The following is a 1,153,433-nucleotide window of genomic DNA, read 5'->3' on the forward strand; positions in this document are numbered from 1 at the left end:
GGCCCCTTTGTTTTTGCCAATTTCTCACGTTTGGAATGGCTGTATTTACCCAATGCCTGTACCCCCATTGTATCTAGGAAGTAACTAACTTGCTTTTGATTTTACAGGCTCATACATGAAAGGGACTTGCCTTCTCTCAGATGAGACTTTGGACTGTGGACTTCTGAGTTAATGTCAAAATGAGTTGAGACTTTGGGGACTGTTGGGAAGGCATGATTGGTTTTCAAATGTGAAGATATGAGATTTGGGAGGGGCTGGGGCAGAACAATATGGTTTGGCTCTATGTCCCTATCCAAATCTCATCTTGTAGCTCCCATAATTCCCATGTGTTGTGAGAAGGACTTGGCAGGAGATGATTGAATCATGGGGACGGATGTTTCCCATCCTGTTCTCATGATAGTGAATAGGTCTCATGAGATCTGATGGTTTTAAAAATGGAAGTTTCTCTGCATTTTTGCCTGCTGCCATGCATGTAAGATGTGACTTGCTCCTCCTTGCCTTTCATCTTCTGCCATGATTGTGAGGCCTCCCCAGCCACAAGTCCAATAAGTCTCTTCCTTTTGTAAATTGCCCAGTTTCGGGTATGTCTTTATAGCAGCATGAAAACGATCTAATACAGGCGGTATAATTACTACTTCTGAGAGATACTTCTTCAATTGGCAAAACACTTAGGCTTGCTTCAGTTATCAGAGATATCAGAGCTTGGATAATCACTTAACCATGGTGTCACTCTGTATTTCCTATCTTGGTGAATCATCTGGTCACCTTCGACAGAAACCTGAGACTCCTTTTTGAGCTATCTATCTCTTTAGAGTCACACATCCAATCTATGTTTATTCTACCTCTTTGATATATTTTGAATTTTTTCTAAGGACCTATAATTTGTAATTTCAATCTTTTCTATATTCTCATTTCTACTATCTTAGTTTTGGTTTTAATTACCTGGATCATTTAAGTGTTCTATCTAGTCCACCTGCCACCATCAGCCTCTCTTCCCCAAAATGGTCCTAAATATTCTAACAAAAGGATGTTTCTAAAATGCAAATATTAGGTCATTAGAAAATTTATCAGCCAAGCGCAGTGGCTCACACCTGTAATCCCAGCACTTTGGGAGGCCAAGGAGGGTGGATCACTTGAAGTCAGGAGTTCGAGACCAGCCTGGCCAACATGATGAAACCCTGTCTCTACTAAAAATACAAAAAAATTAGCTGGGTGTGGTGGTGGGCACCTGTAATCCCAGCTACTCCGGAGGCCGAGGCACAAGAATCGCTTGAACCTGGGAGGCAGAGGTTGCAGTGAGCTGAGATTGCACCACCGCACTACAGCCTGGGTGACAGACCGAGACTCTGTCTCAAAAAAAAAAAAAAAAATTATAAGTGATGCTCCACAACCTTTACAATAAAGCTCATACTCCCTAACATGGGTTACAAGGAACTGGTCTTTACTTACCTCTCCAACTTTATCTCTAGCCACTTTCCCTTCATAACCCCAACCAGTTTGGTCTACTTACAGTTTCTTCACCTTGAAGGTGTCTAACTCCATTAACTCCGTGCCTTTGCACATGCCATTGTTTCCCATACCAGGAATGCTTTTCGTGAACTCTGTCCTACCAAATATCAGTTTAGTTTAGTTTTGTTTTGTTTTTTCTGAGACATGGTCTCACCCTATCACTCAGGCTGGAGTGCAATGGTGCAATCACAGCTAACCGCAGCCCTGACCTCCCAGGTTTAGGTGAACCTCCCGCTTCAGCCCAAGAGTAGCTGGGACTACAGAAGCATGCCACCATGCCTGGCTAATTTTTTGTATTTTTAGTAGAGATGGGGTTTTGCCATGTTACTCAGGCTGATCTTGAATTCCTGGGTTCAAGTGATCTGCCCGCCTCAAACTCACAAAGTGTTGGCGTGAGCCACCATGCCCAGTCCCCAGTATTCTTCTTTATTATTTAGAATTGTGTTTAATGACACATAATAGGCACAATAGAAAAGTGAAGACAGTAGCTAAAACACAAGTCCAAAGGAAGTAGAAGTTGCATGATATAATCAGGGTCTGAGACTCCGACTATCTTTTTTATTTTACCATTATTATATATATAATGAGGCTTCAAGATGATGGTTTCATATCTGCATTCCAACAACAAAGAAAGAGAAGAGCAAAGAACCTGTCAGTTGAGCTTATTTTTATCAGGAAAAAAAAAATGACTTTCGGCCGGGTGCGGTGGCTCACGCTTGTAATCCCAGCACTTTGGGAGGCCGAGGTGGGCGGATCATGAGGTCAGGAGATGGAGACCATCCTGGCTAACACGGTGATACTCCATCTCTACTGAAAACACAAAAAACTAGCCGGGCGTGGTGGCAGGCGCCTGAAGTGCCAGCTACACGGGAGGCTGAGGCAGAATGGCGTGAACCCGGGAGGCGGAGCTTGCAGTGAGCCAAGATGGCGCCACTGCACTCCAGCCTGGGCGACAGAGCGAGACTCCGCCTCAAAAAAACAAAAACAAACAAACAAACAAAAAACCAAAACAAAACAAAAAATGACTTTCAACGAAACCCCATTCAGTAGATTTTTTCTTATATGGTCACTAGGCCTAGAATGCTGTATAAAGGGGTAAGCAGATTTTACAAAAAAAAATCAGAATTCTGTTTGTATGTAAGAAGGGAAGAATAGATATTGTCTGCCACATCCTTTTACCTGGTTACCTCTTACAAGATTCAGATCAAGCTTCACCTTCTCTTGGAAGTTTTTCATGACACCACAAGTCCAGGTTCGGGGTCACCCTCTATTTTCCCAGATTAATGCATGGAAAACAGAAGGCACTCAATACATTTGGTTGCCCGGATGAGAATGAAAATCCCCTCTATTCTTTGTGCTTTTAGCACACTATTCTGGAATCACCAGTTTAGATACTGACTCCTTCATGAACCTGTAAGTTTTCTAAGGCCAAAGCTGTACTTTATTTACCTCAGTATTCCACAGTATCTTAAATATAGTAATCATTTAGTAAATATTTGTTGAATGAATATGTGACTGAACACGTTTTAAAATGAGATTTTATAAGCAAGTGAAAATATTTAGAGACACAAAGATTAAATTCATGCTGTGTTGGGGAATAGTAGCAGAGATCTATCTAAATAGAGGTAGCACAGGAATACATTAATCTTAGTGTTTAGCTTATAACCCTAAGAGCTAAAGAATCCCAATAGCTAAAGCCATTGAACTTCTGCTTATGGGTTAAACTCCATCCCCCAATTTTCTGAAACCATAATCTCAAAGATCAGTACTACTGCCTTTATTTTAGGTTTCATTCTGACCTCTTGCCATTGCAGAACTTTCTCCTCAGTTCAGCTAAAAACTGGGTTCTTGTCACACAACCAGGAAAGATTAGGCTCGTGGACACATAGAAGGGTGGCAAAAACAGAGGGATTCCTGTTAACAGGCCCCATCTCACCGATTGAATCCCAGGTTACCACCCAGGAGCAGGAGAAGCCAGGCTCCTCCCACTTGCAAATAGCAAGAACTTCCCAAAGCCCCACCACATCCTCCCAGTGCGCAGGCCAGATGGAGGTTCTCCGGGGAGCCCTGTTTACTTGGCTGTCTCATTGACTTATTATAACCCATCTTAGCTTCATGCCTAACTTGGAATCGATGTTTAAAATTTCTCTTCCTTTATGATTTGTGTCTGTCTGCTTTTAACCTTATTCGCATGACTTGTTCCTTGCCATCTCATGTAATACCTCTTTTATACCAAACATTGGCTCTGCTGGACTTAACATAGCATCTGGGCTCTGTTTAACTATCTGTACCTCCTTCTAATGCTTGCTATTGGGATGTCTAGACTGCCTGACTCCCTGCTGCCTGCAAGACTGCCTGTAAGACTGTTTAGGCCGGGCGCGGTGGCTCAAGCCTGTAATCCCAGCACTTTGGGAGGCCGAGACGGGCGGATCACGAGGTTAGGAGATCGAGACCATCCTGGCGAACACGGTGAAACCCCGTCTGTACTAAAAAAAATACAAAAAACTAGCCGGGCGTGGTGGCGGCGCCTGTAGTCCCAGCTACTCGGGAGGCTGAGTCAGGAGAATGGCGGGAACCCGGGGGGCGGAGCTTGCAGTGAGCTGAGATCCGGCCACTGCACTCCAGCCCGGGCGACAGAGCCAGACTCCGTCTCAAAAAAAAAAAAAAAAAAAAAAAAAAAAAGACTGTTTAGATTTTCAGCTCAAACTTTTCCCTCTTTGGCCCATTCTATCAGTGAGAACAAAGCCTGGTTCTGACACGTGTGGGTGGGGCTGGGTTTACCTAAGGAGCACTTTTTCAGAGAATAGTTGGTGTGTCAAAGAGGGAAGCAGACATTTGATAAGAATTGTGGGGAATATTCAGATCGTTGAATGAAACCAAATTCTTATTAAATATATGATTAAGTGTCTGGACTAATTTGCATAATGCTTTCTGTTTCTTAAAGATCTTAGGAAGCCAACAACTCTATTTTTCTTTTTCATACAAATGGTGGCTACTATTAACCTTTCTATTACTGACTTATGATTGTAGCTGCAGAAAAGTGTAAATTTAGTATTTTTTACAACACTCAGTATTGCCTTATTTTCTCTGGTGGCAGTTAATTAAGTGGAAGTGTCAGTAAGAAGACAGCTTAAGGATACATAATATAAATAGCTAGAGTTGGGATAGATGTGCAAAAGTATACCATCCCTTATCCCATGCTGTTCTGTGTCTTAGAACTACAACTAAGTGCAAGTGGAGTGGACATGTGCAATTCTTCCATTCTTATCTCATTAGTCTCATCTAAGTTAAATCTTTATTGAGAGCCTGCTAGGTGCACAATCCTGTGCTAGATGGAGGATATAAAAAATGAGACTGGGAGGCCGAAGTGGGTGGATCACCTGAGATCAGGAGATTGAGACCAGCCTGGCCAACATAGCAAAACCCCATCTCTACTAAAAATACAAAAATAACCTGGGCATGGTGGCATGCGCAGATAATCCCAGCTACTCAGAAGACTGAGGCAGGAGAATCACTTGAACCCAGGGGGCAGAGTTTGCAGTGAGCCCAGATTGTGCCACTTCACTCCAGCCTGGGCGAAAGAGTGAAATTCTGACTCAAAAAAAAAAAGAAAGAAAGAAAGAAAGAAAATGAGACAAGGTACCTGCCCTCAGGAAGTTTACCATCTAATTGACTGGAAGAGGAGACAGTACTCTCAGTCATAATTGACAGTCAAATGTTTCAATAACAACAGAAAACCACCGTATATGTAAAATCTCAAATTCTGTTTAAGTGCCAGTAGGAACTATGCTCTCTGGTGCCCCCATTAATAGAAAAGCAAACCAGCCCTACCTTCCATGGCTTTTCACAGTTGAAGAAATGTTACCATAAAATAATGAGATGGTTTCACAAAGTACACACCATGAAAAATACAAACATTTCCTCCATTTTTCAAATATCACTGAAAAAATATTTTTTCCTCACTTTTAAAAAAGTCTAATTGCCTTTTCAAATAGTGTCTACTTTGTGTACCTTGTTCTTGAATTTCAAATGCATTCCTAACATAATTTAACAATGAATAATAATTCAAGAGTCAATTCTGATACTGTTATAGAGGAAACTGCTTAAACTCTAAGACAAATAAACAACAAAAGGTGTTTGAGAAGTCAAAAAAAAAGTTCTTATATTTCAGATCTTTCCTATTCTTCTCATCTATATTCTCCAGCTGAAAAAGATCTTGTTCCTGCCAGTTGGTGGCCTGACCTTAGACCAGGTTTAATTAATTAGCAATCTTCTCCAGCTGTCATCTGGCCTTATTTGCCTAGACCCTAACCACAGCTCAGTACATTACTGAAGCTGAGATTCAAACCGTGAACTTTTTGGTCCACGGAGCCAGAGTGACTCAACAGCCAATCAGATCTACCTCCTCTTTCCACTGTGCCGCAAACCTCTTCACCCCTGACAATGGAGGCCAAGTTTAACTACCCACATGTAGATCAGTGTTTGTCAAAGTATGGATTCCAGACAAGTGTCCTGCACATAACTGTGGTGTTTGTAAGAATGCAGATTCCAGAGCACTGTTCTAAGAGATTCTAATAGAGTAGATATGGGATGAGACCTGAGGATATGCATTTTCAAAGGTTACACTTGGTGATTTTCCTTGAGACTCATTGATTGATGGTGCAAACACAATTAGGGAATGAGACCTAAGGCCTATAGGACCCAACTTAATGTCCTAAAAGGTCAAGATGGAAATAGTTCAATTTCCTGGTAACACTGTGAGTAGAATCACTTAGGAAGCTTGTTAAATATACATATTCCTGGGTCCTAACCCCAAACTAAAGGAATCATAATCATAAGGAGGGCCTGAGCATCTGTATGTTTAAAAGACTCTCCTAGGTCATTCTGATAAGTTTTAACAGTTGAGATCCTTTGTACCAGATCAATTACTTCAAGGTATCCAGCAACTGGCAGAGTAAAAGAGATAACTTGCTGAAGACCCAGGAACCTATTCCCCATTCTTGGAGTGTACCTGTTTTAAATGACAAAGATACATACATTTTCGCAGTGCTTAAGGGATACCTTACATTGAATGTGGTTGGAGTAAACACCCTGCAGGCTTTGGAGATGGAGAGAAGCAGAAGATACTAAGGTGGGAAGTAGGTGATAACAGGTCCTGAGATAGCCAAATGTTTATGGCCTCACTCCCTCTATATTTATAGCAACCTGCCCCACCCCGCCAATCCCCCCACCGCATCTTGAAGGGCTGAAGGTGGTTAAAGAGTCCCTCAAGGGCTGTCTCTGTGGCTCACACCTGTAATCTCAGCAATTTGGGAGGCTGAGGCGGGCAGATCACATGAGGCCAGCAGTTCAAGACCAGCCTGGCAAACATGGTGAAACACCGTCTCTACTAAAAATACAAAAAGTAGCCGGGTGTGGTGGTGCACGCCTGTAATCCCAGCGACTTGGGAGACTGAGGCAGGAGAATTGCTTGAACTGGGAGGTGGAGGTTGCAGTGAGCCGAGATCACGCCACTGCACTCCAGCCTGGGTGACACAGCGAGACTCCATCTCAAAAAAAAAGAATCCTTCAAGAAGAAGCAAGTACCCACGTAGAGACAGTAGGGTTTTGTCTTAGCCTTTTTCACTAGTCCTATTAGTTCTGTACAGATCAGCAGAATATCACTTCCCTAGCTCCAGGAGCAAAGTAGGACAGCCTAGATAGATACATAGTCACATAGTCACATTGCTGCATAGGTTCTCACGCTATCTGCTATTACTCTGTGCTCATTAGTCGGAGTAACGCATCTAAGCAGGCGGGTACCATGCTCTCCTGGAAATAGAGAACACCTTTCATACCATCCTACTGTCTACAGTCTATGACTATCTATTAATTCCCTCTCTCTTTTCCCTCTGGGTGCGGAAGGGTGCCTTAGCCATAGAGGTGACAATCAAGTAGAAGAGTGAAACTAATTTGAATCTACTACTGAGAGTCATGATATCTTAACACACGGTTTCAGAGTGTAACAAAAAAAGACCTCATGGCTAAAGGAAAGTCTATGAGAACTCTTCCCAAAGAGCCTGTTTCAGTCATTCTCCTGGAACACATCATAATCCACCTCTAGGCTTTATATTAATAGCACCAAACTCTCTCCAAATGTCCACATCCACAATCCAGCCACCTCCTGGACATAATCTAAATGATTCACTTGCATCTCTAACACTACATATCAAAAACTAAACCTATCTCCTCCAAACTAATTTCTGTTAATGACATTACCATCTTCCCAATTACTCAGGCTAGAAACCTATAGGCTATCTTCAATTCCTTCCTTGACCTCATCCTCTACCTCCAATTAAGACTTTAAACCACTACTGGGTGGGCGCAGTGGCTCACACCTGTAATTCCAGCACTTTGGGAAGCCAAGGCAGGTGGATCACCTGAGGTAAGGAGTTCAAGACCAGCCTGGCCAACATGACAAAACCCCATCTGTACTAAAGATAAGAAAAATAGCCAGGTGTGGTGGCAAGTGCCTGTAATCCCAACTACTTGGGAGGTAGAAGTGGGAGAATCACTTGAACCCAGGAGGCAGAGGCTGCAGTGAGCCGAGATCATGCCACTGCACTCCGGCCTAGGCAACAGAGTGAGACTCCATCTCAAAATAAAACAAAAACAACAACAACAAAAAAACACTTTAAACCATTACTGATCCAACCAAATATTGACTAAGACACTAGGGAAAATAAAGAATGGGTAGGAGGAATGATCAGAAGACATTTGATAGGATTTACCTTCCAGAACATACAATAGCAACAGTCTCCTTAATGTCTCCACTTATACCCTCCAGGCCTCCTCCTCCTAATTCTTCCATAGGCTTGTTACTCCCCTGTCCAAAACCTTTGTTTTCTCCTCAATCTTACCTTCAGCTCCTCTTCTTGCACACAAAATTACTTTATAGTTTTCCTCAGTTTCCCTACTTATAAACTAAACTTTAGCCAAATTATACCATTCCTTCTTTCCTGAACATGCCCCTTGTTTTCCTTTCTCAAAGTTTTTACTAATGCTCTTCCTATTGTTTGAAAATTCCTTCTCCCTCCATCTGTTAAATCTGTACTCATCCCTCTGGGTTCAGCACCAATGCTGTAACACCTCCTTCATCCTTCAACTGAATGTATTCTTTCCTTCTCAGGACTAAAAAGGGCCTCACATTTCAAAGCTGCTTATTGCATTCTGCCTTATCACACTTTTACTTCCCCCACCTAGAGGATGGAAGGCTTATATTTCCACATGATACCTAGCAGTGCCTTTCCTATAGCAATTACTTTAAAATTGTGTGGAATGAATGAATTTCCCCTTTCCTCAATTGCTAGGGAAATTCCCTACGTGAAACCTACTTGTATTAGTAACAAGAGAAGTTTTCATCCCAGCACATACCTTGGTTTCTTTCTCTGTGCCCGTGCCTATCTCTATGCCTATGTAAATCCTTATGTCTCGCTCTCTCTATGCCTCTGTTTTCTCCATCATTGTCTTTGTCTTCTCGCCTCCTTCCCTCCTCTATCTCACATCGTCAATCTGTCTTTTAGTGTCTTTTTCAGTCTTTTCCTTGTTGCTATAGGTATGTCTTTAACTTTATCCCTGCTTTCTCTTCTCCTGTCTGTCCATTTCTGTTTCTTGTTTCTCTGACACCTACCCCTTCTAACCTGGAGGTCAGACTCTGAAGCTCTTTCCAAGCCCTGCTTAAACTGAAACTGATAGGAGAGTGTGCTTGGGTCTTTTCAAGTTGGAACTCAAAGAGAAGGCTTGAAAATCAACATTCCGGCCGGGCGCGGTGGCTCAAGCCTGTAATCCCAGCACTTTGGGAGGCCGAGACGGGCGGATCACGAGGTCAGGAGATCGAGACCATCCTGGCTAACACGGTGAAACCCCGTCTCTACTAAAAAATACAAAAAAGTAGCCGGGTGAGGTGGTGGGCGCCTGTAGTCCCAGCTACTCGGGAGGCTGAGGCAGGAGAATGGCGTAAACCTGGGAGGCGGAGCTTGCAGTGAGCTGAGATCCGGCCACTGCACCCCAGCCTGGGCGGCAGAGCAAGACTCCGTCTCAAAAAAAAAAAAAAAAAAAAAGAAAATCAACATTCCAGGGACAGGGGACGTCCAGTGCCTATGTTAAAGGGTATGAATTGGAATGTTCAGACACTCCGAATGCTTAATTTACATGATAAGGCATAAAGATATAAAAGGTGACCCACAGCAGCTAATCAAAATAACAATGCTAATTTCTCTAACTCTGGCTTCAAAGACAAGGACGTGTTAGAGAGCAAACAAAAAGTTCTTGGAAATCATTGACCACTTTGGCACCTTGCCCAGGAGACTGTAAGGACTCATATATAAGTATAAATGAATTGAAACTAAACACAATAATAATGCCAACAATTTTTTCAGTGCTCACCGTGAGACAAATGTCTTACATATATTAACTTATTTAATTCCAATGCAACATTTTGAGGGGAGGAAAACTGAGGTTGAGGGTGGCTAATTAATCCCATGGTCAGCCATCTCCAAGAAGGGGAGCTAGGATTTGAATTCAGTTGTAGTCTGATTCCAAACCCTGGGCTCCTAATCACTCCAGCATTTCTCAAACTTGTCAGCTCTTAGGGATCCCTTGAATGCTCATTAAACCTTCAGATTCCTGAGCCCTATCCTAAACCTACAAAATCCCAAGGGAAAGATCTGGGAGTCCAGTGTTGAACAAATGACCCAAGTGATTCTATTTGTCAGAACTGTTTGAGAACCAGTGCACTGAATAGCTTCCTTAACCACGATGTAAAGGAGGGGAGAGTTAGATTTTCCTGGTAGTTACTAGCATTACTTGACCCAACTTCTTCCATTCAGTCCTTTGCTAGCCTCTCCTTTCCAGAGAATCAAAATCAGCCTTAGATTCTTTGTTTAATCTATTGTTTAAATGTACAATGGGAACATTTGAATTTTGAACTGAATTTCAACCAGGTCAGCAAAGAGATAGCACTTTATTGGTGGAATGGAAGTGAATAGAAGAGTATTCTGTGTTCATGTGGGGACTAGGGGGATGAAGGGGTTGGTATTTTTCTGATACTCTTAGAAATCATACCATGTAGACGATTATTTCATCCTTTTAAAGCTCAGCCTTTATTATAAAAAGAATTTTTCTTTTAATGAATAGATCTGGTACTAATAATGGTAAACACCAAGAAAACATACATGCTGAAAATACAAAATGACAATGACTTACATGCAAAATATTGACTGTCAGACCCTATGCTAAGTGGTTTCCATGAATCTTCTCCTTGAATACCACAACATACTTGTGAAGTAGTTACTTTAATGATCTGTATTTTACAAATGATGAGACTGAGGTTCAGAGAAATTCCTTGTCCAAGATCTAAGAGTCTGACCCAGGTTTGTTTGACGTATTAAGAGAGAAACTTGAAGTAAATTAAATTTAACAGAGTTTAATTGAGCAATAATGATTCATGAATCAGGTAGTCACTCTCCTGCCACTTGCCCCCTTCCCTGCAACCGGAATAGGTTCAGAGAGACTCTAATGCACTGCCACATGGTTGGGGGTAATTTATGGACAAAAAAAGTAAAGTGATGTACAGAAAATGAAAGTGAGATACAAAAACAGCCGTATTGGTTAGAATGTCTTGTTTGCACTGCACACAGTTTGAACAGTTGGCCACCTTTGACTGGCTGAACTTTGGAGATTGGTACAAGAGTAGGTTACACATCCAGTTAGGTTACAGTTCACTATGTATGGAGAAACCTTTAGGCTGAACTTAAAAGGAGGAAGCTTTAGGCTAAACTTAATTTAACAGACTGCAGTTCGTGCCCTTAACATTTTTCTGCACACCCTCCACTTCAAATAGGTCAAAATCACTGAATGGGTACATTCAGTGATTATAGATTCCTAATGAGATATGAAAGGATGTTTTGGGATATTGAGGGTGTTTTGAAAAGTATTTTGAGGTTAATTACTTTGAACGGAAGCACAGGGTTCTCCCACAAAGATTTATTTTAGCATCACTTCTAAAGAGATGCTGATATGATCCACTATAGCGTTTCTTGTGTTCTTATCTTCTTTGGTTTATTAGCAACCAATTTCTTTAGTAAGTGAGAGTATCATTTGGATCACCTATTTTGAATTCACAATGAATTCAGAACCCTTTTCTGATTCCTCAGAACCTAAAATCTCCCAAATTTATAGATGTTATGATATATATATATGTATGTGTGTATATATATATGTATGTGTGTATATATATATATAGGGGTGTGTGTGTATATATATATGTATATATATATTCCTTTAATCAAAGATTCACCCAAAGTAGTGTGATGAAACAAGAGGAATATGAAGACATTCTTTTCCTTTCTTGAATTTTCTCATTTCTGAACTTTTTCTCCCTATTATGCAAAGAGAGATCACAGTGATGTGGAATATGATAAAAATGCCTCTCACCTAGAAGTACAAGGTATTTGTTTTGGTTTTGTTTCTTTGTTTGAGACAGGGTTTCACTCTGTTGCCCAAGTTGAACTGGAGTGACACCATCACTGTTCACTACAGCCTTGGCCTCCTGGGCTCAGGGGATCATCCTGCCTTAGCCTCCTGAGCAGCTAGAAAAACAGACATACTCCACCACACCAAGCTAATTTTCTTTTTATTTTTTGTAGATAGGGGGTTTTGCCACATTGCCAGACAGGTCTCAAAATCATGGGCTTAAGGAATCCTCCCACCTCTGATTCCCAAAGTATTGGGATTATAGGCGTGAGCCACTAGACCCAGCCAAAGGTTTTATATATATATATATATATATATATATATATATATATATATATATATATATAAAATATTACAGGCGTGAGCCACCAGACCCAGCCCAAGGCTATATATACATATATTGAGCCCAGGATACATATATATATAGAGTATGTAAACAATGCTTTTCAGCTCAAAAAGCTCTACCAAAATTATATATTCTTAAATAAAAGCCTAAGAGCTTTCAGATGTCTGACTACTTATAATTTCCAAATTTAGAATTCCTTTCCTCTACCCAAATTGTACAAATAAAGATAAATCAGAATTTTGAAAAAACTTCAGCTGTCAAAAAACAAGTGATTATCAAAATTGCTATACTACTGCATTAATCATTAATCGATTTTTACAACTTAGTGACTTCACAAGGGAAAGAGAACATTTTTTAACACATGTCTGATGTTGACTAATCAATCCTCCTTCTGCAAAATTGCTTTTAAAAAATCAACATACGAATTTAATCATTATAAATGCAATCAGTAAAGAATGGCTGCCCCTCTTTCCCACGTTTTTATTCCCAGGATACAATCACTTTCAAATATTTTGGGTTTTAGTTCTTCTATTAACTCACATGTTAAGCTAATATCACTTTTTCTATAACAAAACCCATATACCTATCATCCAACTACACAAATTATGAACATGTTGCCAATCATGCTTCATCTAGACATACCACTTTCCCATTTTTTCCTGAAGCTCCTTTATGTTTCTGGTTTTTTCTCCCTACTAACCAGTCTTTGGAGCAGGGGCCAAGTATAACTTCTAGCTGTACTGTCCAGCCCCTTTTTCCTTGCTCACTGTCTAGAAACTCTATCTTCCTCTGATGTTTGCAGAGGAAACAATTTTGATTGCTGAGAACATAGTAGAGAAAGTAGAGTCTGTAACATGAAGCCACGTTTTTTTCATAAACAGCATAGATTAGTTTTATGTTTTTGGTACAATTGACATACAATGAACTGCACACATTTATAGTGTACATTTTGAAAATTTTAAAATAAATATACACCTGTGAAACCACCACCACAATTGAAGTAATGAATACATTCATTACCGCAAAATGTTTTCTCATTGTTATCCTACCTCTCCCCATACCCTGTCCCCAATCTGGAAACCACTGATCTTCTTTCTGACACTATAGATTAATTTGCATTTTCTACAGTTTTAAATAAATGGAATCAGGCAATAAGCACTCTTTCAGTCTGGATTCTTTCACTCATAACTATTTTGAGATTCATTCATATTGTTGCGTGGATCCATAGTTCTTTCATTTTGGTTTCTGAGTAGCTGTCAGATATACAACAATGTGTTTATCCATTCAATTCTTTATGTATATTTGAGTTGTTTTCAGTTTTTGGCTCTTGCAAATAAATCTGTTTGGACATTCATATACAAGTTTTTGTATGAATACCTGCTTTCTTTTCTCTTGGGTAAACACATAGAGATGGAATGGCTGGATTGTATCGTAGGTGTATGCATAACTTTTAAAGAAACTACCAAACTGTTTTTCTGACGTGGTTGTACCTTTTTTTCTCCTTTTTTTTTTTATTTTTTGAGACAGAGTTTCGTTCTTGTTGCCCAGGTTGGAGTGCAATGGCGTGATCTTGGCTCGGGCACGGCAACCTCTGCCTCCCAGGTTCAGGCGATTCTTCTCCCTCAGCCTCCCGAGTAGCTGGGATTCCAGGCATGCACCACCACGCCCAGCTAATTTTTGTATTTTTAGTAGAGACAAGGTTTCTCCATGTTGGTCAGGCTGGTTTCAAACTCCCGACCTCAGGTGATCCGCCCACCTGAGCCTCCCAAGGTTGTACCATTTTATGTTAATGTCAGCCATGCATGAGAGTTTCAATTTCTCCACACATTGCCACACTTGCTATGATCAATCTTTTCAGTTTTAGTTATCCTAACGGGCATGTAATAGTATCTCATTGTAGTTATTTTTTTATTGCCCAGATGACTAATTTTATTAAGCAGCTTTTCATGTGCTTATTAGTCATCCTTTTATCTTCTTCCGTAAAGTATTTATTTAAATACTTTTTCTATTGTCTCAGTGGTCTTAAGACCACCCTCAAGTTCGATAACTCACTAGAAGGACTCACAAATCTCAATAGCAGGTTTTATTCATGACTAACATTTGTTAAAGAAAAAGTATACAGTGCAAGGACAATAGTAACAAAATATCTGTCGGGTGGAGTCCAGAGTGGTCAGGCACAGGTTACCAACACTTTCTCACATGGGGTCTCAGAGGTCACACTTTATCTCTGCTGTGAACTGTAGGGGACAAACCTATGTGAAGACTCTATACGAGGAAGGCCATTTAAATCTCAGGATCCAAAGTTTCTATGGAAGGGTGGATACACTGCACATTCTGCTCTGCAGCCAGCTGTGGCAGTCAAAACTCAAGACCCCAGTATGAAATCAGGTTCACATCATCAATCTTGATTTAGTGCAAAGCAAGGTGGTATAATATAGTACATTGCTCTAGGTGCATACAATAAAATCCTCAATAGTTAACATGACGAATCAGCCAAATACCACATTCCCAGAGGATGTCTAGTGATCAATAACAGCTCCAAGTTCTCTTGGAGGTGTGTGAGAAGTGAGCAATGAGACCTACTGGGTCTTGTTAACTCTTTTCTCACACCCATTTTATTATTGGACTGAGTGTTTACTTATTATTGAGTTAGGAGTTCTTTATATATTCTGGATACAATCCTTAAGGATGGTATGATTTCCAAGGATATTCTCCAGTCTTTGGTTTATCCTTTTATATTCTTAAGTGTCTTTTGAATAACAGAAGTGTAAAAAATTCCGATGAAGTTCAATTTATCATTTTTTTCTTTTATGCATTGTGCTTTTGGTAATCATATCTAATAATTTTTCATCAAATTCTTTTAGTTTTTTTTTTTCTTCTTTGAGGCAGAGTCTCACTCTGTTGCCCAGGCTGGAGTGCAGTGGTACAATCTCAGCTCACTGCAACCTCGGCCACCCGGGTTCAAGTGATTCTCCTGCCTCAGCCTCCCGAGTAGCTGGGATTACAGGCATGCACCACCATGCCTGACTAATTTTTGTATTTTTAGTAGAGACGGGGTTTCAATATGTTGGCCAAGCTGGTCTCGAACTCTTGACCTCCAGTGATCCACCCACCTCGGCCTCCCAAAGTGCTGGGATTACAGGCATGAGCCACCGCACCCGGCCATAGTTTTAGGTTTTTACATTTAGGTCTGTGATACTTTACAAGTGAAATTTTGTATATGGTTTGACTTGGAGTATTTTAAAGCAAATCTCTGGCACCATATCTTTTCACTGAAATCTTCAGTATATGTCTCGAGCACTTGAGAAGTATTTTGAAAACATCATTCTAATAGCTTTTTCATAATTATTTACTAGCATTCAGTACCCAACCTGTGTTCGAATTTCCCCAACTGCTCACAAATTATCTTTTCTTTCTTTGAATTAGGATGCAAACAAAATCCCTATATTGCATTCTGTTTGTTTCTTAAACCTCTAATCTATAACAGTGCCCTTCCCCCATATTCCCATGTCATTTAAAAAAATTAACTAGGTCATTTGTGCCATGAAAGCTCCCACATTCTAGATTTGGCTAATTTTATCTTTGTGGTGTTTTCAACATGTTTCTCTACTCTGAATTTTCAGTAATGCTTTTTTTTTTTTTAATTTATTGATTTTGGATATTATATATTTACCCTGTGCTGTGAAAGATGAGGATTTGGCTAACAGACTACTGTTTACTTCCCTCTCAATAATTATCCCTCCAATATCTTCAGAAGTTGAATAAAAATAAAAGTAAAAATAAAATAAAAATAAAATAGAATAAAAATAAAAAAGATTTTTGAAGACTCAATATGTATACAAGCAAGATCTCACTTCATGTCGTTGATTGATAGGTTCTTGGAACTTTTGACTCTAAGGGAGATGACATGCAACAAAACCAATTTTACCATAAGATAACTTACATAAACAAGAGTTAACTTCCTATATCATATTTCTGGTCACAAAAACAGCATCAGGATTTCAAAAAGAGAGGGCAAGATGGCAGATCAGATGCAGACAAATGGAATAGCTCTCACAGAGGGACTGGGACAGCTGGCAACAGCTCTTCAGAGAAAACACACCTAGAGTGGATGGAGGGAAGACACAGAAGCTGGGCTCAAGCAGGAAAAAGCTGGGACTCATTTTTGAACCACAACAGCTCCTGGAAACAGGTGGGTTGAACTGGCAAGGAGCAACCGACTCCTTCCATGGGCCTCTGGAACCCCCGCAGGAGGGAACCCCTCGACCACGGCAGACACTTGAGGTGGCAGGGAATGCTGCTTAGAGAAGTGGTGGGCCAGCAAGCCAGCTAATGTGGAGCCCAGAGGATTTGGTGCGGGAGTGTCTACAGTGGAGCACGGCCAAGGACGGCCATCTCCCTAGGTTTAACTTGCTCCCATAAGAGACTTTAGCTCCAGGGGAATGGCCTGACCTGATCTCCGCAGGGCAGTCTTGCACAACAGATAGGCCTGGTCTGATCTGAGTACCCTTTGGTCTGCTGGCCTCTACTGGGGCCCCATCCTGGCACACCTGCTTGCTGGGCAGTCTCGGGTGCCCTGGGGGCTCACAACATAGCTTCTGCGCTGCGGGAGGACGTGTCTGACTGGTAGAGAGCTCCAGCGAGGTGGCCCCTATAGCCAAACACCAGACCACACACTCCCTCCCCATAGTGCAGCTTTCCCCGGGCCCACAGCAACTCCCCACACCACTTTGCTTGCTGCACGGTCAGGTTTTGCTTTACTTGCCCCAGCAGCACGCGGGAGTGCATTCCGCCCCCTCACTCCCCGCCACTGACTGCCATTGCAGATCGACCCTTGACAGGCACGGAGCCAACAAGCCCTGCACCGGCCAGCGCCTCACCCTTGCACTAACACTGTGCAGAGAACAGTGGATCTTCCCGCACCCTGAGCGATCACTCCTGCTTGCTGGGCACAGAGAAGGTACCCAGACCTGTACTTGGGGGCCAGTACTCTGCCCCCAAGCCAACACCACCTCCAATGTAACCCCACATACAGTCTCCCGAAGGGCCTCACCCCAATCCCTCACCAGTTGTGTTGCCACCGCCACTGTGGTGAATGCCTGCAGGGAGGCAGACACCCCTATATCTAGTAGCACCCAGCTGCAGTTGCCGCACCTCAGCCCCACCCAGTGCAGTGGACTCCAAACCTCAAAGAGCCAGAGAACAAAGTCAGAGCCCAGTACAGGTCCTCCAGAATTAGAGCCCACAGTCCAGGAGTTGGGAGCTAAGCATTGGCCTCATAAAATCTCCCAGAAACGAAGTCAGTCTGCTGAATCCACCTTATGCCTCAATCAAACCCACAAGGTCATCACATAGGATAAAAGAAAAAAAACAAATCCATTTGAAGGTCAGCAACTTCAAAGATTGAAGGTAGATAAGCCCACAACAATGAGAAAGAACCAGCGCAAGAACACTGAAAACTCAGAAAGCCAGAGTACCTTCTTTCCTCCAAATGACTGCATCTCCTCTCCAGCAAGGGTTCTGAACTGGGCTGAGACAGCTGAAATGAAAGAAATACGATATGGATATGGATATGAAATGATATGGATATGGATATGAAATGATCACTGAGCTCAGAATATGGATATGAAATCATCATTGAGCTACAGGAGTGCATTAAAACCCAATGCAAGGAAGCTAAGAATCATGATAAAACAATGCAGGAGCTGACAGACAAAATAGTCAGTATAGAAATAAAACAAAACAAAACAAAACAAAACAAAAAAACTGACCTGATAGATCTGAAAAACATACTACAAGAATTTCATAATGCATCACAAGTATTAACAGAAGAATAGACCAGCAGAGCAAAGAATCTTAGAGCCTGAAGACTGACTTTCTGAAATAAGACAGGCAGAATCTGACTGATGGTGTTCCTGAAAGAGATGGGGAGAATGGAACCAATTTGGAAAACATATTTCAAGATATTATCCATGAGAACGTCCCCAACCTGACTAGAGAGGCCAACATTAAAATTCTGAAAATGCAGAGAACCCTAGTAAGATAACTTCACAAGAAGATCATCCCTAAGACACATAATCATCAGATTCTCCAAGGTTAAAATGACAAAAAAAAAAAAAAAAAAATGTTAAAGGCAGCTAGAGAGAAAGGTCAGGCCACTTACAAAGGGAAGCCCATCAGATTAACAACGGACCTCTCAGCTGAAACCCTACAATACTGAAGAGGTTGGGAGCCAATATTCAACATTCTTAAAGAAATTCCAACCAAGAATTTCATGTGCAGCCAAAGTAAGCTTCATAAGCAAAGGAGAAATAAAATCCTTTTCAGAGAAGCAAATGCTGAATTTGTTTCCATCAGACAAGTTTTACAAGAGTTTTTGAAGGAAGTACAAAATATGGAAAGGAAAGACCATTACCAGCCAATACAAAAACACACTGAAGTACACAGACCAGTGACACCATAAAGCAACCACATAAACAAGTCTGCAAAATACCCAGATAACATCATGATGACAGATTCAATTCACACATATCAATACTAACCTTAAATGTAAATGGGCTAAATGCCCCAATTAAAACACACAGAGTGGCAAGGTGGATAAAGAACCAAGACCCATTGGCGTGCGGTCTTCAAAACACCTATCTCACATGCAATGAGACACATAGGCTCAAAATAAAGGGATGGAGAAAAATCGACCAAGCAAATGGAAAAAAGAAAAAAGCAGGGGTTGCAATCCTAGTTTCTGACAAAACAGACTTTAATCCAAGGAAGATTTAAAAAGACAAAGAAGGTTATTACATAATGGTAAAGGGTTCAATTCCACATGAAGATCTAACTATCCTAAATATATATGCACCCAACACAGGAGCAGCCACATTCATAAAGCAAGTTCTTAGAAACCTTCAAAGAGACTTAGATTCCCACACAATCATAGTGGGAGATTCTAATACCCCACTGACAATATTAGACAGATCAGCAAGACAGAAAATTAACTAAGATATTCAGGATCTGAAATCAGCACAAGAGCAAATTCACCTGATAGATATCTACGGAACTCTCTATCCAAAAACAACAGAATATACATTCTTCTCATTGCCACATGGCACATACACTAACATTGATCACATAATTGGAAGTAAAACACTCCTCAGCAAATGCAAAAGAATTGAAATCATAACAAACAATCTCTTGGACCACAGCACATTTAAATTAGAAATCAAGACAAAGAAATCCACTCAAAACCATATAATTACATGGAAATTGAGTAACTTGCTCCTGAATGACTTTTGGGTAAATAATGAAATTAAGGCAGAAATCAAAAAGTTCTTTGAAACTAATGAGAACAAAGATACAATGTACCAGAATCTGTGGGACACAGCTAAGACAGTGTTAAGAGGGAAATTTATATCACTATAGGCCTACATCTAAAAGTGAGAAAGATCAATTAACAACCTGACATCACAACTAAAAGAACTAGAGAACCAAGAGCAAACAAATCACAAAGCTAGCAGAAGACAAGAAATAACCCAAATCAGAGCTGAATTGAAGGAGACTGAGACAAGAAAAACCATTCGAAAGACCAACAAATTCAGGATCTGGCTTTTTGAAAAATTTAATGAAACAGATAGACCACTAGCCAGACTAATAAAGAAGAAAAGAAGGAAGATTAAAATAAATACAATCAGAAACAAGGGGATATTACCACTGATCCCACATAAATACAAACAAACGTCAGATAATATTATGAACACCTCTATGCACATAAACTAGAAAATCTAAAAGAAATGAATAAATTCCTGAACACATACACCCTCCTAAGACTGAACCAGGAAGAAATCGAATCCCTGAACCGACCTGTAATGAGTTCTGTAATTGAGGCAGTAATAAATAGCCTACCAACCAAACAAAGCCCAGGACCAGAAGGATTCACAGCTGAAGTCTACCAGATGTACAAAGAATAGCTGGTACCATTCCCATTGAAACTATTCCAAAAATTGAGAAGGAGGGACTTCTCCTTAACTCATTCTATGAAGCCAGCATCATCCTGATACCAAAATCTGGTGAAGATACAGGAAAAAAAAAAAAGAGAGAGAGCGAAAACTTTAGGCCAATATCCATGATGAACATCGATGCAAAAAATCCTTAGCAAAATATTGGCAAGCCAAATCCCATAGCATATCAAAAAGTTTATCTACCATGATCAAGTGGGCTTTATCACTGGGATGGCTGGTTCAACATATGCAAATTAATATATGTGATTCACATGAACAGAAATGAAGTCAAAAACCACATGATTATCTCAATAGATTCAAAAAAGGCTTTTAATAAAATTCAACATCCCTTTATGTTAAAAAGTCTCAATGCACTAGGCATTGAAGGAACACACCTCAAAATAATAAGAGCCACACATGACAAACCCACAACCAACATCGTACTGAATGGACAAAAGCTGAAAGCATTTTATTGACAACTGGCACAAGACAAGGATGCCCTCTCTCACTGCTCCTATTTAACATAGTATGAAAGTCCTGGCCAGGGCAATCAGGCAAGAGAAAGAAATAAAGGGCATCCAAATAGGAAGAGAGAAAGTCAAACTATCCCCATTTGTAGATAACACGATCCTATATCTAGAAAACCCCATAGTAACAACCCAAATGCTTCTTAAGCTGATAAGCAACTTCAGCAAAATCTCAGGATACAAAAATCAATGTGCAAAAATCGCTAGCGTTCTTATACATCAACAATAGTCAAGCTGAGCACCAAATCAAGAATGTAATATCATTCACAATTGCCACAAAAATAAAATATTTAGGAATACAGCTAACTAGGGAGGTGAAAGATCTCTACAAGGAGAACTACAAACCCTAGAAACCACTGCTCAAAGAAACCAGAGAGGACACAAGCAAATGGAAAAGCATTCCATGCTCGTGAATAGGAAGAATCAATATCGTTAAAATGGCCCTACTGCCCAAAGCAATTTATAGATTCAGTGCTATTCCTATTAAACTACCATTGAAATTCTTCATAGAACTCAAAAATTATATTTTAAAATTCATATGGGGCTGGGTGCAGTGGCTCACACCTGTAATTCCAGCACTTTGGGAGGCCAAGGCAAGCGGATCACCTGAAGTTAGGACTTTGAGACCAGCCTGGCCAACATAGTGAGACCCTGTCTCTACTAAAAATATAAAAATTAGCTGGGCATGGTAGCATGTGCCTGTAATCCCAGCTACTCAGGAAACTGAGGCAGGAGAATCACTTGAACCGGGGAGGCGGAGGCTGCAGTGATGCAAGATCACGGGTCTGTCTCAAAAAAATAAATAAAATAAAATAAAATAAAATAAAATTCATAAGGAACCCAAAAAGAATCCAAATAGCCAAGGCAATCCTAAGCAAAAAGAGCAAAGCTGGAAGCATCATGCTACCTGACTTCAAACTATACAACAGGGCTACGGTAACCAAAACAGCATGGTACCAGTATAAAAACAGACACATAAACCAATGGAAGAGAATAGAGAACCCAGAAATAAGGCCATAGAACTACAGCTATCTGATCTTTGACAAACTTGGCAAAACCAAGTAATGGGGAAAGAATTCCTTATTCAATAAATGGTGCTGAGAGAACTGGCTAGCCATATGCAAAAGATTGAAACTGGACTCCTTCCTTAAACCACACACAAAAGTTAACTCAAGATGGATTAAAGACTTAAATGTAAAACCCAAAACTGTGAAAGCCCTGGAAAACAACCTAGGCAATACCATTAAAGACATGGGTACGGGCAAAGATTTCATGACAAAGACACCAAAAGCAATTGCAACAAAAGCAAAAATTGACAAATGGAATCTAATTAAACTAAAAAGCTTCTGCATAGCAAAAGAAACTATCAAAAGAGTAAAGAGACAAACTACAGAATGGGAGAAAATTTTTGCAAACTATGCAACTGACAAAGGTTTAATATCCAGCACCCATAAGGAACTTAAACAAATTTACAAGAAAAAACAAGCCCATTAAAAAGTGGGCAAAGGACATGAATAGACACTTTTTTTTTTTTTTTTGGAGACAAGTCTTGTTCCGTTGCCCAGGCTGGAGTGCAGTGGCGCAATCTCGGCTCATTGCAACCTCTGCCTCCTGGGTTCAAGCGATTCTTTTGCCGCAGCCTCCTTAGTAGTTGGGATTACAGGTGTGCACCACCATGCCTGGCTAATGTTTGTATTTTTAGTAGATATGAGGTTTCACTGTGTTGGTCAGGCCAGTTTCGAACTTCTGACCTCGTGATCTGCCCATCTTGGCCTCCCAAAGTGCTGGGATTACGGGCATGAAACACCATGCCCGGCCGAATAGACACTTTTCAAAAGAAGACATACATGCAGCCAACAATCATATGAAAAATGCTCAATATAACTCATCATTAGAGAAAGGCAAATCAAAACCACAATGTGATACCATGTCACACCAGCCAGAATGACTATTATTAAAAAGTCAAAAAAAAAACCCAAAATACTGGTGAGGTTGTGGACAAAAAAAGAATGCTTATACACTGTTAGTGGGAGTGTAAATTAATTCAACTATTGTGGAAGACAGTGTGGCAAAGGACCTAAGGACAGAAATACCATCTGACCCAGCAATCCCGTTACTGGGTATATATCCAAAGGCATATAAATCATTCTATTATAAAAACACATGCACATGTATTTTCACTGCAGCACTATTCAAAATAGCAAAGACATGGAATCAACCCAAATGCTCATCAATGATAGGCTGCATAAAGAAAATGTGGTACATATATGCCATGTAATACTATGCAGCCATAAACAAGAATGAGACCATGTCCTTGGCAGGAACATAAATGGAGCTGGAGGCCATTATCCTTAGCAAACTAACACAAGAACAGAAAACCAAATACCACATGTTCTCACTTATAAGCGGGAGCTAAATGATGAGAGCTTATGGACACATAGAGGGGAACAAAACACACTGGGGTCTATCAAAGGGTAGGTGGTGAAAGGAGGGAGAGGAGCAGGAAAAATAACTTACAGGTACTAGGCTTAATATCTGGGTGATGAAATAATCTGTACAACAAACCCCATGACACAAGTTGACCTGTGTAACAAACCTGCACCTGTACCCCTGAACTTAAAATAGAAGTTTAAAAAATTACCAAACTTCTAAATAAAGACCCAAAATAATTCTTATATTAAACATTGAAATAAATGTGAGCTATACACACATTTAAAAAAGAATAATGAAAACAAGATAATTAACCAATTTTTGTTGAACCAATGAGTGACAATGGTTGTAGTAGTGGGTTAATCAAGGAATAATGATTACAAAGCAAAATTTGGGGTGCACATCTGTAGTCCCAGTTATTTGGAAAGCTGAGGTGGGAGAATCAGTTTAGCCTGGGAGGTCAAGGCTGCAGTGAGCTGTGATTGCACCACTGCACTCCAGCCTGTGCTACAGAGTAAGACTCTGTCTCAAAAAAAAAAAAAAAAAAAAAAAAGGCAAAAATTGTCAGAAGCACCTGCTACTAACACACAGTTCAAAACAAAGAATAACAAATACAGTAGGCTCACTGAGCACTTTCATACTGCATCACTTATTGTTGTGTATTTGTATGATTATATTGTATGACTTATACATTTTTATTTTACAATCATTTGTATTCATTAATTCATTTTGCAACCCGCTTATTTCAATGTTTCTGGTGGCCAGAGCTTCTCCCAGCAGCTCAGGGCGCAAAGCGGGAAGTGGACCCAGATAGGTCACCATCCCATTGCAGGGCACACTTACACACACATCTCCACTCACTCACACTGGTACAATTGAGACACACCACCTAATCTAACATGCATATCTTTGCGATGTATCAGGAAACCAGAATACCCAGAGAAAGCCCACACAGGCACGGGGAGAACATGCAAAGCCCACACAGACAGTGGCCTCAGCAGAGAAGCGATTTCTTTTTTCTCATCAATGTTATAACAAGACGACACTGAGGCCGGGCGTGGTGACTCACGCCTGTAATCCCAGCACTTTCGGAGGCCGAGGCAGGCGGATCACAGGGTCAGGAGTTCGAGACCAGCCTGACCAACATGGTGAAACCCCGTCTCTACTAAAAATACAAAAATTAGCTGGGCGTGGTGGTGCACGCCTATAATCCCAGCTACTCAGGAGGCTGAGGCCGGAGAATGGCTTGCACCTGGGAGGTGGAGATTGCAGTGAGACGAGATCATGCCACTGCACTCCAGCCTGGGCAACAGAGTGAGACTCTGTCAAAAAAAAAAAAAAAAAAAAGAGAGAGAGACATTGAATAAAATGACCTTACTGAAGGACTTGCTATAATTAATTTGCCTTTTATCCAGTAATATCATTATTTAGTCTTGGCTGTACCATAAACTACCATATACAATAAACTACCTTTTATCCAAGGCAATAGCAGGGGGAAGAGTAGAGACTAGAGATTTTAGAAATATCTCAGAAGAATAACTGACAGCATTAAATAAATGAAGGAAGAGAGGACTGTAGAATGACTGCTTTGTTTCTGACTTCAACAACAGTACCTAGTAGTACCATTTACCTAGATAGAGAATAGAAGAGGAGCAGATTTGGGGTAAGGGTGGGGAGCACAGGAAGTAAATAAGTTCAGTTTTGGACATCGACACATGGAATACCTATAAACAATCAAGTGGAAATGTCCAGTAGACCACTGGAAGTATGAATCTGGAGTTCAGGAAAACTATGTGGTCTAGAGGTATAGATTTGATAATCATCAGTTGTATGTGTTTTAGTTGAAGTCACGGGCATGGATGATATTGCACAGGGAATGTGGAGAGAACGAAGAAAGAGGAAGACAAACAACAAAACCTTGAGGAAGACTATGATTTAAGGAGACAGAAACAATCAATTATTATAGTGTATGAGAAGTACTGGGATAAATACATGCATGCAGTACCCTAGTAACTCTAAATGAAATTGATCAATTTGGTGAGGAGAAGTTATCACAAAAAGTTTCACTTTGAGTCAGCTGTGGTAGCTTATGCCTGTAATCCCAGCAATTTGGGAGGCCTAGGCAGAAGGATTGCTTGAGCCCAGGAGTGCAGACCAGCCTGGGCAACATAACAAGACTTTGTCTCCTAAAAAAAAAAACAGGGTGTGTGTGTGTGTGTGTGTGTGTATATATATATATATATACCCACAGAAGTATATACTTTTTTTTTTTTTTGAGACAGAGTCTCACTCTGTCGTCTAGACTGGAGTGCAATGGCGCAGTCTAGGCTCACTGCAACCTCCGCCTCCTGGGTTCAAGTGATTCTCCTGCCTCAGCCTCCCAAGTAGCTGGGACTACAGGCATGTGCCACCACGCCTGGATAATTTTTATATTTTTAGTAGAGACAAGGTTTCACCATGTTGACCAGGCTTGTCTCGAACTTCTGACCTCAAGCGATCTGCCCATCTCAGCCTCCCAAAGTGCTGGGATTACAGGTGTGAGACACCGCGCCCGGCCTTGGTATGTATATTTAAGGATGTATAAGAGTGTGGCCAATGGGACGAGGAGCAGAAAAAAACACAAACTTACCTGTTTCACAAGGAAAACAGAGGACTTCAAATGAGAACTCTCTCAACCATCTCCCACCCCATACACTCAAATCCAGAACAGTGTTCCTTCAAGTGTGGTCCACAATTTACTTCCATGAGAATCACATAGGGGCTTTACCAAAGTGAATATCATGTACTAAATGTTGTACAAACTAATTTACAGTGTGACCATGGAATGTGCAGCCAAAGTGGAGCAGAGATAAAAGGCTTTGGAGTTGATGAGGTCAACGAATTGTGACCTTCAAGTTGCCAGTTTTAGCAAGAAGACATAGTGGGAAAACTGGGGGAACAAGAAGGTTTTGCAAGAGGATAATTGATTAAATCTTTTATCCCTCATTAAAAAGGAAAAATGAACCAGATAAGACTAAAAGTGGAGTAGTTTTCTCCTGAGCTAGTCCCAAGTCAACCAGACAGCACAAACCGTCACCTTGATGAGAAAGAAAGAAACAATTTGATTGACTGCATGTGGTTATTAAAAAAACACCAAAAACAACAATGCACCCATGAATTACCCTGATTTTGTTGTCACTTTTCAGCTGGTTATCTGGAACTTTACACTCAGCCCTTCCTAATGAACTGATGGTACCTAAAGTCACTGAATGTTTATAGTCTTTTATTTGATCAATAATTAATTGATAAACATTGTCCATGTTTCCCACAATTTTTACCCTAAAAAGAGGAAATCTCGAGTCCATATACTGTCTACTCTTAAGTCAGAAAACGTTTCTATGTCCTCATAAAAAAGATAACTATAAGTTTGGAAATACATCATTTGAAGTACATCCCAAACTAGATTTCTCTTGGGAATTAACTCACCATGTCTTTATGGAATCCCAGGCCTGTACTCTCAAACCAAATTTGATAGCTTATGAATATTCTGCTATGGCTAGAAATGTTCTTCTTCTGATAAATCTGCTAATGTGTTTCATTATTTGTTAAAGGAGCTATTTACATGACTCTCTAGAGTTGGATATATCTTATTAGGAATAAGCTATTGGACTTCAAAAGACGGTAACATATTACTTTGTTTTCAGAAAAACTGTTGATATTTCTAGTCATTCCTTGTAACTTTTCCAGGAAAAAAAAAAAAAAGAAACATAAAAAACAACTGCCGGGCGCTGTGGCTCACGCCTGTAATCCCAGCACTTTGGGAGGCCGAGGCGGGCAGATCACGAGGTCAGGAGATCGAGACCATCCTGGCTAACAACAGTGAAACCCCGTCTCCACTAAAATTACAAAAAAAATTAGCCGGGCGTGATGGTGGGCGCCTGTAGTGCCAGCTACTCGGGAGGCTGAGGCAAGAGAATGGCATGAACCCGGGAGGTGGAGCTTGCAGTGAGCCGAGATCGGGCCACTGCACTTCGGTCTGGGCGACAGAGCGAGACTCCATCTTGGAAAAAAAACCAAAAACCAAAAACCAAAAAAAACACAATTGCCTCCTTTGAAAAGAATATGATACCAGGCCCTTCTTGTGATAAAATTAAGTGAATTCTGATAACAAAATTAAATATGAAGAATAATAAGATTTCTTAAAAGAACTAGCTCTTCTTTTTGTGTATTCATTAATTCTGTTGATCATTCATAGTTTTTTGTTTGTTTGTTTGAGACGGAAAGTCACTGTCGCCTGGGCTGGAATGCAGTGGTGCGATCTCGGCTCACTGCAACCTCTGCCTCCCAGGTTCAAGCAATTCTTCCTGCCTCAGCCTCCTGAGTAGCTGGGATTACAAGCACCCGCCACCACACCTGGTTAATTTTTTATATTTTTAGTAGAGACAGGGTTTCACTGTGTTGGCCAGGCTGGTCTCGAACACCTGACCTCTTGATCTGCCCACTTTGGCCTGCCAAAGTGCTGGGATTACAGATGTGAGCCACCACACCTGGCCTCACCATTCATAGTTTTTAAAGATAAGGTTCCTGTCCCACATATTGTGCTAGTAAATTAATAATGCTGAAGAAGCAAATGATAGTCCCTAGTTAAAGAGAAATTAGAAGATGCTTTAGAAAGTATTAGAGGTGGCTGGAAGCGATGGCTCATGCCTGTAATCCTAGCACTTTGGGAGGCCAAGGCGGGCAGATCACGAGGTTAGGAGTTCGAGAACAGCCTAGCCAACATAGTGAAATCCCGTCTCTACTAAAAACACAAAAATTAGCTGGGTGTGGTTGCATGTGCCTATAGTCCCAGATACTCGGGAGGCTGAGGCAGGAGAATCACTTGAACCCAGGAGGCGGAGGTTGCAGTGAGCCTAGACCACACCATTGCACTCCAACCTGGTGACAGAGCGAGACTCCATCTCAAAAAAACAATAAAAATAAAATTAAAAAAAAGTATTAGAGATATGATGGGGAAATAAACTGTCATTTTTACTGTGATTCTACTCAGGAGCTGAGGGATTGTGCTGTTAAAAGGGGTGTGGGGGCAGTGTGGTGGCTCATACCTATAATCCTAGCACTTTGGGAGGCTGAGGCAGGAGGATCACTTGAGGCTAACCCAACCCTGGCAACATAGTGAGACTCCCATCTCTCTAGAAAATTTTTAAAAATTAGCTGGACGTGGTGGTGTGCACCTATAACCCCAACTACTCGGGAGGTTGAGGTGGGCTGGAGCCTGGAAGATCAAGGCCATAGTGTGCTATGATGGCACCACTGTACTCCTGCCGGGGAGACAGAGTGAGACTCTATGAATAAGGAACTGTCAGTATGTGCACAAATTTGCGTTAAGGCAAGACACTAAAGAAAAGAAATACAGGCCGGGCGCGGTGGCTCAAGCCTGTAATCCCAGCACTTTGGGAGGCCGAGACGGGCGGATCACGAGGTCGGGAGATCGAGACCATCCTGGCTAACACGGTGAAACCCCGTCTCTACTAAAAAAAATACAAAAAACTAGCCGGGCGAGGTGGCGGGCGCCTGTAGTCCCAGCTACTCGGGAGGCCGAGGCAGGAGAATGGCGGGAACCCGGGAGGCGGAGCTTGCAGTGAGCTGAGATCCGGCCACTGCACTCCAGCCTGGGAGACAGAGCGAGACTCCGTCTCAAAAAAAAAAAAAAAAAAAAAAAGAAAAGAAATACTGGGTCACTATAGTGTTATATTTTCTGTACAGGGGAAGAGACTCTAATATAGTATACATAAATATTCCCATAGGCGCATGATAATTTTTTCAATCCTATACTTACCAAAACAATCTTTTAGTGATTTTATTAGTTTGCTAGCTATTGTATTAGTTGCTGAGACTATCATAACAAAGTACCACAAACTGTGTGGCTGAAGCAACATAAATTAATTTTCTCACAATTCTAGAGGCTAGAAGTCAGTCTGAAGTCCAGGCATCAGCAGGGTTGGTTTATTCTGAGGCCCATCTCCATGGCTTGCAGATGGCTCTCTCCTTCCTGTATCTTCACGTGGTTTTTCCTCTGTGTGTCTGTGTTCTAACTGCCTCTTATAAGAACACCAGTCGTATTGGATTAGGGCCCACTCTAATGACCTCATTTTAATTTAATTACCTCTTTACCTTATCTCCAAATACAGTCATATTCTGAGATGTGGGGGTTAGGACTTCAACATATACATTTTAAGGGGGCACAATTCAGCTCAAAACAGTGATTATGTCAGGTTTCCAAATACATGAATACAAAGAACATTTCCCGTAAGTATATATCATCTAGCATACATTTGTATTACTCCATTCTCACACTGTTATAAAGAACTATCTGAGACTGGGTAGTTCATGAAGAAAAGAGGTTTAATTGGCTCACAGTTCTGCAGGCTGTACTGGAAGCATGGCTGGGGAGGCCTCAGGGAACTTGCAATCATGGTAGAAGGGCAAAGGGGAAGCAAGCATGTCTTAATATGGTTGCAGGAGAGAGAGTGCCACACACTTTTAAAGTACAAGATCTCGTGATAACTCACTCACGAGTACAGCAAGGGGGAAATTCATCTCCATGATCCAATCACCTCTCATCAGGCCCCTTCCCCAACATTGGGAATTATAATTCAGCATGAGATTTGGGTGGGAACACAGAGCCAAACCATATCAACATTTAAAAATCTTTTTTTTTGGCAAAATCTGATTGAGTTACCTTTCTAAATGTCTTATCTACCTGGAGAATCAACATCTATTTGCTTAATATCTACCCTGTTCCAGGTACTGGTATAGGTGTTCAGGCTGGAAAGACAAAGAAATACATTTCCTGCCCTTGAGAAGTTTGCACTCTAGAGGAGGAGAAATACTATAAACAACAAATACACTAAAATGTGCTAAGTATTATTAAAGAGGAAATGCAATGTCGAAGGAACAAATTCAGCTAGACCCATGGTGACACAACCAAGGTAATAAAGGAATATATTCGGTCCCAGAATATTGCTTAATTAACACTACTGCATAAAGTATTAGAGCTTATTATTTTTAAGACTTAATGTACTCATTTGTTTAGTTTTTTGCCTGAAGTCTTAAAACTCAGTTGATGTAGATATCTTTAAAAGACCCACCTGCCTGACTGGATACTTAGGCACCAGCTACAGCCTGCACAAACATTTTATAAAATGTTTATATTTGTCAAAAAATTCAGTAGAAATATGTGAATTTTGTCATTAAAAAATGGTCATGACCTTGCAGACTGTTATTCAAATTAAAAATCAGCCTTGATAGGATACTATAAACTAAGTAATCATTAACAACAATGCTATATAGAAGAACTCAGAAATCTAAGAGTAATTCAAAAACAACCATATAGAATTGTTTGCAAAGTTCTAGAATAATCCCTAATAATACATAAGAACCAGAGTAAAAAAGTGGTGAGATAACCCAATTCATAATGAAGTACTGTATCACTTAGATAGCAGATATCTATCTTATAAAAGTTATTCTGAAATTATGATACACTTCAAGAAGCATCCAGTCCATTCTAAATTATTTTTCATAATACCACCATTTTTCCTGATAACCAAGAATAAATTGATCACCAATCCCTACACACACCACTGACTCTTCATTTTAGATCTCTTTTCTTTAGTCTTTCAAAGATACTATTAGAAACAGAAAGTCAGCAAATACCCCAGGAAAAAGTCAGAGACTCCTCTTTGGAGTTGTATATTCAAAATGGTACTCTAATATGTGTATAACGAATAAAGAGAAATATGGCATGACAAATGCTTACAAAATCTGTTTCGTAAAGTAACCAGCTTTTGCTTCCTATAGATTTCTTCTTCCTCAGTTTTCATGGAATTAAATACACAACTGTGATTTAGCTTTAAATTTTTTAAATGAGAAATTTGAACTAAATTATTTTTATGGTCCTTGTCAGGAACTTTGAAGGGTCTGAGATTTTATACTATGTACAATAAGTTAGTCAGCCAAAAAGATGCTAGCAGAATACACAGGACTCCAAGGTCAGAGACAAAGAATAGTTTACTAACACCAGCAATGGCAGTAGCCAGAGTGTCAGCATTTGTACCGGTTCCCTGAGTTCCACTTCCCACAGTGTAATGCAAAGAAGGGCAGAAGATACCTGCATTTGTAGTAAGATACATTATAATAGAGGAATCCTGATTATGATTTATAATAGGCAGTAAGCTCTGAAAGGAAACTATCTCTGTTTCTCATGCCTGCTCACAATATATTCTTTAAAAATTGAGATATAATTCACATATCATAACACTTTCAAAGTGTGCTATTCAGTAGTTTTGAGTGTATTCACAAAGTTGTGCAACCATCACCACTCCTTAATGCTATAATTCCAGAGCATTTTCTATTACCTGAGAAAAAACCTCATACCCATGGTAGTTATTTCCTATTCCCCATTCTCTAACTCCCTAGGAATCACTAATCAATTTTTGTCTCTGTGGATGTGCTTGTTCTGGACATTTCATGTAAATGAAATCATAGAATATGTGGCTTTTTGTGACTGGATTCTTTCGCTTAGCATAATATTTTCAAGGTTCATCAGATATTTATTGCCTGGATCCCTCTGTGCCTTGACCCACCTGCCTGACTGGATACTTAGGCACCAGCTACAGCCTGCACAACAGCGGAGCCTGCTAAGCCTTTCTACCTGAATGATCACCTCCTTGCTCTTCCACCACCACCTCAAGCCAAACTATATAGATGAGTTGGTTCCCAGGTCCTTATTTATTTATTTATTTATTTATTTATTTTTGAGACTGAGTCTCGCTCTGTTGCCTAGGCTGGAGTGCAATGGCATGATCTTGGCTCACTGCAACCTCCGCCTCCTGGGTTCAAGCGATTCTCCTGCCTCAGCCTCCCGAGTAGCTGGAATTACAGGCACCCACCACCATGCCCAGCTAATTTTTGTATTTTTAGTAGAGACAGGATTTTGCCATATTGGCCAGGTTGGTCTTGAACTCCTGACCTCAAATGATCTGCCTGCCTCAACCTCTCAAAGTGCTGGGATTACAGGCGTGAGCCACCATGCCCAACACCAGGTCCTTGATCTTAAATACCTGGATCTCTACCAATCCTAGATAGTTTCCTGTCACAGACTTTGCGCTGCTGATAACCATAAATTCTATTGGCAAGTATATTCAAATTACGACAAAGTCTAGTTTACAACCATCAAAACCATCTTAGTCAGATTTAAATGTATCTACTTTCTTATAGATCCACTGATTTATGTTAGTATTAGAAATTCCATGCCCATTTGAGGGCTGTGAATGTGAAATAAGGTGGTTGCATAGACCACGCTCCCTTGCTGAAATGTCAAAGGCCTGGCTTATTTTGAATGTCTTGTTTTTTTCAAGCACCCGCTCAAATAATTTTGGAATATCAATACCAATATATATATACCTTCCCCTTGACCTCATTCCTACCCTTGGAGCAGCTTGTTCTTCTCTCTGGTAGTGTCAGGAGTGTCAGAGCTTCCCTAAACCGTCAGAAGCTACTGATTCACATCCTTTTACTTATCTGCCACTGTTGTGCTTTGTTCTACTCTTGATGGCTCCTGCTGGTTTGGATTAAATCCATCTCTTACACCATCCACCCCTGACTCTGTTTCTACCTTTGACTCAACATTTGGTCTCTCATTCCACTCCATTTATTGCTGCATTTAAAATGTGCAGCTTAGCCATTTTAAAACATCCGCATGGAAGAATTGTTCTTGAGAAAGCAGTCAGAACAATACTATTTGGTAAACTACTCCTTCAGTATTCCCCTCCTTAATTCAATTGTATCTCCGTTGCTGGTACCCTGTTTTTCTCTTCTTATCCTATAACCCTCCTGCTAAGGACATGTTTTCTTTTATTGCAGTCATTTTCAAGTTTTAGTGGGCATCAGAATCACCTGGTGGGCTTGTTAAGACACAGATTGCTGGATTTCACCACAGAGTTTTTTGATATAGTAGATCTGGGTTGGTGCTCAAGAATTTTTATTTCTATCAGGTTTTCAGGTAATGCTGATGTTGTTGGTCTGGGGACCATAGTTAGAGAACCACTGTTCTAGTTCAACACTGTTCATATTGACAACCTGTTTATTTCCATGGCTTATCCTCTAGACCCTTTCCTGTGAATTGCCTTGATGTATAGAACTAGCTAATGTAGCTAAGAATTCTCACCTCTGATGGCCACATCGTGAACCCTCTGGATATGCCATTATCACCCAGAGGCAAGTCTCTAAATTAGAATCAATGATCATGGTTAACTCTAAAGTGAGAAATTTAATGTGCTGCTAGTTTATGTTCACGCTGCTGATAAAGACATACCCAAGACTGGGTAACTTACAAAAGAAAGAGGTTTAATGGACTTACAGTTCCAAGTGGCTAGGGAGACCTCACAATTATGGCAGAAGGTGAAAGGCATGTCTCACATGGCGGCAGAGAAGAGAAGAGAGCTTGTGCAGGGAAACTCCCCTTTTTAAAACCGTCAGATCTCATGAGACTTATTCGCTATCATGAGAACAGCACAGGAAAGACCTGCCCCTATGATTCAATTACCTCCCATCAGGTCCCTCCCATAACACATGGGAATTCAAGATGAAATTTGGGTGGGGACACAGCTAAACAATATCAGCTGCCTAGAGATAAGAAGCTCAGAATCAAGATGTAGGATTTGTACTCTAAAGCTCTTGAAACATATTTCCAAAGTACAGCTCACTGCCCAAATAAAGCTAGTTCTGCTTTCTAGAAGTAACAGATAGGAAAAATAAATTTAGAAAGTGAAATGCAATCTACTCCCAAATAACCAAAATAAATGTAGTCTCTCATATTCATATTCTCTCTCTAGGTCATTATTAAAATAGACATGTTTGTATATGTACATATTAATGTGATAAATTAAGGGTTATCTTCATGTGTATCTATCTGTGTGCTTTGTATATGACCTTTCATATATAAGCATATATCTAGGAAATTCTTAACTTACTGTAATTTGTATATTATAAGCCTCCAGCCCTTAAAGCAGACTTTCAGCACACAAATACAATTATGGCAGCCAGTCTGCTTTCTGATATATTGCAATTACTGCTTTCCTTGGCTCCTGGCTTCGATTTGGCTCCTTGGACTAGCCTCTACCCTATATAGTTCCTCTACCCTGTGTCTGGTCAGAGGCCAACACCAGCAGAAACTTTCATGGAAACAGAGGGGTAGGATTAGAACTACTATATCTTGAAGAAAGGGGAGAATAATGAACTAAGCTGAGTAAATGTGAGAGAGAGTAGGGAAGAGCAAAGGGGGAGGGGTATAAGAGAGAAAGAAACCGGCCGGGCGCGGTGGCTCAAGCCTGTAATCCCAGCACTTTGGGAGGCCGAGATGGGCGGATCACGAGGTCAGGAGATCGAGACCATCCTGGCTAACCCGGTGAAACCCCGTCTCTACTAAAAATACAAGAAAATTAGCCGGGTGAGGTGGCGGGCGCCTGTAGTCCCAGCTACTTGGGAGGCTGAGGCAGGAGAATGGCGTGAAACCGGCGGGGCGGAGCTTGCAGTGAGCCGAGATGGAGCGCCACTGCACTCCAGCCTGGGGCACAGCAAGACTCCGTCTCAAAAAAAAAAAAAAAAGAGAGAAAGAAACCACCAGACACACGTGAATGTCAACAGTGGGTACCCTCTGAAGTTTTATTTTATTTATTTATTTATTTATTTGAGACGGAGTCTCGCTCTGTCGCCCAGGTTGGAGTGCTGTGGCCGATCTCAGGTCACTGCAAGCTCCGCCTCCCGGGTTTACGCCATTCTCCTGCCTCAGCCTCCCGAGTAGCTGGGACTACAGGCGCCCGCCACCTCGCCTGGCTAGTTTTTTGTATTTTTTAGTAGAGACGGGGTTTCACCATGTTAGCCAGGATGGTCTCGATCTCCTGACCTCGTGATCCGCCCGTCTCAGCCTCCCAAAGTGCTGGGATTACAGGCTTGAGCCACCGCGCCCGGCCCTGAAGTTTTATTTAGCTGATGAACTGTCTCTGAAAGGAATTTCAAAAGTGGAGTTCTGAGGAATGTTAGCTTGATTTTAATGTGGGTATGGTCTTCTAGGCGCACATTGTTTCCAAGAAGATATCTGCTCTTCAGTTTCCTGATTTCCATCTTTAATGTCACCAAAGATCTCATTCTTTGTGACTTTTCTGGCTACCATGTCTTTAAAGTTAATCCATGACTTTTGTGTTCTTGCACATGGATCCCATCCAATATCCAAAATGTTTCTCCTTCTAGATTATGTATCTGCCTTATATATCATGGTATCACCACTCTCCCTGTCACTCAGTACTGAAATCTCAGAATATACCATGTGTAATAAACTCCGGTAGGCTCTTTCCTTGGATGGTTTATTTTCCTTGCCCACACTTAAAATGAGTTCCCACAGACTTCTTTCTTTGATTCCCATAAACTCTACACTCTCCTTTGATGATCTCATCTACTCTCACATCTTCAACTAATACTCTTATGTATTAGGTTGGTGCAAAAGTAATTGCAGTTTTTGCCATAATGGTGGTGATGGTGTGAAGCAACAACGCGGTGAGGGATTAAGCATTTTTCTATGGATTTGGAATCAAACTCACCCCTGTGTGCCTTTGAATGGGGCCACTATTTTAATCAAAGTTTGGAGACATTTTGATGGCGTGAAGCAAAAACATAGTGAGGGATTAATGGAGGAAAATTTTGATGCAGGCCAGGCCCAGGTGGGAGGATCAATTGAGCCCAGGAGTTTGAGACCAGCCTGAGCAACAAAGCAAGACCCCATCTCTACAAAAAAAAATTTTTGCCATAATGGCAAAAACCGCAATTGCTTTTGCACGAAGCTAATAATTCTTCATCTCTGTCTCCAAACTTTCTCAGTAATGCCAGACCTAATTTCTAAGAACATCTACATTTGTGTATCTTGCAGGCACCTGAAGTGTTGCTTCATCTCTTTCTCTCTCTCTCTCTATCTCATCACATTTTTATAAATATATTTCTTTTCCTAGATTCCCAATCTGAATGTAATATTACCACTCCTCCTACTCAGTGTTTAAATCTCAGAATCCTCTTCCACTCTTCTCATTCTCCCATTGCCTATATTAGGTCCCCAGATCCTGACAACTTTACCTGTAAAATCTCTTCCCATCTTTCCATTCTCTCTTCTACTGCCCCAGATCCTAGTCTCATTATTGTATGTCTATCATTGAAATATCTAACTACCTATGGTCCTTTAAACCAGACCAATATACATATGCATCTCATATCCACCAACATAAAGTCTGGATGCCTCTAGGCTGTTTACCATTCATTCTCTTTCCTTCCTTAAGACACCTTCTCGCTTTGATCCTGGCTCCAATTTGTCAACTTTTGGGTCCACAAGCCAAGTCTAATAGAGACTTTAATCTTTTGCACTCTGTTTATTTTTGTTTTCATTTTTTGACTCTTGGTTATTCTTAGCAGATTTTGTCTCAGCTCACCCTTCCAAGTCCTCCCTCTCTGGACTTCCCTGGATGTCTACCCTAGGTCAGGTTCCTGTAACTAGCACCCAGGCTGAACGAACACATATTCTCCAATAGGAGAACGGCTTTTGAAAGGGCTGTCCTAATTTATCTCCCCACCTCCAGTTTCTCAACTTACAAACCATTCTACATACCAATGCCAGAGCATTTTCCCTAAAACATAGGTCTGATCATGTGTTTATCCTTTTCATTTTTGTCTGGTGACTCTCCACAGTCTATAGAATAAATTTGGATTTCATTATGGCATTCAAAATATTTCTGATGTGATGCCACTCTGCTTTTTCAGCTTTATCTCCCACTATACAATCACAGCCTCTACTCTTCAGCTCCATTTAGACCACTAATCAAATTCAGCCCACATTTTCCTTTCTCTGTACTGTTGGGTTATACTGTCCCATCTACCTCAATGCCCTTTTCTCTCACTTCCAACATTTGGGATCCTACTTACAATTAAAGGCTCAGATTTTCTATGAAATCTTCCCTGTTTTCTTTCTCCTATATGTTTCTGTAATTCTTTTGCAGTTAGTTGCATACTTGTCAGTTGCCTTGACTAGATACTAAGCCTGCTGAGACCATGAATAGTATATCATTCATTTATCTTTACTTAGCACAATGCCCTGGACATAGTTACTGCTAAATATTTGTTAATATTATTTAATTAAAATTAGATATATAAGTTCTAACATGCTAGATAAAATCTAATCTGCTTTATTATCCTACATCATAGTCATCAAAAAGAGCTTAGAATAGAAAAAAATCAATCTCCTAGTAGTTCTATATTATTGTAGGGCCACATAAAGGGCTGTGCCTATGATAGAAAAGCATTATTCTATGCATTTGGAATCAAGCTCATCCTTGTGTGCCTTTGGATTTGGCCACCATTTTAATCAAAGTTTGGAGACATTTTGATGGTGTGAACCAACAACATGGTGAGGGATTAAAGGAGGCAAATTTTGATGCAGGCCAGGCCCAGGTGGGAAGATCAATTGAGCCCAGGAGTTTGAAACCAGCCTGGGCAACAAAGCAAGACCCCATCTCTACAAAAAAAATTAAAAATTAGCTGGGTGTGGTGGTGGATGTCTGTAGTCCCAGCTACTCAGGAGGCTGAAGCAGGAGGATGCTTGAGCCTGAGAGTTTGAGGCTACAATGAGCTATGATCACGCTTCTGCACTCCAGCCTGGGTGACAGAGTGAGACCCTCTCTCAAAAAAAGAAAAAAAAAAAAAAGAATTAAAATCTTGATGCAAATCAGAGTTGGTTCATAGCGCTTAGAGGCAGGTCTGCCCTTCTATCAGGTGGGAGGTGAAGCTGCTAATGTTGATGATATGGCTACTCAAGTTAGCCTGTTTTGAAGGCAGCAGAAGGCCAATGTTACACAGTTATTTGAAAAAATAATAAATAAAATGAAAGCAGCAACAAAATATATATTCTGGCATCTGTTTTTCAGGAAATCATCTAGTGACTGAAGTCTTTCTCAAACATTTTCTTAAAAATTCATGTGCAAACTTCTTCAGAGAAGGCCTTCCCAATGAATCTGATGTCAACGTAGGTGTACATTTTAGCTTCTAATATGTTAGAATAGAAGACTTAAGAAATAAGTAAGTTAAGACCTATGTATTCCCTGGTACTATACCGGGTAAAATATAATTTAATATAATTGGTTTCTGAGTTGTTCTGTTTAATCAACTCCTAGGAGCTGTTCTGGTACATAATGTATACCTGACTAAATATGGTATTTGTAGTCATTTCTATAAAATGTCAGACATCAGGCCGTGGATCAGAAGGAACTTCCTCTATTATATAATTGTATGGGAAACCAAACCCCCAAATCTCTGACCTTTGCCAGGAGACAGGGGGCAAGATTACGTGTGTTCACGTGAGAATATAAAAACTCTTTGGAATTGTAAATAGGCACATTTTGGTCACTGTGTGCATAGCAGGGGAGTGGCTTAAACAACTGATTTGTATCTGTGTCCAAGAAACAAATAGATAATAATGAGCAAACCAACATTGATGTAGGCTGGATGAATCTTAAAAACATTATTCTCGGCCAGGAGCAGGGGCTCACGCCTGTAATCCCAGCACTTTGGGAGGCTGAGGTGGGCGGATCACCTGAGGTCAGGAGTTCGAGACTAGCCTGACCCACACGGAGAAACCTTATCTCTACTAAAAATACAAAATTAGCCGGGCTTGGTGGCGCATGCCTATAATCCCAGCTACTTGGGAAGGCTGAGGCAGGAGAATCGCTTGGGAGGTGGAGGTTGCGGTGAGCCGAGATCATGCCATTGCTCTCCAGCCTGGGCAACAAGAGCAAAACTCCGTCTCAAAACAAACAAACAAACAAACAAAGAAAACATTATTATCCATGAAATAAGCCAATTCCAAAAGACTACACATTGTATGATTCCATGTACATGAGACGTCCAGAACAGGCAAATCTACAGACATAGATTAGCGGTTGCCTTGGGCAGTGCATGTGTTGGGGGGGTGGTTTGGGATGACTGAGGGAGGAGTGACAGCTAAGGGGTAAATGGGGTTGTGATGGTCATACAACTCTGTGAATATACTAAAAACCATTGAATTATACACTTTAAAATGGTAGATTTTATTATATATGAATTATATCTCAATAAAGCTGTTAAAATTGATGTGGGAGAATATATAAAACATAAATAAGGCTGTTTTTAGGCTTACCTGATTAGTGGTGCCCAGATAAATAAGATGAAAACATGTTATTTACAGATGTCAAACATGTGTTTCTCAATTTTCATGTAATTAATAATATTTTGAAAAGGTCATAAAAAACACAGATGACAAAATAAGAGACACTAGATTTTCATAGCATAATTTTAGTCTTGCTTTTGAACTCTATGAGAACTCTATTCTCTGAGTACTCATTACTATACCTATGTCTTAGTAACTTACAGGCTGGATAATTACCATTCATGATCCGTTCAGCCATTCTTGAAAATCACTTTGGGGCCTTAATGAATTAAGAAAGAAAAGTCTGTTGTTCTTTGTGAGAAGCAGATTTTCCAGATAACATTCAAAGAGTTGGTTTTCAGCATACTATATAAAACTATAGGAGGCATAAGTTTGAGGATGCTCAAAGTCTCTTTTAGGCTTGACACTTTCCCCAAAAGGAGAAACTGGCACTGGTGTCTCTCGGACAGGTTTTCTGGGGCTGTGCTTTAGCTGCCTGGCTTCTTGCCCCGAGCCCTGTAATCATCATACCTGAGCCCAGTAACCTTTACCTCCAGGTCAGTGACCATTACTGGTTATTATCATTTACAGGTTTTTTCTTGTTGTCTTCTTTTCCTCCACTGGAACCAATCCTGCTCCTATTCAGAGAGGATTTAAGGAGCAGTATTTCAGTAGTTTGGTGGCTTGGCATCAAGCGGACCTATCCCTGATGGTCCTATTTTGCTCTCACAGACCAGTTGAAGTAACTGAATATCTTGGGTACCAGTGTTATTTGTCTGTGTCTGTCTCTCTTTCACAGATTTCACCCGATGTGCTGGTTCCTTTAGGACCAGTGCTCTGCCTTGTTTGGCACTGTTTTGACAGACCTCTTAAGGGATTAATCATTTGTTTTTGAATCCCAATCCCCATGACTGGATTGCTGCTCCATACTCTTTGAATCAACCTCTGACTATTGGTTGCCACCAGATTTTCTGGATTCTGTTTTGTCAGCCTGCCAGGACATCCATTGCTGGACTTTCAGGGTCCGGCAGTTTGCCTGCTTATTTCCTACTGTTACATCCCCACCCGCCTACTCCATGCTTTACCAGCTTGACCAGACCCTTCTTGCTGGTTACTAGAGGAACATTCTTAGCTTTCCTGTCCTGCCCTAATTAGGTTTTTTTTTGTAGTTTCTAGGTACCAGGCTCCTTGATCTGGCTTTGCCAGTCAATAACAGGCACCTGCTGACATAATATCTCCTCGTTTACCACTAGTCTTTTATTTCCTTGGGCCAACATTTTGGTAATTCTTGTTTACTCTCTCTTTTCCTTTGTTTCCTGTATATAATCTGTAAGGAGGAACAGTTTATTCCTTTTAAACAGCTCTTGGATTCAGCTGTTTCTGTTCATTTCCTCTGGGGCCACTCCAGTTCCAGTCCTCACAGCTTTATCTAGTTTAAGCTGGGATTCAGTAGTGGTGCCTCAAAGGGTTGCCTCAGAGGATGAGAGGGAAGCCAAGCGGACGTGAGCAGGTCTCCACTCTCGCACTGATTTCAAACAGGTCATCTACATTTGTATCTGTTGGGGTTCTATGAAGAGTTTTATTTAGAAAGAAATCCTGTACTCGGCCAGGTGCCGTGGCTCACGCCTGTAATCCCAGCACTCTGGGAGGCTGAGGTGGGCAAGTCACCTGAGGTCAGGCCTGGCCAACATGGTGAAACCCCGTCCCTACTAAACATACAAAAATTAGCCAAGCGTGGTGGCACATGCCTGTAATCCCAGCTACTCAGGAGGCTGAGGCAGGAGAATCACTTGAACCCAGGAGGGGGAGGTTGCAGTGAGCTGAGACTGCAACACTGGACTGCAGCCTGGGCGACACAGCAAGACTCCGTCTCAAATAAAAAAAAAAAAAAAATCCTGTACTAAACGAAAAATAAGTTTGAAAATCAGTGTTCAAAGTTATTCTGCATATTATTGCCAAACCAGCTCCCTAAAACATCGTTTGTTTTATAACTTCCCTGCTAAAGATCTGTATCAGTCACTATGTCTTGCATTCAAATGTGTTTACAAACTGGGAACACACTATGGGGATACGCATGTTTCCTACAATTATTCAACATCTATGTTCTCACCATTCTAGTCAAGTGCCACTGGCCTCTCAACATCATTGGTCAGTATTGTTTCCAGACCATTCCATACGTTGTCTTTTCCTTATTTCCTTTCTTTGCTTTGTCTATTCAAGTCTGATTTCTGCTTCATAGCTCAGCAGCTCAAGTCTTACCTCCTCCTTGCAAACTTTATCTATTCTAGGCCCCACAGATCTCACTCCTTCATATTATATTGAATTTAGAGTCAGTATCTCCAAGTTAGGCAGCTAATTTTCTCTTACTGTTTCATACCTTAGCTCTCTTGCTTATTTTCTCAAGATTTTAGGCCTAATGATGGCAGGGATTTTACATTTTACAGTCTGTTTCATTACAAGTGTTTGTGTACCACAAATAGCATATTAGCAATTGGCAAACAGAACAATGTCAAAATGATGTGGCAGTCCAGTTGATACATGTGTGAATTTTTTTTTTTTTTTTTTTTGAGACAGGGTCTCGCTCTGTCACCCAGGCTGGAGTGCAGTGGTGTGATCATAGCTCACTGCAGCCTCAATCTTCCAGGCTCAAGCCATCTTCCCACCTCAGCCTCCTGAGTAGCTGGGACTACAGGTGTGCACCACTAGGCCTGGCTAATTTTTTAATTTTTATTTTTAGTAGAGACGAGGTCTCACTATGTTGCCCAGGCTGGTTTCGAACTTGAGCTCAAGTGATCCTCCTCTCTTGGCTTCCCAAAGTGTTGGGATTACAGGCATGAGCCACTGTGCCGAGCCAGCACTTTGTTTTGAAGTGATCAGAAGCAAACTTCCTCACAAATAAGAAGTCTTAGCAATATATGAAGACCTTTATGAAAAAGTGAAGAATCCTGCACAAAGGTCTGCCTTCAGTATAAGTAGTGACTGGTTTAGTGTCTACAACCTCTAAGTTTTTAACAACATTAAAAACTATCTGGTGAAGCCGTGAGTCCCGTGCTAATGAAGCTGTGATGACCTTTCACCATGTGTTTTTAAAAAGCTGACTACTCCTCAATTAGATTTTTAATTCTGATGAAAATGGCATCTATTAAAAGTGAATGCCCTTGAGGATCCACAACAGGAAGGAGGAAGCATAAAAGCTACCAAGCATTGATGACTGTGATGCTGGGGCAAAGGCCAGTGGAGATTTATCTGTGTGTTTTTATTAGGATGGTTGTTTTCATTAGTGCTCTGACTATAAAGTTGCATTGGATTTAAGTGGTCTTCCCTAACCATATTTTCCCCGTAAGCCCTGCTATCTTAGGTGTGCAATTCTGCAAAACAGGAGATTCTTCGGTAAAGATAATATGACGTTATAGCAGAATGTCTGGCATTTTTTTTTTTTTTTTTTTAAATCTGCAGGATATCTAGTTTGGTGTTAACGAGGTAGTATATACTTGGTAAATACCTGCTTATTCTTAGGAATACTTTAATGCATAAACATTTTGCTGCGACCTTGGAGGTGGTTCTTACTTTTTTCAAATCCATGTTTCATCTATGAACGATGCAGACTGTCTAGATGAGAACACACCGCAGAAGGGAGACATAGAAACTCAGAGGGGTACTATCAGCATGGTCAGAAATCCTCAGGGGTAATAGATGACTCTAAGGTCAGTTTGAAGACACAGCCCAGTAGCCTTTTGTTGGTCTCCCCCAGGGCTGGCTTTTAAATGCTGATTCGGTGCCACATTCATGAGAATCCAGAGGGAGAGACCACAAGGTCAGTGGTTCTAACATATATTTAATTTTTGATATCCCAATTGATGATGGTAGCCTCCTTCCTTCTTCAGCATCAGAGATGTTCCATCCACCAACCTATTTGTGTGACCCAGGACGGTAAAAATAAAGGATTATAGATGCAGAGAGATCAGCTGTAGGGCCACAATTGGTGAGGTGCTTGGTTCATAATCAGTGGACAAAGCATCCTTACTGAGAGCAGTGGCTCCTTTCCTGTGTCAGTTTCTGCCAGGCCAATGACCCTGAAGCCTGAAGGAAAAGTTTTTGCTTGTTTTAAACCACTGTTTGCATTAACTGGAGCAAATGCTGAAAAAAACATCAAGAATTAAAACGGGCCAAAATAACCACAAGAAAGTCAAATGTAAGCCATATCAGGGACAAACTTTTTCATTTTTTGCAGAAAAGATTATGGATCTTTTACATGTACTTCTAACTGGATATGAAATGTAGATTAACCTGGCCTGAGGATGATGAAACCTAACCTTACATTCAAAATAATATCAATACATTTTCAAGTCTATTTGTACATTCTAAACAGAAGTAATTCATATTACAATGGCCTCCCTATTCTGCTCTTCCACTTTTTAGTTTTTATTTTTATGGAGACAGAGTCTCGCTCTGTCACCCAGGCTGGAGCGCAGTGGCATGATCTTGGCTCACTGCAACCTCCGCCTTCCGGGTTCAAGCCATTCTCCTGCCTTAGCCTCCTGAGTAGGGGGGATTACAGGCACCTCCCACCATGCCCTGCTAATTTTTGTATTTTTAGTAGATACTGGGTTTCTCCATGTTGGCCAGGCTGATCTCAAACTCCTGACCTCAGGTGATCCTCCCACCTCAGCTTCCCAAAGTGCTGGGATTACAGGCGTAAACCGCCATGCCTGACCCCCTTCCACTTTTTAAACAACAGTAATGAAACTTATTAAGTAGGGGACTTCAATCTGGAAACTCCTCATCTGTTCTGCTTCTTCTCCTGCCAACAGTCTCCCCAGCTCCCCACCAATTTCTTAACCACAGGGCTTCTGCACATGCTATTGTCATTTCCTTTGCCTGAATGCCCTTCACTGTCCTTATTTGCCTTGTAATTGCTTAATACATTTTTAATATCTTTCCCAAGGCTGGGCGCAGTGGCTCATGCCTGTAATCCCAGCACTTTGGGAGGCCGAGGCGGGTGGATCACCTGAGGTCACGAGTTCGAGACCAGCCTGACCAACATGGAGAAACCCAATCTCTACTAAAAATATAAAATTAGCCAGGAGTGGTGGCACATACCTGTAATCCCAGCTACTTGGGAGGCTGAGGCAGGGGAATTGCTTGCCCCTGGGAGGCGGAGGTTGCTGTCAGCTGAGATCATGCCATTGCACTCTAGCCTGGGCAATAAGAGTGAAACTCCGTCATATATATTTATCTTTCCCAATAGCGTAAAAACTCCCTAAGAGCAAATCATGTCTGTCTTGTTCACCATTGTACTCATGATGCCTTGCACATTACCTAACACTTAGTAGGCTGCCAACAAATGTTAACTTGAATCAGACCCTTAAGACTCAGTTCAAACATCATCTTCTTTGGGAAGGTGTCCCTGAGCCTCTGACACTCCGATAGTTACCTCTTTCATGTGCTTCAAAGGCTTCCTGTTCACATCTGTTGTAGTGCAGTGCAGTTCTTTAATGGTCTGTCTCTCCCAGTAGGCTCTGAAAGTTCTAAAAGGCAGAAACTGTGTCATCTTCATTCTTCTTACTCATGACACTCTGTATCTCCTAGTATACTCTAAGGAGTTGAAGAAATATCTACTGGGCAGATTACTGAACGCTGTTTGCGCTTGGAGGGCCCTCAGCTATGGACCACACCTATGGCTCAAACAGGAATTATATGCAAGCATTGGCTAAACAGGTCACGTCTTTCTGAAGCATCCACTTTGACTCAATGTTTCAGGAGACATTTATATAAATTGTGTTTGTATGTGTGTGTATGTAGTGAGTTGAATTCAAAATATACACTAAATTTTAAGTAAAACGGAAACTTGAACAAAGCAAATTTACCATGTGGCTCCTTAACCACCCTGTTTGGGAGCATGTATTCCCTCTTCTCTGCTGTCCTTTGGTAGCTTGCCACCTTAGGAGTAGAGAAGTCACACCTCCATGGTTAAAAAGAAAGTTGGCCGGGCGAGGTTGCTCACATCTGTAATCCCAGCTCTTTGGGAGGCTGAGGCAGGCGGATCACCTGAGTTCAGGAGTTTGAGACCAGCCTGACCAACATGGAGAAACTCCGTCTCCACTAAAAATGCAGAATTAGCTGGGCATGGTGGCGGGTGCCTGTAATCCCAGCTACTTGGGAGGCTGAGGCAGGAGAATCGCTTGAAGCCGGGAGGCGGAGGTTGCGGTGAGCCAAGATTGCGCTGAGCCAAGATTGCGCCATTGCACTCAAGCCTGGGCAACAAGAGGGAAATTCTGTCTCAAAATTAAAAAAAAAAAAAAAAAAAAAAAAGAAAGTTAATGACAATGACAAAGCTGGAATTAAAGCTGTTTTCAGATATCTGGTGTTCTTTTCATTCTACTGCCCAAGTTAGCTGTCTCTTCGCACCTGTAGCATGGTCAAATGCATCCTAATGCACTCTCAATAAATATGTTCAGATACAAATTCCATTCCGCATATTAAATTTAGGCTGAAGGGGAGAAGGTCAAAAGGAGTCATAGTCTGGAGATATCTTCAGTAATAGATGTATGGCATGTTTATAGATTTCATATTTAAATGTACTTTATAGGTAGCTTTCCTAGCATATGTGCTCCTATTCTATGATGGTGGTTAATTCAAATCTTACCCACCCCCTCTAATGCTCTCAGTGTGTACCTTTACTTTTAAAGGGTATCATTTAAAGATGATGGAAGAAATACAGTGTGGGTACTGTATTTTGTCCTGAGGACAAAATGCTAGGTATGACACAAGGACTTAAGACTATCGTCCCAATAGTGCCCTGCTACTGCTGCTGCTGCTGCTGCTGCACAAAAACACCTAGCATTTGTCTAGGGATTTTCATTTACAACCAAGCTTTGACACACATGATCTTATTCACTCCCCACAACAACTCTAAACTAGTTCAGGAAACTGAAAACAGCACTCAATTCAATTGCTAGCTGTATATAAGTGTTTTGGTTAAAGAGCCTAACAATCCCCTAGGGATTAAGTGGTGTGCGCCTGCTGCTTCAACAACCCTGCAGCATGGGAATAAAGGAACAACTGTATTTCTTCGGTCACAACGTAATCACGGCAACAGAAAGCACCCACTCTTCCCACTCTGACCCACACAGTCTGTCGAGGCAATTAATCAGTACTCCCGGTGGTTTTCCTATAGGATGCCAGTTCCCTTGCCAATCAAGTCTTTCCACAGAGTGTAGCAGGACCACACCCCCGAGAGGCCTCAGGGAGGGAAGGTGCTCTGGCCCACAGAAGTGAAAGCTGATACTCTGGTTGACCCTCCAGTGAAACTTACAGGCGGATCCTCCCGGGCCTCAGTTTCCCCATCTCTAAAATGGGCTACCCTTCCTTTCTCTTGACTAGTTCCCGCCCTGTTCTCGCTGGGCCACTAGGAAGTGAAATCAGTGCCTAACCGCAGCTGAAAGTCCTCTGTTAGGCTCCAGTCGTCGCGCCGGGCATGCTCAGTAGCTGGGGCCGGCTCCGCTCCGGGAGTAGGAAGCAGCTTTGCGGGCCCGGGCGGCCGATGCGGGCACTTTGAAGAATCACGTGTGTTGAGGCCCTCTTAAAGAGATAGGCACCTACTTTTCCCTCCACCCTAAACACCGCCCTGAGGGCGGCGGCGACCGTGGTAATTGCAACTGCTCAGGGGCAGGGCTTGCCCCAGCGCCGAGTAGTGGCAACGGCGTGGTTGCGTCGGGGGTGCCTGGGAGCTTGGAGTCCCGGGGGCCTGAAATCGGCAGCTTCCCGGGCAGACACTCTCTCCCTCAGGAAGAGGTGCCGCCGAGTCAGCGCGGGGCAGTGTGAGCGCCCCGAGGTGCTTTCTCAGTTGAGGAGAGGTGGGGTTACAGGGCACAGGTGACAGGGCCGGAGAAAGATGGAGCAGCCCGGGGCGGCGGCGTCGGGAGCGGGAGGCGGCAGCGAGGAACCCGGTGGGGGCCGGAGCAACAAGCGGAGCGCGGGGAACCGGGCCGCCAATGAAGAGGAAACGAAAAACAAACCCAAATTGGTGAGTGCTCCCGCAGCCCCCGCCGGCCTTAGGGACAGGGAGAGCCCCGGGATCCTCCTGCCATTGAACACGGGGGCACCCGGGGCCCCCTCCCAAGGATGACCGCGATCTCGCTGTGCAACTCGGGGAGCCGCTAAAGGAGTGGCCACGCCGAGGCGCGGAGACGGCGTGGGGGCGGAAGAGCACCCCTTCTCTACTTAACCCCTTTCTCACTGTAGTCAGCCCGGGAGGCGGTGCGGGAAGGAGAAAGGCCCAGCCCCAACTTGGGGACACCCCGAGTACTGGGTAGGGCTGTTGTTTGTCTAACTTGTGGGCGCAAGCCTTTGCGCGATTCCATTCTCCTCCCACCTCTTGTCAGTTGCTGTTTTGCCTCCTAACGCGTAGGGTCTGGGGCAGGGGAACCTCCCTCCTTTTTATTCCAAGTCCTTGGGAGCCCACCTACAGCTATGCAAATCAAGAAGAGCACTATTTATGCTCCCAGTCTTTCTACTTTACCAGAAATCTCAGGAAGAGGCGCCTACGTGCCTTTTTCCTCCTCCTCGCCTCTCTCCATGTGCTCTCCCAAGAAACGTTTCTTTGGAAGGGTGGGGGCGCGTGGGAGTTGAAGGCTGAGTGAGGTACCACCAACTGTCGAGTGTGTGTAATAGGCATAGTCGTACAGTACTTCCACTTAGTTGATTAAGAACGCTCAAAAGCAGTAGGCACAAACTGTGCAAATCTCACTGTGCTGATAGTGTGAACCGGTGGTAGCAGTCCATTTCCTGCCACTGAATGTGCAGAGGAATGAAATCGATGAGGCCTGGTATTGCATTGGGAAATACTGGAGTTTCCTCAACTCCTCAGAAAGGTTCCGCTTTTTGTAAACTTTCTAATTTGGGTGGTGTGAGGGGAAAGGGTTTTCCTGTACAAATTCAGCAGATACTCCTTATAGCTGTATTCTTAGTCCAGATCTGAAGCACAAGCCACATGTTGAATGTATAGATTTCAGCTTTAACTACCAACTTGATTGTAATAGACAAGGAGAGGGTGACATATAAATAAAGCCGTTTCTTGTGGCATCTGGCCATTTGGTTTGGATCCAGTACAAAACTGTGGCTTAATCAGTGATTAAAAATTTAAGTAAAAAGTTAACTGATACTTTCCACAAATGGTTTGGTACATCTAGCAAGAATCTGCACTTTTAAAACAAGTATGCTTTCGAGAAAAGAAAAAAAAAACAAAACACTTATCTCTGTTAGTAGTAACACCTTGATTGTATTCTTCTCTTCCCTTTAGCCATTTGTCCTGTTTCATCTTTTATGTTTTACTTGCTTTGACAAGGTAACTAGATAGTTATGAGATTGTATCATTTTCAGTTCCTAGCTAACTTCACTGTTCCGTGTTGAACATAGCTTGATACGGTAGAACAGGTATTTGAATCCAAGAGTTTGTTAATATTGACACGAATTTTCTTTTTTTGCTCAAACGTAACTTTTGAGCCTTATGTGATTTTACAAGCAGATGTGTCAGAGTTAACAAAAACAAATTTAGGAAGACATTGTGGCACATTTTAAGGCAAGCAAGTTGACCAAACAGTAAGATTTAGTAAACTTTTCAGGAAAGAATTCATCTGGGACTCTTAGAAGTTTGCTAGTAAGATAAAACTTTACTTAGATGAAATTTTATTATTTTGAGTATTATGTTAATAATCTCTGAACTAGTCCTTAATTTGCGTGTGTATATGAGTGTAAAGGAGTTGTGGTGTGGGATTATAAAAGAGAGCCATATGGTGATAGAAATTATTTGTGTAGGTGATCTTGGGGGATAGAGGTTCTTAAACTCCTGAAATTGTATGAAAATATTTGAGTGTATATGGGTACATTTATTTTTCTGGGCCCCATAGCTTTCATCAGTTTTTCAAAGGTATCCATTACCTATGGAAGAGTAAGAACTATAGCATTACAAAAGATAGAAAGTAAAGGACAGTTGATTCCACTGTGTGGTCAAGGGAAATGGCATTGACCACATAGGTGATTGATATTGAAACAGATTCTTGTGGTGGTAAAAAAGAAGTTAACTACTCAATGTCTACATAGCTTAGATTAAAATTTCCACTACAGAGGAAAATTAATTCAGTCGCTCTAGTATAATGGATTCCTAAGGTATAAGGCTTATGTAGTCTGGTTGTTTTCATTTAGCTCCTCAGAAATCTGGAGAAACGGAAATGGAACGCATATTTTCTTTTCTTCTTCTTTTTTTTTTTTTTTTTGAGACGAAGTCTCGCTCTGTCGACATGGCTGGAGTCCGGTGGCGCGATCTTGGCTCACTGCAACTTCTGCCTCCCAGGTTCAAGCGATTCTCCTGCCTCAGCCCCCTAAGTAGCTGGGATTACAGGCACGTGCCACCCCACCCGGCTAATTTTTGTATTTTTAGTAGAGATGGGATTTCACCATGTTGGTCAGGCTGCAAAGCATATTTTCTATGGAGAGGAACTGCTTTCATTTATATCCTCAACTTTTTAATGAGTATTAGTGAGAACTTTTGCAGAGTGGCATTTCAACATTATAATGATTTCTATTTAAGATTACTTAAATAAAAATTTAATGAAATTCACTTCAGTTTTCTTCATATAAGCATCCTCATAATGACCCTTTCATTTTGATTCTTTTAAAATAAGGCATTCCTGTCTTGGACTCATCACATTTTGAATAATGCATTAGTAGTAGAGTTTTGGATTTTATGTAACTATTTTGGTTAGGCCCAGATTGCAACATGTCATCAAACAGCATGAATCTTAGATTAATTTGTAATTTGATGTCAACCATGGAATGCATTTTGTTAAATTGAGTAGAAGAGAAAGCTCTGTAAGTGTTATGAAGGAACTACATCTTGAATCCCACTTATTTAAGGCAGTGACTTAACCATTAAGAGAGGCCAATATTGATGCATAACACTGCACCCCCCATACCACACGGTAGCGTAGAGTGACCTAACAGTATTTGATGTTTTTGCATTTTTGACTTTGTATTTCTGCGTAACTTCTGAAGCCTTTGGTTCTTCAAACAGTAAAGTCAAATTTGTTAATTTTTCTGGTTATTATGTAACTTCCTGAGTATTTGGTTCTTTGTTTACAACTGGATAAATTATGTTTTTATTTATTTATTTATTTATTTTGAGATGGAGTCTCGCTCTGTTGCCCAGGCTGGAGGTGGTGTGATCTCAGCTCACTGCCGCCTCTGCCTCCTGGGTGCAAGCGATTCTCTTGCCTCAGCCTCCCGAGCAGCTGGGATTACAGGTGTGCACCACCACACCCAGCTAATCTTTTTTGTATGTTTGTAGAGATGGGGTTTCACCATATTTCCCAGGCTGGTCTCGAATTCCTGACCTCAAGTGATCCGCCCACCTCCACATCCCAAAGTGCTAGGATTACAGGCGTGAGCCACTGCACCCAGTCTTGATTTTTAATGATAAGGGAGGAGCAACAATGATTTCATTTATGCAATACAGGTTTACTGAGTACCTACTGTGTGCTAGGCATAATTCTAAGGGTTGGTGATACAAAGATACTTGTAGTCTACTGAGATAGACAGGGAAGTTAATTAATGCTTAAAATGCGATGTGAGCCAGACGTGGTAGCTTGTGCCTATAATCCCAGCTACACAGGCTGCTAAGGCAAGAGGATTGCTTGAGCTCAGGAGTTTGAAGCTGCAATGAGCTCTGACTATACCACTGTATTACAGCCTTGGTGACAGAGAACCCATCTCTTTAAAGAAAAAAAAAAAACAGTGTGATAAGTTGCTATAGGAATATGCATGGTGGGGTGTGGTCATGGAGAGGCATCTACGTAGAATTGCATGCTTGAGTAAGAAAAGGCTTATCGTAGTAGGTGACATTTGCAGCAAGGCTGAAGAAAATAGGTGAGGCGAAGGCATTCTAGGTTGAAAAAATGACATTATACAAAGGTAAACAGATAAGGGTGCATATCCAATGAAGTTCATTTAGATGAATGTGACTGAAACAAAGGGTACACATTGTGGACTTGCTAGAAAAGAGACAGGGTCTGGATCATGATGGATCTTGTATGCCATGTTAGAGTTTCAACTTCTTTCTGAAAGTAGGGGTAGCTCATTGAAGAGATTAAGGCGGAGAATGACCTGATCAGATTTGCGTTTCGGGAAAAAAATGTAGTACTTTGGAGAATTTCTCGGAAAGGCATGCTAGAATGGAGGCAGGAATACCATTTAGAAGGAGCAGAGTGGCATAAAAGAGTGTTTGATGTGCAGAGACCTGGATTCCAGTTGCAGCTCATCCATTCATCCATTCACCAGCTCATCCATTTACTAGGCGTTTTTTCTCTGCACCTCAGTTTCCTTCTGCCACCTCCATTGCCTCTCCTTAGTACCACCCACCCTGAGCATCCCCACCAAATCTGAAATGTCCACCCCTTTCTCTTTTATAACTTTTACCCCCTTTCACAGCCCAGCTCAAGTCTCAATATTCTCTCACTCTTCCATTAAACCTTCACCGATTACTTCAGTTTAGTGAGGGCTTTCCTTCTTGTGGACTCATAACTGTCATGAGTCTGAATGTTACATGCCGATCTTGTCTCTGCAAAGATTTTAAACTGCCTCTGGGAACGGGTCCCATTTTATGTCTATTCTTGAAAACCTGGCAGGCTGGTGCTTGGGTGCAAAACTACTCAGTACATAATTATTAGCTGGGGATTTTTTTCCCCTATGTATCAGATGTTTTGAGAGTGCAAACTGGTGAAAAGAGGCTCTTTAAAAAAATGTTTATTTGTATGTGTGTGTGTGTGTTTTTTTTTTTTTTTTTTTGGTATATGTACTCCTTCAAATGAACCTATGAACCTATCAATACATTCCTCTTTGTCTTTTCTCCAATTTTGAAACTCAGTAAACTTCTTCAGGGCTGGGAGAACTCTTCTACCTTCCCGCTTGTTTGAATTCTTGTGATGTCAGAGCCTAAACTTCCAAGCACAGAAACAGTACCAACAATGAGGAGCCAAGTAACATTTTACTGTTATTAGCAGGAGACTTCAGATTATTGGCAAAAGAATATGGAACGGACAACCAAAAGACCTGGGTTCCAGTGTACCATCTATCTTTTATTTGCCTGTGATTTGTGATGAGCCATTTAGCACCAGAAGTTTGAGCTCTTTGATTAATGTCTGCCAGTTGGAGATAATGCTGCCTGCCTGATTTTCTTCACAAGGTGTTTTAGATAAAATACAGTAATGAGTGAGAAAGCATTAGGAAATTCTATGTTGTTATACAAATATAGAGCATTTTTATTAACCCCTTATATTACTTGAATCAAATATGATTATGGTTGGATGGTTTAATGTCTTTGTTGCATTTTGACAGTGCTAACGTTATGATTGTATAAAGTACCATGATATGGTTATATGTTGAAAGATTCCTTATTCTCTCCCCAATACCATTTGTCTCTTTGGAGGAATATACATTCTGTCCTTTTACTAAGATTTCATTCTGTTGAATGAATATAAGATGTGAGTCTAATTACTAAGATTTCATTCTGTTGAATGAATATAAGATGTGAGTCTAATTTTTTTCCACGATAGTTTTTTGAAGAACCAGTCTACCCTTTTCTTTCACTGTGTCACTTTGAGGCTTTAAAATTTTTTAAATCAAAACTTCCATTTGATATCTGTGACATTATGGCTTGTCAGGCAGCTTACTGCCTTTGTACAAATAAGGAAACTGAGTCACTGAAGTGTTAAGGGGACTGATTTAGAGATAAGTTTAAAAGCTACCTCCATTGTAGAAATTATCCAGAGCACTGAGTCATTGTGCTTCAGGGACTCTGAAGGTGAAAAAGTTATTCAATTTTTCTTTTTTTGTTCCTTTTTGTAACAATTATAATTGTAATCCACCTAGATATTATTAAGCTCTGGCAGTAGCAACATGTTACTGAAGTGAAATCATATTCTTTTCCAACCTGCTCTCAAAGAACACTGTAAATAACAGCATACGTAATATAGGCTAATTTATATAAATCAGCACACCTGGTTCAATGTTACCAGGTGCCACTAGCACCACAGGGGTTATTATTGAAGACCCAACTCCAGTCTACCATGCAGAAGAGACCAGCTCCTTTTCCTGGATTTGGGGTGTTTGATACATTTTTTTCCCCTCAAGACAGGAAAAACTATGATGTCCAGGTGACTTAAAATATAGTTCTAAACTTGATATCCAAGTGGGCATGTTGTGAAGATACCCATTGTGGGATACAGCTCAAAACTGATGCATTTAAAGAAAGATTAAGATATATTTTCACATAGCTATTTATTGTGAATGTCAGTAATGGAAAGCAATGAACTCATACTGATTTAAAACTTATTTTCCTGATCAGGCTGAATCTGTTTCCAAATAATATACTCTGGCTGTAGCTTAAACAAACAACTGAATTCTGTTATTTAACTGGCTTTGTGTGAGGTTACCTGGCAGGGAAAGGTATTGGTCCCTTTCTCGTGAAAGAATGTAGAAAACAAAATTCTTACTTATCACCATTTACACAGGCTTTGGTTTACTGAAGATTTTACTGTATTGCTTTAAGGAGAGTAAGCTACCTTGCTACAAATACATACCAGCATATTGGCCACCAGCTGTATACAGTGTGGCCTATGAATGAGTGAGAAGCTTCTAGGTTCTCACTCATTAGGAAGGAATTATTCCAAAATGGCTGTTGACTCAATCACCTGGCAGTTCTGGCACTCACCCAAGGGAGAAGAGATTTTGGGTACAATCCTTTTTAAAAAATCTATTTAACAACAAATAATCTATTTGTTGTTCTGTGATATCATAGACATCCAGGCTTTAAAAAGAAAGATCTGCTCAAAATTAAGAGGAATTTTAACCAACCGTTAATTTGTTGGTGTGTTATTAAGCTAAAAGTAAAAGAGATAAACGTTTAAACTTCATAATATAAGCTAGTTAATAAGACTTTTTTTTTTTTTTTTACAAAACTTAAACAAATTTTCAAACGTGCTAAAAAGTAGAATAGTACAATGAACCGCCACCATCTATCCATTGCCCAGATATAAGTTATCTACATTTTGCAACATTTGCTTGATCCATCCTTTATTTTTCCCTTGCTAAAGTATTTTAGTGCAAATCTCAGATATCTTGTCATTTTACTCCTACATACTGTCACATCTTTAAAAATTGAAATTAACATATTCCTTGGTATCATCTAGCATTCATTCCATAATCAAATATTAATGATTGCCTAAAAAGATTAGATTTCTGATCAGATGTGTACCTAATTAATGTACATGTCACTGAACTCCTTAAACAAATACAGCTTTAAATTACTGGTAAAATCTTATTCAGATTTACTCCACATAAAGTGCTATCATAAAGCATCAGCCCAAATTAAGTTCACTTCTGTCTTTAATTCTGTAGAAGTATCTGGAAAGGTTGACTATACGAGGGTGGGTAGACTCCTTGGAACAGCTATTATGTACCATCAAAAATAGAACAAATTAGTTTTGGCTTTACTCGCTGGTTGGGCAATCACTAATTCTTCATTTTGCAATTTGTGAAGTGGGGTGGTGCTTATGTGTAAGAATTTTCCTTTCAGGGAAATGCTGTAGATAGTTAGGCAAAGGAAAATTATTCTTCATTTCTCTAGATAAAGGGTTCATATGACTCTTTGACACACACACCCCATCACAACAACTAAGTTTATGTTACTGGCTCTAGTTTTATTTCAGAACAAATGCCAGTTTGGTCTATCTTTGTTTTCAGCCCCTTTGATATAGTCTAGTTTGCTAAATTTGGATAATTGGGTGAGTAAACCTTTACAAAGAAGTTATCCTTATTGAGATGTTTGTGGGCTTACAGAAAACCAGACTACACTAATGAGGTGATGGAGCTGGGGATGGGTGGAGTGGGTAAATATGAGAAATCAACTTGGGCAAATGTCCTAGACTCCACACAGATTTACTAAAGAAATTGTGTAACTACTACTTTCCAGACAGCAGTTTAGTGCTGTTATTGTGCTGAGAGGCAATAGGCAAATAATTTCACTAACTATAGACTCAAGTAGATTTAGGCTAGTTATCCTAGCCTGCAACTTCTAGACTGACCGTTTACCAACCCAGTCAGTTGGGAAGTTTTCCTCAAAACAGACAGATGAGTGATAATTGTTAGAGCCAGACAACTGGCAATTTCTTCTTTTGTTTGGCCCAGGGGAGGGAGGAAAACTATGGAGGTGGTGTTTTTTGCGCTCTGAAAAGCCATCACTGATAAAGTCTTAAATGCTTAGTAGTCTATTGTGCTGGCTGAAACTGTTTACAAAGATTCTATATGTAGATAGTAAGACCTTGTATAGGCTCTACACTTGCATTGTGAGCTTTAATAATGTATACGTATAACAGAGACCAGGTCAGTACATATGGGTGGGCCCTGATCAAGGGTGTGAGACCACAGAGGCCACACCACTTACCAAATCATGTGCCAGTTCCAAGACTATGTCTTCCTGGGGCCACATTTTCTGATTCACACAGAGGCGCCATATGGGCTAGCTACTACATTTAAAACCAGATGGATTTTAGTCTCATATCTGATAAGAAATTCAGCAAGGAGCCCGGGCATGGTGGCTCACACCTGTAGTCCCAGGACTTTGGTAGGCTGAGGCGGGTGGATCACCTGAGGTCAGAAGTTTGAGACCAGCCGGGCCAACATGGTGAAACACCATCTCTACTAAAAATACAAAAATTAGCCATGCATGGTGGGAGGCGCCTGTAATCCCAGCTACTTGGGAGGCTGAGGCAAAAGAATCGCTTGAACCCAGAAGGCAGAGGTTGCAGTGAGCCAAGATTGCACCATTGCACTCTAGCATGAGCAACAAGAGCGAAACTTCATTTTGAGTAGGGATTTCTTATTTGTCATTGGTTCTGAGAAAAGAATGTAAGATGTATATCTATGTAATATCCTATACCTGATTACTTTTGCTTTTGAATTATTGAAATCTTCAAATGTAGATGGCTGTGCCCCTGAGGGCCTAGGTTGTAGTTCAATATGTTCATTATCTTCCCCGACTTAAGGCTCCTCCCTTTCTGCACTCCTTTTAGCAATTTTCTTGACATAATTGTTTCACAGAGTTTCATATGGTTACACGTTATCTAGGCTGCATTTTTTCTTTTTTTTCCTTTTTTTTTTTTTTAGATGGAGTCTCACTCTGTCACCCATACTGGAGTGCAGTGGCCCGATCTCTGCTCACTGCAACCTCCGCCTCCCGGGTTCAAGCGATTCTCCTGCCTCAGCCTCCCAAGTACCTGGAATTACAGGCATGCACCACCACGCCCAGCTAATTTTTGTATTTTTAGTAGAGATGGGATTTCACAGTGTTTCCCAGGCTAGTCTCAAACTCCTGACCTCAAGTGATCCGCCCTCCTGGGCCTTCCAAAGTGCTGGGATTACAGGCATGAACTAGCGTGCCCAGCTGCATTGTTTTCTGAAGTTTGTACCATACTTATTTCCACTTTCATTGCTCATGATACAGGGCAAGAACATATAGGAAGTTAAGATGGGTTAAAACAAATTTGGCAGAGGCATTTCCTCTAATAATATGCTCTGCAGTCTAGTACCTCATATTACAAAATCAACGTTTTTCAGAAGAATCAATGTGTACATAAAATATTTGTGAGTGAAAATAAATTTCTTAGGGTGCCCTCAGCTTGTTTTTCATTGACATTGCATTAATTTACATTCTCCACCTCCCCACCCCGACTTTGGTTGACTAGCTAATGGTCTTTTTTTTTGTTTTTTTTGTTTTTTTTTTGAGACAGAGTCTCGCTCTGTTGCCCAGGCTGAAGCACAGTGGCGTGATCTCGGCTCACTGTGACCTCCGCTTCTTGGGTTCAAAAGAGTCTCCTGCCTCAGCCTCCTGTGTAGCTGGGATCACAGGTGTGCGTCATCCCACCTGGCTAATTGTTTTTGTAATTTTAGTAGAGATGGGGTTTTGCCATTTTGGCCAGGCTGGTCCTGAACTCCTGGCCTCAAGTGATATGCCTGCCTCGGCCTCCCAAAGTGCTGGAGTTACAGGTATGAGCCACAACGCCTGGCGCTAATGGTCTTTAAACAAGCTATTACAGGGAAGAATAAGTTTATGATTCAAAAATGGCCTGGATTTTGTCCATGCTGGCAGTTCAGATTTTCACGTGTTTGTTTTACGAAAGTAGGGCTTCCCTGTATTCTCTTATCTCAAATTCTTAGGCTTCTTCATTACAACCTATACTTGCTTCATCAAACTGCATTCAGATGGTCTTGTAAGTTCCCATGAGAGCCAAATCCTACATTTTTAAATAAGCTGAGTCGGTCTGGGACAAAATACTAGATTTTAAATGGCCATTATCTCTGTGTAAAATGGAACTGGGGTATTAGTTACACTTTACAGTAGGAACTGTGTAGGGCTCTGGGCCCAATTTTTCACATTCTTCCTGTGGGTTCTGTTATAGCTAATTGTAGATCAAGGTATGTTACAAGTCCCTACTTTCAACCTCCTCTCTCCTCCTTAAATAATGTTACTACTTGCATGTTTATAACTCTGAAGGACATCTTATTTCTTGTTGTTTTTACTGATTTCTGTGACTGTTATCAGTGGTGTATCCTATTGTCTGACCACGGAGATAACAGGCAGAAGGATGGCCGTTGGATGTTAAATCAATTACTGAATGCGACAGAGATTTATTTTAAAGCATTTCCTATCCTCACTCATCACCATGTAGTTATGAACTAGTCGAAACTTCATTTTGATCTTAGTATCACCACTTCATGTTTTTCAAGATGCCTACACTGTATTTTATGGAATCTAAAAGTTTTTAATATGCTATATAGAGTTGAAATAAGCTAAATAGGATATTTAACTGATCCTGGTAAGTGTTTTTTAGGAGTTTGTTTCTGGTTATTTAAAAAGGTTGGGCTGGGTGCAGTGGCTGATGCCTGTAATCCTAGCACTTTGGGAAAGGCAGGAGGATTGCTTGAGCCCAGGAGGTTGAGGCTGCAGTGAGTTGTGATCATACCACTGCATTCCAGCCTGGGTGACAGTGAGACCCTGACTCTAAAAGAAAATAAAAATTTAGCCGGGCACGGTGGCTCAAGCCTGTAATCCCAGCACTTTGGGAGGCTGAGACGGGCGGATCACAAGGTCAGGAGATCGAGACCATCCTGGCTAACACGGTGAAACCCCGTCTCTACTAAAAAATACAAAAAACTAGCCGGGCGAGGTGGCGGGCGCCTGTGGTCCCAGCTACTCCGGAGGCTGAGGCAAGAGAATGGCGTAAACCCGGGAGGCGGAGCTTGCAGTGAGCTGAGATCCGGCCACTGCACTCCAGCCTGGGCGACAGAGCCAGACTCAGTCTCAAAAAAAAAAAAAAAAAAAAGAAAATAAAAATTTTAAAAAAAAGGTCATATGGAGATAAACCGACTACTTTTTAAAAATGTGACTCTGGACAAGTCATTTATTTTTCTTCTGTCTGGGTGTCAGTTTATTCTGTACAATAAGGGAATCGAAATAGATGATCTACAAAGTTCCATTTAGCTCTGGCATACTGGGAGTCAAAGTTTATTGAAAGCTGTAATACATCTACCCTAACATAAATACAAGACCTCTGGATTCCAGTTAGACAAAAAGTTGGAATTATGAAAGATGATTGTTTAAGGCTGAATGCTAAAGAGTGAATATCCCAGTTAACTTTATTGTCCTGTTTCTGGAGTCTGGGTTAGCCTACTCTAGTGAAGGCCATGCCAACATTCTTTTATGAATTGTACGGAAGGTAATGGTCTGAGCCCTAGGGAGTGCTGGCTTCCTCTGCGTCATCCTGATTCTTGGGTGGTTGCTTTGGTTCAGTGACCAAGTACAGTATGCAAGCCTTCCCAGAGGTGATTCTCAGTAGTACACAATAGCATAGGTACCAGTTTTTGTTCAAAGTGCTTTGCATGTATTTGTTAAGAACTGTGCAAGGTCTGGGATTTTCCCCTACTTACCTACCTGTTACTGTTTCATGGATGATTGCAGAAGACCCGACGGACAAAAGACAGTTTAATATTCATTGCAAAAGCAGTAGCCAGAATGTCAGCATGACATGCTGGTTCACTATGACCATAAGGCCCATCATAGGTAGACCAGCATGATGGCCACAAATGGAGTCAGTCGCATTGCAGGAGAGGAACGATGAGCTTGGGGGTTTGCCAATTTTGTAGCATTAAGAAGTCAGCTTGGTCATTGGGGTGGGGAGATACCACCTCGTCCTCAAGGTTGTTTGCTGCAAACACAGCCATGGGAAATGGCCACAGTGAAATACTGTCAGTGCCTTTTAGTCTTGCCATAGCCAGCAAGAATGGGCAGGTGATGCTCAGGGATTGATGGCAGATTGTCTCCTTGATCAGTTTTAACTCACTTCATCCTCACAGCAATCATTTTATAGGTGAAGAAAACAACTCTAAGCAGACGAGTAACTGGCCCGAGAATATGCAAAGGTGAATTTAGAATAGAAGACCAATGTGGGGCCAGGTGTGGTGGCTCACACCTGTAATCCCAGCACTTTGGGAGGCCGAGGCGGGTGGATCACCAGAGGTCAGGAGTTCAAGACCAGCCTGGCCAACATGGTGGAACCCTGTCTCTACTGAAAATACAAAAATTAGCCAGGCATGGTGGTGGGCACCTGTAATCCCAGCTACTCGGGAGACTGAGGCAGGAGAATTCCTTGATCCTGGGAGGCAGAGGTTGCAGTGAGCTGAGATCCGCTACTGCACTTCAGCCTGGGCAACAGAGTAAGACTCTGTCTCAAAAAAATAAAATAAAATATTAAAAAAAAATCGAATTCAAGACCAATATGACTATAAAATGTATGTTTTACACCACAATTTTCTATACTGCCTGAGAACGTCAAGGTAGCTGTAAATTGAACTGAAGACCTAGTGGTTCTCTAGACTGGTGATGGTGGGACCTAGCCTAGATTTGCACTCTGCTTACGTGTAATTTAGAAGACAGAGTTCAGGAGCCATTCATTTTAGTGCCATTGTCAAAAAAAAAAAAAAAAATTCTTTGAATCACTGCCATGAAGTAATGGGTCAGAAATGTGACCACTAAGAAAAAGCCACCAGGACAAAAGTGATATGGCTGTGGATTTTAAGGCTACTTGAACACAGTTCTTAAAAATACCAGCCTGTGATAGCCCACCACTGGGAAAAAAAAAAAAAAATACCTGTCTGACAGTCTGGCCTTTATTAACTAATTGCATGGCCAGCAAAAGGCCTGTGTACTTTAGTACTATTGCACATTGCGTATGATTTTCTTGTTGTTTGTATGTCAGCCTTGCAGAGACTAGCTTCTGAAGAGGTTACATTGCAGGTCATAATGCCGAGTTCATCTTTTAGTTTCTCTCTCTCCTCTATTGCCCACTTCCTTTCTGTTTGTGATCTTTCGCATGAAGTGAAGTGCTTTGGAAAAATTAATGCCATCTCCTGTTACACAAGTACGCGATATGCATTGTTTCTTGTTTAGGGGAGTGCCAAGAACCACCTACCCTCTCCTGCTGCTTCCTGCTTGTGCTTCGCCTAAAGATTGGCTGCTATAAAAGTGTGGTATATTCAGCCAAGTGCTATCTTTTTAATTAGTTTGCAGAAAGTGTTGTGACAAACTATTTTTGTGTTGACGTGTGACGAGTAATAGAGCCCTAAACTACGGGAGTTAAGTGCCAAACAATATGGAAGTGTATAATGTAGTTTGAGTTCTAGTCCCCTTAGTTTGATCCATCGTTGTTCCCCAAAGAAAAAGCCCTTAATTTTTAAAAATGTGACAGGTAAACTAGATTACGAATATACCAGTATGTGTCTGGAGCCTGAAATTGTGGCCTGTTTCTTATAATTACTAATCTTAAACTCTTTTTTTTTTTTTTAAAGAGATGAGGTCTTGCTCTGTTGCCCAGACTGGAATGCAGTGGCATGAGCATAGCTCACTGCAAACTCAAACTCCTGGGTTCAGGTGATCATCCTCCCTTAGTATCCCAAGTAGCTGGTACTACAGGCATTTGCCACCATGCCCCACTAATTTTTTTTTTTTTTTTTTTTTTGGTAGAGACAGCATTTTGCTGTGTTGCCCAGGCTGGTCTGGAACTCCTAGCCTCAAGTGATCCTCCTGTCTCAACTCAGCCTCTCACTTGGATTATAGGAATGAGCCACTGTACCTGGCTTGATTACCAATGTTAATGAGCTAATATTTCTACATTGGTTCTGTTCATACAACTGTGTACAATACAGCATGAAACTAGAAAGTGAAGGATATCTTAAGCTCTCACAATGATAGAGACATAACTGGGAAAGCTGATAATTAAGCAGACTAAGAATCTTAGTAAATTTCTGTCTTTCAAATACCTCTTACCAATTTTTACGAATTCATATTTTCTCTAAATATAGTCCTGGTTGTTGATGTTCTTTTGTTTTTCACTCCATCTGACCCAAAGGGCTTTGTGTTATGGATAAATATGTAAGAAAGGATATAGCATTCCCGTGTCCCAAAAAGCATGTTGTTCTTTTTCTTTAGACCGGTGATTTTCAGTGGGGACTAATTTTACCTTCCAGGGAACGTTTGGTAATGTCTGGAGACATTTTTGGTTCTCACAACTAGGGGAGGGTGCTACACTGGCATCTAGTGAATAGAGGCCCGGGTTGCTGTTCTCTATCCTACAATCATAGGACATTCTCTCCAGCACAAAGAATTATTCAGTGTAAAATGTCAAGGTTAAGAGACTCCGCTTTAGACCCTATAACACTTTGTATATTTAGTGTGAAAAACTTTTTGTATATTTAGTGTGAAAAATGTCTGTGCCTCCTCAGCCGTTCTTTACTTTCCATTCTCTCCTTTCCTCTCTATTCAGACAGAGTCAGCTAATCCCTATCTTCACGGAAGCATGGTTTGTTTCATTGACTCCCGCCAATTTTATTTGCATTTTCTTCTTTTCTACTACCGGAAATCTGGTGGATGGCACTGTTGTCAACTTTTTAGTTGTCAACTATACCTTTTATCACTTACTTCATTTGTAACATCTAAGGAAAATATTCATTTTCCTCCTAGTGAGTTTAAAAGGCTATTTTTCCATCTGTGGATTCTTTGATACTTCAACAACTTTTGAGGCTGGTGACTTTTAACTCATCATCTATATAAATTTTATTTATTTATATATTATTTTGAGACAAGGTCTCCCTCTGTTACCCAGGCTAGAGTGCAGTGGCACAATCACGGCTCACTGCAGCCTCGACCTCCCAGGCTTAAGCGATCCTCCCACCTCAGCCTCCTGAGTAGCTGGGACTACAGGGGCATGCCATCATGCTCAGCTAATTTTTGTATTTTTCGTGGAGATGGAGTTTCGCCATGTTACCCAGGCTGCTCTCTAACCCCTGGGTTCAAGTGATCCGCCTGTCTCAGCCTCCCAAAGTGATTACAAGCCTGAGCCATGCACCTGGCCTGGATTTCAGATTCTATGGTACAGTCTTCTCTGACAGCTTCTGCCTCTTGATTTGCTGACTGCTAAAGTGCCAGCTTTCTTTGCCTTCCATCTCAAAACTTCTCACTGTTATCTGTTCTTCTCCACATACAATTGCAGGCAATCATATGCCTCTTCAAATACCACCTGGATGGAAATGCAGATGCAGATGATGCCAAACTTTTCTATCTACTCTGACATCTAAGTTTGATACTTTGTCATCGGTTGCTGAGAGGCATCTCCTGACTGTGTTGCAGTTCTACTAAAAACTGCATAACACCTGAAATACTTTATGGTGGTGTTTTTAATATTTTTCCTCTTTACAGGAAAAATAAAAATTAACTTGATGCTCTCAAAACACATACAAACACATACACAGACACACATGGACACACACACACTATTTATCAGGTTTACCTTTTCAAGCTAAGGTTTACTTGCTTCACTTATCACCAGACTGTATTACTCTATTGTCACTGACTGACCTTTATGATTTCTGGTCCAGTTGAATGAAGGTTAACTTCCCTATTTGACCAGTGAAAGTCAGTGACTACTTCTCATTCAACTCATCAGGTCCCACTGTATTTTTATTTTTAGGGCTACTATTAAGTGCCAAATTGTATCTTCTTCCTTTTTTAATTTGCCCCCCTTTTAAAAGTTGAAACTGTTAGGTGTATTGTCTCATATGCCTGAAATAACCTCCTCTTTTTTCTGTTCTCAGTGAATCCTAAGTACTTTCTTTCTAGTTCTTTATATAACTCTTAAACCCTTTATTGCCTGCTTGAAGGTGACATGATCATTTCATTCCCCTTCAGTTTCCCATAGAGAGCCAGTTCATTCTGCAGCATGCATGGCCATATTAACAGTTGTCCTTATTATAAATGTATGTTATAGTGTGCCTTCCAGACACATCAAATCCTTGTTATGCATGGGGCATCATGCTGAGGGTATAAACATAACTATATGCAGGTCTTACTCTTGAGGAGCTCATGGCCTAATGAGAAAATGACAGATATGTATAAAGTAGTAAATTCTATAATAAATAGGCATGAGGAGAACGCTCTTGGGAATGCTGCATACTGTGCGTGGTAGGGAGAAGAAAGACTTCACAGAGGTAACATTTGATTTGGGTCTTAGGAATGAAGAATAGCTTTGTAAGATTAGCAGGCAATTTTTTTTTTTTTTTTTAAGACTAGTCAAGTGCAGTAGTGAGAAGAGGGGAAAGAATAGAACAAGGAGTTGGATCTGTAACTGACTGTGAACAATCATTTGAGATAACTCACTACCTTCAGACCAGCCAAGGCAAGCCATTCTTAATAGTGGGATTATCATGTATGCAAGTTTAGAGTTATGTAAAGGCACATATTTGTTTTAAGTGTCATTGATTTTAAAATATTAAGATCTTAGAAGGTTGTGACTGAACTTGTTTTATGACTGAATGTAGGTGATCATAGGAAATATTTTTCACCAACTCGGAAGTGGGATAGAGAGGGAACTAATGTTTAGTGAGCACCTACAGTATTTCAGGTGTTGTTCTAGGAGCTTTACATCACCATGTTAATTTTTTATTATAAACATGTATGGTAGGTGTAGTTGTTTCTCACATTTAACAAATATGGAAAATGAGTCTCAGAGAGGTTAACTGATTCTGATTCCAAAATACATGGTATTTTATGATAGTATTCTGTCTTCTTAGAAGTAACAGGCTATATTTAAAATCTAGAAATGTGCTATAATTTTCTATTTTTTACATAAATATGTTTTACTTTTCTCCTATCACAGATTCTATTAGGAGTCTAATAAATGCCTCTTAACACATTTCCTTTTTGTTGGATTACATTAGTTGAGAAATAATAGAGCTTGAGAAATTGGCTGGGAATTGTCCACAAACATCTAATTTGTAGCTATATATGGTTTTATTACTGATGATTTGGGCAAGCTACTCAGTTGGTAATATTCTAGCTCTGAAATTCTTCATGTTCAATACTTAATCCAATTTAATAAGTGTTTTGGAGAAGCTCACTTCAGTGCTGTGCTAAGCATTATCAGGGTTAAAATAAAGAACTCCTACCCACTAGAAACATAGAGTTGGAGAATCTGATGTATACAAACCTGTGCTGCTGGGTGAAATGTGATAAGTGCTACTGTAGAAGGAAAAGGTGCTATGGGAGCACAAATGGTGTTAATTCCAAATGAAGTATTAGGGATGACTTCATGGAAAGATAGGCAGTAGAAGAGAGTCTTAAAGTGCAGGGATTTTTTTTTAAAACAGTTATTGTGATAGCATGGAGAAAGGGCATTCTCTGTAGTGAGACAAATATGGGTATCTCAGTCAGCACAGGCTACTATAGCAAAGTCCCATAGACTAGGTGGCATATGAACGACAGAAATTTATTACACACAGTTGTGGAGACTGGAAGTCCAAGATTAGGGTACCAGCTTGATGGAGTTCTGGTAAGGGCCCTCTTCTGGGTTGCAAACTGCTGACTTCTTATGGTATCCTCACATGGTGGAGAATGGAGAGTGAAAGCAAGCTCTCTTGTGACTTTTACAGTCTCTAATCACATTCATGAAGGCTCTACCTTCATGACCTCATCTAATCCTTATTACCTCCCAGAGACCCCACGTCCTACTACCATTACATGGGGTGGGGGTAGAGTTTCAAGGTATACATTTTAGGGGTACACAGACATTCAGTCCATAACAACGCATAACTGCAAGGGGGCTAGGAAGTTAGGGCATGTTTGAGGAAAAATATGAGTTAGCCTAGTGAGGCCCAGATGTATGTGTGAGAGTGGTGGAGGTCAGTCTGGATGGAGAGACTGCAGCTTGATTACATAAGCATTCGGCGCTCACCATAAACAATTTGGAATTCATTGTATTTGAGCAGGACAGTGGTGTGATCAGAGCTTATAATCATATCTTACTTTAGACATTTTACAGTTGGAAATATCATGAAGTCTAAAATCTTATGTCCAAACTTTCTGGTAATTGGCCTGTTTATAGTGTAAATATAAAGATATTTATTAATTCTGATACCTTTTAGCATGCTTTAATTCGACAGCTTTGAACTTGCAAAATTAAACATGTACTGTAAATAGTGTGCACTTTGGTAACTTACTGTTTTACAGCAACTTAATTGGCCCTTGCTCCCAGCCTACTATTCTGTAGATCTGTGCCTCTAAGTCTAAAGATCTTGTTGTTGTTGTTTTTTTCCTCCACAAATAGATCCTACTCTAAAGGTCAGGTAGCTTAGATTACAAGGCTGCTGCTGTCAAACTGAATGTGTCGTGTCTAGGCTGAATGACAGTCTCATAGTCCCTGAATATTCCAAGAGAAGCTGTAAGATTTATAACATACGAAACTAGGTAAAGTTATCCTCACTAGATAAAGTTGTCCTCAATCAAGTGTTGTCATGAATTTTTTTTCCATTTGCATATATCAATCCCCTACGACAAAATGAGAAGAGATACATTGCTTACAACTGTGGCAAAGTAGTCTTAGGGCTATGATTTGAACTCAAGTCCCCTACTTAAGATAATTCACTTAAATAAGTGGGATTTTTTATTAAGAGATTCCCTCCCTCTTTTCTTTTCTTTTCTTTTCTTTTCTTTTCTTTTCTTTTCTTTTCTTTTCTTTTCTTCTGTTTTCTTGTTTTGAGACAGGGTCTCGCTCTGTCATCAGGCTGGAATGCAATGTTGTGATCATGGCTTACTGCTGCCTTGAACTGTTGGGCTCCAGGGGTCCTCCCACCTTAGCCTCCTGAGCAGCTAGGACTACAGGCATGTGCCACCATGCCTGGCTTTTTTTATGCAGTGGTTTGTAGCTATAGAAACAGGATGTTATTTGACAAGGTATAGGCTGAGAAAATTTTCAGGTTCCTTGTGGGGTTACAAAATTATTTTAAAAAGATATAGGTCTTTAGGACATGAATCATCTTTTGGTAGACTACTTTCTCATGAGGGATTTGTGATCCTGGCAAAATCCCTTTTGACCCTTTGAAACATGAAAAGCATTAATTACAAATGAAGAAGACAGGAACTTCCTGAGTTATAAATACCTGGCCATATGAAAGGCCCTTGGGCAGGGCCTCCCCTGGTATGTTGAGCCAAAATATTGCCTGGCCTTTTTCTCCCCGTTCCCGCTGATGTTGCCTTGGTAATTTGAGACCCAATCACATCAGAGTACTCTTTGTTTGTTTCGTTCTCAGTGACCCTCATAAATGTGATGGTGGTGGGAACAGTGTACTTCTGAAGCATCTCTCTTACTTGCCCTACCATATGATTTTTTTTTGCCAAAAAGATTGGGACTGATAGGAGCTTTTCCTCTGCTACTGGTCTCTCCTCCCTTTTTGCTTAGTCGTGTGGAGCACATTTTCCCATGAACATGATTCCTTTATTTGATATGTATTGTAGTATAGTTCAGTTTCCTAATATGTTTAGTGCTAAAATATATAGGTCGTGAAATATAGGTACTTGTTATCAAGGAATTTATAATATTATAAGGAAAACAGCTGTATATTACCTCAGTATTTGGTAAGTTCCATATGAATGGTTCAGATTTAGGGACAGGAAAGATTAATAATTTGGATTAAAATAGACTAGGAACTGAGTCACTTCTCTTCCTCCCCCCTCCACATACTTACTCCAAGGGAAAAATGCATTCAGAATTAAAACAGTTTTTTTTTTTTTTTTTTGATAGAGTCTTGCTCTGTTGCCCAGGCTGCAGTGCAGTGGTGCAATCTTGGTTAACTACAACCTCCGTCTCCCAGGTTCAAGCAATTCTCCTGCCTCAGCCTCTTGAGTAGCTGGGATTACAGGCACATGCCACCACGCCCAGCTAATTTTTGTATTTTCAGTTAAGACAGGGTTTCACCACGTTGGTCAGGCTGGTCTTGAACTGACCTTGTGATCTGCCTGCCTCGGCCTCCTGAAGTGTTGGGATTACAGGCGTGAGCCACTGCATCCGGCCAAAACCGAGTTTTGAGGTTGCAGTGAGCTATGATCATGCCACTGCACTCCAGCCTGGGCTACATAGTGGGACCTCAACTCTAAAAAATAAAAATTAAAAGAAGAAAGAAGTTTGTGGCATAGATATTTCCTGTTTTAAGAAAATATAGCAGCAGGAAGTTTGAATTAAGGAAGCAGACGATTAATGGGCAATGATTGCTTTTACAAGAGTCAATACAGGGTTACTGCAGCCAACTCCTTTCTTCTTTTAAAATATGCCAAAAATAAATAGTACTTTTAAGATAATTTTTTAAAATAAAATGTTTATAGTTTTTTTAGAAGACCACCTTATATTTTAATGCTAATTATAACCATCTCCACACTATTGATCTGAAATGTGCAGTACATGGAAAAACATGATTTCGTAAACTGTAATTCTCACTGGTTTCATATATTACTGAAACTATGTTTATTGGATTAGTATTATAGTATTGTTCAGAGTTGAAATAAAGATGATACTAAGTTGTACTTCCCTGGGACAGTGTAAAAATGAGAACATTTAAAGTATTTTCAATGCATTAGAAACATAGTTTCCATTTTCCCAAGCTTCTCATTCCCCTTAATCCTGTAGATTCCCTTTCTCACAGATTAAAGTAGCATTAGAATCACTTGCCTCAAGGCCACTGGGAAAGCTTGCAAAAAATGTAGATATAGGAGTCTCAGTGGACCTATAGAATCAGAATCGTTTGAGCGCAGGCCCTGGGAATCTGCATTAATAAGCAGCCTGCGTGATTTTGTACTCTAATGTTGGAGAACCACTAAACTTGTGCGTGGTTTGCAAAATGGCAGCCCTGCAAGTCATACCTGGCCTGTAGATTTGTTTTGTTTGGCTTTCAGTATTAGCAATGTGGTTTTTAAAACTTGGTTTGCCAACTCTTAAGAATTGGGAGTTTGTGCACATAAATCTAAATTCCTGGCTTCTCTTGAAACATCAGAGTAATTTTTACAGTACTAAGCTCATGTTCTCACATGGCTGGCAGCAATCCACTGTGTCTGAATACGATCTGTCTCATTTGAATAGGCCATGTGCTCTTGGATTTGCCACAGACCACTCTCCTGCATTTCACCTGGGGTCAAGTATTAATTGACATTTATTTTTCTATAGGTGGCCTGCATCACTCAATTATATCCCCTGCTTAGAATCCATATACATTTCAGTTTTTGACTCTGGATCTAGAGGTTAAGAACTACACAGAAACTATGGGAAAGAGGTGAGACTGGAAGCTGGGAGACCAGAGAGATTATAATAGTAGAGATAAGAAATGAACCATGGAACAAAGGCAGTGGTACTAGGGATGGAGAAGAAGAGGAAGATTAGGATTTAGAAGCTACTAATTGAGTTGGGTTGGGGATCTGGATGGGAGAAGGAAGAACAGGTATGGTGGAGTTGGGAGAGATGAAAGTAGGTGGGAAGATGAATCTGTTTCTGGATACAGTCACTTTCGGTGATCATGAGACATCATTGCGAGGTACTGAGGTATAGCTTGCTATGGAGCAGAGACTCTACAGTGTTGGAGAGGATGACTCCTGGATGGAGCATATGATGGACTCCTGGGTATATGTGTAGATTGAGAAAGCATATTCAAAAGCCTACCGTCTTTTCCTAATGCAAGCTGAAAAAAAGTAGAGATCTATATGTACCCTATAAACATGTATGAATATTACATATCAATGAATGTAGAGATCTGCAAAATTGTGGCTAGCATAAATAGCATATCCTCAACTTTAACTAGAGCAGAGACACACACAGAATCTTTGGGTGAAGGTACATCCAAATCTCAGGAGGATAGGAGATTCTTATCCAAATGGTCAAAGATTATTAAAGGTTGACACATTGCGGGTGGGCACAGTGACTCAAGCCTGTAACCCTAGCACTTTGGGAGGCTGAGGCAGGCAGATCACTTGAGGTCAGGGGTTTGAGACCAGCCTGGCCAACATGGTGAAACTCTGTCTCTACTTTTTGAATGACTGATTGATTGATTGATTTAGAGACAGAGTCTCGCTCAGTTGCCCAGGCTGGAGTGCAGTGGCGTGATCTTGGCTCACTGCAAACTCTGCCTCCGGGGCTCAAGCGATTCTCATGCCTCAGCCTCCTGAGTAGCTGGGATTACAGGTGTCCGCCACCATGGCCAGCTAATGTTTTTGTATTTTTAGTAGAGACGAGGTTTCACCATGTTGGCCAGGCTGGTCTTGAACTCCTGGTCTCAGGTGATCTGCCCGCCTCGGCCTCCCAAAGTGCTGGGATTACAGGCACAAGCCACCGTGCCCGGCCTTAGTAATTTTAATTTTTAGTACAAAAATTAACCTGGTATGGTGGCATGCACCTGTAATCCCAGCTACTCCAGAGGCCGAGGCAGGAGAATCACTTGAACCTGGGAGGTGGAGGTTGCAGTGAGCCGAGATGACGCCATTGCACTCCAGCCTGGGAGACAGAGTGAGACTCTCTCTCAAAAAAATAAATAAATAAAAGAATACATATGTACTCGTCTCAAAAAAAAACAAAACAAAAAAAAAACAAAACACGGTTGGCACATTGCTGTAGGGTATCACCAAGACACAAGGATTTAATGATAACCGCTTCTTTCTTGCAAGTGGTAATTTTGGTTTCTTTCTCTCTTTATCTCTTCTGCATTTTAAATTTTGCTCTGTGAGTATTCTTTAGTTCTGTGGATACTAGGAGCATGCTGTATTCTAAAAAGTGTTTGCAAGGCATTTTTCTTTTTTTATATCTCCAAGAAAGTGTTTCTTTGGGAACATGTTATGAATGGAGGTTAGGTTCCCAGGGTAGCTCATCTTTTTCAAATCCCACTTAATCTACATTGCAGATGAGCTGTTCTATTAATAGCATGTGTCTGAGCTCTGGGAGCAGACATGTGCCATGTGGTATAGAAACACTGAAGAAAGTTTCTTCCTCTTTTCTGACCATAGGCTAAATTTGGAAACTGGTAAATTTTATCTTTGGGATGCTCCAAATCCCTTTCTGTACCTCTTTTCCATATAATTGTACCTCTCCACTCAGGTGACACCCATCCTCCTGTGACTCTTCTCCATCCCCCAGATTTTTTTTTTTTTTTTTTGAGACGTAGCCTGCTCTGTTGCCAGGCTGGAGTGCAGTGGCACGATCTTGGCTCACTGCAACCTCCACCTCCCAGGTTCAAGCAATTCTTCTGCCTCAGCCTCCTGAGTAGCAGGGATTACAGGTGCCTGCCACCAAGCCCGGCTAATTTTTGTATTTTTAGTAGAGATAGGGTTTCACCATCTTGGCCAGACTGGTCTTGAATTCCTGACCTCGTGATCCACCTGCCTCAGTCTCCCAAACTGCTGGGATTAGAGGCATGAGCCACCGTGCCCGTCCCCCACCCCCCTGAGAGATCTTTCCTATTCCTCAGTGTACCTACCTCTTCCCAAACTTTTGATTTCTGTCATATCTCTGCTGAGTATTAGAATGAACTAAGTTATACAGTTACTTTTGAATGTACTTTATTGTGATTTAAAAAGTGATTATTAACATCAATTAATTGCTTGGTAAAATATCTGTCAAGTAGCACAATAAAGTGAATAAAGCCTGGCAGTGCAGTAGAATATTCTAGGTAATCACATAGGCAATCCTGCTCTAAGGTTCTCCCCTAGGGATAGTTGTTTCTACTTTTCAAGTCTTGCCTTCATTCACATATAAACCTATCTTTCAGAACTTCTCTTTTTTCATGACTGCCTCTATGAGAGCAGCAGAGAGGCTTCTGGAGTTGAGGGTAGGCAAATAGGGCAAGAACAGTGGCTGAATGGGGTGGGACTTCATGAGTCTGGGACTGCCCATATGGCCTTTTGAATGAAGGGAATATTCCATAATGGCTTATTTTAAGCAGTAATTAACAAATGAAAAAAATTTCATATTTCTTCCCATAAATGGTAACACGTAATTTGTAAGCTTAGACAATTTGATCACTGAAGCAAATGATGAATATCATTAAAAGCATTGGTTTCTAATAATTTATAAAGTACTTCATTTTTGTTTGTTAATTTGCTTACCAAATCTGCCTATCAGCCACTTGCATTTGTTCCCAAACCTATATATGCCAGTGGTAATTGCTATTGTAACTATATTATTTAATTAAACATGCAATTTGATGAAATGTGTGAGGCAAAAGAAATCTTTCTATGAAAATTGAGAAGTCTTTTGCATAAACTGATAAAGGCGCTAAAAGGATTGCTACTGAATTAAGCATAGGTGAAGTAACTGAAAGACTAGGGAAAAAATAACAAGTCTGAAAGGATTCATATGGCTTTGCAGGTGTCTCTAATTTCTGTCTTCTAAAGAAAATGAAACTACATATAGTAAAGAATGCATTAAGGGTATGGTTTATGAAAGGAAGATGCTCTGATGTAGCTCTACATCAAAATATTGATAAATGTGTATTTTGATGTCATAAGTTACAATACAATGTTGAAGATAATTTTTACTTTTAATGATTCCCCCATTTAACCAACTTTAAAAAAATTAACCACATACTGGACCTTATCATGTCTGTATAATACTTTACAGTAAAAGCTCGTTTTCTGAGCTATGAAATGACGTTTTAGTTAACATTTCCCTTCTTTGCCATTTCTAGGCGTAGTGAATACCTTCGAATCAAAGTTTGTTGAATGATCATGGTAGTCAAACAGATTTTATTCTAATTATTTAGAATTTACTAATCAAAAATTGTTACTTTGTTATAACATTCTATGACAGATGAAGGCGTTTATTGAATATGGTATTTTTAGTAGGGAATGATTTCAGTATATAGTGACTGAGTCCTTGCAATTAAAGATTTTTTTCAAGTACAGTACTTATCCAGGGACATACTTTCTGGAACATTTGAAGTTCCTCTTAGATAATCTTCAGGAAGTCTATATATTTGTACCTTGACATTATCTTAGTACTCCTCCTGTTTTTAGTAGGATTTTTGTTGGGGAGATTGCTAAGTATTATTTACAAGTGGAATCGGATAAGGGGATTCTAAAACCTTTCTCCTACCACAATAGTTCTTTTCAAATGCAGATAAACTGTCGTTCAGTGAGACTACCTAGGCCCAGCCTTCAGGGTAGGATGAATAAAGCAATATATTTGCTGGATTGACTTTTTGTCCATGCTGTATTGAAAAAATAATGTACTTAACCACTGACCATTTATGTCTTTTTAATGATTGTATGTATAGTAGTCAAATGGTTAGAATTTATATGCAGAAGGATATACCATATCACAATTTTCATTGTAAATTGCTGCTTTGCTCTCCTGTCTGCCACATTCTTTCTGGTGATTCTATGTTTGTGTTAATTGTTTTCATGGATAATAAAGAAATTTACATTTTTCTCTTTTTACTTTGTGTAGATTAATGCTCTAGATTTGAATGCCTAATGCTAGTCAATCTTTGGATCACATATGTAGTACTCCTCCATAATAGCACCCCCCTCCACTCTCACCATAGAATGAGGAGGAAAATTTTTTAAAAAATATTTTATTTTTATTTCATTAGTTTTGGGGGAACAAGGGGTTTTTGGTTACATGGATAAGTTCTTTAGTGGTAATTTCTGAGATTTTGGTGCACTCGTCACCCAAGCAGTTTACACTGTACCCAATGTGTAGTCTTTTATCCCTCACCCTTCCTTCTTAAAGTTCATTGCATCATTCTTATACCTTTGCATCCTCATAGCTTAGTCCCCACTTATGAGTGAGAACATAGGATGTTTGGTTTTACATTGCTGAGTTACTTCACTTAGAATAATCGTCTCTAACACTCCACCCAGGTTGCTGCAAATGCCATTATTTCATTCCTTTTTATGGCTAAGTAGTATTCCATGTTGTATACATAACACATTTTCTTTATCCACTTGCTGACTGATGGGCATTTAGGCTGGTTTCATATTTTTGCAGTTGCTAATTGTGCTGCTATAAACATGCATGTGCAAGTGTCCTTTTCTTTCTTTTTTTTTTTTGAGACGGAGTCTTGCTCTGTCACCCAGGCTGGAGTGCAGTGGCCAGATCTCGGCTCACTGCAAGCTCCGCCTCCCGGGTTCATGCCATTCTCCTGCCTCAGCCTCCCGAGTAGCTGGGACTACAGGCGCCCGCCACCTCACCCGGCTAGTTTTATGTATTTTTTAGTAAAGACGGGGTTTCACCGTGTTAGCCAGGATGGTCTCGATCTCCTGACCTCGTGATCTGCCCATCTTGGCCTCCCAAAGTGCTGGGATTACAGGCTTGAGCCACCATGCCCGGCCTGCAAGTGTTCTTTTCATATAATGACTTCTTTTCCTTTGGGTAGTGGGATTGCTGGATTAAATGGTAGATCTACTTTTAGTTCTTTAAGGAATCTCCATACTGTTTTCCATAGTGGTTGTACTAGTTTACATTCCCACCAGCAGTATGTAAAAGTGTTCCCTTTTCAGCACATCCATGCCAACATCTATTATTTTTTGATTTTTTGATTATGGCCATTCTTGCAGGAGTAAGGTGATATCTCATTGTGGGTTTAATTTGCACTTCCTTGATAATTAGTGATGTTGAGCATTTTTTCATGTTTGTTGGCCATTTGTATATCTTCTTTTGAGAATTGTCTATTTATGTCCTTTGCCCACTTTTTGATGGGATTATTTGTTTTTTTCTTGCTGATTTGAGTTCCTTGTAGATGCTGGATGTCCTTTGTCAGATGCATGGGAGGAAAATTAACAACTGGTTAGAATAATAGTTTTAGAATTTGTGTATATAGATTGCTGGTACAAAATGATTGAATGCCTTTGTGTTATCCTGGCTGTATAGTGAATCAAATGGGTAAACTATTAGAGATAGTATATGAGGTAAAGACAACTTTTTTTTTAAAAAAAGAAAGTTGCCTTTACTTTTTTTCATTTTCGGAAATAACTTGCTTTTTCTTTTAGCTCTACTGTTGCTGTGTTTATCTAGATTAGTTTTTAGATGTAACAGTCTATTCAAATGTCATAATATTTGTTAGAATTTTCTGTTCTGGCACATAATCAGGGTGGACTTTCTATAGACAACAGGTCTGTGGTAAAAGTAAATTAAAAAACCTCTGAACTTCTAAATGGGTGATATCCTTGACAAACTAAAGTAATCACATGGCTAGATATTGAATTTTTAGAATATTGAACTGTACTAAATAAGCAGATTTATTACAAAGAGGTTGTAAAGGTAGAGTTAGGTTCTAATCTTAACTCCTCTGTGGCTTTGGCTACATCACTACGCTGGCTCTTCGTGTTTCTATCTGTCATCATCATATATTGTTCTCTCCAACTGTGTTGCATTTGACTTCATCATGCCTACCAACCATGTCCCTAATGTTATTTTTCAGATGTTTTATTCTCTGAAAAACATTGTTGCTCCTTCTTTTGTGGATTTTTAATATAATTTTTTTCATCTTTTTTTTTTTTCTAGAGCTCTACCAGCTTGGTTTTTACTTCCCCTTTTATAATTTTTCTTAAAAAGATCTTTATTTTTATCCGAGTACCATATGTACATAATTAAAGTTAGGAGTACAGAGGGCTTGTCATAAAAAGTAACAACTGATGCCCCACCCTTTCCTATTCCTAATGTTGCTCACGCGGTGGCAACCCTGTTAACTCTTTTAATTGTTTTGTCTGGTAGTTTTCTCCTTATCCCTAAATAATATGCTTATAATGTCATGTATTACCTTACCTATTTTACATATTATCTATTGCCTGCCTGCTATGATAGAAGAGGATTAATCTCACATCAATCTTCATCACCCTGTCCTTATCATCACAATACAGTTATGATTTTTAGTTTCTGTCATCTAAAGTAAACCTTCTTTGTATAATCTATGAAGAATAATACCTGTAGTCCATCTTGGTGTGTTTGTTGCAAATTTTATGTATAGATCCTCTGGTCACTTTCTGATCATTGATTTGAAAAATTAAGTTCTATTTATTTTTTTCCACGCTGGCAAAAGTTCCCAGGGAGCTTAAAGTTTTGTAAACATTTTAACTATCCGTCTTGATACTCTCTGCTTTTGAATTTACCAAGCAGAGGAAGAGAGCAGGAGTCTCAATTTTTAGTGGTTCCCCATTTTCTTATGCTATTCAATCCCACTCATGATTTGTCTTGGATTTGGTCTGGCTATTACTGTGAAGAGTGGTATGGTGTATGTGCACAGATGCGCACATTCACACTTATGCACACAAGGCACATACTAGTACATATTTCCAAACTCGTGCATGTAAAAGAGATGATAAAGGGGACCTTGTGTAACTTCGTTCCTAATTTTATAAAAATTTCCTTTATCTTGAGAATGTCTTCCTGAGGTTTTGCAATCAGTGATCTTTGTAGCAATGTCAACCTAACCTCCTGCCTCTAGGATTGTGTGTGTGTTAGTGTGTTTTATTTTTTTTACGATGAACTCTATTTTTTACAGCAGTTTTAGGTGCACATCAAAATCAAGCAGAAAGCAGAGTTCTCATATACCCTCTACTCCCACACACCCACAGGTTACCTGCTATTGACATCCTACACCACAGTGATACATTTGTTGCAATCCAGGAACTTATATTGACGTATCATTCACCCAGAGTCCATAGTTCAGGTTCACTCTTGGTGTGCCTTGTGTGGTTTTAGTCGAATATATATAATGACATGGATTCACTGTTATAGTAGAACATACAGAGTAGTTCCACTGCCATAAAAATCCTCTCTTCACCACCTGTTTATTCTTCTCTCCCTTTAACTCCTGGCAACCGCTGATCTTTGTACTGTCTCTATAGTTTTGCCTTTTTCAGAATGACATATAGTTGGAATGATAGAGTATGTAGCCTTTTCAGACTGGCTTCTTTCACTTAGTAATATGCATCTAAGGTTCCACCATGTTTTTTCATGGCTGGATAGCTCATTTCTTTTTAGCACTGTATGATATTCCATTGTCTGAATGTACCACTGTTTATCCGTTCACCTATTGAAGGACATTTTGGTTGTTTCTAAATTACAGCAATTATGAATAAAGCTGCTATAAACATCCAAGTGCAGGTTTTTGTGTCGACATAAGTTTTTACTCATTTGGGTAAGTGAATGCTATTGCTGGATCCTTTGGTAAGAGTATGTTTAGTTTTCTAAGACACTGCCAAACTGTGTTCCAAAGTGGATATATCAAGGATTTTGCATAGGTTGTTCCTACAGCCTCCACTTTTTTTTTCTAATTAGCCTATACTCTTCCTTAAGACCTCTTGGCTCAGCAATCTCTCATTACTCATTGATTTAGTAACTTCCTCCCATTATATGCGTTCATGGCACATGTATTGCTCGTTTATAGCACTTATCATAAGTCTGTGTGTGTGATATTTTTGTTGTTGTTGTTGAGATGGAGTTTCACTCATCGCCCAGGCTGGAGTGCAGTGGTGCGACCTCGGCTCACCGTAACCTCCACCTCCTGGGTTCAAGCCATTCTTCTGCCTCAGCCTCCCGAGTAGCTGGGATTACAGGCATGCGCCACCACACCCAGCTAATTTTGTATTTTTGGGAGAGACTGGGTTTCTCCATGTTGGTCAGGCTGGTCTCGAACTCCCGACCTCAGGTCATCCGCCCGCCTCTGCCTCCCAAAGTGCTGGCATTACAGGCATGAGCCATCGCGCCTGGCCTGTGTGTAATATTTTAACATCTAGCTTCCTTATTAGTTTGTAACTCTATGAAAGCATGGATCATGTTTCATTTTTTGCTCAACATTTTACCTCTAGTACCCAGCACAGTGTCTGGCATTTTATCAAGTATTTATTAAATATATGTTAAATAAGTGAATGAATGAGTGAATAAATAAATCAATAAATTGTATCAATGCTCTTTTTTTTCCATAGTGATTGATAACTATGTTTTCAATGCTTTGGCAAGTTTATTTTGCTTGGAGAATTTTACCTATAAGATAGCAGAAAAGCTAGACAAAATAATTTGAAACTTTGTATCAGAAGAGACTAGACACAAAAGTTTTTCAAACCCCATTTTTTGTATATATGTGTCTGTGTGTGTACATATGATTGTGTATGTTTAAGTATTAAAGATAGTGTGTTTTCAAGTGAATTAATTTGTGATAGCTATTAACCTAGCAAGGAAAATATTAGGTAACTCTTTTTAAAAATTGTTGTTATTAAGCAAGGGACATTTCTTGACTTTCTTAAATGCCATGAATGGTTAAATAGTGAATTAGAGAGTTCTGTGTCTTTTAAAAAATTACTACACTAAAACTTTGCTTGCATTCTTATAGGATAAATGTGTATGATTTAAATCTTAGTGAAGACTTGCATGTAGCTTGTTTCTGATAATTATTTGATTACTCTTCAGTCCAAATAAAAAAAAATCTAGGTAGCAAGGCATTTATTCACATCATTCATTTTTGTGCAACAAAATAGTCTTGCAGTTGACAGTGAACTTTAGAATGCAGGTTTTCAACTCAGGGCAATAATTATTAACAATACGAATATTCACCTTATGAATATTGACTATATGAATATGCAAGCTATTAATGGAGTCAAATGTCTTTAAAAGTCACACTCCAGGGAAACTTGTTGCAATTCTTCACTCTTTATGGCTGGATTATATATGCTTTCCCATGGCAGTATTGATTACACAGTGAAGATTTATTCTCTGTCACCACTGGAGTTACATAGTCCTAGCGAAGAGGAAGTGGGGCACATGCAAGATGTAATGTGGTGCTTTGCCTCATCTTTATTTCTATTTTAAGCTTCAATGACCTAGACTAGAGTATTTTACAAGAAATTTTATGTGTGATTAAGAATGAGTCTTTTTATGTTTGATTAATGATGAGAAACTATAGGGTTTGAGGGAGTGACTGCTACCCAGTATGTACTTAAACATAGCCAAAAGTAGCAGTCTTATCATAGAAATATTTTTATGGACATAATAGCATGCGAATAAGATGCATTTGTTGTCTTCTTTGCTTTTGGCTTAATCTTTTTTTTTTTTTCTTCTTGTCTTGCAGTATCCCTCCAAAACAAAAAGCATAACCTAACACTTTTATTGTACTTTGAGTACCTCTCCTCTGAACCAGGTCAACCATACAACTGTTTCAGTCATCTGGTTAGGATAGAAAACTTATTTTGCCTTAGTGTTAACACATCTCAGATTACAATGGATAAACTGAGCCTTTAATATAATAAGTGCGCAACATTTTGCAGATACGTTTAATCATTGTCCCTTCAATATAGTCACTCTGAAAGAGAGGGATTTTGTTTTAATTTTGTTTTGATGCTGCTACCGTTTTAAAAAATGCCTTTAGGATTGTTTGGGAACTGTATTCAGAATTAATTTTGTAAGAAACATGAGAAAGCTATTCTTATGGTCACATTACTTTTGAGTCTAGCATATACTTGAGAGCCTGCAATAGTAATCAGAGTTTATTGTTTTTGAAAAGGAGCAAGTGATTTGAGTATGTACATTCTAGTGTATTAAAGAATAAATTCAATCCTTATATTATCTTCATACCTTATAATGGAAATAAGTTAGTTACTGACGTATAGTCTCTTATGTATTGTTTATTTAGGCAGCTTTATTGTTTAAATATAATTGACATACAATAAGCTGCACATACTTAATGTTTACAGTTTGCTAAAGCTTTGCATATGTGAAAACCATCCTCACAATCAAGACAGTGAACATATTCATCACCCTCAAAGGGGTTATATACCTCTTGGTTACCTCCCATCCCTCTCTTCCATCCCCAAACTGAGAATCCGTTTGCACATTCATCAGTTTTCTGGAAGAGTTGCTGTAGAATTGATGTTTACTAGAGCACCCCAGTAAAGCCATAGTGTTGGGTCTTCTCTCATTGTTTATCAGTTTTATGGATCTTCAAAGAAGCAACTTTTGGTTTTTTCTATATTTTGATATTTCATGATTTAAATTTTGACCCATTATTTCTCTTAACTTGCTTACTTTGAGTTTCATTTGCTTTTCTTTTTCTATTTCCCTAAGGTGACAGCGAAGGTCATTGATTTGAGAACTTAAGTTTATATTTTATAATATAGGCATTCATTGTTAGAAATTTCCCCTCTAATTATTGCTTTTTGGTGTCCCACAAATCCTTCTATTTTGTGATTTTAATTTTACTTAGTTTAAATATTTTCTAATTTCTCTTTTGATTTCTTCTTCGACCCATCATTTACTAGAAGTATTGTTTATTTTCCAATTATTTGGGGATTTTGTAGAAATCTTTTGGTTTTGATTTCTAAAGACTGCTGTGGTCAGAAAATATACTTTGTATGACTTGAATACTTTTACATTTATTGAGACTTTGTTTTGTGATAAATGTTCCATGTGCACTTGACAAAAAAAATATGTAGTCTTCTGTTGTTGGGTCTAGTCTTGTTCAGGTCCTCCATATCCCTGCTGATTTTCTGTCTGCTTGTTCTATCAATTATTGAGAGAAGAGCATTGAAGTCTGACTGTTACTGTGGATTTGTCTGTTTCTCCTTGTAGTTTTCTGTTTCTGCTTCGTGTATTTTGAAGCTCTGTTATTACAGGCATAACTGTTGAGGATTGTATATCCTCCTGATAATTGACCCCTTTATCATTATGAAATGACCCTTTTTATACCAGGTGATTTTTTTTTTTTTTTTTTTTTTGCTGTGAAATTCACTTTGCCTGATATTAATATAGCCACTCTAACCTTCTTTTGACTAGTGTTAACATGGTTTATCTTTTATCCTTTCATATAACGTGTCTTTCCCCCACCCCCTCTGGCTGCTTTTAATATTTTTTCTTTATCACACTGGCTTTCGGTAACTTAAGATGTGCCTTGGTATACTTTTCTTCGTATTTCTTGTGCTGGGGTTCTTTGGGCTCTTGGGAATCACTGGTTTATATGTTTTTTAATTTTTAATTTTTGTGGGTACATAGTAGATATATATATAGATAGATAGATAGATATGGTCACATGAGATATTTTGATACAGGGATACAATGTATAATAATCACATTGGGGGAAGTGGGCTAACCATCACCTCAAGCATTTATCCTTTGGTACAAACAATCCAATTATCCTCTCTTACTTTTTAAAAAATATACAATAAACTATTGTTGACTGTAGTCACTTGATGGTGCTATCAAATACTAGATCTTGATTATTCAATCTAACTTTATTTTTGTACCAATTAGCCATCCCCACACCTCACTCTCCAACTTCCCAACCTCTGGTAAACATCATTCTACTGTCTATCTCCATGAGTTCAATTGTTTTAATTTTTTTAGATCCCACAAATAAGTGAGAACGTGCAATGTTTGCCTTTCTGTGCCTGGCTTTTTTTCACTTAATGTGTCCTTCATTTCCATCTGTGCTGTTATAAATGACAAGCTCTTGTTCTTTTTTATGGCTGGATAGTACTCCATTGTATATATGTACCACATTTTCTTTTTTTTTCTTTTTTTTTTTTTTTGATGGAGTCTCACTCTGTTGCCTAAGCTGGAGTGCAGTGGCATGATCTTAGCAGACTGCAACCTCTGCCTCCCACGTTCAAGCTATTCTCCTGTCTCAGTTTCCCAAGTAGCTGGGACTACAGGCGCGTGCCACCGTACCCAGCTAATTTTTGTATTTTTGGTAGAGATAGGGTTTCACCATGTTGGCCAGGCTGGTCTCGAACCTCTGACCTCAGGTAATCCACCTGCCTCGGCCTCCCAAAATGTTGGGATTACAGCCGTGAGCCACTATGCCCGGCCACCACATTTTCTTTATCCATTCATCTGTTGATGGATACTTAGCTTGCTTCCAAATCTTGGCTGTTGTGAATAGTGTCACAATAAACATGAGAGAGCAGCTATCTCTTTAATATACTGATTTTCTTTCTTTTGGGTATATACTCAGCTGTGGCATTGCTGGATCATATGGTACTTCTATTTTTAGTTTCTTGAGAAACTGCTAAATTGTTCTCTATAGTGGTTGTACTAATTTACAGTCCCACCAACAGTGTACGAGGAATCCCTCTTTTCCACATCCTTGCCAGCATTTGTTATTCACTATCTTTTGGCTAAAAGCAATTTTAACTGAGGGTAACATGATATCTTTGTAATTTTGATTTGCATTTCCCTGATCAATGATGTTAAGTACCTTTTCATATACCTGTTTGCCATTTGTATGTCTTCTTTTGAGAAACATCTATTCAGATCTTTTGTCCATTTTAAAATTGGATTATTAGATTTTTTTCTCTATATAGAGTTGTTTGAGCTACTTATATATTCTGGTTATTAATCCCTTGTCAGATGGGTAGTTTGCAAATATTTCTCCTGTTCTGTGGGTTGTCTCTTCACTTTGTTGATTGTTTCCTTTGCTGTGCAGAAGATTTTTAAATTTGATGTGATCTCATATGACCATTTTTGGTTTGGTTGCCTGTGCTTGTGGAATATTATGCAAGTAATCTTTGCCCAGTCTGATGTCCTAGAGACCTTCCCCAATGTTTTCTTGTAATAGTTTCGTAATTTGAGTTCTTAGATTTAAGTCTTTAATCCACTTTGATTTCATTTTTGTATATGGAGAGACACAGAGGTCTAGTTTCTTTCTTCTGCATATGGAGATCCAGTTTTCCCATTACGTTTATTGAAGAAACTGTCCTTTACCCGATGTATGTTCTTGGCACCTTTTTTGAAAATGAGTTCACTGTAGATTTATGGATTTATTTCTGTGTTCTCTATTCCGTTCCATTGGTCTCAGTGTCTGTTTTTATGCCAGTACCATGCTGTTTTGGTTACTATAGCTCTATAGTATAATTTGAAGTCAGGTAATCTGATTCTTTTGGTTTTGTTCTTTTTTCTCAGCATAACTTTGGCTATTCTGTATCTTTTGTGTTTCTGTATAACAGTTACCATTAAAAAAAAATTTCTGTGAAGAATGTCATTGGTATTTTGATAGGGATGCATCAAAAACAAAAAAGTAAAAAATGAAAACACAAAAACCAACTTGACATGGTTAATTAAAGTGATTGGGATTTTTACAGTTCTCATTTACTTTTCTACCCTTCTACCTGAGCATTTGGTTAATCGTGGCTGAACGTTAACCAACCCCTTCCAGCTTTCTTGCTTAGACTCCAGGTATAACCTCTTGGATTCAGGTCAAAATTGGTTACTGAATAATTATCTTAACCTCAATCTGACAGTCTCCTTTTACTTTGCTTAATAGTTATCTGGCAATTATTTTCTTTACTGAACTTCATTCGTCCTTAAAAACTGTGTACATATAGCTTCTTTCAGTTTCCAAACATTTTTCCTTCTAATTATTGTTTCTCTGGTCATGTGATGTCTTTTCCTTGCCTATTGTTTATTACAAAAATCTCTCCAGCCTTGGTCAAAATTCCATCCTCCTGGGTTCACATACCACAGGCTCCAGCTCAAGCACATATTGTATTTTTATTAAAAATATAGCACAGATACAGAATTTTGGTACTAACAAGAACCGTACAGTTTATTACTTATACTTGAAGAGATTGAGAGCATACTTCTCAATCTCTCTTCAGTAAGCAGCATCTAGGTTTTGCCTTGTCACATGATGCTTAAGGTATTTTCACCCTTGATTATTGGAAAAATTTAGCTAAACCTTATTAGAATACTTCAAATACATAATATAGTTTGGGGATTATTTTATTAGCATAACTTTGTATGTTCTTTAAGCTAGAGCATTCTCATTGGTCATGTTGGCAGGGAGAAGAGAAGCCAGAAGAAAATTCAAGTCACTCTTCAGTAAGAACAAATATTAATATTTGTGCTGGATGGTCACATCAACATGGATTTTGGCAGAAAACGTCCCATCAACTTGATGGATTTTACTTGTGATAAATATACTTCCAGAGAGCTTGCAACAAACCACTCAGTTATAAATGGATATTTCTGAAGTAATCCTTTCCGATTTGTTTTCAATTCTAATCCCTCCCCAATAAAACTGTACCCTAGAATGATCTAATTAAAACATATGAGATGTAGAGACTAGGTATCTTTTTAGTAACATATTATACATGTGACCTCATTCTATACTGGTTTTCCTTGTCCTGATTCCATTCAGTAGGACTGTTAGACCTATGGTTCTACCTTCTTACTGGAACTGGAGGGAAACTTCTGTTTGACAAAGCTAGGTCAAAGAAAATGAATTTTTTTGTTGTTGGCTGTCTCCAGAGTTTATCTTGAAATCATCAAGTACCTGAGGGATTAAGTTAATACACTCATTTTGCATGTTGCTGGAACTAAAATTAGGTAGAAGAAAGCAGAAACTAGGAATTTTTTATGTTTGTTTAAAGATTTATTATATATTATGGGTGTACCTAATCTTCTTGTCATGTAATTTAAATAAATAGGATAAATATTTTTAATGTAAATCCAAACTGAAAATTCACTTCGCAGAGATCATTAGCATTTATTTCATGTCATTTTCCTTCCATAGTTTTAAAATGCAAATACCGTGGGAAAATCTTCTGGTATATGCTCATGAGAGTGCATTTGTTGCTTACTATTTCCTATTTTACAGTTGGCTAGTCAAGTGCTGACTAATGAACACAAAGTCTGTGTTTGCAAATAAATTTAACAGCTTTTATACCCAAGCTAAGTTTATGTAAAGTGATCTAGGAGACACATGACCTTTGTGCTCCATAGCCTTTGCTCAAATTCTGAAAGTAAACTATGTAAATGATCTAAGATGTCAGGTCAAACAGCTTCAACGGTTTTCAACCAAGGGACCTATTGAATATGTTGAGGTGCTTCCATCTCTACTATGATGGATCATACATCATACCATAGTACCGTGTTTGCTGTTTACCTTGTGAAGGTGTATTTGCTGCTGGAACCATGATGCTGCATACAGGACAGAGAACATTATATCATACGGTTCTGTTTTTACCTCAGTATGCCTTGGTTTCCTAATCAGAAAAATGGGAATAATAATAATAGCTACATTACAGGTTTGTTTTAGGAATTAATTAAATCAAAGAACTAAAAACAATGCCTGGCACACAGAAGGTGCTCAGTGAATTTCATAAATAGTAGTACTAATAGTAGTGATGCTCGGTCGAGCTTTTCTTTTTTCTTTTTAATATACAAATTATAAATTAACATAGTTTCCTGTTAGGTATTCATGTCTACAATACGGCATTTAAAGAGACTCTCGGCCGGGTGCAGTGGCTCATGCCTGTAATCTCAGCACACCAGCCTGGCCAACATGGTGAAACCCCATCTCTACTAAAAATACAAAAAATTAGCTGGGCGTGGTGGTGGACACCTGTGATCTCAGCTACTTGGGAGGCCGAGGCAGGAGAATTGCTTGAACCTGGGAGGTGGAGGTTGCAGTGAGTCGAGATTATACCACTGCAATCCAGCCTGGGCAACAGAGCGAGACTCCGTCTCAGAAAAAAAAAAAAAAAAGTGAGAGAGGGACTCTCATTCATTCATTCGTTCCCTCCTTCTCTCTTCCCATGTCCCTGTTTCCTTCCCTTCCTCTACTGTATTTCCTTGACTTGTTGTTACGTAGCTGCAGCAGTGTATGCAAACCAGGCAGGCTCTAATGGCTAAAAATTGGTTTGTTTGGGCTACATTTAAAATAATTGGATATGTAGCAATTTGAGGTGGGCTTTGAGCTAATGGGTCTTATCCTGCTGTGAAGAAGTAAACAACATAAGGCCAATATACAGAGGCCATCTTTAACCCATTTATGTAATATATACAAAACTATAGAAGACCCACTTCCTGCCTTAGGAAATTCATACATTCTAGTGAGAAATTATCACACTATGATAAGTTTTATAATCAAGGTTCGAACTCAAACCTTGGGAGTAATAAAAAAATTCCACTTTTGTGGTGTTTCCAGGTTTTTTCAAGCATATTGTAGCTCAGGAAGCACTCTATATTGTTGGCTACTGGTGACTGACATTGCATCATAACTTTTAAGTTTTAAAACTGTGTCGCCCTTTCAATATCTGTGAGTTACGTGTTCATATTCAGTTATGTTTGTAGCTTTGAGTCTACATATAGTCTCATTTCTGCATTTCATGTGAAAGAAAATGCCAGTCTTAGCACATTCTCTTATGCTATTAATGGAGAGGGGGAGAAGTCATTCTAGTGCCTTCCTAAAAAAAGTGATTGCTATTTAAAGCTCAAGTAGGCGGGTGCTTGTGTATAGTTTATGAAATTTGAGATACTCATAGCTCAGTGAATACCTGAAAATGAAGAGATCTTTTAACCTGGTGGGTCAAGTTTGACTTAAGTTCTTGAACAAATTCACTGTAAGAACTCTAGAGGCAGTGTTTATGAAGGAGTTTAGATGCCAGGGCAATTTTTTTAATAGAAGGAATAAAATTGCCCCTTGTTTCCCAATTAAGACACCTAAGAAGCTTGATATGGAATGATGTCTTCTGTGGTTACTCTCTGAAGTCTTATGTTGAAATAAGTGGCTGTCTCTCTTCTGTCCCTTTATGTACCATCACTAGTATAGCCAGTCCTGCCTGTAGAAAGGAAAAACCAAGTTTTTTAACCCCGTGTTAGAATGTGTATTTTCTACAGAAACTGTTTCAAAGGAGAATGGAGTTGGAATACTACTTAACTACCAGTGTGACTCTGAAGGTGTATTATAGATTTTTATAGGATTTTAATAAGGTTTTTAAAAGCTGATTTGCGAATTCAACCATCATTGAGAACTTTGTTTCTGTAAGAAAATGTAGTGACAGAACTAACTCCATATGTTTCATCAGGGCTATAAAGGGCCCACGTATGTAGAAAACTTCAGTAGTATTGATTACGGCTACTAAATAGGTCATTTTGTTGAAAATAAGTTTAACATTATTAGCAAATAGAATGGTAATTGAAGAGAAGTTAATTTAGGAATTTTATTAAAAAACTTGGCTATGATTATGGTACTGACACAGTTATGTGGGGCCAGAACTTATGGTAACCCTGTAAGAGTAATTCTATAATTTTTTTTTTTTTTGAGATGGAGTCTCATTCTGTCGCCCAGCCTGGAGTGCAGTGGCGCGATCTCGGCGCACTGCAACCACTTCCTCCTGGGTTTAAGTGATTCTCCTGCCTCGGCTTCCTGAGTAGCTTGGATTATAGGCGCCTGCCACCACGCATGGCTATTTTCTTTTTTGTATTTTTGGTAGAGACAGAGTTTCACTGTGTTGGTCAGGCTGGTCTTGAACTCCTGACCTCAAGTGATCTGCCCACCTCGGCCTCCCAAAGTGCTGGGATTACAGGTGTGAACCACCACACCTGGCTAATTCTATAAATTTTTAAGTGTATCTATATTTGTTTTTCAATGATCTACTGACTATAAATCATTCTGTCAGCTTCATAGTAACATTTTTTTTTTTTTTTTTTTTTTTTTTTGAGATGGAGTCTCGCTCTGTCGCCCAGGCTGGAGTGCAGTGGCCGAATCTCAGCTCACTGCAAGCTCCGCCTCCTGGGTTCACGCCATTCTCCTGCCTCAGCCTCCCAAGTAGCTGGGACTACAGGCGCCTGCCACCTCGCCTGGCTAATTTTTTGTATTTTTTAGTAGAGACAGGGTTTCACCGTGTTAGCCAGCATGGTCTCGATCTCCTGACCTCGTGATCCGCCCGTCTCGGCCTCCCAAAGTGCTGGGATTACAGGCTTGAGCCACCGTGCCCAGCCCATAGTAACATTTAAGTTCAACCTACCCAGTCCCTAATTGGGCAAACTGTTATAAAACCAAATTATGCAGCAGTGAGGAAAATGGAAACTTGAATGAATGCTATTAAAAGAAGTTTAGACTGTCTCAAATTTATCCTCATAATTCAGACTTTCTCTGTTTTCAAAGACCTCTCATACACATTGAGTGTTATTGGTAGATTTGACATGGCAGGAGTCTTATGTGCAGAGATATAATATGTATCTGTCATTGGTTTTCAGGAGCCCCTATGAAAGGGCTTCATTTTGCTGGTTTGAAGCCTTTGTTGGCATCAACAAAGTCAAAGAGTTGTAGGCAAGGTTAACAGCCACTTCATATTTAACGGGTTTATGTAAACCGTGATCTGTATATTGATTATGTAAAATACATCACTATTGTCTTAACATCTAGATGAAAAGGAAAAAAAATGTTTTCTACATCAAAATCTTTAGACTTATAAATCTCTGTGATTCATGATATTAATTAAAAGAGAAAAGAAAAATCTGAAGAATTTGCTTTGACCTGTATGTGTATAAGGGTCATTATAAGGGTTAGTGCTTGGGTTGCTTGTGAGTTTTCAGGCAAAGGGACATACAGCTCATCTTTTCTATATTGCAACTGATCAGTGATGAATACTTAGGCTTCAGGGGCTAAGTATAGTTGCTGATTTATTTGCAACTCTTACTCCACTTCAATTATTTAAATACATTGGAGAGTCCATTGTGAAAAACACAGAGTAGAAGAAATTTGAGATCCATCAGCATAAACAGATACAAGTGTTGCTTTGCCCAAAATCATAAAAAGGTAAAAAAAATTAAAACTACCTGTTAATTCATTATGATATTATTTGTAAAACACAGTGACATAAATGATATTTTCCTGCAATGTGTTATTTATTATTTTGACAATTTCTGTCACTATCTTGAGAAAGAATCTCTTATCCAAATTAAAACTAAGTAAAAAACTATTTAAGGAACATTACGAGACAAAAAGTTTTCTCAGAGTTACCACTACTCAGCATAGAATTTGAAGCCCATTGGGGGGGAAAAATGAAGTTTATAAAATTGAATAATTTATAATACTAAATTTTTCCAAAAACACTTTTTAAATTTTCTGAAAATTATTTTTATTCACCATATAATCACATTCTGCTTAAGCTTTTCCACTTTAAATATTTGATATAATATTCAGTGATTTGTAAAGTTCTTCCTGTGTGAGTAAATGAGCTGTTTTTGTTTTCCATGTGGAGAAGTTTGTCTACTTTCACTCTGGAAATGATTTTTTTATGGGTTACACCTTTGGATACATGTGTTCCAAGAGCTAAACAACTGCTATACAAGTGAACTTTGAGACATGACACATTCCTGAATTGGGGATTGTTTGCAAATTCAAGACTATCAGTTAAAAGTACTAATAGTGAAGTTAACTTAAATCACTCTATGACTTTTATGTGTTTTTTCCTACAAAAAATATGTTCTAATAATACCTTGTTCACAACTCAGGTATAATTTTCAGTTTTCGGCAATTTATACTCTTGAATTTTTAAAGCAGTGAATCATTTTGTTTTGTCAGATTAATTTTGCAGCTACATCAGAAACCTAAATGATGTGGTTATTTGTAAACGCTACTTGAAGTAGATAGATGGCAAGTCATTGTGAGGTGAAGTATCTCCAGAGGGATAATCATAGCCATTTAGAGGTTCTTTTTGCGTTATAAAGATAGTAATCATAACAACAGATATTTAAATTACTCTATTTAATACAAACAGCAATCATATGTCTGGCTACATTGCTTCAATAACAAGCGTAATTTTAAACAAAATTATATATACTAACTGCCTTATCTATTTCTATTGCTCCCATCCTAGACTGTTTTTATCATCTTGCAACTGGATCACATTCTCTCTCTGTCGCTCTCTTCCTCTGTCTCTGTCCTCCCCCAGCCCCAATTCTGTCAATCATCACAGGTTTGAGTACTTACTGTGTGCTAGAAATCGTGCAAAAACCTGAGGACACAGTGGGAATCGAGAAAAACCTGGTCCTTACTACACTGAGTTTATGGTATTGCACAGAAGACTGATATTGATAGGTAATTGGGATTTGATAATTGGAATGTGTTGCAGAAGGGGAAGTTCAGGAACCATGGGAGACTAAAACAGGATCAACTGTATCCTTAGCTGAGAGCAGAACAGTTGAGTAGAAGATGGCCAGATGATTAAGAAAGAGGTGAGGTGGGATGGAGGGAGTGCTCTAAGCAGAACAAAGAGCACATGGAAAGGCCCAGACTGAAAAAGAGCTGGAGTTCTAACCAGTATTATTATACTGATAAAGACTGTTGCACACAGATTTCAGAATACAGATAGAGGTTCTAGAGCGCGTGTTCTAGTCAGACCTAAATGCTAATCTGGACTGTGTAATTTATTATCTTTGTGATTTAGGCAGATGACTTAATGACTATAAACCTTGATTTCCTGAGGAGCAAAACAGGACAGTACCTTCTTGTACATAGGATTATTGTGAGGATTTAAATGAGGTAATGCATCTAAAGCTCTTAGCATAGTGCCTATAAATGCTCAGTAAATGGTAACTATTGGTTAGTTAGAATAGACCCAACTTGCTGTTCTCTGCAAGCCGCCCTTTTAGCCTTTGATTCCTTCTTCAGTTTATTCTAAATATTACAGGTTCACAACCCTTTTCTGAAATTCTAAAATATGAATGCTCTGAAAACAGACTGTTATCATTTGGCCACAAACCCCAATCTTCTTAAGATTGTATAGGTACTCTTTATCCTGCTTTGTGGAATATCCATGTTTTCCTTTTAAACTTGAATGCATTTGAGTTAATGTGTTACCCCAGATCCTGCTTAGTGTGTTTTGTAAGATATGATACACCTAGCATATTCCTTTTTAAAACATGAAACATGCTGAGTTCCCAGACGTGTTTGGCTTGAAAGGTTTCAAATAAAAGATTGTACACGTGTGCCACCCAAAGTCAGCTTTCTAAAATACCATTTTCTCCAGGCAGGAGAATGGTGTCTTCAAATCAGTAAATCATAAGAACCCCTAGTGGTTTTCCAGTTTAGTCTAGACTATTCCTTGTGGTTTTCAAGACTGCCTCTAATCCACCCTACATATTCAAAATTTAATCCCCTTTTACTTGAACCATTTGTTTCATATGTCTGTTCTCCTCAACTTCCCTGAAGTAAAATGTTAATGCTGCTCCTTTTGTCTGACTTCCCTCTTTCTCTCTTTGTGGCTCTTCAGATCCTCCCCAGCAATTAGGCCACAATTCTTTGTAGTTTCTCAATGAAGCTACATTTATCTATTTCTTCTCTGGATTCTTATTGTACTTAAATGAATTTATTTACCAACATTCGAGCAGATATTATGTGCCAGCTACTGTTCTAAGTGTCAGAGATCTGAAAGTGAATAAGACCGTTAAGGTCTTTACTGTTATGGAATATATTTTCTAGAGAGTAGAAGACAACCTATAATCCCAGCACTTTGGGAGGCTGAGGTGGATGGATCATGAGGTCAGGAGTTTGAGACTAGCCTGGCCAAGATGGTGAAACCCCATCTCTACTAAAAATACAAAAATTAGTCGGGCATGATGGCAGGTGCCAGTATCCCAGCTACTTGGGAGGCTGAGGCAGGGAATTGCTTGAACCTGGGAGGTGGAGGTTGCAGTGAGCTGAGATCGCGCCACTGCACTCCAGCCTGGGCGACAGAGGGAGACTCCGTCTCAAAAGAAAAAAAAAAAAACAAAAATAAAACAAGAGCACAAAGAAGTAAATAAGTGAACAATATCATTTCAGATAACAGTTAATGCTGTCAAGATAAGACAGGAGAGCTCACGCCTGTAATCCCAGCACTTTGAGGCAGGTGGATCATGAGGTCAGGAGATCGAGACCATCCTGGTTAACACGTGAAACCCCGTCTCTACTAAAAATGCAAAAATTAGCCAGGCGTGGTGGCGGGCGCCTGTAGTCCCAGCTACTAGGGAGGCTGAGGCAGGAGAATGGTGTGAACCCGGGAGGCGGAGAATGCAGTGAGCCGAGATTGCGCCACTGCACTCCAGCCTGGGTGACAGAGCGAGACTCCGTCTCAAAAAAAAAAAAAAAAAAAAAAAAAAAAGACAGGAGGATTGTGCCTTGGAAGAAAGTAAACTACATACCTGAGAAACTCATAGTTTAGCATTTAGTTATTTTTGTTTTTGTATGGTTAGTTTTTTTTTTTGTTTGTTTGTTTGACAGAGTCCCACTCTGTCACCCAGGCTGGAGTGCAGTGGCATGATCTCAGCTCACTGCAACCTCTGCCTCCTGGGTTCAAGCGATTCTCCTGCCTCAGCCTCCCAAGTAGCTGGGATTACAGGCGCCCACCACTACACCCGGCTAATTTTTGTATTTTTAGTAGAGAGGGGGGGTTTCACCATGTTGGTCAGGCTGGTCTCGAACTCCTGACCTCAGGTGATCCACCCGCCTTGGCCTCCCAAAGTGCTGGTAGTACAGGTGTGCGCCACTACACCCAGCCTATATGGTTAGTTTTTACTCCCTGGTTAGACTGTAAATGTCTTAAGGGAAGAATCCTTAAACTTCTCTGTGCCATAAAGTGTTGGGTATAAAATGGGTGCTTGATTAAGGTTTGGTTGAGAAATTTGTCGTTTTTTCACAGAGAAGGTGAAAATCTGTTTATTAATTATAGAGCACTACTTGGCTAAATCATTGATCTAAGAGTATCTGTTATGTACAAAGTACTGTGTTGGGTTTTGAAATTTTTGTATTTGGCTAAAGCTAGCTTTTTCATTTCTGTTGCTTTTTATTCATAGACTAAGAAAGAAGAACTTGCATGTCTATACAACTTTTTTTCCCTTTTGAAATGGTTTAATATTGTGAACCCCCAAATTTTGAGACAGGTCTCAGTTTAGAAAGTTTATTTTCCCAAAGTTGACAATGCGCTTGTGAGACAGCCTCAGAAAGTCCTGTTGATGTGTGCCCAAGGTGGTCGGTGCACAGCTTGCTTTTATACATTTTAGGGAGACATGAGACATCAGTCAATACATAAGAAGTACATTAGTTCCATCCAGAAATGCGGAGATAACACAAAGTAAGGCCCCCCTACTGGGGGCTTCCAGGTCACAGGTAGGTAAGAGTCAGATGGTTGCATTCTTTTGAGTTTCTGATAAGTCTTTTCAAAAGAAGCAATCAGAATATGCATCTGTCTCTGTGAGCAGAGGGATGACTTTGAATAGAATGAGAGGCAGTTCCCAGCTTGAAGAGGCCCAAGATATTTTCCTTTCACAGTATAAAGCAAACAAACATTCTTTCTAGACCTGCAGAGGATACTACTACTCTAAAAGCTGGATTATTCCTGCAATTGTTTCTGCTTAATTCAGGCACTAAGTGACTTCCACCAATTCATTAGTGTGAACATTCTTAAAGACCTGAGTGGCAGACGTATTTCCTGAACCATTTACCCTTAGTCCCAAAGCTGATCAGGTTTGTCACAGAGAGACTACTGGATTCCCATGTCATAGTCACCCCTCCTGGCAGTTCAAGATTCAGCTTTACGGCAAGACAATTCATTTAAGATTGAGCATAACTTGTTATGACAGATTTGTCAAAATTATCCAGTGAAGTAACATAGGCCTTTGCATTGTGAAGAAAACTGAAACCCTATACTGTGATGTCATATTTGTTTTCTTCTAGATAAATATTTTGTTCTTTATAAATTGAAAGAGCATCTTGAGAAGAGAATCTCAAAAGGATTTTTTTCTTGTCATAAAAATGGTGGAATGAATTTTGATTTGCAATGGCAAAGAACTCTGGTGGGTTAAAATTTGAGACTTTTGAATGACAGTACTTCTGAGATGGTGTGCTTATGGTCACAAAAATATAAAAATATTGCTCTACTAAAATGATGAAATGGACAGTTCAAGATGTTAACAATGGCAGAGTAAGGTGCAGAACTGGAACTTCATATCTGTAACTTCATCTTCTCAACTGCTAGGCTTTTGAGCTTCGAGGGCAGGGCCATATCTCTCTAAATCCCCAGTGCCTGGCATACCACCACTTGATCTAGCATCTATTCTTAAGTGCTAATGGTGATAGAGGACTACAGTGCCTAAGATGAAGTGTAGGTATCTGAAAATGACTCTTACTTTTAGAAAGGAGATGAAAGAATGTTTGGGAGTAATTTTAAGTACACACAGTAAATAGTTCAGTGATTGCAAAAGCGAAAATTTGTTTTCTAAAAGGTCATCTTAGACTCAAACCTGTACATTGAGCTTAGTTCTAAAAATAAAATTAGACGTTGCTTTCTTGGTGAAATTAAACACAATTGAGAGGTACTTAACTAACACAAAATATCTTTATAATAAAGCATTTGAATGCCTGAACAGAATGTTCAGCTTGGTTACCAGGTGATTGGCCTTGAGTTGTTTGGATTGGTCTTCCTGGCTTTTAAAGTTCAGGAGTGAGTATAGGGTCTGAAAAGTTGGAAGGCAGGCCTTTGAATAGTAACTACTTCCCTCTGTGACTGCTGCTTATCTGAATAGGGATTGGGCAGGGATATCAGAGAAATCAAACCCTGAATCATTGGTTGATAGTGATTACCTTTCTTAAGGTCCTTTCTGACTTGGAAAACATATGGAGATTATAACAGAGTATTACCATATCAGAGCTCTCAGAAGATTTATATTGTGTTGGTCTTTCATTCTTCTGATCTTCAACTAGAGTGTAACCTCCTTAAAGGAAGAGAGCATGCTTACCTTGTTTACCACTGTATTCCCAGTGCCCAGTACTCAACAGTTTCACTTGTGTCACTCGTGTCCGTGTGAAAAGACCACCAAACAGACTTTGTGTGAGCAACAAGGCTGTTTATTTCACCTGGGTGCAGGTGGACTGAGTCCGAAAAGAGAGTCAGTGAAGGGAGATAGGGGTGGGGTCATTTTACAGGATTTGGGTAGGTAAAGGAAAATTACAGTCAAAGGGGGTTCTCTGACAGGTAGGAGAGGAGGTCACAAGGTGCTCAGTGGGGGAGCTTAATGAGCCAGGATGAGCCAGGAGAAGGAATTTCACAAGGTAATGTCATCAGTTAAGGCAAGGACCGGTCATTTTCACTTTTTTTGTGGTGGAATGTCATCAGTTAAGGCAGGAACAGGCCATTTTCACTTGTTTTGTGATTCTTCAGTTACTTCAGGCCATCTGGGTGTATACGTGCAGGTCACAGGGGATGCAATGGCTTAGCTTGGGCCCAGAGGCCTGACAAACAGGTACATAGTAGATGATTAAATATTTGTTCAGCTGAAGTGAAGGTTGTTTTTTGTGTCCTATTGTACCTGCCATTCGTGGAACTCAAGAAACTTAAGGAAGGTAAAGAGTTGACCCTTCATCTCTATTGTAATGGCCAACTTAATGCATTTTATTTAAAAGAGAAGAAAATAGTCAAATAGTGCGAATACGTTTTTGAGTTGATGGTGAGACTTTTGAATTATATGCAATTTAGTTGTCCAATTTCACGATGTTTATAAAACATTGTATTACCATGTAACATTAGCCATAAGAGAGTTGAATCTTTACATCTTGCTGTTTTTGTTAATTTCTGCCTGATTGAGAAAATTAAAACTTAATTTTCTTACAATAATGACTCTTGCATTGCAATCACAACTTCAGCATTAGAGTTTATGAGTAAGTCAGCCATTTCTCTTAGTCTTAAGGGGTTGAGACTCTGGAGTGATACTTTTATACGTATACAATATTCATATAATACTGTGCTAAGTTATATTTAATATAGCTGATCATAAATGAAGTTTAATAAACTCTGATTGCTTGACTAATGCACAGTCTTATTGCTTTTCCAGAGTTGATTTTAATGAAAATATATGGTCACTATACTTATTGGTACAATATGCCCTCCTTGTAATGAGCATGATCATTAGATTTGCATAATAAAAACTTATGAAAATGACTTTAATAAGTGCTTTTAATTCAGGGGTATGACTCTAATAAAGATTTTTGGGGGGGTCATTTTTGTTTCTGAATTTTTTAACTCCATAGTAGCTCTGTAGTGTTTGTACAAAGGAGTGAAAAATCCATGTTTACTTGCATGTGGTGTGAGAGAGATGCACCCATCCACATAAATGAATTTTGAGAGCTTGTTCTGGAAGAGCATCATTATAAATGAAAAAAAGTTTTTTGGTGTTTCTGTTGTTATTCTCAAGTCCTTTTATACCTTTCTTTTTTGACTAATATAGAAAGATAATTGTGTGGCAGACGGCCGGGCGTGGTGGCTCACGCCTGTAATCCCAGCACTTTGGGAGGCCGAGGCGGGCGGATCATGAGGTCAGTAGATTGAGACCATCCTGACTAACACGGTGAAACCCCGTCTCTACTAAAAATACAAAAAATTAGCCGGGCGAGGTGGCGGGCGCCTGTAGTCCCAGCTACTCGGGAGACTGAGGCAGAAGAATCACTTGAACCCGGGAGGCAGAGCTTGCAGTGAGCCGAAATTGCGCCACTGCACTGCAGCCTGGGCGGCAGAGCAAGACCATCTCAAAAAAAAACTGTGAGGCAGAAATGCTTTAATTTTGTTTGCAGATCATTTAATCGTAACTTATACAATGATTTTGATACATGTTTAGTGTACAATGACTAAAAATTACCCGTTCTGAAATTCAGCCTCTTCATATCTGCTTAAAATTTTTCCTTTTTGATAGACCATATTTGTTCTTTTTTCTTAACAGTTATAACGAAGAGCTTTAAATAGTATTATTATATTTATGAAAGCAGATTTTTACATGAGGGAAATCTGAGAAAATATTCGTATTAAATGTATGTGGTTATACAGGATATCCACTCTGGTTGAATGAAATTTACAAATCAAGAAATCAGGAGCGGGGTGTTTTTCTTTATGTTTCTCTATCACAAGTAGTTAGGATAATTTTTTACATAAGTATAATTTCCTATGTGCCTTGGGGTACTCTATCATTCTTGTTGCCTGTTAGGAAAAAAAAAAAAATTCTTTAAGAATAAAACAAAGCATACTCCTTCTCCAGTATTATTTTTGACCAGGGGTCCACATTTGGTTTATTAACAACTAAACTTTCAATTCAAGGGAAGCTTTAGAATTAGAAATGGTATATAGCAAAATGGGCATTCCCAATCAAAGGGAACAGTAGGGGCACAAACAGGACATCATGGGAGTATGCATTGGGAAGAGGATTTTAATTTTTGTTTTCTGTAGAATAGGGGTCATAAGGGAAGAAGTAGAAGGTAGCCTAGGGCTGAAACATACAGGCCTTTGAATTCCATATTAAGGATATTCATCTTTATAGGTCATCGGGAGGCATTGAGTATTTATGAACAGGAGGGAGTATGATAGTCATTCATACTCTTTATTGAGCCTCAATGTGCCAAACACTGCTTTAGGCATTAGGGTTACATCCCTAAACCAGATGGGCAAAAATCCCTGTCCTTGTGGAGCTTATATTTTTTGTTGGAAAAGCAGACCAAGATAATGATAATGAAGTAAATAATTATAGACTATGTTAGAATGTGCTAAATCTCGTTCAGGAGTGCCAGGAATGTGTGGAGGGAGGCAGATGTTTCCATTTGAAATAGGATGGCCTGGGTAGGCCTCACTGAGCAAAACCTTGAAAGCAGGATGAGGGAGTAATCCATATGGACCATGGAAAAAGAGCATTCCAGGCAGAGAGAAGAGCCAGTGCATGTGGCTTATTGCCTCATTGGGGAGCTGTGAGGTGGTCAGTGTGACTGGAGCTGGGGGAATGAAGGGAGGGTAGTAGGAGATGAGGTCAGAGGGATATGGAGAGTGTACAAATCAGTAGGGCCTTGTAGGTCATTGTAATGACTTTGACTTGCACTAGGAGGGAAAATATAGCCCTTGGAAAGTGTTGAGCCAAGGAGTGACATGATGTAACTTCAGTTTTCACAGTATCACTTTGTCAGCTGTGTTCAAAATTAACTGCAGGAGAGCAAAGGTGGAAGCAAGGAGATAGATTAGGAAGTCACTACAGAAATTTAGTTAAGAGCTGATGGTGGCTTGAACCACATCTTTGCAGACTGCAGAATGATTATCATGGGACTGGATAGCTGCTTGGCTATTGGAAATGAAGGAGAGGAAGAAGAACATGATGTGGAAATCTTAAACCTAGACAAGTGGAATGCAGGTGGAGCCACTAACAAACGTTACCCTCTTGTTTGTAAAATGAGAGACTTTGACTAGATAATCTCAAATTCCATCTAACTCGAATAGTTTCTACCTCTATACTCTGTGGTTTACTATAGACAAAAAGTATGTTAATTCCAAAGAAGAGTACTGAGGGGAAGAGAAGACTTCAGTCTCATCCCATAGGACCAAGTGAAAATATTGCTAGCAATGCTTTTTTTCTTGTGTCTGTCTCCCATGATTAAACTGTCAACATGTATTCAATTGAGATACAGATTTGAAACATTTTAGACATATGTGTACCTTAACTTAGATAATTTGACTAAAGCAAAAAGTATTTTCCCTTCATTTACATTCTTGCTTTGGAGATATAGATGGGTTTCCAGCCTGGAGTTTATAACCCCAAAAGATGGGAAGAGAAGGAAAGCAGTAGTTGCATGAAGAACTGTATCATCTGTCTCAAAAACCCAGGTGGACAAGCACACATAGGGATGGTAGCGGGGTTAGTTGAGGTACTTTTGATACTTTATCATTTTCTCTCTGATTTGGTATTGCAGGAAATCATGAAATTGGCCATTGTGTTTAAAACAGTTATCTACAACCCACTAGAAAAATTAAGGAGAAAATACCTGGTAAGAGAGTTGCAGGGTGAATTTATCCTTCTTAAAGTGGTTTCAGTTCTGATATAAATAATTCCCACTTTTTTGGCCGGGCGTGGTGGCTCAAGCCTGTAATCCTAGCACTTTGGGAGGCTGAGACGGGCGGATCACGAGGTCAGGAGATCGAGACCATCCTGGCTAACACGGTGAAACTCCGTCTCTACTAAAAAATACAAAAAAACTAGCCGGGCGAGGTGGCGGGCGCCTGTAGTCCCAGCTACTCCAGAGGCTGAGGCAGGACAATGGCCTAAACCCAGGAGGCGGAGCTTACAGTGAGCTGAATTCCGGCCACTGCACTCCAGCCTGGGCGACAGAGTGAGACTCCGTCTCAAAAAAAAAAAAAAAAAAAAAAAAAAAATTCCTACTTTTTTCCTAGGCAGTAAAGATTGATTGGGGTTTGTGTCAGCAGGATGTGATGAAGACATGGTATAGAGATTAGAAGTTTAGATCCCTGAGGGAATCAGTGGATTAAAAGTAGAAAAAAAAAAAAGAGTTATACATAGAATACTATATTTGCCCCAGCTGATGTGGGGAGGATGGTCTTTAACAGCATTGGGTTAGTGGTATTTGAAGACAATTTTCTGAGATCCAAGCAATTTTCATTTACTTAAAACTCATAATGGAATCCTCCCCACAGTGAGAAGACCCTATGTTTTTTAGCGTGCATGACCAAGTTGATACACATTATTCAGCTTCTGTTGTAAGAAGTAAATGTATAGGATCTGGCAGAACATTAAATTCAATTTCTAACAGACAATTAAAAAAAATCTGGTTCTTTCGTAATCACACCCCAATTGGCACCTCAACATATTTATAATAAAAACTATATTTCATGCTCATCATACATTATTGTAAGGTCTTGAACTATTCCGTGAATCCTGGAAGATAACTACATTGTTAGGTATTGCTTTAGTATTGCTGTACTCAAATTCCTCAAATAACGTTGCTCATATATATTCAATTTTATGTTCAAATAAGTTCAATTTTATTTAGAATATTTTGAAAATATTTCTAATTTATTTATAAGGATAGTTTTTAAAAAATAAGTTCAATTTTATTTAGCATATTTATAAAAGTGTCCTTTAAATATCCATCAGGAGTAACGCAGTTCTTAGGAAAAGCTGTTTCATTATATTTCATTCTTGTTAAATGTGACATTTTTCCTATTGTACATGTTGTTGTTTTTTAAATTTAGGTATCTTAACTTGAGGATTCATTTCCAAACTTCTATATAACATGCAAGGGCTTATGATTTTGTGGTATCTTTTCTCACATTTCAGCACTGTGGTAGTGATGTCTGATCTGGATCTGATTTGGGACCTTGGGAGCCATATTTGAAAACAAATATATACACCTTTGCCAAACCTTCATTTTTAATCATTAAAAAGTTTTTTTCTTTAAAGAATATGTTGTTTATATGTTTGAACTTTCTGATTCTTTTTGACTGTTTACAGTTAATAAAAATGAAAATTATTAAATTATTTTATTGTTTGATTTATGAATTTCTCTTATCTGATTGGTTTTTTTGTTTGTTTCTTTTTGGTTTTAATAGAACATTCAAATAAAAACTTTGGCAGATGATGTGGTAAGGTGGTCTTAGCATGTTATTACATTACTTATGCATGTTGCCTTTTTATTAAAATGGGTGGACATAAAAGCATTGATATATGTAAGATATGAAATGTCTGGATATTTATAAAGTATAGTAGAATGGAGTAATTGTCAATTCAGTGACTTCCTTTTCGAATATTAACATAAACAATTATATGAGATCCCAACAGAATTTTCATATCATCATCCTGATATTTACCTTAACCAAAAGTTTTCTAAAATCTCCATGTGAATCTAAACTCTGGAAAACACAGATGCTTCCTTTTTTGATGGCCAAATAAATTGTGAATATATTAAACATTAATATTGGAGGACATTAATTTCCATTAGAAAGGAAATTAAGTTCACTATGTTGGTCAGGTGTGTGCTACTAAATTTAAAAACCAATATTTTAAAGCTGAATTTGTCATAGTATATCTTGTTAAAAGTTATGGGCTCAAAACTGTAAAAAATGGTATTTTAAGCATTGACAATTTTTTTTCCTATGTGAAATTACCTATTTACAAATAATGTAAAGTAGTGATAGTGCTCAAAGGAGATGAAGGTATGTGGCTTAACTACATTGTCTTTTTTTTTTTTTTTTTTGAGACGGAGTCTTGCCCCGTCACCCAGGCTGGAGTGCAGTGGCTCGATCTCGGCTCACTGCAACCTCCACCTCCCTGGTTCAAGCAATTCCCTTGCCTCACCCTCCCAAGTAACTGGGATTACAGGTACCCGCCACCAAGCCCGGCAAATTTTGTATTTTTAGTAGAGACAGGGTTTCACCATCTTAGCCAGACTGGTCTCAAACTCCTGACCTCATGATCCACCCACCTCAGCTTCCCAAAGTGCTGGGATTACAGGCGTGAGCCACTGCGCCTGGCCAACTACATTTTCTTACCAAGGTATAATCAAAAGCTGAAATCAAAAGCTAATTTTCTAGAAAAAGTGAAAGACACAGTGGAAGATCAAATATATATGTTATTAATGCTACTCAGTAAAAAGGCTAGTACTGGAAAAGTAAATATTAAGTGATATGAAGGGAAAGAGAAGAGATATGTTGATTTAATGGTCAGTTGCATATTTAGATGCTTTCATGTCCACCATATTTTTAGTGAAATTTGACTATTGAATATATCTTCAGCTTATTTTGGATTACTTAACTTTTTTCTTGAGTTGTTTGAAGATATACTATATAACTAAACCAACAATTTCCCTCAAAAAGTTAAAAGAAAATGTGAAAATGTAGTTCAAGATGAATTAGAAGAAATGAATCTTAAGTTAATGTGAAGACTGGGATAGGAACCAGGGACTGGTGGATTTAGGAAAGTCACCTTCTCTGGGAAATGAGGGGATTGGTTTAGATTATTTTTCAAGTTTCTTCTCAGCTCTAAAATACTATGATTTATATAATCTCTTTGTCAGCAACCATATACTCAAATTACTTTTGTAATCCTAAATAAGCTGCTTAAAACTGCTTACATTTCTTTCAAAGTATACTTTTTGGTTTTAAAAAAGTGTTCTTTGAATTAATAAAATAAAAGGTATGCTCATTAATGAGTTCACATAATTTTACATAAGCTATGGTAATAACTTCTGTGATGCTCTTTGTATTGTTGAAGTAATTATATAAGGATTCTGGTAACATGGTGGTGAAGATACACTGTCCTGATATTTAACATGTCTGCTTGTTTAATGTGAACTTGATGGTGTGCATGTGCTTCCTAACAGAAACCATAATAAAACTGAGTTGCATTCAGTTTTATGCACATTACTAACTTTTGATGTCCCATGTTTTGTGGTTTAAAAGAATATCCTAATTACATGCAACTGAAGTCATTAACTCACTTTATGTGAAATAGCAAGCTAATTAATTAGATATTTTACATGGAATCAATGGTTTGAAGTCAATATTCCATAAAATAGCAAGTTTTTCATAATATTTGTAGGAATAAGAAATTTCTGTTTATAATATTTCCAGTAAATGGAAAAGGTGATGTTTTTATCTGTTTTACTTCCTCATTGGTCCAACATTTTAGGGAAGAAAACACTGGGGGAAAATAATAATAGTAACAACAATAATAAATAGCAGTTAAGTGCAATAAACATATTAACTTATTTAAATTTCACAATAACCCTACTGTGTAAGTAATATCATTATCCCTATTTCAGAGTTGAGGAAACAGAGAGACCAAGTAACTTTCACAGGGTTACTCAGCCAGTAAATGGCAGAGCTTGGACTGAAACCCAGGTAATCTGTCTTGAGTCCATGCTCTTAACCATTCTACTGCTACACTGACAGATTATTCATATGTACTTGTCACAATTTTTGCAGCTTTGAAGGAGAAAAACATTACCATAATTTTCTCTTAGAATTGGATATCAGTAGCTCTTTTTAGTTTCTTTCTCTTTTTTCATAGTTGTAAATTTGCCACCAAAGACACATTCTCCCTGAAACAACAAACAGGACTTTGATCCGAGACTTTTTTTTTTTTTTTTTCACTTATTTGCTGTGCAAAACAGAAATGACAAGGGACTAAGTTTTACTTTTGAAGAATACTTTTCACCCCCAGAGTTCTGAGGCTGAAGAGCTACTTCAGGGTTTCAAAATAGTACAATCTCTAACTGGAGCTTGCTGCTTATAATAGTATTTTGTCAAAAGACCATAATGATATGTATTATACTAAGTACCGTTTTGATGTTTCAATTCTTCATGTTAGTAGTTCTTGATCTTTTTCTCAGGGCTTTTTATTTATTTATTTTTGTTTGCAGCGTGACCGAATTACAAGTTTTAGAAAATCTACTGTCAAAAAAGAAAAACCTCTTATTCAACATCCTATTGATTCTCAAGTCGCGATGAGTGAGTTTCCCGCAGCTCAGCCATTATATGATGAACGATCTTTGAATTTGTCAGAAAAGGAAGTATTGGATCTCTTTGAAAAAATGATGGTAAGTTATACCCCTAATTTTGATGTAATTTTAAAATGTGTGTGCCCGGAATAGCACTGAGTTTTAAGGAGGTGTGTTTGTATGGACAGTGTTTATATCACATAAAGAAGGGACCAGAAACTTGATATGACAAAACTATTAGCAAAAGTATCCTTTTTATTTTTCTTTTCTCATGGCAAAAATGTCCTTACCTGTCTATCTCTTCCACTGTGAGCTCCTACAAGTAGAGGCAGTTTTATTTATCTTTGTTTTCTACTGTTTAGTAGTCTCTAGGACATCGAGTCAGTTTTTCAACTAACTGATTCGTGTGTCTGTTTCTACAAAGCAAAAGAGGCCTATGTCCTCTGCTGAAAACAGCACAAGGTCTCTTGTTGGGTGTATGAAATAGACTTGAGAGGGTAGAGAGTAACAATAGAAGAGACAAAGAAATTAATTCATCCAAGTTTGTTCTGTTAGCAACATTCACACAACCTACGTTTTCTAGCATGTTTCCTATGTTTTATAGCTTGTGGCCTAAATAATTTCCTGTATTAGATAAGGAATACAATATTTTGAGTATTCAGAAGTTTATGGCAGGAGAGGGGAGAAATGAGGAATTAAACCATATTACGTTGGTTAATTTGACCAGAGAAGAACTAGAGATCTGGATTGGTGATTCATTCATTCAAAATTATATCCCACATGTTACTGTACATTTTTTGTGGTTGTCTATTTATCTGTACTTAAGAGTCCACAGGAGTTTCAAAGGTCACCTTACACCAAAATAAAAGGTTAAGAATCAATGAAATCTAGACCCTACTGTGCCCACTACGGAACATCTTACCATCACCTCTCCTGCTACCCTCATGATTTATCTCCCACACCTAGAAGAGTTAGTAGGCCTTTAATAAATATTTGTTGGTAGTTGTTGAATGAATCCAAACAAAATTTCCCTTTATCTTTAAAAATTTCCTTGACTATTCCTTCCATCTAGCCACAACTGGCATTTTGGGTATTCCCCTGAAACAAGTCCTGACACTTTTACCCTTTTTCACTCTTCTTCCTGCTTCTGTGGTGTACCCTTTTTCCTGGTGCTCCTTTCATGCTCTCTTCTTTAAACCATCTTTCAACAAACAACCTTTTCTCTTTTGAAGTCTGTTACTGCTGACCTTTCTTGATGATAGCACCTGGCTATACTTTTGTCCTTTACCCTTGCTACTTATTTTGGTGATTTCAACTATTATGCTAATAGCCCCTTCAATACGTTTTTTGCTCTTAGTTCCTTGTTTTTTAAACTCTGACTTTTGCATTTATATATTTAGCTAATTATAGGTATGACTATACCTTGGACTGTGTCATCCTTTAGAATAATTCCACCTCTAAGCTCTTTAACTCTGAAGTTTTCCTTAGAAGCTAAACAATTTACACTACCTTTCCAAGACCCTTAATTTTACAGAGCATGTATTGTGTAGTGGTTAAAAACCTGGACTTTGGGGTCATTCAGAATGTTTGTAGCATTCCTTTCCTTTATCAAATAAGCTCTGTTGTGTCTTTAATTGCTAGTATTTTCTGATTACCTAGATACCCCTCAGTTTATCACCCTAGTGTCCTTAATCACTGAAAACAATGAAACATTCCTTGATACTATTAACACTTTTTATCTTTTCAAATCTTTCTTCTCTATAGGTAAAAATTATACTCATTGCTTTAAGCTGCTGACAATTTGGTTACTACCTTTTGCAGTATTGAAATAGTTCTCCGAGTTCATCAGTGGCATTGCCGTATTCAGTTTTTTTACAATCAACATTACAGGGCCGTCTTCCCTTCATTGATTATCTCATTCACTTCTAATTTCTTGCCAAATCCCATTGGTTTCACTTTTGTAATAACTGTTACATTTGTGTCCTCAGGTGTCCTCCAGCTGTTCTTGCCCTACTTTAGATGATAACCCTCTCTAGTTTTTTCTTGTGGCTACTAAAATAGCTTCCTAACTGGTGTTCCTCCCATTCTCCAGGTTTTGCCTATTCCAATCCAGTACTACCCTATGATTTGGACACAGAGTTCTTTTCTGAAGCCCCAGGTGGGCCTTTATGTTTTCAGAGAATCAGTTTATATGTCCCTACTCCGTTCCCTCAACTACGCTCCTAGATGCCTTTCACACCTTTGCTTTGCTGCTCCAACCTCAGAGCTCTTCCCCATCTTTATTCTCTGCTGATGACCTTGCTGCTTAATTTACTGAGTAAACTGAAGCATTCAGAAGAGAACTTCCACAGGTTCCCACCACTACATTTACCTTTTAGTATCTGCATTCATGTATCTGTCTTGCTACCTATCACCACAGATGAAATTTTCAGGTCTGCATTCTTCTACTTGTGTATAAATTTTCATTCCTTTCACCTACTCACAGATATTGCTCCAATAATTTTTTCTTCTCTCTCTACCATTCTGAGCAGCATATAAACATGCGGTCCCATTTTAAAAAAACTTTCTTTTGATCCTTTCTCTATTGTTAGCTATCACTCCACTTATTTACTCTCCTTTGAAGCAAAGCACCTCACAATAATTTTATTTATATGCACTGCTTCCAGTTTTAATCCTCTCACTTTCTCTTCTAAACTCACTCCAACCAGGTTTCCATCCCACCATTCTGTCAAAACTGCTCTTATCAATGTCACCAGATATCTTCATGCTGTCAAATCCCGTGGTCAATTCTCAGTTCTCATCTTAATTTTTTTTTTTTGAGACAGGATCTCACTTGTTCACCCAGGCTGGAGTGCAGCAGTGGCATGATCCTGGCTCACTGCAGCCTCAATCTCCTGGGCTCGGGTGATCCTCCCACCTTAGCCTCCCCAGTAACTGGGACTACAGGCATGCATTGCACCACCATACCCAGCTAATCGTTTTGTATTTTTTGGTAGAGACAGGGTCTTGCTACATTGTTCAGGCTGGTCTTGAACTTCTGAGCTCATGTGATCTGCCTGCCTTGGCCTCCCAAAGTACTGGGATTACAAGTGTGAGCCACCATGCCTAGCCTCTCATCATAATTGACCTGTCGGCAGCATTCTATGCAGTTGATTATTTTCTCCAATCTGAAACACTTTTTTTTTTGTCTCCTCAACATTCATCTTGTTTTCCTCCTACCTCTCAGGCCACTCCTTTTCAGTCTTCTTTGCTCATTCCTCTTTATGTCCTGAACCTCTAAATCAAATCACACAAGCATGTGAGGTAAGGCACATATTAATTAGCTAGATTTAGTCATTCCACAATGAGTATATACTTCAAAACATCGTGCTGTACATGCTAAATACATACAATTTTATCTGTCAGTCAAAAATCTTATTTATAAATGGACATACATTATTTTTAAGTAACAGTATAATATAATAGGATATCAGAGAAATATGGTTTGATTAAAAGTAACAACCAAAAGTTAAACTGAAAACTTTAAAGATTATATCTCTACTTTGAGAGAAGTCTACTTATACTCTAAATATTATGTATTTTCTATATTATCTTAGTTTGACTGTAATAACCTTACAGTGAACAAATTATTTTATGAATAACTATAGTTTTCATCTACTGTATACTTATGCCTAAGGCATGAAACTAAAACATTTAAATGTATTGTTTCAGTTGATCCTTAGGACAGTACCACAAAGTAGGGAAGATTGTTCTATCCCATTTTCAGATAAGGAAAGTGAAGCTTAGAGAGAGGTAAGAAAATCGATTCATTAACTTGACTAAGCTAGTAAGTAGCTGAGCTGAAACTTAAATTTAGGTACATAAAAATATAAAACATTGACATTTTTGTAACATCTACCTTTAATAATGCTTCATTTAGGCTAAATATAAAATTAGTACATTTTCCTTGCACACATATTGAGGAGAAGTAGAAGGCAAATCAGAGGTACATTAGAGTGGTAGGTAAAGCCAGCCTGGGATGGATTATTTCCTACTGATAATGGAACATTGTCTGTAATTGCTTTTTACAGAGCATCAGTTGAGAAGAATGAGTCCAAAAATCTAGCAATGGAAAACAGTTAAAAATGTCATTATCACAGTTGATTGGGAGAAAGCACTTAAGTCATTCTGTTTCTAAAACACAGAAGTAGACTTCCAGATTCAAAATTTCTCCTTTTTTATTTCACTCCTGTTGGTGTCTTTCCTTGTACAAATAATGTAAAAGGTGTTCTTGTCGTATTTGGTGTCTCTTATGACAATCTTCCTTCTCCTGGGTCTTTTGATGGTACCTTTATTGTGCTGTTTCTCTTGATTGGCTTTTCTAGACTTTAGAGAACTATGAAGGTTTAGAATACCTATTTTCAATACTATATATGTATTTTAGGATAACATACCTTGAGGTGTAAAAGGTTTTTTGGTTTTTTTTTGAGACAGAGTTTTGCTTTTGTTGGCCAGGCTGGAGTGCAATGGCGCGATCTCGGTTCACTGCAACCTCCGCCTCCTGAGTTCAAGCGATTCTCCTGCCTCAGCCTTGCAAGTAGCTGGGATTACAGACAGGCACCACCATGCCTGGCTAATTTTGGATTTTTAGTAGAGACGGGATTTCTCCATGTTGGTCAGGCTGATCTTGAACTCCCGACCTCAAGTGATCTGCCTGCCTCGGACTCCCAAAGTGCTGGGATTACAGGCTTGAGCCACCGTGCCCGGCCAAAACGTTTTAAATAATTGCAGCAAATAGCACAACATTATACATAGTAATAATATATGAGATGCTTGACAAGAAATAAATTACCTTATAATTTACTATTTAGAATTTCTGGGTAATGATGTATTGGTGAAACTTTTGGTTAAAAACTTAACAAAAGACAATATTCAAATATAATCCTTTCTTACTCTGAAAATTGAAACTCTTGTCATGCCTGAGGATCATATCTATCAACAGCAGTTCTCATTGGATGGGCTTCTAGATATAGATAATTGAACTAAATCTAAAATTACTGCAGGACATGTTTTTTTTTTTTTTTTAAAAAAGGTAGCTCTTTTTACTTAATTACTAATGGATCATTTCACGAATCACTTGATTCTTCCTAGCTAAGAAGACTTTTGAAATAATTTCAGTTAACTGAGTAGTCTGGTTTTACTAGTGTATTAGTAGACTACTAATATCTCATTGACTCTGGCATCTATTCTGTGCATTGGTGCATCACTTTTTGTATTGTGCTTATTCAATGATGCAATTTTTTTTTTTTTTTTTTTTTTTTTTTTTTGAGACGGAGTCTTGCTCTGTCTCCCAGGCTGGAGTGCAGTGGCCGGATCTTGGCTCACTACAACCTCCGCCTCCCGGGTTCAAGCGATTCTTCTGCCTCAGCCTCCTGAGTAGCTGGGACTACAGGCGTCCGCCACCACCCCCGGCTAATTTTTGTATTTTTAGGAGAGACGGGGTTTCACCATATTGGCCAGGCTGGTCTCGAACTCCTGACCTTGTGATCCGCCCGCCTTGGCCTCCCAAAGTGCTGGGATTACAGGCTTGAGCCACTGCACCCGGCCTCAATGATGCAATTTTAAAGGGACTTTCTAAGTAATGGTATCAATGGCTATTGCTGGCAAGTTTAAAGTTCCAAATCTGAAATAAGTATTTATTTGTTTTTTTGTTTATTTAGAGACTGGGCCTTGCTCTGTTACCCAGGTTGGATCAGGGGTCACAGCAGCCTCAAACTCCTCAGCTCATGCCCTCCTCCCACCTCAGCCTCCCAAGTATCTGGGACTACAGGCATGTGCCAAATAAACGCGATTTTTTGTTTATTTTTTGTGGAGATGAGGTTTTGCCATGTTGCCCAAGCTGGTCTCGAACTCCTAGGCTCAAGAAATCCTCCTGACTTGGCCTCCAAAGTGCTGGGATTATAGGCATGAGCCATGGCATCTGGCCTTGAAATTTTTTGATGATTGTTTATTTTATAGAGCTCTTTATTAAGAGAGTGTCTTTCATAGTTTATAAAACTGAATTTTGTATTTAGAGTATGGTTACTAACTGCTAATTGAAAATTGAGAAGTGGTTCTTTTACTAAAATTTTCAAGAATTAAAACGACTGCTTTTATAAAATTGTTAAAATTACCTGCATGGGGTAAATCACACTTGCTCTTTAAGATTCTTGTCTCCAGGCTGGGCACGGTGGCTCACCTGTAATCCCAGCACTCTGGGAGGTCGAGACGGGCGGATCACAAGGTCAGGAGATCAAGACCATCCTGGCTAACACGGTGAAACCCCGTCTCTACTAAAAAATACAAAAAACTAGCCGGGCGAGGTGGCAGGCGTCTGTAGTCCCGTCTCTACTAAAAAATACAAAAAACTAGCCTGGCGAGGTGGCAGGCGTCTGTAGTCCCAGCTACTCAGGAGACTGAGGCAGGAGAATGGCGTAAACCCAGGAGACGGAGCTTGCAGTGAGCTGAGATCCGGCCCTGCACTCCAGCCTGGGCGACAGAGTGAGACTCCGTCTCAAAAAAAAAAGATTCTTGTCCCCTCCCCTACCCAGAGTCATGTTTTCGATCTTCCACAAGTGGGTAAAGGTAGTAGGATGAAAACAACACTCCTTCCATGTTATTATTATTGGTAACTTTTTTTTCTTTTTCTTTTTTTCTTCTTTTGAGATGGAGTCTTGCTGAGTCCCTTAGGCTGTAGTGCAGTGGTGCGATCATGGCTCACTGCGGCCTTGACCTTCTGGGATCACACAATCCTCCCACCTCAGCGTCCTGAGTAGCTGAGACTGTATGCATGTGCCACTATGCCTGGCTAATTGTTTTATTGTTTTGTAGAGATGTGGGTCTTGCTATTTTGCCCAGGCTGATCTCAAACTCCTGGACTCAAGCAGTCCTCCTGACTTGGCCTCCCAGAGTGCTGGGGGTTACACTATATTGGTTGCCTATATTTGGTGACTTTTAAAGATGACTGAACTAAAGCGGTTCATATTCATAACTCTTCTCATATTGATCAGAAGCATTTTGTATTGCCTCTAATTAGGATTGGATGAAATATCTCCTCAATTCTACTTTAAATGTAAGGAAATTAATAATGCCGTAATTGAATAACTCTTCAACATTTTAAGTTGTCATAACCTTTGAGCTTACTGAGAATAACTGAGCTGGTTTTTGTACATTGAGTATACAGCTTAGGGACTGTTAAATGCTTAATAGTGTTTTCATCCAGACTGAATTATGCAATTAGAGTTCTTTTTGGGGAGAGGGGTGTTGGGAGAGGGGAGATTTTCATTTTAAGATTAAAAACGTAAACCCATAGAAATTCCCTGGGGAGTTCAAGTTGGAATTTGATTTCTATTAGCAGCACAAGGAACTCTCAAGTGGAGGTTCAGGTTACATTGGCAACCTATAGATACATCAGTAAGGACTGTGTTCTAATATAGGTAATTAAATAGTTTGTCTCATGCAAAAGATGAGGCTAGTGATGATTTATGATTAACCTCTAGCCATATTTAATTTCAACCTAATTTATTAAAGGTAATGTTTAATATATGATTATACATGCAAATTTGATGTTTTACACTCTTTTCTATTGAGTAATTTATATTAATAGACTTTGCATTTTTGTCATAATTTAATGATAAGTAGTTATATGCAATAAATACTAAATTATTCCATCTGCTAGAACTCTCATAAGTAATCCCAAAGCTTTTAATTTTTATTCTCTCACTTTTCCCTTTCATTAATTTAGAGAGAATAGTTGTGTTTGAACACCAGGTGTTGTACATTAACCCAAGCATCCTTGTTCTCCATTGACTGCTATTATGGGTTTCTTTCTCACCCAACCCTAGTCTTTTAGAAGTTAGTTAGCTTGGATGAATCTTTTCGTGCCCTCAGAATAAGTAATTTTAATTAATAGTTAAGGTAGCACAAAATAAGTTATTGGTAAACTAGGTCTTAAAATCTATAAGAAGACATGGAAATAGTTGTCAGAAATTACTAGATTCTCAGAAATTGTCTAGACAGCATAATATCCATAGGTTATATTTACATTTTCAATATCCTTACTCCATATCATTAGACTGAGATAATGCCAGAGGCATTTCTAGACAACATGTTTTATTTTCTTATAAAACTCCCATGAAGAGCTTATAAAAGAGGAGCAAAACTTACCCAGTAAACAGATTTAAAGGTAACTAAATCTGGGTCAATTTTTAATTTTATTGCTAAGCATGATTTTTTAAAAACTTGGCTCTGTTCTTGGTTTGTACAGAGAAATGCTTTCAAAAATATTTCTTCTGTTTCGAAGGAGTCTACTAGTATTTATTTGCATGAGTGTATTTAAGCAACTGTTTGTTGATATGTGCAATGTGCCAGGTAGGATGCTACGTGTTGGAAGTGTAAAAGAATGCGGCACCTCCCTTACCCTCAGAGAGTTCAGCGTTTACTCAGGGAGAAAAGTAAGTAAATGATTTCCATAGCACTAGGATAGCTGTGAATAGGCTACTGTGGGAACTTAGCCCTGTGCAGGGGCTCGGGATGGAAGCAGAGAACACCACCTAAATACACTGAAACCCAGTGTTACTTCTCTATTATCCGTCTTTATTTTTTGGCGTAAATGTTCTCAAAATTAGAACAGTTTCATCAAAGTCCCATGCCTTCCATACGCCCAATACTGTTTTAAGGTCTGAGAAGAGAGCAGTGAACAACCTAAAGAAAATCCCTACCATCAAGGAGCTTATGTTCTGGCAAGGGTGATATATTGGAACATAAGGCGGAGTTATAAAAGAAAACACAAATTTCTGTGTCATGGTGAAGTTTATTTGACAACTCTTTACTGAATGCCAGATACTTTGTTAGGTACAGCAGACATAAAGATGTCAAAGGTACTATCCCTGCCACAAGGTTTTTATTTTGTATAGCCTGCTAAGAATGGTTTTATATTTTTAAATTGTCACCCAAAAAAGACTGTTTCAGGGCACGTGAAAGTTATATGAATTTCAGTGTCCACAAATAAAGTTTTATTGAATGTATCCACGCCCATTTGTTTATCTATTGTCTATAGCTTCTTTGTGCTATAGTAGAGTTGAGTAGTTGAGACAAAGACTATATGGTCTGCAAAACCTAAAATATTTACTGTCTGGAAATTTACAGAGAAAGTTTGCCAACCTCTGGACTAGTCCAAGAGTCTCTAAACCTTTTATTTCCACCTCAGGAAAAAAAAAAAAACATATATATATATATATATATGTGTGTGTGTGTGTGTGTGTGTGTGTGTATATATATGTTTGAGTAAGTAGCCCTAATATATTTTAAACATTATATACATGCCTGTATGTACTAATATTAATATGTACATTATAAAATATACACAGTAAAAACAAGAAAAACATGAACAATATTTTAAAATGATTTAAAATGAATTTATTTCTTAATCATACAAAAGTCTTTGCTGTCATGATTAATAACTTTTTAGTGAGAACTGTGTCACTATGTCCTTTTTTATGTCTTGCTTAAAAATAGGCGGTAATTAGAAAGTTTAGCTCCAAGTTCATTTTATTTTGATATTTGGTTTAATTTCTCTCGTAATTGAAACATAAATCTGACAAAGATTTGTAGGTTCAAATGGAACAAGTACACCATTAGCAACTTACTAAATTGTAGATTAACTTTTATCAGACCAATCCATGAATCAAGCAAAGATTTCCTGCTGAACTATGACTAGTAAATTCCTGTCTTACTTGACGACAACCAGTTATTCTTGCAACTAATCTGGAGTATTGTATTTTTACATTTCTAAATAAATGGGTTCAAAATGGACTTTAATAAATGGGTCTTCAACAAATACCACTGGGAAGATGAGCTCTTTCCATTTTTTCTTCTACATTAGTAATGTGTAAACCCTCATCCTCATGTTTGTGTGTGTACTCATGCCTGTTCCAGACAGTACATCTAACACCAGGAAGAAAGAGGAAGTAATTCAAGCAAGGGTGAAGGGGACTGACTTGGAAGTTGGGTCTGTTGGGACAGACTTGGAAGTTGGGTCTGTCTTTGTGGCTTTTCCAGTAAAGTAGGTTTGAAAAGGAGTTACTTTCTTACTAATTGTTAAAATGTCAAGGAATTTCTTTTCTTTTCATAAATGAAAAATGCCAAACTCATGCTAAATTTCAAGTTTGTTTTTGTTTTTGTATTTTTTTTTTTTGAGACGGAGACTCACTCTGTCACCTAGGCTGGAGTGCAGCTGCGCGATCTCTGCTCACTGCAACCTTTGCCTCCTGGGTTCAAGAGATTCTCTTGCCTCAGCCTCCTGAGTAGCTGGGATTACAGGTGCCCACCACCACGCCTGGCTAATTTTTGTATTTTTAGTAGAGATGGGGTTTTGCCATGTTGGCCAGGCTGGTCTCGAACTCCTGATCTCAGGTGATCCGCCTGTCTTAGCTTCTCGAAGTGCTGGGATTACAGGCATGGCACTGTGCCTGGCTAATTTTGACAGTTTTAAAATACTTTATCTTGAAATAACCAGAAATATCTCTGGTTTTCATGTTAACTTCCTATTTCATTTCAAAATATTGTAAATATTTTATTGTATTTGAAATATCTTGCTTTTATTTAAAGAAGAACAATCTTCTTGACTCTATGTAGTACTCTGTGTACTTCAGTTTCAACTTCTTGCAATGGCCTTGAATTTTACGTGTGGGTTTGCCTGACTCAGGACTCCTTCCCTTATAGTTTTTCCACAAAACCTCTTTTTATTAAATAAATCATTTATTTTGGTTATATGTTTTGTCTGTTAAATTGTTCTATTGGTGACTCAAATAAGAGTAGTTTATATATGTCATTATAGAAACAATCTAGCAAATACTATAAGGTGAGATGTTTTTAAAAAGGCTATATTTTTATCCAACTATATAGTAAACCTCCTACACTAATTGTTTAAATACTTGCTTTAGCAAATTTTCAGTAATGATCTATATGTGTCTTCTGATACGTCAGTATTTGCTGACAAAGAAATGTACTTCAGCTTTTTGCCATGTTGTTTTGCATGGATTCTTTCAGCTGCTTTTACCAAGTGTTTCTCTAATGCCATGGTACCTTTTGTCAGTTGTTATTAAAGAAAGAAAATTCAAAATAAGCTTCTCAACACATATCATTAAGTTTACAAAGTATTGCTAAGGTACTGGATTTGAGTATAACATGATTCTGATTATTGTGGAGAAAATTGACTAATGAGTGAGAATTGAAGAATGAATGAATGAGAATACAAATGAATGAATAGGCAGCTGGTTCAACTTTTGACCTTCTCATTTGATCCTATTCTTATATGGCTTCTCAGTAATAACTTTAAGAATATAATGTTTGCTGAAGTGTAGGAATTTGTCCATAATGGGAAATTGTATCACAGCATGTGAGAAGCTTAAAAAATGGTTTAATATTTACAAATGTGGCTTTAAAAACATTATAAGTGGTCCATTCTTTAGACTTCAAACAGTGTTTTTTAAAACCACAAAATACTACATTCTTTCTCATGTATTATAGATATATCAAATGTTAAACATGCTAAAAGCTTGCTTTTGTTTTGAATACCATAGGAAATCAGTATGTTTAGAAATAGTTTCATATTCAATTATGCTGTTTAGAGTTAATATTGAGTTATGAATATTGCTCTATTTAGCTTTATTATTGTATTATAGATCTGGAGTTAATGATTTGGAAGTGTTAGCTGCCTAATTAGTAATATGTATCTTATTTCTATAAGAATAAAATGAGTCATTATGGTCTCTTAACATGAATGATACTCATTTCCAATCAACCTATGCAGCAAATTTATAAGTATAAAAACCTGTTGTTGATTCTAAAGCAAGTTAATATATTTAAAGAAAAGGTCTTAAATATCACATTGGTTCAACAAATATTTATTAAACGTTTACTGCGTTCCAGGAATTACGCTTTTTGCTAGGAGTACAAAGATAAGTAAGTTCCTATTCTCAGCTTCGAGTTTAGAGGAGATAGATTTATCACATAATTTCAATGTAAGTGACACATAAGGAATTAATATGGAAGAATAGGATAAGGGTAGTTATTTTCAAATCAGGTGCTTTAGGAGAAATCTTCCTGAAAAATTAGTGGTTGAGCATAGTCTTGAAGTATAATACTTAACCAGATGTGAATTTGGAGGGGGCAAGGATCGCATTAACAGATGGAGAGGATGGTAAAGATGACCACATTTCAGTCAGGGAGAACAACATCATGAACGAAATAATGAGTGTGTAACAACACAGTTTATGTAGCAAAACTACAAACAACCTAGCATTATTAAAACATAAGGGGTAAGATGAAAAGTGGTTAAAAGCCTGAGGTTGGGAGGTGATAACGCTAATAGCTAGCATTCTTTGAAAGCTAGTTAATATACACCAGGCTTGTCATGCACGATCACACTCAGTACTGACAACATTCCTCTGAGGTGTATAATCTTACATTGCTCTTATTGTCCTGCCTGCCTCCCTACAAAATAATTCTGTGATGGCATGATATCAGCAGTGTGTGCCATTAAAAACTGAATGGGTACATAGTAATGTAGAAATGTCACTGGAAGCACAGAAACTCTCTACCTAGAGACTGCCAAAGGTGACACTACCACACTCTTAGGCCCGGCTGTGAAGTATACAAATACAGACACTTAATCTTGTCAGCGTTCCAGAGTTGATTCTACTTGGAGGATGCAGATTGATAATAACCACATTTACAGGAGAATGAAATTTAACCAGAATTTTTTTAGGCAATAGAGACATAGCCCAGCATATGTGAGCAGAACATAGGGATTTTGATGAAAACAAAAACAATATGAGTCAGCAGAATGATGTACTTAGCCAGTAAGGTAATAAAATCAGAGGGTGAATTAATAGAGGTGTAAGTATTTCAAGGTGAGGGAGGTGGACGTTCTTTCCTTCCTTGCATTTGTTAAACCACAGAGTACTTAAGAGAGAGATGTGGACACCAACCCATGTTACATGAAGATAAGTTGAGTACTTTAGCCTGGAAGAAGGAATGTGGTCTTCAAATAACATTTATGTGGCTCTTGAATTAATTTCCTTCTGTCCAATCTGACATTTCTTCTTAGTTCGACTCTTATCTCTAGTCACTTAAATTACTTCATCCCAAATTATTGAACATAAGAAAAATCCACTCTGGCAGGTTTAAATAGAACATAATTTTAGGGGATATTAGGTAGTTCTTGAATTAAGAGAGTTGCAGAAACAGGCTCCAGATAACATTATAGGAATAACTTCCAGAACCACACAACTGAAATACAGTTCCGATTAAGGAGCTCTTATCCCAGAACCATTTGATCAAAATGTCTTAAAGAAAAAGACACAGTTAATGCCATCAGTTCTGTAACAACATCACCTCTGTTGCCAACTGCATCAGCAAAATGGATGGCCTATTTGTGGCCTGCTTCCTCACATAGTTCACTTCTAAATCTACACCTCCTATACATGCATTTTATGGGTGGAGACGAAGCCACATGCCTGCACTCTAGTTAAAAGGGAGACTGACAAATGTAGTTTTTATAGATTATACCTTTGTCAGGTGGGACTGACAATGTGAGGATGTATTAAATTGTAGAGGGCATGTTCAAGTGATGTTGGGCAGCAAAACATGATACATGACCACTAGAGTTTCCTGACTGGTCTCCCTCCTTCCAGTCAGAATTTTTTCATCCTTTGAGACTCACAACCTGGTAAAGACATCTCTGACCTTTCCATCTGCCCTCTGTGTTTTCAAAGAATCCGATACATGCCTCAGTTAGAATTACTTGTTACTACTAGACCATAAATCATTTATTCAACAAACATATATAGCATTTACTGTCAGGTATTGTTCTAAGTGCTTTATAAATAATCTTTAATTTGAGTGTAAAAACAGTCTACCAGATTAGATAGCCTAGCATAGTTTCTGGTGTGTAGTATGTGTTCAGTAAATAAGTGATTCAAAATTTTAAAAGTAGAGAAGAAAAAAGGTCATGCCACCCATCTTAACACACATTATTTTGTTGTACATATTTCATGTCCAGTCATCGAAGGAAAAATCTGGCAAAAATTAAATTACCCTAAGATGAATGGGGCTGCCTGAGGAGGTAGGGAGTTCCCTGTCAGTTGAAATAGATACATACGCTGGGCATGGTGACTCACGCTTGTTATCCCAGCACTTTGGGAGGCCAAGGCGGATGGATCACTTGAGGCCAGGAGTTTGAGACCACCCTGGCCAACATGGCAAAACCCCGTCTCTAAAAATACAAAAAAATTAGCTGGGTGTGGTGGTGCATGCCTGTAATCCCAGCTACTTGTGAGGCTGAGGCAGGAGAATCACTTGAGCTTGGGAAGCGGAGGTTGCAGTGAGCCAAGATCAGGCCACTGCACTCCAGCCTGGGCAACAGAGCAAGTCTCCACCTCAAAAAAAAAAAAAAAAAAAAAAAAAAAGAGGAAATAGATACAAATCGTAGATGAGCGTCTGCGGACCACATTGTCAGTGCTATCCAACCTAGTTTCGATGATTCTACTTTGATTCAACAATGCCAGAGCCTATGAGAGAGAGAGAGGAAAAAGATGTCTTCTGCCTTCTAGTAAGTCATTAACAAATAAAATATCCAAATGAGAAATAACATTAGATAGAAAAGTGGGGATAGAGACAGTGATCCAGGTAATTGGGAAGAGAGGTGATGTATATATATATATATACACACAAAATTTATAAGTATTGACTATGAATGAATCATCATAGGAGTTGCTTCAGTGGTTGCAAATATAGATTTTTGCTGTCAACAGTTACTATTCAATAGATAGATGCAGTTTGTCTATTTTTGAGGATTGTCTTCCACATTCTCACATATGCATCTTTAAAAATAACTTTGATGCCGGGCGCAGTGGCTCACGCCTGTAATCCCAGCACTTTGGGGGGCCGAGGTGGGCGGATCATGAGGTCAGGAGATCGAGACCATCCTGGCTAACACGGAGAAACCCTGCCTCTACTAAAAATATGAAAAATTAACCGGGCATGGTGGCAGGTGCCTGTAGTCCCAGCTACTCGGGAGGCTGAGGCAGGAGAATAGCATGAACCCGCGGGGCAGAGCTTGCGGTGAGTGGAGATCGCGCCACTGCACTCCAGCCTAGGCGACAGAGCGAGACTCCGTCTCAAAAAAAATAATAATAATAAAAAGTAACTGATACTGTTCTTTGCCAATTAGTTTACTTTATTAAAAAAATAGAATGCTCAGAATTTCTGTAAGGGTAAAGGGATAAAAATACAGATTTCTTTTCCTTAAAAAATGTAGATATGATTCACATACTATAAAATTCACCCTTTTACAATGTGCTTCTTTATTCTCTCTCTCTCTCTCTCTCTCTCTCTTTCTCTTTCTTTCGAGACAGGGTCTTGCTCTGATTTCCAGGCTGGAGTGCAAGTGGCAGGAACACAGCTCACTGCAACCTCCACCTCCTGGCCTCAAGCGACCCTCCTGCCTCAGTCTACCAAGTAGCTGGGACTGCAGGCGCACACCACCATGTTCAGCTAAGTTTTAAAAAGTTTTTGTAGAAGCGAGGTCTTGCCATGTTGCCCAGGCTGGTCTCAAACTCCTGGGCTCAAGTGATCTTCCTTCTTGGGCCTCCCAAAGTGCTAGGATTATAAGCGTGAGTCACTGTGTATGGCCAAATTCATAGTTTTTTTTTTTTTGTATATTCAAAGAGTGTGAAACTATCACAACAACTTTTAGAACAGTTGTTTCACCCCATAAGGAAATACCATACCCATAATCAGTCATAATCCAAACTCCGTCCTCTTCTCCCCTGGCCCTGGCAACATCTAATTTATTTTTCGTCCCTATAAATTTGCCTATTTTGGACATTTAATATGAACAGAATCATAGAATATGTGGTCTTTTATAATGCTTATTTCACTTAGCATAATGTGATTTCAAGATTCATCCAGATTACAGCATGTATCAGCACTTCATTCCTTTTTAGAGCTGAGTAATATTTCATTGTATGATATGCCACATTTTGTTTATCCATTCATCCATTGATGGATGTTTGGATTGTTTCTACTCCTTGGCTATTATCAATAATGATGCTATGAACATTCGTGTGCAAGTTTTTGTATAGACATATGTTTTCATTTTGCTTAGGTATGTAAACTGGGTCATATGGTAGATAAATCTGTTTAACTTTTGGAGGAACTGCCAGACTGTTTTCCAAAGTGGTTGTATCATTTCTCTTTCCCACCAGCAATGTGTGAAGGTTCCACTTTCTTCAATTCATTGCCAACATTTATTATTTTCCTCTTTTTTTCTAGCTATCCTAGTAAAAGTGAAGTAGTATCTCATTGTGGTTTTGATTCACATTTCCCTACTGACTAATGATGTTGAATATCTTTTCCTGTGCTTATTGGCCATTTGTATATCTTCTTTTTTTCTTCTTCTTCTTCTTCTTTTTTTTTTTTTTGCCAGGCTGGAGTGCAGTGGTGCCATCTTGGCTCACTGCAAGCTCCACCTCTTGGGTTCATGCCATTCTCCTGTCTCAGCCTCCGGAGTAGCTGGGACTACAGGTGTTCGCCACCACACCTGGCTAATTTTTTGTATTTTTAGTAGAGATGGAGTTTCACCATGTTAGCCAGGATGGTCTTGATCTCCTGACCTCGTGATCCACCTGCCTTAGCCTCCCATAGTGTTGGGATTACAGGCGTGAGCCACTGCGCCCGGCCTGTATATCTTCTTTAGAGAAATGTCTATTCAAGTGTTTTGCTCATTTGTTGTTGGACTTTTGTCTTTTTATTATTGAGTTGTAAACGTTCTTTGTATATCTGGGTACACATCTATATCAGACATATGATTTGTAAACATTTTCACCCATTCTGTAGGTTGACTTTTCATTTGGTGTTGCATTTTGAAGCACAATCATTTCCAACTTGGTTTTGTGACCCTGTCAAGCGTGTGTTCATATGTCACAAGGATTACTATGAATTTCAAAATGAACAAAAACAATGTGTCTAGTCAAAGTGTTATAAATGTATATATCACAAAATAAAGGTAGATTTCCAATTGAATTAAAGTTTATTGAACCTCAAAACAATGTGTTCTTGTAACTGAATACTTTTCCCTCTAATGAGTGACATTTATTACCGCAATACAGCAGTTTCTGCTTTTTTTCTTTTCCAAATTCAACAACTTCTTGTGAACTTTCTTCAGTGACATATTATAGATATATAGACCCTGCCAATTTGCAAATTATATTTGCTTTCTCAGATAATAGCGATCCTAAGGGAGCATATGCCAAACAGCATTTTGTGTGTGTGTTTGCTATCAAGATAAATAAAGAGCTTTGTTAGCATAGATATTGTGTATATCTATGTTATAAACTGCCAGTTTATTCTGTGGAATGGTTTTAAAAATACTTTCTTCTTTCTGCTCAGTAGTTGGCTAGGTAGAGATGTGAACCATAAATACATGGTACAATTTACACAACACTGTGGTATCTAGAGTGAAAAATAATAGTGGAGTATCCCAGAAAGGGATTTTTGACATTAGTCACCACATGAATTAGTATTTTAAGACACAGAAATTATTAATGTTTATTAATCACTTTTGAAGCTCTTAAGTGGAAATTTATCAATGCTCACAGTAAATGTTATTTCTTACAGGAGGACATGAACCTTAATGAAGAAAAAAAAGCTCCTTTACGAAACAAAGATTTTACCACCAAACGTGAGATGGTTGTCCAGTATATTTCTGCCACTGCCAAATCTGTAAGTAGGGAGATTTTTCTAGCACCAACAGAATGAGCAATGAGCTTAGCATCATTCTGCTTAAAAATAAACAAACCTCAGCTCTTCACATTACCTCATTGTACTCCATAGACTGTTCAGAAAACAATTTATATATGTATTACACATTTAGTATTAAATATATATTTTTAAACTATTCATCATTAGAAATGAGACACTTCCATTATTATAAGCTAGACAAAGGATATAAAGCTCTGAGGTAATCCAATCCAGTCCTGAGCTTTTGTGTACATACTGAAAATTGACTGCATTTTGCAGATATTCTGCTCCAAATGTGGTTAGATGAAAATTTCGGATTTTGAAGAAGGCACAACTTAGCATAGTCACAGCTTCAGTTGACATTAAAGCTGCATGTCTGGTGTCTACTTGCATGAAACTTAGAGCAGTACTTTTTAATTAACAGTTAGCTTTTTTCTTAATTTTATATGATGCAAACTATGTAAGCTGCCTCATAATTGCTATTGTATAGCTTCATTTAAAGTAAAGGATGTCACCTAATAGGAGCTTTAATCAAATCTGTTTGTGAGTCCCAAGACTTGAAAGTAAAGTTCATTGAAAGGACTTGTTATTAATAGGAAACTTTGGTTTTAGTGGAGTATTTTGCTCTGTTCACTTCCTAATGCACATCCAAATATAGTCTTAAGCTTTGATTTTTTTTTTTTTTTGGGTAAAAAAAAGTTGTATTTTTGAAATAGTAAAATGCATCTTTTACATTTCTGTAAAGAAAAAGCTTTTAATACCTAGAGTTCATAAAACCACTGTATGTGTGTGTATGTGATATTTTGTGTGTATACATATATGTGTACACACACGTACACATTTAGTTCATGCGTTTTAAATTTCATAAGTTGACTATTGCAGAAAACAGGTCTTCATTGAAAAAATATATTCTTTTTTTTTGAGACGGAGTCTCGCTCTGTCCCCCAGGCTGGAGTGCAGTGGCGCGATCTCGGCTCACTGCAAGCTCCGCCTCCTGGGTTCACGCCATTCTCCTGCCTCAGCCTCCTGAGTAGCTGGGACTACAGGCGCCCGCCACCGCGCCCGGCTAATTTTTTGTATTTTTAGTAGAGACGGGGTTTCACTGTGGTCTCGATCTCCTGACCTTGTGATCCGCCCGCCTCGGCCTCCCAAAGTGCTGGGATTACAGGCTTGAGCCACCGCGCCCGGCTGAAAAAATATATTCTAAAGTTATTTGGCTATCCTATTAATGCTATTTCAGTACAGCAATTCCAGTGGCAATTACTAATGCATTTTGCCGTGAATTCTACGATTGTATTGATTCTATATTGTACTTTAAGCAAGCTACATCTGAATGCTGAACTATTTAAACATAACACATTGCAGCTCCACCATAGCAGAGCAACAGCATGTTTTTTAATTTGCTTCTGGTATCCAAGGGCAGAAATATGTTTCAAGTGATAAGTGAAATTTGCCATGAGCGTCGTTTTCAATAGAATTAGGTGATGCATAGGGTTTTACTTTGAAATTCTGATGAATCTCTTCTCATTTTTGCACTCAAGTTATTGTTCACGGTAAAATGCTTTAGGAAATGCAGGATGTACATTCAGTGTTATTTTTCAAATACCTAAAGGCTGATACACTAGTAAATCTATATGTCTGAATCTGAGTGCAAAGTACAGATAATAATATATGAATAATCATGTGGTGGTTTTAATGATAAGATTTTGTTAGAGTCTGTGACTCATTTGTTGTTGTTTGTGTAAGTGGGACTGAATATAATGATTATATGAAACTCTTATTCCTTGACCTTTTGATTATTACTTGATTTCTGTGCAGAACTTGTTTTCATTTATTCTCATATTATTTCCTCTTCAAGTGACCAAAGAAATGCACACTTCAAGTTATATACTCATTTTTCAGATTAAAATGCAAAAAATTGGATAAATATTAGATGAGCTCATTTGAATTGCATTATTCAAAAGATGGAAATTCAGTGTTTCTCAAAAGACATGAAAATTCTATGTTTAAGGCATTAGCCTCAAAATCAGAACTACTTAATGGCCTTTATTTGTTTCATTCAGTGTACATATGAGTACCTGAAATATGCACAGGACTTTGATAAGATTTCTAGGAGTATACATTTTTTTGCTAATATTTTTCATGGCCCAGATATTATGATGGAAGAAAGCCTGTTGACAAGCATGTTTTGGAGCTTTCTCACCTTGGAAAGACATTAATTAGTACTGTGTTTTCTATCATTAAAACCACAAAAATTATTTATGTAATTTCCTTTTGAAGGTGAGAGCGTTGGCCTTCAGTGACAAACAATAATCTTTTGACCTTTTCATTATCACAACACTAAAGTTTACGTTTAGAGTAGACATGATAGTTACCACTACTTTATGAAAATGCTTTCTTAGTCACAGCTTTCATTTTGAGGTAACAAAGTTAAGAGCTAGAGTCCCTGATGGAAAAATGTTTTATAGTCACATGTAAAACATGTGAGAATTGTAGTTAAATTTTAACATAAATTGTACATTTTTCCCTTTTAACACCTGCATTAGTCATTTTGTATGGAATCTAAAACCAAATTTTAGATAGAAATATCTATCATGCTCCTGGGTTCCTGAGTAAGGACATAAAAGTAAAATGAAGCTATACACCAATATGTCGTCAAGACTTGTTTCTAAAGCAAACAAGAGTCTTTTGTAGTGTAATTAACTTCGCTAAAATTAGCATGGAAAAGGAGACTCTAAAGGAAACCATAAGATAATAATAAAAACTATTGCTTAGTTTTTTCTTCTTAAAGTCCCATAATAGAGAATGTTAAATTGTGTGAATGTTAAAGGAAAAAATTTGAGTAACTCTGTCCATGATGAATGACCTTTAAATAGAGGGATGGAGAAGAACCTCCTTTCTGCATTTTAGTGTCCATTGTTCATTGTAGGAAGCATAGTTATGGACCTGACCTAGGGTAATAGGTACATGTAGATAATTTGACCACAAATAACCTGGAAGAGTCTATATTTTCAAAACACCAGCATATGTTTTCAAAAAATGGAAAACCAAGCTTTGTTAATATTGCAAAAGTTGTCCTACTGATTGGTAATCCTGAAACAATATGTTGGTAATTTAGAAGGGATCTCACAGGCACTTCACAGCACATATAGACGTTTATGAGGAAAAGTTATCCACCGAAGTCCCAACATTAGTTTGTCAAATGCCAGTGTGTCATTCCTAGAATATCAAGAGACTAGTTTATTTTGAATTTAAATCGTAATCTTTGAAATTTTAAAATATGTAAAGTTATATTTTTTGAGACATGTGAACCATTGAGAGGCAACATTTTTTTTTTTAATCTCAGTAGGAAATAATTTAAAATAGTGATGCCAGCTACACCTGCAGATTTGTTAGACTGACCTGTATAATGAGTAGTTAAAAGTTGCAGTATACTTATATGTCTATGTGTATACATGTATTATGGTTTTGCTTTTGTCATTATCAGATACTCTTTCAGGTCTTTTCCAGGTATGGTCTGGATATGATCAAACAGTTGAACCCAGACATGGCCAAAATATTTTCTCTTAGCTTCTGTTGGGTACTAAATCTTATCTATTGCTGTTTATGCTTTAGCTAAATGAAGTTATTTTGCAGCGAAAATGAATCATTAAATGGGCCATATTCTGGTTGTTTCACTGAGTATAGACCTGCTTTAATTGTTAACGCAGGCTCACAATCTTTTTTTAGTCTCATGTCTGTGCTAAATAAACAAGGGACAAATACGACCTCTGTCTTTTTGGTGGGAGGAAATAATTTAGGTCAATAGCATATCTTTTAATTCAGAAGACTGTTAATGGCACCAAAGAGGCTTTTATTCAACTAAATAATCACTGCTTGTAAATAGTCTACTGAATGAATATTTAAGAAAGCTGCTTCTCTATTCTGAGATTCATGGATTCTTCTGAAATAATTTTCTTGGAAACTGTCATTATCTTTTTGTATTTTATGATATCCTGTTCAGCATAGGATTCTTACTGGGGTTTTAATTAAATTTGATTTTTATTTCTAAAGCACTAGCTGAAAAATAGAACACATTTTGATAATAACTGCTATCGGATTAATGGTTTTGTATTGTGGCTTAGCTGTTTTTTGGACACTGCTTGATATTCAAGTGGGAATCTGATAACAGTGATTTGATTTATATTTGGATTTTTGCATAAAATTATGTTTAGGACTATGAGTTTACTTCCTGCTTTCTTAAACACAATTCTGCCTCTCAGAAATTCTTTTATCACTTATCCATTAGGAAAGCTCAATTAGAGCTGCAGTTTTTGAACTATTTCCTCCTTCTGAACATGTGCATGTTTAGATGTAAAATGCTTCTTTGTCTTCACGTTATGTAGAAAATTCTGATCTTATAATAGAAATGCTAGAATTACCCAGAAAACTAGAATAATAAGCAATGTTTTTTATAATTTTCAAGTATAATACAGTATTATACACCTTGAATTCATAACAATAAAAAATACTTGTTTTCAACCTAAAGTTTACGTCTGAACTTAATGCATGACTTTAAATGTAACATTTATATTCTAAAATACTTTAATAGTATACCTGCCATAAGAAGTTGTACTATTTCAACCTTGATAGTATACCTGCCATAAGAAGGAAAGAAAAGAAAAGGCAACATTGGAAAAAAAAAAACAAAACAATTTTCTATTGATAATTTTTTCAGGGGCTATGAGCTGGTAAAAAAATCTGATGCCTGATTACACTTAACCTTGCATAACTTGATGTTTAGATTATACTATATGAGAAGCCCATTATATAGTACATTTAAAAAATCCTCAAATAGTAATTATCACTTATTTGAGAATCCTTATTCTGTAGACTTTACACAGTTTTGAAACATAGTAGAAATTAATATTGATATATCTATTTTAGCCTGTATATCTGAAGTATCAAAAATATAAATAGGGTTAGCTATTTACTAATTTACTAAACACTTAACCTCTGTGAAAAGCTTCTGACTACTAATATTGTTGCTGTTTGTTTTTTTTTACACCATAACCACTCTTCGTTGACCACTGCATGCAGATAGTTGGAAGTAAAGTGACGGTGAGTACAAAAGATGTGTTTTACCCTGAGATACAAATCTGTGGTTTTGTAAATTGTGATTTTTGCTTGTAGTATTTTATATGTTTGGTTCTTTTGGTATATATTTTGCCAAAGCAGTGAGATGAATATTATGATCAGGTGATTAAAATTTAGCCTGGGCAAGTATTTTTTTTGTGGTTTTGGGAGATGTTTTAGAACTAGAATATGCTTGTATATTTTATCTTAGAAGTTTTCACCTTTTTTTTTTTTTTTTTGAAGTATGCCTGTGTCAGTCTTTATGATTCTGATGAAATTGTATGTTTTACCTCAATTTTATCAGGAGGAGAATCCTAAAATGTTGGTTTATGCTAACAGGAATTCTTTTTAAAATATGTCACTTTGATTTCAGTATCACTGAGCACATAGAGTCGGGAGGCCTGGATGCTTGTCTTTGTTGGATGCTACTAATCAGCTTTGCTACTTTGGGCAAGTCATGTAATTTCTCTGGGGCTCAATTATTAAATGGATAAATTGAAATGATTAGCTCAAATTATCTTTTAAGGTTCTTTCCGTGGCTGTCATTTAAAGGTTTTATATTCAAGGCACTATATTTCAGTGCTATAATTACATGATACACTATTACATAACACGCCCAAAGTGGCCCGTATTGTGATTGAGAGCTGTTTGTAATTACCTTATCTTCATGACTAAGCACTCTCTAGATAACAAGGTGGTAGGAAACATTATCTTTAACATCACTGAGTACTGAGGTATCTAGAATAGTGAAGTATTTGTTTTGCTTTTAAAAATTGATTCCTTCTTTTCATTATCTTACTTTTTTTTAAATTCACAAGACATCTAGGGGGAAAAGCCATCATCCTTTCAGGATAATTTCAAAAATCGAATATTTATTTAGTGCTCATTGTATGCCAAGAATTATTCTAGGTGCACTGATGACTGGAAAATAAGAATGAGATAGGACCTAGTTGATATGTGTTGAAATAATCAAACCTTAAATTGTGCATGCTGACTATAAATGTAATAGGAATTCATAAGTAGGAGAGAGAAGTAAGGTTGGAGTAATTAGAGAAAAATCTGTGTAAATTTCTGCACTTAAATTGGGCTTTCAGGGAATAGTTAGTTATGCTGCCTGGGGTTTGGCTAGGGAGGAGAGACTATGGAGAAGCTCTGAGATTCTGGAAGTAATATTAAATGCAAAGGCCTGGAAAGAGAACCAAACCATGTGTGTGGAGGCAGAGAAGAGGGAAGTGAGAGATGAGGTTGACTTTTTTGAAACAAAGAATGTATATTGGAAAGAGTAAAAAATCAAGTTGAAAGAGGGTCTTGAAGTCCAGGCAGCAAATTATAAATTAGTTTGAGCAAGGAGGTAACATGATGGAAGCAGTGTTTAAGAAAAATAAATTCGATAGGTGCATAGGCTGGATTAGGCTAATGGTTCTCAAACTGGAAAGTACATAAAAATGCAAATTTTGTCCTGCTCCAAGAAGACTGTGATTCAGGTGGCCTGGGATATGGCCAAGAAATTTGCATTTTTATCTAGCACCTCCAGAGATTCTGTTAAGGTAGTCTGAGAAGTATACTTCACACTTTAAGAAGTACTGGATTCTGATAGAGAGACTTATTCGGGAAGCTACCTAGGAGATTTTTGAGGGAGTCAGTGAGAACTTGTATTAAACTGGAGGCTAGGTGGGGTTAAATAACGAGTTTGGGGAGATAACGAGATTTTTAGCTTATTTTAATATGGGCTGGAAGCAGCTTGTATTTCTAGTCTTGGTACCAGCTCTCTCCCCTCATCACCCACACTGTTAACTTCCTTAGTTCAGACTGTCATCATTTAACACCCATGTGATTGCTGTAGCCTACCAAGCAGTCTCCTTGTCTTCAGTCTCTCACCCATGCATGTTCTACACTGTTACAGAGATCTTGCTCCAGCAGTACCCTCTTATCTGCAGTTTCATTTTCTGTTTCAGTTACCTGAGGTGCAGCACAATAATACATTTTGAGAGAGACCATGTTCACATAATTTTTTTTTTTTTTTGAGAAAGGGTCTCACTCTGTTGCCCAGGCTAGAGTGCAGTGGCACGATCTTGGCTCACTGCATTCTTGATCTCCCGTGCTCAAGTGATCCTCCCACCTTAGCCTCCAGAATAGCTGGCACTACTGGTGTGCTCCACCATGCCCAGCGAATTTTTGTATTTTTTTTGTAGAGTTGGGGTTTTGCCATGTTGCCCAGGCTGGTCTCGAAGTCCTGAGCTCAAGCGATCCACCTGCCTTTGCCTCTTAAAGTGCTGCGATTATAGGCGTGAGCCACCACGTCCAGCCCACGTAATTCATTATAGTATATTGTTATAATTGTTCTATTTTATTAGCTATTGTTAATTTCTTACTGTGCCTAATTTATAAATTAAATGTTATAGGTTTATATGCATAGGACAAAACATACTACATATAGAGTTTCAAAACTATCCACAGTTTTAGGCATCTACTGGGTGTCTTGGAGCATACCTCCTGTGGATAAAGACGGACTACTGTATTTCGCTCCTCAAAACCTTCAAATGGCTCCCTGTTGTCCTTTGTGATCTCATCCCTGCCTGCTTCTCTAATTTCATCTCCAGCGTCATTCTTACTGGTGCCTGCCTTCTATCTGTATAGGAACACTTGGCAATTCCTTCATACCTTATTCTTTCATACCTTTAAATCAAACATGTTGTATTTTTTTGAGCTGGAATGCCGTTTTCTTCTTTAGTGTGTCCACCAAGCTCCTAAATATCCATCAAGATTAAGTTCCTGTCAATCTTAGACAAAGCTGTTCTAGATAACTCCTTCCTTCCCATAGCACCATGTTTATAGCTCAATTGTTATATTTAACATATTTTATTATAATAAATCATTTATATGTTCTTTTTCCACAATGAACATAGCTTCTGCGTTCAAGAAACTAGGTCTAATGGGGAAGACAGACAGGTAAACAGAATAAAGATAGGACATGAAGATGCAATATAGTAAAGGTTGCACAATGGCAGACCAGCAGGCTATATGTGGTGTGTATATATATATATATGTATATACACATATGTATATGTTTCCCAGAGTGTTTTGAAAAACAGTATAATGAGTTACGTGTTTTGATCCATAGTGTAAACTATTTCATACCCATTGTCTTATCTGGGACCGCCTCACATTTGAGTTTGCAAATCCTGCTATAAAGGGAAGAAACTATAGGAATTAGCTTCTAGAGGAAATGATTAGGGGTTTGTTCTAGAGTTTAGATGGGACGGTTGTCTTAAGGAAGAAAAATTTTTTGTTTTATTTTGTTTTCTGCAACTAAAGGGAATAAGAAAACAATATGTAAGATCACTGGTGAAAATCAGGTACAAAAGGGCTTTTGCATCACGATCTCATTAATCTTCAACAGATGGAGAGATTTATTCGTTGATACAAAGGGCAGGGAGGAAATTTATAGAGGTGTTTCAAAAAGAAATTCTAGAATAATCACTTTAAGTATTGCAGTTGCCCAGAGATTACACACATTGGTCCAAAAATGAGTGATATGAAAGCCAGATTGAAATCCGACAGATGGAATATGTAGTGAACTAGGAGGTCAGCATAGGCCTGTTTTGCCTTTGTCTATCCAATGTTGATTAGAAGCAGAAATGGAGGCATTGAAGGCCCTTCTGGTCTTGAGCTACCATCAGTCTTTACTTTTCACTATTCTATATGAATTGTACTTTAAAAGTCAAACTGGGAAACTGCCTGTTACCTGAACAAAACCACCCCCTTAGCCTCAGGCAGTATTGCTTCTGACTTTGCTCAAGGGATCTTTTTGGTATGGAATGTTTTCTTTCCTTTGTCAACATTCTAGCTGTCCTCCACAGCTATTCCATGAAGCCTATCTTGATCTTGATCCGCCCTCCCATTTCCACATAAAGTAATATATCTGAACTCCTATAGCACTTTATTTTTAACTCTTAGGGAGTCACTCTTAACTTTATCTTATGGTTCCTATTTCTTCATATATTCCTTAAGGGCTTTTAGAATACTCCTATTTTACTTTATGCCTGTAGTAATTTATATCCTTGAATAATACTCTCTCACATACTATGAGTCTTTGTATATCCACAATACAGACTCTATGAAGGAAGGCAAATTTTGGTAGCAATCATGGGTTCAGAGGCAAATGGACCTGGTTTCAGATTCTGTCCCTGCTGTATACTAGATGTGTGACCTTGGATAATTTACTTCTCTGAATCTCAGTCTTTTCATTGATAAAATGAAGAGAATAATACTAAATTTGTGATATTTTTGAAGTATATTGTTTATGTTTAATATATTTAACATGTAAAGAATCTTGCAAATAGTAGGTCTGAATTACATTTTTGTTAAATGTCTTGAATTCTACAAAATGCTTGATATGAAAGACATAAAACATAAACACTACATGGTAAGATGAGATAAGACTATGAGCTGCCTTTTTTGTTGTTGTTAAATGTTCAAGATGTTTGCTATTTGAAGATTTAAAGGGAAAAATGGGATTTATTCTGGGTCAAGAATGGTGGGAAGGATTCAGCTAGATGCTGGAAGGAGAATGTTTTGCCTGTTTATTGGAAGCTATTTGTTATGTGATGTGGATTATTGCTGGGCTTTGAGGAAAAAAGTAAAATCATATATGATCTCAAGTTAATATTGACAAGATTATTTTAAAAATTTAATAAAATAGTTGAGGATTTGGTATAGATACTGTCTGATGGGAAATGCTAAAATATCTTTCTGTAGATCTCTAGAAATAGCAAAGAATTTGGAGTAGGGTAGAGATAGAACTGAATTACTTTTTTCAATGGCTTCTAGTTCTAAATAAGTGTTGCAGAATTTTGTGAAGCAAAATAAATTGTTTTTATTATTTAGTAACAATGCATGAAACAGATTTAGAAAACAGCTAATATGACTGATTTGATTTCATTGCAAGCCAGGAATAATTTATCCACAGGTAGAAAAATAAGCATTCTTCTGTGACAAAAAGTAAGAATTGATATGATTACATATGATAGTTGGAAAATAGCAAGCATTGTAATGACCAGACCTTATAATGTTAAATAAGAGGTAATTTAATAAGTTGGCAGCAGCAACGGCTTTTGGGGAAAGCATTTGTCTCAGCCTCAGAAGAGCCTGAGTGTGAATCCTGATTCACTACCCATTCATTCCCTGTGACCTTGTAAACCCCTCTGGACTCAGTTTCATTCCTTTCTTGAACACAAAGTTACTGGGTACTTACTAGTGCCAGGAATTATTCTAGGTGCTAGAATGATGAACTATACAGATAATGTCTTCATGGAACTTACATTCAAGATGGGGAAATAGGCCGGGCGCGGTGGCTCAAGCCTGCAATCCCAGCACTTTGGGAGGCCGAGACAGGCAGATCGCAAGGTCAGGAGATCGAGACCATCCTGGCTAATACGGTGAAACCCCGTCTCTACTAAAAAATACAAAAAACTAGCCAGGCGCGGTGACAGGCGCCTGTAGTCCCAGCTACTCCGGAGGCTGAGGCGGGAGAATGGCGTAAACCCGGGAGGCGGAGCTTGCAGTGAGCCGAGATCGGGCCACTGCACTCCAGCCTGGGCGACAGAGCCAGACTCCGTCTCAAAAAAAAAAAAAAAAAAAAAAAAAAAAGATGGGGAAACAGACAATATGACACATATCAAATATAATGACAGGTAAGCGCTATTAAGAAAAAAAAAAAGACGAGAAAGCAGAGAGTGATCAGGCTGTGGTATTTTAGATAGGTGAGCTCTTTGGGCAAATGACATTTGAACGGAGACCTGAATGAAAATGAGAAGAGCCATGCAAATATCTAGGGAAGAGAGAACGTCAAATACGAAGCCCTTGAGGCAGGAGTGTGCTTGGAGTATCTGAAGGAATAGCAGAGGCCACTGTGTGTGGAGTGGGGTGAACAAGGGAAAGTATGGGGGTGTTTAATTCCAAGAGTTAGGGTGACTAAAAACATATGTTAAGCATAGTTAGTGGGTTGTTAATTCGGAAAGGTAGGTTCAGGTCATTTTAGGAGAGATATGTTGAGGAATTGTCACTTTAATAGCCAGCCAAGAGCTCTGGAAGGGTTTGAGCCGTGAAACAACAAAATCCAAGGTGTATTTGGGGAAGATAAATGTAGCAGTGAAAATTGGAGAGGTTAGATATAAGGGCGTGGAGATCAAGCTGGGGGTTGTTGCTCTAGTTTAGTAATAAGGATGCTGAACTGGAATGTGGTTAGTAGGAACTAAATGGAGGGTTTAGATGAGAGAGACTGTGGAAGTAAAATATCCCAGCCTGAGCAAATGATTTTAAAAGGGCAGAAGAGATGTATGAATCAATAATGACTGAAATTTCAAGCATGGGTGACCAAAATGACTTGAGCATTCATAGAGTAGTCAGGAACAAGACCAAGTTTGGAGTAAAAGAAGATTGAGTTCAGTTAGATATGTTAATCAGGGAGAAATTACTAGAATCACAATAGCAGGAGTAAAGGTATCACCATGCAAGAACATTTATTTAGCTCTTACAGCATTAGCAGTGTAATTTTATAATTTGGTTCTCTGTTTCAAACTACTGCTTTTACCATTTTAAATGTACTCTCTGTATATTGCTGCTGAGACTATGTTGCTGATCATTCTGATAACATTTACCTGCTTAAAAGCTGAAGCCTGAATATCTTTACTAGCTATTGAAGGCCAAGTATACTTGTAGATGATTCAGTGGACCAAGATAGAGAAAAATGAATCATTTTGGTGGCCTGTAGTATCATTTACCAGATAAACCATCTGACATAAAATTAAGAGGTCATATTTGTACCTTTTGCAATGTTCCTAATAATCTCAGTCAAAAAAAAACAAGCCCATGACAGTGAAGGTCAGATACAAATGCATGCTTCTTTGCCCTAATGGAGCATGGGAATCATGAGCACTAATTTAATGACTATTGTAAGAGTTTTCTCAAAACAGAGCCAAATGAACACCCACCCCCAACCCCGCCCTCTCCCAGGCTGATGATGAAATTAATACTGAGAATAAGTTTCTGTTAAAAATATAAACATGGCTGGGAGAGGTGGCTCACGCTTGTAACCCCAGCACTTTGGGAGGCCGAGGTGGGCGGATCACTTGAGGTCAGGAATTCAAGACCAGCCTGGCCAACATGGTGAAACATCATCTCTACTAAAAATACAAAAATTAGCTGGGTCTGGTGGCAGGCCCCTGTAATAAGGGAGACTGAGGCAGGAGAATTGCTTGAACCCGGGAGGCAGAGGTTGCAGTGAGCCGAGATCGCGCCACTGCACCCCAGCCTGGGCGACAGAGTGCGACTCTGTCTCAAAAAAAAAAAGTATAAACATATGATCAGGCTTAAAATAATAAATTTAAAATGTTATCGATGTATTACTTACTATAAGCTACCTAATAATAGTAATATACCTAAAATACCATAAAGTGTGGCAGCATGCTTTGTGGGCTGTTAAGCTGCTACTACATTAATAAATTGAAGTTTTATTAGTTTATTTATAGAATAGTATCTTAATAATTACTTCATGTAGTATTACACTTGTGTCAGGCCAATTATTTGAATATGTTCTGTGAAAAAAGATTAAATCTTACTTTTCCTTTTCTCTCCTTTTTATAATTGTGTAGTCCAGAAGGGGGAGACAAAACATTGATTATTGGAGGTTGTAGTAGCTGCTTCGTGATGATAAAACGTTGCGTTCTTGTATTCCAATTTGATTTTTTAAAATGGATTTAGAAATCGTAGGATAGTTGCTACTGTAAAATATTTAGTTTTATGGTGGTGATAATTTTGTTAAAAATCTAAATTCAATCAGAGTAAAAATAATGCCATTATTTTAAACTAGTATATATAAAGTAGAAAAACTCATTTGGTAATCAGATGAAAATAAGACCTGAAACTATTTAATGATGGCATATTATAAGTGACCTTTTAAAAATAGCACAAACACTATTAAAGTACCAATTTCAGTCTTTTCTAATTTCACATTCATTATGCCCAATGAGTAGCTACTTTTCCATTTCCTAATGTTTTAACACTGCAAGCTAACTTCTATATTATACTTGTTTTGGATAGGAGTATCTGTATATGTTTTGAAAGGTTTTGTTATTTAAATTTCCATTCATTTTCGGAACGCTATCTTAACAGTTCCTTCCCTTCCAGTGCATTCCCATAAATTGCATTATTTCATCATGCCAGATTAAATTCATTGTTTAATGAATGCTGAAGCATAGATTATGAAATATTAACAAGTCATCTTACCTTGGGCATTTGGAAATGTCTAACAGACAGCATGAATATTAGTATTATGTTTAGACATATATTTTGAAAATTGATTATATCAATATTTATGAATATGGGTCATTATATTTTATAATATATCCTGATATTAGAAGTTAAAAGATGTATATTTCATGTATGATTTTGCATCACAAATTCATTAGCTGTGCATTTTGATTGTGATCATGTTGGATATTTCTATTTAGGATATTTCTCTATGTATATAATCAGGTAAAAGAATCGATTTAAAATCTGATGCTTGATGTAAGACATTTAAGACTAGTATAGCCATTATTTTTTACACTGGATTGGTTTATTTTACTAACAATGGCAAAAATTTTGATCATTTATATAGAATGAGGTAATTACATGATATCTTTTTTTGTGTGTTTTTGTTGTTAAGTAATATAGTTTCTACAATATGTATCCTTTAAAAGCTCTGTATAGAATTTGCTGTTGCCATTATAAAACTTAAAGTGGCATAACACAGGGATTTTTTTTTATGAGGCAGTGCTTCCTCTATCCAGATAGCCTTGTCAGCAGGGGAAAAAGAGGAAATAATCAGATTATGATCAATGTTTAGAAGTTACTTTAGGCTAGATGCAGTTGGCTCATGCCTGTAATCCCAGCACTTTAGGAGGGTGAGATGGGAGGATCGCTTGAGCCCAGGAGTTCAAGATCAGCCTGGGCAACATGGCAAGACCCTGTTTCTACAAAAAAATAATTAGCTGGGTGTGGTGACACACTCCTGTAGTCCAATCTCCTAGGGAGGTTGAGGTAGGAGGATCTCTTGAGCCTGGAAGTCAAGGCTGCAGTGAGCTGAGATGGTGCCACTGCCCTCAAGCCTGGGTGACACAGTTGAGATCCTGTCTCAAAAAAAAAAAAAAAAAATTAGCTTAACTACTGTATATAAAATGTTGGCCCTTTTCTCATATATTTGATTCCATTTTTCATTTTAGTTAATCAAGTTTCTTTTGTCTGCTTATCTGTTTGAAAAGGACTGTTTGGTTGAACCAACATTAGTTCCTTTGAATAAGTAGAATAGGATAATCTTAAAAAGGCCACCTTAGATTTATGAAGTGTTTCAGAGTGTTTAAAGCCCTTCATGTGTTTCCTCATTTAAGCTACGTGTTATATGTATTTCTGTAGGTTCGTGCTTCAGTTTTTCAAAAGACATTGCCTCCATCCCCAGATTCTTGGAGGCTAACTAGAGTCTGGCCTTGTCCCATGGAGATGTTTTTGACTGATAGCTATATGGATAGTCTTTTGAGTAGTATATACTGACCAAGGTATTTCCTGTCACTGGTCCACTGATATTCATAACATTTAAAAATGATAAATGATATTCATAACTTGTATTAGCGTCTAGTTTATATGCTTGTTTGAAATGCTTTGTGGGTCTGCATCGCTAAATAATGGTGATGTGACCAGTGACATTTAGAGTAATTTTTTTTACTGTGGTCACCATAATTTGGATACCATGATTACTACATTAATTGCATGTGCTTTTATAGTTGCAGCCATAATTACCTATTAAAACAATATAGAAAAAAATGAACTGTAACAGCATCAAAGATATTAAAAGCATTTGGGTTCAGTTTTTATGCTGATCTGTTTGTAAATTTTTAGTAACCTGTCATGGTTCTTTTCTTTAATGAACTTGTGATCTAAGGAGAAAATAACTGCTTGTGCAATGTAACTCTTGTGCTTGGAGAACATAACTGCTTTGTATATTTCTAGTAAATCATTTATTTTTATTGATGATTATGATGCTTTTTTGGCGGAGTGCTTATGCACTCAAAGAGCTCTTATACGAAGTGTGATTGGTGTCTGTCTGTATCCAAGATATAATATGTAATCTATGTGTTTCTATGTTTCTCTATATCTATTTATCCATCTTTCTGTCTATCCTCCCAAAGTTAAATGAGCTTAAATAAGTTCTCTCTGTGTTAGAAAGCAGAGAAGTATTACTAGAGAACTGAGGCTCTTTCCCAAAATTATTTCAGATTTTCTTATTGTGTGGAGTGGTTTTGCTTGGAATGAGAAAAGCTATGTGTTACCGACTGAATTGTGTCCCCCCATCCTCCCCAAATTCATATGTTGAAGCCCTAACATCTCAGCATGTGACTGTGTGAGATAGGGCTTTTAAAGTGTTCAGTTAAAAAAAAAAAAAAAAAAAGGAGGCCTTTTGTGTGAGCTCTAATCCAGTCTGACTGGTGTCCTGGTAAGAGGACATTTGGACACACAGAGAGATGCCAGGGTTGTGTGCAGGCACAGAGGAAGGGCCATTTGAAGACAGAGATAAAAGATGACCATCTGCAAGCCAAGGAGGGAGGCCTCAGAAGAAACCAAACTTGCTGACACTTTGGTCTTGGACTTTTAATGTCAAGAATGGGGAGAGGGGCTGGGCATGGTGGCTTACGCCTATAATCACCAACACTTTGGGAGGCCGAGGCCGGCAGATCACTTGAGGTCAGGAGTTTGAGACCAGCCTGGGTAACATGGCGAAACCCCATCTCTACTAAAAATATAAAAATTAGCTGGGGCGTGGTGGCGCATGCCTATAGTTCCAGCTACTCAGGAGGCTGAGGCACGAGAATCATTTGAACTGAGGCAGAGGTTGCAGTGAGCTGAGATCATGCCTGTGCACTCCAACCTGGGCAACAGAGTGAGACTCTGTCTCAAAAAATAAACAAAACAAAACAAAAAGCTAAATAAATAAATAAAAATAATGGGGAGAAAACAAATTTCTGTTGTTTGTGTTCCAGTCTGGTATTTTATTATGGCAGCCCTAGCAAACTAATACAGTATATAACAGTCATTCTGTTGTATTTAACACTGAATAATAGTGAACTTTTAGAGAACACTAAGTGCCAAGAACTGTGCTAGGCAAGCTTCGTGTAAAACCTAATTTGATCCTCATAAGAATTATCACCCCCAGTTTATAGATGAGGAAAGTGTGGCTTAGAAAAGTAAGTACATTGTTTGGAGTTACATAGTAAGTAAGTGGGAGAGCTGGGATTTGAATCCAGTCAGACTGACTTCAGAGCTTGGCCTCTTAACCAATAACTAAGTAAGATTTGGTGGATTTCAGGCAGTTGTGGATAATAATTGACACCACAGGTGTTCATCCTCTCTAACATTGTTAATATTTAGTCTTTCACCATGTGTTAATAGGCAATTCTTATTTTCTGCCAACTGGACAATGCCTACAGTCATACCTACAACACAGAGAGAACCCTGCCCATGGAAAAGCTGCTACATTACAGAGAATTAAAGACCTCTGTGCACGTGTTGCTCAATGGGCCAAAAATGACTCTGCCGACATGGTCTTTGTGGCTTTCATAGCAGATGTTCATGAACTGCTAACATCAATGCAGATAAACCATATACTCGGCGATTTAAATGTGAGGAAAAAGATACATAAATTAGAAAGAATCCCATTTTATCAATGGCCTATAATTCTAAGCCATTTTCCCTGTGTCTGAAATAGATTAACCATTGTGCCTTTTCAAGTTTTTTTTCCATCTGTGTGTTCACCTTTCTTATGCACGCTTGCCTTTTATAATTAATTTCAATTAAACATTAGTTTTGTTTAAATAATACTGTGTAATTAAAATGCTTATATGCTCTCAGAGGGCAAGGACCATGTCTTAATACACCTTAGACATTTTTAAATACACTAGGTTATAACAGCAATAAAATAATTAAACATCCTTTTGTTCAATCTCTACATATTCACAATTCCTCTGACACTGAACTGTGTATAAATTGAAATCAGAAAGCTGCTAGTTATTTTATAATGCTTCTCAAAACAGAAGTCCTCTTCCATTGAAAATGCAGTCTAGCATCTTAAAATCTTTTTTTTATTTCTTCAAGAATAAAACTAAATTTCTTCTATTGCAATTTAGGTCCCTCGCCTCTTGGTAAGTTTTCTATTTCTGCTGAGGACCGTTGTTCATCATCACCCATGCAATCTCTCTTAGAGTACTCATAGGTTTAAGTGTCCCTCAGCTGCTGCTTCTCCTACTTCCTTTAATTTTTCCATATAATACTGCCTTCTTTTTAATTGGTTTTAGAATGTCTACAGTTTGGGGCCTCAGAAGTGGAATTGGTACTTGATAATACACCCAATCTAAATGCTCATTCTTATTTTACTCAACATGTGTGTCTGTGTGTGTGTGTGTGTGTGTGTGTGCGTGCAAGCGTGCGCGTGCGTAGTTCCTCGGTTTTGGTGGTGCCTCTTCTATGGATGGTGATGTTATTTTTTGTTATACAGATGTGACTAAAATTGAGAGTTTTTCTCCCCGTTCTCTTCGCATTATCTAAGAAACTCCAAAGATAGCTCTTCATCATACCAACTAGAAACATCTTGAGTGTTCACCTGGAGTTTTTCTCCAGTTGTTTTCGCTTATAGCTTTGATGTGTGAAGTGAATCATACCGATTGGGAAACCACCACACGAAATGGATGCTTAGAGCATACATTAAAACACAGTGAAAATCATAATATTTGGGGTTCGAAGACCTGAGGTTTAGGTCATGACTCTCTTTCTTAATGGCTAAGTGATTTGGGGTAAAACACACTCAACCGTTCTGGAGCCTAAGTCTCTTTATCTGTACTTACTCTGTCATCCTAATAGAGTTATGAAATACTTTGTAAACTGTAAAACACAGTATACATTTAAATCATTATAATAATCAGTTAAGGAAATGATTCTCATGGTAATTCCTAATGTATTTATTTTTGAAGAATGTGTTGAACCACAACTACTGCCACCTTTTAGTGACACATACATCAATGCATTCGTTCCTTTATTACTCAGTGTTAGTTCAGAAGCCAGTTATAGTTATAACCTTTGTAAAAGCTGATGTCTTCTAAGATAGCCCCTAGGCTATAGAATACATGTAAAGTTACCCTTTTTATGAAAAGTCACAAGCAACTGTGAACATTATCCCTAATCTTCCATCTAAATATGAAAATATTTGCATTTTAAGCTGCATAACCCTGGTATCCTTTTCTTCTTTTCTTTTCTTTCTTTTTTTTTTTTTTTTTGAGACAGAGTCTCACTCTGTCACCCAGCCTAGAGTGCAGTGGCACGATCCCTGCTTACTGCAACCTCTGCCTCCTGGGTTCAAGTGATTCTCTTGTGTCAGCCTCCTGAGTAGCTGGGATTACAGGTGTGCACCACCACACCTGGCTAATTTTTGTATTTTTAGTAGAGATGGGGTTTCACCATATCAGCCAGGCTGGTCTTGAACTCCTGACCTCAAGTGATCTGCCTGCCTTGGCCTCCGAACGTGCTGGGATTACAGGTGTGAGCCACCATGCCTGGCCACTTTTCTTATTTCATTTGAACTCTTTTCTCCAGGTATATTATATTTACTGCATAAATATTATATTATCAAATATTACATATTATAAATATTATATATAGTGTATAAATTTGGAGTTTAGTAACTTTCTAAACTAAGGTCACATGAACTCAGAAATGGCAAAGTAGTACTTTGAGATTTGCGGTGGTAAAGAATTTGACTTTTTTCCTCAAGTTTACTGAATATTTCAATACAAAACCCCATATTTTCTTAAAAGATATGATGTAAACCAAGTATGTGATTTAAAGCAAATCTTTTTTCAAGTTTGCTATTCTCGTTATAAGAATAGTTCAATATGGCCCGGTGCGGTGGCTCACGGCTGTAATCCCGGCACTTTGGGAGGCTGAGGCGGGCGGATCACGAGGTCAGGAGATCGAGACCATCCTGGCTAACATGATGAAACCCCGTCTCTACTAAAAATACAAAAAAATTAGCTGGGCGTGGTGGCGGGCGCCTGTAGTCCCAGCTACCCCGGAGGCTGAGGCAGGAGAATGGCGTGAACCCGGGAGGCGGAGCTTGCAGTGAGCCCAGATCGCGCCACTGCACTCCAGCCTGGGCGACAGAACAAGACTCCGTCAAAAAAAAAAAAAAAAAGTTCAATACGTTTTAGAAAATTTCAGAATGCAGTTAAGGAGAGGGAATTAAAAAAATTGCTTATGAACTTTGCATAAACTATTGTTAGTAATTTGGTGCATTTATATTTAATCGTTTGTCAGCTGTGTCGTTAAACTTTTAGAATTCTTTCTACCACTTTTTGTAGCTACACTTCCCCTTCAGAAATGAATTCCTATTTTATGATAAGGTACACTGATACAGATAATTTTGGTAGATGATAGCTTCTAATAGCAAAGTAGTATTTTAATAAATCCTGGCATCCTCACTTCATTTAATTATAGTCTGGTTGACTATATTCAGTATCTAGAAGCATTTTATACTATATTCTATATTTATACTATATTCAGTATCTAGACGCTTTTTATACTATATTTTATATTTATACTATATTCAGTATCTAGAAGCATTTTATACTATATTCTATATTTATACTATATTCAGTATCTAGAAGCATTTTATACTATATTCTATATTTATACTATATTCAGTATCTAGAAGCTTTTTATGCCTTGAATAGTTGTGGCATAATTTTATCTTTAGTAATGTTTGAGTGTGTCAGTAGTCATAGGCCATTTTTATGTGTTTTGCTGGATAGTTTAAAAACCTAATGAACAATGTTTATGATTTATCCCTTTATTGGATTAAAATTATACACAATTTGCTATCAAGATGTAAAACAACAGAATCTCAGTTTTCTCAGATTAGTAACTATAATGATACATTTTTCTTATTATTTTTTTTTTTTTGAGACGGAGTCTCGCTCTGTCGCCCAGGCTGGAGTGCAGTGGCCGGATCTCAGCTCACTGCAAGCTCCGCCTCCCAGGTTCATGCCATTCTCCTGCCTCAGCCTCCCGAGTAGCTGGGACTACAGGCGCCCGCCACCGCGCCCAGCTAGTTTTTTGTATTTTTTTAGTAGAGACGGGGTTTCACCGTGTTAGCCAGGATGGTCTCGATCTCCTGACCTCGTGATCCACCCGTCTCGGCCTCCCAAAGTGCTGAGATGTGAGTAATTTGGAAAAAATCTAGAGGTGTACAGTGTATAAGTAGTACCAGAAATGTATCAATAAGTTTCAGGAAATCTTGTAAACCTCTATTTTCATTATTTTGCCGGGGAGAGGAGGGGTTCTATTGAATTACCATTGCAAATGAAGCAAGATCTTCATTTGGTAAATTTACTTGTATTAAACAGATGACTGGGCTGAAATAACTGCTAAAACAATTTCATGCTTTTGTTTTTAATGTAGTCCAATTATAAAATGTCACGTCAGATTGTGTGTGAGTACACAAGTGCATAATTTTGATTTTATTTCTGAGTTATCACATTTTAGGAAGTTGATTAAAATCAACAGGAATTTTTTTCTAAGCTTTTTATATATAACAAATTAACCATTTGAAATGAGTTAAAACAAGATTGATATTTTGGCAATAATACCTTTATTAAATTGATCAATTCTTCTACAGTTACCCATTTTGTCCTTTTATTTTCAAATATGTAACTCACTGTCACGTTTTATTTGCTCTAATTTCTTATTTTAGAAATTTCAAGCCTACAGAATCATTTTAAGAATATTACAATGAATAGCCATAGACCTTTCACCCATATTTTAAAATTGTTAACATTATGTTATATTTGCTTTATCATTCTCTTTTAAAATTTTTTTCCTTTTTTGCCTTTTTTGAGTCTTAGTTGCCTATTTGTAATACTTCACTCCTAAATACTCAAGCATTTCTCTGTTACGAACAGGGACTTTCTCCTATATAAGCATAGTTTAATTATTATTATTATTATTTTTTTATTTTTTTTGAGACGGAGTCTCGCTGTGTGGCCCAGGCTGGAGTGCAGTGGCCGGATCTCAGCTCACTGCAAGCTCTGCCTCCCGGGTTTTTACGCCATTCTCCTGCCTCAGCCTCCCGAGTAGCCGGGACTACAGGCGCCCGCCACCTCGCCCGGCTAGTTTTTTGTATTTTTTAGTAGAGACGGGGTTTCACCGTGTTAGCCAGGATGGTCTCGAACTCCTGACCTCATGATCCGCCCGTCTCGGCCTCCCAAAGTGCTGGGATTACAGGCTTGAGCCACCGCGCCCGGCCTAGTTTAATTATTAAATCAGGGAATTCATCACTATTATAATGCTGTTGCCTAATATAGAGCCCATATTCACATTTCTCCAACTATCCCAATAATGCCCTTTATAACTTCTTTTTTTCTAGAATCCAATCCTGGATTGTGCATTACATTTATTTGTCATATCTTCCTAATCTTCTGTAGTCCTAGATTTAAAAAACATTTCATTTCATTAACATTTTCAAGAGACCAAGCCACTTATTTTGCAAAATGTTTCTCACTGGATTGGTTTCATTGTTTCCCTATGATTAGATTCAGGGTAAACATTGTGGGCAAGGATGCTACACAGGTGATGTTCTTCCTCAGTACATCACATCAGGAGGCACATGGATATCAGTTTGCTCCATTATTGAAGATGTTACATGTGATCATTTGGTTGGAGAGGTATCTTCCGTATTTGTCTTTGTAATTAATAAGTGATATGTGAAATAATACCTTGAGATCATGTAAATAACCTGTTCCTCTGAAACATTTCGCTTGGTTTTAAAATCTGTTGATGAGATTCTTGCCTGAATCAGTTATAACTAGGATTGCTACAAAATAGTGATTTTTCTAATTCATTGTTACTTCTGTATTTATCATCTGGCATTCTTCTGTAAAGTAGAACTTTCCCTTACCTCTTTTCCCTTCTTTGACTTTTTAAAAGAGATATCAGCATGGACTCACAGATTCTTTATTTAAATTCAATTCACTGCCCTACCTTATTGATAGAAACTCTATAAAATCCATTCAATTGCTTACTGAAAATAACACATAAAATAAAGAAATCAAACAATTAACATCTGTTGGTTTTTACTTTATGAGGTAACTATACTCATACTAATTCATTAAGTCTCATCTAGAAGCAGTTCTGCTTTTCCCCCTAGGAGAAAACATTAGACAGGTGCAGTGGAATTTGAAGTAATGAAATGTCTGATGTGATACATTTATTGACTGCATTTGTTATATTTAGGCCTTACTTATATTCATTGCTGCATAATCCTTCTGAATATCTTAAACATTAAAATCTACTTTTCTGTCTTATCAGATACAAATCTTATTTCAGATTGATATTTGAATTAGAATGCCTTTAGCCATCTTCATTTTCAGGCTTCCATTGTTTAAAAAGTCATGATGGGTTATCCTTAACTGTTATCAAGCATGAATCTATAAATACCTACAAATGTGTTTTCTAAAAAAAAGAAATATGGTGTTTACATATAGAAATGTATGTTGCCATAGTGTTCAATAATTCAGAGCAATGCTTGAATTGTAAAAAGCTGTTCACCTTAGGCTTTTGTAGAGGTGCTTCATAAGTTCTACATTTTTTTCCAATTCTGTTTTAGAACTCTATTTATTTTAAAAATTTACAAAAATAGCACTCATGTTCAAAGACCTCAAAATTAGTAACTTGTAAGACCAGATGAATTCATTTTCATGTACAACACAGAATGTAGTTTCTCTTTGCATCTTTAATGGTGAGGTATTCTAAGACTGCAAGAGATGCTATTTTAACTGTTAAGATTTGTAGATACTTATTTGTGAAAATGTGGATTTTCTTTCTATGATACAACTAAAACAAAATGTGTAAATCATCTGGCTGTTTTAATAGGACTGTAGCTCTTCTATAAAATGCCTGATGTTAGATGTTAATGTTTATTCAAATAGTCTTGTTGTTCTTTTCGATTGACTTATAAAATCAATCCGCACTAATGGAACACTACTTTAATATGCTTGAAAAAATGTTTAGTCTTGGGGAAAAAAGCTTTAAAACTACGGATCTTACAGAAAATGTCCACTTCAATATGTAAATTTAGTATACCCATTATTTAAAGTGTGTGTGTGTATGTGTGTGTGGCACTTTTAAATGCATTTGTATTTCCTATTATGGGACATTGAGTCAGGGTTTTTTTATTTTATTTTTTGTTTTTCATTTTTGTTTTTGAAACGGAGTCTCGCTCTGTCGCCCAGGCTGGAGTGCAGTGGTGCGATCTCAGCTCATTGCAACCTCCGCCTTCTGGGTTCAAGCAATTCTCCTGCCTCAGCCTCCCAGGTAGCTGGGATTACAGGCACATGCCACCACTGCTGTTTAAGTTTTTGTCTTTTTAGTAGAGACGGGGTTTCACCATGTTAGCCAGGATAGTCTCAATCTCTTGACCTTGTGATCTGCCTGCCTCAGCCTCCCAAAGTGCTGGGATTACAGGCATGAGCCAGTGCACCCTGTCGAGTCAGGATTTTAAAACTAGCTCTCCCTGATCTTTTTTTTTTTTTTAAGACTGAGTCTTGCTCTGCGCCCCCAGGCTGGAGTGCAGTGGCTCGATCTCGCTCATTGCAACCTCCGCCTCCTAGGATCAAGCAATTCTCCTGCCTCAGTGTCTGGAGTAGCTAGGATTATAGGTGCCCACCACCACACCCGACTAATTTTTGTGTTTTTAGTAGAGATGGGGTTTTGCCACGTTGGCCAGGCTGGTCTCAAGCTCCTGACGTCAGGTGATCTGCCTGCCTCTGGCCTCCCAAAGTGCTGGGATTACAGGTGTGAGCCACCGTGTCAGGCCTCTGATCTTTATAAAAATAAGATAAATGGTGAAAATTGGGAATTCTTACTGTTCCTACGTAAAAACAAGAATAATTTTAGTGGTCTGAATTAAGGGCTCATGAGAAGCAGCAGGTATACTAAGCTGTAAATCTATAGATTGTGGACAAGTGGTCAAGCAGCCTTTAGGAAGGCAACAATATCATGACATTACTGTATTTCTGAGCTGATGTTAGAGTTTGTATTGTCAATAAGATCATGGTAAAGTTTAACCAAAAGTTTTGTAGCCTTTCATATGTTTCCTCCATTCTGATGGAATATTACCCTTCCAACATAGACATTTCCCTTTTAGTAAAGGATTATCCTTATTACCTCCACCACATTCACTATCCATTTTACATCCATATCTTGATTTCTACCCTTCTAATTAGTCTACTTTGAGTAATTAGGATAAAGCATTTCTGAAATTTCATCATATAAGCATTAATTACTGTCTTTTAGGTCTAAAATAATTTTTTGCTCACATTTTCTAATTGCAAAAATTATTCCTTGGATCAACATTCATACTAGTTTCCTAGAAACATTATATCACATAAATAAAAAGAAAAAGTTAATATATACATATATAAGTATTTTATGGATGAAGGTAAAACATGAGATAATTTCCTTATGTATGGAACAACTAATATTAAATTAATTCTTTAAGGTTTTATTTATAGCTCTCTTATGCAAGGAGAATAGCTTAAGCAAAATAGTACACCAGATAACTGTTATGTGGTAATAGTGAGAGAGATTGAATTAACACTAAAATGTGTTAAAACACATATATTTATAAAATAGACTTAATACTGTTGAAAGAAGTGGAGAAATGATCATATAGTGACTTTAAAAGTATACAAGTTCCCCTCATTTCAAAGATGTGAATCTTTTGTGACTTTTATACTGGTACTTCATACTATATAAATGTCACTGTTTATTCTAAATATTTTATTTTATTTCATTGTAGAGACAATGTCTCACTATGTCACTCAGGCTGGAGTGCAATGGCACAGTCTTGGCTCACTGCAACCTCTACCTCCTGGGCTCCAGCTGCCCTCTCATCTCCCGAATAGCTGGGACTACAGGTGCATGCCACCACACCCGGCCAATTGTTTTGTACTTTTTGTAGAGACGGGGTTTCGCCATGTTGCCCAGGCTGATCTCATACCCCTGGGCTCAAGCGATCTGCCCACCTCCGCCTCCCAAAGTGCTGGGATTACAGACATGAGCCGCTACTCCTGACCAATATTTCTTGTTTATTTATTTATTGAAAAAATTTACTGAGTGCTTACAGAATGTGCCGGGTACTTTTCTAGGTACTGGGGTGGGGGCAGGGAGAAAAAGACCCCTGGGGTTTATGATCTACTTGGGTTAGTGTTAGAGTAGGCCATTGATAAATGTATTTGTTTTGTAAGGGGATGGGGGAAGCCACATTTTGTAGTTTTCAATATAGCTTTATAAACTGAGCATTTGCTTTGATAAAATTGCAATTCTGTTAATGTCTCTTAAACTATTTTGTTTCTCCACAAGGGATTATTCAGTATTAATCATTCAATGTGTACAATCAGTGAAATCTTAGTAGGCCGAGGATAACTCTTGTGATACTCATAAAACAACCAGAACAGGTACCACTTTACAAATAAAGGACGGTGTGGGGATCTACTGTGGTGGTGAATATCTGATTTGTGACTAAAATGTGGAGAGGGAGGGGGAGAAAAAAGGGAGAACATGAGGACCAGCCAGAGTTAAAGAAGACTCTGGAATTACATTTTTAATCATTAAGTCATTGGTTTAACGACAAGAGAAAAAGGCATGTTCTGGCTGGTAACTGACTTCAGAAGTCCAGGGCTTCTTGGACAGAAGATACAAAGGAAAAAACTAAGAGACCAAGAAGGAAGAGAGTGAACATTATTGTTCATAGTGTCAACATCAATGGCTTGTAGATATTAAAGCCATCAGTGGCAAATGCAAACTAGAGATGGTGGTAACAATTTTCTGTTGGACTTTAGGGGTAGCAACCAAGGTAGTTGGTTGGAGATAAATATTATGAAGACATATGTAGAAGAGCTCTTTATTTCAGCAGGTCAAGGAGCAACCAGGCCCAAAGGGCAAGGTCACAAGGCATTGCTTCTGTGAGTTTTCATCATGCAGATGAGTGATGTCACCAGTTTGAGAAGCCTACTCCCCCTCCTCCCAGCCTTGATTCTGAGGACAGATACTTGTAACTTGAAAACGTTCCCTCCCTTCCTCCTTTGGGAATCACTCCTCTATTCTGTGGGTTTTGTGACTGTATAAAAAAATCTGCTGGTATCTTAAAATAACTGCTAAGGATATTGTGTGAATGTAGAACCTGTAACACATGCTGGTCAGTCATTTGGCCCTAGTTACCATCCATCTGCATCTGAATAGCCCAGGCATATCTATAGCAGATTGTAACATGTTCAGATCACTGGGAAGTATAATAGTACATTGTAGACAGAAAGAGACATATTTTAACCTAAAATCTTAAAATAGATGCATTAGAATGGATACTCTGATCTCCCCAGAATATTTTATTTTCCTAAAATGTCTCATTCTTTTCTGATTTTTAGGTAGGGAGGTATTTTGCTTTATCAATCTGCTTTCCAGCTGTTTGGGATTTAATATTCCACATAGATGCATGTATTTTCTTTGTAAATAATGACAAAGATTACATAATTACAGACATAAAATTTATCTCATCTTGCTAAAAATAATACAGTAACAGGATTAGTATGTGTATCATCTGTATGAATAAGCCATTTACTTTTATTAAAATACTAAGATCCATATTATGAGTACCCTTATGTGTTCATTGTCTACTTGTTTGAATCAAGAAACATTCTGGCCTTTGATTTCTTGTAGTTACAGATGTATGGAGTTGGTAATGTTGATTGAAATATAATACAGTCCCTTTAGCTTTGGTACTTTAGGAAGAGGTTTCTCTGTCCACTAAATCATTTCTCAAACCCATGTAAAAACAGTAGTGTAAATATAAGCATACACAATTAGATGAGTGAAGTAAAACTCATTTGTGTGACTATCATGGCTTTAAAAAAGTGTGCAGTTTGAAAAAAAATGAAGGTGATTATATAGCAAAACAAACATCTGTCTCTTTCCTACTATCCCTGCACTATGTATAGGACTTGCCTAATTAGAAAGAGGAAGACATGATGGAATATGGTCCAAAAGTTTGAAGAACAGTGAGGGACATCAGGGCCTGGATGATAAAGCTGGACTTCTGTGGATTCTGTCTTAACTGTCTAGATATTGAATTATTGTGTAGTAAATCATCAATGCAGAGTGGAAACCTTCGAAATGTTGGCTGGACCTTGACTACAGTTGGAGAATAGCAATTTCTGTAAGCTTGACTGAATCATAGTCAGATCATCTCAGAAAAGATGAGCAGCAGTGGTTAAGAAGGCAATCTCTGGAATCTGTCTGCCCGGGTTTGAATCCTGGCCGGCTGTCTAATCTTGATTTTCTCATTTGTAAAATGAGATGACAAAAATAGTATTTATTTCCAAGGTATGTTGTGAGGATTAAATGTCAGCCATTGCTATTGTTGTTGTTAGGAGGGGAGTGAAATGGATTTTGGTTTTGGACACAAAAAATGGATTTGGTTTGTAGAAGTAATCAAATATAAGCAGAAATATCTGCTAAGCTATTGGAGAGACTGAATAGATATTAGGTGAAAGGGAAGAGTAAGAGTTGTTATTTTGTGAGTCCTTGATTTTGTTTTGCTTCTATCACAGAATACCTGAGACTGGGTAACGTATAAAGAACAGAAATGTATTTGCTGACAGTTATGGAGGCTAGGAAGTCCAAGATGAAGGTGATGGAATTTCCTGAGGGCTCTCTTGCTGCATTCTCTGGAGGGGAAGAATGCCATGTCCTCACATGGTGAAAGGCGAAAGGGTAAAGAGACAAAAGGTGGCCAAACTTGCCTTTTTTTTTTTTTCTTGGAGACGGAGTTTCGCTTTTGTTGCCCAGGCACGATCTCGGCTCACTGCAACCTCTGCCTTGCCTCCTGGGTTCAAGCGATTCTCCTGCCTCAGCCTCCTAAGTAGCTGGGATTACAGGTGCCTGCCACCATGCCCAGCTAGTTTTTTTGTATTTTTAGTAGAGATGGGGTTTCATCATGTTTCCCGGGCTGGTATCGAACTCCTGACCTCAGGTGATCCACCCGCCTTGGCTTCCCAAAGTGCTGGGATTACAGGCATAAGTCACCACTCCCGGCCCCAAATTTGCCCTTTTATAATGGGATTAGCCTATCCATGACGGCATAGCCCTATCACCTCCCAAAGTTCCTACCTCCTAATACTGCCACAATGGGAACCAAATTTCAACATGAGCTTTGGAGGGGACTAACATTCAAACTGTAGCAGTCCTCATGTAGGAGCCACAACCCAAACCTTGGAAAATTTTGAGCTCCCTGGAGCAAATGGAAGAGCAGAGGAGAATGTCCTTGAGGACTACAGGAACAAGTAGATGAGTAGGGTCAAGTAGAAACTTTCACAAGGTTAAGGACACCTGTGTATGTTTGAAATAGAGTTGGAGAAACCAAGGGAGGTAATCCAAAATGTGATTATACCCACAGGCCCTTTTCCACAGAAAGGTGCTAAAAGTCCCCTGTCGCCATCAGTGAAACTTTACACTATTATGTAGTATTAAATTTATTTAGTGCAGTAGTAGTCAAGAATTTGGCAGCTGAAATGAGCTAAATGCCCCCTTGATAACCTGTGAAGATGTTACTATCCTACTGTAAGTGCTCATCTGATTACCAGGGAGTAATGAAGGTACTGTGGAGAAAGGGGCTTCAGGTAATTAGAACTTGGAATTAGCCGTGTCTGTTGTGAATAAGTGGGATTGTAAGCACATTTTACAACAGTATAAAAACTGGTAACAAATATAATTTAGTTATTCTAAATGTAATTCTTACTACAGGGGAGATAACAGATGTATTTAGATCAGCTTCTGTTTGTGTAAAGAAAAATGTAAGCTATTGATTCCAATTTGATGAGCACTCACAATGGTTATAGCTGTGTTATCTGCATAGCTGTGTAACAGAGGAAACAAATACATAGAGAAGATAAATGAGAGAACCCCAAACTGAAACACCTCTCACTGGGCTTTACTTTCACTGCTGATGACACTAATCCTTTTACTTTACTCCAGCAATAATTTAATGTTTTGTTTTGCACACTAGACTCCTTATAGTATTAGGAAGAATTCAAAAGGTAAAGGAGAACCCTTGTCAATACTATATATGTAATTGCTAGTAAATTTTCTTTTAATATTGCCTGTGCCAAATTTTAGAAAATGTAATAATCGAAGCTAGTATGCAAGCAGTAGCTTCTGTAATAAAATAATTTTATATTATGTACCGTGATATAAACCTTATTGCTTGCTTTGATTTATATGCAAATATTTCTTTTTCTTATAGTTTATACCGCTTTCAGCTGCTATCTTAGTTTTTGTGCTCTAGACAATCTCCATTTTTTCCATGATTACCACAATAAAATAGGCAAGCAGGAAAAATTATGGCTACTTCCTGTCTTATTTTGTGTATTTGTTTCAGTAGCAGTACCAATCTTTTAGGCAACCAGTGTTGTCGATGTCATGAATTTACAGTAAACCTGTGGAATTTACATATATAAAACATAGATGTCATGCTGGTGAATTCAACTTACAAGCCATGGAATAGAACTCTTGCAGCGAGGCTATTAGTTTCAGGTAATTTAAATCTCAGTGGGAACCAAGAAATGGATTTTGAACTAATATATTTTTGAAGTCTTCAAAGATAGGAGATTGTAATATTCTGAGTAAAGAAAAAATCATGGGTGATTTTTTTAAGGTAAAGAGGTTTAAATTTAATGAAGTGATTAAAAGTAATTTCAAGATTTATTTTCCCTCTATAAACATCGCTTTTGTTGATTTAAAGGAAATTGGTTAAAAAAATTAGGCTTCTTTTCAATATAATGCCAAATAGAACTAAACATATCTTTCAATGTTGAGAACTTTTCCTAATGGGAGGAATGAATGTAAAATGACATATTTCTGAGGACCTACACAGAGCCTCATATAATTTATTCAACAATCCCATCGTTGATTAGGATGGTAGACATTACTCTTTTTTTTTTTTTTTTTTGAGACAGAATCTCACTCTGTCCCTCACGCTGGAGTACAGTGGCGTGATCTTGGCTCACTGCAACCTCTGCCTCCCAGGTTCAAACGATTCTCATGCCTCAGTCTCCTGAATAGCTGGGATTACAGGTGCCTGCCACCATGCCTGGCTAATTTTTCTTTCTTTCTTGTTTTAGTAGAGACGGGTTTCTCCATGTTGGCCAGGCTGGTCTCGAACTCCTGACCTCAGGTGATCTGCCCACTTTGGCCTCCCAAAATGTTGGGATTACAGGCGTGAGCCACCATGCCCGGCCCTAGACATTATTTTTAAAGGATATTTTACACTAGTTTTTCTTTTCTTTTTTTTTTTGAGACAGAGTCTTGCTTTGTCACCCAGGCTGGAGTACAGTGGCTCAGCTCACTGCAACCTCCGCCTCCCAGGTTCAAGCAATTCTCCCACCTCAGCATCCCAAGTAGCTGGGATTACACGTACATGCCACCATGCCCAGCTAATTTTTGTATTTTTTTTAGTAGAGATGGGGTTTCACCATGTTGGCCAGGCTGGTCTTGAACTCCTGACCTTGTGATCCACCCACCTCAGCCTCCCAAAGTGCTGGGATTACAGGCGTGAGCCACCGCGCCCAGCCGTACACTAGTTTTTCATCAGGAAAAGTATATCTTGATAAAATGTTTTCTAATTTTAGAATTTAAAGGAAAATGTATAACTATGTTAAAGTATAGGTAGTAGTAATAAACTTATAGCTAATTTTAAGACTCTGCCACTCAGGCGTTATAATTATTAGCTCCCTGTCACACATTTGTTTTCTAACATTAATGATATGTAATGGCAAAGATCTTCAGTTACATGTTCCTCATTTGCATTGTCATATCACCTAGTGCAAACTTCTCACACCTGTAACCTGGAATGATAATAATTTGTTTACTTCTTTTTCTCTTGTAGGACACTGTGGGATATTTGAAGGTTAGAGCTTGGTTTCTATTTCTATGCCAGAAAAATCTTACATAGTGTTTGATACTTAGTTGTTAGCCAATACAATCTAGGAAGGCTCCTACAAGAAACATTTAAAGGGTCTGGCAAGACCTAGGGCCCACCGCCTCCCACCCCCCGACCCTCCAAAATGTTTTGAGGAAAATTAACACCCCCATTATTATTAGGGAAGCATGTAAATTGTATAAGTCAAATTATAAGTCAGAGAAAATTGAAATGTCCAGGTAGAATAGTTAGCATCTTTTTGTTTCTGTTATTTCGGGGACTGTCATTTTCAAGGGGATAATTTGTTACTGTGTGCATGTTCTATTAGTACTGTATGCCCCTTTATACAAAGACTGTGTTTAATTTTTATATTCCCATTATGTCTGTTACCTAACATTGCCAAGAATACAATAGAGGCTCATTAAAATTTTGAATGCATGATCAGTGTATGTTGTTGCCAGCACACCCTCCCAACTCTCCCATTAGATGACAAGCAGTTTGAGGGTAGCACCCAAGTATATGTCATTTTTAAATTCTTCTCTCTTTCACACTCAACACAGTGCCACAGGTATAGTAGGCATGTGTGTTGAAGGTTTCTTTTCTTTTCTTTTTGTTTTTTGGAGACAAAATTTCACTCTTGTTGCCCAGGCTGGAGTGCAATGGCATAATCTCGGCTCACTGCAACCTCCTCCCCCCACCCAGGTTCAAGTGATTCTCCTGCCTCAGCCTCCTTAGTAACTGGGATTACAGGTATGAGCCACCACGCCCGGCTAATTTTGTATTTTTAATAGAGACGGGGGTTTCTCCATGTTGGTCATGGCTGGTCTCGAACTCCCGACCTCAGGTGATCCGCCCACCTCGGCCTCCCAAAGTGCTGGGATTACAGGCATGAACCACCACGCCCGGCCTGAAGGTTTTTAAGAGCATCCCCACTTTGGGAGATTTGTTAGAAGGAAGCACAGGACTTAGAATATCATTTTACTAATGGCGAAGATTTATTACAGTGACATAGTAGAGATGCACAGCCAGATCATAGGGGAAAAGATGCAGGTGGAGTTTGGAGGAATCTGTTGGTGGGCTGCCTTATGCTGTGTCCCTCCCATGAGGGGTCACATAGAATACTCTTTTCCTTCAGCAGTGAAAATGCAGCAATATATGTGTGATGCACCTGCCTAGGGAAGCCCATTAGAGAGTCAGTGCCCCAGGTTTTTACTGGGGGCTGGTTATGTAGGCACACTCTGTTTAGCATGTACCAAGATTTTAGACTCCCCAAAGTAAAGCAGATATTTAGTGTAGACTGCATTGTTTGTACAAACAGGCCAGAGTAAACCATCCTTATCAGCTAAGGAGCAGTGGGGACACTCCCCAAAATCCAAGTTCCAAGATACCAGCCAAGGGCCAACTTTGCATGCAAGACTTTCTATAAAGAGCAGTAGTAGGCTTACTATGTCCACTTTTCTTCATAGCATGGCTTTGTATGAATACTGCTTTAGGTGGGAGAAGGAAACTGTATGGCATTTCTTTCAGTACTTCAAACGAGTCTTATGCTCAATTTGTTAGGGAGGTTAAGGTTTCTTTTCTTTGTTAGAGGCACTTCTAATGTCTTGGGTGTTTTAAGTGCCTGTTTGTCGACTTGCATCGTTGCTGAATTCCTTTTTTGAACTTTGTGAATGTACCAAACATACCTGATCCCCACTCCCCCAACCAGAGCTTGAAATCTTGCTGAAAGTACAGGTGCTTAAACTCCACGTCCTCTTGCAAATACAGTTATCTGGCCATATTCTCTGTTGATTCTTGGTTTCGGGTAGTTGTTTGAGTTCCATATAATATTATGTTGGCTTTTACTCAGATTGTGCAATTTTCTTTATTTTGGTTGGTGGGCTGGGGTATTCATAGTGCAGGACCTAAGAAAGCAGTAAAGCAAAGAAAAAAGTGAGAATTCCAGAAAATCTGGGTATATTATTATAGTATCACATGTCCTAAAATGTTCAAAATTTAGTTTCTGAGCTGTTTAGATGAATCCCTGATAGCATCTCCATGGTGATTGTTAGAAAATCGTCTTTGATTACTACTTTACGTGGTTTTCTGTAATAACACGTTTTCTGATTGTAAAGGTTTCTGTCAATTGGTCATTACCTTGTTGCTTTTGGAAGAACAATTATGGCTGTTTTATATTCAACAGAGGCCCCCTTATCAGAAACAGTATTGTCTTCATTTTGCAAATAATTGCAGTATTGTCTTCATTTTTGCAAATGAAGGGGGAAAAAGACTCCTATGTATCTTAGAGAATTGTGGGTGCCAACTCAGGTTCTCACCCAGTTAATCTTACGTTTTGAAAATTAAAAAAAAGTGAAAGGTGCTATTGATAGTGAGATGTGACAGCTAACAGGAGAAGGAGGAACAATAAAAATATAGTAGTCTTCAGTTATTTCACAGAGAGAAGAACAGGCCCAGGCTCTTCAGTCGTTTTGGAGGGCATTGCTGTATGATTGCACAGAATAGAAATTGATCTTGATGAGGCATTATCAAGAGGAGATTCAACGTACTCTTCATCAGTGCTGTCTGTGTGTAATATTTTCAAAGTTTTCATCAAGAATGGTTAGCTTTCTCTCCCCTTTTAGTTGTTATACTTAAAGAGATGTCTTTGACATACACAGCACACATTCATGGATCACTGATTATACCTGATAAAGCACTCATTGTATTCTGCTCTCTTTATGAAAACTCATGGAAAAAATAGGTATCTGGAACTTACTTAGCACTTAGTATAATTAACAATGTTATGGGTACAACAACAGAAGAACTACACCAAATGAAAGAGGAAGGTTCCAGAAATATTTAGTAAAGTTTGGAACATGTTTTTCATGCTTGCCATTTCCTCACATTAATATTTTTGAGATTAACTTCCAAAGAAAATAATTGGTCACCAAATATATTGTTTTAAAAAATGTTTCATGTTTTTGCTGAGGCAAAGAAGTCTTAACACTTTGTGGAGAAAGGGAAGGCAATTAATCATTGAAATAAGATAAAAGATACTTCCAGCCACTTGGGAGGCTGAGGCATGAGGATCGCTTGAGCCCAGGAATTGGAGGCTGCAGGGAGCTATGATCATGCCACTGTCCCCCAGCTTGGGTGACAGTGAGACTCTTTTTTTTTTTTTGAGACTCCTTAAAAAAAAAAAAAGGATTGAAGATGCTTGAACCTTGGTGCCATCCACGGTGAGGAAAAAACCCCTATTTTTCAGATTTCTGCAATGCAGTTCTTTGGCTAGCTGGCAGTTGTACTTGATTAAGTAGGAGAGGGATGATGCTGGTTTTATTACATAATGGTTTATTTCTGTCCTAGCATGTTTGGTAGGCAAGCCTCCAATGACATTTACTGACCACTTACTGTGCTTGCCAGGCAATGTGATAAATGTTTTTTTTATGGATGACCTCATTTAATTCTCACTGTAATTCTTTGGGGAGATCATTATTATCTCCAGTTTAGGAGGCAGCTGAAATTCAGAGAAGTTAACTAACTTACCCAGGGTTAGTTGTGCCTGATGCTCAACCCTAATGTCTTAATTGCTATACTGTGCTGCTTCCTACCCAAATGTGCTCTTTGGGTTTCATGATATGGTGTTTAGTAGGTTTGCCCCAGTCTCTACAGGCAAACAGGGAAGATTGTAGACCTAAGAATATACAAGAAATGCTAAGTGGCTCCTTATTCTTCTGAGAGTTTCTAGTAGGGGAATCTACCTATAATAAATGAAATACAGACCTATCATTCCTTACTTTGATGCTCAGAACTGTGAAACAGAAGGTTGTTTCATGATATTTACAGATCTCTATATGGTTTTGTACAGTTATACTTCCTGGATTGTTTTGATAGTTTCTTACAAGCAATCCTTGATTGCTCCTTTTATAGACAGTTTATGTAACCTCCTGAACAAGAGTGCATGGCCACCATAATGCTGGAGCCCTCTTTTGTTGCTTTTAGTGTCCTAGTGCTACCAAAGCTGTAATGGTGGTCCTCTCCTTCTGACAAACAACTCCATTTTCAGGGTTTCCTCTTGTCTCCATCCTTCCCTGCCAGCAGTTGCAAGGGGATTCAGAGCTTAGTACTTTTATTATTATGGGAGTATTTTTCAGGATAGCTTTAGTGCTTAAGCATTTTATTTAAACTTACTTTTCTTGTGAAATATGTCCCAGAGGGTTTTATTTTTTTTGCCAACTGATTTACAAACAGACTTTAGAATACAACCCACTTATAAATTGGGACTGCTTGTATAAAACATAGAGGTTTGGGATACTTTTTCTATCAGATTAGGTTGAATATTTTTACTAATTTGAATCCTGTGATAAATATGACATTGTGTATGCTGCAGTTAGTTTAACACTTCGGTTGCTATAAAAGCATAATTTCAATAGTATGTAAATTGAATGTAACTTTGGAGACTTAGAGTTGGTTTGTTCATTTTGATGTTAATTTATTTAAATTTTAGATATTTTAAAATAAGTTTATTTGTGTAGGCCTGGTAATGTATTTTATTCTAATGTCATTATGTTTTGAAATTAAAGTTACTTTAAAATAGGCTCCAAGGAGCTGTTAGTTAAATTATTAGTAATGCATTTGGATGCTCTGAAAAAAGTATACCTGTGAAGGAATAAACATAATGGGATGGCAGTAGAATCCCTTTATAATGCTGCTGTTACATGAACACTACCTGTTATGAGGACTGATTTTGCTATATCATTTTATTATATAGAGTAATAATTTTAAGAGCAATAAGTTTTTTGTTTTTTTTATTTTTTGAGACAGGGTCTCACTCTGTCGCCCAGGCTAGAGTGCAGTGGCGTGACCTCAGCTACTGTATCCTCTGTCTCCCAGGTTCAAGCGATTCTCCTGCCTCAGCCTCCTGAGTAGTTGGGATTATAGGCATGCGCCACCACACCTGGCTAATTTTTGTATTTTTGATAGAGACTGGGTTTCGCCATGTTGGCCAGCGTGGTCTCGAACTCCTGACCACAAGTGATCTGCCCGCCTCGGTCTCCCACAGTGCTGGGATTACAGGCGCTAGCCACCGTGCCCGGCCCCCTTCCACTTTTTAAACAACAGAAATGAAACTTATTAAGTAGGGGCCTTCGATCTGGAGGCTGGGAAGCTCAAAGTCAAGGTGCTAGCATATTCCTTTTTTGGTGAGGGCCCTTTTCCTGGCTTTCAGACTGTTCCCTTCTCCCTGTATCCTCACATGTCAGGGAGAGGAAGCTTTGGTGTTTCTTCCTCTTTGTATAAGGGTGCTAATCCTATCTAGGGGTTCCAGCCTCATGACCTCATCTAAACCTAATTACTTCCCAAAGATCCCACCTCCTAATACAATCACATTGCAGGTTGGACTTCAACATTTATTTTGCAGGGGACATAAACGTAGTCCATAACTGGTGTTTTCATAAAAAGACCATATATCAAACAGTAGTGTGGTGCACAGTAAATAAGTGCTGTGGGCATTCAGACTAGAGAAAAACTGTTGAGGTGAGACAGCTAGTAAGGTAGAAAGACAGACAATGTGTTCTTCATTTATGTATCCGGCTTAATCTGTTCAGGCTGCTATAACAAAATACCATACATGGATTAGCTTATACACAACAGAAATTTATTGCTCAAAGTTCTGGAGGCCGGGAAGTCCAAGATCAGGATACTAACAGAATTGATGTATGGTGAGGACTTACTCTATGCTTCATAGATGGCACCATCTTGCAGTCTTCTTACCTGACAGAAGGGTCAAACAGGTTCCTTTGGGCCTCATTATATGGCACTAATTCCATTCATGAAGGTTCCATCCTCATGAAATAGTTGCCTCCCCGGCGGCCCTAATTCTTAATACTATTACATTGGGATTAGGTTTCAAAATAAATTTTGGGGAGACATAAACATTCAGACCATAGTAGTAGTATTAGTTCTGAGTACAAAGTAGGCATTCAAGAAAGATATGCTAAGTGGAAGAATGAAAAATTATGGAAATAGATATTTTGAGTTGGCAGGCATCTTAGAGATCAGGTAGTCCAAGTTGCCCAGACCAGTTCAACTCCACTAGGAGTATTAAAATAACACAAAGCCATTTTATACTCACTAAATTGCCAAAAAAAAAAAAAAAAAAAAAAGTCTGATAATACCAGCTCTCATTTTCTGCTCATGAGACTGTAAATAGGTAAAATCATGTTGGATAGCAAATTGTCATCATTAACTGAAGTTAAAGATAACTATATCCTGTGATATAACAAATCTCATTTAATATACAGACTCTAGAGAAAGTCTCACCTATGTGATTGATTGTATTAGTTTTCTGGGGCTGCCATAACAAACTAAGGTAAACTTGGTTGCTTAAAAGCATAGAAATTCATTATCTCATAGTCCTGGAACCCAGAAATCTGAAATTACGATATTGGCTTCCCTCCCTGTAATGGCTCTAGGAAAGAATTCTTCCTTACCTCTTTTAGCTTTGGGTGGATCCAGAGATTCCCTGGCTTCTGGCTGCATAACTCCAATCTTTTCTTCCAACTTCCTGTCGTCTTATGCTTTTCCTAGTATAACTCTTCTCTGTGTGTCTTTTATAAGTTTACTTGTCATTGAATTTAGAGCCCATTCAGATAATCTAGGATTGATCTCATTTTGAGATCCTTAATTATATTTGCAAAGATCCTTTTTCCAAGTAAGGTCACATTCACAGGTTCCATGAGTTTGAATATGGACATATTTTTTTGGTGGCCACCATTCAACCCACTATCTCAGCAAATATTGAAAACAGTGGTCTGTACCAAAGCTGACTCTGACCTCACTGTCATTCGTTCTGGTCTTCTAGTTCCTTGTAGGTCACAGGTTATCTCACTGCAGCTTCAGTAATCAAAAATTTGAGGGAAAGTGATAGTAGCTTTGTTTCATTACTTATATATTTCTTGAGACTAGTTTTATGGTCTGGCATATAGTCTATTCTGGTTAATGCTCCAGGTTAATGTTCCAGTTATGCTTGAAAAAAAAAAGGTATAGTCTATATTTGGTAAAGCATTTCATAAACATCGTTTAGATCAAGTCAGTTGGTAGTGATGTTCAAGCCTCCTATTTTTTAAAAATTACTTTCTGTCTACTTATTCTACCAATTATTGAAGAGGCACAGTGAAATCCCCAATTATAATTATGGATTTATCTATTTTTAGTGCTATCAGTAAATTTGCTTCTTGATTTTGAAACACCATTATTATATACACATGGAAGGTTATGTGTTCTTTATTAAATGATCATTACATAATCATAGATTATACTTCTTTATCTTTGGTCATATTCGTTGTCCTGACTCTATTGTGTAATTATTTACCTACTCTAGGTTTTTTATTATTACGGTTTGTGTGATATATCATTTTGTATCCTTTTACATTTAACCCATTTTTATTTTTATATTAAAGTGAGTCAGGTAGACAGTATATATTTGGGTAATGTTTTAATGCTTTGTGAAAATGTCTGCCTTTTAATTGATATGGTTAATCCATTTACATTTCATACACTGGGCCCTTTGTATCTGCAGTTTTCACCTCTGGAGACTCAACCAACAGAGAAATAGTGGATGCAGAACTTGTGGATATGGAGGGCTGACCGTGAGGGATTTGAGCATGTGTGGATTTTGGTATCCAACAGGGATCCTGGAACAAAAGCCCCCATGGATACCTAGGGATGACCGTACAATTATTAATATTTCTGTATTTATTTCCAATTTCCTTTTTTTTTTATTGCTTTTTGGGTTTTTTTGTTTTTGTTTTTTGAGATGGGGTCTCACTGTATCACCCAGGCTGGAGTGCAGTGGTGTGATCTCGGTTCACTGCATCCTCTGTCTCCCGGGTTCAAGCGATTCCCCTGCCTCAGCCTCCTGAGTAGCTGGGATTACAAGTGCATGCCACCGCACCTGGCTAATTTTTGTATTTTTAGTAGAGACAGGGTTTCACCATGTTGGCCAGGATGGTCTCGACCTCCTGACCTCAGGTGACCCGCCTGCCTGGGCCTCCCAAAGTGCTGGGATTACAGGCATGAGCCAACACGCTGGCCTCTTACTTGTTTTCTGTCCTGTCTGTCCTTTGTTCCTTTAACTCTTTTTCTGCCACCATTTGGATTGTGTATCATTTTAACTATTCCACTTGATCTCATGTGTTGGCATGTTAGATATGGCTCTTTGTTTAGTTTTCAGTGGTTACTATAGAATTTATATTATGCATCTTTAGCTTATGACAGTCTAGCTTTATTTAATATTATATACTTTTTTCTATAAGCACCTTGCAGTAGCATACTTATGTTTGCACCCCCATCTTTTTTATTCTTCTTAGACATTTGACTTCTATGTATGTTATAGGTCTGACCATACATTGTACTAATTTTTTCTTTACATAATTTATTATTTTGGGGAAAAAGAGACTATAAACACTCTCTTATATATTATCACACTCTATTTCACACACATTTCTGGCACTCTTCATTCCTTTATGTAGATCTCAGTTTCTATCTGATATTAATTTTCTTTAGCCTGAAGAATTTTCTTTAAGTATTTCTTATAGGGCAGGTTTTCTTTCATTGGATTTTGCACTGTATATTTTCAAATTATGTTTATCTATAAATGTATTTATTTCACCTTCATTTTGGAAGGACATTTTCACAGGATGAAGAATTCTAAGATGACAGATTTCTTTTTTTTTTTTTTTTTTGGTTTGTTTTTTTTTTTCAGAACTTTAAAGATTTCATCCATTGTTTTCTGAGTTGCATTTTTTTTTTTTTCATTTATAAAAGAAAAGACATTTGGGCCAGTTGCAGTGGCTCACGCCTGTAATCCCAGCCCTTTGGGAAGCCGAGGCAGGTGGATCACCAGAGGTCAGGAGTTTGAGACCAGCCTGACTAATGTGGTGAAACCCCATCTCAACTAAAAATACAAAAATTAGCAAGGCATGGTAGCACATGCCTGTAATCCCAGCTACTAGGGAGGCTGAGGCAGGAGAATTGCTTGAACCCGTGAGCCAGAGGTTGCAGTGAGCAGAGATCACGCCACTGCATTCCAGCCTGGGCGACAAAGCAAGACTCTGTCTCAAAAAAAAAAAAAAAAAAAAAAAGGTTTAATTGGCTCTGCAGGCTGTATAAGAAGCGTAGAGACTTCTGCTTCTGTGGGGGTCCCAGGAAACTTTCAATCATGGCAGAAGGCAAAGGGGAAGCAGGCACCTCTCACATGGAAGGAGCAGGAGCGAGAGACAGAGGGGGGAGGCGCCACGCACTTAAAAACATTTACAACAGTCTTTTTTCCTTTTCTTCAGTTTTTAAGTTAAAGGGTAGATGTGCAGGATGTGCAGGTTTGTTACATAGGTAAATGTGGAGTTGCATTGTTTTTGATAAGAAGTCAGCAATCATTTTAAACTCTGTTCCCCTCTATGTAACATGTCTGTCTTTCTGACTGCTATTAATATTGTTTTCTTTATCATTAAGTTTTGAAAAAGTGATTATGATGTACTTTGGAGGTGTTTTTAATTTTTACAATGTTTATAGTCAGCTCAGCTCTGTGTGTCTGCATCTGTGGCGTATTGGTTCAGGACCCCCTGCAAATACCAAATTCTGCAGATACTCAAGTCTCTTACATAAAATGGTGTGGTACCGTTGGCCCTCCGTATCTGCAGGTTTTGATCTGTAGCTGGTTGAATCTGTGGATGTGAAACCTGTAGATATAGGGAGCTGACTGTATGTCATTTGGGATTCTTTCAGTTCTTAAATTTGTTGGTTAATAGTTTTCATCAAATCTGGAAAATTATGGGCCATTATTTCTTCAACTATTTGTTTTGATTTATCCCTTCAACATTTTAGAAATTTTTTCTGTAGTAGATCACTTTATATTGTCCATGTGTCACTGAGGCTCTGATAGTTTTTTAGCCTTTCTTTCCTCTCTGTACTTCACATTGGTAGTTCTTTTTGCCATTATCGTAATTTCACTCATCTTTTCTATTGAAGTGTCTAATCTGCTGCTAAGCCCATACAGTGAAAATTTCATTTCAGCTATGGTATTTTTTTCAGCTCTCGAGTCTCATTTGATTCTTTTTTTGTTGTAGTTTCATTTCTCTTATTATGTTCATGTTTTTCTTTATAGCTTGTATATATACTAATATCTGTTTTAAAGTGCTTACCTGCTATTCCTATCATCTCTGTCATGTCTAGATTTATTTCCAGTAAGCAATCTTTTCCTGTTTCTTCAATTACATAGTAATGTTTTGATAGGATGCTAGATATTAGAATGCGACATTGTTGAATATTGGAATTTGGTTGTTCTTAAAAGAGCGTTAGGCTTTGTTCTAGCAGATAGTTAACTTACATGCAAATCAGCTTGATCATATTAAGACTTGTTTTTAAACTTTGCATGAATCTAAAGTAGCATTTACTCTGGATATGGTTTAGTCCTACTTCTAACATGTGTCCTTTTTCTGATTTCCAAATGCTCAGTGAGGTCTCTCCCCTCTGACTGATGAGAACTCAAATGTCTCTCGGTCCTGTGTGATCTTCAGTAGGTATTTATTCTTCTCCGGTAGTTCTTCTGATAGTTGTTCTGTGCCCATTCTCGTGGAGTCTCCTGTACACTTGTACAGATTGATATTCAGCCAGACTCAAGTAGACTCCACTGCAGATATCTGGAACTATTTTTTTTTTTCTATGGGGATTCTTCTTTTCTGGTAATGTGCCCTATAAATCCAAGCTGCCACTGCCTTCCTGATCTCCCATCTGTCTTTTTTCAGCTCTGTAAGCCTGCAGTAGTCCGCATGGTTTGTCCCCTCCCTGCACTGTAATATGTACTTCCACACATAAAGGCTGGGTGGCTGTAGGGCTCACTTAATTTGTCTCCTTTCTCTCAGGGGTCACAGCCCTTTGCAGCCTGTTGCCCAGTGTCCAAAAACAGTTGTTTCATATATTTTGTCTGATTTTCTAGTTGTTTACAGATGGAGGTCTAGTCTAGTACCAGTTACTTCTTTGTGGCCAGAAGCAGAAATCTCTAAATGTAGCTTTTATAGATGAATAAGGTGTGTTTGGTTGTCTTTCTTTAGTTAAAAGGTCCTTGAATTTGTATTCATTTTTTTCTTGGGCACTACATTTTAAAAGTAACCTTTCTTGGCTGGGTGCAGTGGCTCACGTCTGTAATCCCAGCACTTTGGGAGGCTGAGGCAGGTGGATCACGAGGTCAGAAGTTCGAGACCAGCCTGGCCAACATGGTGAAACCCTGTCTCTATTAAAAATACAAAAAGTAGCTGGACATGGTAGCGCATGCCTGTAGACCCAGCTACTCAGGAGGCCGAGGCAGGAGAATCACTTGAACCCACGAGGCGGAGGTTGCAGTGAGCTGAGATCGTGCCATTGCACTCCAGCCTGGGCGACAGAGTGAGACTCCATCTCAAAAATACACTACACTACACTGCACTACACTATACTACACTACACTACACTACACTACAATACACCTTTCTTAATTCTAGAACAAAAATTATGCATGTATTATTATATATAAGATTATATATAAAATATATAAATTACCATGGGTTAATCCTATAAGTTTAATCAGTCATGTAGTGTTCCTTGTCGTTTTTACAAAATAATTCTTATATGTGTGAGAGACATTTACATGCTGAATTTGTAGGTAGTCTGTTTCAAGTAAAAGAAAACCATTACAATTGTGACCTAGTTTTTTCCATTTGATTTTATTCACTAATAGCCATGTGTTTTGATAGTATATAAAGCAACATTTTATTAGTTTCTCAAATCCCTTGCTATGCTCTTTTGCAGAATGAAATTTTTCACTATTTATGTCATACTGGAGAATATAGAATGTGAAAATATAATTGTCCACTTCTCTTAACTGCAATTATAGTTTGAATAGTCTCACAAGATACATTTCTTTTTCCCCAGACGTAAGTGAAGCCTCTTTTGAGTTCAGAGCTAAAATTAAGGACTATTTTAGATTGAGTCCCCAGGACACTCAGTTTTTCCTTCTAGGTAGCACTATCTCATTTTTACATTTCCTGTGTTGTCTCTGTAGATGGTTAGAAAAGCATACTTCATCAGAACGATGGGTTACTGCCAGCACCCCTCTGTGAGATGGTTATTAAAAGCATGTCCTTTCCTCTCCAATTCAGAGTGCAAGGTTTTCACTGATGTTATATACTTGAGCTCTTCTGACACAAGGGAGAGGATAGCTGAAACAGCTCTCAAAGCTGGGTTTATAGCCTTTCCTATCATTTGGCATTTCACTGAACTAGGTGAGGTGGTTCTTAATCTTTCTCTACCTCTCTGTCATTAACATGGTTGATCGTCAGTGAGAGCTGCAGTCAAACAAAAATGGAAACTTTGTAATTTATGTATAGCTTTAAAAAGGCAAAGAAATGAAGGATTATTGCAGTTGGTGCAATCCCCGATACAATTAATATCAAATGCATATAAATCCTATTAGAGATCTGTCATGGGTGAAAAAGGAATATGAAAAATGCGTGACCTATCTTTATTAGATTCAGTTAGAGAGAGACCATACAGAGCTTTACGAACTGCATATTAATCATAACCAGTCTTCTGAGATAAACCTATTTCTTGTAACTTATCAAAGCCGTACAGAAGATTAGTCATTCCCTTTGGTAAAGGAATGTTTTACATATTGTTCTGAGTTTTGAACATCACAGCTTTAAAAGCTGATTAACAGATATTTTAATACTAAAATATATCTCATTGAATTATATAGCTTAGGCAGCTATTATCCTGTAATGCTACCTCAATAGGGAGATGGGCTCTTTGTCAAAACCTCTACATCATTGTTTTGTTGCATATTGAGCAAGACACTCTAGGGAGTTGTATTAGAGACCAGACAAAAGAACTTTGCTACAGCAAGCAATCATTAAATCATGCAGAAATATTTCTTTCTTAAATCTTTACTTTAAGCAACAATTGGTAGATGCCAGCACCATTTTTTAAATGTCACTTTCAATTCCTGAAGTCTTTTATCTCTTTGAGAAGGAGGGGAATTAGCTTAAGGGGACGGTTAAGACCATCATGTTAATACATGGTATTGCTAAAGATAGGGGATGTATTAACAGCTCTAACCTGACAAAGATAATTAAGATTGTATTTTTAAAATGTGAGAGAAGGTTTCATAAGATTATGAAACTTTTAGATAAAACATAAAGACTAACAGGTATAAAATGGATTTTGTATTACTGTCTCACAAAACTTAGAGATGTTGAGTGATATAAGCATTTAGTTTCTGACCACCTGTTATCACTTCAGTGCCCAGAATTTATGTCATGTCGATAAAAATACAGAACCATCTCATGATAATTTCTATACTTCATAATATATACCATTTTAAATCTTTGTTTTTATATTTCTAAAATAATAATCTTGTTTAAAAAGCTAAAAAATACTGAAGTATATGCATTAGAAATAAAATCTTCCCACCCTACACAGTAGAGGTACTACTATTAATAATTTGGTATATAATCCTTCTAAATACATTAAAAATACATTTATTGAAGGGATACACATGCAGAAAAGTACACAAACCGTAATATTACAGCTCATTGAGTTATCTCAAAGTGAATACACACATATAACCAATACCCAGTTCAAGACATAGAACAGTACTGTCTCTTCCCAATTCCTACTGTCCTTATCTTCCGTAAAGACTTCCAGTAATTTGACTTAGAATAGTACAGTTTATTACTGCCTGTTTTTGTAGCTCTATATAAATTAAATCACAGAGTATCTACTTCTTCATATCTGACTTCTGTCACTCAACCCCATGTTTGTGAGAATCATTCACAGGCCTGAGTATAACTATAGTTTTACATTTTGTTCTTCTGTAGCTGGGGTTGGGCACCTTATTCTGTAAAGGGTCAGATGTAAATATTTTAGGCTTTGTGGGTCATATGGTCCCTGACACAGCTTTCGTAAAACAAAAGCAGCCATAGATGGTATGCAAATGAACATGATTGTGCTCCATTAAAACTTTGTTTGCAAAAATAGGCTTCAGGCTAGATTTGGCCTATGGACTGTAGTTTGCCATACATACAATAAATAAATGGAATACTCTAGTATACTGTAGTATTTCATTGTATGAATATATCACAATTAGCTGAGCCATTCAAATATTAGCAGACATTTATGTTTTTGGTATGAATGCCTTTGTAATGTGGTTTTGTATACATATGCATGCATTTCTGTTTGGTATATGGAATTGCCTCATCATAGGGTATATATAGGTTAAACTTAAGTAGTAATGCCAAATGGTTTTCCAAGGTGGTTGTATTAGTCAGGGTTCTCCAGAGGGACAGAACTAATAGGATAGGTGTATACATGAAGGGGAGTTTATTAAGGAGTATCGACTCACATGATCACAAGGTGAAGTCCCACAATAGGCCATCTGCAAGCTGAGGAGCAAGGACCAGTGGGAGTCCCAAAACCTTTAAAGTCGGGAAGCTGACAGTGCGGCCTTCAGTCTATGGCTGAAGGCCTGAGAGCCACTGGCAAATCGCTGGTGTTAGTCCAAGAGTCCAAAAGCTGAAGAACTTGGAGTCTTACGTTCCAGGGCAGGGAGCATCCAGCGCAGGAGACAGATGAAGGCTGGACAACTCAGCCAGTCTACTCATTCCACATTCCTCTGCCTGCGTTGATCCTAGCCACACTGGCAGCTGATTAGATGGTGCCCACCCAGATCGAGGGTAGGTCTGCCTCTCCCAGTCCACTGACTCAAATGTTCATCTCCTTTGGCACAACCCTCACAGACACACCCAGGAACGGTGCTTTGCATCCTTCAATCCAATCAAGCTGACACTCAATATTAATCATCATAGTGGTAGATGAATTTACACCCCTACCAGTAGTTCTACTCATCATCACTTGTTATTGTCAATCTTTTTAAAAGATGTTTTCTTTACTAACTTAGATTATACATAATACACGATATTTTTATTTTTAAAATTAAAGAATGAGAGATCCTATATATCAATTTATGTTGCCTGCTCACAAAAATCCATATGTTAGCCCCTAATTTAACCAATATGTTAAATCTTAACTAGCCTTTAATCTTAAAATGATAAGGAATCTCCACAGCATATATTATGTAATTTATATACTGAACTGATTTTCATTCTCAACAGTTGCCTAGTAGTAACATTAGTGTAACTTTGCAGAACAAAGGAAGAATACTTAAGCCCTAGATAACATAATTTCTGCACACATACTCTATTAATAGCACTTTCCAAAATTATGTGACCTTTTTTCTTAGAATTCAAATCCAAAGTCCTGTTTTCAAATGTCATCTTCAAACTTGTTTTGGCATTTGATAACACCTACTACCCATTCTTTCATAAAATTCCTGTACTGGCCGGTTGCAGCGGCTCACGCCTATAATCCCAGCAATTTGAGAGGCCGAGGTGGGCAGATCACAAGGTCAGGAGTTCGATACTAGCGTGACCAACATGGTGAAACCCCCGTCTCTACTAAAAATACAAATTTAGCTGGACGTGTTGGCACGCGCCTGTAATCCCAGCTACTCAGGAGACTGAGGCAGGAGAATCGCTTGAACCCTGGAGGCGGAGGTTGCAGTGAGCCAAGGTTGCACCACTGCTCTCCAGCCTAGGTGACAGAGCGAGACTACGTCTCAAGAAAAAAAAAAAAAGATGTCCTGTGCTTTCTACTTATCTGTACCTTGCTTCTCTGTTGTCTGTGTCCTAGTATCTCATCTCCCTGACTCCAATAATTTTGTCTATTTCCTGAGTTTTTGTTCAAGGCTGTTTGTTCTTCTCCTATTAAAATTTGCCTGGCATCTTGAGTTCATATTATCAGCCTTATTTGGATGCTCCTAAATTTACATCTTCAATCCAGACTTCTCACTTGCCTAATGGCCTTATATATTCAGATACCTAGAAGGGATCACCTTTTATCTCATTTTCTCAAATTTAAATATCCAAAGTGAAACTCATAATGTTGATATTCATTTTCTTTTTTCTTTTTTTTTTTTTTTTTTTTGAGACGGAGTCTCGCTCTGTCGCCCAGGCTGGAGTGCAGTGGCACGATCTCGGCTCACTGCAAGCTCCGCCTCCCGGGTTCACGCCATTCTCCTGCCTCAGCCTCCCGAGTAGCTGGGACTACAGGCGCCCACAACCGCGCCCGGCTAATTTTTTGTATTTTTAGTAGAGACGGGGTTTCACCGTGGTCTCGATCTCCTGACCTTGTGATCCGCCCGCCTCGGCCTCCCAAAGTGCTGGGATTACAGGCGTGAGCCACCGCGCCCAGCCGATATTCATTTTCTCTCTCTGCCTCTGCCATACTCTCTACCACCCTAAAGTCCCAACATTCCCCATTCTCCATTTAGCAAGTAGAGATAGTAGAAAGAAGTGTTTTATTAATTTCTCTGGTTGGTTAAATGAAAGATAAGGGAAGGAATGACACATTTTATATAATGCTTATTAGGAAAGAAATGTGCTGTATTCCAAGTAATATGAAATATTATTAATTTTAATATTCATTCACCAAACACCAATCATTTCACAGTGATAATTTGGGATAGCTAGGCAAGTTAATTTTGGAAAATAGTGCAAAAGTAGAGCAAGATCATTCTAATTGAACGATGATAATAGTTCAGTTCTTTTAGTGTTCCAAAAATAAAGTAATAAATATATGCCAAAATTTAAAAATAATTTATTCAGCATAAATAAATGATAACTATCATCTTGAAAAAGTAATTGCTCTGGGTAGTAACAAAAAGCATGTCTTTCCAGTGAGGCACTAATGTCCTCTGAATCTAAATGGAGTTATTTTCAAACTTTTGAGAAAAGCATATAATTTATCAGAGTGTCATTTTTAAATGTGGAAGCCCTTAATCTCATAGGGAATGAGGAGAGCCACTGAAATTCTTTAATATTCTCTGACATACTAACAAAAAGTAGGGTAACACTGAGGTGAGTTCCCTGATGATAACCTTGGCAACTTACTAGAGTTTAATGTAGGCAAAATAATGAGAATGCCTAGATGTTCCAGGCATTATTCCAGCAGATTATCAGTACGTTCTAGTAGGACAGATAAAAAATGTATGTATTCATACATACATCCATATCTATACACACATATATTTATACACACACACACACACACATATATACACACATACATATATAATCATAGGTGTAAGTGCTATCCTGAAAAGAAATAGAGCAGAGTAAGGAGTACCATGGGGCGGGTATGCAATTTTAAGTAGGATGATCAGGGTGGGCCTTGTAGAGAATGTGATATTTGAGCAAAGATGGGAATAAGGCAAGGTAGTGAGCCAAGAAGATATCTGGTATGGTTATATTTAGTAGGTGTTTTGTTTTTACTTGTTTCTCACTTTACTCCTGAAATGATTCGGTGCCTACATTATTCAGTTGGTCAAAACCAAATAAAAATTTGATGCATTAACATTTTATTCCTTTGGTAATATAGGGGGACCATGCTAAGGAAAACTTAGTCCACTCTGGGGAAGTGCTACATCAAACTTTTTGTTTGACTGTCAGAGCTATCACTGGGGTACCTACCATGCTGCCATGGGGTGGAGTATTTCACTGTAATGTCTCTATACCTTATGAAATTGACTTAGATTGAAAATATCCCACCACTTTAGCCCCTGAGCCTGATTCTTTTTAAGTGCAGATTTTCTAATCTAAAAATCAAATAAGAGAGAACGTGAGAATGTTCACTGGAAAATCCTAGGTAATGTATAGCTGTGTATCAGTGACTCTTTGGAAACATTTCTTCTGATGTTATTATCTATTGAGTGGAATAATGCTGATTATTTCTCGTTAGGTAAAGGGGAAGGCAGATAAGACCTTAGGGTAGCCCACAAATCACATAGTATAGGAAATTACCTTTTCCAATTATGTAGAAGCTGCCCTTGTTGCTGACTTTCCCCATTATTCACCATCACTGTAATTGGGAAAACCAGAAAGCTTGGCAAGAGAAATTTGAATAGCGAGCTCTTAGTTTGTTATGTTGCTGCTATCACTGGTATAAATACAGGTGTAGTTTTATAGGATGTTTAGTGATTATTCTGTACAGAAACCTAATAGTCGTGTCACAGATTTCTACCTCAGTATTCAGAATCCTATAATCTGTTTTGGGAATTTTCTTTTTACTTATATGTAATTTTACAGATAAATCCTCAGTTTTCTAGTATAGCATTTTACCACTGATGCTGAAATTAGAACATTGAGGGCTTGTAATTTGAAAATGTAAAGATTAGAAATTATATTTCATAGTCAGGCATGGTGGCTCATGCCTGTAATCTCGGCACTTTGGGAGGCTGAGGTGGGCGGATCACCTGAGGTCGGGAGTTTGAGACCAGCCTGACCAACATGGAGAAACCCCATGTCTACTAAAAATACAAAATTTGCAGGGAGTGGTGGCGCATGCCTGTATCCCAGCTACTCGGAAGGCTGAGGCAGGAGAATCACTTGAACCCAGCAGGTGGAGGTTGCAGTGACCTGAGATCGTGCCATTGCACTCCAGCCTGGGCAACAATAGTGAAACTCCATCTCAAAAAAGAAAAAAAAAATTATATTTCGTTTGTCCTGTCTATATATGATCCAATGTACTTTTGATTTCCGGCTCCTGGTTTCTGTTAAACTGGACATGTCACTTTAACATTTGCTCATTCTTTATTTGGTTAGCCAAGTATATACATTTTTATTCTTGCAACAAGGAAGGATAGGCATAGATGTTCTGGACTTAGTGTTGGAGAATCCAGGTTAATAATCTGACTAGGCTGGTGGACAAATTTAAGTAAGGCAAGGAACATAGTTAACTGTCATAGGTCTGATACATTTCAGTGTTAAAGAGGAATCACTAATAGTCTATTATTCAAAGATAAACTGAGGTACATGAAAATGTTAAAGAGTTTATTTTAGCAAGTAAACTGTTGAATCCGGCAATCCCAGATGACAAGTGGCTCAGGAGCTCCACCCAAGAAACGTGAGGTGGAGACTTTTGTCAGGTGAATACAGAAGCAAGGCAAAGAAAATAGTTTGATTGGCTAACGTGGAGCGGTAGCCTTATTTGGATCATTCAAGTGAAAAGTCCCTAGTTAGAGATTAGTTTCGAATTGATTACACTTAATTTTCATTTTCCTAAAATGTGATTGTTTACACTGAGTTGGGTTTCAGTTTGCTTATATAGGGTCCCAAGATGCTAGAGTCCCCTTAGTCTTATGGCCTCCTGATTAATTCACTTTAACACTAGGAAACTGGGAAACAATCTGAGACTCAAGAAAGAGGGTCTGAACTGAGAAGAAAATCCTAAACAGAGGTCAGAGACACTAGGCAAAGGAAAAAGTGTGCCACAAATTCACTAAACTTGGCGTGGAGCTAAAGCCTTTACAATTATGGGCTTTCCTACTGATAAGAGTAGATCACTGCAGGAAGGACACTCAGAGGACACCTGGTCTATGAGGCTATTGGGGAGGATGGAACTCCCATATCTACTGTCTACCACAAGTGAGATTTGGTATTGTAGAAATAGGAAAAAAAAAAAAAAAAAGACTCTTTGTGATCCTTAAAAAAAGATTTGAGCCCTGTTTGAGGTTGATCTTTTATATGAATTAAAAGTAATTATATCTCAAAGAATCAGTGTAAAATGTATGTATTGTTTGGTTTCATGACTCTTTGTATTACCACTCTAGTTCCTAGGTACTTTAATTCAGTTGCCATCCTTCCCACTCTCTCAGCTCCATAATTGTGCTGATTTAACAAATACTCACTAAATAGACAAAACCCCACCTACCATTAATTATGAGCTGAAATGAGGCATAAATGTGGAATAAATAAAGAATATAATGATAAAATTTACAAAATGCTATTAAATGCACCAATACCTATTATATATCACTCTAAAATTTAATTGTTGTATTAAAGTTATAGTGACAAAAGGTTTTTTACTAAGCAGAAGTAAAATTTTTGTGCATTCTGTCTCTATCCCACCTCATATTTTGAATATATCTGCAAAGCTGGTTTAAATCTTGCTTATAAATTTATGTTAAAAAATGTATGCACATCACATAAACATGGTAATGCCTAATTGTCCATTAAAGAAGACATTTCACATTTTCAACATGAATGCTTTTCTATTCTAAACATTTTTATTAAGCCATTTATTCAACCAGAGGCCTGCACAGTAAGCAACAGTGTAGTTGTTTTTCAACTAGTACTCTGTCAGGAACTTAGGAAGAAATACATTTGAAATACCACATTGAGGAAAAAAAGTCTTTAACAGAAATCTAAAAACAATCATTGGTATTGGACTGTAAAATTAGTTTAGAGTTGGATGTTATGACTTTTTAAGGATAGTACCTACAAGTTCTCTTACTATTTTTACCATTTTCTTTTACATTTTCTTCTATTGATGGTTGTTTTAAATGACACGATGCCAGAGATTGTATTTGTATCCTTTTTCTCCACTCGGAAATGCTTTTTGTACTGCCTTGAATAGTACCATGTATTTATGTATTTTAAAGGTGTTTTAAGACATGCTTGGTAAAGATGTTATTAATTGCTTATGCATATTTCACTGATTGCCACATACAATAAAATGGTAAATTTCTAAACTTTTTAAACACCCAGCCACAAATATTGTTTCCTTGATATTCCATGACAACCTTGCATAGTGCTCTATTCAGTATTTAATATAAACAAGATATCTCTCTCTCCACCCACTTTTCCTCTCTGTCTTCTTTCCATTGCAACTTTTCTGGAAACTTCTTCCTAATCCACTAGTAGCTGGAAGAGAATTTCTCTTACTCCAAAAAAGCAATCTCCCTATTTCAAAGTACAAATAAATCAATATGTTTGCACATCCCAGCTTCATTTTGTATGGCTGTGTTAAAAAAAAAAAGTGTTTAAAATAAAACAACACATAACCTGAGAACTACCCTCTTAAGAATTTTTTAAGCGAATAGTACAATATTGTTAACTACAGGTGTAATGTTATATAACAAATCTCCAGAACATTTTCATCTTGCATGACTGAAACTTTATGCCCATTGAACAACAACTCTTTTTTTTCTTTCTTTCTTTCTTTTTTAAATTATACTTTAAATTCTAGGGTACATGTGCACAACGTGCAGGTTTGTTACATAGGTATACATATGCCATGTTGGTTTGCTGCACCCATTAACTCATCATTTACATTAGGTATTTCTCCTTGCCCACACCCCACGACAGGCCTCTGTGTGTGATGTGCCCCACCCTGTGTCCAAGTGTTCTCGTTGTTCAATTTCCACCTATGAGTGGGAACACGTGGTGTTTGGTTTTCTGTCCTTGTGATAGTTTGCTCAGAATGATGGTTTCCAGCTTCATCCATGTCCCTATAAAGGACATGAACTCATCCTTTTTTATGGCTGCATAGTATTCCATGGTGTATATATGCCACATTTTCTTAATCCAGTCTATCGTTGATGGGCATTTGGGTTGGTTCTAAGTCTTTGCTATTGTGAATAGTGCCACAGTAAACATTCGTGTGCATGTGTCTTTATAGTAGCATCATTTATAATCCTTTGGGTATATACCCAGTAATGGGATCACTGGGTCAAATGGTATTTCTAGTTCTAGATCCTTGAGGAATCACTACACTGTCTTCTACAATGGTTGAAGTGATTTACACTCCCACCAACAGTGTAAAAGCGTTCCTATTTCTCCACATCCTCTCCAGCATCTGTTGTTTCCTGACTTTTTAATGATTGCCATTCTAACTGGTGTGAGATGGTATCTCATTGTGATTTTAATTTGCATTTCTCTGATGACCAGTGATGATGAGCATTTTTTCATGTGTCTGTTGGCTGCATAAATGTCTTATTTTGAGAAATGTCTGTTCATATCCTTTGCCCACTTTTTGATGGAGTTCTTTGTTTTTTTTTTTTTTGTACATTTGTTTAAGTTCTTTGTAGACTATGGATATTAGCCCTTTGTCAGATGGATAGATTACAAAAATTTTCTCCCATCCTGTAGGTTGCCTGTTCACTCTGATTGTAGTTTCTTTTGCCCTGCAGAAGCTCTTTAGTTTAATTATATCCTATTTGTCTATTTTGACTTTTGTTGCCATTGCTTTTGGTGTTTTAGTCATGAAGTCTTTGCCCATGCCTATGTCCTGAATGATATTGCGTAGGTTTTCTTCTAGGGTTTTTATGGTTTTAGGTCTAACATTTAAGTCTTTAATCCATCTTGAATTAATTTTGTGTAAGGTGTAAGGAAGGGATCCAGTTTCAGCTTTCTACATATGGCTAGCCAGTTTTCTGAGCACCATTTGTTAAATAGGGAATCTTTTCCCCATTTCTTGTTTTTGTCATGTTTGTCAAAGATCACATGGTTGCAGATGTGTGGTGTTATTTCTGAGGCCTCTGCTCTGTTCCATTGGTCTGTCTCTCTGTTTTGGTACCAGTACCATGCTGTTTTGGTTATTGTAGCCTTGTCGTATAGTTTGAAGTCAGGTAGTGTGATGCCTCCAGCTTTGTTCTTTTTGCTTAGGATTGTCTTGGCAATCCCGGCTCTTTTTTGGTTCCATATGAATCTTAAAGTAGTTTTTTCCAATTCTGTGAAGAAAGTCAATGGTAGCTTGATGGGGATGGCATTGAATCTATAAATTACCTTGGGCAGTATGGCCATTTTCACAATATTGATTCTTCCTATCTATGAGCATGGGATGTTCTTCCATTTGTTTATGTCCTCTTTTATTTTGTTGAGCAGTGGTTTGTAGTTCTCCTTGAAGAGGTCCTTCACATCCCTTGTAAGTTGGATTCCTAGGTATTTTATTCTCTTTGAGGCAATTGTGAATGGGAGTTCACTCATGATTTGGCTTTCTGTTTGTCTGTTATTGGTGTATAGAAATGCTTGTAATTTTTGCACATTAATTTTGTTTCCTGAGACTTTGCTGAAGTTGCTTATGAACTTAAGGAGATTTTGGGCTGAGACAATGGGTTTTTCTAAATATACAATCATGTCATCCGCAAACAGGGACAATTTGACTTCCTCTTTTCCTAATTGAATACCCTTTATTTCTTTCACTTGTCTGATTGCCCTGGCCAGAACTTCCAACACTATGTTAAATAGGAGTGGTGAGAGAGGGCATCCCTGTCTTGTGCCAGTTTTCAAAGGGAATGCTTCCGGTTTTTGCCCATTCAGTATGATATTGGCTGTGGGTTGTCATAAATAGCTCTTATTATTTTGAAATACGTTTCATCAATACGTAGTTTATTGAGAGTTTTTAGCATGAAGGGCTGTTGAATTTTGTCAAAGGCCTTTTCTGCGTCTATTGAGATAATCATGTGGTTTTTGTTGTTGGTTCTGTTTATGTGATGGATTATGTTTATTCGTTTGCGTATGTTGAACCAGCCTTGCATCCCAGGGATGAAGCCAACTTGATCGTGGTAGATAAACTTTTTGATGTGCTGCTGGATTCAGTTTGCCAGTATTTTAATGAGGATTTTTGCATCGATGTTCATCAGGGATATTGGTGTAAAATTCTCTTTTCTTGTTTTATCTCTGCCAGGCTTTGGTATCATGATGCTCCTGGCCTCATAAAGTGAGTTAGGGAGGATTCCCTCTTTTTCTATTGATTGGAATAGTTTCAGAAGGAATGGTACCATCTCCTCTTTGTACCTCTGGTAGAATTCAGCTGTGAATCTGTCTGGTCCTGGACTTTATTTTTTTGTTGATAGGCTACTAATTACTGCCTCAATTTCAGAGCCTGTTATCAGTCTATTCAGAGATTCAACTTCTTCCTGGTTTAGTCTTGGGAGGGTGTATGTGTCCAGGAATTTATCCATTTCTTCTAGATTTTCTAGTTTATTTGCGTAGAGGTGTTTATAGTATTCTCTGATGGTAGTTTGTATTTCTGTGGGATCGGTGGTGATATCCCCTTTATCATTTTTTATTGCATCTATTTGATTATTCTCTCTTCTTCTTTATTAGTCTTGCTAGCAGTCTATCAGTTTTGTTGATCTTTTCAAAAAACCAGCTCCTGGATTCATTGATTTTTTTGAAGGGTTTTTTTGTGTCTCTATCTCCTTCAGTTCTGCTCTGATCTTAGTAATTTCTTGCCTTCTGCTAGCTTTTGAGTTTGTTTACTCTTGCTTTTCTAGTTCTTTTAATTGTGATGTTAGAGTGTCAGTTTTAGATCTTTCTTAGTTTCTCTTGTGGGCATTTAGTGCTATAAATTTCCCTCTACAAGGCCCGGTGCGGTGGCTCACGCCTGTAATCCCAGCACTTTGGGAGGCCGAGGCGGGTGGATCCTAGGTCGGGAGATCGAGACCATCCTGGCTAACGTGGTGAAACCCTGTCTCTAGTAAAAATACAACAAATTAGCTGGGCTTGGTGGCGGGATCCTGTAGTCCCAGCTACTCAGGAGACTGAGGCAGGAGAATGGCATGAACCTGGGAGGTGGAGCTTGCAGTAAGCCGAGATTGCGCCACTGCACTCCAGCCTGGGCAACAGAGCAAGACTCCGTTTCAAAAAACAAAAAAATAAAAAAATAAAAGACAGGCAATAACAAACGCTGGTGATGATGTAGAGAAAATGTTGGTGGGAATGTGAATCAATACAACCACTATGGAAAACAGTTTGGATGTTCCTTCAAAAACTGAAAGTTGCGCTACCATATGATCCAGCAATCCCACTGCTGGGTATATACCCAAAAGAAAGGAAATCAGTATATTGAAGGGATATCTGCACTCCTATGTTTGTTGCAGCACTGTTTACAATAGTGAAGATTTGGAAGGAACCTAAGTGTCCATCAACAGATACATGGATAAAGAAAATGTGGTACATAAATACAATGGAGTACTATTCAGCCATAAAAAGAATGAAATCCTGTCATTTGCAACAACATGGCTAGAACTGGAGGACATTATGTTAAGTGAAAAAAGCCAGGCACAGATAGACAAACTTCCCATGTTCTAACTTATTTGTGGGAGCTAAAAAATCAAAGCATTTGGATTCAAGGAGATAGAGAATAGAATGATGATTATCAGAGGCTGGGTAGCGTAGTGATGGGGAAGTGGAGATGGTTAATGTGTACAAAAAAACCGGGTGGCTAGCATAACCGGGTGGCTATAGTCAAAAATAATTTAATTGTACATTTTAAAATAACAAAACTAACTAATTGTATATAATTGGATTGTTTGTAACACAAAAGATAAATGCTTGAGGGGATAGATAATCCATTTACCATGATGTGATTATTATGCACTGCATGCTGTATCACTGTATCTCATGTACCTCATAAATATATAACCTACTGTGTACCCACAAAAATTAAAAATTAAAAAATAGACACACTTCCAGAATCAAAAAAAGAAAGAAAAAGATGGCTCAATTATTGTGAGTTTCCAAATAATCAGATAAATATGCCATATTTAAATGCAAACAACATCATATTAACTTTTTATATATTGGGGGCTATCTTTTTTCCGGCTGCTATAACAAAGTTATGTTAATATGTCACCCACCATAGACTGGGTGGCATATTAACAAAAGAAATTTGTTTCTTGCAATTCTGGAGGCCGGATGTCTGAGATCAGAGTGCCAACGTGATTGGGTTCTGGTGAGGGTCCTCTTCTGGGTTGCAGACTGCTGACTTCTCTTTATATCTTCACATGACAGAAGGAGGGCGAGAGAACTCTCTGGGGTCCCTAATAGGGGCACTAATTCTATTCATGAGGTCTCCACCCTTGTGACCTTGTGACCTTATTACCTCTCAAAGGTCTGCCCCCAATCACATTGAGGGTTAGGATTTCATCATAAGGATTTGGGGGCACACAGACATTTAGCATTTTTGTAACAAAGGAAAACTGCATACTGTGTTCCCCTCTTGGAAATTAGTGAAGTGTGTTAGCTATTGAGACTTCTAAGAAGTCTTTGATTTAGCTTTCTTTAAACCCCGCATTTCTTAAATCTATAGGTTGATAGAAAAGTAATTGTGGTTTTTGCCATTAATGGCAAAACCATTACCCAAGAACCTCTTTTGGGGTCAGGGGAATAGTATCCACTTGTCTTCTGAGGCAAGGTACTACTTTTCTACTGCCTACAGTTAGGTTTGTGCTGAATGGTATATTTAAGTATAAAGTATCCCCAGGTCACATATGGCTATTTAAATTTAATTAAAATTGAATGAAATCATTCAGATCATCAGTCACATTAGCCACATTTGAAGTGCTCAGTAGCTGCAGGTGGCTAGTGACTATTGTTATTGGACATATCCATAAGAAAGATACCTATTGGGATCCGTTTTGTCACCTGACATCCCTACCCCCAAAGAATTTACTGATTTGTTATTTCTTTTTGTGATTTTACATTAACTGCATAATGTTACAAAACTAGCCTTAAAAAAAATCTGTTGCTACTTTCAATATAACAGTATTGTATAGCAATGGTCCCCAAACTTTTTGGCACCAGTGGCCGATTTTGTGGAAGACAGTTTTACCACGGGACGGGTGGGGTGCGGGGATATAGGGATGGTTACAGGATGTAACTGTTCCACTTCAGATCATCAGGCATTAGTTAGATTCTCATAAGGAGTACACAACCTAGATACTTCGCATGTGCAGTTCACAGTAGGGTTCATGCTCCTATGAGAATCTAATGCTGATCTGACAGGAGGTGGAGCTCAGGGAGTAATGCTCATTGGTGCACTGCTCACCTCCTGCTGGGAGGTATGGTTCCTAACAGGCCACGGGTAGTGGTCTGTTGCCCAAGGGTTGGGGACCCTTGTTGTAGAGGACAGTGTGTACTGTTGTTGTGTTTTTTGTATGAAAACTCCTATGAGCCCTTTTATTTGGTTCTAAAAGCTACAAAAACCTTTGCTTCCTTGAAAAGTAACTGATTATATTTTTATTTCCTTTGATTTGGGCACCAGAAAACATAGTTAAATCTTTGTCCTAACATTCTTTTTAATCTCATTCTATTGTGATTTATATTTTTTCTATTCCTGTTTTCTATGGATATTTGTTTTCATAGTTTTGCAAAATACTTCAAATTCCATAAGAGCAAATCAGGTATAACTGAACATTAGCGATTATAGTATTTTTTCACAATTCATCATAAGTGGTCAACATTCTTAGTTGTCCATTTTTGCAGGGCATTTGATATTTGAGCCATTTTTCCATTACAAGCCTTTCTAGTATCAATGGTTAAGTTTTCTCTATTGTCTGTAAGCTGTTGCTTGCTCCGGTATCTTATAATCAATAGTACATGATATAGAATTCCTGAGAAGTAGGAATAGAAAATCTATTTGTAGTCTGTATTTCTCCATAAGGCTTTGAAGTAGACTAGACTAGGCAGCTTTGTTTCTATTTCAGTATTTGGAACTTATTGTATATTCATTCATTTACTCTTTCATTTATTCATTCATTCAATAAATATTTGTTGAATGCCTGTTACACTGAGTACTCTTCTGGGTGCTGGAGATGTAGCAACAAGACAAGAAGACAAAAATATTCCCTCTCTCAAGGAACTGACATTTTACTGAGATTAAGCTCAAATTCCAATTCATTAAACTCTTAATTTTTGAGATCATTAAAAGAAAAGATTGTTTCTTATTGGCCCCTGCTCTCCATGTGCACCAAAAGTTGTTTCGTTTCCATGGCCTTATTTGCTGTGGCAGTAAGAGAGATAAATGGGCCAAATCCAACTGGGAGGCAGGAGGAAGAACTCTTGTCTAACTTTCATTGTATTCAAGAATTCACGAATATGAGTCAGAAAAAGCTGATAACAAATAGAGTTTGTCGATCCTAGGCTGAGCACAGGGGCTCACACCTGTAATCTCAGCAGTTTGGGAGGCCGAGGCGGGTAGATCACTTGAGGCCAGGAGTTCGAGACCAGCCTGGCCAACGTGGCGAAATCCCATCTCTACTAAAAATACAGAAATTATTCGGGCATGGTGGTGCACGCCTGTAGTCCCAGCTACTTGGGAGGGCTGAGTTGGGGGGATTGCTTGAGCTTGGGAGGCAGAGGTTCTAGTGAGCTGAGATTGTGCCACTGCACTCCAGCCTGGGTGACAGAGTGAGACTCTGTCTCAAAAAGAAAAAAGAAAAAAAGAAATACAGTTTGTTAATCCTAAAATATTTTGAGAGCAGATTTATGGTCAAAATAAGACATAGTCTCTGAGACCTACTCTGTTCTTAGAAGTAATCGGGAACATTTATAGTTGATTGGTTTTCAAAACAAAAATGCAAAGCAGTTAAATATATATTTGCTAAACTTATTGAACACTTAGTATATGACAGTGTTCTGAATGCTGAAGATAGATCAGTGAACAAAACAACAAAACTCCCTGCCTTAGAGCTTGCAGTAAAGAGTAGAAACCATGAGAGCAAGTAATTGACGAAGGAAACAAGACAGTGAGTGCTGTGGAGAGAAAGTGCTATAGAAAGAATTAAAATGGAAAGATGTGTTAGTGATAGACTAACCCCTTTATAATGATACTTACAAAAGGCTTTCCTGATACAGTGGTTTGTAACCTGAAACCTGAATGATATGAAGAAACCAGCCACAAGAAGATCAGGAGGAAAACCTTTCTAGGCTGAGGGAACAGTTAAACTAAAAGCCTTAATATTGGAAAGAACTTGGTTTGGTGGCAAAACAATAAGAAAGCCAGTTTGGGTAGGAAGTAGTATGAGGACCAAGTGATAGGAGAATCGATCACAGAGTGATGGGGAGGCCAGATCAAGTAGAGCTGTTTACATATGTTAACTGAGCTAAAACTACTATTTGTCTTTAAAGTAAAATGCTTTCTGAGTAACCAACCCTGAGTACTTTCCAGCTGCTCATAAGTCAAAAGTCAATCACAATAGTTTAGGCTTCACTTAAACACAGGCAATCTGATGTTCCAGTCTTTCATTTCATTTCATTGTTTTGTATTCTCCTTCACTCTTTTTTTCTCCTGGTGAAGCAGCAGAACCCATTGACTTTTTGCTTTACTTTGGATTTCAGTCTCTCACTTCCACAGTGAGTGCTGTGGAGCGAAAGTGCTATAGAAAGAATTAAAGTGGAAAGATGTGATAGTGATAGAATAACTCCTTTATAGTGATACTTAGTCCCAGCTACAGAAGGAGCTGTGACAGAGCTTCAGCCAAGGGGTTGGGAAGCAGGAGTCCGGAGCTTTCTAATTTGCTAGATGGATATGCAATCAGTGATGATCACACCCACATCTCACTGGTGATTGATTGAATCAGCCATTTAACATTTTTGAAGTTATTTAAAGAGTTGGAAAGAAAGTGAAATCTCTAAAGAATATATTAATATTTATAATTTTGATAGTGAATTTTTTTGTTCTTTTAAGTTACTTTATGGCTGAAATGCAGCTTTTCAGTCTTAAATCTCATATCAGTTACCTTCCCATAATTTTAAGACCGCAGTATTTATTTGGTTCTATTATATAACTTTTACGGCCTTTGAAAGTAAGAGAGTGAATGTAACTGATAGTTTTCTGTCACTTATACTGGTACTGGGTCTGACTTTTAGCTCTTTTAAAAGTTATTTTCACTTTGGAAACACTTTAAAGATGCATTGAACTCTTTTTCTACAGCTCTATAATCCATTTTTATATACAAGACATATAGTAGCACAAGGCTCCCACATACAAAGCTCACAACAGGCAAAATTCCATATGTCTGCTTTAGATTTTCATGTTGAATACATTGTTGTGGCTGCTTCTAAAACATTAAAGACATACCTGCTAGGTTGTGGATTTTTTTTTGTCTTGACTTTTTGAAAGTTTCTGCACTATTTTTTCTTAGATTACATATAGAATATAAAGTGCAGTTAAGTCCTATGAAAGATGAGAATATTATAGACCTTCTGGCCACAAGAAACCATCAAATGTACATTAAACTCTACTTCTCTGTATTATCAATTTCTCTCAATAATATGAAAATAATTATTATGGCATGATATATTAAAACAAAGGAATAGTGGATTTAGTTCCCTGAATACTATATTCCTTTCTTCCCTCCCATCCTAGTACCCACTGACTTGCTGTTGGGTTGTGCATGAAATTAAAAAGAAAACTTGAATACATTGTGCCCTGGAATTGTTTGAATGAAAGTGATTGTGTTAATTCAAAGGTTTGGATGCCTTTAAGCATATGTTGTAAAATTTTTAATCGGAGAGATAGGTGAGTTTAAAAAATTAGAGACATTTCAAATCAGTAAGTGTTACTAGAACAGTAGACAAAGTATTTTGGGGGAAAGATCATTTGATTCCCTATATCACACCATTTACCAGAATAAGCTTCAGAACAATGAGTTATAAATATAAAACCATACACAAACTAGGCCTGAATATAGGTAATATTTACTTGAAATAAGAGCAGCTTTGTGACAATATAAACAAAAGTAGAAGATAAAAAATATATTTTTGACTGTAACAAATGAAGAACTTTTATAAATCAAGAACATAGTATATGTTGTTAAAGGGCAAATGCCGATTTTAAACAATTTTTGACAACTTGGATAATGGATTAATACCTTTATGAGTATTCTTATATAGCGACATGAAAATGTATATCCTAATAGAAATATGAACAAAGGTATTGAACATAGTATTCATAAAGTATAAATTACATATATAATGTGCATGGTGTATATGGTATGTATGAATGGGCTTGTATGAATGTGCATGGCTGTGCATATATTCAGCCTAATTAGCAATAGGAGAAATGACTAAAGAATAGTGCAGTTTAATAGACAAAAAGGATTTAAAATAATGATCTGATATGTGAGGGTGCAGAGAAGCATGCACTCTCATTTCATGATGGTTGATTTGTAGAATAGTACAACCTTTCTGGAGGGCAATTTAGCAGAATGAAACACAAACAGTGAAAATATTTATATTCACGCCTAGCAATTCCATTTCTAGAAAATTGTCCTAATGAAGCAGATGTATAAAAAATATATCTGTAGTGTTCACTTCAGAATTACTTCTAGTTGTGAAAAATTAGAAAGAGCATAAATGCCCAATAATAAAGGATTTTTAAAATAACTGTATGATAATTAAAATAATCTATATAATTATATGAGAGATGTTCATGATATAGTAAATGATAAAGCAGAATGTAAAATATATGTACAGCCAATAGTATGACTCCAGTTTTCTTTAAGAATATATTGCACATGGGAAACATGATTAGACCAAGTGATACAATTTATTAACAGTACAGTACGTCTCTCTACGTGAGAAATTATAGTGATTTTTTTATTTTCTTCTCTTGCATTAACTCTGTTTTCCAAATTTTTAACAATGAACTTGTATTAGTTGTGAAATGAGGCAAAAGGAAAAAATGATAAAGGAGAAAGGGTTCAATTATATTATCTTTATTCCCTCAGCATTGACAGTGTAGCAATTAATGATAGAATTAATAAGCTCTATTTTTGCCTTATTTACCAACTTTGTGTTTAGCAACAGGAACTATTTGTATTCCATTATGTTTATAAAAGATGGAAATATATTTTCTGTTTTTTCTTGGTGGAAGGGGGCAAAGTAAGCCACAGTGCCTCTTTTACTTAGCATTTCTTTTAGATATTCAAAAAGACAAGCATGTTATATACTCTTGATTTGATTAAAGGAAAACATATATAAAGAAATATATATACTGAAATATAAAGGTATATAAATAAAGAAATATATATATATAAAGAAAGATGTATAAAGAAAGAAAATAGATATATAAATATCTTCACCTTTCCCTCAACACTCTGATCATTCTAGTCACATCTGGTCTTAAACTTTAGACAGGACATCATATTAGTAATTTATTTTCACCACATCTGTAGGGGTCTTTTATTTGTGGATTCTACAGTGATAATTAATTTAATGAGAGTTAACATTTAGAAATAGATTTGTAGCCAGGTTTTGTGCTCTTTTAATAGGCTGGGAAGCTAAAAATAACGCCTTGTAAGGGAAAAAATTGCAAACAGATGAAATGTAACTGAGCACCAGACATTCAGAGTTGAAGAGCACACATGGGGGAAATTGTATGTCCTTAAATTATCAACGTATTGGAAATGAAATGCTTTGGTACAGATGTGAAGAGTAAAACAAAAACAAGTCTGTTAGTTGGTTACATCTTCCCATCTGCTTTTTGTATTACAAGTAGGAGTCCCACTGTCCAAGCTCCTCATGACACTAAGCTCTAATAAATAAATAAATAAATAAATGCTTTACAATATCAGCTTTAGATAATATATTCAGAAAGAGATGATAACATCATGTTGTATACTTGTAAGGGACAAATATGCTAGTTCAATTTACCTACAGATGTTCATTGGGATGCTTTCCCTCAAAGTGTTTTTGATTTTCTCAAAAGACCAATCTCATGAGCTCTTTAAGAAAATGTCAGTTGTTTTGCATATGTAAACAATCAGGTCTATGAACCATATGATTTTATCCCCTAATTATTTATGTAAGGGTTTAAAGTGAGCACACATCACATATCACAGACCTATCCTGCAAATTAGCAAATGCATACTAACAAAGACAGTTGCTCTGCTTAGGTATATCTCTTTTTTTTAAAATTTATTTATTATTATTATACTTTAAGTTGTAGGGTACATGTGCATAACGTGCAGGTTTGTTACATATGTATACTTGTGCCTTGTTGGTGTGCTGCACCCATCAACTCGTCATTTACATCAGGTATAACTCCCAATGCAATCCCTCCCCCCTCCCCCCTCCCCATGATAGGCCCCGGTGTGTGATGTTCCCCTTCCCGAGTCCAAGTGATCTCATTGTTCAGTTCCCACCTATGAGTGAGAACATGCGGTGTTTGGTTTTCTGTTCTTGTGATAGTTTGCTAAGAATGATGGTTTCCAGCTGCATCCATGTCCCTACAAAGGACACAAAGTCATCCTTTTTGATGGCTGCATAGTATTCCATGGTGTATATGTGCCACATTTTCTTAATCCAATCTGTCACTGATGGACATTTGGGTTGATTCCAAGTCTTTGCTATTGTGAATAGTGCCGCAATAAACATACGTGTGCATGTGTCTTTATAGCAGCATAATTTATAATCCTTTGGGTATATACCCAGTAATGGGATGGCTGGGTCATATGGTACATCTAGTTCTAGATCCTTGAGGAATCGCCATACTGTTTTCCATAATGGTTGAACTAGTTTACAATCCCACCAACAGTGTAAAAGTGTTCCTATTTCTCCACCTTCTCTCCAGCATCTGTTGTTTCCTGACTTTTTAATGATCGCCATTCTAACTGGTGTGAGATGGTATCTCATTGTGGTTTTGATTTGCATTTCTCTGATGGCCAGTGATGATGAGCATTTTTTCATGTGTCTGTTGGCTATATGAATGTCTTCTTTTGAGAAATGTCTGTTCATATCCTTTGCCCACTTTTTGATGGGGTTGTTTGTTTTTTTCTTGTAAATTTGTTTGAGTTCTTTGTAGGTTCTGGATATTAGCCCTTTGTCAGATGAGTAGATTGCAAAAATTTTCTCCCATTCTGTAGGTTGCCTGTTCACTCTGATGGTAGTTATGCAGAAAAGGCTTTTGACAAAATTCAACAGCCCTTCATGCTAAAAACGCTCAATAAATTCGGTATTGATGGAACGTACCTCAAAATAATAAGAGCTATCTATGACAAACCCACAGCCAATATCATACTGAATGGGCAAAAACTGGAAAAATTCCCTTTGAAAACTGGCACAAGACAGGGATGCCCTCTCTCACCACTCCTATTCAACATAGTGTTGGAAGTTCTGGCTAGGGCAATGAGGCAAGAGAAAGAAATCAAGGGTATTCAGTTAGGAAAAGAAGAAGTCAAATTGTCCCTGTTTGCAGATGACATGATTGTATATTTAGAAAACCCCATTGTCTCAGCCCAAAATCTCCTTAAGCTGATAAGCAACTTCAGCAAAGTCTCAGGATACAAAATTAATGTGCAAAAATCACAAGCATTCTTATACACCAGTAACAGACAAACAGAGAGCCAAATCAGGAATGAACTTCCATTCACAATTGCTTCAAAGAGAATCAAATACCTAGGAATCCAACTTACAAGGGATGTAAAGGACCTCTTCAAGGAGAACTACAAACCACTGCTCAGTGAAATAAAAGAGGACACAAACAAATGGAAGAACATACCATGCTCATGGATAGGAAGAATCAATATCGTGAAAATGGCCATACTGCCCAAGGTAATTTATAGATTCAATGCCATCCCCATCAAGCTACCAACGAGTTTCTTCACAGAATTGGAAAAAACTGCTTTAAAGTTCATATGGAACCAAAAAAGAGCCCGCATCTCCAAGACAATCCTAAGTCAAAAGAACAAAGCTGGAGACATCACGCTACCTGACTTCAAACTATACTACAAGGCTACAGTAACCAAAACAGCATGGTACTGGTACCAAAACAGAGATATAGACCAATGGAACAGAACAGAGTCCTCAGAAATAATACCACACATCTACAGCCATCTGATCTTTGACAAACCTGAGAGAAACAAGAAATGGGGAAAGGATTCCCTATTTAATAAATGGTGCTGGGAAAATTGGCTAGCCGTAAGTAGAAAGCTGAAACTGGATCCTTTCCTTACTCCTTATACGAAAATTAATTCAAGATGGATTAGAGACTTAAATGTTAGACCTAATACCATAAAAATCCTAGAGGAAAACCTAGGTAGTACCATTCAGGACATAGGCATGGGCAAAGACTTCATGTCTAAAACACCAAAAGCAACAGCAGCAAAAGCCAAAATTGACAAATGGGATCTAATTAAACCAAAGAGCTTCTGCACAGCAAAAGGTATATCTCTTAAGGTGAGACATTTAATCCCTTGGTAAGTGGTTGTTTATATGTAACTAAAATAAGCTTTTCCCTCCTTCACCGGTATTAATGGTTTTCTTTCTATCTTTCTTTTTTTTTTTCTTTTTTGAGACAGAGTCTCACTCTGTCCCCAAGGCTGGAGTACATTGGCATGATCTCGGCTCTTTGCAACCTCTGTCTCCCAAGTTCAAGTAATTCTCCTGCCTCAGCTTCCCGAGTAGCTGGGATTACAGGTGCGTGCCACCACGCCCCGCTAATTTTTGTATTTTCTTTTTTTTTTTTTTTTTTTTTTTTTTTGAGACGGAGTCTCGCTCTGCCACCCAGGCTGGAGTGCAGTGGCTGGATCTCAGCTCACTGCAAGCTCCGCCTCCCGGGTTCACGCCATTCTCCTGCCTCAGCCTCCCGAGTAGCTGGGACTACAGGCGCCCGCCACCTCGCCCGGCTAGTTTTTTGTAGTTTTTAGTAGAGACAGGGTTCACAGTGTCAGCCAGGATGGTCTCGATCTCCTGACCTCGTGATCCACCCGTCTCGGCCTCCCAAAGTGCTGGGATTACAGGCTTGAGCCACCGCGCCCGGCCTGTATTTTCTTTTTAGTAGAGACAGGGTTTCGCTATGTTGGCCAGGCTGATCTCGAGCTGCTGACCTCAAGTGATCCACCCGCCTCGACATCCCAAAGTGCTGTGATTACAGGCATGAACCACCATGCCCGGCTGTATTAATGTTTTTCTAATACTTTCTTAATCAGATAAAAATTTCAATTTGAAAAACTTGAAATATTGATGTAAATTATTTGATTACTACATGAATTTTCTTTATTTTTTTACTATTTTGCTAAAGAATATGGTTAGTTATAAGTTGATACTATGTATATCTTCACAGAGATTTTTAAGTAGGTTTTTTTTATTGGCCCTGTTTATATGGGTAGGAAATTATGCTAAATCACAAAACTGGAAACAAGAGCTATTTCTTGCTGTGTAAGTCAGTTTATCAAAAATCTAGATAGTTGTAATAATCTTTTTTTGCTTGTTACATGAGAACATTCTGTGTTCTCTATCCCTTAATAGTGATTATTTTAAGTTATACTTGAATGTTCCACTGGCATTTTATACTTATTATATCTAATATGGACTTTGTAAGTTTTCCTTATTACCTACTCTAGTCACTCCTCATCTGCCTTATCTCTGTAGTCCTTGTTGCTGTTAACATCATCATTCATTCAGTTGAACAAATCTGGGTTACCTGTCCCTCATTCCTTCACTCTCTTCTCCAGGGTCAACCACTCCTCATTATCGATCAGTTCCTGAGTAGTTTCCTGAATCTTCACCTTCATCTTCTCTACATCCTATCTCTGAACACATCCTCCAGAATGCCTTCAGAATTACCTTTATAAAGCTTAGTCTCCTCCCTACCACTTTTAAAAAATGCAATTCTTTTAATTTTATCCAGTGTTCAAATAAAACACTCCTAGAAAGAGTATTGCTTCATGAAGTCCTTTTTCTTATATCACTATTTGGCTCATGTTCATTGCATTTTTGTAATCCAAGTCCCCCTAACACAAAATGAGTTTAAAATATGGTGGCTTTGGCCGGGCACAGTGCCTCATGCCTGTAATCCCAGCACTTTGGGAGGCCGAGGTGGGTGGATCACTTGAGGACAGGAATTTGAGACCAGCTTGGCCAAAATGGTGAAACCCCATTTCTACTAAAAATACAAAAATTAGCCAGGTGTGGTGGTGCATACCTATAATCCCAGCTAATTGGGAAGCTGAGGCAGGAGAATCGCTTGAACCCAGGAGGTGGAGGTTGTAGTGATCCGAGATGGTGCCACTGCACTCTAGCCTGGGCAACAGAGCAAGGCTCTGTCTTAAAAAAAAAAAAAAAAAAGTTGGTTTTAATGGTTAAAGCCATTAAAAAACCCTTAATGTTGTAAAACCAATAATAATTACAATTAGGACAACACAGAAAGATTCACTTTACTATCAGTTACCAACATGTGAATTGCCACCCTTTTACATTATCTGTGAGAGTCAAGCTGTATAACACCATGTAAGTTGAATATGTTGTGTACACTTTGCCTTGGGGAGGAGCTCTAGGCTGATCTATCTAAATGGTGAGGAACACACCTGATTTGTAAAGTCAGAGAAGGCTAGAGCTGGAATTGATCATTTAGTCCAAAACCCTCTTTAAAAATTTTTTAAAAATGTATTTTATTTTTATTTTTTAGAGATGGTGTCTTGCTATGTTGCCCAGGCTGGACTTGAACCCCTGGGCTCAAGTGGTCCTCGCATCTCGGCCTCCCAAGTAGCTAGGACTATAGGCTATGCCATTGCACCTGGCTCAATGCTCTTTTTTTTAAAGAGGGCAAGGGCAGTGTCTTACCCAAGGTAATATGTCTAGTTCTAGAACTATATTACTAGTTATAGATTACTTAAACGTACTATGTGAAAGTTAATGTTTAAATTATTTGGTTGAAATTATTAAACATTTGAAATACAGTTATTTTTAATGAAGTGACAAATAGGTATTAAGTTTAAAATATTTTTTAAAACACATTCTTGTACTTGAACATATTCTCTTGATTAAATATTGGTATAAAGCAGGAAATGATCTATTAAAACAAAACATTCTTAGAAAACTTGGTAACAATTATTCCATATCAATAGTTGAGCCTAGATTAGATCATAGGTTTAAAGCATACTTCTGATATTCTACGTCTTATCTGTTATCTAACACTTTGAAATGATCTGGATGTCTTATTGTAAAACATGGGGAAGATATTAGCTAAAGATTTAAAGAGAAAAAGCAAACCAAGGGCTGGAAAATGATTCTCTGAGTAGCAAATTGGCAGAGTTAAGGAGTTTATTGCAAAGAAAAAATTATTATGTCTGTTATATATCTATTAAACCGTAGTCCAGGTGAAGAGAGCATGTTAGATTAAAAATAGGATTAGCACCCCAAAAGACCTGGAAGGCTACTTTTCAAGTGATACCAAAACCAATTGTGTTACAGGGACAAACCTTACTTAGACCAATAAATTATGATGCCTTTCAAACTTTTTGGTCTTAGGGGCCGTTTACAGTCTTAAAATTTTTGAGGACCCTGAAGAACTTTTTTGTGTGGTTCATATCTATTGTTATTTTCCAATTTGATTTAAAACTTAGAAAATTTTAAAAGATAAGAACACACAGGGTGCACAGTCCATTTGCCGTCAGAGTGATGATGCCATTCCAGGTCATGCAGCCTCTGGAAAATGCCTGTGTACACTTGTGAGAACACAGGAGTGAAATAGACAAATAACTTTTTTTTTTTTTTTTTTGGAGTTTCACTCTGCTGCCCAGGCTGGAGTGCAGTGGTGCCATCTCGGCTCACAGCTGGGAATACAGGTGCCCACCACCTTGCCTGGCTAATTTTTTGCGTTTTTAATAGAGACAAGGTTTCACCATGTTGATCAGGCTGGTATCAAACTCCTGACCTCGGGTGATCCACCCACCTTGGCCTCCTAAAGTGCTGGGATTACAGGCATGAGCCACCATGCCCAGCCTCAAGTAACTTTTAGTCTTGTTACAACAATAGTTTTGAATTTACATACACCTCTGACAGGGTCCCAGGGATACCCTGGAATCCTTTGACCACCTTTTGAGAGCTGCTGCTCTTCTCATGGAGGTCAGTGTACATGCACCCAGTAAGGATAGGAGTGAAGCCTGGGACAGGGATGAGAATGGGCCTGTATTACTAGAATTTTGTCATTTTCTCATCTCCTCTTCTCTTAGTGGATCAGCTCATTCTCTCCTATTGGAGAGAGGCTTCTTGATTTGGCCAAAGTCTTGCTTATCAGCAGCAATGAGAGCAAACAAACTGGCCGGACAACAATTTCTGTGTTTCAATGCTGGTGCCTAGTGTGATGTTATTTGTCACATTTACATGTGGAAGATGTCTTGGCCGAATAACTTTGGGAAATTTTGCACGCTCTACACCTGCCCCTTCCCTTTGAAGAATTACAGTGCACATCAACATATTAAATTATCTGAAATGTCCTATGGTAGAAAAATTAATTACCTTTATTGAACCCACTGTTTCCAAATCTTAGGTAATTTCAGGGCATTTATCATCATCCATGAGATACTAGTGTCTCACAAGAGTTTAGAAAAGTTTAGAAGTTACTTGGATGTTGTAAAGTTTTTATTTCATCTTTACATTGTAGAATTTTCTACCCCCTTTCAATACCAGGGAAATTGATGTGGTTTCTGTGAATAAGTAAGCAAGCCATATACATTTATACAAATATGCATCATTTGGTGGAAAGGCAGCATATTGTTGCCAGGGAAAATTGTGTCTAAATGATATGTTTAGTTTTTTTTTTTTTTTTGGAATATAAATGGATAGATAAATGAAATTATTCCATTTACGCTTTTAAAACGCCACAGACAGAAGAAAAAAAAAAAACCCATATTATCTCAATATGTATTGTCAAAAAGTCCTTGATAAAATTTAGCATGCTTTCCGATTATAAAAGTTAATATAATACGATAAGTACTTATTTCCTTAACTGGCTCTTTCTTGTTATTCAGGTCTTAGCTTAAGCATCACTTTGTCAAAGAAACCTTTCCTAACTTCCCGCATAAAGTAGCTCCCACTCCCTATTATATTAGTCTGATAAAACTGTATATTGCAAACCAAATGGCGCTGTTCTGTTTAGTGCTAAAACACTTGAAGAATTCCCATGTGAGGAGCAAGACTAGGATGTTCACAATCACTAGTATTTTTTAGCCTTTTTCCCCCTTTTTTTTAGAGAGGAAGGGGGAGCGTGTATCTGCCAATGCAATTAAATAAGAGAGAGAAGGAAATAAAAAGATTTAGAAAGAAATATGTATTTTTTCACATTATGTGACTATCTGATAAAATATATAAAAATAGCATTTATATATATATACACATACACACACATATATATGTGTGTATATATACACATATATATATAAAACAAGTTAAATGATTGTATGTGTGTTTTGTTTGTTTGTTTGTTTTGAGATGGAGTCTAGCTCTGTCGCCCAGACTAGATTACAATGGCACTCTCTTGGCTCACTGCAACCTTCACCTCCTGGGTTCAAGTGAATCTCCTGTCTCAGCCTCTTGAGTAACTGGGATTACAGGCGCCTGCCAAGACACCCACCTAATTTTTTGTATTTTTGGTAAAGACATGCTTTCACCATGTTGGCCAGGCGGGTCTCGATCTCCTGACCTCAGGCCATCCGCCTGCCTTGGCCTCTCAAATTGCTGGGATTACAGGTGGGAACCACGGCGCCAGGCCTAAGTGATTGTTAATGGAATAAAAAGTCCTATTTAGTATAGTAATAAAGAGTCAATGAAATACCAATATAATTTTAACAGAATTTTTTTTTTTTTTTTTTTTAGAAATTGACAACATGATGTGTATTTTTATCTGGAAATAAACATCTGGGAATAGCCAGGAAAAAACTGAAGTGGAAGTGCCCTGAAGGGGAACTAGTTCTACCAAATATATATAAAAAAGGGTTAAAGTTATAGGATTAAAATAGTTTATTGTTGTTCATAACAAGAGAGTCAAATAGTAGACCATAATATATGCAGGAATTTACTGTATGATAGATGAGGCATTTGAACCCAGTAAAGATCAGTTATTCAATCCAAAATTTAATTTGATAAAAGGATCATGAAGTTAAATATTATATTACAGGCTAAAAATATATTTGCAACACATATGACAAAGGGCTCATGATCTTAATATACAAAGATTTTTTACAAAATAAGTATGAGCACATTAAAACCCCAATTTAAAAAGTGGTAGAGCCCCTCAAAAGGTAGTTCATAGCTACAGAAATACAGATAAGCATTAAATACATGAGAAAGGATTTAACTTCAAACAGAATTAAATAATTGGAGATGAAATCGGCAATGACATAACATTGGGAAAAAAAGTAACAAATTAACAAAGTTTAAAAATGTTTGATGATGGTATAAGAGAGAATATGGAAAGCAAGCCCTTCCTTCTGTTGACACAGTTTTTTTCTTTTGTCATCTTTTTGGAGGGACATTTCGTGATATCTACCAAAATTGGGCCCAGCAGTTCCAGTTCCTGGCACATATTCTACACTTTGTCCTATATAAATACACGAAGGTACATGTAAAAGAATATCAGATGAAATATTGCCCGTCAGTGAAAGATTGGTAAAATCTGCTGTTACTGTTCCCCTGGCTTAGTGTGCTCCAACAACAGTAGCTGTCTGTCTGTTTCTGGGACATACCCGGTCTTTTCCACTTTAAGGCATTTGCACTAGCTATTCTTTCCTCTTGGAATGCCTTTTCCCTAGTTTTTTTTACATGACTGTTTTTTTTCTTGTCATTCAGGTCTCAGCTTAAGTATCATTTCCTCAAAGAAGCCTTTCCTAACTTCCCACCACAAAGTAGCTCCCACTTCCCATCATATTACTCTGTTTTATCGTCATCATAGTAGCTATTACTATTTAATATTGTCTTCTATGTTTACATATCATCTGTTTCTCTAGAATATGGAAAGGCAGAATAACTTGGTAATTAAAAGCATTGGCTCTGTAGCCATAGCTGGGTTCAAATTTTGGCTCTGCCATTTATAGTTTGCTGGCACTTGGGGACAATTCTAACTTAATCCCTAGTGCTTTCACTTTTTAAAAATGTATGTAACTGTGATTAAGAATAGAACCTACCTGGGCCGGGCGCGGTGGCTCAAGCCTGTAATCCCAGCACTTTGGGAAGCCGAGACTGGAGGATCACGAGGTCAGGAGATTGAGACCATCCTGGCTAACAGGGTGAAACCCCATCTCTACTAAAAGATACAAAAATATAGCCGGGCGAGGTGGCGAGTGCCTGTAGTCCCAGCTACTCCGGAGGCTGAGGCAGGAGAACGGGGTAAACCCGGGAGGCGGAGCTTGCAGTGAGCTGAGATCCGGCCACTGCACTCCAGCCTGGGCGACAGAGCGAGACTCTGTCTCAAAAAAAAGAAAAAAAAAAAGAAAAAAAGAATAGAACCTACCTCACAGGTTTGTGATAATTAAATGAACTTAACATTTAAAACACAGCACTATTGAGGACATGATAGACACTCATAAAATACTTGTAGATCAAATGAATTAAATTATCATTTATTCATCTAAAAGAATATTATGAAACCGTCTCAGTGAATGAGGTAGATCTGTATGTACTGATATGAATTTTCTTCAAAATGTAGTATGAGTGAGAATAGACTGTGAAGGTAACCTCAAAATCTGGGTCTTTAAACAACAAAGACTCATGTTACATATCTATTATGTGTCAGTGAGGGTCTCTGTCTCATGATGTTCTCACTAGTGTCCTGGGCTCCACCATATGGCGAAAGGAAGTAGAATATGCAGAGTGGCATCTTAGATGCTTCCATCTAGAAGCACTACCCTCCACTTATCACATTGCATTGGCCAAAATAAGTCACATAGCCACACCTAACTTCAAGGAGTAGGAAAGTACAGTCCTACTGTGACCTTCTAAGGAGGAGAACCAGAAATGTTGATGAACAGCAATTATTAATGAGAATGTAATAATTGAGAAAAAAGGTACAAAAGAGTAGGTATAAATAGAGTCTATTTTTCAAAGATGTGTGTGTACTTGGATTTATATTATAAAAATGTATGGAACAATCTGCAAAACTAATAGTCATCTGCTCTGGGAAATGGGATGTTTACTTTTTACATTATACCTTTTGTACTGTTTGATTTATTTTTCAATGTGGACATATATTACTTCCATAAGTAAAAAAAAAAATTGTCTTCCAACTGCCCCTCACATATACTTTGACAAAGTGCTATTGCAAATACTATTACAACTCAGTAAATATGGGATGGCTTATATTGAGAGAAGGAAACTGATTCACAATGAGAGAAAAGGGGCAGAAATAGATAGGTTATTTTCTGGGTATAGAGAAGTACAGAGGGGCTCCTAAAAGACCAGTGGCAATACTAAAGTTCTTCATAAACCATCTAGTAGAGAGGATTGTATGGTAAAAATTTACAAGCTTTCTAGTAACAAAGTTTCCTGGGTAGTTAAGTGCCAGACAGTAGGGGCAGACCCCAAAAAGATTTTTATGGCCGGGCATGGTGGCTCACACCTGTAATCCCAGCACTTTGGGAGGCCGAGGCGGGTGGATCACAAGGTCAGGAGATCGAGACCATCCTGGCCAACATGGTGAAAGCCCGTCTCTACTAAAAATACAAAAAAATTAGCTAGGTGTGAAAATACAAAAATTAGCTGGGTGTGGTGGCTCGTGCCTGTAATCCCAGCTACTCCAGAACCTGAGGCAGGAGAACTGCTTGGACCAGGGAGTTGGAGGTTGCAGTGAGCCGAGATGGCGCCACTGCGCTCCAGCCTGGTGACAGAGTGAGACTCCATCTCAAAAAAAAAAAAAAAAGAAAAGACAAAGATTTTTATATCATTTTGCTTTTGGATAGAAACAACATGTTAAGGATAATATATTTCTGAATAAATATCAGTGATAAATTTGAAGATTCTGAACTATTGCAGAAGGCTGGGAAAGTTCCCTGAAAGACTCCATTCTTCCATGATTTCGTAAAAGTTGCTGTTGGCAATGATTCCAGGGCTTTTCCCAACTTGGAAATTCTTAGTTTTCAAAGTACTTTAAAAGTAAGATATAAAATTATTTTAAGGGAAAAGGATAAGATAATGTTTTGTCCAACTCTGCTTGCCAAATTATTTTTAGATATATATGAACATTTGTGTATGGTTTGCGAACAATGGAGGAAGTATTGATTTTAGATAAAAATCAATTCTATTTTAGATTTTTGTTATTTGTAGTGACACCAGTGTGTGTGTGACACCGACACACACATACATACATACAACACATATATATACGTACATGCAGCATATATATATATGTACACCTAATTAGTTCCCTTGTTTTTACTTTTTTTAAATTCCTTGGAAATGCCTACATTTTTCAGGGGAGGCACAATATGGAAGTACTGTATGGAGGCACAGATTTAGCTCTAAAGTATGTAGAATGGTAAATTGAAAGGATTTTGGAATTAAACATTTATGGAATCATCTCCAGAGTGTTATAAGAGATTTGTATACAGAAAATTCTGTGAGAGAATTTGAAGCAAAATTTTCTATTATCCCTAATTGCTCTTTGTAATATATTTTAAATATTGATATTAAACATTTATTTTAATTAATGTGTATTTAAAACTATAGTTAAGGTAGGAAATTATGATTTAGTGTATTTTAAATATGTATTTTTATTCCTTTCCTCAGCCTTCTGTTAAAATGAGTTGCATAATGCTTACATTTTACATAGGAATGCAGACTCCTATTTTAAGTCTGGTCAAAAATTTTAAAGGATTAAATTCAGGTATTTAAAAAAATCATTATGTCATTATATAAAGACAAATCTAGAAAAATCAGATTCACAGGCCTTTTACTTACTCAGTCTCATGACTTTTCACAGGGGTCTATTCTATTCTATTCTATTCTATTCTATTCTATTCTATTTTTTGGGACTGAGTCTTGCTCTGTCATCCAGGCTGGAGTGCAGTGGCTCAGTCTCGGCTCACGGCAACCTCTGCCTCCCGGGTTCAAGTGATTTTCCTGCCTCAGCCTCCTGAGTAGCTGGGACTACAGGTGTACACCACCATGTCCGGCTAATTTTTGTATTTTTAGTAGAGACAATGTTTCACCATGTTGTCCACTAGTCTCGAACTCTTAATCTCAAGTGTATCTCAATCGTATCTCAGTTGTATCTCAATTAATCTCAATTGTATCATTGTAAGTAAAAGGGGGACTTGGATTTTGGTTATAAAAATGTTTATGCTACTTTCAGGAATTATATAGCTAGTTACACTCTCCCAAAGTGCTGGGATTACAGATGTGAGCCACCACTACGCCTGGTCAGGGGTTTATTAGCATATATACATATACCATGAGAACACTGTATTTTGTAATTCACATTCCTGCATGATCATATTTAAGACAACAGGATTTGTTCAACATTCCTAGACACCTAGTATGTCAAGGAATGTTTCTACATAAGTATTATTTATTGAAATAAGCTGCATTTAGACCGTGCTACTCACCATATAAAGGTTGACTATGCCTAATCCAAACATCTGAAATCTGCAGTACTCGAAATCTAAAATGAAATACTCATTAGAATATTTCTGATTTGAGAATTTTGGGTTAGTGATGCTCAACTGGTAGGTATAAAGCAAATATTCCAAAATCCAAAAAAAATCTGACATCTGAATCAGTTCTGGTCCCAAGCATTTCTGATGGGGATACCCAGACTGGACTCTTGGGTGGTAATCTGCAGCAACTAGTGAGGTAGTATTCCTGTCAAACAAATTGAGATACATTTTGAAGTATTTGGAAATAGGTGTCATATTCTCCCTTTCCTGAAATTTCTAGTAACTATAAACTTTTCACTTCAATAGTTACTCATGCATAATCAGTGAGTTTAAGAAAATTCCAGATATTATAATTAGATACTAACACAATATGGTGAAAAATAGGAATTAATGTACAAACTTGCAGATTCTTTAAATATTTAATACAGATGGAAGCCCTTGTTTAAATTTTAATAGTGTGATACATTAGGAGAAAAGGACATATTTGGTACATCTGTATCATATATAGTGTCAGATTTTACAGGATAACTTGTAAGGAAGGGATTTATGAGAAAAATGTTAGCAGGGCCAAACAATGTAGATAAATACATGTTGGCAAACGTGCTTAGGAGTATTTTGTAAGGAAGGAGTTATAAACATTGCCTTTACCTTGTGATCATATTTGCAACAAAATGATTCTTAATGGAAACTAAAATTTGAAATGTTGAGTCATGAGTGGTCAATTTTCATTGCATACTCTGTTATAACGCATGCTGGAAAGAAACAAAAACAAGCCTACTAGTTGGTCAACAGTTATTTATTGAGTTTTTGTTATTTACTCAACACTACAATTAAGTGTGGAGAATACAGAAAGTATAACATATCTTTATTTCAGTTAAAATTTTACTGTTTGACCTGCTGAGAGAGGTTAATTGGATAGTCAAATTGGACTTTAAAGGATCTTCCTGGGAGAAGACCAACAAAAATAGAATTTTAAAAAGTGGCAGTGAAGAAACTGGCCCAATCCAACACGGGGCGTGTCCTTAGGAAATAAGGGAGTAACAACAAAAACAACAGCAATAACAATGGTGCTTCACATTAATTGAATACTTATTACCTGCTGAACACGGTTTGAAGTGCCTTTAGTTCATGAACTAATTTAATTCTCACAATGCTTCCTTCCAAATAGAGGAAAAAGAGATTTCTCCCCGCTTCCATGGCCACCTGGGCTGACCCCAACAGGGCATTAAAAGCACCTAAACATTCTTGGGTTGGATGGAAAATCCTTGTTTGGGGTTTTTAAGACCTTTCCAAAAGAGGAGTCAGGGGCATTTTGTAATCAGCTTTTACCTTTCCCTGCCCTATCAGACCTAATGCCAAATTGGAAGGAGGAACTTTCTATATTTTATACATTGTAAACATTTATTGTCTTGGAAATATATTCTTATAAGATTTTGTTTTAGATTTTGTGTTTAAAGGATTTTAAAAATTGAGTAGAGATTTGCTTTTATCACAAAGAATGCTATATATGTACAAATGCAGTTATCTGTTTAACTACAAAAAATGAGTTCTCTGTGTTGTACATGGGAGGGTAATGTCCAAGTATCACACTTGACCACCAGCCTAGTTTTAATCTTTTTCTTTTCTGTTTTTTGAGGCAGAGTCTCACTCCAGTTGCCCAGGCTGGAGTGCAGTGATGTGATCATGGCTCACTGCAGCCTCAACTTCCCGGGCTCAGGTGATTCTCCCATCTCAGCCACCCGAGTAGCTCAAACTATAGGTGCACGCCACCACAGGCAGCTAATTTTTTGTATTTTTAGTAGAGACGGGGTTTCCCCATGTTGCCCAGGCTGTTCTCAAACTAGTGGGCTCAAGTGATCTGCCTGCCTCTGGCCTCTGTCACTGTGCCCGGCCAAGCATGGAATTTTTTTTTTTCTTCATACTTTCCCTAGGTTTTTGGAGAACAGGTGGTGTTTGGTTACATGAGTAAGTTCTTTAGTGGTGACTTTTAGTCATTTATCCCTCATCCCCCTCCCACTGTTTCCCCTAAGTCTCTTAACCACAGAGGTGTTAAGGGCCTTGAAGGCTAGGCAGGAATTCATGGCCGAGTCTTTGCCTTATAGGATTATATAATCTAATGATTTAGAGAACTTTTGTTATCTAGAGTTTAAGGTACTCATAAAATGCTGTTTGGTTATGGAATGCATTTTCTCTTGATAAATGACTGTACTCAAAGGCATATTGATTTCAATATAATTATATAGCTAGTTATACTCTATTTTATTATCAAAACAGTCTTGGATTTTGCATAATTTAATGAATATAATTAATGACTAACTATTCTTCCTTCCTCTGATAGGCTAAGTAATCAGGCTGACCTAGACCAATTCATTATACTCGTTACAGAATAGAAAAAAAAAAAAAGCTGCAAAATAGTATTTTGCATGATGACTCTATTTTTCTCAGTTTCCAATCTTAGTGACTTGACTAATTTCATTTTAAAGCAGTACAGGTATATATTCAATACAAGGAATAGAGACATTCGAGCCAAAATAGTGGTGAAATAAAATTCATGTGTAAAATATCCCTTTCCTTGCATGCTTCAAAGTAAAGTGGTGTCACTGGAAAGATATGCACGGGTATTTTAGATACTAGTTTTTAAAAATCATTTAATTATTAGGTAAGGGTGTTTTATTTTGTGAAACATGGATGAAAATCTGAAATATAAGTCATATTAGGTAATGACCAGTTCCCAAAGGAACCTTATAAATAGCTTCATGGATGAATGGGTTTACATCTAATCAGATATAAACTTGCTAATAAGCAGCTTTCTCTCTCTTTCTCTGCCTCCCTCCCTCCCTCCCTTCTCTCTCTCTCTCTCTCTGCCTCTCTCTCTCTCTGTCTGTGTGTGTGTGTGTGTGTGTGTGTGTGTGTGTGTGTGTGTGTGGTACTAGTAGTAGTAGAGAGCATAGCCAAGGAAGTAACTACAAGTTGAGATAGTGAAACCTTTTGTTTGATCAAAAAAAGCAACTCTTTGGGCAATTCAACTCCACCGGGGCAGGAATTATGTTTTCTTTATTTCTCCCTCTGTGCCTAGAATTAGTAGATATTTAAAAGTTTTGATTGTATCATTGTAAGTAAAAGGGAGACTTGGATTTTGGTTATAAAAACGTTTATGCTACTTTCAGGAATGGATATATTGTATCATAATGCAAGGATTCTTTTTTTTTTTTTTTTTTTTTTTGAGACGGAGTCTCGCTGTGTCGCCCAGGCTGGAGTGCAGTGGCCGGATCTCGGCTCACTGCAAGCTCCACCTTCCAGGTTTACACCATTCTCCTGCCTCGGCCTCCCAAGTAGCTGGGACTACAGGCGCCCGCCACCACGCCCGGCTAGTTTTTTGTATTTTTAGTAGAGACAGGGTTTCACCGTGTTAGCCAGGATGGTCTTGATCTCCTGACCTCGTGATCCGCCTGCCTCGGCCTCCCAAAATGCTGGGATTACAGGCTTGAGCCACCGCGCCTGGCCGGCGATAGTTCTTAATTGAAATGGAGGCCTTTTTGAACCATTGTGGGCATATCAGAACTATTTCACTGTATTTAGATTGTTCATGTGTGGCTTTTGGAACTTATTTCCCATCGTGGAAATACGGTGTATTCATCTGTTGATCCCCTATCTATTAGGTACCATGCCACTACTCTTCCAGATGTCATCTTATGTTTTAATCTCCATTTTTCAAATTGGGAGATTGTGACTCAGAATTTAAGAATGCAGCCCAGTAAGTTGCTTGGTAGTTAGCTCTCGGGCTTGCATTTGAACTCGGGTGGTGTTTCTCTTGAATACCCTTGATGGTTGTAAATCTTTATCTTCTAAGAATGGAAATAATCTTTGAAAATAGCCAAAATTTTCTGCCTTAAATTTGATGAATAAGATGAGTGACTAAATTGATCAAATTCTGGCCTTAAAATACAAAGCAATGAGACGTGTTTTATTGTTTGGGTGGTAAACTGTACCTGAAGATAATTTCTTCAGAATCAAAGCAAGGATGTTCAGCAATGTTTTCAGCAGTGGCAGCAGAACTATAGTAAGCATGTGGCCCCTGAGATAACTGTGATAGTCAGTACACATTAGGAAGGTTAACTTCTGTTTGTTATAAAACAAAACAGAATAGTTATTTTATAGTAACATTTTCATGATGCCAAAGTAAATCACTTTCATGTCATTATCTAATTGTATACATTGTTTTAAGAAATGTAAAGAAATACTGCATTAGTACAAAATTACACCATTTATGTTAGTGTGGAGCGTTTGATCATTTTACTTCTAAGGGAAAATTACAAAACTGTTTAGCTCACCTCAGTTTCTATAATGCAGCCTCTAAAGTCTCATTTCTTTAACAGGGCCTTGTGGGTGTTCTAAAGGAATGATTGAAATGAAAAGAAATGAGAGAGTCAAACAGTGTACCGTAATAGATGAAATGGAAAGTAATTATGTTAATGTTGACTCATTATGAAGCTCTAACCATTTTTACCTGCTCATTTCTGTGTGGAAACCTGTGCAGCGGAGATGCTGAATAAGAAATTCTTGTACAAATGAGCCTAGAGGCATGTTTCTAGTATAGGAGCTAGGTCTATGCAGAATTATAATGAATTTCCCTAAGTTATTATTTAAATATACTATCAGAATAGGTGATTCTCCTGCCAGAAAATTTGGATTCTAATGTTTATCATCAAATTTTTAGATGTATATTTGAATCTTCATTGCTGCATGTAATTCTCATTTGTTAATTAGAAAGAAAAACCCTAAATTCCACAATACATCTATATCATATATAGTGTCAGATTTTACAGGATAACTTGTAAGGAAGGGATTTATGAGAAAAAAATGTTAGCGGGGCCAAACAATGTAAATAAATACATGTAAGTGCTTAAGAACATGACATTTGGAGTCAGATGCGCTAGATTGAAGCCAAGTCTGTCTGACTCCAAAACTGAAGCTTTTATTCATGGTCAGAAAATTTTTAAAGTGTCGCTCTCCTAAATGCCTATACCATTCCCCCCATTGCGCTTCAATGTTTCTCTTTGCCAGTATTCTGTTTCTAAAGCATGCATTTTTCAGTCATAATGTATAATAAAGCTTAATGGTCTTGCCTCCTATAACTAAAATGTCCTGCCAGTATTCTAGAAATAAAATATTATAGAGAATCTCTCTGATTATGTTAAATTGCTAACTATGGCTTAATTACTTCTTAGAAAAGTGGTACATTGTCATTTTTAATTTACAGACACTTAATTTTTTCCTATGCTAATAAGTGACTTCTAAAACAATTAAATCCCTAAAACAATTAAATACCTAATTTTTGTTAAATTATATTCGACATTAATTTAAGAGTTTAATTAAAGCTAAAGAACATTTTATCTCGGGCGTGAACTTTGTCCCCTTACTGTCAGATGTGAATGCTTTTAAGTAATAAACTTAAATTTCATGTTCTTAAAATTAATGTTGGTGCTTATAATGTTATTTTGTATTTGGTGGTATTTTATGGCAGTCTTTTATGTTTGAAATTTCAATTTTTGTATTTTTCCTACAAAGATGCAAGAACTAGTTATACTTTACTTTTAACAGTGAAGTCTTGATAGCATAGAATTATTACACCATAAGGAATGTAAAAATTTCATCTAGAGTAGAGCTGTCTAGAAGAAATATAATGTGAACCACATATGTAATTTAAAATTTTCTGGAAGCCACATTTAAAAAGTAAAAAGAAACAGGTGAAATTCATTTTAATAATTTATTTTATGTAATCCAATATATTTAGTACATTATCATTTCAATGTGTGATCAATATAAAATTAATGAGATATATCTTTTTATTAACTCTTCAAAATATGATGTGTATTTTACATTTATAGCACATTTTAATTCCAACTAGCCACATTTCAAGTGATTGGTTGCTACATGTGACTAATGACTTCCATATTGGACAGTGCAGATCTAGAGTCTCGATTTATTTCCTATCCTTGTATCCCTGATGATATGGTACACTGTAAATAGTGCTATTGGCTTATCAAGTGGTACATACCTCCCTGGCAAGGGATTATTGGAAAATCCAGGTGAGAGGAGCTGTCTTTTGTAGTTTTGGAGAGTAAATGCATTCAATATGATCCTGATCAGCCCACAACCTGGGGTAGGGGAGCTTATCTACTCCGCTGAGAATCACTGATCTTACTCGATCTCTTTATATTCTCCAAGAGGAAATGAGGCCCACCTTCATTCCAGGGTCCATGTTCTGCAATAAGCTTGGCCCTCTTATATTTCTTTCTCTCTCGAAGTAGCCTTTTCCTGTGTTGTTTGTTCATTTTGGGATGTTAATCAGTTTCCCTTATCTTCTAGTTTTGGATATCTAATGGAAGGTTATCACGTATCATGAATGATAGTTCTGTTGATGCTATTTCTCTTATTAAATGTTCATTGCCATTATCTTCTTTAAATCTCTACCATTTAAGTCACACTCTGTTGTAGACCCAACTAATCAGAACCAATTGCCTTGCATTTTGAATATGAATTGCCCATGTATTCTCTGGACTGAAAAACATCCGCCCTCCCCTCTACTGATTAGTAATGTGGTTTTTGTTCCTTTTCAACATACGTTCTAAACATTTATAGAGTCCTCTTTACTTTCATGCTTATATTATCTTCTTATTAAATAAAGTAATGCCAAGCCCATCATGTGAGTGTTTATTAGGAATTGAGACATTTAGAATTGGGAAAACAGAGAAAGAACTCAGAAGTCAAAGGAAACTGGCTCACTCTGTTCAATTTGTTCACATTTCAACCTCTTAAGTAATGAAATATCTTTTGAAATAATTGCCTTCTCCTCTCCATTCCCTTCCCAATTCCATATTTTTAGGCCACGACTTTTATAAGAGCCTCTCAGATTGCACTCCTTATCTGTTGAAAGTGCATCCAGAGTTGTCATTCTAAAAATAAATCTAATCATGTGTTCCTTTTTGTCTAGCAGTCATCCAGCATGGCAAGATCCCCAGGGTTCTTAGCTTGGTTCCAAAACCTACCTTTCTACTAGCACTACCTGTCATTTCCTTTTGTTCTGCTACCCATTCCCCACTAACCAGAACACCCAGCACTTTAGCCTGATTGTTATTCATAATTTCCCAGTGCACTGTAAACTTTCTGTCACGCGCGCGTCCCTGTGAAGAGACCACCAAACAGGCTTTGTGTGAGCAATGAAGCTTTTTAATCACCTGGGTGCAGGTGGGCTGAGTCCAAAAAGAGAGTCAGCAAAGGGAGTTAGGGGTGGGGCAGTTTTATAGGATTTGGGTAGGTAGTGGAAAATTACAGTCAAAGGGGGTTGTTCCCTTGTGGGCAGAGGTGGGGGTCACAAGGTGCTCACTGGGTGAGCTTCTGAGCCAGGATGAGCCAGGAGAAAGAATTTCACAAGGTAATGTCACCAGTTAAGGCAGGAACCGGATATTTTCACTTTTGTGATTCTTCAGTTACTTCAGGCCATCTGGATGTATACGTGTAGGCTTGGGCTCAGAGGCCTGACACTTTCCTACCTCTGTTCATGATGTTCCTCCTTCACAGAATGCCCTCCTGCCCCAAGCTACAGTAAAGTTCCAGTGTCATTTCTGTTGGTGTAATGTCCCTCCATAAAGAGTACCTAGAGTTACTCTTTTATTCTCCTAACACGTTTTCACTTACTCTCCTAACACATTTTCTTTTACAGGTTTCTTGTTTTTCACTTTGTGCAGTAACTTCATGTCTCTTGCTTGTTTGATAGTAAACTCCTTGAGCTGGAAATAAACGTAACTGGCATTTGTTGAACATGTAGGTGCTAGACATCATGCTAGATATGTTTCCTTTATATTTGCAACTCCAGCATCAGAATAGTTTATAGTAGATGTGCAGTAAATATCTGTGGAGTTATATGTTTGCATTTTTTAATATCCGTTGGAATTCCTTTAGGAATCCTAACAGCATTTCCATATGAGGAGGAAAATGCCATGCATAAAATACCTACTGGGTGCTTTACATATATTATTTCATTTAGTATTGTCAATAACACTGCAGTTGGAGTATCCCCATTTTAGAGATGATTAAATGAAACTAAGTAAAGTGATCTAATTACCCAAATCTCTCACCTAGTAAATGGCAGAACTATGATCTGAATCCAGGTATCACTGAAGAACGTCTCCTTAGATTTGAAAGTACCGATGTAGAGTAAAGAAATATACTTTGGTGGGAGTCGGAGGTAACAGTCTTTGCTAACCAGATCAATTGATTCATGCATAATGGGTTTTAAGGTGCAGGCATTTCCATCTGATAGCCTTTACTTCCTTTTCCCAAGGTGCACTAGTTTAATCATGTTACTTAATGTTTCCATTCGCCTGGGTTGGTGAATAAAATTTTGGGAAGGTTATTGGTAACATACTGATAGTTTGGATGTGTGTCCTTGCTCAAATCTCATGTTGAAATGTAATTCTTAGTGTTGGAGGTGGGGCCTGGTGGGATGTGATTGGATCGTGGGAGCATTTTTCTCACGAATATTTTATCCCCCCCCCCCCCCGTACTGTCCTTGAGATACTGAGTTCTGTGAGAGCTGGATGTTTAAACGTGTGTGTGTAGCACTCTCCCTGCCTCACTCGTTCTCCCTGTGACATGCAAGCTCCTGGTTCGCCTTCCACCATGATTGTAAGCTTCCAGAGGCCTCCTAGAAGTAGATGCCAGAGCTTTGCTTCCTGTACAGCCCGCAGAACTGTGAGCCAATTAAACATCTTTTCTTATAAATTACCCAGTTTCAGCTATTTCTTTATAGCAATGCAAGACTGACCTAATACATGGACATATGTGAAATTTGAGTTAGTAAGACATGACTGTGGAAGGGAAAGCTCTTAGTTAGTAAAAAGTCTGAATTATAGCACCTTTTCTTGAAAGTAGAGTGGTTGGGAGTAGGCCAGCATCATTGCTAGCATAGGACTATTGTAGGAAAATCCGGGTTCTTGTCACATGACCAGGAAAGGTTAGGCTCACAGACACTTGGAAGCGGGAGACAAATGGAATTTATTGGGCGAAAAAGGAAAAAGAAAAAAACTTTGGCTGGGCATGGTGGCTCACGCCTGTAATCCCAGCACTTTGGGAGGCCAACGTGGGTGGATCACGAGGTCAGGAGATCGAGACCATCCTGGATAACACGGTGAAACCCCATCTCTACTAAAAATACAAAAAATTAGCCGGGCGAGGTGGCGGGCGCCTGTAGTCCCAGCTACTCGGGAGACTGAGGCAGGAGAATAGCGTGAACCCGGGAGGTGGAGCTTGCAGTGAGCCGAGATCGCGCCACTGCACTCCAGTCTGGGAGATACAGCGAGACTCCGTCTCAAAAAAAAAAACAACAAAAAACAAAAAACAACTTTAAGCAGAGCAAGAAGGAAGCCTGTTAGCTACTCCCACCCCACCACATAGGAATTCAAGAGGCCCAGCTCTTCCCCTCTGCAAAAGGCAGGAACTTCCTTGGCTCAACCCTGCTCTCCCAGTATGTATGCTGGTCAAATATTATCTGCAGACTCTCCCCCTTATCTGCCTCCTGCATCTATCAGGACCTTAGGAAATCTGTTTTACTGAAAGTATGAAAGCTTTTAGTAATTAGCATGTCAATTATTTGTCCATAAGAAGGGGCTTCACAAGTACTTGAGGGCATTTGAAAAGGAGTAGAAAACTAGCATAAATTGAGTATTATAATTTATAAAACTCTCACCCTATGTGCTAGGTTACCAGAGATTTGTAAATAGAGGCTCTAAGAGGTTAAATCATTTGCTTAAATTACAAAGTAAATAAGTGGCAGAATAGCATCCAAATATACATTTTTCTGACTTCCCCAGTGCACATACTCTTTCAGATATGCTAACATTTAATTTCAATATTTTCTCTGTAATATTTGTTACTCCATTAATTTCATTAACAAACATATTTCATAAGTAGTACAAAGATGAATTTCAAAATAGCTCTAGTAATAGGCACCAAAAATCCACATTCATAATTCTTCACTATACATGCTAAATGAAAACATATTCTAACCATTAAAACCACCATCTATCAATTTTTTCTTTTTAGTTATGCATAAGCTTTACATAGGTAAAGTGGCTTATTTTTGCATTAAACAAACATGCTTAAAAGCAAAATTTAAAGGTAATAGTCACTGTTGTACCTTTAAAGTGAAATTAATATTCTTTGCTAAGTCATTAGTTTACTTTTCCTTTATTTTTAGATCAAGTTTTTAATTCAGCTTCAGCCAAAAGGAGATAATATAAAAATAAATTCCATTTAAAAAATGGAAATAGTACAATTTTCATTGATTTATACACAGATTCTGAGGATCTAAATGCTTAATTGTTTTAATCAGTCCAATTTCCAAACCCATCACAGTATATGGTGATACTTCCGTTTCATATATTTTTGTGGATAACAGTAAACCTGAATGAGTCTAGAAAATTTATATTGACACACAGAGTTTTCAGGGATATTTAGCATATTGCAGAGGAAGTGCTATTTCACATCAATACACTAAACTTCTCTGAACCCCCACCATTCGTTGAAAACACTGAACACCTCATTCATTACACAAGCTAGAGCTCTTAAGAGCTAGAAAGCTTTAACATTCTCCTTATAATTCAGTTATGGTTATGAAATATGAAAAATAATATTTTAAGATTTATTTTAAAACACTTTGGTGAGGAAAATACATTTCTTCTTAGCCTATCATTAATCTGGCTTTACATATGGGCTGGTCCCACTTATCCTGGAGGCAGTTAATCATTAAACATTTTTAGTGGCAAAAACCTCTCCTTATAAAAAGATTTTGTCTTCCTGTCATAAATTTCTCATTTTTCTTCCTGGATTTTTAAGCTAGAAAATGCTGTAAATATTTTAAGGTTGCACTGCAATTTTTCTGCCATATTGAAATGATAGCTTTCTAACATCATTTTTCCTTCTTTATAAGTGGCATATTGTTTACTAGTTCATGACGTACATCTTCAGAGATACTTAGGTACTCAACTCTATGCAAATATACACTGATTACCTTTGCCATAGACACTAGATGACTACTTGATTAAAATAACATTAAGACGACAAGCCAAAACCAAGACTAACTGCTAGTGAAAAGAAGCAGCTATCAGTTAATTGAAGGACATCTGTATCTTTATTTCCCTTTAAGTATTTAGAAAGTCTTATTGATGAGGTACCGTTTCCATGTTCACAAGACAGGGATCTGTTCACCTTTTCATGAATGAGACAATTCATAATTTTTCCTTGTTTCTGTCTCTGTTAATCCTAACACACAGTTACTTTACGCAGGGAAGCAGGAAAATGCATTTACAATTATTATTTGGGGTTAATTTCAATTATTGGCATTCTTGACAAAGATATGAATATGGCAAGAATATTTTTATATTTTATGTTTAATCTTTGTAATTTAATCTTTCTAATCATTTGATATAAAGCATAAATGAAAGCAAAAACACCATTTGTAGTTGAGTGTGAAAAGTCCCAGCAGTGGTAGGAAGAAAAACATGATTTATATAAAGCAATACATTTTTTTTTTACACTAGTCTTACTCTGTTACGCAGGCTGGAAGTGCAGTGGCATGATCTTGGCTCACTGCAACCTCTGACTCCTGGGTTCAAGCGATTCACCTGCCTCAACTTCCTGAGTAGCTGGGATTACAGGCACATGCCCCCATGCCTGGTTAATTTTTGTAATTTTTTTTCCTTTTTAGCAGAGACGGGGTTTTACCATATTGGTCAGGCTGGTCTCGAACTCCTGACCTCAGGTGATCTACCCCTCTCAGTCTCCCAACCAAAGTGTTGGGATTACAGGCGTGAGTGGCTGCACCCGGCCAAGCAATACATTTCTTTGTGTCTCTGCATTAGCGTTATACTTTTTTTTAAATATATATATATTGAGAGGGAGTTTTGCTCTTGTTGCCCAGGCTTGAATGCAGTGGTGCGATCTTGGCTCACTGCAGCCTCCGCCTCCCGGGTTCAAGCAATTCTCCTGCCTCAGCCTCCGGAGTAACTGGGATTACAGGCATGCACCACTACACCTGGCTAATTTTGTATTTTTAGTAGAGACGAGGTTTCACCATGTTAGCCAGGCTGGTCTCGAACTCCAGACCTCAGGAGATCAGCCCCCGCCCTTGGCCTCCCAAAGTGCTGGGATTACAGGCGTAAGCCACTGCTCCTGGCCTAGTATTACACTTTAAATACTTTTATTTGAATATCTGTAATTATGAAACCTGCAATATTAAACATAGTTAAACTTTCAACTAAAGCAAATGTATAAATATATCCAGTTCTATTCATATTCACTTAGTCCACTTTCTCATTTCACACATTTAACAAAGCAAGCAACAATAAAATATGCATATCTTGAGTATTATAATTTGCATTTGAAACTGCAGAGTCTTCTGGCTGAATGAATCAATAATGCAAATATCTTTCTAATTAGATATTTAGTGTTTTTTAGTTGAATTTTGTAAAATCTAAAGTTTTATGTAAAAGATACTTTTTGTTTTGTTTTGTTTTGTTTTTTTTTAAATCTTACAGATCTTTTGGTCCTGTGTTTCAAAGTACATTGTGAATTTTGACTGAAATCACAATTGCCTTTGGTATACCAAAATTCAGTTCTGCATAGTACCTGTTTTAGTGTTACAGTCATTGTAACTGCTGGAATATTCAGGTCTAGTGGAATCAGCAATTATGTAAGCCTTTCTTGATAGAGGATTTCTTGGCTTGGATACATCCCTTATATGTACATTGCCCCTTATTGCCTTATTGTCATTCTAATTACTACCACTCCTTTGTCCCCATTCCCACCCCATGGCCTTCATTCTTTGTTGCTGTGTTTGTGAGTAGAAAGACAAACTATAAGGAAAACTTGTATGTGAGTTGTGTGGGGGTGGGCGAGTTACAGTTATTTCTAATATCTAAAGAGTTGTGTAGAAGAATTAGATTTGCTTCATGAAGGCACAAAAGGAATAAGTAGAACGAAGGAATAAGTTGCTGTGATAAAGGCATGAAGTAATTGATAACCCAAGATGCCTCGATTTGGACCTGCTGCCTTAAGAGATACTGAGTGGAATGTAAAGGCAGTGACATGCAGTGGAAGGAATCTGTTAGCTTGGAACCAGGCAGACCTGTATTTCAATTCTGGGTCTACTGGTTAAATAATAGTTGTGTGGCCATGAGCAGGTCACTAAGTGACAGAACCTTGGTTTCTTTATTTCTAAACTGGGAGATGATGCTTACCTTGCAGGTTGTTGTAAAAAGTAAGACATGATGTGAGTAAAGCCCCTTGGCACAGTGCCTGTCATGTAATAGGTCTCTCTGTTATTATTGTTTTATTCATTTTTTGAGTGGTCAAAGGTCACTCTTAAAAAAAACAAAAACTCTTACTTTAGGTTTAGTGGTCCATGTGCAAGTTTGTTATATAGGTAAATTGCATGTTGAGGGATCTGGTATACAGATTATTTTGCCACCCAGGTAATAAGCAGAGTACCTGATAGGTAGTTTTTTGATCCTTACCCTCCTCCTACCTGCCACCCTCAAGTAGGCCCCCTTGTCTGTTGTTCCCTTCCTTGTGTCAAAGGCCACTCTTTAGAAATGATGTTGAAAGATTGTACAAGATAGTAAACTAAGATAATTTGTATTATCCCATTTACCTTGTTGATATGATTCTATATTACTTTTAAAGATATATGGTTGACAGGTAATGAGCATTATCCCCTTCTCTTGTTATTGGTATACTAACTAGGTTAGTAATTCATTTTTATTTTTATCTTTAAAAAGTATTTTTTTTTTTTTTTTTTTTACAGACAAGGTATTGCTCTGTCGCCCAGGTCAGAGTGCAGTGGTGCAATCATAGCCCACTACAGCCTCTACCTCCTGGGCTTCAGGGATCCTGCCATCTCAGCCTCCTGAATAGCTGGGAGGATAGGTGCGCAACACCACAACCAGGCAAAAAAAATTTTTTTTGTAGAGTTGGGGTCTCACTCTGTTGCCCAGGCTGATCTCGCACTCCTGGCTTCAAGCAATCCTCCCGCCGTGGCCTCCCAAAGTGCTGGGATTATAGGCATGAGCTATTGTACCTGGCCAAGGTTAGTAATTCATGGAGAGAAAATAGGATTGATGCTTTGCTTTCCAGACTTTCACAGGTTTTTTAAGTGAAAATGCAAGTTGACATATGGGAATTTTTAAATTATGATTTTATTATTGATTGCTATGACAACCAGTACTCTTTTGTTTCTTTCTTCCCTTACTAATTTAAGCTATTTGACCTGGAACTATATAGTTCATGTAGATCTTGTGGGCATTTTCCAAGTCGTTATTTCCACAATGCCTATTAATATGTGTCTTCTGTAGCAAGCAATGGCACTTTCTTTTTGTTGAATAAATGGATACAGGGGTTGAGCTGTTCATAATTTGATGCATTTTCAGGCTGTTGTAAGTGAATTGACCATTTGCTCAAAATCAGTGAACATTAAGCTATTAAAGTAATTTTCATGTCTGCATTGCTGATAATTTTTTTGGGAAAAAGTATGAAATTGAGGAGGATCATGATAAAATGCATTTACCTTTATTCTGCCTTTTTGAAGAGAATCTTAAAGGGCACAAGCCTCTTGGCAGAGATATTCTTAAGTGATAAATGATAATGACAAGAGTGGTGATTTTTTTTCCATCACAGTTTTGGGGATCAAGGTGAGTCAGAGAGAATGATATTCTAAACTTTAGCTTCTTCATTAAATGCCAACAAAACTGTCATTTGCTGATTTTTGGCCATCAGAAATATTATCTAGATCATATTATCTATTTATGACTATAACTTTGGGATAATGGGTTTCTGATTTTAAGTAATGTACATCTCAGCCCTTTTATTTTTTTAACATGGCTTTGATTCTTTGAAGCTGGTATGTGAAGCACAAGCTTTATGTATGTATGTATGTATTTATTTAGAGGCAGAGTCTCGCTCTGTTGCCTAGGCTGGAGTGTAATGGCGCGATCTGGGCTCACTGCAACCTCTGCCTCCCGGGTTCAAGCAATTCTCCTGTCTCAGCCTCCTGAGTAGCTGGGATTACAGGCATGTGCCACCACACCTGGATAACTTTTGTATTTTTAGTAGAGACGGGGTTTCACCACGTTGGCCAGGCTGGTCTTGAACTCCTGATCTCAGGTGATCCACCTGGCTTGGCTCCCCAAAGTGCTGGGATTACAGGCGTGGGGCACCGTCCCTGGCCGAGCATTATTTTCAAAGTGCGCTCAACTGGAGGTACTTCTTTCCCCTAGGATGCCCACTATTTGTGTAGGGCCAATACTTAATGATTGTTTTTTCATGATTGCTATTAAAGATATTTTTGTTATCCACCCTAATGCTTCAAAGAATCAGCAAGCATGTGGAAACGTATAAAACGACTCCTGTCATTTGTCAGGAGTAGGATATACTGATAAAATCCTTTCTCATGAATGATGAAGTTGCCAGAAATTTGGAATACTTTTGGACTGACAACAATTACATGATAAAATACTGTGAAAACTATTTGTTAATAAATAATGAACCAATACTCCTTCTGTTCACTCAGAGCAAACATAATACAGTGGTTCAGAAGAATGTAGTAATCTTCATATTGCTTAATAGTTCAGTAAACTTTTAATGCCTCTGAAAATGCAGAATAGTTCCTTAAGAAAGCATGGTAGGATAATCAGAAAAGACTTTTTTTTTTTTATTTGACACCAAATGGACTCATATATGACATCTTTTCATTTTTTCCACTTTCCTTCTTCTAGTAAAAAGCCTAGAAATAATTATTCCTAGAGACCGTGTGATATTTCCACCTTTGGTATCTAGCCTGCAATTATTTCAACAAAGTCCTCTTGGTACAGTAAATAGTAAACCCCACTGGACCAAATCCTTATAATATAGTATTGGCTGCCAGAATATAACACACGTGGTATGTTTACATTAAATTGATCTCATATCTTAAAAAGCATTTGTCTTTGGTATAGATACAATCTAGAGATAGATTAACTGGCTAGATGATAATGATAATAATAATAACTAATATTTACTGAGCACTTACTATGTGCCAAACATTGTTCTAAGTGTCTTATGTGTCTTAATTCACTTGTTATAACATCCCAAATGAAGTATGTAGTGTTTTTATTCCACTTTATGGAGACCTAAACCGAGGCACAGGGATTTAAGTAACTTTCCCAAGATTACACAGCTAGTTAAGTGGATCTAATCCAGGTAATTTGACTCAAGGGTCCATTTTCATAACCATTATGTGATACTACTTCATGGCCATTATGTGAGACTTTAAGCGATGCTACAGTGCTTTCTGCTTTTTCACTACTTGACTATTTCCTGTTCATAGCCCTTTGTTCACAGGGAAAACATAAGAAGGGAAAAACTAGAAGCTCCTTGACTTTCACCTGTTTATTCCAGATTTTTATCCCATGGTGTCTCCCACTGTCTAAACTGAGATCAATAAGAACTATTATTATGCCATATGTTTCTAATCATAGCCATTACTTCATTCTCTGAGGCATACAACACATAAAATTATTGTCAAACAGACTGATTTTATATGCTTACAAATGCTCGTTTATATAGCCATTGAAATATAAACTTCAGTAAAGAGAGTAATGTTTGGTTTGCATGATGTCTGAATTCTAAGATTTGGTAATGGAGTAAAGATTTTGCCCAGATCTTATCTTTTTTCCCCCATTCTACAGTGAGGTACAATGATAACTGTTATCATAATGATGACCCTGGGAGAGCATTAACATCTTTTGTTCCCTAGAATGTACTTATGGAAGCAGGAATGTGGATGGTTATGTTTATGTTTATGTTTGATTTTGTTTTGTTTTTGAGACAGAGTCTTGCCCTGTCACCCAGGCTGGAGTACAGTGGTACCCTCTGGGCACACTGCAACCTCTGCCTCCTGGGTTTAAGCAATCCTCACACCTCAGCTTCTGGAGTAGCTGGGACTACAGGTGCATGCCACCATGCCAGGCTAATTTTTTGTATTTTTGGTAGAGACGGGGTTTCGTCACGTTGCCCAAAGTGCTCTTGAACTCCTGAGCTCAAGTGAGTTGCTGGCCTTGGCCTCCCAAAGTGCTGGGATTACAGGCGTGAGCCATCTTGCCTGGTCGGTTGCTTATGTTTTAGATGTACAGTTGTCCTTAGGTATCTGTGGGGAATTGGTTCCAGAACCGCCCCCCCTCAAATCCCTTATATAACATGGTATAGTATTTGCATATTACCTGTGCACATCTTCTAGTATACTTTGAATTATTTCTAGATTACTTATAATACCAAATACAATGTAAGTGCTATGTGAATAGCAGCTATACTGTATTGTCTAGGGAATAATGACAAGGAAAAGAGTCTGTATATGCTCGGTACAGACAATCATCCATTTTTTAAAAATATTTTTAATCTGCAGCTGGCTGAATCCATGGATGAGGAACCCAGAAACACAGAGGGCTGACTATATTTTCACTGACACAAGATTAAACAATAATAGCAATAACTAAAAAAGGTAGTTTAGTCACAAAAGTTTAAAGTGAAAATTAAATTAACTACAACATACTGTAATTCATGCCAAACAGTTGTTCCTCCTAATCAATATTTGGATTTTGAAAGAGAAGTAATTGTATATATATTGTAAGAATTCCACTGTAGATGAGTCACAGAGCAGATTGATGATCATATTTTTTTGCTATGATAGTAAAAACTTTTTTATTCAGATTTGTATTTAGTACAAAATGACTTCAAAATGTATATTACCTCTCTGGAAAAGCTCTTATGTTAGACTGTCAGCTATCTAGTCCATTTTATATTTTAAACCTGAAAAATGTTTAAAATGTTAATTTATTTCAATTAAAATTGAACAGGTTGAAATAAAATGGACATCACATTTCTCTTTTGATTCACTCCAATTCAGAAAAACAACTTTTGAAATCTTACAATGCAGTAGGCACTGAACGTTTCAAAGACTGTTAGGAAATGGTTCCTGGGTTTTCAAGCTTTTTCAAGTGGCCAGTTGGTCACATTTATCAAATGTTCTAAAACTATGTTTTTAGACATATTCTTTAATATATTCATGTAAACTTTATGGAATTATGTTGAACACAATCCTTTTTGTAGGTGTTCACAGTTTCTATGAGGTTTTACTTGACTGGTTTTCATGTTGTCTTCATAATAGTATTTTAATGAATATTTATTTCTACCCAGCTCCTTACTATTACAGCTGGACGGAGCTGTGCTACAAAGAGAGCACTCTCTGTTGAGAGAAACTTGGAAAGTTGAGTTAACATGTTGGCCTGGGTTGCTAATCCCATAGAACAGGAAGTCTTAGGGCTAGAGTGAGGGAGGAGGTTGGGTGGAAGGGGTATAGTCTGAAGTCTCCAAAGCTTAGAGCTCTGACACCCTACAGTTTTATTTTGCCCTTCCAATCCATCCATTGTGACTCTTTTGACATTCTTAAAATAATTGAGAAAAAATTTCTGATACAGCTTGTAAATTCTGCTATTTGATCCTTTAGTAAATTGACTATTTGGCAAATAGGCTTTTCTGCGACTACATCAAGAGTCCTTGCTGTCAAAGAGATTCCTTAGCAAATGGAAGAGATGAATAATACCTTTACCAAGTTACAAGTAAAAAGGTGCCCTTAATTAAGTCTGATTTTCAAAATAACTCATTGAAGAGTACAGGGATTATTATCCCTAATTAATATCTGTATTTAATACTGGAAGATTCAGAGAGGCTAAGTGAGTTGCCCTCAGTGAAAAGATAATGAAAATGGAGGAATCAAGTTTTGACTCAGGCATTCTGGCTATAAGACCAGTAAGTGTATTTCTATTATACCATTCTGAAGATACTCACTTTGTATAAATAATTTCATTTTTCACATTTTAAGGGCTAGAGAGATGGGGACAGGAGATGAAGGAGTACTGAAGTTTGCTCACTTGATGGCATGTTTATGTATACTTTTCTTATGCTTAGTAAATCAATTTCACAATAAATTATTTTAAGAAATTTTAAGCCTGTTGTTTCAGATATGAATTAACTACATACTATTAGTTTAGAAATTATTATTAGAGCAGTTGTTATTTTTGTGTATGACAGCGTTAGAAAATAATGAAGTTCAATATTTTGATTTTTGTAACTCACAGCCCTGTTCTGGGTCTCCTTTTCAAGTTTCAAACTTAGCAGGACCAGAGAATTTCTTGTTTTAGACTGCTAATTATCTTAAGACAAAAAGGGATCACCCTAGGTTCTGTTGGTTCTCACATTACAGAGAAATTCCCATTTTCCATTAATGTATTCAAATACATTCACTTTAAAGATACCTATACTATACTGCTAAAGAGATTACCCTCTATGTCTATGTCTCTATTTTAGGACTTCAGCTTTCAGAAACAGCTGTAAAACTTTCTTAAGCGTTATAAATATAATATTTCTCAACTCATCTTAAAACACTTACTATTTACTATTTCTCTTATTAGGTATGGCTTCTGAAATGGTTTAATTGCACTTCAAAACTATAGCATTTTATTGATTGTATTTTTTGAAAGCTGCTTTATGTTCTGTAGTGTTTAATGGAGGATAAGTTACTAGTCACATATGATACTGTGCATATACTAGATTTTAATGTTTAGTGCTTACTCTTGACAACTACGTAAAGAAGATCTATATACTAGTTCTGGATTTATTTTTGAAATTGAAAGTTGTACTTTTGAAATTATTATGAGTAGCTTCAGTTTGTATCACAGTATACCACCACCAATACGTTACTGGTGTCATCTTACGTGATGTATGAAAATTTGAGGTACTAGAGTATAGTAAAATTCTGTTTACCCCTATGTTTTTATTCATTTAAATCCAAATCTAAGTCTTTCTACTGGTACTAAATATTTTACATCACAACAGAAAATTTTGATAACATTGTAAAAAAATATATAAAGAAACTAACAAAATTACAAATGACCTCATTCATCTTTTAAGCAGTTAAAGGCTGTGGAATAAAGTGTGCAAAATAATGATATGCAAGATGAAGACCACCTAAACCTTATTTGCCTTTCCTAGCCTAGCTTGTTCTATTATGGGTTTTATATAAACATACTTTGAAATGAAATCCATCAGTTGAAAAACAAAAATAAAATTCTTAACCAAGTGGCAGGCATATACAATAGTCCCCCCTTATCCACAGGGAATATGTTTGAAGACCCTCCAGTGTATGTCTGAAACCATGGATAGTACCTAACCCTTTATATACTCTCTCTCTCTCTCTGTGTGTGTGTATGTGTATGTGTATGTGTGTGTGTGTGTTAACCTATATATATAAATATACATATAACCTATATATATATATAACCAAAACTCTCTCTCTCTCTCTCTCTCTCTCTCTCTCTCTATATATATATATATATCCATTTGGTAACCAAGACAGCTACCAAATGACTAATGGACAAGTAGCCTATACAGTGTGGATACATTGGACAAAGAGAGGATTTGTATGCTAGGTAAAAGAGTGTGGGACAGTGCAAGATTTTGTCATGCTACTCTGAATGGTGCACAATTTAAAACACATGAGTTTTTTATTTCTGCAGTTTTCCATTTAATATTTTTGGACCATGGTTGATTGCAGGTAACTAAAATTGTGGAAGGGTAAACAAAACTATGGATAAGTGGGGGGCTACTGTAACATAATCTTTGGTTTTTAGGTATATCTCAGATGTATCTGAAATAAACATTGAGATACTGAATGAATATTTTCTAGCAGCCATCTTTGCTTTAAATTTAAGCATCCTTCTTAACTCTAAAATTATGAATCTAATTTATGTTACATTTTGTATTGCTAATTTCTTAATTTTTTATTTTATATTTTATGTTCAGTCCATCTTTCCGTTGCTTGGAATATTTTTCTGAGGTAATTAGAAATTTATATCTTCTCCTTAGATTTTTTTTCTGAAGTCTTGTTACAGTGTGATGGTTTTTCTTCATTTAATTAATTAGAGAAACTACAGTGTAACTAAATTCATGATTGAACATATTTTATACAAATTACAATTGAGAGCTGAGGGACTATCGTCAGCATTAAAAACTCAAAGATTCCTAACCTTAATGTAACGCCCTTCAAATTAGGATTGGGTTTATTTAGCATATAAGAGCAAGGGCTATGTAGTTTTCTGATTTCTAAATAAATACAATACATACTAAAAAAAAAAGTTTTGTTGCATATTCATTTATTTATATATATTATTACAATTTTATTGAATTTTGTACGAACAGATGCAGCAATAAATAACTATGGCTTAGTCTATATCCTCATGAAGATGAGGAGATAGATATAAAACCAATATTCATTTTAATCATCCTAAGTGCTTAAAGAAAATGTCCAGGAGATTAGAGGGAACTAGTTTGGGAGGACAGGAAAGACTTCCCTGAGGAAGTGATATTTAGGCTGAATCTTTAAAGATGAATAAGGATTAGATAAGCAAAGAGAATAGGAAAATATTTTTAATATGGACAAATTAGAGCTTAATATTTTAAAAATATATAAACAATCTGAGATTGGATATTCCGAGCTAACAATTCAAGTTATTTAAACATTGTGAGCTTTATAACAGCATGGAAATAACAATATGTGGCAGTTTGAGAACCTTGCTGAAAAATAACCTTTTTATTTTAAATGAAGCTGTGTGTCACACATTGGTTCAAACTGTCTGTAAATGGAATATTGAGAAGGAATATGGCAGCCAGCAAATGTCAATTGCTACTTTGATTAAGAACAGAATGTTGAAAAACAAATACCTAACAAAAACTGATCAATTAAAGTGTGTGTGTGTGTGGAGTAGAGGGAGGAATAGCTCAAAACATGAAAGATGTTTATAAGGAGCCACTATGATATCTAATTCTACATGCCATTTAATAAGCAGACTGGCCATGACTGGGTACCATATCTGTTGACCCCAATAACTCATTATTCAACTGTTTACTAGAAAATTTTTATCCAACAGCAAATTTCAATGTGCCTATTCTAGGTAACTCTATGCTGGGGCCCTCTGGGTGATAAAAGGTGTTTTATTAGCTGCTTCCAGACACCCCAGTTCTCACAAGGTTAAATAAGTCGTATGCTTGCTAAATGAGTTAGCAGAAGATTTAAAAATAGAATTCAAGGTTTTTTTTTTTTTTTTTTTTCCTTGTGCTTTCTTATGGTGGTTACACTATCTTTAAAGTTTGTGTTGGTTTTTCAGTGGCACAAGTGTAGATTAGTTGCATTTGTATACTTCCAAAGAGTTGAATATTTATTTGTCCTAATACATATATTAAAAAAAACTTATTCAGAGATAGAGAAGGGTAAACACAATAAGCTTACTGATCACTCAAAACTACCTGTACCTACTCATTTTCTCTTTCAGCAAGTGTTTATTGAGTATCTGTGGTATATAGTGTCGAAGGGTTATCCTTAGGAAACCAAAAAAAAAAAAAAACACACACACACAAAAAAAACCATGGTCTTGGCTGGGCGTGGTGGCTCACGCCTATAATCCCAGCACTTGGGGAGGCCAAGGTGGGTGGATCACTTGAGGTCAGGAGTTCAAAGCAGCCTGGCCAACATGGTGAAACCCTGTTGCTACTAAAAATACAAAAAAATTAGCTGGACGTGGTGGCTGGTACCTGTAATCCCAGCTACTCGGGAGGCTGAGGCAAGAGAATCACTTGAACCCAAGAGTCGGAGGTTACAGTGAGCCGAGATCGATCCACTGCACTCTAGGCTGGGAGACAGAGTGAGACTGCATCTTTTTAAAAAAAAAAAAAAAAAAAAAAAAAGGGGTCTTTGTATTTGAGGAGTTTTTGATGTTACTAGTGAAATGAAAGGTCTGCATATTCTCACAAGACATGAAGCTGAAAACGTAAAATATCCTTCTGAATTCAGGGTTGTTTTGTTTTAAATTAGGGAGATATGGAAATACCTGCTATAGTATTTCATTTCTGCTGTGTTCTATGTGAATATAATGTGAATACTCACTGAATGTATATGCTATATCGCTGGTTGAAACTTCTGCAAGTTTATTTTCACCATTTGAAGATGTATATTATTTCCATTTTTACAGGAAAGGGAGTAAATACACTCAGGACTAATAGTTGCTTATTTACAAAAATGTTCAGAAATTACAAGTCATTACTTTAATAAAAAGTTTATCATAGTAGTGAGTGTTTCAAAATATTATTTCTAGAGATATTGTTTATTTTCAGAGAAACAATCTGTTGAAATGTAGATTTCTAAATTATTTTCTGCATTTGATATCAAGTGTCCATAGAAAAACGCAGTATCCTTTAGGAGTACCAAGCTAACTAATAAGTGTGTTTCACATACATTTTGAAAATTATGTTGCTTTTATTATAAGTTGGAATTTTCTTCCCTTTGGAATAACACGAGTTTTCTTTGAAAAGGCTGTTACATGAAAGAGAAAAAAACACTGATCCAGGAGTAGCCCAAACACCTGGATTCTGATGCTTTCAGCGATATAGCTGCATGAATTTCAACAGCACAGTCACCTAGCTTGAATCTTGTTTTCTTTGTTGTTATCTGCCCTGCATATCACACATGGTTGTTACGAGGATCAAATGGCATAATATATGTGCAAATGCTTATAAGTTATAACTTGTCGTATAACGTAAGGTACACCTATTTTATGAAAGCTAAGCTGTATGTATTATCCAATAGAGGAAGTCAACCATTTCCATGTTATAAAATCCAGATCTAAATTTCTCCTCCTCTTAAAATAATTTATTCTTATATCAAAGCAAATGTTTGGAGTAAAGTATATGTGTGTGAGAATTCTTTTTTATTGATAGGACCATGATAAAATATTTGATGAATACATGGATATTTAATAATATATTACATATATTGACAAAACTCATTTGATTCCCTTGAAGTACACATTTTTAATTTTGTATTCCAGGGTACTAGGTAAAATCATTCATGGTGGTCATTGGTTGTTTATGCTAGATATTGGACTATTTCAGCCTTGATGTCTACTGTGAGCACTGATGTAGTGGCCAGTGGTGACAATAGAGTAAATTGACATCCATGAGTCAGAATTTTAGAACTTGGTTGAACCTTCCATGTGGCATGGCCATAGATGAAATGAAGGCTCAAACAGATGTGTGAAATGGCATTTTATCTGGCCTCTTGACAATATCCAAGGAGTCTGCTCCAGTCATGAGAATGCAGCGACATGTTCTTCCGGGCAGACCTTTGGCAGAATTGTGGTTCCAGGAGATCAGTCTGGTTTGGAGCAAAAATTCTTGCCAAGCTTTGGGATTCACCATGCAGGATGCTGTATTCAATTCCTAGAGGGAAAGGTTAGCATAATGCCAAGTTAGCTAGTGTTCGAGTCAAGTTCCTGGCCCAGCAAGGGATGTTTACCCTTAGTACGTGGGACTCAAGACTTAGGACAGGAAAGATAAATCTAGATATGACTTACAGTCAATACTGTGGATCCTAAATATTTTGAGTTCCCTTGTCATAACTGAGCCTGCAGACAGTAGTTGTCATTGCCTGGAAGCAGCCACTTACAAGGCTGGAGGAACATACTAAGAAACATGCAGCTGAAATGTGACAGATATGTCCACTTCTCTCTGCTTCTTTTAACTGATGTGGGAATTTGATTGATACAACCAAGAAAAACTTGCTATTTTTGATACCTCTAAAGATAATCCCTGTATTAGAAATTAAGAAGCCTGGAGTCACATGTATGTGTGTCTCATGTTCCAACTGAAGGTTTGAATTTTGAAAGACTTTAGGAGGAAGATAAAGAAGTCAGTGGTTGACTATCTACCTAAATTTATTAAAATTTTAAATTAAATATTTAGTGATGTGTTATCAATACCATTTCCTTATAACAATAATAACCAGTTTGAGAACTTGATGAAAAAGGTCACATTCATAATAGTAAAAAAGTATAAGCTCATTTTAGTAAGCTTAATAGAAGCATATATAACCCACATAAATCTACAGCACTTTGAGAGCTATAGAAAGAGACTAGAATAAATATGAAGACAGTACAATTCTAGATGGATAAAAGCCATAAATATATAAAATTTCTCTTTTAAATTTATACATTTAACATAATTATAAATTAAAACAGGAATTTTAGTTGACTTTATTGAATTTAGCAAGATTATTATACAGATGGAAGAGGAAACTGGCAAGAATGTAAAATGCCATTTTGAGAACCATGGGCAATATTTTGGTGATGGGGGACTAATCCTATAATAAGATAAAGCATTCACATTTTTAAAAAAGAGAGATATAATAGCACACACATTCATGTAAATAAGTGGGAATAAAAAGAAAGTTCAATAATAGATTATATTTTTGGATATGTATATTATAAATATAAACTGTGTTCTGTAAGGATAGAAAATAATGGGGAGAAAATACACATTCCAATATCATTCATTAAATAATCTGCCTGTAAATCTGGGTAAAAATTGATCCATAATTCATATTGTATACTAAAATCATAGACAGATTAAAAGTAAACATTGAAGTGAAAATGTTGTAAGCTTTGAATTAATTGAAGTTACAAAAGGACAGATTTACAAGTTTGAATAAATAAAAGCTAAACTGTATAGAATGCTGTAAAATATAAAACACTCAGAAAAATACCTGCAAGTTTATTACTCAAGGGATTAATATTGTTAGTATCTGTGCACTGCAGAGAATGTGATGGAAACATGTAGGTTTGGATAGATAAATGTGCAAAAAAATAGACAATACACGTAAGTGGAAGTAAAATTATCAAAATGGGAAAAACTTTAACATACCAATTGAGAAATGCAAAATTTGAAAATGAGGTATCATTTTCCATCTTTTCAACTGGAAATCTAAAAATGACATTGCGTAATACCATGAAATTTGTACGTCACTGTATTATGCTGGTAGCATTAAATCTGTTTGAAAAGAATTTGACAGAATATACCAATCTTTGTATCTATTGACCCCTGTGATTTAGTATTTTGGACAATTTATCCTAAGGAAATTATCCAAAAGAAGAAAAAAGTGTTTATTTGCAGGATTGTTTATACTAATGGAAAATTGGGGTGTGCAGAACCCTTACTTCCAAGAGGGCAATGCTTAATTCTGAGCAATACACTCAGGAGTATTATCAGGTAGGCACTAGAATGACTTAGGTATGCTGTGTAGAAAATGAAAACATTCTTCTGATACAGTGGTTAAAAGAAATTACACGTCATATGATGTATGCTTTCAGTTATGTACAATGTAATTATGTAATCATATGTTAGATGACAGTGTGAAAACTAAGCTTCTAGTCTGGTGGGATTTTTAATGACTTATAAAAAATTCTCCCCGGACTTTATGGGGTAAAAGGAAAATGAGAATGGCAGAGATTTTTAAGGTTTTAATGTTATGAATGCTAAAGTATTCTGCTAAGTAAAAATGATAATAGTTTTTATTGATCATGTTCTTTGGACCAGGAACCCCTTTAAGTGTTCTGCATTTATTCTTTCATTCTGAAATGCTTGAAAACTGAAAAGGAGGTTTAGGCAGGATATACTTGTCTCCATATGATAGAAGGGCTGTGATAGGATGGGACAATTTGAATAGTCCTTTTTCATTCCATTGGAGGTTAAAAAACATCTGTTATCAATAATGTAAAAATTATAAGGAAACAGATCTTAATGCTAACAAAACGAAACAGCAACATACGCGTCCCTTTCTTTGCTTTCTCCTCCTCAGGAAATTGACATTGCCATACTTCCAGATGTCTAAACTAGAAACTTGTGTTTCATACTTGATTCCTTCCACTTCTTCATTCTCTACTTCCAATCTGTGACCACATTCTATCTATTCTAACTGCTAAAATATTTCTGAAACTCATCTGCTCCTTCCCATTACCCCTGTCACCTTTCCAGTATAGGCCACCATCCTCTTCACCTTGATTACAATAGAAGTCTCCTAACTGGTCTCTTTCCTTCCATCCTTACCCCCTTTCTTCTATTCGCTACACAAATCTAAACATGTCACTCACCAGCTTACAAAAATCTTCAGTGATTTCACTTTGCTAGATTAAGTCCAAACCCTTTAATGGGGCTTTCAAGGTCTTCATGACTTATATTTACTTCACCAGCATCTGCTCCCCAGCAAATAAATTCATTCTCCCTTTCTGCTCCTTGCCCCTTTCCCCACCCCATCTCTCTCAGTCACACACATGCAAATGTACACACAAATACACATACACCCCTACAGCCATACTGAACTTCTTCCATTTCTATGAGTCTGTTTTATTCTCTCTCGTCACTGAATCTTCCAAGGTGCTATGCCCTCCACCTGGAGCACTCTCCGTTACTTGTCTAACCTCGCCTGAGCTTTCTCTTATGGTCTCTAGTTCTTGCTTGTCCTTCAGTTTTCATATTAGACATTCCTTCTCCTATGAAGGCTTTTTAGACATCTGGGTTGCATCCTCCTATGTGCTACCCTAATACCCCATTCCATACCCTTTATACTCAAACATTACTGAAAAGTAAGGGCCACCTGAGTAGCATTGTACCTTTGGTTTACTACCATATCCGTAGAGTTAGCAGAGTGTCTGGCCCATAGTAGATGCGTGGTAAGTATTCATTGAATGAATTTGTATGGTTTGGGCTTGTGTTGTCAACTCCTTAAGGTTTAGATTTTTAACTTCAAATTTGAGCACTGTCTTCTTGGTCAGTATATTATTAACAACAAGCACAATGCCAAACACGGTACATTTTCAGTAATGACTGGAAATGAATGAGTAACTCAGTAAGTATTTGAACGAATGATCATTGTAATGGTGACACCTCACTGAGGTTAATGAGCATTCCCCCTTTCTTTAAGTTCCTTGAAGGGAACTTCATTTGTCTCTGTTTTACCTAACATAGTGTCTTATATGTAGTAGACACTCATTGGATAATTGCCGTGAATTCCCAAGACTGAGCACTATGTACAGAGTTCCAACTAGTGCTATTGTAAATTAGGTCATCTTGACCATATCTGGAATTCGAACTTTAGCTGGATTTCTCTGTAAATTTATGTATGTGTGCCTGTATGCATGGTCTTGTCAACATATATTTTTTAAAGAAGTAGACTGGTTTTGTATTCATGTATACAGTGACCATTAAAACAATGCCATCACACTACAACCAGTCAGAGTTCTCTTCTTATTGTTGGTTGCTCATTTGTTTTACTGTGGTTGTTTTTGCCTTGGACTTTCAAAGAATCGTGGACTGTAAACTTTTAAGGCAAGGTTTAAGTCTTGTCCTAATCATTCACTGTGTAGTCAACAAGAAGGTGTTAGGACTTGAGAAATAAATTACCTGAAGGAAATATATATGAGAAACGCTTTATGGGGAAATTTTTTTCTCTTTCCTGCTTGAGTGTAGAACTTCGGGTGTTGTGTAATACATATTCTTTCACCTCCACTTCCCTTTGTAAATGTGCTTTACTCATAAATGTCTGTCTATAAAGATGTGTCCTGGGTCTTTAACAAAGGAGGTGGTACATACTTGAATAACCATCCTCTAAGTGATTGAGGTTGAAAAAGTACAAATCTTTCTTGGTTGAAGTAGGAGAGGCTGTACCTGCTTTGTTATGAGTGCTTTCTTTGTGTTCTCATTATTCCTTTTTTTTTTTTTGGTTCTACATTTTTTTCCTGTACTATTTTGTACAGCTCCTTTCTTATTATTTTTTTCTTTCACCTCTCAACTCTTTTATTATCACTCTTTTTTCATTTATTGAAACCATATATCCATGTTTTTTGAGTAAATTTGACCATAACAATTGGTACAGCTTTCTTTTTAAAATAATATTTAATGTATTTCAATTATAAAAGTAAAATCTTTAATTTAGAAAATCTGAAAACAAAGGAAATTTTAAAGAGGAGAGTATGTATCTAAAATCCTGTTACTTAGGTATAATTATCATTAACATTGCCATAAATTACTATTTAGATGACAGAGACATTTTAACCTAATTGAAATCATTCTGTACCTAGAGTTTTATATCTCATTTTAAATAATATTGAGTCAAAGATATATTTCTACATCATTAAAATACTTTAATAGGCCAGGCACAGTGGCTCATGCCTGTAATCTCAGCAATTTTGGAGGCCAAGGCGGGCAGACCACTTGAGCCCAGGAGTTCGAGATCAGCCTGGGCAACATGGGGAAAGCCTGTGTCTACTAAAAATATAAAAAATTAGCCGAGCATGATAGCATGCACCTATAATTTTACCTATTCAGGATGGGGAGGTGGGAGGATCGCTTCACCCCCGGAGGTCAGTGCTGCAGTGATATGTGATCATGCCATTGCACTCCAGCCTGGGAGACAGAGTGAGACCCTGTCTCAAAACAATTTTTAATGGCTGCATTAAATAGCTAATCAAAGTTTACCTCTTTATTTCCCTATATTTGCACTGTTCAATGTATTTACAAGTTTCTCTGTTATAAAAATGATGTCATGAATAACTTAGAACATGAAGTTCTAGCTACAGTTCAGATTGTTTCCTGTGAAAGATTCCTAGAAGTAGCATTATTAGGTCAAAAATAAGTCATACTTTTTGAGGCACTTAGTTTTGTTTTGTTTTTTTTTTTTTTCACATGACTTTCCAGAAATGTTATGCCAAATCTGCCCGTTGCTATCAGCATTGTAAAAGAATATCCATCTTACCACATGGGTAGGGCTTTTTAGTTTCTTTAACAGTATTGTACTTTCTTTAACAGAATATTAACAGAATACTGTTAAAAATGGATAAAAAATGGATATTGTGTGTACGGTTATCAAATTAATTAAACAAAGAATATTATTTGGCATACATATTTGAATCTTGTTCTGAAGGCAGTGGGTACATGATGTGTTTTCTTACACTTGGAATCTCTTGTGTGTGTGTGCTGGGTTGTTGTTCTCTGAAATTGCATTACTGTGTTAAATCCCCAAACTAAAGCAGTGAATTTTTGTGTAAGTTCTGTATCTTTGTGGCCTTGACAACTGAGCCAGTCCTTTGGAGAATAAGCAATCCTGGACTGCATTTTAGGACAGTGAGAACTGCCGAAGTCATGAGAGAGAAAGACGAATGGATAGGACACTGAACTAGAAATCAGATGCCCTAGGCTTTATTCCCACATCCATTTGTCATTGTGTATCATGGCCAAATTTGATTAAAGAACTTTCCCAATCTGTAAAATGGGGATAATATGTCTCACCTTACGGGGATGCTAAAGGGATTACTGAAATATTTTTTTCTAATGCATTTTGTGTTCTTCCAAAAGAGCTCTAATATTCAGAACCAAATACTAAAATCTACCTAAAATCTGAATGGTAGAAATTAACTATTATACTTTGAAGCGTTTTAAACCCCAGTTTATTAAGAACCTAACACCTGGCCGGGCGCAGTGGCTCAATGTAATCCCAGCACTTTGGGAGGCCGAGACGGGCTGATAACGAGGTCAGGAGATCGAGACCATCCTGGCGAACACGGTGAAACCCCGTCTCTACTAAAAAATACAAAAAACTAGCCAGGCGTGGTGGCGGGTGCCTGTAGTCCCAGCTACTCGGGAGGCTGAGGCAGGAGAATGGCGTAAACCCGGGAGGCGGAGCTTGCAGTGAGCTGAGATCCGGCCACAGCACTCCAGCCTGGGCGACAGAGCGACACTCTGTCTCAAAAAAAAAAAAAAAAAACACCAACCTAACACCTTAGTGAAGAGGGACAGATAGTCAACAGAAGAATAAACAAAGAAAATACCAAATAGGAATGAGCCTCCAAAAGACTAAAACATTCAGTGTTCTTTTTTGTTAAGATGACATTTTAACCCATTTATGCCAGAGGCTGCAGACTTTTTATGTGAAAAATCACACCTTGGCGATGACCCTGAGCAGTAGGATATAATAACTCCCACAAGCTTATTGTTCCAATAATGGAACAGTAGGTATAAGTGAGTTAGTTGTGTGCTACATCATATTTGTTGGCCAGAGAAGGCCTGTGTGAGGAGGGGATATTTGAATGATGGGAAGGAGACAACCATGCTCATATTCGGGAAAGGGGCCCCCTAAGCAAAAAGAAGAACACATGCAAAGGTCCTAATGTGAGAATGGGTTTTGAGTGTTTGAGTGCCAGATAAGAGGCCAGTTTGGAAGTTAGTAATTTGGGGCAGGGGAGGGAATCAGATGAAGTTGTAGAAAAATTACCCAGGGCCTTGCAGGCCCCTGGAAGGAGTTCAAATAGTCCATAGTTTGGATCTCTCATACTTACTAGCTTTGTGACCTCAGATAAAGTTTTTGAAATTTTGTGAATTTTTGTTCCCATTTATAAAATGAGTGTAATTGTTGCTTTCCAAGGTTGTTTCTATGGATTAGGATAATAAATTTAGTGAGTAGTACAGTGAATGGCACATAGTACACTCAAGAATTGGATATTGCTGATGATGATGTTTGGACAGGCAATAAATGTCCATTGTGTACCTAACTATGTGTCAGGCATAGGGCCAGACGCTTTACATTTATTTATATTTAAATCCTCAAAACAATTCTATAAGATATATTGAAACTGGGAAAAATTGTTACTTGTACAATTGAACAGTGGTCTTAAGTAGCAGACTACTGGATTCAAATCAAATTTTCATGACTCCAAAATTAGTTACCCCTCACTCCTGTATCATATCAAGGGAGTAAATCAATTGTAATCTGTTGGTTGCTTTTGTATGTAAATACAGTTTGTAACTAGACATGCTTTTAGAGATGAGGCCAGTCTCTGGCCTTATATGAAGAGCTCTTGCCAGGCAGGAGCTTTGTGAATGTTCATATTCCTCTCAATGCTTAGGATCATGCCTCGTTCCTCTTAGAATTTCTTATTATATTCCTTGACTAAGTGGATCTGCATAACAATATTAATACTTGCCTGCAACATGCCCCAATTTTTCTAATAGCCTAAGGAATATTCAGGTTTTTGTTTTTTCAAGATTTCTTATTTTTCCCAGAGACATACTTCATATAGCAATCTTTTCTTTTGAGAGTGTTTTGCCCTTAATTGTACTAGTTGGAAGTGTCAGAATAGTGCCTTAACCTATTGAACTCTAGATGGCTGACTTTTCTTTGTTATTTTATCTTGTCTTGTTTAAAGGAATATGGAATTGGCAGCAGAGCCCACTAACTGATGTCAGATTTGGTTAGCATAAATTGTATATTTAACATCAAGTAAACATGCAGTTAAAAAAATCTTATGAGTTGTACTTTTTATTCTTTGCTATACAAAATCTTCACTGAATATATTTAATAAGTTGAAAGGCTCATTCATTTTGTGAGAAAGTCTATGAGATTACTGATTATATTACTTATGGAAAATATTTAGTATCTATATCCTACTTTGGAATGTAGAAGAAAGAAATGAAGCCTTTTGGAGACATGTGTGTGCATGTCTGTTGAATTGTTAGATTATATTAATTTTTTCTCTGAGAAGTAAATGACATGCTAGAATAGTAAATTGTATAATGTGAACCATGAAAAAAATATTGTTTCTAAAATAATTGTTTTGAGGAAACAGAAATGTGTGTTTCCTTATATTCAAATTCACAACTTAGGTCCTTAGAGGTAAGAATGCTACCAGCAGAAACAGATGGTTGGTAATCTGTAAAAGTAATGCCATCATATTGGGTAATGCTATACTGCTGTTTCTATTGGCATAACCTCTAACTATGACATGATATATAGCACTTATGGGCCAGAACATTGTTTGTACTTTTATAAAAACCCTACAAAGTCTATATGCTCAAGTACTAGCTCAGTTTCCTTATCAGGTTGGGTTTTTTGTTTTGTTTTGTTTAGACAGTCTTGCTCTGTCACCCAGGCTGGAGCGCAGTGGCATGATCTCGGCTCACTGCAACCTCTGCCTCCTGGGTTCAAGCGATTCTCCTGCCTCAACCTCCCAAGTAGCTGGGTTTATAGGCACGCGCCACCACACCCAACTTATTTTTTGTATTTTTAGTAGAGATGGGGTTTTACCATGTTGGCCAGGCTGGTCTCGAACTCCTGACCTCAAGTGATCTACCCACCTCGGCCTCCCAAAGTGTTGAGATTACAGGCGTGAGCCACTGCACCTGGCCAGGTTGTTCTTTCAAGTTAGGATAGGACACTTTGGGGTAAGCAGTATTTCATGATTCACTGTATACCATTTTAGAACTAAAATTGGTTCATGCAGCAAAAATGAATTATTTATCACAAAAGGCTTGAATAACCTATACATCCATCACTGCTATAGAAAATAAACACATATGTTTGAATTTGTTAGGCAAAATTAGTTTATTGAAATCCCCCCAATCAACTTTCATATATTTTTTGAATTTACATATGCTAATATAAGCAAGTCATTTCTCTTTTAAATATTAACCAGAAGAGTATCCCACTAAGATACTATTTGATTTCAAAGATGTCAGTGTTAACTTTAAATATTTTCATTATACTGTTTAACTACATAGCAACATAAGGTACACACTATAGCAGTATCTCTTATACAACTTATGAAATATGTCATGTTAAATACAAAACCCATAAAATTTAAATTAACATTATTTTAAGTAATAAATCATTTGCTGACTCTAAATTACCAATTACAATGTGAATATATTACAGTGTGGGCACTTTTGGGTTCTCAGTGCCTACCGTGCCATAGGATAACCCAATTATGCCACTAGTGTTCTCTGATCTGTGGTTAAATTTTGATTGGTATAGCATGCTGCGATGTCATTTGGTCTTTATTTTGGTACCTATGTGTTTTCACACTAAGGCCATCTCATTAGCCAGCGATAATGAAAGTTGTACTTCCTGGTAACAGTGTGCATATATGGATGCTGAGATTAGTTGGCAGGACTTGGTTATAAGGTAGTTATCTAGATGATCCAGCTTATGCTTAGCTTTATCATATTAAGAAATGAAACTGCAGAATTTTAACATTACCTTACCAGACTCAGGGATGATTAAGACTATGTTCAAGAATCCCAGTTTGAGTAACATTGCTGTGAGCTCCGGGTATCTTGATCTAGCAAATCCTCAAACATAGCATGTTGTATTATGACTCAATATTTTTTGTAATTTCTGACTGAAATAGCCTTATCTACCTTTGGTGAACAGTTTTTACAGCTGGGCAGACCTTCTTCCCCCACATAGAGTCAAGTCCTTTGACCTTCAAACTCCCGTACCACCCCCTATCTATTTTGAGGGCACTTATCACATTGACAGTGGTCTGCATGTTGTTGCTTACCACACCTGAATAAGCTCTGCTGGGATGGTGAGGATATATCATTGCTTATCTGTGTACTCTCAGTGCTTGGAACCTCATGGGAAGTCAATTCATGTTGACTGGTAATATTCTATTACAAAAAGTATACCATATACACAATAAGAGATAGATGCCTTGTGTCTCTGTAGTCTATTTTGTGAAAAGAAACTGAGAATCTATATAATCAATGTGTGTGCAGAGAATATAGTGTCCAATTAAAATTTTTTACTTTAAAGAAGAAAAGCTTTTGCTTTAGTATGCATATAGTGGCATATTCCAAATCATAGATTCAACAGGGCAGGACCTTTGGGATCATCTAGCTCAGTGGGTTTAAAACCTTATTTTATTTAACATCAGAGCAGCTTATTCATAAAAAATCATATGTGGGATATGAATAAATTAGAAGATAAATGTGTAAATGCCCTCATTATTGGGGGAGCAGAGACTTGGGAAGTCTTCCCAGGAGCCTTCCTTTTTGCATATTCCCTCATCCTCCAAGGCAACCCTGAAAACACCTCAAGGAACTCCATGGACCCCCAGAATAATTTGAAAATAATAGTCTTCTCAGGCTGGGTGCAGTGGCTCATGCCTGTAATCCCAGCACTTTGGGAGGCCGAGGTGGGTGGATCACAAGGTCAGGAGTTCGAGACCAGCCTGGCCAACATGGTGAAACCCCGTCTCCACTAAAAATACAAAAATTAGCTGGACGTGGTGGCGCACATCTGTAGTCCCAGCTGCTCAGGAGGCTGAGGCAGGAGAATCACTTGAACCCAGGAGGTGGAGGTTGCAGTGAGCCAAGATTCCGCCACTGTACTCCATCTCAAAAAAAAAAAAAAAAAGAAAAGAAAATAATAGTCTTCTCCTACCTAAGGTAAGAATCCTTTTCCAGCATCTCAGACCTAGTGGCAGGTCTTTGCTTGAATAATTTTGGTGAACAGAAACTAATAACTTTGTAACATGAGCAGTTAACTAGGCAATGAAAGTGCTCACTAATTAATGATAAAATAATATATAATGGCACCAAACATTAATTAAGTGCTTATTATATACCAGACCTTATGTTTGACCAGGATCCTTATTCACCCTTATGACAAGCCTGAGGAGGGTAGATGCTTTATTGTTCCCATTTTGCCGATAAGGAACCTCAGGCCCAGGAAGTCAAGTAATCACTTGACTAAATTCATACAGCTATTAAGGTAAGGAATATTTTGGAAACTTTTGCCTGCTTTTCCCTTTTTGTTATAATCCTCCTTTGGGAACAAATTATGCCCCTTTGAAGATGGTTTCATACTGTCCTCAGAGAGCGACTCTATAGCTTGGGTTCTAGCCTTGCTTCTGACAGATATAGTCTCAGACGAGACATGACTGCTCCGTGACTCAATTTTCACAGCTGAAGAAAAAATGATTTTAGTAATATCTTCCCTGTTGTTAGATTCAGATGAAATACTATGCAGGAAAAGTTGTGAAAGCTGTTTTTGCTATACAAGTGTAAGGTATCCTTGATCTCTAAATCTATCAACACCATTCAGTGCTGGAAGCACACATCCATTTATTAACATGTCAATTAGTTACATTTCTTTTTATTTTTCCTTGTGTTCCTATCCTTTGGCCATTTTACTATTGGTGCACTACCTCCCATCAGCAGGTAGACAAGGAACTGATAAAATTCAGTGTGTTCATTTTGTCTGATAACACTTACTAAAATGTTTAGAAGGCTAGTGTTTTGAAAATAATAGGGTAATTTTTTGTTTTGTGAAAGGAATATTTCTTTATTTCATTTACAATTTATAGCTTCATTACCTACTTAAAATGCAGTTTATATCTAGGCTGTAGGAAACATTTATAATCTGCAAAAGTATTATTAAACTTGCTTTGTTATACTGTCTAAAGTTACTCTTGGAATTGGATTTACAAAATGGTAAAGCAGAGAGGGAAACCATTTTATTTAAATACCTTCATAATCTTTGCCCCAACACAACAAATGTTGGTAAGTCTTAGTGTTGTTCCTATCTTTAAACAGTACAATGAAGAGATTGCCTATGTGATATGTATTGGTTATCCTGTTGGACATTATCATTGATCAAATCCTGCCCATTTTTTAAAGTCATTATTTATATACATGAACTTTCTCTATTTAAAATGGTAGTATACTTTTTCTTCTTTCCTAGGACAGTGGGTGGAGTAAAGGCAGTGTAATTCCAAAATAGAGGTAACAGGCTACTAGAAGGGTTCTTACTTGTTTTGTGCCATGGGCCCCTCTGAATGTCAGTGAATTTATGGGAACCTTTTTAGAATCATATTTTTAGATGTAAAACACAAAGGACATAGGATTATAAAGGAAACCAATCATACTAAAATATACTTATAAAATTGTTTTTAGAAATTATGACACATTCCAGAGACATAAACACATATGTTCACACAAAAACCTGTGCATTGGATGTTCATAGTTTTATTCATAGTAGATAAAAATTGGAAACAGCCTAAATGTTCTTTAATGGGTGAGTGGTTAAATAAACTGTATTATCCATACTATGGGATACTATATGGCAATAAACAGGTACAAACTATTGATATACACAATAACTTGTGTGCCTTTCCAGGGCATTATGGTGAATGGAAGAAGCTCATGTGCCAAAAGGTTACATATAGTATGATTTCATATAAATGACATTCCTTTTCTTTATGGGTACATAGTAGGTGTATATACTTAAGGGGTACATGAGATGTTTTGATACAGGCATACAATGCATAATAATCACATCAGGGTAAATGGAGTGTCCATCACCTCAAGCATTTATCATTTATTTCTATTATAAACATTCCAACAAATTGTTTTTGTTATCTTTAATTGTACAGTAAATTATTGTTGACTATAGTCACCCTATTGTGCTGTCAAATGCTAGATGTTACTCATTCTGTTAAACTATACTTTTGTACCCATTAACTATCCCCACTTCCCCTCCCGGCCCACTTCCCAGCCTCTGGCAACTATCAATCTACTCTCTTATCTCCATGAGTTCAATTGTTTTAAATTTTTGCTCCCACAAATGAGAACATGAGATGTTTGTCTTTCTTTGCCTGGCTTATTTCACTTAACCTAATGTCCTTCAGTTCCATCCACGTTGTTGCAAATGATGGGATCTCATTCTTTTTTTCTGGCTGAATAGTATGCCATTGTGTATATGTGCCACATTTTCTTTTCCTTTTCTTTTTTTTTTTGAGACGGAGTCTTGCTCTGTCACCCAGGCTGGAGTGCAGTGGGGTGATCTTGGCTCTGCAACCTCCACCTCCCCTGTTCAAGCAATTACCATCCCAGCCTCCCAAGTATCTGGGATTACAGGTGTATGCCACCACGTCTGGCTAATCTTTTTGTATTTTTAATAGAGACAAGGTTTCACCACATTGGCCAGACTGGTCTCGAACTCCTGACCTCAGGCAATTCACCCGCCTCGGCCTCCCAAAGTGCTGGGATTACAGGTGTGAACCACCGTGCCCGGCCCCTGTGCCACGTTTTCTTTATCCATTTGTCTGTAGATGGACACTTAGGTTGTTTCCAAATCTTGGCTATTGTGAATAGTGCTGCAATAAATATGGGAGTGCAGATAGCTCTTCAATATACTGATTCTTTCTTTTTGGCATATACCCAGCAGTGGGAATGCTGGACCAAATGGTAGCTCAATTGTTAGTTTTTTGAGGAACCTCCATACTGTTTTCAATAGTGGTTGTACTAATTTACATTCCCACCAACGGTGTATGAGGGTTCCCTTTTCTCCACATCCTCATTAGCATTTGTCATTGCCTTTCTTTTGGATGGATACAAGCCATTTTAACTGGGGTGAGATGATATCTCATTGTAGTTTTGATTTGCTTTTCTCCAACAATGAATGATATTGAGCACCTTTTCATATACCTGTTTGTCTTTTGTATGTCTTCTTTTGAGACATATCTATTGAGATCTTTTGCCCATTTAAAAAAATCATATTATTAGATCTTTCCTATTGAGTTGCTTGAGCTTCGTAAATATTTTGGTTATTAATCTCTTGTCAGATGTATGTATAGTTTGCAGATATGTTTTCCTATTCTGTTGTCTCTTTGTTGATCGTTTGCTTTGCAGAAGCTTTTCAACTTGATGTGATTCCATTTATAAATGATACTTTTGAAAAAAATGATAGAAATGGGGAATAGGTTAGTGGTTGCTGGGGTGGAGGGCTGTGGGAGGGAGATGGATGTGGTTATTGAAAGCCCTACTTGGGGGATCCTTGTGGTGATGGAACTGTTCCATATCTTGGTTGTGGTGTTTGTATACCTGAATCTACACATGACAACACTGCATAGAAGTGCATATATATATATACACACACACACATATATAAAATACACACATAAATAAGTACAAATAAAACTAGGGAAATTTAAATAAGATAGATGGGTTTTATCAATGTCAGTATCCCAGTCATGATATCGTAATATAGATTACCAAGATGTTACCATTGGGGAAAAGGGATCTCTCTGCATTATTTCTTAGAACTGCATGCATATTTCAAATATCTGAAAATAGTTTGATTAAAAAATTGAGACACAGTAATTGTACTTCTTTACAATATTTATTAAATAACAAGATAAAGTGGCAGGTTGTATGACTCAAGTAATTTTGAAGAATTGATAAGCATAAATGATAGTTAAGGTATTTTCACAAATGTAGTATGTATGGTACAACAGGAAAGTATATGTGACTTGGTGACCAAGTTGCAGGGGCTGCTAATACCACTGTAATCTGTTTCCTATATTCATAGTTGAAAGAAGTAGTAGATTTAAGTAAGAGGTTACTGAAAATATTTTTTCCTTTCCAAATTCACATACCCCCTAAATTTAGACCCCAGGATAAGAACCCCTGACTTTATATCTTTTTACATTTGATTATCTGATATATCTCAAAGGCCTCTGTCAAATAAAAGAGAAACCTAATGTGTATTTGTTTTGCCTCAAGTACCATGGATAATGATAGGGGCTCATAGAAAATACTAGTAGACACACTTCACGGTTTTAAAGATTTACTTGCTATTATTCACCCGTATGCCTACTGTTCACCATAATTGCTTAACACTAGTTTTAAAAGAGAAGTATGTGTGGATTTTAAGTATAGAATAGACTATACATTATTGATATGAAAAAGAAATATGTCAAATTGATTGCTTATTATCCAGATTGACTAATATTGATTATCATTAAATATTTTAGTTTGCTTTCACTAGGAAATCAGTTAATGATAGTTTAGCCTTCAGTTGTCCATATCTCTGAGAGTATCTAGGTCAAATGAGGCTGTTGTTTTAAAAGAAACGAAGGTTAGTGTTTTGGGATTAATATTCTACTTTAAAATATCACCTTTTTGTTTCATTTAATGTTAAAATCTAAACTTTTTGAATATTTAACTGAGTAATTATTTGAAATTATTATGAAGTATTTTCCTCTATACTCTATTGGTTAAATATGTCTTTCATAACATAAGAGGTAACAATATGGACACAGAATTTAAAACTATGTTTAGAGTTTGTGTACTTGACATTTCTAATACAGGCTGAGCATCTCTAATCCAAAATCCAAAATGCTCCAAAATCCAAAACTTTTTGAGAACCAACATGATGCCACAAATGGAATATTCCACACCCGACCTCATGTGTTGAGCTGCAGCTAAAATGTAGCCAAAACTTTGTTTCATACACAAAATTATTAAAATCATTGTATGAAATTATCTTCAGGCTATTTGTATAATGTGCATATACAACAAAAATAAATATCGTGTTTCAACTTGAGTCCTGTCTGCAAAATATCTCATTATGTATTTGCAAAGATTACAAAATTGGAGAAAACCAGAATTCTGAAACACTTCTGGTCCCAACCATTTGAATCAGAGATACACAATCTGTAATACAAGTGCTCAGAAAATGATCTAAATATTTGTTCTGTGACGGTCTAAGAGTCTGTAATTTGGGGGTGAAATGCTTAATTGATATTTAATATACAAAAGCTTCAGTAAGGGAACAATAAATGATTTCATCATAGAAAACCTTATACTTTTCTTTCATGAAACATTTTAGCTGATCATATTTTAATAAACTTATTCAAATTCTTTTGGGAAAAATGGCACATATAATCTGAAGAATTATGATGCTTATACATTGCTGTAGAAAAGCTTTTATCACCTCTGCCCTATAATTTGGGATATATTCTCTCATTTTGCCTATTATTTTCATCCTCTGAAAATGCCTTAGTTAGAAACAGTGTTTCCTGCAATGGGAAATGACACAATATGAAGTTAATCTCATGACAGTAATTTTCTGTGTAGTTTTTTTTCTTGTAGACTTCAATTGGTAATATGTAGTATCTTTTACCCTACATTTTTTTGTGCCATTAAAAAATATTTTTCAGTGCAAATTGCATTTTAAATTATTTTAAGTTTTATTATATAAATTGATTTTAATATATTTTTATATTTTTGATACATAAATTACATAACTCTATTACTCTGCCAGTAAGAGATGGCTTTCTTACAAAAATGGAGAGAAGCCATCTAAAGGTTCTGCAATATATAGCATTCTCTATTCCACCAAATATACAGCTATGAGAATAAATAAATAGATTCACTTGGATATGGCACGTATTTTGTGTCTCCCTTTCCTCCTTGAACTCAAGGAACTGATGATGATGAAAATGGCATTTTGATTTCTTATGTTTGAAAGCTGTAGGAGCCTCCAAGAACAACAGTGTGAACCTCTGTAGATATAATCCCAAATATGTTAATCTATAGCATTATATTTTCAGAGAACACAATGATAGATAAGAAACTCATTTGATTAAAATAGCCAAAGAAATGGACTTCATTAGGATTTATAAATCGTGGTCAATAATACTAACAAAATTACTGTTTTCATGAAAATATTGTCCATCCTATTTGAAAATGACATCCCTGATAGTAATTGCTATCTGTGTGCATGCTGTAGCTGAAAAGACTTGTGTACAATCAATAGTTCTGTCTAGTGTCTGCAGCAAGATACCTTTACAGCTAAGAACCATAAAGCCTTTTCTCAAATTGTAAGTAAATCTGTTTTTACATTTAAAAATGACAGACCATACTCAGACTAAGTCCATCTAAACTCAGAAGTGGTTATCTCCACTGCAAACTAAAAGTGTTCTTTCTTAGAATATTGCTTCTCTGCTGTTGATTTTACCATTTCATATCAGAGCAAGGGGAATCTGTGACTATTAAACTGACTCAAACTACCTTTTGATTATTTGTTTACTGTCTTAAAATAATACAAGCACAGTCACATTGACTAGTATCTCCATCCTAATGATTTTCAAATTAAGGAATGGCTTCAAATTAGGAAAGCTCTTTGTTCACCTAGGTTTGGAATAGCATGATGTACGCTAATTGCTAACTTTGTCTGCATTATTTTTTAAAGATCAAATGGGCACAGTGGTAATTTTCATTAATCTCATACAGAGCAGCTAATTAAAATTTCCATTATTACCCATCCATTATCTAGTTGTTTCCTTTGTTCAGTATCAGAACAGGATGTTAATAAGCCATTCTTGTATTACAGCCCTATTAAGTATTATGAGAACTAATGTATTGCACTATTTTGTTTTTAGGTGATTTTTAAAATATTATCTTGCACCATATTGATTATGCTGAAGGTACTTTGACACCTTGACATTCTGTAATAGAGATTTCAGAATTAAATATTTGTTGCTTTAACATTTTATTCAAAATTGAGAAAAAGTAGTATATAGTAGAGAAAGGAGCTATCCAAGGACCAGAATATTTGTTTTAGTCTCATACTCTTAATAATTATGTGAACTTAGGCAATTACTTGGATTCCTCATTTTTGTAATGAGGGTATCAGAAGAACTGATTTTTAAGGGCCAGTCCAGCCTTAGCTTGCTATCATATTTTTATAACTTTCAAATATGAACTTATGTTAAAATCTCAAAGTCTTTCTAAGCTTGGTAAAAGGCGTCTGTTCTATAAAGTTGTATATTCTCTGTCATGCTCCAGTAGATTGTTTGCTTCCATTCTTTATAACCAGAGAGGATCCTAAATTATATAATTTAAGCTTGTTTCTAAGACTTGGGTGGGAGTGAGCCACAAAGTGATGAGCTGGCTCACTTGTCTATAAGGAGTACCTCGGCCATGACCATATGTTCCAATTAGACTAATCCTGTAGGGAATCAATTAGAAAAAGGGAACCAACATTTTCTGAGTAGATTGTTCTGTGTCCATGAGATGCCCAATATGAAATACCTCTGAGCTGTCCTCAGCATGCAATAGTGTCTCAGTTTACCTGTTCTATATTCAGCATCTTTGAATATATTATAACTGAAAGTCTCAGAACTATAATATTCTGAAGCAAAACTAAGCTTAGAATCTTCAACAAGTTGAAACTCATCACTCATCCACCCTTTTGTTTATTCTCCATCCATCCATCCATCCATCCATCCATCCATCCATCCATCCATCCAGGAAATATGTATTGAGTGCTTACTTAAACACTGTCTTAAGATCTGAGGATACAGTGGTGAACAAGGCAGGCAAGAATCCTGTCTTATAAGAGCTTGTGTTTTAGTGCGGAAGACAGTAAACAACTGAATTACAAAAATAAATTTTCATAGAGATAAGATCGTAAATGATATTTAAAATGGTGTTGCGATGATAATTAGAATGTGAGGTGGGGAGAAGACTATGGGGCTGAGATTAAAACGATGGGAGCCAGCAATAGAGAGGTTGGGGTAAGGGTTTTCAAGGCAGAGAAAACTGCAAAATACAAAGGTCACTCAACAGGGTTAAATTCCATATACAATCCCCTAGGGGAGGATTAGTGGTGCCTTTTTATATATTAATTTAAAAATAACTTTGAGGATTATATGAAAGTGGTGTGTGACTACAGACTTGAAAACTTTAATTCCTTTTACTAGTAGTTTTCAGACTGGCATATGTAGTAAATAGATCCCTTGTTACTGATGAACTTTGTATTGCTCTAGAAAGTGAGTTGGCCGAGCAAAAATAAAACTATAATTTTGAATTTGCAAAATTATGCTTTAAATATTTACTTGCTGTTATTCCTTGTGGAATAATAGATGCATAAGGAAGTTACAGGAATATGGACATGATCTCTCAGTGATGGTTTTACTTACTGTGCCATTTAGGTGATGATGATTCATCCAGTATACTTTTTTATTTGTGGAGGAGACGGAGTCTTGCTTTGTGGCTCAGGCTGGAGTGCTGTGGCGGGGTCTCAGCTCACTGCAACGTCCGCCTCCTGGGTTCAAGCTATTCTCGTGTCTTAGCCTCCCAAGTTGCTGGGATTACAGGCATGTGCCTCCACGCCTGGCTAATTTTTGTATTTTTAATAGAGACAGAGTTTCACCACGTTGGCCAGGCTGATTTCGAACCCCTGACCTCAAGTGTTCCACCCGCCTCAGCCTCCCAAAGTGCTGGGATTCCAGGTGTGAGCCACCGTCCCTGGCCCATCCAATATATTTTTAACATCTGCTGTATCTCATAACGAAGCAAGAAATACCAAGTCAGTGTCCATTATACAAAATATAGGAGCTAAAAGTGTGAAATTTTATTCCTTGTTCTGCAGTTATTATGGAGAAGTTCAATAATAACACGCTTTTATTGAGGCTCACTAAATTCATGACCTGTGTTAGTTATGTGGCATAGATGGAGTTCCCAATGTAGAAGTGAGACAGACACAAATAATGACCTCTACCACAATATTTTAAGTGCTATAATAATGATAATAGTGCCACAGCTCTAAGGGAATAGAGTTCCCCTATATGTTATAAGCCTTTATCAGACTTAAAAAATTTAGCATTTAATGGGATTTTTAAAATTCAGAAATTAAGAATGATTAACACTTTCTACATTGAGGAGGTATTCTCAATCAAAACCCAAATAGTGTGAAACCATAGGGAACTCATTTCTCATTATTAACACTGTTTTTTTTATTTTAAATGTCGTATCCTCTAATGATAATACCTCTACCCAATAGGCAAAAATTCCTTTCCTTATAATCTCCTTATAATATTATATTTCTTATGATGATATATCATATCCTAATGATGTTATTTTATGGTAAGTATCCTTAGATGTTTAGCAGAAACTGAGTGTAATTTGTATGAACCTGTAAAACGGAACTCAAGCTTGGAGTCTTAATTCAGGGATATACATTTACAGTATAGGAAAGGGGCAATTATGATTAGGTAGGTCTAGAATGTGAAACTATGAGGTATTAGTATAGTGAATGTGTTGACAATGTTTTCCTTCCAGCCTTTTCCCTGAACTACTTATATAGTTATAGCAAGATGATGAAGTTAAGGAGCAGTGATGAGATGAGTTCTAGAAATAACTCCGTCTATATTGAAAATTAACTTAAAAACCAGTTACTATCAGATAAATGTATTTAATGACTTTTTATGATTAATCTACAACCTGAGAGTAACAGAAAGGAATAATTGGGAACTGGTGAATGCTTTCAACTGATTTGATTAATTAACATGCTAATTGGAGACTATATTGTTTTACATTTTAATAACTGTTTTCACTTATTTTTTTAGAAAGGCTGATAACTCTGATATCTTTCAGTAGATGTGGGTTATGTATAATGGTATATATTAAATTTTATTTGCTGGATTTTGTGGAATCGAATATACATATCTTAACTAGGAAAATTAATAAGATGATTTTTGAATGCTTATCCTCTGGATTAAGGAGGACAAGCTAATATTAATTCTAATGCCTGAATTGTAAATTTAAGCACCCCTGTCAATGACACTTTGTGTAATTCAAGTTCATATTCTATTCAGGTCATGAGCACCAGCACTGTAATTTTTTTTTTAAATGAGGTCGAGGAAAATGTTGAGATATATACAACACAATTTTAACACATCAGTTCTGTGATCAAGAATTTTTAAGCGTGTAGCACTCTGCACACATTTTTATATAACAAAATAAATATTCTGTGCATTATTTTACTTAAAAATTTTTTAAAAAACCTTGTCTAAAATGGTATCTTTGTTTATTTTTTAGGGTGGGCTGAAAAACAGCAAACATGAATGCACCCTGTCTTCACAAGAATATGTTCATGAATTACGATCGGGTATATCAGATGAGAAACTTCTTAATTGCCTAGAATCCCTCAGGGTTTCTTTAACCAGCAATCCAGTCAGGTAAGTCGTTATTATCATTTTGGTATGATTCATACAATTTGTAGTGTATGTAATTGTTTGGGAATATAATAAGTTTTGTTATTTAAACCTCAGGATTTTCTGACTAAAAGTCTGATGTTAATAAAGCAGCAGCATCTGATTGTGAAGTTGTAAACTTTTAAAAATATATTTAGTTGGATCTCCAGTAATGTACAATTTTAGGAATACAAATATTAACATAGATCCAGAAGTTAAATGTCCACATTTACATGGAAATCTATTTGTGGGCTCAGATAATTATTATATATTTATTTATTAAGCAAATTAAGCATATTTGCTCCATGATTTTATTCTTTTTGTGTGTGTGTGTGTGTGTGTGTGTGCGAGACGGAGTCTCGCTCTGTCGCTCAGGCTGGAGTGCAGTGGCACGATCTCGGCTCACTGCAACCTTCGCCTCCCAGGTTCAAGCAATTCTTCTACCTCAGTCTCCTGAGTAGCTGGGACTACAGGCGCGCACCACCATGCCCGGCTGATTTTTGTATGTTTAGTAGGGAAGGGGTTTCACCATAGTGGCCAGGCTGGTCTCGAACTCCTGATCTCGTGATCCACTTGCCTCGGTCTCCCAAAGTGCTGGGATTACAGGCGTGAGCCACCGTGCCTGGTCAATTTTATTCTTTTAAAACTTGAAAGGTATATATAACTTCATGTTCTTCTATAAGTTTTAGATATACTCCACATATTTCTGTAATTTTGAGATAGCAAAAAGTGAATTATTTTAACCAGTAAAAGAAATGAGAGCATTAATAAACTCCTCAAAACTCTACTAATTTAAGCTATTAACTAACTACAAAGGATTGTTAGGAGGTTACTTGCCAATGGTGGGTTCCAGTAACTGTGGTTCCTTTATTAAGCCTTTAAATCAATAACACCCAAAATAAAATATTTTATAAAGAAAAACAAAATTTCAATAAAATATCAAAACATTCTTGGCCGGGCATGGTGGCTTACACCTGTAATCCCTGCACTTCAGGAGGCTGAGGCAAGTGTATTGCTTGAGTCCAGGAGTTTGAGACCAGCCTGGCCAACATGGTGAAACCCCGTCTCTACTAAAAATACAAAAAAGTCAGCTAGATGTGGTGGTGTGTGCCTGTGGTCCCAGGTATTCAGGAGGCTGAGGTGGAAGGATCACCTGAGCCCGGGAGGTGGAGGTTGCAGTGAGCCCAGATCCCGCCACTGCACTCCAACCTGGGAGACAGAGCCAGACCCTGTCTCAAAAAAAAAAAAAAAAAAAAAAAAAAAAAAAAATCTGGGATCTATTTGTATAACTGCTAGAAGTTCAGAATTTACTCCGTAAGAGTATATAAAAAACTTACTGTGATTTTATCCATGTTTTTCCTAATATGTAATAGGCGTAAATCTTGTACTTTTCTGTCCTTTCCACAGAGCCTTGAAAATAATTTAGAGCTCAGTCATTCAGTTTGGATTTATGTATAAATTGAAATATATTAATTACTTATTTATAGTGCACTTGGCAAAAAATACCTGGAAAATTACAATTTTAAAACAACAAAAAATTTTAAAAAGCCAGTGTTAAGATGTGACTTATCTTAGAGTATGATAATCATTGAAAGACGATTGTCTTGCTATTTCTTAAAAAATACTCCTAGGTTTTTTTTTTTTTTTTTTTTTTTTTTTTTTTTGAGATGGAGTTTTGCTCTTGTCACCCAGGCTGGAGTGCAGTGGCGCTGTTTCGGTTCACTGCAACCTCTGCCTCCTGGGTTCAAGTGATTCTCCTGCCTCAGCTTCTCCAGTAGCTGAGATTACAAGTGTGCACCACCTCGCCTGCCTAATTTTTGTATTTTTAGTACAGACGGGGTTTCACCACGTTGACAGCCTGGTCTTGAACTCCTGACCTCAAGTACTCCATCTGCCTCGGCCTCCCAAAGTTCTGGGATTACAGGCGTGAGCCACTGCACCCGGCCCAATGCTCCTGGTTTTAACGGTTTGAATGAACGGGGGACGTGAATTCTTGAGAACAGTAATCACGGTGGTACATTTTTCCCCCTGCACATAACGTACAGCACTCTACCGTTTTGCCAAGCACTTCATGCTCCTAAAATTTCTGTTGCATTGTTGTTTGAATGAATGAATAAATGAGTCTTTTAAAAGTAATTGTAGAAGTTGTAGCATTAAGAAATGAAGAGGGGGACTAGTAAAAATGCATTTTTATAGAGATGTTGGGAAAGGCTTGCTTGAAATTACACGTGGGACTTTTACTAGACAGGCGCTTTGACCAGCTAAGCAACAGGGCTCCCCTCGTGTGGGGCTTTTAGAATGTAGCAACCACTGACACACAGGGAAGGATTATGCCGTCAGGTGAGAAGGTGGCCGACCCTGACTGGCTGGAAGCAGACGCATTCTGGTAGCTGATTGGTCCACAGGTAGCGTGAAGCTTGTCACGTCCTCAGGCTCCCAGCATTCAATCGTAGCCTTTCAGACAGCTTGAAGCCTTCTGTGGAGAGCTCAAAGCCTTCTGTGGAGAACTCAAAGCTGTCCGTGGAGCCCCAGACGAGCCAAAGCCCACCTTCTCCTCGGCCTGAACTGTCTTGAAGATGAGTAACAGTGGGTTTGGGAGCTATGGCAGCATTTCTGCTGCTGATGGAGGGAGTGGAGGCAGTGACCAACTGTGTGAGAGAGATGCAGCTCCTGCTATTAAGACCCAAAGACCTAAGGTCCGAATTCAGGACGTTGTACCGTGTAATGTGAACCAGCTTCTCAGCTCTACTGTGTTTGACACTGTGTTCAAGGTTAGGGGAATTATAGTTTCCCAGGTCTCCATCGTGGGGGTAATCAGAGGGGCAGAGAAGGCTTCAAATCACATTTGTTACAAAATTGATGATATGACTGCGAAACCAATCGAGGCCCGACAGTGGTTTGGTAGAGAAAAAGTCAAGCAAGTGACTCCACTGTCAGTCGGAGCATATGTCAAAGTGTTTGGTATCCTCAAATGTCCCACGGGAACAAAGACCCTTGAGGTATTGAAAATTCATGTCCTAGAGGACATGAACGAGTTCACTGTGCATATTCTGGAAACGGTCAATGCACACATGATGCTGGATAAAGCCCGTCGTGATACCACTGTAGAAAGTGTGCCTGTGTTTCCATCGGAAGTGGATGATGCTGGGGATAACGATGAGAGTCACCGCAGTTTCATCCGGGACGAAGTGCTGCGTTTGATTCATGAGTGTCCTCAACAGGAAGGGAAGAGCATCTATGAGCTCCAGGCTCAGCTCTGCGACCTTAGCCTCAAGGCCATCAAGGAAGCGATTGAATATCTGACGGTCGAGGGCCACATCTATCCCACTGTGGATCAGGAGCATTTTAAGTCTGCTGATTGAGGCAGGGAAAACATCCTTTCCTTTTCCAAAGATCCCTGCATCCATCTGAGAGTAATTTTGACCTGATGACTTTTTAGGAAGTAGGACTAAAAAAAAAAAATCTCAAGTGGCATTCTTTGTCAACTCGCTGCTTTTCTAACTGCTTTGAACTCTTCAGATTTTCTATATTTGAAGCTCAGAGAGAGATGGTGATGGATAAATTGACAACTCTGTAGGATTTACTAGCAAGCTAATGGAAACATGATGACTTGAGGGGAAGAAAAACTACAGAAAATGTAGAAATGTATTATTTAATTGTGTTGGAGCTTCTTTTCCCAAAAAAAAACCAAACAACAACAACAACAACAAAAAGTCTTGCTTGTTTTTATGTTAGAGTTATTTCCATGTTTGGATTTAGCGTATAATGATATTATCTCTTGTTCAATATAGTATTTAGTACTTCATTAATTCAAATGAGCTGAAGATATTAATTTGTGAATTCTAATGCTCAGTTCAAACATTTATGTGTGATTTGCTCTCATTACTATCAATTTATGTTTTCTTAAAATAAGATTATACTATGTTTAAATAAATCATTTTTGCCAGGTTATCTTTGAATTTTTTTTTTAATGTGGTGAAGTTTAATGATTATTTCATACATGACGTGGTATTTGGATGAAATTACAATTTATTGCACTTGCATGGTAAATGGATGCCAGAGTTTCTGTAAGTTTGATGTGCTGGTGTATTATTTATTTTACTAAATGCTCTGTTTTATGTATAACAAGGTAATTTTTAGGAGGTTAGGGAAGCAAGTCATGGGAATATGAAACTTCCTGAGTTTAACACAAATTTATTCAAATGTTTTATTAAAATAGTTTTATAAAATCTTAACTTTCCTGTGTGATTTTTTTTCTAAGTACATTTGAAAAAGCATTTTTGTTTTATATCCTTAAGGATTAATAGTTTTAATTATCCAGATTTTTTTCTTTTCTATATATAATACCAAGAACATATGCTATAGCCTAGTTCTAACAATACATTTTAGTGTAGATTATATAAATTATATGAGACTTTTAAATAATTGACCATTAACGAAAGCCCTCACTTACCTATGCACTAAAGATGGTATCTTTCAAGGTGTTAAATATTTTACATTAGAGGAAAGAAAAAATATATACTTTTGAATGAATATGTATTGTATTTTATATAATATATGTATATTCATATATAATATATATTCACATAGAAGAGAAGAACATTATTTGTCTAATTGAATCATGAAAACTGAAAAAAAAAAAATAACTCTTAAATGGAGCATTGCCAGTAATCCGTACTTTCAGGAAAACTTTCAGAAAATGGCCTCTGTCAGTGGCCATTAGAAAAACTTACCACCAATTCTTGCTTAAGTTTTGTGATGCATGTTTTTCTTCCCCTTGAAAGTAATCATAAATGACACTCTTGAAAAACACAAATGAATAACATACTATAAACCCGTTACTTAAATTATCAGACATTTTGAAAATTCTGGTCTTCATAAACCTAAAATATTCGGAACCACTTTTTGTTGAAAAAGGTTACCTGTCCTAGGGAAAATCATATTGGGGGAGAGGCAACAAGGGGCATATATAATACTTAGAATTGTGGAACTGAAAGAAATAGTCTAGCAGATACAGTATTCTTTTGTGATATCACTTACCCAAATTCAGAAACCATGACATTAAAATCTGATATTTATGAGTATAATTATAGGTCGCTCCCATAATTGCTTGAGCTGACTCAGCTGGCCAGTGGATGGGTAGCCACTTTTTTTTCCTACTCTAGGAGCATGCCTCCAGAAGGAGGGGGAAAAAAACTCTTTTTTTTTGTTTTGTTTAGGAGGCCAAACTGCTTTTGTCCCTGCAAACTGATACATTGAGATATGTACACCTGAATTTAAGGCAGAAGACCAGCCTCTCCCCCATCCTCTGAGGGGCAATGTCCTCTATCTGTGTTCCTTGGGGTTGTTTTAGGCTTTTAAAATTACTACTCCCAACCCTTATTCTTCTGAGTGGAATCATGTGCTTTAGTGGATTCTGCTGCAGGTAAGAGATAGCAGTGGAAAAATAGTAAGTAGGTCTAGATATAATGTCAGTGGAAATGAAAACATTTTTAGGCAGAAAACAATCACTGGATTGTTTTATACAAGCATATTTAGTCCATGTTAAAGGGTGCAGATTTTTAAAGTTCATTTTCAACACGCACCTGGCATGCATACTTTCTCAATTTTGTTTAGATTGGGAATGACTTGGCTAATATCCCCTTTCTCCAAGTTCCTGCCCTGATTGTTAGCCACACCTTTTGAGGCTAAGATACAAATCCTGGGGACATACTATTGACTATTTTGGGCAGGGACATTTAAGCCTGAGGAACCTGAAAAACGTAATTGATGATTATAATCCACCCGAGGTTTTTTCCTATGGCTCACAGGCTTATGAAATATATGTATTTATATTGAGGTTGATTCTGAATTAACTATGAATAAATATATTTGAAAGTGTTTTCAAGGCCAATATAATAATCTTACTATGGTCATAATTATTAGTGATCATTTTGTTACTTTTACCTACTAAATTTAGTAACATTTGGAGTAGAGGCTGAAAAGCATAGATTCTTATATTTTTTCAATTTCTGTTTACTTTTGATAACAGCAATTTAAAAAAGGTAACTAGCAAGAATTATATTTGTTCATGAAACCTTTAGTGAGTTCCTACTATATGCATTTAAGTGTTAACTTTAATTTTGATGAGTTTAAATTTAATTGATTTCTGAAATGCTTATTAAAGATAGTAATAGTTAACATTTTAACATTTATTTAATATTTATTATCTCCCAAGTACTGTTCTAAGAGTGGGAGTTGTGTGTATGTGTGTGTGTGTATGTGTGTGTATGTGTGTGTATGTGTATGTATGATTCCGGTGATGCCTAGATTTACATTTTCAGCACAGACCTCTTTTTTTTTTTTTTTTTTTTTTGAGATGGAGTTTTGCTCTTGTTGCCCAGGCTGGAGTGCAATGGCACAATCTCAGCTCACTGCAAACTCTGCCTCCCAGGTCCAAACGATTCTCCTGCCTCAGCCTCCAGAGTAGCTGGGACTACAGGCGCCTGCCACCATACCTGGCTAATTTTTGTATTTTTAGTAGGGCGGGGTTTGCCATATTGGCCGGGCTGGTCTCAAACTCCTGACCTCATGATCCGCCTGCCTCGGCCTCCCAGAGTGCTGGGATTACAGGTGTGAGCCACCCACCCGGCCAGACCTCTCTCTTGAAATTGAGACTCCATTTCCAAATGTCTTATTGGATGATGTATAGGCATTTTTAATACATTAAAAAATAATGAAAAATTATGTGTGTGTGATATGTGTTTTTTATATATATGTGTGTGTGTATATATGTGTGTGTATATGTATATGTATATATATGGCATTTACTATGTTGTAAGACCTTTAAATATACATATACAATCAGGATAACATTATTAGTATTGTTCCTATTTTGTAGGCAAACTTTAGGCTCAGAGAGGTTAAGTAATTTGCTCCATATTAAAGTTGCGTGACCAGCAAGTGTCAGTGTTAAGATTTAAGCCCAGGCTTTGTATCTATAGAGCCTAGGCCCTTAACAACTAGTTTGTACAGCGTCACAATAAGGAAAGTCTATTAAAATAGTATTCTTTCATTGTTGTTAGTATTCTTTCACTGTCGTCACATACTAAATATTTTGACTTTCTTTCCTTAAAATTTGTCTCATTTAAATGAAAAAAACTGAAAACTTTCAGCAAATGTATAGAAGATAATATAAAAACACCTTTGTACTCACCTATCAGCTTAAGAGACAAAACGTTATTTTTTGCTGTCGTAGAGAACTTAGTTGAATAACTTGGGTGATTTTTTTATGATACTGTAATACCATTTGGGACTATATTTTCATTGATTTAAAAGATCATCTGAAATGCTACATTTTCTCTAAATCTATGCTTGTAGTTTTTGCAATATAATATCTTAAGAATATATATCAGTGTATTGAGAAGCTTATTTTTTTTTCTGATCACATAGCTGTGTGTAAATTGGGACTTCTTTGCCCTATCTATTGTGGATCATACTTCTAGTAATTCTAACACTATCTCTGTGATATTTATTCCAATTTGCCATCATGTGATAAATTACAAAAACAATTTTTTAACATTAAGAGTTAATTTCCTCCCGGGCGTGGTGACTCACGCCTGTAATCCCAGCACTTTGGGAGGCTGAGGCAGGCGGATCACGAGGTCAGGAGATCGAGACCATCCTGGCTAACACGGTGAAACCCCATCTCTACTAAAAGTACAAAAAATTAGCTGGGTGTGGTGGCTCGTGCCTGTAGTCCCAGCTACTCGGGAGGCTGAGGCAGGAGAATGGCATGAACCCAAGAGGCAGAGCTGGCAGTGAGCCGAGATTGTGCCACTGTACTCCAGCCTGGGCAACAGTACAAGACTCCGTCTCAAAAAAAAAAAGTTAATTTCCTTTGGTAATACCTTAAATTGGAGGAGTTTAATAAATAGCACTTAATATTTTATGTGGTTTGTTTTTATGTATCACATGGATAATCCTACAAAGGAATAACAAAACTAAATTCCCCTTGTCCATATGGGGCTTATACATATGTAGCTTACATTCTAGTACAGGAATTCAGACAGTTTTTTTAAAGGTGTATATCAAATGTCAGGTTGTGATATGAACTGAGGAAGAGATGTTGCTATTTTATATTAGATGATCAGTGAAAGCCTCCCTCACTCTGATGACATTTGCACAGAGGTCTAAAGGAAGTGTGGCAGTGAGCTATGTTCACCGGAGGAGGAATGTTGTTAGAAACAGAAAACAGCAACAGCAAATACCAAAGATGGGAGCATGCTTGGCATGTTCTAGGAATGTCAAGGAGGCTAGCATGCTGGAAGCAGATAATGTAGAGCCTTATTGACCATTCAGAAGACTTCAGCTTTTACTTTGAGTGAGCTGGGACACTGTTAGAGAACTTTGAGGAATGGAATGGCATGAGATGACCTACATTTTTAAAGGATAGCCCTGGATGGAAGCAGGGAGAACATGTTGTACGTTACTCAGGCAGAAGGTGCCACTGACTGCAGAGGTTTCTAGTTGGCGAAGTGACACCCCAGGATCCTGTGACAATATGATAAATCATTCTAGTTCTTGATCACTCCTCTGTGGTGACCTTGGTCCAGTCAATGGTCCTCAGTTTCTTCATATGTAAATGGGATTGGAGCCTTGCAACTCTAAGCCTCTACGTTCTATATTCTCTTTTGCTTAGTTTTAATCCTCTTACCTTTGCTATTGGAACTAGATTAGTGTTTAGGTATTGTTTTGAAGAGTGAGAAGTATGTTCTTCTATAAGGCTAGAGGATTTCCTAATGTTCCATTATTTTTTTGTATTTATAAATGTATTTAACCACCCCCAGACAGATATTTATAATTTCCTTTAAATACGGATGAAAGCGTTCCTAAAACTCTGTTGCATAACTGTTTTTGAAACCTGGTGTTCATTAGAACCCACGACGTTGTCCTCTCGTGGGTAATTCTCCTCCCTACCACAGTTTTAATTGGTTTATTTTTGTTCAGCCCCTCGTAAAATTCTAAAAATATGTATAAATAAGTGCACACACACACACATACACACATACATATATATACTAACAGTTTTACCAAACATCCTCAAAGCAGTCATTTTGGAATATTAAGTGGAGTCATGAATTTCAAATTCACATGGTATTTAATCACTCAGGTGATAAAGGCTCTAAGAAAGTCATTTTGGTATATTATTTTCTGCTAAAGCAAATACTTAAAAATCCCTTTTATAAGCCATCATTAACTGGTCCTATCTCAAATCACTCTGTTACTCTACATTTCCCTCAACATTTATTTTTTACTGTATATATTTACCAGTACCTGTTTATATTCTGTAATAGTTTCGTGTATGCATGTCTGTTTTTCTCATTCAGATTTTAGTCTCCTCTGGGGAAGGGACCCTCTTACCCTCTTATTTGTCTCATGGTGGCTGGTGCTGTGTAATTTATATATACTAATGTGTGATTTGATGTGGTTATTGACCCACCATCAATAACAACCTCTGCTTTTCCAGCAGTGAGAATGAATTTGCATTAATCTGGCACTATTTTGTGGCCATGCATTTTTAGCTGTAATCAGAAAAAGAATGAAGCTAACTTCTTCCACATAAGAATGAAACCTTGATTTGAATCATATTCACAATCCACAGACAGCATGGCATGCTTTACGCAATAGCCTTGTTACAATTGCACGGTGTATTAATGAAATTGAATGTTTACAACTCTATTTAACACTCTAAAAATCCATGTGCTTTGACTGTAAAGTAAATCCCAATCTGCCATCACAAATTGCATTAGACTTTGCACATACCATGGTCTATGTGTGATTTAGAATGAGGACTCCGTTATTTAGATATTTTTGTTCATACCTCTTTACTAAAGTTTATGAAAGGAAGCAGTGCCTGCTGAGAAATGGCCAATGAGTTTGGACAATTTTATTCCAAGCCAATTCATTGCAAGATGTATAGATATTTGGCAATACATTTTATGAAGATCCAAAGAAATATGTAGCAATAGATCATTGTCACTAAGGTTTCTCAGCACATGACAAAAACAGCAAATACTACTTTGAAGAATAGTATCACAGAATTGTGATTGCCTAGAATTCTTTTTAGAGTTGTTACTGAAATTGCCTCACAGCTTTAGGGATATTTTACCCCACTAGGAAATTGTTTTTCTGTTTGGTTGGGATCCACTTATCTGCCAAACTCATGGCGTAGTGTTTGTGTTCACATCCTATGATGGTAGCTTCCTCGGCCAATATTTCCAAGCCAGTGAAAACATAAAATATATTTTCGAGTTGATACATGTGCAGTTATTTGCATTACCTCTGGAATATTTGTTTTTATTGGATGCTATCTTCCTTTTAGATTTAAACATATTTTTCTAGTGTATTAACAAATGTGCATTTTAACATAATTATCATAATGAAAATAGATGGATCTTGACAGCAATACAAATTAGGACTAGAAAGCACTTTCTGAATTATAGGTCTTAATAACTATTTAAACAACCTGTATTAAACTTATTAAAAGCTTGGCAAAGCAGCCAACAGTACTTAGAAAGTTAATATAAAGGTAGGTATAGATCAATACTCTTAGAACATTTTGCAGAGGACTAACTATGAAAGATGGAATAATAAGGACACTTTTTACAATGTGGAAATGTGAACACGGCTTAAAATTGTGAGCACATCTCATAAAGCAGCATTATGTGCGGTATTACTAAAGCAGGTTTTTCAATATTGGTATTTTGAATTTCTTTGCTTTAACTTTCAAATCCATAAATCATTTTAGAATAGCACTAGTATATTTATACACAGAATAGAAAATAGTAAACTCATTGCAGTTGTCAATTTATATGCCTTTTGTTAAAAATCTTGGTCAACAATTCAAATTTGTATCAAGTATATTCAAGCTCATTTGACTAAGTTGATACCATACATATTAAGTGACCTGGAATTTTTAATTATACACTATTAACTTCAAAACATAATTCTGACTTCGGCACATGCAATGATATTACCTCTTAATAGAAACAAAGTAGATTTATGTGTCATATATTATTTTAAAAAATAATTAGGCACAGCAGATACTGACCTAAGTTTTTGAAGTATTATTAGGAGAAAATGTTACAGGCATTAGGATAAATAGTGGTTCTTGTGTTGGATTTATTTTATTACTATGTAAGCTCCACCAAGGCAATACATTTTCTTATTTAAATGATGTGTTTTAAACTAGAAAGCCAATTTTATATAATAATCATCTAAAATAATTAGAAACATGTAACTGGTCATATAAAGGTATATATAATCTAGCAGCAGAATCTAGGCACACTGATTGTATGGATTTCTGAGTAGAAGGCTAACTTCCCTCTTAAAACACTTATATGCATTTTCTATTTATTCAAAATTAGTCTTGGGAAGAAAATGCTTATAAATATGTCATTTGAAATATATTTATTTCGAGTTATATGAACTAATTTAACTAAAGGTCTTGGGCACATACTAGAGTTTTAATACTTCTCTCATTATTTGGAGAATATTGCAAAAGCAGTTGCAGCTTAAAATAAAAGAAGCAGATATTCTACTTCCGTAAGACAAGGGTAAAAATGCCAAGCTCCAATTAAATGAGGAAAGAAGGTGGAACTTTTCCAAAAACCTAGGACAATGTCAGGTAATGATTTGAGTATAACATAGATCCAAGTTTCTTTGTATGGAGTGGAGAGGGGTAGGGGGGTGTTCATCAGGTAAACAGCTCTGTCTCTCAATAAAAGTCTCTCAATAAAAAGTATTGGGAGACATAGCTGTTACCTGATAAATGACACTGCATCTCTTTTTTGTTGTTGTTTGTTTGTTTTTCAGGAGGGTCGTTCTTCCTGATTCTGAACTCATTTTATTTTGTGGTTCTTTAAATGAGAGCTATCGGACAATAACAGTAGAATGAGTCCTCGATAGTTTTCCATAAAGTACAGAGGATTTCTATGAATGTCCATTTCCTGCATTTAGCCAAAAAGTGAAAAAATCAAAGTTATGATATTTCTACAATGACCCAGGAATAATGGTACTGGAATGCAGCTTTCTAGTAATCTAACCTGCTACCAAGGTATACTTGAGAAATGTGCCTGAGGCTCTCCCCTTGGACTATCTATCATCTCAGCTGGACTTTTGATAGAAGTTGGATAGCTGACAACTCACAATTAAGATGCCAGCTAGCACCTGGAGTGCAAGTAGTCTGTATAGTTGATTGAAAGAAGATCCATGTGCACTAGATAACAGTATTTGCTCTATGACCCCAGCTGTTCGACTGGTGGTAGATAATGGACAACTAATTTGGGGAGATTTCCCACCTGGTCAGCAAAGCTGTAAGTGTATAGCCTCTCACACTAGGCAGTTTAAACCTAGAATCTTCTGTTAAGGTGGAATCCATGAAGGCAGAATATAGGAGATAACATAATGTTATTGTATTTCTAAAAACTAAAACATCTTCAAATGAGACAATTTTGGTGGCCTCTCATATGAATATGAATTTCAAGCCTTCATACACCTGAAATGAACCTACTCCTGTTTGTTAGGTCAGTTCTTCAGCACCCAGTGTTATTTAACATATGCAGATTTACTCTAATTCTATTTTGGAGGATGTTGCCTGAGTACTGAGTACTGCCATAGTTTTTTTTTTTTTTTCTTTTATGTGGTACCATAGTTCCCTTGTTACCAGCTTCCAGAAGAATTTCCTGGAGATTATATCTTAAATTGTTACATTCAACATTTATTCATCAAAAACTATTGAAGATTGGAATGTTGTAGTTAAACAGATTTTTAAAAATTGAGTTATAAATTTCCATATGTGAATTAATATCTGTCAAAGAATATCTTGAAGTGGATCCAGCACTAAAACTATATTAAGTATTAATGAATTTTTCTTCGACATAGAGAATGCTTAAGAATTTTATAGTGCCTTTGAGGTTCGCATTATGAGCATTTATTAAAATGGCCTAATACTTTAAGTGTAAGTGGTGTGGGACATTAAGCTGGGGTGTTCTCTGACCTTGTCATATACGTCGTATCTTCAAAAACTTTTTTGTGAGTTTATTTGCCTATCATTGCTTTCTCCTGGGAATAGAATGCAGGATGTGCTGTGGTTATGGTTTAGTATGTGGGTTTAGCATTAATTTTGGTTTCTGCTACTATTTTTGTGTTGTTTACAAATTATAATGATTTACCTGTTGAAATCCTGTGTCTTAATTTGCTGATGACCATAGTTTGATTCAAGTATTCACCTTACTGCATTTCACAACTCTTTTCAATGTGCTTAGAAAGTTGGAATAATAAAAGTTAAGAATACATTGCTATAGAGGAGTTCATTTGAGGAGCAGGAAAAAATTACATATATAGATTAGTTTTTCTTTCTTTCTTTTTTTGTTTGTTTGTTTGTTTTGAGATGGAGTCTGGCTCTGTTGCCCAGGCTGGAGTGTAGTGGCGCGATATTGGGTCACTGTAACCTCCACCTCCTGGGTTCAAGCCATTCTCCTGCCTCAGCCTTCCGAGTAGATGGGATTACTGGCGTGCACCACCACACTTGGCTAATTTTTTGTATTTTTCATAGAGATAGGGTTTCCCCGTGTTGGCCAGGCCAGAATTTTGAGTTGTTCTCAAACTCCCAACCTCAGGTGATCCACCTGCCTCGGCCTCCCAAAGTACTGGGACTACAGGCGTGAGCCACTATGTCTGGCCCAGATTGGTTTTTAAAATATGTGACTGGAAAGTTATGAATCATATTGATATGAAGGATATTAGATACATGTGAATTATCAAATAGCACTGTGAAGATATAAGCATTGTGCTGGACACATACTGCAGAGGTCTATATAAGCATGATGTTGGGCTTATTAATCTGTCAACTCACAGCTGATTTGGGATCACATAATAATGTTCCACTATTCAAAAAAATAGTCCTTAGTATATTCTTTGTCTTAGAAAGCTCATCCATGCATTCAAGATCTTGGCTCTGATCCTTGTGTGTATGATTTGGCATCTTTGATACTCCTCATATGTCACATTTGCTCATTTTTTCATTTGTGATACCTAAATAGCTTTTACATTTGCATTGCCAATACTCTAGTCTCAGGCCTCACTCCATTTGGAGACAAAAACTGATAGAGGAAGTGATTGGTCTGCTAAAACATAGTTACTGGGTTTATTGAAAGTTCAGTATAACCAAAGTGAATAAGGTAAAGTGCAAAGGGATAATGAAGTCAAGGAAGTTAGTAGGAAGCAACCCCAAAATGGCTGACCAATGTCTTTCATGTTGAGTATGGAAGCAAGTAAGGGTTACCAAGGACTGTTATTCCCAAATGAAAGGCGAATGACTTCATTTTTTTCAAACTGTTTCCTAATATTTATACAGTATTTTGTGAGACCAAATATCAACTAATAGTTACTACATATTTTGAAGTGGGTGTTTACAGGTATATCATTGACATGTCTACAGCCAATAGTCATAAATTGTAATATGATAGGGCTCAATATTTTATCCATTGGTACATGAAAAACAGAAAGAAAATATATATTTTTGGACATTTCTGATGTTTTTATTATTTAAAGTATCCCATGCCTTGATGATGCAACCCAAAATTAATAATTAAAAAGATGAAAACCACCTCATTGGTATTGTTTTTACTTCTACATATAAGCATGGGTGATATTTTTAAATATATTTTAACTTTTATCCAATATTTGTTCGTGAAAGGAAAATAACTAAAATCTTGTAACCTCTAACTAATGATTTTTATGTTGTTGACAATATAGTTTAATGAGAGGTATATAAGAATTGAGAAGTGCTGGATTCTGTTGTTTTCCTATTAGGAAGCTCTATGTTCTAAGACAAGTCACTAACCTTCTTTGGTTTCTTCATCTACAAAATGGAGTAACTTATTTTATTTCACAACCAGAAAAGCTACCCTTATTGGTGTGCGTTCTTTCATGGAGGTTTGTTTGTAAATGAAGGAAAATCCATGTTGTTAATTAAAATTGTTTGTTTGTTTTGGCTTTTAACTAATAAGGCCAAAGTTATTTCAGCAATTAAGACATGCTTTCTTTAAAAAGCATTTATATGTTTGGAAAGACTTAGCAAGTATAAATGAATATCTTTTAGGTGTAGCTATATTTCTAGAGTTTTCTGAAAATAGGTACAAGCCAGGTTGATGATAACAGAAGGCCGATATTTCTTAGGGACTTTATACTGCATTTATTCTACAAATGTTTTGTTTGTATGTCATGTATGTATTTGTTATTATTGTGTTGTTATTGCTTTAGATGGTTTATATCACTATGATATAAGAAAAATAATAGTGGATTTGGCTTATTTTGTCTTGGATAAAAGCCTTAACAAGTTGTTTAGTGGGGGATTATTAAGGATTTTGAATATTTGTTGTATTTATGTTGGTCAAAGGATACAAACAGAAGGTGTAAGTTCAAGAGATTTATTGTACATCATGGCAACTATAGTTAAGAACAATATATTGCATACTTGAAAATTGCTAAGAGAAGAAATTTTAAAAAGATTATTTTTAAAATTTCAATAGCTTTGGGGGCACAGGTGGCTTTTGGTTACATGGATGAGTTCTATAGTGTTGAATTCTGAGATTTTAGTGCACATATCACCCAAGCAGTGTACATTGTACCCAATATGTAGTCTTTTATCTCTTACCCACCTCTCACCCCCCCCCCCCATCTACTTTGAGTAATGATGGTATTTTGATGGAAATTGCAATGAATTTATGGATTGCATTTGGCAGCATGGTCATTTTCACAATATTGGTTCTACCCGTCCACGAGCATGGGATGTGTTTCCATGTGTTTGTGTCATCTATGATTTCTTTCAGCAGTGTTTTGTAGTTTTCCTTATAGAGATCTTTTACCTCCTTGGGCAAGTATATTCCTAAGCGTTTTTTTGTTTGTTTGTTTGTTTTTGTTCTGCAGCTGTTGTAAAGAGGGTCGAGTTCTTCATTTGACTCTCCGCTTGGTGCCACTGATTTGTGTACATTGATTTTGTAACCTGAGACTTTACTGAATTCATTTATCAGGAGCCTTTTGGATGAGTCTTTAGGGTTTTCTTGGTATACAGTCGTATCATCAGCAAACAGTGACAATTTGATTTCCTCTTTTCCAATTTAGATGCTCTTTATTTCTTTCTCTTGCCTAATTGCTCTGGCTGGGGCTTCCAGTACTATGTTAAATAGAAATGGTGAAGTGGGAATCCTTGTCTTGTTCCAGTTATCAGGGGGAATGCTTTCAACTTTTACCCATTCAGTATGATGTTGGCTTTGGGTTGGTCTTATATGGCTTTTATTACTTTGAGGGAAGTCCCTTCTGTGCCTAGTTTCTTGAGGATTTTTATCATAAAGAGATGGTGAATTTTATCAAATGCTCTTTCTGCATCTATTGAGATGATCATATGGTTTTTGTTTTTAATTCTGTTTATGTGATTTGTCACATCTATTGACTTGCTTATGCTAATCTATTCTTGCTAAACTATTCATCCCTGGGATGAAACCCACTTGATCATGATATGTTATGTTTTTGATATGCCGTTGCATTCAGTTAGCTAGTATTTTGTTGGGGATTTTTGCATCAGTGTTCACCAGGGATATTGGTCTGCAGTTTTCTTTTTTGTTATGTCCTTTCCTAGTTTTGGTATTAGGGTGATACTGGCTTCATAGAAACATTCAGAGAGGATTCCCTCTTTCTCTTTTGGAATAGTTTCAGTAGGATTGGTAAAAAATGTTTCTTTGAATGTCGGATAGAATTCAGTTGTGAGTCCATCTGGTCCAGGACTTTTTCTTGTTGACAATTTTTTTTTGTTACTGATTCTATTTCCTTGCTTGTTATTGGTCTGTTCAGAGTTTGTGTTTCTTCCTGATTAAATCTAGGAGGGCTGTATGTTTCCAGGAATTTATCCATTTCCTCTAGATTTTCTAGTTTATGTGTGTAAAGGTCTTCGTAGTAGTCTTGAATGATCTTTTGTATTTCTGTGGTATCAGTTATAATGTCTCCAGTTTCATTTCTAATTGAGGTTATTTGGATCTTCTCTCTTCTTTCCTTCATTAATCTCGCTAATGGTCTGTCAATTTCATCTTTTCAAAGAACCAGCTTTTTGTTTCATTTATCTTTTGTATTTTTGTTGTTGTTTGAATTTCATTTAGTTCTGCTCTGATCTTTGCTATTTCTTTTCTTCTAGCTTTGGGTTTTGTCTGTTCTTTTTTTTTTTTTTTTTTTGGAGACAAGTTCACCCAGGCTGGAGTACAGTGGTTCAATTTCGGCTCAGTGCTGCAACTTCCACCTCCCAGGTTCCAGCGATTCTTGTGCCTCAGCCTCCCAAGTAGCTGGAACTACAGGCATGCACTGCCATGCCCAACTAATTTTTGTATTTTTAGTAGAGACAGGGTTTCGCCATGTTGGCCAGGCTGGTCTTGAACTCCTGGCCTCAAGTGATCTGCCTGCCTTGGCCGCTGGTTCTGGGATTACAGGTGTGAGCTACTGCGCCCGGCCTTCATTTGTTCTTGTTTCTCTAGTTACTTGAGGTGTGCCATTAGGTTGTCAATTTGTGCTTTTTCAGACTTTTTGATATAGACATTTAGCACTGTAAACTTTCCTCTTAGCACTGCTTTTGCCGTATAACAGAGGTTTTGATAACGTGTCACTAGTACCATTCTTTTCAAATAAGTTTTAAATTTCCATCTTGGTTACATTGTTAACCCAAAAATCATTCAAGACCAGACAAATTTCCATGTATTTGCATAGTTTTGAGGGTTCCTTTTGCAGTTGATTTCCAGTTTTATTCCACTGTGTTCTGAGAAGATGTTTGATCTGATTTTGAGTTTCTAAAATTTGTTGAAACTTGTTTTGTGGCCTATCAGATGATCTATCTTGGAGAATATTCCATGTGCTGATGTGAAGAGTGTATATTATGCAGTTGTTTGGAAGAATGTTCTGTAGATTTCTGTTAAGTCCATTTGTTCTAGGATATAGTTTATGTCTACTGTTTCTTTGTTGACTTTCTGTCTTGATGGTCTGTCTAGTGCCGTCGGTGGAATATTGAAGTCTCCCACTCACTATGTTGCTGTCTATTTCATTTCTTAGGTCTAGTAGTAATTGTTTCATAAATCTGGGAGCTCCAGTGTTAGGTGCATATAAAAGCAGGATTGTAGTATCTTCTTGTTGGTCCTGAGAGAGGAGATTTTTAAGTGTTCTCATAACAAATAAAATCAAGTATGTGAGGTAATTCCTATGTTAATTACTTTGATTTACCCATTTCACAGTGTATGCATGTGTCAAAACATCATATTGTACAGTATAAATGTATACAGTTTTTATTTGTCAATAAAAATAAATATAAATTCAAAAAAAACCATATTTCACCATGGTTAAGAATGTATGTATGTGCACACTGAAGAACATATAATCTCCACAGTATCTTTCTCAGTGTTAGGAGGAATGGGTTTTAAAATATTATATAAAAACAAACAAGAAAAGACTAAAGCAATACCTATTACAGATAACATTCTGAGGAAAAAGAACATTTGGACTTGCTAAAATGTTTTTGACATGTACAATGAGGACCCAAGAAAATGATTTTCTTTTTAGGTTTGGTTTCAATTATCTGGTGCTAAAAATATCTGTGAACATTAAATTTCTTTGATCTTTGTCTACGTAGCTATCACACTCTGTAATGAGTCTTTAATTATATGTTTTTGGCACTGCACCTGGTAGGTGAGAAGGACTGTTGCATTTCTGTTGTTCACTCATCAAATAGCAATTACCCTTCAACTCTCCTTACCCCTGTTCCTGTGAAAAAAAAAAATTCACTTAATTTCTCTGCTGCCCACCAGAATCAGATAGTATAACATACAAATTGGTTTAGGAAAAAATACTATGTGCGGGTGGTATATGCTAATGCCTCTATGTTTCTTCGATACATTCAAATAACTTCTTTATTCATGACATAAACTTGGTGTCAGTTCTGTTTCATTTGCAGGGCTTATAGATTAGGAATGTGATTTTTTGAAATAAGTTTATTTTAACAAAATTCCACTAAACTAAATGAAATTGGACATCCTGTGGTGTGCGTGATAGAATTTTAACTGTATTACTTATCTTAGGAAAATAAACCAATACATTTTTCTTGTGGAAGTTAACATTTTATTATAAGTTTGACTGGTTATGTTACTAAGAAGGCATCTTTAGTAAGTGTCGTAACATAATTATATCTACTATTTCAAACATCTAAAGAAGATATAAAATGTGAGTAGCTTTTACTTGAATATTTGGAATACTCTTTCCTTTTGCTTCCCCTGTTGATTGTAGATTGAAGAGTCTATTTTCATTGTCATTCAAATTTTTTGGTAATTTTTCCCCATCATTACTTTGGAGCAAGACCTTCTCTTATACTTTTCTAACAATAATGTTTAAAGGAAGGTGGGGAGGAAAACATTATTGATTGTTAGCCTGTTAGGCATTCAGATAGATTTGGGCATTAGCCATTTTTTAGACTGTCTCCAAAGTAACTTAGACAGCTTACGAAATTGATTTTAATGAATAAAGAACTTTTATCCTATTAGAGAGTGTGTTTGCTTAAACTATTGCCCTCAAGAGATGTTTATATGTAACTAGAGCATTTAAAATTATTTTGTAAATATGTAAGAGGAATTTGTCTTTGTGTATATAAACAGCTAGAAAGAATGCACATTTCCTACTTTGTAAGGAACTCCTAAAAATGGATGAGTGGCATGAAACAGAGTAGGATTTTTGCAGTAAGACTGATAGAGAGAATAAACGCAGCCAGAGAGAAAGATGGAATGTCTTCATTGGCATTTCTAAGGAAATTGTAATCTATCACAACATTGAAGTCAAAACCACTCAGAGGTAGAGCTGGTAAACTGATGCATTCAAGCTTTCTATGAGTCACATGAAATAAATGATCAGTGACTGTCAGGCTTCAAAGGTTTATGCACAAATGTCTGAAAATGGCAGTGTTACATCAAATAGATATTTTATAATTGGTCAGAGGTATCTCATGGATACCTCTGATGATGAATAGTTTTCAAGGACATTCAAATGCCCAAAGTTATTGTCTTTGCTTTCATGTGGAGAAACCTGAGTGAAGATATATGTTTTTATGGATCTAAGACCAAGTCAGTTGTAGTGTATACAAATTCGTATATATATCTGTTTATATATATTTTAGTGGGTATTTATATTGACAGTGGAACTATCTATGATGTTTATTTAGCCGAACAAATTTTCCTTTAAAGATGCGGAAAATACTAAGATTTTCTTGGTTACTGTTTATGCAGATTTGATCCATGGACTGAATGCATGATACTGTTTATGTTGGGCTACATACTGGTTTTAATCACATGGAACTCTTTCTTTCCATAAGTGTATACAACTAAGATTTGGTTTTAGTTGCATTAAAAAACATTACAGTAGCAATATTGGTGTTAAAGTGAGATGTTTTCCTGTAAAAGAAAAAAAAAAAACCCAACACTCAAGATAATATTTAAAGTCTCCTCAACCCTTTGAATTAGTTGTTTCACATGTTATAATTTTACCAACTTTCTGAATTCCCCCAAGAAACTCTGAACTATCATTCATTTTATTTGATGTTCCAGTGATTCAGGTTGTAGTTTGAGATTACACATGGGAATAGAACACCATTAGAGGGAAATAAAATCCTTTGTACAGAACACATAACCCTCTATACTAGCCTTTAGCACTGCACAAACAGTGATAAAGGGATGACATGACTAATATTGGACTCCTTCACATGAGACCAATTGCCTTTACAGCTTATGGGATTCAGTATAGAAGTTTCTAATTTTAGCTTTAACCCTTTTGAACAATAGATGTTAATTTGGATAATCTAATCATTGATGGGCATGCAGTCACTATTTTCTATTATGTCTTCATTGTATATAGCATACTGAACTCATCTGTTCATTACATCTTTGGTTTTACTTTATATTTAAGTGAAATGTAACTAAATAATTCAGAGTCTGAATCTCTAATTTATGGGAGAAAAGTTGAGGTTTTGGGAAACTGTGAAATGTCCTTTATAAGAATCTGTGAGAATTCTTTACAAGAATCTTATTCTCTCCTTCAATAGGTACATTTATAGAAAATTTTTCTCATTTTGCTTTGCCCTGAAGAGCTAGAGAGGGGAGAATACTGCTTTCTCTTAGTTAGGGTTAATTGAATCTTCTGATACCTTCATTAAATGTAAGATTTTCTTTCCTTCGATCATGCTGATCAGTGTAAGTGGGTCCTTTAAAAATAATGGCCTTAGAAGTTCTAAAGGCTTGAGATAGGTTTCTGTTTTAAAACTTCAATATATTTTTGATATAATTCTGTCAGCATTATACATGAACTAAAAATTCTCTCTCCCTCACCATTGTAATTTCCATATCTATTCTGATGTGAATTGGCCATACTAAATACAATTAGAATTAAGTATACACAAAATTGAATAGTGACCGGTTAAAACACATGAGGTAATATGAGTACCAAATATTTAAATTTTAAAGTCTTAAAAAAATTTTTCTTTAGAGACGAGGTCCCACTATGTTGCCCCATCTGGCCTCAAACTCTTGGGCTCAAATGATCCCCCCGTTTCAGCCTCCTGAATAGCTGAGATGATAGGCATGACACTATGCCGCAGTCTTATTTTTAAACAAGTCAATAGAGTAAGTTTAGTATAATTTTAGTCATCTGCATGTTTTATAAAAATTAATGTAATTTTCATTAAGTGATTAAAAGTTGTGTTAATAGTGTGGAAAAGGATTCTTTAATTAATGCCTAAAATTCATACTGCATTTTAGACTAGAAGATTCAAACAACATTTGGAGTTTTGGTTTTTAACCTTTTCCAAAAATTTCTTGATGGCTTTATTGTGATGTTTTATATACATTATTTCATTTAATAGTCACAAAGACTTCATGGGGTATAGGTAGTATTCTCATCCCTATTTTGAAAATAAAAAAACAAGCTTAGAAAATTTATGTATATTATCAAAAGTAGCACAGCTAGAATTTGTAGAGATGAGATTAGAACCTAGATCTGTTTTCCTCTAAAGCTTATGCATTTAGCCATGCAGCTATATGGCCCCACAGAATAATCCATTGATGGATGATGGAATGTTTTCTTGATTTTTGGGTGAACTTGGAAAAAAGTCTTTAATTTTTAGCTTCTTGAGCAGCGTAACAGAGGTTAGCCTCCCTGATAGATACAGCCAAACTTTTTTTACGTAGGGTTGGAAAATGCTCTCTCACTGTGATTCAGACCTCTTGTTCCCAGTATAAGCTTCCTGGCTTCCTTTTCAGTATTCAGATATAATCTTGGCTGCTGGCTCACTCAAACATTAATCTTCCTGACTGGTCTATTGTTTTTGTTTGGATGGTTCATTTGTTCCACTTGGTCTCCTGACATGTGACCACAAATGTCAACTTGGATGTGTAGCATGTTAAGACAGTTCTTTAACTTAGGTAACTTGATAACCCAAAATCACCAATATGTTAATACCTTAAAAAGTGAGATCGTGGACTTATATAGCCCATCAAAAAAGAAATAGTGTAAGCTACATTTTGGACCTATTCTTTCTGATAAACTACCTTACCTAAATCTCGACTGAAAATTTTAGTTGAAGTCTCCAGGTATCTTTCCTTAACAGTATTTTTTAGATTTCTTATGATACTCAGGACTTTAAAAAACAATAAAAACATGTATTGAAATGTACTTATCCTATCTAAATAAATGAACTAAGCTGTTAAATAATGAAACATATGTTTGTCTGTCTAGGCATAGATATGTAGGTATAAACTCTTCTGTAACACCACTAATTCTTCTTAAGCAAGGTATTGGAGCTATTAGCTAGATGTTGTAGAAAATTGTGTACTGGTCCTGTTTTAGTAATTTCTAGGGACGTGGTTGAAATAAGCATGTACTTAGGAGTCAGATATGGATTTGAGGCCTAGAACTGCTACTTACTTGTTGAGTGATGTTTGGGAAGTTACTTAACTACTTTGCATCTCAGTTTCTTTACCTGGAAACAATTTTCAGAATGGCTAAACTTAAAAAGACTGACAAGGATTTGGGGCAATTAGAACTGTGATATTTTGCTGAAGGAGTGCCAAATGAAATAGCCACTTTGGAAAGTAGTTTTTAAACAGTTAAACATATACTTACCATAAGACCCAGCTATTCCACTCCTAGGTATTTTTTAACAGAAATGAATGCATGCTTACACAGATACTTACATGTCAATGTTTATATCAGCTCTATTCATAATCATCAAAACCTGGAGACAACTGAAATGCTCATCAACTAATTAATAGATAAATTGTGGCATATTCATACAGTAACAAGGAATGGAATACTAATACATGCAACGAAATGGTTGAATATCATAATATTTATGCTAAGTAAAAGAAGCCAAACACAAAATTTGAAAACTGTACAATTCCGTTTGTAATGATGTTCTGGCAAGCACAAAACTGTAGGGACCCAAATCAGATAAGCAGTTGCCAGGATTCTGAGAGTAGGGAAAAGGGATTGACTGCAAAGGGGAATGAGGGAATATTTTAGGGTGATGGAAACGTTTTATATCTTATTTGTATTGGTGGTTACATGACTATACATTTGTTAAAATGATAAATTTTACTATCTGTAAATCATACCTCAGTAAAATGGAAAGAAAAAATAACTCATGTTTGGGTTGGTTATGAAAATTATAAAGAGTCATTTTCCTCCCCTGTTTTTCCTTCTGTTTGGTTCTTCATTATTCTCTGCCTCTTCTGTGTCCCTCATAAATGTAAGGTCCATGAGAAATATCAGTTTCTTATTTTGGGCTGAGATAGTGCAGAAAATTTTATGTCTTTGTCTGTAATCTCTGAGTAAGATTTTAAATCAGGTCATCAACTGTAGTCTTATCATTCTAGATGTTCCAGTTAGTACTAAATAACTCAGAGTTGGAATTTGCATACTCCATGAAATATACCAAATATATCTGTTTCAACTGGATTCTTGATCTGTGTCCTGTGGCACTGGGAGGGCACAGTATGGTTGGGTGGGCATATAAAGCAGCCTTGAGTTCTGAGCCTGAGTCTTGCCTGAGAAAGGCTTCCCCTACTTCTCAGCAATCCATTGTTCCATGCCAGTGGTTCTCAAATTTGAGCAAGCATCAGTTTCGCGAGGAGAATTAGTGAAAACATACATTTCTGTCTTCCTCCCAGCTACTGATTCAGTAGGTCTGAGGTAAGGCACAAGCATTTTCGTTTCTAACAAGTTCCCAGATGATGTCAATGCTGCCGATTTGGAGTGCACACTTTGAGAACCCTTCATTTATGCTTACTTCTAGTGTTTCAGTGTCAGAATTTCAGCCCACATGCTCACATACAGGAGCCAACATTTTGTTTTTAAACTGCCTCCTCATTTCATGGCCACTTTTGTATTGGCTGAAATCAGTATACTCTATTGTATATAAGAAAAGAAAGAAAGAAAGAAAGAAAGAAAGAAAGAAAGAGAGAAAGAGAGAAAGAGAGAAAGAGAGAAAGAAGAGAAGAGAAGAGAAGAGAGAAAGAAAGAGAGAAAGAGAGAAAGAGAGAAAGAGAGAAAGAGAGAAAGAGAGAGAAAGAGAAGCAGTAAAACAGTAAGTGCTTGGCTGGAGTTCACAGTGTTTGATGCCTGAAAGGCAGAGAAATGGTGGTGCTGGCAAGAGAAAAAGGAAACAAAGTTATGTCTAGCCACATCCCTTTCCTTTTAACCTCTTGAGTATCGTCATCATATAAATTATTTTACCCCTTAGCAACGGGCTCATTTCAGGCTCCCATTCCCTCTACTTTAAAAGTTTTAAAGACTCTTACTAGGCCTCCTCTGCCCCTTGGCCTAAAATATTCTCATTTAAGACTTTTCCCTGTCTAGTTTGCAATAATAGGCCCTGCCTCCTCACACTTAAGTTGTATGATTGTATCTTATTTTTTTTTTTTTAAGAAAATAGTAATTTTCCCTGAATAAAACCAAAGTACCATAAACTGCACCATTTGAAACAGGGGATGTGTGGGTGACTGATTTCAACTGAACAAATATGAATCATGTTCTTGTGAATCATGCTTCCCTAGACCAAGAAAGAAATAACCCTAATAATTTTAATAGCAGTAGGCATAAAGAGAATATGAGTAAAATTCAGAATTTTTAAAACAATTTGTGGTAAATTTAAAGAAATCATAGATTATTTCATCTTCCCAAATGCCAAAGCGGATATTGAGGACTATATAAAAATTTGTTCAGAATTCCTATTATGTAAAGGTTATTGTAGGGTACAGTGTGCTGTAATGATATCTTCTGATTTTTCTCTGTGATAAATTAAATAGAATATATTATACTTAAAGCTGATGTCCCTTTATCCCTCTACCACCACCTCACTGATTATCGAGCCTTTAGAGAAAATAGCTCATTGCACGAGATGATTACATGCCTCAATTGAACAGTAGCTTGTTGCCAATTATCATTACAATGCCATATTGATTTTTTCTTGTTTCCATTATGGAAATTAAAGCAGAATTTGTTTAAAATGAGCTTCTATGTATATTGTGGATGGCGATTGGTTCTGAATATGAGCTATTTTAAAAGTATATTTTCTTCAGTGATGTCTCTCATATCCCCTTAAAAATTTCAGTCTCTGCTTTGTTGGTAAGATTTACCTTAGGTAGCTATGAAATGGATAAAGACTGGAATGGAATGGTTTAAATATATACAGCATAGATGTTATTATTTCACAGAAGTCTATATATTGATTTATGTTTATGATGTTCTTGGGTAGTATGAGATTGCTTATTCTATTAACCATACAAGCCAGTAAATTTAATTAAATTTAAATTAGCAAATATTTATTTAGTGTTGACTTTATTTAATATAAATATTTAGTGGCTATATATGAACTACCTTGCTAAACACTATGAAAGATAGAAATAGTAATGAAATGATATAACTCTCTTTAGAGAATTTACATGCCAAAGGGGCAGGTAAGACATATGGCAAGAATCATTATGATTATGTCAAGCAGTAAGAGATAAATATTACATGGAGATTTTAAGGAAAAAGAACTCATTTGATTGGAGGAATTATGGGGGAAAACATTAATGACTTAAAACAGCCAGTTTTAGTTTTAAATAGTTGGGAGAGATGGAGTTAAGGTTACCTTCTGGGAAGAAAGAATAAATGAGCTAACATGAGGAAGGTGCAAGGTGGGCTCCAGCAATAATAATTTATCTCATTTTATTGGCACATGTGCTTAAAAGCCTGAGGCTGGAAAGGTGGATTGAGGCTACATCAAAATGTTGAGCCAAAGGATTTAAAATGTATTAGGTAGTCCGGGGGAAATTTTTGGACAGAAAACTTTGGTTAAGGGCAATTTAATCTGTCATTTTATAAAATGATTCAAAGAAAAGAATGAAGTTGGGGAATCACCAGTTGGGAGTCTCCAGGCTTATTAAAGGAAAGATAACTAGGGCTAACCTGGAATGTTAGCACAGGCATTGGGAAGGAAGAAAGGAGCCATTTGGACGAGCCATTCTAGAACTAGAAGTAGAATATTTGTGACTGGATGCCAGAAAGTCAAACCAAGCTCTACATTAGCAGTGTTTCAGCCTTCTGCCATACAGGAGACTTTATGTCCAGCCAATCTCCTAAACTTACTTACTCAGCTCCTGCCACATGGGTCTCCTCACAGTTCCTGGAACATTCTAAACACAGTAGCTAATGCCTCACGACCCAATTTGCCCTTAATCCTTCTACTTGGAAAGTCCTCACATTCTTCAGGGTTCTACTGAAATACCTAACCTTATCAAAGAATCTTTCCTGATCACACAATGAAAAATAGCAACCTGCCACTCCTTTCATTCTATTTTCCAAGGTTTATTTTTCTTCATTGCATCAAAGCAATTTTTACATTTAGTATATAGTTATTTGTTCACTGTCTCCCTAGCTCTAGACAGTAAAGTCCGTGAGGCTAGTTGCCTAATTTTGTTGCCTGTTACGTATCTCTCTCACCTAGAACATGCTTGGAACTTTGTAGACACTCAACAAATATTTGTTGAATGAATAAATAGAATAAATGCAAAGGTGAAAGAAATGGGGCATCAAATAATTATGCCAGTATTTCAAGTCTGAAGAATTTAAAGGGTAGTGATGTTATTAATACAGTATCAAAGAGTGGAAGATAAGTTGACTTCGGGGTATGGAGACAGGGGAAGATGAATTCAGCTTGTAAATTCATGCTTAAGTATGTCATGCTGGTGAAACAACCAAGGCAGTGCTGTGTAATGGGCAGTCTAAAATGTGGAGAAGTCTAGGATTGAGGTAAAGATCACTGAGTCATCCTCATAGAGTCAATACTTGAAGCAGTGGGAATTGAAAAAATAAAGACAGGCAATATTGAGACAGAATAATGAGATTTGAAAACTGAAATTTTATTTTGGATATTTAATGTTTTAAAATTACTAACTTACTTATACATCTAATTTTTTGTTTATTTCTTAGCTGGGTTAACAACTTTGGCCATGAAGGTCTTGGACTCTTATTAGATGAGCTGGAAAAGCTTCTGGACAAAAAACAGTAAGAATAAACATTAAAAATAAAATCACCAAAGGGGAAATGTTTCAGCACAACATAATATACATTTTTCTTTTATTTAGGCAAGAAAATATTGACAAGAAGAATCAGTATAAACTTATTCAATGCCTCAAAGCATTTATGAATAATAAGGTAAGTAGTATTTATTTCTGCCCCTGTCACAAAAGGTGAGAACTTGCCCAACACTATGAAAGTACGAAATGAACAAATTTTTTTTAATTATTTTTTTAAGTTCCAGGATACATGTACATAGGTGAACATGTGCCATGGTGGTTTGATGCACAAATCGACCCATCACCTAAATAATAAGCCTGACATGCATTAACTCTTTTCCCTAATCCTCTTCCCCACCCTGTACCTATTTTTTACTTTTGTTTCTGCTGTATTAATTAATTATAGGCTAGTTATTACAGGCTTATAAATAATAAGTATTTATAAAGTTTTACAGTGAGGTTAAATATGCATTTGAAACCATATATAAAAGATAAATTTGATGTTTAATTTTCCAAAATGTTAGCTATTGTTAGTTTTCTGTCAATTTTTTTTTTAAATTTCTATGCTGATATTTCAGTTTAACCAAAGAAGTTCTCTACAGCAACCAGAGGATTTCAGGGATGATATAACTTCTATAGATCTAAGTCTGTTCAAAAATGGAGCCCTATTCTATTGTTTCTTCTGTTCAAATATATTGCTTTCACATAGGGAAGATAGATAAAACAGTACTTTCCATTGTCAATGCTGCTAATTTCCTCAGGAGGGTGAGCTAGTCAATGAAACAGAAAAAAAAAATGATTGGAAAAAGTGTATTTGACTCTTGTCTATAGTTTAGAAATGCTGTGTCTGATTCTTATTCTGTTTATTCCTCCAATAATTTCTTTCATGTGAACAGAGGTCTTTTTGATTTTATAGTACTAAATGTTCAGAAAACATGGGGGAAAAAAAAAAGAAATGAACAAAATAGTGAATGCTTGTTCACTTTACAAAAGGGGCCTTATGATGCAAATCCTCATAATATTTAAGTAATACTTAAATGAAAGTTATACTTTGCTTCACAAAATATTTATTGTTGGGTTTTTGAAATCATGCAAATGAATTAGTGTTGTTCCCAATTTAGGTGATAATGCTTTTTCTTTAATGGTAGTAGGAAAATTTAAATGTGGTTTGTTGAATATGTTTCCATACAGAGAATTTCTGTTCTATTGAAAAGGAAAATTATAAGGATGGGTTGACTTGTTTGCTAAGAACATTGTAAGATTGAGATTTCTCTCTTTTTTTTTTTTATGTTTTATTAATGTCAGCAAGTTTACATACATATAAAACATCTCTGAAAAATTGCAGGGCTTTTTATGAATATGTATAATACTAGTTGCATTATAAGGGACCCTATGAATTTTAGACAATGGTTTTTTTTTTCTAAAAATAGGCTTTACTCAGGTTATGAAGTTACAATATTTTTTCTATAAACTATTTGTTTTACTGTCTTAGAAATGACCTCTTCATACCTATAGATAAAATACTACTGACTAATTCACTTAATTACCTAATTCCCTTTACATAGTATTTTAATAATCTCAAAATAGATAATAGAAATAATTATAACAATAAGTATAAGTTTGCCAAATGTAAAATATGGCTATTAATAACCAATGCAATAAGATTATGTGTTAATCTATAAACAGTCTCAAGCATATGGAAATATATATAAGTATTTATATATTAAACATACATGTATCAGCAAAGAATGTTACTATATCAGCATATGCAATGAATGCTTGCTAGTGGACATGAGACTCCTGAATATAATATGCTATTTGTACTGTTTCTGGAAGTTTCTTACAGAAACATTCCCATCACTACTAGTACAGATTTTCTCAAAATCTGGGCTGTTAGTCCTTGGCTACAAAGTTAAATAGAATCTGATGCCTAACAAGGAAGTAATGAGCATTGCTTCTTCACAGCTCAAGATGGATCTCTTTCTTTAATCGAGGGAAACAATGACATAATGGAAAGATAACACAGTTCTAGAATTCGGGAGATATAGTTCATGCTTTGCTCCCAATAAGTTGTGTGGCCTTTGGAAAATTACTTGACCTCTCTGAGTATCAGTCCCCTCATCTGTAAATTTAGCTATAGGACCCTTTGTTCTAAGTTCTTACTGACTCATGTTGTCAATTTTCATGGCTGTTTAGGATGCTAAGTAATTTTAATCAGGACACTCACTAGAGAGAGTTATAATAGTAAGATTCTTATAGAGCCTTTTTTTTAACAGGACATACTTTGATTTGTCAACAGTTTCTTAAGAGTTTGGCAGTTTCGAAAAGCATTATGATTTGACTTAGATTATTCAAAATTGATGTTTTTAGTTAGGCCACATTAATGTCTTGCACATAGGTGCTCAGAGCATGGATTAATGGATCTTTTGAATTACAGACATGTGAAACAATAGACATAAAATATGCATTCAGAATAGAAAATATACAGTGATCTTTTCACTTCATGTTGGAATAAATTGTCCAGATCAAGGAATTAAACTTTTATCCAAAATGACTTACACATCAAATTTTTTGGCCCCATGGAGTTTACCTACTTCAAAAACTCCTTTATTTTATCCAATACCTGTAAAAATAGGATCATAAAAAGCAACCCATTGTTTCTTAACTTCCAGTACTATAATATTGCTCTGATGTTTGGATTCATGATTTTCCAGATATATTTTTCATGTCTTCTTTTTTATATTTGATGTGTCTCTACATATCAAAAACTACTTTTAAACATTAAGTAAAAATTTTAAAACCTAATGATTTCACTCAGTCTCAATGACTCATAAAGCTATTAAGTTTGGTAATTGCATGGTCATTGTCTCTCAGTTTTGCAAATGTGTTTTTCACTAATATTCATTACTTTTAATCATCTACTGGCCACCTTTATGCATACTTATCTATTTTGTTTTTGTTGCTTCTTTCCAGACTTGTTTCTTGCATTTTCTTTTTGTTTTTTTTGGTCTTATCTCCATATATTTTCCTATTTATTATGACCTGTGATAAACTCACATTTAAGAGCTTTAGCTATGTTCCCCATCTGCCACTCTGAGTTCTTTTAGAAGTTAAATTAGGGCTGATGGAACTATTCATATGGCTGGTAATTAACTAAAGTATAGCTGAAATGGAAATTTTGCTCCGATGAAATATCCAATTTCACCATTAGACTGTAAAATGAAGCAAAAATATTTTATAAGAAATCTGAAAAATACTTTGTGGGACAAAGATAAAATAATATATTGCCTTCTTAATGTAATGAAAACTCAAGTTTTAGACTTTAATTAAAATTTCTTATTTATTAAATTCATGCATGCACACACATACACACAGATACTCATGCTTAGAAAATAAATGAAAATGGTGTTTTCTCTCCTTAGTTGACTTGTGACACTTAATAAAACCCAGGTGCCATTTCCTTAGGTTCACAGCGTTTGTAGTGCAGCACAGCTGTGTGAATCAGGGAAGATAAGAGAGAGAAGGCATGGGAATATCCATACTGAGGTTTATACTGGCATATAGTATTCAAAAGAGCCTTTTTTTAAAAAAAATTCTCTTTTTCTTCGCCTTAATTTTTCATACAAACATATTGGACAATTTAACCACGAATTCCAGACATCTCCAGGGAGACCCAATGACATAAGTAGAATTACTCTAGAAAATCATATCAGTATGTGCTTTATATGTTATTCTTTGTTGAAGAAATACTGATTGTTCCCATATTTTTCCAAATTTATGGAATTTTTAGGGCAGGCTAATGGAGATCATATCTGATCAAGGAGCAACAACTCCAAGATGCAGTCATTTCATATAAAAAACAAAGACAGATAACTGCATTTGAAGAATATTCATATAATTAGGTAGAACCTCATTGTGGGGGTATGGGTTTTTGGAAGATCGTTGTACGTTGCCTTTTTAAATTAAAGATATATTCCATAGACATTCTGAATGAAGGTTTTTTGTTTTTTTTTTTAAGTTTGGATTACAAAGGATTCTAGGAGATGAAAGAAGTCTTTTACTATTGGCAAGAGCAATTGACCCCAAACAACCCAACATGATGACTGAAATAGTAAAAATACTTTCTGCTATTTGCATTGTCGGAGAAGAGAACATGTAAGTATTGCTATATTATTATATTTGCTGCATGGAAAATGACACTTAGGAAATTAATAAGTCCTACTTTTGTTCTGTTTCTTTGGACAACTTTCATGAAAACAGTATTTTAGATAATTTTTGATTGAAATTTTTATCTTGCCTGTTTATATTTTGGCTTTTTTGTTGATATTATGGAAACTAAGTTTAAACAGATAGAATCCTAGTGGGAAATTCTTGAAAGTTGGATTCAAAGTGATTGAGCAGAATTTTGTTTTGCTGGAGGTACAGCAATCGTTAGACAGTGGACAAAAGTCAGAGAGTTATTTTGGCAAATACACACACATACATACACAAACACTGTGCTGCATATCACACAATATGAATAGATGCCTTTATTTTGCATTATCTTATAATAGTATTTTACTTTATATGCCATGGTAAATGAAAATTATTTGTAGAGTGAAATAACCCCACCTGTTAGAAAAAAACGGTTGTTGATAATTATTCAAAGTGTGTATATGCCACCAAATGCAGCAAGTTGTTGCTGAACGTGCATTTGATCACATCTTATGGAAATAATACTGAATCAGAAGCAAACTTTCAGATTTGATGACATTAATAAGTCTAGTTTATAAGAAACCCTTGTGATAAAGAATCAAATATCTGCTAAGGACCCAAACCAAAATATTTCCTTGGAACACTTTGCGTGATAGTAATAATGTCAATTTGAGTCAGAACAGGACTATGCAAAGATTTAAGGATGTTGCAATATGTTGACTTTCTCTTAACTGTTAGAATAAAATGAGATATTGTTTAGTGTTAGCTACTGTCCTCAGAAACCAAAAGACAAACACTAAACAAATATATTACCATATTTAGTCTCACCTCAATGATAACAAACTGAGAATGAGATAACATATGTAAAAGCAAGGATCCTTAGATTTTATTTTTTAAAAAGTCAGTTTATACATGTGTAACAAATATTTTTTATCACTTAGATTTTCAATATTAATAAAATACAATATAGTCCAGTATAACTGTTATGATTTAATTATAATTTCAGATATAATTTGATAAGAGTAGTATGCTATATAGAGGTTGATTTATTTTAGGCATTGTATGGAGATACTTACCAATACTTTTGGTCAGGTTAATAAGTTTCTTGTGCTAGATAATTATACATTCTTCTTTAATTACTTGGGCTTTCCTTTTTAGAGTCTTTTTTCTTTTTCCATAGTTAAAAAATGTTGATTTAAAAAAATTCTTTAAAAAATGATCGCTCTTTCCAGATCTTTATTATAAAATTACAATCTGTTTATGCTCCAATAAACTGTTAACAATTATAGGTGCCATATTATGTTTAAGTGAAATTAATGTTAACACATGAAATATCAAAACCTGAAACTTTAAATTTTAATGTTTATCACTTAAGTATTCTTTTTTTAATGTCACCCAGGAAAGTTAGTTTTTAAAATCGAATTTTCCTTTTGATACCCTAAAATTATTTAGAGCTATCAATATTTGACTTAAAGAAATATGCGTACAGGAACACAATTCCTATATTGTAATGGTCTTTCAGTTAGACTGGAGGAATCAGTTCAAGAAATCTATTTTATGTGATAGTGACTGTAGTTAATAACAGTGTGTTATATACTTGAAATTTCCTAAGAGCGTAAACTTTAATTGTTCGTACCACAAAAACATGTAAGTATGTGAGGCAATACATGTTAATTAGCTTGATTTAGCCATTCCAGTATGTGTGCATATTTGAAAAGATACAATTTCCATCAAAAAAGCAAATGATAATTTGAAAAAATTCTAATGGTACATATAAACATCAAATACCAGAAAGAAAACAGGGAATACTGAAAGGACTTATGCTCATAGTGTATGTATAAGAAGTATTTCCCATTTCTGTTTCTTCTTTTTTCTCTACAGTCTAGATAAACTTTTAGGGGCTATAACAACAGCAGCAGAAAGAAATAACAGGGAACGATTTTCACCAATTGTGGAAGGTTTAGAAAATCAGGAAGCCTTGCAATTACAGGTGAGTTAGTTTTGTCTTAAATTGCTTCTAGAGTTATTTTTAAAGTACTCATTTTGTATGACGTCAACTCCATTTTAGCTGGCATTTAAGTAGTACGGAATGTAAAACTAAAATTTTTCTGTTGCTAGTTTGTGAGAATTACAATTTGTTTAAAATTAGGAAAAATACTTTTGAATTATTATAAATGTGGCAGTTATGGCTGTCATTGATATTTAGACAAGAATTTAGTAATAAACCAGGGAAATTGAAGCTTTAGCAATAATCAAGGCAAAAGGGCAAGCTGTTCAGCCAATGCTATTATCCTAACAAGTTTTAGTGAAGTTGGTGGGCTTGTAGAAATTTAAGACAATTAAACACATCTCTCTTTGTGCCATTCAGACAACATTCAAAGGTGTGACTCACCGGAATAGAAGCGTATGAACTGCAATTCTTAGATTAGCGTTCATTTGATAGCCCTGTGTAGACAACTTACTAAATGCCTTCTTTAGAAAATGACAAAACTCACTATCTTTACTTAGATGGTTTCAGGAAATGATCCATTTTATGAATAACTCTGTTCTTGAGGGATGAGAATGCATATTTATTGGTTGTATTTATGATGTGAGGTCCTGCAGTAAACATTTTAATTTGTATATATTATTTGATTTAATTCTCACAACAACCTAGATATGTAGGTATTACTATAGTATCTTTGTTTTGCTTATGGGACGAATAAGATTAAATAACTGGTCTAACGTGACAACAGTTTTTAAGTGTCACAGTCGGAATTTGATTCCAGGTTTTTGGTCTCTGCTAATCTCTCTTTTAGACAATGTATACCATTTAATGTACCATGGAAAACTCTGAATTTTTTTTTTTTTAGTTCTCATATTGTTGTTCAACAAAGAGAAGGTAGTTTCCACATTTAATTTTGTCAAGCTACTCAGCATCGAATGTTTAACTCTTAAAATTTCTTGCTTGATGTGAAACAAACACAATTAATTTTCTCCTTTTTTATGTATTATGAAGTATTTGTATTTTTGTTTGCCAGAGTTTGAAACGGCATCAGATAGATGAATTGGCTTGTCTAAAAGAATCTGTGATGTTACAAAATTGTAATACCTCTCCAAATATTGAAGGATCTTTGTTAATCATGACTTCTACTCCAACTATATTGAACATTTTGGATCAACTTTTATGGTGCACTTTTATGTCAAATGTATTATTTATTTATTTATTAAGATGGAGTCTCGCTCTGTTGCTCAGGCTGGAGTGCAATGGCGCGATCTCGGCTCACGGCAACCTCTGCCTCCCAAAGTGATTCTCCCTTCCTCAGCCTCCCAAGTAGCTGGGATTACAGGCACACCCCACCACGCCCAGCTAATTTTTTAATTTTTAGTAGAGACGGGGTTTCGCTATGTTGGCCAGGCTAGTCTTGAACTCCTGACCTCAGGTGATCTGCCCACCTTGGCCTCCCAAAGTGCTGAGATTATATTACATATTTCAAAGATTAGGATATTTTTTCCAGTGTTTTTTAAAATAATACATTGTTTCTTATAAAATTTAATCTTGATAAAATTTTATACCTCTACTGAAAGGTTGAAGACTGCCTTTTTTAGATGACTTTGAAAGTTTTGTTCATGTTCCTATGGTTGAGCTTACCTAACTAAATTTCATTGGTTTTCAGCTATATGTGTATGTTTGTACTTCTCTCTGAAAGTTTGTTGAGTAGGAATGAACTCTTTTATTTATATTCAAAGTTTTCATTACATGGGCCAAATACATTGATATATTTTTAAAATCTTCTTTAAATAAATTTTTAGCTACAACTCTGTGAGTTATGTATTATTACCTCTGGTTTACTGATCAGGGAATTGAATTGCTAAAAGGCACTCCAAAATCACCCAGCTGTTAAGGGATAGAGCTGTAATTTGAACCTGTGCCTTTGTGATGCCAGAATTTGAATACTGCATTGCCTATACTTTGAAGGGATACCTCTGCCAATGAGTAGTTCACCCCAAACAATGAGATGGGAAAGACATTTGCTAGCCTTCAGAAAGCTGGACAGAATGGAATGATAAAGTGACAAGTTGTTAACAAGTAACATATGGAAGAATCATAGACGTCTTGTTAAGTATTCAAGAATTTGTTGAATACTGATTATAGATGCAAAGATATGCAAACCACAATTTAAAATTTCACATTTTAATGAGCTACAAAAATTAGTAATTTGTTATATACAGAGACTAGTACTCTCACAAGAATTGTGAAGTAAGTTTGTTTATTTAGACTAATGTGAATGAAAAGATGTCCTCTAAAAGTTCAAAAATATATTCAGAATACAGAAACAAAAACCCAAAAGTTTAAATCTGTTGCTTAAAAAATATAATTAGTGTTGTATTTTAACAGAATTACTTTTCTATTTCTGTAGTATCCTGAGACTTCCCAAAATGTTATTACAGTCTCGGGAAGTAATTTTGTTAAAATACAGGACTAATTATTTTTTTAAATAACAACTATATACATTTTCCCCCCTTTTGGGGGTTTTAAAAAAGGTTATTAACTTCTCACAGATTTTTTTCCTGGCTTACCTTTAAAGTGAAATTTTGTACCTGTGATAGTATTTTCATTATCTTCAGGAGTTCAAGAAATAGGTGGAAGATAAATAGCATATCTTCGTACACTCTCTCTTCATTGACTTTCCTTCAGCTTAGTAGCATTTTCCGGTCTCTTCTGAAAAGCACAGATTATACACCAGCAACTTCTTTTGATCTGACTTTTCTAACTAGCCTCTTGTCTCTCCTTTGCATTTTAAAGTCCATGCCTCTAAAAGAATAATCCATATTTGTTTTCTATGTTTTCTAAATTACCTTTTACAACTCAACTTTATTACAGTTCTCAAAAAGATTTACAGTGTGCATCTAATTTCAAAATCCAATGGCTTCTTTCCAATCCTGATCACTTGGCATTATTGATCACCTTCCTCCTTGAAAATGTTACTTCCCTTGGCTTTCTAGGCACCATTCTCTCCTTTGTTCTCTACCTTCATTTTTTTTTTTTCTGTGTTTCTAATGTATTTCTCCTCCTCTTACTTCCTAGGTATTTTGTTCCCTAAGTTCTATCCTTGGTCCTCTTTTAGTATCATTTTATGTACATTCATATGCACATACACATATCTATATGTATGTATATGTATATACATACAGACACATACTTTTTAAAACAATTTTGTCCGTGAATGTTCTCAATTGCTTCTCTAGTTTTACAGTCCAACTGTGGTAGTGATTCTCCAGATTTATACATCCAGCTCAGTAGTATCATAAAATTGAGAAATTAAAAATAACATTTATAACCCATATGCCGGACAGTGTTTAAAATACTTTGATATGTTATCTCATTTAAACCTCGCAGCAATTGTATGAGAGAGATAGAAGTATTATCCCCATTTTATAGATAATTAAACCGAGGCTTATAGAGGTTAAATAACTTTCCTAGGGTCACAGTGTGAATAGAAGGGAAAACACAGATTACACACCAGGGAGTCTGGCTATAGATAACGTGCTTTAACTACTAAGCTGTAACTCCTTTTATATTAAAACTTAGCTTATTATCTCTTTCTGTTAACCTGATTTTTCCTAAGTCTCCTCTTCTTCCTGTGTTTCCTATTTTGGGTTATAGAGGTATCATCTACCCAATCTTTACGTTTCCTCAATACTTCTTTCTTTTTTATCCCTTGCATTCAGTCATCAAGTCTTATTACAAAGTAGAGTATTGACTGTGAATCTAACCCACTCTACTTCCACTGCCTTTATCTTCTCCCACCAATATTATTTCCACAATTTCCTAATTAGTACCCCATATTGACATGTTCTTTCTCTCCAGACAAATGCCCTACACTGTTGTCAGTTATCCTTAAAAAATAAGTCTAATTCTAATATATTATCATTCTTAAAATCTATGCTCATGACCCGTTGCTAACTTTTTCATTGTGGCCCTAATTTGATATTCTGGCCTTTTAGCCTGTCATTCTCCCGAATGTACCATATGTTTGCGCCATACTACATTTGGTGTTTCCCAGGTACGCTGTAGACTTTTAAATGCCCTCAAACCTTTTATCATGCAGAACACTTTGCCTGAAATAACTGACTTTCCCCACCTGTATCTGTTTCTTCTATGTCTTGCATAAGTCTGGGAAGGCTTCAGTAATGAGGTGATATTTTAACTAGGCCTTGAAGGACAAGTAAGCATTTTTCATAAATTATCTTTGCTGATAGAGAAGCAGTACTACGGTAGGATGAGAGGTGAAAAGGGCTTCCAGGAGGTAAAATAGAGGCCAGAATCATCTGGCAGTCACTTCATAAAAAACAGTGAGGTAATACCAGCATCTAGTTCAAACTGCTTTCTAGATAGCCAGGTAGGAAACCTAAGGTGTACTGAGCATTAATAACAGTTTATTGAAAGGGAGAGGAGTATAGTTAACATACAGTGATGTACTATCAAAACAGCCCCAGTCTTCACAGACTGCTGTTAGTTTGAAAGGTGCCATGTTTCTACAGTATTTCAGTATATACAAAGAAGTGTAGTAGCATAATTTAATACATTTAAAAACTGTTTTCTAACATGCTGAAAATAATAATGAACTTTGCACATGTTGTAATTAGATATGGTACACAAAAACAGAGCTGTAAATATGCCCTTTCCTGATGTGTGATAGCTTCACTTATCCATTCCTCACCTATTTAATAGATTTGTCCTTTGGAATATAACTGAGAACTAAAAAATGAAACAAAAATAAAATAAAACAATCTGAGCAGTCTACAAATGTCACCAAATCTATCAAGTAAACCTCATGGTGAGAACGACTTTTTGGCTTTTAATCAGAGCCTATTTATTCTCTTTTCATATGTTATCTTAATGAACCCAATTATCTGTTTACATCCACAGCAGACTAGAAGTGCAGGTTGGAAGGTTGGGAGAGGGTTTATTCCAGAATCATACACCGGAATCATCAAGAAGTGACAACTGACAAGCTGACAACAGGAGAGGGGTAGATAGAAATGTAAGAAAAGACAGAAACTGGAATGCAAATGATAACAATAGACTTCACAGAGCGTGGAGGCTAGTAGCCCTGCACACTTCAGTACCTCCCGAAATACTGAGTTACACCATACCTCACTAACTCACATATTTAGTGATGACCCTGACTCAACAGGAAATTGTTAAATTATATCTAGTTTATTTTGTATAAGAATGTGAGAATTATATAATTCATTTCAGAGAGTGTCCCATATGAAACAAGATGTTGATGCTTAAATAGATAAACAGATACATGGACCTATTCTATGTGGCTTGATTCTTTCCACAGTGGTTCTTGAGTGTTGAGATTTTACTGTAAGCATACTTGTAAATTAGCCACTAGTGTACTCAGACCATCACATATGAGGGAGTAGCTTTGGACAAAGTATTAATCATTTGTCAGTGAAAGTGCATTTATAAGAAAACAAGGCATCAAGGCTTATGAATATGGAGAAAATTTGTGGAAATTAGCATTTTATAAAGCGTTGAATGAATGCTTGATATTACTTAGGAAACTTGTTCTATTTATTGACAGTTTTATATTATTGTCATTGAGAAAATAGATTACTATAATGGTAGGTTGTTTAGAGATATTTGTACAATGTAGTCATTTTTGGTATTGACACAAAACTAACTTCTGACTTAAACAAGGATGGCTTTATTTTAAATCTGTTTCAACACTGAATAATTGTCAAACCTATCATTTTCAGTAATAGAGGGTTGCCAGTGACCTCCATGATATAAAAAGCAACTGGCCGCTTTTGAAGTCATTATATTAGCTTCCTCAGCACTATTTGGCACTATTGATCACTCCTTTATCAAAGCTTCCTCCTCCCTTGACTTCCATGATACTAAACTGTATTAGTCCATTCTCACATTGCTATAAAGAACTACCTAAGACTGGATAATTTATAAAGAAAAGAGGTTTAATTGACTCACAGTTCCACAGGCTGTACAGGAAGCATGGCTTGGGAGGCCTCAGGAAACTTACAATTATGGCGGGAGGCGAAGGGGAAGCAGGCATACCTTGCTTCCTTGAGCAGGAGGAAGAGACAGAAGGGGAAGATGCTGCACACTTGTAAACAACCAGATCTTATGAGAACTCACTCAGTATCACAAGACCAGCAAGGGGGAAGACCGCCCCCATAATCCAGTCACCTCCCATTAGGCCCCTCCTCCAACACTGGGGATTACAGTTTGACATGAGATTTGGGTGGGGATACAAATCCAAACCATATCATAAGCCCTCCTTGTTTTTCTTTTACCTTTATGTTTCATTTAAATTCTCTTATTTCTATGCTTGGCCCTTAAATTTGCAGATTCCTAGAGCTTGATCCTCAGTCCTTTGGTACTTTGCTTTTCTCATATTGATAATCCTTGGGCAATCGCATCTATCCTCAGAGCTTCAATTAACTAGCACTCATATGTGATGTCTTTATCTGATCTCTTCTCTTCCTCCCAACTCACAGACCCCCTATGTTCAGCTGCTTCCTGACTAGATTTCAAATTCAATGTTGTCCTTAAATATACTTATCTTCCTTTTAAAAAAAATCCTTTTCCCTACTCTAAACCTCTCTCCAGCCTTGACCTGCATTTCTCTTGTGTTCCCAATCCTGGTTGACCTTAATATTTACCCACCAGTTAGCATATAGCAGAAACATACTAGTCATCTTGGAATCTACCCTTACTCCATCTTCCATTCCATTAGTCACCAGATCCTATCAATTCTATATCCTTAATGTTATAGTTCCCTTCCTCGATATGGTATCCTTCTCTCTGCACCCTCACTTTGCCATTTTAAAATTTCAGAGTATTGTTACATCTCACTATTTTATCCTTTCCCTATATTCTATTCTTCATTATGGCCCCGTTTAAATTATCTTCCACAATGTTGTCTTTCTGAAATGCTTTTCTCAGAAATGCACTTCAGAATGCTTAAAGTCCAACATTGGCTTCCCATAGTTCACCGCTTAAAGTCCAACAATGCCTTACCACAGTCTCTAGAATTACAGTCTAGTCCTATCCCAAACAAAATACTTCATCTGGTTGTTGCTTTCTCTTTCGCCTCATATTCCACCACGCTTCTACATATGTTTTTAGTCTAGTTATATTGTACTTTGTTTCCTATAGATTTTATGCTGTTTTATTCCTCTACCTTTATACCTTTGTACATGACTTCCATTGGCTTGGAAAGTACTCCATTTCTCAATTAACTTGCTCTGTACATTCACATCTTTCTTCTCTCATACTTTGACTTAAATCATCTTTGTTCCTAACTCCTGTTGGGCTAGGATAAAGAAAGACCTTGTTAATGTCAAAAGAGTACTTAATAAGGTCAAGTGTGGAACAGTGTCAATAAAATTTTAAAAGTACAATTTGTCACAGATAATGGCAATATGGATAATCTGTCTGAGAATGCCCTAGACTTGGCAATTATTGTACCCCATAGCTCTATGAATTTTGATTAAATAGATAGATGTTTGTATAGTTTTCAAAGCCTGTAAGTTAAAATCAATAAAAGGTTCTAGCATTTTCCCAGTACTTTTATGAAGATATTTGTGTTCAAATATTTCCCTTTCTCTGTCACTTAGGTTAAAAAAACAAACTTAAATTTATTTTTGTAATGCTATATCTTATGCCAATACAATTGGAAATATTTAAATGTCATTCACTTACTATATTTTAATTATTTTATTTGGGACAGTTAAGTGTTACAAATAAACCCTAGGCATGTATAGATGAGCTTTGCCTTTTGAAAGTTTATCATCTGTTTTGTAACATTTCACCCTTTATACCATTCCACCCCAGAACGAAGACAACAGCATCTGGTGACTAAAAAATGTAGATGATTATTGTAGAAATATAATATACTGTTATAGTAAAGGAAGGATCTTAATGTGGTAGAAAACGGATAATGATTCAGTGTAGTGTATAATTATACATGACACAAATGATTGGGTACTTTATCACATGCACAGAACTGGTAGTTTTTAACTATGTATGCTTATGTATTCATTCAATAGGATATATATGCATCTTATGTTGAAATCTTATGACATCACTGAATGAAAATGCCAATATAGAAATTGATTGTATTTACTAATTAAGCATCAGAATTGTGGCCCTAGCATATGTATTAATAATGGAGGAAATTCACTGATTTTCTGTGACTTTAAAATTTTGATTCTCATGGAAGCTGTATTTGTAACAATAGATATGGCAGACCATTTTGAAACATAGCCATTATAAAGACACTAAGCGACAGAGCAACTCTGGATAATGGACTTTGTGATATTCAATTCAAGGGCATTTGTTTTCTTTCTAAGATAAGGGGAAATTATATTAAACAAGATTTGTGTGATACAATATGGTAGAAAAAAGTCCAAGGCTAAAGGTCAAGAGACCTGAGTTCTAGTTGTATCATTGGGGCTTATTAGTTATGTGATCTTGGGCAAATCATCCAATCTTTCTAGGTTTTCAGTTTCTTTATTTTTAAATAACATATTGGACCAGAGTATTTTATGTTCTGTCTAGCTTTAAAATCTCATGATTATTTTCTGTCTCTGGAGTTGAATTTTTTTTTTTTTTTTTTTTGGAAAGCAGATTGATTTTGCATTGTTAGAGGACAATAGAGTACACTCATCTCTTAAAGATTTATATACTTGGAAGTTGAGCATATGAATTTTGAAATTTTCATTATTCAGCAATGAGTTTTGTAGTTCTTTGAAGTGAAGGTTTCAGAGATTAGGCCAAATCTCTTTTTTTCTTTAAAATCTCCAGTGTAGTGCTATTCAATCAAACTTTCTCCCATGTTCTATATCCTTGCTGTCCAATGTGGTAGCTACTAGCCACATGTGGCTGTTGAGCACTGGGACAATGGCTAGTGAAATTGAGCAACTGAATTTTAAATTTTATTTAATTGTAATTAAATTAAACTGTGACAAGTGGCTCCCATATTGGATAGCACAGTACTGTAGAGTGTGTGTGTGTGTGTACGCATGTGTTCACATGCATATACATGCTGAGTATGGAGTGGGTTGGCAGGAAGTAAAGGAGAGGAGTGGTAGACCATTATTTTGAATGATGGGATGCCATTTATACTTTACTGCTCAGGATGTATATGAAGTGGAATTTAACCCTCTCCAAGAACCATTTTCTACTTTTGCTTTTTTTTTTTTTTTGCATTACATTATATATTATGATAGCCACTATGTATACTAGATAACCTATTGTTTATATTATTGTATGTTTTTCTGATTAACCTATAGTTTTAAAGCTACATATCCCCAGTATATTAAGCATGTTGTACCAATTACATTTTATCATCTTACCCATCCTTAAAATCTTTTGTTGTGAGAATCTATGAATGGAGTTTATGAGACCTTTGGAATGTGCTGGAAATTATATTTGTAGTAAAGTGATATCATTTATAATCATGAGTTTCCTCCTTGTTGTGTGGCCTTATATAAGTTATTCTATCTGCTTTGAGCCTCAGCTTCATCATCTGTAAAATAAGAATAACAGTAATGCTAACCTTGTGTGGTTTTTATGAAGATGAGATTAGATGGTGAATTATGTAAAGGACCTAATACATTGTGTGATAACTAATAATAATAATGATGATGATGATAGTTTGAGATTTTATATTTAGCTATGAATTCAGGATACACACAATGGGGTTGTCATGTTTATAATTAAGTAGTAATATATTCTGGCCTTTAAGCTAATTTAAATTTAATTTTGTATTTGTAAATAGTGACAATTATTTCAGTTTTGGATTTGAGATAATGTTCCCATTCTCTGAAAAGGGCAGCATTTGTGTAACGGCATAAAGGAATAGCAAAAATTTAGATGACTTTTTTGTTTTCCACATTCATATTACAATATACATATTTCTGTAAAAGAGTATTACTTTATCAGCTTATGTTGGAAAATGACATGATAGCATGTCTATTCATCTTATGTTATTTGTAATTAATTAAATATCTATTAGAATATGATATATAATAAATGGTACATTGTTAAGCCAGTACCTTTACCCTTTTAAAACTGACTTCACATTATGTCCTAATTATTATATACTATAGTCAATGGATGGAACGTCTTTGTTTTCATATTAAACTATAGGTTCAAATTTTATATATAAAGTGAGTATTTAATATCATTGAAACATATTATTAAAGTTATATTGATACATTCATTAATTTTATTGACTTTTATTATCTTTATTGTCTCGATCTAAATACTTTTATTTGTATAAATATACAATTGCAGGACTCATTAACTTGCTTCTTACAGAAATGTTCTCTTTACTTGTAGGGTATTAATACAAGCCATTAAGCTAGAATTTCTTCTGGCAAAAACAATCCTAACAGATGGCAACTTTTCTCTCTATTAATTTTGGATTGGACATGTACTTTGGCTTGTTTGGTCGTGTCATAGTTGTAACATAACAAGAGTCATTCAAGCAAATACAATGACAATATAACCGTGGACATGTACAGTATGCAAATATATAGCCTAGCCTATCAAAACTATATAAAGATTTACATGATTTCCTATTGTAAATAGGAAGGTTAAGTGATCTATTAAAGCATAAGCTTCATTATAACTTATCTGGTATGTCTTTAAAGTTAATGCCAAATCTATGGCAAATATTTAGTCAGTTTTCTAAGTGTTTTATCTTGATATTTGAACGTTCATAGAAATTAGAATATATTGTTGTATCATTCAGATATCTGATCATGTTAGAAACAGCCTTAATCAACCCTTTTGAACCATGTAACTTTTGATTTTTGAATGTAGATCTGGGGCAGATGGGCTAATCTCCCAAAAAGCAACTTAAATATATAAGATATAGATTCAAGAGTAAAGCATACCTTTTAATCTCTTCTCCCTATTTTGGAAAAAATAACTCTATCATAATAGATCTGTAGATGTCAAGTCAAAATACATTTGAAATATTTGTCTTTTCATAATATATTTTTCCCATGCTAACTATTAATTTATTTATGTGTGCTTCTATATATAGTATAGAAGTATCCTTATATAATCTGTTTTTTCCAAGGATTCCCCTTGTAGTTTGCCCTTTGAGCACTCTTCTACTCATTGCATTCTTTAAAAATAAAAAATAATACATTTAAATGACATCTTTTCAGTTAAACAATTAGCCAGTTACCTTAGATTTGAGCAGCATTTTCCAAAAATGCTACTTAGGAATAATTTATGGAATACCTGGCACTTAGCATTTTGTTGATTCCCTTCTAGATTAAAATTACCAGCAAATAAATTCCTTTTTATAATAGGGAATCTCAAAATCAGAAGGTAAGAAAAGCAAAACTCATTTTTCAGTATCAATATATTTAATCAAATACTTTACTTGAAAACAAGCTCTTACATATGCTTTATTATGAAGTGTGCATTAGTATTAGTGTCCCAGTGCCTTCTAGTTGATCTTAATTCACTTCTGTTATTTTTTTCATACCTAGTAAGTTAATCCATCTTAATTACATATTTTAATACTTTATATATTTTGTACAAATCATCCCATTAAGAGGATGGAGAGAATGTAAATCAATGTAATAATTTATCTAAGTTATCACTGTTCCCTGTTTAATATTAGGGTACTTTTATAACTTTAATTTATTTTAGAAGTGTTTATAACCCTGTAGAATTGAGGCCAAGTGTACTGTGAGGACAGCTGGACATGAAAGATACATTTTGTGATCTTTTCAAAGGGCTCTATCTGCCCGCTTTAGCAATTTGGGTTTTTCAGAGGGAGTTTAATATTTCTTCGTATTCTTTTTAAAAGCACAACATACTTGGTCATGACATCTTTGTTAGAATTGTTTTGGACATTAGATAATTTGTCATTAATTTTGTTGTTTATAATTAAAGTCATAATCATACTTCTAGAAATATTTGCTTTTCTTATTTTATCGTTATGTGTGTATGCCTTTAGTGAATATATTATCTTAATGCATTATTTCATTAATTTATTTAATGTGTTTTTTAAAACAAAATTTGCTTTCTAATTGCAGGTGGCCTGCATGCAGTTTATAAATGCCCTTGTCACTTCTCCTTATGAGCTTGATTTTCGAATACATTTAAGGAATGAATTTCTCCGTTCAGGACTAAAAACAATGTTACCAGTAAGTTGAATGTATACGTTTATTATGCTGATGAATTTTAATATTTTTTTCACTTCCACAAAAGTACTTGAAGCAGAGTAAATAAATGTGCTTTGCTATTTTGTTTTGTAAAGCATTAGACATTTTGTAAGCTTTTTTGTATTCCAGTAATAGCGTTCTCTACATACAAATGACGATTCCGAATTCAGCTAATAATGTGCCCAGAAGCGATGTGTTTTTGTTTTTTGTTGTTTTCCTCAAGTCAAGAGGGAACTTCTTTTCTTTGAATTTTGAATATTGAAAACATGAGACTTTTTTTTTTTTTTTTGCAGTTTCAATTTTCATTTAAAATTTTCTGCTTTCCTCTTTGATAACTTAGATTGATTTCATTGGTATTCAGGATAAGCATGCATAGAGTTTTGATTAGTATATGCCAGACACATTGCTTAAGAATGTTCCTCTTGTTACAAGGCTATAGGAACTTTTCCAATCAAAAACAATTTTGTTTCTTAAATTGAATGTGAATATTTGCTGTAATTATGACAGTGTTAAAAACATTTTTGAAACGACTTTATATGCTGAATCTTAAATGAGCACACTTATTTTTATAAATACAAATACAACTACTGTGGTTTTATATTTTATTAAGTATATTAACTGAAGAGTGACTATTGAAGACTATGGCATTGTTCAAGACAAGTAAAATTACGCTAGTGTCTTTAAGCTACTCAAAATATACCTGAGAGACAAGAAGTAAAAGTAAGGAAGTGGGGAAAAAGCACTGAGGAGAGAAAAACAACAACAACAACAAATGTCATTGAATGTGCGTGTGTGTGCCCATGTGTATGACCTAGTTTACCAGAAATACCCAAATTAGGGACATTTCCTGGTGAGGAATCAGTATGTAGCATAAATTTGTAACATATGGTGGGTTACTTTTAACTGAAAGTAGTTGAAACCCATCATAATAAGTGGTGTGGTTGGACCTGTTAAACCCATTTTAATAAAATGTATGATAGGGTCCACCTGGTTTTGGAAATTTCTATGTCAATCCCACCTGAAGTGGTTCTTTCATTCTTGGCACCTAAAACCAAGGCATTGGATGCAGAGAATCAAAGCAACATTTTAAGTGACCCATCTAGAGATTCAGTGTGCAGTTAACTTAGGCACATTCACCAATTACAGTTAGTGTGACATATGATTATTCTTGTTTTTTTTTTTTTTTTCACTAATTTTCTTTTCATCCAAAGCCTGTAGCCTTAGGTAGCTAAAGATAATCTTATAGTTTTGATGGTAGTTTGCTTTTGAATTTCCTTCTTGTCTGTTTCTATGCTTGTTTTTACTGGGCTGGTTCTCTCTTTATAGTAGCATCTTTGAAGACTTGCTGGCTGCAAGGGCTCTGTAGCATCCTCTACTCATTTACTAATATGCCATGTTTTCTGCCATAGTTGTTGCTCTTACTTTTCTGTCTTTCATTCCCCTCTATTTATAATTGAACATTCACTTTCTGCTTTATACTACTGAATGGCTAGTCAAGAGAATTGTGACTCTCATTTTAATTTATTTTAGTCCTCATTTTTCAGAAACGGTATGGTATTGTAGCTCTTGTCCTTAACCTTTTGCACTTTTGTCTGGGTACATTAATCTCTGCTGGGCTCAGTGGCCTCATGTTATTCATTTGGTTACACAGACAGCTGAGATTATGTGTCAGTGTTTCTAAGCTACACTTTTCCATTGGCCATATAGCCCTATATAAAACTTTTTGTGGTACTGTGTGCTTCTTAATTTATATGTTCTTTTTTTAAATTAAAAATATTTTTAATTATGGATACAAAATAGTTGTACATATTTTTGTGGTAAAATTTATATTCGGCCTACCAAAGTGCTGGAATTACAGATGTGAGCCACTGTGCCTGGCCTAAGTTTTATATTTTTTTATAGAGACAGGGTTTCGCCGTGTTGGCCAGGTTGGTCTTCATCTCCTGGCCTCAAATGATCCACCCCAGCCTCCCAAAGTGCTGGGATCACATATACAAGAGTAGAATCAGTATTCGGGCAGATAGACCTTGAGAAGATTAGAGATCATTTATTTAGAACTGTAGATTTCACTGCTGTTGTTTTAGTTTATCACAACTTGGGAGCAGGACAGAGTGGTCATGGGTTAACATATACTACATACCCCACATGTCGACTACTATCTAATTAACCTGCTAATGAACTAAATATTTAAATTTAAACCACTGGAATTTATAGTAACATTACATATCCTTTATATATGCAGTGAAGCTTAATAATATGGTCATAGATGAGCCTTTAAAATCCTTACATTTTTTTCTATTTATTCTTTTTTTATATCCAGTTCTAACAAGAATTCCCTAATGTTCTAGAATACAGTATATTCAAAGCAGCAAATTAGATGTGACTAGGGCTAATTATTAATTTTTGGTATATGGATGAAAAATTATATGTATCTAGAATCATTATGAGTTGGGAAAAACTGGTTCTTAGTATTTCAGTAATCGTTGAGATCAACATTGTAGTAGAGTGAAACTTTTTTCATAATAATTATCAGAATCTTCAAGACAACGAATTTTTAAATTATATTCTTTAAAAATTTATTTTCAAGGTTCTTGTCATCCCTATAGTTAAATTTTGATGTTGAAAAATAGTTTATATTTCATTTACATGGAAATTTCATGTCTGATAAATTTGCTTTAGTAATTTAGAATAAATGAGTTGTTACAAACTCTACAGTGAGTTTTAAAAGAGGATTTTTTCTGTACTTAATTTACATTGATTTCTTCTGAAATTTTCCCCATTTGCCTTTTATTTAAATAAATTAAGAAAATATTAGTTAAATCAGATACGTGAAGGAAAAACATAGTAAGAAATGGTGTTGGTAGGCAGTAGGCATACTTTTATCTCTTTAAAAGTCTGAGAAACTCTTTCCTGTTTTGAAGACTCAATTTTGGTTGGTTGTTAATCAGTAGTGTACTGGCAATGGACTTTGATTTCCTTTGAAGTATACTATGTTATAGAAAATTACATATGTCGGGAATTCTGCAAAAAATAATTTTAGATCTATACAGCATGTCTTTTTAAAAAATAACAAGCATAGAGTGTTTCACATAATTAATAACAATGTATTTCAGTAACTTTTTGGTAGTTCACATTTTAAAACATAAAACTTCCGTGATAGATTTCCATTTACTTTTATAGGAGACACATCTTATTATTTATTATTTGTACTATGTAAAAATTTTAATTCAGTAAATGTTTATTTTATCAAGAATTTATGAATATTTCAAGGCTTGACATTTGGCTGAAAGGAAGTTTCATAAATATAAGCATATATATGTGTATGTGTATATGCATATATATATTTACAGTAACTTCTCATTTAATGTCATTGATAGAATCTTGCGAACTGCACCTGGAAGCAAAACTGTATACAGTAGGTCCTTGAATAATGTCCTTTCATTATAACGTTGATGAGAAAAGAAAATTGGTTTTGCTATACATTTTTTGCTTCAAGTTGCAGTTTCCAAGAACTACTGAGGACATTAAATGAGGACTGACTCTGATAGACCTGGAGCGTTATTAATAAAGAATATTTATAAAATACTGCAGTTACACATGTCTAAATTTTATATTGTGCAATATGTGCTCATATACTATATATAGTATAAATAATGTCTGGATCTAATAAAGAACTAAATTGCACATTTAACCAGTTATTTTCACTGAAAATATTTTAATTATGCTGACTGATTTTCATGTTTTGTAACGTTCTATGCTAAATGACAGTACTTAAATTTTTCTGTTTTTCTGACATATTTGAAAGTGTTTAAGTTTTACGATTAATTTCTGAGAGAGAATATATGGTGACAAGAATAAGACATACTGTAAAATGTGTGACAGGTTGTTTCTGCAGTGACCAGTGTATTGGGTTTGTCTGGCTTATGTAATTTTCTAAATAGCGTTCAGAAATCACCTGATAATATGACCCAGCAACGTTAGATAATTTTGCATTCTAATAAGTTTCTTCATTCCATTTCAAACTGGAAAACTAGAGCTAAAGCAAGTTATTACTAAAAAGGAAACCAAACATAAATATATTTACTTATGTTTGATATGAAATTATGTAGAAACAATTATTTTCATATGCTCTGCAGGTAAATTTTCAATAAATCATTAGGTATGTGAGTGTTAGAAAAAAAAGCATCTAGAAATTGCTGAAATTTGTTTGGCTTCAGTAATAGCCATTACATATCTATAATAGTTCTATTGAATAAAGATAGAAACAAGAAATGTATCCCATTTTGTTTTATCGACCTAATTTGAAGTACACCATGCTTGCATTTCCTTTTAGAGTTCAAGCTCAGCTCTGAACATCCTAGTCCCACTTTCGGTATCACCCTTGAGCATCCACAGTTGTGATTATCGATTTGGGTTTTGAAAGCTGCAACTTAATGGACACATATTAAAAGATATTCCAGGTGATATATATTGAGCCCAACAATCTCTAGTGTGGCATGCTTCTAAATTTTTTATACTATTATTATGAAAATTATCAGAGGTTTGTAATGCATGTGCTTATAATGTATTACAAAAACATAACTTTTATGCCCAAGTTGGTATTTTGTGATTAGGCTAAGCAAAAATATAAGGTGGGGGAGGAGGTTAGATGTACAGCTTAATAAAAAGTCCAAACGCCTTTTTGCTTTAAAATCACAAAATATCTTTTAAAATAAATGTGTTTATACATCTTTTCACGCCATACTTGGGACTGTTGTGCTTGAATATATCCTTGCATTTGTTCTTCGTTAATACAATTGATCTGTATTTGCATTTTTTGCCAGAGGCATATGTGAATGTTCTGACTGCATGAGTTCTTTTGCAATCTTTGATTAGTGTGTTTAGTCAAAACGACAGCATTTAATTTGGGTTGTTGGCAGTTAGTTTTTTTCTGTTGTAGAACTGATCGCTAATTTTTTAATGTGAGTAATCAAAATGTAGGGCATGGAAAAAAATTAAGTGAATGCAATGAGGTCCTTTTATTTTGAAATAGAAAAATTCAGCTACATTTACTTTCAGAAAACCAAGTGCCCGCGTCAATATTTGAAATTGCTTCTGTGTTTATAAATGAATAATTGTGTTCTGCCCTTTATTACCTAAATATGCTGTTGTCAAACTGTTATTCATGTGTTAAGTTTTATGTTTATATATTAGGATCTAAAAGAAAAAGAGAATGATGAGCTTGATATTCAGTTGAAAGTATTTGATGAAAACAAAGAAGATGACCTAACTGAATTATCACACCGTCTCAATGACATTCGAGCAGAAATGGAATATCCTTTGACAAACCACAAAACAATTTTGTGTGCATTGTGAGAAAGGGATTTGTGGGCAATTTTGTGGACCATTATTAGAGTTATTGTCTGTCAGCCCAATTTATATCCATTTATTTATATTAGAACCTTACTATAATGCTGTCCTTGAGATTCATGTTGAGGAATTGTCAGGCTGTCTTGATGATTTACACAGAGTGTATTGAAATCTGCACAATGGCTCACAGTATTATAGGTATACTCTGCTCAGTGGTCTTGAATAAAGAATAGCATAAGGTAATATATCTTACATGTACGGATTTTTTGGGGGAAAAGTTCACTGCATTCGTATGTGACTATAGGTGAAATACTTACTCAGTTTATTAAATCAAGCTTCAGTGACTTAGAGATACAAGGCAATTCAAATAAATATCTTATTTTGTATTCAAATATTTGTGTTTCTTAACAATAACAAAAATGTTTAGATGCAGTAGTATCTGAATATAGCAAAGCTATGTGGTAGAAGCATCTGAGTCAAATACAACTAGCGTATAACCTTCCGACGGCAACAATTTTATATGAAATTATTTTAGATCTAAGAGATGGTTGTCATAGCATTGCTGGCCATTTGTTTCACACCTGTTATGTTTCTTACTTAATGGATTCTGGTGAAGTTGGGAAACATGTCAGAACCAAAGTGACCTTTGAGTTGGATTTTTTCTCAGTAATGTTTTCTTCCCTTTTCTGCTCCTCGCCCCCACTCCCCAAAGCTGGAAGTAATATTCCCCTCCTTGAAATACCCAAAGTACCTTGTTTGTTCTATTTTATTTATGTACACTTCTGTGCCCCTGTGAGATTGAGGGCAGAAATGTTATGTTTAATCTTTTTTCCTTCAATGCACCTATGAAAGTCTTACACATAGGTATTGGATAAGTGTGTGTGCAATGAATAACAATGTTATTATTATAAGGAATAATTTCTAGTAATTTTTATTCATCATTAGAGATGCCAGTCTACTGTGGCTTCTATAATATTAAATGTTTTTCATATCAATTAATATCTTGCTTTACATAGATTTCTCTTATAATCAAACTTCACCATAAAGCTATTTTTGGATCCATTGTGTAGCCATTTAAGGACCTCATGAGACTTTAGCACAACACTCTTATGTAGGGTCTAAGAAGTAAGCCATCGTATGCTTAATTCTACCTTGGAGAAAATGTTGACATTTGAGGTTATTTTAGGATATTAAATTACATCTTGTCTTTTATCTTTATTTTACCTTGGTTTTCCAGGTCCTCACTTTTATTACAAAAATGGATCCATTTGTGGAAATCTGATTTCTAGTTTACTAGAAGCATCTAAATTTCTGCCACTCTTTATATCTTGTCTCTACTTTTCATTTTTTATCAAATAATGAAATACAAATGAATGCAAACAATAATAATTGCAGATTTAGTAAGTATTTCATCTGGATAAAATAAAACTGATTTTGTGACCTTTTAGCAGTTTACAGCAGCTCATTTGCCTTCTATCTTATGTGGCAGTGAAAATAGAGTAGTAGTGATTTGCATAAATAATATAGGTCCTCTATCACAACTACAGGAAGATCAAAAGGAGACCATTTTCACTGATGGCATTGCTGTTCCAATGGTACCAGCTATAATCTGGACTTTAAAATATGTATAACGGATCAATTAAGATTTTGGCAGTCAGATGGTCTCGGACATGCTCTTGAGGTCTGTCTCTCTAGTTAAAAGATCAAAATGATTCCATAGAATCATTACTTTATGCAGATGTTTAAGTACTGGATCATAGAGTTGAAGGTTTAGAAATAGTAATGGAAGCAAGATTATAAGTCGATGTTTTACAAAGTTAAACTCCTTTGTTATGAATGAGACTCCCATCAAGAATCTTTAATATTTTTCCTTTACTTTCTACTGATATGAATGAAGTCTACCATCTTCTGTATAATATGCTGAAGGACACTGCTGCTGAAAATTACTTCTTATCCATTCTACAACATTTTTTGCTCATCAGAAATGATTATTATATCAGGTAAGAGGCAGTTCTGAGAGTACTATATTTATAATTTGAATTGGGTATTAAAGGAAAATGAACAATGTAGTGGGGCCTATGCAATATATGCATATATATACACAGAGGGTATAACAGTTTGATTCCTTTAGGTAACATTTTCTAAAAGGCGTTCATTTTTTAAAATTTGGCCAGAAGAGAGCAATGCACTTTTAAAAATGGGTACTCCAGTGATAGGACTTTGGTAGGAATGAACCCAACAGACTGCACTGGCCCTGCAATGAATTTTCTTTTCTAGATAGTGATATCACAGAAAAAGCACTGAAGATTCTGGGGTAGAACTTTAAAGGTTTTATCTTGTGCATATTAAGTAAGATTTTACTGTTATTTCTCTTTTTACAGTATTTATCTACTAATAAATGTGATCTTAACATCTAAGAAAATAATAGTGCTAATATTTCAATTTTATGTCTAGTAATATCATCCTTCAAAATAAATGAGTATGATAATAACCACTAAAGTTAAAAGTTTTATAATCTAGTTAAATGGGAATATATCGGAAAACCAGAAAGTTATGAAAAGGCTTCTGAGTGACTGAAATTATCCACAGGCTGGTGACCATGATATTATATTTAACTGTTAAAGAGACTGTTAGTTGTTCTTCATACTCTAATTTGTGTGAAATTCTGACAACCTGGGTTCTTTGATTTCTTAAAACCTGCTTGATTAAAGGGAAAAGGAAAGCTACCATGAGGTCAGCACAGTCTCAACAAAAATTATAGCTGTAAAGCAGCATAGAAAACTATTATAGTTTAGACCAGTACAATAATTTGATGGACATTGTGACATGACAGAGACATAAAAAATGTTTAAAGTAGTAAATTTTGTGCTGTTTTTTAAACAGCAAGGCTGCTAATACGTTAAAAATTATTGTATTTTTAATTAAGTTCTAACAAATTTAAAAGGGGTACTGTGCCCACAGGTACTCAGTTAGCTGGGGAACATCATTTATGTGAAAGTATCCATTTCTCAGCAACTAAGTAAGAAGTTATTCTTATATGGCATGTTTTTCATCCTAAGAACATCCATGTGAGGCAGAAGTGTGACAAGCATTTTATTCCACTTAGGGATGATTAACCTGGCTTGAAAGGGAACAGCTGTGTTTTCCTTATTTATTGACTAGACTGAGGTTGTAATCCAGTATTATTTACTCTAGACCTGATGATGACTTGAAAAAACCCAGATGTGTAATATGTATTACTATTTATTCTTATTCTTGGGACCAGACCCATTACTAAAGATGTGGAAGAGCAATTAGAGTCTATTTGGCTTCATTTACAAACTTTTAGTAGGTTGGCTAGTTATCAGCACACTATATTTAGGGAAGTTTATATTGTAATTTGTCTATAGTCATACTTCTTACTACTGATTTTTCTCTGTTAAATTTATTATCCTCTGACAAATACTAAATCTTACCCAAATTTTAATGCAAAAGTGCCTTTTAAAAAATTTTGCAGTATGTGAATGGTCATTTTTAAGGCCAGAATTACCTTGATAGATTACAGAATTAGGATATATTTTAAAACCTTTGACACTTTTAACAAATTGAAGCAATAGCCATGCATATTAAGTGTGTATGCTTTTATAAAATGGGTCTTTTAAAATGTGTTGCATAAATAGATCCTTGGATAGTCTTGTAATATAAGTGGCTCTGTCCAGTTTTGTAAGCCTTTATAGCTATCTTGACTAAAAGTGCTGTAGTAAATTCAACACATTGCTTGCCACGTAATGAGAAGAAACTCATCCCTTATTGAAATTGAGAACCTGTGGATGCGTAGAACCATTTTTGTATCCATTAATGTAGGACTAACAGCTCATTTGTTTTTATTAACTTTAGAAAAAATAGCATAAGTAAATAGAAAAGGTTGATAAGTATCTTTGAACACAAGCTTGAATCCCTGCAAACTAGATTATGAAGTCACTAGATGTAGTTGATTACATCACAATGGGTTTGGTACTGTAACAGCCAGACCATCCCTAAGCTTAGGCATACCTGTCCTAAGGAAGTGTAGTGGCTGCAGGATTTTTAAAACAACTCCAGAAAAAGACCTAGTTCTTCTAATACGTTGAATGTCTTCTAAAGAAAATTGATTTGCATGGATAGAAAGGCATTCATGAATGCTTTCTCTCTTTTTCAGACCACAATATTATAAAATAATTGAGGAATGCGTTTCACAGATAGTGCTACACTGCAGTGGTATGGATCCAGACTTCAAGTACAGGCAACGATTAGACATTGATTTCACTCACCTGATAGGTACGTATCATAATCCTCATTGTCCTCTGATTGCGTTTTATGCCTTCTGTATTATAAGCACTTTTTAAGTGAAGAAGTTCAGTAAGAAGTTTCAGTTCTTACTGAACTTCTATTCATATCTGGTAAATCATTGTGTCTGTGGGCACTCAATTGCTATAATTGTTAATTTTAATGATCATGAGAGTTCTGCCTGTGTGATTAGAAATATTAACCTATTTAGGGGGCCGGACACGGTGGCTCATGCCTGTAATCCCAGCACTTTGGGAGGCCGAGGTGGGCGGATCACGAGGTTAAGAGATTGAGACCATCCTGGCTAACACGGTGAAACACCGTCTCTACAAAAACACACAAAAAAATTAGCCAGGCCTGGTGGTGGGCGCCTGTAGTCCCAGCTACTCGGAGGCGGAGGCAGGAGAATGGCGTGAACCCGGAAGGCGGAGCTTGCGTGAGCCGAGATCGTGCCTCTGCACTCCAGCCTGGGTGACAGAGCAAGACTCTGTCTCAAAAAAAAAAAAAAAAAAAGAAAGAAAGAAATATTAACGTATTTAATAAGTTCCAACACTCCTGGAGGTAGTTTAAGCTTAGTGTCCCACAAGAACCCATTATATTATTATAGATGAATGCATTACTATTTAGAAACACGACTCTGAAATCTTTTCATTTTATACTGGTACTTTAGTGGTCTTGTAGAAATACAGTGGGGTCTCATTATAGTTATGTTATTAATGCTCAAGTTTTAGAAAAGAAATACAGGCTCATTTCAATAACTTGAGACCTTCTAAGGCTCTCAAATGGATCAATTTATATTTTCATAGACCTTAGAGTTAGAAAGAATTTGAGGTGATCATATTCATCTCCTTAGATTGCTCCTTATATCATCCTAGACTGGTAGTTAGCGATACTTTTCAGAACAACCTCTGAAGGATGATCTGAACCTTCCCTTGTGAAGTGTGCTATGCTATCTAGCCTTATAGCTAAGCAGTCTTATTTATACTTAATTGGAATCACTGTCGTTAAGGTTCAAGCATGAACTTATTTGTCTTATTTTTAAAGAAAGAAAACAAAAGCTATTGTATGCCAATTATATATTATTTTTTATTCCATAGCACAAGGCAGATATACAGTAACATTCAAAGATGGATAACTTATTATTTATGTATTAATTCTGTTTTAAATGTAATACATACTTATCAGGCAATCTAGAGACTTATGTAAGTGACAAACCACCAATCACATTCGTGATCGCTCCCTTTTCAGCTTGGTACATTTCCTTATATCTCTTTCTTTATGACCTATCTATCTCTCTGAATGCTGATTTTTCTTGGAGTGTTATATTATGAGAATTTTTCCATGTTAACCTTCAAAATGTGACTTTTGATGTCTGTGTAATACTCCATTTTGAGAAATACCATAACCATTGCAACCAGTCCTTTCTTTTTGTGCATTCACAATTGTTTTTAGATTTTCGCAGTTATAAATGAATGTGCTGTCAACATTCTTGTATATAAATGTTTGTCTTTTTCTCATTATTTCCTTAGGATTGATTTCCATAAGTGAGAGTATGAACCTTCAAAGGCCAAATGCTTTTCAGAAAGCTTGTGCTAATTTACCCAGCAGTGAATGTGAATTCTAGCCTCATTGCATATTTTTCAATGAGTTTGAAAAACAAGTTTATTTTGCATTTTGTTGAAGGAGTCATAAAGGACTATTTTCAAATATGTATATTAGCTTATAATCCATTATAGACCATAGTTAGGACACACACGCTACTGTTGATTTTGATCTTATTAATCTTAAACATGGAGTTGTTGTCACCTCTCACACAATAAACTATAGTTTTTTGAAGTATTTTATAGTTGAAAAATAATTGAATACCTGTAAAAATAATAATTTAGTCAAGTAGTAGTCAGTATTCAACAGACGTTTGTTTTGTGTACTGTGTACCAGGTACTATGATTCTTTATTATTAATCAAAAGTGTTGGGTGAGGAGAGATGAAGGGATCAGGTGAGAGAGGATAGTCGGCATCATAAACCCATTGTGATGTTATCCACCTGTCATCTCTGTGATTGTGAACAAATCATTTAACTTCTCTAGGTTTTAGTTTCCTCAACTTTAAAATTGAGTAAGTCACATATATGAGTGGCTCTTAATATTTTATGGTCAAAATCCTTTGTGAGAAGTTGACAAATGCTTGGAACTTTGATTAGAACACACATAAGTTCATATACACAAAAATTAGGTGCTTCAAGAACTTCTAGGAAATCCATGGATCTGTATTTTAAGATGACTCGGACCTGAAGAGATTAGAGTCTCTTGTAATGTCACAATTCTTTAAGTCTGATATCTTTCATAAATCAAATCATATCAGATCTCTGCCTAAAACTCTCTGATGCCTTTCCATTGAAATTTAAATTCAAAATCATTACCAACCGTGACTAGCACAGCTTAGATATGGCTGTTCTTTGACTTCATCATTTCCTACTTTCCTCCTCAGTTGCTTTAAACAAACAAACCAGCTTTATTGAGGTACATTTGATGTAAGAAAAACTACCCATATTTAAGGTATAGAATTTGATAAATTTTGCTATTAATATAGACACTTAAAACCATCATCAATGTCAAGATAATAATTCTGTTACACCCTAAAGTTTCTGCATTGTCCTTTTAGTTCTTTCTTTCCATGTCTACCACATCTTCCCATCCTGGGATATTACTGATCTCTCTCTTACTAGTTACATTTTATAGTCTCTCTTATTAGTTGCACTTTTAAAAATTTTATAAAAATAGAAACATACAGCATATACACTTTTTGCCTGTCTTCTTGCCTTCAGCATAATTATTTTGAGATTCATTCATGTTGTTGTATTGCCTGTATCAATAGTTCATTCCTTTATATTGCTGAGTGGTATTCCAGTATATGGATATACCACAGTTTGTTTATGTATACCCTTGTTGATGGCCATTTAGGTTCTTTCCAGTTTGGGATTACTATAAATAAAACTGCTGTGAATATTCACATACAATTCTGGGTACTGGTATATATTTTTATTTCTTTTTGATAAATAAATGTAGAATGGCTACAGAATAGAGTTTATATGTACGTAAAATAATGAGAGATACAATATTGCCCAAAAGTTTTTCTTCAGTTATTTATATTCTGAAGTGTTTGATTTGACCTGAGAAGTCTGAAGTCTGTTTCCTTATGTACATGATACATTTTGCCCCAGATCAGAAGTAAAAATCTTTTCAAGAAGAAGCCTGAATTATCGAATATTATTCTGTCTCTCTCTAGCTTTTTTGTGAGACAGTTTTGAATCTTGCTAAGACTATTCATATCTTATTAACATTATTAAGGTTAAACATGGAGTCTTTGCCACCTCTCCACCCATAATAAACTATGGGGTTTTGAAGTGTTTTATAGTTGAAAAATAATCGAATACCCATAAAAATAATTTAATGAGATATGTTTATGGATGCTTAGTTTTGTGCCTCCACAGTACTATCATTGAATTCAGTTAGTATGCTAAAGAAAGAATATATGATATTTATGTTTTGTGTGTAGTATAGGTCAATTTCCATTTAGTAACAATTGACGTAAAAATGATAGTCTGCGTTGCAGAGTTATAGGCTAGAAGACATCTTTTGTCTAGTGATCTCATGCCATAATTTTGAATCACTTTTGGTTGATCTTAATAGATTCTTGTGTGAACAAGGCGAAAGTTGAAGAAAGTGAACAAAGAGCTGCAGAGTTTTCAAAGAAGGTAAGCTTATAAAGTATTAGCCATAATCGTTAAGTTAATAATTTAATCACAGTAATACTCTACTTTCTTTATTAATGTGAGGCCTTCTAAATGTTTCATTTATGTAGTACTTTATATTTTTGGATTCAAACATAGCCATGGAATATTGATTTATCTCCTTATAAGGTAAGGTTACTATTGTTCTCTCCTCATCATGTTTAATCCATTATGGAAGAAAAACACTAGCCACATTATACTAAAGTGATACATGAAATCAAATTACATTGCTGAAAGGGTATAGTTGGAAGCAATCAACCAAAATAAATTCTCCCATTGCTTTCCTGCAGCTGTCACTTGCAGTAGGTAGCTCTTTGGAGAACTGTGAGATGTTTAGCTAGTCTTTTCTGTTGTGGTCTTTTATGTCAGTGCTATTGATAGCAATAACATGTTGCAGTATTTTCTCTCTTTCTCACTCTCTTTCTCTCTCTGTTTAGACTTAGCTTCTTTGAATTTTGTAATTATCGTTTTGTAAGTGATGCTGCTACTTCATGTAGGCCTGGTGGAATTTGAGGATCCCTTTCTGTGTTAATGTCTTAAATGCCTTTGAGTAAATGCCAGCTTTATGAATATCTGAATGGTATTCAGATCTAAGCTTGTCTTTTCCTTGTTTCATGGAAGCATAGCTATAATTTTATTAGCTTATACCACAAGTTTCTCTTTTTCTGTTCTAGAGCCTATTAAGCATTAGCATAGTATTTCTCTCCTGTTGGGTGCAGGCAGAAGGATTGAAGCACACGTCTAAAAGCTCTCCAGTTTTCAGCCTTCTGACAGCAAGATAATGTGCTTACATACTGCTGTCTCTTCAAAGTTATGACTTACCTTGGAGATTAGATAATCACTTTTGCTATCACTTTAGAAATTATAGAGTATTACTGAAGAAGTTACTTCAGGGCATCTGAAGAAATGTCTTTGCTCTTTCAGTTACTAGAATAGATTTTAAGAGCTTGAGCATAAAATGTTTGTGTGGAGCTGTCATTTTTATTGGTGAAAGAAAATGCATGCTTTTTGATTAATAGACCTTTATATTTCTAATGTTCTTGTTTTAAGCAGCACATTTAAAATTCCCTTTGAAAACCTTAGAATCTCCTTAAGTTTTGGCTGGCACTGTGATTACATACTACAAGACTGGAGCAAATTGTGACTATCTGTATGGTAAAGTTTTTTTGTGAGCATATGTATTATGGAAAAAGGAGTCCTGAAGTAATAGAAAAGAAATTGCAGTGTTTGATGCTTTAGTTTCATCACCAACATTTAGAATGAAAACCTGTATGGTCTCCCAGTGGTTAGTTACATGCATCCCCTTGTTCTGGGTCATTTTAAGAGTCAGTATAAAGTCATTTTTTCACAAGTGCTAGAATGAGAGGCAGTAGTTGTGAGGTCTGATCTCAGCTTTTCCACTAATTAGCTGTGACTTTGGGTAAGCCACTTACTCTCTTTAGATCTTAGTTTCTTCATCATTAAAAGGAAAGAATAAAATTAGTGGACTTGTAAGAAGACCTCTTCCAGCTCACATATTTCAGGCTTCTGTGATCCCCATTTGCTGTGTTTGCAGATTAAGGTAATTTTAAATTAAAAGCAGAAACACTGTGTGCCTCTCCTCCAACATACTAATAAACCATTTATAGAGGAAAAAATGTGTATAGTGTGCTCATGTAGGTGCCATGATTTAGAAGCACATAGGAGAAGCTAACTTTAGGAGTGGGGATGGGAGTACAGATTGAGATAAATCTTAACACGGATAGTAGTAAAGGCAAACAAGCTCACATTGGAGGACATCCATCTTCTTAATGAGGTAGGAAAACAAGGTCATTGACTGAAGGATATATGGATCCTTCCCTCCAAGGATCTGGGGTAGGTTTGAAATTTAAAGAAATTAGAGAATATTTGGACCAGGATCTGTGGGACAATTTCCAGGGATTCAAGGAGAGATGAATAAAAGCATTTCAGGTTCGACCCAAAGAGTATTATTATCCAGTTTGCTCACCTACTCTTCAGACTTAGATCAGAATGGCATTTTATAATTTCCAAAGGTCAAAGCTACTATGAGGATGAATATTTGTTAACACTAAACATACTTTTGTATTGTTCCACAAACTCTAAGATGGTTTTGGGCAGTAAGATGTATCACTTTTAGAAACAGAAATAACATTGTTAGAATAATGTATAGACTTCTAAATTGACTTGAAACAACATCGACAATAAAGGGCAAATAAAATGTTCTATAGCCAGACCCAGGCAGTAGTCACCGGAAATATGCAGGCAGGTTTGTGCCTGCTTAGAGCCCTGTCTGAGGTAAGGCTAAGGCAGGATACAGTGAATAAATATTAACCATTCAGAGTCTTTTTGGCTTAGCACCCCTTATTTTAACCTCTAGTTTTTCCTCTCATAACATGCTATACAAATGTTTTGGTTAACCATCTGAATGAGACTGCTATTAGGGCATTCTACTGTCAGAGTTTGTGAAGTACTGCTTTATGGATTCTAGACAACTAAGATTGCAATAGAAATAATTCCAATTTGTATTAATATACATACATTTGAGCATTCTAAAAGCGCAATTTATTTTCAAGATTAAATATAGTTAAGGAATTGAAACTGCTTGATGGTTTATTTTTAGATGTCATTTTCTAATTCAGTAAACTTAGAAGTATGGGATGAGGCCACACATGGTGACTCACGCCTGTAATCCCAGCACTTTGGGAGGCCAAGGCGGGTGGATCTCCAGAGGTCAGGAGTTCAAGGGCAGCCTGGCCAACATGGCGAAACCCCATCTCTACTAAAAATACAAAAATTAGCCAGGTGTGGTGGTGCACACCTGTAATCCTAGCTACTTGGGAGGCTGAGGCAGGAGAATTGCTTGAACCCAGGAGGTGGAGGTTGCAGTGAGCTGAGATCATGTCACTGCACTCCAGCCTGGGTGACAAGAGTGAAACTCTGTCTCAAAAAAAAAAAAAAGTATGGGATAAAATATTATTAAAATTATTAATTCTAAAATTGAATTTTCAATAACAGAACAATAAAAATGTCCATTATGTGGAAAGAGAGACTTTTCAGTCTACCTTTTCGTCTTTGTATTTTTTTTCAGAAGTGAAAATGTGTTTTCTTACCTTGGGTAGGGGGCATATTTCTTCTTTACTACCGCCACAAGCAATACCCTACCTCCACTTGGATACTTAATTGTTATGAAAATAATTACAAGCTGTGATTTTCTGAGTGATCTGGGAATTCAACTAAGTAAATCTTATTTAATACATAATGTTCTTTAAAGCTTTCTCAAAACTATATTATTAACTGTACATTGATGGTGGTGATCATTGCAGTTCGATGAAGAATTCACAGCTCGACAGGAAGCTCAAGCAGAGCTTCAAAAAAAAGATGAGAAAATCAAAGAACTTGAAGCAGAAATCCAGCAACTTCGAACCCAGGTAATGAAAGAAGATATAGACTTTGTGTCATGTCACAGCGAGTTTGATGGTAGAAAATTGTCTTGTTAGATAGAAGGAAAAATGTGACCAGAAGCAGACTTTTTGGCAGTTTTACATTTTCATTGAAGTAACTCTACAGATTTTATATTCCAGGACAATAAATCATTTTAATGCTTGGAAAAAAAATAAAGCATTAGTTGCTCAAGTGGCCCGGAATATTTTTAACAGAATATATTACAGAAGCAAAAGTGTTTTTGAGATGAAATTTTCATGATGATTTGAAAAATTGGGTACATACTATTTTCTTTCAAAAAGAATGTAGAAATAGTCATTAATTGTAATTATGCCAAAAGCTTCTCTTGTTCTTTTTTTTTTTTTTTGAGACGAAGTCTCGCTCTGTCTCCCAGGCTGGAGTGCAGTGGCCGGATCTCAGCTCACTGCAAGCTCCGCCTCCCGGGTTTACGCCATTCTCCTGCCTCAGCCTCCCGAGTAGCTGGGACTACAGGCGCCCGCCACCTCGCCCGGCTAGTTTTTTGTATTTTTAGTAGAGATGGGGTTTCACCGTGTTAGCCAGGATGGTCTCGATCTCCTGACCTTGTGATCCGCCCATCTCGGCCTCCCAAAGTGCTGGGATTACAGGCTTGAGCCACCGCGCCCGGCCAAAAGCTTCTCTTGAGATCTCTTTGAATCCCAAGTAAATTTCCACCTACATTCCCTATGGTGGAAAGCTCCCATATATACTTAAAATTTCAATTAGGGTGTCTAAACTTTCAAACTGATTGTGTATTCTCCTCAATTTACTTTATGTCTTAAATGAATATTAAGAAATTGAAGATGGGCCGGGCTCGGTGGCTCACGCCTGTAATCCCAGCACTTTGGGAAGCTGAGGCGGGCAGATCACGAGGTCAGGAGATCAAGACCATCCTGACTAACACTGTGAAACCCCGTCTCTACTAAAAATACAAAAAAAACCCCCCCAAAAATTAGCCAAACATGGTGGTGGGCTCCTGTAGTCCCAGCTGCTGGGGAGGCTGAGGCAGGAGAATGGTGAGAACTCAGGAGGCGGAGCTTGCAGTGAGCTGAGATCATGCCACTGCACTCCAGCCTGGGTGACAGAGTGAGACTCTGTCTCAAAAAAAAAAAAAAACAAACAAAAAAACAAAGAAATTGAAGATGATGTCTTAACATAGTGGGTACTCAGTAGATATTTGTTGATTGACTAGGTCTGTTTCCACTAATCTAGTGAAAGGTTACTTCAAAAGTCACCAACAAACTCCAAAATACCCAATCCACGGGCCTTTTCCTTCCCTTAGCCTGTATTACTTGTCTCTAATATTTGATCATTTCTTTTCAATAAATTAATCTCTTTCTCTGTCTCTTTCCCTCCCTTTTTCTTGGACTTCTTTTTCTACATGTTTGAGAACTTAGTTTCTCCTTATTTTTTCATCCTCATATGGTGACCTTCCACAATATTCTGTCCTCTGCTCTTTTCTGTGATTTTTTTTTTTTTTTGCTGTACTATTCCATTCAGTATTATACATTCACATATCCCCTTTTAGTAGGTGTCAAGTCTCTGGAGTTTGTCTTCTAATTCCAGCTCTTGATTAGCTGGCCCCATAGGATGGTCCTGTTGCATGTCGAAATCAGACCCAGTTTTGTGGTTTTCTCTCTTTCCTCAAACCAGTTTGTTGTCCATTCCTATTTAAATTTTACTACCAATTTTAAAGATGGTGAAGCTGGAGTTTTCTTTCCCTTTTCCTTGCCCCACCCACTGACAAATTAAGCTAGTCACTGTTTTATGTCTGTTCTTTCTTCAACTCCACTCATACTACACCTCTTTGCATCAAAACCCAGAAACCTCCAGGTTCACTCTCTTATGATGTCTTGTCTGGACTATTACAATTGTTGCCTAACTTTTCTCCCTCCTCAAATTCATCCTTTATGTCAGTGGCAAATTAATCTTCCTGAAACAATTCCCTGATTATTGTCACTCCAGGCTTTAATATGTTCACTTGTTGCCTATTGCAGTCAGGATTAAATAAAATCTCCTTACCAGGAATGTTAAAGACGCTCTGGCATGGGTTTTTCCTCCCTTATCTCCCCTTTGCAGCCTGGGCTCTGACTGCTCCCCTAACTACGGCCTCCGTTGCAGCTAAGTCACCTTTCCTCCCTTCACATTTGGAAATCACTGTCTCCATACTTAACCCTTCTGCCAGCATTTCCCAGAGATTAGTTACAGAAATGACGATAGGTTGTTCATGACGAAAGCATTCCATAGTCCTATAAATTGAGTACACATGTTCTCATCTTGGAGATTCATAATACTCATTAGCATATTAAAAGTTCCAGATACTTTACATTGAAGAAACCTGCCTACCTCTTTTTCATATTGATTTCCCATACTCATTTGACCATGGCACCTTTTATCTTAGAGCACCCTTCAACATCTCCAGGAAATAGTGTTTTCATAGAGCTTAGTAGAGAAATGTTGGCATATATTATTCTCTGTCAGAAATTCCCTCCTTTGCTCATCTGTGTATGTGAAACATATCCTTTAAGGAGAAGCTCATTAAGACATTGTTTGGAAAGCTTCACCAAAAACTCCATTAGCCAATTTCTCTGAACTTTCATATCACTTTTCTAGACCACTCATGGGATACTTGTGTGCCTGCTCTATTCTGCTAGAGCATAGACACCTTGAGGACAGTGTATTTCTTATTGAAGGCCCCACTGTACCTTTCACAGGCCTTTACCACACAGTGAGTAGTTACTTACTTATGGTTAAATTAACTGTAAAAAGTGCAGAATCACGAAGCACTCTCAACTCCTGGCCTCAAGCATTCCTCCTACCTTAGCCTCCTGAGGAGTAGCTGGGATTATAGGTGCAGGCCCAGGGCTGTATACTTTCTAGTGTGCCCAAAATAATGTCAAATACTAAATTATTCATTTACCATATTCAATTTACAATACGATGTGGTAGCCTAATTTAATTATTCAATTCCTAATTGTTTATGGGAGGCAAAGGAAAGGCTGATATAATTTGATTTTTAAAGGCTGGTAGCATTTAATGTCAATATTTGAGATTCCTTATTAAATTTGTAAAATATATATTTAACTTGAGTAAAATTTTATTTAAATAGTAGCATTTTGTGGTTGTATAAAATTCCAAGAATAAATATGATCTAATAGAGGTGAAAAATTGAATGATGTTTACAAATGTGTATTACTTTGAATTATGTTGCCTATTAATTAAAAAATGGGACACACATTTTGCCTTTCAAAGTATGAAAAACATCCTTTCATACACAAAATTTGTAGGATAAATTACTAATTTTCTGAACCTTTAATTTTGCCACAATTACTTTTGTCTCAGTTAAGACTATAAAATCAGACTGTTTTCTATAGTTTTGCTACTTTAAAAGTAAAATTAAAATAATTTTACGTATTTTAATCTTGTCTTTCTTTCTAACCTCAGAGAGAATTGCATTCCAGGAAAGGATGGTCATTTGCTAAGCATAGAAACACTTTAGTTGTATGTATGTATATACATACATTAACATTCATCTATGTGAACAAACTAGTGTGAGTGAATATTATGGGTAACCTTCCCATGATCTTGTCTACCTATGAGTGTTAGCTTTAATATTTTTGTAAATAGGTTAGTCCTTTCAACTGGTTGCTCCAAAAATTTGCTTCAATTTGCTTTCTAAATATATGTATGGCCATGTACGGTGGCTCATGCCTGTAATCCCAGCACTTTGGGAGGCGAGGTGGGCAGATCATGAGGTCAGGAGTTCTAGACCAGCCTGACCAACATGGTGAATCCCCACCTCTACTAAAAATACAAAAATTAGCCGGGCGTGGTGGCGGGTGCCTGTAATCCCAGCTACTCGGGAGGCTGAGGCAGGAGAATAGCTTGAAACCGGAAAGCGGAGGTTGCAGTGAGCTGAGATTGCACCACTGCACTCCAGCCTGGGCAACAAGAGCAAAACTCTGTCTCAAAAATAAAATAAAGTAAAATAAATAAATAAAGATATTTATAAATTTAGTTAGAACAACTAAATAATCCAAGTAGAAAATTTATATTAATAAAGGTGAGAGGACTAGGCACAGTGCCTGTTGCCTTTAATACCAGCACTTCAGGAGACCAAGATGGGAGGATTCCTTGAGTCCAGAAATTTGAGACTGGCCTGGGTCACATAGCGAGACCCCATCTTTAAAAAAAAAGAAAAAAAATTAGCCTGGGTTAGTGGTGCATGCCTGTAGTCCCAGTTAGTCAGGAGGCTGAGTTGAGAGGATCACTTGAGTCCTGGAGTTCAAGACTGCAATGCACTATGATTTTGCCGCTGCACTCCAGCCTGGGCAACAGAGCAAGACTGTCTCTGAATGAATGAATGAAAGAATGAGGACAAAAAGGACACTATCCCAAGAAATTTAATTAACTTTTTTTGTTGTTCACTGAAAATTTGTTTATTAAGTTGTTAATGTTTTACAGAGTTAGTTCAATATTTTATGGAACTTAAAATCCTGAATTTCCCCTCAATAATACAGATGTCTGTAATACAGACATTTATACAAACTACTACAATTACTGATACCTAATATAATTAGACTTCTATAACTTCCATTTGTCAGGTAAATAAAACACCTCTCAAAGTTACCACAACTTTAGGAGTTCACAAATTCCTATTTCTGCAGTTTTTCATTAGTACATTTTAAACTTTCTTAAAAGAGGAAACCAAAACCTCCAAATCAGAAACCTTAATATGAACCAACATTGAGAAATAGAGTAATGTAAGAAGCTCTTTTATTCATCACAGGGAAAAGAAATACAGGATATATTAAAAGCTTTAATATGAACCAACATTGAGAAACAGAGTAATGTAAGAAGCTCTTTTATTCATCACAAGGAACAAAACTACAGAATATATTTACTAATTCATTTTCCACTAAAGAGAATACACTTTGTATTTAGAGAAATAAATGCTTATTTACTGGGAGTTGCTTTTGGAGAATGATCCATAGTTGCACTATCAGTGGTCAGATATTGATACCAGGGTCCATCTCTTCTCTTCTAGATTAATCTTCGTACTTCCAGCTCCTTTATCTGCAGTTCAGCCTTTTCAGTTTCAGTCTGAAGGATAGCCATTGTTCTTTTGTAATTATTTTCAGGATCATCATAGAAAATATGGACAATCCATCTCAATATAGGATGCTTATAATATTCCCATTGTTCTGGGATATAGCCTTCTGGAATTTCTACTAGTTCAGTTTCACCAATGAATACATTCACTAGAGTTTCGCCAATTGCCACTGGAATCCCTGTAAACAAAATGTAGAATTTCAATAAATTCAAAAAAGAAGGTTTCATGATAAAGTATTTTCTCATGGTCTCCACTGTGTTAAACAGGAGTGACAGCTTTAACAGAGCCATGGGTGAGGAAGCCGCTGAATCCCAGTGGAGTGTCAAGGCACTGGCCAGAGAGCTGCCACTTCAGTGACTAAGGCCTGTTGCAAAAAACTCATGGCTGCCATGACTGCCTTAATTAGTTTTAAATGTTTCATTCAGTTAATTTAATGTCATATCTTGATTAAAACAGATGTATGTTCATTGGTAGTGGTTTCATAAGAATGTTTATAATGAACAGCTCTACTTTTTCATATATATTTATTTAGCAAAGTGAACCATTGTGATCAGTAATGGTTTAAGGAATGGATATAGATTAATCATCTCTAAAAAGAACGTGATATGGCATGCAATGTTCCCTTTCATCTGTTATGCATTGTCATTAGAGAATGAGCTTGAAGTTACTTTGTGATAGAAATGTTATATCCTCCTCATAATCCTATCTATTTGAATTAATTGTACTCATTGTAAATGGCACCCATTCATGAAGAGACAGTCTTTTATATTGGAATGAGGATGGTATTGGATGTGAGAAGAACCACATTGAAATTCTAATCACGTTCAGACTCTGAAACTTTTGGTTAGTCATTTAACTTTTTTTGCACTAACAGTTTCCTCATCTTTAAGCAGTGAAATAAAGGTGAGATAATAATGCTTTATCTGTATTAAAGGGTTATAATAAGGATCAAAAGAAATAATAAATGTAAAAATGTTGATAAGCATATATTACTATGGAAATGGATGCTATTGAGTATTTATTATTGGTGTTAGAAGCCAGCTAAGTTACTAGAGCCATGAAACAGACTCTTTGTATAAAGCTAATTAGCCCCCAATGAAATTGAATCTCTAACCTTGTATTTATTATCCCATATTCAAACCCAACTAATCTAACTGGCCCAAGCCATATACTGTACTTCTTTTTTGCATATATTTATAAAGAAAGTTAATTTTTCATTATTTTAGAGGAGTATTTCAGAAAATCTTGGAGGATACTGTATTAGTCCTTTCTCACACTGCTATGAAGAAATACCTGAGACTGGGCAATTTATAAAGGGAAGAGGTTTAATTAACTCACAGTTCTGCAGAGCTGGGGAGGCCTCAGGAAACTTACAATCATGGTGGAAGGAGAAGCAAACACATCTTTCTTCACATGGCAGCAGCAAGGAGAAGTGCCAAGCAAAAAGGGAAAAGCCTCTTAAAAAACCATTGGATCTCATGATAACTCAAGAATTATCAATTATTCGTTATTCAGTTATCTCCCCTGATCCTGCCCTTGACACATGGGGATTATTACAATTCAAGATGAGATTTAGATGGGGATGCAGAGCTAAACCATATCATTCCGCCCCTAGCCGCTCCCAAATCTCATGTCCTCACATTTCAAAACACAATCATGCCCTTCCAACAATCCCCCAAAGTCTTAACTCATTCCAACATTAACCCGAAAGTCCAAGTCCAAAGTCTTATCTGAGACAAGTTATGTTCCTTCCACCTATGAACCTGTAAAATCAAAAGGTAGTCACTTCCTAGATATAATGGGGATACAGGCATTGGGTAAATACACCCATTTCAAATGGGAAAAATTGGCCAAAACAAAGGGGCTACAGACCCCATGCAAGTCTGAAATCCAGTAGGGCAGTCATTAAACCTCAGAGTTCCAAAGTGATCTCCTTTGACTCCATGTCTCATATCCAAGACGTGCTGATGCAAGAGGTGGGTTTCCACAAACTTGGGCAGATTTGCCCCTGTGGCTTTGCAGGGTGCAGCCCCCCTCCTGGTTGCTTTCACAAGGTGGTGTTGAGTGTCTGTGGCTTTTCCAGGCACATGGTACAAACCATCAGTAGATCTGCCATTCTGGGGTCTGGAGGATGGTGGCCCTCTTCTCACAGCTCCACTAGGCAATGCCCCAGTGGGGACTCTGTGTGAGGGCTCCAACCCCACATTTCCCTTCTGTACTGCCCTAGCAGAGATTCTCCATAAGGGCTCCGCCCCTGCAGCAAACTTCTGCCTGGACATCCAGGCGTTTTCATACATCCTCTAAAATCCAGGCAGAGGTTCCTAAACCTCAGTTCTTCACTTCTGTGTACCTGCAAGCTGAACACCACGTGGAAGTTGCCAAAGCTTGGGGCTTACACCCTCCAAAGCTATGTCTCGAAATCTACCATGACTCCTTTTATCCATGGCTGAGGTGGCTGGGATGCAGGGCATCAAAGAGACTGCACACAGTAGGAGGGCCCTGAACCTGGCACAGGAAACAGTTTTTCTCTCCTAGGCCTCCAGGCCTGTGATGGGAGGGACTGCCATGAAAGTCTCTGACATGCCCAGGAAACATTTTCCTCATTGTCTTGGTGATTAGCATTTGGCTGTTCATCACCTATGCAAATTTCTGCAGAGGGCTTGAGTTTCTCCCCAGAAACTACTGCATTGTCAGTCTTCAAATGTTTTTAAACTTTTATGCTCTGCTTCCTCTTGAACGCTTTGCCACTTACAAATTTTTTCTGCCAGATACCCTAAATCATCTCTCTCAAGTTCACAGTTCCACAGATCTTTAGGGCAGGGACAGAATGCCACCAGTCTCTTTGCATTGCAAGAGTGACCTTTATTCCAGTTCCCAACAAGTTTTACATCTCCATCTGAGACCACCTCAGCCTGGACTTTATTGTTCATATCACTGTCAGCATTTTGGTTAAAGCCATTCAACAAGTCTGTAGGAAGTTCCAAACTTTCCCACATTTTCCTATCTACTTCTGAGTCCTCCAAACTATTCCAGCCTCTGCCTGTTACCCAGTTCTAAAGTTGCTTCCACATTTTTGGGTGTCTTTACAGAAGCACCCCACTATCCAGTGCCAATTTACTGTATTAGTCTATTCTCACACAGCTATAAAGAAATACCTGAGACTGGGTAATTTATTTATTTATTTATTTATTTATTTATTTATTTATTTTATTATTTCTTTGAGACGGAGTCTGCCTCTGTCACCAAGGCTGGAGTGCAGTGGTGCAAGCTCAGCTCACTGTAACCTCTGCCTCCTGGGTTAAAGCGATTCTCCTGCCTCAGCCTCCTGAGTAGCTGGGATTACAGGCATGCGTCACCATGCCAGGCTAATTTTTGTATTTTTGGTAGAGACGGGGTTTCACCATGTTGGCCAGGCTGGTCTTCAACTCCTGACCTCCGCTAATTCGCCTGCCTCAGCCTCCCAAAGTGTTAGGATTACAGGCGTGAGCCACCACACCTGGCCAAGACTGGGTAATTTATAAAGGAAAGAGGTTTAATTTACTCAGTTCTGCAGGGCTGGGGAGGCCTCAGGAAACTTCCAGTCATGGCCAAAGGGGAAGCAAAACACATCCTTCTTCACGTCACAGTAGCAAGGAGAAGTGCCAAGCAAACAGGGAAAATCCTCTTATAAAACCATCAGGTCTTGTGAGAGCTCGCTCATGATCACGATTTGGGTGGGAACACAGAGCCAAACCATATCAGATACCAACTTTCCTAGCATTTGTATGGTAACAGAAGTAGTCACTGTCCAGAATTTATAATGCTTATTAAAAGTCTACACAAGTCTTTTTCATATACTGTTAAACCCTTAGATCTTGCTAAATATTTAGATATTTTAGTAATATCTAAAAAAGTGTATATAATCTTAAAACATAAGATAAACTACAAATATCTATTGATATATATTTCTTCAATTTTTCAATTATATTTATAAGCATTTAAACTTTGATTATTTATATTTCAGGCACAAGTACTCTCAAGTTCATCAGGAATTCCAGGTCCTCCTCCAGCACCTCCATTGCCAGGTGTAGGGCCGCCTCCACCACCACCAGCACCACCTCTACCTGGAGGAGCTATTCTTCCTCCTCCACCACCGCCTTTACCTGGAATGATAGGGATACCACCACCACCACCACCACCACTTTTATTTGGGGGACCTCCTCCACCACCACCCCTTGGAGGAGTTCCTCCTCCCCCAGGAATATCACTTAATCTACCTTATGGAATGAAGCAGAAAAAAATTTATAAACCTGAAGTGTCCATGAAGAGAATCAATTGGTCAAAGGTAATACTAAAACTAGAGTTTTTTTACTTTATCTAGCTTTTGTTGATCATTGCTATGTGTATGTATTGTTTAATGTTTGAGAGTATGACTGCTGACTCTTTCCGTTCCTTTGTGAGTTCATCATTTTATGTCCATCTTTCAATTTAGGCTCCAGATAATTGGAAACTCTCCAGATAGTTTGACATTGTGAAGTAGGCAAAAGGAAAATCTAAGTGATGTAGAGAATAATATTTGAAATATACCACCAAATGAAAAGCAATTTTGATTCTTTTAACATAGCTTTTCTTTAAAAAAATTTTTATTGATGTGTAATATTTGTACATATTTATGGGGTACATGTGATTTTTGCTACATTCATAGAATGTGTAATGATCAAGTCAGGGTATTTAGGATATCCATCACCTTTAACATTTGTCATTTGTTTTTGTTGAGAACATTCAGATCTTCTCTTCTAGTTATTTTGAAATGTACAACATATTGTTAAATATGGTCACTTTACTGTGCTATCAAATGCTAGAAATTATTCCTTTTATCTAACTATATGTTTGAACCCGTTAACCTATCTCTCTTCACCCTCCCACCTCCCACACCCTTCCCAGCCTCTGGTAACTATCATTCTGTTCTCTACTTTCATGATACTCACTTTTTAAGCTCCCATGTATGAGTGAGAATATATGATATTTGTTTTTCTGTGTCCAGCTTTTTTCACTTAACATAGTGATCTGCAATTCCATATATATTGCTGCAAATGACAGGATTTCAGTCTTTTTTTATAGTTGAATGGTATTCCATTATGTTTCAATACTATATTTTATTTATCCATTCATCTGTTGATGGTCACTTAGCTTGATTTCATATCTTGATTTCATATCTTTTCCATTCTGCCTAGTGCTGCAATAAACATGAGGATGCAGGTATCTCTTTGATATACTGATTTCCTTTCCTTTGTATAAATACTTAGTAATCGGATTACAGCATTATTGTGTGGTAATCCTGTTATTTAGGAGCATTATTGTATGGTAATCCTATTATTTACATTTTTGAGAAATCTTTATTTTGTTTTCCATAATGGCTGTACTAGTTACATTCCTAACAACAGTATATGAAAGTTCTCTTTTTTCCACATCTTCTCCAGCATTTTGTTTGTCTTTTTGATAATAGCTATTCTAATAGGCATAAGATGCCAGTAAGATATCTCACTGTGGTCTTGATTTGTATTTTTGTGGTGATTAGTGACGTTGAGCACATTTTCATGTATCTTGGCCATTTGTATATCTTCTTTTGAGAAATGTCTACTCAAATTATTTGTCTACTCTTTAATGTGATTATTTGTTTTGTTGCTGTTGTTTGGGTTTCCTGTATTTTTTGGATGTTAGTCCAGTGTTGGATAAATAGTTGGCAGATATTTTCTCCCATTCAACAGATTGTCTCTGTTAATTGTTCCCTTTTCTATTCGGAAGCATTTTAGTTTAATATAATCTCACCCATTTTTGTTTTTGTTTCCTGTGCTTTTCAGGTCTTAGCCACACAATCTTTGCCTATATTAGTGTCCTGGAGCATTTCTCTTATGTTTTCTTCTAGTAGTTTTATAGTCTCAGGTCTTATGCTTAAATCTTTAATCAAATTTGAGTCCATTTTTGTATGTTGTGGGAGATATGGGTCAGGTTTAATTCTTTTGCAAATGGATATCCAGTTTTCCTATCATCATTTATTGAAGAGGGTGTCCTTTTCCCATTGCATGTTCTTGGCACATTTGTGCCAAATCTCTTAGCTGTAAATATATGGATTTACTTCTGGGTTCTCTATTCTATTCCACTGGTGTATATATCTCTTTTTACATTAGTACCATGCCGTTTTGACTACTATAGCCTTGTAGTATATTTTGAAGTCAACGTCCTGCTTTGATCTTTTTGCTCAGGATTGCTCTGGCTATTCAGGCTCTTGCGTGGTTCCATATGAATTTTAGGATTATTTTTCCTATTTTTTGTGAAAAAATGTTAATGGTATTTTGATAGGGATTGCACTGAATCTGTAGATTGCTTTGAGTTGTGTGGTCGTTTTAACAGTGTAAATTCCTTTATGAGCATTGTATCTCTTTCCATTTGTTTTTGTCCTCTTTAATTTCTTTCATTAGTGTATTGTAATTTTTCTTATAAAGGTCTTTTACTTCTTTGGTTAAATTTATTCCTAAGTTTTTTATTTTTTGTAGCTATTGTAAATGGGATTGCCTTTTTATTTTTTTTCCAGCAAGTTTATTATTCAGCTATAGAAACATTAATAAATTTTGTGTGTTGATTTTGTATCCTCCAACTTACTGAATTTATTAATTATATGAGTTTTTGTGGGGTGTTTAGGTATGTCCAAATGTCAACTCATGTTGTCTGCAAAGAGGGACAATTTGATGTTCTCTTTTCCAATTTGGATGTCCTTTATTTCTTTGCTTGACTGATTGCTCTGGGTAGGCCTTCCAGTACTATGTTGAATAGAAATGGTGAAAGTTAAAAAGTCAGGAAACAACAGGTGCTGGAGAGGATGTGGAGAAATAGGAACACTTTTACACTGTTGGTGGGATTGTAAACTAGTTCAACCATTATGGAAAACAGTATGGCGATTCCTCAAGGATCTAGAACTTGATGTACCATATGACCCAGCCATCCCATTACTGGGTATATACCCAAAGGATTATAAATTATGCTGCTATAAAGACACATGCACACGTATGTTTATTGCAGCACTATTCACAATAGCAAAGACTTGGAATCAACCCAAATGTCCATCAGTGACAGATTGGATTAAGAAAATGTGGCACATATACACCATGGAATACTATGCAGCCATCAGAAAGGATGAGTTTGTGTCCTTTGTAGGGACATGGATGCAGCTGGAAACCATCATTCTTAGCAAACTATCACAAGAACAGAAAACCAAACACCGCATGTTCTCACTCATAGGTGGGAACTGAACAATGAGATCACTTGGACTCGGGAAGGGGAACATCACACACCGGGGCCTATCATGGGGAGGGGGGAGGGGGGAGGGATTGCGTTGGGAGTTATACCTGATGTAAATGACGAGTTGATGGGTGCAGCACACCAACATGGCACAAGTATACATATGTAACAAACCTGCACGTTATGCACATGTACCCTACAACTTAAAGTATAATAATAATAAAAAAAAAAAAAAAAAAAAAGAAATGGTGAAAGTGAGCATCCTAGTCTTGTTCTAGTTCTTAGAGGAAAGGCTTTCATGTTCTTTCCATTCAGTATGATGTTAGCAATGGGTTTGTCATATATGGCATTTATTATGTGGAGGTATGTTTCCTCTCTGCCTAATTGTTGAGAGTTTTTATTGTGAAGGGATGTTACATTTTATCAAATGCTTTTTCTGCATCTGTTGAGATAATTATATAGTTTTCATCTTTCATTCTTTCGTTGTGATGTATCACGTTTATTGATTGGCATGTGTTAAACCATCCTGGCATTCATGGGGTATATCCCATTGATTATGATGTATTATCTTTTGGATATGCTGTTGGATTCAGTTTCCTAGTATTTTGCTGAGGATGTTTATGCCTGTGTTCATCAGGGATGTTCTTAATTGTTGTGTCCTTGTTTGGTTTTGGTATTGGGGTAATGCTGGCCTTGTAGGATGAGTTAGGAAGATTTTCCTGCTCTTTAGTTTTTTGGAATAGTTTGACAAGAATTGATGTTAGTTCTTTTTTACGAGTTTGGAAGAATTCGTCAGTAATGTCATTAGTCCTGGGGCTTTTCTTTATTGGGGGGACTTTCTTGGTAGATTGTATGTGTCCAGTAATTTATCCATTTCCTTTGGCTTTTCAGCTTGTTAGTGTATGGTTGTCCATAATAGTCTCTGATGATCTTTTGTATTTCTGTGCTATCAATTGTAAGGTTTCCTCTTCCATTTCTGATTTTGTTTATGTGGTTTATTTAGGTCTTTCCTTTTTTTTTTTTTTTTTTTCTTGGATAATCTAGCTAGTGGTTTATCAATTTTATCTTTTCAAAAAACCTAAGTTTTTGTTTTGTTGCTCTTTTGTGTTGTATTTTTAATCTCTGGCTCAGTTTTGCTCTGAACTTTATTATTTTTTTTCTTCTACTGATTTGGGGTGTGGTTTGTTCTTGCTTTTTTAGTTCCTTCAGGTGCAAAATTAAACTGTTTATTTGACATCTTTCCATTTTTTCGAAGTAGGTGTTTATTGCTATAAGCATCCCTCTTAGCATTGTTTTTACTATATTCCACAGGTTTTGATATATTGTTTTTTAATTTTCACTTATGTTAATACATTTTTAAATGTTTTTCTTTATTTTTTAATTGCCCCAGTGGTCATTCAGGAGCATGTTCTTTAAGTCTGTGTACTTGTATAGTTTCTGAAATCTCTCTCATTATTGATGTCTAATTTTATTCCATTGTGGTCTGAGAAGATACTCGATATGATTTTGATTTTTAAAAATTTGTTGAGACTTGTTTTTTATAGTAACATATGATCTGTCCTTGAGAATGTTTCTTATGCTGATAGGAAGAATGTTTATTCTGCAGCTGTTGGATAAAATGTTCTGTAAATGTCTTTTAGGCCTGTTTGTTCTAAAGTGCAGTTTAAATCCAATGTTTATTTGTTGATTTTCTGCCTAGATGATCTGTCTAATGCTGGGAGTAGGGTGTTGAAGTCCCCAACTATTACTATATTAGAGTCTATCTTTCCCTTTAGATCTAATAGTATTTTCTTTGTATATCTGGGTGCTCCAGTGTTGGGTATGTATATATTTTGACATGTTACATCCTCTTGCTAAATTGATGCGTATATCTATCTATCTATATATATATATATAGACCTACTTTGTCTCTTTTTACTATTTTTGACTTAACATCTGTTTGATCTGATATATGTATATTTACTCCTCACTTTTGGCTACCATTTGCAATTTAATATCTTCTATTTTATTATTTTCAGTCTATGTGTGTCTTGCAGGTGAAATGTGTTTCTTGTTGGAAGCATATAGTTGGGTCATGTTTTTTAATACATTCAGCCAGTCTATATCTTCTAAGTGGGCAATTTAACTGGTTTACATTCAAGTTTATTATTGATAGGTGAAGACTTATTCCTGTCATTTTGTTAATTGTTTTCTGTTCGTTTTGTGTATCCTTTGTTTTTTCTTTCTTTGTTATTGTTTATCCATGTGGTTTGTTAGTTTTCTGTAGTGTTAACATTTGAGTCCTTTCTCTTTCTCATTTGTCTATCTGCTCTACATGTGAGTTTCATAGTTTTATACTACATGTGAATTTTATACTTTCATGTGCTACATATATTCTCTTTCAGATATGTACGACTTCCTTAAGCATTTCTTGCAGGGCTTGTCTGGTGGTGATGAATTCCCTCAGTTTTTGCGTGTTTGGGAAAGACATTATGTATTTCTCCTTCATTTTTGATGGATAGATTTGTTGGGTATATACAACTGGCTTCCAGTGTGTGTGTTTTTTTTTTTTTTTTTTTTTCCTTTTGGCACTTTAAATATAGTATCCCATTCTCTCTTGGCCTGTAGCCTCTCCAATATGCTGCACCACGTGTTCCTGGGATGTAGGACACCTTGTGGGCTAGAATGCTGGGACCTGGTCTCATTGCTAGATCTAGCCAGTATCACATCACTGCAGTCATCTGGGTGGATGTGGGAGATTTCAGTGGGCTCCAAGGATGTGGAGATAGAGAATCTTTCAGCCCCAGGGCAGGATGTAGTCTGATGGGGTTTGGACTCTCAATCTGTTGCCATACTGCAGCTGCTTCGGTCTTGGTGGCATGTGTGGGATCCAGTGTGAATGCCCACTCTAGAGCAATGCCTTTGCACAGACTGCCGGTAACTTTGTTTACTAAAGACTAGTTTCAGGGCCTGTGGAGGCTGAGTGGCTCTCCTATGGCTAGAATCTTCAGAGTTCACAGTGGGAATCTGGACCACTGGGGATATGTTATTTACCCTTTTCCCACATTGGGATGCTTCTCTGGGTGGCCAGCTGATCACAGCCAGGCTTGCTGCCTGGATTCCTTCTCCTTCCATGCCTCAGGTGTTTTCTGTAACTTCCCTGCCAAATTCCAATGTTTTTACATGTTGTGATTATCTACTCTCTTTTTTGGCTTTTTATGGAGGATATGAGTGCCACCTGCCTCCTGTGAGCTGAAGCCTCTTCCCCATTTTTCTTAAATAAAATGCTTTTTATTATTGAGCCTTTTTATCTTACTTGTTTTTCTTAGTGAATGACTTTTTTTTTTAAGTTTTACACTTTCAGATAGTGTGGAATAAGTGACAATATTCAATATTGACATACCTTAATTTTTTAATATGATGTATGAAAATACTTTCTTATGAATGTTGTTAGACTTTATTATTATTAGCAAATAATATGTTTTAAAAGGTTATTATGTAGATTGACACAGTCCTCATTCACTGGGAACTAATCTAATGAAAATCCATTTACCCAGACAACCATTTGGGGAAATGTGTCATCCAAGAACATATTTACAGTATTAGACAGCATCTATGTAGTAAGTTGGTTTAAACAGAATGATGGTTAAATCATTTTTCAGTCTTATGCATATATTTATGCTTTGCTCATAAGAGTAAACTTGGAGTAAATGGTTTTAGAATGTAGTTTTTCTTTTAAAAAGATTAGGTACAATTCATCAAAATACAAGATTTCAAAGCTGTTGCCTCGCTATCTGCCAGTGTTAATGTAGTGATAAGCTTCCTAATTTAACAATTTAGTATGCAGTGTAATGGTAGTTACACATCACGAAGCTTCATGGTGTATTGGAAGATAAAGTTTTAATCTTGGGTAGTAGTTAAGACCACGGTCCTCTGGAGCACTTATCTGGGTTTAAAATCCCAGCTCTGCCATTTACTAATTTGGGCAGCCACTTAAACTTTCTTGGGCTCTGTTTCCTCATCTTTTAATGTGGAGATAATAACAGAACAGGTCAAAAAATTATTACGAGGATTAAATTAGTTAATATATGCAAATAACTTAAGACAGTACCTGACACAATGTAGGAGGTGTGTGTCAGCTATCATTATGGTTGCTAACTTAAACCTAATGAGTGAACAAAGGGAATTCACTTTTCTAAGTCTGAGTTTCCCTGTTTTAAAAAACCCAGGAACAAGAAGATTTTATGTGAGTTGGGGTTAGGATTTCCTAAATTATTTTTAAGACTCCTTCCAGGAGAATAATTTTTAAGCTGCAATTTGCTATGTGGCCTATTTCTATTGTTTGCCATTTTTTCACACAATTCTGAATTTCCCAATGAATATTTACTTTATAAGTATTATTTAGATACATCCTGAAATTGACTTAGAGGATAGAGGAATAAAGGAACTGTCATTCAACCTTGCTGAAAGTTAGTTCCTTGAAAATTTAAATATGAAATTATAATTTAGAATCTTTTCTTTGTTATTTTTGTTTCAGATTGAACCCACAGAATTATCTGAGAACTGTTTCTGGTTAAAAGTTAAAGAAGACAAGTTTGAGAATCCAGATCTCTTTGCCAAACTGGCATTGAATTTTGCTACTCAGATGAAAGGTACATTTTTAAAAATAAAATATAAGTTCCTGATTCAAGTATAATTTAATTCAGTGCTTTGCTAAAAATTTCTAGTAGTGGGTATATGTCTACTTTTCCCACATCAGACAGGGTGAAACATAAATAGATTGACATTTAACCATATTTTACCTAGTAATTAAAGAAGGAAATTTCTTTTACCTTTGAATTTTATTATACATAAATGTTACTATTATTCTGAAAATACAGGTTTTATTTTTATTGTTAAATATGTGTGTTGCACTGCTCCATTATGAAATTGTCATTTTTATTGAGAAGCAGGGGAGGTGAATCTGTTGATTCATCAAGTAAGAGAAAATAATGTGAGAGAACACTAAAGTCTCAGAATTTTTCATGAAATTGAAATAAGATTGGTCCCATAGTCTTAAATAGTCTTTCCTGTCATGCTTGTATTACTTATCAATTTGGATTCCTAGGAAATGTTATAGTTTTTGCTATAATTAGATATTTTGTATTAATATCAAAATCCAGTGCCTTATAAGTATTGTTTACTGATTTGATAATAGAGTGCTTTGTTTATGATTAGATCCTTTATTTATTCACTTGTGAATTTCACACATGATTTTGTTACTATACAGGTAGCTTCTCAATCTCATAATAGATAATTATGGTTCATTAATTTTTGGTATTTTATTTCAACATGATTATTTCACTAATTGTTGCAGAAGTGATAGTTTAGTTAAGGATATTACTTTTTGTCTGAATGAGTTCTTGCAATTGAAAAATGGAAGCAATCCATACTCTCATGCCCCTGGAATTAGCACCTTTATCATTCATTTGTCTGATTTGTCACATTATGCCTTAGAATATGAGAATATAAATTTTGGAATATTGAGAGAGAGGTGTGAAAGTTTTGTTTTAGATTATGTACACTGGAGGTTGTTGTGCTGTATTCGTTGTTCTTTGTAAATTGAAGTTCATATGCACACACAAATCTGGGGTGATTAGACTATTCTGAAGAATTTTGACATTTAAAAAAAGTTACTACAATTAGGCCTACCTTTCTTTTTTCTTGTTTGGTATTGTAGACCTCACATTTAAAGAATTCTTCAATGATTCAAGTGATTACCATTTATTATAATCACTTTTTAAAGTTAAAAAATTGCTTGTAGCAAAGTGTTCATGCTTATGGCAAATTATTCATATAGTAAAATAAGGTAGTTTAACAAATGTAAATCTCCCTTCAATCTCAGACTTACAGCATTTCGCCCAGATAAAATCATTAATTCTAATTTTTCACGTTTTCTTAATTCTAATTTTTCACGTTTTCTCCTAGAAATAGTCTATGCCTCTCAACACATATGTGCATTTATGATTTTTCGTTTTTTATTCCTTGCTGTTTTCACCAACTGTGCCTGAAGATTATTCTGTAGGTGCTTGTGTTTATCTACTGTGTTCTTTTTACATACTGCATAGAATGTTGTGTATGGGCCTATCTTAATTTAATTAATCCCATATTAATGGCTATTTAGATTAGTTCTAGTCTTTTGCTTGTTTAAGAATTGCTGTGGTGAACATGACTCTATATATGCTGTGTTTCACAAATTCTACAAGTAAAATTCCTGGATAAAATGCTGTGTACATTTACAAATTTTAACGATAGTATGAAATTGCATTCTGATGAATTTGTATCAATTTATAGTGTCACAAAGAATATATATGAATATCTGTTTTCCCAAAATCTTTGCCCACCTCAGAGGTGAAAATGGTAAATCATTGTTGTTATAATTTTTGTTTTTTGAATACAGAGTGAGATTGAGCACATTTTCTTATATTCACAGGCAATTTTATTTTACTTTCCTTTTTAAAAATAATTTTAACTCTTATTTTATATTCAGGGGGTACATGTGCAGGATTGTTACATGGGTATGTTACATGATTCTGAGGTTTGGGATGCAAATGATCCCATCATCCAGGTAACGATGAGCATAGTACCTGACCATTAGTTACCCTCTTCCCTCCCTCTGTTCTCTATTAGCCCCTAGTGACTATTCCCATCTTTGTGTCCAAGAATATCCAGTCTTTAGCTCCCACTTATAAGTGAGAATATGCAATATTTAATTTTCTGTTCCTGCATTAATTTGCTTAGGATAATGGCCTCCAGCTGCATCCATGTTACTGCAAAGGGTATGATTGATTGATTGATTGATTGACTGATTGATTTGAGACAGAGTTTCGGTCTTGTTGCCCAGGCTGGAGTGCAATGATGCAATCTTGGCTCACTGCACTGTCTGCCTCTCGAGTTCAAGCAGTTCTCCTGCCTCAGCCTCCCGAGTATCTGGGATTACAGGCGCCCACCACGCCTAGCTAATTTTTGTATTTTTAGTAGAGATGGGGTTTCGCCATGTTGGCCAGGCTAGTCTCAAACTCCTGGCCTCAGGTAATCCACCCACCTCGGCCCCCCAAAGTGCTAGGATTACAGGCGTGAGCCACCGTGCCCGGCCAGGATATGATTTTTTAAAATTATGGTTGCATAGTATTCCATGGTGTATATGTACCACATTTTCTTTATCCAATCCACTGTTGGTGGGCACCTAGATTGATTCCATGTCTTCGCTATTGTAAACAGTGCTGTGATGCACATAAAAGTGCATATGTCTTTTGGGGGAAATGATTTCTTTTCTTTTGGATTTAAACCTAGTAATGTGATTGCTGAGTAGAATGGTAGTTCTGTTTTAAGTTATTTGAGAATTCTCCGAACTGCTTTCTATAGTGGCTGAACTAATTTACATTCTTACCAACAGTGTATAAGTGTTCTGTTTTCTCCACAGCCTTGCCAGCATCTCTTTGGGTTTTTTTTTTTTTTTGGCTTTTTAGTAATAGTCATGCTGATTCATGTGAGATGGTATCTTACTGTGGTTTCGTTAGTGTTATGAGCATTTTTTCATATGTTTGTCAGCCTCTTGTATGTCTTTTTATTTTTATTTTTATTTTTTTGAGACAGAGTTTCACTCTTGTTGCCCTGGCTGGAGTGTGATGGTGCGATCTCAACCCACTGCAATCTCTGCCTTCTGGGTTCAAGTGATTCTCCTGCCTCAGACTCTCCAGTAGCTGGGATTACAGGTGCCCGCGACCATGCCCAGCTAATTTTTGTATTTTTAGTAGAGACGAGATTTCACTATGTTGGACAGGCTGGTCTTGACCTCAGGTGATCCGCCTGCCTCAGCCTTCCAAAGTGCTGGGATTACAGGTGTGAGCCACCATGCCTGGCCCATATGTCTTCTTTTGAGAAGTGTATGTTCATGTTCTTTGCCCACTTTTTAATGGGGTTATTTGTTTTTTGGTTGTTGATTTCTTTAAGTTCCTTATAGATTCTGGGTATTAGATCTTTGTCAGATGCATAGTTTGTGAATATTTTCTTCCATTGCGCAGGTTGTCTATTTATTCCATTGATAGTTTCTTTTGCTGTGCAGAAGCTCGTTAGTTAAGTTAAGTCCCACTCATCAATTTTTGTTACAGTTGCTTTTGAAAACGTAGTCATGAGTTATTTCCCGAGGCAGATGTCCAGAATGGTGTTTTAGGTTTTCTTATAGGATTTTCATAGTTTGAGGTCTTATATTTAATTCTTTAATCCATTCTGACTTACTTTTTGTGTACGGTGAAAGACAGGGTTTCAGTTTTGTTCTTCTGCATATGGCTAGCCAGTTATCACAGCAGCATTTATTGAATAGGTAGTCCTTTCTCCATTGCTTATTTTTGTTTGACTTTGTCAAAATTCAGATGGCTGTAGGTGTGCAGCTTTATTTCTTGGTTCTCTTAGTCTGTTCTGTTGGTCTATGTGTCTATTTTTGTACCAGTACCATGCTGTTTTGGTTACTGTAGCCTAGTAATATAGTTTGAAGTCTGGTAATATGATGCCTCTGGCTTTGTGCTTTTTGCTTAGGATTGCTCTGGCTATTTGGGCTCTTTTCTGATTCCATGTGAATTTTAGAATAGTTTTTTCTAAGCCTGTGAAAAAGGACGTTGGTAGTTTGGTAGGAATATTATTGAATCTGTAAATTGCTTTGGGCAGTATGGCTATTATAATGATATTGACTCATCCAATTTATGAGCATGAGATGTTCTTCCATTTGTTTGTGTCACTCATTATTTCTTTTAGCCATGTTTTGTGGCTCTCCTTGTAGAGATCTTTCACCTTCTTGGTTAGATGTGTATACCTAGGTATTTCATTTTTTGTGCCTATTGTAAATGATGCTGTGTTCTTGTTTTGGCTCTCAGCTTGAGAGTCATTTGAGTTTGTATTTTGAAACTTTACTGAAATTGTTTGTGTTCCAGGAACCTTTTGGCAGTCTTTAGTGTTTTCTAGGTATAGGATCATATCGTCTGTGAGGAGAGATACTTTGACATCTTTTTCTATTCGGATATCTTTTATTTCTTTCTCTTGACTGATTGCTCTTCCAAGGACTTCCAGTACTACGTTTAATAGGAACGATGAGAGTGGGCATCCTTGTCTTATTCCAGTTCTCAAGGGAAGTGCTTCCAGCTTTCCTCCATTCAGTATGATGTTGGCCGTGGGCTTGTCATAGATAGCTCTTATTATTTTGAGGTATGCCTAGTTTCTTGTGGATTTTTATCATGAAGGGATGCTGGATCTTATTGATGGCTTTTTCCATGTCTATTGAGATTATCATATGGTTTTTGTTTTTAGTTCTGTTTATATGATGAATCACACTTATTTATCAACGTTGACAAACATTGAATCCCAGAAATAAAGCCTACTTGATCTTGCCAAAGTAACTTTCTGATGTGCTTGATTTGGTTTGCTGGTATTTTGTTGGGAATTTTTGTGTCTATGTTCATTAGAGATATTGGCCTATAGTTTTCACGTTCTGTTGTTTCTTTGCCAGGTTTTGCTATCAGGGTGATGCTGGCTTCATAGAGTTATGGAGGAGTCCCTCCTCTTCAGTGTTTTGAAACAGTTTCAGTAGAATTGGTACCAGCTCTTCTTTTTATGTCTGGCAGACTTCAGCTGTGAAACTGTCTGTTCTGGGTTTTTTTGTTTGTTTGTTTTTGTTTGTTTGTTTGTTTTTTGTCGTTAAGTTTTTTTTGTTGTTGTTGTTTGTTTTTTTATTTACTGATTTAATTTTGGAACTCAATATTTGTCTGTTCCGGGTTTCAGTTTCTTCCCGATTCAATCTTGGGAGGTTGTGTGTTTCTAGGAAACTTATATATCTCCTCTATATTTTGTAGTTGGTTTGCACAGAAGTATACATAACAGTCTCTGAGGATCTTTTGTTTTTCTGCAGGATCATTTGTAATGTCACCTTTGTTGTTTTTTATTGTGCTTATTTGGATGGCCTCTTTTTTTCTTTTTTAATGTAGGTAGTAGTCCATTTATCTTGTTTATGCATTCATATAATCAACTTTTGGTTTAGTTAATTCTTTGTGTGGATTTTTGGGTATCAATGTCATTCAGTTCTTCTCTGGTTTTATTCATTTCCTGTGCTAGCTTTTGCAATGATTTGCTCTTGTTTTTCTGCTTCCTCTAGGTGTGAAGCTAGATCTTTAATTTGAGATTTTTCTAACTTTTTCAGGTAGGCCTTTAGTGCTATTAACTTCCCTTTTAATACTGCTTTTGCTGCATCCCCAAGATTTTGGTATGTCGTGTCTCTTTTCATTTATTCCAAAAAAATTTTGATTTCTGTAAAGCATAAAATTTCTTTTTCTGTAAACTTCTCCCTCCATTTCTTTGAAAATTTTCTATTGAGCATTTACTCTTTAGATTTTGGACTTATTTGAATTGAATGCTACAAGAATCATAGATTTTATATAATTTTAGAGTTAGTCTGGATCTTAGAAGTTATTAAGCACAGACTCTTTATTTTGCCAATGAAGAACCTGAAGTAAGAGACAGTGAGGTAAGTGTAAAACCCATTAAAGATAGCGTGGTATAGTACGAAAAGCCAGAGGAAATAAATTCGCACATACTTGCATTCCAGCTGTGATACTTGTAACCTCGGAGACTGAATTTTCTCATGCATAAAATGAATAGACTAATGTTTACCTGGTAGTATTGTGAGAATTAAACAAGGTTATATATTTAAAGCACTCGGCACATTGGTATCCCTTTCATTTAACCTGATGCTGTGTGTGTGTGTGTGTGTGTGTGTGTGTGTCTTAGTTATTGATGCTTCAGTACAACTGTTAATTCAGCAAAATTTACTGCTCTTCTTTTCAGCACTTGGTAGAGCTAATCAGTCAGAATTGAAGCAATTCTTACTGCAGCTGCCAAAACCTAATCAAACCAAATCAAAACCAAACAAAATTCATATAAAACCTTTCATGTATGTATTGCTGAGAAAGCTTTATTTTCATTCCTCTTAACTTTGATTCTTTGATTTTTCTATTTCACACTACTACGACTTCCCTAATTGTGGATATTTAAGTAGAAATTTGGAAAGGATCACCTTTCAGTACCATGACTTTTACTAAAATTTACTTCTGAAAAGACATATACAGGATCAATTATGCATCATAGCCTATTTCAGACATACACACCATAGGTAAAATAAATTTTAATGTTACTAAACTGCCATTCTTTTGTAACCCGCAGTAACTATTGATTGATGTTACTGTAATCGCTGAAGTTCCTTGTCATTCGCAGTGCCTTGATTCATAATGTGGTCAATAGGTGGCAGGTTTAGTAAGAAATCAGCAGGAGGGTCTGCTTTCATCAAACTTAAACTTCATCGCCCTGGTTTTCTTATCTCTAGGGCACCTTTTTCCCCCATTTTGCTGTTCATTGCAGCTCACTCAGCTGCATTCTGGAAGGAGCATCATTCCTGTTTTTGCTAATACCTATTTCCAAACCTCTTAGACCAGTGTTCTAAAACCTCTGACTCTTTTTCACTACTGCAAGAACATAGGAGAGCTCATGCCTCTGTCCTCGCTAAGTGTACTGTAAAGCACTACAAGTCTATTTTTCAGGAAGTTGTTTAAGAGCTAAATAGGAGCTTTAAAATACACTAGTTCTGATATCTATAATATTTAAATGTTCAAATATTTAATACATGAAGGTAGCATAAAATTATACTTCCTATTTAAATTACTGTTAGAGTTTTAGATAAAACTATTTTATTGTGTTATTTAAAAACAGATCATTTCTGTTTTAGGAAAGAATGGATCTCTCATTTCATTTAGGTTAAGTTTGTATGGTACCTATTGTGTGCGAGGTTCTATACTAAATGGGAGGGAAAGAAATGAATAAGATCTTGTCCAGGTACCAGGGAACTCACAACCTACTGAGAGAGGTAGGAGGATGCCCAGTATATTTAGTCAAGTTGTAGTAATGTTAGAGTAAATATTTTTTTAAAGCCATTGAGGTACAAAAACAAATAATTAATTTTGAGTAGGGTCAATGGAGATCCTAGAGGTAGTATAATTAGAGTTGGGGCTTGAAATTTTAATAGAATTTCTGTAGGGGAAGAAGGAAGGAAAGATGGCATTCTAGCTAGAGAATACCATTAGTAAAATGTTAAAAGAAAAACTGGAGACAAATCAAATTTAACAGAATTCATTTGAGCAAGGAATCATTCATTAATTGGTCAGCATTCAGAACCAGCAGGGTTTCAGTGTGAGCCTCAACCTTTTATAGTATGAACACGGGAACAAAGTAGAAAAATCGTCTAATTGTCTACAGATAGTCATTTATCTCATTTGGGTGTGGTGTGATGAGGCATTTGCCTTGTTTGGGAATAGGCTCATCAGTTGGCTGCCTACAATTGGCTGAAGTTTGGCTGTGATTGGCTGAAGCTTAGCTGTTTAAAATACACAGTTGGCGTTTCATCTCTGCGTAGGCCTCTGCATCCGTGGATTCAACCAACCATGGACAGAAAATATTTGAAAAAAAAAAATAATAATATACTGGGCATGGTGACTCATGCCTATAATCTCAGCACTTTGGGAGGCCAAGGTGGGAGGATCATTTGGACTCAGGACTTTGAGACCAGCCTGGGCAACGTCGTGAGACCCCATCTCTGCAGAAAGTAAAAAAATTAACTGGGTGTGGTGATAATGCACCTGGAGTCCCAGTTACTTGGGAGGCTGAAGTGGGAGGGTCACTTGAACCTGGGAAGCTGAGGCTGCAGTGAGCCATGATTGTGCTCCTGCACTCCAGCCAGGATGACAGGGTCTCAAAAGAAAGAAATGTAAAAAATACAGTATAACAACTATTTACATAGTATTTACATTAATGGCAGAAACTGCAATTATTTTTGCATCAACATAATATTTAGGTATTATAACGAATCTAGAGATGATTTAAAGTATATGGGAGGATGTGCATAGCTTCTATATGAATATTATGCCATTTTATATCAGGTATTTGAATATTTTCTTTTTTTTTGTTTTTGTTTTTGAGACGGAGTTTCGCTCTTGTTGCCCAGGCTGGAGGGCAATGGCATGATCTCAGCTCACCGCAACCTCCACCTCCTTGGTTCAAGTGATTCTCCTGCCTCAGCCTCCTGAGTAGCTGGGATTACAGGCATGCGCCACCACGCCCGGCTAATTTTGTATTTTTGGTAGAGACAGGGTTTCTCCACATTGGTCAGGCTGGTCTTGAACTCCCGACCTTAGGTGATCCGCCCACCTCATCCTCCCAAAGTGCTGGGATTACAGGCATGATCCACTGCACCTGACCAAATATTTGTATATTTTGGTATCTGCAAGTACTCCTGGAACCAATCCGCGGTTGATACTAAGGGATGACTGTACTCCGTCTTTAGGTTTCCATTTGTTAAGTTGGAACTTAAAGTTTGGAGACAGGCTTGGGCCAATGATCTACTGTTCATTTAATTTATTAATAAGGAGGAGTGAAAGGCATACTGCATTGAAGGCACAGGCAGTCAGCCTTGGGTCAGGACTCTGGAATGAAGAGACTTTGTGGCATAGGTGGTAAGGAAACTTCACACTGAAGAATTTGGGTTTTATTCTTTAAGCATTAGTGGTTTAGTAATTTGGTGATTAGCCCTTGAATAGACCTTTGGGGACAGATAGGTGATGGGAATATATAGATAGGTAATAGATCATTGATTGTGAGTAAGTATCAGTAGACTAGGTAAGATATGATGATATCCTGACTAGTATGAATTCCTAATCTGCATCTCTAAGGTCTATTCTAGTTCCCAAATCTTGTACCTTCATGCTTATGACATTTACGTTCTACTCACAAGCCATAATAATGTCATATTACAAAATATATTTCAAAATACTCTCTGAATTCATGAAATATATATGTTAGAAACAGCTGGAGAATATCCTGTTAGTAGCTTTGAATATGTATCATATATGTAAGTGTTGGAATTTGTATATATGTTCTAGTTTTGTTTATTATTCGATTTGATGATATTTGGGGGCATATAACCATCAAGGCTAGAATGGTAGTGTCATTCTCCTTTAAAAACTATAGTAATTATAGACAATAATGATATTATATAAGATTTAAAGTAATGATGGTTCATATTAACTAAATTTGAAATAATAATAAAATATGTAGCTTATAACTGCTAATTCTAATTAGAATTTCTAGGGTTCTCTAGAGGCTTCAGGAAGAACAAAGATAGTGTGGGTAGAAGTTGTAGGCAATTTCTTTGCTTTTAATGTTGCTTGGAGGAAATACAAGAAATAAACATAAGAGCTTAATAAAATTTAGCTTCTTTAATAATATATTTCTGTAGTGCAATTTAGCTTTAATAATAACAGAAAATAGAGGTGTTATAAATATTTGAAATACATATAAATGTCATTTTGCAGTGCTTGAAATATTGGACATAGCTTCAACCTTATGGTGTAACTGAGTTTAAAGATGTGTGTATGTAAAAGCACTTTTTCTTTAGGATCATATTTTAATGTGTGTTTCTTAGTCTTAGAGTCAACTGGCTGCTTCTGAAGATACCCACCCTTGCTTGGTTGCTCAGTACAGTCTTCTCTGTTTAGTGAACTAATGAAAAGACAAAAGAGTGGTAAAGTGTAATTCATCTTTGTCTTCATAATATAGAAATTTTTGCAATTGACTTGAAATTAATGAGATGTCAGTCTCAGAGTGCACAGCCCTTATAAGGTGGTGCTAACGTGTCCAGAGAGAGTTCATGTCCTAACAAATAATTTGTCATCTTAATGACACAACATGCATCCTTCTGTAGTATAAGCTTTAATGTATACGGTAACAAACCAGGAAGACTTAATTCTTTCAGGCAGCAAACTAAAAGCCATACTTAAGTGTCTCAGTGTGTTTGGGCTGCTATCACAAAATACCATAAATTGGGTAGCTTATAAACAACAGAAGTTTATTTCTCACACTTCTGGAGACTAAGAATCCAATATCAAAATACTGGTATATTTGGTGTCTTGTGAGGGCCTACTTTCTGGATTATGGAGGGTAGCTTCTTTCTGTAACTTCACCTGTTGGAAGTGGTGAGCTCTGTTTCTGGAGTCTTTGTTATAAGAGCACTAATACAATCATGAAGGGTCTGCCCTGATGACATAATCACCTCTCAAAGGCCCCACCTCCTGATACCATCACCTTGTGTGTAGGTTGGAACATATGAATTTAAGGGGGGACATAAACATTCAGTCCATTGCAGTACCTGTACATAATTTTCTCTTCCTTCCTTCCTTCCTTCCTTCCTTCCTTCCTTCCTTCCTTCCTTCCTTCCTTCCTTCTGTTTTCCTTTCCTTTCCTTTCCTTTCCTTTCCTTTCCTTTCCTTTCCTTTCCTTTCCTTTCCTTTCCTTTCCTTTCCTTTCCTTTCCTTTCCTTTCCTTTCCTTTCCTTTCCTTTCCTTTCCTTCTTTCTCTTTCTCTCTCTCTCCCTTTCTCTCTCTCTCTCTCTCTCACACACACTCTGTCACCCAGGCTGGAGTGCAGTGACGTGATTGCAGCTCACTGCAGCCTGGACCTCCCAGGGTAATGTGATCCTCCCACCTCAACCTCCCCGGTAGCTGGGACTATAAGTGTGCACCACCACAGCTGGCTAATTTTTTGTAGGAATAGAGTTTCACCATGTTGCCCAAGGTGATCTCAAACTTCTGGGCTCAAGCAATCCACCTGCCTTGGTCTCCCAAAGTGCTAGGATTACAGGCATAAGCCACTGTGCCTGGCCCATAATTTCATTATTTTAATTATATCTAAAGTTTTTCGGATTTCTGAATAAAAATTATTATTTTTGTATATCACTTTACCAAAGCCTTTTTTTTCCTTACGGACATTTTAAGTGTTTCAACTTATGATGGCACACATTCATTTCCAGTTGTCATTTTCTACCATTAATCACCTCCTTTATGTAAAAGAAGGAACAAGGGATGTTTCAGCCAGAGATACATGGCATTGTTTAATTATAAGTCACCAATTGTAGAGAGAAAGAGAGTATCTTCTGCCTTCTAAACAAATAGACTTCAAAATAGCTCCATCTTTACATATTGATGATATGTGGTGATTTTACTACTTCTATTAATATAATACCATCTTTACAACATCTAGTAACAGCAATAATAGTAATAATTATAATTAAAACAATAATAGCACATTTATTAAACATTATATCCCAAGAGCTATGATAATTATTTTAAATCCATATCATACCAACCTCATACCAAACCCTAGGTACTTGTATTGTTGTTTTATCAGTTAAGAAACTGAGACTATGGGAGATTAAGCAATATTTTATTTACATATCTAGTAAGTGGCAAAATGGTCATTTGAGCCCAAGTTTCTTCTTAATCACTTCTGTATGCTGTAACAATGACTTTTAATAGCTTCTATGCCCTTAGTAATTTGTGCATTTTGTTGCACAGTTAACTGATTCCTTTTTCATATGGTTAATCATATAGTTCCACATGTATCGTATTGTCTTGTGAAATATGTAATCCTATTATCCTGACACTAAAGACAGTTCTTCAGAGCTCAAACCAAAACTAGGAAGCTGTACATTATCCATGGAAAGAAATAAGTTTCTTTCTATAACTTAGATTTTTTTAGGCATTTTCTATGTAGAATCCGTCAGTGTAAAACATTGCCATGACTTGAAGTCTGTCTTTTCTAATAATGAGTGAAGGAGTGTGGTCTTCATGTCATTAGGCATTTGGTAATGATATATTAATATAGTTGAGATGCATGAAGTAATGAAATCAATTTTTCACTTGGACTCTTTTGAAGTTAGCTTCATAACATTATAGATACCTTGTGTTATTTTAATATGACACTTTTAGCTAAGAGTTAGTGAGACTGCCTTTCCCCCATTTCAGTGATTTTTGCTAATAAATATACAGATTAAGCACAATAACAAGTGTTCTGTTCATAGCATTTCTAACTCATATAGCTTCTCATTCATATTTGAAACATTATTCTGAGTAAATTAGTTTTTTGTTTTGTTTTGTTTTGTTTTTTTAACACAGAGTGTTGCTCTGTTGCCCAGGATGGAGTGCAGTGGCATAATCTCAGCTCACTGCAACCTACGCCTCCCAGGTTCAAGCGATTCTCCTGCCTCACCCTCCCAAGTAGCTGGGATTATAGGTGCGTACCACCATGCCCAGCTAATTTTTGTATTTTTAGTAGAGATGGCGTTTCACCATGTTGGCCAGGCTGGTCTCAAATTCCTGACCTCAAGTAATTCACCCACCTCAGCCTCCCAAAGTGCTGGGATTACAGGCGTGAGCCACCGCACCTGGCCAGTAGATTAGTTTTATATTAGCAAATAGAAATTGTTTACATTGAAATCCAGGGGGAAATTGTAACATTGCTGTATAAAACTACAAGGAGCTGTGCTTTGTTCTTACTGGATATTTATGGCAGTTAAACCAGTTCCAGAGTATATCTTGCATGATAAAAGAACAAGAGATTTGTCTGATTTAAGAAATTAATTTAGAGAGGTTCAAAGCTGGTAGCTTTTCTGAAGCATTATATACAGGTAATCTTCCATTTAGTCAGTTAATCCTTGTTGGTGAGACAAATTTAATGCATTCTTTTCAAACTGTATTTCAGTAATTTGTGTTCATTACTCAGTTTTGCCTAAAGATAGCCCCATTTATATTATTATTATTATTACAGTAATCACTAATGTTATTTTTAAAACAATTCTTATCATCTTGTGAAGTAAGTGTGCTGATTCAACAAGCTAAATTTTGTTATTAGGTGTCCGGCAAACACCTAATGGGAGATGTCCCAGGAAATTCAAAATTATAACAGAAAAATATCTCGTCTATTTTAATGCATGCTTCTAGGAATACAACTGCACCTGAAAACAGATTAACATTTTGTGTATGACTATCATGTTGGAAGAACTTTAACTTTTTATTTTATTGTTGTGAATAATATGAATTACCTATAGCTGCATAACCCAATATCCCAAAATTTAGCAATTAAGAGAAGACTCATTTATTTTCTCACACATTCAGGAATCTTGACAGATCTCAGCTCAGTCCTCTGTTTCAAAGTCCCTCACAAGACTGCATGTAAGATGTTGTCAGGGTTGTGGTCCTGTGTGAAGGCTTGACTGGTGAATGATTTGTTCCTAAGCTCATTCATATGATTGGCAGGATTCAGTTCCTCCAGAGCAATTGGACTGAGGGCCTTCATTCTTGGGTGTTTGTTGTCCAGAACCCACCCTTGGTTCCTTGCTCATGGACCTCTCAGTAGGGCAGCTCATAAAAGTCCATTTGCTTCAAAAAAGTCCATTCTGACTTCAACAGAATCCTAATTGGTCTTTCTGCCTTCTCTCCTGTTTTGTGGTGATCATGGCATTCGCATGTTTGGAACATTTCACTGACTACCTCTTATCTTCAGGAGGAGATTGAAACTCCTTCTCATGTGTTTCAAGGTTATTTACCATTTCACTCCCACTAAATTGTACTTAGACTGAACTCTTTTGTTCCTGGAACAGAGACACTTAAAAGACTTGGGGACTTCTCCCTGAACACACTTTAATTTAACCAGTTCTTCATTTGGCTTGTATTTAGATGACACTTCCGTCAGAATACAGTCTTCACAATTTACTATCATTGTCTTTACTCATTCATATCCCTCATTAGACACCGAACTTGCAGGAAGGAGAAACCATTTCTGTTTACTATTGTTTTCTCTCATGTTCCACAGCTTCTGGGAAATATAAGTATGTAACACACAAATGAGTTACAGTTATATATACTTAGTTTCATTGCACCAAGGCAAGTACAATAAGGTATGAGTACTAATCCATAATTATTTAGTCATACAGTAATGAAACAGGAAATTTTCCCAGACTCCTTCACTGGCGGGAACTGGAATGAGGGCACTGGAGCTAGTTAGCTGCTTTGACTGGATGCAATTGCTTGGGTCTGCTGCGCTCCACCCCTTGCAGGAAGGGGAGCACAGCTGATTGGGTGCAGGAGCCAGGGCAAGTACTTCTGAGTGTCAGTAGAAGCAAAACTTTGGTGCGGGCCCTGCAGCAGCATCTAGGGGGAGTACCCACAACCCCTGAAGCCCCAGAAGGAGTGTTACAGGCAAAGGTCTTATAGCTTTGCCGTCTGCAGATGGCTTAAGTGTTTACCAGCTCAGTAGACCCTGTTCCTTTTCACGAGGGCAGAGAGTCAGTGTAACAGCCTTCTGTACCCTGAACTCTTGTCTGGCATCCAGGAAAAATCAGGTCACACAATTGAATTTAAGGATAGTAAATGTAGGTGATGTTATTGCCAATGGAAGTGGCTCTTCGCAGGAAGGAAAGCTGGAAAGGGGATGTAGCGGGAAGGTCTTCCTCCCCTGAAGTCCATTTCTAAAGTCCCGCCATCAAGCCGTCCCTCTGAAGTCAAGCTGCTTCTCTCCAACGTTCAGCTGCTGCTTCTCCTCTCCTCTTCTCTGCTCTCTGTCACTGGAACCTAGGGTTTTTATGGGTACAGGGTGGAGGGCAGGGTAGGTCAGAGTTGGTTTTGGGAAAAACAACTTTCAAGTGGGAAAACGGGGATATAAAGTTTTCACTGTGGGCCACGGCTCCCTGCTTGAAGGTGGAGCCCTCGCCAGGGACCTTGCCCTTTTCTGCCTAGAGTTTCTCTGTCTCCTATCGCTATCAGTAGGAACTCACCATCTTTAGTAATTCATTCAGTGTGTGTGTGTATATATGTATGTATATTTATAGAATATGAATCTGTTTCTTGAAAAATCCTTCTTATTACTCATTAAATACCAGAGATCTGTATAATTGAGTCTGGCTGTGGCCATTTGCTAATGTTAATTTGTACACTTATGTTCCCATGATTTAGTAATTCACTTCATTTGGGTGTTTTTAAAAAATGTATACAGTGGGCCGGGTACAGTGGCTCATGCCTGTAATCCCAGCACTTTGGGAGGCCGAGGTGGGCAGATTGCATGAGACCATGAGTTCAAGACCAGCCTGGGAAACATGGTGAAACCCCATCTCTACAAAAAAAAGAAAAAAAAAAAAAAGGCCAGGCATGGTGGCATGCACCTGTGGTCCCAACTACTTGGAAGACTGAGGTGGAAAGATCACCTGAACCCAGGGAGGTTGAGGCTGCAGTGAGCTGTGATCATGCCACTACAATGTAGCCTTGATGACAGAGTGAGACCCTATCTTAGGGGGGAAAAAAAAGTGTATACATAATCACATATTTTCTTTAAAGTTTTCAAATGTGAAACTTAGATTTTTTTTTTTGTTTGTTTCAAAAGTGGTCGTGGTTGATTTAGTCAATAAAGTTTTAAAATGTATGGTTGGCCTACTTAAATAAACAACTTTAGTGGGCTGAAATATATGTCCATTTCTTGATGTGTTGTTTGATTCTAAGTAAAATTTTTAATGTCTTATTGTCTCTTTAAAAATAACTGAAATACAATAATAATCAATAGAATATCAAAAGGTTTTATGAGAATGAAGATAAATATGTATCACAGATTCAAAACAAACTGACAATTTCAATAATTATGTGTTAATATTTGTTGTGCCTTCACTATATGCCAGGTACTTTGTGAAGTTTTGACATGGATTATTACCTTCAATTTTGTTTTCTGCCCTATGCAGCAGGTACTGTTATTGACATAATTGCAGATGAGCAAAGTGGAGCTTGAAATCAAGCTCAAGCAGGGTGATTCCATAGCCTCCATGCTACATTACTTTGCTATGCTTATGGCATGAACAAAGACTTGGAAATAGGATGTATTAGCACAATCCTGAATCCACAGTTTGTGCTTTTAAACACTACTTTACTGGATTACTCTGTAGTATAACTGTGCCTATGGCTCCACTATCAAAAATCTCACTTCAAGATCCCTTTATCTGCCCCACAGGACAAGGATAAGGGTATTAATATATGAATTTGTAACCTCTGGAGTACCTTATTCTTGCCTACTCAATTCTACCTAGTTTATGTAGAGTATTAATACATTTCTATTAATTGGACCCAGTAAAAATGTTCTCACAAAAGACAGAACCGAATGACTCCACTTGCCCACTAAATCGTTTACAACATATTGAAACATGTCTCTCAATATAAAACCAATCTAGAAAGAGTAAAAATATATTGAGGTTACTAACCACCCTAGATTAAGTTTTCCATTGTATGCCTGGTCTGCCTTTGTTTTATCCATGGCCACATATTAATACTAGTCTGATTTCCCCCTGCTTCCTGGCACTGTTTCCTCTTGTTCTTTGTCATCTGTTGATACTGGCTTAAGGATCATTGGATGGCTGTTAATTAATTAAATTAATTTTGTAGGAGTCTAAGCAAAATATGTGATGCATTCAAATGGCAAGTACAACTACTGTGAATTAACAATAGTTCCTCCCTTAGAATGGCTTAGTGAGAGTTGACTGTGCCTGGCTTCATGTGATAAGAATAAACTGATAACTTGCTTCTGGCAATGTGTTAGGAATGTGTTGTTTCCTAGCATGTAATTGCTTTTAATAGTAGGTAACAAAAAGTAACTACTCTGTGACATGTGATGCTGTTAGGGTATTTGTAATTTTCTTTGAAAAGAGAAGCTGGTTTGATTAGGTACCTTTTGTTCCACTAACAGCAGTGATAAAGATGCTATCACTCCTCTCATAGGTTTTACTTACTATTTGCTCTTGCAGAATCAGATCACATCCCTATTAATTATTGGCATTTTGGTTCTATTTTATATGCTTTTGTTTTCTGAATGCTGACAATTTAAGCATTTTAATGATTGATTGAATTAGCAAATATTAATATAGCTGCATGATAGATCAGCATATGGTTCTGAAATCTTTGTAATATAGTGTATAGACATTCATTTTTGACAGTTTCATAATCCGTTTCGGGGCATAAACTGAACACATACACAGATAGACTCATCGGAAATTTCTTAGATTTGAGGCAGGGTTTTGGGACACACGCCATTTTTTAGTATGTCAGACTGCAGCAAAATTTAGCTAAGGGGTTCCTGAAGTGTTTTTTAGCAGTTCCTGAGAAGACTTGGAATCAGCCATATTTTTGGCGGGGGTGCGGGTTCCTTATATTCTATGAAAGCAATGGGATTTTTTTCCTTTAGTGTTTTCTACTTGAAAGTTTTTTGGTCTGCTAATATTGTCTATTATCTTTATATAATGATGATGCCACCCACTCTAATTAGTAGAGCATAATACTGTTTTGATTTTCAGTAATAATGTTTTTTAACTGATCATGTCATTCATATTTGCTTAATACTTCCTGTAACTAGTGACACTTTTTTATGATGACAAGGGGCTGGGATAGAGTTTGTGGCCATGGTGCAAAACAAAGCTGACTGACTCAGTAAGCATTGAATTCATGACCTTGGTGTTATTAGCATAGTGCTCTAACCAACTTAAACAATTGGCCACAGGTAAATGTATGTGATGAGAAAGATAACTAGTTGTCAGCCATTTTAAGCTGGTAATATTTGCTTTCTGCAGTAGCAGTGCCTGAGAGCAGCTTCATATTATAGCTCTCTTAAATTGTTGAATAATGAAGACCTTTGAACGTGCTTTTTAAATTTTATGCCTGCCTATATCACAATATAACAATATATAATTGATCTTATATTTTTTTCAAAAGGCAAGTCAATAAGTTCTTGATTTTGTTATTTTTAGGGACACAACTATATATATTTTAACTAAGGTTTATTGAGAGAGAGAGAGAGTTACTCATACAAAGTCTTTTCTGCATTGTATCAATATTATGGTGTCATTTGCATTTTGTTCCAGTGACAGTCTCCATTTCCTCAAACCCTCAGCGACATTAAGGCAATTATTTATTGTTATCAACTCTTTCCAATTTAATAATGTTTTTGAGAATACCATTATCACTTTCCTTGGTGGGCAGTTGATATTTGTGCCTCAATGTTTATACATTGCATAATATTTGCTTGAAAATTATTACCAGTAAATTAGTTTAATTAATTAGGATGGACCCTAGTTAGAATCTAATAAAGTAGTGGTCTTAAGAGTTTGTTCTGGTTTTTATGAATTTTGCAAATGGTTATAAATGGGTAATCTCTTTTTATAATTTAGTATTTATGTGGTATATGTAGCTTCTTTCAGTTATCTGTTTTAATAGAGGGGAACAAATGTACAGAACTTTGAAGGTATATGTGGAAGGGAAAGGTAATTAAATGTTTTTATGGTAATATTATTTTTGTATTTTAGTATCTTTAGCTCAGATCTATTTGTGTCCCCCTAGACTAGAAGTAAGAAGCAAAAGGAGTAGTGACAACAATCAACCTCTGGTCAGATCTTTAGGGATTGTTTAGAGATCTTTTCAAAGATCATCTGTACCTTTTGGCAGCAAAGCAAAAAATGGGCTCTAGGCCTTTGGGAAATTTGCTATGTAGGTCCATTCTTAGGCCGTAAGTTTCCTCTGGGCCATATGTTAAACAAAATCCTGTTATCTAGTATTGAATTCCTGTATGGTCGAAAGAATTACTAGGGACTTGTACCATTTGGGGTGTTATTTTAAGTTGTGAAACTCTTTTTGTTGACTGTCTGAATTCATTATCTCCATTATTTGTCTCTTGCAGCAACAATGATATTGCTGGTCAGGGTCCAATGTCTCAGGAATGATATGGTTATAATTGCAACAAATATATGTAAAATGAATTAATTCATAAGCTGTGCTAGATTCATTTTGGTCTGTGGGCATTCTGTTGACTAGTTGTTGAGGGTCCTGTATCTTCCTTAGCCGTTGGGCAATGGCCAACCAGGAATATACATGTGAGCTGGAAATGCAGCTGTTTATTTAACAGGAGCACAGATAGCATAGACAGAAAGGGGTTGATTCATATGGTATTTGTTACGTACTGTACATTGTTCTGAACATTTTGTATATATTAACCCATTTAATTAATTCTCATGAAAGAAAACCTGTACGACAACGTTGTTATCTTCAATTATATAGGGGAGATAACTGGGTCATGGAGAGATTAAGTGACTTAACCAAAGGTTACAAGGGTAACAGATAAGAAAGCTGAGTTCCCACCCAGCGCTCTTAATTAATATACAAACTGCCAGCTTCCAATTCATTTACATGATGTCAGTTATATAACTGGCAGTCTAGTTTCCTTTTATGTATTTATGAAGTATATACCATATTGTAGAACTGTAGTCTTGTTTCACTGGCCTGATACATGCCCTGACAGGTCTAAAGCTTATCTGAGTACCAGGACGGGTGTGACAGCAGGGAAGAGAATTTGTCTGGATCAGTGATATATTCTGGCTCCAGTAGAGTTTCCAGACTATCCACATCTCTGTCTCTCTGAGTTGCTTCTGAGTCTGAGTAGTAGTATTAATTCTTGACATCTAAGTGTCCTTGTTGTAGAATCAAATCTTGAAGATGACATTTGCAATTTTGGAAGGACATGAGAAACCGTAACAGAAGTTGCTGCTGCTGTTTTAATCCCTCCAATTTTGTGTTTGTACCAAACACAAGCATTTTTTCAGTCTTTCCTATTGATACTGCTATATAAACAGTATATATTCCTTATATACTGTTATATAGGGAATGATTCAGAATTCCTTTATAAGCAATTGCTATGTTTTGCAAGTTTATTTCACTATCATGTAAAAGACTGAGGATTCTAAACCAATATTACTATCTTTCTTTTGATATGTATATTGGTTATTATTCCCTACCATCTACCCTTGCTGAAAGGAGGGGCCATATGGGATTAGATTGTCAGTAATGTTTTTAAATCTTCCTTGAGGCCTCTAGTTCATATGACTCTTAGAAATGCTGTAACCTAAGTACCTAAATTATATTATCATGCCTGTTATGTAAATATTAATGCTTTCCTAATAGTCTTGGAAGTGTGGGGTTTTGAGTTCCAAGGTCATTTTCAAATATCTCCTAAGAGGTGACTGTTAGCAGGGGCAGGCATGACAGCATGCTTCTTTGACTGAAAGGAATCAATATGTCAACTTATCAAACTACGTTTTTTAAAATACTGTTTCAAATAGATTGCTTTTAAAAGGTTTTGAAAAAATATAAACCAATTAAAAGTTGTGGAAAGCTTAATTTTATAATAATTTTTGTCAAATTAGTTATTAAATTGAAATCATACTATGTCACTATTTTTTGCATGAAAAACGCCTACTTATTTATAGGAATCATTTTATTTAATGCCTATCATACTGGCTCACTAAACGTTTGGTGTTCATAAGCTTTCTTTTCTAATTTTTTGCACTTTCCAATTTTGAATTAGATTCAGGGATTACATGAAATATTCTAAATATGAATAATCAAAAAGGAGGTTATATAAATGGACTTTGATGCATGGAAATATTAACAATGTGCATGTATATTAATTGTTGAATATTATGAATAATTAAACCTACCAATAGTTACTTAAAATTTGTTTGATTTTAATATTTCTGAACAAACTTTAGCCTGACCACTGCCATTGAGGATGTTGACTTTAGGACCAACCAACTTTGTATGTAGGAAGTAACAGAGTTACCAGGACATTAGAGTTTGTGACATGACTGTTTATAGAATGTCAATATTTTACTTATATTGAAATTCATCATTGATATCTTTGTAGAGGAAATGAAAATATTCCCTGCTTTATTATTTATATTTACATAACAGAAATACAAGAGTTAAGGCAAGTGTTAATAATGCCTTGACTCTTAAGGACATGTACCCTGAAATTTATAGGACTAAAGCAACCTCTTTCCCTTACCATATAGAGATTGGCAATTGGGGCACATGAAATATTAGACATCTCTTTGCCAGTCAAAACACACAATACTTTGATGTGCCAATAACTTTTAATGAAGGCACCAGCTATGTGTTAAATAAACCATTCAATAGACTTAACAGTAACCAATGTTTAGAATTTGCTGGTTGTGGAAAATACATTTTTCTAGAGGTATTTAATGCTAATCTCCTTTACTAAGCAGTGATTAAAGATTTTTTTGAGACCAAATTTTAATCAAAGATAAATTTTTTTGTATAAGCCTTGCAGCTAGTATCATAAACCTAAATTTGACATAATTGAACTTTATAAAATAGTCCTTTTGCCTATGTCTCTCAGAAATACATGCCTCCCTTCTCTCACCAGACCCAGACACCTGCATAATTAACATAGGAAGAAATTTACTTTGTTTCGCAAATCTTATATCAGTTGATATTTGGGTATTAGGAGATACATTTCTGTGTATAGGTGTTAATAAGAAATGATGGCCTACATAGAGACTAATTTGCTGTAGAAATGAGATAACAGCATTTTTCTAGCAGTTTTTCCAGTCAGCCATTGAGGCTGTCCTCCTCATCTTATTTGCTCATTCAGCAAATATGTATTGAATTTCTATCATATGCCATACACTACTAGTTTTTACAGAATGATTATTACTCCATTAGACCTATGACCCATGGAATGAGTAACTCTGAATTCTCTGTGGTAGAAATGGATTTTGTTTATCTTGTTTTGCCATGCTAGCATCTCTTTCTTTCTGTATTTTAGGCCCTGCTTGCTTACTTAGACTCAAGATAACTATGTCTTCCTACTCCCTTCAAGAATCTCCTAGGATCCAAATTTTATTTTGTTGTTATTTAGAGATGCTTAAACTGATGTGTATTAACTGAATCATTGTGTACTATGATACACAGTGTTTTCCAAAGCCCTTCTGCTTAGTTATTCTCTTGTTTCTAGCCTGTTTTTATCTGAGTCCTCTCATTACTTTGTAAACTCAAATATCAACATGATCAAAAAGATCCAGTAAACTTTGGGGTCACTGTATTTTGAAGTTTAGAAATGGGAATAGAGAAGACAACAGTTGAGTATCCAATAAAAGAAAAGCCAAGATAGTGATAAAAACTGTTCAGAGTGGTGGAATATGCTTGCCACCTCAGTAGGCATTTGGTTTATAGAATTGCTAATTAATTTTTTGTTGTCAAAAACTGCTTATATTTTCTTGGAAATGCATTTTTTATTTTCAAGAAGTATATAGCAAAACAGTCTTTCCAGAAAGTATGGGTTCCTTAATAATGTTCAGTAAATTCATTATTCTATACATTCTTATATTTATAAATATACATATATATATATGTAGAGAGAGAGAGAGAGAGTCTATTCTGTGCCAGATGCTAGTCTAGGCCTTGGGGGATATAGCTGTGATTAAGGCAGATGTGATCTTGACTCTTTTAGAACGTACAGTCTAACAGTAAAAATATAATAATAAACATGTAATTATATTACTGTGAATTTCAGATAGTATTGGTGCTCTAAAGAAGATAAAATACAGTAATATGATGGGAAAGTGCTTAGGTGGGGGCTTAAGTGTGATGGTTAGGGAAAGTAATTTTAAAAGCATATGAGTTGGGGAATTTGAAAAACGTATCTTCAGAAGCAGAATCCAGCAGGACTTGTTGATGAATTGGATGCAGTACATTTTTTTTTTTTTTTTTTAAAGCAAAGAATCAAGATCTGTTGTAGGTTTGGGACTTGAGCCAAACATAGTACTGTCCAATAAGTATCTTATTGTAGCCACTGAATCAGAAAAGGCTGAAGAGGATAGTGTTGACAGAAAAAGTGGTCAGAGGATTAAAACAATGTGATAATCTAGAAAAACCATCTGTGGATGTACTATATCAACATTTACAAAGTAAAAAATACAGTGGAACTCGAATTAGTTTAGTGTTGCTACATGGAAATAAATTGTATTGCTTTATCATTAACCTTTGCTTCAACTCTAGGGATTTGTGCTTCGTTTGATTGGACTGTAGAGACAATCTTTACTTCTCTGTCTGTGTTTAACTATTTAGTCAAATGAATATTGCACTTCTAAGTGTTTCTTTTGATTTACTGTAGACTGAGGTCATACTGTGTGCTAGGCGTGAATTAATTACAAATTGAACAACTTTGCTCTAGTGAAGAGAGAATTTTATTCGCATTCTAACTAAATCTATGATCTAAGAAAGATCTTTATATTCTTTGTGTATCTGAGGGGGACTGAAAGTGTACTCATAAAAATCTGTTCTAATTTTAAAAAAAGAAGAAATGACTTTCACTTCTTTTGGATCTTCTGCTAAATGGCTTTAAAGCATCACATCACAAAGTCCTCTTCCCCATAGAAATAATATTCCCTATCCAGGAAATTTTAAACGGTATGCATTATCTTGTTCTTGTGGTTGATAGTAAATTTGGCATTTGTTAATTATTGATAAACTGCCAAAATGGATCATGCATATGTTACAAAAAATCTTTTGTGTAAGTTTCGAAGTATTCTTATTGTGGCTGTATTGTTATTTATGATGGAGCACTAAGGTCTCGCTCACTTATTTCTTTATGCTCCGTTCTTAAGCAGCCATTTCTCTAGGAACTTAGTCCTACAGAATGAGTGGAATTGGTAAAGTAATTGTGATCGTTGATGATTTCCTCATCTTTTTAATCCAGAAAAGTTAGCAACAAACCTGAATTCTCAGTGGATTGTCTGAGCTTTGCAACTATATCCAGGACCATTGAAGAATATTCCAGTTGTACTATTTTACTGTATTTCAGTTTGGCAGAGATGTATTTGAGCACCATTATAATAACCTCATCTATGAAAGTGTTGGAGAATTGCATTCTAGAAGGTAATGTAACTTCTTGGTATAATGTTTTCAACAGTATATTAGTGCATGTGGAAGTATATTGGAATTGAGATTTGCTAACCTGCATCTAAGATAGCTTAGTTTATTTGATTAGTGAGCTCCAAATAAATTATTTTGGAGGGCCCCTAGGAAGTATATAAGAAATTTAAAAACCAACTCTTAAGACCACTAGTTTCCCTTCTGTTTATGATGTTTATCACTTCACATTTTTAATTAGTAAAGTATAAAATGAATCATACAATTTTAGTAATGGAGTTTTTTGTCTTCTAGAAGTGACATCATAATAGTTATTTTAAAACATATAGAGAGTCATGCATATGTATGTCGAAGGATAATCAACATTGTTTTAATGTCTTATGCTAAGTTGCACATACAACCACATCTTTTAATTTATGGAAGTTATTTACATTTCTACATAAAATCTCAGCTGTTTGTACATGTCCCAGACTATACTGGATTCTGGTTTTCTCAGTTATTCCTTACTTATTCTGAGAGTTTAGCAAAGAGAAAATGTCAACCTCACCCTAGAGAAAGTAGAGAGCTAAGCAGTAGAAAAAGCTATTTGTGCCAGGTTTGGAAGACCCCAGTCTTTCCATTTCTGCCTTTCAAAGAAGCTCTTTGTAGGGGCATGGTACTAAAGATTGAGCCAGGGATTTCGTTGTTCTGGCAATAAACCAGAGTTGTGCATTGCACAAGGGTGCCTTGCTGATGGTTTGATTAGGGGCTGAAATTTGACACGGGCTCTACTTGTCAAGCTATGTAGCCACAGGCCTATTTCCAACTAGAGCGTGCATTTCTAATTTTCACAACAGTATCGTATAGTCTGGAGACAGCCCAGGAAGGCCATAGTATAGACAGCCACTGCACCTGGCTCTTATTCTTCATAGCTCCCTCAAAGTGTTTTCTGCAATACTGCCTGCTCTGGGCTCCTCTACCCTGTTTTTTCCGAAAAAGTTTTGTTTGTTATTTATTGATACGTAATAGTTATGCATATTTTGGGGGCTACATCTGATACTTTGATACCTGTATACAGTATATAATGATCAAATAAAGGTAATTGGGATCTTTCTTTTTCTTCTGTGCCTTTTCTTTGCTAAGAGGAAGCTAATACCACTAAGGGTGCTTAATTATTTGTCTTTGTTGGAATAAGGTAAATGTTACCTTGAAGAGTTATATTTGCTATCATTATCAGTATCACTGGAGTCTGGAATATATCTCAGCACTTTCTCTCTTTTCTCAGTAACCCCTTCCTTCAAAATGCAGCACCTTAAATGGTAGTTTGTGTACTTTCTGACTTCTCAGTGAATGATGTAATTTTGTTCATTTAAAAAAATTCAATTTAAATAAACTTGCAGATGAAAGGTGGAAAAGAAATAATGATAATGACTCACACATAATATTTACTCTGTGCTAAGCATTGTTGTAATTGTCTTACATGCATCAACTCATTTTATCATCTCAATAATCCTTTGAGGTTACTTACTATTAGTTCCTTTCGTTTTTGAGATGAAGTTTCACTCTTGTTACCCAGACTGGAGTGCAATGATAGATCTCGTTCACTGCAACCTCTGCCTCCCAGGTTCAAGCAATTCTCCTGCCTCAGCCTCCCAAGTAGCTGGAATTACAGATGCACGCCAATGTACCTGGCTATTTTTTTTTTTTTTTTTTGTATTTTTAGTAGAGAAGGGGTTTCTCCATGTTGGCCAGGCTAGTCTCGAACTCCTGACCTCAGATGATCCACCTGCCTCACCCTCCCAAAGTGCTGGGATTACAGGCATGAGCTACCGTGCCTGGCCTATTAGTCCCATTTTATACATGAGGAAAATAATGCAAAGAGAAATTACATAACTTGCCCAAGATAACACGGATAATAAATGGGGAGATAGTGATTGAAACCAAGGTATTCTGTTTTATGGTCATTTTTTACTATGTTATAATTTATGAATTTGCTAATTGCTTCAATATTATTTTCTCTTTAACTTTTCATCAAGCTTTACAATAAATCATTGCTTATTTGTTTTCCTGCTATTCATTGAGGATAAAGTAGCATCATATGAGTAACTTTAAGAGGTTTGCCGTTTAATCAATGTAGTGCTTTTAGAGGTTAGCACGTTATAAAAGCTTCATTTCCATAATGGATGACTGGAAAAACCAGGTTATTGTATATATGTGAACACATATATACCCAACAGTATGTTTTCTCTGTCTCTAAGCTTGTAGGGTGGTATAAACAAACTTCAGTGTACTTTAAGTGCAGTTACTGTGCTTCAACTCATAAGCATTTCTTTGAGATGGAGTCTTGCTCTGTCGCCCAGGCTGGAGTGCAGTGGCGCGATCTCCACTCACTGCAAGCTCCGCCTTCTGGGTTCATGCCATTCTCCTGCCTCAGTCTCCCAAGTAGCTGGGACTATAGACACCTGCCACCCCGCCCGGCTAATTTTTTGTATTTTTTAGTAGAGACGGGGTTTCACCGTGTTAGCCAGGATGGTCTCGATCTCCTGACCTTGTGATCTGCCCTCCTTGGCCTCCCAACGTGCTGGAATTACAGGCGTGAGCCACCACGCCTGGCCGGCTCATAAGCATTTCTTTAGAAAGAACATATACTCCGAAATACCTAGCATGTGTTGATGAAGTAATCAAAATATTGATCTCCAATATCTTTTCAAAGGGTTTCCTTCAGTGTGTCTTTCCCCTGGAATGTATTATGCATTTCCAGGTGGTCAAACACATTGAGACCCATACCCTTACTAAATTTTCATAATCCCTGGGGTTCACAACTGTTATTTAAGGTTCATAGATGTATACTTCACAAGTGTAGGGGAATATCCTTGATATGCATACTGCTATACCACTCTCTAGCCTGAAATGTTAATATGATGATTATAGAGAAGTTGGATCCATTTAGAACTACGAGGAAGATTATTGACAGTAGTATTTTGACTGGTTAGTTGGCATTAAACCTCAATAGAACTGTGAAAAGATGATTGGGCAAAGGGCAGTGATAAAATCAAGATAATGAAAGCACATAACAAAAAAAGATTTACCCTTTGTCTTTTTAACACAAGCCGTGTTATTTGTCATAGTCCCTTTAATACTTTAGTACTTGCTCCTAATTAAAAGTATTTCTGGAAAGAGATCTGGAACAGAGCTTTCCTGGCAAAAATCAGACAATAGATGATATTTTATAATACTGAGCATATTATATCTCATACCGACATATTTCTTTCTCTTTTAAGCCACAGGCATGATATGGAATGACCTGCCCATCTCTCCCTCCTACTTCCCCAAAATAGTTTTCCTATTCCTTTTATTTAAGGTATTATTCCGATGTTTGTGTTAGCAGGCAATGTGCCTTTGCTTTGCATTTTGTATATCCAATTAATCCATGTGTGATGATCACAACTGATTACAGCTCAGGGAATAAGATGGGGTGATGAGATGACCAATGCATACAAGCAGAATTAACAAAAGAGACTTTTCTAGAAGGTATTCAAAGGGCAGAATAAAGAGACTGTCTTTAAGTGGGGAATCAGTAAAGAAGTTTACAAACTTGCTTCCAGCTGAAAAGATGGTGTAAGTGGCAGTTCTGTTGTGTTCTCTCTCTCCCAAAAGACCTGGTGGGATACAAACAAGTTACAATGACCTTATTCTAGAGAACACATGGAATCCACTTTGTTTTGTTAAAAAGTTGTTGAATCAAAAATTTCAACAAAGTATTCACGAAAATAATATTCTTTGTTTCTTACTTTAAAACTGATGTTATCAATATCACACCAGTGTGACAAGAGACTCTGATTGTGGTCCACTGGAGAGTGTTCCATGTTAATCCAGAGGAAGAATTACTTCTTGTCATAGGATTATTGGTGAAGAAGGCCAATAGACCAATATCTTGACTTTTTGGGAGAGAGTTTTATATCTTAAGCCCCCATGTTCTTGGCAGCTAGAGATACTAAGATGAATAAGATGTAGTTTGCATCCTCAAAGAGCTCCTTATTTTCAAAAGAGAGGAAGTCTATTAGTTTGTTCTCACACTGCTATAAAGACGTATGTGAGACTGTCATTTATAAAGAAAAGAGGTTTAATCGGCTCATGGTTCCGTTGGCTGTACAGGCTTCTGCTTTGGAGAAGGCCTCAGGAAACTTGTAATCATGGCAGAAGGCACAGTGGAAGCAAGCACATCTTGACATGGCTGGCAGCAGAGAAAGAGTGAAGGGGGAAGTGTTACACACTTGCAAACAACCAGATCTCGTGAGAACTCACTCTCATGAGAATAGCAAAGGGGAAATCTGCCCCCGTGATGCAGTCACTTCCCACCAGGTCCCTCCCCCAACACTGGGGATTACAATTTAAAATGAGATTTGGGTGGGGACTCAGAGCCTAACTATATCAGGCAGATATATAAAGTAATTGCTGTACTATAATGTGGTAACTGCTATAAAGAGGCATGGAGGAATAATACTATTAAAGAATAAAGACAAATTGAGATGTTTTCAAAGAAAAATAATATTTGAACTGGGATTTCAGGTCTATGTAGATTTTTATTTCCAAAAGATGGAAGGGTCTTCAGGGCAGAAGAAACTACATGGACAAGGGTATGGTAAAGTATGACGTGATGGGGAGTAAGACATGAAATGTTTGGTTGGAGAATGTGGTATGAAGGATAGGAGGGAGGTACATTGGAGACAACTGGTAAAGGACCTTTTTACTGTAACCTATGGGTAACCTGAAATGTATTTTTAATCAGGGTTTTGTGATGGTATGATCAAATTCCATTTTAGAATGATTGCTTTTGGTAGGAAAGTTTAGGATTGATGGGAGAAAATTAGGAGGCTTTTAAACAACAGTTTCAATTAGACATTGTAATGACTTGAACTAAAGCAGTAGAAGTGAGGATGTAAAGGGGGAGCTAAATATTTAGAAAGTGAGCTTAACAGTTAATTAGTGACACATTAAACTTGGGGAAGTGAGAGATAAAGGGGAAGCAGAGGTCTAATATGATTCCCATGTATCTTGCTCATGCAGCAAGTTGGATGACAGTGCTACTTACTGCGATGAGGAGGAATGAGAAAAACAAAAGTTAAGCTTCAGACAATACATTTGAGAAATAAAATAATTAAGTGGCTATAGGCTACTGTCTTGTAGGCAGTCATGTGTAGAAAATTGTAGCTCAGAAGAATATATGGCTTTGAGGGAGAAGTTAGGAGTCCATCCACGTATGTATGGCATTTAAAACCATGAGAATGTATAAAATTACTGTATTAGTCCATTCTCATATTGCTGTAAGGAAATACATGAGACAGGGTAATTTATAAAGAAAAGAGATTTAATTGACTCAGTTCAGCATGGCTGGGGAGGCCTCAGGAAACTTATAATCATGGCAGAAGGTGAAGGGGAAGCAAGGCACCTTCTTCATAAGGCAACAGGAAGGAGAAGTGCCAAAAGAAGCAGGAAGAGCCCCTTATAAAACTATTCAGATGTCATGGGAAACTCACTATCATGAGAACAGCATGGGCGAAACCGCCCCCATGATTCAGTTACCTCCACTTGGTCTCTCCCTTGACACGTGGGGATTATGGGGATTACAATTCAAGATGAGATTTTGGTGAGGACACAAAGCCTAACCATATCAATGACCTAAAGAAGAACTGTAGAGAGAGAAAAATAATGAGGGCCCAGGATTAATTCCTGAATGCTAATATTTGAAGGGCCAGTGGGAAGAAGAGCAGCCAGCAAAGAAAATGCCAACAAAGAAGTGGCAAAATGAAGAAAGATATGGTATAATAAATGCCGAGAGAAGAAACTGTTTCAGGAAGAAAGGAGGGACTAGTTTAGTCATGTAGATTATTGCTTAGAGTTAAGTCAGATAAAGGCAGCAAATATATTTTAAGTTTGACAGTATCAAGAATATTACTGATCTTAATGTATTATTTTCTAACACTTAGTGTAGATGGAAGCCAGATTGGAATTCTTTGGAGTTTAGGACCATTGGAGGTATCTGGTGATGTCAGTCATTGAGATAATACAGGAGGAATATAACGTTTGGTAAGAGAAAGAAAGAATGAGTTGTTAAATCCTATTGAATATGATAAGCAGCTGGAGATGTTCAGCAACTAGCAAAGCATATGATCTGGAACTCATAGACCAGTCTGGGCTGAGGCTAAGGATTTTGGAGGTATTCAGTAGTTGAAGCCTCACTGGGTATTCTCAGCCACATTTCAAAATAAAATTGGGTCCAATTTATTATGGAAAATTGGCAGGTTTTATTAATATATAATACCTTACAGTAGTACACACATCACAGTTTATAAAGGAGACAATTGACAAATGAATGAAATGTGTTAGTTTAGCCGTCTGTAAAGATTAATTATTTGAATACACTCTAATATTGGTTAAGGCAGTTAATACCTGAAGAGTATATTTTCTTTTTTTTTTTTTCTCAGTTAAGTGGCTATAGGCTACTGTCTTACAGGTAGTCATGTGTAGAAGATTGTAGCTCAGAAGAATATATAAAGAGTATATTTTCTGAGTCTAGGATCCTAGTTAATATTTAAAAAAAGTGACATCAGACATTCATATAAAATCCAAACCTAATCAAAGCAGATAGTCCTATTTAAATAACTAGGCTTGAAAAAAAAGAAAGGATTAACAACTCAAATCATGAATTTAATTGTTTCCATTGTATTTACACCCTAGATTTCTATGAAGGGCCACATTACATTATATGCTTATTTATCTCTACTCTTCACCTAGAGATAAAATTCAGTCAGACAAATAGCTGAGAATCTGAAATTCAAAGCAGTTCTTTTGAAAGTTAATTCTCCAGTAAGTTTCTCCAGTAAGATTCATCCTCAGATTGCTTCATTCACAATTGAATATAATGGTTGGAAATGTAGAAATGACCATTTTTGATTTAAATTATTTTTGTTACACAGTTTTTGATACTAGCAAAGAAAACCTTGAATATGATTGACCTAGTTAATTTTAATTTCATACAATTCATAAAAGTTATGTTAGTAATTTTACAGAATAAAACCTTTATCCATTTATGCTTCTGAAAAATGACCTTGTAAAATGTCAGAATTGCTATGGTATGCTTTTGAAAAATACTTAATGATTTGTGCTTGATGGATTTAAACTCTTTATTGAAGGTCAAGGATTCTATTAGGGCATTTTTGTCAGTAAAATGTTGACAGAAATGATCTAGGTAGTTGAATTCTCACTGACAATACTGTCACAATTGTTAAGAAATTGTCTAATGATAAGGCCAGATTTGCTCATTATTTTTCTTAGTAACCACCACTAGTTCATTAAATATTGCCTTAATTAGAGTGTGTGTTAAGTGTCAAAACTTAGTGGTCACAGTCACAATCCTTATTTAATAGATATTTAGTTTGAATTGCTGTAGTTATATTATCCTCAATGACTATGTATATATGCCATGCATTTGGATGAGATGGAATTGTGTGGATATTCCAAAAGTACTGATGCTTATGTTGATTTCAGTGTATTTTTGATATTCGATATTGAGCTTAGATACCCACAGTTTGATCTGTGAAATCACATTCCAAACTAGTAAAGCCACAAAATAAAGGCAATGGAGAAAAGCTGGGATATATTCTTATTTTCTTATTTATAACTCTTTCCTATCACCTAATCAGTGCAGTATATTTTGTGAACAGTCAGATTTGTTGCCACCTAAAATAAGAGTTGCAATTGTTTCATGGTGATAGTTTTTCTCACCCCCTGATAGTTTTTCTCACCCCTGGCCTCGTTAAGGAGATGGTTATAAATACAATTGTTTTAAAGGCCTAATAAGACATGTGAATATAGTGTAAACAAATCTTGGGATTATCTCTTTTATTTATGTCAGTGATTACTTGAATGGAAAATTCCTCAGTTAGTCTATACAAAGATCACATTCCTCTGTGTATTTTTGTTATCTATACTTAGAGGTGCACATATTTATGTTCTGTTGATACAACATATTGAGACTTTTTTTTAAATGTATGCATCCTAGAGATGCTATCCTTGTGGTATCTAGGAGTTGTATAAGTATAGTGAAATTATCCCTCAGAATTTTTTTGCCTCAGTGTGTAAGATAAGCTTGGATGGTATGTACAGCTTCATTCCCCTATACATCGTGCTCCACTGTAAAAATGACCTTTTAACTTAGGCTTTTGAATCACATTTAGCAAATTGATGCATATCCCATGACTCCTTGGGTTTTCGCCAAGATTTTTCATTGTAGTATTCAATTCTGTTAAACTTTGTATGGCATACAAGAGTCATGAGACTTCTGGTTACTAATGGTTATAGATAGGTCTCAGAGCCTCAAAGCTTTGAATACAACTGTTCTTCGTCTTCTAAGAGTTTGTGAGTTTCATAGGTCTTATGGAAGACCTTGAGCTGTCATTGCCCTTTCTCTAGGCAGGACTGTATTCATACCCCCATCTCAATAATCATCTTCATTTTGCTAAGAATCTTCAATGTCTTGTGTACTTTGTTGGATTTTCTCATTTCATCAGATGATTGTGATCGTGATCATTTTGATTATATTAAACGTCACACTTTTAATATTCCTCATTTGAAAAGATATTTCAGTGGATAGCATAAACGTTAAAGGTGAGGTGGTGAATTTAGTGCTAAAATGTGTAAGGTAGGCAACCAGCTATCATTTGTATAATTCATGCCTTTGTTACAAATGCCATTGTCCACTAATGCTGACTTTTTATCAGATTAAATTGTGGGAGGCTATATTCAAAGTTAATTGACAGAATTTTATAGAGGCAGCAAATGCTTTTTATTTAAAGGATATCCTTAGCTTCTATATCCTGTGATTTAACTCGTGTAATTTGCCTGTCAGTAAAAGTAGTAATGCACTGAAGAAATGTTTATATTGTACCTAAATAAAAATAGTAATTAATAATTACCGTTAACTTCTGTGGCATTTTTTAGGATATGTGAATAAACTACATGTCACTTATCACAAAATAAGGAGAAAAAATACCTAAAATCTATTTCATATTTTCTCTCATAGTTTACTGAGTAGATTTTTCAATTGGGGGTAAAATGACAGTTGTATTAGAACAAACTCAATTTAATGATCCCTCTGTTTTTCTTTCTATAAGGAAAAAAATGATAATGCTCAGTTTATGGAGGACACATTAATCATTTTTAGTTTGAAAACCTGGATTCTTTTCATATTAGTAAAACTTTTTGATGTTGTTGATTAAAGCCAGATATGTTTATTTTTTAATTGTCTTTGATGATCAAAATGAGGGATTGATGTACTTGCATTTCTCTGACAAACATAGCCCTTTACTATAGAATATGTATTAGTGAACTTCACTTGCTTTATTTGTTCTTTCTGCTGATCTGCAGGAGGTCATTATAAAATGTGAACCAAAGACCCACTAGCAAATGGCACTGGCTTAGAGAAGCATGATTAGAGATGCAGACTCTGGAGCCAGACACATTGGGTTCAAAACTCACTTCTACCACTACGTAACTGGTCTGATCTTGGGTATGATATGTAATATCTCAGTCTCTTCATCTATAAAATGGGGATAATAATAGTATGTACCCTTTAGGATTATTGACAATTGAGTTAATGCTTGTAAAATGTTTAAAATGGTACCTGCCGCATGTTACACATGGTATTTGTTGTGATCATTGTTATCACTATCAATAATGTTCACTTATTATAGCAGCGGATATTTTTGAATCTAGGGATGTAGTCAATTCTTTGTCATCTATCTTTAGGGACTATGATCTACACCTTTGACAATTTTGACAGTATTACTACCTGCTCAGCTTCCCTATAGTGTCTGTGAGCTGACCAGCACTTAGTACACTGATCTTATTTTGTAGATGAAGAAACTGTGGGACAATAATAAATCTGCTTATGGTATAAAGCTGGTAATTAAGAGTCTAATTTTGAATATAGCTCTTCTGATGACTTGTGTGGTAGTACTTGTACTTCATGGCTTGAGTGTGTCTATGTATTTTTCTTTCATTTTTGAATAATGAGTTCCTTCAGGGTAAGAACCGTGAAGTAAATATACAAAATGTTGGTACATGTATCCATTGTTTTGGTTTTTCCAGGGGGATAAAATTAACACTGAAATTCAATTGATATAGTTTGACTGTCTTCCCACCCAAATCTCATCTTGAAATGTAGCTCCCATAATCTTCATGTGTTGTGGGAGGGACCTGGTGGAAGGTAATTGAATCATGGAGGTGGTTTTTTTTCCCATGCTGTTCTCATGATAGTGAATAAGTCTCACGAGAACTGATGGTTTTATAAAGAGCAGTTCCCATGCACATGCACTCTTGCTTGCTACCATGACATGCCTTTGCTCCTCCTTCGCCTTCTACCATGATTGTGAGGCCTCCCCAGCCATGCGAAACTGTGAATCCATTAAACCTCTTTTTCTTTGTAAATTACTCAGTCTTGGGTATTTCTTCTTAGCAGCATGAAAATGGACTGATACAACAATTTATGGAATTATCTTTCTATTGATATATGTTATGAAACTGTGTATTTGTACACCTAAAATGTGATAAAAGTCACACTCGAGAATGGAAGAGAATAGGGTTAAGGACAAATAAAAGAAAAAGACTCAGGGATTGGCTTTGACCACTGTGAGTAGAAGACATAGGCTAGAAAAGAAGTCAGTGATAGGAATACAATATTTCCCAATTGTCCACTTTCAAAGTAAAGGTCTGGCAATTGTGGAATTGAAATTTCTTCTATCTTCAGTAAACAGAGATGGCTAAAATTTTCACGATTCATTTAATCCTGCAGCGTTTAGCTAAATAGTATTCATTCATCTCTCTTGATTCTTAATTTAGTGATTCAGATTACCATAAACATGAGTTTCTGTAAAACATTTATAATATTTGGCCACATGCCAGTAGTCCTAGGTACTCGAGAGGCTGAGATGGGTTGATCGCTTGAGCCCTGGAGTTCAAAACCAGCCTGAGCAATGTAGCAAGATACCAGCTCCACATACAAATGAACACACACACATACACACACACACACACACACGTCTACTTTGAGTTTTGTAAAATTATATTTCCTTTAAATGAAAAATGTAGCACTAGCGATTATGAAAATAAAAATTAATGTTTTCTCGAATATTCACCTGCCATTGTTATCCATCAGTTCACCATCTAAGCCCCATTGCTCTCAAATTCAATGTTGAGTGTGTTTGAACTGTACCCTTGCTTCAACCAGGCCAATTTGGTTTTTCTCACTTATCCATTTGAGTCACATTGTCAGCCCATGTGCCTGTTACATACCACTTCCTCAAATAAAATTTCTGATACATTCGACTCAACTAATCACTGAATTTACCTCCTTTACAATCTAATTTATTTCTTCTAATTATTCCTGATACCAGCTTTGAGAATACTGAAGAGAGTTAACTATGCCTGAGTGGAGCCTTTCATTTTCTTAATATGCATTCCATTAACATGAGCATTTTGCTTTCTAAATGCCCTTGAGTTACTTTTAAATGTTCTCTTTGGTGTCCTCAACCTGTTTCTAGCTTTTTAAAGGTAAGAAACAGGTCATCTATTTGTTTTGTTCCCTTCACAACACCAGTGGGTGTTTTGTTCAAACTATTTCCTAACTAACTTCCTCAGTGGGGAAATGTTCAGGGTGTGCAAATTTATTTTAAATAACTTACATAATACAAAACTGGGTAAATACAGGAGTTGAGGTGATTTATGATTGCTTTAAAACACAAAGCCAGTCTGGGCGCGGTGGCTCACGCCTGTAATCCCAGCACTTTGGGAGGCCAAGGCAGGCAGATCACGAGGTCAGGTTCAAGACCAGCCTGGCCAACATGGTGAAACCCTGTCTCTTCTAAAAATGCAAAAAAAAAAAAAAAGAAAAAAAAATTAGCCAGGCATGGTAGCGAGTGCCTGTAATCCCAGCTACTCAGGAGGCTGAGGCAGGAGAATCACTTGAACCTGGGAGGCGGAGGTTGCAGTGAACCTAGATCACGCCACTGCACTCTGGCCTGGGCAACAATGCGAGACTCTACCTCAAAAACAAAACAAAATAAAACAATACAAAACAATAAAACACAAAGCCAAGTGTATTTATTATTAGTATGGAGTATATCAGTGTTGAATTCTCTCTGTATCTTTATTTTTAATTACTTTTAACTCTAATGGAAGAAGATCCTAGAAACTTTAAGGATTATAGATTGTATCTGTAGCCTTGATTTTTTTCCACTTTGCTTGACAAAGACAATCCTATTTAGCAATGTATTTAAGTGCCTCTGCATTTGAAAGAATGCTGATTTTTCCAAATATGGTTCGATATTTTATGAAAGTTTTTTTTTTCCTTGAAAACAGAATGAGCATCCCAAGATCAGAGAGAGAAGTAATACATAGAAATAATTAGCTTTCCTGTTTAAAAAAAAGCTGATGGACAAACACTGTCTTGATAATTCAAGTCAATAATCCACAAATGTGTATTAGTCTCAGCGGCTGAGAGTCTGTGAGTCTGTTGTCACTCAGTAGGTCAAATTTAATCCATGTATCTATAGTCTTAAATACTCATTTGCACATTGAATTAACTGTGTGTATTTAAGCATTACATGTTTTTATATAGCTAAGCTTGAGTACATTATTAAAAGTTTTATTCCTTTACTTTGCAATGAAAAGAAGTGATAATTTGTAATGAGTATATATATGTTTGCATCAGTGTCACGTGACCCATCCCTATACAGAGTGGAACACGTATGATCAAACCATCTGAGTACAAAGCCTCAAGTTCATTTACTGTTGTGACAACTAATGTTTAATGTTAGCAAAGCAACAGATAAAATTCACATTTTACTAAAGCAAGATCATATTGATTCATAGAATACTTTAATTGTTAAATATTAGGTCAAGATCTAAGTATGTTTCCCTTTTCTTTATTATTTTAACTTGCTGTATCAGACTGACCACTTCTCAATATATTATTAGTTATGAAATAGAAAAACAAATTATGTTCTAAGTTTTCTTAACATTTCTAATTCTTTTTAATTTTTATTTTTGTGGATCCATAGTGGGTGTGAGTATTTATGAAGTACATTAAATATTTTGATACAGGCATACCATGTGTAGTAATGACATCAGGGTAAATGTGATATGCAACACTTCAAGTACTTATTCTTTCTTTTTGTTATACACAATCTAATTATAATCTTTTAGTTATTTTAAAGTGTAAAATAACTTATTGTTGACTGTAGTCACCCTGTTGTGCTATCAAATACTACATCTTACTTATTTTATCTAACTATACTTTTGTACCCATTAACCATACCTTCTCCCTAGACACCTACCTTTCCTCTCCTTTGCTAACCATCATTCTACTATCTATCTCTATGACTTCAATTGGTTTAATTTTTGGCTCTCATGAATAAGTGAGAATATGTGAAGTTTCTCTTTTTGTGCCTGGCTTATTTCACTCCACATAATGATCACCAGTTCCATCCATGTAGTTGCAATTGACAGGATCACATTCTTTTTTTTTTTTTTTTAAACTGGCTGAATAGTACTCCATCATGTATATTTACCACATTTTCTTTATTTATTCTTCTGTTGATGGCCAATTTGTTTTGTTCCAAATCTTAGCTATTGTAAACAGTGCAGCAACAAACATAGGAGTGCAGATATCTTTGATATACTGATTTCCTTTCTTTTGGGCACATACCCAGCAGTGGGATTGCTGGATCATATGGTAGCTCAATTTTTAGTTTTTTAGGAACCTCCAAACTGTTCTCCATAGAGGTCGTACTAATTTACTTTCCCACCAACAGCAGTATACAAGGCTTCCTTTTAATCCACATCCTCGCCAGCATTTGTTATTGCCTTTCAGATGAAAGCCATTTTGGCTGGGGTATGATAATATATGATTATAGTTTTGATTGGCATTTCTCTGATGATCAATGATATTGAACACCTTTTCATATACCTGTTTGCTATTTGTATGTCTTCTTTTGAGAAACATCTATCCAGATTTTTTGCCCATTGTTTGATTGGATTATTAGATTTTTTCCTATTGAGTTGTTTGAGTTCCTTATATATTCTAGTTATTAATCTCTTGTCAGATGGGTATTTCACAGATATTTCCTACCATCCTGTGGGATGCTCTTCACTTCATTGATTGTTTCATTTGCTTTGCAGAAGCTTTTTAACTTGATGTGATCCTTTTTGTCCATTTTTGCCTTAGTTGCCTGTGCTTTTAGGATATTACTCAAGAAATCTTTGCCTAGTCCAGTGTCCTAGACAGTTTTCCCAATGTTTTCTTGTAGTAGTTTCATAGTTTGAGGTCTTATAATCTATTTTGATTTTCGTACATAGTGAGAGATAGGGGCTAGTTTCCTTCTTCTACATATAGATATCCAGTTTTCCAAGTACCATTTATTGAAGACACTGTCCTTTCCCCCAATGTATGTTCTTGGCATTTTTGTGAAAAATGAGTTAACTGTAGATGTATGAATTTGTTGCTGGGTTCTCTATTCTGTTCCATTTTTCTATGTGCCTGTTTTTATGCCAGTACCATGGTGTTTTGGTTACTATAGATCTGTAGTGTAATTTGAAGTCAGGTAATATGATTCTTCCAGTTTTGTTCTTTTTACTCAGGATGGTTTTGGCTATTCTGAGTCTTTTGTGGTTCCATAAAAGTTGTAGGATTGTTTTCTTGGTAGGTTGTATGCGTCTATATTTGTGAAGAATGTCACTGGAATTTTGATAGGGATCACATTGAATTTGTAGATTGCTTTGTGTAACATAGGCATTTTAACAATACTGAATCTTCCAATCCATCAACATGGAATATTTTTTAAATTTTATTTTGGTGTCCTCTTCAGTTTCCTTCATCAATCTTTTAGAATTTTCATGGTAGAAATCTTTCAATTCATTGGTTAATTCCTAGATATTTTATTTTATTTGTAGCTATTGTAAATGGGACTACTTTCTTGATTTATTTTTCAGATTTTTCACTGTTGGCATATAGAAATGCCTCTGTTTTTTGTCTGTTGATTTTGTGTCCTGCAACTTTACTGAACTTGTCAGTTCTTATAGTTTTTTGATTGAGTCACTAGGTTTTTCCAAATATAAGATTATATTAACTGCAAATGAAGGTAATTTGACTTCTTCCTTTCCAATTTGGAGGTCCTGTATTTCTTTCTGTTATTTAATTGCTCTAGCTAGGGCTTCCGGTATTATGTTGAATAACAGTGGTGAAAGTAGGCATCCTAGTTGTGTTGCAGATCTTAGAGGAAAGATCTCTAAGACCTTAATTCATTTATTGAGGACATGTTTTCCTTAATGGTCTTGATTCTTATGAATATTCCTTGGCGTCCAGGTATTGATGAATGAAATATTTATTGTGGTCTTGGCACTCTGGGCTTGTTTGTACCCATCCTTCTCGGGAAGACTTTTCAGGTATTTGAAGGAACTTGACTATTGTGATCTAAGATTTTGGTCACTGCAGCCATATCTGCATTAGAGGCATGCCAAGCCCACTAATGCTGTGGCTTTTGCAGACATGTAGAGTGGTATTGGATCATATCTGGAAGAATTCTCTGTATTGCCAGGCAGAGACTCTTGTTCTTTTTCCTTACTGTCTCCTAAACCGTCTCTATTCTGTGTGCTGAGCTATCTGGAGCTGGGGAAGGGGTGACATAAATGCTCCTGTGGCCACCACCACTGGGACTGCACTGGGTCAGACCTGAAGGCAGCAGAACACTGGTTCTCATACAAAGCATACGGTAAACACTGCCAGGCTATTGCCTATGTTTGTGTTTGCTCAAGGCCCTAGGGTTCTACAGTTAGCATGTGCCAAAGCCAGCCAGGATTGTGTTCTTCCCTTCAGGGCAGTGAGTTCCCTTTGGCCTTGGGCTGATCCAAAGATGCCATCTGGGACCCAGGGCCTGCAGTTGGGAACCTTCGGAATCTGCCTAGTGCTCTCTTCTGTTAAAGCTGAGCTGGGTCCCAAGCCACAAGATAAAGTCTGTCCCACACTTCCCTCCCCTTTTCACAAGCAGAGGAGATTCTCCCTGTGGCCATCACCACCCCAGGCCTGCGGCAAATACTGCTTGACTCCTTTGATGTTCATTGAAGGCCCAAGGGCTCTTCAGGCAGCTTGTGGTAAATGTCTCCTGGCCTGGGACTCACGCTTCAGGTGAATGTGCTCCCCTCTGGCATAGGGCAGGTCCAGAAATGTTATCCAGGAGCCAAGACCTGGAATCAGGGACCACAAGAGCCTGCTTGGTGTTCTACCCTGCTGTAGCAGAGCTGATACTTAAGCTGTAAGGAATTTCCCCTTTCCTCTTCCCTCTGCTTTCCTCAAGCAAAAGTAGTGTCTCCCTGTAGGCATCAAAGCTGTGAATGTATTGGGTCACACCCGAAGCCAGCACATCCCTGATTGTCATTCAAGGCCCACAGCAGTATTTCCTGGCTACCACTGCTGACTACTTAGTCAGTGCCCAAGGACTCTTTAGTAAGCAGGTGATGAATCCTGCTAGGAGTCTGTCTTTCCCTTCAAAGCAATGTGTTCCCTTCTGGTCCAGGATGTGTCTAGAATGTCATCTAGTAGTTAGGGTCTGGTATGGGGGCTTTAGGACTCTTCATGGTGCCCTCTCCTCCTGTGGGTGAGCTGGTATCAAAGTGGCAAAACAAAGTCCTCTTTACTCTTCCCTTCCCTCTCCTCAAGTGGAAGCAAGAGTTCTCTACCTAAGCTGTGGGCTGCACTGCTTGGGTGGCATTGGGGGGGGGGGGCTGACACAAGCACTCCCTTGGCTGGCCCTGGTGGTATCTCACTAAGTTATATGCCCCCAAGTCCACTGACTCCGTGCCCACCACACCAGGAGGAGTTGCCCAGGAAAATGGCAGTTCCTGTGGCCGAGACTGTGTTATAAATTGATTTAGCACTGCAGAACACTTTAGCCTGTGGTGGCGAGGTTTCCAGTGAATCAGGGACAAATTGCTGGCATATGCCCTACCTCTCTTGGTTAGGGCTTATCTAAATGCTCCCTCTGTGGGCACTGGCTGAGTTCTACCCAGTATTGCTTTCTGCTGTGACATGTCAGCATTGGGTTATGATGCAAAGTCCCACAGTCATTGTGCTATCTCCTCCCAAAGTGCATAGAATCTGTCTTCGTGCCATGTGGCCACTGCCAGGGGGTGTATGTTGGGGGTGGGGGGTGGAAGGATAGGAGTGGGGGAGGATGGTGTTGGTGATTCAAAATGGTCTTTCCTACCTTCTTCACTGCCTCTTTTCAGTGGTATGAATTTAAAACCAGGTACTATGATAGCTTACCTGATTTTGGGTTCTCATGAAGGTGACTTTTGTGTGGATAGTTGTTCCATTTGGCGTCCTTATGGGGAGGATGATCACAGGAGACTTCTATTTGGCCACCTTGCTATGCTTCCCTCCTGTAATTCCTATTTCAGTTTATTCATCCTCAAATTAAGAAGTAGAAGAGAAGAATGGCAGATAGTGGTTTTCCTAGAGGAAAATTTTATATGAAATTTCAGAACATTATTTTTATTGTTATGAAGGAAATTTAGTACTTGTAAAAATTACCATACTGAACAGTTTTAGATCAAACCTAGGTACAACTGCAATATGATCTAAGATGACATATAGATCTTTCCCATTGTACTTTTCCAATGCAAACCACACCTCTTTCCTGTCTTTATTTTTGTTTCTACATTTTCCTTTCTCTTTTGTTTCCCATTTCCAGGCTTCTCCCTATCTTCTCTTTTTCCTTTGGTCTGTTCTACGCAAATGTGTGCTTAGCAGAAAATTACAACCTATACTGAAGAAGGAAATGATCTAAATCTTTATATCTTTCAAAAATTTACCCTCACATAATATTATTCATGATCATGATGAAATTTTCAAATGGTTTTGTTTTATTTCAAAAGGGAAACTCAAGAAAAGAAGCAAACTCTTAATTAATTGCTGTAACTCCAAATATCTGCCTACATGTATATGTTCCTGTTATCCCTTTAAGCACATGAATATGTGAATTTCAAAGTATTCTTCTCTGTAAAAATTACAGTGGTCATAACTATTTATGAATGATAACCTGAAGCCCAGTTACTTCATAGTCCTTTAAATTCCATTTGATAAGCACGTTGTGTATTGTTTAGTCCTTGCTCGCTTCATTTGTTCATCAGCCATTCATCCAAAAAAATTTTGAGGATCTGCCATACATTATGTTCTGTTTGGGCTGGGCTAAGACAATGAATAGAATGAGATTCCTGAAATGGAATTCACAGTCCAGTTAGAGAAACTGGTGTGTAGATGAACAGATAAGTTATACTGTAGTGTGGTAAGTATTATAGTTGTGGTGCAAGAAAACTGCCCTGGGAATCTTAAGTTTGCCTGTTAAGATCAACATTTGAGAATGTTTCACATTGGAAGCAATTTTGTTTCTCAAGAATGAAGAGGGATTTGAGGCCTCTTGCAGTGGCTCATGCCTGTAATCCCAACACTTTGGGATTCTGAGGCGGGTGGATCACTTGAGGTCAGGAGTTCGAGACCAGGCTGGCCAACATGGTGGTGAAACCCCAACTCTACTAAACACAAAAAAAATTAGCTGGGTGTGCTGGCTCATGCCTGTAATCCCAGCTACTTGGGAGGCTGAGGCACGAGAATCGCTTGACCACAGGAGGCTGATGTTGCAGTGAGCTGAGATCACGTCACTGCACTCCAACCTGGGTGACAGAGCAAAACACTGCCTCCAAAAAAAAAAGGGATTTGCTAAAGAAGATAGTAAAGGATATTTCCAGCAGAGGGATTTATACATACATATAAGGCACTGTTAGAGAATGATGTTACAAAGTTGAGTAAGATGGTTCCTGTTTGGAAGGAACCCTTCGTGCCACTTGGGAGATGGACATGAAAACAAATAGCCACTACTCATTTTGGGGAGTGATATTGTAGGTTAAGATTCTGTAGGAACATAGGGAGATAGTATTTCTCAATTTGTCTCACCTGGAAAAGCTTTATAGAACATACAATCATAGTGCCGAACAAAGTAGTTCCTGAGGTGAATGACCTCAACGATCACAAGAATAATAGCCACTAACATTTATTGGAAGGTTACTCTGTGCTAGCCACTGTTCTAAACACATTACATGCATTCTCTCATTTAATGTTCACAACCATCTGAAGTAGATACTATTATTGAAGCCTAGTTAAGGGAAAAAATGTTGAAGCTCCAGATGGTTAAATAACTCCTCTACTCTCTCATGGAAATGACAGAACTGGGTGTTGAGCTAGGCCAGTTTGACTCTAGATTATTTATCCACATGTATATCCCATGAAAATAGAACTTATTAAATGGCATATTGTCATTTTATATAAAATTTGAACAGTTTATCCTCACTTCCGTTTGCCACCTCTTTAAGTACATTTCTCACTATTCTTCAGGTACATTTTCTAATCCAAACTGACTAAATTGTACGCTCTTTTCCAATGTTATCTTCGTAAACTCACTACCTCTGTGTGTTTAATAGTAAACAACCTAAAATATCAAGATCTTTGGTATTTTGTATAGTTAACTGTACACATTTCTTTATATGGGTGTGGGATTATAGAAAATTTAACATTTATTGACTGTCTCTCGTAGCAAAGGAACCGTGGTGGATGGTTCTTCATCACAACATTGGAAAATATGTATTATTAAAGAATTTTATAGCTAAGAACTGTGCAAATAAACCACTTGTCGAAGTTCACACAGCAGAATCTACATCTACAGTTTCTTCATACCACTTTTTATATTCTTTTCCTTTGCATATTCCACCTCTCAAACTAACTGGAAACCACAGGCAATCTTGCTGCCTCTCTCAACATAGCTAAGTCTCTCCCTTGCTGTTACTCTTGTTTGCCTGCTGATGCTGGAAGGTTCAGGCATCCACACTAATTCAGTAATTTAGAAATTTATTTAATTCAGTAATGAGGATTTCTTTAATGTCAAGCACTTAGGCTTCAACTACTGAGATATGGCATGTTCACTGACAACCACATGAAGTGACAGCTGACAGCAAGGGAGAAGACAAAATACCTATAAAAAGCAGACAGAAAAACTATTAAATGACAGCAGACTGGGACCATGAGCCTTTCCTGGTATTCTGTCTGTGCATTTCTCTCCAACTGAAAACTGACAAGCAAGAGCAGAGCAGCTGTCCACCCCCTTTTCTCCATGACTATTTTCTGCTCATTGAACACAGAAAGAAAAAGTGGGGGAGGGAGAGTTATTTCTTCAGGCCTTTCAGTTTGCTCTGTGTTTAGTCCATGACTGCTTCTTTTTCCTTATAAAGATGCCTGTACAACAGACCAAGGCAATGCTCGGCTCTCAGCAACTTTGTTAACCAATTCCAGGTGGTTTCCCAGAGAGGCTTCTTTATGGCATCATTCCGTTCTTGCAGACTGCTTTTCTGCAGTGAACTCTTATTCATTCTCCCAGGTTCAAAGGCTACTTTTTCTCTGTTGCTTTCCCTGGTCAAATGGGTCTTCAAAAGCAAATTCTGGAGATGAGATCTCTGACTGCCATTAGGAAATCTTGGTGCACTTGGAGGGTGATGTTTGAGATAAACAGAACTGGCACCTGAACATGGCACTGGAGTGGGAGAAGTTTGGGGCAGGGGCATGAGCTATGTGACTGTTTTAGCAACCAATAAGTAAGATAACTAAAACTTGAAAACTATTAATAGCTGTGGACATACAAGGGAAGGAGGCGGAATCCGTGAGCATTGATGTTGGAGTCAAAGGATTGACTGGCTGATAAGCCCAGGAAAGTAGAGAATGGCTCTGATGATAGAAAAATAGGAAAGTGCCTCTTTGTGATGCAGTGTGTTATTTCCATCTTTCCCATGTTTATTTTCATGACACAGTGGGATGTATAATTAGTGATGAGTTTTAAGCAACCGAAATATAAATATGGAAAGACAAGCTTTCTGAGATTGTCAGTGAGGAGAGAGGAACCAGAAATACAATATTACACTATGGGGTTAATGACAAAAGGAGGAAGAAGTAGAAAAGTAGGGATGGCGATCAGTGTTTAAGTAATAGTTCAGGAAGATGGATAATAGAAAGGATCCTGGGGGAAATTTACAGTCAAAGTGGCAGTTTCAGTCAAGTGGTATATCTGTGAACCAGGTTGTTGCGTCCTAAAGATGGGGTGTGATTTGTTTCTTGGCTTGTTTCTTAGATTTTATTTTCATAAAATTTGCCTCTCTTTTTGTTTCAGATTTCTGGAGTTAATACTTATGTTGTTCACTTTTCTTTGCCTCTTTTTCTCCTCATACTTGTCTTCTACTCTTCCTCATGAAACATAATGTTTTTATCTTTTTTTCCTAATCCCAATATAAATCTTGGCATCCACCTTCACAACACCTTGAACCAGATAAATTCCACAGCTTCTACTCCTCTGAGAACTATAGACATTTGTCAGAAACTATCTGTGAGAGACCATCAGCTTTTTTCAGAGTGGGCAGGAGAATCTGAAGCTCTAGTGTGGTGCTTAATGGCCATGAAAACTGGCATCAGTGTGCTTGATTTGGAAATAGGCCCTGCCACTTCCTAGCTAAGTGACCTTAGGCGAGTTACCTAACCTCTTACATATCAGTTTCCTTATCTGTTAAATAGGAAGGACAATAATATTACCTCATAGGGTTTTCATGATGGTAAAAATAATGAAAATGTTTAGTGGCCTAGTCCATGGTAAATGTTGTATGAGTGTTCGGTGCCATTATTCTTGTTATTGTGTTCTTGTTATTCTGATATATCTGTACATAGACTTAAAACATGGGTATTACTTAGGAATATATCCAACTTTTAGACCTAATTTTATTTTTTAGTATATTTGAGAAAGTTATCCTTAAAGCAGTTGCTTTTATTTTTTTATTTATTTTTAATTTTTTTTTTTTTTTTTTTTTGAGACCGAGTCTCCCTCTGTCACCCAGGCTAGAGTGCGGTGGGGCGATCTCGGCTCACTGCAAGCTCTGCCTCCTCCCGGGTTCATGCCATTCTCCTGCCTCAGCTTCCCGAATAGCTGGGACTACAGGCGCCCGCCACCACGCCCGGCTAATTTTTTTGTATTTTTAGTAGAGATGGGGTTTCACCGTGTTCGCCAGGATGGTCTCCGATCTCTTGACCTCGTGATCCGCCCGCCTCGGCCTCCCAAAGTGCTGGGATTACAGGCGTGAGCCACCGCGCCCGGACGCAATTGCTTTTATTTTAAAAATAAAATGTTTAATTCAGTCTCTTTAAAGAACGGATAATGAGGCTGGGCACGGTGGCTCACGCCTGTAACCCCAGCACTTTGGGAGTCCGAGGTGGGCGGATCACCTGAGATTGAGAGTTCAAGACCAGCCTGACCAACATGGAGAAACCCCATCTCTATTAAAATACAAAATTAGCTGGGTGTGGTGGTGCACACCTGTAATCTCAGCTACTCGGGAGGCTGAGGCAGGAGAATCGCTTGAACCCGGGAGGCAGAGGTTGTGGTGGGCCGAGATCGTGCCATTGCACTCCAACCTGGGCAACAGAGTGAAACTCTGCCTTAAAAAAAAAAAAAAAAAAAAAAAAAATGGATAATGATTACATGAAAACATATTTCAGAAAGAATGGGGATCAGTAGCATTGTTTAAGTCTAAAAATTATATAAATAACATTAAAGATACATGGGGAAAAATTAGACTACATATTTGTTGGAGTCATTAAAATGTACCATATTTAGCTTAAAATATTCTGTAATACTAACTGTTATATGGGAATCAATGACAAAGGCATTCTTGAGGATATTTCATTTCTTATCAGGTAAATAAATGCTCTGCCCTCCATAAATCTACCAGTATTTCATTTTGGGGAAGGTCTTGTTTTGATTTTCATTGATGCACAATAAAAAGTGAGTCAACTCAATCGTTTCCATTGTCTTTCTTATGTGCATTCATTTGTCATTTATTCTATAAGTGACCTGCCTTCTGACAATCCTTCCAAGCTTCTTATAGTAGCAAGTATCCAATATGCTGACCTTACATGGAAGTTACTTTTTCTATTGTTTGATGTTATTATCTGTGCTTAAAAAATGACTCGTGTTAATATTTGTCAGTCTACATGTTAACATGGCATTTTCTAAATTGGGTGACTTTGTAACACATCTTCCTCAATTTAAGCAAATACTGCCTCAAAATATCTTTTAAAAAAGCCTCATGTACGGAGGTTGCAGTGAGCTGACATTGCGCCACTGCACTCCAGCCTGGGCAACAGAGTGAGACTCCATCTCAAAAAAAAAAAAAAAAAAAGAAAAAAAAAGAAAAAAAGCCTCATCCAGCAGTTTACAGCAGATGATCTGTGTAAGACAAAATTAATAGCTGTATCTGGAGTACTCTAAATGTGGATTTATACAGTAAACTATATATTGAGCAATTCCTCTGTGCTTTCTTTAGTTTTGAGCAAATTATATTTAAATAAGTTCCTTGCTAGGAATGTCTTAAAAAGCTGCTCACCCTTTTTGTTTGAAGTAAGTAAAATGGTTATGTCAGGACCTGCCATTAACTTGGTGTAGTAGGAATATATCCTCAGAATACTGGTAAAATGGTATGCCTTGAAACAAATCACAAGCTGTCAATATGTTGGTGATGAATTTCTTCTGTTTGCATTTGGATCAGTAGGTGGGGCAGTTCACCAAGTGTGAGATCGACATTTAATATTTTCATGAAATGCAAATCCATCGGTGGCTAATTTGTGAAAAATAGATGTTGGGCTTTTCTTAAGGCTAAATTGTTCCCATTTGTTTTAGAGAACAACTCACTTAGCCTACGAGTTTATACAATTTGGCAGAAAGTGAAAACATATTAGGAAGTATTGAAAGTCACTCGTTGATCTTTTATATTGGAATGCCAAGGTTGCATCATCAGAGTGTCATTATGAAAAAAATCAAATAAATTAGAAGAAAGAATCAGCCTTCTTTATAACCAGAGAGATACTATATATTTTAGGCTACTGATCTTTACTGTGTCTGTGGAAAACATTGGTCATGTTGATGCAGTTTATGCTTTCTCTCTTCAGGTTCATTCTTACATGTCAGGATATGGAAAGTCCTTTTTTCTGCCCTTAATAGTTTGAGACTGTAGCTACTGTTTCCAGAATGGAGTGCTATTGATACCTTTGACAAGTTGCTTGTCACAAAGAAAATTGTTCAAAAGGAGCCACCCAATTCTTAGCTGCTATGGATGTAACTGTTGTCACAGCTTCTGTTGTTTCCAAGCTGTCCCACCATCATGTAATTTGTTTTAATCTCTTAAAGTATATCATTGCTTACATCATTATGCCCATCTACTTGGTCTGTAGTTGCCTCAGCTCATGCTGCAACTCTTCATGGCTGTGTGATAAGAAAGAGAATATATCAGTTTAACGGAGAAACGTGGTGGTGGTCTAGTCTTGCTGGTTAATGTTAAATGTGACTATTTTTTAAATCCTTGGCACAAATGGCAGTCTGTGGGGTGTGTTACGGGCCTCCGTCATGGTGGTGGGTATGAAGTTGTGCACTGCTTCTGTTTTTAACACCTTCCTTGGAGCTGCCTGAAGTAAATTGCAGGAATTTTTTAGGCACGTCTATTGGAAAGTGCTTATTTTAATATTTGTCAACATAATTACCAGAAAACATTAACCCTAAAGTGTGTCTCTCAATACAAACTTGATAATCACTAAATATTTTTAATATAGGCCTTTGGGGAAAATATCATAAATATCATTAGCCTTATTTTGCTCTATGAATTTTATTTACTGTACATTAGTGGTTTAGAATTATCTTTTTTCTCCTTTGTTTGATGGTAGTGAGAGAAGAACACTAATTTTTGGAAGATTATAAATAGTACATTAAGTGAGAGGTCATAAATACTGTAAAACTTCAATAAAGCACTGTGCAATAACATGAATTCACATATGCATTGAATGGGGAGGAAGAGTTAGGAAGTGACTCTAAAGAATTTGGGACCTTCTTTGTTCATTTTACAGTCATATATGTTCAATGTAAGTTCCACTGTCCTTGTTTTAATGCTTTTATGAGATGATATAGATAAATTGAAATATATGGTTTTTAATTAAATTCAAGATAACACAAGTCTCCATTTTATGTAATTTAATTTTTTAGACCCCACCTGTGATCTTGTGGTGCAGCTTGATGGCAGTTGGAGGTGCAAGTGATTCCTAATAATGAATCACCTTTGAAATGTTTCAATGATGATGAGATATAAAAGACAGCTGCAGTAGTATGACTTAAAAAGAAATTACCTGACTGCCTTTTTTTTCCTAATTACTGGCACAATCTTCATGAAATCCAAATAAACTTAATAGAAGGAGGAAAAGCCATGTGAGTGGAGCTGACCTGCCGCAAATTAATTATATTCAGTACTTTGTGCCAGCATGGCATGGTGGAGAGCCAGGACTCGAGAGAAACACATAAATATAGCAGGATCTTAGTTGCCTAGGTGAGCAAGGAAATTGCTGCTTGCAAAACATGTTGTAAGTTATTAGTTAGCATAAGATGTTTTAGCATTTGCATTTATTCTACTGACTTATGCATTTAAAATATGTTTCTGTATTTTACACACAAGACCAGATCTGGAGGAGGCTAAATGCCCCAAGTTTCCCTTCACACCAATATCATATGCTCATATATATTCAGTTGATTAATTATTTTAAATAAAGTGCAGCTGTCTTGTCATGTTAACAAGCCTCTAATTTTATTTGCCTATTCATATGTGAAACAGGAGAGGCTAGCTTCTTAAAAATTCAGTGTAAAAGTTTATATGTACATGTTTATTTTATAACATTTTGGGTGATTTTTAAAAATTATTTTCAGGCATTGTCACATAAGGTAGTAAAACAAGATTCAGGTATTATTGGTTCTTCATTTTTATTTTTATGAGAAGTACTGCATTTGCTTTGCTGCTATTGTGACAGCATTACCAGCAGACCAATGTATGCCATATGCCATACTTTTGCTTTTAAATCCTGCTTAACATACATTGATTTTAATAGAGGAAATTGGTGATATATTAAAAACCCATGTGCTTAATTAGCTATTCACAAGTGACTGGTGCTGTATTCTATTTTTTTATTGTTTTAATTAACAGATTACTTTTTAAAGAGCATTTTAGCTTTACTGGAAAATTGCATGGAAAGTCCTATGTATAAGCTCACCTCCTCCCTCCCCTCCACTTTCCCCTATTATTATCTTGTATTAGTGTGGTACATTTTTTACAACTGAAGAACCAATATTGGTACGTTACTGAAGTCCATAGTTTAGAGTTTACTGTCTGTGTTGTATAGTTCTGTGTTTTGACACATGTATAACGACATGTATCTACCATTTTAGTATCTTACAGATGAGTTTCACTGCCCTAAAAATCTTCTGTGCTCTACTAATTCATGCCTTCCTTCCTCCCTCCAAACCCCTGACAACCACTGGTCATTTTTCTGGCTTCATGGTTTTACCTAAATCTTTCTGGATTCTTTCACTGAGCTTCCACTTCTTTTACTGAGCATTTGAGGTTGTTCCATGTCTTCCAATGGCTTGAAATCTCATTTCTTTTATCGTTGAATAATACTCCACTGTGTGGATGTACCAGCACCTACCAAAGGACATCTTGGTTACTTCGAAGTTTTAGCAATTATGAATAAAGTTGTCATAACCGTTTGTGCTCAGGTTTTTCCCGTGTGTGTGGATATAAGTTTTAAACTCATTTGTACAAATACCAAGGAGTATGATCATGGTAAGAGTATGTTTATTTTTATATGGCTGGTGCTACTTTATCCTTCCAGTTTTGTTTTGTTTTGTTTTTTGATTTCAGATTAATAGAATTGAACTAATCACAATCCCTTTGTTCTTAACCCACTCTTATCATTGATTTGAGGGTGACTTTTTATTTAATTAGTTATTTATGATATAGTAAGTACTTCTGACCTCACCACCCAATACAAAATCTAGAGCCTTGACAATCACATATTTCTTAAATATGTGTACTCCTTTACCTATTCCTTGCCTCCCCTAACCTGAGACCAGTGCTATTTTAGTTTTAAATTTTATAATGGTTCCATATATATATTCTATATATGTGGATGGAATTCTAATATATATGTGGAATATATATATTCTAAGAGTTCCATGATTATTTAAGACATACTTCTCTAGAATAATCATCCAAATAATTTAAAACAAGATTTTGCCTCTGAATATGTAATAGGCATTAATAGATTTTCACTTGGATTTTCCAACATTAGTTTTATCCATTTTGATGCCATTCCTAGTATTAATGATAAATTTTTCATTGGCAATATAAAAAGAAAGTCTTCTGCTAAAAAACTAAGGCTGTTAGGGAAGTTATAAAAATCACGAAAGACTAGGATTGTCGCATCATTATGTGAAACAGATCCCTAGGGGAATACATCAGATTGTAATGCCACGACTCCTGTATTTTAAATCTACCTGCACCCTAAAGCTAATGGCAATAATGCCGTTTCAACGGAAACATCAACTGGATTAAAATAAATCCTAAAGGACAAGGAAAATTCAAGCTCTTGGCTATGCGGTGCTGCAGTTGACCCATTCGCTTCTCTGTTCAGGTAATCTAGTTAACACAGACTTCAGTATCAATACATTTTAACAAAGGATGGTTAATGTCATTGTTTGTAACATTTTCTAGTGAGAATGAACCTGAAGCATACTATATAAATAAGCTCTTGCTTGCGCTGACTCAGGAACACAATTCTTAATTACTTAGTGCTCTCTGCAGCTACTTGTGTGTGTGTGTGTGTGTGTGTGTGCGCGCGCATGTGGGTATATCTTATGGAACTTGCTTCTAATTAACAATACAATAGTCCCCCCTACTTCTAATTAACAATACGGTAGCCCTGCCTTATCCACAGGGGGATATAAAACCCACAATGAAACTGCGGGTAGTACGGAACTCTAAATACTATGTTTTTTCAAATACATACGTATTTACAACAAAGTTTAATTTGTAAAGTAGCAATAGTAAGAACTTAACAGCTATAATAATAAAGTAGAACAATAATAACAGTATGCCAGCATCACTACTCTTGTGCATTAGGGCCGTTATAAAATAGGGTTACTTGAACACTAGCACGTTACCTCTACAGTTGATTTGATAACCGAGACAACTACTAAGCGACTAATGGGTGAGTAGCATACACATTGTGGATATGCTAGACGATTTATGTTCCAGGCAGGATGGAGCAGGACACTGAGAGATTGTATCATGTTACTCAGAGTGGTGCACAATTTAAAACTTATGAATTGTTTATTTCTGGAATTTTCCATTTAATATCTTTGGACTGCAGTTGACCATGGGTGACTGAAACTGTAGAAAATGAAACCACGGATAAGGAGGGACTATTATAGTTAACTTTTGGACATGTGGTGTTTGTAGTAGCAAGGTGATTTTGCAGTTGTACTCATTATCACCTACTGACAAATGTTATTATATATAAGGAAGATTATTTGAGCCATCAAAGAGGAAGCTGCCAGTAAGATGGGCATTACTCTTGGTTTCTTCAGATGTTCTTAACTCTTTGAGAAGTAAAAGTCTGTCTTTACTCCAGAAGGTAAGATCTTCCTGGGTGGGGACCATCTTTCATTCCTCTTAGTGTCCTTAGGGACTTATGCAAAGAAAGTCTTTTTTTTTTTTTTTTTTTTTTTTTGAGAGGAGATCGCACTCTGTCATCCAGGCTGGGGCGCAGTGACATGATTACAGCTCACTGCAAGCCTTCACCTCCTGGGCTCAGGTGATCCTCCCACCTCAGTCTCCCGAGTAGCTGGGACTAGGCAGGTGCATGCTACCATGCCCTGCTCCTTTTGGTAATTTTTATAGAGTTGGGTTTTACCAGTCACACAGGCTGGTCTCGAACTCCTGGCCTCAAGAAATCCGCCCGCCTTGGCTTCCCAAAGTGCTGAGATTATAGGTGTGAGCCACTAGCAAGAAAGTCTTATTGCTGTATGAATGGATGTTGAGAGCTTTGAGTAATGTATTTAAACTTAGTATTACAAAAGATTCTCCTAAAGACCAAAGAATAAAATGTAAATGACGTTAAGGTGTATAAATGAAATTAATAATAAATTAATGAAAATTTTAATAATTTTGAAATATAAGGAATAGTTAATAAGTAGAATAGTAATAGAAATGATTAGGGAAAGTAAGTCATTGATTGTTAATATGTGAGTACATTTGATAAACATACTCTGAGGCTTGGTGAGTGGAATGTACTCTATGAATTTACACTTCAGTTTACTCATTCAGAAAACAGTGACTAAGCACTTCCTTTGTGCAGAGTACTTTCCCTTGTTCTGGGGTGACAACGAGGAAATTATATGATTATTGTCATCAGGAATCTTATAGTATAATAGAGCATTGGGCCTATGAAGAAACAGTCTAATAAAACAGTTGTTATAATGGGAGCATTTGCTAAGTGTCACAGCAATGGGAATAACAGGGAAAGAAAACCTAAGTCTACATTACTGGAGGTGAAGCTATGAACTACTGATAGAGAATAGGATCTGTTACTGGACGGGGAATCAGAAGACCGATTTATAATCCCAGCTCTGTACATTCTAGCCCTGACATCAAGCAAGTCAACTTACTTCTCTGAACCTTTTTCCTTCCATGTAAAGTAAGGATAATAATATTAGGTCTATCTAGTTTTAGGATTATATTCAGGATAATGAGTAACTGTGAAAATGGTTAGCCTATAAAATGCTGTGTGCATATAAATTTCTTTCACTGTTGACAATGTGTGGTGGTGTCCAATCTGACCACCTTTGTTTGGAAGATGGCGTGGTGCTATTTTTCTTCCTTTAGGTGGAATAGGAAAAGTTCAGCTGTGAAGGTTAATTTTGAGGGAAGAAGACCTGCATTAGTTCTCCAGGTAGATATCTACACACAAATGTAAGCTTTCTATTTACAATGTAAGTTATTTACATTGTTAGCTTTTTCTCTGAAAATATTTCAAAACTATTGATGAGCATTTTATTTTTTAGCAAAATTATTTCATTATAAAATTAATATTTGTTGTGAAAAATCTGGAAATATCATTGGCAAATTTGGAAAAAAATATTGTATTCCTCAAAAAAGTATTGTCATCCGGAATTCTGACATCCCAAGATAATTATTTTTAACTTTTAAATAATATTCTCAAAATTCATCTCTTCAGAGATATTTATGTTCCTTAAAGTGTTACTATGTTGCTGGGCATGGGGGTTCACACCTGTAACTCCAGTGCTTTGGGAGGCCGAGGTGGGAGGATTGTTTCAGCTCAGGAATTCAAAACCAGCCTGGGCAACATAGGGAGACCCCGTCTCTACAAAAACTTTAAAAATTAGCCAGGTGATGCGTCTGTAGTCCTAGCTACTTTGGAGGCTGTGGCTGGAGGATTGCTTGAGGCCATTAGTTCAAGGCTTCAGTGAGCTATGATCACACCACTGCACTGCAGCCTGGATGAAAGAGTGAAACCCTGTCCCCTTAAAACAAACAAACAAACAAACAAACAAAAAATACTACATATTTATGTACTATAGGGATATGTTAAGTATTTGGCAATTAGAAATTTTATTCACATCTAGACATTTATTTGATAATTTGGGTTTCTAACTTTTATTAGTAGTTTGAAATTATTCATTATAATGTTTTGTCATTGGAAATAATGCAGATTTTATTTTCAGACTTTAATTATTTTATCTTGGATATTAGATTTGCTATTTTTCTATTCTTTCATTGTTTCTAATATTTTCTTTCTGTTTAACTTTATTCAGAATTTCATGGTTTGGGTATCATTCTGTATACCTATGAATTGATTTAGATTATTTTAAAGATTATACCAATAATACTTACAAAGACATATCTAGTGCTTGCTATGTGCCAGACATTGCTCTAAGTGTTTAATGCACACGGACTAATTTAATTCTAACAATAACCCAATGAAAACTATTATTTTCCTCATTTTATAAATGAGAAAAGCGAAGCATAAAGAGCTTAAGTAAATTAACCAAGGTCACACAGCTTGTAAGTGGGAGAGCTAGAGTTCGTACCCACACTGTCTGGATTCATAGCTCAGACTCTTAACTCTTTCATCATAATGCACCTCTTGACTTACAGGACATTTGGTTAAGTGACAAGAATTTCCAAACTTGGAATTTCATTTTCTGTTCTCTGTTATTATGTGACAGACATATCTATGCATTTAAACCTCTATAATACTAAGTATTTTTAGGACAGTATATTGGAAGCAGATTTGCATTCATACCTATAGAAGTAAGAATGTAGTCATTAAGGGAAAGATTATACCGTGTTAGGATAAGAGATTTTTTAGATTCTGTGTTTTCTTTGCGATTTACTTTTTACCTATATAAATTGTTTAAATACCTTATCTCAGCAGTGGCGCTACACATAAAACATGTTTTATTAAAACATAGCTAAAGATGACAAATCTGCTTCAATATTACCAAAGGAAATCAGATTACATTTGGAATAAGTAATCAACAGGCGTTCAAAAATATGTAAGTACATAATTCAGTCTTGCAAATTATAGTCTATCTAAAAATATATAGGTAAGTAGTAGTCTGGGAAGAAATTTTAGCCATCTGCAATACAATGAGATGAATACTAGGGGTTTTCTTGCATATCAACTCATACAAGAAGATATTGATATTGTTTCTTTAGATTATATGGACTAATCAAAGTGAATTAGAAAACTACACTTTTAATTTACATTTAAGGTATTTTACCTGGAAAAATACTTCGATTTTATGTGTAGATTTTGCTAAAAATATGATATTGCATTTAATGTTATCAGTTAATGTTGCCAAACTCTTTGAAATGGAGAAATTCTATGAGACCCCTGGTGTCTCTAAAACATTTGGTAATACCTTCAAATGAACACCCAGCATATTCATATCTACACATATTCAGTGTCTCTGAAAGAGATAGAGATTCAGATCATTTCCATATCAGAGAAAGACATGCTTTAGTCTGTGTAGGTTAGGGAGGCAAGAGTCACCCTCTTTGTGTATGTCAGTAATTTATCATTCTTCCACCCAAAAGAAGGCTTGTCCTCTTTCCCTCAATCCTGTTAGTGCTTGGGGGTTTGTGTTCAAACATAAATTTTGTTATAGCTATACTATAGTAGCAGACATGAATAGATTCACTTATATTTCCATTTATTTCTCCTGAGTACGATCTGATTAGAAGAGGTGAAGAAGCAAAGCAACTAGCCAATATGAAAGGTATATCATTAAAGCCCAAATAAAATCTGACTATTCTTGATTTCCATCTCAAAATAGCTGATGTCTTTCCTAAGTTGAGAATGACCTGATCTGTTAAAAACAGATCAACTCGTCAGTTCTGACCACATCTTCTTAAGAAGGCTAATAGGCTTCTGTTGACTAGACACCATTCCCTGTTTCATTTTTCTGATATCCTGGATGGGGCTCAGAGTGTTGTTATTCCTGAGAAGATCGACATATCGCTGTATGGGAAACGTTTGCTCGTGGTAGCAACAGTCTTGATGTTTGATCATGTTAGGTTTTATGAAGTGTTGATAGATTTAGCTCCAGACTTAAGAGTTACCTACCCAGGCTGGGTGCGGTGGCTGACGCCTGTAATCCCAGCACTTTAGGAGGCCGAGGTGGGCGGATCACTTGAGGTCAGGAGTTCGAGACCAGCCTGGCCAACATGGTGAAACTCAGTCTCTACCAGAAATGCCAAAAAAAATTAGCTGGGCATGGTGGCAGGCACCTGTAATCCCAGCTACTCGGGAGGCTGAGGCAGGAGAATCGCTTGAACCCAGGAGGCAGAGTTTGCAGTGAGCCGCGATTGCGCCACTGCACTCCAGCCTGGGCAACAAAGCAAGATTCTGTCTCACACACAAAAAGAGTTATATACCCAGAGATCAATTGAGAATACAATAATCTCTAAAATAAATCCTTACTTTTTAATAGTCTAGAAATCGTGGTAATATTAATTTTTATAAGTGGTAGAACAGAGTAATAAACAGTTTCAGCTATCTTTCTCCTAAGTCTCAGTTAAGAGTTTCTCCTCCATTGTGAAAACTGAAAATGGGAAAGAACCTATTCGTCCTGTCTAAATGTTGATATCCTTGGACTCTAGGATCCAGCAGAGACTTAGGTATCAACATCAAATATGGCATTACTTTATAACACTCCAGACCCTGATTCATAATAGTCTGTGCTTTTGCCTGAAAACTTTATATATGAACTTGGATATGTTTATTTGAAGGTATGTTTAATATGGGCCATGAGGGCATTATGGTTACCTAACTGAGGATAGAGAGAATAAAAGCATTTAAGAATCATTGTATTCCAAACTTGAAAGTAGAAACTTCACTTTAAAAGGCAAGATAGTTTATATTTTGATAGTGCCCCGAAAAGTTGAAGATTGTTCTTATGGGTACTCATTGTTGCATAGCTGATAGTAAAATACTATTTATAATACAAGTTCCGTTGCCATTTGGTTAGGAAATAAAAGGTAACCAATGTAGTAAATGCTCTATAAATATATTTTGATTGTTTTGAATGTATTAACATATAATTGTAAAAAAAAAAAGTAGAAAGCACAAATCTTAGATGGAAGGGATCATAGAACTGAAAACATAATATAATTATTTTGCAGTACGTCTGAGTTATATTGTGATGTACTTTCCTAACCAAGTCCAAATTAATCAGGAGCTCTGGGAGAATCATCCCTAGAGACAATGCCTTTAAATAGAGGGTCAGAGGAATTTTCATATTTCTGGATTTCAAACTGCAGGTGGCTCTCTTGATCTTTCAGTTCTGAATTTAGGTTAAGGACTGTTGTTCTGCCTTCTTCCTGTCCTTGTTACATCCAGACTATCAGACTTCCTGTTGAAACACTGATAATTGTCTTATTGGATTGTAAGCAACATCGCTTTTTCTCACATGTAGAAGATAGAGTTTTTTATTTTTATTTTATTTTTTACAAAATATATTGCTTGGCCTTCCTTTAAAATGCCTCTGATTTGCCTTTGCGTGTCTTGTGTGAGGAGTTGCTAAGTATCAATGGCATTGTTGATAATGCCTGTAAAATAGCATATCAGTATTCTAGCATTATTTTAAAAGAACAAAAAAAACACAGGTGATTCTAATAATTTTCCTTCCTCTCGTTTTCTGGGTAGTATTGCTGTTTTATCTCATAATTTATTTTGTACACACCTGGTACTACAGGAATTTTAGAAGTCCCAAAATGAATATGAAAACCTGTTGATACAACTTTAGGTGGAAACCTAAGCCTTATCTATAGTTTTATTCATTCTGATGGTTATTTTAAAGAAATTGCTGGATACCATTGAAGTATAGAGATACAAATATTTTTATAAATTATGTGCAGAAGTAAATTAGAAATCACATGGCTTATAGTATGGACTCTTGTCAATAATATCACTTCATATTTTTATAAGCTGAATATCTAATTCTTTTGCAAAGTAAGTAAGTTACATGCAACTGCTACTTTTCAAAATAATAGATAAATCTAAAATATAGTAGGTGATAAAGTGCTAAAAAGGTACTTCTTAGCAATACTTAATTGTGTTACAACTATAAGCACCAACAACCAAAAGATTGTTTGCAGTAAAAACCTTATACTAAGACATTCATCAAGTAATAAAATATAACCTCAAATGTCTAATTCTAAGTGATATGTGCCTTATAAATATACTTGTAGTAGTGCTATGAAAAAGGCACAGATACCAAACTGACCTTAAAAATGGCATATGTGGCGTTACTGCAGCTGGGCTATTGTCTTGAAGATTCACAGAAGAGGCCTCCTGGGAATTATTTGTATGTTCCTTTTGTGTAAAGTTTTTGTCTGGAAAGTCGCTGTGCAAACAGTAGCTGTTCGATAGCACCTGCTTCTGTTGAGGGAGAGTGAGTCTTTTATTTAGAGAGCATCGGTAGCCATTTCATTCATTACTGCACAATGGACTTACATAAAGAGCAGCATTCCAATGACGCCAAAAGAAACCAGAGCTTCCAACACGCTGAGGAGCTTGTAAACATTGAGTCTCCCTATGTTTCTTTTTAAACTTTTCTTGCAATTACATCCAGGTCTTTATTTTGAGGAAAAAAAATAATTGATTCAAAACAGTAATAGGAAAAGTTATAAACTGCAATTTTTAATTTAAAAAGCTGTATTATGTAAAATGCTGTGGCAATGTCACATATAAGCTTGGTCGTTTACGTAATTATTGCTTTAATCTTCTTAAGGTATTAGAAAATTAATTGCATTATAGAAATAAGGATGCCAAAATATTTCATAAAATATATTTTTTAATGGTCATGGAATTGTTTTCAGTGTGCCTATCTTCCTAACATTTAAATGATTTTATTATTTTCATGGCTAATTATCTTCAATATGATGTCAATATCCAGTGCATCTGCTACTCCCCAGCCCTTTCATTGACCCCTGGCAGTGTGGTGTTCATGTTTGTTACTCTACTGAAACTACTCTCTCTATTGCCTCTAGTTCCTACCTTCTAACCTTTTCTCTTAGCTGTTGCTTAATCATTCTTCATCTTTATGTTTGACAAGACCTTCCTGATACATCTTCTCTTGGTTTTGTTTTTGTTTTTCAAGAAACCTGTACCCATTAGCAGTCACTCCTCATCTTCCATCCTCAAACCCCTACCCTTGTCAATCACTAATCTATTTTCTGTTTCTATGTATTTGTCTATTCTGGACATTTCATATAAATGGAATTACATAATCCGTGTTCTTTTTGTCTGGCTCCTTTCACTTAGCTTATGCTTTCAAGGTTCATTCGTGTTGTAGCAGATATCAATACTTCATTCCTTTTTATGACTGAGTAGTATTCCATTGTATGATATACCACAGATTGTTTATCCATTCATCAGTTGATAGACATCTGGGTTGTTTCCACCTTTTGACTATTGCAAATAGTGCTGCTATTAGTGTTCCTGTACAAGTACTTGTTTGAATGCCTCTTTTGAATTCTTTTGGGCATATGTCAGTATATATCTAGGAGTGGAATTGCTGGGTCATATGGTGATTCTGTGTTTAACATTCTGAGGAACTGCCAAACAGTTTTCCAAAGTAGCTGTACCATTTCACATTCCCACTAGCAATGTAAAAGGGTTCCAGTAGCGCCATGTCCTTTGCAACACTTGGTATTGTCTGCTTTTAATGTTAGCCATCCTAATGGGTATGAGAATATTATGGTTTTATTTGCATTTCCCCAGTGGCTAATGATTTTGAGCAGCATTTCATGCATTTATTGCCTATTTGTATATCTACTTTGCAGAAATAGCTATTGAGATCCTTTACTCTTTTTTTTTTTTTTTTTTTTTTTTTTAATGAGACAGGGTCTTGTTCTGTCACCCAGGCTGGAGTGCAGTGGCACAATCTTGGCTCACAGCAACCTCCACCTCCCAGGCTCAAGTGATTCTCCCATTTCAGCCTCCTGAGTAGCTGGAACTATAGGCACATGTCACCACACCTGACTAATTTTTGTATTTTTTGTAGAGATAGGGTTTTATCATGTTGCCCAGGCTGGTCTCCAATTCCTGGGCTCAAGCTATCCAACCGCCTCAGCTTCTCCCTTTACTCATTTTTAGTGGGGTCATCTTTTTATCATTGAGTTGCAAATATCTCCCATTCTCTGGGTTGTGTTTTCATTCTCATGATAGTATCTTTTGAAACACAAAAGTTTTAACTTTTATTAAGCAAATTTATTTTTTTTTTTTTATTGTGCTTTTAATGTCATATTTAAAACACGGTTGCCTAATCTAAGGTGACAAAAATTTATACCTCTCTTTCCCTCTAATAATTTCATTGTTGTACCTAACTTCATTTTGTTTTTTCCATGTGGCTATCCAGCATCCCTGCACCACTTGTTGACTCTATTCTATTTCATAATTGTCACCCTTATCCAAAATCCATTGACTGTAAGAGATTATTTCTAGATTTTTAATTTTATTCCATCAAACTGTATGTCTATCTTTATGGCAGTACCTCAGTGTCTTGATTACTATAGCTTTATAGTAAGTTTTGAAATTGGCAAGTGTGAGTCCTCTACTTTTTTCTTCTTTTGATACGTACTGACCTACTTAGCCTTCTTTCTTACGATGATAGCTTTTCTGCCCACTAGTTTGTGACTCAGGTTCCTTTTTAACATTCTTCAATGGTTTCCATCACACCAAGCAGTGACCACCATTACCTTCTCTGATGGTTTCATATTATCCCATTTTCTTCACTTAGAAAAATATTCACAGAGTCACAAATCTTGTCTAATTAATTTGTATTTGTTAGATGAGGAATAGGAAATGGAGGAAAAAGTCAAAAATCTTAACACAGTTTTTAACCACCCCTGGATTGCCCACTTAACATCATTCAAATCTGCAGCAAAACCATAGAGGAGACTAAGTTAGTAGGGATGGAGAAGAGAAGTTTTTGAGAAATCCTCAAAAGGTATAATTAACAAGACTATTAGTGATAGAGAAATAATTGGGTACTTGAGAGAACAGTAAAACAAGTCCATTTTGCTGTATTTTGGCAAAAATTATAATCAAAGCTATTTTCTTTTTTTCTACTAATTGGATGGTTATGTTTAAGAACAGTATGACAAAATATCATTTTAGTTGAAAGTGCTAAAGCATGATACAAATATTTTTGATGGTTTTGTTATACTTACTAGTAATCTAATATGACAGTATTATGCATACATGTACCATGCCTTCTCGGGGGATATAAGCTATATTTGGCAGCAAGGGGAAATAACAAATCACAAGAATAAGGAGCTCATATTTTTACATTCATATTTTCAGAATGACTTTAGTGTTTCCCCTTGTGTTCCCATGTGTATTTCAAATCACCTTATTCAATTTTGCTATCCCTGATTCAGATATAGTGTACTGTATGTATATAATCTGTCATCAATTTCATTTTTAAGTGGAAAATTACATTAACCTCTGTGGATTTTTAGTGAAATGTTTTTCATGGCACTGTGAAAACACAGTAGTGTAAAGTGTACCATGATGGTATAGCTAATGATTCAAAACTAGGTCATGGCTTAAATTTTAGTGAGTAGAAACATATGCTTAAAATAATTGTAATCCAATAACTGTACTTTAGAGACGTTGTGCCTTTACTTGCCATATTTTTGAACCTTGATTTGATTTCCTGTTTAGTTTAACAGATTGCTTTATTCAGGACTTTAAAATATCTGTCCATCTCATTAGTTGTTACTTCTTTTATCCTTTTTATACTTGTTCTGGCTTTTCAAGGCTCACTGATTAACCACGCTTTGCAGCATTTCTCAGCTCTGTTGTGTCAGTTGAAGTGATACTACTTAGGGGGATTTTAGGTATTTTCTGTAAGTGATGTCTATGGGTGACTTTAGGGGAGCCATTTATGTATGGAGGCCACTGGCTATTGGAGCCCGACAAGAGGTCTTCATAACTGGTTTTCATCAGAATGCAAAATGATACAATTTTGAGGAATAACCTTATGCATTCATTGGAACCTACTGGGGGGAACACGCTGAACTGTGATAATACAATACAGAAAGTTGGAAAAATAATGGAAAAATCTATAATTCTATAAACTTTACAGCCCACCCCGATGCACAAAAGGTATTTATTATAGCATAATATATTCCCATCTTTTGTTCAAGCATCATTCCATCGAGGGTATGTCCACTGTATTTAATCTTGTTAACAGGATGTTAATTGCAAGGGCTAGTTATTTTTCTGCTTTCTTTTGTCAATTCACATTTATTAAATGCATCCTTATTTTCTAGGCACTGTGCTGAATGCTAGGGATACATAAATAAGACTGTGTGTCTTCGGGTAACACAAGGATAGTGGGGAAGATAAATAGGTAATCGATTATTATCATAACATGTGTAAATGCCAGAAAAGAGAAGAGTAGGATATGGCAGGACCACACAGGAGAGAGGGCAACTGAACTCAGATGAAGGGAAGTAAGCAAGAATTCCCAGTAGATGTCGATGCCAGATCTGAATTTCAAAGTCAGAATAGGAATTAGCCAATTGAAAAAGGATTGCGGTAGCAAGGAGTTCTAGACACAGTGAGAGTACACATTGAGGCATGTGTTAAGGTTTGAGAAATTGTGGTGTTTTCAAGAAACTCTAAGTTGTTTGGTGTAAGTGATAGGTAGTGTACTTTTTGGGAAAGTGGTAAGAAATCAGGGCGTAAAGGGATGAAGCTACCTACTCATTAATAGCCTAGCTTGCAGTATTTAGGAGTTTAGATTTTATTCTAAAACTAACATGGAATGAGAATATGTTAAGCAGAGAAGTAACACTGTCAGATTAAATAATTATAAAGATCACTCTGATTAAGGTCTGAGAGATGTTTGGGATCTGGTTGGGGTTGGAGAAGGGGCCATTTGGTCTTGAGGCAGAGACTAGTCTGAAGCTTATTGCAATATAAATTGAGGCAAGACATTGTACATGTCCTAAAGTAGTGAGAATAAGAGCTTTGCACATATTCTATGTAGAGAAAAAGTATAAAATTTGGTTTTAGAACTTGATAAGGGCCATTATTTTATATTACTCAAATTACTAAATTACGGTTCTATTTCCTGAATTTATCCTTGTCATTTTGATTGGAATTTTGAGTGTTGGTTAGGCAATTTAGTGCCAGATCTTTGAACGGATCAGTTTAATGCCACTAGATAGCTATTAATAATAATAGCCATTATCTGTAGGCTTTTTTTCTATTCTAATTTCCCTAATTTTTAAGTTCTTAAGGGGCTGGTGCATTACTTCACTCTTATCTCTTTTTACATCTATTACTGCTGTGCTCCTCTTAAAAAAGCACTCAAGTCCACAAATCTTAGTGTAAAGGAAGTATTTCAAAGATTATCTCAATTACAAAAGAACTTGCCTAAGTTTCCTGGAATATTTTTAAAAGAGTGTATTATGAAAACTTAATTTTATTTGCACCCTTTGCCTAAAGGATGTACTGCTTTGTTTCAGAGAGTCTGACTTATGTGACTAACTACTTTGGCTCTTTTAAGTTTTCAGTTTTCCTCAAATAATTCAGTATCTCTATTGGGATCATTAACTGTTTACTTCACATAACCATTTACTAAAGACCTGGTCTACTCAAAGGACTATAATTCTAAGTAAGACAGTATGATGCCCTTAAGGAACATGTGTAAACCATTGTATGGTATTCTTCCCAAAGGTTCTGTATTTTGAAAGTCTCAAATTCACTGCCAGCCATCTACAAAGAGGTTGCTTCTTTTTCTGGTAGAAAAACAATTCCTAATATGCTATAAAAATTTTGTTAAGAATATTTGATCTTCAGATATAGTTAGGTTTCCATAGATACATCTAGACTAGATATCCATTCTGTGTCAAGAAATGAAAATGTGAGATTTTTATGAGCAAGATTAGCAAACAATTAAAACCAGTTTCCAATTTTAAATATTTGAAATCCTCACATTCACAGTGTACTTATTTTCCTAAGTAAGATAATAGCGTCAGAGATCAGAAAGATGCCAGATCTAAAAAACTAAGTCAGCTGCATTAGAATGCTAGTGAATGTCCTTTTGGAAGGTCATCTCCATTAGTCCTTCTGTTGCTCTCCTAGTAGGGTTCCCCCCCGCTTTCTCTCTCTCCTCTTTTGAAAATGGTCATAGCTTATTTTAACTAAATAGAGAACTTTATGAATTATTTAAAGTCTCTGTATTTAAGCAAAACAAAGCAATAGAGAATGTCTAAATAGTATAACAACATAAGTAAACACTTTCTTTAAAGATGTTCTAAAGAAAAGAGCTGAAAAACCAAAGTTACTGTCACAAGGATTGGTAAATTCCCTCAGGATAAGTTACTTTGTGATACATATCAGTAATTTTTTTTTTAAAGAGTTGCTGGATCAATGTAAATTTTCAAACTCTGAATAAAACTGTATATGTTGCATCTATATCTTGATGATGATAAAGTTATGGGTGGATATTAATTACAAGCATCCTCAAAAGAAAATATACACTGGTATAAAGGGCCAATGTGATTTTAACTTGCTCTCTTGATGATGATTTCTAATATTTCATGTCTATGTTGTTCTAGTAATTAGCATGAGGGAACTGCCCTGACAGCTGGAAATGTCTTAAAGCCATCTTCTTACTATCTTTTAAGTTATTGATAATGTAACAGGGATTTTGAACTTAAAATATACAAATTCTGAAATCATTTTTTTGTACAGCAGACATTGTTAGTATATTCATTTTTTTTTTTTTACTGTGACACTGTTTTATGAATTAAACTTAATAATGGCAAGTACTTTTACTACTGCTAAAAATGAAAACCAAAAGGATCCAGATGTTGCCAGATAGGATTTGGTCAGAATTATTTGTTTATAGAAATTAGGATTTTAAAAAGTCAATGAAAAATATGTGTTCCAACAAGCATTGTAGTCCACTTTTATTATTATGTATGTAGATAATTAACAGTTTCAATCATATTGTGAGTAGAAACATATGTATGATATAGAGTGATCTTTAAAATAATCTACATGGTATATACAGAACAGATTTTTTTTAATGTCGTTAGCCTAAGGTTCCAAAAAATAGGAAAGTGAAAATCAATGAGGAATTGTCAAGTCTGCAAAATATCTTACCTTGGGATTGTACAGAATTCATTCTAAAAAAAAAAAGTCAAAAACTTCATCCTGCAGCAATGTTCTTTCATGACTGAGGACTAGAAGAGAGAAAGAAATCAAACTACCGTCATGTAACGATTTAAAAATTAATCCATACTTGAGACCCCTGCACCACTGAGTTATTTTAACATAACCTCCTCTTTTCTCGTATTAAAAAAAACTAGATTCAGAACATTACAGTTGAGGAGGAATATATTACCATTGTAACTACTGAGCACTCTCTGTTACTTAATTTTTTTTAAAGTGTGTGTGTGTGTGGATTGGATACAGTAACCCAGGAAAAGTCTCGTGTAACAGTGAGCATGGTATTTTTCTAGACATTGTTGGTCTCAGAGGTCCCCATTAAAAAGAATAAGAGTTGCTACTTCTCAAACCTTGTCAGATACTGGGCATATTACCTGCATGCACAATGGAGGGATTGAGGATACCAGTCTACCTTCGTGATAACCTTGTTTATACACTTACAAAACATATCGGCTACTGTATGCATTATTTCTACAACACTACCACAGCTTTGCTTGTAAGATTTTGTAAGAAATACACAAGAGGAAGGAATCATAGGCCTTGGATTCTGAAAAGTCTAATTCAGTCACAGTGATGCAGTGCTCAAATGAACTATAACAGATTTAATGAGCAATCCAGGACAGAGACACATGTACTGGACACACTAGGGAAAGAGGTTACGTGTACAGGGACTAATTAGCATGAAATATGAATACATTCATATAAGTAGTCTTGATCTATGGGATGCCTTCTTTATTGGGAATGATTTTTGCATGAAGTTAATGAAGAGAAATTCAGGAGTTATACTGTATAAAGAATTTTAAAATAGTATTTTAACTTTTTGATTCTGCAAAGTCTCAATTTCTGGAGCAAAAAAGAAATTGCATATCATGAAATAGTATGAGCAAATGAATGTGGATCTATTTTCTACAGTGTCTAAGATATAACAAGGTGGGGAACAGTAGCTATCCTTCATATAACTGATTAATCAACAAATAGTTTGACTTCAACCTCTTGAATTAGATATGTGCAAGATATTGAGTGTCACTTTGATATTTTAAACAGGGTAATGTGGTCATAGTGTATTCCAGAATATATACCTCTAACCAGACAGCTGAAAGGTTTGGATTCAGTTTGTTGGGTGTTCTAAGCGTGTTTACCAAAGAAATCAGTCTTGAAGCAGGATTTAGAGAAAGAATAGATTTCGGCTGGACGTGGTGCCTCATGCCTGTAATCCCAGCAATTTGGGAGGCTGAGGTGGGCAGATTGCTTGAACCCAGGAGTTTGAGGCCAGCCTGGACTACATGGCGAAACCCTGTCTCTACAAGAAATACAAAAATTAGCAGAGCATGGTGGCATGCGCCTGTTGTCCCAGCTACTTGAGAGGTAGAGGTGGGAGGGTCCCCTGAGACCCTGTCACAAAACAAACAAACAAAACAAAACAAAAAAAGATTTCATTTGTTTTAAGTTTGGTTAAGGCTTATAGGAAAAGGAGCCAAAGAAGTGATAAGAACAATATGTGAAAATAGACCAGGATTGTAATATTAATTTGAATATTTGATACTTTATTCCATTTAAACAACAGTTTTATTTTAATTTGAGGTTTGAAATTTAGCATATGAAAACTTGGAATTTAAAAGTATTTTTGATAAGTATTTTTGAACACTAGAGGTTTGGGGGAAATTAAGCTAATTTTTACCACTCCCCTTCAAAAAGGTTCAACATTGGATTGCTTAAATATATGGCTAGATTTATGTAAAATACACAATTAATATTAATATTTTATTTTGTATCTGACTTCAATACATTTTTATGTGCTTCCTGTTTGTGGACATCTTGGAAACTGCTACAGGAGTTAATATTCTTAGAAAATTCAGTAATTTAGTGATGTGAAATTAGAACAATAATAGTTTAAGTGGTTGATAAATTCATAGATTATTTGCAAGAAATATAATATTTCTATGTAAGTTAATTGTGTTATGTGCCATGTAGCAGAAAAATAGGCTGGGTATGGTGTTTATGTTCAGTGTTCTCATGGTTGCCGTGGTACTGAACTCACATCTTTATATGTGTAAAATGTGTATAAGTGGAGCAAGGAGTTAATGGGGCTGGTACTCAGAATAGAATAGGAATGGGAATAAATTTAGAAGTGACCATCATTCTCTCTGTCCCAGCTTTGAACAAGTCAAAATGCACATGATTTTGTTCATTTCATTATCAGGGCACCTTTTGAGAGAGAGAGTTGATTGACAAAAGATGGGTCGTGAATCAGACTAATTATTTGTGTGACTACTCTTTGCTTTATGGGAACATGTTTAACTTTAGGGATATAAACTTCAGGAGGTGCACTAGGTAGATGACAATCATTAAAATAGCAGAATACACTTGCTGAGTGTTGAGCATTTAAATTGTGCTAAATAATGTGTTGGATGCATTTACCTAAGTCTCCTCATTTAATGCTAGCATATTCCTTGTAAAATATAGGTACTATTTTTTTTTTTAATCTCAAATATTTGTAGCTGAAGAAACCAAGGTTTAAGGAGATAAGTATTTTGCTTGAAGTTACACAACTTTTAAGTGGTAGATCCAGTATTCAAATCTGAATCATTCATACAGTTGAATGTATACCTCATTTAACTTAGTAATATATTATTTTTAAACACTGAGAATAACAAAAGTTCCTTTTGAATCAGTTTTTCTATTTAGCTAGGCAATAAGATGGCTTCATTTCATCTTTTGTGTACTTTCCTGTAGTACTGCTGTGAGAAAATCATACTGGGCTTTCTGCTGGTTAGATCTCAGACATATATGTATATTTATCTCCTGCTGCCTGTCCAAGCACTTTTTGCTCTTGCAGATGCCTGTAATCTGGCCTGTATGTCCTCTGTCATTGTAGGTTCCACCAAATAGGGTCTGCTACCTCCCTGCAAGCATTGCCTTGGGGGATATTTTCATGTTTCCTTTTGTGTTCATTCATGGTATGTATGTTCATTTTATACCATTTAGGAAGCATGAGAGATTTTAAAAATGTCTCTTGAATTTATATCACGCGATTGCAATTTAGAAGTGACCATCATTCTCTCTGTCCCAGCTTTGAACAAGTCAAAATGCACATTGACGTTAACATTTTATTCATTTTGCTATATATATTCTTTCCGTGACTGTTTCTCTATGTCTGCAGTTTTTCGTTTTTTACTGTTTGCGTATATCCTTATATTTTTATAAGTACTTTATTCTGGTATGTAGTATGTACTATAACCTGCTTTTTGAACCTAGTATTTATTCTTGGAACATAAAGTAATATTCTGGAAATACATGATTTTATTGACTCTATAAAACTCCCTTATAAGAATATACCATGATTTTTTATTATTTTTTAAAATTTCAATAGCTTTAGGGTAAAACTGTTTTTGAATTACATGGATAAATTACATAGTGGTAAAGCCTGGGCTGTTAGTATATACATCACAAAGATAGTATACATTGCACACAATAGATAAGTTTTCAGCCCTCACCCTTCTCCCAACCTACCCACTTCTGAGTCGCCAGTGTCGATTATTCCACTCTGCCCCTGTGTACCCATAGCTTAGCTCCTACTTATAAGTGACAACATGCAGTATTTGGTTTTCCTTTCCTGAATTACTTCACTTAGGATAGTGGCCTCCAGTTCCATCCAAATTGCTACAAAAGATGTTATCTTGTTCTTCTTTATGGCTGAGTAGTATTCCACGTACACACACACACACACACACACACACACACACACACACCCCACATTTTCTTTATCCGCTTATCAGTTGATGGGCACTTAGACTGGTTACATATCTTTGCAATTGTTAATTGTGCTGTGATAAACATAAAGTGCAGGTATCTTTTGGATATGACTTATTTTCCTTTGAGTAGATACCCAGTAGTAGGATTGTTGGATCAAATCATAGATCTTTTAGTTCTTTATGAAATCTCCATACTGTTTTCCATAGTCATTCTACTAATTTACATTCCCACCAGCAGTGTAAAAGTATTCCCTTTGTACCACATCCATGCCAGCATCTATTGTTTTGACTTTTTTTTTTTTTTTTTTTGAGTTGGAGTCTTGCTCAGCTGCCCAGGCTGGAGTGCAGTAGCGTGATCTTGGCTCACTGCAACGTCTGTGTGTTTTGACTTTTTAATAATGGCCATTCTGACTGGGATAAGGTGGTTATCTCATTGTTGCTTTAATTTTTATTTTCCTGATGATTGGTGATGCTGAGCATTTCTTCTTATACTTGTTGGCCATTTGTGTATCGTATTTTGAAAAATGCCTGTTTGTGTAATTTGCCCATGTTTCAATAGGTTCATTCATTTTCTCTTGCTGATTTATTCACTAAGATTTATTTCCCTATTGTTCAATATTTAGATTGTTTCAAATTATTTGATATTATTATGTCACATAGAATAGTCTTGTATATAAATCTTTTTGTAAATTTCTTATTGAAATGACTAGTGGAAGGATATGAGTTGTTTTGGACTCTTGTTATGTATTGCAAAGTTGTTTCTGAAAGGCTTTCAAATTTAGATTCCTACCAGCCATATGTGAGTAGCAATCATTAGAACACTCACAAATACTGAGTGTCATGATTTTTAAAAATATTTTATTTGTTAAGTTGATGGGTGAAAAACTGTATCTTATTTTTTACTTATATTTATTTGCTTACTCATTATGTTTAAATAGCTTTATTACATGTTGACCATTTGTTTTTCTTTGCGTACTTTTTGTTCATATAGTTTTACTCATTTTTGTTTTACAGGGATAGTATGTTACTTATTTCTTTAAATATATTTATATGTTTATATTAACCCATTATCACCATTTTTGCAGTTTGCAGTTTTTTCCTGAATTTTCATTTGCCTTTTAATTTTGTTTTAAAGTATTTTAAGATAACCTGTAGTTTTTTGTTGTTGTGGTTGTTGTTGTTTAAAATTAGTGGGACCACTGAAGCTAGAATTTCCCTTTTAGATAAAAATGTTACATTAGTTACTTCAGGGAAACAGAGAATAGCATAATAATTGTGATAAGGACTCAAGAGAAATTATACAAGTAGTGCTATTCATTATCATTGGCTTCCATTCAAATGGAGCTAGATTTGTTATTTTCATATTTCTCTTTCTGAGTCTCCATTTGTGACAGTCTCTTGGCAGGATTTCAGTCTACTTCTAACTTTTATACTTGTAGTTGGAGCCCAGCCAGCTTCTCCTGCTTTCTGGGAGGAGCTCACTATCATCGTGTATCTATTGGCTCGGATGTCTTGTAATGGTGGAACAATACATGGAAGCTGTTTAAGTTTCCTGAGACTTCAGTGGGTCATATCTCTGTCACAAAACTGAATCATTTGAAATCTGAAAGTGGCTTTAAAGATCATCGTTTAAAGATCTCACCATGTAGATGAGTCAAATCCAGAGACACTGCTTTTGCTTGCTTTCTCAGGCATACAAACTTCACTGAAGAGTAGTAAGCGTGATTGATTCTCTGACAGCTACATTATATTGTAGAGGCTTTGTTGTTATTCATCTCATTTACACATTTAATTCCTACTCTGTATATGGGAATATAATATTTTTCTGATTTAATAAATCAGGCATGATTTCTTATTGCATGATTTATTGTGTGATTCTTTTTTGTCACAAACTTTGTAGGATGAGACTTGGCAAGTAACCTATCCTTGAGGGTTTTTTTTTTCTCCCAGATTATGGCATCTGTGGTAGTCTGTCTAAGGCATTATTATAAAAGACATTTATTAAAACACATTTACATATTAACATAGTGAAATAAAAGAAACTGCTTTTCAGTTTACGTAACTTAACAAAATATATCTCAGTCTATTTGAGTGCCACCTAACTTCTAGATCTCTCAACAGTTTTGCCTAGCCATCATTTCTCAGCTTGGGATGGTGTAGAGAAACATATTATTCCCACCTGACCTTACAGAACTGTAGCTAACATCATCAGATGTCAGGGCTTTGAGCAAGCCTGCTTGTGGGTAGTTTATCTTTTCCAGTGATTTGAGATTTGTGTTGCATTGAATATACTTTGAATTTCACGTATTCTCTCTCCTTTATTAGTCTGTATTTGGGTTGTTTTGAAGGATTTTTGTTTTAATATATAGATTGATACATTTTTGTATATGTTGCTGGAGGCGCTTTTGCACTGCTACATTTTAGAAATAAAAATAATAAATAATACATATGGTGTTCTCTGTTTTTCTCCTCTGTCTTTTGATGGCTATAAACTTTCATTGGAAGTGTTAGTAACATTTCTTTATTTTTACTTTTACTATTTAAAAAATAATAGTAATAATAATAAACGTTTGGCTTTTTAGCCAGGCATAGCATTTCCTAATTTGAAAATGTACTGTTCATTTTTTAAATAGACTATTTTGTAGAGCGGTTTTAGGCTTACAGAAAAATTATGCAGAAATCTCAGAGTTCCCATATAATTTTCTTGTCCTTCAGAATTTCTCACATTATTAATATCTTGCATTTTGGGTGGTACATTTATTACTATTGATGAAACAATATTAATAAATTACTATCCTTAAAGTTCATAGTTTATATCATGATTCAGCCTTTGTGTTATACAGTTCTATGGGTTTTAACAGATGTCTTGTCCACTATATACTGATATTTGACTTATCCTTTGATGACAGGATAATCATCCCTTGTATGGTTCATTCATTCATTTCCTCATTTCGTATATTTTTTCCTGTAACTATTTATTGAGTACTTCCTGTGGTAGGCGTTCTGACAGATGCTGAAGGAAATTGCCAACCTATGCACACCCGATGATGATGATGAGGTAATTTGTGAGAAAAGGCTTTAGAAGGGAATAACCTTTGCTGACAGAATGGTACAATAATCAGAATGGTACTGATTACTGGCTTAAAATTTCTACTTGTGAAGTGTTTCAGTTAAAATAGGAGTAGCATGTTCCAATTATGCTTCAGACATTTATTTGCAGAGAAGTGGAGTGTGAGAGCTATGTTAACTGGTGGCTGTACTGGGTATTTCTTTATATCTTCCCTATTTTTTTGTTTGTGATGAATATTTCTTTATATCTTCCCTATTAGAAGTTGTCAGAGGCATTCAAAAAAAGCAGTGTTTTTCCTTGGAACTATCTATTCTGGGACAGTGTAAGCCAATGGGAAATTTTGACTTAATGAATTTCTCATCATAAACTTTTGGCATTAAATCTGTTGATATGTGCAAAAAATTTGTAATATTTACATATCTTTGATAGGGGAAACAGGGTTGATTTCTTTTTACCTAAACTAAGCATTCCAAATAAATAAATAACAGCAGAAATGAAGAGTATAAATAGAAGACAATAGGAAGACTTAAGAAGACTTAATTGAGTTAATTCATCTTCTTTTCTGGTTCTGTCATTCCTTTTCTCTTTAGTTGTAAGATTATACATTGACTAGCTAGCAGTGATGCCTTCAGGCTAGGTATTAGTATAAGGTTTTGGTAGGTTCTTATATAATCTGCCAACTATTACTCTTGCAGAGGTTATTTATTATTATTTTTTGTAACAGTTTAATTGACAGTATATTATTTGAAGCCAGACTATCTGAGTTTAAATCCTGGCTGCCCTGCCACCAGGGGCAGGTGTCTTAACCTCTCTAAATCTCAGTTTCATCTGTCATTATAATAATACTTTTTTTTACATGGATGTTAGTATGATAAAATAGAATGATGTGCATGAAAACCAGTGCTATTAATCACTGCTTAGAATTTGTTGTGACAGTAATGATGATTATATTGTAAGAGACCAAGTTGAAGTTCTTCTTGATCTATAAATATATTTCTAATGTTTCTTAGATGAATTTGTTGAACATGAAAGAGATTTCTTTTCATGGCTAATGGCTGTGCTTTGAAAATTTTCATATTAAATGTAGAACTATAATCCTCTTTCTGTGTGGATTGGGAAGCTAGTACTTTATTTTCTTTCTCTCAGGCTTCTGATTTATGTTTTCATTGAGTGAATATCAGACCATTGCTAATGTCATAAGATAAAATCCAGAAAATAGATGAGTCACTCATTGAAAATAAAATCTGATCAGAAATCCTTTGACTGTGTTACATTTTAAGATAATGAATGCTTGTTGGGAGTTATACCTGATGTAAATGACGAGTTGATGGGTGCAGCACAGCAACATGGCACAAGTATACATATGTAACAAACCTGCACGTTATGCACATGTACCCTACAACTTAAAGTATAATAATAATAAATAAATTAAAAAAAAAAAAAAAAAAAAAAAAAGATAATGAATGCTTGGTTTTTGAGTTTTACTGTCATACCAACTTTTCCCATGTGTGCATGTGTGTATACATGTGTATGTGTGTCAGAAAAACTGAAATACTATTTCTGCTCAATTCTATTTTGTGAAGTCAATCCAACATTTATAGTCCCATAAATATCAAATAAATGAAATAATTATTGTCACAAAAGTATAGAAACTATTGCCTCTTCTTGTTTATTGTATTTGCTACTTAAATTGACACTGAGGCAAATTTTAAGTGAGTTTATGTTGTGAAACCCTGCTAAAATTTAGAACTCACTATAGTCTGTTAAAATATGTAAAAATCCATATTAAGTAGGTATAAAATCCATTGAAGATACTTTTATTTTTTAAGCAACCTTGGAGTGTAGCTTTTAAAGAATACTTGTCTAGCAATATTATTAGCTTAAAATATGTAGACATGAATACCGATAGTTGAAAATTAACTTATTTAACCATTTGAAAATGAGATTTATTTTGTTTTATCCAGTGAAAAATGCAAAACCAAGTAGACATTGTTTTTTGGTTAAAAAGGTCACAAATTTATGACTGTATATGTTACTGGGATTAGAAGTGTTTTCCCTATTGGTAGTTTATCAAGTGAGTGAATACCTTTCTGTGAATGTGAACAAGCTTCACCAATTTTAGCAGTTCAATTTTAGAGAACCTGTGATGAGTTATTTTGCACAAAAGGCTTTATCTTTCAAACTCCTTTGCCATCTTTGCTTGACACAGAGAGGATTTGATGACTTTTTCAAAACTCCCCTTTACTGCTTCACCTGAGTAATGTTTTAGTTGCCCTGTAATAAAAATGGAGCTGAGAATTGAAAGGCCAAAGCAGAGGGAGTTTTAGAGCTTGGGATCTTTTAAGTTTCATGGATTTATTTTGTATTTATATCCTGGAGGGGGATGTACATTCTGATATTACTCAGTTTTTGTCTGTTGGAGAAATCAGTTGTCTAAAGTAGCACTTTATTTTTTAATATAAAAAGAGTAATGATTTGCCTTTTGTGAAGGATAATTTTAAGGGTACATTGCAGAGATTTAGTTGGAGGGAAATTGTAGGCATTATTTTAATATTTATAAAGTATTTTGGGGGCCATGTGTGAAGGCTGCATGTAAATACACTACCAATAAAATAACACCACTAATACAATTGAGATATTTAAAAAAGGAAAAAATATGTACTTACCATCTAGTGAGCAGAGACTTTCTTTCCCTAATTTGCATTTAGAAAGCTGTAAATTAAAATGCTAAAAGAAGACAAACAATTCCAGCCCATGCTGCTGGTTTTGTAAATACAACTTGCTTATTTGATATAATTTTAAATGAATACTCTTGACATTGAGACATCATGCTTTCTGATCATGTAATGGTAAGCCACAGAATAATAGAAATAAGCTTGAAATGGGCATAGTTTTTACCATAGTGCAACTTTAATTGCATGCTTTTATATCTTCAAATTAATTTTTGACATCTGTATACAGAAATAGACTTGTACAAAGAAAAATGAATAACTTGCTTGTCTACAAGAGTGTCATTTTACTTGTGAACCATTGTGACAGGTTTTTTGTTTGAGCATACAACAAACAAAATATGTAATGTTGTTTTATCTTCCAAAAATACATTGCTGTATAATAAGAAATTGTAATTTTGCAATGAAAGAAAAATCCACTAAACTGGTATATATGTGATTTCTTTTTGGTCAAACCCTGTAAGTAACAAATTTGACATTTAATGCTATATTGTAAACTCTCTGGTATCTTTTTTTTCTTGCTCTGTAACGTAGCTGTTTCTCATGTTTTCTCTTCTTCAACTTCTTTTATGCCTCACCTCTCAATCCCTAAAGTACCCACCACACGAACACTTAGAGAAACGTAAACATGCACACATTTGATGAACTACCTCATAATTCGTTAACAAATCTAGAAGCACTCCATCAAGAGCCCCTTCATCTTCCCTTGCAAAATCTATCAAATTGTCCTGTATCTTAATTCATATTATTTCCCGTTACCGTGGACAGAAAGAGTCCCTGTACTTGTGGAAGAGCAGTCTGTCCACTTGTGCCCTGGTTCCCATTCCTCAGTGATTTAGCTTCTTTCTCTATGCCATATTTATTTTCTCCTTCTCTCCTGGATCATTTTCCGCAGCATACTAACATGCTCTAGTGTCTCTTCTCTTGATAGAAAGAACCACTCTTGACCTCATAGCTCCCTCCAACTATTCCCTATCTCTCTGCTTCTCAGACAGCAAAGCCCCTTGAAAAATTTCTCTATGATTCTATTAGTCACTGTCTTACATTCTCATCTCACTCTCAGTCCATTCCGATTGAACTTTCAGGTCCATCATTCCACAGAGTCTACTCTTCTTAAGAACTCCAGTGACATTCCATGTTTGTGGCTCGATTATTATTTTAACTTCTCAGCAGCATTTTATTATATATTTGACCATTCCCTCTTTCTTAGAGGAAACTATGATATTGGTTTTTGTGACTTCGCACTCTCCGGGGTTTCCTCCTTCTTCACCAGCCCACTCTTTCTCAATTTGCTTTGTTCACTTCTTTGATTGGTTTTCACATATGTTTTGGGGATGAAACCAATAATACTTGCTGATGAATTGGATTTGTGGGATAAAAGACAAAAAGGAAGCAAGAAAGACTCCTAATTATTTGGCCTAAGCAACTAGATGATGGTACCATTTACAGAGAAAGGAAAAACTTGGGTGGTATCAGGGTCAGGGGTCAAGAATAGAGAGTTATGCCTTGGACATGTTGCATTTGAGATATTTTTTGGACTGAAATCATGTTGGAAATGTTGTTTGGTAAGTAGTAAATAGTTAGAGTTTGAGTCTAGAATTCCAGGGATTAGTTATAGCTAGAGGTATCAATTTGAGATCATTAGCTAATAGATGGTATTCACATAATATATCTGGTTGAAATCACTTTGTGAAAGAGTATATACATGGAGAAGAAAAGAAAGTACAGGATAGAAGCCCTGATGCATTCTATCAATTACAGGCCTAAGAAAGGAGGAAGATCCAGCAAAGCAAATTGAGGAAAGTATGGCCAAAAAAAGTAGAACAGTATGAGTCATAGCACCAAAATAAGAAAACGTTCTCAGAAAGAGAGTACGATCAAATGAATCAAATGCTACTGAGAGTCTGAACTAGATGCCATGTTGGTGTGAATTGAAGAATACAGTTGGAGGTGAGAGAGTTTAAGCAGTTTGGCTAGACAACTGTTGAAAAGTATGGCTCTGGAGGAGCATAGAGAAGGTGGTATGTGGGAAGGGTATGGTATTAGGGTGTTTTAGGATTTTTGCTTTTTGGGTTTTTTTGAGACAGAGTCTCTATAGCCCAAACTGGATGGAGTGCAGTGGTGCAATCTTGGCTTACTGCATGCAACCTCCACCTCCCAGCTTCAAGCGATTCTCGTGCCTCTAGCTCCTGAGTAGCTGGGACTACTACAGGTGCACACCGCCATTCCTGGCTAAATTTTGTATTTTTTGGTAGAGACAGGGTTTTGTCATGTTGGCCAGGCTGGTCTCGAACTCCTGACCTCAGGTGATCTGCCCATCTCGCCCTCCCAAAGTGTTGGGATTACAGGCATGAGCTACTGTGCCCAGCCTATTTTATGTTTTTTTTTTTTTTTTTTTAAATAGGAAATGTTAAAGCATCTTTGAATACTGATGAGAATAATAGGGTTGGAAAGAAAAAGTTGAAGATGTAGGAGAGAGAGAAAATAAAAAGTGAAAGAAAGAAAAGGGAGGAGTCCTAGATCTACATGTGGAAGAACTTACCTTTGATAGGAGGATCCTTTTCTCCTTTGTGATGGGAAAGATGAAGATGGTATAAATGCAAGTTTATTTGCTAGTGGCATGATTATGGGTGGGGAGGTGCCATTTGATAGTTTCTATTTTCTCATTAGTTAGGCAGCAATGTCACCACCTAACAGTTTAGCAACAGTGTGGGATGGGTTGATGTGAAGTGAATCATTTGAAAAAATATGAAGTAATTATCGGTATAGTGTTGCTGTCATTGCTGGATAATAGAAAGTGTTCCCTTGAAATTGATTATTATTACTTTAGAGTGATATTACTCTTCCCAATTATGCTATTTTCTAAGAATGCCATACAAATGCAGGCCTGCAAAAACGTGGAAGCATTAAGGGGAAAGAGCATTAGATAATGATTACTAATGTCAAGGAATATATCTTGGGCCATGGAATTTAAACTAGACAGGGAGGCAAGTGAGGACAGGAGAGGAATGATGGATGGTGGGTCAAAGGGCTGGTGGCTTTGTTGACACTTAAGAATTGGTTCAGCAGGGTTACTTGATCGACTAAACTGGAACTATAGAAAAAAAGATCATCAGTTATGGTGATTGAATTGAGATTTGGGAGGTTGTGTTACTTTAGGTGGTAAGGGTGTGATTATCACAGGATTGAATGGCAGAGGCTGAATTCAGGAAAAGATGGATAAGTTAAACTGAGAGACTATAATAGGTCTGATGCAGATGATGAAGTCACTGAAAACAACAGAAGTTAGAGTGAACAAAAAGACTGAGTCAGTTGCTACAGTCTTCAGTAAATGACGGGGGAGTGACTAGGAGATCTGAAGATTAAATGGAAAAGATGGAATAGCTGGATTATGCTACCTAATACTTATTTCTGTCAACAGGATCATATGAAAATGAAATATTGGCAAACCAATTACTTTATAAACCGATGACTGAATGAAAATCACTTCATGCATTGTTAGAGATAGCCCAATGAAAATGGATTCCGTTGTGTTTATCTAGTTCAAATAGTACATGTAATGAGAACAGTTTACGTGGAATGACATTTATGATGGCTAGCCATGATTATAATGAATTTCTAAAGCATAGTCAGTTAGGCATATATAGTACCCTTTATCTATAAATTCATGTTTTAAAATAAAAAATATATATAATTATAATCTATGTTAAAATAAATACCTCAGATATACAAGTTAAAACAGCTTAAGGGATAAAATAGGCTTTTTTTTTGCTCTGTTTCATAGTAACACTATATAAAGGATTTACTTGAAACATTTCAGTTTGCTCAAGTTAGCCAAGTATATACTTTGGCAGGTGACAAGGCTCAATAGGAGTCCTTGTGTTTTAAGTCTTGGTTCTCTGTGACTGTGTGACCTCAGTTCCATGAACCGAAAAATCAAATGGTTGTATTAGGTACTTTTAAGGGATCCTCTGACTTTGTTCTATGATTCTAACAAAAAGAAATTGGAAATATTTGTATAGAAATTGTATCTTAGCTTTTAACATTGACATCATAATATTATATGGTATATATCTCTGTACCCCGTTGATATAGGATTCTAGGCTATTGGTGATGGTGTGATTTAATACTTCCGGTTTTCCTTTTATTCTGCAATGTCGTTTAAGTAGATATTCAAATAATTTCCTTTCAAGCAAGACCAGGAAAACAGCATAATATAGCACACTAAGAAACACCAAGAAAAGACTAGTTATACATTACCTTGTATTTGGAAATCATTTCAAACCTACAGAAATTGCAAGATTAAGAATACTACAAAGAACACTTGTATATATCCTTTACTCAACTACTGTTAAGCTCCTTTTTCTCCTTCTCTCTTTCCCTTTTCCTTAACCCTCCTCCCTCTCTTTTCCTGCCTTCTTTCCTTCCAATCTCCATCTCCATCTCTGTTTCTTCTTCAGCCTCATTAATCTGGAACATTTCCACAGCCATTCTTTGTCTTTTATGACATCAACAATTTGTAAAATATAAATCTCCTTTTTAGAAACATAGTATTCCTTATTATTAGATTCAGGATATGTGTTCTTAGCCAGAATTCAGCATAGGTGATACTATATGAGGTATCACACCTAGAGGTACTCACTGTCTGTCCACCCCTCGTTGGAGAAATCAATTTTCGATTAAGATATTATATAATTTCTCTAGTGTCTAATTACTCTTTTTTTCCTTGGAATTAATAAGCAGTCTGTGGGAAGATACTTTAAGACCATGTAAATATCTTGCTCCTCATCAAAATTTTCCCCTAGATTATCTAACATTTATCATAATGGTTGTAAAATAATATGTTGCCAATTACAGTACTCCTTCTACATATAGCATTCTACTGTAAGCAAGACCTCTCCTTTCTCATCTATCATTTTTACTTATTGATAGATTTGTTATTAGTATGGACTTATAAGTTCCTATTTTTCAATGGTTTATAGTTCATTACTGCAATGCATTACTTGGTGCTAAATTTTTCCCAGATTTAGCCAGTGAGAGCTCCCTCAATCTGTTCCTGTGAAATGCCTACATTTTTTTTTAGCACTACCTTACTTTTTGACATAGAAAGACATTTTAGTTTCATCTTGTAGCTACTCTTGCACAGTCTTGGAATCTACAATTTCTCTGAGGAACCTGTATTTTCTTTTAGTGGGAAATTGTACCTGGATATTAGGTGTATGCTCATTGCTACTGGAATGCAAGAAAAGGCAAGTTACTTTTAAGTTAACAAACATTAAAAATGTAATTAGGGCATGACTTTTTAGCCACATCATAGGATTGTGCTTTTACATATGTCTCATTGGTTTGATGCAGGTGGGAGGTAATTTTGAGCCTAATTTAGGAGGAGAAAAGGAATTAAAATAAACATGAGTGATATCAGAAAATAAAGAAGAACATTGAATGTATGAGGAGAACATTGAATGTATATAGTAGCCTAATTATAATTAATAATTTTAATTTTTAAAAGTAATAATGTGTGAGGTGAAGAAGTAGCAAATACTTACTTTCCCTAACATAAGAAAAATACCATTAATTGATCTAATGGCCATATATTCATATTCTAGTTGAGTTGCCTCAATGACTCAGTTAATAAAATAAGAAATTATAATACCAAATAGAATCAGACAAGAGATTTTAATGAGAAAACAGAATCTGTTTCTACCTCAGAAAGTTACTTAAACAGTAGCTTCAATAATCTACTATGGAGTACTACAGGTGGAGAAAACAATTCTTGATATTTGTTATATATTTTTAACTTTAAAAATCAGATTATGGGGTTTCATAGAGTTTACTAAAGGTGTGGTAGTTCTTTGATGTTTCTAAAAATATATCTTTATTGTAGTTGGGACATAATATTGATGAAACTAATTTCTACATGTTCAATGAATTGAATAATTCAGAATTCAATTCAGAACTCATACATTCAATGTTCTCCTTTATTTTCTGATATCACTCATGTTTATTTTAATTCCTTTTCTCCTCCTAAGCATCTAAATTTTTTCCTTCATTCTTATGTTACTTTATAAGTGATCTTATTACAAATAAGCATATACTGAGTCATTGCAACAGAAAAGTGCTTCACATACTGAGTTGCTTTCTGTTGCACTTGATACATTAATTGTGCACTTACTATATATGCAAGCACTGTGCAGGCAGCTGTATTTCTTGAAAAGTTACTTAAATTACTGGTGCTTCCAATGAAGCTGGTGGTAGGGTCTATTCCCTATCTCCAAACTGTATTAGACCAGCTTGTCAGATGTATTACTCATTAGGTTGCTAAGGCGTAAAGTCAGAACTTCAGATTTATAACATGATAACATTTGGTGTTTTTCTTTTGTTATCAGTTTCTTTTGTTATCTGATGGTGGAAACAACTATGCTTTTAAATCTTCTGTCTCAAAATATATTCTTCCTAAACATTTCATATTTTTAACCATTAAATTTTCTCTAAAATATATCTTAGAATTGATGGTATACCTTTCCCCCCTTTATCATGACAGTGATGATCAAATGCTTGCTTTGTGAATTATATTCTTGACATATTTGAGCTGGGTATTTTTTTAAAAATTAGTGCTGTTTTGTTTTTTGAGTCATCTTTTCCTTTTATTGCGTTTTGCTTTATGAATAATCATATATTCTCACTTGGTTCATTAAGTAGTAGTAGCATAATGATGAGAGTATATTAAAAGAACTTATTTTAGATTGACCCAATCTATATGAGACATCAACAACACACAAGTAGTAGAACCACGTTTTTGTTTTTGTTTTTTGTTTTCCTTCTCTGGAAAGAAACCACTCTTACTACTAACATTGAAACTAGAGTCATCCTTGGACTTTATTCAAATGTGTCAGTTTTGGAAACCATACAAAGATGTTCGCTTAGCTTAAGGGAACAGAAGAACTTTGTTATGCTCTTTGAGTGTTACATTAAACTAGATCATTGCCTGAGGAGCCTATTTAATATGTCCATCTGATTTATGATTTTTTTGTAGTCCTTTTTCCTTTGATTTGTCTTATCTTTGGAAAAGTTGGCATTTATTTCTATTTTATTTTTTACACGGTCTCAATGCATATCTGTACATTCATTACTTTCAGTAATATTGCTTGCTGAATTTAAATTATTTGGAATATTGTGTTTTGAGTTTGCAACCACGAAGTGAAGGTGGTAACATGGTTTCTAGGTTTACAGAATGATTTTGTTAAAAGTATCACTTTCTGTAAATACCTAAGATACCATATAGGATTTAGCTTTTGGTCTTGTATAATAGTTAAAACAATATGAATGTAAATATATTTTCATTCTCATTGTTATTATTGATTCAGAGAGACTTTAAGTTTCTACAGCAAATCACATTTATCCCTTTCTGGACATCTATTATTAATGTGATATCAAAGACTGAATAAAATATTTAAGTCATTAAGATTTTAATTCTTAATTATGCAATCTCCCTTGCCAGGGCTGTTAACTTTTATAATACAGGGAGGGTAGAAATTCAGCAGAGACATTTATTTATTTTCTTTTATGAACAAGGCTGTATAATTTGCATTTTTTCCAGGTGGTTTGGGGAATATTTAAATAGATCACACAGCTGCTGGCTTGGTGGGTTTGGGGGGTGTGTTTAGCAGATGCTTCCAGAATCTGGAATTTGAAGTATTCTTAATTTTATCTAGAGATGCAGATATCTATTCTCTGGTTTAATTTGTCAGGGGATGACTACTTCTTTGATGTCTTAGTGATATATAACTGTCTTGCTTTGTTTTTTTTTTTTCTTTTTTTCTTTTTTTTTTATTTGGCCACTCACCTCAAGCAATTTTAACAGCTCTGAGGATATATTTACTATAGCCTTTAATAGTTAGACGGCTATTCCTATTAAATAGCTGAATATATTTTTAAGGATAATGTGGGGTTCTTTAATTAGCTTGATAGTTTACCTATAAGAAGGAAAATGAAAACTGCAGCCAGCTGCATTTCCACAGCTCATTTCTGCTTAAGAAGCACGTATCTGGGCTGAAGAAGAAGCACGTATCTGGGCTAAAGAAGTAACATGTATCTGGGCTAAAGAAGTACCACTTTCTTCATTTAATCTGAGATGAGACAACATGTGAAGAACTTGGAGCAGTCTGATTTTTTGAAATTCTTTTCTCTCATTAGCTGCTTTGCTCAAAAATAAGAGCTGTCAAACAACAGTAATTTCGGATGCCCATGATTGTGTTTATAGGCCTTCAATATAGTATTTTACTGAATATAAGTGCTTGTTAAAGCCAATTTATCTCTTAATTCAAACAATTTATTGAACACCTATTATACAAAAGATACTTTGCTAGGTATTTTTGAGGACTATAGATGACTAAGCTAGACTTGGACCCTTACATGTAGGAGCTTAATGTTCAAGAATAAGACGTGTACAATTATACCAACCACGGAAGTCCTAAAAGTGAAATAGAGATGAAGTGATACTGATTTGCAAGGAATGAGGGCAGGGAAGACAAGGAGAGACATGGGCGTCATCACGGAAGCAGAGGTAATTGATCTGTGCCTTTCCAAGTGGGTAAGATTTGGACAATTAATACTATGTTTGAGGGTCAGGGAAAGATAATTTCAGCAGAATAAATTGTATATTGAAAACCCTGGTGCTTCTGATGTCATATTCCCAGGCAATAGTAGGTATATAACATGTGGGTAGATTACAAGGTTCATGTTGGAGATGGGGGAAGCAGGGGTACCTTTAGGGGAAATGGCAGAAAATGGTGTTAAAGAAGCAAGTTTGAGCTGGATTATGAGGTCCCTTAAATGCTAGTCTAAGAAATTCAGACTTTAATTGTTAAGAAATTTGGAAGCATTGAAGAATCTTAGAAGCCAGACAGGAGCAGAGCTGTATTTAAGGAAGTCAAATGGAAGAGTATGAGAGGGCCTGAGAGTCTGAATAGGCATAATGCCTTTGGGAATGAAGATGAGAAGAATAAGAGCAGAAATGCTGAGTTAGAATCTCTAGGAGTAGAGAATTTATTATTGTTGTGCAGTAAGGTATAGGGAAGAGTTAAATATGACTTTATATTAAACATGCTTATTATTTATTGTACATTTATCTGTGGAACTATTTTAAGGCCTAGCATGAGGGTTGATATCCTTCAGAGGAGATTCATGTTTGCTTTGGCTGGGTTGCAAAACCAACCTAGGCTGATGTTAATATTTTGGCTTAAGGTTTTCTTTTTTTTAAAGACTCTTGAGGACCTATGAATTCAGGCTACATGAAGGCTGGCTTTGGACTGGGAATGATCAGAGAAGATTTTTACTTTCTCCATCCAGCACCAAGTTTTGATATCGGCAATTTTCTTTTCTGGCCCCGTGGAAGATGAGCAAGTTTATTTCTAATTTACTGTTAAACTGAGGTGTAGTCCTCTGGGGTTTGTAGGACCATTTCCTATTACTCTTTCCACTTTGATTAGGCCCTAGGCTTGGTTTCTATTCCCCCATCCATGAGGCCTTGACAACTGAAGCTCAAGTTTATCTGGGTTCAGAATATTCACTCAAGGTCAAAGCTGACTCTATTGATATTTACCTCTCTAAGTTTATCTTTCACTTAGTTTTTGGCCTCTAGGTATTCCTTACTTTCTTGCCAGGTTATCTATATATTCTGAATTATTTTGAAAATATTCATCATGTTTAGTTCTTTTCACAGGTAGTTGATATCAGGGTACATCTTCTATCATACTTTCAGAAACAGAAGTTAAGGTAACCCCTTCTTACATGGACATGTGACATCTCAAAATGACTTTATTCTTATGTTACAGTTTCCTGAACATGAGATATTGGTACTAGAATACAGAAAGTATGGTACGTGGCCTTTTCTGATGCAACTTAGTTTTTTTATTAATACTCATTTTTAGAATAGGGAAAGACACTATTATAACTACCTATTGAAGAATCAGAGTGATTCAGGAGGCGATTTCATGGGCAAGAGCTATGTTCTGTCAATATTCCAAGTTTCCAGTCTCTCTTTCACACAATTCTTCCCCCCTCCATTCACAAAAGAAATATCTTAAAAGAGAAAAGGCTAAGAAAAAAATCAATACAGTCTACACAGATCTTTATCTTATTAATGGATCCTTAGTAACGAATGTACATGTGCTTTGTGTGGATATATGTGATTTTTGACTTTTCAGTTCAGGACTAGAGGGCACTGAATGAAAGCTGCCTTCATGCAGTCACTTCAGGCTCTAGGATCACCCACAGTGGCTCTGCTTATCATATAGAGTGACTTGACATTGTAGGATTTTGCCGTAGGAAAATCTGTCTTAGTTGTTATCTGCCACCGGTAATGGGTTTTACCAGGAAAACACATATGCCAGCTGTTAAGTTTCATAATAGTGATGGAAATTGAAAACATAAATAAACATAAATCAATCATAGATTAGCCATTTTTAAGTGTAACATGCACCAATGAATGACTGTGGCATCTTAAATACATTTTATTTATAGATATAGAGGTTGAAGGTCAATAACTGGAAAGGCTGGCTTTTAATTTTTTAGATTAGGATACAATTTAATTTCTAACATGTATAGTTTAGGAATTTTTACAGTTTGGCAATATAGTTCTTTCATTGAATTCAATAAGCTTTATTTTCATTGTCTACCATGTATCAAATTGGTACTACTTTCTAGTGATATAAAGATGATCAAGATATTGCTGATGGCTTTGAGTAACTCACACTTAATGGAGGAGCCAGATATCTAAACTAATGATAGTACAGTATATTAAGTGCTACATCCAAGATAGGGACAAAACTCTGTAGAGGCCCAGAGGAGGGAATAATTAATTCTGCTTGGAAGAGTTCAGGAAGGCATCTCAAAGAAGATGGCATTTTAGCCCAGCCAAATGTGTTCAGGTTGAGAAAGAATGGAATATAAAGAATATCAGCAAAGGTATTCAGCAAAGGTATACAGGCTTGGGATGTCCTGATTTTGTCTGATAGTGAGTAATCTGGTTTAGGTAGAGCATTGGGACACCTGGGTGCTATTAAGTTAATTTGGAGCCAGATTTTAAAAGGTACTAAATTCCCTACTTATTACTTAAGCTTTATCATATATATAGGGAGAAAAAGTAAGGATGAGTAATAATATCTTACCATTTTAAAAAGATAACCCCAGTAATGAATGTGTAGAAGAAATTGGAGTAAAGGGGAAGAAAAAATGCAAAACAAAACAAAAATCAAAGTGACTACTGTAATTTCATAGCTCTTCTATACACCTTAATACATTGTTATAGCTATTCATTTGTCTATCTGAAAACAAAGACTGTGCTTTAATCTTTTCTTTCTTTCTTTTTAATTTTATTTATTTATTTATTTTAGCAACAGGGTCTCACTCTGTCACCCAGACTGCAGTGTACTAACATGATCATAGCTCACTGTAACCTCAAACTCCTAGGCTCAAGTGATCCTCCCACCTCAGCCTCCAGAGTAGTCGGGACTATAAGCACATGCCGCCATACCTGGCTAGTTTAGTTTTTTTTTTTTTTTTTTTTTTTTTTTTCCACTTTTGTAAACATGAGGTCTTATTCTGTTGTCTGGGCTCAAAGGATCCTCCTGCCTCGGCCTCCTAAAGTACTGGGATTGCAGGTGTGAGCCACTACATGTGGCCTTTAATCATTTTTGCATTTACATTGCCTATGATCATGAGTGTTATAACTGTAGAATAAGTGAATTAATGAATGAAAGATCTAAGCAATAATTGTTGAGGGCTCTAAACAGGGCAGTAGAAATTTAGGCAGAATTTTGCAGATGGAGGGCAGGCATAGGGAGAGAAGATTCAAAAATTGCGTGAAGGTTTCTTATTTCTATGATATATATTTTGTTATGATGCTTTTCACTGGAGTAGGGAACAGACACAACACTTCTCAGGTAACTGAGAATGAGTTCATGTTGGAGCATATTTATTTGGAGGTCCTGTGGAAGAGATACGAATTGGATTTATGGGTCTGCAACCCAGAGAAAAAACCTGGGCTGAAGATACAGATGCAAGAAACATAAGCACATAGATTAATGATTGAAGTCAGAGTAGTAGATTGCACAGGGCAAAAATATAAAGTAAAAAGACTAGAACATGGGGACTTTGGGGTCACTAATATATAAGAAGTAGATAGAAGTAGAGAATACAATATGGAAAACAAAGACTAGTCAGAAGCATAGGATTGTTTATCAGAGAAGTCTGGTCTTTGAAGTCATTGAGAAGAGAGTTTCAAGAAAAAGAACTATTAGTAATTTAATAAATTCAGTAGTTTCCTATATCGATGTATATACATATGGGTATATATGTAACATACTTACATTAATATAGAGTTGAATGATAGCAAGGTCACTCCTATCTGTTGTTATTGAACTTCAGATCTTAAACCAGTAGGACAATTTCTAGGAAGAACACTTCGTGATTCATTTCTCAACTAAGAGAAGAGTGCTCTTATTTTTCTAGTGATCAGCTTGAAGTAGTTTTTTTCATTATGTGTGTTTATGCATTGCAGTTTCATTGATTATGTACTTTAAAAGGTTTTAATGTGGCCAAATATTGAGGATGTAGCTGTAAAAGCCTTTATGTGGTGGTAAACTCCAGCATTTAATAACTGCTAAAAATGCAACATCTTCTCTCTTATTGTATTTGACAGGTTTTTTGTTATTATTTTGATACTCTTTACTTTGCCAAGAGGTAACTCATTCCCAAAGGTATTTTATGCCAGGGAAATTTCATCCCACTTTGTATAGAAGGCTAGGTTTTATATTAACCTTTGAGTGTGCATTTTTACTGTGGATTATACATTGCTAGAATTACTTAAGCAAAATTCATACTGAGATTCTTTATTTTAAAACTGATAATGACCATACGTATTAAAGGGCCAGCTCAGAAAACTGCCAGCAAATAATCATCTTTGCCTTTGGGAAATAGTGAAGTCATTGCATCGTGCTTGAATTACCATAGACTCTATCAGCAGATACACTCATTGATTCATTTCTGCTCTTTTTGTTAAATCCAATTTTTCTTTCATCATTGTTTAGTAATGTAATTTTCTATGTCTGGTATGCTTACCTGTAATTTTACAGAACCCCATTTCTTTGTATATCTCACTCTATTAGACTACGTGTAGTACAGTGTTTGTAGAGGGGGCCGTTAACTGGGAATTGGCATTTACAAAGCTGCCTATTAAGTGCCAGTCACTCTGCTTTGTTTTAAACGTAGTTCACTTAATGAAATGATAGGCAAATATACTAAGGGAGGGAATTTGTTGTAGTGGAATGAATATGCATTGAAAGCATAGGTTTCATCTAGGTTTGAATCCCAGATCTAATAGTCATTTGGTAGACGAAGTCACTTCACGGGTCTGAGCCGAAGCTTTTGTATAGTAAAAATGGGATCCTATCTTGAAGAGTTATTATGTTAATTAAATAGTTGAGAGATGTAATCTAAGATATTCATTAAATAGAAGATATATAATAATCAACATCATTAATAATTACTATTAGAAAGGAAATTAGACGTTTTCTTTGCTTTGAGTGCTATTACTAAATGGTAAGTCATACGTAGCAAAAGGAGACATGGAACGTACAGGCAATCACCTTTTAAATAAAACCTGAAACAAAATCTAAGTGGAAATCTAAGTGGAAAGCTAGATATGTAGTTGACCCTTGAGTAACGGGGATTACAGGTGCCGACCGCCCGCCATGCAGTTGAAAACTCGAGAATAACTTTTGACTCCCAAAAAACTTTACTAATAGTCTACTATTGACCAGAAGCCTTATGGATAACACCAACAGTGGATTAACACATGATTTGTACTTTATGTAAGTTTCTTAAGGCTTATATAAGGCTTATATAAGGATTATGTAAGTTTCTTAAGGCTAGTAACTTGTTTCCTGGAATTCTTTCACTTCCTAGGGTAACACCTTGCCCCCTACCAGGAATTTAACTATTTCTTTAATTTTATTACATTGAAGTTGTTTGAGAAAGCATGCTTTTTTCACTAAAAGAACCCAGCAAATTTCATTCTTTCATTGGAATATTTTCTCTAAATATGACTACAAATGCAGTTAGTAAGTTGAGAAAGCCACCTGTTGTCATACTGGCAGGCCACCTAACTGGTCCATCTGTACTTGGTGTGCAGGGAAGCGTGAATAACTACCATTAGGCCTGCACAGTGTCAGATTTCACATTCTCATGACACCATAGGTAATCGGGTGACAGCCAGTTTATTTCCATCAGCTAATGTTATAAATACTTCATATTTTAGGTTAACCCTGATATCACAGAATGGAATAATGTTCTAATCCTCATTAGCAGTTTGTTATGCAGCAACTTTTTGTATGCCAATAAAAATGGCATAGACTGCTGCTTCTGTGGCATTTCCCCTTGAACATGCCATTTTATTCATTTGTTGACTCAGATAGATGAAGTTGTCATGTTTCCTTGTTGGAAATGTTGACAGAACCTTGTGGGCTGTGCTTGTATAAACGTTTGGTTTTCTAAACAATGATTTTCAATTTAGCTCCGTTGGTACTGTTACATGCCACTTTTCTCTTTCTGTCACATTGGGAAATTCTATTTTGTTGTCGGTAAAAAGAGGGTGTGGGACTTGCTTACTGTCTATGTAGACTTTATTTTGCTAGTTGATTTCATTAAAGAGTGATTCCAGGAAGCTTTGGGCCATTGTATCACCTTGTCTCATTCCATTATGTGTATTGATGCAACATGGATCGTTGAACAGTATAATCTCTTTTGCACGGTTCTTATTGATTTTATCCAGTAAATCATTGTCTGCTGGGTTTATTCTGAAGTCATTTTGGGCATAAAAACTATTCTTGACTTTGACAATCAGGTGCCTTCTTGTAATAGATAAACTTAACACAAAACTAGTATCCAGTCACTTTGTTTTTGTCTCCTTCACACTATATAGTTATCTTTCCTACTAAACTAATCAAGTGAGTGATCTCTATTCAGCAAATGTTTCCATTCCCTTTCTTATTTCTTGTAATATGGCTTCTCTTATCATTGCTCTTTTGAAATTGCTCTATATGATCTGAAATGGCCTATATTCTTCTGGTCTTTTTTTTTTTTTTTTTTTTTTTTTAAGGATTTAGACTATGCTTGACCTTCCTGCTACTTTTGACACTGTTGATTACTTTCTCTTATTGAAACATTTTCCTTTCTCACTTCTGGGACAATGAATTCCCCTGTTTCTCATACCTTTTTATTGTTCTTTTTGTCCTCTTAATTGGCTGTTCTGTCTTCTATGGGCTCAACACTCCAGGCATCCTCACTACTTAGGCTTTAGTTACAACTTGAAGACAGAAGATCATCGCTTTCACATTTATATTCCTGTACCCTCATTTTTCCCCTCCAATGTTTCACATATTTTATTCACATAATATTACCTGAGCATCATTTTCCACATACCATGGGAGGAGGGATTGATGTGGGAGATAAAGTTGTACCATGAATGTTCTCTTCCATACAAGTTTATAACTTAGATAAGTCAATAAGATATATACATGAAAATTAATTAAGTAGGGCAGCATGTGGAAAATACCTTTCCAGTGCTAAAGGTAGATGAAGAATATAGTGGTAATTAAAGAAGATTTCATAGAGAAAGTGACATTTGACTTCAGTCTTAATGGATAGACAAAGGTTTGACAGCAAAAATGTGAAGGGAGATGAATTGAAAATATTTTACAATCATTCAGGAGTCCTGACATACTTTTGCTATCTTAGCTACTCTTGTCCTAGTAGACTATAGGGAAAAATCACTTAAAATTAGAACCTGTAATCTCTCCATCTGTATTAGGGACACAGAATAACAGTATACACAATGTCTCATGTCATATCAAGAGATGTTAAAAATGTGTGTATTTTGGAGGCAGGACTTCAAGGATGATGCTACCTGGAAGTAACTATTTTATTTTCTTTACTCACTTATACCTGTTACATCTTATGTGCCTCAGTTTTCTTTAAATAGTGCACCAGGTATCAGATATAATCTCTGCCTTTTTGAATGTTTTATCAGATTCAGTTCCATGAAATCTAAGTGGAAAGCTAGATATATAGAAGCCTTATGGATAACGCAAACAGTGGATTAACACATGATTTGTGCTTTATATTGTATTTTACATGTGTCACATACTGTATTCTTACAATAAAATAGGACAAAGATGAAAACGTTGTGAAGAAAATTTTAACACAGAGAAAATATATTTACTGTTCATTAAGTGGAAGTGGATCACCATAAAAGTTCATTCTTGTCATCTTCATGTTGAGTAGGCTGAGAAAGAGGAGGAAGAGGAGAGACTGGTCTTGCTGTCTAGGGTGGCAGAAGAGGAAGAAAATTTATATAAGTGGACCCTTAGCTGTTCAAACCTATTATGTTCAAGGGTCAGCTGTATTCTGCTTTTTTTCATTCTTCTTCACGGATTGTCATACCCAACTCTGGAGTCTATGTTTTTTAACTGATATTTTAGTAAAAATTTCCAGTAAGAAACAGGAATTTATTGTATCTTATAAGCCAGTTTGATTTTTTAATTTGATTTTATTACGACACTTCTGTTCCAAATTTTACATATTTACTTCCTGCTCTGTCTCTGTAGTTATAACCAGTTCTTAAGTTCAGATTCAAAGCATTCTGGGCTAAAAGCAGAGGCACACTTTGGTGGCTGCCATGAGGGAAGCAACAATGATCCCCCACAGTGATCGGACTGAAGTGGCTGGGGTGAAGTAAAGGCCAGCCTAATGGCGAGCACAGCGGGTTTGAAATAGTTTGCTAGGAAAAAGAGTCAGCAGGTTGCTGTCCTGATCCAGTCAAATACATTTGCTGTCTGCGACTATTAGCAGTTGCTTCTTACCTGGGCTATTACCTTCTCTTTTATCTTCAATAAGTTTCTAGTAAAACCTTCAATTTGTGGGATTTCTGATTTTTTTTTTTTTTTAACATAAGGCAGATTTCATTCTGTTCTTTATGAGATGTTTTTTACTTTGTATGGTAATCGCTCTATCTGCAGTCTACAGTAGATTTCAGAAAACTAGTAAGAATTTTAGGGGCTGTATATTGAGGAGCCACTGTACATTTGAGTTTTGCTTTGCCTTCAGATGTAGTGTTTAATCTTAAACATTGCATTCATCTTATATATGCCTTTATAAACAGTTATAGGGCCCTCTATTATCTAACTTTTGGCTACAAAATTAATAAGAGATGCACAGTGGGCAATTGCCCTTTATTTTACTATAAATGACTAGTTTTATGTTTTTGTTCTATATTGTTTGCAGTAATGTTATGAATGCTCTACAGCACTGAATATAGTATTAAATGGTACTTCTCACAGAAGACAGAGTTTGTCACAGCTGAGCTTTTATCCAACAATTCTTTTATTTTATTTTTTTTTTTAAGTTCTTAAAAGCTTACAGGCCAAACTATTTCTGGCATTTAGTTGAATAAATACCTCATGGAAACTTATTGTTAAACTGAAGCTACCTAACTATATTTCATGATACACAAACACGCACGTGCGCGCGCGCACACACACACACACACACACACACACACACACACACCAGTTGTGATTGTCAATGACTCAATATTAAACTGAGTTTACTTTTTGGATAGGTTTCATAACACGTTGACTCCATTTACTTTGATAAATAGGTTACGTGTTAAAATCAGGTTTATTTTCGTAGATAGTATCAACATGCTACTTGCTAACTGAAACGGACCTTGACATAAAGCAGATTATTAGACTCAGGAATGTGCACTTACAGTAGAATATGGTTTTTGAGATCTGTTGGTCTGAGACCCACAAGCTTTAAAATGACTACATAGTGTCCAAAAGCAATGAAACTAACCTATGATGTGCTTGCTTAACATTTTATCTAGCTCAGTTCTGGACTTCTATTAGACTGAATTTTCTCTCTTTTGAGGACTCCAGTTTTTATCGAATAAAATTTTTTTCTCTTCCTATTTTGCATATTCCAAGTCTTTGATTGTTTTCAGTGATCTGGCAGAATAGGTATGTGGGAGGCAGAGGTTGCAGTGGGCCGAGATTGTGCCACTGCACTCCAGCCTGGGCAACAGAGTGAGACTCCGTCTCAAACAAACAAACAAACAAAAAAGAATATGCTCATTTTTAACTGCCTTTTGATTTCCTTTTCAATAGCAGATTATTGTTTTTCTTTTGTTCTTTTCCCGTCTTCTCTACCTCTGTGACATCTGTACCTATAAAAGAGGAGAGAGGCAGTGGTATCTTATATTCATTTTAGTATTTATTATTTACATAAATAGTTTTAATTAGTACATACAATGCATTCTAACTTATTCTAAGAACTTATATATCCCTAGCACAGTAATAGATTTTACAAATATATGCAAGATCGTTGCCCTCAGTGATATATCTAGTTTGTAATTGATTTAAAAATTAACAGAGTGTACCTTGAGAATCCTTTGTTCTTTCACAAAATCTCATTATTTGTCATTTCTATAAGCTCAATGGTTGACCAAGTGTTGCCTTCAGTGTTCGATTCCAAGATTTGGAAGATATTATAAAGAGGGCTTTCATGGGTTACTGTTAACAATATTTGCACTTTTCTATTTGGGAAGTATTTATTGAGCTATTATAGAGTGTTGTGTTATGTACTACAGAGCAGTTTTTCTAAAACTTGCTAATATTCAGAATTTCCTGAGGAGTTCTTAAGAGGTACAGGTCCTGAGGCCCTACCTGCAGAGATTTCAGCGTTCTAATTCAGTAGGTATGAGTGTGTTAGAATTCAGATTACAAGTAGATGAGAGAACAGGAGGGAAGGACAGGGAGATGGTGTCGGGCATTCTTCTAAGATGCTTGGTAGTATAACAGGATAATAGATTGAGGAGGAAGAGGGTAGTGAGTCTGGGAAACAAGAGAACTTAAAGCTTATTTGAATTTTGTTCTCATATGTCTTTTTACATTTCCAAAATGGTCTCAAATATTACTTTTCTGCTTTCAAATAGGATGTCACCAACAGACTAAACTTGACTTAAAAAAAGAAACAAGGGGCCAGGCGTGGTGGCTCATGCCTGTAATCCCAGCATTTTGGGAGGCTGAGGTGGGCAGATCACTTGAGGTCAGGATTTCGAGAACAGCCTGGCCAACATGGTGAAACTCAGTCTCTACCAAAAATGCCAAAAAAATTAGCCGGGCTTGGTGGCAGGTGCCTATAATCCCAGTTACTTGGGAGGCTGAGGCAGGAGAATGGCTTGAACCCTGGAGGCAGAGGTTGCAGTGAGCTGAGATCATGCCACTGCTCTCCAGCCTGAGCAATAGAGGGAAACTCTGTCTCAAAAAAAAAAAAAAAAAAAAAAAAAAAAAACCAGGAAGGAAATGAAATGTTCAGGTGCTCCCTATCTTTCTTTTCTCAGAATTCTTCTAGTGTTTTTATCACCTTCAACAGTATGTACTGCTGTGGTTTCTGAACTAAAGAAAATTACTCCTGAAAGATAAAATTGAAACCAGTTGGAATCCAAATGGAAAACAGGGACAGTCTACTCTTGATGTTTCCCATTGAGCTCAGCCAGCAACAAACAAATTGAGAGACTCAGTAATATTTTTATGTGCATAGAATACGAGAACTGTATTATATGAAATACAAAAGTCTGATTTATGTGTGTGTGTGTTTGTTTGTTTTTACAGAACTTGGTTTTTGTTTTATTATAAACCAGTATATCCCAAGTGAAACATTACCGAACACTGTAGCTGCTTATGAGCTCTCGTTCAGCCCCAATAAGGATGGATGATAGAAACTAATTTTTTAATTTTATTAAAGTTGAGCTGTGTTTTCAGTCATTTTACATGAAAACGTATATGAGACTATATGGGGAATAAAATAAAGGACAGTGACAGTTTTTTATGAGATAATTGATCCCTGTAGGATTGACACATTCAGAAACCATGAGGAGTATAAATGTGTTTGATTATGTGTATCGTACTTGAAAAACAGAATGTCAACAATTATAGCAAGGAGCTTGTAGATCCTAATTTGCAGGGGGAATGTTGAACATTTTCTCATGTTTGCAAAAGTGGAAGCAAGTATAAATTGACCTCAGTTGCAGAAGGAAGGGGATAAGGAATCAGACATTTATTGAGCATCTTGTTATGTCAGGGGTTTGGAAACTGTGATCTGCAGGCCAAATCTAGCTGACCACCTATTTTTGTAAACGATGTTATTGGAACACTTCCATCCTTATTTGTTTACTTACTGTTTCTGGCTGCCTTCACAATACAATAGCAGAGTTGACTTGTTGCAACAAAGATGGTATAACCTACAAAGCCTAAAATATTCACTGTCTAGCCTTATATAGAAAAAGTTCGCTGACCTTCTTTATGTTACTGGAGCTTTTACATGTATGTGCCATTTCTTTCTCACAACATTCCTGTGAAGCAGGTGTCATCAGCACATGGTATAAATAATCTAAATTTCCTATACTTCAAACCTGATGAATACGTTTTTAATACCCACATTTTCAAAGTTCTGAATCCCTACTTACCTGGTATCTAAAATTTGCCTCAACTGCTTTTCAAAGACTCTCCTGGTTGATTCTGGGAGTCTCTGGGGATGGAGGTGATCAGAAACTAATCAGCTCATGTTCTTTGGCTTTGGATTCTTCCTCTCGCCTATGCCTCCTGTGAGCGTGTAGCTCCACTCTATACAACCATTTTTTTTTTCATCTGGCAACTCCTCTGAGTCCTTGGATTCCTGACATAATCTCCAACCCTCTCACTCCAGTTCTTTGTATATAAGTTATATGGTTAGACTAGGTAAGTGTGGAACACATGCCCCACCCGCCTCAACACCATTGTTCCATCTCTAGTCTCTAGTCTTTATCTTCCCCTGCAACCATAAAAAGTTGATAACACCCAGCACCTCCTGCAGCAATCACCAACCATCAAATTCAGAATTATATTTCGGGCAAATAAGGATACCAAGCCACGTATAGAAAAAAACCACAGCTTTGAGTTAATATTCAGGAAAACACAGCAAAGCACTTTGATTAGGCCACAAGGAAGAACTCTATAAGAAATATTAAAGTGCGGGTTATACTCAGCATCTCCATGGAAATTTTTTTATCTCAAATTATTTAGTAATAATATGTAGGAGGCAACTGTGAGTCTCCTAGTCTGAAAAGTCCTACATCATCAACCTGAGATTATGGCTACAAATATTTCAGGATGTTACTTTGTTGAGTCTTACTCAGCAAGGTTAATGTATTTTGCATCAAACTGAATTGTGTGCAGGATCTGCACCAAACTGAGATGGACCATATCAAATCAGAAAAGCCTGGGTGTGATGAATGCCCAGACTGTATTCTCAACAAGTATTGTCCTATTGGCCTAGTGATACTGGTTTTTGTAACATCGTAATTCCTACAGATATGCCTTTCTTCATACTTTGTCTGATGCACTTAGCTCTTGGAGTTGATTGCTGGACTCACTGATTCGTGACATGAATTCTGACATTTAAAATAACAGGAAGTTCTTTGAATAAATGAGATAACCAGAAAAATGTCAGTTCATACTTACAAAGCCAGAGACAACCAGTGGGTAAAGTGACTGACTTGAGCTTGAATAAGGTAATTCATATAGGTTAAAGGTTAACAGGAAAGCACCTTGACAACCTCATTTGTCAAGTATAGTCATGTACCACAAAACAACGTTTTGATCAACAATGGACTGCTTATATGATGATGATTCCATAAGATCATAATGGAGCTGAAAAATCCCAATTGCCTAGTGACATGTAGCCGTTGTAACATTGTAGTGCAATGCATAACTCACATATTTGTGGTGATGTTGCAAATATACTGTGCTGCCAGTAATATATAAGTATAGCACATACAATTATGTACCGTACATAATACTTGATAATAATAAACAACCATATTACTGTTTTATGTATTTACTATATTTTTCATTGTTATTTTAGAGTGTACTCTTGTTTAAAAAAAAATAGTTAACAGTAAAATAGCCTCAGGTAGGTCTTTCACATGGTATTCCGGAAAAAGTCATTGTTATCATAGGAGGTGACAGCTCCATGTGTGTTATTGCCCCTTGAAGACCTTCCACTGGGACAAGATGTATACGTGGATGACAGTGATATTGATGATCTTGACCCTGTACAGGCCTAGGTTAACATGTGTGTGTCTTAGTTTTTAACAAAAAGATTTAAGAAGTAAAAAATTTTAAAAAGTTTAAACAGGAAAATGCTTACAGAATAAGGATATGGAGAAAATATTTTTGTACAGCTGTGCAATGTGTTTGTATTTTAAATCTGATTACAAAAGAGTCAAAAGTTAAAAAAAACCACAAAGTTTATAATTACTATAAGCTACGTTTAAGTTATTATTGAAGAAAGAAAATTTTTGTGAATTTGGTGTAGCCTATGTGTACAGCCTATGTCTACAGTGGTGTACAGTAATGTCTTAGGCCTTCACATTCATTCACCACTTACTGACTGACTCACCCAGAGCACTGTCCAGTTCCGTAAGCTACCTTCATGCTAAGTGCCCTATACAGGTAAACCATTTTTTATCTTTTGTATCGTAATTTTACTGTACCATTTCTATTTTAAATATGTTTAGATATACAAATACCATTTTGTTACAATTGCCTACAATATTCAGTACAGTAACACACTGTACAGGTTTGTAGCCTAGGAGCGATAGGCTACAAACCTGTGAGGTAGGCTATACCACGTAGGTTTATGTAGGTGAACCCTATAATGTTCGCATAATGACAAAATCATCTAAAGAAGAACTCGGAATGTATCCACATCATTAAACAAAATATAACTGGACTACTTTGAGGTAAAAACCATACTTCAGTTTTGGTATTTAAGTTACCACTTCAAACAAGGGAAATTCTTCCCTAAAACCTCTAAGACAACTTTATTTGTCCTTCCTAAAATATACATTACCTGCTGAGCTATTGCGGCCCATTTGAAAATACACAACATTAGCTATGCTAGCTGTTAAACATAATGTTCTGGTGACATTTAGCAGTGTTCAGTAATTGGCTTAATGAACAGGTGTGCAAGTATATTAGTTATGCAGATGTTAATTTGCAGTAACATGTGCTTCCTGATTTGGGGTGTTCTTGTATAAACTACAACCAGTAAGATTTGTTCTTTAATTAGGAAATCACTACAAAGTATGTGTGTGTTATCCCTACCATTAGAACCATTAGTCTTGTTTAATGTGCTCTGAACTTCAGAAACACTCTTGGTAATGCCATTCCTATTGCTTCAGGTACTACGCAGGTGTCAGAATGAAATCTACCTTTCTGTAGGATGCCTTGGTTCGTGTGCAGCTGTAGGCAACATGGAGAGGGGAAGCTTCACAGCTGTAATATGTAGCATGTGCGAGGAAACAGAAATGGAATCTCTTCCTGCCTATTGCATCAGCTTTCCCTCCCAAGGTTTAGCAAACACATGTGTTATTCCTCACAAAATAGACTCAATAACAATTGAACACAAAATTGTGGTTCCTTACAAATTGATTCATCTTTACCAGCATTCTTGATTATTCTTTTCCATATTGTTTGTAATTCCTGTCTACACTTGGCCCTTGGGATTTCCAAGGTTAGCAGTTTGTAAACTATAAAAATGGATGGGAATATTTGTGTAATTTATTCATATGAATTTTATTTTTATGTCAAAAAATGGGAAATTACAAAGGCTAATGTAGCAACCGCCCATCTACCAGCTACCCAAAATGAACAGATGTTAACATTTAGTCATATTTAATCCAGATCTTTGCTTTTAAGGAAATAAAACATTAGAGTTAAAATGGAAGTTTCCAAGGTTCTACCTATTCCAGCATCAGATTCCTCCTCTTAGGCAACCACTGTCATTAGCTGGCTAATATCTAGCCTATGTTTTTATAATTTTGCTACATATATACTCATCTATCAACAATACACAAGATTAGTCTCTGTTTTAATTTAGATGAATGTTATACTGCATGTACCATTTTACATAACTTTAATTTTTCCACTCAGCATTGTATTTGGCATCAATCCTTGTTGAAATATATAGCTGCAGTACAATCACTGTAAATGCTGTGTGGTATTACATTGTATTAATATACCACAATTTATCCATTTCATAACCCCTGGGCACATGGGCTGTTTATAACTTTTCTACTGTTATAAACACTGTTGCAGTGAACATTTTTGTCTCCTTGACCATTTGACCTACAAGCAGAAATGTTGGGCTGTATTTATGACAAGCATACCTTCAAATATATCAGATGTTGATACATGTGTTTTTTAAGTCATTGCTGAATATTTACTGTCAACTGTTGGCATAATCAAATTCTTCTTTGTATCTTCATCAATACTTGGTATTGTGAGACTTAAACATTTTTTCAGTTTGATGACTGTTAATGATATTTCTTCGGTTATTTTCATTTGCATTTCCCTGATCACTGGTGAAGTTTAGCATGTTTTCATTACTAGCTATATCACCTTGGACATATGATTAAATTTGTCCTTGATTTCCTCATTTGTAAAATGACACTGGTTAGTACCTATCATATAAAGTGGTATAAAAATTAATGCCAGATACAGAGCAGATATGTAATAAAACTTTGATTTTGATGGTGCTTGTGAAGATTGTATTGGTGGTTACCAGTAGTAAAACTACTACTACTGCTGTGATTTTTGTTTTTTAATACTCTCATCTGTTGTGTATTACATATGTATTTATCTATTGATCTCATCTTCCTTGACCTTTTTTGCCATCAGGTTCACGTGATATTTCTGGAAACGCATACGGATGATTCAGAATAGAGTAGAAAATAACAAAAAAAAATCATTAAACCTATCACACGCAAAAATCAGAGTACATTTCCCCTACCTTTCATTGCCATTCTTGCACTTATTTTAATATTATCAAGTCATTAATTGAAATTAAAATATTGTATATTTCAACCAATATGTTAAAAAATTATTTCCATGTAGCTGGAATCACCTCTGGAATTATATCCACATGGATAAAATATGTGTTTAAGTATATATGGATCACAGTTCTTATATTTGTATGTTATATGTAAAAGAATAGTTGGCATTTACTTCTTAAATATACAAATATGTATGCGTGAAGTTACGTAAATGTTCACTGTGTTTGTTGATACTACTATTATTAGCTTTATTTACTGTGGCTTTGTATATAGTGTACTTTTTTGTTTATTTGTTTTCCTGAGACAAAGTTTCTCTCTTGTTGCCCAGGCTGGAATGCAGTGGCGCAATCTTGGCACACTGTGACCTCCGCCTCCTAAGTTCCAGTGATTCTCCTGTCTCAGCCTCCGGAGTAGCTGGGATTACAGGCACATGCTATCATGCCCGGCTAATTTCACCATGTTGGCCAGGCTGGTCTCGAACTCCTGACCTCAGGTGATCTGCCTGCCTCAGCCTCCCAAAGTGCTGGGATTATAGGCGTGAGCCACTGCACCCGGCCTATATGTAGTGTACTTAATAGGAAGGGACATCCTTTTAATTCTCCTCATATTTCTTATAATATGATACAACACATAATGTGATGCTGATTTCAAAGATAAGATGTTCCCTAATATAGAACTATGCTTGCAATAAGAAAATGAGAATTCACTGAGTAATATGCATGTATTCATCTAAGCTATATTTTTATGGATAAAGAAAATTATAAATGTTAGGTACCTTTTGTGGATACTTCCATAATTACTGGTTTACATATGACCATGCAGTATGAGTAGATATTTATGTGTTGTGTACCATTGTATGCTCATGCTAGGCTAATTCATAGTAGGTGTTCAAGAAATATTTGGTAGATTAATGAATGTGATTCTGACTATAGAAATCAGTCTTTCTCACTGAAATTTTAAGATAGTTATACAAATTTTGTTATGATTCATGGTTAGTTATCACTATGTAAATCATCTAATGTTACCTATTTAAAATATTTTAATACTTGCTACAAATTATAACATCTTGTCACATGTTCTGTGTATCCACTGGGATAGCAGAAATTAATAGGAGATTCCTGAACATTGCCTATATTAGATTGGGGAAAGCATATAACCATGTTTACTTTATTTATGCTGATGAGCATTTCGCAGTTGTAAAAGAATACATTTATAGTACAATTGCTTGTAAAAATCCATGTATTAAAGGAAATATAATAATACTCAGTGGGCATTTTATCTTAGATAATGAGTATCTTGATATTAACATATCTTTAATAATAATATACATGTCTTTATTATTAGGATTATCTTCCTACAGACTGTATTTTTTAATGTTTCATTATTATTCTATTAGCAGTGCCAATTTACACACTCAAATTAATTCAATCTATTGGATTCAAACCCATTTGCAAATGTTTTTTCATTTGTATGGGGAAGGTCACGTTTCACTGTAGGCCTCATTATGAACCTGAGGACCATAGGGCAATTGATGATAAAATCAATTCAGGAAGTTTTTATATCGAAACTTAAAAAAACTTTTTAGTTTCATCCAAGTAACTTCAAATAATTATAGAATTGCTAGTTATTTAATGTTTTGTAACCACTAGAAACATACAGAATAAAAGTATACTAGGATAAGTGACATTTTGAGGTCACTATGAAAGCAGGCAATTTTTAACATATGATGTGTTGAACACTATTGGGATATTTGATGTCTCATTGCTGTTCCTTGAATTCTCTATTTATCTAAGCCTGTGGTCATGCTCCCTAAGGAATGCTTTTAAAAACAAGAAGGCCAAAGGCAATAATAGCCACTGGTCTGTAATTATTTATCATGGCAAAAATATGATCAGTTTTGAAAGCCTGTCTAGTTAGAGAACTGCTTTAAACTTGTTTTTCTCTTGTGATTCTCAAAAAAGCAGTGCCCACTCATGGAATTCTTATCACTTTTCGAACCCAGGATTTAAGCCAAGTTGTATAACACAAGGAAAATATGTTGGGATTCAAGAAAGAAAACTGTGAACTCTAGATATTTAGGGCATCTAATCTTAGTTTTAAACAATTTGTTCGTTTGAAAAGGGGAGAGGCTAGACCATATTTTAATTAAAAAATGCAAAGATATAAAGTCATTAAATGAGCATTATCTATTCCTGGGTTAGTCAGGATCCTGTTAGTTTGCAGAAGCATCTTTATAGGTCCTTCATAGCACAGCATGTTTTTCCTATATGTACTTGGCTAATTAGTCTCCCATAGTGAATTTTAAAGCATATTGAGAGATTAGGAAAATTTTCTTGACTATTTCCTTGACTGGGTTCAAATTAGTGAATGATTCTAGAAGTAATTTCAATATGATTCAGATACTTCACATTTTATAGACAAAGGGAAAGGCTATTGGACTGTCATTTTCTTGTGTACAGTTGTCTTAAGCTGGAACTGACTTGACAATTAGAATAAATCAAAATGTTGATGATTGCATATGAAAGACTCTATGCTCCTAGAAAGACCCTTTGAAGAATATTTGAGATATGTTTTAATATATTTTAAAACATATTTAGAAATATAGACAGATAAATATAAACGTAAAATATGTTCTTTTAATATATTTTAAGATAAATATATTAAAAGTCACTTTTCTTCCAGTAGTAGCAATGACTATTGTGTTGAATCCACATGGCAAAGATCGTAATTTTAAAGTGTTAATTGTTATCCATTCTCCTTAGACTGCACATAACTTTAGGTTGGCCAGTCTGGTAAAATTTAGCACTGTTAGGACTTTAGTTATTCAGGTAATTTATTTTATTAACATCTGCTATTTCTGTAGTATGCTCATTTAATTTTTCTGTATTTTGTATTATTAAAACAAAGGAAGTCTTTATGGACTTCCAATATTTTGATGAATTCTATAGAATGTTGCAAAAGTTTCCAATATGGTAACATCTATAAACATATTGCCTTAGTAAAAGTGTACTGTGGTTTTATGTTGCTTTTTCTCTAAAAAAGAAAATCGATAATGCATTTGTGGTCTTTTTAACAAAGATTAGATGAATTAAAATAATATCATTATTGCCTCAAAATGCAGTTATCTTTTTAACATTGATAAAGCAGCAGCATGATTATGGTCATATATGAACCAGTGATGTAATTTAGCAGCACGAATTTGGGAGCAAGGACTTAACACTCTATTTGACTGAAAAAGTATTGGCTTTATTTTTCTCATATTTTCTGATGGCCCCATTACTTACAACCCTGTTTTTATATTGGAAAAGGTAAACTGCCAACACTTGAGTACAATGGTAGCTATACAATTTCTATACAGGAGGGGTTTGGGGATTTAACTTAACGCTTTATTTTCATAGCAGACAGCCACATTGTTTTTTGAGCTGGCCTACTTGGGGAGTTGGCTGATGGAGGTTATGGAAGGCTAAAGCCACTCCTTGGCACTGCTACTCCTTACCTTTTCCGTGCTTTAAACTGTTTTGAGTTATACTGTTACCTTCTGAAGAAAGCAAAGTAAATCTTCTGTTCTAAGGAAGCAAATAGTATTTTTCAAATAGCGAGGGATACAAAGCTAACTTACGCAAAAGATCACATTGCTGAGTCTATTTAATTACATGTATGCAAATGGTGCTACTGTTGTACAAATTGCAAATGGTTCATAGCTATTCTTCAAAACAGTCTCAGCAGGAATATTTATATGGCAACCTGTTTAGCAGTTAAACTTACCTTAGGTGCTTTAAAGCAATTTCACTGAATTAAAGAAATGTTTAAATTTTAGCATATTTTAAGAGAAATGCATGTCTTCCTTTTCCCTCAATTAGCTCAGATTAGCGAGGTTGTACTATATATTTAATTCCAGTACTGCTGTAGGTACCTGGTAAAGGAGTAATTAATGTTGTACATTAGGTAAGAAGGAGCAATTGATTTTTGGTTCTATTTGGCTTATCTTTTCTGCTTAAGTGCTGATATTTAATTTGTAGTGAAAACTCTAAAACAGCTCTGTATTTTTATGTTTATCCTGTTCCTTGAACTAATGAAATAAACACATTTATTGATTTCAGAATGAGCTTTATTAATGTAGTTAATATACCTTACTAATGTTATTCCGTGTACTTGGATTAGTACCATTATTGTTTATGAATCAACATTTTTTCTTTCAGTTCAAAAGAATGCAGAAGCATTAGAAGAAAAGAAGACTGGGCCTACAAAGAAGAAAGTGAAAGAACTGAGAATTTTGGATCCCAAAACAGCTCAGAATCTGTGTATGTAATATTTTCTTCATATAATTGGTATAGGTAGTGGTGAAAGGGGTGGGAGCTGTTTAATGTATTTCATCAAAGTTGTAACCTTTTTAACAGGCATATTTAGCATCTTCTGGAAACAAAATTCTGTGTAAACATGATTTGGTTGCCTTTTTGTCACTTAGCCGCCATGGAGAAAATTCTAATTCAACCTCCGTCAGACCAGATGAAACTTGTGAATAGTAAAGATTTGGAAAGTAATGATAATAATACACTGTTAGAGGACATAGTGAAACATAAGGCAGAACTGATAAAAAGTGATTTTTTTTTTTCCTTCTGTCTAGACCTGGGATTGATAGTTTTAGAGTATTCACTAGTTACATTGGGCAAATCCTTCTACTGCTATTCCTTTATGTCTGAAGTAATTGTGATGTGAGCTACTTAAATTGTTAACCTTAACTGCATTTAAAAACTGGTTTGTGAACCTTTAAGCCTTTAACAAACCGGTCAGCCATTAAGTATACTTTTGTTAAAGCAGATGGACAGTTAAACCCATCTTCATTTATGTAAGCCTTTTAAGTTTTAGCATACTTTTCCCTCTGTCTTGAATTCAGAATTTTTGTTCTGTCACTACAGTAGACTGTGTTTAGATTTTGCTGATACTAAAACACTATGCATCAGAAATTTCCACACATTGAGCATTTCTAATTGCACAAAGTAATACCATGGGAGTTTATTTTGTTAAAGAATGTGGTATAGGGAATCATTACAATAAACAACACATCATTCTCATGTCAGTAGAAATGTTGCTATCAGAAAAGCAGTTTACCAGTAGCTGTTGTGAATGTGTAAATGTACTTATTTGATAGTACATTTTCAAAGTTGATGTTCAGTACTTTTCTTTAAAACACAGTATGATCTCAATTGCTGGTTGATTTCTGTCAACATTATTCTTTTAGATTGTGGAGATCTCATTTGGTCTTATGTATAAGGTAATCATTTGCCTATAGAGTGAGGATTTTGTTTTCTTTTCGTATGGCTGAAGGCATATAGACCTTTTCATGAAAAAAAAAAAAAATTCTTAGAAATGTTCAAGTTCTGGGTGCCAGGCATGGTGGCTCATGCCTACAATCCCAGCACTTTGAGAGGCCAAGGCAGGTGGATCACCTGAGGTCAGGAATTTGAGACCAGCCTGGACAACATGGTGAAACCCTGCCTCTACTAAAAATGCAAAATTAGCCTGGTGTGGTGGCGCATGCCTGTAATCCCAGCTACTTGGGAGGCTGAGGCACGAGAATCACTTGAACCTGGGAGGCAAAGTTTGCAGTGAGCGGAGATCGCACCATTGCACTACAGGCTGGGCAACAAGAAAGAAACTCTGTCTCAAAAAAAGAGAGAGAAAAAAAAAAAAGAAACGTTCAAGTTCTGGTGATAAGAACACGTCTGTGTTCTTTAAAAAATATGTTTAATGGAACATGTTGTTGCAAGTACCTTCTGAATAATCCTTAGCTATTCTGGGTTTAATTTGCTGAATTATTCTAATATGATATGATAGATTTCCACTTAAGAAAAAGTTGGCCGGGGAAATTGTGAGTCAGTATATAAAGTAAGCAATAGTATACCACAGGAATATAAGCAGGAATGCAAAGCACACTGATGATTTAGGCACTTTAATTTTTTTCTTATGTGGGAGAATTGCGGAGTAGATGGATATAATTTTTTATTTGGTTATTTTATTGTCTTTCCTGAGAAATACTGTGTTGAATGCATCTGACAATCTCCACACTAAATTCTTCATTAAATAAAAAGGTCAACTTGAAATAAAATCTCTTAAGTTTTCATGGGTCATTTTGTGTATCATCCTAATCTAAAAGGCATAAGCATATAGTCATTAGTAGGAATTTTATTTTGTGTGTAAATATGCACTAACTATAAACATTAGAGCCCGAGAAAATAGGCCATTTTGTCTAAATGGATAGAGTGAGTAGTCCATCGAATGGAACAACTTTTGTTTGTTCATAATTCTGTAAATTAGTATTAGTGACAAGTTTCGTATTTTGAGTCTATGAAATGAAAATCAGGCATTTATTAGGACTTTAACATGTTGATGCTGTTCTACTTTTAATAAAATCAAATTTTATTTTAGCCATCTTTCTGGGATCATATCGCATGCCATATGAAGAGATAAGAAACATTATTCTGGAGGTTAATGAAGACCTGCTGAGTGAGGCTTTAATTCAGGTAACTTGGATATTTTCCTTCTGAAATTCATTTTCACAGATTTTTTTGGACTATTCTCTTCTCAATGGAGTTGTAAGAAAATTCTCTTCTATATTTAGATTTTTAAAAAGACATTGAGTAGTTTAATAAAATCAGGAATATCTAGCTGTGTTGCTAGTAAGAGGACTCAGTATAGAAAATCTAGGTTCTAATTCTGTTTCTGCCACTTATAAGCTGTATATCCTTTTCAGTATAAGCATATGCATATATAGACATATCACTGTCCATTATTCACTGTACATACAATTACATGTACTTCATCACCAAAATGGCTCCATTAAGTATATATTGTTCTTAAAATTTTATGGGTGAAAAAGCTGAGGGGTCAAGAGGTTAAACAGCTTTCTGAAAATTAGTGGGTATTTAACATACCCATTGTTAAGCTGAGTAACTTTTACCCAACTCTGTTTGGGTACATAACATGTATTGCTGATTATGTCCAGCACTGTCTGCATTTTTTATTTCATTGAATCCTACAATAATCCTATGAGATAAGCACTATTATTCTCATTTTACAAATAAGGAAACTGAGGTTTAGAGAGATTGCCCAATTTCACAAAGCTTGTAAGTGGTGTAAGTGGCAAAGTACCAGAGCTGGGATTCAAAACAATGTCTATCTTGACTCTAAAGCCGTTATATTATTCTGCCTTCCATGAACAAACTGTTGAATCTTTCTAAACCTCTATTTTCTCATTTGCAATTACAGGGTCATTGTGAGGATTTAACCAAATAAAGTGCTTTGTATAATAAAGGACTATACGGATCTAACGCATTATTTGAATTCTTAGTATGTCTGGCCCTGTCTGGTTTAATTTTTGAAAGGAATAACTGTAAAGATTTTTGTGGAAGCATATAGTCATTGTAGTTTTTTCTGTTTTTCTTAATTTTGTTGTTTTTTGTTTTTGAGCCATGCAGTTGGTTTTGAGTTTTAGAATACATCACATAGGGCCGGACGTGGTGACTCACGTCTGTAATCCTAGCACTGTGGGAGGCTGAGGCAGGCAGATCATGAGGTCGGGAGATCGAGGCCATCCTGGCCAACATGGTGAAGCCCTGTCTCTACTCAAAATATAGAGAAATTAGCTGAGTGTGGTGGTACACGCCTGTAATCCCAGCTACTCAGGAGGCTGAGGCAGGAGAATCACTTGAACCTGGGAGGTGGAGAATGCAGTGGGCCAAGATCGTGCCACTGCACTCCTGCCTGGTGACAGAGCAAGATTCTGTCTCAAAACAAAATAAAACAAAACAAAACAAAACAAAAACATCAAATAGTTAAATAGCTTATTCTATAACTTTAACAGTTTTGCCACATTCCCTGCAAACTCTGTAAATCTCAGAGAACCTGCATACATAATTTGAGCAAGTGGTATCTCTGTGGAAATCTCCTCTATTTTGGATTGTAGGCTTACATGAAAGTTTACCTCATGTATATGTCTTAAATCTAGGCATGAGTTTTTAAAATAGGACTAAGGTTTAATAAGATGACCTATGTCATCGCTTTCTTGCTTTTAGACCTCCATTCCTTTTTCTAAGCCTTTGTCTCTTTATCTTTTTCATGAATCTGTACATGTTACCCATATCCTGCTTTACCCACCAATTTCATGGCTTCTGTTTGCTGAGGACTTTTTAAAAGCCAACTTGCTTTCCTTCTCAGTGCCAGATACTTTAAAGTTTCTTCTCAATCCTTACCCTTTTTGATCCAAACCCGTTTTCTTAGTTTTGCTTGTGGAAAGAAAACAGTTTAACATGTAGTATAATATACATAATTGGAATTGTGCTACTTGGGTACGGGTATAGGGCCTAAGTGGTGAGTAACTCAGCCAAGTTTTTAAGGTTAGTATTGCTTTTATCTAGACAAATAAAATGGCTGAGTATCTTCTGGTAAAGAGGATGCATGCTCCTGGGTAGAAATAATTACATGATTTTCTAGTTCCCAAGAGAGATGGCTTCCCTCTGTCAGGAGAAAAGACTATAATCAGTAGCACCTTTTTCTCCCCCCAATTCCAGAACATTTGTTTCAGTGATGGAAAAGTAACATCAATTTGCCATTCATATGAGCTGTTTACCATTTATGTCTAATTACCATGTAGCACATCGATAATGCATGGCATTAAATGTGTATCATCAGATTAACTTTGTTGTAAGTTCTATTTGATTACAGTGCTAAACTCCATCCATGCATAATTATAGTTTTTTGCTCATGTAGCATAGTTGTCTCCTCATAGCAACAAAAACAAACAGCAATTAATGATACGTCACTTCCCAGAGACTTGAATTAACAGTAGTAGTATTTTCTCTTCCAGTATGGGTCAATAGGCTCTTGCTGGGCAGACAACTAATAGGATTTAGTTATTTGGCAGGATAATTGTCTTACTTAAAAAAAAATCAGAAAAACTTTTATTTAATCAGCAAGATCCAGCACCAAGTTGAAGATTATTAATAAACATCAATTTTCATTTTATTTCAAAATATCTAAATTTAAGCTAGAAAATGAGTTCTCTATGTGGGAAAAATTGAAATGACCTAAAATACTTGCAGTAGCACGTAGAAACATTTAAAAGTACACCATATCCTGAGATTGTCGAGGAGTTTTTAATGTATGTAATTATGAGTTACTGTCAAATAATGTGTACTAAATTTTTGTAACTTTTAGAATCATTATTCTAGCCTACAAAATTTGTTTCAGTATAATTTAATTTGATCTACTGAGAGAAAAATCTAAGACCAATCAGTCAGTGCTTTTTAGGATATCAGTGGTAAAAAAAAATATGTATATAGAGCATTGACAGAGTAATGAAATGAGCGGTTTGAAAAAAGTGGTGCATGTGTGAAGGGAAAAATAAAATTATGTTCTATTTGAGGTCATTAGTGCATGCAAATGATTCTAGGTAGGGAGTTTATACTTATATTCTTAAGGAATATGTGAAAAAAAAGATGATCAGCATACAAGATAGTATATTATTGCTGCAGAATAATTTGTCAAGATATGATAAAGCATGGGTTGGTAACCTGGAGTTCAAAGCCCTCTTTGGGGACCCATGGAGAGAATTCAGGGGGTCCTAAACTTGTATGTGAAGAATATTACATCTTTATTTTCATTAGCTTCTAATTAATATTTAGCATATTATTTAAGAGTGTAGGCAACAGACCAAAGTAGTATTAACAGTACCTCTAACTTTTTCACTAATAGAAATAATAAATATTTTCATATCACATTACAGTTGTGGCAGATATCTTGAAATACTGTTACAGTCATTAATACTTCAAAATTACAGTACTTATTAGAGCTGTGACTAGAGATTATTTTTAATGCTTTAATCAAGCACTTCTATCATTATATCACTATTTTGGTAAATATGTTGATAACTATTTAAATGTAATTGGTATTTTATGTAATCCTATTTATTTTATTTTATCCTGATATAGAGGTTCACAGAAGGTGAACTGTAGGTTAGGGTGGGCTGTGGTTAAGGTGGTCTTCCTGGAAGAAGTGTTCTAGACTTTGAAACACTAGTAGGATTCAGTTAGAGAGGGCTAGGATAAGAGAATGGTGGCCAAAGGCTTGAGGTATATAAAGGATAATGTCTTTATTTTTCTGGTATAGATAAGAGGTCATATAGGGTAGCAATGAGAAAGAGCATATAAAATATTAGTAACTTGGTGGTGGTCATATTGTAGAGGCACACAGATAGCAAGTTGGTGACTCACAGGTGCTCACGCTCTCTACCTCTCACTTTCTCTCACCTATGTTTTATTTGGCCTTTCTAGTGCCTAATTAGTGAAATTTTAATGTCACACACTCTCCAGTTTGCCACAGATCCCACCACTCCCTATTGCATTTTACTTACTCTGACTCATTCCTAACCCCTATATACACCAGAAGTTTTGATCCCTAGTAGACAACATGAATGCTGAGCTATTGAGTTTGGTCATGGTCAAATTGTGTGCTTAGGAAAGGTACTCTTAGCTGCAGTATGTCAGATGGCTTGATGTAAAGAGACTTGACATAGGGAGATCATTGCAGTTTCAAGCATAAGGGACATCATTGCAGTTTCCAGCGTAAGGTGTAATAAAGCCCTGACTATTTCAGAAGCAGGACAAAAGGGAATTTGGGTAAATAAGAAATTTTTAAAGAATGATTAATTGAAAAATCCTGGTAGTAGAGATAATGGTTGTAGCCCTGACACTGAGAGGCAAATCAGGTAGGGGAGAAAATACTTTCAGGGCAAAAGAGAAAAATTTTACAAATAACATTACATTGGAAAATGTACTGGAGGTCAGAATAGAGGCTGAGACTGAAAATAAGAATTTTTGGAGTCATTTGCAAAGAAGTGACTGTTGGAATATCAGGACCAATGAAGTTCTTAAGTTTCCTCATGAAAAATGTAACAAATGGAAAGTTAAGGACTGCATATCTGGGGACCGTACAAGTCAAGGGGATGGGAGGTATTAGAGAAATCAGAGCAAAAGGAGTCAGCATATCAGAGAGAAGGCCAGGATGCTATAGTGTATCATCAAAGCCAACATAAGAGGCTTTTAAAGAGTGATGAATAAGAGAAGGAGATTGGGAAAAGAGGTATTTCCTTCATTATGTCAGCTTATAATGACTTATTTAGTTTAAATAGTTATTTTTCTATAGTTTTTTCTTGAAACAGTCTGCACTACATACCAGACACCTGTATTCCTTAAGCAAATGTTCTGTTTATTTGTGGTATTTTGGTCTCTGTCTCCCTTATAAGGGACATCTGCATTCCTACTGGGCATGCAACTGTCTGGTGTCCTATCTATTGTTCTTCTTCCACTTGCATTGTTTGTTTGTTTGTTTTTTGACATTTCCTTCCTTCCTTCCTTCCTTCTCTCCCTCCCTCCTTCCTTCCTCTCTTCCTGCTACTTTCGCTTACATTCTTTCATTCCCTTCTTCCCTCATTCCCTTCTTCCCTCCCTCCCTTCCTCATTTCCTCCCTCCCTTCCTCCCTCCCTTCTCTTCTTCCTTCCTAAGTAAATCCTTTCTTTGATGAAAGACCTTAATTTTACTTAGTAATACCCAAGGTGAAATAAAACTCCCGGATGCCTCCATACCTGGAAATTACAGAAATACCTCCATAGATGTTTCTCTACAATGCATACATGGGAATATGCCAGCTTGCTTCTACCCCCCACAACCTCCCTCCCTTGCCCCACCAATAGTTTCTACATATATTGGCTGTTTTACTTTTCTGACGCCCATTTGAGTAACCAGCACTGTACTCAGTGTGTGGTGTTTATAGATTGCCACATGATTATGTTTTCCCAAATGTGATTTTCATCTCAAAACAGATTATATGATCTATATAACTTATTATTGGGTACCAACAGAATAATCAGAATGACACGAAGATCATCCAGTCCATTCCGCTGATTCCAGGCAATGCTACACCTAAGTCATCAAAGATAGATGGGTATCTATTGATTCTGCAGGGAAAAAAGATTCTTCAACTTCCCTCAATTAACCAGTTCTAGAGTATAATTATTCTTACAGTCAGGAAGTTCATGCATGTGTAATAGTAGAGCTCGTTTTTGTCTCCTCAATCCATCTTTGTAATCATTGATCTACTTACGTGGCTATCGACCATCTGTATTTTATGCAGGCTTGTGAGTCTGCATGTGTGCATTCACTTTACGAGGGCTGATGACTTTAGAAGACTACAAGTATATCAATTAAGGCTATAATGGCATTAGTATTGTAGAATTTGAAAACATTTTTCTCTTAAATAACAACTTGTATTCACCATGTTCATTTTCACAAGTCTTTAGGGAAAATGAAGCAGTAGCAATGACAGTAACAATCATAAAACATTTCTTTCTTACTTATCATCACGGTGGAATAATTATGGCATGCTTTTGCGGTCTGAAAATTCTTTTATCTATGAGCTGCTCTTCTTTCGCGTCTTTTGCTTTTAAATAGGTGATTTTTTAAAAAAATTGTTTGTTGTTTTTTTCTTTTACTGAAGTTTCCTTTGACCCTTGTTTGCTACTTTCAGTCTATTGTTATAATTACACATATTCCAAGCAAATGTTTTGGCTGCTTATTTTTATTCTCTCTATGTCTATTATTGATTAATGCCAGTATTTCATTTGTCACTATCACCAGTTGTGTTGTTGTTCACAGAGAAAGAAAAGGTAGCTTTAAACAATTAATTTTTTCTTGTACTAATTGGGTTGTGCAAAATGTTTTTAAAATATAAAAGAGTGAGCCTATGGCCATGTGTGGTGGCTCACACCTGTAATTCCAGCACTTTGGGAGGCTGAGTCAGGTGGATCACATGAGGTCAAGGAGTTTGAGACCAGCCTGGCCAACATGGTGAAACCCTGTCTCTACTAATAATACAAAAATTACCTAGGCATGGTGGTGCACGCCTGTAATCCCAGCTACTCAGGAGGCTGAGGCAGAAGAATCGCTTGAACCCAGTAGGCAGAGGTTGCAGTGAGCCGAGATCGTGCCATTACACTCCAGCCTGGGCAACAAGAGTGAAACTTCATCTCCAAAAAAAAAAAAAAAAGAAAGAAAAAAATTGAGCCTATTTACATTTTGAGCAAAACGTAAGTCTTACTAACAGTTCAGTAAGGTGCGACCTCAGAAATCATATTTTATGCTGCCTTCTTTATGGTAGAACTTCATTAAAATTTTGGTTCTTTCATACTATAGATCCATTGGGTCTGTTGAAATGAGATGATGGTCAGGGTAGAACAGGAATTTCCTCATAAGTGTAAAACTTGGGGCTGCGCGCAGTGGCTCGTGCTTGTAATTCCAGCACTTTGGGAGGCCAAGGAGGGAATATCACTTGAGGTCAGGAGTTTGAAACCAGCCTGACCAACATAATGAAACCCTGACTCTACTGAAAAAAAAAATACAAAAATTAGTCAGGTGTAGGAGTGAGTGCCTATAGTCCCAGCTACTCAGGAGGCTGAGGCAGGAGAATTGCTTGAACCTGGGGGGTGGAGATTGCAGTGAGCCGAAATCATGCCACTTCATTCCAGCCTGGGCGACACAGCGAGACTCCATCTCAAAAACAAACAAACAAAAACAAGTGTAAAACTTGGTAGGTGGCCTCTTTTTCCTTATATAAACTTCCAAAATCTGAACTGGGATATGAAAAGCAAGGTTATACCATAACCCCTACTCTAAGTACTAGCTGTGAGGCTACTGCTAGACAAAAAGCATTAGACACTTAGCCTAAGAGATTCAGGGGACAGGGAGTCAAGGCTGTAATGTCCTTGATGGAATTATCAAAGTGATAGAGAATAATCATGATTTCCTCTCCCAGCTAGCTCCCTATTCATTTTTTTGTAGCATACAAATTTGTTTTAAGTCCAAAGCTTATTGACTAGTCATGTATTTAACAAATTATACACATTTGTAATTGATCGTATCTATAAAACTACTTTCTCTTATGTACTAAAGAGATAATCAAAACCTTTCCTTCCATACATAAGGAATAAATCTTTACATTCTTTTTGCAAGGTTCTATTATAATTCTAGATATCCTCCTATGTAAAATAGAAATGTACCTAGTTATTAAATCTTTTAAAGAGTTGGGATAGTTATAGTATAATCTAACATAATATAATATAAAATTTAACATGCTATGGCACACTTTAACATAGTATAATAATGGGTATAACATAAGGGTATTTTAACTAATCTCTTTAAAATATTTTAGGGACGCAGGAAGGAATACACAAGGGAAATTTAACTCTTTTAATTTCTTAAACTCAGTGGTAGACACGTAGATTCTTTGTCTTTGTATCCATCTTCGTGTCTTAAATATTACACAATGAATAAATTTAAAAGTATTTAGCAAGTGCTGAAAGCATATGCTTAAATCAGGTTTCCTCAACTTTGGCACTATTGGTGTTTCGGGCCCATTTTCTCTCTCCCTCTTTTTTTATTTTTGACTGCTGTCCTGTACATTATAGGATGTTTAGCAGTATCTGTGGCTCTATCCACTGGATGCCAGTGGCAGCTCCACCTCCAGTTGTGACGACCCAAAATGCCTCTAGACTTTGAAAAATCTCCTCTGGCGTGCAACATTTTCCCTGGCTGAGAACCATTGTCTTAAGAATTACTTTTATTTCTGAAGTATATGTAGTAGTTTCAGAATGTAATACGCTCCCTGTCATTTGCTGTTATTTTCTATGTTTATTATGAACTTCATGACAGGTTTTGGACATTTAATTAGTATAGGTTCAAACAAAACGATACTGTACATTGAAAAATTCTATATCCCAGGAATGGGAAGTTCTCATCTTAAGGCAGAGTGCATTCCCATTACATTGCAGATACCCCTAGTCAAGCGTTGCTTAAAGTACAGGTCATAATTATTTTCTAGCTCTGGATACAGGCAATCATATCAGTGTGAATTGGCTTTTTTTCCCCCCTTTACCACATAGTATTTACATGTATAGTTTAATAGTGCTGAGCAATTCACTTTACACCATTTTTAAAAACTTATTTATTTTTGTTTTGTTTTTTAAATATGTCTTTTAGATAAATAAAATAATATCACGGTAACAACTTCTACTCTGAAGTGAAGAGAGCTGGGTCTGAATCCCAGCTCTGCCACTTACCAGCCATATGAATGGGAGAAAGTTACCTAACCTCTCTGAGTCCATTTTCTTTTATCTTTTAAATAGCTAGTAAGTTTGTTGAAAGGATCAAATTAAATAACACATGAAGCAGTCCCCTAGCACATTGCTGGTTACATGATAGGCACACAAAAAATGTCTTTTCCAGTGAGTAGGAGCAGTGCAGTTACAATTGGTATTTTGAAATATTTTCCTTCAAAACTTACAATTGAATAGTCAGCCCTCAGTTTTCGATGTTAATGGAAAGAATTATCAGCAGGGTGATAATTCTCCTGGGGCTTCTTCCTTTCTCTGTACTGTCTGAATCCCAGAAATAGAGATATCAAATAGGGACAAAGGAAGTATCCAGGAGTAGTGTACTATTTTTGAGGGGACTATTCAGAAACCTCACTTTAACCCCTTTGATCTTTACTTTTCATGCTTTATGTTGTATTTTAGTTGATTTGCATGCTGACAAGAGAAATGTAGTCTTTAGAGTAGAAAAATATAATTGAATGACAATAAACTAGTAAGGGGCCTCTAGATAAAGAAATCAAAGGAAAGTTAAAGCAAGAGCTGCTTTGAGGGGACTGCAGTAGGTGAGAATGAGGACTCTAGAATGCCATCAAAACCTTTTAATATTTATACATATTCTATAGATTTTTAAAAATATTCTGCTTCAATAAATGAAACAAAAGTTTATCCATCAATTGTTTCCAACAGCTTTAATGTGTTGTTGGATTTATATTACTGTAAGTTATTCATGTCTTTGGTGTTGTAAAATTTGGCTTTCAATGTTTGTATTATTTATGTTTGTATTATTATTAAAAACTGAGATGAGGCTATCATAATTTGAGGTCCTTAAGGCAAGTGATCTGAAAATGTTTTAGGAACCTGGTGTTTTTGTATTTGCATATTTTTTGTTTAGATTTTGTTTTATTTTAGTATACTGGGTGATATTAGAATCATATACTCTATATTTAGAATCATTTAGAATATATGAGAGTATTTGAAATCATGGCTATATAAAATTATCAATACCTAAAATGAATGAAATTGTATTTTTTTAGTTTGAGTATTACTAGAAAATATTTTGTAGAAACCGAAGTACCTAAAAGTAAAAACATGACCTTTTCTGAAGGTTTGGCAGTAGAATAATTTTTTTTTTTTTCTTTTGAGACGGAGCCTCGTTCAGTTGCCCAGGCTGGAGTGCAGCAGCGCAATCGCAGCTCACTGCAACCTCTGCCTTCTGGGCTCAAGCCATTCTCCTATCTCAGCCTCCTGAGTAGCTGGGACTACAGACCAACACCTGGCTAATTTTTGTGCTTTTAGTAGAGATGGAGTTTCGCCATGTTAGCCAGGCTGGTCTTGAACTCCTGACCTCAGGTGATCTGCCTGCCTCGGCCTCCCAAAGTGCTGGGATTACGGGCCTGAGCCACCACTCCCAGCCAAGAATGTGTCATATTAAATAATTAATCAGGAATGGTGTGACCGGTTCAGAATAACTAGTTAGGATTTAATATCAACTTTGAGTATTTGTTCTAATAAAGCATTGAAAAATATAATAAATACTTAGGGAATAGCAAAGCTAGATGGCAGTTCTAAAATGTGGCTTCCAGAGTGTTTTCAGTTGATCAGAAGTAGGAGAATGGGTTTAGTATATGACAGCAGGCAAAGGGGATAGTTGTTAGATAGGAGTAACCTATAGAGGTATCACTTTACAGGAAAGACCATAAGCAGGATTCCCTCCTAGGAATGTCTAGAAAGCATATGGATGAAGGCCAGTATGATAGGGAGAATTCTACCTGATGGAATGCTTAAAATATCTCTTTTTTCTTCTCTCCAAATTGTGGAACCTTTCATTTATGAAGTATTTACTAAGGTGTGACCATTCCCTTCAGCCTTATACACATTGTGCTCCAATTCATAGTATGTACATGTTGGAACACTATTTACCCTTTAAAAAGAAGGAAATCTTTGAACCTGCAGGACATTGTGCTAAGTGACATAAGGCAGACATGGAAAGACATATACTGTGTGATCTCATTTATGCAGTATATAGAACCTAAAAAAGTCAAACTCATAGAAGCACAGAGGAGAGTGGTGGTTACCAGGGACTGCAGGTGGGAGTGGGGGTTAGGAGATATTGATCAAAGGATATGAAATTTCACATAGGAGGAATAGTTCAGGAAACTTATTTTAGAACATGGTGATTATAGATAATAACAGTGTGTTGCAGCTTTGAAAATTGCTAAGGTCTATTTTAAATATTCTCACCACAAAAAACTAAGTATGTGAAATAATGGATATGTTAATTAGCTTGATTTAGTCATTCCACAGTGTATACATATATCAAAACATCATTTTGTATAGCATAAATATGTATCTTTTTTGTCAATTAAAAATTATTTGCCTTTGTATCTCTGTCGTAGAATCAGAGGCCACCAAAATTAAAACTGAAGTAAGCTTTATAAATTACTCATTTCCCTTATTTCACGGGAGGAGAAACCAAGGCTCAGAGAGGTTTACATCATATAGTCAATCTGGGATCACAACTTGGTTCATAAGATGCTCCATTTATTGATTTTTAAAAGCCCATTGTTTGACCTGTTTTTCCTTGCTGTGGTATGCAGGTGGGCGAGTGGGTTGGGGAGTTTACTGCTGGACAGCAATAAAAAGTAGTAACAGAAAGTTTACTAATTAAAAACACTTTGTGCAATCTCTTGTCATTGGAAGTCAGAGTAGAAATTAAATTATCCCTTAAAACATCTTCTTCCAGTATTAGATGACATTATAAATGTCTTCATTGACATTCATTATTGTTTATGTTGTGAAATATATAATTAGGTGTCAAAAAATAAAGACTTAATTTTACTTAATGCAGTATAAGGGGCATTGGACTCCGTTTCTGCATTAATAAGCAGCATTTTAGTAAAATGAAAGGGTAGTTCAATTACTAATAAGATGATCATTAATTTTATCCCATGTGAAGGATTCTGAGTGACAGAACCATTTAATGAAGTCTTTCAGCTTTGTGAGAAAAATAAGAGTACATATTTTGGCCTTCATTTTATAATTTTTCTTCAGTGTATATAGCTGAATAGTATTGAAAAATTAGTTGCTTCTCAGGAGAAGCAAAGAAGGTGTCTGCTTTTCTTCCTTGAGTGCTATGACAAATTGCCACATCGTCTCTTTGGAGTTTCTGCTCTTCGGTGGTTTATACTTAAAATGCCACTCAGTGTAGTGGAAAAAAAATTCTTTTGGCTTTCAGTCATGTATTCTCTATATGACCTTGGGCAAGTCACTTTTCTTCTTTTAGCTGTATATTTTTTGCCTTTAGAAGGGGGGAAATGTATACTTAAAAAGTTGGTTATTGTACAAATTAAATGTGAGTATATGTTAAGAACCCTTGCAAACTATAAAATATGAAACAAACTGAACACACGTAGAGATGAGTATCTTAGACATTTATTTAGCTGTAACCTATCACTCTTTCTGGCCATTTATCTAAAGAGAATTAACACTTAAACATTCAACTAGTACTTGAAGGAGCATCCCAAAAATAACTCCTAGTCTTCATCCTTCCCCCAATAAAGGCCTATAATTCTTATCTCCTGGAATTTTTTTCATCCCCTCTCTCTTCTTTGATCCCAGCTCATCATGCATTCTTACTGATTGAAGATTTTTCACTCTCACCTCCCATGCCCATAGGACTAGACTACTATTGTTTTCTAGTTGGTCTTTGTCTGTAGACTTTCTCCAGTCTAGCGCATCACATCACTTGATTTGACTAGCCGTTCTTTTTCCTCCATCAATTCATTTTCTTTCTTAAGAAGTGATCACAATGATTGCCACCTGTTTTCTTCCGTTTTTAAGTGCTGTAATGGATCTCTAGTTAATCTCTAGAAATTGGAGAGTCTCTCAAAGTCTTGATTTTGAATAATCTGTGCATGACTTGCATTAGCTCTTCTCCATGCCTTTGCACCTGTCCTTCCATCCTTTAGGTGTCTTTTTTATCTTTTAAAATATGACTTAAAACCTACTTTCTGACCGGGCGTGGTGGCTCACACCTGTAATCCCAGCACTTTGGGGAGGCCGAGGTGGGCGGATCATGAGGTCAGGAGATCGAGACCATCCTGGCCAGCACAGTGAAACCCCGTCTCTACTAAAAATACAAAAGTTAGCCGGGCGTGGTGGTGGGCGCCTATAGTCCCAGCTACTCGGGAGGCTGAGGCAGGAGAATGGGGTGAACCTGGAAGGCGGAGCTTGCAGTGAGCCGAGATCGTGCCACTGCACTGCAGCCTGGGCGACAGAGCAAGACTCTATCTCCAAAAAAAAAAAAAAAAAACAAAAAACAAAAAAAAACAAAAAACCTACTTTCTCCTGGAAATACTCCCTACTCTGTAAACCAGACTGAACATTCTCTCCATTCTTCATCTGCTCATTTCTACTGTGTTATTCATAATCTTTTGAAAAGGATCTTTGCATATGATGCAGACATTCTGAGCTGTATCATAAGCATTCTTTGTATTGGTCATTCTTTTTACTTGTTTTAGAATCAGATGCATGATACAGAGTTTATATGATAACTGTTATATCATGGGATTTTGTGATATTTTCAATTAGATATCTGGAGCCTGTTAGTTAGGCCAGTCCCCTCTACAGGGCTATACTGAATGGGTGAGCACTCTATGTTAAACTTACTTTCAGTTTTATGGATTTCCCTTTCTTGAATATTTAGGACTGTTTTATCTCTCAAATATTTCTGAGAATTATAAGAACCACCCAGTGTCCTTTATTGAATAAAAGGTCTTCATGGAAGTAAACATAAAAAGTCCATACAATATCAAATAAATATTTACATAACATTTTGATTAATGCTTCGTGTTTCTACCAGTTCTAAATATTTCTGTCATAGATGACTTTGAAATTTCTTGTGCAGTGAGAGATGAAACCTATCCTCATCTATACAGTTTCCTGGGTTTCAGCTGCCTATTTTGGGGACTTTGGTTCACCCAAGAGAATACCGATGGTCTTCATTATCCTAAATGCACGCAGTCAATATGTTCAGTATGCTAGATCCAAACAGAACAGCCGCTTGGTTCTGTTTATGTAGGTTCCATGTTGTATATAATTTTAAAAATAAAAACGTGACTACTTCCAGATGAAGAGACTTTCTGTCAGTGATGAGTAGCATTGTAAATAGGGAAGCTTTGTTTTTGGCTGCCCTAAATCCATGAGGAAGATTTGAAGTATTACAAAGACAACAGATGCTAAACGGTATGCCTCTCATGTGAAGTTGTGCTTTCCCTTTGCACTAGAGGTGTCACAGGTCTAGAGAAGAGTTGAGCTTCCCTAAAGGAGAGCTTGGGAATGTTAGGCATCCTCCTTAGATCCTGAAAGTATGGTCTTGTCTTATCTGATCTTAGGGCCAAGTCTCCTCAGAAGAGCCAACAGGTTAAATGTCATCAAGAGGGTGGACTTTCAGAGGATGAGTAACTAGTTGGTGGCACAGTAAGCAGTCATATAGAAGTGACTGCTTAGAGTGGGACTACATCTGAATAAAGCCAGGATAAACTCTGCTCAACCAACATAAAGCCAGTCATCGGATGACAAATGTATTGGGTCACCATATATTGTCATATATGTTAATTAATCATTGTAGTTTTATGGAATTTGGCATATGTTCTAGATCATCTTTACATGTGATCTAGTTGCATTTCATTTGATGGTAGAGTGGTGGTAGAGTTTGCCTGATAAATGTTTATAAATAAGCGTGAACACATATTACCAGTTGGGAAAATAATCAATTCTTAAGCATTGGAGTGAAGACTTATTTGCTTTATATCTGTTAGAAACAGTGTCCCAGACCAAATACATTTATATAGGTTATATGTATAGATAATTTGAATACTGCTTCAAGGGGAAAATATTTCAAACAAAACTAGATTTGTGATTTGTTGTAGGATTTCTTCGATTTCTACTTGACTAGCTCCCCTCAGTTCATAGTACAAATGAATGACTAAGAGTAAGAATTGTTTGTGATCCTCTGATTGTCTCTGATCCTTTTTTTTTTTTTTTGAGAAAGAGTTCCGGGGCAGCAGTGGGCTGGAGAGTGGGCCTCCCCCAGGAAACCCCCAGGCCACTGCTGCCTGCCATGCCCGGGCCTAATGCCCAGGTGCCCTGGGGCTCACCGCCCCTCCAGTCCCAGTCCCCTTGATCTCATTCTTTTTAAACTCAGTTGATGATTCTCTTTGTGAAAATGTATGGGATGTTTAGAAAGGGTCCACAAAAAGCCAAAGCAAACCCAGGAGTGTGTCTATACATTACAAAAGTGAAGGGTCCTTATCTAGATGATGGTGACCAGCTGAAAAATGTCCCTGAATGACTCATCAAAAGAAATCCATATTGAATTGGATCAGATTAAAGGAAGGCTAAGTCTCAAATTGTAAAATTTTAAAGCAACAATGTAAACTCTCCCAGAGTAATCAAAGACTGTCTGAGAACAGAAGGTTGAATTAAGTTTAAGAAAAGGTTCATTTGAGATACGGCTCTAATATTTATGCTGTATGTGTACAGTTCAAAGCATAGTATTAATAAAATGTAACCATGGGTGCGCAGGTTACCATTACTGTGAAGCCATTGTTTACCCTTCTCCCCAGAAGAAACCACTATTCTGAATCTTAGGCTCATCAACCCCATGCCTTTCTTTTGCCATATATGGATGTGCCCCTAAAATATATGTTATTTAGATTTTTCCTTTGTTCCTGTTGTGAGACAGGATCTCGCTCTGTTGCCCAGACTGGAGTGCAGTGGGGCAATCTTGGCTCACTGCAGCCTTGACCTCCCAGGCTCAAGCGATTCTCCCATCTCAGCAACCCCACAACTCCCTGCTTTCCACCACCTGTTCCCCACTTAGATTTACTCACACATTTAATTTTTTTGTATACCTTTCTTCTTATATGACAAAACTTCCTTCTAGGATCATTTACTTCTCCCCAAAACACGTCTGTTTATTTTATTTATTTTAATTTATTATAATTATTTTTAGAGACAAAGTCTCGCTCTGTTGCCTAGCCTGGAGTTCAGTGGTTCAATCCTAGGTCACTGCAGCTTCAGTCTTCTGAGATCTTCTCACCTTGGCTTCCCGAACAGCTGGGAATACAGGCTTACTACCATGACCAGCAAATTTTTAAAAGTTATTTTAGCGATGGGGGTCTTGCCGTGTTGCCCAGGCTTGTCTCAATCTCCTGGACTCAAGCACTCCCCCTACCTCCGAGTCCCTAGTAGCTGGAACTGAAATGAGTCTTTTTGAAAGACTTTTAGTGAGATTCTGGTCATACCAAACACTGCTTTTCTTTCTCTATTTTTTTTCACCTTGTTCTGAAAATATATTTTCACTGGGTATATAATTCTAGCTTGTCAATTTTTTTTTTTTTTCTCAGCACTATGAAGAGATTATTTCACCATATTCTGGGTTCAATTGTTAACTGAGCTGTAGTCTAAGTTGACATTCCCTGGGAGATAATCTTTCTATTCTACCTAGGAGTACTACCAAAGAATAATCACTTTAAATACAAATTATCAGCATATATTTTTACAACTAGGTAGTTTCAGTTCTAACCCAAAACTTGCATGGTGGAGAGCAGAGGTGTCGCCTTGTGGTTAGAATTTTCCAGCAGAGAAGCCCCTTATCTCCAATCCCAGAGTCAAGGCAAAACCAGACACAATTCTTTACTGTTTTCTTCTGTAGGTGGGCTTTGTTATTTTCTCCAAAATCACCCCTTTTCTGGAGGTATTACCTTTTGAGGTTCTGTAAAAGCTGTAGACCAGTAGAGTTTGGTAGATGTTCCTACGATAGTCTTGGCCTTCAGTGTCTGGTTATGTGTCTGGGTTAGTGCTTTCATTTTTTTTTTCCCCATTGGGGAGTTTGGAGGGTGAGTAATGAGAACTTTTTAAAAATGTCTTGCCAAGTTAGCTTTTCATCTGAAGATATTTTTAAAGAATCTATTCAGCATTTTAGGTGTTCTGTAAATTGACAGTCCCTCTGGGTAACTAATCAGCTATATTGCTGGAAGCGGAAATCTATTCTAAAGTATCTCTATGACTCTTATTGGGAAGTTGAGAGAAACATTAGATATTGATAATCTGCCACCATTTTCAGGTTAGTGTATTTAAAGTTCTACAGATGACAAGCATTGTTTCTGCTTAAAGAAAAATGTGTTAGCTTGACATAGATACCAGATGTGTCAAAATGTCCAGGGTATTATGGATGCTCCATTTTGACTCTGTATTTCTTTAGTCTAATGGATAACTGTATACTTTGTTTTCGATACAGGCACCTTTAACTAGTACTTAAATGAAAACAGAGAACGAAATACTTAATGATAGGCGATCATCACGTGTGGCAGTTTTCTATTATAAATGTTTTGAACTAATTGAAGTGATTTACTTGGTGCTGTAATGATATGGGTCTTGAATGTGAGGATATAATTCAGCTTTGGAAGCATCTGCATGTACTATTTTATAATAATGAATCCTAGCATTGGTTTGTGGCAGTTTGTCATGGCCATGATAAGATGATATCTAATGAAAGCAGAATATAGCATTAACAGGGTATCATCTATCTGTCAACCTATTTTGTCTGTTGAAAATCTATTCTAGGCCAGGCACAGGGGCTCACACCTCTAATCCCAGTGCTTTGGGAGGTGGAGGCAGGAGAATTGCTTGAGCTCAGGAGTTCCAGACCAGTGTGGGCAACATAGTGACACCCTGTCTCTATAAACAGTTTTTTAAAAAATCAGCCAGGCATGGTGGCATAAGCCTGTAGTCCCAGCTGCTTGGGAGGCTGAGTTGGGAGGATCGTTTGAGCCCAGGAGGTTGAGACTGCTGTAAGGAGTGATTGTGCTACTGTACTCCAGCCTGGGTAACAGAGTGAGACTGTCTCAAAAAAAAAGAAAGAAAGAAAGAAAAAAGAGAACCAGTTAGGAAAGGGTAGGTATATGTAAAATAGGTGAAGGATGGGGATCAATCAGAGGAAAGCACGCCAAACAGAAAGACAAGTTCTCAATCCTGCCCATGGATTTAATTTGCAGCTTGGCTTTCAAGCTTTAAACTGTCTTCGGCCTAGAGTTGGGGTTTCACCCAGTACCCACCCATGTCTGCCTAGGCATTTGGCGGCCTCCTGTTGCTATCATTATATTTAGACATGGGCATACATACTTTGGATGCTGCTATTCAATACTCATAGTGATCAAGTTATTCTATATGTGCTACTTTTTAATGCTTAATATCACTTTTTATGTTTAATATGGTTTATAATTTTTATTTTAGAGTACAAAATAGGACATAAAATAAGAGGTAATTAGCATCAAAGGAGTACTTTTCATAATTATCCTTTATATTGTAAATCATAAATGATGTAGAAAGCAATACATTTATTTTGCAAATAGAATCATGACATTAGTGGAAGTAGAATTTTTTACATATAAAGTAATCACTATTTTTTCTATTATAGTAGTAAATATATCTGTGATATTCACTGATCTATTTAGTACAGGGCTAGAACCCCTTGAAGAATTTAATTGAATTTAAATTAGGAAATGTTTAGTTACCATGTAATTTCCCTAGTCCAGATTTTTGGCTGTGGAATGGAAAGGAAGGGTTGAACCTGAAAGAGATTTTTTTAGGAAAAATTGTCAGTAGTGTGACTGAAAGGTAATTGCCAGTTTGAAAGCTTAGAAGATGAAAAGGATGCCAGTTCTGTTGACAGAATGAAACCATTAGGAGAAGCTGATAAGGCGTAGGGATGGATCAGAATGAAGATGTGTTCTCCTTTAGATTTGTTCAATTTGAGTTAATGATGGGACATCTGGGTGGGAATGTCAGTTAGAAACATGGAGTTTGAGGATGCCTAAGAGTGGTCAGGGCTGGAGATGTTCATTTGGCATTATCAGCACTGAGGTGATACTGATCATGGGAAAGTCAATGAGCCTTCTAGGGAACTGAGTGTAATCTGAATGTTAAGTGTCAGAGTTTAAAATCATTTCTTTAGGATATGTTTCTCTGCCTGGGCTTGATTAAAGATTAGATAGGAAACCTTTAAATCCCTGATTATTTGTAAGACACGCTTGTTACTTCAAGGTCAGGAATTTTCTCATCAATTTTCAATGCTTGTGTGTTATTTTGTTAACTAATAGGTTTTTGAAAATAGTGACTGCATGTTGAGGGCTTGAAATGCCCCATCCCCAAATGCTTTAGGGGTAATCAGGTAATCAGCATTTTAACAGACTTCAGTATGTATGTCGATTCTTGGAGTCAAATGCCAAGAGTTTTGGAAATGTTAGGAATTTTATAGCAAAAGGAGAAGATTGTGCCATCACCACCTGACAGAAAATGTATTTTGGATCAAATGGAAGAGAAATTACTAATTCATATGTTGATTGTGTTCCACTGTGTAAACAAGAACATACACAGCCCTTTTGGCCCTGTTATCTTTATGAGGGCAGAATCTCCAGTGGTTAACATGGTGGTAGTCACGTAGTAGACATCCAGTATATATTGGCAGAATGGATGAATAAAACAGAAAATAAGTATAGAACCAAGCACTGGCATGAAACTGTTTGTCGTTTAATTCAAAGAAAAGTAAAAAAACACATGATTTAAGAGCAGTAAACACATACACAGTGATTTAAGCCATATACCATAAGAAAGTTCTGAAAAACATGGATAAGGAATTGTGTTTTCTGACCAAGCAAAATGGGGAAAAGATGTGTTATGATGATAGAGATTTAGCCAAGGGACTTTTAGGGAAATGTTTCTTTTCTTTTCTTTCCTTTTCTTTTTCTTTTTTTTTTTGAGACGGAGTCTTGCTCTGTTGCCCAAGCTGGAGTGCAGTGGCCGGATCGCAGCTCACTGCAAGTTCCACCTCTCGGGCTCATGCCATTCTCCTGCCTTAGCCTCCCGAGTAACTGGGACTACAGGCATCTGCCACCGCACCTGGCTAATTTTTTGTATTTTTAGTAGAGTTTGGGTTTTACCGTGTTAGTCAGGATGGTCTCGATCTCCTGACCTCATGATCCACCCGCCTCGGCCTCCCAAAGTGCTGGGATTACAGGCGTGAGCCACCACGCCTGGCCAAGGGAAATGTTTCTTATCTGGATTTTTAAAAATACACAATTGTCAACATAAGTTAAAGTAAGACATTACTAACAAATATATATAAAATATGTATTTTTATAAAGAAATATTGGCCCCAATTCATTTATGTGGAATTGATGGTCTTCATCAAAATGAACCTAACGCTGTTCTTCTACTAGTTCTTCTACTAGTAAAGTGACTTAATGAGATAGGAGACAAAAAAGAAAGGTTATGTTTTTGCAAGAAGGAAAGGGCATTATGGTTCAATACCTTTACTTAACTAACCTTTAAGTGTTCAATTAACATTTAAAGGAAATAAAGTTTTGGAAGTATTACAGAATAATTCCCAAAATGTAAAAAGTAGTTAAAAGCATGTGGTCTATTCATAGAAATTCCTTCACATAACACTGACAGTCATCAGAATGTAAATTTGTGATGCATAAAAGATGAAGAAAACTCTGCTCAATCAGTGACATAGTTGCTGCTTTCTCTTTCGCTGTTTTCTTTGTGAACTTCAGTTCATTGACATTTTCTAGGATGAAACCTTCATACTTATCCAGAATTGATCTTTTAAACACAAATCCTGAAATATTTGAAAAAAAAAAAATATATGCACAGTAGTAAGCAGCAGCAGGGGGAGGGAGAAATTGAAGGGCTTGTGCCTTGAAACTTTCCAGGATATTTGCCTATCAACTCACAGTTTGTCAGAATCTGTTATACTTAAAAAATTTATCACTTCTAGCCTTTACTACTATGAACAGCCTTTCACTTATAGCGAGCATAGAGGGTGGTCTTCGACTATTAACTCACCTTTGCAGTTTATTTAGAGAACAGAAGCAATTGTAGTATCAAGGAAGCATTAAATTCAAAAGCTACTTTTTTTTTTTTTTTGAGTACAGAGTTTTGGGGCAATATGAATGTTACAGTTTTACTGTCTAGCCTGATCTATGTCAGTTCACCTGTATTTTTCTTGCTCTTGCTCGTAGCTGCTGTTGCAGGACCCTGACTCTTATCCAAAGTCTCAACATTAGATGTTTCTAGAGGTCTCAGGGAATAGCTTACACATTCTCTGAATGAATTTTGCCAGCTTCCATGTGGCAACTGTGGGTTCTTGTTTTGATCCTCTCCCCTGGGGACAACTGTGTGTGGGAAGAGGGGAGGAGTTTCCCACGGGGCACAGCTGGTGGTGTATTGAAGCCTTCTAGGTGCCAAGGGTGTGGGGTGTTCTTTGGCAAAGTATGGGAACATGTATTTTTTCCTTGCTTTCCTTTTTAAATGTACTTGATTAGAGGAGTACCAAAGCAGTGCTCTTCACACAGTTCTCCTTTCCACAGTATTCAGACATCTGACCACGTTGGGGATGAATAGTCTGGGCCTGGAATCACATCCAAGAAACACATCTATAGTGCACTCAGAATCACCCTAACTCTTTCCAAATTGCAGGTTTTCTCACTGGACTAATCCTGTCTGCTTGCTGCTTGACTTCTCTTCCTTTAGAAAATGTCTTTCCTGGGAGCCCCCTTAGTCCACCACACAAACATACTTCAGGCTGACTCCTAGGACTCTGTGTATCAGTGTCAAGCTGTGCCTTGAACCCCTGCCTTTTTTCCATTTTCTCTGTTGGTATGCTTTTGATGAGTAGGTGAAGTGGAGGTAAATGAATACCATTACATCTCTGTCTCTATGTATTATCTTCCTTCCTCTTTTATTTAGGAATTTATGGGAATGAAAAAATACTACTATCCAACCTTATACTACATCTTTGTCTACAAAGCTTAGTATGTACATATATTAAAAAATCAAATATGTTTAGGCATTGACTACAAGGACCACTTGCAACATGAGATCCTACAGGTAGGTGACTCATGAGAGCAATATGTACTATCGTGGTAGTCTGCATCTGCTGCACATTTGAGAGTGAGTTTTATTCTAATTTGCAAGTACAACCTACTAAACAATGGCAGTTATATAAGCTTATAACTCATAAGATGATATTCAGAGTAGAATACATCCAAGGCCACTAAATGTGTTAAATATTTCATACAGCTGAATAGAGAAAGAGAAGATATGTCACCTCCCACTGTGGCGCCTTCATTCTGAAAATAACAGGTTACCTATAGCTAGAAGAAAAATAAAATAACAAAAGTTTCACATTCCCAGCTAAAATTATATTTTAGGCTTGATTCACTCCACAATACTTATTTTCACAGTTATAGCTTAAAATTGAGGTGGAGATTTTTAAATATGCAGAATTGATTTTAAATAATTTTAATGATCTTAATCTTTCTAATTTAGTTTCACTGTGGTGAAAATTATGCAAGTTACCAAACTGAGTCTTTGTTTTTCTTAATAACATATATACTTCACAAAAAAAATCCCATCAACAGAAACAATTTTTAAAAACCAATTGAGTAATTTCTATGCATCAAAAATATTTGAAAAAATGGAAATAATATCTTGGTATTTACTTACCTTCTTATTCTATAAGAGAAAATAATACTAATGGAGCAAAATAATGGATGCCCTTGATTTCATTTCAGTATTCATATATGTGGTTATATCCATATTTATATTTAAGTCAAAGGGTGCAATATTTTAGAACGGGTCTCATTGATTAGATGATTGGTGCCATTGCAGGCCCAGAGCTTAATGGAAAGGCAAAATTGAGTGAGAGGAGGGAAGAGATAAATGAGGAGAACAAAAGGGTACTTATAGTGGGGGTATAAGGTTGTGTGTTCCCTACCCTAGTTATCTTTTCATTGTGGAAAAATATGTAACATAAAACTAACCATTTTACCCATTTTACGTGTATAATAAAGAAGCATTAAGTACGTTTGTGTTGTTGTACAACCATTACCACTATTTCCAGAACTTTGTCATCATCCCAAACAGAAACTCTAAACCTATTAAGCAATAACTCCTTATACCCTTCTACCCCCAGCTTCCGGTAACCTCAATTCTACTTTTTGTCTCTAAAAATTTGCCTATTGATGATACTTCATATCAGTGGAATCATACAATATTTGTTCTTTTATATCTATTTTGTTTTACTAAGTGAAATATTTGTAGGGTTTATCTATGTTATGACATGTGTCAAAACTTCATTCCTTTATGACTAAGATTCCATTGTATGTACATACTACATTTTATCAATACTTCTGCTGATAGACAGATAGATTGTTTCTACCTTCTGGATATTGAATAATGATGCTATGAACATTTGTGTACAGTATCTGTTTGAGTTCCTGGTTTTAATTTTTTGTGTGCATACCTAAGTGTATTAGAGTTTTCCAAAGAAACAGAACCAATAGAGTGTGTGCGCGCGTGTGTGTGTGTGTGTGTGTGTGTGTGCGTGCATGTGTACATAAAGAGATTTATTATGAGGAGGTGGCTCACTGCATTATGGAAGCTGAGAAGTCTCATGATCTGCCATTTGTAAGCCAGAGACCCAGGAAAGCCAGTGGTGTAAATCTGGTCCAAGTCCTCAGTCGGAGGGCTTGAGAACCATGAGAGCTCACGGTGTAAATCCCAGTCCAAGGACAGGAGAAGATCAATGTCCCAGCTCAAGCAGGCAGACAGGAAGCAAAAGGATGAATTCCTCCTCCTTCTGCTATTTTGTTCTGTTCAGGCCCCCAAATGATTGGCTGATTCTCACCTATACTGGGGAGGGGGCAATCAACATTACTGAGTCTACCAATTAAAATGCTAATCTCATCCTGAAACACCCTCACAGACATACCCAGAAATCATGTTTAATCTGGGCACATCTTTGCCCACTCAAGTTGACACATAACCATCATATAAGGGGTGGAATTTTGGAGTCGTATGTTAATTCTGTGTTGATTTTCTGAGGAACCACCAAATTGTTTTCTATGGGGACTGCATCATTTTACATTCCCCCCAGTAATGTACAAGCATTCCTGTTCTTCCACATCCTCAGTAACACGAGTTATATTCCACTGTTTTGAAAATAGCCATTCTTCTGGGTGTGAGAGAGTATTTTATTGAGGATGCTATTATAAGTTGAATAGTTTTACTAATTTCTTTTATAGACTGTTCATTGCAAGTGCATAGAAATGCAAACTGATTTTTGCATGTTGATTGTGTACCTTCAGTTTTGTTGAATTCATTTATTAGCTCCATCAGTTTTTTGCAGATGATTTAATGTTTCCTACATATAAGATCATGTCATCTGTGAGCAGAAATACTTTTACTTCTTCCTTCCCTAATTACGTATCTTTTTGTTTCCTTTTTGCCTAATTGCTCTTGATCATGGTGTATACTCCTTTTTTATGCTGCTGAATTCAGTTCGCTAGTATTTTTTGGAGGAATTTTACATTTGTATTAATAAGGTATATTGGCCTAGAGTTGTTGGTTTTTTTTGTAGTATATTCTACCAACCTCCTTATCAGGGTAATGATGGCTGCATAGAAAGAGATAGGAAGTTTTCCCATCTTCATTCTTTGGGTAAAGTTGAGAAGAATTGGTATACATTCTTCTTTAAATATTGGTAGAATTCATCAGTGAAGCTATTGGGTCCTATGCATTTCTTCATGTGGAGGTTTCTGATTACTGATTCAATCTACTTACTTGTTATAGATCTATTCAGATTTTCTATTTCTTCTTGTGTCCATTTTAGTAGTTTTTTTTTTTTTTTATTTCTAGGAACTAGTCCATTTCTTCTAGGTTATTCAAATTTTTGGTAAATAATTGTTCATAATTTTCTCTTATAATTTTTTCTTTTTATGAAATCAGTAGTAATGTCCACTTTTATTTCTGATTTTAATTACTAGAGTTTTCTCTTTTTCTTAAACTCATCAATCTAGCTAGAGGTTTGTGATTTGTTTTTTTGTTTTGTTTTGTTTTGATCTTTTCAAAGAACTAACTTGATATTGCTTGGCTATGTCCTGACCCAAATCTCAACTTGAATTGCATCTTCCAGAATTACCACATGTTGTGGGAGGGACCCAAGGGGAGGTAATTGAATTATAGGGGCCAGTCTTTCCTGTGCTATTCTCGTGATAGTGAATAAGTCTCACGAGATCTGATGGGTTTATCAGGGGTTTCTGCTTTTTCTTCTTCCTCATTTTCCCTTGCCACTGCCATATGAGAAGTGCCTTTCGCCTCTCACCATGATTCTAAGGCCTCCCCAGTCATGTGTAACTGTAAATCCAATTAAACCTTTTTTTTTTTTTGAGACGGAGTATTGCTCTGTTGCTCAAGCTGGAGTGCAGTGGCGTGATTTTGACTCATTACAACCTCCGCCTCCCAGGTTCAAGCGATTCTCCCACCTCAGCCTCCCGAGTAGCTGAGATTACAGGCACCCACCATCTTTCTCGGCTAATTTTTCTATTTTTGTAGAGATGGGGTTTCACCATGTTGGCCAAGCTGGTCTTGAACTCCTGACCCCAGGTGATCCACCTGCCTTGGCCTCCCAAAGTGCTGGGATTACAGGTGTGAGCCACTGCGCCTGTCCTTAAACCTCTTTTTCTTCCCAGGCTCAAGTATGTCTTAATCAGTAGCATGAAAATGGACTAATATACAACTTTTGGCTTGGTTTCATTAATTTTCTCTATTGGTTTAAAGTTTTCTTTTTCTTTTCTTTTCTGTTTTTTGTTTGTTTGTTTTTTTGTTTTTTTGTTTTCTCTTTTTGAGACAGGGTCTCACTTTGTTGCCCAGGCTGGAATGCAGTGTTACAATCACAGCTCACTGCAGCTTCAACCTCCTTTGCTCAAGTGATCCTCCCAAGTAGCTGGGACCACAGGCATGAGCCACCAGGCCTGGCTAATTTTTATATTTTTTGTAGAGACAGGGTTTTGCCATGTTTCCCAGTCTGATCTTAAACTCCTAAGATCAAGGGATCCACCTGCCTTAGCCTCCCAAAGTGCTGGGATTACAGGCATGAGCCAGCACACCTGGCAGGTTTTAAGTTTTCTATCTTGTTTTTCTCTAATCTTTGTTTCCTTCCTGCTATTAGCTTTAGCTTTAGTTTGCTCCTCTTTTTCTAGTTCCTTAAGATGTACAGTTAGTTTATTGTTTTGAAGTCTTTTTTTTTTTTTAATGTAGGCATGTACTGCTATAATGTTCCCTCTTAGCACTGCTTTCACTGCATTCCGTGTGTTTTGATATGTTGTATTTGTAGTTTCATTCCTCTCAAGGTATTTTCTAATTTTCCTTGTGCTTCTTTCTTTGACCCATTGGTCGCTTAAAATTTTATTTATTAATTTCTGCATAACTGAGGATTTTCCACTTTTCCTTCTGTTATTCCTTTCTAGTTTCATTCACTTGTGATCACAAAGCTATTTTGTATGATATTAATTTTTTAAAATGTATTAGGACTTGTTTTGTGGCCTGACATGATTATCCTGGAAAATGTTTTATGTGCATTTGAGAAGAATGTACATTTTGCTTTTGTTAGCTGGGGTGTTTTGTATAAGGCTGGGAGGCTTATAAACAACAGAAATTTATTTCTCACTATCTTGGAGGCTGGAGGTCGAAGTTCAGGATGTCAACATAGTTGGGCCCTCTTCTGGGTTGCAGACTGGTAACTTCTCATTGCATGCTTCCATTGTGGGAAGAGAGCAAGCTAGTTTTCTGGCCTCTTCTTAACAGGGAACTAATCGTACTTGTGAGGGCTCCACTCTTACGACCTAACTGCCCCTCAAAGGTGCTGCCTTTAAGAATAATCACGTTGAGAATTAGATTTCAGCATAAGGATTTTGGAGGGACACAAACATTCACTTCATAAGAGTCATCAAATTTGAGCATGCATCAGACTTCATCACTTTTGCTTGATTCTCCATTAAAAGTAGGAATGCATTGTGGACTTAAATATAGACATTGTAGATAATGGGAGATGTTGTACAAACCAACTGTAATTTATAAGATTGAAGATGATTCCAGGTTTTGAAAAATTATGAATGGTAGAGTTGATCCTTTCTTTTTTAGTATTATTGTACATAAGCAAATTCTACGTAGTATTTTTCTGTTTTTAGTTTAGATTGACTAATTATTATGACTGGAAATAAAGCTTAAAAAGTATTCTATATGTTTAAGTCCCAGAAGTTTACTCAATTTTGGAATACCATTTATTCTTATATGATCTTTTATTCAATATGTATATGCTATATTGTACAAAAACCAAACAAGTTTATACATTTTATTCACAATTTATTGTAGTTCATTTTTAGGTCAAATTTTGGAGGGGTGGGGAAGGGCTGATACTCTGGTACCATAACAGAACCATAATCAGAAATTTCCTGTCCCAATTAATCACTTTCATAATTGTTAAAGCACGTTTAAAAATTCTAATACTAAAACACTAAACTTTTATACTTTTATTTCTTTTTAGAACCTTGTGAAACATCTTCCTGAGCAGAAGATACTCAATGAATTAGCAGAGCTTAAGAATGAATATGATGACCTCTGTGAGCCTGAACAATTTGGAGTTGTGGTATGTATCCAACATGAGGGACCACAAACTCAACTGGGAGGTTAACACTTGCCAGAAAGAGTGAAAAGAAAGACATTTCAGTTGTCAATTCTTTTTTCATTACTGTATTGCTACATAATTTAATATAATATTGGCTGTCAGAAAAAAATCCTTTTTTACCTATTATTATTTGTCATGGCATTGAAAAATAATAAAATATTCGCATTCATAAATTACTTCAAAATATCTCAGGGGATCTTTTGTATAACAGTGCCAATTTTTAATTCTATTAATATATGCAAACAGTATACATTATTATTATGTGGGCTATTTTTCCTTCCATTTAGATCTTTATGTTAGAATCTGACCCCCCAAAAATAGGTTAAAATAAAAGGTAATTACTAGATAATTAGCAAAGTAATAGAGACTCTTTTTCTAGGGTATATATCGTCTCAGAAAAAGTACAAGGATTTTCAGATTTCGTATATTGTCATTAATTGATTTAAAGCTTGAAACGTACTGTTTTAGTTGGGAAGAAAATCTTATACATCATGTCTTGAAATCATCATGTAGTTAAATTATTATTGGAATGAATTATTTTTTCTTATCCCACCCTTCATATTAAGGGGTACAAAAGATGAATAAGTATAAATTTTGAATTCAAGATTATAGTTATATTTTAAGTATTCCCCAAACTGACTATTCAAATAGTTGACAAAAAGCAAAAACAAAAAATGGCAGGAGAAGAGGGCACTATGATTTATTTAATTTCTTGGAGAAAAAGCTATTTTTTACTTAGGTGTTCAGTGCAAGTTTGTTAGCCGTATGAATAAATAGCTCCATTATGGTCACCAACTTTACCCTGGCTCCCTGAACATTTTCCATTTGCATACTAAGAATTTTAAAATTACCATTGGACCTAATAGTCAAACATTTTCAGCCTTATCCAAAATATTCTGTAAACTTTTAAATAGTATAGTATGTTAGAATTGATCTAATTTGATACCTTGCAGTTTAAAAATCCTGTTTAAAGTCAAACTGTGCTAGATGGGACTGAGCATGTTCCTTTTGAACATGTGCAATAAATGCTCACCCATATTTAGAGTTTATTAATTTTGAGACATGGCATTGACTACACTTATGTAGAAGGATTCTATCAAATTCTTGCAAAGAAAATCAGGAATGTATATTTGGGATCAGATAGAGCATATAATGGTATCTGAGAAAGGTATTTATTTCTCTTATTTTTGAACAAGGTGAATTAACTAAATTCTAAATTTGATAGATATCATTTGTTAACTAAAAGCAATTTAGCACAATATTGAGTAATACAATTATTTAGACCAAAGTCCACATTTGAAGCCTGAGCTGCTTGGATTCATATTATAATTGAAGCAAGGCTATATACCCTCTGAGAATTCAGCTGTGTCATGATGGTTATGAGTTTTACAGTAGGTATACTACACAATTTCTCTGAAGTCATTTTTTTTTTCTGAATGCAGTTTATCTTGGAAGATGTATTAGTTTGCCAAGCAAGTCCTTTCAAGAGGCATATCCTTGGTACCACACTGAGGAAATGAAGTTTGGGGACATAAAAAGCAATATACCTTCTGAACTAAAAGCAAAATAGAAAATGGAAGAGATTTCTTGTTTATGCACATAACCATAAATAATTCTGAGGCTGTGTGTACATGAAGTAACCTAGTCCCCTTATTTATTCTCACCATTCTTAGCTACATGTCTGTGGGGGGTAAAAAGTCAAGGACATTACAAACTAGTTTACACCATGTAAATTACCTAAGATAGTATCAGTCAGGATTTGCCCAATAAAGTTTAGCTGCATTCACATCAAGGAAATATTTTTTAAACAGTGATATACTTTAGTTTTTTAAACGTGTACTTTTCAGTGTTTAGAACAATATTATGTATAAAATAGACAGTAAATAAATGTTTATGGAATTGAATTACAGGACAATTATTAAGCCCAAGTCTGAGCCTGAATTAGAAAGTAGTATAATTTAAATCTGTAACAATAGAAATTCTGCTAAAACGTGTCTCTCTAGGTGTATGCTGAAATTCAATTCACTTCTGTGTGTATACATCCAAACGCTTTTTAACCCTTAAACATATATCAACAGCCTAATGTGAGGACAATTTTGGAAATTGTTTAATAGAATCATCTGCAGTCATGAGAGAGGCTCCAAACTGGAAAGGCTCATTGCCTCTGCTCACTTCTCTTGTTAACATTATTAGTGTATTTATCACATGATTTCTATATGGAAAACCTCCAGTATCTCCCTGAATTTACAGAATGAAATCCAAGCTCCTTCACATTCTCACTGTACTTCTGACTGTCTTGCTTTCTTCCTTTCTGTTCCCTTTGGTGAAGTGAGTCAATTGGTATCTTTTTGACATTTTAGCCTTTACCTCAATCAGACTCTCACTGCCGTTTTAACAGTTATTTCACTCGCTCCCTATTCTGCGTCCTTTCATTTTTCCATAGTGGCCATACCATACCTTTCCTTCTCTCCTCAAGTCTTCTGTCTCCTCCCCATTCTTTTAACTTACCGCGAACATCCTAACCTGTTACTTGCCAGAGAATAAAGAAAGCACTTTGACTTCAGAACCTCCAATATCTCTTCTACCTACAAAGTTTTCTGTAGCTATATATCTTTTACTTACTCATTCTGTGTCAAACCTCAGAAATAGAGGAGCTCAATTATCATTAACATTATTGCTGTTGCTATTAGTATGGATAGAAACAAAATAAATATTGAGGACTTAACTTGTCAGATTCTATGAGAAGCATTTTTACTTCCACCAACTTATGTATTTCTCACAACAACCCTGCGAGTTTGGCACTATTAATGGCTCCATATTAAGGATGAGAATGCCGGGTGCATTGGTTCATGCCTGTAATCCCAGCACTTTGGGAGGCCGAGGCGGGAGGATCACCTGAGTTCAGGAGTTCAAGACCAGCCTGGCCAACATGGTGAAACCTCATCTGTACTAAAAATACACAAATTGGCCAGGCGTGGTGGCTCACGCCTATAATCCCAGCACTTTGGGAGGCTGAGGTGGGCGGATCACCTGAGGTCAGGAGTCCGAGACCAGCCTGGCTAACATGGTGAAACTCCATCTCTACTAAAAATGCAAAAATTAGCTGGGCGTGGTGGCGGGCACCTGTACTCCCAGCTACTTGGGAGGCTGAGGCAGGAGAATGACGTGAACCCGGGAAGTGGAGCTTGCAGTGAGCCAAGATAGCACCACTGCACTCCAGCCTGGGCGACAGAATGAGACTCCATCTAAAATAAATAAATAAATGCAAAAATGAGCTGGGCATGGTGGCACATGCCTGTAATCCCAGCTACACAGGAGGCTGAGGCAGGAGAATCGCTTGAATCTGGGAGGCGGAGGTTGCAGTGAGCTGACATCAGGCCCCTGCACTCTAGCCTGGGCCACAGAGCAAGACTCCGTCTCAAAAAAAAAAAAAAAAAAAAAAAAGGAGGAGGAAACTGGGCCCAAGGAAGATTAGTTTACTTGTCCAAGGTCACACAGTAACTAGTAGTCACAGAATTCAAATGATTCAAATGTTAGCAGTCTGTATTTGTAGCCAGTGCTTTAGCCACTGTGCTCCTGGGTTGTGGGTATGTGGGTGTGTATGTGATGCTCTACTACATGCTAATCTTCTCACTTCAGTTTGGGCTTTGTTATGCACTGCCTACTTTAGGTGGTAGTATCTCTTATTTGCTTTCCTTCTGTTAGTTATTTTATTACTTCCTCAATTTGTCAGTTTCCACTCTGCTCTGCTCTTCAGAAAAAAAGAAAATCTTCAGTCATTTGCTGCTGGGAAAGGAGTGGATAGATGGGTGGATGGATGAATAAAAATCCTTCCTGACTGAGGTTTCTGCTTGCTACTGCTTTCTCTCCATTTCCTACCATCAGTTTTTTTCAAAGATCAGTCTCCTTTTTCTCTCTACTTCCTTAACTCTCATTCACTGTTCAACCAATGGTGATCAGAATTCTGCCTTAAATAATGCATTGAAATTGAACTAGGAAAGGCCCTTAAATCCTGTTCACATCCAAAATTCACATCGAGTATACTCACTTCTCTTTGTCTCCATCACCACCATCTTAGCCCAAGCCAGAATCATCATTGCAATTAACCATCACAATATACATTTATCTTGTTTTTCCCACTACCACTTTTGCCCTTCTCCAAATAGGTCTTGGCACAACTCTTAGTATGATGTTTCTAGAGTGTGTCTGTATTGCATCATAATTTTTATCTGCTTAAAATACCAGTGCTGTTCTATAGCACTAAAGCTAAAGCATTAACTTCTTACCGTGACCTAGAATACACTATCTGGTCTGGCACCTGCCCACCTCTCCTGCTTTTATCACCTGCTATTTGGCCTCTTGCTCATTATGCCTCAGCCACATTTTAATTTTGAACTTACTGTGTTCTTTCCTGCTCAGGACCATTGCACATGCTGCTTTTTTACTCCCGCTTGTTGCCTCCCTCTCTTGTTTATACTTCAAGTCATAGCTTAATTTTTGCTTTCCCAGTGGTACCTTCATTTGCCTTTCAGTCAGAAATACATCTCCCTACTAAACTCTCCCAGATTACCTTTTTTATTTTCCTTTCTAGAAATTATCATGGATTTTAATTAAATGTTTATTTATGAGGTTACTTCTTGACTGTCTATAATCCCAACTATATTGCAAGTTCTATAAATGGATGAATCATGTTGATTTTATTCACATGTGCTTAACAAATATTTCTTGAATGTATTTGCATGAATGGAAAATCAAGTGGACTCTTTCAGTCCTATCTTATTCTGTATCTATGTGGCATTTGATAACATAAAAGAATTTAAGCTCCTTTTCGAAAACTTTCCTCTCCTTCTTAAACAATAAATAGTATTTCTTGATTTTTTTTTTTTTTTTTTTTTTTAAGAGGCAGGTTCTCTCTCTGTCCGCCAGGGTGGAGTGCAGTGGTGAGATCATACCTCACTGCAGCCTCGAACTCCTAGGTTTTAGTGATCCTCCCACCTCAACCTCCTGAGTAGCAGGTTCCACCATGCCTGGCTAATTTCTTTAAAAAATTTTCTGTACACATGGAGTCCCGCTGTGTTGCCCAGGCTGGTGTTGAACTCCTGGCCTCTAGCAGTCCTCCTGCTTCAGCCTCCCAAAGCACTGGGATTATAGCTGTGTGCCACCATACCTGGCCTTATTTCCTGATTTTAATACTCTAACCCTGTGTAGTGCCCTATAGTGTTTCCATGATTATATAACTTCTTAGATCATAGACACAAAATCTCATCAGTTAGGGGTATAAATATGCCAGAAATTAGATTACTCTTGCAATATTCATTAAAATAATGATAATGAATAATTAACAAATTGGCTGATCGAGGTGGCTCACATCTGAATCCCAGCACTTTGGGAGGCCAATGCAGGCAGATCGCTTGAGCCCAGGAATTCGAGACCCACCTGGCCAACATGGCAAAATCCCGTCTCTACAAAAAATACAGAAATTAGCCAAGCATGGTGCTGTGTGCTTATAGTCCAGCTACTTGGGAGGCTGAGGTGGGAGAATCGTTTGAGCTCGGGAGGCAGAAGTTACAGTGAGCCGAGATTACACCACTGCACTCCAGCTTGGGCAACAGAACCAGAACCTGTCTCAGGAACAAAAACCAACAACAAAAAAACACAATAAAATTGACAAAACTGGGGGAAATTGTGAAAGAAAGAAACTTATCTAAGGCAGTAACTGGGCTACTAAGCTTTCTCTAACCTTTGGGTTTTTTTAGCAGCCACATCATTAGGTTTGCTTATAATCATGTGCAACCAGTTGGAAAAAAGAGGAAAAAAAAAAATAGAAAAACACAGAGACTTTTCCTCTGTCTAGAGACAGATTCTGGTAAGGGGGATATGCTCGCTCCCACATATTCTGTGATCAATAATCTTGTTTAGGGGTAGATTGGCTGCATAGCTTCCCACTGACTTGTCCTCCAACCTGCCTCCCACAGAATTGAATTTGGTACATCACTGTAATTATGTGCTGTACCTTTACTGGGAAAAAAAGCACAGATTTTTGAAAGCTCTGGCAGTTAGAACCCTCAGCAGGAGCTTTTAGACTCTTCTGAGTGTCTTTGCAGCTCAGCTGTTCTCACACCTCAGAGTTATGGAAGTTCCCACTTGTCTTGCACAGGGGATGGAGACCCATACTGTGTGTATCTATTAAACTAACACATCTTCTGAGGAAAAGAAAGCAATAATTAGTTCTCTTAGTAATCGGTACTTTGTTTTTCTGACTTCAAAATTACACATATTTTTCAATTAAAAACATTCTAAAGCTATAATCTAACAAAAAATGTTGAAATTGGCTTGGGCGTAGAAATCTTCATAATAGAAAGCACAGATTATGTGATATTGCTGACAGCACATTTAAATTTTTTTGGACAAATATATGAAGTTGGGAGGAGAGGATTTATGCCTATAGTTGGAAGTACAGCTGTAAATTTACTGTGCTTTTTAATTTTTTTAAAGCCTCATAAGAGCTTATGAGCTATAAAGATAGCTTAACCAGGTGAAAAGAAAATTCTTAAAAGCTTTTTTTTCCTTCCACATATCATCAAAGGCAATTAGTTTGGATAGAAAATTGTAAGTCCTCTGTTCCATTAATATCAAATCATTTTTCACTTTTGCATATTCAGTGTGAAAATTGCATTTTTCTTTATTTTATATGCCTGCATTCAGAGTATTAAGTGTTTCGATATGTAATGCCCTGATTGTTTCTATTTTCATTACTTTTGTAAATATTATTGCTAGCTCTTACTTCCAGATGTATATTCATTTTATCTGAGAAAAAACTGGTTTAACAATTTTGAGATCAGGTAAAAGAAAACTCACCATGACTCATTCTCAAGTACATGTATTTATATTCTTATCCCTCTTATTAACTTCTCATAATAATCAATTTTTTTGTGACAGAATTTCTTATTTCCATCAGCTTTTGCAATAAAATAAGGTAAAATAAAACCACCTGAAAATTGAATATTCAAATTAGGTCAGTAGATGTCAGTTAATTTTGCTATTGATTGGTTTTCATTAAATTTTTAAAAACTCAAAAGTTAACCCTTTCATTTTTTCCACCCACATATCACTAATTCCTAACACCACCACAGAAATTTTGATGACTGTGGCCAGGCACGGTGGCTCACACCTGTAATCCCAACACTTTGGGAGGCTGAGGTGGGTGGATCACGAGGTCAGGGGTTCGAGACCCGCCTTACCAACATGGTGAAACCCTGTCTCTACTAAAAATACAAAAATTAGCCGGGCATGGTGGCGGGTGCCTGTAATTCCAGCTACTCAGGAGGCTGAGGCAGGAGAATCATTTGAACTCAAGAGGCGGAGGTTGCAGTGAGCCCAGATCGTGCCATTGCACTCCAACCTGGATGACAGAGCGAGACTCCATTTAAAAAAAAAAAAAAAAAGAGAAATGTTGATGGCGTTCTTGGCCTGAAACATGTTTTCAGAAAGGTGTTTTAAAATTCTTGCCTAACTTTTTAGTGTGATTCTTCGAGTTTATAGTGCCTTTTGGGGCACACAATGTTATTGTATTCTGTTCTAAAGACAAGTAGAGGGTTGTTGATGGGTAATTCCACATATCCACATATTTTTATCTTTGGGGAAATATTCGCTACCAGTACATCATTATTTTTCTGATGTAGAATCAGTTTTCAACACTCAGTTTTTCAAGGCTTCAATTCACAGATTAAGTATGACCCTTTTCTCTCATGACATCTAATATACAAACATTTGGCATTGACTCCATATAGTTGGTACACTTGTATTGGTTATTTTGTCCAGGCTAGGTACTGGATTTGCTACAGAAAGTATTAGAATGAGTATAAGTAGGAGAGGTTCTGCCCTGGAGGAGGTCATTGTCTAAAAGAAGATAGAAGTATTTACTTTATAGGTGTCATAAATGCCCCTGCCTTATTTCCACAATTCCAGGCAGAAATCTGGACAGTATTGACTCTGAATCTCATTTCCGTAGGCAGTTCTGCCTTCTATGAAACTTAAGTCTGTTCTCCTTTAATGTGGTTTCATGATCATTCTTTTTGTTATAGTCACAGATACAAAATGATTCTGTATATTCAATGGACAGTAGATCAAAAGAGTAACTATTTGGAAAAAATACCTTGTAGCAAATATGTATTTGTTACAAATATATCTGTTAATTCTAATGAATTCTTAACATTATGTTTTGAAGAGACTGGGGGATCAGTTTTGCTCCCATATGATAGGCGTTAATGGAATATGTCTTAGAAGTGAAAAGGAAAGATGACAGAAATAACCCTAAAGGCTACACCTGACTATAGGAGTACCATGTGGCCATCTCCTTTTCCTTCACACATGATTTTTACATTTGTGCTCTTTTCCTTTCTCGGAGGATTCGTAGGTTAGTTGGGTAGTAGATCAATATTCATGAGCTGCGTAGGTACTAAAGTGTGTAAAATTCAAATTATATAAACAAAACTGTATCTAACTCTTTGGGGAAATAACCCACTTGTAGTTGCTCTCACTAAAGCTGTCAATGCACTTCTTTTATTTTTTTTTAATATAGTGAAGATCAGCTAAAGAAATGAGAGCCACTTGATGTGATTTGATAGACAAGTACATCGTAACACAAATAGATCCCCTACCTAATACAATACCCTGGTCAGCATCCCACAGCACTTCAAGGAATGAATTATAAAACAAAGGATGCCAGTCAACTAAAATGCTGCGAGGGACTACAACTAAATACAAACACACATTTCAGCAGAGTTTTTATTTTATTTACTTATATCGCTTAAGTGCACTCAAGTGCCTTTATGAGACATGAGCCTTTTAATAATTGTATGTGTGGCTGAGGATGTTGCTCAGTGCTTCCTATTATTTCTAAGCTTAGTTATCTAGGACATCTCCTTACATATCCCAATCCTCTGATGGAGTTTCAGCTGTTTCTATCAGTGTACATTGATTGGTCTGATCATAAAAATTCACACTTATGGTTGCAAAAATTATGTAGTTATGATCAAAAGGTACTGGTTTGTGGCTTTTGTTAAGAGATGTACGTGCATAGCTTGCCTCCTCCATCATCTCTTGATTTTGTAATAATACAATTTTAATAATAACATTTCTAATGGTAGATGTATATTATGAATTAAAAATAGCTAAATAAAGCATGATACTTAGAGTGGATAATGAGAGCTGTTCTTCACTGAGCCCTGGAAATATATTTCTTAATTTTGAATGAGAGAAACTTTCCATTGGGTTTGGGAGAACAGAGAAGGATCCCGGTTCCTTCATACTGACAATTTCTGAGGATGAATAAAGAATGTAATAACGACAATAACTATTGTTTTACGGTGTTTACATTGTGTCAGTTACTATGACAGGAGCGATATACATAGTATCACAGTTCTAATGCATCCTGTATAGATGATTTAGTGAATACATTTTCATGACGAGGAAATACTTAGAAACTCCAGGTAACTTGCAGTAGGTCATACAACTAGAAAGTGAGGCCCAGTGAGGTCGCTTACATCTGAAATCCCAGCACTTTGGAAGGCCCAGGTGGGCAGATCGCTTGAGCCCCAGGAGTTCAAGACCAGCCTGGGCAACATGGCACAACCCTGTCTCTGCAAAAACATACAAAACTTAGCCGGGCATGGTGGTGTGTGCCTGTAGTCCTGGCTACTTGGGAGGCTGAGGTGGGAAGATCGCCTGAGCCCCAGGAAGTCAAGGTTGCAGTGAGCTGTGATCACCCCACAGCACTCCAGCTTGGGTGACAGAGTGAGACCCTCTCTCAAAAAAGTAAAGTGACAGAAGTGTGGCTCAAACCTACGTCTGTGTAACTACAGTGTCCCTGTTTCTCCTACTGCAACTTACGGTATGGGTCTGGAGAATCCAGATAATTGTTACCCTTTCTTTCCTGGGTTTAGAGAAAAAAAATTCTCCTAAATCCAGTTCTTTAAAAAAAAGCTCTATGGGGCTCTGAATTTGGGCTAAGATTGGGCCTTGGCAGTATTGTTGGGGTGACCTACCTGGAAGCTAATGAATAACCTTACATGTACTTCATCTTTCCCCACATCAGCCTGCTATTATACCTCTTGAAACTATGCATCCTCTTCTTGACCCAGCATTTTACTGAATGTTGTGTTTCCTATTTATATAAATGAAGCCATTCATTCATTCATTTTACGATGGTTTATTTTTAAAATCACTTTTCATCTTTATCACCTGCCATGTATCAAACCTTGTTGTAGGAGATGAATCAATGGAGAATCTTTGCCAGATCAAAGGGCAACTTTGAACCCCTTACGGTATACAACTTCTTCCAAAAAGCAGGCTGACTGATGATAGATTAATATCTAGTAATAGCAGTTCAACAAAGTTAATTCCCTAACAATTCTGGTTTGACATTATAACTGAAGACATTATTTTGTGGAAGTAAAATATTACTATCAGCTATTAATTTTGTTGAATAGACAATTGTCCTTGGGAAAAGATCTGGAAAATGGTTAGTCAGCTAAGTAGTGCTTTAAAAATCAATCAGCACATATTGATATACTCAAGACCCTGTACTAGGTGTTCCACAAGATGTAGCTTTTGACTCCTTTTTCCTTTTTTTTTCCTCTATGCAGTCTCCTCATCAATGACCTTACCTCCCATAGCATCTATTCAGATAACTCCCAAATCTGCCAACTCCAATACTTCTAACCCCTAGAACTATAGTTTCAAATCCTAGCAGATATCATAATAATAACAAAAATTCAACATGTCAAGAAAGCAATTTTATTATTTCCCTATCATGTAGGTATCATTTTACTATTTTTGAGAGGATTTGAGAGGGATCAAGGAGAACATTTAGTCTATGTTAGTAATCCAAGCTTGAAGTACATAAAATTATGAGTTTTTATATGGTGAGCATGGAAAATAAGGGACAACTCTCAGAAATTCTACAGGTTAAAATATTGGTAAGGATTGGTATTATTATAAATAACATTGTGTTTACTATGATTTGAATATCACTTCAAGATTTGGAGTCTTGAATGGGAAAATAAGAGCATCATTGTTAGAAGTAAGATGCCCTATTTGATGTCTGAGAAGATGGTCAACTGAATTTACTTAAATGCTAATACAAATTTTTTGTTGCAGCCAGGCAATACTTTTCCTTTATGGAACTAGCACTTTTTACTCTACCTTCCCACAGCTGTAGAGGCAGAGCCTAAAAAAGAAGGAAGTAAACGTATGGATCATTTATTTTGACTCCCTTCTTTTCATCAAAACAAGACTGCTTTACAGGAATTTCTCCCACTTTACGATGGGGAAACGTAAGGCCAGAAAATTAGGCAGACTGTTTTCACACAGTCAGATCACATGACAGTTTCTAAATTCAGTCTCACTTGACTTAGTTGCTACTAAGCTACACCTACCTGCCCTTGCTGCCTTAGTCCCTGATTGGCTTACTGGAATTTAAGTAGCAGCAGATCAGGGAAAGCAAATCCATCTACTCTCATTCCCTGAAACAAGCAAACAGCCAAGTGACAAACTGTACCAAATTAGCACCTCCTTCTACCTTCATTATTGCCAACATTGTTCTGCCTCACAACAGACTTCAAACTTTGGAGCCATCTTTGACTTTCTCCTGCTATAACTGATCGGTTACTAAGTCCCATTTATTCTTAATTCTATCTTTTATATCCATTGTTTTCTTTATCTTCCTACTGTCAACATGCTACCTCATTACCTGTTTCTTGCACCATTTTGCTAACTTCCTGATGATCTCCCTGCCATTAATCTCTCCTTCAACCAATCATAGTTACTTCTCCTAATAAGACTCAAGAGGCAGTGTGGGGTAGCGGTTGAGAGTCTGGAGTCTGTAGCCCAAAGGCCTGCATTCAAATCTTCAGGCTTCCAACATACAATTTGATTTTGTGCAAGTTACTTACTATTTGTTTCACTTTTCTCATCTTTGGAATGAAAATAATGATAATCAAATCAGTTAATAAATATATAAAGCAAATGTTGAAAAATGTCTGGCACAAAGTACTTAATAAGTGTTAATTGCTGTTTTCATTGTTACTATCATTATCAAAGCATACTTTGGTTATATAATTTCAATTGGAACTGATATTTTTATAAAAAGATCAAATCCATGTTCTCTGAGTTTGTAGACCAAACATTGTAGGCTAATACAAAACATGGAAAGGATAAGAATATGATTGAAGGCACATGATATTGGAACCGAAGAAGACTAAAAGCCCACATATGCCTAAGGGTTTTGTTCCTTGTCCATCTGGTACCAAGGGCACCTTGGTGAACAGGGTCCCTATAAGCTCTGCAAAGTATGACCAGGAGAGCAAGTGTGTGGTCACTAGCAGCTGCTCAAAGCAACTCTATGGCTTTTTTAGTCACCAGGGAGACTAAAAAACTACTCCCTAAACAGAAAATGATAGAAAGCATGCTTCAGTGCTAGTGATGGCCAGTTACCAGTAAAAGGAAAGGAAAAATAAAGTAGGGGAGGGATTTGGAGACTGAGGTAGAGGCAGAAATGAAGGCAGAAAAATATATAAACTCAGAGTGATTCCCACACAAACATACACAAAGAGACCTGCAAATTCATGGAGACATAGACTTTGATGTGGTTAGCTTCCACTTCTGTGGCCTTTACTTGGACTCTTTAGATACTTTGTTTCAAATTCTGCCCCTAGGTATATACATCATATATATATCTAGCCTATAAACCTTTTCTCACACCATTCTCTCTCTCTCTTCTTTCTTCTCTTCTCTTTTCTCTTCTCTTCTCTTCTCTTCTCTTCTCTTCTCTTCTCTTCTCTTCTCTTCTCTTCTCTTCTCTTCTCTTCTCTTCTCTTCTCTTCTCTCTTGCTCTCTTTCTCTCTTTCTCTCTTTCTCTCTCTCTCACTCTGTTGCCCAGGCTGGAGTGCAGTGGCACAATCTTGGCTCACTGCAACCTCCACCTACCAGGCTCAAACAATTCTCCTGCCTCAGCCTCCTGGGTAGCTGGGATTACAGGCACTGTGCCACCACCACCATGCTAATTTTTGTATTTTTAGTAGAGACAGGGCTTCACCATGTTGGCCAGGCTGGTCTCAAACTCCTAACCTCAAGTGATCCTCCTGCCTCTGCCTCCCGAAGTGTTGGGTTTAGAGGCCTCAGCCACCATGCCCGGCCACTTTTTCCTTTTAGTGTCAGTTCTATGTGTGCTTAAATTTACATATGCATGCACACACCTATACATATATTTTTTCATGTGTATTTCCTCTACTGTGACGTCTTCATTAAACACTGTAATCCTAAGAGTTTAGTTTTTTCTTCTTCCAGTGAACACCTCCAGAACTTAATTTCTTTTTACCTACCTAAAATCATGTGCTGGCTTTTTCACCAGCAATAGTTTTCAAGGTTTTATGTTGAGTTTCAGACTATATTGTAAGCTTTTTGTGAATAGATGGTGTGTTTTATACTTGCCATGTGAGTACTGAAGAAATAGCAGGATAATTTGTATAATAATACCTTGACCAGATTAAAAAAAAGTCATAAGTGATGAGACCTACAAAAATATAGTAACAGGTAGATATTCCATCATACTTTTGTATATCTGCCTGTGAAAAGCATGAAAACATATAGGAGGATTAGTAGAAGGCAGCGTTCATATTTGGAGAGGCAGATGTTCATGGTTAACGGGCGAGTTTGAAGAAGAAAAATAATGGACGGTGTCTTGATTCTGTATTAGAGTAGATATGGTCTGCCCAACAGCTCATCTCCTGCTTTTGAAAGGTACTTTGTGGTTTAAAAACTTTTGTTTATGTGGTCAAATTCTCTTCATGTTATTTGAAGACGTCTTGGTGTCTAATCTGTACTTGGCATTTGTATTTAAGGAAGTAGGCTATACATACAAAAACAAATATAATTAGGAATATTAATAATTTCACTGTGTGCATGTATGTGTCTGTGTGTGTTCATGTGTGTCTACCTCTCTCCCATCTCCCCTCCCAGCATTCATTTTGTGAAGGAAAACTAGTTGAGTAACTTGGAGCTATAGGAAATTAAAAACTAAAAACAATTATTATCATAGTAACTATACCAACTGGAATATTTAATGTGCACCAATGCTATGAAACAAGTAATTAAAACCAAAGTTGAACTGTATTGAAGAAAACAATATAGAATTCATGCATAATGTACTTGAAAAGTAAGTTCATGTGATTTTACTATCATCTAATTACTTAACATCAGCATCTGTCAAGTAGGTGAAATTCTTTAGGAATTCTTTAGAGTGTATATAAATAATGTATTTTATGAATAGAAATCATAAGTTTAAAAATTATTAAATGCTCAATCAGAGCTAGTCTTCTGATTTCAAACAGCATAGTAATAGGTAATTTCTTAGGAAATGTTCCACTTATATTTTCTGTCATCATGTACATCTTTTATCTGTGGCCCAACTATTCACTCAACTCAATTTCATGTTTATAAATTTTCCTAGTTCACCTCAGGGACAGATGTTGGCAGTTTGAATGCTATTGATGGCTAATGATTATGCAATTAACATATAGCAACTGTTCAGCTTCTATAATATTTTATTAATGCCATAAGGATGATTTAGTTTTAAAAAACCTGTATAGCCAACTGCTTTTTAAACTTTGATAAAATATTTCTTTGGAATGTTTAAAGCAAAAAATATTTTTAAAATCCCAGAGCAAATTCACTTTATGCAGAGATGTTACAGTGTTGACTATGAAATTATCCCCACTAAAGAGATAAAATAAGAGGCATTAAATGTATATTCTCATAGAGTATTTCTTATCTTACAGATGAGCTCCGTGAAAATGTTACAGCCTCGTCTCAGTAGTATCCTGTTCAAACTCACATTTGAAGAACACGTAAACAACATCAAACCAAGCATCATAGCAGTAACTCTTGCCTGTGAAGAACTGAAGAAAAGTGAAAGCTTTAACAGACTTTTAGAATTAGTTCTTCTTGTTGGAAACTACATGAACTCAGGCTCAAGAAATGCCCAGTCTTTGGGTTTTAAGATCAACTTCCTTTGTAAGGTAAGATGACATTTTATAATGCTAATTTACAACAATAATCTTCCTGTCTATGAAAGGTGATACTGCAAATAGCAATCATGCATAAACCACAAAATTGTATGCTTAAAAAGGACGAATTTTCTGGGATGCGAATTATATCTCAATTCAAACAAATAATTTTTAAAAATCTTAGTAAAATCTAAAAGACTTGAAAATTCTTTTGAATACAGTACTTAACATTTGCTGATTACATTTTACTGAAGTTTATAGACAAAAAATCCCCACTTTTATAAAGTAGATGCAGTATTGGCCAGGTGCGGTGGCTCACACCTGTAATCCCAGCACTTTGAGAGGCCGAGGCAGGCGGATAACCTGAGGTCAGGAGTTCGAGACCAGCTTGGCCAACATGGTGAAACCCCATCTCTACTAAAAATACAAAAATTAGTGAGGGGAGATGACGGGTACCTGTAATCCCAGCTACTCCGGAGGCTGAGGCAGGAGAATCGCTTTAACACCGGAGGCAGGGGTTGCAGTGAGCCGAGATCACGCCACTGTACTCCAACCTAGGCAACAGAGCAAGACTATGTCTCACAAAATAAAATATAAAATAAAATAAAATAGATGCAGTATCGTATTTCATTTACATTATTACTTATGTCTTTCTAAAAAGTATCTAACAAGCTAAATTTAATGAGGTAAATAGCCAGAAATTTATTTTTGAATATAGTTTGCTTATTCTACTCTAAGATAATGATACTCTTCAATGTCAAGTAGTATTGTACACTGGTATCTAGTGCATTCAAGAGGTAAAAAAGAAAATTGAATAATAATCAACTTGTTTTGATTGGATCATTTAATAATAACATTTTTGAGACTTATGAAAAGCAAACAAAGATACAGAGAAGCCCAAAAGTGCTTGTACATGTCCATTTTTAGGCTAGAGCAAACCACCTTATTCAAGGAAAAGATCTGTCTGTTATAGAAGCCTGAAAAGACTCTGAGGTGAAGGCCTGTAAGAAAGCTAGAGACGAAAATAAATCTGAAAACAAGCAATCTATCTTTGACATCTCACCATTCTTTCACTTTTTTTCTCTCACATCTGAAAACATTGCAGAACTTTGGTTAGTTCTTGAAGTATATTATAATGAGAATCCCAAATCTAGCAATGGATATGACTTTCTTTTCTATACATGCATTAAATTGATGTTCATTACATATACATGGACTAGCACTTTGATAGGTATCAAAAATGATTTGATCTTGGGAGTTCTAACCCAAATAGACATAAAGAATAACACTTACAGATAGTAATAGGATGTACAATAGAATTGTGAATATCTGTTTATTCCTGATATATTTTTGAGGGCTGTAAGGAAAGAGAACAAGGAAGGAAAATAGGGAAAATTATCTGGAAATGCTGGATTTTGTGAAGAAAACATTTTACCCTCATCTTCTTGTGATATTTGGGGACATGTAAAATCATTTCATAATGCCAGAGGGAATAAGGCAATGCTTGTAATAAACTGTACTAAATCATGCCAGATTTATAGGATAAAATAAAGTATTTAGGACGTTAACATTGTATTGTATACCATATACCCAATGTTAATAGAGTCATCTCTTTACCATGGTGCTACTTGCTTAGAGTATATGCTATATGCACGGTGAGTAAATCTAAAAGTCTTCTTGCTTGACAATTATAAAAAGAGTATAAGTTAAAATATCATTAGAAATTTGTATTAGATACCTATTTTGCATTTAATTCATATAAAAATATTTTAAACCATTCTAATTTGAAGAAATATGTACCTTATAAGTGTCTTAATTTCACACTATTCAAATTAATTACATGAACTAATTTCTTTGAAGCAAGAATGAGTAAGTCATTTATACATAGGAACAAAAGATTACGTTAATCTCACTGAAGGATTTTACAGTTACATCTTGTATTTTGGAGAGAGGCTTCTTTCTGTCATCTACCTGTCAAATAAAAGTTCTTCTACACAGCACTGATCTGACATCTATCACTAGAGGTATGCTCAAAGGATTCAGCACAAAGATTTTTGCCAACTTCAAATAAAATAAAAAATAATCTTGTGGGAAATACTATCATGTAGCAATAGGTGTTCCAAAAGTGAAAGAAGTGAAGGTTTTAAAATCTGTCCCCCACTCCACCCCCAACTTTTCAGTAAGATTTTTATCTTCTGGGAAATTTTCTAGGAAAACACTTGTCATTTAGAAAGAGAAATATCATATACATGCATGATATTCCCATAATGTCTAGGACTCAAAGGATAGTCCTGGAATACAAAGGATTGTGAGTAAATGTAAATGTCTAAAATGACAGAAATTTTCTGAAGCACATAGAAATAGTTAGCTTAGGTCTGTATTCTGTTTGAAATAGAATTAAGTAACTACTGATGTGTAATTAGCTAGAATTGCTGTTTAATTTCAGTTGTATTATGAAGGATTTCTTGGTTGATTTTTCTTAGTGATTGCCTTCTTAAAGAAAATAGCAGGGGGAATTTCCCTCATAGAACACTGATTATGCTTTAAAAATGATACCATTTACTATCCTAAATTTTTCTAATGATAATTTCTCAGTGATTTTAAAACTAATCCAGTGCTTTTAACAAGAAGCTATAGAGTATGTTAAAATATTCAACTAGGTAAAAAGGAGGAATGTGGTTAAACTTATCAGATGTATCTTGTAGTAAGGTAATATAAAAATTTCAGATGGTCACAATTGGCTGTTATGGTATTTGGGAAGAAAAGGAAAACAGATGGGTTAACCAAAATATCAACACTAAAGGGTATCATTATTGTAATTACTACCCTCACCACAAAATGCTTTGTTAATTTGCAGCAGTGAATTATCACTTTGTGAGTCACCAAACCAGTGTGCTGAACTATAATAAAAATCATTTCAATGAAGATGAGCTCCCAATGTTAGCTTAGCCTGTTGGTTATTAAAATTCTAACCAATAGAAATGCTACACCTCAAGGCCATTTGTTTGCCTTTTTTTTTTTTTTTTCAGTATGAAATAGCATATATAATCTGCATAAGGACAAAACATTTAAAAATACTTAGCATTCCCTCTATACGAAGCTTTGGGGTTTATCAAATAAGTATCTTTGTTTGTAAGTATCGGAACGTGACTCTGCCTGATTCAAGCAAAAAGTGAAACTTGCTGGAAAGATATGAAGTAACTCAGCCAGAAACTGAGGAAAGACTAAATTACTTGGCCTTTAAAAGAACAGCAACTGTGGCAGCTTTGAGAATTCAGGTAGCAGGATTGAATGAAAAGTCTTTTTAGGATGTTGCCTTTGTGATATATCAACTCCAACCATTTTCCTTCTCCTTTGCCTATGTTTGATTCAAATTCAAATTATGAAGAGAGCCTAATGAGCCTGGTGTGGATTATAAGAACACCCCTTGTTCAAGGGAGAGCAAAAAACCTTGATTGACAGTGCTACCAAAACTACCTGCCATGGAAGATTGGTTATGCCCTAAAGGGTGCTATTACCAAAGATAGGGATATACCAAATGTTAGGAGCAGGTAAAGGAATATCAGGCAGCTATAAACAAATACAAAATAAAACAGATGATCTATTCATCAGAGGTCTACAAACAATAGAGAAGATACACAGAAACCTCAAGAAGTTTATGGTACAGTTGAGTAGCCAGGAAATACGCATACGGAATATTATGTAATGTCACAAGGTACACTGTCAGTGAGGGTAAAAATAAATGGCCACTGATATTAGCAGGAGTTCAGGGGAGGAAGGAATCTTTGGTGACTGGGCACTGCTGGTAAATTGAAAAAGAAGAATCTTGAAGAATAGGTAGGATTAAGAATCCATAACCGGCCGGGCGCGGTGGCTCAAGCCTGTAATCCCAGCACTTTGGGAGGCCGAGACGGGCGGATCACGAGGTCAGGAGATCGAGACCATCCTGGCTAACACCGTGAAACTCCGTCTCTACTAAAAATACAAAAAACTAGCCGGGCGAGGTGGCGGGCGCCTGTAGTCCCAGCTACTCCGGAGGCTGAGGCAGGAGAATGGCGTAAACCCGGGAGGCGGAGCTTGCAGTGAGCTGAGATCCGGCCACTGCACTCCAGCCCGGGCTACAGAGCAAGACTCCGTCTCAAAAAAAAAAAAAAAAAAAAAAAAAAGAATCCATAACCTTACAAAAGGGGAGAATATCGTGGGCTTAGAACCTACGTTTTAACTTACACTTTGCCAATTACTAGCCAATTTTTCATGATTAAGTCACTTAGCTTCTCTGAATCTCAATTTGAGATTGAATATTTCTTGAATATTTCTCCCTTTACTACTTGTGTCTTTTTTTTTTTTTTATTTCCTTGCATTGGGCTTCACCTTTCTCTGGTGTCTCCCTGATTAGCTTAATAACCAATATCCTGAATTCTTTTTCAGGTAAATCAGGGATTTCTTCTTGGTTTGGATCCATTGCTGGTGAGCTAGTGTGATTTTTGGGGGGTGTTAAGGAGCCTTATTTTGTCATATTACCAGAGTTGGTTTTCTGGTTCCTTCTCATTTGGGTAGGCTCTGTCAGAGGGAATGTCTAGGGCTGAAAGCTGTTGTTCAGATTCTTTTGTCCCATGGGATGTTCTCTTGATGTGGTACTCTCCCCCTTTTCCTGTGAATGTGGCTTCCTGAGAGCCAAACTGCAGTGATGGTTGTCTCTCTTTTGGGTCTAGGCACCCAACAAGTCTACCTGGCTCTGGGGTGATACTGGGGGTTATCTGCATAAAGTCCTGTGATGTGAATCATCTGCGGGTCTCTCAGCTGTAGATACCAGCACCTGTTCCGGTGGAGGTGGCAGCGGGGTGAAATGGACTCTGTGAGGGTTCTTAGCTTTGGTGGTTTAATGTTCTATTTTTGTGCTGGTTGGCCTCCTGCCGGGAGGTGGTGATTTCCATACAGCATCAGCTGTGGTAGTATGGAGAGGAACTGGCGGTGGGCAGGGCCCTAGAACTCCCAAGAGTATGTCCCCTTTGTCTTCAGCTACCAGCGTGGGTAGGGAAGGGCCATCAGGTGGGGTAGGTTTAGACGTGTCTGACCTCAGACTCTTCTTGGGTGGGTCTTGTTGTGGCTGCTGTAGGGAATGGGTGTGAGATTCCCAGGTCAATGGAGTTGTGTACCTACATGGATTATGGCTGCCTCTGCTGAGTCAGGCAGGTTGTCAGGGAAGTGAGGGAAAGCCGGCAGTCACAGGCCTCACCCAGCTCCCATGCAATCCAAAGGGCTGGCCTCACTCCCACCATGCCCCCACTAACAGCACCGAGTCTGTTTCCAGGCAGTGGGCAAACAGGACTGAGAACTTGCCCCAGGCTACCCACCTCCGAGCTGTGAAAGAAAAGGGCTTTAGTTCTTCCACTGCCTGTAGAGTCTACACAGCGGATTCATGCCCTCCACTGAGTTCTGGCCAGGAGGCTTCTTGACCACTTCAAGTTGTTACAAAGTTCAGCTGGAGACTTTCTTCTCCTTGTGGCTTTTTCCCCTGTGCCTCTGGTCACCCTCTGGAAGGGTCCCTATGGTGCCAGGCAGGAATAGCCTGCTTGGGGACCCAGTGAACTCCCAGGGCCTTTCCCGCTGCTTCCTCTACCCCTATATTTTGCTTGGCTCTCTAAATTGACTCAGCTCTAGGTGAGGCTGGAAACTTCTCCCTCAAACTAGACCTTCAGTTTCCCCAGTAGGGGTGTGTGTTCGGTGGCTGAGGATCTCCCTTTCCCACTTCCGCAGTTTGGGCACTCACAGTATTTGGGTCCTGCAGCAGCAGTCCCCTTCCTTCAGAGAGTCTGTGGGTCCTCTTGGGATTCCTGGTTTATCCCTGCAGTCGTTCTGGAGCTAAAATTCACGATGCAAGCCTCCTCACGCTTCTCTGTCCATCCGAGTCGGAGCTGCAATCTAGTCCTGCCTCCTCTGTCTGCCATGATCCTCCCACAAATTCATAAACTTTCTTAAAACATGAGATTTTTTTGTGATGTTTGTTTTAGATCATCAGCTATCATTAGTGATAGTATATATTATATGTAGCCCAAGACAGTTCTCCTTCTTCTAATGTGGCCCAGGGAAGCCAAAAGATTGGACACCCATGATCTAGAGTATCTATGACGTGTAAAGCCTCATCTAGAGACCATTACATGGTATTAGTGACAGAGTATCATACCAACTATACAAAGGAAACATCCATCTCCATCCATCTTCCCCACAGAAGTTGTAAGAAGGAAAGTAAAATAGGTTCAACTTTATTGTGAAATAGAAAATTACCCCAGAAAATATGCTTTGTAAAGAAAAGCGACTGCTGTCTATGGCAGTAAAATTTGGAAATCTGTAATCTACACACAAAAAAAAATCTACAAAAGACCTTAGGAAAAAGTCATACGTAAGTACACACAAAGTTTCACAGTGTCTAATCATTTCTAGCTAAAATAATGTGGATTGTGTCCATATAAACTCAGAATGTCAGCAGATGAATACATCTAGTCTAACCTCTTCAGTCCACAAGTGAGAAAACTGATGCTTGGAAAAGGAAAATACTTTAGTCAGTGTATTGTTCAGCTTGGACTGACATAACAGAAACCATAGGCTGAGTGGCTTAAAGAGGAGAAATTTATTTTTTCACAGTTATGGAGACTGAAAGCCTAAGATCAAGATGCCAGCAGGGTTGGTTTCTGGTGAGGTCTCTCTCCTTGGTTTACCATATGGCCACCTTTTCACCATGTCTTCACTTGGCATTTAATTTGCTGTTTTCTTCCCCTTTGTCCTTCACAAGACTCAGAACTCATCAAATTTGGATGTATATTTTATTCTGCATTATATCTCCAGTGTCTATTACATGTGAAGCTCTCAATATATTACTACAGATTGAAAGTCAGACAATTTGATTAAATAGAGGATTTGTTATTAATACTCAACATGTGTTAACTTGTTTTTTAAGTGAGAACATTTTGTTCCTCACAGATATAAAGGGCATATTTTTGCCAGCAAAACTGTTGAATATGTAACTGTAAGATTTTTTATGTTTTATTTGTAAAGACATAAAAATGTGTTGTTTGCTGTAAATGTAAATCAGCAACTCATTATTAAATATGGGTTATTAAATAAATATGGGACTCTTAATTTAAAACCAAAGATATTTTAGAAAATAACCACTATTGGATGTATGGAAAGGGAACTTAGCAACAATCAGTAAATCCTGGTCAACAGTCCATGCATTTGGTTGCCTGTATTTTTATAGTTTATAAGGTGTTTTCCTTGTGATTCAGGGAAGTTAAGTGTTATTAACCCCATTTTGCAAATTAGAAAACTAAAGCCCAGTGAGGTTATGTAATTTGTCCAAGATTCAAAAGCTAGTAAAGGTCCAAGTTGGGGCTTACATAAAGGTTTTCTATTTACAAAATTGTGTGGCACCCTGCCTCTTATTGCATTGTAACAATGTTTAGTTATAGTTGACTCATTCCAAGGAAGCATTATAGAACCAACTCTGGCACTTATAGTGTTCTGAAAATGGGGAAAACCTCATGTGAGTTTTCTTGGCTCTCTGGCATGAAACTTAGAATCTATCATTTTTATTTTAATTCAATTTGGTGTAACTGTAGGCCTATTATTAGGAAGTTTCTCATCTTGTAATAGATTTTAATGTATCCAAGCAGCAGAGCCTATATATTTATAATAAAATGGCATCTAATAATTTGAATAATTATGGAGCTATCCCTTGGTTTTGTATAGACTGTCAGAGTATATTAGTTTTGTGTAGGCAAGGTTGACTGCTGTTCTCAATATTTTACAAATGAGGATCTGCTCTCCAGAGAGATGGCTTTAACCAAGATCACTCAGTGATGAAGGCAGAGTTAGGATCCAACTTTTCCTGGGACTCAAACAAATGATTTCAGTGGATCATGCTATTTTTAGAATTTTCATTGACTCTTTTGCTTCACTGAAATATACTTTTTCCTATCAGACAATATTTAGCATTAATTGAATTTGAGGGAGATGTGATTGATAATTTGCTGAGAAGAAAATGACTTTGTGGGTTATAATTTGTCTTGAAAAAAATTCTGTGAAAGGGAAGATTAGACTCTTTTTTTTTTTTTTTTTTTTTTGAGATGGAGTCTTGCTCTGTCGCCCAGGCTGGAGTGCAGTGGCCGGATCTCGGCTCACTGCAAGCTCTGCCTCCCGGGTTCATGCCATTCTCCTGCCTCAGCCTCCTGAGTAGCTGGGACTACAGGCGTCCGCCACCGCGCCCGGCTAATTTTTTGTATTTTTAGTAGAGACAGGGTATCATCGTGGTCTCGATCTCCTGACCTTGTGATCCGCCCGCCTCAGCCTCCCAAAGTGCTGGGATTACAGGCGTGAGCCACCGCGCCCGGCCAGGAAGGTTAGACTCTTGATCATGTATGGAGTGGGATGAAATGTTAGGCCCTACTTCCAAACTTTTCTTTTTCTCCTTGGGGGTCCTTTAAACTTTCCTCTGTGGGGATATTTGCGGGAAAGAGTTTGCATTTGGTGATCTCTCCAAGTCACTGGTTGCTAATCAGTGATATAAGATTCTATGCTACGCCAAATGCAAAGGAACATATTCTTGGTACTTTGCATTTTAAAATGTCATCATATAATATAGTGACATGCTGTACCATTTGTTCATAATTCATGACCAGTGGATACAAACATTTCAATTTAAGGGTTTGTCTGTGCCTCATTATATTACATTGAAGCAAGAATATTCACTATAGTTTAGACCTCTGAAATAACTAAGCACCATAGAGTGACACAAGAACAGAATATCATTCTTAATTTTAAATAGTTTCCTTTGTTCAGCTTATGTGATGGTTGACCTTTATTTAAGTCCATTGTGTTTTATTGTACTGTGCTTACTGGGCTCTCATTATTGAGGACCACTGAATAGTTTCTTGTGCTTAAAGATGAATGTTACACTGTTGTGATACTATGTCAGTGGTGACATTCTGGATTCAGTTTTTATAATTGTGTCATGGGTTTTTGTTTCCTACACTTTTTCATGTAAATTAATACACCAAAATATGTCTTTTTTTTTTTTTTTTTTTTTGGAGATGGAGTCTCGGTCTCTTGCTCAGGCTAGAGTGCAGTGGCACAATCTTGGCTCACTGCAACCTCCGCCTCCCAGGTTCAAGCAATTCTCCTGCCTCAGCCTCCTGAGTAGCTGGGACTACAGGCCCTCGCCCCCAAGCTTGGCTAATTTTTTGTATTTTAGTAGAAACGGGGTTTCACCATGTTGCCCAGGCTGGTCTCAAACTCCGGAGCTCAGGCAATCCACCCACCTTGACCTCCCAAAGTGCTGGGAATACAGGCGTGAGCCACTACGCCCGGCCCAAAATATGTAATTTTTAAAAGACAAGCATTAATACTACTTAAGTTAGTAAGTCTAGAAGTATTTAAACGTATAGAACACTAAATTTTTTAGAGGAAAGAATTCTCCATAAGGTCTTTTAATTGGTGTATGTTATTCATTATGTATTCTAATGCACATGCCATTGATCTGTGCATATGAACTTGTGCACGTAGGCAAATGGTAATAGTAGAAGACTGCTTCAGTCATCTGATTCTCCACTAAATCAAGATCCTTGGATACCAGCTCAGAAATCCAGTTCAAAGCCCTCACCTCTAGTGCCCTTCATTGCCATTTAAAATCTGAACCAAACACAGGCCACTCCTTTTGAGTTTATCTTCTTTAAAATGCAGCCCTCTAAGAATTGGAAACAGATTATCGTGGCTCCTTGATTTTGTAATCCTATGAATACACTACTATGTGCTTTGAAGATTGTTCTTCAATTAGCAAGTCAGTGCATTTTCCCACTTCTAACATGTCAGCTACCTGGTCTCCTTATCTGTCTATATAGTATAGTGGTGCACATACAGATTGACTACTTAAGTACAAAGAAAACTTAATGAAGGTAATATGTGTCTCTGTCTTATGAGGTGCCATCTTCTAAAATGATAGCCTCAATTTTTCCAAATGGTCATACATCTTCTAGATTTATATTAATGTGGAGATACATTATATCTTTCTTGTTCTCTGTAGCCTACATTAAGAAATTGAAATGAGAGAAAACACTAACTTTGTGGTAAGCTAATTATAGCAAAGGGAAAAATATATGATCATGTCAGGCATAGGAATTAACAAAGTTTATAGATGTACTGTTAAAAATTGCTATAGTTATAAAAGCTTATGTGTCTCAAAATATCTTTTTGAAAACTTGAGCTCTTAGTAAAAGAAACTAACTCACACCTTTATTCTCCTCCTTGCCTGTTAAAATATAGAGGTCCCTTGAGCTTATTTAAAGATTTTTTTCTCTAAGTTGAAATATTCATTAATTTACATTCATTGCTGAAAATTAGTACTTTAAATGGAAGACTTGTTTGTTTTCTCAGAATTTGATTACATCTGTTTAGACAAAATCATCACATTTACAATACTATAGGTTGTGTGAAAACTTGATTATACTCCAAAATTTTCAGTTTATTAAATTCTCTAGAGAACAATAGTTTGTAAATGTAATTTGTCTGATGCAGACTTGATTAGTGCTCCTTGTCATTACTTTGGAGACTCATGGGTTTTTTTTCTATTATTCTTATGTATGTTAAAATTTTCTGTCGCCTATTACAGACACACACACACACACACACACACACACAACCTGCCTTTACCTGTGATTATTAATATTGTGAAGCCTATACTGCTATCTCTGATTTTAACTTATATGTTACAGTTATGTCTGCCTCCTAGATATCTACATAACTTACTGTGAGGTGTATATATGTGTATATATAGGACATACTTGCCTTGAGTCCTAGTAATGTCTCGTTATTATACACCCTTATGCAAACACATGACCCTTTTGATATGGAAGAGATTTCAATTTTTGAAAGTTTTGTATTAGGGGAAGGACCAAGGAAAATAAAATAAGAGCCAGATCAAGCCAAAAAGGGTGTGTGTGCATATGGGTGTTGAGTAAGAGAGACAGGGAGCTACACAGAGACAGAGAGATTGAGACACAGAATGAGAGAGAGAGAATGAAAGAGTGAGAAGGGTGGGGGTGATTTTCATAATTGGATAATCAGAGAGAAACAGGATTGAGTTAAATGTTCCTTGGTATACATCAGTTGACAGACTTGTAAAGAGCATTGAAAAATGCAAGCTAAGAGTTGCCAAATTATATTCCTTATCTTCTTCCAATAATAAGTGTTAAAAAGTCAACCATATATATTTGTGTATAGAACTGTAATGAAGGGTATAATTTGTTTTCTGTAGAGAACTCACCTATGGCTTAGTTTTTGACCCATTAAATACAGATACATTTTCAAGAAATAAGAAAATTAATGCATCTGTATTTTCTTTCATTTAAAAAAAATTATCCTTATACAGTAATACAAAAAAAGTAATCAAATTAATGTTGTATCACCACTATACTTGTTGAAGTCATTGTGACTAAACAATAATAGATACAGTTAACAGTTGAATAGTATAACTGGCAGAGACGAATAATTCTCTAGTTTACAAAAATACATTTTTTTTTGGTTCTTGATGAATACCCCATATATCAGGAGCAGCAATAAACATTTTCAGCACCAGAGCAGACAAAAAATGATGATTTATGGAACTAGCTGTAGGTCTTACTTAGTTCACTGTGAAGACTGTTTCCACAGAGGATTTAAATGAACCCAGCTGGCTTAGTATTCTGTGAATTGCTGTAGTCGTTTTCTGAGTATAATCTTATGTCTGATTTTGTAATTCTCACAGTAGGGGAAGGTTGACAACATGAATGGCATTTAGTGAATATAATTAGTAAGTCTGAAAACAAAGGCTTTTTTATTCTATAAAAGCTCTGTTCGAAGGAGATTTTGACCCTGTATGAGACTGTTGTTCCAAAAACATGGCTACCGTGACTAAGTTTGACCAGTCATCTTACAAACTGATTTTCCTGTCAATTGAAGCCTTCCTAGTGAAGGCATTGCACAGCCTTAACAAGGAGAGCTCATGTCCATGGAAGGAAGTTTATAAAGTAGCAGTTGATACTAAAATAAAGCTCTGTGATAATTTTAGAGAATACAAGAATTATTTATACACATTTAACGACTTTTTAGTGAGTACTTGTGCAGCAAGTTGGCCACATTTATTGAGCCTTTACTCTCTGTGGAACCTTGTGCTGGATGCTTCGCGGGGATAAAGAGAAGTAAAACGTACATCTCCAGTCCTTGAGGAGCTTATGAGCTAGATGCCAGATATAGAACATTGTACTGCTAAAGCAAGAGACAGGGAGAAGTGTGTGTGGGGACAGGCAAATGGATTTTATATAATAGCACACATGAAAAATAAATTATGTTGCTCATAAACACTGGCTAACTAACCACAAGACAAAGTACATACTCTGTTAGATGTAAAGCTGCTCTACTTCTTTGGAAAGGAAGGAAAAAACAACAATTCCAGCCCCATTTCCAAGATGTACTTTTCTTCTCTTCCCCAAACAATGTCTTCAGTTTTGCTTTTCCTGCCTTCTGTCATGGGGACAAGTACAAAGCCTTGCCATTCATTATTTTCTTATCTTTTATTCTTTTTTTTGAATTTTAAATCTGAATTATCAGAATGCTCTCTTCCCTTTTATGCTACGATAAGAGTATCTTTAAAACTGCTTCTCAAGTTCCTACCATCTTTCTACATATAGTTAAATATTAGTATTTTAAATTTTTTGGATAAAATCAAAACCTGTTCAAAAACAATAGTATAATGGTACTACTTACAACTATTGTATGTCTGTACCCCTCCCAATTCACTAATTAGGCACAAAAGTCAAATAATTTCCTTTTTCCCAGAGGATATCCTGAGATTGTCCAGATAAATAAGAATGAAGAAACTTGTTATTTATTGGTCAGTATGAGGGATCACTCCAGGATGCAAGTAACCTACTATGAGGAAATACAAGCTTTTCAGAGGCTATTTAGGGAAAGGATCTTAATATTCAGATTTAAGCAACTAGCTAGATACACATATTAAAACAGAATACTTAGAAACCTGTGCTGAGGGAAGTGGAAAAGTATAGTAAATTATATTCAAAGACTTGGGGACAGATGCACATGCTTGATTCCAAGGATATTTAATCAATCACAGCCTGGCCCATTCAGATCACTTTATGCTTCCAAATTTCAGCTTTCATAAAGTGTATGAGAAAGGTCAGGGTACTCATTGATTTCTTAAAGCATCTTCTTAGGACTTTGTTTGTTGTACTGTTATTTTATTAGAAGTAAAATGTATTCATGGTCAAGAGAGACTTGAACCTAACCTATAATTTCTTGTAGTAACTTTACTGAGATCTTTAACTGACATACTATAAAATTTACTCATTTTAGGCCAGGTGCGGTGGCTCATGCCTGTAATCCCAGCACTTTGGGAGGCTGAGTCAGGCAGATCACTTGAGCTCAGGAGTTCGAGACTGGCCTAGGCAACATGGCGAAACTCTGTCTCTACCAAAAATAGAAAAGATTAGCTGGGTGGGGTGGTGCGCACTTGGGGTGACAGCTACTCGGTAGGCTGAGGTGGGAGGCTTGCTTGAGCTTGGGAGGTGGAGGTTGCAGTGAGCCAAGATCGTGCCACTACACTCCGCCTTGGAGACAGAATGAGACTGTTATAGGAAAGGGATCCTGATCCAGACCCCAAGAGAGGGTTCTTGTGTCTGTTTATGCAAGAAAGAATTCAGGATGAGTCTGCAGTGCAAAGTGAAAGCAAGTGTTTTAAAAAACTAAAGGAATACAAAATGGCTACTCCATAGACAGAACAGCCCTGAGGGCTACTGGTTGCCCATTTTTACGGTTATTTTTTGATGATATGCTAAACAAGGGGTGGATTATTCATGCCTCCCCTTTTTAGACCATATAGGATAACTTCCTGACATTGCCATGGCATTTGTAAATTGTTATGGCGCTGGTGGGAGTGTAGTGGTGAGGACAACCAAAAGTCACTCTCATCGCCATTTTGATTTTGGTGGGTTTTGGCCGGCTCCTTTACTGCAACCTGCTTTATCAGCAAGGTCTTTATGACCTGTATTTTGTGCTGACCTCCTATCTCACCTGTGATTTCAAATGCCTTAACCATCTGGGAATGCAGCCCAGTAGGTTTCAGCCTAATTTTACCCAGCTCCTATTTAAGATGGAGTTGCTCTGGTTCACATGCCTCTGACAAGACCCCATCTGAAAAAAAAAAAAAAAAAAAAAAAAAAATTACTCACTTTAGGCATATAGTTAGATGAAGTTTGTTATTTGTATACAGCTTTGGAACCTCCACTGCAATCAACCAGTGTGGTTTCCTGATGCCTCTGTGCAGTGGATCCCCACTCCTAGCTCAGATAACTGCTGATTTGTTTTAAATCACCATGGTTTTGCCTTCTTCTAAAAGTTCATATCATCAATGGAATAATACAGTAATAGAGTCTTTGTGTTACTTTGTGGTGTTAGTGAGTTTTTTCACTTAGTGTAAAGTTGTGGCATGTATTGGTAGTTCATTGTTATTTTGGGGTAGTATTCCATTGTATGGCTGTGCCACATTTTGTTTATCCATCACCTGATGGACAGTTGGGTTGTTTCTAAATTTTGGCTATTATGCATCTTGCTATCATCATTTATGTAAAAGACATAAATTCATTTATCTTGGGTAAATACCTAGGAGTGGGAATCCTGGGTCATATGGAACGTATAGTTTTAATTTTAAGAGATACTGTTTTTCAAAGCGTCTATACTTTATTTATTTATTTATTTATTTATTTATTTATTTATTTATTTATTTATATTTTGAGACCAAGTCTTGCTCTGTCACCGAGGCTGGAGTGCAGTGGTGTGATCTCGGCTCACTGCAACCTCTGCCTCCTGGGTTCAGGCAATTCTCCTGCCTCAGCCTCCCGAGCAGCTGAGACTACAGGTGCATACCACCACGCCCAGCTAATTTTTGTATTTTTAGTAGAGACGAGGTTTCACCATATAGGCCAGGCTGGTCTCGAACTCCTGACCACATGATCCACCTGCCTCAGCCTCCCAAAGTGCTGGGATTACAGGCGTGAGCCACCGCACCCGGCCACCTACCATTTTTCATTCATACTTATGATTAAATTAAACCACAATGATGGATTTCATATTTAGAATATGTGAATATATATATGAAGATATTTCACATTCACCAGATTGGCAAAAATGTTAAATTCTGTTAATATAAAGTAGAGGTAAGAATAAGGAACAAAGGGAACTACTGGTGAGAGTGTAACTTGCTAAATTCATTTTGGAAAACAATTTGGTATTATCAAGAAATGTTAAACCATATGCAGAAATGCCCCTTCTAGCATATACTCTAGATAAACTCTTAGGTAAGGACCCTGGAGACATATACAAGAATGATCACATAATCAAATAACACTATCAACAGAGTTTAAAAAAAGGAAACCCACAGAATGGGAGAATATATTCGTAAATAATGTATTTGATAAATGATTGATATCCAGAATATATAAAGAACTCCCACAACTCAACAATGACAAAACAACTCAGTTCAAAAATGAGTAAAGGAATTGAATAAATATTTCTCCAGAGAAGATATACAGATGGCCAATAAACACAGGAAAAGATACTTAACACCACTAATCATTAGGAAATTGCAAATCAAAACCAGAATGAAATATCACTTCAAACATACTGTGATAGCTACTATCAAGAAAACAGAAAGCAAGAAGTGTTGGTAAGGATGTGGAGAAATTTGAACCCTTATGCACTGCTGGTAGGAATGTAAAATGGTGCAACCAATGTAGGAAATAGCATGGCAGTTACTACAAAAGTTAAATGGAATTACCATATGATCCAGCAATTCCACTTCTGGGCATATACATAAAAGAATCAGAAGCAAGGACTCACAGATGATTGCATACCAAATTCATAGCAGCATTATTCATAGTAGCCAAAACACGGAAACAACCCAAATGTCCATTGAGTGACGAATGGATAAACAACGTGTGGCACATATACAATGCAATACTATTCAGCCTTTAAAAGGAATGAGGCCGGGCGCGGTGGCTCAAGCCTGTAATCCCAGCACTTTGGGAGGCCGAGACGGGCGGATCACGAGGTCAGGAGATCGAGACCATCCTGGCTAACACAATGAAACCCCGTCTCCACTAAAAATACAAAAAAATTAGCCGGGCGTGGTGGCGGCGCCTGTAGTCCCGGCTACTCGGGAGGCTGAGGCAGGAGAATGGCGGGAACCCGGGAGGCGGAGCTTGCAGTGAGCCGAGATCGCGCCACTGCACTCCAGCCTGGGCGACAGAGCGAGACTCCGCCTCAAAAAATAAATAAATAAATAAATAAATAAAAATAAATAAAAGGAATGAAACTCTGGTATATGTTATAATATGAATGAATCTCCGTGACATTATGTTACGTGAAATAAGTCATATGCAGAAGGATAAATACCATATGATTCCACTTATATGAGGTACCTAGAATAGTCAAATTTGTAGAGACAAAAAGTCTTTGTTTACCAAGGGTTGGGGGATAAGGCAGATGGGGAGTTAAATGTTTAATGGGTAACAGTTTCAGTATAGGATGTTTAAAACATCCTGGAGATGGATAGTGGTGATGGTTGCACAACAGTGTGAATGCACTCAACCCCATTGAGCTGTGTGCTTAAAAATGGTTAAAGCCGGGGGGGGGGGGGGTGGCGGAGCAAGATGGCCGAATAGGAACAGCTCCAGTCTCCAACTCCCAGCGCGAGCGACACAGAAGACCGGTGATTTCTGCATTTTCAACTGAGGTACTGGGTTCATCTCACTGGGGAGTGCCGGACGATCGGTGCTGGTCAGCTGCTGCAGCCCGACCAGCGAGAGCTGAAGCAGGGCGAGGCATCGCCTCACCTGGGAAGCGCAAGGGGGAAGGGAATCCCTTTTCCTAGCCAGGGGAACTGAGACACACAACACCTGGAAAATCGGGTAACTCCCACCCCAATACTGTGCTTTAAGCAAACAGGCACACCAGGAGATCATATCCCACACCTGGCCGGGAGGGTCCCACACCCACGGAGCCTCCCTCATTGCTAGCACAGCAGTCTGTGATCTACCGGCAAGGCAGCAGCAAGGCTGGGGGAGGGGCGCCCGCCATTGCTGAGGCTTAAGTAGGTAAACAAAGCTGCTGGGAAGCTCGAAGTGGGTGGAGCTCACAGCAGCTCAAGGAAACCTGCCTGTCTCTGTAGACTCCACCTCTGAGGACAGGGCACAGTAAACAATAACAAACACAGCCGAAACCTCAGCAGACGCAAACGACTCTGTCTGACAGCTTTGAAGAGAGCAGTGGATCTCCCAACACGGAGGTTGAGATCTGAGAAGGGACAGACTCCCTGCTCAAGTGGGTCCCTGACCCCTGAGTAGCCTAACTGGGAGACATCCCCCACTAGGGGCAGTCTGACACCCCACACCTCACAGGGTGGAGTACACCCCTGAGAGGAAGCTTCCAAAGCAAGAATCAGACAGGTACATTCGCTGTTCAGAAATATTCTATCTTCTGCAGCCTCTGCTGCTGATACCCAGGCAAACAGGGTCTGGAGTGGACCTCAAGCAATCTCCAACAGACCTACAGCTGAGGGTCCTGACTGTTAGAAGGAAAACTATCAAACAGGAAGGACACCTACACCAAAACCCCATCAGTACATCACCATCATCAAAGACCAGCGGCAGATAAAACCACAAAGATGGGGAAAAAGCAGGGCAGAAAAGCTGGAAATTCAAAAAATAAGAGCGCATCTCCCCCGGCAAAGGAGCGCAGCTCATCGCCAGCAACGGATCAAAGCTGGACGGAGAATGACTTTGACGAGATGAGAGAAGAAGGCTTCAGTCCATCAAATTTCTCAGAGCTAAAGGAGGAATTACGTACCCAGCGCAAAGAAACTAAAAATCTTGAAAAAAAAGTGGAAGAATTGATGGCTAGAGTAATTAATGCAGAGAAGGTCCTAAACGAAATGAAAGAGATGAAAACCATGACACGAGAAATACGTGACAAATGCACAAGCTTCAGTAACCGACTCGATCAACTGGAAGAAAGAGTATCTGCGATTGAGGATCAAATGAATGAAATGAAGCGAGAAGAGAAACCAAAAGAAAAAAGAAGAAAAAGAAATGAACAAAGCCTGCAAGAAGTATGGGATTATGTAAAAAGACCAAATCTACGTCTGATTGGGGTGCCTGAAAGTGAGGGGGAAAATGGAACCAAGTTGGAAAACACTCTTCAGGATATCATCCAGGAGAACTTCCCCAACCTAGTAGGGCAGGCCAACATTCAAATCCAGGAAATACAGAGAACGCCCCAAAGATACTCCTCGAGAAGAGCAACTCCAAGACACATAATTGCCAGATTCACCAAAGTTGAAATGAAGGAAAAAATCTTAAGGGCAGCCAGAGAGAAAGGTCGGGTTACCCACAAAGGGAAGCCCATCAGACTAACAGCAGATCTCTCGGCAGAAACTCTCCAAGCCAGAAGAGAGTGGGGGCCAATATTCAACATTCTTAAAGAAAAGAATTTTAAACCCAGAATTTCATATCCAGCCAAACTAAGTTTCATAAGTGAAGGAGAAATAAAATCCTTTACAGATAAGCAAATGCTTAGAGATTTTGTCACCACTAGGCCTGCCTTACAAGAGACCCTGAAGGAAGCACTCAACATGGAAAGGAACAACCGGTACCAGCCATTGCAAAAACACGCCAAAATGTAAAGACCATTGATGCTAGGAAGAAACTGCATCAACTAACGAGCAAAATAACCAGTTAATATCATAATGGCAGGATCAAGTTCACACATAACAATCTTAACCTTAAATGTAGATGGACTAAATGCTCCAATTAAAAGACACAGACTGGCAAACTGGATAAAGAGTCAAGACCCATCAGTCTGCTGTATTCAGGAGACCCATCTCACACGCAGAGACATACATAGGCTCAAAATAAAGGGATGGAGGAAGATTTACCAAGCAAATGGAGAACAAAAAAAAGCGGGGGTTGCAATACTAGTCTCTGATAAAACAGACTTTAAACCATCAAAGATCAAAAGAGACAAAGAAGGCCATTACATAATGGTAAAGGGATCAATTCAACAGGAAGAGCTAACTATCCTAAATATATATGCACCCAATACAGGAGCACCCAGATTCATCAAGCAAGTCCTTAGAGACTTACAAAGAGACTTAGACTCCCATACAATAATAATGGGAGACTTCAACACTCCACTGTCAACATTAGACAGATCAACGAGACAGAAAGTTAACAAGGATATCCAGGAATTGAACTCATCTCTGCAGCAAGCAGACCTAATAGACATCTATAGAACTCTCCACCCCAAATCAACAGAATATACATTCTTCTCAGCACCACATCGTACTTACTCCGAAATCGACCACGTAATTGGAAGTAAAGCACTCCTCAGCAAATGTACAAGAACAGAAATTATAACAAACTGTCTCTCAGACCACAGTGCAATCAAACTAGAACTCAGGACTAAGAAACTCAATCAAAACCGCTCAACTACATGGAAACTGAACAACCTGCTCCTGAATGACTACTGGGTACATAACGAAATGAAGGCAGAAATAAAGATGTTCTTTGAAACCAATGAGAACAAAGATACAACATACCAGAATCTCTGGGACACATTTAAAGCAGTGTGTAGAGGGAAATTTATAGCACTAAATGCCCACAAGAGAAAGCAGGAAAGATCTAAAATTGACACTCTAACATCGCAATTAAAAGAACTAGAGAAGCAAGAGCAAACACATTCAAAAGCTAGCAGAAGGCAAGAAATAACTAAGATCAGAGCAGAACTGAAGGAGATAGAGACACAAAAACTCTCCAAAAAATCAATGAATCCAGGAGTTGGTTTTTTGAAAAGATCAACAAAATTGACAGACCACTAGCCAGACTAATAAAGAAGAAAAGAGAGAAGAATCAAATCGACGCAATTAAAAATGATAAAGGGGATATCACCACCAACCCCACAGAAATACAAACTACCATCAGAGAATACTATAAACACCTCTACACAAATAAACTGGAAAATCTAGAAGAAATGAATAATTTCCTGGACACTTACACTCTTCCAAGACTAAACCAGGAAGAAGTTGAATCCCTGAATAGACCAATAGCAGGCTCTGAAATTGAGGCAATAATTAATAGCCTACCAACCAAAAAAAGTCCAGGACCAGATGGATTCAGAGCTGAATTCTTGAATACAAGGAGGAGCTGGTACCATTCCTTCTGAAACTATTCCAATCAATAGAAAAAGAGGGAATCCTCCCTAACTCATTTTATGAGGCCAACATCATCCTGATACCAAAGCCTGGCAGAGACACAACAAAAAAAGAGAATTTTAGACCAATATCCCTGATGAACATCGATGCAAAAATCCTCAATAAAATACTGGCAAACCGGATTCAGCAACACATCAAAAAGCTTATCCACCATGATCAAGTGGGCTTCATCCCTGGGATGCAAGGCTGGTTCAACATTCGCAAATCAATCAACATAATCCAGCATATAAACAGAACCAAAGACAAGAACCACATGATTATCTCAATAGACGCAGAAAAGGCTTTTGACAAAATTCAACAGCCCTTCATGCTAAAAACGCTCAATAAATTCGGTATTGATGGAAGGTACCTCAAAATAATAAGAGCTATTTATGACAAACCCACAGCCAATATCATACTGAATGGGCAAAAACTGGAAAAATTCCCTTTGAAAACTGGCACAAGACAGGGATGCCCTCTCTCACCACTCCTATTCAACATAGTGTTGGAAGTTCTGGCTAGGGCAATTAGGCAAGAGAAAGAAATCAAGGGTATTCAGTTAGGAAAAGAAGAAGTCAAATTGTCCCTGTTTGCAGATGACATGATTGTATATTTAGAAAACCCCATTGTCTCAGCCCAAAATCTCCTTAAGCTGATAAGCAACTTCAGCAAAGTCTCAGGATACAAAATTAATGTGCAAAAATCACAAGCATTCTTATACACCAGTAACAGACAAACAGAGAGCCAAATCAGGAATGAACTTCCATTCACAATTGCTTCAAAGAGAATCAAATACCTAGGAATCCAACTGACAAGGGATGTAAAGGACCTCTTCAAGGAGAACTACAAACCACTGCTCAGTGAAATCAAAGAGGACACAAACAAATGGAAGAACATACCATGCTCATGGATAGGAAGAATCAATATCGTGAAAATGGCCATACTGCCCAAGGTAATTTACAGATTCAATGCCATCCCCATCAAGCTACCAATGAGTTTCTTCACAGAATTGGAAAAAACTGCTTTAAAATTCATATGGAACCAAAAAAGAGCCCGCATCTCCAAGACAATCCTAAGTCAAAAGAACAAAGCTGGAGGCATCACGCTACCTGACTTCAAACTATACTACAAGGCTACAGTAACCAAAACAGCATGGTACTGGTACCAAAACAGAGATATAGACCAATGGAACAGAACAGAGTCCTCAGAAATAATACCACACATCTACAGCCATCTGATCTTTGACAAACCTGAGAGAAACAAGAAATGGGGAAAGGATTCCCTATTTAATAAATGGTGCTGGGAAAATTGGCTAGCCATAAGTAGAAAGCTAAAACTGGATCCTTTCCTTACTCCTTATACGAAAATTAATTCAAGATGGATTAGAGACTTAAATGTTAGACCTAATACCATAAAAATCCTAGAGGAAAACCTAGGTAGTACCATTCAGGACATAGGCATGGGCAAAGACTTCATGTCTAAAACACCAAAAGCAACGGCAGCAAAAGCCAAAATTGACAAATGGGATCTCATTAAACTAAAGAGCTTCTGCACAGCAAAAGAAACTACCATCAGAGTGAACAGGCAACCTACAGAATGGGAGAAAATTTTTGCAATCTACTCGTCTGACAAAGGGCTAATATCCAGAACCTACAAAGAACTCAAACAAATTTACAAGAAAAAAACAAACAACCCCATCAAAAAGTGGGCAAAGGATATGAACAGACATTTCTCAAAAGAAGACATTCATACAGCCAACAGACACATGAAAAAATGCTCATCGTCACTGGCCATCAGAGAAATGCAAATCAAAACCACAATGAGATACCATCTCACACCAGTTAGAATGGCGATCATTAAAAAGTCAGGAAACAACAGATGCTGGAGAGAAGGTGGAGAAATAGGAACACTTTTACACTGTTGGTGGGATTGTAAAGTAGTTCAACCATTATGGAAAACAGTATGGCGATTCCTCAAGGATCTAGAACTAGATGTACCATATGACCCAGCCATCCCATTACTGGGGATATACCCAAAGGATTATAAATTATGCTGTTATAAAGACACATGCACACGTATGTTTATTGCGGCACTATTCACAATAGCAAAGACTTGGAATCAACCCAAATGTCCATCAGTGACAGATTGGATTAAGAAAATGTGGCACATATACACCATGGAATACTATTCAGCCATCAAAAAGGATGAGTTTGCGTCCTTTGTAGGGACATGGATGCAGCTGGAAACCATCATTCTTAGCAAACTATCACAAGAACAGAAAACCAAACACCGCATGTTCTCACTCATAGGTGGGAACTGAACAATGAGATCATTTGGACTCAGGAAGGGGAACATCACACACCGGGGCCTATCATGGGGAGGGGGGAGGGGCGAGGGATTGCATTGGGAGTTATACCTGATGTAAATGACGAGTTGATGGGTGCAGCACACCAACATGGCACAAGTATACATATGTAACAAACCTGCACGTTATGCACATGTACCCTACAACTTAAAAGTATAATAATAATAAATAAACTAAAAAAAAAAAATTTTAAAGATAAACAATAAAAAAAAAAAAAAAAAATGGTTAAAGGCAAGCATGGTAGCCCACACCTATAATCCCAGGGCTTTAGGAGCCTGAGGCAGGATTGTTTGAAGCCAGGAGTTCGATAGCAGCCCGGATAATATAGCTTGTAATCTAGGCACTTTGAGAGGCCGAGATGGACGAATCCCTTGAGCCCAGGATTTTGAGACCAGCCTGGGCAACATGGCAAAACCCTGTCTCTACAGAAAAATACAAAAATTAGCAGGGTATGGTGGTGGGTGCCTGTAGTCACAGCTACTCAGGAGGCTGAGGTATGAGGATTACCTGAGTCTGGGAGGTCGAGGCTGCAGTGAGCCGTGATCATGCCACTGTGCCACTGCACTCCAGGCTAGGTCACAGTAAAATCCTGGCTCCAAAAAAAAAAAAAGTGTTCATAGCAGCATTATCTGTAATTATGTCCAAAACAGTGATTCCCCCACAAAAAATGGAAACCAGACACTGAAAATGTTCAATGAGAGAATAGACCTAAAATTAATAATATTTATAGCGTCAACTAATACACAGCATGGATGAATATAGCTAGAAACATCAACATGGTTAAATACCTCACTCTTAAACAGCTGCTTCTCAATGCTGAATTCTAATTATGCTTTTGTGATATTCTGTGTCTTAGACCTTCAAAATTTTTCATAAATAGCTAAAATCACTAATGTTAAGTGCCATTTAATGTCATTTATTAAAGGTTAAACCTCTAAATGCCATTTATTATTTATTTACAGTGTATAGACAGAGCGAATGAGTCCTATGGACTCTTTTGGTGGTAGTGACAATCTGAAGCTATGTACATAAAAATAAATTTATTCCATCTACTCTCAAGCCTCATACATATAAAACAATTTAAGTAAAATGCTCATGACAATAAAAGTTAAAAGTTTTAGTTACATGCTTAACCCATGTCTGAGAAGAAACCATCTAACACCAACAAACATTCGTACTTGTAAACTATTCCTATACCAATTTAAATAATTTGATTTTTATTAAAACTATTCTCAGAAAAATTTTTATTTGGTAAGCCAACTATAGACAGGATGATTAAAAGCATATGAAAGTACCAGAACAGCTTTTCTTTGTATAGACATATTTCATTAATTCATTCTGGCCTTTCCTAAAACCAGTGAGTACAAATGATGGTTAATTTGCCACTGGTCCTGGCAATGCAGGCTAATGCACATGGAGGTCATTCTCCTTGGATAAGTGGGGCTGGAGGGGAAAATGCTGAGAACGGGAGCGGGAAGGGCAGGAAACAGAATTTGTCTTGTACAGGAAACTAACAGCACAAATGCCCTGCTGGTCTGGAAGGTGGCAATTGAGATGAATCTTTATTCCATTTAATGTTGTCATGGTTTCAAGTTTAAGCTCTCCTTTCACAGATTGCTACCATAAATTAGGCTAACAAGTGTAAAACTTTTAATTTGCTTGACTATACAATTGATATTATCTGTTTCCTTTTGGTTGGAAATACTATTATAATACCAAACTAAAGGGTGTAAAAAAGGACTATCAGGCCTACATAAAGGATAAAGACCTCTTTCCACCGTAAATTGTATTTGTCTGAATTAGTGTCAGCCCTAGTCATGTAGTGCCCAGAAAAGCATTTTTGGTGACAGATTTAGAAATAAAGCTGGGAAAACATGTATTAAACCTGTCCGGTCATAGCTACAGAACTAATGTCTTTGTGGTAATTGCAATCCTTAAAAATACATTATCTTTTTCAATGTTACTGCAGTGCGCGGTGGTATTGAAGAAAGCAGTAATTCGTAAACAACCCTTGGCAGAGGGCACAGAACTTAATTTTGTTTAAATAAAGGAGACTAACATTAGAATTCATGTGCTGTATCAAGACTGGCAAGCAGTAGTAGCTGTTTTGATATATGCACTGGAGCATTCATGATTGCTTAAATATTAACTGTTCCATGAATATACAAATATAATAGGGAAAAAGGAAGCCATGATTAAGGAAAATGTTCACTAAAAAAGTTGAATTATATGACTTTATTGGTAGTTTAGATGGTTTTATTCCATTGACTCAACCAGATCTCTTCACTGAGTTTCAGTATTTCTTTTCTTTTCAAGGACAGTTATATATGTGTATTGCGTGATGTTGCTATGTGTTAGGAATGTTTCCTTGACACAGAAGGATTAGGCAATTTTTTTTTCCCCGAGTACAGGACCTGTTGATAAGTTTGCTGAACTTCATATGGCCATTCATGTAAATTCCAAAGGAAAGGGGAGATCCAAAAGGGCTTCCTTCAGATACTCTATAGATTTGAACTTTTCTCTCACATTTAAGTTTTAATATGCTTTAAAGATAGTCTTCCTTTAATGTGTGCAGAAACATTTCCTTTAGTGATATCCATGCTCCTTTGCTACTTCATTTCTTATACTCTTTATGCAAAAATCAGTTTTTGTCTCAGACCAGTTTACACTCTGCAGCCATTCATGCAAGAAAGCCAGGTGTTCCTCCCACACATTCTTGCGTGTTTCCAGAAGAGAACTGTTTTCTTTTCTTTTTTTGAGATGGGGTTTTGCTCTTGCTGCCCAGGCTGCAGTGCAGTGGCAGGATCTCGGCTCACTGCAACCTCCACCTCCTGGGTTCAAGTGATTCTGCTGCCTCGGCCTCCCAAGTAGCCGGGATTACAGGCATGTGCCACCCCACCTGGCTAATTTTGTACTTTTAGCAGAGACAGGGTTTCATCATGTTGGTCAGGCTGGTCTCAAACTCCTGACCTCAGATGATCCACCCGACTCGGCCTCCCCAACTGCTGAGGTTACAGGCGTGAGCCAGCACGTCCTGTCAAGATAACTGTTTCCGGTGCCACTCCGCAATTGAGGTCAGGATTGCTTTGGGGCAAGGAGCCAAGGTCCACTGCTTTGTTCCTATATAATGTATGGTAACACATGAACCTAGCCCCATTCTCACTCTTGGTCTTCAACCCGAAACGAGTATGATGACAAATGAAATGCAGTATCAGCATATGCCAGTGCCATGGAGCAGGAATGAAGCTTCCTCCCTTGGCTCTCTTCTTTACATACACCCACCATAGTCTGATTTCGTACATGTAAACTGTTTGGCATAGAGGTCAAGCAAGGCATTAGGTTATTTAGATACAAGAACTTTTATGGCAAGCACTGAAACCTGATGTCTGCAACTTACAATTTCAGAATCTGATTCAAACTTCCTGAGTAAATATGTAAGCAACAATGCAGATTTGCTTGAGCAGGAGTTGGAAGGCATAAATAATCTGCTAGGCTATCTAGTCCGTCACTCTGATGATACATAGTAGATAAGACATACTATAGCAGCATTTAAGTATTTTTTCAATACAGTTTTAGGTGAAGGATGAAGGACACTGAAGAGCAATGTTTCTGGAATCTTCACAGCATGGAGCATACTGTTTGTCTCATCTACTTTTGGATAGGTAGCTGATAGATTATGATACCAACGAGTCTCATTTTTATGTGAATTAATCAAGAACACTGAGAGCAATTCTGTCCTTCAGATGCCACAAATTGCTAGATAATTTCTCTCTTATTTTAAATTGGCACTAAGCATTGAAAACATTGACACTTCAACTTTTTATATGTAAAAGCAATTGTGAGAGGACCTAGGCAAGCTATAGACAATTGCTAAGCATCTTCTTGCCTGGAAATTTATTTGAAAATAGCCTAGTGTCTCCCTAGTGGCATGCATCAGAATCACCTAGAGGTGATATCAGAATTTTTTCCCCTAGTATGTTCAAACTCAAATTGCTGGACCACACCCTCAGAGTTTCTGATTTAGTTGATTTGGGGTTGGGCCCCCAAATTTGCATTTCTAACAAGTTCCCAGGTGATACTGATATTGCTGGTCCAGGGACCACAGATTGAGAACCAATGAAGTAGCAAATGCTCATGAATTCTTGATTTTTCGTTCTTATTTCTTCCATTGAATGATCCCTTCAGGCCTAATTATGCTGAACTTATTCGGGACAATAATTAGAATAACTTTTGTCACTAACCTCACCATTTTCCAGCTGCTGGCTCTGCTGCCTCCTGTATTATCTGGTTATTATCCACAGTCAATATTTGGAATAAATTATTTGTTCACATTACCTCTTCTTTCTGACTACCCATTCCTTTTAATTTTGAATCCTTTGCACTGTATTCAAACAGTGCTTGAAGGTCACCAAAGATTAACATCAAATCAACCCTAATTATTTTTGGCCTGTCTAAAGAATTTATTCATTCAACATTTGCTGAATAAAATTGATATAGTCCTCATTTTTAAGCAGTTCACAATCTGGTGGGTGAGACTAGTTGTGTACACAAAATTATATATTGTAGAATAAGTTCTATAATTAGAGTATAAAGAAACCACTATCGGAGAACAAAGACAGAATTTAGTAGTTTTGTTTTGTTTTGAGACAGTCTTGCTCTGTCACCCAGGCTAGAGTGCAGTGGTGCAATCTCGGCTCACTGCAACCTCCACCTCCTGGGTTCAAGCAATTCTCCTGCCCCAGCCTCCTGAGTAGCTGGGATTACAGGCATGTGCCACCATGCCTGACTAATTTTTGTTTTGTTTTGTTTTTTAGTAGAGACGGGATTTCACCATGTTGGCCAGGCTGGTCTCGAACTCCTGACCTCAGGTGATCTGCCCACCTTGACCTCCCAAAGTGCTGGGATTAGAGGTGTGAACCACCACGTTTGGCCCAGAATTTATTAATTCTATTCAGAGAAGTTGAAAAAGGTTTATTACTAGTAACTACCACTCTCCCTGAAAGATCCTTCCTTTCCACACACATGCCATCTTCCTCACCCATGACAGTTCAATCCAGTAAGTATATCTTAAATTCGAAGTGTGCATAAATTGCCATGTTTTGTTCTGGCACCAACACCTATTAAGTGTGGGAACTAGATCAAACAACTTATGAGCTATATCTTATCTATAAAAATGGCATATTCATAACTAAGTCACTGAATTGATTTTAGGATTTTTAAAAAAAAGCACTTATGAAAGTGCTTGAGTTATAGGCACATGATACATAGGCAACAAATGTTGGTTCTCCTACCCCTTAAAAGAGGAGTAGGATATTATCGCCTGAGGAAGGAAGAACAGTGTGCTGAGGTCAGGAGGAACATAAGTAAATGGGTGGAAATCTTCATCCATTCGTGCAGTCAACAAATACAGATAGAGTGCCTATTGTGTGCTACCCACTTTTCTAGATGCTGAGTATATAAAAGTGAACAAAGCAGACAAGAAAGCTCTGTACTTGTATCCAGCGTAGCTGAAGTGAGTGTGGGAACTTGAGAGACGATAATAGCTAGAGATAAGATCACAACGAGCCAGATAACAGAGGGATTTTTAGTTTATAGTGATGGGAAGCTAAGGTAGGCTCTCATCACTTCTTATCTGGATGATGATGGTGCCCATGATAATACGCTATCTTATTCAATTCTACAAACATGTCTATGAACACAGGTGCTTATCTAATGCTCATTTTATAGGTAAGATACCTGAGACATGGAGTATTTGTGTAACTTGCCCAAAGTCATACAAGTAGTAAACAGTAGGGTCAAGGTTCAGACCTAGTTCTGTCTGAATCCAAAATCTATGCTTAATAATTACTCTGATTAGAAATTTGAACTTTATTACATGAGTTGTAAAGAACCATTTGCTTTTTTTAAGGAAGGGAATGACATGATCATATATATGTTTAAGAACCATAATTAGGCTGAATCATATAGGATAAAATGAAGCAAAGAGAATGGAATGGTTGTGACCGTCTTCTCATAGTGTATCTTCACATAGCTAACACTTCTGTTTACAATCTGAGCTGCTATCCTTTTCCTAAAGCCAGTTTACTCTAGAGTTATTCCCCTCATTCTGGACATGATACAACATTCTTTTAATCATCGGGACTTAAAACTTTTGGAGTATTTGATTTTTCCCTTTCCCTCATCTTAATATTCACTGACTAAATCCTGTTTTTCCTTACAATCTCTCTTGAATTTGCCCTTTTTTTTTTCTTTTCTACGCATACCCTAGTTATCATTTTAAGTATATCAGTCCTTGACATTTGCCACCAAATTATTCTCCTATGTCGTTTCTTTTCTGTATACTTTTGTATTTTCTACTAAATTCTAAGCTTAAGGCCTCAAAAGTACCATGCATCATTTATCTCTTATCCCTAGTGTTCAGCACAGTCCTCAGCTCACAGTGGATTAATGAATGTACTTCTCCATTCATATTTGCTTTGCTCCTAACCTGCCTCCCCTAAAAAAATGTACGGTGCTCCATTTCCTGAGTGACAAATTATAACTTTATTCTGGCATTCACTTGCACCTAACTCTAGCAAATATGTGTTCTGGAAAAGTCTGGCCTTTGTAGTCAACCTCTATGTGTGTGGTGGGGTCATATATACACACAGGTACACATACATATATATAAATAAGTATAGAATGAAATTTAGGAGTATTGCTCTATAGCCCACAAAAGTTGGAGTTCATGTAAAGAAGAATCTGCATTCTGAAACATTTATTAACTATCTAGTATTTTCTAACATCCTCCTAGGCACCATGGATTCAAAAATATTACCAAAGCAAAGTCTCTAGCCATGTAAGATCTCATATTGAGTGTGAGAGACTACTGTGTTGAAATGTTTACATTGAATGAAGATGGCCAAAAAAAGTTATTAATTGCTTCTAAGGTAAAGAAGTCTTCAGAAATGACGTGGAAGTTGAGTAGTCTTGAAATACGAGTAGTTATTTTCTTGGTGGATAAAAAGGAACAAAAAGGAAGGGAGTCTACACAGAGAGACCTGTTGGTGCAAAAGCACAGTGGCATGAAACTGCGTGGTACGTTTAAGCAGTTGTAATCAGGCAGACAGCAGCAGGAGGCAGGTTAGAAAGGTAGACAAGGGTCAGCTCAAGGAGGGTCTTGTATGCAAAATCAAGAACTTTGCTTTTCCAGCAGATGACAGGAGCCTTTGCAACGAATCTTTTGAATGGATTCTAATTACCATTGAGAAATTAAACATTTGTAGAATAACATCTATGCAGTTAGGTTAAATTAACTGCAGTTGTTTATTTGGAGAACAGGATGGGAATGAGAAGGGAACTTTCACTCTGTGAGAGGTTGTTTTGTACAGCATAGTGACCAGTTATTTTCAGTTCCCACTGAGGACAAAGCAAGAAGAAATAGGCTTACATCTCAGCAGAAGGGAAAATTACCTACAGAAGGGGTCCTTCACAGAAAGATTGAATGTGACTGACGTAGGTCATTAAAATGTTGTCTGAGGCTCTGGCTGTGTGCTGGTTTCTGTGTACTCAAACAGCCCAATTTCAAAGGCATGGCAAGATGGAAGAAATTTTCAAGCTTGAATGAGGATATTTGGAATAAAGAAATTTCTTTTGTGTCAATTAGTTATTGAGAAATTTTGCTATATACCTAACTAAATTTTGGAGATGTACTTGAACATATAAAATATATTTAGTATCTTTCATAATATAGCATTTGTATTTACTAGGAAAAAGAGATGATCAGAATTAGCTATAGAAATAGTGTCCTATTAAAGGTATTTTGTATTCATGTACCATTTTAGAAAGTTATTAAAGATTAGGTAGATAGAATTAAATTAAATTCAGTTATTAATCTTTATGTGGAACATTTAATATTGGTCAGATGATTACAATTAAAATTGCTATATATGGTTTATTAACTGATTGCACCTGATCAGTTGATACAGTGACTCACTCTGTCTTATTTTCATTATCATCCGATGATAACTCAGCTTCTTAAAATAACATAAAACTTTTTTTAGCTTTTTCAAATATTTCCCATTTCTAGAACTGCTGTTTGTGTTTTTATTGTTTGAAGATATATAAAAGAAGATTGTAGAGTGGCCATTTTGTTCATCTTTTTGCATCTTATAAAAATAAGTCATAAGTCATATATGTGTCTCTCCCTGCCTGTCATGGCTGGAGAGAGGAAAAACACATACAAGGATGCAAAAAGGCACTTTGCTTCTGGCTAGAGGAAACCTTGAAATGCATACAGTATAACCACCACTAAGACTTAGGCAATCTAGGCAACTATTAATTGGATATTTCATGTTAATGTAAAATTTTAACATGATTTCATATTAAACAGCTATCAAATGGAAATCAATTCTATTTCTTAGTAAACTAACTCAAACACTTTGGAAATGACTTGTACATACTCAGATTGTTCTACCCCAAGAGATGTATATATCCAACTAGTACACTTAGAAGAGCAAATTATTGGATAAATGTCTTTAACCGGTAGAATTGATGTTCTTAGTTGCCTTCTGTGCTGACATTGAACAATGCAATAGGGCCTGAGAGAGATACAATGGCTAATGTGTGAATGGCATAGACTTGGTAAGAGAGACTGAAGGCATGATAATATAACGTACATAAGCTTCAATAAGTAAAAAATATTTTCCATTATATTTAAATATTATATATATATATATTTTAAATAATTGATCTAATGTCTCTCACACATAGAGAAAGATTTAAAAGACCACCCATTTGTTGTGATTTCCTGCCCGTTTGAACCATTAAAATGGTCTCTCAGTGTGAGGTTTTTTCTTAAAAAAAAAAAAACAAATATTGCAATACATTAAGCAGCTTGTCTCCCAGACCAACTAAGATATTTCTCAACTTGACAAGACAGACATTTGGCCATGTTTGCCCATGCTTTGAAGGGAATATTCTGATTCTAAAAAAAAAATACATGCAGAGTCTCTCTAAAAGTCTTTATCATTTCATCAAAGATGCTAATACATTTAACTGATGTTACGCTTTATTTATCTTTTTAAAATATAACCATTAACTCTCCTAAATTTTGTAACAAATCAGATTGTTAATGGACCAGATACTGAATAAATATTTATTAATAAATACAATTTTTGAAAATTAAGCTCTTATAAGTATGCATGCCAAAAACTGAAATGTTTTTTAATACAAAACAATCTAACACATGTGACAAAGAAAAAAAATCACCCATAAAATTGACATACGAGCACAGTGCTATTTTTCTGTTTTTTTATTTCCTTTCCAGTGTTAGCCATGTGCATTTTATTGTAAACTATAGTGTACTTGTACAGTTTGATGTCCTAAAAAAGTAGGTGGGTTTTTGTTGTTTTGAATTGTGTTCTTTAAAAAAAAAAAACTGTTTTTGTCTCCAAAGAGTCCATAAAATACATAGGAATTTCCTTTCCTTTCGGAAGATGTACCTGCAATTTTTTCTAAGCACTTAATGTTTTCAGAATTTTAGGATTTAGGTAGTTAGTGAACTTCTAAGGAAAAAGAAAATGTTAATTTCCTTTTTATTTGGAATACCTGGCATACTCTTAAAAACGATGCACTTTGTAAACATATCACACAGTAGTCCCAGGTAAAGACCTCTCTTTAGGAATGTGAGCTTCCCATTGATTCCTCTACAGCTGCTATCCTTACTTAAGAAAAATTGCCCTTGAGGTTTGTGTTGCTTTTTGTTCTTACAGCTTATCCTTGAGTTGTGTCATTTCTACCTTAAACTACTTGTAAGTGTTCAGTAGATCAGCATGATAATGTAAAATTTTAAATATTTTTCCTATGTGGGATAAAGTAATCCCAGAAATTTTGAAAGAAATCATTGTGACCTCGTGAACTATCAACATTATGCCTCCTGTGGCTGCTTGGTTGGTTGGAACCTTGAGACTAATATTTCTTCTAAGTTGTTTACATCATTGAGATGTAAATAGTTGCTAAAAACCTGTAGAACAAAACAGATCCAGTATGGGCCTGATTTATTAAATGCTATGTTTTTCTTTCTTAGTCACTAAAACAATAAGGATTAATTTACTCTGTAATTACCTAAATATCCTGTACAGCCTTTTTATAAACCTGTTTGTGAAAAATACTCATTTATTCTAAACAGAGTAATCCTTAAAGCTAAAAACTCCAAATCAGTATGAACATCAGTGGACAAAGCCATCATCTAAGGATTATAGAATTAAAACATCCAAAAGAATGAGAAAACTTGATACTTTATGCCGTATTTATGCCTTGTTTCTAAGTAAATCCTTGATTTTATTTGCAGCTTAGTCTAGTATGAGAATTATATTAAAGCACTAGATTTTCTTTTTTTGTGTGTCCTATGCTTTAAAGATTTTTACCATTCTAACTGTGGCATCTCTTTTGTTGTGTGTCTGAAAAGGAAATACAGTATGTAAGCAAATAAAATTTTTTATATTATCAGGATTGTATGGTGAGATTTTTTTTTAATAACTCAGGATAAGCACAACCTTGAGAATTCTTTTCTGATGGTCCATGCAAGTAGAGGAGGGTAAAATGTGCTTGCTCCTTTACATTAATTTACATCAACAATGGCTAGAAATAAATATAATCTCACAAATGAATATAACTTTTAAGAACATATTTTTATAATAAAGCAAAGAACAGAATGATGATAAAATAAGCACACGGTAATTTGGGCTATTATCAATACTTAAATGAATGTTCTTCTCTCCTGAAAAGAATAGTTCATTTTGCCACAATAATTTAGACATTTTTGAAAATACAGATTAAGGTTTAATTTGGCACTTTATTGGTCATCTTACTTGCTTTTAAAATATGGAGCTCCTTTTAAAATCTAGAGCACCACTAGTAGACCACATTAAGAACCTACCCCAAAGTTTTAAAAAAATTTTAAATGGGTTATAATAAATTCATTTGTTTAAAAAAGTATATATTTACTAAAAAATTACTAAAAAATGTGTTATTGTTTTCTTCCAGATCAGAGATACTAAATCAGTGGATCAAAAAACAACCCTTATGCATTTTATTGCTGACATTTGTGAGGAAAATTACCGAGATATCCTAAAATTTCCTGAAGAACTGGAACATGTAGAAAGTGCAAGCAAAGGTAATTGATTTATAACTGCTTTGAGATTATTTCTTGCCTATGTGGTTTAAATGGAAAGATTAAAGAATCTGTAAACATTATTCATAAAAGTATTTTTTGCTTGTTTACTGATATAAGAAAAGCTGGAAAATAGTTTTCATTAGCTTATATTTGACAGCATACTACATTTTAATAACCTATTTTGTCTTACATCATTTTTTTTAACCACTGCTACATTATTAAAGCTTTCATTTCTCTAATCAGATAATATGTTTGTACTTTCATTTGATAAACATTTAAGTGGATATTGTTGGCAAAGGAACCGTACTATAGGGCTCTTGGTTATATGACAATGATTGTGAGAGTTTTTGGTTGAGTGTGGTTAAAAATATAGTAAATGAGAAAAATGTGTGTATATATGCATACACACAAATGTGTTATAAAATAAGGATGCATGTGAGAAATGCTGCAGGAAGAGATAATGTCCTGTAGTTGAGATGAGGAGGAAAGTACTTTTGAATGGGTAGATAAGAGAAGGCTTCATGGAAGAGGTCAAAGGTGAAATACGAGGTTAGGGTTTTACAGACATGGAAAAGAGGTTTGCTTTCTAGAGAGAAAACGACATAAGCAAGGCAAAGTGGCAGAATGTTTTAGGACAGGTGAAGGGAATGGTTGACTCTAAGGCTGGAGCAGTAAGCTAGGTATCTCTGAGACTTCAGTGTCAGGCTAAGGAGTCTAGTCTTGATGTGGTAAGCAGTACAGCATCATTGAAGGGCTAGAATGGACAAGCCATGGCTCCTGTGAGGAACAGGATGTGGGAAATAAAAATGTCTCTGAGATTTTAATTCAGGGTAAATAGCTTTGTCAGTAAGTATTATCTACTTTTGCAAGAGGTTGAAAAGTGAAAGAAAAGAAGATCAAGGAAATATTTGCTGAAGGTGAGATTATGTGCATGAAGAAGTGCATTTTCCCTCTTAGATAAGAGAAGTACACCATAAATCTTATACTTGAAATTGCACTGAAGTAATTTCATTCTGTAACTCTGAGGACTTTTGGTAAGGACTTCATATATGTTACTCAAGTTTATTACAAACTATATAAACCTGTTAGTTTCCTTTTAAGTTAAAAATAGTGAATCTATAAAACCCAGAATATTCTTTGAATAACATTGGGCATTGGTCATCTCAGCCGGTCGGGTATTGTCAATCAAATCCTCAACACGTTTCTTTAATTTTACCGAGTTTGTATCGGTTTGTGGTCCAAGGAGCAAAATAATACAAGAAGACAAACTATGATTATATTGTATTATTTATTTTCTTTCATTGTTTTCAAAAAATTGTATAGTATGATGGAAAATCACACAAATTACAACTGTAATGGCAACTTTCTGCTAATAGCTCTTCTAAAGAATTTATCTTTGGATTTAAAAATACAGCTTCCTGACTAGAAGCATATTTACTAACAGGTAGCTTAATGTGGAATAATAACATTTTAAACATTTGTATTGTAATTTGAAATATATATATAGCACAAAAAAGACCAGTTCTTAAATCAGCTCATTTTGTTTCTATTAATACTTTTTGATTGCCTTCTACCAGAATTTTTTTTTCTAAATTTTCTTTGTTCAATATGTATAATGACTTTTTACATTTTGGAAAGAAGTAGATATCAATAATATATCTATATATACCCACACAGTACTACACATGAAAATATATATATTTATAGATAATATATTTAGTATACTTAAATATATACCACACACTCAATCAACAGGTATTTATATATACCTCAATCAGCAATTATAGATATGTTATATATAACCATAGGTATTTACATGTGATCCAGCAGTTCTACTACTAGGCATTTATCCAAAGAAAAAGAAATCAGTATATCAAAGGGATACCTGTACCCCATGTTTATTGCAACACTGTTCACAATAGGTAAGATATGAAATCAGCCTAGATGTCTATAAGTAGATTAATGGATAAAGAAAATGTGGTATATATACACAATGGAATGCTATTCATCTGTAAAAAAGAAATAAATTCTCTCATTTGAAGTAACATGGATGGAACTGGAGGTAATTAAGTGAAATAAGCCAGGCACAGATAGACAGATATTGCATGTTCTTACTCATATTGCAGGAGCTAAGAAGGTTGGTCTCATAGAGATAGAGAGTAGATTGGTAGTTACCACAGACTGGGAAAGGTGAAGGGTAGGGGGATGAAGAGTGGTTGGTTAATGTGTACGAACATACAGTTAGGTGGAAGGAATAGGTTCTGGCCTGGTGCAATGGCTCACACCTGTAATTTCAGCTAGTTGGGAGGCTGAGGTGGGAAGAACACTTGAGGCCAGGAGTTTGAGACCAGCCTGGGCAGCATAGTGAGACCACCCCCATCAAAAAATTTGAAAAATTAGCTGATTTCATGCTACTTGCGGAGGCTGAGGCAAGAGCATTCCTTTAGGCTACAGTAAGCTATGATCACACCACTGCACTCTAGCCTGGGCGACAGAGCAAGACCCTGTCTCTTAAAAAAAATTAAATAGTATGCCCTAATATTTGATAGCAGAATAGATTGAATGTAGGTAGGAATGATATATTGTATATTTCAGCATACCTAGAAGAGAAGATTTGAAATATTCCCAACACAAAGAAATGATAAATGTTCAAGGTGATGGATATCCTAAACACCCCAAGTTAGTCATTACACTTTCTATGCATGTAGCAATATATCACATGTACTCCATAAGTATAAGTATGTACAAATATTATGTATCAATAAAAAACTTTTAAAAAGTATTGCTATTTAACTATATATGTGTATATAGTGTATATATACATATATGTTTTATGTAGTTATGTAGCAAGACATTCAGTAATATTGTACACTTTAGCCACTACTGCTACTGACAAAAGTAGATTGTAGAGCCCAGCCTTTTGAGTTAGACACTATAAATTTCTTTTTTTTTTTTTTTTTGAGACAAAGTCTTGCTCTTTTGCCCAGGCTAGAGTACAGTGGCACGATCTCAGCTCACTGCAACCTCCTCCTCCTAGGCTCAAGCAGTTCTCCTGCCTCAGCCTCCCAAGTAGCAGGGATTACAGGTGCATGCCACCATGCTCAGCTAATTTATGAACTTTTTTTGTAGAGACAGGGTTTCATCACGTTGGCCAGGCTGTTCTTCAACTCTTCAACTCCTGACCTTGTGATCCACCCACCTCGGCCTCCCAAAGTGGTGGGATTACAGGCGTGAGCCACCACGCCAGGCCTGACACTATAACTTTCTAATCCTAGCTCTACTACCTATTAGTTCTGTAACTTGAGCAAATAATTTTAACTTCTAAGATTTTGTTTACTCATCTGTAAAATGAGAATAATTACAGTGAGATTAAATTAGTTAACATAGGCATTGCATCCAGTAAAATGGTATAGTTTACAGTATACGCTTGGCACTTAGTAAATATGCAGCTCTTGCTGGACCATTATCTTTAGTGGTAGTAGTAGTAGTAGTAGTAGTAGTAGTAGTAGTAGTAGTAGTAGTATTGATATACCACTAAGGATATTATAGTTGTTTCTTTTGTCTTATTAGAAGGGAAAAATCATAAAGATATCTTATAGTTCCTCCAGTCTCAGTAATTATGTATCGTATTCAATTCTATTTGTTTGTTTCCTATTCCTGGGTTTTTGGCAAATCCTTTCATATATTTTTTCTTTATTTTATTTTTCATTTTTATTTTTTGTAATATCACCAACTTCCTTTTTCCAATCCATTTCAAGAACAAAATCTCTCTGCTCTATTTTGATTATTCCTGATTTTGTGCATTCTTCCTGCCAGTGTATTCAAAAGACTGTTGCCAAAAATCCTCTTCCTATCTCACTGTTTGGGCAATAGCAATCCCTATTCTCAAATTATTTTGACTAGTTATTTTTCTTTCCCTATGAAATTCAGACTGAGAATTCTCAACTCAAAAAGATCTTAAGCACATTCTGCCTGCTTGCATTCCTCTTTCATTTCCTCCTAGTTCTCATTTCAGTATACCCAGACATACAGTCTCTTGAGCCATTTTTATTCCTTTATAATAATCCTGTCTCTGTGTACGATTTCATACTGCATCCCCTGCCTGGAAATTTCACCTGCCCTGTACTCTAAGACAACTGACTGTCATTTGTCAAATCTCTGTTCAGAATCTATTTCCTTTTTTTTTTTTACTAAAGCCTTAGGAGAAAATACTTTTTGTATTTCGTCTGCAGGAAGAAACAAAGCATTGTAAAAGGTCAAGCCAATTACCTCTTATTCATATTTAAATACTTTTCCTTGGTATTTGAGTCTAACTTGTCTTGTTTACTTAATGTACATTTCAGCCCTGTTTGAATCACTTTCTAGCACATTCAGGACTGTGTATAACATGGCAAAAAACAAAAATAGGTCAACACTATATAATTCATTTTATTTGATGATGGACTGTCTCCTTGTAAAGTGATCCCCTTCTCTTCAAAAACAAAAACAAAAACAAAAGAGTGCCTTTTTTTTTTTTTTTAAACTGGAGTGATACAGATAAGAAAAAACTAATTCAGTTAATGAATTATATAGCTAATATTAAAAGAAAAACTTGATTACTACCAATATCTTTTTCCATATTTTTGTGTTATTAGAACACACATACCTACTTTGATAGAGTTAGATCTTTTCTGTGTGGTATAGCAAATACCAAATTTATTTTACTTCAGTGCTACAATTACAGGCATCAACATTATTGGCAAAAGGGAAAAAAATCACATTGATGTGAAAGGCAAACAAAAAGAAAGAAGTATGTGGGTTCCATGGAAAACAAAATATCATAATTATGTTTATTCCTTGTAAAGCTAAGCTGCTAAAATTGTGTGCTTCTTGGAAGGTGCAAAACTATGGTATAAACTTGGCATATTTTTCTAGACCTCTGTAGCTCAAAGATATTGGGGAAAAAACACATCATTTTTACATTAAAACAGATATATATTATGGAGTAGAATTCAAAATCCACATTAATTTTTAAAATAAAGCAGATGACTTCAAAGAAATTTCCCACTTGTAGCAGATCCCTACGGGAGTATTTTCAGTCTTCTCTTCCATTAGGGGTACTTTGGTGGGAAAAGTTTATGAAGCATTGCCTGAAGAATTAGAGAGCAGTTTTGTTTGGGTTAAGTTTACTTATTTATTTAGTTAGTTTGTTGTTAGTTAGTTAGTGACTGTTGCAGGGAAAAGGGAGGAAAGTAGGCAAGGTGAGGGAAGAGAATATATCACTTCCTTTTAAACATTCTCATAGGCCTTATGAAGTTCAGAAGCAAATTGTATAATGTAACTTCATTACCAGTAAAGTTAATAAAATAACATTGCTCTTGTCATTTTATTCTTGGTTAAATTATAAATCTGCGGGTTAATTCATTCAAGATTGGCATACCAATTAGTCTTTTTTTTTTTTTTTTTTTTTTTTTTTGAGACGGAGTCTCGCTCTGTCGCCCAGGCTGGAGTGCAGTGGCGCGATCTCGGCTCACTGCAAGCTCCGCCTCCTGGGTTTACGCCATTCTCCTGCCTCAGCCTCCTGAGTAGCTGGGACTACAGGCGCCCGCCACCGCGCCCGGCTAATTTTTTGTATTTTTAGTAGAGACGGGGTTTCACCGTGGTCTCGATCTCCTGACCTTGTGATCCGCCCGCCTCGGCCTCCCAAAGTGCTGGGATTACAGGCGTGAGCCACCGCGCCCGGCCTACCAATTAGTCTTTAGAGAAAGAAAATGGTTGTTAACAGAGATTCTGATGCCTTTAAAACATTGAATATATATATACATATTTTTTTTTTGGTGAATGACAATTATTTTTTCCCCAATGATTAATTTTAAAGTTTATAGATACGTATCTTTATATACATATGTAAACTTATGTCTAATAGATATATATTGTATAAAACATTGCTGGTTTACTAGACATATTTGATAAGTCTTTTTTTCTCCCTGTGGCTATCACTTTAATTTTCAGCTTTGAGGATTTTTTTACTGTTTGATTTAAAACCACCCCTGTTTTATAGGTCGACTCCAGGTATTAAACCAAACAGTTAGTAAAGTTCAATTAAAACTATTCCATTCAAAAGGGGGAAATTATATTAATGTATTTGAAGGTATTATTTATCCTGAGGTTTGCATAAATCCAAAATGGGTTTCACTTCAGTTAAATTGATGCCAACCTACAAGATAAAAGCTAGTTAAGTTTCCTCTGAACAGTGTTAACGTTTTTATGAGTTAAATAAGTTATTTTATTTTTAACAATCAACTATACCTTTTGATATCTGCCATGTTTCCATGTCACATTAGTTACCGATTAGCTGTTTATCCACTCTGACTTCTTCACGGGATTAATAACAATGAGAGTTCTGATTAAAGGCAGTGTTACAGGGGAAAGGCTATGGATTTATTCCATAGTAGTATTTCTTTTTTATATAAAAGAAAGAAGTAAAATAATAGCAAAGTTAAAATGTTTTGGGGGAAGAAACATAAACGACAAAACATTTTCAGAAACTCCACAGCTGGTTGAAGCTTTAGAGATTATCTGGTGCCTGCTAAAAGGGACCCAAGGTGACATTTCATCCAAAGCTATTTTGCAGTTGAAGAAACTGAGATGCAGAATGATGAAGGATTTCCCACGATCACATAGCTGGGCGGTAGAGTCCATGTACATTTGGAGACCTTGTCTAGAGTTATTACGTATATTTCATCCACTTTTTTACTTCCTTTGTGGTCAAAAATATGCAACAAAGACTCATGCTCACATACTGGAAAACATACAGAAAGTCGATGCTGACCAAATAAAAAATTTACTGGAAGTATAAATGCTACTTTCTCTGAAGTTGTCCATAATCTCTCTAGCTCCATTTTGACAGAATTAACCACTCCTTTCTCTGTGTCACAGCAGCCCTTTAGCCTTATTGGTAATAGAGCACATACCACATTTGCACTTTTTATGTAATTATTTGCTTCTGTCTATACCTCCTATTGAGTTTCTTAGTGACAAGGACTGTATTCTATTTGTCCTTACAGTCTCGGTGCTATCATAGCACCTCAGTCAGAGGGGCCCAATCTATGGCCATACCAACCTGAATGCACCTGATATTGGAAGCTAAACAGGGTCCTGCCTGGTCATTTCTTGGAAGGGAGATAGAAGTTGCTCAATAAGTACTTATTAAATTGAGTTAATTGCATATCATTTTAGTAGAGCAGGCATATTTCAAAATAAGACATTGTGGAAAGTTGACAAATAGAGAGTAACAGTCTGAAAATTACTGTTCACTGTAAATTCGAGAGGAGAAACAAGGTAAATTAGAATAAGGAGGACACCGGTATTTAACAATATTTCCTAGTCCACACTTTGCTTCTTCAAGGGAATTGGTGAAATTGGAAACAACTGATTTAATAATAGAAAGGACCTAAACTTATGGACGCCACCAAACCACAAAGGTTTATGGTGAACAGTAAGGACCAAGTCATAGGACCTAATGGGAGTGACTGCCTCAATGTAAAATGTAACTAACTGCTGAAACAACTATGCTTTAATACCTGAAAAAAATTTTTCATATTGTCTACTATTAGTTTCGCTGAAAAGTCTTTGAGATTTTTAAATAATCTATTAAACAAAAACTGTGGAGAAAATCCTGTTTTTAGAGCATTTAACTTTTACTTATAGTGACTTATAGGACCTAAGATGCAAGAAAGTATTCAACTAAGGTTTCCTAACAGATTTAAACTTTGAGTTATAATCTAACTTTTTAGAAACACGAAATGATAATATACCAGTGTGACAAAATGTCAGTAGAATTGACCTTACTTAAATCTTAGCAGCCTGAGTAAAACTGAGTATACATATTACTACATTATTTTAATAAAAATGTTAACTTGTTTGTTCAGCTTTCTTTGGATTTTTTTCATATATAGGATTTCAAGTAACTTAAACAATTTTTGCTGACCAAATTGTACTCTATCAATAGCAACACCATAAATATGTTATAAAATTCAAGGGAACATTATTAAATGTCAGGGAATCAAATACGTATTTATCTACATAAATTTTCCAGTTTGTAAGACTTCTTTCTTCCTCACTCTCACCAAGTCACTCCTAATTTTTCTAAACAAATGAGTGTCTTTAAAATAAGGGAAAAAAATAAGAGGTCCAAAACAGTCACAGAAATATTTTTTGTTATTATTTCTATTTTTGGTAAGAACACTTAACATGAGATCTACCCTCTTAAATTTTTAAGTGTATATTACATTATTATTGACTGTAGTTACAATGTTGTACAGCAAATCTCTAGAGCTTATTCATCAGTTAAGGAAGATGAATAAGCTCAGGCAAATGTATTTTTAATGTGAAATGTCGAAAGGACTTAGGAAAGAAAGTCATGTTTTCTTCTTGCTGTTCAGTAATCTAGTCATTACCAAACAATGTTTTCAATGCATAACATATAAACGTTTCCTAATTCATTTTCATTTCTAGAGGAAACTAGTGGGTGAAAACATTAATATCTTCAGGTAGCAGTGAAAGGAAGCAGAGATCATGGCCGTTTGGATTTGAGTGAATTCTTTCAACACAAATCAATGATTTTATAGACATATATAGGTATTTGCTTTTGCATCTCAAAATCTGTTTTTGCTAGGGAACTGTATACATAGCTCATCTGTCTTACCCTCCTTGTCTCAGAGCCCAGGCTTTTGTGCCTTTTCCAATCTGAAAAGCCTCCTCCTTGTCTCTGTCCTTTTGAGCCTCATGTATGTTTTTAAAGGCTCACTTTAAATTCCACCACTCTATAAAAAGCTTCCCCAACTATCCTACCTTTCACTGGTTTCCCAGTTTCCTCCATAATACTTTGAACCTTTTAGCTGATCCTGTACTCTCTTGCACTACAGTATAAAGGTTTCTGTATTTATGGCTGTATACTGGCATGATGCTTTCTCAATTATGTATGATATCATTAGTCTGCTTTTTCAGGACAAAAATCTGTGTCACAGTGTTACAGACAAAATCTATAACACAGGGTTGGCATAGTAAATTCAGCTCAGTGAGTGCTTATTAAACATCAACCTAATCCTTGTTGCTTTCTTTATTCAACCCTACAGTGAAATTTTCTGGGTGCTTCGAGTAACTAAAATATATTTGCAGATATTTCATTTCAACTTCTTACCCATTAAACAGGTAGAAAACCAGGTCTTCAAAAACATATTCTTTAGAAGTGATTGTTTAGGGCAAAAGTAATCTATGATGTTAGAAATCATTATAATAGTTACTCTTAGGGTAGGTTCATGATTGGAATGGAATATGTAAAGGCTTCTGGGGTGTTGGTCATGTTCTGTTTCTTAATCTTGACGCTAGTTACATGGGTGTGTTTAGTTTCTGCAGATTCATTCACCTGGCCACTTATATGCACTTTTCTTAATATATATTTCACTTCAACAAAGCGGTTTTCAGAAGCCAGTCATTCAAATTTTTAATGTGTGTAATATGAATAGTGAGGATGGTACTACATTTTAATTCAGAAGGTCCTCTTGCTTTTACCCATGCTTAGTTACAGTGATCACATGCATTGTGTAAATGTAAATAGGCAGCTGCTGTCAGAGTTGATCTGATGTTATTCTAAATAATTATTGTTAAGAAGTTGTATGTCTCCTAAAGATTTTATCCAAACACCGTTTTTTTTTAGTCTAAGAGTGGATGGGTGTACTTCATTTTTAAAAGGAAGAAAGAAAAAGAGCCACCAACCACAGTATGTACCACATGAAGATCATGGTAATCTATGTAATACTTGTCAATATTATGCTGTCTTATATGTCATTGAATCCTTGGCACATACTGAGCTAAAATATTCACCAATAACCTGTCACTGCTGTCATTTTTATTATTTTATCTTTGCTTCAATGTCGGTAAAAAGAATATATGGGAATATTAGTCAGCTTTAGCTCATTGTGGATTCAAGCTTGTTAGTTAAAAAGTGAATATTCATATTTCTTTTTTTTTTTTTTTTTGAGGCGGAGTCTCGCTCTGTCGGAGTCTCGCTCTGTAGCCCAGGCTGGAGTGCAGTGGCCGGATCTCAGCTCACTGCAAGCTCCGCCTCCCGGGTTCACGCCATTCTCCTGCCTCCGCCTCCCGAGTAGCTGGGACTACAGGCGTCCGCCACCTCGGCCGGCTAGTTTTTTGTATTTTTTAGTAGAGACGGGGTTTCACCGTGTTAACCAGGATGGTCTCGATTTCCCGACCTCGTGATCCGCCCGTCTCGGCCTCCCAAAGTGCTGGGATTACAGGCTTGAGCCACCGCGCCCGGCCCAAATCTTCATATTTCAAATGTTCTAATTTGATTGACTCCTGAAGTAAAACACAGGGACATACTTGATACAAGAGGTTAAAGCACTGATATTGAGTAGCATTGTCAACGGGGGAGATGTGAGAGTAAGGGAAGAGGGAAGAAAGACAAATGAAGAAAGAACTAGCTCTCTGCTGCTGCTGCAGCAGAATCATAAGAAAAGCTGGATCATGCCCTGAATGGAGACTCCCTTGTACCACTATGGAAATAGGTGGAATCCAGGAGTCAACTTGGTTACCATTATTGTAGTTTTCATCACCACCAGTCCCTCTGATATATTCATCAATAGGGATGAGCCTGCTTAAGAGATGTAGGGCTTAGGGATTGGGGAGGTTACCAAACAGTATCAGAGCTACCTGAGCAACACACCCATTTTCCACTTTTTACACGTTTTGAGTGTAACTTGAACACAACCAAGTCATGGGCAGTACCGTTGCTGTTGTGATTTCTTGAAATTAACTGGCATCTTTTGCTGAAATTTGTATTCTGCAAGTTGATGAGACAAATTTAGCAAATATAACATTTCCTTGTGCCAAAGTTATATGACTCAAACTCCTTAAGAGTATTTTCATGTAAAACGATCAGAAGGGAGGTGGCAGTCTTAGCCAGTTTTGCATTGCCATAATAAAATACCACAGATTAGGTAATTTCTAAGGAAAAGAAATTTATGTCTTACAGTTCTGGAGGCTGGGAAGTCTAATATCAAGGTGCTAGTACCTAGCAAGTGCCTTCTTGCTCTGTCATCCCATGGCGGAAGGGTGGAGGGGTGAAGGGTCAATGAGCGTGCATGAGAGAGAAGCAAGAGAGAGTACAACTCGCTTTTATAACAAATCTAATCCTGTGATAACAAATCTACTCCTGTGATAACCATATTAATCCATTTATGAGGGTACAGTCCTCATGACATAATCACCTCTTAAAGGCCCTGTTTCTCAATGCCTTCACACTAGGGATTAATTTTCCAACACATGAACTTTGGGAGACACATTCAAACAACAGCAGTGGCATTTTAATTTTAAGATTCATTGAAGTAGTGAGGAGAAAACCCTGACTTCTACTGGAAACTGGTAGCTCTGTGGCAAAGGATTCTGGTATAGTTGTATCTGAAAGATGTATTCACTAGAAATAATATGTCCAGGGATGAGAATCAGGACACACACATTTGTGTTCCAACTTTGTCACCAGCTACTTTTTTGGACATAGTTTGGCCATATAACCTCTCAGTGCCTATTTCCTCATTTGTACAAAAATTTTCTTAATTTGAAAAATAGCAATGGTAATATCTAGGCTACTTATCCCTCAAGGTGGTTATGCAAGTAAAATTAGATATTCAATATGAAAATGCCTTATGAAAAAGGTGTTGCATATAAATATTAAAGCTAGTATGAGGATATTAATTCTAGTTGATTTTGATTAGATTTTGTTTATTCAGTCCAGTTTAAAAAATGAAGGTCAGAATTCACAAGTTAAAATATAAAGCTTTCTGAAATAATGTATGATTTTATTAATTTTAGTTTCTCTACATATTCTTTCACTCTTTTCCATTTTGGTCACTTTTAAAAATAAGACTCTAAAAACATAATCATGAAGGCTTATGTTATTTTGAATGACATCTCTAAGCTTTCATGGAAAAATCGTTTTCCCCCATTTAAGGGTGGATCATAAAATTTCCAGTATCCTATTTTGTTAGGATATCTTTTTCCTTAGCATGTATAAACATGGAAGAAAAGATAAAGAATATAGTATTTATTTGATTAGTCTAAGTAATTGATAGTAAAAGTTTAGGGGAAAATAAAAAAGGTATGAATATAAAAGATTATTATAATAACTAATAAAAATGATATTAAAACAAGTAGAAAGCCAGGTCTTCAAAAACATTGTCTTTTATGTGCATTTTAAAGGAGTAGATTCTGCTTGAATTTGTAGCAGAAAGCCTGAAGGTAATGTTTATGCTAGGTACTGTTTGTTAATTACGCATTTGCTGATACCTAATAGTGATTATAGTAACCACTACCATTTATAAAGGGCTAAGTGCCAGGCATTATATTAAGCATGGTTTTATAGAAAAGGAGACTGAGGCTCAGAAAAGTGAAGTAAAGTGCACAAGGTCACACAATTAATAAGAGCAAATATTTTTTCTACTTCCATATCTCTTGTTCTTTCCACTATAACATGGACAATAATATCAAAAACATTCAAAAGGATATAAAATATGAAAATTTTAGTTATAAATTCAATATAAACTGATAAAGCAGTATAAACCTTGGTAATGTCTATATTTTAATGGGAAGGTTAATTATTATAATTAGAAATATCTAATCACATCATATAAACACTGCTTTGTTCTAAAACTTCAGTAAACTCTTAAATATATTAAAGTGCTATCTTTAGAATTTAGGGTTTTACTCAATTCATTTTTCCTTCTACGTGTCCACAGAGAATAGTAACATACACTATGATGGGGACAAAGAATCATCATCTCTGTTGCACACCCTTTTTGAGGGGCGTGGTCATCAACTTAACCACATCTTTATTTAACTCTATTCACATGAGGAACTGCAGCTGCTAAATTGTTCATTTGTATCCTTTGGTTTAAATGTGTCCGTTTTCTTCAGTTATCTATTCTCTGGAAGTAAGTGTATGCTTTAAATTAATCTGTGCACTTATTCATGTATCTTTTACCATTAGAAACCACACTGAATAGATGTTCTTCGGAGGAAAATGAATTGTTGATATCTCAACTTACTCAGAAATTCAGTAAAAATGATTCTTAACTTTTAAATGGGAAAATGGCACATGGATAGAACATTTTCGTAGGAAAAACATTCCAAAAGTATTTAGCCTCACCAGTAATGGAAGAAGTGCACATAAAACAATAAAATATAAGTTTCAGCTATCAATTTGGTGTAGGTTAAAAAAATCAAACTATGTTGTGTCCTCAGCAGTAGTACAGGTGGTATAGGTGAGATACTTAGGTATTATTTGCTTCTCTACATAAATTCTTGATTATCACAAAATCCCATACATAGCTATTTGGAGATTAACATGTGAAATAGTCCGGGTGCGGTGGCTCACGCCTGTAATCCCAGCACTTCGGGAGGCTGAGGCGGGTGGATCATGAGGTCAGGAGTTCAAGACCAGCCTGACCAACATGGTGAAACCCCGTCTTTACGAAAAATACAAAAATTAGCCAGGTGTGGTGGCACCCACCTGTAATCCCAGCTACTCAGGAGGCTGAGGCAGGAGAATCACTTGAACCCAGGAGGCAGAGGTTGCAGTGAGCTGAGATCGCACCTCTGTACTCCAGTCTGGGCGACAGAGCAAGACTCCGTCTTAAAAAAGAAAAAAAAAATGTGGAATGTTATACAGTGTTCTGGGATTTAGAGGACTTAGAAGTATACAAAGATTTATCGCCTTGAAATTTGTATGTTTTTGAATGTATATTATTATTTTTATTATTTACCTTGTGAATCTTTGCTACAATAACTTGTAGTCAGAAGTCTGAGAATATTGACATCCTTATGAAAAATGCGTTGAAGGAAACAGACACCATTTTTGCAGCTTTGAGACTCTACTATGTGCGTCTCACCATACGTTTTAGTAATAAAAGTCTCTTAAACACACTCAAAATACCTACTTGTAACTAGCAGCTTTTTTTTTTAAAGAAGGAAGACTGATGTATATGGCTGTAGTTTGATAATATTTGCATGCACTGAAATATAATTATTCTGAAGGGAATTAAAACAGGCAGGTGATTTCAGGAAGTGGATAGAGTTTAAACATGGGACAGATCAAATGCATAGGAAACAAGTGGTTTGTGGTAATGATGGGTGTAACATCTTTCAAGGCCTGACACCATTGACATGTGGCGGTGAGCAGCACATCTCTGACACTTTTGCACGGTTAGCAATGATGTTAGACAGCAGTTCTTCCTGAAATAAGTGAGCCAAATGCTCGTCCAGCTAATTGGTTTACTTGGGAAATGCTATTTACCAATATAAAGCCTAGAAAAGTAGAATTTCAGTATGTACCTTATAAACTCCATCTGCATGTAGATAACCAACTAATTTTGAGTTACAGTTGGTCCAGTACCAGAAGTATTGTATGGTTTATATGAAAGGACTCTACCGAATTCATCACTGATATTTAAATTTTTCTCTATGGTTGTTTTAAAAAAGTAGCAAGGCAGGTTACAGAATTCTGCATATTGACAGATCTTTAATAAATAAACTTTAATAAAGAATCAATAGGGCTGGGCGCGGTGGCTCAAGCCTGTAATCCCAGCACTTTGGGAGGCCGAGACGGGCGGATCACGAGTTCAGGAGATCGAGACCATCCTGGCTAACACGGTGAAACCCCGTCTCTACTTAAAATACAAAAAAAAATTAGCCGGGCGAGGTGGCGGGTGCCTGTACTCCCAGCTACTCGGGAGGCTGAGGCAGGAGAATGGCGTGAACCCGGGAGGCGGGGCTTGCAGTGAGCTGAGATCCAGCCACTGCACTCCAGCCTGGGCAACAGAGCCAGACTCCGTCTCAAAAAAAAAAAAAAAAAGAATCAATAATTGGCATAGAATTAACCTCCAGAAAGAAACATATTGCTTAGCCTTAAAAGAAATATTTGAAAAAATGATTTACGGATACAATTTTAACTCTTTCATTGTGCTGTCAAACCTTATTTTGTAATTAAAATCCTCCATGATCTGGAATCTCCCTTTTATTAACAGTAGCAAAGGAGCCATAGCAGTGAGACTAGAAAGGAGAGAAAAGATTCCGGAAAATGTGAGACTTAAATATGTATTGCATTGTGACATGAGTAGTGGATGAGGGAACCACAGAGGGGGAGAAAAATTGCAAGAACAAGAGTAATATTTGTGTGCAGCTATCCCACCTATGCAATATATGTGATAATTTGAAATTACCTATATCTTTTTTTTTTAACTACACATGATTCCCTGAGTAGATTTCATTTCTGGTATCAGCAGTGTCATACTATGAACGTTCAAAAGTAAAAGTTTTAGAATAAGCTGTAATTTCAGATCCAACAATCTCAATTAAATTTGGAAGAAAGTGGCAGAGGTATTTGAACCAGAGCGACTCCATTTTGAATGAGGGCTAGGAAAATAAGGCGGAGACTTGCTGGGCTGCATTCCCAGAAAGGAAGGTATCCCTCACCTCTACACGTTTATGGTTAAGAGAACAAATTAATAATGTTTACTAAACAGACCCAGACTTGGGAGTGTCCAGATATCCTGATATCTGGAGAACAAAGACATTCCTAATTTTGCTTTTAAGATAATAATATCAATTCTTGCAAAATATAGTAATTAAGAAAGTTAATCCTTTATCACAAACTCTTGTAGCAAAGCACATCTCCCCATATATATAAGCATTGTACCTAGATGCATTCCTCCTTTTACTTTCGGGAACGTCCTACTCTTGTCTATGGAGTAGATGTTCTTTCACCACTTTACTTTCTTGATAACCTTGCTTTTACTTTGCACTGCAGACTCAGCTTTAATTCTTTCTTACACAAGATCCAAGAACCCTCTTTTGGGGTCTGCATTGGGACCCCTTTTCTGGAACAGAAGTACATAGAAAGGAAGTGTTTATTTTGCCGTCTAGATTTCAAAACAAAGTGTCTAGCAGAATCAAGCCATTAGCATATTTGTATTTTGTGTTCTGTCTGTATTTCTGCTCTCAAAACTAATTATGTCATTTGATGTAGTTAGCACAGAAAAGAATATGCTGAGCCTTGCTATGATGTTAAATGCTTGTGGAGTTCAAATATTTTGTAAAATACGATTTACCTTTCTATGGATATTAATCAGGGTAGAATTATCTCTCTCTAAATACAGTCTTGTCTGAAATAAAATCCCAGTCAGTTTATTATATATCAAAAGAAGTAACCAGTTTTTTTGCTTGCTTCTCTAAGAACCATAATCAGTTAATCATCTTCATTCTGTTGCCTTAGTCTGGTCTTCTGTGATCTTAAAAAATGGGAAATGATGGTGATTAATGAAGCTATTTGGATGATGATATTTAAGATGATAATTGCATTTAAATGTTATATTGTTTAAATTATATGCAAATATCTGAGATCAAAGGAAACATAAAAAGCTCTATTGTCCCATAAGTAATTTCCAAATTCTGCTAGAAACAGTTAATATGTTTGATCAGTTCTATTTACTTGTCCAGATTCTTGAATTCTGTTTGTGCAAACGGGACTTGAGGGGAGTATGTACAGACAGAGCAGTATTTCTGTGATTCCTCGGCAGTGTTCTCTTCAACAGTGCTTATTGCCAGCTATCGAAATGTGCAGTGTGTGTGTGACTAAGAGTGGATGAGTACTGTAACACCTTAATTACAAAATAAATAGTGACTGTCACTGTTGCTTTTTGTAGAGCTTTCTGACTCAAGTGCTTGGTTTCCTCAGATTTTTTTATTATTCGCATGAAAGAAAAAAGAAATCACTCCTTTGACATTCGATGGAGGGAAAAGGAAGAGCTAATTAAACTATTGTGGAACATTATTATCCTCTTTAGTTTTATACTGACAATTCTAATGCAGAGTCACTTTAACTGGCTTTGCAAATCAGAATTTGCTGGGCCCTTTATTATTTCTGCAAATTCACTGAACAAGTCCATTCCCAGGGATATTGAAAATGCAAAGTAAGTCCAGACCGAAATATCATTTATTTCATGAAACATTCATTAGCACTTTCAGTAGCTGAAGATAAAGGAAAAAATGTTTCACAGGGAGTCACGAGAGATTAATATATACAGATTTTTAAAAACAAAACACAGAGGTTTGAAAAACCATCAGGTATTGCTTTGAAAGGAATATAGAATTATATGGATTTTGAATGTGTTGAAAAATGGCTTAAATATACTGAGCTATTCACAGCCCTTGGCTTTTACTTTTTATGTGAGTTATATCTGAACAAAAATTTTATTATAGCCAGTGTTGTTCATGCTGCTATAGTTAAGGTTGTCAGCATTTCCATTACAAACCCACTATTTCAGTTGGGGTTCATAACTCAGCTTTAGAAGTCACCCTGGGCTAAAGGTTGGCAAATGCCTTTTCAACCTGGGTAATGATGGGTATGAGTGTGATTAAATATGTAGTAAGCATTTAAATTAACATATATTACTTCTTATGTTATGAAATTTTTAAATTGAATAATATATTATGGTTCCCTGATTATAGAAACTGTCTGAGGAATGTTAGCTTTGTCAGTATAACTGATTCAGAGTTAAAGAAAACTTTTTTTCAATCTAATTAGTCCTTGTAGCCAAGAAACTCTGAACATATCTTGGAGCCATTAGCCATATATTTCCTGCTACCAATGAGTGATGGCTTGTAAAAGGCACTCAGTAATATACTAACATTACTGCCAAACAACTGGTTAATTCTGTCCAAAGATTAGTGTGTGCCACGAGGACTGAAAAGTTAAACTGACAAGTTTGAGATTTTGCATACAACCATAGCCATATACGCAGGTAGGTAACAGATTTTTAAAAACGAAAATCGGTTTCTTTTTAATTAATCTCACTTTTCTGGTTATAAACAACTATTTTTCCTAGTTATGAAAATTAAAATATTTTAGATTACTTAGTAAAAATGGAAGAATTAAAGAAAACATAAGAGTAAAGGATAAAATAAATTACCTATAATTTCTCAAACCAGTAATAACGACTGGTAACATGTTGATAGATATCCTTCTGCTCTTTATATTATACATACACACAGATATGCTACAGGACTGCCAGCTTCATATGCCCGCTGTGCAACAGCAGACCAATACACTGACAGCAGGGTTGCAGCAGAGGAGTTTAATCACAAGGCGCCAAGCAAGAAAATGGGAGGAATTCTCAAGCCTTGAATTTGTTTCCTTGAGGGGTTCTGGGCAAGGGTGTTTCAGGGGATTCATAAAGGACGGAGGGCTGGAAAATTTGGTGTTGTGATCAGTGGGGGTAGGCTGGATGAAATCATAAGGATGCGGTAACTGCTTTTCTCCAAGAGTCAGCTTCTTACTGGGTCCACCAGACCAGCTTGATTCCCTAGTTTTGTTGATATGCAGAACCTTCTAAAGAAGCATCTCAGACAAAAGGCGTATCTTCTCACAATGTCTGAGATTTTATCTATAGAACAGGAAGAGAACAAAGAATCTTGTGACAAAGGCTATGTTATCCTGGGGCGTGGCAAGTAGAAACCAGTTACGAGGAAGTGGGCCAAAGGGCAAGCTGGCTTAATGATTGCTGCTGCAAGCCTAGTTGGATTTTATTTTATTTTCTTTTATTTTATCTTATTATTTTATTTTATTTTTCTTAAACAATATCATTAAATGATCTTGGGGAAAGTGTCAGACACATATATTGCTAAGGCATACTTTCCCTGGCTGCCCAGTATTCTACTGTATGGAATGTTTAACTTATCACCTACTGTTGTGGATTTTGAAATCTGGTTAATGATTTAACCTTAGTTACTTTGGAATAAAAATCTGATGAAACCTTTCAGCAGCTAGAGCTTGCTCAGGATCTTGGTCTTATGTCTGGTTTTAACCATTTTTAGGTGTGCTAGTTACTGTATCCTCCAAATGTTAATAATTTATAATTTTGATTCCAAAATTAGATTAAACACATAGAATTTATTATATATTGGTCACAGAGAGATATCATATACCAAACACTTAAATTCTATTGGCATGGTTACATATTGATGCTTTTAGTGTGAATGGAGCAGAATTTAAAAATTAGTAAATTTGGAACATATGGAATGATCATTGCCTTTGAATTCTTATTATTTTAACTTGAAGAGCAAGGGAAAAACTTTCTTGCAAATAACATTTCTCCCTTTAAGTTTGTTTTTTTTTTTTCTCCATGGGGAGGATGTAGTGGCGGGATGCAGCAGGGGATTCTCTGTAGGAACAGAATATTATTTAATATAGAGTTCCATGATCCGAAAGACCTGGATTTTAATCTCAACTCTGCTTTCTAGTTATGTATGTGATTTTAGGGAAGGTACGTGACTTATGTGAGCCTTACTTTTCTCTTCCTTATGATGTGGATAATACTTGGGTCAATGGTGTTATAAATATTAGATGGATTATTATATAAGAATTTACTTATTTGTTGATTGGCATATTAGCTGGTTCCAATTATGTAAAAATGATGAAACTATGTTATATTGGACTTCAAAAGCTTTTTGTGGGTTTTTTTTTTTTTCCTTGAGAAGTCTCACTCTGTCACCCAGGCTGGAGTGCAATGGTACGATATTGGCTCACTGCAACCTCCTCCTCCTGGGCTCAAGCAATACTCCCACCTCACCCTCCCAAGTAGCTGGGACCACAGTTGTGTGATGCCACGCCTGGCTAATGTTTTCTGTATTTTTGGTGGAGAAGGGGGTTTCGCCACCCAGGCTGGGAAAAGTTAAATTGAGTTTAGATTCATGCGTTAAGGCTAGGTAGTCATTGCCTACTCCTGAGCAGGAGAGTGATTTAATGAAAGTGCTATTCTAGGAAAATTATTCCAGCACTGGCATCAAAATATCTTTAAAAGGCGAGCAGTAGATGGAGGTACATTGCTTTTGTCTTTCTCTAAAATTCATGATTATCAATACAAGAAGATTGTCTCATTACCTCTCTTTTAGATAAGAAGCTGCCAGGGTTTTACCATTATGTTGCAGTTTTTAATCTTCAGGACTCATGTTATTCTTTAGTTCTGTAACATTTTAGTCTCTTCATTTGTAATTTTTATAAGAGATATTTGGAACCTTCTCATTCTGTCCTCCAAAGTTTAACTTTTCCTTCTTGTATCCATCTCTTAGTATCTCTTTATTATTCCTTTTTATATGACTTCTTAATAGCTCTTCTTAGTATTTCTTCTTAATATCTCTTAATATCACCTTAATATTATCAATGTCTTTAGAATTATCTTCCAACACACTAATTCTCTTTTTTCTCCCCACTAACTCTCTCTTTACCTGTATCTAGCTAGCAATCTTTTCGAATCATCTATTAAGAAGCAGCATAGTGTGATGGTTAAAAGCAAAGACTTTGAAGCCAGACTTCCTAGATTCAAGTCATTTCTTTGCCACTTACTAGCTGGGTAATGCTGGTCTAGTTTCTCAACCTCTCTGTGCCACAATTTCTTCACTGGTAAAATGGATATAAGAATAGCATCTGCCTCATAGGTTTATTGTAGTATTAAATGAGTGATATATGGAATGAGTTTAGAATAGTATCTGTCATATAGTAAGTTTTGAATTGTTCTGTTTTTATTGAGGTTTTATTATTGTAGTATCTATATTTTTCCTCCCATCACCTCCCCCTCTCTTCTTCTCACAGAATCTCCCTCTGTTACCCAGGCTGGAGTGCAGTGGTGCAGTCACTGCTCATTGCAGCCTTGACCTCCCAGGCTCAAGTGATCCTCCCTGCTTTCGCCTACTGAGTAGGTGAGACTACAGGCATGTGCCACCACACCCAGCTAATTTTTGTTTTTTGTTTGTTTTTGGTAGAGACAGGGTTTCGCCATGTTGCCCAAACTGGTCTCAAACTCCTGGGCTCAGGCGATAATATGCTGGGCTCAAACTCCCGCCTCAGCCTCCCAAAGTGTTGGTATTACAGGCATGAGCCACCATGTTCCTTTTATTGATGTATCCATTCTTTTTTTTTTTTCCCCGTCTATTTCTTGCTTTATGATGCCCCTTGCTTTCTTCATTTCTTTCTTTCTTTTTTTTTTTTTTTTTTGAGACGGAGTCTCGCTCTGTCGTCCAGGCTGGAGTGCAGTGGCGCGATCTCGGCTCACTGCAAGCTCCGCCTCCCGGGTTCCTGCCATTCTCCTGGCTTAGCCTCCCGAGTAGCTGGGACTACAAGCGCCCACAACCGCGCCCGGCTAATTTTTTGTATTTTTAGTAGAGACGGGGTTTCACCGTAGTTTCGATCTCCTGACCTTGTGATCCGCCCGCCTCGGCCTCCCAAAGTACTGGGATTACAGGCGTGAGCCACCGCGCCCGGCGCTTTCTTCATTTCTTAGATCCTTGTGAACATATTTAAAATATTGTTATTCTGATATTTGTTGTTTCTAAGGTATGAATTTCACCCTTTGTTATTTCTGCTGAATTTGTATCACAGTGGTTTTTAATGTTCATCTAATTCGCAATTTCTTTACTGAGAGCTCACCTTTAGCAGAAGTTTTCTTCTTTTTTTTTTTTTTTTTTGAAATGGAGTCTCGCTTTGTCGCCCAGGCTGGAGTGCAGTGGCGCAATCTCGGCTCACTGCAAGCTCCGCCTCCTGGGTTCACGCCATTCTCCTGCCTCAGCCTCCGAGTAGCTGGGACTATAGGCACACACCACCAGGCCCGGCTAATTTTTTGTATTTTTAGTAGAGACAGGGTTTCACCATGTTAGCCAGGATGGTCTCGATCTCCTGACCTCGTGATCCACCCGCCTCGGCCTCCCAAAGTGCTGGGATTACAGGCGTGAGCCACCGCGCCTGGCACTTTAGCAGAAGTTTTCTTTGGAAGTTTCAGATGCTCTGGGTTGCAGAGGTACCATATGGGATGGTTTTAATTTTTCTGTGTCTTTCCTAAGTTTTATCAGTTTTTACATTAATTTTTCTTTCTTTCTTTGTTTCTTTTTTTTTTTTTTTGAGACAGGGTCTCGCTCTGCCACCCAGGCTGGAGTTCATTGGTACGATCATGGCTCACTGCAGCCTCGAAGCCCCCTGGGCTCAAGATATCCTCTACCCTTCAGCAACCGCCCCCACCCCTACCTCGCCATAGTGGGGGCTACAAGCACATGTCACCACACCTGGCTGATCTTTGTATTTTTTTTAGAGCTGGGGTTTTGCCATCTTGCCCAGGCTAGTCTCGAACTTCTGGGATCAAGCAAACTGCCCACCTTGTCCTCCCTAAGTGCTAGGATTATAGGCGTGAGCCACCAGGCCTGGCCTAATTTTTCAGTACATGGTCTCCACACAGGTTGGTAAGGCATTGAAGTTTCACCTTTGTACCCATAGACTGATGTGGTTAACTTTTTCCCTGCTATCTTTCAGCAAGTGGCTGAAGTTTTCTAGACGAGACCACCCTTCCAGGGTCTTAGCTTTATGCAGGTATCTCAGTTCCAGCTCCTCGTGTGCAAGAAGCTTGTGACATAAATTCTCTTCCCTATGCAGATATTAAAACTCTAGTCTCTATGATTATATTTAGTTCCTTATTTCTCTTAGCCTGTTGCCTTTAGTTCCCTAACAGAGCTTTGACTTTGAATTTCTATTTTGTTTCTGGCCCCTAGGAATTTGCCATTCTTAATTTTGAGTCTGGCTTTTTTCTTTAAGTTTTATACAGAATAATTTGAACAGTAGTAGCTTTTCACATTAACTTATTCACCATTGTGTTTCATAGAATATTGTCAAGAATGACAATGTAAATTTACCACAGAGATATTTCTTTAATGAGTAAATTGGCTCAATGTATACATGAATTGATTCATAAGACTTTGAGGATCTCTGGTATCAAACAAATAAGCAAGAGTCACTAAAATCAAGAATTTATTGAGAACCTACTTTAACCCATTTTTAAGGTCACTACTGTGTCAGTTCCATTTCAAAACTAGTCTCAACCTTTAAAATACTTATAGTCTAGTTAGAGGCTGGGAATAAATACATGAAGTACAATGAAAAGAGCTAAGTGACAATGCAAAACAACCAATCCATAAAACTGTAGATCAGAGTCATCTGGAACCTTATTCTGACAGGTCATACAACTGTACCTATGCCTATAGATACCTAAGGCAAAAATACCTATTTCTTACTTCCTGCAGAGAAATTATATAAAATTATCTTTCCCCCAATCTTTATTGTCTGTCGGCAAAAGTGAGGCAGACTTATGGTTCTGAGTGAGCACTACTATTTAAAAGAAAAAAAGAAAAGGAAAAAAGAGCATGAATTGCCTTAGGTAAACTGTAATTGTCAACTCTGAGCCAAAGCAATGCATCAAATTTAGAAATGTATGTCTTCTTACACGTTGACTTTACTATTTTCACATGGATGACTTTTAACTTTTCAGATAATGTATACCTCTTATCAACTTTCTCAATGGATTGTTTACATCATTGACCATTAATTCTTAGAAGTCCTTATTGTTACTTTTTTTGGTGTTTAGAAATAAATTAAAATTCTCTTCTTTGTTCTTTTACCTAGTAGTGTTTTACAACTTTTTGAAACATGAACGATGGGTTAGGATTTTATACAATGAATGATAAGAAAGTTGGCTTGAGTATATACACCACAAGGTTTGCCGTATGGTCCTCTGTCAAATATCTGTTCTCAAGATGCCCTAAGGCATCATAAAAAACAAAATGGAAAACTGCAACAGAGGACCAAGAAAGAAATATTTTCGGGTAAATAGTAAAGCAGGGAGATGACACATTTCTTGCATTGTATTTCACTCTTTCAACAACTATGGATTGAATGCTGAATTTGTGCCAGGTATTTTATAAACTGGGCACTTGTCATACAGTGGTGATCTAAGCGGATGTGGTCACTACCCCTTGTCACAGTCTCATAGGAGAGACAGACAATTAATTATATAGCTATAGACTTAGTATGCTAGGAAAGAAACAGAGTGGATACAATAATGGATAATAATACTATATGGTGGGTGCAGGGAGAGGCCTCCTTCTGGTAGTGTGTTCAGAGATAACTCCTCTGAAGAGTGGTCATTTAGGTGGGGACCTAAAGGCTGAGTAAGAGGTTGAAGTAATTTCTGTTGGCGGGGTTAGAGTTTCTTGGGAGACATAAAATAGTTTCAAAAGAAGCATTACCAGAATAAGAGTTGTTATATCTTAACCTGTGAATTTTACTTTTTTGTTTGTAAACATTTTATTTTACAACTGTACATACTCTGGTGCAATTTTGTATTTTGGAGTTTTGTTTGTTTGTTTGTTTTTGAAATGGAGTCTTGCTCTGTCACCTAGGCTGGAGAGCAGTGGTGCCATCTCGGCTCACTGCCATCTCTGTCCCCCGGGCTCAAGGGATTCTCCTGCCTCAGCCTCTCGAGTAGCTGGGACTACAGGCACATGACACCATGCCCAGCAATTTTTTTTCTTTGTGTGTGTGTGTGTTTTTAGTAGAGATGCAGTTTCATTATGTTAGCCAGGCTGGTCTCAAAGTCCTGACCTCAAGTGATCCTCCCGCCTCAGCCTCCCAAAGTGCTGAGATTACAGGCATAAGCCACCATGCTCGGCCCTCTGATGCAATTTGAGAATAAGCAAGTATAGCAAGTATAAGCAAAAGGCACAAGGTATTCTGCACAGTTAAAAGTGCAGCTGCTTAAAAACCATCCCATCTTCTCTGCTCTCTCTCTCTCCCCCTCCTTCCCTCTCCTTCTCCTCCTCTTTTTTTCTTTCTTTCATACTCATCTTTCAGAATATTAAGTTTCCATATTGCTTGGTCCCTTCCTACATCTTAAGAGAGATGTTAATACTATGTGTTCATTGAGAATAACCAAATAGATGTTAGCATTATTCTTTATTGAATTTTAAGTAAAATATTGGTTTTTCTTATAAAACAATACATTTATCAAAATTTATCCTACCTTTATCAATCTCAATACATTTGTCTTTACATTAACTTTTATTAGTTGGCTATTGTCCTATGTATTATATATTCAGTAATTATATAATATGGAACAAAAGTAAGATATCATTGCTGAAGGCTGTTTTATGAAAAAAGAAAAGCCTTTGGCATTAATGTAATATATACTCCTGTTGATTAATGCTTTGAATGTCTTTCTGTGAGATATATACAATAATGCCCATAAAAATGATCAATTTTGATACCATTCTGATGCATTGAAGATGGTGAAATCAATGTTTTAAAAAGACTGGGAGATGTGAATACCTATTTTTTGAAAGCAGGTTAGAATGTAATGCATACATGGGCAAATGAAAATAAAGGCATACGCACATAGAACTACAAGGGCCATTGAATAGTATCTGACCCAGGTCTCTTCCCTCTAGAAGCACTAGAAAAAAACTTCTAGGCAAAACAGTTGTGTTTCATAGTTTTTAAGTGCTAGTTAGCGAAGACTTTAAAAAAATCATTACAAAGTATTTCGTGGTTACAGAAGAACATGTAATAGATAGTATGTAAGGTATAAAGAATAGTGATAATTTAAAATCCCACGAACTTAGCACCCAGCTAAAGAAATACAACTTTATCAGTCTCTTTAATGCCCTGTCTGTTCTGAGATCCTGTCTTCCTCCCCCTACTCCAAATGGAACTACTCTCCTGAACTCTGTGTTTGTTGTCCCTTTGTTTTTCTTTATAGTTGTACCATATATTATGTATATGTAAATAATCTATTGTCTACTTTTCCTCAGTTTTGAATCTCTACATAAACAGAATTGTAAAATATGCCTTATTCTGCAATTAGTTTTTATTTTTCACTAAACCTTATGTTTCTGAGATTAACCAATATTGGTGTGTGTATCTGAATCCAATTCCTCTGCCACATAGCATTTCATTGGATGACTATACCACAATTTACTTAGCCATTGTCCTGTCAATGTACTTGTGGTCGCTCCCTCCACCAAGTCTTTTGTTAATATAAACAAAGCTGAAGAGAACAATCTTTTATTTTGCCTCCTGATTCTCATATGCAAGAGTTTCCTCTAGGGTGCTATTCTCAATTTTTTTTTAATCTTAGAACCTCTTTACTCACCTAAGAATTGAGAATGCTAGGAACTTTTGTTTATATCTGTTAAATGTATCAGTATTTATTCAATTAGAAATCAAAACTGAGATCATGTTAAAGCATCAGAATATATAAGCACACATTCCATTAGCCATCAAAGCAGTGGTGGGCACTTGAAACATGAATGGCATTGGAAAGTTTTGAGATATCATGTAGACTCTGGAAACTACTGTACACTCTTGCAAGAATGACAGTACAAAAGGCAGATTTCTTAGTACTATTATGAATGTAGTTTTGATCTCACGGACCCGCTGAAGGGACCTCAGAGACGTGTAGCTTTCCTAGATCACACATTGAGAACTATTGTTCCAATACAAATCTAAGGTTAGAATCATTAAGTCATTATGTCTCTTCAATTACTAGATAACATCAAATATTTTTTTTCCAAAGCAGTTGTACTGTACCAATTTATACTATCAATAGCAGGATATGTAAGTATTTCCTTTGCTACACATTCTAGCCAACATTTGGTCCTGTCAAACTTTTCCATTTTTGCCAATCTAGTGGTTTAAGATAGTGTCTCACTGTGGTTTCATGTTACATTTCTGTGATCACTAATGAGCTTCAAAATTTGTATTGGCCATTCAAAAAGACGGTTAGGTCTTTTTCTGGTCTTTCTTTTGGGTTGTTTATCCTCTTTAAAGAAAATTCTGTTAATTAGTTATTGAAATATTACAGATACAAACCCATCGTCACTTATATGTCCTGCAGATATCTAGAAACGATTGTGGCTAAAATACCACTTTTAAAAATGTGCCTTTTAATGAACAAATGAACAGAATTTTAAAATTATATAGTCTTTTTTTTTTTTTTTTTTTTTTTTTGAGATGGAGTCTTGTTCTATCGCCCAGGTTGGAGTACAGTGGTGTGATCTTGGCTCACTGCAACCTCTGCTTCCTGGGTTCAAGCGATTCTCCCACCTCAGCCTCCCCCTGTAGCTGGGATTACAGGTGGGTGCCACCACACCCAGCTATTGTTTTTTTTTTGTATTTTTAGTAGTGACAGGGTTTTACCATGTTGGCCAGGCTGGTCTCGAACTCCTGACCTCAAATGATCTGCCTGCCTCCTTCTCCCAAAGTGCTGGATTACAGATGTAAGCCACCATGCCCAGCCTATGTAGTCATTTTTATCAGTAATTTCCTTTAGCACTAAGACTTTTTGTGTTCTAAGTAACCCTTTCTACCTTCAGTTCATGAAGATATTTTTCTACATTTTCTTTTATTCCTTAAAACAACACTTTTTGATTACCCACTACTATCAGACTCAGTTCTAGGTAGTGTGGATATGGCAGTGAAAAAAATACATTAAACCAGAAACAAAAAACCCTAGACTCTTAGAGTTTACATTCTCGATGTGGGGAGGAAAACAATAAACAAATGTGCATACAAGTATCTCTTAGTCTCTTCAGGCTACTATTACAGAATACTATAGACTGAATGGCTTAAACAACAGAAATTTATTTCTCAGAGATCTACAAGTTGGGAAGCTGGAGATCAGGGTGCCAGCATGGTCTGGTTTTGGAGAGGGCCCTCTACCTGTTTTATAGACAGCTGCTTCTTACTGTGTCTTCACATATCAGAGCGAGCAGACAGAAAGCAAGTGCTTTCATGTCTTTTTATAAAAGGCTTGCATCAGGTGGTTGACAATAATGAAAAATATCCAGATTCTTAATATAATGTGAAGTCAAAAAATTGCAAATTGATTAGAATCCACCCTTATGACCTAATTATTTCCCAAAGGCCCTATCCCCAAATTCCATCACAGTAGGGACTAGGGTTTCAACATTGGAATGTTGGCAGGACATTCAGTCCATAGCAGCATGATTTTGTATGAAAGATAGTAATAAATGTTATGTAGAATAATAAAATCAATGAGAGTGCAGGTGGTCAGAGGTGTGGTTCTGCAGGACAGAACAGCAAAACACAAACTTCCCAAGGCAATTATGTACTTGGAGAGTTTGAGGAAAAGGAAGAAGTCCAGATAACTAGAATGGAGTGAGCAAGAGGAAGGGTATTAGGAGATCTGGTTGATAACACAAACCCAGATCACCTAGGGCCTCCTAGGCCATTTTAAAGACTTGAGCTTTTACTTTGAGATGGTAAGGCATTGGAAAGTTTTGAGAAAAGAAATGGCCGGTTTTTAAAAGATTACTCTATCTCCTGGTTTGAGATAGTCTATATGCAAGCAAGGGACAAAAGAAGGGGAAGATGTAGGAGGTTTTTCAGTAATTGAGACAGAAATGATGGTGGCTTGCATCAGGTGGTGGCAGTAGTGAAAAAATGACTGAATTCTTGATATATTTTGAAGCTTTTATTTGCAATTGGCCAGTCACAGTGGCTCACACTTGTTATCCCAGCACTTTGGGAGCCAAGGCAGGCAAATTGCTTGAGCTCAGGAGTTTGAGACTAGGCTGAGCAACATGGTGAGACCTCCTCTTTACAAATAATTTTTAAAGAAATGAACAGGGAGTGGTGGCACATGCCTGTGGTCCCAACCACTTGAGGGATTGAAGTGAGAGGATCACTTGAGCCTGGGAGGTCGAGGCAGCAATAAGCCATGATCGTGCCACTGCATTTCAGCCTGGGTGACAGAATGAGACTCTGTCTCAAAAAAAAAATAAGACAGAAGTACCCAAGACAAACAAAGATTTGCAAATTGATTAAATATGGTTTTTGAGAAAAATAGAATCAAAAATGAATAATTCCTTTTTTGTTGTTTTTTGTTATTTTTTGACATGAGTAACTAGAAAGACAAACTTGTCATTTAGAGAGATGAGGAAGATTGTAGGTGGAGCGAGTTTAAGTACAAGAGTAAGAAGTTATTTTTGAACATGGTGATTTTCTTATGTCCATGTTCACCACATAGGGACACCAAGAAAGCAGTTAGATATATGAGTCTGGACTTATGGGGAGAAGTCCAACCTGGACATATAAATCTGTGAGGCATTAGTGCATATAGATAGTCTTTGAAGCCATTAGACTGGATGAGATTACCAAAGGATTGATTATAGATAGAAAAGGGAAGGGACCTGGTGTGTGATCCATGACATACTATAATGTTTAGAGTTCTAGAAGACGAAAAGGAACCAACAGAGGGGACTAAGCAGTGACCGGGGAAATAAAATGATATTTAAATCGTATCCTGCAAGCCATCTGATAAAAGTCTTTTGTAAAGAGAGTGATGAAACTTCTTAAATAAAACGAGGTCAAATAAAATGAAGACAGAGAATTAAACATGAGATCTGACAACATGAGCCTGACAAGTCCTGTTTGGATACAGTGTTGGGGCGAAGAACAAGATTGGAGGAGGTTGAAGAGAGAAGGAAGGAATTGGTAATAAGAAGTATTTTCTTCTAAAGCTCTTACATTTTCAACACGTTCTTTAAATACATTGCTTTTTACCTGTTACAAAAGTAAATAGTGCTCATTGTAGATCATTTAGGAAAAACTTAAGAAAATATTTTATATGATTCAAACAACTAACTATAACTATAACCACTGTTAATATTTTGGTTTATAGCATTTGAGTCCATTCTTTTCTGTGCATTTTTATAAATTCATTTTCTAAACAAAAAATACATTGTAGACATATTTACATGATTTTCTTTTTTTAAATTTTATTTATTTTTTTGAGATGGATTCTCGCTCTGTTATTTAGGCTGGAGTGCAGTGGTACGATCTCAGCTCACTGCAACCTCCACCTCTCCGGTTCAAGCAATTCTCCTGCCTCAGCCCCACGAGTAGCTGGAATTACAGGTGTGTACCACCACACCTGGCTAATTGTTGTAATTTTAGTAGAGATGGGGTTTGACCATATTGGCCAAGCTGGTATTGAACTGCTGACCTCAGGCAATCCACCCACCTCGGCCTCCCAAAGTGCTGGGATTACAGGCGTGAGCCACCGCACCCAGCCTATTTACGTGATTTTCTCACGTAAGAATATACCATGTTTATCTTTCCTTTGCACTGAATACTCCTTAGTATTTTTAATGGTAGTGTAGCATTATATTATGTATTATGGTTTACATGCAGCCAATATCCTATTATTTGGCACTTTTCAACATTTTCTTTTAGAAACATTGCAGTGAACATTTCAACATGTAATTATAGTCTTTCATTAGCATATTCTTTCTTTTTTTTTTTTTTGAGATGGAGTCTCACTCTGTCGCCGAGGCTGGAGTGCAGTGGTGCAATCTCGGCTCACTGCAACCTCCACTTCCCGGGTTCAAGCGATTCTCCTGCCTCAGCCTCCAGAGTAGCTGGGGGTGCGCACACCACCACACCCGGCTAATTTTTGTATTTTCAGTAGAGACAGGGTTTCACTATGTTGGTCAGGCTGGTCTTGAAATCCTGACCTCGTGATCCGCCCACCTCGGCCTCCCAAAGTGCTGGGATTACAGGTGTGAGCCACCGTGCCCAGCCTCATTAGCATATTCTTAAAGATTTTGACAATTAGCCCACTGGGATATGTCCAGAAGAGAAATACCCTGATGATGGTCGGTCTGCAAACCTTGTCATACATACAGAGGGCTTAGGAATAGTTGTCCACGTTGCAACAATTGTAAGGGTTCAAAGAGGAAAGATTGCCCAGCAGCAGAAGGTAGTCCTTATAGGGAAGGGGAGTTCTCTGACAGGAAGAGGCCTTATCCACAGAAAAGATATGGATAGAATTGCAGCAGTTGTTTGTATGTGCAGCAGTTTTTTAAATAAGACACTTTCCATATTTTATTGAATTATAGGTCATATAATGAAGGTTTCCCATATATCTCATAGGTACAAATATAAACATTGTATGCATTCTAAAATCAAATAAACACAATCTCATTTATATATGTATATGCATGTCTGTGTTATAGTTGAGGAACTTTATATGTTATACTAATAGTTTACTGAATATAACTTTGAAATATTTTTCTAGAAGTAAAAAGTATTTTTAAATCAACTTAGAATTCTCTTTTCTGCAATAGGAATATGACAAACATTTTCTCTTTTTTGACCATAAACTACTTGAACCCTGTAGTTTTCCACTTAGCTTACTATTTTAAGGAATGTGATAAATCAATTGCGAACCTTTTTGTTTTCTTTTTCTTGAGGCTTCTGTTGTGATTTCCAGCAAAAGGGTTGATGTAGACGGCATTTTACCTGATGTTGATGTTGCTTGGGATCAGAATTGACAATCGGGAGTAGTCTCTCAGTTTAGATTTACAAAAGGCCAAATAACTTGGATATCACTACTGCTTATAGAAACATCTCTATCTCTTTTCTTCCTTTTCAAATATTATACTCACTAGATCATTAATAAGTAAGAAAAAGTGTTCTTTACACTTTCACATAGCCTCTGAATTTTTCCCATTTAAAATGCACTGCTTGAAAAATCAAGGAGAAACCAAAGCTTTAAATTTTCTTTACATTTTAGATAATGAAAAGAGGGCTCAAATGAAGAGTTTAACAGAGGTACCTGATGGGACTCTTTTTATTGCATATAAAATAGAACTAATCATGCTGTTATTTAATAATCAAAATCTGAGTACTTTGGACTGAAGATCAAGTCCCCTACTTTCAAACTATTTCCTAAAACTTCCCATTAAGGACTACTATATACTCTAGGTGAACTGAATTACCTTCTGTTCACTATGCCCAGAATACAGTTTTCTAGAAACTCTCTGACTCTGTGATATTCATGTCACGTAGATTTTCCTATGTCCACGACTTTGAAATTCTAAATCTAATCCATAATTTAAGGTTCAGTTAAGTTGCCTCCCTCTTCAAATAGGCTTGCTTCCTGGAATACCACAGCTAAAAGTAAAATCTCTGCCATTGAACTTTATTTTCATATACCCAGCTTCTACTACAGTGCTAAAACATAATTAGGACTATGGGCTAGTCTCAGGGGCTTATGTCTATAATCCCAGCCCTTTGGGAGGCCAAGGTGGGCGGATCACTTGAGTTCAAGAGTTTGAGACCAGCCTGGGCAACACGGCAAAACCCCATCTCGACAAAAAATTAGCTGGATGTGGTGGCGTGGGCTGGTAGTCCCAGCTACTTGGCAACTCAGAAGGTTTAGGTGGTAGGATTGCTTGAGCCCAGGAGGCAGAAGTTACAATGAGCTGAAATGGCACCACTGCACTCTAGCCTGGGTGACACAGAGAGATCCAGTCTCAAAATAATAATAATATTTATGATTATGTTTAATTCTGATTTGTTCTGTTGCACTCTTATGATGCATGACATATGTAACAATTCCTAAATATGAGTCTTCCTCATGAAAATCACTAGCATATGTGGATACATACTTACACGTGTTTTTGGCCTTTTGATTGAGTATTCACAAATCGTAATATTCTGCTTGAGTATTCACAAATCGTAAGTATTCTGCTTAGGAGTACTTTTTTTTTTTTTTTTTTTTGCGACAGAGTCTCACTCTGTGCCCAGGCTGGAGTGCAGTGGCGTGATCTCGGCTCACTGCAAGCTCCGCCTCCCGGGTTCAGGCCATTTTCCTGGCTCAGCCTCCCGAGTAGCTGGGACTACAGGCGCCCACCACTACGCCCGGTTAATTTTTCGTATTTTTAGTAGAGACGGGGTTTCACCGTGTTAGCCAGGATGTTCTCGATCTCCTGACCTCGTGATCCGCCCACCTCGGCCTCCCAAAGTGCTGGGATTACAGGCGTAAGCCACCGCGCCCCGCCGTAGTACTTTTAAAAAGTGAAAAAAGGGCTGGACCTGGTGGCTCAGACCTGTAATCTCAGCACTCTGGGAGGCCGAGGTAGGCAAATTACTTGAGCCCAGGAGTTTGAGAGCAGCCTAGGCAACATGGCGAAACGCCATATCTACAGAAAAAATACAAAAATTAGCTGAGTGTGGTGGCACGCTCCTATAGTCCCAGCTACTCAGAAGGCTGAGGTGTGAGGATCACTTGACCCCGGGAGAAGTCGAGGCTGCAGTGAGTCATGATTGCCACTGCACTCCAGCCTGAGTGACAGAGTGAGACCCTATCTCAAAAAAAAAAAAAAGAAAAATGTGAAAAAAGGAGTTAAATAGAATAGTATCTAAAATAGCAGTTAAGCAGTAGAGTGACAGTTGCATTTATTAAGGATTTAGCATAGTACCTAGCACATAATAATTTTTTATATGCACTTATCTCCTGTATACTTCACATAAACCCTGATAGGTAAGGTACTATTATTATTCTCACTTTACAAATGAAGAAGCTGGAACTTGGGGAAATTATGTAACTTGCCTAAGTTCTCATATATAGTCAAAGTCCCCAGGTCTTTTAACCACTTTACTATGCTGAAAAAAAGTCAGAAGATGTAGCAAGAATATAAAGTTTTGAAATTAAGCCTTACGACACAGAAAGGAAAATGTTAGAAATTATACTTGGGTTTTAGGATTACATTCTCATGTGTGTTAGCAAGGAGGACGCTACTAGCTGAGTAAGAAATGATGTGTGTGCTTTATGACTTTATTATGCAAAAGGATAGTAACCATAGTAGAGGGTTACATTAATATATCTTTAGTTGTTGTAGATATTAATGGGAGAAAAGGATTTATAAGAGCTTTCATAAAACAATTTGATTCCTTTATGCCTCTAAAGCTGTTTTCCCATGAAATGTTAAAATTGTAAATAATGATTTATCCTATTGTGGGGGTCTTCAGAAACCTAACTCTTGGGGTTAGGTTTCTACTGGTGTGTGTGTGTTTAAAAGAGCTATTAGTAAAACTGCATATACATTATTCCATTGTTTTGTTTTAATTATTTTTGATTGATCCTGCTTTCTAAGCTCCAAATTAGAACAACCTCTTTAAACATTTATTAGGAAGAAATATCTGAACCAGTTTGACTTGACATTTGTAGACATCATCTTAGGGCTGTTCTCCCCTTAGAGGATAGTAACTTAGGACTATATCAGTTATGTCTGGTAACTATATGCTATGTCTGTGATACTAGTATGCATTTCTATAAGGAAGGAAGAGATGGAGGGAGAGAGGAATTCGTTTTGAATACTCTGAAAATGTCTAGCCAGTGGATTATAATTACCATAATCACAGTTTTTGGCCTCTTGGATGAAAGAATGTTGTTAATGCCCATACTGCTAGCTAAGACAGTCATGTGCACACTGCATTATGATCCTATTTCCAATAGTTTAGGAAAATAGTTATAACAGGTTTCAGGCTTCTCTTTTGCAAAAAAATCTTTTATAGTATTATGGTCTCAGAGGGAACCATTGAAGAAAATAATCATTAACATTTCCTGGAACACTAAATCCCCCGTTCTGCTCCTCCAATATCTAGTAGGCTGTCATCTGATATCAGCACTTATGTAATGTCACAATAGGTGGTGCCATAGTTCTATACTGCCTGACATTATAGGAAAATATAAACTGTTATTTGACCAATTGAATAAAAAGAAGAAAAAATATAAAAAGTTTTCTGAACCCTGGTTTTAAGAAATTTATGAACAACTGAAAATTTCTAAAAGGACTGCATTTTTCCATTCTCTGTTAGTAAAATATCTCAGCTGCCTTTTGATTCTGCTAGCTGTGAGAATGGCAGAGTAGGGCCTGAATGGCAAATTATATTATTTGTAACATTAATGCCAAGCTGTTTGGAGATTAATTACTATCTTTGTATTAAAGTACTGGTTGTGTTGGAATTGCTGCCTTTTTAAACTTCCCCCCAACCCTTGGTCATTTCTACTGACGATTTGCAGTGAAATAGCTGACAACTGCCTATGATTAGTTTAGCCAGATGCTACTTGCTCTGGTAAATTCATTTTAAGCATTTGACAAGACTGCAAAGATTAGTGCCAGCTGAGCTTAAAATATTTTTACAGACGAATGATGTGTGAAAAGTCAGTTACTTTTCAGGTATATGATGACTATGTAAATTAACTGACAACATATCTTCTTTGGTGTTTATTTGTGAATCATTTATCTACTTTACAGAACAATTGGTAGAGTTATCCTTCACAGGTATGTTCAGAAGATGTCACCAAATGGAGTGCTTTCAAGTTTTTGTATGTTGTTATGTTATCCTATGAATTGCCTGTGCTCCAAGACTTACAGAATTGCAGGGTAAAGTTGGGAATCTCTGGAATAGAGAGTGAAAATAAAAGTGAGATATCTTTTCTTTAGCTACTTCTACCATTCAACATCAAGAAAGACACATTTTTCTTAGGAATGGCCATCAAATGCCTTAGTTACAGATAACATTGAACAATGATGAGTAGTTTATTGGTTTTTGACCTTTCCTCATTCTTTGCCCTCTTTTATTATTATATCTTTAGTCTTTCTCTTATGCCCTTTTTAAAAAGCATATATTATACTATAGACATGTTTCCTATTAGTGATTAATGTGATAAATGTGATTAGTTGAATAAAAGCAAACTTAAGATTCTAGATTTCATCTATTTCTTGGTATCCAGCAGCACTGTCAAAAATGGTTGTCCCTCAGTATCCATGAAGGATTGGTTTTAAGACCTCTGCAGGGCCGGGCACGGTGGCTCAAGCCTGTAATCCCAGCACTTTGGGAGGCCGAGATGGGCGGATCACGAGGTCAGGAGATCGAGACTAGCCTGGCTAACACGGTGAAACCCCGTCTCTACTAAAAAAATACAAAAAACTAGCTGGGCGAGGTGGCGGGCACCTGTAGTCCCAGCTACTCGGGAGGCTGAGGCAGGAGAATGGCGTAAACTTGGGAGGCGGAGCTTGCAGTGAGCTGAGATCCGGCCACTGCACTCCAGCCTGGGCGACAGAGCGAGACTCCATCTCAAAAAAAAAAAAAAAAAAGACCTCTGCAGATTCCAAAATTCATGGATGCTCAAGTTCTTTATTTAAAATGGTATAGTATTTGCATATAACCTATGCACATCCTTACATATACTTTAAATCATCTCTAAACTACTTATAATACCTAATATAATGTCGATACTATGTAAAGAGCTGTTGTACTTTATTGTTTAGGGAATAATGACAAGAAAAATAGCCTGTACCTGTTCAGTACAGACACAACCATCCAATTTTTTTTCCCAATATTTTTGACTCGTGGTTGGTTGAATTTATGGATGTAGAACCCATGGATATGGAGGGTGGAGGGCCTACTGTATAGTTGTCTCTATAGGTTTTGAGTAGTTTCCTGTCCTTCACCCAGCTGGATGTGACCTTGTCTATTAGAATCTTATATCATATACTGTTCTGGAGTAAGCTCGAGATGCTATCTTTTCTAATATCATTTTACCAATGAGGAAACTGAAGTCCTACAATTTCAATAATTTATCAAATAGCACATAGCAAAAAAAGTGGTTTATATAGGATTGGACCCTAGTTTTCTTCACATTCCAGTGTTCTGTCCACTTTTTGGACTTTGTACATTTGAATTTCTTTATACTTTGCTTATTTCAAATTCCTCACCAAACTTACTGATTTATCCTTCTTTCATCTTCCCCTCCCATAAAGTCTTCCTTTTTCCTTCATTACTGCATTTTTGAATTCATGTAGAATCTGTAATTTTCCCTTGCAGTTTTATTTCAAAATTTGTTAATTTTTTCTGCATCTCTTTTTTGTTATAGCTCTGAAAAGCCTACTTGGAAAAAAAAAAACAAAACACCCTGCTAATTGGCTTTTCTTCCTGGTCTATTGAATAAAGCACTAGATAGGGAATAAGAAAACCTTGATGCATTTTCTTACCTTGACCAGTGACATACACACTCTGTGCTCTAGTTTTCTATTAATATCAATAAAGTGGTATTTCTCCATACTGCAGAGTTATCAACCTGATTTAATTTAAAAAATCTAGATATGGGCCAGGCACAGTGGTTTGCCCCTTGTAATCCCAGTACTCTGGGAGGCCAAGAAGGGTGGATCACTTGATCCCAGGAGTTCAAGACGAGCCCAGGCAACATGACAAAACCTTGTTTCTACAAAAATATAAAAAAAAGTTAGCCAGGTGTGGTGGTGTGCGCCTTTAATCCCTCTAATCCCAGCTGCTGGGGGTGGGGGGGCCTTGAAGGGGATGCTGACACAGGAGGATCACTTGAGCCCTGGAGGTCAAGGCTGCAGTGAGCTATAATCACACCACTGCATTCCAGCCTGGGTGATAGAACAAGACCCTCTCTCCAAAAAAATCTAGATATATTTGGGGCTTTCTCAGAGAATCGTGCACAGAAAATAGAAAATGGTATTACTATTTTAAGATGTGGAAAGAAAAAAGATAATTGTTTTGATATGATGGTTGTTATTACTAGTTTTTAAAGACCAGTATATTCCTAGCTTTCCAAGACAGTGATGAAGCAATCCTGTACCTGTGACAGGTTTATATTTCTCTTTTTTTTTTTTTTTTTGAGACAGAGTCTCGCTATGTTGCCCAGGCTAAAGTGCAGTGGCACAATCTCGGCTCACTGCAAGCTCCATCTCCCGGGTTCAAGCGATTCTCCTGTCTCAGCCTCCTGAGTAGCTGGGATTACAGGCGCCCACCATCACGCCTGGCTAATTTTTGTATTTTTAGTAGAGACGAGGTTTCATCATGTTGGACAGGCTGGACAGGTCTATATTTCTTTTTGCCCTTATTTCACAACTGGTGTGGTCTGAATGTTCTCCAAAATTCATGTGTTGAAATGTAATCGTCAATGTGGTAGTATTAAGAGGTAAGGCCTTTAGGAGGCGATTAGGTCCTGAGGGCAGAGCCCTTATGGATGGAATTAGGACTCATAAAACAGTTTGAGGGAATGGGTTCATTTTCTTCCATTCTTCTGCTATGTGAGGACACAGATTTCATTCCTTCCATAGCACACAGCAATAAGCCACCATTTCTTGGAAGCAGAGTAGCCCTCACTAGACGTACAATCTGCTGGTGTCTTGATCTTTGACATCCCAGCCTCCAGAAGTGTGAGAAATGATTTTCTGTTGTTTATAAATTACCCAGTCTGTGGTATATTGTAATAGCAGCACAAAAATACTAAGACAACCATCCTATGCTTTAGATTAACCAGTATTTACCATATAACTTGTAAATTGATGTTAGTGGTGGTAATGGGATTACTAAGGTGCATGTGTTACATGTTAATTGGTTCGATGCAAGGCTGTGATTCTATATTCTGAGTGTGCTTTTTTTAATTACTTTAAGTTCCGTGATATATGTACAGAACATGCAGGTTTGTTACATAGGTATACGTGTGCCATGGTGGTTTGCTGCACCTATTAACCCGTCATCTAGGTTCCCTCCCCTCGCCTCCCCAACAAGCCTCGGTGTGTGTGTGATGTTCCCCTCCCTGTGTCCATGAGTCCTCATTGTTCAGCTCACATTTATGAGTGAGAACATATGGTGTTTGGTTTTCTGTTCCTGTGTTAGTTTGCTGAGGATGATGGCTTCCAGCTTCATCCATGTCCCTGCAAAGGACATGATCTCATTCCTTTTTATGGCTGCATAGTATTCCATGATATGTACCACATTTTCTTTATCCAGTCTCTCATCAATGGGCATTTGGGTTGGTTCCATGTCTTTGCTATTGTGAATAATGCTGCAGTAAACATATGTGTGCATGTGTCTTTATGGTAGAATGATTTATATTCCTTTGGGTATATGCCTAGTGTATTAGTCCATTTTCATGCTGCTGATAAAGACATACCCAAGACTGGGAAGAAAAAGAGGTTTATTTGAACTTACAGTTCCACATGGCTGGGGAGACCTCAGAATCATCACGGGTACTTTTTACATGGTGGCAGCAAGAGAAAATGAGAGAGATATAAAAGTGGAAAACCCCTGATAAAACCAACAGATCTCGTGAGACTTATTCACTACCATGAGAACAGTATGGGGGAAACCACCCCCATGATTCAAATTATCTCCCACCAGGTCCCTCCCCCAATATGTGGGAATTATGGGACTAGAATTCAAGATGAGATTTAGGTGGGGACACAGAGCCAAACCATATCACCCAGTATTGGGATTGCTGGGTCAAATGGTATTTCTGGTTCTAGATCCTTTTGGAATCAGCACACTGTCTTTCACAATGGTTGAACTAATTTACATTCCCACCAACAGTGTAAAAGCATTCCTGTTTGTCCATTGCCTGGCCAACATCTATTGTTTTGATTTGCATTCTCTAATTATCAGTGGTGTTGAGCTTTTTTTCATGTTTGTTGGCCTCATAAATGTCTTCTTTTGAGAAAGTGACTGTTCGTATTCTTTGCCTACTTTTTGATGGGGTTGTTTCTTTTTTCTTGTAAATTTGCTTAAGTTCCTTGTAGATTCTGGATATTAGACCTTTATCAGATGGGTAGATTGCAAACATTTTCTCCCATTCTATAGGTTGCCTATTCACTCTGATGCTAGTTTCTTTTGCTGTGCAGAAGCTCTAGTTTAATTAGATCCCCTTTGTCCACTTGGGCTTTTGTTGCCATTGCTTTTGGCATTTTTGTCATGAAATTTTTGCCCATGCCTATGTCCTGAATGGTATTGCCTAGGTTTTCTTCTAGGGTTTTTATGGTTTTAGGTTTTACATTTAAGTCTTTAATTCATCTTGAGTTAATTTTTGTATAAGGTGTAAGGAAGGGGTTCAATTTTAGTTTTCTGCATATGGCTAGCCAGTTTTCCAAGTACCATTTATTAAATAGGGAATCATCTCCCCATTGCCTGTTTTTGTCAGGTTTGTTGAAGATCATATGGTTGTAAATGTGTGTTCTTATTTCTGAGGTCTGTGTTCTGTTCCATTGGTGTATACGTCTGCTTTGGTACCAGTACCATTCTGTTTTGGTTACTGTAGCCTTGTAGTATAGTTTGAAGTAAGGTAGCGTGATGCCTCCAGCTTTGTTCTTTTGCTTAGGATTGTCTTAGCTATACGGGCTCTTTTTTGGTTCCATATGAAATTTAAAGTAGTTTTTTCTAATTCTGTGAAGTTTGATTCTCTTTTTTTTTTGGTGACATGGATTCTTGCTCTGTTGCTCAGACTAGAGTGCAGTGGTGTGATCTCGGCTTACCACATTCTCTGCCTCCCGGGTTTAAGCAATTCTCCTGTCTCAACCTACCGAGTAGCTGGGCTTACAGGTGTGTGCCACCATGCCTGGCTAATTTTTGTATTTTTAGTAGAGATGGATTTTTGACATGTTGGCCAGGGTAGTCTCGAACTCCTGACCTCAACTGATCCGCTGGCCTTGGCCTCCCAACCTACTGGGATTACGGGCATGAACCACCGTGCTAAATATGTATCTAAGATGACATGAGTGTGTGTTTTTAACAAAGGCCTTCCTTGCCACATCCTCATTCCAGTCCTAGTTTAGTTAATGTGACAATAGTAGTCTTTCACAAGATAAAGATTATAAGTAGGTAACCATTTTAGCATTTGATGCACTTTACAGATTTCAACCAATAATGTGCTATAAATTTTGTTTTTATAATAAGATCATGGTGTGTTAATAGATCATGTTCTGTAGGATAGTTATAGAAAGTTTACAAGTACTCTCTTAAGGCCATGATTCATCAGCCATTTGCTTAGCCTCTCACTATTTGCTGTAATTTGTCAGTATCCTTCACAATAAAAATAGATTTTGAAATACCTTGGGGGTTCATTGAAGGTTAGGACAAGTTAAGGATCCAGGTAAAGCTTCAGAGAGGTGATGGAATCCCCTATATGAGATTCCAGTAGATCTCAGTATGGCTTGTGGGGGCTAGGGATGATAGGAGGAAGAGAAGAGGTTGGAATTCTAGGTAGAAAAAAACAAACTGAGATATAAGGTAAAGAAAGTACAGAGTAAAGTACAGAGCAAATTTGAGGAGCAATAAGTAGTCCATCTTGGCTGAAGCATAGGATATGTGTATAGTACTGAGAGAAATCCTGTGGTGGAAGAAGTTTGAGACTATATCATAATGGCCTTGAATGCCATGTTAAGGATTTTCAATTTTATTTATAAGGCTGAGGGGAGGTGATTGAAGAATTTTGAGTACCAGAGGAATATTATCAAGAGGTTGTTTTGTGATGATTGATAGGACAGATATTAATAAAATGGACAGAGTAAAAATTGAAAGTGGAACTTATTATTGGGTTACTGCAGTAGTCCATGAAAGAAGAACCTAAACCAGAGTAGATGCAACTGACATTAGGAAGAATGACTCAACAGTAATTTATATTTTTATGTGGCCAGGATATGATCAAAGACAATTCTGAGCCTGAATAACTTGCTGAATAGGGATGCATTTTTTGCCTTTTTTAAAAGGAGGAGAGCAGTAGGTTCAGAGAAAGGCTCCTGGCTTGGAGAGAAATTATTTTTGAACTTCTCTGGTTTGAAGTATACATTGAGTATATAGCTAGTGTTGCTTAATAAGGAGATGAACATATGGTGCTAGAATTAGAAGAAGGGTCGGTATCAGTAATTACCTATTTTTGCAACTATATCTACAAAGATAATAATTAAAATGATGAGATTAAAAGAGATCACTAGGGCAGAGAGTATAAGAAAGGAAGAAAGGTAAGGAAAGAACTTTGGTGAATAACTCATTTAAATATAGAAATAAGAGTTATCAGATAAGCTAGGTGGGGCATTCATGCCAAAGCAGTGTTTAGAAAACTTATGGAAGAGAAAATTTCAGGAAAGAAAGAGTTCATTAACAATCTAAGTTTTAAAAAGCTTTTGTGGATTTGTTTTTATTGGGGTATAAGACATGGATTGGAAAATGTCAGTTTGGGGCATGCCCTTATCCCCAGGAAATATCTATTCTCATCTTCCCGGGATGATTTTTGGAACTTTTTCTCTTTATTGGAGCTGCTCTGGCTGCCAGCACAAGTTCACTGCTGACTGGCTCCTCCTTGGAAGAGAATTTTCTCCTTTGTTTTGTAGACACTTAACAAGTGGATTAAGGATTTAAAAGTAGGTTATTTGATTTGTTGGCCTAGGTTATATTGCTGATGCTGCAAGAATAATTTTAATAAAGTGGAAAGGACAAAGTTCATATTGTAAGGGGTTAAGTAGTTCCTAGGTGATAATTAAATGAAGTCAAATTTGTGTAGATTGCAGTCTTTTCAAAAGTTTAACATGGCTTATTTTTATCTTCATAATATTAAACCAGGTCTATCTAAAATTTTAATATCACATGCAAGAAGCATTATCATTTTGTAGCAGATTTTTAAAGCTGTTATTTCAGATTTTGAACTGATCAGCATGAGACAGATTTTCTTTAGAACCATTTTTGCTCTGGACAAAAATCAAGCTGGATATTACTGATTACTCTGAAATGCAAATAGTGCTATTTTGTTTTACAGCTATCATTTAAAAAGCCATGTACTCATTAAGATAAATATGTGCAGCATGAACAACAAAAAAAATGAGAGAGGAAATGGACATTATTTGTATTTTGTAGGCTCTCTGATATGGAACTGAATGCACTAATCTTCAAATACTAATGAGCAGCAAAAAGCAATTTGCCAATGCACAATTAACTTCTGACTGGCTTCTGTTGATTTGTTGTGCTATAACCCCTGTACCAGGTGAAACTTCCCATTTTTTGAGATTTTATTTGACCAATATTTATAATTGTGGCCAAATAATGAGATGATTATCATGAAAAAATGTTATGTTGGAGTAAATCATACTTACATGGAGCTCTTATTATAGTTTCTCTGTTGAATTGTCTGCCACCAGGGCCTTGGGCTTTTATTTTCCTCTTTCCCCTTCTGCTCTTCTTGCCTTTTCCCATCATTGAAGAAACAAGGGCCTCCTTCTCAATTCTCAATTTGGAAACCTGCTGGTACCTTGTCTTAGTTACAAACGCTGTGTTTTATCTCATGTGGTTATGTTTGTCACTTATCTCTTCTTTCTGTTCACTTTTATTCTGTTATTGTGTCATGTCATTTATATATATGTATGTGTAGATACATATACATACATATATATTTACACTCAGGCATATATGCATCCCCATGCATGCATACATATCACGCAGTTGTGGGCAGAGGGAGGTCGTAAAGCATAAAGTTTACCTGTTTTGCTCATGGCTTATTGAGGCAGATTTTGTCCCTTAGCTCAGATGAGAAAATCCCTACTCTTCAGTCATAAGCTGAAATTCTCAATCCAGCCAGATATTTTGCAAATGTGCCTCTGGTGCCTAGGGAGATTGAGTTAAAGCACATATGGCTCAGTGAGACCAATCATTGTGATTGGCAAATGAACTCAAAACACTATCTTAATAATGTTAAGGCAGTTAGGAATTTTGTTTCCACGACATCCAAACTAATACTCTGAATGAGTAGCAGATTGGAATATGGTGGAAAACTTTGAAATTGTGATTCTCAAATAATTTAGGCTAATGCTTGTTTCATAGAATTATGAAATCTTGTTTATTGTAAGGAACCTTAGATCATCTAATGTAATCTCTTCTTCTAATGCAGCGGTATGCTGTATAACACCCCTGAGAGGTAAATGTCCAGTGACATGGAATTCCTTACTTTGTCTGGGCTCGTGCTGCATTAAAAATATATTCTTTATACTTGGCTAGATGCAATGACTCACGCATGTAATCCCAGCACTTTGGGAGGCTGTGGCAGGTGGATCATTTGAGGTCAGGAATTCGAGACCAGCCTGACCAACATGATGAATCCCTGTCTCTACTAAAAATAAAAAGAAAAAAAAGAAAAAAAAGAAAAAATGACCCAGGATTACAGGCGCTCGCCACCAATCCCAGCTACTCATGAGACTGAGGCAGGAGAATCGCCTGAACCCAAGAGGCAGAGGTTGCAGTGAGCCGAAATTGCACCACTGCACTCTGGGACACAGAGTGAGACCCTGTCTCAAAAAAAAAAAAAAAAAAAAAAAAAACCAAAACAAACAAACAAAAATATATATATATAAATATAATAAATATATATTTATATATGTCAATTCTTCACACCAAATTGAGATCTGTCCTCCTGTCAGCTCTCACTCACTTCCACCCTGGGAGACAATACAGAATCTGAAACTTATCTCTTCCTCGTAACAGTTATTTAAATATTTGAAGCCCTTTCCATTTTGTTTACTTTTCCAAAGTACTTTTCTGTGGTACCTATGCATACTTTGTCAACCATTTCTTGATTATTATTATTATTATTATTATTATTTTTTTTTTTTTTTGAGATGGAGTCTCGCTCTGTCGCCCAGGCTGGAGTGCAGTGGTGCGATCTCGGCTCACTGCAAGCTCCGCCTCCCGGGTTCCTGCCATTCTCCTGCCTCAGCCTCCCGAGTAGCTGGGACTACAGGCGCCCGCCACCGCGCCTGGCTAGTTTTTTGTATTTTTAGTAGAGACGGGGTTTCACCGTGGTCTCGATCTCCTGACCTTGTGATCCGCCCACCTCGGCCTCCCAAAGTGCTGGGATTACAGGCGTGAGCCACCGCGCCCGGCCATTTCTTGATTATTGACTCCTCCAGAATGTTGGTTGTTCCCTCTCTTATTTATTATAATTTGTCAATGCCCCTTCTAAAATGTCGTATGTTATTTAACCTAATGCTTCAGATAAAGTTTTACCTTTGCATAATACAATTGAACAATGCCTAACACATTGTAGGTTCAAAGGTCAAGTCTTTGAAGTATAGGTTCTCATCCTAAATTATCGATGACAGTTTTTTAGCTTTTATAGTAATTGTATCTTGCTGTGAATGCTTGTTGACTCTGGTCAACGAAAAGCTTCATTCCTTTATTTTTTCTTTTATTTTTATTAACATAAACTGCAATCAAGTTAGATTATCCCAAATCCTGGACCTATATAATTGATTTTTTAAAAACTAATTGTAAGATTTTCATTTATCCCTGATGAATTTAATTTTTGTTTGGTTTCAGTTCAGCCCTGCTACCCATTACAAAATTTTGAATCCTGACTTTGTCATCTAGCATATTCACAATCCCTTTGGGTTTTGTGTCATTTGTAAATTTAACAAGTATACCTTTGAACAGCTTCTTCTAAGTCATTGATTTTTTTGAAAAAGGAACAAGAAATGCCTGCAACTAACTACAATAAACCTCCTACTGGTTGACACCAATCTAATTATTAATAGCCTTTTAATTTAATTTTTAAACCAAATTAAAATCTACACAACTGTACTAATATCCAGTTCTTATGCCTGTTCCTTTCCCACAATGGTATCCACAGAGAATTTACCCAAAATAAACATATGTTATGCATTTACCTTCCGATGGATTTTCTCTAAGAAAGAGTTGCCAGTAGTTTGGCATCAGTTATTTTGCATAATCCATGCTACTTCTTTTTTAGCATGATGTTTTATAAATTTATGAAGACCTTGGGTATACCCAAGCATGAGGCAAGGTTGGGGGTGCTACATTTCCTTTAACACAATTGAGAAAAGTTGATTTTTTTTTTTTTTTTTTTTTTTTTTTGAGACGGAGTCTCGCTGTGTCACCCAGGCTGGAGTGCAGTGGCGCGATCTCGGCTCACTGCAAGCTCCGCCTCCCGGGTTTACGCCATTCTCCTGCCTCAGCCTCCGAGTAGGTGGGACTACAGGCGCCCGCCACCACGCCCGGCTAGTTTTTTGTATTTTTAGTAGAGACGGGGTTTCACCATGTTAGCCAGGATTGTCTCGATCTCCTGACTTCGTGATCCACCCGCCTCGGCCTCCCAAAGTACTGGGATTACAGGCTTGAGCCACCGCGCCTGGCCTGAGAAAAGTTGATATTTTTATCAAGATATTTGTTACGGAAGAAACAGGGAAAGTATAAGAAATCTAAATAAACTGGCTTGCAGACTACAGGATTCTAATCTCCCTCTAGCTAATGCAGCCTACAGGGCCTAGCCCATTCCACATGGAGACCTGTGAGAGTGAGGGGCTTTTCCTTGACTCCTCATTTCCAGTATTTTGGTCTGCTTCCATGTTTTCAGTGCCATTTGATACACATCTTCCAAGATAATCAGTCTGGATTTTATGACTCTTGAATATAGTACAAGAAAAGTTATGTCCTTTTGCCTGTTTACATAAGGACCACTCTCTTAATTCCTGTTTCTAGAATGAAAGAAATGCTGTTTCTCCAGGTGATTGTTACCAGGAATGACCTCATATTGTTTGCGAGATTCCACTGTATCCATATGCTTGTGGCCTTTTCCCATACAGATTCAATAGCATAGTAACTTAATACAACCTACTTGCATGGAAATCATTTAGTAGGAATTATCAGTCTGTAATAACAGGGAATATGGGCACAAATTGCCACTTATTCTGGAGAAAGTGATGAGAATGTATTAGAGGAAGGAGTAGGGATTGAAGACTAATTAAGTAGCCTTTTTTTTTCTTTTATTTCTTTTTTTGCAACTGTCTCTCTCTGTTGCGCAGGCTGGATTACAGTGGTGCTCACTGCAACCTCCGCCTCCCAGGTTCAAGTGATTCTCCAACCTCAACCTCCCTAGTAGCTGGGACAACAGGAGTGCACCACCATGCCCAGCTGATTTTTGTATTTTTAGTAGAGACAAGGTTTCACCGTGTTTGCCAGGCTGGTCTTGAACTCCTGGCCTCAAGTGATCTGCCTGCCTCGGCCTCCCAAAGTGCTGGGATTACAGGCGTGAGCCACCAGCGTGATTGGCCTAAGTAGCTATATTATCTTCCATATGAAATGTGATGAGTACCTTAAATAGTTTGTAGCAATGTGATTGAATTATAGACAGTCTGGTGGTAAAAATAAACAAATGACAAAATATAAGAGACTGGGGAACATAATAATCAATATAAGTAAGGAGTCTGAGTCAAGATGGTTTAAACCTGATACTTTTTGGAAACATGACATCTATTGAGGTTGGAAAGCAGGGTGAAAATGATAGGTTTAGATTTATTTCTGGATTATTCTGGGTGACGATTTTAAGTATGTAGTTAGAAGTTTTACCTGGAGAGATATTTGGAAGTTGCCAAAAAAAAAAAAAAAGAAAAAAAATAGGTAAATTCAAAGAAAAGTCTTTGGAGTAGAAGAGGAAGATTGCAGATAAAATCTTAGAGAATAATGCCTACATTTAGGATGGAGGTTGAAAAGAACTTGCCAAGAAAGAATTACAAAAGAATCCGGGCGCGGTGGTTCACGCCTGTAATCCCAGCACTTTAGGAGACTGAGGCGGGCGGATCACGAGGTCAGGAGATCGAGACCATCCTGGCAAACACAGTGAAACCCCGTCTCTACTAAAAATACAAAAAAATTAGCCAGGCATGGTGGTGGGCACCTGTAGTCCCAGCTACTCAGGAGGCTGAGGCAGGAGAATGGCGTGAACCCAGGGGGCGGAGCTTGCAGTGAGCGGAGATGGCGCCACTGCACTCCAGCCTGGGCAACAAAGCGAGACTCTGTCTCAAAAAAAAAAAAAAAAAAGTTACAAAAGAAAAGTGGGATAACCAAAATCAGTGCTTTATTTCAGGAGCCAAGGGAAGAAAGCATTTTTAGAATACTAGGGAGTAAGACAACACCATCAACGTCCACAGAGAAATTGAAAAGAATAAGCTGCTATCAGGCCTTTAAGTTCGGGGGTGACATAGTTATGGGGATATTCCACAGAAGAGGTTGAGGAGACTCAGAAAGGTGGATTGGAAGGGCTCACTTAATAGAAGCAGTAGTGGAGGAAGCAGAAGCAATGGACCATCCAATATGAATAGCCATGAAAGTAAGGAAAGGGCTTTGCTGTTGCTTCTTCCCATTTAACTGATAGCTCAGTGGATAAAAAAGGAGAGCTAGATAAACTTATTTGTTGAAAAATTACTGGAAGTTTGTTATATTGTTTAAATTGATTTCAACTTCAGACTGTTTAATAATGAACACATAGTTTAACCACCATAGGAATGAATTTGAGTTCTTCGCTCTGCATAACTTTAACAACAGACAGATGTTAGTCTTTCAGCAAAGAAACAAAGGTTGTTCCCTAAATTACTTTAGATTTACAATGCAACAGAGCATTTTAATTACATTCATATGTGCAGACTTTTAAAAAATAATTTTTAAATGGTTTATTATGGTAATAGAAGCACATTTATGCCACATCATGCAACATGGAAAGCATATTCTCTCTGTTGAGTGGTGTAAAATGTTTGTAACTTTTGCATCTCACGTTTCTTGCTTTAAAAGTGCTACCATCATTTACATTCTCTAGTAATCCAATTGTGAATTTTATGGATATATATGAGCATGTGAGGACAGGGTGCCAGTGGAAAGCTAAGAAAAGGAGAAAGGTAAATAACAGCCAGAGAAGTTGGCAAGATTACTTTTTCTTCACCGTGCCAAGACAGCTATTTTAGCTGAAAATGAGGATGGGAGGTGCACAGGAATTTAGTTAGATATAGAAAGGTAAAAGCTGGGCAAACAATTCAGGTATGTAAGCAAGTTCAAGAGATGAATGAAGACATTATTCTGATGTCTGAAGAGCGGAGGTCAAAGGAAAGGTTGACTAACCAAAAGCCTTATGTGAACCCAGGGTAATCAATAACTGGGCTTGATCAGAGGTCTTGTAGCAGTGGTATATAGAAGAACAGAAGAAAGATATGGCCCCCAAGGTCGTATTTACCAGAGAGAAAGGTCTGAGAAACAAGCCACAAAAGAATTGGTCTATGAAACTTTTCTCAGAATCAATCTTCCCTCCCTCCGCCTTCCCTTGCTAAGTAATGGCTGGACACTACAGAAGTACTGTATACTCCTGGGTTTATCTTAGGATATGGATAGTGAATTACAAATGATATTTTAACCTGTCTATTGCCATTAATGTATAAATAAAACCATTTTCTTTATTAAAAAGTGCCAACCCCTACGGCCAATATTACAAAATTAATGTCTCTACTAAATGAAGAAAAAGAATAAAAAATAAGAAGCAATTTAAAAAAAAAATCCCTCTTTTTGCCTAGCCAAAAAGAAAAAGAAAACAAAAAGTAAGTAGGATTTATTGTGAGAAAATGTAACCTTTAAAGCTGGCATGCTGTTTGAGTTACCTGCCTCTGAAGGGCAAGGCCCTAGAGAGATGCTTAACTAGGCAGGTATGATGATTGCAGTGCCCTTAGGGCAAGAGCAGAGGCGGAGATTGTCAACACGTAGGCAATAAAGGCTACCTACACAAACTCTGGGCACTTTTACTTGGCTTGTTAAGTTGTATGCTATGTGCATGAGTGTTTTGGCTCATGAGAAAAACTCTAGTGCTATTAGAAAATGTCTGTTTCACATAGACAGTATCAAAATGGCTTTATCAGTCTTAAATAACGAAGAAGTAGCAGAAACAGATTTAGAATTTAATCTCTTGGTTTCTAGGTTTCTCGTCACTTGCTTCACCACTGATGATGTGCTCTGGTTTTCAACCAAATTCTGTGTGACTGCATAGCATTTGTAGCCCCATTCTTTGTGTTTGTGCAATGCACTGGTGTCCACAGTACGCATACCTTGAGTGATAGAGGTTTTTAGTTATAGAGGCATGGGCCATCACCAGGGTATATGAACAGATTTGTGATTCTAGGATATTATGCCAGTCCAGATTGGGAAAAGTTTTCAAAGGTTTAAAGGTTTTTCTGCGGGCTGCCTTTTGTTTCAGCAGAGTGGAGGGAGTTTAAAAACATGTACCCTTAATAGGACCAATAGAGTCTAAACTACATATTGTGTAACTTTTAGAAATTTTTCAAAGTACATATCTTAGCAACTTCAGAAGGATGACATGAGGGTCATCCTCACTGGGGATGCTGTCCCATGTTGCTCCTTAGTTAGCAAGAAAATGTAAATCGGCGGGGCGCGATGGCTCATGCCTGTAATCCCAGCACTTTGGGAGGCTGAGGCAGGTGGATCATGAGGTCAGGAGTTCAAGACCAGCCTGGCCAAGATGCTGAAACCCTGTCTCTACTAGAAATACAAAAATTAGCCAGGTGTGGTGTCAGGCGCCTGTAATCTCAGCTACTCAGCAGGCTGAGGCAGAAAATTGCTTGAACCCGGGAGGCGGAGGTTGCAGTGAGCTGAGATCCTGCCATTGTACTCTAGCCTGGGGCGACAGATAAGACTCTGTCTCAAAAAAAAAAAAAAAAAAAAAGTAAATCAAAAGGTACTGAGAATCTAGAAGGTAAATCACTGCCAGTCGTCCCCCCAGTTCATTATCTGAAGTCAAAAGGCAAAGTTCTTTGTACTAATCCCGTACAGTCCTCTTCCTTTCCCCATCTAATTCTCTGTGCAGTAGCCCCCTCTTTCAAATGCTAAGTGGACCTGACTCCCATACAGAGAAAGAAAAATGGCCCTGTTCAATGGCTCAGGCCTGTAATCCCAGCACTATGGGAGTCCCAGGCAGGCGGATCACCTGAGGTCAGGAGTTCAAGACCATTCTGATTAACCTGGTGAAACCCTGTCTTTACTAAAAATACAAAATTAGCTGAACTTGATGGTGCATGCCTGTAATCCCAGCTACTTGGAGGCTGAGGCAGGAGAATCGCTTGAACCCGGGAGGCGGAGGTTGCAGTGAATCAAGATCATGCCATTGCACTCCAGCCTGGGCAACAAGAGCAAAACTCTGTCTCAAAAAAAAAAAAAAAAAAAAAAAAGAAGAAGAAGAAGAAGGAGAAGCCGGGCGCAGGGACTCAAGCCTGTAATCCCAGCACTTTGGGAGGCCAAGGCAGGCGGATCATGAGGTCAGGAGATCGAGACCATCCTGGCAAACACGGTGAAACCCCGTCTCTACTAAAAATACAAAAAAATTAGCCGGGCCTGGTGGTGGGCGCCTGTAGTCCCAGCTACTCGGGAAGCTGAGGCAGGAGAATGGCGTGAACCCAGGAGGCGGAGCTTTCAGTGAGCCAAGATGGCGCCACTGCACTCCAGCTTGGGCGACAGAGCAAGACTCCCTCTCAAAAAAATAAATAAATAAAAAGAAAAAGAAATAAAAATGTATTGCTTCTTGGCCTTTTGGCTAAGGTCAAGTGTAGAAATAAAAAATTACACATTTGTTGGATTTGTTCCTTCAGAGTTTTTCCTTTTAAAATCTCTAGTGGGATAGATACTGAGAAAGCATTTTATATCTTCCCTGGGAAGCAGGCTTAAGGAGTGTAGTCCCACTCTTCTCTCAGCTCTAGGAAAGTAGGGTGTAGACTGCAGGCTGCTCAAAGTATATCTGTATGTCTATTAATATTTGTATTAGCACATATGTTAATTACCTTGCTAAATTTGGAAAATAACCCTTAAAAACCTACAATTCATTCATTAGCATTCTGTTTATATGATCCTGAGTGTAATACAAACAACATACTTTTTATACTTTAGTTCCCTTAATTTTTGATTTCTATAATATTGTCAGTTTATAGTTAAATCTTAGGGAGACAAGGGAGAAGAAAGAAAAGTGACTGGATAGCAGCATGAGCTTTGCTGCCCTCTAAATAAGTGCTGAAAAGATGAATATGAGTCTACTCTAATCATCTCAAAAGGAAGCAGTGAAAAACTGAACATTAGTATGTCCATGAACCTAATAGTAAAATGGCCACACTGAAACAAGAATTTATCTCAGACAAGACTCTTTGCCTTAGCACAATGAAAAATAAGTACTTTTACTGGGTGCAGTGGCTCACGCCTGTAATCCCAACACTTTGGGAGGCCAAGGCAGGCAGATCACGAGGTCAGGAGTTCGAGACTAGCCTGGCCAACATAGTGAAACCCCGTCTCTACTAAAAATACAAAACTTAGTTGGGCATGGTGGCTCGCACCTGTAGTCCCAGCTACTCAGGAGGCTGAGGCAGGAGAATTGCTTGAACCCATGAGGTGGAGGTTGTGGTGAGCCAAGATGGCGCCACTGTACTCCAGCCTGGGCAAGAGAGTGAGACTCTGTCTAAAAGAAAAAGAAAAAGAAGTACTTTTTAAAAGTTGAAGTTCTCTTTATCTCTACCCCTAATGCCCAGTAATACCCTTAACACTAATACCTGCTTTTTAAATCCATGCATGTACCTATTTTGTAAAGCAAGAGAGTATCCAAAAAGGAATTGAGCCATGGAATATAAGAGCTAGATGTGCCCTTAGATTCCATTTGCTAAAACACTGTTCTGTGAACCAGTGTTAACATATGAAGTTTTCATCAGCCCGTAAATGATAATTTAAAACACACAGAAATTTAAACTAAATGTATTCAATATAAAGAACTGCTCCTTTATTCTGAGATTATTTCCTTTACATATTTTTCATGATAAAATATCCTACTTTTATGAAATGACGGTGATGATAGATGGTAGGGATTTTCCTCTTAAAATAATAGCCTAATTTGGCAGTATAGAAAGTGCCTCCCGATTTTTTGCACAGTTTCTGAAATTCTAACACCTGAGAACAACTGGTCTAGTTTAATCTCCTTATTTCATAGCTGAGAAAAGTAAGGCCTAAGAGAAGTTAAGAGAGTTACTTAAGACTCAGTACCAGGAAATCATGGAATTAAAACTAGAACCTACACATTCATATTCCTAGTCCGCAGCTCTGAATAAAGCAATAAATCCCTCTCTTTTTCCTAAATAATACATTCTTTCTTTCTTTTTTCTTTTCTTTTCTTTTTCTTTTTCTTTTTTTTTTTTTTTTTTTGAGACAGGGTCTCTCTCTCTTGCCCAGGCTGGAGTGCAGTGGTGCCATCTCGGCCCACTGCAGCCTTGACCTCCTGGGTGCAAGCGATTCTTCCACCTCAGCCTCCTTAGTAGCTGGGACCACAGGCGCTCACCACCTTGCCTGGCTAATTTTTGTATTTTTTTGTAGAGATTGGGTTTCACCCTGTTGGCCAGGCTGGCCTCAAACTCCTGAGCTCAAGCAATCCTCCCGCCTCAGCCTCCCAGTGTGTTGGGATTACAGGCATAAGCTACCATGCCCAGCCCATATTTCTATTCTTAAATTAACTTGAACTTTGTCAATTTTATTTTTCTTCTTTTACCAGATTTATACTTCCTATATTTTGATGTGCCAGTATTTCATTGGGTTACCTTCATTATGCAGTTAATTTCGTTTCTCAAGCACATTTTAATTATTGATTTCTCTTGTTTTATTAAAGTGAATTAAAGGTACATTTGTCTTGTCAAAAATTTAAGGCCTTTTATTGTCCTTGTACTAAGACTAAGTTATCTCCCAGTTGGTATCATTTAATAAAGACATTGATTGCATTCTGCTTGGTTGCCTCCTGGTGCTGGCAAATGATTTCATTTTCTGGTGAAGTTTATGCTGACAAGTTGAATGGAAAATATACTTGTATAATACTTTTAATTACATTTTATATGCATTTATTTTATTTTGCTCTTTAGCAGGATTTTAGCATCCTCACAAAATATTATATGACTCAAGGAACTACCTAGTCACTTTGCTTTCTCTGCTGGAATTAAGCAATCAAGCCAATTGGAAAATTTAAATCCATGGATTATGGGTTCTAATTTCTGATCTGTAAATAAGCTAGTTTTGTCATAATATTATATATTTGTATAATACTTTATATAATAAACAGTTGTTTATTTCTTTTTGACATTCAGTGTATCTTTTACATACATTGTCAGGCTTTGCTTTTTCTGAAAACACTGTGAGGACATGTTTGCTCTTACTCTCATTCAGTGGATGACATACTGAAGCTCAGATACCTTAAGTAATGTGCCCAAAGCAGCAGAACTAGCTAATAAGTCGCAGAGTCAGATTTAGAACCTCAGGTCATATGACTACAAGTCTTGTGTTTGTTCCATATCTTTGCTCTACAGTAATGTTTCTTTTTGCATATTAGTAGTAAAAATGGCTTTTCCCTTCCCTATCAGATAATGGTATGATTCTTAGTAAAACATCCCATTTCCATTTTAATATCCTAGATTTTTTTTTTTTTTTTGAGACGGAGTCTGGCTCTATGGCCCAGACTGGAGTGCAGTGGCGCGATCTCGGCTCACTGCAAGCTCCGCCTCCCAGGTTCAAGCCATTCTCCTGCCTCAGCTTCCCGAGTAGCTGGGACTACATGCACCCGCCACCACGCCTGGCTAGTTTCTTTTTGTATTTTTAGTAGAGACGGGGTTTCACTGTGTTAGCCAGGATGGTCTTGATCTCCTGACCTCGTGATCCGCCCGCCTTGACCACCCAAAGTGCTGGGATTACAGACGTGAGCCACCGCTCCCGGCCCCTAGAAATATTTTCAGATTGTTGAATTTGTTTTAGTGATTTCACCTGTCCAGATAACCTACCTGGAACATCATGATGAGAGGGGAGGGGAGAAAATAAATAGTATTGTTATAGAGTTTAAGCTCGAATTAAGTATAAAATCATAAACTCAATTAAATGTGATTAAATGAACCATTTTATAGCTTAACAGTATACAGACACATATTATTTATGTCAGCAAGAGAAACAGCCCACATTATTGGAAAGCCTATTTTTTAGATCATTCAAAATTGTTTCCTAAACTGTATAACCACCTTCCTCAAGGATGGATTACTTAATCAACAGTTCTGTAATAATTGGTTAAAACATTGGTTGGAGAGTATGGTCCCAACCTTACCATATTCTAAAATAAATTTTGTAATGATTAAAGAAGCAAAAGCTGATAAAATGAATCAATAAAGGACAACAAAGCCTAGGTGGCTATTGTTTAATCTTAGGATAGGGCTGGGCTTACTGAGCATGAAAGTTTAGGAGAAAACCTCATGTAAATTTTGATAGATATGTGTCACTTGATCAATTCTGTAATTTTAAAAAAGTTTTAACAAAATTAAAAAGTAAATGATATCCTCTAGGAGATAGCTGAAATATATGTAACATCAAAATATATTGAATAAATGTATTGTTCATACATTTGGGGCATCATAATGAATTTTTAATTAAATATTAAAGTGTAACTTCAGCATTGTCCCTTGACGTATAATTGGAAATTGCCATTGACTAGTCTCACTGGTAAAAGGAGAAATGATTAAAAGTGGATAGGTTAGGCTGGGCATGGTGGCTCACGCGTGTAATCCCAGCACTTTGGGAGGGTGAGGCAGGTAGATCACTTGAGGTCAGCAGTGCAAGACCATCTTGGCCAACATGGTGAATCCCCGTCTCTACTAAAAATACAAAAATTAACTGGGCGTGATGGTGCACGCCTATAATCCCAGCTACTCAGGAGGCTGAGGCAGGAGAATCACTTGAACCTGGGAGGTGGAGGTTGCAGTGAGCTGAGATCTCGCCACTGCACTCCAGCCTGGGTGATAGAGCAAGACTCTGTCTAAAAAGAAAAAAAGGAAAGTAATAAATAATTATTACTATTAATAAATGGAAAGTAATACAAAGTCTAAGCCCGCACTGGCCTACCATGTTACAAATTTTTAATGTTGAAATATTGTGTTCTACATATTAAAGAAATAAAAGGGAAGCAAATAACATTATGTTGTTGAAAAAAAAGCGTAAGCATCCGTGGGGCAGTCGTAAACATGATTGTTCATACAGCAGAAAAGCTTATCATTAGCTGGGTAGTTAACTTAGAAGCAGATAAATAAAAATGTGTGTGTAAAGGGAGCACAAGTTAATTATTTGACATGATGCCATTGTTTTTCAAAATAAAGCATTCTTTGCAAGATTTAATTGCAATAAATGACTAAAATCATAACTATATTTTCTTTTTTTTTTTTTTTTTTGAGACGGAGTCTCCCTCTGTCGCCCAGGCTTGTAGTGCAGTGGCCGGATCTCAGCTCACTGCAAGCTCCGCCTCCCGGGTTTACGCCATTCTCCTGCCTCAGCCTCCCGAGTAGCTGGGACCACAGGCGCCCACCACCTCGCCCGGCTAGCTTTTTGTATTTTTTAGTAGAGACAGGGTTTCACCGTGTGAGCCAGGATGGTCTCGATCTCCTGACCTCATGATCCGCCTGTCTCGGCCTCCCAAAGTGCTGGGATTACAGGCTTGAGCCACCGTGCCCGGCTCCATAACTATATTTTCAAGTATGAGATTAAATATGAAAGAATATGTCAATGATATCTTAAGCAGCTACTAATTATTAGAAACACATGGGGACAATTGCACAGGCTAGCAAAGCTCAGTAGCTTATCACTGGATCCAGAACTCAGAATCAGAATTATAGTCATACACATACACACACACAAGTACGTGTGTATAGTTTTGTTGTATTGCAGTATATAGAGAAAGAACAATCAAAAGGGATTTTCAGTATTATATCTTACCTTTGTTCATGCAGTTCCATGTTGCTGCCTTCTTATCTGCTCTGAAGCCAACCAGGATATAACAGAAGATTGTAGGCATTAGGACATCATCAGATGCTAACAGAAATTTGTTGATAGAAAATATGGTTCTAGTGGTATAAAATTCACAAAAGTAATAACAGAGGATTTGTCATCAAATGTTAATAAACACAGAAATGGTAGAGATACCAGGAAAGAAATAACTTGAAATGCTTCAATTATGAGCTAGTACTGGAAATTTGTTAAAGAAAAAACAGGAAAATGTTCACTCTGACTTTTACCAACAATTTCTTTCTAGATTGAAATATAGGAAATGAGCCAGGTATCACTGTATAGTTATGTTAAATGCAATTTCTATATTGAGAGTGTATATTTACAGCTGGTACACATCTGATTTTCATTTGGAAAATGTAAATGAAAAAGGATTTTTTTTTTTTTTTTTTTTTGAGACGGAGTTTTGCTTTTGTTGCTCAGGCTGGAGTGCAACGGTGCGATTTTGGCTCACTGCAACCTCCGCTTCCCAGGTTCAAGCGATTCTCCTGCCTCAGCCTCCCAAGTAGCTGGGATTACAGGCATGCGCCACCACGCCTGGCTAATTTTATATTTTTAGTAGAAACGGAGTTTCACCATGTAGGTCAGGCTGGTCTTGAATTCCTGACCTCAAGTGATCCACCCGCCTCAGCCTCCCAAAGTGCTGGGATTACAGGTGTTAGAAAGTTTTGAGGAAATACATAAAAAAAATAATGTGTAACTGGTAAAAGAAAATTAAATGAAAAGTAAATACAAGTCAAGGCTAGTTCCTGTTCTGCCACTGCCTGGCTGCTGTGCAGACTATACTCATATGCTATCTCTATTCCCTCTCATGTGCCAAAAGAAAAGTGGTAACTTAATTCATAAATGTATAATGAGGACTAATTGCATTCCCCATGAGATATGTTCTGAGTCATGTGGAAGGTTATCTGTGCATTCATGTACATAAGTATATACACATATAGCCGGGCGCGGTGGCTCAAGCCTGTAATCCCAGCACTTTGGGAGGCCGAGACGGGCGGATCATGAGGTCAGGAGATCGAGACCATCCTGGCAAACACGGTGAAACCCCGTCTCTACTAAAAAAATACAAAAAACTAGCCGGGCGAGGTGGCGGGCGCCTGTAGTCCCAGCTACTCCGGAGGCTGAGGCAGGAGAATGGCGTAAACCCGGGAGGCGGAGCTTGCAGTGAGCTGAGATCCGGCCACTGCGCTCCAGCCCCGGCGACAGAGCGAGACTCCGTCTCAAAAAAAAAAAAAAATAAGTATATACACATATAGACACAAATAATAAACAGAACTTCCTAATACTCAAGAAATTGTGTGCTTACATTTTCTATATATGCCTCATTTTAAGAATAGTTCAAATTAGAATATCTTAGGACCATAAGAAGGAGAAACACTGTGTGGTTCTTCATCTCATATAAGGTAGAGTGTAAGTTATGCTTATAAACTTCCTTCAGACATCTAACAATCGATGACATATGTAAGAAATTTAGTTAGCCTATTTTATTGGAAGATAATTCTATAGTAGTTCATGAGTTATATCTGCATTTTAAAGTATATTTACTGTGCCTTGCTTACTATAGATCACATTTGTTTCAGTTCTCTTGTTTACCAGGAGCATGGTAGGGTGATATTTATATATTTGATTTGCAGAATTAGTAGCTTCAGCTTAACAAATGGCTACTCTTCAGCCTTTTCCCAAGGTTAAGTTTGAAGTGTTCAGATCATTTTATTATTTTCCTTGACCACAACCACGTTGGCTGTCAAGGGCTAAGATATTTACTAATTTGACCAGGTTGTTCTTTAAAAAACCAGTTATTTTAATTCTTTTTTTTTGAGACTGAGTCTCGCTCTGTCGCCCAGGCTGGAGTGCAGTGGCAGGATCTCAGCTCACTGCAAGCTCTGCCTCCCGGGTTTATGCCATTCTCCTGCCTCAGCCTCCCAAGTAGCTGGGACTACAGGCGCCCGCCACCTCGCCCGGCTAGTTTTTTTTTTTTATTTTTTAGTAGAGACGGGGTTTCACCGTATTAGCCAGGATGGTCTTGATCTCTTGACCTCATGATCCACCCATCTTGGCCTCCCAAAGTGCTGGGATTACAGGCTTGAGCCACCGCGCCCGGCCTTTTAATTCTTTTCTCTATTTCCCCAGCCTTGTGTATTTCCAGTGGAATAAAAATAAATAGAAAATGCTATTCAGTATTCTAAAGCAAGCCAGTTATGTTTGCATCACTTAGACAGCTTTATAGGACTCAGAAAGAGAGACTGTCAGATTCATGAGAGTCAGCTGAAAACTATTTGTTTCTTTCAAAAGACAAGGGGAATGAATGATTCTGGTGCATGTCTCATGAATGTTGAGAAGCTCATCTTACAGTTAAAAAGAAAAAGTCATTGGATGACTCTAGAGACATATATAAGAAACCTAAGGATTCTGTTTTATTTACCTAAAACGTTTCTGGTCAAATCAGTGAGGTATACTAACAACAACAACAACAACAAAATACACACACATGCATATATACATATATACACACACACACATATGCATATATACGTATATATATGTGGTCACAAAAGTTTTTCTATGAAAACTTATGAAGGGGATGAAACTAGAACTCATTTAATTTGAATATGTACATTATACATATATAGGCACAAATTTATTTTAATTTGTACTTAATGCTTTTCCTTTTATAATTAATAAAAGTTTATTCCTATGTAAAATATTATGAATTTACAGAATCAGCAGCAATGCCTTAAGTATATTATTTCTTCTGATCTTTTATTCTATTAAAATTATAACCTCTTTAAGCTAATGATCCATGCCAGCTACCACATTTTTATCAGTGCAGTGCTGACTATAGAAAAGTAAGAACCTGATGGGTTTAAGCACATATATTGAACTTCACCTACATAGTTTAAGCAATATGGTCTCCTGTTATCATAAAGTCACAGTGATTTCCCAACACATTCATTTGCTATTTCCATCCCCGACAGCTCACAAATCCCCTCATACTTCGACAGCATTATACTTTGTTAAGAAAGGAAAGCAGGAGATATCTTTTATATTTCAAATATATTAGGTTGACATGTGAGCCGTGGCCAAACTTGATTAAAGGTGAGGGGAAGTCAATGTAGAAAGAAGAATTCACAAGCAGAGAAGTGCTTTGGGAGGGTGGGGTCAGAGCAGGTAGTGGATGGGAGGAAAAGCACCTAGCCATAAGCTAAGGTATGTTTCAGAGGAAGGCAGTGCTGAGTTTTTCTCTTATCCTATTTTTATAATCTCCCCTTATAATAGTTAGCCACCCTCAATCTAAGTAATCATCCCATAAGGTGGTTTTTTTGAGGATTATGTTAACATATGTATATGTGTGTATGTATATATGTGTGTGTGTGTGCACGTGTGTATCTGAGCATAAAAACTGATAATATGTTGCTTATAAAAATAACTTGATCATGTTGTATAGCTTAAATTGCTTTTATTCCATATATATGTATGGAGAATGTGTATACATGCATATATACATGTACACATGTATCTCTATGTATATGTGTGTATCTGTATCTTTTTATTAACATTTGCCAATGGTATAATTCTACACTCCAGTCTCCCAAGAAAACATTTATGGAAAGCTTGATCCAGGGATATTTCTTTCTTTACATCATGTTCCTTGCTTCTTTATTGAAGCAATTTCTATTTTTCCTTCTTTCCTGATCTCCCACAATGTTCTAGTTCTTGTGAGATATTAGTTTTCTCAGCACTGAAGTTGAAACCTTTCCATATACCAACTGCTGTTTTCAGTTCTGATTTCAACCAGGACTTGGTGGAGGAGTAGGGTAGGGAAACTTCCTGAAACCTTGTTGATATTAACAGCAACTTAATCCTTTGGCTTCTACTCTTATTTTGATGGACTGTACATTCATGCTCTTATCTTTGAATTATCTGACACTTTTTCAGCCGTGAAGAAATCGGAATATATGGTCTGTTGTATTTCCTTTCTAAGTACTTTTTAAAGGTTACCTACTTTTAAAAGAGCTAGACCAAGTATAATAAAAAGTATACACCTTTTCATTTGGGGGATGGAGGAGCCAAGATGGCCAAATAGAAACAGCTCTCGTCTGCAGCTCCCAATGAGATAAATGCAGAAGGGAGATACCTAGTTGATCTCATTGCGACTGGTTAGACAGTGTGTGCAAGCCACAGAGAGCGAGCAGAAGCAGGATGGGGCATCGCTTCTCCCAGGAAGTGCAAGGAGCCAGGGACCTCCTTCCACCAGCCAAGGGAAGCGGTGAGGGGCGGTGCTACCCGCCTCAGATTCTATGCTTTTTCCATGAATTTTTGCAATCTGCAGATCAGGAGATTCCCTCATATGCCTATACCACCAGGGCCCTGGGTCTCAAGAACAAAACTGGGTAGCTGTTTGGGCAGGCACCGAGCTAGCTGCAGGAATTGTTTTTGTACCCCAGCGGTGCCTGGAACCCCAGCAAAACAGGAGAACCATCTACTCCCCTGGAAAGGTGGCTGAAGCCAGAGAGCCAAGTGGTCTCGCTCAGCAGGTCCCACTCCTATGGAGCTCAGCAAGCTAAGAACCACTGGCTTGAAATTCTCGCTGCTAGCACAGCAGTCAGGAGTCGACCTGGGATGATCAAGCTTGGTGATAGGGAGGGTCATCTGCCATTACTGAGGCTTTAGTAAGTGGTTTTCCCCTGACAGTGCTGAGGAGACTGTCAGGTTTGGACTGGGTGGAATTCACCACAGTGCGGCAAAGCGGCTGTGGCCAGACTGCTTCTCTAGATTCCTACTCAGGGGCAGGGCCTCTCTGAAGGAAATGCCACAGCCCCAGTCAGAGGCTTACAGATAAAACTCTCATCTTCCTGAGACAGAGTACCTGTGGGGAGGGGCAGCTGCAGGCGCAGCTTCAGTGGACTTAATCTTTCCTGCCTGCTGGCTCCGAAGACAGCAGCTGATCCTGACCAGAGGGATTCTCCCAGCACAGCACACCAGCTCTGGTAAGGCTCAGTCTGCCTCCTCAGGTGGGTCCGTGACCCCCATGCCTCCTGACTAGGAGAGACCTCCCAACAGGAGTTGACAAATACCTCATACAGGAGAGCTCTGTCTGGCATCATGCCAGTGCCCTTCTGGGATGAAACTTCCAGAGGAAGGAGCAGGTAACAATCTTTGCTCTTCTGCAGCCTCCACTGGTGATACCCAGGTGAACAGGGTCTGGAGTGGATCTCTAGCAAACTCCAGCAGAACTGCAGAAGAGAGGCCTGTTAGAAGAAAAACTAACAGAAAGCAACAACAGCATCAAAAAGAAATACCCTCACACACAAAAACCCCATCCAAAGGTCGTCAGCCTCAAAGATCAAAGGTAGATAAATCCATGAAGATGAGGAAAAACCAGCACAAAAACTCTGAAAATTCCAAACGCCAGAATGCCTCTTCTTCTCCAAATGATCACAACACCTCTCCAGCAAGGGCACAAAACTGGATGGAGATTGAGATTGATGAATTGACAGAAGTAGACTTCAGAAGGTAGGCAATAACAAACTCCTCTGAGCTAAAGGATCATGTTCTAACCCAGTGCAAGGAAGCTAAGAACCTTGATCAAAGGTTACAGGAACTGCTAACTAGAATACCAGTTTAGAGATGAACATAAATGACCTGATGGAGCTGAAAAACACAGCACAAAATCTTTGTGAAGCATACACAAGGATCAATAGCTGAATCAATCAAGCAGAAGAAAGGATATCAGAGATTGAAGACCACCTTGCTGAAATAAGGTGTGCAGACAAGATTGGAGAAAATAGAATGAAAAGGAATGAATAAACCCACCAAGAAATATGGCATTATGTGAAAAGACCAAACATATGATTGGTGTACCTGAAAGTGACAGAATGGAACCAAGTTGGAAAACATCCTTCAGGATATTATCCAGGAGAACTTCCCCCACCTAGCAAGACAGGCCAACATTCAAATTCAGAAAATACAGAGAACACCACTAAGGTACTCCACGAGAAGATTAACCCCAAGACAAATAATCATCAGATTCTCCAAGGTTGAAATGAAAGAAAAACTGTTAAGGGCAGTCAGAGAGAAAGGTTAGGTCACCTACAAAGGGAAGCCCATCAGACTAACAGTGGATCTCTCTACAGAAACCCTACAAGCCAGAAAAGAGTGGGGGCCAATATTCAACATTCTTAAAGAATTTTCATCCCAGAATTTCATATCCAGCCAAACTAAGCCTGGTTAGCAAAGGAGAAATAAAATCCTTTCCAGACAAGCAAATGCTGAGGCATTTTGTCACCACCAGGCCTGCCTTGCAAGAGCTCCTGAAGGAAGCACTAAATATAGAAAGGAAAAACCGGTACCAGCCACTACAAAAACATACCAAAATATAAAGACCAATGACACTATGAAGAAACTGCATCAACTAATGTGCAAAATAACCAGCTAGCATCATGATGACAGGATCAAATTCGCACAAAACAATATTAACCTTAAATGTAAATGGGCTAAATGCCCCAATTAAAAGACACAGACTGGCAAATTGGATAGAGAGTCAAGACCCATCGATGTGCTGTATTCAGGAGACCCATGTCACATGCAAAGACACACATAGGCTCAGAATAAAGGGATGGAAGAATATTTACCAAGCAAATGGAAAGAAAAAAAAAAAAAAAACAGGGATTGCAATCCTAGTCTCTGATAAAACACACTTTTAAACCAACAAAGATCAAAGGGGACAAAGGAGGGTACTACATAATGGTATAGGGATCAATACAACAAAAAGAGCTAACTATCCTAAATACATATGCACCCAATACAGGAGCACCTGGAATCATCAAACAAGTTCTTAGACACCTACAAAGAGACTTAGACTCCCACATAATGATAGTGGGAGACTTTAACACCCCACTGTCAATGTTTGACAGATTAACAAGACAGAAAATTAACAAGCATATTCAGGACTCAAACTCAGCTCTGGATCAAGTGGACCTAATAGACATCTACAGAACTCTTGGCCCCAAATCAACAGAACATACATTCTTCTCAGCACCACATGGCACTTATTCTAAAATGGACCACATAATTGGAAGTAAAACACTCCTCAGCAAATGCAAAAGAATGGAAATCATAACAAGTCTCTCAGACCACAGTACAATCAAATTAGAACTCAGGATTAAGAAACTCACTCAAAGTTGCAACAACTACATGGAAATTAAACAACCTCCTCCTGAATGACCCCTGGGTATATAACAAAATTAAGGCAGAAATCAAGAAGTTCTTTGAAACCAGTGAGAACAAAGAGACAATGTACCAGAATCTCTGGGACACAGCTAAAGCAGTGTTAAGAGGGAAATTTATAGCACTAAGTGCCCACATCAGAAAGCTGGGAAGATCTCAAATCAACACCTTAACATCACAATTAAAAGAACTAGAGAAGCAAGAGCAAACAAATTCAAAAGCTAGCAGAAGACAAGAAATAACTACGATGAGAGCAGAAATGAAGGAGATAGAGACACGAAAAAACTTTCAAAAAATCAATGAATCCAGGAGCTGATTTTTTGAAAAGATTAACAAAATAGATGGATGCTAGTCAGACTAATAAAGAAGAAAAGAGAGAAGAATCAAATAGACAATAAAAAAATGATAAAGGCGATATCACCACTGGTCCCACAGAAATATAAACTATCATCAGAGAATACTATAAACACCTCTACACAAATAAAGTAGAAAATCTAGAAGAAATAGATAAGTTCCTGGACACATACACCCTCCCTTCCTGGACACATATACCCTCCCAAGACTAAACCAGGAAGAAGTCGAATCCCTGAATAGACCAATACCAAGTTCTGAAATGGAGGCAGTAATTAATAGCCTACCAACCAAAAAAAGCCCCAAACCAGATGGATTCACAGCCGAATTCTACCAGAGGTACAAAGAGGAGCTGGTACCATTCCTTCTGAAACTATTCCAAACAACTGAAAAAGAGAGACTCCTCCCTAATTCATATTATGAGGCCAGCATCATCCTGATACCAAAACGTGGCAGAGACACAACAACAAAAAAGAAAACTTCAGGCCAATATCCCTGATGCACATCAATGCAGAAATCCTCAATAAAATATTGGCAAACCGAATCCAGTGGCACAACAAAAAGCTTATCCACCATGATCAAGTTGGCTTCATCCCTGGCATGCAAGGCTGGTTCAATGTTTGCAAATCAGTAAACACAATCCATCACATAAACAGAACCAATGACAAAAACCGCATGATCATCTCAATAGATGCAGAAAAGGCCCTCAATAAAATTCAACATTGTTTCATGTTAAAAACTCTCAACAAAGTAGGCATTGATTGAACATACCACAAAATAGTAAGAGCTATTTATGACAAACCCATAGCCAGTATCATACTGAATGGGCAATAGCTGGAAGCATTCTTTTTGAAAACCTGCATAAGACAAGGATGCCCTCTCCCACCACTCCTATTCAACATAGTATTGGAAGTTCTGGCCAGGGCAATCAGGCAAGAGAAAGAAATAAAGGATATTCAAAAAGGAAGAGAGGAAGTCAAATTGTCTCTGTTTGCAGATGACATGATTCTATATTTAGAAAACCCCATCCTCTCAGCCCCAAAACTCCTTAAGCTGATAAACAACTTCAGCAAAGTCTCAGGATACAAAATCAATGTGCAAAAATCACAAGCATTTCTATACAGCAATAATAGACAAACAGAGAGCGAAATCATGAATGAACTCCCATTCACAGTTTCTACAAAGATAATAAAATACCCAGGAATACAACTTACAAGGAATGTAAAAGACCTCTTCAAGGAGAACTACAAACCACTGCTCAAGGAAATAAGAGAAGACACAAACAAATGGAAAAACAGCCCATGCTCTTGGAGAGGAAAAGTCAATATTGTGAAAATGGCCATACTGCCCAAAGTAATTTATGGAGTCAGTGCTATTCCCATCAAGCTACCATTGACTTTCTTCACAGATTTAGAAAAAAAAAAAACTACTTTAAATTTCATGTGGAACCACAAAAGAGCCTGTATAGCCAAGACAATCCTGAGTAAAAAGAACAAAGCTGGAGACATTGCCCTACCTGATTTTAAACTATACTACAAGGCTGTAGTAACCAAAACAGCATAGTACTGGTACCAAAACAGACATATAGACCAATGGAACAGAACAGAGACCTCAGAATATAACACCACACATCTAAAACCATCTGATCTTCAACAAACCTGACAAAAAAAACCAATGGGGAAATGATTCCCTATTTAATAAATGATGCTTGGAAAACTGGCTAGCCATATGCAGAAAACAGAAACTGGACCCCTTCCTTACACCTTATCCAAAAATTAACTCAAGGTGAATGAAAGACTTAAATATAAATCCCAAAACCATAAAAACTGTAGAAGAAAACCTAAGCAATACCATTCAGGACATAGGCATGGGCAAAGACTTCCTGACTAAACTGCCAAAAGCAATGGCAACAAAAGCCAAAACTGACAAATGGGATCTAATTAAACTAAAGCGCTTCTGCACAGCCAAAGAAACTAGCACCAGAGTGAACAGGCAACCTACAGAATGGACGAATATTTTTGCATTCTACCCATCTGACAAAGGTCTAATATCCAGAATCTACAAGGAACTTAAGTATATTTACAAGAAAAAAAAAATCAAAAAGTAGGCAAAGGATATGAACAGACACTTCTCAAAAGAAATGTGGCCAACAGACATATGAAGTAAAGCTCATCATCACCGGTCATTAGAGAAGTGCAAAACCACAATGAATACCATCTCATGCCAGTCAGAATGATGATTATTAAAAAGTCAGCAAACAATAGATGCTGGTGAGGCTGTGGAGAAATAGGAATTATTTTATACCATTGGTGGGAGTGTAAATTAGTTTAACCATTGTGGAAGACAGTGTGGCGATTCCTCAAGGATCCAGAACCAGAAATACCATTTGACCCAGCAATCTCATTACTGGGTATACACCCAAAGGATTATAAATAATTCTATTATAAAGACACTTGCACCAGTATGTTTATTGCAGCACTATTTACAATAGGAAAGACATGGAACCAACCCAAATGCCCATCAATGATAGAATGGATAAAGAAAATGTGACACATATCCACCACTATACAGCCATAAAAAAGAATGAGATCATGTCCTTTGCAGGGACATGAATGAAGCTGGAAGCCATCATCCTCAGCAACCTAACACAGAAAGAGAAAACCAAACACCTCATGTTCTCACTCATAAGTGAGAGTTGAACAATGAGAACACATGGACACAGGGAGGGGACCAACACACACCAGGGCCTGTCATGGGGTTGGAGTCAAGGGGAGGGAGAGCATTAGGACGAATACCTAAGGCATGCAGGGCATAAAACCTAGATGATGGGTTGATGGATGCAGCAAAACACCAAGGCACATGTATACCTATATAACAAACTTGCACATTCTGCACATGTATCCCAGAACTTAAAGTAAAACCAAAAATAAAAATTAAAAAGTATACACCTTTTTATCAGCATTTTGTTTTTTTTTGTTTTGTTTTTTTTTTTTTTTTTGAGTTAGAGTTTTGCTCTTGTTGCCCAGGCTGGATTACAGTGGCGCAATCTCGGCTCACCGCAACTTCTGCCTCCCGAGTTCAAGCGATTCTCCTGCCTCAGCCTCCAAGTAGCTGAGATTACAGGCATGTGCCACCACCCCGGCGAATTTTTTATTTTTAGTAGAGATGGGGTTTCTCCATGTTGGTTAGGCTGGTCTTGAACTCCCGACCTCAGGTGATCCGCCCACCTCATCCTCCCAAAATGCTGGGATTACAGGCGTGAGCCACCACGCCTGGCCTTTATCAGCATTCTTTAACTCTGTCTCTTCCAAGCTACTTCTAAAAATGACATGTTGTAAAAAGACCAATTTATTTAAAAATTGGAATGATTCTGAACATAGTTATCATGAGGTCCTAAAATGCTGTTTCATTTTCATTATGGGGGTTAGTAGGGAAAATGGATACTTATGTCATAGATTCTTTTACATTGAAAGACTTGGATCATACATGAAAACATGTATAGAGGCATACATAATGCGTATAATCAGATGATCAATTTATAATATCCTTATATCTTAGTCATATCTATTGTGATGCTGAATGATAGTTAAACATTCATTTAGCATTTGACACATCTTACGCTCTGCTGAGGTTATGCTAAAAGAAATTTTTTAAAAATTGATGAAGATAGTATGTTTGACAGAAAAAATCAATATGAGTGTACCTATCAAGGGGCAGGCAATGCTTTTAAAATGCTATGGGTCAGGAACACTCAGGCATATATAGTTGTGATACATTAAAAGCATCCTTTCCAGTAATAATATCATTTGGAAGAATTATTTTAATGGCCTGTGACCCTGTTTCTATAATTCTATTACCAATTACCTTGACTATGTTTTCAAAAGATGCTTTAAGTTTTGGATTCTGGTATTCTAATCTCAGAATCTCATAGTGACCTCCTGTTATCTACTCACTTGCTACTGCTAGTGTCTTGGACCATAAATTGAACTCACTGTTATCTTATGGAATTTTGGCGCTGTTTCTAATCACTCCTTTATCATGCTAACAGTATCTTTATCGTTGTTTTGGCTAAATTAATAGCTAAACTAGATATTTGCACATTTTATCTAATCACCTATGAAGAAAGTACTTTACCAATATAGTGAAAAATGTTACCAGTCATATAGCATTAATGCCACATAACAATGTTTACAGCGTTCAGTTGAAGCACTTTAATATTTTAAACCCAAGTTAGATTGAAAGCTACTCATTCAGCAAGCATTTTAGGGATTTTATGGACATCTTTTAAGATAGTCTATGGGATGTTTGTAACATTAATCACAAGAATGGAGATGATGATGATGATGGCAGCTCACATTTATTAAGCTCATAGTATATGTCAGACTCTATTCTAAGGACTTTACATGAATTAATTCATTTAATCTTTACCAGAACCTTAGGAGGTAAGAACCATCCAATTTTAGAGATGTAAATACTGAGGTACTAAGCAGTTAAGTGACGCACCCAAAGTTAGAAAACTAGGAAGGGTCAGAGCCAAAATTGGACCCCCACTTTTTTTCATGCCTCAGATTGAGATAGTAAGATTTTGTCTTCTGCCCAGTATTTGATTAATACACTTTATGGAAATTCACAAAAGTAATATTTTCATTAAGCGTTGCTTGTCAGTCATGATCCATATATGCAGAGGACTAAAGAGTGTGCAATGATGATTGATTTTCATACTGAAATTCTTTCTTTTATTTTGTTGAATGAAGAAATTTGTCACAAGAGTGAATCAGGGCCAGGTGTGGTGGCTCACACCTGTAATCCCAGCACTTTGGAATGCCAAGGTGGGTGGATCACGAGGTCGGGAGTTCGAGACCAGCCTGGCAAACATGGTGAAACCCTGTCTCTACTAAAAATAGAAAAATTTCCCAGGCATGGTGGAGCGTATCTGTAATCCCAGCTACTCAGGAGGCTGAGGCAGGAGAGTCACTTGAACTCGGGAGGCAGAGGTTTCAGTAAGCTGAGATCATACTATTGCACTCCAACTTCAGTGACATAGTGAGACTCTGTCTCCCCCTCCCAAAAAGAAAAGTGAATCAGCATGGAAATGAAAACGTTCAAGTGTCTTTTCTTGTAATTATTTTTTATATCCATCCATCCATCTGGAACTCACTGTGTGACCAATACCGTAATGAGTGATAAGAATATAATAGTAAACAAGACATGGTCCCTTTTTCAAAAAACTTAATTGAACTCAGGAAGAGAATGGAAACCCATTTATCCTTGTTGATTATATATTCACCTGCCTGAAGGCAGATTCACTCTGAAGGAGTCAACCAGTTCTGCAATTCAGATTGTAAGAATAAATTTTGCTTCAAAATAGAATTTAATTTGCTTAATTTGTTTCAGTCTGTTTTCAGATTAGCTTGAATCTAATTAATGCATTAGCTACTATTAGATAAGGAGCGCTTTTCTGTGTTCGCTACTTTTGCCAAAAGGGAATGACTGACAAAATCCTATATAAATTTAAGGTACAAAATAGTCTGTTTTCTGTGGCAATATATCTTTAGAAAGGAATGTATAGACTTTCTGGGTGTTTTGAGATAATAAAATATTCTAACAAATGTTCTTACAAAAAATATCTTTTGAGTAGGATGCTCATTCTGTTGGCCCAGAATTAAGTGGACTATTATGTAAGCCTTTGCATTATTTCACTTTTTATCATTTATTTTTTAAACAACATTAAGGCAACAAAAGGATATTTCTGATATTCCTCTCCCAGTAATGTAAAGCAGTGGTGAGGGTTTTTTTTTTTTTTTGGGGGGGGGGGTCATTATTTTAAGGTTTTTTTTTCCCAGTTTTTATCAATAGGTAATGTTTATAGGTCTTCATTTCCATTTATTACACTTAACATTTTAAAGTATGATACTCTTTCTATGTTGCTACACTTACTACAGAATCATTTCTAATTATTATGTAATCCTGACTCAAATTGATATACTGAACATCATTAATCAGTCTTCTATAGAGCACAAAGACCTCAATCCTTTCATTATTAAATATAACTTTACATTTTCTGTCTTTATGTATCTTTTATCTCCTCCCTTTGATTATTTCCTTGTAGATGTAGCAAGATCTGTAAACATTTTTCTACTCTTCAATTTTCTAGAAAAATTGTTTTCCAGGAAGATTGTATCAATGTATATAATCATCAGGAATAAATAAGCATATGAGTTTCATCACCGCCTCAAAAACAGTAGTTTTATGTATTTTATGTTACTCTGACTTCCAAAGAGAGATAGCAAGAAGTGCTCATAAAAACAAGCAAATGCCCAAATTCAATAAACTGTAAAAGTAAAACTGAGGCATTTTAAAAAATTGTGCCAATACATATAAAGTGGTAAGCTTTTTGTTATAACTTAAATTCCTATGACTCTGAATGAAAAATATTTTCCTTTTTTAATTAACTTTGACACTTCATTTGTGAATCGATTTCATATATTGTCTATTGATTAAGATCAAATGTTTAACACTTTATGTAGCTTGAATTCTTTATATAACAAATATTTATTGCAAATGTTTTCCTATTCTGTTTAATTACAGTTAATTATAATTATCACTAGGACTTGATATGTTTGTATGTTAAAATAGTAAGGTACTTTAAACTTATTATTGTTTAAATTTAATAATTAAATTTTATATTATAAAGTTTAATTATTGAATAATTTAAACTTATTCTCACTTAATTTTTAAGTAAACTAATTGTTTTGGAATCATATATATTAATTGAGTCTATCAGAACTGATATGCTATACTAACTGCATTTTATTCTTAGGACCATTTATAATCCTATTCTTAATGATTTTAATGGAAATCACTTCTTTTTTTTTTTTTCTTTTTTTGTTTTTTTGTTTATTTATTTATTTATTTATTTTTATTATTATACTTTAAGTTCTAGGGTACATGTGCATAACGTGCAGGTTTGTTACATATGTATACTTGTGCCATGTTGCTGTGCTGCACCCATCAACTCGTCATTTACATCAGGTATAAATCCTATGCAATCCCCCCCCCCCCCCAAAATCACTTCTTAATTAGTATAGCTTTTAGTATATCTTTTGAACATGTCACCTTTACTTTCTTTTCTTTTCTTTTTTTTTTTTTTTTTTGAGAAAGAGTCTCGCTCTGTCGCCCAGGCTGGAGTGCAGTGGCCGGATCTCAGCTCACTGCACGCTCCGCCTCCCGGGTTTACGCCATTCTCCTGCCTCAGCCTCCGAGTAGCTGGGATTACAGGCGCCTGCCACCTCGCCCGGCTAGTTTTTTTTTTTGTATTTTTAGTAGAGACAGGGTTTCACCGGGTTAGCCAGGATGGTCTCGATCTCCTGACCTTGTGATCCACCCGTCTCGGCCTCCCAAAGTGCTGGGATTACAGGCTTGAGCCACCGCGCCCGGCCTCACCTTTACTTTCATTTCTGTTATAGGAAAGTGTCTTGTGTTAAGTACATGCCCGAAGCTAGAAATTTCTCAGTTTAAAAAGTGTATTTTCTATTATGTTTTTTCCAGCATGGTATTTTCCCTGGCTTTGTTCATTCTGCTGTTTCACAAACACTGTGTGTTTTTATGTGGTTATAACAATGATGAGACATTGACTTATGGAATTAACATAGACACATAGAAAGTATTTTATGTTACTGACATAAAAAGAAACCAGTTCTGGGCCATGATTGAGACCGGGAGCTACTGAGGTTCAACAGTTTCTGTTCCACAGAGTGCCATTTTGTCCCAAATGATTGATGACATTCTCTTGCCCTGTTCTCCACAGATTATAAGAACACTGTTGCAATCTAGAGCTTCCGTAGATACCCGCTTCATTAAGCATGATCCCAAAATGTCATTTAATTTATTTCTTAGATTGAATGTCTCATTAAACTTTGATGAGGCCAGGAGCTACTTTGGGCTGGACTTGTTATGAAGCACTCTTATCTTAAAATTTTGTTCTGTCCCTGTTGGCAAGGGAAATGGACATGACAGTGAAATCAATGCACAGTGCACTTTATCTTTGACAAACTGAAATATTGTTTTGCTAAAATAGGCCCATGGGGTAGGGAGATTAAAATCACACTTAGATCAGCATAAAGAGTGAATATACAAACTTATGCAGTCTTTGGTTTAATTTTATTTTGTTTAAACCCACTTTGCCTCATTTGGACAAACGTAACACATCTACTTAATTAAACAAGATACTGATCTCCCTCAGCCTCATTTGAAAAGAAACATTTTCTTTTTAGTTATAAGAAGTGAATATATATAAGATGAAGTGAGGGCATGAGTAATGTTCTATCAGTTTTTAGTAACAGGTGTGTCTCAATAGTTGTGTTACTCACCTTATGGAACAGGTTGTGTCAAAAGAAGAAAATAAAAACTAATAGTATTTGTATTTTCCCTTTAGTTTCCATTGTAGAATCAGGAGCATAGTCATAGGTTGGTATAGGTGGGAGTTGGAGAAAAGGAGGTGATTCCTTCAGTAGACCAAAGTGAAAACAACATTCCTTGCAAAAAAGGAATTTAGACATTGGCCAGCCCTGGGTCATGCTGGGCATTGGAGTATAATTTTTTGATGCTTCCTTAGGTTTGGAATCACCGTCTTACAACTGATTTTTCTCTTGTGGCTCCTGCATCCTGCCATGTTGCCACACTGCACACTTAGAACATGAGTTCCATCCCTGTGTATGCTTCCCTTGATTCCACACCAGAATTTGCCAGCTCTTCTTTGATCTTTCCTGAGTCTTGATATAGCATATTAGAGAGCTGCTCTGCAGTCTAACTTTGAAAATCAGTAGTGTCATCTAGCATATTTTATACTGTTGCCTAAGATGCCTTGAGTTTGCAGGTTCTCACTTTGTTAACTGCCAGTTTGCTACCTAATCAAATTTGCAACTTTGAAGATTGCCCTTGTGTACTGGGTTGATGTCAGAATTTTAGTATTAAAAAGAAAGGACTAAGAAAATAACAAAACAGATACCTATAAATAAAACAATTTGCCTAAAGGATTATCAGCCTACCTCCATGTCTGATAACAGGGTAAGAAAAGAAAATCTGAGACCATTTCAGTATGTATTTTGCTAATATCTTGAGATTCCACCATTCCATGAAATGATACATTTTAGTTCTAAAATCATTAAGAATTATTAATGTTATTTGAGACAATATGGTATGCTCTTCTTTATTGTGCCTTCCATTGAAAATAAAATATCCCTTCAGTGTCTAAAATGTCACTTGAATTAACACTGGGCAATAGCAATAGGAGTAGATAAAACTGTCAGAAAATGACTGGGCAGTGAGACAATCATTGCAGTTTATTTTATCTTTATTTCAGAGCATGTAAAAGTAAGTAATGATTTCGAGTCTCCATTTTGTGCGTTATTTGAGAAAAAGATACGTTAGAATCTTTTGGTTTGTGTTTTTGGTATAATCATAAGCTGCATGGCTTGCAATGCCTGATTTTGGTTCTACCTTGTTTAAATAGCTTAGTTTATTTTTTAGTATATTAATTTGAATGTAGCCTCAACCAAGATCCTATTCTTAACTTTCTCACTAAAAAACTGTATAGTATTAAATAATGTGAATCCTAGGGTTTTTTTTTTTTTTTTTCAAATTGTGGTTACTAAAAGATAAAAGCAGTGTTGGGTGAGTCAGGTCATCCGCGAGATTTAGTCATAGAAGGACCTGATTTTTATTTCTTCCTCTGCAAGTAACCAGTTATGTGATATTAGGCATGTTTATAACTTCTTGAGACATTAGTCTCCTCCCGTAAAATAACTGTAATTGTCAAAATTGTTCTATTTAGGGTGTTGCTAAAATTAAATGAGGCAATCTGCATAAAAACTGTGCTTTTTGCATATTCAGGAATATCTGATTTATCACATTTATGTAGCTTTTAAAATTCGTATATAAGAAGTCATTGGTTAAATAGCTGAAGTTTTGGATATTTTTATCATTATACAATCATTGTTATGGTTTAATTTTGTATACATGCTTTAAAGGAATGGATGATATGTATAGAAAATGCAGTTTCAGTTTGTGGAACTTAGAATTGTTTTTAAAATGTGGAATTCACATGAAGATTTGATAATAGATCAATGTTCTGTTCTCTATAGAAATTACATCATTATAGGGAAAGGAATTGCACTTGTTTTTCTTGTTTGGGCATATGAACTTTAACAAGGCAACCTGAGACTAATTTCTAAGATATGAGATGAAAATGTGTTAAAATAATAGACATATTTCAGACTCTGACTTCAGCTGAAAACATAGATCCCATTTTTATTTCTCCAAACCAGAGGAGGAAAGACTGCTTCTTTCCTGTTTTTTTCCCTTTCTGTGCTATTCATCATAGTCTCTTAAAAATGCTTCTGTTTTCACTTCTTCCCAAGATTAAGAAATGTGTTTTCATTGAAATGTTAAAATATGCACAGCGTGTCACATTTTGGTGTTAATATCATCAAGACAAACAGCTAAGCCAGTTCTTTATTTCCTGTCAAATTGCTATTAGTTACCAAAGCCAACTAAATACTATTATATGTCATGTTTTAGAATTGTGCTTTGCTTTATCAGATACTAAGATGCAGCAAATACTGGTTTGCATCTCTTAGCAATGTTTCCAGAACCATAACTGTATTAAATATTAGTAAAGGGCTGAATGTACTTAAGCAATATACAAATGTACTCTTGATTTACTGTAGAGAAGACTTCTGTTAAAGTGGTTGTATTTTCATTTTTATAGATTCATTAGATAAACAGTTATTAAACATCTATATATCAGACACTTTGAGAGTACAGATAATTCTGTGTAGTACCTGCCATTCAGTATCCTACATGTAGTAAGGGAAACAGAAATCTAAAGAAGTAAATTACAGTACAGCATGTTCACTCATATCAATATTAACCTCAGTGCTATGGAGTACAGTGGACATAGCAACCACCTCTGCCTGTTCAAGTCCAGGAAAGCTTTACTGAGCAGCTTGTTTTGATCTTGATCTTTGAGGATGAGTAGGAAATTGCCCAGTAAAAAAGAAAATGTAAGGGTGGGGAATTGCATGTGCAGAAAATTGGAGTCATGAAAGGATCCATATACTAGGGAGTAGCTAATTATAGGGGCATAAAATCAAATTGCTGCTACTTGATAACTTGAAGAACAGCCTTCTGTTCTGACATTCCATAGATTAAACTTATATAATTGTATAATTTGAAATTGTACAGTTGTATAATTTGTAAATGACATGTTTTCAATGAAAAGTAAGAACAAAAACTATTTGTTTTATCTGTGTGTACATGTGTGTATAGTGTTAAAAGTTGTAATGTCAACAGGTCACGGTAACATGCACCTGTACTCCCACCTACTCGGGAGGCTAAGGTAGGAAAACTGCTTGAGCCCAGAAGTTTGAGGCCACAGTGAGCTACAATCGTGACACTGTATTCCAGCCTGGACAAGAGACCTCATCTCTAAAAATTAAAAAAAAAAAAAAAATTAAAAAAAATTGTTATGTCTTCATATTTAAAATTTTCTTAGAAACTTCCTTTAAAAAAAAGAAAATGGGTCCTGGCCAGGTGTGGTGGCTCAAGCCCTGTAATCCACTAGCACTTTGGGAGGCCGACGTGGGTGGATCACCTGAGGTCGGGAGTTCGAGACAAGCGTGACCAACATGGAGAAACCCCCATCTCTACTAAAAATACAAAATTAGCTGGGCATGGTGGCACATGCCTATAATCCCAGCTACTCAGGAGGCTGAGGCAGGAAAATTGCTTGAACCTGGGAAGTGGAGGTTGAGGTGAACTGAGATCGCGCCATTGCACTCCAGCCTCGGCAAGAAGAGCGAAACTCCGTCTCAAATTAAAAAAAAAAAAAAAAAAAAAAAAAAAAAAAAAGATCCTAAATTTTAAAATGACATTATAAACTTGAGTATTGATTTTCTGTTAGAGTTTTTTTCTGACAATAATCGGTACAGTTTAGATAAGAAATGCTTAACTTGGTCAAATTTTAAAATTCCAGTAATGAAAATGATGCAGTTGGTTTAGTCTCCTATAATCTTGCTTAAGAAAAAAATCCCCTGGTATTCAATTTATATATAGCATGCAATCTAGATGAATAGGTTTAGGTTTTGTTTGGTTTTTAATAACAACATGCATAAAGGAAATATAATGATCTCATCAAATCTGTCTCCATCTGAGAGACAGTAGCCTACTGGTCTGCCTCTCAGGATCCTTCTAATACAGTTTTCTTGGATACTAGGTGGTTTTGTTTCATTGAATCTCAGCAGTTTATTGCTTTAGAGGCTTTTTACTGAGTTAGGTCAACATTCCACATTGAGGAGATTTTTCTTTCTAGTCATGCAAGAATTCAACTCTTATTAACAGTGATATGAATCATTCATGTACACTAAGAAGGAAATAGGTTCCAGTTGTTTCAAAAACTGTTAATTTCTAGTTCTAACCATCGGTAGCTTTGTGAAGTGAATCATATCACTGTGGAAAAGAGAAATGGGAATTAAGTTCTTTGCTCACCATCAGCCATGTCATTATTGAAGATGAAAGCTAAGGAGATAAATCCTCCACTCAGTTTTCTGTCATTTATCCAATAGGCCTTCATATGCCCCTTTAGCCATGAGACTGCAAGGTGGTGTGTGAACCTCCGTACTTTATATTAAAGTCTGTTAGAGAAATAATGAGAGTTTGGCTACTTGTTTGGCTTTTGTGCCATTAAGACAGCTGCTACCCTCTGCTGCCTAAGTTAATTACATTCCAGTAGTGGGAAAAAAATGTATTTGCCTATATAGACACTGATGAATATAAACATATCGTTCATACACTTATAGAGAACATACATGTTCTGTTGAAAGCGGGGAAAAATTGTAGTTTATAGCTCACATACTTTAAAATGCTTTGTTTCTAAAGATACAAGTGTGAAATTGATCCAATATGTTCAGCAATCAAATATTGAGATCAAAATTGCTCTACTTCCTTTATTCGTGTGTCCATTAACAACCCTTTCTGATAATGTCAGAGACTTATTCACTGGCCTCAACTGTGGAAAGAATTTTAAACTAACAACCGATGTATCAGTCTAAGGACTGGTAGATTTACTTGAGAAATATTATGTATGGTGTTTCTTCGCTATAAGAAACTATGTATCCTATTATGTAAATACACACTGTTGAGGCCTTTGAGACCTCAATTAATGAATCTTCTGTGGGAAACATCTTTTAAAATGATGATGACTGTTGAAGATATTTTTTATACAAAGGAGTGTCATATGGATTATACATAAAATTGTTAACTCATGCTACACATTTTCTTTGTTTTTATTCTTCATTATTTTTGAGACAGTGTCTCTGTCTGTTGCCCAGGCTGGAGTACAGTGGTGTGATCGCAGCTCACTGTAGCCTCAACCTCCTGGGGTCAAGGGATCCTCCCACCTCAGCCTCCCGAGTGGCTAGGACCACAGATGCGCACCACCATGCCTGGCTAATTATTTTTTTAATTTTTATTTTTTGTAGAAACTGGGTCCCCCTATGTTGCCCAGGCTGGTCTCGAGTTCCTGGGCTCAAGTGATCTTCCCGCCTTGGCCTCCCAACGTGTTGAGACTACAGGCATGAGCCACAGTACTGGGCCATATTTTCTTTAAGAAGGCAGTATATTTTTGTTAAGAGAAGAAGAGGGTATATAGGAAAGAAGAATCAGGATGTAACATTTGTATGATCCTGACAGGAGAATTACATGATATAGGTAAAATATACCCACCTATTAAGCCCCATCTCAAATGCTGACTCTTCATTGGCAGTACTCCTAGTGTGGGCAACATTATTTTCTTTTGAAATGTCAAATACTTTTATTGTAATTCTGCTGTGACACTTAAGATTTTCCGCCTTGAACTATGTGTTTACTTGCCTTGTCTCAACTACTGTATTAGAGTCTAATTTCAGGAAGGAAGAACATGGAGAGATATAGGACAGAAACTTCTGCCGTACCTAACATAGTATTTCTGTCACATAGTAAACACTTAATAACTATGTATGGAATTGAATTTAATAATATTAATTGGTTTAACATGAAAAAATTATGCTATAGTGTGAGTTAAAGAAGCTAAGAAGGACAGAAATAAAATAGAAGGAGAAATATATTTGATTCAGATCTTCCAAGTTGCAATAACAAGAGCTGGAATTATGCCCATCACCATTACCTTCCCTGTGCCACTCTTTTGTTTATCAGTACAGAGGGTCAAGGCCACATTTCAAACTACGGGACTGTTGTGTCTCACTTCAAACTCATCTGGTTTCCTTGGGCCAAATGGGAAAGGTTGGTAGTTTAACTCACTGTCATACAAACTCCAACCCCTACTTAATTCCATTGGTCCCCTGCTTTGGAAGCTTACCTGCTGCAGTAAGAAAGGAAAAACTATGCCTCTGTTCCCCAGTTTTTTGGAGATACTTAACCTGCCACCCTCATGATCACATTCTAAAGCTGTTCTGCTGGCAGTCCTCATGTTCTGCTCTGCATCTGCCAGCTCCATCACTCCCATTACACTCCCCCATGTTTCAGAAAGCCACTATTCTGTCCATGCCCTGAGCGAAGGAGATTCTTTTTCCCATCATTTTATTCTTTCCCCAAATAATCAAATATTTCCTCACAATTTCACGTAGGTGTTCATTCATACATTTTAGAAATTTAAAGGCCGGGCGGGGTGCGATGGTGGCTCACGCCTGTAATCCCAACACTTTGGGAGGCTGAGGCGGGCGAATCACAAGGTCAGGAGATCAAGACCATCCTGGTTAACACGGTGAAACCCCGTCTCTACTAAAAATACAAATAATTAGCTGGGCGTGGTGGCCATCGCCTGTAGTCCCAGGAGGGAGTAGTCTCGGGAGGCTGAGGCAGGAGAATGGTGTGAACCCAGGAGGCGGAGCTTGCAGTGAGCAGAGATCGCACCACTGCACTCCAGCCTGGGCAACAGTGTGAGACTCTGTGTCCAAAAAAACAAAAAAAGAAAAAAGAAAGAAAGAAATTTAAAGGCCGAGCTGGTGGCTCACGCCTCTAATCCCAGCACTTTGGGAGGCCAAAGCAAGTGGATCCCGAGGTCAAGAGTTCAAGACCAGCCTGACCAATATGGTGAAACCCTGTCTCTATGAAAAATACAAAAATTAGCTGGACGTGGTGGTGAGAGCCTGTAGTCCCAGCTACTTGGGAGGCTGAGGCAGAAGAATCGCCTTGAACCCGGGAGGCAGAGGTTGCAGTGAGCCGAGATCGCGCCACTGCACTCCAGCCTGGGCAACAGAGCGAGATGCCGTCTCACAAAAAAAAAAAAAAGAGAAAGAGAAAAAAATTAGCAATACAAAGAAGTGAACTCCTGATTTCTCTTGTGAAAAATTAGGACATGCTTTTCTTTTCTTTTTCTTTTCTTTTCTTTTTTTTTTCAAGACAGAGTCTCCCTCTGTCGCCCAGGCTGGAGTGCAATGGAGCAATCTCAGCTCACTGCAACCTCCCCCTCCCAGATTCAAGCGATTCTCCTGCCTTAACCTCCCAGGTAGCTGAGATTACAGGCACCCACCACCACGCACGGCTAATATTTGTATTTTTAGTAGAGACAGGGTTTCACCATGTTGACCAGACTGGTCCTGAACTCCTGACCTCAAGTGATCTGCCTGCCTCGGCCTCCCAAAGTGCTGTGAATACAGGCATGAGCCACCGCGCCCGGCCAGGACATGCTTTTCATGTGAGATGACATTTGAGCTGGTTTTGGAAAGTAACACTATAAAATGCACATGTAATAAACACACATGTAATAAGTTATTAGAATAATCTTAGTTGTTGCTGAGAAATCTTAATTATATGCATTTTATTCCACTGACTTTTATTAAATTTAGCATCTTGATCTAGTAGGAAAAATCAAATATTGCCTGCTAATACAAGAAAAAGAAAATCAAACCGAATACAGTTGTCCTTCTGTATCCTTGGAGGAACTGGTTCTATAACCGCTGGAGATACCGAAATTTGCAGATGCTCAAGTCCTGATATAAAATGGCCTAATATTTGCATACAATCTAAGCATATCCTCCTGTATACTTTCGGCATCTGTAGGTTACGTATAATACCTAATACAATGTAAATGCTATGTAAGTAGTTGTTATACTATATTGAGTTTTTATGTATTATTTTTTATTGTTTTGTTATTTTTATTGATTTTCTAAAATATTTTTGATCTGCAGTTGTTTCAATCCATGGATATGGAACCCATGGATACAAAGGCCTGATTGTATATATTCTAACAATGAATTTTCTTATCTATGAGATACTATAACTCACACTTGAAACAATAAGTTACCGGGTGCGGTGGCTCACGCCTGTAATCCGAGAACTGTGGGAGGCCGAGGCGGGTGGATCACGAGGTCAGGAGATCGAGACCATCCTGGCTAACACAGTGAAACCCCGTCTCTACTAAAAATACAAAAACATTAGCCGGGAGTGGTGGCAGGCACCTGTAGTCCCAGCTACTCGGGAGGCTGAAGCAAGAGAATGGTGTGAACCCGGGAGGTGGAGCTTGCAGTGAGCTAAGATCACGCCACTGCACTCCAGCCTGGGTGACAGAGCGAGACTCCATCTCAAAACAAAACAAAAAAAACCAATGAGTTATTTGGGCCCTTACAAATACAGACCTCTCAGACCTCTGGTAGAGAGTCTTTAGAGAAATTATTAAACCTTCATATAATTTGTTGAGTGTACCATTGAATATCTTTTGTGTGTATGAAATTAGCAGAGTAGCATAGGCTATGTTGTGGATGAAAAATGTTTTATGTGCTTAGGAGGTTCCTCTGAAAGCAAATCATGGAGAAAGGAATATAATTATTTCAAGAGAAAAATTTTAAAACTCTGCTATATTTTAATATTTTAGTGATTATATGTTATTTCATGAGCATACATACACTTACTATTTTTCTTTTTTATTTCTTTTCACAAGATTGAGAAAATGAAGCAACACTTAACTATTTTTCTTATAGGGATAATATGGGAAAATTAAATGTAAATTGCTGACTCTGGAGTGGGATTATTTTTGTTGTTGTTTCAGGGAAAATATAAATAAAAGTGAATAGATGTTATTTTATACTTGAGAAAGTTTGAAAAGTAAAGATAAAAAAGGAAAATTATACCTCTATCCATTAAGTTTTATAAATGCTATATTGTTGTCATGTTTTCAGAAAATCATATTTTAAAGCCATATCTTTATTCTTAGGAATTCTCAAGTAAAATTATTATAAAATTCATTGAATAAATATGATTAAATACACTAGCTTCACATGTTCCTTTCTTCAGGACTATCAATAATAAAATAAATGGAAGTATAGCGCTGAAGAGAAACTACCCTGGCAAAAGTATATGCTTACCCATAGTTGTAGCTTTATTGTTTCCCCAAGATAGACTTTTCATATTTCTGCACCATCATTTTTCATCTTACTCACCAAATGCATATCTTTTATAGATGTCAGAATGATTAGATATACCGTCTGCAAAATACTCATCGTTGAAAATTATAGACCACTTAGAAGATTGGCAAGGACAAGTTAAAACTGAAAATAGGCAGCTCAACAGGCATACAAAATCATAGCAGTGATTCAATAAATTCTCAGAGATATGTCCCTTTCGTGATAGGAATGGGGGGATAGTTTATATTTTGAGATTCTTTGCAGAATAAACACTGGGAGCAGAAAATTACACCTATATTTATTGCCAAGCTGCATTTGTTATGCAATGTATTTTCCTCCTCCCTAGATGTACCCCACCTTCTGTCAAAATATTATTTCCTTGGCTATTCTTTGTTGCATGTAGTTCAGTTCAGGCCTGACTCCTAGGATTCTGTGGTTTTTTTTTTTTTTTTTTTTTTTTTTTAAACTTCCCACCCAGGGAAGTGAAAGTTCTGTTTAAAAATTCCTGAATGCATATAAGTTTCATTCTGACAAGCCCACTTTTTCAGTATGATTTTATCATACTGAAAGTTTTAGTTTTAGAAAAAAAAAAAAAAGAAATCTCAGATGACCTTTAATGTCATAACTGAACTTGGGTTTTGAGGAGAGCAAAGAGAACAACAATTTGAAGATGTGGGCTTACTAGTAAACACTTCTGTTCCACCATCTGCTCCCCACCCCCCCATCGCAGATTACAGTGGAATGAGATACCAGGGTGGGGCCAGAGAGGCCATGGTACAATGGGGATGAGGTGAGAACAGGGTAAGTGATGTGGGAGCAGATGGTAGCTGGTAAAAGAGGCACTCCATGGCACTGTTGGCATGGTTACAGAGAAGTAGATGTCCTAACATGGTGTGACAATTTTGGGATGTTTCAAACTCTACTTTGTAACTTGTGGCCTCAAACTAAACTCATTGGCTGTCTAGAGCTTCCCCTGTGAAAAACAGTTCCTATAAAAGCATTATTTTCCTTATATTGTCTAATGGCTGCTTAAAATATATTCGTGTGTGTGTGTATTGTAATTAATCTATGGAAATGTAAAAATAAAGTATTTACTCTCTTTGGTCTCCAGGTGAATAATAATTACTACTTATAACAACCCTGATAATAATATATATGTAATAATGAAACAGTTTTGCTGTACCATCTATTTGTATAACAGGAGCAAATATCGTTAAAAACAGTTCAGTGGATTTTTGTTGTTGTTGTTGTTTTACATTCGGTTTATAAAACTCATATGAGCATTTGCCTGTCTCATCTTTAGACGAATTTTTGTTTTCCATTAAAAAAAAAAAAACTGAAATGGCCTAATTTAAGTTGAACTAGGTCATTGACTAAAGTCTTATTTTTGTCTAAAAATGCATCCATTGCAAATGTTACTGCCATTTCTAGTGTATAAAGTGTCCTTAGAGGATATGCATAGTGAGTTGATTTGAAGTTTGCGACCATATGGCATGGTTGAAGCAAAAATGTATTGTGTTAGATCAAACCATGTGTAATTGCTGATACTACACCATTTTTAAAAATATAAAATAGCATTTTCTTGTGGTTCAACCTGATATATACATTTTTAAATTCCTTATTCTGAATTTGGTAAAAATAAATAATAACTTATAAAATGTGTATGTATATTTGGTCTTGCAGCTAAATAAAGATTATGTATAATTTTCCAAACCTTCGGAGGGTCCAGCTTAATTAAAAATACTATTTGCACAAATGTTGAGGCTTGTCTCTGTAGAAGCTCTGAGAGCATTTGTTTAATTTATTAACCCAAGTTTCTCTTGCTAATACATTTACTCAGAAGTAACTCTGCTGTACATAAAAATAGTTGATTCAATAGAGAAGTAGCTAAACAATTTTTTTGTTGTTGTTAAGTAAAGGGATTAATTCATGTTAGTCACTGGAATGTCTTGCTTAAAATTTCCTCCAAAATTTTTTGTTCAAGTTTTCATTACACTTTTCCCATAATTTAACAAAAATGATTTTGCTCCTTCTTTTTTTTTTTTTTCCTGAAACTATTTTTAGAATGGAATTAACTGATTCTATAAAGTACACAAATGATTGGTATTAAATGTCTGTCTCTTTAGTCCACAAGTGTTTAGTTTTTTGAACAAAGATGAAAATTGAATTGGGCTTTGTACCAAAGATTTATATTTAGATAAAGTTATTTCAATGATATTCAAAGTGTTAATTATATTTATACAGCAAACTTTATTGTATTACAACAAAGCAAGTATCATATTTGAGAAGCATCTCAACCACATTCAGTATTGTTCCTTCCTTTTGTTTATTTCATTATTTGAAGTATAAAGGGAAAGTCTAGATGATGATGATGATGGTGATTATTATTATTATTATTATTATTATTATTGAGATGGAGTTTCGCTCTTGTTGCCCAGGCTGGAGTGCAGTGGCGTGATCTCAGCTTACTGCAACCTCCGCCTCCCAGGTTCAGGCGATTCTTCTGCCTCAGCCTCCCGAGTAGTTGGGATTACAGGCATGCGCTACCACATCTGGCTAATTTTGTATTTTTAGTAGAGATGGGGTTTCACTGTGTTGACCAGGCTGGTCTCAAATTCCTGACCTCAGGTGATCTACCCGCTTTGGCCTCCCAAAGTGTTGGGATTACAGGCGTGAGCCACCACGCCTGGCCCAAGTCTTGATTATTGAATAGGAAAACATGATCCTGAATGACAAAATGTGTCTGACCAAAGTAGATTAACCCATGCACAGAAATCGAAGTCAATTTTTAATGATAAGACTCCATATTAAATATGAATCATCTCTTGGATTTCTCCTAAATTTGCTTTAACATATAATGTGACATAATTGTTAAAGGAAGGTCTGAAAGTCATATAATCCGTCTTTATTCATTTTCATGCTTAAACTAACGCACAATGCTAATATAATGTAACCCTTGAATTCTGAGCGAGAATTTTCTGGAGATTATAGTTTGGTTTGTGGTTTTTGTTTTGTGTTTTATTTGTTTTGGGGATGGGTTCTCACACTGTTACCAAGGCTGGCATGCAGTGGGATTATCACCACTCACTGCAGCCTCAACATGATTGGATCAAGGGATCCTCCTATCTCAGCCTTCTTAGTAGCTGGGACCACAGGCCTGTGCAACCATGCCCAGCTAATATTTTATTTGTTTATTTGTAGAGATGGACCCTCCCTATGTTGTCTAGGCTAGTCTCAAACTTCCTGGCTCCAGTGATCCTCCCAACCCAGCCTCCCAAATTGTTGGTATTACAGGCATGAGCCACTGAGCCCAGCTTGTTTTGTCTTAAAGTACAAAAGGATCTTAGTTTTGCTCTTGTCCTTAAGTGTTCCTTAGATCTGAGTCCAAAGCAAATTTTCCTTTTTTCATAATGTTTATTTTAAATGAAGAAATTTTACTGTTATATATATATGGTTCAAATTTTTACTCTAATTTCTAGATTGTTTACCTAAGTATCCTGTCATTATTTGCAGATTCACTTCTAACTCTCCCTAAATTTCAGGCCACTGGTAGTGTTTTTCATGTTTTCTCGAATAGGAATGATTCAAATTGACTTATATCAGCTTATGGTTTTTTGACTGTTTTTAACCCCCCACCAGTTTTTGGGTAGAAAATGGTAGATCATTCTATACCATTTAAGTTCAAACATTTTTAATTTATCTTAGTTTCTGATATGTTTTCATTTACTCGATTACATTTTTCTGCAAATATAATTCAATATAAGTTAAAATATCATTTTTCATACCGTTTATACTTCCTGTGTCTATTTTTTGCCTTATATTTTCTAATTTGTAAAACATCTAGGGCAATTGATGTTTAATAAACATTCTCTATGATGTAATAATGCTTGTATTTCTACCGATTTAAATTAGTAATATCCTATTAGTTTAAACAACTTCAAATCATATGTCAACTTTTCATAGTTTAGTTGTTTTGGGGTCAACTATGAATGAATAGAATAATCTTTGCATTAGCAATTCAAGAAGCATCAATTATGTATTTCTGAGTTTTTTCATTTTGTTTGAGTCTACTTCAAAGTAGAGAAAGTTATTGTTTACTCTTTTTTTTAGTTTCAAATTAAATGAAAAAGATAGATATGTCTTGAATATCAAGTGGCGTAGAATGTACTCGGGAAAAGCAACCATTTCCTGATCAAATTAGATCCTTATTAACTATAACACATGATGGTATTTAATTTGTTTGGGGTATGCTCTTACCCCAATTTTTTTTTTTTAATTTATTTATTATTATTATACTTTAAGTTGTAGGGTACATGTGCATAACGTGCAGGTTTGTTACATATGTATACTTGTGCCATGTTGCTGTGCTGCACCCATCAACTCGTCATTTACATCAGGTATAACTCCCAATGCAATCCCTCCCCCCTCCCCCCTCCCCATGATAGGCCCCGGTGTGTGATGTTCCCCTTCCCGAGTCCAAGTGATCTCATTGTTCAGTTCCCACCTATGAGTGAGAACATGCGGTGTTTGGTTTTCTGTTCTTGTGATAGTTTGCTAAGAATGATGGTTTCCAGCTGCATCCATGTCCCTACAAAGGACACAAACTCATCCTTTTTGATGGCTGCATAGTATTCCATGGTGTATATGTGCCACATTTTCTTAATCCAATCTGTCACTGATGGACATTTGGGTTGATTCCAAGTCTTTGCTATTGTGAATAGTGCTGCAATAAACATACGTGTGCATGTGTCTTTATAGCAGCATAATTTATAATCCTTTGGGTATATACCCAGTAATGGGATGGCTGGGTCATATGGTACATCTAGTTCTAGATCCTTGAGGAATCGCCATACTGTTTTCCATAATGGTTGAACTAGTTTACAATCCCACCAACAGTGTAAAAGCGTTCCTATTTCTCCACATCCTCTCCAGCACCCGTTGTTTCCTGACTTTTTAATGATCGCCATTCTAACTGGTGTGAGATGGTATCTCACTGTGGTTTTGATTTGCATTTCTCTGATGGCCAGTGATGATGAGCATTTTTTCATGTGTCTGTTGGCTGTATGAATGTCTTCTTTTGAGAAATGTCTGTTCATATCCTTTGCCCACTTTTTGATGGGGTTGTTTGTTTTTTTCTTGTAAATTTGTTTGAGTTCTTTGTAGGTTCTGGATATTAGCCCTTTGTCAGATGAGTAGATTGCAAAAATTTTCTCCCATTCTGTAGGTTGCCTGTTCACTCTGATGGTAGTTTCTTTTGCTGTGCAGAAGCTCTTTAGTTTAATGAGATCCCATTTGTCAATTTTGGCTTTTGCTGCCGTTGCTTTTGGTGTTTTAGACATGAAGTCTTTGCCCATGCCTATGTCCTGAATGGTACTACCTAGGTTTTCCTCTAGGATTTTTATGGTATTAGGTCTAACATTTAAGTCTCTAATCCATCTTGAATTAATTTTCGTATAAGGAGTAAGGAAAGGATCCAGTTTTAGCTTTCTACTTATGGCTAGCCAATTTTCCCAGCACCATTTATTAAATAGGGAATCCTTTCCCAATTGTTAATTGTCAGTTTCTGAAAATAATCAGTTTTCAACATTTCAAGGTTTTTCAATTAGGCTATGGCGACAAATGCCATTGTTGCTAATTACCACAGAGTTTAGTCAGTAAAATTATGATATGGTCTTTCTTTAACTATTATCAGGTCACTTAGTATCTGCTTCCTCTTTTTACGCTTTAATAAACTAAGGAGAAGATTGAGATCATTAGATATCCAACTGTAATTTAGCACTGTCAAGATTAAGGAGGGGATTATGGTCATTAGGAGCAAAGGTTTCATTTATGGACTGAGAACAATGAGGCCCATCAATAAACCACTTTCTGCCTCTAATGATCTTACTTTTCTCTAATTGTGTGCTAATCTAACAACAAACTCATTTTCTTCTTTCATTCTTGAGGGAAAGATTGCTAAACAGAAATGCTTTGTATATATGTTGCTTTTACTTCCTTAAGTTTTGGTGTGTGTTCATGAATGCAGTAAATTATTTCTAGGTGAACGGATATGTCTCCTAAGGGAAATATGCTATGTTCTCTCCTAGTTTATCAACGTATTTTTGACAGAGGAATAGATTTTCTATGATTAGATGTGCTTTATTATTAGTGCCATCTTAATCCTTATTTGAGTCATTCATTGTAGAAAGATATCTGTCTTATAAAATTCCCAACTCAAAATATCTAAGTGTGCTAAGAATAAAAAATGATCTCAGTAAAGTGGGTCATAAGGGATATATCTCTTATTGGGCTGTCTGCCATTCTATCACCTTTTGATAGAAGTTCTCCAAACCCACTTCCTTGTAGCCACATTCCTTGAGAAATCAATGCTTGCACTTCACTGAATTTAACATGTTGACTGAGGCCCAAGGCACTCTGACTGTTTGCAGCTAGTAGAGGATCCTTGAGTACACCCTGGTACTTCTACTCTCAACATTTGAGATTTTGGCTTATCACGAATCAATTGTGCTTATTCTCCAAACCTCACTTACATGGCAGTTGTACTTATTGGTGCAGTTATTTACTCTAATTAAATATTATGTGAACCAAGAAATGGTGCTTTAAAAAAAAAAAAACTTGCCATTTATGCAAAAACAGTGTTGACTGCTTGAAAAATACTTGCTAAAGTCACTTTAAATTTACTCTCTACTTAGGCATGCGTAAACAATCTTAAATGATAGGAACTCATTCCAAAAGCCTTCTCTAATTAGATTCCTTCATGAATGTTTAAATTCTAGAAACAAATCTAGAAATCAATCTAGAAACTGGTTTAGAGAGTACACTTCATGTGTGGGTTATATGCAAGGAAGGGTCTGCAGATAGCCAATTGGAGCCTAACTCATATAGGATACCTCAGCTCTACATCAAAAAGGTTAGCAAATGAATATTATTTATACTTTTTCAGTTAAGATATTTAACATGTATATCATGTCTTCTGGACACCTACTTTGACCTCTTTGATTAATTGACCTTGTGTGATTTTCTAATTATATTTGTCATGCTTAGTGTATTAAAAACTTTACTGCTGCTCACTCATATCCACTAGAAATGTTAAGTTCATGTTCTGAGTCCATCATTTTCTCTCCTTTCTACAGCATAAAAATGGACCATTGAGTGTTTATATGTTGAATTTTTTTTTTCTCAAGATGACCTCAACTCCCATAAGCTATTGTCATTTTACCCAATTAATGTATTTTTAAGGAAAAAACCTAAATAATTGAAGGCATCTGTCTTGTTTCTGTTGTTAATATTATGTTACCAATAGTACATAGACTATCTGCAAGAGAATCTAATGATGATCTGAACATAATTTTGTTGGCAATCTTAATTTTAACATCAGAGATAAGTATGGAGGGCTTCTGGTGGTGCCTAATCATAGTAGGTCCTATGAGAAAAATATGACACAGCTGCTCTAGAGGAACTTACATGCTTACTGAATAGATAAGATTAACAGATAAGATGTACTTAGCAGTATAAGAGACTCAGATGCTTATGGTGCAGGGCAGACTATACATTTTTTAGGCACTAAGAGAAAGAAGAGCTAAAACGTGTCATTATAGTACCACCTCCCAAATGTTACCCATATCTAATGAGTGAATGAAAGAATGGCCCAGGAAGACTTGGAAGTCTGTAGTTGTTATTAGTGGAATGTTCCTTCCACTGTAAACTGGAGTGTAAGATTGTAAAAATAAATACCACATTAAGAATTCCATAATATAATTTAAAACATGCCAGGACCTGTTTCTGAAGATTGAGGAATGAGTATACATTTTTTGTTTTTGTTTTGTTTTGTTGTGTTTTGTTTGAGACGGAGTCATGCCTTGTTGCCTGGGCTGGGTGCAGTGGCACGATCTCAGCTCACTGCAACCTCCACCTCCCAGATTGAAGTGATTCTCCTGCCTCAACCTCCCGAGTAGCTGGGATTACAGGTATCTGCCACCACGCCTGGCCAATTTTTTGTACTTCTAGTAGAGATGGGATTTCACCATGTTGGCCAGGCTGGTCTTGAACTCCTGACCTCAGGTGATCCACCCGCCTCGGCCTCCCACAGTGCTGGGATTACAAGCATGAGCCACCTCACCCAGCCGAGTATATGTTTTAAAGTAAGTAATGTAAATACTCAGGCAGTCAAGGGAGTCTCAGGAAAATTCCCTCAAGGATTTTAATCAGTAGAAAAGTGTGTGTATTTGTGTGTGTGTGTGTGTATGTATATATGTGTGTATGTATATATTCCAGTAGTTACAGTTAATGTATATGTCATAACAATACAGAAAATATTAATATTAAAATTTATATCACCTTTATTCATTCACCTAATATAATCAGAATTGACAAAACGTGTTAGCTATTCATGGCACTGAATGGAGTATTCTGAGCACGGTAGAAAACTCACAAAATCGGCCAGGCGTGGTTGCTCACGCCTGTAATCCCAGCAGTTTGGGAGGCCAAGAGTGGCGGATTGCCTGAGGTCAGGAGTTTAAGACCAGCCTGGCCAACATGGTGAAACCTTGTCTCTACTGAAAATATTTTTAAAAATGAGCTGGGCGTGGTGGCAGGTGCCGCTAATCCCAGCTACTTGGGAGGCAGAGGCAGAATTGCTTGAACCCGGGAGGCGGAGGTGGCAGTGAACTGAGATCACGCCACTCCACTCCAGCCTGGGTGACAAAGTAAGACTTCGTTTAAAAAAAAAAAAACTCACAAAAAGCGTGTGGGTCAACATGATACGTGAATATTATAAGGATATTTCCCTATTCATTTATTATTTAGTACTTCATATAGTTTATTCTTAACTGATTAGTGATTAAACCATTGGATAATAACATGTTTGTTCATTTCACCCAATATATATTTACTCCTACTTAGTATAACACAATATACTAGGCTCATTGAGAAGTACAAAATGTACCCCTTAGCTTCAAGGATGTGATAGAAATATAATTTTTTTGATAAAATGATTGTGAAAGATTTAATCAGGGTGACACTAAGAGAAAGCTTTTAAAGACTTATCCCAAACAGGTCTTAGTTTATTCCAAGTCTTACAAAGTCAAAGTTGCAAAGTGAATAGTGAAGCAAATCAAGAAGATTTTTTTAGATCATATAAGAAAAGGTAATAATCAAAAAGTAAAACCCAGTTGCTGAATTTAGGTTAGTTAATATAAGGCATGATTATGTAAAACTGACTGTAAAATTGAGATCCAGTTTTTAAAAATCCAAGTTATTTGTGGGCAAATGTTTAGATCCTTAAACAATTTAAAAAAATTTTTTTGGCAAATATTTTTGAGACAGGATCTTGCTCTGTCACCCAGGTTGGAGTGCATTGGCGCTATATGAGCTCACTGCAAACTCCACCTCCCAGGTTCAAGTGATCATCTCACCTCAGCCTCCCAAGTAGCTGGGACCACACGCATGTGCCACTATGCTATGCTAATTTTTTAATTTTTCATAGAGCCGAGCTCTCACTATACTGGCCAGGCTGGTTTCAAATTTGTGGGCTCAAGCGATCCCCCCACGTCAGCCTCCCAAAGTGTTGGGATTACAGGCATGAGCCACTGTTTCTGGCCCTTAAACTATATATATTATTAAATCCTGCCCCTGGTTTTATATTAGAAGATTCAGCAGGTGCACGCAGCAAATCATAGGGGGAAAATGGTAGTTTTCCTAATACTTAAACTTTAGCTGCAAATATAGGAGGCCCTGGATCCTAAAATGATTGAGGTCATATGCTTGATTCTGTGTGTATGGTAGAAAATTTGAAAATACTATTTTTGTGGGGAGAGAATTCATGTAGAAAATGAAGTCTGTTGATGTATGATAAGTAAGACAAGTGAAAAAAGTGTTTTGCAACTTCGCTTGTTGCTCTGATACTACTCATTAGTGTATGCTCACTGTTTTCTTTCTCAGATCATACCCTTTATTAGGCAGCAATATTGTGCTAATGGAGAAAAGAAAATGAGCAGTTTACAATTCTGTAAATAAGACATAGTTTTTCTATTTCTGAAAAATAATAGAGAGAACTTTTTTCCCCTAAATGAATAAAATCTCAAATAAAATTAGAATCCCTGTACCTCACTACTCATTAAAGGGTGACACTAGTAACAATTTGTAAAGAGGAAACTGTAGAAATGCAATAAAAGAAGATTATCTTAGCAAAATTGAGATTTCTCTCTCTATGTCATGCTAAAAATGTAGCTGAGAGCTGGTCTTTGCAAGATCAATGTGGGATCTATGCATGAAATGTGATTTGCATATTTAAAGAAACAGTTTAAATCATAGCTTATAACCCATGCCACAGAGAGAAAGAAGCAATGTAATGCTGTTATACCCTTGTCCATCTATGTATAGCTGAGTCCATGTGTGTGCCAAAAGGTCACAGGTGCACTTTTAATTCCCCAGAGACAATAAGGCTGGTATGTGGGGTTTATAAAAACTCTTCCTTTTCATATTTACCATGGAAATTGTGACTATTTTTTATATTTGGAATAGCACTGCCATTTCCTACTAATTTGTATTAGTTAAATGTGTTCAATTCTAAAAACCTCTTAATTCATGTTCAGGATGTTAGTCATATTCGTTAGTTTCTAATTGCATTCTGTAACCTATGGTAGCTTTGGAGACTTCAAATGTAATCGAAGGTTTTAATTTTAATCATTGAATCAAGTAGTGATATGGTGACATCAATGTCTTAAGAATTTTTTTTTTTTTTTTTTTTTTGAGACGGAGTCTGGATCTGTCGCCCAGGCTGGGGTGCAGTGGCCGGATCTCAGCTCACTGCAAGCTCCACCTCCCGGGTTTACGCCATTCTCCTGCCTCAGCCTCCTGAGTAGCTGGGACTACAGGCGCCCGCCACCTCGCCCGGTTAGTTTTTTGTATTTTTTAGTAGAGATGGGGTTTCACCGTGTTAGCCAGGATGGTCTCGATCTCCTGACCTCGTGATCCACCCGTCTCGGCCTCCCAAAGTGCTGGGATTACAGGCTTGAGCCACCGCGCCCGGCCAAGAATTTTTTTTTTTTCTGGAAGCATTATGTGATATGGATTGAATGCATCTAGAACAGTTGCAGTGTTCCAACCTTTAGGTGAGATGCACTTCCTAAAAGTGGCAGCTGCAATGCACAAAGGTAGAAAACAAAGGCATTTTGAAAATGATTGATGAGACTTCGTGACTGGCTGGTTATGGTTAATACAAAAGATAAAGAGTAAAAGCTAACTCTGTGGTTTTAAGCAGTGACAGCTGGAAGAGTAGTGATGCCACTGGGGAAAACAGGATAATCAGAAATAGATTTGGTTTCTGAGAGAAGGTGGTCTGCTCAGGTTTGGATATGATGCTTATGCAGACATGGGACACTCAATTACATGTTTACTTTTATGTGAGACTAGAAGACCATTCCTCAAATAAAAGGTTGGGGTTTGGGTAGAGAGATTTGGGGATCTTCAGTTATATATAATAACAAAAGCCTTGATGTAAGAGCAATGCATTAAGATAGCGTTTATAGAGAAAAGAACAGGGGATCTTGGGGAATGCTTCCATTTGAATGGTGGGAAGGAGAATAGAACACAGCAAATGAAGCAAAGGAAGAGCTGCCATCTTGCTCTATAGAAGTATTTAGCATGAAAGAGATCTCTATTTGGAGTTGAAGCAGTATTATGGTATTGGCCTCAAACAGTTTTTCCATGTGTCAAGTAGTAATTTCTTTTCAAATATTGATAAGAAATCTTCACAGATATTACAATAAATGTACTCAGAATTCTTATATACTATAGGTCTGAAATCAACCATAATTATTTTTATGAGTTGACAGAATTATAATAAATGCAAATATCCTTTGCTGTAGATTAGAGACATTTTTGGAAAGTTTCCTATGTTAAATATATTCCATGTACTGGGGTTTTCTTTCTAAGTATTCCCTTTATGTGTAGAAACTTAAAAGGAAGGAGCCAGAGATCTCTTTTGGCTCCATCCTCCTGCCAAGCACAATTTTCTTATTGCAGCATTTATAATACCATCAAGTAAAGATTTTTATATTACAAACACTTTACAAAGAGTCTCAGACCCATTTGTATCTTTTTTTTTTTTTTTTTTTAAATGGAGTTTGGCTCTTGTTGCCTAGGCTGGAGTGCAATCGTGCAATCTTGGCTCATTGCAACCTCTGCCTCCCAGGTTCTAGAGATTCTCAGCCTCCCAAGTAGCTGGGATTACAGGCGCGTGCCAGCACTCCTGGCTAATTTTTTGTATTTAGCAGAGAAGGGGTTTCACCATGTTGGTCAGGCTGGTCTAGAACTCCTGACCTCAGGCGATCCACCCACGTTGGCCTCCCAACGTGCTGGGATTACAGGTGTGAGCCACCAAGCCTGGCCAATTTGTATCTTTATAACCACCCCACCAGATCAGAGAGGCAAGTGATATTATTCCTGTTCTGCAGGTATGAAAACTGAGACTCAAAGTGGTTTAGGTGTCTTGCCCAAAGGCATATGTAAAGGAAGTGGGAATTGGGTCTTCTGACTCCAAGACCAACTTTCTTTTTGCTGTTACTGTGCTGTCTCACATTTGTTATACATTCCCTGAAGACTCCTGTGAGGGAAACTTTAGAATTTCATCAAAGCAAATCCTAAAGGTACATGATAAATTTGCCGTCTGTTTTATTGGGTAAAAATCTGTCTAGTCAATAGTCTATACGTTAGGTCAGAGGTCTAAAGTAATTGTTTACTGGACTTTTTTGGATACATTCTGAGGCATATTAATTTTTTCAGGCTTTTTTTTTTTTTTTTTTTTTTTTTTTAGATGGAGTCTCGCTGTGTCGCCCAGGCTGGAGTGCAGTGGCCGGATCTCGGCTCACTGCAAGCTCCGCCTCCCGGGTTTACACCATTCTCCTGCCTCAGCCTCCCAAGTAGCTGGGACTACAGGCACCTGCCACCACGCCCAGCTAGTTTTTTGTATTTTTTTTTTTTTTTAGTAGAGACGGGGTTTCACCGTGTTAGCCAGGATGGTCTCGATCTCCTGACCTCATGATCCACCCGTCTCGGCCTCCCAAAGTGCTAGGATTACAGGCTTGAGCCACCGCGCCTGGCCTTTTTTTTTTTTTTTTTTTTTTTGAGTAAATTATTCTTGAAAGGGTTCTTATTGGTACCCTCCAGAGGTTCAGAAGAGTTAATTGGCTTACAAAACATATGTGGATCGAACTCAGGGAATAGTTCAGTTATCTCTCAACATCTGGATGTACTGTTTTATTATTTTACCATTATGTATTCGTATCTGAAAACTGCAGCCATTTAAAAATAAATATGGTAAGTAAACAGTGTATATATAATTAAGAATAATTCACTGTAGCTCTTCAAGCTTACAGCACTGTTAAAAATAACCTGGTGTATCTGTGTAACTTATGAGTTCAGTGAAATTTAAATAACTGAAAAACAATTTTTACAGTAACACGCCATTCACATTTTGAAAGTATTACCAATTATTTTAATATTATCTACTTTGAAAATATGGGAAACAAAATTGTTCACGATGTTTGTGCGTACATGATTCAAAGAACCAAAACAAAAATTTTATCAATCTGCATTCTCTCAGAGAGATAAAATATTGCTCTGCAAAAATCTGATTTTCACCATATGCTAATCATACCCTCTTCCACAGACCTCTTCTCTTACTTCATAACCTTCCGTCAGAACAAACAACACAAAAACATCCTCCAAGAAAAAAAGAAATTACAAAATACAAAAGCAATTCACAAAGCCAGAAATAAATGTTTATTTAGTTAAAAAAAATATATGAATGTTGATGACTTCACCATTGAAAATGATGCCTCAATATACAACTTGGCTTCAAAGATCCTTAGCCTTGATTTGGTCATCATGAGTTATTCTCTCCATTTCAGCTTCCCCCATAGCATGTAAACATCAGACTTTGTCATCACACATGACAATGTAGCCAGCACCAAGATCTCAAGCTCTGAATGTGCCCTTGTACCCACAACCATCCTCACACAGCCCTTGCCTCTGGCACCTGTTTTTCTGTTTCCCTCATTATGACCTTACCCTTACCCTTCCTCATCTTATTTATTTATAAGACAGAGTCTCACTCTGTCACCCAGGCTGGAGTGCAGTGGCGTGATCTCAGCTCACTGCATCCTCCACCTCCCAGGTTCAAGCGATTCTCCTGTCTCAGCCTCCAAAGTAACAGATTACAGGCATGTGCCATCACACCCGGCTAATTTTTGTATTTTTAGTAGTGATGGGGTTTCACCATGTTGGTCAGGCTGGTCTCGAACTCCTAACCTCAGGTGATCTGCCCGCCTCGGCCTCCCAAAGTGCTGGGATTACAGGTGTGAACCATCACGCCCAGCCCCTCTTTCTTTTCTCCCAAACTATTTGCTCCCCTCAAGCTTCATTTGCCACATAACCTACACACTGTCTAGCACTGTAGAATCCCCATACTTGCCTCAAGCCCCCCTCCTTTAGCCTTCTGCCATCCACACCCTGATATTCCTGTTGCTCTGTTCCAATCCCAACTGCATACATGACAGAAGTCACACGGTCTACCTGATGGAATCCGTTGTTCCGTAATTTCTAACCTTAGCCTCCTAATGGCGTTGGGGTAGCTTTTCATTTAATTCTAATTCTCTCTTTTTCCCCACAACAGCAATTCCAAACTAGGTTTGTTCTCCTCAAATCCCTGAGTCCAGCTACCATGTTCTCAGATAAACATCTCTTCTTATTCTTGACTGAAGATGGAAAAATATTATTTTCATTTACTGCCACATATCTCAAAGAAGACATTACATCTCCTCCTGTTTACAAATTATTTTCTTCCTACTAACTCTTCAGTGTGTTATCATCTGACTGATACTCCCATCAATTTATACATCTTTGTATTTGCTTGTCTTAACCTCCCTACAGTAAGGCTTCCATGGGGCAAAGACAGTGGTTTGTTCCCCTCTCACTTCCTTGTTTGCTATTGCATTGCTATGCCATTAACAGAACTATGTGTTAAATTTCAGGGCCTAAAAGAACTTCAGGTACCAGGTTCACCTTGTACTTCCCATACTTGGAAATACTGCTGAACTAAATCTTGCCTTATTCTCAGCAGGCAGTAGAGCATGTTAGTTAAAAACACACATGAGACTCCATAACTTCAAATATTGTCTCTGCCACTTACTAGTTACATGACTTTGAGGAAATTATTTAATCTCTCTTTGTCTCAGGTTTTTCATATGTAAAACTGGCATAATAACAAGATATATTCTATAGGATGAAATGAGTGTGTGCATGTGTGTGTGTTTGTGTGTCTGTCTGTACAACACTGGGATTTGTAACTTGGCAACTTCCTGGAATGTACTGTAGTATCATTTTAAAACCCATGGTAATGACAAAGAGATAAGTTATTTAGGATGCATTTTGATCAATTCTAAAAGGAAGCTATGAGATGGGATAATGGAGAATTTGATTTGGACTCCTCTGTGTTATTTTCAGAAGTGATAATTTGGCCATGGAGACTGAATTTCATGTTGCAGTATAGTGGCTGGTTTTTCCTTTATACTGACTGGGATACAGGACCTGGCTTTGAGTTTCTGCATGTGTCTGTTGCTTTTATATTTTATTTATTTAATTTGAGGATTTACAAAATAAATTTTGCCAGCCTGCTTTGATCATAGCTGTCTGTGGCATTGTACTAACTCTATAAAAAAAAAATGCCTTTTTTCCATCCTGTTAAATTAACATTATATTGATACATTCAGCAGGATAAACTTATATAATCAACTCCACATTATGGAATTCACAATATACATTTTATCCTCAGAAGGATGTAAAGAATTGTTGCAAGGAGACTCAGTTGCATTATGGTTATAGAGGCATCAAGAAATCCAGAGGTGCAGTGGCTCACACCTGTAATCCCAGCACTTTGGGAAGCTGAGGTGGGTGAATCACTTGAGATCGGGAGTTCGAGACCAGCCAGACCAACATGGAGAAACCCTGTCTCTACTAAAAATACCAAAAAAAAAAAAAAAAAATTAGCCAGACGTGGGCTGAGGCAGGAGAATCACTTGAACCTGGGAGGTGGAGGTTGCAGTGAGCCGATATCGCACCATTGCATACTCCAGCCTGGGCAACAAGAGTGAAACTCCATCTCAAAAAAAAAAAAAAGAAAAGAAAGAAATCCAGAGGCCTGGCGGTGTATACCTAGGCAATCCATTTTTGATTTCTCTCAGTTTCCATATCCTCATGAGAGATCTGGACTAAATTGGTGATATCCCTCCCCAAGGGGGCATTTTTATTAATCTAGAACATGGATCCACAAACTTTTTCTGCAGAGAGCCAGATATTAAATATTTTAGGGCTTGCAGACTACACACAGTCCCTGTCACAAGGACTCAGGACTGCCTTTGTAGTCCAAAAGCAGCCATAGGCAATATGTAAATGAAGGAACCTGGCTGTTTTTCAATAAAACTTTATTTACGGACACTGAAATTTAAATTTCATATACTTTTCACGTGTCTCAAAATGCTATCCTTCTTTTGATTTTTTTTTTCAGCCATTTAAAAATGTAAAAAGCATTCCTAGTTCACAGGCCATAGGAAAACAGGCAGCCAGCCAAATATGGCCTACAGGCAGTAGTTCACCAATCCCTTATCTAGTCTAGCCAAGCAATGTATACATATGTCTACTTGAGGAACTTCCATATTGAAGACATTATCTCATAGTACTTGTATTAGTGAATGTTTTCAGTTTCCTTTCCCTTGTTTCATAAATGATCACTAGGGATCATTCATAAATGAAATATTCATTTCAAAATGAATATTTCAGGGCCTTTAGCCAGATTGTATGTGTATTTGTGCTTGTATATGTTTTTGCCAGAACACTTGAAAGTCTCTGGGCCTTTTATTAATCTTTGCTTTGCCAAATATTTTCCCACCTGTGTAGATGAATTAAAAATTTCAGCAGCCTTTCTTTGAACATGACTTTTGAGACCAGTTGCTATTTAAATTACACAAAAGTGTATTTAGCCCCTTGTGTTTTATTCCCTTTTTGCCGGGGTGGAAGGACTTTTCAGGAACATATATGAATAGATGGAGAATTCTGAAAAACATAGCCCAGATATTTATTTGGGTCTCAGAGAAGACGACGTTTTGAAAACAACCTTTGTGGCTGGGCACAGTGGCTCACACCTGTAATCCCAACACTTTGGGAGGCCAAGGTGGGTAGATCATGAGGTCAGGAGATGGAGACCATCTTGGCCAACATGGTGAAACCCCTTCTCTACTCAAAATACAAAAATTAGCCGGGCGTGGTGGCACGTGCCTGTAATCCCAGCTACTCAGGAGGCTGAGGCAGGAGAATCACTTGAACCTGGGAGGCAGAGGTTGTGGTGAGCCGAGATCACGCCAGTGCACTCCAGCCTGGGAGATAGGGCGAGACTATGTCTAAGAAAAAAAAAAAGCCTTTCGGCGAGAACCGCCATCTTCCAGTAATTCGCCAAAACGACGAACACAAAGGGAAAGAGGAGAGGCACCCGATATATGTTCTCTAGGCCTTTTAGAAAACATGGAGTTGTTCCTTTGGCCACGTATATGCGAATCTATAAGAAAGGTGATATCGTAGACATCAAGGGAATGGGTACTGTTCAAAAAGGAATGCCCCACAAGTGTTACCATGGCAAAACTGGAAGAGTCTACAATGTTACCCAGCATGCTGTTGGCATTGTTGTAAACAAACAAGTTAAGGTCAAGATTCTTGCCAAGACAATTAATGTGCGTATTAAGCACATTAAGCACTCTAAGAGCCGAGATAGCTTCCTGAAACGCGTGAAGGAAAATGATCAGAAAAAGAAAGAAGCCAAAGAGAAAGGTACCTGGGTTCAACTTAAGCGCCAGCCTGCTCCACCCAGAGAGGCACACTTTGTGAGAACCAATGGGAAGGAGCCTGAGCTGCTGGAACCTATTCCCTATGAATTCATGGCATAATAGGTGTTAAAAGAATAAATAAATAAAAGACCTCTGGGCTGAAAAAAGAAAAAAAAGAAAGAAATGTTATCAATTTATCCGGCTTGAAGTCTTTCAGCGCTTTCTCACTACACTTAAGGTGAAACCTAAACTCCTTACGGTGTCCTAGAAGACCCTACCTACCTCTCAAATTTCGTCTCAAATTCTTTTTTTTTTTTTTTTTTTTTGAGACGGAGTTTTGCTCTGTAGCCCGGGCTGGAGTGCAGTGGCCGGATCTCAGCTCACTGCAAGCTCCGCCTCCCGGGTTTACGCCATTCTCCTGCCTCAGCCTCCGGAGTAGCTGGGACTACAGGCACCCGCCACCTCGCCTGGCTAGTTTTTTGTATTTTTAGTAGAGACGGGGTTTCACCGTGTTAGCCAGGATGGTCTCGATCTCCTGACCTCGTGATCCACCCGTCTCGGCCTCCCAAAGTGCTGGGATTACAGGCTTGAGCCACCGCGCCCGGCCTTTCGTCTCAAAGTTTTTTTAAAAAATCCATTATTTTGTTAGTAGACAAAACTACATAAAGTATAATAAATTTATGAGGTGATAATGCCCAGATAACTAATCAAGACTTGCTTTATTTAGGGACTGCTTTCAGTAGTGAGGAACTTAAAAACCTACTACAATTGTATTATCTAATTGCTTTAGTTTGTATTACCAATTTCTTATTTCAGGGCATATAGTAATCCTATTAATATCCACAGTTAATAAATAAGGAAAATAAATACAACCATAGGCTTACTATATCCTTTGAAGTGTCTTTTGTCTGACCTATAACCCTATTACGCAGGAGAAATATTGCTAATCCAGGCAGCACTAATGTGGAATGGACTCTAATGGCTTCAGCAGTATGACCTCAGCACTGATCTCAACAATCTGCATTCAGTTTGGGTGAAAATTCGTGGCTTTGTATATGTTACATACCTGTGGACTTCATGCATTAAACTTGTTCCTCAAAACTCTGTCAAGTGCAAGAATCTACATATAGTCCTATTAATTTCCCTGAAGAGTTCAGGAATAAAGTTCATGAAAAATTTACCCATGATCACAAAAATTGCACTCAACAAGGCTAACATTCTTTTAATACAGCATTATAGCTTTATGGAAACACTATTTATGTGTACTTAATTCTTGCCAAATAGAAATGTGGAAGACAGTATCTATTCAAATATTTTATGAATCTGTATGATCTTTTCACAACTTATTGAAGATATCATTTATCAGAAGTAAGGGTATATTAGTAAAGTTATCATTAAGTGATTGCTCAGATAAAAGCATTTGTGAATGCTTATATTCAAGAAGCAGGCAGTCGTTTTGGTTGGTGTGAAGCAGTGTTCATTTATCGCATCTAGTTTGTCAAAACATTGTTTGACAGTATTGAATATAAGTTGTTTTCTACCTGTTTGTTCTTTGTGACCTTTCTTCAGTACTGTTTACTCAATTATTGTAGTTCACAACTAAATACACCTATAAACATATACTGAAAATTCCAAATTTTACAGACTAGTAATTTCAGATTTCTTAAACTAGGATTTTGTTCTTTCTAGTTTTAGTCAACAAGTCTACATTTTCCATAGTCCTTGCTTTTCCATGATTTTACTAATTTATTTTAAGCCTTTCTATTGTTATATTAAGTAGCCTTCTTTGACAACCTACACTTTTATCATTAGTGTTCTAGTTCCAAGGTTAAAGAAGAATGCATTACATAGGTTTGACAAGTGAAGACATTAGTATGGGATTGTCATAAAGGATTTATTAGCATTTGAAGCTCCTGACAAGCTTTTTTTTTATTGAGAAGAATGCCATTCCAGCCATTTAAATAAAATCTCCAGGAGGAGACAATTCAGGATAGACCAATATCAAGTCGATAAGACTTGACCTATTAAAATTATTCCAGTTTGAGTTGTAGGTAGGTGGGGCATCTTTTATTACAAAATGACCAAATGATTTTTTAAAAAGATTTTTCTTGACGAGAACAAACTATTCCAACAAGACTTTATCCTGCATCGCTTTATTACTTCCTAGTCCTGGCCTTGAGCTAAGACTGTCAAGAAGGGTAGGAGATTTCAGTTTGTTTTTCAGCCTGTGATTTAAAAATTCATGCATAGTATTTGCTGCAGGCAGAATAACACTTGCAGAAGAGACAGCAGGAGAAGGGACTGGGATTCTTCAAGGGGCAGCTTGACTGTCCACTACTGTTAGTTTGGTGCTCAGGCTTCAGAATTTTCTTATTGCAAATTATTACTTAGACAGTTTCAAACTTTCCCTTCCTCCTTGTTTTCTTTTTGTTAGAAGTCTGTCTTTATTTTTTTAAACATGCAGTCAGACTGAAGTTTTCAGGCTGAGAACTTGTACAAATGTATGAACTCAGACATTGAAATGTACTTAGCGAAGTTTTAAGAGTTAAATCATAGAATGCAGCTTTCATGTTTTCTTATTGGATTTCCTCTGCTATCAGCATCAGTTCAGACGACACTATGAATCCAGTTGAGAAAAACTGCACTTTATTCCCAAGGGCGCATGTTAGAGGAGTAAATGATGGTACTTATGAACACCTATTTGGAATGCATATTTTTACGTTTTATGGAATAAGAATTCTAGTTGTTTTCTGTGAAGGTGACTTTTTAACAGGTTTTTTTTCCCCCCTAAGAATGAGTAATTTTCTCACATTTTTTTCATTATAGGGATTTTTCATTTGGGTGCCATTTACCATTTATTTTCTTTAAAGGCCAAAGAAGCTCACAGTGATGAGCTTTTGCTATTGTTACTGTATAAACACATTTGCTTCATTTCCAGGTACAGCATTCATATAAAATGAAAGTAACTTATAAATGCACTTGAGAAAGAATACAACAGTGTCTATTGTTCAGGATGCTTGTAATGTTCTTCTGTTTTTTACATATGCTTTCTGGATGAGTCACTTTAATGGTATGCCGCTCTGCTGATAGTAATTCTTCAACTAAATATATTCAGTTAAGGAAAATTACAGGGTACTTGTATAATCATGTTTGGGCCTATTCACATATAGACTTGCAGGAGTAAATTCTTACTTGGTCTTTCTTGGAGCAAAGATGTAAGAAGTGCTGTGTTACTTCGTCAGTGGTTACAATTAATAGAAACATTTAATTCAGAAAAAAATCCACAATTTCCTGGAAATGCTTTTATATTTACATAGAATTACACATTCTGAGTATGGTCTAGAGAATGTCACTGGAATACTGTGATTTTTTTTTTCTTGCATGCGTATCTGTTCTCTCATATGCTGCGTAATTGAAGAGTCTTTCCATTCAAACTGTTACTTAAAATATTTATCTTATACTTTACTTTTCTTAAAATTATGTATTAGAGAAAGTCTGTCATTTAAAATGTTTTGAATGAGGATCAGGCCACTATCATATATTTGCTTGAAGCCAGGGAAAAAGTATATGTATATTTTTCAAGTAGATAAATAAGATTTGTGAGGAAAGTTTCTCCTACATATAACTCAAGAGAGTACACTGAGCTTAAAAGGTTATTTATGGAGTACAAGGAAGAAAGCTGTAATAAAGAACCAGATAGCTATAATTTAATTTTTTAGTGTTATAATTCAGATTCAGTAATTCAGTAGCAGATGTAAAAAATGAAATGAGAGAAAAAAATTAAAGTGCTACCAGACTGACTAATCAGTCATTGAAAATGCCTCTAGTGGGAATTTACTCAGATAGAAAATGTTTGCACTGTCATTAAAGACTCCCTAATTTATATTAGTGAACTAATATAATGACAGGCACAAAAATATACCCTGAGGCTGAGGCTGTGCAAAGACAAGCATTTCTAACCCACTCTGGTACTTAAATATTCTTGGCACTCCAGGTACCCTCATCACCCTGCAACCTCTAGTAAAAATATTTATTTCTCTCTCTCTCTCTCTCTCTCTCTCTCACACACACACACACACACACACACACACACACACACACACACATGCACATGTACCCCCTACCTGAGAAATATTAGAAGTATTGTAGGCTAAGACCTAGTTAAATATTTAAATAATCATAACGTTAATTGATTCCCAACTCTTAAGATTGAGGCAAATGTGTTCAAGGCAATTAATGAGGCAGGTAAACACATATTAATTCTTTTCTAATACGTTTGGGTTTTTTTTTTTTTTTTTTGTCTGTTACCTTTTAGACAAGTCTAGAAAGCCAAAGTAATGAACTTTTAAATGCCAAGGAAATACAGACTATTGCATGGGTTTTAATTTCCAGAAATATTATTTAAATTTGGAACTTGCTAATAAATCTGATAAATTGGCTGTTGATTAGTGTAATTGTCACTAGTTCCCGAACCTAAAATTCCATGTATCCTGTAAAATCTAAACACAGAAAACAGAATCTAAGTTTAGTTCTCTTTATTAGAAAAAAGACCAATATTACGTTAAATTAGGCCATAGTAGGGGTAGCAGGTTGGAAATGTCTGCATTTTTTTCCCTTAGATTACATCTAAATTGTTGAATTCATGGTAGCATGTATACAATGGGAATGTGTATGTTGGAAGGCAGGGCGTAGGAAAGAGGATAGTGAAATATAAAATGAATATTTATGTACTAGGTATAATAATAAGTGCTTTATATTTATCAAATCGTTTAACCTAAATGACTACTCTTTAAGGAAGATATCATCATCATCATTTTGCAAATCAGGAAATGAAGGCCTAGAGAAGCTAAGTCATTGACTTAAGATAACCTAGCTAGTAATACATATGGCTGAGATTAGAACCTAGGTCTCTCTGATTCCTAAAACCATTCCTATCCCATCTAATTCTGCCACAGTTGCATATATAAGTAACATGACCTTGTGCCAATGAATGATAAAAGGTACAGATTTTATTTCAAGATGCTGGCCTTCCAGGCTCCAGAAATACTGCTTTGCATTTACGATGTCCTGAGATGACATTACTTATACCCCTCCTTAAGAGTAGTGCATACCTTATGGAATTTTTGTATTAGATGAGTTAATACATAACACTACTTAGAATAATATCTAGCATATAGTAAGTACTCACTCAATGTTGGTTATTACTTAAGAACTTAAGTAATGACTGATTCTCCCCCCCCCGCCCCCCGAGATGGAGTCTTGCTCTGTCGCCAGGCTGGAGTGCAGTAGTGCGATCTCAGCTCACTGTAACCTCTGCCTCCCGGGTTCAAGCAATTCTCCTGCCTCAGCCTCCCGAGTAGCTGGGACTACAGGTGCCCGCCACCGTGCCCTGCTAATTTTTTTGTATTTTTAGTAGAGATGGGGTTTCACTATGTTGGCCAGGATGGTCTCAATCTCCTGACCTCGTGATCTGCCCACCTCAGCCTCCCAAAGTGATGGGATTACAGGCATGAGCCACCACGCCCAGCCAGTAATGACTAATTCTTATACCACAAAAGGACTAGTTGAAGGAACTGGGTATATATAGGCTGGGTAGATTAAGAATATTCAACTGATACATTTCTTGTAAAATAGGTAGTAGACTTGTTCAGTGCTGCTATGAGGCAAAATTAGGAGTAATAGATAGGAGTAAAGTAGGCTGATTTTCATTATGAGTAAATAAAAAAATTCTAATGATATCAACTGTCAACAATTGAATAAGGCACTTAGGATGTAGAGAATACTCTGTTTTGGATCTAATATATGCAACACCCTAGATTCACTGGACACTCCTTCTTTGCCATCTCCCACCTCCAAACCCAGGCTACTCATTTCTCAGCCATAGTGGGAAGTTAACACTGCTAGAAACAATTTCACCAGTGAAAGAACAGGAGATGCTAAGGAGTCAGCAGGTAAATGAATTGCTCACTGTCAACTCTAAGCAACTCTTTTTTTTTTTTCTTTTTGAGACAGAGTTTCACTCTGTCGCCCAGGCTGGAGTGCAGTGGCACGATCTCGGCTCACTGCAACCTCTGTCTCCCAAGTTCAAGTGATTTTCCTGCCTCAGCCTCCCGAGTATCTGGGATTACAGGCGGGCACCACCATGCCCAGCTAATTTTTTTGTATTTTGAGTAGAGACGGGGTTTCGCCATGTTGGCCATGCTGGTCTCAAACTCCTGACCTCAAATGATCCACCTGCCTCAGCCTCCCAAAGTGCTGAGATTACAGGAGTGAGCCAAGGCACCTGGCCTGTAAACAACTTTTCTAAGTTACATTTGTTTTATCTGGAGACCAGGACTGAGTAGATAATTTTTGGGTCCGGGTGCAAAATGAAATGTGGCACCCCACTGCAAAAATTATTAAGAATTTCAAAATGACAACAAAGTATTAAACAAAGTGCTGGGCCCTTTGCAGCATGGTTGCACAGGTTGTATATCCATGAAGTCACAGGTTGCATATCCACGAACCTGCACAGATTGCATATCCATGAAGTCAGCCCTGATGGAGACAACCTGAGACACTAAACAACCAGCTTTTTTCTTTTTTTTTTTTGATTAAGCTATGACAAGTTCTGGAACTTACCCTCTTGTATTTGCTGTCTTTCCCTCATGCCCGTTTCTCTGGGATTATATCCCGCTCACCCCAAAAAGGCCTTAACGAGTAAGCTCTAACTTAGGCTATGTTTTACAGGGACTTGGACTGTGATACTCTGTAACCTGAGTTTTTCAAATTTAAGACGCTGGTCCAAATCTCCTTTAATGTCACTTTTACCTCAAAGATAACATAATTCCCCCGATGGAAGGATAAACACTTTGCATAACGACATTGTTTAATGCAGCCATAAATTTCTGTATAAGCTAGAATTCTCAGATTATTACATCTCCAATATTTAATTCTCTTTTGTTCAGGTATAATATGAATAATTCATTAGAGGGGAAGAACGGAAGAGCCTAATAAAGAAAGATGCCCTTTACTTTTTTAAACTTTTTCCCCTTTCCTCACGTTCCCATTTGTCTAAGCATCTCCCAAACCACCTCTGTATATTGCTAGACAGATTTCAACTCCCTGCTCTCTTTCTCTACTTATATAATAATGGGTATGGTAACTTCAAATCATGATGATTATATCTAACCCCTCTCTCTGTACTTTCAGTTGTGGAAGTAGACATAAATTTAAATGTGAGCCAAAACTTCTTGAAATGTACATATTCATCTAATAAATATTTATTGAGTGATAAATACTGAGCACAGTGATAAGTACTGAGGGAAAAGCAAAAAATCAAATATAGATCTTACCATTAGACAGCTTGGAGTTTTATAAAGGAGACTGTTGTTTATGTATATGAGACAAAAAACAATTCTTATTCAAAGCAGAAGGTGATAGGTGGACGATCACTTGAACAAACAAAAAGTGCATATGAAATGGTAGAGAATTTGGAGTAGAGCTCTGGAGAGATTTATAGAGGACTAAAGATTATACATGTGAAATTGGGGAGGACAGATGTTCAGAAAAATACTGATTTATTCAGAATGCAACTTTAGGGTAAAAGCAATTTCCCTGAGTTAAAATATATTCTCACTTATTACTTGACATATGTAGACTGCTGTGTGCATAGCAGTTTGATTAGGCTAGTTTTGTATTGAATTATTAGAAGATGAAGTCATTATCATCATCATCATCCCCTTTTGACTAGTGCCATTACTATTGTGACCTAAACCTGGCCTTTGAGCACATTTTGTTTATTACAGAAAGTTAGCGTGAGTTTATTTCTAAGGTAAGGGAGGAAAAATAACTTCTCCTTTTCCCCATTTTAGGTTCATTGGCCACGGTCTTTATACCAAAAGGCAGATTAGCACAAGAAAAGAATGCAAATTTATTTAGGTTTTATATAACTTGGGAGGGAAGCATTCATAGGGAAATGAAGATCCAAAGAAACAGTTAAACCTGAGTGTTTTCTATAGTATATTTGATGAAGAATGGAGAGGTGTGGAAAAATATGATAGGGAGAAGAAAGAGTATGAGCTAAGTATAATAAACTGGGAGAAATTTAGCAAGAACTATTTGTTCAGATTTCTATGTCCCTTTGTCTTCAGAGATAAGGATGTTGGTTTCCTCAGGGTGCATATAGGCAAGTTAGCTCTCAGACCCGGCATGGTGGCTCACGCCTGTAATCCCAACACTTTGGGAGGCCGAGGCGGGTGGATCACGAGGTTACGAGATCGAGACCATCCTGGCCAACATGGTGAAACACTGTCTCTACTAAAAATACAAAAATTAGCTGGGCATGGTGGCACATGCCTGTAATCCTGGCTACTTGGGAGGCTGAGGCAGGAGAATCACTTGAACCAGGGAGTCGGAGGTTGCAGTGAGCCGAGATATAATGCCACTGCACTCCAGCCTGGCGACAGAGTGAGACTCTGTCTCCAAAAAAAAAAAGATCTGTCACATGAGTTTTTGTTTTTTTCTTTGAGAGATAAGGATCAATCTGTGTTGCCCAGGCTGGAGAAGAGTGGCACGATCATGACTCACTGCGGCCTCAACCTCCCAGGCTCAAGCGATCCTCTTAACTCAGCCTCTTAAGTAGCTGGGACTAGGCACATACCACCGCACCCACCTTATTTATTTATTTATTTATTTATTTATTTGAGGCAGGGTCTCACTCTGTCACCTAGGCAGGAATACAGTGATGCCATCATAACTCATTGCAGCTTCAGCTTTCTGCACTCAAGCAATCCTCCCACCTCATTTTCTTTTATTTTATTTTTCGTACAGACAAGGTCTAACTATGTGGTTTAGTCTGGTCTCGAACTCCTGGGCCCATGTGATCCTCCTGCCTCATCCTCCCGAAGAGCTGGGATTACAGGTGTGAGCCACCAGGTCCAGCCCAGCTAATTTTTATATTTTTTGTAGAGATGGGGTTTTGCCATATTGTCCAGACTGCCCTTGAGCTCCTGAGTTCAAGCAATCCATCCACCTTGGCCTCCACTAGTGCTGGGATTACAGATGTGAGCCCCCACACGGGGCCTACATGAAGGTCTTAAGACCTGCGCCCAGGAAAGATCAGATAGTCCTTCCTGCAGGTGTCATTTCTAAAAGTTCTTCCGCTTAAAATACTCAATATGCCAAGGTACCATATTTTTGGGTCATGTGCCCTGAACTTCACCATGTCCGTGTAACCTAACTAACATAAGTGACTGGTCAATGTTTTATCTTTTTTTTTTTTTTTTTTTTTGAGACGGAATTTCATTCTTGCTCCCCAGGCTAGAGTGCAGTGGCAGGATCTTGGCTCACTGCAACCTCTGCCTCCTGGGTTTGAGCGATTCTTCTGCCTCAGCCTCTCGAGTGGCTGGGATTACAGGCACCCGCCACCAGGCCTGGTTAATTTTTTTGTTTGTTTGTTTTTTGTTTTTGGTAGAGACAGGGTTTCACCATGTTGGCCAGGCTGGCCTCAAACTCATGACCTCAGGTAATCCGCCCGCCTCGGCCTCCCAAAGTGCTGGGATTAGAGGCGTGGGCCACCACACTTGGCCTGTCTTCACTTTTTCAATCAACCAAGTGGGAAAGGAGAAACCTTTTGAATAATTAGAATATAGCAGAGAAACCTAAGTGAAATAATTCAATTTTAAAATCAGAGAGAATTATTTCTTCCATAGCAAACTCATCCTTTAAATAAAGCAAGCAATGATTGGCGAACCATTAGCAAATTTTTGATAAAACTCTCTTCTGCAATAAAGAATAATTTCCAAGCTTGTCAGATCTAAACAAATGGAACTAAATTGGACAGAGCTATTTAAACTGACAGATTAATAGAAAAAAAGTAGTCTTTAGTGTTGGTGTTTGATTTTTAGTCTCTCGAACTTCCATGTATATTTAAGGTGTTTTCTCCTCATTCAGTTATAAAGATGTGCCTGTCAACATGATGAATTTGTATCTTAACAGTTTGGCTGAAATTTGCCAAAGGGTTGATTTTGGCAGTCTCTTGAATTTTTCATTGTAATGCTGATATGTCTCTACATAAGACTAACTTTGCTTAAAAATAAGAAAGAATCATAGTATTTTTCTATTTATGTTTCATGGTCCTTTAATGAAAATAACAGTATTTCAGAGGCCAGGATTTAAAAACCAATGTCACGGGCTATCTATCAAATTATAACACTTACCTCATCTTTGCAACCAGAATCTTGCCAAATGCTGTTGATATTGATAGAAGTGTTTTCATACATAATTGGCAGTTATGCAGCAATAGAGTATCTATAAAATAGTTGCAAGTTAAAAAAAAAAATTACCCGGTAAAAAGACAGTCTCCTGACAGATCTGAAAAATGTGCTTGTATTTAGGAGCAGTTTGAATACAATACTTAAAATTATTACTTGTCAGTGAGAGAAAAAGGAAGGTGCAGAGAATGTTAGGGGTAATTACAGCAAATAATGATAGTGTTTGAGGGTAGGCTGAATCTTTGTGGGTATGTACGTTCATTTGTGTTTGCTGGGGTTTGCTCTAAATCATCTTTCTGTATCAACAGTTATTTTTCACTTCTCTTTGAAAAGTACTAGAGATGGGAACTTTTACCATAGATATTGGTTTATAAAAATCAGGATATTTCTACAAAAGAAAAATATTTGATCCTTTTATATAATTTAACCTTAAATCATTTATAGAGCTAAGAACATGCATTAATAACATGTCTTTGAACCTTAGTTTTTCTTTAATCTTCAAATTAGATTTTAAAGAATGAAATATTAGGAATTCCATCAATAAATTTAAATTGAAATGGATTCATTTGAACTAATGGCTGAGTAAAATGGTGACATTCCCATATTAAACATGATGATTTGGTATATTATATTACACATTTTCATTTATTTCATGGAGAGTAGAATTTTTATGAGCAGTAATTCAGAAAAATGTGAGTTGACTTCATGGAACTATTTCCCACATTTTTTTAAAAAAAGACTTTAACTGATAATATCTCCTTTTAGATGTTTTGTGGAACACCTGGTAAAATATTCTAAATCCTTTGCACTTTGTTGTTTAGTTTCAGCTCAAATTCTCAAGAGCAACCTTGCATCAATGGAACAACAAATTGTTCATCTGGAACGTGACATCAAGAAATTCCCCCAAGCAGAAAATCAACACGATAAGTTTGTGGAAAAGATGACCATATCCTTTATTTATTTAAGCATTTTGTCTAGTTTTTTTGTCTTTATGTCTGTCTGTCTACTAACTGTGTGGTTAGTTCTAGATTTAGTAGTCTTTTCACACCATCCGGATGAATTTGTGTATATGCTGTTTTTCTATTAGTAGCATAAATTTTGTTTCATGATGTTTTCAACCAGTAGGCAAGGGAACAATTAGATTTTTTTTAAATGCTATTTCTCAAAGAAGAATTCCATTTGAAAGCCCACAGGATATGCAAGGTAAGTCTTAAGAGGCTTGATGAAGCCTAAACAAAACAAAACAGAATATTCTTATATAACCAAATGTTTAAAGTAAATGATCAACAGAAGGTTTTTTTGTGTGTGTGTATACATTTTCTGAGGGCATGTGTGCATTTTCAAGGACAATAAGAGGGTAACTAATATCACTAGACTGAAAGGACTGAAGAATAAATGGATACACGGTTGGATGGATAGACGAATTGATCAGTAGATGATATATTTACATAAATTATAGTAGATATCTGTATAACATTAAGCATTTCTTGTTAAATAAATATTTTTTGAAACTTCTAGTTTATAGCAGTATATTCATATAAATCATAAAAATGTATAAAAGGAAAACTTGAGAAAGAGCATTTAGCTTGAGTTGTTTAATGTTAAATCTGGTATCTAAAGATAAACTACATTAGAACTGATTTTTTTATAATTTTCTATTTTAGTTTTCAAAACTTAAAGCCATATCCTCCTCCTCTGGGTTTAAATAAATATCTTGAACTGCAGATTCATTCACCATTTTATATCTCTAGAGGGAATAAATACTGTAAATTCTTTATCTGATAATAAGTAAATTCCTTCAACAGCTATTTGGCAGTCACCTTGTTTCAAGGTTAAAGCCTTTTTCTTTTCTGATATGCTTTACTTTTTGCCCAACTTGGAAGTCACAGTGCTGAACTTGAATTACTTAAGAATGGCAATTTAGATTTATGTAAAAAAAAATTTTAACTCTCAGTGTTTTGGTTCATTAATGAATACTGTGTTTTGTGTGGTCCTTTAGTGATTCTGAGTACCTTCATGAATACAAATATTGGCAACATAAGTTTGTGAGTGATTGGAGGCAGGGAATCCACAAAAATAACCTTAGTTGCATTACTGGCCACGTTGGAATACTTAATATGAAGGTTTCACTTTATTGCTGATTACGTTTTTTTTTTCACATATGTTATATTGTCCTGTGCCTGGAAACACCACCTCCTTTTTCACCTTTCGATTTTGGTTCTTGCCTTATATTTGAATTTAATTCCTGATCCCCTTTTTCTTTTGAACATTTTCTTCTACTGTTGGCTTATAGCCACACAACAGCTTGCAACATTGAGTCTTTGTTGCTCATTTAGAAAAAGAAAAGTAATTTCAAACCCTCGTGAACTTGGCCTGGACTCCTTATTTTATTTCTCTCTTTATGCAGGTAATTAAGCACTTTAAAATGAAAATCCAGAGCCTTCTGTATCTGTATGTTACAGATGAATGGTTATTCTTCATTTAAGTGGCACTAAAGTGTGACTGTTTGTGCACAAGGGGATTGAAAACTGTATTAAAATGTATGGGGCTGTTACTTTGCATATCATATTCTTTAAAGAAACAAAATAAAGTACACAGCAATTTATTTCAGAGAAAAAATTTGAATATTGACTTGGGTTGGTTAAAAACTATGAATTAATGGATTATAATGATAAAACTGTGGTTCAAGTTATTCTTCCTTTGAAAGACTTCTTGGTCACCCATTGAGAGTTTCTGTCTTCTAGAAAGGGACAAACAAAATGCATAATCATTATATGTATGTATATGAGTTCTGGTGCCTACCTAATATATATATTTTTTACCCTCCTGGCAATGCTAAAAGAGAAAGATATTTGTGAGATACTTGATCCTGTTTTAAAAATAGAACCGTGATTCCGTTTCTAGTATAGGATCCTTTGTACTCGATGATCTTTCCAATGTTTCCATCCAGTGCCAATACATTGCATTGCTTCAAGTCACTGACCCTTTAAATTGAATAATTAGGGGCACAAGTATGGGAGTAGTTTCCATGGAAAGTAACTTTAGCTACTTAAACAGTAATCTCTCTATGAGGACTGAGTTCACAAGCTGAAAAGCACTCATATGCCTTTGGACTTCAGAATAGCAACAGTTCTATAGTTAGCAGCAATGGCATGATGGCTTCAGGGCAACCGAATATGCAGGTTGAATCTTCAAATCTCCAAGTCAGTCTATGTCCTGGAGCACCCTATATTTACCCTTATTCTTTCCCAATTTTGATTGAACACTTACAATATGCTAGACATTGCCAGGCATGAAAATTGAACAGTACACAAGATGATAGAAAACTTGACCTCAGGCTGCTGACAGTCTGACATGTGTATGTTCTCTGTCTTGCTGTCCCCATGGGAGAGATTATGTATGGTTTGTTAATTACTATATGCCCCCCACAATGCCTACCACCTAGCACAATGTAGGCACTCAGTAAATGTGTGTTGAATCACACAGTATTATAGCTAGAGACAATGAAGATCATCTAGTCCAAGCCCTTGCTTTTACTTAGCACTTCAAAATGATACTGTCAAACAGTGTTAGGCTGTGCTTATAGTTATAAAACTTTTCTTCATATAAATCTCACAAATGTGAGTATCATTGAATCACCTTTATAGAGCATGCTGTAAAGTATAATCAGTTTTAGGAGAGATCCACAGCTCCACAAGTAAATGTCAGAAAAAAATGGGCAAAAAACAAAAACAAACAAACAAACAAAAACCTTTCCAAGGCTATTTCTAGCCTGCTGGGGCCAATGGCTTTAGAAGGAAACTCATCACCTCTTTCTTCCTTTCTCTACCCAAAATTGGTTGCTTGTTCTGACTCAGAAAAAATTAGATGGTATGGGAGAGAAAAATCAATGTTTCTTGACCCATTCTAAGGTTCATGGCTGACACCCTATAATACAATATTAACAAGAGCAAAGCATACAAATTTATTTAATGTGAGTTTTATGTGACACAGAAACCTCCATAAATGAAGACTCAAAGAAACAAGGAAAAACCATGTATTTTATGGGCAGTTGTGCAGAAGTATTGTGGCAGGACGAGCGGTAGACAAAACTCCTCAGACACTGAGTTAAAGAAGGAAGGGGTTTATTTGGCTGGGGGCATCGGCAAGACTCCTGTCTCAAGAGCCCAGCTCTCGAGTGAGTACTTCCTGTCCCTTTTAAGGGCTCACAACTCTAAGGGGGTACACGTGAGGCGGTCATGATCAATTGAGCAAGCGGGGGTACGTGACTGGGGGCTGCATGCACCGGTAATTAGATCAGAACAAAACAGGATAGGGATTTTCACAGTGCTTTTCTATTCAATGCCTGTAATCTATAGATAACATAACTGATTAGGTCAGGGGTCGATCTTTAACTACCAGTACCAGGGTGTGGCTCCGAGCTGTCTGCTTGTGGATTTCATTTCTGCCTTTTAGTTTTTACTTTTTCTTTCTTTGGAGGTAGAAAGTGGGCATAAGACAATATGAGGGATGGTCTCCTCCCTTAGTATGACTGGTGGATAAAAGGATATGATCTAATGGTAATAAGCTGGAGGGAACCCATCAAGACTGGTTCAGATTATTTTCTGTATCTCTATATGACAGTCTTCCCCCAGGTATGGGGAAAAGACGCCTGTCATGTGAAGGTCTTGTTTTTTTTTTTTGGAGATGGAGTCTCACTCTGTAACCCAGGCTAGAGTACAGTGGCGTGATCCTGGCTCACTACAACCTCCACCTTCAGGGTTCAAGCGATTCTCCTGCCTCAGCCTCCCGAGTAGCTGGGAATACAGGCACATGCCACCACGCCCAGCTAATTTTGTATTTTTAGTAGAGAAGGGGTTTCACCGTGTTAGCCAGGCTGGTCTCAAACTCCTGACCTCAGGTGATCAGCCCGCCTCAGCCTCCCAAAGTGCTGGGATTACAGGCACGAGTCACTGCACCCAGCCTATGTGAAAGTCTTTGGTGGAGAATGGAAGAACTTAAAAAGTGATCTTCCTAGGTTTTATGGCTTGTTTCAAGGGAGAGGAATTCTAGTTTCTTTGACTTGCTTCAGGAGGCAAAGGAAGGTAGGAAGGAGGGAGGGATAAGTTCAGAGACACCTTCTTGCTTCTGTGGTCCTCCTGGTATCCTTCAGCTCAAAGTATTCAGCATGCCAAGGTAGCATACTTCCAGATATTGTGCTCTGAACCCCAACACTTTACTTTTTTTAAGAAGTCAAAGCATCATTTTTACTTATTAATCCTTGCTTTTTCTGTCCGAAAAGAAACCCATTCTTAAAAGAGGGCTTCTTAGACTTTTAAATATGTGTTGTGGTCCATTCTTAACATCTTAAACTATCTAAAAAAGCACATCAACCACAGTGTTGACCTTACTGTTTATATCCAGTTGACAAATTCCTTACCACATTTACTCGCAGAGATTTTGTCAATGGTAGGGCTTTCTGTTGCCCAAAATCAGCTTAGCTTTTTGATTGACTGCTGGCTAAATCATTTCCCCAACCGGAGGACAGAGAGTGACTGAGCAGCAGGGGCACCATTAACACATTGACAAGAAGAGCTGACAGAATGTTAATGACATTAACACCCTGTCAACTAACTATCAACACCTGGGATTTCCTCACAGTATCAGGGAAGTCATTTGAAGTGGTTACAAATCAAGTTACTGAGGAGGCACATTATCCTTTCCAGATAATTCAAAACAGATTTGGGGTCTTCACTGCACTGCCATTATGTTAATTGTATTCCACCTTTATTTATTAAGAGAATAATTTTTAAGTAGATGAAAAAACTCACAGAACCACCAGTGACATTGATCACCTTTGAGAACATGCCAGTAACAGGTTTCAGGAAGATGATAATCCACACTTTGTAAAGCAAGTGTCATATAAAATTGACCAAACAAAAATGAAAGTAAAAATGACCCTCAAGAGCAAAGCTGTTTGTTTTGTTTTGTTTTGTTTCGTTTTTAATGAATGTAGTAATTCAGGTCATTTTCTGGCGCCTAAAGAAAAATTGAGAACTTCAGAGTAGGCTGGAGGGGGGAAGTTCTTCACCTCTGACTCTCTCCTTACCCTCACTGCCTGTTCCTCTCAAATGCAGAAAATTAGGAAGTTCAAAGCAAACATATTTTTATGAGACTGTTCAGAAAGAGGAGGGTACAGGATTTAAAAGGGGGCATGGTCAGTAATACAGATAATGCATACATTGAGAAGCAAATTGTTTTAGAAAGGGGGACCAGGTGCAGTGGCTTACACCTGTAATCTCAGCACTTTGGGAGGCTGAGGCGGGTGGATCACCTGAGGTAAGGAGTTCAAGACCAGCCTGGCCAACATGGTAAAACCCTATCTGTACTAAAAAAACAAAATTAGCCAGGCGTGGTGGCACAAGCCTATAATCCCAGCTACTCAGGAGGCTAAGGCAGGAGAATCACTTGAACCTGGCAGGTGGAGGTTGCAATGAGCTGAGATTGCATCATTGCACTCCAGCCTGGGCGGCAAAAAGAGCAAATCCCCGAAAAAACAAAAAACAAAAAAAACAAGGGAAAAAGAGTGCTTTTTAAAAAAGAAAGATTCTTAGCATTCTTTGAAATATACTCTCTTGACAATGGTACTGGTCAATGGAATTTTTAGTTCAATTGAATTTAAATAGAAAGTATAATCATTTATGATAATAATAAAATAGGCCAGGCACAGTGGCTCACGCCTGTAATTCCAGCACTTTGGGAGGCCGAGGCGGGTGGATCACTAGGTCAGGAGTTCAAGACCAGCCTGGCCAACATGGTCAAACCCCGTCTCTACTAAAACTACAAAAAACAATTAGCTGGGCATGGTGGTGCATGCCTGTAATCCCAGCTACTCAGGAGGCTGAGGCAGGAGAATCACTTGAACCCGGGCAGCAGAGGTTGCGGTGAGCTGAGATTGCACCATTGCGCTCCAACCTGGGCAACAGAGTAAGACTCCGTCTCAAAATAAATAAATAAATAATAATAATAAAATAGTAATAATAGTAATAAACTTTTATGAAAGAAAATTAGAGCCAGAAAGAAGTTAAAGTGGTAAAGGCAAATTTCATTCAGGAACTATTGCAATAGGAGAGAGACCTTACTATACAATGAGGCTGCATTCTGATACGACAAAGGCAAGTGGGGGTTTATAGCCAAGAAGCAGGGTGGGAGTCAGGCAGTGGAACATTACTAGAAGTAGATATCAAAGATAAGGGGATTCCCCCTAAACCAACTTGATAGGATTCTTGCTGAAGGCAGGCAAGGGTAATAAGATATGAGGGGTGGAAGATGAGGAATTTGACCGTATATGAAGGGTGGAGGATTTTTGCTAAACTGACCCAGTAGGATTCTTGCTAAAACTGGACTGTCAGGGACAAGGACGGGGCCTAAGAATGAGGCCTAGTCAAAAAGAGGACTCAAGGCTGGGCACAGTGGCTCACACCTGTAATCCTAGCACTTTGGGAGGCCAAGGTGGGTGAATCACCTGAGGTCAGGAGTTCGAGACCATCCTAGCCAACATGTTGAAACCCCATCTCTACTAAAAATATGAAAATTAGCCAGGTGTGGTGGCAGGCATCTGTAATCCCAGCTACTCGAGAGACTGAGCTAGGAGAATCACTTGAACCAAGGAGGCGGAGGTTGCAGTGAGCTGAGATCACACCATTGCACTCCAGCCTGGGCAACAAGAGCGAAACTCTGTCTCAAAAAAAAAAGTACTCAGAGGAACCTGACTAAAATTTGGTTCAAGAGAGAGTCTTTGTCACTGTTTAGTGAATGTCATATGCCAGCCATTATGCTAGGAATATCTATATCTATATATCTCTCTATATATTTTCCTAAGTGACCTCCAAAGAAATACTATGAGGTTGGTAGTATTACTTTGTTTTATTTTATTTATTTATTTATTTTTGAGACGGAGTCTTGCTTTTATCGCCCAGGCTGGAGAGCAGTGGCACAATCTCCATTCACTGCAAGCTCCACCTCCCGGGTTCACGCCATCCTCCTGCCTCAGCCTCCCGAGTAGCTGGGACTACAGGTGCCCACCACCACACCTGGCTAATTTTTTTGTTGTATTTTTAGTAGAGACAGGGTTTCACCATGTTAGCCAGGATGGTCTCGATCTCCTGACCTTGTGATCCTCCTGTTTCAGCCTCCCAAAGTGCTGGGATTACAGGTGTGAGCCACCGTGCCCGGCCTATTTTATTTTATTTTATTTTATTTTTGAGATGGAATCTCACTCTATCGCCCAGGCTGGAATGCAGTGTCTCAATCCCAGGTTGAAGCGATTCTCCTACCTCAGCCTCCCAAGTAGCTGGGACTACAGGTGCACATCACACCTGACTAATTTTTGTATTTGTATTTTTAGTAGAGACGGGGTTTCACCGTATTGGCCAAGCTGGTCTCGAACTCCTGACCTTGTGATCCACCTGCTGCGGCCTCCCAAAGTGCTGGGATTACAGGCGTGAGCCACTGCGCCCAGCCTTAACTTTATTTTAAATGTGAGAAAATTGAGGCTATAGAGGTTCAACCATGTGCAGGAGATCACATAGGTAATATGTGTGGTTCATGAGGGTCAGAATTCCAATTTTGGTCTTTCTGACATTAAACCTTGTGCTTCTAACCGGTATTGTGCTGCCTCCGAGGTTAGACCTGTTTGAAAATCTGAGATAACTTCTACATTTGTTCCCTGTGAAACTTTTTTTGCTTCCTTTTCAATCCCTCTCAAATGGGAAAAAAAAATGTTCTTTTTGAAAGGATTGTAAACTGATTTAAAAATTAGCTGCTCACAGGCCAGGCGCGGTGGCTTATGCCTGTAATCCCAGCACTTTGGGAGGCCGAGGCAGGTGGATCACGAGGTCAGGAGATCGAGGCCATCCTGGCTAACACCGTGAAACCCCGTCTCTACTAAAATATACAAAACAAAATTAGCCGCACGTGGTGGCAGGCACTTGTAGTCCCAGCTACTCAGGAGGCTGAGGCAGGAGAATGGCGTGAACCCGGGAGGCGGAGCTTGCAGTGAGCCGAGATCGTGCCACTGCACTCCAGCCTGGGTGACAGAGTGAGACTCCGTCTCAACAACAACAAAAAAAATTAGCTGCTCACTTACACCATCTCCTCCAGAAAGCCTTCCCTAATCATAGCAATCAAAATTAATTTCCCTGTTCCCTGTATTTTTATAACATTTTAATACTTTGATTATTGTACTTGCTGGTTTGTCTATACTCTGTTCATGTACATACCTGTTGTGCATACTGGTTTATGTACTCTTTTCTGATACAGATTCTGGTTCATATTTTGAGTACTTTACAACAAGCCTATAACAATGCTTTATAGAAAGTCAAGTGCTTAATAAATGTTTATTTAAATAGGTTAGAGTTTATTATATAATAATTAATATACAACTTAACATTATGGCCATTAAACAGAACATTAGCTTGTTTTTCTGGCGTAGCCTCAGTTTAACAGAAGAAAGGAGTCTAACATGTTTCAAATGTTATTCTTTTATCATGTCTTGATTTAAAATGCAGCTATTGAAAATTATGTCTTAACAAATTCTAAGATAGAAATCTAAGAATTTAGATGTCTTAACAAATTCTAAGACCCTGTCTGAATGGAGCATATTTTTAAGGGTCTGTTAGCACAAAAATTTTCTCTTTGAAGAGTTTTGCTTGCTTGAAATTCAGCCTGAAATTACATAGACTATGAGCTACATTTTTCAAACTTTGTTCAGGGAATTGATAGACATTTGGTGCATGATGCTAATGGTGAGAAGAGAATATATTGCTCAGTTAAAGGATGCATAAACCCTTTCAGGCCACAAGAGACTCATCCGGGAAATCATCTTTTTCAGAACATAAAACGGAACTTAATTTGTCTGAAAGAGTTAATGTACCCTCAGCCTGACAAATTCTAATCGCTCTTACCAGAAGCTAAGTTTTAAAAGATGTAAAAACCTTTCTATAGGATTTATTCATATTGAGTAGAAATAATACAAAAAAGAAGCTTGAAAGAATAAATTACCCAATATGAATATGGTTTTTTGTGTGCATATGCACATAAAGAACATGTAGCATATGCACATGTCTATTCATAGATATAAAGCCATTTTGCTCTTTATAAGATTATAAATTGGATATCATACCAATGAATCTGTGAATTTGTTTTCTTTGCTTTTGTTTAAAATCTGGTAAAACTTCTCAATTATGAAGGCCACACGTGGTATGTTAAGCATACATAGTTTACATGTAGGTAATAATAGTGATGTTAGTATAATTCCTCAAGTAATCTACTCTGGTGCAAAATCTCAATCATGTACTGTTTTCATGATGCAGAAAAATATATCAGTATCTTTTTGTATAATAAAAGTCTGTTTACTTATTTTTAGTTAGGATGTGTTTCACATATAGCTTATGAAAATTAAGGCAAGTAAACTTGGCTTTTCATTCAATATTCCCTGTTCTTTTCTTCTGTTTTATTTGTTTGTTTGTTTATTTGAGATGGACATTCGTTCTGTCACCCAGGCTGGAGTGCAGTGGTGCCATGTCGGCTCACTGCAACCTCTGCCTCCAGGGTTCAAGTGATTCTCCTGCCTCAGCCTCCCGAGTAGCTGGGACTACAGGCACGTGCCACCATGCCTGGCTAATTTTTGTATTTTTAGTAGAGATGGGGTTTCACCATATTAGCCAGGCTGGTCTCGATCCTCCCGCCTCAGCCTCCCAAAGTGTTGGGATTACAGGCATGAGCCACCACACCTGGCCTTTCTTCTGGTTTTAAATTGCTTTACGAGATGAAGACTAAAAAAAAAATTACAAGAAAGTATATGAAATCATTGTTTAATAATCATGTAATCATGCTCTCTTTTATGTTGCAAATGTAAGATAGGATAATAATGTAGTACATTGTCTGAATTAATTAATGAAGTGAGGAATGGAAAAAATATATGACATTACTGAAAATTATCTAATTGAATTTTGATAATAGGATTGCATATATACTATATATACCTAGTAAGACCTATATTTATAGAACTGTAATCAATTTGAGAGGATCATATCTCAGCTACTTATTTAAGGCTAAGGGATTCACTAATGGCAAGAATGGAAAAATCAATGAAAAATTTAAAAAGGCATTATAGACAAGCTTTGCAGAAATCATCAGTGAGAAGAATAGGACCTAGTCACAAACTGATGTTGGCTGAGGAGACAAAGGGCATGAGTAACTGAGTTGACAATGGTTCTGACAGGTAACGGTAACAACCCTCTTTACCTTATCAAAAGCAAATATCTAGTAAGTGGCTTTTCATATCTGCTAAGACATTATCAAATTTGTGCACAGCAAGTCTGTTCAATTACTGATCTCTAGATGCCTTTATCATAGGCCTGACTCAGAACCTATATATAAAAGTACTTTCAAACTTTAATGTTCTTTCAGATGCCAAGTATTTTACTTAATCCATGTGAATGAAAAGATATTTGGACTGGGTATCCATTGAGTTAAGCTCTGGCCGTGATATTTGTGATCTTAGGAAAGACTGTTTACCCAGTCATAAAATTGAAAAAATAATACTTGGCTTGCCTACTTCACATAAATTGTTATTAAAATTAGGTAGAATAGAGTGACTTTTAACATGCTTTGCAAAATGGAAAATGCTTTGTAAAACAGAATAACCATTTATTTATTTATTTATTTATTTATTTATTTATTTTTATTTTTTTGAGACGGAGTCTCGCTCTGTCGCCCAGGCTGGAGTGCAGTGGCCGGATCTCAGCTCACTGCAAGCTCCGCCTCCCGGGTTTAGGCCATTCTCCTGCCTCAGCCTCCCGAGTAGCTGGGACTACAGGCGCCCGCCACCTCGCCCGGCTAGTTTTTTGTATTTTTTAGTAGAGACGGGGTTTCACCGTGTTAGCCAGGATGGTCTCAATCTCCTGACCTCGTGATCCGCCCATCTCGGCCTCCCAAAGTGCTGGGATTACAGGCTTGAGCCACCGCGCCCGGCAGAATAACCATTTAAAACTGTCATTTATGTATCATTCTCCCCTAAACCGTACAGATAGGAAATAATTCTATCCCCCAAGGAAAATGTTATTTGTTAAAAAAAGAAAGAAAAAAGGTCTCTTTTTTCCAATTTCATTTTATCTAACTTTTAAAACATTTTTAAGTTCTAGCTAACTTTGCTTTTTGTATGTAGACCAATAAAGGGTACATTTTTCAAAATGTAGTGAATGCTTGTAGAGTAAGCAGGATGCTAACACCTCATTATTCAAGGAATATCCAGATGTTCAGTGTTAAACTTTGATTCCTTACTTTTTTCACTTTGGTAGGAAAGAGGAAGATGGAGCAATAGAGTTTGAAAATTCTTGCGTACTCTATGAATGATGACATTCTATATGCTATGACCACTATAAAACAAGATTAAGGGGCCAGGCGCAGTGGCTCATGCCTGTAATCCCAGCACTTTGGGAGGCTAAGGTGGGTGGATCACATGAGGTCAGGAGTTCGAGACCAGCCTGGCCAAGATGGTGAAACCCCCGTCTCTACTAAAAATACAAAAATTAGCCAGGCGTGGTGGCCTGCACCTGTAGTCCCAACTACTCGGGAGGCTGAGGCAGGAGAACCGCTTGACCCCGGAGGTGGAGGTTGCAGTGAGCCGAGATTATGCCGCTGCACTCTAGCCTGGGAGACGGAGCAAGGCTCCGCCTCAAAAAAACTGATAATAAGATTAAGATATGTTTCCTGTTTTCAAGGAAGAATGTATTCAAAGAGGTAAAACTGACAGAAGATAGCAATAAACAATACAATGTGATTTAATTGCTGAGTATAATGGAGACTAAAAATGCAATAGACATTTTCGATATTCCTTACCATCTTCCCAAAATATTTTTGGCCAGAGAGACGGCATTCTGGCTTTGGCCACGATTGGGAATGAACGTTGCAACTTTATTATTTTGTTGGAAATGTATTCTCACTCCAACCAAGAGACCCAAATGAAAAGTTAAAGATGGAAATGCATTCCGAAGCCAAATGGGAACAACTTATATATTATCCTTTATTTTGAATTAACCATCTCTCTTAACATGGATAATTAAGTAAGAACTGTGTATACCAACGATTTCTCTAGGTTCCCAAATAAGTTTATTTCCATGTTTTTATCTATCCAGCATATATTAATTAAGTAGCTACTGCAGTTCCTAATACTATGCTAGATGCCATGGAACTGAAGCATTAAAATGAAGTACAAAGTATTCTCTTGGCTCTAAAGGAGCTTAACATTTAGCTAAGTCCATCCATATGAGAAATCTGTGGCTAAAAGGATGATGTTTAATAAAATGTATATGGCACTGTTATAAATGCATTAAGAGTTAACAATGCAGGGGACATTGTGGTGTCATGCAGCTTCATGGAGGAGGTGGCTTTCAACTCCTAATGAAATGTAAGCTCACTGTATGCACAAGTTTACGATGTTGGTTTTGTAGTGATCGTCTTTTCTACTCCCAGTGCCTGGCACTTTGTAGGGCTCAAACATGTCTGGTGAATGAAATAATGCATGATTTGCCTTTTACAGACATTTAACTTTAAGGTCATAGTTACAAAATATTTTGCTATGTCTTCTCATAGGTCGTCCAAAATGTGATTCTGGTTAACTTTGAAATTCGTTTAGGCCGGGCGCGGTGGCTCAAGCCTGTAATCCCAGCACTTTGGGAGGCCGAGACGGGTGGATCACGAGGTCAGGAGATCGAGACCATCCTGGCTAACACGGTGAAACCCCGTCTCTACTAAAAAAATACAAAAAAATAGCCGGGCGAGGTGGTGGGCGCCTGTAGTCCCAGCTACTCGGGAGGCTGAGGCAGGAGAATGGCGTGAACCCGGGAGGCGGAGCTTGCAGTGAGCTGAGATCCGGCCACTGCACTCCAGCCTGGGCGACAGAGCGAGACTCCATCTCAAAAAAAAAAAAAAAAAAAAAAAAAAAAAACCAAATTCGTTTAATGTCCTTATTTAAACAAGCACAAACCCCTCACTAATTATGTCTGTATTAGATTAACGTGTAACGCTATTTTGCATTCCAGGAAATTGCCTAAATTGAAAAGTTCTAGGATTAGGTTAAAGAGGAATTCAGAATTTAAGATTTGAAATGAACAGTCAACATAGGCATTAGAGACTTTTGAACATTTAAAAACAGGATTTTTTGGCCGGGCGTGGTGCCTCATGCCTGTAATCCCAGCACTTTGGGAGGCCGAGGCAGACAGATCACGAAGTCAGGAGATCGAGACCATTCTGGCTAACACAGTGAAACCCCCGTCTCTACTGAAAATACAAAAAATTAGCCGGGCGTGGTGGCGAGCGCCTGTAGTCCCAGCTACAAGGGAAGCTAAGGCAGGAGAATGGCGTGGACTCTGGAGGCGGAGCTTGCAGTGAGCCGAGATTGTGCCACTGCACTCCAACCTGGGTGACAGAGCAAGACTCCGTCTCAAAAACAAACAAACAAAAAAAAAACCAGGATTTTTTTCTTTTTAATGGAGTTTTGCTCTTGTTGCCCAAGCTGTAGTACAATGGCATCATCTCGGCTCACCGCAACCTCCACCTCCTGGGTTCAAGCCATTCTCCTGCCTCCGCCTCCCAAGTAGCTGGGATTACAGGCATGCACTACCATGCCTAGCTAATTTTGTATTTTTAGTAGAGACAGGGTTTCTCCATGTTGGTCAGGCTGGTCTCGGACTCCTGACCTCAGGTGATCCACCTGCCTCGGCCTCCCAAAGTGCTGGGATTACAGGCATGAGCCATCATGCCCAGCCAGGATTTTTATATTACTATGTTTTGTCAGTGATCCCCATATTATTGGGTTAAATAGCTTAAATTCACAGAGTGTATTAAAAATAATTAATTGTAATAGGCATTGAGATGCCATATGATGGCACATATGTGTTAGGTCATCCAACATATCTGCCTAAACTTTCAGATATCAGAACATAATTCACACAGGGTTTGCCTTCTGCTCTTTATTATAGCTCCCTTTCCCCACACATATATTTAGGTATTCTTTAATGCCAGAATTTGCCTTGTGTACAAAGCATTAAGACTGTGAGGTATACAAAAATGAGTAAAACATGGACTTTTCATTTCAGAAACAAGTAAATTAGAAAACAATCAACACCATACCCAAGTGATTATAAGACGACACGGGTATGATAAATGCCATATACATGATGGTAATTTCATTCTATAAAATAATGAAACCTAGGATATCAATAGAGGTTTTCTGTCTGTATTGAGTGTTCACATACATTGTCTTAGAAGTTCAGAGCAGTGGAAGGAAGAGCACTTCTGACTGAAGATTTGGGGGAAAGTTTTATGGAGAGTTACAGTCCAGACACTGAGACTCAGGGTCAATAAAGATAATAAATGTAGGCCGGGTGTGATGGCTCACATCTGTAATCCCAGCACTTAGGGTGGCCAAGGCAGGCAAATCACCTGAGGTCAGGAGTTCGAGACCAGCCTGGTCAACATGGTGAAAACCCGTCTCTACTAAAAATACAAAAATTACCCAGGCATGGTGGCACATGCCTGTAGTCCCAGCTACTCAAGAGGCTGAGGCAGGAGAATCACTGGAACCCAGGAGACGGAAGTTGCAGTGAGCCAAGATCCTGCCACTGCAATCCAGCCTGTGTGATAGCATGGGACTGTGTCTCAAAGAAAAAATCAAAAATCTGTGAAAACATCAAGTAGAACTCTTTGGCTGGAAGTAGTGACAGCTGTTACTAAGAAAGAGGGTAAAATCAAGTTCTAAATAATTAAGAATATTGGTCTAAGGAGTTTGAACAGTATTTGGTGGGTTGTAAATTGTTGAAAGGCAAGAAACTCTCGTTCCCTCTTCTTGCTTGCAGCCACCACATGGTATTTGCCTGAGAGTGATACTTGCTACCTGCCAACTACTGATCCAAGTAAGTACTAAAGTTAGAATTGTTTCCAGTATTAGAAAGGTATGTGTGTGCACCCGCACTCGTGTGTCTGACAGGGCAAATGGATATTTGTCTTCAGTAATGCATTCAACTGTTCTGTAGTTGAATTTGTAATACAGTTATAGCAACTTGCATTTATATAGTGTTTTAAAGCTTGAAAAGCTCTTTTATCTTCTCATGTCTAACCCTAAATGTTCTGTAGCAAAAATTATCATATTAAGTGTTTTTTGTTTGTTTTTTGTTTGTTTGAGACGGAGTCTCGCTCTGTCATCCAGGCTGGAGTGCAGTGGAGTGGTCTCAGCTCACTGCAACCTCTGCCTCTGGGGTTCAAGCAGTTCTCCCTGCCTCAGCCTCCCAGATAACTGGGATTACAGGCACCCGTCACCACTCGCAGCTAATTTTTGTATTTTTAGTAGAGATGGGGTTTCACCATGTTGGCCAGGCTGGTCTGGAACTCCTGACCTCAGGTGATCGCCCGCCTTAGCCTCCCAAAATGCTGGGATTACAGGCCTGAGCCACCACACCTGGCCACATATTAAGTCTTGTACCTACTTGATGTTGTTGAGGATTCATCCATTTCACAAATACTCACTGATTGATTCGTCACTGTGTGCCAGGCACTGTGTCAGATACTTGGAACACAGTGGTGAACAAAAAAGATACAATGCTTACTGTCAAGGAGAGTTTAGTTTGCTAAAAGAGATAGACATTCAGCAACTACACAAGCAACCATGGCAGGTGATAAGGAAGAGATTTATAATGCCTTGCCAGTCAACAACCTAGTTACGAGGACTGCCCTCCAGAGAGAATAATACCTGAGCTGAGATCTGAAAGATGAATAAGAATTAATTTGGGGAAAAGGTGAAGAGGAATCTTTACCGCAGCCTGTTTATCTACAGGTGTTTCAAATGTTTCACAATTTGGTACCTTGATTAGTTTCTTGTTTATGGTCTTACTGGATTTACAATCCTAGTGGAGTTTTAAAGTTGGAGTTAGAAATCTCTCAAATTGAGCCAAATCCTGAGGACATTTTATGTTTTAAAAACTGTTAACTTTTCTCCCCCAAAAGTTGCTTTTTTACTATTGGCTAGGAATTGAGTATGGATATTTTTGAAAAGCTATGTCAGATTCTGTGGAAAACCTAAAGCTCTATGAACCTTGTGGGAGCTGGAATTTTTCAGCTAAGAGGTTCGGATAGATTTAGGTATTTATCCAAATCGAACTTTTAAACCACCAGAGATTTGCCCATTACTAGTTTACATAGAGCTTAACTACAGTGGTTTCCTCTTTCAACATTTACTTTTTTTATTTAAACAGCTTAATCGAGAGCTATAAAAACACTGGATCAGTCTTTTCAAATAAAAATGAAATGCAGCTGCCATGGGTTAGTCTTATAGAAGAAACCCTTCTGCCTGTAGGCAGTTTAGGTGTTAAAATGATGGCTTTTTAAATACCAAAAGATCTAGTTTTTGATTGCGAGGCCATATCTTTGAATTATTAGTTTATGAAAACCTGGCATATCTTTGAATTATAAGTTTATAAAAACCTGGCAATTCTTTTGATTTTAGTTACGTGTGCACGCGTGTGTGTGTGCACGTGCGTGTGCATGTGTGTGAAATACCAAGAGTCATGAGATTTACATTATTGGCTTGTTAATTGAGGGAAGAATTCCATAATTGTTTTAACTCAATCACACTGCACAAGGGACATTTTGCCTATTTGTTTTTCTGCACATATTTTATACGTCATTGTTTATGTTTGCTTAAAATGCCAAAATGTGCTTAAGTTACTAATACTAATATTTATCCAAAACTCTGGACTTACAACTGATTCTTCATTGTTTGCTTTTGTAAGTCATTGCTTTGCATTAACTCTTAATGTTATTGGGAATAAGGTGTTTTAATACTCATGTCCTTTAGAGGAAATAAAAACATCAACTTTCCTTTTTTAGTTTTTGTTTTATTTTTATTTTTAGATATGAGGTATTGATATGTTGACCAGGCTGCTCTCTAACTTCTGACCTCAAGCAATCCTCCCATCTTGGCCTCCCAAAGTGCTGTGATTACAGGTGTGAGCCACCATGCCTGGCCTCAACTTTCAGTAAATTAACCTGGAACACAGAAAGTCAGAGAAATGAAATAATAATTCCAAGTTATGTAAATAAGTACATTTATGTACAAAGGGATTGTATTAGGTGATCTTGAGCATCACTTTCAGCTCTAAAAAGTTCTTATATTGCCAAAGCTAGGTAGTGCATTCATCCTTGTTCTGCTCAAACATTAAGTGCTTAAATGTTGAATTAATTTCCTCTCTGATTCATCACACCAGTATTGATATTATAATATTGTGACATTCCTACTAGTCACAAATTCATCTATTCATTCAACAAATATTTATCAAAAAAAATTCATCAGACGTCTACAATGTGCCAAGCCCTGTTTTTTTTTTTTCCAGTGGAGATTCAGTGATGAGAAACTGAAATTTAAAAAAAAAAGGCCTTTGGCATATACTCTAGTGTTGTAGAGCGTCAAAAAAAAAAAAAAATGTAGTATGATATCAGACAGTGATAAGGAAAATAAAGGTGAGTAAAAGAATTCATTAAAGAATGATAGTGACACTTATTTTTAAAGTTGGCCAGGGCAGGACCCCTCCAAGGGAGTAACATTTAGGCAGATATTTGAATCAAGTGAGATGATTTGCATGAGTAACCGAGGGAGCTTTCCATGAAGAGGGAACAACTAGTGCAGAGGCTTTAAGGAATGAGCATGAGTATAAGCATGCTTAAGGTATAACAGGAAAAGCAAGACCAGTGGCTGGATTGCAGCAAGTGAGGGAGAATGTAGAAGAAGCAAGGCTAGTTCTGATGTGAAATCATGGAAGACATTGTATAAGAGAAAGTCATTAGAGAATTGAAAAGAGATAATGACACTTACAGGGGTGAGGATGACTTGATGAGGAAGAAGGGAGGTTGTCGGGGTGATGAATCAAGAGTTTGGTTTGAGAGGTGGGAAGTTTGAGATGCCTATTAGGAATCCAAGTGGAGATGTAGGTATGTGAGCCTAGAATATAAGGGTACACATTAAAGATAGACATTTAGGAGCCATCACCATGGAGATTGTGTTTAAAGCCATTAGACTGGTTAAGGTTACCTAAAACACATGAACAGACAGAGAAGAGAGAGGTCCAGGGACTCAGGTCTGGAATACTCCAACATTTAAAAGTTTGGAAGATGAGAAGAATTTTAACGAAGGAATAGGGGAACTTAAAAGGTATAGCTTGTGTGGTAGGAGGAAGCCAGAAAATTCTGTTGGCCTGAGAGCCACGTGACAAAAATGTTTGAAGAAGGATCTTTTGAATGGGCTCTGTGCATTGATTAAAAAGGTATTATATATAAGGCATTGAACACAGAGAGCAGAGAGGAGCTAGTGACTTCAGAACCCTCTAAGTATTTTATTGACAAAATGTAGACTCATATCATGCATCTATTCTTTTACTTTGCTATTTGTTAGGATAGCACATGCATTAGATTTTTTTTTCCCTCTATCATAGCTGACTTTCTATTTCCAGATCAATCAAAATGTCCCTATTAAGTTGTCAGTTACATCACAGATAATTGCCACAAGCCATTCATTTCATGTTTTTAGTATCCTGTGCAATAAAAGGCTATGAAACACTTTGAACAGGTATTCAGTGAAATCTCAATTATCTGGAATTCTAGTAAGCATATATCCATTTATAGATAACCAGGATTTCCCAAATTTGAGCATTAACCATTTGAATGCTAGAATTTATTTTTAAAGAAAAGCCTTCTAAAGTGCATTATTATATTGAGCACCAGCCATGCGCTAAGCATTTTATTAGGTGCTATAACTGTATATTCTTATAGCTTATAGGCCTTTGTAAATAGAATGTTCCAACTTTTATTTATTTATTTATTTATTTATTTATTTATTTATTTATTTATGAAACAGAGTCTCGCTCTGTCAGCCAGGCTGGAGTGAGCACAGTGGCATGATCTCGGCTCACTGCCACCTCCGCCTCCTGGGCTCAAGCGATTCTCCTGCCTCAGCCTCCTGAGTAGCTGGGATTACAAGCATGTGCCACCACACCCGGCTAATTTTTGTATTTTTAGTAGAGGTGGGGTTTCACCATGTTGGCCAGGCTGGTCTCGAACTCCTGAACTCAGGTAATCTGCCCACCTCGGCCTCCCAAAGTGCTGGGATTACAGGCGTGAGCCACTGAGTCTAGCTCCAGCTGTTGTTTGTTTGTTTATTTATTTATTTGAGACAGGGACTCACTCTGTTACCCTGACTGGAGTGCAATGGTATGATCACAGCTCACTGCAGCCTCAACCTCCTGGGCTCAGGTGATCATCCCACCTCACCCTCCTGAATAGCTGAGACTACAGGCACGTTGCTACCACGCCCAGCTAATTTTTGTATTTTTTGTAGAGATGGGGTTTCACCATGTTGCCCAGGCTGGCCAACTGTAATTCAGCTACATCTTAATGATCTTAGATTATCATCAGTTCCTCTCAGCTGCTTTAGAGATATTTGTCTGATAATGCAGTATCATATTCCTAGAAGGCTTTTTTTCTCTATCTTTCTGAAACTTTATTTTATTTTTTGCTTTAAGAAGGTCACATAGGTGCTCTATAGGCACAGATGATTGTTTGGCCCCTTGTGTGTGAATAAATGCACATATGCCTCTTCTCATCTTTTCAGTCATTCTGTGTACATATATGTCTCACAGAAATACTCATACATAGACACAGACACACACACACACATGCTATATATTTCAGGGCATTATATTGAAGCAAATGTGGCTATCCATTTTCTTGCTCACACATACACATGTACACATGTCTCTGATGCCATTGGGGCACCTGCTCAAGTGGTTAATTAGCCTTTGCACAAATATATTTTAGAAAAGTTATGTGGCATCAAGGGCTACATTACTGTTGGTCCTCACAACTTCTCACCCTCGAGGAATTCAGGGATGGCCAATCTTCTCCTTAGAAATGACTTTATTTGGCCGGGCGCAGTGGCTCACGCCTATAATCCCAGTGCTTTGGGAGGCTGAGGTGGATAGATCACAAGGTCAAGAGTTCAATACCAGCCTGGCCAAGATGGTGAAACTGCATCACCTCATCTCTACTAAAAATACAAAAATTAGCCGGGCGTGGTGGCAGTCACCTGTAATCCCAGCTGCTTGAGAGGCTGAGGCAGAGAACTGCTTGAACCTGAGAGGCGGAGTTTACAGTGAGCCAAGATCACGCCACTGCATTCCAGCCTTGGTGACAGAGGAAGACTCCGTCTCAAAAAAAAAAAAAAAAAGAAAGAAAAGAAACGACTTTATTCTCTGTTGTCAGTATATGCTAATCCTGTTACTGCATTTAATTTCTGCAGGTGTTAGTCTACTATTATTTTTGTTCCAATATCTCATCAAGTCAAATAAGCACAGAGTAAGAATTTCAAAGCTGGAGAGGGCTGACAATAATAGAAAACAGAAACATACTCAAAATATACTCCTCTCTCGGTATGAAGCTAGGGGAATTGAATGACCAGTGAGGAGTGGTACTTTAGTAGGATTGCTCTGCCAATCTAGTCATTGCATGCAGAATGAATTTAAAAAGGGAGAGACTGAAAACAGGAAAATCAGTTAAGAAAGTCAAGTATTTCCTATGTGCCAATCAGTGTTCTGGGCCTTCAGTCTGAGAGAGTAATGAGATGGATGAGGTGCCTGCTCTCATGGAACTAAAATTTCCTTGGGCATTGGTTTGGGATTCAGTGCTATGTTGCGCTAAGTGCTATGGAAGGAAATAAAACCAGGTTATGTGATGGTGACTGGGGAGCCACTTTAGGTTAGGAGGGCTTTTTGTCGTGGTGACATTTGAGCTGAGGACTGAAATATAGAAAGATTCCAGACATGTAAAGATCTAGTTAAAAGCATTTTAGGCAGAGAGAATAGCTTGTTCAAAATTGTATGGAAATGGACATAAACTTAGTGTATTCAAGAAACAAAGAGAAGGCCAATATGGCTGGTTGTGTGGTTAACAAAGGGGAGATTAGTATCAGATGAAAACTGAGAAAAAGGTAGGGACAGATCATGTAGGTCCTTGTTGGCCAGAATAAGGAGTTTGGAGATAACGATACTAATCCAAGTGGTCAGTAATATTATTCTCACTATTGAGTTGAGTTTTAACTAGACAATTCTCTAAATGAGTTAGTCAGCGTTTAGGAATAACCCATGCTCACAGCATCATTAAATGTTTACTGTTAATTCTCACTGCTCTTTCTCAGTTTCTTGCAAGGCATTATTACAAAACTAATTTATCACATACAGGCCTAGTTGGGGTTCTTAAAAGAACATTTCTTTTTTTAGTATGACAGTACAGAACGTGTGTGTGTGTATATGTATGTGTCTGTGTGTATACTTGCATATACTATATCTGAAAAATACTTTTATTCTCATTGACCCTTTGTACATTTCTCAAATAATATAGTTTAACTACCCTTGAGACAGAAACTGTGTTAGATGCTAGAGATCTAATGGTGAATAAGTCATAGTACTTGTCCTAAAGATTACAATATAAATAATATATTCTTTTGATCAAGAAAGCTTTGTCCACAACTTTGAAGAAACAAATACTGGCTATTCTCCTTTATTATTTTATACAAATTATTATGTTTCATAAGGATTCATTGCCAGCATTTATTTTGTTGATGGACTTTGAAAGCAGGAGTTTCATTAACTCTCAGTTTGGACAGTATTATCTTTACATGCAGTTAGTGCAGTGACTGTCATCATCCTTATTAGAAAACCACCAGGACACCTGGCAAGATGTCTAATATAAAGCAGCTATGTTATCTATTTCCAATCAAATGATTCTTTGGTGCTTCGATGTCCTGTAACTTCTCCACTTATGTAATTATCTGCCATAATCTAATTTGTAAAGTGGGGTAGGAGAAAAAGAAAATTTAGAAAGAAACACAGACCACAAACCCTTTATCCTGGTAGCACATCTCATATTTCAGTTTGCAGTTGTTTTGGTAAAGTATAAAACAAGAAATATAATTATAAATATAGTTTTTAGTTGTTACTGTGGGTAGGAATTTTTTTTTTTTTTTTTTTTTTTTTTTTTTTTTTTTATAACACTGGCTTTTAATTGCCTAATCTATTTTGGCTTTACCTTTAAAGAAAAATTACTGCACTTTACTGCATCTGTCAAAAATGACAGGATAATTCTTTGAGTCAAAACAGGGTACATGAAATGTGATTTTTGTTTATTTTCTGAAGAATAGCAGAACTCATTTTTTGACACATCCTTTACTGTGGTTAAGATTCCATGGCATAGAACAGACTGCTTATTTTGAGGTTGCAAAGTACAGCTAATCTACAAGAATAAGCTTTCTAATATCTTCTATCAAACCAAGAAATGATGTGTTTCACCGGAAACATGCACATATAAAAGAATTGATTTTCTTACACAGGATGCTGCCACTTGGACTGTACATAGAGTTGATTTGTAATATAAATTAACTCACCAATTATCGATTGTTCCATCTGACTTTGCACACATTAAGAATCTGCAAAGAGTTTCCGAGTTATCAATAATAAGAAAGCTGTGTATGAAATGTAATGGGATGCGTCAGCTGGATCCGAGTTAGATATTGCTGTAAATGTTGCTCAGCTTTGCCATCTGTCACATATTCTTTCTGCATAATATTTTAATCCATTAAAATGTGTCTTTTTCTTTAAAAAAAAAAAATTAGCTTACTTAGGTTACAATGAAAATCCTTTAAGAAACAGTCAGTGACCACTGACCTTTCCATGTCTTAAGTTATTTCGTAACTGTTTTTGCCTTTGTGCCCCCTCGTTAAGATGAATAATGACAATCCTTAGAAATAGGAAATGCCAAGCTCCCGGTTGCAATGCTAACAAGTAGGAAGTCCCATTAACTTTTTAACTTCTCAGACAAGAAATAAATTTGGACATGAGACATTATTTCTGAAACTACTTGTCCTCAGGAGCAGTGATTGAATGAACTAAAGACTTACTTTCACTAAGTGGAATGGAAAACTCATGTCACAGTATGTCAGTTTCTGCTTAATGAATGAGATATTCCCTGGGGAATAAATTAGGTGCCTCACATACATAACTCTTTTAGGGGACCCAGACCTCGTTGATTTCCTTTTGTGGAATAGTACCCACGTGACTTATAAGACTCACTGTACAACTAAACTGACTGATTTGACCCTCATTAATAGTTTTGTCACCTGGGAGGGTTTGGTTCGAAATGGTCTCCACCCTTTAATAAGAAAGTCAGCTCTTTGCTCCCTGTTGGCTCACTGCTTTCAGGCCACTAAATGAAAGGCACTTGGGTGTCATTTAGAGCCATTTACCAAATGAACTATCTTGGCCTGAAAAAGTTAAGCACTGTTGGGCCTGGCAATTTACCACAATCAAAGAGCTATAGCAGAAAATATGCAAGATCTGATTTCTGGCCAATTTGTGTTTTTCCCATGTTGCTCTTGGCAGATCTCTGTTTTGAGTAGCCCACTCTTCTACTTCTCTCCATGTTATTAATTTGTAAAGTGAGACAAATTACTGACCCTTGAATTGTGCTGTTACACATGCTTGAGTAATTTTATTTCATTTGCAGAGAATCGCATTTCGTGTATGTATTATTTATGCTCTACCTACTTCCCAAACAATGTGTACTGGCTTATTTTAATTCTAATTCAAATCATCTGAGTATTTTTCCAAGTCCTGTCCTGAAGAAGACTTGTATCATCACACATCATTTCACATTTACTGTGCTATGGTGATATATTGATTATGATGCCATTTCTCTGGCCACCTAAAAATGACTGTATTAACAAAACATCATGCCCGCAGTCTAATATAACTTCTTTTGTTGTGGTATGGTCTATTGGGAAAGAACATGCAACTTACAGTTATGTGCTTAGTTCTACCATTTATGTGACCTAGGGAAAGTCATTTGCCACATCTTGCTCAAGTTTACTCAGTTTTAAATATAGTTGTTAATGCTTACTCCCCAAACCTTTCAAGGTTATGGAAATAAATGCAGTAAATATTTACCGCATATAAAATGTTTGTGAATTCCCATATTTCTCCAGTTAACACCAGGAAGAACAATTGTCAGCTGAATTGAAATGATCAAGCAGCACTCTTGTATTCAGGCACTGTTCAGACAGATGAGGGACAGAGACATGACAAGAGAGAGTTCCTATTTTGAGGAACCACAGTGTTGTGGTGAAAAAGCCCGGCGCACAAACAATTATAAAATTCCCAATGGGATACGTGGCCCAAGTGAGGTATGCAAGTGTCATAGCTGACAGGAAGAGGAAGCAATGAACTCTGACCAGGGAACTGGGGACTAAGTGAAAAATTAGGGTAAAACAAGATAACGTGTGGGAAATTCCTTCAGAAACACTCTGTGGATACTAAGACACAATCTTATCAATGTCATTTATTTAACAAACATTTATGTATTATTTACAATTTGCCAGACAATGTTCTAAATGTCTTACAATAGGAAATCATTTAATCCTGTTCATTCAGGTCTGTTTGCTGCGAAATGGAGTTCTAGAAGCGCTAAGAAAATTGTAGATACAGAGACTCCTTTGTCTTCTAGTAAGGAGGAAGCACACTGGGTCAGTTGACATCCACGTGTCTGTAAGGCAAATAGTTAGAAAAGTATATAGCAAAAATAAATGAATGAATGAACAAACTAAGGAATAAAGACACAATGAAGGAGATACTTTTTTTTTTTTTTGAGACAGAGTTTCAGTCTTATTGCCCAGGCTGGATTACAATGGCACGATCTTGGCTCAAAGCAACCTCTGCCTTCCGAGTTCAAGTGATTCTCGTGCCTCAGCCTCCCGAGTAGCTGGAATTACAGGCATGTGCCACCACACCTGGCTAATTTTGCGTTTTGTTTTGTTTTGTTTTTTGAAACAGAGTTCTGCTCTTGTTGCCCAGGCTGGAGTGCAGTGGCGCATTCTCGGCTCATCACAACCTCCGCCTCCTGGGTTAAAGCAATTCTCCTGCCTCAGCCTCCAGAGTAGCTGGGATTATAGGCATGCGCCACCATGCCCCATTAATTTTTTTTTTTTTTTTTTTGTATTTTTAGTAGAGACGGGGTTTTTCCATGTTGGTCAGGCTGGTCTTGAACTCCTGATCTCAGGTGATCTGCCTGTCTCAGCCTCCCAAAGTGCTGGGATTATAGGCGTGAGCCACTGCGCCTGGTTAATTTTACATTTTTAGTAGAAATGGGATTTCCCCATGTTGGTCAGGCTGGTCTCGAACTCCTGACCTCAGGTGATCTGCCCACCTTGACCTCCCAAAGTGCTGGGATTACAGGTGTGAGCCACCATGCCCAGCCTTGAAGGAGTTACTATTAACCTCATTTTACATGAAGGGAAAACTGTGGTACAGAGGGACTAAGTTTCCCAAGGTCACACAGCTACTAAGTGGCAGAGCTGGAATTTGAACCAAAGAGTCAGGCTCTAGAGGTGGCACCCTTAACAAGGATGCTATACTGCTTCTCCCATCACCCATCGACACAGAAGTGGACATCTTTGTTGCTGGAATCCAGCACTGGAATCCCTTAGTGGTCCTTTTGATCTCTGTTTGAGTACCTATAGAAACGACAAGTACCTAACCAGCTCTTGAAACAGCCAGCTACATTTTTGGAAGGTTGTCATTACTGGAGAGTTCTGAATTTGAGCCAAGATCTACTTTTCCTGGAACTTCCACCCATTGATCCTATGTCTGCTTTCTGGCACTACACAGGCTAAACCTTCTTCCACAAAACTGTGAAAGTATTGGAAAACATCTCCCATGCCTCCTGCTTGAATTCCACATTCCCATATAAAAAGAAAGTGGCATTTGAGAGCAATTAGATTTCATTATTCAATTGCGCATTTATTTATGGGGTGCCTACTATGTGCAAAATGTTATACAATGTGCTAGCAATCGCAGAGAAAATGAATAGCACCAGATTCACATGTACAAAGTATGTACTCTGCACTAAGCTATTCCACTGCTACCCCCCCAAAAAAAAATGTGCAATTATCATTTAAGATACAAACTAATGAATAGAATTATTGCCTGCACTTACTTAAATCAGGGTTTAAATAAGCAGTGTCTTGCTGGGTGCACCTGTATACATGTCTTAATTACCCCACAGGATTACAAACCTGTGGGCAGAAACTGCTAATGCAGCCTTGTATTTCGTACTGCACCTAGCACAGGTTCTTTGGCAGAGTAAATGAGCAATAAATATTTTTGAATGAGTGAGAGAAATGTTGTATTCATTAATGCTGTCCTTCAGATAATTGCTCTAAATGATGTTCTCATATGATCATAACAATAGCAAATAAATTTTACTTTGCTGTTTGAATTTCTTCAAGTTTTGTGTGCCACATTAAATAGCACTAGAGAAGCTAATTTTCCCAGAAGAAATGTCGTAGTAAAATGTTGAAAGACAGCAAGGTAATTCAACAGCCAGAAATACAGGGCTTTATAGTATTGATCAGTCTTCAACTCTGTTTGAAAAGATTCACTGTTATCAAATGAGAACCTCTCTGCCACCATGTGAGCCCAGTAAAGGCATTTTCTAGTTACCATCCTGGGGTGCTCCTTTGGGACCAATTGTTGTAGTATTATTATTATAGTGGAAAATGCAGCAAAATCACTGAACCCTGACCATTCAGTTGGCCTTGGTATAGAGCATCACACAGTCAAAGAATCAAGTTCAGATCAGATTTTAACCCCACCACATTACTGTTTGTTCTGCTTGTTGAGGAGGATGCAATGGGTATATATATATACATACACACATACACATACACACATGCATACAGACATACATATATACATGTATACACGTATACGTATACACACTGTATTTTATATGTCTATGGAAAATCTGTATTTCCATTCTGTAGTCTATGAAAACTTGTATGAATGGGACAAGGTACAATACACAATAAAATAACACATGGCCATCTTAAAAACTTTTTGAGTGCCTATTTGTGAACAAGAAACCTTTCTGCCGTCTCATCTGGCATAAACTTAACGTCACGCATTTAGTTGTGCTACCTAACATAATTAGCCATGATAGAAAACTTTAATGGAAAAAAATAATAATTTTTTTTTTTTTTTTGAGATGGAGTTTCACTCTTGTTGCCTAGGCTGGATTGCAATGGTGTGATCTTGGCTCACTGCAACCTCCGCCTCCTGGGTTCGAGCGATTCTCCTGCCTCAGCCTCCTGAGTAGCTGGGATTACAGGTGCTTGCCACCATGCCCGGCTAATTGTTTAGTATTTTTAGTAAAGACAAGGTTTCATCATGTTGGCCAGGCTGGTCTTGAACTCCTGTCCTCAAGTGATCCATCCGCCTCGGCCTCCCAAAGTACTGGTATTACAAGCGTGAGCCACCAGGCCCGGCTAAAAAAAGAAAATTTTAATGTAGCATCAAATCTTAAAAAATCATTTTAAGATTCAGTTTTATTTATTTATTTATTTATTTATTTATTTATTTATTTATGAGATGGAAGTCTCGCTCGTCGCCCAGGCTGGAGTGCAGTGGCGCGATTTCGGCTCACTGCAAGCTCCGCTTCCCAGGTTCATGCCATTCTCCTGCCTCAGCCTCTCGAGTAGCTGGGACTACAGGCGCCTGCCACCACGCCCGGCTAATTTTTTGTATTTTTAGTAGAGATGGAGTTTCACCGTGTTAGCCAGGATGGTCTCAATCTACTGACCTTGTAATCCACCCGTCCTGGCCTCCCAAAGTGCTGGGATTACAGGCATGAGCCACTGCGCCCGGCCTCAGTTGATTATTTTATTAGCGAGGACCTCTGTGAAATGACTCTAGGATGAGAACTAAAATATAATGGAATGGGAGAGGTTCATTCATTATGTTAGATATTTTGATAGTGCTAGGCCTTTAATTAATTAACATTTCATTAATCTGTGAGGAGTACCAGTAAACAGCACTTTAATTAAGTTCATGGGTAATACATTAATAGGTGTAGAAAATACCAATGAAGACAGGAAAATAATTCAAATAGACCAGATAATTTATAAGATATAGGAAAATAACAGGAATTCCATTGGCCACATGCATTTCCCTACTCAAGCAAATAAAAGGCAGTATTCACTGCATACATGGGGTATAGAAAATAAACAAGTACAATAAATAAATATGCTTGTCGTCTGGGAGCAGTGGCTCGTGTGTGTAATCCCAGCACTTTGGGATTCCGAGGCAGGCAGATCACCTAAGGTCGGGGGTTTGAGACCAGCCTGACCAACATGAAGAAACCCCGTCTCTACTAAAAATACCAAATTAGCCAGATGTGGTGGCACATGCGTAATCCCAGCTACTCGGGAGGCTGAGGAAGGAGAATCGCTTGAACCCGGGAGGTGGAGGTTGTGGTGAGCCGAGATCGCACCATTGCACTCCAGCCTGGGAGACAAGAACGAAACTCCATCTCAAAAAAAATAATAATAAATAAATATCCTTGTCAACAATATAATGGCTACAAGAAGCAAAAACTTCTGTTTCTGGTGGGGCCTCTGAATATATTTCTACATATAGAAATGTAAGAATACAAGAAATACATACAAGAAATATCAATAAATTTTTATATATTTCGGCTTTATGCATCTTAGAAACAAAATGATTATATCATCTGAATGGCAGGGCTAGTGAAGAACCTGCACTTACTGAATGCAAACTACCGGCCAGTTCCTGTATTTAGGCATGATAAATACATTAAGTGTTTTCTTTAATCTTGTCTCTTTTTATAAGTTCAGATACATTAAAATTATGAAGATTTCATATCCATTAAGTGGTAGAGCTGGGTTTGAACCTAGATCTTTCTATGGTACTTCCAATAATGATATGGATGATTGCATGATTTTATGTGTGAGCATATGTTTGTAAAATAGGTTTGGATACATTTACCATCAACTAAATGGTATATTAATCAGTGATACTCAGATACTTTTCAGTAAGTTTCAGTTTAAGGGGGGGGATTTTTACATTTAAAATGGCTCCAGGAGTCTGTTTGACTAATTAGGCCACCTGGGGTCTCGAATAATAGTTATTTTAGGCTTCCACTGAGTCAGTACCCAGTTACACATGGTGTTTGACATTGGTAATTTTAATGAATACTAGAGCCTTAGGAAACTTTATCCATTATGTCAATAATTTTATATATTTACTCTTGGTCTTGACATCATTCCCAGGCAGAAGTAGAAGTGGTCATCATCAGTTTCCTTCTAATGACTTAAACTAAATGCAACCTTGAAACTTTAAGAGTAAATAAAACTAGCGGGGGGTGTGTGTGTGTGCGCGCGTGTGTGTGTGTGCGTGTGTGTGTGTGTGTGGAGAGAGAGAGAGAGAGAGACAGACTGGAATCTGTTTTGTTTTTCCTATCTCTAAAGTGCATGAATTAAAAAGATACTGAACATATATCTTTGAGTTTATCAGTTCATCAGGAACACATTTTTTAAAACCAGAAGGACTCTGGATAAGTACAACCTGTTTTGGTTATAAAAAACATAACTAGCTGGGCACAGTGGCTCATGCCTGTAATCCCAGCACTTTGGGAGGCTGAGGCAGGCAGATCACGAGGTCAGGAGTTCAAGACCAGCCTGGCCAGCATGGGGAAACCCTGTCTCTACTAAAAATACAAAAATTAGCTGGGTGTGGTGGCGTGTGCCTATAATCCCAGCTACTTGGGAGACTGAGGCAGGAGAATCGCTTGAACCTGGGAGGCGGAGGTTGCAGTGAGCCGAGATCACCCCACTGCACTCCAGCTTGGGCAACAGAGCGAGACTCAGTCTCAAAAAAAAAAAAAAAAAAAAAAAAAAAAAAAAAAAAAAAAAACCTAAAAGTCATATATCTTGTTGGCAGTGAATCAGTAGAATCATGTCAACTAAAGGACTGTATTTTTTTTTTTTTTTTTTTTTTTTTTTGAGATGGAGTCTCGCTCTGTCGCCCAGGCTGGGGTGCAGTGGCCGGATCTCAGCTCACTGCAAGCTCCGCCTCCCGGGTTTAGCCATTCTCCTGCCTCAGCCTCCCGAGTAGCTGGGACTACAGGCGCCCACCACTTCGCCCGGCTAGTTTTTTGTATTTTTTAGTAGAGACGGGGTTTCACCGTGTTAGCCAGGATGGTCTCGATCTCCTGACCTCGTGATTCGCCCGTCTCGGCCTCCCAAAGTGCTAGGATTACAGGCTTGAGCCACCGCGCCCGGCCTAGGACTGTATTTTTTACCATCATTTTTCTTTTTTTTTTTTAAATTTATTTATTATTATTATACTTTAAGTTGTAGGGTACATGTGCATAACGTGCAGGTTTGTTACATATGTATACTTGTGCCATGTTGGTGTGCTGCACCCATCAACTTGTCATTTACATCAGGTATAACTCCCAATGCAATCCCTCCCCCCTCCCCCCTCCCCATGACAGGCCCCTGTGTGTGATGTTCCCCTTCCTGAGTCCAAGTGATCTCATTGTTCAGTTCCCACCTATGAGTGAGAACATGCAGTGTTTGGTTTTCTGTTCTTGTGATAGATTGCTAAGAATGATGGTTTCCAACTGCATCCATGTCCCTACAAAGGACACAAACTCATCCTTTTTGATGGCTGCATAGTATTCCATGGTGTATATGTGCCACATTTTCTTAATCCAGTCTGTCACTGATGGACATTTGGGTTGATTCCAAGTCTTTGCTATTGTGAATAGTGCTGCAATAAACATACGAGTGCATGTGTCTTTATAGCAGCATAATTTATAATCCTTTGGGTATATACCCAGTAATGGGATGGCTGGGTCATATGGTACATCTAGTTCTAGATCCTTGAGGAATCGCCATACTGTTTTCCATAATGGTTGAACTAGTTTACAATCCCACCAACAGTGTAAAAGTGTTCCTATTTCTCCACATCCTCTCCAGCACCTGTTGTTTCCTGACTTTTTAATGATCGCCATTCTAACTGGTGTGAGATGGTATCTCATTGTGGTTTTGATTAGCATTTCTCTGAATTTTTTACCATCATTTTTCAGCACAAGTTTTTAAAATAGTTTTTTAAAAAATTTTTCTTTTATTTGTGTTCATTCCTAAAAATATATGTGATAGTAAATTTGTAAACAAAGTCAGGACTTATTTTGCTAAGTTACCACAGTGCAGTCCTTACATAACTAAGCAAGACACCTGTTTATTAGTCACAAAGTTCCAACCACATCTTGTTTTGTACTTCTAAGAGATGGAATACCACGGTGAGGTTCCTTTGCTAAGCACAGAGAGGGAAACAGTCCAGATTTCTAGACTTTATAGCTAAGCAACATTTACGCTTTCAGAAATGACCTCAGAATCCTTCTCAACACAGCATTCTAGGCAGCCTTTATCAATTGCTTTGAGTTGTAATGCAAGCTGAAACATGCTTATCTCCTCCAGAGTTTACCACTTAAATGGCTCATCACGAATGAGAATTGCCTTTAGTCATGACTCAGTATGACATTAAGTAGTTTGGACATAAATTATTTGGAATATGATAGATAGCCTTTATATGAGAATTGTACCTGAAATATATAAATTTTGCTAGGTGCATTCCATAGAATAAGAAAATAAAGTGACTAGATCTTCAAGGTACTGAAGTTAGAAAAATTGATTGAAATGAAACTGTAAGAAATGCCTACATGGTACAATCTATGATCATCTAGAACTGTTTCTGCTAGTAAATGTTAGCTACTTTATCATGTGATTAATTGAAAATGTTCTTTAAAAAACACCACAACTAAATGGGCATGTGGGACCGGGAGCGGTGGCTCACACCTGTAATCTCAGCACTTTGGGAGGCCGAGGTAGGTGGATCACCTGAGGTCAGGAGTTTGAGACCAGCCTGGCAAACATGGGGATAACCCCATCTCTTCTAAAAATTCAAAAAGTAGCCAGGCATGGTGGCGCGGACCTCTAATCCCAGCTACTCGGGAGGCTGAGGCAGGAGAATCACTTGAACCCAGGAGGCGGAGGTGGTAGTGAGTAGAGATTGCAGCACTACACTTCAGCCTGGGCGACAGAGTGAGACCCCGTCGCGAAAAAAGAAAAATAATTTAAAAAAAGACACTGTAACGGGGTGCCTTTCAAATATTAGCTGAAATGCTAGAGGAATATATCAGAGGAGAGAAAGCTCACCCCTAGAAGAAAATGTTAGGTATGGCTTCGTAGAGAAGGTTGCATTAATTTTAGGCCTTGAAAGATGGGTAAGATGGTAGGCAGAAACTGGAACAGGGTCCACATTCCAGCTGTACAGACTGTATAGAGTCTTTTGAGCCAGGGTAAGGAATCTCAAGGTATGTTCCCCGAAGACCTAGCTGAGTTAAGAGTACCTGGTAAGTCCAGCTAAATCCTCTCCCAACACCCCTTCCCACCACATTTGGGAGCTATCCTTATGCCTCACATTCCCATTCTTACCCTGTTCCTCAATCTGAATGTTGATTGTCAGGGAACTCCAATATAATCCATACTATTACTTAGCCCAAGTGGGAATAGTTTGTAGAAATGACTATAGTTGGTTGAACATTTTCATTCCAAAAATATGGATTAAGGGCCATGCTTCTCTATTTTTAGCATTCCTCCTTCTAACTCCTTGAAAAGAAGAGTTTTTTGGTTTTGGGGGGTTTTTTGTGTGTGTGTTTTTTGTGTTTTTTTTTTTGAGATGGAGTCTCGCTCTGTCACCAGGCTGGAGTGCAGGGGTACGATCTCAGCTCACTGTAACCTCTGACTCCCTGGTTCAAGCGATTCTCCTGCCTCAGCCTCTGGAGTAGCTGGGATTACAGACACCCGCCACCACACCCAGTTAATTTTTGTATTTTTAGTAGAGATGGGGTTTCACCATGTTGGCCAGGATGGTCTCGATCTCCTGACCTCGTCATCCGCACGCCTCGGCCTCCCAAGGTGCTGGAATTACAGGCATGAGCCACAGTGCCCAACCAAGAAGAGCTTTTTAACTAGAGATTTTAAAACAAATAGACTTTAATTTTTAGAGGAGTTTTACATTTACAGAAAACATGAGCACATAGTACAGAGTTCTTATTATCCCCTCTCTACCTCTCAGTTCACCTCTCAGTTTCTCTATTATTAATATGGTACTTCTGTTGCAATTGATGAACAAATATTGATATATTAACAAAAGACTATAGTTTATCTTCAGGTTCACTCTATATTTTATACGTATATGGGATTTGACAAATGTATGTCATATATCCACCATTACAGCACCATACAGAATAGTTTACTGCCCTAAAAATCCCCCATGCTCTACCTTTTAATCCCTCCTTCCCTCCCCCTAACCCCTGGCAACCACTGACCTTTTTGATGTTTCCATAATTTTGCCTTCTTCAAAATGTCGTATAGTTGGAATCAGACAGTCTTTTCTGATTGCCTTCTTTTACTTAGCAATAGGCATTTAAGGCTCTTCCATGTCATTTTGAAGCTTGATGGTTCATTGGTCGTTATTGCTTAATAATATTCCGTTATCTGGATGCCTAGAAATAGCCTTTTTTTTTTTTTAAATAGCTCCAAGACATGTTTCTATTTGACTTTGCCCCAGCACAGGTTGCATCATATCAGTATAGTAGAAATACACTGTTACAAGAATCACAGACACTGAGATAAGGAAGGGTCTGCAGCACTGGTTCTTCCACCAGCATGTGTGTAGAAGGATGCGAGACAGGCAGGCTTTCAGGCACCTGAAGGACGTGTCTGTGGTTTGCAGCTTACTGAGTGCCTTTAACAAAGCAGTTCACCACTCTAGACTTTGGTTTCTTCATCTTGCAGACAAAGGGAGGTGCTAGATGAGTTCTGAAGTTTCTCTGAATTCTCAAATTTGATCATCTGCTCTCATCTCTTGGTTTAAAAGTTGAGAAAAGAAAGCCTGGTGAAGTTAACTGATCTGAATAAGAGGAAATGGCAAATTATTAGCATTACTTGGACTAGAAATCTAGTCTCTAGATTTGTTCTAGCATTTTTTCTATCATTTCAACCTGTATGCCCTGAGTTTTCGTGTAAGAACTTATTTTTCTTAAGAACTCCAGATTAAATTTTTTTTTTTTTTTTTGAGACGGAGTCTCGCTCTGCCACTCAGGCTGGAGTGCAGTGGCGCGACCTCGGCTCACTGCAAGCTCCGCCTCCCGGGTTCACGCCATTCTCCTGCCTCAGCCTCCCGAGTAGCTGGGACTACAGGCACCTGCCAGCTCGCCCAGCTAATTTTTTGTATTTTTTAGTAGAGACGAAGTTTCACCATGTTAGCCAGGATGGTCTTGATCTCCTGACATTGTGATCCGCCCGCCTCGGCCTCCCAAAGAGCTGGGATTACTGGTATGAGCCACTGAGCCTGGCCTAAATTGATTTTTTAAAAAAGAAACCTAGATTGAAAGTCACTGAATTTTTTTTTTTGAGGTTTTTTTTTTTTTTTTTTGAGTCTTGCTCTGTCACCCAGACTGGAGTACAGTGGTATAATTTCGGCTCACTGCACCCTCCACCTCCCGAGACTGGGGCGATTCTCCTGCCTTAGCCTCCTGAGTAGCTTGGATTACAGGTGCCCACCACCACGCCCTGCTAATTTTTGTATTTTTGGTAGAGATGGGATTTCACCATGTTGGCCAGGCTGGTCTTGAACTCCTGACCTCAAGTGATCCACCTGCCTTGACCTCCCAAAATGTGAATCCTTTTTTTTTTTTTTTTAATTTGAGCTTTGACTGCATGGAAAATGTCCATCCAGTCTCTGTTTCTAAAACATGAAATTCTGTAATGTTCTTAAGGTGAACAATTTTTGTAAAATTTTTCACCACTGATGGGGTTGTTCCCCCTTACCACACCAGATTTAAGAGGATAGTGAATATTTATGTCCATAATAGCATGTGAAGAATGTGGCTGTAAAAATAAGTGGAAGAATATACATCTCAGGCTATTTCTTCAGTTTCCAGGCAGGCTGCAACACTTTTAACACTGTAAGTCGCTAGTGAGAAGAAAGGTGAGAGAGTTAGCTTTCCCCTTGGCTTGGTTGCAGTTAAAGTGGATTCCTGAATCTCCCATTTTCTACATTATAAATATTGAGAAGGACATAAATATGGATATATGGATATGGTTTTTTTTTCTCCCTCCCATACTTAACAAGTGTAAAATCCTGGAACTTTTTTTTTTCCCTTACATATCACAAGTTTTCTTAGTCTCAATCCTTTGTAGTATTTAACCTTTTAGATAGGAGAGGTAAATAAGCCCACACCAGATGAAAGTTACATCACAGTAGCTATAATTAAGGACCAACATGGAGACATTTTTAGTAATAGACTTGCTAAATCTGAGGTTAAAGTCAACATTTTTAATAATCAGTCAAGGTTAAAATATTTGTTTAATATGATAGTCGATGAAAAAATGTTCTAATATGAAAACCTGGGACTAGAATTATTATGTCTTCAGGTTGCCTAGAGAAGCTGGTGAGACACTAGATGTTATACTGTTTCTTCTCCTTGGAATCATATAGTTTTGATTTAATTAACAGAGAAAGTCTGCATGTACAATAGGGGATAGAGTGTGGATTTTACTTCTTTAATGGTTTGACAAGCAGATTGCAACAAACAAGGCATTTGGAAGCCTGCTAGGGTCCCAGAGGCCTTATAAATATGCAGTGCACTTCTCTGCATTTCCCCGGGTCCCTGAGGTAGACATTTGATGAATAAAATTAAAACCACCAGATCTTTTTGTATAGCTTTTAGCTATCACTAATTTAAACCGAGTAATGACTATTTTACAGGTGTACCTTCAGTAGTTTAAAAAGCAAAGGAAGTGAAATGTGAATGTGTTTCGACTTTATATTAAGTTCCTCTTAAATTGAAAGATTTTCTACTTTTTGCATCATGATACCCTTTCTTTAAACCAAATTTCGAGAGTAAAACTCTTTATACCCCTGTAGGATTGTTTTATATTTAATAGTGCTGTTGAGACTGACATGGGACAAAACGTGTAGATAACGTATTTCTTGAGAAGTGATGTGTATTTCTATATAAACACATCATTGGAATAGCATACTCCATTTGGAACAAGGTCTTTAGAATTAGATTTTAATAGATTAAAACTCTTCTTATTTACTGTGTTTGTAGCTCTTAATGATTGAACAGATCTCTGTGGTTCCTTTTCAAGGATTTCTTGAAACATACTGAAATTCACGGGTAGATCATTTAAGGCTCCCAAGACCTTTAATATATTACCTAGAAATGGTAGACTATTTTAGAAGACATACGAAAATGGTTAAGGTAAAACACAATTCATTGTATATACATTTGCAACAAAGTTCATTAAAGTCCAGGGAAAATTGTATAATGTAAAGCTCCTTAGCTTGATGTATAATGAAAAAAATGTAGATATTACGTTAATAATAAGTAGCGTGAACAATATTGGCACTGGGTGTACAGTTACTGAAAAGGCTGGCCTTTTCTAATGTTAATCCTGAGGAAGAGGAGAGTCTCTTGCTTAAAAGCCAACATTGGTATGTTGCTTTCAAGAAAAAAAGAAAAAAAAAAAGGCATTGATGGGGGTATGAAATTTATTTACTAAGAATTCAGTTGTGAAGTTTGGGGAGTGGAAAAACTAATTTGTCGAATTATAGCCTCAGAGTTGAACAGTAAACTAGATGAAGTCTCCCAGGCTTATAACTAGCAGAAGGCACCTATATTTTGTCTTAGTGTGCCTATGGCTTCAGAGTGGCAACTGAATCTCACCCAGAAGTGCTAAGTTGTAATTCCCAGTAGCCACTTTTAGTGCCTTTTTTTTTTTTTTTTTTTTTTTTTTTTGAGACGGAGTTTCGCACTGTCGCTTGGCCTGGAGTGCAGTGGCGCCATCTTGGCTCACTGCAACCTCCACCACCCGGGTTCAAGCAATTCTCCTGCCTCAGCCTTCCGAGTAGCTCAGATTACAGGTGCCTGCCACCACGCCCAGCTAATTTTTTGTATTTTTCATAGACGGGGTTTTACCACGTTGGCCAGGCTAGTCTTGAACTCCTGACCTTGTGATTCACCTGCCTCAGCCTCTCAAAGTGCTGGGATTATAGGCGTGAGCCACCGTGCCTGGCCTTTAGTGCATTTTTTAAAGAATGTATCTAAATAACAGACAACTGAATTAAGAAAAGCACATTGTCATCTTTAATCCTTTCCATTTATTCTCCTCTTGATAGATGACCTTTATATTTTTGCTTTTTGACAATTTCATCCTGAGGCATGATGTAACTAAAATGAGGTGGGAAACATTTCTAACATGATAGTGGTAGTTCTCTGGATTAATTTATGCTCATGGTTTTGCTTCGTTTCTACCTTACCAAAATGCTCTTTTCAGTATTACACAAGAAAAAGATCATGATTTGCATCATGATGTACATAGCAAATTTCATGTATGATCATGTTTCCTGTTCCGTCACATTTCTGGCATTTTTTTAACCCACTGGGACATTAGGATGTCATAACATAATTGGATGTTAGACATAGGTTGAGAAATCAAGAGTAACGGCAGATAGAGGCTGACAGACACCTTCCATGTCCACTTTAGAGGTACTGAGTATTCCTAAACCAGTTATGTAATTTGCATGTGATCATATAGCTTGTTGATGGCCAAATCAGGGATAGCACATGTATGTGAGTATCATTCTATCATCTATCGATCTACTTATTGACAGATAAGAATATACTTGCTTTGTATAAATGATTACCCTTTGATTTTGTGTTTGTGACAAACACATGAAACTATTCATGGATGAACCTACCTGTCTGATGATGGTGGTGGTGGTGATGATGATGCTGTTAGCCTAGGATATAACCAGTATTCTTTAACCCTTGAAACTGAGGTGCATAAGGTACAATAATTTGCCCAAGCTCACATAGGTAACAAGTTTTCAGGGCTAGAAATCTTACTGAGTTTCATCTGAAATGCTGACTTTCAGAGAGAGAGAGAGAGAGAGAGAGAATGCTTAGTGTGCCATATCTTACGTCTAACAATGGCTAATGAATCTCTAAAGAGAAGACCGGTCCCTAGACATGAGTGTGTTAGGACTCTGTTCCCATTTCCACACATTTATGCTTCTATGAGGGCCATAGGTTGGCCAATTTGAGCATTTTTTTGTACTCGCCGGATGATATTTAAAATATTTAACAACTACCAGGCGCACTGGCTCACGCCTGTAATCCTAGCACTTTGGGAGGCCGAGGCAGGCGGATCACCCGAGGTCGGGAGTTCAAGACCAGCCTGACCAACATGGAGAAACCCCATCTCTACTAAAAATACAAAATTAGCCAGACGTGGTGGGCCATGCCTATAATTCCAGCTACTTGGGAGGCTGAGGCAGGAGAATCACTTGAACCCAGGAGGCGGAGGTTGTGGTGAGGGGAGATCGTACCATTGCACTCCAGCCTCAACGACAAGAGCGAAACTCCGTCTCAAAAAATAAATAATAAAATAAAATAAAATATTTAATAACTAATATGTCATGAGCATTGACCAATCAAAATGGATGCAATTGTAGGCTGAACTAGAGTCTAGGAGGCCCTTGTTTTGCCAGGTACCTTTTAGCTAATAGGTCACGAACATGTCAGGCAAGTTCTGGGATGAGGGGCTAGTGCAGCTAGGATAGAAGTTATTTACCAACTTGTACGAAAGTAATTTTTTAGTATTTTAATAACCAATGCAGCTATCCTAATGTAATCTGACTAAATATTAGCACAGTATCTTGCCCAGCAAGCCAAGACAACAGTGGTTGTTGTGACGTTCATAAGGACGTCTCTTCTTGGTGCTTATGCGTGCAATACGTAAGAGTTACAAGATTCCTGGGCCGGGCGCGGTGGCTCACGCCTGTAATCCCAGCACTTTGGGAGGCTGAGGCGGGCGGATCACCTGAGGTCAGAAGTTCCAGACCAGCCTGACCAACATGGAGAAAACCCGTCTCTTCTAAAAATACAAAATTAGCCAGGCATAGTGGCGCATGCCTGTAATCCCAGCTACTCAGGAGGCTAAGGTAAGAGAATCACTTGAACCCGGGAGGCAGAGGTTGCGGTGAGCCGAGATCGCGCCATTGCACTCCAGCCTGGGCAACAAGAGTAAAGCTCCGTCTCAAAAAAAAAAAAAAAAATTACAAGATTCCTGATAAGTGAATGAACATGTTCTTGAGCCATGGTGCAAAGGCAAACTGTATGCATCAGGCACATTTTTTTCTCTCACCAGCCTCCCAGGAAGTTCTCAAACTGTGAATATTTGGAGTTAGAGAGAGAGAGAGAGACAGAGAATGCTTAGTGTGCCATATCTTACTTGTGTATCTATCTCTTTTCTAAGCTATGAATACCTAGAAGGCAAGGGCTATAACCTCATTTCTATCCCAGTTCCCTAGCACAGTATTTGGCACAGAGCACTCAGTAGTTATTGAACAAATAAAAGCATTCAACTTCACTGATGAAAAGCCATTCTATTTGTAATCTAGAGACGTAAATTAAAGATATCAGTTTCCTAATCTTGGGGAAGTCATTAACCTAGCTGCAAGACTACTTCTTTATAAAACAAAGAAAAACAGTACAATTTCACCATTACACCAAGTGTGAGACCAACTGGCAAATGTTTATAACAATCAGATTTGCAATGAAAGAAACCTGAAAGTAAACCCAGTTATTTAAATGAATTATTCCCCTTCCTCCTTTCTTGTATTTTATTCATAATAACGTGAGCCTTTCAAATTCAGCTTTCTAGAATGCTTGTAAGATTCAGTTATGGTCAGGCTGGCAGTCCATATAATTGCTTCAAATGCTATATCGCATCTTTTTGCAATGCTACATCAATACGTCAGGATGGATACTACACACTTGGTTATTGCTATAATCTTGAACTTATAACCTATATGTTGGACAAGCGTAACCCATAGACTAGAATCAAAACACAATTGTGTCTCCTGTTACTTTTTTTTGTTTGTTTTTTTGAGGTGGAGTCTCGCTCTGTCACCCAGGCTGAAGTGCAGTGGTGCGATCTCGGCTCACTGAAACCTCCGCTTCCCAGATTCATGCCATTCTCCTGCCTCAGCCTCCTGAGTAGCTGGGACTACAGGCATCCGCCACCACACCCGGCTAATTTTTTTGTATTGTTAGTAGAGACGAGGTTTCACCATGTTGACCAGGATGATCTCGATCTCTTGACCTCGTGATCCGCCCGCCTCAGCCTCCCAAAGTGCTGTGATTACAGGTGTGAGCCACTGTGCCTGGCTTTTTTTTTTTTTCCTAAGACGGAGTCTCACTCTGTTGCCCAGGCTGGAGTGCAGTGGCAGAGATCTCAGCTCACTGCAACCTCCGTTTCCTGGGTTCAAGCAATTCTCCTGCCTCGGCCTCCAGAGTAGCTGGGACTACAGGTGTGCGCCACCACACCCAGCTAATTTTTGTATTTTTAGTAGAGACAGGGTTTTACCATGTTGATCAGGCTGGTCTCAAACTCCTGACCTCAAGTGATCTGCTTGCTTTGGCCTCCCAAAGTGCTGGGATTACAGGCGTGAGCCACTGTGCCCAGCCTCCTGTTACTTCTTTAATATTTATTTTGTGTGGATTACCTTGCCCTATACCTAGATGAAAATATAGGCCATTTCCATGACATTTCTGCTTGCTTTTAGGTATCTAAAGTCTCTGTGAGTTGCTAATACAATCTCAGCCCAGAAACTTTTTTTTTTTTTTGAGAAAGTGTCTGGCTCTGTCGCCCAGGCTGGAGTGCAGTGGTGCGATCTCGGCTCACTGCAACCTCTGCCTCCTGGGTTCAAGCAATTCTCCTACCTCAGCCTCCAGAGTAGCTGGGATTACAGGCACACACCACCATGCCCAGTTAATTTTTGTATTTTTTTTAGTAGAGACGGGGTTTCACCATGTTGGCCAGGCTGGTCTCAAACTCCTGACCTTGAGATCGCCTGCCTCAGCCTCCCAAAGTACTGGGATTACAGGCGTAAGCCACCGCACTGCACCTGGCCCAGAAACTATTAATAGAATGCTACCCTCTAGCATGCTAGCAATACTTGCAATCTAAACTTGCAGGTTTTAAAAGTCAACTGTTTTCTGCTTCCCAAGCTGGGCTGTTGGAATGCTAGAGGGGGCAAGATGCTTTTCTGCTTTGAGACCCTCCTCTGCAATTCTCTTAATGTGGGTAATACATTTCCTTCAGCTTGCCACTTCCATGTTGTCCCAGTCTTCCCAGAGCTCCATGCCACACATGTTTTAACAAGGATTCTCTGGCAGAGTACGCCTGAACTCCCAGATGTTCCTCTTAGACAGGACCGAAATACGGGCACCTCTCTCCCACATGGCTCACTTCTAGTCCATGGAAAACACTCATGCAGGTCTTTGCCCTGAAAAACTCTGAGACTACAGAGATTGAAACCTGTCTGTATACCACTGGCACAGGGCACATTGGCCTCTTCAGGAATGACCCAGATACCCCTCTTCTGGGTCCCCAAACTTCAAGGAACACATTCCTTTTCTGAATAGCCTGATTGATGTCCCTTCACTTCGCTCAACTTGAAAAATGTAGCATCTCTGTCCACATACTTGGCAGTGGGGTAAGGAGCAAGATGGAGCAGGTGTTATCATGGCAACAACTTCTTCCAAAGAATGTCTTTCAAAATCTTCTTTTCCTCAACTCCATTGACCCTTTCATATTTGTGAAATGGATGAGGAAGCTTCCAACAAAGGGAATATGACAATCATAAAAATGATTTTAAGAATTTATTGGGCTGGGCACGGTGACTCAGGCCTGTAATCCCAACACTTTGGGAGGCCAAGGCGGGTGGATTACCTGAGGTCAGGAGTTTGAGACCAGCCTGGCCAACATGGGGAAACCCCGTCTCTACTGAAAATACAAAGATTAGGCAGGCGTGATCATGGGCTCCTGGAATCCCAGCTACTCAGGTGGCTGAAGCAAGAGAATCGTTTGAATCTGGGAGGCAAAGGTTTCAGTGAACCAAGATCACACCACTGCACTCCAACCTGGGGGACAGAGTGAGACTTTGCTCAAAAAAAAAAAAAAAAAAAAAAGAATTTTTTGGAGCCTGGCCAACATGGTGAAACCCCATCTCTACTAAAAAGACAAAAATTAGCTGGATGTGGCCATGTGTGCCTGTAATCCCAGCTATTTATTATCAGGCATAAGAATCACTTGAACCTGGGAGGCAGAGGTGCAGCGAGCCGAGATTGTGCCACCGAACTGCAGCCTGGGCGACAGAGTGAAACTCTGTCTCAAAAAAAAAAAAAAAAAAAAAATTGTTTTGGGGAAAATTCTGCATATGGAAATCTGTCTCATACACAATTTTCTATGTACTGTTTAGCCGATACACATTTTTCTCTCTACTGTTTATCTGATATTGCCGTATCACTGAAAAATGAGAAGAGTCAAATTTTAATATCTCATTACACACAGGTATGCTTTTGTTTTGTTTTACACCTGGAATGCTTTATATATCAGTAGGCTATATAAAATTGTCAAAGGCATTTCTGTACTTTGTAGTGATTTTAGGTATGGCTGTTGGGTGCTTTCATTTGTCACCACAAACATATTACCACAGAGTGTAGATGACACAGTATTAGAGTACGGAATCAAGCTCTTGTCTTTTGAAGTTGATGTTGTGACCTGTGTAAAAAGAAGTTTTAAAAATCAATTATTAAAAAAAAAAAAAAAAGAAAAGAAAAGAAAGAAAGAAACCAGCTTGACCAACTTGGTGAACCCTGTCTCTGCTGAAAATACTAAAATTGGCCGGGCCTAGTGTGCACCTGTAATCCCAGCTACTCGGGAGCCTGAGGCAGGAGAATCACTTAAACCCAGGAGGCAGAGGCTGCAGTGAGCCAAGATCACACCACTGCACTCCAGCCTGAGTAACAGTGAGAATCTGTCTCAAAAAGAAAAAAATAATAATAATAGTGCCTTCAAAAAGACAAATATCTTGTTGTTTATGGTGAGGAAGACTTAAAAGCAAATCTGGATTTCTGTTTGAAAGAGTCAAGATATAGGATTTTAGAATGATGGTGGTTTTGGAGTATTATCTGTGCAGCAAAGAGGGAAAAACAAAACACATACAAATGAAAAGTGCTTCTAGATGATGCTGAGGGCTTGGCTGAGGTTGGTGAGTATAAATTAGTATTGTTGCTACTTTGTAGTTCTGTGATTTCCTTCAGTATCCTGCAGTCACCCTAGCATAACAGCAGAGATAGTACTTGAAGTATTTGGTCCAGAGTTGGAGCTTTACTTGGCAGACATGGAAGCAGTAAGGTTGAAGGAAATTGACAGGGCTAGTAATTATACAATTTAAGTGATGAACTGTGGGGCCATGCTAGATCGTGAAGGAAGGGAGGCCAGGAATCAATAGATGGCTTAAATGAAAAGATTTCTGCAGACCAGGCGCAGTGGCTCTTGCCTGTAATCCTAGCACTTTGGGAGGCCAAGGTGGGCAGATCACAAAGTCAGGAGTTCAAGACCAGCCTGGCCAACATGGTGAAACTCCATCTCTACTAAAAGTACAAAAATTAGCTAGGCGTGGTAGCACATGCCTATAGTCTCAGCTACTTGGGAGGCTGAGGCAGGAGAATCACTTGAACCTCAGAGGCGCAGGTTGCAGTGAGCTGAGATCACACTATTGCACTCCAGCCTGGGTGACAGAGTGAGACTCTGTCTGAAAAAAAAAAAAAAAAAAAACCTGATTCACTCTAAGAGCACTTTCTCATAACCTTGGAAAGTCAGCCAGTTAGAATTGGTTAACTCCTCATCTGTCCTTCTTGATTACCTAGCTCCCCAATGAACTTAACGTGTCATGTATTTCAGGTACCCCGTTTGAAATTTTATTGTGAGCAACATTCCTTCTCTTGTAACAACTTTATTTTCTTAGTTAACTAATGTTTTTATATTGATGAATTCTTCCCATATATTTTCTAAACTCACCAATTTGTTTTTGTCCACGGTGTTGCTGCTCCTATGGTTATTTTGAAGGTGAACATACTGCTTTTTACTCAAATGAGTTATGGACTCGATCAACCAAATACGGGATTTTTGAGACAGAAATCTGACATTCAGCAAGGGTACAGAAATATTACTCTCTAAATTGATGTTAACACATAACATGTCCATAATTAATGTATTATAACATTTGTCTATAATCTTCCCAGGTGTTGAAATGGTAGTTTCATACTGCTTGCCTTTCAACATATATGGACATTGTTTAATCCATTCAGAAACTGAGAAATATTCAAGATAAATCACAAATACAAAATGTGCTGTAATACCACTAATCTTTTCTATTAGATTTGCTTTAAATGGTATTGTGTTTATGTCTTCATTTACATTGTCCATTTAATAGGCTTCCCCAGCAGTCCTGCTCTGGTAATTAGTTGGCTTATTTATACCTCAACACCTTGAGCTGCTACATCTCATTTAACTTACTGCTCTTTAAAGTTCTTGTATCTCAGTGGTTCTCAACCCTCAATACACATTAGAATCACCTGGGGAACTTTTAAAAAAATACTGATGCCTGGACACCATCCCAGATCAATTAAATCAGAATCTGAAACTTGTAGCTCTGAGAACCATGGGTTCCTAACCTTTGACCAATGCCACTGCAAACACTGTGCTCAAGGTGAGGTTGAAGCAGTAAAAGCAACTATTCAATTCTTTTTTTTTTTTTTTTTGACACAGGGTCTTGCTCTGTCTCCCAGGCTTAGTGCAGTGGTGCAATCTCGGCTCACTGCAACCTCTGCCTCCTGGGTTCAAGCGATTCTCCTGCCTCAGCCTCCCGAGTAGCTGGGACTACACGCATGTGCCAGCACACCTGGCTAAATGTTGGCATTTTTAGTAGAGACAGCTTTTCGCCATGTTGGCCAGGCTGGCCTCAAGTGATCTGCCTGACTCGGCCTCCCAAAGTGCTGGGATTACAGGCATGAGCCACTGCGTCCAGCCAGCAGCCAGCAATCCACTGCTTGGCCTCATCCCTTCCACTCTTATTTTCCTTTCCTTGGCAGTAATTAAAATTATATATATATATATATATATATATGATTAGATATCATCACATTCATGGGTTATCAAAACTTAGTGTTTCTCCACCAACCCTAAAATACCATTGCAAAATGCCATAGATTTCTGGAAGTACGATTGTATTTGAAAATTATAAAAGAGATCCATTTGCTTTGCTTTCATTTTATTGTAATGCGAAGAGAAACAGAGCAAGGAGACTATCAGCAAAGACAAAGGAGATTGAAAGAGCATAAGACATTTAGGAAGCTAAAGGTTGTTTAGCGTGATTGTGCCTTAGAATAGTTTCCAGTGGAACAGGGGAGGCAAAGCTGGAGAGGTAAGCGTGATCCACATTCTGAGGGACTTTGGATCTCATTTCAAGGGGTTTGATCATGACTGGTTACATAACTTGTGTGGCCACAAAAAGTGTGTAGCCAGTACAATATGAAAATGTGGGGCCCTTGTTAAAAAATCATTAAGAATTTCAAGATGTCAAGAGTATTAAAGAGTATTAAACCATGCACAGGGCTCTTCTAAACATTGGCCTGTGTGTGACTGCACAGGACTTATGCCCAGGAAGTTGGCCCTGGGTTTAATTATATCCTGAAGGTGATGTGGGACCTAAAAGATTTAGGCAGTGACTTGAGGTCATTATAAAGATTGTTCTGACCTTGGTTGGAAAATGGATTGTTGGACTCAGAGAACAGGGTTCTACAATGGCTTTAGGAAAGCTAGGGTATCTGTCTTGGCTGGGCATGGTCACGGCTGTAACCCCAACACTTTGGGAGACCGAGGTGGGTGGATCACTTGAGGTCAGAAGCTCAAGACCAGCCTGGCCAATGTGGTAAAACCCTGTCTCTACTAAAAATACCAAAAAAAAAAGAAGAAAATTAGCCGGGAGTGGTGGTGCCTGTAATCCCAGCTACTCAAGAGGCTGAGACAGGAGAATTGCTCGAACTCAGGAGGCGGAGGTTGCAGTGAGCCGAGACCATGCCACTGCACTCCAGCCTGGGTGACAGAGCCAGACTCTGTCAAAAAGAAAAAGACAAAAGGCTCACGCCTGTAATCCCAGCCCTTTGGGAGGCCGAGGTGGGCAGATAACCTGAGGTCAGGAGTTCGAGACCAGCCTGGCCAACATGGTGAAACTCCGTCTCTACTAAAAAATACAAAAAAATTATCCAGGCATGTTGACACGTGCCTGTAATCCCAGCTACTCGGTGGCTGAGGCAGGAGAATCGCTTGAACCTGGGAGGTAGAGGAGACAGAGGTTGCAGTGAACCGAGATCGCACCACTGCTTTCCAGTCTGGGCAACAAGAGCAAAAACTCTGTCTCAAAAAAATGAAAATAAATTTTAAAAAGCTAGTGTGTCTATCTCCATATTTTTTCTATGAATTTTAACTATTGTGATGGTAATATTAGTGATAGGACCAGGAATAGCTTCTACTAATACAAGTAATCACTTCCTTTTTTTTTTTTTTTTTTTTTTTTGAGACAGTCTCGCTCTGTTGCCAGACTGGAGTGCAATGGTGTGATCTCGGCTCACTGCAACCTCCGTCCCCTGGTTTCAAGCGATTCTCCTTCTCAGCCTCCCAAGTAGCTGAGATTACAGGTGGCCACCACAACTCCCTGCTAATTTTTTTTTTTTTTTTTTTTTTGTATTTTAGTAGAGATGGGGTTTCACCATGTTGGTCAGGCTGGTCTTGAACTCATGACCTCAGGTGACACGCCCAGCCCAGCCTCCCAAAGTGCTGGGATTACAGGCATGAGCCACCGTGCCCAGCAAGTAAACACTTTCATATACAATACTGTCATTTGATCCTTCAACTATCTGGTTGTCAGGCAAGGCATATGTTGTTATCCTTAGTTTATAGATAAGGAAAAAGTCACTTGCCAAAAATTACATGACTAGTGATTGATGTATACAGGATTTGAATCAGCCCTTCTGACATTTACACTACTGATATTTCTACTCTATTAATACTGCTAGTTTTATTATCAGCTACTTATAGAAGCAATTCTTTTTTTTTTTTTTTTTTTTTTTTGAGACAGAGTCTTGCTCTGTCACTCAGGCTGGAGTGCAGTGGATCCTCCTGCCTCAGCTTTCGGAATAGGTGCGACCACAGGTGCATGACACCACACCAGGCTAATTTTTTAATCTTTATTTTTGTAGAAGCAGGGTCTTGCCATGTTCCCCATGCTGGTCTAGAACTCCTGGGCTCAAGCAATCCTCCTGTCTCACCCTCCTAACATAGAAGGAATTTTTAAAACATCCATTTGTACAGTATTTAGTAGATTTTATTAAATTGTAACTGAAGTTATTGGCTACTGTGTTTTCAAAGCCTCTCATTACATGATGAAATTTGTACTGCCAGAAAGATCTTTACGTAGAAAGATGCCTGTTGTCTTTTAGTCAGACATTAAAAATTATGTTACATGCATCGCTCCTTTAGCCTAGCTGCCAGAGAACCTATGTGCCAATTTAATACCCAATTTTTTTTTTTTTTTGAGACGGAGTCTCGCTCTGTCGCCATGCTGGAGTGCAGTGGGGCGATCTCGGCTCACTGCAACCTCTGCCTCCCGGGTTCAAGCAATTCCCCTGCCTCAGCCTCCCGAGTAGCTGAGACTACAGGCACGCTCCACCACACCTGGCTAATCTTTAATATCCAATTTTTAAAACTAGCTCATACAGCTCCTCAACTCCCTCAAGAGCATGTCTACTATGGTTATCATTGATAATACTATTTTCACATTATATTTAACTTTCTTATATTAAATGTTATAAGTTACTTCAAATATATTTGGAAGCGGTCAGGGTATAAATCCTTAATAAACTAAATAGTAACCATTTGGAAATTTATGCAAAAGGAAAAAGCAGTGTTTAAATGACTGAGCAGTTGTGTAACAGACTTACCCACTCAAGCTTATTAAAGCCAGAATTAACTGACAAGTCAGATAAGCATTCCCTAATTAAATGAAAGAGGAGAATGAATAATAACATGAAAGTTAAAAAGGATGTGTGAGCCTACAAAAGACTTAGGCCAACAAATCTACTCTTAGAGATTTTCTAATGTCACTATAAATTCTAGTACCTCTGTGTCCTACTCAGTTCAGTATCTCTCATGGTTTGATCGTCTTCCATGCTTAGGCCGTATTTTTATTTTAGGCCTGTCTTTGTTGATATTTTTGTTGTTGTTGTTGTTGTTGTTGTTGTTGAGATGGCGTCTAGCTTTGTCACCAGTCTGGAGTGCTGTGGCACGATATCTTGGCTCATTGCTACCTCCGCCTCCCAGGTTCAAGCCATTCTCCTGCCTCAGCCTCCCGAGTACCTGGGATTACAGGCATGCGCCACCATGCCCAGCTAATTTTTGTATTTTTAGTAGAGACGGGGTTTCACCATGTTCTCCAGGATGGTCTCTATCTCCTGACCTCGTAATCCACCCAGCTCGGCCTCCCATAGTGCTGGGATTACAGACGTGAGCCACCGCACCCAGCCTCTGTTGACATTTCTTTATTATTATTTTGTGTATGTCATGACTAGGGATTTAGATATTTGAAGGCCTTGTCTTTTATAATAGATATGGCAAGTAAATTTAGGAACTTTATATTTTATAAATATTTGATTATTTTTATAGACTCACTATGTTTAGATTGTTTTAGGTGTTTATTTCTTTGTTGTAATTTAAGCACTTAGACTTAGTTACACTCCAGGGTAAAACAACATACTTTTCAGAGTCTTGGTTTCACATGTTCTTGATTCTCTTGTCTATCTTTGTTTGTTCGTAATTTGTACATGAATAGTGATTAAAGTTCAGAGTGGCTACTGCGAAAGATAATGTTTGAATTTCAAAAATTATCATTTCTTTTATGTTATTAATATGTTCAAAGTATCAGAAGTAAAATTTTATCATTTGAGACCACGTGGAATATAAGCTTCCATGTACAGGGGAGATCTTATAAAAACAGCTTGAAGGAAGGTGTTTAGCAGAATTTATTGGCTGGATTGAATCTCTAGTCCACCATTCACCCCTATATTTGAACGGATTCCTTGCCTTCTTATGCTGGGTAGGTTCATAGTTTTTCTTGTCACATGCCAGCCCTTGTTGTCCACCCTGGACTTCACCTCTTAAGTAATAGACAGCCCCTGACTTTCACCTATAAATTATCTGATGGTGACTGGCTTGCCTCCTTAGTTTTCTTCCACGACCCAGTGCCAGCCTATCTAAGCAAGATCTCTATAAAGATAATATCCTTATTTATTAGGACTGGAAAGTAATTTAGAAACATTCTAGTTCATTGGTCTTAATTTATGGATGAGAAAACTGAGACCCAGAAAAAGGAAGGGAATAACATTTTGTAACATTGTATTGGAATTCAAACATGCAAATTATTTCTATAGCACTTTGTCTAGATTTTTTTAAGAAATTATATTTCTCTTTGAGTTATTCACATTATATTTGTGCATATTAGTTCTAGGAGGCAGATTAGTCTTTCTTACTTTATTTCACACAGATAATTATAGGAATATAATCCATAAGAAAAAATCAATAGCACTTAATATAACAATTTAGATATATCATGCTCTATTGAACTTTGAAACTATTTGTTATATACTATCATCATATTATTATTTTCTCTTAAACATATGTAGGTCATAAAATTGAATTGTAAAATTGTGAGTAATTTTTATAATTTAGCAAATATTCAACTAATATTTACGGAGTTGCAAGTATGTGACATTACATTTGTGTTTTCTTCACACCATTACTGCTTGATCTTGCTTTTGTGTATGAAACACTTTATCTGCTTTTATAATTTTCCTCTATCTTCCCTTCTTCATTTCCCTTGGCAATCTTCACCAGTCCCAAAACTTTAATCAACCCTTTAAAATACAGGACTATTAGGTTTATGTCTCCCTTTTTTGCTCACTCTTTGACACACCAGACCTAATCTTCTAACCAATAACTCCATGTTTCTACCTAGATATAGATCCTTAACCCCCAAACTCAGTATATTTACTAATAAACTCATTCATCTTTCTCTGGAATCTATTTCTTTTAATGTTACCATCACCTTCCTTAGTTATATAGGTTTATCACTGGTGGTTTTCTTGATACCACTCTCTTGCCTCCCACATCCATTCAATAATTATCATTTTTATCATTTGTTTAGCACTTACCATGAGCTTTTGAAATTCAAATATTATCTTTTGCAGTAGCCACTCTGAACTTTCGTCACTATTCACGTACGAATTAGGAACAAACAAAGATAGACAAGAGAATCATGAAAATATGAAACCAATACTATTAAAACAATGTTGCTTTTCCCTGAAGTGTAATTAATCTAAGTGCTTAAATTACGACAATGAAATAAACACCTAAAACAATATAAACATAGTCTATAAAAATAATCAAATACGTGCCAGGCCTTTAATGTTTCATCCTCAGAACAATCCTATGAGTTAGGAGTTACTATGGTCTCCATTTTACAGTTGGATCAACTGAGGTACAGAGAAATTAGGTACCTTCCTAAATTCAGAAGACTAGTAAATGGAAGAGTTAAGATTCAAATCTATACAATCTGACTCTATAGTTAAGGCTCTTAATCACTGCATTCAGTTGCTTGCTAAATTAATATGTGCTATATTTTCTTCTTCTTCTTTTTCTTTTTTTTTTTTTGAGATGGAGTTTCACTTTTGTTGCCCATGCTGGAGTGCAATGGCCTAATCTCAGCTTACTGCAACCTCTGCCTCCTGGGTTCAAGCGATTCCCCTGCCTCAGCCTCCCGAGTAGCTGGGATTACAGGCGTGCACCACCCCGCCCAGCTAATTTTTGTATTTTTAGTAGAGACAGGGCTTTACCACATTGGCCAGGCTGGTCTTGAACCCCTAACTTCAGGTGATCTGCCTACTTTGACCTCCCAAAGTGCTGGAATTACAGGCTTGAGCCACCACACCCAGCCATATTTTCTTCTTTTACAATATATTTGTTCTCATCTAGTCACTTTCTGTTATTACCTTAGCACAAGCTCTCATTACTTCTTGCCAGAACTATTGCAGTAGTCTAGACAGTTCCCCCAGTCTCTACCTCCCTCTAGTCCATTTCATATACTGTCCTGAGATAAATCTTTCCCAAGCATGGCTAGGTGCATTTAGCTGTCCCTAGCCTAGAGAAAAATGGAGTGGCTCCAAACTAATTAGGCCCTTGAATAATATAGGAATTTTCCCTACTACCCTTCATTTATCCTGTGATCTAAGCAAACTTAATTACTTCCGGAAGCACCATTCTCTTTATGTATTAATTTATCTATGCCTGAAGTTGTCAACTTTATGTTCTTATTTATGTATATGATTTTATAATTATCCATATTATACATTATCCTGTGTACATGTATCTCTGGGACATATGGCAATTGTATGTGTATTGCTCGTTTTCCCTCTGAGATCTTTAAATTCTCTCACATGTAAGCATGTGTTGTTGATGTATTCTGAAAATGTTTTTAATGTGTAATTGGCATGATTGTGATTTTACAACATAATTTCCCAATGTTTATATAAACATTATAGGAACTCTGTATTTGAATATGAAACTCTTTATGCCATTACGGCATTTGCCCTATCTATACCTTTTCTGGTTCCTATTTTAACCAGGGACATGAATTTGTAACCTGGCCAGCTGTAGTTATAGGTATTGGCTACAGAACTTTTTTTTTTTTTTTTTTTTTTTAACAAAACTAACTGGCTCTTACAAGAATCATACTCATGACCTTGGCCTCATTAGCACTATGAGCTAACCAATTCTGACATATAGAAATTACACAAGTGACAAATCATAAGAGAAACCAGAACTGTAAGATGGCCTTTTGGGAAATAATTTTCTTAAAGAGCATATCCAAATGGAGACCTTCATTTAGCAGCTTATATCAAATTCTTGATCGCAGAGTTGCTTCATTTTAAGAGTGAAAAACAATATAACAATAGCAGTAGAAATTGAAAGCAGGGAAGTTGTCCTGACATATTGTTTTCTTTCTTGTATAATGTAGATTTATATAGAACAGAGGCTCTAACCACCTGTCAGTAATATGTTTTTGTCAATTTTCCTATAGATTTTTATTCATGGAAATAGCACTGGTGGCAAACATGAGCTAGTGAGTGAAAGTATCCTACACAATTCCCCGAACGCCTCTGCCAGTTTATTTTAGTGTTGATTTTTAGTGTACTTTTTTTTTTTTTTCAGTGTGGTTAGAGCAAAACAGAGGTTAAGAGAAAATTGCTATGGTTCTATTGGTTTGGATAAATGGTTACAGGTGCCAACAATTACCACTGTTGCGACTTTTCCCCCAAATATAAGCATTACTATTATGACTATTTTGTTTCCTCCTTTTACAAAATGCCAGGTGGAATTTATAGAGTCCTTTTTGTGAAAACTAAGGCCTGTTCCTGATTCTCTTCTGAATTTCATGTCTTTGGGCATATCCTTTAGTTTATATACTACAGTTACCCCCTCCATAATATGGGAATACCATGGTGTTAAGATTGATGTAAGAATTAATGTGTTTACCAGTCAGTCTTCTAGCCAAACAAAAATAAGACACGTTTGCACAGCTTTAGTTGTCAGAGAGGTCTGGAGCAATTGTTACATCCTATATATACTTCTGCTTGTGATTTTGAGGGCTTAGGGTATGTTGCTTCAATCATATTTATAACTAATGCTGCCTTTTTTTTTTTTTTTTTTTTTTACTATTTCTGGTTGCTATCTTAACTAAATTAATTTTTTCCTCATACCCTGACACTAGGCATTTAGAATTTAGTAAGTAGCTGAAATTTGAGTAAATAGCAAAAACGGTATAAGTTTTTCAGGTTTTTTGTTGTTTTTTATTTTTTTGAGATGGCTAGAACAGACACATGGATTGAACATGATATCTGACATTGTTGATAATATACTGAGTAATATCAAGGAACGGTGTAGGAAGTGTTGTAGTTTCTGATTTTTTCAATATGGAAGTGAATCTACTCTATGATAAGTGCAACATAGCTTTTCTAATGCTACTTAAATGGAAAGAAAATGAAAATTCAATGATGAGATTTAATAAGTCATGCTTGCAAAACTCATTTGAATAGTCAGAAGTATAGAAAGTCATCATTGGGCAGCTCCTCATATATTTGTTATTAAATCATCTATGCACTTACAGGTTTTATATATGTGTTTTTTTTCACATTTACCATTAAGGGACTGTTAGTCCTTTTCTTACCTGTGTGAGTTTGTCAGTGCTACACAAACTAGGAAGAATGTTAATTTCCTGGCCTGCCTCCCTTGAGCTGTTTACCACATTTTCGAGGCAGAATAGAAAAGGAAAGGAACTTAATTGAATGTAATGAACTTTAAAAAATCTTTCCAGGCCAATTGAGCATTCATTTCATTACTTTTAAGACAAGCAGAGAATGATCTATAAAGAGGGGAAATAAGAGGAACTAGCCGTGAGGCCTAAATGAAACAAAGACATAAAGAGTACAGCATAGTATAAGGCACATGGTATCCTCTAAATAGTAATAATAATGTTTATTGGTAAGGCCTTGAACTAAATTATGCTTGAACTAAATACAGCCAAAAACATAACAATTCAGGTTTAAATATGATGAATTGTCCAGTGAAGTTTACCATCAACCCCTATGGATAAGATGTTTCATTTTAGAGAGTGCTTGGTAGAAAATGCTAGATGGAAAAGTCAGAGGATTCTTTGGTACAGACTACGCAGCTTGAAATTTATCTTGTGATAATGCATTGAAGGAAAAATACTTTAGGAAGACCTCAATCATAGATTCAACTTTCAGCACTGAGTGCAATGTCCCTAATTTTTAAGATACTGCGAGATTCAGATGATTTGCCCAAGGTCATACCGTTTGTTAGTGACCAAAGAAGGTCTTGAACCTCAGACATCTGATATGAAGTTATTCCAGTGTTCTTTTTATTTTAACAACCTGACATCAGGATGGATATTATAAAAATAGCGCCAAATGTCAGTCTAGAGCAAAATATTCTTGTATTTCAATCGAAAAATGAAGAGTTATACGTTGGATGAAATGTATATGACTAAAGTAAACAGGCTTTTAAAATTTAAATCAAGACTTTCATAGAAGCTGCATAATAAATGCCATTTATAGTTAATTTATTCTATATGTCATATATTTAAAATGCATTCAAAATCAAATATCGAGACTAAATTGTACTCCAGTTGAAAATCCATGACAATTTTCTCTTTGTCTAAATCCTAGCTGACATTTGTTTATTGCACCCTTTTCTCTTAGAATAATAGAAGCTTGAGAACTATGCTTGGTAGTATAACAAGAAAGCATGATTATAGATATAAATGATGTAACAAGAATTCTGTTCCCAGTTGTGAGTTGTAAGACTGACAAACATTGGATTAATGTTGAATAGGTCATTTGCAATTCTATGCTGTTTGTAGAGATATCATATTTTGCTATTCTTAGGAATTTACATATGAGTTTGTTTTGGAGGTTTTCTGAAACATGAAAGACATAAAAAAGACAGATTTTTTCTGTAGCAATTCATGGAATACATTGTACATTGTTCTTCCTAAACTACGTAACTCTCTATGTGAATAAGACATCATATCCTACAAGCCTTATGAACTTTGACTGTCCCTGGACCTCTTGTGAGAATAAATTAAAGATGTCATGCCTTGTATATTTTGTTATCAGTGAGAAAAAAGAAATAACATTTTCTTTTTCATATTTTGGTAGAGAGTACATACGATTGATAGTGAAATACATGCCTATAGTAAGTATTTATACTTACGTATAGATGGAGAACAATTCAGTGAGGCTTTCCAACTTTATCAGGCCCTGAGACCTTTACCTTTCCAGGTGCAAAGTGACTAACTCTACCAGTAACATTTTTTAAAAAGCTTATTTTTTTTAAAAAAAAAAAAGCAAGAAGAATGTCTCCATAGCTATTCATAACAATTGTGAAAATTTAAGTAATTGGATGAGTTGCTTTTGTATAAATTTGATGTATACGTTTGATGTCCTCATGGTGTTCAGAGAGCTAAGGTGTATATGTACAGTTAGACATGAGTCATGCCCTCTATGATGAGTTTAAACATTTAAATCAAATATTTGTTATATATGATACCTTAAGTACAAATTTTTTTTATCTGTGGTACCTTAATTTATATAAGATACCTTAAGTTATAAACTGTTTGTTTATAACAACAAATAAAGCAAAGTACTCAAAATGGCTTGTAGCAAGGTGCTGAGACATGTGAAGGAGTGCCAGATTGTTCTTGATAATTTACTTCCCACCTCTGACTCAACTTTACATGGTCAGCTTTCAGAGAAGCAGCACAAAGATGTTAGCAAAATTAAGGGTACTTTAAAGTTTTTGTTGAGATGTTTTTAAGTCTTAAACAAAATTTCAAATCCAGAGATTTGTGGGACCAAAATGATAAATTAAAAGAGAAGAATTCAGTGTGTTTTCTGAAAAATTATTCATTCCCTATAACTGATATGACCAGTGCCAGCCATAAATTACCTATCCCCCCTGCATTGACAGCGGATTTACATTCTTGCACCAGCTCCTTATCTCATAGTAGATCAGGTTTTTGAGTAGCATGGCATTAGCTTATCTGGTTTTTTAAGATCAATAGAACTCAGCAAAGGACGATAGAACTGTATACCCCTGTCAATAAGTTAGACACTTATTAAACCTTTTATAAAAGTATTGGACACAGCCAGGCGCAGTGGCTCATGCCTGTAATTCCAGCACTTTGGGAGGCTGAGGCAGGCAGATCACAAGGTCAAGAGATCAAGACCATCCTGGTCGACATGATGAAACCCCATCTCTACTAAAAATACAAAAATTAGCTGGGTGTGGTGGTGCGCACCTGTAGTCTCAGCTATTCAGGAGGCTGAGGCAGGAGAATCGCTTGAACCTGGGAGGCAGAGGTTGCAGTGAGCTGAGACCGCGCCACTGCACTCCAGCCTGGTGACACAGCGAGACTCCGTCTCAAAAAAAAAAAGTACTGGACACTCAGCCAGGCGCGGTGACTCACGCCTATAATCCCAGCACTTTGGGAGGCCGAGGTGGGTGGATCACCTGAGGTCAGGAGCTCGAGACCAGCCTGGCCAATATGGTGAAACCCTGTCTCTACTAAAAATACAAAATTAGCCTAGCATGGTGGTGTATGCCTGTAATCTCAGCTACCCAGGAGACTGAGGCAGGAGAATTGCTTGAACCCGGGAGGCAGAGGTTGCAGTGAGCTGAGACTGTGCCATTGTACTCCAGCCTGGGCAACAAGAGCAAAACTAAATCTCAAAAAACAAAAAACGAAAAAAAAAGTTTTGGACACTCATCCTCTGAGGAAGCACTGCAATTGGGTGAGAAAAAACTCTCTTATATATCCTTTAGGTACAGCTCTGATTTCTGATGATAAGCTTGCTATAAAACAGTCTATTAAAAATGATTCTGGCTGGGCATGGTGGCTCATGCCTGTAATCCCAGCACTTTGGGAGGCTGAGGCAGGCAAATCACCTTAGGTCAGGAGTTCAAGACCAGTCTGGCCAACATGGTGAAACCCCTTCTCTGCTAAAAATACAAAAATTAGCTGGGCGTGGTGGCGTGCGCCTATAGTCACAGCTACTCGGAGCCTGAGGCATGAGAATCACTTGAACCCAGGAGGTGGAGGTTTCAGTGAGCCGAGATAGCGCCACTGCACTCCAGCCTGGGGGATACAGTGAGACTCTGTCTCCAAAAAAAAAAAAAAAGATATCTTCTATACCTTGCATAAGCAAATGATATGAGGAAAACTTGCTTAATTAAGATCTCAGTTCAATTTTGTTTTGGTGCTCTTGACACTCTTCGTGCTTGACTAAACTTTTTCATTATGGATTTGCATGCCACTTTCATTTCTTTTACTTACATAGATAAAAGGTCTGTTCCCTTACTGGTTTGAATTTGGGTTACTTGGTGTTTTTGATCTGTAAAGAGAAATAATTTGTTTTAGCATCCAATGGATTATGGTCTGTTTCCCGATTGTTTCTGCTTTTCAACTCCATCCCGATACTGGAACAATAGATCATCTTGTTTTTGCTACAAACAGGTGACACCCAACTATAGTTGGTGTATATTGTAAGACATACAGAGAGTGTTACAAATTCCCAATGTTTTCCTCTATTTCTTAGTCCTGTAATATTCAGAAAATGTTTCATACCAGTCTTGATAAACTAGCATTCTCAAGAAAGAAGGTTATGATATGTTGTTGTTTTGAGATGTTGAAATTATGTTAAATTATGCATAGGAGGTATTATTTATTTATTGAGTTTAGTGCTCCAAAACTGTATTCTACAGAATATTGTTCTACAGGATGTTACAATAATGTTAAAAAAGGGAAGAAAAAAGTATGGAGGTAGTCAAGGGGATCATCTGTGGCAAATAAGTTGTGGTTGTGCTGGGTTAAACAAAGACAAACAGATCTATTTTCTTCTGAACTTCTCATGACTTTTAATATGCTATTTTTATTGTAAATCTATAAGATGGGGCTATGCTATAAAACATTTCTCTAACTTATTTAGCCATGGTGTGTGTGTGTGTGTGTGTGTGTGTGTGTGTGTGTAATACTTTTTAACATCTCAAGTATGGCACACAATTTGAGAAAAGTGGTCCAGCTATTTATTCTTGTATGTAGAAGGCATGGGTAAAATGGACACAGGACAAAATTGTTAAAATGTTGTTTGTAACATGCCTACTGACCTCGTTGGCAAAGCTTCCTGGTTATAGGAAATCCCCATTGAAATGTTCAGGGGGAGAAAAAAGTCAAATAGGATTATTTTTTAAATGCATTGGCTATAATACCCTTTATGTTGAATGTGGGAAATAGACTAATTTTAGCTAATATATAAATAAACAGTATGGATTATATCAAACCCAGGACTTCAGAACATTATGAAGCTATGCATAAATGCAAGCCTGAGTATTGTTAATTAGTAAGGATGTGGTTTTCAGATCATGTCATCCAGTTATAACAACATACCATAAACACTGTCCAAGCATTGTCAGTTTGTAAACGTATCATTTGCTGTGAGTTACCTAAACATTCAAAAGATGTTTAACAACAGTATTAGTTGATCTGAGAAGAAATCACAGTGGTCGATCTTGAATAATTATAACAGCAGTATTAAAACCATGGGACTGCAGTGAAGCTGTGATCATGAAAGAACCTCATGTTACAACATAAAACCCTCTGTGAACCATTACTGAGAACAGAACGACACTGAAAAAGGCCCAGATAGATATATTGCTAGAAACAGTTGCCCTAGTTATTTAGTTTCAAAATGAAGTAGCAGAGAATCCCATATGGGAAAAGTGCTTGTACATATCTCTGTGATTGTGTTCATCTCATGATGTTTGATTCCATTTTGATGGGTTTGTTGATAGCATGATTCCTGCTGTCACTATGATTTGTGTTTATTATAGCTGTTTCCTTTTTAATAAAGGATGCTATTGCATATAAACACTGGCATGAACCTGTCTTTTCAGAAATTGCATTCTGTATGCTGCTATAGTCATTGCAATGTTGTAAAGTGAGTATTTTGCTACCAACAGAGTTGGATTATATATTTTAATATATCGATTAGTGTATTTTGTTGTTTCAATATAAGAAAGGACCTACAGTTATATTTATTTTGCGTTTGTTCTTGGGTAGTATACACACTTTTAAGGAGAGATAGCACAGTAGGCAATACAATGTGGCTGAAGCACACCTTGCTAGAAGAACAAATAAAAGACTGGGCAGAGGTGAAAATGAATATGTAGGAAGTAGGAGAATGTCAGATTCACCACAGTCGAAGAGTCATGGCAGGAGACCATTGAAAGTCAAGAGACGTCATCTGTCCTAAGCTGAGCTGAGGCAATGTCTAACTGCCATAGCCAACAGTAGGAGCAAAGAAGTCTCAGACCGAGAAAATAGCCAAAGAATCAGAGGCTAGGTCAGGCACGGTGACTCATGCCTGTAATCCCATCACTTTGGTAGGCCGAGGCAGGTGGATCACCTGAGGTCAGGGGTTAAAGACCAGCCTGGTCAACATGGTGAAACTCCGTCTCTGCTAAATATATAAAAATTAGCTGGGCGTGGTGGTGGGCGCCTGTAATCCCAACTACTCGGGAGGCTGAGACAGGAGAATTACTTGAACCCAGGAGGCAGAGGTTGCAGTGAGCCAAGATTGCGCCATTGCCCTCCAGCCTGGGCAAGAAGAGTGAAAGTCCATCTCAAAAAACAAACAAACAAACAAACAAACAAAAAACAACAATAACAACAAAATTGGCTGGACGCGGTGGCTCATGCCTGTAATCCCAGCACTTTGGGAGGCTGAGGCAGACAGATCACCTGAGGTCAGGAGTTTGAGACCAACCTGGCCAACATGGTGAAACCTCATCTCTACTTAAAAAAATACAAAAATTAGCCAGACGTGGTGATGCGTGCCTATAATCCCAGCTACTTGGTAGGCTGAGGCAGGGAGAATCGCTTGAACCTGGGAGGCAGAGGTTGCAGTGAGCCAGGATCGTGCCATTGCACTCCAGTCTGGGCGACAGAGCGAGACTCCTTCTCAAAAACAAAAATAAAATTAAAAATAAAAAAAGTAATGGGAGACAAGAAGGCAGGGAACTGTCACTAGGGTAGTTCAGCTGGTTGTGCTGAATGGTGTTTTTCTCACCTGGAGCTGCTTTGAACAACCTCATACCTAATGGCATTTTAAATTTTATGTCTGGCCCCAGAAAAAGGTTTGCCTGTAAAATAAATTGAACATGATTGAATAGAAAGTATAAAAAAAAAATCTTCAATACACCTGGTTTAATTAATTTACAGTCCTCTAGCAAAGTATCATTAAAGGCATTTCTGATCAGATCCAGATTGGCAGCGAATCCAAATCCGTCATTTCTTCTCTCCTTCTTTCCCTCCCCCCACTCTCCTTCTCAGGTTAGAAAAGGGTCTGTCTGAATTAGCCAAGGATATACCATGTTGTAGATGGTGAGAGCAGAAGTACATTAAGCAGAATTCAGCAACTCTCTTTGGCCCCCAGAGTAACTTCAGGGGGCACGGCCATTGGTGGTGGTGAGGTTGCGGGGAGGGTTTGTGGTATGTAGGGGTAACCTTCCTGGCTCCTTTCTGTAAGCTGTCACCAGATCTGGAATGTTGAAATCTTGCTGTATTACTGCTCTTTTTCGTACAGACCTATCATTACCATTCAGGAAGAATTTCTGCAATCTGTATACATTCTCATTTAATGGGAGCCTTCCTTATCTCTGAGCCAAATTCAGCATTATCAATACTGGAGAAAATAGAGTCAGTGCCAGGTATCCTGGAACAATATCTCTTTTTCCATTTCCTTGCAATCCATTTATCATTTTCCTCCTCCACATGCCAATACACTCTCTAATTTCTTTGTATCTGGGTGGTTATGATACTGCCCTGTTTTTGGAGGGCCACAGTCACAAATTCATTTCCCCGTGAGTATTTGTTCCTACTTATCCAACTTAGCCTTATGGAAGCACTTACAACAGATAAACATTTGCTTTGGAACTTTGTGCTCTTACTTTAAAGGAACTAGCTTTAAGCTTTGAATCTGAAGTAGGAATAGAGATAAGAAAAAAAAGACTTTCCACACTAAAGAGACAGTTAACAAAGGCCGAGAAGTGGGAAACTCTGAACGGTAAGGAGCAGGGAATTGTTATATTTAATTGGACTATTGGGTAGATAATGAATTGTGAGTGGGGCAGTTTAAGATAAGACAGAAATGTCTATTGAGACCAGACCCCTCTGGGTCTTGAGTACCTAAGGAAGAAGCTCTTATTATATGTATAAATAAGGTTTTTGAGTAGAACCCCACTGAAAGGCTGCTTGCTGACTTGAATTAAAAAGCCACTGTTGAATCACCAGGATGATCTTGCCAGTTACAAAACCCTTGCCTTGTGAAACTAAAAGTTTATTCCTATAAAGTAGAAATAGTCATAGCTGACTCTGTGTGGGAAAAAATGAAATGAGCATTTATGCAAAAGCTTGGAGCATGCACCTGGCTTTCAGGTTTAATCCTTGTGTCTCATTTGGCAAACCAGTTGTACCCTTTGTTTGAAACAGTCCTGCCCTTCATATGAATGGAAACCCTTTCATTTCTGTTATGAGATTGAATGATCAGGTGATTGGAGGAAGACTACAGTTAAATGTGATTTATAGGCAATAGATTTTGCCAGAGGAGATTTTGAAGCTATGTCAAAATTCTTTTTATTTTTTCATCATAAAACCTTAGTTTTATAGATTTCAGATTCAGTCTCAATATAAAATAGGAATAATATTAGTTGTACAAATTTCATTAGCACATACTTAGATATAAAAAATCATAGGCTGGGCGCGGTGGCTCATGCCTGTAATCCCAGCACTTTGGGAGGCTGAGGCGGGCGGATCACCTGAGGTCGGGAGTTCAAGACCAGCCTGACCAGCATGGAGAAACCCTGTCTCTACTAAAAATACAAAATTAGCCAGGCATGGTGGTGCATGCCTGTAATCCCAGCTACTCGGGAGGCTGAGGCAGGAGAATCGCTTGAACCTGGGAGGCGGAGGTTGCAGTGAGCCGAGATCGTACCACTGCACTCCATCCTGGGCAACAAGAGCAAGACTCTGTCTCAAAAAAAAAAAAAAAAGATATAAGAAATCATTACTATAGATGAGATTGGCTTGACTTAACCTTCTTTAGAGGTTAGTTGTTTCTACTGAGTATGTTTGACATTTGGAGACCTGGCACTTGGGGAGTATATACTTCAGGTGGCTTGAAAGGCAGATCTTATAAGTTCTCCATATGTTTGGAGTCTTAGAGATAACACTATCATCTATTTTCAATAGGTTTTCGATACTGTTTGGAAATGATTCCTTTCAATATCCTATTGTCTAAACACTGAGTAGTTACACATACATATTAGCAGTGACTAAAACATACTGTTTGCAGCAAGGTTGGAAAGAAATAAAATGATACTAGGCATAAACCACATATCTTCCTAATTAAATGAAACAGTATTTAATTACTGCTTAACCTACTCTTGTCTTACAGATTGACCTTGACTCACTTCCAGGTCAGAAGTCTTCCCACACTGTGCTTATTAAGGTCTCTGGCATTTGAAGTGGCAGAGCTGCTCTAATCTTCAAATCCCCTCACTTTACTTTGCTTGCTATACTCCCTTTTCCCTCACTTCTGTACAGCCTACAAGTCTTACGTGTTAAAAAGCCTCTGCTAAGGCCCGGCACGGTGGCTCACACCTGTAATCCCAGCACTTTGGGAGGTTGAGGCAGGCAGATCACCTGAGGTCAGGAGTTCAAGACCAGCCTGACCAACATGGTGAAACCTCATCTTTACTAAAAATTCAAAATTAGCTGGGTACGGTGATGCATGCCTGTAACCCCAGCTACTTGGGAGGCTGAGGCAGGAGATCGCTTGAACCTGGGAGGCGGAGGTTGTAGTGAGCTGAGATCGTGCCATTGCACTCCAGTCTGGGAAACAAGAGTGAAACTCTGTCTCAAAAAACAAAACAAAACAAAAAGCCTCTGCTAGCAGATTTTTGTTCAACATTTTCTTTTATTGGTCGCTTGCTCAATTTTACTTTTTTTTTTTTTTTTTTTGAGACGGAGTCTCGCTCTGTCATCCAGGCTGAAGTGCAGTGGTGTGATCTTGGCTCACTGCAACCTCTGCCTCCCGGGTTCAAGCGACTCCTGCCTCAGCCTCCTGAGTAGCTGGGATTACACGCGTGAACCACCACACCCGGCTATTTTTTGTATTTTTAGTAGAGACGGTGTTTCACCATATTGGCCAGGCAGGTCTCTTGAACTCCTGGCCTACAGGTGATCCGCCCACCTCGGCCTCCCAAAGTGCTGGGATTATAGGCACGAGCCACCGTGCCCAGCCAATTTTACATTTTTTATACCCAATTTTCATTGATGCATTCTCAAGACTTAAATAATAACGAAGTGCCTGCCCATATGTAATATTTCCTGATACTCCATGTGCTTTAGCGGTAAGGTAACTTTGTCATATAAGAACCTAAAAGAACTGTAGTTACGCTTTTAAAATATCTTGTTTCGCTAGTGTTGCTATAGAAAATGCTTTATAAATAACATTTCAAAAACTGTATTTCTCTGAATCTCCTTATAGTTGCCAGAATGTTTCCCAGTTACTTATCTGTATCTACAAAGAAAGTACTATGTTTAGATACTGGTCAGTTCTAATTCACTTTCACTGATGACAACATTAAATATAAGTTATACAAAATAGTAGATATTCCAACTAAAATTTTGTCTCTTCTTTGTGAAGGATCTGTTTGAGTCCTTAAGAAATAGAGTCATTTGGGTGGGAAAACCTAGAAACAGTTTTAAGGCCCATGGTATGGTGAAGTCACCAATCTGTTTCTTCTCTGCTAGTTCTAATCTTGACATAACAAGAAAGTTACTGGACAATCAATCATGACCTTTAGGGGTGTGGGGGAAGGAAAAGAAAAGACTAGGTTAGGCTGCTCCTGTATTTCTAAAGAATGCCATAGAGAAATTTAAAGAAATCCTTGCTATACTTTACCTGGCCCCCTCCTGGATTAACTCATGAGGCAAATGAGATTTCCTCACTCTGAATTTGCAAAGTGACAAGATTTCCACCAAAGAATCAGCATGAATGGGATTTGAAGAATGGAATAAAAAGTGAATTAAACTACTGATCACCCTAATTTTCAATACTCATTCATTCCTTCAGCAAAAATTTATGAAGTGCCTCCTAATCTGCTAGATAGTGTTGTAGGTTCTGGGAATACCATAGTACACAGATAAACATTTCTGCCTTCCTGGAGCTTATGTAATAGTAAGGAAAAATAGACGAAATAAAGACATTGCAAAGTATGTTCAAAGGCAATAAATGCCATAGGGTATAAAAGTGAAGAGGGAGTTTGGTGGTATGTTGGTATTTTAGATAGCACAGAGGGAAAGCCTTATTGACTTGGTGATTTCTGAATAAGGATTTAAAGAAAGTTAAGTCATGCAGATATGTGGGGAAAGAACATTCCAAGCATTCCAAATGCAAAGACCCTGAGGCAAAAAGCATGCCTGGTGTGTTCCAGGAAAAGTAAAAGTAGTGAGTCCAGTTGCCTGAAGCTCATGAATGAGAGGGAGAGTCATAGAAGATAAGGTAAGAAGGCCGGGCGCGGTGGCTCAAGCCTGTAATCCCAGCACTTTGGGAGGCCGAGATGGGCGGATCACGAGGTCAGGAGATCGAGACCATCCTGGCTAACACGGTGAAACCCCGTCTCTACTAAGAAATACAAAAAATAGCAGGGCGAGGTGGCAGCGCCTGTAGTGCCAGCTACTTGGGAGGCTGAGGCCGGAGAATGGCGTGAACCCGGGAGGCGGAGCTTGCAGTGAGCTGAGATCCGGCCACTGCACTCCAGCCTGGGCTACAGAGCGAGACTCCCGTCTCAAAAAAAAAAAAAAAAAAAAAAAAAAAAGAAGATAAGGTAAGAAAAATTGTGAGGGGCGGAGGGAGTTGTACACCCAAATGATAATAGAAACTTATGAGTCTGCCGGACGCGGTGGGGTGGCTCACGCCTGTAATCTCAGCACTTTGGGAGGCTGACGCGGGCAGATCACTTGAGGTCAGGAGTTTGAGACCAGCCTGGCCAATATGGTGAAACCCTATCTCTACCGACAAATACAAAAATTAGCCGGGCGTGGTAGCAGGCGCCTGTAATTGCGCTACTCGGGAGGCTGAGGCAGGAGAATGGCGTGAACCCAGGAGGTGGAGCTTGCAGTGAGCCAAGATCGCGCCACTGCACTCCAGCCTGGGCGACAGAGTTAGACTCTGTCTCAAAAAAACAAACAAACAAAAAACAAACCAAAAAAACTATAAACTAAGTTCCTCCCAAAGTTAGTTCAGCCTACCCCCAGGAATGAACAAGGACAGCTTGGAAGTTAAAAGCAAGATAAAGTTGGTTAGGTCAGATCTCTTTCACTGTCTCAGTTACAATTTTGCAATGCTAGTTTCAATGTCAGTTTGTACCATATGAAGTTGCCAATATTTGACCACTTTTGATAAACAGAATCCATAATTTTTTTTTTTTTTTGAGATGGAGTCTCGCTCTGTTGCCCAGGCTGGAGTGCAGTGGCATGTTCTCAGCTCATTGCAACATCCTCCTCCCCAGTTCAAGCGATTCTCCTGCCTCGGCCTCCCGAGTAGCTGGATTACAGGTGCCTGCCACCACGCCCAGCTAATTTTTATATTTTTAGTAGAGATGGGGTTTTGCCATGCTGGCCAGCCTGGTCTTGAACTCCTGACCTCAGGTGATCTGGCCGCCTCAGCCCTCCAAAGTGCTGGGATTACAGGCATGGGCCACTGCGCCTGGCAAGAATCCATAATTTCTAGTGGTTCTTTCTAACTTTTTGAAAGTAGAATGGATAGAAGTTTACTAAAATTATACACTAGATGTGTGGAATATGAGGAGTGAACAGAAATTCCCAAGGCTTTTGAGCTAAGCAAATGGTAAGAATAGAGTTGTCATTAACTGAGACAATGGAGAGCCCACGGCTATTAATTGGACACTTCTGAGCTAGTCAGCTTTAGTTTACTGAAGTTTAAATTCAGGTAGCTTTTTTGTTGCTGTATACCAGTGGTCACAAGTGAACACTGAATAATAATGTGCACAATTCATTGTAGATCCATCCACATTGCTGGCAAAAGTAACCAAGCTTTCCTGTTATACTGATTGATACTGGATCTGTGTGGTCATCTTCTTATAAGAAATATGGTCATCTTCATAGAAGAAGAACTTTATATCTTTTATATAACATGGTTTGAAAAATGTGATTTCAACTTTGTCATCGTGCCGCTTCTTTCAACTTTTATTGTCTAAGCTCATTTTCTTTGTTTTATTATATTCTTTCATGACTTCCTCTCACTCTGAATCAGTTAAGATTCAGCTAGAATATATGTTGGTACATACAATTTGGAAAGATTGTCTTTATGTTCTGGATCAAATGTGAAAAATAGAACCATGGAGTCAAAACAGAGTAAGGCTTTACTGGTTTTTTTTTTTTTTTGGTTTGTTTGTTTGTTTTTTTGAGACAGAGTCTCCCTCTCTTGCTCTGGCTTGCAATGATGTGATCTCGGCTCACTGCAACGTCCATCTGCCGGGTTAAAGCTATTTTTCCGTCTCAGCCTCCCAAGTAGCTGGGATTACAGGCAGGCACCACCATGCCCGGCTAATTTTTTGTATTTTTAGTAGAGACGAGGTTTCACCGTGTTGGCCAGACTGGTATCGAACTCCTGACCTCAAGTGATCCACCTGCCTCGGCCTCCCAAAGTGCTAGGATTACAGGCATGAGCCACCGTGCCAGGCCTGGCTTTACTGTTTTGTAAAACTGCTTTCAGGATGTAATTAAGGTAGATACACACAAGCCCAAGTTGAACAACATTGTATCTCGCTTACTTTGAATGGCCTAGTCAGGAATATTGTATATATACAAAACGTGAAAGTAAAACATTTGATGATGTATTTTCTTTAGGTGTGTCAAGATATAAGGCCAGGCTGGGCATGGTGGCTCGTACCTATAATCCCAACACTTTGGGTGGCTGAGGTGGGAAGATCGCTTGAGCCCAGGATTTCAAGACCAGCCTGGGCCACATAGTGAAACCCTGTCTTTACAAAAAAAAAACACACACACACACAAAAAAAACTAGGTGTGGTGGTGCACGCCTGTAGTCCCAGCTACTCGGTAGGCTAAGACAGGGAGGATCACTTTAGCCCTGAAGGTTGAGGCTGCAGTGTGCTATGATCATGCCACTGCACTGCAGTCTGGAAGACAGAGTGAGACTCTGTCTCAAAAAAAAAAAAAAAAAAAAAAAAGGTATGAGGCCAGTTCATCGCAGTAAAAAATGATATTGTGGAAAATCTATAGTGTTGAGTTGGATTCAACTTAGAAATTAGCAAATACTGATAACTATTTGTCAAAAATGCTGATAATGTACTTTTAATAGAGGTCACAGTATGTCTAGGATGAGTTAAAGATAAGAGTCTATCCCTTTGCTGTGACTTTATCTTTTTGCCTGACTAGCGTCTCTTTGATATGTATCTTTCTATACTATAGGGGCTGATTTCTTCTTCTGCTTTTGAATTTATGAGGGAAAAAATAGAATTGGACTGAAAAGGTATTAGAGAATTTAGAGAAATACTTAAATGAATCATTCAGTTTGTTTAAATTTAGAAACAATAAAAGCTGTTTGTTCAGGCTACTATTTTCAAGATACCATGTTGTGTATGAACATAAGTAGTGCCCCAGGTTGCTGGAAGGCAGGCTTGCTTTTGTTGTTGAGAAATGTTTTAGTTGAACAATTTTTAAAAGAAGAATTGGTCCACATGTTTAACATTTCACTCCCCCAGACCAGCCTGGGCAACATGGTGAAACAGGATAGGAAGATGAGAAATAATATTCTCCCATTACTGTGGAAACATACCTTTAATATATGGCCATTGACTGAATGCTTAGTTTTACTTATCATTCTCTTTCTTTTTTGTTAGACTCTTAGCCTTCTTCTCCCTGCCCTTAAAGACCCTATAAGAAAGAAAAACAAGTATACAAGTCAGTTGCCATGGTGCACAACTGTAGTTTCAGCTATTCAGGAGGCTGAGGCATGATGATTGCTTGAGACCAGGAGATCTGGGCTGCAGTAACGATCATGGTGCCTGTGAGTAGCCCCTGCACCCCAGCCTCGGCAAGCGAGACCCTGGCTCTTAAAACAACAAAACAAAACAAGTACACAAATAAAGCAAGTAATATAAGGTGTGATACGGTGTAACAGAGATGCATTTGTGTTTTAAGCATTTTTACTGGAGATTAACGAGTGGATGTGAATTTTAAGGTGTGCTCCAAGGTACCCAAGGGGTTTCCATCAAGATGCATCAGAGGTTGCTGATGGGATTGGAAACTTCTCCCCTTTACCCCCATTGCCCTACACACACGCTCACACAGAGCAGCTCCACTTTTATCTGTTTTATAAATTGGGTTTTTGTGTAGCACTGTGAAAAGAAAGTGTTCTTTTTTTGTTTTGTTTTGGGTTGGGATGGGTTTGAAAGTGTTCTTTTGACCAATATTTATTTATTTATTTATTTATTTATTTTTATTTATTTATTTTTACCACAGCTGTAATAGAAAGAGCATGAGCTTTGGAGTAAGAAACATCTGAGTTGAAATTTTAATTTTGCTCTTAGATGATGCTTACCTCATCCATCACTATAAGCTCTTCCTTGTTTCTCAATTTTGATCTTCATTTTAAGGATCAAATGAGAGACGTGTGTAGAGTGCTTATTGCAGTGACTGACCAAGGATTCCTATTAGATTGGAAAAATGTGGATTCTATTAAACTGTTTTTTATATCATAGATATTATTTTAAAACCTTGAGAAAAGCAGCCTCATATATTTATTAAGCTGATGATTACATTTTTAAACTTAGTCCAAGTTTCTTTTTTTTGACACGGAGTCTCGCTGTGTCGCCCAGGCTGGAGTGCAGTGGCCGGATCTCAGCTCACTGCAAGCTCCGCCTCCCAGGTTCACGCCATTCTCCTGCCTCAGCCTCCCGAGTAGCTGGGACTACAGGCGCCCGCCACCTCGCCCGGCTAGTTTTTTGTATTTTTTAGTAGAGACGGGGTTTCACCATGTTAGCCAGGATGGTCTCGATCTCCTGACATTGTGATCCGCCCGTCTCGGCCTCCCAAAGTGCTGGGATTACAGGCTTGAGCCACCGCGCCTGGCAGCCCAAGTTTCTTTATGTAATTTGGCCTAAATAACTATATCTGAGATCCTTTAAGCCATCTTTTGATGTTTGTACTCGATCATCGCATCATAGTGATCTCATGATGTTGAGATGTTCAACTCCTGACCCCTTGGGGTAGCCAGTGCTCTCTAGAGGGTTGGTTTGCCTTAGCAACCTTGAGCAGCCTTGTCGGTTTACCCTAGTGTGCCATATAAATAATATCATTTCCTAAATGTGCCATGAAGAATTGATTTAGAGAAGCATAGATGATCCTTCCTGTTCTGTTTTTCTCCTTCTCCTCTGTTCTTTCTCTTCTCACTTTCTTGTCTTCAAATCCCCTGGTTTATAAAGACCAAAGAAATCAGTAGACTAGCCGGGCACAGTGGCACACGTCTGTAATCCCAACACTTTGGGAGGCCAAGGCAGGCGGATCACGAGGTCAGGAGTCCGAGACTAGCCTGGCCAATATGGTGAAACCCCGTCTCCACCAAAAATACAAACAAAAAAACTAGCCAGGCGTGGTGGCGCGCACCAGTAGTCCCAGATACTCGGGAGTCTGAGGCAGTAGAATTGCTTGAACGGAGGAGGCAGAGTTTGCAGTGAGCCGAGATTGTGCCACTGCACTCCATCCTGGGCAATAGAGGGAGACTCCGTCTCAAGAAAAAAGAAATCAGTAGGCTAGAGGGTAGGCAGCATAAGCAATTTGATGATGGGAGACAGTCCATTTCTTTTTCCTGTACCTCAAGCCCTATTTAGATAGACTTTATTTACATATTAAGGAAAAAAATATGTTTTGACAAGTTGACTAGTTTCCTCCTGAGTTTCCATTTTTTGAGCAAAATCTGCAACAGTCTCATGTAGATGGGATAAATGGGTTTATGTGTGGGGGTCCATGCCACATGAAGAAGTTAGATGTGTACTAGCTTCCATAATAGGAACAGCAAGAATTGAAACAGAAAGGAAATAGAAACCAGTGCAGGGTGTCTAGGTAAGATGAGAAAGCAAATTGCTTAGAATATGAATTGCATGATGACTATTGTAATGCTTCTATTATTTTCTGAAAAGTAAGAATGTCTTTATGTTGAGCTTGAACCAGAAGGATTACTGAGTCCATTCTGTGTTCAATCTGTAAAGAAATAAACTAAAACAGGTGAACATTGAAAACGTTACAATGTCATAATTTGTTTTTCAGCCCAATCACCACTTTTCTGATTGCAAAGTAACTTCTTCAGTCAAGTCCGTTGTCTGTGGTTCTTACGATTAATTTCCTTAAACTCAAATAACGTTTTAAGGATGTTTTTAAATAAGCATTATTCTAACAGTGCAAGGACATTTTTTAATGCCTTGCCTTCTCTTGCCTAGGAAATAGAAGGCAGAATTAAGACTTGAAATATCATTTTCCTTTCTTTTAAGGGATTATTCAGTATTTTAGTTGATTGTAAACAGACATTCCTCTTTTACTTATGATTACCTGATGATAATTCAAGTTAAATCATTGCGATAATAAAACTCATACATTGATTTGATGAGAGAAATCAGTGTTAACGCCAAACCATGTTGAAATTGGTCTTAGAGATATAAGCCATTTTGCAAGAGTGTGTTTTTGACTAATCATGCCAGAGAAAAATTAATCGGATTGTGGAATATTACACTTTGCATTCATGAAAGAATGTGATAATGGCACTACTCTTCAAATGCCTGAATGTGACTGAAGGGAACAGTAATTATCTGCATTCCTTTCTACTTTAGGAGCCATTGTATCCTGACCTTGTTCGTGATTGTAATCACCGTAACTTGATTAGAGTTTTTTAAAATTATTCTCTTAATTGACACATTGTAATTGTATGTATTTATGGGGTACAATCTGATGTTTTGATACATAGCTATATTATGATACAACCAGTTTAGCTAGTGTATCTATCACCTGTGCATTTATCATTTCTTTGTAGTGAGAAATTATCTAAGATATAATATTTTACTATTAAACATAGTTACCTTACTGTGCAATAGAACACCAAAATTTATTCTTACTATCTAATTGTAACTTTATACCTATTGACCAGCCTCTCCCCATCCTTCCCTTCCTCCCCCTCTCTCCAGTCTCACCTAACCACTGGTCTGTTCTTGTTTTGCATTTTTTTTTTTTTTTTTTTTTGAGACGGAATCTTGCTCTGTCGTCCAGGCTAGAGTGCAGTGGTGTGATCTCGGCTCGCTGCAACCTCTGCCTCCCAGGTTCAAGTGATTCTCCTGCCTCAGCGTCCCGAGTAGCTGGGATTACAGGCGCCCGCCACCGCACCTGGCTTATATTTGTATTTTTAGTAGAGACAGGATTTCACCATCTTGGACAGGCTGGTCTCGAACTCCTGACCTCGTGACCCACCCGCCTTGGCCTCTCAAAGTGCTGGGATTACAAGTGTGAGTCACAACGCCTGGCCGCCCACTGGTCTATGCTTGATTACAGTTTTCTTTTCTTTTTTTTTTTTTTTTTTTTTTTGAGATGGAGTTTCTCTCTTGTTGCCCAGACTGGAGTGCAATGGCGTAATCTCGGCTCACTGCAACCTCTGCCTCCCAGGTTCAAGCTATTCTCAGCCTCCCAAGTAGCTGGGATTGCAGGCACCCGCCACCATGCCTGGCTATTTTTGTATTTTTAGTACAGACAAGGTTTCACCATGTTGGCCAGGCTGGTCTCGAACCCCTGATCTCAAGTGATCCACCCGCCTTAGCCTCCCAAAGTGATGGGATTACAGGCATGAGCCACCGCGCCCGGCCGATTATAGTTTTCAAGATGTCATGTCATTCCTGCTGTTTTAAACATCACCCAAAATTGGACAATAATAGTGGTAAAATAATAGCGACATTAAACTTAGGTAAAGCTTCTCAGTGATATTATTAATAGAATCAGAAATAAATGATGTTTTCTTGTAAGGATTCAAACACAGAAAATCTTCAAGAAATGCCAGTAACTGTATTTTTTTCCCTTCTGAGCCAAAAGTTAGATTAGGAGTACTGTATTTTGATAGACTCCTTAAGACATTTTAAAATAAATTCTTCAGGTCTAGAAAATTGACTCTGAATATTTTCCATTCATAATTCTGAGAATTTTCTAAAATTGATGAGTAAACAGTTATACAGTAAGAAAAAGATTATATAGAAGTTGGTAAATAATTTGTTCTCTTTCCATTTATCGATGATGCTCCCTTTCTTGCTTCTACAAATAAGTTTCAAATCTTTGTTCTTTGTTTCTTCCATGGCAATATAGAAGTTATAAGGTAATAAATCAAATTTGGAAAAAGATATTTTTTCCTACTCTAATTGTAGGGCTTTCACTCTTATAGAGAATCAGAATGTTAAAGTACTTCTTATATAAAATTCCCATAATATTATTTCAAAATAGAATTAATGCCTAGTATAACACCTAGTACTGAATAGGCACTCAGTCAGTATCTGTGTAGGAAGGAATAGATGAGACATGATAAATATAATTGATAATAAATATTGGCCGGATGTGGTGGCTCATGCCTGTAATCCCGGCACTTTGGAAGGCCGAGGCAGGTGGATCAACTGAGGTCAGGGGTTTGAGACCAGCTTGACCAACATGGTGAAACCGCATCTCTACTAAAAATACAAAGAATAGCCTGGTGTGGTGGTGTGTGCCTGTAATCACAGCCACTCGGGAGACTGAGGCAACAGAATCACATGAATCCGGGAGGCGGAGGTTGTAGTGAGCCGAGATTGTGCCACTGCACTCCAGCCTGGGCAACAGAGTGAGACTGTCTCCAAAAAAAAAAAAAAAAAAAAAAAAAAAAAAAATATATATATATATATATATAATATATAATATATATATAATTGATAATATTAAATAATAATTAATAATATTAAATATACTCTTGAAAGGATATGTTTTTCTGCTGCTAGACATACTACTTTGTAACCAAAAAAGCATACTTATTTGTTTTTGTGAAGCATTCACAACATAAATGGTTAAACAGCATAAAGGACCATATGTTTGAGTGTTACCTCTAAATTAACTAACTGTAGGCACTGAAGGATTTACTTTTAGTACTAAAACTGGGAAGTCTATCCCAGGCAAACTAGAACAAACTGATTACTCTTAAAATTATCTCTTAAGTTGGCCGGGCACAGTATCTCATTCCTGTAATCCCAGCACTTTGGGAGGCTGAGGCCGGCGGATCACAATGTCAGGAGTTTGAGAGCAGCCTGGCCAATATGGTGAAATCCCGTCTATACTAAAAATACAAAAATTAGGCAGGCATGTGGCAGGCGCCTGCAGCCCTGTCTGCTCGGGAAGCTGAGGCAGTAGAATCGCTTGAACCCAGGAGGCTGAGGTTGCAGTGAGCCAAGATGGTGCCACCGCATTCCAGCCTGGGTGACAGAGTGAGACTCCGTCTCAAAAAAAAAAAAAAATTATCTCTCAATCTGAGGCTGCCTTGAATGTAGGTTAACCTTTATGGAGAACTTCTTACATTAAAATTTTTGGATTATTTATTTATTTATTTATTTTGAGACGGAGTCTTGCTCTGTTGCCCAGGCTGGAGTGCAGTGGCGCAATCTCGGCTCACTGCAAGCTCTGCCTCCCGGGTTCACGCCATTCTCTTTCCTCAGTCTCCTGAGTAGCGCTGGGACTACAGGTGCCCGCCACCATGCCCAGCTAAGTTTTGTATTTTTAGAAGAGACAGGATTTCACTGTGTTAGCCAGGATGGTCTTGATCTCCTGACCCTCGTGATCCGCCCTCCTTGGCCTCCCAAAGTGCTGGAATTGAAGGCGTGAGCCACCGCGCCCGGCACGGATAATTTCTTACATTACAAACTGAGTCAAATGAAGGATCTTTTATTTTACTTGAAATATATAACATTATATTCAGCATAGAAGGAGTAAAAAGAAAAGTATAAAAAATATTTTCATTAAAAGCTATGCCTTTAATTTCAGATGGAATTAGTAGAGATTTTATTACTAATTCATTTAGTATTTATGAGTCCACTATGGTTGTCAGTTATCCTTTATGACATAATTTATAAGATTACTGATAGGAGCACATTTTCTAAGCTGAAACATTTAGAATGCCATTATGCAATTCTTTAATAGCTGGAGACTGGAAGAGAGAGTGCTGGATGGAGAATTAACCTCTGAGTCATGTTATGCACTAGGGATTTAGGGTTACTTTTGGAGTAGTATGGAAACAAATTTAAGAATAGAGTGTGCAGTACAACTTTATAACATGGCTCATTTTCAGTGTCAGATCAAATAAATAATGTGAAATATAGCATTACTATGCAGTAAAACTCCAAAATAATGCAGGTAGCATATGATATAGGCATTATCATAGCCCTTAATGCACAACAAAATGTGTTTATTATTATCATAATGTTATTTCCCCTAATATTTCTTTGCTTTAATAAATTATTATTGCAAAATAAGTAATATAAATTAAATGAATTTATATATAATTGCATTCACATTTACATTTATACATATGCATGTATGTTCACATACATTCGCTTTTGTTTTTGTGTGTGTGTGTTTTTTTTTTTTTTTTTGCGATGGGGTCACACTCTGTCCCCCAGGCTGGAGTGCAGTGGCATGATCTCCACTCACTGCAAGCTCCGCCTCCCAGGCTCACACCATTCTCCTTCCTCAGCCTCCCTAGTAGCTGGGACTACAGGCGCCTGCCAGCAGCCACGCCCGGCTAATTTTTTGTAGTTTTAGTAGAGACGGGGTTTCACCATGTTATCCAGGATGGTCTCAATCTCCTGACCTTATGATCCACCCTCCTCGGCCTCCCAAAGTGCTGGGATTACAGATGTGAGCCACTGCGCCCAGCCATGTATGTGTTTTAAATGGCTACTTGCCAGATCTTTAAAGTTGCCTTCCAATTTTGGTTGAGAATCATCTTAGAAACTGTTTTGATTTCAGGCATATATATACACATGACATGCTAATTTATACCTTTAAAAGTATATTTGCATGTGGCTTAATTTGGAAAGATGTAATTTTATTAAAGTATTTGGATTAATAAATGTTAGTGTCAAATCTAAAAGCCCACAGCAATAGAGTTGAAAATTTAATTGTAACTAAATTTTAATGTATTCATCAAATACATGTCCCACTGTATTTAATGAAGATATATTGTTTATAATTCTCACTTTGCAGACTCCTTCGAAGACAATGAAGGTGTACTTTTAGAACAGAAAATATTCTACATAGTTTGTGAATTGGAGCCAATGTTCTCTTGAGTTTATTCTTCTTAGTTTTAATGCAATTTTAAAAATGTATTTAGGGCACATTTCTGTAAGTTTAAGCATATGATTCTTTATGGGAGAGTACAAAGAGAAATCAAATATATTTTGCGAGGTAGAAGAAAAGCTGAACATAGGATATAGAAGGGGCAATGCCAAAAGGAAAGGAAATGAGGATGGGGAAGGGCCATATTTTTAATTACTTCCAAAGGGCACTGGTGTATGTTTTATAACCATTCATCTCTGTTTTTATGAAGCACTAACTCCCTGAAGCACAAAAATTACATGTGTGTGCCTGAAGGCATACAGAAAGAAAACACCAGAAACCATAGCTGACTCTTAGTCACTGGTTTAATATGTACAGTTTTGGAGAGGTCTGGGAGTCTATCTGAATCTACTGATTTTGATTAGTTTTTCAAGAATGAAAAAACAAACACACAAAAACCCTTTCACATGAAACCTACAACTCAAAATGTAAGTTGGATTAGAGATGGTGCTTTGAGATTTTCTTCCTGACTAAAAAGTAGGTTGTTGATAGCAAAAGATCTTTTGCAACTCTAGTATTTGCTGTAAACTATGATATATTCCTACAAATAGAAATATTTTAACATTTATTCTTACGTTTATCCCAGTTCTTTTTTTTGGGGGGAAGTCTCGCTCTTATACCCCAGGTTTGAGTGCAATGGCTCAATCTCGGCTCACTTCAACCTCTGCCTCCCGGGTTCAAATGATTCTCTTGCCTCTGCCTCCCAAATAGCTGGGATTAAGTCGCCTGCCACCACGCCAGGCTAATTTTTGTATATTTCAGTAGAGACGGGGTTTCACCGTATTGGCCAGGCTGGTCTCAAACTCCTGACCTCAGGTGATCCGCCCGCCTTGGCCTCCCAAAGTGCTGGGATTACAGGCATGAGCCACTGCACCTGGCCTATGCCAGTTCTGCATCAGGGGCCGGATGCAGTGGCTCATGCCTGTAATCCCAGTACTTTGGGAGGCCAAGGCGGGCGGATCACCTGAGGTCAGGAGTTCAAGACCAGCCTGACCAACATGGAGAAATCCCATCTCTACTAAAAATACAAAATTAGCCGGGAGTGGTGGCGCATGACTGTAATCCCAGCTACTCGGGAGGCTGAGGCAGGAGACTCTCTTGAACCCGGGAGGCAGATGTTGCGATGAGCTGAGATCACACCATTGCACTCCAGCCTAGGGAACAGGAGTGAAACTCTGTCTCAAAAAAAAAAAAAAAAAATCAGAAAGAGGCTCTTTATAGGCTAAATCAAATAACTTGTTGAACCTAATTTTAAAATTTGGTTCTTTTTTGTTTTGAGACGGAGTCTCACTCTGTCACCCAGGCTGGAGTGCAGTGGTACGATCTCAGCTCACTGCAACTTCCACCTCCCTGGTTCAAGCGATTCTCCTGCCTCAGCCTCCCGAGTAGCTGGGATTACAGGCACGTGTCACCACGCCCGGCTAATTTTTGTATTTTTAGTAGAGATGGGGTTTCATCATGTTGGTCAGGCTGATCTCGAACTCCTGACCTCGTGATCCTCCCGCCTCGGCCTCCCAAAGTGCTGGGATTACAGGTGTGAGCCACCGCGCCCGGCAAAATTTGGCTCTTATTTGTGTAATGAGTATCTAAATCTAATTTGACTCTGATAATAACTGACTTTAAGGGAAGCAGCTACCCTTTGGTGCCTACAGATGACTCTCCTTTCAATAAAACATATTTAAATAGATAACAAGTGATATATTCTATGATATTCCCATTTGAGAAGCCCCTTGCTCTGGTTCTGGCAAGGCTTCCACAGCGGGTGATGTGGGGCTCATGAGAGGAGTGCCTTACTTACTCCTATAGAAAGCTATAATAAAAGGAGCAAATAAATACCTCCTGTAGCTAAGAATCTGATGTAGCACTTAATATTTTCAGGTGGCAACTGCACTGTCATTTTATATAAAATTCCTTTCATTAACTATAAAAAACATTGCCTGCCTGCCAGCTGTTTGGAAAGCATCGTAAGATCAGTAAAATGACAAAACAGCCCCACATTCACAGTAGATACAATGAATAGTCAAATATTACATTTTTTAAATCTATCTTTTGCAAAAAGAATTTTTGCTTTTCATCTCATGCGTTTTTGTTTTTAATGACGGCATCTCAGTTTTTTGTTCTTGTTTTTTTCTATCTAAGCTAATAAACAGATTGTGATAGTCTGTACTCAAACACAAAGGTTCAAGAGATCTGGAAGAACCTGCATATAGCAGAGTATAAAAGGCCTGTGCAACTTAAGACTCAAATATATCGATGCCTACAGTAAAACACCACAGGTCAGCTCTTTGTATATTCTCTACTCAGGTAATGATAACCTAAACCATCTCTATGAGACTGCTGAAAAGTTATCAAAGTAAATTATTTTTCTTGTCTTTTTTTTTTTTTGAGACAGAGTCTCGCTTGCTCTATCACCCAGGCTGGAGTGCAGTGGCACGATCTTGGCTCACTGCAACCTCTGCCTCCCAGTTCAAGCAATTCTGCTGCCTCAGCCTCTCAAGTAGCTGGGATTACAGACACCCGCCACCACGCCCAGCTAATTTTTGTATTTTTGGTAAAGACAGGGTTTCGCCATCTTGGCCAGGCTGGTCTCAAACTCCTGACCTCAGGTGATCCACCCACCTTTGCCTCCCAAAGTGCTGGGATTACAGGCATGAGCCACCTCACCCAGTCGTAAATTATTTTTCTTAAACATGTATCATTCATCTTAGAGTTTAGAAACATTGACCCTGGTGATGAACATTGTTATTTGTGCACATGGCTGTGGATGAAGAGGTAAATGAACAGCCCCCATTGTCCACTGCCTGCATGTGGAGGAGGCTCTGCGGTTGGCCTTATGTCTGATGAGTGTAGTCTGCATCTGCAGCTCTGCTTCTTAGAGCCATAATTTGCCTAATAGAATTGCTTAAGGAGAGAAAACACATATCCATATCTTCAGGAATATAGGACCATCTGGTGAGAATTAGTTTTAATGGCTACATTGAATACTAGTAGTTGATCGTTAATACAGAGAATAGGAAGGACATTATATTATAATGCTCAATAGTTGTCCAGTCTGGGCAGTTGCTCAGCTGTCTTAGACAAGACCAAGTTTTGCCTTTCTTAGTTTTTCATCTTAATGTTATTTTAGGTATTTTAGGTGTGGTGCCTAGTTTTCAACTCTTGTTAAATTTTTCTTAATGCATAATTCTAAGAGGCTTCATTTAAACTTGTTCTACTTTATTTAAGGCATTTGCAGTATTGTTTTTGTTCTTTAGTAAAAGGAAAGTTAATTATTGTATTCTTTGAAGTAGGAAATCTTTGTGAATTTAAATATTTGTTGTATAGAAGTCTAACAAAAAATATTCTTTTTAAAATATGGTCAAATACAAATTGAAAGCAACTACCATCTGTAGAAAATTTTTCATAAAAATCATTGACTGAAGGAACAAAAGCATGTCATTGTATATACCAACCCTTCTTTATGCATTATCCACTAAAATGACATTTCAAAAGATTCACCGTGGGTAGCATATGGAATACTCCATAAACACTGATTAGATTTAATAATGTTTGTATCACTGTTTTGGAACATGTACAAGGAATGCGACCGCCATATATTATTAACATCAAAATAACTCAGAAGAAAAGCTCCTAATTAAAGCAGGGCTGGTTTAGAGACTTAGCAAAATTGCAGCCAGAAATAACCACCTACCCACCTGCCCGGGACTTGGGGCTTGCTTGCTTTCATGCATGCAAAACAGACTTGATTTTTAGAGCTTCAAGATAGCTGCTATGAAAATTATAATGGGCTATGACAATACCATTTCGCTAGTTTCAGAAGGACAGCACTGCTGCTTGAGTCGAGGTTTCAGCCAAGTACCATCAAAGGAAAGCAAGTTTGTGGTTTGCAGTTCTGCTGAGCTGCACTCAGTGACTCTGCATGATTGATTAATAGCCTTTTGCTTTGCAAATGTGCATATATTAAGTTCAGCATTGCAGTTTGCAAAGATTCACTCATGGCCTGCCATGGTAATTGATGCACACCTGTCCTAGGGAGCAATGTATGAGTTCTTTAGTGTTTCCACATAAGAGGTCTCTGGGGTATTTTTAATTGGTCATCTCTAGAAGAGGGAAACAGGAGCAGATTAAAAGTATACAGGAAAAGGAGGTTGTTCTACAAGCAGTTTAAAAATCTATTTGAAAAAGATCCCCACCACTTATAAACTGAATAGTTATACTATAATTTCTGTACCTGCATTCTAAAATAAGAGTACTCAACAGGTTTTATTTTTATGGACAAGTATCTGTGGGCTTAGGAAATTTCTTTCTTTCTTTCTTTCTTTTTTTTTGAAGATGGAGGATGGAGTCTTACTCTGTTGCCCAGCTGGAGTGCAGTGGTGCGATCTCGGCTCTCTGCAACCTCTGCCTCCTGGGTTCAAGCAATTCTGCAGCCTCAGCCTCCCAAGTAGCTGGGATTACAGGCGCCCGCCACCACGCCCAGCTAATTTTTGTATTTTTAGTAGAGATAGGGTTTCACCATGTTGGCCAGGCTGGTCTCGAACTACTGACATCAGGCAATCCACCTGCCTCAGCCTCCCAAAGTGCTAGGATTACAGGCATGAGCCACCACGCCCGGCCTAGGAAATTTCATTGTTATTTGTTGTTGTTTTTGTTTTTGTTTGAGACAGAGTCTCGCTCTGTCACCCAGGCTGGATTGCAGTGGCACAATCTTGGCTCACTGCAACCTCCGCCTGCCCAGTTCAAACGATTTTCGTGCCTCAGCCTCCTGAATAGCTGGAATTACAGGTGCCTACCAGCACGCCTGGCTACTGGCTAATTTTTGTATTTTTAGTAGAGACAGGGTTTTGCCATGTTGGCCAGGCTGGTCTTGAACTCCTGACCTCAGGTGATCCACCTGCCTTGGCCTCCCAAAGGGCTGGGAGTATGGGCACGAGCCACTGCACCCAGCCTAATTTTTGTATTTTTAGTAGAAACAGGGTTTCACCATGTTGGCCAGGCTGGTCTCAAACTCTTGACCTCAGATGATCTGCCTGCCTCGGCCTCCCAAAGTGCTGGGATTACAGGCATGAGCCAACACACCCAGCCTGTTATGTGTTTAACCCTTTTTCCAAGTTGACATTTCCCTGATACTTTGGCTTTTTAAATAGCATACCCTTCCCCACAATTCATTTAATGAATCCCTTCTTGATTCACTTAAAAGCAAAGATGTTCCTCCAGAAGCAATCAGTTTTTTCTCTATTGTTTAGAGATTGTGTTTTCTAGTTTTGCAATAGTATCAGAACATATAGGTAAATATTATTTTGGAGTCTAGTTTAATCAGATCACTCATTTGCTGTAGAAATATATTACTAGCTTCTCAATGGCCGGGCAGGGTATCTCATGCCTGTAATCCCAGCACTTTGGGAGGCTGAGGCAGGTGGATCACTTGCGGTCAGGAGTTCGAGGCCAGCCTGGCCAACATCATGAAATCCCATCTCTCCTAAAAATACAAAAATTAGCCCTGCGTGGTGGTGCACGCCTGTAGTCCCAGCTACTTTGGAGGCTGAGGTGGGAGAATCGCTTGATCCCAGGAGGCAGAGGTTGCAGTGAGCTGAGATTGCACTACTGCACTCCAGCCTGGGTGACAGAGTGAGACTCTGTATCAAAAAACAAACAAATAAACAAAAAACAAATATGTTATTAGCTCCTTAAGTTCTAAGTCATCTCATTGCTTTCTCTGTACCTAGCGTCTATCATTGCTCTTGTTTACATCTCAGTAAACATCTCAGTTTCAATCTAATTTAGATAAATGTGATTTTTTTAAGCTGAAATTCCTGAATCAGTAGTAATTGTGCAAATATTTTAAAAATTCTTTGCTATATGTTATTTTAGATACTTATCCCTATTTTTCTGCCTTTATTTTAATTAGAAAAAACAATTTATAAACTGGATGATGTTAAAATATATAAATAATTTATTTCATTCATAAAATGAGCTCTAATATGTATACTTCTTATGTTTCTAGACTAATATATAGCCACATTCATCATTTTTTTCCTAGTACATTAGTATTTTGATCTAAATTAATTTTCACCCACTGATGAATATTAGGAAGCACTATACATCATTAAAAGTATTTATTCCAAGATGATTTCCCCAAATGTGTTACTATGTAAACATACTCTGTTTGCCCCTCCCTTTCCATCAAAAATAGCCTTAAGGCATCATGATAAAAATGATAAGTATTTATGGACAGGATAAATCAAACACAGTGAAGATGAAAGAATCAGATTAGGCATTCCATTTGCTTACTCAATATGGTTTCTCTTATGCCCAGGTTTCCATCTTTACAGAACTTATTGGGCATGTTTCACCCACACTGCAATCTAACTGATTTTCTTTCCTCTGCCATCTGCTGTTCAGTTAATATGTGTTTGGATGTGTGTTTTATGCAAAATAACTAACAGTCTAACATTTTGGTACATTTTACACTTATGTCTTGACAATGTCTGGGCATTTGTGGATAAAAGAGTATATTTTTGTTTTACACGTAAGTGAGTGAAAATCACTTTCCCTCACCCACCTCTCTAAAATGAGAAAATACTTAGAGGCTAACAGGAAAGAGCCCACATTTAAAAAAGAAACAAACATTAAATCTTATTTCAGAGTGATTTAAATATTGATATCCAATAGAAGCATACATGAACAATTACAGTGTCTTGGTTTCTATTTTTTTGAAACTGTTTCACTGAACTGGACACTGGTATATATAACCTGTTCTATCAGTTGTTGGAGCTTTTCTGTACGTCTGAAAGTCTTTAGACCAGTCAGTGACTACTTTCGATATTCTGAGGGAGTATCATGTCCTCCAAGACACCCGGACATTACAAAAGGGAGAGCACATTTGAGGGAACCAGCCAGGTTCTCCACTTATGGCTGGCTCAATCATAGAACTTTTCTCTTGTAGTTAATACCTCTAATTCCATTGCTGTTCTCAAAGTAACTCTGTGTAACACTTAGAAGTCTTCGTTCGACATTGTCACAAAGTAGCTCTAAAATGTGGATCTCACAGTCTATCTGGGCACATCTACTGGCATTTTTTCTGCCCTCCCTGCATTCTTAGACACACACACACACACACACACACACATACACACACACCCCCACCCATCCCACATGCTTTTTCTCTGGGCTCTAATCAAAGCCTGGGTATAATGAATTGCCCAGGGGAGAAGGAGAAAGTCACTGACCCCTCTCTCCTGAACTTCCTCAGAGCCATATGACTACTCAAACATAGAAATAAAAATTTAGATTTGATGTGTGTGTACGTGTGTGTGTGTGTGTGTGTATGTGTGTGTCTGTATGTGTGTGTGTGTATGTGTGTGTAGAGTTAGCGACCTAAATAGAACTTTGCCTATTTTTTCCTTTTTCATTGTGGTAAAAACACATAACATGAGATCTACCCTCTTAATAAATTTTTGAATGTACAGTGCATTGTTAATAATAAGCACAATGTTGTACCACAGATCTCTAGAAAATTTTCATCTAGTGTAACTGAAACTCTACGCCTACTCAATAGCAACTCCCCACTTCCCTCACGCCTCAGCCCCTGGTAGCCACCTACTCTCGGTTTCTATGAGTTTGACTAGATACTTTGTATAAGTGGAATCATACAGTATTTGTCCTGTGACTGACTTATTTCATGGATCATAATGTCCTCAAGGCTCATCCATGTTGTAACATATGACAAGATGTCTGTCTTTCTTTTTTTTTGAGACGGAGTCTTGCTCTATCACCCAGGCTGGAGTGCAGTGGCGCAATCTTGGCTCACTGCAACATCTGCCTCCCAGGTTCAAGCAATTCTCCTGCCTCAGCCTCCCGAGTAGCTGGGATTACATGCGCCCGCCACCACACCCGGCTAACTTTTGTATTTTTAGTAGAGATGGGGTCTCACCATGTTGGTCAGGATGGTCTTGAACTCCTAACCTCAGGCGATCTACCCACCTCAGCCTCCCAAAGTGCTGGGATTACAGGCGTGAGCCACTGCGCCCAGCCTTTTGATGTCTTTCTTTTTAAAGACTGAATAATATTCCATTATATGGGTAAACAACATTTTCTTTATTCATTGAAGGACACGTAGATTCTTTCAACTTCTTGGCTATTGTGAATAATACTGCATTGAATATAGGAGTGCAACTATCTCTTCAAGATCCTGCCTTTTTCTTTTTTTCAGTCCAAGAGCTGGCTTTGAGTAACACATTGACATTGAAATATATATGGTTCCTAAGATGGTGTAATTTTTTGAGATGTCAGAGACACGTAGAGATAGCAAACACATTAAAGATAGATTCATAGTTCTAGATTTTAATCCATGTCACAAACTGAACACTACTGAAGCTATTTTGTTATTGTTTGTTTTCCTCAAGTAGAAAATTTTCACGGGGCACATTTTTATCTCTATCAAAGGAAAGAAAAGAAATGTGTTCTTTGGAAGTAATGCCACTGTATTCAAATAGCTTCTTCCACATAAAGCTAAAAATGTCTTTCAGAGTTAAATAATGCAGTTTCATATTTAAGACATACATGAAATTGATACTAGGAAAAAAAAATACAAAATCCACCAGTGACCCAGTAAAATTAGTAAATTCTTAACATGTGTATAAGTATATACACATACATACATACATGTACACAGAAATACATATATTTTAGGGAAACCTTAAAATAGAAAAGGAGTTGCTGAACAGCTTAGGAAATACAGTGCAAACAAAAAGTAGTATTGTCTGCAAAAACATTTTTGTTGCAAAAATAAAATTTTCCTAGTGGAAATTCTGGCCCAGAGTTGGGCTATTACGTATATGGAATAAATTCAGGGAAACATTCTGAAATGTTTGACTGCTTTATATTAAAGTACTTTATATCTTGAAATGCACTTGTTTTCAACCATGTAAATAGTTTTATTAAGTAGGAGGACATCAGGGCTAAGGTTAGGGTTACATGACCATATAGGAAAATTTTTTATAAGGTGATGGTATGAATGGATTCTGATCTTCAAAGCTTAGACAACAAGAAGTTGGAATTCTAATGTCAGGGGTATCAAATAGCCCACATGGAAAAGAAATGAGAGTCTTTAATAAGCAGTTGGGTTAGGAAATATATAGTATTTCAATGTCACTATTTTATTTCAGAGTAACATGTCTGTCGTTGAGATAGTTAACTGTAGGTTAAATTCAGATTGATGTTGCCATGTACTTGCAAGTCTCTTAACCCTGTTTTAGAGATCATAAGACATAAAGGTGTGCAAAATATATTCATTCTAGAATAGGGAGTTTACATACACTAAACAACCAGCTTAAATAATATATTCAAGTGTTTTCATGAGAAAAAAATCAAAATACTTTTTATCAAGATGTTAGTGCTTTCATTTTACCTGAATACTAGCATTATACAGCTGGAAGGAACCTTGCCGAATTTCTACCCAAATTGCTTTATTTTGTATCTGCAGTGAGGGATGTAAATTCCACAGATCATCCTGTATGTGTACAAAAAGGGCTAAATCCCTTGCCTCAGTTCATAGATCTTTCGAACGCACAGAATTGGCTCTTATCTTTATTAGTAAACTTGATTTGGAAGACATTTCCTTTTTTGTTACCATTTCTTTACCTCATCGGTGATTTTAGTTAAGTAAGCAAAGATAAACAAGAAGTGGAAAAGCAATATTAGCTGAACTGAAACTCCTACTTAGATTGAAAAAGCATGATTGGACATTATCTATAATTCAGTATAATTCTCAAACCTAAAATGGGACATTTGAAAATAAGTGTAGGTAAAATACTTATAAAATGGGAAAAATGGAAATAAAATGTCCAAAGAATTCAGAAAATTATACTAAAGGGTCCAATCAAACCCAAATATGTACATATTCATTCCAAAGCAGCAGACATATCAGAAGTACCTGGTACCATAAAAATTAAAATACACACACACTCACAAAGACTGCACAATATAATGAGAAACACAGTCTCAGACACTTAGCATCACCATTTCTAAGTAATTTCATAACTGTATCCAGTTATTCTTGAATCTGTAGTAATATTTCTTAAACTCCTTTTTGCCCTAGCTCTGTCACTGTTCAATAAAACTAGATTCCCCAGGGAACTGCCCTTTGGCAAAATTCACACTGAGTATACTTCTCGTTTCATTGACATTTGTAGTAAAATCATCCTTTACAATCATTGGAACTGTTAGCACAGACGACAGGATCTGATATTTTGCTCTTTAAGTTAGATATTTCCAGAATATCCTATATTTGGAGGAAGTATGTCAAGGCCAAGTATATTCGGACTAAAGGAATGTCCACTGAACCAACAAGAATGTTAAGGGAGCCTTGTTAAAGTACTGTCCTGATCTTGATCCAGTTGGCCAAGAGGAAGTCTCCCTGTCCTTGCTCCATTTGCTTTGGCTTTGCACTTCTTACTGCTGCCATGCAACCTGATCTCCATTTTATCAAGGAGCCTATATACTTCAACTGCCTATTAGATTTCACTATCCCAGTATTTCACAGATACCTCAAACTCAATTTGTTTAAAACTAGTCATTATTCTCTGCCCTCAAAATAGTGCTCCCTTACTTGTCTCTCAAGTTCTGGTAAAACACAAGCTCCCCTCTCTCTAGCCACTAATATCTAGTCAGTCACCATGTTCCATGGATTCTACTTCCTCCATATTCCTTTTTTTTTTTTTTTTTAGATGGAGTCTCACTCTGTCGCTCAGGCTGGAGTGCAGTGGTGTGATCTCTGCTCACTGTAACCTCCACCTCCTGAGTTCAAGCGATTCTCCTGCCTCAGCCTCCCAAGTAGCTGGGATTACAGGCATGTGCCACCACGCCTGATTAATTTTTGTATTTTTAGTAGAGACGGGGTTTCACCATGTTGACCGGGCTGATCTCGAACTCCTGACCTCAGGTGATCCGCCCGCATGGGTCCCCCAGAGTGCTGGGATTACAGGCGTGAGCCACCGCGCCCAGCCCATATTTCTTATATCTATCCCCTACTTTCCATTTGCAGTGCTGTTCTGCTGGCTTCCCAGATGCTCTCCCTATGTTTAATCTCTCATCTCTCCAAATTATCCTTCTCCTGTTGCCAAACTAGATTCCTAAAAACAGGTAAGGTTATGTTACTCCTCTGCTTAAAAATATTGATTACTCATCACCTACAAAGGAAACTTGAAAATATTAACATGCATTTCATTCCTTTTCAGGCTTATCCCCTCTGTAGTTCCCTGCTTATGCAAACTCCCTTATCCCAGAATAGTCACAGTTCCTTGACAGTTCTAGATACATTGAGACCTTTGCTCATACTATTCTCATTGCCTGGAGTGTCTTCTCTCTGGATAGAAAAGTCCTTTCCATACCTCAAGATGGAATTTGGAAGTTACTTCCATGTGAAACTTCCTAATGATTCCAAAGTCAAGCCTTTCTATGTGGAATTTATTTTACCACATGCTTTTTTTCAAAACAAAAACAAAAACAAAAACAAAAAACACATACACACACACACAAAACAAACAAACAAACAAAAACCAGAGCAGGAGCGGTGGCTCATGCCTGTAATCTCAGCACTTTGGGAGGCTGGGGCGGGTGGATCACAAGATCAGGAGTTTGAGACCCATCTGGCCAACATAGTGAAACCCCGTCTCTACTAAAAATCCAAAAAGTTCACTGGACGTGGTGACGGGCGCCTGTAATCCCAGCTATTCAGGAGACTGAGGCAGGAGAATCACTTGAATCTGGGAGGCGGAGGTTGCAGTGAGCCTAGAACGCGCCACTGCACTCCAGCCTGGGCGACAGTGCGAGACTTCATATCAAAAAACAAAAAACAAAAAACAAAAACAAAACAGAGGAAGCAAGCTATGGGCTAAACATGCTGGTTTAAAACATAATTTTGTGTTGCGGTGATATAGGGGAGGGTACCCCTTTCAAATCCTGAATCCACCACATACTATCTAGATGGCAATTAAAAAGTTAGTTGGTCTCCCTGAGGCTAATTTCATCATGTGTAAAATGTAGTTAATAATAGCATATATAGGCCATTGCGGGGGTTAAATAAGACAAAGCTTGTTAAGCATTTAGTTCCGTGCCAGCTTCCTTGTAAGAGTTCAATAAACGTTAGTTTCTGCTACTGAGGCTCTGCTGTTATTTATCTGTCTCCTAACACTAGTTTATAAATTCAGTGAGGGTTAGGAACCATGTCTTATCACTTTACTTTCTTTTTCTCTATTTAATCCCTAGCAGTTTCTTTTTTTTTTTTTTTTGAGACGGAGTCTCGCTCTGTTACCCAGGCTGGACTGCAGTGGCCGGATCTCAGCTCACTGCAACCTCCGCCTCCCGGGTTTACACCATTCTCCTGCCTCAGCCTCCCGAGTAGCTGGGACTACAGGCGCTCGCCACCTCGCCCGGCTAGATTTTTGTATTTTTTAGTAGAGATGGGGTTTCACCGTGTTAGCCAGGATGGTCTCGATCTCCTGACCTCGTGATCCGCCCGTCTCGGCCTCCCAAAGTGCTGGGATTACAGGCTTGAGCCACCGCGCCTGGCCATTAATCCCTAGCAGTTTCTTATATATTATCACAACATGATAAATGATGCTGAGAACTGAGTGTGAGGTAGGGCTTGGGGTAGGACCTTATCTAATTAACGTGTGTGTATGCCTACTATGAATATTAAATAATAATACTGACATTCCAAAATATACACATCAATCTCAAAAATGTTTAACCATAACTCCTGTATTCCGGTAAACACAACTATATGGCAATCTTGATAGTTATATATTGCCTAACACCTGTTATTTTTTAACTGCCTTTGATTCTGTGTAACATTCTCAATAATTTATCAAATGTACTTTAATTGGATATTTACATACTGCATACTCTTCTCATTAGTAGGAACTAGCAAATAAACTTACTATCATTTAGATCATATTCTATGTTTCATTTAAATTAGTCTGAGGGTTTTTGGTTGTTGTTAGTGTGTATGTACGTGTTTTAATTTAGGTACCATTTTTTACGCCTTAAGCAAAGGAAATCTAATCTACCACTTATTTGTTTAAACCTTGTCAATGACTTACATTTTGGACAAGAAAAAGTTTTAAATGCTTAATAGATTTATAGAATCTGGTTCCTGCTTACCTCAGGAACCATCTCCTTCCTCACTCCCACTTAACTCCGTAGTCTCTAGTATTCTAGGCCTTTTTCCTCTTCTTTGTGTTCCTAGAATATTTAATATCTTTCCAAGCCTTCCCTCATACTACCACAATGCTCCTTCTGGCTCTTACCATCCAGGTTTGAGTTTTAATGCATCATCTTTCAAGCAGCATTTCCAGACTCATAACCTACCCCATCCTCCCAAGTCTATTAAGTCTCCCAAATATACATTCTTATAGCAACTTAAGCTTTGCAGTCACACTTTTCTTTTTTTTGTTTTGAGACAGTCTCGCTCTGTTGCCCAGGCTGGAGTGCAGTGGCCCCATCTCGGCTCACTGCAAGCTCCGCCTCCCGGGTTCACGCCATTCTCCTGCCTCAGCCTCCTGAGTAGCTGGGACTACAGGCACCCGCCACCACGCCCGGCTAATTTTTTTGTATTTTTAGTAGAGACGGGGTTTCACCGTGTTAGCCAGTATGGTCTCGATCTCCTGACCTCGTGATCTGCCCGCCTTGGCCTACCAAAGTGCTGGGATTACAGGCATGAGCCACCGCGCCAAGCCTGCAGTCACACTTTTCAAATTGCAATTTAAAAAATGTTTTGTGTTTGTTTAATGTATATTTTCCCCACTCAACTGGCATCTCCTTGGAAAGCAGTAACCTTGTCTGAATATTCACTACTCTGTCATCAGCACCTAGAAGATACCTGGCACATAGTAGGCATTTAATCAATATGTTTGAATAAATGAGTGAAGAAATCACTCTGCTGGGTGACTAAGGATGCAAAGCTAAACTCTGTTTTCAAAGGAAGGATAAAAAGACAGACACATAAAAGACACAAGAGAGTGAATAAAGAAAGTGGGTAGAGAAAATTAAGAGTGCTGAGTGTACTTCTTATCTCTCTAATAACTACCACATTTGTGACTTTAACAGGAGGCTTATTTAAAAGCATTTTCTTTATCCTAGCTGACTCAGACCATTTATGGAAAAGTGGGGTCGTTGCAAAATGTTTTCATCTTTCTGGTAGCATAATTACCACCTCTATGTTAAAAACTGAGGACTTTGGCTCAAAATCCTCACCACTGACTATACTATCTTTGTTATATTATTTAAATGTCTTATGCCTCAATTTTATTTCTTTTGTTTTTATTTTTTTATTTTAACAGAAAATCTACTCTTTGGGTAGTGAGAGAGCACTAAGAAAATGGCTACTCCAATGGGGCAGAAGGTAAAAAAGAGAAGCAGGGGTACTTGACATACTTCAGATAGTACAAATCTGGTGATTCTGGTCCCCAGAAGGGATTATGGACGGATATGGTTTGCCTGTGTCCCCACCCAAATCTCATCTTGAATTGTAGTTCCCATAATCCCCACGTGTCATGGGAGGGACCCACTGGGAAATGATTGGATCATGGGGGCAGTTTCCTCCATGCTGTGTTCATGATAGTGAGTTCTCATGAGATCTGATGGTTTTATAAGTGTCTGGCATTTCCCCTGCTGGCACTCATTCCCTCCCCTGCCACCCTGTGAAGAGGTGCCTTCCGCCATGATTGTAAGTTTCCTGAGGCCTCCCCAGCCATGTGAGACTGTGAGTCAATTCAACCTCTTTCCTTTATAAATTACCCAGTCTCGGGTATTTCTTCATATCAGCATGAGAACAGACTAATACATGGACATAGCCCCACACTGGGTGTCAGAGTAATGAAAGAGGTGCAAGAGTGAGTGACTGATTCTCCTCTAGAAGGTTTGGGGGGAGGCTGTCCTGCTGGGCTGCCACCAGGATAGTTGCTACTCACTTCTGGCCTGGCCTGGTCCTGACTGAGTCCTCGCCCAAACTGCTCTGATGGGTGGGAGTAATCATGGCCGCGCCTCAGTTTTATAATCTGATTTTTTTTTTTTTTTTTTTTTTGAAACTGAGTTTCACTTGTTGCCCAGGCTGGAGTGCAATGGTGCAATCTCAGCTCACTGCAACCTCCATCTCCCGGGTTCAAGCAATTCTCGTGCCTCAGCCTCACAAGTAGCTGAGATGACAGGTGTGCACCATCACGCCTGGCTAATTTTGTATTTTCAGTAGAGATGGGGTTTTGCCATGTTGGTCAGGCTGGTGTCAAACTCCTGACCTCAGGTGATCTGCCTGCCTCGGCCTCCCAAAGTGCTGGGATTACAAGTGTGAGCCACCGCACCTGGCCTATAATCAGATTTTTAACAGGATTTTTTAGTCTATGTCTTGAACTATTTTAAAGTATTATGCTGAACCCAAATGAAAATTAATACATGCGTTCCATATTATCCTTGTTAATGTTTCATGTTTGTAAATACTTGTCAATGCATATTCATCACATAATGTGTGTTTTGTAAGGAAATTTCACATATTTTCATATTATTTTTAAAGTACATTTCTTTGAAATGTTAATAATTTCTAATTGAAAATTACCCAAATTAAATGGAAAAATTTATGTTTTGTTTTTAGCATTAAGAGGAATCTTTCCTGACAGGTTTTGAAAAGTGGAAATGCTGTTTATATTTTAATAGATTGTATATTTGTGACTTCCTTTTATTTAAATGGGTAATTATGCCAGGTTGTTAACTAAAGCTTGTGTGAAGGTTAAGTGGATCTCAAGTTGATTTTTCCATGTTCTTCAATCCAGCAGTAATGATATTTAATATTTCAGGCTTTTAAAATGAAAATTATAAGTAACTAATGTACTACCTATGAAGATGAAAAATTGTAGCAGCTGATTTGACTCAAGTATCTATGAGCTGTATAAACTCTTCATTCCCCAGTGCTCTAATGCTTATTCTAGTTCTAATGGAACAAGTTTTTTGTGGTAATGATTACTCCTTACATCAAAATTAAGTAAAATGATAAACAGTTTTCTATACATAGCATTGATGAAGTGATCCTATTTTGCCAGTAGGATCAGTTAAAGGGCAAGGGGGTATAACACCTGCCTTCAGCTACCTGAAATAGTCAAAACCAATATAAATGTACATTAAAGTATAAAGAAAATAACTTACTCTCTATTTGGGTATAAGCCTATGGAGGAATTACAACTGTCTCAGGTTGAATTTTAAGTCCATACTGTTAGTATATTACTAAGGAATATAACCAAGAAATTCACATATAGTCACACAAAAACATAGGTGATAAAAGCTTTAAGAGAATTCTGTATAGTACATACCCAGGTAATTCTGATCACTGTTTCCCTAGGTGAAATTTTCAAATGAGTTAATATAAAAATGCTTTGTGGGCTGGGTGCAGTGGCTCACGCCTGTAATCCCAGCACTGGGAGGCCTGGGTGGGCAGATCACTTGAGGTCAGGAAGGAGTTCGAGACTAACCTAACCAACATGATGAAACCCCATCTCTACTAAAAATAAAGAAATTAGCTGGGCGTGGTGCTGGGCACCTGTAATCCCAGCTACGTGGGAGGCTGAGGCAAGAGAATCACTTGAACCTGTGAGGCAGAGGTTGCAGTGAGCCGAGATCATGCCACTGCCCTCCAGCATGGGCGATAGAGTGAGACTGTCTCAAAAGAAAAAAGGAAATAAAAATGCTTTGTGGGACTTATGATAAATGTTTTATAAATTAACTTTCCAGATTCATGACTGAGACCAAACTGATTTCAAATTAATAACATTTTCAAAACATTAGCATTTTACCTTGCAGTGTTTTAAAATGCTGCACACATTTTAGTTTATAAACCCGCAAAAAACACTTCTGTTAGGGAGAAGATGATGTGATTTTAGCTTAGAGTTATCTTGAATAACTTCATGCTTGAAAAATCAGAAATATTTGTCTTTGTAGAACAAGGAATTTGAAAGGGGACTAGTAAAAGGAAAATTGCATTGAATTTCTTATTTTCCTCTCATACTTGACAAGTTTATATGTATTAGATATGTCCCACTTCACCGCCATAAGGTTATATTTATTTTAGGTTATAAATTACTCTGAATTACCTTCATCTTGGAAGGTCCATTGTTTTCCCAGGGTTCTTCTCTTTAAATATTTCAAGGACTTCCAAAGTTGCTTAAACAGATGGGAAGAGGTCACTCTACATTTTGATCCTGGAATAGTCTAATCATCCTCCCCAGAGTGCCCTGTGCTTAGAAGCTTTTCTAGTTGTTGTCACTCTCTCCTGTAGCACCAAATGCCAGGAAATCTGGGTATTCAGGAGCAAATGCCCTTTGGCTGCTGATCTTACCATTGCCTTCGGTAGTTTCTCAGGGAACTGTGTTAGGAGAGGTTCTAGCATTCGTTATATAGTGTGTCCATAACCAGCTTTCCCATATCACCCTAAATATGGCCATAGACTTCTCCCTCAGTGCTGCCAAGACACAACTAAGGGCAGGCTGCCTGACCCAGTCACACCAATCATAATGGTCTACAATACACTTTCTTAAGTCTCAGTTATATTCAATCTTAACCCCAAGTAAGGAGTAACAGTAACCCAGGTCAAATCTCTACTGATGAGACAACCTTTCTCCTCCTTCTCCATAGACAGGGTCCTGTTAAAGATATACCCACTTTATAAAAAGAACTCTACAGGTAGATGTAAAGATACCTTGTATCTCTACGACATGAAAATGTCATTCTGTTTCTAGAATCAAAACTGCCTGTAAGCCACCAAATAGCCTCGTTTTTTTTGTTTTGTTGATTTTTTGTTTTCTTGTTTCTTTTGAGATAGAGCCTCACTCTGTCTCTGTCGCTCAGGCTGGAGTGCAGTGGCATGATCTCGGCTCACTGCAACCTCTGCCTCCCAGGTCCAAGCCATTCTCCTGCCTTAGCCTCCCGAGTAGCTGGGATTACAGATAACCTCCACCACACCCTGCTATTTTTTGTATTTTTAGGAAAGATGGAGTTTCACCACATCCAGGTTGATCTCGAACTCCTGACCTTAAGCGATCCATCTGCCTTGGCCTCCCAAAGCGCTGGGATTACACGCGTGAGCCACTGTGCCCGGGCAAGTAGCCTTTCATGAAATGCATTTTATAGTAAGTTAATTTTTTTTGTGAGGCATCCCACTACATACATTTAACTCTTATTTATACTGGGTGTGGTGGTAGATGCCTGTAGGCCCAGATACTCAGAAGGCTGAGATGAGAGGATTGCTTTAGCCCGGGAGTTCTGGGCTATAATGTGCTAGGCTGATTGGGCATTCACACTAAGGTCCACATTAATATGGTGACCTTTCAGTAATGGGGGACCACCAGGTTGCTTAAGCAGGGGTTACCTAGCCCAGGTCAGAAACAAAGGAGGTAAAAACTCTCATGCCAATCAGTACTGGGATTGCACCTGTGAATAGCCACCACACTCCAGCCTTGGCAACATAACAAGATTCTGTCTCTTAGAAAAAAATAAAAATACTTATTTTCTTTAAACCATATTGTTAATTTCTATCCTCTAATATAGGAGCTAAACAAAATGACCAGTTTTAAATTTTATCTATTGTATTAGGGTCCTCCAGAGAAAAAGAATACACACACACACACACACACACACACACACACGGAGACTGAGACATCTCGTCATCTAACTTCCAACCCTCTGCATGCTAAAAAACCAGGAAAACTGATGGTATAGTTCCAATACAAATCCCCAGGTCTCAGAACCAGGGGAGCCATTTGTTTATGCTCCAGTTGCAGTCCCTTGGCACAAAAACCAGGAGTGTCAATGTCCCAGGGCAAGAGAAGATGGACGTCTCAGCTCCAGAAGAGAGAGAGAATTCACCGTTCTCCATTTCTGTGTTCTGTCTTGGCCCTCAACAAATTGGATCATTTCCCACCCACATTGAGCAGGGTGATCTTCTTGACTCAGTCTATTGATTCACAGGCAGATTCTTCCGGAAACACCCTCACAGGCATACCCAGAGACAGTGTTTCACCAGCTATCTGGATATCCTTTAACCCAGTCAAATTGACATAAAATTAACCATTACATCTACTAACATATCTACTAGAGTAACATTCAGGTCTAAAGACACAAACTTAATTTAGGCTGACCATCATTCTACTGATAAACATATTCACTATTACATATATAGCTTTAAAATAAATATGATTGAAGCCAACCTTGTTATTAAAATGTATTTAAGACGTTCCGATTGATGAAACGAGGGAATTAAAATGCGTTCTCAAATACAATTAAATAGTACTGCAAAAATATTCTCAGTTAAATGAGTTTTGCTGTGAAATTGGTTTATCTTAAGATTCATAAAAGGGATTTCAGGTTTTTAAGTACTCAAGTCAACCCATGATCCAGCCTTCAGTGGGGTCATTCTATGCAGTGTTAGAATAAGCCTTTACTCCTTCAACAAATATTTCTTCAGAACTATATAGCTTACTGGTTAAGAACATGGTTTCTGGAGGCACACTGAGTTTATTTCCATTTTTGTGACATACTATCTGTGTGACCTTATGCAATTATTATTATTATTTTTTTATCTCAGAAAGCTGTTGTGAAGATTAAATGAGTTAATCCATGGGAAGTCTTCCACAGCGGCTCACACAATTTATTTTTTAAAAAGGTTAGGTACAGTTACATTGTCGTTATTGTTGATTCTCATTTCTTTTGTTACTGCTACTATTTCTTCTATGTGCCAGGCACACGTCTAGGTGTTGATGAGTCAGTGATCAATTAGAGAAGGTCTACTTTCATGGACCATATTTTTAAGTAGGGCAAGGTAGGCAGTAAACAGATTGAAATAAGGAATAAGAAAAATAGACAGAAGAGATAATGTCAGATAGTGATTAAGTTCTCAAATGAAATAAAATAGGTCACAGTAACAGTGATGGGGATGGATATTTTAGATTGGATGATTGAAGCAAGCCTCTATGAGGAAGTGGCATTTAAGCTGAGACTGAATGGCTTGGTGGGAAAGAAACAGTCTAGGCAGAGAGAATAACAAGTGCAAAGGCCCTGAGCTGTCTGTGACCTTGTTTGTCCAAGGAACAGAAAGAAGGTTGATATAGCCAGGCATAGTACTTTAAAGGGAGGATGGCATGAGTTTACATTACAGGGATGGGTAGAGGACAGATCATGTAGAGCCTTATAAATCATTTGGATTTTCTTCCAAGTGTTGTAGAAAGTTATTAGAGGGTTTTCAGAGAGGAATTTACATTTGAAATATCAACAGGTATCATTTTTTTAAAAATTCAAGTAGAGATGGTATGTAGACAGTTGATTATAAAAAGTGTGTGTCTCAGGGGAGAGATTGTGCTAGGAGAGATATAAATTTGGGCATCATCAATATAGATGATATTAAAGCTTTCATGCGCATCCGTGTGAAGAGACCACCAAACAGGCTTTGTGCAAGCAACAAGGCTGTTTATTTCACCTGGGTGTAGGCGGGCTGTCTGAAAAGAGAGTCAGCGAAGGGAGATGGGGTGGGGCCGTTTTATAGGATTTGGGTAGGTAAAGGAAAATTATAGTCAAAGGGGGTTGTTCTCTGGCGGGCAGGGGTGGGGGTCACAAGGTGCTCAGTCGGGGAGCTTTTGAGCCAGGAAAAGGAATTTCACAAGGTAATGTCATCAGTTAAGGCAGGAACAGGCCATTTTCACTTCTTTTGTGGTGGAATGTCATCAGTTAGGGCAGGAACAGGCCGTCTGGATGTGTACATGCAGGTCACAGGGGATATGATGCTTAGCTTTGGCTCAGAGGCCTGACAAAAGCTATGTGAATTGCTGAAATCAACTAGACAGAGAATGCAGATAGAGGGCTCAGGACCAAACCCTCTACGCTAACATTTTATAGAAGTTGCCAGAAGAGTCCAGGCACCGTGGCTCACGCCTGTAATCCCAGCACATTGGGTGACCCAGGTGGGTGGATCACCTGAGGTCAGGAGTTCAAGACCAGCCTGGCCAACATGGTGAAACCCCATCTCTACTAAAAATACAAAAATTAGCTGGATGTGGTGGGCTGTGCCTGTAATTCCAGCTACTTGGGAGGCTGAGGCAGGAGAATCGCTTGAACCCAGGAGGTGGAGGTCGCAGTGAGCTGAGATCACGCCACTGCACTTCAGCCTGGGTGACAGAGTAAGACTCCATCTCAAAAAAACAACAAAACAAAGCAAAAAACAAAAAACAAAAACAAAAACAAAAACAAAAAGTTACCAGAGGAGAGGAAGTGAGAAAGAAAACTTTTCATTTCTGTGTCACAGAAATTAAGAGAAGTAGCTAAATGTGTCATATGCTGCTGAGACCTAAAAAGAAAAATAAAGGAGTGAATATTGGATTTTGCCACATGAAGGTCACTGTTATTGTAAACAATACACTTCTATATGGAAAGAACTAGGTGTCATGCCATGGATTATTACAATGTCTGCGTTCTAACCCTAAATGGATAACTGCCTTTTATCTAGCTCCCACAACTCTAAAATTTGAATGGTAATATTGCTCTGCCTTTTTGAAAAGGTTGTTATGAAGAATATGGGATATAATGGAAGGAAATGTATATAATAAGTGATAAAGTCTCATACACATGCAAATTGATGGTGGTAGAATTATTGTACTATTGGATTATAAACTTCTTCAGGGTAGAGATTAAGGCTTTAATGATCATTCTATCGACCACGATGCTTAGCATGATACCACCCCAGTATCTTGTATTTAGTGACTGCTCAAAAAACAAAATAAAAATTTCCCATATGAAGCCAGGTGTGGTGGCATACATCTGTAGTCCCAGCTACTTGAAAGGCTAAGGCGGGAGGATGGCTTGAGCCTGGGAGTTCGAGGCTGCAGTGAGCTAGGATCGTGCCACTGCACTCCAGCCTGAGTAACAGAGCAAGATCCTGTCTCTAAAAAATAATGCAGATAATTTAAAATAAATGGTAAGTTTTTAAAATTTCCACATTAAATACAGGGATGATATGGAGTGATGTCCGCTTTTTTTCTTACCTGCAGTCCCATGTAGGATTTGGTGACATGGTGGCAATTGTGAAAAATTTCAGTGCTGACTCGCCAGCCATCTATCCCTTTTACAAAGTAATCTCTTGGAAGATAAGTGAAGGATTTAGAGATTGGACTGCTTTCCATTTGTTATTTTGAAGATAAACCATTCTCAGAATTTTTCAGATTTCCTCACTTGGGTACAGAGACAATTTCTGAAACCACTTTTTGTTCTATAACAACAAATTTATGAAATTCAGTATCACTACATGGACATGTTTTAGCTGGTGAAAAATTGTGTTATGATAAATGGGAACATACACATTTTCCCTTTTTTGTTATCTTTGGCTTTTTCTCTGTGTTGTACAGATGTTGAGTTTTCTGCAATATACAAACAGTTTAGTAATTTGCATTGCAAATAGATTACAAGTAAGTGACCTTTGCAAAGTGTTTCTGCCTAGCAAGTCCCTGGAATGAATCTATTTTATTTAGGGAAGAGAGGCTAGAAAACAGAAATGTCACTTTCATTCTTTGCTGAAAAATGAAGAGTCTTCTTTCTGCTATGCTTAAATACAATGCTAAACATTTTCTTAAAAACCAATATATATATGATGACAGTCTCAAAGGTAAAAATCAGAATGTTTTTATATGTGAAGCATATAAAAACTTCTTTTTCATTGCTAAAAAGAAAGTAGAGTCTGTCAGAAATGTGTTTGTTCTTTCGGGTCTATTGACATAAAAATGGGCTTGAGGATTGAAAGATTTAATGTCACTTGTCAGCATGAAAGGGGCTGTTGTGTTGTTAATGTGAATGCTAATACTTATGTAGCATAAAAAAATAACATAGGAAGTGGGCATCTCACTTTTAAAATCATGGTGTATTCCATAAGTGTCAGCTGCAAAGTAATTTTCCAGAAATGGTCTGATTTCCCCATTGACTTTCATTATAGAACTAGAGCTGTGTTCCCATGGAAAATAAATTTGGCCCCAGGTTATAATAAAACACAGTGAAGAATTCAGAAAATCTTATAAAGTCAAGTTTTTCAAGGCACAATTATCAGTACTTGATAAAATAATAGCACCACAAAATATTAATACACTATAGTAGATCTTAAAATAGTATGCCCCAGACTGCACCATTATTTTTCTATACAATTCCAAGTCAATTACTTTTCCATCTAAAGAAATTTTACTTCTGTGATCATTATTAATTTTTAATGGATTTAACTCTAATTTTAAACTGTTGATTTTGTTTCCTTTCTTCTTTATGGTTAGTCCACTTACCTTTTTCTAAAACGTTCTTATCCATAACAATCAAAAGTTACTAGCCATAGAAGAAAGACCAGGAGGAAATGCTTCAAGATGTTCACAATACTTGTTTCTGAGTGGGAAATTTTAGTTGATTTAAGTTTTTAATTTCTAAGTTGTAAAAAAGGGTCGTTTATATCTTCTATAATCAGAAAAAATGTATTATAATTTCTTTCTGTAAGTATAAATTTATATATAGTGAGATATCTTTAGTAGGACACATTTATATATTTCGTTCATTTTATGATTTGGTAATGATGGTTGTTAAGATCACTTATTCCTTCAAAATTTTTTTAAAACTGGTAAAATTAGTTTCTGGGGATAATAGCTTCTACTTAATTTTCTAAAACATGCTACTCAAAGTGTGGGCCTGGACCAGGAGCATCAGCATCACCTGGAAATTAGTTAGAAATGATAATTCTTAGGCCTCTGATCTGGGGCCCCAGCAAACAGCTACTTGTGTTTTAACAAGCCCTTTGAGCGATTAAGGTTCTAAAGGTACAGAAAATTCTCTCTAGAGCTACAGCAAATTTTCTTTACCTCTCTCTCCTTCTCCCTCTCCCTCTGTATCTCTCTCTCCCTCTCCCCTTCATCCTCTCTTCTCCCTCCCCCGTTCCCTCCTTCTCCCTCTTCCTCCTTTCTTGCCAGGCCACTTTCTCTCCTCTATAGAGGAAAAGCAGTTTCTCTTCTCACCCATTGCTGGGTTTGTGGCTGAGACCTCTAAAACAAAAGACAGATTAACAAGAGGAAAACTTATGGATTTATTTAATATAAATTTTATGTGACACAGGAGCCCTCAGAAATGAAGACCAAAAGAAATAGGGAAACTTGTATATTTTTATGATTAGGTTTGATGAAGAGTGGACAGTGGGGAAATATAATTGGGCAAAGGGGGTATGATCTAATGGTAATGAGCTGGGGGGACTTAGCAAGGCATATTTGTTCAGATTCTTCTCTGTGTCCATATGTCTCCAGAGATAAGGACATTCTTTTCCTTCAGGTATAGGAAGAGCAGCTCTGAAATGAGGGTCTTATAACCTACTTCAGAGGCAGTTAAGAGAATTATTTTCTTGTCTGCTTCAGGAGAAAAGGTTTAGAAGAAGATCAGAGAGATCTTCCTGCTTTTGCTGATTTCTCAAATGCCAAGGTGCCATATTTTGGGGAAGTGTGTCTTGAACCCCATCACCTTCTTCCTTCTCTCCCTTCCTTATGTGGGTTATGCATATATGTATACACACACACACACATATATAACACTCATATACAGAATTCACTATCACCTCTTTTTTTTTCTTTTTGAGATGGAGTCTCACACTGTTGCCCGGGCTGGAGTGCTGGGATGCGATCTTGGCTCAGCACAACCTCCACCTCCCAAGTTCAAGCAATTCTCCTGCCTCAGCCTCCCAAGTAGCTGGGACTACAGTTGCGTGTCACCATGCCTGGCTAATTTTTTTGTATTTTTAGTAGAGACGGGGTTTCACTGTGTTGACCAGGCTGGTCTCAAACTCCTGACCTTGTGATCTGCTCACCTCGGCCTCCCAAAGTGTCGGGATTACAGGCGTGAGCCACCACACCTGGCCTCACTATAACCTCTATCTCTATTTATATAGAGATATATATTAAAAAGAGAAGAAAATTATATATATATATATATATATATATATATATATATATATATATAATTTTTTCTTTAAGTTTTTTGTCACTGTTTGTTTTCTACTTTACTCATAAAAATATATGAGGCCATTTTCTGGTATTTATGCCTATATGCTTTCATTTAGCAAACATTTTCTAACAAATATGTTCCATGTGGTTACATATTGAATAGTTCTGCCTAATTTGAAGATCTTCAAGTCTCACTAACCAGTATAATGACTCTAGCAAGTTATTTTGGGCTAAAATGTGTCTTCCCCAAAATTCATATGTTAAAGTCCTAACCACCCTGTACCTCAGAATGTGACTATATTTGATCATAGGGACTTTAAGGAAGTAATTAAGTTAAAATGAGCTGATGAGTGTGGGCCCTAATCCAATATGTCTAATGTAAGAAGAAGCGATTAGGATACAGACAGAGGAATGACTATGGAGAGACCTCAGAAGAAACTAAACCCACTAGACCCTGATCTCAGACTTCTAGCCTCCAGGTTTGTGAGAAAATCAGTTTCTGTTGTTTAAGCCACCTAATCTGTGGTATTTTACTATGGCAGCCCTAACAAACTAATGCACAAGTATTTGTGCGTTACTAATATATTTATAGAAGTGATGATTTAATTCAATCTTAACATCTAGTGATTGCATTTAAAAGGTACTGTTGGGTCATGTTCCTTAACAAAAAGCTACAGCTTTACGAAGAGTGCCAGAGAACAGTATGAAAAACTCTCCACCATGCACAACAACATGATGAAGCTCTATGAGAATCTCGGAGAATACTTCATTTTTGACTCAAAGACAGTGAGCATAGAAGAGTTCTTTGGTGATCTCAACAACTTCCGAACTTTGTTTTTGGTGAGTAATACATCTTAAAGCATTGCAAGGCCTGTTGCTTATATTTCTGAATGTCTTCCTTCTATTGTTGTTTTATGTTCCTATTGACTATATTGATTTCATGTGACAGTTTTTTAACAAGAATTGACAGATATTTTATACCTGTGACATGGATAAAAATTAAGTTATAAGTCATGGCTGGCTTAACATAATGCGGACCTCAATGAATCATCTTCAATGTTAGGTATACATGGGAAATGTTTTACTGAAATTTTATAGGAAATGAATGAATTGGTACTTAAATAACCCCAATTTTTATATAGCATAATATTATAATTTTGCGTACCTTAAAAATTAATATCTAGAACTTTTCACATTATAAATTCGAATGCTGTGATTTATAAACAAGTTTCTTTCACAGCCTAAATGAGAAACTGATTTTGAATTGGACTTTGTAAATAACTTTGAATACCTAAAGTTTCTTTTATAATGTGGGCTCTTGTTTTAAACTGGAACTCTTGAGGATCACAGTAAATATTAGCATTAATTGGGGGTGGCAGTTAGGGTGCAAGTTATGATGCTAAAAGGAATCAAAGACTTTGCTATATAAATGCTGTGGAAATACACCTCCTCTGCATCCAACAAAGGAGTAGCAGGAAGAACACAGACTCTGATTGTAATAGTAACAGAAAGATATGCACAATAGTTGATCTCAAACAGATAAAGGTGTATATATATGTGTGTGTGTGTGTATATATATATATATTTTTTTAATTTTTTTTTTGATATGGAGTCTTGCTCTGTTGCCCAGGCTGAAGTGCAGTGGTACTATCTCGGCTCATTGCAACCTTTGCCTCCCAGGTTCAAGCGATTCTCCTGCCTCAGCCTCCCAAGTAGCTGGGATTACAGGCACATGCCACCACGCCCAGCTAATTGTTGTATTTTTAGTAGAGATAGGGTTTCACCATATTGGCCAGGCTGGTCTCGAACTCCTGACCTCAAGTGATCCACCTACCTCAACCTCCTGAAGTGTTGGGATTACAGGTGTGAGGACCTCTAGCAATAATCCCCAGCAGGAAGATCAGTTAACAAACAAATTCATTCCAGTGTGAGGTATGTTTTTATTCCCAAAGCAGTACTTTCTTTGTCAATGCTGTTGCCCTGTGAAATCATTTGATTTTGGTGTGACTTCATCTGTGAGATATGAATATGCTTGTGGAAATCAAATTGCTTTCATCTCCTAACCCAGGGCCTATAACCCAGAGCACACCCCAACAGTTAAACAAGCAGCTTTGGTCATAGAAGTTAATCCACAAACTTCCAGAAGTATGATCATATATCTTCTTTTTTGCTGAAAATATTAGTTGATTTTGGTCTTTGACCCTTCACAGAGACACATACTTTGTAGCTAACCCATAACTAGTAGAATGTGTTCTATTGGCAATGAGAAGAGGGCTAAGAGAAAGTGATCAAATAATTTTCAAAACTTAAAAGCTGATTATATGCTATGAACACATAAGCGCACAGGTTATATCTACTTGGATTATTTTCGAAAAGGAAAAAAATTACATTAAAAAGGAATGAGGAAACAGAAAATATACTTTAGTTGACACACTGAAATGATAAATCCAGTAATTTTTTTTGTAACAATGTCTGTGGGTGAATGGATATATAAGAATATATATATGGCCAGGCGCAGTGGCTCACACCTGTAATCTCAGCACTTTGGGAGGCCGAGGTGGGTGGATCACCTGAGGTCAGGAGTTTGAGACCAGCCTGGCCAACATGGCAAAACCCTGTCTCTACTAATAATACAAAAATTAGCCGGGCGTGGTGGCGGGCGCCTGTAATCCCAGCTACTTCAGAGGCTGAGGCAGGAGAATCGCTTGAACTTGGGAGGCGAAGGTTGTAGTGAGCCGCTGGAGACAGAGTGAGACTGTCCCAAAATAAATAAATAAATAGAAGAATATATATGTAAAATATATAAGAATAAATATAATTAATATTGTTGATCTCCATTTAGATCCTAAAACACTGTCATATTATATGTTCCCTTAACCTCCCCAATACACAGACACAGAGTAGTAGATGGTGTACTTCTCCACCATGTTGCGGCATTCTTTTAATGATAATTCCAGTGTTACAGCCTGTGTGTACTCATATTAGCCAGATGCCTAGAAGGCTAAGAACTCTACCTGTATCACTTCTCAATCATAACTTGTTTTTTAAAAATGTCAGAATATTATTAAGGAGACTTGATTTTGTGTCCTGGTACTGCCACTAAAAAGCTGTGTGACTTTGAGTAAGTCATTTATCCTTTCTCGCTATCCATTTCTGTCTGTCTTTTGTAAAATGAAAGAGTTAAAGGATTGATCTCTAAGAATTCTATTCCCTGTTAGTAGTCTGAGTCACGTTCGGAATTTCAGAGATAGCAGAGTCATATATATTACATACATATGTAGGATATGTTTTATGTCTTTCTGCTGACTTCACTGTAGCTTGAGTACAGAGTAAGAATTTTCATATATTGTTACTGAATGTAAATAATTTGATATTCTTGTGTCGTTTCATGTCCATTTAAGTTAATTTCTTGAGAACCTGTTAAGATTGACCTTTAAAACAAGTAATGAGATCCTAAATATGTCAACCAATCTGAAACACTTACATAATGCACTCCTGGCCAGCCATTGCTATTTTTGCCTTATATAACAGTACTGCTACCACTTCTATCTACAAATCTTTATCAACTTGCTGCCATGAGAATTAGGTGTACAATATATTAACTGTTTTGAACGTGGGTGGGTCATATAACCTCTCTGGGCAATTGTTTCTTTATCTATAAAAGATGGAAAATAGCCGGGTGCGGTGGCTCACGCCTGTAATCCCAGCACTTTGGGAGGCCTAGGTGGGTGGATCACATGAGGTCAGGAGTTCAAGACCAGTCTGCCCAACATGGAGAAACCCCGTCTCTACTAAAAATACAAAAATTAGCCAGGGTGGTGGCGCATGCCTGTAATCCCAGCCACTCGGGAGGCTGAGGCAGGAGAATCACTTGAACCCGGGAGGCGGAGGTTGTGGTGAGCTGAGATCGCGCCATTGCACTCCAGCCTAGGCAAAAAGAGCGAAACTCTGCCTCAAAAAAAAAAAAAAAGAAAAAGAAAAAGAAAAAAAGAAAGACGGAAAATAATTTAAGCCAAGTCTTCCTCACTACTATGTGAAAAGACCTTGAAACCTATGGTATACAAAGGTAGAATATTATTAGCCATTCTCTGACCATCCTTTCCATTAATTATTGAAAACCAACTTGATTTTGGTAATGCTCTGGTTCACAGATAAAGGAAGAGAATGGTTTCTCTCTATCCATGAGTGGAGACAGACAAACAAATGCAATATAATTTGATAAGTGCTGCCATAGAAGTATGTTAAGGTGTGCCAATAACATAAAGGAGGAACTGCCTAACTCTGCCTGTGTTGGCCAGAGAAGCCTTGATAGAAAAAGTGACATTAGAGCAGAGTCTTGAAAAATCCATCGGCGTTTGACAAGCAGACTTTGACAAGCAGGTTTAAGGTTTTTATACCTGACCTTTAAGTCGAAAATTCCTAAATCAACATCACCAACTTCAGCCAATCATTTGTGCTCACCATGTTCCTGTTTCATAGTGAACTTAAAGTGATTTCACTCTCCCAGGGGAGGGAAGAACCCCGAAAGACTGACAAAAATTGTAATCGCTAGAAGTTCCCATTTTCTTAGTGCTTTGTGTGTTTGGCCTCAGGGTTCTTAGCACTAAAAGCATATTGGACTATAGATGGAAGCAATAAAATACCAGTAGTGCTGAGAAGAAAATAAGAGTTCTGATTCATGTGCTACCAAAAATTACTTCCAAATGAGCTCAGAGTTTCATCTTGGGAGATCTATTTGGCATGTGTAGCATAAACAAAATGCACATACCAAAAAATCTTCCTCAGATAGAGATATCCTCTAAAAGATGGGGCAAATAGAAATAAAAGAAGTTGACATTATGGATTAAGACTTTTTTCAAAGTAATCAATTCAAATGAATGAAAGCAGAATTGGATAATGTCTATGGAATACTTCTCTATTACTTAATATTCATATTCTGTATTACTCAACTAATGAGGATATTAAAGGTATTCCAGATGAATGTACAATATATTGGTATCAAAATGTATATAATTAGAAACATTTCTAAATTCAGAATTAAGACCCTTTCTAGTTAGTTTCTCAGAGATTTCATGAGTTTAAAGAACAGCATACTGGCCAGGTACGGTGGCTCAAGCCTGTAATCCCAGCACTTTGGGTCAGATGACCTCCATGAGGTCAGGAGATCGAGACCATCCTGGCTAACACGGTGAAACCACATCTCTACTAAAAATACAAAAAAAAAAAAAAAAATTAGCCAGGCATGGTGGTGGGCACCTGCAGTCCCAGCTACTCGGGAGGCTGAGGCAGGAGAATGGCGTGAACCTGGGAAGTGGAGCTTGCAGTGAGCCAAGATCGCGCCACTGCACTCCAGCCTGGGGGACAGAACGAGACTCCGTCTCAAAAAAAAAAAAAAAAAAAAAAAACCCAAAAACAAAACAGCATGCAATATAGACAAAATTAATAACTCCTAAATTTAAGTTGAATATTTTGTGGAAGAAAATCCAATTCCATGATACACAATGGAGACTCAGGAGGGTTTTGGGGTAGGAGGGGTGTGGATAATGAGAAAAATTATTTAATGGGTATGATGTATATTATTCGGGTTATGGATACCCTAAAAGCTCTGACTTCACCACTGTGCAATCCATGCATGTAACAAAATTGCACTGGTACCTCATAATGTATACAAACAAACAAATCAAATTCCATATTTATGAAATGTCTAAACATCTTTTTTGCTTATTCTCCTTTATATGCTTCAGTCATTCTGCTAGTTCAAATAGTTGACTGCACAAATAGTCTTTTTTTTCTTTTGAGATATTTTGAATAGAATATTCAAAATCAGTGAACCGTATATGTTTCACCACCATGCAGTATCTTGCTTAGGCATAAAAATTAATTTCAGCTGTTGGGAAAGTGTTCGAGGCAAGTATTATACTTCAATAACTTTCATAGCTCCAAATAAATTATAGAAAATACTTCTTTTCTGTTTTAAATCTGTCAGTTTCCTGCTGCTTCTGTGTGTTTTTGTTTTGTTTTTTTAAAGAACAATATGTTACCCAGGCACTCAATAAATATTTGTTGTGTGTGTGTCCTCATTCTGTACCTCATATACTAGAAATATAGGAATAAGGCTTTGCAGAATTATTAGATTCATTGACATAACTTGAAAATGTTACCGTTGCTATTAATCATGCTAGCCAATTTCCCCTCAACGAAATCAGTATGTGCTACTGTTCATTTGATAAACTTTGGAACAGCTCCTAAATGAACATTAAAATAGCTAAGTGTTAAGATGCTAAATGATATCAAGTAATCATAGCGTTTTATGCCATTGTTCAGGCTTGCTGCTTCTACTTCCCAGACTGACTGATTGATTGAGACAGGTTTGCTCTGTTTTCCAGGCTGGAGTGTAGATGATCATAGCTCACTATATCCTCAAACTCTTGGGCACAAGTGATCCTCCCACCTCAGCCTCCTGAGTAACTAGGACTACAGGCATGCATCACCATGCCTGGCTAAATTTTTAATTTTTAATAGAGATGAGGTCTCGCTATGTTGCCCAGGATAGTCTTGTATTCCTGGCCTCAAGCATTCCTCCTGCCTCAACCTCCCAAAATGCTGGAATTACATGCATGAGCCACTTTGCCTGACCCTAGATAACTTTTGAATCCACCTGTTTCTCTCCAAGCCCACTGATACTATTTGAGTTTCTGGCTGCAGCCATCTCTCGTCTGGACTGTAATAATGACCTGACTGGTATCTGTGTCTTCTTCTCACACCCATTTCCATTTCCTAATCGATTCACCCCATTTTAGTGAGAATAAAATTAAAAACAAAAGAAACCAAACAAGATAACCTTAGTTTCCTGACTTAAGATTCTTTCATAACTTCCCTGTGGCCTCAGGATAAAGCTGAGCTTTTCTTTTTTTTTTTTTGGAGACGGAGTCTTGCTCTGTCGCCCAGGCTGGAGTGCAGTGGCTTGATCTTGGCTCACTGTAACCTCCACCCCCTGGGTTCAAGTGATTCTCCTGCCTCAGCCTCCCGAGTAACTGGGATTAGAGGCACCCTCCTCCATGCCTGGCTAATTTTCGTATTTTTAGTAGAAACGGGGTTCCGCCATGTTAGTCAGGCTGGTCTGAAACTCCTGACCTCAGGTGATCCACCTGCCTCGGCCTCCCAAAGTGCTAGGATTACAGGCATGGGCTACTGCACCCGGCCAAATCTGAGCTTTTTAAACTAAAATAGTTTACAAAATCAAAAGAGCTATGGTTACTTTAAAGGCCAGACCATCTATGGTTGGCTCTGAATGGGCTGCAATCACTTAGATTGAACTCTTCTCCCAAATTGGTAAATGTTATGTCTGGAAAGTAGAAGCAGTAGAACGAGATAATAGCAAGTTCCTATGAGAAACTGTGTCTCTTAGAACAAAGAGAAACTTTAGAAGCACTATATGAAAACTCAAAGAAGGCTGAAAGGCCAAAGTATGATTGTCATTATGCCTTTATTGCTCCCATAGCTGGTGTGACATAGAGAGTTATAACCACCGAGTTCATTCTTATGTTAATTCTCAGGGATGTTCTTCCTTCTATCTTAAGTAATTGTTCTTTAAAAACCTAAACTTGTCTGAGAGCTCCCTGTGTAGCCATGTTGGCTTATGGAGATAATTAATTTTGAAAATCTCTCATCTCTCTTAAGCTATCTTCCCTTTTACAAGGCCTCAATCATATCTAAATCTAAACTATAATTGGAAAGCCAATGAGTATATCTGCATTTAGTTAGACTTGAAAGACTAAATTGATAATATACAGAAATTTTATTCATTTATTAATGGTAATTTACCTTTAAAGAAATGAAGGTGAATTTTTACATGAAAGGATTGTGTATATAATCCCTGATCCAAAATGACTTAAGTTATTTTGACACATTTTTAAACCAAGCACTTAACATTAAAAAAAAAAAAAAAAAAACTTGACTATAATATTATAAAAATGGTAGGCTTATGTAAGAAACCAAATATATTGTTTAACAAAGTAGTGTCTTAATCAGTAATGTAAATTCTGATATCTAGAATTTCATCATCCAGAAATTTCTATCAGATGCCTCATAAGTTGATGCCTCTTTTCTTTGCCAATAAAATGGTAATATTCTGAAAACAACCTTAAGAAGCTGCAAGACCCTGATGTGCTGCTTAATGCTATAGTTTTTTTTGTAAACTAGACGTTTCCAGGTCTCTTCATTTATGAATTCAGAGAGGGTGTCCTTAGTAACAGTAATCCAAATATCCTAGTTACCTCCTCTTTTCCCCCACTAGCAGGACTCAAGCTCCTTGCAAAGTCTTTACCCCTAAAAGTACACCTGGAGTCATTTCATGGGTGCTGAAAACATGTCATCTATAGTCACCATGTGAAATTTGCTCACCAATCAGCAACTGAGTGCCTATATTCTAGAGTGATGAAAATACAGCAATGAACAAAACAGAAAAAGCCCCCGTCTGTCCTGTCTTGCTATAGCTTCAGCTCCATTCTGCCAAATGCTTTTTGCTGGCAAAACTGCTTGGGGTTGCCTTTAATGAAAATGCCTATGTGTGGGCCAAGGGTACAGTTTCCTACTGCTCCAATTTTGTCATCAATCTTGAAGTACCATTGTGGTATTATGTTCAGTGCAGAAGTAGCCATGTTTCACAGGACACTTCATAAAAACAGTTCCTTTTGCATCTCTTCTGATCCCTTTCTCCTTGGAGACTAAAAAATGTTTCAACTCCTAGAGACCTGAAGGGAATCCTAAAATCGTAAGCCCCTCCATTGCCCTCCTTCCTCCCTTTTGTTCAAGTGCCTAGGCATGTATCTTCCTTTTCCTAGGAGCTGGGAATAAATAAAATGCCAGCATAAATCGTTTCATGCAAATAGAGCCCTAAGGGCCCACCAACTCTCTCTAGTTAATCATATACACCCAGATAATTCCCTTTGAGCTCAGCTGGGACCACCCTGGGTATATAGCCTTAGGTTTATTTTGATCTATTGCAACCCTTTGAAAATAGGCAAACCATGTAAAATATATGGTAACTCTATTAAGCAGAATATTTGACCAGAATACCTCATTCCCCAGCTGTGCCAGAGAGCAGACTTTACTGTATTTTACAGATATCATTGAATTCTTCTTTAGAAAGAGATGTCACCTATCACCTGTTGTATTCTCTTTGACTGTTTACTTTGGGCCAGAAGTGGATGTCCTATTTTTCTTATGTGATTGTTCCTTGTATAGAAAAGCTAAATATCATATCATAGGGAACTAAAGGAATATGTAATAAGGGAAGACATAGTTTAAAGAAAACTCAAACTCCCTAACATGATAAAAAAAATACCTACTAGTATGGATGGTTTTTAAATATGTATACATTTTAGATCAATATTGTAAAACTAAAAAATACCACAGTTTTTTCTAAAAATATTTATAAAAGTTGTCAGAATTGTTTATGACAAGCTGAATTTTGCCCTTTAAAAATCTGACAGTATAATAATTAACAATGAAAATATTAACAAAATCAGTTCAATGCTCGCCACCTTTTCCTATTAAAGTCTAATAAGAACTAGAATCAGGAAACAAAATGTAATATCTTTAGTTCCAGCAACAACACCTCATACAGAATTTTTCACAGAAGTGTTCCCCATAAGTAAGTTATTATTGAATTATGTCCAAACACCAGGAAGTGGGAAAGTGTAAGATAAGCAATATGGTGCACAAGCTGACCTTTTCCAGAGGTTTTGAGATTGACCAGAGGTATTGATTATGATCAGAGCATGCCTGTTTCAACCTGAGCATGAAGATCCCTGAGGTTGATACTACTGGTGGCACCTTCTCAGCTGGCTGAATTTTTCTTCATTCTGCTTCATCCTGTTTTGTTTGTCCATTTGCTAATTAATCTTCTATCAGAAAAGATGCCCTCGCCCCTGAATAAGGCAGTAGAAGGGAGGACTCCCCCGGAATTGTGCCCATTGAGCTCCTTTTGTCTGGTGTGCCTGCCTCCTCTCCTTCTCCCCACTCCTTCCAGTTGCCTACCAACTTGTTCAAGTCATTTCTTCTAAGAAGCCCTCCCTAACACTTCCATTTTGGTGTAGATTACCCTTCTGTGTGCTCTCATACTTCCATCCTAGCACATTTTACCCTGTAATATGTTCATCTCCATACCCTCAGTGATTAGTACTATAATTAGCCTACTGTGGGTCAAACACAGTGCTGATCTCGAAGGATATGTATGAATGGTTTAATGAATTAATGGAAAAATGAGTGAATAAAAAAAAATCAAAATATTTGCTCTCCAGAGCTCACATTCTAGTGGGAAAGGCAGTCAAAGAACAAATAGTAATAATGAAATATAATACATATGTACAAAGAGCTTGTAAGCACAGAGCAGTGAGGGATTTCTTCTGTCTGATTTAAGGAAGGCTTCAAAGACACAGAGACATGTGAACTGGGTCTGATCATTGTTTTGCTACTCTATGGCCTTTCATGTTTTAAGGAGCAGTTTCCTTTTTGTTCTCCCCCACCTCATTTGGTGTTTAATTTTAATGGTAAACATACATTGTCTCCTAGTTTTCCATGCTGAGTTCAAAGTGGAAAAACAGCTATTTCGTTGCCAGAGAAGCAGTTACCAGCTAATTATGATGATCTAAAGGTTATCTGCCATATGCTTGGATGAGCAGTAACCAAGCTTCAGTTACTTCTTATGACTGACAGTTGTCCTCAGCAATAGGACAATTGATGCAGATTATCTAGGGCAAAAGCAACTGCTTAAAGTCTGACTTGCCTGGTGTTAATTTAGGCCAGTGGTTCTCACCCAGGAGCGATTTTGCCTCCCAAAGGACATTTGGCAAGATCTAGAGACATTTCTGTTTATCACAACTAAGTAGGATCTGCAAGTGGCTTCAAGTGGCTGAAACCAGGAACACTGTTAACCGTCCTGCAATGGACAGGAGAGCCTCCCACAACAAATAAATATTCAGCCCAAAATGTCAGTAATATTGAGATTGAGAAACCCTGTTTCAGGATTACCTGCAAAAGATTTTGTTTTTTATTACAAAAAATCAATGGAAAACAATGTGTAATAGTCCAAGTTAATAAGCAAAATCTGTACTAGATAAGTTAATATATCTATCATATTGATGTAATATTTTAATAATTTCAAATGTCAATTTGATCACTGTATTGTTACAGTTACTAATTTTTTCTATATCTTTGAAACATCCCAGTTTATATGGCTTATAAAAATTTTTAAATTACCAATCATGCATGTAAATTGTAGGAAAATTAGAAAATATAGATACTAAAAAGAAAAAAACTGTTGACTGCAATTCCTCTACCCAGAGTTAATTAATATTAATACCTCAGCACATATCCTTCCAGGCATTTCCCTATGCATGTACATATGTATTTAGATTGTGAATTTGTTTTTCTTAATAATAAAAAGACTTCTGAAAATTTAAGTTTTAAATTTATATTTTCTTGTAAAAAGGCTAGTGGCTTATGCTTATATGGACATGTCCATCCACATTCAGTGTATAGTGTCCTTGGTTATGTCTTCAGTTGTGATTAAACATGTTAATTGGCTCATTTCATGATGCCCTTTTACAAACACCTGGTCTTTGGCACCATACTAACAATCATGACTATTGTAAGCCATCTGTAAAGGGACCAGTAGAATCTTGATTTCTCTTTTGTTTTCTACATAATACCCTCATCAAACTTCCCTGTGTCAAGGGGCCTTAAATCAGTAATTGGTGACTGTCCAATTAGGCCTATTCACACTAGTGTTTCTTTTTTTTTTTTTTTTATGAGATGGAGTCTCGATCTGTTGCCCAGGCTGGAGTGCAGTGGCACGATCTCGGCTCACTGCAAGCTCTGCCTCCTGGGTTCACGCCATTCTCCTGCCTCAGCCTCCCGAGTAGCTGGGACTACAGGCACCCGCCGCCACGCCCGGCTAATTTTTTGTGTTTTTAGTAAAGACGGGGTTTCACCGTGTTAGCCAGGATGGTCTCGATCTCCTGACCTCGTGATCCACCCGCCTCAGCCTCCCAAAGTGCTGGGATTACAGGCATGAGCCAACGCGCCTGGCCCACACTAGTGTTTCTTAAGCACTTTGCTGTTGTTCTCTGCTGTGCACTTTGGTTTAAGAACCATTACTTACCTAAACTAGGGTGTTCTTTTTTAATAATTGCAAATTGTTAATAATATAATGGTTTGTAATCTAATCACAAAAATTCTTAACAAAAGCAAAGTTATGATTTAAAATGAGAATAAGTGTCCTGTATGTGTGTGTGTGTGTGCGCATGTGTATATTTTTTTCTTTTGTTTCTGTCATCTTCTTCTTGAATCAAATTTCATTGTCATGGAATACAGTCACCTAAACTCATTTTTAAAGACCTGAAACATGTTATACTCTTCTTCTTTTTTTTTTTTTGAGACGGAGTCTGGATCTGTCGCCCAGGCTGGAGCGCAGTGGTAAGATCTCAGCTCACTGCAAGCTCCGCCTCCCGGGTTTACGCCGTTCTCCTGCCTCAGCCTCCCCAGTAGCTGGGACTACAGGCGCCCGCCACCTCGTCCGGCTAGTTTTTTTTGTATTTTTTTAGTAGAGACGGGGTTTTACCACGTTAGCCAGGATGGTCTCGATCTCCTGACCTCGTGATCCGCCCGTCTCGGCCTCCTAAAGTGCTGGGATTACAGGCTTGAGCCACCGCGCCCGGCCTAGGTAATAGTCTTTAATGAATAGGCCAAATTAATTTTCAATTATTACTATAACTGCTTGTGTATGTAGATATTATTGCTCAAGTTTTTCTGTAAGTACCTGAAAATAATTGATTTAGGCTGGGCATGGTGGCTCATACCATGCACTTTGGGAGGCCGAGGCGGGCGGATCACCAGATTAGGAGACCGAGACCATTCTGGCTAACACGGTGAAACCCCGTCTCTACTAAAACTACAAAAAAAAATTAGCCGGGCATGGTGGCAGGCGCCTATAGTCCCAGCTACTCGGGAGGCTGAGGCAGGAGAATGGCGTGAACCCGGGAGGCAGAGCTTGCAGTGCCACTGCACTCTAGCTTGGGCAACAGAGCAAGACTCCATCTCAAATAAAATAAAATAAAATAAAATAAATTGATTTAACTCTCCTTTTGAACAGACGAGCATATTTTGATGTTTACTCTTTTGTATAATGTATTAGGATGCCTTTAGCTGCCTAGTGACATAAAACATAACTAAAATTAGTTTAAGAATATGGTTTTACTCTCTTACATCACAAGAAGTGTAGAGGTAAGGCAGTTACAGGGTTGGTTAATTGAGTAGCTTAGTGATATCATTAAGGATCCCGGATATTCCAAATATTTCTGTTCTGCCGTCCTTGGCATGTTGGCTCTTGGTTGCACAATGGCTGTAGTTGTTCCAAGCATCACATCCAAATATGGGGACATCTAACAAAGGAGACTGTGTTGTCTCTATGAAGCTTTTTTTTTTTTTAATTAGGGAGAAAAGCTTTTCCAGCAGCTCCTGGGCAGATTGATTTCTTCAGATTTTGTTGTCCACGATTGTGCCACATGCCCATCCATCCTTAAACTAATCACTGTCAAGGAGAACCTTAGATTAAACATGATTCACCCCTGGGACTAAGATAGGGCCCCTTCCCTGAGCATGTGGCTATATAGAGTGAGCAGCCAAAGCAATCCATGGCTTTGCCAGCAAGTAAGAAGACTGGCATTGGCAGTGCGCGGTGGCTCACGCCTGTAATCCCAGCACTTTGGGAGGCCGAAGCGGGTGGATCACTTGAGGTCAGGAGTTCGAGACCAGCCTGGCCAACATGGTGAAACCCTGTCTCTACCAAAAATACAAAAATTAGTCGGGCGTGGTAGTGGGCATCTGTAATCCCAGCTACTTTGGAGGCTGAGGCAAGAGAATTGCTTGAACCCAGGAGGTGGAGGTTGCAGTGAGCTGAGATCATACCACTGCCCTCCAGTCTGGGCGACAGAGCAAGAGTCTATCTCAAGAAAATGAAAAAAGAAAAAAAAAGAACTAAAAGTATCAGTATAGTATCAGTATAGCACAAAAGTAAATTGTTGCTCAGTATTGTTTGAATTACCAAACGTTCCAAATTGGCAAAATAAAAATAAATGAGATGTTATCTGTGAAATATATACTTGTGTTCAATTAAATAGTTTTAAAAAATCTTAGAAAACAGAAATGTAAATAGAAAACATTACCCATTTATTTTCATGTTATCCTTCACTGTTTGTGTTCTGTCTTTTGCTGGAATATACTTACACGAGAACATGCTGCTTTTCTAACTTGCTTGAAAAGCTACCGGTTTACTTGCTTTCTTTTTCTCATTCATTCATTCAAGGATTATTTATTGAGTGCCTATTAAACAATGGACACTGTTCTAGCCACTGGCATTGTTTGATTTACTTCGGTAAACTAAAACAGATTTTAAAGCTCTGCTCTCATGGACCCAAATGCGGAAAATGAGATGATAAACTATAAACATAATTACGAGGAAAATTATATTACATGTTAGAACGTTAAGTGCTATGGAAAGAAGAAATCATACCAGTGGAATGGCCACGTGACAGTGGCTAAAAGAGTTCAACAATAGTTATAAAGTTCCATTGTACAATCAATTTCTTAAGCTAAGATTTAGATTTTAACACTGTAAATGTTTCCTAAAATTCAGGAATCACTGAGTTGTCCTATTTAGAAGACTTCACTAGGTACAGTTAGATGATTTTTATACAAACCCTATTTCATCAGCCATGTATCCTTATGTGACGTAGAAGAAATAAAAATGAATTCTGTCCCACTTTAGAGAAAAAGTCTTGCCAAGGGCTTTATTATTTCAGTTAAATAATTGTAACATTCTCTTCTGGAATATGGAGGATATACAAATAGAGAACTTTACCTAGAAGCCTGGCATATTGTCTACTTTTAGACACAGGACAAGTGCAAAAATTAAAGAGGAAACACCTGAGAAGAAATCTGTCCTTTTCTTAATGCCATTTCAAAATCAATGGCTCTTGCCTTTGTTAATTAAGCAAGTTAAAACCTTTCCTTGTTGAAGAGAAAACAAAGTAAAACAGTATTTTTGCTATTAAAAATACTAACTAGTCCGGGCGCGGTGGCTCACGCCTATAATCCTAGCACTTTGGGAGGCCGAGGTGGGCGGGTCACTTTAGGCCAGGAGTTCAAGACCAGCCTGGCCAACGTGGCGAAACCCCATCTCTACTAAAAATACAAAAAAAAATTAGCGGGGCATTGTGGCTTGCACCTGTAATCCCAGCTATTTGGGAGGCTGAGGCAGGAGAATCACTTGAACCTGGGAGGCGAAGGTTACAGTGAGCTGATACCTGAGCGTGACTCTGCCTCAAAAAAAAAAAAAAAAAAAAAAAAAAAACCTAAAAATACAGATTCAATCTCAGTCATTACTTCTTCCTCAAGGGAACTCAGATATCTTATTTAAGAAGGTAGACATTAACATCCCAAAATGGGTTTCTAGACAGGAAGCTCTGACAAAAGGTGAGATGTATAGCAAACCATGGAATGAAGTCAAAGCATATTTTTAGTGCCAAAAATATGAAAAATTAAAGGAACTTACAAAGACATTGAGTTCATCTTGGATTCCTTTCCCCTGGTCCTTGTTCGCTGCCAACTGTCAGCTAGTTGATCTGATAAACTAATGCAGTACTAATGTGTCACTCATTCTGTATTACATACATGCCCTTTAAATTCAGGACAATGCCTTAATCCTGCAGAGCAATTCTGCTGTCAAGAACTTCTTGCAACATGGCTAGCTGATAGAGAAAATATTGGAGGGAAAGACAGCCTTTCTTGTACCTCTGAAAGAACATCATATATGTAGCTGTACAATCTTCCTGGGTTTAGGATTGTTCCCCGCACCTCACACGCTCCTCCCAAGGACATTTCACAATTTAACCTGTCTGTTCTGGTGTCATAATACAGCTTCGTCAAATTGGCATCTTCCCGGGAGTGGCCTCCCCTTCGACATAAATCAGAGAATTCAGGCAACCCAAGACCCCGATCCAGCCCACCCTGGCTTTTGAGAGGCTGGAAACTCAGGAGTTTCATTGGCAGAGATGTAGTATCAACTCAGCTTTGGTTTCCCCTTTCTTTCTAGGTGACATTTACTTTTTTATATATTGTCCCTTAGGCAGAAATACTATACTCACCTTGTAGGCTTAGCAGGATGTCTACAGGGGGTTACCCCAAGCTTACAGTGTGAAACCCAAGCCGTACTCAGCTTGTAATCCTGATTTCACTTACTCATCCAGGGAGACAAAAGACAATTAGTGCCTCATAGTATAGTAGGTACTAAAGAAATGTTTTATACTCCAGATTTCCTCCCTACTCTACCGTATGGTATGGTACATATACAGCCTGATCACTAGAATAATCCTTTGTCATAATGAAGGCAGGATTTTTTGGTTTTGATTTTCAGTAGAAGTATCTCCTGTTTTTTTTTTTTTTTTTTTGGATCCCCTTCCTTCAATCTTAAATAAAGCATTTCCAAAGGTCTACCTTTGGTCCTGCATATTTTTTTTTCCTAGGTAGTTCATATCTATTCCAATGCCTTCTACACTTTCCTTAGTTGTGATTTTATTCTTCAGCTCTAGAGCCAAGTTTATTTTCTGTTGGATGCCTCTAACTAGATTTGCCACAACTACCTCAAACTCAGCATATTCAAAATGGAACTCATTACATCCTTTTCAACTTTCTCCCATATTCTCTTTGGTTGATGGTACAACTTGATATCTTCTTTTCCCTCGCTATTTACATCTGTTCAGTCTCCATTTCTTATCCAGCTTATTCAGTTAAAACTCAAGAGTCTATATCTGTTTTTTATGATTTCCCTATCAGAATCTTACCAAAGCACCCTTGTTTGCATGCTCTATATTAAGGCTCAGCAAAGAAAAAAAATACATCTTACTTTTATCCTCACTTTAACTGCCCAAGTTTCAGTGTTTGTCCTCTCTCCTTCCCATGGACTACTGCAGTAATCTTTTTGTTCTCCTGAGCTTCGTCTTAGCACTCTCCAAACTGTATGCTGCTGCCAGATACTTTTTTCTAAAACGTAGGTCTCACTGGGATATTCACCTTCTCAGAAACCTTCAGTGGCCTTCCGTAGGTGACAGTAAAGTCTAAACTAGCATTTGTAAACCCTTGGTAATCTAACTCTCCCCAGCCACTACCCTTTTTCTCTGATTGGAATACAATCACACTCACAGTCTCCCTTCTACCTGGTGAAATTGTTTTCAACCTTCAAAACTCCATTTAGTGGCTACTTTCTCTGTTATGTCTTTCCTAATACCCCCTGCTGAACTCCAGGGAAAATTAATTATCCCTTATTTGGTATGCTCATCATATTTTTCTTTTTCTTTCTTTTTTTTTTGTTCTGTGATGGAGTCTCGCTCTGCTGCCCAGGCTGGGGTGCAGTGGTACAATCTCAGCTCACCGCAATCTCCACCTCCTGGGTTCAATTCTGCTGCCCCAGCCTCCCAAGTAGCTGGGACTACAGGTGCACACCACCATGCCCAGCTAATTTTTGTATTTTTAGTAGAGACGGGGGTTTCACCATGTTGACCAGGCTGGTCTCGAACTCCCGGCCTGAAGTGTTCTGCCCGCCTCGGCCTCCCAAAGTGCTGGTGTGAGCCACCGCACCCAGTGCTCATGACATATTGTTAATGTGGCTGTTGTAACATTCAGCTAATTGGTGGTGTGCAGACCTGCCTTGTTTGTGCTGTGAATTCCTTTACAGTAAATGTGTCTCACTTATCTTTGAATTTTCATTACACAACAGAGTGTGTGGCACATAAAAGTAACCAGCAAATATTTATTGATTGGTAACCATGTTTGTAATTGGTAATCGTGTTCCTACTGTTCTAGAAATCTAATAATAAATGGTCTTTTAGATTAATGTTTCAAAGCCCTCTAGCTGTTTCTCTCTCTGCCTCTCTCTTTCTTTTTCTCTCTGCCACCTTTTCAAGATCTTTCATTATTTTAATGACTCCTTTTACTCTTCGCCAACATTGATTTAGCAAATATTTGACTCAAGTACTTAAACTTGTCTACTTTAACTCCATCACTCTAAGTTGTGAAATCCCAAAGTGAGCTATATTTTCCTGGTATAATTCTTGAGCAGAGCTAATAATAGTCACAGGAAGTACCTCATGTTTACTCCATTTTATTTATACATTCTAGTATCAAACCTCTCATTTGTCAGCATTACTTTGTGATTTACGGTTCACTTATGATTGACCATGACCATTTACATCTTCATTATTTATCCATAGCCAGCAGACACCTGCTTATGTCACTAGATTTTTTTTTCTCTTTATGATAAAAATCATTAGAGAAGGACTATTCTTCAAACATACCTGATCTTTCTACTTTCTCTAAGTCTTACTATCTTCAAAGATCCTTTGAAGAAAGAATTAAAAATTCCAACTTCTCTTTTCTGGGGAGTTGCTATACTTTTAAAAAGTGAAATAATTATAAGTTTCATGGGATAACATTTTGTCATTTTAAATTTCTTAAGTATATTATAGTGACATATTTTATTTTTATGAGTGCTTAAGTATAAGCACAATATGCAAAAAGTAACACAGATTTCATTGTACTAGAGTATCCATGAGTCAAAAGGGCATACAGAAGTTTACATTGAAAGAAGTCAAGTCTGTCGGCCGGGCGCGGTGGCTCAAGCCTGTAATCCCAGCACTTTGGGAAGCCGAGACGGGTGGATCACGAGGTCAGGAGATCGAGACCATCCTGGCTAACATGGTGAAACCCCATCTCTACTGAAAAATACAAAAAACTAGCCGGGCGAGGTGGCGGGCGCCTGTAGTCCCAGCTACTGGGGAGGCTGAGGCAGGAGAATGGCGTGAACCCGGGAGGCGGAGCTTGCAGTGAGCTGAGATCCGGCCACTGCACTCCAGCCTGGGCGACAGAGCAAGACTCCGTCTCAAAAAAAAAAAAAAAAAAAGAAGTCAAGTCTAACACATGGCATTTATTATTGCAAAGTTTTGTATAGGAAATAAAATTCAATGTGTCTGTAAATGTCCTAAATCGTCTTACAAGTTATTTGTCCAACATGTCAAGCCTAATGGAAAAAAATCCCTTTATACCAATAAATAAGGCAACTTAAGCAGAAGATTCATGATGAAGCCAGAAAACTCTATAAATAATGGGATAGTACCCAGGGAGGAGGGAGATAAAGGAAAGGGCAGTAGATCATTAGCATAGTAAGGAAAGGATATTCCCATCAGTAAGTAAGCAGTGATATTTGGCCAAATCTAGGTCATGATCAGGGATATAATCACAAGTGAGGTGTTTTACATTGTGCAATGTAGCTGGCATACTCATCTACAGATGGAATGGCTCGCTTCCCAGAATGCAATCACTACTATATAACAGTGCCATTATTTCTAGTTTGGAAAAGAGGATTGTAAAGCAGAATATCTCTGGTTCTGACCTCTATCCCATTCAAACCCAATTTTGACATGATCCACGCTATCTTGTTTTCAGATATTTTTACAGACCGACTCTCTGCTGTAGCATACCCAAGATTCACGGTGTCAAAGATATGAAATAATGTATTTGTTGTATTTTTTTGTTTGTTTTATAAACTAATGACTCAGAAACCTATACCTATAGAGCCAGAATAGCCTAGGATAGAAACTGAGGAATTCTCTATCAGTAAATTATCTTTTTTTTTTTTTTTTTTTGAGATGGAGTCTCACTCTGTTGCCCAGGCTGGAGTGTAATGGCATGATCTCGGCTCACTGCAACCTTCGCCTCCTGGGTTCAAGTGATTCTCCTGCCTCAGCCTCCTGAGTAGCTGGGATTACAGGTGCTCGCCACCATGCCCAGCTAATTTTTTTTGTATTTTTAGTAGAGACGGGGTTTTGCCATGTTGGCCAGGCTTGTTTCGAACTCCTGACCTCAGGTGATCCACCCGCCTCGCTTCGGCCTCCCAAAGTGCTGGGATTACAGGCGTGAGCCACTCCGCCCAGCCCTCTATTGGTAAGTTATCTTAATAACTCAGGCTCCTGGCAAGTTTTCCCTAACCCTTCAGCAGCTGACTAATCTTTCAAATAGTTTTCTAGAGAAAGTAGTTTCATAACTTGACTTGGTTCCATTGCTTTGCCATCCTTAATGTAAACTTCTTTTTGATTATCAGAGTTTCTCTTTTTAAAATTTAAATGTAGGTCCTATTATTTTGACTTCTGAAACTCTGGAAGATATCTAATAAGACTTGTCCTTTAAATACATATCCACTTCATGTCCATGGATATAGTTATATCCATTAATTCAGTCTTCCCTGAGCTTAATTATCCATCTTTTGTTCATGGTTTGGCATTTCCCAAACATTCAGCACTTCTTTTATTCTTCATCAGACATCAGGTTTTCACATATTCTTTAAACAGAGGAGGATCCAGATTTGTGAGGCTGGATTTTATGTATTTTGGGAGCAGCCATTTAAGAAAAGGATTATTTTTTTGAAAGAAATTTTTTTTTTATTTTTAAATTTTAGCAAAACACATGGCCAGATGAGCACATTGCCAGTACCCTTCCCATGCAAGTAAGAAGTCCTAATGCTTTTGCTCATTAGCTTCATGGTGAATCTGTCTCTGCCCTTTGAGTCGTTCAGCCCATAAATTAACCACTGCTCTTTAAAAAAGGCCAAACTGTCAAAAAGTATAAACCCAAGTAAGATATTGCTGTCGCATATGCATGCTGGTCTGGTATTTACACTAAATTAATCAGCACTGTCTTCATTAAGTAAGAAATAGTTATTGCATGCCTCCTTTGTATTAGGTGCTATATTAGGCTTATAGTTAAGGGTGCGTACCCGAATAGAATATCACACCTCAAGCAACACAAAGTCTACTGGGTTTTTTTGTTTTGTTTTGTTTTGTTTTTTTGAGACGAAGTTTCACTCTTGTTGCCCAGGCTGGAGTGCAACGGCACAATCTTGGCTCACTGCGCAACCTCTGCCTCCCAGGTTCAAGCGATACTCCTGCCTCAACCTCCCAAGCAGCTGGGATTACAGGCATGCACCACCATGCCTGGCTAATTTTTGTATTTTTATTAGAGACAAGATTTATCCATGTTGGTCAGGCTGGTCTCGAACTTCCGACCTCAGGTGGTCCACCCGCCTCAGCCTCCCAGAGTGCTGGGATTACAGGCGTGAGCCACCGTGCCCGGCTAGAGTCTACTCTTACAGAGGCTGTTAAACTAAGCCAACACTGAAGCAAATGTACATAAAGGATATCTATGAATATCTGAATGCATGTTAAATATGTAATGGATATATTAACATTATATATAAAATAGGGTGAGTGCATCTTGTAGTGATGGTTAGTGAAGCAGCCCTTGAAGTCTCCAATTTAATCTGAGGGAGGAGAGGTTTAACGTTATGCTTGCTCTATTTTAACGAAAACTTCATTGCCCTTAACAGCAATATTATGTGGTGGCGTGAGGTTAATTTAAGGACCACTGTGACCCCTAAGTGCTCTGTTTTCATACTTTTCCACGCCTCATCAGGGCTCCTTTTTTAATTTGTGTTGCTCGGTTTCCATTCATTTTTGATGTTATATTTCTCTACATATAAAGATTACCCTGAGTATTCAGACAACATCAATAAAGGGAAAGGCGCTACCTCATAATTACTGAAAGGACATCTTGCTGTCAATATCTTGGAAGGTAGGACAACAAATCATCACACAATCACTTTCTACTTAGAAAAGCACAAGGTTCTGACTGGCAATCAAGATGGCTTTGTGAAAAGCAAATTGAGCAAAACCATCTTAATCTACTTCTCTGAAAGAATCTGTTCCCTGTACTGCAAAAGAAATCTCTCTGTTCACTAGGATTTTTATTCCCTCCCATGTGACAGTCATTCTCAATGATTGAAAAAAATAGGAACTAGACTTTAAAGTACGATTTTAACTGATGGTAAGACAGTGCTCCAAGTGGGTCTGGGAGATACAGCAAAAGTAGACTAACCCTCTAGTGCTTCTTTTGATGACCCCTAAGAGCCATGAGTGAAAGAGCCTTGTTATTGATGTTTATTATTGATTCCCCAGGGACTAGAACAGTATGTGACAGTGCATGCTGGATAATGAATGAATGAATGAATGTTTTCTGGTTCTCAGTGAAGGCATAAGTCACTGGATGTTAATCGGCGTACTTTTTTCTTACCTTTATTGCTTCCTTGCCCTCTTCTTCCTTTCCCTGTCCCTCTCATCACCCAAAGGATAGATAAATTTTCAATGGAAGTATGTCCAGAGAGATTTCTAACACTTCATTAAAAAAGAATTTTATTGGCTGTGTGTGTTCCCTCAGAAATAGGATCAAACTCAGTTAGGAATTAGTAAGATGTAAATTAAGGGCACCGAGCGGGTGGCATGCAGACAAGAACATACATAAATTCACTGGAAAAAGATTCTTGATTTTTAGTGGAACAGTACAGTACTAACCATGAATTAGCAGTATATGAAGTGTAACTGTTTTTTAAAGCAGATAAATCAGAAATGTGTAAAGTCAAAGAAATTTTAAGCCTCTTGTTATCTTAATTGAAGGATAATGATACTACCCTAAATATTTTGGAAACCCTTATTTTGGATTTCCCTAAGAGTTATGCAGCATGTGCTTTAGGTCTTTCCAGGAGTACTAAATCTTTGTAATCTGAGGGTGCACTTGATTTTTAGAAATAGCCAGAAGTTACATCAAGCCAAGTTTTATCAATAAGATACATGATCAAACTGAGTAACAAAATATCTGCTCAAAAATATTGTGAATATAAAACAATGAGACTAATTTCATTTGATTCAGAGGTTAATTCAGAACGAGGAGTTTCAATTACAGTGTAATAGCTCTCACCAACACAAGTTTAGGACTTCCAAAGGTGGCTATTTGTAGGACAGGATTCAGCAGATATATCGGAACCAATCTTCTAACTTTACAGTTACACTTGAAAATGTTACAAAACAAATGCTATGATAGTTTAGAAGATTTAGAGCATGAAAAACTGGTAGATGTTGGATAGCACATCTCTTAAAGTATTGTTTCCAGCTTTGTCCTCTTCTTTTTTGGGGAGGCAGGTGAGGATGGAGAAGTCTATAATTTAAAAATAATATCTAACAAGTAGAGAAGACCCAGAAGAAAGCATAAACATTATTCAATTTAGGCAAATTAGTCTCTATGAGAAAGTTATTGTTCAGAAAATGGTATTGATTGACTTAATTTGAAGGCAACAGGTTTTCCCAAGGGTCTCTTGGATCCCATCCTTCCCCCCATACTCTACAAGCTAAGAAATTCACCTGTGTTGCATTTAGGGATTAGCTTCAACTTTATGGAACTCAGGCAATATGGCGGTTCCTGGGGACAAGCTACACCTTCATGAAATAGTTTTAAGGAAGATACTGACCAAGTTTCTATTTCACAGAGGCCAATAGACAAGATGTGGGCTTAAAAAACTGACAGCTTTTAGTGAGGCATAAGGAAGTATTTCCTTTTCGAGGAGGTTAAGTATCAGAAGAGGTTCCTGAGGGAGGTCATGGAACCCTATCCACAGGCAGAAAATTAGAGCAAGCATTTCTCTAGAGCCCTTCCTGTTCTGTGAGTCTATAATTCTACTTGTCAAGGTAATTTGATATTCTTATCCAAGTCTCTAAGGTGCTTTTGCCACCACCTAAATTGGTCTCATCAAAAACCTTATTGATTGTGCTGCCTCTCCCATCTTCTAAGATGGTGACAGTATTAAGGCAGTAAACTCAGATCTCAGACCTGTCACATACCACCTGTTTTGTCATTTCCCTCCACCCATACCTCCCCAATATGTTTTTTCTTTAAAATATTGTTACCAGTCACTTTAGAATTTCATTCCGTTCCTTTGGTTCAAAAAAATTATAGATTAATTTCCTATAGTCACTTAAAGCGCTTCGTAGATTTTAATCAACAGAGATCTACGTTGGCATATTGAGCTCAGTTGTTTATCCTTACCAGATGGAGAGAAATAGTCTCAAATACCTACTAAGAAAAATATGTCTGCAGAAACCTGCAGCATTAGAAAACCTTTTCCTTGCTGCAGATTGTAGATTAACTTCTAGCTAATCAGAGTTCAGCATTCTAATGGACTGTGACGGGAGAGACAGTTTTTTCCCCAACTTCAGATCACATGTTTCTGCAGTTGTAAGGCAAATTTTAAAAGGCCTTGGGGATCACAGCCAGCCTTCATTATCGGTGCGTGACCGCTTTGTAACCAACTGCAACTTTAATATCCAAGGAGATTTGCACATAACAGTCTTTTTTCTTTCTTCTTGTTTTTAATAATTTACCTTTGAGATTCTCTTCACCACCATGCTGGTGTGCAGAGATCTGTTTGTCTGTCAAACCTACAGATATGTAGCGCATGTGAAAGCTACATTAATTTTTTATTTGTTTCCTAAGGAGGCTGAACAATAAGCTGGTTTTGCTGAATACAAGAGGGCTACTTCAGTGAACACATACTTGAATTCACTTCAGCTGGCTCCCTCACCTGCAGCACGGCAGTTTCTCCTATGATTCTCCCCTCTGCCAAAAGGGAGTCACCTATGCAAATAAACTTTTTGTATAAACCATCCACCTGAACCTGAGAGGGTTTTGTCTGAAACCAAAAGATTACTAGAAAGGCTGTGTAAGGCTGGGCGTGATGGCTCAGGCCTGTAATCCCAGCACTTTGGGAGGCCAAGGTGGGTGGATCCAGCCTGACCAACATGGAGAAACCCTGTCTCTACTAAAAAACTACAAAAAATATTAGCTGGGCGTGGTGTCGCGCACCTGTAGTCCCAGCTACTCAGGAGGCTGAGGCAGGAGAATCGCTTGAACCCAGGAGGCAGAGGTTGCGGTGAGCTGAGATTCCGCCACTGTACTCCAGCCTGGGCAATAAGAGCGAAACTGTCTCAAAACAAAAAAAAAGAAAAGCTATGTAACACTGTTTGTGGATCCTGCAAGTATCTCATTCAAAACAAATGCCTCATTTTCAAAATTAGAACACTTCTTTTCTTTTAACCTTGGAGGCTCTATGTAAACACTAATCTCTACACAAGTGAATTTCCTCAGCGGAATATTGAGCTATGTCAGTGTGACAAATGTCATGGATATCGGGCCTCTGAAACGCAAAGCACTGGCATTTTTAAGAAAATAAATGTAGATGTCAGTGAACCATAACCTATAGATGATTAGAAAGACACTTACCATTCGAAAGTGGATAATGTTTTCTTCAAGGCTGCTAAGATTTTCTACAATAAAGAAATATGAGGTGCGTAGGGAACTATGTGTGGAGACGTTCTTGGTAATTTAATGTTTTGAAAACTCCCAGGCTGAAAACTATTATTATGTAAATCAACTAGCTCCAGCTGCTAATTCTTAGAAAATGGAAAGAGTATCTAAAGTTTAACTAGATTTTGACCTTTTGTGTTATGAAGACTACAATAGGGAAGAAAGAAGTAGGAAGTTTGTTAGGGGGTTATTTTTTAAGGTAGTCAGGGAAGGCCTCACTCATAAGGCAGACATTCAAGCAGAGACTTGAGGGAGATACTTTTTTTTTTTTTTTTTTTTTTTGAGACGGAGTTTCGCTCTTGTTGCCCAGGCTGGAGTGCAGTGGCGCGATCTCGGCTCACTGCAACCTCTGTCTCCCAGGTTCAAGAGATTCTCCTGCCTCAGCCTCCTGTGTAGCTGGGATTACAGGCATGTGCCACCACGCCCAGCTAATTTTGTATTTTTAGTAGAGATGGTGGTCCGGCTGGTCTCGAACTCCCGACCTCAGGTGATCCTCCCGCCTCAGCCTCCCAAAGTGCTGGGATTACAGGCATGAGCCACCGCGCCCGGCCTGAGGGAGATACTTAAGAGCAGAAGGAACGCAAATGTAAAAATGAGGAGCGAGGGAGACCCGTGGGGCTGGAAGAGAATAGCTGAGGAAGACATGAGGACAGAAAGAGGTAATAGGAGGTCAGATCACATAAGGCTTTATATGCTATTGGAAGCGCCATTTTTTTTCAACTATGAGTCGGAATAGATGGCCTCACTGCCAGAAAAAAAGGAAGGGACAGAGATGAGGACAGGGCTTTAGGGGAAGGTGAAAATTAAAGAGTGGGACAGGGAAGTATAGTCTAGAAAGGATATAGAGGGAATGCAGTGCTGTCTATAAGAAGAAATGAACATAGTACCTCAGGAATCAAAGAGGGAAGAAAATTTCTATTTTGTTTGGTTTAGCAGATTACCTATGGTCTGTTTTACTTCCGTGATTCATACCATATTTACACAGGTTAATAAGCATGCCTTTGATCCCTGTCTAACTACAGTATCAATACATTTGTTCAGTTTCTGTTACTGAGGCACCTAACTACTTGAGCAAGCTAATCAAGGTTTCAATTACCCCAGTGAGAAAGAAGTTCTACTTCTCTGTTGCAATCATAGTTGATTGGTTGATGAAGTATTTATGAGATCTTTCATAAGAGGAACTTTAAAGGTCACTTGTACCATAATAAGTGGAAATCGCTGGGAAAGAAAAAGTTTAGCAGTATTATAGTGCTGATAAAGTCTTCAGAGGTACAGACTCTCAGAGTCTAGTTACTGCAGCTGAAAATTCTTTGCCCTGAGCATTTGTCATGACTCCTTCAATCCAATATGCCCTTTAAACGCAGTGAAACTATAGAAAAGGAATATCTAATGTTGTTGGGTGTTAATTAAAGCGTAGGCTTCCTTCCTTTCGTTAATGGAAAGCCTTAATTTGTCTTCAGTTGCAGCTGAAAATTCTAAAGAACCATTTCCACCATCTTATGTAGGTTTTTTTCTCTAATGATCAGATTGTTCAATTCCTTGTTCAGATGCTGAAAAACTCATCTTGGCTCAGACTGTATCTTCCTATTTGTAACCTGATGTGATCATTCTCAAATGGGAGTGAAAAAGACCTGTACAACTATATGAGTCCTGATTTACTTTTGATATTCTTTTAGGTTTTCACCCATCTTTACTATAACAAATAAGGACCACAGCCCAAGCTACAAATCAGTTAGCGGTAACATACATTGGGATCTGTGTTTCCTATCACCTCTTTTCTCCTTGGTTCCAGGCCAGTGCCACAAAAGTGTCAATAGTATAGGCCGGGTGTGGTAGCTCACACCTGAAAATCCCAGCACTTTGGGAGGTTGAGGTGGGTGGATCACCTGAGGTCAGGAGTTTGAGACCAGCCTGACCAACATGGTGAAACTCCATCTCTACTAAAAATACAAAAATTATCCGGGCGTCGTGGTGGACACCTGTAATCCCAGCTACTCGGGAGGCTGAGGCAGGAGAATTGCTTGAATCTGGGAGGCAGAGGTTGCAGTGAGCCAAGATCATACCATAGCACTCCAGCCTGGGCAACAAGAGCGAAACTCCATCTCAAAAAAAAAAAAAAAAAAAAAAAAAAGACAGTGTCAGTAGTACCCAAAACAATTCAAGCACAGAATATGTTAACTCTATGAAGTAGAGGAAAAGAGAAGGAGAACTTTTAAAAAGAAAAAACTTTTTGGTAAAATGATGAAAAGTTATTGCATCTAGGATTGCCTTTGCTGTTTCATTGTCATGTTCAGGACATCTTTGGGACAGGGAAAGGAAACTGCTGCTATAACCCTACCTCATTCACTGGTCTGGACAACCTGTCCATTGCTACCTATTTTGCCTCCTGTTATGACTGGAATGAAATGAGAACCCCACCAATAAGCAAAAAGTTTCCGCCTTTCGTCCTATCTCCTATTTGAAATCCCTCAGTAATGATGTTCCAGCACAGCTAACAGCCTCCTATCAGTAAAGATGGGAAAAGTATAAGAAAGCTTAGCAAGGTCTAGGGTAGGGAACCAAGTATGGGCTAATTCTCCTGGTCCTTCCATAAACATTGAGGCAGACTAAGTGAATCCCTCATTCTAAGACAAATGTTCCCTAAAGAAACAAAATTAAACTCCTAATTTCCAAAGCAATTGGTCTTATATTGGACTGTGTGCTTTATTTTCACAGTGAGGTAACAGAACTAGAGATGTTAGAAAACAACAACAACAACAGTAATTCCCGCCCCCCCACAAATTCACTACCTTTCCCCAGGAACCTTCAAACCTCAGTTTTTGCTACAGTCCTGTAAGGCATGTTGAAACTTGAGTAAAATGATGCATGAATTTCTTTATTAGTCAAAACAGCACATTAGTATATGATCTTTATTATTTCTTAGATTTGTCAAATATGATATCCTAACACCAAGAATTTTCCCCCAAAACCTCCCGTTGTTCTTTCTACCTCTATCTTTTTTTCTCTTGGCACAGAAAGACAAGTCCTATTATCTGTTCAAAGTTGGTGGCTTAAAGAGTGTTTGGGTGTTTTGTTTCTTCAAACTTTTACCTGATATTGCAAGATTTTCAGATCAAAAAGAATTCCTCCTTCTCCCCAGCATGCACGCACACATGTGGACATGCTCCTGGGTTGGAGGAAATGGAGTACAGACCTTGAAAAGCATGGGACCTTTGTATTGCCCAAATGTGGAATAATATCACAATATCCACCACCATTTATTGAACATGTTTTATGTGCCAAGCACTGTTACTAATAACTTTATATGTGATTCCTCATTAAATCGCAAACCAACACTGTGAAGTACAAGTACAATCGTGTTGCTTAATGAGAGGGATACAGTCTGAAAAATGCATTGTTAGGTGATTTCATTTTTGTATGAACATGATAGAGTGTCCCTACACAAAGCTAGATGCTATGGCCTACTACACATTTAGACTATACAGTATAGCCTATTGTTCCTCGACTACAAACCTGTGCAGCATATTACTGTACAGAATACAGTATGTAACACATTGGTAAGTATTTGTGTATCTGAACATCTAAACAGAAGAGGAACAATAAAAATACTATATAAAAATAAAAATGGTACACCTGTGTTAGGGCACTTAGCATGAATGCAGCTTAGAAGATTGGAAGTTGCTCTCATCAGACACAAGCACACACGTTAGCCTCGGACTACACAGGGTCAGGATCATCAATATCACTGTCTTCCATCTCCATGTCTTATCCCACTGGAAATCTTCAGGGGCAATAACACACATGGAGCTGTCATCTTGTGTGATAAGAATGCCTTCTTCTGGAGGACCTGAAAGACCTGCCCGAGGCCATTTTACAGTTAACTTGTTATAAGTAGGTGTACACTCTAAATGGTAGAAAGTATAGTATAGCAAATACATAAACCAGTAACATAGTCATTTATTATCAGTATCAAGTACTGTGTATTGTACATCATTGTATGCACTATACTTTTATAGGACTGATAATGCAGTAGGTTTGTTTATACCAGCATCACCATAAGTACATGAGTAATGTGTTGGGCTCTGACATTATGATGGCCATGACCTCACTAGGTGAAAGGAATTTATCAGTTCTGTTATAATCTTATGGGACTGCCTTCATATATGTGGTCCCATCTGTTGTACTAAATGTCATTATGAGATGCATGACTATATTTCACAGATTGGGAAAAGAGGGTTAGTGCAGTTAAGTAAATGGCCCAAGGGCATAAAGCACTATAGTCTCTAGAGGAGCTTGGATTTAAACTAGATCTCCCAACCCCTCAAGGCCATCCTGTGTTCATTAGAAAGTTTGGACTATGGATCCCGACTTAAAATGATCCATATAATGAGGACAATTTCCCATTATTTTTACTCTGGGCATAAAATTACAGGTAAGAAATTTTTTAAAACTCTTACCAAGATGCATAAAATTAGAATTATACTTATCTAGGAAATATGGAAATGGACGTTATTCTGGTCAGGGGTTATTTAATATAAATTTTAAGTGTCTTATTTTTAAAAGAGGTGACTGAAATAAACAATTTAAAAATTCTTCAGTGTCTAGCAAAAAAAACAGAAAAGTTAAAAAAAAACTCTAAAAGCACAGTCTGAATTAAAGCTAAGAAAGAATCAGTTGCTCAGAGAGTTCAAGATTAAAAATGTGAAAAATATTTAAAAATTAGCTGGGCTTGGCTGGGCACAGTGGCACACACCTACAGTCCCAGCACTTTGGGAGGCCAAGGCGGGAGGATCACTTGAGGTCAGGAGTTTGAGACCAGCCTGGCCAACATGGTGAAACCCCGTCTCTAAAAAAAATACAAAAATTATTCGGGCGTGGTGTCACACGCCTGTAATCCCAGCTACTCGAGAGGCTGGGGCGGGAGAATCGCTTGAACCCAGGAGGCAGAGTTTGCAGTGAGCTGAGATTGGGCCACTGCACTCCAGCCTGGGTGACAGAGTGAAACTCTGTCTCAAAAAAAAAAAAAAAAAAAAAGTTTAGCTGGGCTTGATGGTTCAAGTCTATAATCTCAGCACTTTGGGAGGCCAAGGCAGGAGGATCACGTGACTTCAAGACCAGCCTGAGCAACATAGCTAGGCTCCATCTTTAGAAAGGAAGAAAGGAAGGAAGGAAAGGAAGGAAAGGAAAGAAAGGAAAGCAAAAAGAAAGAAAAGAAAGAAACTGCCAGGCATGGCAGCTCACACCTGTTGTCCCAGCTACTTGAGAGGTTGAAGCAGGAGGATCTCTTGAGCCTAGGAATTCGAGATTGCAGTAAGCTAAGATTGTACCACTGCATTACAGCCTGGTGACAGAGGGAGACCCTGATTCTAAAACAAAATGTGGAATTTCCCCTATTTTGTTGAGTTTTCATTAAAACTACTATCTCAGTGACTCATATTTAGTGTATAAAAAGATTTTCAATATAATAGACACCAGGTTTCTTTATATCATTGCCAAATCATTTTTCTCAGTATCATTTTCAAATCCTTCCAACACCCTTGATGAATGAAGAAATACTCCTCAGTGTGATCACAGTATTCCTCTGGTGCCGGAGTTACCAATTTGTTCACCAGGACATTTCTAATTTACATAATTTTATGGTTATGTGACTCTACTATCATACAACTTCTGATACTGTAATGAACTGAAAGTCTTGCCAACTATATTCACACGGGTAACCAGAATGATCCAAAACTCAAAAGAGAAAATGAATACATTCCTAGTTTTCTTTTTCTTTTCATGAGTGCCAAGTTACAGTGATATATATGGAATTGTAAAATTACCTTGGATGCCAATAATATGGTACAGTTGAAAATCATATTCAGTACAGTTATGAGGGTAGATAGTATCAGGTTGGTATATTTCCAGTCATAGATTATGTCCTCATAACTTCCCAAAGAAAGGAGGAAGGGGGTTTGCAAAATAAGTCATTGAAAACAGATGTGGTCATTTGTCTGTCAGTGACTGAATTCTTACTGTTCAAACTTTTAGATGTTTCTGTTATACATGGTAATCACAGCTACTATATAATGAGCATTTCCTCTGTACCAAACTTTGTCTTAAGTGTTTTATATAAGCATTATTTCACTTAATCTGTTTAACAATCCTGTGATTTAAGTAGTATCTCGATTCTGCAGATGTGGAAACTCAAGCTCAAAGACATGAACTAACTTGTTCAAGGTCACACAGTTTTTAGGATAAGTGATGGAGCTTTGATTTGAAACCAGATTTTTCTGACTCCAGGATCCTTACTACTAATTGTTTTATTTCTCTGTCCCTGAAATATGCCTTCAGCTTTCAGTGATCTCGTGGTGCTTGTAAAGTACTTCAGCAGTCAGCTCTGAAATAGGAAGCCAATAGAAGCAATGGTAGTAAGAAATTGTTTGCTGTGATGGTGGTGGTGGTGGTAGTGGTGGTTTATGTTTTCAAATATCAAGGCAAGGTTGGAAGATGCTTGCTTCGTGTAGACCTGACCTGAATGAGGCTGGCATCTGGGCTCCTTGGAATTTTCTGAATCAGTTTCATCCATTTCTTAAAGCTTAATTGAAATAAATGAGAGGTCTTAGCATTTACATGAATTTCTTTTTCTTTTTTTTTTTTTTTTAGCATATGACATTTTTAGTCCATAGGTCTTACTTGGTAATTATGCATAGCAAGGGAAATAAGATTTGTAATTTATTCACATTTTTTTTTTCAGTAAGGCAATAGAGGTTTCAGCAAGAGATTTAAAATTAGGTTGGTGAATATTTTGTAGTAAATCCTAGATACATTTTTCTTTATATTTTACTCCTTTTGTACCTTTTACCAACTCTTAACAAATAGATATGCCAGTAAAACTGAGACTTTTTTCTGTAAACATATTTCTTTTTTTTTTCTTTTTTGGAGTCTCACTCTGTCGCCCAGGCTGGAGTGCAGTGGCGCGATCTCAGCTCACTGCAAGCTCCGCATCCCAGGTTCACGCCATTCTCCTGCCTCAGCCTCCCGAGTAATTGGGACTACAGGCACCTGCCACCATGCCCGGCTAATTTTTTTATTTTTATTTTTAGTAGAGATGGGGTTTCACCATGTTAGCCAGGATAGTCTTGATCTCCTGACCTCATGATCCGCCCTCCTCAGCCTCCCAAAGTGCTGGGATTACAGGCGTGAGCCACTGCACCCGGCTGTAAACATATTTCTTATCTTGTATAAGGTTAGTACCAAAACACTTTTTCAATTAGCATCCTTTTAACAGAGCACTGTCCTGTACAATGACAGAATCTAATCAGTTGGCATTTCCAACCTTGAGAAATAATGATTAATGCTTACTTGAGAATGACGTTTAAGTACTCATGAGTTAGTGTTTTAAAATGTTTAGCGAGGCTTTGACAAGTACAAAGTAATGTTAATCACAGTCAATTATTTAGGGGATTTTCTTAACCTGACCTTAAATTTGCTCCTACTGCTTTCGTTCTTTTGATTATTTGATTTTTATTTTGTAAGAATTAGGATGATGAGAATATATCCCATCCCTCAAAATAATTTTTTTCCTCACCAGCTTTTACATTTTTAGAAGGGTTAAACAATGTCTTAAAAACTAAAGATTATTGATATGAAAGTATCTTTAAGATTTCCCTTTCTCTTTTAAAATTATTTCCTAAGGAAAGAGAATTAAACAAGCATGTATTTTCTATCCCTAATTTCCTAAAGCCAGAGCCAAGTAAAAACACCAAGAGGAATATGTTATTCTTTTCAGCATGAGGCCTTTTCATGAAAACAGCACCAGTGACATCAGGACCAGAATCTTTTTCTAGTCTGTGTTGCTTGAAAAATATATGCCTTTGTAGATGTTTTCATTTACTGTCAATAATGCCAAACCACAGAAATGATTTTTTAAATTCTGTTTTGGCCTCTTAAAGATTACACATGCCATTACAAATTGTGATTGTTGTGTAGTTAAATGTATTCCTGAAACATTTCAGATATAAACTGATAGACCTATTACTTGTTCTGCTTTATCCCTTACTAGATCTACATTCATGTTGTTTTAGCAGTGCCTGTTGCAAGCCTCCCTCTCATATAAAAATTTAATCTCTTGCCTTATTTTCTTCTATCGCAAATTGTATCAGTTTGATTTTTATATGAACTCTTTTTTTAGTTTTAACGTATTTTCCAGAAATAATAAATATACGGAGAATGCTACAGAAATAGCATGATTCAAGTTCATGTACAATATAATGCCTATCAATAATCTATATCAACATTTCTATTTTGAAAATGTGGTTTTGATTTGGGCATTTCTTTTTGTAATCATTTCTACTGTCTTTATTAGATGATCTTAGTCTATCAAAGGATGCTTATAAAAAATCAACACAGTCTTGGGAATCGGACTGCCAGGTTTATCAAATGAAAATATAGGAGGATTCTCAGTTGAAGCTGAATTTCAGATAATGGATAATTTTTCAGTATCAACATATCCTAAATATTACATGATTTTTTTCTATTTAAGTATGTTCCAAATATTATATGAGACATACTTCTACTAATAAAAGTATTCACAGTTTATCTGAAATTTAAATTTAACTGAGAAGCCTGTATTTTATCTGGCAACTCTATTTGGGGGGCATCCTGATAGTGAAAATGAACGTAGAGGCTAATGCCAAAGAATCCTAAGTGGTTGTGTTACTTAAGAAGCTGTGTAGCTTTGGGTATGTCACTTAGCCTACCTGAACCTAAATTTCATGTATAAAATGGAACAAATAATACCTACTTTGCAGGTTTTCTATAAAGATTACAAAGTATGTATTTAAGACTAGATAATGTTTAAAACCCCTGGTACGTAATAGAGTTCCATTAAAGAGTAACTGTCATTATCAGAACAAAGAAGAAATACAAATGCAAGTAACCAGTGGTTTTTTTCCCTCCATCTTAATAAACTTTTACTGAGGATTCCTAATGGCAGCACTCAGCATCTAAACAACCCATTAGATTGATAATCTAATAGTCCACCCAGATCTTGGTGACTGTTTACCAAATCAGAGATTTGACCACTAATAAAATATATACAAGCATTAGCCTTCTTTCTTTCCTCTGCTACTTGCCTCTTTTCATGTTACTTGCCAAACATCATATAGCTTATTAGTATCAGGGCCTGAATATGTGATGCCTTTTCACATTGTTTTTTCCCTTTTGAGTTACAATTTTACTTCCATCCTGTCTTTCTTAGACATCTATTTATTAATGTGATTAATTTTTATCGAGATAATTTACATACCATAAAATTTACCATTGTAGTGTATGTAATTCAGTGGTTTGGCCGGGTGCAGTGACTCACGCCTGTAATCCCAGCACTTTGGGAGGCCAAGGCGGGCTTATCAGTTGAGGTCAGGAGTTTGAGACCAACCTAACCAACGTGATGAAACCCCTTCTCTACTAAAAGTACAAAAATTAGCCGGGCGTGGTGGTGCATGCCTGTAATCCCAGCTACTCAGGCGGCTGAGGCAGGAGAATCGCTTGAACCCAGGAGGCAGAGGTTACCGTGAGCCGAGATCACACCATTGCACTTCAGCCTGGGCAACAGAGCGAGGCTCCATCTCAAAAAAAAAAAAAAAAAAAGAAAAGAAAAGAAAAGAAAAATCAGTGGTTTTTAGTATGTCATAAGGCTGTGAAACCATCACCACTATCTTAATTCCAGAATACTTCCATCACCTCCCCACCACCACCCACAAAAGAAACTCCATATTCATTATCAGTTTATTCTCATTCCCCTCTCTTCCACCCTCTCACAACCACTAATATACTTTCTGTTTCTGTGGATTTGCCTATTCTGGACATTACAAATAAGTGGAATCATACAATATGTGACGTGTATTTGGCTTCTTTCACTTAGCATGATGTTTGTGAAGTTCATACATGTTTTAGCATGTATCAGCATTTCATTCTTTTTATGGTTGAATAATATTCAATTGTAAGGATATATATCACATTTTGTTTATCCATCCATTGATGGACATTTGGGTTGTTTCTACTTTTTGACTTTTAGGAATAATGCTACTATGAACATTCTTGTGCATGTTTTTGTATGAACATCTATTTTCTTTTGGGTATATATCTAGGTGTGGAATTGTTGGATCATATAGTAACTCTATGTTTAGCATTTTAAAGGATTGCCAGACTGTTTTCCAAAATGGCCACCATTTTACATTTACCCCAGCAATGCACAGGAGTTTCAATTTCTTCACATCCTCACTTATTATCTTTTTTTTTTTATTTTGAAATTATAGCCCTCCTAGTGGCTATGAAGTGGTACCTCACTGTAGTTTTCATTTGCATTTCCCTAGTGATTAACGATGGTGAGCATCTTTTCATGTGATTATTGTATGTATGTTTATCTCCTTTGGAGAAATATCTATTCAAACTCTTTGCCCATTTTAATTGGGTTATTTGTCTTTTTATTATCAAGTTTTAAGTGCTTCTTATGTATTCTTTTTTTTTTTTTTTTGAGATGGAGTCTCGCTCTGTCGCCCAGGCTGGGGTGCAGTGGCACAATCTTGGCACAATCGTGGCTCACTGCAACCTCCGTATGCCAGGTTCAAACAATTCTCCTGCCTCAGCCTCCCGAGTAGCTGGGACTAAAGGCATGTGCCACCATGCCCAGCTATTTTTTTTTTTTTTGTATTTTTAGTAGAGACGGGGTTTTACCGTACTGGCCAGGCTGGTCTCTAACTCCTGACCTCGTGATCTGCCCACCTCAGCCTCCCAAAGTGCTGGGATTACAGGCGTGAGCCACCGCGCCTGGCCCTTCTTATATATTCTTATCAGATACATGATTTGCAAATATTTCCTACCATTCTGGGTTGTCTCTTAATTTCCTTGACAGTACTTATTGATGGCCAAAAGTTTTTAATTTTGATGAAGCCTTATTTATCTATTTTTTGTTGTTACTTACGCTTTTGATGTTACATCCACATTTTCTTTTCTTCCTTGTACAATAAAACAAACACTAAACCAGTGTTCCCTTCCAGCCTTGTAATTACATAAATGTGTGACCTTAGCCAAGTACTTAAACTCATTCAGAATTCAGTTTCCACATCTGTAAAAGGAAGCTTGGTTTAACAGAGTGGATGCTAATTTTTTGTGAATAAATTATCTTTATAAAATCCCTTACATGAGTAGTTCTCAGCCTGGGGCAAGTTTTTCCTCCATGTAACATTTGGCAATTTCTGGAAACATTTCTGGTTATCACAACTGGAGTGGGATCATACTGGCATCTGGCAGGTAGAGGCCAGGGATGCTGCTAAACATCCCACAATGCACAGGACAGCTCCTACCAAAGAATTATCTAGCCTGAAGTGACAGTAGTGCTGAGGTTGAGAAACCCTGCTTTAAAATTATGATTCTAGTATGCCAGTTTATTTTTAAGTGGTAGTCTTTGAGTTCGTCTGCAATAGCCAGGTGCCTTTGTGCTCCTAGCCTATTGCTATGGAGTCTAAGAGCACAAAAACAATGACGGGAGAAAGGGGAGGTACCAGTGAAGGTAAAATAATTTAGATTTTTTAGGAAGAAATCAATTCTTGCACGTCAGGAGAATTTTGAAAGTGTTTTTAAGGCTATTTTAAACTACCGTGTCTTTTAACATAAAGAAAAAAATTATTTCCATGTAAACCCCTCCAGGCAAAGCCTTGTAGATGTATTCTTGTTATTGAGTCTTTTTCTTTAGGGTTTCTGGAACAAAATAGTTTTTGTGAAATAGTTTGTACATGCTATGAAGTATTTTTAATCAATCATAAAAGAAACAGAGCAACTTGATGGAAGGAACTTGTAGTTGATATGTCTCTGCATTCGTGATTTATCTGAACTCAAAGGAAGTTGATATTCCAGCTGATCACATTAATTCAGCTTTCTCTAATACCATCTGCTGGAATGCACTCATTCGCCTATGTTCCACAAATAATCTATCCAAAATCAAACAGATGATAGCTTGAAATATGTTTCAGCATTTCTAAATATTTTGGCATGTAAAAAGCTGTCATATTTGAAGGTATTTCTTTTCTGTGATAATATTGCTGTTTCATGCCCTGCATGATTAGATGTAATCATTATCACCAGCACCAGGACCACCACCATCATCATCATAGACTAAAATTCCTTGATTATAATATATCAGGATCTATTCTAAGCACTTTATGTTCGTATCATTTTTCCTCACAAAAATCCTAGAAGGTAGTTTTTTTATTAATCTCAATTTTGCAGATAACAGCAAAGTATCCAATAAAGGGGATAAAATACTTGCTGAGTCATATTTCCTTACTATGTCTTCTCATGTGTCAAACTAGTTCATATTTTAACAATAGATAAAGCGTATTTATTGTTAAATCTGTAACATTGATGTCCTTAATTTTCTGGCACCCTAGATAATGGCAATTGAAGACTGAGTTATTTCTAAATCTTTTTTCAAGAACAGACATTTTACAATTAATTGTCTCTCTCAAAAGTATATGTATGCACCTTCCGGCTGCTGTAATACCTTCCCATCTCTGCATATTTATACAAATTTAAAACTGTAAAACTTCTCCATTATATAAGTAATGGAAAGGTTTTTGTTTAACTTTGTTTATATGTATAGGAAGCAGTGAGAGAAAACAATAAGAGAAGAGAAATGGAAGAGAAGACCAGGAGGGCAAAACTTGCGAAAGAGAAAGCTGAACAAGAAAAGTTAGAACGCCAGAAGAAAAAGAAACAACTCATTGACATAAACAAAGGTATGAAAATATTTCCAATTTTTATAAAAATGCAAAAAGTACAAAATAATTGCAGTTATTTATTTTTGGATTATAACGTACATTTTCATAGAAAATTCACAATAGTATTAGTTACTTGTGCCAAATTTCTCTCATGATGCTGTCTGTATTTCATATATCCCTACATTGAGCATTCAGGATTTTTAATAACCAACGCAAGATGTTATTTTGTTGAGATAGTGTTTTTCTCCCTACTTTTCTTACCATAGTATATTATATTCTGGATGAGGCAGTGGGGAGGGAAGAAGAGGGTGAGATGAAATGTGAAAAACTGGTATGGGGAGATAAGCCTTAGCTTTTAACTTCATTTTGTTGGCACATGTCTGTTGACAGTGCAGTAACAGTTAACAGTCTTTCTTGGAGGCTTGAACATTTTAAGTCCTAAGAGATATTGACAGCACTATTACAAGTTGAATAAAATAGGGAAAGGCATCTTGCACAGCTGTGAACCTAAGCACAAGATGCTGGTATGTCTATAGAGTTTAAAGTAAGTTGTTCGAGGCCAGGCACAGTGGCTCATGCATGTAATCCCAGCACTTTGGGAGGCCGACGCGGGAGGTTCACCTGAGGTCATGAGTTCAAGACCAGTCTGGCCAACAGGGTGAAACCCCATCTCTACAAAAAATACAAAAATTAGTCAGGCATGGTGGCAGGCACCTGTAATCCCAACTGCCCAGGAGGCTGAGGTGAGAGGATTGTTTGAAACTGGAGGGCGGAGGCTACAGTGAGCCAAGATCATGCCATTGTACTCCAGCCTGGGCGACAGAGCAAGACTCTATCTCAAATAAATAAATAAATAAATAAATAAATAAATAAATAAATAAATAAAGTTAGTTGTTTTATTGGTTAGCAAGAGTGACTGTATATTGTTGGTGAGTTGTTTGGTTTGGTTGGTTTACTTTCTAAAGAAGAGAGAGCAAAAAAAGAAAGTGATTGGTATCAGGTATCTGCACACTGAAAATTTAAGAATAAAAAAGCATGCATAGATAGCCTTTGTCACCTGAGGTTTAGAGAATTTACAAACAAAACAAAACAAAATCTGAACAAGATACAAGGTAATATGATTAATATGGACCATGTATTACTGAAGATAACAATAGTAAAAATTGCAAGCACTCTATAATATTGACCATATGCCAAGCATGGTCGTAAGACTTTTACGTATTTATTTTATTTTATTTTTTGAGTCGGAGTCTAGCTCTGTCGCCCAGGCAGGAGTGCAGTGGCACGATCTCGGCTCACTGCAACCTCTGCCTCCTGGGTTCAAGTGATTCTCCTGCCTCAGCCTCCCAAGTAGCTGGGATTACAGGCGCCTGCCACTACACCCAGCTAATTTTTGTATTTTTGGTAGAGACGGGGTTTCACTGTGTTGGCCAGGCTGGTCTTGAACTCCTGACCTCGTGATCCACCTGCCTCGGCCTCCCAAAGTGCCGGGATTACAAGCATGAGCCACTGCGCCCAGCACTTTTACATATTTTAAGTCAATCCTCACAACATCTCTATGAGGTAGGTATTATTATCATCTCATTTTACAGATAGAAAACTGAGGCTAATAGAAATTAAGGAACTTGGCCAAGGTCACACAAATAGGAAGTACTAGCACCAAGATTAGAATCCAAGTTGTCTCACTATGGAATCTTTCCATTTACCTATGCCACTGTCAGGAGAAAATGATAACAACAACAACTAACATATAGCACTTGCTACTCACCAAGAACTATTCTAGGAATTTTGCATTTAGGAGCCAATTTAATCCTCACAGAACCCTATTAGGAAAGTACTACTATCTCATTTTAAAATGACAAAACTGGGGCACAGAGAAGTTAAGTAACTCGCCCAAGGTCACACAGATAGTGAGAGGTAGAATTAAGATTTGAACCCAGGCAGTGTGTAACCAGAGTTAATTATGTGTTTTTAAGTATAATTATTAATTATAACAATCATTATCAAGCATTTTGCAGTAATGTCTCTTAATGTCTAATCTTCTAAGGTAATGTCCATACCGTTAAGTTTAGTCTTCGTACTTTTAAAATATATAAACATTTTCAGGAATTGACTATAGTTTGTACTTCCACCCAGGAAACAAATATAACATTTTAATAGAAGAAAAACAGTAATATTATGTAAAAAGCTGTGTTAAAATAGAATAGTATCAACATAATTTAGCAAACAAACTTCGTAATTAGAATCAGGAAAACTGGTCATGACTGCAGTCACTCTATTAGGAGGTAAGCACTAGAGTACAGCATGGCAATATGTATTTACAGGAAGTTATCATTGAGAAAGTGAAGAAGTCAGTAGAAAAGTTCTGAAGGTGGCTGGGCACAGTGGCTCACACCTGTAGTCCCAGCACTTTGGGAGGCTGAGGTGGGCGGATCACGAGGTCAGGAGTTCGAGACCAGCCTGGCTAATATGGTGAAACCCCGTCTCTACTAAAAATACAAAAATTAGCCAGGCATGGTGGTACGCACCTGTAGTCCCAGCTACTCGGGAGGCTGAGGCAGAAGAATCGCTTGAACCTGGGAGGCAGAGGTTGCAGTATCATAGTGCTGCACTCCAGTCTGGGTGACAGAGCAAGACTGTGTCTCAAAAAAAAAAAAGTTCTGAAAGTTAGCTCCTTTATGTGCAGGGAGGAGTAGCTGGGGAAGAAACTGGAAGAGATAGTAGGGGACAGGGGACAGATTGTGAGCTCTCTTTCTTTCTTTTTTTTTTTTTAAATTATACTTCAAGTTCTGCAGTACCCTTATAGAACGTGCAGTTTTGTTACATAGGTATACACGTGCCATGGTAGTTTGCTGCACCCATCAACCCATCATCTATTTCTCCTAATGGTATCTTTCTTTCTTTTCTGCTATGCCAAGGGTCTTACTCTGAAAGCAATGGGAAGCCTGTGAATGTTTATAAACTGGAAAGTGATGTACATAGTCAGGTTTCTTAGATCATTTTGTTTTTGTTTTGTTTTGTTTTTCCGGTTTTTTTTTTTTTTTTTTAAAGACAGGATCTCACTGTCTCCCAGGCTGAAGTGCAGTGCCATGATCTTAGCTCACTGCAACCTCCCAGCCAGAAAGGTCATTTTGACAGAAGCAGAAAGAATGTATTGGAAGGGGAAAGCACTAAGGAAATAAAGGTTATGAGGATATTGTCATAGTCCTGACAAGAGATGATGGTGGCCTGAACTAATACAGTGACAGTGAGATTTAAAAAGCAGCAAGGGGTATATTAGTCAGAGTTATTTTGAGAAACAGAACTAGTAAGATGTGTATGTTTACAGATGCATGCACACACACACAGATTTATGGAATTGTTTCGAGTGATTATAGAAGCTGGCAGGTTTAAATTCTGCAAGGCAGGAGGACAGGCTAGAGTCCCAGAGGAAAGCCAGTGCTACAGTTCAAGTCTGAAAGCCATCTGCTGCAGAATTCTCTCTTGCTTGGGGGATGTCAGTCTTTTTGTTCTAGTCAGACCCTCAACTGATTGGACGAGGCCCACCCACAGCATGGAGTACAAACCGCTTTACCCAGAGTTCACTGATTTAAATGTTGATCTCATCCAAAAACACCCTCACAGAAACATCCAGAATAATGTTTGACCAAATATCTGGACATTGTGGCCCAGCCAAGTTGACATATAAAATTAACCATCATGAGAGGGTATTAAAGGATAGAATTGACGGGTGCTGATGATTGATTGGATGTGTAAATCAAAGGAGGCAAGTGTTAAAGAAGATGGTACACTTCACAGAGAAAGCAAATTCAGGAATAGAACAGATTTTATCAGGAGACTTACAATGACTGGTATCATTTTAAACACGTTTAGTTTTCAGATACCTTGTAAAGATGGAAAATGCCTAAGAAGCCATATGGTATATGTGATTGTGAAACTCAGCAAAGAAGTCTAAACTAACCATATCGGCTTGGGGATCATTGGTTTTTATTCGAAGATTAAAGTTACAGTGTACTAGTTTGCCAGGGCTTCCATAAGAATATGCCACAAGCTAGGTGCTTCAAACAACAGATATACGTTGTCTGACAGTTCTGGAGGCTAGAAGTCCAAGATCAAGGTGTCAGCAGGGTCGTGCTCCTTTTGAAGAGTCTACGGTAGGATCTGTGCCAGGCCTCTCTCCTAGATTCTTGTAGTGTCTTGCTTTGTCGCAGCGTAACTTCAACCTTCACATGGCATTCTCCCTGTGTGCCTATCTTTTCACATGGTGTTTATTTTATAAAAATACCAGTGATATTGAATTAGAGGCCCACCCTACTCCAGTATAACCTCCTCTTAATTATTTTTATTTTGTTTCTTTAGAAATGGGGTCTCACTCTGTCACCCAGGCTGGAATACAGAGATGTGATCATAGCTCACTGCAGCCTCAAACTCCTAGGCAGAAGCAATCCTCCTCCCTCAGCCTCCCATGTAGCTGGGACTATAGGTGTATGCTACCATGCCCAGCTGCTCTTAGTTACTGGTTTTTTTTTCCCCCCCTAAAATAAATATTTAGAACAATCACCTCTTAATTACATAGTTCAACTTATAGCATGTGTATTTGAATGGGATCACCAGGGTAAAGTATAAATCAGAGGTTCTGAAACTATTTGATCTCAGAACCCATTTACACTAAAAATCATTGAGGACCCCAAATGCCTTTTGTTTATGTAAGTTGTTTATATTGACATTTATCATATTAGATTTAAAACTGAGATAATTTTAAAATTCTCGATTGATTGATTCAATTAAAATAATAATAGTAAACCTTTTCATGTTAAAATAAATAACCTTTTAAATGAAAACTACCTATATTTTCCAAAACAAAAAAAGAATTAGAAAAGAAAAAATTAGTGTCATAAATCTCTTCACAGTCTGACTTAATAAGACAGCTTGATTCTCATACCTACTTTTCTATTCAATCGGATTCAATATCATTCTTCATGTAACTTCTGGAAAACTTCACGATACACTCAGGAAAGAATGAGAAATAAAAAGGCAAAAAATTATCAGTATTATTAGGAAAATAGTTTTCACCTTGCAAATCCCTGAAATGATCTTGAGGGGCCTCCAGGAGTCCTGTGCCCACACTCCAGCATTGCTGGAGTGAACAATGAAAAGAGTAAGTGGTTAAAAATGGAGCCTATTGGCTGAGCGCAGTGGCTTACACCTGTAATCTCAGCACTTTGGGCGTCCGAGGCGGGTGGATCATGAGGTCAGGTGTTCAAGACCAGCCTGGCCAAGATGGTGAAACTAAAAATACAAACATTAGCTGGGCATGGTGGCAGGTGCCTGTAATCCCAGCTACTCGGGAGGCTGAGGTGGAGAATTACTTGAACCCAGGGGGACAGAAGTTGCAGTGAGCTGAGATCACACCACTGCACTCCAGCCTGGGCTACAGAGCAAGACTCTGTCTCAAAAAAAAACATTGAGCCTATCCAGTTTTGTTCTGAGAATGTAATCTTTCTCCACACTACAGCGATTCCTACCCTCCTCCGAGTATTTATTAACCTTTCACTGTTCTCCTAAAAATGTGTCTATAACAGACAAAGAAGGTCTTATTTTGATTGTGTCTAGTTGTTATAGGACCAACAAGTTTGTATGCCTGCTGCACAGTAACAGACCAATACCCTGAGACAACTGGGATGCAGCAGAGAAAGACATTAATGATTGCAGGGCACCAAGAAAAGAGATGGGAGGAGACCCTCAAATCCATCCCCTCAAGGAGTTCTGGGCTGGGATGTTTACGTGGATCTTGGCGAGCAGGGGGCTGGAAAATTAGAGTTATTGATTGACCAGGGCAAGGGGGATGAAATCATCAGGATGTGGAAACTGCATTCTTTGGTGAGTCAGCTTCTTGTGGAATCCTTCAGACCAGCTGACGTCAGTAGTTTCATTGGTACGCAGCACTGAAAGAATAGCTCAAATGGAAAACTTAATGTTTTATAATGTTCAAATTGTTATCTACACAGCAGTTAAGGGGAACTATAATCTTGTAACAGGGTCTGTGTGATTCTGAAGCAGTAAGTACCGAACAACTATGAGGAAGCAGGTCAAGCAGGTCAGAGAGCAAACTGACTTAATGATTAACACTGAATCACTGAATGTGCTACAAGCTTGGTTTATCTTCCTTTCTTTCTGTCTTTTTTTTTTTTTTTTTTGAGATAGGGTCTCACTTTGTTGCCAAGACTGGAGTGCAGTGGCGCAGTCTCGTCTTGCTGCAGTCTCCGCCTCTTGGGCTCAACCAATCCTCCCACCTCAGCCTCCCCAGTAACTGGGACTATAGGCACACAGCACCATGCCCAGCTAATTTTTGTATTTTTTGTAGATGAGGGGTTTCGCCATGTTGCCCAGGCTGGCCTTGAACTCCTGGGATCAAGTGATCTTCTTTGGCCTCCCAAAGTACTGGGATTATAGGCATGAGTTACTGTGCCTGGCCTATTTTCTTTTTCTTTCTTTCTTTCTTTCTTTCTTTCTTTCTTTCTTTCTTTCTTTCTTTCTTTCTTTCTTTTTTCTTTTCTTTTTTTTGAGATGGAGTCTTGCTCTGTTATCAAGGCTGGAGTGCAGTGGCGCAGTCTCAGCTCACTACAACCTCTGCCTCCTGGTTTCAAGTGATTCTCCTGCCTCAGCCTCCCAAGTAGCTGGGATTACAGGTGTGAGGCACCACTCCCGGCCTTGGCCTGTTTTCATTTCTTTCCCTCCTTTCTTCCCTGATTAATTTTTTAATTTTTATAGGGATGGTTTCATAGTCTGTATGTATTTTCATTTGCTAATATTTAGTTAATTACCTCTTCAAATGTCATTGAGACCATAAGATAAATATCCAAATAAGTTTTTATGCATATGCTCAGCTGAGTGATTTGAGCATGAAAAATAAATTTTTAAAAATTGTATTTGTTTTTTATATATTAGTACCATAGCTCTATTTATGTATCAATCAAATAGTAAACTACATTAGCTTCTTGACTCATGGCCCATGTGTTACAAATATTATTATCATTTATTGTAATGTTACTTTATTCTTGGACTATATGTGCCTTGGTACTTATAAATACGTTTCAAAAACAGATCCTTCTATTGCAAGTCTGTAGTTTTAATTATGAAAATGAAAAGATGCAGGAAAGAAAGAATAAGAATAATAGAGTTGGGTGTCTATCAAGATGGAGCTCACTGTCTGAGTTTCTCAGAGAGTGTCTTATGAAAGATGCTGTTATCAACTAGATGGAAGGCAGTTGTGAGCCTTCTGAGAGCTGGGAGGAATCATGATGGAGACACATCATGTGTGAATCCATGGGGTGTGAAAGCCTGTGGAAGACACGAGTGAGGTGTCATCAGAAAGTGATTATAGAACTTTAAATATGTCCAATTAGAACATTGTAATCTTATCTTCCATCGAAAGAGAGATGATATGGAACATTTCATTGCCATTGTGAGGTATGTAATATATAGTACATAGAGGTATTTCATGCATGGGACCAGAGATACATACCATTGGAGCCATAGGATCTTACCTATAACAAAAGTAGAGAGTCTATTGGGTAAAGTAAGTCACATTGGAAATTACAAATAACTTGTTAAAAAAGTGTACGCTTTCTGTAAAACTTCTATTTCCTATCAATGTAGCAAAGGACAAACACTTCTCCCCCAACTTTTTTTTTTTTTTTACACATCTATTACTTAGTAGATGTAACTTAGCAAAAGTGAGGTGTATTTATATGGCTTACAAAATTATGTACATTCATCAAGGAGAAATATTTGAGGATTTAATTATTCAGAATAATAATAGGATAAAGCAAACACAAAAGATTATTTCTGTAATCTAGATGTGATCAACTGAGCTCAGAATTAAGTAAAGATATGAAAACCAAGCAGCCAGAGAATTATATCTTTCTTTCTTTTTTTTTTTTTTTTTTTGAGACGGAGTCTTGCTCTGTCGCCCAGGCTGGAGTGCAGTGGCCGGATCTCAGCTCACTGCAAGCTCCGCCTCCCGGGTTCACGCCATTCTCCTGCCTCAGCCTCCCGAGTAGCTGGGACTACAGGCGTCCGCCACATCACCCTGCTAGTTTTTTTTTGTTATTTTTTTAGTAGAGACGGGGTTTCACCATGTTAGCCAGGATGGTCTCGATCTCCTGACCTCGTGATCCACCCGTCTCGGCCTCCCAAAGTGCTGGGATTACAGGCTTGAGCCACCGTGCCCGGCCAGAATTATATCTTTCAAGTTAAATCCATAAAAAAAAACCACGTGCCAAGGCTATATTTTGAGAGAATTGGAGATCAGAAGGCAAAGGCCATGATAAGAAACAGTTATTTTAATTGTAAAGAAGAAAATAGGTATGACTAAATATTAAAGAGACAGGCATTTTATAAACATTAAGTGATATTGCTAAAAATGTTAATTCTGTGTGTTCACGAGTGAAGATCAGTCTTAGCTCTGCTACCTACCTTTATGACCTAGTTCTGTTGCCTTATCTCTTCATGCCTCAGTTACCTCCTCTGTAATATAGAATAATGACATTCACCTCCTATAGTTTTAGTGAAGATTAAGTGAGATAATTAAGTACAGTACAAAACACGGGACCTAGAATATACTTGCTGCTGCTGATACGATGAGAGTCATTTTTATGCTTCTTGAAGAATCTGGTAGAAGCTCAAGAAATAGTCTCCACCCTTAAGAAGTTTTCATTTTTGTCAGAGAAATAAAATAAAGCTGACCTAGCAAACATTAAACTGATACATAATAGAGATTATTTCCTCTTTAGCTCTATCTTAAAAGGGAAATCAACGAGGTCTGGTAAAATTACATAAAGTTTCATGGAGAAGGCTAAATACAGCCTCTGAACATACCAGTCAATCTAGACCCTGAAGGATGGGTAACATTTGGCTGAGCAGAGGTGAAACTATCCAAGTAAAAGGGAATAACATCAGCAGTAGTGCACGTCAGCACATCAGGCAGCATGCTTTATGTAGGATATGTGTAATAGCCCACAGGAAAATACATCAAAACAATTAAGAGAATGGGTCCTAAGTTCAAGTCCCAGCACCACAGTTTAATAGCCATATAATCTCTGACAAGGTGTTTCATCTTTCTGTGCCTCAATTTTTTTCTTCTATAAAACCAGAGACTGGTGTTATTTATACTGTAGTCTATTTACCGATTATACATTAATGGCATTTGGCCTACTGCCAGTCTCTGATAGTTAACTTTTCAGTCAGTATTTTCTGTTGGTGTCATTTTAGCGAAGGGTTTGATTTGGAAAACTGTTGGAAAGGTAGGATGGAGCCAGGCTGTGAAAGAGCCTTCCAAGTGAGGCAGGGGTGTTGTGGCATGGTGAGGTAGGAGAGCTAAGAGCTAAGGTTATTATGGGAATTCATTCAGGGATTTTCAAGAAGTAAGCCAAAGCACAAGAAAGGAGAGGAGGCTACAAGGAGGATGTAGCTGAGAAAGAACAGTGAAAGGTGATGAAAAGGGAGTGAGCTCATACCTGATTTCTCTCTTCAAAGGAGTTTAAACCTGTAGCAGTTTGAGAAGATGGTAACGGGAAGGAAAAAAATTCATAAAGGAGATTTTATAAGGGAGTTGGAAGTTGCAAGCAACAGATTGACAGATGAGCAAGAGGCATCTTTTTAAAAGAACAGCACAGTTTGACCAGTAGATAATTATATATTGATGTATTTTGGCACATTCGGCTATTTGATTCATCCAACCAACATTTATTGCACCATTTTCCAAATAATTATAATTAGAGCATGCACAGTAATATACCACTTATTTAAATGTAAAATTGAGAAAGCTAATTTAAATGCAACAAAAATATGCTAAGTCAACAAATGTACTCTAAAATGCATGCAACAGTATGCAAACTATGTAAAGTACTTGGTCTAATCTATGTTTTCCAATGTTTGGCTATATTGGTATAGATGATAATTATCTTAGGGACTACTATAAAAAAGATTAATTAATTCTGTAGGTAGAGAGAAAAAGCTTACCAAATATTTGTAAATAAATCTCTTTCTTTTCATGTTTATGGAAGTCAGCAAATTAACTGCAAAATCTTAGAGGAAGCAATAAGAAAAGTATGTTAAAAATGGGTATTTTGAAATTGCAAACTATAAGCATGATTCTTATGCAAATATTAATTTAATCAGGAACAGTTTTACTCCTCCTTATATAAGATTATATGGAAATCAGAATTGCCTGTTTACTTCTAGTGTCATGATAAAGAATGAGGTACCTTAGATTTGATAAAAAATCAGTCTTCAGAGAGTAGATTAGCAGTTTTTGCCAAATAAATCTAAACATTTAAACTCTGTGGTTGATAGCAATTTTATTTTTGTCTGTTTTTTCTAGTTGTGAAATAATTACATCTTGTAAGTGAATGAACTCATTTCACATTATATTATTTTGATCTGAGTAGGTCAATTTATGTTTCTTACTGTCATACCCCAGACATTAAATTATAGTCACCAAAATTATAGATTAGAAAACTCACAAATAATGGAATTGATTCAAGTAGTAGTAAATCACCTCCCATAATGTCAATTAATGAGACAATATTGGTACTATCATTCCAGCATATTTTTACAACTGCTAATAAACAGCTCATAGATGCTAATACAAAGTAAAACAAGTTTGTATGCTTGGTGGACCTAGAAAACAGTCTTTGGCCTAGCAAAGCCTTACCTATGAAGAGAAAAAGTGTATCTGGCTGATACTCTGTTTACTTTAAGTTACCTAGATTCCTACCTTAGCAAACATTTCAAGAAATCTGTGTTTATTCAAAAATTAGAATTTTTTTTCTCTTTGTTCTCTAGATTTGTTTTTTCAGTGAAAATTTGGGCTTTGTTTCCCCAAATAAAATTATTCAGTACAGTAAAGATTTACCCAGGTCTTTGGAGCTTCTCACACATTAAGGTGTTTAGTATGAATTCGTGACTTTGTTATTTTACTGAAATATCTTCAGGTCCATGTTAAGGCAATATCATGTCATGCTGCTGCCATTCATCAACGATTTGTTGAATTTCTAAGTTCAAGCATTGGGATAAAAGATATTGAGATGCAAAGAGGAGGAGCTCCCACTGTAGCAATCATCGAATGATAAATCACACCCTGCTGGTTGAATCTGCTGATCCCCAATGACATGCAATCTTTCAGATCTCTCCTTCATTGGTTTAGCCTGTGATTGAAATGAGTTTACCCCCTTGCCTTTGGAGCCAGACAATACCAGTTCACGTCATGGCCCTGCTCCCTACACAGTGTATTCTTGAACAACTCATCTAACCTCTCTGATCCTCAAGGACAGAGAAAACAACAGCCTCTACCTCATAGGATTTTCATAAGAACTAAATGAGAGGATACATGTAAATCTCTTAGTACTTGCCTGGCACATGGTTAGCACGTAATAATAAGTGTTAAATGTTATCCCTTTAATAATAATTGTTTAGTGAACATATCAAGGAAAATTATTGATGGCAATAATCATTACAATAAGATCTTGATTGACTAGCCTAAGAGAAGTGGTGTTTTGATTACTCTGACTTTATAATTATATAGAAAGCTATTTATTCATCAGTCTTTGTCATCTGAAATCTTTCTGAACTCTTAGTGTACAACCCTCCTTGCACTCTCCCAACCACCTCCCCCCTAAAAAAAATTTTGGCTTTACATGTTACATAGGTGAAAATGTGCAGCAGCATATTGCTCTTAAATATAATTTTGGACATGTAGCCAGCATGTCCAATATTGCTGGACATGTAGCCAGCATGGTATAAATATATATATACCAATATATATTTACTGGTAGATCATTAGTATGTCATTATTGTTTCTGGGCATCAGTGATCAGTATATACTAGCATTGGAGCACGTGCTTTATCTATACTATTTCCAGAATACACTCTAGATTAATTGAAGATTCTAGTTATTTTTCCCTGTAGCCTATTTGAGCCACTTATCACTAGTAATTTTTTTTTCTGACCCCATACTAAAATAATTACATTTCTGGCTTCAGTTCATGGGAAATAAGTGCTAAACTCTCATTCTATCTGGCTTAGCAGTAAAACAAATTTCTACATCTACTAAAAATATTCTTTTAAATGAGAGACAAAAATAAATATGTGAAACAAGATAGGTAATATACTTTAGATCTCATTAAGAGTTCTTACATTCTAAATGCAGAAACTCAGATTTGCAAAAACTGTAAGAGCTGTCTTCAGTGTGCTGAACATTTAGCAAGATTTCATCAATTCCTGTGTAGAAGATGAGTAACACTGGCAGTTACAAATTTGGCTTTTCTCTACAATATATGCTTTTTGCTATATATGATTTATGCACCTTTACTAGGCAGAAATCTATGAAAATATTAGAGCAGGTAAGTGAAAACAATAAAACTGACTGTATAAGAAATGACCAAAACACATTGTAGGTGGCCTAATCATTTATTAAAAACATGCTTTGTTCCATATTTTAATATTCTAACTCCTATTACAGAAAAGTGTCAAATGAATAACAGCTGTTATACAGCAACATTGCAATTAATTTGGCTCTGTTCTCAGTCAAATGTGCGTAGATTCATGTCAGTAATTATACCTAACAGATTCTCAGAACCAACAAACTGCATTGAACCCAACTGAGTCTCTAATGACTTTTTTTTTTTAAATTATATTTGTTCCACCCACACTGAATCCCCGAGCCCCTGGGCTGCTTCAGAATCAGGACAAAATCTACTGTTACACTTGGCCAGGCGCGGTGGCTCATGCTTGTAATCCCAGCACTTCGGGAGGCTGAGGTGGGCAGATGAGCTGAGGTCAGGAGTTCGAGACCAGCCTGGCCAACATGGTGAAACCCCATCTCTACTAAAACTGCAAAAATTAGCTGGGTGTGGTGGCGGGTGCCTGTAATCCCAGCTACTCAAGAGGCTGAGGCAGAATTGCTTGAACCCGGAAGGCGGAGGTTGTAGTAAGCCAAGATGACACCACTGTACTCCAGTCTGGGCAACAGAATAAGACTCTGTCTCAAAAAAAAAAAATTCATTGTTACACTAAATGTGCAAAAGGATTATGGACGAAAACCTTTCAGTGATTAGTTTAATTCCACAAGTATTTATTCAGTGCCTACAGTGTGCTGATTGGTGGTGACATACCCTCATCAAAGTATGATTGACTGATAACTTAGCACTATTAACCTATTTGAGGGGTTATTAACTATCAGCCTTTCTCCCTCTCTTATGTGTGTCTGTTCTGTAAGAAATAATGGTTCTTGCTTCATGTAGTCCTATAGGTGTATGTATACTCTCACACAGGACCGTATGCAGCATATAATATATAGATTTAACATTTTTTTCTTATTTTATATATATATATATCTTTAAAATGTCTATGTTTCTTTTTTTATAAATAGTCAATCCTCAGTCCTCTGTTACACCCCTCATACATGAACAACCTATAAAATATATAGTAAGTGTATAATATCTTAACTAGTTAGTGGGAAAAAATGGAAAAGAAGACATAGTTTAAGAAAGCAATTATAGCTTTGTCACAATGGTATTATGAAGACATTAAAACCTAAACTTAGAATACCTGCTTGTCATATATATCAACAGTAGGTTTCATATGCTATTTCATAATAGCTTAGAAGATGATGGTATGATTCATTTGAAAATCAAAAAATAATTATCCTTTTAAATGTGCAATTAACTATGGATGGCATAATACTTTTATTTGTTTGAACCAGCACTGGAATCTACTTTAAATGTCCTTTAAAAAAATTCTTTTTGTCAGAGTAGATATTTCAGAGCTCCTGTATTTGATTTAGCCTTTTCTATTTGCTGAGCCCTGGAGAAAGTTGCCTAGGAATTATTTGGAGCATCATTAAATAGGATGGATGCATATAGGCCTCAGAAGACTCAGGCATAGCCGTGCTGAGGATTGGACAGCGTCCAGGAGGTTCCTTTTACATCCATGTGAATCTGTGGTGTAAGACAACCACATTCTCAGAGTATGCTGGTTTAGGCTATGTTGTAATCTGTAAATCATAGTATCTTGTTTTGTTTGTCTCTTTAGTCCCTCATTTTTATAATGTAATCCCTACCCCAATTTTTAAGCTAATAATTTTATGCAGTTGAGTGTTTGAAGTTGAAGAAGTTTTCCAAATTTCCTGTTGATCTCACCAATATCTACGCATTCTTGGTTGAGTCACTACCTTGTCTGATTTTTTAGAACAGTATTTCTGTGAAAGGAAAATGTGTTCCCTCAAGTCCTCTTTTGTCAAAAACCCTTTGCACTTGCTTTCTTTTGCCAATTGAACCTTTTTTGAAATGCATCAGTAGGGAGAGCTTGCCTAGTCTTTGCTAGACAGGAGTAGCTGTAGGTGCATTTAAACAATCCAACTTGAAAAGGGGATTTCTCTCTTTTTATTTGAAAACAATTGAAAATGAAAAGTGTATGTCTCAGGACAGAGTGCTTAACCGACCTCATTCTACTGAACTTCAGCATAGTATATGAAACTGCCTCCCCTGTGTCTTCCCCAGTGTTTTAAAAAGATGCTTTACTTGTTTGAGGCAACTGGTTCTGAGTCAGAGCTCTATCCAGCATCACCAGAATCCATTATGTTGTTAGGTCTTGTTATACTGTTCTTTGCATCTCTTTCTTCTTCACTCAAATAGTCAATACAGCTTTGTTCTAAGGGCTATCTGATCATATTTTGAGGGGAAATCGAGATCGAGCTATAGAGATGAACTATGGTTACATTAAGCTTTAAATGTAACCACACTCCTTCCCCAACAGTACATTCACATGCAGCCTGTACTTTTAAGTAATCCTGTAAGCTCCTGTGGCTAAAGCATGTTGAAAGTATCTATTTTCAATTGAGTAACCATGACAGTAGATGAAACCTCCAAAAGATACCTCCCTTCTCAAGGTTGGAAGTAGAGGTAGGGGCAAGGGTTGGCAGTGCAGTTTTCAGCCTATTCTCCCTCATCCTCTCTCTTTTTTTAAGACCCTAGAGGAACAAGGTAAACATCTTTATAAGGAAATGTATGGGTTTGCTCTTTTAAAACCACAAATAATTATAACCTTATAAAAAGAGATTCTGTGCCCTAGACTTCAGTAGTTAACATTTCCTCTGAAGGATGTGACTTTTTTTTTTTTTTTTCCTTCTTTTGAGATGGAGTCTTGCTCTGTTGCCCAGGCTAGAGTGCAGTGGTGCGACCTCAGCTCACTGCAACCTCCACCTCCCAGGTTCAAGCAATTCCAGTTCTCTGCCTCAGCCTCCCAAGTAGCTGGGATTATAGGTGCCCACCACCACGCCCGGCTAATTTTTGTATTTTTAGTAGAGATGGGGTTTCACCATCTTGGCCAGGCTGGTCTTGAACTGCTGACCACGTGATCCACCTGCCTCACCTCCCAAAGTGCTGGAATTAGAGGCGTGAGCCACTGCACCTGGCCAGATGTGATTTTTTTAAAGACAAAGTAACTGTAGACTAATTGATGCTGACATACCAAAGTAAAACCAGAAGTCTGTATTATTGAGGAGCCGTCTCAAAAATTTACTTTAAGACAATATGTCTTAAAGAAAAAAATGTATTATTTAAATGGAAAGTAGGACCATATGCCAGGTTTGGTTTGGTTGTTGTCATGTTTTTGTTGTTGTTTGAGAAGGGAAATGAGAGACTAGTTGCTTGTCTCAGAGGTATGGTAGGGAAAGGAAACCTTTTGGTGGAAGTTGGCCATCTCTTCAATCTCTGATATTCAAGGAATACCCAGTTATGGTTCACCAAATGTAAGTCCTTTGTTATAAGCGTCCTCTTTTATGTTGGTTTGTTTGGCCTGTAGACAGTTTCTGAAACTAGTTTCTTATTTCTATGAAATGCTTTCATATAATATTCATCTATAAAACCATTTGGATTTTACGAGTTGATATATTTTTATCATTCTGCTGCACCTCTCTCCCCTCCTTCTTTGGGCTTGTTGCACTGTCGTGCTCCTCCTGATGCATTGCTTCCTGGTGGGTGACATCATGATTTGTGAGCAACCCGATGTATAAATAAGGTGGTGAGAACTGCCTCAGCAATTCAGTTTCTATTTGAAAGGCATTAAGCAACCTCTTTCTGTTTTCTTACATTTTCCTCTACTTTGTGTTTTCACAGTTTTATTAGGCACTGTAGAAAGACCTGTTTTTCTCTTTCACTCCAGTCTGAAAAACATTAGGTTGATTCAACATATTTTTGAAATGTAATGCCCCCTTCTGCTATAATATACTTCTCATACTGTATGCATTTTGGTCACACCCGGATGTGGAGTTTAGCAATAACTAGCAACTACTAATTTTTAGGAGCATCCTAGGAATACAGATGCTTTCAGCAGTATGTTTTTATTTTCGCTGATATTAAAGGAGTGTTTATCTTAGAAGAGTGATAGGAAAGTACACATCAAATTTGGAACTTAAGCCTTGACTATGTAGACATTGAATATTCATAGGTGTTTTGTGTGGTATGATATGTGTGGAAATATATGTGAGATCAGTATCACTTCACCTCAATATCTTCAAAAGTGAATATGGATATGGTTTTATTAGCTGAACTCATTAGCAAAGATGCCTTTTAAAAATAGCAAAGGTTATAGTATATATAATGTATATGTGAATATCCACATATTATTGAATAGATTCCAACATGACTATTTGTATGTGTTTCTGTTAACAATATAATTTACTATCATAGCTCATTTTTCAAAATCCCATTGAAGTATAAAGCTAGTTAGAAAGACATACAGTATCTTTTTGTTTTTTTCAGCTTTCCTGAGGTATAATTGACAAATAAATTGTACATATTGATGATGTACAATGTCATGTTTTGATATATGTATTCATTGTGAAATGATTAAGTCAATCTAATGTAACATATTCATCACCTCACATACTTTTTTGATGGTGAGCACATTTTAGATCTACTCTCTGAGCAATTTTTTAGTGTACAATACAGTATTGTTAACTATAATCACCATGCTGTACAGTTAGTCTCCAGAACTTATTCATCCTGTCTAACTGGAACTTGGTACTCTTTGGCCAACATCTGCCCATCTCTTCCCCCAGCTGTTGGCAAACACCATTCTTTCTGCTTCTATGAGATTGACTTTTTTAGACTGCACATGTAAGTGAGATCATGCAATATTTGTGTTTCTGTAAACAAGCATACAGTATTGATGTCAAGGTCTTGTATTACCCACCTTAGAACAAGACAGTAGGATAATTATTTTTATTCAGTTAATGTTCATTTATACTTACCCACATATTATTCTTTTTTTTTTTTTTTTTTTTTTTTTTTAAGACAAAGGAGTCTCACCATATTACCCAGGCTGGCCTTGAACTCCTGGGCTCAAGCCATCCTCCTGCCTCAGCCTCCTGACTAGCTAGGATTACAGGAGTATACCACTGCCCTAGCTCCACATTTTACTCTTCATTCTTTTTTAGCATTTCAGAGCATCCATCAGGGATTAAGTCTTTCTGCCTGAAATACTCTTTCGTTTAGACAATGATAGCAAAGTATTTGGACAGAGCTTCTTCAGGAACTTTCTGAGTCAAGTCAGACCCAAGCCTTGTCCCACCCCTCCCCCAAGGCATGGTACCTTTGCCCTTCTTGTTAACCTCCTATGAGCTTTCATTCCTGTTGTCCCATCTCACTAAAAGTGTTCCTCATGTGTTCTGACTCATTAGTCTAGCTGATTCTCTCTCATCCCTTAGTTTACCTAGTTTCATTTTCTGATTTAGGGCCTTGCATAGTCTGATTGATTAGTCTCAGTTTCAGGTCATAACCTCCTAGCTTTCTCAAGGCTCATCGAGCCCCACTCCCCTCACCCTATCCCTTGTTAATTAGCAGGCCAATGTACTACCATCATTCAGCCTGAGTTTCTTCTGAAAGAACACTGCTGTTCTCTGTTGATACTGTAGCATCTTGGCAGGTGCCTCACGAACCCTACTACTGTGGGTTTAGTACTTCAGATTCTTGCCACGGGACAGCTTCAGCATAACCTGGGAATTGGTTAGAAATGCAGTTTCTGGCTTCACTATAAACCCACTGAATAAGAAACTTGGTGGGAGTAAGGGGACAGCAGTCCATTTTCTAACAACCTCCCTAGGTGATTCTGACGTACACAAAAGTTTAAGAACCCCAGAGCCCAATGACTCATCTTCTTATTTCACAGGTGTGGCAACTGAGTCACAAACAGCACTCGCCAGGTCATAAAGTCAGTTTAGTGCTAAACAGTAGAGCCAGGAGTAGCCTACCTCAGCCCACCACCTTTTCTACTAGGCTTCTCTATTACTTGTGCTGAAAACTGTTTTTAGTTGAATATTAGAGCTGAGTCATGACATTGCTATACATTTGCAAATGAGAGGCTTGTGCTCTAAGCTTTGCATTCCTTCTGCCAGTGACAGTATCAGTCAGAATCAAGTAGTTCTCAGTGACAAAGTGGGAGGATACCCTTGGCATTGGACTCTTTACAGGAACTCAGTAGAGTCTTTGTGTTGTTCATTATGGCTTTGGTTGATGTATAATATATTGCCATGTTCTTAAAACTAAAACATGCTAGAATGAACTCAGCAAGTGATAAGGAATGATCACTTGCATCGTGTGTGTGTGTGTGTGTGTGTGTGTGTGTATAGATGTATTAATATTTAGTTTGTAAAATGAATTACCAGAGAATTTCTTAAATAGCAATGTCCCTGTATATTAAAATCGAATTCTTTGAAAGTGGGAAGGAGGTAGATAGTGAGTTGGATAACTGTTCAGGAACACATCTACTGAAGAGCGCGTTTACCTTCTCTTAGTTCCTAGTATAGTATTAGTATACTTATTCAATAATTGTCCTTATTTGTATGTACTTTAAAACATTTTGTTTACCCTTACTGGGTGTTCTCATGTCTTCTTCAGATAACAAATAAACATGTCTGAGAGTTTCCATTTGTTTTAGTTTGACATCTTTGCCCTATAAACCCTCATGGATCTGAACTTAGAGGAAAGGAAATCCAAAGCTACTATTTCAATCTTTTCTGCTTTCAATTTTATTTTTAACAACCAAACAGTTCTTTTCGATGATAAGGAATCGGAGCATTGAGACCATTTTCTTACTAAACCATGCTCATGTGGATGGAAAAAGTTAGTGCAGCCTCTAACGGAAGTGACTTAACCACTGGGAAATTCTTCCTTGATATGATTTTATAAATACAAAAGTAAAGAAAACCGCATTAAGAAACTATCAGGAATAGTAACCACTGCATAATTTTGAAGACCCTGTAATCTTTCAAATGTTAATAAGAAACTTGTGAAAAATGGACAGCCAAGATAGTTTATCATGTTACAGATGAGTTTTGTTTTACCAGAACTGGCTGTGTAATTTGTGAAGCTTCTTGCAAAATGAAAATGTGAGGCCTCTTGTTCAAAGATTATTAAGAATTTCAAGATGGCAGCAGCAGAGCAGTAAACCAAGTGTGGGGCCCTTCTGAGAGCAGGGCCCTGTGTGACTGCTCAAGTTGCACGCCCATGAAGCCTCTGTGGTTTACCTAATTGAGATAGTTAATGACAGAAGCAAAATTCATACCACTTTGTTCCCGGAATAAAATGAATGTTTTGACTTGAATAAAAGTGAGAATCTTTTAGCAAAAAGCCACTTCTAAAAAAGGCTCTTCCTGTAAGTGACCTCTTTTATTCATTTCAAAATGTCTATCTTTTTCTATCAATTCCAGCGTGATCTTTGTCACAAATAAAAAAGGGAGCTTTTCCCATGAGAACTTCTGTCAAGAAACAATCTTCTTCAACCCTCTTCTGATATGTGAAGAAATAGTTCTTATCTCTCTTAAAGTAGGTTTGAACCTTTTTCTCTGATGAATACTTTCCATACTCTAAGCAAACAGCTTCAAGTTTCTCACAGATTTTGCCGATGAGATTCCCATTTCTCTTTTTTAGTCCCTAATGACTGAAGGTATCGTATCTAGGGATAGTTTACACCACATTCTCTATAAGTAATGTAATAGGACTTATAAGATTTCATTTTGCAGCGTATCTTTGGGTCTGTTTGCACTTTACGTGGAGTTCGCTTTGAGTAATATCAGTCCTTTGAATTTGTTTTATGTGATTTGGTTTTTATAAAACATTAGGGTGCTCTAGATTATCCAGTCCAGTTCCCTGCCTTTAGGTGTACCTGAATGTAACTCTGTAAGACAAATGGTTAAACAGTAATTTTCTAAATATCCCAGGAGAACAAAAGTGTAATGGTACAGATAATCCCTTTTTTTTTTTTTTTTTTTTGAGATGGACTTTTGCTCTTATTGCCCAGGCTGGAGTGCAATGGCTCAATCTTGGCTCACCACAACGTCCGCCTCCCTGGGTTCAAGCAATTCTCCTGTCTCAGCCTCCCAAGTAACTGGGATTACAGGCATGCAACACCACGCCCAGCTAATTTTGTATTTTTAGTAGAGACAGGGTTTCTCCATGTTGGTCAGGCTGGTCTCGAACTCCCGACCTCAGGTGATCTGCCAGCCTCGACCTCACAAAGTGCTGGGATTATAGGTGTGAGCCACTGTGCCCGGCCTCAGATAATCCTTATATAGTGAGGGATGTTCAGGGAAATACCAGCTGTACTTGTATTCCTGACAAGTTCCATTATTCTTAAATGTAATCATTATTCTTTATTTAATTGCAATTATTTGATGTGTCTTATTCCTTTACTTCAGTGAAAGTTTTATTTGTAAACCTAACCTTATTTATATTCTTTCCCAAGAAAATAGAAAGCAGACTTTTCTACCCAGTATAGTCCACTGTGTAAAACTCTTGAAAACTTTCTCATCACATTTGTCAGCTCTCTCTGATACATAGACAGACCTGAGTTAATGATTGTTATTGTTTACATTTCTTTTTTCTTTAATGAAAAATATTGAATTATTCAGTTTTTATTAAAAGTTCAATGATTTTTATATTTCAGATGTTCTTTAGTATTCAATGTATTCACAGTATACTCCAAGTCTCCCTCACTGGTCCACTGGTTCTAATATTTACTAGAATAATTTTATTTACCATATGTTTGTGTCATATTGGAAATGTTAGGGGAAAAATTGAATTTTGAATGTGAAAGGTCCTTTCTTCTTTTATCGAAAGGAAAAAAATGCATTCTCTGACATTAATAAAAGTCATGCTGACGTTCTCTTACAAGAAACTCACTAAAATGACAAAGAGCATGAAAAAATGTAATTAGGTGTTTGGTTAAGCTGAGTTGGTTGGTTTGTTCTCCTACCTGATAAATTCTAATACACAGAAATAAAATTCCAATTAATGAGAAAGTGCAAACATGGCAGATATATCGATATTCTAGATAATATTGAAGCAATTGTCATTACTTCATGTGCTTACGATAGAAAAAAATAAGTTTGACTTTTTTGCAAATATTGCCGAATTTTCCTCTGAAAAGCACTATAATGAGTGGATTTATTTATTCAGTTCTCAGTGAGTTACTGGCTGAATCAAGGTTTTGGAAAAATAAACATGTATTCTCTATCTCTAAGTATATTAACTAATCTATAAAGGCTTGACATTCATTAATGCTTGCTGAGGGAAAAAATGAGTTCTAGAGATTGTGTTTTGCTCAGTACTGCATAACTTACTTTCACAAGCTCTGCTTAAGCTTTGATTTCTAAATCTCTCCCCAGTGAAATCATACCTCAAAGATGTTTCATTAAAATGACAAGATAAGCTCTCTCGCATCCCTATGCTGGAGTGGGGGCAAGGGACAGAGTTCTGGGAGATCTTGCAAAACCGTTCCTAAGCTTTAGGGAAAGAAGTGCAAATTATTGACTTCAGTGAAAAATTGACAACATCTCCATGGTGAAGACAGTAGCCGAAAGGGCGGGCCAACTGTGTGCCAAGACTCTGCTTGTCTTGATCTTGTTCTCATGGTTGTGCTGATGACTCATGGAGGTTCGATTTGTGTAATGTAGGAACCATTAGAAAATCCATGCTTTTCAAGTAATGCATTTTAGAAAATATCTTTAAATGCATATTTTCATTGTCATCACCTGCATTGCATAATCTTCCATTTTTCCTTCCCTACCTCTTTTCTATTTGGAAATATTTTCTCAGGAGGTTGGTAGTAGTTCACATGGCTTAGTTATGTCTCTAAATATTAGTTTGAACCATATGAAATTGTTGCCATTTGACCGTTTTTTGCCTACAAAATGACAGTGTAATATGGTTCAATCTAACAAGAAATATATGATTCTCAAACAGAAAGGTAATATCCTAGTATTACTTAATGACTTTTTGTTGTGGATGAAACTCAGATTCTACCTTAGTTGATCACTTACAGGCTGTTTGACATTTACTGGCTGTGAGATATTTTTCTCACAGATTGTTGGCATTTACCAAGAACTCTTAAATAGGAAAACCCTCTCCCTGTGCATTCAGGGCCACCCTAGAAAACAAGCCTTAATAAAGTCACCTGATCGGTAACCTGGTCTCCTGTGGATTAGTTATCCTGTTTGCATTGTGTATCTTTAGGGAAAAAAATGCAGTGTAGTTGGTTAATTTATCAGTCTTTATTTTTGTTTCAATGAAACAAAAACCCTGGCCATTCTAATTAGATCAAGAGACACAGCGATGTCTTGGATAGAGCTGGGTGTTAACAAGGTTTTCTCAGCTACCAGTTTTTAAATAGTCTTTTAAAAGTGGATGATTAATCCATCCAGCACATGTTGATTTCTCCCGGTTTGACTCTGAGGTGGAAGTGACATCGTCCTTGCTTTACTACCCAATTCAGGGTGTACCTTAAAATAGCTTCCTCTAAACTGGATATAAAGATGTCAGCAATGTATAGATTCTCTAAATATGCTTTTCCTTCTTTGTTCAAGACAGTGCTAATGTGAGTGCTTAGTTACTAAAGCAAATATAATGACATTTTTAAAGCCTCACACAGTTGGATAATTGCTTTAAAGAAATCATGGTACATTTTTTTACTTCCTCTTCCTGAAATAGAAATCATAGTTCTATTGAAGACCCAGGATTCCATACGTCGTAAGAGTATAAGTAGTGTATTCCTTTTAAAGGATGGGGATAAATTTCCCCTATACTGAAAATCACTAGCTGCCATAGAAGTGCTGAGTGAAAAATGGTTCTTATCATTTCTTTGTGGACTTCAATTTCCCCCTGTTGATATAGGCTATAAATAGGAAATAAACAGCCTTAAATGAAATCAGATAGTATGCAAAGATTTCACTGATGAGTTTAGGTGAGCAACTCATAAAAAGAATAAAATACTGCCTGGTCCTAAATCTCTGCCAAGGAACCTTTAGTAACCTCCTCGCTGTCTACCATTTTGGCAAATACCACTTTTTAACTCCATTTTTTGGAGAGTAACAGATATTTGTTTTTGGATTCTTTTTGTTTTTATATATAAGAATGTTAAAAATTATGACTGTTACGTGAACAAGCAAAATAAACATAGTCTTGAATAGCCTTTATTTAATACAATTAGCAGTTCCTCCCTTTATGACATTTATCTGAGATAATTTATCAGCATTTGGACTATACTAAAATGAATTGCTTTTCTAAACAGTAGAAACTTGGCTTCTGTAAATACTTGATCCGTGCCCAAAGTATAATGTAAAAGTAGGCTTTTCTATTAATTACTGTTTGAAAAACCAAAAGTCTGTAGTATTTTTCTGTGTTCTTCAGATATATTACGTATCAAACAAATAAAGATTTTTAAAGAATATTTCATTTCTACTTTATTAGCAAATAATTCTCTTTATTATTATTATTACTGGCCATGAATTCTCTTAATCTCCAACTTAGCACCCATAGAGGAAAAAACAAACACACACAATTTGCCTATTTGGAAGATGCCTTACAGTTCTGATTTACATGGTGCTATCTGTTGAGTAAGTGCCCAGTGGTTATGCATTGATAGTTTGAAAGCGTTAATTGGAAACTACATAAGGATTTGCTGAAAGCATGATTGAAGCAGTGATGATGAACTGTATCTAAGTTTGCCCTGCTTTCCTCTCTGGAGCCCACTGTTCCAAGAAGAGACATAGTTAAAAACAAATTTGAAGTTGTAAATCTTTTCTAGTTAATCCCAAGCAAGAAATTAAGTGCCTATTTGCAAGTCTGGCTCTGACCATAACTCTGTTCATTTTACTAAAATATAATGATATTTGCAGACAGTAGTGACACAACAGTAACTAGATGGCAACATAGTAACTTCATAAAATAACATATGATATAAATCATGGAAGTTTTTGAATTAAAAATATCAAAGAATTGCAAAGGTCAAGTAGACGCATCAACTTAAAGCACTTACGAAGCTCCAAGGAATGACAATCTTTTTTTTTTTTTTTTTTTTTTTTGAGACGGAGTCTCACTCTGTCCCCCTGGCTGGAGTGCAGTGGCCGGATCTCAGCTCACTGCAAGCTCCGCCTCCCGGGTTCAGGCCATTCTCCTGCCTCAGCCTCCCGAGTAGCTGGGACTACAGTTGCCCGCCACCTTGCCCGGCTAGTTTTTTTTGTATTTTTTAGTAGAGACAGGGTTTCACTGTGTTAGCCAGGATGGTCTCGATCTCCTGACCTCGTGATCCACCCGTCTCGGCCTCCCAAAGTGCTGGGATTACAGGCTTGAGCCACCGCGCCCGGCGACAATCTTTTAATGCCACTATTTTCTCTGGTTTTACCAGCTTTGGGGAGGTTATTTAAGCATAATTTTTATTCATGACTTTATTTTAAAAGAACCACATAATGTTCAGAAATTGATATAATTATATCTCTGAGGTATTGGTGCCAAATTTTGTAATTCTATACCATTTTCTTCTAAGTTATCAACACTCATATAATTCAATAGCATCCATATTGTTTACTCAGTAATCTGTAATTATAGACTTCCTCTAATGAAGTACCCTATGCTTTATTGCCCTGTGTTCTCTGGAGCTCTGTGGGTTTCAATTTTAGAAAATTTGAAATTGGAAAAGCTATATTTTCCCAGATGAGCATTATAAAGTAATGAAGAGGTTAATCAGTGTTGCCTTGATTGTTTGAAACACCAAAAGGCAATATCACCCAATATGCAATTATCATATTACTTTTAGTGTATCTTCTTTTTTTAATTTAAAGGTTAGATTCAATGAAATGGTAGTAGCAATATGTTAAATTTACTATAAGTATATGCCTTAGGAAGTTATTTATCTATTTATTTTGAAGTTAATTTTTTTCTATTGGAGAACAACTTCTCTTTTATGTAGTTAAGAATAGAATTAAGGTCTATCTGACTTTTAATTATTAGAACAGAATATTATTAATATGCATTTGTAAAAATTGTCTAAATTACCTGAATTTAGAACATTTAAGTTTCCAAAGCACTCATTCCCTCATTTTATCCCTTGAATAGATCTGGTGAGCTAAAGTATATTTATATGGTAGTCTTTCTAAAAGCAATATTCATTTAAACTTGCAAGTGTAAAGTATCTAGGCTTGTTTTTTTTTCTTTTGCTATTTTTTAGAATTTACATGTATCTTTTCTTTCCCAAATTAAGCACATGAGGGAAGATGTATAGGTGTGAACACTCAGGGTATATACAAAATGATAAAGAGAAGCAGCCTAACAGGGGGAGTTGAAGAAGCAAAAGAAAAATTTCTGGAAGCAATTTATAAGGCCATTGTAGTTTGGATTGGATCTGATGTGCATTGAATCTTAGAAAAGAGGATGATGTGATTAAAGTTATAGTTTAGTAATGGAAGAGACTAGAAACAGGAAATTCAACAAGTTAATCCTTGTAGTAGTAATCCAGGTTAAGGGTTGAGTGATAATGTTGGAGAGAAAACTCTGATTCTGAAATATTTTGCCTGTGAAGAAGTGGTATAGCTGAGTCACTGTTTGAATTTGGAGATGAAGAAAAAATGTTGAAGACCATGCATAGATTCCAAGCCTGGAGAAAAATCAAATGAAAAAATTGGGATGAGAAGTCATTAGGGGTATGGTTTAGTGGGGAATTTATGCATGATTAAATAAGTCTTAGACATACTAAATCTGAGATGATGGGAAATCTTCTAAATAACATTGTTTGAGGGTAGCTGATAATTTAGACCTGAAATGGGACTGAGGATTAATAGTGGGGATGTGGATTCCGTTCCAAGATGACTGAATAGGAATAGCTCCAGTCTGCAGCTCCCAGTGTGATCGATGCAGAAGATGGTGATTTCTGCATTTCCAACTGAGGTACCTGGTTCATCTCATTGGGACTGTTTAGACAGTGGGTGCAGCCCACGGAGGGCGAGCCGAAGCAGGGCAGAGCATCGCCTCACCCGGGAAGCACAAGGGGTTGGAAGATTTCCCTTTCCTAGCCAAGGGAAGCCATGACAGACTGTATCTGGAAAATCGGGACACTTCTGCCCAAATGCTGTGCTTTACCAATGGTCTTAGCAAATGGCACACCAGGAGATTATATCCTGCGCCTGGCTCAGCGGGTCCCATGCCCACGGAGCCTTTCTCACTGCTACTGCAGCAGTCTGAGATTGACCTGCGAAGCAGCAGCCTGGCAGGGGGAGGGGTGTCCGTCATTGCTGAGGCTTGAGTAGATAAACAAAACGGCTGGGGAAGCTCAAACTGGGCAGAGCCCACCGCAGCTCTGCAAGGCCTGCTGCCTCTGTAGACCCCACCTCTGGGGGCAGGGCATAGTTGAACAAAAGGCAGCAGAAACTTCTGCAGACTTAAACATCCCTGTCTGACAGCTCTGAAGAGAGCAGTGGTTCTCCCAGCACAGTGTTTGAGCTCTGAGAACGGACAGACTGCTTCCTCATGTGGATCCCTGACCCCCATGTAGCCTAAGTGGGAGACACCTCCCAGTAGGGGTCTACTGACACCTCATACAGGTGAGTGACCCTCTGGGATGAAGCTTCCAGAGGAAGGATCAGGCAGCAACATTTACTGTTCTGCAATATTTGCTATTCTGCAGCCTCTGCTGGTGATACCCAGGCAAACAGGTCTGGAGTGGACTTCCAGCAACCTCCAACAGAGCTGCAGCAGAGGGACCTGACTCGTAGAAGAAAAACTAAGAAACAGAAAGGAATAGCATCAACATCAACAAAAAGGACATCCACACCAAAACCAAATCTGTAGGTCACCAGCATCAAAGAACAAAGGTAGATAAAACCACAAAGATGGGGAGAAATCAGAGCAGAAAAAGTGAAAATTCTAAAAACCAGAGCACCTCTTCTCCTCCAAAGGATTGCAGCTCCTCTCCAGCAACGGAACAAAGCTGGACAGAGAATGACTTTGACAAGCTGACAGAAGTATGCTTCAGAAGGTCGGTAATAACAAAATTCTCCGAGCTAAAGGAGGATGTTCAAACCCATCGCAAGGAAGCTAAAAACCTTGGAAGAAGATTAGACAAATGGCTAACTGGAATAAACAGCATAGAGAAGACCTTAAGTGACCTGACAGAGCTGAAAACCATGGCATGAGAACTACGTGACACATGCACAAGCTTCAATAGATGATTCGATCAAGTGGAAGAAAGGGTATCAGTGATTGAAGATCAAATTAATGAAATAAAGCAAGAGGAGAAGTTCAGAGAAAAAAGAGTAAAAAGAAACGAACAAAGCCTCAAAGAAATATGGGGCTATGTGAAAAGACGAAATCTACATTTGATTGGTGTACCTGAAAGTGGCAGGGAGAATGGAACCAAGCTGGAAAACACTCTTCAGGATATTATCCAGGAGAACATCCCCAACCTAGCAAGGAAGGCCAACATCCAAATTCAGGAAAAATAGAGACCGCCACAAAGATACTCCTCAAGAAGAGCACCCTGAAGACACATAATTGTCAGATTCACCAAGGTTGAAATGAAGGAAAAAATGTTAAGGGCAGCCAGAGACAAAGGTCGGGTCACCCACAAAGGGAAACCCATCAGACTAACAGCAGATCTCTCGGCAGAAACTCTACAAGCCAGAAGAGAGTGGAGGCCAATATTCAGCATTCTTAAAGGAAAGAATTTTCAACCCATAATTTCATATCCAGCCAAACTAAGCTTCATAAGTGAAGGAGAAATAAAATCCTTTACAGACAAACAAATGCTGAGAGATTTTGTCACCGCCAGGCCTACCTTACAAGAGCTCCTGAAGGAAGCACTAAACATGGAAGGGAACAACCAGTACCAGCCACTGCAAAAACATGCCAAATTGTAAAGACCATCGATGTTAGGAAGAAACTGCATCAACTAACAGGCAAAATAACCAGCAGACATCATAATGACAGGATCAAATTCACACATAACAATATTAACCTTAAATACAAATGGACTAAAGGCCCCAATTAAAAGACACAGACTGGCAAATTGGATAAAGAGTCAAGACCCATCAGTGTGCTATATTCAGGAGACACATCTCATGTGCAGAGACACACATAGGCTCAGAATAAAGGGATGAAGGAAGATCTACCAAGCAAATGGAAAACAAGAAAAAGCAAGGGTTGCAATCCTAGTCTCTGATAAAACAGACTTTAAACCAACAAAGATCAAAAGAGACAAAGAAGGCCATTACATAATGGTAAAGGGATCAATTCAACAAGAAGAGCTAACAACTACCCTAAATATATATGTACCCAATACAGGAGCACCCAGATTCATAAAGCAAGTCCTTAGAGACCTACAAAGAGACTTAGACTCCCACACAGTAATAATGGGAGACTTTAACACCCCACTGTCAATATTAGACAGATCAATGAGACAGAAGGTTAACAAGGATATCCAGGAATTGAACTCAGCTCTGCACCAAGCGGACCTAATAGACATCTACAGTACTCTCCACCCCAAATCAACAGAATATACATTCTTCTCAGCACCACATCGTACTTATTCCAAAATTGACCACATCGTTGGAAGTAAAGCACTCCTCAGCAAATGTAAAAGAACAGAAATCGGCCGGGCACGGTGGCTCACGCCTGTAATCCCAGCACTTTGGGAGGCCAAGACGGGCGGATCATGAGGTCAGGAGATTGAGACCATCCTGTCTAACACAGTGAAACCCCGTCTCTACTACAAAAATACAAAAAGAAAACTAGCCAGGCGAGGTGGCGGGCACCTGTAGTCCCAGCTACTTGGGAGGCTGAGGCAGGAGAATGGCGTAAACCTGGGAGGCGGAGCTTGCAGTGAGCTGAGATCCAGCCACTGCACTCCAGCCTGGGCGATAGAGCGAGACTCCGTCTCAAAAAAAAGAAAAAGAACAGAAATCACAAGAAACTGTCTCTCAGACCACAGGGCAATCAAATTAGTACTCAGGATTAAGAAACTCACTCAAAACCACACAACTACATGGAAGTTGAACAACCTGCCCCTGAATGACTACTGGGGACATAACGAAATGAAGGCAGAGATAAAGATTCTTTGAAACCAATGAGAACAAAGACACAGTGTACCAGAATCTCTGGGACACATTTAAAGCAGTATGTAGAGGGAAATTTATAGCACTAAATTCCCAGAAGAGAAAGCAGGAAAGATCTAAAATCAACACCCCAACATCACAATAGAAAGAACTAGAGAAGCAAGAGCAAACAAATTCAAAAGCTAGCAGAAGGCAAGAAATTACTAATTTCAGAGCAGAACTGAAGGAGATGGGGACACAAAAAACCCTTCAAAAACATTAGTGAATCCAGGAGTTGGTTTTTTGAAAAGACCAACAAAATTGATAGACCACTAGCAAGACTAATAAAGAAGAAAAGAGAGAAGAATCAAATGAATGCAATAAAAATTGATAAAGGGGATATCACCACCAATCCCACAGAAATACAAACTACCATCAGAGAATACTATAAACACCTCTACGCAAATAAACTAGAAAATCTAGAAGAAATGGATAAATTCCTGGACACATATACCCTCCCAAGACTAAACCAGAAAGAAGCTGAGTCTCTGAATAGACCAATAATAGGCTCTGAAATTGACACAATCATTAATAGCCTACCAACCAAAAAATGGTTCAGGACCAGACAGATTCACAGCTGAATTCTACCAGAGGTACATTCCTTCTGAAACTATTCCAATCAATAGAAAAAGAGGGAGTCCTCCCTAACTCATTTTATGATGCCAGCATCATCCTGATACCAAAGCCTGGCAGAGACACAACAAGAAAAGAGAATTTTAGACCAATATCCCTGATGAACATTGATGTGAAAATCCTCAGTAAAATACTGGCAAAGTGAATCCAGCAGCACATCAAAAAGCTTATCCACCATGATCAAGTTGGCTTCATCCCTGGGATGCAAGGCTGGTTCAACATACGCAAATCAATAAATGTAATCCATCACATAAACAGAATCAATGACAAAAACCACATGATTATGTCAATAGATGCAGAAAAGGCCTTTGACAAAATTCAACAGCCCTTCATACTAAAAACACTCAATAAACTAGGTATTGATGGGACATATCTCAAAATAATAAGAGCTATTTATGACAAACCCACAGCCAATACCATACTGAATGGACAATCTGGAAGCATTCCCTTTGAAAACTGGCAAAAGACAGGGATGCCCTCTCTCACCACTCCTATTCAACATAGTGTTGGAATCTCTGGCCAGGGTGATCAGACAAGAGAAAGAAATAAAGGGTATTCAATTAGGAAAAGAGGACGTCAAATTGTCCCTGTTTGCAGATGACACAATTGTATATTTAGAAAACCCCATCATCTCACCCCAAAATCTCCATAAGCTGATAATCAACTTCAGCAAAGTCTCAGGATAGAAAATCAACGTGCAAAAATCACAAGCATTCCTATACACCAATAACAGACAAACAGCCAAATCATGCGTGAACTTCCATTCACAATTGCTACAAAGAGAATAAAATACCTAGGAATCCAACTTACAAGGGATGTGAAGGACCTCTTCAAGGAGAACTGCAAACCACTGCTCAACGAAATAGAAGAGGACACAAACAAATGGAAGAATATTCCATGCTCGTGGATAGGAAGAATCAATATCATGAAAATGGCCATATTGCCCAAGGTAATTTATAGACTCAGTGCCATCCCCATCAAGCTACCAATGACTTTCTTCACAGAATTGGAAAAAATTACTTTAAAGTTCATATGGAACCAAAAAAGAGCCCGCATTGCCAAGACATTCCTAAGCCAAAAGAGCAAAGCTGGAGGCATCACACTACCTGACTTCAAACTATACTACAAGGCTACAGTAACCAAAACAGCATGGTAATGGTACCAAAACAGAGAGATAGTCCAATGGAACAGAACAGAGTCCTCAGAAATAATACCACACATCTACAGCCATCTGATCTTTGACAAACCTGACAGAAACAAAAAATGGGGAAAGGATTCCCTATTTAATAAATGGTGCTGGGAAAACTGGCTAGCCATATGTAGAAAGCTGAAAGTAGATCCCTTCCTTATACCTTATACAAAAATTAATTCAAGATGGATTGAAGATTTAAATGTTAGACCTAAAACCATAAAAACCCTAGAAGAAAACCTAGGCAATACCATTCAGGACATAGGCATGGGCAAAGACTTCATGACTAAAACACCAAAAGCAATGGCAACAAAAGCCAAAATAGACAAATGGGATCTAATTAAACTAAAGAGCTTCTGCACAGCAAAGGAAACTACCACCAGAGTGAACAGGCAACCTACAGAGTGGGAGAGAATTTTCACAATCTACCCATCTGACAAAGGGCTAATATCCAGAATCTACAAAGAACTGAAATAGATTTACAAGAGAAAAACAACCCCATCAAAAAGTGGGCAAAGGATATGAACTAACAGTTCTCAAAAGAAGACATTTATGCAGCTAACGGACACATGAAAAAATGCTCATCATCACTGGCCATCAGAGAAATGCAAATCAAAACCAAAATGAGATGCCATCTCATTCCAGTTAGAACGGCGATCATTATAAAGTCAGGAAACAACAGATGCTGGAGAGGATGTGGAGAAATAGGAACGCTTTTACATTGTTGGTGGGAGTGTAAACTAATTCAACCATTGTGGAAGACAGTGTGGCAATTCCTCAAGGATCTAGTACTAGAAATACCATTTGACCCAGCCATCCCATTACTGGGTATATACCCAAAGGATTATAAATCATGCTACTATAAAGACACATGCACACGTATGTTTACTGCAGCACTATTCCCAATAGCAAAAACTTGGAACCAACCCAAATGTCCATCAATGATAGACTGGATTAAGAAAACGTGGCACATATACACCATGAAATAGTATGCAGTCATAAAAAAGGATAAGTTATTGTCCTTTGCAGGGGCATGGATGAAGCTGGAAACCGTCATTCTGAGCAAACTATCACAGGAACAGAAAATCAAACAGGGCAGGGAATGTCACACATGGGGGTGTGTCGTGGGGTGGGGGGAGGGGGGAGGGATAGCATTAGGAGAAATACCTAATGTAAATGACAAGTTAATGGGTGCAGCAAACCAACGTGCCACATGTATACCTGTGTAACAAAGCTGCATGTTGTGCACGTGTACCCTAGAACTTAAAGTATAATTAAGAAACAAAAAAATAGTGAGGTTTGAATTAAGGCATCACCACCATGGACAGGAACTAGAAGCTTTCAAACTGAGATAACTTCCCAGAATCCAAGAAAGCAGTGTCCACAGACTATCCAGTGACACCTTGGTCTGTTTTCTAAGTAATTATCTTTCAGCAGCTTGTTTCAGTTTTATCAACAGACAGCGGTAAGACTGCTAGGAGCACAAATATATTCTAGTTAATTGAGAAAGAATCCAGAGTCAGACTGGCTCTTTCCTGGAGCAGATTATTGAACTCCCCTTAAGAAATTATTCAGGAATTTAGATCAAGGCTTAAAGGTAAATCCTTCCCTCTTCCATCTTGTTACATCAATGTAAATTACAATATTGAGTTACGATAATCCATATCAGAAGTATATACCTTCAGCTGTTTTTCTGAAGCTAGTGACAAGAGACAGTCTTTTATACATTGCTGACCATGTTTTATACCATGTCATCCTCCACTACTTTCATATTGGACAAGAGATTGATTCTTGACCCAAGGACAGCCTACTTTGGCTGCTCTACTTTGTAACAGATAGCCGGTAATGTACACCTCTCCCAAAAAGCTATTCTGTGCTGGTTGAATCAATTTGATTGTTTTTCTTGGGGAGTTTGGACTCAAAGACACATAGATGGAAAATTAGTTGGTAAATGGCAGACGAGAAAATTAAAACAGATACTAAGAGTAGGTGTACATGGGTAGAGCTCATGAGTAGGGGAGAATGGACATCAAGATACTAAAGTAGTAACATTAATGAGTCACTAGGACTATTGTGCCTGGAGGGAGAGTTGTGGTTATATCTTGAATGATGCTTGAGTTCTTTGAGGCCTGACCATGCAGCTGCTGAAACCTATTTCCTTTTCCTCTTTACTTCTGCATATATCCTTATACTAACCCCTCATCTTTGTTTCTTGCAAGCCATATAGTATGTTTATCAAAAGGGTTATAGCAGTAGCCAATTAAGTAGCAGACACTCCCTCTTTTCCTTCTCCTTCTTCCCTGCCCCAAGCCACTAGTGGATCTAATTTCTCTAAGGAAAAAGAGGGGCAAGGGAAGTGAGTGGTGCCACCCATTTGCCCCTTCAGGTACCTGGGTCCAAAAGACAAACCAGCAATGGAGGAGTGAAACACTTTGAAGCATATGTAAGATTAATAATTAAACTACAACCAGAAAGTTATGGAATCTTCCCAAGATGTTATTACAGGACTTGAAAGGAAGATTTGGCATTGCATGTCTGGGAGCAATGGTGAAGAAAACCAAAAAACAATTTTATGTTCATACCCTCACTGAGGTGAGACTTCTCAATAAACTAGTTATTAATAGTTATACATGCCCTTTTTGAAACTACTTTTGCTTTTTTAAAAAAGCAAAAATATGTAATATCATCATATAAAAGAAAAGGGATGATATGCTTCTCAATTTGAAATGGGTGATTGTAATAAGGACACATAAGTTTGCAGCAGTGTGTGTTCAAAAAATAAGCTGATCAGACATAAACACACACACACACGCGCGCGCGCGCGCACGAGATTTATTGTACTTTAAAAATAATGAACACCGGATCACATGAGGTCAGGAGTTCCTTGAGACCAGCTTGACCAACATGGCAAAACCCCATCTCTGCTAAAAAATATAAAAATTAGCCTGGACATGGTGTCACATGCCTGTAATCCCAGCTACTTGGGAGGCTGAGGCAGGAGAATCACTTGAACGCAGGAGGCTCAGGCCATAGTGAGCAGAGGTTGCGTGACTGCACTCCAGCCTGGGTGACAGAGCAGGACTGTGTCTCAAAAAAATAATAAATAAAAATAAACAGTTCAGTTCCTGTGCAAAAAATAGAATAAAGTTGTTATAGTAGCCCCCACTTATCTGAGAAGAATACTCTCCAAGACCCAGCCCCCCCATCCCCCCAGCCCCAGTGGATGCCTGAACCCTATATACAATGTTTTGTTTTTTTCCCTATACGTACATACCTATGATAAAGTTTAATTTATAAATTAGGCACAGTAAGTGATTAGCAACAACAATAATGAAATAAAACAATTCAGTAAAATAGGGGTTACTTGAAAACAACTACCATGATACCACGACAGTTATCTGATCACTGAGATAGCTGCTAACTGACTCCTGGGCAAGGAGCATCTGTAGCAAGGAGACACTGAACAAAGGGCACCGTGCTACTCAGAAGGGCATGCAATTTAAAATGTATGAATTGTTTGTTTCTGGAATTTTCCATGGAATCTTTTCAGACCATAGTTGACTATGGGTAACTGAAGCCATGGAAATTGAAACTGTGGATAAGGTAGGGACTACTGTTTTGCCTTCCTGCAGTTATGCAAGAAGTTGGCAGGGGAATTGATTCGTTATTTAATTTGATAATGAGAAAAGAAGAATACTAGGATTCAAAAGTTGAATTACCAAATGATGAATTTGTCAACTCATTCCCTGCACTCCAAGTATCAGCAAATTAAGAGTTCCAGTTCCCTCATTTGCCACATTTTTATACTCAGTGGGCTGCCATTACTGTTCTCATGTGTCACTTTTGTTACAGTTATCTGACTGCACTCTCATGAGGACAGTTCTTGAAAAGCTGCTTCCATCCCACACTTGCTTTGTGCCTGTGCTTGGCACTGAAGAAGACACAGATACACATTTGACCTCATGATGGTGCTCTGGAAGCCAAAATGATTCCTTTCCCTCTCCCCTTCCTGACTGGGCTTGTGTTTCTGTGTCTTATGAAGATGGTTAACTATATTTTATGGTGTTATATTCTTAGGTGGCAATCTAGTTGAAGTCCATAAGTAAGGAGCTAGGTCTTTTGTAGAGAAGCTGAATTTATTCAGTGTTATTCAGAGGTAGTCTCAGACAGCAAAGCAAAACTTGAAAAGCAGATTTCCCCCTGGCTTTTGAAAAACCTCTCTTCTCTTTTTTGTAACTGTTCTTTGGGAATTGGACTTTATGGGCTCTAAAATGTAAATTCAGAAAGAAATGAATGTGTAATTGTTGCTTCATTATCTTGTGTCATTCTTGGCTTTGGCTCTCCAAGTGGAAGCATTTCAATTGCAAGAAGACTTATATTGAATGCTGATGTTCTTTCCTGTCTTCCACCTGTGATGAGGCCTTGTTTTACTGATGTGGCTGGCCCTTGCCAAGGTCCTTCAGCACCTCAAAAGCAGATTGTGAGATCCACACATATCTGCACCTAGCATGATTTTTTTTTTTTAAGACACAGCATCTCACTATGTTGACCCACACTGGCCTTGAACTCTTAAACTCAAGAGATCCTCCCACTTCGACCTCCTGAGTAGTGGAGGCTACAGGTGCGCACCACCACACCCAGCAATTAGCATGGTTTTGTCGTTGGCGGTATATGCTCTAGAGCAGGAGTTGGCAAACATTTTCTGTAAAGGGCCACGGAGTAAATATTTTAGGCATTGTGGGCCATAAGGTCTCTTATTGCAACGACTCAACTCTGCTGCTGTGGCATTAACACAGCTATAAGCAAAACATAATGAATGATCTTGTCTGTGTTTCTGTAAACATAGGGACTAAAATTTGAATTTTGTGAAATTGTTATGTAGCACAAAATATTATTCTTTTTAAAATGTGAAAATCATCCTTAGCACGTCGGCTGTTAAAAAACAGCCAGTAGGCCGGGCGCGGTGGCTCAAGCCTGTAATCCCAGCACTTTGGGAGGCCGAGACGGGCGGGTCACGAGGTCAGGAGATCGAGACCATCCCAACATGGCCTAACATGGTGAAACCCCGTCTCCACTGAAAAATACAAAAAACTAGCCGGGCGAGGTGGCGGGCGCCCGTAGTCCCAGCTACTCAGGAGGCTGAGGCAGGAGAATGGCATAAACCCGGGAGGCGGAGCTTGCAGTGAGCTGAGATCCGGCCACTGCACTCCAGCCCGGGCGACAGAGCGAGACTCCGTCTCAAAAAAAAAAAAAAGAAAAAACAGCCGGTAGGCTGGATTCAATCACAAGAAATGTAGTCTGACTTCTTCTACTCAAGGCATCTCAGGGTCCTAATGCTGGTTCTGTCACTTCACAACTGTGTGACCTTGAACAAGTTAATTCACCCAAATTACCCTCAGTTTCTTTACCTGGCCAATAAAATAGGTTGGTGTGGAAATTTCAATATAAATCTCTTCGAACACTGCCTGCCATATAGTAAGCATTCAATAAATGGTAGGTATTATTAATATTCCTACCTCCAAAAACATCTTTGTTTTATCTTTTCAGAGATTAAACTCAGATTACTTTGGTACGTGGTTTTGAATTGAGTTAGGTTTGTTCTTTTTCAAAGTTTGTTTTTTGCTTACTTTTCCCTTCACAAGCCTTCCATGCCCTTAGTAAATGATTGATTCCGATAAGACACACAGAGTATTTCAAAGGTCTCTTTGAAATATTAATTATTTAAAATATCGAATGTGAGATTTTTTTTTCCAGAGGCATAAACAGTGGTTTTTCTGGTAAGTGTTAACCTTCAGGTTTATTGGGTGCTTGTTTATTTATAGAATGTGTAATTTTCATCTCTCAATCTTCTAGCATATAGGTAGCTGGGAAAAAATGAATACACATAAACTTTTTTTTAACCACCATTTGTTATCAAACTCTCTTTTGCAAAGTGTCAAAAGGTGCTTTTGGCTGAAATTTTCTTCATTGAAACTCTACCATTAGAAATAACAAGCTTATCTTTAAGATATACATACATTAGAGAAAGTTAACTCACCGATTCAATTCCCCTAACAAACTTTTAGGTAACACCTACCATGTAGACATTTTGGGAGAAATTGCTTCATCCATCCTTCATCATTTATCAGTTTGGGGTATAATATCCACTTATGACCCCTCATACAGTATTTATTCCATGACAAAATGTATCTAAAACATTAATTTTAAAAGTATTTAGGAAGAGTAGTATTCACTATGAAGTTTATCTGGGATTTGGTGATTTACCTCACTATAGGAAACTGTTAATTACCCGTTCTGGCAAGGAGATGAGATAATAGAATGAATGAACTCTCTAACCGACATATTCCCCTATGGTTTTAACTTTAATTGCTCTGAGATTAATTTTCTTTTTGGTGGATACCACTGTGCAAGGCCTCAACCTGGGAATGTAATGTTTTTCTGTTTTGTTTTACAAACTTTCAACTACTGCATAATGTAATTACTATACTGCCCCTAGCTCATCCTGTGGATTCTGGTAATTTCTTCTAAGCTCCTGTGTCCTCTTTTCCGTCTTGAAAGTTTTCTTCTTTTGAATAAGAGCATCTGCCTTCATTATTTTCCATAGAACTTTATACTTTCTATTTATGCCCTCTTCTAATCTCTTTGGAATATCTTGATTTTGTTAAACACTTTCTGGCTGTAAATAACTTCATAGACTATTATCTTAGTTACCATCTGTTGATTTTCCAAGTCACCATTAACTCCATTCTTCACTCACTTCCAATTAAACCACAAACTAACAAAAACCTCCTGTCGGCTAGAGGCTTTCTAGGTGCTTGTGGACTGAAATATAAGTTGCTTAGGCTTTTATGATGACTATTGACACAGTGCTTTGCCAAATGGTTTGATTTCTCTAATTTCTGACTCATTTATGGTTTTACTATTACTCTTACTGATAGATATTAAGGTCTTGCAGAGCAATGTGTTATTTTCACCATATCGTGGTAACCTTTTACTTAGTCTTTATTATCTCCTATTGTTTCATGTTAAATTCTAAGTTATTTGTCAGCCCTGGGCCGTCATGTTTGTTAGATCTCAGAGAAGGAGTTTTTGTTTTCCTCTTCTTTAATAAATGAGCAGTCTTCCAATTTTGCATTATCTACAAATCTGTATATCTTGCAGCACGTTCTTAATCTGGACCATGATAGATACTGTGAAAAAGATTGAATCTAGCACTAGTTTTTCTTGCGCTCCACTTGTCATCGCCTTCTTATGCTGTCAACTTCCATTTACTACTGCTGATGACCTTGCTCACAAAACAATTCTACATTTCTATTTATTCTTTTACCAATAATGACCAAACTGACCATCCGACTTTGCCTAGAGTTCTATGCAGAATAATATTTGTCACTGCAAATTAAATTGTATTTGTCACATAATTGATTTCTCTCCCAATCTGGTCCATTTCGCATACTACCGTGAGGCTGATCTTAAATGCCACCTTTGTCACATCGCTGTCCTGTTGAAGATCAATCAGTAGGTTTTTAGAGTCCATTGAAGCACATTCAAGTTTCTTAAAATGATATCCAAGCTCCTTTAGAACTTTGCTCTGATCTTACCTATCCAACTGTAACTCCTGTATCTTTCATCTCTATTTCTCCTCTCATGCTTTATCATGGATACCATCCATATTTTATTTCAGGTGGCTATACTGATTCAAAATGGCCTCAATTCTTTTTACCCCCTTAAAATTATGTGCTATGAATAGGCAAAACTAATATATGATGATAGATATTCAGACATATGTTTCATCTGAGTGGTAGGGGCAAAAGAGAATTTTCTGGCGAGATGGAAATGTTCAATATCATGATTGTGGTGGTAGTTACATGGATGTATGCATTTTTCAAGACTCTTCAAACTGTAAAATTAGTATCTTTCCATTTCAACATTTGTAAATTTACACACACACACGTACACACACAGAGTGCACATGTATGTGCACTAGGAGTTCAGATATTTAGATTTATCTGTGAACCAGTATGGTCTGTTTTTGTTTTTTTTTAAATCTGTTTTTGTGTCTTTTACATGAAATTATAATGCCTAAAGTGCTCTAGAAATGTAATGTTTTCAGAGACTTAAGTCCCATTTCTTCCATGAAATCTTCCCCAACTCCTCAAGCCCACAGAAAGCATAGTTTTGTTTTTTAAAATGATTTCATATGTGCAAGTATTATCTCACATGGAAGGGTTCTACTTTCAGTAAGAAGCCTTTTGCTTCTATGGGATCATTTAACAGTGATTGGTTCATAGCAACTTTTTTCAACTTTGAGCAGCTCAACTTTTGCAGAAAACTTTAAATATACAATCGAGAATTCAAGGAGGCTATAACAGTGAATTAAAACCATTATGCCTGGGTTGTTAAGATTTTAAGGAATGATTTTTATAATATTGGCTTTACTTTAGTAATTTTCAAGGTGTGATAAACTGGAATAGGGTCTTAGGGAATGAGAGAGTCCAGGGCACTTGGTGCTTGAGTTCCTAGAGGTGTAAGGGCTATTCTAATTAATAATGTTTGATAAAAAGGAAGGAGAGCACAGAGTAGTTTCAAAAACTATGAAGAGTCAGATATTTTGCCCTACTTGCATGCCAACAAGTTAGCTGGCTGCAGTGTCAGCGATGCCGGCAGAATACACAAGACTCCTGGGTCAGAGACACATAACTCTGTTATTCATGATACAGCAAGCAATATGAGCTTCACGTTCACATTGTTTTCCTCTGCCCTCCAACTCCCAGAGTTGGAAAGCAAACCTAGACCAGGGTTGCGAAGGCAAACCTAGGTGGATGCTGCACTCATGGTGGGTTTGTGTCATTGCTGAGGAATCCCATGCTTAGGGAACCCAAATCTTTTATGATGGACTGAACACAAACCTGCCTGACATTTGTCCTAGAGGGAGATATAACCTGTCTGCAAAGCAAATGAACGTGCTGTCTTCTCTAGAGGAAGACACTGTGTCTTCCAAGGTTGTTTTCTGTAAAAACATCCTTGAAAAGATAGTACAGAAAGGCCATCAGTGCCTCTGTTCAGAAAATGTGCAGAAATGTGAGAAACCCATAGAGAATTGTCTGTAAGTATGTGCTAGGCAATAGAGAATAGGCTTGCACAAAGGTATTAGAGGTAATTAATTTACCTAGTGCTAATTGTAATCTGTATCATCTCTAAACCCTTTTGTGAAAATTAAGACAACACAACACAAGTAAATGCTGATACTGAAAATTAAGCAGCAGGCATTCGGCATCTAACTAAATGACAAATACTGTGGGAAACATGAAAAAGAAGGTACAACCCATGCCTTTTATTTGATCTGACGATAAGTAGCTCACGCAAAGCCCACAGACTGCATGCAGCCCACCTAACTCCTTAGTGATATCTGTGACTTTCAGGCTGATTAGAAAGTTTCTTCTAAAGTGTTACCTCTCAGATGTGCCCGTAAGTTATCATTTTAGTAGCTAAAAGCATTACCAAATTTTCCCTTGATATTCTTTCACTCAGTTAAATAGGTATTGTACGTTGTAAAAAACACATTTTTTGCACATGTGTTCAATAAAGTTTTTGTATTTTTTAATGAAATAAATACATAAACAATTTTTTTTTTCTTGAAGTTGAACTCGTAGGCCAAAAAAACCTACTCACTACTAATTACATCTAAGTAAGAATTAATGGTTCTATGAACTTGGAAATTCTAAGTGAACCGTCAACCTCAAATTAAATCACATACAAAATTTCACTGAAATCCATTCAAAATGAAGAATAACTTCTTTCAAAGGATCATGTTGACTCCCATTTTGTTTTAGGAAGACTAACTGAAATATAATCAATCCCATGATTATATTCATAAAACCTTGATTCAGTAAGCTTAGACATTTTACAAAAAACATTCAACTTCTTTGAAACTTATCATGGAGCAAAAGAAAAAGTAATGGGGGACTGAAGCCTGCATTTCTTTCCTTTAATACATCAGTGATATTTACAAAGATTTTTTTTTTTTAGCATAACTATTTAGCATATGTATTCTCACAAGAGACAATATTACCTCAAAAGGGATGAATACTGGTTCTTGGGAATGTGGGTGGAAAAACATTTTAGATATTGCAATGGTTTGTAGCCTTCCAAAGGACCGCAGTACATAAACAGATGTACAAGATATCTATGGCATTAAATGTTAACAGTAGGGGGCGTTAGAAAAAATATCTAAAAAGACTCCCAGTGGGAGGAAGACGATAATGAAAAAAGGTTGCGAGACACTGATCTAGCATAATATTCTGACAAGTACAGTGAGGTGGCAACTATTAAATTAAGCAAAGGTATTTATTTTTAATTCCTCTTGACTTTATTTATTTTGAGACAGGGTCTCACTCTGTCACCCAGACTGGAGTACAGTGACACGCTCATGGCTCACTGCAGCCCCAACCTCCCAGGCTCAAGTGACCATCCCGCCCCAGCCTCCTGAGTATCTGGGACTATACAATGCACACGCCACCACACCCAACTATTTATTTATTTTTTTTTGTATGTGTATTTTTTGTAAAGATGGGGTTTCACCATGTTGTTCAGGCCAGTCTCGAACTCCTGAGCTCAAGTGATCCTCCCACCTCAGCCTCCCAAAGTGCTGGGATTACAGGCGTGAGCCACTGTGCCCAGCCTCCTCTCAACTTTTTGTCATATTTGTTTTTTCATCTTTTTATCTAATTACAATATAATAGCATTAAATAATTTTAATAAAACAATATAATGTTATACATTTTTATGTCTGCATATTATTTAGGTAAATCATAAATTTTTTTCAGTAATTTGCATATATTTACTTTTCTACATAGTCTTTATAATTATCATTTTTGTAAGGATACATAAAATTTCACTTGTGCTGTCATCCTCGCCTTCTTGTACTTACATATCTCTAAAAATTCTTTCCCTGTCTTCTTTGCAATTCTGCTTCTCCTGACTGCCTGTTAAAAGTTGGGTTTCTCTGATTCTGGGGAGGGGATTAGGAAGACATTAGTCAAAAGACACAAAATTTCAGTTGGACAAGAGGAATAAGCTCAAGAGATCTATTGTACATCATGGTAACTGTAGTTAATAACAATATATTGTGTATTCAAAAATTGCTCAGAGATTTTAAGTATCTGACTACCAAAAAATGGTGACATATGTTAAATAGCTTGATTTATTCATTCCACAATGTGTATGTATATTAAAACATCATGGTGGGGTACGGTGGCTCATGCCTGTAATCCCAGCACTTTGGGAGGCCGAGGTTGGCTGATCACTTGAGGTCAGGAGTTTGAGACCAGCCTGGCCAACATGGTGAAACCTTGTTTCTACTAAAAATACAAAAAAAAAAAATTAGCTGGGCATGGTGGTGCACACTTGGAATCCCAGCTACTTGGGAGGCTGAGGCAGGAGAATCGCTTGAACTCGGGAGGTGGAGGTTGTAGTGAGTCTCAATTACACCACTGCACTCCAACCTCAGCAACAGAGGGAGACTCTGTCTCAGAAAAAAAAAAGAAAGAAAGAAAAAAAGAAACCACATCATATACTGGGTGTGTGTGTATGTATAAAATTTTTACTTGTCAATTAATAATTCTTAAATATTTTGTTAAAAGTTGAGGTTCTCTGGAATTGCATCTTCTATTCTCTCCTTCTTCTAATATACTTTTTCAGGGTAGGTAATCTCATCCACCATCCAGTGACACCCAAATCTTTAACTCCAGCCCAGAGTTCACTCTTGCATTTCAGACCCACATTTCCAACTTCTTTTTCGTTATTTCTACTTGTATATTCCTTAGACATATCAAATAGATCACATTTTCTCGTACTTGTTTATCCCTGGTCATCTAAACTCCTCTCCTTAATCTCACCCTCCTTCTCCTGCCAGCTAAGTCCTATTGACTGTATTAATGCCTTCAAAATGTCCATCCCCTCCATTCACTTTGCTCTCTGGTTAGTTCAGGCTATGTGTTATTTAGACAATTACGCTATGCAATTAAAAATTTCCCTGCCATTTTTTTTTTTTTTTTGAGATGGAGTCTCGCTCTGTCACCCAGGCTGGATGGAGTGCAGTGGCGTGATCTTAGCTCACCGCAACCTCCGCCTCCCAGGTTCAAGCGATTCTCCTGTCTCAACCTCCCAAGTAGCTGGGATTACAGGCGCCTGCCACCACGCCTGGCTAATTTTTTTTTTTATTTTTAGTAGGGACGGGGGTTTCACCACGTTGGTCAGGCTGGTCTTGAACTGCTGACCTCAAGTGATTCTCCTGCTTCAGCCTCCCAAAGTGCTGGGATTACAGGTGTAAGCCACTGTGCCCGGCCAAAATTTCCCTGCCTTTTGTCTTGCCATCCTCTGAGTCATTCTCCACAATGCTGTCCAACAAGTCTTTCTAAAGAGTAAATCTGATCAGGTCACTTCCTATTGTTTATAGTTGATATGCCCAGTACAGTAGCCACCATCTGCATGTGGCTATTGTGTGCCTGAAATGTAACTAATCTGAATTGACATGTGCAGAAGTAAATATGTACTAGATTTCTAAGAGTTAATCTGATAAGAAGAATGTAAAATACATCATTTTGAAAATACATTTGGCTGAATGTTTACTTAATGTATTAAAAATTAATTTGGCCAGGTGAGGTAGCTCACATCTGAAATCCCAGTACTTTGGGAGGCTGAGGCAGGCAGACCACCTGAGGTCAGGAGTTTGAGACCAGCCTGGCCAACATGGTAAGACCCTGTCTCTACTAAAAATACAAAAATTAGCTAGGCGTGGTGGCAGGTGCCTGTAATCCTAGCTACTTGGGAGGCTGAGGCAGGAGAATTGCTTGAACCCAGGAGGCGGAGGTTGTAGTGAGCGGAGATCGCACCACGGCACTCCAGCCTGGGCAACAGAGCGAGACTCTGGCTCAAAAAGAAAAAAAAAAAATTTTACCTTTTTAAATTTTTTTAGTATTACTACCAGAATATTTAGCATTATTTATGTGGTTCACATTTATGGCCTGTATTTTATAACTAGTGAATACTACCGACTTATAGAATAGTGTTCAAGCCCCATATCGTAGAATTTTCATCTTTCATCATCTGGCCACTAATGCCTAGTTCATTTCAACTTCTGCCAGCTATTGAGCAAAGAGAACTGGGCTTGGTATCAGACTGATCTGAGTTCATACCTGGGCCTCTCCACCACAGTTGAAAAACATACAGTACTTATCCCAGTGTGTTGTGAGGATTAAAATATCTAACAACTGTAAAGTGTCTACTGCATACGATTTAATTCTCCCAGGTACATTCTAGCCATACCAAACTACCTTCAGGTCTTCTTTTTTTTCCTATTGAAAAGAGCAGGTGATACTTCAGATGTGTCTGTAACCTTAATGATTTTTATTTTTTGAAGATGGAATCTCACTCTGTTGCCCAGGCTGGAGTGCAGCGGTACAATCTTGGCTCACTGTAACCTCTGCCTCCCAGGTTCAAGTTCAAATGATTCTCTTGCCTCAGCCTCCCGAGTGGCTGGGACTACAGGCGCCCACCACCACGCCTGGCTAATTTTTATATTTTTAGTAGAGTCTGGGTTTCACCATGTTGGTCAGGCTGATTTTGAACCCCTGACCTCAAGTGAGCCACCCACCTCGGCCTCCCAAAGTGCTAGGATTACAGGCAAGAGCCACCATGCGCCACCTCTTAATGAATGCTACAAGTACACTATCCCCCTTCCGTGTTTACTTAATGGGCTGTACTTCATTTTTCCTGTTTTCACCAAATATTAGACCTGAGAACCTCAGCATTTCTCTTCATTTTTTTTTCATTCAATACCCCGTCCTAGAGAGTTTATTTTAAAAGAATAAATTATTATAACATTGAAGAAGTCTCAAATCAAATGCAGAACATAATCAAAAAAGATTTTAGCTTGCTGTTATCCCATAAGAAAATGTATTTTCAGCTGGGTGCGGTGGCTCACGCCTGTAATCCTGGTATTTTGGGAGACCGAGGCGGGTGGATCACCTGAAGTCAGGAGTTCAAGACCAAGGCCTGATCAACATGGAGAAACCCCATCTCTACTAAAAATACAAAATCTAGCCAGGTGTGGTGGCGCATGCCTATAATCCCAGCTACTTGGGAGGCTGAGGCGGGAGAATCGCTTGAACCCCACACGCAGAGGTTGTGGTGAGCCGAGATCGCACCATTGCACTCCAGCTTGGGCAACAAGAGCAAAACTCTGTCTCAAACTAAACTAAAATAAAATAAAATGTATTTTCATTTGTGATCTCATACCCCATAGTTAATTTTTTAAACAAAGTAGGATTTAGATTTAACTTTGGAGTAGCATCAGAAATAATGTCCTTTCCCTCTTCCCTCCTTCTTCTCTTAACCCTCTTGCCTGCAAATTGTCATCTACCTCAGACTCACACATTTAGCTACCCTCAAGGTAGCCACCTATTTGGGGTCCTTTTCATCAGCTAGGCCAGTTAGGAAGAGCAGGCTGAGCTCACTGGGAATTATGCACAGTGTGGTAGAGGCTTTCTGGCCATTGACACCTTGAGACAAACTCTAACAAATTTTAGAGGTGTTTTTCATGGCCAGAGTTGTCAAACATAGGAGGAGGGTAAAATGTTTTAAATGCTGTTTCTGTTAGGAATTTCCACGAGCATCTTCTGAGCATCCCACTCATGGCTCCTTAACAGTTCTTTCCCACAGGAAAAGTGTAGACACACAACAGCATTCTAAAAAGGAAGTGGGACTCTGGCTGATGTCTCTAAAAGTTAAAATGTGGCCTTTCAGATAATGTGGTCACCTTTTCTTTATACGGTGTCAGCATCTCAAAATGGTAAAGGATATGGATTAGGTAAGAATTGAATGCAAATGTGTTTTGCAAATAGTGTTTTCTAAGATAATCGCAGATGATGGTTGAATGCCGAAAGTATTAATACAATCAGTATTTAACCTTGTGTAACTCTGCTTCATCAAATCACGCCCTGCACATTGATTGCATTAAGCTGGGTCAGTGGTTTCTTGCTTAGGAATATCTTATAAGAATCTTAACAGGAAGGCAGCAGTAGCTGATCAGCTACTGTTTATTTGCATACTGAGCATGTCATCAATAATACAAAAGACAAGGTCTTTAAGTTGAGAGAACAGTGGGATTGGCATGAATTTTGCTTAATGGTGCATAATAAGCAAAGTAGTCTGTGGTGCCAGAAACTGACAGGATCCATTATGTTAAAACAGATATATGTCTTTAATTTAGGGATATTATGTAAATCTGACAGGAGTTTTTCCCTTTATTTTCCTGTAGTTTAACTTTAATTGCTCCAAGATTAATTCTGATTTCTCCCTTTCACCAGAGGGTGATGAGACTGGCGTGATGGATAATCTTCTGGAAGCCCTACAATCAGGTGCAGCATTCAGAGACCGACGAAAGAGGATTCCAAGGAATCCAGGTAAAACACGTTCCACCTCACATAGTATTGTAAAATATGAATGTTCAGAGCAAAGTAGCAACACCAAAAAAAAAAAATAAGGAAAATAAAAATACTTCTTCATGAAGACTTTTTTTAACAGTTGATCTCAGCTCATGTGTGAAATCTCAGCAGGCATCTACATGATTGCAAGTTTCAACTTGGTAAATGTATCTTCAAATAACTGTAGACTTTACAGCAAAAATCGGAAACCAGGACTCCCACTGTGTTTAATATTAAATATTTTAATTGTTATTTTATGAGCATGTGGTTTAGGTGGAAAGTAGTTTAAAACCATAAATGTAATTAAATCATTAAAAGTAATTGACCCTAAGGATATCACATTAGCTATTCACAGGTAAGGAAACTGAGACAATGTTTGCTTCTAGAGACAGTTTTGGTTTTGCAGCTCAGTCTGTTCTCTGTGATCTATGTTAATAAAGGGAGGAGAGGCACAGATAATCCAAGATCCCCTCAAATCCCCAAGTTTTTGTTTTTGTATTTGATTAGTAACAGTTAAAACCACACTATGAAAATAGATCTCAGGGGAAGAAAAAACATAAAAGAAGTAAAACAACCTCCCTCACCTAAGTGAACTAGAAAGTTGTCCACTTTCTCTGTTCATATCCTATGAAAGAAGTAAATAATGTAATAGCTCCTCTAAGGATAATCCAAGTAGGCTGAACTGTCTGCCTCCTCTCAGTAAGGTTTTCTATTTTTAGTTCGTATCTTTCTTGAAGTAAAGAAAGAAATTAGGTATGTTGGTTTTAAGACTTCTCTTCATGGGCTGTAAAGTTATATGGAGAAGTAAATGAAAAATGGAAAATTAATAGTAAATATGTAAACTCTACTTCATTTAGATTAATAAGATTTGCCTTAAATAGCCTGCAATTCCAAAAATATTCTGTATTTGGACTGGAAGTTACCATGTGTCATTGAATGGAAATTGGTAGCTCTTAAAACCATTGTACTGCAACAAACGAGTGAGAGAAATGGGGCCCAGAACATAGTTGTCCAGGAAAGCTTTTGGCAGTGGTGACCTTGATGGCAGAAGACAATATAAGTTATATTCATCTTTTTCACATTTGGGTGAATCCTGGTGGATATTGGGTAACATTCTGCCTCTGCTATTTATGGATGATCCCTGAGAGACTAGCCTAAAGATAAGATTTGATTGAGAGGAAGGGTTTTGGTTGGAGTATAAGACTACTTTTATGTGTATGAATGCATCGTAGATGGCCTACAAAAAGGGTGGAAGACTGGAGGAAAAAAAGAATGGAAATCTGTATTTATAAGTTCATATTCATTTTTAAGGTAATGCTGCATGGCAGAATACCAGGAGCACTACTCACCTATAACTATGAGGCAGCCATTCCACTTATCCGCAGCCTTTGTCTGTAAATGAGAATGTTCTACCATGCCATCAGAAGCCCCTACTACCTCTTAAGGAAAATAAAAACCTTCACTGCTCTTTCTGGAACTATCAGATCAATAGTAGTCAGTGAAAGGTGAACTGAAATAATTTTTGTATCAATTCATTTCTCTGTTAAGCAGCTGATAAGTAAAAACATGTTATTCTGGGCCATAAAAGAACTGCCATAATTTTTCTAGGCTGTTTATTTTAAAAATGCACATTTGCTAAAGCCCTTGTCTGATTAGTCTCACACCTCATACTGATTCTAGAAAAACTGTACTTGGAGAGAGAGATCATTCCATGGGGTTTCTGTGAGTTTGGTACTCAAGGGAATATAGTGTTGTCAACTGTGAAACACCAAGAATATATTCACAAACTGCATAATTTTATAGTACTGATTCCAAGTAATCTAAATTGGGATTTCCTGTGGATTGTAGCTGGAGTGCCTCCATGAACACATAGGGTTAAAAATATCACTCCATTTAGCTGTGGCAGTTGTTCCAAGTGGCAGCAGCCAAAGCAAATGTCCAGAGGTAAAACGAAACTCCAAGGCAGGCAGTGGCAGTGGTTGGGAAAGCACCTTGGTTATCAGTAGAAAAGCTGGAAGTGAGGGAGGGGGGACAGAAGGCACAGAGTTTACAAGTCTGCCAAAAAACTCTGTCTGCCTCTTTCTAGAAGAAGCGGAACCAGGGACTTTACAGATTTCCTCCTTGCCTCAGCCCTTCCTAGCTAGATCATCTTTTCCTGCTAGTCCCCTGTTATTTTTACTTTCTTGGGCACCTGATTTGTTTCCTTTCCAAGATCCCATTGACTTGGTATTGTTACACTTTCCCTGTTCAACACTGACATCCTTGATCTTTTCCAACAACCTCCACTTCAATATGATGAGATAAAAGCAGAAAAGCCAAATTATAAAGAAGGCTATTTTCCCCCAAGTAAAGTAAAATAAAAGGAAAATCCAAAAAAACTCTAAAATCAGAGTCAACCACAATCAGCAAAGATGTTCTTACTGCTCTGCTTGCCATTTTCATTACCATCACTTATAGATGGGAATTACTGTTATGTAAAATACAGAGCTCTACCATTGTGTTTCTAATTGTAATCTTTTTATTTATTATTTATTTATTATTATTTTTTGAGATGGAGTCTTGCCCTGTTGCCCAGGCTGGAGTACAGTGGCGCGATCTCGGCCCACTGCAACCTCCACCTCCCGAGTTCAAGAGATTCTCATGCCTCAGCCTCCCCAGTATCTGGGATTACAGGAACGTACCACCATGCCCAGCTAATTGTTGTATTTATATTTTCTTCTTCTTCTTTTTTTTTCATGTTTATATTTTGAGACAGAGTCTCTCTCTGTCACCCAGGCTGCAGTGCAGTGGCATGATCTCGGCTCACTGCAGCCTCCACCTCCTGGGTTCAAGTGATTCTGCTGCCTCAGCCTCCCGAGTAGCTGGGACTACAGGTGCCTGCCACCACGCCTAACTAGTTTTTGTATTTTTAGTAGAGATGGTGTTTCGCCAGGTTGGCCCAGCTGGCCTCAAACTCCTGACCCGTGATCCACCCACCTCGGCCTCCCAAAGTGCTGGGATTACATGCATGAGCCACCCATGCCCAGCCAAACTGTTGTATTTTTAGTAGAGATGGGGTTTCGCCCTATTGCCTAGGCTGGTCTCAAACTCCTGACCTCAGGTGATTTGCCCACCCGGGCCTCCCAAAGTGCTGGGAGTACAGGTGTGAGCCACCGTGCCCAGCCATCTAATTGTAATGTTTTTAATTTTATATGTAAACAAAATAAGGTGATAGTCTGTATTCTTCATTAGAAAATCAAAATGTTAATAAATGGTATGATTAGTTGCCTAAATTATAAATCGCCCACTCTGAGCCTGTGCCCCCTACCCAAGACCTACCATGTTTAGTAACTCAGAAGGAGCTTCCAAATATTGCCTCCAGCCCATTCAGCAGAATGTGCTGTTTCAGTTAAGTACCAAAAGACATTTCAAGGCAGACTATCATATCGGTAATGATAATTGAAAAAAATTTTTTAAATAAGAAACAAACAAAAAGGCTGGGCATGGTGGCTCACGCCTACAATCCCAGCACTTTGGGAGGCCGAGGTGAGAGGATCATCTGTAGTCCCAGCTACTCAGGAGGCTGAGTGGGAGGATTGCTTGACCCCGGTAGGCAGACGTTGCAGTGAGTAGAGATCATGCCACTGCATTCCAGCCTGGATGACAGAGCCAGACCCTGACTCAAAAAAAAGAAGAAAATATTAACTGGTGTATCACAGCCCCCAAATAGTTGAAATGTACACAGGTGATAAATAGTGACGCTGGTTGTACTGGTGCATACTAGCTGAATATTAACCCAGATCACAAGCTTTGCTGATGTCAAAATCAGAGATTAGGAAATGAGCCCCTAAATATTCATTTATTGTACATCTGCTGTGTAAAAGATACTATGCTATACATGACGAGGGAAGATGTAGAAATAATTAAGATAAGATTTCCTTTAATTATAAGACCCTGTGTATTATAGGAACCATAAGAAGCACAGAAAGAATACAGAATAAGTAAGGCAGAAGATAGTAAGTATCATACAAGAGGTGTTAATAACATACTTCGTGACTTCAGAGGATGGGACTAGCATGCATTATCAGATATATCAGAAAAATAATCATGGAGGAAAAGACTGAAGGATGGGTTGGGATTCCAACAGTGAGAGCTGGAGTTGGGGATAGTGGGCATTTTAGTCAAAAGAAATGTCATTACGAAAAACAGAGGCAAGAAAGTTCAAAGCATTTTTCAACAATGGCAAACAGTACAGTAAGAAAATAGGATATATATAGTATAGAAGTATAGAGGTAATTCTGGAAAATTAGGTTGGCTTCATATCATGGAGTGCTTGAATGAGTGACTAAGGTGTTAACTTATAATTCTTTAAGCAATGGGGATTTATTGAAGGTTTTTAAGCAGTGGAGGGACACAATCAAAGTTATGCATTAGAACATTTAATCTAAAGGAGTATAAGTATTCAATTAGGAGTCTATTGTCATATTCTTAGTTGGAGATAATTTAGAGGGAGAGGAGTAGTCAAGAGGCAACCATAACCCTACAGCTTTGAGTATGACTGGCTAAGAAGACGGTTGGGTTACTAAACTATTATTATTTTATTATTTTATTTTATTTTATTTTTTTGAGAACGAGTCTCACTCTGTCGCCAGGCTGGAGTGCATTGGCGTGATCTCGGCTCACTGCAACCTCCACCTCCCAAGTTCAAGCAATTCTCCAGCCTCAGCCTCCAGAGTGGCTGGGATTACAGGCATGAACCACACCCAGCTAATTTTTTTTATTTTTAGTAGAGATGAGGTTTCATCATATTGGCAAGGATGGTCTTGATCTCCTGACCTCGTGATCTGCCAGCCTTAGCCTCCCAAAGTGCTGGGACTACAGGTGTGAGCCACCGCACCCAGACGTAAGGTTACTAAACTATTAAGATCAAGAAAAGGAGGTGATAGTAGAAGAAGGTAAATTCAGTTTTGGGTGAGTTAAACTGAAAGTGATAGCAGAAAGTTGAGGTCAGGATGTCCAGAAGGTTCTTGGAAATATAGATTTCATGACAAAATGGATTCTTGAGTGTTCTGGATATAGTGTGGATAGGGGAAGGGATTGTTATAGGGATTTTTAAGAGAAAAGAAAACCAAAGACAGAGCCTTGAAAACGCCTTCACTAAGGGGCTAAAAGAAGATAGACAAGGAGCAATTGGGCAGGTAGGAGGAGAATCCAGACATTATTGTCCTAGAAAAAAAGGAAGAGGGAAGTACTAAGAAGGCAGGAGAGGTGAACATTTTTAACAATGACATATGCTCTGGTGGAATAAAAAAGGGTAAAAACCAATGATTTGCTATTTGGGAGCTTTCTAATGACTTTTTGAAGAGCATCCTTTCAATATTGTGATGGAACTGAGAAGAGAATACAGAGCTATGCAGAGTAGATGGTGAGGCTATAGGGAAAGATCATATTCATTCAACAGTTGAGCAATCTTATTGAATGCCTCCTCAGTACATTATACTGAGTAAGGTACTGAGGATACAAAATCAAACGGGAGCCTAGAGGAGCTCACATACTGTTTGGGAAAACATGAATATAAACCATGTGATCAAATTACAATGCGGTCTTCTATATGCTGTAATAGAGATAGGAACAGTAAGCCTGTGCAGCATAGGAGTTAGAGTAACCACTCCCAACCACCCACCTCTCTCCTTTGTGTCTACCTAATATGGGCTATTCTTTCTAGCAGTTCGGTGGGTGAGAGGTACATCTCATTTTTCCTTAACAACCTAGTATGGATTTATCTTCTGTGAATTTTGCTAAACCTTTCTTGATCCTGTGTTGTTACAGCCTTTGTTACCACATAAGATAATAAGTTGCGTATGTTTACCATCTACTTTGTAAAGAGTTGCCCATCAGGATTCCTGACTGTGTCATTGTAAGATCAAAGATAAGCTTTGGAGGAAAAAGCAGCACAGAGAGAGACACCTTGCGGGAGTGAAAACCACGCTTAAAATACAAATACACAACTCCACTTCTGTTTTATTGCCAAATAGCTATAGATACTTAGAGCTTGCTTCTCTTTCTTCAACCAACCCGACTTTTTTATTCTTTGCCCACTGTAAGTAAATATAAATGGGCTTCTCAGCAATAGGTGGATATCTAACTTAGCATTTTGGCTATGACTGGATTTTGATCTATAGTTCTAGACATTAAAAAAAACACACAAGAGAAGCATTATGAAGAAATGAAACCATGAAACAGTAAATGTATTTTGGTTTTAGAACCGCACAGGGCAACCAAGAAAACTAAATTTCACAAATCAGGGGCAACTCAGGAGACGCATGATCCTAGTTTTATGTATCAGCAAGATAACAGTATAAATGAGAAGGTATGATTTACCATTTGAGAACAGATAGGGGACAAGAAACAATGTTATACAACAGAGGAAAAGAAACCTCTCTATGTATTAGGGAAGAATAATTTCACAGCAAAACAAAACCCACATTGCCCCAGGCCTCACTGCCTCACGTAAATAACAAAACTCAAATTTTGCTGGCTCTTGTCTCCACATACACATTCAGGACCTCAGCTGCTATAAGGGCTCTCTGAAACATTTCTGGGAGTTACCAGGGGGCATTTCACAGAAACAAGCACACACCACTGTTCCTCCACCTCTGCTACAATACCATGCATTTCTACACTTGCTGTCTTCACGCCAGAATTGGACAGTGGTCATTGACAAAGTAGGGGGGAAATGCCTCTCTCTTTTCTCTTAGTGTGGCACTCCACCTGTGTACCAAGTAGTACTGCTTATACCTCAGAGTATTACAGATCATTTTAGAGAAAGAGCTTTCAATTTTAAATGACACCCTCCCCCGTCCACCGTCACATGGGATTTGACCCAAGATGGCAAGAGCCAAAGATAAGCTCATAACAGATCCCATGTAATACTCAGCATTATCTTGATAACCAAGGTCTGTTGTGGTTTTGTGCTTGTTTTGTTTTATTATTACTAGGTCATGCTGGTCATTCATTGCAAGCTGTTTACTTCTTTCTCCCTGAAGATGAGTTCTTCTTCATGAACTTTCTCAGTCTCTGTTTTATAAATGTCAGAATCTTATACTAGCACACTAATCCCCATTTAGTCTATAGTACATTCATTATACTGTAATATACAATTAAAATCTGGTTTTAAAAAGTAATGCAAAGAAATAAATAAAAGCATGACATTCATCCAAGTAATACTTATTAATCAAATACTAGGGGCCAGGTAACAGTGCTAGGGCCTTGGAGTACAAATGTGGGTCTTGCCCTTAAAAACTCAGATTCTCATGGGAAAGACATGTGATGTAAATTTCATAATATAAATGTACAAAAAGTGCTAAAAAGAGCAACTAACTGCCTGGAGAATTCAAGAGAGGCTTCATGATGAAAGTGGCCTTTGATCTGAGTTTGGAAGGGTGAATAGTAGTTTGGGGAAAAACAAGAGGAATAGGCTTTTCAGATAAAGGAAATGACGAAAACATGTGATGGAGATATGAAAGAGTAAAACGGCAATGACAAAAAGTTAGTTTGTTGTAGCAAAGAGCCAGCAGGGGGTTTAAAGTAAAGGATTACGTGATTTTACACACACACACACACACACACACACACACACACACACACGTAAATGAGGTTGAGGCTGGGGATTGATTTTGGGGACATCTGCACATATATCTGTTTATTGAAACCTTAGGATCACCCAGAAAGAACATGTCAAATGAGAGGGTTGAGGATGGTACATTTGGGAATTATAATATTTAAGAGGCAAATAGAGAAATCAACAAAGGATACTCAGAAAAAGGAAAAAAAAATGGAAAGGGAAGAAGAGAAGCAGTAAAAAGTGGTACCTAAGAGCTGGGCATGGTGGCATGTGCCTATAATCCCAACTGGTAAGAGGACTGCTTGAGCCCAGGAATTTGAGACCAGCCTGGGCAACATAGTGAGACCCTCTTTAAAAAAAAAAATAGTAGTACCTGGAAGACCAAGAGTAGATAAAATTTCAGAACGGAGAATTAGTCAACATTGTCACATTCTATAGAAAAGCTAGGCGGAATGACAACTGATAATTGACCAATGGGTTTTTCAACTAGCAGATTACACGTGACCTTTTCCCAAGTACTTTCAGTACAGCTGTGAGGGCCAAGAGCCAGGTTCTTTTTTTTGTTTTTGTTTTTGTTTTTGTTTTTCTTTTGTTTTTTAGACAGAGTCTGACTCTGTCACCCAGGCTGTAGTGCAGTGGTGCGATCATCACTCGCTGCAGCCTCAGACTCCCAAGCTCAGGTGATCCTCCCACCTCAGCCTGCTGAGTAACTGGGATGACAGGTGCATGCCACCATGCCCAGCTATTTTTTTTTCTTTTTTTTTTTTTCTGTAGAGATTGGGTTTCATCATGCTGCCCGAGCTGGTCTCAAACGTTTGGGCCCAAGCCATCTGCCCGCCTCAGCCTACCAAATTGTTGGGATTACAGGCGTAAGCCACCACACCACACCAAGAGCCAGAATATAATGCATTAAATAATGAAGAATATCTTTTATACCTTGAATGCTGAGATTTGAGGGAAAGACAAGTAGTTAGAAGACAATGAAAAGATAAATTGTGTCTCTTTTAGAGATTCTGACAGGAAACGCTAGATACTCCCAAGATCTTGAATGGAATTATCAATCACTAATAATTATGCCAAATTTTACTTTCAAATATGTGATACCCCCCGCTTAATTCAGTTGCATTTGTTTAGCATACACTGTGTGATTCAGCTAAACTACCTTAGCATGCCTAGTTGATTGGTAGTTGTGTGATATGTAATTCATATCCTCCAATGTAGAGTTTTACTCTCATAAGTTAAAATGAAGAACATTTATGGCTCATACAGAGAGGGACTGGATTGAGGATAGAGGAGAGATATTCTTGAGTTAACTGGAGAGAAGAGGGTAGGATGGAAAAGGTGCCAAAAATGAATAGGAGCTGGGCACAGTGGCTCACACCTTTAATCCCAGCACTTCGTAGAGCCAAGGCAGGAGGATCTCTTGAGCCCAAGAGTTCAAGACCATCCTAGGCAACACAGGGAGACCTTATCTCTACAAAAATTTTTATTTGAAAATCAGCCAGGGGCAGGGCGTCGTGGTTCACACCTGTTATCCCAGCATCCCAGCACTTTGGGAGGCCAAGGTGGGGGGATCTCGAGGTCAGGAGTTCGAGACCAGCCTAGCCACCATGGTGAAACCACATCTCTACTAAAAATACAAAAATTAGCTGGACTTGGTGGTGGGCGCCTATAATCCCAGCTACTTGGGCTGAGGCAGGAGAATCATTTGAACCCAGGAGACAGAGGTTGCAGTGAGCCAAGATCATGCCATTGCACTCCAGCCTGGGCAACAGGGCGAGACTCCGTCTCAAAAAAAAAAAAAAAAGAAAAGAAAGTTAGCCAGGTGTGGTAGTACACACCTGTAGTCCAGGCTACTAGGAGGATGTGGTGGGAGGATCACTTGAGTCCAGGAGGTTGAGGCTGCAGTGAGCTGTGATCATGCCACTGCATTCCAGCCCAGGTGACAGAGCCAGACTCTGTCTCAAAAGAGGGATGGGGGTTGGGTGGGGCCACCTTAAGAAAATCTTTGTCAACTTTTAGAATTAACTGGTTTGCACAGGGTGAAAGTCAGAAGAAGGTGGGTCATAGTACCTATGTAATTCTCTTGAGACGAGGGAAGGAGGTGGTTGAATAGGGGCAAATCAGATATCTTTATGCTAGCCACTTAGTTTTCTCAGCAGCATGAGTCCAGGAGTCTTGGAGAAGCGATAAACATTCAGGTGATAGTTAATAACATGAGGGTGGGTTAGATAATCTCGGGGGAATGAGTAGAGCAGAGATCCTAAGACAGAACCCTAGAGAAAACAAACATTTATGGCAGTGATTCTCAACCCTGGCCACACACTGGTATTACTTTGAGGTACTTCTGAGAAATACCCACGTCCAGTTCCTCTCTGAACCAATCAAATTGAAATCTATAGAATTGGAGCCTGGATAATAGCATGTTTAAAAATTATTTAGCCAATTTTAATGTGCCTACAAAGTTGAGAACCACCAATTTATGGGACTAGCTCAGAAGTTGGAGCCTATGAAAGAGAGCATGGGCCAGGCGTGGTTGCTCACGCCTGTAATCCCAGCACTTTGGGAGGCTGAGGTGGACAGATCACCTGAGGTCAGGAGTTCGAGACCAGCCTGGCCAACATGGTGAAACCCTGTCTCTACTAAAAATACAAAAATTAGCAGGGTGTGGTGTCAGACACCTATAATCCCAGCCACTCGGGAGGCTGAGGCAGGAGAATCACTTGATCCTGGGAGGCAGAGGTTGCAGTGAGCTGAGATCGCGCCATTGCACTCCAGCCTGGGGGACAAGAGTGAGACTTCGTCTCAAAAAAAAACAAAAACAAAAAAACAAAAACAAAAAGAGAGCGTGAAGGTATTGCTTATGGAGATATGGGGAGAAGAAAGCTATTGTGGTATCACAGGGGCCAAAGGAGTAGAGCTTTTCAAAGAGAAAGGGCTTAATGACATCAAATGTAGCAGAGATTACATGGACATAGAATGTGGAATAATAGACATGGGAGACTGAGATAGGATGTAAGGGTAGGACGGAGTGAGAGATGAGAAATTACTTAATGGATATAATGGACATTATTTGGATGATGGTTACAATAAAAGCTCAGACTTCACCACTACAGGATATATCCATGTAACAAAACTGCCCTTGTACCCCTTAAATTTATACAAATCTATAAACATGTACCTGAGAGGATGAATAAAATAAGGATTGAAAAGGATCCACTGGATTTCACTAATAGAAATTCACTGGTGACCTTAGCCAAAACAGTTTCAGGAGAATCTGTTTGGAGGGAGGCGATAAGAAAGGGGTAGAAATAGGCTGGGCATGGTGGCTTGCGCCTGTAATCCCAGCACTTTGGGAGGCTGAGGCCAGAGGATCACCTGAGGTCGGGAGTTTGACACCAACCTGACCAACATGGAGAAACCCCGTTTCTACGAAAAATACAAAATTAGCCGAGCGTGGTGGCGCATGCCTGTAATCCCAGCTACTCAAGAGGCTAAGGCAGGAGAATCACTTGAACCTGGGGGTGCGGAGGTTGCGGTGAGCCGAGATCGCACCACTGCACTCCAGCCTAGGCAATAAGAGTGAAACTCCTTCTCAAAAAAAAGAAAAAAAACAAAGGGGTAAATGTCAGATTGCATTGAGTTCTCAAATGCTATTAATCTTTAAGACCACTTAATTTAGTATCTTTTTTTCATCACTTCATATGAATCTTGTGATGAAGTGTGTACCTGTATTGGTTATGTGATTTTTGTTTGTTTCTATTTTCTTTTTATTTTTAAATGAAAATTCAATTTTACTTTTGGGGCCGGGCGCGGTGGCTCACGCCTATAATCCCAGCACTTTGGGAGGCTGAGGCGGGCGGATCACAAGGTCAGGAGGTCGAGACCATCCTGGCCAATATGGTGAAACCCCGTCTCTACTAAAACTACAAAAATTAGCCAGGCGTGGTGGTGCGTCCCTGTAATCCCAGCTACTCAGGAGGCTGAGGCAGGAGAATCACTTGAACCAGGAAGTCAGAGGTTGCAGTGAGCCTAGATCGCGCCACTGCTCTCTAGCCTGGTGACAGAGCGAGACTTCGTCTCAAAAAAAAAAAATTTTTTACTTTTGGGACAGACATACACATGTATTGGCTAATAAGATCTAGGTTTGCGTTAAGGAAGCTAGAAACTGAAGATTGCTATGTAGTCTATCCTTGATCACTCCTTGACAGTTAGAGAGCAAATTGAACATGGACCATTTATGCCCTATTTATATGCAAAATTGTTCTAGGTAAGTGTTGATGATGTTCACCATAGAAATTTCAATCACTCATTTGCTTGTCTGTTCTCCTACACAATATAATCAGCTCTGCTGCACATTTCCTCATTGGTGATCCCTGCAGGAAAGTAGGAGATAAGGTCAATTCTAGTTAATTTTTATGATAATATGATTATAGCAGGCTTTCTTTAGTTATTGGAGTATGGGATAAGTTAGGACAAACAATTATGCAGCGATAAATTTATCTTGATAGTTTTAAGTTCATTTCAAAAATTCACAGACATGCTAATGTTCGTAGCTAAGCTCACACAACTACCTGCTTATTTACAAACCTGCAATTCAGGAATAAATGGTTGGGATCTTATATGGCAAGTGCATGATGCCAGTCTAACAGGAGCAGACACTCTGTGCATTTGCAACTACAAAAACCAAAAAGATGTTCAACAGATTGTCATAAGTACCTTAAGATTTCTAGAAAATTAAGTGCTTTTACAACTAAAGGAAAATAAACATTTATTCTAATTGGTGGCCTTGATTATGGAAGTTTCTCTCATATAGGCTCATTTCTATATTATTAAGTATTGTCCTAAATAGGGATAGGAAATTTTAAGCTTTGCTTGCTTTTACAGCAGAATCCATCTGCTTTCCCAGTGGACATCCCAAGACAACCAGATTTACCTGGACAGGAATGTACTTCTGACCCTTCAATTTTCATTAAACCTTTGAATACTCTTCTTCTGTGTATTAAAATTTGAACCTTACTCCTGCTAGTTCCTTTTCTTGTGCCCATTAAAATGAAAGGAGTGGAAACTGACAGAAGGAAGGAAGAAAGCAGTGGGTATCTTAAACGTCACAGTTGTTTTGTTTTGGGTTTTGTTGTTGTGATTGTTTGTTTGTTTTGAGGTAGGGTCTCCCTCTGTCACCCAGGCTGGAGCACAATGGCATGATCTTGGCTCATTGCAGCCTTGACTTCATAGGCTCAAGGGATTCTACCCCACTGCCCCTCAACCCCACCCCCAGCCTCCCGAGTAGCTGGAACTACGGGCTCACGGCACTGTGCCTGGCTAATTTTAAATGTTTTTGTAGAGACAGAGTCTCACTATGTTGCCCATGCTGGTGTCGAACTCCTGGGCTCAAGCAGTTCCTCTGCCTCGGCCTCTCAGAGTGCTAAGATTACAAGCATGAACCACTGCATTCAGCCCACAGTACCCTTTTGAGATTCCAGTTCTTGTATTATTTCTTGGTATCTTTTGCATTTGCAAAATACCTTGAATCTAAGATAGTGCCTCACCTATTCCAGGAAGCCTTTTAAAGTTATGCTCAATGTCAACTCTCTTAAAGATATATTAATAGATGATACAAAGTATTAAAATACTATGCTTATAACTATATTTTGCTATTAAAAGATTGTGATTTATTTTTGGCATCTAGCACATAATTCAATGTAGCATATGCTTTTGATAACTGCTTGTTGAATACTTTACAATTATTTTAAAAAGATTGAATCTACACAAAAGCCTTTTTAATATATTATACCTAAAGCTGTCTCTAAAGTTTGAAATTTGAGGGATGGAGGAAATAGAAATTTTATTCTACATCACTGTAAATGAAATCCCATTAAGGCTGAGTGTTTGTGAGCAACCTCGCATGTCCTATGTATGTTACCTTCACGTGACCTTTCTGGTCAGTAATGCTTATGCTTGACAAGTAAAGAAAAATGCCAACTTTATATAAAAAACACAATATAGCTGTATGCCATTACTCTTATTCTTATATTCATTGTGTTTGCATTTGACTGCTACCTCTATGTCATTCTCAACTCAAATCATGCTTTGTTCCACTCCCACATGGCTACTTAGAGGGCAAATTCCTAAATACTGCCAGAGAAAATAAGAATAGAGTGACAAAAATACCCTTTTGTTTCAGCTTTACATATCTTCTCATCAGTCTTTGCAAATACTATTATGCAATACTGTTATGAAATAGAAGTTAGTGAATTTCTTTAGAATATCAGTAATTAATTGCTTTTCCAACTGTAATACTTATTTGCTCGGGAGACAAGATCTTTCTCGTTTAAGGGTTTTATTCAGTTCTACGTAATAGTGTGTAAGACTATTACAAGGATTTGATCTGTTTGTTTGAGGGACTTCTGGAATCCAGGATGGTATTTTCCCTTTCCACTTGGGAAGGTTTTAGCTTCAGATTTTAGGTTTACTGGTCTGTTCTATTGTTTGTCTAGCATAGATGTAGTATACCACAAGCAATACAATACTCTCTGGGCAATGAACAGGAATTTTTTTTTTTTATTTCATACATTATTCACAACTCTGCAGTGGTTTCAGAAAGTCAGTGTATATCCTGGACACAAAGAAATGAAAACACAAAAACAAGGATATGATTTTCATATAGTTCTTTGGAAAGTTAATACTATTGTGCATGGATTTCATTTTTATTTCAGTTATAATACCTGTTAGAGCTTTAGCAGCCTCATAACTATTAATCAAAAGTGTACATGTTTATCTTTTTTCATAATAAACCGATAGATTATCTTCAAATACTTGGATCTGAACTATGAAGGAATGTTTGTATCAGGAGGGGTAAGCAATATGATTTGCTGTGGATAATCCAGTGTTTATTTTAATTATGTTTGTGACATCATCTCAGTTGTCTATATCAGTACTACCTTATGTGGCAGAGATCATGAGAAATGACAGCGCTTTGTACATAAAATCTGTGGATTTAATTCTATTGTCATATCATCAACCATAAACAATCATGAATTGAAAAAGGACTTCAGAAAGTACTTTTCTAGTACATAGATTTTATTTTATGGTCCAAATTTAAACAAACTATTTTGCACCTGGAAGAACATTAAAGTAAGCTCAGTTAGTAGTCCTAAAAACTCAGAACATGGAAGCACCGAGATGATGCCCATCCTTAGTGACTGGGTGTAGTAAATTAGTGAGTAATGGGCCAAGATAGAAAATAAATTTAGAAATGAAGTTCCAACATCATGTGCTTCTAGGAAATTATTAGAGAATCTTTTACATGTTGAATTTCCATGGGATACAGGTTGGGAAGGACAAATGGGAAGAAATATGTCACATCTAGCAATTTAAATAATTTTTTTCATTGCCATAAACAGTATTGATTAGTTTGCATGGCTTATTTAGAACTGAAACTTCCTGGCAGAGGAAGATGCAAAGCACTGAGAAAGTATTATGGGCAAGTTGAATGCTGTCCACACAGATTGTGAGCATTATAGATTATCCCTTTTTCACTTTTTTCCTACTTCCCATGCTTTATGGCCCTGAGGCTTTTTGCACACCACTTTCCTCACTTTGTTCTCCTGTTTCAGAATCATTTTGTTTTATCTGTTTATCTCCCTCACAACACTGTTTTTTTTTTCCTTTTTTTTTTTTTTTTTTTTTTTGAGCGGGAGTCTCGCTCTGTTACCCAGGCAACAGAGTGCAGTGGCGCAATCTCGGCTCACTGCAACCTCTGTCCCCAGGGTTCTCGTGTCACAGCTTCCTGAGTAGCTGGGATTACAGGCGCCCGCCACCATGCCTAGCTAATTTTTCTTGTTTTTTTGTTTTGTTTTGGTTTGGTTTGTTTTTTTTGTATTTTTAGTGGAGACGGGTTTTCACCATGTTGGCCAGGCTAGTTTCGAACTCCTGACCTCAGGTGATCTGCCTGCCTCGGCCTCCCAAAGTGCTGGGATTACAGGTGTGAGCCACCGTGCCCGGCCCCTCACAACACTGTTTTTCACCTCCCTTGCCCCAACCTGATATTCTACACATTAGTTGTGGGTAAGAAAAACTGGGGGGAAGAATCAGGAAAACATAGTTGCTTAAGCATTGTTTGAAGTCTTTTATCTCCCTTAAGTCTCAGCATTCTGTCTGGTTTATGGGGGTGGGGGGAAAAACAAGAGCGATGATACACACTACTCCAAATAAACCCTCTCTTAATTTATGTAAAATTGTTCTAATCTTGGTGGGGGTGGGGGGAGAAATGTTTAAAAGGGATAGGGAAAAATTCCTGGATGAAATTCTTGCTTCCCAGCCTTTTTGGAATTATGACCTCATCACCACTGGAGTTTACAAGTGTTTGTGATAGTGAATAAGACATCAAGTAGATAATTAACCTTTTGTATTTCTGTGTTAATGATTTCATCAATTAGTATACACAATTGCAAAATGACTACATAATTATTTTGCTCTCAAAAAAGTCTACACTCTTAAAAAAACTTTAAAGGGAAAAAATATCTTTTCATAAAAGTTCCTCAAACCACAGTGCATATTTATTTACATTTGACAAGTGTGAATGTGTTTAATGAAAAGGAAAAAATCCTGTATTTCAATAGGTAGAACAGGTTGGTAGGTTTAGCATTTTTTATTTTTGTCTCTCCAAATTCAGTCAAAATAGTTCTTATTAAAACAAGTCATACTTAAATTCTACTCTAAGGAGAGTTCTTTATTATTAAGGTGTGTAAAACAACAAAAAAAAGTTTAAAGCACTTCCCTTATAACCTAATTGATATGTTAATGTTTTTCTCTAGTATTTTGAAAATGTACACCTATGTTCATCCACTTTTTTTTTTTTTTAACTTGGAGGCTTGCTCCAGTAAAAGTAGGACTCTGTAGTGCATGTGTTTATCTGTTTACCTAAACTGAAGTATGGCCCCAGGAAACTAGTATATTTGATTGATTGTGTGTTTTTTTAAAATCAAATCATGCAAATCATATTAATTATGCATAACTTCAAACTACTACTTAACTCCCATTCTTGACAATTAAATAGGTTTTTGTTCTCCTAATTGGCTGGGTTATAAAAGTTAAATGTTGAAAAAAAAATGAAAGAAGCTCAGTTTCGAAGTATGCCTTCTTTTCTGGGCCCTATAATATGTGGTACATGTCCTGGCATAATTGAAGGTAAAAAGGGTAGTGGTTAGTTGGAATTCATCACAGAGTATCACTTCCTCTGTGTCCAAAGCTGCTTTTGCACCAATTAGCTATGACCTTTTCTTCTAGCCTTGGGGTGTAAGATTACTAGAGGCAACAATTTCTGAAATATTTTCTTTCTAATATTAGTTTAATTTCCTTGCAGAACTAACTATTCTTTCATGGTTTCTGGTTTTCTTTTCTTTCTTTTTTTTTTTCCCTTCCGTCTGCTGCTTCTTTCCACTAAGCTGCTAAATCTTTTGCTGAGGAATTAAATGTAATGTTTCTAGAAACATTAATAGCTTGTGCCCTTTTCTGAGTGTCCTACTTCAGAAATATTGCAGCTGCAGTGGTATTACAGGCTATCATTTCTTCCTGTTTCTCTCAGCAGGGAAGTTCCAGCTTTAAGGTAGATCCGAGTTCTTTTATTCCTGGGCTAGGTCTCAGAGATTTTCTTTTTCTCAATGACGTGAATGCCTTAGTCAGGGTTTTAAAAGCCTATTGCTTCTTTGTCAACTTATTTCATGTTGGTTCACTATGCAGCTCATAGTAATAATGGAGACCGGGCAAGAGTATAAATGAATAATTACAAATCAAACCCTTCTATTAGAAAAGCAACCCAAAGCAGGAGGCTGTGTGAGTACTGTCATGGTAACCTCACCTCTAGAGATGGTGGGTGGTGCGTTAGCTCTGTATGTAACAGGGAAAATCCTCCACAGGCTGTAAAATGTTGAAAGCACAGCTAAAATAAAAACAAACCACTGTTACATTTTTTAGGGTAGTTTGGGTAATAGGACTACAATGTGGCCAAATGAAAAGATTTTTTAATTTGACTTGCCTTTGGGGCAGAGAATGGCAGGGCTTTGTTGAGGCTCCCTCCCTTGTTTATTTCTTCCCCTCCAAAGCATGCTTTTTACATGGTTCTTCTTTCTTATCCCATTTCATTTGTCATTTTATTTGTTTTCAATTTAAATATCACGCTATTTATGAAATAGTCACTGCTTTTGAAGTTCATTTTACAGAGCTATAAGTTTTATTGAGACGAAAATAATTTTCTAAAAACATTAGTTGAGAAAATTAGTTAAATCTTTTTCAAATAATAAAAGAAGGCAGATTTAACTTATTCAATTTTGACATCTAATTTGAATCTTTTGTGCTTGTTGTCCTAAAAGCTACTACCACTTGTCAAATTTGAACAAGTGGAGAGAACAAAACAGACATAGTGGAATATTCTACTTAACTAGCTTTCAATTAATTTTAGAATACGCAGAACCACATCTTCATTATTAAAGTCAGAAATTCAATATGTATTCCAAATTGTTCTACTCTTCTAACTCCTTTAATAATGTCAAGATTTTGTAACAGGAAAACAAGGGAATTAATATTTTGTTGTGGTATAAATGTTTTCCTTTCTAACCTAACATGAAATTAAAAATTATTTTTTCCCACACTTTTGACTCTTCATAGCTAATTGAAACAGAACTCACATGAGTAATTTCTATTACTGACTACCTGCCACTTAAGGCTCAGTGGAGACCGAGCAAGAATATAAATGAATAATTACAAATCAAACCCTCCTTTTGGAAAAGCACCCCAAAGCAGGGGGCTGCTGTGTGAGTACTGTCATGGTAACCTCACCTTTATGGAAAGAGAAATAAAGTTTTGAAATAAAAGAAAATAAGCCTACTTTGAAAAGATTGTATATCATGAACAATTTTTGTGGCTTATATTTTCCTAAATAAGCTAGTTTTAAAACATATAAACACATTAAGTTGGAAGTGAATCTTACTAATGCCAGCACTAGTTATAATTCATGATTAGCACTGGGGCAAGCTGATAATCTGAAAATCTAACAGATTTTTCCTGCTGTTTGTACCCATCTATGTCAACTGTACCAATGATAACATAATAATCAAAGGACTGATGGCTTAATATAATAGCTATTGTGCTCTAAATATCTTTTATGCTTTGACATTAAATGTCTCTCTTGCCTTCGTATCTACTTTTAAAAATCTACTACCCATTCCTGATAGTATTTAACTGGAGTTATTAGTCCTTTGACAGTGCTGCATGCTAGTGACAGTATCTTTTAATTTGCTTAATTTCCTGACATTGCTATGTTAATTTTTTACTCTGGGACTTTTTAATGCCAGATTTGTGCTTAAAATAGAAAAGCCCTCTACTAATAAGATTTAGTCATATCACCTAAGTACTACAGGGTTGTCCCAGATGTCATAGGGAGAGATAAAGAAGGGATCACAGATAATAAGTTTGCCCTGCTTTCCCCACAAAGTTATTACTGCAAGCTGTAAGTCTCAGCTTTTATTGATAAATATAAATATGGGATATGTAAGGAAAGCCTATGCCTATTTATAATAGCATTCAGATCTGGTGTTAGTAATTGCTTTAGGCCAGACCACTCCATAAACAGTCCCAAGGCAATTTGAAAACAGGTATTTGTTGCATAATCTGTTTTTATTACTAATGCTTTTTGTTTTATGATTTTTGTATTAAAGTAATGAAGGTAAATAATACTTTCTGGTTAACTAGCAGGTAAACAACTTTATGCAATATAGATGTATTGTATTTTGTGAAACCACCGATGGTCATTCAAAGGGAAGATTGTTGGGAAGGGGCGGAGGAAGGTAGTATTTTCAATTAGCTACCAGGCTTTTAACAAAACAATTCCTATTATAATCCCAGAGAATTTCATCTGACTAAATCTCCACTCAAATGACAAGCAAGGAGTGAGAGCTGTAGCCAAAGGGACAAAGAGTGGGGGGAACCGGTATCTGAATGAGTCCCACCATGGTGCCCTTTAGTGGGTCCCATTGTGCCCTGGGTTAGCACTTCTCACCATTGCTTATGAAAATACTCAGCATTGAATGATGCTGTATGTCTTACATTCTACTCACTAAAATTGCTTATGCAATGTCAATTGGCTATGGTATTTATCATTTACTGTCCTCTGCATTATATAGCATGGTTAAGCCTAAGAAGCAGCTGCCTTTTTTTTAAGTGGATCAAGCGATTGTTATGTATTGTGTGAATATCAGTTCAAGTTTCTTGAGTGCTGTAGCATCTAGATGAAGGGTAGTAAATAAACATTAGGCTGTTAAAATAAAAAGACTTTTATGCGATTCTTCAAATTCTACATTGACTGGAAATAAATAGTGGCTATTGGACCCTTTTATTTTAATAAAATTTAGATATATCCACCTGCAGTGAGCACATATAAATCTGCACTTTAATGTTAATGGAAGTTAGGCATGGGTATCAAGAGGTAAAAATCCTAGAAGATATTATAAAATCATGTTATGTAGCTCAGTTTTTACTGTGGTTCAAATGTAAGGGGCATTCTACCTGCCATATATTACTATGTATACAATCTTTAACCTACAACATCCTTGAATAAATAGCTTTAGAATCATAAGCGTGGTTAGTTTCTTTTAAAGTATAGGGAGGTGGTGAATGTATTTTAATTATAAAAGCCTCTTAGAAGATCTGACATGGTAAAAGGAGCTATATTATGTGTACACGTATGTAGCTCCTTTGGTGTTTGGTAAGAGAGCACTAGGTGCCACCCTAGTATTTTTTCCCATTGTCTGCTCAGGCTGGTTTTTAGATCTGAGACTTTCTCATTCCGAAGCCCCCCACCTCCATATAACTTTTACCCTGATTCCTTCAATTGCATAGATTCTTTTCTTTGTCTTTTCATTTCCGAGGAGAATCTGGGAGCTCTTATGTCCCACAATTTACTGAAGTGCTATAATTATAGCCTTTATCTTTTATTAACATATCTACATACTGTGCTTTTCTGTGGTAGCACAGAATATTAATGCAATTAGCACCATTCAGTAAGATGTACTATCCATTTTGAATGACAGCTTTAAGTCACAGGATAAGCCTCCTATACAATGGGCTACTTTTTTTTTTTTTTTTTTAAGGAATAAGGGAAGATTTGTAATTTTGAAGAAGTGAAAACTTCTAGAAAATCTTTTGTTGCTAATCCTCCCAACCCACCCAAAAAAGAGCAAGTTTTGACATTGAAACTTCAGGAAATCTTCATACTGATAGGATATTTTCCACACTTTAAAAAATTAATCCTTAAGTTAATCACAATGAAGACGCCCTGCTTATTTCCTACAGTGGCTAAGAAGATAAAGTGAGATGGTGAATGTGAAACTTCTTTGAAACTTTTAAAATATATTTATTTAAAATTTGAATAGAGCTTTAAAGTGTTTAAAGATTATTATCAATACCATATTAAATCAATGCCACTTAAACCCTTCAGTAGCTTTCCATTTCTTCTAGGAGAAATTTAAATTTTTTGCAGTCGCTCCAAAGGCTCTGTGTGATCTGACATATATGTACATTACCTGCCTCATCTCCAACAGTCCAACACTGTGAGGAAATGTGATATCCGTTACATTTGAACCACAAGACTGTTGTTACATTAGAAAGGGAAGCATTGTTTTGGTGCAGATATCTTCCAGTATTCGTCTTTCAAACTGAGTCTTTTTGGTAAAATTCAAGCAGGATTTTGATGTTAGAAGACGTTATGCCAGATTTAAGTTGTATGATGATTGTTTTCATGTTATGAAAATAGGTAAGTTGTTATTGGTTTCATTTATTTCTATTATACAATTGATTAAAATAATCAACAATTAAAATGTAAGCAAGGATTTATGGGGTGCTTAACTCATAGCAGTAAATATAGTATATTGAATTTACGGTTGCATTGCCTATTAGACACTTTCAATATAGAATAAGTCTGATATTTTCTAAATGGAGCAATTAGAACAAATCTTATTTTAAAGTATGCCTTTCCCCATACTCCATGTTCCGAATAATTATAAGAAAACCTACTGCTTCTGTTATTACAAGTTTACAAAGCAATAGAAATATTACCTGTAACCTGGCCTTCATAGTTGAACTTTAGACTTCTTTTTTTATGACTACATCTATAATGTGGAAAATGTTTTATTTTCTTAGCTAAGCTATGCTATTGTAGTAAAATTTTTGAAAGGAAAATTATTTTGGATCAAGGACAAGCAACTCCAGCTGTTCAATTGGTTTTTTATCTCATTATTTTTCAATCTAGGAAAAATATTTAAATATGTAACACCAATATTTTGCTCGGATAGATTGAAGCTTCAGATGTTTTAGTTAGAAATGGACTGCAAAAATAATATCTCTTAAAAAAAACATTATAGTCAAAGATGCATCTAAGAAATACAACTTGTTCATACATCTTATAGTATCTCTATAAAGATTTTCATCTCGTTTTTCTGATTGAAGTGTTCACTACTAGAGACAAATGTAGTTTTAAGTCTTAATGATCAGAGGGGCTACAACCATCATAGCTCTATTAGAGGCAGAAATATAACATTAATATTTTAGTGCTTCATTTGCTTTCATGAAACTTATGAACAGAAGCTATCAGTGTCTAGGGTTTGTCTTCAAATGACAAATTTAGCATGCTGTAAAAAGTGATATTAGGACTTCCTACTGAGGTCATCTGGAGTTTGACCATCCTGAGAAATGATTATGGGTAGATTCTTATTCTCAAGTGCTAGAGGTTCTTCTTCTCTTTTTGTATTTGATTTTGGTGGTGACCAACATGATTGTGAAAAGGAATTGCACCACATGAAGAAGGACACATGGAATTACAAATTGGTCAGTGCCCCTTTTCTAGTATTCCAGAATCATCTGACTAAAATGATTTTGTTTAGTTCCATTTTCTAAAAGTTAAAACACAAAATACAATGGATGTAGGCTTCTGAAGTGTTCTGAGTCACCCACGTGAAAAGTCATGGCTAAGATTGTTTATGTCCCTGGGACATAGTATGTCGTCAGTAAAGATTTCTGGAATGAATAAGTAACTTTTCCAAATAAATGCTCTATTTTATCAATTACATATCCCTCTTGTCTTCGTTCTTTTCTTGGCCAACTTCTTTGAAATGTACTACCATCATATATTTTTCTCTTTTAAAATATTTTCCATTATTAAAGATAATGTATGTTCATTGCAGAAAATGTGGGAATATGTAAAATTTAAAGACAAAGGAAAATATATAGTCTCAACATCCAGAAGCAACCACCTTTACATTTTGTTTTTTTCTTCTATCTTGTATTTCTATGCATATTTTACATTGTTCATACTATACTGTATACAAAGTTGTATATACTACTTTTCCATTTAAATTTATAAGCATTTTTACATTAATGAATATCTTGGTAAGTCTGCTTTTAAATGATTGTATATTATTTGAGCATAAGAATGTATGATAATTCACTTCATCCATCCTTTAAATTAGAAATTGAATTTGTTTCTATCTTTTTTTTTAGCTACCATAAATAATGCTGTTGTAAACATTTTTCTACATATAATACATATACTCTATGTAGAAAATCGGTACAACTTTTCTCTAGAAGAGATTCAGAAAGTAAATGAAGTGAGAATTTTTTACTACTTACCAGATGCAAAGCATGATTAACTTGGGTCAAGTCAGTGCATAAAATCTGTAATCAATGATTTGAATATAGTATATTTACATTCTTTGAACAAATATTTTAATATTATAGCCAAAGCCTGATGGTACAAAGATGGACTTTACCCCAAAGGAATGTACTGTCCAGTATGAAAAGAGAAACACAATAAATTAACTGTTAGGTTGAGCCATGTGACGTTGTTGTTTGACCTATGAAAATATTTATTTCATGTGTTTCAATTTAAAATAATATAGGATGATAAGGGTTAATATTGAAGCAAGTACATGGCGGCTTGGGAACACAGATAAGTAAGTAATTAGATCTTCCGAAGAGAGATAACACAGATTATTGCTGCTTATTCAGCAGAAATAAATTTAAACGAGGGAACTTTTATATCTGTGTAGGTATGTATTAGAAAGCTGCTGGGTCAGGCTCATGCATCAGATTTATGGTATTCTGTAACATTGCAGCACAGGAACACTTCACCTCTCTGAAATTCCACTCTTCCAGCAACTGTACCTACCTGGAAATGCTATCTATCTCTTCAAAATATGGCGGTAAACCTGAAAGTAAGCAAAAACAAAAATATCCCTCAATAGGCAAAAGGAATGTGATCAAGTCCTTAAACAGCAGCATGTGGACTTTTATCAAAAGAGTCTTCTAAGTACCTTACTCAAAACATTTATTATGTTAGACATAGTTCTGTCAAATTGGATTTTCTATTTTTTTCACCCTCCAGCAAATGGGAAACAGCATACATACCAGGATTGAGAGGTAGACAGACATTTTAAGACCCATTGGAAGCACTAAGACGTGATAGTTAATATCTTGACTCTAGTGGAAGAGATGAACTAATTATGAAAGCAGATAACATCTTAAAAAACAAAAAGCAGAATACAGAACTGTTTATAATTGCTCTCAACTATGTAAAAAAAAGAAATAAGTATATATATATGTATATGTAGCTGCTCATTAAAAAATTGGAGTGAAATACACCAAAATATTAATAGTCTTTGTGACTAATCACTCATATACCATGGTATATGAGTGATTTGTACTTCCTTCACATTTTTTATAATATTCTTCAGTGACTCTGCTGATTATATCATTAGAATAAATAAAATAATAATTAAATAAAATTTGTAAATGAAAAAGATCTTTGAGCATAGAACAGTTTTGGTCTATTTAGAGAAGAAACAAATAGACATACCTCAAATATGCCCTACAGACCTTGTAGTTATAGCACAGCACAGTGTTTGATGTTTATGATAATTATGTGAATTAGCAAAAATGTGAATTATGTGAATTAGCAAAAATGTATTTTCAGTAGATTATCCTTATGGAGGCAGCAAAGTGTACAATATATCTTCAAAATATTTCTATACAAAATGGCTAAGATAAAAATTGTTGCTGTTTAAGACGTATAAACTCTCTGCTATCCAGATCAACTCATTATGTGAGGTTTCTGGATAGCTGAGATCCTATTTTAGGTTTTCTATTTTAAAATGAAATTACTACTTAAAATGAAATGAAATTACTCAACAGCTATTTGTCCTATTAAATTATGCAATATTATTATATCTAAGCTTCCTGTTCTAAGCGTCCATAGCTATTTATTGAGGCATTATTCTCAGATGGCCATGGAAACAAATATTTATCTGATTATTCTTTTGTAAATGGCCCAGTTATAGGTTAAAATTTATCTTTTTTCCTCAAATGTGACGTTTCTACTTTTGATGTTGCTTTTGTTCGTTGTTTACTTGTTTGCTGTTGATCCTTGCTTTTTTCAGACTTTGACGAAATAAGAGAATAAATATTTACATACTTCCAAATGATTGCAAAATATTAAAATCAAATCATAAATTATTCAAGCTATTGGGAAAGTTTCCTGTGAAAACATATACACCATAAAGAATAATGTATTTAGAATATCTCCCTGTTAGTAATGTTACAATTGAAGCACAGTTATTGTTACTCATTCCTCTCCCCTTAAATGTAATAATGAAATACAACAACAAAACCAAATATAGTAAAAATAAATTCACTGCCCTTGGGGAAGAATCTTAAATACTACCTTTATTTTATATGTTTGAAGTATGTTTGTAGCTTTAGTTGCATCTTCATCACTCCTTAGCAGTCTCCTTGTTCACTGTTCACTGAATCATATGCCTTGGCTATTCTTCCAGATTTTCTCTATTCGCTGTAGTCCCTCAAACTGAAACTCGCACCTGACAGTCTTAGTAAATGACCATCTTTTCTAAGTTCCCTTCATTTCCCTCAGTGTCACTTCCTGAGGCAAACTTTGTGCTCCTAATCTCATTCCTCTTACCTCCTTCAGAATCATGCTGCTTTCTTTCTTAATGTCTTTCTTTAAATTGACTTCTTCCTACAGAAATGCTCATGTCCTCCTTGAACTTAAAAGCAATCCTCAATGATAAACCAAACAATAAATAAACAGTGTATGTCCCTAAGTTACTATCCTATGTCTAGCTGAGGAGAAAAGACATGGACACACCAAAGAAGTAAGAGATAAGGATATGTATATAACAGTATGTGTGTACCATGTATGAATTTGCAGGCACTAATACCCATAGATGAGCCCTATTTGGCTATTGGGACTGTGCCTCTCCTAATTGGGTGGCTTGGTTGGAATTGCTTCATCTGATGTGGAACCTTAATAGTCAGTCAATGGTTTTTTTTTCTCTTTACTTATTCACTCTTTATTTTGAAATTTTCAAGTATAAACAAAATACAATAATATTTAAAAAAAAAAAAAAAAAACATGAACCCAGCTTCCACAATGATCAATTCTTGATCAATTTTGTTTTCTCCATACTGCTACTCTTGGATATTTTGAAACAGATCTCTTGGATATTTTGAAACAGATCTCAGACATTATATTTTTTTCATCTGTAAATGTTTCTATAAGCATCCATAAAAGATGATTATTTCTAATATAACCAAATACTATTATCATATCTTACTAAGAAAAATAATTCTTAATAACAAATATCTATTTAGTGTTTACATTTCCCTGATTATCTGCTTTGGTTTTTTTGTTTCGTTTTTTGTTTTTGAGACGGAGTCTTGCTCTGTCACTCAGGCTGGAGTGCAGTGGCACTATCTCGGCTCACTGCAACCTCTGCCTCCTGGGTTCAGGCAATCCTCCTGCCAAAGCCTCCCGAGTAGCTGGGATTACAGGCACCCACCACCACGCCTGGCTAATTATTGTATTTTTAGTAGAGTTGGGGTTTCACCATGTTGGCCAGACTGATCTCCAACTCCTGAGCTCAAATGATCCGCCCCTCTCCCAAAGTGCTGAGATTACAGGTGTGAGCCACCACGCCCAGCTGATTATCTACTCTTTTTGGTTAGTTTGAATTGGGAACTAAACAAAGTTGATTCATTATTATGGTTCTGTTAAGTCTCTTTTTAACAATGGAATCCCCCTTGTGTTAATTATCAATTAGTTATCAATTGCTGCATACCAAGTTACCTTTAAAACGTAGTAGTTTAAAACTACAAATGTTTATTATCTCATAGTTTCTGTGGGTCAGGAATTTGGGAGCAGTTTAACTGAGTGATGGTTTCAGTGTCTGTCATGAGATGGTAGTCCATTGTCTCTGGGCCTGACTGAGGCTAGAAGATCTACTCCAAGCTCACTTCTCCACTATACTGGCCTCTCTATAGAGCTTCTTGACTGTTGCTATGGTCTGAATGTTTTGTCCTCGCAAAATACATATTTTGAAACATAGTCTCCAATGTGGTAGTATTAAAAGGTGAGGCCTTTGGAAAGTGATTACCCTTATAAAAGAAGTTCAAGGAAGCATGTTTGCTCCTTCAACCATATGAGGACACCGAGAAAGTGCCTCTATGAAACAGAGAACGAGCCCTTATCAGATACCAAATTTACTGGTGCCTTGATATTAAACGTCCCAGCCCCCAGAACTGTGAGCAATAAATACCATTGGGTATTTTGTTATAGTAGCCCAAATGGACTAAGACAAGCACCTTTACAACATGGCAGCTGGCCTCCCCAAGAGTGAGTGATCTAAGAGAGAAAGCAAAGAGGAAACCACAGAGCATTCTGTATCCTAGTCTTGGAAGCGATATAACAATACTTGTGTCATATTCTACCAATCACAAAAACCAACCCAGAAACCATGTGGGAGGGAATTACACCAGAGTGTGAATACCAAGGGATTGGGATAATTGGGGAGGATCATCTTGGAGGCTGACTGCTCCACCTTTTCATCTGTTTCTCTTTTTTTCTTGTAATTTTCAGAGGTCTTTTTTTTCCTTCCTTCCTTCCTTCCTTCCTTCCTTCCTTCCTTCCTTCCTTCTTTCCTTCCTTCCTTCCTTCCTTCCTTCCTTCCCTCTTTCCTTTCTTCCTTTCTTCCTTTCTCTCTTTCTCTCTTTCTCTCTTTCTTTCTCTCTTTCTCTCTTTCCAAAATCCTGAGCTCAAGCGATTCTCTCACCTTGACCTCCCAAAGTGTTAGGATTACAGGTGTGAGCCACCATGCTCAGCCCACTTGTTATTGTTGAAGCAACCAGGTCATTTGTCTGATTGAGTTTATATTTTGTTTATTGCATCGCATTAGTGTTATTTACCTGTTTCTTTGCCTGTCCCCCTACTCCATATATTTTCTATAAATTTATAGTTAGATAAACCAAGCCACTCTAAGGCTTGATCAGATTCAGGTTTTACCTTTTTGTCAAGACGTCCTTATTGTTGTTGGTGTTGTGAGGTTTTACATGGGAGCACATGATGGCTAGTTGACTCTTTTTGTTATATTAGCAGCCGCTGATGATTCTCTAGGTCCATTAGTTCAAAAGAGTACTATTCTATTATTCCTCCTTTAATTAGTTTGACGACTTCTTAAAAAACAAAAATGCCCCCTCATCAACTATTTGATTATATGTAGGTATATTTCATATAATGAAGGGATGATAAATACTTCTCTCTGTCAGTTTTCAGTAAGTTGTTGTCTCTCTAGAATCCTCTAAAGGTAACAAGTGAGGTCTAGGAACCAACATGGATGTGCTGAAGCAGAGTCTCCATGGATAGGTCCTGGTCGTGGGGATTTTGAAAACGCTTCCTATGTGATTCTAATTTGGTCCTCTATTAACTTCTACTAATCTCCATTCCCAGAGTCTGGCTTAGTAGGTATGGGAGGGGGCCAAGGATTCTGTTTTTGTTTTTTCTTTTAATCTCTAGATAATCCTCTTCAGCTGACAAGTTTGGGGAACACTACAGTAGAAAACACCTTTTTAAACTTACTGTGACTATATGCATCTATGCTATTCTTCCATGCTGTGGGCGTCTCAAGTTTACTCTCAAGCTAGCTGCCATGTTGTAAAGATGCTTGTCTTAGTCCACTGGGCTAAGGAGAGTTGAGAGTCTCGCTTAGTGCTATAGTTATACCAAAAACTATGGAGTTAGACTGTGTGGGTCTAAATCTTGACTCTGCCACTTACTAGCTTTGTGACCTTGAGGCAGTGTATTACCTTTCTGCCTCAATGTTCTCACATGTAAAATGGAAATGATAGTAGGATTTTCCTCGTGGTGGTTTTGAGAACTATATGAGTTAACATTGTGTTTAGAACAGGGTTTTGTAAGGATTTCTTAAATACATAATAGAGCTATCTCCCTCTGGGAGTACTTCCTTGGAACATTTTGTTGATAAAAGCCAAATTTGGTGGTTATTAATCTCATCATGATAACATTGTCATTTATTGGATGTTTATATATGCCAGGCATGATGGGTTATGTATATTCTCTAGTTCACATAATCCTCATATCAATCCTACAAAATTAGCAATATTATTTTAATTTTATATATCGGGAAACTGAGTCTCTGAGAAGTAACTTGCTCAGTGTATTAGAGCTCATAAGTGATGGTATGGATATGACATATATTAAAGAGGCAGCATGATGGTTAAGAGCACAGAATCTGGAGCTAAGCTCTCTGGGTTCAAATCCTGGCACTACCACTTCCTAGTTGTGTATCTTGGGCAAGTTATTTAACCTATGTATCAGTTTCCTTATCTGTAAAGTGAGGATAATAGTTATACCTACCTCATGGGTTATTATGAGGATTAATGAAGTTAATACTTTCTAAGTACCTAAAATGGTCCCTAGCACAAAATGTTGGAAAACTTTTCCTCAGTTCCGCTAAAGACAGAGTTCTTTGTCCCACAGCCACAAAAATTCAGGCTCGCAGACAGTTTGAATCTTGAGTAAGACAGGGTTTTGTTCAGTGTAAAGGAAGAAAAGGGGGAAACAGGGACTCTCGCAAGGCCAGAGTCCCTGCTAGAGCAGGATGTTGGAATCCCAGCTTCCACACAGGAAGAGGAGGGGCCAGTCTCCTCCTCAATGTAAACTTAACGAGGCTCCACCTCAGTGGGCTGTTTAGAGTTTCTCCAGGGACCCCCTCCCACCTGGCTGTCTCAATAATAAATACTTTGTATGTACTAGCTGGTTATTATTACTGCTATTATGATTTTTATTAGTTTAAAATAGTTTAAAGAATAGTTTAAAAGAGTTTAAAGAAAAGGCAGCAGTAAAAAAGGAGAGACTGAAGTTGCCAGTAAGGAAGGGAATCCATGTATTTCAATAAATGCCTTAATAAATAAATCAATCTTCAGGAGGGGAGAAAAGGAGAGTTGTCTCTACCACAAAGAGGAGCAGAATAGAAAACAATTGGTTTCTAGGTGAAGGCAGATGATTAAACTCCTCGGAGATAGATTCATTTTGACAAGGTAGAAATCAAGCTAATCATTTAGAAATGAAGAAAGGAAGGCAGAATTGGAAGCCTGTGGAGGCAGGGGAGATCTGGGGACACTTGGGGAGTCAAACCACAGAGCACACAGTAGACATAGCTAAGTTGCGTTTTGTCAGTGCTTGATCATGGCTGAATTCCTTGTGGCTAAAAAAAATTATGCCTGGTGGAGGGGATAGCTCAGCAGCCTAGTGAGGGCAACGAGTTTGGACATGGTTGAATGGGATAGTTATGATGGTAAGTAGAAGTGAAGGAGCATTGAACAAGGAATCAGGAGACTTGGATTCATTTTTTAACTTTACTATCAACTAGCTTGTATGACCTCGAATAGTTCACTTGACCTTTGGATCTCAGTTAATTCACTTGTGAAATAAGAGAGCTACATCAGTGTATCTCTAACATTACTTCTAATTCCAGAATGTATGACCCTACAGGGCCGATTCTAGCATCTAGCTGCACCAGAAAGGAGTCAATTGAAATGGCAAGAGTTAAGAAAGTGATGGGAAGGCCCAGGGAGATTGGGATGCAGGTTCAATGAAAGTGAAGGTAGATGAGGGAACTCATGTCAGTCTCTCAGTCTTTCTGCCTTTAAGATTTTTCTTTTCTGTACTCCAAATTCTAAGACTAGTTTGTCTTTTTCTTTTTTTTTTTTTTGTAGTAAATATTATTATGGCTATTGTGAATTTAATAGGCTATGTTTAACACACACAACAGTAAATGTTATTTTAGTTTTACATATCTAAAATGTTCGTTAATGCATCAGAAATAAACAGTTCACTGGTAGGGAGTTATTTTTTTTCTTTCAAGCAGAACATAACAAAATAGTATTTTATGCTTTCCTGTGCCCATAATAACATTACATTTTGGAGTAGCTAACTAGGTTGCTTGAACACGCTGTTACAGAACTGGTTAATCCATAATTCAGCAGGTTCTTGGCTTCCAAGTTGCCTTATTGACAAGCCTGAAGAAAGTGGATGGAACTAATTAGCACTCAGCATTATAAAATAGGAAGAATTAAATAAAGCAGCTTCAATATTAAACTCAGACCCCTATGAAGATATTCCCTTTAGTTATGGGGATTTTGAAATGATGGACAGGCTAAACCAAAACTCATAATCCTATTACAGTCTCCTACACCCACCTAATAAGCTTCAAGAGCTGTTTCCTTGGAGTCTGGGATATTGCCATCTTCCTCTAGGCTTTTCTGTATATAGCTTATAAATTCTTTACTGTTTCCACTAAATACTTTGTTATTTAAAATAGCATAAAAGAGAGTATATAAGTATATATACATATTGATGCATTTTGACTGTAATAATATCCTTGGCCTGTAGGGAACTTCAAATTATTAATAATTTCAGAGGAAAGCTTTTTAAGAAAAAAGCTCCAGGCTTAGCTGTAATGAGGCATTTGAAAAGGAAGAGGGGGTATGTTTATGTGCGTAATGAAAATATTGAACCCTTTGGGATGTTATGAACCATGGTGCACTAATAAATGATCTTTCCATTTCAGTGTTCCAGCAGACATCTTTGTACCCCTGATGTACTCTTGCAAAATGCCTGTAGCTCACATTTCCTTTAAAATATTTCTATCTCCTGACATTCGTTACTGTGGGTGGGGGTGCAACAGGATAAATCTGATGGAGAAAGGAGGACTATACAAGAAGCAGACAAAGTTGGTGGTTTAGAATAATGAGCCCATTTTCAGCTGAGCTGTGTAGTTCATATGAATTAATTAACCCCTTACAAACATTTGTCTGACAATCCAAATTCTCATTCAGTTCAGCGGGTTTTATAATTATCATTTAACTAAATAGCACTAAGGACTGTTTATATCCTGACATTAAGGAAGCTTTGTCGGATTCTTTTGCTGTAAATCATCTGAAGTTGTTTACAATTTGCAGTAGTCTTGGTTTGTGCTCAGGTTGCTGTTTTGTTGCTTTAAAAAATATTTTCAGAGTGCTAATTATAGAATATGCTGTAGAGTTTGCTTAGCTTTGTAAGGGTAGAAGACCTTTGTAAAGAACATTTTCACATTTTAATTGGAAGAATGTAGGCTTAAGCTATTATCTATCATGTTAAACAAAATGAATCCAATGATGCTAAATGGATATAGAATGATTAATTACTCATTCTTAAGACCTGTGCCATCTAGTTCCTGATGATAACATGGTGATAACGCACTTTTTACTTAGAAAGAGAGAAATGAGAGTATTGTGATGACCATGCTGCAACAGAGTGTGAGAACACTTAAAAAAAAAAAAAAAAAGTTTGAAATAGGAAGCATCTGGGACCTCCATTCTATGCTGTTTGTGTGTGTGATTGCTTTTAATTTTTGTACAAAAAGTTAAGATACTATTAATAAGCATTTTACTTAATTGAGTCTCTTCTGATTACAAGGAACAAAAAGCTACTTAAACTGGGTGTTCATTGAACAGATACAGAAAGACTCAAGGGAATTCAGGGCAGGATGTATTATATACCTAGACCTGGAGCCCTGGAAATGGGATCTTTGCTGTCCTTTCAAGGTGGCTCTGCGGTCCTTCACAGCGTGAGTTCCTGGGCCCTTTAGTGCTTGAAACAAGACTACTTATCCTCATCTAACTGCTTCTTCTTCCTCCTGACAATGATTCTTGGGTCCCAATTCTATGTTCCTGTGACAGGAATGTTATTTGAATCTTTTTCTTTTCCCTGTGTTTGTTTGTTTTTTTGTTTGTTTGTTTGTTTTTTGCACAAGGCCCAAGTCTTTGACAAGCCTAGGATGGTTCCCCTGTAGGTCAGGTTCCTTCCCTGCTTCAATCAGCTATTACATTTTTTTTTTTTTTTTTTTTTTTTTTTGAGACTGAGTCTCACTCTGTCACCAAGCTGGAGTGCAATGGGGCGATCTTGGCTCACTGCAACCTCTGCCTTCTGGGTTCAAGCGATTCTCCTGCCTCAGCCCCTCAAGTAGCTGGGACTATAGGCGTATACTACCACACCTGGCTAATTTTTGTATTTTTAGTAGAGACAGGGTTTCACCATGTTGGCCAGGTCGATCTCAAACTTCTGACCTCAGGTGATCCGCCCACCTCGGCCTCCAAAATGCTGGGATTACAGGCGTGAGCCACTGCTCCTGGCCTCTACTATTTGTATTATATAATAACAAATTTAATCCTCACAAAAATCCTATTAGAGAGGTTAAGTACTATTACTATATTCCCTGTTATAGTGGGGGAAACTGAGTCAAGGAGAGGTTAAGTAACATTTCCAAGGTTATGTAACTCCAGGGTCTGTGATGAGTTAGGAGATCTGGTTTCTAATGCTTGACCCATCACTGTGTGAATGACTTGGAGTGAATCACTTAATCTCCCTGGGCATTTAGCCATTCCATGAACAGTTTAAAAATTATTTTTCTAATTTTTTAAATTGACAAACTAAAAGGAGGAATCAGGTCCATTACCGCATTGTCATAGGCACTGCTTTGTTGTATGGAATAGAAATCTACACAAGGTAGCTTGAGTGAAGGGGTATGTATTTAAGGATGTGATAAGCAACCTTGTGGACATCCAAGGATAGGAAACAACAGTGAGACCATGAGTGTCTTAGGCTGGAACTAAAATGGAAAAGTTAGAAATACAAGTTGCTCTTGGGCCAGGCATGGTGGCTCACACCTGTAATCCTAGCACTTTGGGAGGCTGAGGCGGGCAGATCACAAGGTCAGGAGATCGAGACCATCCTGGCTAACATGGTGAAACCCCATCTCTACTAAAAATACAAAAAAAAAAAAAAAAAAATCAGCTGGGTGTGGTGGCACACACCTGTAGTCCCAGCTAATCAGGAGGCTGAGGCAGGAGAATGGCGTGAACCCAGGAGGCGGAGCTTGCAGTGAGCCGAGATCACGCATTGGTTTCCTTTGAACATGACTGCCACAGCTATGATACAGTATGATGCTTACTTCAAGTGCCTATCTTTATGTGGCATGGGTCTCTCCAAGTTCAGATTCTTGTGACAGAATCTGACTGACCCAGCTAGCCTGTGAATTTGTTTCCCTTAAGTCAGGTGTTCAGTCTGTGGCCAATCAGCCAGAGCAGAGATAAGATCACATGGTGCATAGGACTGTCACCTTTTCCAGGGACTGGATGAAAGAGCAGATTCTCTGAGAAATGTATGGGAAGGGCTGGCAAATAGACAGATGTTTGCTACACCTATAATCCTAGCACTCTAACAGAGTTTTAAAGTATAGTGTTTATTTCTCCATGGATCATCACGTTAGCTACATAATTTTTTTTTTTTTTTTTTTTTTTTTTTTTTTTTATGAGACGGAGTCTTGCTCTGTCGCTCGGGCTGGAGTGCAGTGGCCGGATCTCGGCTCACTGCAAGCTCCGCCTCCCGGGTTCACGCCATTCTCCTGCCTCAGCCTCCGGAGTAGCTGGGACTACAGGCGCCCGCCACCTCGCCGGGCTAGTTTTTTGTATTTTTAGTAGAGACGGGGTTTCACCGTGTTAGCCAGGATGGTCTCGATCTCCTGACCTCGTGATCCGCCCGTCTCGGCCTCCCAAAGTGCTGGGATTACAGGCTTGAGCCACCGCGCCCGGCCTCATAAATATTTTTTAAGCACTTCACTATATACCAGGGACTTTACTACGACTACACTAACTTCAGGCCCTCCATTTCCTAATCTGTAAAATGAACTATCTTGTCTTGCTTTAGAATTCACACACATACACACACACAAACATTTATGCATTTATCTGTATTTTACTGAATACAATTGCCATTTCATATCCATAGATTCTACATTCATGGATTCAATGAAAGGCATATCGAAAATATTTTTTAAAATTGCATCTGTACTAAACATGCACGGACTTTTTCCATGTCCCCTAAACAATACAATGTAACAACTTTTACATAGCATTAACATTTTATTAGGTATTTTAAGTTGTCAAGAGATGATTTAAAGTATACAGGAGGATGTGCATAGGTGATATGCAAATACTATGCCATCTTAGATAAGGGACTTGAGCATCTGCTAATTTTTTGGTTTCCAAAGGAAGTTCTGGAACCAATTTCTCATGGATACCCGGGGATGATTGTATGTCGCTTTTGTTACCAAACCAACCAGAATTTTTTTCGTTTGTTTGTTTTGAGGTGAAGTTTTGCTCTTGTTGCCCAGGCTGGAGTACAATGGCGCAATCTCAGCTCACTGCAACCTCCGCCTCCTGGGTTCAAACGATTCTCCTGCCTCAGCCTCCCAAGTAGCTGGGATTACAGGCATGCACCACCATGCCTGGATAATTTTGTATTTTTAGTAAATACGGGGTTTCACCATGTTGGTCAGGCTGGTCTCAAACTCCTGACCTCAGGTGATCCACTCACCTTGGCCTCCCAAAGTGCTGGGATTACAAGCAAGAGCCACCACACTTGGCCCCAACCAGAATTTATTTATCCAAATGAATGTTCTGCAGTACCTTGAATTTGAGCTACAGAAGAAATTCAGTATCATTTCTTCAGTTACATCTAGTGTTTAATCAAACTTTAGTATTGCACAGCTTAGTTACCCAGGTTACTTATTAATTTGGCTCTGAAATATTTGTTTTCTAAAACTCAAATCTATTAAATGTCAAAGACTTGCTGTCATCAAAACTATTTAAAAGGCTGTGAGGCCTACTGTAAAGATATCCCGAAGAAGGACTTCACAAACGTTTTTTGCCAATGATAGAATCATTACTTAATTCTGTAGCTCCTAAAATAACTACCTTGAAGAGGACAGATCTTACCAACGTATGTAGGTTGTTTAAAAAATCATTCATATTGGCCGGGCGCGGTGGCTCAAGCCTGTAATCCCAGCACTTTGGGAGGCCGAGGCGGGTGGATCACGAGATCAGGAGATCGAGACTATCCTGGCTAACATGGTGAAACCCCGTCTCTACTAAAAATACAAAAAACTAGCCAGGCGTGGTGGCGGGCGCCTGTAGTCTCAGCTACTTGGGAGGCTGAGGCGGGAGAATGGCGTGAACCCGGGAGGCGGAGCTTGCAGTGAGCCGAGATCACGCCACTGCACTCCAGCCTGGGAGACACAGTGAGACTCCGTCTCAAAAAAAAAAAAAAAACATTCATATTATGTACAGAATCAAAGATTTTAAAAAGTATACAAGATACAAATACCCAGTTAAATCTATAGTTAGGCGTTTGAGACTTAAGAAACAATTTGATGGGATTCTTTACTGAAGTATTAAAAAAGCGGAATTTTGTCTCACATCTGTTTCAGCTACTGTGACCCAGGACCTAAATATGTCAGTATACTTCTCTTCTTATGCCCACATAGAAAAAAATATGGATTGAAATGCTTAGAACACATTGGAAACTAGATGGATTTAGAGCTTTTAGAGGAAGAACACCTTGCCACAAATCTCCCCCTGAACCAGCTGAGTGAATTAATCTTTGTTTTTGTTGTTGCTCTTGCAGCTGTTTTACCATAGTTATGCAAAAGTAATGCTGCAAGTACAGGCCAAAGCCCCAGAGGGGGTAGTTGAGGTTCAGCAAAATAGATTTACCAAATCCATTGGTGTTTGCCTGGTTTTATGTTGTCATTTAGAGGCTATCTTTATTTTGGTAGCTTAGTAGCTTGAGAGAGAGAGAGAGAATATGTGTGTATAGGTATGTTTATATGTATTGCTGACAAATTCAAAGACATTTGATTAAATATGCTTTAGGTAAGAAGTGAAAAATATTGTATATATTTTTTCTTTTTCTATGGATTGCAGTATCTTCATTTCTGTGGTTACTTTTGCAAAAGATTAGTCTGTCCAGATTCATCATTCTAGTTTCAAAGAGGAATGAAGGACAATTTAAAGCTAAATTCAAATTTTATATAAGTAGTATAATCTGATGAACACACCCTTTTATCCCAAATTTAGAGCAACAAATGTTTTATTTAATTTGAGAATATGAGATAGGAAAGGTCCACCATGAAAGTGGTTTCAGAAGTTCAAAATGTTAACTACAGCTTCCATGCATTACAGTCCCACAATGCTCATTTAATTCCAGAGTAAGTCACTTCTTGTTTCTAGAAAACTAGTCATAGTTAGACTAATTTCTTTTTGATGTTGTTTTACAAAGATTTGAAATAAATGCACGAAGTCTTCCTTCTTTGTAGTAGACTAGTATCCTGGTTTCTGCATTTTTCCTGAGGAATTATACTTTAAGACCTAACATAAACAATGTAGAAGAATCCTCTAAATGTGACTTGCGGATTCCCTTTGTACAGGACATTTTCTTTGGTGTTAATCAGGATCCTGAATCACTCCTGCCCCAGCCTTTTGTCTCATCTTCCCTGGTATACATTTACAAACTGACCCTAATGGGTAAGGAAGAAACAGACAAATAGAATAGCTATAAGATGAACAGTAGTTTTATAAAAAAACTTTAAAATATTTTTCACACTCTATAGGGGAATAAGCAGATAATTTGCATATACACTTGTGGCTCTGTGATGTTTTCATATACCATAATTTAACACCTTCGCAAAATCTTAGCAGAGGCCATAGGGATACACAATTAGATGCTTACTCTAAACCTGGAACAATGTGATTTGGGCTGATTTGCAGAGAGACTATAAAAGCTGAAAAATCAGTTTGACAACGTTCCTGCTGGGATTGGCCTGCAATAAATGTTCACAGTTGTATTTGGAGGCCATGCCACTTTAGTCAGATCACTGGGGCTCAGGAGATGATGGCTACAGTAAAACTTGAGTTCACTGCTTATCAGGCAAGGTGTGAAGGCTCCCAGGCTGAAGGTTCATTAGGTCAGTCTGTAAGAGCTGTCAATCAGACCAAGCTGTCAGGGGAATACTTTTTAAAAAAATAAACAGAAGTAAAATTTTTCTACTTAGGATTTTTCCACATTGCATCCCTTCTGCCATCATATTGTCCATAGAAGAGACAGCTCTTGCAAGAGAGTAGAATATTAGCCCATTGTAATGTTCCGAATGTCAGCCTTTGGCCACCATCACCTATGAGCATGACTGCTGCTCTTAGTAATCATTGTGGTCACTTAGGATGAATAGGATAGAATGGTTGTCCAAAGTACATTAGTCTTTAGGGAGTTAAGGACTTGCATCATATTCATTAGCCACAGTATCTTACCGCTGTGATGGAAACATAGAAGGTGCTCAGATGTTTATTGATCTCAACATCAAGAACAGAAACCACTATATGAATCTGGCATACATATGGCCTTTACCGCCCCGTTTCCCATTCTTCTTGGCTTAACAAAATTTGACAAACTTATTTCCTGTATTTCTTCCATATTGTCAAGCGTGTATTGTTTTATAGCTAGAAAACCTATTATTTAAGTTTGATTTTGGTGTATTTATTGATTGAGCATGACTAGAATATTTGAAAGGTCTTTTTTAAAAAAAAAAAAAAAAAAAAAACGGTGTATTACTTGTAAAGGAAGCCAAGAAAGTTTGGAGGTGCACTGTTTATTAGGTTTTGTGTGAACATTTAACACTAAAACATTAGTTAATATGTATTCACCATTTAGATGATTGTAAAACATTATATCAATGTGGCAAGTCACTAAATCAAAACACAGGTAACTGGAACAGACTGACACAGAACACAGTTGGCCTCATCAGATACATAGAAACCATGGTAGGATGACCAAGATAAAACAGTATAGCTATGAAAACATCAAGTTGATGATAGCATAGGCTCTAATTATTATCATCATCAATAGAATGTGAATGTATAATAAAAAGTGAATTATATAGTTTTGTTTAACTCTTGTTTTAATTAGCACCAGATTCAGCTACAGTTATATTTATAAATCTATGTTAATTTCTAATAGTTAGAATTAATTACTTCTTCCTAAAATAATACTCTTCCTAGAATGGAAATTTGGAAAATATACTCTACTAAATATCAGTTGATTTTATTTCCAGGTGGCATCCATTAGGACAAACATTATGAAAAGGCCACTGACCAAAATGTTGATTTCCTAGCTGACACCTGGAAGAAAAAATAAACTTATGTTTAATGGAGTAGACTGTCTAAATCCCTGTTTTGAGAAGAGTGCACATTCATGAATATGTATTCATTGCTGAATTCAATAGATTCGAGTAGTGAAGGACATCTGTATCATAGAAAGTAGCATCTATTCATTAACTTACAACTTTCCAAAGAAACAAGCAAGAATGCAGCTTGAGATGGAGTGCTGGCAGTACCCAGTTCATTCCTTTATTTTGTGACACGTTTATCATGACCTGCATGATAACTAATGAAATAAATATGAGATTTGTGTGTTATTTATAGCCTAATTTGTTGAGACTCTCATTTCAAGTTACAGTAGCACAATCATAAATCAATATTATAAATGAGTTATTTATGCTTTTGTCTTATTCAGTGTTCTAGGTGCATTATGGTTTTTTATTCATACATTTCAAATAATATTTCTCTTTATTTCTTCTTTTCTGCAGTGGTAAATCATTCCTGTGCAACAAGGGCTAATCCAAGATCAGCTACATAAACGGCCTGAGTGCTGTTTTAAACAGGATTGGGTGAATGTACAACATGACTTTTTAAGATAATCAAGGAGTAAAAGTTTCTAGTGGAAACATGATATTCATTTTGTCCGGTCCTCTTTTATTTCTGCCGAAGGCTTTCTCATAAAATTTATGCTATTTGCCCCTTAATACCGATTTCATGATGGTTAACCATATATATACCTGGAAAGAAAATATAGACTTGGGAAGAACAGATACATAGTCTACAATGAATATTTCTAGCTTTCATTCAAGACTGTATGCTTACTGTGTTGTGCAGAACATTCTGCCAGGCATTAAGCGGGATACAAAAGCAGTCTAAGATATGATCTCTATCCTGTGAATGTGTTTTTAAAATGTATACTAGTCATTATTGGAGTGACTATTATATAAAGACAAAAGCCACTAGGGTAGCCATGTTTTTTGCCAGTTATTAGCCATATATAGCGCATGTGTACACGCATACACACACACATACATATATGTAATACATAATTTTAGTATATTTAAATTAATCCATATTTTCAAGAACTTCATTAACTTGAACACTCAGAAATACCCTGAGTGTTTTAAGACATAATTGCAAATAACTCATGTAACACTTATATTTTTCTATCTTTGCATGTATGAAGTTTATGCATTCAGGCTTGTGCAAATGTATTTATATCATTTACCTAAACCCTTGATTATTTACATGTTCCTATATGGGATCACAGTCCTTCAGATATGATTCATAGCAAAGTGATTTCTTTACCTATTGGTATGCTACGATTGAGATACTTTAAGAATCCTGTGAGTTGTGTACATGGAAATATAAAATGGATTTTATCATTAATCCATTCAGAAATCATATTGGGCAATAGCACTACTACATGTACATTTAGTAGCAAACATGGATAGAATATTTGGAGATAATGAAGATTTCAAGACTGTGTTAAGAAAAAAAATAAAAATAAAAACAACCATGCAAGAGACGGGGCTCTTGGCTCTCAGCTCCAAAGCATGTGAAATATTCAGCTTAGGAACATAACTGCAGGAAGCACTTCTAGGTCATGGGAGTTGCTATGCACAAAAGAGGTATGCTTGTTCTAGCTCAGAGAAGCTTCCACATATATTATTTACTGAGGAAGCCTCATCTTAATGCCGTATAGAGGAGCCCGAATGACATACTCTTCGCAAGTGGCAGTATTGGTATTAGAGCATTCCAAGGGTGTGAGAATTAGTTTGGAAATGAACTGAGAAAAAGCAAATAATATTTCTTAACTATTGTAGAAAATGGAGGTATCGCTAGGTAAATTATATTTTCCTCTGGTCTTTCTCACCATTTATTTATTCTGCTCACCAAGGACCCTGGCTTTTGAGGAGAGGTCCATGGCTGAGAGAACATTAAAAGGAAACAGTGAAAGTGGAGAATGCAGATGCATATTTGGATTCAGGAGGAAGGGGAGGTTCAAGAGGTGCCTTCTATAGCAGAGTTGGTTGTTAAGTCGCACTACCCACAACATGCTGCCCACAATAACCACAGAAGAAAGGTTATACATAGGTAGGCCTGTTCTCTCTTTTATGCTCGCTTACCACGCAAATGACATCTTTGTGCCTGTTGCTTGGGGTCATTGCCTAAAAATGTTGAGTTGAAACTGGCAATGAAGAAAGAATGGGCTGGGCATGGTGGCTCACGCCTGTAATCCCAACAGTTTGGGAGGCCAAGGCAGGTGGATCACCTGAGGTCAGGAGTTTGAGACCAGCCTGGCCAACATGGTGAAACCCCATCTCTACTAAAAATACAAAAAATTAGCCGGGCATGGTGGTGCACCTGTAATCCCAGCTACTTGGGAGGCTGAGGCAGGAGAATTACTTGAACCTGGGAGGTGGAGGTTGCAGTGAGCCAAGATGGCGCCGTTGCACTCCAGACTGGGCAACAAGAGTGAAACTCTGTCTCAAAAAAAAAAAAGAAAGAAAGAAAAATACAGAAAAAATGGAGGACTTTAACATTTCTTGAGTACCTATTATTTGCTTGGCACTGTTCTAGGTGTCATATATATACCATCTCATTGCATCTTCACAACATTCCTGAGCATTAGCTTTTCTTTTCCCAAATTTACAGGGGAAGGAATGGAAGATTAGAGAAGTTAAGTAGTTTGGCCAAGGTCATAGCTGGTGAATGGCTGAATCAGAATCTGAACACCAGTTTGTCTAATTCCATACTGCATGCTATTTCCTTACAATGTTGCCTTTTCCTTAGGGGCTCATGCAAAAGATTTATGATTTCCTTCCAATTTTCTTTGGTCATGGTGCTCTAAACACTCGTAGCTGAATTTTTAGTTCTTACCTCAAGTAAGTGTGGTAACACTACTACATTTTTAAAGAATGAGTGATATAATTTGTAGAAATATTCACTGGAATGCTTTTAAGAGATTTCAAATCAAAAAGTTGAAAATTCATGCTATGCTCTAGGCATTATTGATCCTGAGCCATCTCATGCAGGTAGATATAAATCCTCTTCTTAAAGATCTCTGGTGAAAAAACACTTTCAGGCTTTTCCATAGTAATTTACCTCATTGCTGAAAAGGTTTACAGATAGGTGTATGTGCATTGTTAGGACCAACGACATAATGCCCAGTTGCAGTGAATCAAGCTATTAAAATAATAATCCCTTTTAAAATTATAATCTTCAAAGGGTTTCCTAAAATCACTTATAGGTAGTTTATGTGATTTTGCTGTTTCTCTAGGAAAGGCAGTTACGTTTGAATATTTAAATAATCAGGCCTTGTGTGGGTCACGCAGGGATTTTTATTTTGCATTTGGATTCCCTTTATGGTTTAAATCACAGATCTCTACCTTAAATGCAAATGAATGGAGTGTTGAGAATTGACATAATTTTTTAAATTGCCATAGTTATTTCCAGGGAGTTTTACACCTCAGTGTAAGCATCTTATCCTGTATTATAATTGCTTGCTTGTTTGTCCTTCTAACAAGACCGTGAGCAATTGGAGGGCAAGGATTGTGCCTTACTCATCACAGTATCTCTAATGTTTAGCAAAATGCTTGACACACAGAAGTGATCAATAGTTATCTATTGAGTGACTGAATTAATTTCTCCAATTGATTCTGCTTAGACAGGCCTTTCTCCTACATTCCCTCAAATGCAACCTGCTAATTCACATTTCTCTCTCCTGGTTTATGTTATTTCTCTCACCTGGAGTGCTCTTTCCTTCTTTTCTCCACTTATATAAGTCCACCTAGTTCTTCCTGGTACAACTAGTTGCTACATGCGTCCTGTTCTGACTATTCTAGCTCTCATAGAGTCATGTCCTCCTCCTGCCTTGACTCTTTTAGCCTGTGGGATCCCCACACACTTTAGCCCTTTATTATGTGCAGCTTTATATTATTTGCCAATTTAAAAAATATTTCTGTCTTGTTTTCCCAACCATTGTGGAAAGTGGCCATGTAGGCCGGGCGCAGTGGCTCACGCCTGTAATCCCAGCACTTTGGGAGACCGAGGCGGGTAGATCATGAAGTGAGGAGATCGAGACCATACTGGCTAACACGGTGAAACCCCGTCTCTGCTAAAAAATAAAAAATAAATAAAAAATAAAAATTAGCCGGGCGTGATGGTGGGCGCCTGTAGTCCCAGCCACTCGGGAGGCTGAGGCAGGAGAATGACGTGAACCTGGGAGGCGGAGCTTGCAGTGAGCCGAGTTCGCGCTACTGCACTCCAGCCTGGGTGACAGAGCGAGACTCCGTCTCAAAAAAAAAAAAAGAAAAGAAGAGAAAAGTGGCCATGTGTTGTATCATTTTCTCTCCCCTTCATGGTGACTTAAGTGTAGAAGAGACCATGGGATAACAAACTATGGCCTATAAGCCAAATCCAGTCCAAAACCTAATAATAGTTTTTTCTCTTTTTTAATTTATCTATTTATTTATTTATTTTTGAGATGGAGTCTCGCTGTATCGCCCAGGCTGGAATGCAATGGCGTAATCTTGGCTCACTGCAACCTCTGCCTTCTGGAATCAAGTGATTATCCTGCCTCAGCCTGCTGAGTAGCTGGGATTACAGGCACATGCTACTGAGACGGGGTTTCACCAGGTTGGTGAGGCTGGTCTCAAACTCCTGACCTCGTGATCTGCCCACCTTGGCCTCCCAAAGTGCTGGGATTACAGGCGTAAGCCACCGCGCCCAGCAAGAATATTTCTTATGATTTTAAATGGTGAGAAAACAATCATAAGGGCTGGACGTGGTGGCTCACGCCTGTAATCCCAACACTTTGGGAGGCCAAGGTAGGTGGATCACTTGAGGTCAGAAGTTCGAGACCAGCCTGGCCAACGTGGTGAAACCCGTCTGTACTAAAAGTACAAAAATTAGCTGGGCGTGGTAACTGGTGCCTGTAGTCCCAGCTACTCGGGAGGCTGAGGCAGGAGAATCGCTTGAACCCGGGAGGCAGAGGTTGCAGCTAGCAGAGATCTTGCCACTGCACTCCAGCCTGGGCAACAGAGGGACTGTCTCAAAAACCACAAGAAAAACAACATTTTGTGACATGAAAATTATATGAAATTCAACTTTCCATAAATACATTTTTTTGCAACATAGCCACATTTATTCATTTACATATTATTTGTGCCTGCTTTTGGGCTACAGCAGTAGAGTTGGGCAATTGTGACAGAGACTCTGGTCCACAAAGCCTAAAATATTTACTAGCTGACCCTTTACAGAGAAGGTTTGCCAACTGCTGGAGTAGATCATCAATGAATACTTACTGGTTAAATAATTCATTGTCTTAGGACTCTATTCTATTATGAAACAAGATACTCTGCAAGTACTGTTAATTATGCTGTCTTGCCTTACATAAAGAAAAATAGTAATAAAAGCAACCTCTGGAGCGCAGATTATTTTTATCTTTTAGTTGTTGAAGTATAAAAATTTTCATTTTCTGATTGTCTGGTAAACTGACTTATAGTGCCCTTATTAGTTTTAAACCTTTTCAAATATGCAGAACCTCTTCCTGCAGAGATTTTAAAGAACAGGGTAAGGCCAGGCGCAGTGGCTCACACCTGTAATCCCAGCACTTTGGGAGGCCGAGGCGGGTGGATCACTGAGGTGAGGGGTTCGAGACCAGCCTGGCTGACATGGTGAAACCCTGTCTCTACTAAAAATACAAAAAATTAACCGGGCATGGTGGTGGGTGCCTGTAATCCCAGCTACTCGAGAGGCTGAGACAGGAGAATCGCTTGAACCCGGGAGGCAGAGGTTGCAGTGAGCAGAGATCGCGCCACCGCACTCCAGCCTGAGTGACGGAGCATGACTCCATCTCAAAATAATAATAATAATAAAGAACAGGGTAGATGATTATCATTCTGGAATGGACTAGATAACTTCTAGTATTGTGCAGCCCAGTGATTCCTTGAATCTCCTCTAAATGTAAACCTTCCTTTATTAGAAATGAGAAATCTGATTTGTGGATATGAAGTCTCCTCATCCCCCATAACTCCTTGATTCTCCTTTGCCAGGACCTCCCCCCACCCTCCACTTTTGGTTTAATCTAGTTCTTCTAATTAAATATGAGATAATTAAAGTTCACAGAGTTTAAACCCAGCAGGTTTGATTTAATGATAAAAATCTTGGTTTGTCAGCTTTTCAAGGCATAATCCTGGCTGCTGCCTTATCTGACAGGTAGTCAGCCTAGCAGGTCTGAGGATGAAAACCAGAGCATCTCATCTTTTCAGGCATGACTTGCTATTTATCTTCTGAGGCGTAATTTACAATTGCCCTATAGAAAATGGGTAGGGTTAAATAAGTAAAAAAGGCCTCTTTTTGCTTTGGCTCAATTAATTCATTTCCTATGCGGTTGTCGATGACTAGGCTTACAAAGTAGACAGGTGTATTTCAAATGAGGGGAAAATACCCCAAACATAGCATATTTGATTATTGTAAATTATTCCTTTACTCACTGAATATGTAAAGTATGTAAATTTAGTCCTGCTGTCAAAAGGTAGCTCTGTGCCATTAGTTTCTGCAGCAGACAAGGCCTGCTGCATCCTGTACTGCATTTTCAGAGAGAGAATTCTAATGACAGCTTGAGCAATTGCCTTAATGAGCCAGAAAGGTGTTCTTTTTTCTTCGTGTTTAGCTACTTAGAGTCATCTGAAATAGAGATCGTCTGTAGATATTATACAGTGAAAAAAGACATGGGTTATCTTATTACTGTGTTTCTCCAAGCATGCTAAAAATGAACCATCAATCAGGTATTTGCCAAGAAAATAGCTTGTTGTCAGTTCTGTATAGGTGATATGGCAACCTGAAATGCAAGTTTAGGTTCTAATTATCATGTTAGCTAAGTAAAATAGTTGTCATTGTTGCATCTATAAGTCATTTTGGGAAATATTGTAGGGCTTACCAAACTGATCACAAAATACCATTAATATTGTAAACCTGAAGTGAACAACATAACCAGTTTTTTTAAAAATAAAGCACTCTACTTGAGTCATCAGGAAAACATTAGAAATCTACATACGTGCATCATATTATATGTAAAATTTAGTTTAATTGCAGCTTTGTGTTGTTAGAATCCAACACATTAATATTAACATTTGAGACAAGTTTCCTATCATCTGAGTCTTTCATTCTAAGTGAAATGTCCATATTTTCTCATTAATTTGAGTCTATTTAAAGATAAGTCACATCACAGTAACATAAAGATTGGAAAAGTAATGTTCACATTTTAGTTAAAGTCATGAAATATATACCCATAATTGACTATGGTGTTTTGATTTGGTTATAAATTATAGCTGTGCCTTCCACATGGAGCTAAGAGAAGTCGTGGCTGAACACTTTAGTGGTGGAAAGTGTAAGTTTACACTTAAGCCACTCCCCAGCCAAGGATTTGCATAAAAAAATGAGTGAAGTTCACTTGGGCTTATGTTAGCAAAGTAGCAAAGGTAGAGGCACTCTAAAGGTCCTTTCTGCCACCGTTGTGTACAATACATGTCTGCATCTTGCCTAATCTTAATTAAATCATGTCTTCTGGTCTGAGGACTGAAATCCTGAAATGTAACCAATATTTAAGAGCTTAAACAGTGAACAGTGCTTTTGTATAGAACTTGTAGTATGAAATAAGGCTTCAAAAAGCCAGAGCTGTAGAATTAATTTTTTCAATTGAATGAGTAATACTGCTTTAAAAAATATACATGGCCGGGCACGGTGGCTCACGCCTGTAATCCCAGCACTTTGGGAGGCCGAGGTAGGGAGTTCGAGACCAGCCTGACCAACATGCAGAAACCCCATCTCTACTTAAAAAAATACAAAATTAGCTGGGTGCGGTGGCATATGCCTGTAATCCCAGCTACTCAGGAGGCTGAGGTAGGAGAATCACTTGAAGCCGGGAGTTGGAGGTTGTGGTGAGCCGAGATTACGCCATTGCACTCCAGTCTGGGCAACAAGAGCAGAATTCCGTCTCAAAAAAAAAAAAAAAAAAAAAAAATCATATATATATACACACACACATACACATATCCTTTTTATGGCCGGGTACAGTGGCTTACCCCTGTAATCCCAGCACTTTGGGAGGCCAAGATGGGCAGATTGCCTGAAGTCAGGAGTTCAAGACCAGCCTGGCCAACATGGTGAAACCCCATCTCTACTAATTATACAAAAATCGGCCAGACATGGTAGCTGGCCCCTGTAATCCCATCTACTCGGGAGGCTGAGGCAGGGAGAATTGCTTGAACCCGGGAGGTGGAGGTTACAGTGAGCACAAATAGTGCAAGTGCACTCCAGCCTGGGCAACAGAGTGAGACTCTGTCTCAAAAAATATATATAGGCCGGGTGCTGTGACTCACACCTGTAATCCCAGCACTTTAGGAGGCCAAGGCGGGTGGATCACCTGAGATCAGGAGTTTGAGACCAGCCTGACCAACATGGTGAAACCCGTCTGTACTAAAAATACAAAATTAGCTGGGCATGATGGCACATGCCTGTAATCCCAGCTACTCCGGAGGCTGAGGCAGGAGAATCACTTGAACCTGGGAGGCAGGGGTTGCAGTGAGCCGAGATTGTGCCATTGCACTCCAACCTGGGTAACAGAGCAAGACTCCGTCTAAAAAAATATATGTGTGTGTGTGTGTGTGTGTATACATATATACACACACACATATCCTTTTTAGTTTAAATAGTCTATTGTATTAGAAAGAAAAAGTTATACACGTGAATCAGCTCTACAGTTTTCAGAAGGTAAATCAAATAATTACTAAATTGAAGTATAGTGAGACGAACTATCATGTGAAATTATATTTCCCTATAAATTTCTTATTGAAATCTTGCATTGATTTGTGTGTGTGTGTTTGACTAATGAAGTAAAGTGTGGGGACTACTAAAGAATTTAGATTTAATGCCTAGGTAATGGGTACTTGTCCAATTACAGATCTTCATGAAGTTTCTAATGAAAAAAACACTAAAGAGCTCTTCTTCTCAGCTGTATCATAAATGACAAAAAACTCAGCTCTCTAGGCATAAGTCAGTAATAAGTGGAAGAGTGACTCTTCTAGTTACTAATTCATTTGCGGAGTTTTCCAAAGTTAGCTTGCATTGTAAGTTTCTTATAAGGAGGATCATTTCATGAGAGTTAGTTTTTTGCTATTGTCACAATTGTGTAATCATCCCCATAGAAGCGTGATATGCATACACTCAACACATTCAATTTGTAATTCTTCTTGCTAGTAAAGCCAAAAATTCTGTTCCATACTTAGACATCCACGGAGGTGATCCTTATAATGCATTATGTGTCAAATTTTATTCTTTTTCAAAACTCCAAAGAACATGTGACATTCTACTATGTCTTTGAATCTCTGATTATGTAAATTTGTTTATGTTAATCTATAACATGTTACTTGGTCTCTTTGAAGCTCTGTTTTCAAGCTGATGATGCTAAAATTTGTGTTAATTCACATCTAGGTGTACTTGAAATCACCTAATTTGAAATTGCAGTTCTTAAACAGTTAGCTCTAAGAAATGTAATTATGTAAAGAATATTTTGAATGAAATTTTGAATAAATTGGTAGAAACATAGTTAATTGTTCACTGCATCCCAAAATAGTAGGCTTGGAAAGTGATGCTTTTCTACTTTAATTTTAAATCTTGTACACTTTATAAGAAAGAAGTAAGCCTATCCCCATATTAGGCAAGTCAGATTAAATGTTAGTTCCATTAATTCAGAGAAAGTAGGCTCAGTTGATGATGATTCAATGCCAGTTGAAAAATAAACAGATATGCAAAGTCTTGGTTTCTTCCTATAATTTCTTACCATTTTTTTCAGTTTCTTTGTTGTTCTATGAAATCTTTAGTTAGGTTATGATAGAAGGCCATGGTACCTCATTGTTCTTTAACTCCAGTGGTTGGTTGTTTTTAATTCCATTAATGGTAGTTTTTTGGTTTTTTTGTTTGTTTGTTTTTTGTGTTTTATTTTTTATTTTTTCGATATTTCAAACATTTTCTGTGAAAGGAGAAAGGAAAGAAGAGCTTTGACTTACAAACTGACTTGAAAGCTATTCCAGCAATTGGTTGTCTTTGAAGTAGGCAATTTACCCTTTTTTTTCCCCCTTCAAAATCGGTTATACTACATATTTCCTTTTTGAAACCGGAAAGAGTGAACTGTGCATCACAGTTCTCTTATCTATAGCAAATCTATAACTCCTGAATCCTTTCTTCCAGACCCCACCCACCCTGGGGGCTACTTCTCCACCATTAGTTTATCTTCATCAGAGAATTACAAGAGGCAGAGCAGCACAACCTTGTGCTTTCTACTCTAAAGGTGTTGCTTCCCCAGACAACTGAAACTTGAGTTAAGCCCATGCCCCAGGAAAAGAAAGGTCAGGTCAGGAAGTTATTTTGCTTTCTGAGAGGCTACAGAGATGACAGCAAAAGAGATGAAGAGCCTTGGCACCTACTCCAGAAATTGCTCTTGACTGCCAGACTTCGATCTAATCTCTATGTCACATCATCGGCATTCACTGTGTACCTCATACACAAAAGCAGAAGAGTAGCTGGATTTCTTTAAAATTGTGCCCTTCATTTGTTTCCCTTGCATGTTCTATTTCCCCAATTAACTTTGTGAGCCCTGGGCAAATTAGTTAACCTCACTGGGCCTCAAAGACCTCATCTGTAAAATGAATGGTTTAGAATAGATGATCTTTATGATCCCTTCCATTGCGAACATTCTATGCTGTGAAATCTCAAGGCTGTAAACTATATGAGAGTAGGAGCCAATTTTTTTTTATCATTTTTTTAATCTCCCCACAGGGCCTAATGTAACTTTGACTGTACTACCTTGCTTTCACTATGTGAAGTAGATTTTGAAGACAGCTCTAATATGTACTAAACTCGATTAGAAATTAGACATCCCATTTTAGTTGAAAGTCAGATTATTAGGTGTAGATATTATATGAACTTGCTTGTTTCAAAAGGAAAAAAACATTCTGGGAAATGAATCATTGGGATGGAATTATGTAACCCCATTTAGGAAAACAGTACTTTAATAATAGGCTATGAAAGAGTTATGGGTTGAATTGTCACCCAAAAAGGTATGTTTAAGTCCTAATCCCCAGTATTTGTGAATAGGACCTTGTTTGTGATTGGAGGCTTTGAAAATGTAATCAAGTTAATATATGGTCATACTGGATTAGGGTGCACCCTAAATCCAATGACTGGTGTCCTTATAAGTAGGCCATGTGGAACACAAAGATACACAGGGAGAATGCCACGTAACTGTGGAAGCATAGATTGGAGTGATGTGGCTGCCAAGGAATCCCAAGGATTGATGGCTACTGTAAAAAGCTAGGAGAGAGAAGTGCAACAAATTCTCCATCGGAACCTTCAAAAGAACCAACCCTACCTGTACTCTAACTTCAGAATTCTTGTATCCAGAGCTGCAAGAGAATACATTTCGGTTGTTGTAAGTCACCCAGTCTGTCGTAATTTATTACGGCAGACCTAGGAAACTAATACAGAAGATGTGGACACTGGCCTAGGAAAAGTCCCCAAAGAATACATACAGCTCTGGACTGAAACAGTCATAGCTTGCAACTACTGTGGGACATCTACTTTCAGTCTAGGATGTCTTCATATTTTATAAAATGTAAATCTAGATAGTAATAGAACATTAAGATCTTTGGAGCAACTCACCATTCCTTACAAGATCAGGACCGATCTTATACAAACCCTGATCACATTTGTTATAATTATTACTGATCCCTTGAGAGTCACCTTTGACCCAGCATATCATACCCACATGCCTAAGAGTAAGCTGCAGAAAGACTGTTTCTTAGAATGGTCGTCCATTATTGACTACCCTCTTCTACCTTATGCATGTTTCTTTTGTCCTTTTTTTGTTAACCATTTATAAAGTTAGATGCTAAAGAATTTTGAGCTCAGAAATAATATTTCCAAAGAAACAATGTGTAAATCAATTTAAGCTGTTTACTTGCCCATTGGGAATAACCTCTCTCTTACTTTCTACCCATGAAAACTTCACCCAGGCTTTCACCATGCATAGCTCCGATCCCATCTACCTCATCAAGGCTTGGTCGAATCCCCCATTTCGAAGTAATCTGCTTGCCGCAATTACATAACTTATACTCTCTGTGTAGTTCTGTTGACACTTAGCAAAAAGTACCCTATATTATAGTTTTGTTTTTACATCTGTGTGTCTTATTGTTAAAGAAAAAATTATTATGACACTTGTTAAAGATGGTAAGGCAGACTTCATTCAGAGGGACTACTACAGTGGAATTTTGTAGTACGGTACTGAGATTAAGCTTAACTCCAAACACAAGAAGTACCAAGTGGACATTTATAGCCATGAACCAGGGTGTGGGGCGATTGATAGAAAATTACTAAGAGGAAACATCAGGCCTATGGGCATTCCAGCTAAAGTGACTTGACAGGATTCTTGCTGAAGTCAGACCAAGATGATAAGATATCCAGGGTGGGGAATAAGGAATTTGATCAGATATCAAGGGTGGGGGATCTGCACTAAACTAACCCAGTAGTATTTTTGCTAAAACAGGACTAAATGAGCCAGGGACAGAGCCTAAGTTTGGGTCTAGTTAAAAAGGGAGCTCTGAAGAATCTGACTAAAGTTTGGTCAAAGAAGAGAGTCTTTGTCATTATCTCCTCAATGAGATTCTAGAGAATAGGAATTATAATTCATGCTCTTTTGTATCTCTACTCCCTACTGCCCCCACCCCCATGAAAAACAGTGTATGCATGTCATAAAGTAGTTTGTAGTTGAGTATTTTTCAATGATGGTTGACTAATTTTGACAGAGCCGACACCTTAATTCACCAGTTAAATTGGCTCTAGGCACAGCCTTCCACAACTCATCATTATTTGACTAAATGAAGACAATATATTTTAAGACTCTGGCACAGAATTTCTGGTTAACAGTGGTTGGCATAATTTATTCTCTTGCCTGCTATTTTCAAGTGATGTTACTGCTTTGAACTCATTTTTTAAAGTAGTATTTATAAATATAACTGGTAAAAGTGTGGCATCTTTGGCCAATGAAAAGAATTGCTGTCAGCTTGAGAAAAGAAATGTAAAGCACTAAGTATACTAGAAATTGCAGACATCCTCACAAAAGTGATGGATTAATGACCACATACAGCATTATGAAAGCTAGTTATGGTTTGCTTAAACCAGTCTCTCTCTTTATGGCATTCTCAATCTTTTTAAACAGCTAGGATATAATAACATTTTAAAAATTAAAGTATTTCACATAACCAAGAACTTGATATGAAATGAGCAACATTAAGCACAAAACAATTGAAGCTTCAGATACTGGAGCAGGCAAGAATTTTAAACAGCCCAAATGAATAAGGATGCAACATTGTTGTGCTTCTTCAGATGCAGGAATAATCAGGCTCAAAGGTTAGCAGAAAGAGATTTTATAGCAATAATGGCTCCCCATACCATTTTTCTCTTGTGACTTTGACTCACAAAGGTGAAGCTTTCATTTGAAGATTTGATACAACGCAGCTGCCAACAGCAGGGGGGAGAATTTGGCCAAATGGCTGGACTCTCTCAAACATCTATGAGGGACAGAGATTGAGAGGGAGAGACGGGGAGAAATTGAGAGAGATAGAAAAGGAAAAGAGGAGGGAACCAAAAGGAAAAAAAAAAAAAAGATTTGCATTACCAATGACAAATCAAAGTTGAAAGTTTCTCTTTCCTGTTGTCATTCATTGCCATTCATATTTAGAAAGCAGACTGCTGTGATAATTGATTTGATGGTCCAGCTTGAGTGGAAGCACTTCTGGGCATAGCAGCCTCAGAGATGCCAAAAAAGAAGAAAAGGTGGGAATGAAATAATGCACTACTTTCTCCTCAGAGGCATGTGGCCCAGTTTTTAAGAGCAGAAAAACATGCTCTGGGGTGGGGGGAGTAGAAACCTAAAGAACTTAGTAATAAATACAAAAATGACCATATAGCTCCAGTCAGATAAAAATAGGCATTCAAACCAAGACAATGAGAGGACATATTTTACTGACAAGTGAATAATAGGGGAGTGTGGTGGAAATAATCTGATTTTTAACAGACTCTGTCCTTTGGGAGTACCTTTTTTGCTCTTTTATATAGAGACAAAAGTGATTTCTTTTCTAAAAAGCCTTTTAATTTTTAAGCTTTTCATACTAGATTGATAGTTCAGAAGGAGAAAAAGAAAACAATAATTGAGACTGAAAAGCTATATATGTGCCTGGATTATCTAAACATCACTGAATTTATTTCCTTGAAGCAATAGGTAATAATGAAGCTTGTCCTTAGATTTGCGTAGAGGTTGGTGTTCAGCCATTGCTTCCTGCTGATATGAATAAGTTAGGAGACTAAAGTGCCAGTTGAAGGGGGCAAAAGAGAGAGAGAGAGAGAAAGAGTTTTTTAAAGTACTGAATTCACTGCCTGACCTCTTAATCACAACTGCCAATTGGATTGTGTGCCCTGTCATTCCATTTAAGAACCTAAACAAACCAGATAAAAGACATAGCTGTCAAAACACAAATTTTAATCAGAACCTGTTTGTCTTTTGAGAGAAATGTACTTGTGTTCAAAAGTAGACCGGTCCTTTAACTTTGCTGCCTTTCTCTCTTTTCTTCCCTCTCCCTTCTATCTTCATTTTTCCTTTCTTCATTTACGTACCTAGCTAGCTGCCCCTACTTATACCTACAGAGAAAGCCTGTTGTTTGGCCTCATTGAATGTGTCATACATAAGCAGCTGTTACGCAAATATCAATACCTTCACATCACAATTTCTGTTTTCCTGGTAAGGTTCTCAACTACAGTGAGACATTAAGCTTTCTGGGTTAAAACAACAACAACAATAACCAAGGCCTCAAATGTATGACTTATTTTTAAAAGATTCATACAAAATTAATATGGAGGAAACAGTGTTAGCTATTGGTATAATGCATGACAGTATTTCTGAAAATCTTTTTAAAAAATCATGAGAATTACCTGGGAAACTTACTAAAATTCATTATACAATGTATACCTATATGAAAACATCACGTTGTACCCCATAAATATATATAGTTACTATATATCAATCATAAATTCTTTTTAAATTTAGATTATCAGACCCCACCCCAGGTCTTGAATCACAGTACATAGTGCTCAGGAATTCACATTTTAACAAGTGCTCAGATCACTTTTCTACTTACTACTGAAGTTTGAATACCAGAGACATAATAATTAAAGAGCAATATTTAATTACATCAACTGGAATCTAATTCCGTTTTTACCATTACTAGTTGTGTAAACTTAGGCCAATTATCTATCCTTTCTAAAACTTAATTTCCTCATCCATGAAATGTATGTAACAATGCCTACCTGCTAGGGTTGTTCTGAGAATTAAATAAGATAATGAATATAAAACAGCACAGTAGCTGTTGATTCTAATATCAATACATAGTCAATATGATTGATATTGTTTATCTTTTGTGATTTAGAAATAGGTTCTTTTCTATGGGTTGTTCATACTGCCTCCCTGTAAAGAATAGTTTCTATTTCAATTTTATATTAACATAGAGAGTACTTTTTCATGTCTTAAGAATGTATAAGATTAAACATCAGGCCAGGCGTGGTGGCTTATGCCTGTAAGCCCAGCACTTTGGGAGGCCGAGGCGGGCAGATCACAAGGTCAGGAGATCGAGACCATCCTGGCTAACACGGTGAAACCCCATCTCTACTAAAAATACAATAAATTAGCCGGGCATGGTGGCATGTGCCTGTAGTCCCAGCTACTCAGGAGGCTGAGGCAGGAGAATCGCTTGAACCTGGGAGGCAGAGGTTGCAGTGAGCCGAGATCGTGCCACTGCACTCCAGCCTGGTGACAGAGCGAGAAAAAAAAAAAAAAGAAAATATTAAACATCATCCCTGTCACTTCATCTTACCCAGTGGGGAAACAAAACTATTTTAAACTAAAGTAGTAGCACGTGCTTACTGGCATAGAGCAGAACATTCTTATTAATACCAACTCTATGTAGATAACTAGATATATATATTATGCACAGGTGAATGTGTAATTAAAGAGCATTTAGGTGCTGAACTTGATGAATGACAGGGAAAAATGCCTGGGATGTCAATGTGGTACTGTACATACCAAAGGCAATTCACAGTGTGACTAGTAGCCCTACCTGTCTCACACCCAAAGATAATTCATCAAATAATACCACGTCTAAACTAACAGATTCTTTGTCTTCATAGACTAAAATAGAGAAAAGATCACTAGATTAAAAAAAAAAAAAAAATCGAATCCCAAAGCTTACTAGCTCTGTTACTTCAGACAAACCTCTTACCCTCAGTGCCCCCATCTATAAAATGAGGATAATTATATTTGCCCCACCTCACAGCCTTGAAGTGAAAAGAAATGTGGTAATGTATCCAGGAAGGATTTGTAAACTAAATGCTGCACAAACTAATGGTATTATTTCATACCTATTCAAATGGACTGAAAGTCATTTGAAAATGTTATCAACTTTTGACCGTGATTGCATTCTCATTTTCCAAGGAAGTCCAAAAGATAGATTAAATTTGAATTCTTCATTGTTATGCCTTGCTGATTTTTGCTTGAGGTGATCAAACTGCATTGATGCATTTTTACACAGCTTTTGTTGAATATTCCTTGGTCCAAAAGCTTTCAGCTTTGTGGCTTTGAAGCTCCAATTCCCTGATCAATGTCTGAACTTGTGAAGCTTGAAATTTGTCATTTGGCATTGACTTATGTGTAAATTTGAGTCAAAACTCAGTGTCCTTTAAACATCTTGGGGCAAATTTTCAGCATGGCCTCATTTTTACTGATATGATCATGTATTTGTAAGTACAGATTGCCACTTTTGTCCTCAAGAGAGCACAACGTGGTCATTGCACCTGCCATGAGGTAATTGAAGGTGCAAAAAAACTCACTTCTACAAAAAAGTCTTTATAACACTCCCTTTCCTTACACCCCTCCCCTCCCTTCCTCTGTGTGTACCGAAAGAAAAAAAAAAAAGAAATAATGCTATTAACAGGCTATGAATAGAGATCAGCATTTCTTTTCAAGAAAAATAAACTGTATTTAATCTGGGCTTCTTCTCTTAAAAAAAAAAAAATGAAGAAGAAAAGAAATACACAAGATACCTGGAGTAAATTAAAACAAAAATATTGATGGAAATGGCAATGTCTTTCACAATTATTATTCAATTGCAATGTTATATACTCCTTAACTTAAGCAAATGAGTTGTTTTGACTACTGGAAAATAGCATTTGAAAGTCAATTATGGAACTTCCAGCACACCTATGGTTTTAGTGTCCTAAACTTATCCTCTAAAGTTACTCTAGACCAAAAGAGTAACATTTGTTTTTGATACATCCTTCTTTGTACCAGTGTTCTCTAAGTCCTTTTTGGATTCTCGTGCTAGAGAAAAAGAGATATAAGAAATGAAAGATAAACCTAACCTAGGGTTTATCTGTTACCTAAACAGTATATGTGTTACAAATGACATAAAATTACCCAGGCAGTGGGAGCACTTCCTAGCCATTTCCTGGTGTGCTACCTGTGGCCATTCTAAGCATGGACTAAAAATTACTCATAGAGCTTGATTTTATTGCTAGTGATATATTTACACATACTGTTTAGCCCAGACTATTCATATACTACATATATGCCTACTAGCCCGGTGCAAGGAGGTAGTCACTTGTTTACCTCTCAGAAACATCAAGCTGTTGTTTATTTTTCCTTTTTAAAAATTTGGCTGTATTTGTTTTTTGATTGTAGGAGGAAAACAAGAGATCTACCCTCTTATCAAATCTTTAAGTGCACAATACAATATTGTTAACTATAGGCACTATGCCATACAACAGATCTCTAGAATTCATTCATCTTGCACAAATGAAACTTTATACCTGTTGAACAGCAACTCCCCACTCCTCCTTCTCCCCAGACCCTGGCAACCGCCATTCTACTCTGTTTCTATGAGTTTGACTATTTTAAATAGCTCATAAACGTGGAATCTCACAGTGTGAGTCTTTCTGTGCCTGTCTTAATTCACTTAGCATATGTCTCCAGGTTCAACCATGTTGTCACATATGGCAGGATTTCTTTGTTTAAGGCTGAATCATATTCCATTGTATGTACATACCACATTTACTCCATTTACTCTCTTCATTCATCGATGGACATTTGGATTCTTTCCCTATCTTGGCTGTTGTGAATAATGCTGCAGTGAACTTGGGAGTACAGATATCTCTTTGAGATCCCGCTTTCAATTCTTTTTTTTTTTTTTTTTTTTTTTTGAGAGAGAGTCTTGCTCTGTCACCCAAGCTGGAGTGCAGTGGCACGATCTCGGCTCACTGTAACCTCCACCTCCTGGGTTCAAGCGATTCTCCTGCCTCAGCCTCCTGAGTAGCTGGGATTACAGGCACGTGCCACCACACCCAGCTAATTTTTTGTATCTTTAGTAGAGACGGGGTTTCGCTGTGTTAGCCAGGATGGTCTCGATCTCCTGACCTTGTGATCTGCCTGCCTTGGCCTCCCAAAGTGTTGGGATTACAGGTGTGAGCCACCGCGCCTGGCCTCAATTCTTTTGGACATATGCCCAGAAGAGGGATTACTGAATCATCTGGTAAGTCTGTTTTTAATTTTTTGAGGAAGCTTCATACTGTTTTCCATAATGGCTGCATCATTTTACACTCCCACTAACAGTTGTATAAGTTGTATAAGGGTTCCAATTTCTTCACATCCTTAACAGTGCTTGTTACCTTTTCACATCCTTAACAATGCCTGTTACTTTTTGTTGTTGTTGTTGTTGTTAAATAGTAGACATCCTAACTGGGGTGAGGTAACATCTCACTGTAGTTTTTGATTTGCATTTCCTTGATTAGTGATGTTGAGCATCTTTTCACATACCTGTTGGCCATTTGTATGTCTACTTTGGAGAAATGTCTATTCAAAACCTTTCCTTATTTTTTAAACTGGCTATTTGGGAGTTTTTTGTTTTTTATTTTGTGTTTGAGATGGCGTTTCGCCCTTGTTACCCAGGCTGGAGTGCAATGGCACAATGTCCGTTCACCACAACCTCTGCCTCCCAGGTTCAAGCGATTCTTCTGCCTCAGCCTCCCGAGTAGCTGGGATTACAGGCATGCGCGACCACACCCAGCTAATTTTGTATTTTTAGTAGAGATGGGATTTCTGCGTGTTGGTCAGGCTGGTCTCGACCTCCCAGCCTCAGGTGATCTGCCCACCTCGGCCTCCCAAAGTACTAAAATTACAGGCATGAGCCACCGCACCCGGCTGTTTTTTTGTTTGTTTGTTTGTTTGTTTTGATCTTGAGTTATTTGAGTTCCTTATGTATTTTGATATATTTTGGATAATAGCCCTTTATCAGATATGCAGCTAGCAAATATTTTCTCCCATTTTTGTAAATTGCCTTTTCATTTTGATTGTTTGCTGTATAGAAGCTCTTTAGTTTTATGTAATCTCACTGTGTTTTTGCTTTTGTTGCTTATGCTTTTGGTGTCATATTCAAGAAATCATTGCCCAGACCAATACCATGCTGCTTTTCCCCTTTGTTTTCTTCAAGGAGTTTTGTAGGTTTAGGTCTTATTTTTAAATCTTTAACTCATTTTTAGTTGATTCTTATATATAATGTGGGATGAAGGTCCAATTTCATTCTTTTGTATGTCCATATCCAATTTTCCCACTACCATTTGTTGAAGAGATTTTCCTTTTCTCATTGTGTGTTCCTGGCACCCCATACAAAGATCAATTGACCATACATCCATGGATTTATTTCTAGGCTCTCTATTCTGTTTCCTTGGTCTACGTGTCTGTTTTTTTGTCAGTCCCATATTGTTTTAATTGCTGAAAGTTTGTGATATATTTTAAAATAAGGAAGTGTGGCAAATCCAGCCATGTTCTTCTTTCTCAAGATTTCTTTGGCTATTCATGGTCTTTTGTAGTTATGAATTTTATGATGGGTTTTTCTATTTCCCTGAAAAATGCCATTGGGACATTTAAAGGGATTGCATTGAATCTATAGATTATGTTAAGTAGTATGGACATTTTAACAATATTAAGTCTTTCACTGAATATCTTTTCATTTATATATGTTGTCTTTAATTTGTTTCATCAACTTTATGTCGTTTTCGCTGTACAAGTCTTTCACCTCCTTGGTTAAATGTATTCCTAAGTATTTCATTCTTTGTAATACTATGTAAATGGGATTGCTTTCTCAGTTTTGTTTTGAGTAATTTATTGTTAATATATAGAAATGCAATTGATTTTTGCATGTTGATTTTTTATCGTGCAACTTTGCTGAATTTTTAAATTAGTTTTAACAGCTTTTTGTGGAATATTTAGGGTTTTCTCTATATAAGATCATGTTTCTGCAAACAGAGATAGTTTTACTTCTTTTTTTTTTCCCCAATTGTAATGTCTTTTTTTTTTCTTGGTCTTGTTGCTCCAGCTAGAGCTTCCAGTACTATCTTGAATATAAATGATGAGGGTGGGCATTCTTTCCTTTTCCTGATATGAGAAGAAAAACTTTGTGTTTTATCATTAGTTTGATATTAGCAGTGGGCTTTCATATATGGCCTTAATTGTGTTGAGGTAAATTCCTTGTATATCTAATGTATTGATAGTGTTTATCATGGAAAGGTGTTGAATTTTGTCAAATGCTTTTTCTGCATCTATTGGGATGCTTGTGTGATTTTTATCCTTCATTCTATTAATGTGGTGTAGCACATTAATTGATTTGCATATGTTCAAGCCATCCTCACATATTAGGGATAAGTCTCATTTGATCATGATGTATGATTTTTTTAGAACTTAGTGTTGAATTCAGTTTGCTAATATTTTCTTGGGGATTTTCACATCTGTTTTCATCAAAGATACTGGTCTGTAGTTTTCTTTTCTTGTAGTGTCTGTGACTTTGTATTAGGGTAATACTGGCTTGATAAAATGAGTTTCAAAGTGTACTCTCTTAAAGTCTTTAAAAAGTGTTGGGGTTAATTCTTCCTTAAATGTTTGATAAAATTCACTGCTGACACCATCTAATGGATTTTTCTTTTTGGGGAGGTTTTTGATTACTGATTCAGCCTCCTTGTTTGTTATTGGTCTGTTTAGATTTTCCATTTCATTATGATTTACCCTTGGTAGGTTGTATATTTCTATGAATATAACCATTGCTTCGAGATTATCCAATTTGTTGGTGTATAATTCTTTATAGTAGTCTCTTCTGATCCTGTTTATTTCTGTGGCATCAGTTCTAATGTCTCATCTTTCATTTCTGATTTTGAATCTTTTTTTTTAATATAAGGATTTTTCTATTTTGTTTATATTTTCAGAAAAAAAAACGATTTTCTGTTTCATTGATTTTTTTCTACTGTTTTTCTATTCTCTATTTCATTTATTTTGGCTCTAACCTTTGTTATTTCCTTTCTACTGCTAATGTTGGGCTTCTCCTAAATATGTTCTTTTTCTAGCTCCTTGAGATATAACATTAGATTGTTTATTTGCGATCTTTCTACTTTTTTAATGTAGGCATTTTATCACTGTAAATATCCCTCTTAGAATTGCTTTTGCTCTATCTCATAAGTTTTGGTATGTTGAATTTTTGTTTTTGTAGTCTCAAAATATTTTCTAATTTCCCTTTTGATTTCTTCATTGGCCCATTGGTTTTTAAAGAGTGTTTTGTTTCATTTCCACAAATTTATAAATTATCCAATTTTCCTTTTGCTATTAATTTCTAGTTTCATTCCACTGTAGTCAGAAAAGATACTGTGTGGGATTTCAGTATTAGATTTATTGAGACTTTTTTGTGACTTAACACGTGATATATTCTGGAGAATGTTCCATGTGTGCATGAGAAGAATGTGTATTTCTCCACTGTTGGGTGAAATGTCTTCTGTATGTCTTTTAGTTCCTCTTGCTCAATAGTGTTGTTCAAGTCTATTGTTTCCTTATTGATTTTTTTTTTTTTTTTTTTTTTTGGCCTGGTTGTTCTATTCATTATCAAAAGTGGGATATGAATTATCTTACTAATACCACAGTGCTGTCTGTTTCCTACTTCAGATCGGTCACTGTTTACTTTGTATATTTAGATACTCTAATATTTGGTGCATATGTGGATTTATAATTGTTATATCTTCCTGATGAATTGCTTTCACTATTATATAATGACCTTTTTTGCCTCTATGTTGGTTTTTGACTTACAGTCTGTTTTGTCTCACATAAAGTATAGCCACTCCTGCTCTCTTTTGGTTACCATTTGTGTGGAATATCTTTTGCTTTCTCTTTACTTTCAGGCTATGTGTGTCCTCAAAGGTAAGTGTAGTCTCTTATAGGTAGCATATAGTTAGATATTGTTTATTTATCTATCCTGCCACTCTGTGTCTTTTGTTTGGGGAGTTTAATCCATTTACATTTATTTATTTATTTATTTATTTTATTTTTTATTTTTTTTGAGATGGAGTCTTGCTCTGTTGCCCAGGGTGGAGTGCAGTGGCGCAATCTTGGTTCATTGCAGCCTCCGCCTCCCGGGTTCAAGTGATTCTCCTGTCTCAGCCTGCCAAGTAGCTGGGACTACAGGTGCACACCAGCACACCCAGCTAATTTTTGTATTTCTAGTAGAGACGGGGTTTAACCATGTTGCCCAGGATGGTCTCGATCTCCTGACCTCGTGATTTGCCCGAAGTGCTGGGATTACAGGCGTGAGCCACTGCACCAGGCCTCCATTTACATTGGAAGGACTTACTATTGCCCTTTTGTTGATTGTTTTCTGTTTTGTAGTCTTTTTGTCCCTGTTTTCCTCTCTTGCTATCTTCTTTTGTGATTTGTTGATTTTTTGTAGTTGATATCCTTTGGTTCCTTCTTCTTTTTCTTTTGTGTATCTTCTATAGTTAATTTCTTTATGATTACCATGAAGCTTGCATAGATTGTCTTACAGTTATAGCAGTTCTATATTAAGCTGCTGACAACTTAACTGCACTCACATACAAAAACCCTACACTTTTACTTCTCCCTCCCAATACTTTGTTATTGATGTCATAGTTTAAATCTTTTTATATTGTGTATCCATTAACAAATCTGTGTAGTTATAATCTTAATATTTTTGTCTTTTAACTTTAATAGTAGAGTTTAAAGTTATTTAGAGTCCACTATTATTATAGTATCCGGGCTGGGCACAGTGGCTCATGCTTCTAATCCCAACACTTTGGGAGGCCGAAGTGGGCAAATTTATTGAGTTTAGGAATTCAAGACCAGCCTGGGCAACATGGCAAAACCCTGTCTCTGTTAAAAATGCAAAAAATTAGCCAGGCATGGTGGTGCACACTTGTAGTCCCAGCTTCTCTGGAGACTGAGGTGGGAGAATCACCTGAGCTCAGGAAGCCAAGGCTGCAGTGAGCTGTGATCATGCCACTGCAGTCTAGCCTAGGCAATAGGAATGAGACCCTGTCTCAAAAAAAAAAAAAATATATATATATATATATATATATTTATATGTAAACTATATATTTTATTTATATATTTATATACACTATATAAATGTGTAATTTATATAGTGTGTATAATTTATGCAATTATGTATATAGTGTATATAATTTATGTAATTTATATAAATTATGTAAATGTGTAAATTTTATATACACTATATAAATATATAAATAAATATATTATATATAAATATATATTATATAAATATATATATAAAATAAATAATATATAAAAACATAATTTGTATATATAAAATAAAAATTTAATTTTTATATATGAAATAAATATTTTTTATATTTTATATATATTATATATAAAAATATATATAGTATTCTGTGTTTGTCTGTATGCTTACCCATACCAGTGTGTTTTATTCTTTCATATACTTTTGTGTTACTGTTTTCGCATCTGTTCATTTCTACTTGAAGAACCCTTTAGCATCATGTCTAGTGGTGATGAACTCCCGTGCCTTTTGTTTTTTTTTTTGTTTTGTTTTGTTTTGTTTGAGACGGAGTCTCGCTCTGTCCCCCTGGCTGTAGTGCAGTGGCGCGATCTCGGCTCACTGCAAGCTCCGCCTCCCGGGTTCCTGCCATTCTCCTGCCTCAGCCTCCCAAGTAGCTGGGACTACAGTCACCCGCCACCACGCCCGGCTAATTTTTTTATTTTTAGTAGAGATGGGGTTTCACCGTGGTCTCGATCTCCTGACCTTGTGATCCGCCTGCCTCGGCCTCCCAAAGTGCTGGGATTACAGGCGTGAGCCACCGCGCCCGGCCTCCCGTGCCTTTTGTTTGTTTGGGAAAGTCTTTATCTCTCCTTCACTTTTGAAGGACAATTTTGCTAGATACAGTATTCTTGATTGGCATTTTTTTTTTCTTTCAACACTTTGAATATTATAAGCTCACTGCCTTCTGGTCTGCAAGGTTTCTGCTAAGAAATCCATTGATAGTCTTATTGAGGACTCACTTTACATCATGCGTCACTTTTCTCTTGCTCCTTTAAAATTTTTCTTTGACTTTGTGCAATTTGATTAGATTGTATCTCAGTGTAGACTTCTTTGGGTTTCTCTAATTTGGCATTCTTTGGGCTTCATGAATCTGGATATCCATTTCCTTCCCCAGATTTGAGATGTTTTCCTCCATGAGTTCTTTATACAAGCTTTTCCCCCTGCCTATCTCTTTTCTCCTTTGAGATTCCCATAATAAATGTATTGGTCTGCTTGATGATGTTCAGTAAGTAGCTTAGGCTTTCTTCATTCTTTATCATTCTTTGCTTTTTGTTCCTCTGGCTATATAATTTGGATGACTTGTCTTCAGTTTCACTGATTCCTTCTGCTTAATCAAGTCTGCTGTTTAATCAATGTAGTGATTTTTCAGTTCAGTCACTGAACCAGAATTTCTGTTTGGTTATTTTATTTATTTATTTATTTATTTATTTATTTATTTATTTATTGAGATGGAGTTTCACCCTTGTTGCCCAGGCTGGAGTGCAATGGCACAATCTTGGCTCACTGCAACCTCTGCCTCCTGGGTTCAAGCTATTCTCCTGCCTCAGCCTCCCGAGTAGCTGGGATTACAGGCATGCGCCACCACACCCAGATAATTTTGTATTTTTAGTAGAGACGGGGTTTCTCCATATTAGTCAGGCTAGTCTTGAACTCCCAACCTCAGGTGATCTGCCCACGTCAGCCTCTCAAAGTGCTGGGATTACAGGCGTGAGCCACCGAGCCCGGCCTGGTTATTTTTTTAAAAATAATTTCTATCTCTGTTAGGGCCAGATGTGGTGGCTCATGCCTGTAATCCAGCACTTCGGAAGCCAAGGCAGGTGGATCACTTGAGGTCAGGAGTTCGAGACCAGCCTGGCCAACATGGTGAGACACCATCTCTACTAAAAAAAAACTTACAAAAATTAGCCAGGTATAGTTGCAGGTACCTGTAATCCTAGTTACTGGGGAGGCTGAGGCAGGAGAATCTCTTGAGCCTGGGAGGCAAAGGTTGCAATGAGCCGAGATTGTGCCATTGCACTCTAGTCTGGGTGACAGAGTGGGACTCCGTCTCAAAAAAAACAGGCAACTCAAAACAACAACAAAAAATCCAGCCTGAGCTGGGCACGGTGGCTCACACCTGTAATCCCAGCACTTTGGGAGGCTGAGGTGCGCGTATCACTTGAGGTCAGGAGTTTGAGACCAGCCTGGCCAACATAGGGAAACCCCATCTCTACTTAAACAACTATATATATATATATAATTGTATATATGTGTGTATATATATAATTGTGTGTGTATATATATGTATATATTGTGACACACGCACACAGAAAAATTAGCCAGGCATGGTGTCCCATGTCTGTAGTCCCAGCTACTTGGGATGCTGAGGCAGGAAAATCTCTTTAACCAGGGAGGCAGAGGTTGCAGTGAGCTGAGGTCATGCTGCTGCACTTCAACCTGGGCAACAGAGCGAGACTCTGTCTCAATAAATAAATAAATACATACATACATAATTTCTACCTCTGTTGATATTCCCATTTTATTGCTGAATTATTTTCTTAATGTTGTTCAGTTGTCTATATTCTCTTGTAACTCACTGAGCTTCCTTAAGATGATTATTTTGAATTCTTTGTTAGCCTATTCATAGATCTCCATTTCTTTAGAGTTGGATATTACAGATTTAATTTGTTCCTTTAGTGTAATATTTCCCTGATTTTTCTTGTTTCTTGTACTTTTGCATTGGTGTCTGCACATTTGAGGAAGCAGCCACCCTTCCCATTCTTTCTGGATTTGTTTAGACATGGAAAGAGCTTAACCAATTCACTAGGCTACAGATTCTGGGAGCCTCTCAAACCTTTTCTATGAATGTGTCTTCTCTGGATTTGTGTGGGAAGATTCCTAACTAGATGGATTTAGTTGTTTCTTTTTTTACCCTGAGCACAATTCATAGAGTCACGCTCGTGTCTTCTGAAGCAGGACAGAATCCAGCCCGACCCTGGTGATGCACTGAGGCCAGATTGTTGGGGGCATGTTCCATTTCTCTCCTATCACTGCGGAAGAAGCATCAGGCTCTGTGCCTTCTCTCAATCTTGTAGAGCTATGCTCAGCACAGTAAGCTGCCTGCCCTTTTCCCTTTGTTCTTAATTGCCCTGAAGCATCCAAGCTATTTCTGTTCTATCAGTGTCCCATGTGAGGTGAGATAGAAACTAGCCCTTTAGGCAGTGCACCAAAAGGCTGGTGCATTGGAAGCATTTTCTACTCTGTATTTTCCCCTGAGAGAGAAACTGTGGGCTAAAGTGATATTTTTCAATGCTGAGCTGTGATGGCTTGGGGGAAGGGGCTAATACTAGTAAAGTGAAATTGCTCCTTACTCATTTCAATGAACTTTTTTAAGTTTTGTGCTTGTCTGGTGTACTGCAACCTCTTAAAAGGATTCTGGTCTTCTCATAAAGGCATTGTGGTCTACATTGTTAAGTCGGTGTTTCTATGGGAGAACAAGAGATGGAACTTTCTATTTCACCATTTTGCTGATATCAGCATGCTATTATTTAAATGAGAAGTTTCCTTTACTTAGGTGAGCAATATAATTTAATGCAAGTTTGTATATGGATTTCTCCTTGAGTGTCTACATTACAAAAGGCCATCTGGAATTCCCTTTGTACACATCACTGTTAAAGCAAAAAAATATATTTAAGTGATACCAAGGTATCAGGATTCCCTGCAGGCAGTTTGAGATCTAATATAAAACCAAATACTCCTTATAAGCCACTGGTCTAAATGATGACAGCCAAAAATTCCCAAGACTATTAAGTTTTATTAATGAATATGATGGAAAATAATATCTTGGAATGTGAATTAAATGTTTTTAAGGTGATAAGTGGGTAAGAAAGAGAGAGGTGATAAAAGCTTTTGAAAACTTGTTTTCAAAGCAATACTACTACATACTAAATATACAGTTTAAACTTTTCTCATCCTGCTGACAAATACATACCTGAGCCAAGATTACTGTTTTGTTTCATTTTAACCCTTCCCCTACATAGTAATATCTATAGTGATGACCATTTCTGGAGAGTTTCACTTTGATATGTTAGCACATCATTACCTGTTAGGTAGCCCTAATGTAAATAAGTTACACCTCATTCCATGTTGTCAAAACATAGAAACAGCAACAAAGATACCTAAATGAAAGAAACTCTGATTGTTTTTCAAAACCAAGTAAGTGTAAGAAAACCATTGAATTTAAGGGGCAAAAACTATCCCAGAAAGTTACTGCTAGAATTCAAATACTAAAGAAAGTAATAGAATTATACCTTTATAAAGATTAACAGTAACAATTTTGAACTGGTACCATTTTATTTTTATTTACTTATTTATTTATTTATTTATTGAGACGGAGTTTTGCTCTTGTTGCCCAGGCGGGAGTGCAATGGCATGATCTTGGCTCACCGCAACCTCCGTCTCCCGGGCTCAAGCAATTCTCCTGCCTCAGCCTCCTGAGTAGCTGGGACTACAGGCTGTACCACCACGCCCGACTAATTTTGTATTTTTAGTAGAGACAGGGTTTCTCCGTGTTGGTCAGGCTGGTCTCAAACTCCTGACCTCAGGTGATCCGCCCGCATGGGCTTCCCAAAGTGCCGGGATTACAGGCATGAGCCACCGCGCCCAGCCATGAATTAGATTTTGATTGATGAAAAGGGAGATAATAATTCCAATAATCTTATGTTACATAAATGAAGTTTTAAAACTGATACATTTTTATATTTAAAAACTTCAAAATAAATAGAAAAATATAACTTTGAGTTGTAGTTTCTTTTAGTGGTCAATCTGATGAGCTTGAGCCCATATAAGGTATGTTAGACAAGAAAACACTATCCTAATCAATGTTGACTTAACTGAATTCATTCAAATAAGTGGAAATATTGTTAGATTTGTTGACTGGAAGGAAGTTTGAGTTTGATTAGTCCAAAGGTGATTTGAGGAAAGGTGGTAAGCTGAACATGACCTCCCCTGAGTATTACTGAAAAGAAGGAGAATTTGAACCAAATTTTAAGATTTGGCCAGGGCCAAATAGGGTATCATTGCAGAAAACCTGTGCTATATGTCAGTGACCCTTCAGAAATTAAAAAGTAGAGATAAAATGGAGTTGGCACTCCATCTCTGGCCTATGTGTGCTGCCCCCACCCCCACCCCTCCCGTCTGTCTCTCAAGTTTTGAGGTCACCCCTGTTAACCTCCTCCTCTCTTCCCTGGCTCAGCCAATTTGTAAGCTCTGATCACATTTTTTTTTTTTTTAACCACATTCTCTTCATACCATATCTTTTGCTTTCTTATAGTTGCTTAATATTGTATAATGGAGGCCAGGCACAGTGGTTCATGCCTGTAATCCCAGCACTTTAGAAGGCCGAGGTGGGCAGATTACTTGAGGTTAGGAGTTAGAGATCAGCCTGGCCAACATGATGAAACCCCATCTCTACTAAAAATACAAAAATTAGCCAGGTATAGTGGCACGTGCCTGTAATCCCAGCTACTTGGGAGGCTGCGGCAGGAGAATTGCTTGAACCCGGGAGGTGGAGGTTGCAGTGAGCCAAGATCATGCCACTGGTATATTGGAAGCATTCTCTACTCTGTATTTTCCCCTAAGAAAGAAATTGTGGGCCAAAGTGTGTAGGGGAAGGGTTAAAATGAGTGAGTGAGACTCTGTCTCTCTCTCTCTCTATGTGTGTGTGTGTGTGTGTGTGTATATATATGTGTGTGTATATATATGTGTGTGTGTATATATATATATGTAGTATAACAGTCTTTTTCTAATTCCAAGGAATAGAGGCATGCTAAAGTTTTTAAAGGTGATATAGGGTTAAGAAAATATGTGAAAGAAATATCACAGTGGTTTCCCAGCCATGGCTCATCAAAACTAGAATGTTCTGACTACAAGAGTGGCTCTGGAAGTCTGACAGCACCTCTGACATATTGACCACCCTGCTGGTAGTCATCCTTTAGGAGCAGGTTTGTGCTTGATTCCAGTTGTACCTTACTAATCCTTCTATTCTCACGATTTGCCATTATGGTGTCTCAGCTACTCCATTTTTATTTTTCTGTCTATCTAATTCTTCTTTTATTGCCTTAACAATGAATGAACTCTCTGTTCTCCTTTCTATATCAGGCTATCTGCTTATTTATGGTTTCTACTGCCATGTGGCTTTTAATATCCCCTCTCTCTTAGCTTCTGCTTCTGCCTAACATACATATCCCTTTCTGCATGTGTCTCATTAAGTTCCCCCAAGAAAGATTTGGTTTGTTTGGTTCAGAGCAGAGGTTTTCTGCTGGAAAAATCTCTCATGGCAATCTATAGATAGTTTTCTTTGGTAGGTACTCATTATCTAATCTCTCATGATTGGGGTCATACAAAATCAAACATTGTGATCTATATATAAAGTGCCTCTTTAGCAGGGGACTCTAAGGTATCTCAGAAGAGGGTAGTATAACTGGGAGATATTATTTACAGAATATTCTGTATATTGAGCCCTTACATCAGGAGACTTGAGGTACTAGATATTTACTTTTACTATATATCATTGAATCAAAGATAGTATCAATCATAAGATATGACATTAATTTATTTACCATTGAGAAAGGAAAAGATGCTGCAATGAAATCACAGCACAACAATGATTGTTAGATGCATCTCAGTCTCAGAGATGTTAAAATGTGAAAACACATTTTTGAAAAGATGTAATATGGTGTCAGTAGCATGTCTGAGATGTCTGAGGATCAAAGCAGGTATAGTGAATGCCCAGAGAAGTTCCCTGAGGACTGACTCCTAGAGTGGGATAAATGCTAAAGGTTACAGGTTGGATTACTAATCTGACAGACCAGAGGGTAGTGTCTAGAGACTAGATAGCCAGCTATCTGTCTGCAAGTGGAGAGGAGGCTGGTCACTGGTCCAGAGTGTGGTTTGCCTCAGGGACTTGACAGATATTAGAAGGTAGATCCAAGGAGAAGGTGAATTATTCCTGTATTGATTTAAATGACATGAATATATTGAGAATTTCTGTTTCTCTTAATTCCTCATTTATGTTCTGGAATCAATTCAGCTGTGTCTCTTATCTTCTAGAACATCTCCTTGTTTAGTACTTGTAGGTTAACTATATCTCTGGATGTAGGGTCATTTTATAAACCAAATGCTGTGTTTTGTCTATGAGGCACCTAAAATACCACAGCCAGGGAGAGCTAAGCTTGCAGTTGGGATACATTAATGAATAACCTCTGGTTGTTGACGCTCTTTTTGTTATTGGGAGAGTTAATGTAGCTTTTTTCAAATTTTTAGATTCAGTAGGTACATGTGCAGGTTTGTTACATGGGTATATTGAATGGTGAGATTTGGGCTTCTAGTGTACTTGTCACTCAAATAGTGACCATTGTACTTAACAGATTTGGAGATTTCTCAGAGAACTAAAAATAGACCTACCATTCAGCCCTGCAGTCCCACTACTGGGCATCTACCCAAAGGGAAAGAAATCATTATATGAAAAAGAAACCTGTACTCACATGTTTATTGTAGCACTACTCACAATAGCAAAGTCATGAAATCAACCTAAATATCCACCAACAGTTGATTGGATAAAGAAAATATGGTATATGTACACCATGGGATACTATGCAGCCATAAAAAAAGATAACTTTAATTATAATTATGAATCAACATGTCTTTCTTTCCATTTCTACTATGTAGAGCAGAAATCCCACATAATGTGATTAGCATGGAAGAAAGTCCTCACTGAATTCCCTGCTCTCTTACCAACTGGCTGGACATGGCATAGGTTGTTATCTAAGGAGAATAGTCCCATGAATCTTCAGAGCATTCAGAGATCAATTTACTCTGGGTTTGTTAGATATGCGATATGGGGTAGCTGTTTGTTAGGACTACATTTCCCAATGTGTTTCCACTGAACACTTACTTTTTTCTGATGTTGCTACATGTATTGTGTAAAAAGCATTGGGTAAAAGTGCTGGGTGGTTGAAGGGCTCTGATAACTCTACATAATGTATGTAGATTTCTGGCTGAATCTTTGGGTGTTTACTGCTCATGGGTTCCACTGCTATTATAGCCCAACACAGCTGGTATGATTTGTAGGTTGGTCTCTTGGGGCCCTTTGACCTTCTGAGCACCCAAAGCCTGAGATAAGTAATTTTGCCTTTGTCCTTCAAGATGACTATGGTCTCAGCTTAGACTCAAGAGAACTCGTTTGAAATTGAACAAGGGCAAGCCTAGCTCAAGAGGAGAGCACAGTGCCTAGTTTTATTTGTCACTGCACTAGACACTTCATAAGGAATAATTTTAAAAAGGGGGCCAGTTTTGTTTCTGAGACTCAACTAGACTTTCACTCATACTCTGGGGGAAGGAATTCAAGTCTCCAACATTGTCCTTATTGTACACCTGTAGGGCCAGACTGATTATCCTAAATTTTACATAGCCTAAGAATGAGCTTAGATTTCAAAATAAAAAGCTTTCTCTGCTTTTGCATAGAACATTTCTATCTATTATTTCAGTTAATTTACCCTTGTTATCAATATTGAAGTACTGCTTGCTGTACATATTCTAGACATGGGTAACAATGTCTGGAAGTACACTCTGATTTCACAACAGCCATTCAAAGATATATATATATCCTTGCAAGTGCATTGTAGGGCTACTGGGACATGTGTTCTTAAATCCTCCTTTGCCAGTTCTCCAAATATGCCAAATTGTTTTGAAATGGCATCCTTGTCTTGTCTTCCTGAATCCACTCTTCTATTCCTTCCTTTTGCTTTTTATTCCAACCTTCCATTTTCCACCCTTTAATTAAAAAGATGGCTAATATATGGGAGATGTTGTAGTCCACTGTTGTGTAAAATGAATTTAGCAGACACTCCCCCACCATTCCCCCTTCCCAAGTTCAGCATCAGGAATAAAAGTCTCATCAGTCCTTTTGGCAGCATTTAAGTGAATGGTCCCCAGTGGCTTTATGCTTGCTAATTTGAGTTCTCTTTTTACATACAGAGCTAGTCACACTGAGAGACCACACTGTACGAAGATACATACTATTCTTTGGAATCATGGATTTTGTAAATAAACTGAGAACAGTGGCTGAAAATCAGATTACCTGAAAGTCTGGAAGGAAAAAGGCATAGAATGACCTCATCTAGTCTCTTTTCAAAAGCACTACATATATTTCAAAGTTTAGAGTTTCTAGAGACAATTAGCAGGCAGTAGTTGCAAGAATAAGCAGAACCCCTGTGAGATGTATAAGCTGTATGATCTTTATTAACTTATATCTAAAAGTTTAACAAACATATACTGACATTATTTTTAAAAGACAAGTATGTTAAGGAATTTGTCTTCTACATAGTGACAGATATCAAAGTGAAGTATATGACCTTTGGTTTTTTGCTTATTATATACTAAAATGTTGCTTTATATTAGAAGATTGTAATTTATTTCCATGAATCAAATTCTGTGCTTAAAACCGACTTCTGTTTATTTACACACTGTTGTGTGATAGAAATTCTCTTGAGGGAGGCAATACAAATATTGCATGCCTTTTAATAAAGTGGGCTTTTAAAATAATTTAATTAAACTTTTCACCTCTTATGAAATTTTTGAAAAGGTATTTTCTAATTTATTTTATTTTATTATTTTTTATTTTTGAGACAGAGTCTCACTCTGTTGCCCAGGCTGGAGTGCTGTGTCATGATCTCGGCTCACTGCAACTTCCACCTCCTGGGTTCAAGCAATTCTCCTGCCTCAGCTTCCATAGGAGCTGGGATTACTGGCGTCTGCCACCAAGCCCAGCTAATTTTTGTATTTTTAGTAGAGACCATGTTGGCCAGGCTGATCTCGAACTCCTGACCTCAGGTGATCCACCCACCTCAGCCTCCCAAAGTGCTAGGATTACAGGCATGAGCCATCATGCCCAGCCTTATTTTTATTTTTTTTTTTTTTAAATAGAGCTCTCCAAATAATGTCTGTTTTGTATTGAAATGAATGAATTCATGAATTTGCTTTCTTCGCAGCATGAGGGGCTAACAGCTAGAATAAAAATAATCAACCTAATATTTCTTGTTGCTGGAAAATAATTATGAGAATATTACACAGAGGAAGCCATGCTTAAAATAAAGGCTTCATATTGCATTTAAAACTCAAGCGGGACTTTCAAGTATTCTGTTTAGTAGAATAATATATTGATGAACCCTTGGAGAACCAATTATGTTGTTTCACATGAATTACAAATGCATCATTTAGCTGTATTATAGTCTTACATGTGTCCTTTACAATTAATCATCATTAAATGTTAGAAATGTAAAATTTAAGAGGCAAAGAAAGCATACTTCTTTAACAAAGTGGCCCAAAGAAATACCCGTATTTTAATTTGAGGTCTATAACAGGTCTACAGATTTTATTTTCTCTTTTTGCACGATCAGTGTATGAATCTGAGTTCTTTTAATAGATTTTTCTTGGGAAATCTTATTGTTAATTGCAAATGTAAGTTGTGACAGTAATTTGTATTATACCACTTTAGACTTACTCTGAAATTTGAGCAGCAGAAACATAGTATTAGAACTTTTTACTATTTCTGTAGCTATCTTTTCAAATATTTCCAAAAGGTATGGCTTTTTAAGCCTTTGCCTCTGCAAGTCACAATTTCAAGTAGGCACTGAGATTCTAGTAACGTGAGCAGTACAACAGCACATTGAGTCTTAGCAGTAAGTTTTAGTGAATTATTTAGGAGGTGAACATTGATTCCCTTATGAGTCACTCCAGCCTCTTTCTGAAAACAGTGTTGTTCCTATTATCTCTACCATTGTACAGGAAAATATTATATTCCAAGGAACTGGGTGTTATCAGTAATTAAGTAGGCAGAACCCATAGACATTGAATAGTTTAAGTTACAAATGTGACAAACTTCTATATTACAAATATTTGTGGACAGAAAATGCTGTGAGATATGGAAGCACAAAGTGGAAGTAGCATTTATGAACTGTTACTAAGTTCCAGACATTTTACTAAGTGCTGAGGATACTGAGATAAATAAGAAATAGTCCCTTTCCTCAAGAAATTATACCAGTGGTAGAAATACTCCAAAGGGCCAACAGTGAAGGAATCACAATGAATTGACATATTATGGACTGAATAGATCTGCTCACATCCTGAGGTCTCCAGGCAAGGTTTACATGGACTTGAACTGCCCTGCATAATTGTTATTCTGCTGACAAAAGTATAGGTGTGATATGGTAGAGCCCAAAGGGCTCTCAGAAGTCATATAGTCCAAATCCTTCATTTTCCAGAGGAGGAGAACCAGGCCCAGAGAGGGTGAAGGGATTTTCTCCAGGTAATGTAGCAAACTAATGACAGTTGGGATTAGAATGCAGATTTCTTGTTCCTCAGTCCAATCTTTCAAGTGGAGATAACCCCAAACCTTTTTGTTTCCCCATTCTCTACTTTAAGCAATGACACAAGAAGTCTATGGGAAAATGAAATTCCCTAAATGAGGAAAAGAGGATCTGGATAGAATGCTCATGAGATCAATAAAGAAATTAAAGGACAGGGTGAAAAAATGGTTAAAAGTATGTAGGTAGTACATATAGCCCAGAAACAAAATTAAGAAAAGCCCAGTGGCAAAAATAAGAGAATAGCAAAGAAAGGGCTGAAATAATTATCCAAAACCAATTCTTTTTATGGGTAAACAGGCTAAAATGCCATAGGTCTAAGTTTATGCATTCAACCTGTGTCAGAATTTTTTTTTTCAAACTAGATAGTCAGCTATGTTAAGTAGCCTCATATTAAATGGAAGAACTCTCTGTTATTTAACACATTTGTATAGTTGCAACGTAGTGATGAGTGATATGTCTAATGATGGCCCCAAGACAGTGTAATGCCCCAATGTACCTTTTGAGCTATTGAAAAATATTTCTATTATGTTCAGCCTAGTTTTATTGTTAACTATATTTAATATTCAAAATCTTGGAAATGGGAGCTATGTTTATAATATCTCTGGAAAATATCTATAAATACATCTAAGTTCATCACAGCACTTCATACCTTAGATAGGCTGTATAGTAGAGACTTTACTGTAATGAGAAAGATCCTGCATTGTTACCCTACTTGTCTTCCCAGATGTTTTCTTTGTTAGACTTTTTGGGATTTCTGATTTATCTTGCTCTTTTTCTTATAAAATATGAAATATATAGCCTGTGATTATGCTAGGCTGCCCTGCCCAATTATTGACCAGTCTCGATCCAATTATGCTTTAAAAGTATATATTATGTAAATAGATTATTTTACCTTCTGCTGCCTTATAAATCTTTTTTTCCACAACAGCAAGGGAAGATTATAATGTCATTGGCTGTCAAATGCCCTTTTCATGTAAGTCAGCTGCCAGGCAAGGATCCTACATCTGTTTTCTAGCATCCATATAAATGTCTGTGATAAATAAGTCATTGCTCACTGGAGCTGCCTTTGTGAAGCAGATCCTGTACTTACTGTTTCTTTCACATGCACAATGACAGCAGTCAACCTAATTGACTATTACTTGGTCAGTTTCTGTGTCAGAAGTGATGCCAGGTAAATAGAAAGGAGAAATCCAAATTTAATCCATTTCTGTTTAAACCCAGAAAGATTTAGTAATAGAAAAAACACCACCAATTTCAGGTTTTTCAGAGATGAGTGTGTTCCCAAAGGATGAACTTGACACTACCACATTCTTTCTCACAACCTAAACTGGATTCTTATATGAATCTCTGAGTGAATTCTTAGTAGACACGTTGACATGGTAGAAAATGCATCACATGGCTGTAATAAACATAGGTTAGAATTGTGGTTCAGTTTTCAGTCAAATACCAGGAAACCATTTTCATATGTAGTCTATCCTAATTGGAAATCTAGAGGATAGGGTACAAAATAGTCATCCTAATCTGTTCAAACATCAATGGACAATTATGTCTCTAAAATTCTCAATACTTTGCAATTAAAGAGTTTTTGATTCCTACATTGCAGAGCAGGCCTCTTCTGTGACTGAAGCTGCCCTCTCTTTTCTATGTCATCTCTACTTTGGAATCATCATTATTATGGGGCATGACACCAGTCATGTTAGGCCATGCTGCTGACAATGGTTACTTTCAACAGCGGGGAGTAACCAGGGAAAGGACATCCATCATTATGTAATATAGGGGAAAAAACCCAAAGACTCAGAAGCCATGTTAACAAACATAGCTGGAAGCAAGGAGCCATTTGAGTAGGATTACAAACATCTTAGATTGTGCAGATTAGTAATAGATTCAGGGAAAACATGAATTGAACAACCTCTTTTGCACAAATGAGCAACCTGGAGTTTGCAGTAATGGAACCAATAGCCTCATCACATTTTGAATCCATTTGGATGTCATGTAAAGAATGAACATATGCAGTACTTAATAAAGAAAGGTCAATTCTGCCATAGTGATCACTGAAGCATAATGCAGCAAATGAGGTAGAGCTTTTTTTTTTTTTTTTTTTTAAAACTCATCAATCCTAGAACATTTAAATTTATCTTTTCAGTAAGTTGTGGGATTTTTTTTAATCTCCTGCATCTGTTATAACCTAAATGAACAACAGTTCAAAGCCAACTCCACACCTGTACTGACATATTAAAAATGTCACATAATTTGTATAAAAATGCTGAGATGCAGTTTTACTAACAGTCTGTTTTGTCACTGCCCTCCCTATTTATCAGACTCTAAGAGGATTGTTGGGTTGATGTGGCTTTGTATATTTCCAATTCCCTCCTATTTTTGGATTGTACTGCTTTGATTATAGTTAAGAACCAACCTTGCAAGAATTCAAAATTTGTCACAACTATAATACTTTTTCCACCTCATAGGTTTAACAGTGGCATTTGTATGTTACCCAAAGCAAACCACTGAGTTCATCATCTTCATCCAAAGAAGAGTAGCTTCCTTGATTTTCAGCATAATATTTCTGGCTATCTAGTACCTTTTTTTTTTTTTTTTTTTTTTGAGATGGAGTCTCATTCTGTTGCTCAGGCCATCTTGACTCACTGCAACCTCTGCCTCCCGGGTTCGAGCAATTCTCCTGTCCCAGCCTCCAGGGTAGCTGAGACTACAGGCGCACGTCAGGAAGCCTGGCTAATTTTCACATTTTTTAGTAGAGATGGGGTTTCACCACATTGGTCAGGCTGGTCTGGAACTCCTGGCCTCAGATGGTCCACCCACCTGACCTCCCAAAGTGCTGGGATTACAGGCATCAGCCACCATGCCCAGCCCTTGTTTTTTTTTTTTTTTCAGATGGTAAACTAAAAGGAAATAAAATTGTAACCTCAGCAGGTGCCATAATTCTTTCTTGGCTTATAGTTTCTGAAAGGTGTAGAAATGATTACATATTTATCCATGAGTTCCAAATTGCCCCTCTAATTCAAGTCATTAGAACTTTCTTCCACCTACGACTCATTTGAACTCTTTTTCGTTAAAAGTCATGTCCAAGAGTCAGCTCGAATGTCATATTATTTGGTCATTCCAGCTTTCCTCCTGAGTCTTGTAACCCTGATTATCATTAGTGCTGTGTATAGTTCTGTCCACTTGTCTCCTTTTCTTATCCAGTAGTTCTTAGAGGTCATCAACTGTGCTATTTTTGTTGTTTTCACATTGCTTATACATTGTGGAGGTTGAATACATTTATTCATTTTTAACAAATGTTCAATGTGCTCTTACTAAAGCTTGGCAATGACCTAGATCAAAGGTTTGCCAGCTATGGTCAGTGGGCCAAATCCAGCCCATGGACTGGAGCTAAAATGTTGTTTATATCTTTAAAGGGTTGTAAAAACAAAGAAGAATATACAGCAGACACCATATGTAGCCCACAAAGCTTAAAATATTTGCCATCTGGCCCTTTACAAGGAAAATGTTGCTGGCCCTTGTTCCAGATGCTGAGGATATACCAGTGAACAAAACCAACAACAACAAAAAAAATCCCTGCCTTCAGAGAGCATAAATTCTATTTTTTTACAACAATTTTATGCAGAATAGGCATCTTTGTTACTTGCACAATATTTACATATAGCACATACTCAGTATTTGCGAAATGAATGAATAAGTCATAAATAGAGTCCATCATCCAATATTTTATGATATTGGCAAGTATTTCAATATGATGTAATAAAATGTTGCATTTTAAAAATCTTTATATGAATAATTTTTCCCTAGATAATTTGTAGACCAAAAACTCAAACACTACTTACTTGTCAAGACATTTTATTCTGGTACTTAATAATGATTTCCCATCTTAATGTAACTTTTATTCATGATGAGGTCCTGATTATCTAGTCTCCTTATGAGAGGTAATCATAATTATATTTGATTCTGAAAGCTTTCTGAAATGGTGATTCTTTCATAAGAGATCATTTTGTATACGTGACAGTTAAAACAATGAGTGAGTTTTTCAGAGTTTCTATCCTTGAATTCTACAAGTTTGTGATGTTTATAACTTGAATTCAGATAAAACCATTTTGTTCCACATTTGAAAAGACAGTCTTTTGCATTAGACTCAGAGTTGACTAAAATTATGGCAACTTTTCATAAAGTTAGGCTGTAGATGTACCTAATTCCCCCACAGAGCCTACAGCCCTTTGAAAGTGCTGATAGAATACTGGGGATGGGTCAGAGAGTGCTGAGAGGAGAGTGGAAGGGAAGAAGGGACAAAGGGAAAGGAATTCAGAAGTGGAAAGAGTTGGATTGGTAGAGCCAGCAGATGGTGTTGGTAATAAAGAAGATTATGTGACTTCTTTCTCTAACCCATGAGTGTCAAAGTTCTCCACTCAGTGCCATGTCTCCATCCCGTTACCCCCACCTAAATAAGTTATCTCTTCTAACACCCATCTATCGCCACACCAAACCATCATTACCACCAAGCAATTTCCTGTACTGTCCTTTATCTTTTAAATATTCAAAATTAGAAGTAAATCAGATGTGAGAGCTAAAAAGAAAAATTACATGACTTTTTATTTATCTCCACTGGTCTTTTAATCTGGGCTGTCCTTACTCCTTGTAGACTATACACTGCATCTTAGATACTACACTGCTATTAGTCTAAATACTTTGCTTTATTAAGGAACTGCTCATTTCTTATTCCTTGCATAGATTTAGGGTTGATAAAATGAGAGTTTAAAATGCAGTAACAGAGAATCTTAATTATAAATGAAGGAAATTGAAACATACTACTGTATGTGCTGATTTACTTTCAGATTCTTGACCTTTGTCAAGACTAATGAGATTACACATCTAGTATAGAGAATGGATAGAAATTTTAATAGACCTGCCTAATTTACATTGTTAGGAATTCCGTAAAACTGAGAGTTATGCCAGCAAACCTACATGTGCTGTCTTTTGAATTGCATTTCTCCCCACCACCAGCCCACCCTCATTCCCTGATATCTGTGGTTAGTACATATGAAGTCATTACTTACATTATGAAGTGACAAACATAGGAAACCATGGCTTTCTTCTCTGAATGCAGATAACTCATATCCATCAAAGTTTCTAATTTACAGAGCTTTCCTTTGGAGGAGGCTAGAATGCTGAGTAACGATGAAAAAGCAACATTTGTTAAATCTGATTTGGCACAGTACTTGTTTCTGTACAAAGCAGTCTTTCGTAATAGCAGCTTGAATCTAACTATTTCTCTTATGTAGTATGGGGGAAAGAAATATCTTTTCTTCCTGTCTTAGGTTCATAGCTGGGGCCCCTTAACAGAAAAAAAAAAAAAAAGCATACAAATTTACTTATTTGTTTATTGTTATTTTTTGAGACGGAGTCTTGCTCTGTTACCCAGGCTGGAGTGCAGTGGTGCGATCTTGGCTCACTACAACCTCCGCCTCCCGGGTTCAAGCAATTCTCCTGCCTCAGCCTCCTGAGTAGCTGGGATTACAGATGTACACCACCACACCCAGCTAATTTTATATTTTTAGTAGAGATGGAGTTTCACCATGTCGACGAGGCTTGTCTTGAACTCCCGACCTCAAGTGATCCCCCCGCCTCGGCCTCCCAAAGTGCTGGGATTACAGGCGTAAGCCACTGTGCCCAGCCCAAATTTATTTAATATACGTACATTTTATGTGACACAGGAAACTTCATAAGGAAATAAAGACCCAAAGAAACAGGAAAACCTGTGTATTCTTATGTTTATGTTTGATGAAGAAGTGGAGAGTAGTGAAGTATGATTGGACAAAGGGGATATGATCTAATAATAATAAACTGTGGGGGACTTAACAAGGCCTGTGTTTTCTGATTCTTCTCTGTGTCCTTGTATCTTCAGAGAGAAGGATGTTCCTTTCCTCTGAATGTGGGGTTTGGGGATTACCTCTGGAATGAAGGTTTTATGGCCTGCGTCAAAAGAGAAGGGCAAGGGGAAGGTGAGAGTGACCTTGCTTCTGCTCTTTTATCAAATGCCAAGGTGACATATTGTTGGTAGCGGGTCTTGAACCCCATCAGTATCAAAGCAAACAAGGGACTTCTCACTCTGAAAAGCTCGTAGATCAGTGAACTCTACATCTGAAGGATTATACTCATAATAATAAACATATAAAATAAGCCATAAGGCCAGGCGCGGTGGCTCACGCCTGTAATCCCAGCACTTTGGAAGGCCAAGGCTGGTGGATCATGAGGTCGGGAATTCGAGATCAGCCTGGCCAATATGGTGAAACCTGTCTCTACTAAAAATACAAAAATTAGCTGGGTGTGGTGGCGCACGCCTACCATAGTTCCAGCTACTCAGGAAGCTGAGGCAGGAGAATCGCTGGAACCCAGGAGGCGGAGGTTGCAGTGAGTCGAGATGGTGCCACTGCACTCCAGCCTCAGCAACAGAGCGAGACTCCATCTCAAAAAAAAAAAAAAAAAAATCAATAAAAAAATAAGCCATAAGGTCATGAATGTACTCCATCAATAGGTATTTATTGAAGAAATACTATGTGTTTAGTGCCACGGGAAGTATAAATGTAGAAAGCTCGCTCTGTTTCCTTGGGTAATCAAGACTTATAAAAAATAAAAGAATTATATGCAAAAACAAATAAGTACCAAAATGATGTTCTATAGGTTTTTGTATATCCTAGAATTTTCAAACTAATCTCAATTCATTATCATATCACATGTTTACATTTTTAGTGCAAAACCTAGGCTCTGTGGCAATAGGACCTCAGAGAAGGACAAGATCACTACAGTTTATGATACTCCAAAAAGTCTTCAGAGAGGAGGCAAGGCAGCTTGTTTATCCTACAGATGTTGTGTCATGTCTTTTCAGATAATTGTCTAATTACACTTGTGGCTATTTCCCCTTGAATTTCTTACTAGTTGGTTTTTGGTTTTGTTTCTGTTTTTTTAAGATAAGGTCTTGCTCTGTCATCCAGGCTGGAGGGCAGTGGTGCAGTCATGGTTCACTGCAACCTTGGCTCAAGTGATCCTCCTGCCTCAGCCTCCCGAGTGGCTGGGACTACAGGCATGTGCCACTGTATCTGGCCTGTTTTTTTCTTTTATCTTCTTTTTTACTCATTCGTAATAATGCAGAATTAGAAGCAATCCCACATCTTTTTTTTATCTTTATTGAGGTATAATCGACAAATTATATATATTCAAGGTATACAGCATATTTTTATATACATATACATTGTGGAATGATTTCTACAATCAAGCTAATTAACCTGTCACCTCACATAGTGATGGAGTCCATAGTGATGGACCTCACAGGTTTTTCTTTCAAGTTAATTTTTGCATTGCTTCAGCACTGCTTCTACCAGAGTCCCCATTCAAACACATATCACTATGGTAGTTCACAGTAACATAGAATAAATTATTACAGAGCATTTGAACTGGGTAATTTTATTTATTCATTGTGGTCAGACAGCAAGTCTAATTCTGTTGTCATTTTTATACAAGTTATGGTTTAAGAAAAAAATTATTTACAGACCTCAACAGCCTATCTCGATTTCTGTATTTTTCTTATCAATGAAATAATAAAGATGAGCACTTCAAACTATGCCTCGCACAACTTTCACAAAGCATGGCAATGATCTATAATTTATCTCTCACCTGTAAGGCTGAGAATCATTGACAGGACCTAAAGGGAGGGGAAAAAGTCATATTTCTAGATAAAGTGATGATAGTTTTTCCCAGCTTTAAAAAAATATATGCAAGGAATTTGTGGTGAAGTACAATAGCATTTTAATAAATTGTTATTAACTTGTATTACTGATAAAAACTTAAGCCTATTGATCTCACCTGAGAAGCTTAAAACATTGAACAGCTAAGGCTTTAGTCACACATATTCTTAGCGTTTCTCAGAAACCAATAGCTTTTATGATTTTTAAAAATCTATTTACAAACATCATCTTCACATTCCTCTAGCCCTGCTTTTATTAAAGGAAACCCTACAGGCAAAAATGTAATTTTTCCAAAGTTGGACATATGGCTGATGTCAGAACCAGCAAAATCATGTTATACAAAGCCAAACACTGAGTTAAACCTCCCAATGCTGATGTTCATCAGACCCCAGAATAGGTGTCTGTCACAGGATGAGCAAGATGTTAGTCATAGAAGTGGAACTCTATGGAGATATAACTACTCACCTGCAAAATCAGGTGGCTCTGTAAATGAATAGCACTGTAGCGTTGGGCCAATTCCTGCTGCCCTTGGCACTGGGAATGCAATCTTGTATGGCAAATCAAATGAGCAGAAGGCTTGGGGCCAGAATACTATCAAGCTCTTCTCAAACTTTAAATGGATGAGAAGTCCTGCTCACTGCCATGGAACATGGCATGGATTCTAAGTGCCTAGTAGGCCATTTTATTTTGTTCTGTTCTTTCTTATTTTTGGTAAGCAGAGCTGGCAGTATGAGATGAACTTACATAAACAGTGAGTTCTTGATTTTTATATTTATTTCTCATATAGATCCAAAGTCAGCAGCTTCATTTACACGTAGCTGTAAAACGAGAGGAGATAAAGTAATAGTGTAGGATTATGTTGAAAAATCAGGATGGGGAAGAATCCCCAGAAGAGCCTGACATTTTATTAATCCCTACTAAAAAAACATGTTCCAAAATTTTTATTTTATTTTATTTTATTTTATTTTATTTTTTTGAGACAGAGTCTCGCTCTGTCGCCCAGGCTGGAGTTCAGTGACCGGATCTCAGCTCACTGCAAGCTCCACCTCCCGGGTTTAGGCCATTCTCCTGCCTCAGCCTCCCGAGTAGCTGGGACTACAGGCGCCCGGCACCTCGCCCGGCTAACTTTTGTATTTTTTAGTAGAGACGGGGTTTCACCCTGTTAGCCAGGATGGTCTCGATCTCCTGACCTCATGATCCGCCCGTCTCGGCCTCCCAAAGTGCTGGGATTACAGGCTTGAGCCACCGCGCCTGGCCCAAAATTTTTTAAAATGTCCTTCTAATAGCATATATATATATGTGTGTGTGTGTGTGTGTGTGTGTGTGTAGTTTTTTCCATCTAGTTTTCTCTCAGTAGTGTCTCTTTAATCTAGCAAGCTTCTTAAGCCATGAACTTCTCTATGGATTAGATTCTGTGTATTCGAGCACAAGTGAGTATAGCTTTAGTCCTTGAATGAGCAGGGAAACTCCTCAATGAGAAAATATGGAATTTTCCAAGAAACTGTCCTCCAGGGCCCTTCCTATTCTTCATCTTTTCTCTGTAGCTGAGGATAATAGCTGCATACCTTCTAGCTCCCCCAATTCTAGAAACAAGAATAATAAAGCCTTGACAATCCATGAAAAGACTTTAATCTGCTCTCAGGATTCCCAATTCCAGCTCAGTTTCTAATGTTCCTGGATGGTGACTCATACCTCAAAGGCAATTTTGGATTTAAAATGGTTTTCCAAATCTACATAAATAATTTCTGGATTGTTTGCTGTTTTAAATTAGCCAAACCACCCTTTCTCTCTAATAGCCTGTATAATTGAGAGTTGCTTGATACCTGTAGAAAGTGATTGAACGTTCTGAATAGTGTATTTTGATTGACTGCAATTTCAGGTGCCCAAGCTTGGCCAGGTTGCTTCATTTGTGCTCACAGTGGTATTCAGATATGCCCCTATTTAAGCAACCCAATAAATGAAAATGATATTTTACAAGATTGATAAATGAAGGTGATTTTTTCCCCTTCGGAGATCTCTTACTTTTAAAAGAGATTCATTGTAGTGTTAGTCATGTCCTCAGTTGCATTGAAAACATGTTTCCAAAAAAAAATACACATTTATGGGCTATTTTCCTCAAATTATTATTTTCCTCATATTGTAAGTCACCTGAATCTACAAGAATAGGCTAAAAAATACCACATATCATATTCACCAGTTCTCTCTTTTCTTTAAAAATGCTTAGATGTCTTTAAAATGGTTTTTAAGTGTTTAAAGGAATAGTAGTCCATGCATAGCCCTCAGTATACCTAAGAAGATGAAGTATACCTGTGACTCTGATTGATAAGAATGCCTATAATTTTCAACAGAGGTTACTGTTTCAATGGTGGCCCAGATATCCATCTGTCAATCTTTGTCAGATAGCTTATTTGTTATTTTTCTGTAGTCCCTTAAACTGTTTTTGTTCTTTCCATACATTCATTCCCTACCCCCCTGCTTTTTCCCAATGTTCCATTCTAAAAGTGAATAAAAAAATTCACCTACCAAATCTGGATAACAAGAATGTTATTTCATTTTACTTTAATCTTTGCTATTCTTAGACCTTCTTTTCTTCTTCATCTTTTCCAATTGAAATAAAAAAGATTTTTGATGTATGTAGAGGCTATGGTTTTTTTTAAAGAACTGTTAAAATTGTGCAACTTCAAAGCGTTTCCAAATGTTGCATTTTCAAAAATGTTTTATCATATTTTTCTTTAAATTTCCTATTGCTGTGTAGTCTCAGTGATGGCTGAAGGCACTGAATTTTACATTCTATATTGCTTTTTTTGTTCCACATCTAGTTAGTAGTTATAACTTCTCCCACACAATAACAGTGCTTTTATGGAAATAATTACTCAAAGATGATTTATTTCTAATGATTTTTCATATCATGATTTTAAGGTATCTTCTAATTTCCACTTACATAAATGTTTTCCTTCTCTATTTAGATAGAACATAGATACATGTTGATTACATCCTAATCTATCCTTCGTCTACTTCCGAGAAAGATTTCAGGTGGTTTACAACAAAGGGTCATTAAAGTTAAATTAAAAGTTAGAGGAAAACTTTTACACAATTATTCCAAATATCTAAATTAAGGCTAGTTACTATTATTGAGCATTAAATTAACTCTGAGCTTACTGGAAGCCAATACAGAAAGGAAAGCATGTTATGTTTTATAATTCTTATTATCTGACAAAGTACAGTTTAAAATGGAAGACAAAGTACAACATTGTCTTTGGTGGTAGTTTTAGAGATGATACAAGAATGTTCTTCATGATCACTTGTTTCATCAACAAACCATTTTCATACTGCCTTTGACTGTGTTCATTTATGAAACACAATTAAATATTGCTGTTTAGGTCTAAATGTGTCCCCCCAGAATTCATATGTTGAAGTCTAACCTCCATTGTGATTGTATTAGAAAGTGGGGCCTTTGGGAGTTGATTAGGTCATGAAGGCTCTGCCCTCATGAATGGAATTAGTGCCCTTACAGAAGAGGCCTGAGGGAGCTCATTTGCCCCTTCCTCCATGTGAGGGTACGGTGAGAAGGTACAGTCTATGAGGAAGCAGGCCCTCACCAGACACTGCTGGCACCATGATATTAGACATCCCAGCTGCCAGAACTGTGAGAAATAAATTTCCGTTGTTACAAGTTACCCAGTCTATGGTATTTTGTTATAGCATTCCAAATGAACTAGACCATTGCATTTATGGAATACAATTTGCAAGACATTGTACAAAATGGTATATATTCTGGAATGAGTCCTCTTCCCACTCCTTACTCCCCTTTCCTCACCTACACACTCCTTGCCTTTCCTCACCCCCAACGATAGTTCTGGGACAGGAAAATTTTCATTTACTTCTAAGAAGGTATAAAATCTTGATATGGTTTGGCTGCCCACATCTCATCTTGATTTGTAGTTCCCATAATCCCCGTGTGTGGTGGGAGGGACCCAGTGGGAGGTAATTGAATCATGGTGGTGGTTTCCTCCATGCTATTCTCATGATAGTATGTTCTCACAAGATCTGATGGTTTTACAACAGGCTTCCCCCTTCACTCAGTTCTCATTCTGTCTCCTGCTGCCCTGTGAAGAGGTTCCTTGGCCACAATTGTAAGTTTCCTGAGGCCTCCCCAGCCTTGGGGAACTGTGAGTCAATTAAACCTCTTTTCTTTATAAATTACCCAGTCTTGGGTATTTATTCAAAGCAGCATAGGAATGGACTAATATAAATCTTAATTCTTCTTGTAAGCATTTATTGAGCACCACCTTTGTGCATCTTTCGTTTTTCAAATTATAAATTATTTCAAATGTACAGAAAATGTTATCCTTAGAACTCTTACCAAACAGCCTTTATAGAAGTTTGTGATTAATAAATGTATCTGCCAGTAGAAGTCATTTGCACGTAGGTCCTAGAATCATAGAATTTTAAATGTGAAAATGAGGTTAAAGAACATTCTCTAACTCCTTCCTTTTACATAAACATTAAGGACTTTTATAGGTTCTTATACCTAGTTAGTAGAAAAGTTGACGACAGAACTCATGTCCTCTAGTACTTTTTCTACTATACCATAATTTAGATTTGCTGGATTATATATACATTCAAACTGTGCTTGTATTCCTGTATGTGATAAACTCGAGCCTTGTGTGATCTTGTTACTCTCTATACAGAACTTACATCTGTATAGAGTATGCAGACTATCAGTTTGTTAATTTTTTTAAGAGATAGGGTCTCGCTATGTTGCCCAGCCTGGTCTCAAACTTCTGGACTCAAGCAGTCTGCCTGCCTGATCCTCCCACAGTGCTGGGATTATAGACGTGAGCCCCCACACATCTGGCTCAGACTTTCAAGTTTCATAGTGAAAGTATCTGGCAGATTAATGAGTTGTTGATACATTCAATCAACAAATACTTCTGAACTATGAGGTTCGTAATTTGAGGTTTATCTGGTTAAAAATAATGACTGCTTCCATTAGTGCTTTAATTAGCTGAATTCTGTATTTCAGAGAGGCAAAACTAGGAACTGAATTTTACTGATACTTGAGTTGTACTATGCCTTTTAGGCAAATGGAGCCCTCATTTTTTTTTGTCCTTATGGTCATTATTAATATTTTGTTTGTTCTTATTTTTGCTTGGAGAAGGAGAACTATCATTGCATTACTGCAAACAGTAAATATATTTACCTCCTGCCCAACAAACACTTCTTTCCCTATTTGGAGAAATAAGATACTGTTTGTTCACAGACCTCCCTAGTGGTCTGTCTGTTAAGCAGCAGCAGTCCTGAACTAAGGGCATAAGAAAATGGAGCTGGTAATCACAAGCAAGTAATGCAAGACTTTTAACACCTTACAAAACAGATTCAGGTGGGGCTTGCCTACTTTATTATCTAAAGTGTTGCTATTTGCTTTCATGCCTTTGGAGATCCCAGAAGAAGGGGAGCTAGCTGAGTCAAACCTCTGTCTCACAGGGCTTTCATGAACAATGACAATTCATTTCAGCCTAGAGGCAAAGAGGGTGCCTTTTCTTACAAGACTTTTGTTCTTATTGCCTGGTGAATTTTTAAATCCAATTGGTGGAAAATTGGAATGTTTTCCTCTTTTTTGTCCTTTTGCACCTCCATACCTCCCCTCCTCTCAGTATTTTTGAGACCAGATAGAAGCAAATAGACTCATGGGGCTTCCTTTGTCCCTAACTCCTATCTAGAGTACTTGCTCTTCCTAATATATATAGAAATGATTTGAAAGAATTCTAACTAACCTCAGATACAGAGATAATGACCAAGATTAAATGGACTGAACATCTCATTCATATCAATTCCAATTCATAATCCTATTTTATTTAAGTGGTTATATTTGTGCTTTGGAATTCCAATTAGCCAAAGGATGCCAGTACTGTTAATAATACCAGATGCCAAGGGAAGTTATTTCCTCTGCTTCCACAACTACCAGGGTTTACTTTGTGGAAGCTGTGGGATGACATAATTCCTCTTACCCACCACCTCTTTTGGGCAGTATTTGAAAATGAAAAAGGAAAAAGAGCTGGGGGAGAAATCATTCAAGTAAATTTAGAATAGTTTCAAAACCAGATTTGCTCATTAAAAATAGTACTTGAAATAGACAACAGCTGTGGCTTCCATTTTGTAATTTTTTTATGATCAGTTTCGTTTCTGTTTTCTAAGCTACTTAAAACTATTGTAAGCTATTGATAATATTATAATTTTCCCCAAATTATTTGGCTCCTCATTTCATTTTCCCTGCCGTGTTTTATCAAGTTTCAAACCACTTTCATATCAGATATAAGAATTAACTAGATATTTTTGAAATTTTGAGTAATTTTTATTCTTAGTAGAATTAGATTTCTTTTAAGAAAAAGAAAGCTGGTACAGTAAAAATCAGCATTTCAGATGTGGGTGGCAAGAATTAACTAGATTTTAGAGTAAACCATAGAATAGTGCCCTCCTCTTTGCTCCTTACCATACTTTGTTTTCTGAGCATTTATCGCCACCCGTCATGTATTTGTTTGTTCGTTTGTCTTCAGCTCCCCACTGAAATGTAACCCCCATGAGAGAAGATGCTTTAACTGCTCTAGTTACCCAAAGACTCTCCAGTGCCTAGAACAGTGTTTGGCAAATATTTATAGTAGTTGCTCAATATTTGTTGTATTAGTGATTAGCCTGCATGAGCTATCTGGCTTGCCCATTTCAAGTGCTGGGATGAATATTCTATGCCTGATAAATCATCCTCCAGACTGGATCATTACCATTATCTTCATATGGCATTTTATTACCAACAAGATAGTACCCCAGGTACCATAATAAAAATGACTTAAGTGCTTTCCATGTCCATGTGCCTTTATATTTTACTTAACAACATATATTCTTCACATTGACATACATTCATTCAGTAAATATTTGTCAAAAACTTACAATGAGTCAGACATTTGAGTCAGACATTTACTTGCCCAGAAATAGAGGCATAGATAAGATATTGCACCTTTACTGTAACTCTACTAGAACACAACCCTAGAAAAAATTCAGAAGCTGCCATCTCCATAGTTGTAGATTTCTCTAGAAGTTGGAATTCATTGTTGTTTTTGTGACAACACACTTTTGCTAATTTTTCTGATACCTTTTGATTCATCCTCATCATTGATGTTTCCTTTTCTCCCTGTACATTAAATGCTTTTGTTCACCAAGGTTCAACCCTCAGCTCCTGCTCTTCTCACTCTACACAAGAGTCTTTCTGTGTGATCTCACCCACTCTCATATTTTTAACTGTCTATATGCAAATCATTTCCAACTCCGTAGCTGTAGCCTACAGTTTTTCCTGGAACTTCAGGCTTGTATAATGAAATGCCTGCTGGACAATTCTACCTAGATGTTCAATAGGCACCCTAAGTTCATGTCAAAATCTTAACTCTACTTTTTCTTCTAAAATCTCTTTCGTTTTTGATTCTTTGTAGGCGGCACCACCATCCAGCTACTCACTCTAGCAGGGAACTGGGTGTGAACCTTGATTCTTCCTTTTCTATAAATCCCCACATCTCATAATCTCTGTATCCTGCCAGTTTTCCTTCCTAAATATTTCTTGAATATGTCACCTCTGTGGCTTCCTAACTGCCATTGTCCTATTCCCGTGTTTTACCAACTGTGGCTGAGACAACCGCAGCAATCTTCTAAATGCATTCCAGCTTCCAATCTTATCCCCCCTCGAATCCCTCCATTCTTTCATAATTTTGTCCACCGTGTCCCTCTGCCTGGACTGCCCTCATTTTTTTCATTGGATGAACTCCTGCTCATCCTTTAAAACTCAATTTGGCCCCATCACCAGGGGGGCTATGAATATACTTTCTCAGTTCTTGCATGGTGCTTTCAGCATGTTGTCCCCACTGAATTCCCACACTGCTTTGTCTTTGTTTTTTTACCTACCTGTCTTTCCTATTAGATAGTGAGCTCATCAGGGGCATGTCTTATTTATCTTTGTAGATCCTGCATTAAGCATGTCATTGGGAACTTAATAGGCTCTTCAGACAGTGTTGAATAAATGAATAGATGAATTAACAAAAGAACAAACAGCAAACAAAGGGTAGCTTTGAGGTACAATAGAAGTATATCAAAGAATATAATATTCTTTTACTTTAGATATCAACCTTATAATGTATTAGGAGAAATAAAACCACAAAAGGGCAGTAATCTACCAGCCCACATGTAGTCTCATATTCTAGTACAGTTTTATCTGACTTTGCCTTTTCGATGTCTGATGACACAGAGAGCATCTGGGGCTAGATAAACTGCTCATGCTCTGAACTATATGTTGAATATTTTGATAGAAACTCTTTTTGCCTGTGGCTTATTGGTTGTATGCCCCTTGAGTGTGGACTTAATTTGCATGACTACAATAAATGAAAAGTGTTTCTTATTTCCTACTTTGAGTACATAAATTTGACCTTGATCAATGTCAGCAAATCAGGCCTCTGGCAATCACTTCACAATTTTGAACATCCGGAGAAGTTCATCATCATCTGTAGACAAGTATACCCTGGAATGGCAGGTTGAGTTAGTATCAGTGGAGTCTTGTCAGACCTGTTTCCTAACAAAAATGACCTCAAGCAGGAGTGTGTGCTTTTCTCTGAGAAAGCTTTTCTTCCCCTGAGCAGATCATAGCCTCCACAAATGTCTTTGAAATAGGCATGCAAAGGCTGCTTTATACAGATGATTGTGACACCGAACATGAGGTTGATTTGAATGGTTATCCTAAAGTGACCCGCCAAATTGAAGGGCAAATATGCCACTGCTCTTGAAGTCTTAAAATAGTATCTCTTCTTGTTGAATCCATGGGAATAGAAAAAAAGAAATTGTGGTCAGGCCATATGAGAAGGAATGCCAAAAAAAAGTCACCATATCCATTTAGTACTTGGTAACAAAAGGTAAGAAAAGATATTGAATACTGTACTATTTTTAGTATCCATTCCCGCATAGTGCTAAGTATGTCTTGCGTCTAAAGCGTGTTACTCCTTCTACCTTCTCCACCTCTAACAGTAATAAGCCCAGTCACCTAAGTTCAAACTCTGAGTCAACTTTGACTCAAGCTTCTCATTGATTCCCTAGAGCCATTGGTTACCAATTTAGATTTCGTTATCTCTTGAAACTGTTGTACCTCTAAGTACTCTAAAATTCTCTTATTTGAACATGTCCACTTCCTTCCACCTTTCCTAGTCCATACCCACTCTGCTTGTGCTTTTCTGTTTGGTATTCTACAAGCCTTTTTCCCATTCAACTTTTCCATCTATCTCATGTCTGTCCCTACCCAACTATTACTCTGCTGTCCAACATGTCAGTACGTACTCAAAAGCACTCCTCATTAATTCGCTACCCAATTCTCCAGTTGCTCCTAGCCCCAACCCTGGAAATAGCCATTGTCCATTTTCTCCTCTACTGTTCCCAGACTAATTAATGCTGGTAGGCAATGACATACAATAGTAGCATGTTGATCAGGCCCCTTGCAAGTGAAAGAAAAATTCTAAATTCATTAGTTAGAATTTTGAAAACAAAACATCTGTCCTAATACATCTACTTGGTTCTGAAAAACTGTGATTACTGTAATTATTGGAGGTTTCTGTAACCCGAATACTTAACTGGGTCTTACATGAAAATTATTTTTAAAAGATTAAAAGTGGAGCGTCTATTGTGCTGACAGAATTTTCTTTAGGATTTACGTGAGTCTAATCTGATAGAATGGAGGAATGTAATTGAAAACTAGGAAGAGAAATCTAGGCATGGAACTTCATCATTCTAACATTTTTTTCCCCCAATTAAAAGCAACATATCAGCATGTGTTTTTCAAATACAGGCAGTCCCTATCTTACAAGTGGCTTGTAGACAGATGTAGGGCATATGATTGTTTGAATCCTGATTACTCAAGTGGGAAAACTTTGCTTTAGATGTCAGTTGTTTGGAATCCAGAAAGCATTTTCCTACCAAGGCAGTGTTATAAATGGTGGTTGGGCTCCCCTAGGATAGCCAATAATGTTACTGAAATACTATATATTTGCAGTGAAACAGTAGTGAACACATTTATGATATACTACTAATTAAACAAAAGCAATAACATTGAATAAGATCATTTTATATTTTGGGCTTGAGTGGTGGTGCTTGAGGAAAAACAGGTTTAATTATAAGAGGATGAAAAAGTAGATGGAGACTGTGTGAAGTCTCAAAATAGGGCTCATGAGCATTTTTGAAGACTTCAAATGACACATGTTCTTTATCAAGTCAAACTGATTTTAAAACTTGTGAATTTCTACTTCCCTTTTTGTGGTTATGAGTGTTTTGTAGTACAACTATTGTGCTATGATTCTGGTCAGTTTTTGACTAGTGATGAAAATAAAACAAGGGAAGAGGATAAAGAGGAGGATATGGTGCCAGAGGAAAATTTTGAGAAGAGGGGGCTTATATGCAAATGTGAGGATTAAAAAAAACAACTTTATACTTTAGCATTCCACAAGCACCGGCAACCAAAGGAAAAGGAATTTTTTTCTTTTTCCTTGCTTAGTTCTTAGGCCATCCTGTATAAATATCCTAAATAGAGATAAAAGTTGCAATAAGTTAAAGAGGCTAAGTTGAGCCACACTATAAGGAGATGATATGTAAACCACAAAGCTTGCATGAGCTGAGATAGGAAAATAGTTATTTATTTGCTTTTGTTGTTGTTATTTGTTTTTTTGTCTTCAGTTATGTCTTAATCTGTTTAGTGTTGCTATAAAGGAATACCTGAGGCTGGGTAATTTATAAAGAAAAGAGATTTATTTGGCTCATGGTTCTGCAGACTGCACAGGAAGCACAGTGCCAGCATCTGCTTCTGGTGAGGGCTTTAGGTTAATTCCACTTATGGCAGAAGGAGAAGGGGAGCTGGCATGTGCAGAGTCCAAATGAGAAGAGAGAGAGAGGGAAGGGAGCTTACAGGACTTTTTGTTTTTGTTTTTTTGTTTTGTTTTTTGTTTTTGTTTTTGTTTTTGTTTTTAACAACCAGCTTTCTCAGGAACTAACAGAGCAAGAACTCACTCATTACCACAAGGAAGACATCAAGTCATTCATGAGGGATCCACCTCCATGACCCAAATTCCTCCCATCAGGCCCCACTTCCAACATTGGGGATCAAATTTCAACATGAGGTTTGGGGGATAAACATTTAAACTACAGAAAGTTGTAGGGGCTATATCTTGGAAGAGGGAAGGATATGTTGGAAGTGTGCTACCTTCTAAGTGTCAAAGGTTGAGTCAGAGGAATATAGAAAAAAAAGGCCAAGGTGGGCGGATCACAAGGTCAGGAGACCAGCTTCGCCAACTTGGTGAAACCCCGTATCTACAAAAAACTATGTATGCTGGGCGTGGTGGCGCACGTCTGTAATCTCAGCTACTCGGGAGACTGAGGCAGGATAATCACTTGAACCTGGGAGGCGGAGGTTGCAGTGAGCTGAGATGGTGCCACTGCACTCCAGCCTGGGTGGCAGAGCAAGACTCTGTCTCAAAAAAAAAAAAAAGGGTGTTAGTTCTGTTGAATCCTCCTTTGATATCCTTGGAATATCAAGTAGGATATCAAATCCTCCTTTGATATCCTACTTACATTGTTTTTCAGTCATGTTTTGTATTCACATTCATTTTTACTTGGATGTGACTCTGTACTGGTAGGGAACTATGAAGTAGCTTGGCTTTATTCAAGTTATATATGTGTGATAGATTTCCCAAGATCACATTAATTGAGCTGTCAGTGGGAGACAAAAGAGTATGATTACTCTAAAGAGGAAGAATAGAGGAGGTAGAAGAAGAGAGATAGAGAGCCACATAGTTAATTCTCTTTGCTGTTTACCAACTGATCAACCAACAATTATTCAACAAATTTTTCTTGTGCTGTGTTCTAGGCAATGTGCTAAGTGCTTAGAGACGCAGTGAGAAAGTACTTGGAATACGATAGTATACATATTACATCTGCCCTCATATGTTTTACAGAGTGTGCAGGGGAGGGTACAGATAAGTAGATAAGGAATTATAATGAATTGTGTTAAGTGCTAATGTGGAGGTACTGTTGAGTATTAAGGGCATATATAGAAAAATCACCTAAATCTGACTTTCAGAATTAGCACACATCCTAGAGCATTCTAAACTCATGTGAAAAGATGTGTCAGAGTGAAACAGGAAAAGAGAAGTTAGGTGAGAGGCAAATATTCCTAACAGAAGAAATAATGTTTAAGATTCAATCATATGGCAAGAAGCCTAGAGAGAGTACTGGAAAAAAAAATTGCCAAAGAGAGATTTCTACTTCTGAAAATTATATAGTAACTTGTGGCAGAACAATGCTCTGCCAAGAATATCTACATAAGCCAGATAACAGACAAAAAGTCTGTTTGAAGGCATTGGAAAGTAGCCAAGACAGCCAGGGCTTGAGAAGTTAAAATCTCCAGCAAGGAAAACTACAAAGAAATGAGGCATATTTCCTTTTGGGGCATTTGCCAATTCTTACAGCATGATACAGAGAAGTCACCAGAAGTTCCAGCTATCTTATAGGCTTAGAGAGAGAGGAAAACAGTGAGGGCTGTCAAGGCAGTCAGTACTGAAGGAGGCCAAAATCCTGAAGAGAGTAGATAAGTAGAGAAAGGAACTTGCGCTCAGTAGTTTTAACCTCCAGGCATTTGCCAAATCCTTAAGTTGTTCATGGGACGAAAAAGCCTAACTCATCAAGCAATAAGTGACTGAAAAGCACTCATAGTATAAAAGAAATAGAAAATAACATTCAGGGCCCTCCACAGAGGAGCAGCCCAAAGAAACACCCAAGAATTTCATTTGAGACTCTTAAAGAACCTACCCTTTAGGAATTGGTATGAACTAAATATAGACTGAACTTTTGAAAGGCTGCAACTTCACCTATTTGTTAGTTGATTCCTTGGTTAGATTAAGGTGATCTGCCTCTACTCCAGCTGCCCATAAATGATAGAGAGAACCCTCTCTGGAGGAAAATATCATCTAGTGGCTCTAAGATTTTTGCAAACAAAATGTCTATATTTAATCATGCATTAGTTGGCTTATGAAGAAACTGAACCAAGGGAAAAATCAGACAATAGAAATAGACCTACCAATGATTCAGATATTAACATTCTCATAGACTTTTAAATTAGCATGATTTTTAAAATTACTATGATTAATAAGTTTAAGAAAATAGATGACAGTATGGAGAATCTCTCCAAGGAACTGGAATCCATTAAAAAAAAAAAAAAAAAAAAGGTAAGAGGAGAGTGACAATTAGTGAAAACTGTTTCAATTAGGAAAGAGTAGCTAACACTGACTTATGCTACATGAGGCCCTTTGGATGTAGTAACAAAGAGCACAGGTACTAAGAAGTCCTTTGGGTTTTATATGTAGATCGTTGGTGGGTGCAGGTTCAGTGGAGTGGTGGGTAAAGAGGCAATGATGGTGATAAGGTCAGATTTGAGGTGAGTAGGGAAGGTGACAATGGAAACATGAAAGGCATGATGGGCTTAAAGTTTTGGTCCATTAATTTGTAGTGTCATAAATCTACTATATATGACTCTTTAATTTTCTCTAGAAACACTCATCAACTTGATTAGAAATAATAAGGATAGGTTGTATTGTTCTCCTCCCTCTTCCCCCTTTCCCATTCCTTCTTTTCTTTTCCTTTCCTTTCCTTCTTCCAGTCCTTTTCCATTTTTACTTCCTTTTCCACTGCTATTTTACATTGTTTTTCTTTATTCTTCTTTCCTTTTCTTCCTTTCTTTGTTTTCTAATAGTGGAAATAGAAATAACATTTGTAGATTGAGGGAAGGAGAGGCTGTATACTGAGAGACGTAGTTAGACTCAAAGCATGCCATCATAAATCTGAGATATTTAGAATATGTATTCCAGTAAAATCTGCTAACTGAATTTTTACAGACATAGCATACATCACAGTTAAAATGCTTTTTAGAGGCCCATTCTGTTTTACAAGACCAAAATTAAATGTATATATGCTTATATACATACTATTTATCTGCTACGTGCACATATCTGTGTGCATCCATGTATGTAACAACACAGTGTTTTACTGAAGTAAACTTTTAGGATTGAAAGAAATAGGTTTCTCTAGTTGTATAGACTGCTTATGAAAACATTACAATTCGATATGTAGAGAGATGATGATGATTACAATTTATTAGTCCATCACCATTTGGAACAATAGATGTCCTAATGTAATTAACCGTTGAAAGAAATATATTTTAAGTGTCCTAAATTGCATTTCTAATTACTTGTAACTGAAACTCTCTAGAATCTTAAAATCCATTTTGTCTTATGAAAGGCTTCATTGCTTATCCCTGTTGTTTCACTATTACTTTAGATTAGAGTAACTTCATTTTAAAATTACATGTCAAATATAATTTGCTCTTAGTAACGTGGAACGTGTGGCTTCACTCTGAGAAAAAAAGCCTGTTCAGCATTTTTTAATATCATATACCTAAACAGAGCTTCCAGGATGATTAGATCACATCTGGTACAATGTAGATCTATTTGTACTTGCATAATGCATGTACATGTACACACTGTGATATTTTATGACTATTTGAGTACATTGATTTTTCTATAAAGAGAACTATTATCCACATCTTTTTGCACAGAAGTACACTTAAATATTGGCATAGGTAAACAACTTACTAAAATAAAACTCATGCTTGGCACAACTATTACTGGTGTCACAGATTTTACAACTATAATATTTCTGAAAAGCTAGCTTGAACGCTTTGGAACATTTTTTCTGAGTGAATGCAGAGGCAGTTTGGTGAGCTGTAAAACTTCTACTTTTCATTTTGTATTCTAGTCTAGGCCAAATCTTAAGTGTCACTAAATCTGATTCTATCTTGAATTGTGGCCCAGTGTCATCCCCAGAAGGAGGCTTCTCCCCAGCACTGGCTAGGTAAGCAGGCTATGTGAAACAGAGGAAGCAGCTTTGCCTGCAAGCAACTATTAAGAATGGGAAAGAGTTCGAAATAGGCTAACAAAATGCAAAAAGTAAATCCAAAGTCCAAAAGTAGAGGCAGCTTTAACTCTGCGCTATTTTTATCTTGTGATCCTGTTTGAAGAAATGTATCAATTCATCATAACTGAAGTAAAAGTCACTAGCATAATATGGAAACAGTCTTAAACTGCTAAATATTCCTTCTCCTTACTTAACATAAAATAAAACCCATATTAAGATATTAGTTCCTCCTCGTCAGCACGAGGAATCTCTTTATAGCCTGTCTGAGGACGTGACAGTTGACTGACACTAGAGTGGGCAATCCCAGAGACTGGAAATTGATGTTGAAAAGTTTGGTTTTGCCTGCTCTGTTTAATCTGTAATTAGTCAAATTTATTCTTAGTGGATAAGGTATCTGAATTGAGTTCCCAAAACTCATCTTTATTTCTATTTTTTGTTTTTTACATTTTGCCATAATTTTGAATATTTTTGAATTTTGAACATAAAAGTTGCAAGAATAGTACTTGAAAATTCCTGTATACCCTTTACTCGGATTCACCGTTTTAAACATTTAGCCACATTTGTTTTGTTATGCCTCTTAAATTTTTAATACTTCAATTACTGTTTCCTAAGAGCCAGATTATTCTTGTAGGTAGCAATAGCAAATTTACCAAATTCAGGAAATTTATCATTAATGTAATACTTCCATCGAATCAACCATCCATGTTCCAATGATGTTAACTGTCTCAGTGATATCTTTTATAGCATTTTCTCCTCCAATACAAGATCCCGTCCAGAATCACACACTGCATCGAGTTGTTATGTCTTCTTAGTCTCCTTTAATGTGGAGCAGTTCCTCATACCATTGCATACACTGTTAAATATGAAGAATACTGGTCAGTTATTTTATAGAAAATTCCTCAATTTGTATTTACCTCATGATTAGATTCAGGTTATGTACTCCTGTCCTAACTACTACATAAGCAAAGTATGTCCTTATGGTTCACATCTGGAGGCACATAATGTCTCCCTGTCCCTCACTGGTAATGTTAACTTCGATCATCTGGTCGATGTGTTGCCTGACATCTTCATTTTATAGGTATTATTTTCCCTCTTTCAACTAATAAGTAATCTGTGGAAAGACGCTTTACAACCATGTAAATATATTGCTCTACATCAAACTCCCCCACTAGCCTTAACTACTATTGATGATTCATTCCTGAACCAATCTTTACCACAACAGTTGCATGTCATCCTGTATTAATTTCTTTTAGAATGAGAAGAAAAACAATAATTTACTCTGGTAATTTTCTGAAGAATCCCGTCGATTTCCTTTGACAATGTTCTAATAAAGGAAATTGCTCTCTACGGAATCTGTATCCTCTGAGTAGTTTACTCATTCTAAGTCAACCAAAATGAGCAGAAATTAAAAGTAAATGATTTTTGCTCTAGAATCAATACTTATGTTCACAGTCAGTATATATGCTCTGCAACAAGTTGTACTCTGGGTATACATATACACAATTTCAGTGTTGCTTTAAAAGAAAGAAAGAAAAGAATTTTTATTGATTTCATGGAAGAATTCTGTAGTTTTTAACCACTTTATTTTTCTAGAATTTGTGTACTTTAAAACTTTTCAGACTTTGCTTTTCCGTCTCTTTAACAAATTATCACCTCATTCATTTAGTCATGTTCTATTGAATTTATATATTTGTATTCTTTTGCCATTCCACATTGCCTAAATCCTTGTGGCTAGGATTACTTACATTTTTCTACATGGTTTTCATTCACCCCCATTCTTATAAATTATGTGTGTCATTTATTTACTAAATATCTTGGTCATGTTCAAGAATTGAAGATGAGCGTTTTCAGTTATCACACTGAAAAAGATTAAAATTGTATAATATACATATCAATACTATTATACTATAAAAATCTTTGTGTAAGTTCTGCAAATCAATATTTTATATATTTAGTGAACTGCACAAAAGGCAACTTCTATTCAGTGTAATAACCCTAATTTTATTTCTTAATTTTAAAATTTTAATATTTTCTATTTAACATTCTCCATAAATAGCTTATTGTAGTGTTACAATGAAAGAAAAATTTTAACATCCTCGTGAATCCTGACTACTTAGTGTATTCATATGTAAGGTGAAATAGGTTAAATAGCTTATGTGACTATTTTCTAGTTACTTCATTAAGTCTCTAATGCCTTTTGGATAAACAAAAATGATGAAAAGTAGGTCAATTGTCTACCTCAGCCAGGTGATCAAGATCAACATCATTAGAGATAGTGATAAGACAGGTAGATAATATGTTCTCTTCATGCGATGAGAATGGCATTTTACTTCCGTCTTCCCCCAGAACATATAACTCCAGTCTCATTATGAGGAAATTGTCAGACAAACCCAAATTGAGGGACATTCTACAAAATACTTGACCATTACTCCTCAAAAGTATCAAGGTCATCAAAAACAAGGAAAGTTTAAGAAGCTGTCACAATCTAGAGGAGCCCAAAGAGATGTGATAGCAACATATGATGCTGTATCCTGGCTGAGATCCTGAGACAGAAAAAGGATAGTAGATAAAAACTAAGGAAATTTGAGTGAAGTATGGACTCTAAATGATAACTTACCAATGTTGGTTCATTTGTTTGACAAATGTAGCACCCTAGTATAAGATATTTACAGCAGGGGAAAGTGGGTACAGCTGTTAATGAGCACTCTTATACTATCTCTGCAATGTTTCTTTAAACCTAAAATTATTCTAAAATAAAATTTTAATTTAAAAGATACATGTATTGGGAAAGTTAAATTTTATGTGAAATGTGATGTTGGATTCTTAAAATCAGAAAGTTCCTGAAAGTATATACCATAAAATGGTTTTTTAAAAATTGTATTTATTTATTTTTTTGAGATGGAGTCTCACTCTGTCGCCCAGGTTGAAGTTCAGTGGCATGATCTCGGCTCACTTCAACCTCAGCCTCCTGGGTTCAAGCGATTCTCCTGCCTCAGCCTCCTGAATAGATGGGATTACAGGCACGCACCACCACACCCAGCTGATTTTTATATTTTAGTAGAGACAGGGTTTCACCATGTTGACCAGGCTGATCGAACTCCTGACCTCAAGTGATTCACCTGCCTTGGCCTCCCAAAGTGCTGGGATTACAGGTGTGAGCCACTGAGCCTGGCCAAATGGGGTTTTTAAATACTTGGTAAAGAATAGATCATGCCCAAGGTCACTATCATCTAGCTTTATATTTTTTAAATAACAAAATATACAAATATATACTGATTATTCTTTCAAGTACTATATGTTATGGAAAATAAGAATAGGAAGTGATTAAAAGACTATGGTCCCAGTACATGGGCTTGGTCTAGTGACTCGCTTCCAACATTGGTGAACACAATTTATACAAACCACAGAGAATAGAGTGATCATTCCAATCTTTTACACATACTTAGGGAAAGTGCTATGTAAATTATATGATTGCTTTATACTTCATAGAGATAGCACACAAAGGGAACACTTTTAATATCAAGGAATTCTAAGAATTTCAAGAAGTTTACTAAATGAGAAATTAGACGAAAACGCAGGTAAGTATATCATAAGGAAACGTAACTTTAAAAGCTTATCGATGCTAACTCAGGCTCTGCTATTATAATATGTAGCATCTTCTGGACAAGGACAAAATAAATCTCACTGAAAACTTAAGACCATTTTCACCTTGAAAACTCAATATGAAATTTTCCATGAAGAGCCGTTGTCATCAAAGCACTCAGATGTAGTATTGACCATATGAAGCCACACTAGTACTTCTGGCTCATTGGAATGAAAATATCATATGTGTCAGCTTTAAAATTTTTTTTTAATTCTATTATTCTGATCTTAACACATTACTACTACATGAAATTTATCCTCAACATTTTGATCAGCTCTTTTTAAGTAGACTATTGTACAGGTATGACAAGTATATTAAGATACACATAGCCATTTCATATTTGTATCAGAGTATATCAAATTACCAATGTCCTCGAATATTCCACACTAGAAATACCTGTTTGTAGAATTTCTTTACTGGATCACTTACCTCTTCTTTCTATAGCATTTTGGCTTCACACCTTTCTCCCATAAATCCAACAGTCCAGTTACACTTTTTTCAACTATGTTTAAATATTGGATTGAAAATCATGTACCCTGAAACCTCATAAAACACTGTCACCAAAGAACATGTCATCAGATTGAGTGGGATCCAATGCAGACCTGGATTATATAAAAATTTTACAAAATTATACACAAGCAATTAAGTCTAAAATACATTTCTTTACTGTTGAATTATAAGCACGGTATTGTGCTAGGTACTGTAAGGGTTGAAAATAAGCTGAATAAACCATGATCTCTGTTTTCAAGGACCATACAGTTCATTGGAGGAAGCAAACATATATATTCGAATACTTTTGTTACACTGTATGTTCATATATTTTACAATAGAGGTCAAACTGAATTATATGGACATATGGAGGAGAGAAGGATTGAATTTTACTAGGGACATCTCAGAAGCATTAAGGGCAGAAAAAGTATTTGAATTGGGCCCTAAATGAATGCAGGAAACTTCAATAGGTAAAAATGGACTAGGAGGATAGGGAGGTATTTCAGATAGAGGAGACATAAAGGTGGAAAAGCATACAATGTTTACAAGTAGTCCAGTGCAACTAGAGTGAGAAGGCAGATCCTGGGAGGCCAAATATATGACTGGGGAGTTTGAACATCATTCTGTATTAGAGGTTTTGAGTGGTAGAATTTCAAAATCTTATATTTGAATGTCTATTGGGCAATCATGATAGACGGGAAGAGACAGAAACCACTTAAGAAGTGATGCTATAATAAGGCTCGAGTTTATTTAAGTAGATATGTTCACTTAATTTTAACAGGTTAGTTAGGTGTGGTAAATAGCCTCTAAGATAGTCCCAAATGATTTCTGCCTCCTGATTCATGTTCTTTGAGTTTGAGCTTGGTCTAGTGACTGGCTTCTAACAGCAGAAGGAGAAACTGATGGGATGTCCCTTCTGAGATTAGGTTATAAAAAGAATGTGGTTCCCATCCATCTTCTGTGCTCACTCTGTCTCATGGACCACGAGCTTCCGTGTTGTGAGGACACTTAAGCAGTTTATAGAGTGGGCCACATGTCCAGGAACAACTGGCTGCCAGCAGCCATGTGAATGGACTTAGAAGAAGGTCTTGCCCTGGTTGAACCTTATTTGAAACCAAAACCTTGGTCAGTGGCTTGACTATGACCTCATAATAGACCTTGTGCCAGAGACACTACTGAAGTAAAGCCTAAATTCTTGACATATAGAAACTGTGAGGTAATAATTCGTTTTAAGCCACCAAATTTTGCCGTAATTTATTAGGCAGCAATATGTCATTAACAGAGGTCAAATCCAATATCTAGCCTGGTTTATCTTTGTACTAAATTATTGAATATTTTATTTCTATCATTTCTACACATAATATGGCTTAAAGATTACTGAATTATAAATAAAATCCAGAATTTTCTCCATATTGCTTAGTATAATCTTAACTACTATATTTTATTGTGAAAGCTTTGTGATCCCTTGCATTTACAGCTTTTAGAGAAATGAAAGAGACAGGATTTATATGTAAGAGAGGTCTTAGAAACCTATTTTGAAATTAAACATTTTTAATATTTTCTGTTCATCCTTTTTAGGAAAAAAAAACTTGTTTTTAAAGTTTTTACTAAAGTTAAAGAACACTAACTTTATGGATTCACTACAGCTTTGATAATGAAAAAACTACTGGAAAATAATTAAAGAAGTTGCTAATCAGTTCATTAATCAAGTGTATCTGCTGCACATTATACTGAAACAAATTGAAAAGGATGCTGTGCTAGCCAGAAACTCCCTCTCAAATAAAGTCAAAAGTGAAGATAAACTAAATTGACTTTTCCTTTGTGGCTGATTTCTATCTAAGTAGATCCATCTCTAAAACACCGAATAAAGGAAGTTGCCCCATACAGAGATTCAAGACTCCACTAGGATTCTGTATCTTAGTACTACTGAGAATAATTTGCACTATATTTCATCAGTCTGTCTTTAGTTTTTGTTTTTCGTTTTGTTTTCATTTACAACCCACAGACCACTTTCATTTTTAAATGTTAAATATACTTAGAAAGAATAAGAAAAAAACCAACACCTTGCTCACTGCGTTAAGACAACTGGTTTTGTAACCCAATCGAAAGAATTAAATAGATTTCTATATAGCTTACCCTCCCACAAAATCTTTCAATGCACAAAATATTTGTCAGTGGTCAGAATGATTCCAGTCCATCCCACTCTCTGTGGTGTCTTAACTATAAAAATGGCAGTGAGGCATTGCAGCTTGAAAAAAATATAATCAGATTTTCAATTATGATTTGAGTAGATCTCCCAGAGAGGTCTCTACAGAAGGTCCAAGGTTCTCTAAAGGGTAAAAGGAGTGACAAAATTCTGACTTAAAACAATATAGTCTTTCCTCTCTTTTCTTGATACCGACCTTCAAATATTTTGGGGTTTTTAAAAGCCAAATTCTAGAAGAAATTGAAGGTTCACAATTGGAATTCGCTTGAGTTTCATTAGGTTTAAGCCAGCTACCAGCCTATGTCATTTTCTAAAAGCAGAATAATTTAGTTTTAAAGCAATAGTACAAGATGAACAAACAGGTACCTGGCAATCACATTAAGACTCCCTTGCTGTAGACAGATATTATATAACTTCTTTTGACAGGTTATTTTGTTTATTCATTCATTTAATTTTGGCACTCAATTTTAAAAGAGCTTAGAAATCATAGACTTTTGATATATATAATTGGTATGAATTTAAAATCAGTAAACTAAGATGCATAAGAAATGTAATTTTCTTATTTTCTTGTAACTGAATTAATTCTATATTAAGACCCTATTCTACTGGAGGGTACTGTGGAAGATAAGAAAACAAACCACAAAAAAATACACAAATTTATACTTCACATACTGTCCCCACCATGTTATAAGGATATAAAACTCATTCATTAAGACATGAGTTGCATGTTTACCCCATTATAGATTATTTAGGATTATGCTGAATTTACAAATGAAGTAAATAAGCAAAGAAATGCCACTGGATAAAAAGTGTTTCGCTTTCCAGAAGCATTAATTTAAGTGACTGGCCCATGATTATCCATCTGCTCTATCAGTGAAAGATCCCTAAAGACAATGCTTGTCTTCTATCCTTGTCATACTCAGTACGCTATTCGCATTAGCAAGTATTTGCCCAAAATTGCTCAATTTGGGATCCACAATAGAAATATATGAATTGCAGTGAGTCACTGATAGGATCTGAGTGAAAATTTTTTACATTTTCTTAAGGCTTAGATGAATGGACAGTTTTCTATTGTTTTGTTTACCTTTGTCTGGTTTCCCCTCCCACCCCCATGCACATGCTCACGTGTCTTTAATTAAACAAAGAAGAGTTCCAGGAAGTTGGAAATGTCAAATGGAAACAGACATCTTCACAGGAACTGATACTATATCATTTATCCTTGTGCAAACATGCAAACCAGATTCAAATAGTTTTTAATTTAATTGATTTGCAAACTTTGCAGTAGAATTTTCTGGTAATTAGCAACTTGCTGAGATTAAGTGAAGTCATAGTTAACTTCACAGTGGTTTAAATCATATTTCATTGTTTTGCATGTTTTAAAAGTCAGGTTGTAAATTAAAAACGCAAAGAAAAAATCACCAACTTATTAATAGAGAATTGATCATTATGCAACCAATTAGAAGATATAAATAAATATACAAATCAATGATGTATAAAATGGTAGGTGCTGCAGAATGTTACCACTGTACAGGCAGGTGCTTGACAAATAATAATGAGCTATAAAGATAGACTAGAAGCAAAACAGTAATTTGGCAGCTTTGTTGGAAATATTTTCTAGAAATGAAGATGCATGACCTTCTGTGCCTTTGTTAATCATCAGTTATAGATAGTTAAAATGTTGTATTTACAATAATTCTGTGACTTTTAAAGTAATTGCTTATACAACTATATTGAGCTTACTAGTGGCAGTATGTTCATATGTCATGTATCTCTCTTGAGCTCTCAGGAGACAGAAAAAAATCTGAGGAAATGCTAGCAAGCATAAGCAGGGAGATAAGAAAAATAAACTATCTTATAAGTATAATAAAAATCACCCATTCCTCATGGATAACCTAACTTCCCAATTAAACATGACATTTCCTCCAAATTATTAAGCGACAAACTAGAATTCTGTTTCTGAAGCCAAGGAAATTAAAGAAAAATAGAGTCAAGGGGTAAGTGGAAGAGAAGAGAGTTAATTACATTTAGCAAGGGTCCCAATCCACTTAGATACTTACTAGGGTACTCAGCACTTGTTCACTGCAGCATTTGCATTTAGCACTTTTAAAATTGGGATGAAATGAGTTTTATAGATACTGGAGGAATCATTATGAGATCACAAAGAAGTACTGTGATATCATAACTGAAGCTAGGAGAAGGGAAAGCAAATTCATATCAGAGGAAAGCAAACTTCCATCCTTTCAAGTTATCTTTCCAGTCAACATTGCCTGCATATCACATATGGTGTGCAAAAGGGGACAGATTAATGAAGTACTCAACAGGAAGGTCTAACAATCCAAAATACGTCCTTTGTGACTCTATCCATTTCTGCCATATTCCAAGGAAATGCAAATATATCTTCATTTCTATGCCATCATATACTTGGGCTGGGAATGGGGGACAAACCCAGAGTGATTGTTCTCTTTCCCAGTGTTCATAGCGTGTATGCGCACACACGTGGGAGGGCAAGCCTGCACATGTTCATACCCCATGACAGTCTGACTCCACTGATTACTTTCTAGAATCTTTTTTCTTTTATGTGCCCTGGACAAGAGAGTAGACAGGGAACATGGTAACAAAAACAAAGATAAACATCCTTCTATATAATTCTAAAGAAGCGTTTTTCTGTTTCCTCTTAGGAGAAATAAAAATGTATAATTTAAATTACCAATTAGGATCATGTTGGACTTTAAAACTTTGTTGTTGTTGTTGTTGTTAAACTGTATGAGGGTTGCAAAAAAGTCATGCAAAGAAAGATACTGAAATCTCCTAATACAACGTGTTGAGAAGAAAGTTAATGATCAGTTTTTCTGGTAGTTTTTGCATGTAAGCCTACTTGGAAGCACTGTGTAGGCCTAAATGACGTTAGTGAATCAGCAGAGAGCTGATTTGAAATGTATTATCCGATAGGCATGAGATTAAGCAGCTTGATCGGCATCTTAGAGCTGTTTCCTTGGCCTTATTAATTTGTAACAGTTGTGTGGTAACAAGTTATGCCAACCTCCCAGTCAGAAAGTCTTCAGTAAGTTTTTCAGGCTCCAAGTTGAGGGATGGGTAAGACTCTGGGACAAGACCCTAGTGGAGGCTTATAGGAGAATTGAAGCATTCAGAAATGCTACATTCTGGGTGCTACAGGCCCAGAATTCCACACTAAAGTATTTGTTTGGAGATCTCAAGTATATTATGGGTATCTTATTTGTGTTATGTATAAGTAAATATCAACATGGGTTTGATCATTTAATCCTATATCCTAATTTTGCTGTAAGCGAAGGCAATTATTTGAGTGCCAGCTCAGAAAAGGTAATTCACTATTACCTGTTAAGTGTGAAGAAACAGGACTTCTTCGCATATCTTGCCTGATGGTATTTTAGGTTCAAAGCTGATGGATTAACTTTTTGCCCTTTCACACATTCTACCTATCAGTGACACCATGGCCAGGGGAAACAATCCAATTCACTTCCCTGACAGTTTTGGATGATGGTTGTATCATTACGTATCCTGGAATGCAAGACTCTGCTTGTATTGATCTTAAACATATAGGCTAAACTCAGTAGCAAAAACATAACCAGTATATGGTGGGGAAAACGACAAGGGTGGGTTTTCTAAACCCAAGAAATACTCCATAAATAGGCTAAGACCAAGATAAAAAGGGCAAAGAAGCAACAAGACAAGAGTAGAAAGAATGCAGGGCTCAATAAATGGTATTATTATCAGAAAGTATATTCCATTATCTATCATTGTATAACAAACTACACAAAACTTAATGGCTTAAAATCATTGTTCATGATTCTGCAATCTGGGCTGGCCTCAGCCCGGCAGTTCCTGCCACTAGTCTCATCTGAAGTCACTCACAAAACTGCAGCCCATTGGTCCAGGGTAGTCCCATTCATATGTCTGGTGGTTAGTTGGGACTGTCAGGCCAGCATTTCAAATCCCATGGCTTCTCCAGAAGGAAGCTCAGGCTTCTTACATGGCGAATGTAGTGTTCCAAGAAGTCAAGAATGGAGACTACACAGTCTCTTGAGGCCTAGGTCAGAAGTCACACATCATTACTTGTACTGCATTCTGTTGGTCAAAGGAAGTCACAAGGCCAGCCCAGGTTAAAGGGGTAATGAAATGGATTCCACCTCTACATGGAAGAAGCTACACATAATATGTTTCCATATTTAAAATATCACAGAATTTAAAGGAATATGAAAATGATGATGGCAAATGTAGTGTATTCTTAGCAGGAACTTTTTTTTCTTTTCTTTTTTGAGACGGAGTCTCACTCTGTCGACCCCGGGCTGGAGTGTAGTGGTGCGATCTCAGCTCATTGCAACCTCTGCCTCTCAAGTTCAAGTGATTCTGCTGCTTCAGCCTCTCGAGTAGCTGGGATTACAGGTGTGCACCACCACACCTGGCTAATTTTTTATATTTTTGGTAGAGATGGGGTTTCGCTATGTTGGCCAGGCTCGCCTCAAACTCCTGACCTCAAGTGATCCACCCACCTCAACCTTCCAAAGTGCTGGGATTACAGGCGTGAGCCACCGCGCCTGCCCAGGAGGAACTGTTTTTAATGTCCACCATTGTATACTGCTCCTGATAGAGCCTCTATTTAACAATTTTTAAAATGTCTCTACATATTTTATTTTTGATTCTCTGAAAAGCTAATAATAATAAATATTTACATTGTATTCATTCAATAAACATTAAGTACCTGTTGGTGTCAGGCACTATGATTTCTCTGTCACTCTCAGATCTATCAGAAACCTTAGATGTAAATGGATCGTTTGATGCTTTATGATAATAATTGTTAAACATTCTTCCTAAGTGCATTATTGACCCTTGATAGAAAAAAAAATTACTTCACGTTATACTTATTCATCAGAAACACAGTAAGTGCCCTTCCCTCTCAAACTCCTTCAACCGTCACCCCTGTACTTCACTAGAGATACAAAAAATAGCACATGAAATTGTAGCTGGAAGGGAAGAGGAAGACTGGTAAGGCTTATTTAAACTGCATTCCAAGCATAGAAAACATATCTTCTTTCCAAGAAATGAAAGCTAATAGAATATTAAATCAATAATATACATACTTAAAGGCATATTATTTTATGTGATATGTTAACCATGACGTAGAGTATCTCAAACCAAAGTGATTCAGTTGTCATTACTATCAACAAAATGGAACTTATAAGTGGATTGTTAGCGGCCTCTTTTTAGTTTGTTGTAGAGTGTTCCTCTAAAGAGAGGGGAGGCCAGAAATCATCTCTGTGCACAGACACAGTGTTGCTGCATCTCCATTTTTCCACACCAATTTTAGTCTTGATATTATTTCCCTCTGGAGGCTATCTGAAAGCTAAAAGCCTATACAGAAGTAACTTAGGCCAGATCATTTTTACTTACTAAAAGTCAGTTTTCCTATAACATGTACCACAAGATATTACTTTAACAGTTTTGGTTCAAGGGTCACCAGGCTGTACAGACTACTTGAGCTTCAGCAGTGGCATTGTTTTTTGTTTTGTTTTGTTTTGTTTTGTTTTTGAGACGGAGTCTCGCTCTATCGCCCAGGCTGGAGTGCAGTGGTGCGATCTTGGCTCACTGCAAGCTCCGCCTCCCGGGTTCCCGCCATTCTCCTGCCTCAGCCTCAGAGTAGCTGGGACTACAGGCGCGCACCACCACGCCCGGCTAATTTTTTGTATTTTTAGTAGAGAAGGGGTTTCACCGTGTTAGCCAGGATGGTCTCGATCTCCTGACCTCGTGATCCGCCCGCCTCGGCCTCCCAAAGTGCTGGGATTACAGGCGTGAGCCACCGCGCCCAGCCAGCAGTGGCATTCTTTCAGGTGGCACTCTATAAGTTGTCTGAATCATTGGGTTAACGTTCTCTTCATGTTTTCATCTTAGCAAGGCAATTTAAAGTATTTTTAAAGAGGTTTAAGAAGAAGGCTTAAGAAAAAGTAAACATTTTTTTAACCCATTGAAAAATAATTTTACAATTTATTCAATACCCTGAGTTTTTATTACAGACCTAAGATCTTTTCTGTGTATATTTTCTCCTACTCCTCTCATCTACCCTATACTCCATCCTAAGTGAATGATGCCCTTTTCTCTGACTATATCTTACCTTTCCTACCTCTATGTCTTTGTTGATCACTTTCACCCTAGCCACTCTTCAAGACTCATTTCAAACACAGATTTCTTCATGAAGACTTTTCTCCTGAATACACACACTGCTGCCTCAAATCCAAAACTATTTCTCCTTGTTTATCTCCCATTGCACCTTAATTCATCTTTGGGCTAGAGTTGTCTCTGTATCTTGTCTCCACCATCCACCAAATTTTAAGACCTGAAAATTGAGACATCATTTTGTTTCCATCTCCTAACATACTTTGCAGTTAATAAGAGGCAAAATAACTGTTTAGTTGAATTAAAAATGAATGTGAGGAAATACTGTGGCCATCTGCTAAAATGCATAGGTAACAATGTTGGAAAAGAGGTGGCTCTTTTTTAAGTTTGATGAAAAATATATATATATATATTCTTAAAAAATTAATCACTTGTCCAAGATTTAACAGCTAAACTAACATTTACTGTATGTTCATTATTCTGCATAATGTGTTTCTCATACATGTAAAAGCACATTATTTAGTCAAAACTATCATATTAAATTTCTCCCGTAATTCCTAAGGGCTGTCAGCTGCTCATTAAGTCTTGATTTTCTGTCAGGAGGAATTAATAATCTTGCCTTTGAGTGAATTTAGAAGCAATGAGGGATTGAGCAGGAATATTTGAATACCCTCTCGGTGGTAAATTGGATATCCAATTTTCAACTTAGTCTTAATGGGAAAAAAAAGAATAAATTGAATTCAGAAGCTGTTCTTTACTTTTTAATATTTCCTCCCCACTTTTAACTGAGTTAAAATGGAAGGGTATGGTTCTTTCTCAGTGGTGGGGAAAATCTACTTTCATTCACTTAGAAAAGTGTGTCAAATTCAAATGAGACTTAATATATGGACAATCTATATGACTAAGTCTATAAGGTGATCCTTTGGAAATCATAGGAAAATTCAGTACAATAATACAAAAAATGATTTGCATGAGGGTTTTTTTTTTATTATTATACTTTAAGTTCTAGGGTACATGTGCATAACGTGCAGGTTTGTTACATATGTATACTTGTGCCATGTTGCTGTGCTGCACCCATCAACTCGTCAGCACCCATCAACTCGTCATTTACATCAGATATAACTCCCAATGCAATCCCTCCCCCCTCCCCCCTCCCCATGATAGGCCCCGGTGTGTGATGTTCCCCTTCCCGAGTCCAAGTGATCTCATTGTTCAGTTCCCACCTATGAGTGAGAACATTGCATGAGGTTTAAATCGTGTTTTTCTAAAAACAAAGAATCCTGCTCCTCCCTCTCCCCAAATGAATTTTGTTGTCAAATACTGGTACTAACAATTATTGATATCACAACTCAGTCTCTAAAAGCAAAACTGTCCTATTTTTACCACAGAGGTGCTAACTCACGTTAACCTAATAATATATAGCTCTTAATTTTCAGTTTTCATCTTTCATCATTTTTCAGCAATTCATGTCTTAGATTTATAGTCCCTTAAAATTATAAAAGGTTGAGAGACTGATAAACAGGCATAAAACCTTGTAGTTTTTTTCCCCCTCCACTCTTTTTTTCTAATTAAGCTACATGGTACCATCATGTACCATCCCTCAGTACATTTAGCTGTCGTGAGGCTGCCGATAGAAGTTGTCCATCCACTAGGCAGTATAAAATTACAATCACGTTCTTCGCCAGGTGTGGCGGCTCACACTTCTAATCCTAGCACTTTGGGAGGCTGAGGCAGGTGGATCTCCTGAGGTCAGGGGTTTGAGACCAGCCTGGCCAACATGGCAAAATGTCGTTTCTACTAAAAATACAAAATTAGGCCGGGCGCGGTGGCTCAAGCCTGTAATCCCAGCACTTTGGGAGGCCGAAACGGGTGGATCACGAGGTCAGGAGATCGAGACCATCCTGGTTAACATGGTGAAACCCCGTCTCTACTAAAAAAAACACAAAAAACTAGCCAGGCGATGTGGCGGGAGCCTGTAGTCCCAGCTACTCGGGAGGCTGAGGCAGGAGAATGTCGTGAACCCGGGAGGTGGAGCTTGCAGTGAGCTGAGTCCGGCCACTGCACTCCAGCCTGGGCGACAGAGCGAGACTCCGTCTCAAAAAAAAAAAAAAAAATTACAAGATTAGCTGGGCGTGGTGGTACATGCCTGTAATCCCAGCTACTCGGGAGGCTGAGGCAGGAAAATCACTCGAACCCAGGAGACAGAGGTTGCAGTGAGCCAGGATCGCACCACTGCACTCCAGCCTGGGCGACAGTGAGGCTCTGTCTCAAAAAAAAAAAAAAAAAAAAAAGAAAAAAAAGTTACGGTCACGTTCTCAGTGAGGCAGTAAGGTGGAAGTGTGTATTTCTTTCTGTGTAGTATAACTATATGACCTCATGTGTGTCACTTGCTTGCACTTATTTTCAAATACCAGGCAGCAGTTTGCTTGAAGTTAACTAACTGTTTTATCATGCAACTTAAGAATAAGTTGTAACACATACAACTCCAAATTATTCTTATTCATAACTCTGTTCTATAGTAAGCATTTGAGTATGGATGCAGCTCATGTGATGACCATCATTCTACTTGACATGAAGGAATGAGATCCAACTGTGAGGACCCCAGTCAGAAAGAGCTGAAGGCCCATTGCTGCCTCTTCTTTTCTCTCTGCTTCCCCCACTCTTGCCAGGGATCATTGGCACCACCACTCAGACTGATTGTAAAACTTTACAAGAAATTGTCTTCTGTCTAGCTCAGACACATCACTTGTCCAACTCAACTCCTGCTTTGGGTACAGAAAGTTTTAATCTGGTTAACTTGAATAGAGTTTCTCTTCTAGCTTTTGCTGTGCTAAAGCAAGAGAAGTACAAATGTCAACAAGCAGAATGAGAAGAGTATAACAAGAAGTGGTAAGAAGTCAAGGCCGAAATCCAGATACCGACCTGTGGATAATTGAGAGGTGTCAGCAACTCTCTAACATCAAACAGACATAACAAAAACCTAACAAAAGATGTTGAAGTCTGACCAGCATACCTCTTACTTTGCACAGGTGCTGTTTGGATTTCTATCCCAGCCTGTGCTTAAAATCAGCCTTCACATTGAATGTTGATAACCTTTCCTTTTTTACATGCCTCATTTCAGTTTACAGCATTCCAACCTTTTCTCCCTCATGACGAACACTTTTTTGTATCAATGTGAGGCAAGCTCTGTCAATTCATCTAATCCTCAAAGAATTTTTGCAGAATAAGTATCATTATCCTCATTTTATAGATGAAGAAATCAAGGCCCAGAGAAGTTCAATTAGTTGCCTAAGGCCATACATCTGGCAAGTGATAGAGTTAGGAGTTGATCTCAGATCTGCCTGATTCTGAACCCTTTGTTTGGTCTTTGTGTTGTTCCATATCATTTCCCTATTTAAGAAACTCATTTATATTTGCCCTCCACAAATATCAAGCCTGTTGGAACTAAGTTGTAATGAGTTCAGCATCATTTCTTGTTTACTGGTCTGGGCTAAACAGTGCTGATAGAAATGCTCAGGTGACCACTGGGAAAGGTCCATGTTCATGCTCTAATATCTGACAACAGAAACTACTCCCTTCTAGAGAAAAGAGCAGACCTGAGGATACCTTGTGCAATCCAAAGTCAAACTCCCTATTCATTCATTCATTCTTATTTTGTGTGTGTGTCTTTCTCTTTCTCTTTCTTATGCACATATGCACACACACAAATTTCGATGCACAATTTTAAGGTCATTTTTAATCTAAAGAATTTGTTCTCTCTTCTTTCCTGATTACATGGCCATACAGCCTGCGCCAAACAGTATGACTTACTCTCCATGACTCTTCTACGGCTCTTTGTTGTAAGTTTTCATTTTGTGCCTCATTTTTTAATATGCTCGAAAGAGCAGCGATGGCCTTTGGCTAGAAAGAATGGCATGTCTGGAGGGTTCCACGAGCCATGTTGCTTTTCTGAATCATGAAAAGGCATCAGCACTCAGTGACATGGCCCAGTTTTCTAATCTAATTTAATTGAATGTACAATGATGTGGGCACTGGGGATTAAATACAACCCCACTTCTCTGCAAAGTTCACACTGCCTTTAAAGCAAAGTAATATTTTTTTCATTTCTTATGAATGGTTTTGTGTATGTGTCATGTATAATTTTACTTGTATTCTCTGTGCAAAGTGATACCTTAAAAATTATCTGTTAAAAGTCTAATATAACTTTGTCTTCTGGAATATGGCTTGATTTAATTAATTGGCCAATATTACTTTAAGCCATTATATTGCAGCAAAAGTTTTTTCTTGTCACAGTAAGAACTAGAGACGTGTCCTAACAAAGTACTAACTTATTTGCAACTGATATAAAGCGAATTAATATATTTATTACTTTTAAAAGAGAATGTATTTTGGAGTTTTGCAGTTATTTACATATTAAGGCCCATATTAAGAGCCTGCCCATTTATAAAATGGTGGGTAATTTTCCCAAGTGCTGATAAAATATTTTATCATCTAAATTTGAAAACAAAAAGAAACTAATTTTATAACATTTCTAATTTATAACATTTTGTGACTAACTTACTTTTTAATTTATTTCCTTTCATTCCCCTCACTGTGATCCAATTTGTAGACAGGCGGGCTTGCTAAATAGCTTCAGCATTTGGGTTTGATTTACTGTGAAGTAGATCTTAGAAATTAAAGTTTCAGGTGGAAATTTGCCTTTCAGATCTTCTTGCCTAAATATATATGTAAATTTGGGAGTAATCTAACATGTGCATAAACACATTCAAACTGTTTTATAGCTTTAAAAAATTATATTGAAATATTTTTAGACCTACAGAAAAGTTACAAAATTAGTCCAGATTTTGATACCCCCTTCACCCAGATTCCCCAAACATTAATGTTTTACTGCATTTCCTGTATTAATCTTTTTTCTATAAATACATACACAAATTATTTTTTCTGAATGTTTCAGAATAAATTGCAACATGATGCCCTTTCACCCCTGAATACTTAAGTGTGTATTTATCCAAAATAAGAACACTCTTTTATATAATAGCACATTTATCAACATTGGTAAATCAACATTGATAAATTACCACATAATCTATAGACTTATATGTTATCAATTCTCCTGCTAATATTCTCTATAGCAAGAGAAAAAAATCCCAGACCACATGTCACATTTAGTTATCACCGCTCTTCAACCTCCTTTAATCTGGAACAGTTCCCCTGCCAAAAATGCATACCCTGAATCTAATCATGAGGAAACATCAAGCAAATCCGCATTCTAAAAGATAATTTACCTGTACTCTTCAAAAATATTATAGTTTTTAGAGCTATAGTGTATCTCCAAGTAAGCACATATGCATATCTACATTTTTAATTTCCTCAAAGATAGAACAATTCAAAATAATCCCTGAGTATGTTTTAAAATAAAGGTTTCTTTTTGAAAGTCAAAGAGAAATGCTCTTAGCCTAAGGTTTCATTTAAACATAGAATAGCTATTTCAAAAAACAGTATTATATAAAATATGGGCTGGGTGCAGTGGCTCACGCCTGTAATCCCAACACTTTGGGAGGCCAAGGCAGGTAGATCACCTTAGGTCAGGAGTTTGAGACCAACCTGGCCAACATGATGAAACCTTGTCTCTACCAAAAATACAAAAATTACCTGGGCATGGTGGCGGGCGCCTGTAATTCCAGCTACTCAGGAGGTGGAGGGAGGAGAATCGCTTGAACCCAGGAGGTGGAGGTTACAGTGGGCTGAGATCGCGCCACTGCACTCCAGCCTGGACAACAAGAGCGAAACTCTGTCTCAAATAAAAAATAAAAATAAAATATGTATTATATAAGTAAGGGACAATCTGGTCTTTCATATATAGACTTCAGACAATTGGTTGTTCATGCTAAGTTGAGCACTATTTCTCTCATGGGCTCTTAAGCTAAGAACATTTAGCTGCGTGTCAGGTATGTTTCTTACATTCTGCTTCATGACCATCTCCCGCTGCCATGCATATGACAAAGACACTTGACTCTGAGCCCCAAGCCTAGAGGAGAGATCTAAATGTCATGTGAAGTTCTTAAGAACCTTTCTTCTCAGGAGTCAACAAGGGATATTAGGAAGATTCCTCTGCCCAAAAGACCTCCCAAATATCCTCTACCAACTCAGGTTGCATTAAGTTAAACCAGATCTTTTTGTAAAACAGAAATGAGAATAGCTAATGCTATCAAGATTTCATAGCTTTATTTTAACTACTCTTCTCTGGCTACTTTCTGGGTTGTGAGGGAATGGAACATTTTACTGAGGAGCCAGGTGAATAAAAGAAGAAATGCAGAGCAAGGGGTCTTTGGTGAGAGGGCCTGTTTGGGCCCCTACTCTAGGGAATTAGGAGTAGCATGAGGGCCCTGTATATCCACATATATCCACAGAGGACATTCATTTTTAATTTTCTCTAAGAAAGAGGAACAACTAAAAATAATGCCTAAGTATGTTTTTAAAAAAGATTTTTTTTTTTTTTTGGAAGTCAGAGAGAAACGATGTTAGCCTAAATTTTTATGTAAACATAGAAGGTGATTTGTAAAAGCCATTAAGGAGGCAGGGGAGGGGTATAAAGAAATAAATTGAAGGCCACCTACTTTACAATTTTGTCTGGTAACACCAAACTAGGCAGCCAAATCCTGGCTTCGGGTTTATCACTGCTATCAATTATGATAAACAATATTACTGACACTTCCTGGTTGTAGTCTGCATGAATTTGAAAACTAAAATTTGCAGTGGCCAGGTGTGGTGGCTCATGCCTATAATCCCAGCACTTTGGGAGGCTGAGGCGGGTGGATCACCTGAGATCAGTAGTTCGAGACCAGCCTGGCCAACATGGCAAAAACCCATCTCTCCTAAAAATACAAAAATTAGCCAGGCGTGGTGGCGCACACCTGTAATCCCAGCTACTCGAGAGGCTGAGTTGGGAGAATCGCTTGAACCCGGGAGGCAGAGGTTGTAGTGAGCCAAGATTGTGCCGCCATTGCACTCCAGCCAGGGCAACAAGAATGTGACTCTGTCTCAAAAATAATAATAATAATTAAAATTAAATTTAAAAATTAAAATAAAATAAAATTCGCACTGTTATGATTCAGTAAAGCAGGGATGTTATAGTTGGTTGTTTTCTCCTTTTTTCCTCTGTAATTTGTTTAATACAGTGACTATTTTTAGGAGGATCTAGGTAGATATCTCACTCTGATTATTCCCAAAGTATGAAGTCTCCCATAGTGGCTATTTACATATAACTTAATTCATAAGACTTTTAAGAAATCTCTTTTTGCCTTCTCCTTATTCTCCAGACTGGGATTGTGAAGATGGGAGCCAACAAATTGTACCTCAAAGTCTGGAAAATTTGTCAACTCTTCCATACTTGTACGTGAAACATTTCAGACTTTGTGCTTTGTGAAAGCAGCACTGACTCAGCTAGGGATCGTGGAAAGAGCATAGACTTAGATCAGAAGACTCATTCTAGTTGGTAACTGTGTGATCTTGATCTGATCACTAAGACCCTGCGTGCCTTAGGAGTCTCCCTTTGCATGAAATGAGGTTGGTGACCTAGATGATCTTCGCGTTATCTCCCAAGTTGTAAACTCAATCATTTTGAGTATAGGAATTAACAAAGCCACTTAAGGGGAAAAAAGTTCCCTTCATTTCTTGATGAAATACTTATTGAGCTATGTAGCATATTCCATAAAAAGGAAAAAGCTGGATATCTTAACCCTACTAAGTTGTTTAGGGAGAAGAACGTGAAAAGTTCAGATGAAAAGTCAGGATTTCAACATAGGAAAAAACAGATAAACTAATAAACTGAATAAGTAAGTAATACAGCTTCAGTTAAGTACTGAACTTCCAAATGGATGGAATCATACCATTCAGGGCTAAATTGTATTTGAGAATACCTACCCTGAGGAATAGGTTTTTATGCTCTGGAAGCATCACCTCGAAATTCAACATTTAATTCATTTCACTCTTCACTCATTACTCTTTTCTTTTTGAATATACACATTTTTTTCTTTTTTCTTTTTAACTATAAGGTAAACCAAAAATAAATGGCTAGGTGGATGGCTGGAGTTTGCTTGTTTGTTTTAATGTTAGTATAACTGCATATAGAAAAGCAATCTATGTGTTCCTATATGAACAACGCAAAAGAAAAATAACTTTTAAGTCATAGAATTTTGAAGGTCTGCAAATAGTTGTTGACTTAATTATTACCACGTGTATTAATTTGCTAGGGCAATTACAACAAATGCCATAGACTTGGTGACTTAAGCTAGATAAGTTAATTTCCTCGAAATTCTGGAGGCTAGAAGTCCAAAATCAGAGAGTCAGCAGGTTTGGTTTCTTCTGAGGCCTCTGTCCTTGTGCCTTCTCATTGTGCCCTAACGTGACTATCCCTCTGTCTCTATGCCCTGTGTACTAAGGACACCAGTCAGATTTAACGTCATTACCACTTTAAAGGCCTTATCTCTAAATACTGTTATATTCTGAGGTACTGCAGGTTAGGACTTCAACATATGAATTTGGGGAAGACACAATTCAGCCCATAATCCTGCATTTATCTTTATAATAAGGGACAAGGATTTATATTATTCTACTCTTTTGTGTGCTGAATTTATTTTTAACTTTGATTGTACAATTTCCCTTACACGCGCATCAGCTTATCACATTGTGCCAAGTATGTGAAATGAATTGCTTCAAAATACACCCTAATTAAGATAATTAAATATTCACAACATTTTTATAGCATTTGATTTTTTTCCTTGTTAAACGTAACAGAGAATTTGATGTTGTTCACATATTACAGATAAGCCAATAAACCAGACATTTTGCCATATTCTGTATCGATAAGAATTTTATTTGGCAAGGAAATTATATATTTTATTGCCTTTAACTTCTAATACTCCCTTAATTACAAACACAATGGATGTTTTACTAAGGATATTATATATGCAGCAGTTGTTTAAACCTGAAATAGAAATGCTAAGAGGGAAAAGTATTCAAGTCCAGTGTAGCCCAATGCTGAAAGATAAAATTGCAGCTTTTGACATTTTACCAAATTATTGGTTCTGTTCTCTGGCTGGCTTTAAAAAAGCTTAATGCAATGAGTAGGTTAAAAAACAAACAAACAAACAACAAAGAAGAAAATGGCTGGGAAAGCATAAAGGTAAAAGAGTTTTAAAAAAGTATGAGAAAGCTTAAGGCCTAACTCAAGTGATAAGCAGTAGATTTTATGGCAATGGTGCCAGACAGCCGGGGTTTGTATCTTGACTCTTCCTACTTAATAACTCACTGTCAGGCTTGATGTGATAATAAAATAATTCATGTGAAGCACTCAGCACATCTCTGGCTTATACTAAACTCAACAATTTCTAGTTATATACATAGATAGACATACACTAGTACATGTGTATATATGTATATGTGCCTTGTATACGTATGTGTATATATTAATATATGTATGTATTATTCATATACGTAATATGTATACATATTCACATTCATTTTCATATTCTCCAGCCTCCGTTTGGTACACTACTACAGGGTACGTGGTTTAATTAACAGCTGGTTCTGCTGTCATGATGGCTAAAATAGCAAAGACCTAGTCAGCCAGAGAAACCAGCCTCAAATGGTACATCTTTCTGTAAGCAGACATATATGATCTATAGCAGCACGTCCAGTGATTGCCTCACAGATACTACTTCTAACCTACGGGGGAATTATTGCATAGAAATCTGAATCCCCTCCTACCTCTCCTCTCAGTACTTGAGCAATCTATTGATACATATAAAGCGTTGTAACTATCCTTAAGTTTTTCTCTGGTCTACATATGGCCTTTATGTTTAACTCATTGTTAAATTCTCACAGGACAAAGGCTACATACATTCCATATGTAACTTCAGCAGCATCTGCTATAAGCTTTCCCATACCTTATACACTGAATAAATCGTGAAGGCTGATGGAATCCTGAAATGAACCCATAATCCAATAAAATGAGAAAGGCTAAAGACCTTACCTGCTCTGGACTCACAATAGTCTAGAAGCTTCAGGAACTCACTGAAAGGCAAGATAGAATAGTGGTTAGTATATGGACTACAGAATCGGGAATACTTACATTTGAATCCTGGCTTTGCAACTTATAGTTATATAACTTGGGCAAATTATTTGACCTCTCTGTGCCTCATTTTCCTCGTCTGTAAAATGATGATAATCAGATTATCTGTTTCCTAAGGTTAAGAAGAATAAGCTTATTCATATTTGTTATGTGCTTAGATTAGTTCCTGGTACAAAGTGAGTGATAGCACTTACTATAAGTGTGTACTACTAAAATAAAATAAAATAAAATAAATAAAATAAAATAAAATAAATAAAATAATGCCTGGTGTCTCAACACTGACCCGCAAACTAATCTATTCTACACAGGTCTTCCAGACCAAGAGCCACTATAAACCTAGTAGACATCTCTCAAGGCAGCTGTAGGTCTTCAGTGTTAGTGCTGGGTTTTGTCAGCAGACCAAGTATTATGAATTGGCTTTGCCCAAGGGTTTCCTGTAGAGATTGAAAAAAAAAAAAAAAAAAACCAGACTGATGGAACATTTGGTATGTGTGTTTCTTTGGTGGTTTACAATCTGTGTTTCTAGTGTCTGCATCATTAATATATTTCTCTTTCTGGGTTTAAACCCTGTCATGACGCATCTGTGTCTGTTTTGACTTAAACTCATCACTAGAAGAAAGAAAGGATATGGGTCTCATTGAGTTGTATTGCTTCTTTATGGTGATAACTTTAGTGCCCACAAGGAAATAGTTGCATACCCACTGGCTGCAAACTAGGTCTGCATTCTTCGGGAAAGAAGTTATATGGCAGCCTTCAAGAAATGCAGTCTTATAGCCGGGCGCGGTGGCTCACGCCTGTAACCCCAGCACTCTGGGAGGCTGAGGCGGGTGGAGCACGACGTCGGGAGTTCAAGACCAGCCTGGCCAAAATGGTGAAACCCTGTCTCTAGTAAATATACAAAAATTAGCCAGGCATGGTGGTGGGCACCTGTAATCCCAGCTACTGGGGAGGCTGAGGCAGGAGAACCTCTTGAACCAGGGAGGCGGAGGTTGCAGTGAGCCGATATCGTGCCACCGCACTCCAGCCTGGGTGACAGAGTAAGACTCCGTCTCAAAAAAAAAAGAAAGAAAGAAAAAAGAAATGCCGTCTTCTTTTACCTTCAACTTTGTGTCTTATTTCACTCTACGGTTTTTAAGTGAAGGGGATAAGAAGAAAGAGCTAGGTGCAAAGGTGAAAGTTGAAATATTTTTACAGAGACATCATTATAATGAACATGATGGACTGTAGTTGTAAATAGGGTGAGTGGGAGAAAACTTGAAGAAAATTAGAAACAGAGATGAAGAAAAGGATTTCAGATAAAAATCAAGGAAATCAATGTCAGTATAGGAAAAATGATAGTAAGGTAGAAAAGGAACTTTTAAATGAAAAGAATGAATAAAAGATGATTTTATATTGATTTTAAATAAAACTCCATGTCAAAGCCTTTTGTAAATAATAAGGTTATAGATGATTGTTGAGGTGGTTATGTTTGTTTAGCAAAGACTATATTAATGAAATGGCTAAGAAGCAAAATCTTACCAGGTTTTAAATATGAGTGCACTGTGTTTATTGCTCTAATTTTTGTTACAAACTTACCCTAAAATAGGTCTTTTAGGCAACGACAGTAATAGCGCCAATCACAGTTACTCTACCAATCTCCCACAGACCAGGGAACATTCTCCTGAGGACTCCAGCATTAGATGGCCCATTTTAGGGCACAACACTTCAACCAAAACTTTGGTAGAGAAGCAATTAGAGTGAGTCATTCATGATCCTAAATCTTTTGGCTGTGGCCTCAAGATCTTGTCATTCATGATCCTAAATCTTTTGGCTGTGGCCTCAAGATCTCCCCTCTGTTCCCAGTGGGAATTATGGTAGAGAGACACAGTTAATTGCCTGTGGGTTTTATGACTATCCCCTTCCCTGCAGCCAGAATCATCATGGAATTAAACATGCACAGAGGTTATCAAGGGACTCTCTCTTATGCGGACTGAGAAACTTAGGTTAGACCCTTTGAAGAATTCATTGGGCTGGACATAGTCTCTACTGAGTAAAAGGATCTCCTCTGTTAAGTTGTTCATCATTCATTTATTTATTCATTCAGTAAAAATGCGGCTGTAATGTATTACCACAAACTGTGTGACTTAAAACAACAGAAATTTATTCTCTCACGTTTCTGGAGGCTAGAAGTTTAAAATCAAGTTGTCAGCAAGATTCATTTCTTCTGGGGGCGCTGGAGGAGACTGTTCCGTGTCTCTCTCCTCTCTCCTATCTTCTGTTGGTTCCCAACAAACCTTAACATTCCTTGCATTCCAATTTCTACCCCTATTATCGCATGACCTTCTTACCTCTGTGTGCCCTCTGTGTCTCCAAATCTCTCTCCCCTAATAAGGACACCAGTCACTGGATTAAACTTATTTCCAAATATGGCTACATTCACAGGTAACAGGGGTCAGGACTTCAACATGTATTTTCGGGGGACACAATTCAACCCACAACAGGTACCTTTTTTTGTACCAAATACAATCCTAAATGCTGGGGATAGAAAGATGAATAACATGCAGTCTCTGAACTCAAAAATGTCGTTTCAATAGGGGTAGATGTAAATATAAAATCACAGTGTCATAAATATTCAATTATATGTCTCAACAAAATGCTATGGGAACACAGAAAAAAAGGGCAACTAACATTGTCTCAGGAAACCCAAAATGTTTCACTGTGAAGCTGCCTTTTGAGTTATAGGGTAAAGGATAATGGAGTTCATCAATTAATTCATAGTTGTGAGTATGCAAAGGGCATTGCAGAGGAATGCAAAATATGTATAAAAACATGGTATCAGGAAAAGACTTTGTATCTTTCAAGATAGGGAAGGAGTTGGTGTAACTGGAGTCTAGGGTTAGTTGTAGGGAGCGGCAGAAGACATAAAAGAGAATAAACAGGAGATGGTAGATGGCAGAGGACCTACAATTTCATCTCAAAGAATTGGGGCTTTAGGCCGGGCACGGTGGCTCACACCTGTAATCCCAGCACTTTGGGAGGCCAAAGTGGGCAGATCACCTGAGGTCAGGAGTTCGAGACCAGCCTGGCCAACATGGTGAAATCCCGTCTCTACCAAAAATACAAAAATTAGCTGGGTGTGGTGGCAGGTGCCTGTAATCCTAGCTACTCGGGAAACTGAGGCAGGAGAATCGCTTGAACCTGGGAGGCGGAGGTTGCAGTGAGTCGAGATAGTGCCACTGCACTCCAGCCTGGGCAACAAGAGCGAAAGAATTGGGGCTTTATAACATAGAATGTCTCTGCCAAGACTCTTGGGGATGTTTTTTAATCCTTAAAGTAACAATAAATGTATTTAAGTAGTATTATAAAATGAAGTGAAACAGTAGTTAATAAAGCATCTTGCAAATTTGGAAAGGCCATTTTGATTTTGAGAAAATTATTTGAATTATAGAATAATTTTGAGGAAATGCTTTTTAATTTATTTTTAGGATGCATAGGAGCTCAAACTAAGTTAACAAGATTCAGTCATCCAAACCATTGCCTAGTAGGTGTCCTTAAGGACCCAGTCTTAATAAACAAATATAGCTAAATTATAATTGGCATATCAATTGTATGTAAATTGAAGCTTATAAAGTACTTGAGGGGATTTGAAAAGTTTGTTCTCTTAAGCATTTTAAATATTACTCACGTTAGTTATACTATTTATTATCTATGGGGAAGGAGTTTGCTAAACCAAGGTAATGTCAGTGCTAGTTCCTAGACAACTATCATGAATTCTGAATTAGTCACTTTTTATTTATTCGACAAATATATATTACTTAACATCTATGAACCAGATTATGTCCTAAGTAGCAGGAATTCAAAGATATGACAAGGGTACATCCATGTCCTCTTATAACTCACAGTCTAGCTGGGGAGACCAAGATGGAAACAAAGAAACACATTAAAGTTTGTTGAGTTAGATAATGGTGGTGCATACAGGGTGCTTGGGTGAACGCAGTGGAAGACCCAAGTCTTTGTTGAAGAACGCTTTATATTTAGCTTGTGAACTCTGAAGGATAAAAAGTGGTTTTTCTAGAGGACAAAGAAACTGGACAGTGTAGTGAGTATCCTAGGGATCAGGCGCAATGCTTTTAAAAGTTAGGAGAAATGAAGGCAAAGCCAAAGTCTCAGAACTGCAAAAAATTAAGTCCGTGTGGTTTTGGTTAAGATGAGAGGAGGCAAGGTAGGAGATGAGGCTGGGGGGTTTGCCAGCAGCCAGTAAGGGGTCTGATACAAAGGAGTTAGAATTTTTATATGATGTAGGATCCACTGATTGAAGCAGAAGAGGGCCATGATGAAATTGGGTTTTAGAAAGAGACCTCTGGGAACAATTTGGAAGAAGAAATTAGAGCAGTGGTTTTCAAACACTTCTTTTTCTTTTTAATACCGAGAAAACTTTCCTAAATAAAATCTTACATCTAACCAAGATAGATAAAATAAGAGTGATATTTCATTCAAATAAATATTATGCATTCAAATGCATAACATTTATTTACTATGAGGCCAATGAATACAGGCTACTTCAAACTCAAAAGTGTCAAATTTGGGGTTATAGATTAGAGCACCTGTGTTACATTAGACTCAGTATCAAAATTATATCTGTACAGAGTTAGGAATTATGATGGTTCAACTATTTTTCAACTTCACAATGGTGCGAAAGCACTATGCATTCAAGTAGAAATTGTACATCTCTCATCATGCTGGGTAGCAACATTGAGGCGTAGCTCCCAATCAGCTACACATTTTCAGCTTATGTTGGGGTTATCAGGGTGTAACCCCATTGTAAGTCAAGGAGCATCTGTATTTATTACTGTACTGTATTGAGACAATTCTGATTTTCTGTAATAAGTTTTAAATAATAACAGTTCAAATGACTCTCCCTGTCATGTCATGGAACCCTTCAGTTGCATTGATCTAGAAATATGAAAAAGTCTGGGCCCGGCGCGGCAGCTCACGCCTGTAATCCCAGCACTTTGGGAGGCCAAGGCAGGCGGATCATGAGGTCAAGGAATCAAGACCATCCTGGCCAACATGGTGAAACCCCGTCTCTACTAAAAATACAAAAATTAGCTGGGCGTGGTGGTGTGCACCTATAGACCCAGCTACTCAGGAGGCTGAGGCAGAAGAATCGCTTGAACCTGGAGATGGAGGTTGCAGATCGTGCCACTGCACTCCAGCCTGGTGATAGAGTGAGATGCCGTCTCAAAAAAAAAAAAAAGTCTGATAGTGGGAAAAAATCCCTAACAAGAGTCACCACAACTCACATTCTTTACTGTAAATATAGGCATTCAAAACTTTCTTAAAGGCCGGGCGCGGTGGCTCAAGCCTGTAATCCCAGCACTTCGGGAGGCCGAGCCGGGCGGATCACGAGGTCAGGAGAACGAGACCATCCTGGCTAACACGGTGAAACCCCGTCTCTACTAAAAAATACAAAAAACTAGCCAGGCGCGGTGGCGGGCGCCTGTAGTCCCAGCTACTCGGGAGGCTGAGGCAGGAGAATGGCGTAAACCCTGGAGGCGGAGCTTGCAGTGAGCTGAGATCCGGCCACTGCACTCCAGCCTGGGCGACAGAGTGAGACTCCGTCTCAAAAAAAAAAAAAAAAAAACTTTGTTAAAATGCTAAAAGCATTCATATTGTAGTCTTACATGTCTATTTTATGTGTTCACTTTTTGTTTCTATGTACATGGTAGACATGGTAAATATCTGTTGAATTAAAATGATCAAAAACAAAGTAAAGATTTAACCAAAAAAATACAGACAATATAAAACCATGAAGATTGGAAGTGAAAAGTAGCTATAGTCTCTAGCAAGGCAGATGTTCACTGGCATTTGTCCTCTGGTCCAACTTCCAGCCCCAATGTATATAATCCTGACCTACCAGAAATTGGGATAGATGTCACTTCATGGAAAAAGACACCATGCTTTAAGAAAGAAGAAACACATATAAACTTGTATGGGGCTAGAGGAGTGATGTCCCTCTCTGGTTCCATTAGAAATTGCTGTTAAGAAGGGTCAGGAACAAACCTCTTCCAATCCTACCCACGTCTCAAGGCCTAGATCAAATTTCACAGTCTCTGTGTGACACACTGATATCGCAACACTTCCTGAAGGTGACCCATATGCCAGGAGTAGCACTAGATCCAGAGAGAGAAGCATTAAAAAGATCCCTGCCACCTCTCATCTACATTTCTAGCATCTGTTTTTACTCATTTGCCATTTGATCATTTCCCATCTGTATACAATACTTTAAGGCCCATGAGAGCAAAGTTTCTGTAAGTTTAATTCAACCTACTTTTCTTGGCCACAAGCTTTGTGGCGGGAGCCATGTTAGGTATTAAGAAATACAAAGTATAGAATACAAGTCCTCCAGTAGCTTTCAGTCTACCATGTATAAACCTCAGATGACTACTACCATATACCCCTCAACAGCCAGTTAGCTTTGAGAGTAAATTGTAAATTCTTTCATGCTCAGACCAGATTTAAAAACATATTAATATGTATATTCTTTTCCAAATGTGTCTTTTTTTTTTTTTTTTTTTTTGATGGAGCTTTGCTCTTGTCACCCAGGCTGGAGTGCGATGGCTTAATCTTGGCTCACTGCAACCTCCACCTCCCGGGTACAAGCTATTCTCCTGTCTCAGCCTCCCGAGTAGCTGGGATTACAGGCACCTGCCACCAGGCCCAGCTAATTTTTATATTTTTAGTAGAGATGGGGTTTCGCCATGTTGGCCAGGCTGGTCTTGAACACCTGACCTCAGGTGATCCGCCCGCCTCGGCCTCCCAAAGTGCTGGAATTACAGGCGTGAGCCACCATGCCCAGCCCAAATGTGTCATTTTAGATTTCACTTTCTTCCTGAGACCATGATGATGCCACATGAGAAATCCTTAGGTCCAACTTCAATTATACTGCATATCCTAGAATGGGCCATTACATTAACAAGAATTTTAATATGCTAACCATTACATGTCCTTCATATCATGAATGTAGATGGCTAATTTTCACACATCACCATGTATTTCAGCATTCCCTAGAGTTATCTGAAGCATCTGGGGGGAAAGGGGAGAGGACCTTTAAGTTTTCTGTTTCTGAGACTATTTTGTTGTTATTGGGTATCACTTTGACCCCTTTCTTTTAGCGCTTATTCACTAGGCATCTGCCATATTTAATGATGTGTGTCATTTCATTTAGTATCACTGACTTGGATCAATTCCTCTTCCAGGTTTCTGTACTGTCTTGATACATGTATTTGTTTTGCTTTGAAAGAAAGATCAACAATTGAATGTGTGAGACATACAAGTAGGACCATTCTTAATGGATGTATAGAGATAGTTTCTCTTCCTTTAATGTCTGTGAATTATCATCCACTGTGATGCATTTAAAAATGCAACTCAACAACAGTAGTCTACTGACGAACAGGTGACTGCCGCCTGTGATGTGTTTTCAGTTGTTGGCTTTTCTAAGTAGTTACTTGTCAGAGAGAAACGAAAAAGGATGAAAATATCCATTTTGACACCTCTTGAAATGTGTTTGTTGACTGTCTCTCTTTTAAATCGTCCCGTACCTATTCGGCATCACTAATCACAATGCTAAGTGACTTTTTACTTTACTAGGCATTAAACTTGTGCTGCTTAACCTTTGAGCATCAGACAGGCCTTTCCCCGGCACCCTGCTGTATCTTTAGTACAAAACTCCTGAATCATTATCCATCTTGAGGATCTGCCTTGCCTTAGAGGTATTCTGACATTTGCTAAGACTTCCCATTGGACCTTGCAGACATTTCCAGATCATGACAGTGTCATTTGATATTTTGGTTTTAAACATCATCAGAGTGGCTTGTGCTGAAGAACCTGAACTAGAAAGAAAATGGTAAAATGAAAAGAAGGCTGTTTCCTCTGTGTTGATTGTTAAGATGGCATTGGAAACATTTTTATTTTTACTATGGATATAGTTATAAAACCATGAATATTTTTCGAAGGATCACAGTATGAAATACAGAGCCAAAAGTAGAATATATGAAATTAGCCCATTTGAAAGAGGGTCTATCTGTAAATAAACCTTGCAGTTAAGAAAGCCAATTATGATAAAACTGTATAGTTACCTGGTAAACTACTATTTATAAACTACTTTAATTTTACAATATCTTATTTGAACCTCACAAGAAATGTGTGAACATAGTAAGATAGGGTTACTCTCCTCATTTTGCAGGTGAGGAGACTGAGAATTAGAAAGGCCATGTGATGGCTGGACATGGTGGCTTATGCCTGTAATCCCAGCACTTTGGGAGGCCGAGGCGGGCAGATCACCTGAGGTCAGGAGTTCGAGACCAGCCTGGCCAATATGGTGAAACACCATCTCTACTAAAAATACAAAAAAAAAAAAAAAAAATAGCTGGGCATGGTGGCACGCACCTGTAGTCCTAGCTACTCTGGAGGCTGAAGCAGAAGAATCACTTGAACTCCGGAGGCGGAGGTTGCAGTGAGCCGAGATTGCGCCACTGTACTCCAGCAGAGCCTAGATTGCACCACTGCACTCCAGCCTGGGCGACAGAGCGAGACTCCCTCTCAAAAAAAAAAAAAAATTAAGAAAGGCCATGTGACTTACTCCTAATTTCCTGGCTTGCATGAAGCTGAGCCAGAATTTGAACCTAAAGCTTCTGAGTCCAGATTTGATGTTCTCTCCACTATATCATGCTGCTTCTACTTATAATATGGGATTTGGAAATATTCGGGAATTTTAATTGACATAAGTGAACTGTGTTCAGGACAGAACTTAAAACTAAGGTAGATATTAAGGCAACGCCCTATAGTTCAATGGGTGTTTGTCTAGGCTATAGATGAGGAGAATGCCAAGGTTATTACCTACTCCAACACCACCACTTTGTGGTACAAATTAACAAAGACACTCCTTAAACCTATGTATGATTGGCTTGCACAAATTAACTTTGTATTCGGCAAAAATAAAAAGCCCTCAGGATAATATTTCCTTTATGTAGTAAAATAGCTACAACCGAATTTAACAATCTTTGTTATTTTCTATTGAAATGTCCACAGGAAAATTACAATTCTGCTAATTGATTTTTTTTGTCTATATTTATAATAAGCCCTCATACAATTGAGGCTTATCTGAGAAAACTAGAAATCTATTTTATTTCTCTTATAATCTGAAAAGGGAGTATTATAAAAATTAATAAGGTTTTCTAGAGTAGGAAATAAAACTGTAAAAAATGAAGTAATGATAAACATTAAGCCCTTTAAATATATAAGAGGCATATAGAATTACAAATCAACCTTGGGAGACCAATTGGAGGGAATGATGACAATGAAAGTAGATGCATTTTAGGATGTTTGGCAGATTAATCCTTCAGTTTTATCCCTTCAGAGGTATGAGAGGTCAGTGGCATGTCTATGTCATTTACTTTTCATCATCACTGTGAGGAAGGGTGAGTTTTTTTAATAGAAAGAATAAACTATCACAGCATGGAGCTTGCTTTTTTTTAATTGGCATATAATTTTACACTTAATATTTCTCTTTCAGCTCCATACATTATCAGTTTAATTACTCTGAAGAAGTAGTCTATCCTATCAAAACTTTAAGGAAACTAAAGTAGGAGAGTTTGCAGTTTACACTCAGCTGTTCTGAGTTCACTGAAAGTGAAATGCCAAGCTGCCAGAGATCTACTGCAGAGATCTGGTGAGGCTCCTGAGTGGGCCGAGAAGTGGCAGATGAGCTTCATGTGGATACGGTAATGCATTTAGGGAAAAATGAAAAGTGAAAGAAGCTAGGCTGCGTTCACAGACTGGCAGGCTTTGACTTCTCAGTTCCAAACTTGAAAAAGGGATCTAGGAGTGACTGGCAACCATTCTGTGAAAAAAAAATTAGCTCAGGAAGGTGTTGTAATCACAATGGTCCCCACTCTGCAGATCAGTCTCAGGAAAGAGACTGGCATCCTAACAGAAGACATTCTGCCTCCTTAGTACAAGATTAGGGTCCTCCAGACAGGATGAATTATTGCAAGTAATTCTGATTGCTGCTCCTGTTTAAAAAGAGACTGCTGCATCAGGCTAGCGAAAGCCCTTTGTAATGAAGTAAAAATGGGTGAAAATTCCCTGTTATGAAAGACCAGAACAATTAGTGCTCTTCTCTTGGAAAATATAATAGTTGAGTGAGAAGCTTCAAAGAACTGCCTGGCCCTTCCACTCCTTTTGCCATGTGAGGACACAATGTTCATCCGCTCTACAGTGTAAGGATGCAGAGGCTATGCTCAGCGTTTCTAAAAATCAAGAAATCATAAACTATTTGGATAGGATAAATGCAAACCTATTTACGAAACCCAAGCATGTTGAAACTAAGGGGAACCTTAATCTGTTCAGGCGGCTCTACCTGAGACTGGGTAATTTGTAAACAATAGAAATTAATTGCTTACAGTTCTAGAGGCTGGGAAGTCCAAGATCAAGGTGCTTTGTCAGATTTAATGTCTGATGAGGGTTTGCTCTCTGCTTCCAAGATGGCACTTCTTGCTGTATCCTCATTGTGGAATGGACAAACACTGTGTTCTCACATAGCAAAAGGAGTAGAAGGGCCAGGGAGCTCTCTAAGGCCTCTTTTATAAGGGCACTAATCCCATTCATGAGGGTAGAACCCTTATGACTTAATCACTTCTCCAAAGGTCCCACCTCTTAATACAGCTACAATAAGAATTAAGTTTCAACATAAATTTTAGAGGAACACAAACACTCAAACCATAGTAAAGGGTATCTTTGAAGCCTTGCAGAAACAAATGGGGAAAGGGAAATACTATACATGACTTACAGAATAAGTTATCCTGGAAGTTCTAAAGAAATAGCATGTTTTAAAAAGTAAAGTGATTCAGGTCAACTCATGCACTATAGACACACGGTTGCTTTGTGAGAGAAACGAAGGAGGAAAAGCCATTCCTTTCTACAAAGCATCCCTTGGTGACTCCCACCAAAAATAGAATCACAAGGCTAAATTGATCATGAATCTGGTATTCTTCAGGGTTTTAGTTTTAAAAATATTTTTAAAGTATTGAAAGGATTAGTATTGAAGATAGTAATACTGGTAATGGATTGCAAAGCTTCTCGTTCTTGTCCTACTTTGGACTCCACCTGCATTTACACAAAGTACCTTCCTGTCAAAGTCATGGACCTAGAAATCCAGGCTTAGTGCTTGTGGTTGCCATCTGGTATGGGGGTCAGCTTATGGACTTTGAAACTCCACAGATGTCTACCACTTATTAACTACATGATCTTGTGCAAGCTTTTTAATTTCTTGGAGGCTTACTCTTCTCATTTGTAAAATGGTTTGATAATATCTATGGTATGAGATCCTTTTAAGAATGATTGACACAATATATGCAAGTCACTTAACACAGTGCATGGTATCCAGTAAATGCTAAGTAAATAGCAGCTCTTACTACTGTTGTAAGCTAAGTGAGCTATGTATACAACCCTGGATTTAAAAAGTTGTAATAAATATGGTGGATAAGGTGAGCCCACATTTTCCTAATAAGACTTTAAAAAAGTTTTATGACCATTTTGAGTATAGCTAGACTTTTAGAAATGTAGATGAAACAGTGAAATGTATAGTTATGATATTTAATTTGTTTAGTTATACAGATATATTCAAATTGCAGATGATGCAGAATAATATCTTCATGTATGATACTTTGCTTTTCCTCCCCACTATCCCATTTTGTAAAACAATTCTGTTGAAACTCTTCACACGTATCTCTGACATTGGTGTTTCTAGAAGCACTGGAACTAATTTTTGTGTCATCTAAGTTTTCTGGAGCATATTACATTCATGTCCACCTAAGTTGTTAGAGATACAGCACTTTAATCTGTGTATCATAGTATCAATGTCAGGCTTTTTCCCCAAGCCATAAATACTCATTTGCATACAACTAGGTCCATTGGTTTTCCCATTCATCTTGCATGTGTATGTTGGTGATCTTCCTTAGGTATTTACCGCAGGGAAATCTTAAGTAATCTTTCAAAGGCTTGTTTACAGTGATATCCAACACTTAGTACTATGACATCATACCCTGTAAACAATTAATAGGTCTGTGTTAAATTTCATTATCTTAACTGCCTTGCCCAATTTTGTACATTTACATCATAAGCATCTAAAACCCATATTAATTTAAGTTGTTCCAGACTAAGGTGTGTTTTCCAGAGAGTAATTATTAAGAATAATTTAGAAAATGTCTCTTGTAATTAAGCACTTGAATCTAAGATAGCTTCCTTTTTTTTTTCTGAGAAATAACTTATAGGGAGCAAGGGGAAGGTATGCTTTATATTTGTGAGGATAGGAATAGAGATTTTCTTGAAATATTTATCCAATTACATGACTTTAAAATCATGCGAGTTTCTTATTTTTATTCATTGTATATTTGTATTAAATGCCGGGATGATCCAAACACATAGGAGGTGAAGTTCCTGCCATTATAGGAATTTTTGGACCTTAAAGAATATCCAATTCCAGAACAATGCATTGAATACTTTGTGGAAAGCATTTGCAGAGAGAAAGCTGTGAGTTGCAGCCCTTGTCCTCAACAACTGATAGCAAATTTGTCAACAAATTTAATTATGTTTATATCAGGCAGAATGTGTTTGAAGGGCCTGCACACATGTTTCACATAGGAAAAAGAAAGAGGTGAAGAGAGAAATGTTACATGTAAAAATTTTTACATAGTAAATCATCACAAGGAAAAACACATTTTTCACTGGCAAGTGAAGAAATGCAACAACAAAGTAACAGGTAGCGACATACATGTATTGTGAAGGCTAAGCACTAAGTGAGGTGTTGGAGAAGCTGTAGAGAAACAGGTACAATTTCAAGGTGGTGCCATTAGGTGACAATTCATGGAAATGTATACATACAACAATGTTAAGTGAAAGAATTAGATCACAAGAGAGTATATAAACACTGATTATATCTATAATAATGTATGTATGTTGACATCTATTGGAAAAGGATTTGAAAGAATGTAAGTAGTTTAATGTTGATTTGAATTTTTTCTCTGTAACAGTGATTTAAATGCATACTAATTTGAAAAGAATGCAATGAAAAATGACTCCCCATCACACCCCTAAAACACATAATACATACACACATCTTGGTAAATAGATTGCGGTAGAATATAATGCTCATTGTTTGCGATGTTGCAACATTATATATAAATCAAGGACTTAATTGAAGTTGTACTTCCCTTCTTTATCTACTGTAAGTCTGATGAAGCATTTTTTTGATCACTGTTTTATTATAGTAATGAGAGAAGAAGAATTCTTTTCCTCGTAAATCCTGACAATCTGCATTTTAAATCCTTGCACAACCTGAATTCTTTGTCTCCACTAAATGAATACAGAAAGTTTAAACCTGTGATTGCCTTATTTATTCTGCCTCCCTGCCTTTCAATAGCTACTCAATAGCTCTTTCTTGACCTTTACCTGTCAGTTAATAGTTGGTACATTGAGATGTGTCTATTAAGTCCAGGCAGCTAAGGTTCAGATTTATATGCAGCTAATACACTGAATGAACTGAAGATCTACTATGCACCACAGATCTTTGCCTGGTACTTTACAAAGGGGACTTCACTTGATCTTGGTAGTAACCATCTGAAGTCTGAAATATTATCCCTATTCTGACATGACAAAACTAAGCATACGTTCAGTAGGCAGTCCTCTTCCGAGCCCAGGACAGGGGTCCTTCCCTTGTTCCATTGTGCCTTTTAAGTGGCTAGTCTCAGTGTGTTATGGAGAATAGTATAGTTTTAAATATATAAAATAAATGTGTAGGAATCAGCATATTTTTAAGAAAGATCTTTTTAAAAAGATAAGTGTGTTGCTTTTTTCCTCATTTAAAAAACTGTATATTGTTGATATAAAATTTGTTTATAAGAGTGGTTGGAGGGAGGCCGAGGTGGGCGGATCACCTGAGGTTGGGAGTTTGAGACCAGCGTGACCAACTTGGTGAAACCCCATCTCTACTAAAAAGTACAAAAATTAGCCGGGTGTGGTGGTGTGTGCCTGTAATCCCAGCTACTCAGGAGGCTGAGGCAGGAGAATCGCTTGAACCCAGGAGGTGGAGGTTGCAATGAGCAGAGATCACACCAATGCATGCCAGCCTGGGTGACAGAGCAAGACTCCATCTTAAAAAAAAAAAAAAAAAAAAAAAGAGTGATTGGAAATTTTTATACAAAGCAATTCAAAATTATACAAACAATTTGAGTAGAATCCAAACATGAAGCAAGATTTTCTACTACTTTAATAATTTCAATTAAATAAAAGTTAGGAGCTGATAAAACCGTTTGAGGTTTTATTTAAAGGGGAGCATGGTATTGGCATGCTGACCAATAACACTTGGAAAGTAATGTATTGTGACATGATACTACAGATAACACAAACAGGGACAGTTTTTGGAAAATCATAAATAACAAAATAGAAGGACTGTAAAATGGAAGAAGCATCAAGGGGTAATTGGTACAATAAGATATGAACTCTGAGAAAGTTTTCTGACTCATCACATAACATTATGAATACTGCATTGGGATGACCGCAATACTAGCTTCTGTATGATTGCTTAAATATTGATATTGGAAGTGTGCACCACATGATAACCAATATTTTAAGGTGGGGGTCAAATAGCTGCTGGTATGAATCTCTAGAAAGATTAACTGGAAAACTGTCTTGTGTAACAAAAGGAAAGGAAAACATCAGGGAGGAAAAAGGAAATTTCCTAGAAATGGGAAATGTGGCCATAATGTGATTCCTTTCTATAACCCATGTATGCATAAACATTTATCTCCTTTTACTCTAGACACACTATGTTTGTAGCTTGCATGAGTAAGAAAGCTAGATGAGGAGATAATTGTTCAGCAAAAGAATTATAGAGTTGAAATCAGTGAAGGGAACAGTATTTTATAGCAAAGAGATCCCTGATAGTAGGTGGCAGAAAGAATAGATGCAAAAAGGTATAGCTTTCTTGTCGAGTTCTAAAGACCTCTATTGATGACGTTTTGCTCATGTAAATTCCAGAGAATAATTGGAAACAGAGACTTTATGAGACAGAGCTTTCATTTAACTTGTTCACCTGACAGTTGGCTTTGAATGGTATTTTATTACCAATCAACCTAAATTAAAATACCCAGCTTACTGTAAAACCCTGCAGACAGTGTCTGGAATGCTAAAACACATACCATATATAAATAAAATTAAGGTAAGGATAAAGATTGACCAAAGCAATGACAGTGAACATTAACATGATACCAACAGCTTTGAGCTTCTTCCATCAACAATGTGGACCATGATGAAGTTACCAGAGAGGGCAGTACAGATGGATTTTCTAACTTGCATTTATCAGAAGAGATTTTCACTTTTCAATCTTAACTATGTCTTATACCTTTTAATAAAGATGTGTCAAACATCAAATATATATGTCTATACCTACATATAAATATATATGCATGTGTGTATATGTATAGCCATAGCCATCCATCCATCCATCCCAAAGTTCATCTCTCCAAGGTGCTAGTCCACATAATTGTGTTCAGTTCTTCTCTGATCTTTATATAAATGTGTACTTAAGGACTTCGTGGATAATGTGTGACATAAATATGGCTTAGGCCCATCAAAATTCAGATTATAGGATTCAGTGACCTTTTCCTTACCAAAGAACTGAATTCCTGAATGTTATATTATTATAAAATTGCAAAAGTTTCAAACTTACTGCTATTCCCTAATTACTTCTATAGAGTGATGATTATATGGGATCGCCAGATGATCATGGTCTATCATGCTATTGCTATCTTTCTTCATAAATATATAATCTATCAAAGCTTAATCATATCATTATCCAATAAATGAATGATAGAGTAATTATAGTTATGTGGTTCATTACCTTATGTCCCATTCTCTGACTGAAGCCTCTCAGTTTCATATCTTTGTTGTGTAGACTATTTATGACAAGTTAGATCTCTTCTCTGGAACTTAGTGTCATTGTCTATTAAAATGAAGGATTGGACTTCAATTAAATAATTCATAAATTTCCTGTCAGCTCTAAAATTCTATGTTCCATTGATTATCCTCAAACTATTATACAAGTTCATAAGGCCTTCTAATATATATATAGATAATATATATATCTATATATAGATTATATTATATAGATATATAGCTATATATAGATTAGATTATATTATATATTATAGATTATATTATAAAGATTATATTATATATTATAGATTATATAGATATTATAAAGATTATATATATCTATCTATATGCATATATATCTATACATATACACATATGGCCTTCTAATCATAAGGCCTTCTATAGATCTATATCTATATATTAGATCTATATATATTAGATCTATCTATATCTATAGATAATATATATTATATATTATATATAAAATATATAGATATAGATTAGAAGGCCTTATGATTAGGCCATATATGTGTATGTATACACACACACACACACACATATATATAATGTGTTCGTTCTTCTCTGGTCTTTGTATAAATATGTTTTACATATATATTTTTTAAAACACTATATTAATGTGCATGAATTGAGAAATGCTGTGGTATCTAAACTCCTTTCTGCTTGACTCTATGATGAGAGATGAATGAATTTGGAAATATTTAGTCCAAGAAAAGAAAAAGTGTGGGGATCATCAGTCTTCAGGTTTATGCTGAAATTGTGACTAGCTTTCACTCTCTTGTAAATGATAGACAAAGAGAGAACAAAGTGTACCAAATCTCAGAATGCATAATGTGATAGTGCATTAAAAAATGCTATAGAAGCTGGAGATTCTTAGGGAAGGTAGTCATTTGATGCAAAATATCAGTTAATCTTCTCTCTAGTGTGCTTTAAAGCCAGGGAATCTAAAATGGGGGATGCCAAGCAGGAGTGGAGTTGCTTCTCACTGTTCAACAGGAAGACACTTTATGTATTTTCTTATATATGAATTATTTCTGAGCTATTTCTCCTAAGAGAAAACCCTTATATCTGGCCTACAGAAGATGTGCTTATCATTGGCCTTTAATGATGCAGACATCGCCATTGCTACCAAAGTTAGTTGATATGCACAAGGTTATATTTAGTTGGCTTACGTATATCAAAATGCAAGGACAGAACCTAATCCCTCCTCTTCCTCTGTACTGATCAATTTTTAATCTGAATGTGTCAGAATTTAGATTATGAATTACGTTGTATCTATGAATCCTTGTAACCACAGCACATTTTATAAAAATATACATACTTTGATTCTAAATGATAATATAGCTCAAGTTCAAAACCGAGTAAGTCGCAGTTGGTGGGCATGGAGACATTGGTAATAATGGGATCAGCCAGCTAACAGCAAGTCTCTGTTTTTTCTTTAATGTTATATGATGAAGGTAATAATAGGTGGCCAGTAAGGATGAAAAGCCACTGAAGAAAGAACCAGTCTTAAACTTGGCTCTTTTGCTTTTTTCAAGTTTTCTCATAATATATTCAATTGCATGTAAATATTGCAAACAGCTGAATTGCAGACATTAACCTAAACATGAATAAAAAATGTTGATATTTTATTTAACCTAAAAATAGTAGTTATGGATAGGCTGCTTTTATGATTATCATATTTAAACTATATCATTTTACATTGGGAATACAGGGAGGATTGTCACTGTTATTGTATAATAAGAAAATTTGTTTTGAGTACATTAAAAATACAGTAGGTGATTATTGCAATATAAGGGGAAAAGTTGTTTGCTTTTGACAGTCTGTCAGATGTAGCCTAGGAAGACAAGTATGGTAGCTGCTTTATATAAAACAGTAGGAGAAGGACACAAGCTCAAAGAAATTTTACCTAGCTGCTGTTATTAAAGAAATTCTTTTATAGAATAGAGGCTGCTTTTTTTTTTTCATCTTTCCGTTTTTGCTTCCATCTCTGAATCCTTTGCTTTCATATGGCATGCAAAGCGTCTGTGCATGGCAGCCTGTAACTTCTGTTATTTAAACTGCCAACTGTTAAAATGGATTGAGTTGAACCAGAGGAGGAAAATAGCCCCACTGAGGCAAATGCATTTTTACACCCTTCTTTAATAAAATATTGTAAGGTATAGCTAGAAAGTTTCCCCTTGGACTTTCATCTAAAACTGTTAGATTGTAGCTTTGTGAAAGAATCATTGTTGACTCCTGTCAGACAGTTTTGGAGAGGAGGTGAAGAGGCTTGTCTTCTGACTTTCTGTGCACTTTGTCAAATCAGGTACTTTGAGCAGAAGTACGAAGTGAAGGCTGATGTCAGAGAATGCCTTGAAGCAGGAACTTGTGCTAGTCTCCTGTGACTTCCTTTTTTTTTTTTTTTTTTTTTTCAAGGAATCAGATTGGATTGTAAAATGATGGGAATATGACTGGACACAAACACGTTTATTGCAGGCTCAGCAGCCGTTATGTATCATTAGTGAAGGGAGGCAAGGAGCAAGGGGGACCATTTTGATGTCAGTTTCATTCTTTTTAAAGACAAATGTATTCACTGATGAGAAGTAAACCAGCATCTGTAAAATTGCACAGACAAGTAATATTTTAATGCCTTCTTTTCCTGTAGATAAACATATAACTTTTCAATAATCATTAATATAAACTGAAATAAGGGGTAATTATGTTAAATACCCATAATGTTGGAGCTGCTTTTAAGGAAACCAATTATGAAGCAACTGTAACATCAAGATCAGTATATTTCTGTTTCAAAATAGTCTTTTCTGACCTCCATACATAAGCTTGCTGTTATGCCACTTCAGCCACAGTTAATGCCAAAATCTAAAATTTTAAAGGTGATAATGCTTTTTAATAAGAAATACAATTTGGCCTTAACTTTCCACTTACAAAAGGCCATATTTCTTACACATCAACTCAAAAGCTTGTCCCATTTTCTGACTTTTCTTTCTCTTTATTCTCTTTGCCAAAGAATCTCTGTAATTGGCTTGCTCTGCAAAGCATTTTATTTGCCCTTCTGAACATTAACTCTTTTAAAGATCCAAGTGTATTATGGCAGAGAACACAAGATTTTACTTGAACCTCTTCTATGCCCTCCCCTCTCTACTAAATTAATTATTTCTATTTTGAGTGTTCCAGGGAAAGAGTAAAATTGCTAAGGTATAACAGGTACCAAGGAGTCATCCAAACAGAAGTACCATTCCAGGAAAGTACAGTATCTGTGTGCCCGGCATGGATTTTGGCCCTGCCCTACTTTTAAGCTTCTAACATATCTTCATAGTCATTTCTTCTGTATTGTGATTTTTTTTTTAAGTGAGCACTTTTAGATGTCCCATATGGTTTAAACCAAATCAGAAATTCATGTCCTAAATGTTTCGTTAGTCAGAATAATTAAGTTGATCAGTTCGGGGAGCAGTGGAAGCAAAATAATGGGGTCATTGAAGCAGTCAAGCTCTAATGGGAACCTGAGCTCATTCAGATATCAAATCTAATAATTGTTCTACACCGGTATGCCCAGTCCCATTGAGCAAATTCACATTAAAGGTTTAGTGGAACGGTTTCAATGCTGTGGTCCAAAGGGACTTGCTACTGTTTTCACAAGAAAGCACTGTATATTTTTTGGCAATATGTTTTTTTGTGAGTGTGTGTGTGTGTGATGTGTTAACTAAGCTCTGTGCATGTATGTTGGTGCCCTATCCCTACCTAGGGAGGAAGAAAAGGGAGAGATGTATTTCCAGGAATGTTTTTCTTACCATTTAAGGATAATAAAGATACTCTCAAGCGTTTGCCACCTGGAAGCAATAATAGGAGATGACTAAACTCACTGGATAGTTTGGGGAGAGGGGGAGTTTGGTTAGTCTATGCAACAGACTAGAAATGAAGGTCACTTAATCCTTTTTCTTCATAAAATAAAATGGTATCAAGCATGATTCTTTTTTTTTTTTTGAGATGGAGTTTCACTCTTGTTGCCCAGGCTGGAGTGCAATGGTGTGATCTTGGCTCACTGCAACTGCTGCCTCCTGGGTTCAAGTGATTCTCCAGCCTCAGTCTCAGCCTCCCAAGTAGATGGGATTACAGGTGGCTGCCACCACACCCTGCTAATGTTTGTATTTTTAGTAGAGACGGGGTTTCACCATGTTGGCCAGGCTGGTCTTGAACTCCTGACCTCAGGTGATCTGCCTGCCTCGGCCTCCCAAAGTGCTGGGATTACAGGCATTAGCCACCGCGCCCGCCCATCAGGCATGATTTTGGTTATTGAAGTAGAAAGTAGCAATTAAGCATTGTGTAATAATGCACTGTTTCATTTCTCCTATGTCACTCTATGACTGTAACAACAAACTGACTGCCTTTGATTCTCCTGTAAGATATCTACAGAGAGTTGACCAATCTAAAAAAAAGTAAAGCTCTAAAGAGTGGAACTATGAATTTAATTCTACCCTAAACTGACCATTGAACTGACCTATCTCCAATAGAACTCCCTCATTGGAGGATTCAAAGCACACAGGAAAATGAAACGATTTGCAATTTACCTTGAACAACTACGAAATACAGATCCGACCAGCTTTCTTTATCAAAAAAGGCAATCAAAGCTGAATTCACTTACCTAAAGAATACTTCTAATACACATGAACATATTCATTCAAATGAATATTGTGCTCTAATATTTTTATTTTCTTTGGGGAATTCAAAAATCATTTGCCAAATGTCTCTTATATTACAGGTATCAAAAAAAAAAAAAAAAAGATTCAAATTACAGTTGCTGTCTTTCCAGAGCTCATGGTAAAATGGGGGAAGACAGAACACGCAGGAACAATCGTAGTATAAAGCTCAAGCTGAATCTTAACAGATGAGTAGCAGTTTCTTGGGTAGGAAAAGAAAAAGGAAGAGACGCATGATCCAAGAAAGGGAATAGCATTTATGGAGGCAATAGGAGAACACAGTATATTCAAGGAAGAGCCAACTGTTCAACATTGCTGGAAACATAGGTATGAGAGGCTGGAAAGATGAATACTCATGATAGGCCATGTACAATTAGTTCGATTATTTTACTGCATGGGTGATAAGGAGCCATTTCAGGCTTTACCTTATGGTAGCATGGCTAGATATACATTGTAGAATGATTATCTTCTAACGATATGGAAGGTTGATAGGGTAAGGGTGAGCCTAGAGACAGGAGAAATTCAATAGGGATGTATTATAAGAGCCTAAGCAACAGAAGCATAAGGCCTGCACTAGAGCAGTGACAGTGGAGATAATGCAGAATAAATAGATCCAAAAATGATTCAGGGCTTAGAATTGACTGAACTTATTGAGCAACTGGATATGAGGATAAAAAAGGGAAGAATTCTCGGATGATTTATTGATTTATTTTATGATTGGTATATGATAGCTGTAGTAATTTTATTAGGGCTGCTGTGACAAAGCACCACAAACTAAGTGGCTTAAGCCATCGAAATTTATTGTCTCACAGTTCTAGAGGCTAAAAATCCAAGATCAAGGGGTTGGCTGTGCCCTGCTCCCTGTGAAGGTGTTAGGGAAGGATATGGCCCAGGCCTCTCTCCTAGCTCCTAGTGCTTTTCTGGCAATGTTTGGCATTCTTTGGCTGGTGGAAGCATCATGTTGATCTCTGCTTTCATTTTCACATGGCATCCTCTCTTAGTGTGCGTTTGTCTCCAAATGTTTCCTTTTTCTAGGGACACTAGTCATAAGGGATTAGAAGCCCACCCCAATGACTTCATTTTAACTTGGTTACCTCCGTAAAGACCCTATCTCCAAATAAGGTTACCTCATTCTGCTGTACTAGAGCTTCAGAGATCCAATATATGAATTTCAGGGGACAGAATTCAACTTACAACATGACTCTAATAATCAAAATTAGGATATATAAAAAGGAGGGAATAGGATGAAAGGAAAGGAAATCAGTTTAATTTGGATCTGCAGTGTGAGGTAGCTTTGGAACAATCAGGAGAAATATTGAGAAGGTGATTGAAGCTGTAGCTTAGAGCCTGAGAAATGCAGAATTGAGACCCGTTAGCGTGCAGGAGATAGAATAGTTAGAGTAGTTGAAGTTTGACAATTGGATGAGCATACTCCTGGGAAGTAGCTCGTATATAGAGTTAAAACATGGGAAAGGGCAAAGAATAAAGTGCTGAAAATTACTAACACATTGTGACCAAACCAAACTGTATCTGTTTGCACACAAGCAATGGAAAGCCAAACACCAAAGCCCTGCATGGGTGATAAGGAGCCATTTCAGGCTTAACCTTATGGTAACCTGGCTAGGTACACACTGTAGAGTGATTATCTTCTAACGATATGGAAGGTTGATAGGGTAAGGGTGAGGCTAGAGACAGGAGAAATTCAATAGGGATCTTGCAGTGAGAAAGTTTATTGCTAGGCAGCCAAGCAAGGTGATAGGAGTCTGGTTCAAAGCTGTCTCCCATACCAGCCTTGTAGCCATGGATGGATTTAAGGGAGAGATTTTGAGGCTGGGATTTGGGGGCTGGACAGTGATTGACTCTAAGGAAAGGGAGGTTGGAAAGTCCCTTGGGCATGAGCTATTGACCATGCATGCTTCTTCGTGGGTCGCATGTTCAGAAAATGGCAGCATTAGCATGATCTGAGGGTGGAGATTGTGGCCCTTTGACATCAAAAGATCACTCACCAGGAGTGCAAGTCTATTCTGTGTAGACTGCAGATGGACACATTAATGGGTTCCAACTTGTCTCAGACTGTAAGCCAGTTTTGTTGCAAACTAAGGGGATTGTAACAAAGTGTTTTCTTCTCTGTGCTCCTGCAAGACAAGCTCAAGAAATTTTGCTACTTACCAAATTCTCCAAGAAAAGGATAGTAGCTTAGAAACAGAGAAGGATTGAAGAAGTAGTTTGAGAATTAAGAAAGAATAATAATATACAAGCTCAAAGAAAAGAGAGTTTCATGAAAAGAATAATTGTCAACAGTGTCATGTGCTACAGAGAGGTCAAGGAAAATGAAGACTGAAAGAAAAAAATCTTAATAGTAACTGCAGAATGTGATATTGATTCAGGATAGGCCAATTCGTAAAGAAAGTAATCATGCAACATATGCTGTATTTTCAATAGAATTTCACTCTACTTATTACTAAAGAATGAATTTATTTATATAGTATAAAATTTTTATACTTATAGAAATTGTATTTTTTCTAGATCATATAGTTTTTCTAATCCATAAGAAAGTCATATCTCCTATTTGACTGTCTTTCAAAAGGTAATTAAATAATCCTGACAGGGCATCTTTTAGAAACAATACATACAAATTCTGCCTTGGTCTTGAATTTTTGATATTTATGGTTATTATGTTTTGTGACAAATATTCAGAATAAGATAAAATAGGCCATCTCAGAATAAGATTATAATGTGGTTGGTCAGAAGAAAGTCTTCTAAGGAAGTATCTTTCACTTCAAGTCATTGTCTGTTTTTTCTGTGGTTAATACTGGAGCTCTCAGGGCTGCTAAATGTCATTTTCTGTACTACTTCACAATCTAACCATACATATTAACGTTTTCCTTCAACACCCCTAAGAACAGAAAGCCATCTCTAGAAGCAGCTTTAAAGATTCACAGTTAGATCCAGAGTAAAATAACGGATTGAAAAGATAGTTTGCAAACTATTTATCGTCCTGCACGAATATGTATATATGGGAACAAATGACATATTTATATGTCTATAAATCCTTGTAAAAGTTTTATTCAGAGAAAGAATCAACATGTATTGACTACATGGCTATTTAATATTGAGAAAGCTAATAAAGAGGTAGAAGAGACTCATTCTCTGCCATCCCAGAACTGTCCTCTTAGAAAGGCAGTATCTGAAATGATAGTGAGCAGTATGAAATTGGCTGTAATTGAAAGCTGAATTGTGTGAAACAAGCTAAGTTTGTGCTATTGGAGTCGAGAAGAGAGAAAGATCAGTGAAGGCTAGAGGGATCGGGAAGGTGGGATTTGAGTTGGGCTTTGAAGGATGAGTAGTCTTGAATGGTGGGGAAGGAGAAGGCAGAGTGGGTACATAAGCACAAATCTGGAATATGTATAGATGTGTTTGTGGAACAGTTGTGAAGCCAACCTAACTAGATTCAAAGGGGAATAGTAGAGAATGGGAGAAAATCTGATTGGACAGAGTGGGATCTGTGTAAAAACAATTTTTAAAACCCAGAAAATATATACTCCACAAAAATCTCCTGTACTTTTTTAGCTGCCACAAATTTTCGGGCCAAATTTATTACACATATATTCTAATCTTCTGGAGCTACTTCCTTTAGTGTGGATCTGTTCACTTTTATCTTCACATGTCTTCTCTTGCAGTGAATTTTAATCTGAGTCCTCTGAAAGTTAACTTGTTACAATTTTTATTGTTGTTTTGTCTTTTCCTCACCACTTCAAATTAGGATTGAACCAGATTAGTCTTGTTTTAAATCCACTACAGCCTTTTGAGCTGGGGAGTAAGGTCTCTTTGAGAAGGCTGTTTTCAAAGCTGGATTACAGATTGACTAGAAGGGAAGAAAGCCTGAGTATAGTGATTAGTCTACCCAATGCGTTGTTTCTCAAATTTTAGGTGTAGTAAAAGGAATCTGTGGATACATTTTAATGAGAACCTAATACTTTCGGGTCTCCAGTAATTGACTTAGGCTTACTTTTAATATATTGTTGCTTAAATATAAAAATAGGCACAAACTCTATATGCTGTAAGAATTTTAATAAAACAGATAAAACTAAAGGTAATGTTCACTTAATGTGCCTACTGATGCTAGATTTAATAGTAGAGCTTCAGATCCACTTGTACATTTTTTTGACCTTATCATTACAAATGCAGAGCATCCCTGTTGTATAAGTAGGCTGAACAAAATGGTACTAGTACCTTCAGTCAACATTTTGTGATAGAATTCACGACCATCAGACTCCATACCGAATGAAAATTTTGGTAGTGAGCAACTCTGAAATTCCAGTTTTAATAGGATGTCTGCTCTATAACCTTGTAAAGCTGTGTTGCTCACATGAAGAGAAGGCTAGGATTGGAATCTATGTAACATGGATATTTAATCCATTTACTGCTGCAATCAGGAAGCAAAAAATTATTCAGTACATATTTCCCACTCAATTTATAGCTAATGAACAATTGCAAGTTGGTCCCCAAAGATTACATCCTTATAGTACAACTGCTCACATCCTGAAGATGGTACTGACTGTTATGTCACAGTTCTCATATGTCCAGCTTGCCTAGACTGTTGTGTGAAAGAGCATTGCACCCTGTGATGACTCAACTCTCTGAAAAATTTTCTCTCTTCAAATTGTTGTGAAACCTTCATTAGTACAGTGCACAATGATGTTGCTTGGCTTTTATGTAATATAAAAGCAAATATATATATAAGCCTTTTTGTATATCAGTGATCAATACGCTAGTTACTTATAAGGTGATGATGCAGGATATCCTTATGTAAACACTTTTTACTGTACCATAAAATGAAAAAACACAAAACTGTAAATATACCCTGCTTTAAGAAATAATGCCCTAGTGAGCTCCACTGACTTTTTTTTTTTTTTAATGAAATTGACTGCAACATTGGGAATTACATCTTGTAATTAATATATTTGTTACACTGGGCTCTTTTAGAACAGAAACTTACTCCTGACCCCTTAAGAAACAAAATGAATTTTACTTTCTTCTGTGTGTCTGTTCATTCTTTTCTATTTATCTTTAAACTGGCTTATTTCCCTCTTGAGTAGTGTCTTTCATCCCAGATCATGCCTATGTTACCTATGAATTAACTGCCCCTAAAGGAAACAGATGTCCACAATGGTCCCTTCATTGGCCACTGTTGATGGGGGAAAAGCCTATTTAGTACTGCTTTCCTAAACAACAACAACAAAAAAAACTATGAGGGTGATGGTTTCAGCTAGAAGTGGTGTTGGGTACATCAGGCACAATGACCTGAGGCAACTGTTTGCACTCTAAGAAAATATCACCCCTTTTAGGGTCATGGGAAATCCAAGTGTAAGTTATATTCATTGCCTCCACTTACTCCTCAACCTTCTGCAATCTGGCTTCTGCTCCCCTTATTTCAAACTGAAATTACTCTCATTAAGGTCTCTAATGACCTTCATATTTCTAAGTCTGATCATTTGTCTTTATTTTACTGCATCTTTCTACAACATATATTATTGCTTATTCCATTTTTCAAAATATCTACTCCCCTGAATTCTATAACGTGTACTCTAATGGTTCTTTCTATGCCTCTCTGAATATTTACTGTTTTGTTTCATGGACTCTTCTTCCTATACTTATCTCTTAAATGTCACTGTTTCCCAGGATTTGATCATTAGCCCACTGCTCTTCTCACTGTATGTATATTCCTGAATAATGGCTTTCATTACCATCTACCATCTATTACCTAAATCTCTCTCACTCTTTCCAGGCCTCTCCCCTGAACCTTGGTCTTGTAATATTTGCAACAGCCTTCTGGGCAGGTTCACCCAGATGTTTCAAAGGCATCCAAATTGACAAATCCCAAACTGAACTCATCATCACCTGGAATGCACCTTTTTCTCCTATGTATTCTTAGATGATAGAACCACCATTCTCCCAAACATATAGGCTGGGAATTTTAGAGTGATCTTGGACTCCTTTTCTGTCCTCCATGTCCAATTAATCCCTAATTTTTGTCTTGTCTTTTTAAAGTTCACCTACTGCATGATCACCAAATTGAACTATCTTACCATTTTACTCCCTATTGCGTATCTGAAGTTTAAGAGCCTTAAAATGGCACAGAAGCCCAATCTGTGTTCTAACCATCATCCCCTGCTTTTAATCAATACTGATTTTGTTTGTCGTCTTAACACACACATTTTTTCCCTCATATTTTCTCTTCCTTTCCTCACAGCATCTCCTTTTCCTGGAATATACTTTTCTTCCAGGATAATTCATCCATATCCTTTTTAAGAATCTACGACAATATTGCCTTCTCTAGAAACTCTTCCCAAAGATGCTTCCCCTAAGGCTTGGCTGAGTATTTAATTTCTGTACTCCTGAACAGTATACCCCTCATCATAGCACTCACTATAACTCTCTTCTTATTATCTTTGTATGCTAACCCCATTTGAGAGAGAACACCATGAGGCAAAGTACTGAGACAATTCATTTTGGTATCAGGGGATCCAATATAATCTAAGTTCTCAAACTGACTCGCTGAGAATTATATAGAAGAGTACAGAGAGAGCCTTAATACATTTCCATTAGACTAATTTTTAAACCAAAAGGCCACAATCACTGATCACTGCATAGTACCTGCCTTGAAAGACTGGCTCATTTATCTCTGTATCCCTCTAGCACTGTGCCAGGCACATAGTCAATGTTCAAGAAAAGATGGTTGAAATAAATTGCAGGCCAGTTTTTGGACAGAGGGAAATATGCCTGACATTGGAACAGACTCTGCTTATGACAGCAAGGCTCCTCCTCTTTCGAGTGCATAAGTCTACTCAGAACACTGAATTAAATTTCAGCAGGTTGCCTGGTAAATCTGCTGTCCTAGAAAAAAAAAAAAAAATGAGTGACCGGTTTTACTAGATGCATCATTCAAGCCAGGCTGGAATCTCTAGAAATAATCTCTTTCTACCCTAAGGAACAAATCTGTCCAGACAACTGGAATCCTAAAGCAGCGAAGTAATAGAAAGCAGTCTGGCAACATTTCTATACCCACTGGATGACAATAAGAAAAATAAATAAATAGTTATGAAAGATTTTCATTGCTTCTCAAGGGCATAAAAAAATACCCTCGCCTATGATGACTTGTGAAATAGAGTTACAACCTTGATAAATTCTGACTTCTGGCTGATCTTTTTAAGTCTTTGTTTCAATAGGCTAATCTGAAAAATACTTCTATAAACATCTGTTTGCATCTAATCTCATTGCCCCAAAAGTGACTAAAAAATGTCATAGTACCATAATGAGGCTGTCTAGACTTTGAAAAGTGTCATATGATCATGATGTTAAAATCTTTAGAATTTGACTCTCACAATATTTAAAATGTTAAGCTTTTTCTCTCTATCAGGTGCCATTCTGGTCATTTTACATTATTGTCTCATTACTAAAGCCTTTGTAACTACCCTGTTAGGTAGGTCTTTAATATTATTTTTATGTTCACAAGGGGAAATTAAAATGAGAAAAACATAGCTCTTAAGTGGCAGAACAAAGATGTGAACCCATATGTATGACCATACACCGAGAACTTTGACCTGTCACGCTAAATTGTGACTATCCGTTGTAAGTAGAAACAGCTTTTTGCTTAAGGCTTGTTTATTGATTTGTGTGCATGCTCTTCACATCTATCAGAAGATTAATATGGGCCAGGTACTAGATTATCTCATTTAGTTCTGTTAATACTCTTCAGTGTAAGTACCATTATTATCCCCATCTTACGAATAAGGAAACTGGTGTTTAGAAAGGTTCATTTTGCAAATGCATAAATGCAAAGTGGGCCTAATTGGTTAGGAAACAAATGAGTCTAGTAGTCTACATTAATAAGTTCAAAGACTACACATAGCAGTTAGCTTTACTTTACTCCATCGTTATAAGTGGGAAGAAAGAATATATTGCTTAGTGCTAACACTTCCCTTTCCACCCCACACTGCCTGCACTATGAAGGGAACATTAACCCGGAATTCATGCTTTACTAAAAATCAGTCAGTACCTTTTACCATCAAGGGACAGACTTTTTTTTTCTATTTTTATTTGTCATTCATAGATATCATGTTGCAAAGCAATTTTGAAGTCTCATGTGATTTTATCATTGAAGTAAAACTCTCTCCAGGTGATGTAATGACATGCCTCCTATTTTTTTCTGGATTTTTACCCATCTGTTTGGAGAGAGTCAATCTTTTAAAGAGAATCACTTTTTAAGACTTTAACTTTTAGAATTTATAATCTAAGATACATGAAATACCTTTACAAATGATAACTGGGTGGACACAAATTTATTCATGTTCTAAAATTTGTAAGCTGTGACTTCCGCATCAGGGAACATTCCACGGCCCTTACTGAAACAGGGCAGAAAAGTGGCACCTCTTTTATATCCTTTTTTTCTTTCCATTATAGTGTAGTTAGTGATGGTATAATCAACAAGGAATTAGTTTAGTGAGTATTGGATCCTATGCTACTCTTTCTAAAACTTGAAAACAGTATGTACTTTGTAGCTAAAGACTGAGAATTTAACATCCTATCTAGATTTTGTTCTCTAGTTTGACAAATTAATCATGCTCAATGCCAAAAATTCAGATATTATAGAAATATATATATAAAAGAATCAGCTGGGGGCGGTGGCTCATGCTTGTAATCCTAGCACTTTGGGAGGCCGAGGTGGGCAGATCACCTGAGGTCAAGAGTTCAAGACCAACCTGGCCAACATGGTGAAACCCCGTCTCTACTAAAATACAAAAATTAGCTAGGCATGATGGGGGGCGCCTGTAATCCCAGCTACTTGGAAGGCTGAGATGGAAGAATAGCTTGAACCCAGGAGACGGTAGTCGCAGTGAGCCAAGGTCACACCACTGCACTCCAGCCTGCATGGCTGAGCGAGACTCTGTCTCAAAAAAACAACAAAAAAAGAATCATTCCACCATTCATAGGTAGCCACTATTTTTATTGGTGTATATCTCTCTAAACTTTAAAAATTATAATGTTATAAATTATATTTTTTTCAAAAATAAGATTATGACATACTCTTATAACTTGCCTTTTTCACCTTATCATATGGACCTCTTTTTATCAAGTACCTGTAGATCTATGTAACAATTTAGATTGACTGCATAGTATCTCAATGTAGGTTCCCTGTTTTGTCTAATCCCATGATTGACATATTGGCTATTTATGATTTTCATTAGTATAAACAATGCTGCAAAAAACATCAGTGTATGATGATCTAGATTTATACATTTATCCGATAATGTGAGGACTGACTTTGTTCCAATAGATGTAAATGTCAGGAATGATTCTTTGAGACGTCTTATATGAGAAGCAAGTTGCTAGGTTAGTAGCCATTTTTATTCATGTACAGGCTCAGCCTGGCATTCAGGTTGTGCATGGATTACATTAGACACTAGAATTACAAAGGAACTTGTGCCAATTATGAATATGGAATCGAGAAGCTGTGTTTTAACTGTGTCCTAATTGTTCATATTTAAAACAACTGCTGACTGGTTCCTACCTTAAGGGACAATTTATATTTTAAAACAATGTCACCGACAGTTGTTAAAGTGTGTGTGATATTAACCATACAGGTTGCCTTTGTTCATACAACTGGTTAAGTAATTAAGCACGGCTAGCATGGGGAACACTGCTAATGGGAAGCACCTGTTTATAGACTCTTGCATTGTAAGCTGTACGTTAAGTATCTTTTTCTCCTCAGAATCATAGGCAATGGTATATTTCTGTGATCTGGTTCTTTGGGAAATGGAGACGTCATGCAGGGTGAATGAAGGACTGCCATTTCTGCCTTACTGCTGAAACTAGCGAGCCTGCATATCAAGGGTACCTGGGCTTCCTTAAGCTAGAGAGTTGGACTGACTAAGCTAAAACTTCCATCATCAGCAAGAAGTACGTAGCCCAGACCCAAGAGATGGGTTGCACATGTTAAAAACAAAAAGAGTAGATATATGGTCTTAGAGTGATTCAGAAACAAAGGCAGGTGACAGGTAAGTGTATTCTAAGTCAGCATATCAGCAACAAAGTTCAGGCAGATCACAAACAACTGCTTCAGAAAATGACAGAGGATTGTCCATCATATGCTCAAAGTTAGAGAAATGGCTGATGCCTACTATTCTTAGTCATAGGCACATATGCCACACATGGAGTAGAAAGGCACAGAGATGACAGGCGGTAGTAATGAATTGACCTTGTAACCACCATGCCATTTAACAGCTAGTTTATTCTCCACCAACCCAAATGGCTGCTTGAGCTCTCACCCTGCCAAACACTCCCGGCCCAAGTTATTGCAGTCTGTGCCTTGATTGGCTTTTCTACTGTCACTCTTGATACTATCTAGGATATCTAGGCTTCAACAATAGAACCTTTTTGGAAGATTTCAGAGAGCCCATTTTTGCTCACTTTTTAAAGCAGAACTCCTGTTTTCTATGTAAACGCTTCAAGATTTAAAAAAAAATAGAATTAAAATTAAAATTACCTGTTTATTGAAACAGTTGTCACTCTGTCTTAGTTCTAATAACTACAAGTCCAGTCAGTATGTTTTATTTCATTATTTTCTTCCTTTTCTTAGAAAATAAAGGTTAAATATGTATAGGCATTCTGGTTCTCCCTTTATACATTCATTGCTTTTCATACCCTCCTTGCGAATAGGAAACATGTAGTCATTAAATAGCAATATTCGAGAATTAGAACTCCCTTTTTCTACTAATCAGAAATTAACAGCTATCTTTCTGTTTCTTCTTGTTGAAAAACCCCTATCTTTTAAGGCTTCACTGGGATGAATTTTTCCCTGACTCCCAACTCCTGTACTCAAGGGATATGATTTTTCTCCACTCTGAACTTCCCTTGTACTTAAAATGCAATGATGCTACAAGGGACAATATAGTTAGTTTCATGTTCTAGTTGTTGGTACATTTATCCTTTCTACCCTAATAGCGTATAAGGGTGCCTGTTCAGGTTCCCTGCAGATAGCTTATGCAGTAACAATGTATGGATAGACAGAAGAAAGCCTTTCTTTTCCTTGTATTAATGTCAAAATACATTCCCTCTATGAAAGCAGCAGAGCTGAAGGTGAATTCAAGGATCAGTTTCTGATTCGTTGTAATGATTGGATGATTATTTAATCAACAGACAAGTTTCTAGAAACTGCTATGTGTAAGCCACTATCATAGACACCTGGAGCATCTCTGTTATAGTTTGTGTGGTTTCTGTTAGCTTGCTCTTCAATGTAAGTTTCACATATATAACTTCCTTGGAAGCTTTACTAACTATTGCCTAACTTTCTTCATGTATTTATTTGTCACCCTTGTCTATATTTTCTAGATATGCAGGCATCCTCATCAGACTTTGAACATCATAGAGAGAAAATCTGTCTTACAACCCAATTCCATTCTCTAGTAAAGAAGCAAACATAATGCATGGCTCATGTACAAAACCAAGGACATCTTAAAAAATCTATTCACTAGCTTTGACATTGAGTCCAAAGATAATCAATAGCAAGGTCTGTGGCAGTTGAAATACTGAACAATACACTGATGTAATTTTTTCTGAACCATTCTTTTCTAAGATTTCTTGAAATGCCCACGTTATCAATTATGTAAATGCCAGTCATTCAGAACCCCAAGAGGTTGGCTGTACATGTTATAAAAATATCATGTTTATGATAGATAAAAGTAAGGATTGCATATTTTCTACATTTGTAGTTTAATGTGGATATGTTTTTAATGCCTTGAAATAACATTATTGTACTATGTGATTTTACTTTTATCAGGTATTTCAATCTTCCTAAAGTTACTATAATTGAGTTTGTTTGATAATGTACCTTTATATTAGTACGAGACTTGATAGTTTGCAAAATATGAGGTTCATAATAGAGATAGAGAGTAGAGTTACTACCTGGCAGGGAGGATAAGAAGAAAGTGAAATATAGAAAAGTGATTTAATCTCACTACTGCAGTTTTGTAAAATATAATTTGTTTTTCCCCTAGCACAGCAGAGTTTCATGCTGATAACAAGCTACTGAATTAATAAATCCATTGCAACTATTGAGATTTTTCCTTTAATAGCATAACGAATGCTGAGCACTAAGAAAAGGAAAGGCGTTCTTTGTACAGAAGTTACCTCTAGCAGATCTACATCCCTATGCATGGGAAAAATACCAACATCATACCGTGAACAATATCAATGTGAAAGTAATCTGTGCATCTCAATTAGAATACTGTATTTTCTACACAAAAGCACTCTGTTTGGTGGAACACATTTGCTTATTTTCCAATTGGAAAGACATTTAGGGGTCTATTTTGTTATCATTACATGTGTTTAAGTCCAATTACAGTTAATGGGAGTCGTGTGTCTATAGTCACAGTAGCCTCTGAACTATTTCAACATTATTGCTTTCCATTACCATCCTCGTTAAAATAACTTTCATTTCTTCTACCAAACTGAACTACCACAGTAATCTAGGTTTCTGTTTTCTTTGCACGGATTTATTTGCATGTAATGAAGGATACAGATTACACAACATGACCTGTTTCTAGTTTGCACATTATAATGTCATTGAGATTAGAATAGGTCTAGAACTATTTAATTGTTAAGTGGAGGTAATCGATTGGCTTCTAGACAAGTACCCACTGGGTTTGTTTATCTAGCTGTGTTATTTTTAAGTTGTTTTGGGATTATAGCATGTAGAGTTCTAAAATGTGTCCTAAAAACTACATAGTTTAAATGAAAATGTAAGTAATGGAGGTTTAACTCCACCAGATATTAAAACATATCATGAGGCTGAAATAATGAAATCAGAAGCTATTGGCACAAAAATATGGAATAATCTCAATATCAGTGGAACAGAAACCCTAGTATAGCAATTTAATATATGATAAAGGAGTTACCATGAATCATTATAGAAATTTCATGATTATTCAACAAATAGTGCGAGGACAGCCCATCTCCTCTTTGTAAGAAAAAAAAAGAAACAAACTGGTGTGCAAACTTACACGACATCGTATAACAAAATGAATTACAGATCATTTAAATAGTTAAATATAAAATAAACAAGAGAAACCTTAAAGAGCAAGAACTCATATAGTTGAATGTCACATGTCTCGGGCTAGAGAAAAGGACTTTCTAAGCTTAAAAACAAAGAAACAAATCACAGTGTAAAAGATTGATAGATTTAGTTTCATAAAAACAACAACAAACAATGAAACCATATGTTCCTAAAAACCTACAACACAAAATAAATAACAATCAACAAGCAATCAACAAACTAAGGAAAATATTTCTAATAAATATTTCAATTGTTTAGTATCCCTAATATGTACCATTTAAAATAAAAACAAAAGCAGAAACCTAAGATCCCAATAGATAAATGGGCAAAAGACACGATCAGTACAGAAAGGAAGACATATGAAAAGTTCCACCTAATTAGTATTTGAATAAATGCAAAAAGAATGAATCAGATGCAATTTTTTCACTTTTTATATTAGCACATTTTAAAAAGATTAATACCTAATGAAGAGATGAGATACACAAATTCATATATTGCCAATTGGATTTAAATTAATACAACTATTCTGGAATACATTTGGACTTACTTTTGCATACCCTGACAATGCCACTTCTACATATGGCATTTGTAAAGACGTAACTATCATGTTCCAGAATTTTACTGACATGGAACATTTCTACAATACAATATTAAATGAAAAGGTAGAACACCAAACTGCATATGTAGTTTGAGCTCAGTATATATATATATATATATATATATATATATATACATACACACACACACACACACATACACACACACAAAAGACACTATTCTGGTCACAGTGAGGAGAAAGAATCTAGTCAACTAGTAGAGCAATTGGCTGTCCCCCACAAAGAGATTAGGCTCAAGCCTAATTTGGCTGCCACCTTGCAGTCATTTCTGGTGAGTAAGAAACTATATCCAAGTCAGGATTTCTAAAATCACAGAGAAAAGCATAAATAAAACCATTTTGGACACAAGGGGGAAAAAACTTAAGTCCATATGAGATGATTTCAGTATAACAGTCCAAAATAAATCATCTTTCTCTCATCAGTGCTTGGGATGCAAATAGCTACTCCATGGAAATTTTTGGAAGCAACATAAAAAAGTTTTCTTGGTTTCCTTAGTCTAAGCTGCAGTAGACCCAGACCTCCACTCGCTCTTTGCTAGAAACAATGCCTGACCACTGACGGTAAATCTGCCACATCATCACTTTCAAAGGGCTTTGGAGAAAGCAAAGCTCATTGTAAATTACAGAAGATTTCTTTTACTTTGTTTTCTAGCCTACTAATTGGCATTAAAATGGGATATTTTGTAACACTATGTATATAAGGGTCATAGACTTCATTTATGTTATCCTGCTGTGAGGGACTAGTAAATAATGTTAGGTCAACATTGGTATCTCTACATGCCTATGAAGCACCATAGGGAAAGAAACAGCCTTCCCCTAGGCCACAACAGATGGACACCTAACCTTGTGGGGAATGAATAATGGACATGGCCCTTTTATAACAGTTTTTTTCAATCCCAAGTTTACCTCCTCATGCCATATTCAAGATACAGCCTTGTGCTTTTGGCACTCACTCACTGTGTTAGAGGATTGTTTGCACACTCCCAGGTTACATAACGCAGGCTTGAGTCCTCCAGTCTATCTCATGTCACATTGTGTTTAAGCTTTATCTGTACTGTGCTTATTCCCAGTTATTTCACTTGACAAAGTTTTCAGTAAGAAGGAAATTAATGATGTAGATTTAGGTGTGGATCTGAAACTTTGTGACATTCAGGTATTTTGTGGATGATGTGCTTTGTACATCGTTGCTGAATAAATGATTGCATGAATGAATTCTAAAGCAATACTATAATGGGTTTAGTCCATTTACTGCAGAACTCAGTTAGGAAGGTTTTGAGATGAATGCCAAATCAATTTATGCTTAGAAAAGGCATAAAGCTTCTTATATGACAGCAGGGAAAGCCTTGACATCTGTTTGAGCTGGTTAACCTGATATTCAGAAGCTGCAGAACCATGTTTAAGCTGGGCCATGGTTTTATAGTTTTTTTTGGTGAAAGATTTGAATATTACTTTTGTTTTGGCCATGCTTTCTCCATAAGATGCACATTTTCTTTCTTTCTTTCTTTCTTTCTTTCTTTCTTTCTTTCTTTCTTTCTTTCTTTCTTTCTTTCTTTTTTTCTGTCTGTCTGTCTCTCTCTCTCTCTCTCCTTCCTTCCTTCCTTCCTTCCTTCCTTCCTCCTTTCCTTTCCTTTCCTTTCCTTTCCCTTCCTTTCCCTTCCTCCCTTCCTTCCTTCCCCCCTTTTTCTTTTTTCTTTTTTGAGATGGAGTTTCGCTCTTGTTGCCCAGACTGGCAATAGCGCGATCTCTGCTCACCACAACCTCTGCTTCCCCAGTTCAAGCAATTCTCCTGCCTCAGCCTCCTGAGTAGCTGGGATTATAGGCATGCGCCACCATGCCCGGCTAATTTTGTATTTTTAGTAGAGACCGGGTTTCTCCATGTTGGTCAGGCTGGTCTCAAACTCTCAACCTCAGGTGATCCGCCCACCTCAGCCACCCAAAGTGCTGGGATTACAGGCAGGAGCCACCGTGCCGGGCCCAGGATGCACATTTTTGTATAACTATGTTCCTGTCTTCAACCTTATGCTTTATCCAGGTCACTCTTCATAGTCAGAATCTATTCACCTTTACGTGGGGCACATTTCAAAGCCTTTGATGAACAAAAAGAATCTGTTAGCGTATGCATAGCCGACTCTGGTGGATTTGGAAGGTCCATTTTGGGATTGATTTCTCAGGCTTATTGCTGCATTAATCCTCATGTTTACAAACATTAGAATCCCTTAATGAATTCTTAGACCATAATGTGTTAGTCTATGAAGAAAAATGACTCAGATGAAGAATATGACAACTCATGTTACCCCATCCTCCAATCAAGTGTGTTTTTCTGTATTTCATTGCACAATGTCCCCAAGAAGTATACATACATAGACAGACCCTCCTCTTCCATTTTTCTCTCTTTGGTTTCCAAAAAGATAACAGGCAGATTGGAAGGGATGCCACTACTTGTTAACAAAGCCCCCATATAATCTCAGGTAAATACATGTGTTGTCAACGATTGACTTTTTGAAGGAGAAGCCTGTATTTTTTTCGCCTAAACTATACTAGTATTAGGAGAATGAGACTAGTTAGAAAAGTGAATTGGATTCAGGCTGGGTCTCATGGAGCTCTCAGATCATATCACATGAGCACCCAGTTTCTCCACCTGTTTCCAAAGAGGACATACAACCATGTCCACTATCACCCAAATTAATGTATCACTTCTGGCAGCAATCATATCTAACGTTTGCCCTTTTCTCATAAATATGATGCCAGCTATGAGTCCTGACCTTATGAGGGCCAGGCCATGGCTTTTTCCCCATTAGTTTTTAATACTATAAATATAAAAGTTGTATTTCAAACAATTGAGTGATATTCAATCTCTACTTAAAAGAAGACATGACTCCAAACATGGAAGTCATCATCATTAGATTGCTAGCCATTAGAATGTGAAGATAAGTGAAACCAAATTTACACACACAAAAACACGCAGAGTATAAGAGTGTGTGTGTACATATATATACACACACACACACATATATTTATAATTATATATATGTGTGTGTATATGTTTGTTGGTTTTTTTAACTAAATTAGTTTTAACATACATACAGAGAGTTGGAAATACAAGGTCCAGATCAGCCATTGCTGCTATTGTTTCTAATGATATTTTTTTCATAAAGGTTGTAGGTTGACATTATGAAAATGTAAGTGGCAACTTTTACAGAATTGCTTCTTATAATTATCTCATTAATATTGGGACACATTAGACATCCAGAGAGGTGTGGGAGGTAGAGGCAAAGAAGAAAAGGAGAAAGGAAAAAAGGGAGGGAGAAAATCTAGAATAATTATGTTTTGTGCATGTCAAAAGCTGCATTTAGGCCCTGACCTCAATGTTTATCCTGCCTTGCAAAAGCTTTCATGTCTTTTCGTCAGTTTGTTTTGACTTGAAACTTTGTTTTCTCATACCAGATGACACCAGTAAGTTGCACATTGATGTGAAGCCTTACATCCCATCATTTGTTGCTGCAAAGCTGGGTTTTTGGATGTGGTACTTGTCTTGGACCTAGTGGGTAGTGAGTGATGGTGTGGGGTGCCAGTAGCATTACTGAAGTGAAGTGTGGATGCCTGTTGACCTTAGTGTGTAGGACCACCAAGGCACAAGTCTTTTTTCAAGTCAGCATGATCCTCTGGGAATGCTACCATCATTCTCATGTCTGGTAGCTTTAACACCAAACACTTTCATGCTAGCAATGCAATGGGAACCATTATATTGTAATCTCATTTTTAAATGTTTTCTAAGAAGTAGAAAACCAATCTGTATGCAAACCAGTGACATCTAAGTAATAAGTCCTTTATTCAGGAATGTTATCTTCACATTTTTAGCTGAATTGTGATCTATATCTCAAACTAAATAATGGATTTTTTAATGGTATCTTCAAAAGGATACCCAAATAATCCATCACTCAGATATATCTCTGAGTAGAGAAAATGCCTTTCTTTCTTTCTCACCTCTCAGTGATATTATTGCATTATGAAGCACTCAGTAGGCTTTAAGTTTATGGCTGGTTGGCTCAGGACACTCATACCGTGGTGTTAATGAGGCTGGGGTCATGGAGGCCCGTTAGCTTTCCTCTGCCTGCTGACCACAGACTACCGGGAAATCAGTCAAGAGATGGTAGCACAGACAAGAAAGGCACCATGGCAAAACCTCAGCAGTTCTGAGTTTTTCCTAGCCATATAACAGGCAGGATGTGTTAGTTGGGTGTCATCATCTCAAGGAGGAAATGAGTAGCAGCTTGGGAAGCCCCAACCTTCACCTCCGAACAAAGCAGGTCTGACATTTAGGCATTAACTTTGCATTATAATCCCCCATCATACCATTGATTTGCTGTGTAACCTTCATCACTGAAGCACAGATAATAGGATAGAATGAAATGGGCTTACCTCCCGGGGATGTTGTGTGAATTAGCAAATTAACGAGTGTAAAGTGTTAGCATTTATGTAAGTGCTGGTGGTTGTCATTATTTCTAGGGACCTAGTCTCATTCTAAATAGAGAATCTAAGTATATTATGCTTTTGTCAGAAAGGGATTTTCACCCACATCAATTGCATTTAAGCGGAGCATAAAACAGAGGTGATAATAACATAGTAGTGATCATTGCAATGCAGAGCTGTAAACCTTTTCCCTATTAAAGCTAGAACTATTTTCAGCAACTTTCAGTGCTTTTAAACTTTGTTTTCCAAGTTTTGTTATCTCTATAATAATTATTCTTCCTGTGACGGGAGGTGGGAATGGGACCTAGAATAGGTCCTATTCATTATTCATTCCCATAATGACTATATATTGAATTTTTTTACATCATACAATCAAGCAAATTTCGTAGCTAGTGTGATTGACACATACTGCAATCATTGTAAAAAATAAAAACTCTTTTCTGCTCTGCCCATGCTGGTGTCCTCTAGAGGTAGCCAACATACAGATTGAAAACTCATGGGGAATTGAAGTGCTTTCCAACAAAAGGTGCTGTATATAGATCTTTTCAATTTAACATCTTTACCAAAGAATTTTGTTGTTGCCTGCTATTTCCAAGGGGACTGTGCTTGAGAGAATGCTTCCATTTCTTTTATCACTCTGACTTCGCTTACCAAGAAAAAGTCATTTATTGCTGATTGCAGAACTCTTGAACTCAGCCGGGCAGCTGCCGCATGAACTCCTCAGATCTGAGTTCCTTGTTACTTATTTACATATTCATTTGAAGTGATTTTTCAGGACTATTTGAAAACCTTTCTCAACCTAACATCATGTAATAGCAAAGATCTAAAGCTTACCATGCTTTTGGTTCTTTTTCACTTTGTCTTACAGATAACAGACGAGTACCTTTGGAAAGGTCACGCTCTCGCCACAATGGAGCTATCTCATCTAAGTGATTCCTGATGCCAAAGAATATGAAAATATTTAAGTAAACAAAATGATGCATTTTGAGAAGAACAAAGTGTGCACTCAGCGGCTGGAAAGGGAATAAGTGCATTTCTGCAAAGATCAAGATAAGCTGGATGAAGTAGTGTGCATTTGTAATACTATTGCAAGACTCCTCCCACAATTATTCTAATCTGAATACAGTTATCAGGATTGCAAAATGTGTTCCATTTTAGTGTAAAGATGTGTATCATTTGTAATTGTGTGTGACCTGACTGTGATGATGAAAGTGTAAGAAATTGAAGAGTTCTAAGGCTTTCAAAAACATTCAGTCTGTCAAAAATTTAAAATCTTAAATGTGTAAGTCACCCCCACCAAAAACAAAAGAGAAGAAAAAGAATAGAAAGTATTATCCAGTGTCAGCTTCCAATTCCTGTTACATATATAATAGAAAAGGGCCAAGAAAAATATACATCTTGATTTGGAGAGGGGCTAATATTATGCACACTGTAAGAGAAGCCATTTTGGAAATTCATGAAAGTACTGCTCCACCCCAGTTGAGTTATTTAGAATCTTATCTCAAGTGAAAGCTGATGGATTCATCTGCTTTGGCTGAAATTAAACTTATCATTAGTCTAGCTAGCATTTCAGCATGATATTGCAAGCACTTCTCATTGCTAAAAATAAACCAAAGTTTAACCGAATCAGTTAGGGAAAGTGATTTAAACTTTATTTAAAGAGGTATTTTCTAATTATGCACAGATATCTACTTTATACAAATACTTTATATGGCTATTTTTGAGAAAACCCTCACATTTTAATGTTTATGCTAGGGATGAACCTGAAAATTCTATTACCTTTATTTAGATTTCAAAGACAAATATTGATTCCTATGCTCTGTGGTTTATTTCTTTTTTCTATTGCTTCTTTCTCCCTTGAGTCCCTTGAAGGCAGGGAATAGAATTCTAGAAAACCTGAGAGGAAAAAGAATTCTTTTTGCAGGAGGCAGCAGAAAACTGTCTAAAAGGTCAATTGTTTTATCTCCCTTTCTACTCTCTTTCCAATTTCACTTTGGTGGTCTGAAGAAGAAAAAAAATTTTATGTATGTATGTGTAAATATGTGTATATATTTATATCTCTTGCTACAGTAATTCCAACTAAGTGAACTTCTCAATTATCATCATACTTACTTACCTTATATTAACAAATTAAAATGATGCTGCCAAAACAAGTCTAGCAGGGAAAACAGGTTCTACATTTTTCTTAAATAGATTAGGGAGTAAAAGTTATACTTAACTTGTCTATTATTTTAAAATATACATTGAAATAATGTGGTATAACTTCTCTGGAGTGCAATTTTAAGTCTAATTCACGCAGATGATTGTGATTATTGTAAGAAATTTCTTACATGTATATTTCTTATAGAAAATACTGTTTCTACTCATTCAAAGCACATTGTAGATATTCAGAGAGAAGAACAAATGGCTGGCTTGGCAAATCCCCATCTGAGATAAAGTAAACAAGTGACCAGCAGCTTACAGATTCCTTTATATAGATGTATAATGATTCAAACTGCTGCCTTTGCCTCCAGTGCATCCTTACTTAGGTATTATACTTTAAAAAGCTCTGAAGCTGCTACAATAGAGAAAGCAAAAAGGGTGACAGTATCTGAGATTTTACAGTTCTATCCGATCTGAAAACACACATACACAAACGCACACATGTGCACACACACATTTAAGGGACATATCAGTTACACTGTTTTTTAACAACAAAAGTTTAGGTTCTAATTTATGTAAATACGTAATATGTGTATTTTTGACTTTACAATGTCTTTTCTGAAATCTTCGTGGTATGGCTTTTTTAATTCTTTTGACAGCTTATCAATCAGTCTGTAGGAGAGTGATTTTGAAAATGTTAACCCTGACTAAAATTTGGGAGCATATGCCTAGCTATATTATCAAGCTGGTCAAGGTAGAAATACTGATATGTATCACCTTTTCCAGACGCAAACTTGCCTTATTTTCTAGTTTGTGAACAAGAACGAATGAAGTACTATTATTGATAACTTATATATTTTTATTTAGAGCAAATCCCACTTGCTTTTCACAAACATTAAAAAACTTTTCAGGGTCTTTCATGAAGTTCCAATAATTGAGTTAAAAGGTTTGTTTCCCAGATTTATAATGGTCCTGCTCTAGCCATTTGCAGTTTTGTTTTAGATTGAAAAGTATCACTAAAATAACTATATAGTGACATTTTTAGTATGAAACCAAATTACACTAAGGTCTTTTGTTGGCCATATTACTGCCACATGTGAGAAGCACCATTTATGCAGATTTTCTTCAGAATATTTTTTTAAAGGTACAGAATTCTTAAAATATTAACTAATTGCATCCATCTCCTTTGGCTGCTGTAACCAATTACCAATATGATGGCTTAACACAACAGAACCTTATTTGCTTACATTTCTTGAGGGCAGCAAAGCCATGCTCCCTCCAGAGGCCCTAGAGGAGAATCTTTCCTTGCCACATCCACCTTCTGGTGGCTCGTGGCATTTTTTGGCTTATGGCCACATTTCTCTTTCTGCTGTGTCTTCACATCACCTTCCTCTGTGTACCTAATCTCCCTCTGCCTCTGTTTTATAAGGATCCTTATTATGACTTATAGAGACTACCCAGATGACTCCAGGATAATCTCCTCACCTCATGATTCTTAACTTAATTACATCTGCAAGGCCTCCTTTTCCAAATAAGATAACATTCACGGGTTTTGGGGATTAGGATGTGGCTATATCTTTTAGGAAGCCACTCTTAGCCCACCCAAGTCTGCCCTCTGGCCCAAAATTTATGTCTGTCTCATGTGTAAAGGACATTCATCCCATCCTAACATTCCCAAAAGTCTCAACCCATTTTGGACTCAATCCTAAGTCCAAAATCTCATTCAAATATCATCGGTTCAAAGGTTCCAAAGCTTATTATTTAGATAATCTAAATCAGGTATGAGTGAAACTCTGGTATGGTCTTTCCTGAGGCAAAATTCCTCTTCCTCTGAGAACCAGTGAAACAGAAAACTTATCTGCTTTCAAATTACAATGGTGGGAACAGGCATAGGATAACGGTTACAGACATTTCTGTTTCAAAAAGGAGAGAATGGAAAGTGGAATGGAGTCTCCTGTCCCAATCATTTTCAAAATCTAGCCAGACAAATTTCTCTTCTTATATTTCAAGACCTGGCAGTAATCCTCTTTCTCAGTGCTCCACCCTTTGGGCCTGTAGCTCTTCTTTCTTGGACTATGGATTGGGCCTCTGCCTCTGTGCCTGTGGCTTGCATTTCTTCCTGTGTTCCCACAGTTGGGCCTCTGCCTCTGTACCTGCAGTTCTGCTCTCAGGATGGTGCTTCCTTTATCTTGAAGGGTAGCACGTGTTTGCAGCTGAGTAGTTTTATCAATGGGTTTCCTACCTGTAGACTTTTGGCAGTCTCACAATCTTCTTTCATTTTATTCTGTCCCTGTCCCTTTTAGGCCCAGTTGGAAGTGTTTCTGCTGGTATAGCATTCTCAAAAACCTTGTGGGTCTTCCATGTATGTCACATTGATTCACACATTCAGAAAAGAGGGTTCTCACAGATTTTTCCTGAATAACCCCATCTCTATTCTTGGCTTCTGTTGAAACAGTCAAATAAATCCACAAGTTAATGCCTAACCTCTTCAGCACTAGCCAAAGGTTGTCAAGACACACCCTTGGGCTTATCTCCAGAGCACACTTTTCTAACAGTGAATCTCCTAATTTTAGCATCCTTTTTTTTGCAACCTGAATAGGCTCCGAATTTACCCAGTTATCAGGTACTGATTCCTTGTCCACTTATATGGTTCTTTTCTCTTAAAAAAATGTTTTTAAAATTTATTAGACATGACGTCTCACTCTGTCACCCAGGCTGCAGTGTAGTGGTGCAAACATAGCTCACTGTAACCTCAAACTCCCAGGCTCAAGCGATCCTCCTGCATCAGCCTTCCAAGTAGCTGGGTCTACAGGTGCATGCCACCATGCCTGGCTAATTTTTTGCATTTTTTGTAGATGCTTGATCTTGCTATGTTGCTCAGGCTGCTCTCGAACTCCTAGCCTCAAGCAATCCACCCATCTTGGCCTCCTAAAGTGCCAGATTACAGGTGTGAGCCCCCATGCCCAGCCTCTTTTGTCAATGTGTCTCTTTTCTGTCTTATTTTACTATAAGCACTAAGAAGAAACTAAGCTATACCTCTAACACTAGACTTGAAAATTTCCTCAGCTAAACATCCAAGTTCATCATTTATTCTACTTTTCACACTACTGTACTAGACGATTTAGATAAACTTTTTGCCACTATATGACCAGGATTCCCTTTCTTCCATTTTCCAATAAAATCTTCATTTCTTTCTAAACCATCACTATAAATGCCTTTAACATTCACACTTCTACCAACTGTCTGGTTAAGGCAATCTAGCTTTTTCTATCACACCCACCACAATTCTTCTAGTCTCTACCCATTATCCAGTTACAAAGCCATTTTCACATTTTAAGACATTTGTTACAGAAGTACCCGATTTCCCAGTTCCACAATCTGTATTAGATTCCTGTGGCTGCTGTAACAAATTACCCTCAAGCCCAGTGGCTTAAAACAATAGAAATTTATTATCTTGTTGTTTTGGAGGCCAAAAGTCCAAAATTGAGGGGTTGGCAGGGCTGAACTTCTTCTGGAGACTCTAGGGGAAGCACTCTTCCCATGTCTTCCAGTTTCTTGTGGCTGCCATCATTCCTTGGTTTGTGACTGCATCTCCCTCTGCTCTGTCTTCACATCACTTCCCCTCTGTATATATAATCTACCTCTGCCTCTCTCTTAAAAAGACACTTATGATGGGATTTAGGGCCCATCCAGATAGATTACCCATGTTAATTCCCTTATTCCAAGATTCTTAATTACATCTGAAAGGACCTTTTTTCCAAATAAGGTACTATCACAGGTTCCAGGGATTAGGATATTGAATATATTTTTGGGGGGGCGGGGGCACCGTGCAGCTCACTACAGTACTCATTGCACATAAATGAATTTTTCACTTTTTAAGATGCATTCATGGTGCTCAAACCAAATCGAAGTTTGTCTCTAAAAGCTACTGTCTGCACAGGCTACTGCATGCTTTGTTGTTAAATGGATGGATAGGCTATTCTAAATTTTGGTTGATACTTTTGCCCCCATGGCCAATTAACTTGAGAAAAATAATCGATCCCAACTCTGTGCTCTGATGTACCTCTTCTGCCCCTTTTTTGACGCCTTTGACCAGATGCCTTCTATGGTTCACAATACAGGCACAAAACTACCTCTGATACAGAAGGGTTCTTTACAAGCTTATTTTAAATACCGTGAATCCCTTACCTGAAGGGAGAGGTGAAAGCAAAGACTGCTTTGAGTGGGTATTGAGGGAGATTGTGTCCATACCAAGCCACCCTGAAGAAGTATTTCACTTGCAGTAGAACTGTGGATTTGTGCTCTCGTTTCACCTTGGAATAAACACCTATCTCTAAGCAGGACCAAGAATGACTTGCAATCTATATGTAATGGCTACTTACTTATTCAATAAAGTTAAGATATACATTAAATGTTGTACTGCCTATGATAATTAAGGTTAAATACAAGTGAAAAGGCATGAACTCTGAGGAGTCAAGACAGGATATGAGAACATTCTAGGAGGAGAGGCCTCAACCAAAGAGAAGTGCAGGAGTGTTTTTGTATGGGTCTGGTCAGGTAGAGATCATGGGATCATATTAAAAACATACTTGTAGGAATCATAAGGTTTTCTTTAGCACTGCTTGCTAGAGTAGTGGAGATACTGTGCAACTGAAAAGTTTAGAAACATCAGAAGGGTGATTTACATGCTCCAGAGAAACTATTTCAACAGAAAAGGTTTTGGTTTTGTTTTGTTTTGTTTTGTTTTGGTATTGAGTATAGAATTAAGCAAGTGGGCTTCAAATGCTCAGAAGGGTAAAAATCTGGAATGAGTAATAAAAGGACTGTAGATTATTATTTTCTGGAGAGCCTTCAATAGAATATCTCATCATGGGTGGGGTGACTTGAAGATGAAGATCTGGACAATGTAATAACCAGGTCTATAAATAATACGATCTGAAACATTTGTTTCCAAGGCAAACCAAACACCATTGTTTCCCTTGGAATGGTTTACATCAGGAATCAAATACATTGGCGTTTTCTCCCCGCTCAGACCCAAATAGGCAAATTCCTTAATAGGAAGTCTGCAAACGTTAGTATCCACAACTAGGAGAATTTGAGCTTAAGGCCAGAGCTCAAAGGAAAAATGGAAATCCAGAAATTAATATATATGCAATACATGTAACATGCTATATAGTTTTGATTTACAATAAAAATAAAGCTATAGCCAAATATCTCATTTACAGACTGAATTTATTTAAATGTCTAGAGTCCCATTGGCCACAAATAAAATATTATTACAGGTAGTGTCCATTTCAGCAAAAACAACTTGCAAATATATGAATTATGCAAATCACAACTTTGTTCCTAGTTCTTGGAGATGAGCCAGAGTTCAATCTTTAGTGATGATGACCTTATATCTTGGATAATAGCAGTTCAGCTAATATTTTCACCTATATCTTGGCTAATTGAGGTCCAGCCATCACCTTTTGATGTTTATGGGCAAAGTGTAAGCACTATTATCATATTATTTGACATAATAATAAATAAATAAAACCCCTCAACTTCTCTACTTTGTTAAAGTCTGCCTCCACCCCCACTCCCCAGTGGGGCTATTCTCATCACTGAGTGTCCATTTAATGGAAGTTGCTTTTTCAGGACACAATTATGAATTAAACATAGCTCCTGGCTTCAAGATCTCACAGTCTAGTAGGAGATGGGATATGTACAAACAGAATTGTAATTCAAGGTAGAAAGAAACTGATTGATATTGAAACTGATATAAGGCCTGTGGAGGTTCAGAAAAAGCAAGAATTTAGTTTTAGAGAGGTGGGGTGGTTATTGGGTGGGAAGCTGGGATCTGTGTAGATTTTGTGGAGTGGCTGGCATTTAAACTGAAATTTAAGAGGTAAGTAGATTTGGATCTGTGACACTGTTAGTCATTCAGTCAGTATTTACTGAGCACCTATTGTGTGCCACACACAATGCCAGGCTTTATGACAGTGAACCAGCTAGATGTGGTTCAAGATCTCATGGAACTGACATCTTTTTGAAGAGGGAGGGAGGGAAGGCATGAGCCGAGGTATAAACTTGGAACCTTGGTGCATACGCACAGAATATTGAACAATTCTGTTTGACTAGAGTGCAAGGTCCATGAATCACAGCAGTGGATGTGTGGTTTGGGCTTCTTGATTCTGTACAGGATAGGGAAATATTGAGGGGTTTTGAGCAAAGAAATTATTTGGAGCATTGAAGGAAGATGACTCTAGAAGCTCTATGTAGGACAGGTAGAGTGCGGAGAGGCCACAGAAGACCAACTTTGTTGGGAGTTTATTGCAATAATACTTATAAGAAATGAGGCCCCAAACTGGGGTAGCAGTTTTCAGTGGCACCACAGATATGCACAGTCGCAGCTCTGAGGCTTGCTATGATCCTTTTTTTTTTTTTTTTTTTTTGAGACGGAGTCGGAGTCTCGCTCTGTTGCCAGGCTGGAGTACAGTTGCATGATCTCGGCTCACTGCAACCTCCACCTCCCGGGTTCAAGCAATTCTCCTGCCTCAGCCTCCCGAGTAGCTGGGACTACAGGCGCATGCCGCCACACTTGGCTTTTTTTTTTTTTTTTTTTTTTTTTTTTTAGTAGAGATGGGGTTTCACTATGTTGCCCAGGCTAGTCTGAAGCTCCTGAGCTCAGGCAATCCACCTGCCTCAGCCTTCCAAGGTGCTAGGATTACTGGCATGAGCCACCACACCCGGCTGCTATGATCCTATTATCTGTACTGTCACATGGCTCATGCAAGCTTTATATGCAAGTAGCATCAAATCACAGAGACATGGAGCAGACAGGAGAACATGATTTCTGCAGAACTTATTCAGTAATATTATAGTGATTATGGTAATAAGAGCAAGGGTAAGATCTCTAGGTTGCTTTCTTTTCCTTTCCTTTCTTTCCCCATCCCCTTCAGTTCCCTTCCTTTTTCTTCCCTTTTCTTTTCTTTCTTTTCTTTTCCTTTCTCTTCCTTTTTTTTTTTTTTTTTAAACAACACTGAAAGCCAAAACATTAAATGGCCGTTCAAAGAAACAAAAAACTGACAAAGACTGAGTGGACATTAAAATATACTGATTCAGTTTTGGTTTCATACTGTCAGGAAAGAAAGCTATTTAGATAAAGTATAATTTATGGGAAAAGTTTCAGTGAGTTCATAACTAGGCCTTCTTAAGTGTCTGGTTAATATTTTAAGCTGTACATTTAAGAGGCTCTTGAACAATTACTATTCTCTAAAAGAACAGCAGATTCTCCCATTTTACTATGGTCCCAGTAATCTCTTAGACTTTCAAACTGTGCCCAAGTCTATTCCCTTTATGCTAAATGCCTTTCTACTCAAATAACTCTAAGACTTCCCTCCTAGGACATTCAGACGCTGGGTCATGTGACATTGAATAGCTTTGTTTTGGCTAATATTGTGTTCTTCAAGAATGAGGCCTGTTTTATGAATCTGCTGTATCTCCTTCCACCCCAAATACCTTGTGTTGCCATCCCTCCATTTTCCTACAAAAACTCAAATATCACGATGGGAATTAAATTGAAAATACCTAAGTACTATGAATTTTCTTTTTGAACAAGTCTCGGAAACCTATGGCATGTAATAGCACAGTGGCCCCGACTTTTGGACAAAAATCGCGTAATGGAGTGCTTTATGTGGCTGAACAACTGGTGGCACTTAATGATGGTGCTTGAGGGAAAGAGGGAGGGGAAATGAAAGGGGTCATGTACTAAGGCCCCTGGCAGAATTCAGTATAATGATAAAAATGAAAACATCTTCCAGATGTCAATGACTTTTTTACTTCAGAGCATCTGTGATAACAAAGCTGACTTGCTATGACCTTATGTCGTGTAGTACTTGGTATCATTGTAAGGACTTCACTCTTGACATCCATTATCCATCCTCACATTTCCTCTCAGTCTACAAACATCTTTAAGGTTCCACCATACTATTAAACAACAACCTTCAAGCTGTGACTCTTGACAAGGCTACCAATGACCTACCTAACTGCCAAATCCTGTGAATGCTTCTGAATCCTCATCCCACTTATTTTCTCTCATGTCTTCCACCAAGTGTACCTAGCCCTGTCTTCCCCTACCTCTCAGAAAACTCATTCCCCTTTATCATTGGTTGTCTTCAAATGACCCCTAAATATAGGCATTCTTTTATTTCACTAGGTTTTGGGAGAACAGGTAATGTTTGGTTACATCGGTAAGTTCTTTAGTGGTAATTTCTGAGATTTTGGTGCACCCATCACCCGAGCATTGTACACTGTACCCAATTTGTAGTCCTTTAGTCCTCAGCCCCCGACCCTTCCCACCAAATCTTCAAAGTCTATTGTATCATTCTTATGAACAGGCATTACTGTTAGTTGCCTTCATTTGTGTTTTTGTCACCTCCAGTGTCGTCTTAGCCACATCCACAGCTTCAAGAATTTCTTTCATGGAGATGACTCTGAGATCTTTCCTGGACCCCAAAACCACCTTCCCACCGAAAAGGATAGCTCACCCACTAAACTCCATATACTCCCCACCAAATATGTTCTTCTCCAGCAAACTTATCTTTCCATCCAGGTCACCTGTCTCAGTATTGGCACTAGCCTTTTCCCAATTTCTATAGTTAGAAACTCCGGAAGCATTTTGTATTATTCCTTCTCCCCTAATATCCAGCCAGGCACAGAAGTTGCTCTCCCTGTTTCAGTCTCTTACCTCTTCAACCCATTCTTCACACTCTAGAGAGAGCATCCTAAAATGCCTTTCTTGGCCCACTTCGAAAATCTTTGATTGTTCTCCTTAATTAACGAAACCAGGGCAGCCTTCAAAGGTCTCAGGAGCAGACCCAAACATAACTTTCACGCCTCTTCTACCTCATTCCTTAAGCCATGCCACACAGGATTTATCATTGGAACATACCAATACCAAACATATGATTACATCACTAACTGTGCATATACCTTCATGCCATTATACACACATGCACTTTGCTCTGACTGTTACGGCCTCCTGCCCAGCCTCACCCTTTTTCTCCTATCAATCCTTCAAGGACCAATGCCTTTCTGAAGCCTTTCTTAATTTTTCTTCCCCCATTAAAATAAATTGTGTTATCAATGCTCCCACAGCAATTTGTTCATACCTCTATTCTGGCCTTTATTTCATTCTGCCTTCTACTATAGTTAGTTGTCTGTGTCCTTGACTAAAGTGTAAGTTCCTTGATGGCAGTGACGGTCTCATTCATCTCTGGGCCTTTACACAAAGCAATTGCTCAATGAATTAATGTGTGGTGTCAACTTTCAGGGAATTAAACAAATGAAAAGGAATGTTTGCTACAGGTAATGGAAAATCATAGGTAATTTCCTCATCCAGGTGAGAACATAGCCTTCATCACTGTCCTGGGAACTGAGGACCTGCCTAAGGTCAGCATTAAGGACAAACTCCCCAAACTGTGTTTGGCTGGAAGTTGACTTTAGAGGAGTACTTTCAGGAGGTGACGATGGATTGAAGACAAGTAGGAAGTTTTTTTTTTCCCTCCAAGGTCAAGCTTTTAACAAGTGTCTGCAATGTACACTGAGGGATTTGGCTGTACTCCAATTATGCTAATATGTTTTATATATGGGCCTCCAGCATCCAGGAACCGCCTCCCTCAACAATTTAATAAGTGTAAATATCAAGGCAGAGTTGTAAATGTGGAACTTATTTGTAATGTACCAACCTTGTTATTATCAAATGTCACAGGGTATAAGTCATGGCAATTATGCTGCTTGCTTTTTATTACATTTATTTTACTTTTTAAAAGTGCAGTATATCCTCATAAGCTTCTCCTATTCTGCCCTACCTAAGGAACCTAGTGTGCCTGTGTGTTCTGGAGTCACAGAAGGCAGAAAATTTAGAGTTACAGGATTAGTGGGCATCCCTAGTAAGAAAGGGACCTCGTGAATCATTGACGCCCCTCATTGACACTATACCTCTACATTAGGCTTCACTGTGTATCTCAACAATTCAAGTTGTGAGACCTTGTGAGTTTCTCCATACAAAAGATTTCATGATTTAAAGCACAGAATGGTTCTTTCCTCCCCCCTCCTGCCATCCGAGCATGCAGATGTGTGTGCGTGGTTCTGTCATGGGAAAGCTGGTCATTTTGCACAAAGCCTTCAAACTCGATCGGCCAGCTTGGTGTGATACAGTTCAGAGTCACCTCTTCAGTGGTCTATTGGCAGGTGAAAGTGAGGGGAAGTGGGCCTGATTTTTCTGGTTAGGACCAGAAAGGCATCCACTATATCCAGCACATAATTCTCATTTCCCAGCAGTCTCTTTCTCCTCCCACTTCTTACTAAATTGCATCAACCACTCAGAAGGGGAAGGGTGGGTGAATCTCTTCCTTCATATAACTAAGCATTCCGTGGCAATAGTCCTCTTTTCTTGTAGAGGAGTCCTAGCCTATCTGCAGGCTTCAGCAGGCTTCCCTGGTATCAGGCAGAAAACCTGCCAAGCCAGAGAAATCTGTTGGCAAGTAGATCTGTTTTTAAGGGGTTTGAAAAGTGCCACTGCTTTCAAAGTTTCCTCGAAAGAGAAGGACCAAAAAGGAAAAAGTAATACTTCATCCTTGCTCCTAGGAGATACTTTAGTAGTCTTATTTCCCCTAAATCAAAGCACCCTCCTTTGTTTTTGGTTTATGATCCAACAACCATGTAAACAATAAGCTATTCATCTCTCCATCATTCATCCTACAAATATTCATTAACATCTACTGCATGACAGGCATTATGCTAGGCACTATATACTAGCAAAAGTAGACACGTTTTAGGTCTTCGTGAGCTTAGTCAAGTGGAGCATGCCAATGGTAAACAAATCAATAGGTGATTACAGTTGTGTTTAGTGCTTAGAAGGAAAGACTATTGATATTGTAGGAGAAAATAATGGGGTGTGTGTGTGTGTGTGTGTGTGTGTGTGTGTGTGTGTGTTGGAAAGGAAAGGGGCCTAAGTTACACTGGGTGGTCATGAAAGTCCTCTCTGAAGAAGTGATATTTAATTAAAGACCTAAAGGATGAGTAGGAGTCAGCCAGCACATCGGGGCCTATTGTGGGGGGGAGGGGGGATGGGGAGGGATAGCGTTAGGAGAAATACCTAATGTAAATGATGAGTTAATGGGTGCAGCACACCAATATGGCACATGTACACATATGTAACAAACCTGCACATTGTGCACATGTACCCTAGAACTTAAAGTATAATAATAAAAAAAAATTAAAACTGAGTAATTGTGTAGTCAATGTAAAGGAAGTAAAGTCCATATAATGGGATAGTGTATCTGTCAGCTTTTGCTAGGTTTGTATGATGGTTAAAAACACCCCCCAAACCTCAATTAGCAAAGGTATGCTGTGGCAGCCACAGGTCATCTGTGGCACTGCTTCATTGTGTCTTCTTCATTCTAGGATCCTGGCTGAAGGAGGAGCCCGTTTTTTTGGACATGCCAATCTTACGGCAGAGGGAAAAGAGCAAAGAATGCTGAACCTTGCCACAGCTTTCAATCTTCTGATCATATGTAGTGGAAGTTACTTTGGCTCACATCCCATTGGCCAAAGCAAGTTTTATGACCAAGCTCATATCAGTTCATCAGGGCACGTGGCAGGAAGCAGGAGGAAAAGGCAATCTATAGAAACAATAACGCAATCTGCCACAGCCCTTGTCTGAGTTCCACCTATACCTCTTACTAATAGACGTTTCAAATCTTTCACTAACTTCTCAGGGCCTCAGTTTCCTCACCTCTACAAATAATGTTTCAAACAACTGAAGAGAACCTAAGATGGTTTTTCCAGGGTCAGAGATAGCCCTCAATTTAGGAAGCAACTTGGGGGAACTGAAAATATATCATCTGGAATCTGAGGTTTCTCTACATTTACCTGTGGCATTTTCTTTCAATTACAATGATACAAGGAAGGCGAGTTTTAGCATGCTACCTTGGCCACTAACTAGCTATGTGATCTTGGACAACTTACTTAAATTCTGTGAGCTTTGGACTATTGTAAGGATCGTGTAAAATAATATATAGGACGAGTACATTTTGTGTATTTTCTGTATTACAATGCCATAAACATACTAATCATTATTATAATTATCTGACTGCCATAATCACCTCTACTAAGATCCAAAAAGCTGTCTCTCGGCCAGCCACGGTGACTCACGCCTGTAATCCCAGCACTTTGGGAGGCTGAGGCGGGCGGATCACCTGAGGTCAGGAGTTTGAGACCAGCCTGGCCAACATGGTGAAACCCTGTCTCCACTAAAAATACAAAAGTTAGCCCGGCATGGTGGTGGATGCCTGTAATCCCAGCTACTCAGAAGGCTGAGGCAGGAGAATCACTTGAACCTGGGAGGCGGAGATTGCAGTGAGCCAAGATCTTGCCACTGCCCTCCAGCCTGGGCAGCAGAGCAAGACTCGGTCTCAAAAATAAAATAAAATAAATCTGTCTCTCATACTCTCAATCCCATGTTTCACCCAGCCACCTCAAGCTCGCCATGTCAAAAATCAAACTTATTTTCCCTCTCAGGCAGTCCCCATTCAGTTCCCTCTCCAGACTTCCTGATGTTTATCACTGGCACTGATGTGCTTCTCATTGCCAAGGTCAGAAAACTTCACGTTATCTCTTGACAGCCACATCCCTACTCAGTTCTATCACTTCTCCTTCCACGGTATAGTTTACATTTCTCTCTTTCTGATTTCAAAGCTACCACCTAAGCCCAGAGCCTAGCACCTCACTCCTTGATTAATACACTAACTATTCTTACGGCCTTTAATTCACCCCAGCTCAAAGCAGCCTTTTGATGATCTGATTCCTGTGCTCAAAATCCTGCAGCAGCTCACCGGTGAATAAATAAAGTCCATACTCTTCAGCTGAGTGGCTGACATCCTTCAAAATTTGGCCTGGCCCACTTTTTCCAACCTTTCTTCTCACTCTTACCCATATACACCTTCTGCTGCAGCAGTACTGACCTAACTCACCATTCTCTGAAAATCTCCAGGATCTAGAATAGCACCGTCTGGGAGAAAATCTAATGCAAGCCACAGATATGATTTTAAATCATGTAGCACCTTCATTTTTTTAAATGAGAAACAAGTGAAATTCATTTTAACGTTTCTATTTTCCAAATATCATTTTCACATGTAATCCATCTAAAAATGAATAATGAAAAATTTTACATTTGTTCATACTATGTCTTCAACAATCCATAAGTATTTCACACTTCCAGCACATCTCAATTTGCACACACGAGCCACATGTTCAGGGCTCCATAGCTGCACGTGGCTGGGGCTACAGTATTGGACGGCAGAGATCTATCCCCCACCTTGTGGCTCAAGGCAAGCTCCCACTCAAATTAGCACCTGTGGAAATGCTGCCTTTCAAAGACCCAGCTTCATAGCCTCCAAGAAGTCTTCCCAGATTCTCTCAACTGAAAGTCATCTTTCCCATTTCCATGCTACAGCATACATATTATTTTAGTATATTAATACATTTCCAAATGTTTTGAGTAGATAACACATTCGTTTCAAACTCAGAGAGGGTACCGAAGGATATGCATACAACATTCCCAGCCCGTCCTCCTTCCCCCTTTTGTCTCCTTGGACTCTGGTGCTATACATAATACTCAATAAATATCTATTGAATTGCTCAATCAGAATGATTTTCTTAAAATGCTTTTTGCATATGACACCCTCACCCCCAGGAAAATAGCATCAACTTCTAATTGCCTACAGTATACTTTTTTTCTTTTCTTTCTTTCTTTCTTTTTTTTTTTTTTTTTTTTTTGAGACAGAGTCTCACTCTGTCGCCCAGGCTGGAGTACAGTGGCGCCAGCCCAGCTCACTGCAACCTCCGCCTCCTGGGTTCAAGCGATTCTCCTGCCTCAGCCTCCCGAGTAGCTAGAATTACAGGCATGCACCACCATGCCCGGCTAATGTTTTTGTATTTTTAGTAGAGACAAGGTTTTGCCATGTTGGCCAAGCTGGTCTCAAACTCCTGATACCTTCACAGTCAGGCCCAACTTTCCTTTCTAGACTAATGTTTACTCCCCAGAAACACACTCCTTGTTTTAAACAAGTCTCCTCACTGGAACTTTCGCACAGGTTGGTATGTATGGACCTATCTGCTTCTCTCTGTGTGTGTATATTTTATTGTAATGTCTTCCCAACTAGACTGTAATCCCCTGAAACAGAGGCAATGTCTAATGCCTTTATTCATCCCAGGACAGTACCTACAACTCGGTGATTCTCACTGCATGCTTGATGGGCTTGTAAATATCTTTCTCTAGGATTTCTTCCCTCCTTTCCTTTCCCTTGGGCCTGGCCGGCCCCAGGCTGGATGATAATTGTCCCGATTCTACGTTTCCTTTTGGCAGAGACAGAATACAGTTTGTTTCTGTAGTTCATTTTTATTTTTAAATCATTCTTTCCTCATTCAAATGATTCTCCAGCCAGAGAAGTTGTGGGCAGAGGCAGTGACAAAGGTCAAAGCACATAATAAGTGTACTTTCTGAGAGGGAGCTTTTCTTCCCATTTTAACATTTTTGTCTTGAATTCCGTTTACTTAAATCCAAAATCACTGCCTTTTCCTATGTCTCAAATAATGGAAGCTGCTTTGAGATTCACATCAAAAGCCAATATGGCACTATTATAATGGCTGTCTAGCACTTAAATAAAGCCCAGTAGTACTTATAACAGTATCAGCTCAAAAATGGGAAGCGTTACAATAGCTACCACTTAATGAGCACTATGTGGATGATACTATTCGAAAGCTTTACACCCTTCATTTTATTTAATCCCCACAGTCATCCTGAGATAAACTCTATTATTCATATTTTACAGATGACTCAACTAAGGCTCAGGGAGGCAGGGTGGTATGATCAAAGTGTCTATCAGAAAGTGATAGAGATGGAACTTGAACCCAGGCAGTATGGCTCCAGAACACATACTCCAACCCCTCGGCATATTCTCTCTCTTAGCTTGTGAGAGCCAATGCCTTTCCGGTGTATGTCGCTTGAAATCTGTGATAGTTGAACTCCTCAGGAGCACAGGTGCCATCAGCCTCGTCTCTGCGTCCCTATTGTTTCCTCTTCCCTTCACTTGGTTCAAAAAGAACTGTGCTGCTTTTCCACTAAGCCTCTTCACCATTTGACTGCTACTATCCGGGGAAGCCTCTCTATCTGCACTCTGTATCTAGAGTGTTCCTTGCCGCTCAAAATATGCTCCATGGTCCAGCAGCATCGGCATCACCGGGGAACTTGTTAGAAATGAAGCATCTCAGGCATCACCCCAGACTACTGAATCAGAATCTGCATTTTAACAGCTTCTCAGGTGATTCGTGTGCACATTAAAGCTTGAGAGCACTGCTCTCCATCTTTTGCAGTACTTACTCCCTTAGTAATTCCTTGCTGGAGTGTTCCGGACACAGAAGTCTAAAATCTATGACTGGAAAGGGAGGGAATCATTTAAGCTGCTCCCTGTTCCCTGGCCTTGAGGAGCTCCAAAATCAGTCAGAGACCATGCTAAGAGTAGATCTTGCTGTCGTTAGAGTAACAAATATGTGGATGAAATGAAAAGACAGCCACGTTAGCCATGATTCCCTTTCCATATTTCATTCATGCTCTCCCTGTATCTCACGCTGCCACAACACAGACGCTTTCTTTTGTATCATGGGAACATTTTTAATTAAAGCATTGGAACCTTTGAGAATAGACAATCCTTTAAAAGTTAAGTTTATCTGTATTTACAAGCCTCCATTTATTTGGCAGTGACAATAGGAAAAAAAACAAAAACAAAAAACCCTGTTGCTGAAGGCATATAGAGGAATGATTAAGCTAATTTACAATAATTGCTTTAATCTTGACATATTGAATTGTAGTGTCTAACTCTTTGAGTTCTCTCGGTCTGAGGTAAAGGAAAAATATATCACTGTGTTCGATATTGTACCTCTGAAGCACAGCGGAAATTTTGCCCTACAGTGCCAGCCTGTCACCCACGGTGTCCATGTGATAGAAGGGGAGAGACCACCCGCAATGTCTAATTGCCACTGTACTCACTCCTGTGCTTTAAGATAGAAAGCCCATGTTCAGAAGCAGAGCCATTAGCAGCTATTAATTTCTTAGCTCTAATAAATTGTCCAGACCAGGACTTAATTAGGGAAGACACTTAGGAACAGAACACAGGACAAGAGGACATGAAGGAGAACCAGGAATGAAATGAAGCCTGAGCAGCCAGGCAGGCCAGGAAGGGGCCCAGGATGGAGAGAGGGTAGTTGAGATGTATGGATATCAACTTTACTTACTTTCTGATCGTGTTTCAAGACATTCCGGCTGGCTGCTGCTTCTAAAGACTCCTATAGTTTTGCATCTATCCCTCTCCAGGAAGCACCTGGAGTAGGAAGAGCCATGGTATCTAAGGTGATATGAATGGTTTCTTCTTGCTCTTGGCAGCTCTGCTCACCTCTGCCTCCCCTGAGGCTGTCCACTTCTCTCCTTGATGGGACTGGCTGGGTCAGGCCTGGTTTTGCTTTCTGAGTGACTCAGGTCTGTGTCACTGATCAAGAGGAGGAAATCCTAATCATGAGTACAGCCCTTTCAAGTAAGAAACATGGAATTTCATCAAAAGGGACTGTGAGCTCTCCAAGACATTTGGCTGACAGTTATTGTCCCATTATTTTACTTTTAGAGAAACTACATTCTTCATCTTTGACCCTTCATGAACTCTGCTCCACCAGTGATTTCAATCTCAAAGTTTCCTGAAGGGCTTTGGCCAGATGTGACCAATAGCTCATCATGAGCTGATATCCGGTATAAGGCCTCAAACAATAGGAAGAAGATGATCATTATATTCAGGCAACATTTATATAGGTGTCTGTCTCCAGATTCTGGCAAGAAATTGCAAAAAAAATAAACTATTGCTTTTGAATTGGAAACAAAGTACTTGGCTGCTAAAAACGTGGCACTGCAGCCCACTTACAACAGTTGAGGGCATTACAACAGTTGGACTCTCTTGAGGTCAATGCTTTAAAGAAAAGTATTATCAGCAAGAAGCAAATATGGGTCATTCTTATTAATATTTCCATACTCTAACTTCCTTCTGAGGGGCTTAGTGCATTCTACCTCAATTATCTCACTTATCTTTGAGGGTTTTTAATTTTCTTGGGTGGGGTTGCGGGATGGGGAGGGTCGACACACAAGCACATACCCTTTAAGAGCTCACAGATGCTTTTACATCTAGCAACTTGTTTGAGCCTCATAAGTCCATGAGGTCTACAGAGATGATCATACCTTATTTGTGAAAGAACCATGTTTGAAAGCCAGGGCTTCCAGCACTACCTCCCAAATACCCTGAGAGTTGTGGCTCTCAGCACCACTGTTGCTGTGGGTAGCATTCACTGTTCTTTAACTTCCAAGGGTGTCAGGGTAGCCACGTGCTTCCAAAGAGGGGGCACCAGGGCCTTTTCCTTCCCCTGCTTCATTCGCTCTTTATTTCTTACACTCTGACTCCTTATTGAAGCTTTGTGGCCCTAAATGCAGTTTCTTTATCTGTCTCTTTCCCTCTAACTCCAGGTAGTATTTTAGCCTGGATAGTTCCCATAGGTATTTCTTTATACCTAAATTAAAAAGTGTTTCTTGACTTTCTTAAACCTGTGCCCTTTTCTGATCAACATCGTGCATGTCCTACCATTTCTCCCCCTCCCCTGCCCCTTGTAAAGACACTGAAATGGACATTCACCCCCAGTGGAGAGTTCAGGCTCCTGGTTTCCATAGCCTTCATCTTATCCCTACCAGCAGCCACATTTTTACCCATCTTTATTTCCTGTTTTAAGAAAGCAATATGCCGATTTTTTCTCTGCTACATAAGATGGCATAATATTGATAGGATCTTTCAAACTATTTCTCTCTGGCCCTGGTTCTGAAACATATAGCCCCTTGAGAAACATGGTTCTATTATTTCCTATCAAGTTTTATTATATTTAAAACTGTTTCCACATCTGTCCCCCTAAACTGTGACCTCCTTGCGGATGGGGATATAATCTGGTTATGCCAAGCAGAGTGTCAGGTAAATAAATTGTTGAATGAATGAATGAATAAATAAATAAACAAATAGTGCCAGAAGAGGACAATGCCACTGCATCATTTCCCCCATGTCTTGCTCTGTTTTTAGCAAAAGTACAAACTGGAAGTGTCTAAGATGTTTTAACACCCAACTGTGAATAGTGTCAATGAAAATGACAATAGTTCCCTTCTCTGTTCCCTCATTGTGTCTGTTTTCCCATAGAATCTTTACTGCTCAGGTTCTATATGCCTCTGCTTGATTACTTATACACTTCCTTCTTCCATCTTGAATGTTTAAACTGACAGTAATTGCCCAGAACTGAATGCATGACCTCTAAGAATCTAATACTACTGAAAAGGGGCTGGTTTCACATTCTAATCTGGCTGTCATGATCATCCTCAAGAGGATTGATTCGGTAACTTGGAAGAGGTTGCCATGTCAAAATAAAGGTTCAGGTCAGCTTCACTGGGCAGCCTACCAGCTGCACCTGAACTTGAAAACACCTTTGCATTGTCAGTTGTTTACATTTCTTTTTATAATCAATAGATCCATGCATCTGTAGTGAAGAATCAAGTATTTTGTTTTGTTTTACTTCATTTCAATTTTCGATCTATCGAAGCTTTTGTAAAATATAATAAATATAAATTACTAAATATAATGGAAAAAAGTCATGCAAAATTAAAGCTCCCATCTTTTTTAGCGTCAACAGACACCAGAGTATTCTGTTAAATTGCTGCAAGGTTCCTGAATGCTAACTCTCAACAGCTACATTTACCTCATCATACCCCCTCAACCCATGATTCTGGAACTACATCAATCTGTAAAGCAAGAAGTGAGGAGTGCTGCATGAGATTGTGTGCTTATCTAGGCCTTAGCCAAACCTTTTTAAGGCCTGAATTGTCCTTGAATCCCCAGAGCCTAGCCTCCATTATACCTAGTGGTTATTGTGTCCAAGTGAATGCCTGTGCCCTTCTTTAAAGGTCTATCAACCTTGTGAGTGTGAGTTAGAATTGATGTAAATGATCCATCTCTGTAATTAAAGGTGCAATCTCTAGAGACAGACTCAGTTTTAAACTTCTGGTTTAGCCACTTACCAGCTATAAGACCTTGAGCAAGTTATTTAACCTCTCTGTGCTTCAGTTTTTTTATTTATAAAATGGGGATAATTATAGTATCTATCTCATAGTGATGTTGTGAGGAATAAATGATGTGATGTATTTAAGATACTTAGCAAACTGTCTGGCACATCGTACAAACTCAGGTTGGCTATTATCTCCACGTGCCTGCCTTAATTCATTCAGGCTGCTGTAACACAATACCATAAACTGGGTGACTTGTAAACAACAGAAATTTACTTCTCACAGTTCTGGAGGCTGGGAAGTCCAAGATCAAGGTGCTGGCAGATTTGGAGTCTGATGAGGGCCCACTTTCTAATTCATGGATAGTGTTTTTCTGCTGTGTTCTCACATAGTGAGAGGGGTGTCTCTTGTGAAGGCACTAGTCCCAATCATAAGGGATTCCACTTCATGACCCCATCACCACCCACCAGCTCTGCCCCTGAATACTATCACCTTGGGGGTTAGGATTTCAACATAGGAATTTTGGGGGCACATAAACATTCGGACCATAGCAATGACTAATACATGGTGTTAATGTCCCCTTCATTTCATGAGAGAGTGAAATTCTAAGTTTGCTGTCCTACAGGCCCCTCAACCCATGACTCTGGGATTGCAGAAATTGCTCTAAGGCATGCTGTCCCTTCTCCCTTTTCCTACTGAGAGTAATGTCTTATTGCTCCCAACAAGACTCCTGCACCCTGGCAAATCAGTTTACTTACTACTATTCCTTTACACTTAACTAGCTAATTATCACTTCTTGACATTTTCTCAGGACCACCATCAACCTGGATTGCCCTCTCCTTTCATCTCTGTTATAGTCATTTTCCTTGTTCAAAATCAATCTCCAAAATAGCCTCCATAAACAGTAGTTCGCAAACTTTAATGTTCATCACGATCACCTGGAGAGCCTGTTAAGCATGCCCTTTCCTGAGCTCCACCTCAAATTCTGATTTACTAGGGTCTGGGGTAAAGCTCAGGAATTTAATTTTTAAAATAAGGCCTCCCTCTCTCTACCCCTCCAGCTGCCAGGGGACTCTGAGGCATTAACTTTTTTGGGTCATAGATTGACAAAAACTGTTTTATAAGAAAACATGAATTAACATCACTTGAATCAATTCTTTCTCCAAATTTTCTTAAATGCTAATACTTTTAATAAAGTAACACCATATTAATTCAGCTTCATTAAATTGGAAGTCTTGATACTTGGACAGAAGCCAGGCTGCCAAAAAGAGGTGGGAGGCTAAGGATGAATCTCCGTTCAAGATGATAAGTAGAGCCAGCCATGCATATTTAGATAGGTGCCAATTAATTCTTTGCTGGTTTATTCATCGACAAAGTTCCTTGTTTAGTCCACTCAAGGTCTCATCTACTATTTCTCTCACTTGGATTATTGCCCTAGTCTCTTACCCAGTTTCCCACTTCCTCTGATGCTGCCCAATAGTCTATTTTCCACATGCAACAGAAAACAATGGAAAGGTTTTATTCAGGTGAATGATACACCAGAATTTTATTTTTTAAAGATCACACTGGTGTTTATTGTAGGATAAGGGCCAAAAGCTTGATTAGGATCTACAAGGCTCTGCATAGTCTAGTTCCAACTACCTTTCCAGCCTCATCTTGTTTTATACGCCCCCTTTCTTTCAGCTGCATGACTAGGAACAGTTGCTTCTGCTGCAGAACCTGTGCGTAAGCTCTTTCATCAATTTGGAATGTTATTCTCAGCATCCCCTCCTAACCCCATGTACCCACCCAGACACACATGTAGCTAACCCCTACTTATCTTTTTAATCTTAGCTCAAATGTCTCTTCCACAGAGACACCTCCCTGGCTTCCCACTCTAAGTCAGCTTCCATTGCTATGTTTTCAGAGAATCATGTTACTTTCCCTCAGAATACTTGCATCAGTTTGTGATTATACAGTCATTATTACTGTAATTATTCAATCAATGCCCATCTTCTCTTCTAGATGGCAAGCTCCCTGAGGATCCAAAGCATATCTATTTTTGCTTGTCACTATATCCTCTGCATCTAGCATAGTGATCAGCATACAGCAAGCCCTTAATAAATGTATGTTAAGAAATGGGCAGGATGAATCCCTTCTGTTCCTTCCCAGAGCAGACCACAATGATCTAAACTTCTCTAGTTTCTTCCCAAAGCTAACACTGTCTTGATTGTGTAGGAGTGTTTGTGCGTGACATGAATTCAAACTCCCCGGTCAAGGTAATAGGACTCAAAACCTATCCACTTCATCTTTAAGCTTTTGGCCAGCTCCATCTGCCAGGGGATGAGACAAGCCTGATGCTGATGGCTCCTGCCCATTGGCCTTTGCACTGAATAGTTAGCTTGTTTCTAGAAGTCACTCGGGCATCATGGTAAAGATGAGATCTTTGTTCAAGTCATTAAGTTGCAGTTCAGCATTATCAAAGCTTGTTAGCTATCACCTTAACTAGCAAATGCCCTTTTATATCAAACACTGAGTAATTTTACTTTGATTAAGTTATCCATCTCACTCCTTCTGATATGCATGTAATTATAGTTCTTGAAGTGAAATCGAGGAGGAATGGTAACAAGATATTGCTGGTGACAGTGATGGGAGGATGAATGGGTGGCTAGTGTAGTGTGATGTGTCATTTCTTAGCTCCAGATGCCATTCAGAATTTCACAAGAGTGGTGCCACCATTTTACATAAAAGCCACCTCAATAACCTGGAAAGCTTCAGCTCAAATCACATGTGAGGTTCAAGAGTTGAAATATATTGACTCCTTGTCCCTAAGCTTGTGAATCACCCAGTAAAATCATAGACACGAAAAGATTCAAGATATTTGAGCTAGGGGACAATCAAATACCTGAATTTTAAAAAAGTCAGATTGAGTCAGTAGGTTGCCTTTGCTCCCAGCGTAAGTAAACTCCACATGAATCCTATGACTCCAGATGGATAGAGGCATAACATACTAATGTGTCTGTCAAAAAAAACAATAAACAAAAACAAACAAACAAAAAAACCTTAACTACAGAGCAACTGGATGATTCAAATGATTTTCTAATTGGTCATAATTTTCCAAACATTCTAATATCACATACTGACCATATAATCCATCTGAGAAAAGGCATGCCACAGGAAGACCATAGGCGTAACTGGCCTCACAATTATTCTGTCTAAATATTCTGCTATTTGGATATTTTTCAATTGTGACTATTTTGACTGTCCTTTCCAATGATGTAATAAGTGATATTCTTCAACATGTGAGATGCTGTTGGCAAGCTCTGTGGATCTGAGTAATTTGTGTAGCTTTCAGCAGGGTTTGCAAAGCTATTTTATTTTATTTTATTTTTTAATTTAATTTAATTTAATTTAATTTTTTGAGATGGAGTCTCACTCTGTCGCCCAGGCTGGAGTGCAGTGGCACGATCTCGGCTCATTGCAAGCTCCGATTCCTGGGTTCACGCCATTCTCCTGCCTCAGCAGCTGGGACTACAGGCACCCACCGCCCCACCCCGCTAATTTTTTGTATTTTTAGTAGAGACGGGTAGCCAGGATGGTCTTGATCTCCTGACCTTGTGATCCACCCGCCTCGGCCTCCCAAAGTGCTGGGATTACAGGCGTGAGCCACCGTGCCCAGCCTAAAGCCCTTTTAATACAATAATTTTTTCAAATCAGTATGCCTTGTGCGTATGTGTTATGACTTTTTCTTTTTAGTTTTAACTTGCAAACCGAATAAAATTCAAACAAAAGTAGAGTTAATATGAAAGTATAAAAAGAAAATATCCAAAGTGCCATACTTTTCACATAATCTCAACCCATCCTCTGTTAACTTGTACATATGTCCATTAGTCTCTGTGATTAGGAAGCATATTGGAAAATTTCTTTCCTTGGTGATACCCAGGTTTTGTTCAATATATAATTTTAAGTTTCTCAATAAGACCATCTGTTACGTAAAATAATCTCTTCGTTTCCTAAAAATTCATTTACAAAATGTTTGGAAAGTGTCCACTTGATGTAATTATTCCTTTCCTACTCTCTTTTCCCAATCTCCATTAAAATATGTATGAGGATTTTTTTTTTAAATGAGGTAATCAGTGAAATCAGATGATAAGTTACTATAGTACCCAGCTCCTTTGCCATGGATAACTGGACTGTGGATAGATAGTAGACCCAGAGGCAGTATTTATAGGCTGACCAGTGGCCTATGGGGTGGAGTGGCATAAGAATTCTAACCAGTCAGATCCTCACTTAAAGGGATTTTCAATTTGAGACCCAAAATGTCAGCCCATTGGTCAGTAGTCATAGAAGTAAAAGCAGAAACAGAATAGCTGAGCTAACCTAATAGCAGAGCTCCTCGTGAGAGGACAGCTTACTGTTGTATGATGAACAATGGTGAAGCTCTTTAGATGGCTTGTGTAATTTAAAATAAACTTTGATTGACTGAGATGTGCTGAGCATGTCACTGTGTGTAACTTGACTGTGCCTAACACAGGGATCAACTTTTAAAAACATTCTGAAGTCCAGTTGTCAATGTAGAGCAAATAGAGGCTGAACTAAGATAAGAAACCAGGTCTCTTCATTCCTAGTCTAATGATATTTACAAGATCAACTTTATTTTCTTTCCGAAAAGCTTTAGACCTCAATGAGATACTGTTATTTCTTCCGACTCGCTGCCATCAACTGCATCAACACTATGATGCTATCTTTATGTATAGGAAAGCCTGATGACAATTCTGTGAAAGGACAGGCACATTTCCAGGTGATATATGTAAAATATTTGATTGACAAAAAGGTCACTCCTAGGAATTAAAGAAAAGCTCCACATAGTCACTCAAAGTTCTGATGAGGGAAACCCACACCCAGAACCACACTTAACTCTTAACTCTTCAACTGGAAACAATTTTTGTCAAATGTTTCAGTAGAAGCCTTTAAGTATGCTTTGTATGGTCAGATGTGATTAAATGTACCTCTTCTGTGTAAATCTGCCTCTACACCAGATCTGTTCAAAGTTTTGGGACCGTGTCACCATTTCCCTTACTTCTTGGGATAGTATCCCCCAAGATTCAACGTTCTACCAGTTATTATTTCAAGGCAAGGAAACTTTACCTAAATTAAGCTAAGAAATATAATGTCTCGTGCTGATTTTTCAAAATCTAAATTCTCCATCTCTGAAAAATTTCTGTGTATTATGAGGTATCTGGACTGGTGAAACCTAATGTGTAAGACCTCCCAAATATTGGTAGGTTCAGCTGATCTACAGAATCGAAGTGGCTTAAAATAAACTTATTTCTTTGAACCTCCATGGCCACATCTGTAAAATGAGAATGATAAAACTTGCCAAACCAATATAACCCTCCTGAATTTTAGAACATGAGAGTTGGAAATGCCTCTCCCAAATGATCTCATCCATCCTCCTTGCTTTACGTTGTGGTTAAGGTATGATCGTCAAATCAGATAACAGAGATGCATTTAAAAGAACACTACAAGGTATTAACATCATCACTCTTTGTTTTTATTTGAGTGATGCCATTACTAACTGTTCCAAAGGAGTTCTTGGCTCTTTATTTATTGGTTATCTTGATTGAAAAGACCTCCAGACTAGCTAAAGTCCTGGACATTAGCTCTATGCAGAATGACAGCCAGTATATTTTTTTTCTGTCTGTTCTCTCTGTTTCTGTCTCCACCTTTGATAGTTACATCTAAATTTATCCCCAGAAAAACCAACATATATTCTTAACCAAGACAGCACTTCCTAATTTGTCCTGTTCAGGTCTCATCCTCCTTGTAGAAAACCAGTATGTCTTAGCTGAAAAAACTGTGAGACATAATCTTGTCTAGAGACTCCTTAACGCCAGCCTGCAAACCAGCTGCATCTGAATTACCCAGGGGACTTTTGACAAATGTAGACTTTTGTTTGTAGTTTTGTTAAACTCTTATTACAAAAAATTCAAACAAACAAAAAATGACAGCCTGTCATGAAGAACTCTCAGATACTTACCACCCAACTTACACAATTAACCACCCATGTTTAATCTTATTTCATTTATATCTCATCCAAATCTCATGTATAAATATTTCAAAATGCAAACATATATATTTTGTTTTTGTTTTTTCAAATAAAAGTTCCTGGAATTCTGATTTGGTAGATTTGGAAGAGGGCCCAGGAATCTGTATTTGTAATAGATGAATCTGATATGCAATTTTGAGAACAGTTATGTTTGATTCTCCTTCTCATATATAGAGAAATAGAAGCTAAACAAGGAAGTCATTAGCTGAAGTCTACTCCATTGCTTTATCCCAAAGACAGGTTACTGTTTTGAAAGGAGAAATATTCCAAAGCCCATTCAGAAAAACAAAACAAAACAAACACTATTTGAGTGATAAGTGCTTTGAAAATAACAGGCTAATACCAGGAGGCAAGGAAGCAACTTTCTGAGATGTCAACTAAGCAATGAAGCCTTCCCAGTCCACACTGAAGTCTCATGCCTTTGAGCTCAGCCTTCACTGACTGGACTACTCATTTGGAAGTTAATCACAGGCAGCCTTGTGACAGCTCATGTATTATGGAATCGATTTCACTCTTAAATTGCCTTAACTCTCCAACTAAATTGTAAGCTTATGAAGGGTAGCGATCTTGCCTGATTCAGTTTTGTACCACTCTCCTCCCCACCTCCTAACAAAACCCTGCTTGGTGTCCTGTCACATGTGACATTTTATTGCAGTGCATTACTTCTTAGTTTATATCACTAGGAGATTCATTCACCACATTTCTATGCTGATGTGCTAAATGTAGAGAAAAAGTGAGTGTGTCTCATAATGTACCTAAATACAAGGACTATGTATTGTGATCTATGTGTCGTGATTCAAAACATTCTGTTGGAATATCCTGAACCAAATTCATTTCTTCAGTGGCTCACCATATTGCCTGGAATTGCTACCCTTTATCATCTCTTTAAATGACTGGATTGAAACCCTAAAGTTCACACAGGAGTTAATCCAGAAGCTCCTTAGCATAAATTAGCTGACAGAGCTGATTGCATTTATAACGCAGATCTCTTTGATGTCATAAAGGGATCATAGGCTTCAGGTCGATACCTCAATTGGGATTCTGCAGTGGAAGTCAAGGGGCTGTTGAGTACCCCATGGGTGGGAATACGTTTGCTGACAAGGGGAACGGCGGTTAAGAATGCAGGTTTTGCAGTGAGATGGATTTAAATCTCGGTCCTGAGTCTACCATTGATTAGTTAGTTATGTGACATTGGAGTAGTCACTTAACTTCTCTGACCCTCATTTCATTCATCTGTAAAACAGAGGGTTAACAATAGAACTCAATTTCATTTATTCAACAAATTTGAGGGCCATCTATTTGCTAGGCACAGATAAGGTCTCTGCAGTCCTGAACTTTAATTTTACATTTAAAATTTTGCTGAGGCTAACATGAGATAACACCAGTGAAGAACTTAGCATGGTGGTTGGATTTGGGAAACACGACAAATATCACTTATCTTTACGGCTATTATTATCCAGGAAAGAAGGTGAATGATACCACAGAAAAGTATTTCACAATTTGCCCAAGACTCATGCTGGTAAAGAAAAAACTTGGCTCAGATCCCCCAAGCCTATGAGAAGTCTAGAAGCAACCCACAAAAGGACATTTGAGAAATGGAGAAAAATCTCTCCCAACCAAGAAGATATTCTCATTTCTGCTTAAAATCACAGCATACCAAAAGAAGCCCTCTTACCACAGCAGCCAATGCCATGTTAGGGTCTACTTAAGCCAGACAGTTCATATCACATGGATTTGCATGATAGCCAGAGCAACAGTGGTATTGATAAGGTTTGGTTGTGTCCCCAACAAAATCTCACCTTAAATTGTAGTTCCCATAATCCCCACATGTCATGGGAGGGACCTGGTGGGAGGTAATTGAATCATGGGGTCAGGTTTTTTCCATGCTGTTCTCAGGATAGTGAATAAGTCTCATGAGAGCCAATGGTTTTATAAAGGGCAGTTCCCCTGCACCTGCTCTCTTGCCTGCTACCATGTCAGATGTGCCTTTGCTCCTCCTTCGCCTTCACCCATAATTGTGAGGCCTCCTCAGCCATGTGGAACTGTGAGTCCATTAAACCTCTTTTTCTTTATAAAATACCCAGTCTCGGATATTTCTTCATACCAGTATGAGAATGGACTAATACAGGTATGGTGAGTGAGCTTTTTGTAGTTGAGGCAAACACCCTGTGTACTTTAATGTTTGCACAATCACAGGCAAAGAGGGTGAAAATTCTCTGTGATGAGCATCAACAGGCCTGATATTAGGAAATGATCATCTATCTGGTGAGAACTAGCATGGAATTCAATACACAGGAAATGAAGAATAGCTACAAGACAATGAAGAGATAAATGATAATGGAAGAGGAGGGTACAGGGCTTACCTCTGAAGACATGACTTGAAAATCCAATGTAAAATGTCCAGGGAGGCAGGCTGAACTTGAGCTTGGTTCAGGAGGGAATTGAGAGGGGAGAGGTGTAATCTGGAAGGTAGGGTAGGGAAGCAGCACCCAAATCTCCAAGGGTCATGCCCAGCATGCAAGATAATGGGTCTAGTCTAGGAAAGAACAATAACTTTAGTCCCCACCTACTAATATGGTTGAAACTTCCAATATATTTTCTGCCCTGGTCAGGACTAGCTTAATCACTTGGCAGGGCTGAGCCTGTAGACACCTTATATTAGTGACTCCAGCTGAACAGGCCTGACATCAGGTGTCTCTGTTTTATTTGTACCATAATAGATAAGGAGAGATAAAGCTCACAAGCTACAGGGTCAAGCTAAGCAGGTGTGTATAGAAACATCTGAACACACACAGCGGGATTCTCACTTAAAGATCCAGACCCAGATACACAGACTCATATTCAGATCCATATTTGAGAGTCAATATTCAATCATTTTTCAAGTGACTGCTTATTCCTACCTTATCTTAATTTATGTAGAAAGCTAATACTTATGCATTGTATATATTCATGGCTTAAAATAAAGGGCCATTGAATAAATCTAAAGATGAGTTTTGAACAGGTCTTTTGCCTGTGTTCTCTTTTTCTTCCCGCAACTGACTAATGCTAGATTCCAAAGGTCACTTGTCTTTAGCAATTACTCTGAAGTACTACATCCTACCTGCAGCCTTTTAAACATTCTAGCCTAAAGAGGATTCATTCTGTTTTCTTGGAAATAAATGTGAACTGTCAATCGGATGCCACTAATAAACGTTTCTAATTGATGTTTGAAGAGAGGGATTTTTTTCCCTTAGGCAGGCTGCCTTTTATCTTGGTCAGTGGCCTTGTTGTTTATAAAAAAAATTATTTGTGCATTCATAAAGCATAGGATGAGAGTTAAAGGACAATACTTCACTTTTCTGTTTGTCAAACTGGATAAAGGCACCATTAGTAATGAAGGGTTTTTCTTTTCTCATGATTTAAGACCAGTATGTTTTCACAGCCAAATCAAACACAGATTCAGATATCAGTTTCACTTTCATGAAATGAAAATATCTACCCCCATCAACTGCCCAAGGCCAAATCATGTGTTGCAAAGTTTGAATTTTGCTCCTTCCATTCCTTACTTCAGTGCCCCATCATTTTTTTTTTAATTGTAATATGGGGATTACAGAAGCTACCTCATAGAGGTCCCGTGAAAATTAGGGTCAATAAGATAACCATTGTGGTTGTTGGAGGGAGAAATATCTGATTTCAAAGCCACCTGAGAAATAAGATACAGGCTTAAGGCAAATGAAGACGAAAATAGCCTTATTACTGATAACACTGAACTCAATGGTATAACTTTGATATGCAGCCAAATGGTTTTAGTAATTTTCTCCTCTTCTCCTCTAGTCTTTAAGATGATTCTTCTGAAGGAATTTGGGTCTACAGAGCAGACGAACTTACCCATAATGTCCTCTTAGCTCTACCTAATTGCAAAGCGTGGACCAGTGGACCTCTTCAGATAATTCACTCCTCCTCCCATGGGTAGGATTGCCAGATTTAAGATATAAAAATACAGAATACACAGTCAAATTTGAATTTCAGATAAACAATACATAATTTTTAGTGTAAGTATGCCCCATGTAGTGTTTAGGGTATACTTTTACTATCAACATTATCTATCGTTTATCTGAAATTCAAATTTAATGGAGCATCCAGTATTTTATCTGACAACCCTACGCATGGATGAAAGTGAGTAAGGTTGGGAAGAGAATTTCAGAGTGTGACCATAGCAGAAGGAATGTTACTCATGAGACCATGGGAATGGAAGGTCCTCCTAACCACACAGTATGGGAGCACGGTGTCCAGCACACAAGGTGTGCTAAACACTTATTTATTGCTTTCCTTCATGCCTATAAGAACCCTTGTAGTAAACGAACTCATTTATACCGAGGCATTCGTTTCTTACTATGATGCTCTTCTAAAAGTATTTTTGCTTTAAATGAGGTCCAGGAGGAGATCAATGCTTAACTCACAGAAATTCTTCTCTAATGATTGATTTTCAACCTTGACCGAGCATCATAATGCCCTGGGGAGCTTGTTAGAAATACAAATACCCAGAATCCCCCTCCCCACGTTTGATTCCGGGGTAGGATCTAGGCATTTGTATTTCTAACAAGCTTCCCCAGGGATTCTGACACACAGCGAAGTTTAAGGCACATCATTCTAACATATAAGTGCAGTGTCTGCAATGTCAAGGAGCAGGGGATTGGTGTATTTAGGGAAAGGTGTATGCTTCTACCCAACAAGTTACCTGAGAAACTATTATGCCAGTGCACAGACCATTGGTTTAGACCCAATGTTCAAGATCATGGACAAAGAGAAGCATGTCTTCCTTCCAATCCTAGTAGCAATAGGTCAAAACTTCAATAATAAATTTATGAGCATTGAAGCACCCTAGTAAAGCTCATTTTAATTAGAGGTTCCTTCCAGTGCTCTTCAGCTGCCTTAGACATTATGTGTGACTGGCTCTGAGAGCAGACCTGGTCAACTACGCCATTTCTTCTCACTGCAGATTACAGTCCCATGTGAAAGAGCTACAAGAGAGGCAAGTACAGGGAATAGAGGGTCAGGAAGGAGTAGGGAGGGAGAGTCAAGGAAAGTTTTACAGGGACAGTGAGTATTGTCCTTCAGTCCTTGAAAGGTGGGTAGAAATTCAGCAAGGGGAAAGACAGAAAAAAGAAAGATACATAGAGGATAGCAGACAAGAGACTACTAGAGCCAGAGAAAAACTGAGACAAATAGTTATATACTCTAAAGCTAAGAGAAATCTTCATAATGAGGCAAAAATAGGCAGACATAAGGTGGAGAAAGAAGAGAAAGAAAAAAGTGGAGACAGATAAACACACACACATTACACATACAAACACCGCTGCATTCACAAAGAAAGATCCTAGGGAGATAGAGAAAGTAGAAAAGGGACAGAGAGAGATACACATCCAGATTATAAAAATAATTACGATCACTCTTGCTGCAGGATTTTCAATATTGTTTAAACATGATGAAAGAAAACATCCGATGTACATACACTTTCTCAGAAAACTAGCTCATGCTGAATGTATAGGAAATGAACACCACATTTGCTCATTCTTGATGACATTTGTTGCTTACAAATGGCTGTTTTCAGGGGAAATATTGATTATAGTTCTAAAAGTAGGTGGATACATCATTAATATACTTAATAATTAAGAGTAGAATCATAATACAGTATTGAGAAGGCAGCATTTTTCCTGAACTTGATCTAAAAGTAGACTCTCTAATAGCTGCCATTGCAATTCTCCAGTACTGCAATGTGTCTCCCCCTCCCCCATTTTTTATTATTTGGATTCATTTTGCTGTTGTTATGAAACTTTTGGAAAGCCCTTTGCAGCTGATGAGCCCAACTGTTAAGTGTAGGTGATTTGGCTTCTGCTCTGGGCGATGTTGTTGAGCACACCAGCTTTCTGGAAGAAACACAGTAAAGGGAGATCAATTTTGCTTCACGGTGCTTAATATCACCTCAAGGTCTTTTCCCTTCTGTTTCTGTTTCTTTCTTTTTTTTTTTTTTTTTTTTGAATCGTACATTCAAATAACCACATGTTTGAACATTCAAAGGAACATGGCTCAGCATGTCTTTGTAAAGGTACAGAAGACAATATGGCATTACACATGCTCAATATGCTGTTTTGAATTCTCTAGAACTTTGTTGCTCCAAAATCAAATATCTTCAGATAAAGGGAGAGTATGTTGCTCAGTCAGAAACATGTAGGTGCCAGGTTTGATTTCTCTTCTATACCTTTAGCATTTTCCGCATCTACTTTGTAACCTGAAGGGTTCTCTCTCTCTCTCTCTCTCTCTCTCTCTCTCTTTTCTATTTGTAGTTTAGAAAATAAGCATCAGATGAGGAATCACTGTATCTGGGGAAGGGTACTAGGTGACTCCTCTTCCAGAAGCTTGTATTAGCCATGGACACGAACCTAGAATGCGACTGGACTGGGTGATCTCTGGTACGTACATGAGAGCTCAATGGACAAAAGAAGATAGGCAAGCAAGGAGGGACTGCCCATCTTCTTCACTCGTTTGACTCAGGGGAAGGGGTCACTGTATCTGTGGATGGGAAAATGGAATTAAGAATGCCCTAAGCAGAATTATAACTACAAGAATTTCCTACTGTTTCCCTGTCACAAAAACACATTACTCATTCCAGAGGAATGCAAGCAGTTCCAAAAATTAACAGCCCTTTTCCAAATGCTCCTAGTGGCTTACAGTTTCTGCTGCAATTGTATTAGCATTTGCAATTCTTGTTTTTGATGATGACTGAGCTCATGATTGGCTTCTCTGCCACTGCTACAGCTGGTGTCTTTGCCCTGGCACAGGGGCACTCGCCAGTGCCCTTATTCCCTTGCTTATGATCTACTTCTCCTACTTATATTCTTGTTCTGCTGCTCTTGATTCTGGATGAGAGTTTTTCTACCATGTGGTCAGAGCATTTTTCAATGTCCTTAGGTAGCCTGAAATATCAATTATGACAATTATTTTTATCCCCATTCCAAAGTACACTTATTCCTTGAGGCTGATGATTCTCTAAATATTAGAATAATTTCCTCTAGAGAGGGCTGTGAAGTACTTGAGTAACTTTTGGCATTTCTCATTGACTATTAACCATTCTGCCACGATAAGGAATATACCTGTACTTCTCTACCTTCTTTCCCATAACACATCGTTTATTAACAAATCAATCACTCACCAAATGTTTATTGAACATTGTGCTAAGTACTGGAGATAAAGTAGTGAATGAGACATAGAAGGCTCCTACCCTCACAGAGATTACAGTTTAGCAGAAGAACAAGCAAGTAATTACATAAAAGTGTAATAAGTCTTATGCAAATGAAAGCAGATTTGCAGTTGAATCCAACAGCCTTTCTGAGGAAGTGACACTAAATATGAAATATGAACGCATTTGCTAGGAAGAAAAGAAGTGGGGTGGGAGTGGAGATTGTTCCCAGAAGCATATATAGAAGCCTAAGGGAAAGAGAGAACCTAGCAATTTTGCAAAGCTAAAAAACAAAAACAAAAACAAAAAAACCCACAAAACTTAAACGTAGCTGGAATATAGAGTACAAAGGGAAGTGTGGTGCAAGAGAGATGGGATAGGTAAAAAAAATGTCTAAATGATGGAGAACTTTGTAATCGAGTCTAGAAACTTTAGACTTTTCCATGGGTAGCAGGAAGCCACCTGCAGGATACAAACAAGGGAGTGACTTGATCAGGATTGCATTTGGGAAAACCCAGTCTGACTGTAGTGTAGCAGAACCAACTGGAAAAGGACAAGGAGGCGAGAAAGAAAACCAATTAAGAGGTTGTTCTTGTAGTAGGCCAGGCTACAAGCCATGGTGGCCTGAGCTAGGGTAGTAGCATGGAGATAGAGCAAACTGGGCAGATTTAAGAGGTAGAATTTACCCAATTTAGATATGGGAGGACAGGGAAAAGAAATAATCAAGAGGGTACCTGGTTTCTGGCTTGTGTAACTTACTGGCAGGGGCAGTGGTGGATGTCACCTATTAGGATAGGAAATACAAAACAAGTAGCAGGTTTGAGGATGAAGATGATTTCAGTATTGGAGTTTGGAGTTGGAGGTATCTTTAAGACGTCCAAGTGGAGATGCTATTTAGTCAGATATAGAGGATCGAAGCAAAAAAAAAAAAGAGATCAGAGATGAAGCTAGACTTTTTGTGGGCACGTGAGTCTTTAAGCTAGTGCAAAAGGAACATGCACAGTTAAAAAGCATAAGACCTAGGATATGGCTTTTAGGATCACCTGCCTTTAAGGACTGGACAGAGGCGGAGAAGCCTGCAAGAAGTCTGAAAAGGAGTGGTCAGGTAAGTAGAAGTAAAGCTATTAATAGTAGAGGGCAGTGTAGCAGAAACCAACAGAACAGAGAATTTCAAGGAGGGACATCAAATGTCAAGTGCTAATGGCAGGTCAAACGAGACAGAACAAGACTCAAAAGAGTGCTTTGGCTTTTATTATATGCAGGCTACTGCCTACCATGTTTAGGACAACCTCAGCTGAGCTGTCCTAGTGGAGTGGGGGGTGGGAGACGTAGAGGTTGGAAGCAAAACCAAAACGTAGTGGTTGAGGAGCAGCTGGGAGACAGGCAAATGGAGACAGTGAATCTCGACCAGACCACTCTTTTGGGGGAATTTAGCTGAGCGATGAGGAGAAAAATAGAATGGTATCAAGGGCGATAGACTGCAGGGAAAGGTTTTGTTGTTGCTACTACTGAGTGACTGGCTCCGTAGTAGAAGTGAATATTTTGATATCTACTCATTGACGATGACATGGAGTTTATCTTGACTGCAAATTCCTTCTCTTGGGGGAAATGAATCCTAGGGTAATACAGGAAGAAAAGAGACTTGAGCATGTTTTAAAACACAAGAGTCTTTGTCCTGAATTTCCCAGAAGCAAGTCAGTCCTGAAACGCTTTCCTCATCTCTCCCATGGGACCACAGGAACCTCATGCATACAGCAGTTTTGGTGATATTCTTTGCCACCTCAGAGTCCCTGTGGTGAGTAAATAAATGAGAATCCCCCCCCACCCCAACCACCACCACCACCACCACCACACACACACACACACACACACACACACACCCCAAACGGGATGCTGCATTATTTATTTAAAAATACTCCTAGCAATCTTCTTTCTCCTTCTGGGAGGATAAATCATTTAAAAGCATTATTTCTGTTGCTAGTTGTTCAAGTTTTCCATGAAGATGAAAAAAACACATGTTTACTCCTATTTCTGTATGACCTGAGGTTTCATGCTTCCAGGAGAGAGAATTCACAGTCAACATACATTCCAGGTCATAGTTGAGGATTAGAAATCAAGTATCTATTTCCTTTCCAGAGCCCTGTAGAGGTTCACTTTCCCTGTCAAAACCCCAATTAGAAAACTATTTTTGAGTTAGGAAAACGCAAACGTGTTTCTCATCAGCATATTATCTCTCCTCTGATCTCTATGTCAATTTTAAGACATTTTTCTTCATCTATCTGCTAACTTGGCATAGCAATTAGCCCTCAATAAAGATTTGAAATGTGCTAAATTTCAGGCTTTCTGAGATTTAGTTTAATATAATCAATTGAAAATAACTACCTTCTTAGTGTCAACCTTTTCTATATACTCAAATTGCTGACCCACTTCGACATAGAAACTTGAATACTGAAAAAAAAAAAAAAAGATGCAGGCTGGGTGTGGGGGTTCACGCCTGTAATCCCAACACTGTGGGAGGCCGAGGTAAGCAGATTACCTGAGGTCAGTCGTTAGAGACCAGCCTGGCCAACCTGGCAAAAACCCTCCTCTACTAAAAATACAAAAATTAGCAGGGCATGGTGGCGCATGCCTGTAATCCCAGCTACTCGGGAGGCTGAGGCAGGAGAATTGCTTGAACCCAGGAGATGGGGGTTCCAGTGAGCCGAGATCATTCCATTGCACTCCAGCCTGGGTGACAGAGCAAGACTCCATCTCAAAAAAAAAAAAAAAAAAAAAAAAAAAAAGAAAAGAAAAAAATATCTTTTCCCATTTCACTCCAAGCATGAGTGTTTATTCCTTAAAATTTACCCCCTAAGGAAGTTTTCTCTGTCTTATTCCTCCCTCTTTGTTAGGATGTGAGATAATATGTTTCTTCTCTGGCTTTTTCAAACACTCCAAGCACCTCACAGAAGAGAGAGGAGGGGAGGGCAGGGAGAGAGAGATCGATGGCACTCAAGGACAGCACTGTCTTTTGTTTGGTAGTCTCAAAATGAATTTTCCATCATCCTCTCAGTGTTTTCCACCCGCCACATTTACCATGCACACTCCAACTCCGCTCTCCCCAAACTCCCAGGGCTGAATTAGAGCATACAACAGACAGCAGCAGCGGCTACCCAGGTCACTGCATAAGCAGGCTATTGAATTGACTCATGATTAGCTGGAAATGCCTCGTGCCTGCCTCCTTCCCTGATCTGGACATTGCGTTTCTGTGCCCAGACACACTGGGCAGGCCCTGTAGGCTTGTGCCTGGGCCTGGACCCTCTTCCTTGGAACAGCCTTGCCTCTTCAAAAGAAATTTCTTTTTGAGCTACTTTATCCATCATAAGATTAACATGACACCTCCATACGATCTATCACAGATGCTGACACACTTGCTTCCAAGTATGAATTAGGTGTTGTGCAGTGCAGAATGCAGAGCTGTGGCTAAGAGACCCCATCTGCAGCTCACAAGGCATGGTTGATATTGGCTCCGGTAGTAAAAACCACTTTTCTGGATGGCTAGTAAATTGCCACCATAGGAGATGATAATATTTGGGAACCTTACTAATAAGCTTGAATTCTAACATAAGGCAGTTCATTGTTATGCTGCAGAATGTGAAATCTTAATGCTTCTGCTATTCAAACTCATTTTACAACATGATTTACTGCAGCTTGAAGGATCCAGTAGAAGGGAAAAAAAAAAAAAAAACAGGGAGGTAGGAGGAAAGAGATAGTTGGGAATGGAAACATGGATGAGTCCAGCTTTGTGAGCAAATTTCATTGCCACTGATAATGTAATATTTTGCTTTGATTAATGTTCTTTCTTTTTGAGTGTGTGCTTTGTCCCAATAACTGTTTCTTCAGCCCAGTCACTGATTTTTTTTTTTTTTTCTGGATTCCGCTTCCAAACCAGGCATTGTGCTGTGTGCAAACCTAGGGAGAAAAGAAGGAGGAAACAGTCCCTCGAGAGGTATGCTTCTGTCCAGAGACATGCTGAACATATTTGCCTTGCCAGACTCATTTTCTCCTGCCAGAAATTTTCAAACAGATGGTGGAGGAATTGGTGTTTGACCAAACAGTTGGGCAATCAACAATGGAAACTAATTGTCATAGAATTCTGCTAATGGTACCTATGCTGATACTTGCTGACAAAACATAAGTTTTTGGTACTAGTATCAGGGATTCTCTTCAGGAAAAATAAGTTAAAAAAGCTAAGTAGTCGAGACCAGCTTGGCCAACATGGTGAAACCCCGTCTCTACTAAAAAAAATACAAAAATTAGCTGGATGTGGTGGCGCATGCCTGTAATCCCAGCTACTTGGGAGGGTGAGGCAGGAGAATCGCTTGAACCCGGGGGGAAAAAAATAAAAAAGCTAATTAGGCAAATGCTTCTAGGAAATACTGACCCACTTCAGGAGGACACCATTTTAAATACAGTCCAATGTGGGTACAGATAGTTCACCCAGTACTAGGGGGCTGGCATGACTTGATAAGCGTCTATGTGAAATAAAAACTGGCCTTGAACAGTATTTTGTGGTCATTACACTGAGGTCATTTTTACCTGGGTCCCTGGGATAACTCTGAGTGGCCAACCAAACAAAAAAATCCCAGGTGTCAAAATAGGAATTTTTCAAGTTAAATAATCTGCTGAGAACTACTGTCTTCCTTAACATTCTTTGTCAAAATTTTAGATTTAGCCTGCAGTCAAGTTTGGGGGGGTGGGTCCCTCCACATAAATTCCAGGTGCCTATTTTCTTGTGAGTATGCAGTTGAATTGAGCTCAGGGAGCAAAATAAATAAATAAATAAATAAATAAATAAAAACAAAAGCAAACAAACTTCTGGTAGGGTTGGTAGCATTTCCAGAAGCTTCCACGATATGGTCATGAGCTGAATCTTGGTTAACTCTGAAGACAAAGAGAAAAACTTCATTTGAGACCATTGTTTTTCAGATAAATAAAAGGCAAGGTTGCTGGGTGCTGCCCTTATAGAGCTTTTTATTTAAACCTTGACTTGGTTTATAAAATAAAATCTATCTGTACACTGAGGTAGCAGGAAGAGGGCAAAAGGAGACCCATGTTTCTGGAGAGGGGCAAGTACATAGAAAATCACGTTTTCCCCGCTGCCTCCTTGTGAAGAAAAACAGCTTTGAATGTATCAGCCTGTGCATCTGGACTCTCCTGAAAGATTAACTAGAAAGTCGCCCTTCCCATTTCACTTTTGTGTCTCTAGATGTGACAAAGAAAACTCACTTATGCCTTATTTGTCACTTCAGACAGTTGACAGACACATTGCCAATGTCAGATTATTTCAGTATCTCACTACTTGCGCAAACTGGATCAAGGAGGCATTTTAGAAGGCAGCAAAAGAGAAGCCTCTAATCTTTGCCTGAGTCCATTCTACAGCTGAATGGTTCATCTGCCTAACAACCTACATTGTCTATATGTAACTTTACCCCTTACATTAAGATGTGAACGTTCAGGCAGCACTGCACTATAATTTGATTTCCATAGATAGTTAGAAATAGGTAAACCCTTTGTACTGACTGGTAAGTATTCATTATGTGCTTTATCAGAGTTATAATACTGTGTAACACAATTGAAAATGAAACGAAGTATATGCACAATAAGAAAAGAAATATCCAAAACAAATGTTACTGTATTTGGTGCAAACATTAGATACAGGTTATTTTTAAAATGCAACTTTGCTTGCAAAAAAAAAAAAAGAACATTAGCAAGTATTTTATTTTAATAATGGGGAATCTAGAACAATTAATAGTGTATTGCATTCTAACAGGATTTTTATAATGAGCAGCCTTTGTACTTTGTCACCTTATAGCTTCCTTTTGAATAGTGAGATCAAAGCTAGTGTGTTATTTGTCCCTGGTGAATGTAGTAGAAATTGAATCTGTGATATAAATGTTAATAACTCAACAGGCATCCCATCTGTTACAAAATCCCTTTGTTTCTTGTCCACTTCTTAGAACTCTGCCACAGACCCATTAACTTCTTGTAAGTAGCACAGCACTTTGCTGTGATTACAGTAGTTTAACAGCAGTGAAGTAGAGGGTATCTTTTTGTGTTTATTCCACCCCTTCTGGGCCTGAACAAAAGCACCTGGCTGTGCTCGTGAACAGAGAGAGTGCTGCTTACAGAGAGGGAGGAGCCCGAGGGAGTTACAGTGGTCTGGGAGACAATGACATCAGGAACCTCTGCTGCTGCCTACAGATTCACATGCAGTATTGGCAATCTCAGGTCTACTGTTGGTTTCACAGTGAGTAATGGCATGAGGGCAAAAGAGAGGAAGTGACTGAGACTTGAGCTGGAATCATAGGGTTTAAATAACTTAAAAACAGCCAGGATGCACAAAACACTTTTGATTTTCCCTCAGGTTTGTTATCACATCCGTTTTCATGAGACTCACTAGTGAGATTCAGATCTTTCTTTGTGGGCAGCTGGTAGAGGTCTTATGAGCCCTAATTCCCCCAGTAATCTTAGGGGGGATGTCTGGTCAACCCAGTGGAGCACCTTCAAGTAAACTACAAAGAATACAGCAAAGGACGGAGAGCTTTACTTGGCTGTCACCTTTGCCACTTGTTTATTATCAATTGCTGACCATGTGGCCGAGAGCGTGAATTTTGTCATTAGTCCGACCTGGGTTCAAATCCTAACTTGGATACTTCCTCTTGGGCAAGCTGCTTAACCTCTCTAAGTGTCACTTTTCTGATTAATATAAATCAATGTAAATAACCCTGAGATTGTTAGGATTAAACTAAAACATTGTGAAAAACACTTGGCATACTAACACATACCAAGTGCCCAATAAATGGTTTTTTATTATTATTATGAATGAAAATTATGTATCCCCTGTATCAACTGGGGTAAGCAGTATTACTCTAATTCAATATCTCGCTCTAGGAAACTTTTTTGAGAGTAGCATAAACGGCAAGATGCTGACCTGTCTTTACTGGGAGTTTGAAACCTCTAAGTGGAACACAAAGTGAAATAGTTTGCAGGGATTCCATAACACTGATCAAGTGTTTTCAAAACACCTGGGAAGCTGTCTTTTTTTTTTTTTTTTTTTTTTTTTTTTTGAGACAGAGCCTTGCTCTGTTGCCCAGGCTGGAGTGCAGTGGTGTGATCTCAGCTCACTGCAACCTCTGCCTCCAGGGTTCAAGCAATTTTCTTGCCTCAGCGTCCCAAGTAGCTGGGATTACAGGCACCTACCACCACGCCCATCTAATTGTTGTTGTTGTTGTTGTTGTTGTTGTATTTTCAGTAGAGATAGGGTTTCACCATGTTGGGCAGGCTGGTCTCGAACTCCTGACCTCAGGCAATCCACCCACCTCGGCTTCCCAAAGTGCTGGGCTTACAGGCCTGAGCCACTGCACCTGGCTGGAAGCTTTCTAAAAATAAATATTCCTGGGACCTGCCTCCAGATGATCTAACACAAAATTAGACAAAGAATGTCCATTTGTAAGAAGTTTCACTAAGTGCTTCTAACAAAACTAGACTGGAGAACCACTGGTTGAGGGTATTTGTCCCAGGATTTCCAAAGATGTAGCATGAAGGACAATAGGCCACGGTAAGAAACTTGATGCAAACCTAGAAGTGGGCAGTAGTAAAGATGGCAGACAGTGGGTGGGAGGCTGGCAAGATTCTGGAAAGGATAGGGATGGAAAACAGATAGTTAAGTGGTGATCTGCAAGTTAAGCAAGAAGGCAGTCAGCTGGTCTATTAAAGGTGTCAGGGATTCTGGAGAGTTGGCAGAGCAGGGTCAGCCAGTCCCATCAGAGGGTTACTATAAACTGAGGCTCGTGAGATAAATTGTGCACATACTTCCGCCAGAAACTAAAGGCCCTTATAGGATGAATTTTTGGATCCTCCCATTCAGCCAGCCTCACCTTAAAGGGCTACTGCTCCTTTATTAATGCTGGTCCTATATAGGTCCTAACACAGAAAGAAAAAACACCACTGCAGAAGATGAATCATGAGGGAAATCAATAGACTTACTTTTTTTTTTTTTTTTTTTGGTTTAGGAGAATCATTAAGCTCCCTTTACTTACACCTAAGACAATTGACTTTCCCTACATTCCCATTCCAATAGACAGAAATTGCCCTATGAAACTCAGACTCCTCAGCATATCCACACTGTGAATTGCCCTTGACAATTCTGCAGAGACAAGTGCTGCGTTCAATAATATCTATTCAATATTTAGAAGGTATTCACTGAATGGATCATACATATTGAGGTGGTGCTTATTTCTTTGTACACTAGAGGCTATTTTGTGGGATACTTATGTTTTCTGCACAGTGCACAGTCAATAACTCATGCTGATTGACTGAGGCTAAGACTATATAGGTCCATCTGATTAACCATTTACAGAATTAATCAGTGCTTATTATCTTATACACACAACCTGAGCACGAGTCTTTCCTCAAGGCCTAACTTGGCCACTTAGTATCTGGCTTTCACCATGTCATGGCTCTCTAATCCTAGCTTGAACAGCTGAACTACCAGGAAAATCCGTTTTATTTTACATCTGAGTGTTAACATTTTAAGGTACATGTGTTATGAGGCTCAAAGTTTCCATTACAGTGGGTTGCGTCAAACTTGTTTCATGCACTAAGGGACCGCACAGCTTCCAGTTCTCTCCATCTTCATTACCATCACCCTAGTGTAAGCCACGAACTCTCACCCCAACTACAATAGCCACCCAACTGGTGACTTCAGATGTACTTATACCCCCTCCCCAAATCTGATATTCACATTCCAGACAAAGTGCTCTTTTCTAAACCCAGATCTGATCATGTTAACCTACTTTCCCTCCTTCCAGATGCTGTGCTAAAGGCTTTAAAAGGTTCCAATAGTTTTCAAGGACAAAACTTCTTACTATGACTTTCAATGTTCAGCAGGATCTGTCCTTTGCCTACCTGCCTCCCAAATGCCATCATGAACTGTGATTTTCCTCACTCTCTGAGCATCAGCCACATGTGAGATTTTAGTTCCTGCTAACTGTGGCCATAACTTAGGGTGCAGATACAGATTCGTGCTCATTCCCAGCATAGGGCATTTGCACATGCTATTCTTTGTCTTTCATTTTTATCAGTTATCACATTTTGTTGATATATGATTACTCTTCTGGTAATATAGATGACATCTGTGCTCCCCACTAGAATACAAGCTTCACAAAATTAGATGCTGTTTTTGTACTTCTAGGGCCTAGCACAGTGCCTGGTATATAATAGACAGTCAACAATACTTGTTAAATAAATAAATTAAGACTATATACAATCACCACACATTTTCTTGTTAACCTTCTTCCTCCAACTTTCTGAAACTTCAACACATAACTAAGCATCCAGTATTCTCAAGCAGGTTATACTACACTCTTGTATGGCATATCCTCTGTGGGCATCATTCCATGTTCCAGAGCTCCCTGCTTCCGAATGAGAATGTATTTACTCAGTGTCCTATTTCTTTAATACTTTAGTCTTGAAGCATTAGAATAACTCATCAAGAGTAACACTTAACTTGCAATCCTAAACAAAAAGAACAAAGCTGGAGGCATCACACTGCTTGACTTCAAATTATGCTACAAGGCTACAGTAACCAAAACAGCATGGTACTGGTATAAAAGTAGACATGTATAATAATGAAACAGAATAGAGAATGCAGAAATAAAGCCACATACCTACAACCAATTGATCTTTGACAAAGTCAACAAAAACAAAACATAGGGAACAGACTTCCTATTGAATAAATGATGCTGGAAAAACTGGCTTAACCATATGCAGAAGAACGAAACTGGACCCCTACTTCTCACCACATACAAAAATTAAGTCAAGATGGATTAAAGACTTAAATGTAAGATCTCAAACTATGAAAATCTCAAAAGAAAACCTAGGAAATACTCTTCTGGACATCTGCCTAGGCAAATAATGACTAAAACCTCAAAAGCACAGGCAAGAAAATCAGAAATAGACAATTGTCACTCTGTGTTGTTGATTATCTGCTTATAAGGGCCAGGGCAATATCTCAATCACTGCTCTATCCCCAGCACCTAATAAAGAGTAGTTTCTTAATTGAGTGATTGAAGGGAGAGTCCCTGCAAGTAGCTCTCGTCTAACAATGGAACCTTCTTTCCCAAAAGACAATCTCCTTTACCTTCTAGCTTTATTGAGTTATAATTGATGACTAAAAATTGTATATATCTAAGGTGTACAACATGATAATTTGATATATGTATACATTGTGAAATGATTGCCACAATCAACTTAGTTTACATATCCATCACTTCACATAGTTACCACCTTTGTGTGTGTGTGTGTGTGTGTGTGTGTGTGTGTCTGATGAGAACACTTAAGGTCTACCCTTAGCAAATATCAGGTACACTGTACAGTGTTACTAACTATAGTCACCATGCTATACTTTGGGTCTCTAGAACTTATTTATCTCATAGTTTAAAGTTTGTACCCTTTGACCAACTTCTCCCTATATCCCCACCCCGATCCCTTCTACTGTTTCTGAGTTTGACTTTTTCAGATTCCACATATGAGTAAAGTAATGTGGTATTTGCTTTTCTGTGTCTAGCTTATTTCATTAGCATAATGTTTTTCAGATTCATTCATGCTGTTACATATGGCAGGACTTCCTTCCTTTATGAGGCTCAATAATATTTCATTTTCTTTATCAATTCCTCTGTTGATAGACACTTAGCTTGATTCCATATCTTGGCTATGGTGAACAATGCTGTGATGAACACAGGAGTTCAGACATCTCTTTGAGATACTGATTTTATTTCCTTTGGATGTATACCCAGAAGTGAGATTGCTGGATCATATGGTAGTTCTATTTTTAATTTTTGATGAACCTCCATACTATTTTCCGTAATGGTAGTGCCAATCTACATTCCCATGAACACTGTACAAGGGTTCCAATTTCTTCACATTCTTTCCAGCCCCTGTTATCTTTTTACTTTTTGATAATAGCCATTTTAACAGGTGTCAGATGATGACTTATTATGGTTTTGATTTGCATTTCTCTGATGATTAGTGATGTCGAGAATTTTTTAATATACCTGTTGGCAATTTATATGCCTTCTTTGAAAAAAAAAAAAAGTCTATTCATGTCCCTTGACAATTTTATTTTATGTATGTATGTTGGTATGTATGTATGTATGTATGTACGTATGTATGTATGAGATGGAGTCTCACTCTGTCACCCAGTCTGGAGTGCAGTGGCATGATCATGGCTCACTGCAACCTCCACCTGCTGGATTCAAGCGATTCTCCTGCCTCAGCCTCCTGAGTAGCTAGGATTACAGGTGCACATCACTGTGCCCAGCTAAGTTTTTGTATTTTTAGTAAAGACAGGGTTTCACCATGCTGGCCAGGCTGGTCTCAAACTCCTGACCTTGTGATCCACCCGCCTCAGCCTCCCAAAGTGTTGGGATTACAGACGTGAGCCACCGTGCCTGGCCGTCCCTTGCCAATTTTTAAATAGGGTTATCTGGATTTTTGCTATTGTTGTATGAGTTCCTTATATATTGTGGATATTGACTCCTTATCAGATACATGGTTTGCAAATATTTTCTCCCATTCTGTGGGTTGCGTTTTTTGTTCGTTTATTGCTTCCTTTGCTATGTGGAAACATTTCTGTTTGGTGTAGTCCCACTTGTTAATTTTTGCTTTTGTTTCCTAAGCTTTTGGTGTCATGTTTAAAACATTATTGCCAACACCAATGTCATGGAGGTTTTCCCCTATGTTTTCTTCTAGGAGTTTTACAGTTTCAGGTTTTACATTTAAGTCTTTAATCCACTGTTTTTTATACATATATATATATTTATATAATATCTATATAATATATGTGTTATATATTATATATATACTATATAATATATAAATATATTATATATATGTATACTTATATATTCAGTGTAATTTGGTTTTCATTGAATGAATGTTCCCTCCTCTTCTATTTTTTGGAAGAGTTTGAGAAGGATTGATGCTAATTCTTCTTTAAAAGTTTGATAGAATTCACCAGTGATGTCAACTTGTTTTGAAATTTTCTTTCATGGAATTTATTATTATCATTATTACTGGTTCAATCTCTTTAGTTGGTGTAGGCTTATTCAGATTTTCTATTTCTTTCTGAGTAATTTTTACTCTTTTATGTGTTTCTAGAAATTTGTCTATTTCATCTAGGTTATCTATTTTGTTGACATACTATTGTTTATAGTTTATGCCTAAAACCTCAAAAGCACAGATAACAGAAACAAAAAATAGACAATTGTTACTCTGTGTTGTTGACTATCTGCCTTTTATAATTCTTTGTGTGGTTTTGTAAGATCTGTAGTAATACCCCCATGTTTCTTTCTAATTTTAGTAATTTGAGTCTTCTTTTTTTTTTTTCTGTTAGTCTAGCTGTAGCTTTGTCAATCATGTCTTTGACAGAACAAACTTTTGATATTCTTGATTCTCTCTACTGTTTTTCTTTTCACCATTTAATTTATCTGCACTCTAATCTTCAACATTTTCTTCTTTCTATTTGCTTTTGGTTTAGTTTGCTCTTCTTTCTCCACTTTCTTAAGGTGAAAAGTTAGGTTACTAATTGAGATCTTTCTTCTTTTTTCAGTGTAGATGTTTATAGCTATAAATTTCCCTCTGAAAACTGCTTTTGCTTCATCCTGTAAGTTGTGGGGTTTTTGTTGTTGTTGTTGTTTAGACAGGGAGGGTCTCACTCTGTTGCCAGGGCTGGAGTACAGTGATGCAATTATAGCTCACTGCAACCTCAAATTCCTGGGCTCAAGAAATCCTCCCCCTCAGCCTCCCAAGTAGCTTGGACTATAGTCATAAGCCACCATGCCCAGCTAATTTTTTTTTTTTTTTTTTTTTTTTTTTTTGAGACGGAGTCTAGCTCTGTCGCCCAGGCTGGAGTGCAGTGGCGCGATCTTGGCTCACTGCAAGCTCCGCCTCCCGGGTTCACGCCATTCTCCTGCCTCAGCCTCCCGAGTAGCTGGGACTACAGGCGCCCACAACTGCGCCCGGCTAATTTTTTGTATTTTTAGTAGAGACGGGGTTTCACCGTGGTCTCGATCTCCTGACCTTGTGATCCGCCCGCCTCGGCCTCCCAAAGTGCTGGGATTACAGGCGTGAGCCACCGCGCCCGGCCCCAGCTAATTTTTAAATTTTTTGTTAAAAATGAGGTCTTGCTATGTTGTCCAGGCTGGGCTTGAACTCCTAGGCTCAAGTGATCCTCCTACCTCAGCCTCCCAAAGTGCTGGGATTACAGGCATGACCTACCATGCCCAGCTGTATGTTATGTTCTGTAGTCATTTATCTCAGAGTATTTTCTAATTTCTCTTTTAATCTTCTTTGACTCATTAGTTATTAAAGTGTGTTATTTAACTTCCACATATTTGTGAATTTTCTAAATTTTATTTGCTTTTTATTTTTAATCTCGTTCCATTGTGTTTGGAGAACACACTTTCTATGATTTCAATCTTAAAAATTTATTGATATTTATATTATGGCCAATCATATGGTGTAGCCTGGAGAATGTTCCATGTGCACTTGAAAAGAATGTGTATTTTGCTGCTGCTAGGTAAAAAGCATCCTACAGCAGTCTGTTAGGTCTAGTCAGTTTACACAGTGTTGTTTAAGTCTTCTATTTCCATCATGCTCATATGTCTAGTTGTTCTACCCATTATTGAAAATGGGACATTAAAGTCTCCAACTACTATTGTAAAACTGTCTATTTTTCTTCTCAATTCTGTCATTTTTTGCTTCATGTGTTTTGGGGCACTCTTATTAGTTGCATATATATTTATTAATTGCTATGTCTTCTATATGGATTGACTCTTTTAGCATTAGGTACTGTCTTTCTTTGTTTCTAGTAACATTTTAAAAACTTTTCTTTTTTTTGTTGTTGTTGTTGTTTTGAGATGACATCTTGCTCTTGTCCCCCAGGCTGGAGTGCAATGGCGCGATCTCTGCTCACTGCAAGCTCCACTTCCTGGGTTCAAGCCATTCTCCTGCCTCAGCCTCCCGAGTAGCTCGGGTTACAGGCGCCTGCCACCATGCCTGGCTAAGTTTTGTATTTTTAGTAGAGATGGGGTTTCACCATGTTGACTAGGCTGGTCTCGAACTCCTGACCTCAGGTAATCCACCCGGCCTCAGCCTCCCAAAATGCTGGGATTACAGGCATGAGCCACTGCACCCGGCCTCTTTGTTTTGAAGAGATAGGGTCTCACTATGTTGTCCAGGCTGGTCTCAAACTCCTGAGCTCAAGCAATCCTCCCACCTCAGCCTCCCAAAGTGCCAGGATTACAGGCATGAGCCACCATGCCTGGCCTATGTTTCTAGTAACATTTTTTGTCTTAAAGTTTATTTTGCCTGATACTATTGTAGCCACTTCAGCTCTTTTTTGGTTATCGTTGTATGGGGTATCTTTTTTCATCATTTTGCTTTCAACCTATTTGAATCTTTTTATCTGAAGTGTCTCTTGCAGGCAGAGACATATAGTTGTATTATGTTCTTTTAAAATCTGCCGAATTCTGCTTTTTAATTGGATACTTTAATCCATCTACTTTTAAAGTAATTACTGATAATGAAGATTTACTTCTATAATTTTGTCATTTGTTTCCTATGTCGCATTTTTTTACCTCAATTTCTCCATTACTGCCTTCTTTTATACTGAGTAGATATTTTAGTGTACCCACTTTAATTCCCTTGTCATTTTTTTTTTTACTATATGGTTTTGGGTTGTTTTCTTAGTGATTTTTTGGGAATTACAATTAGTATCTTAACTATAAAAATCTAGTTTCAATTATTGTCAACTTAATTTCAATAATATACAAAAACTTTGCTCCTATACAGTTTTATCTTCCTCTTTATGTTATTGTCACAAATTACATCTTTTTACATTAAGTCCATCAACATAGATTTATAATTATCATTTTACACAACTGTCTTTTAAATGAGAAAGGAAAAAAGAGGAGTTACAAATAAAAAATGCCATTAACACTGACTTTTATATTAATCTGTGTAGTTACCTTTACCAGTGTTCTTTATTTCTTTGTGTGGATTCAAGTTACTCTCTAGTGTCCTTGTATTTCACACTGAAGGACTCCCTTGGGCACTTCCTCTAGGGCACATCTACTAGTGACAAATTCTGTCAATTTTTTTGGTTTTATCTGGGAATGTGTTAATTTCTCCTTCAATTGTCAAAAGTAGTTTTGCTGGATGAGAATACTTGTTTGACAATTGTTATTTCTTTCAGCACTTCAAAATAGCATCCCACTGTTTCTGGCCTCCATAGTTTCAGATGAGAATTTAACTATTAAGCATATTCAGGATCCCTTGTACATGATCAATTGCTTTATTCTTGTTGCTTTCAAGATTTTTTTTTTTTTTTTTTTTGAGACGGGGTCTCGCTGTCGCCCAGGCAGGAGGAGTGCAGTGGCCGGATCGCAGCTCACTGCAAGCTCCGCCTCCCGGGTTCACGCCATTCTCCTGCCTCAGCCTCCCCTGTAGCTGGGACTACAGGCGCCCGCCACCTCACCCGGCTAGTTTTTTGTATTTTTTTAGTAGAGACGGGGTTTCACCGTGTTAGCCAGGATGGTCTCGATCCTCTGACCTCATGATCCACCCGTCTCGGCCTCCCAAAGTGCTGGGATTACAGGCTTGAGCCACCGCGCCCAGCCTGCTTTCAAGATTTTTATCTTAGTCTTTGGCTTTTGACAATTTCATAATGTGTCTTGGTGTGGATCTCTGAGTTTATTGTACTTAGACTCCATTTGGGTTTTTGACTTGGTAGATTAAACTTTTTAAAAATCAAATATGGGAAGTTTACGGCCATTATTTCTTCAAATATTCTTTCTGTTCCTTTCTTTCTCTCTTTCTGGGACTCTCATTATGCAAATTTGGTATCATGGGCAGTGTCCCACAAATCTCTTAGGCTCTTTCCATTTGATTTTTCCTAATTTTTTTTTTCTTTTGGTTCCTCAGACTGGAAAAATCTCGACTGATCTATCTTCAAGTTTACTATATGGTTTTCAGTTGTTTTCTTAGTAGATCTTAGAATTCTTAGTAGATTTCTTAGAATCTTCAAGAAGATTCTTTCATATGCCAGGTTAAATCTGCTAGGGAGTGCCTCCAGTTGAATTTTTCATTTTATTCATTATACATTTTAATTCCAGAATCTCTTTTTGTTTTTAATCTATGTCTCTTGGCTGATAGTCTTTATATAGTTCTCATGGTTTTCTTAAGATTTCTGGACAAAGTTTCCTTTAGCTCTATTAGCATATTTAAAATAGCTGACTTAAAGTTTTTGTCTAGTAGGTCCAATGTTTGGCCTTCCTCAGGGACAGTTTCCATTAATTGCCTTCCCCCTCCCCCATGTATTGGCCATATTTTCTTGTTTTTTTGTATGCTTCATAATATATTTGTTGAAAACTAGACATTTTGAAAATTATGTGGCAACTATGGAAATTAGATTCTGCTCCTCCCCAGGAAATATTGTCGTTACTGCTTATTGTAATAGTTGTTTATTAGGGACGTTCTTGGACTAATTTTGTAAAGTCTGTATTTTTTGTTGTGTGTGGCCAGTGAAGTCTCTGTAGTGATATCCCCTTTTGTATCCTTGATATTGGTAATTTGTGTTTTATTTTCTGATCAATATTGTTAGGGCTTTATCAATTGTGTTAATCTTTACAGAGAACCAAATTTTGTAGCATTGTTTCTTTTCTAGCCCACTGATTTCCCTTCTTAGCTTTATTGTTTTTTTCCTTCTACTTATTTTGAGTTTATTTGGCCCCTCTTTTTCTAGCTTTTTTAAAGTGGAAGCTTAGATTATAGATTTTAAACTTCTCTTTCTAATATAAGTCTTTGAAGCCTTAAAGTTCCCTTTAAGTATTGTCTTAGCTTCATCCTACAAAGGTTTACATGATTGTATATTCATTATAACACAGTTTGAAGTATTTTCTAACTTCCTTTTTTTGACACATCACCTAAATGCCCTAGACTTGAGTATGTTTTTAAACTTCCAAATATTTGAGCATTTTTTTCTATTTTTTAGAATTATATTTTATGCAACCTATTATTCTTTTCTTTACAGCTGTATTGAAGTACAATTGACAATTAAAAATTGAATATATTTACCATATACAATGTGATGTTTTGGTATATGTGCACATTGTGAAATGATTACTACAAACCATGGAATTAACCTATTCATCACTTTGCATAATTTCTTTTGTTTATTTGTGGTGAAAACATTTAAGATACACTTTTTTAACAAATGTCAAGTATAAATATTGTTAACTGTGGTCACCATGCTGTATACATCTCAATAACTTATTGATCTTATAAATGAAAGTTTTTACCCTTTGACCAAGATCTACCCATTTTCCCCTCCTATAGGCCCTGGTAACCATCATTCTGATTCTACCTTTTTTTTTTCTCGTGAGTTCAACCTTTTTCAATTTTGCATACAAATCAGAGCATGCAATATTTGTCTTTCTCTGTCTTATTTCATTTAGCATAATGACCTCAAGTTTTAAAATCTGATTCCATTGTGGTTAAATAACATACTATATACAGTTAAAATTTTTGAAATTTGCTGACATTCTATGGTCCAGTATGCAGCCTATCTTGGTGAACAGGTGAACATACTATATATGCATTTGAGAATAATATGCATTCTTTATGTATCATTTTAAAATTATCAATTAAGTCAACTTGGTTGATAATATTTTAAAAATATTCTATGCCCTTATACATTTTTTCTCTAGTGTTTTTATCAGTTACGCAGAAGCAATATTAAAATATCCAACTATAACTGTGGATTTGTCTATTTCTTCTATTAGTTTCATCAGTTTTTGCTGAAATAGTCTTATTAGCTAAACAAACAGATATGATTGTTATAGCTTCCTGATATATTAATCATTTAATAATATGAAGTACTCCTCTTAATTTCAGGTATTACTCCCTGTCTTGAAGTTTACTTTGTCTAATAATGAAATAGACACACAAGCTTGCTTATGCTTATTGTTTACAGCATATAACTTTTTCTATACTTTTATTTTCAACCTGTTTGTTGTTGTATCATAATGCATTGCTTGTTGTAACATAGAGTGGTGAGGTTATTTTTTAAAGCCTGTTTATAAATCCCTGTCTTTTAATGAGAGAGATTAGCCTAACTCCATGTAAAATAATTATTGACATGTTTGGATTTAAGTCTGCCATTTTGCTTTTCAATTTATATTCTATTTGTTCCATTTGATATTTTGTTCTTCTGCTCCTCTTTTCTTGCCTTCTTTTGGTTTAATTGTTGTTATTATTATTTTTTAGAGACATATAATATATTCATTCTGTTGCCCAGGCTGGAATGCAGTGGTGCAATTATAGCCCACTGTAGCCTTGAACTCCTGGGTTCAAGTGATCCTCCTGACCCAGCCTCCTGAATAGCTGGGAGTAGTTGTACACCACCATGCCTGGATAATTTTTCTCTCTTTTTTGTAAAGACTGGGTCTTGCTATGTTGCCCAGGCTGGTCTTGAACTCCTGACCTCATGTGATCCTCTTGCCTCGGCTTCCCAAAGTGTTAGGATTACAAGAGTGGGGCACCATACCCTGTCTTATTATTATTATTATTATTATTATTATTTTGAGATGGAGTTTCGCTCTTGTTGCCCAGGCTGAAGTGCAATGGTGTGATCTTGGCTCACTGCAACCTCTGCCTCCCGGGTTCAAGTGATTTTCCTGCCTCAACCTCCTGTGTAACTGGGATTACAGGCGCCCACCAGCACGCCCAGCTAATTTTTTGTATTTTTAGTAGAGATGAGGTTTCACCGTGTTGGCTAGGCTGGTCTCAAACTCCTGACCTCAGGTGATCCACTCGCCTCAGCCTCCCAAAGTGCTGGGATTACAGGCATGAGCCACTGTGCCCAGCCCAGGCTAATTAATTTTTTAAAGTATTTCATTTAAATTTCTCTAATGACTTTTAAATTTGTCTTCTTTGTATTATTTGCTAGTGTTTGCTCTGGGGATTATGATATGCATTCTTAACATTTTACAGTGGAATTAGAGAGTTAATATTGTAAAACAAGGATATCTACTTTTATTTTTAAAAAATTTGATTATGAGGTGCCTGTTTTTGTCGTTGCTGTTATGTTTGTTTTACGTATTTATAGTAGAGTTTGTGTAATTCTTAGAACTGTACATTGATGCATTTCACCAAATTTGAGAATTTTTCTGCCATTATATCTTCAAATGCTTTTGTGCTTCATTGTCTCTCCCCTCTCCTTCTGGGAATCCAAATACATGTATGTCAGATGTGCAGTCTTATTTGCATGAGGTATAGATCAGGGGTAGGCAAATTATTGCCTGCAGGCCAAACCTGGCTTGTTTTTGTAGGGCCCTCAAGCTAAGAATGGTTTTCAGATTTTTTAAAGATCATAAAACACAACACAAAGGAAAACAAAAAAGAATGTGCAGTGGAGACTTTATGTGGTCTCCAAAACCTAAAATATTTATTATCTTACCCTTTATACAAAAACTTTGCTGTCTCCCCTGTTAGAGAATGGTGTTTGGGGCTGCCCACTATAGTGACTGCAATTTGAAGGGGGAAATCCTAGAAAAGAGGGAGCCATAGATGGAGGGAGCTTGCAAATCTGCTTGCAAACTCGCCTCTACCCCAGTAATGCTCAGACTAGGAATTGGTGTCAGGGAAAAAGGTGTATAAATGTGATCCTCAACCAGTATGATTTCCTTCTTTCAAGGATCAAGGCACTTTCTATTTTCTGATAGTATTTGTTATCTCTCCAGTTCTTTCAAGTAGCGGTTATGTTTATATTTTTCCCAGAGTTTATAATTGTTATCAGTGGGAGTGTTGAGATACAAGCCACTGTTCTATTCCAGAACTTGCCAGACTCATTTTTAATTAAATAGAATATAAGTTAGTATAAAGGGAGTGATAAAATGGGGAAATCAATTAATGCTTTATACTCAGTTTATTCACTCAGGTGTTTTAGTATAGAGTTTGGGGCTACATTTTGTCACCTCACGTAAGGAAACATCTTTTAATTTGCACATGTATCTGTGGAAGAAAACTGCCAAAATCATTAGGATAAGGCTATGCCCCAAATATTCATATTTTAAAACTCTGCCTCAAAATTATAGAATCAGAAAGCTGGTATAGACCTCGGAGGATACACTCACTATAGAAATCCTCTTTACAGCATCTCTGATGGGTGGGCTTTCAGACTTTGATTAAATTCTAGGAATTAAAAGCTTCACAGTTTTTTCTTTTTAATTTTCTGTAGTATATCAATGCCTTTTGATTCAAAATGTTTCTTCCACATCATGAGGTGGCTGATGTAATTAGACTCAAGATTTAGGAACTGCTGAGCTATGGATCAAAGCCAATTTTCTTCCATCTCTACTGAAATCGGTTTAGTTTTTGCCCTTGAACTATGGAGGCAGCTCTGGCTCAGAATGGAACATCCCCTTTTTAAAAGAAATGTGAATGGTACCCAGGAATTCGTGGCCATGTTTGAGGGCTGTTCTAAGTTCTGAGCTAATTCCCTCCAGGCAATCATTGTACTGAGGAAGCAGCTCACACTGGATGCCCAGAAAAAGCAACGGATGTACTACTTTTCTGATGTGCTGTTCTCCAGTTTAATATTGGGCTGGAGTACCTGTGACATGTGGGAAACCATAGATATCCACTTACAAAAACATTCTCCAGTAAACATATTCATTTATGTGTGGCAAATGCAGTTTTCAAAGATATTTGCAAGATGGCTGTGATCTTTCTTTTCAGTCAACTGAATTTTAAGACTCAAATCAAAATAATATTTTCAGCAGGAATTAGTCCCTTCAATGGAAATCTTTTCACCACTTGACAAGATGCGGGGCTACGTACTTTAGCTATCCTGTATTTCTATCTACCTACTGGTACCCATATACTTTAATGGGTAAACTGGCCATCAAGTAATAACTTGTGGCCCTCATTTCATGTGTATGTTCATGCTGTTGCTCTAGTATTATAATTTTACAGATAAATAAAGGCTATATCTTAATATTTGTTCTCTAATTTCATTGCAAGTTACAGGGAAGTCGTTAGTCATATGAAGATTTACAATTTGAAAATATAGTTTCCAGCTAAGGCAATTTATCACCCACAAGAATTCTGGGGAAGAATACTATTTTCATCTGTGTTAATTACTGTGCTATCTTACTTTCATTTCCATTTATGTGCTTAAAAGATTTGCTTGCCCACAATCTCATTCTAGTTTCTGTATCTACAAATAAGATATCTCAGGGATGTCCAGGCCCTATATTCCTCAAGTGAGAAATTCAAAGATAAAAGAGAGTTTTTGGTTAAAAAGAAAATACTTAATCTATATTTTGGGGCTGAGAGAGACAGAAATCAATCATAGATCTTAGAGTACCCTAAATCTACCACATCTAGGTTATAAGCCAGAGAAACTTAAACTTCATAAGTTTCTCTTCTTTCCAAAAAGTGAGAGAGAGAGATGGGGTGGGGGGTGTGGAGAAGAGAGAGAGGTTTTTGTGTGTGGCTAAATAGCATATTTAAGACATAACTGCTAAAACCATAGAAGTCTCTTGAAAATTCTTTTTCTAAAATAGAATGTGGGAAGAAATCATGTTTCTTTGAACCTTTTCCAGTAAAAGGGTGTGTGTGTGTGCGTGTGTGTCTGTCTGTGTGTGTGTCTGTGTGTGTTATGTGTGTGCACATAAGCACATGTCAGGGCCAGACCAACTGGACACTTGACCCATTTCTCTCATCAGTGCTGTCTGTAAAACTCATACAGTGTTCTACAAATGAAAGAAAAAAAAGCAATGCTCCTATTATTGCAACATTCAAACCACTCCTCCTAGTGCTACATTAACAAGTCTTTGCACGTCAAGGAGTAGGGGCGGTGGCAGTGGTGGTGGGGAAAATCAGGTTCCTGATCCCTATGGCCACTGCCAATAGAAATAAGATTATTTTTAACAATTACCAAAATACATTAATAGCATCTTTTAAAATTGGTTCTCAATGCTCAATTTCACAGTGACTTGGCTTCACTGTTCGAACTTTATAAGATTTATTCCCACCATTTGCTTTGTGTACGAAGTTCAGGGAGCAGCAGTAGAGACAGTTTTTTTGAGGTTCAGTGGGACTGTTTCCCCCGGCTGTGATATTATTGCAGATGCTCTACTAGTCGCGCACACTGACATCTCCTCCAACACACGTCCACACTCCAGGAAGCGGAAAGGGAAGCTTTGTGTGTTAAGGATGGTGTAGTTTTCTGCCAAGCTTCTCTAACTTTATAGAAATAGCTACTTCTTAAGCAGCCCCTGTAAGATCTGAGGCCTAGAGATCAACCTAGGGACTAGTTATTGGTCGCATACATACTGATTCAAAGTTCTGCTAATTCTCAAAGGAATCTTTATAGAGAATTGCCAAGAACTGTCAAAACTCCATTAAATATGTTATTAATGGTAACTAAACTCTCTATGCTTACAGGAGATGCCCCAAAGACATTAGTCACCCAGTAAGTCACTGGTTATTGAACATTAGCCAAATGGCCTAGTCTATAATCATTATGTTGGGCATAAGCTAAGTGCTTTAGTCTCCTTAAGGAAATATTTCTCTTCTTCCCCATCCATGGGCAGACCCAGATCATACTTGTATTGCAATGAGTAAGAGGGACTAGACATCTATTTACTCCTTAGTTGAAAAGACCAAGGGGCTTCTTTGCTTGAAGTCCAAAATATTTAGCTATGATGAAACCTTACTCAATAAAATGAATGTTGATTCGTGCCATTTTCATGATAGTCTCCAGCTGATGTGTACCATTCATTGATTGTCTGGCATTTAAAATAGATGAAGATGGACAATAAGAAGACTTTAACATTATTTCTTCAAGGGTGTGGATAAAACTAAATATTTTGGAGGCCTTTACGAACACAAAATTGAGTGGTTCTTACAGCATTATTAACATATGAAGCTCTTAGTGCCTGTTTTCTCTCCCAAATGTGTGCTGCATTTCACCAGAGGCACTGAAAAATCTGTTACATTTTATAGACCAGGCAGACCTTGGAACTGCAGCAATACATTTTTTTCTATTTAGGTTGCATTTGTGTGTCACTCATCTATAATAAGGATGTACCCATTAGTATCTGTTTTTATTGCCGGTAGATTTCTTTCTTTGTCTGCTCACCAAGGTGATTAATAAAATGATTTTTACAGTGAAACAATGCTAGATTTAAAAAAGTATAACTTAGTGATCGGATGTGAAAAGAAAATTCACTCTCCACCTCCACGTTAAAGAGGATTTAGTTAATACTTTTAAGACATCTGAGTAATTTATTTTATATAACATTCACTCAGATAGCCCGTGTGTCAGAAATCATCCCAAGAAAATAATAATGGTTGTGCACTATACGTATCCACAAAGTGCTCATCTCACTGCTCTTTTCAATATCACAGTGTTGAAAACAACCTAAATGCCTCACAATAAGACATTGTGTCAAAAAAAGGGTGCAAACGTACCATAGAATACTATTATGAAAACAGTACAAAAGAAACCAGAGAAATACATTTTCTGACCGGGAAAGAAGCTTAAAATTGGTACACTCATATATTTTCAACATACGAGTGTGTATGTGTGTTTGTGTGTGTGCACACACACACATATTTACCAATACAACACACAGCTTATATAAATTCACTATTGGCTTCCTCTGAGTGGAAGGATTTTGAGTGATGAGTGATTTCAGTTTTCCTTCTCCCACCCACCTCCTCAAACAACAACTATTTACTTAGCTAAAAAATATGTAGGTCAACAATTTGGGCTGTGTTCAGCAGGGTGTTGCTGCAGATCTGTGTCAGGCCTGGGATTTTTGCTATGACTCTTGCATGTGTCTATGATTAGCTGCTGGATTGACTGGTGGCTGGTTAGCTGTTTGCAGAGATGTGGTCTTGCATCTTCCGGTAGACTGCCTTGGGCTCATTCACACCATGGTGATGCTCCAGGCCCAGCATACCAGTAAGCCTCAATGCACAAATGCTTTCCAATCTGCCTTTTCTTCTATTAAAAAATTTTAATTGTGGTTTAAAAAATAAAACATAAAATAAATTTTACCACCATACTCATTTTAAGTGTCCAGTTCAATAGTGTCAACTGTATTGACATTGTTGTGTAACAGATCTCTAGAACTATGTCATCTTGCAAAACTGAAACTCTATACCCATTGAACAACATCTCCCTTTTTCCCTCCCCCCGATCCCTGACAACCATCACTCTATTATCTGTTTCTAGGAGTTTGACTAATTTAGATATCTCATATAAGTGGAAGCATAAAGTAATTGTCTTTTTGTTACTGGCTTGTTTCACTTAGTGTAATGTCCTCAGAGCTATTCCATGTGGCATATGATAGAATTTCCTTCATTTTAAAGGCTGAATAGTATTCCATTGCATGTATACATCACATTTTCTTTATTCATCCATTTATGGATATTTGGGTTCCTTTCATCTCTTGACTATTGTGAATCAAGTTGTAATGAACATGGGTGAGAAAATATCTCTTTGAGGTCCTGCTTTCAATGCTTTTGGAAATATACCGAGAGATAGGATTGCTTTATTACATGGTATTTTTATTATTAAATTTTTGAGGAACTTCTATACTGTTTTCTATAGTGGCTGCACCATTTTACACTCCCACCAACAATGCACAAGGGTTCCAATTTATCCATATTCTTGTCAACACTTGTTATTTTCTGTTTTTTGGATGAGAAATTAGTGGCCCATTAGTGGCTATCCTACTGGGTGTGAGGTGATACCTCATTGTAGTTTTGATTTCCATTTCTAAGTATTAGTGATGCTGAGCATCTTTTCATATGCTTTTGGCTATTTGTATATCTTCTATGGAGAAGTGTCTTTTCAAGTTATTTGGCTCTGTGTGTGTGTGGGGGGGGGGCGGTATATATAATTTTCTGTAATGAGCGCTTCTTTTTGTATTGAAGAAATTATTAGAAACAATAATAATAAAAAAATCAATGTATCAAGCAAGTTGTTGCAGCAGGTAAATGGGCCAATCTTGAGTGGTTAGTTGGGATAACTTAGGGGTGGGGCCACTGTCTTTACTTAGAATTAAACAATTCAAGAACACTTAAAGCAACACATACAAAGGCAATTTCATTCTAAACCAAGTCTCCTTTACCTTTTGTGGATCAATTAGCTCAAGTGACATAAAACAGAGCAGGCAGGGGATTAAGTAAATGAAGATGAGTTAGCAATGCAGCCATGAAGCAGCAACAGTCTGTGCCCTAAATCCATGTGAAATACTTGGTGATCTTGTACACAAAGTCTTGGTCTGGATACTGCAAATGATTGTTCTCTTAGGGATTTTGATATTTAGGAGAAAACTTTATTATGTAATCAAGGGTTATAGCTTTTATCTGACCAATTCAGAAGAGGTAACTAGCTAAATCACCAATAATTTTGTAATCTGGGTTTCAAGAAATGCTCTGTAAGCATTTTAGGGTGCAACTTTGTATAAAATAAAGACAAGCAAAGAAAAGCTCATAACAAGGTTTGAACTTTAAAAAGTCTATCAAAACTTTAAAGCTTCAGACTTAAATAGTGAAAGAAGTGAATTTCCCAAAGGTCTGGACTGGTGACCACTAGCAAACTTGCTGAATGAAATAATTACCTTGAAAGAAAATAATGGGGGATAATGGCATTCAAACTTGTTAACTGGGAATGTAAGCTCTGTGATTTTCTTGGCGGACAGAAAATATGATAACAGAGTGATCTGAGCAGGTGTGTACACATTCATTCTACAGAAGCAAATGCAAACTGAACATGCAAAGTAATTATGGAGAAGAGATACTGGATTCAATGAGTAAACCATATGTAAAAATAGCTCTATTCCTGCCTTTGAATTCTTTCTTTATTGAAGTCCTAGACAGCATGCATGTCAAAGTCCCATACTCGGTCTTATTACACTACAAATTTCTTCCAGTAATGTCCTGCCCCTCACCCTCAGTATCATCTCATTTTCTGTACCTCTTTCTTTCTTTGTGTTAAGGTTCCATTTCTCTCTTCCTTCACATTCTAATACCTAACTGAAACTGCATATTGGACCACATTACGTTCTCTCACTGTCCACATCCTCTGCATTTTACTATTTCTTTCTCTTTTGTTCAACCTGATAAGCAGCACTTTATGACCAGCTTATTATCTCGCAGCTGTAAATTTTCTATATCATTTTCAATCATTCCCCATAGTTTTGACTACATCATGTCTCAGCTCCTGTGTTTTGGTTCAGCAACAGTAGTTTGGTATTATAGGTTCCATCTACCTACAACATTAATATTACCCACCTTCTCTTCCTCCTGACTTATTTCCTCTGGGACAAGTCCATCTAATTATCCAGTCTTCTCTTTTGCTTTCTGTGCCACAATGCTCTCTGCTTCCTAAGATCGGTGTCCTATTTCTTTTCTTGAACAGATTAGCTTGTTTTTTTTCTAGCCACAGAGCCTTACACTACATTATGATATGGTTCATCCTCATCTTCACTCAGCCTCCCACTTTTAGTCGCTGGTTATGGATCACAGTATTCTATTAGCTTCTGATCATTTTTTAACCTTCTTCTTCCCCTCCTCTAGCATATATAAGGTGATACACCCCTGAAAGATATTTTCTTTCTATTGTTCCAAAGTAAGAATGAACAAACATTAAATAATTTATCATTCTATAACTGTTCTCCACCCCCTCCTTTCCAAATTCAGGTTTCTTTTTTCTCTGGTGAGTTCAAACTGCCATATGTTTATTTAGCACGCTTTCACATTCAAAGCATTTAAGGAGCTAATTAATCCTTAGAGTACCCTCCTGCGATGCACCTAGGCTACAGAGGCAGTTGACATTAAGGTGGGAGCAAAGCTCAAGAATTTCTGTTTTCCAAATCACTGTTCAGACCACATTTTCTTTCACTCTGTCTCTCTATGATTGAAATAGGTACCATCATGAATAAATTATGTCGATTAATTTATAAGGAAGCTGCTAGAAAATGGGTGACTTTCCTGGTACTCCCAATTTTTCTATCAGACCCATGTTAGTGTTCTATGAGCAGCTTTGGGGCAGCTGGGAATCAAACCACAGAACAAGATGAAAACATACCATGTTTTTCTTTCTTTTTCATCCAGAAAGACAGAATTATTCACCTATATCTGTAATTACTTCAAGTCATTTCCAAGAATACAGCAAGGAGATCATGTATGTGGATGTGTGTACAAGTGCTGACAAAAGGTGGAAGATGAGGGGAAGAGGACTACATTGTAGCATAGTTTTGTGTTGGTCTGGTAGATCACATTACAGACACAATGAGTGAGAGGAAAGAGTTACCTTATCCTCTTACCACAATCTCTTTGCTTTTTTCATAAAAGAAAAAGAAAATACACTTTTTCAGCCCTATGGCTTACATGCTATCTGAGGCCATTTGGGATTTATAGTTTGGCTATTAAGGAGGGAAACGAGTTATTGAGTGCCAAATCACTGTTTTATCTGGCTGTTATTATTATGTTACCAAGCAGTAAGGAAGGGCTTTTGTATAATGAGAAAAAATTACTAGCAATTAAATGACTTTCTTTCTTCTTTTTTTCAGTTCAAATGCAATAGGTAATTGTTTAACCGTTACATCCAAATTGTGGAGGCCATTGGTGATCATTAATAAATAAACTGTATGTGCAATTGCATACTGAAGAAGTCAGCTCAGTCAACACTTTTTTGGTCAGCTAAAAACTACAGCAAACAATCTTAAACATATTGGGCTCAATTACTATTGCCTTGCCCTGCTGTAGACATTGCTGTTCAACCCCTTGGGTAGAATACAGTCATGGTTGAAAGAAAAGTCAGATTAACTGAAACTTTTCCTGTTCATGAATATTATTCATAGAAGAACAGACCATTTCCTTTTGAGAGGTAAAGGGCTTTTGTGGTCCTTATTGAAAGATGCAGGGAGTTTGCCATAGCTACATTGGTACAATTTTTTTTCAACTAACAGGCCAAATAGTCATCTTAGTCAGTTATACTTCACATGGGTTATCTCATTTGATATTCACTTATCTCCATTTGCAGATGAGGTAACTAAGCTTGGGGGATTAAGGGACTTAGCAAAATTTATATATTTAGGAAATGGTGGTGCTTGGAAGTAACTTCAGAAAGATCGCTCTTGACTACTATATTGTATCACCTCATCCCAGGCTTAGGCATGGGAGAAGGCCCAGAGTTGTGTTTTAAAACTGTAATTGCTAATAAAACTTTCTTTGAAGAATGCAATTGAATGGTTTTCCTTTTATGACACATAAAAATGTCCCCAAGTAAAACAAACACACAAAACAAACAAAAAATATAAAGTACCACCCTTTAAAACTGCCATAAATTCTCATCTATTCATCTCTTTCTCAAGGCTCAAATCTTCACATCTACCTGGCAATGATGATTAGAAAACATATGCAGTGTAAAAAATGCTACTCCATTAAAACATTACCTGGTTAACAGAAGGCTATTTGTAAAGTCAACAAGATAGTAACAATTCATTTGGATTTGCTGTCCACCTAGATGGAGTGAGCATGTTCTTCAGACCTGAGCTATAGAAATCTCACTCTCTCTAATAATAACAATGCAAAAACCAAACCAAATAAATGTACTGCAATTATAATATTAAGGAAGCCATGACAGCTTTCACTGAATTTCACGCTTCAGATTGATGGCAATTCAACATCATTAAAACCAAGCAAGAATTTCTGTTCATTAAAAGCCATAAAGAAAATAAAATGACAAACTATAATTTGGAAGAAGATATTTGCAACACATATGATGAACACAGGATTAGTATCCAGGCTTTACGTGTATACACAGACATACACATACACACACACACACACACACACACATATTTTTATGTATCCTTTAAATTAATAAGAAAAAGAGATAAACTCATAGTAAAATGAGCAAAACACACACAGTTGGAGACATGGACAAGAATGTTTATAGAATTGCTGTCCCTAAACTTCTTTTTGTTATAAATTAGCCAGCCTTAGGTATTCCTTTACAGTAACACAAGATGGACGAAGACAGTACCCAAATATCAGCCCTGAACTGGTACAAACCAAAGATGTATTGATAGTGGAATGGATTGATAGATTGTGTTATATCCTCAATGCTACACAGCAGTGAAAGTTAGCAAAGTACATCTTCATACCACCACTCAGATGATTCTCAAGATATTACATGAAAAAAGCAAGTAGAAAAATAACATGTTCTTGTTTTTTGAAAACTATGCTCCAAATCATACAAAACTAAACAAAATGTTATATGGAGGTATAAATTTATGTGACAAAACTATGAAGAAATGCAAGAGAATGCTAAACACATGATTCAAAATAGTGAGTACCTCTCAGGGGGATAGACAGGAATAGGATCAAAGAAGGGTACTCAGGAGACATTGAAGTTGATGGTCATTTGTTATATTTAAAATAAGGTGGTAGTAGAGACACAAGTTCATTGTATCATTATTCTTCATAAATGCATTAATATTTTATAAATATTATTTTGTACCTCAATATTGAGTGTATATATATGTATGTATGTGTGTGTGTGTGTGTGTGTGTGTGTATTTATTTATTTATTTATTTATTTATTTATTTATTTATTTTTGAGACAGAGTCTACACTGTTGCCCAGGCTGGAGTGCAATGGCAGGATCTTGGCTCACTGCAACCTCCCCCTCTCGGGTTCAAGCAATTCTCCTGCCTCAGCCTCCTGAGTAGCTGGGATTATAGGTGCCCGCCACAACACCCAACTAATTTTTTGTATTTTTTAGTACAGACAGAGTTTTGCTATGTTGGCCAGGCTGGTCTCGAACTCCCGACCTCGTGATCCACCTGCCTCAGCCTCCCAAAGTGCTGGGATTACAGGCGTGAGACACCACGCCTGGCGGAGTATATATATTTTAAAGATGTGAAGTAACATTGGTTAATATAGAGAGATTTAACCCAAACTCTGTGGGCCAACATATTTTGAAAAGGAATTTGTGGTGATGATCTATTCCTTCATGTAAGAGTGCTTCCTTATCCTACAATGCAACCATCTAGCCATAATATTCAAACATGGAGAATACATCACCCCTCTTGACTGGATCTTCTATCCAAGGGAAAAACCAGAGCCTTAGACAAGCATACATAGATGGCTAAGATGGCTAAGTGTGTATTGTGAAAAGTGGGACAAATAACAAATTGGGTTTATTCAGACCTATGAGTGTACATTGTAGGCCTCTTAATTGCATTTCCAGACTGAATTCACAGCATGTATTCCTTCACCTATTCCACCCTAACCTTTTTTTTCAACCTCAGGCCCACACTATTTCATCAACGTATTCTTTTATTTACAATTTGTTCTCAACAGATTGCGGGGGAATGGACACGAAACCAACAAGCAGGCACCAATCTCAACAGTTAATGAGGCAGGGATGCATAAAAAACCCCCCAAATTATTTCTGAATTGCAAATTTGCCATGAAAGCTGAAAAAATGACTGGCTTCCTCTGATAGACTTGCATTGCCATAAATGATAAATGAAGCACAGATTTCATTATTCATTTTTTAAAGCGAAATTAGCTTACACTACTACTTAACATTTATTTAACCCCTTTTAAAATGCATTCATTTAATAGCCCCAGAAATCATCAATAAAGAAGAAGGTTACTATTACCTAGCTTATCTCAGAGCAATTTAAACTCCTGTAGGCAAACTTCCTCATTATCACACAGCCATAACGTGACCTTGGGGGATAGGTGAGGATGTCACTCTGTATTTCTGTACTTGGACTTCACCATTTACCTAAGATACATTTTTAGGTTTTTTGTCCAAAATGTTTCTTACCTCAACATGATATAAGTTGTCAGGCAAATGTGAATTTATCTACATATCTCATTGTGGGGCCATGAGCATTCCAAAAGCATGTGGTCCCACAGAAAAGAGGAATGAAAAAAAATGGTATTTTTAATACTCTGATTAGTAATAAATACATCCTAAGAAAAAGTCCCAGATATGGGGTCTCTAGATTTGAAGGAGTTAGGGGTAGCAATGAGAGGGAGGATGAGAAAGCAGAATGAAATGAGGAGTTCTCAGCAAGGCAAAGTCTGGTGGCAGCAGGTGCCCTGCAGTGCACTCTAAATTAGTGGTTAGCAGCTTCTCTTTTTCCAGTTGCAACATACAAGAAGGAGGATGTTGAAGTCTAATCTCACATCTTTGAATATGCCCAGAGTTATAGGAAATACTCTGTTTCCTGCGTGTAACTCTGCCCCTTTCTCTACCACCCAAGAAAGCATTAATGGAATGTGAGTAAATGAAAGTGATGCCCTTAGGATAACTTTGATTTCATGCTCCTGTTCAAAAAGTTAAATGATAACTGCTATAGTTTGGATGTTTGTCCCCTCTAAATCTCTTCTGGAAATGATCTCTGATGTTGGAGGTGGGACGTAAGGGGTGGTGTGTGGGTCATGGGGGCGGGTCCCCCATGAACAACTTGGCGCCCTCCCGGAAGGGTGAGTTCTTGCTCTATTAGTTCCCATGAGAGCTGGTTGCTAAAAAGAGCCTGGAACCTCCCTCTTCTCTCTTCCTTGCCTTTTCCCTTGCCATGTGATCCCTGCATATGTCAGCTCCCCTTCGCCTTCTGCCATGAGTGGAACCAGCCCTGAGGCCCTCACCAGATACATATGCTGGTGCCATGCTTCTTGTACAGCCTGCAGAACTATGAGCCAAATAAACCTCTTTTTGTTATAAATTACCCAGACTTGGGCATACCTTTATGGCAACACAAGGTGGATGAAGACAATACCCAAATATCAGTACTTAAAGTATTATTTTCATCAAATTCCTTGTGACATCCCTAACAACTTATACATATGCATACCAGCTAGTGCAGCTTCTAGTTGCATTCTGCCATCCGACAAATTCTACACCTTAATTTTTATGGCTAGAGTCTGAATAAGAAGTGATCTCATTCTTTTAATTTCTCACATACCCTGGATCTGGTGCTGTAGGTAGTGCAGTAATAAATACTTCTAAAGAGAGATTGGCAAATAGTTTATACAGTGTCCGTAGAATAAGAGGCTGAGGAGGAATAAACACTGCTTTTTGAAAGATTTGCCCTTCCATAAGAGACAACAAAGAATGTGCTTTGTTGACTGACTCTAGACAGATTTTTACACATTTTGTTATTCTGTTCTATTCCACTGTTGCTGTATGTTTTCCTAACTTTTCTGTTTGGCAATTGTGATCTATGAGTATGTCTTTAAAATCATTGAAATACCATTTGAGCCTGGGAATTTCTTACGTGTATACAATATGTTGCGGCATATGGAGAGTCTAGGTGGCAGGCAATTTGGATAGTGGCCACACTCAGTAATCAGAAGACAGACTTCACATGTGCTTAGTTTGGAAGGTGCTATTGATCCCACAGTGACCTTTCCAGTTACACTCACACACAGTTCATAACGGGTTTTCAAGTAGTGTCAACGCATAAAAAGGTTAACTGAGATTTAAACACTGTGTAAGGGTTAAAGACCAATGACTGGGGAACCTCATTGGCTAAGCTTGTTACACCTCACAACCAATGGGACTATATGTCATTTTAAAAGTTGTTGAGGTTTGCTCTATTGTGACATAAAGTCAGCAAATATTGTCACTATTAATGACAGCTATAATGATGATAATATTGGCCAGGCACCTTGCTAAGCCCTTGCTCTTGAAGGTAGGAAGAATATTCTTTATTTTACAAATGAGGACACTGAATTACAGAATCTTTAAGGTACAAGTAAAAAAAAAATGGTGTTTGAACTACGTTGTCTTGTGTTCTTAACCAAAATGAAATACTGCTTCCCCAGTGGGCCTTTCTTTTCATTTGTTCATTTTATATGCTAGTCTGAGCATCAGCTCGGTCTCATCTTTACTCTGGTAAATGAAGAATGTGATTTTTTTCCCAACGCATTTGCAACTTTCATTAAAGCACACTACTTGAGCCACTAACATTTTTAAATCAAGATAACTTACCTGTGATTTTGGATACTCCAGAAGGCACCTACTTACCTGCCTATCCTATCTACCATTCCAGATGCTCCTGGTTGTTCAAGAGGAGTCTCATGGAGACCTGGAGCCCCAAAGTATTCCTAAACCATGTGCCAGGGCCCAAGATACAGTACTAGGGTCACTGGGCTCCCCTGGGATTGAAGACAGTCTTCCTTAGGAATCCTTTATTAGGAACTAAGAATTCCCATTTGTTTGATGAGGTTTGTTGAACACATCTTTAGAAATGAAGAAATCTCTAATAAAGATGATTCTCAACCTGTGAATTAGCTATGTTTAATGACTCATCCCAGACCAGCTTTGCACAACTCTCTATTTTATGCTTCTTGACTGTTTCTTTGACAGCCCATCTATGTGTGCTGAGGGAATACAAATTTAAGTTTAGTAGGAGCCTGAGCAAAATGTAACTGAGAAGGTAACTTCCCTCCAAATAATATTAAAGGTAAAATAGAAATGATTTAAAAATTATCAGTGTTACATTCATTGATGTGAATAATCAAGAAATGACTGTACAGTACAGCCTCATTATTTTGGGCCCCAGTAATTCAGAATTTGTGATTAAATTCCTGCCCAGTTACTGTTCAAATTACCATTGCACTATCTCTGAATGAGTGGTTAGCTAAGCAAAGTAATAGTGTAAACAAGATTGCAAAGGGGCATGTTTAACCTGGGAGGGATCAATCTCTTTTTAAAGGCTTTGATGCATTAATTATTTACACTGAAATTTTGCTTTTGTAGAACTGATCAGTCCAGTTACAAATTGGAGTAATTAGGTATATTTAAAACAAGTAAAAACAACCAAATAACATTCATAATACATTTAATATCAATGACTTTTTGGTAAAAGTAGATCATGGAATTTCGTGAATTGTTTTTATTATTAAAGTTCCAAGACTAAGTCCCCTGGCTTATCAAACTGAATCTTGGACCCTGGGCACATGATTTAGGGATACCTTGAGGCTTCAGGTTTCTGTGAGCCTCCCCATGGACAACCAGGGGCATCTGGAATGGTAGATAGGATAGGCAGGTAAGTAGGTGCCTTCTGGAGTATGCAAAATCACAGGTAAGTTATCTTGATTTAAAAATGTTAGGGGTTCAAGTAGTGTGCTTTAATGAAAGTTGCAAATGCATTGAAAAAAATCACATTCTTAGTTTACCAGATTAAGGATGAGACAGAACTGATGCCCAGACTCTACCGTATAAAATAAGCAAATTAAAAAATGCTTTGAAACCATTTGGGGGAGAAACGCTCATGTTACATATGCCCTTTACCCTTTCCTTGGCTTTTTCTAGGTGTTTTTTATTTCGCTTCAATTGCCAGAAACATTTTAAATGGGTTGAGACAAGGGGAAACAGGGAGTGTTTCATACATGATAGCAGGGGAAACTGAAAAAAAGCTTGGCTTGGTTATTTTCTCCCCACCTCCAACATATACAGTACCTGGGACAGAGACAGCCAGTTGACACTCAATACCTGTTCTCTCCATTTGTAACAGAATCCTGAATTTAGCAGAAAACATGTTTAATACTACATTTCCCAGCCTCAGTATGGTCACGTGACTAAGGTCTGTCATTAGTGTATAAGTTAAAATTTCACATGTGACTTCTGCAGTGTCCTTAAAGAAAACGGATGCACTGTGCTTTCCCCTCTATTCCTACTGTCTGGAGAGGTGACTTGATAGCCAGAGTTAAAGCAAGCATCTTTGGTCATAAGCATGAGAGACGCACTCTAGGGATGATGGAGCCTATGTACCTGGTAACTATGTGGAACTGCCAAGCCATATTGTAAACCTCTAGATTTCTCTTGTGGGCGGATTAAACTTTGTGTGTTTAAACCACTGTTAATTTGGGGTTCTCTGTCACTCACAGCTGTACCTAATCCTAACTGAAAGAGCATTTAATCAGGGCAGAGAAGGCCCTTCGGAAGGGGATTATTTCTTGTTGATTTTACTGCCACCAGGTCAAAGCAGTCTTGTGTTTATGAAACATATCGTGCTTGTGGAAATAACTGCGGCACTTAGCCTCTTTGTGTCAGTAGCTTTACACGGACAACAGTTTGCCTTTGTGCGTACCTCTTGCTGGTTTCAACAACAGATACAACTATTAATCCTTCTCTACCTGTATATTAACTGTCTGAATGCTAACTTAATACAAACCGGGTTATTCTCTAATGATTGCAGTCAAGATGGGAAGAATGGAATCTTGGCAATGCAATCTATCGCTATGCCAAAGACCCTATGATTGCCTGTTTCAGTACCACACACTAGAAATAACCTGTAAGAGAAAGGCAGACCTACTTTGCTTGCAAATCGCTAAACTCCCCTCCTCATGTCACCATTCTGGAAATGTTGAATTACATCCAAATTCAGACTGTATGCTATGGGTTAATGGGGTTGACAATTGACTGTGCTCAAAAGGTATTAAGGTAATGCATTTAAACATCAAAAGTTTACAACCCAAAATTGATCACCTTGGCCAATTTACACAAGAAGAATCAATATAATCAGCTCCCCCCTCTTTAAATGTTAACAAATTCTTTAACACAACACGCCTGACCATGGGATACAGATTAAAATTAGATACGGCATTAAGTTCCTTCTTCACAGTAAAAGAGTCAATTTGAAAATCCTGATAATCAGCCCGAGCTGCCCACAAGGCTTGGCTTTATAGCATTTAATAAGAAAGGAAGCTTGCTTCCCACAAACATAATGATTGTTGTTTAATTCAGCAAAGGGAAAGACAGAAACAATAAATGGGTTAGGGATTCTCCAGTTAATGGTCACTGTTCTATCCAAGGAAGAGCTTTGAGCTCTGTATGGCAGATCCCTGGTCCCCACCCCCTGGGAAACACCTGTAAAGGAGAGCGTAAAGGTCCCCACTCATCTCCTCCTTCTGCTGAGAGAAGGGCTGCATCGCTGTCAAGGGTATGCTAGACTAGCCTTACCTAGAAAGGCCACTTCGACACATACACACAGCAAAGATCATGATCATCCTCAGACAGGCATGACCGAAGTCAAGCTCAGTGCAACTTCTGATGGAATGATGCATACCCAAAAGCTTCAGCATGGGCCTGTCTACTACTTGGAGGCAGAATAGACTTGTGGGAAAATTGTAAAGTAGTGCCCTCTTCCCCTTCTTCCGCTTGTGATACCTCTAACAGAGGCCAGTGCCTTCCAGATCCCATTGTTCTCTTTCCATTCCAGTCACGCTTTATGTGAGCTGTGATGTTGGATAGGTGGTTACAAGTGAACTCACACTCATTAAGTTTGCATGTTAGGTATGGCATGGTGGCTCACGCCTGTAATCCCAGCACTTTGGGAGGCTGAGGTGGGCGGATTGCTTGAGGTGAGGAGTTCCAGACCAGCCTGGCCAACATGGCGAAAACCCATCTCCACTAAAAATACAAAAAATTAGCTGGGCGTGGTGGCGCATGCCTGTAATCCCAACTACTTGGGAGGCCGAGGCAGGAGAATTGCTTGAACCTGGTAGGCATAGGTTGCAGTGAGCTGAGATCATGCCACTGCACTCCAGCCTGGGCCACAGAGTGAGACTCCATCTTTTTTTTAAAAAAAAAAAAAAAAAAAAGTTTGCCTCTTAGTGTATTCTTTTTTGTAGAAATATTTACAGTTTTTAAAAGGGTCAAAACGTAAAACCAAAGAATCTCTAATGGTGGCATTTCAGGTCCGTGGTCCTCAAGCTTAGCCAGCTTAACAGTTGCCAGGAAAGCCTGCTATAACCACAGATTCCTGGATCCCACCACCAAAGACTGAGTCAATGGATAGGGGAGGGCGGAGCCCAGAAATCTTTTAAAATGCACACTGCCCCCATCCCGGTGATTCTACTTTGGTCTAGGTGGTTGCCTACACCCTTGGTCCATTCTGCAAAATATTAATACTTTATTTTGAAGAAAGTTCTTAAAGCAGATTCTGTTTTTAGATTTGGTCAAAATAAGCTTTCTTTGTTTAGAAGCACTTTTGGCCCATCTGACTGGGATTCCTTTCTATACATAGTTACAACGTTGGCTACAATTAAAGCTTGACATGTTGGGCAGGTAGAAATCACCAAGAGGTTATTTGGGGCCCATGTAACACAATGACTACCCACAGTCATAGTCGGGGAGAGGCTGAGTAAGGTTACTAAACCCAACTCCTTCTTCATCTCTCAGAGTGGTTCTGCTTATGGGAGGAGGGAAGGTAAAAAAGAACAGTACCTGGCCGGGCGCAGTGGCACACGCCTGTAATCCCAGCACTTTGGGAGGCCAAGTGGGCGGATCACTTGAGGTCAGGAGTTCAAGACCAGCCTGACCAATATGGTGAAACCCTGTCTCTACTAATAAAATAAAATAAAATAAAATAAAATAAAATAAAATAAAATAATTAGCCAGGTGGGGTGGCGCATGCCTGTAATCCCAGCTACTCAGGAGGCTGAGGCAGGAGAATCGCTTGAACCTGGGAGGTAGAGATTGCAGTAAGCCGAGATCACACCACCGTACTCCAGCCTGGGTGACAGAGCGAGACTCTGTTTTTTTTTTTTTTTTTTTTTTTTTAAAAAAAAAAAAAAAAAAAAGCAGGACCTTATAAATGAGTCACAAGGGTGGGAAGGCAGATTATTGCTGGGGAGGCTGAAGGAATGAATGACAGTTACTTTCTGGATTACAAAAGGCAACGTTATAAAGGAGTCTATGCTTCTGGAGTCCTTGCACCTATACCTCTCTGTATTTGCCCTCCTTCACAAGCCTCCCACTGGCTATAACCTGTTTTTATTTTTTTCTAGCTTCTCTTTTCAATACCAACCACCACCACTTATTGCACGTATACTTTGTGCCAGGGACTCTAATATACTTTACACATACATGTACATAGCTCTTTCATCATTAAATGAACCCGAATGAGATGAGTAGTATGGCATCTCCTTTTCACAAGTGGGAATGATGTTACAAAGAAAGGCAAAACAATGTAAACAAATACACGTCCAACTAAAATACGAACTCTACGAGTGTAGGGATTTTTCTGTTTTTCACACTGTATTTTGCGCATCTAGAAACAATGTTTGACACATAATAGGAACTCAATAAATATTGTACCTACTTGTAAGAAGTTGTATTTTTGTCTAGAGTCAATTTTTTAAAAACAAATAAACCCACTCAAGCTAGGTTAGGCAAAGGGGGATTTAGGTTCAGGAATACAGGAAACTTTGCAGACCCCCCAGGTGACAGGAAATACAGCCAGACTACACGGATACTAGGAAGTGTTGAGGCAGATCATTTGTTTGTGTCTGTCCCTTTGGGGCCATGAGGTTTCTCATACATGGTGCGTCTCTGCTCCTAATTTCTTTTCTGCAGGTAGAAGCTTCACTGCAAAGTTTACAGCTCCTCTTTCTTCACATAAGCTCGCACATTAATTTGGTTTGCTGTAATAGTAACCCTGCCTTCAACTTCACAGATACCAGGTAAAACGCTGTTTCCCCTGCCCATTTCCATTGGCAATTGGGCCGGGTTTCCATCCCAGACAGTATTAGCTGTGATCAGTAGGCGGAGTCATGTGAGCGACCCGTTCCAACCAGCGGATGGATCAGATTTCCTAAAGAGGTTGTGTAGGCAAGGTGAATATGACTGACATCTCTAAACTAGGCAGGTGGCCAGAGACCCAGAGTCGTGTTAGAAGAGATATGCTATATGCCAGAGGTTTCTAGGACAGAAGTCGGCATACTACTTCTGTAAAGGGCCAGATGGTAAATACTTTAGGTTCCGCAGGCCAGACATGATTGCAGTGCAAAAGCTGCCATAGATAATAAGTAAAAGAATAGGTGTGGTGATGTTCCAATACAAGATTATAAAAACAATGTAATAATATAAAAACAGACAGATGGCCGGATTTGGCCTGAGGGCTGTACTTTGCAGACCCTTGTTCTAGGACAAAGGCCTCATCAGTAAATAGAACACTTATCCGTATTCCTAGCAAACTGGCTCCAGGTTCTCTGGACAAATGATATTATCCTGTTTTTACTGATTTCTTCTCGTCTTTAATCATTAATGAATTGCAGTGACCTTGCTGTTATGATGTAGAACATCCTGCTAAACAGGGAATGTAAATACTTTGCTATATGATAAGGAGGGTGCTTGAAGAACCAGGTTATACCTATCGGAGCAGTTTAAATGAGGGTGAGTGATTATGCTACCTATTGCTAAAGTGGTGTCATTATCCAAGGACAAAGGGCTGTTTTTGTGGAAACAATTCGTTGCCATCCCTCCCCACCTCTTGCCAACCCTCTATCAGGATCTCAAGTGAGACATGTATTTTAGTGGGTGCTGTGTTCTCTCACTCATTTCATAGGGTACCTCTTTCCAAGGCTCTTAATATGGCATGAGAAATAAAATAAGGGTCCAAAAAAGGATCGGAACTGCAACTAATATGTGTCGCCATTGACTGCATGGATTGTTTGTCAAGTAGAATGGCAGAGAGTTTTAAATGTAGTTTTATTTTAAAGAGTCGGTGTTTGTAGATGCAGCCCATGTAGCCGGGCTAAGCTTGTAATAACTTCGCAAGTGCTGTGAAGAAGCCTCAATTTCTCTCTGAAAGTGGTTTTGTCATACTGTAATATAAAAGGATAAGGGAGTAATCTTACCGTGTGTTGCTGGGTGGATGCTGTTGCCTGCAGTTTATTATATTTAGGTAATGCTTAACTGCACACTTGATAGACATTACTTTTATGTTGTGGCTCCTGGACTGTTTTATGCTCCCCGACCATTATGCTAAGAAATGAGGTTCTCTTACCTTTCAGAGTTAAAGTCCCCTGCTCCTACCCCATGTCCTAATAAAAGATTCTGACAGTGTAACTACAAAGGTAAGCTCTCACTTTCTCAACTAAAAAAAAAAAAAAGAGTCTACTCTGAAAGGCTTGGAGCCCTTAAAGTGGATGGATTTGTCAGTAAAATAGCAAGGAGTCAGTTGAGTCAACACATTAATTAAATGCCCTTATACAGAGCTGTCCTCAAAGTATGGAGCCATTGCCCAGTCACTGGTAGCGGGTTGAGGGGGGAGGAGAGGGCAATGAGGGTAGCTGTGGTAAGCACTAGTTCCTAATTATACCTCTCTTCAACACCGAGGTTGAGCTGCCCACTTCCACGTAGCTCCTCCCTTAGGCAGCATTATGCTTCCCTGACTTCTCCCTTGACCCCACCCCCACCTTGGTAATGAGCTATGTCACGGGTAACTTATCCCAAGAAAAGAAAGATCATTAGGATAAATGATAGATCTGGCCTTTACAGCCAAAACAGTTTCTGCGATCCGATTCTCATAAGTCTGGTGTTGCAGAATGACATTTTAAACACTTGAAGAATAGCACCTTCAGTAAATTGGCTTTAGGTTTTTTGTTCTTTGTTTTTAATAATCTCAAACTTATAGAAAAGTTGCAGGTATAGTACAAATGAAATGTTTCCCCCAGAAACGCTTAAGGGTACGTTGATGCCTCATCACCCCATCCATGCTAGTTTAGTGCATGTTTCCTACAAACAGGAACACTGTCCTACTTAACCACAATGCTACCATCCAAATCAGGACATTCATTATTACTATCTCACCCTCAAATCCCATTCAGGTTTTGCCAGTCGTTCCAATAATGTTTTCTATAGCAAAGGGATCCAGTTCAGACTCAGGTGTAACACTTGATTGTCATACTTGAGGGTAAAGGGTCATGACTCTTTATCCTCCTTTAGTCTAAGATGTTTCCTTAATTTAACTTTGATTTTCCTGACCTTGACACTTTCAAAGATTATGGGCCAGTTGTTTTGTCACTTGTCCCTCATTTTGGGTTGTCTGTTTCATCCTAATTAGGTTCCCGTTATGGACCTTTGGCGGGAGCATCCCAGAAGTGCTGCTGCATCTTCTCACTGCATTCTGTCACGTGGCATGTCATTTCTATTTGTTCCATTCTTGTTGATGTCCACTTTGATAACCTGAGTAAGATAATGTCTGCCAGACATCTCTGACATAAATTTAATCTTTCCTCATTTATCTCATTTTGTAATTTTTTATTTTAAAATAATTTTAGACTTATAGCAAATATATAGCACAGAGAGTCTTATATACCCATCACTCAGTTCCCCTAAAGTAAGCATCTTCAATTACTGTATTAATATTTTGGGGGAAGGATTAGAAATCATGCTGCTATAAAGACACATGCACACGTATGTTTATTGCGGCACTATTCACAATAGCAAAGACTTGGAATCAACCCAAATGTCCATCAGTGACAGACTGGATTAAGAAAATGTGGCACATATACACCATGGAATACTATGCAGCCATAAAAAAGGATGAGTTTGTGTCCTTTGTAGGGACATGGATGCAGCTGGAAACCATCATTCTCAGCAAACTATTGCAAGAACAGAAAACCAAATACCGCATGTTCTCACTCATAGGTGGGAACTGAACAATGAGATCACTTGGACTCGGGAAGGGGAACATCACACACCGGGGCCTATTATGGGGAGGGGGGAGGGATTGCATTGGGAGTTATACCTGATGTAAATGACGAGTTGATGGGTGCTGATGAGTTGATGGGTGCAGCACACCAACATGGCACAAGTATACATATGTAACAAACCTGCACGTTATGCACATGTACCCTAGAACTTAAAGTATAATAATAATAATAAATAAATAAATTTAAAATAAAATAAAATAAAATAAAAAGTGAAAAAAGAAAAAAAAAGAAAAAAAAATATTTTGGGGGAAGGTACATTGAAGCCATGTGGAAATCCATTCCTTGCCAAGCTTTCAACATGTTCATTTAAAAGTGTATCTCACCATAAACTCATGGTTTCCTATTTTCTCCAAAAGATAATTACCATTACCATAAATAACTATTTATTTATTTATTTTTATTGAGGTGGAATTCACATAACATAAAAGTCATTTTAAAGTGAATAATTCAGCAGTACTTAGTACATTCATGATGTTGTCCCACTACTACCTCTATCTCATTCCAAAGCATTTTTATGACCCTAAAATAAAACCCTGTACTCACTAAACAGTTTCTCCCCATTCCCTAGCTCCTGACACCCACCAATTTGCTTTCTGTATCTGTGAACTTACCTATCCTGGACATTCATATAAATGGAATAATATGTGATATTTTATGTCTGGCTTCTTTCATTTAGCATATTGTTTTCAAGGTTTATCCATGTTGTTGCATGCATCAGTATTTTACTCTTTTGTATAGCTGGGTAATATTCCGTTATATGTATATACCACAACTTGCTTATATATTCATCTCTTGATGGGCGTTTAGGTTGTTTCCATATCTTGGCTATTGAGAACGGTGCTGCTATGAACATTTGTGTACGAGTGTTTGAACACCTATTTTCCATTCTTTCGGGTGTGTTTTAAATGTAGTTTTATTTTAAAGAGTTGGTGTTTGTAGATGCAGCCCATGTAGCCGGGCTAAGCTTGTAATAACTTTGCAAGTGCTGTGAAGAAGCCCCAGTCCTACCCAAGAGTAGAATTGTTGGGTCATATGGTAGTTCTACAGTTAACCTTTTGAGCAACTACGAAACTGATTTCTAAGCAGCTACATTCCCATCAGCAATATTTGAGAGTTCCGATTTCTCCACATCCCCACTAACGCTTTTTATTTTCTGGTTTGTTTGTTTTTTTCCCTTAAATTCTAGACATCCTAGTGAGTATGATGTGGTATCTCATTGGGGTTTTGTTTTGTATTTCTTTGATGATTAATGATGTTGAGCATCTTTTCACATGCCTATTGGTTACTTGAATATCTTCTTTAGAGAAATGTCTATTCAAATCCTTTGCTCATTTTTTTAATTGAACGTTTTTGTCTTTTTGATGTTCTTTATATTTTCTATAAGAGAACTTTGTAAGAGTTTTAAAAAATATATTTTGGGTAATAGAAAATATATATTTTGCAAATATTTTATCCCTTTCTGTAAGTTGTCTTTTTACTTTCTTGATAATAATCTTTGACACACACTTTTTATTTTGATAAAGTTCAATTTACCTTTTGTTTTTTGTACTTTTACTTTCATATCTAGGAATCAACTGTCAAAAATGAGGCCATAAAGATTAACCCGTGTTATTCTTCTAAGAGTTTTGTAGTTTTAGTTCTTTATTAGGTTTGTTGATCCATTTGGGGTTAATTTTTATATATGGTGTGAGACAAAGGTCCAACTTCATTCTTTCACATGTGGATATCCAGTTGTCCCAGTGCCATTTATTAGAGAAACTATTCTCTCCTCATTGAATGGCCTTGGCCCCCTTCTTGAAAATCAATTGCCCAAAGATATATGGTTTTATTGCTGGACTGTCAATTCTATTCAATTTGTCTATATATCTATCTTAATGCCAGCATACAGTGTTCTGATTATTATAGGTTTGCAGTAAGTTTTGAAATTGGGAAGTGTGAGTCTTCTCACTATGTTTTCCTTTTATGAGGTTGTGTTGGTGGTTTTTTTTTTTAGCTATTCAGGGCCTTTGCAATTCCATATGAACTTTAGAATAGGCTTTTCCATTTCTGCAATAAAAGGCCTTTGGAAGTTTGATAGGGAATTCATTGACTCTATAGATTGCTTTGGGGAGTACTGCCATCTTAACAATTTTAAATCTTCCAGTTCATGAACACAAGATGTCTTTTCATTTATTTATGTCTTCTTTAATTTCTCTCAACAACATTGTATAGTTTTCAGTGTACAAGACTTGTGCCTCTTTGGTTAAATTTATTCCTAGATGTTTTATTCTTTTGGATACTATTGTAAATAGATTTTATTAAAAAATTTCTTTCTAGATTGTTCATTGTTCTTGTATAGAAACATAATTGTTTTTGGTGTGTTGATCTTGTACACTGCAGGATTGCTGATTCTTTTGTTAGCCCTAATAGATTTTGTGTGTGGGTTTACTGGCATTTTCTACATATAGGATCATGTTACTAGCAAATTCAGTATTTATTTTGATGCTTAAATTGCCCCAGATTTAGCCAGTGGGACACTCTTTCAAACTCACTCCTATGTCCCTTAGATACGTCCTCATCATTCTGGGTACCTCTTTGCTTTCTAGTATAATGAGATATTCCATGATAACTTTGTATCCTCCCTGCCCAAGCTCCAGAATTAGCCCTTTCTCTACAGAGTCATGGTTTCTTTTAGTGGAGGAGGATATCGAAAAACTAAGGTTCAAATGGTAGATATGGTCATTGCTATTGGGATGTTCCCATGGCCTCTCCATGAATAGAACTAGGGAATATATGTATGTATACAATATGTGTGTATATATTATATATATTATATATATAATTCATATTTATATTTATTTTTTCTATTTATATATATTGTTTATATATATTGATAACCACCAGTTTACACTAATAACTCTATCCCAATACCACAGGGATCATTCTACCTTTTTTCTTTTTCCATAGTTTAACTTATCTCAGACAGTGAGAAACCTTGTCCTTTTTTTTTTTTTTTTTTTTTTTTGAGAGAGGGTCTCACTCTGTCACCCAAGCTGGAGTGCAGTGGCATGATCATGGCTGACTGAAGCTTCAAGCTTCTGGCCTCCTGGGTTTGAGTGATTCTCATGCCTCCTCCTCCTGAGTAGCTGGGACTATAGGTGTGCGCCATCATGTCTGGCTTATTTTTTATTTTACTTTTTGTGAGACAGTGTCTTCCTATGTCACCCAGGCTGGTCTTGAAGTCCTGGCCTCAAGTGATCCTCCCACCTTGGCCTCCCAAAGTGCTGGGATTACAGGTATGAGCCACTGTGCCAGGCCCCCGTTATTCTTAATGTATTTACTTATTTGATAAATCATCCTTCATGCAGTAATTTCTCATTGTTGCCTCAACCCCCTCACTGGGAAAGTATGTTTCTTGCCCTACTCAGAGTGAGAACTCCGTACCAGGCTATTGTCACTGCCTGCCATGTGGATTCCTTCTAATCCCACTTATGCCCCCACAGATCTTACCAGCCTGTACCATCATATGGCTCAAGTTCTGACACCCCTCATTAAGTGACCTCTTGCTTGGCTATCCCTCCACAGGTCACTCTCTTCGCCCAATTTTTGCTCTGGTACTCCTTACTAGGCCACACATACGTATGGATGCCCCCCTTCATCTTGTTTTGATTCCAGCATCTTTCTGTAGGCTGGCAAAGGAGCCACACTATATACATATTTAGCACAGGCACGTTTAACTCTAAACACTTATACCAGAAAGGAGGAGAAAAGAGGAAAGAAAGAGGTGAGGAGGGAGAGAAAAAGAGAAGGAAAGGAGAAAAAGACGTAGAAGGAGAGAAAGAGGGAAGAGAGAGAAAGACAAAGAGAAACACTACTAAGACAGTGCAGTTGATTTTACTCACCTTTGCACTTAAGGGGTATATGCCCTTGAGTGAACATTCAATTATTATAGTACTCTTATTAGGTAACCACTATTTGTCCCATTTTATATATGTGTCAGTTGAGGCTTAAAGAGGTTAAGTGTTGCCTCAGTTCACACAGCTAATACGTGTGACAGAACTGGGATTCTAAACTGTCTGGCTGACTCAAGAGCTACGCATTCCTGTGTCCAGGGATGTGAAGCCCATTTTCTGCTGTGGCAGCCCATTCCAGCCTTGCGTTACGTTGACTATCATAATGTTTTGTCCTTTTATACAATTGAAAATCTGTCTCCCTGAAGTTTTTCCACCCATTGGTGTTGGTTTCACCCCTTGGGGATATATAAAACAATTCTAATTACTCTTCCACATGACAGTCCTTAAAATATTTGTGGACAGCCCTCATATGCCCCGAGTTTTCTGTTCTCTAGGCTAGGCATTTTTAGTTCCTACAACTATTCCTCTTATGAGTGGGAAAATGTCTTTCTTCCAGCTTGTTATGCTGCACTAATCTTCTATGGTAAGAAGGATTCAGTTCATGCCCCAAACACATTCTATTATATTCAGGACAAAAGGAGAGTCTGACATTTGCTTTTCAACTGAAGTGGCAAATATGGAATTCAACCTGCCTTCCCCTGCTGATGTTTATTAGTATATAAGACATAAGTGCCACATCCTCTTTTTCACATAATCCTTTCTGTACATAAGGTATAGACCCCATTTTTGTTTTGAGGAAAGTTCAAGAATTTCCATGGACTATTACTCCCATCCATATGTCATTAGGAATGTGTAGTATTACAACTAGCTCGGTACATTTCAAAATTACCTGGAGCTCCTATGTCTGATAAGGATCTCGTATCCAGAACATATAATTTGACAACAAAAAAGGCAAACAACTCAAAAAAATGGAAAAGGGAGTTGAATAGATATTTCTACAAAGAAGACATACAAGTAACCAACAAGCACATGAAAAGATGCTAAACATCATTAGTCATTAGGGAAATTCACATCAAAACCACAAGGGGCTATCACTTCACACCCACTAGAATGGCTAGAATTAAACAAACAAACAAACAAACAAAAAAACCCAGAAAATAACAAGTGTTACTGAGGATGTGGAGAAATTATGTAATATTGTATCATGCTTCTCTGGTAGGAATACAAAATGGTACAGCTACTATGGAAAACAGTTTGGTTCTTGCTCTAAAAGTTAAATGTAGAACTACTATATGACCCAGCAATTCCACTCTTAGGTATACACCTCAAAGAACTGAAAATAGGTGGTCAAACAAAAACTTGTATACAAATGCTCATAGTAACACTGTTCTCAATGGCCAAAAGGTAGAAACAACCCAAATTTTCATCAACAGATGAAGGGATCAAAAACTTGTGGTATATATACAAATGGAATATTATTCAGCCATAAAAAATAAAGTACTGTGGTCAGGCGCAGTGGCTCATGCCTGTAATCCCAGCACTTTGGGAGGCCGAGGTAGGCGGATCACAAAGTCAGGAGACTGAGACCATCCTGGCTAACACCGTGAAACCCTGTCTCTACTAAAAACACAAAAAATTAGCTGGGCATGGTGGCGGGTGCCTGTAGTCAGAGCTACTCGGGAGGCTGAGGCAGGAGAATGGCGTGAACCTGGGAGGTGGAGCTGGCAGTAAGCTGAGATCGTGCCACTGCACTCCAGCCTGGGCGACAGAGCGAGATTCCGTCTCAAAAACAAAACAAAACAAAACAAAACCAAAGGAGTACTGTTATATGCTGTAGCATGTGTGAATCTTGAAAACATTAAGCGAAAGAAGCCTGACACAAAAGACCACATATTGTATGATCCATTTGTATGAAATATCCTGAATAGGTAAATTATTCATAGAGACAGAAAGCAAAGTGATTGCTATAGGCTGAAAGGAAGGGAGAATATGGAATAATTGCCTAAAAGGTATGGAGTCTCCTTTGCAAGGGATGAAAATATTTTGGAACTGCATAGAAGTGATGATTGCATAACATTAGAAACGTACTTAATACAACTTAATTTTAGACTTTAAAAAGGTCAGTTTTATGTCATGTGAATTCCACCTCAATAAAATTACCTGGAGCTCTCTGGAAGGTGAGAGGATGGTGGGGAGGGCAAACATAATGTTTTCCCTTATTTCTGTCATTCAAGGTTGAGTTACTTGTTTCAAAAGATATTTTAAAGAAATGAATGAAGCTGAAGCTGAAAAGCAATCATGCTAGCTTAAACCATGGCAACTGTACATTATCTGAGTTAGGGCATGTGTTTTCTAGCCAGATTGTTCTAAAAACCATGCTAATTAAGTAAAATAAGGGCAATTATAATGAAGTGACAACCAACATCAGGCGTCATGGATGAGTATATTTATCACTTAAACATATAGTTGTTAAATCAGGGCATTTTTCCCATTATGTACTATTTTGGATGGAACCAATCCTTATTTTCTGGAAGAAATCAATTTTAACGAGAACCATTCCATTTTAAATTTTCATGCAGTGTAGGAATAAGTTAGTATTCATTAATATTTTCCATACATACTTTCACTCGCAAGGTGTTTTCTCTCTGGATTCAACAGTCTATCATGGAGCTATGAAAAGGTATCATCAAAGAGGTAAAATCCCAGTTGCCTCCAAAACAGGCAAATTTTACTTCTGCTACACGGCCCTTGAGTGAATTTCAAATATCTTTCATTGCTAATGAGCCAAATTCTCTAAGGGCTTCCACTTCTCCCCAGGGGAACGTTAGACATGTGGAGAAATTGCATCAACATACAAACCACGAGGGTGCCATTTGGCAAATTTCAGCTTCCATGTTCTGGGACCCTCGAGGAGGTTAATATTGTTTCCCAGGCTGTCAAAGTTCTTCTCACGTGTAGTTGGGAAAATCAATTAAAGTATTGAGTAAAATTTGCACGTACTATTTAGATATGCCGAGACAACGTCTAAAACTAGATTGCCATCCTGGAAATTAGTGGATGAAATAACGTTCTCTGAGTGCTTTGGTTTGGGTATGTAACCATGTTTTCATTTATAAAAAATCAGGAAGAAACTTTTTTTCTTCCTGAAGTTGGAGGGTTGTGTGAAAATTCTTTTAAATATCGTTCAACATCACCCACAGCAAAGTCAGTTTTTCATTCACAAGTCTCATTGTGCATGTTTCTCCAGACCTTCGTCTTCCTCTGATTATATAGAGCACATTACACCAGTATCCTAGAAAGAGGGATGGCAATTAACTGCATGGGTAATTTGCTATCTAAGTCAATCATTTTGTAAGGGGTATATGAGTATCAGAAGAACTTACAGTAACTGTTAAATCAGTTAGTAAATTAGCAGGATAAGCCATTATATCGAAATTGATTTTTTCTCTTCTTCCCTTTCCTTCCCTTCAATTGTCTATAAGTGTATTGTTTGTAATTATACATCACTACAGACTGACAATCATTGAGTAACCAAAACAATTCCACCACCATATCCATCATCTGGCTCATTACCACCACATTTCACATATGGGAGCAACGGCTACAGAAAGCACTAAATAAACCGGTGTTAGTCTAAAGAAAAGTTACATTTACTTTTTAAAAGAAAGTCTAGGTTTGGCAGGGAACAGTGGCCCACACCTGTAATCCCAGCACTTTGAGAGGCCGAGGCGGGTGGCACTTGAACCCAGGAGTTCAAGACCAGCCTGGGCAATATGGCAAAACCTTGTCTCTGCTAAAAATACAAAAATTAGCTAGGTGTGGTGGCGCATGTCTGTAATCTCAGCTACTCAGGAGGCTGAGGCATGAGAATTTGCTTGAACCCAGGAAGTGGAAATTTCAGTGAGCCGAGATCACACCACTATACTCCAGCCTGGGCAACAGAGTGAGACTCTGTCTCAAAAAAAATAAAAATAAAAAAAAAATAATAAAAAGGTTTAAGAAAAAATGTACAGCTGAGAATAATGCATTTTCTCATCCTCTTTGCTTTGAAGATTGATCCTCAAATATTTTTGTTTGCTTGTGTGTTTTTCTTTCTTTTTTTCTTTTTCTTCAGAGACAGAGTCTCGCTTTGTTGCCCAGGCTGGAGTGCAGTGACCCGATCTGGGCTCACTGCAAGGTCTGCCTCCCAGGTTCACGCCATTCTCCTGCCTCAGCCTCCCGAGTAGCTGGGACTACAGGTGCCTGCCACCACACCCGGCTAATTTTCTTTTTTTTTTTTCATATTTTTAGTAGAGACGGGGTTTCACCGTATTAGCTAGGATGGTCTTGATCTCCTGACCTCATGATCCACCTGCCTCAGCCTCCCAGAGTGCTGGGATTACAGGCGTGAGCCACCGCGCCCGGCCTGCTTGTGTGTTTTTCAGTAACTCTGGTATGACTTGTAGAATGGCATCAAGAAAACTCTGTTACTGCAGATGTTGAGGTTATTCTTCCTGTTCTAGTTACCATTGCGAAGCAACAAATCATTTCAAAATGTAAAGGTTGAAACCAGCAGTCATTTTATCACCTCTCATGGTTTCTGTGGGTCAGGAAGTTGGGGAGGGTTCATCTGGGAGGTTCTGGCTTGGAGTCCCCCTGCAGTCCCAGTCAAACAGTGGCTGGGACTGGAGAGTTGAGAGCTGGAGCAGAAGGGGGCTTGCAAGGCATCTCTCTCTGTTCATGGAATTTTTTTTTTTTTTTTTTTTTTTTTTTGAGACGGAGTCTTGCTCTGTCACCCAGGCTGGAGTGCAGTGGCCGGATCTCAGCTCACTGCAAGCTCCGCCTCCTGGGTTCACGCCATTCTCCTGCCTCAGCCTCCCGAGTAGCTGGGACTACAGGCGCCCGCCGCCTCGCCCGGCTAGTTTTTTTGTATTTTTTAGTAGAGACGGGGTTTCACCGTGTTAGCCGGGACCGTCTCTCGATCTCCTGGCCTCGTGATCCGCCCGTCTCGGCCTCCCAAAGTGCTGGGATTACAAGCTTGAGCCACCGCGCCCGGCCTGTTCATGCAATTTTGGCACTTCTCCACATGGTCTCTTCACACAGGCTAATTTGGACTTCCTCAGAATGTGGCAGACTCAGGGCCATCTGAAACCTTCAAGGGTGATTATTCCAGCAAACAAGGCAGAGACTCTATCACCTAAGACCTAGCCTCAGAAATCTTGCTGCATTATTTCTACCTCATTACTGATTGCAAGCAAGACACAAGCCCAGCCAGCTTTAAGGAGGGGTGGGGGTTGGGGTGGGGTGGGACGTGGGGGGAGGCGGGGCTGGGAGGGAGGGATCAACTGCATCTTGAAGAGGGAGTGGCAACTTTTTAGAGAGCATGTGGGGTGGAAGATATTACTGCAACCACCTTTGGAAAATATAATTTGCTGCACCTCCTTTGATCACAGCTTTTCTGTTATTTTTGCTGTCCTCTAAGTTCCTGGTCAATTGAGGTTTTTCCTTTTTGTAATCAAATGCAACATCATGATTATGTTTTTATTAGGTTCTATCATATATATGGTGCTGTGCCAGACACTTCAGGCTTGATACCAAAAAATATCATGGTCTCTTCATTTGAAGAGATTATCTTCAAATGAAAAGAATGTAAACAGATAAGTAATACACATTTTATTCTCTCCTTTTTGGTCAAATAAAAGAAAATGGAAAGAGCAATAAAATAAACTTATTACGTTCTTAAAATAACACCCCAAAAGACCCTTCCCTTTAAGAAAGAGACTATAAATGCATTTTATGTTACTAGATACTTCACTTAGGAATTCTTTGTTTGAAAGTAATGGAATAGTAACTCAATGCAGCTTAGGAAAAAAAAAAAAAAGGAGGGATCATAATAAGAATGGAAGAGTATCTCAGAAAGCCCAAGGACAGAAATGTTTCTGGGCCTCGAGAACAACCTGGAATGAGAACTCAGATGCCATTTGAGATTTCTTTATTGTTCCCTGCAGTCCAGCTTTCGCTGCTTCTTTTATCCACGTCATAAAAACATGGCAAATTTAGTGCTCAGGATTCCATGTACTTGCATAGCCACTAGAAAGAAACTATTTTCTTTGCTATCTCCATATCCAAATGGGTTCAGCTGACCCATGGTTTAACGACAAATGTGCCTAAGGGCTGGAGTGGCAGAATGTGACACTTCACTGTAATCGTGTAGCTCTAAAGAGGGGTCAAGCCTCAGAAAAGGCATGCTGAGAAATTAATCCAATAGGTGTCTACTAGACCAAGATTGGGGAACATACAAAGGATTGATGCCATGCATAGATAGAATAAGAAACTGACCACCTGAAGCTTTTTAAAAGCTTGTAAAAGGCCCTACCAGGTCCAAACATCTCTCTCAATAATCTATCAAAATGTGACTCTCTTCTTTCTCATGTTCCCGTAGTTATTTTGGAGGATAAAATGAAGTCAGCTCAACCTTTTATTTTTAATCAAATGTTTTATCTTTAGATACATTGGTTGACGTATTACGTCAGACCATGACCAGAATAGTGGACTCGAGTGTCTTGACATATTGGTGTGTCACAGTCAGTTGTGCGATATCACAAGCCATATGATGGATTCAAACATTCTGAAGTTTAAAAGATCTACTTCAAAGAGAAAATAAAATTAGAGCAGATTCAAGGATAGTCCTATAATATCACCATTTCTAGTTTGTAGTCCTTTGCTTTTGTTGTTGTTCCAGGGACACCCAGGCTGGAGTGCACAATCATAGCTCACTGCAACCTCAACTCCTGGGCTCAGGTGATTCTCCCACCTCAGCCTCCTGAGTAGCTTAGACTATAGGCATGCGCCACCATGCCCAGCTTAGTTTTTATGTTTTGTAGAGACGGGGTCTCCCTACCTTGCCTAGCTTGGTTGTGAACTCCTGGCCTCAAATGACTCTCCCACCTCAGCCTCTCAAAGTGCTGGGATTACAGGCATGAGCCACCATGCCTGGCCAATATGATTTCTTGACTGGACAAAAATTACAGATTATGCACAAGGCATTGCATAAATGCTGGCATGTTATAGGAGCTGGGTCATAGATGTAATATCATCAGACACATTCATTGCCATGGAAATCAAGTTTAAAAACCCCTGCATTAAGAACCTCGAAGAGCTTGAGAAAAGGTATAGGACAGATTAATTTCAATTTGATTGTGGGACTAGGGAGATGTTGTGAGAGAAGCTCTGGGCAGGCTGTGGAAAAGGTGTGGGTGGAAAGCTATATCCTGGACAGGAAGGAGAGAATCAGAACTGGTCCTTGGAGAGAAGGCTGCTAAAGTAGATATGAGGGAAGGGGAAAGAAGGCAGGGCATGGAAGAGAATCTTCACATATCTTATAATTTTGCCCATGACAAGCCCTTTGTGCAAACTCGTTATCATATACTTAACATTTTTTCAACAGGACAAACTTTCTGTAATGAGATTCCACCTGTCTTATTAACAAGTTAATCAAAGCATTCATGAGCCATACATACAAACCCACAAGCTCATCTCTAACACTTGGCAATCTGTATAACATTTGAGGAAAAAACAGATTGAATACACATGCCAAGGCCAATTTATCTCAAATTAGCAACCAAGAAAATAAATGTAAGAGTAAATGGCAGAAAGGGATCATGATAGTTCATTTCTGTACGGAGGTGGACTAATAAATGCCCACAAACGAGCTCTAAGTACCTGAATAAGTATTGTAATATTTTCTGTCATTCATATTTCTAGTCTGCTGTTTTGACCTTCAAGGGAATATTCACAATGTTAAAATGAAAAAGAAAAAAAACTTGCACATCCTCAAATTAGGTATGCTGCCACCAGGTGGTGGTAGTATGGCACAGTCATGTCGTTCAAGCAATTAGCATACAGTATAAACAGGTGTCTTAGAAAGAGGATTAGCACACTATTCCCGTATTCTATTTTTAAAAAGTTTATTACAAAAAAAAAAATTTTGGTTAAATGCATAAGGAGATAATTTGTTTATAGATTTTAAGATTTTGTTTTGTTTCAGTTTTGTCTTTGTAAAGAAATGTATGCTTATGTACAATTTGGTATCAGTTTTACTAATCTTTAATTTTGTGTTATCACATTGTATTCAAAAAGCCACCCTGCAGGTTGGGCCTCAACCTCCTGTAACTTACACTGGAGATCAAAATGACCAAGGGTACTTATTTCTCAGTGAGGGGCCTACTCTTTGTCTTTTGGTAGGTAGCCAATTCAACTTGCATAACTGGTCTGAGATAAGTTCTTTTTGACTTTTCAGTTTACAGAAGCCATTCTTCTTTTCTCTAAACCTAATCAGGGAATAAATTAAGAAAAGCACCTTGCTATTTAGACCAATAGCTTGTGTTCTCCATAATGTTATTTGCTATATTTCGTCAATGAAGTGTATTGAAGAGAACACCATGGTTTTACTAACACTTTCTTTTTGGTGTGAAAAGAAGGGAGAAATGTACTCATTCATTATATGAGAAATCCCAATTGGAGATGCCTTAAAATGTGCAAAATATATATTAGTTAGAATTGATAAAATAAGGTAGTAATCTCTCGAATAGATCATTTAACTGCTTTGAGTAAAACTACAGGTTCCTTGATTTGCACAAAAAGGTCCCTGATTTACTTCGCATATCACTTTTAGCTATGTAGTTGAGAGAGTGGCCAGAAAGATCTTTCCAAAACTGAGTTTTTAAAAGGCCAATATTCCATGCATAAAACAGAACATTCTGAATTAAAAATACATTGGTAGAAAAGTTTGTATTGATTATACCATAATCTTTCCAACTTTTATGTTTGGATTATGTGAGACTCATATCATCATATCATCATCATCATCATCATCATCATCGTCGTCGTCGTCATTGCCATCCACCATTCAGTTATTTCTTGAGCAATTACTACTCATCAGGCTCTGTGCTAGGTGCTGCCTATTGTTTTTTTTTTTTTTTTTTTTTTTGAGACGGAGTCTCGCTCTGTCGCCCAGACTGGAGTGCAGTGGCCGGATCTCAGCTCACTGCAAGCTCCGCCTCCCGGGTTTACGCTATTCTCCTGCCTCAGCCTCCCGAGTAGCTGGGACTACAGGCGCCAGCCACCTCGCCCGGCTAGTTTTTTGTATTTTTTAGTAGAGACGGGGTTTCACCGTGTTAGCCAGGATGGTCTCGATCTCCTGACCTCGTGATCCGCCCATCTCGGCCGCCCAAAGTGCTGGGATTACAGGCTTGAGCCACCGCGCCCGGCCGGTGCTGCCTATTGTTATAACAGAACTCAACCAAAGATATCCTGTCAGTTATTCACAAGCCCTCTGGTAACACCTTCTTCATGCTGCAAATCCACATGCAGCGTATTTTCACTATAGCTTTCCATGAAAGAGAGCAGATGTTAATAAAGATCACCCAAACGTGAATCAGAAAAGTCACAGTCTTTGACGCAACATATAGTAGCACATTAAGGACTCTATTTGGCTATGTGAAATTCTTTAGGGAGAATCAAATCTTTCTGGAGCCTTGACTTATCTGTACTCTTATCATGCCATTTTATGTGTCTTATCTTATATAGGCAATTTAAGTAAAATGACCCATTTACCTGATCTGGAATTTGTTACAAAGGTCATTTGTCACTGCGCAATAGTGAAATAATTAGCATGATGATGTGATGTACTTCTGTTTTGGTATTGTTCTGAACACAGATAATTTATCCCAAAGCAATGTCTTTTGCCACCAAGACATTTATCTGTTCTTCAAAGGTACTTCTACAAGAGCTGATACTATGAAGATAATGAACGTATGTCCATTACTTTCAGAACGAGTCATTTAGCAAGATGACAAGTGTTACCTGGGCTTTGTTACCGGAGTTCTCTGTCTTTTGGGTTCTGACAGGCAGACCACAGGAAAGTGAGCAACTTTAGCATCTGTTGTTGCTTCCTCCTCCCAATCTAAAACATTATTTTTATACAGGGAAAAACTCAATGCAAATTGAGAAACACTTAGTTTTCTGTAATATCATGTATGTACACAGAGGGTTTGGACACTTTTTCTTACCCAGGAATTATTTCCTTATTGTCCACCACCACTATAAGAATGAGAAGGTAGATGTTATCACGTCAGCTTAAAATTCACAGTTTTCACAAAAGAAGAAAATGGGTTAGGTCATGCAGGAAAGAAAGGGTTTCATGAACTATTTGCACGAGAAAAATGAATGAGATTTCCAAAAGACACAAAAGAATGACAAGTTGGATTTCCAATACAAGATGGCAGATTTAAGGAAAAAATTAGCCTCAGATTTCTCCTACAACATTACAAAAATTAAAATAAAGGGATATCTTAAAAGGCATAAGCCTCCAATAGAAAGTAAATATGAGAGGTGAGCAGAGCAATATTCATAAAATTTTGGGAGCTGGAAAGCTTATGGCCAAGTAATACCTGATTTTAAAATAAATTTTTTTTTTTAAAAAAAGGCTAATCCTAAACTGGCAATGGGAAAAGAGAAATAATTTAAATTAGCATATTTTATATTAAGAAACAATTAATAGCCTGGGCAACATGGTGAAACCCCATTTCTACAAATAATAATAATAAAACAAATTGGCTGGACATGGTAGCGCACACCTGTAGTCCCAACTACTCAGGAGGCTGAGGTGAAATGATCACCTGAGCTTGGGAGGTCAAGGCTGCAGTGAGCCGTGATCGTGCTACTGCATTCCAGTCTGGGCAACAGAGTGAGACTCTGTCTCAACACAGACAAACTGACAGACAATTAGATCTAACAAACATCCTCTTCTTCTCAATGCATTGGAGAACCAGCCTTCCTACACCTTGACAGAAGATTGGGAATTTATTTTCAGTAGAAGGTAAAATAGAGGTTCTGGGAAGCGGACACCAGTCACAGTTGAGGGTTGGGTACTGTACTGAAAACACAAGTATTAAGTCAAAATGTACAGTGGGTACTGTAATGAAAACAGGAGTGTTAGTTGAATATTGAGATCCCCAGCCGTCTCTCCCAACTGCTGTCTCAGAACACCATTATCTAGGCAAGAAATCTGAAGTGTTTTCTTTGGTGAATCTAACTCACATAACAGGAAAGACCTAAAAATACTGAAATCAGTGATTCCCCAAAGAAATGACTCAACCAGAGTACCCTACAAGGAAACACACAAGCTCAGAGCTTATAATTGGCTTTTCAGTTTCTCATTCTTCAATATGAGCAGACAGCCAAGGATGACCAGACAAGTGAGGAAAGTCTCAAATATGAATGACAAAGACCATAACAACAAACAAGCACATACATAAAAATCAAACAAAAGTAACTGGGTAGGAACAGACTATGCAGTGAGATATATGATATGAGAAAATATCCATGAAATAATAATGAGTTTTATACACATACATGAACATTCAGGAAATAAGGAAAATAGCTTAGAAATTAAAAATATAGCAGAAATACACTCAAAAGATAAAGTTTTAAAGATAAAGTTATTGGAAAGCAATTAGGAAGTAAAGCAAAAAGAATGATAGAAACAAACAGAAAATTAGAGGATTATTACAGAAAATTCAACATTATAATACTAAGGAGTTTCAGAAAAAGAGGACAGAGAAAATGTAGGAAAGAAGATCAAAGAAATAATTCAAGAAAAATTTCCACTCCTACAAGGTATAAATCTCCATATTGAAAAGGCCCATGGCTAAAGCACATCACTATGAAATTTCAGGATATCTGGGACCAAGAGGAGATACTGCAAACGTTCAGGAGGATGAACCAGACTCGGAATGGCATAAAACTCAATTGCAATATGGGAAGCTAGAAGGCGATGGCACAAACTTTGAAAATGTTAAGAGAAAATTATTATCAACCTAGAATGCTACACCCAACCAAACTATTAATCAATTATGAGGGCAAAATAAACAGACTTTCAGATTTGAGGAATTTCACAACATTTTCCCCTCTCCCCAAGCACCCTTTTCCAGAAAATAACTAGGGCATATCTTCCACCCATATAGAGGTGTAAACCAAGAAGGCAGAAGGCTTGTAATAAAAGTCACATAGGATCCAGCTTAGAACAGGGACAAAGGGAATCCCCAGAATGATTTCTTACATGGGAAAGAATAGGTACACAGAAAGCTAAGGGAACAAATAAAGACAACTATTAACTATCTATGTTGGTTTAATCAAAATAATACAATTATATAATTATAAGGTAAGGATGGGAAGACAAGAAAGGATTATGTGTATATATTTGTATACAGTTAGGGACAATATAAGATAATAAGTCTTGTTTTCAATAGTGGAATAGTGATTATTTCTAAAGCCAAAAAATAGCAAAGTAACAATGTAATCATATTGTTTAGACCTGCATTGCTAAATACAATGGTCACCGTCACATGTGGTTATGGAACACTTGACATGGGGCTAGTGCAATTGAGAATATGTTTTTCAATTTATTTAATTTTAACTGATTAAAGTTTAAAGATCTTATACTCAATTCAGTTATTGGAAAGTTTTTAAGTGTTTGGAACAACTTGTGTATATGAACCTTTTCTTTATCAAATTATAGGGAATCTACACACAGATCAAACATTTTTGATGAAAATTTTACATCCAAATTGAAATGTGCTGTAGATGTAAACTGCATACCAGATTTCAGAAAGTTAGTATGAAAAAAAGATGCAAAAGATCTTATTGACTTTTTATATTGCATATATCTTGGTATGATAATATTTGGGGCATAACGGGTTAATGAAATTTTTTTTACCTTTTCGTTTTGACTTGTAAAATGTTGCTACTAGAACATTTACAATTCACATATGTGGTTCTCATTATATTTCTACCAGACAGTGCTGATTTAGACTAATAGCATTATAGCATTAAACATCAAAAGATCCACTAAAATAGATGAAAGTTAACTTCAGGGATCAAGATATAGGGCATGGAGGAGGTCAGAGGGCCACTGTTTGTCATATTACTATAGAATCATATTCTATGATATAATAGAGTCATTTTTATTGAGACATCATAGTTGTACATATTTATGGGGTCTATGTGATATTTTGATATATTTAGATCTGAGCAATGCAGGTCTAAATAATATGATTACATTGTTGCTTTGCTATTTTTTAGTTTTAGATATAATCAATCAATATCCCACTGTTGAAAACAAGACTTATTCTCTTTTATTGTCCCCAACTGCCTACAATGTGTAATGATTAAATCAGGGTATTTAGGATATCTATCACCTCAAACATTTATCATTTCTTTGTGTTGGGAACATTTTAAATCTTCTAGTTATTTTGAAATTAGAATTATTGTTATATTACTATAGAACTATGTTTTATTACTTGACTCCTTAATCTTGTGCATGTACAATTTTGACAAAGAAAAAAAAACAGGATTGAAAAAACCAATTTCTTAATACTCTTGTGGCTTCACAAGGCTACACCTATTTTCATTTTCACTTGGTGTTTTCCTTTGGAGGAAGAGTAATATCAGAAATAATGTTTTCAAAAGAACCAAGATGCCAAGAAACTCCCCAGCACTGATATACCATGTGTCCATCCTGCCATCTCTGTGTGTGCATTAGCTAGCAAGCTGTTCTTTAAGTAATATTTTTTTCCCCATAGGAATGGGTTGAGGCTTAGGAATGAAAGGTACAAAAACAATAAAAATTCAATTTTCTGAGGGATTCAAGCTGTATAAATAAACAAAACCCCATGACGGGTTATCATTAAGGTATGAAACCTCCTTTATTATCTCCTCTAACTTACCCACACTGTATAATTCTGTTCAGGGAAACCATAGCATATTTTAAAAAATCAACTATTGTTACTAATCTAAAAAGCAGATAGCAATGTTAAGGCTCTGCCACTCCAGTGAGAAATAAGGTTGGGTTTATGATGTTTCTGGTCAGCTTCAGTACTGTTGTAATTAGAAATGATTTTCTGGATTTTTCTTCAGTCTTACTAGGCAGGAGGACTCCCAAGAGAGAAAGGTGACAATTTGCAGTTCAGCTAACAGGCACGACAATGCATTTGAAATAGCAGTCTCCTAGAGAATTGTCAGGCATAGACTGTAAGGGAGACTGAAAAAAAATTCATGTGGGAAAATGGAGGAAAGCATTAAAAAAAAATAAAAAATAAAAAAACTCTTCTCTTAGCTCTCCCCCTCTTGCCAAATCCAGCGTTCCATTCAAAAGCATTGTTATAATAAAGAGAAAAGGCTTATCCTTATCATTTTTTGTGTGTGTATTTCCATTTGAAATAGATTTTTATCTAAAACCCATTTACATTTCTGTAATCACTTTAATAGTTGACCTCTATACATTCAGAATAATTTTAATAGTTAAGAGGGACAAGAAAAACTTAGAGGTCCCAAAGGAGAAACAAGGAAATGACTAAAAAGTGAAAACAATAAAGTCTATTCAGGCTAGTGAAAAAGATGACAGAGGGGCAAGTGAATACTGGCTTTCAAAGAAACAGTCAGCTTAGGATTAGTGCAAATGAGGGACAGAGGATCTATCAAAGGGAGATTTCTGATCAGTGAAGGTCATTAGTGCCTGGAATACTTTATTACAGAGGTTGTGAAACGTCCTTCTTTGATAGACTTTGGCAAAAGGATAAATATGTATTTTGTACAGGATTTAATATGGTTTTGAAAAGTTGGGGAAATTAATCATATGGCCCTTTTCAGGTATTTTTCAGCCACTGGAGTCTGCAACCATTTACCCATTTGAAACGACTTATTGAATACCTGCCATAGACCAAACACTGTGCTAGGCGCAGAAGAGACGGCAGTGAACAAGAAAGACATCCCCATATCCCTGGAGCTTATTAAATGCTTCCTTCACCATTGAATGTGAATTTTAAGTCCAGCTTTATGAAGGAGCTGGGCTGAGTAATAGCCAATATTCCTTCAGTTTGAAAATTCAAGATAAATTGGCAAGGTCATTTTTCATCAATGGCAGAGGGGGCAGCAAAATCCAGAAAAAGCCAGTTCTGAGGTTAAACAACAGGCTAGATTTTATTAATTGTAATTTCTTAATTTCTTGAGATCTTTTTCCCAAAAAAGTCTATGTTGGGAAATTTTTTCAGGTATGACATTTAGAAATCTATATGTCAAATGATAAGCCAGGATCTTATCGTTTCAAAACATTTAACGATCATGAGTTTATCCCCCGAACATGGAAGTATGTAGCCCTTGGAAGCTACTGACAAATATTTCCCAAAATCACCTGGTCATTGGTGAAACACCTGCTTAAAACAAACTTCTTGTTGTTAAGACACATGCAAATTTCATCCTTGGAACTACATCGCTCTTCAACCTCCAGCTTCTATTTTGAGAAAGAAAGCAAAGAGATTTTACTCAAAACATTTCTTTAGGAAGGATGAAGGCAGCCAGAGTTGATAACAATCAGCTCAAGTAACTCTGAACAAAGCACTATGTGACCGATTCAGTAGTCAGACAGATCTCCATGATGTTCATCTCTTCTAGAAGTATAGGTTTCCAAAGGTTCAGGCCACCTTTACTCTCTGCTCTGATAAAGATAATTCTCACCTTTTTTTCTTCTTCCTAAATGATAACAGGAAGTGAGATAAGTGGTGAACATGCCAGCCACTGGAGGTCTTTAGGAGACCTGAATTTCTTACATTCCAGATGGAGGCATTATGATACAAGAAAGATGGGTTTGTCCCTCAGAGTTATCCTCTTCCAGGGAATGCTCACTCAGTATAAACTACTGTTTGAGTAAACAGATTGTATTCTCTTCAAATCTTTTTTTTTTTTTTTTTTTTTTTGAGACAGAGTCTTGCTCTGTTGCCCAGGCTGGAGTGCAGTGGTATGATCTTGGCTCACTGCAACCTCTGCCTCCCGGGTTCCAGCGATTCTCCTGTCTGAGCCTCCTGAGTAGCTGGGACTACAGGCACCCGCCACCACACCTGGCTAATTTTTGTATTTTTAGGAGACACAGGATTTGGTTGGTTGGTCTCCTGAGCTCAGTCAGGTGATCCACCTGCCTCGGCCTCCCAAAGTTCTGGCATTACAGGCGTGATCCGCCGCGCCTGGGCTTTTCTTCTTATCCTCTTCATATACCATGTTCAAAAAAGTAATAAAATTCAGTTAGGAATAACTGTCATAGGTTTGCCTCCATCCCACATAGAACGAGAAACTGTGCGGAGAAACGAATCTGCTAAGCGCATTCATGGATGAGGCAGGCAATCCCCACCTTCTTCGCATGCAAGGCACTATAGTGTAGTAGGTAAAAGTAGTTCAGGAGTCAGTCGCTTTGGTTCAAATCTCAACTCTGCTCTTACAATTGTGTTGCTTGGGACAAGTGACTTAATCCTCTGGTGCCTTCATTTCCTCTTTTCTTTTCTTTTTTTTTTTTCTTGAGATGGAGTCTCACTCTGTTACCCAGGCTGGAGTGCAGTGGCACAATCTTGGCTCTCAGCAACCTCCACGTCTCGGGTTCAAGCAATGCTCGTGCCTCAGCCTCCGGAGTAGCTGGGACTACAGGCGCACGCCACCACACCAGGCTAATTTTTTGTATTTTTAGTAGAGACGCAGTTTCACCATGTTGGTCAGGCTAGTTTCAAACTCCTGACCTCAAGTGATCTGCCCGCCTCGGCCTCCCAAAGTGCTGGGATTACAGATGTGAGCCAGCATGCCTGGCTCCTTTCCTCCTTTCTAAAGCAAAGACAATGTGGGCTGAACTGTGTAACCTCCCCCCAACCCAAACTCATATGTGGAAGTTCTAACACCTACTACCTCAGAATGTAAACCTATTTAGTGATAAAGTCTTTAAAGAGATAATTAAATTAAAATTAGGCCATCGGGGTGGGGCCCTAATCTGACGGTTGCCCTTATGAGAGGAAGAAACCTTGAGCGGGGATGGGAAGGGTATGATGGCACAGAGGAAAGCGCATGTGAAGTGGCAGCAAGAGAGTGGCCATTTGCAAGCCATGGGTTGAAGCATCAGAGGAAACCAACTCTGCTGATACCTTGAACTTGGACTTTCAGTCTCCAGAACTGTGAGTAAATACATTTCTGTCGTTTAAGCCACCCAGTCGGTGGTATTTTATGACAGCCTTAGCAACTAATACATAGCACTTATCCTTGTAATGCTGCTATAAGAATTAAATTCGTTAATTCATGTAAAATGCCTGAAATGTAGGCTGGCACATAGTTAACACTGTGTGTTCATCAATGGAACAGCAAAAAGGGACTATCTTTGCTGTATGCAGTTTAATTTAAGGCCAGCAGCTCATTGGTCCCTGACCTTACTTGGGACTGAGTGTCAGACCTCTTCCTGTTCTTTTTGCTAAAGACCTGAATAAAAGTAGACACAGATTCTTCCCTGAAGTGAATTCCAGATTCTAGGCCACCTGATAGGAATGTTGTAAGTGGCTTTTTGGTGGGCACAGGAAGACATGGTCAGCCTTCCCCTCTGGAACATCATTTCAATAAGAAGTTTGCTTGTTTTTAACCCTGGGGTTGTGAATCTTTCCTATGAACGTTGGTTTAATTTTATTATGCACCATCACAGCCTATCAGTCTGTAATAACACAAGTTTTATAGATTCTATATATCAGACACTGTTGAATATAAAAACGTAATGATTTTAGCACATGTGAATTAATTTTTTCTAACTCTATTAGATTAAAAACGCACTGGGCTAAGCAAAAAATAGGTTAGAGTTTCACAGGAGAGTATTCGTTTTAATGAACGAATTTGCTTATTATTCAGGAGCAAGGGATGGCGCATACTTTCAACTAACCTAAGGAAGTTACTTTATATCTACTGCATTTAGTATTACTGATCCCCTATAATGATGCTTTCTTTCTAGAGACCATTAAAATGATTGTTTCATACCTCTTAGAAGTCTGAGAATAGGTTGGCAAGTCCTATTCTGATTCGAAGAGCATAAAATGGTTGCCTGTCCTCAAATGTTCCTGGTTTCCAGCCTGCCAAAGTGTCTCGAGGATAGCACTGCTAATAGAACCCTCTATTTAATTGCAAATAATCTGGGTTTCAAAGCACTTAATGATCATGAGGTGACTCATTATCACCTCACCTCTCTAAACATCAATTTCCTTAACTAAACAATAGACATGATAATCCCCACCTTGCACAATTTAATGGCTTGTTTACGAAGGACAAAGTGCAGCTGACCCTTGAACAATGCAGGAGCTGGGGGGCCAACCCCGGCACAGCAAAAAATTTACAAATAACTTTTGACTCCCCCAAAACTTAACTACGAATAGCCTATAGTTGACTGAAAGTCATACCGGTAACATAAACAGTCAATTAACACATATTTTATATGTTATATGTATCATATGCTGTATTCGTACAATCAAATAAGCTAGAAAAAAGAAAACGTTATTAAGAAGATCATAAAGAAGAGGAAATACATGTAACAGTACTGTACTGTGCTTATCAATACCATACATTTACATCACCTGTTTACAAAATGAATTGTCCCTCTGAAATGGTGGGCAACCACAAATGCAGATCTCAATCTATGGTACATATCAAGCAATTCAACTGTTTCCTGTAACGGCATGACTTTTCTCTGCTTCTTGGGAGCACTTTGTACGGGTCCCGTGTTGTTATTCAAGGATTATAGTATTGCCCTAAACATGATGAAAAATACGCAAGAACTGAGAGAGATCACTTCTTACAGTGATACGCAATTTATTGGAGAGACAACTGCTCATGCAGAGATGATCAGCATCTCCTGGCCTTTTAGGCAGATACTCGCAACACTTGAGTTCATCGCAATAGCAACAGGAGGGGGTTAGAAATTATTACAGTAGTACAGTATGTAGAGTTAATGTTAAACAGTTATGATTTAATACTGCATCTATACATTTGTTTACATTTCTCTCAACTGCAAATGATGCCATATATGATCTGTGCTTGTGGCATATATTTTAAAACATATTTTAAATCTATTTTTATAATAGATTTGTGTATATTTTATGGTAGTAGGTGATAAAATACATGAGTGTCTATATATATTTTATGCATTCGTGATGTACCTTTTCCTTAATTTTTTTTGATATTGATATGGACAGGAGACAGGGAAATACCGGGTAGAAGAGGGTGGTTCCCTGGAAAAGGCCCTGCCCTCAAGTACGGATACCTGTGGCCTAAGTGAGAACTGGCATTCCTGTTTTCGTGCCCAAAAACTTACCTTTTGACCTGTCATGCCCCCTATCCTGTACCGATATAAACTTTGAACCCCAGGCTCCAGAAGCAGATGAAGAGAAGAGGAGACAAGCAGACAAATGGCAGACCAGTGAGGCAGAGAAGGAGAGGAGTTCGGCTGGGTATGGTCAGAGAATCAACCACTGTATGGCCAAACTCCAGGGCAATATCGTCTTCCCACTCCATCTCTTGTCTAGCTCCCCATCCCTCCTGCTGAGAGCCACCTCCACCATTCAATAAACCCCCCATATTCATCCTTCTAGTCTGTGTGTGACCTGATTCTTCCAGGATGCTGGACAAGGGCCTGGGATACAGAAAGCTGTCATGCTTACCCCCTGCCCTTGCAAAAGGCAGAGTCCACTGGTTAATCCTTAAGCCACCTGCAGGCAGCAAGGCTAAAAGAGTGCACTGTAACATGCACCCACTCGGGCTTTAGGAGTGGCAGTCACCCACCCCTAGATGCTGCTATGGGGCTGGAGCCCAAAAGTGCTCGTCCTGGTTCCTGTACCTGCCCATCTGTGTGCTTCCCATCCCATAAGGGGTTTCAGCTTGCATTGGCTGAACAGAGAGCCACACCCCTGTCACACGTCTTGCAGGTGGAGCCAGGGAACTCTCCCATTTCAATATTTCTGGGCTGTGCAGTTGGTCTGCAAGTTTTTTCAAATTGTCACAAATCTTCAAAAAATTTTTCAATATATATATTGAAACAAAATTCTGTATGCGTGAACCCATACAGTTCAAACCTGTGTTGTTCAAGGGTCAACTGTATAGTCATCGATAACCACACACTATTCTTTGCTGAGCACTTATGTATTAAACTTTGTGAATAATTCTCTGCATGCACTACCTCATTTGAATTCTCAAAATGACACCATAAGGTAGATATCATTATTATACTATTACATATAATCCACATTTTACTTAGGAATAAACAAATGCATAAGTTGACTAACTTGCCCAAGGTTCACATAACTAGTGAATGGCACAGCACCAAGACTAGAATTCAATTCTTAGCTCAAAGGCCATCATCTCAAAGACACTTTTCTTGACTCCTCTTTGTCTATTTGAGTTGATATAGTGGAATACCAGAGACTGGGTAATTAATAAAGCACAGAAATGTATTTCTTACAGTTCTGGAGGCTGGGAAGCCCAAAATTAAGTTGCCAGCAGATTTAGTGCCTGGTAAGGGCTTGCTCTCTGCTTCCAAGATGGTGCCATGTTTCTGCATCCTCTGGAGGGGATAAATGTTGTGTCTTGACATGGCAGAAGGGACAGAAAGACAAAAAAGGGCCAGACAGCTCTCTGAAGCCTCTTTTATATGGACATTAATCCCATTCAGGAGGCTGGAGCCCTCAGGATTTAATCACTTCTCAAAAAGCCCTGCCTCTTAATACCACCACAATGGGAATTAAATTTCAAAATGAATTTCAGAGAGACACAGACATTCAAACCATAGCATCCCCTAAACTAAAGTAGTCATTCTCTGTCATGCCACTCATCATTTTGTCTTATTTTCTGTTTAGCACTCATCATTATGTAAAATTAATATTCATTTGATTTCTTGTTTGCCTCCCCTTCCCCAGTAGAATGTAAGCTGCATGAGAGCAGGGAACTAGACTGTGTTGTTTACCTTAAAGTCTAGAACAGTGACTGGCACATGATGGGATAGAATGTTTGTTGAATGAATTGATACTTGTCTGAATGCAAAGCTTCTTGGTAAATTGGAAAATTCTGTCCCTTCTGCTATGTGAAGACACAGCATTCATCCCCTCCAGAGGCTGCAGAAACATGGCACCATCTTAGAAGCAGAAAGCAAGCCCTTACCAGACACTAAATCTGCTGGCACCTTAATTTTGGACTTCCCAGCCTCCAAGCTTGCAAGATATTGCCATCATTGCCTGATCTTCGTTTGTTAATCATAGTAAGCTGGGCCTGGGAAAGCCCAGGGAATGTTTTAACTGAGGAAAGGAACTGATACACTTCCCTAGTGGGTAACCCAAGTAGGATTTTGCAGTCAGGACAAGACAACTCCTAGGAGAAGTATTGAAAATAAACATTCGCCTATACTTCAATTTTCTGTATGACATGTGCAAAGCAACCTTAGAGGGCCCTTTATTCTGGTGAGAAACATGACTATGAAAGTAAATCATAACCTCTGTGAACCTCAGAAATGGCTTAATTGAGAAAAAATACCTGCCCTGTAGAAATTCACAGAATCAACATAATCAACATGAAGATAAAATGAGATGATGCATATGAAAGCGCTTTGCAAAATTTAAAGTCCTGTGATACAAGGGTAAGGTGGTATTATTATGTTTATTTGATCAACTTAAATTTCCATTTCAGTGACTAACATATAATTTATTTACTGGAAAGTCTTCCCATAATCATCTGGTTATGGAAACTCTCCAGATATTTCTAGCTCTACGTTTATTGCATCAAACTTAGAGCTAGAAACATTAGTCTTTGCAAAGGAGCAAGTGGAAGAGATTTAACTGTGGTGCAGGGAACCTGGGAAGATGAGGGGCAGGCTGTGTGGATCATCCAAGGTAGAAGGCAGACTTACTTCTCATTGTATAGTTATTTGTAGTGCTAGAGACTTTTAAAAATTAACCATTTATGGGCTTGGCTTTGCATTTACATGACAACAGAAGAGCAAAGGACAAATGGGGCTGGGCATGGTGGCTCACACCTGTAATCCCAGCACTTTGAGAGGCTGAGGCGGGTGGGTCATCTGAGGTCAGGAGTTCAAGATCAGCCTGGCCAATATGGTGAAACCCTGTCTCTACTAAAAATACAAAATTATTCAGGCGTGGTAGCCCATGCCTATAGTCCCAGCTACTTGGGAGGCTGAGGCAGGAGAATTGCTTGAACCCGGGAGGCAGAGGTTGCAGTGAGCCAAGATCATGCCATTGCACTCCAGCCTGGGCAACAAGAACAAAACTCTGCCGCAAGAAAAAAAAAAAAGTAACCACTTACATTATATCTTAAGGGAAACAAATGAAACAAAGAAACAATAAGATTAATTGTGAGCAGGAACATGATGATAGATATCTAAGGCAAGCAGCTTTCAAATGAAAGGAGGTACCAACTCTTGCTCTCTTTTCTAGTTGGATTGGCCCCTGCTTGGTATCCTGTGAATGCTCCATGCTCATTTTGCCCTGGCGCTTACTAGTAGATGCTTTGTAGTGCAGCTGCCCTGCTCATAATTTTCCCTTCTCTGAAAATGACCCTGGATATAAAGCAGTAATTCCTGTCTTCTGTTCATAGTTGATTGGTTTAGGAGTAGGTGTTAAAATTGAGAAGCACTGCCTAGAAAGAAGATTCATGAAATGCCCAAGATCTCTCTGTAGTTACCTTGGTTCTTGATCTCCTTGAGTTGGTTTTTTCAATAGTTTCAAGAAAGATTCTAGTAACATTTCAACAAGCACAACCCTCCACTACTCACAATTTAAGGCAGCTCCAGGTGAGTGGGAATGAGGCTTAGTATTGTTTAAGTCCCCCAGGTGATTCCAATATGCACTCAAGGCTGAGAACAGTTACTCTACCCCAATGATACACAAACTGTAATGTACATATGACTTACCTAAATATCTTATAAAAGTGCAGATTCTCATTCAATAGGTCTGTGGTGGGGCCCAAGATGCTTCATTTCCAACAATTTCCCAGATAATACTGATTCCACTGATCTAGAGATCACATCAGAGTAGCAAAGCTCTGTGTGGTTTCTGTTGCTTGAAACCAAAAGAACCTTAATTAAAATAGTACCTTTTCTCAGGTTGCAACCATATCCTGTAAGGCTCTACCCACTTTATCTATTTGGATCTTACTCATCATTCAAGAGTCAATTATAATCTCATTTCCTTTATGAAGTCTTCCTTAGGTCATTGCAACCCTCTCTTTCCTTTTTGATTGCCCATGGTACATATAGCCTCCATTATATAATATGTCATTTAATTGTCATGGATATAGTTCACTTACAAATGTTGGTAAATGTACAATTATTTCCTGTGTAAATCTCATCTCTTCCCAAGGAGTCTGTGTTTATATTTCTTGAAGTTTTATATATATATATATATACACACACACACACACACACACACACACACATACACACACACATATGAGTTTTATGTATATAAAACCAAAAAGAGGACTGGAGTTAAGAAGGCACAGCAAGGGGGAAGAAAAGGGTCCCCTAGTTGAAGGTAGTCATATATCTATGTATGTGTGTGTGTGTGTGTGTATATATATATATACACACATACATACATATATACACACATATATATGTAAATATATATATTTTTACATATATATGTGTGTGTATATATTATCTAATATATATTAAATAGATATATAAAGTATATATACTTTATATATAATATATATTTATATATAAACATATATAATAAAGATTTTAAAAATATTTTAGAAAGATTTTTTAAAGTTTCTAGCTGTGGATTCATTTCTGCATGTTGGGTAGAAATAATACTTGAAAATTAAGAGAGAGCCATTTTATTTTACAGATAATTGGGGAATCTTCTCTTTTATGTATGTGTGTGTGTGTGTGTGTGTGTGTGTGTATATATATGGTTATATAGATACCTTTAATCCACCATGACCTCCAATCCAGTAGTGGGAACATGGCAGGTATTTAATTAATACTTGTTGAATTGAAGGCATATGGAAAAGGAAAGCATGACTACCACCATTACCTAGGATACATAAAGCTAAAAACAAGCAAAAAAGTAGAAGAGGTCACAAAGCAGATTGAAAGAATGACCATACATGGCTTATGGTCGTGGGCCCAGGAAGATAGATATATTTGCAGAGAGTTTTCGCTAGGATGGGGTTCATGGCCTAGGGAAAAAAAGTGAAACTGAAATGCTTATGCGCAGGTCAAGTGTGTAGAGCCCCACTGCCTCGTATAGCCCAGATGCCTTTTGGCAGAGGTACTAAGCAGACATTCCTCTGGATTCGGTGGTTTTGTTTCGAACCCGAGAAAGAAGAGAAGAGAAATGAATATAGAACTAAAAAGCTACTCTAGAGGTCATCTTTTATACAGCCTTCCCATTTTAAGGATGAGGAAGCTGAGGCTCAGAACCTACCATGTTAGAGATGAACAAATCTTTTTTTTTTGGAAACAGAGTCTTGCTCTGTTGCTCAGGCTGGAATGCAGTGGCACAATCTCGACTCACTGCAACCTCCACTTCTGGGTTTAAGTGATTCTCCTGCCTTAGCCTCCCAAGTACTGGGCTTATAGGTGTGTGCCACAGCTGCCTAATTTTTGTATTTTTAGTAGAGACAGGGTTTTGTCCTGTTGGCAAGGCTGGTCTCGAACTCCTGACCTCGGGTGATCCACCTGCCTCAGCCTCCCAGTGTTGGGATTACAGGCGTTAGCCACTGTGCCAGGCCGAGATGAATAAATCTTGGCCTAGAACGCAGGTCTCTAATTGGTAGGACAATGCTGCTCCATGCAATAATGGATCTTGTGAGAATTCTTAATCTACATAGAAACCCCCAGTCTCATAGTATCTTTTGTTACCTTTGCCAGGTTTGGGGAATTCTGACATCTTAGTGAAAGAGCTGTGAAATGGCAGAGGTAGTCAGGCCTAGCAATATATGGGGCAGAGAGTACAGCATGAATGAATGTAGCCTGCTGAATACTGCCTTCTTTTTTTTTTTTTTTTTCACTACAAAATAATTTATTTGAACACACAGCTACAGTGCGAGACTCCTATGTACAAGCACATTGACGCTGCTGACTACCCTCAACGAGGGGATGCTTTTCTTCCCCCTTGCCGTGCCTTCTTAACTCCAGTCCTCTTTTTGGTCTCAGTGAGCCCCATTACCCTAAAAGAATTCAACTGAACGTAATTCCCTTGCTATGCACTCATTTTGGTATGAGTAGATTACAGATTTTCTCAAGTATGAAAGATTGAAAAAATGAAAAATTAAATGAGAAAATTCTTCTTGAATGATGAGGCCTCTCCTTCTGGAGACCACCAGTCCTTCACTGTGCTCTTTCTAGTGTGCTGCTGAGTGGGCTGACCAACTCATATGGGGTCCTAATGCCTCGATGCGACTTCAAGATTCAAAGCAGTCTCAGAGCAACTGGGTCCACTTCCTTGGGATGCAGATGTACAAAGCCCTTCTAGAAGGTCTGTGCATTGTTGAAAGAAAACAGAAGGCAAAAAAAAAAAAAAAAAAAAAGTTTCCAGCTGTGGATTCATATTCATTTCTCATGTTGGGCAGAAATAATACCTGAAAGTTAGGAGGTGGCCATTTTGTTTTAGAGAGAATTGGGGAATCTTCTTTTTGAAGCTTTACTATATTCTGCTTTAGCAGAAAAAATAAAAGGATGAGAAACTGAGCAGAAGGACTCAAAGAGAAATAAAATTTTGATTTTTCAAATAGACATGGGACAAAGATAAAAGGCCAACTAGCTTTCTTTTCCTATACTTCAATGTGTCTTGTTCTCACATTAACCCGTGTACTGCTGTGTTTAGCTTAACCCCACAATAAGTAGCTCCAATGTTTACCAGCAAATCAATACTTTTTGTAGAAAAACAAAGAGTCATTAGGGTGTGCTAGAATGATAAGGGTGGTAGCTGATTCAATTTCCCTAAAACTCTGACTCAGTTTCTTTATTTTAAAAAAAAACAGGGAAAAAAGATTTTGTGTGTGCTAGTATGAACAATTTTGCTATAGTGTACCACTACTTAGAAAAGATGGCAACTCAATGTTTAAAACCCAAATAAATCTTATAGTCTGCCTTTATAAAACAAAACCAAAGAAAAACAAACAAAAACACTTGCCGTCCTCTAGAATAGTTATTTATGTAACAAACACACTTTTGCCACAACAGGGCACATTAGAGAGTAATTAAACTCACTGGATCATCTCCATTTTGAAGGCACCTTGATTTAACACTGCACAGGGAAATAATTAGATGAATTTGAAACCATAGTCTTAGGGGAGAAAAATAGCATAGAATGTATCCCAAGGAGGGATTGTAGGCAGCCTCAGCTACCACTATTATACAGAAGATTCCAAAAATAAAAGTGGAGAACAGGCTGTAGAGTACTGTGTACTCAGTAGCTTCCAGCCTGGCTTTTTAGTGTCTAGTGTCTATGCTTGCAAATTCTGGGAATTCTCTACCCTCAGAATCGGGAAGTGCTTTTCAGAAAGCCAAATTCTAAGTTTCCACAGCTGAATCTCTAAGAGAGATTGTAAACCTCACTTGATGGGGCATTGATTTTAATCTTCTTCTTCTTCTTTTTTTTTTTTTTTTTTTATTACCTTCCCCTCCAGTATCCCCTACGTCCACACTCCTAACTCAAGTTTAGAATGTGTAAATGGAAGGATAAAATAAGTGGAAAGTTCACATTCGGAAATAAGCAAAACTCTAAATGTGTGGGGATAGTAACAGTACAGTGGTTGTTAAGAGTTCAGGTCCTGAATTCAAATAGGCCGGGGTTTGTGTCCCTGATCTACTGGGTGCCACTTGAATTTAACTCCTTAGAGAGGAGCTCCCCATTTAGCTCCTCTCTAAGTGTCAGGGAGAGCAGGGAGGAGGATATAAGTAAATACTAAAATCACCTTTTTACTAAAAACTCTAACATACTGGCACAGAACATGACATTCCTACCTTAAGCAGGTGGGAACAAGAAGCAGAGATATAGGCCATTGCCATTAAGTGACCTCATATGTACTTGTAGTACCTGAGATGTGGGAAAATTCAAATATGGGAAACTTTTCTCTGGCTTTCTCTCCTCCTTGAGGGCAGGGGCTGTGTGAAATCACCCTTTATAGGCTTTGTAGTGCCTTGCTACAGTGCCTGGCATTCAACAAGGGAATGAATGAAGCACAGTATATGCGGCCGAAAGACATGATTTCCCAGGAGACAGAATTGGGCTGTGTTCCCTGTGTTCTCCAAGACATAATAACTGAGGAGTGTGGGGCGGAGTGCTGCTGTGGAAATATTACAGGGGTCAAAGCAGGTCGAACCCGGAGACAAATTTGCAGTTGCACATGGCACTGCCTATTAACATACATGCTCATGATTAAACTAGATTTAGCGTTCATGGGACAAAGTTCAATATGTCATAGGGAACATGAGAAAAAAACATGCGCCTTCTTGGGGAGCCACTGTCACCTTGGGTTCTCTGGAGCATTCTTTTTTTTTTTTTTTTTTTGCATTTGCCCCACTCTTCCCTCCTGGTCAATTTTTCTCAAGCTTCTGGAAGGCATTTCTATTTGTACCGCTTCTTTGGCCTGGGGAGAATGGCTTGGTGACCTGTGGATCTCTCCCTGACCCACAGCCTCTGGACTCCTCTGAGGAGGATAATTATGTTTCAATGGGCAGGTGCTGAAGCAGTGTTGGCATGCTAAGATTGAATCAGCAAGAACAGCTATCAAGGATGGGACTGTGCAGGAAAAGCAGGATTTTTTTTTTTTTTTTTTTTTTTTTTATGGTTCCATGCACCTGTTAGCTGCCACTTATTCACCTGCTCATTGGTGTGTTGGTTGGATTTTTTTTTTTCTAATGAGACTTTCCCTAGTTGTATTTGGCAAATGATGTGTGGAAGCTATTTATTCTCTGCCTCCCACGGACCCTCAGGCTCACCTCAAATCATCCAGGCCTTGGCTGTTTTCCCCTTATTTCTTATTTCTTGCCACCTGGTGTCCTGTCAGGCCAATTTTTGGCTGCATTGGTTTTTGTCTGCCAAGTTGTGCTTGGCAGAATTACCTCTCCCAGAAGAGCTATGCACTAGAGATAGTGACATGGCCATTTGGGCAATGGACTGTAGGGGCCATAGCTTGGTCTTGAGTGGAATGCACAGGCAGTGAGGGCACAAAGCTCAGGTGCGGCAGTGTATGGCTGGGACAGTCTTCAGCATTAGCAGGCCTGCAAAAGTGGCCCCCCAACTCCATTCCCCATACCCTACACACAGGCCATGTCATGTACAGGTTGGGAATGTGGGTTCTGGTATCAGACTATTTGACCTCAAATTCTAATTCTGCCTCTTATTAACTCAATGACCTCGAATGAGTCACTTGATGTCCCCCAGCCTGAGTTTCCCTGTTGAAAATACGGAAGGAAAATATGAGAGTGACTACCCCCTAGACTGTTGTGGGCATGACATTGGATAATCCATGTAAAGCACTTGGCAGAGTGCCTGGCAAATAAGAAGTGCTCTACAAATGTCAACTCTTATTTTACAATTCATGGAAGTGTATTTAGACTTTGGGGATTTCATTTCTGCTTTGAATTTGTGCTTCCCCAGTTGGTTTTCTTGGCACAGGTCTCTGGGGAATAGGGCATTTCAGGCAGAGATATGGGAGAAGCGAGGCAAAACTACTGGAACCTACTTTGAGGCCTGAAATAAAACCATCCAAGCTGGAGGCGTAACGCTGGGGGATTAGGCTGCTTACAAGCTAGGAAATGATGGTCTCTGGGCTCTGCCAGAATCTCCTGTAGGCAGAGTACTCTGTTCTGCCTAAGGCCTCCCCTGGCTGTTAAAGCATCTGCTTAGACTGTATTTGTTTGTCTAACTGCCAGATCCTGGGGCACTCAGATGCTTATGTTCATCTTGAAGCTGTTTTAGTATTTACTAGCTTAAAAAAATCCTTGGAATTTAAATATGAAAACCAACAGTAAAACAAGGGTAATGATCCACAATCAGGCACGCAAAATCAGGAAGCATCAAACTTACAACTGTGTACCAAAACAAATATTTATAAGTTAAGGTAGCAATAGAAAATGCTACAGAATGAGCCAATTAATGTTGCCATGGGCAACAAATTGTAATGTTGACATATCTCTAGGATAACTTTATCAGCAATATCAGTATTACGCTTTTAAATGTTGAGTTTTATGGGTAATGGGTTAATGTATCATGACATCCTTTCTTGGGGTGAATCAGAAACTCTCCCTTATTTTGGTCATTGTTTCAGAAAAACTTATTAAGAATGGATGTTATGAGTAGGATGAATAAACTAATGCCTTTACAGTATAAAGCTTTACTTTTGGCCAGGTGCGGTGGCTCATGGCTGTAATCCCAGCATGTTGGGAGGCCGAGGTGGGTGGATCACAAGGTCAAGAGATCGAGATCATCCTCGCCAACATTGTGAAACCCTGTCTCTACTAAAAATACAAAAATTAGCTGGGCGTGGTGGTGGGCACCTGTAATCCCAGCTACTTGGGAGACAGAGGCAGGGGAATCTCTTGAACCTGGGAGGCAGAGGTTGCGGTGAGCTGAGGTCACACCAAAGCACTCCAGCCTGGGCAACAGAGTGAGACTCCATCTCAAAAAAAGAAAGAAAAGTTTTACTTTCAGTACTCAATGATCTATAAGTTTTCAGGATTCAAAGATCTTTTCTGGATCTCTTTATTTATTTATTTTTGGTACGGGGTCTTGCTCTGTTGCCCAGGCTGAAGTGCAGTAGCAAGATCCTATGGTAACTCACTGCAACCTTGAACTCCTAGGCTCCAGTGATCCTCCTGCGTCAACCATCTGAGTAGTGGGGACTACAGGCTGTGTACCACTATGCCTAGCTAATTTTCTAATTTTTTGTAGAGACAGGGTCTTGCTTTGTTGCCTAGGCTTGTCTTAAACTCCTGGCCTCAAGCGATCCTCCTGCCCTGGCCTTCCAAAGTGCTGAGATTTCAGGCATGAACCACTGAGTCCAGCCCAGGTCTCTTTTAGATACCTAAGAAACCCTAGAGAATGTTTTGCAATTCGCCAAGGAGTATAAAAAAAAAAAAAAAGGGGCTCATCATTCTGGCACCTGCTTCAATGGCAGAGGTGACACTGATGACCTAAGCTGCACAGGTCTTTGAGATGGAGGCAGGTTCTAAGGTAGAATGGCCTGATGAACAGTGAGGAGACAGTTGGTATGCCAAACCTGGAGCCTCCTTACGAAGTCCTACGTGGCTCCAGATGGCTCCCAGGAGGTCATGTTATTTTCAGGGTCTCAGATAATGCAATTACTATCATTGGAAAGAAATGTTCAAGAATGTTAGACATCTAGAGATAATCAGAATTTATTGAAATGGATTTAGAAATTGAACAACATGTTCCTAGATGGTACAAAAAAGAGAGGTCTTGGCCCTTGAATCTTACAGGCCTTGGGCGCACTGTTTATCCAACCTGCCCTCAGAAAGTAGGTTAAATTCAGGGAAGATCCACCTCTATCATCAGTCATAACGTCTGTGCTGATCTCCAGTGGTTGCCACATAGCTTTTAGCCAAGACCTGTTTAGAATCACCCCATTCACAAGAAGGTAATCTCAAGTTTTACTATCACTTTAACTTTAAATTTTGACCTTAGGGTTACCCCAGAAACTTCAGAGAAGCCACGAGTTTTAAATATCATCCAGTCTAAATCTTTTTATTTTATCGATGGAGAAATGCAGCAAAGAGGAGAGTGATTTGCTCAAGGTCACAGAGCTAGAACACAGAAGGGCCTTCACTAGAATCCAGGTACACTAACTCCCTATTTAATATTCTCTGAAGTCCCCTATAAAAATAAGGTTTTGCAGCCTCACCAGCCCAGACTGTTGCTTAGATTGTATGCAAACAAAGCATGTTTTTTTATTTTTTAATTTTTCAAATTTTAATTTTTTTTTTTTTTTTTTGATACAGAGTCTTGCTCTGTCACCCAGGCTGGAGTGCAGTGGCACGATATCGGCTCACTGCAAGCTCCGCCTCCTGGGTTCAAGTGATTCTCCTCCCTCAGTCTCCCGAGTAGCAGGGACTACAGGCACGTGCCACCACGCCCAGCTAATTTTTTGTATTTTTTAGTAGAGATGGGGTTTCATCGTGTTAACCAGGATGGTCTCGACCTCCTGACCTCGTGATCCACCTACCTCGGCCTTCCACAAAGCATGTTTTAATGGTTTTGAGGAATTATTGAGAGTACTAAACACATTTTGGGGTGGAAATGAAGTCTAGAGTATTTTGATAAAGTTGCCACTTTGTTTTTCCACTAAGGATTTGCCTCTGCAACTCTCTCAAGGAGTTAAAATTCTCTACAGTTGTCAGTAATTGTGTGTGTGCATAAATAGGCAGTACAATTCAATAGAGGAGTTAAATATATGATTAAGAGATATATTGCAATCAATGGGAAACTGTCGTAGCTTAGCATAAAGAAGGCTGTTTTTTGTTGTTGTCGGGAGAGACTTGTTTTCTTTTAGTCTTTTGATGCTTTATTAATTGTGATAAGGATGGTTAAAAATGATATTTTCCTCATAGGAATAGCATGGTCTTAGAAAATTTCAGCTTGCTCAATGCTCAAAGAGTTTAAGAATATTATGTACGATATTGAGATCCACATTTTCTTCTCATCTTAACCTTGACATGAGTTCTGAGTCCAGTAATTTCTTGTTCACTGTGATGTTACCAAAATATGACTCTAGAAAAATTTCAAAAACTATATGCCTTGTGAAAAAAAGGAAAGCTAATAGAAAGTAGGCCCTTAGGAAATGAGGTAGTTATGAAGCCAGGTATGGCAGAGCATGGTTCTCTTACCCAAGCCTAAGACTTATAAAAACACAGATGGCCGGGCATGGTGACTCACGCCTGTAATCCCAGCATTTTGGGAGGCCAAGGTGGGTGGATCGCCTGAGGTCAGGAATTTGAGACCAGCCTGGTCCATATGGTGAAACCCCATCTCTACTAAAAATACAAAAATTAGCAGGGTGTGGTGGCAGGTGCCTGTAATTCCAGCTACTCAGGAGGCTGAGGCGGGAGAATCGCTTGAACTAGGGAGGCAGAGGTTGCAGTGAGCTGAGATCGTGCCATTGCACTTTAGCCTGGGTGACAAGTGAGACTTCATCTCCGGAAATAAACAAAACAAAACAAACAAAAAAAACCAAACACAGATTACTGGGCCCCTCCCTGAGAGCTTCTTTTTTTAATTTTTAATTTTTAACATCATTTACTTATTTTAATCCACAAATAAAAATTGTTTATATTTATCATGTACGACATGTTTCGAAATATGTATCCATGTGGAATGGCTGAATTGAGCTAATTAACATATGCATTACTTCACATACTTATCACTCTTTTATCACTTAAAATCTTCTCTCTGATCAATTTTCAAGTATACTATACATTATTATTAACTATAGTCACCACATTGTACAAAAGAGCTCTTGAACTATTTCTCCAATCTAACTGAAATTTTATATCCTTTAACAAACATCTCCCCAGCCTTCCACTCACAGCTCTAGTAACCACCACTTTACTGTCTACTTGGATAAATTCAACTTTTTTAGATTCTACATATAGGTGAGATCACACAGTATTTGTCTTTCTTTGCTTTACTTATGTCACTTAACACAGTGTCCTTCAGGTTCATCCATGTTGTTGCAAATGACAGAACTTTCTTTTTTAAGGCTGAATAGTACTCCATTTTGTATCTATACCACATCTTCTTTATCCATCTGTTGATAAACACTTAGGTTGATTTCATAGTTTTGCTATTGTGAATAGTGCCGCAATAAACATGAGAATGCAGATATCTCTTTGACATACTGATTTCATTTCCTTTGGATTTATACCCAGTAGTGGGATTGCTGGATCACATATAGTAGTTCTATTTTTAGTTTTTTTTTTTTTTTTTTTTTTTCAGAATCTTCCTACTGTTCTCCATAATGGCTGTACTAATTTTCATTCCCATAAACCGTGTAGAAGGGTTTCCTTTGCTTCATATCCTTTCCAGCATTTATCTTTCATCTTTTTGATAAAAGTCATTTAACAGAACAGATGAGATGATATCTCACTGTGGTTTTAATTTTCATTTCTCTAAGAAATACAAGGCATCCAAGTAGGAAAAGAAGAAGTCAAGCTCTCTCTCTTCACAGATGATATGATCCTATCCCTAGAAAACCCTAAAGACTCTACCAAAAGGCTCCTGGAACTGATAAATGACTTCAGTAAAGTTTAAGATACAAAATCAATGTACAAAAATCAATAGCATTTCTATACACCAGTAAGTTTCAAGCTGAGAGCCAAATCAAGAATGCAATCCCATTTACAACACACACACACACACACACACACACAAAATAAAATACCTAGAGATACATCTAACCAAGGCGGTGAAATATTTTTACAAGGAGAATTACAAAACACTGCTAAAAGAAATCATAGATGACACAAACAAATGGAAAAACATTCCATGCTCATGTAAACTACTGTCATTTTAAACAGAAGTAAAAAAATTTTATTTATTTATTTATTTCTTTTTTTTTTGTTCTGTTGGGCCTAGGCTGGAGTGCAGTGGCATGATCTCTGCTCACTGCAACTTCTGCCTCCTGGGTTCAAGTGATTCTCCTGCCTCAGTCTCCTAAGTAGCTGGGATTACAGGTGCCTGCCACCATGCATGGCTAATTTTTTGTGTTTTTAAGTAGAGATGAGTTTTCACCATATTGGTCAGGCTGGTCTTGAACTCCCGACCTCAGGTGATTTGACCACCTTGGCCTCCCAAAGTGCTGAGATTACAGGTGTGAGCCACTGTGCCGGGCAAAAAACAACAACCAAAAGCTATTTTAAATTTCACATGTAACCAAAAAAGGGCCCAAATAGCCAAAGCAATCGTAAGTAAAAAGAACAAAGCTGGAGGCATCAATCACATTACCCAACTTCAAACTATACTATAAGGCTACAGTAACCAAAAGAGGGTGGTACTGGTACAAAGACAGACACATAGACCAATGGAGCAGAATAGAGAACCCAGAAATGAAGCCACAAACCTATAGTCATCTGCTCTTTGACAAAGTTGAAAAAACAAACAAACAAAAAGGAATGGGGAAAGGACTCCCTATTCAATAAATGATGCTGGGATATCTGGTTAGCCATATGCAGAATAAAACTGAACCCCTACTTTTCACCATATACAAAAATTATCTCAAGATGTATTAAAGATTCAAATGTAGGACCTCAAACTATAAGAATCCTAGAAAAACACCTAGGAAACACTTCTCTGGACTTGGTAAAGAATTTATGACTAAGTCCTCAAAAGTAACTGCAACAAAACCAAAAATTGACGAGTGGTACCTAATTAAACTAAAGATCCTCTACATAGCAAAAGAAACCATCAACAGAGTAAACAGACAACCTACAGCATAGGAGAAAATATTTGTAAACTATGCATCTGACGAGGGTCTAATATCTAGAATCTACAAGAAACTTAAACAATTCAAAAAGCAAAAAATAAATAATCCTATTAAAAAATGAGCAAAGGACATGAACAGACACTTGTCAAGAGATGGCATACCAGCAGCCAACAGACTAATGAAGAAATGCTCCACATCACTACTCATCAGAGAAATTCAAATCAAAACCATAAGAGATACCATTTCACACCAGTCAGCATGGCTGCTATTAAAAAGTTAAAAAACAACAGATGCTGGCGAGGCTGCAGAGAAAAGGGAATGCTTATACACTGCTGGTGGGAAAGTAAATTAGTTCAACCCCTGTGGAAAGCAGTTTGGAGATTTCTCAAAGAACTTAAAACAGAGCTATCCGTCAACCCAGCAACCCCATTACTCGGTATATACCCAAAGGAAAATACATTATTCTGTCGAAAAGACACATGTACTCATATGTTCATTACAGCACTATTCACAATAGCAAAGACATGGAATCAACCTAGGTGTCCATCAGTGGTGGATTGGAGAAAGAAAATGTGGTACATACACATCATGGAATACTACACAGCTGTAAAAACATAAAAGCCTGTTCTTTGCAGTAACATGGATGCAGCTGGAGGTCATTATCCTAAGCAAATGAATGCAGGAACAGAAAACCAAATACTGCATGTTCTCACTTACAAGTGGTTTAAGTGGGAGCTAAACACTGGATACTGATGGACATAAAGATGGGAACAATAGACACTGGGGACTACTAGAAGTGGGAAGGAGGGAGGAGGGCAAGGATTGAAAAACAATTGGGTGCTATGATCAGTACCTGGGTGACAGGGTCATTCATACCCTAAATCTTAGCATCACACAATACACCCAGGTAACAAACCTGTATATGTATCCCCTAAATCTAAAATAAAAGTTGAAAAAAAATTTCATTTCTCTGATGATTAGTGATGTTGAACATTTTTTCATATACCTGTTGGGCATTTGTATGGCTTCTTTTGAGAAATACCTCTTCAAATCCTTTTCCATTTTTTAATTGGGTTATTTGTTTTCTTACTATTAATACAGTTTCAGATCTAACAAGTTCCCAGGTGACGCTGATGCTGCTGGTCCAAAGACCACACTTTGAGAACCACTAATGTAGTTCATTTCTTTAAAAAATATACAGAGTACTTGTTTACAGAGTACCCAGAGTACCTTGAGGATCGTACTGTGCTGAGAGAACTGATAGAGGTACATGGTCCAAAGTCAAAGCAACGGGATCCCAGTGTGCCATGAACATGGGCCCATGACCTAGACCATGAACTGAAGTAGTGAGTTATGAGCAGGGACCACATTTTGAGAACCTCTGGTATAGAGAATGCGGAGGCAAAGTGCTCCTTAGACATACTAAGGGACCAGATGATTGCAATACAGTGTAATAATAAGGTGATGCTTTGGGTATATACTTTAGGCAGAGACTTTCATGCTATCATACTTTCATGATATTATAAAGATTGTATGAAAGAAATAACTAATGTTTCGAGTACTTTCTTTTTATCACAGTATATATCTTGATAGTATGTTAAGTATTTTACATGGATAAACCCATCCATTCCTCACAGCAATCCTGAGGTAGGCACTATTATTATCACTATATTACAGATGAAGAGACTGAGACCCAAAACAGTTAAGTACCTTGTTCAAGGTCATATATCTAGTAAGTAGCAGAGGTAGGTTTAGAATTCAAATTCAGTTCTGTGCCCTTTGCCACTACACTACATTCTCAGAAGAAAAGTGTGATTAACTTTCATGGGTTGAGAGAGAGAGAGAAAGGGAGAGAGAGAGAAAGGTGAGCAGGGAAGGGCTTCTAAACATGACATCTGAGGTATATATTAATGAAAACACAGAAAATAGAAAACTGTGCTAGAGAGGGGAGAGGATCATTCCAGATATAGGTGGCAATACACTGAACACGTGCTCTTCCGTTTGGGTTAGCAAGTGGAGAAGATAAGGGTGGAGGTAACAGGGAAGAAAAAAAATAAAAATTTCGAAGTTCTAGTACACCCTGGCAAAAAGAGGAGTTCCTGGGTGCCAAAGAGAACAGCACAAAGGCACCTGGGGGGAGGGTCAAGGCATTACAGAGACGGAAGGCAGTGGCAGATTTGAGGAGTCACCTGCATAATCTCTGGAGTCAGTTAATTTGTGTGTCTGCCACCTACAAGCTATGGGGCTTCCGTCAATTTCTCCAAGCCTTTTGGGTGTTAATTTCTTCATCTGTGATTAGGTACTGATCACAGTACCTTCTTCAGAGAATTGTTGGGATGCTTAAGTGAGACAATACACATAAAATCATCTGAACAGTGCCTGGCATATAGTAAATGCTTAATAAAATGTACTTGTTTTACTTTTACAAAATAGTAATGTTTACATCATAGGAGCCTAGTGATTCTCAAAGTGTGGTCACCCAGTAGCATTGGCATCATCTGGCAAGTTGTTAGAGATGCGCATTCTAGAGATCCACCTCAGTCCTGCTGAACCAGAAAACCTGGGAGTGGGGCCCAGCAGTCTGTTTTAGCAGGCCCCTCCAGATTATCTGATGTGTGAGGAAGTTTAAGAACTACTATTCTAAGCATTTCACATGAACCAAATTCATTTATTCCTCATAACAACCTTGTGAGTCAGGTACTATTATCATCTCTATTTTACAGATGAAGAAACCGAGGCATAGAAAGGTAAAGTCCAGGATCACCCAGCTAGTAACTAGTGGAAACAGGATTTGTACCCCATCAAAATTTTTTTTAAATTTCAAAAATCTTTTAGCAAGAACTTTTTTGTGTTTCTTTTCACTTTCTTTTTGTTTCAGATCATATCATACCCTTTTCCCATCTATCCTGATGCCTTTGGTATCCTGCACAAAAAAAGAAATAACTAGCCATGGCTTTCTCTGCACCCTTTTTGACCCATTGCTCTCTGACACCCATAATGCTTTGCATGGGGCTGGTAATAGATGAAAAGTCAGGTATTGTTTAGGCCACTCCACTTGAATGCTTCTGTGTATTGCCTGCTGAGATGGAGAAGTCTGATGTAGAAAACACCATTGTCAGCAGTGTCAACTTAGATTAAAAAGGACAGTGACTGTTTGGGGAACCATTAGACAAATTGTTTTGACTCGCTCTAACAATTTAAATATCTTTCATTTTATTTTGCATATAAAAAAGTTTGAATTTCATGACTTGACCACACCACCAAATCATCTCTGGGCAGAAAATGCAATCCTGATTGACCTTAAGTGATCAGGCTTTTATCAGTATGCTCCTAATCAGCAGGCATATTAAGGTCTGGATAGCATGAACTCTGTGGCCTGAAATTGAAATGGTGCCTAGTCTCTTTTCGTTAGTAGGCATACCTAACCTTCTTTATTTCTTAGCTACTTTGATGGCATGTTTTCAGGGATGGCTGGTATATCATTAAAAAAAACCCAGAACAGGCCGGGCGCGGTGACTCACGCCTATAATCCCAGCACTTTGGGAGGCCGAGGCGGGTGGATCACGAGGTCAGGAGATTGAGACCATCCTGGCTAACCCGGTGAAACCCCATCTCTACCAAAAGATATCAAAAACTAGCCGGGCGAGGTGGCGGGCGCCTGTAGTCCCAGCTACTAGGGAGGCTGGGGCAGGAGAATGGTGTGAACCCGGGAGGCAGAGCTTGCAGTGAGCTGAGATCGTGCCACTGCACTCCAGCTTGGGCGACTGAGCGAGACTCTGTCTCAAAAACAAAACAAAACAAAACAAAACAAAACAAAACAAAAAAACCAACCCAGAACATGCACCTATGCACTTTGGGCCAGATCCGAAAGATTCTGATAATTCTAACTCCTACTAAAATCTAGTTCTTCCTGAAGAATTATAATAAATACTCCACTAACTTTGGCTCTTAAATATTCAGATTGTAACCATGCCTGATCTCTATACAAAGGGATAAGGATCTTATTGCCTTGGAAGATCTAATAATATTTAGGGAATGGATATTTGGTAAGATTTCTTGCTGATTATGACCTTTTTGGAAGGAAATCTAAATGATATAGATTTATAGGAAGGTATCTTATATTGTCATATGAAGCAAAAGAACTACAAAGAATGATGGAGATTATAGTTACAAGAAAACAGTTCTCAAAATGCCACGTTATATTCTAAAATGTATTTTTACCTTAAACATTTCAGAATATCCTACAAGCTCTCCCATGACAGATTTTTTTTTAGACACGAGTGTGGTAGTCATTAGGTCTTGTCATATATAATTTTTTTTTATTAAGGTGAAATTCATGTAACATAAAATTAATCATTTTAAAGTGAATATTTCAGTGTCATGTAGTACTTTCCAATGCAACCACGACCTCCATCTAGTTCCGAAATATTTTCATCACTCCCCAGAATAAATCTCATACTCATTAAGCAGTTCTTCCCCATTTCCCCATCCTCCAACCCCTGACAACAGCAGTCTGTTTTCTATCTCTTATGGATTTACTTATTCTGGATATTTTACATAAATTGAGTAATACAATATGTGACCTTTTGTGTCTGGCTTCTTTTACTTAGTACATTTTCAGGGTTTAACTACATCATAGCATGTATCAGTACGTTCTTTTTATGGCTACATAATATTCCATTGTATGTATATATCAGAATTTGTTTATCCATTCTTCAGTTGATGGGCACTTGTGTTGTTTTTACCTTTTGGCTATTGTGAATAATGCTGCTATAAATATGTGTGCATATGTGAGTATTTGTTTTCAATTATTTGGGGTATAAACCTAGGAGTGGAATTGTTGGGTCATGTGGTAATTCTATATTTAATTTATTGAGGAACCTCAGTAGCTGAACCATTTTACATTCTCACCAGTAATATATGAGGGTTCCAATTTATCCACATCCTTACCAACACTTGTTATTTTCCAGTTTCGTTTTTGTCATTAAATCCTAGCCATCCTAGTGGGTGTGAAGTGGAATCTCATTGTGGTTTTGACTTGCATTTCCCTAAGGACTAATGATGTTGAGCATCTTTTCATATGTTTATTGGACATTTAAAAAAATTATTTTTTTTATTATACTTTAAGTTCTAGGGTACATGTGCATAACGTGCAGGTTTGTTACGTATGTATACATGTGCCATGTTGGTGTGCTGCACCCATCAACTCGTCAGCACCCATCAACTCGTCATTTACATCAGGTATAACTCCCAGTGCAATCCCTCCCGCCTCCCCCCTCCCCATGATAGGCCCCAGTGTGTGATGTTCCCCTTCCCGAGTCCAAGTGATCTCATTGTTCAGTTCCCACCTATGAGTGAGAACATGCGGTGTTTGGTTTTCTGTTCTTGTGATAGTTTGCTGAGAATGATGGTTTCCAGCTGCATCCATGTCCCTACAAAGGACACAAACTCATCCTTTTTTATGGCTGCATAGTATTCTATTGGACATTTTTATATCCCCTTTAAAGTAATATCTATTCAAATCATTTGCCCATTTTTAAGCTGGGTTGCTTGGTTTTTTGTTGTTGTTGAGTTTTAAGAGTTCTTTACATATTCTAGATACTAGATCTTTATAAGATAGATGATTTGCGAATATTTTCTCTCATATAAGTTGTCTTTTGTCATAATTTGATTTTCCTTTTTTTGTCATAAATAATTTGATTTCCCTTTCAGTTATATTATAGGGCTGCACTTCTCCATCACCCCTGCATGTGAGAAGTAGGGACATGTATCACTTTTAGGTGGAAGCTCTGAACACTAGTATGCTATTTGATTTAGGTGATCCCAAGTTAATTCCCCAGCCATGGGTAATACTCCAGATCATAGCTGCTCTGTCAGCTTGCATCTTAGAATGAGAATGTCATATAGCAAATTCTACCAGTTGACCCAAGATGACCATGTATCACAAAAAACAAACTTTTGTTGCTTTAAGCCATGGAGGTTTATTGTTGTTACTGCAATGCAATTTAGCCTTTCCTGTGTAATTCAAAGGGTCAAGTAAATCACTAACACAATTATCATAGGGAGTAGTTACTGCATTGCACAGTGTTTCCTACAAATGAAATCATAGGGAAGGAAAGTTGTGAATTGCATACCAACTGGGCAAATTGCTTTTGTTCTTGCTCTTCTGGATTTTTTATGCAATAACTGGTGTTAGTTTTTAGAAATCATAAGTCTGATTAGGATATAGGTTGAGTAACCTTTATTTAAAATGCTTGGTACCAGAAGTGTTTTACATTTCAGATTTTCTTCGAATATTTGCATATGTGTAATGAAATGTCTTGGGGATGGGACACAAGTCTAAATATGAAATTCATTTATGTTTCATATATACCTTACATACATAACTTGAAGGTAATTTTATAAAGTATTTGAAATAATTTTGTGCATGAAACAAAGTTTGTGTCAGGTATTTACATGTGGAATTTCCCACTTGTGGCATCACATTGGCACTCAAAAAGTTTCAGATTTGGAGCATTTCAGATTTCAGATTTTCAGATTAGGATTGCTTAACCTGTGTTATCTTGCTCAAAGTCCTTTTGTGACTTTCAATTGCCCAAAATTCCTTAACATGGTTCCAAATCTTTAACACAATCAACAAAGCCCTTCATGACGTCACCCCTGCCTACCTCTTCAGTATAATCTCATGTCATTCTTGCTTTCTACTTCTTGGGTTATTTTGGTAAATACACATTTTCCTAGAAAACATCTATTCCATCTAAAATTCAATTTTTTTCCACATTTGTTTCTACCTCAGGGCCTTTGCATTTGTTCTCTTTCCTTGGGATGTTCTTCACCACTACCCCCACCACTTCTCCACCTCCTTTGCTGCTGGGCCAACTTCACCCATCTCATGAGTATTAGAATAATTTCTTAGGGAGGTCTTGCTTGATTCGGCACTCTGGGTTAAATACTTTTCATCTGTGTTCTCACAGCATTCCAGTCCTTTGGCTGGCCCATCACTTATATGATAATTATAATTGCAATGAATCTGGTTACTTCTATGTCTTACTCTAATAGAATATAAACTCCTTGAGGGCAGAGACCTTGCTTATATTATTCAATGTTGTATTTCTAGTGCTTTGAATCATGTCTGGTGTGTGGTAGGAAGAAAGAATGATTGAATTCATTTTTTAGCCATCTTTTACAAAATCAAGGTAGAGCTAGGGCTCAATATTCAATCATATATTTGACATCATGCTAGCTTTACTACCTTTCATGAACCAGTCATGTAGTCTAGAATCACAATTCACCTTCTGTTGTAAGCATTTTGAATTTATGAAAAGGCTGCATCTTTCTGATATTGACAGACTAAGTTTTTTTAAAGTCTCATTTTCAAGAAATAGAGTTCAGAGTTGCCTTATTAGTCTGGGGCAGCTCGAGCATGCTTAAATCTCTGAGCCTCTCATGAATGTGGTTATGATTACAGATCAAGGATATAGTCTACTTTAATAGTCCTTATGTGTACTTTTAAAAACAAAGATGCTGTTCTAGTTTCACTTATTTGGGGTTTATTATCATTTTACTTTCATCTTTTATATATGAGGACAAATAAATTATAAGAAGTAGAAAATGTTCTGACTTTTCCCCCTTAAAGAATTAAGCAGAACATTCAATTCTGTTCTATTGCCCAGCTAGACTGTGTTAGTTTTATTCTACATTCACAAGCATTTATTGAGGAGCTGAGAACTTAGTCTTCTTCTAAGTGGGGCAGGAAAAGTAGAATAAGATATGGTCCCTGTCTTCAAAAAGTTCACTCTTTGGGAAAAGAAATCAGGTGCAACTTCCTAAATAAATACTTTCATACTTTATATCTACATAACACTCTTACCCATCAATATAGATTTAAAAATCTGCTGTTATTACAATATGGTCCAGTAATGTGATTGATGGATATGCATTTAGAGTTAAAGGATGTTCAGTTTATTTAATTACAACAGATATAGAAACCCATCCATTCAGAGACTACTGCATAAAGCCAAAGATAAAGCTGCATGAACCTGAATGAATGTATCGACTTCTCAGGTCTCCCAGAGTTTTCCATAGTGACTTACAACTGCTGATGACACATGGTATGAGGAGTCTGCCAAGTGAAAGCCACTCTTCTTTGTTAATCTCATGGGTGTTTCCATGTATCCTTGTCCCATTCATTCTCTCTTCCACCAGCTGTTACAGAGACTGTAGCTACTTGTCTTCATGCTCACCAAGTACAAGTAAGTGGGACAAAAAAAAAAAATCTCATTACATTCTGATTGTTTACAGTAAGGGCAGGAAATTCCAGGTCAATTTCCCAAGTGTAGCAACTCTCAGCAAGACAAGGCCTCTGTGTTGTCTATGTCAGAGGACGCCATTCTCTTTTAAATGAAGGGAAACAGTAAATATTTTCAGATTTGTAGGCCATATATAAATGAATGAGTGCATTTATTCACGAACGAAACTTGATTTACAAAATGGTGTGGTTGGCTGGATTTGGCCTATTAGCTATAGTTTTTCCACTCCTGAGCCTAGTCAGTGGGGCATCATTCAATAGCAGTATGCAACCTATGAGGCCCTATAGAATAGTCCTGCCTCAAGCCTGAGGTATGTTCTAGGAAAAATGATTTTAAAAACTGTTGAGTTATCCTCATCCCATCTACAAAATTACATTTAATCTACAAAATCTATATTTCTAATGCCACTTACATAGATCAGGAAATTATGTTTAAGATGAGAGGTGAAAGATAAACAAAATTAAGTGAGGTAAAGAGGCAGGCGGAGGAAATAGTAGGTGCAAAGAACAAGATTTGAGAAAGGAGGTAGCATACATGGTAGGCATTGTTGCCTCCTGAACATCCATATGCCCTTTGTTATTTTTAATGGGATTTCAATTTTATTCAGATATCCAATCCCATCTCTGGATGTAAAGGTGAATCCTGATAGCTTAGACTAATAAATGTGCAGCATTCCCTTGGTGACCGTTATTTGTCCAGCAGTTGGCACCTGACCTAAGTTAGCCTAATAAAACTTGGAAGAAAGTACCCAGTCCATGTTTCAAGGAGAAGAGATTTTCCCCTCTCTGTCCTCCTGAATATGATCAAAAAAAGCTTGTATCCCTTATTTCCATTGCCAATCATCTTGCTACGTAGAGGCTAACCAGCTTTAACATGCAACCAAACTGTGGAGAGCTTAGCACAAAGCTGGAGGAAACTGAGGTTTTTCATAATAATATTTGCATGACTACTGATTTCTATCATACCCAGAGCCTGCCATACCATTGAACCTTCAGTTTTGAATTAATAAGTTTCCTTGTTATTTGAACTAATTTGAGGGAGGTTTGTCTGTTACCTAAAGTCAAAAATATCCTAACTGATGGCATATTTCATAAGGTGAAAGAAATTCTCTCTATATAACTATATGTAATACGACTATTGAGTGGAACAAGATGAGGCTGGAGAGGTATGCAGAGGCAAAGTCTTGTAGGCCTTGTTGCTCCTGGCAACATACACTAGTCTCAGGGCATCCATACAGAAAGAGTTCTTCTCCCAAACAGACAGACAGCAAAAGATAAAAAGAAAAGGCACGCTGATGATACTTAGAACTTTATTCTTATAAACACCGTAGCTCAGTCTGTTTAAGCCCTATATATTTATCACTGCATATTCTTGTGGTTTAACTAGCTCCATTTTATCTACATCAATTCCACATCAGAGATGTTAGGGCCAAGCAAATGTTTTTGAATACAGTAAAAGATATGAAAATAACATTGGAGGGCTCGTGTTGTTCCCTGTTTAGGTGTCAGAGTCAAGTCCTAAAAGACTTTATAAAGAATTATTCCAGAATGAAAGAAATGTAATAAGATATGGAGAAAAGATCTAAGAGACTGGAACTTTCCAATCACACGAAGAACAGATCAAGTAAAAGCAAAAACCAAAGTTTAGAAGAAAACTTTGAGCTGAACAGGGTCAATATGATGCAAAATAAATGAGGCAAGTAGGACCAGACATTTCCTGGTGAAATTTTCATAATTGAAAGCATAAAAATAAGTCCTACGAACATGTAGGTATATTAAACATTACTCCAGTTACACTAGGGACAGTGTAGGGGGAGAGGAGAGACCCAGGAATACTCTTTCATACTTGACTTTGAGAAGACAAAAGAAGGTACAAGTTTTTAAACCCAAGAGTAAATTAAAAACATGACTATTTTTTCCCCAAGTAGATAAACAGAAAGCAAAGAAAAAGATAGTATATAAAACAAATCAAACAGCAAGAAAATATTAAATAGTTTCAGACTTAATTTACAAAAGAAAGACACAACTATTTGCAACTTATGAGAGACATTTAAAATAAAGTGAAAGTTAAAAATAGGCAAAAATTTAACAAGGTACAATAAAAATTGTGGTCATTGAAAATAAAGTAGAATTCAGTAAGTGAGGCAGTATCATTTTATATTGGTAAAATTGCATATGGTCAGTGAAAATAAGAGGCATGGCCTTTACATAATAATGAACAATGTGGCCAGGTAATGCTACTAAGTAATTAAGTAGCACCATATGTATTGCTTAATGTTCAGAATAATATTATGTGGTAGACCTGGTTATTATACTCGTATTACAGATAAAACAACTAAACAGAAAGAGATTAAATAACTTGCTCAAGGTTCTTACTGTTAAGGACATTACTGGATTTTGAACAAGGGCCTTTCTGACTGAAGAATCTGTAAGATACTACACCAGTGTTATCTGAAAGATTAATCTGACATCAGAATTACCTGAGGTGTTTACTAAAAACGCAAACTCCTGGCATCACCTCAGATATATTCTAGAGCTTGGAAATTTGCATTTTAACAAGTATTCTACTTGATTCTTATGCATGGTAAAATTTGAGAACCACTGCCTGAGCTGTCTTGAAGAAAATGAGAGAAACACAACTGAAGTGGAAAGTTTTAATCTGCCTTTTCTAGCTTAGATTAAGTAGAACAATAAATTATTTAAATATTAATCAGAGTGCCATAACAAACTTAAAACAGTACAGAGACTATGCATTGCTTTCAAATATCCATTTTACATTTTCAAAATTGATTACATGTTAGATCCTAAAAGAAAATAAGTTCCAAAAAGCAAGGATTGTAAAGATCATACTATTTCATCATAATGTGATCAAACTAAAATTTAACAATTTAAAGAAAGGGACATAACCAATACCTTTCTAAATAACTATTTAATAAAGTGAGAAAGTTTATAGTTGTGACTATAGAACTACATTAGGATAGTATATATAAAAACTTATGAGCCCACCCACCAGAGTATCTAAAATGAAATACAAAATAACAAGTATTTTTTTCTCACTTTTATTTATTTTATTTTTAATTTTGGTGGGCACATAGTAGGTGTATATATTTACGGGGTATATGAGAATATTTTTATAAAGCATGCAATGTATAATAGTCATATCAGGGTAAATGGGGTATCTATTACCTCAACCATTTAACCTTTATGTTATAAGCAATCCAATTCCACTCTTCTAGTTACAAATATACATTGTTGACTATAGTCACCCTGTTGTGCGATCAAATAGTGTGTCTTATTCATTCTTCCTATTTTTTGGTACACATTAACCATCCCCACCTCCCACTGCAGCCTGCCACTACCCTTCTCAGCCTTTGGTAACCACCCTTCTACTCTCTTGTCTCTATTCAACAAACACGTGGGAACATATGATGTTTGTCTTTCTGTACCTGGCTTATTCAGTTAACATAATGATCTCCGGTTCCATCCATGCTGTTGCAAATGACAGGATCTCATTCTTCTTTATGGCCGAATAGTACTCCATTGCACATAAGCACCATACTTTCTTTTTAAATTTTTTTTTATTATACTTTAAGTTTTGAGGTACATGTGCAGAACCTGCAGGTTTGTTACATAGGTATACACGTGCAATGGTGGTTTGCTGCACCCATCAACCCATCATCTACATTAGGTATTTCTCCTAATGCTATCCCTCCCCTAGCCCCCACGCCCCTACAAGCCCCCATGTGTGATGTTCCCCTCCCTGTGTCCATGTGTTCTCATTGTTCAACTCCCACTTATCAGGGAGAACATGGCAGTGTTTGGTTTTCTGTTCTTGTGTTAGTTTGCTGAGAATGATGATTTCCAGGATCATCCGTGTCCCTGCAAAGGACATAAACTCATCCTTTTTAATGGCTGCATAGTATTCCATGGTGTATATGTGCCACATTTTCTTTATCCAATGTGTCATTGATGGGCATTTGGGTTGGTTCCAAGTCTTTGCTATTGTGAACAGTGCTTCAATAAACATATGTGTGCATGTGTCTTTACAGTAGAATGATTTATAATCCTTTGTGTATATACTCAGTAATGGGATTGCTGAGTCAAATGGTATTTCTAGTTCTAGATCCTTGATAAATTGCCACACTGTCTTCCACAATGGTTGAACGAATTTACACTCCCACCAACAGTGTAAAAGCATTCCTATTTCTCCACATCCTCTTCAGCATCCATTGTTTCCTGACTTTTTAATGATCACCACTCTAACTGGCATGAGATGGTATTTCACTGTGGTTTTGAGTTGCATTTCTCTAATGACCAGTGATTATGAGCTTTTTTTTCATATGTTTGTTGGCTGCATAAATGTGTTCTTTTGAGAAGTGTCTGTTCATATATTTTGCCCACTTTTTGATGGGGTTTTTTTTTTTCTTGTAAACCTATTTAAGTGCTTTGTAGATTCTGAATATTAGCCCTTTGTCAGATGGATAGATTGCAAAATTTCTCTCCCATTCTTTAGGTTGCCTGTTCACTCTGATGATAGTTTCTTTTGCTGTGCAGAAGCTCTTTAGTTTAATCAGATCCCATTTGTCTATTTTGGCTTTTGTTGCCATTGCTTTTGGAAGCACCATATTTTCTTTATCCATTCATCTGTTGATGGACGCTTAGGTTGCTTCCAAATCTTCTCCTTTGTAAACACTGCTGCAACAAATATAGGAGTGCAGACATCTTTTTAATATATTGCTTTCCTTTCTTTTGGATATATACCAAGCTGTGGGATTGATGGATTTTATCATACGTCTATTTTCAGGTTTTTGAGGAACCTCCAAAGTGCTCTCCATTCTGGTTGTACTAAGTTACATTTCCATCCTAATTTGCATTCCCATGAGAAGTTCTTGAGGATTCCCCTTTCTCCATATCTTCATCAGCATTTGTTATTGCCTCTCTTTCGGATATAAGCCATTTTAACTAGGGTGAGATGACATCCCATTGTAGTTTTGATTTGCATTTCTCTGATGATCAATGATGTTCAGCAAGAAAATAACAAGTATCGACAAAGACATGAAGCAAATAGTACTCCCACCCATTGCTGGTGGGAGTGAAATGGGTACAATCACTTTAGGGAATGGTTTGGCAGTATCTGATTAAGCTACCAATATGCCTCCCCTATTGGCGGCTCACCAGCCCCCAAATGTAAACTTCCTAACTCAATGTAGAATGCATAAATAAATTGTGGCATACTCACACAATTTAATACTATATAGCAGTATTCAAAGAACAATCTACAATTATATAAAACAATATGGATGAAACTTATAAATATAATGTTGTGTGAAAGAAACACAAATGCATACATTCTGTATAATTTCATTTATGCAAAGCACAAAACAGTCAAAACTAATTTATGATGCTAGAAGTCAGAATAGTGATTATCTTGGTGGTAATGACTAGAGAGTGTCATGAGGGGGGCTTCTAGGGTACTGGTTATGTTCTGTGTCTTGGACTGAAAACTGATTACATAAGTGGGTTGAGTTTATGAGAATTCGTCAGGCTGTACATTTATAATCTCTGCACTCTTATGTATGTATGTGATGTTTTGATGCAAAGTTAATTAAAAACGTATGAGTAGATTGACTGTGCTCCAATGTTTGTCTGAGACAGATTTGAGAAAGAAAGAAAGAGAAATTATGCGAATGAAAAATAAGATACCTGAACTTAGGAACTTAGGAGCTTGATGGACAGATTATCTTATAACTGAAAAGAGAAAACTATATGTAAAACTTCATGGAGAGACCAAAAATAGTGTGGTGGGGGGAGGTAAAAACATAGAGGGTAGAGTGGAAAACTCTATTATATGTTTAACTGAAGTCCCAAAAGTCTACAGAGAAAAAAGGAGGACAGAGGGAATATTAGGGGAGACCTTAACAGAGAATTGTTGAGAATTAACTAAAGACATCAAACCACAGATTGAAGCATCCAAACAAATCCCAAATGGGATAAATGAAAATAAATCCATGCCTAGACACATGATAAAACTGTGGAATACCAAAACCAGTCATTAATCAGAGCAAGGATATGTTACTTTCAAGGAACAACAGATATGTTGACGTCTCAATACTCAAAGGCAACAATGGAGGACAGGAGTCTGTGTAATAAAGTCTTTTATGAGATAAAAAATGTAACTGTCAATTATAGAATTCTATATCTGGCTAAAAAGAAATATCCTTTAAGAATGAAGGCAATATAAAAAACAGCCTGAGACAAATGAAAATCTCAGAGAGTTTGTCACAAAGAGAGCTGCAGTAAAGGTAATGCTAAAGCGTGTACTTTTGTGTAGAAGAAAGGTGATCCTAGATGTCAGGTCAGAGTGGATGAAAGGAATAAAGAGCAAGGATGTTAGTAAAACCTGGATAAATATAAATAAACATTGACAGTTTAAAAGAAATAATAATGCCATAGTAAACAACTGAAAGCCAGTATAGGCAGGAAAGCATTACTTAAGACAAAGAGGACCACTTCATAATGATAAATGACAATGTTTGCTTTATATATTTTGATTCCATGTTACTGGACTATGCAGTTTTAGACTTATTATATTTTCCTGGTGGATTAAACCTTTTATTATTATTGAGTGACATATTGCCAGAGAAAATTTACTAAGTGCAGTGATAGGGATGTGCAGAGAATATAAGGGAGCCTAGAGAGGTTCAGAAAATGAGGGATGGTTAAAGAACAATGACTGGTCAGCCTTTCTGGAGGAAGTTATATCTGAACTACGTCTCAAAAGATCATAAAGGAGTTAGGTAAAGTAGGATATGCCAAACAAAGATGATAGCATGAGCAAGGCATAAATGCAAGAAACAGCAAGTTTGCTAGGAGCATGAATTGTGAGGAGGAAAGCAGGAAGGAAGGAAGGAAGGAAGGAAGGAGGGAAGGAAGAAGGGAAGGAAGGAGGGAAGGAAGGAGGGAAGGAGGGAAGGAAGGAAGGAAGGAAGGAAGGAAGGAAGGAAGGGAGGGTAGGATATGAAAGCAGATAAATAGGAGGAAACAAAATATAAAAGTTTTATGTCAATCTAAGTACCTTGGAGTTAATCCTGTAACCATTTAATAGTTAACATGGTGGGGATAGGGTGGGGGCAGAGTGACAAGGTCATACTATATTTCAGAAGGATCACTACAGTAGTTGTCTGGAGGAGAGTGGAGTGGGGCAAAGTAGAGACAGAGAAATTTGTTTTGAAGACATTATAATTATTCTGACCAGAGATGATGGTGACATGAACTCAGGTAGTATTAGTGAGGATGAAAAGAAAACATACACAAGTAAAATTATCAGGCATTCACCAAATAGTTATTGAAAGAATGGATGTGATTATCTCAAGCAATATCCCCCTAAAAGAGTTCACTGGATAATTCCACTTCTAAGAATTTATCCTAAGGTTAATTAGAATTATTCACAAAGATTTATGCAGAAGACATTCTGTGTAAACAGTGCTGAATTAGATTTTTAAAATATTGAAAATAACCTACAGGTCCAACAGTAGAAAAATGGTTAAATAAATTACAGTAGAGCCCTAAAGTTAAATATTATGTAGTATTAAAAAGGGTTTTCAAAAGACACTTAATGACGAGAAACTCTTAAAATGTAAGTAGAATAAAAGCAAGACACAAAATTGTTTATAATGCAGTATCAATTTTAGAAAAGATACATTTTTTGAATATACATGAAAACATTTGTGTGGTGGGCAGAATAATGACCCCCTTCCCAAAGATGTCCATGCCCTGATTCCCAAAGCCTGTGAATATATTACCTTACATGGCAGAAGGAACTTTGCAGATACGATTGTGTTTAAGGATCTTGAGATGAGGAAATTCTCCTGGCTTATCTCGGTGGGTTCAATCTAATTACACTGGTCCTCGCAAGTCGAGAATCTTACCTGGCTGTGGTCAGAGGGAGATGCTTCTATTGAAGAAAGTCACGGAGAGTTGCAGCATTGCTGGCTTTGAAAATAGAGAAAAGAGACTATTAGCCAAGGAATGCTTAAAAAGACAAGGAAATGAATTCTCTCCTAGAACTTCCAGAAAGGAATGCAGCTATGCCAACACCTTGATTTTAGCCCGGTAAGCCCTCTGTCAGACTTTGGACCTACATGACTGTAAGATAATCAATTTGTGTTGTTCCAAGTTACTAAATTTGTGGTAATTTGTTATGGTCTCAAATAGAAAACTAAAGCACTTTGAAAAAAATAACACCAAGAAGAGTGTTATTGGAGTGACTGCATCTCAGGGTGGTAGAATTACAGGTGCTTTTTACTATAATGATAATGATTTTCTGTATGTTCTTTATCATCTAGAGTGGAAGGGAGAGACGGAGGGAGAAAGCTGGTAGTCTTCTCTAATCTTGTGTATAAAATCTTATGCACATTCAATTATTTCCTCGATATGAATTCCTTGAAGTGGAATTACTGAGTCAAAGGCTACACACATTTTTAAGCTCCTTGAAAATTCAACAGCAGATTCCCTTAAGAAATATTGTACCAATTTGTACGCCTGACCAATATTTCTTTTCCTTGAAACTTTTGGTGAATTCGTCATGCTGGTTCTCTTTTATTCACTTTATGAACCCCAAATAAATAAATAAATAAAACACTACTAAATACAAAGCCAAGAAAAAGGAAGCAAACCTGAAATACAAGTTGAATACTGTATTTTCAAGTTACCTTGTAACATGCATACTCGGGTCCACTTCACCTTATACAGCACGCTCAGCGGTTCTTCTTAAGCCACTCTAAGTACTATGACTCCAATTTATTATTACTTGCTTTCTCATCACTCTATTGAAATTCAGAAGGGCCAACAGCTTCTTCAAGATTTAATAGTCATTCTGGAGCACCCTACAGCTTCTTCAAGGTTTAATAGTCATTCTGTAACACCCTAAAGTGCCCCTCCTTCTAAAGAGACATTTCTTTGGCATAACCTACCTTGTAGCCTTTTTTTCCCCTTTCCTGCATCACGCCTCTCTCCCTGAGAGTCTCTCTGCAACACGTTTCCAAAATAAGTGTTAAGTACCTGAATCTTTAACAAGTCTGTATTTTGCTAGGATTTGAATCTTCACTTTGCCTGTGGGGGAGGCCATCATTCTTCAGCTGATTCCAGTCAAGACACTCGGGCTGGTAAATAACATTAAGGTGTGTGTTTAAAGGACAGATTAAATTTCAAAATAGAAACAAAATCTATGTGACCCTTATTATTTGCTGCACAGTGTTCCTGAAAACCATCATAAACTGAATTAAATTTTTTGTAGAAACAATTGTTATTGGGTTCAATAACTTCACTAAGGATTCAGTAGTGAAAAAATGATAGCTTTAAGCAATGATATATAATAAATATTTTTGTCCTACAAATGTTTTCTAAAACATGTATTTAACATGTAAAAAATGCAGCTGTCACTATCCTATCTCAATCAAAGGTGTGAAAAAATACATTACATATTCCACATTTAATTAATAACATTTTCATGTCTTTTTAGAATTTGGAAGACACATAAGGGAATGATTTAGATAACCCAGTTGTCTTTTTAAAAGCTGTCCAAGTAGTTTTTAACTGATGTCTTCTTTTTCTCTTGATAAATCTCCCAGCATGAAGCAGTGACATTTAAAATCATTCCTCTGACCTTAGAACTCCTCTCAAAGTACTAAGTACTCAACAAATGTTTCTTGTTGTTGATGATGATTGCATTTATCAGACCAAAAAACATTTTCAAGCGTAAGAGCTGACCCGCCATTTCTCCCTTTCACCCTCTCTTACCTCCCACAGTTTATTCAAAGCTACAGACAGAGCTAGTCAACCTTGGAGTGAAGTAATGTCATGAGGAAGCACAAAGTGTTGTTAAGTTATTTTTTTTAATCACCCTTCGCTGCCGCAGTGGTAGATTGCCAGCTCTATTCAATGTGATTATTTCGGCCTGACTACCCTACTATAGAAGATTTGAGCAGCCTACCCTGTATTCTCTGATCTTGTTCCTCCCCCAATCTCAATCCAGAGGAAACCCCTTTCCCTAAACAAACAACAAACAAAAACAGAACACTAGGTAGACTAGCTGTTAGCAATCTGAGAAACAAAATGTTTTCTATACAACCATCATTGATAATTGATACAGTCCAATGCCCAATAACTTACCCATTTATGAGATATTTATCAACAACCTAGTATGAAAGATACAAAAACTGTAAAATTATTTTTAAGATGCATCCTGAGCAATTCACATTTTTTTGAGAGTTTTTTAAAAAGCAAACAAACCAATCTACCAGGTTATGAGCATCATCTTTTAAAAAGGCGCTTTCAGTGTTTTCTTATTTGAAAAGACAGGCATAAAACAGTATCTGATTGTGCTGAAGACTGTGGAAAACACTGAATAAGGGGATAAATTTGAGCAGAAATAATGTTTGAGCCTTTGAAGCAAAGGCAAAGTTGAAAGAAAGAGGCAGTGCATTGTACAACTTTGAATCCCACATCTTCATCCTCTCAGCAGATGCCTTGATTCCTTCTGTTTTATTAAATAAAAGTAAGCTCTCCCTTGTCTCTGAAATTTCTCAATGTCATCCATTCAATTGTCCTTCTTACCTACTTCAATGCAAGAAAGAAGCCCATCTCATTCAATTCAACTCTTTCCAGGACTATGGAAATTTGTCTACTTCCATTTCACGTCCACATTTCCTACATCTTCAATCTCTTCCCTCCACTAGCTTATTCTGCTTAGCTTTTAAGCATGATCAAGTCTTCTCATATGCTAAAAAACAATGAAACACCAAAATACCCTTTCTTAATTTTGTGACTTCTTTTAATGTGCTTATTCTTAAGCTAGAACTTACTGAACTTTCACTATGTTCCAAGCAACTGTTCCTAACTCAAACTCTTTACATGAGTTATTTCATTTTACCCTCACATCAACCTTATGAGGTAAGTAATATTATTATTCCCAATTGACAGAGCCAACTGCGGCTCCTGAGCTTAAGCAACTTACCCAAAATCATGCAAGTATTTAATGGTGGAGCTGGAATTTGAATCCATAACTATCTCTAAAGACTCTTAAGCTCTTAAACACTGCACTGGGATAGATGTGCTATTTCTTTCTCTCTCTCCCTCTCTCTCTCCTTCCCTCCCTTATGTCCTTCTTGATTCCCCCTTTTCTTTCATTATTCTCTTTTGCAAAAGAATACACATAGCCTCTATGCTTTCCTACCTTCCTCATTACCTTCTGGCAATGATTTTTGCTTCTACAACTACATTACAATTACTCTATCAAATATCTTTTAATCATCAAATTTGACCTTTTCTTTCCCTATAATTTTTCAGGACACATCTTTTACCTTTCTAGAGCATTTAACACAGATGAAAATATCATTGTTGTTCATATTCTTTTTCCCCTTGACTGCAGTAACATTGTACAATCCCAGCCCTAATTTGACCCATCCAAAAATTCATTTGTTCATTTATTTATTCATCTACTCATTCATTCAGTAAATATGTATTACATATTTATCTTGTGTTGGGCCTTGTTCTGTATGCTAAGAATACCACCATGAAGAAGACAAGATTTCTGCCCCCAGAGAGCTTGCATTTTAGTGGAGGGTGAGAGGCAATAAACAAAAATTGTTAAAAAGAGTATATTAGTCCATTTTCACGCTGCTGATAAAGACATACCTGAGACTGGGTAGTTTATAAAGAAAAAGAGGTTTAATGGACTCACAGTTCCACATGGCTGGGGAGGCCTCACAATCAGGGCAGAAGGCAAAAGGCACGTCTTATATGGCAGCAAACAAAAGAGAATGAGAGCCAAGTGAAAGGGGTTTCTTCTTAGAAAATCATTAGCTCTCATGAGACTTATTCACTCCCACAAGAACAGTATGTGGGAAACTGCCCCCATGATTCAGTTATCTCCCACCAGGTCCCTCCCACAACACGTGGGAATTATGGGAGCAAAAATTCAAGATGAGATTTGGGTGAGGACACAGCCAAATCATATCAAAGAGAAAAATATATGATGTGTTATTAAAAAAGAAGTGTGTCTGGGGAAAGACCAATAGGCTGAGGAACTGCAAATCCAAAGTTTTTGAGGTAGAAACAGCATGGAAGCCATTGTAGCTGGAGCACAGTAAGTGGGAGGAGAGAGGTAGGTCAGTGGCCAGAGAGTTAAGCTGAGGCCAAATCATGTAGGGCTTTATAGAACATATGAGGAGTTTGGATTTTGCTTGGGGTGAGATTGAAAGTCATTGGAAGGTTTGAGCAAAGTAGTAAACAAAATATGACTTTTAACTAATCACTTTGTCTACTATGTTGCTAACAGACTGAAGGAGGACGAAGGTAGAAGCAGAAAGATCAATTATATCACAATTATGTCAGTGAGGGCTGGGTGCGGTGGCTCACGCCTGTAATCCCAGCACTTCGAGAGGCCAAGGCAGGTGGATCACCTGAGGTCAGGAGTTTGAGACCAGCATAGCCAACATGGTGAAATCCCATCTCTACTAAAAAACACAAAAAGTAGTTGGACCTGGTAGCAGGTGCCTGTAATCCCAGCTACTCGGGAGGCTGAGGCAGGAGAATGCCTTGAACCTGGGAGGCGAAGGTTGCAGTATGCCGAGATCATGCCATGCACTCCAGCCTGGGCAACAAGAGTGAAACTCCATCTCAAAAAAAGAAAAAATAATAATATCACTGAGAAAGGATTATGATTTGGAATGTGGTAACAGTGGAGGTTGTGACATGTGACTGTATTGGAGATATAGTTTGAAGGTAGTCCTAGTAGGATGTACTAACAGATCAGCTGTGGAGTGTGAGACAAGGAGAGAAGTCAAGAGTTTTGGTCTGAGTTTGAGGAAATCCAGGTGTGGTGGAAACTGAAAATTATGCAAGTTGTGAACACAAAATTACGTATAAAAATAAGGTATGAAAGTCAATATTTCTTTTGAATGTGTGGTGGCCTACCTTCCAGATGGCCCCTAATGATCTTGACTGCATCCTGCAATATCTTGGCTGCAATGCCATGAGAGATCCTGAGCCAAAACCACCTAGCTAAATCATCCCTGAATTCCCGACCCACAAAAACTGTGTGCAATAGTAAATGTTTATATTTTGAGACATTACATTTTGGAGCAATGTTTTGTAATGCAAGAAAACATATCTAGTAAAAATTTTTGGTGCCAGGAATGGAGTGCTACCATAATAAAAACTTAAAATATAGAGAAGATTTGGAACTAGTAGTGAGAAGAAGCTGGAAGGATTTTGAGGAGATGTTAGTAAAAATGTAAGGAATGTGAAAGAGACTTAGCAGAATCCTGATGGACATTAAGGAAGCTGAAGATGAGGTCTTAAAAGAAAGTAGGAAAACGTTATTGAAACCTGTAAGAAAGGGGATTCTTGTTATACAAGTGTTGAAAGTTTAGCAACACTGTCACCTATGTAATGAGGAAAGTAGAAAATATAGTACCCGAAGAACTGCAAGTTCCAGTTATGGAGATTTTCAGGCAGAATGTTGGGGGGGGGGCGGGTCTCCAGGTTTCTTCTTGCTGTTTACAACAAAATGTGAGAAAAGAGTGGTAAGCTTCAGGAAGGACTGTAAAACAAAATGGAGCCAGGCTTGCTGGTTTTGAAATTTCCAGCCTCTCCAGATGGCAGACATTATTGAATTTAAGAAATTGCTTTGGGGCAAGTATCAAATCCAGGTCACAGAAAAACAGAGTACAAAGAAGCAGCTCAGAATGTCTGTAAAAGTCTTTGTTAAGACCTTAAAAAAAAATGCAAAATAGTGCCTCAGAGATCCATTTAGTTAAACAATAAGCCTTTCAAGAAGTTTAAGATTGTTGTCCCTCGAGAGTCTCAGTAGAAGCTCAGGGTAGGAAAAGGCTTATCTTGAGGAGATTTTGTATCATGGAGTGAACCCCCCAAAATATTCATAGGATATATGGAAAGTTTTAAAAATAATTACTTGAAAGAAACACTGCTAGCTTGCATTTAAAGGGACAGAAAGCTGCAAAATGAAAAGAGGACTTTGAACCCTAAAACTTCTACAGACAGGGAAGCAAGTTGAGAAAACCGTGCAACTGAAAACATGGACTCAGGGTAGAACCAAGAGCACAGGAGGCAGAGCCAAGGGACGTGCCAAATAATTTCTGGGCAGGAGTAGCACCAAAGCCTAATAAAGGAACTTCCAGCATTTGCCCAGCTACATTTCAGAATTTCTTTGGACCAGTGTGCCTCCTGTTTTCCTCCCTCTTAAGCAAGAGTGTCTATAGTGGCTATCATAGCTATCCCTCTCCCACTATTGTACATTGAATGTGTGGAGTGCAGTAATACGGTTTGACTCTGTGTCTCCACCCAAATCTCATCTCAAATTATAATCCCCACATGTCGAGGGAGGGACTTGGTGGGAGGTGATTGGTCATGGAGGCGGTTTCCCCCATGCTGTTCTCGTGATAGTGAGGGAGTTCTCGTGAGATCTGGTTGTTTGATAAGTGTCTGGCATCTCCCCTCCTCGCTCTCTCTGGCTCTCTCCTTCTGCCTTAAGAAGATGTTTGCTTGCCTTTCGCCCCTTCCACCGTGATTGTAAGTTTCCTGAGGCCCGCTAGTCATGCTTCTTGTGGAACTGTGAGTCAATTAAACCTCTTTCCTTTATAATTACCCCGTCTCGGGTAATATTCTTTATAGCAGTGTGAAAATGGACTAATACCGGCAGGTAGGTTTTCTCTTTAGTTGACAGGTCTTTGGAGCAAGAAAAACTGTTTATGAGGGTCTGTACTTAAGAAACTGTAATAGAGGAGCCTCATCTACGCCAGGGCATGATTTAGATGAGGTGATTCCAGACTCTGAGCTAATGTTGGAATGATACTAAACTTTTTGGGACTTGGGAGAGAGTGAGTGTATTTTTCATATGGGAGGGGCATAAATCTGTGGTGGCCAAAGGGAGGACTGTGTTAGCAGGTCTCCAAACTGATATTTAGTGATTCTTCTGTCCTGGTGTTTATGCTCTAGTGTAGTCCCTTCACACCCTGAATAGGACTGGTCTGTGTAACCAGTACAATGGTGCAGAAATGACAGTATGTGACTGCTGAGGTTAAATTATAAAAGACATTGTGACTTTTACCTTGCTATTTTTGGCATCTCTCACTCTTGGGGAAGTCAGCTGTCATGCTGTAAATAACCCTATTGAGTGCTCCACGTGGGGAGAAATAAAGATCTCCTACCAATAGCCAGCATAATTTGCCAGTCATGTGAATGAGCCATTGTGGGAGTGGATCCTCCAGCTTCAGTCAGGTCTTCAGATAACTGCAGCCCCAGCCAACATCTTAACTGCAGCCTCGTAAGAGACTCTGAATGAAAACTACCAGTTTAAGATTCTTTGAAATTCTTGATCCACAGATACCATAAAATAATACCTGTTTTATTAAGTTAAACCACTAAATTTTAGGGTAATTTATTATACAACATGAAACCTTAGGTGGGTCCATGCAAGTAATTTGTGATAGACAACTGTTACAGAATGACACATGATATCAAAATAAATCATTTATTTTTAAAAAAGCTGATATAAATCTAAGAACATAATACTTTTATTAATTAACTGCCTAGTATACCACTATCCTATCTTTTTTTCTATAGTTTTTGTCTGCATAGTCTTTGGAAAAAAGTCAATATTCTTTCTAGCATGGTTAATCAATTTTTTATTACTGTTCATTTTCACACTTTTTTTTCACAACATGTTATTGGTAATGTCATGTTCAGTTTCAGGATTTTTGTTGAATTTGGGAAACCTATCAAATTTATTTAATTTATGTGAAGTATGAGTTCAGAGTACTTCAAATTTTTTTTATACAGTGACTAATATTAAATACTATTTGAAAAGATGATACTCATTAACCAGTCTTGAGTCAATGTGCTTGTTGTAGTGGCATTATTGAGTTTTATATTATCTTCATCAATGACAGTACTTTGTGCCAAATCAGCAAGAAATTTGAATCTTTTTCCAATTTATTCATGTGATCCACTTCTCTTCACTATTTGGATTCTTAAACAATCCAAGAACCTATTCATTACTTCTATTCAAAATTTATCTCTTCTTAATGAATTACTGCTTTTGGCATAATCTGGAAAAAATGTTTCATTTCTCAACGTCAGAATAATTTTTATTGATTTCATCACTCATCTTTATCACTTTTGCTTCATGTTTCGTTCATTTTTTATCTGAATTTTCTCTGTGCTTTCATAAATATACTTAAAAATGACAAAAGAAGTATATTTCATATTCAGCCAAATCAGGAGTCTGTAAATTTTCACTCGTTTTACTGAAACTTTCTGTGATGATTAATTTTATGTGTCAACTTGACTGGGCTATGGGATGCCCAGATAGCTGCTAAAACATTATTTCTCACTGTGTCTGTGAGGGTGTTTCTTGAGGAGATTAGCATTTGGATCAATAGACTCTGTAAAGAAGGTCTGCCCTCACCGATGTGGGTGGACATCATCCTATCCATTGAGGGCCTAAATAGAACAAAGCAACAGTGGAAGGATGAATTTTCTCTCTCTCTTCTTGAGCTTGAACATTCATTTTTCTCTGCCTTCAGATATTAGAGCTTCTGGTTCTTATATCTTTGAACTTCAGGAATTATGTGGACGACACTCCTCCAACCTCAGACTGGGAGTTACACGGTCAGCTCCCCAGGTTCTCAGGCCTTTGGATTCAAAACTGCATTACACACCACTGGCTCTCCTGGTTTTCTAACTTGCAGAGGGCATATCATGAGACTTATTGATCTCTATAATTGTGTGAGTTCATTTCCATAATAAATCTCCTCATATATATCTCTATATATCTTATTGGTTCTGATTCTCTGGAGAACACTGACTAAAATACTTCCCAAATAATACTTTCAAGTCTGCTTTTCAACATAAGAATAATTTGTGTCTTAATAAATTTTGCAAAACTATATGACTATGTGAATATATTGATAAGACCCACATTTACAGTATTGTAAGGGCCCATAAAAATAAGCAGCCACAAAGTCTTTATTAGCTACACAGTAAGTCCACCTCTGGTTCTGAGAAATTACATGAATAGTGATGTCCTTTACTAAGATGAAGAAGAGTATAGGAAACTTAAAAAGGAACAGCAAGAGTTCATTTTTGAACATGTTCAATTTCTGATATTTACTGGTAGGGTGAGCATATAATTTGTTGTACAAACCATTATAGTTTTGAGTGTGAAAAAGAGCACTATTTCATAAACAATAATTATAAATTGGGACTATTCCAGACACATTGAGATGTATAATTACCTTACCTATTGAACATCTAAGTAGAGATATCGAGTAGGCAATTGCTTACAGAAGGTTAGCGTTCGGGAGAGAGTTCTGACCTGAAGGTACAAATTTGAGTGGGGGACATTAATATTTAAGTGCTATTTAATGTCATGAAACTAAATATAATCATCCAGAGAAGGAATGTAGAGTAGACAAGAATGCTGAGATCTGAGCTTTGAAGTGCTCAACATTTTAGAGGTCAGGAAGACAAAGATTAACCAAGTAAGAAAAGCCAGTGAGATAGAAAGAAAACCAAGAGCACGGTGTTTATGAAGCCATGTGAAGAAAAGGTTTTAAGAGTGTCTCATCAAGTGAGCCAAATGTTGCTAAGTCTAGTGAAACGAGAATTCAGAAATGATCTTTGGGTAGAACCAGCTGTATAATTTGCTGGGTCCAGTGAAAAAATGAAAATGTGGGACTCTGTTCAAAAGTTATTAAGAATTTCAGGATGGCAACAACAGAGCGTTAAACCAAGCATGAAGCTCTTGTACGTATAGGGCCCTATATGACTGTGTAGGTTACATGAACACCATGAAACTGGCCCTGCCTTTGGGCCTTGCAACCTGGGGACCACTGATGACAATTACAAGAACAATTTTGGTAGAATTATCTGCGCAAATGGCTAATTGATTTTTAGTGTTAAATCAAGTTTAGCCTAAATCGGCCTCCTGACATATTCTAAGTTGGCCTAAAGGTTTCATTGTACATAGCACACTATAATTTAAATGGAGGTGTAAATAGATTATAACCTACTCTTGTGCCAGTCACTGAGATTTGGCCAATCAAAGGGGGGCAGCTGTTCAAACTGTGTTCAGATAAGGCAAATGCCAGGCTATAACCAATCTGGCTGTTTGTGTACCACACTTCTGTTTTCTGTACGTCACTTTTCTTTTACTGTCTATAAATCTTCTTCCACTATGTGGTTACCCTGGAGTTTCTCTCTGCCTACTCTGGCTCAGGAGGCTGTCCAATTCATGAACCATTCTTTGCTCAGTTAAACTCTGTTAAATTTAACCTAGCTAAAGATTTTCTTTTAACACTGAAAAGAATTGAAAGAGAAGAAGTGTAGGCATAAACATAGATAACTTTCTTGATGTTCTTTTTTTTTCTTAAAACATTTTGACCTTTTGGCAAGATAAAATGGGATGGTGGTTGGAGTGAGTGTTAAGCTCAAGGGAATGTTTGCTTAAGACGAGAGAAGGACAGAATATTTGTATGCTGCTTAGAATGGCCCATTAGAGGGAGAAATTTTGATTATGCAGAGTAGCGGACAATTACACGAGTGATGTCCTTGATAAGGTGATGAGATGGGATTCAGAACACATGTGAAACAGTAGACAGGTCTTTCGTTTTAACAGGGGGAAAGGCAGAATGTATAGTAGAGGATGCAGGGAAGTTAGTAGATTTGGAGGTGAAATTGTGATGTAGTTCTCTTCTGATTGCTTCTGTTTTCTAAGAAAATAAGAAGCAAGACCATGAGTTGAGAGCAAGGAGGAGTAAGGGAGGTTGTGTTGGAGATTTGCAGAATAAGGAGAAGGTGTCTTTTGTTTACCGTTGTACAACTTGTATTAGCATGGTATCTGGTACATATTAGTCACAGCTACACACAAAGGGCCCTCAAACTCTGTTCTTTCTACTCTCAGGATATCTCTTGACCCTATTCCTTTCTTCACGTTCTCAAACTACCCACACTGTTTTATGTCTGCATGATTCCTTGCTTAATTGGTTTTCCACCTTTAGTTTTTCTTTCCTCCAAATTATCCCCCACTGTGGTTTTCATATGCCTGTATTCCTCAATCAAAGAATGTTGGGTGAATCAATCAATCAATCCATGGTTATACAAACATCAACATTTGACAATTACAAACAAGATTTTTTTTTTGTTTTTACAGAGGAAAGCTAAACATAAGGTGAAATGTGTGGATCTCAAGCTTGGGTTTAGAGAACTCCTACGGATAAAGGTCATATACCTTGTCAAATGTAGACAGAGAGGAAAAAAAGAGAGAGAGAGAGAGAGAAAATAAAAAGTAAAATTGTCACTCTTGGCTTTATGTCAGAGTAACTTTTGTCTCCCGAAAAATAAAAGAAAATGATAAAAATAAGTCAACATTTATGTTACTTGTCTGAAAATAAGCAGATGTTTTTAAGGCTTTTAAAAAGTGTTTGTTATTGTTTTCTAATAGCAAAACAAATACATGATCACTGAAGGACATTTGAAACAAACAGAAAAGTGTAAAAGACAAAATACAACCACTGCCCAGACATTGTTAACATTACCATCCATTTTTTGGTCTTATATTTTAAATTGACTTCATACTCTTCTTACAGTATATTCTGCTATTTTTATTCATTTATATTATAAGCATTCTCACTGTTATTAAATATTCTTCTAAAATATTCATTATAATGGCTGCACTAGATTCTATCATATAGGTGTACCATAATGTAAGCATTTCTTTATTGTTGATCATTTATGTTTAGCTTTTCTTTTTGAATAAACTAAAACTATCATGAGACTGAAGTAAGATCATGATCACTATCTTTCCATTTTGATGAGTTCAGAGGAGTGAGATCCAGCAGGCAATTATCAACTTCTCTACCCTTCCTTGATCTTTGTGACATCATTTTTATTCTCTATCTAAAATAAAGTTTATACCCTTTTTTCTAAACAATAATTCCAGGGAAGCAGTCCACATTTTAGAAAACATCTGAGCTCTGGAGCAGACACATTTTTGCTACTGTCTTTTTTTTTTTTTTTTTTTTTAATTCTTTAAGATAACACAGCAGGGACAAAACACTTAAAAGAAACATACTGCTATGAAAGCTACACAATCTCTCTGAGATAACGCTGCTAGACCTCTTTTGAAATTGGACTCTACTTGTAGTTTACATTTTGTTATTGCTGAATTTATTAAGATTCTATGAAGATGGAAGTAATGTGGGGAGCTGAGAGTAGATGCCTCCTACTTTGTCTCTATTCCTATTTGCAGGTGACTTGGAAATTCCCAAATTACAGAGAATAAAAAACCTTTGTAATTCAGAGTTTGTGAAATTCCCAGAACACCTGTTTTAAAGGCATGCTGCTCTGTTGATGAATCACCCAAGCTTTATAAAATGATTCATCATTAATCATTACAAAAAATAAGCTTAACAATTCATAAGCTCAAAATAATGCTATTTTATTAGCTTCATATTTATTAAAACCACATTACTTTGACTACATTTGGAAACAAAGGAACTTCTAAAAGTTTACTCCTAAAAATGACAGAACTTTTCATTCCTTCAATGTTCTATTTAGCCATATCCATCAAGGTGACATTTTTTAGCAGAGGAAAAACTTGGTAAATTACTTTTTTTTTCCCTAAAAGTGGAATAGTATTTCTAGGTCTTTGGTCTATGTTTCTGCATAGATCATTGAATAGAAAAAAGAAAAACAAAAAAAAACTGTGCTTTTTTTTTTCTTAGTATACTTTCAACACTCAACACAGAACACTTCTGTGAAGAAGTATGTGGGTGTTTCTCCCACAGCAAGCAATTCTCTGACAACAGCTAGGTATCCCACAATTCAGTCTGACACTAACCAGAGTTAGTGCAGACCTCACAGGTTAAGGGTTCAGTCCCACAAGACTTCCCTTACCCAACTTCAGAAGCCGATGATAAGTAGTAAGTTTTCAAGTTACCTAGAACTTGTCTCTGACTTGGTAAAAATCAGAGGTTTGCATGACCCCATTTTCAGGTTCCATTCACAAGAGCGGTTCATAGACTCCAGGAAAAGAGTTTACTTACGTTACTGACTTATTGCAAAGGATATTTTCAAGAATGTAAATGAAAATCCAGATGAAGGGATACATGGGGTAGGGTTCAGAAAGATCTTGAGCACAGGAGCTTCTGTCTCTGTGGAGTTGGGGTGCAGCTACCCTCCCAGCATGTCAGTATGTCCTTGCTCACCAACCTTGAAGCTCTCCAGAACCGTATACTTTTGGAATTTTTATGGAGGCTTTGTCATGTAGGTATGAACAATCGCTAACTCAATTTCTAGCCCCTCTTCCCTCCCTCTCTGGAGAAAAGGCTGGGAGTGGGGCTGAAAGTTCCAAGCTCCTAATCATGCCTTGGTCTTTCTGGTGACCAGCCCCCATGCAGGAGCCCACCAAGACACCTCATTAGAATAAAAGACGCTCCTATCACCTGGGAAATTAAAAGAGTTTTAGACGCTGTATGCCAGGAACCAGAGACAAAGACTAATATATTATTATTTCACAAGCACATACTTCACTCTACACAAAACTACGTGTTGTTATACATAAAGTATGAGAGTCTGGGCTCTTGAAATTTCCTCTCACTTGGCTATGTTTCCAAGTATTTGAAATCTCCATTTCTAAGTCATGGATGAAACAACTGAGGCCAGGATGGTTCACTAGTAAGATCAGGGTCGCATGTGTGCTCAAACAAAGCTTTAAGAAGAACTAACAACCCCTGGGTTTCCAGTCTGTTGCTGAGCCAGTGAGTGAATCTGTCTGTGTTTTCTAGGCACTGTTTAGTTCAGCTCTGCTTTTCCACACCTGCTTGGGGCTTTTCCTAACCAGCATCAGACCAGGAGCCTTAATTCTGATATCTGTAGACTGGTCTCTGTCTTTCCTTATGTGCCTTAAAAGCGTGTATATACAGGGGAAGCTTATACTGGGAGTGGATGAATACAGGGGATTGTATATGCTTTGGAATCACATTGGAGAAGCTCTACTGGGGCAAATCACTTAACCTATTTGAGCCTTTATTGCCTCATATTTAAAATGGGAATGTCTTAGTTCCTATGTTTGAGGATTTTACAGTATTTAATGAGTTAACACCATGCTTGGCACAAAAAAAGGCACTCTATGTTTACTTTAGAAAAATAGCATACTACTGTGTTGGCAAAGCATTAGATTGTGGATCCATCTTTTTTTTTTTTTCTTTTGTTCTGTGAATGAATTTATGAAGGTTGCTTTGATGTTTTCTATCATGCAAATGGATGAAACACTTAGTTCCAGAATTAACATGGTAAGAGTAAGACTCCTGATGTGGTTTGGCTGTGTCCCCACCCAAATATTATCTTGAATTGTAGTTCCTATAATCCCCAAGTGCCATGAAAGGGACCCAGTGGGAGGTAATTTAATCATGAGGGTGCTTACCCTCATGCTGTTCTTGTGATAGTGAGTTCTCATGACATCTGATGGTTTTATAAGGGGCTTTTCCCCCTTTTACTCGGCACTTCTCCGTGTTGCCATCATGTGAAGGACGTGTTTGCTTCCCCCTCTGCCATGACTGTATGTTTCCTGAGGCCTCCCCAGCTATGTGGAACTGTGAGTCAATTAAACCTCTTTTCTTCATAGAAGCCTGAGAACAGACTAATGGAGTAAATTGGTACCACAGAGAGTGGGGTGCCACTAAAAGGATACCTGAAAATGTGGAAGTGACTTTGGAACTGGGTAACAGGCAGAGGCTGGAACAGTTTGGAGGGCTCAGAAGAAGACAGGAAAATGTGGGAAAGTTTGGAACTTCCTAGAGACTTGTTGAATAGCTTTGACCAAAATGCTGATAGTGATGTGGACAATGAAGTCCAGGCTGAGGTGGTCTCAGATGAAGATGAGGGACTTGTTGGGAACTGGAGTAAAGGTCACTCTTGCTATGCAAAGAGACTGGCAGCATTTTGCCCCTGCCCTAGAGATCTGTGGAACTTTGAACTCGAGAGAGAGAGATGATTTAGGGTATCTGACAGAAGAAATTTCTAAGCAGCAAAGTGTTCAAGAGGAAGCAGAGCATAAAAGTTTGGAAATTTTGCAACCTGATGATGTGATAGAAAAGAAATACTCATTTTCTGGGGAGAAATTCAAGCCTACTGTGTACATTTACATAAGTAATGAGGAGCCAAATGTTATTCACCAAGACAATGGGGCAAACCATCTCCAGGGGATGTCAGAGACCTTCATAGCAGCCCCTCCTATCACAGGCCTGGAGCACTAGGAGGGAAAAATGGTTTCCTGGGCTGGGCCCAGGGCCCCCCTGCTGTATGCAGCCTTACAACATGGTGCTCTGTGTCCCAAGCTGCTTCAGCTCCAGCTGTGACTAAAAGGGGCCAACGTATAGCTCAGGCATTTCCTTCAGAGGGTGCAAGCTCCAAGCCTTGGTGGTTTCCATTTGGTGTTGAGCCTATGGGTCCATAGAAGTCAAGAATAGAGGTTTGAGAACCTCTTCCTAGATTTCAGAGGACGTATGGAAATGCCTGAATGTCCGGCCAGAAGTTTGCTGCAGGGGCAGAGCCTTCATGGAAAACCTCTGCTAAGGCAATGCAGAAGAGAAATGTGGGGTCAGAGCCCCCACACAGACTCCCTACTGGGACACTGCATAGTGGAGCTGTGAGAAGAGGGCCACCATCCTCCAGACCCCAGAATGGTAGATCCACTGACACCTTGCACTGTGTACCTGAAAAAGCCACAGACACTCAATGCCAGCCCATGAAGGCAGCCAGGGAGCAGGGGAGCTGTACCCTGCAAAGCCATAGGGCCAGAGCTGCCCAAGGCTGTGGGAGCCTGTGTCTTGCATCAACATGTCCTGGATGTGAGACATGGAATCAAAGGACATAATTTTGGAACTTTTAAATTTTAATGACTGCCCTATTGGATTTCGGACTTGCATGGGGCCTGTAACCCCTTTGTTTTGCCCAGTTTCTCTCATTTGGAATGGGTGTATTTACCCAATGTGTATAACCCCATTGTATCTAGGAAGTAACTAAGTTGCTTTTGATTTTACAGGCTCATAGGTGGAAGGGACTTACCTTGTCTCAGATTAGCCTTTGGACTTGGACTTTTGAGTTAATGCTGGAATGAGTTAAGACTTTGGGGGACTGTTGGAAGGGCATGACTGTGTTTTGAAATATGAGGACATGAGATTTTGGAGGGACCAGGGGTAGAATGATGTGGTTTGGCTGTGTCCCCACTCAAATCTCATATTAGTTCTCATAATCCCCACATGTCATGGGACGGACCCTGTGGAAGGCAATTTAATCATAGGAGCAGTTACCTTCATGCTATTCTCATGATAGTGAGTGAGTTCTCATGAGATCTGATGGTTTTATAAGGGACTTTTCCCCCTTTTGCTTGGCACTTCTCCTTGCTGCCGCCATGTGAAGAAGGACATGTTTGTGTCCCCTTCTGCCATAATTGTAAGTTTCCTGATTGTGAGTTTCCCAGCCATGCTAAACTGTGAGTCAATTAAACTTCTTTCCTTTATAAATTACCCAGTCCTGGATATGTCTTTATTAGCAGCGTGAGAATGGACTAATACAACTCCCAAATGCAGTTATTTGTCCAGGACCTTAAATAATGTTGCAATTTTCAAAAACTACTTCAAAGTTACTCCGGAAAAAAATAGTAACGGGCAGAGCTTCCTTCTCATGCTTCCATTTCATTAAGCATGAAAATAGAAATATAAGAAGTGCTAAGAGAAATTACCTGCTCATTTTATTGAAGGTTTCCCTCCCCCAGGATGGTATCTAATTGCTTCTTGAATAGTTCTAGTGAGTTGCTTTTAAAAATGTGACTTTTTATTTCTAAAAGCATTTTCTGTATCTGTGACTTAGAAGGATATGAGGTTACATCAAATTTATACTTGCTCTTTGGCTTAAAACACATGCTTTGTATACAACAGACTAACATACATTGGAGCAAATAACAGGTCCCAAATCAGAAAGAACTCAAGCACTTTATCACTACGCCTTGTTGTTAGCTGCCTTGGACCCTGGGTAATTTCTCTTAAGGGAGAAAATGTTGGAGCTGCAAGACATAGGATTAATTACTTTAACCTACTTCGATTTACGAATGTACAATTCCTGTGGATCAGTCTCAAGCTCACTGCTTCTGAATAACAAAACAGCATAATTTAGGTTCACCCACTAAGGTCCTGTCCTCATTACTGCAAACTAGACCCAGAACAATCTCTTTCCTAATGATGGCCCTTTCCTGGCCATTTTGGCATTATTTCAAGATCATATTAAGACAGTTTTTCAGTAATTACCAAAAGACTATTATTATTTCAAAAATTAGAGCAATAAAAGTATATCAAACTCTTCAAAGGAAAGAAACCCTAGAATATATAGCTACTGAAGATATAAATTAGTGAGTACATGAAAGTGACAAGGAAAACAATTCTCTGGCCAAGAAGAAAATCAGTTGACTCTCATCTTATGTGAGATGTGTTTTCACTCCTTTTGCCTGAACAATAGCTAGCATCAGCAGAATCCAGATTTTATTGTGACCGTTGGAAAATGCTTCTCTCCCTGAAAAGTATGGGAAAGATATGTAAGGAAATGGAATTTAAGAAAAAGTGTAAAGGGAAAGTGGGGTGTGAGAATTTTAAATCCCAATGTTCTACCAAATAAATAATCCTTCTCAACCCTAAACTGTTAAGTGGTAGGTTTGGCAGCAAGACCCCACTCTGTAGGACCTTTTGCTGAAGTCCCAAGTTCCATCAGGAGGAAATAATTTCTTTTGGTTGGGGGATTGTCCCTTATTCAAATGTAAATCCCCTAAAGGATTAAACGCAAGAGTTTTCATTCCTAGAGGAATTAAGTTACTAGGCACTTCCCAGCAAGGTGGAGTGTAGAAAGAAGATAGAAAGGGATGAAAAGGAGGCTTTGGAGGGTGCTAAAACAAACTGAGAAACTGAATGGTGAAATATTCTTCTTCCTGCAGGCTATGAAGAAAAGGTCTAAGTTTGTAGCAGAAACCAAATGTTTCAAAAGAGCAAGTGCATTTTGGATGGGAGAGGGGGCATGCGACTATAGGGAGAGTTGTGGAGGGGTATGGGTGCACACAAAGACAATACAGCCTTGGGAGCTGTTTTTATATTAAACAAGATTAGATATATGTACATATGTGTTGGGGTGAGGGTGCGGTGAGGTTTGGGTTCCAGAAGGAATGGCTGGAGAGTTAACATTCCTTTTGTATTTCTGGCCATGTGGTTAGTTAGAAGCCTAAATTCTTTTTGAGACCAAAGCATGTTGAGTTGTATAGCTCTCTAGACCTTGTGTTTTGTATGCTAATATGAGGAAAAGCTTTACCAACTGTAACCCAATTGTTCATTGACTCGCAAACTTCCAACTGTGTAGAAGCAGAGTCTCAGCCTTGCAACTTACAAATGTTCCCCAGTTATTTCTGAGAGTCCCCGGAGGAGTGCTTCACATGTGCCTATAAACTAATCTATTGGCTACTCCCACTGAGTGGGGTCTTCTATATTTTTCTTCTCCTATTCCCATTTGTCTATATCCTCTCCTCTTAAAATATCCTTTAGGGACTTCAGTACTGTTATAGACCATAACGATAAGGCCATTGTCTATGTCAAAGATGTTGTTCCTCATCTTCTGCCTCTAGCTTCCTTTCTATATAGGAACATCAAAGCCAGTCCAAAGAACCTAGTGTAGATGGAGCTCATTCCAGCTCTTGGGTCTTTCACTATGTCCTCCCCAGCACCCTCTCCCAATAAAACCTTTTTCTTTCTTTAAGCAATTGCAAAACAAAAGCCCTGCCTATATGACTGGAAGCCATTCCCTGTATTTTGGGCAAAAGTGAGCATACAAATATATGTGTATTCATGGGGAGGTGTGGGTGAAGATGTGATGGAGTGTGAAGGAGAGGTAAAGATGCCAGTGAGTAGGTGCCACCCATTTCTTTGATTGCCTGATTATTCCAAATAAGCAGACAGGAATGGATGGATAATTACTGGGTCCTCCATCACAGCAGGGGAACAGCTTCCACATATTCATCTACAATTGGATTGTTACCAGTGGAAAGTATCTGAATTACTGGCGGCGAATCTGTACGGGTCTGCAGCAACTTCAAGCCTTGCCACCTCAGAAGAAAGAATTCGACTGAGGGGCATAAGGCAGAAGAGACCAAGGTGAGTTTCAGAGCAGGCGTGGATGTTTATTTAAAAAGACTTTAGAACAGGAAAGAAAGGAAGGTACGTTTGGAAGAGACCCAAGCGGGCACATGAAGGTTAAGTACCTGAAGGTCAATTGCCCCATTTAACTGTGATCCTAGGGCTTTATAGACTCGCTTCTTTCCCATGCTTTTTCCCTTAGGGTGGGCTGCCCACATGCGCAGTGCCCTCCTTACCCTTGGGAAGTGAGCATGCGCAGTGTGTTTAGGAAGTTGTACACATGCCCGCCTGAGGCTTCCTTCCCTTTTCCGGTGGAGTGTCTCTGGAAGCTCATACTTCACCATTTTATCTCTTTACGAACATGCCCTGGAAGTAGTTTACCACTGGTGCCTGCATTCATTTAACAATTTAATGTTAACAGCTGTGGATCATCAGGAGCTTGTCTCTTCCTTGCATCCTGGCACCGGCTGCTGAATTATCATTTTTAGAGAGGCAATGTGATAATTGTCGGACCATCACCTGACATTCCTAGTGGGTAGGGGAGAAGAGCCCTCTTCTGCCCTGCCCCACTCATGCCTGTCTAATTACCTGTAACAGGATGGCTCAGGTGAATCTGGGAGATGGTGGTCAGGAAATACTAGCATTTTCACCTTCCTTCGGTTTGTTGTTTAAAGTAGCTCAGGTCTTTTGTGAGCTAGGCTTTCTGTGCCCCCGCCCCAAATGTTAGAAATTATCTTTGTTGAATACAAAGACATAAGCAAGATTAACATTGACTTTTCAGTCAAATTAGAAAATTTGAAAATTTCCAGCAGCTTCTATGTTTTCTAGATGAGGAAAATGAAGCCCAGACTTTTTCCTATCTTTTTTTTTTCTTTTTTTTTTTTTAGACTGAGTGTTGCTCTGTCGCCCAGGCTGGAGTGCAGGTTGGAGTGCAGTGGCACAATCTCAGCTCACTGTAGCCTCCACCTCCCAGATACAAGCAATTCTCATGCCTCAACCTCCCGAGTAGCTGAGATGGCAAGCACACACCACCATGCCTGACTAATTTTTGTATTTTTAGTAGAGATGCGGTTTTGCCATGTTGGCCAGGCTGGTCTAGAACTCCTGACCTCAAATGATCCGCCTGCCTCGGCCTCCCAAAGTTCTGGGATTACAAGCTGAGCCACGACACCCAGCCTCCTATCTTCATCGTCAATATTAAAATATCCTCTAGGAATTAGATGGAGTTCATGTATCTCCTCTAGGAATTAGATGGAGTCCATGTATCCAGTTAGAGGCACACAGTAGGCACTCAATAAATATGTGTTGAGCCCAGTTAAATTAGGGGCCTGGCATGTTGCTTTTTCTCCAGGATGTAAAGCAAAACAATTCATGAGCTCAGGATATGAATACTATGGATGCATTTATTCCCCTTGCTTAGCAATTGAAAATGATGAAGCCATAGACTTGTCCAAGGCAATATCGCATATCGCAGAAATGTTGATGGAGTACAGAAGATTGTATTGTGTTTTCTGAGTAGAATTCAGTGGTTTTGGAGGTGGCCCTTGCTAAAGATTGGAAGCAGGACATGCTTTTTGTAATGGTCTTATCAACTCTACTAGCAAAGGATGCAGATGCTTCAAAATATAGAGGCAATTTTTACTTTCCAAATGATTTCAGGACTGATGTTTTAAGTGACTTTTAATGAACAGAGGAGAAACTGCACAGAAGAGGTGATCTTTGTCCACCTCGTCAAATAAAGAAACAAAATACAAAATAAAAGCCTCTTAAAATATGCAAGAACTTCTTAAAGGATTTTCTATCACAACCACATACATGCATAAAAAGTCAGAAGTGCAGGGAGCCAATGTTTTTAATACAATCAAGGTTCACAGCACCAAAGCAATTGAGTAGAAAGAATAAGCAAGAATGTTTGTAGTGATATTCAGAGGTTAACAAAAAATTAACAGAGCCAGACTCCAAATGAAATGGTTATGGGCCAAGAATAACTAGATGTGTGGGAGTGGAAAAAAGGCTTTAAAATGCTGAAACCTCAATAAAAGTTCAGGGCAAGAAGATTGAATCCAAAGTATTAACACCCACTGAAAAAGAAAATAAAGTTGTGTGCACTAAATTGGAAATGCTTGAAAATCGAGATTTCACTGAAACTTTCTCCTAGAGAGAACCATTGTTTCTAACTTTTATAAAACAAAGAAAAAAAATGTTTAAAGAGGGGATCATATGGACATACCGTTACGGTACTACTAAATCGGGAGAAAAATACACAGCAAAGCATATGGTAAAGGTAGCATTTAAGACATGATTGCTATTAATTTACTTTGTATAATTACTCCATTGCTGACAAAGAAAAAAATTAAATTTCTTTTTGGACAGGTTGTCACTCTGTTGCCCAGGTTGGAGTGCACTGGTGTGATCACAGCCCACTCACTGTAGGCTTAACCTCCTGGTTTTAAGTGATCCTTCAAGCTCAGCCTCCTGAGTAGCTGGGACTATGGGAGTGCACCACCAGCCTGGCTAATTTTTTTTTTTTTAAATAGAGATGCGGTCTGACTATGTTGCCCAGGCTGGTCTAGAACTCCTGGGCTCAAGCAACCCTCCTGCCTTGGCCTCCCAAAATGCTGGGCTTACAGGCCTCAGCCCCTGCACGTGGCTTAGGAAACAAACTTTAAAGAGATGAGATCTTGGCCAGATGAAGTGGCTCAGGTCTGTAACCCCAGCACTTTGGGAGGCCAAGGAGGGAAGACTGCTTGAGCCTAGACGATCAAGACCAGCCTGGGAAATATAGCAAGACCTCATCTCTACAATAAATAAGTAAATAAATAAATAAGTAAATAATGTCTAGTGAGAGATAATGCTGAAAGACTGACTGGGTGAAATGGGCTGAATTTCCTGCCATGCCACTTAGACGAGTGTAGGGGCTAAGGGAGAGCTTCCCCTTCACCTTCTGAAAGTTTGCTGAAAAGAAACCGACAAAAGGTAGATTAAGGGGAGAAAAAAGACGTACACATTTATTTTAATGTGCATGGCATAGAGGAATCCCAGTGAGGTCCAGATGTTTATATACCCTTCTTCCTAGGGGAAGGGGAGATGGTGGTATAGGAGTAAATAATTTTTAGGGGAGAATGAATGAACCCAGGGGGCAGACATCATTTTGTGAATGATTCTCTTTGGAAATTGAATGGGATGGGAAAACAAGCAATGGTTTGGGATAAAGTTTGCTGGACCCTAGGTGTGGTGTTTAATTTTCAGTCTCTTTCTTTGTGATATGAATTTTAATCTCCTCTGATTAATATGATTTCAAGAAAAGATCAAAGGCAATTGTGTTTCTCTTTGGTGGTTCTGGTGTCTGCATAGATAAAGGAACTTCAGAAAACATCCACATCCACATCCTGTGCTTTGGAGAGACACATGATTGAGAGGCAAGAGTGAGGGTAGCAAGGGTTGGGTGTGGTGGCTCACGCCTGTAATCCCAGCACTTTGGGAGGCACAAGGCAGATGGATCACCTGAGGTCAGGAATTCGAGACCAGCCTGGCCAACATGGTGAGACGCCATCTCTACTAAAAATACAAAAATTAGCCAGGTGTGCTGGCATGCGCCTGTAATCCCAGCTACTCGGGAGGCTGAGGTGGGAGAATTGCTTGAACCCGGGAGGTGGAGGTTGCAGTGAGCTGAGATCACACCACTGCACCCCAGCCTAGGTGACAGAGTAAGACTCCGTCTAAAAAGATTAAAAAAAAAAAAATAATAAAAAGAGGTATGCATAACAAAGCGATTTCTATTTTTCACAAGATGTTCAAGCTAATTTGATGTTATGAGAAATTGTCTACAACAAATAAGTCTATACAACAAGTGCTTTTTCTACACTTTACATTTATATTAATTATCCTTTGTAAAGAAGAGATTATACTGTGGGTTTTCATATTGTCTTGTGGGAAAGTGAGGAGATAGCTTATCTGTATTTTGTTGAGCTGGGATATATAACAAATACTTGCCCTTCCATTCACCTCCTATATTTCCAATAGCCTCATAACCAGTTTCCTCCAGTTCAGACCTCCCTTATTTATATACCCTTCTTACTGCTGCCAGAATAAACTTTGTAAAACACAAATTTGACAATGTCAATTCTTTTCTTGGAACTTGTCAATGACACCCCCATTGCCTTTCCAGACTCATCTCCAGTTGCTCCCCTTAAGCACACTTCACTTAACTGTGCCAAATTGCTCACTGTTCCCAAAGGAAGGAAGCTGCACAGTCTTTGTGCATGCTATTTTCCATGTCCAAAATGTCTTTTCCCAACTTTTTTTAACCTGACAATGTCATCTTGCCATTAGCTCAGATGATGCATCCTCAGAGAAACGTTTCAGAGCGCATCAGCTAGAATCATGATTTTTTGTACATTTTTTCAGAGTAATATTTTTGAAATCTGGATCTGTCTTATCAATATGTATATTTATTATGGTGGTGATCCCCCACTCTACTGAAATCTGTTATCCTATAGTACATCTCAGAATTAAGGAACCATTAAAGTTGTTCCCTCATCTTTGTTACCTTAGCACTGGCATTCATTCATTTAGCAACTCTTTAATTAAGTGCCCATGAAGTACCAGACACTATGCCAGGTTCTAGGAATGTAATAGTGAAAGACACAGACATGGTCATTGTACTCAGTACATTTTTGTTTGAGAGACTGACCAAATAAACAAATAAACACAAAATTTAAAAAAACGCAACAAGTAAACCTCAAGTTAACCTACAAATAAAGTCATGGAATTTCCTGATAGTATTACAAAGTAAAAACAGGTTCTGCAATAGTGCATCATTTTGGAATGTGTTTCTTACTTTGATTGTGTCGGGTGCAAACTCATTTCCTTTCCTTTCCTGGGCATATCACTGGCCTACATTTCTTAGCCTTCTTGCATCTAGGTGGGGCCATGTGACCAGTTCTTGCCTTTGGAATGTGAGAGGAGGCCAGATGTGTCACGGCTTGTCTGAGGCAGGTAAGAACAGGTGAACCTTTTCCACATTCTCTCTTTTCTCTTGTCACCCAGCCAGAAACAGAGGTTACAGTGGAGGTCTCTGAGGTGCTGGGGATGGCAGATCACATCGTGAGAGGAGTCTGGACTCCTGAATGGCACTGTAGAATGCTTCCCACCAATCACCTACTTGGACTATGTGGTAAATAAGAAATAAATCTTTATTCTGTTTAGGCATTGGTATATCGGAGTCCTTTGCGACAATAGCTAGACAGCCTTGACTTAGCAGTGATCATAGCCTCCCATGGCCCAGTGGTCGACATAAGAATTTGAGACAGCAACATGGATATCTCCAAAAAGCATTTCTTTTTCTTCCCTCTTGCAAGCTGTCACAAAGGATCTTGATCCCCACATTCAACATGTAGGTAATTCAACTCTTCCCATCACGTGCCCATTGCTCAATTGAGGAAGTGACATTAACAGCCTGCCAAAGCAAAAGAACCCTAACCAATCCCAGAGGAAAACTTCTTAGTTAGTCTAGCAGATTTTCTAATTGTCTTTTGTTCTTCTGATGTATAGTTAGCTAATTATAGACAGTCCCTGACTCACCATGGTTGAACTTAAGATTTTCTGACATGAAAGTGATATGCATTCAGGAGAAACTCTACTTCAAGTACCCATACAACCCTTCTGTTTTTCACTTTCAGGGCAGTATTTAATAAATCACATGAGATATTCAAAACTTTATTATAAAAGACGCGTTGTGTTAGATGATTTTGCCTAATGTAATTGTTTTGAGCATATTTAAGGTAAGCTGAGAGAGGCTATGATGTTTGGTAGGTTAGCTGTATTAAATGCATTATGGTATTTTCTACTTACAATGGGTTTATCAGGATGTAACCCCATGGTAAGTTGAGGAGCATCTGTATTGCTATAGACACTTTTTATAGTGCTTTAATCATTCTTATAACCACGAAATAGTATCATATGTCAACTGGAAACTTGAAGCAAAACAAGATGAAAGATTTGACCTCTGTCTTGATGTGGTGACCCATTGAACACACACTGCTCCAACAAGAACTAGGATGTGTACAAAGGCATATTCTACCTGTCAATTAATTAAGCCCATGCTTTTTCAGTAGTGTTGGTTCATGACATACAAGCTAATTTGGTCAAGCATTACCAATTATAGAGAAACATTTGCTGAGACTGGGGCAGAGATAATGTGATTGCTTCCAAGTGAAGCCACACATGGCTCTAGAAATAAAGAACGCAGAATATTGTCTCTAACCTACTTTGCCTAGGCTGGGTCATTTTTGCAGTATAAGAAATAAGGGATAATAATGTCCTTATGTTCCTGTGTACCTACTGGGTCATGTTAAAAGAATGGACAGATTTAATATTAATGAATATTATTCAATTCAGCATTCGAGAATATGGATGGGGATGATGGTGGTCTTAATGTGAATAGGGAGGTTATGTGGGTTATTCCGGTGAAAGAGGCTCAAATGGCATCAAAGCTTTCAAATTGTTATTGCAGTTGAGAATGTAATATTTAGAAATTTAATGAAAAACCTTACAAATGAACATCTGTAAGCTTGATGAAAAATTGATGAATAGACATGTGATTTTTTTTTTCTCATCATTTTATTGGGAATAATGTGCTGCTTGGAATGCTCTAAGATCATTCCAGAACAAAGCCAAGCAATGTGGTATGACTGCAACTGAGAGGAAAAACACAGTACCTGGTAGCCAAGTTTGACAGGATGTCCATGGCTCTAAGCTGCAGAAGAAGGGAGCGGTGACAGATTCTTCCAGACACTTGGCTACAGACATTTACCAAAGGACCAAATTTTGAATGGATTCAGTATACAGAGATTTATAGGTTCTATTCTGGTCATTCCAGGCATCCAAATTAAAGGCAGCACACTGCAGAATAACAGCCTGAATAATGAAGTAAAACACACTTGTTTGAATCCTGGCTATATCAGTTACGACTATGCGACCATGGACATATTACTCAACCTCTCTGAGCTTCAGTTTCCTTTATCTGTGAAATGAGGATACCTATTCGATGAGTATTAAATGACATAATATATGAAAAAACATTTATCTAGCACAGCGATTAACACATTTTGAGAGTTTAGTAAATGGCAGGTATTAATAATACAGCCTTGAAAAATGAACTTCTTTCACTTCCACTCTCAACCCTTCCCCCATTCTCAATATGCATGATATATGCATGGGTAGATTTGGCAAATGGGCTAAGTAGGAGTACTGTGAAGTAGATCCACAAAGTTAAGTTCTAACAATTTCATTATTTCAAAATATTTCAAATCAATGCCAGAAAGGGAAATAGACATGTTAGCAATTATGATACCAATAAGATTTTGTTGATGAGTAAATTGTCTTCTTTCACAAAAGGTAAACCTGTCAACTTTGGTCTTGAACAAAATCATAGATGTGATTAAAAACCTCAGAGAATAAGTGGAATTATTTAAATTAGATTTCATAACTCTATATTTCGTAATTATGAGAAGCTGCTTATTCAAAATTATGTGTAAAGGCATGATTGTGGAATTTCCTTGCTAATAAGGGTAAAACACTAATAAAAAAATCAATTTTTCATCAGTTCCATGGTGCTTATCATGTAACCAATCTCAGTGGCATTATTTCATTAATACTAATTGAAAGGGGAGCAAGTTTTTACAGTTCAGGTTTAAATTATGTGAGAGAGTTAAAAAATAATGGTTGTAAAAAAACAAACTGCTCTTCTGTTTGTCACTGCAATATAAAATAGTTTAATAATTTTTATTGACAGGACTTTTACAGGGTATATTGGATGTTTCTTATGCACCACTTCGAATCTTCTGGTTTCATCTCCCAATGAGTCATACCTGTGTGACTGAGCAGGCTTTGAGCAGCTTTGATGAAGGCGCCATCAAACAGTGCCTTGTCTATGGTCAGCCACAAATGCCTCTTGCTTCTCTGATTCCTTGGTGAGGAATGCTCCAACAGGGTATTTGACATTCAAACAAGAGCAACCTGGAAGTAGGGTAGGCAAAATTAGTACCCTGTAAGGCAATCTTTAGCCAATGGAGAGCAGAGCTGTTGGTTAAATGCTTTTCCCTTCCTTTTAGGTGGATGGTCTTGGGTTGCATTTCATGAAGCTAATTAGATAAGCCTACATGATTGAGTACCCGTAGTGGTGGCTCAGCTGGTCATGTATACTTGAACTGGTTCTCTCTCCTTCCCTGTTTCATGCCCCTGTCCCTCATTCCTGTTCTTGGTATCACTTTCCCAAGTAAACTTCCTCACACATAAACTTTTCTTTTAGATTTTGTTCCTGGGGGAACCCAAGCTAAAGAATTGGCGTAGATACCTTTAAAGCAATTCAGAGTCCATAAGGAGAAGGCCCAAATACGATGCATATTTATGTTTCTTCTTTACGTTACTCAAAAATAAAGTGAATTTGTTGATTCATTTAGTTTTATCTGTATTTAACATTTGAAGTTTGCCTTTTTGCTCAAAGATAGAGATATAAAATAGAGATTTGTGGCAGAGCACTGACACCAAAAAGCTCAATGTTCTAAAATCAGTGCCCTTTCTCATCTCGCATAGTCACCATGGTATGTCACCTAAATCAGGAATAACTGAATTAGGCGCCTGGCTAAGTCTATGGGTCAAGATAGCCAAGTTCTGGTAGCATTTTGATCCCATATGACAATGGTTAAGATTTCACAATCACTTTTTCGGAAAAATTCAGCTTAAAGTGAGGGCAAAAACATGTTTGGTGGGGAAGGTGTCTTTGGAACTGCTTCTAATTATCCAAGTCATCGTTCTTCTGAGGCCCACTTAGCTCTGAAACAACAAATTAAACTGTACTCAACTGTAATAGTAATTGCATTTCAAATATTATAAACACTGAAGTTGGGTTATGTTTACCATGTCTTAAGGATGTGGATGACAAATACATTTTCTCATAAACCAACTCTGAATGCTTGACAGTGCTTTCCTGGGGCCCTGTGTTGAAGGTTTCTGGTGATCAATGAGAAAGAATCCATGATCAATTGGCCCACTGAATGTTTTCTACCCCTGATTTAGGGGTTTCAGGTTGTCATCTGAAGGATTTTTTTGTCACTGACATCTATCCAATTTACAAAAGTCTTAATGTACGTCTGATATCTTACAAACTCTGGCAGGTTCATCATGACAAAATCCAAGTAGGATGTATTTTCTGAAAAAAATGTCTTGCCCAAATTGGGGTCATCTTCAGAGAGTATGACTTCAGACCTTATTCCCTACTCTGAAATTTCCTCGAAGTTTTGGTCCAGAAGACCCCATAAGAGTTAGAGAGTTACTAAATGAACTTTACTATAAAGTCATATGTGCGTGTCGAATGACTTTTCTCAGCTTTTGGGTGTGTTACTCTATTAATCTGATTTACTCATTAGAATAATTGAAAATTTAGATGAACTATTTTACATTTGATATCTTTTAACACATGAACATATCCTGAATCTCAGAGAAAATCACAAAATTTAATTAAACTTTAGTTATCAAATTATATTATCTCCATCTGCCTCAACCTACAACATTTGGATCAAATAGAATGCAAGTGCCATAACATAGATCCTATGGTGCTATATTTATTTCAGATATTACCCATAAATTATTTATTGCAAATTTAAATATTGGGAAAATTTGTAGTGCAGATAAATTATCAAGGAATCCTTGAGTAAATCCTTTTTGCCTGTTAAGAAGTGCTGAGAAAAGCTGATCTAAATGTTTCCTCATATTTTAAATTTTCACTAATGACTTTAATGCAAGTTCCTTGTAGAGAGGCAGTGGTCTCTCTCTGCAAGATTCATGACATGTTTACTTCCTTTTTTTTCTTCCTGATGGACATGTCTACACTGCAAGAGACATAAGATCCTGGGTATTTGAAAATTAAAGAACAGCAGCAAAGGGCCAGATGCTGTCGTTATAAAAGTTGCAAAAGTATCATAAACACCAGGTGTGCCGTATAAATGCACAGGTTTTTTTAACACTGCCACACTATTATCATATGGTTCCAACATCTGTTCGTTCCTGTCCGGGCTTCCCACAGACAGTATTTATTAAAATCAAATACGCACTAACTCTCACTTATGTGCCTTGAGCAGGAAGTGCCACAGTGGCCTTATTATGGAGTGTAAGTGGGCCAATAAAAATTGATTTTTATCAGTAAAGTTCCAATTATCCTTACAAGGCAATATAGTATCGTCTGTATGCCTTCTACTTGCTAATGACTCTGGTTTCTATGAGTGTGCGGCCAATACAAAAGTTTTTGTTACTAATTCCAAATAATTGGAGGATGAGAGGAGAGGCCAGTTTAGCTTTGTAAAGAGTCTATATTAAAAATTATTACCTAAAAAAATGTTACTTTCTGATTTTCAACTAGAGGACATATTCGAAATTATAAATGAATGTAAACAAGTAGATATTTTAATGGAAGTATTAAAAGGCTTCACAAATCTATATTATAAAGTGATACATTAGAAGCAACCAAACCTAGTAAAGAGAAAATGACACTGGTCTGGAAATCGAGAACCTTATGTTCTGGTTCTTAATCTATCCCTGCCACTCTTTAGGTCTTAGTTTTCTCATCTGGGAAAATGAGCAGACTGGAAAATATGTACTATATTCCCTTCCTATTTTGATTATTTATGACTCTAAAGATAAAAAATCTTCACTGACAGATACTTTTTTTCTTTAGCTCTTGATTTAATAGATTCTTCCATTTTTTAAAAACATATTTTCCTCTTGACTTAATAGAAAATATCCACATTGTATCTGAGATATCATAAACACCAAACCAGTAGATTTCAAACTAATGAGTAGTTTGACAGGATTGTTTTTTGAACAAAAAAAATATTAAAATGAAATGAGAAACAATGTACTACCAAGTGAATGTTAAAATAATTCAGTATCTGGCTGGGTGCGGTGGCTCATGCCTGTAATCCCAGCACTTCGGGAGGGTGAGGTGGGCTGATCACCTCAGGTCAAGAGTTAGAGACCATCCTGGCCAACATGGCAAAATCCCGTCTCTACTAAAAATACAAAAAATTAGCTGGGTGTGGTGGCGTGTGCCTATAATCCCAGCTACTTGGGAGGCTGTGGCAGGAGAATCGCTTAAACCAGGAAGGCGGAGGTTGCAGGGAGTTAAGATTGCACCACTGCACTCCAACCTGGGCAACAGAGCAAGACTCGTCTTAAAAAAAAAAAAAAAAAAAAAAAAAGAATTGGGTATCTGTTTAAATAGGAATATTAGAACCCCACATACCTCATATCATACGTAGAAATAAATTCCAGAAGGATGAAAGATTCTAAATATTTCTTACAAAACCATACAGACCTGTGGTGAACACTGAAGGACTGTTAAGATGTCTCTTTGATGAAGGACTTGCTGCCTCAGCTGCTGCGAGTGCTGTCAGTAGATGGTCTTCAGAAGATTCCGGCCTCAGCAGCAGAAAGCTGCCTCTCCCAAGGTCACACCCCTTCCCAGTCCACAGCCAATGACTGATCACATGCAGGAATACATAGGCATGGTCATCTCAGCTCAACTGAAGAGCTGCCCATGAGGTAGGCTGAGGTTGTCATTGGCTCAGCATGGCAGCTCAACTTCTCCCTCTAATTGTTTCCTTTTCCTCCAATTTACAGGTGTTGATCCCAAGAACACTAATAAAAATCCAGAAGGCTAAAGTTTGTCTCAGATTCTGCATATGGGAGAACTCAAGCTGTGACAACATATTAGAATAAAATGTAAAAGAATACCTGTCTTTTTAAAAATTTTAATTTAATTTTAAGTTCTGGGATACATGTGCAGGATGTGTAGGTTTGTTGCATAGGTAAACATGTACCGTGGTGATTTGCTGCACCTATCAACCCATCACCTAGCTATTAAGCCCCACATACATTAACTATTTATCCTGGTGCTCTTCCTCCCCCCGACAGGTGCCAGTGTGTGTTGTTCCTCTCCCTGTGTCCATGTGTTCTCATTGTTCAGCTCCCGCTTATAAGTGAGAACAAGCAGTGTTTGGTTTTCTGTTCCTGTGTTCATTTGCTGAGGATCATGGCTTCCAGCTCCATCCATGTCCCTGCAAAGGACATAATCTCATTCATTTTTATGGCTGCATAGTATTCCGTGGTGTATATGTATCACGTTTTCTTTATCCAGTCTATCATTGATGGGCATTTGGGTTGATTCCATGTCTTTGCTATTGTGAATAGTACTGCAATAAACATATGCGTGCATGTATCTTTATATTAGAATGATTTATATTACTATGGGTATATACCCTGTAATGGAATTGCTGGGTCAAATGCTATTTCTGGTTCTAGATCTCTGAGGAATCACCACATTGTCTTCTACAATGGTTGAACAAATTTACATTCCCACCAACAGTGTAAAAACGTTCCTATTTCTCCACAGCCTCATCAGCATCTGTTGTTTCTTGACTTTTCAATAATCGCCATTCTGACTGGCATGAGATGGTATCTCATTGTGGTTTTGACTTGCATTTCTAATGATCAGTGATGTTGAGTCATTTCTAATGATCAGTGATGTTGAGCTTTTTTTCATGTGTTTACTGGCCACATACTTGTCTTCTTTTGAGAAGTGTCTTTTCATGTCCTTTGCCCACTTTTTGATGGGATTGTTTGATTTTTTTCTTGTAAATTTGTTTAAGTTCCTTGTAGATTCTGGATATCAGACCTTTGTCAGATGGGTAGATTACAAAAATTTTCTCCCATTCTGTAGGTTGCCTGTTCACTCTGATGGTAGTTTCTTTTGCTGTGAAGAAGCTCTTTAGTTTAATTAGTTCCCATTTGTCAATTTTTGCTTTTGTTGTAATTACTTTTGAGGTTTTTGTCATGAAATCTTTGCCCGTGTCTATGTTCTGAATGGTAAAGAATATCTATCTTTAAAATAATCTTGAGTGTGGGAAAGTGTTCTTAAACAGAACACAAAAGCCAAAATCCATAAAGAAAGAAATGGAAAGATCTGACAAAATGAAAAGTAAAAGCTTCTTTCAGTATTATGAAAGACATCCTAAGCAAAATTAAAAGACAGGCATTTTTTGAGGAAATATTTTTTAAGATAAATAATAGACAGAGTTCATATCTGCAATATATAAAGACCTTCTATAAATCAATAAGAAGCCACCCCCTGCCCAAAAAAGGGTAATATATATGAGCAAGAAATTTTTTAAAACAGATGTTGTGGCCAGGCGCGGTGGTTCACGCCTGTAATCCTAGCACATTGGCAGGCCGAGGTGGGCAGATTGCCTGAGCTCAGGAGTTTGAGACCAGCCTGGGCAACATGGTAAAACCCCGTTTCTACTAAAATACAAAAAACAAAAACAAAAACAAAATTAGCCAGGCATGGCGGTGTGCGCCTGTAGTCCCAGCTACTCAGGAGGCTGAGGCAATTGCTTGAACCCAGGAGGCAGAGGTCTCAGTGAGTGGAGATCGTGCCACTGCACTCCAGCCTGGTAACAGAGTGAGACTCTGTCTCAAAAAAAAAAAAAAAAGAAAGAAAGAAAGAAAGAAATGTTGCCAGTAACATAGGAAAAGATGCTCTCAGCCTTTCTTGCAATCAAAGAGAGAATTGTCAACATAGAGAATAAGCTAACTTGTAAAATGAAAAAGGTTGATAATATACACAATTGGCAAGAGGATGGGGGAAATGGGTACTCAAGATATTTGTGGAAATGTAAATGTTATTTTGAAAGGCACTTGGGCAATAATTTCTCAACATTTTAAATGTGCATGCTCTTTGATCTAGCAATTTTTCTTTTAGGGATATATGCTGCAGAAATATTAACACATGCACACAAAAAGGTGCATGAGAAGGTTTATGCAAGACTTATTTTTAATAGGAAGAATTGGCTATCTATTTCAATAGGAAAATCAGAACCCCTATCTATCTCATATCATACATAAAAATAAATTCCAGAAGGATGAAAGATTCTAAATATAAGAAAACAAAACCATACAGACATACGGTGGACACTAAAGGACTGCTTAGATGTCTCTTTGGTGAAGGACTTTCTGCCCCAGTAAGTCCTTTGAAACAGGTATCCAAAAAAGAGGGGGCATCTGTTTAAAAATATTGTGCATTATTAAATGCTATAGAGATGCTAAAAAGAGTGAGGTTGATCTATGTGTATTATCATGGAAGGATATTTGTGTCGTGACATATTGCTAACAAAAAGAGAAGTTGTATAAAAATGCATAACACATATATACATACATGCATTCATTTTGTAAGTGCATAGGGACATTCTGGAAAGAAATGCACATGAGGAGAGGGAAGTTGGGTGTGGTACTGTAGAAAGATGACATTTACTTTTACTCTAGATACCTCTGAATTATCTAATACTTTTACATGGAGCTTGCCTTACTTTTATAATTGAAACAATTTAAAAGAGAAGGAGGAATAAAATGCACTAGAGGAACAAAACTTGATGCTTTTTATTTGTTTGACTTCACCATTATTCATATTACTACTACCACTAGAGACAGTCACTTGGAATTTTCTTTGGTCCAAATGCTGTATAATGTATTCCATTGTATTCAATTTTTCTGCAAATGATCTAATTTACATGATCAAATAGCACTTGATTCTCATTCACACAAATGTCTTGAAAACCAGGTAAGTGAAGTTAGCTACTGACATTTATAGAATATAATCTGTATATTAAAATTTCTGGATTCAAGTTCACAAGATTCACTTTATTCTCTGCGAAGGCTGTGGTCACCTAAAAGGGAATGAAATATCTAAGAAGGGATGAGCTCTGAAAAGTGGAAAGTAGGGCTTCAGAATACGAGAACATCCCTGAAGCCATTTCTTCACAGAATAAAGTGGAGTCAAAATTTGGAAATGCCGGTGGTGAACTGGAGATATGCCAACAACTTTGTGCTATGTAAACCAATTTAAAGAAAGCTAGTGTTGGGAGGTGAGGTTTACACCTTCATCCTTTGCTGGCTGATGCTAAGTTAAATCCTCCACCCTCCAGCAAAAACCCCTGCTCCTTTGAAGTTCTTGCCCTCTAGCTATGCCACCATCAGTTTCTCTTCGGCTCCCTTACATATTGACTTTCTCCTCACTATCTTACTTTCCGTGAAGACTTTGCTTTCCATTCTTCCCAAATTCTGCTGTCATCTGGAGACTTCAGGGTTTGTTTGGATAGTCCTTCCAACCTCAGGGGTTTCCAAATCAGTGTTCGCTAGAAACATCTGTAAAAGTTTTTCAAAGTATGTACTTCTGAGTTTTGCCTACTGCATCAGAATCTCTCAAGGTGGGGGGCCTTAGCTTCTGGAATGTCTAAAACCACCACAGATTATTCTAATACAGTCAGAACTGTGAATCACTTGTAGCCTTGCTCTTTGTCTGCCTCAACCTGTAACTCTGCATTCAACTTTTCTGGCTACATGGTAGACATTTTCATTACCGTAACTGCCCAACGGGTTCTTCCTTCCAGCTGCTCAGATAGAGTCGATTTATCAGGAGAGAGGAATTGCAATTAAGAGTTTAATACATATAGAGCCAGCTAAATGGGAGACTGAAGTTTTATTATTACTCAAATCAGTTCCCCCAAATATTCAGAGCCTAGGGTTTTTCAAAAATAGTTTGGTGAGCAGGTGGCTAGGGAATGAGTGTTGCTGATCAGTTGGGGATACAATTATAGTGGTGTGGAAGATGGTCTGGGTGGAACCAGCCAGTCATCAGAAATGCAAAAGTCTGAAAAGACATCTCAAAAGGCCAATTTTATGTTCTACAATAGTGATGTTATTTGCAGGAGTAACTGGGAAAGCTGCAAATCTTCTGACCTCTGGAATAATGGCTGGTAATTGTTTAACTATGCCTACATCTTAGCAGACTTCAAGGCCCTCTCATTCTCCTAACCTGGTAGCCTTTCATTAGTTTTACAAAGCCAGGTTAGCTCTTTGGGAAGGGTTACTATCATTTAAACTATAAACTAAAGGTCTCCTAAAGTTAGCTAGTCTCATAACAAGGAGTGACCAAGGGCAGTTTCGAGGTTAAAGGCAAGATGGAGTTGGTTAGACAGTAAAAGATCTCTTTTACTGTCAACAATTTTCTCATTGTTATAATTTTTGCAAAGGCAGTTTCATTTCTTGAAACCTCACCACCTATGAAATCTTTGACTCCGAGAATCCATTCTCTGGTTATGACCTCTAGTTTTCCAACTCACTCTCCTCAATTCTACTATAGCTAGTCTTCACTGTAGTGAGATATCCACCACCTTGACGACTCCAATTCTTCTAGACTTTTTGTCCCTTACTGGCTTCTCAAAGATCATGTAATTTTCCCTTCTGCTGTACCAGTCCAGCAAAACTCCAACCCTCAGGTATACAAAATTATCTTTACTCTCTGCCTTTGCCCAGTCTCATTTATTCTCTACATTGCGGGCTGAGTAACCTTTTTAAATGCAAATTTAACCACAGGAACTTCCCCCACCCCTCCGAATTGCCTTGCTTAAGCCTTTAAATGGCTCCCCATAGTTCTTAGGGTAAAGTCCCAATTCCACAGTATGCCATATAAAATCAGCAAGAATTTTTGCCCTGTGTACATTTGTTTCTGGGCTCAGTTCCTACCTCTCTCTATTTCAAAATCTATGCTTCATCTACACTGAGATACTAGTACCTTCACCCAAACTCATCATGATGTGTCTTATTTATGAGCATGTCCTCTCTGTCTGGAATGCCCTCAGCCCTCTTTGCAAGCCTAGCTCCTATTTATCCTTTAAAGGCTCCTCTCAGGAGGCATCTCCTCCCTGATGAAATCTCAGAGGTGACATAGTTTTTAAAACTCAAATTCTCTATGCACTTTATATTTGGTACCTAGACCCAGGGTGATATTAAAATATTGAGCAATCAGATACCAGTGCATGCTGGTTGTGTGTCAAACCTGCTCAGGTAATAAAACACTGTAATATTTAAAGAGACTCTCTCCTTTCCTGTCTCCTCTTTCCCTCATTGGTTCCACTTATTGGCAAAACCCTGGGCAACTGAGTTGGGGCAGAATCAGCAGCTGAAACTTTCATTGTGCACCAATAAAAATGTTATTAGAAACCTTGAGGCTTAACTGTTTCCATCCTCATGCATCATTGCTAAGGGATTCCTTCAGACCACTTCTATATTTCTGCCTGCTCCACTCTGGTAATCAGTGCCTTACATACAATGGCAGGCTCTGGATTAGTAATAATATCTTTTCAAGAAAGATGACTGATAAGAATTTCTCAGGGACACACCTAAATAAACCAAAACTCAAGGTCAATATATTATAGTGACAAAAAGGAGATTTGTTGGATTGAAAGAAAAAAATCCCAAGTTAGAGATGTGTTTCACCTTCTCTCTTTTTTGATATGAATAGTTTCTGTATATAGTTGTCATACCTATGAAGAATGTAATGTTTAGAGGACCAGGCCATATTTATCTATTTGCCATGTTTAAGATAGTGTTAGAGATATAATAGTTATTCAATAAATGTTTGTTGACTGACTCAATGAATGAAAGGATGGATGGGCCATTCTTTAGTAGAGATGAGCAATTAGTACTTGGTAAAAGAAAGCAGAAACTAAGAAGGATGTTATACTTCTAAGAATACTTCTACTGAGAAAACTACAACAGTTGGAGGGAGCAATTTAAAGTTGAGCCGAAATTCTTTAGTATTGTTATCTCAAGTGCCACAATAAGGAATTCATTCTTTTGTGCTGTGAAAACTCACTTGTGTGATACCTAGCATGTAATCCCGAACCGTTTGCATGCTGTTCAAAGAATTGTTCTGCATATAGATTGGTTTGTGTACCCATATGTATAAAAATTCAATTTAAAGGAGCAGCTGAATTAGTCAATGAGATTGAAGGTTCTCTTCAACATTCACTTTAGATGAAAGAGGTAGTAGCCCATACTCATTTGTATGTTTAAGGAGGGAAGCTGGAGGAGGTATCTGATGCATGTCTTGCAAAGAATAAACAATATTAACATTTTCCCTGTTTATCATTGTTTTCTCTCTTGCTCGCTCTCTTTACTGCAGATGTTGTGGCTATTTCTTGATGGTTTTCAGGCTCCAGTTCATTAAGATTACTGCAGTTGGTGCCTTTGCTGAGGATTTCACTACTATCTTTCACCAGCAGGTGCATAGCAACATGAATATGCTTCTAAATCACATTTATGCTTACTTCAAAATTATAACAGCTGGATTATCTGACTCTGTACTGTCGCTCTTGTCAAATAAATAAATTAACCTTAAATCTCTTCTAGAGCAAAGCCAAAATCAGTGTTCCTGTATACTTTCCAAAGTTAAAATACAGGGGTTTTTCTCCTGTCTTGTCTTAAGCAGGGTAAAAATACTGAATTTAAAATATTGGAAAAATATTAGATAGACTCAACCATGAAATAAAACTGTTTTATATTTCCCCATAGCTATCTTTTCACATGCAGGGTAGGTCTCTCTTCATTGATCAGTTTCTTTTTATTACATAGTGTTCTGGGAGAAGCAAAGTAATCTTGAGCACCATAAGTGTAACCACCCAAGGGGTTCACCTTGCCCGTTGCCTAGACAGAGCCGATTCATCAAGACGGGGGAATTGCAGTCGAGAAAGAGTAATTCACGCAGAGCCGACTGTGTGGGAGACTGGAGTTTTATTATTACTCAAATCCGTCTCCCCGAGTATTTGGGGAGCAGAGTTTTTAAGGATAACTTGGTGGGTGGGGGAAAGCCAATGAGTCAGGAGTGCTGATTGGTCAGAGATGAAATCACAGGGAGTGGGAGCTGTCTTCTTGCCTCTGAGTCAGTTCCTGGGTGGGGGCCACAAGATCAGATGAACCAGTTTGTTGATCTGGATGGTGCCAGCTGATCCATCAAGTGCAGAGGCTGCAAAATACCTCAAGCACTGATCTCAGGAGTAGTTTAGAGAGGGTCAGAATCTTGTAGCCTCCAGCTGCATGACTCCTAAACCATAATTTCTAATCTTGTGGTTAATGTTTGTCCTACAAAGGCGATCTAGTCCCCAGGCAAGAAGGAGGTCTGCTTTGGGAAAGGGCTGTTACTGTATTTGTTTAAACTATAAACTATAAACTAAGTTTCTCCCAAAGTTAGTTCAGCCTACGTCCAGGAATGAACAAGGACAGCTTGGAGGCTAGAAGCAAGATGGAGTCAGTTAAGTTAGAACCCTTTCATTGTCTCAATCATAATTTTGCAAAGGCGGTTTCATAAGGGTCAAAGAAACTGTGAACTTGTGGATTAAACTTGCAAAAATGCTGCATTGATGAGGACTGTTTGTCTTTCTTATCTTCTGATATATATCAATTTGCAAAGTAAAATAGAACCTTTAAGGCCTTTCTGATATCTGTTTGAATTCAAAATGGGATACAGCTCCCAGATTCCTTTATCTGACATTCTAACTCATAAGGGTACTGCTCAAAGCTGCCAGAACATGTTTTTCATTCCCTAAGTGTCAACTGAGCCCTTAATCCTCTTCAAATTGGTTAAATAAGTTAGTGTGGGAAATAGTGTCATGAGAAGGAATCCCACAGACTTGGAACTAAATAGATTTAGGGGGAATTAGTTAGGTCCTCCTGAGATAAGGCAGGGTTGCTTTCTCTAACTGGTCACTCCTTTTACATGACTGATAGAGGATGAAAAAAATGCCTCTGAACTTCTCAATCTAGATTTATTTTTGCAGCTTAACTCAACCTTGGCTCATGTGCCCGCCCATCTCCATTATTAGAGTCAAAGAAGAGTTTTTGGTGTGTGAATTTTCCTCTGGAATCAGATAGAGAAAGATAAGCAGATGAATAGAGCTAAAGACAAATGGCGCCAGGCATGGTGGCTCACGCCTACAATCCCAGCACTTTGGGAGGCCGAGGCTGGTGGATCACCTGAGGTCAAGGGTTCGAGACCAACCTGGCCAACATGATGAAAGCCCATCTCCACTAAACATACAAAAATTAACTGAGTGTGGTGGCGCACACCTGTAGTCCCAGCTACTTGGGAGGCTGAGGCAGGAGAGTCACTTGAACTGGGGAGACAGAAGTTGCAGTGAGCTGAGATCGTACCATTGCACTCCAGCCTGACTGACAGAGCAAGACTTTGTCTCAGAAAGACCAAAAAAAAAAAAAAAAAAAAAAAGACAAATGGAAACAAAAGACACCCTTGTGCAACCGTGTCTTTCTTTCAACAATTTGTCAACACATGTGTTTGGATTGTACTCATCATTGGTTTATATTGGACAAAGAATACCCCTATCAGTGCCTGTGCTGAAAAGAGGGCAAATTCATGTGAACTGGAGCAATCTTTACATGGAATAAGTGCAAAAGGAGACCTTGGCTTCTTATAATACAGAATCTTCTACCTCGAGGGTCAGCATACTGGGGTCTGCCTGTTCTGGTAAATAAAGTTTCATTGGAACACAGCCACATTCATTCATTTCTATGTTGTTTATAGCTGCTTCTAAGTAGTTGTGACAGCAGTTGTATGACTCACAAAGCTTAACATAATTACTGTCTGACCCTTGACAGAAAAAGTTTTCCAACCCTGTTCTACCCAACACAGATCAGGAAGAGACGCCATGGTCCTGAGAGGTGGTCAATAGATATGATCACTTTTTGGGAAACATTTATAGTTTAAAGTTTAAAAATATTAGTTGCAGACAATTATTTAGAAATTATAGCAGTATATTAGTTAATTGATTTGATAAAATTAATATATATACTGCTTATCAATATAAATAATTTACAGATTTGTTTTATTGTGTTATGCAGACTTTGTAGTCACTGGAAAGGTATAGAAACGAAGGCACTATCTAAAATGATAGTAATAATTTGTGTCAGTCAATAGCATTGATTGGGCACTCATTTGGTACAGAGCTCTATTCCAGACCCAGAAGGAAGAAGGGAAGAGCCCAGAAGAAACAGATGCTGTTATAACTGAGGATCTTACTAAATGGTCTAATTAAGAAGCTGTTGTATATTCCTGCAGTGAGTTCAGAAAACTCATAAAGTAATATAAACCCATGAGAGCAAATGAAAAGAGCTCAGAATCTAGGACAGAAAGATAGGGGATGAAATGCCTGTATGTCAGTCACCTAGATGCTTTTGCAGGCCTTCGTCCTGTGGATTTGCCCTGATTCTTTTGGTTTTTCATGAACTTGTCTAAACATAGATTTCATACTTTGGCTTTTGACTTTCATCTTGCTGATTTTGTCCATTGGTAAGTATACTGAGATTATTTTGGAACTTGTATCTGAAGTTGAATGTAAAGACATTTTATTCTGACATTTATTTTCTGAAAAATATATGCACGACTTGTATGTCTTCATCCAAGTGATAGAGGCACAAGAATCCTAGAGGTAGCTGTGACCTTAGAGATGATCTAGAGCAAAGCTTTCTCAAACAATAATTTTCATCTGGATAACCTGGGGATCTTATTAAAATGCAGATTCTAATTCAATAGGTCTGGAGTGGATCCTGAGAAGTCTGCAGATGAGACTTTGAAGAGCAAGTTGCTAGAGGATCTGCTGGTAAGAATTCGTTCTGCAATATCTCTGAAGATTTTCATTTAATTTCAATGTGAACATTCTTAAGGTACACAAAGAACTCACAACCTTCAAGGTAACCTGGTTCATCATGGAGAATTTTAATGGTTAGAAAATATTTATGTCATTAATACTATACCTTGAGAAGTTTTTTTTGTTTGTTTGTTTCGAGATGGAGTTTTGCTCTTGTCACACAGACTGGAGTGCAATGGTGCAATCTTGGCTCACTGCAACTTCAGCCTCCCGGGTTCAAGCAATTCTGCCTTCCGAGTAGCTGGAATTACAAGCGTGCACCACCACGCCCGGCTAATTTTTATATTTTTAGTAGAGACGGGGTTTCCCCATGTTGGCCAGGCTGGTCTCGAACTCCTGACCTCAGGTAATCTGCCTACCTTGGCCTCCCAAAGTGCTGGGATTACAGGCGTGAGCCACAGTGCCTGGCTGTGAAGGTTTTTATGATGAATTCAGTTTCTTGTAAATTTAATAATGGTTGCTATTGAATTGCCACTTTTGAGATTATCAGCCAATTCTTTCTTCTTGGCCAAATTTAAGCCCTCTAGGAGACTCTGTATTATAAGTGGGTTGTTGTCCAAGGGAAGTAACTAGCGATGAGCGGTTGGATTTGGAGCTTCACTTAGTTGCTGGCTGACTACTTCACTTTCCCTATATGCTTCCTTTTCTTTCTCCTTCTCTTCAATCTCCTGGTTTGAACACACATGATATGTACAGTTTATCATATGTACACACATTAATACTAATTGGAGGTATTCAAGCCCCAGGATAGTATGCTATCTGACCTCAGTGGTGTGCTGTTGAATGATTAACAACTGGTTTTGGGGGTGAGGGTGTGGAATAGTAACACATTACTCTTAAAGTTAAATGCTTGCCAATTTCCATGGTGTAAATGCCCCCACCATTGCTTATTTCTAATTACCAATAATTTAATCAGCTTTTAAAATTCCCAAAAATTTAATAGCCAGTAGAAATCTTCAGCACAGCTCCATCTGACCCCATTATAGTAAATAACAGTTAACATTTAAAGAACACTTACTATGTAAGAGGCACTGTGTTACACATTGTACGTCTGGCCTCTAACAAAACTGAAATGAGACCCTATTTATTCATTCAACAAGTCACAGAATTTCTTTCATGGTAGGTGCCAGAGAAATGAAGATGAATGGGAATCAACCTCTGCCCTCAACCTATTCCTGGAGTCTGGTGGGAGAGACAGATACATAAATAAATTACAGTGCAACATAATAAGTAATGGGACAGATGGTGAAGGTAACTGATTTAGTACCCATTTTGGTACCTGCTGGGGGTAAGGGAAGTGGAAGAGAGGCCATTTTCTTTACCTTCTTGCAAAAGCCCATGCTTACCATGTCAAAACACCTTTTGTGAATACATTTTATGTAGATATTCTTTATATCTAAGGGAATTGAAGAGCATATCAGTTTCTTTAAAAAGAAAATTTTTGACATGCATGTTACATCTTATACTTAGAATTGGGTCTAAATTATCTGTCATATAGGCTTCTGAAAGAGAATATGGAATACAGAGAAGAAACCTTTTGAGAAGTGACAATTTGCAGACCTCAGGAGTACTATCCTTATTCAAATTCAATTTCATTTTAGAAAGCTTGAAGGCATCGGACTGTTACGGAGATAAAAAGCCAAGTATTAATCTTTTGAGTTAGCATCTTATTCAAGATGTTGAACCTGAGAAGAGTTTGCAGGACTCTAATTCTTTTAAAACTAAAGATCAAGCAAAAAAAGTTTTAAGAAATGGTGGTGTGATGGCTACTTCTCATTTGATTATTGCTAACGATTAATGTAATTTATTACAACTACTGACTGCTTATTTATTTGATTGCCTGAAGTCCTTTATGGAAGTAGGATGGGCCAAAATACTAAAATACTATTTTATTTTGCTTCCAAGCTTCTTTGCCTCGGTACTCTATTTGTCTATCACTTTTATATTGGCTTACACAGGCCAGAATTATATTTTAGCATTATGGGCAGAGTGTGAAAATAGGGTTTGGGGTATATCAAAAACCAATCTTGATGTGACAGAACGGTGTGCCAGAAAACAAAGTTGTTACGCTTTTTTCTCCTGTCTGTCCTATGTGGACCTAGCATGAGTGAGGTGATTAATTAGTGCAGAATTCTTGATATTTCACGAGGAACCCTACTGAGCAAGCTTGCTTTGGTTTCTCATAGGATGGAGGAAGACAGAATAAAGAATGATGCTTTGAAAGGAGAACAGTGAGGAACCTAGCAACCAGTCACAACCTCCTAATTCCCTGCAAGGCCTTGGGGATCCTGTGCTGACATTTTTCAATACAAAAGGGCAGTAGAGGTTTACATTTTACAGAGTTAGTATGAAGGGGGAAAAACAGTAAATGGGAAAACTCAGTAAATGATGATCAAGTTCATTAGTTGGGTATATTTCTATGCTATTAAATGATTTACTTGTATGCTTATTTTATATAGCTTTTTATTTGGTTTTACTTTTCTATAGGCCTTTGTAGATGAAGAAGTCTCTCTGGATTGTTACTCAAAAGATGAATTTATTGACATTTTAATGTTGGCTTTTTTTTTTTTTTTTTCTGCTGAAGAATAGTCAAATGGGGAAGCTACTACAGGTTAGAGTGACCAACAAATTTACCATTCAAACCAGGACATTCTTGAGAATGAAAGGAGGTGCTGTTATTAATATACGGTAATAATTATTGTGGTAGATTAGGAATAAACAGACTGCCAATTAGCAAACTGGAATGTATGGCCATCCTAACTGGGGATCGTTTAATCACTGCCATTTGGTTGCCATTGGATTTCTGGGGTTTTTTTTGTTTGTTTGTTTCTTCTTAAGCTCCAACAGAATAAGTGCCATGGGATTTCACTGAAACATCTGAAAAACATGAAGCCATGTAGTTTTTACAAAATTGCCTGGGATTCGCATGTGTTCATATCATGGAAATTAGAATAGGGACGAGAAATAGTAATTCTCTCTTTTATGACTGAAACAAGAGAGTGAGAAGAAGCCTTCCAAAGTTAGATGATCCTTTTTCTAGGCCATTACTTCCCTGAGCTTATGTACCTACATTCCACAGGGCTCCGAAACCTTTCCCTACTCTATATTCCTGTTACAAATGTTGCCTGAGCCCAGACTTTTCTCGTATCTCACCTGGGCTATAGCAAAAATCTTCTTACTGATCTCCCTGCCTACAGTCTCTCTGCATGTCAAATCCTTTCTCCATATCATAGCCAGATCGGTTTATCTAAAATGTAAAGCTGACCATATCACTCTCTACTTCAAAATTTTCCAATAGCTCCTATTCCCTACAGTACAAGATCGAAATCACTTTGCAGGGCATACAAGACCCTCCATAAATTTATTCCTGTCTAATTCTTCAACATCACTCTTTAGCAACAATAAATTGTTTCAATTTCTCCATAAACACCATGATATCTTTTATTTTACTCTTATTCACTTTTGAACTTATCTTCACTTGTAGAAAACTGTGCAAAGGGGGTCTTTTGACTCTGGGAATATCTGAATTCATCACTTGTCATTTATCTTTTATTTACATACAGCAAAATTCACTCTTTTTGGTGACTGTTCTATAAGTTTTGGCAAATGTACACAATTATGTAACCACGACCACTACAATCAAGTTCCAGTTCCATCACTGTCTCCTCTCTTCCCGCAAAATGATCTTGTTTGTTACCTTTTTAATCAAGCCCTTATTCCCTGGCAACCACCAATCTGTTCTGTACCCTTATAATTTTGCCTTTTATAGAATATCATGTAAATGGAATGAATGATGCAATATATATGTATTACTCAGCATAATGGAGACTCATCCTTGTTGTTGCATGTATCAGTATTTCATTCCTTTTTATTGTTGAGTAAATGTTCCATTGGATGGATGTATCGTATTCTGTTTATCCATTCCTCTGTTAAGGAACATTTGAGTTGTTTCCAGTTATGGGTAACTATGAATAAAGCTGCTATGAACATTTTCAAACAGGTTTTCTTGTGAACACAGGTTTTTATTCCACTTAGACAGAAGCCCAGGAGTGGGATGACTGGGTTGTATGGTAAGTGTATGTTTATAAGAAAACTGCCAAACTATTTTCCAAAGCGGCTGCACTGTTTTGCATTCCCACAACCAATGTATAAGGGTTTCAGTTCCTCCACATCCTCAACAAAATTTGGTATAGCCAGTATTTTTAATGTAAGCCATTGTATTAGATGTGTGTAGTATAATTTCACTGTGGTTTTCATTTGCGTTTTCATAATGACTAATTATATAGAGCATCTTTTCATATGCTTTTATGCTGTCTCTATATCTTCTTTGAAGTGTCTGATCAAATATTTTACCCATGTCTTTATTGGATTTTTAGTGTTCTGAATGTTAAGTTTTGAGAATTCTTTATATATTGTTAATGAAATTCTTTTGTCAGAAATATGATTTGCATATATATTTTCCCATTCTGTGGCTTCTTTTCCATTCTCTTAACAGTGTCTTTTGTAGAGCAAACATTTTCAATTTTGATTAAGTTTGTGAATTGTTTCTTTTAAGCATCAGGCTTTTGCTATCATACATAAAATTTGTTTGCCTAACCCAAAGGGTATTAGTTTGCTAGGGATGTTATATACCACAGACGGGGGCGCTTAAACAACAGAAATTTATTTTCTCACAGTCTGGAGGCTAGAAGTCCAAGATCAAGATGTCAGCAGGTTTCATTTCTCCTCAGGTCTCTCTTCTTGGCTTCCCTTCTCACTGTGTCCCACATGGTCTTCCTTTTGTTAGTGCATCTTCGTGTTTGTGTATTAGTCAGTGTTTCTTAGAGAAACACAACTAGTAGGATAAATATTTATATGTAATGTATAATATATACAATAATGTATAACTTATTATGAGGAATTGGCTCATGCAATTATGGAGGCTAAGTCCCACAGCCTGCAGTCTGCAAACTGGAAAGCCAGTGGTATAGTTCAGTCCAAGTCTGAAGGTCTGAAAACCAGGGAAACTGACGGTGTAAGTCTCAGTCAAAGTGTGGAACAAGACTGATATTCCAACTAAATAGGCAGAAGGAGCAAATTCTCCCTTCCTCCAACTTTTGTTCTTAAAAGATTGGATGATGCCCACCCATATTGAAGAAAGCAATCTTCTTTACTGAGCCCGCCAATTCAAATGCTAATCTCATCCAGAGACACCCTCACAGACACACCCAGAAATAATATTTAGTGAAATATCTGAGTACCCCGTGATCCAGTTGACACATACAATTAACCATCACAGTCCTAATTTTCTCTTCATACTCTTTTTATAAGGGTACCAGTCATATTGGATTAGGCCCCATGCATATGACATCATTTTACCTTAATTAGCTCTTTAAAGACCCTATCTCCAAATAAAGTCATATTCTGAGGTACTAAGGGCTAGGACTTCAATGTATGAATTGAACGGTTGTCACAATTTAACTCAAGACACAGGTCAAAGATTTTCTTTTATGTTTTCTGCTAAATGTAGATTATTTTAATATAGAAATTGTAAAGTTATTGGTGAGAACAGAGACTGATTTGCTCAATGCTGTACTGCAAATGCCTAGCACAATGCTTGGTGTGTAAAAATGCTCACTGAAGGCTTGTTGAATGAATGAGTGAATGAATGTGGATCTTATTCATTATTCCATTTATGCTATTCGAATCTCAAAAAAATGTTTGCAGCTGCCTTGGTGGAGGACCTTTATGGTATTTAATGATTCAAATTATCGCCTAATAACTTATCAAGGACTATTTAAAATTTCTCCAAATGGCAATATCTACTAAAGAGAAACATGAGCTTACTCTTTGACTCATCAGTTTCATTCCTGGGTATATACCTTACAGATTCATACATATGTTCACCAAGACACAAATACAAGAATGTTCAAAACAACACCACTTATAAAAGACAAAACTGGATGCATCCAGAATGCTCATCAAACAAAAAATTGATACATTTTGACATATTCACAAAATGTGACACTAGACAGAAATGATACTATGGTTTGGATGTCCTCTCCAAAACTCATGCTTGAAATTTAGTTTCCATGGTGATGGTATTACGAGGTGATACTATTAAGAGGTGACTAGGCCATAAGGTGCCTACCTTCATAAATGGATTAATACTATTATTGCAGGAGTAGGTTAGTTATTGAGAGAGTGGGCTTCTGGTAAAACGATGACGTTCAACCCCCATCTTTCCTCTGTTTTATGTGCTCATTTGCCCTTCCACCTTCTGCCATGGGATGACACAGCAGAAAGGTCTTTGCCAGATGCCAGTCTTGATATGAACTGTCCTAACCTCCAGAACTGTGAGAAATAAATTTATTTTCTTTATAAATTGTCCAGTCTGTAGGATTCTGTTATAGAAACAGGAAACAAGCTAAGAAAAATGACAACAAATGTTTACTTATATATGCAACAACATGAATGTATCTTAAAACATTGATCAAGGGCAGATAAAAAGAACACAAATTTCATTACTTCATTTATGTAAAGCTAAAAAACAGGCAAAACTTACCTATGGTGATAGAACTCATGGCAGTTGTTACCTTGAGGGAAGAGGGAATTGGGAGAGAATATTAGGGGGCTTCTGTGGTGCTGGTAATTTTCTATTTATTTACATGGGTGGTAGGTACATGTAGGTTCACTTTGTAAAATATAATTGAACTCTGATTTATTATTTAAGTTTACTTTAAAAAATATATACCATATGGAAATGACCTTGTTATTTCTGTACAAACTGGGAGAACACCTGGGAAGGTATTTTACTGAGCTTTATTTAAAAACAAAGCAAAATAGAATATAGATTATTTTCCTATTTTAAAATGTTATCTGTTTCTTTTTCCCTTCTAAGTTTTATTTATTTATTTATTTATTTTACATGGCTTCAATATCAAACTTCGTTGTCTGTGTGGATACAAACCGGGAAAAGGAAAAATATCAACACAAAAAGGGAAAGCTCCTCTTGGAGAAGTTCTGAGGAAACACTAGGATCTGGTCACACTTACATAGTCTTATCTTTTGAGTGCCCATAGCCTAGTCACAAGTGGCAATTCAAGTTATATTTAAGTTGTCACACAAAGTTGAATATGTCATACCAGGTGCCTTTCTTATTAATAATCAAGCCACTGAACTATGTACTTTTTCACTATTGATCTATTTGTGATTTGCACTCAAATTTCACTAGTGGGGAAATTTCTTTGTAAACAGGTGCTCAGCATCATGTTTCTGAAATGTTAAGTTATGGTGTGCAAATTGCTACCCACCTAGAGAGGTGGTACATGCTAATTTAAAGTTGCCTATTATAAAATCATTATTTCTTGGTACCCTTAGGGCACAAGTGGAAGTGATAACTTTTGAAAAATAAAGTTGTTGAACATCAAAAGATGCCCTGTGTGATGTGAGTGTGTGTGTGTGTGTGTGTGTGTGTGCATGTTTTGAAAGACAAGAGCATTAAAATTAATGTCTGTTCTAAGAGTTCCTCACTTTGATGGCTATATCTGGAGCAATTAAGGAGATTTGTTCTCCTAAATCGACATTTTTACTCAATTATCCTTTTAAATTAATCCAAAGTTTTACAAGAAAGAGGGGAAAATATAAAATGTTGATGAATTGTATCATTTTCTTTTCTTTTCTTTTCTTTTCTTTTTTTTTTTTTTTTGAGATGGAGCCTTGCTCTGTCGCCCAGGCTGGAGTGCAGTGGCATAATCTTGGCTCACTGCAACCTCCGCCTCCTGGGTTCAAGCGATTCTCCTGCCTCAGCCTCCTGAGTAGCTGGGATTACAGACACCTGCCATCATGCCTGGCTAATTTTTTTTAATTTTTTTAGTAGAAACGGGGTTTCACCATGTTGGCCAGATTGGTCTCCAACTCCTGACCTCAGGTGATCTGCCCGCCTTGGCCTCCCAAAGTGTTGGAATTACAGGCGTGAACCACTGTGCCCGGCCCCATTTTCTTTATCAGTATGCTTTATCATATATTGTAATCTACTTTCTAAATGCCCATATGAAATTATCTCTGGGATGATCTAATCAATATTTTAGCAGCTACTTGTTTCTGTGGCTATGGGAGAAAAAAATCAAAGATGGACTTGATGTTCTGTGATGGTATGCCAATAAGTGAACATGAAAAAAGTCCAATAGTCAATTTGCTATCAAACTACCTAGTGACTACATTGAGTCCATAAGTTCCTTTTAGACTCTTTTCAAATACAGAACTTCCAGTAATGATGGCAAAGTGACGTGGTTATGTGAAACTTTGTACGGTTAATAATTATAAAATCTAGGAAAAAAATCCCGACAGTTTAAATTACTGGAAGGTATCTAAGAGCAGACAGAACAGAAGAAGGAGAAAAGCTTACTCTTGAAAAACTGCAATTAGAGGGGGAGGAATTGCAAATTTGTGACTTTCTTTTCTGAGGATTTCCCCTCCCTCCATGACTATAGCATAAAACAAACAAACAAACAAAAACAAACAAACAAAAAAATCACAGCATTATGATAGCAGGAAAAAATCCAAAGCTGGAAAAGCAGGTATGGATTTAAGGGGTGACATTTTGGAAGCAAAGGAGTGAAACACAAAATCTGAGCACTAACTCTACCCTAAAGCTGGCTGATTATTAACCTATGCATATGTAGGGGAGATACCAGGGCATCCGTTGGAAAAAACAAGTAAGGCATAGAGAGGAATTTACCCCAGAAAAACAGCTGCACTAGGTGAGATTTGTGTTTTCTGTTTTTTAAAAAAATCTAAGTGTGTTCCCCAACCTATGCAGGTGGCTGAAAACTGAAGTTTTACTGGCTTGATGTGTCAGAGGACAGCAGAGAAATTTAGGGAAAAAATTCCATAAGCAAAATAATTGAACAGAGGGCGAACCCCAATATCTGAGCGTAAGCTATGCCGAAGTCCTTGGCTGACCAACAAGATATTCAGGTGCAGGTGAGCTCCCAGGAAGCCAGGGTAAAAATAGTAGCATCAAGAAACTGTAAGAACTGAGCAAATATATCAGCTGCTGTACACCACAGGAGACACAGAGTTTGCCATTTGAATTAATACAATTTACCTATAGAGCAACAAAAAAACCATCCTCAGAACACAATATAATCCCGAATCACCAGGATGTATCTATAATGTCCAATTTCAGCACAAAATTATAGATATGCAAAGAAACAGGAAAGTCTTACCCACATTCAGGAAGAAAACTAGTCGATAGAAACCAAATGCATCAGAATGGGTCCAAATGTTGGGTATAGCTGACAAGGTTCCAAAGGTGGCACTATAAATGTATGCATAGAGTTAAAAAGAGAAATGAAATTAGTGGGTGAACAGAGAAAGAATCTCTGAGAGAAATGAAACCATTCTAAAAATGAAAATTCAGGAATTCAAAAGTACAATAATGGAAATGAAAATTCACCAGATAGGCTCAAGAGCAGGTTGCAGATGAAGAAAAATAACAGTGAACTTGAAGATAGACCAATTAAAATTATACAACTCAAAGAAGAGAGAGAAAAACGTAGGAGAAAAATAAGTGGAGACTCTGACTTTTGAGACAAAATCAAGAAGAGATACTTTAAAATGTAATTTAGTAAGAATTAATTTAAATTAACTCAATTTAATTAATTTTAATGTAATTGTTTTAAATGTAAATGGACTAAATATTTCTATTAAAAGGCAGACATATTGTGAGACTGGATACAAGAAAGAATTATGTACTGTTCAGAGGAGACACACATTAATATAAGGATATAAGTAGGTTGAAAGATAAAGGATGGAAAATTATATACAAACCAAACTGTAAGCATAAGAAAACTGGTGTGGTTAATTTAATCAAGTAGATTTCTAGACAAGGTGCATTATCAGCTTCAAAAAGAAAAACTTCATAATTATAAAAGTGTTAATATATTATGAAGATATAACAATTATAAACATATAGGCACCTTATATCAAAGCTTTGAAATACAGTAAATGAAAACTGGCAGAGGCAAAAAGGGAAATAAACAAATGCACAAACATTTGGAAGTTTCAACATACCTCTTTCAGTAATTGGTAGAACAACTGGACTAAAAATAAGTAAATATAAGGAAGATCTAAGTATCAATTTTAATTACCTTAACTTAATTAGGACTCACGGAACATTTCCCTCAACAATAGCGCAATTCCCATATTTTTCAAGTGCCTGTGGAACATTCACCAAGCTAAGCCATATGCTATGACATACATTAGTCTTAACAAATTTTTAAAAATTGAAATCATATACAGTGTCTTTCCCACCATGAAAAAATTAAATTAGAAATCAACAACAATACGACATCTTACAAATTCTCAAATATTTGGATACTAAAAACTGACTTCTGAATAACCCACAGATCAATTAGAAATTTGAAAATGTTGTATGCTGAATAATAATGAAAACATATCATTGCAAAATTTATGGGATACAGCTAATACAGTGCTCAGAGGAAGGTTTAAAATGTTTGCATTAGAAAATAAGGAAACCATAATATCAATACAATTTTATTCTACTTCCTAAAGCTAAAATATGAAGAAAAATTAAAATCAAAGTAAGTACACAAATATTAAAGATGATAGATGTTTTAATGAAATGGAAAATGGATAAACAATAGAGAAAAATCAATAAAACCAAAGCTTGGTTTGTTGACAAGATCAAAAAAATCGGTACATGTCTAGTTAGACTGATTAAGAAAAAAAGAAAAGATGCAAAATATAAATAACAGGAATTAAAAGGGGCATCACTATAGCTCTTTCAGACTGTAAAATAATAATATGAGAATGTTATAATATATTAATGCCAATACATTTGGCAACTTAGGAGATATGGACAAACAAATATATTAAAAGGCACAAATGATCAAAATTGATGTAAGAAGAAATATAAAAATCCAAGTAGCCACATCTACTGAAAAAATTGAATTGGCAAGCAAAAGTCTTCCTACAAAGGAAACTCCAAACCTAGATGGTTACATAGATGAATTCTCTCAAACAAGTGAGGAATAAATAACATCAACCCTTTAAGGTAGGTCAGCTGAGATTATCCAGTCTGAGGAACAGAAAGAAAAACAAATGAAGAAAAACGACCAAGACCTCAAAGACCTGTGAGACATCAAATGTAACAACAGATGCATAATGGAAGTCCCAGAAAAAGAGAGGAGAAAAGAGAACAGTCAGAAAGAACTTCTGAATAAATAATGGCTAAATTTTTTCGTAATTGATGAAAAACTTTAATCTCACTTGCAAGAATCTCAATGAACTCCAATTAAGATAAACTGAAAGCGATCCACACATCATAATAAACTGTCAAAAGCCAAAGACAGAGCCGACGAAAGCAGCAAGACAGAAGGCAACTAATCAAGGTATCTTCAATAAGATTAATAGCTGATTTCTCATCAGAAACCATGGAGACCAGAGACCTTGGGATGAAATATTCCAAGTGCTGATAGAAAAAAAAACATACAACCCCCCCCCAAAAAAAAACGTGTCAACCAAGAACTCTATATTCAGCAAAACTATCTTTCAAAAATGAAGGAGAAAGTAAGACAGTCCTAGATAAGCAAAAACTGAGAGAAGTCATCACTACAAAAATTGCCCTACAAGAACTAAAATGAGAACTCTTCATGCTGAAATAAAGTAAAACTAGAGAGTAACTTGAATTCACATGAAGAGGACTGGTAAAGATAAATACAGAGGTAAATATTGAAGAGTATAAATATATATTTTGCTTGGAACTCTTTCTTTTCACCTTTCTGATTATAAAAACAATATAATGCAGGAATTCTAAATCTGCATTAATGGACATACGATGAATAAAACATAATTTCTATGACAATAGCAGCGCAAAGGTTGGGGGAAGGATAGGATCTATGTAAGAGCAGAGTTTTTGTATACTGTTGACATTAAGTTGGTATTAATCTGAGCTAGATTGCTGTATGTTAAGATGTTAATTGTAATACCTATGGCAACCACAAAGAAAATGACTCAAACAATATAGTAAAAGAAACAGTAAGGGAGTAAAAATGATACACAGTAAAGTGTTTACTTATTACTAAAGAAGATAATAATGGAGGAATTAAGGAACAAAATGACAAGACATATAGAAAACAAACAGCAAAATAGCAGATGTAAATACTATCTTATCAGTAACCATATTAAATGTAAATGGATTAATAACTCCAATTAAAATACACAGAGATAGGCAGAATGGATAAAAAATGATGCAACTATATCTTGTCTATAGGGGGCACACTTCATATTCAGACATATATAGGTTGAAAGCAAAAGGATGAAAAAAAAATATATGATGGAAACAGTAACCAAGAGCAAACAGGAGCAGGTATATTAATATCAGACAAAATAAACTTTAAGACAAAATTGTTATTAGAGATCATGAAGATTTTAGTTCATGATTTTAGTTATTAAAATGTCAATTCATCCAGAAAACAACATAATTATTACAATGCAGGTGCCTAACAATGGAGCCTGAAAATACATTGACTTCAACATTCAAGTCTTATTATTTGAGCAAAAATAAATAAATAAATAAATAAAACAGATGAACTTGAAGAGACATATAGGCAATTCAGCAATAATTATTGGAGACTTCAATGCCCAACTTTCCATAATGGATAGAACAACTAAAGAAAAGTTAGTAACGAAGTAGAGACTTAAACAACACTGTAAACCAACTAGACTCTGTGGAGTGGAATATGATAACAGTGGAATATATCTTCTTTTTCAGCACATGTGGAACAGTCTCCAGGATAGACCATATAATAGGCCACAAAACAAGCCTTAATCAATTTTGAGAGATTGAAATTATACAAAGTGTATTCTCTCCCAAAATAGAATGAAATTAGAAATCAATAGCAAAGAAAATTTGGAAAATTTACAAATATATGAAGTTAAAAAACACATGCCTTAATCACCAATGGGTCAAAGAATAAATCACAAAGGAAATTAGAAAATATTTTAAAATGAATGAAAATAAAATACAGGCACATCTTATTTTATTACATTTCATTTTATTGTGCTTTACGGATATTGCTTTTTTTTCTTTTCAAATTGAAGCTTTGTGTCTCTTTCTAACATTTTGATAATTCTCAAAATATTTCAAACTTTTTCATTATTATTATATCTGTTATGGTGATCTGTGATCAGTAACCTTTGATGTTACCATGGTAATTGTTTTGAGGCACCACAAACTGCTCCCATCTAAGACAAAAAACTTAATCGAGAAATGTGTGTGTTCTGCTCCACTGACCAGCTGTTTCTCTGTCTCTCTTTCTCTCTTTGGTCTTTCCTATTCCCTGAGACACAACAATATTGAAATTAAACCAATTAATTACCATAAAATGACCTCCAAGTGTCCAAGTGAAAGGACGAGTTGCACATCTCTCACTTTAAATCAAAAGCTAGAAATGATTAAGCTTAGTGACAAAGGCACACAGAGCCCATAAAGACTAAAAGCCAGGCTTCTTACACCAGTTAGGCAAGTTGTGAATGCAAAGGAAAAGTTCTTGAAGGAAATTAGAAATGCTCCTCCAGCGGAAACATGTATGATAAGAAAGTGAAAACAATCTTATTGATGATATGAAAGTTTTAGTTGTCTGGATAGAAGATCAAACCAACTACAATACCCTTAAGCTAAAGCATATTCCAGAGAAAGGACCTAGCTCTCTTCCATTTTATGAAGGCTGAGAGAGGCAGAGAAGTTACAGAAGAAAATTTGAAGCTAGCAGAAGTTTAAGGAAATAAGCCCTCTTCATAGCATAAAATTGCACAATTAAGCAACAAGTGCCAGTGCAGAAGCTGCAGCAAGTTATCCAGAAGATCTAGATAAGATCATTGACGAAGGTGACTACACTAAGCAACACATTTTCATTATAGACAAAACAGCCTTATTTTGGAAGAACATGCTACCTAGGACTTTCATTGCTAAAGAGAAGTCAATGCCTGTCTCCAAAGCTTCAAAGGACAGACTGACTCTCTTGTTAGGGGCTAATGTAGCTGGTGACTTTAAGTTGAAGCCAATGTCCACCTGCCATTCTGGAAATCCTTGGGCTCTCAAGAAATATGCTAAATCTACTCTGCCTGTGCTCTTGAAATGAAACAACAAAGCTTGAATGACAGCACATCTGTTTACAGCATGATTTACCGAATATTGAAAGTGCGCTGTTGAGACCTACTGCTCAGAAAAAGATTCCCTTCAAAATATTACTGCTCATTGACAATATAGCTGGTTACTCAGGACCTCTGATGGAGATGTACAAGGAGATTAATTCTGTTTTCATGCTTGCCAACTAAATATCCATTCTGTAGCCCATTGATCAATAAGGCATTTCAATGTTCAAGTCTTATTTAAGAAATACGTTTCATGAGGTTGTAGCTGCCATTGATAGTGATTCCTCTGATGCATCTGGGCAAAGTAAATTGCAAATCTTCTGGAAAGGATTCACCATTCTAGATGCCATTAAGAACGCTTGTGATTCAGGGGAGGAGGTCAAAATAGCAACATTTACAGGAATTTGAAAGAAGTGGATTCCAAACTTCATGAATAACTTTGGAGGGATCCAAGACTTCAGCAGAGGTAATAACTGCTGATGTCATAGAAATAACAAGAGGACTAGAATAATGAGTGGAACCTAAAGATGTGACTGAATTGCTGCAATCTCATGATAAATTTGGAACAGATGAGGAATTGCTTTTTATGAATGAGCAAAGAAAGTGATTTCTTGAGATGGAATTTATTTCTGGTGAAGATGCTGTGAACGTTGTTGAAATGACAATAAAAGATTTAGAATATTAGGCCGGGTGCCGTGGCTTACACCTGTAATCCCAGCACTTTGGGAGGCTTTGGCAGGCGGATCATGAGGTCAGGAGATTGAGACCATCCTGGCTAACACTGTGAAACCCTGCCTCTACTAATAATACAAAAAGTTAGCTGGGCGTGGTGGCGGGCGCCTGTAGTCCTAGCTACTTGGGAGGCTGAGGCAGGAGAATGGCATGAACCCGGGAGGTGGAGCTTGCAGTGTGCCGAGATGGTGCCACTGCACTCCAGCCTGGGTGACAGAGCAAGTCTCCATCACACACACACACACACACACACACACACACACACACACACAAAAGATTTAAAATATTATGTAAACTTAGTTCATAAAGCCGTGTCAGGGATTGAGAGGACTGACTCGAATTTTGAAAGTTCTCCTGTGTGTAAAACGATATCGAATGGTATTGTATGTTTCAGAAAAATCTTCTGTAAAAGGAAAAGTCAATCAATGCCATGAACATCATTGTTGTCTAATTTTAAAAAATTGTCACAGCATCCCAACCTTCAGCAACCACCATCATGATCAGTTAGCGTCCATCAACATCAAGGCAAGAGCCTATACCAACAAAAAGATTATGAATTGCTGAACACTTGGATGATTATTAGCATTTTTCAGACAATAAAATACTTTCAAATTAAAATATGTACTTTTTCTTTAGACATAATGCTATTGCACACTTAATAGACTACAAGGGCCGCAAGGACATTTGCCAGTATAAACAAATTCCCTATATGAGGAACTCCTAGTCTTGGGATGGACATCTAGGCACTAGGCCTTTCACCAGGCAAAAGAAGTATCCTTGGGCCAGGCGCAGTGGCTCACGTCTGTAATCCCAGCACTTTGAGAGGCTGAAGCCAGTGGATTACCTGAGGTCAAAAGTTCGAGACCAGCCTGGCCAACATGGAGAAATCCCATCTCTACTAAAAATACGAAAAATAGCCAGGCATGGTGGTGTGCACCTGTAAGCCCAGCTACTTGGGAGACTGAGACAGCAGAATCGCTTGAACCCAGGAGGTGGAGGTTGCAGTGAGCCAAGATTGTGCCACTGTACTCCAGCCTGGACAACAGAGCAAGACTCCATCTAAAAAAAAATAAATAAATAAATAAAATAAAAAAGAAGAAGTATTCTCTGCAAGGCACACTGTAAACACTCATGGCCTGCTCCCCTTTCTTTTCTGTTAGCGCAGGACTGCTAGCTGCTCTGGTACTGGAATCCCAATTTAGCTGAGGACTCTCACAACAGCATGATATAAAGTGAATATATAAAAATCAATTGTGTTTCTACATGGTTGCAACAAGTGGTTGGATAATAAAATAAAAAAAATATAATTTATTTTAAAATGCATCAAAACCATGAAATACTTTGGGATAAATTTAATAAAAGATTATATGGCTACTGAAAACTTTAAAACGATTTTAAAGAAATTTAAAAATATCTAAATGAAATGAAAAAATACCTAAATGACTTAACATTCAAATATGGGTAAGTTCAATATTACTAGGATGTTAATTTTCCCCAAGTTGATGTACAGATTCAACCCAATTCCAATCTAACTTTTAGCAAGATGCTTTATAAAAATTCATACAAGTTAATTCTAAAATTTATAAGAAAATACAATTGCTTAAAAGGGTCAAACAATTTTAAAAAGAATGAAGTTGGGTGACTTATGCCACTTGATTTCAGAACTCATAAAGCTACAGTAAAGAAGATAATATTGTTTTTGTGAGTGGATTGACATGTACATTAGTGGAACAGAAACAGCCCAGAAATAGAATCAGTCATATATAGCCTATAGATTTTTAACAAAGGTGGCAAGGTAATTCAATGGTGGAAAGAAAAGTCATTTCAACAAATTGTGCTGAAATAACTGCTTATCTGTATGAGAAAAAACCGAATATTTACTCCTACCTAATACCATACTGAGAAATCTAAACAAACCGCACAATTAAATGTATGAGTTAAAAGTATACAAATTCTAGAAGAAAATGTAGAAGACATCAGAGTAGGCAAAATTTTCCTACTAGAAATTTTCCTACTAGAAAAGAAGCATAAACCACACAAACACAGAGACCTTGGAAAATGTCAACAGCTTTACTCTTTGAAAGCTATCAGTTAGAAATGAAAAGGTAAGCCACAGAGTAGAAAAAAATAATCACAAAACACGTCAGACAAATGGCTTTCATCCAGAAAATATAAATAACTTACATAACTCAAGAGGAAATTTTAATATAAAATGAGAAAAATGTCTGAATAGACACTTCACGAAAGAATATATACCAATGGCCCAAAACACGTAAAGAGATGCCCAACATCTTTAGTTATCAGGAACATGCAAATTGAAATGACAATGAGATATTACTATAGCCCCAACAAAAAGGCTAAAATTAAAATTGTAATACTAAATATTGGAGAGAATGCCAGAGTATCTGAAATTCTCATATACTGCTGGTGAGAATATAAAATTGTACGAATATTTGGTAGTTTGACAGTTTGTTTTAAAGTTAAGCATTCACGGCCGGGCGCGGTGGCTCAAGCCTGTAATCCCAGCACTTTGGGAGGCCGAGGACGGCGGATCACGAGGTCAGGAGATCGAGACCATCCTGGCTAACCCGGTGAAACCCCGTCTCTACTAAAAAGTACAAAAAACCAGCCGGGTGAGGTGGCGGGCGCCTGTAGTCCCAGCTACTCGGGAGGCTGAGGCAGGAGAATGGCGTAAACCCGGGAGGCGGAGCTTGTAGTGAGCTGAGATCTGGCCACTGCACTCCAGCCTGGGCGACAGAGCGAGACTCCGTCTCAAAAAAAAAAAAAAAAAAAAAAGTTAAGCATTCACCTTTCATACCTCCTATCTAGTCCATTCCTAGATATTTATTCAAAGAAACAAAAATGTTTATTCACATTAAGAATTCTATGTGAATGTTTATAGTGGCTTTATTAATTGTTGTAAAAACAAAGGGCAACTCAGATATATCTGAACTTGGAAATGGATAAACAAACTTAGGTATATCCACACAATGCTATACATAATACCCAACAACAGGAGAGAATGAACTATTAACACCTGCAACAATATGGGTGAATCTTCAACACATGCTAAGTAAAAGAAGCCATACGCAAAACAGTACATTTTTTATGTTTTCATTTATATTAAATTCTGGAAAATACGAACTAATCCCTATTGATAGAAAGCATATAAGGTGGTTGCCTGGGTTTGGGGTGGAAATGGTAATGAACTGTAAGGGAGTATAAGAGAACTTTTTAGGGGTCAAAGAAATGTTTTTTTATCTTGATGATAGTAGTGGTTACACAGGTGTATATATTTGTGAGTACTCATAGAACTGTACACTTAAAATGAGTACAGTTTATTATATGCACATTATATCTCAATAAAATTGCTCAAAAATGAAAACAATACTGTATGATTGAAATAACTATTTTTATCTGATCATCTGATAATGGGCTTATTATTTGGGTAGTTGTTTTCATGTGCCCAACATCCCTTTGCTCTTCTTTTAATAACAACAGCTTCATATTCCTTTAGGTAACTACCCTCCAGCAACACGTTCATTCTTTGTCATTTTAATTGGACAGATTCCATCTTCCAGATTACAGATTTGGGAAATGTGATCCTGTGGGCCTGGTAAATCAGAGTCAAGGTAATTAGGTCAGCATGTGCCTGTGACCTAAGGCGATAACTACCAAAATTTTGCTGGGGCTGTTGGGAGCAAGTAATTCTTTTTCCTCTTGGTAGACTGCAAAAGCACATCTAAGTCATTAGAAGAAATTGAGTTCTGATAATATTTTCTGAAGTCCTGAATCTAGCTATGCTTAAAGTAACACACCTCTTGCAAGATACTCTAGTTATTTGGGCCAATCAATTTATTTCTTTGCTTACATTTATTTTTAAATGTGTTGCTGTCATTTTCAATAGTTAATACAAAAATGAAATCAGTTCTATGAGTTTTGACGTTTGTCACAGTTGTAAATTGTCAGAGTTTGTAGAGATGACCTAAATTGTATTGACAAAATAATCTCTGCTCCCACAACCTGGCAACAATGATGAACATGAGGAATTTACAAGCCTACAAGAAAAACAGGGTTGGGGAACCATGGTGATCTATAAAAGCAATTATGAATATTTTCAAATGTATAAAAATAAATTTAGAAGTATACTAATGACTGTATTAGTGGTCATTTATACGGTGTAGTAAAGAATTTTCCCTTGCCCAAAGAGGTCTGGCCTTTGCTCCTGTCTCCTGGGGAGGTAACCTTTAAACCCTTGCAGTTTCCTAAAGTGATATGAGTATCTTTGTTATTCATGGTGAGACCCTCAGATCAAACTTGATAGTTTATGCAAATGAGATGACTCATCATGGGTCCACTAGACCATGTGGTGTCAGTCTGATCTCCAGGAAGTTGCTGGAAATTGAGTTCAACCACATGGGCAACCAACCAGTGAATTATGCCTATATAACAAAATCCTAATAAAAACTCTGGACACCAAAATTTGCCAGGCATGGTGGTACATGTCTGTAATCCCAGCTACTTGGGAGGCTGAGGCAGCAGAATCGCTTGAACCGAGGAGTGGGAGGTTGCAGTGAGCCAAGACAGGGCCACCACACTCCAGCCTGGGTGACAGAGCAAGACTCCATCTCAAAAAAACAAAAAAGGCTGGGTGCGGTGGCTCACACTTGTAATCCCAGCACTTTGGGAGGCCAAGGGGGGTGCGGATCACCTGAGACCAGGAGTTTGAGACCAGCCTGGCCAACATGGTGAAACCCCATCTCTACTAAGAAATACACAAATTAGCCAGGCGTGGTGGCAGGCGCCTGTAATCCCATCTACTCAGGAGGCTAAGGCAGGAGAATTGCTTGAACCCAGGAGGCAGAGGTTGCAGTGAGCTGAGATTGTGCCACTGCACTCCAGCCCGGGCAACAAGAGCAAGACACTGTCTCAAACAAAAACAGAAAAACACTCTGGACACCAATGCTCAGGTGAGCCTCCCTGGTTGGAAACACTTGGTGTGTATTATCACACATCTACACCGGGAGGGCAATGCCTACTGACTACAATGGAAGCTTTGTGTTTAGGACTGTCTCATACTCTGCCCTATGTGTTTCTTCCTTTGTGTCTGTACTCTTTTCCCTTAAAAACTGTAACTGTGGGTATAATAGCTTTCAGTGAGTTCTAAGAGCCCTTACTGTCAATTATCAAACCTAAAGATAGTTTCAGGAAACCCCTGAACATGCAGCTGATGTCAGAAGTAAAGACAGTCTTGGGGACTGTGCCCTCTAACTTTGTAGTTATACCCTAACTCCTTGAAGTTGGTGTCAGAAGTCTTGGGCAGAACAGGCAGTTGGAAGGCTTGGGCCCTCAAACCCCATGGTTTGTCTAACTCTGGGTATACACACTTAATAGTAAATGGTCGTGTACAGTTAATTTATGTTTATTATTACTTACTGCCTGGACACGAAGGATTACCTTCCTCAGAGGTGAATTTACCATGAAGCTAATGCAGCTTATGCTTCAAGGCCCCTCATTTGCAGGAGCACCTTCTAAGGCTTGAGTGTTTACATGACAACGTGTTCATGTGGTCATATGTTTCTGTAAAATTTGTAAAACTTGCAAAAGTAGGATATTTAACCTCATTTGGTTCAGGCTACTGTGCATTTTGTGTCTAGTTTTATATTTATAATTTTATGTTCTTTTCTTAAAAGAGAGCCTTCCAAACTTCAGGCCAATAAAATTTGATCCATCCCTGGTCTTCTCTCAAAATTATCAGACAATGGCAAATTCATTTTGCTTTGTTGTGAATAGTATGCCTATTAAGTGACAATTTGATGTGTGTGTGTGTGTGTGTTTCCTTCTATACTGAAAAATACTTTTCTGATTTTAAGACTCTAAATATCAGTATAGTGCCTTTCTATTTTCAGATATCGTCATGATTCCAGGAAACATTTCATGTGTCTCAGTCCTTTTCTTGCTAATGGATGCAACTCCAAGGTCAGGGTTCATGTCCTCTCTTTTATGGCTGTATTGTAAAACCATTACTCTTCCTCACCTATTTGCCAATCTTTCCTCAACCATTTGCCTTTTTTCTCTTATCAAATTCCCTTCTTTTTAAACTGTCTCCAACAGAAGTAAACCATATAACTAAAACCAGATTTTTGTGGCTATAGAAATTATGCCAAAGTAAATTCTTGCATGGTAGAATTTTGCATAAGGAAAGTTTGTGTTTGGTGAAGGTTTCTATTACACACAGAACAATACTTTCTCTCTCTCTCTGTCTCTCTCTCTCTCTCTCTCTCTCTCTCTCTATATATATATATATATATATATATATATATAAATAGTTGTTGTTGTTGTTGTTGTTGTTGTTGTTGAGACAGAGTCTCGCTCTACCACCCAGGCTGGAGTGCAATGGTGCGATCTTGGCTCACTGCAACCTCCACCTCCTGGGTTTAAGCAATTCTTTTACCTCAGCCTCCCGAGTAGCTGGGATTACAGGCATGTGCCACCACACCTGGCTAATTTTTGTATTTTTAATAGATACGAGGTTTCACTGTGTTGGCTAGGCTGGTCTTGAACTCCTGACCTCAAGTCATCCACCCGCTTCAGCCTCCCAAAGTGCTGGGATTACAGGCGTGAGTCACTGTGCCTGGTCCCTCTTTACATATTTTTATACAGCTCTAATTTAACCTCTTTTATTCTTAAAATAAAGGGAAATTATTTTATTTTCATGCTTTTGTAAGACTTTTCACATAAATATAATCATGAATTGGAGAAAAATCTTCTAACACATTATATGGTTTAACATATAGTTGAAAAATATGATATCTTAACACCACAATTTTGTGGGTAAATAATGCTCCACATAAATGATCTGCTCAGCAGATACAAACACACACACACAAACACACACACACACACTCTCTCTCTCAAATTGCAAATCAGTAGGCATGTTATCCAGAAGAAGGCAAAATAAATTTTCAAGCTTCTGGTAAATATAGTTTTTACCATATGCCAGGAACTGAGTTATTTCTTATAACTGAAGTTTATTCCTTTGAAAGCCACAAACTTAATTTTGGGGGAAGAAATACTTCTAAAATATATGACATAGAGAGATGTCTTCTTAAATA

At 37.5% G+C, this 1,153,433-nt stretch overlaps 3 protein-coding genes, 1 long non-coding RNA gene and 1 pseudogene across 8 annotated transcripts; all 5 read left to right on the forward strand.

Annotated features, from left to right (window-relative positions):
- Nucleotides 1–47,234: 47,234 nt before the first annotated feature.
- DIAPH2 (diaphanous related formin 2) lies at nt 47,235–966,361 on the forward strand. Of its 5 annotated transcripts, XM_065538079.1 has the most exons (29): nt 47,235–47,596; nt 98,506–98,580; nt 100,160–100,192; nt 102,970–103,146; nt 120,748–120,852; nt 125,950–125,970; nt 242,622–242,761; nt 270,359–270,433; nt 270,514–270,583; nt 274,463–274,599; nt 276,520–276,628; nt 288,724–288,834; nt 294,046–294,164; nt 296,085–296,201; nt 298,379–298,497; nt 302,196–302,260; nt 305,620–305,724; nt 314,872–315,192; nt 322,660–322,774; nt 427,406–427,507; nt 429,633–429,727; nt 456,861–456,962; nt 471,839–472,078; nt 505,804–505,933; nt 616,172–616,295; nt 717,273–717,438; nt 754,598–754,733; nt 801,382–801,477; nt 960,676–966,361. In XM_065538079.1, the coding sequence occupies exons 1-29, from the start codon at nt 47,465–47,467 to the stop codon at nt 960,738–960,740; spliced, it is 3,402 nt and encodes a 1,133-aa protein (XP_065394151.1). In that variant the 5' UTR covers nt 47,235–47,464; the 3' UTR covers nt 960,741–966,361. The 5 variants fall into 5 exon arrangements, with proteins under 5 accessions (XP_065394151.1, XP_065394152.1, XP_065394153.1 ...); XM_065538080.1 differs by lacking the exon at nt 98,506–98,580; XM_065538081.1 differs by lacking the exons at nt 98,506–98,580; nt 125,950–125,970.
- RPA4 (replication protein A4) lies at nt 244,412–247,008 on the forward strand. Its single transcript, XM_065538083.2, has one exon. It carries the CDS (start codon nt 245,353–245,355, stop codon nt 246,136–246,138), a length of 786 nt encoding a protein of 261 aa, XP_065394155.1. The 5' UTR covers nt 244,412–245,352; the 3' UTR covers nt 246,139–247,008.
- On the forward strand, nt 398,773–399,983 carry LOC135969077 (uncharacterized; annotated as a pseudogene).
- On the forward strand, nt 604,726–605,246 carry LOC107128499 (large ribosomal subunit protein eL21-like; the record flags this gene model as incomplete). Its single annotated transcript, XM_045383513.2, has 1 exon — nt 604,726–605,246. A coding segment is annotated over one exon (492 nt), but the record flags the coding sequence as incomplete, so codon positions are not given.
- Nucleotides 680,934–710,636, forward strand: LOC135969041 (uncharacterized). Its single transcript, XR_010584098.2, has 3 exons — nt 680,934–680,970; nt 705,907–705,968; nt 710,573–710,636. It is a non-coding gene; the product is annotated as an uncharacterized lncRNA (long non-coding RNA).
- Nucleotides 966,362–1,153,433: the final 187,072 nt, after the last annotated feature.

This window comes from Macaca fascicularis, chromosome X (assembly GCF_037993035.2).
Source record: "Macaca fascicularis isolate 582-1 chromosome X, T2T-MFA8v1.1".
Lineage (NCBI taxonomy): Eukaryota > Metazoa > Chordata > Mammalia > Primates > Cercopithecidae > Macaca > Macaca fascicularis.

Coding starts and splice junctions, on each gene's coding strand:
- RPA4 (XM_065538083.2), top strand. CDS start 245,353: ATGAGTAACAGTGGGTTTGGGAGCTATGGCAGCATTTCTGCTGCTGAT.
- DIAPH2 (XM_065538079.1), top strand. CDS start 47,465: ATGGAGCAGCCCGGGGCGGCGGCGTCGGGAGCGGGAGGCGGCAGCGAG. Junction 456,963..471,838: donor CTGAACAATTTGGAGTTGTG/GTATGTATCCAA, acceptor CTTATCTTACAG/ATGAGCTCCGTGAAAATGTT. Junction 472,079..505,803: donor AGATCAACTTCCTTTGTAAG/GTAAGATGACAT, acceptor GTTTTCTTCCAG/ATCAGAGATACTAAATCAGT.